Source organism: Phasianus colchicus, chromosome 4, assembly GCF_987193195.1.
Source record: "Phasianus colchicus chromosome 4, bPhaCol1.hap1.1, whole genome shotgun sequence".
Classification (NCBI taxonomy): Eukaryota; Metazoa; Chordata; class Aves; order Galliformes; family Phasianidae; genus Phasianus; species Phasianus colchicus.
The window spans coordinates 45,691,069-46,837,432 of record NC_143439.1 but is presented as its reverse complement, the minus strand read 5'-3'; the positions used below and the strand labels follow the sequence as shown (position 1 = coordinate 46,837,432).

Here is a 1,146,364-nt window from a genome sequence, read left to right as displayed (position 1 = left end):
TGTTGAATACCGCCGTCTGCTTGAAGCCACGTTTTCTGGCAGGTGCAGAGCCTCCCATGCTGAAGCTGTTACACTCTGCATGCAGATATTAAATATTTATGACAGCTGATGGTCCCCTGTGTCCCAGCTCCCACCTGGGAGCCCTGATTGCTGCAATGCTCTCCCTAGAGCAATCTGTGTTTGAAAGCAACACAGAGTGAAGCTGGATCAAGAGGAAAGCCTGCAGAAGCCTTCCTGTACCACATATTTTACAAGGCTGTGGCCAATTTTCTGGGGAAGGGATGCAGGCATAAATCTATTTGCATAGGGTAAAGCAGGCCAGAACTGGCATTTCCTTTGGTCTTAAGACGTGCCAAGCCCACAGCACTATGAGGTTCTCCTTTGGGCATAGAGATTTCTCCATCCCTGAGCTACGTAAAGGGTGGTGAAAAGAAGCCTTACCTGCAGTGGAGATGTTAAAACCTCTGTAGCACGTTTCTAACATGGCAAATTTGGGGGGTTTCAGAAGATCAAAAGAGCTGGAAACAAATAAAGGAAATGATTTTGTAGAGGGGGTGCAACAACCAATAGAAAGGGATGATTAGAAATAGATGCCTTTGTGGCTTTTATCTGCTCAGGTGAGAAGTGCTAAAGAATTCTGAGGTCTAGAGATAGCCACAATCAACAAAGCAACTGCAGAATCGGGTCCTTCCTTTAAAAGTTCACAGGCACAGTGGTAAATATAGTTCAGACACAAATATGTTTTTAGATTAAGAGTTTTCTTTTAAATCCTTTTCCCCCCCTCTCCTTATGAGAGTGCCAAGTAGTGCCAGTTTGGAAGTAATTTCTGAAATGTGGACATCTGTCTTCTGGGATTTGTACTGAAAACACCATATTTTTTCATATGGCTCACCAAACAAGCCATTCATTAGTAACTAGTTTCAATCTATAATGACTTTGAGTGTGATTCATCCTTGTAACTCTCGAGTGTTGTACCGTCAGTGGGGCTTGCGTGAGCATACATCTGAGGTGCAGAAGTGAATGTGGCCCTGTTTCTGGTCAGACTAATGATTCTCATGTGATGTTTCGCATCTCTTTGTCAATCCTCTGAGCCATTCCAATGTCTGAGAAAAAGCTGCAGAAACACATCTACACCATAACACTGCTCTAAAAATAACAGTTAATCTCCTGTTCGAGATGTTAATTTATAGAAGGAAAGGCTGTGGAAAAAGCCCCAAATCTTGCAATTATGTGAGTGGCTTTTTTTTCTTGAGATATATAACCAATTCTTCTGTTCTTAGCTTAGAAACCATGTGCTATATGCTATCCCCAGATCTTTTTAGCACTAGCTACAAGGTATTTTGCACTAGTCTACAAGTAAGAAAAAGCTTTTCATCAGTCTGAGGTATGGTATAAACAACCTCAGGAAGTTTGGGATATGTTGTTAAAACTGTTCTGCAGTATCCTTTTTGCAGGGAGTTTTGGCACTGCAGACTTGCACAAGCTTATTATGAAATTCACTCATTGGCTAGCCTCTGATCTGTCCCGTAATCTCCCACCAGAAGATCACTACTTTTATAAGCAGGGTATGAAAAGAGAGAGTATGCATTGCTGTTCATCTAAAGATTCATCCCTCTTGCTTTCCTCTTATTCTAAACCTCTCCTTTTTCCCTAATTCAAGCTGCTGCGCCTTGGTACACCTGCACCCAAATTCATCCAGGCTGGCTTTGGGCACCTCCCTGAGCACCACGTCAGAACTGTGCTGGCTTTTGGGTCGCGTTGTCTTTAATGGGAAGGCTGAAGCACCCACTGCAGGGGGTGGGTGGGTGGGTGGATGTGATGAGCACAAAAACTGGCAGAAAAATACAGGTACTCTATCATTAAGTTTGGAAAAGACTACTATGATCATCACTGACCTATTCTCACCATGCCCGATAATGACATCCCTTAGTGCCACATCCTCACAGTTTTGAACATCTCCAGGGACAGTGACTCCACCATCTCCCACAGCATCCTGTTCCAAGGCCTCACAACACTTTCTGAAAAAAAACTTTTCATAACAGTATGAAAGAGGAGCTCCTTGGCTCCCCATTAAAGGGGAGCTGCAATTCCTGAGGACATGGCCCTCTTCCAGCCCTGTGGGTGGCCATCTTCATGTCTCAAAAAGAGAGGACTAAACTCCTACAGAAACTAGGAAGTGTTTAAGTGCCAAAAAGGGAAAATCAGGCACTCAGATGTTTCTAGCTTCTACTACTTGATTTCTCTTACTTTACATTTGACACGCTAAAATGAAGCAAGCCACAGGCAGCCCAGTGCCTGGAGGAGTTTGAAGGTCAACCAAGATGTCAGTCTTGGAAAATAGTCCTAGGCCTCATAGCTGTGGATGTAACAAGAACAGTATTTATTATTGCCAAGGAGGTATAAATATATGCGGTTACAGGAACACATGAAACTATGGAAACATGAATATGAACATTCATAGTGTTACATGAGGAAAAGCGTCAGGTACTCATTTTCTCTCACAGCAAAACTCTAATTGACTAGGTCAGTATGTTCCAAGTACGGCATCTGTCCCACTACTGCCCTCAGAGTGGTCTTCAGATTCTTCAGGCTTTTGTCAGAGGGCTCCGGCTGTAGTCACCCATCTCTTTAAAAGCCCCTTCCCCTTGCCCTTTTATCAGACATGCTCATCAGGTTGAATGGAGCAAAGGTCATGAATCACCCCACAGACACAGTAACAGGGATGAATGCAGCCAGACCATGCGCAGAAGTGCATTGCCAGCACCACAACTAAATTTGGCTCAGGTATCCAGTGACATTATCTGATGTGGCCAGGAGTCCCATTGCCATACAAACTGGCCTTCATCACACCTTCCTGAACTGCCTATCAGTCTGTCAGGCAGCAGTGGAGTAACAGAAGAAGAAGAGGGGAAAGACACACATTTTAAAAAAATGCAGGTCTGGATTTACTTATTTTTACTTATTTTCTTATCTGAATAGCTTTTTTTTTTTTTTTTTTTTTTTTGCTTCTATTGCTATAAATTTCCCAGGAAACCACCCTGCAAAGCCTTCGTAGGAATTCGAACCTTTTTGGCTGATGGCACCATAAATAACAAATTTCTTCAAGGTCAGATACATCGCTTTTAAAATAGCTTGCTTAGTGCTAAATCAAAAGTATTTTCTAGTCTTGGGTTGCATGAAAGGCTTGAGCTATAAGCCTTATTCCTATTTATTTTAATCAGACACTCCTTCAGTTTGGCTCCCATCACTTCCTGGTTTTGCTTGCTTTGGTGGAAATCAACTTGCACAATGTCCTAAGGTGCACCTACAGTACAACACTAACCTTCCTTGAACAAATAATCCTTACTCACCCATTGCAGGCAGCAGATATTACAGCAGATGTGGTAGCAACAGGAAGGGAGGACTCTGACAAGCTCAGGTGCAATCAGGTAAAGACATCTAAGGGACTTCCTCTTCTCCTGGGACAGCAGGGTGGCTCACAAGTGGCCATAATACTGCGTAGCAATATGTCTTTTCCAAGGAAAACATTTTGCCCCAGTCTGAGTGCATTTCATTAATACCTTATTATCCACATGCTTGGTAACAAGGTGTTTCAGGGTTTAATTACTGCCATGTGGTGCAAATGGTTTTCCACAAGTAATTATCACCATAATGTGTATCTCCTGCATGCAAAGAGCAAGCAGCCCTTTGCAGAACCCCCAACTTGGATCTTGTAATATCTTAGTTCAAAATGTCATTTTGGAGAGTAGAAGGGTGAGGGCAAGCAGGTGAGGTGGCAAATGACAGAGGTGTGCTAGTGTAGCACAGGTTCTCCCAGAAGATCCCACAGCCCCCTGAGCTGGAGAGCTCACTGGAAGAGGAAAGGGTCTGGCTTGACTCTCAGGTTGGTGTTTACAGGGCAGGCAGAGGAAAAGTGGATGTTTCACTTGAAATGTTATGAAAAAGGTTGAGAAATAATGCCTGCAGAAGTTAGTTCTCAGAGTCTCTTTCTGTTCGTCTGTGATGAAAAGACAGGCAACAGAATCAAAAATTCTGCAAATCCATTTCCTTTTACTATATCGTCACTTGGTTCATGAACTGAAAAAAGGAATTTGAGAAATGCAACTCAGTTTCTAAGTGCAATTATTAGGTTTAACTATTTTTTTTCTACTCAAACAAATAGGGTATTTAAAATTTTTTTTTTATTTTTATTTTTTTTATTTTTTTAGTATAAGCTGAGTTTTTCCCTCTTTAAAACAATCATCAAACTCATTTGCTTGGCTAAGAGATTCATAGGAGCAGAATCTAAAAATACAAAAGATAGAAACCAGATTTTGTTATCTAAAATATACATCCTCTCCTGTCGTGCTGGTAACTTAAGTTCACACAGTGTAAACACAGAACTAACAAGCTCTGGTATTGTCATTTGGGTTACAGCTTTTAAATATAAACTAGCTCCAAGCAGCTCACAAGGCTCTTCAAGAGATCAGGTACATAGATTTCAACACATCTTCAAGTCCACGAGTGTTTGATTGATATAGTACAGTACTCCTGTTCATGTAAATATTTGAAGTTGGAGAAACCTTCTGTTTTAAATTCTGTTAAAAAAAGCCAGTTTAAGCTAACTTCCCACAGCAGAGCAGTTCTTACACACACACAGATACATGTGCTGCTCTGTTTCTCATACGCAAATCCATCTGCGAACATGGATTTTGCTTTTAACCACCCTTTGCTGTCAGGAAGGCAGCAGGGCCTGATCCCCAGGATGCTGAGGAGCTCCAACTGACTTAGGAGATCACTGGATAGATGTAGCTGCAGTGCTCACAAGGGACCCATCGCTTTCTGAGTTTTGTGTAATCATTTCCAGGGAACTCAGCCATTGTAAGGTGATTGCCATTCCAACAGAGACCTCACTGGGCCTGCACACTTGCATGTTCAACTCACGTGGCAGCATTCTTGTTATTCTCACTGCTTTCTAAAAACATAGGGCCATTTTTTTATCTCATTTTTATAAAGCAGGGACGATGCTGTTTCTGACTAGAGATGGCCTTCATAAATGAACGTCTGAAAGACAGGAAATGAGGACCCTGCTCAGATTCTTGTCATCCCGGGGCATGGGCAGAAACTTCAAGTAAGAAAATCCAGAAGAGAATTGCCAGCAAAATAAGAATTGCAGCTGATGTTAACAAAGGATTTCTGAGATGCCTGGTTTGACAAATTCAGAACTGAGAACCATGTGTAAGGAGCTGCAAACAAAGAAAAGATCGTCTAAATGTCACAAAAATCAAGAGGCTGATCTGTAATCACTGACGGCAAAAGACACAGCAGAGTAGAAGGTATGAGACAAAACTGAGCACAAATGCTCTGGAATACTCTTGTCCTCAGGTTTGTACTTTTTCTTGTAGCTCCATGTTTTCTGCATTAGTATGCTCCTATAGCCACCCCTTAGAAGTGAGAATGCCTTCTGGCCACCTGCAGATCCTACCACAGCACTCAGCTGTCTCAGATGGTTGCAAAGGTGCTCCAAACCCACTCTTCTAAGGACCTCATACTTGAGGTGAAGAAATCCAAGCAATGGCAGAAGCGAGAGGTGGTTTTTCAGACTCAGAACAGTGTGATGCTGGTGTAGTGATGCTGCGTTCAACACAGCAAGGAGATGCTCAGGAACATCACCACCACCTGTTGCATGTCTTCTACTCCTGTGCAGTCATAGTCCCCTGCCAGAGTGATTTGCAGGTCTCCTTAGCCCTGTACCCTCGTACCAGCCACCACTTTTTCTAGGAGAAATTACGTTAGGGACAGAAAATCTCAGGAAGGAGTAAGAGGGTCAGAAGAATTGAGCTCTAAAGCTTATGCAGAGGTTGTGTGCCTCCTGATGTTTGGAATCAAAAATAAATGCAAAGTTTGTGAAGGGAAGCTGTCTGCTCCTGCTTCGTGATTTTTTTGTTTGTTTGTTGTTTTGTTTTGGTTTAAATCTCATTTATATAGGTGGAGACAGTCCATGAATTGACTTATTCCTTTCTGCCTGTGGCTTAGTGGTTTAGGTAGTTGAGGCGTATATTTTAAGATCGTTTTCCTTCACAGGAAATGGGAAGCTGTGGAAAGCAAAATATCATTTTAGTAAAAATAATACTGCCTAACAAAACTCAAATGATTTAGCGTGTGTGTAAAATAGCAGAGATACCAGAGAGACTCTCTTGGAAATGGTATTTGGTGAATAAACTTTTTTTCCACACTGCATTATTTAATGTTAGGTGGATCCATCCAGAGAGGCTGACATCCAGAGTAGGCGGTTTGTTGCTCATCACTTATTTCTCAGCCGTTGCTCCAAGCATACAAAAAACACAAACAAATCCTGCACCAATGTCCCCAGCATCCCTTCCACATCCAGCAGAGCCAACTGTGAGCTATCTCTGCAGGGTTTTACTCTATATAATATTGAATTGGCGTGGGCAGCATGAAGCCTAAGGAAAGCAGGCTGCTCCTTATCCTCAGGGACAAGTCACAGGTGGCCAAAAAGCAAATCCGAATGTATTAGGTATTCATTATTCACTGCTGAGAATTTTTTCCTTTTCATATGATAGGAAACTGTTTCTTTTAGCAGTGTATTCAGGCAGGCAGTAGAGAAGGCAATCTGTAGATTTTCTAATTACCCAGAAAGCAGGCTGCTTCAGTGAGGGTGGTTGGCCATGTGTAGGTGTCCCATCAGCTTGCTTCTGTGTCCTGCTCTGTTGTTTCCCCACACCTGTGCAGAGCCCAACAAAAACAGGGAAGCAGTCTGCAAGCTGATCATCCATTTATGTTGGAATTAACACAGCAAACTCTCTTGTATGGTTAATTCCCACCCGAGCAGTGAGTTTGCATTCGGACTGCAGGAATGCACCCAGACTTCATAGCACTGAATTTTGGACACACAGATCAATTAGAAAAAGTGCATTAAGTGACGTACACTTTAGTTTGTGTTGCAGAACCTTCCCTTGACAGATAGGATTACTTTCATGTGCTGTAGTAGGGTGACATTGCTCTGGTGCACACTGCACACTGTAGCACTGTCAGAGTGACTTTAAGGCACAGACAGGGACAGGAGAGCAGCCGGTGCTGTGCAGGGCTGTGACTATCCCTGGGAGCCCCGAGGCTCTGCCTTGCTTGCCAGGGAAATGAGAGGGGAAGCACTGAATTGCATGGTGCCACGGCAGAAAAGGAATAATAAAGAAGCTGTGAATCCGCTGACAAGCCAGGTAACTACACTGAGCATATCTCTGCGATGCAGCTGTCCTAATTTGGGGAAAATATTTACATTCAATCCACATGAAATATATAAAGCACACTGTTGTTTCTTTAGTAGAAAGAGGATGATAATTTTAATAGTGTAGGTGTGAGAGATAACTTCTTTTTTTATTAACAATTTTTCTACACAAAATCTTATAATAATACACTGGTGGAAAAACAGAGCATTACTACTGCAGGTTGTCCCTCATTCTGGCCAAAGCCTCAGACAAATACAGCTGCCTAAGGGAGCACTTGGCATACGATTTTGTTTCTCCTGGACATCAACTTAATGTTTTGAAAGAGGAAAAAAACATTTGCCTGCTGTTGTCTCATGGATGCCTCATGCCTATTCATTTCATTTTGTTGTTTGTCGTATTCCAAAGTAAATGCATTCTTCCTGACAGCACTTGATTCTTTTCACGCACTGGAAAAAAAGATGACTGACGGCTGGTGCCTTCTCTTTCCTTGAAAAGGAGCCCAAACCTGCAAAGCTTTATGCCTGTGAGTAATAGTCAAAAACAAATGCGACATAGCACAGGAATTATGGCATGAGTAATGATTGCACAGTCATTATGCCCTTATGAGAATACTCCAGGATCTGAGCAGGAAATGGCAAAAACAAAAGTTGAAAGGAGAAAACACAAAGAAAGAGAAACCCTGAATGCCAGACCTTCAAGTCTGAAAGTCTACCTACTGCATAAAATTTGAAGGTAAATGGATTGCAGGCATAAATGTTACGCCTGCAATCAAATGCTGAAGAGTTAATTCCATTTAGCCACTTTAGTGTTTGTTTCGTGGGTATCACCAGATGATTGATGGTTGCATTCTTTCAGTTGTATCTGGGAATAAGCACTGTGAAAATTGTATTTGGTGTTTAAAACACTGAAAGCAAAGGAGATGTAGACATAAGGATGGTGAGTAGCCATGCCATGGTTATTTCAGAGTTACAAATGAAAAATGCCGCATCAGTGCCAGTTTGTTGCTTGCAGCAGACGTGGATCATTATCATAATCACTGAGAGGAGGACACTGTAAAGAGAAGCACCCAAACATGGACCGAAGCTTCAAAGTGACTCATCAAGGGGTTGGAACTAGGTGATCTTTAAGAACCTTTCCAACTCAAGCCATTCTATGATTCTACAATACCTACTGTCAGAAGCTTCGCGTAAAACCTGCTGCTTCCAGTGAGATACAATAAAATCTCACACCATGATCGCTAATAGAAGGACGGGATCCAAAACCTGCAGTCAAGACTACTAAAAGCCATGTGAATGTTGTAGGAGTGATCTCTGGAGTCCGGTGCTGTACACGCAGAGCGTGCTGCTTGGTGTCAGTGGGCATGCAGCCCTGCTCTGGACAGGGCTAGCTCTACTCTTGTTAAATGAGTGCCAGGTAAACTTCTACTCATCTGCTGAGCTCCCTGTATTTTCATGAGGGTATCAGTGGGGTATCAGTTTGAATAATTAAACTTCTCATTTTACTCATGAGCAAAATAAAAGTTTTTTAAAAACAGAATCCACAAGGGTAGATGTCAGCTTTCCAGTAGCCTTTATTTAGCATTACCGAGCTGTTCAGATTCCACTTTCCATCTATTTGCAATGTCTTTTTAGTTATTCAATGCCAGGTCTTTGTTTAAAGCAAAGTGAGAAAACAAAATAATTAGATTTACCCTTTACTAATCCTTCTGAATGGAAGTGATAGAGGATCCCACACGCTTTTTAAATTTTCATTAAAAATATGAATACAGAAATGTCAATAGCCTTTTATCTTGGCTTCTCTGCTTTGGCTGAGAGATGTGTGCAGAGAACCTGGAAGATGTGGGAGGGTTGGACCAGATTGGAGCTTTCCTTCCTCTCCTTCCCAGGACCTCTTCTCCCACTTCAACCTGTTGGTTCTGAGCTATCAGGCTCAGGTACCACATAGGTGAAAATGGGCTCTTTCCAGAATAAGACTTGTTGCCCTCAGGTCCTCTGCTACCACAGTGAGATATGATAATAGGCTTCTTGCCTTGGGATTCAGCAGCAAAAAACTGGAACAGGAGTTTGGGTTTCTGGAACAGAGAATTGGGAATGCTTTTTTTTAGCTAGAAAAGGTTTTAATGGAAATTTTATTCCGTGTAAAGCAATCTCCCAGAAGAAAAACAGCTTTGACACTCTAACCGCCTGTGTCTTTATTCCACCACAAAATGTATTATTTTGATATGCACACCAATTTCCATTCCTGTAATTGGTATTTCTTATTCTTACTATTCAAGGGATCTATTTGTTGCTTTATTTGTGCAATTCAGTCGGAATGGTGTAAAACTAAGCTTACGGTGCAAGGGTGCAGGGTTTTTCCTAGCTTGTGTTCAGTTCTGCTTCCTGGTATGGAAGTCCCTGTACCTGATATGTATGTATGAAAAGTGCCGCTATGGAACATTCAATTTGTTGAAAAGCATAGCCATTGATTTGTGACTCTTTTTTTCTGCCGTAGTCTCATCCATTGTATTAATGCAAATCAAATCACTTTCTTAGTGAAACAATAGCTTTTGTACACGTGTACGGCACTGTTATTACAGCTGCATTTCACAGAAAGTATGGATTTACTTTAGAAATTCATCTTCCACGCTTTTTTTTCTTCAGTAATGAAGAGTTTAGCCCCAAACAAATATCTTTTAAAACTAATTCTTGTTAACCCTGAATAGTCCTGATTGCTTAAGTATTAGATAATGAGAAATTTTTGTTCACAGGAGTGCTTCTGCCTGTGCTGGGGGGACATTTGGTATGTGTCATTGGGAAACTTGGAGGGAAGTTGTTGGTGATATCAGTATGTGAATAGATGTACTAGGGAATTAATTAAAATAGACTTGTTCCTATAGTTTGGTGTAAATTCCAAATTTATAAAGCTTCACTTTCAAAAAATATCCTTCTCGCTGTTTAATGACTGCCAGCCCCTGAATCCCTCTCCTTTAGGCTGGCTCCAAAGTTTCCATGACACCCGATTACAGTACCTGAAGAAGAATGTCTTGCAGATTCAATTAAAGCGTGAGGGAAGAAAGGTGAATAAGATGGAACTTGCAGCCGCCGAGAGAAAAGCTTCCGTGTTTAAAGAGAATCCAGAATAATATACTTAGCAAAGGAGGATTTTTACCGTAAATACAAAATAAATAAATAAAAATAAAATCTGAAATGGAATAGCAGTTGACTGAGAACGAAGTCATTGCGTATTCTCTTCTGTGTGTCATTCCTATAGAGTGTATCTTTTTCAGAAGCCAGTTAGAGCTGAGATGATAATTTGCATGTCAAGCAAACTGTCTTAATTTCCTCATTCTTGCTTTACTTCTAAGATGTCTCTGGTGGGTATGTGTTCTAACAAACATGTTTGTCAATGAAGAAATCACAGCAAATGCTCGAGTTAATGACAGTGTTCGCTGTTAGTTTGGCACTCTTCTCTGACTCCATTGGCAGATTTGTCTATAATGATAGCCAGGAACAGGCAAACTAAGGAGCTTGCTTAACAGAGGGACATAACAAGCAGGCTCAGAGGATGCATGGAACACTGCGAAGTTCAATATTCCTACCCACTGTCAAATAAATTCTGAATTTGAAACAATTTAATATTAGCAGTTCTGATATGTGCTCTGTACCTGCAAGCACTGCTGGTCAGAAATGCATACAAAACCCAGTCATATGGCTCTAACTTAAATCAACTTGTAGCATTAGCCATTATTCTGTGAAACCTAAATGCATTGCATTTATAATAAATCCATTGAGCTTTTCTAGCCCATTAAAAATAAAAATGAGAAAAAAGAAGTTCCTCCCTTCTCTCCCTTCCCCAGAGGGTGAAGGTTTTTTGAACTGGGGGACAAATTTACATTGCAGGAGCTTCAGGTAGTAATGTTAATGACTTTATTGCTTCTGCTCAATAGCATCCTGTCATTGCAAATGTAAAAAAAGTGAAAACAGACTGATATACAATCAGTAACACCACAGTGGTAAGTAAATACATTTGCCAAGAACAATTTTAATTACAGGTACACTGGAATTGTTTAAATGAAGAAAATCTGAAGTAATGAATCATGGAATCATAGAATCAACGTTGGAAAAGAAAAAAAAAGCAAGTTCAAAAAGAGAAGGAAAGATTTATAAGGGAAAGAAGGGCAGCAGTTTCAGAAAGCGATTGTAAACCAGGTAATACCTTCTCATTTCAGGGTTCAGTGGAGTTAATAATCTCATACGTTCTGCTCATTTCTGGATCTTCATGGTCAAGTAGCAAATATCTAAACAAGGCTCTTTGATGTGAAACAACATTAAAATGCATTCTATGCACCAGTATTAATACTACATCTCACCTATGGCTCCAAAGTCTCGGTCACATTTTTGTGCATGTGTCTATAATGTCCTGGCTGATTTGCCATGCTTTTTAGGCACAAAGTTCTTATCTGTATCAGAAAATGCCTCTTACGGATGGACTTTTGTTTTAATTAAAACAGGTGAATGAGATCTTCGTGAATTTTGAGAATTTATCTTGACAATATCAATCTTCTGCATTTGCATTGCTCAGATTTGAGAAAATGGCTAGGGTGAGAGGTCAAGCATAGCTCTGTCTATGTGTACTTCCAGGCTAAAACTTTGCATGTTTATGGAAACATAGTTTTTATGTAGCATGATGCTTGTATCAACAAAGGCAGAACTTTGCAAATGATACAGGTGAGTTGTACATCTCTGTTTCCTGCCCAGTAAGACTCTGCCAAAGATCACCAAAGTAAGCCAGGCCCACTTCAGCCAAGTGTGATCCAAATGCGTATCTGGCTCCCTATGTGCAAAATGATTTTCCTTGAGCCTATGGAAGTGTGAAAGTCTTGAGAAGCCATTCTAAAACTCACTTAGTGTGTGCAACTCTGCATTTGCTGTACAAAACTCAGTGGTATTTTGAGTCCTACTTGGATATATATCTAGATCATCACAAAAAGCACCCCTCAGATACCGACTTGACTCTGAGTTTGAGGTAGGTCCAGTCAAAGACAAGCACTGTGAGTTCACTTCCACTCAGTTCAAAAGTTAAAAGTGCATCAAAACATGCTTATTTCAACCAACAAGTTTGAGTTTTTTTCAGAAAACAGACACATGATGTAAGTCAAATGCTCCTGCTCCCATGTCTGGGCAGTTTCTCCATTTTTCATCCAGTTGCATCAGCTTTTTCTGCTTAGAGCTTGGTTCAGCATTCCCAGGGAGGGAAAATCATTGCAAGAGTTGCTTCAGCAGCTCAGTTTCATCTCCCTTCAAAGCTTCACCAGAAGGCACCTCTTTCGTGGCTTACTTCATAGGGCATACTTTACCATCATGATGCTTACAATAATGGTGTGTTACAAAGAAATCCCCTTCCAGTGAAGAGAAGACAATGGGTTTCAATTGTTATGTCGTTTCACGTGGCAAAAAGGCCTGATGTAAAGCATTACACAGGTTCTTAGCCTTGGTATGCATTTACTAGAATGCACCAAATGCTTGATGAATAGCTATTACTGTTGAAAAGACTGATGTACTTTGAGTGGCTTTGAGATAGAGTTCCAAAAGATTTACTGGGGGAAAAAAAAAAAAGCAAAAGGCTGTCCTCTAAATGTAGGTAGGCAATGCATATAGCTTCAAATAATTCCTGTAGTGGTTAGTCTAACTCCTGCTTCCATGAAAACTCCAGCAAAACTAAGCATCCCATCCTTCTCCACATGATTCTACTAAAAACTGAAAGGCACTGGAAGAATTAATTATAGATGAAAAGGATATATCTATGAAAGTATTGGGTGCTGAGCAAACATGCCACATATTTTATTTATTTAAAATAGCAAGATCCCATGTCCCTGAGGGCGATAATAAATATTTCACCACACAGACTTTAGGTGAAATTGAAATGCTCTAATTGAAAGTCACAGAGGACATATCTATTGAAAATTCACCTTCCTAGAGAGTAGCAATGGGTTTCCATAGTGTGGAAACTCAATTTTGAAATTTTCTATTCCCAAAAGATCCTTATAAAGAAAAACCTGTCCCGCAGTCTATCACCACTTTTTCTCCCTTCAAAATCTTAATTTTGTACACATCTGTAATGGTGCGGATGTACATTAGCAATTACAGTCACTAGCAGCTGTGTGCTTTATAGTGCGTTGTAAAGATTTTTTTTCCTAAAGGCCCTTTGCTCTGCAGCTTGCTTCAGTCAAACTGAATGAATCTCTCAGTGTCGTACTGGGCTCAGCCATTGAGAGTGAAGGCTCTTCCTCTGCCTTTACCGATGCTTGTGCATGGAGCATTGTTGCTTCATTTCCATCTTCCACAGATGGATTGCTAGGAAATGTGTGAAACTGCCTTGGGCACCAAGAAAACAGGGGCATCAAGCCAGGACATTACGAGAGTATTTCCAACAGATGCAGCTGCAACATGCTTTGCTCCACACTGACTCTCCTGCCCTGGCCGGGTCAGCTCTCCTTCATCAAAGAAACAGGACACATTTCAAATACAAGCAAATTGGGAAATAACAGTAAAAAATGCAAAATGTAATCTCCTTTAAAGCATATTCAGATTCTTTGCTCGGTGTTGAGGACCTGTGTTTTCCCACTTTTGAGATGAGCACTTCCATCAGATCCTTCCAAGTTAATGCAGAAGAGGTGAGAAAGCCAAGTACAAATACCAAAACCGAACAGAGACTGGAAATGGATTTTTTAAAATCCACACTAATTCTTCCTATTTTTCACTTTTTATTTCTCATCATTTGACTAGAGTGATGTTTGTTGATACACTCTGAGAGGAGAAATTGAGAACAGAACAGATGAGCTAGTGTAGCATCATGCTGCAAGGAACAGAAAGGAATTACCTATGCAATCTCAGTGCTCAGCAGACCTGAGGCACCTTGCAAACAGAAGAAACTATCCAAATTTGGCTCTAAATTAGAAGTGTGGGAGGCTGCAATCCCTACTAATAGCAGGCTCTTAGAGTTGTACCTGTCCCTGGAGGAAACAGAGCTGTCTGGGGAATAAAAGAAATCTCACAAAACTGGAGATAACTGACAAAATTACAAACACTCTTAGGGTTTTAAAGGAATTCTTAAAAAAAAAAAAAAAAAAAAAAAGACAAAAAAAGAAATATCTACTATCCAATGCCAAGAGAATTACATAAATGCAATCTACTGCAGTGTAAATCATACCGTAACAAGTTCAGGACATCATTTGTCTTTTTTACAATATCATCATCACTGTATTCTCTGCATATTACAATTCATGTCACCATTCTGCATCTGGAATGAAAAAAAAGCCAAGGATAACAATATGGAAACAGATGGTATTTCCTCCACCTAGACGAATATTTACATTTCTAGCAACTTTATCTTGAAGAAATACAGGAGAAATGGAAGGAGTATAGGGAACTGACAAAATGAGAGGAGAACAGGGAAAAGTGCCCTGATAAGCAAGCTGGGCAAGGGGAAGAAAAAAATAAGGAAAATAAACTGGTAAGTCCTGTTTTGTATTACAAGGAAAAGAGAGGGAGCCAATGGAACTGAAAATCAGTAATCACAAACCTAATTAAATCACCATGCTTTGTCTTTACACAATGCATAATTAATCTATGTCACAGATGTTCTAGAGTCAAGAGAGATTAGATGATTATATACATAACATGAACATCTGCAGCTATGTGATATAGGATGGAAGCCCTCACACCATATGGCACCAACCAGGTACTTACTGCTGGAGTTTGAATCAAACTTCTGTTATTAACAGGTTATTTTATATCTCCTCTGCAATGAGCCTGCAGTATCTTCTAAATAGATGGCAGACAGCCTCCACACCAAGTTCCTGAAGTGCTAAACTATTTGGCCTTTGCTGACTTACACTGCTTATTACACTCTGATTTAATGAGAAACATCAACTTCACATAATAAAGTATTTTCCTGAAAGAATATTAAATATAACTTACTTCTTCATGTGGTTCATTGCAAAGATTGCATTTAAAATGCTTTGATTAAAAATATACGTTAATTCTGCATATATTATACAGATCTAATCATATGGATGCACATCTCTTCCCGCGGAAGGCTGCCTGCCTTTAAGCAGCTTCTGCCTTTGAAAGCTTCTAACTCTGGATGTGACAAATTCATTAGTTAGTATTTTAAAAGAATTACAATGAACACTAAAGAGAGACCCCCACTTCCTACATACAAACTTTCTAGTGATAAAGAGCCTTTTCAGACTGTATAATCCTATTTACTGTTCTTAACTGGAGAACTGTGTTTGTCAAAAAGTACAGAAGTCTTCAGTGGTTTGAAAGTGAGACTGGCTCATCAGCTCCCAAGGGAAGAAAAGGACTATTTATTTTAACCGTTGAGCCTAAATGCAAACTGCACAATAAATCTGTCTATCCAAATAGTGACCTATTTCATGCAATGTCGGGGTGAGGTTGGCCTTGCTGTATGAGGCTATTGTTCCCGATAAAAAAAGCAAGTCCTGTTTGGGCAGCCGCTTGCAACTCCCAAGATGGGGATGTACGCTCAGCCACCCACCCTCCGCCTGAAAAAGTCTGGAAAGGAACCTCAGTTACCCAGCTCCATCTAGTGTCTGGGAAGGAAATCGCTCTTCGCAATCTGCCCTCAGCCTTGAGATGAGATGCCGCTGGTTTTCTGTCCTGTTCTGCCTGGCAGCCATGGGAAAACCCATCCTTGCATCATTTCTCTCTTGGAGAAGCTCACCTTGAGCAGTGGTGTTCTTCTCTGGTCCGTGGACCCTTAGGTATCACTAAAGTATTTCCAAGTTGACCACGTTGCTCATATGAGGTGGTTATGGACCTGAGCATGCTCTGTTTGTTGAGACATCTGTGCTTCCAATGAAAAATATCACCGACAGAAGGGCACTGTGCCACGTCCAAAGGTGTTGTAAGTAGGAGATGGTTTGGGAACTCCTCAGAAATGCACCAAGGTATGATCTCTAAGAGGAAAGTGCCTGTTGGGCTTCTAGAAAAAAATGTCCAAGGTCATTTTCTCTATCTTCCCAAAATGAGACTGACCTACAGATAGCAGAACCCAGAGAAAATGCATGAGAAAATTATTCTCCAGGCCCCAAGGTATCCTTTCTGAAGTGCAGGTAGTTCCCCTCTGTAGTTTCCCTGGCTCACAGGTGATGTCTCTGTGACAGCCACTAACAGAATTCCTGAGAAATATGCAAGAGCTCGGCTGCCAGTCACATTTCTGCAGTTTGACATGTTTCAACTGTATATCTTCACGTAGAAACAATTTAGGAAAAAGAAATCCATGCCACAACCCTGTCTGAGCATTTTGAATAGAGTTGAGATAGAGCTGCTTAAATAAACAACACAGCACTTTTCAAGAGTGAACCAACAATAAAAAGATTCCAGGTAATACTTGTAAAATTTCATTAAAAATTTCTGCTTGGAGCCAGCTAGTTTTCTTTCTGTCCAGCTCAGAATTTTCATCCTATTTTTCTCCTTAATACCTCTAAGTGTCTTGATTCTCAATGCACTCCTGCCAAATTTCCTGGGAGACTGGGGACCTGGTTCAGCAGAACCATTGCTGTCCCTGCTCTAACACTGCAGATGGGCATTGATATCTCCACATCGAGCTGACTTTCTTCTGCATCTTCACCTTCAGCTGCCATCAGCTAACCTTGCCTTCTGACAGCTCTTTCCTCGACTCCTAACAGCAGTTGTAACCCCAAAGCAGCAGTTGTGGAGGAGACCTTTGCTTCAGGGTATTCAATTTGCATCATAGCTGGAGAGATGGTTATTGTGGGAAAAACGGGCTGTATGCAAATCCCTGAAATGCAAGAAGCCAACGGCCCTGAGAACCAATTACAGACAAGTGAGTTGAGCAACTGCTGCATATGTAATATTTTAGGGGTACGTTGCCAGCGAACTATTTTAGGGTGGTACCGCTCCAGGTCACCAAGTCTCCATCCACCTTCAAGGGCCTCGTTCCTCACACTGTTTGGGGACACCCAAGGAAGCCCACATGAAGGAACCTCTCCACTCCAATTCCCAGTGACTGAAAGGTCCCAAATGCCCCATCCTCAACTCCATGCCATACTGCAGGCCGTCTGTCAAAGCAATGATATGCAACACCTTCTCCTTCAGTCCACATACTCTCCCATTGCCTCCCTCTCTAAAAGTCTCCTTTAATTAGCCCACAGCTAATCCTGCCTATGTCTACATAAAACTAAGGTGGGATAAGCTGCTTAGATTCACTTAGTGTCCCATACCTTGTCCTCCCAGTTTCCTCCAAAACTATCTCAGCTGAAAGCTAATTCTCCTGAAGATGATCCATAAAACAAAATTTTTATGTAGCCCATCTTTGCACATTTCCAGAGCTAACAGTATGCCTCTTAAATGTGAAAATCAAAAGGGAACATTCTTTAAAACCATAATTTTGCACTCCTTTTCTTTTCCTCTCTGAGATTAAGCTAGCAGACAATATTTAGTCTGCTGAGACAGTAGCATGGGACATTTCAACAAGGAAATTTTTGGCAGAGAATATGGAAGGAATTTGCAGATTTTGGCAGCTTTTGCATTTAGCTATGGACTGACCTATCATGAGCTTATCAATGCACAGCTGAGGGCAGTCAGCATTACTAAGCTTTTCTAACTATTGTCTCTGAAGAGATGAACATCAGTATATTCCTTTATCTAGCAAGCTACTGTGGGTATCATGAGACTTATTGACTCATGATCATTAGTAAAGTCACAAACCCACAGTCACAGTTATCTCTAGTAAAACATTTTGCCATCTATGCTATCAAAATATTGCAGAAGTCAAAAGAAATCTGCACATTTTTATCAGAATCTAAAATGTTTAGTAGTAATTACAGCTAAGTGAAAACCAGATTGGAAAAAGGCTTACAGTTCTTAAGATGTTTGAAGTCAACTTACTTACAGCAAAGATTGTTTTAACGAAGAGTATTATCATTTTTTTTATTCTGAGTTTTCTTGAGGATAAGGTTCTTCAAATTTGTAAATGATTATGAAAAACAAAACTATTGGTTGGAGTAATGAGGGAATTGGTTTGAGCCTTTGACCAAAGCACGCTCAGAACAATTTTGTCTTTATTGGTCCGATATTACAATTTTTTCATTTCTAACCTTCCTGGTTTTGAGTAGCAATGAAAGGGGCATTCTGAAAGGGAAGAGAAGTGGCTTTTATGGTCTTCCGTTCAGAACAAATGAGGAAGTGTCAGAAATCTAGATAAAATTAAAGTCAGAATGTAGATTTCCAGACAGATTTCTCAGGTATGAATTTTCGGATCAGTGTGGCTACCCTTAAGATGGATATTTCAGTTTGTTTAAATTCTCTAACCTGTGCCATTAAAACTGAATGGATCTTTTGGACCTAGTTTGGATTGGGCTCTAGATCAGAGAATAGCTGCTGGAAAAACAACTTAGCTTTTCTAATCACCATGAAGGGCACACTTATTGCTATTTTAATAGCATTTCCCTGCTTTTGCATAAAAGAATGTTGAGATAATGCATTATTTGAAATGATTAAACAGAACATAATATTTGTGTGCTAATGAGAAAAGTGAAATATTGCTGTGGCTGTCCATGTGCCAGCAATCTATGTGCTTCTAGAAACCCCTAGGGACTCAGTCATATTACTAGTATCCTTCACATAAATCCATCAAAATCAGGAATATGGCACCATTTCCCAGGTAGCTTCTTAAAGCAGACAGGAGGAGAATCCTCAGCTCTTATTCACTCCTTGTCAAGAAAACTCACATCTGGAGATCAGAAAGAGCATTCCAATAACATCTGGAGGTTAAAGAGAAGAGCAGTTGAATGAATGAGAGAAGTAGTGGCAAACATTGGATGATGTTTTACTTCTGACAGCCAAAAGCTTGAGCTGTAGGTCTGATGCCTGACATTCCCTGGGTGAGTACCAAAAGCAGATGATGGGAAGAAGATTTCTGCTGTGTCTGGGAGAAGGATTCACATCCAATGCCAGAAGGCAGGAAGAGACCTCACCAAATTTCAGAGGGCTCAACCTCTGACTCTATAGCATTGCATCTCTTTTCCCCAGATACGTTCTGAATGTGGTTGAGAAGCCATGGGAGAGTGCTGTGCTCTCATCGTGCAGCAGAAAATGGATGGAGTGTTAGGTACTGCTGCTCCTAAACTGTGTCAGAATGAAGCACTGCAGAGAAAACTGTAGGTAGAGTCTTTTACAGTGCCAATAAATCTGGGAGTCCGTGGGTAAGAAAAAGATATTACTCAGCACAGTCCAGACTTTCTAATGAAAGGCTGAATACAGTATGAAAGGCTAAACTGCACAGGCCTTGACAGGAGGTCTATCTGTTAAAAAAAAATATTTGGTCAACGGCTCACAACAGAGTTCCCTTTCCCTTATTCTCCCATTTTCTCCATCGGGATGTTTCAGAACTTCACCAGAATTTCACAGTCCTTCAGCCCTGCTGCAAGTGGCGAAGGGTGAAAACAAGCACTCCGGCATATGTTTGTGCACCTGAGGATAAGCAGGTGTTGCACATTGCAGTATCGTAGCACATTCATTTTGTCCTGCTTCAGTATTCCTGCAGTGAGATGCTGACCCCGCTAAATGCTCAAGGTTCAGGATGTGACTTCGGGATGCTACAAGGAAATTGGAGGTGTCTCCTCAGTGACTAATGTGTTGATTATAATATCTGCCTTCTGAATTTTGCATAATACATGTGAGAGAACTACAGAAGAGGAAGTCAATAGATTTGGATCAATTTGTATGCAAAAAGCCAGGTGATGCATGGCTGCTGCAATTACAAAGATTTGTACAAGACAAGGGAATCATGGTGCAAAACTGGGCTTGTTCTCCTACATATATTTTCAGACCAGCGCTGGGGAACTGGAGCTAGACGAATGAAATTAATGTTACATTTGGTTTTAAATATGGAAGAAGAAAAAAAAGAAAAAAAGTGAGGAACTAATTATATGTTGCTGGCTGGATCTGTGCTTTACAAATTTGCGTTTATGAATTTTTTTCTCGCGATTAGCAATTTCTATTTGAAAGGGTGAGGAAGTGCTTGGAAGAGTGAGTTACTGTTCACCACTGCTGCCAAGTTTCATGTTTTAATTTCAAGTTTCATGATTTTTGATGCATTTCTTAGAACTTACACTCTTGGAATAAAGACTCTGTAACACTTCCAGCTTTTTTAAAATGTAAAACATGAAGCAATTTCACCTAGAAGTTCTAAAAGGCAAATAAAAAGATTTCAAAATGTGTTACTTGAAGCATACTTCATGATTTTAGGACAGTTTGATGAGACCTGGAAGGCATGATTCCTGAGGTTTTAAGGAAATTCTGTGCTTTATTCATGTGAAAAATGGTATGTCATTTATACAGGTACTTTTTCAAAGCCAGCTGCAATAGCTGGCCAAAGAGAAACATTTGCAATGACGGGTACAAAAGAGCTGCTGTTTGTTTTACATTTTCATACAGTCCATTTCAGTAAGCTCTCAGTTTTCCTTCTCTTCAGTATGATAAGCTGTATGGAGGAAGGGATCTGGGATGGTGAGAGAACTACAGCTCAACAAGTACGGCTCTTTGCTCTGTCTGTGGACAGGTGATTTTGGACAGATAAATGTTGCAGACAAATTATTAAGAAATCTTTGGAATTCTGGAAGTTTTCATTCTGTCTGCATTACTCAGCCAGTTCCCCATTGTCTGCCTCAAGCTCTGCATTCTTATGAATGTGTCATGGTCAGAGGAACACTTTTGATCAGAGCTCATACAGTTGATGCATAGACAAGAATTATGGTTTCATTTTCCTTGGATTTGAGATTTCCTTTCTTCTTCTGCTACAGCTTCAATTTGCCTATGCCAGCCAAGTCTCTTGGCCAGTGATTACTATAATGTATCAGCCATTACAGTGTAACAGAAAAAATTAATGCAGATTAAGAAGTTTATTGATGCAGAAATATTCCATTCAGTTCTGCAAAGGCTAAATTAATGTAATAGAAAAGGCATTTTCAGGTCATTCTCTATTTCTTGCCATTCCCTTTCCCATTTCATTAAAGGTGGAAGTGCATTTAGAGTGCAACATGCAAGCATGCCAAAGGAGACATCTGCAAAAAGTAAGATGAAAGGAAAGAATTAAAGGGAAGAAAGAAGAACGGTAGAATGTTCTTTTATCTGGGTTGTCTGTGTGCTGTGTTTTAAGTCAAATGACTGTTAGGGTTGCAAATATCTCCACTGCATGTCAGGCTGAGGTCAGTCCTTGGTTTCTCACTGTTGTTTTTCTTTAGGTCGCTGTTGATTCATCATGCAAACAAGCTCAGATTTTCTTTTCTTTTATTCTTAAAGGTCAGATGTAGATATGGTATGCTTTGCTTCCCCACGTTCTCAGTATAAAATGAGGCTATTCTACTCCCTCCCCTCTCACATCTATTTCAGCAAGCTCTTCCTCTAACTTTCTGACATTTTTTTCCATAGCAATAGTGGTGTGCTAGCCCTCAAGCTGGATGCTGTGCAAGTATTTGATATAACGTGATCCCAAGAGCTTGCAATGTTCATGAAGCAAGATTATGATACAAGAAAGGCAGTTGGCAAGTACTTACAAGAAAGCAAAATCCAAGTTCTTCTTCATTGAGGGGTGACTGAAGCAAAAAATATCTTATGTGGATAGATGTGGGCCATGCCACAAACCTCTCTTCTTGCTGCTTCTCTTCTGAAGACTCAGAAGAGAGGTCACTTACTGTTGAAAGGGTTTTATTTTGCCACACTTTCAGGCATGTCCAGAAGGGTACTGACTCTGAGGGCTTTTTGAAAATATAGCCGTAATCTTTGAAATTTGGGACTTGAAAGAAAGACTATACTGATGTGATAAGAAAATGTGGTAAAACTGTATAAATTCTGAGGTCAGGACACGTAAAGTTCATGATCACACGAAGAGAAAGATTGCTCCCCTTGCACTAGGCACAGGGGTTTCTGCAGCGTCTGCAGTATCACCAAACCTGGGCTCTTATTTGGAACAGAACTGAACTCAAAGCTAATTAAAGACCTTTGTCAAGAAGGCTAGAAATATTAAAGTAAAATAGTCAAGTGTGTTGTCTTCTCACCTCTGTTAAATTACAAGGCTTTATGTTTTCAGTTCTTTATGATATCTTTTCAGTTCCCCTCTTTGTTGTGTGGATGACCCACGCAGAGCAACAGGGGAAAACATGCCAGATAGCAGATATACAAATGACACTATCTGATGTGCAGATCTGAAAAATAATATTTTTATACCATTTCTCAGAACAACCTAAGCTCCATGCAGCCGAGTGGGGTTTCTGAGAAGTCACAGGAGCCCTGTGAGGGCAGCCAAAGCAGAGCTGTCCTGCTGTCCTCTCACCAGGAATGAGGGTAATGCAGATTCCCTGGTTTCTGAGCTTCTGCAACAGCCCTGCAAAGACAGGTGATGGAAAGAGACTGAATACAATATGATACTGCCAATGGAGAGTTTATAAAGATACTTCAAAAACAGATCACAGAATAGAGAAATTAAAAAGAATTAAATCTTTACAATGACATCCTCAGACTCCATGTTCTGTGACTTTGGGCTGCCGCCTTTTTCATCTGCAGCAAAGTTATCCGTGTTACACCTTACCTTGTTCAGTGTGTAAATACCATGGCAACCACAAGTAGGGATTTGTAACAGAACTGGTTAGGAACTGAACATTTTTCTCTTTTCAGCCTTGTTTTGTGTATGTGCTGGAGTACGCCCTATACTTTTTTGATAGGGAGGGGGAGATCACATGCAAGAGATTTCCTTTCTTGTTTACACTGATATTCTTGCCCACAGTTTACTTTATGTTGGGCTGCAATATCTACAGCTGAAGTTAAAGGTCACTGCACAAAAAATAAAACAAAAGACCAGCCCAACTCTGAGGATCACACAGTCTAAACACACAAGACAACCACAGCATGGGAGGATGAATGTGCCGTCATTACTCAAATCATATAAGCACGCTTCCGGAGAACACGTTTCCAAACCACTGAATTTCAGAACATGGTATTTCTTGCTTCAGAATTTCATAGAATCATAGAATCAGCAAATTGTTTGAGCTGAGAGGCACCCTTAACAGCCATCTAGCCAAACTGTCCTGTAATGTGCAGGGACACCTTCAGCTAGACCAAGTTTCTCAGAGCCCCATCCAGTCTGACCTTGGATATCTCCAAGGACAGGACTTCCACTATCTCTTTGGGCAGAGTTCCAGTGAGTAATCATCTTTATTGTAAAAAAAATATTTTCCTCATATATGGATTTACTTGACCCTTTTTTTTTTTTTTTCAAATAGCTGGAAATGTTGGGCATCTCTCCACTGGAGTACTCACATAGAGATATCATAAGAAAACCTGGTAGCTGTGGTTAGAGTGGTGTGAATATTCCTCCAGGTAAGCACCTGGAATTGCTTGGCCTGTCTCGACAGCTTTTCTGATATCTCCAGCACTGGATATACTTCTCTCATACCAGTTGCTACTGACGGTATTAACACTTCACTGAGCTGAGCAAGATTCACCTCTCACTTTGGCCTCTACTGTGCGTACAAAGTGTTGCCAGCATGCCGTCAAATAGTAATGTGAAAGAAATCATCAGATTGTAACATGGTTTGGAGACCAAATGCACAAAGCTGTCCAGCTAAGTCCATTGAAATTAGATGAGAACGTCATTGTTTTCCAGATAAGGCCTTAGCATTGTTTCTGTCTGCACATTCCCACGTGTTAGCTAAGTAAGGCATGCCAAAGCATATTTCTGAAAGACTTCAAAATAATATTAAAATCAAGATTGTAGAATACTAAGGAATTTCATTGGGAGTCCTTAAATCTTCTAACTGTGCTGTGAGCTTTTGAGCTTTCAGTATTCTTGCAGTATCTGCCTAGTCTTCTTTGGACAGTAAATCTCATCCTCAGAGATTACATCACAGAGCATATTCACCAGATGGGAATGGAATTGCAGGTGCCTGTGCAACTTCGGCATTGTCATTTTGTCTCTTTTATGTGTTTTCACTCCTGCTCTAGGCTTCTAGAAATATTTCCTCTTCTCCATCACTGCAAGAAGTGCCTATTCAAGGGTGAATTTCTACCCCAAATAAACAAAAAATCCCCAACCCAGCACAAAGCAGGAGGCAGAAATCGCCTATTTATGATTTCAAAGCCCTGCTATATGAAGATGACTGGGCTGCCAGAAAATGCCACGTCTGCTGCTTTCTGCATGCAGGCAAGCATTTCCTCAGATCACACACTTCTGATTTGTCAGCCATTTCCCCAAAATTGGACTGAGACCCCAAGAGGCAATAAACTTGAAACTAAGCAGGAATGACTGAAACAGAGAAATGAGAGTGGCATCACTGTGGCAAGGGATCCCTGGCTGTAGTTACACAGCGGTTTATTGGATGACTCTGTTTTCAGTGCTCAAATATAATTTGAATGGGGAAATACAGGTACCTAAATATAATGCCTCTGTAGATGACTGCAGTTGCTGGAGCCATCTAACTGTGTTGGCAGCTCTGACACAGGATTTATAGGAGGATCTATGCCCTGCTGGAGCAGCAGCTGCAAGCCAGATGGGCTCCTCAGAGCATCTCCAATGACATTAGACAGCTCTTACGCTTAGGCACCTGAATCTCTCTAAATGTTCCTTTCTTGGAAATAAATGTTTTAGAATCCATTCAGAGCTGCTTCTAAGTTACAGGAATGGTAAAATTGTATAATCAAATACAGACTGGAAAATGACTGAGAAGAGTCACCTCAGGCAGTCTGACACAGCTTCTTGCAGCACGGATTGGGACACAGTCCTTATGAGAGCATATCATTTTTCCTGCAAAACCCATCTCTCATTTGGTCTTTGGAAGCTGGAAACTTACACAAACTTTTCCCTTTTTTAATTACTGTGTACCTTTCAGCCTTTGCAGTGAATATAAAATTATTAATTTCCTCACAGAAAATTATTAATGAATACTAATGAATACAACCTTACAGCATCTCTCCATACAAAAAAAAAGATCTCGGTTCCCAATTACTGTAGTAGCTGTGATGTCAAAATCCTTGAACTGAAAACAGGAACCAGGTAGCATGAGCAGAACACGTGTGGATGTGCTGCACAGGACCTCTAGCATGCTGAGAAGTTCACAGAGTCACCAAGGCTACAAAAGACCTTCAAGATCAACACTGATTAACAAGTTTGACCTACTAATTTTCTTCACAGCCACATGCTGTATGCTATGGTAAATTAATGAAGGTTTCAAAGGGTGTGTTATGTCACCTTATCCTAGAAAGGAATACTAATAGAAGGGGTTATGAAGTCCAAGTCATTACATTTGCACTGTAAGCAAATTAGGAGCAGGAAGACAAAATAATGTGATATGGGAGCTAGGATGTAGATAAATGATTCAGCTGAGAAGAGGTGGGCAAGGAAAGGGGACAACAGGAGATGGATGGCTCACAGCCAGGACAGTGAGCAGTGTCAGTGAGACACGCTGAAATGTCACAGAGCCTTCTGAAGTGCAGAACACACTGTGTTTAACATTTTATTTGATCCTGGAATCTCTGTTTTTGATATTAACGTGATTAGTCCTAAAAGCCAAGTCCAAAGTGTGCCTTATACTTAAAAGGCCGGGTGAGCCTCTGGGAAGCTGGAGATGATGGGGTGCAGTGTCTCATCAGCAGTGAATCAGCAGGAAGGAGGGAGCTGAAGTGCCCACTCTGCAGCCCAGCAGAAGGGACTGGGAGAGAGGTCTGAATGGTGATGACATGCAGCAAAGCTGGTAGAGATCTGTGCTGGCAGAACAGGAGATTCTGCCAGGGAAGGATGTCCCACACTGCCTCCAAGGCTATGGAGATATTCTGCAAGGCCCTGAGTAAACCGAGTTGTTACAAGCATCAGGTCTGGAGCAAATGGGTGATGTTAGTCATTAGAGATGTCCACACATCCTCCATGGTTTTTCTGAGCCTTTACTCTTTTGCTGAAATTTGCTGTGGCCACAGTGCAGATCCTGCCACCCTCAGCAACTGAGCTGAGAGCCTGGCAGGAGGCTGCAGCTCAACCAGACATCACAGTGCTGCACAGAACAAGCTCACATCCTTTGTAGAACAAGTCCCAGTCCGCTTGGGCAACATTCTACTGATACACGTCTGCCCCTTTTTCCTGCAAACTGCTGTCTCCTCCAGAGTACCTCCTTCCAGGATCTTCAATAATGAAATGGATTCCATGGGGTAAAAAGAAGGTGTTGTAGAGACCAAGATATGAAAATATGAAGTACATGTATAAAGAGAGTCAAATGAAGACTGTCCAGGATCTCTTAATTTTGACATTTCCTAATTTCTTCATTTAACTTTCTTGTAAAGCAGTATTTAGAAAAAAAACAATTTCCTATTTTCCTTCAAAAAAAGGTAAAACAAAAAACAAAAAATTATCCAGATAAACCACAGAAAAAATTAATTCCATGATGTGACTCTATCTTGACTCATAGTAGTAGGGTTGGGACTTTTTGTCTACCATATGCATTTTTGTTTTTATGTTAAGGTGAAGAAAGTCATGCTGCTTCTGCCCTCTGCACACCTCCAAGCCAGGAAGGCCATGTGGTCTAATGGACATAGGATCTCTGTATCTCATCATCCTCTGTCTCCTCTACTATTCCTGCATTCTGCTTTCCCCCATTCCTTGTTAGCTCTTTTTATAGCCTTTTCCAATGACTTCCTGGTTCTATTTTTTTTGCCTGTCCCATTCATATCACTTTCTTTTTTGCCTTCCATTCCACGAAGCTGCAAAGTCCCAGCTATGCAAGAGCGGCTTCACTTTGAATATGCAAGTGGAGTTCAGTCTCCATAAATGCAAAATTTTCTGTATAAAAAGGAAATCTTCACTTTGCAAAGATGAAGCAATGAGCATTGTGGCAGCATGTGTGGGTAATGTAATGGAAGCAGATAAATAAGAGAGAGGATGAAAAGTGTTTGGGTTAATGTTGTTCCTGCTTAAATTGCTATCATAAATTTTGTTGCATGTGTGAGGTAAGGTTTTATGCCATGTGTTGAGAAAAGACTGTTAGATTTCTGTTTTCTTTACAGTGTTGTGCTGTTGGCTTGGCAAGAAGACCACTGTGTTTGTTCCAGAAGCACATTTCCTGTGGCAAATTTAATATTGAATGAACAAGGAGCTAAATCCACAGAGAATGAAGCTCCACAATTTTCAATGACTAGTCAAATCCTAGGCCCTCTCTGAGACCCAGAACAAGAGTCTAAACTGTTATTGCAGCCTCTTGGACCAAGCAATTTGATAATGCCTTTCAGTGGGTGCTACATCCAAGAGGGCCAGGAGCTGCTAAACCTCCTCCCAGAACTCATCTCAGTGCTGCAGTATGCGTAAAGTGTGAGTTGCAGCTGCAAATCTTGGCATGCACAAACCTGAGCAGTTGCAGGAAACATGCTTTATTGCATCCTTAAGTCTAGGACCTGAGCCAGGTTCCTTGCTGTGGGTTGCATCTTTATCACAGGCTGCACATGCTTGTGTCAAAATTATAGTTGTTTTGCTGGATAAGCCAAGCCTGCTTCAGCAACCCTTTACTTCTGGTTTGTGTGGGAGAGGTGGGTTCATGTCTCTTTCTCGTCCCAGGTAAGGTGGGGATTTGAAGCTATTGCCTCATTTCCACAGTGGTTTGTCCACTAGTACCTTACAAGTAAAGTTGTTCCTTGCTATCTTCTATTTAAGGGTTACTCATGCCCTCACTTTAAAGGCAAGGTAGGAGAGACTGTGCAGGAACTCTTGTTGGACTTTGCCTTGAACTAGTGTTGATTCTGAGCATCTTATGGAAAACTGTACATGGTCACTGGGAAACAGGGCTCTTGCAAAAGCTCACTGTGGCTTTCAGCAGGCTTCAAACTAATAGATACATATGTAGTAAGATCCAGATGCAGTAAATCTATGATCAGCTCGGTGAGCTTTGAAATATGCAGACTTTTAAAGATGAAAGTGGTTAACTACCCTGTCAGATCTAGTGGATCCAATCTTAAGAATTATTATTATTTTTGACAAAAAGTACCAGTTTTGTGAAACTGTTGCTCTAGTTCAAGCAAGAACTGACTTGAAAACATTTGGCAGTTGGTCTGGTAGGTTATACAAGACACCAGACCAGCTGATCACAACTGACCTTTGCTACTCTACTATTAATGGAGAGAATACCTAGCTATCATCTGGATACTTACATTTACCATTGGTTAGACAGGTTCTCCTTTGCACTCTGCGTGCTGTTATATGAACCTGAGGCATGTAAATATGTGATGTCATGCTTCTATTTTCCTGAAAATCCTTCAGTGTTTCCTTTTGAATATCCTTCCCTGAAGGTAGATGTCTTTCACCTGCCACCAATTACAATCTGATTCAGTTCTTACTGGTCGAAGTTGTTTGCACTTAATTACAACAGAGGAAGATTTTCTCTCTTGCCTCAACATGTCTAGCTTACTCCGTTTCCTCAAATTCAATTCCAGTTTACTCAAATCCTGTTACATAACATATTTCTTCCTTCAATATGAAGTCACAAAATACATTATTGAAGAGCTCGTGGCAGTCTTTAATTGAATAAAAACTGCAGGCAGATTTTTAAATGTAATATGCTGCCCACTTTTCTATTTCTTCCCTCAGCTGTATACTGAAATGTCTATGTGAGTACAGGTAACTGTGTTGTAGCTGAATTTGCTACAAACTAACTGATCAGGAGTCCATGCGTCATCGTAGGAGTCTGCAAGGAATTTCCTGAATATGAAAGATATCATATCAGCCCACATTTATCATTTTAGTGAAATCTGACTGTGATATTTTTAGATGCTCTTTTTTTTTTTTTTTTTTTTTTGGTCATATAATCCCGAAGTTCGTTGCATGAAACGTCATTTTTTTCCTCTTCAATTCCCCAAATGACACACTTCCTCACATTATTAACCATCCTGCCCATTTCCACATTACTCATTCAAGTTTTTTTCTCCACATGCTGTGGTACAGTTCCAGGTGATGTGATAGTTTCTGCAGATACCTATTTAAAGCCCTATCTCCATCAGAATGCTATTTGCTTGATCCAAATTGTTAATTACGACATGTTAAAGCAGAGTTTAGGAACTAGATCAAATCCACAGTTCAAAGTCAGAAATCCTGGCTGGTGTATAGAAAAAACAATGAAAATCTCCAGCAGATAATAATGAAGTAACCAATGTATCTTATTAGTTCTCACTATTTGGTGTTGGTATGACTTGCAGTGCAGGACACAGAGTAGGAAGGGATGCTTGAATCATTTAATTAGCTTTCTGACAATGACACAATCACATTCAGAAAAGAACAGAGTTTCATCTTGAAATCATTTTCTTCTTTCTCAGCAGCTCAGCAGCTTCTTCATCTCTTTTAGCATTTTCACTAGGCATGTCCACCCCAGGTCTAGAGAAATTGCAGAGTTTGATATGAAGTCTCTGATTGTTCTCATTTACTTTATGTTACTTGGTGTCCTACTGGGGTTTTGATGCCTGAAGAGCCATTTCTTCCATGTACATGACCTGTAGGCTGGAGCTGCCTTGAGATGCCATGATCACTGTCTCTCTCCAAATGTCTTCTATCTGCATAGTAGATATGAGTGCACCCTGAGTGCACAGGGTTTGGTCCAGGAAATGTTGAGGAGCCAATCTTGATCTTTGCTTTCCTGTCACAACTTTCTTTCTTACCTGTTCCTCTTTCTCCCAGGCAGCTAGAAAATATTTCCCTGTTTCTTTTAATATCCTCTGCAGGTCTGACTCAGCTTGACTTTTGGCAATACTCCTTTTATTGAACACAGATTTCATTGCTGATCAAATCTTTTTGCAATACTTCTGACCTCTCTGCTGGTCTTAATATGACTTCTGAGATGCTGACTCAGTTTGCTTAGTCTGGAGTCCTTCCTAAAAGATTTTCTTTTACTTAGGATAAAAGTTCCAGATAGTACAGCAACTTTGGCTAAAATACATTTCTTTCCATTCATGTCATCTACTTCTTCAGATGGTTGAATTCATTTCATTACATGAGTGCCCTTTCATAATCGAAAAACTTTTAAGTCTTTCACTGAATTTAAGCTGAGTCAGGTTGCAATCGTGAACCACTTTATAACTAGAAATAGAGCATACACTACATTTTTTGATAACTTCTCTATTATCTAAGCACCATTACTGAGCAAAACTCTATGATATTCCTAGAGCCCCATTTCTCCCTTCCTTGCCCCATTATCAGAGGCCAAGACTCCCTGCATTGCACTTCTCAAAGGCGTCCTGCAATTCCTCTCTGCTTTTTCCAGAAAACCCTGCCGCATGCCTGACCACAAAATCTGGTGAAGAATCTGCTGTACCTACCTCTAGCCATAAACTGGTAGCATTTGGTCTCTAATCTACATGTAGGAAATCAGGTAGCACATTTCCCAGATGCATAGGCCATCCACACCTGCTTGCTGTGACTCATACATACTGACCTGAGTGTGCTAGGCTTGTAATGTGAAGCTACTGGAACAACCTTTTTCTCCCAGTAAACATCCCCACAAATCCCCAAACATCCCCTTATCCAGGTTTTTCCTGCTTATTTCCCACAGCCCAGTCACTTGGTTGTACATACACTCAGGCACAGCCTTTCCCATCTAAGCATGGTTGAAGCCCAGGCTGGGAATGAGTGCTCTAGCTGCTAGACAATGCAGAAGGGCACAGTGTTTTTATCTTATTTCCTGATGCATCTAGTAAGTCCCTACGGAAGATTGTGATTCCGAAGATGATGTCTCATCATTAGCAAATTAGATGCTATAATCTGCTTCTAAATGAATCTTCTTAGGAGGGCATTACTCAGGGTCAGATTAAAATTAAGCGAGGGAAAGACTGATTAAAATGTAAGGTGAGCTTCCGTTATGTGCCTTTGGTGGGTGCAACACAAAACCCTTGAAAGGGTAAAGGCGATTTTAATCTACTTTATTTATTTATTTATTTATTTATTTTTAAATGTGACAGTTTGGTTTGCTCTGCAACTGCCTCTAAATTACAAAGCCTTGCAGATCCTACGGTGAGTGCATCTCCTTCTCTCCTCCAGGCCCCAACTCTTGGGCCTGTGGGAGACAAGGGATTTCTTCTGCTGTTTGAGACTGTGCCTAGAGCAGAAACAGATCTTAATAACTGCAGGGGGGTTGATGGCTGTTGCAAGCACTTGTCCTGGGGCTACAATAAGCATAATGAGCCCTTCTTATGCTCTTCCAGCCACACTACCACTATCATGCAGGGTTATGGGAATCTGGGCTAGCCAAAGGTTTTGGCTGCATTGGTGATGTTTCTTTTGAAATACAACATCCCAAGTTAGATGACACATTCTTGAACAAGGTCTTATTAGCCTATTTGTTGAGTCTTGGCCTGGCTTCTGAGAGGGAAACAAGCCAAGCTAGATCAAAGAGTCTTCCAGAGGCTGGTTGAACTTCACCAAAGACCCAGCCTCTTATCCAGGGGCATCACATGACCACTTCTGTGCTCCTTGACCCTGATCAACCTCTATTTATTTTTTATAATCTTGGATTAACTCTGTCTGGATGCAGATGACCAAGATGCCATGCTGATGCTGTTAGGGTAATATGGAACACTATAAATGGGCCAGTAAAATAGTATTTGCTTTTCATTTTGACTGAAATAAATGACTTAGTGAGCCATTGCATTTCAAAGCCTTGCTACAGCAGATCAAAACCATCCTGTTAATTAACTGCCATGTTAATTAATTAGACGTGTTTGGCTGCAGAGTATTTATTTTTCTCATGCTTTACAAATGGCATTAGCATTTCTAGTTCCTTGTCTCATATCTGCTATGAATGAGCATGAAGGGAGTTTGCAATAAATAGCACTTTAAACCATTCTTTCACACACTCCTTTCTGCTCCTGCCCCATCCACTAGCTTGTAAGCTTCTCCTCCATGACCTCCATCCACAGAACCCCAAGGCCACTGAGACAGCCTCACATATATGGCCAAACAGCCCTTCCCCACATCTTGAAAACATTCTCCTTTATATGGGATCGTTTGCGAAACCGCTCTCATATTGGTCACTATGCAGTGAATACTGCAAAGCAGAGGGACCAGCCTTCTTTTTTCAAGTGGGTAAACTGAGGCATGGAGTAGTTGCCTGTAATTATACAGCAGGAACATTTGCCACCATAAAGAGCTGTTACTTTCTCCCTCAACACAACAACCTGTGAGGCATCTTCTCGAAAGGCCTCCTAATCTAATTAGATGTCTCTCATGAACCTACCAACAACAAAGGCCACATGGACTTGCACAAAACAAAGACCATTTGGTTATTTTCCTGTTCAGGGTTTCTGATTTCAGAGCTCCAGATTCATTGGGTGATACATGACATTTTCATGCCAGCGAAGCATGATCCAATTCTTCTACAGTCCATAAAAAGGCCCCTGCTGACATTTGGCTTTGACTCAAGGCCTACAGCTTTATCAGAAAGCCCTGCTGTCTGCCCAGTTTTGGAGTCTAATTCACATACTCAGGAAAGCACAGGGACAGCTACAAGACACTAATGAAATCAGACAGGTATATCAATAATCCAGATTAGGTCTTTTTAGACAAATCTTTGGCACAATGGGCTGTACCACAATAGATTCTTTCCCTTTCTCTGAACACTCTAGAAAACAGGTTTAAATTATGGCTGATTTTGTAGACCTTATAACAGCATTTAGAGTTTATTTTCAGGCTTTCCAGGTTAATTTGGTCTCCAGGCTGGTCTGGTAGTGAAATGAGGTGTTGGTAAGCAAAAGCAAGGTCTCACCAGGAAATGCTGACTGTTACTCATGGTGCAGTATTTTCTTCTCAGAGTCTGCTGGAAGTATTTTACCTGCGCTGGGAGGTCACAATATCTTCTGCTGTTTCTCCTGTCTTGCTTTTAAGTGTAGATTTGAATTAGATAGAAATTTATTGTGTTCGTAAAAGTCACTATGTATGGTAAGATACATAAGTAGTAGATGTAATGTGCATGCGTGTATCAGAAACCTCTCTATAGAACTATTTGAAGCATAAAATTAAAAAAACCACAGGGATATTAACTAGCATGATAGATGAAGACAGGTTCAGTTGAGCCTCATGAAAGCAACAAACAAATGGAGAGGGACAAAGCAGGCTGAACACAATCAGAACCTTGAGACAGTAGGAACTACAGACTTCTGAAGGACATGCTTTAGGCAGACTGTAAACCAACTCCAGGAATACACAGCTATATTCTGTCAGCTAAGTGAAAAATGGCTGGTGTGTCAAAAGCCTTTTTTTTGGATACATTTTCATGATATATTTTTGTGAATATATGGAAGAAGTCAATTGCAGAAAACAGGAAGACATCTTTCATGATCAGTTAATAAAAGGTCCAGGATGAACAAGCTTTCTTTGGTAAACAATGGGTAGAAGTTATGGGCTACTCTACTTTGATCTCCAATGGTATAAAGTGCAAATAACTCCATTAATGTCAGTGGGCTAAATTAGCATGAATGTAAGAATTAGTGCTTTGAGAATGATTCTCTTTTCAAGTCCTACTATACTTCAGTAGTGCTTCAGGATCTAGTGAGATGAAATGAGCAGCACGGATGTAGATGTGTCTTGGTATTAAGTACCTGATAACTTTATTCAGGAAGATAACCCTTGCTTCTCCTAGTCCAACTGTGATTTGCATAATCTCAGCTAAGTGAATAAGAAGTGTCTTTTAAGAAAAAGACTATACCATAAGGAACTGAGAACAGGAAAGGGCATTAAATTATTCTGAATTGCCAGGTGCTTTTGTTTATATTTCCTCTTTCCAGGGACATCTCACTACAGCTTGGTGAAAGAAATAGAGGGAGGGGGGAAGATGAAGAAACAAGAAGCAAGTAGTATGTCTGAAGGAGAAATAGCATAAACGAAGACTGAAGAACTACAAGGAAAAAAAAGAAAAAAAAAAAAAAGAAATAGCCCTAAGAGCAAGCATTGCTTACAGAAAAGTGACATTTATGGCATCATAGTTGGATAGAGAACTTTTTTTCTAGGAAAAACAAAATTATTTAAGCCCCACTGTAAAGCCATATTTTTGTTAAGATGTGTTTCCTGGTTTGCAGAGCATTAGTGCCCTTCTATCATCCTACTATGCTCTGTCTCTTTCTCTAAGATGTGGTCACTAGCAGCAAGCAAAACTACACAGGTACTAGAAACTGTCAGGAAAAAAGAAACTTGAAATCAAGGACTGTACTCACCCTGCCTTGACTTCACGGAAGTCAGAATCATCCAGGAAATAAAACTACTGAACAGAGCACAACCCTTCACATACCTTTGCTCATACATCAGCAAGGTTGTTTTCTCTAGAATTTACATATGGCAGAATATCTACAAGAAGCAGGGAGAAGAAAATTAGCTAGTTTCAAAGTATTTGAGGTTGAGGTGAAAAGGAGTGCCCCTATCTCAAGGCTGCAAATAAGTGCAGCTGTTCCTTCAGCAGCAGGTGATTTTCACCATCACTGGCAAACAATTTTTTGTTAACAAAATGTTGCTATTTCTCTTTTGCCTGCATTCTCTTCAAAGGTAAATGCAGGGTATATTAGGAAGTTGTACTCTCATTTAGTCATAACAAGCCCATCTTTAAAAAACCTAGATATCTTGCTTCCTTATTCCAGTGTGTTCTACAGCATCTGAGAATAAGAACTCACTAATCCTAATTCTCACTCAAAGTTCATTGTCACTATACTCCCATTTGCCTTTGTGCCAGTGTTTCCATCTTCTTAAATATTTCTTTATTTTTTTAATCAATACCTGGTGATTAGCCATTTAACAGATTTACACAGAGCAATCATACCCCCATTTTCTAGCCTAAGTCACCCATATTCTTTTGTTCTTGTGAGATGAGTACTCCATTTACTTTTTTTTTTTTTTTTTTTTAATAACCATTCTTTGTACTTCTTCTTAGAATTCACATTTTTTTAGAATGGAGAAGAGCAGATCAGATTGTTGCAGTCAGCTGTACAACAGTATAAGCAAGTCTCCACCTCCTATAAACAGTGAGATGACGCACTCCACAGTTGCTTCTGTATTTTCTGGCTATATCTGATAGATCCCATTGATACCATGACTGCCTAAATACCCAGAATGTCCTTTTGCTCCTCTCTTTAGCCTGGCAGTTTTGCTTTTGTGTATCCAGTCATTTCATCAAGGATGAAGTGTAAGCATACTGTGTGCAGATATTGAATTAGCTCCTTTCATCCCACTCATCTGCCAGGCTCATCAGTCCAGCCTGAGGAGAAGTTGACCATGGAATTAGGCATTTCCTTTGTGGCTGTACCTCTCACAAAGGTCACAGACAGTTCCCATTTCCCAGAGCCATACACAGAGGGATCACATATGAGAAGGCAATTTTTTGTAGTGCTATCCACATGAAGCAATGCCAAACATGAGTTTTAGGGAAGATAATGAGCATGTTGGGAAGGTCATTTTGAAAGGAACTTGTGGATGGAAAAGGCCATTTTTGACATCTAAAGTACCTGCCAGATCAGAAATGAGTCCATTGGTGTGGACTCAGATCAAATGTAGATGTTCACAGAGATAATATCTGTATCTGAGCTGGTTGTTTAGTATATTCATTGGAAGAAAAGAAGTAGGGTGTATGATTCATTTGATCCAAAAGCAGATGCCTACAATACAGATGAATTATCCTCTAAAAATGCTGTTTCTCTCTATTGACTCTTAGGCATTCTTAAACTGGTAGTCAGGAGGTACACATCTGTATTGTAGATACAAAGACGTATGAGATGATCTTATCCAGGTGCTTGTAGCTCAGTAACAGTTTGGGAAACCTGGAATAGTTACGGCTGTTTAACAAATAATCCTTTGTACTGTCTATCTTGTGAACAATAAGACTATGGGACTTGTGCAGGATCTTTCCTGTTCCATCTTTTCCCATAAAGGGATAGATGTATCACTGAGGCATAATGGGAAAGATAATCCACCACAAGAGAAATCCAAGCTGAAAAAATACAAGCTGTAGGTGAACAAGTGTCCAAATGGTACATACATGTACATGCTTTTATCACAGGCATGGAAAAGGAAGCCACTACTGTGAACAAATTGGAGTTCAAGGAGACAAACTAACTCCAGCATCCTCAACCCTACAAAGGATCCATGCTCACAAGTCCAGAGGTAGAATCTAGGTCCTGGTATTTTCAGGGGCACTTTCTTTCATAGTTGCAGCAGACCCTGAAGGTGTGACCACCCTTGGTTTCCATGCGCTACCTATTGAGGAGGGAACTCCAAAACTGGGGGCTCACAAATAATCTGCTGAAAACAGACAAACTAACACTGATCTACTAGCAGCTATGAAAACATAGGGTTCCTGTTATTTACTGTCCTCTTTTTTCTGCTCTTTGAGGCTTGTAGTATATGTGTGGCACATATTTAAGCTTTTATCTACAGCCATTAGGACTGGAACTTTTTAAAATGAATGCTGAGATTTTCACATAATGACAAGAGCTGGGGAAAACATCAAATATCATGAGACATGTGAAAAACATCTTAAGTTGGCAGCACTGCACATAAAAAGAGAGTGCTCTTGCCTTGAAGAGCTACAGTCCAAACACATGAGACAGAGTGGTAGAAAGTAGCATTACCACAATTTTACAGACACAGCAAGATTAAAGAAGAACTTGTCAAAGGTGAAACTGAGCACAAATCTGTCTATCTAAGGGCTAGAGCCATTGCTATAGGGATACGTTTCTTCTTTGTTATAGTTTTAGTTGTCATAGAGAAAATAAAATATTTTGAATGCTGCCAGAGGACTGTTTTCCTTGCTAAAGCAGGCAAATTATGTTATTGTTGTAACAAATCATACTAACATATTGCTTCAGTGGGCCATAAGCTTCCTAGAAATTCTTGCAGTATGGGGTATTCATATTTTTCAGTGAAACCAATGAAAGCAATGTTATAGCACCCAGTGAAAGTAATTTCAAAATAGATCCAGTGCATAATTCTCAGATTATTTGTGCGGGTGTATAAAAAACAAACAAACAAAATCATATGCCCTGCAATGCTTCAAAGCATCAGGAAGGTGACAAGCCGTGAACCTTCTTCTTGCACTGCTCTGCAGAATATGGTCTAAACACTGAGCAGAGCAATGCACGCAACAAGCCATTTTTACCCACTGAAGTGACAGCATCATTTTCCCTGAGGGGTTAATTCCTTTCAGTTTCCTGGATTATTTTAATCAGAAACTTAGCCAGTTCTCAGCTGTAGCTTATTTTGACAGTCAGTGACAACACAGTGTTCCTTCAAGTTGTGGGAACATTGATTATGGTGACTATAGAGATGAGATAAAGCTATATGTACTTGTTCTGTACATGTAATACTGTATTATTTAATGAGTCATTGAAATTAATAACTGTCGTGTTCTTATCTTGCATTGCAGTTGAGAAGCACATTGGTTACAGCCAACAGTAAGTTGAAAAGCTGGTTGTTTTGTTAATAGATCTGTTGCACTGTTGAGCTTTACAGTCATCACTCAGTCCCTGGAATTTTACTGTCTTTGTATTCTTAAACAATCTTGTAATATCCAGAGGCTATTTTTTAATTACTTGATTATACCCTACTTCAAGCTAATAGAAGTGAATATTTCTGTGTTAGTATTAACATAATTCAATTAATCATATTTTAATTTATTTGGTGGTAGTTGCACGGAATAGTAATTGATTAGCATGGCAGCATATGTCATTTTTGTCAATGACTGACTTGAAAAATAAAACCAATACTGAAGTGAGACTTTATGCTTTAATTCTTATAAAATCTCACAACATTTTATTGATTAATGGTATTAAAATAAAGCTACTGAATTAAACACAACTTAACTCTAATTATACTGTAGCACCTCCTGGCACTTACTGCTTTGGCTTTTGTATTCCCTGACCCTATTCCATTTAAGTTTTTATTTTAAGTACGAAATGATGAGTGTGTGAACTAGTTGATAATTGAGTGTGAAAACTACTTGATAATTTCATTATTCTGCTTTTTCTTTGTTCCTCCTGTAAAATTGTCTCCAAAATCTCAGGGTGACCGTGGAAGAGTCAGTGCTGGTAGGACAGCATGAGTTCTAGAGGGCCTGGAGTCCACCAAATACTTTATCTTGGTGACACTTAGTTTGCTTCACTGGCCTTATTCAAGGAAAGCAGATCTTTTGAAACATGCCATTGCCATATCTGTCCCTTACTCATGAATCACAGAATCACAGAAACACCAAGGTTAGAAAAGACCTACCATTAGCAGGACCCATGACTCTACACTACATTCCCTGATAAAAGCACATGCAGAAAGACTTTAAAAATAATAGAGCACTTTCAAGTTCTTTTTGAGGTTGGTGGGTTTTTTTTGACACTTAATGGCTAAATGCCTTTGCAAATCACTTGTTCAGTTGCCATAGATAAATATCATAAAAATGTTCACAGGTATATGGATGTTTCACACCAGTTTTCACTTCCCTCCTAATTTTCTCAGCTCAGAACTATTTCCATCTCTCTGTCCCCCAAGCAACACTCTGGTCAGTCAGGAAATCTCATTGTTACAAAGTAGGCCAAAGAATTCACTTCCCTCAAGAAGTCAATCTGATTGATTTTTCTTTCTGTGTTTATTGATTACAAACTTCAAAGAACATTGCTATTGTCATAGTTGCCTCAATAAGAGAAAACAGAAGGGAGATATAATAACTGTCTTCAGGTATGTAAGAAGGACAAACTTTTCTTCTCATTCCTGGCAGATGAGGCAAAAATGTTTAAGAGGCTAAACTTCAACAATAGCAATTTATGTTCACAGAATCGTAGAATGGCCTGGGTTGAAAAGGACCACAATGCTCATCTAGTTTCAACCCCCCTGCTACGTGCAGGGTCGCCAACCACCAGACCAGGCTGCCAGAGACACATCCAGCCTGGCCTTCAATGCCTTTGGGGATGAGGCATCCACAGCCTCCCTGGGGAACCTGTCCACTGTGTTACCACCCTCCATGTGAAAAACTTTCTTCTAATAATACTCGTCCTAATAAAACTTCTTCCTAATGTTGGGCAACAGGAAAACTGTTCTCGGTGATGAAACGCTTGAAGACATTGCTAATGGAAATAAAGGTTCCTTAGGTCTGGTGATCTTCAAAATGCATCTGCACAAATGTCTCTGGCAGTTTAGAGGCTGCTGACATTGCTGGGCACAGGCAGGGCGGTTAAGTTACCTTCCTGTACTGGTGAGTGCTATATGTGAAAAAAACAACACCTTTAGATGATTCAGTGTATTGCAAATAAATATCATGAGTTAATGAAATGATAAAACTAATTACGTTAATTAAGCAGTACCAGTCAGTGCAACTTTTCCCAAAGGAGACTTTTGCCCACAGCACGAAACAGAGCATTTTCAAATGCAGCATCTTCCTATCAAGTTGCATGGTTACAGGACAAGGAATCTAGTGAAAGTCCCCTTTTGTGGTCTGCCAGATAAGAGCAATGCCACTTCCCATGTCCATCCCAATCCTGCATGACCTCAGAGCCCTTTCTGTCTTCTTCATATTGCAGTGGGAAGACCTTGTACCTACGTGTTTTGTGGCATCCATGCAGCTTCATGGGCAGCCTTAGCCTGGTCCTTCTCCAAGCCAAGCACAGAGCTTTCCCACAACTCCAGCATCCAGACTGATATCTTTCTGTGTTACACCACAGGTTGAACGTCTTCATATTCAAGGTGTCCCAGTGCTGACAGTAAAAGCAGCTGAGACTCAGGCGGTTTGGTGGCTGTTGTCAGACGTCTCAGCACTGCGTGCTGAAATGACATCTCGTCATCACATGCAGACAGGAAGCAGCAAGCAGGCAAAAGAGAAAATATAACAAAAAGGATTTATGTGCCTGCCAAGGGAACAGTCCATGTGCAAAATCCTGGCTGCTGAAAAGGTAGGCAGCAGAATCAGAAATGACAGCTTGGGATTTTCAGTACTCTCTTTTAATCTAAATTTTCATGATGTATCTATTAACTAATAAAACGTAGGTGAATGCAGACGTCACATGAATATCCTTACAGGTTTCCACCAATTAGCTTTTTCTATCTGGCAATTTGCACATCTACTTCTGCATTCATGCATCTAGATTTCAGCAAGCTCTATCACACTGCAAGCACATCACATTTTCTCTCTGTTTTTCAATGGATTTTTTTTTTTTTTCAACAAGAAAGTTAAAATGTGCAAATTAAAATTAACTCCCTTTTTAGCTTACAAGTGGAATAAAAATTATCAACATTGTTCTCCATTCGTTTCACCTCTAAATTCACACTCTTTTGCTCTTAAAAGAAAAATTCCATACATTTATTTTGTGACAGTTGTAGTAAACTGTAGCACTTAAAGAAGACCTTCTGTGTTCTCTTTTAACATAGATCCTGTTCTCAGTAAGAGTTATGTGTAAGCAAAATGGAAGTCACGATAGATTTTGTGGTTAAAAATTCCTTCAGATTTTAAGCACTAAATTGATCATAGGCTGAAAACGACAAAAATGAAAATCTCACAAGTGTTATCAAACTTAGAGCTTTCAAAAAAATGTTGCTTTCTTTTAAAGCAGCCAATCTTTGAAAAAAAAAAATCAATGTAAAATTCCATTTTCCTGACGAGAAGGATTTGGAATTTTACATTTGTCACCCGCCTAATCAGTTCCTTAGGCACATTAGGAAATAATTGCTTTTAGTCACAGATGCTGGGAAGTTTGTAGAGGAATAAGCCATCCTGCAGAAAGCACTCTATGCACTGTGACTCAAGACTTCTCTCTGAGGAATGCTTTGTGGTGTTTCATTGCTTTCTCCTGTATCTCTTATTTTACTCCGGGATGCTTTTCATCCACAGTAATTAATCTATGTGAACATGCAGGTCCTTCAGTAACAGCTGGAAGACAGAAACTCTAATACTGTTTTACACAGAGAACTTCAGAGAAAATGAGCACATCAAACTAGTGTGGGACCATGGGCATGCCTACAGCAGCAACAATGTACTGCGCTATAGGTGAAGGGCAATGCGATGGTGCAGAGGAGCTGACATTCATAATACAGTTATGGAGGTTTTACTTCAGACTAATTCTGATCTGGCCCATTCCCTCTTCTGTAGCTGGGTTCCAAGTGGTGTGTTTCTGTCCCAAAGGAAACAAGTCTGTGCTTTCCAACACTGCTACAGAAAGCATGTTAAGCTGAGAAGTTCAGCTCTAAAGGGCACTCCTGATATGAATGGAAACAGTTGCTTGGCAGCACCCTGAACCTGACTTGGTAACCTCAGAGAAGAAGTCATTACACCATAATAGAATCATAAAATCATTCAGGTTTGAAAGACCATTAAGATCATCTAGTCCATCCATCAACCCATCACTGCCATACTGCTCAACCATGTCACTCAGTGCCACATCTAGCTTTTTCTTGAAAGGCTCCAGCTCTGGGGACTCCACCACTTCCAAAGAGTCCTGTGGCAATAAATGCCATCTTGGCTAAAGTCCTCCTTTTTCCAGTCTAAGCTGAGTGTTGCTGGAGTTGACTAGTGCATTTATCCTGGCTGTTACAGTACAGGTAAACTAAGTGATCTCTCCCTGGCATAATTAAGGGCTTATCTACAGCTGTTTGGCTTCATCTCCAGTCTCCAGTGACTCTCATGCAAGTCAGTACGAAGCAGGTGTCAAAGTATCTTCATGGACCTCAGATGTGAACCTCCTCAGTGGGACAGGTGGCAGCAGGCAGTGGTTAGAGTACTGGAGATATGACTGCCCTAAACCTGGGCTTTTCAGGCCTGTAGAAAGTGGAATCAACTTCACATTTCCAACATTCATTGTGGCAACTCTCAGCCAAGGAGCAACAACTCTTTACAGTGTGATTATCTGATTATTCCTGTTCTTCGGACTGTGGTTATTTCTCATGGGATCACCCACACTAGGAAAAATAGGCATTCAGCTGAGGTGGAGAGATGGCTGCTCCATTTGCCAGTGAATGAAATTAGCAAGCAGTAAGACCGATTTTCTTTCACATGGAAATGTCTGTACAGGATTCTAACAGGGATTCCTTCACCTTTTCTTAATTTGCAGGTCTGATGACCCTACATCTCCATGAATGCACATGCAGGCTTATTCCCATCCCCTTCAGTACCAGTGTGACTGCACTAATCTCCTCTGCTTTCTCTGACAGTGGGGAAATGCAGCCCTTCTGCCTCAAATTAAATGCATCCTTCATAGATAAAGCAGCTACTGCAGCTTCCTGCATGGAGACCAAAATTTTCATCCTATTTAATAATCAGATACTGTAAAATGGCATTTTAAATGTATTCACAGCTTTCAAACATCTGGTGCACATTACTGATGTGCAGTAGACGACTAAGTTCTATTTGTTTTGGAGCATAATGCCACAGCCTGGCTATTTAAGAGAGAATATATCACAAAGAACATCCCAAACAAAGGCTTATTGGTGAACTTACCTGCCACTGCCCTTTATTCATCTGTTGAAACAGTATGTGTACGTTTGCATTACTTCAGCTACTCAGCAGCAATCAAAACCATCAGATTCCTGCTATCACTGGTTTTTGCCTCATTTATTAAAAAAAAAAAAAAAAAAAAAAATTACATGGGTGTGCAGTACAAAACTTTCTTGTGTTTCAAAACTGCTGGCAAAGGAGAGGTTTTGTCAGAAGCATTTAGTCATTTTTGAACCTAATAACTATTTACAAATATTTTGGCTAAGCAATTTAAATACTTACTTTTTTCAGTTTCAGTCTGAACATAAAATATTTAATGCTTAACAGTTTATGGAAAAATAATGGTACCGTGTCTTCTCCCTTTATTTTAATTGATTTTGTAATTGATTATTTCAATTTGTATATGTTTTAAAGATGTATTTTAATCTGAGTGAGCATTTCAGTGAGCAGGTACTAAGTCTATGGATGTCTGCATTTGGGGGTTGAGATGAAAGAGTTTGCTTATATCAGGAACCCAGCATTCATGCCATACAGAAAGGTGAACACATAGAGCCTTGAAAACAATAATAATCTGTAAGTCATCATTCATACCTTCACTACTAGAAGAATCCCAAAAAGGAAAAAAAACGGAAACAACTTCAATAAAAGATAAAAAACCGCTTGTGTGGTATCAGATCCTAAGAATGGCCATACAGTTTGAGCGTGCAACAATGCTCAGTAGTCTCGTTTCACAAAGTCATTATTTAAATTTGACAGATTTGTTTTCCATAAACTTATTTGGATTGAAATCAGTTTTATTTCTATCCTTAAAAATCAAGTCCTATGCTCCTGATCCAACAATGTTTTGCTGATTTGTGCACATTTGTAATATCTAAGCTTCCTGCTACAAGTTTTTAAAATACTGACACACCATTTACTTTCTTCCAGTCTTCTGGAAATGACTGGAAGTTTTCCAGCACACTTAAAAACACTATTTCTGCTCCCCATTTCTCTTCAGTCAGCTGTCTTAAAAATCACAGGTGCAGTTACCCAGACCTGCTGATTTTAGATGTTTAATCTTTGTAGCTGCTGTTTAACTACTTCTGGCTCCATGCTTGGAGTGACAGTCCACACACAGAGCTGCAGTATCACTACATTTAAAATAGTACAAATTTGTACACACACACTGGACCAAAGCTTTATCAGTTGTAGCCCAGTAGAAGGATTAGCATTATATCTGAGAGCTTAGACTGGGCTAATACACTGATCTTCAGCATATACATACATCTTAAAAAGTGAGCTTGTCTTTCATTTTTATGAAAAATAAGCTTTTTGCTGTGAAAGCTGAAAGAAAATCCTATGGATGCAAAATGGATGTGTGCCTGAAGGGAGCCATGGCCAGCTGCTTGGAGAAGCTGGGGGTGCTTCAGTCCGTCAGTCAGATGTGAGCTCTGATGGTGAGGGATCCTAATCCTTATCTCACATTGGGTAATGACCTTGCCCTGGAAGAGGAGACCACTTTACTTTTGTCATCGTGTTACAACAACTATTCCCCTGATGTATTCCATGAAAATAAGCCACAGGAGAGTCGTGGCCCTACCATACCCTGACCCCAAGCCCTGTGGCCCAAAGACTGATCCCTCTGTGATGTCTCCACACCTATCACTGACACCTTGACTCTGAGCAGACAGAGCTGAACAATTTCAAATGCCACTTAAATGCAAATTAAAATGGAAAAAGACTGATTTGATCTGCAGGGGACACCTCACAGTCCTCTAACCTAATTAATGGTGTTGTTTACCCTCTCTTCCCATTTGCCTTTATAGGTATGTTTTACTCCTTAGTGATGACATGAGTAACCTTGCACAATGTTGTCTTTGCCTCTCTAGTCACACTGGCCATGTCTCTATTTGCAATACCAATTAGGAGCCAGAAAATATCCAGAGCAAGGGACGTATTCAGATTTCTAGACAGAGCCAAATAGCTTCTGCCCTGTCACTGCTCAAATACACCTGCAAGCTGGCATTTCAACAGCTAACACCCCTCCCAAGCACTGCTTTATCTGCAAGCAAGCAAGAAGAGCATTATTACAGACAGCCAACACTTTGTTGATACCACAGTTTAGGATGAGAAAAAAAAGTAAGACTAAAAAAAGTCTGGGTCACAGTTCAGGTAATGATGAAAGTTGCATACTGTCAGTAGTATTTTAGTTTAATGTGGTTTACTTCAAATACTTAGTGCTGGACACTACGTGTTGCATACAAAACCAAAAAATAGCTCCTTTTAATATTCAAGACAAGACGTCTGACTTAAAAATTTCCCAACATACAGGTCATGCCATAGCATTTGCCTTTGAAGTGGAACATAACTACATCTGATAGGGAATCCTTTGGTGGAGCAGTTTCACATGAGAAAATGCAGACTCATAAGCATGGATATTTTTCATGGAAATGTATAGGGTAAGAAAATAGTTTCTGACCAGGAGAGAAATTCTGGGACAGATGCAGACCCTCAAATGTGAGTGAAGGGCTGGGGTGGTAGGGGTGAGTGTCTCTCTGGTGGTATCAGTGATGTATCTCAGGCAATGAAGAAAAGTCAAGTGCTCATTTGGCGACTGAAAATGACAGTTGCATTGTTAGACACAGGTAAAGTTTTTCAGTACAGAACTGGCTGTAGGCGTTACCGATCAGGAGTGGGTAAATTTCTGGGTCTGACAAATGAATTCTGATGACAGTGAGTATAATCAAGCTTCCACAGTGGATAAGTTGCTGGTCTTTTCCTGGCTAAGAAAATTTACCATGCTGAATTAAGTTTGTCACCTGTAATAAAGGAGTAATGTTTTTCTTGACCACATTTGCAAGTTACTCAACCACATGCCACTCCAGCAGAAAGAGGCTGTTCATTACAGAGCTTGAGTGTCTTAGACCAGAAGCACTGGAGTTGTGACTGAAGGTGTTTGTGGAGAGACCTAAAATTTAACATCACCAAAGGGGCTGTGGGAAAGCGGCAAGAACAAATATGCTATGATATTGTCACGTCTCATGAGAGAGTTTCTCCTCCAGCCAAGCTGCCCTCACACACACTGGTTCAGCCATGCAGGTGGCTGAGCACTGGCAGCATAGCCTGGGTTGCATCTGAGTGAATGAGACTATGAACAGCCTAGCAGACATGCTGAATGATCTCTGAGAGATGGGGGTTATATCCTGCCAGCTCTGGGTGCTGGCACAGCTAAAGTGACAGCGCCCTCACCAAGCTGGCAAGCCCACAAATCATCATTAAATGGCACCTTTAATAATAAGTAATAAGTCCCTTCCGATAAGTGCTAGATCCATGGAAAAATCTGTCTGCAGACAGATTTGCTTTTCTTCAATCAAAGGTATTTGAAAAAGAACGTAAGTTTGCAACTATACTGAATCTTGATCCTGACAACTCTCATTCATGATAAAATCAGAGGTAAAACATTGGTAATTTCTCTCATGGACAGTTCTAATTTCATCGCTTAACAAATTTCAGACAGAGGTACTGATAAATGTTTATCTACATTCAAAAATCACCCAGTCACAGAAAACTCTCCCTAATCCCTGATACATTCCTGAGCATTATCCCTAATTGGAGCAGTGCATGTTGGCTTGCAGTGAAGTCACCAGGTAGGCTGAGGGGCACATGATGCTCCATGTCCTTCTACGTCAGATTTGTCATGTATCTGAATGATGAGCCCTCAGATGTGCTAAAAACTCTGAATTGCTTCTGGAGGTCAAAGGGTCAGTCCCAAGTTTCAGAAACAGTTGACCCCTTTGGCCTTTGTGCTTTACAATACAAGGGCAAAGGTATCCTTCCCTTAGCTTTCTTTCTCCTCTTTTTTTCTGGGAGGACACTTGTATAAAAGCACAATGTTTGTTTTCTTATCTCTACAGACAAAGTGATGAACCTTTTCCTCTAGATAAACCTCCTTAATTGCAGGTAGCTAGCATCAATCATTGCACCTCTATTAGAAGCAACTTGCCCTTTACCTGGCACTGGGAAGACTTGCACTGTTGTACCCAAAAGTACCATCCCAGACTGTCAACCATTTTTATAACCTCTTGCCTTGTTTATTTACACTAGAGAAGGAATGGATTAATTCTTCAAACATTTAAATGGTGAGGAATCTCTCTTTTATTCACATAATGATTGCTGCACTGCAATATGTTGCTGTCCAAAACAACTACACCTGAAAATACATGTCTAATTTGACATATGTTCACAATGAAGTGCACATAACTACAAATCCATATATGTCTGAAGGCATAGCTGTTACTGGAGGAATATCCAAGCCTTATCGCCACAGACTCCAGGGATCTAGAAAATGCTCAGCTGTACAGTGACATAATAGTGATTAATAATATCTGCATTTCTAAAGTATCTTTAACACACTTCAAAGGGGGCAGCAAGAAAGGTCCTTTCTTTGAAAATTAGATTTCCTTTTCAGACATGTAGACAAAAACAGAGAAGTGCATGTCTAAAAACTTGTCACTTTGTGCATATTATTTATTTATTTGCTTGTACCATAAGTGATATCAACAAGAGTTCACACAGAATCAAGTAGACTGATCTGATGTGGGGGATCTTGAGACGGCAAGAAAAACAAATGAAAATAAGGCATGTGTCAATCAGAGACCTGAAGATGTTCCAAATAATAGAATCCCAGCAAGTCTAGATCTCCCAAAAGGTCAGGCAGTATCAACATGGTTGAATAGCAAACCATATTGCAATTGCTTGTATTGAACACTTACGGACTCTGTAAGCTTTAGAAAAGCCTTGAGCTCTTGTGTCAGGACTCCAGCTCTACAAACAAGGAATGATCATTTCAGAAAGTTTTCTCCATGAAGGAGAAACACTAAAAATGTCCAGTTTGGTTATGCTTTAGCCTTTCAGTTTTCAATTTGCATAGCAATTTTTATGTCCAAGTCAATTTGGATTCATTTTGAGAGTAAGACTTTGTAAGGTGCTCTATCAAATGTTGTTGTTATTTTAATTCAAATCACAAACTACCATGTTTTCCTCAGCGGCTTGTTTATCAAAACAATTAAGAACCACAGAAGAAAAGCTACTGAGTTCCCCAAGTGAGTTTTGATTTGTATGAGAAAACGCTTGCAAAACTGTGTTGTTATTAAGCGCTGCTGAATATGAAAAGGTAATGAAAAATTAGGTGTCGTCTTCCTGATTTCAAATGTGTAACTCAGTGACTAAGGGCACTTTGAGGACACATCATGCAGACATTGGAGCTGTGAGCATGACATTAATCGTATTTTTTTCTGTCATGCTTCACGCCTGCTATATTGCTACATTATTTGCATTATGCAGTAAGCCACAGTCATAAACAAATGTATCTGAAAATCTGTATAGAGAAGGCTTCAGGAGCTCCTTGAAGACATAATTCATACTGCAACACTTAGAGGCATTGGAAAACTGCTGGTAACTGTTGGAAACACTTTTAACATTGCAGAAATTTCACTCTTCTCTCACCTTTTCCTTCACAACCACTTTCCTTTAACTGAAAGTCTTATTATTTTAGAATTGCCTGTAAAAAGCATTCTGCAAAACCACATTAGAAACGTTTCCTCCAAAACTTTGTCTGCCAGAGACACACAACATACGCAGAGGGAAAGTTAATAAAATATTGCATATCTGAATCCAAAGGTTCATGTTTCTTTATGTATATATATATTTTTTTTTCTGCAGGAAATACGCTTTGCAGAATCCACCAGCCCCAGATGCATGACAGCTTAATAAGCAGGAAAATGTAGGAACCTGGAAGCTAACCAGACTCCCCTCAGGCCCTCATTTTTGTTGGAATGACTGCTGGGCTGAGGGCTGGCTGCCTTTCTTTCAGAGCTTGGAGGGCCATGGCCAGCCCTGTGCAGCACCACACAGAGTGACCTGCACTGAGCTCTGAGAGGGGCTGCTGGAAAGGGTCTCACCTCTCTAGTTTCTAAGCAGGAATTATGGAAATTCTCTCAAAATGTGGCCTTTGTGGTGCAGGAATTAAGAGAAAAGTGAGGAAAGAGCCTGTGCAGTTTACACACACGAGGTCATTACTGCTGCCCTTTCACATATGGATCTATGCTCCTGTCACTGCCCGCAGTCCTGTTCTTTAAAATGACCCCATAAAGCTCCAATCCACTTGAATAAATGGGATTCAAGCAATACACCTGCCCACAGGCTCCTCTATTTCACCTGGAGGAATACATGCAGTTACTTGCTTCCTTTCTTCTAAAGCAGCAGTGCAAGAGGTGAGGACAGATAACAGTGGCTCATTTATAGCTGCTTTCCAGGCTTGAGTGAGCTCATAGCAGCTCTTTGCAGGGTCACCACGCCTGGCAGAAACTCAGCTGTTTTTGCTAATATTTGAGGTTGCAGTGGGATTCTCATGGGGGAGCTCCTGCTGCTCCATCCCATGATATTAAGAATGAAACAATACTGCCAAAGTACACCAGCCAGAAGAGGATCTGCTAGAATCATTTCTATAATCTGACATCAGTTTTAGTAAACTTTGTCTGTCTAATGTGCCCAGTGGGATTCTGCAGAGGTTAAATCCTTCTCACATACAACTGTGGCCTTGGCTTTTGTTTGCAATTTATAAAAATGTGACTAATACCACAGCTTCTTACTTAACAATCTCCTAAAAACGTGAACAGGAATACCACCACTTTTCATATATATTATATTGATGTAATTGTAATTTATGTCATACTACTAAATTATCCCTTCTTCTTTTCATCTGATCTGTGTGTCATCACTTCAAAATGTGCGCCGACTATTAGCATGCAACTTAATCTTTAGCACATTATCCGTGAGATTTAAACACCATGCATGCTCTTTTAATTTTGGTTATAGCTTCTGCGACATTTATACTTACTTTCCCTTTTTCCTATGCTGATAAGTTAACAATGCCCCCAAGCACTCTGCAGTTTATGTCTATGTATTTGTTTCCATGGAATTACACATCACATGTTACAAGGAAATATATTTATCTGGAGACTTAATAGCTGCTTTGTTTTGTTTTTTGGTTTTGTTGTTTATTTTTATCTTGCAGATATCAGTAAAACCAAATCTCTCCATATCCCCTTTACATTAAAAAAAAAATGCAATTCTCTTTCTGCTAATGATCATTTTTAGTGGTGTTTTCCATCCCTCAATTTAATAGTCACCTCCTGTGTTTACAACTCCTTCCTCACAGAACAAAGCATCTCATCTAGGCTGAGTCTATGACAGATTGTCCCTTTGCTAATGGGGGCTCTAGATATATGGCTGAAACATTTGCTTCAGAAATGGATTGCCTGAACCTAAATTCTTCCCACTTCAAAGCCTGGGGGTGACCAGATCAATTCACAAATATATCTTCCTTTTTTTCATTTCCTTACTGTGTCATCATCACATGAAACTTTTAAAGGGTTAGATCAGAAATAATTAGGAAAATCGTGTTTATAATGGAGTAGAGAAGCAAAAAAAAAAAAAAAGAAAAGAAAAGAAAATCCTGAAAAAACCCCAACAACCAAGAGATGAAAGAAACCAAAAGCAAATGGGTGAAGTTTCCTCTGCTTAAAGGATAAGGGACAGGTCAAACAAAGCAGGCAATTCATGTGTGCCTGGGAAAGTTTTCCTAGGGTTTGCAGAGATGCAGATTTGCTAGGAACATTGCAAACAGGACAAGTTACTTTCTCCAGGTTGGATGTACACCACAAGTCACTCTGGGGAGCAGTTCCTCCCATTCAGTTCTCAGGAGCATCCCATCCTGAATGTCCACAGACCTGTTCTTTTTTCTCAGTAGATGTAATAACCTGGGTAAAGCCATCATTGCTTTCAGTTTTGACAGTTATTAATGAAGACACTGATTTTGATGCCGATGGCTGATGACTACAGCATGATGACTTTTAGGGGCAAAAACAAGGTATCTTTGTGACCAGACTGCTTATACCTATGCTTGTCTAAATTAAACCAGGCCTTGGTCCCAGGCATGGGCCAGCCCTTAGTGTGTCCAGCAACCCAAGACAGACCTGGGAAGAGATATATTTTGGCAGTAGAAGCTGCAGAGACCCCAAGTTCTGCAAGACCTGCAATAATGTAAGAAGGAGTTGAATGATCCTGTGAGCCTTCCCATGAGTCACGGCTCATATTAAAGGTAAAGATCTAAGGCTTAATTTTAGACTCTAAACATCTAACTCCTTCTGTAGCTAACCAAGCACAACCATGTGCCTCTCATTTAGCTCACATGTAGTCTTTAATCAGTGCTGACTACTGCCAGAGACATCAAAGTCTCAGATACTGTAGCCTTCCTCTGGGTCATAGGTAATGCTCCACTTCTTTAATACCATGTGGGGGAGGAATTCAACATTGAATTTGGTATGTGGACCTTAACATCTTAGCATCATTCTGAAGACAGTACTTCCACAGGGGATGAATTTTTGGCTGAGGAATCTTTCACAAAAAATGTTGGGAGGGTTTTTAGGTAAATGCTATATGGCTAACTGGTTTCTAGCATTCTATGCTAGTGGAGTGGGAAAATTGTAGTGCTGTTTACAGCAAGAGACACTGGTCATATGTTGTTTCTTTGTCTAGGAAACCCAAGAAGTTGCTTTTCAAAACTTCAATTTTGCCATAGGCTGTTTTCTCAGAGAACAACGATGTATTTGAAGGAAAGTTATATACATGCAATGTGTAGGCCAGTAAAGGCATACTGTAACGGAGTTTAAGCCCAGCACATAGTTTTGCAAAAGCAACTGGAACATCAGTCTGTCTACAAACTTAATATTTTAAAAGGAAAAAAATTATTGTTGCTCATTTTCTGCATACTTTTTCCATGTGTAAAAATGAAATGTGACTTATAATTCTGTTGGTTTAAGCTCCTAATCACATTGTTTATCCGGGTCCAAAATTTTCACAGTAATAATAATGTCAAGGAGAGGTGAATAACACACAGGTCTCAGCAGCACAGTCATGCTAGCAAAGGCTGCTTGGCTAGCCTTTGTTCTTGGTATTGCAGCACTGTTCAACAAAGTGGAATCAGCTCTATTGGGAAATCATTTATTTTGGTGCAAGAGTTGGGATTTTTTTTTGGCACATCTCTGCCGAAAAAAAAAGGCACTTCTGGAGTAGACGAAGACTTTGCAGTGAATTCATTTCTTGCAGAGATGTCTTACAATTCTGCATTGTACTTGCATGTCTTGATTCTAATGACATTCTAGTTAAAAGAAAAAACATTCCCTGCTGCCTGGTTTGATTTAGCACAGAAATTAGATACAGTTTGTTTAAAAAAGAATTTTTAATTGTAGCTCAAAATAAAGTGAAATGGCATAAAAACTGATGTCATGGTCCAAAAATATGATTCTATTTTGAACATCTAAACGGTATCTTTTCTTATAAATGTTTAGATTATCATAAAAGTAAAAGAGAATCAGAAGAAGAGTGAAACTGCTCTTTTATAGATTGGGAGAAATCTATAATAATTTGCTTAACAAAAAGATGCCCTCTAAAGATACACTTGCTTGTTAAAATTGAAATACCTCTTGTATCTGTTGCATTTTTGTCTAAAAAGGAGTTAGCAAACATTTTCCTTTTTATCCAGCTGCATTCAATCAAATAGTTCAAGAAGGCTATAAATGAATATAAATTAAAGTTGTCTGTGGAAAACTTAGGCTGTGAATATGAATTAAAGTTATCTGGAGAAAACGTAATATATAGGTCGAGGATTTTCAAAAATACTATACCTGAAAATATACTAATGTCTGCCAGCTCAGATGATGCATTTCCAAGACAGTTTTACTTATGACGCCACTTAATGTAGCACCACATAAGCAGATCATAGAGCTGAGGGGACAGCTTTCTGGTAATATCCCCTACAAGGGTGGCCACGCAGACAAGGCACAAGCAGCATTGAGCCAGCTGTTACAGGTTCTTTGGCATATGTTGGAGCACAGTCAACAGCCAGCGCCAGCAAGAAATTGTTTTTGAAACATTTAATGCTGCCTGCCTGTTGTGCAGAGCTTTCTGAAGCCAGACCCTAGCTGCAGCTGTAGGAAAGGTAACCCAGTAGTGTTTCTAACTGCTAGGGGAGCCGTCTCCATATCCTCCTGTTCTCCTGCCCCAAAGGGCAAACAGCTGGGGAACTCTATGCACCATTGGCCATAGGTTATTCAGTGCAGATGAGATGGGAAGAACGTTCCCTGTGTCTGCCTTCTCTGATAAAATTCCTGTGAAAAAGAAGCTGAAATTTATCTCAGACATCTTCAGTAGAAGGAAATTAAAAAGTCTGTGTGGGACCACAGTCTTACTGAAGGAACTGAAAACTTTATCAGAGGCAGTGGCCAGATGCTGTCATATAGGGCATTTATGGAAATGGCATGAGAGGACCTCTGCTACCCACAGACTTTGTTCTATGTTCTCCAGTTGGGAGTACCGGGTGCTCCTAAATCCCAGTGCCATATGGTAACTGCAAGGCCCTTTTCATGTCCCACTGAGCAAGGGAACCCACAAAGCTGCATAAGGCTGTGCCATCTACAGCTGAAACATGTGAAGTGTTATGGAGGCCATGCAGCAGTACTGGTGCAAGACTTGGATAAATCTGTGCTTGCGATGAATCCACATCTAAATATTTTGTTAGCACCACTTCATATTTATACACAGATGAAGCTCCTTGTTGATCTACATTGACCACCTTACTCTTCCACTTAAAGGACTGTTAACTCCTGAGACCAAACAACGTTTGTAACTTCCATCTCATTTCAGCCCCCTACAAGTGAGGTATTATCAAAACCAGCTGTTTAATTCCCTCTGTGAAGAAAGACATCTCTGGACGATGGTTTGTTCCCTGCTGCAAGTTGGGTAACTATCATCCCAGAAGTACCTGCATTTCTGCATTGGACACAGAAAGCCCCTAGCAGACACCCAAGCAAACCTCAGTCCCAGCTGGCTCTTTGCAAAGGGAATCCAGTGTAGCTGACCACACAGCAGTACGACATGAATACAGAATAAATGGGCTTTTGACACACTGATCCAGGTCCCTGTTATCACTCTGGACGTAGGCTGCAGCTTTCTATTTTACCAAAGCAGATAGTATCAGCCAACTATTAAAGCAAGGACTGAGGGGTGTTGCTAGCTCTGGATATCTCCAGTATTTGTTTGTGGAAGGATTTCTGAAGTGTTTGGAAAGGAACTTGAGATGCTAGTGTTCTTCCAGGCTTTCAGGGGTCAAAATGGCACATGCTTCATCATATGATCATGTAAGAGAAACTGAGAGACCATCTGTGAAAGAAGATGAAAGAGGAATTCTAAATATTGTTTACCACATTTTCTGTGCATTTCTGGTTATCAGCTGTACAGTGGTTGCACAGTGAGAATTATTAACACGGCATCAAAGTTCTATATATGAAATGTCCCAAGATTTAACCCCAGGTTGATACCCTGACTCATATTTAGCAAACAGCACCTGTTAAATTTGTCTTTGAAAAGAGCTATCCTACCATGTTATTTGACTTACCACCATCATAAATCCTGTGCACGTTGTCATAGACTAATGAGTGGACATTTACCTCCACCACATCCTAATTGCTATACTAATTTCATCCCCGAGACTCCAAACAAATAATCCTCTTTCTGACACATGAACTTAGGCAGAAGCTGGGGGGAAGATCTTGGCTCTCTGAGGTGTAGCTGGAAATGCAGGCTGCTCCTGAGCTGACATCTGTGTTAACAAAGGACCATATGTGGCCTGCACAGAGAGGTGGATGACAGCAGAGACCACACACTTCACAGATTGCACCTACATCTCACGTAACAGTGAATATAGGGATAAATGCAGGCAGCAGAGGCCTGGAGCAATTGACCAACTGATATGCTGCAGGGGAGACAGCTCCATGAAAAACAAGAGGTACAGCCGGAGGAGGAGGGATTGCCCCTGCTAAGTGCTCTGGCTGCTCGGGTGTCCACCTGAAATGGGGAAGTCTCCTGTAAATACCTTCATGCCTGACTTCAGACAGGGACATTGTGGCATCTCCTTTGGTATTAGCAGACTCAGTCCTGTGGAATAAAAAGGATTTACCCATGTGTGGGGCCTGATCTGGCAGCAAGCCAGCCCATGTTACTCCTCACTGCTTGTTCTCATTACTTGTACTCCCTCACTGTGGCAGCAGAAGTGTTTGCAAAAGCCACACAGCAAAACAGATCATGGGCTAGATTAAAGGCAAAAAGTAACCTTTTCTGTGGTTCCTCAGAATAGCTGTAGCAGCAAAACAAAGAACAAACAAATTGAAGTGCCATAGTTGGGACAGAAAGAGGGACAGAAGGGTCAGAACCTACTTATGCCCACTTTTGCAGCCAGTGTCTCACAAACCAGATTGACAAACACAGGCCTGAATGACACAGGTGTGGTTCAGAAAAGAGGCAAAGGCAGATACTGTGCTATGAACTGTGCATGTTGGCTTCCAGAGGAGGCACATCCCCTCAGCAAGAAAGAGTAAAAGGCTCCTGAGGTGAAACAAAACCTGACTTTTACATGTGTCATTTACACCCAGGAGCAGATGTCAAAGGATGCCCTATATTTGTGTGTGAAATCCAAGGAATCCCAAACCTCAGCTTTACCAAGATACTTTCCTGTTTCATACCAGTCCTGTGTGCTGCCAGGTGACATGTGCTTCCTTTTGAGTGGCAGAGCACTCTACATCCACTTTATAAGGAGTTTTGGCACCTAGAGTAGGGGAGGGAGGCTAGTTGGTAAAAATTCCTGCAAGTTTTAAGAGAGGTAGAAGGGAAGGCAGGGCTTTTATGCTGCAAGAACTAAGACCTGGTGAACTCTGAGGATGCACCTTGGTCTAAGCTCTGAGAATCATGTCCTGGTACAGTATCCTTCGAGCACACGAAACTGCACACAGACAGGGATCTGGTCTCATACAGCCACTAACCGTAATGAGGAGTTTGCCAGCAGTGTTCTTGAATCTGGGAGCAGAAACAACATCAAGAGAGAACAAGATGAACATATCAGGAAAAATAGATGTGGTCTTTAGAAGATAACTTTTATACTAATCTGATTGTTTATGTCAGATACATACAGAAAAAAATGTGCAGAAACATCTGGATAAACATTGTACACTTGGTTACCCATCATTTCAATATCGACTTTCAAAAAGAACTGAGATAAAATAGGAGATGTATCCTAAAACTCTTTTGGCTGAATTTGAGTATACTAAACTGTTAAGGCCCCTCTAAATCTTAAATTCAGAACAGGAGGAGAAAAATGTAGAAGCGGCCATCCAATTTGACAGAATAGTGCTTCCTAAGGTTCAAATTCACAAACTTTCTAAAACTAGATGATTTCATTAATATCAGCAGGCTTCACAACACCTGTCTCACAGTGACAAATAACATTTTGATTTCTGGCCATCTTCATTAACAGAGCTTTTATTTCTGGTTATCCAGCCTGAACAAACTAAGCCATCACAATGCAAATTCATCAAGTGACAATTCCAGGCATCCTTCCCAGGATACCAGAATAGCCAACAGCCATTGAGGAGGTGGTCAAAGTTTCCTGCAAAAACTCACTTGCATTGAATAACAGGCTGCACGTGGAAATTTGTGAAGATGATGGAATCATTTCAATTTGAAAACTCTTATATATATAAAAAAGACTGAAAAACAGTTCTCCAGTTGGAAGAATTTAAATTGAGGATTGGATGACAAATGTGGAGCGCATGACCTTCCAAATGGGGATGTACCCTCAGCTGCCCCTTAATCCACCTATGGCATGTATGTTTTTCTTGACATATATCAGCACTGGGAGCTTGGATCATAATATATACTGCATTAGCAAAAATACATAGCTGACAAAAAGCTCCAAAGGCCTCTGGCAGTACAAGATAGCTGTATGAAAATGAAATAAGACTGATAGGAAAATAATCTCTTAGAGACTTTTGGTTACCAAGAACTGTGAAGCTAGATTGCAACGAAAACATAAATATGTGGAAACATGTTGCACAGTGCTCTAGGACACCGAGGCACTGCCTTGCTATGAGTTGAGCACAGAAGAGTGACAGTGTCTATGGGATATCCCTAAAGTATTTTAATTTCATAGGAGTTACTCAGAAAAGTTGTGGAGGTGGAACAGAGAGAGGTAATGGAGAAGCTGCTTGCTCTGCGGATCCTTCATGCCACCACCTCAAAGACCAATATGGTAACTGAAAAGTACAGTGGTTTCTAATAAGCTTAGTTGTCCATGACTGTCTTGGGAACTTAAAAAAACAGCAGAAATTGTTCAGCTCTGTAGAGAAAGCAGATAGGAAAAAGGCTTCTTGGTCTGTCTGTGAGAAATATTGAGCCAGTCACATGAACCAGCACTCTACTATTTTGAGATCTTCCTTCTGCAAAAGGCTTTGATGCTAATAAATACCCGTTGTTTTTAGGGACAGACACTGATATCGTTGTTCCAGACAAGTGGTAGAGCGGTGACAAATCTGCCTTGGTGTGCCCATTGTGCCTGGCAGGGCCAGCGCTGGGGTAGGATGGAGGCTTCCATGAGCCTCCCCTTGCTAGAGTTGAGGCCTGAAGGCCAGGCACGGGAGAGAAGCACAGGCTGAGGGAACTGAGCCCTGGGGTACAGCCTAGGTTTTGAACTCGTAAAGGTGAGCAAAGGGCAGCCGACACATTTCCCTAAACTGCAAGGGGATGTAAACAAAGTGAGACCTTTTGAACTTTGAAGATGCCTGACAAGGCTCAAAAGGATCCAAACAAGGTCTGACACAGCTCAATAGTGATAAATTAAAATATGGTAAATAAAGATACTTTGAGAAGTGATGCAACAAGCAAGCGATAAAACAAGCAAGCTTCTCAGTCCATCTACACAGGGAATGCAGAAATGACACCCTCCCTGTTCCCCAAAGCACACATTTTGACACATGTAATTGGAACCAATTGAGTCTTATTCTTCTTTCTAGGTCTGCATGCAGGTGGATGTGGCTTCTTACTCAACTCCCAAATTCATACAAAACACTGCAGTTTAGTGAAAATGTCAAGGGAGTCAACTGGATCTCATGTGGCTTTAATCACCTCAGAAATGCCTGACAGAGCTTCTCTACAGCCATTTATTTAGATTTCAGATACAGCTGAGAACTTTGAGAGAACATAGAAGGATTCTTTATGAACTGCAAAGCAAAGTTAGTTCTTGTCACAAGATACAGAGCCTGGATACATTTCCAGCAACCGAGAAATTAATATCCTGTTTGAAACAGGCAGAGGGGGCAAGGAAAAGGCTCCTTGGGTTTGCGGATCCTGCTGCCACTAATGGAAGGATGAGCAAGGACAGAGAGCAGCTAGATGGGAAAGAAGGCGGCATTCAGGGAAAACAAACCACAGAATCATGGAATCATGGAATCGCAGAATGGCTTGAGTTGGAAGGGATATTAAAGTTCATCCAGTTTCAACTCCCTGTCATGGGTGGGGTTGCCATCCACCAGCTCAGGCTTCCCAGGGCCCCATCCAACCTGACCCTTCTCTGGGCAGCTGGTGCCTCACTGCACCCTGAGTAAAAAATTTCCACTGAAGTTCTAACCTAAATCTCCCCTCTTCTCATTTAAAACCATCCCTCTGTTTTCTATGAGACATTTCTCTACAATTGTTTTGATACGTTAAGCTCACTCAAAAAAACATACCAGAAGCAAAATGAAATAAGACAAGAAAATACTTGAGAAGACAGAGACTCAGAATTGGAGAGATTGAAAGAGATCTCTGGAGATCATCCAGCTCAACCCTTTGCTAAAGCAGGTTCCCTACAGCAGGTTGCACAGCAAAGCTTCTAGGCGGCATTTGAGTATCTTCATAGAGGGAAATTCCATAACCTCTCTGGACAGTCTGTTTCAGTGCGCTGTCACTCTCAAAGTAAAGAATTTTTTCCTCGTGTACATATGGAACTTCCTACATTCCATTTTGTTTCCATTGCCCTTTTACCATTGCTGGATACCACTAAAAAGAGCCTGGTTCCATACACTTCACAGCCACCATTTTAGATATCTATAAGCATGGGTGGGATCCCCTTTCAGACCTTTCAAACTAAATTATTGCATGGAGTAACAGTACTTTTACAAACAAATAATGTAGTTGTAGCTCTCAGCAGTGGCCTAGGCAAGTAAAGCAGTAAGTGATAAAGGAAATAACCATGCTTTGCAGTTCACAAAGACAAATCTCTTTTCTTAGTAAGACTGTGGGCTATAAAGTAACAAAAAATGTTATCAAGAAGATTAGAGCTTTTATTTTCCACTTAAGCTTATACTGATAAGACAGCCTTTACAATAGTTTGTTATGCATGTGATAATACAAGTTGTCTTTTAAAACAGAATATATTTCAAGCTTCAATGATGATTATATCTTGGCTCTTGACATTTGATGCTGGAAAACTCCTTAATTAATCGGGATACCAGTGCTGATTTAAGATCATGGGCACAATGGGATTTAGTGAGCATTTTACAGAATTGGATTAAAAGAGAATAAGAGATACTTCCCACTTCAAGTAAGACCCAATGCACTCAGTCTGAAGGCTCATATTCCTGAGGGGTATGAGATAAGGTGTCCACTTCATCTGCATTAATTTTAGAGTAATTCCTGCTAATAATAACAGAAATTTATTCAGTTAAACTGCATGGAAGACATTAAAATCCTACTACACAGAGATAGTCGAAGTCTAAAGGTACATGCCTGTCAACTCATCCCAGTTCTCTGCACATGCCCAACCTTGTGTTCCAGTGTGAAGATGCAGAAGGCTGGAGTTTAATAAAACTGAAGGCAACAGGACATCCAGATACCTCTAGCCTTCTAGAAAATCATTCCAGCTGGAACACACCTTGCTGTGCCAACAAGATAGACAGCAGCCTTCACACTATATTTTTAATTAATAAAAAAAGTCTTGGAAAATTCAGTTACATTTTTGTAGGTTAACATTAAGATACAGCAGAGTAATGAGTGCAGATGGCTGCACCATGGTCATATGACATCCCTGACAGCCAGGTTTCAGAACTGCTGTTCTGAGCACAAGAAGCAGAAATTGAACGGCTTTTCACTTTAAACAAGTTTAACAAACTTTTACGCCAATGATTAGACAGCTTTTACAACAGCATTGGTAAATCGATAGACATTTCTCATAATTTCTCAAAGCCTGCAGGAATCACCGATGAGTTAATTCTGCAACTGCCTGCTTTGCTGGACCTTCCACTTTATACAGAATAGCAGTGCTCCAGACTAAGATCTATTAATCTGCAATTTAGAGACAGAAAAGTATAGCCTTTATAGAATAACTCATTATCACTGAGTTTATCAGGTGGGATTCAAGCTGGCATCGATTGACTGTATCAGAAGGGCTTTTTCCTCTCTTCTCATCGGATATGTCATGTTGTAGATAAAATAAATCCCACAGATTATTTATGCTATCAGGGTTTAGAATAAAAAGATTTTCATAGCCCTGCAAATAAACTGCTCGAAGCCACTGCACTACTTAATTTCCAAATGGATTTTCATTCAGATACAAAGATAATGCAAGTCCTTCATTAGGTCACCAGTTGTTCAATGACACTAGCTTAGTCTCACCGATAGAATCGATCTATGCGATGTTTATCTCAGTGAGCAGCAACAGGGATATGTAAAAGCAATCTTGGGAATTGACTAGTTGGAGGATCTGGTCCCCAGACGTTCTAATACTTCAAGGATTTTAAACTGAAGTGAGCTTTCCAAAAAAGGGTTTCATATATTTCTCCAAGTTTACAATTTTTATCCACATCTGTGTCCATTCTCTGCACCGTTTGCAAATCTCTGTTCTTTCTCTTTCTAGCATGTCCACCTACTGCAAGCCGGTTCCAAGCAGGTAATGAGATGAGATGGTGCTCCCCCTCCTGACACACAGCCACAGCATGTCTGAGTGACTGAAGAGAGGAAGATGTGAGGCCGGCTGCAAATGCAGGCCAGACCCATGTTGCCTTCAACCCACATACTTTGGATAGGAGAAGAAAAAAGACATAAGAAAGCCCTCCACTGTTTAAAAAACTTCCTTTTTCTTCTATGATGCAAGCAGAATATGGACAAGAGAACTTATATCTTTCAGTGCAATACACTGGGGTGATGGAAAGGTTGACTACGTTATCGTTATGCTTATTAAAAAGAAATGAAGTGGCAAGCTTAAAGCCGATCCACCTATGTCTCCCTCTTATTATAGATATTTGTAGCCAGGCAAAATAGGTGGAGAATACTGCTGCCATTCTGATCTTTAGACATCTAACTTTCAGCTGATGCTCGTGAAAATGAGGCACATGATGCCGGGCCACGCAAGCGGGGCTTCATGTGATCGGCGATGTGCAGGACAGCAAGGCAGGCCACTAACTGAAACAGCACTAATCAAGCAGAGCAGGGAGAAACCTGTCAGGAAAACAACATCACGTGCTCCTTGATAATGCTTCAGTGGAAACCTCTTGTAGCATATTCTGCACTGCTTTTGCACCCACAAGAAATTAAACTATAAATGCCCTGTGAATTTATTAAAAGAAAAAAAAAAAAAATCCCATTTTTTTCCCCTCTTACAAAAAGAAACGTGGAAAATCCGGAAAGCACTCAGATTTTAAGTATTTTGCCCATTCCGTTTTCACTGTTCATTATTAATTGGATGAAGCAAGTACCCAGTGAGAAAGATGAGTTTAAAATGATGCTTGATTTTGAAATTGTCAGAGTGCTAACAAAAATGCACTCCGTTTTGCAGTGAGGGAAGGATTCACCCATCAAAAGAGACTGCTGTCAGAGATGAAAGAGAGCAAAGAAATGGAGAGAGCCATTTTAAACGTATAAGACAAGACTTTCATCTAATGGGGGACCATATGGGACTATGCTATTAACCTTGAAAAAAATCTGACAATAGTGAAAAAGGAAAGAAGTTGAAGAGAAACAACACAAAAAAGGAATCATTTACCTTCAATAACTTTTCTGATCTGTATTGCCACGTTTCACAACATCTATGTTTTTCCATGGGTAAAGGCTGTGTCATGTGTCCACTCCATCCTCCTGTACACTGGAGGTGTGACAGCCTGCGTGATCCATCCCCACTTGTGCTTGCACATCTGAGCAGTGCACACCTGGGCAGCACACACCAAATGTGTGGCACTGACATGCACAGCAGTGCCAAGGCACACGTTGCTGCAATTTGTAGGGTTTCTGCCTGCAGAGCTCTGCCTCTCTAGCTGCATATGCAGGCGCTCCTGGATCCTTCCTGACAGTTGTCTCACCCATACTTAAAAAACTCCCTCTGCGGGATTCCACCACCTCCTCTGCTCAATGCATTTGTAGACTAAATTCTCCTTACTCTTTGCAAGTGCTTTCCTAACATTTAAGCTATTTCTTTTTCTTTTTGCTGGGAACTAAATGGATTACTTTTATCTTGCCCTTGAGGGACGTGAAAAACAATTGCTCACAATCCTCTCTGAAAGAACCTTTTCCACGTTTAAGCTCCCTGTCAGCTTTCCCTTTTCCATACCAGTTCTTTCCATCTTTCCTTTTGTGTCACAGGACATGCCCTGCATCTCACTTCTGTACTCTGTCCGATCCATAGCGCCGGGTCAGCACCAGGCGGGTCAAGTTCGCGACCCCGGCCGGGCAGAAGCACCGTTTTGTACTCACACGTACACCGAGGCTCTGAGTGCGACATAAACCGCTCTGCACCCACCCTTTGGGGGATATTTCCTTCTCCCCGAGCCCTGCGCCCACCCCCACGAAGCCTCCTCCCTTCTTTAAATATTTTTTTATTTGGGTGCGTGGGTGTGAGCGCGGGTGGTTGGCGGGGGGGAGGTAGGATTAGGTTCTTTCTTTTCACCTCCCCCCCGCCCCGCTCACCACCCCTCCGGGGGGCAGCTCCTCACCTGCGCCCATCCCGGCGCGGCGGGGCGGGGGCCGCTCGGCGCGGCGCGGCGCGGGGCGGGCGGCGGAGGCGGGGCCGCTGGTGGCGGCGGGGCCGGCTGTACTCCGCAGCCTCCCGCGGAGCTCGGGCATCTCTGCGCGCCGGGTGGTGCGAGCGGCAGCCGCGGCGCGGCGGGTTCGGGGGGGCGGCATGGAGGGCGCGCACCTCGCCTGGGAGCTGGCGCACGCCGTGCTGCTGCTGAGCCTCATCCCCGCAGGTGGGAACCGCGGCCGGGCGCGGGGCAGCGGGGCAGGGGGAGGCTGCGGGGAGCGGCGGCGGGCCGGGGGGCGGCAGCCGGTTTCGCTGGACGCCCCGCAAGAAAAAAAAAAAAAAAAAAAAAAGGAAAGAAAAAAAAAGAAAAAAGAAAGTCCTTTGTTTGTATGGCGCGGGGCTAGAGGGGGGTCGGGAAGGTGCACACCCCCAGCTCTCCGAGCCGGGCTGTTTTGACAATAAACTATCTCTTAATCTGTACAAAATGTCCCCGTGGTGAAGTGCTGCTGGAACAATAGGCGGAGGGCGGCCGCCGCCGTCAGGTGTCCGCGCTGCCCGGCGGGGCCAAAGCGTGCCCGGGGCGCCGCGGGAGGACGCGGGCTCAGCCCCGGCTCGAAGCGGAGCCGCGTCGCTTCAGCACCGCCGCTTCCAGGAGAAGGGCCCCCCGTCCCTTCCGGGGCACTGCGGGCAAAAAGTTTGGTGTGTCGGGTGATGGACCCGGGGGTTCCCTTCCCTGCAGCCGGAGTTTCTCGCTCCTGAGTTCATTAAATGCAGCACGGGGCTGCGGCGCTGGACGGGTTCGCACATGGGTTTTGGAGCAGCCGTGCCGCCGATGGCACAGTGGCACCCGAGGAGCGCACGCAACTCGTCAGAGCGGAGGACGCGCAAGGTGTATTTCTGTGCTGTTAGCTCAGCGAGAGCTGAGGAGGTGCGGAGGGATGCCGGGCGACGGGACCGCTCTGGCCACGTTGCAGAGCTCAGCGCCGGGAGCCGACAGCGGCCGGCTTTGGTGTGTGCGCTTTGCTGGGATGTGAGGCAGTCGTGGAGTTATCGGCGTTTCTGTGAATATTTTGTTTGGGTAATGTTTCTGTTTTGCTTCCCTTTGTTTGTTGATGCTCGCAGCTACAGCGTGATTGCTGACGGTTTGGGCTTTCCTGTTCAGAGTACCCACATGCAACTGCAACATGCTGTTTGGCCACAGCAAAGGAAATACCCATCAGTGGGTTATTCCTTGACATTTCTCTCTGGAATGTACTGCTTTTGCTTATTAATACTCACCAACTTTCCTTACTTCAGGTACTTCCAGCTTTTGCATGAAGGTTTCCCTTCCTCTCACGGTTGCCAGTGGGAAGGAAAACTTGGGCAACTGTCTGTGTCCTGGAAGTCATGGGAGTATGCAGGGGCCAGGAGGGACCTTCCTCTCCGTCCTTCCTCTGGTTCTGGGTCAGATGTGTACCTGTGGGAGATGTGCCACCTTGCAGCCTCGTCAGACAAAGTGGTGTAGACAAAAATACATGGTGCTGCAGGTGGAGGGACTTGCAGAAGACAAGTGTCTCTGGTAGATGCATGTAACATCTGTTTATCACACAGGTGTAGGATACTAGGGCTAGCTTTGAGCTGCAGGAAGCATCACAGTGGATGCTTGTGTCCTGTTGGAGGACACCAGAAGTGACAGGCAGGGCAGAGCTGTGGGACTGCTCCTGTGTGTCCTTGCAGACACTTGGACTGGGTGAGCTCTCTCTGTCCTGTTGTTTACACATATGCAAACTTATATTAAGTATCTTTTTTTGGCTTTTAGTCAAGAGCTTCTTCCTTTGGTTGCAGATAGGAAAGGAGGATGTAGAAAACAAAGCTTTAAGTAACTTCTCAGCGAGTAAACCATTCATCTCCTCTGTCCACAGCTTCTTCCTATTTTTTGTTTTCCTTGCATGTGCTCCCATCTTTCCTTCCATTTAGGGATGCAGTTTTCTGAAATGATCTCTTCTGCGTTCCTCTCCTGTCCCCTCAGGGCTCTCCCTGTCCCCAGTGCTCCACCAGAGGCTGTGCGGTGTTTCCACCCGATGGCCATGGAAGGCTGAGCACGGTTGCTTTCAGCATCCATCAATCTCGCCTTTTTGCAGTCAGCTGCAGAGTAGCAGGAGGCTCTCTCTGTGCCCAGAGGGAAGAATGTCTGTTTCCATAATGTTTCCCATACCTGGCAGCTGGGAGGGAGGAAGACTGATGGAGGGAGATGGAACCTGGTGCGGGTTCTGATTGCTGTCGCTCAGTCGCTATCCCAACCCCCTCAGACTATCAAAAATCCTGCCTTCCCTGCTCCCCCATTTCTATCTACCTTCCTCTCTCTCCTGCACATAAATGTGGCCTAAGGCCACTGGCAAGAGTAGAATGGCGATTTCAAGGATTGCTCAATACTTGACTTTTTTCCTTCCGTTACAACCAGGAACCTTCTCCAAGCAAGTGCCTAAGTGATTTTCTCTTAAGGCTTCATAACAAAGAGTGTGTTAAATTTGGCAAGGATTGAGGCACACATTTGTATTCAAAGTACCATTTGCAGGGACTGAAGGCATTCCCTGTGCTCTGTTTGAAGGTAGAGCCTCTTGCTGCCAGATGTGCGCAGCTGCACGTTGCTTGGGTAGTGCTGGCTCACCGCGGGCTTTCCACCAGAAACTGATTGATTGTTGCCTTTTGGAACAACAGTGCCGCTTTGCAGGTGTGGATCGAATGAAGGATCCTTACTCACCTCCAAGCAGGGACATATTGCACCAGGACACAGGTGGAAGCATAAAGGATATGTCTTAAGCACATGTAAACAGCAGCCAGCGGCAGAGGATGGGACAGATCTCAGAAGAACCTCTGAGTCACAGTCAGGAGTTTCTCATAGTTACAACTTGCCCTTTCTCTGTGTATTGTGAGAGGCTCTGGTGATACCTCTGCGTTCTCTGCATTTCAGCCTGCTGTTTTCTTAAATGCTTTGTTAGTGCAAGCTATTAGAAAGATTTCTAAGGCATAGCTGTGGTTGTTGAGCTACATACCAAATATTGTGCGCTTGTAGTTTGAAGGAAAGCTTCTTTCCAGCCTGAACTTTCAGTGAACACTCTGGTGTAATCTGAAGGCAAGGAATAACAGATTCTGGATGAAACAAGTACTGCACAGTACCAAATTGTTTCAACAACATATATGTTTATCTACAATACATGACAACTGATCTAATCTGATAGCAATCTTGTAGAAGAGAGGCAGTAATTGCTCAAGGTTAAGGCACTTTTCAGCTGTTTTCTCTCTGTGCTCATGAAGATGAATGCCTCAGCAGAGATCAAGCGCTGCACATTGTCTTGCTCCACGTATGTGACACGCATTACTTTACAGATGTTGTTTTCTTTTTGGTGTAGTACAAACATCTTCCAGGATTTTGACTCATTTCCTTAAGTCTCTTTCAGCTGTTCAAAGAATGGCTGGAGGAAATGAGGTCTAATGCCCTAATGCACTGCATTTACTGTAAGAACCTCTCTGTTTAAGTATAAAACGTTGTCTTTTTGTAATTTCTTAATGCCCTTCTGAATATTCCCCTGCACAGGAAAAAAACTATACTTGTTCCTGACCTTCAGAAACTCAGTGCCTGCTGTTGAGTCTCTGACCTTAGAGCCTAATGTGTTTGCTGTGTGTTATGTGAAAGAGGAGATCTGATGCTAAAGAGCGAGGTTATTAGAAAGTGGTGATCCATATTCAGTATGTTACATCTTTGGGACATTTATTAAAGCAAGTCTGAAGAGAATACGCATGCACAAGAAGAACTTGAACACCAAATTTTCTTCTTCTATGTTACCTTACTGCAGAAGTGTTGTGCTTTGTTTTTTCAGTGAATTTTAGAAAACAAGAAGAGGTTCTCCAAAAGGTGCCTGACCCTCCGTAACAGTGCAACCTGCAAACAGGCACAAACGAGCCCAGTTTTAGACATATGAGCAGTCCTGCTGGCTTGTTGCCAGGCACAATGGCAACTGAAGTGCATTGTTTGTCCACTGGCCAAGATTGCTGCAGTTAGTGATAAAGGCACAAGAGGAGTGTAGACATCTGTGTTTGAAGGGAGTAAGTGACTCCTGTTTTCTAGGCTATTTCAATTAGAAAGCACAGTAACTGTTAATCTCTCACTGGATTTACTCATGAAGATTGCATTGATTTATTCTGTAAACATAGGTTTTCAGATATAACTTTAAATGGATTTTTAATGTTCATTTTAATGTCACAACAGAATTGTTTTGTAGAGCACGTAGGGCCCTTAGTTATGTTATCTTTTACAGAAAAGAGGCACACAGATAACAGATGAGTTTTTAACATTGCTAACATGAAACTCCAAGGCTTCTCTGTACAGATCCTTCCTGGAAACCGTAACTAAAATAAAGCATCATTTAGTAGTATTATCAGCGACAGAGAGTTTTGTCACTGGGGGGATGACAACATTAAAAGTCTATGATTTGATATGTCATCTGACAGCTGAGTCCTTAATCATGTAATACAATCATTAAATATCTGATCGGAGAGGAACTCGTAAGTCAGCTAGTCACTGACAGCTGTAAATCTGAGTGATAAAGAGGACACATGGGCTGATTTAAAGTAAGAAGATGTGAAAACTCAAGGGAAATCAGATAGACAGACGTAACACATCTCTTGTAGGTTCCTTGGAACCCTGACAAATGCCAGGTTAGTCCTATATTTCCTTTCCTTTTCCATCTGTCATTAACTTACGCCAAGAGTGCGCCTCCACTCTCACTGGGTGACTGCGCTTCATGTCACGGAGTGGACTTGCAGGAAGAGCTTTGTACAAAGCCACTCTGGAAGAAGAAATTAAACTAGCTGAGTAGGAAGGACACTTTGCAAGTATCTCTGTCATGCAAAGCCTGCATGTTTGTGAGGGGGAGAAGCAATCTGGGTCAGTTGTGTGATAAGTCAGCACTGTTTCAAGCGTTCACATACCTAGGCCATTCAGAACCAAGGCTCATGCTGAACAGCCTCTTGAGACTGAGAACTAGCACTTGGCTCTCTTAATCTGTTTCTTTGTTCAGGATTTAATGGGTGCACCGATTTCACGGATGGAAGCCTTTGTCTTCAGCCCTCAGGACTGGAAACTTCATTCTTTGCTAGATAAATTCTGCGCATTACATCACATTAACTTAACTCCAGCAGTTGGGTTTCTAAGAAACAGAGCAGGTACTAGAAATCCCTGCAGAGCTGTAAGAGTGAGGCTGGAGGGGCTGCAGAGATCATCTGGTCGTCCCTGCTTTTTGCTGGGCTCAGATATGGTACATCTTGCCAGGCAGGCTCCAGGCAGGCTCACCTGCCTGGTATGGTAAAGATTTTCCCACCTGTTTTTGCTGCTGCTTAACTGATTGTTGAAATTCAGAGCTTTTCTGCTGTCTAACCTCTCCCTCCTTGCTATTGCCTAATTCTCTTCTCTTCTCTTCTCTTCTCTTCTCTTCTCTTCTCTTCTCTTCTCTTCTCTTCTCTTCTCTTCTCTTCTCTTCTCTTCTCTTCTCTTCTCTTCTCTTCTCTCCTCTCCTCTTCTCTTCTCTCCTCTCCTCTCCTCTCCTCTCCTCTCCTCTCCTCTCCTCTCCTCTCCTCTCCTCTCCTCTCCTCTCCTCTCCTCTCCTCTCCTCTCCTCTCCTCTCCTCTCCTCTCCTCTCCTCTCCTCTCCTCTCCTCTCCTCTCCTCTCCTCTCCTCTCCTCTCCTCTCCTCTCCTCTCCTCTCCTCTCCTCTCCTCTCCTCTCCTCTCCTCTCCTCTCCTCTCCTCTCCTCTCCTCTCCTCTCCTCTCCTCTCCTCCCCTCTCCTCCCCTCTCCTCTCCTCTCCTCTCCTCTCCTCTCCTCTCCTCTCCTCTCCTCTCCTCTCCTCTCCTCTCCTCTCCTCTCCTCTCCTCTCCTCTCCTCTCCTCTCCTCTCCTCTCCTCTCCTCTCCTCTCCTCTTTTTTTTTTCCTTTTTCTGGTAGACACAATGAACTGCTCATCACGTTCCTCTGGATCACACCGTTTCACATTTTGACAACTGATATCACTTCTTTGATTTTTCTACAGTAATCATGTACAGCTTTTTTAGCCTCTTTTTTTTTAATCTTCTTTTCTTTTAGTACAGCTTCTGTAGCCCATCCTCCTCTTGTTGTCTTCAGCCTTCTTTAACTTGCTTGCATGTCCCCCATAGAGGATTTGTAAAGTCAGCGTCTGATGCCAGATGAGCCATGAGTGCTTCCAGGTTTAACAAGGTGGTTACCTCCCCTGTAGCATGCTGCCATTTGATTCAAAGCATTGCAAAGCAGATTTTAATCATGATTTAAATCATCCAACAGTAAGCCTCGTTTTAACTGTTTTGCATTTGTACTTAATCATTTTGTAAAGAAAGGTTTAACCTCCTTTATTACCACTGAGAGAGTTTTAATTAAATATTGCCTTTGCACTTAATGTTATACTCAGTTTGATTAATCACTGTGCATGTATTTAAGCAATTATGTAGCTTGTTGTATATACACGCATTCTGATTCTTCACGTGTATGTTTTAGTATGAAGACAGAAAGTGTTGACATTTCTTATGTATTAGATAATTGATTTTTTACTTACGATTTGCATTGATTACAATGGAGGAGAACAGAATTCTGAAATGTTCTTCTGTTGAGATAAATAGCAGCACTTAGAAGCCAGCCAATTCCAAAGAAAAAACTCATTGAGAAATGTTTTGAAATAAAGAATTAATGTCTGAAAGCCCTATCTGTAGTCAAAACTGGCGGTCCCTAATCACTACGCTGCAAAAATTTCAAAACTAGTCGATCTCAGCCTTTTTATACTTAGAATGGAAATGGGAAGAAGCATTCATGTTTATTTTTCAGCAGCTCATCCATGAATGGGCGAGTTGCTTAATTGAGTTGTACTGCATGAACTGAAGTAAGGAAAATAGTTTCTCTGCACCTGCTAGGAAACTCTGGATGCCAAAGGCTGCTTGGTTTGTCACTGCAGCACAACCTGCCTGGAGGTGCTCAGCTGCTGGCTCCCGTCAGTTCAGTTATCTGATTATCTTTAAGATGTTGGTGGCAGATGTAAAGCTTGAGTAATATTTTGCCTTTATTTTTTTTTTAATAGAACGTGTAAGTTGTAGTTTGTAGATTCAAAATTTGTTTAGAATATTTTTGATTTTAAAAGGAAAATATGCACTATAAAATGCTGCACTGTCATTTTTAATGGAGTATTAATACTTATGCATTGTAATGTGCTGATTCTAATGGAAATGAGTCTGTTTGCCTTAGAACTGTAGATGCTCCTCTGCACTAGCAGCTGGTGCTAATGCCTTCTGTTTCTGCTTAGTGACTGCCCAGTTCTTTCCACTACTTTTGCTGCTCAACTCTCTGCCATTTTATACAGCACAAAAGTGCTTTCTGGGCCTGGATGAGCATAACTTTTTAACATCGAAAAGAAATCACATTATCTTCAACAAAATAAAAGCTTCCTTCCAGCAGTGTTCATAGTAACACAACCTGTTGAAGTTTCCTATTCCATAACACATCTGACTTCCAGGTATTATGTATAAAATTACTGATTAAGCAATAATGCTAATGCCATCACACCTAGGAGTTGGGGTGTGCAGCACAATAAAAGAGGTCAGATTGAAGGAGCAGAAGTAAACTCTGTTTTTCTCTTCTCCTCCCATAAACTAAATACCATCAAAAAAGATGTCAAAATGGGATTCCCTGCTTAAGCAGGTGCTCAGAGCGTACTCACAGCAGGGTGCTATTTCGTCCATCAATCTCTTCAAGAGTAGGAAGGAGACAACTTCTTCAGTAAGTACCTATCCATGTGTGTGCCATGTGTGCAGTTTGTAGTAGGGCTGTGTTAATAACTAGGAAAGAAGGGCCAAATAGCAGGCAAGATATATGTAAGACTTCTGCTAACGTTGGAGATAAAGTTAAATGGCTGAGTTATGTATCTCCTTGCCAGAAGACGACTTGAGAAATGAAACTGGATTGTCAGAAATATATCCTAATCTCTGTACTCAAGGCACTTCCAAGACATTGTCAGTGACAGATCTCACTGCATGTCAGCGTGATTACCCAGGGCTGGATTAGTTCACCCTGGAGATTCTGAAGAACCTGGCAAGGAATCATAGGATCATTTGAAATGGAAGGGACCCCTAAAGGTCATCTATTCCAACGCCGATCCTCCAGAAATCTTCCGAACTGCAGTATGTGTACATGAAAAATATCTCTGCCTTTTCTGTAAATTTGGTAGACACGTTTATTAGTCTGAAATTCTTATTTATTGCTGTAATTTCTAGGAAAAAGTTCTGAACTAAATATTTCGAGAAAGTAAAAAGCAGTGCTTCTCTTTGTGGTATTTAATGTGGTCCATCATAAGAACAATGATAACAGAATTATGCAATTATTGGTAAGTTTTCCTCCCTAGAGGCCTTATGTAGATGATTACCAGTGCACCTTTTAATGAAATTGCTACTATTTGATAAAATTACTGCCAAGATTTGAAATAATTATAATTCTTATTGCCAAAAGTCTTACATCTCCTTCTTCAATTGAGCCTTTTCCAAATAGGCATTAGTTCAGATCGCAAAATGATTCGCTTTTCTTCAGTTTCTCATTTGTCTCCATTAAAACCACCTTTTCGATGGATTTCAGAAAACACACTTTCAAACCCATGTTGTTCATTACAAGGAACATTCATTCAAAATGGAAGTTGAAAGATACTGCACCTTTTAATGTAAATGTCAGCAAAAAGAAGTGAGAAGGAAAAGCTACTAAAGAAATAGGCTGGATGAGTGACAGCTGCATTTGAATACCCTGTGCATTAGTGCACTTCTTTTAATTGTTCTCTATACGTATCTTATAATTTGTTTATTTATCTAACAGCTGCAAAACTGTAGGAACAGCTGTTTAATAAGTTATTCTGGAAATTAAAGGGGTAAAAGGAAATACTTCTGTAGAAGTAAGAATCAGTCTAAATGTTGTTTAAATCTCTGAGCTGACAAGTGTTGAGGCAAGCAATTACTCTTTTTTTTTTTCCCCCTGTAAATTCTACTTAAATGTGTGTACATACACTTTTATTTATCTTTCCTCTATAATTTTACTTTGAACAAAACTTAGCAGGTAGTTGTTCTAAGCTCAGCCCATTCTTTTTGTTTAGAAAACCGAACTCTGGTTTTGTTCATGAGCACATTGCCTGTAGCTTCCTCCTGTGGTAGGAGGTTTGGCTGCAGGAGGCCACAGAGTGTCAGAATAAGTCGTTGCCAATAGCATGGCAAGATGAGTGACCAGAGTGCTGTGGCGCATACGGTGCTCTTGCAGACAGAAAAAAGCCCAAACCCATGACTTCTCAGAAAAACTATTAAGGCGTTGTCGTTTGCACCTACGGGAGGAGCTTGGTGTTTGGTGCTGCTGTGGTTTTTCTGTATGCGTGCTGAACTAGAGTTGTGTTTAGCTTCGTGTCTGCCTTTGCAAAAATGCCTTTTTTGACTGCATTAGCAGAGTAAGTCATGTCAGTCAGAAAGGGCATGCTGCTTGGTGTCCTTTTTGCATGGCTTGAGTTTCCTCGCTCCAGCAAGGAGAAACAAAGCTGGGAAAGAGGAAGGTTCATCTCCTGTCTCTGGAAGGTGCAGGTACTTCCTCCAGCCTTCTGCCTCAAGCAAGCTATGCATTAGCTTCTAAATCAACTCTTGCACGTTCATGCTGTGGGTCATGTGCAGCACTTTGTCTGCTCAGCCTGCTTCTGAAATGAGAAAACCAAGTGCAGTTAGGTGCATTTGCTAATTGCTGACCCTACAGCAGGACCTGCTGCCTTCTACCCACTTGCACTTATCCTACCTGAAGCTCCAGTGAATGTTTCTCTCAGAGACTGGGATCTGCAGGGCTTAGGGGGTGAACTGGCCTGGTGTTATTCCCTGCCATGTGTTGCCACCTTGCCTCATGCTTGCTGTTTCTGCTTAACCATGTGTCATTCTGTTTGACCGTAGCTGTCTGAGCTGTTCTCAGCGTTTTTATTTAACCTATGGAGCACCTTCACAGGGCATGAGATATTTGGGGATGCAGATCTGTGTAAGAGCAATACCAAGACACAGAGCAGACACCTTCCTGTGGAATGTCACTGCAAAGGGAGGTGGCATGTCTGAGTGTTCCCTAGCCTAGATCCCTGTGCTCCTATGGTTCCTCACTCTCCAGCCTCCATGGATGATAAAGACAACCTTTGTTCCAGGCTCCGTCTGTTTCCTCCTGGAGTTTGCCTTAGGTGAAATTGGCTGGCTCTGCACTTGCTCTCTGTGTTGAGAGATACCCGTTTCTCTGTCATGCTGCCTGTAGAAGTCTTTTTTGGTGGCTGCTTTGAGCACTAGAGAGGCAAGCTCCAAACTCCAGTTGTCTCCAGTTTTCCACTGCTGCTCCCTTCTCCTTGGGACGAAGGGCCTGGGGCAGTGGGAATGCTATGTGAGGAGGCAGTGATTGCCCTCATGCAGCTGGGTAAACATCAAAGTCCCTACTCATACTCTCCTCTGCTTTTCTGCTTCTTAACTTGGAGCCTCAGATGATCCAAAGCTTCAGTGAGTATTTCCACACTGGAAATGTGGAGTATTCAAGAGAGTTCGGTGGTCTGCAGATGGCACTAACTCTTTCAGATGGGTTATAAGTAAAACACTTGGGTCTGCAGGGCAGTTTAATCAGTCTAGACCCTAAAATACATGCTTGGTGACTGTTAAGTTAGCTTTCAGTCTCCAAGATGAAGATGGGGCAGGTCAGCATTTCTGTCAGCTAGGAGTTGTATTCACATATGCTGAGATTCATATATATATATGCAGGGAACAATCGTGTCTTTGGTCTTTTTTGATCTATGTCTTTGAGGACACTAGCCTGGGTGTTGGCATGGATGGTTTCTTCTGCAAAGAGGCCATACTGCTGGCCTTGTTTTTCCCTGCAGCATAGCTGCAGTGGTGTGTGGCGTAGCTTTCAGATCAAATCATTGAAAATTGACATTTGCCGTTGCTAAACTTTACATCTAGCATAAGGGAGATTGTCTGTTTAGTGAAGTGGAACAAAACAAGTAAGCATATGATAGCATCTCTCCTTTGAAAAATCTGGGAGATTTATATACACCAGAGTAAATTAAATTTGCTTCAGTGTGATTAACATGTAAGTTTTACACTTTGGTTTCTTTGGAGCATAAAATGAAAGGACAAAACAAATCTAATTGAAAAGGTCTTAAATTCAGCTTCACAATAGCACGTGTCAAGAGTGGAGCAGCTTTCACAAACAAGAAACAGAGTTGGGACAGCAGTACTCTTCAGTTCGACAAACTGGTACTGCATAGAAAACATGGACAGCCTTGTCTGTGACTTCAGCATGTGAGTTTGAATTGCTTTTGCTTCAGCTTGTCTTTCAGACCTGCAGGAGACTTGTGTATCTGAAAACATGCTCATTGTTGCAGCAGCACTGGGCATGCTGAAAGAGGATATTACCTCTCTGCAAGCCATGCCTTGCTGATATCCCTAGACCACTGCATCTTTGACAGTGCTACTACTTTAACTGATAAAGCCTATCTCTTGTTTCTGCTCTCTTGTGCTGTTGCAGATGAGAAACTGAAAAATGCGGTGAGTAAGGTCTGTGTGATATCCCTTGAAACAAAGTCAGTGCCCAGAAAGATCAGGCATGAAAAAAGTAGTGCAATTGCATCCAGGCTCTGCAATCTTACACAAAAGTCACTTTGTCCTTGAAGTTTAGATCCTCAGTGTGTTTGTCATGCAAAAACGTTAACTGGCACAGAAGTGAGGGCACTGTGTTCACTGGGCGATATTTGTACAACTTATGGGGGACGACCAGTGACTGTAGAGGTTGTGGAGGGCCATGTGGGGAAGAGGCAGAAGGCTAAGCACCCCTGTGCCTTTGCAGTGCCTCCAGCCCTGGGAAAAGCTGGGAGAAGGAATCTGCTCATGTGGGGTAGCAGTGAACACGCTTGCAGGTCACTGCCTGTGTTCTGGGCTTGGCAGATCGGATGAGATGGGACATGGATGGCATGGGGGACCTGCCATCTCTGGTTTTCTTTGTGTCCAGGAAGCTCTGAGGGATAGATATGGAGAATTGGGAGCAGAGGACCCCAAGCTTGGCATACATCGTGGTGGTGATTGGGGCAGCTTGGTCCATACAGGGCCACCATGAGCCCATGGAGACTGGCTGAGTCCCGAGGTCAGTGTGGTGGCTCCTTAGCCAACAACCATCATGAAAACAGAAACATAAAGGGAGATCCTTATAGCTAGGTGTTGATATATGGTGGCTGTACTGTGAAGCTGTGTTGTTGGGCTGTGGAGCCCAAGTCCTGGAAGATGTTGGAGATAAATTTGAAGTGGAACGGAGTGGGGCAAGGCACGTTTGGTGGTTGGTTTTTTTGGTTGTTGTTTGTTTTTTTGCTTATTTGTTTTGATTTTTTTTTGCTCTGAATGCAACTTGTTGTGTTATAGAGATACCACAAACTTCTTGTTTTTCTTAATGTTTAGATAAGAGTTGAAAAAGGAAGCAGGGACTAAGCTACTGGCCTAAGGTTATGGTAGAACTGGGAATAAAATCCACACTACTTGACTTTTCATCTTATCCCATGACAGTCCCATGTCCTTTGTTTGCTCAGCAGCTGGAGACGATCTCCAGTCATTTATGAACATGATGGAGTTGTGCACCTGATGTGCCTTTCCCTGCTATAGCAGTGTTGAGGCTGAGGCCAAGAAAACTCCCAAATAAACCACTTTTTTCCAGGATGGTACACTCCTTAGCCAAAGCTTTTTTGTTTGCACATCCCTTAATTGTTACAGGAGCATTCTGCTGTCCTTAATCATATCCCTGCAATTTGACCTGAATTTCCTATCAGTGTTATCTAGAGCTTTTTCATTTCTAACTCCTCCAGCCTGTTCTCCAGATGTTCTTTCTGTATGCCAAAGTCACTAGTGCTACACTCCCCCTCATTTCTCATTCTCCCTCCATTTTCAGGACTTAGGAAGCCTCTTGTAATATATTTATATATTCTGCTTCTTTTTTTCAGTTACACAGCCTGGTTCACAAGTGATCCCAGCATTGTAGTTTTCAACTCAAATTTGTTAGTTTGTAAAGAGAAGCTGGCCATCAAAAGAAGACTTTTTCTAGTTGTAGGACACAGATTTAGAACTTCCAAAATGAGTCTTGGGCTGTCCAACTCTGAGTTCTGTGATTTATTTTATGGGTAATTACTTTTACTTTGTAAATTATTAAGGATTTGCTAGCATATTGTAATTACCTGCTGATTGCTCCTAAGGACAACTCCAGAGGACCATCCGGAGCCTCTCTGTGGTATTTTGGCTATGCAGCACATGGGGAGGGTTGTATGTTTCATGGTGGGACCATGGCCAACAGCACAGTCATTTGCTCCCCCTAGCCCACAGAAGCCATAGGGGTTGGGGGGCAGAATGCTTAGCTTCTTCTTGTCCTGCAGGGTCCCTGTGGTAAGGTGGGCTTCTCTGAGGCTGGGGCACTCAGCTGAATAGTGGGATTGTAGTTCATGTCCTGTTTCGATACATAAGAAAGTAATGAGAGAGCAGAGGCATGCCAGGATACATCCTCACTCTGTATCTGCCCCACACCTGGAAATCTTCAATTAAAACATAGCTGTGAGCTCCTTTATCCTGTTGCTCTGACAGCTGGCATTCCCACTGGTGACAGGCAAAGTCATGTTTCTTCCTTGGGTGAACATGGAGCCCCAGGAGGACAGCAGACTCCATTTCTCATCTCCAGCATTTAGCCTGTAACAGACCTGTAGTGCAAGTTATTAGTGTTACCATCATGATTATACGTTTATGATTGGTGTTACTGGACTGCAGAAGAGCAACAGTGAGCCTAAAAAGCACCCTCATGCTTCAGGTGCGGTGCAAGTGGAGCAGTCTTATACTGAGGGATTAGCAATCTGAGAAAGATCAAGAAATGGCAGATGGACATCTGTTCTGGGGGATTAATACGTTGGATTACAAGTTGTTGGTTAAACTCCCTACTGCTACAGATTTCTGCTACTTAATTATTCCTCCAAACGGAAGATACAAAGTCATTCCCATCTTCCCAAGCACCTCTTTAATTCTCTTTTAAACATGGTCAATATTTAGGAACACAACAATAAATGCATCTGATGGTCCTTCCTTTTGCCACCTTTTGTTCTTAACGCTGCTGTATTTGCTTTTTTTGAAGATACCTTTTTTTGGAAGGTGACTTTGGACTGTGGAAATATTTTTGCAGAAAGCATTAGTTAAATTTGTAAATTGTTTTGCAGAGAAAATGCAGGCTGCATAAAAAGGCCCATAAAAGTTTTTCTTGAAATGTGTGTGGTGGCTTCGACTGAAATACCATGGTTTTTATTTTTGGAATGCCACGGTGTGCTTAATCTGTTTCTTAACTTTCTTTCACCAGTTCCAGTGTGTAGTGTATTTCTTGTGTCTCCAGACAGTGTTATGCTTTGCTTTGTTGTTTACAACCTGTAAAAACTACCCACCAACTTGCCTAGATGGTCCTGGTAATAAAAGTTGGAAAATTTGAACTCTTAACCTGAATGGTGATCAATGCTGAGGAAAAGAGTAGATTAAAGTCACAAATGTTACATGAAAGTATGAAATAATGTGGTTTTTTTTAAATCTTTCTGGCAAATATTATTTCTAGAATGTTTGTTTATATATTCAGTTGTGAGTTTGTGTAGAGGATTAGTGGACCTCATGTGGAAAATTTCTGGTGATGCTGGAAAAACAGGCACTGATGGACTGCCTGCCTGTAAGGTTGTAAGTAAATAAATACATCAGAGGGAGATGGGGAGAGAACAAGGACTCCCCCCAAAGCTCAGACCACAAAGGAATTAGACTGTAGTGGTCTGACCTTCCTTTGTTTCCTCGGATTTGTCAGGAAAAGGGGCAGCTACCTGAGCTGATCTCATCCAGTATGCACCTTTAGAACAACTAAAGCTGTGAGATAAGTGAATTAAGTCTGAACTACATAATCTTGTCCCAAGTAATTATCCGATTGTTCTGCTTGTGAGTCTGTTGTGGGCAGAAATTCAGCCTCTGAAATGAGCCCTAGAGAGTGTTTAAAGACTCAAGTGGTGATGTTTTTTGAGAAATGTTTCTTTCAGACATGGATATCATGCATCAAGTCCAACTGTGCAATATTCTGCTACATATTAGAAGGACATGAGGTCATGGTTACTGGTAGGATTAATGAGCTGGTCTTTGGAAGGGGCAGGTTTGTTGCTGTGGCACACCTTGGGATTTGTGCCCATCACAGTGAGCATGTGGTTTAGGCAGATCCACACTGCTTTGTAGGTTGGTTAAGACTTCATTCTGTGCAACACCTGCCTGTGGTCTGTCCTTTACCTCTGTGTACCTGTGGATTAAGTCTTACATTTCACCTCCATGCACCCTTGTGCCCTAGGGCAGTGGGTTTGGGAAGGAGGAAAGCCCCATTTCTGGCTGCACAGCACATTGCATTACAGGCAGGTTGTGTGTGGACTGTTTGGAGCCTGCAATCACTGCATGTTCTTAATCTGCTGTATAAATACTCTTGGGAGAAGCGGAAGCAGAGAGAGCAGTTCAGCAAGCCAAGCTGGCTCAGTGTTTCCTCAGGGGCAAGTAAATGAGTTTATTTTCCATATAGTTCTCGAGTTCCTTAAATAAAGTTATCACTTACTCCACTGAGTGTGCTTCTCCACTGACACATGGGAGATGCAGAGGCTGCAGTGAGGCCTAGTGAGGGAGCATCAGGAGCATCACTTGTGTGCACAGACATTTGGCTGCAGTGTTTCTGCTGCTGCAAGTGCATCTCTGTTCACATGGTTATGCTGTCATGTTGAGATAGTAGTTGTTGACTGGGGAGTGTTGGGTGGAGATCCTGGTGGCCATCCCTGTGTTTTCTGAGAGGCTTCCAGTGGGTTTCTCCCAGCTCATTTGATGAGTGGTGCTAGGAGCGGGTGATAGGCAGCCGCCATATCAACCCTGGTGCTTGTGAAGGAGGGCTGCCTTTCTGTGGTGTGAGTGGGTGAAGCATTAGTGTTTGCGTCACAGCTGCAGCAAGAGGATGTTGTGCCAGAGAGGCCATACAGCACTGCACTTTGGCTGCTTTGCACAGCTTGTGTCATCTGTCACTGGAGTACCCAACGCCCTGTGGGATACATCAGGGAAGTCTTCCAAGGGAATTCCCATGAAGCACGTTTGCAGTGTTTCATGAGACCTCCTAAGAGGTCTTTGCCCTCTGCCTTTTCAGGTGCTGTGTGTTGCTCTCAGTTCCCCTCTCATCTGAGGGGTTTGCAAACCAGAGGTCTTCATGCCTCTGTCTGCATCAGGCTGCTCTGCCCAGGGCAGTGGGTTCTTCCTGCTTTCCTGCCTGCAAAGTCACTGCTGGCTCAGGACTGTTGCTCTGGAGGTACTGGACTTTCATATTCCTTGGTCTGGCTGCTGCATAACAGCTCACAGCTGCATTTTGAGGTGGCAGAAATTTGAAATTAAAAGTGGTGGATTATTTTTACCCTTCTTTCTGACAATTATTATTTTTAAGATGCTTGTTTGTACATTCAGTTGCAGAAATGTACGTGCAGGATTAGTGGACTTCACGTGGAAAAGTTGTGGTGGTGCTGGAAAAATAACTGTCTGTTGGGTTGAGCACTAATAAACAAATTCTAATCAGAAGAAGGTGAAGAGAGAATGAGGGAACCTTCCAAAACCAGACCGTGAAGGAATTAGATTGTGTTGGTCTGATCATCCTTTGCTTCCCACTCTGCTCTGGCTACTGGGATTACCAGGAAGGGGGGCAGTTACCTGAGTTGGTCTCAGTGCAGTATGCACTCTAAGAGCAACTAAAGCTGTGAGATAATTGAATTAAGTCTGGACTACGTAATCTCATCCCAACTTATTATCTGATTGTTTTGCTTGAATATCTGTTGTCAACTGTGTAGGCAGGAAAATTCAGCCTCTGAAATGAGCCCTAGATAATGCTTTTGAATTCAGCTAGTGTTTTCAGTGACTTAACTCTATTGCTAGATAGAGAGGTTGTACAGTTTTGCACAGTTGTACTTCACATGAGAGGGACATTAGCTGTACTTATTGTAAACTAAGGGTCATTTGTAGGACTAAAGAGCTGCTCTTGAATGGGAAAGGCTTGTTCATTAACACTACCTCAATATTTGTTTACATCATTGTGACGTTTATGCAGGTCCATGCCAGTAAGAATTTATCTGATTTTTCAGCTGTGAACTCTGTTTTGTAGCTTTCCTATCAGGGTATGCTAACACAGCAAACCCTTTTGATGGATCTAAATAATGGAGCCAGAGAAGCCTGGAAATGCTTCTTTTTTCAGGTACACATTGTAATCTGGGAGGTGACTGGTAGCTGTGAGTTGAGGCTGCTAATTTTACACAGATTTATTTCCAGAGAACTTTTATAAAGTTGTGTTACTGTATATTCAGAGAAAGACATGGCAAGAGTTCACAGCTTTGATGGCTAGAAGATTGGTGCCTCAGTGACAGTAATTCAGTAGCGTTGGTATGGAACACTAATGAAGGAAATTTTGCATGGTTTGTTTGTTTGTTTGTTTGTCTGTTTAATAAATGACAAATTACTATCTCCACAAAAGAAATAAGCAAGTGTGGAAAGTATGTGGCAGTGCCTTCATTAAAGTGGACATTTCTAATTGAGTGGAGCTTCTGAGTGCATGAGAGAGCATCTAGAAATGATAACTGTTGAGCATGGAAAGTTTAGTTCTTGGCAACATACTGAGTAAATGACAAAGAATGATTAAAAGTGCTGCCATGTAGAATCAGGCTCATATGTTCTTGAATTTAATTTTTAAATAGCTTGGGTCTGTTCCCATTCAGAAGCCAAACCATTGCAGAAACCGATACATAGTTTTTTAAAGACCACTTTCCATCTGCAGTGGTTATTTAATGTGTGTGCAGAAGGTCGTACAATGCAAAAGGGATCTGTAGAATTGTACAGAAAATCCCTGCAGCTTATTATTTTTAAAAATGAACTCCAAATATATTAACTATGTGTATACAAATAGCAATTTCATTGCAGAAAAAAAAAAAACAGAGAAAGCATTGTGTTGATAGACATTGTATTTTCTGTTTTTGTTTTTTTTTTAGGTGGTTCAGTGCCTCATGAAGAATCCTCACTGGTTGTGAATAAGGGAGAGGAATTAAGGCTGAAGTGCAATGAGGAAGGACCCGTGACTTGGAATTTCCAGAACTCGGATCCATCGGCAAAAACAAGGATTTCCAATGAGAAAGAGTGGCACACCAAAAACGCAACGATCAGAGACATAGGCAGATATGAGTGCAAAAGCAAAGGGAGTATTGTGAACTCTTTTTACGTTTTTGTTAAAGGTAAACATTAATGGATTATTTTTGCTTCTCCCAGCCTTTCTCATTCCCAAAGTAACAGGACAATAAATGCTGGAACGGGAAATGAATTTGAGGCACAGGGAGAGAACACGGTCTGATAGGAGAAAACTTCTTCCCTGTCCAGCAGACAAAAAAGTCATTGCTTGCAATGGCTTTTTCATTTGTTCAAAGTTCTGGAGGAGTTTTGTTTTACATTACTGTTGTTTTGTGGTGAGATATAATACCAGAGCTCTTGATCTAGAAGCCAGTCAAGAGACCTAAGTCAGTTGTGTGTGTCAGTTATACTGTGAGGAAACAAGCAGTACGTATGGAAATGTCTTTTTTAATTCCATGCCATCCATCAATATGGAGTCATGTGAGGTTTGGCCCCAGGCTTTTGATTTATTGAGGCAGCTAAGAGATTCGGCTTTTTGAGGCTGCACTCTCAGGGTTAAGCAAGCAGGTAACAAATAATACCTCTCCCTCTAGCTCCTGATCTACCTTCTGTCTGCTCACAAATGTTTTGGGGAAAAATGTCTCTGCTCTGACGTGCTTTTCCAATCCTTTATTACCCTTCCTTTTTGTCCACCATTTTAGTCAGGTTTCTTCTGCACTTTTGTTGGTTCTTGATCTGTGGCTTCATCAGCTGTCCTCAAGCTGTCAATTTCCTGACAGCTCAGCATTCCTGGCTTCCCTTTTTCTTTCTAAGGAAGACAGTTGTTTTGCATCTGTTTGACCTAGCTCTGGAAATGTTGAGGGAAAGAAGTTCTACAGGTTCTACCTGCTCAGAGATAGCATTCCTCATCAAACAGCATTTACCACAGAGAGCTTCCCTTGAACCTGCCAGTCCTTTAGGAATTCCTGCAAAGCTATTCTTCAAGGCAGGGAGGTACAAACACAGCATGCTGAAGAGTGTCTTCTCAAGGAGAGATATCTGACATACAACTGCATAGCCCCTGAGTTGTCCAAATAACCATGCAGCTACCATGGATGATTTTTCTTGACCTTTTGTGTTTCTCTTAGACTATGACCAAAGGAAATCTGGCATATATTTTACCCATACATGACATATGTTGTTGACTTTATCTTCCATGACTGTTTTATGAAGGTCATGGTAATTATACCAGACAGCTGTGATCATAGATACATTTGTGTCTTCCATTATGCCAGTGACTCCTTCACCTTAGCATAGCAGGCAGCCCTCCCACTGAGCATGATTTACCAAAGCATCAGAGAAGCTGTGTAGTCCTTATGCAACTCGTTGTTAACTTCTTTGTCTTAATGGTATGAAAAATGTTCAAGCTTCACTTTGTCGGGTTCTTGACAGTAAATAGGATGTCCGTTGTAGTGGTGGTTCAGTGACATCACAGTGCCATGACATCACACCTTGAAGGTGGTGCCATGAGCTCAGATACTTGTGAGGCTCTATAAGCACCCCATATGCTTTGTGTTTGTAAAGCTGAAAATGAAGAGAAAACAGGACCAAGAGTAAAGCTCTAGAAGGAGATCTCCTTCTAAAGATCTAGAAGGAGAGCCTCAGTCCTGCACAGTCCCAAGTGACAAGAAGATGGTGGCAGGTCTTTATCTCATATGCTGATCTAGATCTATTTGATCACAAGGATGATACAGTGTTGACAGACTGTAGGCACATACCTCTTTCACCTCTCTGCTTCGGCAGAAAGTGGCTGTATTGCATCTACATTAGCAGTTTGTGTCCCTGTCCAAGTAAGTTCAGTGAAGATCCAGTTAGTTAAACACTTTCATAAGAGATCAGGTCATCTATTCTTGATTTCAAGTCTTTTCAGACATGGGCAATGTCTTACATGATAAATGTGTAAGCACTTCCACATCTTGTGCTGGAAATCTAAGGTAAGCAAAGAAGGCACACACATCCCAAAGTATGCTTTGGGTGGTAAGCTGTGAAGAAAGAACATGAATACAAGCAGCCTTATTTGTACCAAGATTCCCTATGGAGAATCCTTTCGTGTCTTCTGAATGTGAGATTTCCCTTCCGGGAGGGGATAGAAGATGGAAAGAGAACTTCTCAGTGAATCTGCGTAACCACACGAAGCCTTTTCTGAAGTTCCAGCTGTCTTTGTTGGGGTGTTCTGTGTTCAGGAACACCTGTTTTTTTCCCCTAGGGAGCCGTGCTTTCCATAGAGCAAAGATATCTTGGCTCTGTTTGTACTGGGAAGGAAGTGGACTCCGAAGAAAGCAATTAGTTATGTCTCTGTGAGGAGAGACATCTAGAAGAACCTTCTAGTCCATGGTGCACAAGCTTAGGAATTTACAGCTATTTACAGCTTGTCGCTGTGTAACCCCGAGTGCAGAGTGTGACACTTCAGATCTGCTCAGACAGGCTTTACGTTTCCATTGCTGTTTGTGGTCTGAATTCTCTAGCTCTAGACTAATGCTTCAAAGATTTTAGTGTGTTCTTCCAATATCAAAAGAGGCTAAATCTACATCCTCGTTCTCCTAGAAAACAGCTTTTGTAGTTAACAAACGTTACCTAAACACTGTGTTTTGTATTCAACCTGACGCTTCTTGTCTCAAACCAGATTAATATTGTTTGTCATCTGAACTCGCTTCTCTAAGTCTCCTCAGTTAAATCATGGCTGGTTTGATCTGTAGCCACTCAAGATGTACAAGGCCAGTTTTGTAAAAACAAAAACTTTTTGCTCTGTTTCTACAGTTCTAATTTGTGCTACCATGTAGGGAGGGCAGATGAGAGCTGAAATACGCTTTTACAGAGCATTTTTTGTTGTGTTAGCTACTAATGGTCAGGTTCTTAGCATCTCAAGGTCATCAGCTGTGTGGTTGGCCAAGATGAAATGCTTTAGAGAAGTTATCTTGGGAAGAATTACCTGATGATTTTTCAGTCAGATATGCTGTTTGTATGTCTGGGTTCTTCTGCAGAGGCTAAAAATAGCCCTGGTTTAAGGAGGAGAGAGAGAGAAATTGTTTGGTGCTTCCTCTGGTAGCAATGTGTGTTGATTTAGATTATGTATTTTACAGAAGTGAAAACCATAATTTTGGTGTTTTTCAACTTCCATTTGCTCATAAATTTCTTTGGAATCCTCTTGTGGGTATGAAACTTTATAGCTCTGCCACAAGCTAAAAGCAAATTACTTTTAATAGTCTGTGAAAATCTGTTTACTGTTGGTGAGGGTGGACGGTGGGGGTTTGGAGCTAAACAAGGGGGAAAAAAAAATTTCCATCTCCAAACAAAGAAGCAACGGGATTATTTTTAGTGTACATTATTCTTTAGTGTGTCTGGTACTGAATGCTACTGCACATCTCCTGTTGTGCTGCTCTTTTAAGACAAAAGTTAATGTCTCTTGGAAAACTTGAATTAGGTAATACTGAGTTTTATTGGCTGAATGTAAAACTTTCTTTGAAGAAAGCGCCCAGTTGCAGTGTTAGGATGATCAGAAATACCCTTTACAATGTCAGCTTTTCTAACAGGTCTTTGTGTTTCCTCACAGATCCAAATGTGCTCTTCCTTGTTGATTCTCTGATCTATGGGAAAGAAGACAGTGACATCCTGCTGGTGTGCCCACTAACAGATCCAGATGTTTTAAATTTCACCCTGAGAAAATGTGATGGCAAACCTCTCCCCAAAAACATGACGTTCATTCCCAATCCACAGAAGGGTATCATTATAAAGAATGTACAGAGGTCATTCAAGGGCTGCTACCAGTGCTTGGCAAAGCATAATGGAGTTGAGAAAATATCAGAGCACATTTTCCTGAATGTGAGACCAGGTAACACTGGAGTTTTTTCTTCTTGTAGAGTGCCTGATTTTTACCTTCCCTTCTTAGGAGCTGAAGAGAGGTGCTCTGATGAGAAACTTCCCCGTGTGTACTGACTTTCCCATGGGTGGCAATTCTTCTGGAGACTTATGGAGTCTTCTACTCAAAGCCTAATGAGCTTCTGCACCAAGCGATGGCTTTGTGGCATGTCTGACTGCTGCAGGCAGCAGTTGTGTGATGGCACATGCTGTCTTGTGAGACTTGGGTTGTAGCTGCTCTGAGCATGTTTGGCTAGAGTCACTCCTACCTTAGTTTAAGGTGATTTCCAGATGTTCTTTTCACCATTTAAGAAATGTGGGTTGTGTTGTTTAACTTGGAGGACAAACCGGTGCCCTGAGGTTTGAACAGGCTTGTGCAGGCAAAGTGGAGATTTTTATGCCTGACTCATATGTCTGTTGCCCACAAGTGACAGCATGAAGAACCTGATGGCACTGAAGAAGGGAGATTCAGCAGAGGAAGAGCTTGAGGGAACACAGGGACGTTGTTTATCTCCATCTCATAGTCATGACAGCAACTGTGCTCCCAGATCATGAGTGGATTGTGTTGGCTGCTAGATGTACCACTGACCTCTGCAGACCTGGAGATTAAGCCTTACATTTCACCTTTGCACACCCCGGGACACGGGGTTTGGGAAGGAGGAAATCCCTGTACTTCGCTGCACAGTGTGTTGCAGATAGGCTTTATGTGGAGAGTTTGGAGCTTGTGATCACGCTGTGTGTTTTTAATCTACTGTGTAAATACTCCCAGGGGAAGCAGAGGGAGTGGTTCAGTAAGCCAGGCTAGATCACCTACATGAATTTACTCTCCATGTAGTTCTTGAGCTCCTTAAATAAAGTTATCACATGCTCCAGCTGAGCATGCATGTTCGTTGACATGTGTGAGATGCAGAGGCTGCAGTGAGGTCTAGTGAGGGAGCATTGCTTGTGTGCACAGACATTTGTTGCGCTGCTTTTGCTGCTGCAAGTGCATTTCTGTTCACGTGGTCATGGTGTCACATTGAGATAGTAGTTGTTGAATGGGGAATGTTAAGTGGAGATCCTGGTGGCCATCCCTGTGTTTTCTGTGAGGCTTCCAGTGGGTTTCTGCTAGCTCTTTTGATGAGTGGTGCTAGAAGTGGGCAGCTGCTGTGAGCACCCTGGTGCTTGGGAATGAGGGCTGTCATTCCAGCAGTGAGAGGAGGGGACGTGGAGTTGTTTGCTTCATGGCAGTGGTGGTTTGACCTGCTTGGACCCGTGTTCCTCAGCTGTGGAATGGGCAATGGGGGCTGTCTGAAGCCTGCACTTCAATATGTCAAATTGAAGAAGCCTTTTTCCTGGTTATTTGGAAATGAATACTGAGAATTTGAATGGATTTTAATGACTAATAAAAGATTTTAATTGAAGAGAACAAAAGTTTAATCTGTGCAGGCATCTCTGGCATTCTCCTTTGACTTAAAAAAGTCAGGTCCATTCTTGCTATCTCTGGTGTTTGTTCTGTAACAAATTTTTTTTCTGTTTTTTCAGGGATGGCCAAAGAAAGAAACAGTTGATTGACACAACTGACATGTCTCTGACATGGTACAGTGCAAGTTGTCCTATTGGTATATTTCACTTTTATGGGCTAGAAGACTGCACTTGCTGGATCTAGTGGTGACTTCAGACAGCAGTGTGCTGCCTTGGCATCCGTTGCTGGCAGCCATCTAATGGTGCACAGCAGTAGGTGGCCTGCAGGACCCAGGCACTGTGTTCTCCTTCTGGGAAGAAGTGTTTAGAGAATGGAAGCATCTGCTGAAGGCCACCAGTAGCAAAACGGTGCCATGGTGTTGTCATCCTCACTGTTGTCATTATTGTGCTGTAATGCCAAATCCATAACAGTGAGAAGTCCCACTTTATTCTTATGTAAAGTTTTCACTTTTAGTAAGCAGTGCTTTTGTAGTCATAACCATGACGTTTACAGCCCCCAGCCTGAGTTTCTGGTGCTGAACAACAGGAGAGGGGCCAATGGAGCAGGGAACTGTGCTGCGTACTCAGACACTACCCTGTTACTCTGACACAGGGAGTGCTTACGTCTAGCTCTTTTCTAAACAATGAGGGGCTTTATGGCTTTTTTTTTCGGTCCTTAGATGTTGCTGGCGGGTGAGAACACAGCATGCATTCTGCACTGGCTTCCTCATGTCCCTTGGATACTGCTGGGGGCTGATTTTTTATGTGGGCATTTATATCTCAAGAGAGCAAATGTGGTTCTTTGTTCCCTCCCAGTACTGCTTGCAGCAATATGAGGAAAACATTATTGTTAAAACATGAATGGACGCAAAACATGGCATTTTTCTAAGTTTTATATAATTTACTTAATACAACTACAAAGTCTGTGTCGGAGGCAGGAAGAGAGTCTGGAATGCCTTATCTGATACACTGCAGTCACAATTTAAAAGTGAGTCTTCCTGCCTAAAAGCCACAGTGAGAAGTTCACTTCTACCAGCACAAGCCTGGAGTCTCACAAGTGAGAAAAAGTATTAAAAAAAGTAAATGGTAGAAGATCCAAAGAGGTAAAGAGCTTTGCTGGGATAAGAGATACGTAGTTCTCAAGTATACTTGAGTTATGATTGGGGTATAGCTAGCCCACAGGGCTGCAGATCTGTGACATTTTCCCAAACAGACCCAAGTTGCATAAGCACCTACCTTTCAGGTGGCTGAGGTGTCAGTGACCATGGCTCTACCTACCCCTGCTTCTGTGAATGCTCATTGTGAGCAGAGGTCATGGTGCTGTCAGAGGCAGGTGTGCTGAAAGCCTCGAGCTGCATGTGCCCTGCCTGGGGACGGAAGCTTCCAAGCAGGTCTACCAGGTGCTTGCTACGGACCTGGCAGACAGTGCTTTGTGTTGTCAGCTGCTCTGTTTTAAATTTCAAAGCTGCAGTTAGTATAAGGCTGTGGTTTTTTGGTGACTGATCTTCACCGCGTTTTTAGAGTACAACATTTTAATTGCTGTCAAGGAATGAGTTGTCTCACTGATGGTTCAACATTTTCAAGTTTATCACGCAAGCTACTAAGCTCTAACAAGTATTACCTAACTTTAAATTTAATTTGAAGGGAGATTGAAGCAGAAATGTGCTTGTTGTGAAGAAACAAGTGTGTAATATGTTAAAGAAATTTGAATGCCTCTTGGAGGCCTGAAATTTTATTGGAAAGTTAATGACTGTTGATTTTTATCCCCCCTTGGAAACTCTGAAGCTAATGAAAAGTAATGCACTTCTAAATTGTTTTCCAGTTCACAAAGCTCTTCCAGTCATTACTTTATCCAAAAGCTATGAGCTTCTCAAAGAAGGGGAAGAATTTGAAGTTACATGCATAATTATGGATGTGGATAGCAGCGTACAAGCTAGTTGGATTTCTTGCAAAAATGGGGTGAGTGCCTTTAGCCACATCTTGTATGCTTCAGTGCATTACGCAAACTGTGAATGTTCATATGCTTGCCTTGCATCACTGGCATGCAGTGGATTTGGATTTGCTGCCTTCCCGAAGGGACACATCCTACAGAGTGGTGAGGGTTCAATGACTGTCCCATGCCCATGTGGGCCTTCATGATTGCTGAGCATGGTTACAGGGCTATCATCAGCACTGGCTTCTCTTCATAAACAGAAGCTAAAGTTTTGCTCTTCAATGTGAAGTTTAGGTGACCTCTGTTGGGCTGCCTAAATACGGAAGCACGGAGTGCCTACACATCACACTGCAATCAATGGGAGCTGCAAATATTAACACATGGACTGCAAATTACATATTCTAGTCGTTATCATTAACAGTAAAATACCTGCTAATTAGCATGGGATTGTATGTGACAGGAATAGTAGTAAGCAGTCACAGGAATGATTAATTCATTTAAATTATATGGTGTGCCTCACTAATTAGGAAAGTCCTGAAAAATGAACTAGTGAACTGCCTGTAGTGATCACTGAAGTTGCTGCTGACATGATGGAATTAAATTATTGACAATTTAAATATGCCAGAGAGTTGGCTGCTGTCAGGACAGCTCTGCTGAAGACCATCAACAGTGATGTCCCCTCCCCTGGTCATCTTGATGCTTGAAACATGGGACTGGGTTTCGAAAAACTATCTGTAAGAGAGGGCCCAGGAATCAGCAGGCGCTGGTTTGTGCTTAAGGACACCTTCTACTCTTCTGGGTATACCCCAAAATTCAAATGAATTAAAAGCTCTTGTGGAGACCTGTTGGTAACTCCTGCCATATATGTTCCCATGCTAATTGGCTGGACCTTTACTGTTAATACCAGTGACTAGAATACATCATTTTTATTCTACATGTGCATGAAAAAAAAAAAAGGCTTCTGTGATTGTGTGATGTTTGGATAAATAACACGACCTCAGGCAGATTATGAGGCTCACTCCCTGGGGCCACGTATCTGGCACAGCTTCTCTCGCTAAGTGCTTGTGGCTCTAGAAATCCCATCACCCAGCTCCAGGAGCTAGGGGGGGCACTAAGTGAACCAAAGGTAGCATGGGACCTGCAGATGGGGCTTCTGGTTCTGTGCCAAGGTCAACCGCAAGTCTTTCATTTAAGGACTGTGCTTCTTTTCTTGCTCCTCCCTCCACCTTTTTGTGTTAGAATGTGATGAAACTGGAGTCTTACTTTAAATTTTCATGCTTTTTTATTTTATGAGTAAAAGCTACAAAGAAAATATTTTTGGCTAAAAAAGTTTGACCTTTCTGTTCCTTCTGGTAAATAACAGAGGATACTATTGTTTAAATACTGACTATCATCACATTAAATTTGGTACAGAAACAGAATACAGAATAAAATTCACATATGAAGAATTTTTCCTGAATAGATTAAAGGAAAGAAATAGAAAGGAGTTATCACCACTTTTGAAAACTGGGGACTTGCTGTAAGCGAACACTTCCACACAGAAAGATTTCCATTGGTGGTTCGTATAGCTTGGAAGGAATCAAAACTGTATAGAGAAAATAAAACTCAAACCATACTGTGTGATTCTGTGATTTGTTTGTACAAACAAAACCTTCTGTCAGTTCCTTACCTTCATCATCATTAAAAGTCCAGCCAGAGTGAGCTGGATCTGGCTTGGGAATGACAACCTTTTCTCCACAGGACTGAAATATTTAAAGAAATCAGGCTTTCAGCTCTGTGTTTTGGGCTGCTCTCTCTCAGGTGGGTTCTCTGGGTCTTTCTGGGACTGGAAGCACTCTGTCTTGAAACATCAGATGGAAAAGCACTGAAGTGCAGCATAAGTGTGCCCTAGAGTGGGGTTTGGGGATGGGAAGAACGAGGGGAAGGGGTAGAACTTGGGAAAGGACATTGTCTCTCAAAGGCAGCTTGTTTTGCATGGAGAGATTCTAGTGACAGGATTGTCGTGATGGCTTATTATTCTGGTTTAAAGTTATGAATATTAATATAGTGAAGTCATAATTACTTCTATTTTTAATTTATTGAGGAAAGATGCTGCATACACAGTGTTTTAGATGTTAATTGTTTTTTTACCGACAGATTGTTACAACCAAAAGCAGAAATGTGGGTGATTACGGATACGAAAGGAAATTAACATTGAACATCCGTTCAGTGGGAGTTAATGATTCTGGAGAATTCACTTGCCAAGCAGAGAACCCTTTTGGAAAAACCAATGCCACGGTAACCTTGAAAGCACTAGGTAAATAGTTCCCATAGAAATCTTAACATTTCTATCTGTGGAAGGTGGAAAGTGAAGATACCCAGTATCTTTTCCTTCCTTTTTTCCCCAAACCTGAATGTGTAAGTTACTCCATTAAAAGGTTAATGCAGACTTGGTGCCGTATGGGGGTGGTTCAGGAAGGTCTATGGAGTGTGCAGCTACTTTAATTTCTGCAGTCCTGTGCATGTTATTGGATTGCATATTAGAACAACCACCCAACAGTGTACCCATCTCTGTTTTTTTCTTTCCTGGTTTAATTTAAAATTTAATCCAGTCTTAATGAAGCAAGTAATTTACCTTTGCCTACTACTTTTCCTACGCTTTAGTAATTTGGCAGCACAAGTACAAAGCATATCTTCAGTACCTTCCTTCCAAGCATGGGGAATTTCACTGACATTGGCATGTCAATGTGTTTTTTTATTCAGGAGGAGCTATATACGTATTTGTATTTAAAATAATGCTGTGGGGAACATTGAAGTGTGTATAGGCAGCATGAAATGTCTCTGGAGCTCACCACCATGGTAAATCCAGCATCCATCACTTCCCTAGGTTTGGGGATCATATCCCTTAATAGTGAGCAAACTCCCCTCCTCCCATTGTTTAACAGACTCAGTTAGACCTCTGCTGCTCTGTATTAGCTCATATGATGTACAGTGCCATTCAAATTTTAAAGCTGCCAAAAAATACTAACTTGATCAACTAATTAAGGACATATGCTTGACAATTCTGACCAAGTCTTGTAGTTGGTTAAAATAGTTTCAGTTCCTTTAAGGTCAAGGCAACAAAGGGCAACTGAGACTGTAGCTGTGTGCCAGGCTTTGTATTCTCTTCCGTAGTAAATCTATTTTTCTGGAGACAAATACCCCCATAACATTGCTTGATTTGCTTTCCCAAGTAGCCTAAAGAAAACAGAAGCACTTGACTTCTGTGGATAGATCTCCAGCCTAGTTGCAGAAGTCTGACTGCAGTTAACCTTGCTATACCATTTGAGGGGGTAGGGCTCATGACACATTTTCCTCTTTTTTTTTTTTTAATATAAGAGACTAGATTCATATGTAAAAGAGTGAAACTGTATTAAGTATAAAAGAAAATCTTTTCCCCGAGGAGAATAATGTGAAAGCTTTTGTTATAAGAGAAGAGAAGTTCTTACTTAGGACTACTATGCATGCAAATATGGTTTTAAAAAGGATTGACTTTAGGAAGTCTGATGACTAAAATAAAGCACAGCATTGTAGAAAGTAGAAAATAAACCAACAAGTTTGTATTTAGTAAAATATAAGGTTTGTGCTTAATAAAAAATAACAGAGAAAAGCTGGAATATTTCATTTTTGAGGTACTTTTCTCCCCCAGATCTCTCAAATTTGTCCTAAAATAAAATAAACTCTGTCTCCTGGTTTCCTTTCACCATTCATTGTCAATTTAGCTGTATCTTTCTAAACCGTGCCAGCTCCTGGCATCATGGGAAGGGATCTGTAGAACAAACTGGAGGGACCCTGGGATTGTGTCAGAATCTAAATCACTGTGGCTTTAGTGTTAGCCAAAAGGTTTCAGGTAAATAAGGTTATGTTGGTACATTTCCTGGTTACTTTTTTAAATGATCGGTTAATCTAACCATAAACAGTTTCTAGAACAGTGTTTTGGACATTGACAGAATGATAATAAATTTTTTTTGCAGGCTCTTGGATACAATTTTGAATATGTGATTGTACAGAAAATAGAAAATAGGTCTCAAAGGGAATAAAAATCTTCAATTTCCAGATTTAAAACCACCTCTCTCTCCCCCTTTTTCTCTCTCCCTTTTATTTTATTTTTTTTTTTAATAATAGAGACTTTTATATCATACCTGCTTGCTGTGAGTATACATCTTCCTTTCTTAGAAACATCTGTCAAGTGCTCTGTCAGCTCCATATGGTTTCACCAAGACCTGTTGCCTTTGGTTTTCATGAGCTCAGGTGCCCAGCTGGCCACAGCAGTTTGATGACCAGAAAATGGGAAGAGGCTGAGATTTGAGATTGACTTGAGGCTAAATTCAAGCTTTCCCAGCTTTTTCAGGCTTTTTTCCTTGTTATTGCAGTCTGTCTGTCAGACTGATAATTCCCATATGACTTTGTGTAATAGGACTGAAAAAAATTGTCTTTCAAAGTGAGTAATCCTGAAGCTGATGAGTTCGTTAATGAAATTATAACCACAGCAGTAAGGATGCTGCTCCATGTGATATTTTGGAATGGAACTACATGGTGATAAATGGTATCCGCCAAAGAAAAGATTAAGACCCAGCAGTAGATGAACAGAAATGCCTTAGCTTAAGACAATTGCTATCCAGGCCTCTGGACTTAGTGCATTTTTCTCTAATTACAGTCTTTAATAGCTTCATTTGTAATGTCATTCTTAATTATACTTGAGAAAGAATCACTGAGTATTCTACTATGTTGTCATAAGTGATCAATTTATCTTGCTCTTTTTTAGTGTTTCTTTTGTGCCATACTGTTAGTGACTCTGAGTTTTTGAAAAATGTAAACACTGGAGTAGGATCAAGCACATGTTTGCATTCTTCCAGAAGCATTTAAAGGCCATTTATCACCAAGAGATGGAATCCTTTATGTTAAAGCATGTGAGGTTGCTTTGTTCTGTGCCTCATTGTTACATATATAGCTAGTGGTCTTGGTTTCAGCAGGTGAGGGCTCAAGTTCTGCTTAGAAGATCAGGTTTCCTGTTTCACAGTTGAATGTGTGATCACTGATCTTGAAGAAGCGTAAGTGTGGTTAGAGCGCCAGCAATCTCCTAAATGGCCCTGAAATTGTTTTTCTTTTCCTATTATGGCTATCAGCTAAAGGATTTGTCCGTTTGTTTGCAACAATGAATACCACAATTGACATAAATGCAGGACAAAATGGAAATTTAACAGTTGAATATGAGGCGTATCCAAAACCGAAGGAAGAAGTCTGGATGTACATGAACGAAACATTACAGAATTCGTCGGACCATTATGTCAAGTTCAAGACTGTGGGCAATAACAGGTAATAAGAATGGCTTTAAGTGCTATTGATTTCTCTTTGAAACAGCAAAATAGAGTCCGCTCCAATAAGATGAAAGTGGAGATGGGAAGAAAATTGTTTCTGAAAGGTCTTGCCAAAATGAGGCTTACTGCAATACCTGGTGTGAAGTCTGCCAGCCGAGGTGTGGAGTAGTGCTGAGCTGAGTGCACCATCTGAGGGACCAGCGTGCCTCTCAGCTCACCTACATGATGCCATTGCTGCCTGTAAGCTAAAGTAAGAATTCAGTTTGAATGCGGAGGCCCTGCACCACCACGCAGTGTGTGCAGAAGATGGTGCACTACTAATTTCTATCTTGGCTTTTTGTGCAGCAATTGATGGCAAGTTCTGAGCATCGCTAATGCTTTTTTTTTCTCTACAGTTATACAAGCGAACTTCACCTTACCCGATTAAAAGGAACAGAGGGAGGCATTTACACATTTTTTGTGTCCAACTCAGATGCCAGCTCCTCTGTAACATTTAATGTCTATGTGAAAAGTAAGTGAACAGTCTGAAATATTTCATTATCACAGTAATTGTATTTTATACAACATAATGTATGCACAAGATGTCACAGTGTGGTTCAGCATATGAGAGGCTTTCTGAAGTGAAGCACATGCTGCAAAACTATTTAAATGTCAAGATATAAAAGTGCAGAGTACTTACACAAATCCACCTACTATCCAGTGTGACCTTACGTTCTGGCAAACATCCTCCAGAGGTTACTGGAGAGCAAACAGGTAATTTATACAGGAACAAAAAATAGTAGCACCTGGAAAGATGGTCTCAAAAATGAGACCATAAACCCTTGATAATTTAAGGTGGAGCAGGAGGTAGAAGGATTGCATACATATAATTTGCATTTTTGGCTGCCAAGTTAAGCTACTAATTTTCTTCAAGTTGTTTGAGTTGGATGTACAATTTGAAAATTGTAAGCAGAACTATTCATTTGTGCCTTTTGGCATCTAAATACTTCTGCATCATAATATAGGTTTCCATTGTTTTAGAGAAATCTGCATAGCTTTACCAATGTACATGCTGTTATCTTTATGTACTTGTAAAAAAAAGGGATCAACCTCAGTTCCAAGTAGTATTCTTCAAGACAAAGGGTAAATTTGAAAATGAGTTAAGTGAAACCTTCAGGAAACTGTCCTTTATGGCAGAGCCATCCTGTTAGAGAATTTCTTACTCTCAGATATTGGCAGCTGCTAAAGGCAAAGATTAAGGACGGTAGGCAAACGGGAGAAACTAATGCAAGGTAGATAGTGATGCCTTCATGCCTGGGACAACAAAAAATATAGGAAGTGCATTATATGCTGCAAATCTGTTGTTGCAGTGCTTTAGCAGTAATAGGTCTTTCTCTAGGCATGGGCTCATGTGGAGGACCATTGAGACTTCCACATATGCACAAAATCATAGATTAATTTCTGAATTCTTCCCATTTGACAGTGAATATCAGCATCTGAAGCATCAGTGATGTATTTACAGTGCTGTGGCTTGGGTCTAGAAATGTCATTTGTACTCCTTTTGGAACATGACATTTCTTCAGTTCTCCATAAAGGCAGTCATTTGTTTTGTGCATTTCACTTCCCTAGCTGTGATTTTTGAGGTGAGGGCACTGGCAACCTCAGCTATCCTTTGCCATGTTGAATGAGTGTGGATCACAGTCAGAAGGGGGAATTTGACTGTTGTAGATATTAATGGAGCTAAGTGCTTTGTTAGATGTTTACTTTCTGGGTAGGAATGGAAGAAATCACAGGCTGTTTGGGGAGCCATCAGTTCCCATGAGGCTGGGTGATATTTCCCAACCTGCAGCATCATATATGTGCTGAAAGCAGGACACTGTGGACTCTTTGGCTGCTCAGGAGCAATCTGGGCAAAATAACTTTAAAAAACGGCAGCAGTTTTGTCATCATCAGATGTCAGTTCTTAGTGTAGTTGATAAAGGCTGAAACCCCTGCAAGTCATGGTTAGGGAATGGCATGGTGAAGCATTATGGCTGTGGCAGGAGAGAGTGTGCATGACTTAGTTTTGAAAGGCTTGCCTGTGCAACCAGCAGCATTCAACTATCATTCATTCTTGCTTCAACATGGAAGTTACCGACTTGGAAGTCTTGGAAGTAAGATCAATCTTGGGATAAAATGAAGAGATTGAAGCCACCTCAGCAGAGCTTTGGTTACCATGTGCGGCTCTGGGTGGGCTACCAACATTGCTGAAACGGATGGATTTGATGCACTTGGCTCAGAAGGAGTTTGTTTTGGTGTTTTGACTCAACTACTGCAAATATTTTTTCCTTTCGAAAAGGGAAGTTGAAGCAGATTGATTCCTCTAAGGGTATGTTTTTAAGAAAAATAACCTCCTCTTTTTAGTAGCATGTAAGATCCTCATCATTTAGGTATGAAACACAAACTGCACAACAACATAACATTATTTCAAATAGCAGAGTAACTGCAAAAGGTTAGTCAAGTGTGAGTGGGACAGATGCTGATCTAATCATGTGTCCTGATTTGGCCTTGTCACTGGGAACTTTGCATAAAAAGCTGGGATCTAGCTTCTGCTGTTTACAAGTCTGGCTCAGGCATGTAATCAGCAGAAAGCAATCAAACAGGTAAAACAGGATTCATAATCAGGGGGATATCTTCATGTAAACACAAATCGATGCTGAAGCATTTGCTGAAGGATGTGAAAAGCCCTGTGCAGAAAGACTTCAGATTTAAACACATGTAGCAATTGCATATGCTAATCTGAAACAACACTAAATTGCTAAAATAAAATGTAGTCAGTCATAGAGAGTGCTACACAAAGTAGGGAAGGAAGGAAGGAGCTCTGAAATTAGGAGCCAAAGGGAAAATTACAACTTGACAAGCAGTATGCTGAACTGAGCTACAATTAAAAAATTGTGCAAATCTCCAGAGTGGCAAGTTACCATGCATCTAGCAATTAGTGGAGGAATCTTCAAGCTGGTATCTGCGTTTAATGCAAAATAATATCTGGATATAATTATAGTCAGCAAAATACTATCTGTGCAGTTGGAGATCATGCTGCAGAGAAAAAACTGGTCACGGCATTAGAGGTCACGTGAAGCTTGGCATTTTTCCTGTCGTTGCTATACTCACTGAACAAATGAGGAGTCACTGTGGGGTTGTAGAAAGATTCGGTCCAGAAGATGTGGCTGCAGAAGAAAGTCTCTCTCTGTGCTGATAGAAAATACCTATTAAATGTTAGCTTTTTAAACATCTGCTTTCCTGTGCTAATTATGAAGAAATTGGTAGTAAAAAGCAACTGAACCCACAATGCTGTTATTCAGAGCGCTGAGCTGAAAGAGAATTGACTTCTTTCAAATCTTTGCTATGTTCAGAATCAACACTGATAAGAGCTGAAAATCAGTTCAGAAATGGTGAAATGAGAAGTTTGGGGCATCTTTAAGAGCGGACTGCAGGTGCTGGGACATAGCACAAAGTTTTGTGGTGTTGTGACACCTGGCACACATCTTATACGTAAGCACACAGTTACAATTTCACAATTTAGTCTTGTTGATAGGGGATAGGAAAGCTGAATTTCATATAATCCATGAATACTAAGACTGTGTGAGATACTCCCTGCTATCAAAAAAGTTCTGCTCCAAATGAGTAATGTTGAAAACCCGTCTCAACATTTTGCAACAGTGTTTGGTTCTGGGTGGTTTGCATAAGACACAGCATGCGGATTTAGAAATGAAAGAACATTTGGTTCTTGTAACATGACTCATGAGGAAATGCTACATTATTGAGAGTATATGTGTGTTTTATTGCCTCCAATTTAATCAGCAAGTAGAATATTCATTAAAAACGGTGTGCAGTCTTGTCACATGGATTTTATCTGAAATAAATTGCTTTTTTCCACAGTTGTCCATACAATCTCACAAGTTCCTACATTATTAGAAACTCATCTTAGATTTCTGTAAAGTTATATTAATAGACTATTAATTTGTGCCAAGTGAGCAACGTCTTTGGCATATAGTCTGGCTTTGCCATTATTGTCTTTTTTTTTTTTTTTAATTTGCAAGGAAGCTAATATAGCTGTGGCTTCTAATTCTAGTTCTCCAAGAAATAAATCTTTCTAATATTTGCCAGATTCATGCAGGTGTTGTCCTTGCCTGAAGGCCTGTGACATTGGGCTAACGACTGCAAAGTCCACCTAATTGCTTTGTTCTCCCATCATAGTTAACACAGCAGCTCTGAGCTGCATGCAGCACCAGCTCCAGTGCAGAGACAGGGAGTGCATCGTCATAGCATAGGGCACCAGCTGGCTGTCTTGCTTTGTAAACTACCAGAGCAATCAGAAGTTACAGCTTGGGCAGCTAATATAGCCAGCCAAATATTAGCTTCCTCTGCGGCATTTCAGATGGTGAGCCTGTTAGGCCAGTGTTTTACTGGGATGCGTGCCCTTTGTGGGACAGGGATAGGCATTGGTTGCATTGTGCTGCAGTTTCTTTTCTGACTGTGGTAGTAATGTTTAATGGAGAGCAGATGCAGGAGAGGTGGAGTTTGACAGACGTAGCACACACGGCTGTGGATAAACTGTCCTTGTTAGAAGCTGGTAAAGTTCCTCTGCAGGAACTGGAACTGCCTTCTTGTTTAAAACACATACTTTGTTCTGTACAGCTCGTGACTTTGCTTGTGTAGGATCTGTCATCTGATCAAAAACATAGAAGAGGTAAAGTGCTCTGAAATCCAATGGAGGCATTCAGTGTAAGCACAGAGATTTTCACAGCTGGTCAGTGCTGCAGGACCATGGGAAGCTCAGTTCCCGTGACTCTATGGGTAGTAACACACACAAGTTACTGGGGTGACGAGCATGTGGCAATGCAAATTCTGTGTTCCTTTAACGTGAGACTCTCATTTGTGTGTGTTGCAGCAAAACCAGAGATCCTTACCTTGGATATACTCAGCAATGGCATTCTTCAGTGTGTGGCAGCTGGATTCCCAGCCCCTACCATTTACTGGTATTTTTGCCCAGGAACTGAACAGAAGTGAGTTAAATAACCAGAATCTCCAAAACCTATTCTAGATACAACACACACTAATAAACAATTAAAAATTAAGACTGAAAAATGACTTGGTAGCAGTTACATTGCATCACTGTTTTCATCACTTTAGGTATTGCATTATTTGCAGTGGTTTGAGGGGAAGGGAGCAGTACATTTCAATACTCCTCTTTGCATCCCCCCTTTGCATCCCATCCTTGAAGGGGGGATAATCAACATTTTCTGCTGTGGAAAAGTTAAAGCCAAACTTTCTCTCTGCTGCAGGCTAACTAACTGTTTATATCAGTTTGGCCCCAAATGGCGCACATTCTCTATCCAATTTCACAGAATGACAGTCACAGAATCACTTGTGAATACAGCTGTTATCTTCTGTCTTATTGTGTAATGATATAATTTTTCAAGACATAAAGTAATTAGATTTCTATTCACATGAAGCGTCTGACAAGTAAACAAGTCTGACGTTATTATGTGTAAAACCTGATGCCTCATTACCACGTCTCCAAAATGCCTGCAGAGTTCCACTGTGAAATGAGCATCTGTGAAGCACATTTTCAGATTTTTATTGGCTTGCACTGTGGTTGCAAATCTTACACTAGCAAGTCATGGATCTCCCACCTGCATCATTTCACTGGAACAGGTTGCCCAATGAAGTTGTGGTAGCCCCCTTGCTGAAAGCATTCAAGGCCAGACTACACACGGCTTTGAGCAATCTGATTTAGTGTGAAGTGTCCCTGCCTATAGCAGGGGGTTTGGAATGAGGGATCTTAAAGGTCCCTTCCAACCCAAAGCATTCTATGATTCTGTGATTCTACACAGGTTTAATGGTTACAAAACTCACGGTGGACTTAAGAGTATGTACCCCTAGCCAGCAGCAAGTGCAGACCTCGGGGTGTCTGTACAGCTTGTTCTGTCAATTTCACCCACTGCATGGAAGATAAGAAGGCACTGTGGGTGGGATAAGCTTTTAGGATAAGATCTTCATCTGAGTCTCATTGTGAAGCTGTGTTGTTTGAGTTGCTGGTGATCTGCCTTTGACTACCTTCCTTCCCAGCAGCACCTGTCATTCACTGCTAGGAAGCAGTCTTCAGTAAGGTAACTGACAGCATTGTTCTTCCCAGGTGTTTTGACTCACCAACGATATCCCCCATGGATGTGAAAGTCAGTTACACAAATTCATCAGTGCCATCCTTTGAGCGGATCCTGGTCGAGAGCACTGTTAATGCCAGCATGTTCAGGAGCACTGGTACCATCTGCTGTGAGGCATCCAGCAATGGTGACAAGAGCTCTGCTTTCTTCAACTTTGCTATAAAAGGTAATGTTTGGAGTGAATGCCGGTGCTGTCCACCTCTTGCTGTCATGCAAGAATTCATCTTTGAAGTGTGTTGCCTTTGCCACAATAAATTTTATGGTTGCGTGGCTGAATGTATGATATTACAATATGAGTTCTGCCTGTAAAATCATCACCTTCTCCTTTCAGTTAATATTTGTGGTAACATCTTCAGAATCGCAGAGCAGTAGTTAGCTGGTTTTATTCTGCCTGTGCAGTGTGATCTAGACCAGGGACACACCACCTGCAGCATGGCACTGGTCTGCCTTCTCTCTATCATTTTTTCTTCTCCTGTCTTTGTTTTGACTGTCTAGGTCCTAAACTCTAGGCCATGATCTCTTTCAAGATAAGACTGCATTTTCGTCTGGCTTTTATCACGTTTCAGGAAAATCTGGTCTCAGCATTGATGGGAGTGTAAGGGCTCTGCTTTTGTAAAAGGAGTAACATACTGCAAAAGTGGTTACAAGTTTTGTAGCAGTACTGGTGGGTTTGTAGAGAAAAAAAAGCGCTAGAGCACAGATGACTCAAAATGTGTTTGTAAATCTCTGCTTGCTTTGGAAAACTTGCATGTTCTGCTGATGCTTTTTTTCTCTACTACTCAGATATAACATACAAATAAGCTACAGTCAGGGTAGAGCCATATTCCTTCACAATCCTATACAACCTCTGCTTTCAAAGACTGGGTTGTAGAGATTGTTCTCGGGGAAGGAAAAGAGAAATTAGGATTTAGGAAAAGTCTCCTAACTAAGCTTCCTTCTTTGACTGTAAGCACATACTAGCTGATCTCAGTGTCATGCCTAGAGCTAAGGCTCTAGGGAAGCAAAGGATGTGGATTCTGTGCCAGGGCCTTCCTACTATATCCTAAAGATGGACTCTGATGGACTCAGAGCACTTCTGGGAAAGTGGAAACCTCAAACGATATTACACAAGGAAGACTCAAGGAAAGCTTTTTCACTTGATTGTTTTTAGAGTATTTTTTCCTTTTCAGTATTTAGGCAGGATTTTCTCTGTTTTTTTTTCTAGAACAAATCCGCACGCACACCCTTTTCACACCTTTACTGATTGCATTCGGGGTCGCCGCTGGACTGATGTGCATCATAGTCATGATCCTGGTGTACATATATTTGCAGGTAAAATTCAGCAGCTTCTCAAGTCGAGGTAGGAAAGAGTGGGAGCTGCCTGGGGGAGGGAGCATCAATACTGACAGCTGTTCTCTTTCCTTCCCAGAAACCCAAATACGAAGTCCAGTGGAAAGTTGTTGAAGAAATAAATGGAAATAACTATGTTTACATAGACCCAACACAACTTCCTTATGATCACAAATGGGAGTTTCCTAGAAACCGGTTGAGTTTTGGTTAGTTTATATTAATTTAACTTCATCTGTGGGGTGAAACCTGCAGGTTTCACATGAGACCTTGGTCAAACATAGCAGGGTTTTGTCAAAACGGTGTTGTGCAGGAATGCAAATAATGATAATTGCTCATATTTACCTTGGGACACAAAGCAAGCAGATGTATCTACACTACCTTCCTTAATACCATGAAACAGAAGTCTAATCCCTTCCCAAAAAAGTGTTTCAATTTGCTACATGGTGTATTTTTTTGCTTTATTAGGTAAAACCCTCGGTGCTGGAGCTTTTGGAAAGGTTGTTGAAGCCACTGCTTATGGCCTATTTAAATCTGATGCCGCTATGACAGTAGCAGTGAAAATGTTGAAACGTAAGTGGCTGTCATCTGCTGCCCAGTTTTTTCTATCTTCCTTCTGGTAGGTGCTATTTACTGAGCATTGCATTTTGCCTTGCAGCAAGCGCCCATTTAACTGAAAGAGAAGCCTTGATGTCAGAGCTAAAAGTTCTCAGTTACCTTGGTAACCACATTAATATTGTGAATCTACTTGGAGCTTGCACTATTGGAGGTACAGTATCAGCAGATTATTGATTATTTCTGCTTTTTTTTTATTGTTGGAAGGAATAACCTTGCAAAGGAGAACCATTGTTGCTAAGAATAAAATTCTCAAATACACGTATTGCCTAGGCAGGTTGCAGATCATCACGACTGTCATCTGTGAATTACTAAGTCTAGGTTTAAGGCTCATCCTAAGAACAATGATGAGACTGCTGTAGCTGCAGCTGAAAATGAAGGCTGTTGTTATTCTCCTTGTGAGCCATTGTGTGGTTTTTTTGGAGAGACTACAAAACATAAGGTATTTTTCCTGCACCACTCTGTTTCTCATGAATGAGAAGAGATATTTGAACTTGCTGATATCCAGGGTGTGCAATCAGCAGCCCTGCTGCATGCAGTGTTCCAGTCTATGTTGGTTGCAAGTGTATCTGTTAAGGTACCACCAGAGTCACAAAAAGTCTGAAAGGTAGAAAGCTGAGAAAAAGGATTTCCCAAATAAACCCAAGTGTTTTGTATTTAATATTAACTTCAAAAATAAATATAAAAATAAGAAACTTTAAAAAGTTTATTTTCATATATAATAAAAGATATCAAGCAGCTGCAGTGTCTGATACAGAGTGACGCTGTCCCGTATTTTTAACTTAGGTGCTTTCAAGTATGAAAGTTGGTGGTGTTTCTTGCACAGATATTTGCTCTAAGTTTTTTTCTTCATTTTTCAAAGAAAATGAGCTTGCAAGAATTTGTAGCTTTAGGTAGGTGCGAAATGTTTCTTACCTTCACTTATAATGATTTAAAAATAGGCTGAAGCGGTTTCAAGTAGTCGACAAAGCAGAGCTGCTGGCCCGAGTGCACATCTCTGACAGCTGAAGGAATGTGGTCTGGGAGCAAATCCTGCCACAAAAGCTGTATTCTCTATTATAAAAGCTGTAATTATTAACTGCAGAAAAATGGAAATAAACTGTTGAGGTTAAGGAATGGTGGTGCAGAATAACCTTACAGATGAAATAACGCACAGCATGATTACACATTCAAGGGCCATAGCTGCAGTCATTCACTCAGAAAACATATATTTGATCTATAAACATCCGTGCTGGAGATGACTTGATTCTCCTTTCCGATTTCATTTTAATATTCTAAGACCTTGTGCAGTGTAGTTTTCTGTCTCAGCAGGCTGTTCTATTTGAATGATTTTTCTTATTATACTAAGGAATATAACACTCTACATCATTTCCAAAACATTACTGAAGGAGTGTGAAGCTCTACTGTAAACAGAAGTGAATCAAAAGGATTAATGTTTGAAGCCTGAATTACTCGAACGTTTGGAACAAATAACTTCCTTCAGGAAGTGAGCAAAATCAAACAGATGTGTCTGGCCAGAAACATTATCACAAGAAGAAAGAGAAAAAGACTTATTTGTTTAATTTTTTTGTACAATGCAATACTACTGGGGAGGGTGGAAATTAATTGGGAGTGACACAGCTTTCGCTGGACAATAGCTACTTGCCTGTGAAAGAGAAGAAGCTGGGTCGCTTGTCTTAACTTTTCATGTCTAGTCAGTGTAAGGCGTTGTGATTGTTAATGGACAAGTCTGTGTGCTTTGCTGAATGGTATCTTTATGTAAGGTTTTCTGCTTTGGAAATAATGCCCACCTGCTTTCTCGACCTCGTGTACTTCTACAGGGCCCACACTGGTCATTACAGAATATTGCTGCTATGGTGATCTCTTAAATTTTCTGAGGCGGAAGCGAGATTCATTCATTTGTCCAAAGCATGAAGAGCACACAGAAGCAGCTGTTTATGAGAACCTTTTGCACCAGACAGAGCCCACAGCGTAAGTGTGACCTGCTGAAGTATGTGTGTGTTCAGGAGATTGAGAAGGAGGGGATGCTGAGGTTCATTAGGGATGAGGAATTGGGAGGACCCTTTCATGCATCAGGCTTTGAAGGTTCTTTGCTGCATAAGGAAACAATTTAGTTAAAGAGATGATTTGTATAGTGGGTGGCTTATTCTAACAGAGCTCAATTCATTGTATACACTCTGTGTTTTACTTCTTTGTCAAATTTCCTGTAGTTATTTCATGCAGCTCCTTGGCTCTGATCTTCATATCTGTTTGTGTTTATCATTACTGTTAAACATTGGCAGTGCTCATTTAGCATCTTGAATAACAATCCCCCCAGTGTTGTGGTGTTAGTATTCTGGGTTCTTGCAAGTTCCTGCCTTCAGAAATGACTTTCTACAGCCCAGACAGTGTCCTCCTGTGTTTTAAGCGAGCTGCCTCTGGTAGCCCATTAGATTGTGTGGTGCCCTAGCCTGTGTCACCATTCGCTCTTGTGCTTTTATTTTTCAGTTACTTCATCTGTATATTTTTAGCTCTTCTGTTTTAGATACAAGCCTAAGTTCTTTCTGAGCACATTTCCAAGCAAAGTTCCTGCTAACTCCTTCCTTTTGCAAAGTGAGGGATACATAATTTACCAACCTGGGGGCTGTGACAATACCTATCCATTTTTATTTTCAGTCCGTTGTTCCCTGCCCCACTGGGCCCATCACTCTTGATTAGCAGGCACAAAAGAACCAGGAAGCCTCTCAGGAGGTGTTAAAGTCCTTTCTTACAGCTAGGGCTAATGCTGGTGAAGCTGACAATAATACATGGATAACTGGTGATGCCAGGGGCATTGGTGCCAAAGTAACCATGAACAGACAAATTTGAGTTGCTACAGGATGTGTGTCCTCTTCTCAGTGTAGGAATCCCGCTGCTTGAGCATGTTGTAAACTGAGGTATTAACTAGAAGGTATTGTCCAAATTCTTTTGTCAGTATTTACTGCAACGTTGCAGCTGCTGAATGCTTCAGATTTGTTTGTGGCTTAGTGGAGACTAAAGCTGTTAGTGATCTCATCGCTACTTTCCATGTTAGCTATGTGGCTGCATTTATTGTTCATAAACTTGAGGATCAAGGACCATGTGTGTGAGTTCTAATGGCAATGAAGTGAACTATGCTGACATGCATCCATCATTTCCAAAGGGCCATACCTCTGTATGTATAAAGTATATAGCATGAAAACATATACATTTGAATTATATATAACAATAAGAAGACCTAAAAAATGGAGCAGATAACTGTCTCAGGCCTCATGTGATTCTTTGTAATACTTGAATCTCCCCTGGGACTCCGGAAGATCCAAACTAAGTATTTTTTACCATTCATCTTCTGCATTTCAATTACCACCTCATTTGCAGAAACATGCTGATAGAAGCCAGCCTAAGCAGAAGAAGGAAGCATTAACAGGTCCTGTGAAACATCTGGTCGTTCATTTATAGACTGAAGGCTATATGAACAGTATAGATACAAAAGATTTTGTTTGCTTTCCTGAGCCAAACTCCTAACATTGAGGTGTTAACTGTGCTGATAAGCCTCTTTCTCTGTACTAGCCTTTTCTCATCTTTGTTACATGCCCATGGATTCTCCAACCATTTATAAAGCATTATATTCAGAAGGTTGGTGCAGCATCAGCTTTTTCTTCAGATGGCTTTTGAGATTCTTTTCCCCTAAATCATGTTTCATTTCATCTGTAGGGATGCTGTCAATGAGTACATGGACATGAAGCCAGGAGTGTCATATGCAGTTCCCCCAAAAGCTGATAAAAAAAGGCCAGTGAAATCTGGTGAGTACAATGATGAGAAATTGTTTTCTTCTGGGAGCGTAGATAGGAAGGTTTTTTCAGATGAAACTTTGCTATGGTGGATGGGGACAATTAAAACTCATGAAATAGTATGAGAAGGCTTAAAAAAGAACAGTATGGTAAATTACAGTGTAATCTATTTTTCCACACTTAATTGGAGCGTAAGGATTATATTTTGCTTTTTGGCAGTGGGCTATTTATGTAGCTCTAGTCTAGTACTTTCTCAAATGGCTGACGTGTTTAATGTAAGATAAATCTGTTTCTAAAAGATTATACCTGGTCTACTCAAAAGCTGTTGGTGTTTATATTGCATAGGATCCTATACCGATCAGGATGTTACCCTTTCCATGTTGGAAGATGACGAACTTGCTCTAGATGTTGAAGATCTATTAAGCTTCTCTTACCAGGTGGCAAAGGGCATGAGCTTCCTTGCCTCTAAAAACGTAAGTTTGTTTTTTATATTAGCAGGTAGCGTACTAACCCTTCTGATCATGGGTGGTGCCTCCTAGGGCTTGATCTTCAGCCCTTCACTTTCTGGAGCACACAGGTAGTTTCATAAGAACTCTTGATGGCTTTGGAGACACTGAAGCCCATGGGAACTTTAAGGAGCTATTTTTTCAGGCTTCTCTGCTGTATGGCAATTGGATGTAATGCATGGCAGAACCAGAAAAGCCTAAGATGTGGACATCTTCAGAAACAATTAAATCTTAAGACTTTAAGATTTGTTCTCTGAACTGCTGGAGAGTTTACAAACTAAAGAACAGTGAAAAGACAGCTGAAAAGCTATCTGTTTGCTTAAAAGTGCCTCGAGTATCTGTACAGTTTTAAACAAAGCTGCACTTGTTACTTCTCACAGTGCCTTAAACAGGAGAGTTATCACACCATGTGCTGGTTGTTTTTAGCATTGTGGCTTAATGTACATGGTATGTCTTATTTTTAATTTTCTGAGAAGAGAATCAGCCTACAGACCCACAGATGATCTTCTTTGGCTACAGGGAGCATAGCAGACGCTTTCTGGGTTCTTAGGAGAGGTACTGCCTAACAGAAAGGGTCTGATAAAGAACACAAGTCTTAAATGATTAATGAATATGATCTTCCTACAGTATTTCCTACATTTTACTTTCAAAATAACCATGTGAACATTGTGACAGGATTGTACAGGTGCACCTTTGATAACGTGTAAAAAACCCAACACTTGAGCAATTTAAGCATTGCTATTGATATTGGGAATTCTCATCCACAGCAAGTCTATGTTGAAAATTGCACTTCATTTTTTTTCCCTCCCCATTGTTTTTTCCTTCAAACCCTTTACAGTTGTTGTTGTTGCTGCTATTGTTGTTTCCAGTCTATTGCCAACTTCAGAACAGTCCCAGTAGGCAGATTTTAATGGTCTTTACCAGACTGCTGCATCCTGCACTTTTCAGGGCATCCAGTGCGTAGCGCACATATTCCTTCTTTCATTTTCCTACAGAATAGCCCTAGGAGTCACTATGCCTCATTCCCAGTGATGGTTTTTGTTATACTTTTTCCACTGATACAAATAGGCAGTGAGTAGCAGAGGCAGTAATGAATATAACACCACAGCCCTAAGATCTTGGGAAGTAACACACATTATTTGTTTGGCAATGCAGAATTACTGGCTTTGTTACAGCATCAAGTTACAGTGTGCTAACAGGTTACTGCACTTGGTCTTCTTTGGTCACTGTTAGCTAGGCTGGAAGGGGCCATGGGCAGCCTGATGTGGTGCGTGGCAGTGCTGCTCACAGAAGGGGTTTGGAACTGAATGGACCTTAAGGCCCTTTTGAACCCAAACCATTCTATGATTGTGTGCATACAGGCTCTTAGCTTCAGCTAGGGAGTGCAGAGTGGCTTGGACTGATGGATAAAATGCTTCACATTGCCTCGTGCCCTCAGGGATGGTGGTACTCAAAGCCCAGCATCATGGAGTGTACCCAGCTTTCTTCTGCAACTCGATTGTATATCCAAGCTCAGATGCATAAAAGTGCCTCTGTGAGGGAGTGGGGATTGGAGTCTGTCCTGGGGTTATAAGTGTTTTATTGAGCACACGATGCCTTGATCACAAGACAGTTCCTCCTCCAATGGACAAAGCCTTTATTCAATGCCAGTTGCACTGCTTTGGGAGGAGTCAGGCAGAGAAACTGGACATTTGGCCATTTCTGCACTTCACTGCTTCAGTGCAGTTGCTCTCTCAGCTTTACATATGCAAAGCGAAGATACTGGAGGGCAGTGTGGATGAGAATCCCTTAGGACAGTAATCGTCCTTAAAATTAGTTTCTTGTGTAAGCATACCAGGGGGACAGAGATTCAGTTGCTTATGTAACCTGCAGCTATTGTTTTGTGAGTATGATTTTCTTAACTCTCCAGATATTTTTATAATATATATATTTGGTAGGGAATTCCACAAGTTTTGTATTTCAAGGGGAAAAAAAAATGCAGAGAAAAATGGAACCATCTTCAGCTATTTTTTAGACAGCTGTGCCTGCAGATTGTGTACCGTCAGCACAGCAGGAGCTTAGCACTGTCCTTTCTAGATGGAAAAAGATTATTTCATTAGAGAAACACCTCAGTTCTCTGGCAAATACAGATGGGCTCTGGCTACTTACTAAGAAAACATGACTGCTGGAAAACTCAGCCACCCCTCTGGAGCTGCAGCTACAAACACACAAATGAGTGCTGGAACATAACCTAGCAAGGTCATTGAATATGTGGCTGTTTCTAGAAAGATTCTGACATGAAGATTGCCACTGTTTTCAAATATTTATAGGCCTGCCTATAAAATTCTCCTAGATACTTAATACCTTATGCTTTCCAAAGTATGTTTGAAGTGGGATTCAGTTTTCTAACTTGTCTACCTTGAAATTGTTACATAATTTTCTCAATTTTCAGCTTTTCAGCGCTTTCCCCTCCGTCACAATGCCTTCTCTATAAAAGATTACTTCAGAGACAAACCCCATTCTCTCCTTACTCGTCTTGTGTTGGCCAATGACTTCTTGATAAAAAGCTGGAGAAAAAAAAAGTCTGTCCCTGGCATAGTACAAGTGTGTTAAAATTTAGCTGCATGAATTGTATGTGGCTTCATTATGACTTTCAGCTTGCCACAAAATGCTCAGTGTAGTAAGTTTATGCTAAGAAAGCACGTAACTGAGCAACAGGCTGTCATGAATATTAAGAAATAACTTTGTTTGTCATTTTGTTATTTAGTGCATTCATAGGGATCTGGCAGCAAGAAATATTCTTCTCACTCATGGTCGAATAACAAAAATCTGTGACTTTGGCCTGGCAAGAGATATAAGGAATGACTCAAATTACGTGGTTAAAGGCAATGTAAGTATGTGGTACTTTATCCTCTGGGTTTACATTGGGAGCATTCCTATTGACTTGACTTGCAAAGGGTCTCTCTTATACAGAGATCTAGATTTCCCAGTTCTGTTGTAGATTTATTCTGGTCAGTAGCGTAAAAAGGGGCAATAGCTAATGGAGATTTGTGTACTAATACATACATGTCGTTACCCTGGATAAAAGAACCAAAAGTACGTGTCATAAGGGAGGAGACATTTTTGCTGCATCAGTGAAGATGTACCATCTTCTTGTTTGATACAAACTTTTAAGCTAAAGCTCTCTTAGAAACTGCAGGCCTTACTGTTGTGATAGTCTGGTAGGCCAGTCTTAAAAATAATTATTTTACAATTTTTGCTATACTTGTACATTACTGAAATATCTAAGCAATCAGGGTTTGCATCTTGATTTTTGCTAAAAAACATAACTCAGAAATTGGATTATAAAGTCTGAATTTACTGATTGGAGCACAGTGGGAGGCAAAATTTCATACACAGAACTTAACCTCATGTAGGTAAAAAATACAGCTTTAATTTGCTGCTATAGGTCAAGCCCTTTAACAGAGCCAGAACAAGACAACACAAGAAAAATGCTTAAAACCTATACAGATGAGCACCCGTTCCATTGTACCTCTGCAGAGGTACAAAGAAACACTGAAGTGATGCAGATTGCATTGGCAGAATTTGAGGTCCGCTTTTAAGTTCTAGAGTAGTAAATGAGCCTTGCTACAAAAGAAAATCTAGTCTATCTGAGACTGAAACTGGAGCAGCGTGCTATGTAGTACAGGCCTTCTGCATCTCAAACTGATTTTTGCTGCCTGGATGAATGTTTTAAATCTGCGTCAGATACATGCAGCCATCCACTGCCTTCAAGGTACACATATTTTTCACTTGCACCATTTTTCAAATAAAAAAAGGTCCTCCCTGCCCCAGCTGTCTCCATCAGCTGCTAGGGACATGAAGCATGGCCAGCCAGGCTTTCAGCACACTGCTGAAGAGATTAAATTCCACCCCTCAGTATTTTTTGCATCAATTAGCCTCTCAGTTTCTGGCACCTCAGGTGTCTCGAGTATCTCTCCTGTTCTGCTCTCAGCCTGCAGTCCTCTGAAGTCCTGGGTACCTACAGTTGTAGGCTGCAGGAGAGAGGGCTGTGTTTGTTGCATTCAAAAAGAATGTTCATACCAGCTGCTGGGTGCCTGAAGGTTGAGGTTAGGGAACAACAGGAGCCCAAAGAATTCAGGAGTGGCTGTCCTGGCAAAATGTGGAGTGGCATTTAGTGAAAGAAAGCTGCTTTTGGGTTCAGGGTCAGACCAAGAGCTGCTTGATCAGCCAAGGCTGCTCACAGTGGGAGGTACAGACCAGCAGCTTAGGAGGGAAGTGAGCAGTAAGTAATTAAGTTTTATGCGTCTGGGCTACACTTTAAGTTTTCTGAGTCATCTGACAGCAGGATTTTACTTAGCCTGAAAGGGTCAAAGGAGGATAGGCTACATCTGCCCGGCAGAGGAAGCAGTGGCTGCGGGAGGTGTCTGGGTGCAGCTGGCTCGATCTTAACGCAGAGGAAGACAAATAGGGCAGGGCAAATCTTAAGGGCAGGAGCCTGGCTGGCTCCCACAGGCAAAGCAGAGAGTGGAAAGGCAATTGGTGTGTGTTCCCACACAAACATGTGAAAAATGTCAGTATATATTTCACGCAAATTTTTGCTGAGAAGCTAAAGCAGATGTCTTAACTGCTGACTAAAGCTTTGAAGCATCTTGGGGATGGTAGCCAGTCCACAGAAGACTTGTGTGTTTGCCTAAGGAACTGTGCCATGTACATGTAGATTATTTTACTCTCACTTCCTGCCATCCCTTGTAAACTAGAGGGATTCACACAGCATACAAAAAATCAGAATACAAGGAACTGCACAAGTTTGATAGACGTGCAGAGAGGTGAATCCATAACAGTGCAGCACGTGGAGACTCTGAAATGCAGGGATTTCCGTCTTTAGTCGAATCCTTCTTTTGATTTAGCATGTATTGAAAGTACATAATAGGTTTAAAAGGTTGATTCTGTGTTGCCCATTGTCTTAATTTAATCCCTTTTCCCTGGACAGGCCCGTCTCCCTGTGAAGTGGATGGCACCTGAAAGCATTTTCAACTGCGTTTACACCTTCGAGAGTGATGTCTGGTCTTATGGAATATTGCTTTGGGAACTCTTCTCTTTAGGTAAGTGCCATCAAAATCTGTACTTTGGGGGGGGGTTTGTTTCACCTTGGCTTTACTCCATCTGCATCTCGCCTGCTCTCTCAACAGGAAGCAGCCCTTACCCAGGGATGCCCGTGGACTCCAAGTTCTATAAAATGATCAAGGAAGGATATCGGATGTTCAGCCCCGAGTGCTCACCCCCCGAAATGTAAGTGAGCAACCCCTACTCACCAGACATAAGCAAAGATGCAAAGAAAGGGAAGCTTCTACATTCACGTGAAGACTTTCTGTATTCACCCACTGTCGTTTAAAATTTCTCTGAGTCTTAAATAACAAATCTAACTGGTGTAGTAGATGCCGTTGTAGTTAAAAGCAGTGTAACACACTCGTGCCTCGTAGAATCTGATCACTTTATCATGGTATGTGCTCCGTGTAAGTAAATTATTGACAGACCGCAGCACATACTACACATATTTAATTCTGATAAAGCACTCATTGGCTGTACGTTTGTGCTGTGCTTCCCCACGGCAAGGGGACTGGCTCCTTATCTTCGTCATGATCTGTCTCCAGTTCTCTATGCTGGAAATGGCTCGGCACTTAGCAAGCTGTCAAAGAAAACTGTGTCCAGATACTCTCATTAGCACCGAGGCCTTTGTTGTCACAAGCACGGCTGTTAGCAGCACTATTCTTTTCTTAAAACTCATTTAAGGAAGCTAAACTGTGCAAGTGGGTCACGTTTTTCTGTCAAATAATAATGCAGGTGGGATAAAAGCTCTCAGGCTGTCCTTCTCGGCAGTACCTAATTGCAGTATCTTCGCAGGTACGACATAATGAAGAGTTGCTGGGATGCCGATCCCTTGCAAAGACCCACATTCAAACAAATCGTGCAGCTGATAGAACAGCAGCTTTCAGATAATGCCCCCCGGGTAAGTTTGGCCTCTATATGGGTCAGCAGTTCTTTGGAGTCAAAGCTGTTTCACCTAAAACATTAGACCAGAGGTGGAAGAAGCAAAGATCTTCCATTAATTTTCCAATATCCATTATCACTTATGCATCTTTGGATGGTAAATTTAGGTGATAGGAGGGACCAGCTAGACAAGGCTCTTTGCACAGTTGGTGTTTCTCACTTAAAATATACTTGACAAGAATTCTGATGTTACAGAACACAGTGGTGCTACCTAGATTCATCTAAACTATGAAAAAGAAATCTATTAGTCTGAGAAGAATCTCAGGCATTAAGTATGCTTAGCTTTGGTTAGAAAAGCTTTCTGGAGGACGATTTTGAGCTTTTGATGTCCTCCTCCCTCTTACCACTTACTTCATCTAGCTGTATTTATTTAACTTGTGAGGTATATTGTGATCAAGTGTATATTCATGGTTCTTTCCACCATTCTCTATAAAAGCCTGTCCAGAGGGTAACCGGACAAAAGAGTTCAAAGAGAAAGTGGATCCATCAGACTTGGATTTTTTCTCACAGTAACACTGTGTGCAGCTGAGTTTTATAAAAGCAAATTTAATATCTGGTTTAAAAATAAGGCTTCCTTTCACCTTCTAGATGTCATGTTTGGGTAGAGTTTAAGGCTTCCTGACAATTTGAGAAAGAGGAAACTGAAAGCTGCTGGTGTTCGATTGCATCCTGTAGCATATTTTTAGCAGGTGCAGGCATCATTAAAACAAAAACAAAGACTGTGAAGTAAACAGTAAAGAAGTTTTTGGGGGCATTTTAGGAATAATTGGAGCAGTATTTTTCAAGCTTGGTTTAAATTTAGCATGCAATTGTAAGATGAAGTGTTTTTAGTAAGTGAGAATAACATTCTTGACTGTTAAAAGAGCTGTTGAGCCCACAACATGTTGAAGCAACATGTTTAGGTTTCTCAAGAATTCCCTGAGTTGGGTGCCATTCATGTCAGGTAGCACAGAGAGGGAGATGGCTCACTGAGGTACAAAGGGATGGGGAGTCTGCAGGGTATTGACAGCAGTGTTTGGCTTCTGCAGGTGTATGCAAACTTTTCCACTCCGCCTTCCAGTCAAGGCAATGCTACAGATCATTCGGTGAGGATTAACTCAGTGGGTAGCAGCGCTTCATCTACTCAGCCCCTCCTGGTACGTGAAGATGTTTGAGTGGCATCTGGAAGAAGAGGAGCCCAGCTACACTTGCTGTTTGTATTGTATAGGGGGTGAGAGAGGGAGAACTTCTATTTCTTTTACTTTTACTCACTACTACCACTGTGTAGCTGAAATGTTGTTGTAATACTGTCCTTTACCACACACTGTTACACATAAACTTAATGTGCTGAGCACGGTTACAGGCATCATTGCAGTGTTAACTGAAGCTGTATATATTTTGCTATATTGTGTGTATTTGCAGTAGAGAGCCAGATCTGAAGAAGAAAAACAAGAGAAAACACAAAAGAAACCCTGGGCCAGGGTGATGAATGAGATGACTACAGATCAAACCAAATCTGCAGCGGTCCTCTTCTGGATCCATGCTTGGAAAGCGTGTAGTCATTTTCTAATTAATCTTGTTTTGTTGAATTTAAGAAATAAACAGATATAAAGCAAAGTACTTCGCAAACCCCTTTCCATATCCAGCCACACCTGAGAGGCTTTCCCTGGCAGAAACTGCAGGTTGAAGGCCAGAAGGGACAGCACATCCCTGGGCAAGAAGTGAGCAGCCAAGGGATGGACATGGGCAGCACAAGAGAGAATTTCCAGAGGCTCTGGGGTATGAAGCAGATCTGGAAGGGAAAGACCTCAGTCTTTATTTCCTACCTGGGCTGTCAGCAGTGCAGAGCAGTCAGTAGGTTTCTGTGGGTACCTGTACCACGTCCTGCTGACATTCCACCACGTAACATCCCCTGCAGTCAGAATCGCAGGGATGAGATGCTTGGTTTGCTTAGAGCCATGTCAAAAAGCATGGTGGGCTCTGCTGAGCTGGTCAAATGATAGGAGAAGGGTTGCTTATAGTAAATGGAGCGTCAGAGGAGCAGAGGCCGTTTAACGAGACATCTTATCTTGGCAGGAGCAGAAGCAAAAAATTCTGTCCTGAGGGCCCTTTTCTTATCTTGTCATATGCAGGTGAATATTTCCCACAGGCTGGCTTGGATAATGCTCTCAGGAAAGGGCTATTCTTCCCACAAGTCATTTTATCTTTCTATCTCTGTGGTGGTGCTGAGATCTCGAAGAACTTAACTGGGAAGCACCGAATTTTTAAATGGAATAAACAATGTATACGTTCAGTCTTGTTTGGTGGCACATATGAAGCTCTGTGGGGTCACTTTCTGTTGGGCCTGGGATTGTGCTTAAGTATAACTCCTTTTCTTTCTGTTGGAAACACTGTTGGTTTTTTTTTTTTTTTTTTTTAACCTTTGTTCTGTCACCTTTAAATTAGTAAATGCGACGAGAAGCATTTTTCAGACAGAGAGTACTAGTGAAGTACCTATTTATTTACATTGCACTTAAGCACTCTGTAACTTATATTTTACCAGGATTTTGGTTGAGTTTACATGCATTTTAAATATGTAACTAACTGCCCAAAATGCAAGACAATTGTAAATACACACACTGGTAGTACATTTTAGGTAGTGTTGAATACCACATTCTTTATATGCCTGTGCATTTGGTTTATTGTTACAGGATCTCATCTTTCAGAATTAGTCAAGAAGTAGCCATTTGCACTGATCTTACTTAGGCTGTTGCACCTTTCCAAAGTTAGCCAGTTGTTTGGAGGCACTCTTATGCATACTTGTTGTTGAGCATTTTCAGTTTAATGCTATAAAAGCTCTTTCGTAGTGTGTTGGCTTTCAGAGCAACTGTAGACAAACTAGTTTTATAATCATAGATGTCTTGGTACTTTATGGACATTTAGCTGAGAAAAGGTTTGGGTTTTTTCTTTCTTAAAATTTATATTTTTATAATTTGGGGGGGTTTGAAACTTATTTTGCAATGGCTTAGTGTTTGAATGGTTTTATGCATTGTTTTTGTAAATATGGAAATGTAGCAATAATGTCCTTTTGACTATTCTCAGTCCTTGAGTCTCAAAAATATTTTTTTATATATATATATATGCAAAAACTATATGTATAAATATGTAAGTGTTCAAAAGTTTATGAAACACTTATGGATATGTTGCTTGGTTGTAGAATTGCAGTTCCGAAGACTTCGAATAAATCTGTAAATATGTATTCAGATGTGTACTATGTTAAGATGGAATATTTTCATGTAAGTCTTAATAAATTCTTGGGTTGAAGCAAAATATTGATGTCAGGCCACACAGAGGTTAGGTTGGGTATTCTAAAATATTTTTCAGATGTGTGCCAGAAAACCTTAATGGTTTCTCACTAGGAAAGTTCTTTACTTGTATAATATGGGTATATGGTATATGGGACTGTTGCATGGATACTTGGATGCAGCTTTACGCTGGAAAAATCTGCAACTAGAAGATTGATCCCGTAGACTGTTGGTACAGTCTATATGTCATGAATAATATTATTTAAAATTGAACAAAAACATCTCAAAAAATCTCCCTTATTCAAAGTATGGTTGTAAGTTGGAGCCCCTTTGTATACACTTCCTGCACACTTGGGCTGGACTGGCCATACTCAGTGTCTCAGGGAGAACACACTGTTTGGTTAATTATCTTCTTTAATGAGTCAGTTCCATTGTACCATGTTGTTTTCCCAGTAGTACTGGATGTAATTAATGACCTGCATTTTGTGATGTCTATCTTAGTGAAATCAGAACTGGACAAATGTCCATTAAACTGAAAAAATGAATGGCAACTGCATTATATACCTAGAACTGTCTGGATTTGGAAGCCATAAAAAGAGAACGTAATCCTTCCCTTGCTGGGCCAAATACCACATTCCTAAGGGGAAACCCTCTGCTTTAGTTACTGCAGTACTGAAATCTTTGAGTCCAGACCTGGCCCTGTGCTGGTGTACGTTTTGCATCAGCATGGTTTGTACGTGATTTAATTGCAAAGCAGTGTTTAGAGCTATCCTACCAAGAGCCCTGATAATTCCTGTGAGAGATAGACCTCAACCATTTTGGTCCCTGAACATTTCTGTTCCGTCTGCAGACCTCCTTGAAGAGCACCACTTCTTGAGTTTCCCTTTTAAATTTTCTTTTTATTTTTTCCAACCAGGCCGTAGCTCTGTTTGTTAAAACTCATTACAGAAATCAAAAAATAATGTTCTCAGGAGCCAGGATTGCCAGCTTCACTGCTACCAGCTTTGACATAATGTTTTAATAATGCTTCAGAAGTTACCAAGATTATGACTGAATTTGAACCATTGCTTTCCTGTCTAACCTGCTCCCATGTTCAAGCAGAGTAGAATTCACACCAAGACATCCCCATTGCTGAATAGGTAGAAAGAATTCATGAATTCTCTTTCAGCATCTTCCAAGGAGCTATTTCATGTGTTTATTGGGTAAGCATGTTATCACTTTCATTTTCCTGAAATGTTTTTCTGAAGCAACCTAAAACACAGCAGCTCTGCTTTTTGAAAAAAAAAAATGTTATATTTTCTTTTACTACAAGGCTTGCAATGATTACTGCCTCAGTTCTTGTTCATGGTCACACAGACTATTTTCTGCTATATTATTTTCCTGTGCCAATTTTAAGCAATTGCTTACACAGAAAGGCGCATTAGGAAGGTATATAATGGGTATTATATTTGTCCTTCAAAGTATTATTGTACCCAGATAGAAAGATCCATGTTACCGGCATGGATCATCAAATGCTGGAAGGGAACTCGTAAAGGGAGTGTAGCCAGGCTCTTCTCACTAGTGCCTGGTGTCAGGATAAATGGCACAAAGTGAAATGCAGGAGGTTCCCTCTGAGCATCAGGAAACATGTTTTAATTTTGAAGGTACACTGGCACAGGCTGCCCAGAGGCTGTGGATTCTCTTCCCTGAAGATCTTCCAAAGCTACCTGAGCATGGTCCTGGGCACCTGCTCTGGGTGTCCCTGTTTGAACAAGGATGGGACCAGATGGGCCTGGATGTTCCTGTCAACCTCAGCTATTCTGTGGTTCTGCAATCAGCAAGGGCACTGGGAAATCTTGGCTGTAACATTCACTGCACTAGAAGTCAAAAGCAAAATCCCACTCATGCTGAACACTGGAGACCAACTCCTCCATTCACGTTACTAGCTTAAGAAGAAAATAGTTATAGGATGATCCATGAGAGAGATGAATAAACATCATGGAGACATTACAATATATATGGAGGTTTACACCAGTGTCATATGCATCTCCACCATCAGTCCTGCAATCGCCAAACTAGACACAGATGCAGCTGAGTGATAGTAACTGAGTGCTGACTATATATAATGCATATAGTCCTTGTTTAGCAAAAGCAGTTGAGATAATGAAAAATACGTGATCAGTTATGGTTGGAATCTATTTCATACTTCAGAGCTCTGAAAATGAAATAATCAGTTAATCTATGCATCTTGAGTCTACAAGTCAGAAATAACTATCAAATTATTCTTGCCCATAACTGAATATATAAGGCTAATAGAAGGCTGTCTGCTTGTGGGCTCTGACAGCAAAACGTAGAAGTTGTGCTGGGGAAGGAAGCCAACAAGTGGTGCTGGATTTATGAACAAACTGACAAAGCCATGCCAAAAGAGAAAAAGAACAAAGATAGATGAATGATAGCTAAGGGTTAGCTTAGGGAACGGGGCTAAGAGTCAGGCCACAAGCTATGATCATTGTGAAAGTCAAGATTTTTTTTTTTCTGGTTCTCCTTCACATCATTAACCCTTATAGGTCTTTGGGAGAATTGTCTGTAAATGGAGATATGATGCTGCTAGCGAAGTCACTGGAGAATGACCTGTCACACTCTGGAAACATTCACAGCAGTCACTGGAAAGGTTGGACAGCAGAATCCTTAATTCTACTGTGTCATAGGCTGAAATGGAAAAAGTGGAACGTTTCCCTCTTCCTGCACATGGATTAGGAAACTTCCTACTTGTCCTGTGGAGAGGTCTGTGTCCCAGCAGAAGATGAGGATCAGTTGCATAGATTTTTTAGTCCCTGGTTTAGGACTGAGAATGTAGTATAATAGAAATATGAAAAACTACTCTGCAGTTCTATTGCGATTTCCACCTTCAATTGCCATGCTTCCCAAGCACTAATTTCTTAAGAGATTACTCCATAACTAAGAAGCTTTTGTCTAAAAATTGCTGTGAGGATATTTTTTTCTGAAATATTGTCTGTATTTCTTCAGTTGATTATCAGTCACTCTTTCTGATGGTAACTATTATCTGTCAGCTGCCAGCCAGGCAGCAGAGATTATTTACTAGCAGCAATTTCTTCAATGCCATGATTTTTCTATCTGCGTCCTGCAAATAATTTCAGTAAACTTGTGATGGGGAGCAGAAATCAGCTGACCCAAAGGCCCTGTGTATGGTGGGTTTTGTGCTGCCTAACCACAAGGGAATAGTTTCTGCAATAGATCAGTGTAAATGAGTGTAAATCAGAGCTGCAAGTTATTCCAGTATTTTCTTTAGTTGCTGAAAGTGCAAAATAATCTTTGGCTTCTCCTAAATATATATTCTGAGAAACGCAAGCATCTTTGTTTGTTATACTGCTCTGGGCTGGTCTACATGTCCTTACCAAGCTGAGGGGCTTCCTGTAGATGCGGCTGTGGTTTGTTTTGGGGTTGTCAAAAAAGAAGTTGGCTTGGTGGGACAGTTAGGCTGTCTGGGTGGCAGAGGAAACATGTGACATCTGGCTTGCAAACCCAGGGTAAGGAGTGCTGAGCATGGCAGCCAGCACGCTCATCCTGACTGGTGGACTGAGGGTGAAGGGAGTGAAAAACTTCCCTTATGCCTCTGGGGCAATAATAACCCTTTGAATGCTGAGTTTTTCATTTCTCTTCAGAGTTAGGAGAGCAAAACAATTCAAACTCATTTATGAGATGAAAACGTTTTCGTGTTTTCCACCTTCAGTCATTGTTCAGTCAAAATCTGTTTGCGATGTTCTTCTTCTGCAGGAAGGCAGTAACCAAACATTGCCTTGTCACGTTGCTCTAGAACTAGGTTTTTCTTGGACATGTCCAGAGCTCCTATCCAACTTGTTTTAGTTTTCAGCTCACTCTGGCAGACAGAACTTCACCAAAGCAAAACTCTGCATTGCGTGCCTGGGTGGGGAACAACAGAAAGACAGCAGTTGTTCCACCAAAATCAGTAACAAGTCACAGAGCCATGTGCCTGCCTAAGGACATTTGTTAGATGCTGCATGGTGACGAGCAGCAGAGGAGCTGCTGGAGGCACGGCTTGCACTTCTACTGCTGGGAACCATTTCCTTCGCCCCTTCCCTGCTCACACCCATAGAGGTGTCCTTGCTTATCCCTTCTTTGCACGTGGCTTCAGTTTGAGGGACAGGAGGATTAGTCATGCATTCGCCATGACTACCCTTCCTCTCCTCTTGTCCCCCCATCTTTCAGAGATGATAGATTTCATCAATAATTTGCTTATTTGTGTTTGTGTTTCCTAGCCAAGTAACAGTTCTTCTTGTAATGAGCAGCTACTTTCCTGTGTGCAAATCCACTGGCCGGTGTTAAGCTACCAAGTGCATAAAGTTTGCAGACCTTAGATTTTTAGGTCACTTACTGTGGCGAGAAAAGTCTTGGGCAGCAGACTTGGGAGATGACTCTTTAACCATTTATAATGCCCAGAAGCAAAAGAAAAGTTTCAGCATTTTAGTTCTTAATCCAATAAAAAATAATAGCCAGCTTCCTTCCCACCATTTGTCCTGAAAGCTTTGAAATCACTACAAGAGCAAAACTGGTGAATAAATATTCAAGCTGAGAGAAATAAGATAGTAAAAGGGGGAAGTAAGTAGGTTTTAAAATACTTCCTGTTTAAAAAAAATATAAATTAACAAATAATAGAATAGAAATAAATGTTTACACAGTGTTTGTTAGTATCCTTTGAACTATCTTGATGAATCTAAGTAGGGTAAAATCAAATTTCTTCATCTCAATTGGTTATCTCACTCATTTTGGAAGTTTCATTCTCTTCTTTTTGAGCTTCTAACCTTTATGGGAATGGAGATTTATACAAATATGAGCAGTATTGATACAGATCCCCTTAGGAAATTACTAGGATCCTGGGGTTATAATTGCTTTCCAGAAGCCCCTTGGGATATCAGAGGGCCGGGAGCACTGCCTGGGGATGCTGAACTGTTGTGCAGCACATTTGGGTTGCAGGGAGGCAGCTCCCATGGCAGCCAGGGGACATGGCTGATTGCTGCAGAGCAGTGCCTTCCTGCAGCCCATGCCATTCACCATCAGCTCTCTGGAGGCTCCTCAGGCTTCTCAGGTTCCTTTGATTGATTAGCAGCTGCTGTTTGGGCTTCACTTCTAAAGCTGCAACAGAAAGATCCAAGCTGATTTTGGCTGCATAAGCAAAAGCAAAACAAAACAAACCCCTGATATTTGTTTTCATAAAAATACCACTGCAAGGTCCTTCTGGTGACTGGTGGTCTTGTTACACTACCTGGACTCTGCAGGACAGCAGGAGTGCTGGGGCCCTGGCATGGTGAAGGCCATCTCTGGAGCACTGACCCCAAGCTTCCTTGTCAGTTTGGCTCTGGGGCTGCCTGCCCCAGAGGTTCAGGTGCCCACATGGCATTTCACCAGCCATTATCAGGGAAGCCACCAGCACATGATGGGAGACATTTGTTTCTCCAGGACTGGTAGGAGTTAACCCAGTGGATTTACTCTGCTCCTCTGCCAGTTAATCCCGACAGGAAGCGCATTACCTGCTTCCTTACAGGTTCTGTCCCAAATAACTGGGAAAAGAAAAAAATAACTGTCTGTAATTCTTCTTTCCTTTTGCTTTCTTTCTTTTTTTTATTTCTTTCTTTCTTTCTTTTTTTTTTTTTTAATTACTATTTAACCAAGTTACCTCATAAGCCTCAGATCTCACTGTGTTTAATATTTTTTATTTTTCTATTAAGGCCCAGCTATGCAACCCCGGGGAAGATACTGTTTTTAGGCAAACTCTTCAGTGCCTCTCTAACAGCCAGAAGGCTCCACCTCCCTCCTCGTGCTAGGTTATTTTGCTTCTTAATGTACCGCAGCTGCAGAAAGCACCATCCCACAGGCAACTGCTGAAGGAACAAATCCTCCTTTAATCGTCTTTCTCAACTGTTGTGATTGCGTAGGGTTCCTGGACCGTGTGATCATCATGTTTGCTGCTCACCACCCGGGCACTTTTATAATCACAAGTGATAGATGGATCCACCCCTTGGGATGAAAGCAGCTTTGCCCTGAGCAAGGCATTTATGGATGGCCATATGACAGTGGTTTGGACCTGCTCTAATCTTTCACTCAAAGTAAAGAGCACTTAAAACATCAGTTCCTGAAGAAAAGAAGGGAGGCGGAAGGCAGCGGGAGAACAGTGTTTTGTCCCACTTGTCACTGCAGAAAATAATTCAGAACTAAACACAATTCACCTGTTTTTTCACACACTGCTCTTAGTTCAGAGATGGAGAGAAAAATGGGGGGTCCTGAAGTTTGAAGTGTTTTGCTTTGCACAGTGCAGAGCCATTATCAATGAGATCACAAACAGTGAGGGAAATAACTGCTACCCAGCTAAGAAGAAAGAATTTCATAAACCATCCTTACTGTCTAGGGTCTGGACAGCCAACAGAGCCACTTATGTTATGTAACAATCACGTTAACAAACAGCACAGCAGTGTAGCTGAGGCCATTTTCTGACCTGCTGCAGGGCAGCACACAGATGGGGTCTCTTCCAGATTTCCTTTTATGATACAGCCTCTTTAGAGAAGAGCCCACTTTTCATAAGATCCATGGATATGCACAATTAGAGTTGTGGACAGGGATCAGCACACATAGAATCATAGAATCACTAAGGTTGGTAAAGACCTCTAAGATCATTTAGTACAACTATCCATCTACCACCAATATTGCGCACTAAATTCTACTTGCAATGCACAGGAAGTGCACAAAAGCTGCACAAGCTTTACACTTTTGCTTGACCAGTGCAAAAGCCAAAAAGGTGTCACAGTTAAATGTGGACACCACTTGTGCCGTGCAGAGTGATCATTACAGTAATAAGACAAGCTCTCTAGGTTGTTTGACACCCAAATTGTGATCTGTGGTTACGTACAGCCTAACCACAGTGCTACCTACAAATATGGTTCAAGCTGATCTACAACATAGCTGGAGAAGGAAACGTCTCTCCTTCTTTGCACGAGGAACTTGAACAAAAACTGTTTTGTTTCTCCCTCTGTGACAGAATATAGCCTCTGGGGTTCAGTGGAAGTTTTTGAAAACAGTCTAAAAACAGCTTTCCTGTACTGAAGCATTATTATACTCTAGGATGGACACTTCTCCAGCTGCAACTACTAAATAGCCCAACCATCAGATAGCTGGTTATTTTGTATTAAAAAGAATAATTTTTTTCTAGTGGCAGATGAAGCTTGAATTACACACTGACACATTTGTCCATTGAAATTCATGTGAAAATATGAAATCATAAAAGATGTGAAGAAGAGGGAAGAAGAGGAGGAAAGTCAAGCTTTTCAACACATGGGATGGATCGCTGGGTTGGGTTGACCTAAGAGTGAGCAGTGGGGCTCTTTCTTGGGGACTGGCAGCTGGCAGGCCAGATAAACATTCAGTGCCAGTGCGGTTGTGTGTCCTGTAAAACCAGCATTGGTGAAGGTCATTTCTACCACTGTGGGGAAAGGAGGGCAACTTCTTGTGAACATATGTGGAAGGGGAAGCCACACAGCAGCGCCTTGCAGGAGGGAAGGAGCCCCACACAAAGGTCCTTGTATTATGACAGAGTTGTGAGGGTGGTACTGAGAGCAAAGTCTGTTGAGCTGAACACCCAAAAAAAGCCAAATGCCTGGGGAGAATGAGCCTCAACACTTATCATCTGTGTTGACAGGTTACATCAGTCATAGGGGGCTATAAAGCAAGCTCACATGGAAGCAAAAAGTCTTTCCCAGCATCCGGAAGAAAATCAGGGCTCTTATGCTCTGGACTCTGCTGTATCTGTCCTCCAGGGTGGTCACGGGGCTGAATTTGACATTTATACAGCCAGACACAGCTGTAGAAAGTTACTAGGAATTAAAGACTCAAAGGCACTCTGAGGGCAAGGGCTCCTTCCTGGCTGTATCCTACTGCTCGTAGCAATGGGCTTGGCACCACAATCTGGTGCTTTTTGCTTGTCCTTGTCCCTGGTAACTCTTGACAGTGACAGAAACTTGCGGGGATTGCTCATTTGGCTGCTGTCTCCAGCACTCTACAATGCAAAATGTGTAAGAGATGGGCACTGTCTTGAATGCTGGTTCTTGGGATAATTACCCCTGTCTGCATCCCTTGAGAGCCCTCCTGGCTGGCAAGGCAGGATGGTTGCATCATTTAACACCGTGAAACTTTATAGCAGCATCTGAAACTCCAGACATTCTCTTGGAAGAATGAATGATGTCTTTCAGTGCTGCAGATTTGGGCAGCAGCCGCATGAGCTGCTCCAGGGGAGGCTGGGAACAAGTCACCCATCACACGCACCCTGGGAAGAGCTGCCTCGTGGAGGGCTCCTTGACCCAGGCATCAAGTGATGGTTAGCACCCTGCAGCATGAAGCTAGATCGTTTGAGCTTTCCATCCTGCCCCGTGGTTCTGTGGTTCTTTGTGATGGATATGTTCTGTGAACTTTCTCTTTGAAGAGACCAAAAGTAAGCAAGGCCTCTTTCAAAACAAAACTAGTCCAATATTCTCCCACTTCCCTGAGCAGTTTTGTGCAGATTGTATGCAGTTGGTAATGAGGTTCCAGGTCATTTCTTATTTTGGGTACCATCTGCTGCAGTGAGAAATAACCAAATGTATTTTATAAACACCAGACGGATATGGTTCATTTTGCCTAATAACGTCAAAATCCTCTCTCACGGAAAAGTATATTTGAACTTGAAAAGACCATTCCTGAACGTCAGTACAGTTCCAGAAAGTCTATCACTTCCACGCAGACACATTCAATATAATTCTTTTGCAATATATTTTAACATTTTACCCAGAGTGTAGAAAGTGGGCTGTACAGGGCTGCTATGACAGCCGTCTATGAGACTATGAATTATAACTTATGCATATCATGCATATTATGACATGACTATGCATGGCAGCCTTACTGTGGAGACTACAAAAAAAGGAATGCTTCAGAATTCCCATCGTTTTCCTACTTAGCGTTTGTGCAACATTTTTCACCGTGGTGTCCAGAGGCTTTTGTCATGAAAAAAGATGTGATTATTTTTGAGCAGCGTTTTGAGAGAATCATGTACCCAAATGCCCACAGATGTGGCAGAGAGCCTTGCTAGACAATCCATTTGCCTCTGAGGATGCTCTCAGGTACCAGAATAGTTCCTGCTGACACATTCTCTTCATTACATCCTCACCAGGCTTCCCAGCACCCACTTCCCATCCTTGTACATCTGCTCCCTTCCCCATGCCTTGCTGCTCACCAGTGGGCAGGTGGAAAGGGTGCAAACGGTGGGCTGCAAGGGAAGACTCTGTGTGACTGATGGTGTTTGGAGGTGTGCAGTGAGACTGCTACAATTCTCAGAGCAATTTTGGGTAATTGCAATGGCAGTTTTGGCTGGAAGGAAAAATGTCTTCCTGGCAAAGAAGAAGTTGGCTTTAACTACTGGCAGCAGCATATTAACGTACCTTCCAGTTTAGTTTTTCTTTTTTTTTTTTCCTGCAACTGTAATTAATTGACTCCTTTGTAAAATTCTAGATCATGAATAATGAAATATATTAAATAAAGCCGTGTCTAACACTGATGCCTATGCCATTTCATTATTCATCATTCATTCACCTTACTGAGACAGATAGCTGCTACTACATTTTGTTTAGAGAAGCTTTCAGTTTATGAGGCAATGCTTGTATGCAGCATGGTCTAACACACGCCCTGTGCAGAGGCAGGATGAGAAGGAGGCAGGAGGTTATGCCCAAAAGTAGGAGCAGCCTGGCTTGGGAGCAACACCTCTTCTCCTCCACCCAAAATGTCATTTTTGAGCACCAGCGTTTTCCACCAGCCGTGAACCAATTCTCTTTTTGATGCTCTTATCTTCACTCTGCATGCCCTGACTGACCACACCTTTTGGGGTATTTGCTTCTCCTTTTCCAGCCCAAGTTCCTGTTTAGAAAGAGATCTTAAGTAGCCTCTTGCTAATCTTCTCGCGACCACTTCTTTCTTGCAGTCTCCCCCCTTCCAACACAACACTGCATTTTTTTCCATTTCTGTGAGATATACAAAAAAGAAAGTAAAAAAAAATCCCAGAACAAGATCATTCTCCCTCTCTTAGTCTCAGACATTACTTCATCTAATTGCAACGCCCTGAATGAAGATCTAGGCATAATCCTCAACATAAGTGGAGTGGAGGGGAAGGGAACACATTTAAGCTGCCTGCTACATCTGCTTACCACACTGTTTCCGAAGTGCCTCCACCTTCAGATTTATCCATGGTGAAGATACACTGGGATAGGTAAGCAGTCAAGGGAAATAGCTTAATCACAGCTATGCAAAAGCTGAAGCAGTTTACTGCTTGTGTGAAAAAGTCAAAATCGGACAGGAATTGTCACAATTTAATAAAGAAATCAATGGATTGTGGTGTAGTCTGGTTTCTAAATTACCTTCTTAAATGCTCTCCTGAAGGAGTGATGTCCCAGCACTGGAGAGCTGCATGGCACCAGGTCAGGAGGGAAGAGCTTCAGTTTTGAATTCAGGCAGCGAAAATACAGGGGAGCGCTGAAAATGAAAGCTGGTCTAGACAAGGCTTTCTTTACGGAGAGTTGTTTTTTTGATACCAAAGCACATGGAAACAGCAAGGTGGTGACTTTGGAAACCTTAGGCAGAGAATCCCTATAACAGCCCCAAAAGTGCAGCAGATAAGCTAACCAGCTGTAGCTTTGTTCTGCTGCCTGCTGCTGAATTTTTCCCTGATCTTTAGGAGAAAAATGAAGAAAGACAAATTTCTCTTTTTTTCTTCTTTATTAAGCACTTGTTTATCCCCAGATACAGATATAGATTGTTCCCATATTGGAGGCCAGCCTTTGTGTAGTCCGTTAGTTTTCAAATCATTGCCTAAAAATGTTTTCAGATGTTAGTGTAGTCAGGATCATAATTTGTGTTTATTTACCTAAGCGAAATAGGCACATTCTTAAAAAATATGCATACAACACCATCATGCTGGAGCATAGAATCAGAATCAACATTTTAAAAGATTTGAAAGGCAGTATGTGTGCTCATGTATGCATACAAATGTGTGCTCTCTGGGAGCATGATTTGTCCTTTTTGGCATGGTGTGATGCTAATTGCAGTGTGCTGAGTTCTCTGAGTGTGGACTTTGTGTGGGGATTTTCCCCTCCTGAGTATAAGACCATTTAGACTGCGTGAGTTTCTAAAGTAAAATTAGATACCTGCGGAAGGTTTACAGTAATTCACTTTCAATTTAGAGCTGGCTTTTGAACCAGAGCAAACAGATGAGCATCTGCTGCCATGAAAATTATACAAAATGTAGACACCATGCAAAAATCAAACATCTCTGAAAATGATTATTTTGGCTACATAATCAAGCAAGCAATTATTGCATTATCTACAAAGTATGATCATACATTATTAATACATTTTCAGAGAAAAAGGTTTTAGTAAATGCAGTTTTTCTGGCTTTTATGATACTTGAGGCCCAAACGTAATTCTAACTGATTGAAAAGACTTCACAGCTTGTCATTTCCCAGTTTAAGATTCAATTTGGTTAGGCATGACAGTAAAGAAGGAGCAGGAAGAGCAGAAGGATATGGGCATTTGTGCAAATGATTACAGACATCCTTCCTATGTGTCATGCATATCCCAGGCTGAAGAGCCAATTTTCCAGTGAAAGAGGATTTAATGAATGCAAACAGTATAGTATGCTGTGCTATATACAGTGCTATATACAGTGCATTGTACTCACAAGTTCAGATATAGAACCGGGCATGCATTTTTCACCAACTACTAGTTTCATGTGATGCAAGCAGAATAGGGGGAACATTTTCAAAACTGGGAAAAGAGCTTAAATTAGGTGCTTGTTGACCTTTGAAGTTCTGGGCTGCAGCAACTTTAGAAGATAATTCCCATCTTCAAAAGCATCTTAAAGTGGGATTAATTGCAGTTCATTTCAGCTGTCTGAAAGTTAGGCATCCCATCCATGTCTCCCCAGATTAGTTCTGCAGCTAACAGAGAGAAGCTACTTTACCTGTCTTGGCTGCTTACCCTGTGACTGGATGAATCACTCAAGCCTAGAAATGTAGCATTTATGCCATCAAAGTTATGGGACAGGGATTCTTTAGTCATTAACAGTTTCAACGAGTTTGCAAATGACTTCTGGAAATGGAAACTTGTTCTCTAATTAATTTGGGAAAGTGGATGTTACCTCAAACTTAACCTGAGCTAGCCAAGTTAGCCACACATGCTGCTCACTGAGCTGCATAAGCTAATGCCAAATGGGAAGAACCATTTGCAGCCCAGGTTTGGGGCAGGATCTTTCTGGGTCCCACTGTACTTTCTTTTCTAAAATGTGCTTGGAAACATATCCTAAAATGCCAGCAGGAAATACTTGCGCCTTACAGACACATGGCCCAGACTGCTTGGGGACTCATTAGTCAAGATAGTTTTAAAGATAAACTTTTTTAAAAGAAAACATGAGCAAAAACAAGCTGTGAAAGAGTTGACCCAAACTTCTACCAGTGCCAGGAAGTCTACTAGAAAAATGTAAATGTTGTGTGTGCATGTGTGGAAACATTGGCAGGCAGGCATCACAAGAATTAGTTATACAAATTGCCACTAATGGGTGACAGTACCGAATGCCATGGGATAAATTCATCCTTGGCATGAGGAGGGGTAATTAAGTCTAAATGTACCCTTGTGATATAGGTAAGCATTATTACTCTGGTTTGACAGGCGGAGAGAGGTGATGTTTTGCCCTAGGCAATTCAGCTTTACAGAAGACTGACAAACATAATTTATGGTGAAGGATGATGCTATGCTCTTCAGATGGGATTTCTGGTAACATCATCACATTATCCCATAAAGAGATGGCGTGAGGTAGTTAGTGATTTTGGAAAGCTTATCCTCAGAAAGAAAACTCAGAAAGCATGTTCATGATGTATGTGGTGTTATCTGAAAAACCTTTACAACACTGTTGTGTATGTTCTGACGCTAATGCTACTGTAAGGAAAACTTGCTCTTTGGGGAACGCAGTGACAGTCAGCTCACAGTGCTCCCATTAGAGTGCTGCTAGGCACGTACCTCTTGATGGATCTCCCAAAGGAGGGAACATTTTAAATCCATGGCTCCAAAGTGCATTGCCCATAGAATGAAGAGACTTAAGCCGCATTCGGAATATTTTGCATATAAAAGTTTCAACATGCAGGAACTTCCAGCTGGAAAGGCAGATTGTATGGGGAAGGGATTTCCAACACAGTGAGCCCCCAAGCTATTTGTCTGAATTTTCTGTAAGTTTTCATCTAGTGAAAATAATTCTAAATGATAATAATAGGCTTCTAGGACATACAAATCTTCCTTGACTGAGAATGAAGCTTGGAAGCAAAAAGATCAAACATTAATTTGACAGGAATGTAAGCAGTACTTTTGGTATATGTTTCCAATGTTAGGAAATGTTGTGGAAAGAATAGATGTTATTACAAGAAAAAAAAAAAACAAAACAAAAAACCAACCACAAAGAGCCTGAATTATGGCTGCATAATCTTTTCTCAATTACAGAGGAAAAAATAGTCTTTTTAATTTTTTTTCCTACTCATAGTTCAACTTTTAACTCTTTCAGTTCGATAGTACCGTCTTGTCAATCTTGTCTCAGTTGTCTGCAGGGCTCTTTGCAGCCTCAATATCAAAGGCTCTAAAAATGCTGGGGTTTCATCCATACTCAGAGCAAACAGGGATGTGAGCCACCTGAATGGTTGCAGCATCTAGGGAAAGCAAAGTACTGGACAGGCATTATCCCTTCCTGAGGGCCTCTGAGTAAAGCTGGAGCACAGTTTTGCACTGAAGAAAAAATAAACACCTACAAATTCTAAATTGCACTAGATTTCAAACAAGGAATCCTGTGAAGGATGATGTAGGAACGAGACTAAATTTTCTCAGGATTAGTTACTGTTGCAAAGCAAAACACTGCTATGTGTTGGTATTCCTACAAGCACACATATGAGAGGGAGGAAAACTCCCCAACCCGGGCAGTTTCAGTTTAGCCCTCCACAACCATTGCAAAATGAAGGTGGTTGGTTATATTTTTGGCTCTGCAGAAAGGAAGCCAGAAGGCCTTTGCCAGGCAGGCTGTGGGGCCCGCCAATCTCGTGAGCTACAGATGCTCAGGAAGCTGAGTGCCCATGCAGCTTGTGCATAGGAAGCGGTGCCCGCCAGCTGCCTCCCGTGGGGCCCTGTTAGTCCTGGCCTCGTCCCCGTCTCCAGCTCGTGTCACCACGCTAACCCCCACTGCTTATCTAAGGTAGGGCCAGCTTCCTCACTCTTGCCTGGCATGTGGCAACCTGCCACTGTGTCATTGCACAACCCCACAGTTACATAAGAGGGTCTTAAGAAAGGGTGGGATGAAGAGAAGTGAGTAACTGCCACGGCGTGTTCTGACAATCTGAACCTGGACAGTAGTTATGGGGGGAAAACAGCAATGAGAGGATCTGTTTCCTGAGATGGTGCACGGGTGATTTAAGTCCCGTGTCATTTCTCCCAGCCGAAGTCCATACCTGTGTTAGGGCAGTCCAAAACAGCTGGCATTTAATCATTTGGCTGCTTCAGGAATCATTCTCTGATCTTCAGAGATGGGCATTTATCTAATGATGGGTTATCATTCCTCAGCCCAAGCTGTGTGAAATTAGGCAGGTGAGTCTGCAGGCAGTCACATGGCAGTTACAAACCCCAGGACAGAGTGATGCTGGAGATCAAACATACCTTGAATTTGGGCATTCATAAAGACTAATCCAGTACTATGTTTCAGTACTTTCCATTTTCAAAGAACAAAATATTTCCCACTGCAGAAAGTAGCCTAGCTCCTAGCATGGAGTAAGAAGTTGCATGGTTACTGATATCTGTGTGGCTATTGATAATCCCAGCTGACTTGTACACAAAGAAGAAATGTTCATTTCTGCTGACAAAGTGTGAGACTTTGGAGAGGAATGCTCAATGGAGTAGACTGATAGGAACCCAAAAGAGTTCAACTTGGGAAGTCAAAAGCAGATTTCAGTCAAGAGCCTTCTGACACTACATTGCCGGGTTTGTGTTTTGCATGAAGCAGGTGCATCCCATGGCAGGAGAGAAAAGCCAGCCTCAGCTGCTTACCACTTTGGAGAGTTACCCCTTTCCTTCCCACAGGGTTTCCAGCATCAGCCCACAGCATTTGTCACCTGGCATAGGACCAGGGGACATTTGGGACCCTTCTTCAGTCTTCAGGGAACGATGGAGAGAATTCCATAGAAAACTGATTCAGGATACTGCCCTAATCTCAGCACGAGGGGCAAGTGGTCAGTTTCCATGGGCAGGATGAGTAATCTATCCTGGTTTCATAAGGTAGCATTCAGGCATATAAAGAAAACCTCTGTTATTCATCATCTGTAATAAAATGGCATTAAACCAGAGCCTGTTATTAACTCTTTAGTGGCTGAACACAGATTTTTCCAGCATGAGCTACCCACTAATGCAAAGTGCATTATGCTTTTATGGTAAAATCCCAACAGCACCAAGAGGTTAATTAAACTAGAGAAAGGAAAATAAAGAGGCTTTTAAAATGAATTATTCAGAAGATCAAAAAAAATCAGGCACACATGAGAAGCATGATGCTTAGAAATCCTAAATGTAAACATGCATTCATGGATTAATGTAAGATTAAGAAAATAAATACTAGTTATCTTGCATTACTGCTATATATTGTTAAACAGCGCAGTCTGTCTGCACACTTTGAAGAAATGCTATTAACTGTGATCAACATTATTGATGAGGAGGACTAAGGAGGGTTAAATAGATGCTGCAAGGGAAGCAGTATCAAAACAGAATGCACCCTGGTATGGCTGATAGCTAGGTCATTCCTCCTTGTGGACATCTTCCTCCTTGCTCCAGGTAACACACACTGGACCCTAACTAACTCTGAGGAGGTGATGCCATGCATGGTGGCCCTGCCCACCTTTGCCCATGGTGCACTTCCCTTGTGATCTGTTGGTTGTGCAGTCTCAGATGCTTGTGCAGCTCCATGGCACTCAGGTGGGGATCCATCTACCTGCTCCTTGAGTGAGAAAAATAAATCATGTGAAAGCTCTCTCTTTCTTGCAGGAGGCAAAAGAATACAGTCACCATCTCCCACAGAAATATCCCCAGCCTGGAAGGGGGCTCGTTTGGCAGGGCCATAACAAGGGAATTCTCTTGCCTCTCATCTGGCTACTACTGGAGCTGGTTTTGCCAAAATGTGCAGTTTGACTCCACACCAGTGCCCCCGTGGGGGAGTCACTCCCCAGCCACCAGATGCATGAAAGGTCTCAGATACGGATCCTTTTTCTCTGTGAAGGCTTTTTTGGACAGATGCTGGGGAGATCAGCAGACCCACCAAGATGGGTTTGTATGGTATTTTCTGAACACCGGGTGCTTTATTTGTCTCATCTTATGAAGCCACAGTGCTATCATTGGGATTTTCAGCTGCTTGACTGCCATTTTACACTCTGAAGAAAAAACAAATGCCTGAATTAATATGAACTTTCTGGGCCTAATTCTCACACTTAGCAAGCCTCCACTAGGCACAATAAAACATGAGGTACAATATTATTGTATTCAGATTGAAATGCAATTAGAGAACAGGGCTTAGGGATCCCAAGGTTATTATGAACTCTTGTTCTTACATGGCAGGTCAAAATGACAAATACTTTGCAAGTTCAGGCACCTACATCAAGTTTCTGCCATCTCCAGGGAGGCATTCTTGTCAGGTTAGCAGCTGTCATGAGATGTTTGCTGTGATCCTCCCTCCTAAACAGATTAGTGTAGTCACTTCCTCAGCCTGGATTCAGCCTGGGTAAGAAGCCAGGGGGATGAGCTTCTAGGAGAAGCCTGAGTCCATGTCTCCAATGCAAGGTTTTAGGGGCTAGTCTTCTCTGATATATGGTTGTGCTTTTTGATGTTTCACAGAATCTGTACTCTCCAGAAGAATAACTATGATCTACTAGGGACAGTTCTGCGTCTCAGTCAAGCTAGGGACACAAACTTTTAGTTTGGAAAAGTCATCTTTTTTGATCACCTTTTCTGATTTAACCTGTGATTTGCAAAGCAAACCTTGTTTCTGGAGTCAGAATCTTTTGAGTTGGAGGAGACCCTCAAAGGTAATCCAGTCCAGCTCCCCTGCAGTGAACAGGGACATCTACAGTTAAATCAGAATGCTCAGTGCGCCATCCAGCCTGACCTTGAACATCTCCCAGGACACGGACTTCCACTGCCTCTCTAGGCATCCTTCTCTACTGCCTCACCTCCCTTATCATAAAACATATTCTTCTTGCAGCCAATCTAAATATCTTTCTAGTTTGAAACTGTTTCTCCTTGTTATATCACCACAGACCCTGATTATTCCCTTCTTTCTTACAGACCCCCTTTAGATACTGAAGGACTGCTGTCAGGTCACCTTGGAGCCTTCTCTTCTCCAGGATGAACAGTTTCAGCTCCCCCAGCCTATCCTCATAGGAGAGGTATTCTGTCTCCTGGATCTCTTGGTGGCCCTCCTCTTGATATGCTCCAATGGGTCCATGTCTCTCCTGCACAGAGGGCTCCACGTCTGGATGCAGTACTCCAGGTGAGATCTCACCAGCGCAGAGAGGCAGGATCACCTCCCTCAATGTGTTGGCCACACTTTGAATGCAGCCCAGGATATGGTTCACTTTCTGGGCACGTTGCTGGCTCATGTCCAGCTTCCCATCCACCAGTAAGATCTTTTTCAGCAGGGCCAAGCTCTGTCTTCTCAGGCCCCAGCTTGTATTGGTAGTGTGGGTTGCCACAACCCAGATGCAAAATCTTGCGCTTGGCTTTGTTGAATCTCATGAGCTTCTCCACTTGATTTGCTTGACCAGTCAGGTGGCACACAGTCCCTGCCATACTGACCAGTGCAATGACCTAGAGATGTGATCTGCAAGGCAAACCATGACATGCCAAAGGATTTCTTTAGAAATCATGCTCTGATCTCTGATCTAGAAAGGGCAGGGCACAAAACACTCAGTAAAAATACATCCTCAATTTTAATTTTTTAAGTGCACAGTCTTTCTACGTTCCCTGTCATTGTGGCTTTAAACGCAGCTGTCTCACCAATGTGCAGAATCTTTCTGCTCTTCAGTTGAAGAAAATAAGGCAAGTGACACGACATGTGCTGTGTGCCAGGGTTTGTTCTAGGGGAAATGATGGGGACATGTGCCAGGACAAGGTGTCATCATTTAAATAACTTTCCTGAATATTCAAGTGAAGCTGGTGGCACAGCAGCTCTCTGTTCACTCTTGGCATGGAGCTGGTCTGCTCAGTAGCTCCCTATCTTTTGCTTGTTTGCTGTCGAGTTGTCTAAGCTCATTCATCCCATCAAGGTGGCATGAGACATGCTCACGCTGATTTTTCTGTTGAGACCAGAAATGTTCAAATGAGATCTTACAAAAGTGAAAAAAAAAAAAAAAACCACCACAAAACCAACAGCATTTTTGCTATTTATTTTCAATAGTGCCAATTGTTAGCACAGTTAGCTCCGAAATTTCAAGAGCCTCACACATTTGTGCTGCAGCGTTTCACCGTATGGTAGAAAGTATGGAATAAAGTTTAACTTCAGTTTGTTTCACTGACATTTCTTGTCCTAATCATAAGGCATTTGGAGAGTACTTTTATTATGGTAAATTTTCCAATTATCTTTTTGGCATTTGTTTGCTACTTAACTAAGCTAACTAAGAAGTCTTCTTTGAAGAAGTACAGCTATAACCAGTGTGCCCATATGATAATGTTGCCAGTACAATCTGGGGGAGCTGGGCTTGCTGCATTTCAGTTGGGAAAGACTGAATGATTTTCCTGCTGTTCCCACATTAACTTGTCTGGTTTGAGTTTGCTATTCAGACTGGTGATCAATCTGAAATAGCCTTTGGAAAAAAAAAAAACCAAAACCAACAAAACAACACGTAACCACTCAACCCCTTCTGTGCTAGACAAGAGCATGGTGCTTGCCTTGGATCCTGGTCCTGAGAGGTTGCTCTCTCTGTTTGCTTTTTGGTGATGTTCTTTGTATAGCAGTTAAGTTGACACAACATCTTTTAAGGAAATTAGCAACTCAGGCAAGCAGTAGTCAGCCAAAAGATGAATTATGAGTAGAGGCCAACGTGTACGGTAATCTTCAGCCAGCTGCCAGACTGGTGATATGTCAGGAGGGCAGGGGAAGGGGAAGAAGGTCTTGCCAGAGGTTACAGTGCCTGCTGATTGCTAAAGAAGATAGTTGATAGCAGTTGAATACAAGGAGCCTTGAGGATGCAGAAATGCCTCAAAGAATCTGGCAGCTGAGGCTCATCTCTCCCTAGGCTATCACCAATGTGAATCCAGAATAGCTTTGAAAGAAATTGTGCTGACCTTGGTAGAAACCAAGCTCTTAAAATAGTGAACGACCTTCTTGATGTAGATACCTGTAATTTCAAAATAAATTGTTCCTCCATGGCATTGCGTGGGCTTGTGCAAGGAACACAAAGGCCTAATATTATATTTGTAATGATGACATAAAGGGATGTCCAGAACACTACAGAACAAGATGGAGAAGGCTCACCTCCTCTTTTCCACAATTTGTTACTGTATCAAAAAATATTTAAGTAATGAGAAAAAGGCTTGCTAAGCAAGACGTGGCACCTGCAGAGAAAGAGAACACAAACCTGACTATATGGTCACATCTCAGTATGCTGAGGACTCCTGCCAAGATATTTTGTGATAGTTCTAGTATTTCTAGTCTTTTGGGAGTATAAGTCTGAAATCTGAATAATGACTTTTAAGCATGGGCAGTGGTGGGTGGTTTCAAAGCACAAAGGTAGTAAGTTTTCTTGAGGGACAGTTCTTTTTTTTTTCCTTTTTTTTTTCCTTTTTTTTTTTTTTTTTTTTTGCCTCCCAGGACTGAAAAGGTAATTTGTATACTGGGAGATTCATGATATATATATTTTTAATAATACTTATGATGGTGGATGTCTGTACAGTAGAACACCAGAATAGATTGATTTTTAATAACTAGCTACTGATTACCTCCCATGCCTTACATATCTATGTGATAGGAGCATTAAAACAGTAATATCCTGTTACATTTCGACCTTACACTCTTCTGAAGAACAGTTTGCAGTCATAGCTTTTCCAAAGTGCTGCACAAAATTAAGCCTCTGGGCTATGTGTTGTACACAAACCCCCAAAGTAGCTGATATAATTGTTCCTCGTCAGTTTGAGAGAGGGAGCCAAGAGAGAAATGCTCTACCTTAATAAATATTTCAATGCATGCTTTAATTAGTATACAATTTTGCAAATAGCACATGAAATATTTTTGAATATCTTTGAAGTAGAAACCTTGAAGTAGTAAGCACCACTGTTTCTTCATGTCAGCCTCTCCTTCTCTTCTTCTCTTCTTTGTTAAGATCAGAGATACAGAATACAAGATCTTAACACAATATTTACATTCCTATTCTTAAACATAGAAATGGAGACTTTTCCAGAAACCAAGCTTCATAGTTTCCTGAGTTTCAGACAAGGATCCTGCTCATGCACCTCACTTACTGAGTCCATCCTTATGAGAGCTGCACAGCCGGATCCCCCAGAGGAAGTGTTGTCTGAGACTCAAGAGGGTTAAACACGTTGCAGAATACAGGTGCCTGTATTAGGATTTTGTTAGGAGAAGTTGACTTTTTGGAGTCTTTCTGAATTCTTGAAAAGAGCAAATACAATGGAGAGCCTTCCCTGTGAAAAACTCCATTCGCGTTTTATGTGTTCTACAAGACGCAATGCAGTCTGTGCATAGAAGCATGAGGTAGACACAGAAAAGAAATTTGGTTCTCCTTCTCAGGAGAATCACTAAACAGCACAGAATCCCTTTTGTAAGTAAGGAGGGGAGCAGCAAATACAGCTAGGGGAACTTTCAACCCTTTTGCTGCTCATGAATCAGAAATCTGAAACAGAGCAATGCAGAAGTGCTAAGTCCCAAACTGCATATATTTTTACAGATTCTTATTGATGGGCTGTAGCTATTAACTAAAAGAGCAGAAGATATACTCACATTAACAGGATGTTAGGAAGGCTCTGCTTTATTTGAGTCTAGGCCAATAAGAGTGATGGTGAATAAGCTGTGTGCTGCAGGAAAGCTACAGAGCATCTTCAATTCCTTTTTGTTCTCTTTAGAGCATATCTTACATTTGACTGTATTTATAAATCTCTGCTTTAAAAATAGCTGGTTTCCTTCCTGACTGGGACATATTAGCCACATATATTGGCTATCCTGCATGTTCTACATTTTTCTCCAGTCACGTTCACAGCATGTAAACATGTACATATAAGGTGGCAGGGTGATCACTTCCAGAGGGAACATGCATGTGTGTCTGGGGGAATACATTTATTCAGATGTCAGTGCACTCACTTGTGTGTGAACAATACATATTTGTATATATAAAAAGCTCTTCTCAGATATCTGTACACAGAAATATTTTCATGAAAGCCAGTGAAAAGGAAGGAAGCATGGCATATTGAATCATGAGTCCTTGGATAATGAGTTTTCCATCAACCACCTAACACAATCTACTAAATTCTTTGAGAAGTTTGTCTCAATGCACTGGGTACTGCTACACAACACGTCCACCTATCACGTAGTCACACATCACCACCCTCTAACTACCATTCTTTGGCACCATTTCAGCGGTGTTCCTGCACCACACAAAGAGCAGGGAGTAACCCATCAGTACAGTCCAACAGGAGATGGCAGCTTCAACTGACTTATCTGCAGAATACTTTGGTCTTCGTTATTTCCTGCTCACAGAGAGATGCAATCAGTGTAAACCTCTATCAAGCTGCTTAGGATCACCAAAGCATCCTGATGCCCCTGTGGAAAGACTCCTGCAATAGACTCTCTGGGAGCTCCTGACTGTCTCCAGTGGGAACAGCTCTGTGGCTAACCATAACTGGGAGAGTTGCTCAGCCCAAAAATGTACAAAAGCATTATTTTAATTTCCCTTACACCGATCTCAGTCAGAAGCAAATATTTTAATTACTGATCTTGATTCTTCAACATTGTGGATACTGCACACTCTTTTACTCCCCAAGCAAAATGTGCATAGCATGTTTCTAATCTTACCCTATTGTTCACTGTTTTATTACTTCTAGGACAGGAAGACAGTTAAGGAGGATGAGTAGAATGACAGCATATAAGTTTGCAGAGAAATGTCACTTCAGCTTTGATTAACTAAAATTCAGTCCAGGCACAAACTGTGCCTAAAATTTGAAAGGAGTGCAAACAGACTTATAGTAGTTCCTTATCATTGCAGAAAAAAGCATTCCACTAACTCAAGATCAGGGAACAGGTTTGGCTGTGCCCTTGATAGAGTGGTACTGATATCTACTATTCTAACCTCAGATTTCTCATTAGAAAATCTGACACATATCAGGAAACATAAGCAACTGCAATGAATAGTGTTTCATTGTCTGTGGCATTATAGGAGCAAAAGAGAATTGCTATGGATTCAGTACAATTTGAATTAAAAAGCAAGATGAAGCCTCACAGGCCTTTCAAACTGATAGCTAATCTCTGCGAAAAAGGGCTATGAAATTAAATGATAGTTTCAGGGCTAGTTCTGTTTGCTTACTTAACCCAAATGCCTTGTTAATGCCTATTAAAAAGAAATCCAGGGAACAACAGGCTCTCATGTATGGGCTGTCAAATTCATTTCCATATAGCTGTGCTGTCTTCCTTCTTGTTGTTGGCCAAGGGTTAATTCACTGCAGGAAAAAGTGCAACAAAATACATCACTTTAATCCCTTTCTTCTGTGAAGATGAAGCAATAGAAAAGGAAAAGTAACAACTGGGAAAATGTAAGATCCGGAATTTTTTATATAAACTCATCAGCCATTCTTGACGTCCGCAGAAATAAACACTGTGCAATAAACAGTGAGGGCTTTTCTTAAACCTTTCATACCTAACAACTTTGAGAGAGGAAAAAAAAAAAATGTTCAAAGGCTTTTTTCTGAGTGTATTTGCATTTCCAGGCTTTGTTATGCTATCTACCTAAAATGAAGCAGTTGCTCTTTTGCTGCTTAACCCTTCGCAGCACACTCTCTAGCACTGAAACAAACTTCCATGGCTGAGCTTGTCAGAAGCTGTCAGAAATTAAAATAATCTGACTGCTAAAATCCTGATCTTTTTTTGTTCCCAAACCTTTTCAGATTCCTCGAGCCTGTGTTTCATCCTCCATTTATTTCCTAACCCCTGCAGCCTTTTTCTCCTGAATTCCTGTGCTCTGTGCTGAGCTCAGTAAGCCAGCATTTCCAAGACTCGCCATTACTTATCCCCTCAATAATCACAGAACTGAGCATCCTATGGTCCTCCCCTTTACTAAATCTTGTTGGTCTCCATACGCTTTCAGACCCTGTGTGGTTCTTGTCTTCTGAGAGCACATCCTACTGAGTGAAAGGCAAAAGACCTCTATACCAACATTTGCTTTATTTATTACTGAGAAAGGCTGCTAATGCTCGGGCAGGTTTTTCACCAAATAAACCAAATGAATGAATGAAATGTTCAGAGGCCAGATGTTTTCAGAATAAGATGGGGGTGTTCAGTTCACACAATTGTTCTGCTTTTTTTGTTTTCCTGCACAGTTCTTTCCTGTGGAGTGTAGGATATATTAACTTGCAGCCACAGAGCACTTGAAACGCATCTACTGGCTCAGCCCAGCACATCAGTGAGAGATGGCTAACAGTCTTCCTTTTCCTGTGCAGCTGTTGTTTGCAGAAAGGGATAATTTTTAAGTTGATTTATTTACCTTGGGCATTTTTTTTTTTCTCTTAATCAGTGAACATCAGCATGCTAATTGTTACTAGTGGCTTTGAAACAATGAATAAGCCTCATTGATACAATTATGAACGTAATAGAAAAACATCCTTGACTTGCAGGTGGAAAGCTAACAACTTTTGTCTTCAGGAATGTTGATATCATAGAGTTCCCAGGTAAAATAAATAAATAAATAAAAATAATTAAAATGAGCAAAGGCCCATATATTCATCTGAAAGAAGTCAGTAAGTCTTCAACTTGGGCTCTTAATATAAGGTACAAAATTCATATATGGTTATTGTGTTTTTAGTAAACCCCTACCTGCTGTAAATTGTTGCTTATGCACTCGGTGATAAAATAGAATGTTTTCCACTGGGATGATCCTTTAATTGCAGCAAGTGTGCTCTGGAATGCCCTGAGCCATTCAGTGAGGGCTCAGCAACCCACAGCTCTCCCTGTCAGCTGCCTCAGACACACCATCATTTCACACCTGTCTTCCCAGATTTGAGAAAGTGCACCCTGTTACTGCATGTGGAACACCTGGATGAAATGCTAGCTCCATCCACAGCACAAAGCACAGGTGCAGAGGTGCTTTGGGAACAGATTAGGCAAAGACTCACAGCCCAACCGTATTCACCCTACTCTCCCATTTAGTGGTGCTTCAGTTCCTTTTTCTCATTCACTGCATCTTTTTTCTATCTTACTGGCAGAGGCTGCCTCTCTGTGGCAAGAGCTTGTATGCAAGAAGGTTTTGAAATCCTCCTGCCCAGAGCTTGAGGTGTGTGAGGGAATTAGTGCACTCTGGGGACGTTTTTCATGAACTTGCAACTGAATCTTGGAAACCACCTTAGAAATTCCCCTCCCAGATGCTGTGCTTTGAGGAACTGAGGGCTTGCACATCACACACTCATTAACCATGCAGAACCACTCTGCATTGTGCTTGCCACAAAGACACAGAGAAATACATGTGGATTTTATCATTATAAGAGAAATCAAGACACAAGTGGCATTGAAAGCAAACAGAACAGGGGGAACAGTGTGTCTGAGTTTAGTCTCTCCAGCAACTTTGGGAAAATGTTTCACGTGAAAGCAGGAGAATAGCTTTGATCTGTTTGCAGACTGGGGATAGATGCAGGAACACTGCATAGCCATGGTGAATCCACCCCAGGAATGGAGCCTTGGTGAAGGCAAACATTGCTCTTATGCATAGCCTGCTAACGCATAGGATTGATATAGGTTGGCTTAGCAATAGTGAACAAAATATTAGCTTGAGGGCCAATATATTTGTTTAGCAAAAGGAATCAATATGTGCTAGTTTTAGAGCTTTTCAGTTTAGCTTTGCCTGGTATGTGAACAGACTTGTTTTTTTCAGTGATCTCATAACAGGATGGAAACGCAAGGAGCAGATGCAGACACCTATGCAGCTTTTTGTGAATAGGCAGAGTGAGGTGCAAACCCAGAACAACCATACCCAGGCTGGGGATCAAAATTTCCATAGCAAGCTTCCTCCCCAGTGATTAAAGTCCCTCCAAACTTTGCTTTGAGCATTTCAATCTTCCTTTCATTGTAGCTCAGTCTTCTCTGAGATTATAAAACTGATAAATTTTTTTTTGGCTGCAATGGAACACTGAACACACTGATGCTATGGGGAAGGATAGGGGCCTCCTATCTACCTCAATTACAGTGTATTTTACCAGCTGAAGAGTTCAGAGCAGCCAAATCATCAAAGGGTTTTACCCTTGCAATAAAAACTATCTCTGCCAAATGAAGCTTTTTTGGTGTTTAACCTTCATCTGCCTTATAGAGATGAATATGGCTGTACAAAAAGTTTATCAAGTTTCCACAGAAGTGTCTTGTGTGGGAAAGTGCCAGAATATCAAGATGGAAGACCTTCTCAGGAAATGTGTCCATTCTGCCATCTCACTTTGTCAGAGCTGTACCACATCTTGCTGCTGGTCTCATGGGCTCCCACAGCAGCAGGACAGACAGGCCCTCTCTATCTTTTGTTTCAGATATCTTTAATTATCAATTACAGTGGCTGCTATCAGGGTACCATGAGGAGATGGGAAAGAAGGCCAAGTCAAACAAAATATATTATTGGTCTGCTTTTCAATGCTCTTCATTGATTGTAATTGACATGACACAACCAACATAACTGTTAGGTTCTCCCACAAGGCTGTTTTTATAATTTCAAAAGGAAAAGTGGGAAGAGCAATTGTTAATTCTTGTCTGATCATGAATGGAGGCTGTGAAAGGCAGGGCTGTCTGCAGCACACTGGGATGAGGACTTGGCACAGGAGTCACCAGGGCTCTTTATCTGTTTTCCCCACTCGGAAGAAGGAAAGCTTCTTTTTTTCCCTTTCCTGTTTCTTTGCTTGGAGAAATCTGTTGCTTCCCCTGAGATTTACATCCTGACCTATGTAAATCTTTTAACTGTTCTCTGTAACATTTCACTCCAGGAACCTCCTTGCTGAGAAATGAGGCTTCAAGAGCACGGGACAGCATTATTTATTCATCTGACATTAGTAACCTATCAGGCAGGATTAATCGAAGAATTGCTGAAGTCTGTCAGTCCTATAATCATGCAATATTCCTCACAATATTGGGTAATTTTCTTTAATTAAATCTCTTGATATTGTTTAAAACATATGCTAATTTAGGTCTGGTTTCACTTATTCTTAAAAAAAAATTTGGACAGAACTGAATACAGTTTTAAGTATATTTCTAAATGCATATCCTAAACATAAATGGTAGATAGATGTATATGTGTGCATTCTCTGCGGCCAGTAGTGATTATACTGTCCTTCCTGGTCCATAGAAAGTCACTATGGATGTTTAAATTATTCACTGCTGGAATGCAAAAAAAAAAAAAAAAAATTCAGGAGGGAAAACAGAGGAAGAGTATTTCCAGATTTAGAACATGCACACAAACACACATAGATAATTTGTGATATTATACATATAAAATCTCTGGCCCTTGGTTAATTTAATTCTGTACAGTTAACAAATGTACAGTTAGAAGAGTGGTGTGGTTAGGATAGTAATTTACAGGTTTAGAGTTAGAAAGATTATTGTGGTGGAAAGAAACAACCAAAAATGAAAAGCTCCCCCATATCCTAGGCTCACAGTAGAAAACCCCAAAAGAAGGAATCTCCAGGAAGAGATCCTTCCCTAGTGGTAGTCAGCCCTTAAATGGGTTCTAGAAGAGGTGCAGCCAGACTCCACTCCTTCCGGTCACACAGGTGAATTGCCTCCACTTGTGCTCCCATGGCTGACTCAGTGCTTGCCTCAGGTGATCAATCAGTGGTTCAGGCCGTGACTCAACAGATCCTACACAAGTTCATCTGTAAATAATACAGCCTTTTTTTTTTTTTTAAAGAAGGGCACAAATGAGAAGCACATAAGAAAAGAATTGAGGTTTTTTTTGTTCTTTTTTTTTTGATCTCAAAGAAGATTTGTCCTCTGCTCATGACCACAGAGCATCTCTATTTCAGCTCTCGTATCAGTCCCAACATCAGCAGAGCAGAAAGGAAAGGGATTCCTGAGAAGGGCCAGCAGTGATTCATAGAATCATTAAGGCTGGAAAAGATTTCTGAGATCATTGAATCCAATCATCAACCCATCCCCACTATGCCCACTAACACGTGCCCCTCAGTGCCATCTCTGTACAGTACTTGAACACCTCAAGGACAGTAATTGACCCCACCACCTAAGCAACCTGTTCCAGTAAAAAACTACTCCCCAATGGCTTCTGAGTAGTGCAAGTTTGCAAAATGTACATGACTCAGCCCAGCAAAAAGAGCAACTGTAAAGATTCTTTGAGCCAGCATTTTCTCCATGAGTTTCTCTTGGAGAAAATCCATGGGGCAGGGCCAACATAAGCAATTGGTCTTAACAAGCCTTCACCATGGCCAAAAAAGCTCTGTCAACATGCTTCCTGGTAATTTGAAAGCCAACACCTGAAAGGAAAGTCTAAGCAAAGGAAGGATGAGTTTCAATTGGTAAACAACTGAGAACAGTACAGCCCCAAGGAAAGAAAAGCATAATGTAGCATGGATTGAAATGGAGCATGTCCAGAGAAGGGCAGCAAAGCTGGGAGGAGTCTGGAGCACAAGTCTTACTGGGAGTGGAAAAGAGAAGGCTTAAAGGACACCTTATTGTTCTCTACAATGACCTGAAAGGAGGTTGTGTTGAGGTGGGGGTCAGCCTCTTCTCTGAGGTAATGGTAATAGGACTATTTGGGAATGGGCTCAGCTTGTGCCAGGGGAGATTCAAGTTGAATATTAGGAAGAACTTGTTCTCAGAAAGAGTGGGGATGTATTGGAATGGGCTGCCCAGAGTGTTGGTGGGGTATGGAGAGGCTTAAGAAAAGGGTCGATGTAAAGCTTAGAGACATGGTTTAGTTGCGGTATTGGAGGTGGGTGAATGATTGAACGAGGTGATCTTAGGGGTCTTTTCCAGCCTTACTGATTCTATGAATCTATAGTTGCTCTTTACTGTTAATGAGGATTCTTGTCTTCATGTTGGTGCAGCTGCTCCTGGGATGCAAGCAGAACAGCCACAAGTGTGTTTTGGGCAGTGCCAAGTCAGATCTAGTCCACTTGGGCTAGAATACTTGCTCTCTCTGCCTTATTGACTGTACTGACTGAAGGGTGCTTGGGCACTAAGCTACAACAGATGTGCCTCAGAGACACCTAAAGTTAGGTGTAAGCTATCTTTCTGTTGTGACCCTGTGACAGGTAACTGTCACCTGACTGTTGACACAAATACTTTAAAATCAGAGCTTTTATTTACTCAAGTTTGCTTAAAAGAAAGGGAAATCTGCTTACTTAAATATGTTCAAATGCAGTGTTATACCTACAGGTTTGTAATGTGGGAGAAGCAGCGGCAGTCCCATGCCAGTTCCATGCCAGTTCCCTAGTTTCAGCAGTTCAGTGATGCTCAGTCCCACTTCATTCTGTTATTCTAAAACCTACAAAATGCATTACTGTATGTGGGAAAGATGTCAGAGACTCCTAAGACTTGTGTTTATCTCCCTGCTGCAGAATGGCAGCTCAGAATCTTCAAAGAAAGGCAGTCAAACTTGCTGACAATGAGTCTTTATTAATTCAGAAAGGCCTGAGGCTTTGATTGCACGTGCTTATTCAGAAACAATCACTTAACTTCAGTATACTGGGACAAATGAGCATCCACTGCTCATGCACTAGCTGTTGACATTGTTTGAAAAACAAAAGACATAACTTGCAATGTGCTGAGCTTTTTAATAAAAATGAGCAGTGATCTGCTATCATATCCTTTCTGTTGCTATCTACACCATACCCTGTGGAGGGCAGGAGGAGAGGCTGTAACCCACATAGCCCAGACATTGTTTCTTTTTCATGGGAAACAAGACTCGTCGATCAGCCAAATGGCATTTGGTCATCTCGTATGACCTAACCAGGCTTCCGTGTGTGACGTGGCTGTGATCAGCCCTCAGGTGCAGACAAAAGTGCACAATCCCATATCTCGAGGATGTATGCAGGAGGGTGAATTGCAGCCTTGGCTGCATCACCTCACACCTCTGCAGAAATGCACAACATTGGGTGTGATAATTGTGCCTTGATGAAAAAAGGGAAATGGAGCTGACTCATGGGGCACTATGAAATAAAACAACCATTAAGCTTGCAGCTGATGTGACTATAAGGATCCCACGTGGACCAAATAGATTTTGCTTGCAAACTGAAGTTGATTCCTGGGGACAGGACTCCCAGAGCCTCATAATAATAGATTGGCATGGATTTTTTGTGATGAATTAATTTTTGGGCTCTTCCCTTCTAAGTGCTGTTTCCTGAGAGGAAACTACTTGGAGACACAAAAGTAAACATCAAACAGGGGAAAATGCAGCATAGGCTTACTGAAAGGCAGACAGTACCACCCTAACCTGATATCTTCCTTTGACAAGACAGCTGATTCCCTGCAGATTTGTTCTGTTTTGATTTCAGTGAAGCATGTGACATAGTGCCATTCAATAAATATCTGTTAAGATAGGAGCTGTATCAGAACTGCTGTAAGTGAAAATTAAGTTCATGACCACCTGAAGAACCTGAATAACATAAGCATATGGGTCTAGATGAGGTGCATCCCAGAGTACTGAGGGAATTGGCTGACATAGTCACCAATCCACTGTCAGTGATTGTTGAAAAGTCAGGTAAAGTCCCTGGTGCCTGGAAAGAAGGCAGTATAATGCCCATTTTTAAGAAGGGTAGAAAGAATCACTCAGGGAACTACAGACCTGTTAGCCTCACCTCAGTGCTGGGGGAGATCATGGAGCAGATCCTCCTGGATGCTATGCTAAGGCACAAGAGGGAAGTGATTTGGAATAAGGGTTTTGATGTTTGTATGCTATATACAGAATTATAGAACCCTCTGAGGTGGGAAGCTGCTTTAAAGGTCATCTAGTCTAATTCCCCTGCAGTGAACACTGACAGCTAGATCAGGTTGCTCAGAGTCCTGCCTGGTGTGACCTAGAGTGTCTCCAGGGGCAGGGCTTCCAACACCTCTCTGGGCAACCTGTGCCTCATCACACTTAGTGAAAAAAAATGTTTTCCTTGTATCCAGTCTAAATCTCCCCTCTTTTAGTTTGAAACCATTTCCCCTTGTCCTGTCACAACAGACCCTGCTAAAGAACGTGTCCCCCTCTTTCCTACAGCCCCCTTTAGATACTGAAGGGAAAGGGTACCAAAATAGGATGTGTAGAAATATAAATTTTGTTTACTTACTCTTCCCTCCAGATTTGTCACGGGTTAGAAAAGAATAAGGGGGAAAATAGTGTTTGTTGTTGTTGTTGTTATCTTCTTGCAACAATCCATACACTTCTCTCAGAATTGCAAACAACTCTTCGTGTACATTTTACAGGTAATAACCCTGCAGTTTAACCTTATTTTGTGGTCTTGAAGTTTGCTTTTTGGTCTTTCTTCAGCAGTAGGTTAAAGTTAGGCTCAGGAAAAAGAGGATATAATAATGCGTTCTCTGCCTCAGCCTGACCAGATAGACACAAATCCACAAAAACAGGCAAAAACACCAAACCTGCAAGGCAGGGAGATGAAGTATTGAAAGATAGAGTTCGATAGAGCAATTCTTCTTGTGCTTACTCACACTGAAGACTGTTATTGTAGTGACAGCTTTGATGACATTTGTTTTCTAACAAGAAAAAATAATAGGACTGCACCAATTTTCTGTGTCCTGTTCAGCTCAGCTTTGCCTGTGCCACAGATCAGCCTGTGGCAAAACTGACGTATCTATGGCATACGTTTTGTTGTCACATGCATGCAGTGTGTTATACTGCTGCTCACCATCTCTTCTTTAAAGTGCTACAGAAATGTTTTTCAGTGAAGGAAAAAAAGGAGAAAAGAGGAGAATTAAAGAGAAGTGACCAATTAAAGAGAAGTGACCAACAGAGAAGTATCTGGGAAATGGTAGAGAAAAGATAGAGAAAAAAGCACTTTACACATATAAGGGACCAGCCTCTGCTGTGGTAGGTTCCCAAACACAGCTGTTCTACTCACCTCTACTCAGTGTCGTGGAAATGAAAATCAGCTCCAAAACTCTGTATGAACATGACTCCTAGCCCTCTGTTGCTACAGTGGTACTCCTTTTGCCTTTGGCTTGCTGCTTCTTATGCCAGAAAGCTGGTGATGTGAGTTTCCCCAAATCCAGCACTCCTGCTGATCTTTGACTGCTGCAGCAGTGGTCTCACCACGCATCAAGGGAGTCCTCCAGTGGACATATGTGCAAAACACCATGGTTTTGCCCATTTCTGCGCTCTGCTGAGGCAGTTCTCCATCTTGAAATGATATTTTATTTAAATAAGAAATGTCATTTGGTAGAATAGTGGAGTAAGCAGATTTCTTATTTACATCACTGTATGGGATCTAACATAACATTTGGAGACTCAAATGTTTTCAAAACTTCCTAAATAAATACTGCCAAAGAATGGGCTGTTGGTGTATAAAACGTATTAAACTTTGAGGAAGTATCTGTGAAGCTACAAATCAAGGGCAGTAGTGCAAATCAGAGGCATTATCTTGGAAACCCTTCCTGATGCAAAGCAGCCATGGCTCTGGCCAGCAGTGCTGGGACTGGTGAGAAAGTATGATATTAGTGGTATGTTTTCAGAAGGGATTCAGAAAAGAAGGAAAGAGGGAGAAAGTAAGAGAAGGTGAAATGAATGTTCAGGTAACCCTCCGATAGCATGCTACCACAAACACTGAGCTGACAAAACTTAGCTTCCTGCCAAGTGTATGTCCAGCATCTTCCATTCACCAGAACAGTGACAGTCATTCATACTCCTATGTGCAAATCTTCTGCTTTCCAGTGCCATCATCTCTATGCTGTCACCCTGACCAGCAGCTGGACAAAGATGATCTGATATACCAGTGCTGTGCTGTGCTGTGACTGGGTCTACAGTGGGTACACGCTTGTTTATTTACTGGCTGTCCCACACCTACATACTTCTTGTAAGCCAAACATAACGAGAATAGCCTCCTTCATCAGATTACTTGTCTCTCCACAAGAATATTCACTTAGTTCTCTTTCCACTACCCACTGACTGACTTTCATGAAACATACTATATTTGCAATTTCTGGCCTTCCATCAAAACTGACCAGCTTCAGAAGTGGTTATTAGTGGGAGGCAGACAGTGGGATCACACATACTTTATTTCTTAAGAAATCAGCCCAAAAATAAACCATTTCAGTGGAAATCAGAGTTACCCACCTTCTGCCAGATTGTCTTTCAAAATCCTGTTGAATCTGGTATTTCCAAATACATAACAAAAGAATGAGTGATAAATGTTGCTCTTTATTTAACGTGGATATTCATATGTGTATGTAACTGTGTGCATCCTGTCACTGGGCCCTCTCAGCTCTGTATGTTTGCCCTGTTTTTGCCTACTTCCTTTACTTCCTCATCGCTTCCAAAGTGAATTTCTGAAATCTAATCTATCTGAAATTGATATCAAAGTCATCTCTTTGACACCATGTCTTGCTTAAAATAGAGCTATCTCTCTGTTGCAGATCATACTGAATAACATACAGCACCGTACATACAAACAAAACACATTATCAGTAATGCAGGTTTGAAATAAGGATGCTTTCCAGCTCCACACTTCTCATTATTCTTCAAATGAAATTTTATAGATCCAATAAACAGAAAAAGCAAAGGAGAAGGCATCTCCACTGTTTGATAAAAGTTACTGTAAGACAGCTTTTATCAATTTTTTCTGCAGTTAGCAGGGCAGGGAAAAAAAACAAACAAACAACCAATACATAAATTTACAAGAAACAAGCAGAAGCCAGACTGCAGAGAAAATTGCCCAAGTAAAAATGAATAAGCACAAGAGAAAATGTGTCCAGAGAGAGTATGAAACTCTTACATTTGGAACAGGGCTGCTCTGGGTGTTGTAGGACAGAACAAACAAAAATCTAGTATCGGATGTCCTATCTACAGGCTACTCCTTAGATACTGCAGAATGTTAGAAAAAAGAAGGATCTTAGCTCAGCTCCATCTCTTTATTTTCCTGTTTTCTGTTTCTCCAGCTTTTATGTTCTGAAGAAGAAGCCAATAGAGAAAATATGAAGTTGAATGTACCATAATTTTTTTTACCATGGATGAGGAGGTCAGTATGGTCAGGCAGTTCTTTCACACCCAAAGACTTGTAAAGACTAAAAAAGGAAGGAAGAGAAAAGAAGGTAGCATAGAGAACAGAAGGGACCCTGAGAAACTGTGATAAAATCTTTAACAAACGGAATAAGGAAACAATTGGAGAATCAAGAATAAATGGAAAAGGCACGTATGGAAAAATTTTCAGACACTAGATGGCTCTGCAACTCCGAGAAAAGCTACTGTGCTGGAGCTGCTTCCTTTTCCTTTGTTTTACTAGAGTTGAAGTGCGGGGATGACTTGGAACACATGGCACTGCTTATACAGCATTGGAAGAAGGTAACATTTAAGTAAGAGGCACTAATGTCATTTCAGTTCAGTGAACTAGCAGTGAGCTGATGTGGTACAAGAAAATTAGGGAAGCTGAATATAGTCCGAGTGTAGGGAACATAAGTGTGTTTATATCAGAGAGGCTGAAGGAGATCTACTGAATTTAGAGAGCTTTCTTTTTTTTTTCTGTTGTACAGCATCAGTGCTCAGAAATCTATTAACATGAAGGTAGCAGGTTATCAGAGGAGAAGAGCTAGCAAGGAGCTCAGATTCAGGATTTGGTTTCACTTGGCACGGAGATTGCTCCTCTTATCTCAGCAAGTTTCAGTAAACCGTTAAAAAATAGTCATTTTTTGTGTCACTTTCCAGTTGCCTTTCCATATTTCTGTTGGTTTCCCAGTAGGAACTACGTCTTTATCAATCTATGCTGAAAACTGCTGCTAGAAAAGATCACTTTCCCTTACACTCTTTTTCCTTTGTTACTTCTCAGTGAGAGCTGTCATTGGTTTCTCTTTTTTGGTGCACCATATCTAATCTGTTTTCCCATTTTCAGGGGCTTCATACTGTGTATCAGAGAGTAGAAAAGGCCTAATAAAAGGCCAGGAGAAATGGGAGTGAAGAAGGAGGCTGCACAAAGCTAGGCAGGAGAGCAGTGTGCAATAGCGTCAAGCTGTTGCAATTGCTTCATAGTGTTCTTCAGCATCATAAACATGGATTTCAGGAGAGAGAGTACTTCATTTATTCCCCTCTCTTCTTGTCAGATGATTCTTTTTAAGTAGGTACTTGCTTACATTTGTCACCTCCTATCCACCTACCATCTCCTGTTTTTGCATTACCAGCTGGGAAATCCTTGCTGAGACTACCAGATTCTAGTCTATATAGAGCATGCTCTTGTGGGGGATGTGATAGGAGTGAGTACTCATAGAATGATTCTATGATTCTATGATTAGTACTCTCCACAATGCTGTTGTTCACAGATTCCACTAGTTAATAAATATCCAGTACCTCTTCCTTGGATCTCAGCTGTGATCCTATATACAGCACTAAGAACTTCTTCCTGCACCAGGAAATAGATCTATATATCTAGAAATAGTATATAGCTATACATTTCCTGGAGTACTTCGTTTCTTGTGCTATCCTGTGAAACTGCAGTTTTTTTACTACAGGATGAAGGCCCAGCCCATTCCCCTTGATGCTGTTGAATAAAACTGTGAAGCAAGATGACAGAGAGTTGTTGGTCCCATCTATTAGCCTCAACTTTACTATTTTGCATTTACGTGTCAATGCTTAGAAGCACGGTAAGATCACTTAGCAGAAAGTAAACACTGTACATAATGGCAAGCGAGACACAATCCCTACATCCAAAAGCTGTACACTGGCCTGTTTGCATATCAATATAGAATCACAGAATCATAGGATGGTTTGGGTTGGAAGGGACCTTAAAGCCCACCCAGTTCCAATCCCCTGCCATGTGCTGGGTGCCACCCATCAGATCAGGCTGCCCATGGCTCCTTCCAGCCCGGTCTTGGGCACCTCCAGGCATCCACAGCTCCTCTGGGCAACCTGTTCCAGTGCCTCACCACCTCACCACCCTCTGAGTAAAGAATATCCCTCTAACATCTAATCTAATTTTTCTCTCTTTTAGTTGAAAGCCATTCCTCCTTGTCCTATCGCTATTACACTATACAAAAGGTTGGTTCCCCTCCTGTTTATAGGCTCCCTTCAAGTACTGAAAGGCCACAACAAAGTCTTCCTGGAGCCTTCTCTTCTCCAAGCAAAACAAGCCCAACACCCTCATCCTTTCTTAAAAGGAGATGTGCTCCAGCATTGTGATTGTCTTTGTGGCCCTTTTCTGGACCTGCTCTAGCATGTCCACATCCTTCTTCTGCTGCAGGACCCAGGACTGGACACAGTACTCTACAGGGCATAGCAGAGACATCATCAGATGAAAGTATGTTTGTTACTAGCCTTTTTTTAAATTTCCATGAGCTGAAAGCAACGTAATTGACAAGACCCTGCTTTGCTACCTTGGGCTTAGATTATTCAGTTCCCCAGAATGGATTTCACCTGAGAATATAAGACTTGCAGAAGATCTTTGAAGGCAGCAGGTAAAAGGTGCTTTGGTTATGCTGAATTTACCTTTATAGGGAGAAAAATCTAGGGCCCAGAAGCAGAGCGAGAGCAGAAGCTCTGATACATGATGTTCTTGTACATACATCAAATTACCACAGTGAGGGAATTATCCTCTCTGGCTCTTTAGCAGAGCCAGGTTGGTTGCAATGGAATTATCAGAGATCTGTGGGACACCACAGTCATTGTGTCTTGCCAAGTAGGCAAGGATTTCAATTGGACAGAGAGTTTATGTGATGTTGCTTTGTCGTCTCTATCCAGGCTGAACAGGACACTGTGCTCTTCATTCCATGGGATGGAGGAGCATTCAGTTGAGTGGGATGGGAGATTGTTCTCTATCTGGAGCTAACCACCAAACTTGCATTTTCGTTACTCTTGCTGCTATACTTGTGCCTGAAATGTGGCCAAAATATCTCAGTTTGAATTTTCTTTTGATTAAGTAACAGCTGTTACTTACTGTTTTTTCTCCCCTTCAACTTTTTTTGAATAACAAACTTTCCAGCACCTCCACATTTGAGAGCTAACCCAGCTGCAGACCCAACTGAAGGCCAAGTGGCAATGAACAACATAATTCTGTGCTGCAGTTTGAGGAAGAAGAAACATAGTGAGCTTGGTCTGGTTTATAAAGCTGCATGAACTTTCACATTATATTGTTTGTTTTCAAAATTTGCCACAGATGTTTTACTTCAGGTTTTTTTCCCCCTGTTTGAGACACCTATTATTCAGGCCAGATCTGGGCAACTCAAACAGGAATCACGATGAAGAATTCTCCAAAAAGTCTTTAGTTTTTTTTGATTTTTAGTCATCTTCTGTACATACCTAAAAAGATAAGGAAACAAGCACAGTATCTACTAATGACATTATATAAAATCTGGGAAGCAATGGATTCTATCTGAACCATTTGTGTTCCCCATGACTGAAACTGAGTCACTGAGGATGCTTAAGAACTGAATTTTGCCCACGGCTTGCATCTTGTCTTTAAATTTTGTCTTCTGTTCTTGCTTCAATTTAAGGAAGGGTGGAGGAGACTTAAAAGCTTTAGAGACAACTTTTGATCCTAATAATGTTTCTTCAGCCCTTTTGAGCAAGTGGGATCCCATCAAGCAAATGAAGTCAGAAACATTATGTAAACTGTCAAGATGACAAATTGCAAATGAACAGACACATGATCTGAAAAACATCATGTGCCCCAGCAGGACATGGAGAAACACCTTACATATCCTTTTGGAAAAAAATAGTCAGATATTCTGTGACAAAACAGATCTCTCTCTCTTCAAAGACAACAGGTTACTGCAGCATCCTTTGGACAAGATACCAGTGTACAGAAAAAAAGAATTAATGACAAGAGTTAATGTCACCCTTGTTCAGTAGCCTGCTGAGTCCTTCCTAGAAGAGGGAGCAGATATCTGGCTACAGAGTGCTATTTGAGAGTACTGTCTTTCAGTCCATTCAGATCAAATGTTTCCATCCAAACACATCCACAGATTTTTTACTGCGTGCTTAGTATGTTTGTTTTCAAAGAGCTTTGTAATAATACATCCAGATCCCCAGAATATATGTTGAAGTTTTAACAGAGCGTTGTCCTTGGAAAGTTTTCAAAGTGTTTCTGTATGTTTGCAGTATCTGTAGTCAGCACGCTCAAAGACAGGGTGATTCATTTCCTGCCCAGTGGTCATTTGTTGTTTTGTATATTTTTTTCTTGGCTGCACCTTTACAAATTATAATGGAAAAATCACTATTTGCTGGTAATGAAAGTGAAGGAACTAAAGTTAATACAGCAGAGAATACCAGCCACAAACACTAGTAAATGCCAGTGCAGAGCAGTACTTTCTATTAACCTTCCATGATGAGTGCCTGCATCTTTGCAAGTTTGGGAGTCAGCATTTGGTATTGGCTGGAGAATTGGTTGTATCTACAATATAAGTTCCTGAGCAGTGAAAAGAAGAAACACAGGTTATTGCTTAGTAGCTCATATATTTCTGTATATTTTAGTTTGGAATGGGCCTGCACTGTCCAGTAATGTTTTGTGTACCTAGTGGTTGATGAATTCTTGTTTGAAAGTACAGTATCTCTGGAAGTTGTTAGGTGCTACACACACAGGTGAGCTCTGGAGAATAGAACACTGCCTGTGACATCTGAGTCTTTTTAAGTCCAATGTTTCTCGTGCCCTGGTCCATGATAGTAAGGTACATCTTATTACATGTTGGACAACTTCCCTGACTTTTTTTCCTTGAAGAAAAACCTAAAGATGATATTAAGCTTTTCTAGGCAGTTCAGTTGAAGATGCCATTGCCCAAAACAAGGGGTGACAGAAGCTTTTAACCAAAGCATTCTTTTTTTTTTTTTCCTACGGCTCACCTTGTATGTTTGCTCCTGGGTCCTAGGAAATCATTGCTTGTTTGAACTGACACTGGGAGAAAAGCAGCAGAATGGTAAGAGGTTCTTAAAATGAGAGTATGGGAATAGTAAACACTGTGCTTTCATGTTAGTGCCCTCAGAATTCAAGCTGAGAGGAAGCACGGTTGGACTAGATGATCTTAGTGGTCCTTTCCAACCTTAATGTTTCTATGATACATTTGAGGAAGGACTTCTGGGTAAAAAAACTTCCTTCCAATATTAATTAAGGAAAGGAAAAAACAGGAAAAAGAAATAAAGCATTTGTTAAGATGAGACAACACCATAGCTAATTCCTGACTCCATCCCCTCATTTTGTCTTTCTGGGGAGCCCTGAACCTCAGCAGCTATTAACCAGTTGTGACTGGTTTCTTGTGGAAAGTTAACATGACCTGGTCATCCTCTTGAATTAAGAATGAAAAAGAGGTCCTTAGATACCTTAAAATTAGTCCATGATGTACGAATGTAAAGAATAACCCAAATAATCACTGGATGTTTAGTGAAAGTGTTTCAAACTCTATCTGAAGGCTTCACAAAAATAGCAGAGAAAAGGTATTTTCTTTTACCTCAGATAGGCAATATGTGCAGTGCAGGGCAACAGCAGGGAATGAAGACAAAGGCATGCAGGCTTTGGGTTGGGAGGTTAAACAGATGACTCTACCTGAACTGTTGGAGGATAAGAAATCTACCAAGGATTTCCAGCATAAACTGGTAATGAACCAATTTACAGGCATTCAGCTGGCTTCAATCTGTGGACCAAGGTCAGTGGACGGAAGCCAAACAACTCAGAATGGCTCTGGAATTTGCCATCTTACATTATTTTTCGGTTGTAGTGGTGCACCAGAAAAGGAAGCAGGTGTTAGCAAGGAAGATGGGTGCAGATCACTGAGTTTAGTAACTTCAGTTCTGCATCTTGCTGAGAATCAGCTGTTCTATTATGACTTACTACAAAATATGAAGAACCAAAGAACAATTAAATTCAGTTTGTGAAACTAATGAAATCAATCACAATTGCCTAGATGAGGGCACTCATTCAGTTTCAAAAATGAAGAAATTGTCACAAAAAGAGATACAAACCAGATGAGAATGGAACATTGCAAATACAGCTCATTCTCTGAGTAAGGGAAGGGACATTGAGCAGAAACAGAAGCATCTAAGAATAAGAAAATCATTTTTATGGTTAAGTCTTGATGCATAAGGAACAATTTTAGTAATTTAAATACTAAGCACATAATGTACAGAAATAGCAAACACTATAAGACAAGACATGCGAGGCTGTGTGGAGACTAAGAGATATCAAAAACCAAACCATCTTTTGCATTTAAAATAGATAAGAAATGTATCTTGTTTCAGAAACAGGAGAAAAAAAAAGGGGGGGCAGGGGCTGAAAAACCAGACCTCTCACTGCACAGAGAAGACACACACAACAAATCCATTCGGACAGCACTCCCGCTTCTGAATTTGTAGTAACAGCCAGGAGTAGTATAATGCAATGGCAAGTCCAAAGGCAGTGACTATTTTTACAACACAGTTTGTGTAATGTCTGAGCAATTTTCAGCTAAACTATTTAACATCTTTTCAGAAATGACTGTGATGTCTGCTCCCTGTGACAGGTACTGTGCAGAGCAAAATCAGGGAATGACCAAGCCATGCTCTGGCACCAGCAAGCTGGCTAGTTTCACCTTTTAAAGTTCTTATGGAACTGAAAGAGGGAATGTGATTTTCTTGTAGATATTTAGTGTCCCACAAAAGCAATCAGCTCCATCACTGGGTTTTCCTCCTAGTATATGCTGGACCCATGCATCGACGAGCCACCTGTCCCAGAAAATATTCTACATGCAGCCATGCACGTAACCACTGCTCCCTGCTCCCAGGGCCCCGCACACTGTGCTGCAGCTGCCACGGAGACTGCGTAAAACCTGGGGAAGTCTTTCTGGAGACACCCTGCATGGGGCAGCAGTCTGGACAAGAATCTGAAAAGGATGTTCTTGCTATATTACAAGTATATTTACCAGGTCATGCCTAGACTGTGTTTACACTGCTTTTTGCTGTGTGAAAAAAAAAATTGTTTATCGCTGATCTCGGTTGGAGTCATTTGATGGTTTCTTTCTGAGCTCACTTTGCGTCCAATTCAATAAGAACTAAAAATAATAACATGGATAATCTAAATGAAGATCAGTAGATATCCTGACCGCAGTCTTGGAACATACATCCCACGTACACTGGGTGCACAGCAGTGCGCAGGCCTTCTAGCAGCGGTAGCTTTTCACCTAGAACAAGGGTGACACTGGTGAACCACAAAGCATATCAGCGTTGTCCTGCTCCGTTGATGCAGTGCAGAGACTTTCTTAAAATAAATAACAAATGTTGATCTCTCTCCCTGATTGCATACCGTGTCCAAGGAAAAAATAAATGTTTAAACCCTTGAATTTCACAGGCACTGGAGAAATCTTGGCCAAAAGAAAACAGGAAAGCATTTGTAATATTAAAAATAGATTGCTTCCTGGAAGTAAGAATCCTGATGGTCTTGTTGACTTGTTTTTTCACGCTAAATGCCATATCATGCAGAGAAACAACCAGCCAGCTCCCGATGTGATTTGAAGTTTACCTGAAAAACAAAACTTAAATGATATGATTTATAATGTGTTTTGATTTTTTAAATATTTATTTTTCTTTAATATTTTTCAATGCAAAAGCTTCAGAAAAAAAAAAACACAGCTACAGCCCACGATGTGGATTTGGAGCCCACAGATGAGTACTGTAGGGTGTAAGCAGGAACAAGGCAAATATTCCTGTAGATAATTAATGTCCAGGCAAGGAAGCGTTATTCTGAAGAGCTGGGATTTTACAAGGGACTCCCCATTAGGAATATTACTGGAATGAGCAGAGATTTAAAACAAACACACACACCAAACAACTTTAAATGTACCTACAGGCTACGGTCCTGTCTAAAACATGCATGAGCAATATACATCCATCTACATACAGCAACCTCATTTATGATAGTTTTACTGTCATGATATTTTTTCAGTCACGATCATCTTACGGTGTGACACCCCTGCTGCCAGAAGCTGTTGAGACCACAGCACCATCACATTCCACAGCTGTTCATTAGCATAACTTCTATACAGCAGATGAATACTGTGTGAACCTGCAATAAAATAAGACAATCAGCATTGCATGAGGACTTGCATGCCAGCAGGTGAATGAATACCCAACAAGCAGCAGTCACCTAAACACTCCTGGTTGCACTGATACCTCCTTATCCTTATTTCTGTGTGTCCAGCTTTCAAAACTTATAACCTAAAACAGAGTAGATAGAGGCAAAATCTGGAAGTGGCTTTTGGTCTTGATTCTCATCAGCTTCTGCTGATACTCTGAAAAGATTGAGATAGAAAAGACATTTTTCCAGTTGATATCTCTTCACAAATAAGCTTACATCTTAAATACACTTTTTGTCTAAACATCACAGTAGATATTATTAATGCTGCTATACTTGGCTTCTTACAAAAGACTGAACTGAGGGATGTTTTTCTCTTAAAGAGATACTGTTGCAATGAGAATCTCTTTAGAATTTCCTTCGAGAAATAATTCTAGTTCACTTGAAACATTTCTTCTTTCAGTTTCCACTCAAATCCTTCTCTCAGGTTTTTTAAGACAAGGAAAGCAAGTTTCCTGTTTCCTTCTGGTCACTGAGGGACTGTGGGCTCTTTTTCTCCCAGTGATGTCCCAGTACAAAATGAATGCCATGAGTAAACAGAGATATTTCTCATGAAGCTTTTTCTGAGTGCAGGGTTTTTTCACTGCTGGAGAAGACAATGGTTGGTCCAGTGTGTTCCAGACTAAAAAATCTGACATTCATACAAAAATGGCATGTGGGAGTCTTCTCACTCCATCACTGAGATACATCTAGTTCTGGACATACCAGGAGGCTCAGCTGCCAGAACAGGCACATGCTCGTTCTGTCACTTCAGATTTCCCACCTGTAAAATGAGGAGAGGACAATCTCAAACCCTGCCAGGAACAGCTTCACATGAGCCTGCACAAGTACAGATTATTCCTTTTTTGCTGTTGTGGTTTGGCTTCCGTTTTGTTTTTGTTTTGTTATTACCTCATTTGTTTTCTGGTATTATTGCAAATAGAAAAGCTTCTATCACAGTGGAAGAAATAGCTGTAGAAATAAATACTGAGTAACATTGCATATTCTACTTAAACTTTTGCCAACATTTTTGAGTTCCAATGCTAGTTTGAAGGTTGTTGTGCCTTACTGCCCCTGTTGTTCCCTGAGATATGGACTGACTCCCCAGGAAATTAAGCGTTTATATACACCTAAATTGTGTCCTTATACTTTGGCTTGGATAAACACTAACCAAAGTGGTTTATATGCTGAGGTTGTTTTTCTTCAGAAAGATGATCCCTAAACTAACTTCAATCAAGAGAAGTGCAAAGATGAATGGTGATTTTCTTTTTCCAAGGGTCTTTCAACAGATTGGTTTAAAGTGCCATTCTTAAGTCATGCTCGAGTGTTAGATGAGTGAATCATTTGTTTATTACTACTAATAACAAGCTTTTATTGGTCAAATTTATTTTCCTGTGAAAATATTAAACACCTCAAGATAAGAGCAATTCCAGTCACTTCTATTAACTGGATAAACACAATATGTTTTTTTAAATGCATACAGCTTGATTCTGGGACAGATGAGGTGAATGCAAATGGCATCCAAATGGTGATGGTAAAAATGGTTTGTCTACATGCAGTTCAAACCTTGTCCCTCCAAGCACATCTCACTTCATGCCCTTCAGCCTCTGCAACCCATCCCTGCTGATTAGGAGGAAAGCCCTGGCTAGCTTTTGCTATTTCCATTGCAGTTGTCCTCTGCTAATTCTACGTAAGAAAAGAAAATAAAGACACAGAAAAAAAAAAAGAAAAAAAATGTGAGATTTCCAGATTTCCAGCCATCCAGCTTAATTGCTGGAGGAGAGGAAGACTCTCCTACATTTTTTTTAATCTCTTCTCAAGCCTCTTGAAGAGATTGTCCCAGCCATAGCATTCATCTTGGCCAATGTAACAAGACAGCCCTCTCATTGCTGTTAGTTTGACTTCTTTTCACTGCACTTCTCCTCCCTGGATAGTAGGGTCAGCTGGGCAGAAACATATCTGCTACACATGCTTATCTTTACCTTTCCTCGCTTTATTCAGGAGCTGAAGGACATCATTCTCATGGTCAGATTTCTCTCCATCTCTGAGCTTATGGTTAGTGGCTTTTCAGCCTCACTTAGCAGTGGGAGAGAAGTGAATATTTAAGCATGATTTCAAACTCCTTTACACCCCCGCAAATGTGAACTGGGTTATCGCAAAACCTGTCTCCTTTATGTTCACTCATAAAATCTTGAAAAAAGCAATCAAAATAAATCAAGATTAACACCAAGAGTAAAAACGCAACAGGAGCTTGGCTTAAAAAAAAAAAAAAGGAAGAAAAACCAGCTCATTGGATGGATACAAGTGAGTAAGAGCAGAAAAAGAAGCAATCATCTGTTTTACTGAATGAGGAACACCAAGTGTTGGAGCCAAGATTAACTATTAGAGATCCAGTGCCTTGCACAAAACCTAAGGATGGTCAGATTGACCATGTTATCAATGATAACAATAAATACTTTCTGTCTGGAACAAAAACACAGGTGGCAACATTTTTGGTGAGACACATTTTAGCATTGCTGTGAGTTAGTATAAAATAAGATATCTATCATCCTATCTTTTCAGGAAAAAAAAAAAAAGTAAAAATTTGCAGAAACTATTCCAAAATTTGTGGATTTGGATACACCAGCAAGACCTTATCAAAAGCATTTGAAAATACAGACTCTGTTCATTTTCCTAATAGTTTAATGTTTTAATAGAAAACATACCTTATTATGGTATGAATTTATAAAATATTTATAGTTACACAGATAATGTAGCAACCAAAATAATATATCCCATCTCGATTTGGAGTAGTTCAAAAAGCTTACCTTGCCATTTATTATGATGGGAAGACTCATGCTTACCTGATATACTACCTGATGGAATAGCAAAGAAGTTTTAGAAAGGTAAGCAGTAGTAATAATGATTGTAATGGTAGCAATCAGAAGCCAATAAAACACATCTGATGCTGACCTCAATTAACACTAACACACTCTCTCATTTTAGCAGCAATATCAGGTGACCTCTACAACATAGTTATAGCCCGGAGCTCTGATTTCAAGGGATGCTGGTGACAGTTCTGTTTTGAAAGCAAACAATTAGAGGCCACAAATCAGGATATCAAGTTGAAATGTGGCCTCCTGAGGATCTCGCAATCCTGAGCTTGAGTATTCAGATAAACAGAGGACTGCTACAGAGAGAGTCACGTTGCTTTTCTCATTCCAGATGATAAACAGGTGTAACTTGCAATGTTAAAACCCCACCAGGAATTGAGCAAGTATCTATAGTTGGGCTGACACAGGCCCTCTTCCAGTTTATAAAGACAGATAATATAAGACACTCACTGAGTAGCAGGTTTAACCTTTGAGGTTAAAATGTTCTAACCAATTTGTTGAGAAAACCTAAAGGCTTACGTTAACAAGTCTCAGGGAGGATCTGGGCAGAGAGTGGAGACTAGCAGTGATATAAAGACTCCTACAGAAAAGAGCAGTATTTATGCTGGGCAGCTCTGGCTGCACCTACATTTGTCCTTCTCAGGATGACAGCTCACATAAAAGGAAAATGGTTCTCAGAAATCGTCTGGGACCAAGCCAAACGCTGACATCTCTCTTCTCTTGATCTCAGCTGGACATAGCAGCTTAAGTATTTCCAAGGTTTCAGGCATCTGTTTTGAGATTTCCAAGGATCTAAATATGAAATTCCATTTACTGGTCTCCCAACAACTGAAAAGCAATAGATATATAATATTTTAGTATATGTAAGGGTGTAATAGTGGCCTCTGGCTGGGCTGGCTGCTGCTTTCTGCAATAACTGCAGCAGAAAGCTTGCAAGAGCCAGAGCAAGAACAGTGCAGAGTCCAGTCTTGCAGTGCAACTAATCCAAGAATCATGGTCAGTGCAAGAAAGTAATGAATAATTCAGAACCAATTGTTACAGTCTTCTATGGATGGAAAGGATTTATTTGCACCAAGCTACTATTAAATTATTCAGCAACTAGACTCATTGAACATTTGGGTTATAAGTAGCCATGTTCCTTTATTGGTGTATCTTACTTGCTCCCCAAATATCCCTACTACAGACCAACGCATATTTCCTGTTCCATTGAGCCATGCAGCTCTCCTCCAGGTTTTAGTGTTGACCCAAAGGAGACAACAATTTTAATCCAGTATCTGGAAATATATCTGAAAAATAAAACTTAAGAGCCAAATATCATTTATAATTTGATCCTCTAAACATGCAGAGTCTCACTTTGACATCTGGAGAAATCATGAGGCAATTTCTTTTGGAAATACTTCTGGGCATATAAGGGAATCAAGGTCTTTGGGAGCAGTCAGCATGGATTTACCAAGGGTGAGTCATGCTTGACCAGTCTGATTGTCTTCTCTATAAAACAACTGTGTTTGCAGATGAGAGAAGAGAAGATATCATTTACCTTGATTTTAATGAGGCCTTCAAGACTCTCACAATATTATTTTTTTCTTGTTTAGGAAATTAAGGTCTGACTGTGAATAAATACCATGTGACTAAAAAATTCATTGAATGATCAGGCTTAGAAGGTTAATGGGTCATTCTCAGAGGGTGAATGGGCTGGTAACAAGTGGAATAACACAGAGATCTATCTTGGGACCTCTTGTGTTTATCAGTGACCCAGAGGAGATAGTGGAGTACATTCTCATCTGATTTCAGAGCTGGACGTGCTTCAGTAGAAGACAGAGCTAGAGGTCTACAGTGCCTTCCAACATGAGTTACCCTGTGATCCTGTGAGAATGCATTAAATGAAGCCTATGCTGTTCCTACAAAGGCTATTGGTATTTGAAATGCAATACATATCAGTATTCTTTGTACTACATTACAATGTATGCTGCAAGCTGCATTCCTTCCTCTTTTTCCATGCTATGGGTTTGTTAATCACAGAAAAGAGTGGGTCAGATTACTCCATTGAAGACCTCATGCTGAAGCAGAGTTTTCTCTCTGTTCTTATTCAAGCAATGAACTTCAATATTCAGCTTTTACTTTGTATATTCTAGCTATCAGTATGGGCTCAAAGGAGTTAAAAAGAGGAGAAATATTCCAGAACTTATGAGTCAAGTACTGCAGTCAAAAAAGGACTGTATGTCCTGAAATAGATGGGAGAGGATCAGTGCTGTAACCAAGTTTCCGTGTGAACCTCTGACTTTTCTAAATACCAGAAAATCTTTCCTCTCAATCCCAAGTTTACCTTCCTCATTGGGCTTGTTGCTTCCTTTAACTGCCCTGGGAGGGGACAGTTGCTTTGTAGGGTGAAATCCAGGTTATTGTTGTCCAGTTTGCCTTGTTGTTCTTTTCCACAGACACTGTCCCATGGGCTTCAAAAACTGTGAGACCAGTGAAAAGTGACTTTTGTATGCACAGTTTGTGAGATCTTGCAGAGACAGCAATGAGTAAAATCTTGGCTGGATTAAAATGAAAGGTGAAACAATCAAATTCCTACGAGGACAGAGTTTCACCCAGTTCCTTTTACAAGATGATATTCCTTGCAGTGAGAAGGCCTGACTGAGAACAAGAATGAAGTGAACTTCATAGAAGACACTGAATGTTTCCTTGAACTCTATAAAAATATATTAAGTAGCTGTGGCATATTGTGTATCAAAGTTCTGGCATTCAACCTTTTGCATAACATTGATGATTCAGGCAGATCCCAGCCAGGAGATTGTTCTAAGATTCTCTCTTTGTCCTCCTTTATTTCTCCTAACAGTAAATTTAATTTTATTGGCTATGTAAATACATTAGCTTTGCATTTTCTTTTATTTTATGTATATTTCAGTGTTGGAGAAGGGCTTCAAGCAGAGTTTGACTTAATGGGCACTAAGAAATATGATCTCAAGGGGCCAATCTGTGCTCAGGGGACAGACAAGATGGCACTCTTGATAAGGGATCACCCACACCAGCCATCCTGAGGACCTGTAGCTCAAAATTCATATATGTGAGGAGGAGGAGGAAGAGGAGGACTGAAGGAGAGCAATCTCTCAGAGCTCTGACAATTCCAGTCACAGCCTCTCTGTTCATCTCCATCTTCCCCAGCAATAAAAAAAAGACAAAATTCATACAAACCGTGCTTTAAACACTGGGTGGGTGACTGAGATATTGAGATGTCAGTGAGCATGTGAAACAGGGGGGTAAGAAAGGAGAAAGCTTTTAAAATATATAACATTTAAGGGCAAATCTTAAACTCTGAAAACATAGTCTTTGTAAAGAGAGCTAAAATAAGTTTTTTTCCCTGAAATTTCTGTACAGGAATATTTGCAGAGAAAGCCTGTAAAAACTGTTTATTTCTCTCACACAAGAGAATATTTACAGTGAGACATTGGGTTACCAAATGGACATTACAGAGTGCAGTGTTATAAGAGTTATAAGCCTTATTAGGGTTTCTTCAGCCTCATGGAAGTGGTTTGAAAGGAGTCAGACAAGGTAACTGCTGCACTGGAGTCCTGTGAAGGTCTAGCCAGCATGCATGGCACACAACTGATACAATACCTGCATCCACATCTTCTCACTTGAACCATGTCCTGTGTGTAGAGTAGCAGAGCTGTAGCACCAGCAGAGTGGTGCTCAAAGCTTTAAATATCAGACCTCACATCTGAGGGCCTTTCTGCTCTAACTTGTATTCTAGTTGGTCATTTTTCTGCAGAGGAACTGTGGATGTGGGAATCCCAGCATCTCCAGGGCTGAGAACACTTCATTTAGCTGTGTCTTGTCGCTGGATCTCATGACAGAAGTATCTGAATATCTCATAAAGGTTAACATAGCAGAGGAACATCATGACACAGAAGTAAACACCATTCATATCTGACTGACCTTCAGAAGTTGTTTGCAACCTCCATGCTTTTATCTCCATGAAGATTTTCCTTATAAAATTACTACCTGCATATATTTCCCCAGTGATGTCAATGACTTTTTTTTTCCTTTTCGCATTGCTGAGCAGTCTGATTTAGTGTTTAGTGAACTTTAAACTAGAGGTATGGAGTGTTAAGAAAAATATAATTTAGTTTTTCCTTGATTAATTACATCTTTATATTCATCTTATGTTTTTTTTTTTTTTTTTTTTTCTATCTTAAAAAAAGAGAAAATATGTCAACTTGTTTGCCAAGATTGTGTGGAAATGCAGGATATATATATTTAGCACTAGTCACTCTGTTCAGAATGAGTAGGAAACCCATCAGTTCCTGAGGCTGTAGAAGATTTCCTCTGCACAACCTGTCATCAGCCTGCCAGAGCTGAGGATATTCTGTCTATGTACTTGAAATATCAGGAATGCATTGTTTATTTGCAGCCAAAGGGCTGAAAATCTGGGCTTAGAGTCTCTTTTCCAAAGGTTTCACAACCTGTGCACAAGCTGCACAGTCTGTGCCATTGGTCCTTACTGCACTGAAGCAGCTTTGGGAGCAAACTGCAGGCTGTACTCAATGGAAAAGGCACAGTGTATGAACCAGTGCCTGCTCATTCTCTTTTTGGAGACACACTGATTTTCCAAAGGCTCAGAATCACCTACAGCACTTACAGAATTCCCTTTATTAAGCAAAACCATGCTCAGAGCAGAGCATTTTAGCCAAGTGTCACTGCTTTAGTGTATATTGGAAAGACCCCATTAGAATCTTTCACGTGCAGCTTGAGAGATGTAACTCATGCAGAGAATTACTGTGTAAAGCCAACATTTTGCTTAACTTATCAAACCCACAGGATACCAGAAACCATTCTGGGAAATTTAGCAGTCAACAGTGGAAGTCCAAGGAAGAGTCAAAGAGCCAGATAAGCACACAGAGAAACTTCTCCCAAACATCCTGTCCCAGTTATCCAAGATTTGTAGCTCAGAGATTTCTTGATTTTGAATTTGCGTTTTTACATCTAGTTCAAGGGAATTGAGTGCACCCTCAGTAAATTTGCAAATGACACCAAGTTGAGGGGAAGACTCTACTCAGAAGGATCTGGATATGTTGGATTGATGAGTTGAAGTCAACTGTACAGAATTCAAGAAGCTCAGGTGTCAAATCCCACACTTTGGTCAAATCAATCCCTTGAGGTGCTACAAGGTTGGGGCAGAGTGGCTGGAAAACTACATGGAAGAAAAGAACTTGGGGGTATTAGTCAACAGCCAGCTGAATGTGAGCCAGCAGTGTGTCCAGGTGGCCAAGAAGGCCAATGGCATGCTGATTTGTATCAGAAGCAGTGCAGTCAGCAGGACCAGGGGAGTAATTGTCTTCATCATTGTCTAACTGATGTGTCAGGTTCTTCATCCTGAACAACTCAGCTTGCAGTGACTCTTCCTGTGTTTCCACTGCTCCCATCCTGTCCCCAGTGATTTGTGTCTTGGATTTTACTTTCCCAATGTTGCTGCTCTTGCAATATTCCTTCTTCAGAGTCCCATCTCTGCTTTTGCTCCTTCTAAAACATTGATCCCAACTTGGTTTTCTTGCTTGAAAACTATACCTTTGCCTGATTAAGTCTGTCTAGCTTACTGGGGTGGGAGATTCTTCCAAATTCTCTGCTAAAGTTTCATGGCTACTAATGCAGATGACATTTATGAGTTATTGGTTTATCCAAATTCATCTTGTTTTTTTTTTATCAGGCAAAAAGTTATGATACTTAAGCTCTGATCATTCTCATAAGCCCAGACCTTTAAAAAGCCCTTAAAGAAAGAGGAGAAAACACCATGTAATAAAAAAACACAAGCATTCCATGAAGTCAGATGGTAAATCTTTCACAAGAGCTAGTGTAACCAACAGTTCTGCACCTCAGGTCAGTGAATTTGTTTAATGGATGACAAATGTATTTATGACATATGATATATGAAAGCTTTGCAGTGATTAAGAATATGAATGAATATATCAATTAATCAACAGCAGTCAGAGAGTGGGAAATATGTTTAAACATACAGCAACAATTTTCTGTGATCTATTTGTAAAACTGTCACTTGCATTCAAATATTCAAGATTAAGGTATATTTTCCAATCCTTTCCAAGGCATCTCCTCATCATGCAAAGCTCAATTCTGGCAGAATTATAAAGATTCCTCCTTAAATTTACTTTAAAGCTGATCCCATAACAGACTCAACAAACTGTGTAGTCATTAGGGGACTCTACATTATACAATATTGATTTCTCTAATATCCATATAATTATTTTGAGAAGTAAATTGCTAATAAAACTTAATAATCTTCCTGAAAAATTAGCAACATTAGCCTGAGACCAAGCTTGAAAGCCCTAAAGCTATTGTTTTGATAGCATTCCCAAACCATATGCTAATAATTGTACCTCTTTATCTGCGCTCTCCCTGCTGTTTTAGTACTTAACTAAACTGTAATGTTAAATAGTTATTTTCAACTGAAGAAGTTTATCAGAAAACATAAAGATGTCTTTGCAATTGTAATCTAAATCTGCATGTAAGTGCACCCAGAAAGTTCCACTTGTGAAGTTATCTCCTCAGGGCTCCATTTATGGGTACTGCCCTGAGTTTAAAGAGAGTTTTTATATCCTCAAGTCTTAACTCTCTAAGTCACTGATAAGATAGGCCATACTTTCACTCCGTTCTGTTAGCTCGCATCAGTAAGTGCTGCCCCTGCTTGTGCAGTGTTGGAGCAATACAGCCTCTGCTTCTGCACCTTATCCCTCCCTGGAGCCAGAGAGAAGCTGCACAAACAGCCTGGGAATGGGTCTGGATGTGCAGGACATGAGTCCAGCCCATTTTCTGGAAGTCTTTCATCAGTCCAAAACAGTGAAGTGGAGACAATGCCAGCAAGACAGGTCTTGACGTTGTCTGATGCTGGGAAGGCTGTGCTGTATCCATCATGCAAATCGCTGGAATTGCTCCATTCTTGCTGACCAGCCCACAGCCTTCTTCCTTCTCTAGGGAGCTCTGAATATTTCATGGAGACACACTGGGCATCCTGCCAAGCCTGGCACTCCTCGCCATGAGGCCTTCCTTATAGGTGCTGGAGATACAAAGAGTTTTTACTACTTTTGCAAATATTGAGGCCATTAGGGTGATGATGCAGGGGAATAGCTGTTCATCAAATCCTAATGCCATGGAGAAAATGAGAAGGGAGTAGTTGGCCAGCACACTGGACAACAGCTGACACCAAGTCCAAGTTCAAGAAAATTTGAACATAGAGGACAGAATAATAAGCAATAGGCTGCTTGCAATTTTGCAAGGGAATCACTGTGATAAAGAGGCCCTGTTTCTGCATGAAATACAAATGAAAAAGCAGTCTTCAGATGACAGCAATAAGTGATGCTGGTGTTCCAGTCCAGTGATGCATCCATAGCGAGTAAAATCCCTTTGCTCTTCCTTGGTTCCTGGTGCTAAAGTAAAATTCTCCAGGATAGGGACAGATGTATATTCCAAAAGAATATATGCAATAACCATAACTTCTTTCAGCCTTTTGCTTCTCTCCTGTCTCCTGCCCTGTGCCAGTGCAACACTGCTGAGTATGGGCAGGGTCAGACCCAAGGCCACTGCTGCCCATCAGCCCCATTGGCTGCAGTGTGCAGACAGCAGGGATCAGTGCACTAGGAACAAATGATGGAAAACAAACAGCAGTCTTCAGCCTGAAATAGGTCTGGTGAGAGCTGCTGAGAATGGTATTACAAAACTACAAAAATGACCCATCACATATAGTCTTTGTTGCCATGGTGCATGGCACAGATACAGCCATGTGTTCGTGCAGTACACCCAGAAGTGCAAGAAGCTCCAGTCATCAAATGTTACTTGCACACCTGTGGTTATTAGCAAAAGTGAACACACTGCAACTGAAGGTGGGACTGTGGCACACATAGAGGTGTACAAGGCAGCCAGCTTTCTGCTTATGAGCTTGGCCTGCTAAGCTCCCATTGGAATTGATGCTTAAATTGGCAGGATTTAAACTATCTTAGGTATTTCCATAAAATGTTGAGTCAGAATTCCAATTGCATTGGGAAAGCAGAGCAAGAGAAATAAAACTAATAGTAGCTTCATTTCCACTCACTTTTGTGAAATCATTGCTAGAGCTTGGAAGCCACTTAGCATGATTACACAAGAGAGAGCAGCATGGAGTCCAGAGAAGCAGCCCTGTGGGATGCTGAATATCTCCAGCTCTCCCTGTGAAAGAGAATTAAGCCTCATGAGCTTCAGTTCACATATTCCACCCCTAAAAAATTCCGTTTTTGATGAAGACTCAGGAAATGACATGACACTGACATTTTTACTGGCACCAGAGCCTGTGTCTGGAGCTGGGCCTAGAAATTATATTAATTTGCATTTTTTTCCCCTCTTCTTAAATCTACAAAGCATCCATCATTAACCATAGCATGTCATTCTAACAAGCTGCAAGGCAGAGATAGTTTGCCTTTGAACCAACTGGTAGCAGTCAGTGAATAACATCTAGGTAACCAGAACACTCTTCATCATGAACCTGATACCTTTAACAGCTAATTAAATCTGTGTAGGGATTAGGCTTTACATTGTATAGTTTTATGGTAACAAAACCCCAGCTTCCTAAGATTACTCTGAGCAGCTCCTTATCTCTGATGCTGAGATGTTTATCAGCAACATATGTTTAGAGCTCCTGCTATGTTTCCCAGTGACCTTCGGGGAGTTAATCAGCCCAAGTGTCAGGGGTTCAGGAGCTGAAGACATATATTATGACACAAACTACAGCATTCAGCCAGGCAGAATAAAAATTTAGGGCTAGAGTCCAAAGAAAAGGTCTCTGTTGCTTAACTTCTGTCCCTAATAAATTTGTCAATTAGTAAGAACAAACGTTAACTTTGTTTTCCTTGCCCTCGCTGTTGCTTTGTTAGGTCCCATGCTGCGAGGTAATGCAGGGTGTGTACTCAAGTATCAGTGACGAGGGGAAACCTCAGATGATTCATGATTTGGGAATGTTTCACATAAAAATAGCAAATTCCAGCTTTATATCTGAAGGCTACCCGTGATATCCAAGCATGTTTTCCAGACATAGAACCACCAAAGAGAGATCCAAGTAGGGGGAAATTTCCGTCCCTAGTTCCAGTGGCTCTAGGACTGTAGCCTTTTTTACTTACATGCTGCTTTTAGAATCAATGAGCAGTTGGTCCCAAAAGTCCAGCATGGCATGTGGGGACAATCACATCAGAAGAAGGATCAGCTTAAGATCCTTGCATGTCTTTATGTGTCTTTATGTGTGTGCAGAATACAATTATACAATTGCTACGAGTATGAAAAGTTTAGGCAGGGCCAAGACATGTTCATGAAAAGAATAAGATCCTTTTTACACTGCCTGTTGCATGAAGAAGGACCTACCTATCATGCTTGAGTACATTTGCATTCTCCAGATATGCTGTGTTTCTGCTGATGAGACCTAACACAGAGCCATCTCCAAGCTCCAAAACTTCCTATTTCAGGTGTTACTTTGCTTGATTTCCCACATTCAAGCGCAGCAGCAATTCCAGTTCATTCTAGTAGTTCTTCTGAAAAGGAGGAGTCAACCCCATCAAAGCTTTTTCTCACTCCTACTTAGCTGCTTATACTAATATGTTTATCCCTAATCTCACAAATGTCTCTTTAGCTTGCAGCTTACAGGGCTCAAATCCATGGAATCTCCCATGCACTTCATAGGTAAGGATACTGAACCATGCTGCATAACTGCAGAATGGAGATAAAGCCAAAAATATGTTTGTGAAGCATTTGCAGATTTGCACTGTGTCTGCTGCTTCACTGAAAATAGCCATTTTGGAATGTAAAACATCCACTAGGACAGATGTAGCCTGACTGGAGTTTAGTTGAATGTGCTGTATTCAGAATACAACAAAAAGTCCAGGTGTTCTCAAGGATGTAAAAGCCATGGTCTAAGAAAAGAATTGTGGAACAGGGTGCCAAATACACAAATATATTTATAGAAGCTTTGCTTGCTCTTGAAACTATATATATGATTTTTTTTTTTTTTAATTTAAGCTAATTTCCTCTCCTAAACCAGGTGTGTGCCTGTTCCCAGATTTCCCAGGCACTGTAAATGAAAGCTCATTAAGCGGAATGGCTCTATTGCAACTTCATCAGTCTGCATTATGATGGATACGTTTTACACTGCAAACACACAGGGAAGCACGTGATTATGTACGTGTGGCACATATCATGAGTTGCACCATCCTGGAGAGAAAACCAAACTAAAAAATTTAAACATCTAAGCTGATAATTTCAAACTTTGGGGGAGCTTCAGATCTAGAGCAGATGAACATTGATGACTGCCCATTTGTATTCCTGTGCCAGGAATTTCCATCATGTAGTTATATCAGCATATAATAACCAACAGAAGAAAAAATGTTGAAGAGTACTGGGGGGAGAGAGAGAGGATGTTGAGGAATGCAACATTTCCTATCAAGTGTAGTCTACTGGCCAGAATATTGCCTGGCAATGAAAACAAATGTCAAATACATACACAAAAACCTACATCCTTCCTAGGAGCCCTCACAGCAAAACTGAGAAGCATCTCACTTATTTTGCTGTCCCAGCTCTTGTTTTCTCAGCTGTAAAATGCTTTAGCTTCAAGGAGAGTAATGGAGAAACACCTCAATCTGGATGCCCACAGCTATGTAGTTGGGGCATTCATCTAATACGAAGAAGGTATTTGCCCTGGATTCAGCCCTGGTAGAGTTTACTGGTGATATCTCTCACTTGCTGGGCAAGTGATCTCATTATGCAGTAGTCTACAAAGATTGTATTTCAAACTGCAATGAAGAGATGAAGAGTTCAAGTCTGATGCTGTGGCTTAATTTCTCTTGCACATTTCTTAACATAAACTGTTATGATTCTTGGAGAACTAGTACCTTAACAGTGTCAAACTGAGAATGCAGATGTGCACAGAACAGAAGAGAAAGTCAAAAAGTAGAAAACAGAGTGAAAAGACGGCAGGTTTAAGTATGGATTCAAAATAAAATGATGCATGGTTACATAAGAGTGAGGGCCAACATTTCAGCTGTAAGTGGGATGGAAGAAAGACAAGTGGGAAAAAAACAAATAAGGCTTTAAGGAAAACTGCTACTACTCGGGCAAAAGTCACAATACAATTGGATTAACCACTCCCTAAGTGAGCTCTATAAACTCAGAGAAGATTCAGTCTTCTCCTATGAGCCATTCTTTAAATGCAATTACTTCCAACCATTAAAAATTACTGAAGTTTCTTTACTATAGGTACCCTCAGAAATGCTCATGGATCCGTACAATGGTAGAAACATCTAGATTTGTTAAGTGGCACTTACAATAACTAGCATTTGATAAGTTTCCCTGTCAGGAGACAGGGTATAAGTAAACACAGGCAAGAGAAGATTTACCTATAACCCACTCCCCTCTAAGTTTCCAGTCTCTTTATCTATTAAAAATGTTGTGACCCTCATAAGGCTACAGAACACTGATATAAAATGTGATAGTACAATATCCATTATATAATATATATATTTATATTTTAATATATTACATTTATTTCTACATAAGGAGGCTATAAATACTGTATATGCCTTATATTCATGGTTCCCAGCATCTGATTTTATAGTAAGAACAAACAAACAAAACAACCCAACAGTATAAAAATACAAAAAAGAACTCAGTAGAAATAGCTTTACATTTTAAAACCTTGCAGTCTGCATTGTGTCTATCAGTAGAGCTCTGGGACTACAAGAGCACAGTAAGAACTTGTCCAACAACTATGATCTCACCGTTTGGAGAAGATTGGAGCTGCCATGAAACCATTCACAAATTCCCAAGACTACATAAATCACAATCTCTGCTGGTGCAAACAAACTTTGAGTTTGTCAGTGACAGATGTGACTTACACCTGGGGAAGAGGGATGAGAAGAGAAGGCAGAGTGCCTTTTGGATAACCCATCAAGACCACAGGGCGGTCTATGGTCCCAAAGTAAATTAACTCTCCCTCTCTATCTCTGCCCCAGTGGCAGCTCAGAGGGGAATTTTCTGCAGCACTTCTGACTAGCTCACAGGTGATCAGGTGCCTGGCAAGGGTTGAGGGTGCTGGGCAGGGTGTGGGCAGAGACATCACCATGGTAGACATGCCCCATGCACCCATGACCCATCATCACACTGCTCCTCCTAATTAATCTCACCAAGTACATCTTCCCCAAGGAAATGGAGATCACGAGGTTCAGTACAGCAACATTTTTCTCCACAAAGGACAGAGATCACCTCCCCCACTTATATTTAGCCCAGCCTATGTTTAGCCTTAGGCTATTGGTGAGTGCCAGAGCCTTGAGCTGGAGGTTCCCTTTTTTGTTTGTGGAGGTGCAGGCACGGGATAACTCTGAGAAAAAAGAAGCCAGCACTATGCTGTTTCCTTCCTGGAGTCCAGCCGGGAAAAACAAAAGGGCAGGGCTGTGTCTTTATTTCGTACAACTAGAGACAGTTGAGCTGAACGCCATGACACTGTCCGTGTTGGGCTCAGCCTGTCACCAAGGTCCTAAAGGCCATCACGCTGCTTCTGCCATAGAGTTGGAACTGCACCCACACACCACAGCCACAGCTTCGTGCCCTCAGCCACAAGTGTCTCTGGAGGATAGCACCCCACAGCCTGGCACTGCCTTTGGGCTGCAAGATGCTTCTGTATCCTCTTCCTGAAAAAATAAACGTCTTTCCCTAGGCCCACGAGCCACAGTCTCTGTACACACCAAATGTGAATACCACCAGCCAAGGCAAGGAAGGCACATCCCAGGGGATCTGGAGCCACTGGTTTCGGCCTAGAGTGGTGGGGACGCAAGAGGTGCAGGGCTGTCATATGCCAGGCCATGCGCACGGGGCAGCACAGGGGAGGCCTCCTGGGCACACAAGAGTTCGGTGTCCTCACTGGAACAGACCATGGTGTCCATGTCGTCTGAGTGGTACCCCGACTGGTAGCCACTTGTCTGGTTGGATGCTTCGGACATGACAGACTCATTGCTCTTGCTGGGCGCTAGCGTGCTGCAAAAATACCAGATAGGTCAAGTCAGAGAGACGCAGATTTATCTTCTGGAGGACAAGTGGGTGACTCCTGTGGGCAACTGCTTCACATCACAGCAACAATAAAAGCAAAACAGTTCAATTCAACAAAACTGGCTTTAAGCCCTTTTAAACGTGTGTTTGATTACAAGGAGAGATATTTTTATATATCCTAACTAACCCTAATGAATGAAAAATATTTAATTTTATGATAGTAGGGAGGTGGATTGCAACTGTAGATGAGATAAAATTTTGATATGTTTTGTACAGTATAGCCACAGTGCAGTCATAACTGCTCTACACCTTTGTTTATACGAAATAATTCTTTTGAGAAGCTCTCAGAAAGCATAAGTCAGATGAATGCCAATGTATTTCCTGCGAACTGCACAATCGAATCCCTGTACAATGCTCTGAAAATACACCCAGGTACATCCTGAAAACTTAAGAGCTGGTTTCAGAAGAAAGAAAGAAAGAATAACACAAATAAGAGCTCTTTGTCATCCCAGTTGTGTGTACTGGCTCCGTTCCTTCAAGGGGTGGCTGATGCTTTTGCAGCTGGTAAATACAAGTCCCTTCTGTGTTGTGCTACTGTCCCTCTCTTGGTACCAAATGCAGATGACCAGACATACAATAAACAACTTTTCTTTGTGTGGTTTTAGAAAAACAGTAAGTAAAGTTTTTGTATTTTAATAAAATCTGCAAACCTATCAGTGCTCTGAATTACTGCAAGAAAAATTTCATATTCAATCCTATTTGCAGACTGAATCTTACCTGAAGGGTATTTTGACTTGTTTGTCTTGCTCTTCCAGTGTCTTCAGCTCTTCAGACGCAAGAACCATCCCACTGTCTGTCTGGTTTTCCTGTAAAAGTGGTAAAAATGCATTAAATGGAAAAGGGCTTAAAAAAAAAAGAAAAAAAATAAACACACTTATCAATAAAAGGAAAAGACATACAAAGAGCAGACAGTCTCACCTCCTGAACAACTTTTACAGTGGTTACCAATGGGATATCTTCAAACGTTTTCACACTCACAGGTCGGCTTTTTCTTTTGCTACCTTGTCGGTACTGACTGAAAAGAAAACAAAAACAATCACTTTGTGTCCACTATCCACAACTTGGCTGAAAACAGCACAGTGATATCAGAATCCTTTTATCTCTCTACAGAGAAATTAATCCTTTTGTCAAAACATGTTTTGCAAACCTCACAATATCCATTTATTGAAAAGGACAAACTGCCTAGCAAGTGACAAGTTTCTGACCTTCTGCTCCTGAGAACCTTGATCTCTGAACAAATTCTAAGAAACAGATTTGAGAAAACAGCTCCTTTCCTCAGTTACGCTGGAGGGCTTCACTTCCTGCAAGTTTTGCTCAGAAGTATAATAAACAGAGGAGACTGGAACAAAGACATGTGTCTCTTTCTTCGGGTTGAACTTCTGGGACCCCTGCCTGGACCCAGGACAACAACAGCAGACTCAGCAGACTGACGCCCTTAAACCATGGGGATCGGCACATCTCTCCCGAAGGCTCTTCTCCAAAAGAAGCCCTCTGGTCAGGATGACATCCATAAAAAATATTAGACCAAAAAATAACAAATAGAAAAACTGGAGTTTCATGGAGGTACTAATAAAGCAAACACAACAGCTCTCTCTCTAAGTGAATCTGGAATAAAATGAATGCTGTCTGTCTCAGTTAAATAGCTCCAATTTATGTTCCTGACAACTAATGGAGAAAAACACTCTGGGCACTATGGATTTAGAAGAGAAATCTGCATATACCTGTGCAAAGCTGGAAGCAATACAACTCATCACTCATCCTATTTCCCAGCTTTGACTTTAGTTTTGCCAAGTCTTGCCAGTCTCCTATTGATTTTAATTTGCTTCAAGTATTCTCCAATATTCTTTGTTTTCCCTATGCTTGCCTCTCCTCCAACTTTGATTCAAAGTCTGCTCCTCAAAGCTACCATTTTTGTGGAGAGTGAAAGAGACATTACTGAACAGAGCAATCTTCTCTACTACATGAACAGTAAGAGCCATATCTACAAAATCTTTTTCAGATAACAGAAGAACAAAGACTCAATACAAGTCTTATGTATGTTCCCCATTTTGCTTCTCCTAGCACAGTTTCCACAAGTGCTTTCTCATTACTTGTCACACTGTAGAAAAAGAGGTGCTAAGTCTCTTCAAAAGTTTGATGGAGAGATTTTACATCTGTTCATAACAAGAAGTAGAGATCAGGAACAGCCATGTAGGAAGTGTCAGAAGTGGAAAATAAGTGTGACATTTTCAGTGTTAAATCACAATTCAGGTCTTTTAAAAGTTTATATTTTGGAGTGCAACACTACTAAACATAGGGCTTAGGGTTCAGCTCTAGGACCATCAGTTCAGCTGAAGTATGAAATGCACTGTGACTACCTAGTCTTTCAGGACCACATAAAAATGTGATCTTACAGTACCCCAAATTACTGGGAACTCTGTCTGTCTTTGATGAGTGTAACACAAGCAGTGAGGGAAAGGGGCTCAGACAGCACCTTGAGGAAACCACATGAAGCCTGCCAGCAGTGTCCTTCTCTCCGCTGATGGTTGGATCCATCTCCTGCCCTCCTCCTTCTTCCTACACTACAGCAAGCACCCCAGGGTGCTCAGCATCTAAGCTGCTTCATTTGCTCTTAAGCAGCATTTGATGAGAAAATGACATTCTCCCTTACATACCATGGAATGAAACCTCCACAAAGGCCCCATGCCCAAAGTTCTCACAAGATCCAGCATAAGCCCCCGCTTAAGTGATTACTATAAATTCATTACTGAGGGACTCACCCCTGCTAGGACACCCAACAACTATCTCTACAGGTCTACTGTGGATGCTCCTGCAGCACAACAGATGTAAGCAGTGGACAAATCCCAGTGACAACACTGTTTGCCTCACATCCCCCTTAGCTATTAGTTCATGAGCTATTTACCAACATTCCAATTCAGGAGGAGAAATGCCAGGCAGGACTTCAGCCAAGGTTGGAAAAGATCATCCAGTCCAACAAGTCTTAATGAAAGATCTATTACTGTTTGTATTTGAGGGTGCTGCAATACCAGTGCTGGAGCACACCTGATTTGGGACAGTACAACTTTGTTCTATTTCTTAAAAACTAACAATACTCTTCAATATTCTTGCTTTTTTCTTTTTCTTTCTTTTTTTTCTTTCTTTCTTTTTTTTTTTTTTTTTATGAGAATGAAATCTGAAGGTTATTGTTAGCATTTGGGGGAAGTAAGAAACTAGTTTTTGCCTACTGAAATTCTACAGATTCACTTATATCCCTATGGAGGAGGTTAAATATGGACCAGAGCAGCTGAAGTCTCTTCCTTTCATTTTCCCTGCCCCCAGCATGAACAAAAACTGCCCCGAGGCCCAGTAGGATGTCGATCATATAAAATACCTAATTCCTGCTGTGTTGTCATAATGGAATTTAGGATCACAGACTTCCTCTTCCTCCTTACAGGAAGCAGGTGAAGTTGGGAGAGAGAGGCCCGAATCCTCTTCCATATTCAGTGATACTGACAAAGGAAGGACAACGTAGTCTTTACCATCCTGTAGAATGCAGTGAAAAAAATACAAAAATGAAAAATACCAAAATGCCATAGAGAAACCCAGTTTCACACACATACATGGAGAATGCATCAGACCAGGAGAAACATGTTGGCTGTTTTATTGAATTGTGAGAATTATATTGCCTCTGTAGGAGTAGATACACTAAAAAAAAAAAAAAAAGAAATCTACTGCCAAGTTGTTTCTGATTAAAAAAATGACAAGTTTATATGATGTACTATAAAATACATGTAAATAGAATTTTTTCTTGATGTCTTTGAAATAAAAAAAATAATTTTTAGTAATTTTTGAATCCCAATAACATGAAGTGCATGAATCTGCAAGAAAAACAACCTTAAATTGAAGATGAGATAGAACTACAGCATATAAGGACTAAGTTATGCATAAGAAGTAAACAAGAAAAGAATGGGATTGCAAAAAGAATAAGTTTTCTATATATGTATATATATACTTCAACATCTCAACTGATACAAATAAGTAGGCTAATATTTTTTAAGCTTTCTTCTATTTGCTTAAATTTCTGCTCTTAAATGTGAAGAGAAAACGGGATTATGCATCCTTTGGTACTGTATATCCATTTATAGTCCTATAATAAGTCCTTTAATAGATTACAACTCTTCTCTAATTTTTTTCATCCATTTCTTTTCATCCATTTACATGACACATACACAACAGCAAAGTAGCAATACCAGTGGCAATGTGAGAAACCAGCAAGACCAGGCAATGTGCATTTTGGTCATCTTGACAGACGTCACTGATCTTTTCCTTCTACCCATTCTTCTCTGCCAGTTGTTCCAGTTGCTGGCTAGGAGAAGTGGAAGAATGGGTTCTCCCACAGCTCTAGTACTCATCTGTGGCATTTTGTGGCAGCTAGTGAGACAGATGGGGTTTGGTTGGTAGTTTTAGTAATCAGAAAATTTCACGTACCTGACGGACGTTGGCTTGCAATAAATTCCCCAGGTGCTCTACCAGCTCTGAAAAAGTTGGTCTCTGCTTAGGATCTCCATGCCAGCAATCCAACATAGTTTGGTACCTAAAAGGACAAGCCCAATGAAATACCAGCATAAAGAAAACAGAAAACAGAATCTACTACTTTCTTAAACACCGGCTATTACTGTGGGATAACTCTGGCAGCTGAAATTATGGTTTCTTACATTTCTGGTGTTGTATAGTCTGGTGCTCTCATTCTTGTTCCTTCCTTCAGTCTTCTGCAAAATTCCTCATCAATTTTCACTCCAGGATATGGTGATGCACCTAAAATGAGAGCAATGGTAATTTTAATGCATTAGATTCTTAATTTCTGGAATTAATTTTCTAACATATAATTCATTGTGGCTTGAGTTAATAAGGTAATTCAGTACATTTGGATGTGCAAACAAATTATATTTACAATGGCAGAAGCAAGTGAATGAGTAAATGAGGCACATAATCACATACTGAAATCGCAAGAAGATGCATTTAAGCCCATGTTAACATTTGCATTTTAAAGAAATTTAAGTATTTCACTTTGATGGAGAAAATAAACAGGAAATCTTCAAGAAGTAAAAAATACTGAAGGGAATCCAAGAACATTTTGACTGTTTTCTTCAACAGACTGTTGCTTAGATTTTAAGATAGTCAATGAAATTAAAGTGACTCACCTAATGAAAATATTTCCCACAGCAGAACTCCAAATGACCACACATCACTCTGAATGGTATATACTCTGTCAAAAATGGTTTCTGGTGCCATCCATTTTAGTGGTAGCCTAGCCTGAAAACATTTAATTTAAAAACATATACACATCACAGCTCAGTAAAAGACTGATTTTCTAAACACCCATTTAAGGGTTTGAGTTCTGACTTCACATTAACACTCTCTCAATTACAGAGTCTGACACTTACATCTCCTTTTCTGACGTAATCTGGGTCTTTGTAGATGTCTCGAGCCAAGCCAAAATCACAGATTTTGACCACGTTATTGTCTGACAAGAGGATATTACGAGCAGCCAGGTCCCTGTGGATGCACTGCAAAGAGAAGTAAACAACTTCAAGCACTGCCTGTTGTCACAGCTCTGTCCGTGGGGCTGATCTCTTTCACATATGTGCTCTCCTACCCTCAAAGGGCAGATAGTTCTTAAAACCTCTCGAGAAAAAGAAACCTGCATTAACAGTTACTGATTTAAAGTGGTTTTTTGATGGTCACAACTGATTTGGCTCAGGAATACTTGTGTTTCCAAGTCCAAACATACATCTGTTTATCCACTACGCAAAGAGCTCCTTTGAAGTTATCTAATTATTTATCCCAAGAAGCTGACACAAAGCAGGTTCAGATCTGATTATCTTTAGATTTTCTAAAGTTCACTAAAATCTCTATATTCCATTCTCTCTCTGAAAAACATACTATTCTAAAATGCCAATTTGATTCCAACACAAACTAACACTGCTTGGAGAAAGAAAAGTCTGTGCTTTTACCTATGCAGAATGAGAACTTAACCAAAAACCCAAGGACTTTAAAATTCAAGCCTCGATAGCTAAAAATAAAAAAAAGCTATGTTCTGAAAGTGGCTGCAGATTTGCTTCTAGAATGGACTAGAAAAACAGTTTGAGGAAAGGCATTATTTTACATATACATACCAACCAGGATATATAAAAGTATATAGAAAAACGTTTTTTAGAAAAGGCCCTGATGTCTGCCTTGCACACCTAGAGCAGTGTTATATTCCCTTCTTCTATTTCCTTTCCTCAATTCTAAGTAACTTTGTTTCTATAACACTATAATCAATTCCTTACTCTTACTGGCATTTGCATCCTTTGAAACATGTACTATATATATTTAGGATCAAATCAAAGAGATGGACTTATATAAGGTTAAAGTGCAATCGAGGTGCTATTAGCCCCCAGGGTATTGTTTGCTAAGAGTCTCATCAAAGAGACATCCACAAATTTTCATAGATGAGCATCCTCTCTCCTGGCACCGTCATTCCAATCCTAATGCACAAGTCACAGGCAACTTCCTCAGAGCAAGATCTTTTCTCTAGCTTAGTGCCGTTTTCCAGGGATTTGTCCTTAATTCCTTCAGTCATCCTCATATGCCAGTTTCCTTCCACCAACTACTTAATCATTCTTCTATGAATCAGTGACCCACAAACCTTACACAGGTCACTAACATTTGTGTCAATAAACATATGGGCTGTTTCACTTTGTAATATTTATGATTCGGATATCTCTTAGGGCAAAAAGAAAATGTTGTGGATGACTGCCAGTCCAAAGATGAACACACTGTTTCCTTCTACAGACCTACAGCACTATTTCCTACGGTCAAATAAATAACGTGCCATTCTTCCTGAGAAGTTCCTTACTTTGCGTGAAGCCAAGAACTCCATTCCTCTCGCCACCTGGAAGCTATAACAGATGAGGTCCTCCATGGTCAAAGGGTTCTTGCAAAGGTCTTCAGAACCAGCTGCAAAGAATCAGACAACAGTCAAGCATGCCCTTTGTCACTGAATTTACCCATGACCGCTTCTTAGGTAAATGTTCATCTTAATTTCATGTCACTGTAAACTGGAAGAGCAAAACAAGCCCTTCTTTTTTGTCTGTATAATCAACACTAGTAACCAAACTAGACCTGTGCAAATTTAACTTTTAGATGATGATTTTTACCCCAAACTTCCTTGCTTACTTGCAGAGTTCTCACCAGTAGAAAGATTTGTGAAAAAATCACAAAAGAAAAACAACCAAAACCCCTAACTCATAAACTCCTAGGACAGGAAAGGCCTGCTATGGTTTCAGCAGATGACTTTGGAAACCAATGAGAAGACCTCACCTTGTCTTTATGGGGGAGTAATATGCCACAGGAAGAAAGACTCAAGTTTGGCAAAAAGCACTGCTAATTTCGGGTAGAAGAAACCTAACCTCATTTCTAGTGACCCTGAGAAATAACATACTTAAGTATCTAATGAAGATACCTCAGCACTTAGTTCCTGCTGATAGAAATATTTCAAGTTCCTTGCAGAGCTCTAAATTTTTAGAAGAAACCTGCCACAAACTACAACTTGCTGGCTAAAACCCTCATCTCAAGGCCTTCTTTAGGCCTAGACACTTCTACAACATTTCAGCTCAGTTTAGTGTTCGCCCCAGAGATGTCTGAAAAGGACCAAAATGATGTAGAAATGCATAATGAAGTGCAGACTGATATTTTACTTTGCATTACATGACTTTCAGTATCAGTTGAGACACAAACAGTTGAGCTATGGCTTCCCTCCTGAGCGGAATGATCCCACTACTTGCTGAAGTCAGTGCTCTCTGAAACACTTGGGCAGCACTGAGCACTCTGCTATTGCAGCCAAAGGAGAACATGGTAAATGTGAAGCTGTTGAAGAGAGTATGTATAACCAAGGGAGGCTTTGAATGAGCGGAAAATTTAGGTTTCCTGTTCCTGGTGGACCACCTGCACATAGGGAATGCAAACCAACTTCTCTGTGAATAAGCAGCAAAGCAGATGGTTTTTCATGGTATTTAACTTCTGGGTAAACACTGAAGAAATTCATTTAGCTTTCTGGTGCATCCTTTCTACACTGCCTTTGGAGGTTGTGTCCCTTGATTTTTCCTGAAGACACTGGGATACTAAATAGGCAGATGTCCAGAAGGCAGTGCATTAAAAATGCATCTTTTCTATCCTGGAATGGGAATAGGTTGAGGGGTCTGAGATGTTGAACTACAATGATCCACAGCTCAACAACTTTGGTCATCCAAGAAATATTTTGCACAGAGCATTGAGGGATATTTGGGAAACACCCTGTCCCTGATGCCCCTTATCAGCCTCTACCAATGAGAGCTGTTCCAAAACCAGGAGAAGATATATCCTACCATCCTCCTCTTCCACGTCACTCAGGGACCGCTCTTCCACAAACCCAGAGCTTGTGGAGCTCTGGCTGCTCGTGATGCTGTCCAACCGTTGCTTCAGGTCTGTGGAGATGTCTCCAATGTAGTTCTCCTTACCTTGCCTAAACCTGGCACTTTTAGTCTAGAAAGGACGAGAAAGAGGGAGAAGTCAGAAACAGAAAGTACATCAGAAGTTTCTCCAAGAGAGGCAACAAAGTTCTCTATAGTCCACGTCACGAGTATCCCCTCACAGCACCACAATGGCCTGCTCCCATGGCCTCCCAGCTGCTCCTCACTGTCGCCTCTACACTGTTTAGAAGAAACCTTCTCTGACAGGTTTCAGGAATCTGGCTTTCACAGCCTCCTACCATGACCTTGGTCCCCACAAATCACAAAGCAAATGTGCTGCTGAATCTCCTCACAAACCATTGAGCATCTCTATTGCATTAATTTCTGTTGCTGCAAAGGCACTTTGACTAAGCTTCAACACCCATGCCAAAACCCTAGCTGCCCTCAAAATCTGATTTATTACCTTCTTCCACAGAGCCACCAAATTACCCTGGATAAGATCCAGACCTGCAGTCTTCCTCCACTACAGTTCCGTTTTCTCAGTCTGGTTCCGTCTGGTTACTTTGCTCCCATGGCAGTGCTGCATTTTCCTGTTGCTGATTCCCATCCCCATCACTTTGGTGAGCAAGGGTCATCACTCTTGTGAAACCTTGCCTCTTTCCTCAAGTTCCCTTAGATATTTATCTTTTTTACTTCGCAAAAGGATGCAGCAAGCTGCCTTTGCCAATATGAAATAGTAAACAACGACTCTAAGGATGAAGGAAAATAACCCTCTGGAGAACTGACAAACAGATTAAAGAAGCTCTGATCTAAACACAGCAGCTGCAAGAAGGCTGAGGAACAGGTCTATCAGCACTGCAGAGCACTGAGCGGCCTTTCTCTTGGCTGTGAGTGAAAAAGGGTAGAGTCCCAGGCATGCTCTTCAGCACTGGACACCTACAGCCATGCTGTTCAGCTGGCATCTGACCCTCAGAGTGGATGGATCCTGCGTCCCTTCCCAGAAATCAGACCTCCTTGCAGAGGTGTCCAGAAATGATCCTGCAAATGCCAACCTCCATCCTCCCCCTCCTTTAAAACAGGATGCAAATATGAAGCATTGTGATGAGAACTCTTCTTTCCAAATGACTTGGGAGGTGAAAACCTCAGCAAAAACTCATGGGATACATCGTTTATACAACATGATTAACAGCACAAAATATCGGTAGTCTGGTTCAGCAATGAGGCAAGGGGAAAGCAGGAAGGATTACATGATAAAAGATATCTATGGATATGATGGATATATACACTATGCAGGGAGTGCAGTTATTTAAGGTGGTCTGGAGCCTAACTAAGAAAGGAAAAAATTCAGGCTGATAATCAGAAAAAAACTTCCTGACAGATACAGCCAAGTGTAGAACAATCTGCCAAGGGAAATACTGGAAGCCCAGTTCCTTTGCACATTTTAAGCTAACAATAACAAAATAGCAACATTTCAGGGATCAGGGGAAAAACCAGATGACCTCTGATGTCTTTGTCATTTCTCATTCCCATGAGAAGCACTGAATAGCCAGCACCCAAGAACAACTGCCATAACATTCCCCTCAAGAAACAGAAAAATTGTGTATGGAGAAAAAACACCTTATCAACCATTATACTGCACCTTGTATGGGACAAATTCACCCCTCTTGCTCCGTAGGTATGCTGAGAGATTTCCAAACTTGCAGTATTCCACAATCACCATGAGTGGGCCTGCATAACATACAAAGCAATTACTTAGAATGATCAGTTACAGAATCATAGAATCACAGAATCATAGCATGGTTTGGGTAGGAAGGGGCATTTATGATTATCTAGTTTTTGTCTAGGTAGTTTAAGTTCTAACAGCTTAAAGCAGGAACTCAATTTCAAATATAGATGCTTTAATCTACGATCAAAATGTGGTATTTTGTGCTCACATAAGCATTTATTACAATGACAGATTTTCACCCTAGGTTCCAAATATTGCACATATAAATTTTCTTGTGTGATAAACAAAGAAAGAAATATTTATGTGTTATGTTTCCTTCAACTCCTGCACTTTTTCACAGAACTTCACAAATTAAATTCTGATCACATGGTAAGTCACAGTTCAGCTTTCCTGAAAAATTATTATCGACCTACTCCACACTGAATTTCTTCCAAATTAGCATTCGGTGCTGAATTTGCTAAATGAAACATCTGTCCTAGATTATAAAGTCAAATAGGTTCATCCACCCAGAGCTGGACTTCAAAATGCAATCTCCCCTCCCACTCACACACAGATGTACCCATACCCACCCCTGTCCAAAGTCAAGAAGGGAAGCCATTACTTGCAGTTGCACTGTAGACAGTGGAGAGAATAAGACCAACTTGTGAAATCTCCCACTAGACTCAGACCCAGAGCCTGTTATATGCAAGGCATCCACTGTGAAAGTGGATATGAGGTACTGAAAAGTGAAGTGAGAGAACAGGGGTGTTGAAGGCTTCACAAAAGTGAACAAGGGATGGAGCTGTACATACTACACAAGGCTTTGAGCTCTTATCCCATCTCTGGATCTGCTACATTTACCAGGAATTTTTTTTTTTTTTAAAAAAAGGTAATTTCTTCTAACCTCAATTTTGAAACTCAACATTCTCAGCAGTAGAAATATCAGAAATAGGGGTTCTGTTAGTACCTTCCCACTCACTGAGAAGTTACTCACCTCCTGGCTTTGTGCAGGCTCCAAGTAAATTGACAACATTGAGATGATGACCAATGTGAATGAGGATCTTCAGTTCAGACATAAGTGCTCTGTGCTCACTGTGGGTTGCACCCTCTGCAGAGGTAAAACAAGGCAAGTCAGGAGCAGCACAGACAGGAAGGTTCTCCTCTCCTCTATCTTCTCTACCACTATTTTTGCAGCTCATTTAGTGAGAAGTCTTGTTGGCTGGCCGCCTGGATCAGCTCTGCTGTAGGACACTGATGGAGACTAGCCATATGCATTACAAGGTTGGTTTTGCTTTGCTTTTGAACAAAATTTGCCAAGGGAGCATATGAGACCAGAGACACAAACAATATTCTTAAATACCCTTTTTTCCCCACAGAGCTTTTGAACAACTTGTACTCTGCCATTTGACCCTACCAGCCAGCCCATACAGCTGACTAGTGCTAGAAACTGTGCAACTGCTCACACTGTAATGTCAGAAGCCTGCCAGCTTTCCCATCCACCTCCATCACAGCAGAGGGTGGTTTACAGCCCCTGGATTCCTTGCATCCTATTTTGTTGCCCCAGCTTCTCAAAACTGATCCCCATTTTGGAACATGTCTGAAGCCTGCAGAAAGCCACCCAGTCAAATATGGACATGTGAAAATTGCTTGCTGGTGCAAGTTTATCTTATTGATGTGGGTAAGTCTAAAAAGCAATGGCTAGAAAACCACAGTTGCGTTACTCCGATTATTGATAAAGTAAAGGTATGTTTTTTACACCAATTGTTAAGATAAATTTTTATACATTATTGGTATGAATGCTTTGGTTGTTTTTGGTTCATTTTTATCCCTGCTGGTTACAGGATTGGCAATATCTATACATTCAGCATTCAAGGTGAAGTCTTAGTCATCTTTTTTACCTTTAAGCATTTTGACTGCCACAGTTCTGCAGGTAGCAGTTTTGTCAATCCCAAAGGCATCAGCTTCTATGACTTGGCCAAAAGCTCCACGCCCAAGAGGTTTACCTTGAAGTGAGAAGAACAGGCTGATTCATTTGCCTGGTACAGTGATCAAAAGATACAGAATAAACAGCAAACTGAACTTCTATATGAGAAATTAACAGAGGACTGACAGTGGGGAGAGGCTACATTATATCCTATGGGACTTTGGAGCGCTCCCTGCTCCTGCTGGCTGTGCATCAGGGCAGTCCCACCACCCACCCTGAAGCCACTCCTGGAGCAGGGCTGGCTGCAGGATCACATAATAGCCTGTGCACGGAAAACACACCTAGCTTCAGTCGGTCTCTGGGAAACTCCCACTTGCTGGCATCATATGGAAGCCGCTCGCAGTGCTCATCTATGGGGACTTCATCAGGATCCATGATGATTGACAAGTACCCAGTCTTCATGTCACCTCCATTGGCCTGAAAAATGGCATTAGTTGTAAATGCATAGCTTTTTTGGTGGAGATGTGCAAAGTGCCAGTTTCTCACTCTGAAGTGTTCTGCTGTTTCCCAGAAATGCCTGGCTACCATTCCCCTACATGGTGTCATTGGGAGTTTGATCATCATTAATTATTTGCACTTTTTTTTTTTTTAATAAACAAAAACAGCTGAAGAACTTTTTCTCTCATGAAGGCCTGTTCAATTAAAAACAAATTTCTGTGCCCTCAGTTCCAGGCAAGAATGTTACAGCATGGAGAGAAAAAATGTGTCTGTTGATTTAAGAACAATGGAAAGAAACAACACAAAAGGATTCAAGTCAGCTTTCATTTGTCATGCAAGACCAGTGCTGATAGGACAGTACAAGAATTTTTTCATTACCCGCTTAACGGTCCGAAGGATGATTACAAGAAGCAACCAGAAGAACATGGCAATGACTGCAGTGCCAACAAGGATAATGAGCTCCAGATTTGTTTTCTCTTCAGCGCCTGGGAAGAAATAAATGAATATCTGAGTGATAGCTGGAAGCGTATTGGTTTTGTTCATTCATTAAATCACAGAATGGAGGTTCTTGTTCTAAAGGTTCATTTTAAAAGCACAACATGGAGCAAGGAAACGAAAGCAAAACGAAACAAAAAGCTTGGGTTTAATGTTGGAATATTATGCTTATTTCAGTGTGGTTTTAAATGCCACACAATTTCTTAGCATCAGCTTTGTTCCATGGGCAGAATCTGAATATTTAGCAACCAATATAAAGTGAAATTTCATATTTTAAAAATAAATGGTTGTTTCAGAATACCCCAAATGAAAAATTATTTGTTAAGAAAAAGTAAATAAAGTGCTGAGAATGACCTAGGGAGCACTCTCTCTCTTGTCTCTAGACATGCTTCAGCTGGGTCATAAAAAATGTGGTTCCACAGCAACACATGAAAATGAGGACTTATAACAATACTTGAATATCTAATTATGTACAGCAGTAGCTCTCTTTTCCTCAGCTCCCATTCCACACATGATGGTCTTGTGTGTCACCCCTTGCACCATACTCATTTTCCTACACAGTAGCACACTCCACCTCAAGATCCCAACTGCACTATACATTACTTGCAGAGAAACATGCAATACACAGATTTCCAACTTTTACAGATCTTTAAATCATTCCCCAGCTACATTTACCAACTCGGCTGAAATTATCATCATCTGCAGATAACATCCCACATAAACGTTATTGCCCTTAATACATTTTAATATCCTAATGAGAGCTATGAAGATACAGGATAGTGCTTTAATTACCTTAATGTAATAGGAAGACAATCATCCTAACTTATAAGACAGATTACTGAATTATTCAGTAATTAACTACTTTTCATAAATATACCAGTATCAAAAACTTGATACTTGAAGGTTTCTACTTGCAGAATCCTAACCCTTAATGCAAAGTCCATCATAATTCCAATTACTCAAACTAGACTAACCTCTTGTTAGGTTTTATTATTTCCTATTGCAAGCTACATTTTGGTGGGCTACAGCAGGACTGATACAAATGAGAAATGGGTCTCACAAACACTTTTAGAGCTAGGTGGTGGACAAAGCCTGGAGTTTCCTAACCCAAAACACTACCCGTTCCTATCAACAAAATGGGACAGCAGACACAATAGAGCGCACAAAGACTTCACTCTTTTTCCTATTTTGATGACCATTACAAGTTCATGCACAAACGGAAAATAAACAGATACTGACCTTGCACTGAAAAAAAAGCCTCTGCTCTTTTGCATCCAAGAATATTGCAGGCAAGGCAGGTGTACAGCCCACCATCTTCTTTCCTCACTCTACGTATTGTTAGTGTTTTGTTTCCATCTTTCAAAACAATACCTAGAAAAAAAAAGATCATACTTAATTTGGTTGTTTTTATGTTGGTTTGTGATAACAATGCAAAATGAAGCTTTCTGAGATGAAAATTAAAAGTTAACCCTAGGAATCAAAGCTCTTGAGTGACAGAAAATCCGTAACAAAAGAGAAGTTCCTCACCTGAATCTTCAAAAAGCATTTCACTATTTTTAAACCACGTGATGTTTGGAGGAGGAATGCCATTTACTGTGCATGACACTTCTATGGTTTCACCAATGTTTGTTGTTTGATTTTCCAAATTTCCCACAAGTGTGGGTGCCATGGGCTCTGTTGGTATGGAAACAAGATTAGATCAGTGAAAGTTTAAAAAAGCATCTATTTTTGCAGAAATAAATAGCTGTTGATGCCCTACACATTTGACTCAGTAATGAAGTCTCAATTTTTTCAATAAAATCAATAGCTGCAGAGTTCAAATTAAAATCATAGTTAATCTTCCTCATGATGCAAGATGATCATAATATCTAAGAAAGTTTTAGCAGCTTTAGATCATTTAATTTGTAACTACTTGGGCTGCAACGCAAAGAGGGAGAGGTGAGAAACTGCTTCCCTCCCACTTCTCTGTCTGGCTCATTATGAGAATGCTGACATTGTCTGTCCATCAGGCATTCATTCAAGACAGCCAACAAACATTCATAGGTATTTTCCTGAATCAACGCCACAATTACTTAATGAGACCAGACATCTAGGCCCTCAAACAAAGTCATCATTATTTGTGTGAAAAGCTAATTGATTACTAGCTTTTATTGCTTGCACCTGAATTCCAGTGTTATTTCATGACAGTTTTAAATTATAGACGCTACTTCCAACCCAAGATTCAGTGACAAAATGCAGTAGCACTAATGCCATAAATACACACAGGCACTTACAACTGTAGAGAAAAAAGTGCTGGGAAAAGTAAAACTGAGAAGTTATTAAGCTAAATACATGTCATCATTTGTGCAAAAGCAAAACTTATCACCTTGCAGAGCTCAGTGCTAACATCAGTGTTTCCTCACTTGTACAGATGAAGTGGTCAGTCCTTTCTATCTGGATAAGACCCAGACCTGCAGTCAGCAGATATCAGCATCTCCAACTAACATCCCCTTTGTTTACAACAAATACTCTAAATCTACTTAACAAATTGAATGCACAAGGCAGGCAGACACCAAAACCTTGTGCTCCTGGAGTTGTTTTCTTCTGCAGCCCCTCATCATAGCTCACAGCAAGAGATCCATACCTTGAACAGTGAGGTGCTTCACCAGGCAGTGCTGTGTTTTAGCCTTTTTGTCCTGAGCAATGCAAACATAGTCGCCTCCATCCTGGAGGGAGATGTTACGGAGGATGAGTTCTAAAGTGACATTTTCACCATTGGTATTTGAAATAGTGGCATTCAGCTTCTGAAGAGCATCAAGGTTCTTGCAAACAGGCATGGGCAGCCCTCCAAAGGGTGTCTGTGAGGCGTGAGCACTGAGTTTGTACCACGATAGCTTCTCAAATGTGAATTTATCAGCTGTGCACTGTAAGGACGTGTTATCCTTCTCCGTCAGTTGACCCCGAGGCTGGAGATTAATTTCAAGACCTCCTGCACGTTAAGAAAAATAAAAAGGAAATAAATTCCTATCAGGTTGTATATTTATTTCATTGCCAACACAAACTTGAAAAGCCTTTTTACAAATATAGCATTATCCTCATCTTGTCTATTTTTAAATGAAGGAACAAATCACTGAAAAAATCAATTAATCAGTTAGGTAAAGAGCACTCATTAAAAGCAATATATTTATTTGGATAAAAGAAAGGCTTGTCTAATTAATACAGTTCCTCTTCCTACAGAAACTTCTGGCAAGCAATGATGATTCCTAGCATTATCTTATAGCTCCTTTTTTGATATGGATTTAAATATTATTTCACGTGAATATGGAAACAAATTTTCAAGAAGACAGAAGCTCTTTGCAATCAGTTTTGAAAATTTTAGCCTTAGCTTTTATAGCACATCATTACTCCTTTTGTGAAACTACATAAATTTCTCTCTAGTTCTTCCAAAAGACTGCAAAAAAAGCCAACAGCAATCACTCTCTGGTGCCCACTTCATATTATTTTCATGGGACCGCCACTCCACTGGCGCCAGCAGAACTAATGTCTTGGTTGAAGTTAGTTGGTGACTTTAAGAACTGCTTTAGGAAAACCTTCAGTAAGATTAAAAAAATTTATGAAAGACAGGAATTAGATAATAGAAGCACATCTAAGTAGTGAGAAATACAAAATAACATTAATTTAACATGACTCCTCAGAAAGGTATACTTACTGGTCACGTGAAAGGAGATCACTCTTTCACTTGATCCAGCTCTGTTAGTAGCCATACATCTGTACAAAGCAGATACATTTGCTGCTTGAATCACAAGGGTGCTCACAGTCTACAAGAGAACAAACAAGAAACTTCATACCACATCAGTGTTAAGGTTCCTTGAGTCTGACCACCACAGCAGCTCAGCAAATTGCTATGCAAACTGAAACACCCTCCATAGCATAGTGGCTATACGGTCCCTCACTGATATTCACATGCATGACAATCAGATGAAAAGAAAACAACAAAAAGCAGGCTACAGTGTTCATGTCCATAAATACTGTACCCACTGTTTTTCTGCTCTTCAGTTCTCCTAGCTTTTCCTTATTAACTGACAAAATTAACTCATCTAATTCAGACCTCTAAAAGAAAAGTAATGAAATGTAAGCAAGCTTCACAATGAAGAATCACTTTGGGGAGATGTCTAAAGACTTACGTGCCCATCTCTACCTATTAACTTCAATAGGAGTTTATATGACAAGAGACCAGATCCCCCAGTTTAACACTAGGTTAAGATTCTCATCTCTAGTGATACACTTCTGATATGTGGACTGCTGAACAGGGCTAGTCATTCCCAACCAACAGAAAAAAATATCTGCTCACCTTTGTTTTCCCAGCAATAGTAACAACTCGCTGTTTGATTTCAACCTGATTCCCACCCTTTCTCTCTGAGATCACTTTCCATTTTCTGCATGCATATGGACTGGCTCCCAAGCGAACTTTTCTGAAACAAGAAGAAAAAAGATGTATTAGCACACAGGAAACATTAGGCCTTTCCTAGTGTGTTTTTCTGTCTTCTCTGTAATATGAAGATGCCAGTCAACAAATCACATGGATCACTGGCTACAGCCTACATTTTGGAGGGAAAAAGTACGTTTCTTGAAATATTTCTATTAAATTGAACCCCATAACCTTCTGAAACCTTTGTGCTTTGTAAAATAAGAAGCCCCCAAGCTGAAAGGTGAATTCCCTAATTAATCTGCCTGTGTCAGCTCCATCAGGATGCTTGGAGGGAAGCGGCTATTCTGGGAACAAACCTCCATTCATAAATGCAAGATTCAAGTTAATTTAGTTCAAAGGAAGACAGAGAGACATAGAAATCACTGAACTCCCTACAAGAATTTCTTGAGGACAGTAGCCATTGTGTAGGAAGCAACCAGGCACCAAAGGAAGAAACTTGTGGAAATCACTTTAAAAACAACAACAGGAAAGAAGAATGCTTTTTTTTTTTCTTGACTTTTTTTTTTTTTTTTTTAAAGGAAATCTGGGCTTATGGAAGACCCAGATAAGGGAAGCTGCGTGAATCTCAGTCAGGCACTCTCTCTATCTTTCCCCAACATCAATCAGTGCACTTCCTTTGAGATACACTTTCACACAGATAAAATGCACTGTCACACTCAGCACTTGAGCATAAGGAGAAAAAAACAACAACCACAAAGGTCTGCGATTAGCATAAACAGCAAGTTTCCTGTGTTTGGGACTGAGCCCAATGGGAGAGCCGACAGGGGTGGGGGGCACAAAAATAGCTGTATTTGAAACCCATCGTGGGTCAAGATGCCCTTGAAGAAGGCTTGAAGGTAACAAGCCAGCAATGCCAGCTCCTCACCACAGGTGGCCCTTGTCTCTCAACTCCCTGCCCATGAGTCAGCAGAGCCTGACTACCTGCTGAGTACAACAATCTTCTTTGCTGGCAACTGAAGTCATTTTGAGGCCTACAGTTGCCATCAGCAAAAGCTCTCTCGTGACTTAAGAGGGAGCAAAACCAAATCCTAGAGCAGAACCCTTCAGTGTCCACCACTCTCTGTCCAGTATGTATTTGGGATGCCCCAAACCACCAGCCCAGCTCAGCTGAGCTCACCTCAAAGCCCAGACACAAAGCAACACCACGATGAGCACCCAGCCCCACCACTGCCACTCACTGGGGGCTGAAGGTGCACTCCTCCTCCAGCTGCCAGTACCACAGGACAGCGGCGGGCGGTGGGACGGCATAGATGGTGCAGGTGAGTGCCTGCGTTGAGCCATACTTGTAGGAGTCAACAGGGGCCATCAGCGCGTTCTCACCAATCTGGGGGGGCACTGGAGGAGAGAGCAGAATATTACACCTTCCTCAAGGCTTCCCAATGGCACTGTGTACGCACACCCCATGTCGCTTTGTCCCTATAGAAGCTGGGGACATCTGAGTGAATAGCAGAGCACCTCCAAGGAATAATATGCATTGGAAAGTGTTGAACCTGCCCAATGCCTTGAGGATCAGGATCTCAAGATGCAATGCTTAATATCTCCATTGAGATCTCCCTTCACTACGCTCATGTTTAAAAGGTAGCCCTTGAGGTCTTGCCCATATCCCCAGCTATTAAATGTTTGTTACACCCCAGAATTTAACCTTGCTGCCCTTTCCAAGACCCGCTGTTTTCAAAGCACAGGAGGAAGGCTGTTTCCTGGGAAGCAGAGGGGAGGAAGAGGAGGAGGGCGGCTGTGTAGGGCAGGGCAGAAGATGAGGGACAGCTGGTATAGAGCAGGAAGGATGGGCGAGGCAGACCAGGGTCAGGATGGAGCGGAGTGGGGGAGGCACCGGGGAGCAAGGAGGACAGGAAAAGGACAGGACACAGAGGCAAAGAAATAATATGCAGAAAACAAAAACACACCCACCAAGTAGCACCACAACAACAGGAGCCTGCAGCCTCTCTACCAGAACATCCTAGGGCAGGGCTCGAGAGAGATGGCCCAGCTTTGCATCACCCCAGCTAAGCATAAAGTGCTCTGATATATGCCCCCGCCCCTGTTTAAAGCTTCATAGCTCAGATGTGAAATTAATCCTAAGAACAGTAATACATGATGTCTACACATGGCAAGGTGGAATCCCTGCACATCACTTACCATTCACAAGCAGGGTGAATGTATGTCTCCTCTGCATCTTGTTGGTAGGGTTCGTAAGGACAACAGTGTAATTCCCAGCATCCTTCTCAGTTGCTTCAGTGATTACTAATGTGTAGCCAAGCTTAATTGTATGATTTGCATTCATGACTTTTCCATTTTTGTACCTACAGACAAAACAGAGTGCTCTGAATATTTTAGAGATTTACCTCAACCAACAATAGCTCAGCTTTTCAAACTCATTTTGTCCAGATTCTTACCATTTTGCCTCTGGAGAAGGATATCCTTTAAACTTCACAGGAATGCTGACTGTATCGCCTAACTTCATCTCAATCGCATTCTCCATTTTCTCTAGATGAATAAAAGGACTTTCTGCAAAACAAATAAATAAAGAATACAGTGGTTTTTCTGCAGAGGCAAAAGTTGTAAGTGGTCTCCACTTGGGTTAACATCTAACTCCAGATGACGAGAGGCTGGTGACAGGAAGGCACTGTTAAAGCACAGTAATCTCTAAACTGGCTTCTGAAGAAGCACAAAAACCAAGTCCTTTCCCTTGCACAGAGGAACTGACCAGCTCCCTCCTGGGGAGCTTGGAGAAGCAGAGACCGGAGGGACCTCAGCATGCCAACGTTCAGACCCAGTGGTCTATTGAGCCACTATGATGTTGCAAAAGGAGCAATTCTGGGCAGTGTTCAGCTGCATAGCATCCCCTTTTTAGCCTTCTCAGTATTTCTATATATATAGTGTAAAACTGGCTTGGGGGACTCATTCTAGGAAAAAAGAGTATTTAAAACTACAATGTCATAGTTACACACTCGAGAAGAAGCTGCAATCACAGAATACTATGAAATGCTTTACTACTTTAAATTTGCGTTCAGACTAAAACAGCAACAAGCTTCTTGGCTAAGACTTTATCAATTTTGTATCTACTGTGCTCAGAATAACAAATGATCTGGTTTTGGCTCCTCAAGAGAAATAGAAAAAATCTAAGAGAAAGTTAAGAGTATCTTGAAGCACTATGCCACATAGTAATTTTGAATGTTTATATATTTGAATGGAAAACCAGCCTCCTTTCAAATACAAAGCCCTTTCTTTGATTGAGTGATAAAAAAGGGCCATTCTCCTGCTGGCAATTTTCTTTTTCTAGAAGTAAGCCAGTGGAGTCACTATGGCTGCGCCCAAGAGGGGCTTGAAAAAAAGGCTGTAAGAATGTGGCCAGAACTCAGTTTGATTCAGCTCCTTGTAACTTGGAAGCCAAAAGTTTTCTTTGCCTCACTTCATTTAAGCTGACCTAGAATCTTGTCCTACAGAGCCACCAGAACCTCACTCACATTCACCTGAGAACAAGTAGCTCTTACACAAAGTCATCTGTGCAAAGCCAGCTTTGTAGGAACTTGAGGTCATCATAGAAGAGCACAAGGGGTTTACCTTAGTTAAGTATCCATTTTCCTATAGGATTTTACAGCTTTCAATAACAATTAATTATTCTTTAAAAACATGTTAGATAAGCTTGTGGTATAAAACTACTCAAGAACATGCTAATGGGTGCAAGAGAGCAGCTGCAGCTTCATGTTGGTTCATTTCCATCATACAGTTCATCACCATGATGCCTCCTGTGTTCCAGTTACCCACCCCAAAGCCAGAACAACCAACAGAACTGAAGTGGAAGATGCTGTACCATGGATTATGAAGTAGCTGCTGTTCTTCATGTTCATGCGACCACTGGACGCTGCACACGTGTATCGACCTTTGTCACTTAAGTTCACACTGTCAATGGTAAGAGTGCTTATAAATGTCTTTATTTCTCCTGCAGTGGTTTTTAAATCTCTTATGGTTGCACGCTTTTCCTGCAATAGAAGAGACAAGTGTTTGGGAATTTTAATTTATTCTTCCTCACACCCATAAATACTAGCATTTTCTTTCTGTATTATCAGCTGTCTTGTGAACATTCCTAAATGCAGAGTAACACTGTAACAAAACCAAATTCTGCTGCACCTTTCAGTTAATATGATTTTACCTTGATGGAAGGGTAGTCCCACTTAAAATCAATTCCCACATTCAGCTCTGTCCTTACAGTACAATTAAGAACTAGTTTTTCTCCTACTGCCAGCTCAACTTGGTAGTGTGGGTTCATTGTTAGATCATAAATCCGATAACCTGGAGAAAGAAAAAGGCATACACTGGGTTACAGCACTCAGTACCAACTTTCCCAGCTGAATTCATGAAAACTCCCACCAAACCCACTGCTACGAAGAGGCATCTCAATGCTCCAGCATAGCATGATGACTGGCATGCAAAGGAGCCTGGAGGGAAGGGCTCTGCTAGTCCCAAGCATTTCCTGCATGTGACGTGAGAGCCATGTAAGACAGTGTCACAGCAGCTGTATGTGCTTGTTTAGATCCTCCTGGGTGTTGGGTGCAGGCAGGAGATGGTGATCTACGTGGTCTTTTCCAGGGAGTGACAAGTGAGGTCCATTCACCCCCACCCTAGAAGCCAGGCAGCCCCCAGAAACACAGCACTGAATCTGAGCACATATGTCCTGCATCTCAGCATGGAAAGGAAACAGCTCCAAACGAGGAGAGGAGAAATTCAATGAGCAGCCATCACATTGTAACAGCACAAGGACAAATCCTGCTGCCCAACACAGCACAACATGATTTCTGGGCTTTGCTGAACAACTGACAGCATATACCAAGAGAGCACAAATTCCCTTCAGAGTGAGGATGTCAGTCTGAATTGAGACAAGACAACCCAACTCCTCATATGACCTTTCGATCACCCATTCCCTCAGTACACCTCAGAGCAATTTCTTTCCATCTGCTGCTGATGGGTGCCTGCCTCTAGTTCCCTTCAACAATGACTTGGATCCTAGATAAGCAAATTAAGTACAGAAGGGAGTGATGTGGGGAAGAAAGGCTTGCATTGTTGGGAAGAAAAATGCCTGGCATCTATATTAAACTAAAAATAGAAGCCCTTAACCCAGTGATCAACTAGAAAGAACACAATACATTGTATTTAACAGAAAAGTAATGCTTATCACAACAGCCATTTTGCATTAGCTACACCATCAGTATTGAGTAACCTACGGCCCAATCAAATGTAATTGTGTCAGCATGCCGTTGAAGCAAAATAACATCAGCTAAACAGAAAAAACTTGGGCTTACCTACAACTGCGACTATGTATATCACAGACTGGTAGCTTTCATTGTCTATTTTAGCTTCGCAGAAGACCATGCCTGCATAGTTGATTAGATGACTGGGTATAGTGAAGCCTTTTTTATTATCCCACGAAATTGATTTACCATCAGGAACAAATACTTTTTCTGGATATTTCTGTTTGAAATAGTGACAAAATGCATCGTCAGGTTTCAAAAGCAAACAACTTTGGATTTTCAAGTGCAACATCTCCCATATCAGCCGGAAGCCAGTTTTAGCATCTCAGCTCAGGCACTTCTCCCTTTGTGGGCAATCACCCCACACTTCCAAAGCACAGGACCATGGTGACACACAGTCACAGCACTCATCACAGGCTGCAAAGTTCCCAACAAGGGAAAGATGTTTTCAAGAAACACATTTATACTTCAGGCAAAACATTTACATCACAGTGATTTCAATTAACTCTTAAAATAATAACAAGCTTTTTCCTTACCGCATGTAAAGATACATTGAGATTTGACACAGTTCCAAGGCATGGTACTACCACAGTTTTATTCTTAGTGATGTACACAATGCCAAGCTGATCACCAACTGAAGTCACAAATGGAGATCGGTAATCTAGAAGAATATTTGGTTGGTAAGTGGATATAATTAGTCGTGTGATTACCAAGGAAACTTTTTTTAAAATTATCTTTCCCTATTTATTTCTTCTCAAGTCAGTTTTGTTCTTTTCTATTTGGTTAAACACTTAAGCGATGAGACTAAAAAGGAAGGACATGTTTTGACAGCCCCCAGGTTGACAGTATCATTATTCTCAAAACATTTATCGGCAGCAGTACACACTTTGGAAAACAGCTTCCTGCCACCACAGTCTGCGTGCCGACACAAATCTGATTTACCCCAGTGTGACTTTTCTTGCGTAAGTATTACAGGAAATACCAGTTGAAAGCAGTGACATGCTACTCTGGCTCCCCCAATGGCAGCATCCTTTTGGAATCAGTCAAAAAATGAAAGTTCCCAAGCTTATAAAACAAGCCACGTGAGCACTTACCTTGAACGTAGACATAAATGGTTGTAGCTGCCTGGCTGTCTCCATAAAGGCACCTGTAGTCCCCAGTGTCATTGCCTATGACTCTGAGGAGGGTGAGGGTCTTGCAGAAAGGGCCATCGCTGCAGCCCGTCACAGCAAGGCGCTTCTCAGCACTGCTCTGGTTATTGGGCCAGGACCAGTACACGGCTCTCTGACCACTGGAAGGCAAGCATACAAAAGGGGTAAGTGCTAATCTCTGCAGGTTCCCTAGAGAACTGCTTTTTCCCACCTTATGAAGCATCAGGATGAATTCACATAAATTGACCTGTTGCTCGTATCCCAAAAGAAGCTACTTGAGAACAAAGTTGCACTGAATCTGTCACACAGCACCCAGCTCCCTCCCACGCCATCCTACGCCTGCTTTGCTTTGGCTGCCCTGCTGATTGCTTTTCTTCAGCAGTCTTTCCTTGCAAACTTAGAGACTGTTTCAAAACTTTGCTGGGAAAAAATCAGATGAGGGGTGCAAAGGAAGGGGGGGAAACAGGCGCTACTGGAGAGAGACAGAACCACCTGAAGCTCTGTCCAAAAACTTACTGCATAAATTACCCCTATCAAAATGAATGTACAAATTGGCCCTTACCTGCATGTAATATTCAGAGTATCATTTGTGGTTATGGTGAGGACATTTTTTTGGATGCTAAGGGTTGGCTGATCCATAGAAATAAACAAACCTGCAAAAACTGATATAGAAAAAACCCCTCAGACAAATACAATAATAACGAAAGGAAATGCTACTCGACCAGAACAGCATTGTAGGAAAGCTTACGTGGTGTGCTTTAAGCAGACACCTTCACATCATCTACTTAACAGTAAAAGGTAAATAATGACTTTTCACACATCACAGAAAGGTCAAAAACTTTGTCATAACAGGAAAGCCAGGCAGATGGTCAGGAGCTGGCTGCAGAGCACGACAATTCAGCCGGCCAGGGTGGAGTTCCTGTTTCATTGTGCTGCCAACTTCAAGGTCTAACAAGAGGATGTGGAACATTGAAATAAAGCAAACCTACATCTGATGATCTCACTCCCTGGGGAAAGAGATTACAAGCTTCTCTCATAATAAACCAAATACACTCATACTCTTTGATACTGTTGATCAATGAATTCTGTGAAAAAACTACTTTACACATTTTGGCACAAATCTCAGATCCCAGGAGCTCAGCATCACTTTCCTTTATACTGCTTTCCCCTTTCTTCCCAAGCAGTGTGACACAAACCCGCTGCTACCAGCTCACCCTGGGCCACCTGTCCGAGGGCCATATGCCGGTGCCAGCGCTGCTCTTAGGCAAGTGAAGGGCACTGGCAAAGCCTTCCCATCTGCCCAAGCACTCCGTCGTGCCGCGAACAGCTCCGCATCACGGCGAGCACCCAGCCCGGCCGTCACAGCGCAGTTAGATGGGGCGAGTAACGGGACAGCGAGGCCGGAGTGGAGCTTTCCCCCCTTTATCCCGCTATTTCCCGGGGAACCTCGGGGGATCCCGTGCTGCAGCCGCCGGCATCCTGATGACGGCTTTCCTTCAGCCAAGCTCTGCTCAGCTCTGGGAAGCGGCAGAATCCCAGCGAGCTGGAGGTGATGCCGCACCGAGCCGCTCTGCCCGCCCCGACAGCCCTCAGGAAAGCGGGTACCACCATCCGCTCACCGGGACCGCGCCGGTGCCGCAGACGGACCCGAACATAGCCCTCCCCGACGGCTCCCCGACGGCTTACCGGGAGTCAGACACAGCAGCACCGTCAGCACCCGCAGCGGCCCCAGCTCCATCCCGGAGCGCGAAGCCGAGCCGAGCCGAGCCGCACCGTACCGAACGCAGGGATGCGGGATCCCGAGGGCAGCACCGCCCTCTTGTTCCCGGGGCGGGACCCGCCGCTACGCCCCGCCCAGCCGACCGAAGCCCCGCCCCGCGCCCCTCCCTACTCGCATGGAAAGCTGGATTTGTCCCCAAGCAACTCCGACCCAACCCCCCACTATAATGCACTTTTAGGTAATATTGTCGAGCAGACAAGGGAAGCAAACATAGGCCAAAGTTTTGTGCATGCACATGATGCCCCTGTTGGAAATAAATAGACGTGCATGGACAGAGGTGTGCATGGGCAGGTGGATGATAAGGGGGATGGAGCAACACGCTGTACTCAGAGCTGTGCCTGTGTGTGCATACATGTGCTGCTCTGTGCTGCCTTCCCCCGCACGTGTCCACTGATGACTTCAGTTAATGAAGCAGCAATTTTATTTTCCACATTACGCAATTCTGGCTGTTTTGCTGGGCTAGGGATGAGTGTAAACGACAGTCCTGTTGCTTGCAGAAAGATAAAGGAGTGGAAGAAGCCATGTTTCTCTGCTGATTTTTCCCAGAGATCCGATAAATCCCATGATATCTCACAGAGGACTTGTGTGGTTCAACATTGTGAGTTGGCACCATGCAAACAACACGTACTCTTGTTATTCTTATGAGCTCCATAACCAGAAAATCGGTATTTTCCCACCTCCGCTGTGCTGTATGTTGGCCCAGTGGTGTTTCTAAATGATTTGGCTGTGATTGCTCAGCTGACTCTGACATGGCTGCATGAGAGGTTTGTGTGCCTGCAGTGCTGAGAAGCATCAAACCTACCTGTTGCTAAAGAGCGGCTTTCGATAACTGTATTTATGTTTTATTATTATATTTATTGTTTTCTTGATGTTTTTTTTCTAACTACAAAGAACAAATTCTAATAGGGAAAGGCATGCATGCACGTACTCTCGCCCTCCAGAGCAGTTCACCTGGCCAACAAAGCTGAAAAAGTGCCACTTGAAAGCACCATAGGACCCCAAAAACACAGTGAAGTCACTGGTAGCTCGCTTCAGTGCTTTCTGCACTCCAGCTACAGCTTCCACAATTGCTATCCGCAGATAATATACCACTATATTGGCCCTAACAAATAGCTTTTCCAAAATTCCGTCAGATGATGCACAACAATAGCTTGCTGTAATTTTATTTACACTCTGTGTTTTCATGTAGAGTAATTGCTCTTAAGTTAGGAGGGGGCAGTTGGTTTTGTCACTAAAAATTATTTTGGTTCCTAAGCTTCATAGGAATAAATACCCACAGCTTGACTTAAGCAGATCTGAGCAAAGACATATGAATTCTTCTTCATACAGTGCTACATCTGCTTTTCCAAACCTCATGTTGTTAAGTCACACACCCAAAGGGGCACAAAGGTGAAAAAATGTGCCTTTCCTCCAGGACTCAGAGAGAGAAGGAGCCCTCAGACACAGTCAACATCAGGAGAATGCAGACTGAGTGCAAGGCATCCTCTGGGAAGGACACAGCTCAGAGCCACACAGCACTTTTGCTTCCCCCAGTGATCCTATTGAGATCTTAATCTTTATACTATGCTTCCCAATTGGGACACAATCGTTCAGTCCTTTGCTGCCAGTGTAATCTTGTTAACCAGAATAATGCTGCGGGCAGTGCTGCTTCGCTGCACAAATCTCTGTCCCCATTGCACCAGGGATGGTTGAGGCACCAATGAGAAAATGAGAAGATAGGTTTTTTACACTCCAGATACTCGAATGAGGCCCTGTAAATATCAAAGCACAAGAACAACTTCTATTTGGAGTCATTCCATGTATGTGGGGCTGAATCAAAGTACTTATGGGCATAGTGATCGTGGGATGAGTCTTCTGGTAAGGTCAAGTAAAATCACTGGTAGTGTTGGTATATGTGAAAGCTGGAAAGTTTTTATTGACGCAAAGGATATGATACAGTATGTGCTTTGCTACACTGATTTTTCTGGTTTGAGCCTTGTTGTGGCTGCCTCAAGTGGTTTGTCACCGGAAGGTTCTGTGGGAAACATCTGGGAGGAAAACCAACCTGAGCACAGAAGACAATCACCTGAACTTCAGATGAAAGACTCATCTAAGTGCACTGTGGTGGCTACAGGGCATTGAACCACAGATGTCTGTGAGGCTGAGGAGCAAAGGGATAGAAATTACAAAGCCCAAACCGCAGAGATTTGAGTGGTGGTAGCTTTCTTATCCAATTTTAGGCTACCATCTCTGCACAGCCTTGGTGCCTTTCCTTAGACCTGCAGAGCACCTTGCACAGCACAGCTCTCACTGGGGTTGTTTTCCTCTCTCCCTGCACCTTTCTCTGCCTCAGCCTCTGTGCAGGGAAACAACCGCTGCGGACGGAGTGGGCACTCAGTCCTGCCGTGGCCAAAGTTTTATTTACACATCCGTGTCTCCGACTTGCTAAAGCTCACTGAAAACAAGGCGCAAAGAAAAGCAGCTCCCTTCCCTCTCCATCCCGACTTGTCACGACTCCCCCGAGCCCTCCGGCTCTGTCAGCACCTCCGGGCAGCGGCCGGGAGCCCAGCCAGAACAGCGCGGCCGCCTTTTGTTTGCTCAATTATTCAATTAACAGCCAGGGCAGATAAGGACAGCACTACGTGCTTTCTTGCTCACAGAGCTGAGCGAGCCTGTGAGTGGTCCTTTGCAGCCTCAAGTGTGCAGCTGCTCAGGGAAATGCCTTCATTCAGATTAGAGCACTGAGAGCACCTTTAAGATTATTCCAATCCCCAAATTCTCTCTCTCTATATGTATACATGAATGTACATAACAAATGATGCACAAGGAATTGCTTACTACCCCCCGACCAATGCCCAGCTAGCCCCCTGAGCATCAGAAGAGAGAAAAATGAATTCCCACTCCCTTCAAAACTCCTTCTACTTGATGTCATATGGTATGGAATATCCCTTTGACCAGTGTAACTCAGCTAATTCTGTTCCCTTCCAGCTCTTTAGGCCCTTCACTGGGGATGGCTTTTGTTCTGTACAACACTGCATAGCAGCAATTACAAACATCGGTGTGTTATCAACATTGTTTTTCTCCTAGAACCAAACATAGCACTGTACCAGACACTCTGAAGAAAAGAATTCCATCCCAGCTGAAACTAAGACAGCATGTCACTTGTGTTTGGCCGTGTCCAGGGAAGATGTGAGTGTGGTGTGTGTGTGGAAACTTGATTCGAGGCTGGCTGGATACAGGTTCCAACAAACCTGGAGGATTGGGTTTATTGCTCCAAGTCCCATATGAAGCTAACTCACCTTGACTATGTGTCACCACCCCTTGGCACCTTGTTATGGCAGGAGGCCCGTGGCATTTGAGGACACAACTTTCAAAAATTCCATTTTTTCAGTGCTTGCTTGTTTGCCCCATCATGTCCTAAATATTCATTCTGCATATCAATAGCTGCTTATGCCAGGACTGCAGCCCTTCATTTGCCCAGGTGCCATTCAAGGCACTGAGTATACTGGTCTCCCACAGGGCAATTTATTTAGAGATGGAAGTCCAACAGCTTGAAAAACTGCCTACCAAAAAGATATGTTACTGGCTTGTTAGGAAATAAAGATTATGAACATATCTCACTGGGAGCCAGCCTGCTCATCACAGTCTTATAATAAATGGTTGCATTAGGAATAACAGCAACATGCCTCAGCTTCCAGTGGGCTTGTGCCCCACATATCCCACAAGGAACAATCTCCAGGGTTTTGTTATGGATGGAGCATCTGTAGCTTCTTTCTGCAAAATGGGTTCCTCAGTGTCTAGTAAGGATTTTATTGGGCTGTAGCCTTTCCCTGGTGACAGCTTTATTAGAACATCTCTCCTATATCCAACCACTTTTAAAATTATATGTGCATGGGCTGCTGTCATATTTGCTGGAAGAAGTTAAAAAATTATAAGTCAATAGAAAAAATGAATAGGCAGGCATAAAACGTGGTTAGGCAAGTCCCATTTCTTTAGGAAATCAGCCTAAAAGTTACAGATCGTATCCACAGGAAAAATGAGGCAGCACTTCATAGAGAAGGATTAGAACCTAAAATTATTCTGACAGAGATAAGAATTGTCCCAAACGAGTAAGACAACATTTGCTAAAAACAACTGAAAAACAACAGACTGCTTTTGAGTATCAAATGCATTAAGTAAGTATTTAGCAAGCAAGTAAATGCAAACCAAGAAAGAGCTGATCAGTCACTGCAGAAAGAGTCCATGTGCTGCAGTGGGAAGATGCTAAAGGCATCACTGTGCAATGCCATTAACTGTATATGTAAACTCTGGAGATGATTATTTGACACTGATGAGGATGAAGATGTCTGTGAGCATCATGTTTTTGGAGAGAACAAGACAAACTGGAGGCAACACAAAAGAGAGCAAAGCACTGTCAGAAATAAAAATCCAGCCTGTGAGGAAAAGCTGAAAGAACTGAGCCTGCTCAATCCTGAAGAAGAGATCATGCAGAATGGTTTGGAATCGAGGGGATCCCTGGTGGTCATTTGTTCCAAACAGACAGATGGGTATGATAACAGCCTTCCAGTGTTATTACCTGATCAATTACCTTTATAATCACCAAGGGTAGGAAAGGAAACAATCCATCTAACTTTCTGGACAGGAGATTTATCTCAGGCAGTGTGGAACATTTTCTGACTTTTCTGGCAGTTCAGCATTGAAAAATGTTTGAAGAGCCTGGGACTAGCATCAGTGAGGACTTTAAGTCTGACAGATATCTGTCAGGGTGAAATGCAATTCTGGTTTACAACAGAAGTAGGGATTATGTAGTCTTTTCAGATTTACTCAAGTCCATGAATTCATGACTGATATGAATATAATTTGTGGTTTCCTGGACTTTAATAAAACAACCTGAAAAAGAAGCATTTTGTTGGGTCAAGAAATATTTCATCCAGCATATTTTGTATTTGGCACAATGTGTGTGCCATCATGTTTCATCAGTCTGAGCTGATACCTATTCTGCTTCTTTCTGGGGGGAGGCATCTCAGAACAAGTGCTTTCGTTGTTATTTTGTTTTCATTTTTTGAGTGTGTGTTCAGCAACTAAACTGTTGAAAGACATGGCAATGCCCAAACAATTGTTCACATAGCCCTAGTACCAGGTAGGAGTTTCTGAGATAGGAAAAATGCAGAAGTTGATGAGGACTTCTGGAACATGTCAGTAGCTGCCAAAATACAAGCACTGATGGTTTGAAGTGATATAGAACATCTTTCCCAGATGAGCACAAATGGCTGTGCATAGTACACACATCAAAGGCACACGATGACTTCTTTCTCAGCTAATACTTGCTGGTCCATCTAGGCAGCTCTTGGGGAAATGTCCAAACTCCCTTCTTCTAGGCATTTTCTTTGCAAATATTTTCACAGCCAGTAGAAGTGGAACTGAATAGCCTTTCCCAGACAGAGGAGCTATAGCTCTTATGGGACATAATGTAGGGTTCCTACAATGTAAGAATACACAAAGAAAAGGGCAGAACAAGGGCTCCCTCCTAAAGACAGAGAAGGCATCTCCATCACTCTACCACCCTCCTGAAGACTTGTTAGGGTATGGGCATGCTTGGCTACCACAGTTCCTCCAAAGAGCTATTTTTACCCCAAAACTGAGGAAGCTTTATTTCAAATATGCTACAATCAATATTTGTTTGCACAGCTGATACCTTAAAAGTGACGAATCACTAAAATTGTAAAGCATAAATTAGTTTTTAAAACCATTAGTTTTTAAAACCTAATGTCCCAATAGCCTTTTTCTTACGAAGTACAAAAGTTCGTAAAAAAGAATTGCTTACTTCCTGGTTAATATTTTTTACTTCATAGCCAATTCTATCAGATATTGGTCATCATTTGTCCCAAAGTAGAGAACTCTTCCACTAGTGACATGTTCTGTTTCTCTCCAGACTCCCTTTCAAGGAAGCAAATCAATCAGGTTTGGAGAAGAGCTAGATCCTCATTTCAGGGTGAATATCTCAGTTCAATTGCTGATCAAAATTCTCAGTTTCTCTAGCAAAAAATCAGCTTTCTGCAGTCTGGGGAAGCAGAGTACTTCTGTTCTAACAACCAGACAACAAACCCAGAAAGTCTAACCCCAAAGCTTGTTCTCTACATACTTCTGCCTTTGTGAAAAAGTTGAATGATTGTTAGATTATGGCTTCTTTTTGTAAATATCTGACTTATTTTCTCACACTTCTCACCTAAGCAAGATGTCATAAAAAATACAATATCAAGATTTCACTGCTTTCTGAACTTTTAGCACCTGATGAGTGGCAGTGTGGCTTCGAGAAGGAAAGCACTAACAGGAAAGGAAGTGAGTACTTGTTGTGCATTGAGTTTGACTCATCTATCAAACAAAGAGAAAAATACATATCAGTTTGTTTTCTGGAGGGAGATGCCAGCATGAAATGTGCAAAATTCAGAAAATCAGAAAATTAAAATCAAAAGAAAATATCAGATGTAGTTTGACCCTTAAATATAGGGAGCCTGTTGGCTCCTGCTGTTATACTTATGTACAAATTCTGCTAGAAGAGGAGTACCAGTAGCAAGAGTGTTTGCAAGTAGTGCATCACCACCCCGGCCCTTTCAGCTGGTGGGAATAACCAAGAGGACCCTTCCCTGAAGCACTGTCAGCAAGCAACAAGGAGGGAGAACTGGCACTACTTTCCTTCTGCCCAGAGTCAGAGGCTGCTGGTAAATGTTGACACCGCCAAGGAAGCTCTCAGAAAAGCCCAGACCCTTGGGAGTGGCTGGATGTTTCCTAGAGACCCATCCTGCAGCCAAGGGAGAACGCCCAGCTCTGTTCCTTTCTATCATCAGGATCACATTTTCCGGAGAAGCCCTGGATGCAAAGCACCAGGACAACTGATACATGGGAGGCACGTGATGGAGAGCTGCCAGGCTGCCAGGGGTGTTGCTCTCTCTGCAAAGGCTGTGTTTTGTTCTTTCCACTGGACCCAGGCAGAATAGTGTTGGGTAACGAGGGAGGTGAGATGGGGAACTGGGTGTCCAAGAATTACAGGCAGACAGAGAGAATGCAAACTGAACATGTGCAAAAGCAGGCAGAGATGCCAAATCCACAAGGCTGAGTTGGTAGGAAGAATTTTCTCCTGAAGCCACAGCTATCGCCACTAAGAAATAAGTGTTGCAATCAGCTGATAGAATAAAAATTTTGTACGATTCTCACTACCTCAGATTCTCCATTTTTTGGACTTCTACCCATAAAATGCCACAGAACAAAAGTCAGCAGGAATTCTCTATATAGCTGAAATCAGAGTCTTTATTGCAGAAAACAGTATGCCAGCACTGAAACGTTGGCACCAAACTTCTCCTTATTCTTTGACATCTGCTGACTGTCGTGTGCCAAGAAAAAGGTAACTGAGCAGCTCAAGGAAGGAAGACATTGAGCTCAGGGTCACTGCTACCTGCCAACAAGACTTATTTTATTGCCGATGACTGAGAAATACAGGAAGACTTGTTTTATAAGGAGCATAGTAGTTAAGATTTTCTAAATTCTTAAAAATCACAATCACTTTCTTCCTTTTTACTCCAAAACTGTAGCAACTGGAACCAGTGAAAAAGGAATCTCTCTAACATGCACAGATGTGTGAACATTCACCACATTAACAATGCTCTGTCTGCTCATGGCTTTCCCTCTGACTCATTCATAATGTCATTTACCGTATGCACAGAGTCTAACTGTGGATTTTTCTATCCTCTTGTCACTGTTTCAGTCACTAGGTGTTTTTCTTGTGTGAACCTGTGAAAATATTTTGATTGAAGTGGTGCAAAAATATATCAGGCAACCCCAAGGTATGGATGTCAAAATATACTAGGAGAATAACACACCTACAGGTATATAATAATATTACCCAGTTAATAAAGGAAGCGAGTGGGAAAATGTAGGTATGTGGTTTCCAGCCAATAGGAAAAAAAAGAAAGAAAAGCAGGTCCTGATTAAAAGCTGTTAAAAGACTTTACATTCTGCCTCCCTGCCTCAGCCTATTTGACCTACTGAGCATGGCCCCAGCCAGCACAGCACAGCCATGCTCTGGGGCACACTGATGCATAGGGAGGTTTGCCATACTATCCTGGTGCAGACAGAGAAAGTTGCTTGCCGAAGCCTCCAGCCTTCCTCTTGGACATGCATGTTATCAGGAAAGCTGAGTCTGGGCTCACTACTTTCTCTTCCGCCCCTGGGGTTCCACATGTTTCCTGACCCCTGGCTCCTCTTCCAAGAGGGCTTGCCACCTGCACACCAGCTCTGGGATCACAGTGACATCCTGTACCTTCTCCATGTCCAGTATTCATTATTTTCACCAGCCCACAAGGATGGCTGTGTGATGGGGATGTGTTTGGTTTCAAATCGCTTTTGCAACTGGAAAACAAAGCAGTGTTTTGTCATGATGTGTGCCACATCAGCTGGGTGGTAGAGAAGGGACCAAAAACCACCTTGCATTGTGCTGGCTGCCTTCTTGGGTAGGCTGATAAATGCTTCATGGGAAAGAGGACCTTAGCCTTTGCAAAATGCCTCACAGAGGTGACAGTATGCGTGAAAAAACAGAGCACTGTTCCTCCAAATGCTTCTGTCCTCACCTTCCAACAGATGCACTGTTGTGAGTGCAAGAAAAAAGTAATTTGCACTTTCTCCTATATTCTCATTCCAAGCCTCTCCTTCCAGGATAAGAGTCTCTTCTGAGATGCTTCTAAGAAAACAGAAGAAAATAGCCCCAGCTGAAAGGGCTAAGGAGACAGCTGGACAGAGCCTAAAAAAAGCTTAAAAGCAGAGGTAGGTGGAAAAATATATCTGTACCCAAAAGTTCAATCTTGGAAGAAAAAGTAGCCTGTTCAGTCCCCTCAGAATTCAACATGCTTTTTTTTTTTTATTACCTTGATTGATCTAACTCATGGAACAGAGGCTGTATTGGTGCTAACACAAGTGATGTAGTTCTGTCCTCACCATGCAACGATGGTGACCAAGCAGATGAGTGCTTCAAGGGGAGCACCCACTGCTACATCCCTCAAGAGAAAAGAACAGAGCAACACAACAGCATCTCACTGCATGGTGGCTTTGGAAAGCCACAGGAGCTCAGAACATATTGATGAGTGATTCACCACAAAACACTCCTTTGTTGAGAAATATGTGGTCTACTCTGAAAGTAATGCCTCCTATTTTATTATGTTAGCCCACGACATCAGAGGCGGGTGGTGGTGGTATGGCAGAAGAGGTTGAACCTTCCCACCAATCATTACGTTTTGTTGCTGTGTGACAGATGGTAGCAGAGGGGCAGTCTGTATGTGCCATCAAAAAGGTTTTTGAAGCAAATATATTTCTGCATCTCTTCTGGGCCAGATAGGAACAGGGAACTTTTAGCCAAGTCCCTCTGTTCTGATTGTGAAATCCTACTGCCCACAGCTGGATCTGTCCCCAGTACAGGACTGGTAATGATCTAGTATGTGCTGTCTTGCTGCTTCTTCCATATCCAAATGAAAAAGGGAAACAATTAAAATAGCTCAGCCTCTTGGGAGAAATTTCCACCCTTATGGACTCTGTTGTCCAAAGGAAATAAACTGTGCCATGGCATTGTTTGTCCATGTGTAAGCCCCACTCTCTTTACGAGCTTTTTAATTCAGTGGCCAAATTCTGTTTAAGTTGAAAGAGGGTTAGAAATAGCACAGATAATTATGTTTGTGGAAACTGGCAGCTAAGCAGAGAAGAAAGACTAAGTTCACTCTCCATAGGGGAGCAGGTAATCTCTTTGACAGCGGCCAGATAGATAGTAAAGGGTACACAGACATCATCCTGCCTGCCAGTTTGTTCCTAGCTCAGACTGCCCCCAGCTCAAGTACAGCTTCAGCCAGGGGGCAGGGAGCTGGGTTACATATTCCTGAAAGGACACAATCTATGGGAAATACGCTTTGCTAGTTCTGCTGCTCAAAGCCCAGTGTGTTTATGCATTGATATGTTCAGATATAATTCAGGTGCCAAATGCCAGAGCATTTATCTCATATCATAACCAGATGAAAGGCCAGTGCCTTCCAAACAGAAATAACTATATATCCAAAGGAACTATGGGTATGTGAGTCCAGTTCTGCTATCCTTTGCTCTGATACAGACTGGAAAACTCCATATGAAAATACTGCAATGGTTACTGTTAGCATGTCTTAAAATGTCACTTAAAACGATGTCCTGCTGACAGCGCCAAAGAAAAAATCCTGTACTTTTCTCATAGGCTCATTCTGCTGTATCATTCTTGGGACAGTAACCCAAATTCAGTAACCCTTAATTCCTCTGTTTCAGCATGATGAAAGAAACACCAAGTAATTCTTCATCTGAAACATGACCATCTGGTTGCAATATTTGGAGTCCTCTCTTGGACACTTCCAGCAACTAGTAGAAAGAGTTTCACCCATGAGCTGGTATCAGACATGTTTCCTTAAAAAGCAATCCTGAATATTATGTGAGAAAGAATCTATGTAAAGAAGGGCTCTGACTTTCATCTGTCATGAGATGTTTGCACAGCAGGGAGAAATCTACTGTGTTTATAAAAAGAAGAACCAGAATTTGTAAAGTTGGGTTCTCAGCACAGGGACAATACTTGGAATTCAGAGCGGGTTAGACACTATTCTTCTTGAATGGCTTTCATCAAGTACCCTCCTAAAATCAGTACTTTTATCAACCGAAGCAGAGAAAACTTATGCCTTTGCTGTAAATATGGGAGTACTTTTATGTAGTAAGAGGAGAGGGACCAATTTCTTCCACATGACTCTCAATCTGCAGAGATAGACAGATGAATTTCTGATGCAGGAAAACCCTTGTCTCACATTTTGCATTTCCAGCAAGGGAGCTGGATGTGGCATGGCATAACTGCAAGTCAGGCAGCTCCACACTTTACACATCCAACTGAAGGTTTAGCACATCCTCTACTTCCAGGGGTAGATTAAACCTTTAGCTCCACCACTGCAATCATCATTAGTGCTAGCCATAATAGCACTTGAAAAATGTACCCTTTGGGCCTCAGAGGAATTGTAATGGACTGTATGAGGAAGAGCTTTCCCCTTAACGTCAGGCATCAGGAAGGGCTCTGTAAAGTGAACTGGGATGAATGTTGGAAATCTCTGAGTTTGGTACATTAGTGGTAGAAAAAAACTAGGTGAGGAAAAAATATTATTGTGGGAAAATAACCCCATATTTGAACAGTTAAACTACTTTCTGGACACATCAGTAGGAAAAATATCTCATGAGCTCTCACCGTATTGACAAAAGTCATAGAGGCATGGAAATTTTTCCTTCCATGAAACTCTTCTCAAAATGCTACTTGTCAATCAAGAGGTCACATTCTCTAAATATTTAGGTTTTTCTAAGGTTCAGTTCATTCCTGACAGCTATAATCCAGTGTTAGGAACTGCAGTTTTGAATTGTCATTGATGAGAAACGGCATAAAACCCAAGCCTCCCACTTATTGGATATGTGAATTTACTCCTGTGTACATAAAATATATACTCCTGCATACATAAAACAGGCTGTCATGGGCAGATGTTTCAAAAACAAAGATTCTCTGATGATGTTTATGATTGTTCAATGCAATGAGAATGGGTTAAGGACAGAGGCACCTTGCCTAGCTTCTGAATGGTGCTGAAGGAGGTAATGTGGAACTGCTGAAGCCTTCAACCTGAAGACAATGCTGTGAAGTAGAAGTTTTTTTAGATCTCAGCCTTGGATAGAGAGTCCACATAAATCCCATTGGAGGTGAATAAATCCTTTTTAGGGTCCTGGTCCTTTGATGCACAAGGGATGTAAAGAGCAGCTGTGTATTTATTTTACAACGCATTCGGCGTGTATACTACTGAATGATAAGATGGTTTATCTGTAGTTTGCTTAATCTTTTCCTGTCATTCCTGGAGATTAAGCACCATTTTCACTGTAAACATTCTCTCTGCTCCCCTTAGGATTCCCTAAGGACATACCAGTTCAAATATCTTTTCAAATAACAAACAGGCAAAGACTAATATATATTCCACAAATAAAAGGAATATTGTAGAAAAGGCTCTGATAGACTCCTTCCTTTGAGGGGATATTTCCAATTGATTTTTATTTCTTGAATCCTTTCTGAAAATTCAGAGTGGAATATGAATTTCCAGTGAAAGTGGCAAATATACCACAACCCACAGATGGACTAAAAAAATAGCAAAACATACTGCCAGAGAACTGAGCTCTTATTTTGCACCCACAGTTCCACTACATCCCATTTCCCTTAGTGCACTTTAGAGAAGGAGCTGCTTTATACTCCAGCTCCATGAAGATTACTGTAAACTTGTCCTTTATCATCTACAGCACACTGCGCTTCCAAGTCTGAAGACTATGGGGAAAGTGAAAACATAATTTATAGTGAAGTTTCTTTATTTATCAACACTAGATAAGAGGGTTCATATAGTTTTCTCTCAGCTGAACTTTCATTAAGAGTTGCCAGCAATTTATTAATAAGGCACAATGGAAGTGAAAGCATCTTAGGGCTCTAATGCAGAACCAGACTTATAGAAAATACCAGGCTCTTTACATATAATCCAGCACCGATAATCCGGTACATGATAAATTTTGTCAATCACTTACAGATAGGCTCAATTCTGCTCGTGCTGAAAGAAGATGAAAGCCCGCCTTTGACTTCACTGGTTTTGATACATTCCTAATGCCGAGTCCAGGCAGCTCTGCTATTTTTAAGCTACATTTTGAAGTTACTGCTTCCTTTATTTTGTCTATCACCCAAACATTCGCTGTTTGAGGGGAAAAAGAAAGATAAAGTTCTATATATGTAAACATTTGATTCCTCCTTAACAAATTTCTCTCAATACCTTTGTCTGGAGGATGCTAGACCACAAATGTCCACAAATTTTATGTCTCTTATTTTAAAAGAAATGTGAATTGTTAAGAAAACAGGAAAGCAGTAGTTTTATTTTGATGGAAGGTCTGATTCATGACCTGGAAAGAAATCAGGGTGATTTCTGTCACCTTTTCCTTCAAAGTTGCTGCTTTTGCTGTAGGAAATCTCATCAGCTTCTGAATCACTGCCATTTACAATCCAGCAAAATAAGAGAATTCAAAATGAATGCCTATTTTATGGATACAAATACAAATGGCAGTGGATTCAGTAAGAGTAAAGAGAAGACCCTATGTGGAAGAGAAGACTGTGTACAGACCTGGGCACTTAAATCTCCTGATGCCATGGCTTGATCCTTAATCTTCCTTGTATTTAATACACAAGGTCTTGAATATACATTTTACTAGTATCGTTCATCTTATCTGGGCACAGAATGTATGCTCAAGCTCTAAAGGTGTATCTCGACCAATGGGATGAGCTAGGGTTTCTTCTGAGAAGGATGGCCCCAGCCTCAGCCATGCATCCCTATGGCTTTTTTTGAGTCAACATTAGTGCTGCAGCTCTATGGGAAACACAGTTTTCTCCCACCCCCAAATCTCTAGTGGTTTTAGGGCAGATCTGATCACTGCTGGTCCATCTGATGGTTCATATATAGCCCCTGAAAGTGAAGCTGAGTATGTATCCTGTTCCAGCATGATCTGACTGCACTGAAAGGGGTGAACCCTATACCACGTTCACAGCCATGGGTTGTCATTGATCCTCCTTACAGCCATAACTTGTTACAGTGAGTCATTCCGCAGAGCTGGTCTGGCAGAAAATGAACACACTTCCAGGAAACAGATCAGCCCAATACACCAATTCCCTCATAACTATGTCATTGCTAGAGGGTAGGGAATGTACGACAAAAAGTGCAAAAGAAGAGTACCTCTTGTTGGCAGCAAGCAGCTAGGTCTAGATCATCTAAAGCATGAAATCATACCATAATTCTGCTGTCCCAACCAAGACTGGTGTTTGATGTAGACTGCACCAGCTACCTGTTTTGCAAAAATTCATCTCCAGAACTTGCATCAGCAGCAGTGTCACTTTCCTTAGGGGATTCAGATCCATTTATTTACTGTTCCTTCTCTGCACTCTCCTTTGCCTTCCTGAGGGCACAGTGTCTGGAGGACCATCCTGCATACTCACAAGTATTTGATCAAAATGGGTTCACATGCAACTAAAAAGCAAAGTCCTGACTGAAGGAATTGTTCTTTAAGAGCATTTTGACTACTTGCAAGCACCTCACTCCAGTGACCTGATGAAGAGTGCAGGCAAGCTTTGAAACAAAGAGCTTTCAGCAAGGTGTGTGGGTGGGAAGGGCAGATGGGGAAAGAAACAGCTCTGGGTCTCCTGGCCTGTCCTCTGGAAATGAAGTAACATCAGCAAATTTGTAAGAGCTGACTGAGACCTTTTTCAGAGAAGTACAACAGCTGCAGGGCTGACTTTGAGGCTGTCATCCTGTGCTGTGCAGTGCACTTTGACCACACTCTCACAAACACTAAGTTCTGATTAGTGGCAGGCTGAGGCACTGGATTAGGAGAAAATACCAGGTGAAGTGATACCTACATGAGCACAGCAAAACACCCAGTCAGCATTTAACAGCTAGCAGTGAGCAGACCCGCAGTAAAAGTGCTAATGATGGAATGACTGAAACAACTAACAAAAATAGCACGACAGTGCAGAAGGAATCATAGAATCACTACGGTTGGAAAAAACTACTAGGATCATTTAATCTAACTGCCAGCTCATCACTCCATGCCCACTAACCATGTCCCTCAGTGCCACATCTTCATGTTCCCTGAATAGCTCCCAAGTGATGACTGGACTGCTTCTCTGGTCAACTTCACCACTATTTTAGAGAAGAGATTTTTCTTAATATCCAACTTGAACCTCCTCTGGTGCAACTTGAGGCAGTCTTACAATCTTTGAGCTGTTTTTCTTACCCTGAAGCACTGAGAAAGGTCATAAAATGCAACAGTGTTCATCGACAAAAATCCCTAAAGAAGGGAGCTGAATAACAGGGCCGGTTACTAATGGCTTGGCTCACCTTGGTCCTGCTACTCCCAAGAGAAGTACTCAGTATAAAGCACAACTGCCTCCTGTGCCTTGCACAAATGGAGAAGAGCTTTGGAGCTGAGGTAGATGCTGGCAGGCACTGTGGGACTGGGGCTGGGACACTCAGATGAGGCACATTGTGAGACTGAGCCTCACTTTGTTAAAAGCTGTTGTCCTCTCATTGGGCTCATGGAGTTAACGCCAGGCTGCATGTCATTTGGAGAAGCATATCTCAAGGAGTGATTTATTTTGCTGCATTCTACAGCTTCCATTACAGTGCTTTAGTTCAAGTACTGCTCCTTGCCTCAGGGAATATTTTCCCACTCTCCAGTTGTTTATAATAATGAAAAAGCTGGTCTTGATTTGGAAAGAGCAGTGTGTGCAGATAAGATAAAATTTGTTCTAAGGAACTAAGAGCAGCTCTTTCTTTGCATTACCGCCTGTGCAGGGCCTGCACTCCAGTACCAGCCTCCCTCTATCTCACAGCCCGCAGCAGAGCCTTGCGCTGTCGATGCCGTTCCATCAGCTTCCCAGACATCAGGAAATGAGTACTTTGACAACTTAGCCAAAATAACAAAATAGCTAAAGTGAACAGGATAGCAGCTGTGAGAACATATTTCTCACATGGGGCTTGACCACAACTGTTGTTGCATGCTGAGGTGGACTGGTGGGACCTCAAGCTGTCACTTAATTTTATGTATTTATTAATAGAAATAGCTTTAGCAGAAGGGGGTGAGATGACAATTGTGAAGTTTAGAATCTGAAGCCATCTGATTCCTAAGAGAAAAAAGGGCAGCTTTTCTGTATTGCAGTGCCAGTGTTTCCAGACATCATCCCAGGGACCACTTCCAGAAAGGGAAGACTCAGTTCTGCTGCAAGATTAGCTTAGTTCTAAGGCTCAAGTCTTAAGCTCTAAAGCTTAAGTTCTTTACAGAGAGAGCGGTGAGGTGCTGGAACAGGCTGCCCAAAGAGGTTGTGGATGCCCCGTCCCTAGAGGTATTCAAAGCCAGATTGGATGGGGCTCTGGGCAAACTGGTCTAGTATTAAAGGGGGAGGCTGGTGGCCATGCATGTGACAGAGGGGTTGGAGATTCATGATCCTTGAGGTCCCTTCCAACCCTGGCCATTCTGTGATTCTGTGATTCTGTGATTCAAGGTCCTAGCGAAAGGTTTTTTTAGATACAAATTTCATAAATGCTTTCCTGCAAAATGTACAAAAATTGCTTAAGTTATCCAAAATCTCTCCTGCGAGAGGGAAGAAGGTGGGTGTACCTGCTGTTTGATTAGTTTATTTTGAAAAGGGGACAAATAGGAAATGGGGATGTCTCCTACACAAGCCATGGTCCTGCTGCATTGTTCCAACCCACTGCGGGAGGCAGAAGCCTTCCTGGAACAGGAAGAAGATCCATACATACACAGCACCACCAGGTGTGACCGCTGTTCCTACAGAAAACAAACAGGGGATGAATCAGGGCAGCGGGGAGTTTTGCCCCTGAGCAGAACATTAGGTTGCAAGAGGTCAGCCTACAGCTCTGGTATTACAAGTCACATATAGCAGTCAGGGAGCATTTGGCATCTTGGAGCTGTGTGATGGGTGAAATAAGGTGCAAAATGCTCCAGACCGCCTTCTGATGAGCAGACCCTTAAAGGAAAACATGGACCCTTCAAAATAAGTTGTTGCTTTGATATTTTTCTTCCACCAATTCCAGGAAAATAAGGTTGCGTTTTGTGTTATGAACATCAGCTAGAGAGTGGTGGTCTATTATAGGTCTACTATAAATAGAGTTCTTTTACCACCACTGTGTGCCCTTTTCTTTGCCTTGGTGTGAGAACAAAGTTCTTCCCAAATGTTGCAAAACTCAGTGCCCATTTGGTCTCCTGCTTTCTCCTTTCCTTGGACCACCACACCTCAGAGCTTTACTCTCAAAGTCACAGACTTCTCTCTAAAGGCAGGCTGCTAAAGGATGCTTTGCTAGAAGTAAAATGTAGCCAGCATTTTCAAACATGCATCCAATATGAGGCTTTTTATGAGGACTTGAGAAGCACTGGGCATCTTTCTGAGATCAGTCTCTAGTAATTATCTAATTTAATAAAAAATGGAAGTCTGTTACATTTTCAGGACAAAGAAAGGACACACATTTTTTCATGATCATATAATCCTAAACCAACTTTATTGCTTTTTCTCTTACACGTGCTCCAATTAACTTTGGCCCGACTTCTGGGGAACTAATCTTGTCTTTAAAGTTAAGCACAGGTATGAGTGGCTTTTTGGAAAAGGGACAGTCCACTAAGTCCCTGGCAGGATCAACTGCACACTATAAACTATCTCAGAAAGCAAATATGGATTTTTGCACGCAAGAATTTCCTCAAGAAACCTAATTCTAGTAGTTACATTCATCTAGCCAAGGAATTTCTCATGCACCCTACAGCAAAACACATCAAATCCCCAATATTAAATAAAAACTATTCACAAATGGTCTGCAGCCAAAAATTATCTGCCGAAATCACTCAACTAAGAATTTATGGCAAATAAATCTGCTTACTACTCCTTTCTCCTGGAAATATGAGGCCAAGTTCAACAAGTTTTCCCGATGAATTTGCCTAGCTTTATTTCTGAGCAAAAGCTGTTTGCTGTCATCGTGGGCGTTCATGGTGGGAATGCCTGCAGCAGCCCTCAGAGGAGCACACCTCTGCACAGATGCAGGATGAGCCAGAAGTGTGGTGGGCCCAAAGGAGGATTTTCACTGAAACCATTGGAAATGGAGGAAAGTCATGATGAGAAGGACAGACTTGGAGCAATGAAATAAGTTGGGGTTTTCCTTACTCACTCACTGTGACAAAAGAACAGCATTTTATTGAGCTGACTGTAACCGAACAAACTGCGGTGATTCCAACCAGGCTCTGACCCTAACACATATTCTACCTAAAGACACCCAGCTACACAGAGGCACGGTCTTGCGCACAGGCATCTCATGTCACTTCTTCAAAGCACCATTTGTACAGCAGCCCAGAGGTCCTGCCTTCCTCCCCATGGACTCCTAGCTTCCTCCTCACCACATCTCTGAGTCTTGCTTTCTTCCCGGATCTACTTCCATCTCACGGTGACAGCCAGTCCATATCTGCTCCTGTCTGCAGGAAAAGAGGCCCCCAAGATTCATTGTGGGCCCATTACACACTTAGCAAGATGAGGCATAGTTCTCATAATCTTGCTTTCATTTTACTAAGTGAGAGCAACCGATGCTTCCATGCTCAACCCATAGTGAGGTGACTGGTGCTGGGTTGTTCACACCCAGGGTAAGGGAGCAGCCAGGGGCCGTGCAACAGTCTGATGCACGTTGACACATGCAAGTCCCATGTGAGGCATGAACTGGAACAGCCACGAAGAGCCTGGGTCAAACACAAAACTGCTATCTCCAGCAGGTCGCAAGGCCAGAGCAGAAAGCAGTGGTTGTTTTTTCCAGTCCATAATTTGAAATGCAGCTGTGGCACAGCTGCATGGGAGGCGTGTGGAGTTGTAATCGAATACCAAACAGCCTCACTGCACTTCACCAGTATGTTGTTGGCCTCATAATCATTTATCCCTTCTTGCAACATGACAGGAGATATTAGTAAATCTGTATAATTTCATTGTCTTTCTCAGCAGCTATCCTTAGCTTCAGTGCATGTCCAGTGCAGGTAGCTTTGCTATTGAGTGCTTGTTTAGTCCATCACTTTAATGATAGTGACAGGAAAGTGCTATTGTTCCTGTGCTTCCTCGTTGATAACAAGAGTTCCTGAGTTTATACTTGCCGTAAATTAAAAAAAAAAAAAAAAAAAAAAAAAAAAAAGCACCTCTGAAGAAAACATTTGGTTCTGATTTGCAACTGTCAATGTTTTCTGATTTCATCCTATGTGGATTGGATTGATTTTTGAATTCATAGTCCCTGAAGCAGAAAGAGGAATTTAAGCGCCATCTCTTTGGGCAGAGCTATGGTGCACCTCACAAAAAGAAAAATGCCCCAATAGTAGCAACCAGCACAACCCACACTGCTGCCTGGAGCACCCTTTGGTTCCCAGAGGTGCAGCTTCATAAACACAATAGCTGCCTGCTTCAACATAGTACGGAGCACAAACCATTCAATCACTTGTCAGTACCCCTTCAGGACATTGGTATGGTTTATGATGCTAATATATCTAGCATTATTTAACATCATATATGTATCTATAATGCTACATATAGCATTATGTAGCATTTGCTAGCAAAGAAAGAGGTTGCATCTTCTGGAAATGAGTACAGAGCAACAAACTCTAGATAGAATGCTGGGGAGGCATAACTAAAAACTCTAAAGAAATTATTAGATTTGATGGGAATCTGAAAAGGCTGTTAAAGAACGAGTCATTTTTAATAAAGCAGAGTTTCATGTGATACCATATTTTATTAAGAATTTTTCTGCAGGCTATGTCCTAAATACACAGTAGCTTTCTTTATCTGGTTGACCCTAGATACAAGGAATTTCACTAGTTAAATATGCTCAGATAACAAGAGTTTTGCACATAAGTGCTGCTCCCTAATAGATGTGTCCTTCACTGACATAATGAGAGATTTTGGATAAACGACGGGTGTGCTGTACTGACTTTGAAGACTTAAGCTTCATTAAACAATTCTGCAGACTGAAACTGATCTACTCTCCTAATAATTGCACGTCTCCAGGAGCATTTCAATAGGTAAGTGCAACTGTAACAGCTGAAAGCTGTTTGGCTGTTAAAAATAAGATCTACATGACAGCTGCACGAAACTACTGACTCACAGACGTTCATGTCAAGCAAAACACTACAGTAATGTCATAAACAAGCATCATTACCTTGTGTATTTTCACTGACATAAGTTAGCAATTCCGTTCAGGAGTGAGGATAGTACTATTGTCTGGGTTGGTTGTGTTAAGCCTTTTAGAGCCCCAGATCATGGTTCTAACTGTATTTTCATCCCAGACAGATAAATGAGCATCTGTACAGCACTGCATATACCAATGAACAGCACAGCACAGCACAACAGTTCTGGCTCACGCAGCACAATCCATCCGTACGTGTGCAATGGCCATTCTCTCAGACAACAATCAGCCTGGACTCCCAAGCATCCGGAAGCATGGCAGATCACTGCAAAAATACAGGAAAAGACATATCCCATATGCTTGTCCTACAGCACATGGGATTTGACCATGCAGAACAGGAAATCCTATGCAATATAAGCAGTCCAGCACTGCTGGCACTGCTTAGGGGGCTGGGAAGTGTGCGTGGTGGTTCTGGGCTGCTACCCTGTGTGCTCACATTTGGTGAGGGCCACCTGGGATCTGGTCACAGCAGAGCCCAACATCCTGCTGCCTGAGCCTGCAGCTTACCACACCACTCCCTCTGGCTTGCAAGAAGCTACTCACATGCTTAAAATTAGCCCTGGACCTGGGCCAGACTTCTCAGCACATTATGGGACAGAGCTGTTGACAGATGATCTTAACTCTCTGGCCTGTGAGAATTTGCTGTATGCATTCTGCCGAGCTGTGAGCCCGAGGTCTTGGCCTCCAGTCCTTGCTGCAGAGCCCATGGTCTTTTCATGGGAATTAAGACATCAGTCTCATCAGTCAGCTCAGCTTGGATGCCATCACAATTAAAACCCCATGAATAGGCTTCAGCTTGCATCATACTGTACAGAACTCATCCCACACCCATCCTGCCACTGCCTTCCCTAGTCCCAGCAGCTGGGCTTTGCAACAGCCTGTCAGCCATCTCTCTACATACCAAAAAATAACGGAAAAGAGAGGAGGAGAGGAGAGGAGAGGAGAGGAGAGGAGAGGAGAGGAGAGGAGAGGAGAGGAGAGGAGAGGAGAGGAGAGGAGAGGAGAGGAGAGGAGAGGAGAGGAGAGGAGAGGAGAGGAGAGGAGAGGAGAGGAGAGGAGAGGAGAGGAGAGGAGAGGAGAGGAGAGGAGAGGAGAGGAGAGGAGAGGAGAGGAGAGGAGATACCAGGTTCACAGAATCACTGAGGTTAGAAAAGACCACTAAGTTAATCTAGTTCAACCATCAACCCATCACCCCATGCCCACTAACCATGTTCTCCATTGCCACAACCACATCTTTCACGAACACCTCAGGGATGGTAATTCCACCACCTCCCTGGGCAGCCTGTTTCAAAGCCTCACCACTCTTTTTGAGAATAAATTTTTCCTAATATCCAATCTGAACCTCCCTGGCATGCAAGCAGACAGAAAGTATTAAAAATTTAAGTTTTAAGTGAGAAATACAGCAATGAAAAGAAGCAAAGACAGAAAAGCCTGTAGCAGAAAACAGGAGCCATGAGTCAAGTGTAGGAGGTATTTGTAGCCTCTGGGGACAGGTGGGCTCGTGTCCTTTGAGCAGGAGTCAGAGAATTGAACACCCTGGTTGTATGAGCACAAGACTGTCATCGCCCAATGTGCTACACAGAGTCCATAGTGTTGCACTCTAGTTAAGAAAGAAGAGCAAAGGAAGGAAGACAAAATGCCTGGCCTCCAAAAGGCAGCACCTTGCCACCTTTTCAAATCTACTGCAGATGCATACCTAGGCAGACACACCACTACAAAAAACAAGGCTGCCTCAAGTATGCTTCACTTCCTGGCTAGTGTCTTATCAGTGTCTTCCCTGGGTTTTTGATCTACGGATGAGTGGGCTGGGAAGTGGCTGAAGATCCCCCTTTTGCCTCACGTGTGGAAATGTTCTAATTATAGGCTGCATCAGCAGGCTCCCACTCTTGTTGTGGTGCTCCATGTTGTTTATGTCACTGAAACAAAAGAGAGAACCCACCTCCCCAAACCAGCCAAATAACGAGAAACAAAATGCACTCTTTTATCTTTCTGTCAAGTGAGGAGAGTTCATTATCTGCCCCAGCCTGTGGCTGGGATCAGGTCTCCCCCAGGGCAGCGGTTTACAGGCTGATTAGTGTATAGCTTCCTGCAGTAAATGGCTGGCAGGAACCAGGACACAGGAGGAAGAATGGAAATTCAGGGATAAGATTTAAGCTCGGGGCTTAGTTTTTATTGCTTTTGCTGTATGTCAATACATATTTACCTGATAAGCCATACGCACTATGCATTTGTACACACATACCTACAAACAGTGGTAAACCAGGAAGGACTGAACCAACTGAATGTGTAACAAGGCACCTCTGCAGCATGGTCTGAGTTTTCTGCTTGTCCCATTGGCAAGGCTGGTAGAATCACAGAATCACAGAAATGCCAGACAAGTCTGTAGGACAGCGCTGGAGCTGTGCAGAGCTGCATGTTTCGAGTCTGAAAAACCTCGGAATCAGTGCAGTTGGAAAGAGTTCCTGCTGCACTGAAAACAATTATTTTACCTTCTTGCAAAGTAATTATGCAACTTTGAATTTGTAAAGGATTTCCTTTAATAATCTTGTTATTAAACTGTTAGAAATGTCTGTCAGAAAATGCAAAGGTACAACCATATACAAATGTGTAGCAATAGGAAGAATCTCTTTTACTCTAACAGCTATGAATCTTTGAGGGATCACTTCAAAATGATATTCAATGCCAGTATTGACTGTTTGGAGCCCAATAGCACTGTAGTAGGACAACCTCTATTACAGATGAGCAAAACAGTTGCACTGTTACCTAAAAAACTTTCTGAAGATGTGTGAGCAATGGAGAAAAGTGACTGGAAGAGTAACTTTGAGCAGCTTACATCTTTCTGTATGAGCCAGTGCAAAGCACACTGCAACAAGAACCATTTTGTGGATGAAGATTCTGTGAAGGTTTAGCAGGAAGAGCTTTTCTTCACTGAAGATTCTAGATGTGATTTTATTAGATGCTTTGATTCGGATTTAAAGATACAATTCAGTTGAATTTTGTAGCAGGAATTTAAATTTAGATTTTAATTTAGAGCCCAGAACTCTACTGCCTTTTAGCCACTTATTGTTAGCATCCCTTTGTGTTCTCTTTGCTCAAGTTTAAATCTTTCTTCCAGATAAATGGGATAAAGATGGAGAACCATGGTAATGATACTGTGTGCACTAATGCTGTGCACTGCGTAACTCTGATTTATTTCAGATGTTTCTATACCATCTTTTCTGAGACTGTCACAGAAATAAACTATGTTGGTTTCCCAGCCAAAGGTGAGTTAGTGTTGCTCTCATCATCCAGCTGAAGCCAGTAGGCCACAAAGAGCAAGAAGAAGCACAGATGCAGACCTCGGATCAACTCCCAGGGCTCTCCTCTCCCCACAAGGTGCTGAGAGGTGTTGCCTTTCCAGACAGAGATAAATGAAAAAAAGCAGCCAGACAGCAGGGGAGACAGTTGCATTCCCTCACCATCTCCATGAGCTACAATGTCTAGTGACTCAGCAGTATTTGGGCGTGCAAACCTTTCACACACACAGAAAGGAATTACAGATCAGTCAAACAACTGTTGGTGGAAAGGAAGTTGTCTCAGATGAGCTGTTCCAGCTGTTTTTATAAGGAGGAGCTGCTGTGAATGCTGCAGCTCTGGCAGGTAGTTGGACTGAACACTGCCTTCATGTTCATTATTATAAGTCTTAAATTACTATTCATATTTTTCATACAGGACAAATCCAGGTGTTTTTTTTTTAGTTTATGATACTCCCCACTAGATTTTCCTGAATGTTCCCCAGACATCCTCGCTACTGCTAGTTCCATAGTGTGGGCACATGTACTCCCAGCTATGGTGTGTCACAGAGAAAGCAAGTTTAAAATATGGCCAAGGCAGGATACCAACCAGCTTTACCATGGGAGCATACTCTCACCCTGTAGTAATCCCAAAATGGGGTGTTACTTCTGCTTACTGTAGAGACAAAGCACGAGCATGAAAAACTTTTGCAGGGCAGCTGGTACATTGCTTTCTTGAGATAACTTGCCTGCAGTTGGCCTTCACTCAGTTCTCTACCAGAGACAGCAGACTCAAAGAGAACAATTTTCCCAGCTTCTTTTTAATTTTAATTCTTTTTCTTTCTGGGATTTTAATTCTTTTCTTTCTTTTTCTCCTAGCTCCTCTTTAAACTAGGTGGGATAGCAGCAGAGATAGAAGTGACTACACAAGTCACAAATCCTCTGCACATGTTAGATCTGCCTCAGATGTAAAGACAAGTCACAGAGTGGCACTAGGAGAGGATTTGCAGCAGGCTTTCCTCAGCTGAACTCACTCCTCATGCATCTGGTAAAATGGAGTCCATAGCACATAATTCCATGGTTGCTTTTTGTTTTTGTTTTTGTTTCATTTTGTTTTGCACAAGAAGAAGGTCAGCTTGCATTGTGATAATACATGGTGAATGTTGAGTATTGGTTTTACAGGCTTGGAAATTCAAGGGCTTCACTTACAAATGCATAGAGTGATTCTTTTTCTACCTGGCGATATTGCCAGGGCATATGACTCAAATTTGTTTTTTACCCAGTAGAGATACAGAGATTTATCTTGGAAGCAAGCTTTTCTCAAATGGCTATGTTCTGCCTTCAACCCCAAACAGTGGCTGGTCCCCAAACCCAAGTGCTTCAGCACAACATGGAATGAATTTTGCTCAGGTATTTTTTTCATTTTTTGTAGCTTCCTCATGTTCCCCAACCTTCTTCCACATAGAAAATGTTTTATATTCAACAGGGAGTTTGTCTTTAAAAATACCTAATGACATGTTTTGCCTGGGGGAAATGTTTGTGTGCCTGAAGTCTGGTCAGCTAAACCCTTTAGCTCATGGAATGGTGTCTTTCTTACAGGAACAATTTACTGGCTTAACTGGTTGCTTCAATATGTGCAGTAGATCAGAATTAAAAAAAACAACAACAACAACAACAACAAAAACCATAAAACTTATTTTTTGTTTTGTGGCTGTGAGATGTCAGAGCACAGTGAAGTAGAGATGTTCCATGGGGAGTGCAAAACCAACCACGGCAGCTTAGCCTGAGTCAGAGTCTTCATCTCAGCACGGGGGCTGGAAACACTGAGCTTTAGATAGCACTGCACAGTGAATGACATTGCAATCCATCTCCTTCCTACTCCACATGCTGCAACCATGTCATGAAGCTCCATGGAGAGGGTATCTGCCTAGCAGAATGCATTTTATGGTTTGTTACCTCTGATGGAACACACAGCCCCCAGTGTATAGTTTGAGAACAAATCTGTGTTCAGAAATGCATACTTTTTTCCCAGGTGCTTACATTGGCAGCTATCAAGGCTGCAGTTAAGTGCCATTGGCATCTCTACAATATGGTTTCATCTCTGTGCCATACTCAATTTGGATTAGATACTAGCAGTATTTTCTTAAGAAAATGCTCAAATCTCCTTTGAGATTTCTGTGTTTTATGTAAGCTGCCTGTATGTTTGGATATGATGATGGGAAGCATACAGAATCCTTCTCTTTTCAAAACAAGATTAATTTAAGTTCAGCAGGAAGAGCTTAACTATGGAAGATTCTATATATAGAATATTTTTCTTTTGTGTACAGCTGAACATATTTCCAGATCCTCTTAGTGACTGTCATGCTGCAGATAAACACAAAACATATCCCACCTTGAAAGTCCAATGACCACAAAACTTGAGAAGAAGTCTCTTCCTTCCTCTGCAAATATTCATTGTTTGATAGCACAACTGTTGATATACTCACAGTATTTTGTTGTGACTGTTCAAACCAGCTCACAGATGCTCAAAAGCATTGGATAACTTAATTTGGAAGTGACCTGGAGATGCCTAATCCTGTGCTCAGAACAGGGTCAGCTTTTCAGTTAGATCACATTGCTCAGGGTATTGTCTAGTCCAGGTTTAAATATTTCAAGTACAGAAGTGTACTTAACCTTTCTGGCCAACTTGTTTGAGTGACTGACTAGCCAAAAAGTGAAAAACTGCTTGAACTAGGCATAATAAAGACTGATTTAAATATAAATAAACCATTTGGTGCCAAATGGAAAATAAGTGTTTAACACCTCAAAAATGCAGGATTGTCAAAAACCTCAAATAAGAAATTTAGTGTTGTCAGCAGCGTAGAACTACAGATTTTATAATTTAAAAGATAAAAAGTTCATTCAGCATATTCTCAAGTTTCTCTTCTTGACTGCTTTCCTTTGATCCAGTCAAATAGTTGTAGAAAATTAAATTTACAGTCTCCACTAGCAATATTTTAAAGATTGAAATCATCTTAACATATCTTTAACAGAAAAAAATGGACTTTATAAAGAGATATTCCATAAAAAAACAAAACGGTTCAATTTTTGCTTAACTGAGTGAGTACCCAGGTTCATGCCTTGTGCACACTGCTTGGTGGAGAAATAGTTTATGTTAGCATTATTGTAATTACGTCAAAAAATATGCTTGCTAATTAAATACACGCTTAATGAATGTAGTTAATAAGCCACTGAACAATGTCTGACATTTTGCACAGATAACAACGAGCTCGGGTCGAGTAAGCAATTGAATTTCCATTTCTAATGTGAGAGTGTGCAAAGGGTCTAAGCAGGGATTAAATCCTCTTTCAGCAAGGTATTGTGCAAACTAATAGCAGAAAGAGAATCACTCTCCTAAGTTCACCACCTCAAGCAGTGCATTGCCAACAACAGTAACATCTACAGCCAGAGTTGGCCACATTTTCTGTATTAACGTGCAGGGAAGCTTATTTAACTGTATTCAGTATTAGCTGAATTTCATGAGACTCTGGAAACTGGCACTTAGGAGGGAAGTCCAACCAGAAGGAAGACATGAGGGATCTCTTAATCCTGGTGATGATAGGAATGCTTTTGTCTCGACTCATTGAGATGTGCTGCAAGGGGCACAGTGGAGACATATCACATTGCCTATCCTCCCCTTGGTCTTTGTCTAAGGGCCTTCAGGTCTATGCCCGAAGACTAGCAGTTCAAGACTGCTGGATAAAAAAACAGATTCAATGCCCCATAAAATGAAGGCATCTGAGCCAAATCTTTAACAAAGCTGGCTCATTCCTTCAGTCGTGTGTCAGATTTACCATTTCAATTGCCACTATTTAAACATCTAATATTTTAAGGAAATATTTTATGGAATACAAGCTCCCAAATACGGTCAGACTGCTACCACTTTCAGTTACCATAAAGCCACGGAGGTTTGTTGAGCCGAGGACCCAGCTTGTTCGAAGACACAGATGAGAGATGGTGTGGGAGTGATAACGTCACAGAAACAGCACATGAAAAGCATGAAGTAGGTTCACAAGTAATCCAGAGAGCATTTTTTACACTTATCAGATTAACAACAAACAGAGGTCGGGAGATGACTGGAACAATCCCTCCCTCTCTCTGCGTGTCCCCCAGTGTGCTTTAAGGCACGCGCTGGGACACGCAGCCTCACAAACCCTTCCTTGCTGGGAAGGTGGAATCAATTAGCATGCGGGATATGGGCTTAAGGAGCAAATCCTCACTGCTTACACCCTGCAAGTGAGGCACTGGCAGGGCTGTTTGCTCACATGGAGCCTGTTAGTTACACAAACACAGCCAGGGAAGATAGTGTTACAGGTGAAATCCTGCAGCTCTTCTAATGAAAGTGAATGCGTCCGCCTTCCTGTTTTTCCTGCGTACCCCTGTGAGCCGGCCCTTGTTGCACATCAGCTGGTCAAACGCCAGTCTGCTCCCTTCCATTCGGCTCAGTACATTTCCTATATCTCATGCTGATTTTAACACAAAAAAACTGCAAAAGAAATATTTTGATTTTTCTTGGGAGTAACACCTAAGGCAGCTCTTTGATGCAGATGAGGTCTGCTTGGAGAAACAGCTGGGGAAAAGAAACCCTGCAAAAACAAGTCAAAAATGGCAATTTTGGAAAGAAAAGCATGCTTTTTTAATTTGTTTTTTCTAATGATCTTTGACCTTCCCATTTACATTTATCTTCTTGAGTTTAAGAAGGAAGCAGTGTTACTGACACTGAAAAAGTAAAACTCTTCAAACAGAGCCCTGAAAGCATTAACCTCTTTGGGGAAGAAGAATGCTTTACTGACAAAAAGTATAACCTGCACAGTGAGCACTCATCTTAATGCAAAGCCTAGGAATTAAATGCTCTTCTCCAGCACAGGATCTTGTGATGAATAAATATTAATTCTCTCTGTGATTTGGTGACACCCCTAAGCACTACTCAGTCTGTGCAAGAAGAGGCAGACGAAGTCTGAATTCTGATGGAAGGATGGAGTCTGTGGGCAAGAGAGATCCTCTTGGCCTTGCTGGGAGCAGCAGTTTTCCCCTTCTTCAGACAGCTGTTGTAATTCTTAAGATTCACAAGCCAGCAGTAGTGGTCCTGGGCACACTGCACCATGACTCCCAAGGGCTACTGGTATTGGGTGGAGATGGTCTGTGCCAACACAGGGCAGCTCAAGGAGGAAAAGCTCCTCTGAGAACTTGGTTATAAATCCCAGATCAAATTTGCAGGTCATGGCAATGAGATACTTTTTCACAAAATTTGCTTAAAAATGTGCAGATTTTTTTTTTTTTTTTTTTTTGGACCAATATACATCTCAAATTTTAGTCTTTATCAAGTTATGAGTGACAATTTTCCAAACAAAACTCAGCATTTTCAGATTGGAAGTAAGTATATTGTTTTTGTAGGCTTGAAAACAACTAACCTGTTTCTAGCCCATCATTTTTTAAAAAAGTATCCTAAAGTGGGCAACCATCAGATGATATTGATTCCAAGGGTCGACATCTACAACAGTAAATATTAAGTGACATTGAAAACGAATAGTACCAGGCAAGTAAAATTGTATTGCTCTAACCTGTTAAAGTCTGAGAGCAAGCAGAGTAGACAAATCCTGAAGTATTGCTCTCATCAGCAAAATTCTAAGACCAGCAGCTTGCTTGCTCCTGCGTGTGTAAAGCTATGCAAAGCCTGCCATAACAGGGAGACTCTAACATTGACCTTAATATCACTGCATTTAAGCTTCAGTCTTTCAGGCAGAACAGAGAAAGAGAAGAGTTTCTTGAATAGTAATGAAGAATTGAAACCTTCAGTGTAGAAGATGAATCTGTTGAAGAGTACATTAAACAAAGAGTTTTAACACAATCTCTTTTTATCCCTTCAGCTTCATAACACACAGATAAGCTGAGACATGGGTGAAATCAAACTGAAGGGGGTGTATCCCTCTCCTTTGCAGATAGTAAATGTGTAAAATATTCAGGCTCATGAAGGATGAGAACAGGTTTAAAACAGAGAGCATCCCTTTAAATGTAGGTATACTGCAAGGACTGGGATGGAGCTGCATGATCCTGGAGTTGTGCTGAGAGCTGAAAATGGAGAAGAAAATTGCTGAGTTTTGTTTTGTTTGGGGTGGGAGCAGCTTATATTTAAACAAGCATCTAAAAAAAAGTGATAAAAAGAATGGATTGATCAAAACTAACATAAGTCAGAGCCACAGTAGTGTCTCTGTCTGAAAACTCTTGTTGTTTCACAGGGTGTGGACTCCAAAGTGGGAGTGCAAGTCTCTGCAGTAAATAAAATTTCAACTAATGACCCTACTTCAAATGTATTTGCCTTTACTGACAGATCTTAGGTTGTGAAAATGAAAAAAAAGTCTTCCCCTTCCTCCCAGACCTACACTATCCACTAGATGAAAACATGAAAATAAAAGCTGTGTTCTTCATATGATAATGGAGAAAAAAAAGGAAATGAAAAAATAATATCAAGTCAGCACCATCATTTCAGAACATTTTGTCATGTTTTATTATTTCCTGTTAACCACCCTTCTTCCTTCTTATCTTGTGTATGGGCCTGTCTACAATGATGGTTTAAATGAAAAGCTTTTTACTGAGCCAACTGCACCTTTCTCTAGGGAGTTCCCACTGAAATTCCTGATAACACCAAACAATGGGACTTCTTTTTCAGAGTAACAGAACATAATGAAAATGACATAAATTATCATGTAGAAATGGCATCCCTTTGAATACATTTTTCCTTCATTATTCATAGGCAGTGTTTTTCTAGAACAACAAGCCATGATAGACCTTTCTACACAGCAACTTCATTAAGCCAAAATACTAGCAGTAGAGTAAGGATCCCTCAACTAATATCAACTTATAAAACAAGGAGTTTGGAAGCTGAGCAACTCAGGACCAAATTCTTCACAGCATTCAGAAAGTCACAGTTTGAGTTACTGCAGGCTTGACTCAGCTGTCTATAAATGGAGATACTCTAAAGTATACCAGTAGCCTTCTCCAGACAGTGGTCATTCTTTTGAAGGCAGAGTGTCACAGTTGCCCACCCACAGGAACACTCTTTGTACTACAAAGCATTTCAAGAGGCATCTTGTACGTGAGGATAGGAAACTCAGTCGAGACCTTAGTGTCCACGTTAAGAGCATAATTTTAGGCAGGCAAAGATATAACGAAGGAATATGTTTTAATCTGAAGTCTAGCTGTTAAGATCTGCAAAATGTTAGACTTCATCATTATGAACACAGAAGATTAAAATGATGTAGAAACTGGTGTCAAAGTATGAAGGTGATATTCCTCCTACATGTAAGTGTGGATTTACGTATACTTGGAAATATACTTGTGTCACTTGTGTTCACTTTCTTCATTCAGGCATACGAGAAATGGAGAAGTGTAATTACTCTAGCCCATTTCTGGCCTTCCTTCAAAGCTGTATGAGGGATGCTGCTGGAAAGCCCAAGGAGACAAAGGAGGGATCACTGAAGCCAAAGAACTCATGTGTACTTCGGAAAGCATGTGCACCCGGCAGACAGTGGTTTCAGACCAGGTTTGGTGTCCACTCCTCTACCAGAATGATGGGGATGTCCCCATCTGGATGTGGGCAGAGGGGCTCTGCTTTCCTTCAGGCTGAGGCAGGCACATTCCCCTTGTGTGAGGGGTTCTCCAGCAATTTGATTATTTCATAAGGGGATAGGGCTAAAAGCATGGCTGTGGATTGTTAACATGGTGCTTATGATTTCTGGCTTCAGAAGAGAGATTAGTCCATCCAAGAGAATAGGATCAGTGTGGGATTTAGACAGACCGAACCCTACCCCAGGTCTTACATTATTTCTATTTCTTTAGTCTCCTGCCAGGCCTATACACAGATCTGCAGGAATCCCTTTTCGTCCAGCTTCACACGCTCTCACAGATGCCAAAATTAACAAATCAAGATTGCAGTTAATTCCAGAAGAGCACATCTGAAATGCTCCATCTTATGATAATATTTTGCTTTTTTTTTTTTTTTTTTTTTCAGAAGAAAGACTTGCATTCTTAAACAACTAAGAAAAACACTTCAAAAGGAGTTTCTAGCTCATATCTCTTCTTGTGGGTCCAAGATTAAGTGTGAGTTCCCCCCATCACTCCTCAGTCTATGTCAGGTGGTACAAGGGGGAATTAAGGATCTTGATGTTGAACAGTGTCAGGCAATGGAAGAAATGGACTGTGGGTCTCATATCCTATAGATTCTATAGACACTGCTGTCAGGAACAGAGAAGAAGAGAGGGAAGAAGCAAAGGAAGAGAAAGAAGGGAGAAATTTTTACCTTCTGAGTAAGGCTCCTGGTGTGTTCAGCAGGGCAGCCTGCCTAGAAGAATGCTTTATATATTCAGAGCATACCTTCTGGGTGAGACCAGTGAAGAGAAATCTTTATTTTCTCAGCCTCACAAGTAAGACATGGGCATCATGGCCCTGCCAGGACTGAGTCCCTTTCCAGCACTTGCAGAAGGAGCCCTGTGGGCACTGGTGCGAGTGTGATGGTTGAAACTGGAGGTGCTTCAGAGATGAGCACTATGCTCCTGGGCATCAGGGCTGACAATCGTGTTAAGTCTTGTTAAGCCTTTCATGGGTTTGAGTTCCTGTTTGTGGGTTCCATCAAGACTATAAAATCACTCTTCAACGTTTTATTCAAATGCTTTTCCTATTTCCAGCCTTTCCTCTCCAACCATTACAAAGGAATAGCAAAGTAGGAACTGCGGAGTTTCTTAAAAATACCTCCCTTGTATGAGGGAGTACGAGAAATGCTAGGCAAATCACCAAGTGATGATGACCTAAATCCCTCAGAGCTTATATGTATACATTAAAAATAGTGGTTTGAATGTCAACATAAATAAATATAAAGCTGATTTTATGCTCCAGGATTATACTTGGGAGACCTCCTGTCTTAAACAACGTAACTTCAAAAGCAAACTCCCTGTGAAATGCCACTGGGTTTCTGCAGTAGATCAGACAACTCTGTTGGGCAGGACAAAGCTTTTTTCTGTTTGAGGGAGAAACTTCTTTTGGAAAATTTGGAAGCAGTTTCTGCTCTCAGTTTGCTAAGTGCAAATCAGGACAGTTTGTAACAACATACAGCTATTGAGATGCGTGGAACTATTTACATAAGGTAAGCAGGATTTGGCCCAGCGCCATGAGCTGGGCAGATAGCATTGTCCTGTCAATTTTCACTCCCTACAGCAATGAAGCCAGATAAACCATTTCCTGCCATATGGTATCACCTTTTCACAAGGGACCTTGTGGACCTCACCACTGGCCTCTAGGTGCTTTGGAAGGAAGATACCACTTAGCTTTATAAGGTAAATTTTGATCTTTTTTTTTCCCCCCAAATCTACTATGTAGTGTGAGTTCTGTGCTGAAATATATAAAGATGTCCTAAGAGAGGGTACCAGGAAAAGGAAGAATTGCTTGCTAGCTGTGAGTTTCAGTGTCTCTGCTCTCACCACTTGTCCACACAGAGCTCTATATGTGATCACTTGGGTTCATTATTGCCTCTTTCCAAAGGGCACAGATCTGTGCATTGCAGTTTGAGCTATTTGGGATACCTTCAGTGAGAGCAGGAGCCATCCCAGGTCTTGAACAGCACATATCATTATAGGGCTTAGGCCAACAAATTTAAAAAGTTCGTTGATGACATTTTTTGCCTGTTAGTCAGAGAAGATTTTCTTTGGTATTTCTCAGTCTGTGTTTTATCCTTTCTCTTGTGTTCTAACGCCCTCAAATATAAATTAACTAGCTGTAATCTGTTTCATGGTCATATTGTGTTAAAGTTCAGAGAAAATAAACGAAGTGGTATTATTCCAACTTGACTCAAGAGAAGAGCAAAGCTCTATGGAAAGCACTTTTTTTCCCTTTTATTTATGAAATAAAACTTGAGAGTCTCACCCCTAAGGGAAGGATCGCTTTATATCCTCAAATTTGCCCTGCCAAGAAGCAGCTGATAAACTCAAATCTCTCCTCACAGCACGAGCTTCTTAATGCCTCAGCCTCATTTGTTCATCAGCACTTTATGAGAAAATAAACAAAAACACTGCCTGTTAGCCCACTGCCATCAAGGGCATCCCAACACTTCCTGCTGGGAGAGGTACTTGCACCACCCTTGGAGCAGAGGCGACTGCATCTTTCTTCTGCCTCTACATTTACAATGGCCAATCTACAAAGCTGGAATCCCAAGGAGCTTAATCAAAAGCCAGAGGACACCCCAGGGCATGTGTTATTGTCTAATAACAGTAAGCCATGCACATTGTTAGCACCAACTTCAGGCTAACATCAGCGTTTCTGCATGCTTGGGCATCCCTTGGAGGAATCGGACTGCTCTTCCAGGACAGGAATTGCTACAGATGTAAAAGCATACTATTGCAATACTCTTTTTGCAGTCGTTAATAGTTGTTTGTCATCACTCTCCCTCAAATTTTTGTTCCTTTTTTCTCTTCACTTGGTCCATTCTAGCAAGTTTCTAGTTTTTTCATCATTTTTAGCTTTTTTTCTGGATGCATTTGGATTGTTTGATCCCACTTCCAAAGATGTTCAAATGCGTTCTGCACTCACCCTTTGCATTGATTAATTAATGAAAGGGTAACAGAGGGCACAGCAGAAAGAGACAGGCCTGTAACATGACAATTCAACATCCTGGACAGACCTATAACAATTATGTCAACAGTCATAGCTGAGCACTGAGATGTGCATCCAGTAAATGTGTTATCTCATTTCTCTACCACTTTACTATAGTCACGGCATAGGCAAATATGCATTGACTATTCTCATGCAATGTTTTACGTTGATACTGTCATACTTGTATATATACACACAGTTAGCAGGCTGAGGTGTTCTAGTCACATAGAACAGATGGGAAACTATTGGATGCAAAGAGCCCTCCTTCCAGCAGACAGGTCAGGCCAAATCCTCCTGTAGAGAAGAGTTTCTTATCAATCATATTTTTTTTTTTAAAAAAAAAAAGGATTTTGCAGTGTATATCAATGGGGAGCTGGCACTTCTATGCAGTTTTCGTTTTCCCTTTTTTGAAGTGTCGGTAGTCTGGTGCCAATAGATTTTTGCATTTTGATATTGAAAAAAAATCTTTGAAGTTTAAAATTCCTATTGCTACCACTTAAAAGCAGGCATATTTGTATGAAAATGCAGAGATACACATACACACACAAAGATACAGGTATAAAAAATAGAGTACTAACAAAATTACCAAAAGGCAGACACTGCTCACTGATTCTTGCTAACTTTGTTTCTTGTACTGCCAAAGACCATTTCAAAAGGCAAATCCTCATCAGATATTGGGGAGGGAGGGAAGGGAAGGAAATTCATGACAGATTGGGCTGTGAATTCCTAAGCCTGAAGTTTTGTTTGTGATTTATCATTGCTAAGCCTTATCAACCACTGATTGAGTCTTTCCTCTCTCAGCCCTTGAGGGTGGCAGGCTCTGGTCTCCTGTGGTTCCCTCCCGGCCCACCAGCTTCTCTAAATGCTAATCAGATGATATGGACCCTCCTGTGATCTTTTGAAGGGCTCTATCAGCAGTTTGGTAGAAACACCGTAATGTAAAAATGATACTCCCCTGTCATCCCTGATAGGTGTCTGCCAGGAAGTACAACATCAAATAGCTCGGATATTGTTAGCTCCTGCGGGTCTCCCTCTGTGATGTGTCAAGATGTGGACAAGCGCTTACCTAACACAGCTTTGCAAAGAAAACAAAGTTTTATAACTCATTAATTTTCTTTGCTTTTTTTTTCTCCCAACGTGAATTATTTTCAGTATATGATAATTCATGAGGATGATATCATATGATGATATGATGATTCTGTGATATGTTGCTTCTATGTTGTTCAGGGCCAAGATCCCAGCAACCATAGTTTTCTCATGGAAGATACTGCAAGCATCTACAGGTAAGAGAGAGCAATTTCCTCTCACAAAAGCAGCAGCTACACTCCCAGGCAGCTATTCCTCAGTGCAAATTGCCAAGCTAAGGGCAAATTTTGTCCTTTCAAGGGGCAAAGCACCTTGTGCTGGGAAGCTGGCTGGTTGGAGAGATAATAACATAACCCTTGCATGCCAATTGCTGTGAAGGCAGTCCTTGGAATAAAGCATATCCAAAAGCTCTGTGTCTGCCCAGCATCTCTGCTGTGATGCATTCATGAAGAATTACCTTTACAGTGATAACACACAGAAGATGGATGGACTTGTCCAGGCACAGCTTTGAATGCATGTTCTGCAAGGACTTTTTGTGGTGGGCATTTTTCAGGTGCCAGTCTCCAGCTTCTCCAACAGGCTGAGCCACTGTGTGCAGGTTTCCAAAGTTTTCAAAGATTTGGAATCCTCACCATGGAATCTGAAAAACTCTGCCTCTCTTTCAGACTTACTGAGAAACATGGCATATGCCAAGGCTTCCCATGTCAGCTTTGGAGGCACAACCAATGGGCATTCTCAGAAACCTCTCACCCTTATTTCTGTCCTGTACAGAAACTCCTGCATTGCTACCTGGTGGGGTGGCTACAGAGTATGGCCATGTATGCTTCCATATGGGAAATAACAGGTTCTTGGGGCTGGAAACCTCCAAGCTTGGAGGCCCACAGCTCCCAGCCACAGTTGAGTATTCTGACCATATTGCTTTAGCATCCATAGAACCAATATTCAAAATATCCAAAATATCAATATCTAGGACAATCTAAATGCTGAGTGCTGCCTGCCCTTCCCTTTGAGATGCCAGGGTACCCAGCCTGCCAGAGAAGCCTGATCATCTCCAGCCTGAGGAAGGTTCTGGATTGCCCTCTGGAGATGACTGGCTTCCTGGGGTAGTCCAGGAACAGAGGAAGGCACCTTCTTAGGAAGACTGGATCTTCCTCCAGAAAACTTAAGAGGTGACTGCATCTCTTAGCTTCCTATGAAGGCAATGTAGGCAAAAGCAGGATTGCCTATGTGGTTATTCCCTTATACAAGAAGGAAAACTTCAGCAAGAACTTGTGCTATTCAAAGATTAAGGGATCTTTTCTGAGAGCGCAGTATTGGAAATGAAGCAGCTTCAAAAAGGAGATCCTGCAGAGGTGCAGGTAACCTATAGCTCACGGTGCAGGTAACCTATAACTCATGGTGCAGGGGGTGCTATGGGAGAGGAGGACTCCACAAGAGCAGGGCCTTAGACCTCAATTTTCCTCCAGAAGTGTAATGTACTAAAGGGGTACAAGGAAAATGCCTTACCAGCTGTGTGATGCTAGTCTTCAGTCCAAATATAAAAATGTCAGAGCATGTAATTGATTCCTTTTTGGTTCGCCCATCTAGTTTAAAGGTAAGTTGGCTGGCTTCATTGCATTTGCCAAAAGTTTTAGTCTCGGGTCAGTCAAAAATCATTTATTAATTCCAGTTTGTTCAGTTAGAAGACAGAAGTGCCCCTCTGCACATCAAAAAGTAATGTAAGTAATGTAACAGCCTTTGTTGGAGGAAAAAGTTCATCAACCTGTGTTCAAATATGCCCCCCTCTCTCCCCCCCCCCAGAAAAAAAGCCAGATTTAAGCTGTCCAAGTTTTGTTAGCAGCAAAGCAGTTTCAGACATTAATTACTGCAGGCACTGCAGGGCCAAGTTCAGTTCCCTAAGCTTTGTCCAGAAGAGTAGGAGACTATGGAGATACAACCTGATATGTTTATCTTTGTGAAGCACGCTCTCTGCCTCGGTCGTGTGCCAGATGTTGCCACAGCTGCAGGAAGTTGTTTATCTGCCCTCATGACCTTTCAGAAGTGTTGGGCGATGGTAAAATCATGTTTTTATAGAGCATCTCTTCTCTTTAACTGAAAACTTTCCATCGGCAGTTAAAATACATTTTAAATTCTATAAGGAAGCCAGGGATTGATGCTGTAGATATCCATAATCTGATTATATCCTTTACTGTGTGTTCAATGTATGAGTTTACTTTAGGGAGCTGGCTTGGAAAAACCCGGCCACTTGAACACCTGTGGTAGCTACTGTTACTGCTACCTTTCTAAGCCTGCAAAGTCTGTATGTTTATTACTTTTTACATCTCTAGGCGTTAGATCGGCCTATGGCTGAGTTTTCCAGGACTCTGATGGCAACCCGTTGCTCAGCACTCATGGAGTTCTCCTTGGTCACTTAAAAATGTTGATCTCTACAGTGCTCCCAAGAAAAACAAGCATACTATGTGTTAGATAATTCTGCTGAAATAAATTCACAGCTGCAGATGACACATCAAGAGCATTTCTCAGCGGAGCTAGATACTAATACACATTGATTGATCAACAGTATGGTGTAAGTGATAGTTCTGAGCATGGGAGAAAAAGGATTAAGCAAAATACAAATGGTATGTATCCATCAACCTTATCATTCAGGAGAAAAAATAACAGTGTCATTAGCTAAGTTTCCAAAATAGCCCAGTTTCCTGCTTGAAAGCCAATCCTTCAGAAACAGGTTAAGCCTTCATTTTGTTATGACATGCTGGTAAAGTCACAAGGGTGTCTTTGGTCTTCTTCTGTCAACATTAATGTGCTAAGTGAAAATCATTGTGAAAAATACTTAGTCAGCTTGTAATACATTAAAATTATCTCTGTTCGTTTTTAGTCAGCAGTTGAATCGCAGAAAGATCTTTCTTATCAAACAGATTAAGTAAATGAATTTAGTAATGCTTTATTTTTATTTTCTTTCATTCTACTTTTAATCATTTCGTTTGAGCTGACAGCATAAATTTTAGAAATTGTTTATCTTTTGCATTCTTTAGAATAAGCAATGAAATTAATGGTGATGTATTCACTTGAATATTAAATCTTTCACATAACATTAGAATCAGTGCACATTTATTGAGCCTGTTGCTGCTGTATTCAATTAGTGTCTTAGCTGGTAACCTCCAGACAATTGCAGTAGCAATGTTTAGACACTTTTACTATGTGCACATGACAAAACCACAGAGTCTTAGATGTTTTAGAGCACTGAGCTTATCCCCATAAAGATGCGTCTGCTCCTAGAGTTTTTAGGGTGAGTGGAGGTCAAATTTTAGAATTACATAATTCTTCACAACAATCTCCTTTTTTAGGGCCCATAGTTAATCTGTTTACATTGGGACTAAGACTTGATTCTCTTTTAAGTTAATTTAGTGTACTAGAAAAGGATCAGCTCCACAGAGTCAGGAGCAGATATCTTATTTAGCCACAGAGAAATGACAGCTCAGGTAGGAGCAGCGTAAGTTGCCCGTCTGTTCCTACTGAGGTGCCTATTTCCTGAGGGTCATTTTAATGGGAGTAGGTAGACAGATCTGTCTCTATACTCATGTTGGTCATGGAACACTTGCCTAACTTTTGGGACAGGTGCTTTCTAGGAACAGCTGTGGTGACAGAACTGTGGTGTGGACACCTGCGGCATGAAGTTTAAAGAACTCATTTCACAGAGATACCAAGTAACCATTAAATGGTCACTGACCTCATCAGTGATACTGTGAAGGAGTAAACCTACAATCAAGTTCCTCCTCCAAGACCCTCTAGTTCTTGAGTAAAAAGTTCCTCACAGTGGGAGACCAATATATAGGTAATTCCAGAGAGGGAGAAGCTGAAGCCACATACATTCAGTCTAGATAGTGCAAGCTCTTCACCTGTGAGTATAACCAATCTCTGGAACAACAAGAAGTTTTGAGAAATCTCCATCACTGGCAATTAACAAGTCAAGACTAAATCTCCTTTTATTACCTAAAAGATGTTCTAGTTCAAACTTTCAAGGAACTAGAATTTTTGCTGGAGAAGAAGTTGGGCTAAATGATCACAAGGCTTCAGAGTTCATGACGCTGTCAGAACAGAGGTAACAAGTGAAGTCATTTTGAAATCACTTCGCACAGTCCTGTTTGTAGGCACAAATCAGAGCTTTCACTGTTATTTTTCTCTGCCTCACAGCAAGTAAGATTGATTTTAAAAGTTCTCCTTTCCAAAGTGGAAGATTTTTTTTTTTTAATTCTTCATTAAATTTTGTTTCAAAATGATAAGAACTTTTTGCTTTATTGAAATATAAACCCACCCGATCAGAGCTATTCTAAAATAAATACTATATAAAGGAAAAAAAATCCACAGAAATTATCTGTTTGTTCCAATATCATGGAAGTGTACATATTTTCACTATATATTGCACATTAAATGAATCTAAGCAAGTGTTCCTAAAAATGAATCACTGGGAACTTTTTCTAGCTCTAGTTTCAAAAAAATATTTTGACCACTGTGCTCAGTGTTCCTTTTTCTGTACAAAAATAAGTTTGTATAGTTGAGGGGAATACAAACTGTGATGCTCCCAAAAACTCAGGGCTGGACTCTCTACATGCATTTCGACTCAAGCATAAAACAATAGAAGGGATATTTATATGCAATATTACTGATGTTTAACAGCTTCTCTAAACATGAGCTGTTTTAAAAAATGAGTGTGCTGATCTTTTTTGTTATTTTGTTTCATTAAGAAGCAGTTTAAAAGTTGAACAAACCCTTTTATGTCTCCTCCTGAGATTTATCTGTACACATCCCAGTGGTCTATATTTCTTTTGTTCACACCATAAATCTAGGTTCCAAGCCAGATATTTGTAATAAGTCTATAAAGAAAACAGAAAGAGGTGTGGTAAGTTTATCAGTTTGAACCACACATTTAAGTTTCTGGTGTACATAAAAATTCCAGACTTAAGTCTCTTGACTCTCCCTTACAAAACATTTCCTGCTCATTTAAACAAACAAAAAATAAAAAAAAGAGAGAAGAGAGAGAAAAGGAGAAGGGGTGGGGGGGCGGGGGAAGAAAAAGGGGGAGGGATGTTTTGCACAGAAAAGAAATGAATTGTAGTTCAATTAAAAAAATAATAATAATTAAAAAAAAAAAAAAAAGAGGATTTAGTAGCAGAATTCATCAGATCCCCAGTAAATGTGTGTTTACAGCATCCCCAGTGAAGCCACAGAATGGTAGCAGGATCCACCACCACCATTTTATCTCTGCACTGTTGGTGAGCAGCAGCAGGGCGGCTCTGTGTTGGTCCCAAGCAGGGATCCAACACTGTGGGGTAGAAAAATGAGTGCTACAGAGAAACCCCTTTGTTCTTCCTCTCTGGCATCTCAGAAATCCTGTATCATAACAGCTTAGCACTAGCCACCAAGAGACTTGAGGAAATAACAGAGAACTTCGTGGAGTTATTTTCATTTCCTCCTAAGTAGCCTCTTTTAACTCATCAGATCAGTTTCCAAGGCTCTTTAGATGTAAGTGAGAACAAATCCCACATGCAGATAAAAGGAAGGAAGTGAGTAGAGAAAAGCATCCACCAGCACTGCATCTTTAGGTGTGACAAACACCACAGCAGCCCCTCCAGTTCAGAAGGTAAAATTTCCAAGCAGGAATTTCAGAGGAGGTCCTCAAGCAGATGGAGGGCTGAATTTAACAGAAGGTTAAAAATCCATAATCTGAAGACTTCCACCTGGCTCCCCAAGTGCCAGCAGGCAGAGGAGATGCTGCTAAGCCTGACTGGCAGAGGAAAGAAGGTTGCATTCGCTCCTATTTGGAGCTGTGACATGACATGCTCTGCTCAGCAGTGCCCGTGCACCTTGCCCAGGCACAGAGCTACCAAGTATAGTCATGTCCTCTCCCCTACAGCTCGGACAGGGGAGCAGGAGACAGGACTGCTCCATGTACCTGCCACTGTGGTCTAAAAGGCTGGCAGTGCAGAAGAGCTCTTCATCACTTAGAATTGCAGAATCAGAGAATGTCCCAGGTTGGAAGGAACTCAGCATGTACCACTGAGTCCAAATGTGGCTCCACATGGAATCACTCAAAATTAAAACTGTATCTGAGAGCATTGTCCAAATGCTGCTTGAACTCTGGCAGCTTGAGGCTGTGACCACTTTTGTGACCAGTACCTGCCCCTCCACTCCCCTCTTGAGGAAGCCATGGGCTGCCATGATGCTTCTCCTCAGCCTCCCCTTCTCTGGGCTGAACAAACCAAGGGACTCAGCCTCTTTCCTCATACCTCTTGATCTGTAGGCCCTTCACCACCTTTGTAGCCCTCCACTGAATGCACTGTAACAGTTTTATGACCTTACGTTTTGTCATGCAAACTGTACCAGCACCAAGTAGAACACTTGTTGCCCTGTGCTCTGAACACTGGTTCAGATCAGCCACTGGAGAAAGTTTAGGGATCCTACCTTGGCCATTTTTTCTCACATCCATGATAGGAAAAGCTAAATGGTTTATACACTGGTACAAAGTGCTGCCTTTTCATCTTTCTTTTTTTTAATTCCTTTAACTATTTCAGAACTAAGAGTTATTTCAGTACAAATAGTACTCTGTGTGTATAACAAAATGCTGCTGCTATTTATGCAGTGCAGATAAGCACTATGGCGTAATAAACAGACTGATGTTAGGAGACTAAATGCTGAGGGTGGAGCTCTGCCCCTCATCCACCACATACCGTTGTTTCCGACACCTTTCTACAATGCCTAGGAGCAAGGAGATGCAGATTTATGAGTGGCTCTGAGCTCTCAACATGGAGGGCAAAGGTATGTGCACAAACAGCATGTCTACTGCTACAACAGTCTTCTCGTCACTCTCATTCCAAGGGTTTTGAAGCCCATCCTGAGAAGACTTCATTTTATCAGCAAAGTCAGAAGCGTGGAGAGAACAGCCTGTATCTTCTCCTATGTAATAGAGCCAGCCCCACGTGATCTTAACTTTGTTTTGAATCCAGACAATGTGAATATTTATTAACTGCTGTCTTGAGTGCTCTGGCTGCTGAACGGCACACAATGAATCTGGCAAGCAAGATGTGACATTAGCCAAAGCTGCTTGTAGTATCAGAGCACAAAGGCTGAGATTATTTATTGTTGGAGACCCCGCACGCCTCAATCATATCTGCTCATTCATATTGGTTTATTTTTCTAGCCTCTAGTTTAGAGAGCAACAGAGTAGTTTATGCCAGCGTAAAACTTTACACACAGCACTACAAGTAATTAACTCACACATGACCTTCAATTTGCTTTTACCCCCTCCAGATTTTTTTCTTTTTTAATCATTTTCCCAACAGCGCACTTAGATCTGAATGGAATGGGCACTGGCATCTGTGTCCAGATGTATCACAGGCAAACTTGAGTAGGAGGGCTACATGAGGCAGTGTTCCAGTTTCTTACGATTGCCTCTTAATTCTGTGCCCCAGCTCAGGAGTTAACCCTGAACTATCAACCTCAGCACCCCTAACTACAAACCATCACAGAGAAATTCATCACTGATAAGATGCCTCTGAACATGCTTGCAGTATGCAGACACCATTTCTGCCGTAGCAGGATGTATTTATCACACTTTTATGCAGGTTCGTAGTGGTAAGCCTCTAATAAATACTTATTGAGAAAATGATTGACATAACACTTTTTCTGATAAATATTTGCCACAGATATTTTATCAGGAAGCACACTGGAAAAGAAATTCTTTTAAGGGTTTGTTACAAAAAAAAATCATATTTAAACTATATAATTTTAGGAACACAAATGATTTTCAACATCTGTTTTTACAGCTGTTAATTGTACTTAATAGTTTAAGACCTGCATTTCTTTCTAGTCACAAATCATGGTGTTCATTGAGCCTCTCTATCTTTCCCAAGGCAGGACCACTGGTAAGTATGAGTAGATATATGACTGAAACCTATGTCTTCATGTTATGGCACAATGCAGCAAAACACTGACAGCATATGAATATATGTATATATACATCTGCATTCTGAAATAGGAAATGAGTCCAGCATTTTCAAACCTAGCAGTTTATTGCACTGAGGCAGGTAGTATTTTTTCTGGAATGCAGATACTTTCTTTAGCCTCCTATAGTATGGGATAAGTACCCACTCGGAATTGTGGTCATTAAAGAAACTGCTTCTGCTATTCCATAATAGCGTTCTCATAGCCCACAGTAAATGTGGGTGATGTTATTCAAATGTCTTGGTACGGGATTTCATGTACAGATCAGATACTAAAAATGAAGTTTCACTCCCAGATCTCTGTGTTCACAGCATTACAATACAAAATGGGAACTGTCTCTCTCCAAACGAAGTCATATGGATATCTGAAATGCAACCAGTTCCTTGGCCTCTGTCTAGGTACACCACAGCATCAGGACTCCTTATTTCCTTTTTTCCCCATGGGAGATGATATCTCAAAGCTTGAATGCAGGTCCCTCATAATAAAGAGCCTATATATAATCAAGATCATTCTACAACATGAGAAAAAACAGAAAAACGAAAAAAACCCCAAACCAAAACAGTAGTTTTCTTTCCTTGTTGCTGTGAGTAACTCCCTTTAGCTAGTGAGTGATGGGAGAGCCGCTTCCAGAACTATGCTCTTCAAGACCTCTATGGACCATCTTGTAGGCTCCTTGGGTCAGCCTTTGCAGAGCTTCTCGAAGCTGTGTGAGTAGAATAAGCTGGCAGTCATGTGTAAGCACGTTACAGCTTGGTGCTCCAGAGGGTGGCTGCTTGTAGGCTGAGCTTTCAGGCTCATCTCCTGAATGAAAAGCAGCATCAAAACTGAAAGGGTCTCATTCACACTGAGGAGTGGTCCTCAAGATGTGACGCAGACAAGTTCATTCTCTTCAAATCTTATTGAATAACTTTCATCCTTCTAGAAGAACTTCTAGTATCCCTTTCTGTTTCTCAGCTAATTCTTATCAAATGGGCACTAGTATTAAATCACTTTTGATTCAAAGTCCTGGAGGGAGTAGGAAAGGGCCACTAAGGACAGCTGTTTCCACAGAGTTCATAAAGCAGAATGTAGAAGATCTTTCTTTCCTTGAGGAAATTTTGACCCTCCTCAATTTTAAGTTATTAATGTTGATAGTACCTTTCTCTTTGCCTGCCAGATATACTTGCAGCTTTCCCTTATCAGCTGACAGCCCTGTTAAAGCTAACTGCCCTCCCTTTTATCAACATTTATCTTTCTCCTTTGGTAAACAGTGTCCCTGAACTTTTGTACATGAATCTAAAAATTTCAACAGGAATGTCAAGGAAAAATCTTTAATTTTAAACCTGAGTCTGAATGCAGTCTGTCTGTTCCTCAAAAACCCTTATCATTTTGCAAGTACATACATTCCATCATTATTCTAAAATAATGTAAAGCAATATGCAGAAGGTAGAGGCAGGTGAGTATGTCTTCCATCTATTCTTTGAGAATTTTTGTGCAGTAATACAATCATTTGAACCCTTGCTACTATTCAGGGCCTGAATTCTGCTCCTCCTGTCCCTATCATGGACAGGTGCCCATTGGCAAAGAGTTTTAATGATGTTATGAAATCTCAAATACAGGTTTCTACAGCAAATGACAGCTTTCCCAGACTTAGCCCTCACAGCATAAAACTAGCCTGTGACCAATACCATATCACACATCTTCAGAACAGGAATAAAGCTGATTTTATTCTCCAAGTTGAAACTCCAAACTACCTCTCAGTTTCCAAGCCTACTATGTTGGCAAGAAACTTACTAGCTGTGATCAGTGAAAGCTCAGCAAATAACAGAATAGAGAACAAATCCTGTATTTTAGAACCACAGCTCTGAAAGTTGTAGAAGTCACACCCTGAATTCCATGAATTTGTGCATATTAACTATGTATTGAGAGTCATGTAAACACAACACTACAGCTATTTCCTTGCTCAGGAGTGACTAACTTTGATTTAGAGAAGACTATAGATGATGTGGAAGTGGCAGGTTTTTCCACCTCTTCATGGTGCTTCTTGCACAGCATGCTGCCAATACTGCGTGATGTGGGTATGGCTTCCTGCCCTCCTTTAAGTCCAGCACCAACAAGCAAGGGACCTCTTGTCTTATCAGAGAGCAATTCCTGCTTTCCATCAGCTACTTTCTAATTGGAAAGTCAAGGACATGCAGTCATCCTTGAATTATGGGAAGTGCATTTTAGAGTAAGTTTCCCACATCTCCAAGCACCCTTTTTTTGTGCTCTGTGATTTATGTTTTCTTGGTCCCACTATCTAGGTATTATCTTCCAGTGATTAAAACCAGTAGAGCACAGGCTAGTATTTTTAAGTTTCAAAATGTTGACATCTGTTGGCTTTTCTGGTTTATTTTCCCACAGATCCCAGAAGTGGTGCTAATTAGATGAATCAAAGAACATTCTTACTAATTAAGATCCTCAGACCCTCTGGTACCAGCCAACTTAATTAACAGAGATTATTATGTCCTATAACTAAGTATCTAGATTTTAGGATCTCCACTCACACCGTCTTTAAATATGTTCATAAAAGTCTGAAGGAACGTGGCCTCAACTGGTACTTTCAAGGTTGCTCTTGTCCTAAATTCTAATCAAATTGTCTCCCATACAGACCACTGGGTACCGCCTATAGCCTATATTACCTATCACCTATATTACTCACAAAGCTTTTCAGACTTTGTTAGCAAGTTAAAATCTACCTTGGGAAAAAGACCTGAACAAACCAACCAGCAAAAAACTATCTGAGTAATTTCATAATTTCCCTATTTACTCTTAATACATTATAAAATCAATTCAAATCATCACATAAAATAAATTGGTAGGTCTATCAAGTGAAATATTGCTGTGAAATCTGTTTTGGGCTGGCCAGTCAATGTTACTGATTTTTGTCTCTCAGCAGACAAATTCCTTTGAGTAATACAATGGCCTGAGCTGAAAAGCTCAGAAGCAAATCTCCACCCCACAGGCATTTGACAAAACACTGTCATATGTAGTCTTGCTGTGGTCACATGAGTCCAGCTCAGCGGAACATAAAGGACATCAGATCTCAGGCATCATCAGTACAGTTCAGTCAATGATTGGAACACCTGCCCAACTTTTGCACAGCATCTCTTCAGACTCTGGCAAACAGTTTGCTGTAACTGATGTCTCACTGCAATCTATGGCTCGCCCCAGCAGCCTTCTTTGGCAATATAAATAAATGCAATACAAATAAAGCTGTAACATCTCAAGATAACTTTCCTGCATGCTCCACACCTTGCTGAAAATGTGTTGTGTTCTTCTAATCTCACTGCAAATCTTTTTGCATGAAACTCACTGAAACAACTCTGGTTCCAGGAGCATGAAGAACTGATAGACATTTTTATTTTGAATCCTTCAGGATTCTATTTCCATTGGGAAGATAACCACCAGGGAGGACCATGAGCTCCTGAGGGCAGCAGGACGAGGGCCAGTGGGCAGCTTACTCTGGCACTCGAGGAACCACAGAGTGCTGGTGCCACCTAGAGGGACCATCGTATAAAAAGAGTGGAAGTCACTGCACAGGGGTGCAATAACGTGCCTTAGACGCCAAGTGCTAAGGAAAAATCCTAGAAAGAGCAGTCATTACCACTGTGCAAGAAGTATACATAATTGAAAGAAGCAGCAGAGTTCAAGTTATACTGAAAAGGTATCATATTCCTCAGCATAACTTGCAAATATATAAAACATGTACTTTAAACAGCCAACCATCAGTTCCTCTTTCCTCCAAGCCATTTCCCAGCCTCACAGCTGTATTCCTTCCCTTTCTTCCTCCAGTTACCCAAGCCTTGAGGAAACAGCCAGCAACATGACCACATTTTGAGGTCAGATCCTTGTTCCCTGTGCTGCTGGTGCACTATACACCACGGGAGTGGCTTGGGCATGAAATCCCTGAAACAGATTTATGGTTCAGTTCTACTGAATTTGCAAGAAATTTAGACTCAGTCCTGAAATTTGGCAAAAAAACATATAGACATAAGAATATTTGTTATTTCTTCACAAAGCAATATTATTGATGCCATGAATGCTTCAGCTGAGTGTGCTGCCTTGCAGGATCTACTGTTAAGATGGACTAACACAATTATATGCATCCTCAAAATCATTTAGGCAAGGCTTATGCCTCTGTTTAGGAAAGGTCCTGGGTAGAATTCAAAAATATGTTTGAATCAAGCTTGACCTACAGAAAAAAGAAAAAAAAAACAAACAACAACAGCAACAACAAAACCCACACTTACTATGTGTGTTTAGGATTTGGTTGGAATGCAAATACAGTGCTTGTAATGACATAATTCAATCCAATACAGGAAATAAAGTACTGTTCTACTCTCACCTAAGCACTGGAGGTAAAGCTGTGTTGACAAAAGTTCCTCTGAAAATACCTGTGTGTACTACAGACCTCAGTCTCAAGACAGTTGCCACTCCTTCATGCTCTTAAAATCTCCTGACTTTAGGACAGCTTGAAGTAGCACTAAAAACTAACAAAATCAGGTTGCTCTGTATTTAAAGTAGCCAGCGGGAGCAGGGAGGTGATCATCCCTCTGTATTCAGCTCTGCTGAGGCCTCACCTCATGTATTGTGTTCAGTTTTGGGTCCCTCCCTACAAGAAGGTCACCAAGACCTGGAGTGTGTCCAGAGAAGGGCAAGGAAGCTGTGAGGGGTCTGGAGCACAAGTCTTATGAGGAGCAGCTGAGGGATTGTTCAGTCTGGAGAAGAGGAGGCTCAGGGGAGGTTTAGGATCTCTACGATGACCTGAAAGGAGGCTGTGGAGAGGTGGAGGTCGACCTCTTCTTCCAGGTAACTGTGATGTGATAAGAGGCAATGGCCTTAAGTTGCACTGGAGAGGTTCAGGTTGGATGTTAGGAACATTTCTCCCCATTAAGAGTGATGAGTCATTGGAACAGCTTCCCAGGGAGGTGGTGGAGTCACTGTCCCTCCCTGGAGGTGTTTGAGGAATGTGTAGATGTGTCACTGAGAGACATGGTTAGTGGGCGCGATGTCATCGGCTGACGGCTGGAATCAATCTGAATGGTCTTTTCTATGATTCTATAAAGACTTTGAAATATTGTTCAGCTATTTTCTCCTGACTTTAGATGTAGTTTTACTCTAGACCATAATAAGTGAAGGTCTGAACAGGACTCTTGCATGCGTAGAGGAGGGTAACATTAGGAAAAAAATGAAAAGTAGGTGTCCCAGGCTGCAGCAGCGCAGTGCACGGGTTGTCCCAGACATCGGGGTGCAACCAGCAGGTTCCCCAGCGCTTTTCAGTGTGCTGCAGTGCCCAAGGCAGTGGCAGCTCCAAACGAAAACATGAGAGAAACAGCGAACATGCCCATTTGCACACAGAGGGAGGCACTAGATAACACTCTAAACACACACTTTATTTATCCCTAGCTCTTTTAGGTCCGCAGAAATAAGAAAGCAAAGCAGCGACGGCAGTGAAAACTTCCAGCTCTGCAGACAGCGGCGCCGGCGCAGTCCGAGGCTGGCCGGCCCCCACGCGCCGTGCCGCGCCGTGCCGCGCCGTGCCGGTGGGCGGAGCGGGGCGGGCCGGTGGCGGGCGGTGCTGCGCAGGCGCCGCGCCGGGGCCATGCCGGCGGTGCTGGCCGCCGCCTGGGCTCTGCTGGCCGCCGCCTTCCTGGTGTTGCTGCTGCTACACCGGGCCCAGGCGCGGCGGCCCTGGGGAGGCACCAACATCGCTTCCGCCTTCTTCCAGGACCTCATCCGCTACGGGAAGACTAAGAGAGGCGGGCAGCAGGATGCCTGGCTGCGGCACTTGCAGGTGCCAAAGAGGTGAGGGGGGCCGAGCGGCGGCCGTGGCTGCGAGCTGAGGGCGTTGAAGGCCCTCTCAGGTGTTGTTTTGGTGCCCGTTCGGTGCCTGCGGATGTGCTCGGCTACCAGGAGGGTTGCATTGTTCTGGAATATTAATAATCAGTGTATTACTAGCTTATTTGTGTGCTTTTCAGCCCCGCAGAGAAGCTGTCTGCTCTAGAGTTACAGTATGGCTAAGTACATGGTTCCCGTGAGGTGCTGATTGTGAGGCTCTGATGTTCTTTACTCTTGAATCCCAGTCCCATGCAGTATCTGTGTAACAAACCTTACAGCAAGACTGGATCTGGGACCTGGAAGGATGGACTCCTGAGTGTGAGTGTGCAAATATGCTGTGGGGTTGCTTTCTTAAATCAATTCTCAGTCATAAAACAGAGTACCCTGAGTTTGAAGGGATCTGCGTGGATCATTGATTCTGTCATTGTCTTCTTCCTTCTGAGTCCCTTTATAAAACACGCCGCAGGGTGCTGATAATAGCATGTTAATACAAATATCTAGATACTGTGTGAACAGTCTCTAATGAGGCGAAAGAACTGCCCTGCTACCCAAGCACAACTTTTTCTCTGAAATAGTTACTGCAACAACCAAATTGCTGTGAAGACCTCTTCTTAATGGGTTATGCTCAATAGAATAAAAGAGGAATTAAAACTTTACAGCTTTTTATATGTTATGTGACCTCGTTGTTTTGTTCAGCTGAGATTTTTTGGCTAGAACTGGCCTTTGACTTGAACGCAGGTGTGACATGATCTTACAAGTCTGTCAGGACAGGATTAGGGTGCTATGTAACCCAAAGATTCAGTCATCTCTAATGAGGCAACCTATCACTATCACAGTTGTCAGCAATACAGTTTACGTAAGTTGCTTCCAAAGAAGATGTTTTAATAATAATAATAATTATGACACATATTAAAAGAGATGTTATCATGTATTGCCTTTGTTATCAAGCTTCTGGCTCCAGTTTCCCAAGGATGCACTTAAGCTCTGCGGTAGCCAGAAGGAGGGTTCACAAAAGCATTGGCTTTAGTTGCAATGCATTGCAGAATATTGTATTCTTGTGGCAAGGTTTCATCTGAATCAATCTTTCTCCAACAGGAGTTTCCCACCACTTCTTAGGGAATATGCTAACCAAAGAATACGGCTTTCTCAGTGAATTGATATCAAGCTCTCAGAATGTATGGAACAATTCTGTTACTGCGATGTTGAACCTGTAATCCTGCTAGCTGAGGAGATCCTGAAGCTAGCTGTTGAGACATTTTCTGTCCCTGCTCATCTGCATCTTGTTTCTGAACAAACATTGTATTTTCACCAGCCCACACTGGTTTTTAACTCTGTTCTTCCATCTTGTCAAATGTTATGATTAATTTCGGATTGGTTTGGCAAATACAGAGCATTCATCTTTCCTTGAAGGACATGTGCACTTAATGTAGTGCTGGATTGCTCTGTACATTACATGCATAATTGAGATTGTTGAAATCTCACAGGGCATTTCTTAGCTAAGCTGGCAGGGCTTGTTTATTTTTTTTTTGCTGTGACAAAAACCACTGCTTGTGGGGAAAGTTCTCCAGCAACTGATGGGACATAAGTCTACCAAGTAATAGTTTGGGAGAGAAAGAGCTTGAAGCTTCAAGGCAGAGATATGGTTTTGTCTATATACAAATTCCGTTTGTCTTTTAAGCAGAAAATGAAGGAAGCTTTATTTTTTGCTGTTGTGAATCTGCAGAGCAAACGTCACTGTCTCTGCTTGGCAGGTGATGGAACTGAGGAGTGAACACCGAAAGGGGTTACGAACTGCGAATGGGCAAGCTGTGGTGGAGCGTGCATTTGAGTTTCTTACTTGGCCTCTTTATTGCTGTTCAGATGTACATGAGCTGTTCTTGGAGGGTGTTGTTTTGTTTTGCTTCACTAACTAATGAAGTTTCTTCTCACCCCCAGTTCTCCAAAAGAGAAGGTTTGAGTGTTCTAAGGACACAATGTAATCTTGTTGATAGATGAGCCAAAAAGGCATGTACTCACCATGAGACAAGCATGTCCTGCGGCTATATTTCCAACTAAAGAATGAGGAGAACATGAAGTTTAATGAAGGTGCTTTTTGTTCCCACAGGTGGTTTATTCATTTTTACGTAGTTTCTATACTCTGGAATGGCTTTCTACTGTTGAGGCTTTTTCAAGCTGAGTTCCTTGGAGCATCATTACCTCCGTGGATTCAGATCTTCCATAGTGCTTTTGGCAGAGATTTGCAGAACCAGAATACGGGTAGGTATTCCTGCTATTATGAAGCAGCCACATAAATATTACAAAACTGTGTTACCATCCTTGGCTTAATATGTATTCTTCATATGCTACCTTGTAAGCTGCTCTTAAACTAGGCTCCAAGTGACTTTCCTGGAATACCAGTTCCCTTTGGCATTATTCAAGTGGAAATCATTCTATACTATGCATTTAGTAGCTTTCAGCAGTTCTTTTAGCAGAACAACTATTAGCACCTTGTAGATGTAGCCTTGCTCAGTCTCTGCAGTCAGCAGTGCATCAAATGTACAAATACTTTTGGCAGTGCTAGGTTAGTTTAAAAAGAGGGTAAGGATCTTGCTTTGGGGAGGGCAAAATTAGCTCTTTTGAAGTACTGTTGGGGTTAAATTGGTCCTATCTCTCCCTAAGTTGCTATTTTTTATTTGTAAGCAGACAGTGAACGCTTCTCTGCACTCTTGGTTCTCCTGCTCCTTTGGCTGCATAGCTTTCAAAGACTTGCAGAATGCCTGTATACCAGCGTGTTTTCCAATGGTGTCATCCACATTGTGCAGTATTGCTTTGGACTTGGTTATTATGTTGCTGTTGGCTCAACTGTGCTATGTCAAGTGCCTACTAATGTTAGGAATGGTAAGTACCTGCTTCATTGTTACCAAAGATGCTTTCCCCCCCCCCCCCCCCATTTCTTTCCATCAAGGCAAATGTCTCACTTGATTTCATAGAGGACTTGTGTGAGAAGTGTGTTTATCATTGAAAAGTAATAATAACTTACTGGTATATTCCAAAGTAACATTTCAATATGTTGCTTTATCAAGCAGTATTACAACACTCTCTTGCTTGTTCACTGATTTTTATCTTAAATCACCGCTGTTATTCCCTGAAGTTCACCATTACTTCATCTCACTGTAAATACTCTTACAATTGTTTTGGATCAGTTTCCATTGAGATATATATGCTTTGTGAAGAAAAATAATAGTTGCCAGTTTCAAATATCTCTAGATAACTCCAATTGTCAAATCGGAGATTGTTTTTTTGCTGTAGGCTTTCCTTTCAGGTGAGCCTGCAGGACAGTCTTGGTCAGTTCCTTTGCCTTCCATTGAGAACTCCCCACTTCTCTGCCTTATATCAGTCAGCCTCTTCTTTCTTTTGGTACTGTAGTGTCTCTATTAATAGAGCAGAAATTTGAATTTTATGACCTGTTTCTGCCAGCACATTCCACTGAACTGTTGCTTGCTTCTCTGCAACACTTGAGCTGACTGTAGCATTTCTTCCATGACTGCTTTATGCCAAGTGGTCATTACCAAGTATGTGACTTTAGCAAAGCTTTTAACCACTTTGAACCACATCAGGTCTAGTTTAATCAAGTTATTTTTAAAACAGCCTTCAGACTGTGTATGAGTTGGTAAAGCCTTTTAAATCTGGACCTGTTTTCTACTTACTGAGTGTCTGCTGGATACTCAGAGATGATATATTCACTTGTACATACGGGAGACCATCCTCAATACAGAGTTTTTGCTGGGGTAAGTGGCTTATAGTGTGTATATATACCACTCACTGTGAACAGGACAAACTGTACTTACGTATTGACTTGAGACATAGCAGTGTCTTTCATTAGGATAATAAGAATTATAAACAGAATTCAGGACTGACATCTGGGACTGAATTATATATCAGTTGTATGTAATAGTGTACCTAAAGATACTGGATCAAAAAACAAAAGTAGCATCTTGTTACTCAAATTTTATAAGACAAGTACAAAATATGTATGGACTGTTTTGGGACAATGCTCAGAAAAAGATGAAGCATATTTTAATGAAACGTATTTTATTCAGGAAAAGAACTTTCTGTGCAGATCTTCTGGTATCACATCATAGGCATTGTGATGTACGTTTGGGCCTCTCTTCACCAGCACAGATGTCTTGTGATTCTAGCTAATCTTAGAAAAAGTAAATCAGGTAAGGTGTTTCATTTCTGTGAACAATTTACTGAAGTAAATATTTGTGGTTATTTCAATAGGCTTCTGTAGCTTCTACCACCTTAAAAACACCAGTATTTTTCCATAGTGTGGCACTCTTAAAATTTTCAGTAGGTTAAATGAAACCATTTGGAAAAGAGATCAGACAGCTGAACATTATATACGTATATTTTTTCAGAAGTTACACTGAAGGGTCTAGCTTCTGTCATCCTAAGGACAGACAAATAATAATGCTTAGGACTTGTACCACTCCTCTGAACCATCACTTCTTTCTCCATACAAATGGAGGAAAAAATATGTAAAAATACATTTCCTTCTCTGTGTTTTCACAAACAGCCAGAGAGTGATGTCTTACTTCATTAAGACATGCAAAGCTGCCCGATCAGATGGAGTGAATGATGTGATCATTTTAATGAGTGTGGTGTTCTGTAATTCTGAGTAGTAAAATTCATTTAATGCATTGTTCTCAATTAATTTTTTTCTGTTTGCTTGCAGGAGAAGTCTTAAGTCTGAACCACAGTATACCTTTTGGAGACTGGTTTGAAAGAGTTTCTTGCCCTCATTATTTTGCAGAACTACTTATCTATATATCTATGGCCATCACATTTGGATTTCACAATGTGACGTGGTGGTTTGTAGTGATGTATGTTTTTTTTAACCAGACACTGGCTGCTGTTTTGTGTCATGAGTTCTATCAGGAAAAATTTACCTCCTACCCAAAGCATCGAAAAGCATTTATACCGTTTATTTTTTAGAATATGCCTTCTAAAGTGTATTTAATGCAAACTGGGAAATGTTTTACTAAAGTCAAGGCAAAATTGCACACTTTCTCTATACTAGAGAGGTTAAAAACTCATAATTTTTATCTCATCAGAGTTGCTAATTTATGTGGGGAAACGTAAGGTCTCTGTGTATCATACAAGCAAAGAAAAAGTTTAATGAAGCCCTTAATTAGAACTGATGAGATGCTAACCAGGTCTTTTCCATGTTTATACTCCTGTTTTATGCAGAAAGCATTTACTGTTGTGCAGCAAGCCACAATACATATACATGAGAACTGAAGAGAAATGATAGTGCAGGGAATCATTTGAACTGTTGTATTTCATGCCTTGCCTAATACTTAAGCATATTTATACACATTCTCTTTTCTTTGCAACTAATCAGAGGGAGGCAAACTGTCGCATTGGCTTTCTGTGCTTTCCTGGTGGCAATGAAAACCAGGCAACTGTGCAACTGTGAGCACAGAGGAGTGGTGGAGGAAGCTGTGCTGGAGGGGTGACTCACTCAGCAGCAGCGATAAGCGAAGCACAAAACACTCCTTGTTTATCCTTAATCTGGGAAAATCGAGGAAGGTTCTCTGTCTAGCGAATTTGCAGATTGCATCCTAAATTCAGGTCCTTGACATTCTTGGTGTTTCGTGGGGTGACAGCAGCCTGCCCTGGTCCTTAAGGGGCCTGCTCGGGCAGGTGCGAGGAACTGCATGCAGCAGCCTGAAGCTCGGAGGTGCTGCCGCTCAGCACTGGGAGAGGTGGGTTTTGCATTGCACTTAGCAACTGGGCGGCGTGTCCTCGTCGTGATCCGGGACGAGCAGATGGCCGCTGGTGTTCCAGCGCTTTCTCGCTTCTTTGTGTATACTAACAACATTTTGTATATGACAAGAGTTTTTATGTACTTCGGTATATCTTGTGACAGAAAATATTTAATTAAAAGACGTTTGATACCTCCCGATCCCATTTCGTCCGATTTCTCGAAATCGCGGTAAATGCACCCCAAAACCTCAGCGCCTGCTCCCCTTGGACCCGCAGCCCCGCCCCTTCCCGGCGCCGAACCTCGCCGCCTTCCTTCCGAGGCAGCGCTCAGGCGGTCCCCCGGCGGCGCCGCGAGGCGACCCGCTCCATTCACCGCCCTCCCGGGCGCCGTGGGCGGGCCGTGCCGCTGCCGTCACGGCGGGCGGGCCGGGTGGGCGAGCTGCGGCGCCGCCCCGCGCGCTCGGGCCGTGGCAGGAAGCGGTTGGGACGGGCGGCGCGCGGCGGCAGCTCCCCGGCGAGGGGCGATGACGCGGCGCCTGTGAGAGGCCCTCAGCGCCGCGCGGGCCGCCATGGGCTCCCCGCCGCTCTCCCCTCCGGAGCGCGGCCGCCGCGGCCCGGCCCCGCTGTCCGGGGCCGCCGCGCTGACGCTGCTCGTGCTGCTGGCGGCGGCGCCGGCCGGGCTGCGCGCCGCGCCGGAGGAAGAGCCCGGCAGGAACAAGGTGCCGGCGGCCGCGCCGCAGGGAGCGGGGCAGGGAGCCGAGTCGCGGGCCGAGGTGAGGCGGGGCCGCGCAGCGCCGGCCTGCGGGAGGGAGCGCTTCCCTCGAGGCCCCGGGGCAGAGCGGGGGCCGGAGCGAGGAAGGGAGGGGCGGGGACGGGAACGTCGTCAAGGTGAACCGTACGGACTGACCGCGTGTGCGCGCGAAGGCTGCGACAGAAGGAGGCTTCTCCAGAACGGGGGAGCGCGAGGGCAGGGAAACAGAGGAAGTGCGGAAGTAACGTTCTAGCAGATGGCACTGTAAATTCGCCGAGTGTTGCTTCTGCAGCCTCTGGGCAAGAGGAAGCGAAGCGGCGGTTATAGCGTTGCAGGTAACACGAGAGCTCCGGGCAGCGCGTCGCCCGGCCTGAGCGCAGCGCTGCGACGAGGGCGTGGGAACGGAACGTGGAGGCAGCGGCGGGCTGCGTGTGGCTGCGTGTGGCCGCCCGGCCCTCACCTGGCAGCTCCGAGCAGCCTGCTGGGGCTGCCCGCCTTCCGAGCGCGACTCGAGGAGAGCGTGCATCGCGCTGTCCGGCGTGGAGTTTGAATTGTGGGCGGTGAGGTGCTGGCGCGGCTGCCAGGTGGGAGCTGTGGGTGCCCGATCCCTGGAGATGCTGAAGGCCGGGTAAGATGGGGCCCTGGGCAGCCTAAGCTGATGGGAGGGTAGCCCTGCCCACGAGGGTGAAACTGGGAAGGCTTTAGAGTCCCTCCCAACCCAGACCAGGCTGTGACTCCATCCTCACAGGTCTCTATTCCAGCTCAGGATGTTCTGTATGTGATTCTGTTGCGATGGCTGCTTTTGTTTTAGTCGAGCAAGCATCTCTATTGTCATCTGTGTTCTGGTTGGCCACCAGTGGTTGAGCTTTGGTGATTTTTAAAGGATGAAAAAAAGTTTGCCAAAGTGTTATTTTTCATCGCCCTTTTCTGTTCACCACTTCGTTGAAGAGCACTCCACTGGCTGTAATGAAGTGATTGTAACTAAGTTACTAAGGTTAAAGCTGGCAATGAATTTTGTCCTTTTTTTTTTTTTTTTTTTTTTTTAAATGTCAACAGGCATTATATTGATAAAGCTGGAGCAGAGAGGAGATTTTTCTTAAGTAGTTGAATGTTTTCTGCTTCAGTTATACGTGCCAAACAAAAGTGAGCCTTTTGGTAAGCTGAAGATAGGCTGTGATTATCTGTTTTTTAATACTAAAAGAAAGGAATTTGGGGGTCTGTTACAAAAGAAAAAAAAAGGTTTTGATTCATCATCTGAGAAGGAGTAATTGACAAACTCACTTATTGTAAGAAAAGAGCTTGTTTTAGCAGCTTGTGTGTTTGCTTTCAGTAAACTACATTGGGAAGGTGGTACCTGATGCTGTGCTGGACAGTGGAGCTTGGCCAAATGAGCTGATGTTTTTCAACAGATAAATATTTTTGTACTAAGCCCCCATCACTTACAAGCTGATGGGGGGAAAGTGGTCTTGTGTGTGTAAGCAGAAGAAAGCCTATCTTGTTGCAGCTCAGGACTCTTCAGCTTGTATCAGTATTTAGGATTAGTTTCTTTGTATTCAAACTTCTAAAATTTTATTCTGGTTAGGGGGTTTCATTGCCAAGTGATCACATATAGAAAAAAAAGTTGTCAGCCTACTGCTTGATGCAAGATAGGAAGCATGAAAATTTCAAACATCAAACCTCAGACTTGCCAGCACTATTGAGGGAGTTCTGGCAAGTCTCCTGATGAAACAAGTTGCAATCTGTCTCTGTTCATGGAGGTGTTTTAACTTTCTTGGCCATCTCTGGTCAAGCACGTGAACAGCAGCTTTGTTGTTTTGGGTCTGCTTTTGATTATAGGTGTCTTAATCTCCATGAGAGTAAACAGTGATTGTTGAGGGAAATCTGGAATGTGCTGAGCTAGTTTGAGCACTGGGGAGCCTTAGAGCTGATGTTCAACAGTGTGTACAAAAAAAAAAGAGTTCATGAAAAGTTGCATAAAACTTTAATGGGGCTGAGATGCAAAGATTCTGCAAGGAGATCCTGACAGATTTTTAAAGGATTCCCTTTTTTCCTGAGTGCTCATAATCGCTCAATTTCTCCTTGAAGATTTGAAGAGTTCTTAGTATTTCTATCATAAAATTGTTTGTTTGCTTGAGCATCATAATGTAAGCAGACAACAGCTGTAGCAATAGCAATATAAAGTTGCTTCTCCCCTGTCTGACTGTGGTAGTGGTTCTCATGTTCCAGTAGTAGCATGAATAGTGGAATAGTATGAATAATAATCAGAGCAGCTGCTTCTTGTGAAGTGACCACCTATTAATTTGAGGTAGGTGGCAGCCAGTAACTAGTTAATAATAGCTAATACCACATGGAGGGTGAATAGTTAAAATGCCATGCTAGGCAATGCGATGTGACAGGAGAAACAGAGAGCTTGGTACTTCCAGGAATTACATGTTCAAGCCTAATAAATTGGTGTTTGTTTTGTTTTGTCTCCTCCCCTGCTTACAGAAGGGGCCCTCACCAGTTGCTCCAGTTCATCTTGTCAATGAAGAGTCAGCTGACAAGACTAATTTGGGCTTTATTCATGCATTTGTGGCTGCTATATCAGTCATCATTGTATCAGAACTTGGAGATAAGACCTTCTTCATTGCAGCCATCATGGCAATGCGATACAACCGTTTGACTGTACTGGCTGGTGCTATGCTTGCCTTAGGACTGATGACGTGCTTATCAGGTTAGCCCTCATGTTTTGTTTTGTATGTTTAAATGTGCTGGATAAGTCTGTATTTATTAGTAAACTTTAACTGAAATTAAATTGAAGTTAGTGTGAAGACAGCAGGTGTGTGCAGTCTTCTGTTTTGTTGTAGATTTTGAAGGTTTTTTCTGGGGGCTGTGGCATTAGACTCTACACTCCAATTAGGTGTTTACATTCCCTAGACATCTGTATGCTTTTAAGGAAAAGGAATTGAATTCGGAGAGCCCAAGCACTCCCTTAGCTTTTAGATTTCTTCATTCCTTTTTATTTTTAGCTCCTGTTAAATTGGCGTACCTAAAGAGAGTGTGGGGCTGAGGCCTTTACCTTCCCAAAGTGAAAGATGCTTAATAGGATGTCACATTCCTCTTGACTGACTTGTGTCTTTATATATGTGTCTGGCTGTAAAAGTGGAAGATTACATTCAGTCATGAACCTTTGTGCAGAGCACACAGTACAGAGCAAAGAGCTGGAAGGGGAGTGAGATGTCAGATGGCACGTGGGGAGCTGTAGCTTTGGGTGCTTACACAGCTGTAACCATAGAATGGAGCAGCTTTTAGGTACATCGGATGCAGCGTGTATTTGGTTGTATTTGTGCTCATTTCTTAACATGTCCTCTACAGAAATACTTGAAATAATGTTCAGTGTTTTATATGTGCTGGAAACAGCCTCTTAACTGGTATCGGGTCTCAGTGTTGATCTGAGCGTCTTCAAATGCATAGCTTTTGTGAATGCATTGTTACAATTATTGTTGCAGTCTTACAGCAGTTTCCATTTGTGCTGTTCATTCTGATAGCATTGTAAAAGTTTCTTCCATTACTTGCTTAATAACATTAGTCTGTGAGAATTATTCCACTTTTGCACTGTGTGCTTCCTTTATTTAGTATCATAGGTAGGTGCACTCTGTGGCCTCTTTTCTACATCTGTCTGCCCATTACAGCTCTCCCTTTTTCTATGTAAAGTCAATGTATTCCCTAAGAAAGGAGCTGGGATTTTCCCTTTTTCTGCCCTTGTTTCCTAGAAACTGTGGTTAGAACTTCCTGGAGTTTTTGTTTTTATTGTTTTCCAACCGTGATTTCATGAATTCCTGCTCATTTAAATTCTCTATATCCAAATAATCAGTATGTGGGTGTTGGTTTTTTGGTGTTGTTTATTTTCAAGCTGTGCCCGGAAACATTTTTGCCCTTGTGATATAACAAGCTGCATTGTCACTCTGATTATTTCACTGTGTTTTTGCTTTGTACATGGCAAATAATGCTAAGAACCGTTCTGTATAATGCAGTATTTTCAGTCTTTCAAACAAATTTTATATTCTTCTGTTTTATTTGGTTATGCAATAATATTGTTATTCTGCATGTGTACTGCTTAATTTTATTTTGATCCGATAATCTTACTTTGGTAGTGACAGTGTGGATGCAAGTAAGGAAGAATGTATGCGTATGTTAGCATGTTTCCAGTTGGCTCATTGCACATGCAGTATGACAGTGTGGTCCAAACAGCTGAGAACATTAGGTGTGAGGTTTTAATTTCCTCGTATTTACACAGGCCTTTTATGTCCATAACTGCAGTCTTTGTGGAGTAGTCAATCTTGGGTACATATTTCTTCTATTTGAGAAGTAGTGTTGGCTGATCACCTTCAATACCCGTAAAAGTAGATACACTGTGGAAGTAGTTTTTAGTCTTTGAGTGGAATTAATGCTTTGAAATTGAAGGAGGATTGAACTTGGTGGAGTGTAGGAGAGAGAGAGAGAGAGAGGAATGGTGGCTTTCAGGTATTTGCACTCAGCCGAAGAAGAAAGGCATGAATTCAGGCTATTGGGTATGGGTGTGTCTAGAAAATTTATCTTGTAGAAAATCTCATTTTGCCTTTATCTGATGAAGAAGACATATCTGAAATAAATGTAAAAAATGGTTGGAAGAAGATGTCATCCAACATACAGCCGTGTAAATAAATAGACTGAATTGCTGTTATTTGTCATAACCAATCTAACGTGATTATAGGTGAAATCTCTCAGTGTGCTTGGGGAAGAGCAGGATTTGTGTAGACCTTGGGTGGAAAAATAAATTTGCTTGGACTGATATGGGAAAAATAATTATATTCATTCTTATTTTTGAAATTATGCATTTCTTTTCTTTGCAGTTTTGTTTGGCTATGCCACAACAGTTATTCCTCGTGTGTATACATACTATGTGTCGACTGCACTGTTTGCCATTTTTGGCATTAGAATGCTTCGAGAAGGCTTGAAAATGAGTCCAGATGAGGGCCAGGAAGAGCTGGAGGAAGTTCAGGCAGAAATTAAGAAAAAAGATGAGGAAGTAAGTCATAAACTCTCTCTGTGAATTACAGCTAATGAAACAATTAAGGCTTTGAAGTTGCAGACCAGTGCTATGTTGCATGTTTGGGATGTTCAGCTGTGGCTGCAATTACTAAGTCTAACACAACAAACGTGTGGTCAGTTGGACAGAAGTGGCCATATGGATGCTATTTCAACAGATGATTCCAGACCTGTGGCATATCCTACTTCTCTGGAGAAAGGGGGTTTTTCCATAGAATTTCTTTTTTTTTTTTTTTCTTTTTTTAATGGTGTGTACTAACAGACTTTATAAATGTTCAGGTCCATTTCTAAGGAATAGTAATCTTGATTCTTTGGGTCAATTTTATCCACTCTTGATTTGAGAGCCACCACTTTTGAAGAGAGACTTCTGCTTTAGAATAGGTGGGAAGCAATCTGTCATCTAGAACTAGATATTGTTTCTGTTGTAACTGCTATGTGATTGCAAGATTTGAGACTACCAGCAATTGGAAATCAGAGGTGATACTTGTATATTATATTAAACACGATACATATGTAGTAAGCTTAAAAAAATGCCATCTAATATAAATGACGTGTTAGTATGCACAGTCAATGGCTGATAGTATTCCAGATATTAAATTAACAGCTTTACAGTTTAAGTATTTCATTTGGATTGTTTAGTTGACATTCCTAATCTTATATTTGTTTTAATTCCCTTTGTCTTCTACAGCTTCAGAGAACTAAACTGTTAAATGGGCCTGGGGATGTGGAAACGGGATCAACTGCCACTATACCTCAGAAGAAATGGCTCCATTTTATTTCTCCCATCTTTGTACAAGCATTTACTTTAACATTTTTAGCAGAGTGGGGTGATCGTTCCCAGTTAACAACCATCGTCTTGGCAGCCAGAGAGGTGAGTGCTGCAGAATGCCCCTTCTTGTACTCTCCTTGGGTTGTCTGCGGGTAGGTAAGAGACAAAATATCCTTGCGTAAGGTGTTACATTCACACCTGCTGCTTTATAGTGCCTTACTTAATGTCACGGCTGTGCAGAGAGTGAAAATAAATGCATGGAGGCTCTGCATGTTGTTATAACTATGGTCACATGATTAGAATTGCATTGGCATTTCTGAAAAGAGTTGTTTGACATCGTGTAGCTGAATACAATTATTTGATACGGTGTAGAGATAGGGATGTCACAGAACTACTTTTTCTTTGATCTGTGAGATAATACAGCTTTAACACAGCAGCTTTAAAAGGAAACCTTGATCCTAGCAAATTTGCAACGTTGATAAGATATTGCTTTTTTAAAAAATCTAAATGAATTTGTTAAAGTAAGTAGAACTAAAATTCTGAACTGCTGTGCAGTAAGCAGTACCATAAATTAAGTGATACTCAGCATGATGATCAGAGTGTATATAACTGTTATACATTTACAGGAAAATCAGGCTTATTAAAAGGCTGACTATAAGCCTTCAGTAGTTGCCCTGTTTTTTTTCTGTGCATTGAGATCATTTACATCTTTTTCCTGAAGGACTCATGCTTCCTTCAGTGCACTCTCAGACCTTCCCCAGGGATAAATCAAGGCTGCATAATGAAGAAGGCTATAATCTGTAGGAACCTTTTGCCTTTATTACAGAGTAGGGAAGGCATTGAGAACTAGAGAGGCAGGGAGCAGGTGAGAGAGGAGAATCTCATTGTTCAGTTAGCTACATGCCATCTTGGCAAACTAGAAATTATTACTACTGCCTCCGCAAAGATTTTGTATGGTTCTGAATAAGTTGCTTATGCCCATCCTATCACAGGTTGACTTCTCTTTTGCATTTTTCTGAGTGTCCCATTTGGAAATGTCTGTCAGACTCAGTGGTCCATGAAGTACTGAGGATTGTAAAAGAAGACTGTGGATGTTAAGCTTTTAACATATGGAACGTTTATATAAGTGCTACAAAAGTACTACAAAAAATGGATTTGAGGTGTCTTGATCTTCTCTCATTGTATCTGTGGGATTATTTTATACTACTTACATAAAGTATTCAGGTACCTTACTAATTAAGTATTTCACAAAGACTAATTTACATAGCAAGAATATTACAGAAATACTTAGGAGAGAAATTTTACAGGGATTGTCAGTAGTGTGGTAAGTCAACTGTGAACTTCAGTGAAAAGAAAATACTCTGACTGCTCATGAGGTGAATAGTATCCATCCTGTGACAGTGAATGAAACATGGTTTCTTTGGAGGAAAAAAAAGTAGCAGGCTTTCCATTGCACTGATGTTTCCTTTCCCTTCTGTGTTTTCTCCTCAGGATCCTTATGGTGTGGCAGTAGGAGGAACAGTGGGACATTGTCTATGCACTGGTTTAGCAGTTATTGGAGGGAGAATGATAGCACAAAAAATTTCTGTTAGGACTGGTAAGTGAAAACTCATTCCAACTGAGAAATGCATTAATGCTGGTAATGTGTGTGATGTCAATGGTTGCATGTTTAGGAAGAATGTTTCTCGAGACTTCTTTAAGATCAGTTCAGTGTTTGGGTCTGTGTGTTTTCTGCAGTTTCAGAAAAGGATGTGAAGGGGTAAATTTCGATGGAAAAGGTGAAATGTGTATTCTATCTTGTTTGTTAAGGCCATAGATTATGAGTTGCTAATCTAGCAATGATTTAATGTGCTATCAATAAGCCCAGCATGGATCTCTGGCAATAGGAATAACCTTAGGTTAGGTCAAAGATCCATGTAGCCTGTTAGCTCGTTTAGAGAAGAATGGGCCAAATGCAGTGATACTGCCCCAGCTTCTAGCAGCCTCCGGCCGTTGCAAGCAGTTAATGGTTTTAATACAGGCTCATTCAGTGTAGTTACCTGAACTGTGCTAGAATTGCTAATCTGCAGTGTCACTCCTAGCTTGTTTGATGATAGTGTATCCTAATTTTTTTCCACGTAGCCAACAGTAGGCATCAACCTCAGCTTCACACTAGCTGAAGTAATACGCATGGTCCTTCCTAAGGTCCAGAATATGTCTTTGTAGATGAGATTAAACAATGGGGTGGTGCATGGGCATCCTGACACTGAGCTAGAACTAGTGTCTACTGCTTCGCTGTTTGCAGCATTACGTTTTAAAAAGATTTTTCAGTAATCAGACTTCTTATCAAACAAACAAGTAAATATCTTCCATGATGCATTATAAATTTATTTAACTTTCTCAATGTCTAATTCATTTTTGGTTTGTTTTTCCTTTCCAGTGACAATCATAGGAGGCATTGTCTTCTTAGCTTTTGCATTTTCTGCACTATTTATAAGTCCAGACTCTGGTTTTTAAATATTTTTCATCACTGCGAAAGGACAAGGATTGGAAGCATCTAGCAGCTATCCTTGTGTGGTTTTGTATATAAATGTACAGAATTAGAGTTAAACAAGCACCGAAGATGAGACACTGAACTTTTTATAGCAAATGATTGGTGGGATCGACACGTTTATGGACAGCTTCTGCGGTGGAGATCTGTTTGCTGTCTGGTTTGTATGTTCTGTGGCACCTGCTACTGTGGTAGGATTTGCGTGGTTTTCTTGTTTGCTGAACCTGGCTCAGCTGAGTTTTGAGAATCTACGTCCATAAATGTTGGAGCTTTTTTTTTTTTTCCCCCCCACTGTTACACATGGCCCCCTTTCCTGTTGCTTCAAGAGCTAACTCTTAAGCCTTCTCTGAAGCAGACCAGAGTGTTTTGTTTCATAATGTTGAACAAAATATTAAAGAGATAACAGTTGACTCCCACTTCCAAAGACTTTGGTTCCAGGATGTGCCTGAGGCTGGATAATGTAAGCAACAAAAAGCTGGGGAGCCATTCATATATCATTTAGTTGCTGAGCCACCAACAGAGAATATTATAAATTTCATTTAAAGGGCAAACTTCTTAATCAGGGATTTTTATCAGGAAATTGTGTGCTGATTAACAGCCTACTGTGTTCAATGTGCAATCTGGAGCTAGTAGTATTTGACTTTTTTTTTCCTTTTTTATTTTCTTTTTTGACTTTCTAAACTTTATAAAGTACGTGGAAAGTAATAAAGTGGTCCAACTTAACGGTGTTTTATTCCCAGGACTGAATAATAATGGAATCCTTAGATTTAGATATGTTCATATTTTTCTTTTTAGGAATAGAAATGTAATCTGGAAGAGTATTAATAAAACATAGTGTCTCAATTTGAGTCATTTTCAGTATTGTTTTTTGGCAGTTCCATAATTCCTGCCACAGAGGTTAAAGTGATGATTTATTTAAACTTTACTAAATTTATTTTGGATACTGTTATAAATACCAGTTATAAAAACTTTGAAAATGTTGACAGCTTAAAATATGGGCTACTGAAACACGTGGTTCTCTCTGCTGTTTGGTAACTAGTAGATTCTGAGCTAATAGCTTAAATAAGATGTTAAGAGCTATTCAGTAGCAGTTCTGTAAAGCAGAAGATAGAGTTTCTGATAGCATCCATCTACCTACTACTTGAGCCTGAAACTAAAGTAATATCAAGTGCTACAAATTTGATTGTCCAAATTGTTGCTTGAGAACAGAGGGTAGGAGGTCTCCTCTTGGATTTTGCTGCCAAGAGAAACCACTTAATGCTGAGGTTCTCAAACACCAAAGATTGCAGCTGCTGGATTCCTTTTATGCAGAGTGGTATGAAAACAGATTACAGCTCCAGGCCTAGATGTTCATGTCCTGACCTGCAGGAAGGGCGCTGCTGGCAGTACTGTTGTTAATTGCTGAGTTATGCACTGATTTGTTCAGTTTTGAAGCAAGCATTGTAACCAATTGCTGCAGCCTCTTTCCACACCCTGTAAATGCCCTCTCTGTAGTGTGTTTAATCTTGTACCCTCAGGGGTGCATTACCTGGGTCACATTAAAAAAGAAAGAACAGGGATCCCAAAGCAGGGAAGAGCCTAAACTTTAACTGCTCACTGGGAAACTGGTTTTTGTGCAGTGCTACTGCACAGCGTGTTCTCACACGTGTGCTAGGTAATGCTGAGTAATCACAGTGCTGCAGGCTGCCTGCCCTTCATCCTGATGAAAATTCTTGATCAAAAGCCAAACTGATTGGCTGTGTCCTAAGGTAGAAACTTTCTGAACTTCCTATGCACTGCTTGAAACTGTTCTGGTATTAAAACAATTGTGATCAACAGAAAAAATGAAGGTATGTACTATTTTTTTTTATTTTTATTTTTTTAAGAGGTAAATATGAAGCTGCAGAACAAATCCATGCAACTTTCATATTTACATTCTGCTGTTACAAACTCATATGTGATGCAAACTACTGCATTTGACCACTGCCTGGTTAAAAATAGGCAATGCATAGGCAGATATTCATTGAGTTAGAATAATGCTCCTACTGTTTTTGATTGTTTAAAGCCAATGTTAACTTATGCTTGGAAATCTATTATAAAATGAGATAGGTTCTCAGATTTTAGCAAGAGTTTTAAAAGGCACTATAGCAGATACTACTAACTGTAGAGATTTAATGTTGTGAGTTGCCTGTTGGAATTTTTCACAGTCCCAAGGCTGTTGTAGTCCAGTCATTGTATAACTGAAGCCTGCTGAAGGTGATTGGAGATTCCCAATGTATTTTTAGCAGCACTGTATGCTGCCCTGCCTCTAGCAGAAACAGTGTCCTCCCATACAGCATTTTAGTGCCCAGCCTCTAGCTGTCTGCTTTGTTGGCTCAGACAACTGCACATTGGCTGGTTCAGTGGCTCTGATTTTAGCAGCTTTCCTTACTGCATTCTCATACTACTGATGCATTGCCTTCAGAGAGGTATGGCACTGTTCAGCTTGAAATCCCTGTAGAGCTGGGATACAGGTTACTGCCATAAGATTTGTATATAGATGGACAGATATCGCACCTAAGGTGGCCTACCCTTAGGGCAGTCTGCATCCTAAGCTAATGCTTGCAGTGCTGGGAGAGTGAGCAGTAATTCCTTCTGCTTCCCCATTGTTCTTTCCCCATCCTCCCCTCTGTCTTCAAATTTGGAAGAAGTTACTGATTTCTAATTAGAAAAATAAACTGTCACTGCCTCTCTATTTCTCCCTAAGCCAAGAGATGAAGCGAGAACTGTGTGGTGTGTGCTGTCTGAATGAGTGGTTCATTCATTGCACCTTTGTCCAATTTCCTCCATTGTACTCAGTGAGTTGTAATGTGTTCAGCAGTGGAGTTGAGCATAGGAGAATGGAAAATGATGATGTCTTTTCAACAGCTAACTCGCTGTTGCTCTTTGGAGACACAGATGTAGGAAGTTGTTTGCCAACTTGCAGGAGTGTTCAGGCTGCAAGTTACAGCACTGAGAAGAACAGAGGGGTGGGTAACCAGATGGGACTGACCTGAGATGTAATGTTGAAAGAGATGCACAAGCTGTGAAACTGTGGCTAAGCACTTGAGGAGTGTTGGGGAAAAAGCAGGGTAATGAATCACCTGACAGTACTATGACAGCATCCAAGTTGGCTTTCTCTCAGTTGCATGGAAGCAGTCAGTAACTAATGGTCAGTTCTAAAGTTGTCCAGAATGATTTGCTTTTGCCTTGTAAACAAGAATACTGGTTAGCAGGAAATAAAAGCATGAAGAATAGCCAGAAGAGCCAGGTATGGGTGTGATTTAATGCTTTTGGCCATGTCAGCTTGCTCACAAGGATGAAATACAATGCTTGTCTAGTTCAGTCCTGCAGCAACTCTCAGGTGGGGAGAAGGAGCCATTTTCAGGATTGGGAATTACAAAATCTCATAAACCTTGGCTACAAGATGGCAGAGCGGGCTTGATGCTGTGCTGCTGGGACATGCCTGCCTGGGCTTACACATGCTTATGTCCTGGGGTGTAACTGCTCAGAAGAAAATGGTATTTTGGGGGAAGGAGCTGCTTGTTGCATTAGCTAGTCAAGGTCCTGCTTTCCAGAAAGGACATATATACAATTTAAATAGTACTCTTCCTTTTAAATACTTTGAGTGCCTTGCAGGGTAGAATGAGAAACAGACTAAACTAGCTGGAACTTTTGATGGTTATCTGCTATTTTGTTTCCTTTTGTGGCTGGAGGATGTTAAATGTGATGAGTGGATACTTAGGCAGCGAAGATCAGGCTCTGCACATCACCGTACCAGCAATATGAACATAAGCAATGATCCAGTACAGACTTTCCAACCCTAGTGAAGTGGGATGCATTATCAGTTCCAGCAGACTTCCCTGCTGGTTCCAGGGGAATTTCCACATCAGCTTCTAAAGCAAGAATTTGCATCTCGGGCTGTGAACGCAGTGGAAACTTAAAAGTGCAAGCCACCTACAACTACTCGTTTCCAGGCTTGAATACTGGAAACAGAATTAGATGGTATGGGCAGTTCTACAGGGATGGGAGAAAAACCTCTCGCCAGTCGAAGTTGTTTGAAATGAGGAAACTGGTGCTCGTTATTTTCAAGGTACCTAATAGATTCACAGCCCTCATTACACTGCATGTGGCAAAGTGCACTAAGCAAAGATTAAGGTAAACTTGTAATCTTCACTACAGAGCTTTTCAGAAGAAACCCAGTGAGCCAAAGTACAGGTCTGGCTCAAAAACCAGCCTGTGCTCAGAGCAGTGCAGGAAGGCCTGGGTCCCATGAGCTGCTGCTTGGAGGTGCCACAGGCAGATGCTACTTGTGGAAATCTGCAGGTTAATAAGTAAGTGGCTGTATTCAGAGCTCTCTAAAAGGCCACCTGCTGCTGTACAGCTTTCCTTTGCATCAAACAAACTGGGCTCTTGAATGAAGAGGACTGTGCAGTTTCATCCACGTTTACCCAGTGTTATCCTGAGGTATTTCCATGATACTGGACGCTGACGTGGCATTTTCTTGCAGCTCACCTTGCTGTGTCCCAGAAGCCAGCGCTCATGGCAGGTTGCCACTACAACCTTGGGCTGACATTATTGCTAAGGTGCAAAGCAATGGCTGCGCCCATCTGTGTGATGTGCTACAGAGGTATATCCTCAAGCTGATCTGATTTACACATACGTCCTATGTGAAAACAGAGTTGCCAATGGGGTTTGAAAAAGACTGTGTGCTACTGTGACTGCTTAAGATTGGAGTTCTTGGTTGTTACCCACTGCCCTCTGACTGCTGAGGTCTGGAATTTGTATCGCTGACACTGAGCCCGGGGTGCTGAGGTAGCTAACCTTTGGATTGCTAATCTTCCAGTTACCTAACATTCTCCTGTAAGCAGAGCTCTTGTTTCTCAATTTGCACAACAGTGAAGTGTCATTGAACAGCATTGCTTCAGGCGCTGCTGTAGTTATTTATAGTTATAGCTCTTCTTGATAAGTTTGTGGAAAAATATATTGATATTTCTAAAGTTCAGATCTAAGAAAAGTGCTAATTGTACTGCGTGCTATCAGCCTTACTATTGCTGGGTTTGGGCAGTTTTTAACGGGTGCTTCTGCAGCTTGTTTTGTTTCCTGTGGTATGTGGAGTTGCTCAGGGACTGCAGGTGGGACACAACTTGCACAAGGATGATGCTTTAATTCCCGAAGGCAAAATATTAGTAGCTTAGATTAGAGCGTCTGCTGGGATGATGATACAAAGAGAGAATAGCAGACTGCGAAGAATATTTATGACTTCCTCCAGGTATTCAGCTTCAACTGTGGGATTTCCTTCTCTCTCACCTTCCCTTAAACATTTGGCTAACTTCACATTATTAAATTATTGCCCTTGGCATTCCCGCTTTGCTCAGTGAGAGGATTAGAGCAGCCTGTAAGAGCGGCAGTGCAACCACACAAGCTGAAGGTCTCCGGCCATCAGCATGGGCCAGCAGTTTATGAAGAGATACAGAGAGCAGACAAAAAAGGAGTACAGTATGCATTTTTACTGAAGTCTCACAAGTCATTTCTCTGGGGAGGGAGAGAAGGTAAAATTGACATCAAGCAACTTCTCACACGTCAGTTATTGGGGGGCAGAGAGTGCCTTTGTTACATCTGTGGAAGGGGTATGAGAGCACTTCACTGTGAAACTCTTACCGAAGTGCCATTAAGGAACTCAGAAAAAAAAATAAAATTCTAGAACCTTAGAAGCTACAAAAAGCAAAATTTTAAACGTTACATTTATTCAATTAAAAAAAAAAATAAAATTGACAGTTAGTAATGGTCACACGAACACCAGGGAACTGTATCTACATTTCCTGACATCAATATGAGCGGCATTAGGGGTTGTTGGTGAACAAATACAAAGCTAATGCCAGTTCAAAAAATACAAAACAAAACTGGAACCCGAGACACTGTGAAATCAACACTGCTTAAAAACTCAACATTCAATCTGATGTATTTTAAAATAAATAGTTTTTACCTTCCTTCTTAGAAAACACAACTCACCAACTGCTTTCAAAGCAGTAACACCTTTAAGACCATTCCCGAAAGTGTTTCATAAATAATTTACTCATTGATTGTCTGTTAATGCAGCATCTCTCAGTCATAGCTAGGGTCTCTGTATAGGCCACACAGTATTTTGTTCAGACACAGTGTTTTGTTTTGTGTTTTTTTTTTCCCTCCTTTTTATTTAGGTACAATTTCTTTGAATAGAGCATATCATGCTGGCACAATTCATGCAGATGACACAGCATGAAGTATAACAGAGCTTAAATCACCTGGCTAAAAAAAAAAAAAAAAAAAAGACAAGGAATGTAGTGTTACAAATCATGATATTGAAAAAGCAACCATCCAGTCTCAGGACAACCACAATTTCAAATGTTCGCTCACAGTTGTCTCACCTACTGTAATTGGCTTAAATACTTCTTTTTTAATCCAAATTCATTTAACTCTTCAACTTTTTCCACCAGGGATAAGTAAAAAAATAAAAAGTTAATTATTAAAACTAGTCTCTCTCCTTTTAATCAAAATAACCATTTTTTTCCAGTCCTCTGACTGTACATCTAATTTCAGTAATGATTTCAAATAGAGAAATTCATGACTGTGACGTCCAACATCTCCTGATGCCGTGACATCTACAACACTCATCACAATACCCGGGTTAAATTCTCTGAACATATGCATGGTTTTTGAATTGACTTCAACATCTGCAAAAGGCCACATCTTTAACCCTGCGGTACACTGTCACACACGTTATAATCCTAAGGGACACTTAGAATTACTGAGCAGGCAGGTGGGCCTCCAGATGAGTCTCTCTCATAGGCGACTGTGCAACATAAAAGGTCTCCTCCCTAGGAAGCCATAATCCTTCATCCTTTCCCCACGCCATGTAAAACATGAAGCCAATCAGTTCTATTAGCCTTTTTCATCTTGCACTTTGAGCCTCAAAGGATCACCGTATTAAAGAAACATTTTCCAGAAATGTCTCTGTTTGACAGTTTTACACATTATTCCTTGATGTCCCCTCCCCCCCTTAACAGTTTCACTGACTAAAGAAATAAACTGGTTTTCAAATAGTCTTTTCAGTAAAGTGCTTCTTATTACTCCAAACAATAAAAATAAAATAAAAGATAGAAAGTGCTATTTGAATCTTAAGAGAATTTCTTTTTCCATGAAAAACTGCCTGATATAGTTTTCTTTTAATTAATTTTTTACATAAAGCTGAAATGAAACCTACCTGTTGTAAGGATACTGGGTTACTGATTTTGGTGTTTGGCAGCAGGCAGGATGCCCACACAAGTGGCGACACACTGGAACCATAGTGCAGAAGGTAAACCTTCTAGATGAAATGGAAGGCATATGGAGAGCTCTTACTAGAATCTTTTCATATTTATATACAAATATATATTAAATATAATATAAAAATAGCTATATATTCTTTTTCTCTGTAATTTTCCTAGAAGCTTTTCTTCAAATCCTCACCCATTGCTGGCAAACAATGTCTGTCTTCTAAACTCCATGCGACTCTGTTTCACTCCGTTCCGTACCACCAGACTGTGCCTGCACAAATACAACCCTCTCCTTAACAGATTCCTTCCCTTCTGTCAGAGTCATTCTGTGACATCTGCACCCCAGAACCTGCAGCATCGCAGCATTTCTTATCATGCTATTGATTAGGATGTTGCAAATAATCTATGACTGTAGTAAATGAGGCAGGCAGAAGCAAAAGGCTGATTAAGAAAGAGGCGACAGCCTGGTCCTCTTCCCACTAAAATCAAGAACAGCTCAGCAACTGATTCAGCAAGGGGGAAGCCGCAGACACCTGAAATATACACCTTTGAGTCAGTAGCTGTGAAACAAAGCATTTGCACCCTTGCACAGAACATGGAACAAGTTCTACATATTTCTGTATAAAGTTTGCCTGATTCACGGTAGGTATATTTCAAATGGATGCTGTATTTTTCCAGTTTCTGTGAATTTCCCCACCTTCTATGCTTTGTCTACTGGCTGGTAGCTCTGTAATTGAACGAGTTCTCTGAGGTTACAAAAAGCTTCTTGATCAAAGCATACATTTCTTTATTCTCTTTCAGCAGCCCTGCTATCGCTGTCATCTATTTTCTCTCACCTAGTTCAGCGTTTTACCAACAGACCTATAGCAGCACACGAGAGTTTTGGGGAGGGGGGGAATGGGAAGAGAAGTTTAAATGGAGCTTCATATAAAAAGTTGCATCATTAACTGGCTGGCTGTTATCTCTATTTTTTGTAATTCTCAGTATAATAGCTTAATAAACCTATTTTACCACTATTCCATAGTTCTAACAGCACTATTAAAGCTCTCCCAGGTTTCTTTTTTAGTGCTCTGTTATTACTGTAAATGGTTAACAATTTTTCTCTAACCTACTTCCATTAAGCAGCAGTGCTGCTAGCACAGACCTCTGGTAATGCAGCTTATTTTAGAAACAGGTGGATGGTGCGGCAGCAGAGCAGAGCAAGGCAAACTTTGTTACACGGAGCTCTACAGCAGCGGGCTTCTGACCCTTATCCCAGCTCAGAGAATGGCAGAAATCCTTTTAGAGAAGGGAACTTGTCCTTGCTATGTCTGGCACTGGCACCTGCCTCCTTGCTGCGAGAGGCCTCTTGGAGCAGAGCGCAATCTAACTCTCTTTGGTACTGTATTTCTCATACTCCTTCCTTGTTCACAACTGTGCTTTTTGGTACCAAACTCTTGCTTTGTAAGTGGGGAACAACAAAGATGCAATGGTGGGACACCTGGAGAGGCAAAGGCCAGCCCCAAAATGCCATCAATGGCATGGAGCGCTCGCTGAACTGGTGCCACCCTCCTGCGGGTTTGGCTCGCCCAGTAATACAATCAAACTGTTCCAGAGTACAAAACAGTCCGTCACCATTTGGTTACATTCATTCAACTCCTCCTCAGTATTCAAGATTAATCCAGCTTTCTCTCCCTACTACTAATTTTAACTGCTTTTGCTGTTTTATTTTAATTCTCAGATCTATCTGTGTTTGTTTATTTGCCTCTAAAGTTGTGGTTTTCTCAAACTAGTACCATAAAACCCTACCTAAAATAGCACATCATATCTGTTGGAACTTTTTATTTTCTTTATAAAGTGAAGTTGCCTTCTGAAGTCTTAGTTCAGTGATATCTCCTAAATCGACCATGATCTCCCCCAAGACATACTCTAAACACTACAGAAATGGTTTTAAATGACTCTTATTATTTCAAATCAGGTTACCCTTCCTGCTCCCGCTACAGGAGCACTCTCTGCTTTTACATCTTCAAGAACCATACCTTCAAGGTCTGAGATTGCTGAGACTCCTCAGTTTCTGACTTAGTGTTTGAGGGGGAGCAGCACTCAAAAACGCTCACGTTCTCAACTCAGATTGTTATTGAGATGATCACGATGCAGAAACAGCTATGAAGTAGATACACGAGTTTGGCTGACAACGTACTAAGACTTCAAAATTGAGAATGGTTACAGATTCGAGACACTGTAAGTCAAGATGTTCAACATTATCACCTGAATTAAAATCAAGGCACTATGGGTTTTTCTGTTGTTGTTAAAATGACCCTGAATTAGTTCTGACTAAAGAAAGATCTAATTTTTGAATGAGAATAAAAAGATTCCAACATATTTTAACAAGTTACAATTCTCACCACAGAGAAAGTGGTTAAAAAGTGCCCAAAAGGTTATTAAATGTAAATATATTTTTTGTGCAAATTACTCCTATAACTGAAACATTCTTGAAAATTACCGTCTTTTTTTTTTTTTTTTTTTTTTTTTAACATTTTACATAAATATTTCCAACTATGAACTATATCAAAAGATAGCTTTGGGGAATAAAATTCCAAACCATCCGCAAGGAAGCAGTGCAAATTCCTATTTTTTTTTTTTTTTCAAATAAAATGAATTAGGTATGAAACGATGGATGATACTCATGAATCTGAACACCCTGAACCCTGATGCACGATCACCAGTTCAAACGGCTTCGTCAATAATTTAACCTCGAGAAGTCAACTAACCAACACACCATACCTCACCGAACAGACTGTGACATCACAGACAAAGCACAAACGAGAGACCTGTGCCCACACTGAGGGTGAAAGTAACGATGCAGCATGTTGTAAACAAAGGGGCAGAACAAAGGAAAACATCAGTCTGAGTATGGCGTGAAAATTTAGGGAAACATATTCAAACCTACAAATAACAGATTACATTTCATGCATCATATAAAATATTTTGCTCTTTCTCCTTTTATGCAGACATATACACAATATTTTACAGCATCTGTACAACAGAGAACTGGATTTCACACAACATTTTCAAAATATTTACTGTCCCATAATCATCTGAAAAAATTAGATGTTTGTCGGACTATATTCCTGGCATTTTTTCTGCTAAATCAAACAATTGCTCTGTGTCCATTTTAATACTTTAAAAATGTACAGAACTGATAAAAAATACCAATATTTTCAGCATCCCTCTCATTTCAGTCACATTTTTTGATTTCACCTGGACAAATTAACACATGGCAGCAAACCTTTTAGAGCACAGAAACTGGGACAACGATCAAAGTTGGCCACGTCCCTGCCATCACCTGGTGGTTTTCCTCAACAGATTCCAGAAGTTAGCTGTAGGTCTCAATACCGCAGAGCGTTAGAAAGGCTTTGTACTGCTACCTCTGCAACTTCAGTGCAAGTGGTTATGGAGCAGCCCCCTCCTGGTAGCTGGCTTCCAGGAGAGGCAGAGCCCCCAGCTACTGCGGCTGCGCTTTGGAAGGATCCGTCATCTTGTCAGTTCTGTGCCGTGAGAGCTGCTGCTGCGATTGGTGCTGCTGGTGGTGGGACTGAGTAAAAGTGCTTTGCTGTAGTGGGAAAGCAGCAGAGAGGATAAGCTGAGCTGACTGATTCCCGTGAAGTAACCTGGATGTCTAAAACATGCAAACAAAAGAAAATTATGTTTTCTGCTGCTCTAAGAAGTGCAGGCCTGGCTGCTTTTTAACCTTGTGGAAGAATTCGGTCAAAATAAACTTCTAATTTGGTCATTGAAGCTGAACCAACAATGCAAAGATTAGTTGGCATTAATGGAGATACTTAGAGCATTTGATAAAGCAGCTGGTCTTCGCGATTTCCTGTGACAATGGGTGGAGCACATGGCAATTTGTCCCTATTTCAAAACACAAGAGCATAACGGGGCTTAAGGAATCTATTTTAACCATACATATGTTACTGCAGTCACATAGAAAGCAGTGCCTTGGCATACCAAAGCATGACTTGGCACAGATCAAATTTATCTCTGGATAAAAATCCAAGGAAGAAAACCAAGGAAGCTGCCCCATTTGCAGACCCAAACATCTCCTTTGAAGGGGATTAATCATTACTGCAAATAACTCTTATTTTTAATGTCACTCTTCCTAGAAACAAAAGATGATGGTGTTGAAGAAAAAGCAGTGAAGGATGGGTACAAAAGGAACTGGACATCTCAATCCAGAACAACTACATCGCTCTTGCACCTGCAGAATCAGACTGTGAGAAGGAGATCATAAACATGAGGGAAATCAACTTTTTACATGGGTAGGTAGTGATAAAACACAGGGGACTGGTTTTAAACTAAAGGTTTAGATTAGATATCAGGGAGAAGATTTTTATTGAGAAGGTGGTGAATTGCTGGAAGAGGCTGCCCAGAGAAGCTGTGGATGCTCCATCCCTGGAGGTGTTCAACATCAGGCTGGATCTTGTTTTGTTTTCAAAAGAATGAAGTCAAAACTGCATAAACATTTTAATTTAAAAGCAGGGACAGACACTACCTATCTGCTAAACAGCATGAACGAGTGCTGAAATTCAAATAACTAGCTATTCTTCAGTTCTCTTTTCGACCAGATTTCAGCTTGCAGCTAAAAAGCCTTTGCCTGATGAGTGGCTAAAATTCCATTTTCTTATGGAAAAGCTTTTTTAACAAGCTACTATTTTTTGCCACTGGCCCAGGTAAAGAAAATTTTACTCATCCATAAATGGAATCTTAACTATTCCTTGTCCACATATACTTAGATTGAGTTTCCAGCTACTTACTCAATTGTAGAAATTCCAACTTTATGCTCTTCTATTGTAAAAGGGAGACTGCACATAGTAAGAAAGTTTGTTCAACAGGCTGCTCAGGGAGGTGGTGGAGTCACTATCCCTAGGGGTGTTCAAGAAATATGTAGATGTGGCAATGAGTGGGTATGGGATGATGGGTTGGCACTAGCCTAAATGACCTCAGTGGTCATTCTAGATGGCCGTGCACAGCTGTCACACCATGAAATGAAGACTATCTTGATTAGCTCACCACATGAATCAGCAGATCATGACCAGGGAACTGTGTACAGAGCTGAAGTTCAGCTTCATTGTGTTGGAAATGATGGTGGCAACGCTAGAATATTGCAAGGTTTGCGCCAGATGTGTCCCACAAATGCTCACATAGGAACAGAAAGAGCACCTCATGCAAGCTTGTCAGGACCTACTGAACCAATACGATGCTGCAGTTTACTGGATTGCACCATTGGTGATAACACTTGGTGTCACTGCTATGAGCTAGAGTTAAAATGGCAGTCCACAGAATGGTGACACATGAATTTCCCACTGAAGAAAAAGTTCCAGACACAGACCTCAGCAGGTAAAGTGATGTGCACTATCTTTTAGGATAAGAACAATGCAATCCTGGATTTCCTGGAACTTGGACAAACCATCAAGTCTGACCGATGCAACACAACACTGACTAAGCTGAAGACCCAAACCACCAGAGTAAGGCTAGAGAATAAGACAATCTTTCTCTTGCAACACAGTAATGCATGGTCCCCTATCAGCTCAAAGACCATGGAACACATAGCCAGTCTTAACTGGACTGTTCTACCACATCCACCATATAGTCTGGATTTGCAACCTTCTGACTTCCATCTGTTCGGGCCGATGAAAGATGGACTGCATGGGCAACATTTTTCTAGCAACAATACCTTTATAGCAGCTATGAAACAGTGGTCATCTCTGTCGGTATGGATTTTTACAAGCATAGCATTCAGGCTCTTGCATAGCTAATGGTACAGACTATGTCGAAAAACTGTTTTGTAGCTGAGAGCTTGCTCAATCAAGTAGTGTAACTGTGTTGTTCTCTGTATCAGCTGTAGTTTCCATGGAAATAAATACAAGACATTACTTTCATGGCAGCCTAAGAATATTAAGATAATTCTAAGAAGCATGCTGAAAGTCTCAGGACTGACAAATTTCTAGAGAATGCTACATTACCTGTAGGAACTGTTGCGGGTGCTGGGTCAGCTGTGGCTGAGCTGGTTGTTGAACTGCAGTGAGCTGCTGCTGCTGCTGCTGGTCTTGCTGACTTTGCTGCTGCTGCTGCTGCTGTTGCTGTGTTACTGGCAAAGTCTGTGGCTGCTGCTGTTGGGCAGCAAAAGTGGGATAAGCTGTCACCACCTGTCCCATAAACATAGTACTTGGTACCATTACTGCTCCACACGCTACTGGGGCTGTGACAAGTTTTGTTACAAGCTGCTGACCTTGAGAAAATCTGTCAACAGAAAAAGACATTTAGCATCACTTCAGGAAAAATGCATCAAGCATTAGGTCCTCTTGACAAATGCAGATTTTGTCAAGCTCATACCTTGTTGTAACACTACTGATTATGATAAGCCTATGAACACACCATTTTGAGTACAGTTTAGCTAAACAGCTGTGTGATTATGGTAACAAACAATATGGGTTTTATGCTACTTTTCCATACATGATATTATAAATGCTGTGGTTGCATAGCTACTAGTCATCCCAATATGGTCTTGAAAATTTACCTGATTTGTCTATCTTGTGTAAAAGTAGTTACTGCAGCAGCATTCTGGTTATTGTTCTGTGGTAAGCTAGAAGGAACCTGAACCACATTTCCTGTTGTTGGCTGAGAAATGACCATAGTGTTATACAAAGGTGTTGAGACTGTGTTCTGTGACTGACTGGCAAGAGAAGATTGTTGACCGTGTCCACTAAGTACGTTTTGTTGATTATGCTGTAAAGGAAGAACATGTAATGAATCAGTCACTTGAAAATAGCCAGCTACTACAATCATCTTCCTCATTGTAATTACCCATGCTTTACAACTGCTAATGTTTTTCTATTACAAATGAATTCTTACTTTAAAGTAGACAGGTATTTCCTATCAATTGAGGATTTGGAGGTGGGACTGGCTCTAGGGCATCTGAAAATCTCTTAATCTCTTCTCCTCTTCAGAATATCTTTTTCCTTAATATTTCATCTGCTTGCATACTGTTTGTTCAAGATCCTGTCTTCCACTCCTTTAGCATCTCTGTGCCACATTAAAACACGCACATTACCTCAATCAATTTCATACTTCAAAGTCTGGAACTAACATAACGCTAAAGTGATAAATTGTCCACCATTACTCTGTCTCATCACAAATTTTAAAAAGTAGTATGGGATTTGGAAAAAAGTAAAGAGGAGGATGACCACAGAGATTACAATTATAAGCACCCCCTCTATAAAATTGTCAAGCACATTAGAACTCCTCAGCTTGAGAAAAAGACTTGTATACATATGACAGAAGACTCTGAAATTATGTATGACGAAGAAGATGAAAAGTGAGTAACTGCTCAGTGTATTTCCCAGTGTAAAAGCTAGGTGGCAGGTTTAAAAAACAAACACCAACAAATTTTGCAGGAGCTAAAGCTGTAGAACTCAGTGCAAGATACTGCGGATTTCAGAAGTTTACATGCAATCAAAACAAACTGGATAAACTCATAGAAGAAAAATCCATCAAAGGATTTAAAATGCAAAAGGTATCACCTATGGCATCTGACTGAAATTGCTGAGGAGCAGAAAAGTCAACTTCAGAATCATCAATATATGCTTTTCCTGTTCTTATGTTTTTCTAGGCATTTACTGTAGAGATCAGTGTCTGGATACTGGGTTTCAAGCTCAATTAGTACAAATGTTCTCATGCTGTACATTCTGTCAGTAGAAAATTCATAAAAATTCACGAAAAGGGAGGCTAAATGTTTTCTTTATATTGATTTTTTCCAAAAGGCATTTGGAATTATTTCCATTTGCAAATTGTAATTATTTATATTTGTAGTTATTCACATTTCTAAGTTTTAAAATTAAAGCAAGGTGGGAAATTGGATTAGCAAGAATATAAGTACATTTCAATTGTAAAACTTTGAACATCAATAGATAAACTTGATTTGAAGGACAGTCACAAAAATTTGGAGGGGGAGAAGTTAAAAAAGCTATTATTACTCTTCTCACTAGTGAGAATTTTACCTGTGACGCAGAGCTCTGCAAAGGCTGTTGCTGGATCATGTGTGGTGTACTTGTATGTCCTGTGTTCATCCCACTTTGGGTCTGATTAGTTTGAACAACCTGACCTTGCATGTTTGCTGGTGCAAGTTGCTGAACACTTGAAGAATTTCCAGATGTAAGCTGCACAGAACTGAAGTTTAGTCCAGAAGTTGACTGCTGCAAGAACATCTTAAAAAAAATCCTAAAATTAGCTCTTATGAAAAATCTGTTAATTGTTCAATATCTTAGACAAAAACGAAAATTAATTTCTTCTGATATTAATACAAGGTAAGGCTTCATTCCAGTTATTAGATGTTCAAACAGCATTGCAATTTCCAAGAGCAAAGGGCTAACTCCCATATATGATCTGTATTCAGAGACTACTATAACAGCTAAGAATGAGAATTGTGAATTTTAAAGCCCTTAACACTGAGGTTTAATATCTGTTTTTAAATTAGAAGTAATATTTGTAGATTGATTTACAATGTAAGCTATAACTATTTAAAGATTAAATTCTTTAGAGATATTGCTTCTACTTGTCGAGCCTCTAGAAGTGAAACTAATTAAAAATCTCAGAATCAGTTGATACAGACATAGCACCAAGAAGGCAATCTTCCTTGGCAATTACAAAACCATACTGGTTATACTGAATTTTCCTTGTTTCAATAAACTGGATTTACCATGAAAGTAGTTTGAGTCTTTACAAAATGTTAGACTAAGAACTACAATGACTCATTGTAATAACGTAGAATGTGCAGCACTTCAATTTTGTATTCTACTTTCCATTGTCCTAAATAAGGTTCCTCTGCAGTGCATGGAATGATAGCTGTGAATCTCTCCTTTCAAGCACCTACAAAGCAATCTACTGCTGGAAGGCTTACATGAGATCACAGTAAAATACAAAAAAGCACATGTCACAAACTCTTATTCCACAACAGAGTGTAAGCAACGTACTCAATACTTCCAGGAAATATAGAATTTTTTACTCTTTATTCACAATGCACACTGAAAATATTTAGATTATTTTCTTATGATGTACTTTAGTTTTTTGTTCGTTTGTTTTGGCTTTTTTTTTATTAAGCAAGAAAAGCCCAATCAATAAGGTCATTCTTTTCTTCCCAAGATAGATGCTGAAAACAGAATGACAAAATTAAAAATCCATAAAATACATATGTTGGTTAAAATACAGAAATCAGGCAGTCAGGTCTTTGTTACTCTCAGCCGCTAGACTGGGTAATGCAGAGAATCATAGAATCACTGAGGCTAGAAAAGACCTACAAGATCATCCAGTCCAACTGCCCACTGATCACCCACAGCTTTCACTAAACCACGTCCCTCAAGACAACATCTAAACATTCTTTGAACACCTCTGGGGTTGGTGACTCCACCACCTCCCCGGACAGCCCATTCCGGTGCCTGACCACTCTTTCAGAAAAGTAGTATTGTGTAACCTCCAGCCTGAATCTTCCTTGGCACAACTTGAGGCTATTCCCTCTAGTCCTCTAGACTTCCTGTCTTTGTGGCTGAATAACTACTTCAGAATGCCACACAATGTATAACCACCTCACTAGAACAGTCTGTAAGAGGATGTAAGCCTGATAGTTGGGACAATCTTTTAAGAGGTATGCATTCAACCAAGAGGCATGATTTTTACACCCCTGAGCTAAAAGGGGAAATAAATATACATCTTGCACATTTAGAATGAATATTCTAATGGCTGCAAAGCTATTCAAGAAGTAATAACCACTACAACACATTCTTTTACATTTAAGTAGCACAAGCCACTCAACATTGAAAGAATACATTGGGGCACAACTAGATACATTCAGAAGCAAAATTATAAGTACCGCAGGAACAGTGACATTAGTTCTACGAATTTTGGGCACACAAGGTCCAGAAGACAGCTGATAAGGAGTACAGAGAATCCCATTTTGGAATGAAGTGCCCAAATCTCATTTTAGATCTCTAAATTCTCTACAGATGAAATGTGTATGAGTTACACCTACTCACCTGAAGTCCTTGACCGTGGACAATCTGAAGCTGTTCTTGAATTTTCCGCAACTCTTCTTGCTGCCGATGAATATTTGCCTCTATCATGCGTGTTCTCTGCTCCAGCTGGTCCTTTAGGTGCTGCATAGCTCCTAATTGAGCTGAAAACTGAAAGACAGGCTGTAGTGCCATGTATAAATTATAAGCTGAGCAAAAATAATCACGTTTAATTCACAAGTAGTAAATACACTCCTCCAGACTAGCAAAGAAATCAAGCACTGGTTTTTAAACTGCTAGTAGTCATCAACCAAAGACAAAATCTTCAGTACAAAAGTGTCACAGACTTCATGTCTACATGTTTAACTGATGCATGAGAATTAGTCTGCTTAGAACAAAACAAAACGAATAGCAGCAAAAGAAACTGATTGGCACTCAAATCACTAAGACCCTATAAAACTTTAGTAATTCACATGGTACTGTTCTGTCAAACAGAAATTGGCTCATTTTGAGAAAAACGCTGAAGGCACCTTTGACAACTAAGAACTCAGTTTTTGAAAGAGAAATTAACTTTATAGTTAGATCAAGACTGTTAAAGAAATAATAAAACAACTTAGCAAACCAACTTAATCCATACCTGGGACATGCTGGACTGGAGCTGTAAAGTAGCAGGCTGAGACATCGTTGGCTGTGTTACTGGTTGCCCAAGAGACTGGGAGCTTAAAGACTAGGATTTTAAAAAAAATTGTTCCATAACTAGAAAAGAATGGACTTCATACTTGACATGAAATATTTCCTTACATAAATTCAATTCCAAAATGGCATCACGTGAATATATGAAAAAAACAAGTGTATTTCTTGAAATGCCTAAGCCTAAATATTAAAGAATTAAGAACACACACACACACACAAGAATTATAATATACATAATCTCTATATAGTTGTTTCCCTGCTAAAAATATGTAAGAAGCAGCAGGTATAAAACAGGAAAAACATGGCTGCTTTAAAATTCTTTTTCACAATAATGGCAAAAACTTTCTAACAAGTTTGGAAGTTGACACTTCTGTTCTTAAACTAATACATAGCATATCAGCAGAATACATAATTTAATACACATTGTATTTTTGAAGTAAATGTGTTAGTTCATATCTATAGTGCAATATGAGCACTAAGCACACGAAGCATTGTATTTTCTCACGTTACTAAGATTACAGAAACCGTATTAAAGTATTTGCTGATATTCTTAAAGGTATAAGTCTACCTAACCTATAGGGACACACAGCATTATGTTGGCAATTATGAATATAGTTTTATATACACACACACAAAGATACATATAAAATGCAGAATCATACAAAGAAGTTATGTGCGAGAGAAAGCACAGACTCAGATACATTCCTACGAATTCTGAAGCCCAAAACATAAATACCTACATGCTTAATTATTGCATTCCCTCAAAATGTAGTATACTGAAGGTGCATAGAAATGATAGCCAAATATCCCAAGTAAAAGTCTTATAGTTTAAACGTTGTGTTTTCAGAGGAAATAGAATGAAGTTTACATGAATTTCATAATACATTTTAAAGGAAAAATGCACTGATTTAAGGACAAAAATTTTTCTTCAAAGAGTTACCTGACTACTCAGAGATGATCTTCTTTGTGTAGACTTTTCATGAGCAGATAAACTTTGTCTTGGGGGAGTGCTAGTGTCCACTGTCATTTTAGTTGGTGTCGCTGACAAAGTTGTTACAAGAAAATGAAACATATTAATAGTAATCTCAATTCTGCAATGCAATGTTCAAATCACAGGAAGATCTTCCAGAATAGAAAAAGCTTAAGGCTTGGATTCTATTTTTTTTTTTTTTTTTTTGCCTTGCATATCCAACAACAATGCAATCTGATGGACTGAAACGGGGCAATATAGGGGCTGCTACTGCAGTTTTAGAAGCAGAAACCATTACACAACATCTGAAAATCTTAGTGGGAAATCTTAGAATATCTCTGACCCATCATAAAGGACATTCTCATCTGCACACTCTTAATAAAATGATGATTAACTGCCAGAGATGGATTTAATTAAGTAAAGCAGAGAAAGTCTTCATTAAGAAGGAAATTAGATATTCAGTAGTTGATGCTTACACGAATGATCTGATACTGCAGTATGTGAAGATTTTCTTGAACTCCTGGAGGAAGCGGAAGGTGTGGGGCTGGTATCAAACCTTTCCAGAGCTTCTTTCAGGCTCACTGTGTTTATGTGATTATCAGATCCAGAGTCCTGACTCTGAAGAGACACACAGAAACAATAGCTATTTTATCAGATTCAGCCCACATTGTACATTTCAGTAAGAAAACACCTGAGACCATACAGCTTCTCATCAATCCCTTTCATGGCTGACTGCACAGAAGTAGCGTCCTGCTTTGCATCTGTAACTTCTACTCTTTTATAACAATTTTTATAACAAAACAAAACAATAGAAACCTAGAAACCAAAATGCGTGCAGACATGTCCCAAAATGACTGCTGAGCTGACCTCTTTCTCCAGCAACTCAGTTAAGTCTGAACACCTGTGTTAGGAGTGAACTGCTTATCCTTTTGAAGAAGGAAAAGTTAATTTCACTAGGAGCACTGCCAAATGAAACTTTCTGAACTGCCAAGGGAAAAACACCACGGTTTAGCACAAGCTGGCTCAACTAAGACTTGCTGAGCTTCCAATGATGTTCAATTGAAATGAATCTTCATACATCTAAGAAGTAGAAGAGAGTCACATAAGGAAACAATTCCTACTTTCCAGTGAATTCCTTTACGTCACCTTTGTGTGCTGACCTCGTTCTTCCAAGTTACAGGTCCTTCCAGGAAGGAAGAATATTTATGTATGAACCTAACTGCAGAAATCAGATCATAGTAGGGACTTAGGGAAATTGACATGCTATAAGCAAGTATATAAATGGCTGAGAAGAGGAGGAGTGGAATAACAGTTAAACATCCTCCCTAAACTTCTTTAATGACTTCAAATAGACATACTATTTAATGATTGAAATAATTACTTAAAAAGGACAAATAACTCTTGCTGCTAAGTATTTACTACATGTTATTATCACTATGAAATGAAGATGAAGTGAATCAAAATGTTTGTTACTCACTTTATCTGCTTTTATCTCTGGAAGAGACTCCTCAATACCAAGTTCTCGCCGCCTTTCTGCTCTGACTTCTGCGTAACTAGAAGAACAAAAGAACAAACCAAATATGACTGCTTAATCCCTAGGTGATTTTAAAAATAAGAATCTCAGAAAACAAACTCCTCCAACGTATCTTGCTTACAAAGTACCTCAGGAAGTTTTCCAGTAATTCTTTACCATTTATTACTCTCTATCTCAAAAAAAATACTAACCAGCAATACAGCTCCCATGTAATCTAAATATCTCTAACATGGATTTAGCAAGGAAAACTTACCTTACAACTGTGTGCGTACATACAATAAACTCTGGCCTGGAATTCCACTGGTGATACGTGATATAGTAATGTGTTTGCAGCCAAATCCATTGCTGTCCCTTTGTAAGGAATCTGTAATAACACGACTTCCCTTTCCCATATTGCATTACTGTAAAAATGAGAAATAAATTTTACTGTCTTTCCAGTCTATAAATCCTTAAATTATATAATTAGCATTATTTCTCAACTGCTCATGTTCTGAGCCCATGTTCAATCTGATACTAAGTCTAAGAAGAGAATCAAAATTGTAGTGTTCTACCAGAAAGAATCTGCATTTTTCTGAAAAATGCAAAATTCAACTTACCATTTTTGTAGAGCTTTCATATATAGTGAAATACTCATATGCAAAAAAATTGAAGAAAATCATAGCTAAACAGAAAATTTATTCTATCACATGCTTAGACAGTTTTTGTATTTATTAAACGTCACAGAGACTTTTAAATGCTATTAGAAGAATGGAAGAAAAATTAATCATAGTGCTGTGCACTCCAATTCACCACAACGAAAAATCTAAATTAAAAGTTGAATCTGTTTTCCAGTTCTGTACCAAAAGAAAAATATCAATATCAGTAGTATGACATCATCAAATGAACAGGAGTAGAGAAACTTCACTCATACATACAAGAAAACTTCACTCAAACCACTTAACAAACTTTAAACTGAACATCTAGAAAGCAAATTAACTCAATTTAGCAACTTGGTCATACTCACAATGCTCATGACATTTTGCCAGATTATCTAGATCATCCACATGATAATAATCATAGCCTGATGTTCCCAAAACTTCAAATGGAAGATAGCCTATTATTGGAGGTGCCCTAATTAATAGAAAATTTACAGTCATTTTCTTTTCACAAGAAAATAATTCATTATATACATTTTTTGCTTTTTTTTTTTTTGCATTTGTATTTTTTATTTTTCATTTTTCTCAAAAAAAAAACAATTAAACCCAACGTAAGTTATGATTAATTAATACTGATTAGTGAACTCTACATATTATAGCCATTTAAAAGTGATTCAGCTACTATTGCTGCTATATATAGAAAGAATCGCAGCACCTGTGATCCAAGAATAGGAACTTCCATTCTAAGCTATGTCTAGATGTGAACTCTTCATTGGGTTCTTCAACAGTGCACATTTCCTAAAAAGTGAAAAAAAAAATAATCTCTTTCAAAACTGCTCTACTCTAATTCATAAGTTCTTAAATTCAGGCTTACCTGAAGTTAGTGGATAACTTTACAATAGGTACAGAATTTGTAAATTTCACTGAGATTTTTGGTTAGATGCATAGCACTGTGGTACAATCTAATGTCAGCTATGCTAGGCTGAAATTCAGTTGATTTAAATGCAGCTTGTAAACTCATGCTCAGCATCTACAAGCACAGTAGTAAAAGCCATACGTGCTTATAATGAGTAAGAAGTACCATTAGGAAGATGGCCACCTCGGCTTTACAAACAGGATAGAGAGTACTCTAAATCTTCACTTCAGCTACTGCAGGAGCTTGCAACAGTACCCCATAGTAAGAAACACAGATATTTCCAGTTTCATATGACAGAATTCCTTATGACTTTCATCAATAGTATCTGAAGTGCTATATGCATTTTCTCTAAAGTTTTCCTGTTCAGAGTACGGTTAAAATAATATAAAAGTGATATAAGTGTGCTTACCTTGATAAATTGAGGTGTAGCTAATCTAACTGTGGCTATAAAGCAAACTTTGTCTTCATATGAAGGTCGGTGCGACCGCTGAATAGTTCCTTCAAAACCATTGTGTGCTGAATTGGGAACTGAGGGAAGACAGAGAAGAGGTCAACAAAGGTTACAACACAGGCATGTCACATCACAAGACAAATGGATCAGTATTTATCTAATGTAGTTTCTTCAGAATTTGTCACCAATGTGAAAACTGCTACATAGAATATACACACATACATACAAAGGAATAGTATTAATAGGAACACAACCATAAAGAAATTGTCACCACTAAAATTTCATAATTTGATGACTGGTCAAAGCACTTTGGCCATGCTCAGTTTACCTTCCACAGCAACCACTTTTTCTAAAGGATTATTATTTAACTGTCTATAATCTCTTTTCTACTGTACAGTTGGTTATTCCTGAATGCAGCATTTTGCATTTGTTCTTAACAAATGTGCTTGTTTTTCACCCCAAAACCAATTTATTTTCTATACTTGCAGCATTTTGCATGTTCTTAGCATTCTTGCTTCATTGTATGACTGCAAACTATGTTCCCTTATTCATAATATAAATGAAAATACTAACAAAACCCAGAAAAAAAAAAAAATCAAAACTTCCATTTGACAGTGAATTGTGGTAACTTTTTCAACCTGTTCCTGCTGCTACTCCTAACAATTTCAATTAACATGTGCTCCCTTACATGTTCATGGATATATACTATGATCATGGTCAAAAGCTGTCTCAAAGCATACAGTTTATTTTTCTTATCCACACAGTGTGTTACTCTGGTAGAGAAAACTGAACGATTGTGAATGCTGTTTGTATCTGAAAAGTCCATAATGGCTGCTGCTCCACTCCTTGTTAGCTTCCTGAGGCTCCTAGATAGTTCAGCTATTTGTTTGGGAATATTTGATTCTATGATTCTATGATTACCAATCTTGAATTGCAACTTATAAGCCCACAGTTCTCCAGCTCCTTTTTCTGAGACTAACACTATATTTCATTTTGACAGACCTGTTTTTCTAGCTTTCTTACAGTATCAGATACTTGCTTTTGGCTCTAACACTCCACCTCTCCCCACCCTATGAAAAAAGTCAGTTGATTTGCAAGACACAGTATTTGATAATTTTTTATTTTTATTTATTTATTTATTTATTTTTGAGAAGCCCACAATCCACTTGTCTGACTAACCAAACAGATGTGCCTCTCAAGCAGCTGCTCAGCATAGGCTGCCCAAACAAACTTAAGATACTGTAGTACAAAAGTGGAAATAATGAACAAAAATAACTTTAGTGGATGAGAGAAGTCATTCAGTGCAGAAAAGTGAAATTCTATAATGGTCCATCCACTGATCTGAGTAGCAACTCCTGCAAGTGAAAGTAGAAATGGGGGGGGGGAAGTGCAGAATGTGCATTTTTACTTGTCAGCTCACTGCAAGAATAAAGAGAACGGCGGATACTTAGTATCCTCAAGTTACTCAGTCACCTGCTTAAATATGGATTATACTTAAATTAATTCAGGCTCTTACTTCAAAGTGTCGACTTAAATTTCTCTTACTCTCTATTTAAGAATGTTTTGCAGTTTTCTTTAACTGAAAGACTTCATATTTTGCTTTCAAATACATATATGTGTAATATCTGATGGGCAGTCTTTGTTTTCATTAAAACAACAAAAAATTGATGTAACTCTGTTTCTGGCTCTTCTTTTCAAAGACTGATTTTAGTTTTTCCTTACGTTTTGCATAATTATCCTAAGCCTGTTCAGGTATGAAGATCCCAAAGTATTCCACTTTAATGTGACTGAAATTACTTACCATTATTCAAACACTTGAAATTTCCTATAAATTTTACATATTCATATGTAGGTTGCTCTTTTGGGTCTATTGTTCCTCGCAGCATATGGCAACAGAATTCTAGCTGATTTTTTGCTGAGAAAAGAACAAATTAAAAGATTGTGTGGTTGATGAAACACACAGGCAACTAGAAATGGAAAGCAGGAATAATTAAGTTGTGTACTTTACCGAGATACTGTAAATGTGGTGATTACAAATAGCTACAGCCTTTGTTTTTAACCAGTGTGATATTAGCTAAGCTAAAGAAAAGGAGAACTCATTTGGAATGTGTGTATGAAAGGACTGAATGCCAATGACATAGAGATCCCTTGAAAAAAAAATAGAACTATTTTAAACAAGCATCTGCCCAAAACATAACTTTATGTCCTTCCAACACCCATGGCATGTTTTCATTCTTGTCAGCTGCTAGAATGGTCTAAATAGAAGCCACGTAAACAAAGTCATTGAGTGAAATGCCATGCAATCCAAAATTACTCTTCAGGGAAAAGAGGAACAGCACAGCATGAAAGTGCTTCCATTCAAGTTGCACGTTTTATTCTGCACGCCTCATCCACACATTTCCACTTATACAGCACTGGAAAAAAAGAACTAATCACATACAATATGAAGTGGATTGTTTTTAATGCAACTACTTACATTTTAAGTATTCTGGTGTCAATGAATCACTTTCCAGCAGATGAGAAGACAGAATTTTATAAATTTCTGAATGTTCCCCCTCTGGGATAAAATTAAATACGCTCTGATCCACAAGATCAGACTGAAAGAAAAATATTTAATACATTTTAAAATAATGCAAGACGTACAGAATCACAAACATTACTATTAGAGTGCAAAACAATTCCACAGATCAGAAAAATATCACTAAAATATTAGCAACTCATTAACATCACTTGCTGGATTACATGCGAACACTTTGCAAGTAAAAAAATCCACCATTTTCACTTGTTCTGATACTGTGAATTGTTTAATGAAAAAGCCATGAATGCATCAGATATGCACACACCTTTAAGCACAGTGGAACTTCTATTAATCTCTTTGGGAGGTAAATAAAGCAGCATTTAGATGAGAAATTATGTAACGGTGGTCTAGTGCACTGTAATCCATCAGTGGCAATCAGCACATCCAAACAAAAAGCAGCACCTCCTTACATCACATAGTTGGCAATATTTGCAATAATTATATCCAATTGGGAATGATTTACGAATGTGTTTTATCATCAGTTTCACAACTATACACACAGCACTAGGGGTATACAGATGAATTCAATTAAAATTAATGCATGTTTATATGCATAAATCTATTTGATAAAGTATTCAGAAAAGATCACAGGAATATATATTAAGAATATATAAATCACATCTAACAGAAACGGATAGCTATGCCCCTGAGAAGTAGGTAAACTATAAATTTTAAAAACCACAATTGTACAACCTTCAAAATTTTTAAGCTGATATCATGCGTACCTTATAGGAATTTGTTTGGCAGAACCATTTTTAAAATATGTCACTCCACGTTCTGCAAAGTTCTCTTACCACTACAAGGCAACTAGCCTGTACCAGTAATTTGTCCCCCTCTTCCAGAAAAAGCTCTGTTCCACTCATCAACTGTACATTTTTGAGTACTAATGTTTCTCATTTCTTAGTAACGTTATTCAAAGGTAACTTCTAAAAACTAGAACGTTTAATTTAGCAGTGAGCAATGTCACCAAAATTAAAGATGAGTGAATGTAATAAAATTCAAAGTATTCACCTAGCCTAAAAAGCAGAATCAGCAATAATGTATTTCTTTTGAGAGTTCCTTGGCAAATAAGCAGAAAAAAATTAGTTTAAAAAAACCCAAGGTCCTGCTCTTCAGCAATACTCTTCTGATTCATGTAGAGACCATGATAGGTGTGAAATCTAGAGGATCTCCTACAGTGACATCTGTTGTCATAGTCATGTTGAAGAGAAAATGATGCTAGTCTAGTATTTCTTAATCTTGCATAAGAGACCACTGACTGCATTCTGCATATCCAAAGGAAATGTTTAACATAAGACACAAACCAGGAGCAAGGATTTGTGCAAAAGCATTAGAATACTGTACACATCTGCACTAGTGTCCAAAAGAACAAAAATTATTAGTACTGACAGTAAAATATTATCCACAGACAAACAGGCACATTACTGAAAGCGATTCATACTTACTGGCAAATGTTCAAGTAAAGGAGTTACACTTTCAGATACATATATTATATTTCCATCTGTCATAATTGCTAAAAAAAAACCATCAAGAGCCTGAAATTAAACATAATAGGCAGTTAAATAAAAAGACACTGCATATTAAAAATGTTAAGCTATATGCAACATTGAAAAGAATTTAGACCAATTTTAACTGAATTTACAATGAGAATTCTGTATTAAAACTTCTCAGTCTTGCTTTTACACTGTGAGCATTACAATTTCCATATTGCCCTGTTCTCAAATAATCTATGATTTAACAGGCAAGATTTTGGTCCCGACGCATCTAGCTGTTGTTAAGTTGGCTCTGTGGCAGGCCATCTTGTCTGCTTGTTATTTTTAATTACACCATCATTTTAAACACCAGAAAGCTCAGGAAAACGAGCCAGCAGCAAAAGAATGAAAAGGAGGAGAAAGGATAAAAAGAACAAATGAAAGAGGTGGTAAATCAAAGCATTTCAATATTTAAAGTCTCAATATCTCCAATTTCAATAAGAGAAACTTGTAGCAAGATCTTACTTAAGCTTAAATACTGTGAAACACACTTCTGATTGCTTTATCTTCTACTTAACTCAAACATAATCCTGCTGAAAAAACTTGACTGACTTTTGGTAGAAAACTACCAAACGGAATTGCATTTCTAGATAGGAAATTTTAAAGGTCACATCTTCAAAAATCTTACACCATTTTCTTCTAACTGTAAGTCACTAGTTGTGGACACATACTTTGTAAGAAGACTTGAGAAATACTAGAAACAGCTAGCAAAACAGAAGCAACTATTGCACTACCATATACATTTAACATACATAGAAAATTCAGTTGTTTACCTTCAAGAAAACATAGATGGAATTAAAATATGCAAATGAAAGATAAGCCACCAAATAAAAAAATGTCACCAAGGACTCACAGCTCCCTAGGAGGTAGTATTCTACTTCCAGAAAAATAGAAATAACATACCTCTAACATTAACTGTGTGAACTCTTCATTACTAAGGAATGTTGGTTTCCAGTCCTGTCGTATCTCACTGGCATCTGATTGTGCAGTAATTTCTACAATAAAATAAAAAATACAATATAAGGATTCACACTCCTAGAAGCCACTGTTTTTTCCACTAAGCCACATATTAGCAGCAGGAAATAGCAAAAGTATCTCCAGTCTCCTCTATGTGTGGATGTTGCTCATTTATCAATTCTTCATTATTCTAGTGTTTTCAATTTTTTTTTTTTGCTTACAAATTCAAGGTATTCAAAGCAGCATTACAAAGTGAGTAATTTCAGTGTGCTCAGCCTGCTGGTTTTCGTTTGTTTGTTTGTTTACAATAAGAAGCAGAATTCACTCTTGCCAATAAACAAATCAGATAGTTCATCTGGACCTGTTCCCAGTGTACCAAGATTAGTCAAAGTGGAAGTGGTCCAGAAAGAACCAGAAGCAACATACTTAATCTAAATCTGGTGGCTGAACACAGTAGGATTTTCAACAGAAAAGCAGGCAATCTTTGCTGAACAACTTATTCACTGCTAGAGTAATATAATGAACAGATCCAAGGACCTCAGGAGGCAAAGCAAGCGTCTGACCTTAGCCAACATTTTGTGCAAAATATTGTAATGTAAACCTGTGCAGAACAATGCTGGTAAGCACTGGCTGCCAGAGCTTTAGGTACCTTAATATGATAACTGCAGTCACAGAAATATTCTGTCCCATTAGGTCAAGGACAAATGCCCAAGGCCTTAAAACATATCCACTCCTACAGCTTTCTTTTATCCTCAAAACCAAAAACAACCAAAAACACACACTCAAATAACAACAAAAAACAACAATAGAATGAAAACAGCAACAGAAAAAAAAATAAGTTTAAGTTTATTCAATGGCACTATGCAGAACACATCTGCTGATGCTTGAACTGTGTTAATAATACTAAGGGAATATTTACCATATCTTAACATACCTTGAACTTACACACTGTGGGATAAACAAATACTTATTCACACACTTAACAGCCTACTTATTTTATTTTATAGCTAACTAATAGCTGCTTCCTTTGTTGCTACAGCTTTCTAATTAGCATACAAGCTAAGAAATTACTCAAGGAAATGGCTTAACTAGGGAAAGAGCTTGTTTTCTTGAATTTTAATCTTGTTTAGTTTTTTCGGTAATTCATCTTGCTTTATATGGAAGCAGGAGAGACAAACCAACTGTTCAAGGCACAATCTAAGTATCAAAATAAGTGCTTCCAACAAATACATTCACTAAAATGGATCAGCAGAGCTCTCTTGACAAGCAAAACTTTGACAGCTTGCACCTTATGAAGCAACTGTATAATAGAGGTCTCCATCAGCCCAGCTCAAACAACTTCAAGGTTATTTAGAAAATAAATGCTTCTCCTAATGAAACAGACTTGCTCAACAGCTACGGGATTAAAAATATAAATATACTGATTTTGAAAAATACTGTAAAAAATATAGTAATACATCTGGTACCTAAATTATGATCATATGAATATCTTTCTTCGGAGGCTTTTCAGATTTTTGACAATCCCCTTCAAGGAGCTGCACAAATGTTAATGTTTTATGTACTTCGTGCATATCATAAATACTATCATAATTTACAAATGTATTTTTTCTTGTTACAATTACCTTTGTGCTTCCGTAAAAAGTCAATGCTCTTCTGTAGTACAGTGGATTTATCCATCTTCCGAGCATTACCTGGAAGCATGGAACCCAGCTCTTTGATAAGAACATTAAATTGATCTCGACGTTTCTTTTCAGACTTGTTTCTAGACACTCTGACAAATAAAACAGAAAATGCTTTATAGCAATGATGAGAACTTATAATAAGATACATACTACAAACCCTCGTTGTAAGAACTGTCACACTTACTCTAAACCACAACATTTTGAAAGAATGGTATCCTTCTCAAGGAAGGGTACACTTTGCAACAGACCCAGTTGGACAAAAATACAAATAAATACACCACAAATCTAGAGAATAACAGCAAGAGAAATGCTTGAATAATGTTTAAAATGCGGTTACTTACAAAAGACTCATGTGTTTTTATTCCACTGAGAAATCTTGGTCCAAAGGTACAAGCATAGGATATTCTTAGAATTAGGTGAACTGAAAAATTACCTTTTCGCTTTATCTTTGTCATCTTCTTCCACCAGACCATCAAAAATGCTTCCATCATTTCTGAAAGAACCAAAAATAATGAGGGGAAAAAAAAAAAACAACAAAAGAGAGAGCTCATTATACATCATTTCCATAAAATCAAGAAACTGAAGCACTGTTTTATTACTGCAACGTCTCACAAGGGCCACCATCAATAACCCAAAGACAAGTCTGTTCTTTTTGTAGGCTGGTTATTTAGCAGACAGCATAGGGACTTACATTTCTGCCACAGCCCAAACTAGTTTTAGGATATTTCTAATGCAAACTCAAGACTCTACACAAACATTTAATTAAGAATTATTTAATTCTATTTTTCCATCTTCTTAATTAAATAATTAATTTACCTTATCCTTTTGAAAACATTACAGGAGAAATTTGTTGCTTCGACATTTTCACATCTATTACAATATTGGAAATAATTACAGTAAGAAAGTACTTGCTTTGCCTTAAATACATCAGTAATGGAAGAGAGCTCAGGAACATGCTATACTTCATCCATGCAAGTAATTTTTTGCATATATAATTAACTCTAAACAGTAACACTAATTATTCATTATATTTTGTTCCTGAACAAGTATCACAATTTTTACTCAACTTGAAAATTGTGCATGTATTGCTGAAGAGGTTTTAAGATATCAGAATGAGAACATTTTACTTTTAAGAAGCCTCAGTATACTTTATACAATACTTTATTTGATTTCCTTTTAAAAGTGAAGTTGAAATTGCTCTTCTGTTTTCCAGAACTGCTGTATAATTGACTCATAATTTATTTCTCTCATTTCTTCTGTCTGCATTCAGTTTATTTAGTGTTATCTACCCACTGGCTACTGTGCGTCCAACCTTAATTTTTTAACCTCCTGTTTCCTTCCCTAGAGGCAAGTAACTGTCCATTCAAAAAGCTTACTTCATTCCTCTGATTTACAGCGATAAATCATCAAGTAATCACATATGATGACAAACAGAGATGTTAGGAAGTAATTATCTTCTGTCACTACATTAACATGAAACTTTCAGAAAGAATTCGCATATTCAAAATGCTGAAGTTTCAGTGAGATTCAGTAAAACTTCACTAAAAAAATAAAATGTCATAGAAGTATTTTAAAACATTTATCTTTTATATTCATTGGGTTTTATTCAGAATGGGCTTAACTTTCTGTAAATTTTATGCAAGTCTCATTTCCTGAAATCTCAGAAATGGTAATAAGCAGTATATTTGGGACAGATGTTCACCCAAGCTTGCTAAGGAAGTCTAGGGCAAGGAATCAAGTAGAAACCATGCCCCAGCTATTACTTTTCCCTTGAAATAGGTTACCAGGTCACTTTACTCTCAAATGTAGCACCACTAATCATTTAAGTGTATTTGTTTTCCTTAATCAAACACTGAAGTACTTTTTTAAAAAAAATAATCAAGTAAGCAATAAAAATCAACTCAACTTGCACAGATGCTGGTCCATGTTTGAAAAAAAGTCATACATTTTAAGATTCATCTCAAGCAATAAAATAAACTATTTTCATTTATTACAACACAATACATTTAAAGACAACCAAAATAGTGGCCAAAAGTAGCCAAAACCTCACCACTTTTTTTTTTTTTTGCATAAATTATTGTTGTCTGTATATTAACTGTAAGAATAAAATCAGTAAAGAAAATATTTAATAGTAATTCCCTCAAAACTCACAGTTTCTATAAACATACCTGTCTGCAATGGAGCTCATTTTATGGGTGCTTATGGTAAAAAACATAACATAGCACACTTTAGTCTTGTGGTAGACATTTGTACGTTTGCCTGTAGGAAAAGAAAAAAAATCAAAATGTAACTCCAGAGGAATAACCACATACTTCACTAGAGCATACTTGTTTTTATTTGTTCTTTAAACTGATTTTAATCTCCTCTCAGTCTCCTGCTCTGTATTGCCATCTTCTCTAATCTAGTCTCCATTACCATTATAACCTGAACTTTAATATTTTATTTTACATGACAGAGTTTAAAAGAACACTGCTTCTTTAAATGTCATAACCAATAAATTTGGACAAAGCCAATATAGGCCTTTTCCTGGCTCCAAATTTGGGGATTTAAAATTAAAGTATTTATTTCAAGAAATATCTACTTGCTGGTACCCAAACATTACAGAACTACACAGGTGTACAGAAAGATTGAATGCCAAAGATAAAACAATGCAGTAAAATCTCTCTCTTTGACACAAAAAAGTCAGTAGTCAAAACTGCTTATGGAGCAGCAGGACTGGAACCTAAGAGATTAAGGAACAACTGTGTGAAACAAAAAGTTTTCTATAAGAGCTACAGTTGCAGATTTTCAGGTGTTTTTAAAATGCTATAAAATTAATATTAAACAGGAATTACATCCATTTCAAAGGAGCTCATTTTAGTCACTTCAGTAACTCACAATTTCTGAGAAGGAAGGATTTATTTGTTTCTGAAAGTGCCAAATCCAGCAGAACAGTGGTAATACCACAAGAAATATGGCAGCTGCTACTTCATGATCCAATCAGTCAATAAAATGTTCCAGGAAGAGCTAACCCCAGTTTTTTAACAGAAAAGGAAATCGAGGAAGAAAGCTTATGTTCAAACCAAACTTCAGAACTGAGCACAATGGGAAAAATAAATGAGAAAGCTGGGCTGCAGCACAGTCTCCTTCAAGGTACATAGCAGAGTGTGCATGCAATTTTGCCTAAGAGCCCTCTTAACCACTTCTTCAAGTAATAAGGCCCAACTTTGTGTTGCATTTATTCTCCAAAGTCCAGTGCCCTGGAGAGACACTTGAAGTAAACCATTCTACCACTCAAATACTTCAAAATAGCAATTGTACTGGCCATTCCTACAAACTAAATTCCCTACATTTGTTGGCCAAGGTTTATAAAGTAACAAAGCTGTATTATTTGAAAACAAGGCAGAAATAGCAAGAGAAAAATAAATTTTGAAAGTTTTTGTTCAAATTTTTGTGAAAAGTAAGCAACAGCACAGAGGTTACATTGCTCAGCTGTAAAAGCAATCTACCATCACTAGCACAGAATTAAAGATGACTGGAATTCATTTAGATCATACAATACTAATAGAGGTATGCATTAGTTACAATTTTAACCCTGCATCAATTTTTAAACAATTTGGGAACTCATACGGATCAAGAGTAACATGTAATTCCATTGGCTAAATGATACACTGTTCCATTAATATGCAAAAGAAAAATATATAGCTAAGTGTATTTCACTAAATACAACTTGTGACATAACTGACATCTTCCTTATGCAGAATCAGAATTCAAGAGCCAATATTTTTCACTTCAACAAAGCACTCAGTTTCTAGTTTCCCTTTTTACAGTATACAGATCTTCTGTCAGAACTGGCAATTCGATTTGGCATCCAAGACAATTAAAGGAACTTAAAAACTATCTATCTAAAATGTATACATAGTGCATTTTTTCTCACTTTTCAAGGTCTGAGCCTTTGCATCCAAAGTAGCAAGAAATTGTAACTGCCAGTGATCCCTGTCAGTGGATAAGACTGCAGAGATACATCCAATGAAATCAGGCAACTTTAAAGAGAACAGCACAGAGATCAAGGACTATGTCTATTTCTAAAAATCAAATTCAGTCACGTTCTACAGTAATAAAAGACACTACTTTGCCACTGCCTTTTGTGTTGATGACAGAAAGCCAGAGGAATTTTATTAATAAAAAGAATACCTTTTATTTTACCTTTTATACTTTGGGACTTGTTAAAGTGTATGGTTTAGAGATGAAACGCTGGTTCTTCTCAAGAATAATGTGGAGTATCCTCTTTTACAGAAAAGCATTAAATTTTCAACTGTAAAAAATCACAAAGGAGAGTTTTTAAGTCAATGAATTACAGAATTATTATTTTCTAAATAAAAAAGTATTCATGTGATTTATTAATGCCATATTCTGCCTACTTTCACTGTCAGAATTCACCCTGCTTTAAAGCTCTCTTCCTTGTTAAACAGTATATCCTAAAACTGCTCTGCTTCAAGCTGCTGTCACTTTATGTCTATCTTTAACCTTGACATCATTTTTACTTTTAAATGTGGTATCAAACACACCACCTACATCTTCGCTTTCATTTGCTACCTGCAAAGCAACTCTGCACACCGTGATTTAAGCGTCTCTTCTGCTAAAACTTACTTGGCCCTCTGCTGTCTTTCTCACTGATGCCTTCTCTTCTTCAAACCCTCAGAATTGCTACTCTCAGGACTGCAGAATGTATAGAATGCTGCTGGTGACTAGCAAAGTTGTCCAGCTGCATTATTGATGCTGCCTCAGACAGACATTAAATTCTTCTTTCAAAACCCAGTTCAAAAACCATTCCAAAAACATATTCCAAACTAACCCCACAAGTGCAGTATTTGCATTAAGAAAATCAGTCTAAATGATCCTCAATTTCTGATACCTCTAAACTATTTCTTTTCATTGGAATGTATTTTTATAGTCTTTCCCTCACACCATGCTACTTCCTACGTTTCTAAGTTACTTAAAATTGTTTTTTCTTCCTGCCTTTATCTCATTTCTCTCTGCCTCGCTTTCTGTTCTTAAAATAAAATGAATTCACTGAACAACGCATTCATAAAACTTTCTACAAATCTTATTACAAAAAGCATTAAATTCAAAAACATGATCTAAAAACAAAGCTTATGCTACTCTCAAACTCATTAATGCTACTGAAAACATCAGAATTATTTCTGCACTTTTTAAAGTATTCGATTAGAAAAATTAAATTTCTCCTTCCAATGCACCTAGCAGAGACTCTTAAGTGGTTAAAAACAAGACATAAATATTAACATAGGAAGTTAAAACACAGTAGAACAATCTGCCAAAAAGAGGAAAAACAATTACGGCATGATTCAATGAAGCCACTCACTCTTTTCTGGCCAAATAACCTGCTGCCCCATTGACCTACTTTTTTAGGTGCTTACAGCCTCCTCTCCTCTCCTGTTTTGTTCCGTTTGACAAGTGCAAACATTAACAGTGACAAGGAGTCCCATGTAGGCTAGGTTACAGAGACTGCAACATGAAACCCATGTTTTTAAACTGCATGGAGTTGAAGAACTCTGCCAACTCTCACCCAGCTCCTAACAGAGGAAAATTTTAGACTTCACCTCTGCAGCGTGCAGAACTTCAGGATTTTTTTGTTGCTTTTTTTTTTTTTTTTTTTTTTGCGTTTGATTACCATTAACACCACAGACCTTAAGCACAGAACCATATACATTAATGTCTAAAACAAAGCCAAAAAAATACAAAGTTTTTAAGGATATTTCAAAATGGGATTTCAAGATGAAGAGGACGAGAACATGTTTATGTTATAAAAGAACATAGGCAAGCTTAAACCAGACCAAAAGGAAAGCTAATCACAGTGGAAAAGCTTTTGTAACCAAAACCACATAGATCTCTAACTCAGTAGAAATGGCATGCATGTGAAAGCAAGCAGAAAGGTCTGGACGCCTACACACCAGCTCTTTCAGCCACAAGTGTTCAAAGGTCAGGAGTCTGTCTCTATAAATCATGAGGGCTGGGTTTTTTGTTTTTTTTTTTTTTTTGCTGTTGTTTTTGAAAATTATTTTTACTATGATCAATTTTTTTTGTTGTTGTTTCTAGTTATTCTATCTTTCACACACATCCAGTGCATGCTTTCAAATCTTTCTGTCCCATCATGAAGAATAGCAACTTACTATTTTTAGGAAAACCTAAGTTCCTCAATCAAAAGCCTCAGCTGCTGCCATGGATATACAAATTATTAATACCCAACATTGCTCAATCTGTAGCAAAAGCAGGAAAGCTAGCAATACCGCAGCCTCTGTGCTGTGCTGACTTATCATTCTGAGAGTGACACACAGTTACTGGATAGCAAATCAGTGCACGGCCAAAGAAACACAGTTCTGAGTAAGTCCTAGGGTAAAAAGCCACAATCCAACCTCAGGTAACAACAAAAAAATTTGCACCATCTGACAAAATGTTCCATGTTATAGGCTGAAGGAATTTCAGTAACCTCAGACCAATTTTGTCATTGACTGGTCTGCATACTGACAGTATTAAATCTTAGAAACAAGTTCAAAAACTGGGAAAACTGTGAAATTACACCACAGTCTTGCTCATGACAAGTATTTTGTCAGGACTGGAACCGAAAAACAGACGAGGCAACAGCCAATTCTGTATATAGTCAGTGACTAAAGCTTTTATGTCTCCTCCGACACTTCAACAGTAACACTACTAAATATTTTTGAGAAAGAATCAATATTGTCTTTGTACTGTAAGAAAGAGGTATCTACGTACACCTTAATTTTATAAGTAACTTTACAGATTACTATTTACTTTACAGATTACGGTTCTCAGATGGAATTACTGGAAGATGACAAGCACTATTAAGACAAATAATTTCAACCAGGAAAGATTTTACAAAAAAATATAGGAAACAATTCAGTTGTCCAACAATACAGTGTCTGCAAACCGAATCAGATTAGCATCCTTAATACAACCTGATCTCTGTGCCATAATCCTATTTTGCCCGGGGAACAAACTAGTGATTATAATCACTGAGGATTAGCTTTAGAGATCTTGTTTAAAGAATCAAAATCACAGGACAAGAGTCTGTACTTCCACAGCAGCTGATGCCACAGAACAGCAGGATACTCCTGAGTTACAGAGCACAGTAAGCAAGCCAAGGAGCAGAAAAGTCACACTGTGAGTGAACAGTCAAACCAATACCTGACTCTCAACACAAGCATAGCAACAAGAACTTATTTATTAAACAGACTCTGAAGATAATTATAAACCATCTTGATACTACTTTCCAAGAACAAAGGAACACTTATGTCTGCCAGTTTGCACTACAAACTTCTCAGATTTTACTCCAGTGAGACATCCCAACATAACCGGCCAACAGAGATCCATCTGTTTTCTTATGTCCAGAATACTGTTTCACTATCACTCACTATCTCACTTCATTCCTTCCTTCCTGTTTCCCTCCTCAGTCCAATCATTTTTCTCTTCATCCTTTTTGGAGGAAGGAGTACAGAGAAGAAGAGAAAGAATTTGCTTTGTTTAGTTTTAAGTAAGTATGGATTTCTGGAGAGAGCAAGAGAGCTTAAGATAGGTGAGCCACGACCTGTTCTCTAATCAGATTCCCATCTCTCCGTGGTGATAGGAAGCACCTCTGTTCATCATTTCCCTGTTCCATACCAGTTGGACCGATCTCTTCTCAACCAGCTGATCTGCTGCCATCCTTTCACTTTTCTCTGGAGTCTGCTTCCCCTTTGCTACCTTCAGCATGAAGACTGGCACACAGCTTCCTGTCCTCTGGAGTTCCGCATCAAAGAGGTGGCCTGGAGCACAATGCTGATTTCTCATCTGGGTTCAGGCTCCAACTTACCAGTTGGACTTCCCAGCTTGTTCTTAGACTTGACTTCATATCACAGAGTAGCCTGATGATCTGACTCTTGCCTGAGCCTGATTACACCCTCTGATGAGCAGCCTGTCCTTTCGGCTCCCTGCAGTTGCTAGAAAGAACTCAGCTAGTAGCTCAAAGCTTCACACGCAACTGGTCTTCAACAGTGAAGTCCTGAACACCTTCTTTAGCTTTCAAGTGCTTATCAGTCTTCTTTTCCTCCCTTCCATCTCTTCCCAGGCTACTTGCATTATCTTTAATTTCTCAGATATGAATTAACCACAATTAGAAATAATCTGATGTGTCACTTATGCACTCTTTCATATCATTAGCAAAGATATTGGAATAAGCTGACTATAATACAGATACTCAGAGTTTGTCAAAGGATCACAGAATAGCTGAGGTTGGAAGGGGTCTCCGGGTGCCTCTGCTCCAGCAGTGACATCCAGAGCAAGGCACCCAAGCCCATGTGGCTCTGGAAGATCTCCAAAAAGGAAACTCCAGAGCCTCCAGGCAGTGCTGGGTCACCCTCACAGTGAAGGGTTTCCTGATGTTTGTTTGCACCTACTGACCTGTCCCTGGGCACCACTGGCTCCCTTCTCTTTTTGCACTCTCCCTTCAACACTTAACAGAAAATCCCCGACCCTTCTCTTCTCCAGACAGAACAGTCCCAGCTGTTTCTTTTCATAAGAAAGGAGTTGCTCTATGCCTTCCCATTGTCTTCACAGCCTTTAACCGGATTCTCTAACAGTTCCAGGTCTCTTTTGCACTGGGGAGCCCAGAACTAGACCCAGCAATCCAGGTATGGACTCAGCAATGCAGAGCTGAAGGACATCCCTCAACCTGCTGGCAATGATCAAGGAAGAGTACAAACCTAAGCAGATTTATACAATAAATTCAAAGGGCCATCAGGTCAATATTCTTCCATATTGTCATGTAAAATATCTTCTCATTCCTTTGCATTCACAGTTCCTTATGGGAGATCCTCTTCCCTCAATAACAAAGCCATGCAAGCACGACACAAATGCCGCCTGTAAATCCTGTGAAACTAGTTTGCACAAGAGGAGGCTGCAGCTACAGGTTTCAATTCCTCTTGCACCAGTTTTTGTTTTATAAGGTTCCTCCCTGCCTCTCGCCACTCTTATTGGACTTTCACTGGAGGTTTGCATCCTTTTGACTCTGGCCACACAAAAGCAGATTTGCGAAGTAACGTGTTTAAAAAGAACTCACATATCACACTCACAGTTTTAAATACAACCTTTATTATTTTGTTCTTATTAAAAGCTGTGACTCTTTGTACCTTTGAAAATTTGCACAGCTGAGAAGGAGGAAACCATTAAGTAAATCTGTGACTGCTGGGTTTTTAAACAGGAAACCAAGGGTTAAGTCTTCAGAGTATGTGTTGTTTTCTCATATCTGAGATCCAACTTTGCTCATAATAAAGCCTACCTGAAACACAAAACTAGTACCTCCTTATAGAGTATTTAAAAACAGTACTTCACTGTATGAATTTTAATCAAAACAAGCTAACTTGTTAATGCTACAATTCAAAACTAGAAAACTTCATGTCCCTGAAAATCTCTACTTTAATGAGATTTGGGGCAGAAATAGCTTACACAGTCAGCTCAGTAACAGATTCTAAACTGATGTTAGCTGAGCAGAGAAGAAAGTGCTCTAAACTGTACCAAATCTTGACATTCGGCTGTTCTCACAAGAGGGATCTAAGCTTGGTCTATATTACAGAGAACAAAATTCCACCTTCATTCCTTTATTCTCTTAAAGACAACTGAGAATGCATGTAATTGACAGGTCAGGTGTTTTTTTCAAAAGCTCGAAGAGGTAATAATACCATGTATGTACTCAAAAACTGAAATTCCTACTGAAAATCATTAATTACTCCAGAAAATTACCTGTTTAGTACAAGATAATTATTTTCTATGGAATAAAGTTACCAGACAAACAAAAAAGTTCTTTTCACTTTATTACGATTAATAAAAATGCAATGAAAAAAACTAATTAAAACACTGTTACTACACTGAGAAATGAGACAAATCAACAAGTTAAGCATTCTTCTTTCTCTGTCCCAAAAAACAACAGGGAAGAATTTTCAGCAAGTAAAATACTTTTTGAAAACTGTTCTGGAAATCATCCACTATCAAAATCAACAGATTGTAATTACTACACATACAAAACAAGGTAGAGTAGATTAGGTTCTTCTTCCATTCCATAAAACAATTCTGCTCTGTTTTGATAGAAACCCATGTTTAAATGTAAAAAAATGAGACCTTACAATTATTATTACTGCAACAAAAAACATTTGTCAGTGCACTACAATTAATCATGTCAGGTGAGCACATTACCTGCCAGACTTTTAGTAGTAGTGCATGTGTGCACTGTGAAGTGTGAAAGGTAGTTTAAAGCAGTTATTGAAATGCATACAAATGAACCTTCTCAAAATTGTACCCAAGACCAAAAAATTTAGTCCAAAGAATATTTAATGCTTTAAATAATCCAAAAGAATGCTCATAGTTTGTATATGAAGAATCAGACCAACTAATAAAAAAAACACCCCAAATAAAAACCTTTGGTCAAAATTTCTTGCTGTTACCACTACTGCATTCTAAAACACTTTAGAGACCACTGAAGTCAATAAGATAGCCAAGAAGGCCTCTAAGAACTTAAGCTGTGAAAGTTTAAGAATTTTTTTGTTGTTACTGGCTTGTTTGTTTGTTTTTTTTATAGGAGACAAAGACTTATTCCTGCATAGGGCACTCATCTAGAATAAGGAGAGACAGATTCAGTACTCCTCCAGATCAGTGTATACATGAAAATTACCATGCATAAGATAGCAGGAACAGGGTATGCATAGCCTCTGAAGATAAGGGCATGGCTACAGACACAAGTGACTTCATAGAGAAAGTATCTATTTCTAATCACCTTTATCAAATTCCTTTGTAAAGCTGAAAATTTTCAAGATAATGTTTGTACAAATTATTATTTTTGCCACTCATTTCTACAACTGTATTAAATTCCCTCTCTACTGCTGATCACACAGTCAACACAGCCTAAAGCCAGACCAGCCTAAAGGCAACCCAATCATTGTTTCATTCAGCTAAATCATCCACATTCGCTTCACCACACGGCTGCTCAGTGTGCCTGATGTTGGCAGGGGGGAAGGGGAAGCAGTCAATCACCAGGTTAGACATATTCTGGCAACAATGCCAGCTCATGATGTTCTACACCATGTGTTAAATTACAACCAGAGAAAAAAATTAGAAGGAATGTGATTTCAGTTTCTGCTCAGAAAAGACAGTGTTGAATTTCCTATTTGAGAAGTCTGCTCCATATTTAAACATTTGCACTCTCTCATGAATTGCTGTATCTCGTGTGACAACATGGAAGAAATTAAATTTCAAAATGAGGCTTGCACACATGCAGTATTTCAGAATAATGCAGAGCTTAGTTTCTTGATATAGAAAGAATTCCAGAACTCAGCTTTTTCAATAGGAAACTCATGAAATGCAAAGCACATACATATCTACACCTTACATTACACTTACGTACTCTATGAGATTATTCACCTGTAGCTACAGAAATTTAATGAAAGAATGACTTATACTAAGACCACAACTCTTAAAGTTGTGCAAGAGTACCAAATGGACAAATATAAAAAACAAACACGGACAGTTGAAAACAGCAACTCAAAAATAAATGACAGGTCCTGTAGAAAGCTAATATTTAATCTGAATCTTAATTATTCATCTCATTCAGAAACACAAGCTTAATACAACACTTCAAAAATATTTAGTGATGGGCCTTTTTTTTTTCCTAATTTGATTGCACAATCCTCAATCTGTACAGCTGTGCAACTGCTTCTGACGCTTAGATTTCCCAGCACGCATGACTCATGCACAACTAAATTATCCTGTAAAACATTTGGGAAGAGCAGACTGACTGCCTGTGGAGTGAAGTGGCAGAACACTTCATTGGAAACTGTCTTGGAAAAGAAAGAGGAACTAAAACTTCATGTTCGTGTTACCATAAAATAAAAGAGAAGGAACACTTTTTGTTCAAATACTCAAGCAAAGTCCAAGTCAAAAATACCAAACAAGTAGCTTCTCCTCCCTGCAGCTCCCTCTCTTCCCCCATATCTGTATTAGCACACAGTTCCTGCTATATTCATAAGATTAACAAGACTTAGCAAGGACTTCTCCATAATTCTGGTGTCTGCCAGTAAGTCCTTCAGTGTTTCCTCTCCACAGTACAGTTACCTGTTATAGAAAGAGTAAGTTTATACATCAAAGTCTTAACACTATAGTTACAGAATTCTGAACACCCGTACTGTTGTGCTCTCCTTCATCACATCACACAAAACATTAGAGTTTGTCTTTTGACAGAACTTTCAGCACAACAATCCAGGCTCATCTGGAATCACAGTGATTGCAAAACCTGAGACATAGAACACATGCTTCATTACAATAGCAAGAAGTACCTTAACTGGATAGGGGAAAATAAAAAGGCAAAATAAATTAAAAAGCTTTACAACTCCTGCTCAGACAAAATGTCTTAGATGGAAAAAATAGACAAATCCAAGACGAAAGATGTTTCCTAGAAACCCCTGCAGAACAGTCTGTAGCTACACTGGGGACAGAGTTTAAGGTATCCTTCAGCCACCTCAAATGCTATAAACAAGGACCAAAATGGAACATCACAACATTCAGCAAGTAGCATGACTTGCTCAGGCAGGAAAAATGGTATATAAAAGAAAGAACAGTACTGCACAAAGCATGCAGAAACACAATACAGCAGCAGTGTATAAATTCTAAATGCAACGTAATTTTACTGTAATCATTCCTTACATACATGGTAATAAATCTCTGCTTAAATGTTCAAATATTAGAGTACTGAGCACAACTGAATTTCTGAATGTTCAATTAATGCTATTAAAAGGAATACCACTGCAATTTGAAGCAGCACTGCAACTTCTAAACAACTGTCTTTAGCCATTTATCTTTCTGATATCCTATCAGTTTATGCAGATGTCATGTTTGTTCAAGCTCTTTCTTCATGCTTCTGAGCAGCAGCAGCATGCACTCCTTTATGGCTCATGACTGACACAAGCAGAAACCTTCAGAACTTGTGCTTAGTATGTGGAATTCAGAAATTCCACTCTCTCACCTTCTGGGGGTCACCAGAGAAGCACCAAAGCACCAACAAATTCCTTGTTCCCATTAACTACAATTACAACCAAAGCTTTGAGTCTGGTCTCCTTAATTGAAAATTAGTTTGATAGATTATGACGACAATTCCTCTTCAAACATCAGGTATTTTTTTAATGAACATTTTCTGGAGCTTGCAGAGTAATTCAGCACTTGCAGCAGAACTAGTCTCAGCCATTTTCCATTCTGCAGGCACTTTCAAAAATATTTTAAAAATCGTAATACTTACTGAAAGTCATAGAATATAACACAACAGTAGAATTTTTAACCCCAGTGTTTTGAAACTCTGCTGCTCAAATAAGAGTTTTCAAAACGGTATGTGGAAAAAAAGTAATTTTTCAAATTAAACTCCTTTTTTATTTTCAGAAATTCAGATTCTATCCTGATACTTCTCTATACACTTTTAAGAGCTTCGTATGAGTGCTCCAAGTTATTTACATCAGAACCATTACTCTTTTGCACTGTCTGTATTATTCAACATGAAATGATATCAGCTGTTTGGTACCACACACACTACATCAGCATGATTCTTTAAGCACTTTTTAGGCTTCCATCAGCTTTATTTCTTTTGCAACTTCTCCAGCTTTTATTTTACAGAACAATAAGAGATGCTACTTCTATTTACCTAAACCCAATTCAGCGTGCTTACTTCTTGCCCCCTCAGAGCCTTCTCTGCTCTCTCAAGTTCTCAACAACTCCCAAATTAGCATCACCGTGATTTACTCACAAACACTTACAACCTTCCCTTCCAGGTCATTCCTAAGGATACTAAAATTAGCAATGCTTAAAAGACTGCCATCTCAAATAGCAAGAAGGATCTAGTTAAAAATCAAGTTGCGCTACATGTGTCCTACAGTTAATAGCTGAAATCATAGCAAATGAGGTAGAGCATTTCATTTAGGATCTTTTCTCACTTTATTAACAGAATCTAATTCAGACTGAGTATTTAAGTCCTGAGAAGTAACATGAAGAAAGTATTTATAAAAGCATTAGAGATTCCTCGTATCTTGCTAGGTTCCTATTTAACTCTGGAGTAGGATACCAGTAGTTATCAGCATTCATAAAAAACACTGGAACTAATATAAATCAGATGTTGAGGCCACATGCTAAAAGGCTAATGAATACAGCCATATTTTACTTAGGCATACGTTAAGGCTTGAAACAGTTTAGTTATGCCTAATGCATGAACTAATTTACAAACAGAGTGAGAATGAAATACAGAAGAGAGCAATATTCCAAAGACAAGGTTACTTAAAATAATGAGGGCTCATCATAACTTGCTGGTTTACAATTTTCAAGTTTTGACTCTCAACATTTGCCTTCATTTTAAAGGCTTGTTCTTGCCTCAATAAGGCCTCCTCTCGAGTCTGCTGGATGAAGCACCAGAGTATTAAATTCTGATTTTGACTTAATGTCTTGGGGTTTTTTTTGCTAGCTGAAGTCTCTGAAACATGTATGTAAAGATTTCTTTTAGAAAGGGTTATAGAGTTTGAACAGAGAGATGCTTTAGGCCTGGGAGAACAAAATATGACATCTAACATTTTCATGCTAGTTATAATATGCAATAATGTTGTGAATATAACCAATTTTAATTACTCTGCAAATAACTTGGTTTGAAAAAAAAAAAAAACAACAAAAACCCACACCACATTTTATACAAAAAAAAAAAACACACCCCAAAAATAACAACCTGAAGTTTTCCAAAATGGTGCTGATATCTGTAGTGCTACAACTTTAGATTTGTTTAACGATCACATTAAAGAACTGATGGCTCTCAATGGCAATCTGGCAATAATTCTGGGGAAAAAATTGCATCAAGAGCTGAAACATGGAAAAATCTGATAAACAGGAAATATAACTGAGTTTATTCCTAATCACTGGTTTAGGCAGGCAGGATATCACCCTAGCATCAAGTGTTCACAAGTTCCTGGGACTTGGGAGAATTAAAGCTATATAGGCACAGATGGGGAGAACTCTGACAACTGTTAGTTCAAGATGAAGTGATTTAACACTGCAACCAAATATTACTTAAATTTTCAAAGCATTAACAACTGCCATCTTTAACCTCAAACTGAGAAATGCACAAAAAAAAAATCAGTATTGATTCTTGACATCAATGCATAGAAAAACAACAGAAACTGCAAACATTTGTGAAGACCACCTTTTTTTTTTTTTGTCTTGCTCAGACTCAATGGCTGCAACAGAACTCTGGGCCTTTTTGTTTTATTTTTAAATCAACACCAATTAAAAATTCAAGGAAAAATCTGGAGTAGGAAGTACACTAATTTCAGTATTGTACATAAAATTATTTAAAAAATCATATGACTCCTATTTTTCACAATTTAAGAACGTAAATAGGGAAGACAGATTAAAGAACAATCAATTACAAAAGACAGCTGTGATATGTCATTTGATTTACTGTCATTTGCAGTTTTTCTTCCCTATTTCCTTGACAGTTTGTATAAAAAGAAGCTGCAAAGAAAACCTCAGCTTCTCACTAATAATCAAAGCTAACAACTTTGTCCATGTCACCACCAGCAAGTAAACTGGAGCAGTAGAATAGGATCAGTAGACCAAAGCAGCTCGCACAGACACTGCTCAAGCAGGTTTATTTTGGGTTAGATTTCATTTAGTCTCCAGAAGCAAACATTACCATCACACAGGCCACTCAAAGTTCCCCACGGATTTAATAATTTATTCAGGCCTGTATGTTCCCCATAGAAGAGCACCTCACACCTGCAGCAGGACTTAAAAGTTTGTTTTCTCAGAAAGAAATGTAATTCAATCACAGTGAACCAGTAGGTACTAAGAGGAATTAGTTGAGATATTCTGTCCAAAACCATATTAGTGACACAAATCAAAATGGTAGTGCATATACTTCAATTGTATTCTTCCTATCCAGAAAATAGGTATCATCTCACAAAACAGAACAGGCTTTTGCTCTTAAGTGCTCACAGTGTTAAAAGCAAAACTAAACAGAAAACAGTATGTGCCAACCTATTGGCTATTTCTTTCAGATTTTGTATCTCAGTAATTTATTTCCTCTTATTACCTGTGCTACTAAATACAGCAAGTGAAAACTGAAGGTGTTGGCATCTCTGAACTTTCAGACGAAGCTTGCAGTATTTTTCTCACTTTGCAATTCACACAGCTGAGACTAAACAGGTCTATAAGCGCTACTACCAAAATTCAACTTGCTCCTAACAAACTAAATTTAAAAGAGCTGAAGATGAACTTGTGCTTCTGTCATTCAAACTCATCTCAACATCGAGCAGTAAATGACTATGGGAATTTAGAAAGAAAACAGATTAATGATATAGCAATATTTGTTTATGCCTGACCTCAATCATCCCAGAGAGCAGCCACAGGAACGCTGTGGCAGATATGCCAATGGAAACGAATCAAGAAACTTATGTTACAAAAGAACTGCATTACAAATATATTTGTACACAAGCAAAGGGAAAATCCAGGAATACACTGCATAACATTTACCTTTCTTTTTCTGAGCTATTTCATTTGCTTATCTAATAATTTAATCTTCTAGATTTTAAATTAAATGCCAGATTGTATCTTAGCACTGTAAGTTATAAACAGGATTTGGTCTCGCATGATTAACTCACCCAGTTGCTTAGAATGATTAAAACATTCACAGAGACTCACCTAATTTCACCAACATTCAATATATAGCATCCAAATAACTTTCCAGAGGTTTCTGCAAATGAAGGAATGGGCTTCACACTGCATTTGCTGAAATTGAGATGAAAAGAAAACGATTTTCAAACAATGCCTAAAAAAAATTATCTGTAAGGAAAAAAAAACTAAATACATACAAACTTTCTCGTAAGTTGAAATTTTAAGAGATGAGATATTATGTGTATTTTAGATTTATTCTGTGTGGGCCTGGGCTTCAAAGCAAAAAAAAAATGACAGACTAATAAGGTAATAATCATTTTCATTAACTATAATAAAAATTCTGTTGAATGATTGTAAGCATCATTAGGCATCTGTGAAATACGAATGCTACATTCTTAATCTATAAAAATGGAAGCAGTAAGAAGTCATCTCATTTATTCCTATATGGAACACAAATTCCATCTTCCTGTAATTCATCAACACCAGAAACCTTTGAGTCTGGTTCAACACAAAAAGTCCAAAATGTTGGAAAACAGTTCAGTACCAACCTGTGATAAGCAAAAGGTGGGAGGGGAAGCATTAAGACAGTCCTCAATGCTACACAGTCTGTTTTCAGCAAAACAAAGTGGAACTACAGCCTCCTGCCTGTCTTGCAAATCTGTATTACTCTGTTTCACAATTAGAATAATCTGACAAAGCACGGCTCCTCTCCCTCCTTACTGCCTGCCCAGGGCATAGCTTTGCTTTGGTCAGCAACTTCACTTCTTTATTTAATTTCAGTCAACTCCTCTGATCCAAAGGTAAAACCTGGGATAAACTCTGAGCTTGCTCAGAAGCAATCTCTTTCTCTTTAAATCTTCTGGGTATCAAGAAACAATTTGCAGATCATTACCTCTCTAGAACCTACTAAATAAATTGAGATTTTTCTTCACTGTGATAGATAGAGCAGCCCAAAAATTATGAAAAAGAGAAACTACCTGCCCTGCAATGTTACATTTCCCATCTCCTATGGATGGGCTCCGATTGCACCACCATTCCTTCTTATGCTATGGAAGTACAGCAAGTAAGAACAAACCTAAATGACAGTGGTTTGACTTTTCTCCTGAGTAAAGGGGTTTTTCCACAAGTGGTGACACAGGCACATTTCCAGAAAAGCAGAGGCTGAACTGCACGCATTTACATATGCACACACGTCAAGGAGAATTAACAACTTTCAAATCTCTGTTCTCTTCCTATTTCTGCAAATCAGCATTGAAAATATTTTCATCTCTACTTAGCCATTTGCTCATATGGAAAACATTAGGACAACATTTATGAATATTCTGGTTTTTATTTCGTAAAGTAAATATATAAAAATGCATTTGTAACTAACATTTATAGAGTAAATACAAAATGTTCTGTTGCTTAAGGACAGTTTTGAACTGAAGATTTTCAGCACTTTTTAAAAAAAAAGAAAGCCTATGAGAAAGTAACATTTTCATTCGGCCTTTCGTTTCTGTAAATGCAAAGGAAAACAGCCCATGGAGAGAAAAGTGGTAAATAAAGCTGAAGCATGCCTGGAAAATACAAGTTCTTGATAAAACAAAACAAATCTTCATGGTCTGAAAAGGTTATTTTGAAAAAGCAATATCTATGATATTTACACCATGTATAAGAAATCAGGATGCTCAAAAAATCCTCTGCTGTAAATTTATAACCTTATGCAGCACACATTATTGCAAACAGTCCATTTTATTATGAATCTTTCTGAACACAAGAGCAGCAATAAATAATCATAACAAAGAAAATTTGAACCAAAAAAGCTAAATAATTATGTAAATATCCTACTGAAGGCGCATTGCACAAATAAGAATGAACATAATATTGGGGGTGTGCTAAGGAAAAGCACTGAGAGCACAGAGGAAAGTCTCCTTACTCAGTGCTTGTGCCTGACATTACAAAGGAGCAGAGCAGCTGAGGTCTGTTTACCTATTCACAACCCAGCTAGAGAATGCTCACTTGCTCTGTCTGGTTATAAATAAAAGGACTTACCCTCACCTGATTTGGACAGATGAAAAACAGATGTAGGCAAATCAATGAGCTGGTAGAAACGGTATTTTTCAGAAATCTATCATGCTGCCTCATGTAAGAGCGTGGGATGGCACAAAGCAAATAGCCCAATACTGCAATATAACTGTTCTAGTTTTCTCCTAAAATTTTACTTGTCTCCTAAGCACTTGAGTGCTTGCTCTAACATACGCAGGTCTTATATCTTCCCATTTCTAAGATGCAGCTCGAATCATGAAAACAGTACTGCCCTCCCCTTCCATCTCCTCAGAAACAAGCTGATTTTTGGTAAGGCTTGAACTGAAGCAACTTTTGGCGAAGTTTGAATAATAGAAAGAATTTCTGCTCATTAAATCCTGTAAAATTACAAAAAAAAAGAGGTCTTCGAATAGAAAGCCTAGAGCATCATTAACTATAAGCACACCAACCATCTCCAATGCATGATAAAATATCAGGAATACATAAAGGGTTTCTGTCAGCTGCTCACAAAAGGCTCCTCAAACTACCTGCCCAGTCTCATGTACTCCTCTTTGCGTGACCATGGATATACAATCAATACATGCAGTAAACAGACTGCATGACAAGACATGAACGAATCCTGCAAAGATGGAAATCTGCTCCTCCTGGCCCGTCTTCAGCTGGATAGCACAGAGTATCAAATCAAGGCAGTGGGGAGATGCAACCATTTCAGGAAGATGATGACAAGTGAACAGAGGGACTGCTAATTGGAACCTATTAAGATGCATTTGTTTGCTTTGTATGTAGTTGTACGTTAATGGAGTATCACTACCACTTTTAACAAGAGCATCTGTGAAAGAAGACCCCAACAAGCTGTGAGCATAGCAATGCATACGCTCATTCGCTGCAACACATCCCTGGGAGAGACACTAATTCAGGCTCCTAAAACAGCAAGGCCACATTAGCATATGTCATTGCTAAGGACGGTGCCATCATGGGTTGCTTCTTTTCCTTCTGGTTTCTCAGGCACAACTGTTTTATTCTATGCTCCTGTCTACAGGATGGAAGCTTATTAAAAGCATATTTGAAGTCTGTTCCGGCACCCACACAACATTAATTTCAATCTCAAATTGAAGGGGAATGTCTACCTTGCCTGAGGTTGAAAAAAAGATGCTTCTGTTTAAAGCAGTACTGTTTTAGCAGCAATAAAATCTACATACTTACTTAAATTACCTAGAAATCCATTATGCCTTGAAGAGTGGGTGGATAGCTTTAGTAGTCCAAATGTGATGTCATCTGAGCAGAAGTCTTTTTTGGCACAGTGTTCTGAAAAAACAAAACAAAACAAAAAACAGCTCTATGAAAATGAATCTAGTTGAAACAACTTGTGGATAAGCACTTGATTGCTGCCCCATTTCCTCTGCTACTATTACGGTCACTTTAGTTCTAGCCATAAAGTGTTCACAACTTCACACTCCAACTCTTTACTCCACAAAACTGGAATACACGTGAGGAAGTAGAACTTCAGATGTACACCCCTCCCTTTACTCAGCTCTGAAGTCTGAACTTCCTCCAGCCTGAAATCCCAGCCTGCAGCCTAACACAAAGGCCTAAGGGTAGCACAACAGTTACAGTTCTAACAGTGCCTACTAAATGTTACAATTGCTTTGCAGCAAGTTACGCCGTTCTTCCATAGCATCAGTAACTCACCAGCCACCTTTCTAGGAAAGAAGTACACCGATACAATCTTAACTTTGTATTATGGTTCAGACAGTAGGTGTTATCCACATCAGAACTCCTAGGGAACACAGCATACCACAGCACAAGAAAGAACAAAAGCCATCTTCCCCTCACTAAGGACAAACAAACTTCAGTGAGTTCTGCTGAGTAGAAGCTAACCATATCCCAAATATTTACGTAAGCAAACACTACTTACTTCACAAAAACAACTCCGTTTCCTACAAGTATCAGTGCAGTACTCCTACAAATAGGGAAGAATTTTATATATATGGAACTGCTGACAATTCTGCAGGGAAAACCACTGCTAGTTATCACTGCTGATACCTTGCAGTGATACCTTGCATATGAGGCAAAGTATATCTGTTAAGGCATCCACACATCTACTTCCACCATACGCAAGGAAAACAAATTTCTTTTGACGGAAGATACCTAAAAAAAGAACTTCAAAATCCCTATTCCTCCCCATCTTGTCCCCAGATACATACAACACAGCTGGAAGATGTCACAATAGAGACAAAGAATGCCAGAAAGTGAAGAAGGCTATTTCAAAAATATATTTCATTAGATAAGTCTAATGCGAGAAGAAAGGCAGATTATCATATTTATCTACTTTTCCTTACAGGAGAACATTCTAATATTAGAAATCAATCTATATATTTTTTTTTAAATAGGCTTGGAAAAGCGTCTAGGTGACATTTTAAAAACATTCTATACAAATGTATGAGATTACTTCACATTCCTGTATCAGCAAAGCAAACAAGATTCAAACAACGTAAACCAACCATACGTTTAATTTTCCATTTAAAGGTTGTACCAGTTTAAGATCACTTGGAAAAGCAATTTCAGATAACGTAGCAAAAAACATTTCAGATCCTTTTTGACTTATATTAAGCAATAGTGCCCAAATCACCTCTGATGCCAGGTGCTTCTACAATCCCACCTCAGTGGTGCTGAAACTTATAAAGAACTCCACCAGCTCATACAAAACCTGAGTAGAATGGGAGACAGCGGCAGGAGAACACGCATGCCTGAGTTTTCAGGCCCACTGCTGTTCCACCACTCCTTTTAAAAGCAACTGAAATCGACAGCTAAATGTCAGGGTGGGGCAGGGGGTAAGGGAAAGTCTTAGCACTAGGATGTGTGTCCCAGCTTTCCTGCCAAACCGATCAAACCAGCACATTCCCCAACCCTTTTCCTGTCTCCTTCCTTTTTTTTTCTTTTCATAAAAGCCATAATTTAGAAGTTTCTTCTATGTTTTTCCTGTCTCCGTTTCCTACCACATCCCCATTCCTCTTCATCTTGATTCTGCCTACTCTTCTGATGTTATGTTTTCCAAATCCTGCTCAGTAATATATTTTCCCTCTATTCCTTCAAATCTTTATACTATTTGGATTTGCTTTATGCTGTCTTCTGCCTCTATATTCTCACCCTCTTCTGTGCTGGTTCCTTACGCTGTTCTTAGAAATTACAACTTGTTTAAGTTCCTTGCTATGACTTGCATTCATTTGAATCCTCGTCCCCTTTTCTGAGCTCATTCTCCTCATTTTCTATATCACTGACATTTAGATCACAAGCTCTTTGAGGCTGGAACTGGGTCTTTATCTGGGAAACATCATGCAAACCTTTAGCGCAGCACAAAATGTTTAACACTGCTAGGCTGGCAAAAACAATATACAATCTGAAAAAAAAACTCAAAACAACAAAAACATTTTCACCTGAAAATTTGCATTTAGTACAGCTAGATAAGGAAATGTATTTTAAGCAAGGTTACTGAGATGATAACAAGCTACCATTGAAAGTAGCACGCAAGTTCCAAACTCTACTTTCACCCTCAGCCACACACTTGCTAACAGCAGCTTGATTACATATAATGAATGTTGCTGCTGTGGATGGCAAGAAAAGCTTTATTAAATCATACTACCTCATTAAAATTGACAGTGAGGAAAGTGTGTGAATAGGGGGAGAACGTGCATTCCTACTCTGACAGTTCTTGGAAGCCATGATTCATGCTGCTACTTGCTTTTCTACGCACAGACAGAGGAAAAGCTGGTTTCCTTCAGAATACTTGTTACTATGAAAACTCCTTTAAAATAAGCACAAGTCAAAGCCACATAACTATTTTACATCTATTACTCTGTAACTAACATATTGTAACAATTGAAGCTTCTGCATCCTACAAAATTTGTAAACATTACATCTGTCACAGAGCTTTGAAAAGAATATCTGGCATTACTGATCAGAGAATTGTCCAGGAATTAAAAATAAGCAAACTAATTCCGATCAGAACAGTAATTCCTCAGTTAATGATCAAAATACCCATTAACAGACAATAGGGCACAGTTCCTATAGTTCTACCTTTCGTCAGCACTCCCCTGCCCTGCAGTAACAGGCATCCTACACCCAATCACCTCCTGCACAGCAGAGACCTGCACGTGCTAAAAAGCAAATCGGTGCCAGACTTGCAGCGCGGTCTCTCTCTCAAGAAAGGGCACTGACAGGTTTCCCTCCACCCAGTTTGTTTATCTTCCCCAAAACTGTAGGAATGTGAGAGTCTGAGATCTCCGTCCTTCCTGCAAACATGGCTGCAACTGGTCTGTGACTTCAAAAGCTATTGGCAAATATGTAAGGAAAGAATGGGATAAACAGCATCAATCACTTTCCGTAGGAAATTGGGCTTAAAAGAAAAACAAAAAGCCACCTCCCTTGTTGCTTGTTTCCTGAGCCAAGCAGATTTTGGTGAAACGTTTCCTGATTTCTCACATCTTCAGATCTATGTTTCAAATATTAAAACAAACCCCTCGTGGACAAGGGGCTGGAAAAGTCCCTCCACACACCACCATTTTTCCCCCTAACACAGCCTGAAGCTTTTGGATGACCAAGGAAAACTAAGCCTAAGCCTCTGGCATTTCTCTGACAAGTTCCATGGGAAGAACTCCCAGTCTCCCACCTGCTCACATCAGCATGAGCTTACCCCCTCAGAATTCACAACCACCTTCCTGCGAGCAGCCACCAAGCTGCTGGAACATTATTATTCCAGAACAGCTTTGCCAGAGTGCGTGTGAGTAACATCCACTACTCGAAAGACCAACACCAGTCTCTGACACTGCATTAAACATGCAGTGAAACAGCCACCAAAAACATCACATACTCTTAAATGCCAGCAACTAATATTTACTACACCAATAAAAGCTTTTATCATCCTGGATGTACTTCACAAAGTGTAAAAATGGTAACTTATGTTTTATTTACTACCGCAGCAGCAGCAGCGGAATTCTTGGAATTGGAAATATGAAGTTAGTTATATTAATGCAATTCATTTTAAAGCGTTCTTTCTTCCTTATTATCTCATCTCATCTTACTATCTCATACTCAAATATTCTCCAAAATAATCACTTAATATGTAAAATTGTGTGCTGCTTCTCAGATTTTTGTTAATGCATATTAAGAAATGCACACATTACCATTCCTCTTTCTTCCAAGGGCCACTTGTTACAGGGCTGTTCCTAATATGTTCACAAACTCTTCCTGATGGTACTCATAAGGCAGTGCTGGAACTTGGGAATAACTGTCAGGTCAGCAGTTAATGGGATGCTTATGGGATCAGCCACCTGAGATATTCTCACATACTTAGGGAGCTGCATGCTAAGAACTTTTAGGTTTTACCTACAATGTTAGTATTACATTGTAGACAATACTGTACCCCACTATTAAGCATCTAAAAGTTAGATGCTGTGTTGAATGATAAGCCCACTCTCGGGCATTCCTCTTCTAGGTATCCCATAGCTCCACCACTACCACAAGATGTTAGTAATTCAGTTCTAACATCCAACCTGAACTCCCCCCCGGCACAAATTAAAGCTGTTACCTCTCATTCTGTCACTGTTACCTGACAGAAGAGGCTGACCCCCACCTCACTACAACCTCCTTTCAAGTAGTTGTAGAAAAAATAAGAACCAAAGCCAAGCTGCATTGCTCAGCAATACTTCTAAAAAAGTTGGTAGATACAAAGACATTAAAAGGTAACTAGTAAACATAAAACTAAGCCTTCAACATCTCCTGTTTCTGAAGGACTAGAACACTGGTAAGGTTAGTATTCACAATCCTGATGTATATAGCTAAGCTTTTCTCATCAAGACACACCAGAGAGAGGGAAAATAAGCGTTCTCATTTTTGTCCAGCAGCACAGTTACAACACAGTGAGCCAGAACAGAGAAATCACAGCCACTCTCCAGAGGGGTCCAGACCACAGCCTCTCTGCAGGTTCCATGCTGTGCTGGAAGCTGAATCAACTCCTGACCTCTCCTTCCAGCATCAGTCCTCAGAGCAAGTAAGAAAAACTGAGAAGTAAAAGGCTTGCTGAACAGCATGCAGACTCTCTGGGTCCCAACATGACAGAGAAGAGTTCTGGTTTCCATTCCCGAATGACATTTGAAGTTTTATATGGAAGAAAAGACTGAAGAGCTCTTGGAAGAGGCCACAACACAGTTGCCTATCTCCTTCATCTCCAGCTCCAAGAAAACAAGCACCATAGTGTTTTTCTTTTGCCCAGTTAAACTTTAATCACCTTGTAAGCAGTGAAAAGTGGATTTTTAGTGTTTGGGTTTTTCGTTGTTGCTGGGAGCATCTGAGGTTTGGTTTTTTTTGGAAAGAGACATCAAAAAAACCAACCCTCCACCTCATCCCTCCTTTGTGCTTCTGAACCAAAGGGAGAGTCACCAGGTTGGCCCGAGTCCAATCCCATAGGTGTGACTCAGGTGCAGTTTGAACATGCCTTCGGACAAGTGAATGCCTAATTTACAGATTGCCTAATTTATGAATACTAAACAGGCAGAGGTGCCAAGATGCTCCGTTTTGACAAGAGCACGGAGGATCTGAGTGAGAACAAAGCTTCAAGGTGCCTGGAAACCTTTTACAGAGACCTGTAAAAACACAGCCAACATATGGCTAAAAGTTCATGCTGGACTAGATATTCAGAACCCATCTAAATCAGTTTTGACTCCTCTCTATTCCTTTTGGGTCTGGCCAGATACCAAAAAAACATGCATCAAAACCTCCTCAGAAACACCTGCAAATATCTTTTTACATCTACAGAACCTCACAATGTTTACATTTCAGTATTTATTTTTAAATTCTCTTAAGATGGATCTTTCTCCAAGAACTGTTTCATTCTGCTTTAACATAAGGATATTACTCCAACGCCATTTGTCCTGTGGTAGCAGGCTGTCATAACCAGTCAAATGGTTTTAGCTCTAGAACTGAAGCTTTCTCACATACTTAGAGATTATTAAACACTGTTACAAGGACAAAGCATTTGTCACCACTCTTAAGCCTCGCTTGGATACATCTTTATTGGGAAGACGGGGAATGCCCACAGTATCTCCTAAGCTTCATAAGATTCTACTGAAATAGCAGTCCTGAATCTTACACAGTGTACCTACTTCTAATGGATCTATACTGAATAAAATATTAATATTGCTACAGCTGATTTTATGATATAGTCAGCACTGTTCCTCAGAACACCACTGCAGAGTAAGAAACCTAATTCAGTGATTTTAACGACAAAATCTAACAGCTGGAAAGAGTCCAAAGCAGGCAAACAGTAAGGTGACAAAAGACTCCATGAACAAAATCATGTTGCTTCCACTGAGTATTAAACGCATGGGAACTGCAAAGCACAGTAAAGAAACTTTAAATATATGATTACATACTCTGAAAGCAGCTATATTTAAGAATTTATATTATACATTAAGACTACGGTAAGAGAACATTAAGGCCATAAAATTAAACACTCAGGCATGAGGTATGCCAAAATTAAAGTGGCCTTTGCATTACAAAGGCATTTTGTGGCAGCTGTAGGGTTGAGAATTCAATCCTTCAGGGCAGCAGGCAGCTGCATTAACCATGAGTGTTCTTCCTCTCTTCCTTGCGTTTCAATCTTTAACTCCTGCAACAAATGAACTGGGGAATACCTAACAGTTTCAAACTACCACTGAAGCCCATTATCTGAACTAATAGAGCATCCAGCTGCAATTTTGAGCTGCTTTCCCCAGGTGAACCACACAGAAGAGAATGAGAGAGCCTCCCAGTGAGAATGGCTGTGCTCCCTTGTGCCAGCATTACACCAAGGCACTGGAATCTTTCACTTCAGGCTCTGCCACACGACCAAAGGTGCACTTCTTACACCTCCTTCTATTCTGAAGCACAACTGAATTCAGAATAACAACGCTGCTAGCAATTTCTCAGCACTAACAGAAAATAAGAGGCAGCCAAATATTCGTACCTGTATTCATCAACTGCTAAGCGAGGCCGAAGCTGTGCAGCTCTGGACACAGTGCCCCTCTCTGAAGGAGGGGTGCAGAGCTAAAAAGGGGCTCCAAACAATGAAATTACCCACTGATTTAGATTCACAACTATTTTCAACACAAGTCTACTGCCTGTAGTAATAAATCAAGAACTCTACCCTGATACAACCACTTTGTATAAGGAACCCAGAGGGTGATGTTTCTATTGCTAATTTATTAATATTCCAGCCAGAGTCTGACCAGGGCCAAAAAACAGCAAAAGCTCAAAGCTTTTGAAAGCAGTGATTCCCTCAACCAGGCCAATCTAAGAAGATTTATGACTTCAGTGAAATTCTATGCTAACAAGATAATTAACCAACACTACAAATTAAAGTAATTACCGCTCCATTTTTATATTGTTGAGCATAAAAACAGTAAAATTAGTTACAGGAAGGAGTTTATGAGCTCTTTTAAGCATTTAAAAAAATACTCATTGCTTTACTCATATCCTTTATTTTACCTATGTAAGTTAAACTCTTTGAGGTAAGAATATGATGCAGAAGAATTAAAAAACAAGGTATGCCTGAATAACATCTTAAAGTATCAAGCATCAAACCTGGGAGGCTTTCAGGTTTGTTTTTTAACCATGTGGACTGTTTCTTAAAGAGATAACTCTTCACAAAACTCTCACCTCTTCACAGCACCAGCACTCACATTCAACCAAAAACTCCAACCCAAACATTCAGTATTTTATCTATCTGAAAGCAACGTCTTCAGCGCTTTCAACCTTGAGGACCTTGAATGGATACATACATGAAAATCAGTAGCAAGATCTGCAAAGCATGCACTCTATCGAGTAGAATTTCCCTGCTAAAACAATCAAATGCTGCCCGATTTCAAACCCACAGATATCCATAGATAAAACCAGTTTTACTCCTGTGTGATATGATGGAAGTGCGACCCAGCTGCTCACACAGCCCTGCCAGGACTGCCCCGGTCATGGTGTATTTCTCAAGCACTTCCCTCACTAGCACATTTGCCCTAACAATCCTCTTGCCTTCTGGCACACCTGTCACCCAGAGCAATGAGCGAGGTTAAATATAACCACATCAAAAAAAAAAAAAAGTAGTTAATTTTAACCGGGATCGCTGCCGGCCTTCTGCAGGATGCAGCTCCACGCGGCGCGGTGCTGGTGGGGCTGAGGGCAGTGGGACACGAGGGCCGGCAATTCCGGTCTGCAGCGCTGCTTGTCAAACCGCGCCACGGGAACACACCTGCTGTCAGCATTTAGGAGGTCGGTATCTGTGCTCGGCCACTACGCTACTTAGCACCTCTGTGCGTCCCAGCACGGCTGAGCCTCGCTTTCCTTCTGTCTCTCCGCAGGTCAACGTCCAGCGCTCACAGGAGAGCCCAGCCCTTACGAAGATGTCAGTGTAAATACCCCCGGGGAGTTTACAAGCCTCGCTCCTCATGCAAACGCATTCCGAGTTTATGCCCCGGGCCCAAGGTACGAGCCATTTGAAACCGAAACCAACCGGAACCCCGCGGCGGCCGTAAGCGGGCTCGCGTGGAAAGCAGGGCGGCCGGGCTGCGCGCCGACCCGCGGCACTTTCACTGCGCCCAGAGCCAGGGGAGCGCGGAACGGCGCTCAGCCTCGGCGCGCGCGGCAGCGCTCGGGTGCGCACTTGCGGCCACCGCCGTCGAGTTTCTCCGGGGAACGTCCGAAAGCACCGAAGGCTCGAGAGCCGCCTTCCCGCGAGGACCGCGGCCGCCCCACCTGCCGCAGGGCCGCCGCCCGCCGCCCCGCAGCGCCCCGGGCCCGGACGCGGCCTGCAACCGCCCGCCGCGCTGCCGGGAGCGGCCGGGCCGGGCGGCGGGCCAGGCGGGCAGCGCTCCAAACGTGCCCGGGAGTTGTGACAGGAGCAAAGTGGGTCACCGGGCCTAGCGGGCGCCCCGCGAGCGCCCCCCGGCCCCGCCGCCGCCCGCGCCCCGCTCAAGGGCGGCCGCCGCCCTCCCCGCGCCCCGCCGCCGCCCCGGCGTCGGGGGACCCGGCGGCGCCGTCAAACTTCGGCGGCCGCCCCGCGCCGTCCCCCGGCTCGCCCCCTCCTCGGGAGCCGAGCCCGTCGGAGCCGCCCGCCCCGCAGTCGCGCCTCCCTCCGCGCCCCGCTCCCGGCGCGGCCGCCGCCGCCCGCCCGCCCGACCTCTCCCGGCGAGCGCCGCTCTCCGCGCGCAGCCCCTCGCCCGCCGCCGGCACGCAGCCTTCTCCGGCGGCAGCAGCGCCGGCAGCCGGGCCCGCCAATCCCCGCCACCGCGCCTGCGCCGCCGAGCCCACCGCCGGCAGCCGCGGCGCCTCGCGCCACCGCGCGTGCGTCACGGCGCACTGCAAGCCGCGGCACGGCGGCCCTTCGCTCCGGAGCGCCACGTCCGCGCGTGCGCGGAGGGGCGGCGGGCGAAGAGGCGAACTCTCGAGCTAGCAGGTCGCCCTTCCGCGCGTGCGCAAGATCGAGGAGCAGAGCGCGGGGTGCGGTGGAGGGGGGCCGCGCAGGCGCCGTGGGTGCCGCGCCTTCGTGACCTGGGTTCACCTCGCCTCGCCTCACCCCGCTCCGCCCGAGGAGGAAATGGCGGCGGGCGCTGTCTCGGCGGGGAGCGGGGATCCCGGCCCCGCAGCGCCACCCCTGCGGCTCGGAGCGCCAGGCCGGCGGCAGCCCGTGCGGGGGTGAGAGAGCCGGGGGGCGGCGTCCCGCCCGCGGAAAGGGCGCGCTGAGCGCTGCTGCCGCCGCGCGTCGGGGGGACCCGCGCCGTCCCGCTCCGCGGTTCTGCCGTCGGTGTGGGTGAGCGGGCGGAGCTCGCGGGTCGGCCTTCGGCGTCTCCACGTCCCGTTTAGCGCCGGTTTGCGAGGCGGTGTCATCCGTCAGGCGTCGGAAGCGGCCCTGGCAGCATTGGAAACCCCGACGCCTATGGAAATCCTCCGTCTTGCGTCTTCAGAAAATATGTTTTATCAGCGCAGGAACGTGCGGCTGCGATTGGAGCAGCAGGACTGTCTGATAATAAAAGTCAGCTTTCTCTTGTGTGCCTGCGTGTGCTAAGTCTGAAGTCATGGACTTTGCAGAACGTGCTGCGGAATACAGTTCAGCGAATAGCCACAAACACGGCCATCGTTAATCAGGTGCCTGCAGTGAGGGAAGGGACTTGATTTGGCTCCCAAATCCCAGAGATACTCATTTCTGGACTACTTTTCAGGTAGATTGGTCTCCCTGGTTGAGCTGCCTTGTGGCTGTACGCAGGCAGTGTGGGGGCAGGAAGCCTTCTAGCAGTAATGCTGCCCAAAAGCTATCCACGAGCTTGTGGGGTTTTTCTGTTTGTGAAATTGTGAACAGCACGAGTAAGAATACTTGGAATATTTACAGATTCAAAATACTCCTAGCTTTTGGTTGTGGAAAATCGATATGAATAAAGTGATCATATCGTTACTTAGGTAAAGTGCTGTGAGGACATGCAGTAAAGGCGATAGGATGCAGCAGGAATGGAAGCTCCAGGAGAAGGCACAGAAATGTTTTCAACAAAAAGGTGTTATTGCCAGAACTAGGACGTGGCCAAGAAACCCGCAGGCTAAAGTTAGCATCTACTGCACGTATAGAATTTGACACAAGTAGTGCCAGTAGTAATCCTTCAGGAAAACATGCTGGAGATACGTGCAGTATCTCTTCCCTCAAAATACACCTTGCAGAGAGCAACATCAGCCTGCTGCAGTACCAAATCTCTCTTTGAAGTTTGCATGTCTTATGGTTGCAGATTTGTCAGGCCATGCAGATCACACGCCGCTGCACCTTCAGCCTGTCGTAGCCTAACTGAGGCAATGTTTTTTAACGTGTTACCTTGGAAAATATTTTAAGGACTTCTGAAGGAACAAGTAGTAGTTCTGTGAGGTTATTTCCACCTAGAAATGCTGTGTTCCTAACCCTTATTGTCAATGTGAGTTTGCTGTGATGGTTCGAGTAGGGGTAACACAGTTGGTAGATGTCAGATGATGAGGGTGGGTGCTGTGTTTGTCCTCCTCTAACGCTGCAACCACTTAATGCGTAATGGAGGTTTGCTGGTTTGCTGTGAGGAGGAAGTGGGTGGCAGCACCCTTTTCATGGCAGTCACCTAAGGTGAATACCAGCGTTGCCTAGGGAATCATATCAGACATCGCTGATGACCTGTTTGCATTTAAAAACTAGAAAGGAACTAGTATAAGAGGCAGAGAAGCTATTAACTCTAAAATGCATCTATCCATTCTATTTGAATCTGCAAACTATAAGCTTCCAGCAGAGATACCCGACAGCAGATACCTACTTATATCTACTTTACCCTCCTGGCTAAAAAGAAAACACCGATGTTCCTTTTCTTGTTTTTCTGAGGTACCTTCATGCCAAGTGTTAAATGAACCATTTGTTTTGTTTCTGCATACTGATGCAATAAACCATGTCAAGTCTGTATAAACTTTAGCACACAGGGGTTGTTTTGTTTTGTTTTTTAATTGAGTCATTGGAAAAATTAACTATGAAATCCAATTTGGTTCACCGCTTGCAATAAATAAAAATGCCAAATCAGGAGCGTGGTCACTTTATTCACTGACATAGTTTTGTTTTGCTTATATACACATGGACCATAAACTATTTTGTGAAGCATGTCCTTATTTTTACTGGGAAGGAACAACTGATCCAACTATGTGCATTAGAAGAGTGCAGAGAGAATCCTCAACACTAGAGAAAATTCTTGCATACCTGTCAACCAACCAAAACTATTGGTCATTACATTCAGGACTAAATCCTGTTTTTATATCACTGTACACATCGTTTTCTTCAGATCAGCTTTTCAATGGGGGGAACTAAGAAAGTGTTTAGAGTAGAATCCCACTGCAGTCATTTCACCGTGAATTAAAGGAGTCAAGCATGCACCTCTGATAGGTAAAAAGAGGAATAAATATGGGTTACAGCTTAAGTGCTAACAGCCTCCTCCCCCTCCTCTTCTATTTGAGCAATTTGTTTGAAAAGAAGAATGCAGGCTCTCAGTGTCCACAGGAGCAATCTCTGGGCAGGGCTTTAATTTACTATGTTAGTTCAAACAGAATCAAAACAAAATAAAAAACAAAAAACAAGTGAAACAAAAGCCCTTTTTATTGTTTCAGACTTTCAAAAGCAATAGAAAGCTACATTTGTGCTAGTTTGATCTGAACAGGCTACCCATGTGGAAAACTCATCCTCAAATAATATGTGGTTTGAGTACATCACTGCTTTTTGTATTGATGTTTTCACAAACAGAAATGTTTTGCATTGATAATGTCATCATATTTATAATGTCCTTTTTGGGGTTTTCTTCCAAGTCACTTTCAATTGCTCCAACTTCTGCTAGCTTCCATTCAAGCTCTGTAACAACAAATGACGATTTATGCTGTTGATTGCAATACATTTTCACTTAAGGGCTTTTATAAACAACCCAGCTCTATCTCAACAGCAAGAAAAAGCTGTTAAATGTTAACTGTGTTAGTGTAAAATATCTATGCTTGCCAAAAAGTCTTAGCGCTACAGGATTACATAAATTATTCTTTGCTTTTTGTCATATTTCCTACAAAAATATTTTGATTTTTTTTTCTTTTAGGCAGCAATCTTTAGATCTAACAATTACAAACAACATAATTCTTCTCTATAAAGTGAATTATTCAGACGAATTTCTCTTACCTTCTTCTTTAAGATACATCCCGCCACATTCAGCTACCCCGATGAACCTGGCTTTTATTTCACCAGTTCTGTATACAAGTATTGTGGGTAAACACCTGTCATGGTAACTCTGGATGCAGCTGTTCACAGAGGCTTTGACGAACTTGGCTTCCGAAAACTTTCTGGCTAACTGGCTGAGATGTTCATTGACTAGCAGGCACATTGGGATGCTAGGAAAGGATAAGAGGGTACAGTCATATTTGCAGTGTAAATGATGCATAAAATAATTAACATTACTAAAATTAGACCTTTGACAAATAAAAGTGCACTTTGGCTTACTCTGTTTCTCCTTCGTGTTGCAGTTAGGTTTGCACCACAGATTCTATTTAGCTGCTTCTAGGATCACTTTGATTTGCCCAAGTAAAGACCTTCAATGCATGCAATCGGCACAGTTCCCAGAACACATCAGTAGAGCTACCAGGTGCTTCAAGCAAGCATCGTACCTCAAGTTGGTTACGTGCAAAGATTTGAAAGCTCATCTTGTCCATTTATTGCAGGTTTAGATGAAATTTTAAGTCTATAATACGTTTTGCTTGAATTCAGTTTAACATTTTTTCAGTGAAAGCTAAACATCACGGAAATCTTTGTATGGCCATATGACCACGACAGGACTGCTCATTACTTTCACAGTATTTGCGGTGCAATCGCCATGTCAGCCTCCGCGACAACAAAAAAAGTGCGGTGGTTTTGTTTCCCACCTGCCCGGTTACCGCTTACACGTCGGGAGCTTGGCTGACACGGAGCGAAGCGCCAGTGGGTACAGCTTACAGGCGCCCCCTGGCGGCCAAAAGCACACGCGGTTACAGTTCGGGGGTGGGGTTGGTTTATTCGCTACGCCTCAGAGATCTCATATTCAGTCCTAAGGGACTGAGTATGTTTCTCACAGTCTCGTCTGTATAACGAACAAGTCAAGAAGTGATTCTGCAGTGAGCAAAAACAGCGACAAAGAAGAAAAGACGCTTTTTTGATTCTTCAGGTTTGTACATTTAAATTACTGTAATTTGAACAATTTCATTTGATAGCCCTGTTTGTTACTCCTGGAAATAATGCTCAATTCTTGGCAACTGAAAGGAATCAAATAAACTTCCTCCCAACGTGCTTAAAAAGAAGGAAAAGAGAAAGCTGGTCTGAATCTAAACAAATGATGAACATCCCATTCTAATTCACAGTGCTTCTGCAAAACACCTGATGGAGGTGCTGACACATGTTGAACTAATCATGGAAGCCCTTTGAAATTTCTGCTTCATTCTGTCACAACTTCTGTTACTATAACAGAACATATTGGGCAACGGTTGAACTAAGAAATTCCCTCAGCACTTCTGGATTTTCAGAATTGAGACTTTTCCAGTACTGCACTTTCCATTTCCTATAGGAGAAACAGGAAAGTCCTGTGAGAGGCCTTCTGCTGAGCAGTGGGGCTTCAAAGGAAGTTCCCTTAGAACAGAAAGTAGATGACACCTTTTCAGTGAAATCTGGAAATCTCTGAAATTTAGTACACGTTGATATGCATATACAGCAAAAGGAATCTTTCAAACAAATTGATCAAAGCAAACTAATCTTAAAAGTGAATTAAAAAATCAAGGAGCTCCCATGCTCAATGGAATCACTTCCATTGCCTTGAATGAACTGCTATTTTGACAGTCTGCTGTGTTTCATTTTTCTTGGTATTCCTGTGTAATCCCCAGCTGAATTCCCTGTTTTGATGCACTCAGTACCTTGAACTAGAAAGTAATTACCTTGACCGATAAAGATGAATTATGACCCAAACATCCTCAGGAGCATTTGTAACTTCCTTAACGTACTGCTCCCCACTGATTTCTCTCAGCTCCCCATACTTTTGTCTCCTCTGAAGACATTTCCATTCTTGCAAGCGTTGCTGCCTAATTAGAAGGCAATAAGAATAAGTATATTTGAAATATTTAAAATGCTTTTTTAATAATATCTAGTACATTTTGCTCAATACCTTTTCAAAAGCCCATTTTGAGCAATTCTCTGGCTCAAGGCCTTCTAGTATCATTTCAGAGCCAGAAAGGTTTCTATGCTAATCTTATTCAATAAAGTTAATAAATAGTATATGAACATAAAACTAAGAAAGTTTCTATATCAGCATCACCTTTGAGAAACTTAAGAAACACACTGCAAAGCACCTTAATCATCTGAGCAAAAGCACAAAAATTGTACAGGTACAAATCATTTTCATCATTCTGAACATCAGTAATTTGAGCACGAACTACCAGTATTTAATGTGCGAATGCGATACGACACATTACAGTATTTCATGAAAATTGGAATGTGAAACCAGTAGATGGCAGCTTTCATCCATAAAAATAACTGCAGAGTAGAAAATGAAAATGCCTTCCTGGGATGTGTTGAACTACAAGAAGCTATTAATTTTACTGACTGAAAGCCACTGTTGGTCTGGCAAGACTAAATGTACGCACAACATTATTATACTTTAGCAACAATACATCATAATTTACGTTCATAATTTTCCCTAAATGATGTGAATGATCAGCTTCCTACGTGAATACACTACTAAATGCACAGATTTTAGTTATTTTAACAGCGCCAAAGCAATAACCATAGGTAGATTCTTAGATGAAATGTTTTGATCACATTCCCACTTTTATTCTGCTTGAACTGCTTATGTCTGATTTTTCTTAGGTACAGTGTTAAGCTCTGCAGAATATCACAGAGCACTCTGTAAAATACACATGTGAATGTCCGAGACAACTGAAATAATTATTAAGTCTCCAAACAAGCCACCCAAGTTCTCTGAACTCAAAGTCAGAAAACACACCAACTCCTCATGGTATGATAAGCAGATTGGTATACTATTCAATAGCTGCATAAGAACTTGGTTTGTACCACAGTTATGCCTAGGAACAGTATATGTATGTCATGGAAAGGACATCTTCCTGTATCTTACTACACCTGTACATCTCAATAGCCTTCCTATCAGCCTCATCAAAGTCATCTTCAGCTTCTTTTAATTCTTCAAGACTCATCCTTTCATATGGTTTCACTAGAAACAAAACAAAACAAAAAAAACAAAACACTAGTTTTGTTCTCTAAAGTGCTTGCACGTTTTAAATGTATGAAAATTATTACACAGACGTGGAATTGACAAAAGTAAAAGATATGCTGATTTCAGAAGGTGTTCAAGGCCAGGCTAGACGGGGTTTGGACAAACCTGATCTAGTCCATGCCCGTGGCAGGCAGGGTGGAATTAGATAATCTTTATGGTCCCTGCCAACCCAAATCATTCAACAACAGTAACTAAAATGATGCAGTATGCAGTGGTATGTCATGCTACCATATTTTTTATTATTTAAGTGTATTTTAACTGTATTTTTATACAAACAATACCCTCATCAATGCTGCCTGCTAGAATTTGGCAGAAACTACTACTGAAGACACAACTTTCTCTGCTCTGAAATAGTGAACAGAACTCAGTAGAATCTGGAAACTGAATAAGCTGTAACTTGCCTTTCAGCTCAACAGTAAAACTTGTCAGAAAGTGAGAATTACTACAGTAGAGCCTTTGTTGCTCTATGCAAAAATGTTTACCTGCAGGAAAGTAGTGGAAACCAAGAGGCACAGTCTGTAGTGCCACTTGCATTTCCTACACCTCAATGCCTTCTATCCTTCAAATGGAAATTATAGAAAGTCAAGGCTGGAAAAAATTGGCCAGGTTGGATGGGATCCTGGGCAACCTCATCTAATGGGTGGCAACCCTGCTCACAGCAGGGGGTTTTGAACTGGATGGTCTTGGATTGGTCCAACCCAAACCATTCTATGATTCTATGAAAGCTGCAGTAATAATTTTGTAGTACTTTCAGGTATCTGCAAAGTAATCAAAAATACATTTTTTTCATGGCCTCTGTGAAAAATCAGTTTTTAATATTCCGATTAAATGAACATTTGCTCAGAACTGGATATTTATAATTGATTCTGCTTTGAGGGAAAACAAGCTGGATTATATTCCTTCCATTCCTGTTTCCTTTTGATCTGTGGTCTATGAAGGTCTCTTAATTTTGCCTGGAAGAGATAGCAAAGGATGGCCCTTGCAGCAGCAAAGATTCCCACCATGGAGATGAACCTCACACTACACACATCTGCGTTTCAAATGTTGCTATTCTAATAAGCATGTATTTTTAATTCGACTCGCCTTCTGCTTCTTTCTGCAAGCATAAAACCATTTCTTCAATTTCATCTTTTGGCTCTTCTTTTGGAGGAAGAATTCCAAATTTTCTTAATACGTCATTCCATTCCGTATCTTCATTTGGGTCCTGTTTTGGTATTATGGAAGAAAACTAAATTGACAAATCAGTATTTTGATTGATTTCGACCAAGCACAGCCGTTTTTCACTTTGGCACATATAAAGGATGCAACAACTGAAAATCATTAATTAGAAACTGCAATTCTTTAATGGACCATTCTCTACCGTGATTTTCCATTTGTCATTTTTCAGTTCTAAACAGAAATCAGCAAGAAAATGGGAGAGAAAAAAACCCTAAAAATGTAGGCAAAGACAAAGAAATCACATCCAAAATGTCTGCTGAAGTTCTCTAGGAGAGACGTGGAAACCTGCTTCAGAAACTCAGAACCATCAATGGCTCACTTAAACAAATACTGCTAGATTTTTGTATTGGTATTCTTATGTTACTACTGAGAATAAACTACTGACATACAAAAACACGCCTAGAATGAGGGGGAAAAAAAGGACTTTTAAATTTTAAATGAATGATTATTGTTAATACGTCAACATAACCTTATTTATAGCATATGACTTTTGTAGGCATTAAGCCTACCTTTGTAGTAATTTAATTAAGCCATTAAGAAAAAGGAACCACATCTATTTATAAGACTGTATTTATTCTCAAATTATCACATGAAATTTAACTGAGCTGCAACACATAAGGACGTCTTTCATGAGGACTGGAAATGCTAGGCAGATTTTAAAACGGGTTGTTAACCACTGTGGTATTTTTTGCCTTGAAATACAGTCTGAAAACCTCCATGAAGAGATGCCTGACTAGATTTTTATATATCAGAAATATTTAATGGCATTAATAATAACGCAGCATTAAATGAACAAACATTACATTACAAAAAGGTTACCTGAGGAAACATCCAGGATTTGCATTATATCATTACCATGCCTGCAAGTGATACGTTTGCCTTTCCAGCCAGCAGCTGCCTTGTTATCATTCAACAAATGACGGAATTTAGCATGAACATAACAACACAATTCTAATGATACCGCAAAGCAAATGCTAAGATATAAATGCTCCCAGGAATTTTGTAATGATAAAACAAGTTCTTTAGCATCTTGGCTGTAAAGAAATAGGAAACCCACTAAGACAGTAAAGAGCATCATGCTATTGCTCCCTGGGAAGCACAGTGGGTCTGAAACAAGGCCTTTACCTCTGCCAGTTTCTTCTGGCATGGGTGAGGAAGTGATGCTCTGCAGGGCTGGAGTGGGAAGGAGGTGGCAGCAGCTCATGGCAGCTCCTGCACCAGTCCTGCATGGGCTCAGCAGGCACTGCTCCCAGTGATTGTTGCTGCTGCAACACTCTGGCCTCACAAACATCTAGTGCTTATTGCTGAGAGAAAGGGATTTTGTACTGGAACGTTTTAACTGATTCCTTCTGCAACGCTCAGACATCCATGCTCTGAACTAGGAACGCCAACTCCATTAAATAGTAAGCAGTCACATTATTTGGAGAAGTATTTTCTGCAGCATTGTACCGCTGAGAAGCTGGTTTTATTGCTAAGTCTTAAAAATGCACTAGTAAACTTAATTCTTTGCTTGCATTTTCATATGTGAATAAAGTTAAAACAAGCAGTGTTTGCTCATTCTTTGACTGAAAGAATGAAAAAGAAAAGAGAAGCTCTATGTATAAAGTAATGAATCAGATGGTCTAGAAAACCCCAAAGGAAGGTTTTGCTACAGCGTAATTCCCCAACAGTATAAAACATCCTTACATTCAATCTCACTGCAAGCTTTCAATCCTTCATCAGATACGAATTTTGACTCCCGCACAGTGAGGGTCGGAAAGACCCCATGTTGGGCAATAAGAGCCCCCACCCCTCCACGGGAACGCAGCGCCGGCCGCCCGGCTCACAGCGCGCCCCGCGGTGCGGCACAACCCGTCCCGGCGGCCTCTGTCCCGCCCTGCCCGCCCGGCGGCTCCCCGTTTCCCCCGGCTGCCCTCAGGCCCCCGGCCTCACGCCCACCTGCATGGCTCCTCACGGCGGCGGTTGGGGCAGGACCCGGTTCTAACGGCCCCGCCTCCATGTGTCTCTATGGGAGGCAGCTGGTGCAGAGCGAGGTTCGCGGCGCGCCGGTAACGGTGCGAAGGGCGTGTGAAAGCCGGAGCTCTGCCCTTCGGCTGCTCACCCAAGCGGCCGAGCAGGAGGGATGCTGAGGTCTGCTCACCTGTGACCAGCCGGTGTCAACAGTAACCCTTGTCTGCGCTGTTACTAGATCATACAAACGTTTGAGTCGGAAGGGACCCATGAAGGCCATTTAGTCCCCTTCTGCAACGAGCAGGGACACCTACAGCTCCATCAGCCCCGTCCAGCCTGACTTTGGATGTCTCCAAGGACAGAGCATCCACCGCATCTCTGGGCAACCCGTTGCAGTGCCTCACCACCCTCACTGTAAAAGAACTGCTTCCTTATATCCAATCTACATCTCCCCTCTTTTAGTTTGAAACCATTTCCCTTTGCCCTGTCATGACAGCCATTAATAAGAAGTCTGTCCCCTTCTTTCTTACAGCTCCCCGTGGGTTACTTCAAATATAATTACATCCTCAAATATTTCTGCCCACCCCTGCTGTGAAAAGCTTAGAGGACTGAGAGGGTAACTTACTCTTTTGGGTAGAATTTTTTTTAAACTACACCAAAACCAGCTACGTTTTCAAATAGATCCTAATTCTGGAAGAACATAAGTAATGCAGTGAAGTCTTCTGAATCACAGCCGTACTGTTATCACTGCTCTTCAAAGGTAAAAACAAAACAAAAAAACATCACACAAACTTTCGTAATGCTTTGGCTGAATTAAAATCAAGAATTTTCTCCAAGACATACAATTTATTCAGTTTCCTTTTGCTAAGAAAATGGAGCTGCTTTTTTTTTTTTTTTTCTTTTTTTCTGCCTGTGAAACACTATTGAGATACACTGAACAAAATAGAGTATCACAAGAACTGGATTTAGTGCCAAACAGGCATTTGAAAGCTTACCTTCTTTATGTCTTTTCTGTGGGGTCGAGCTTACTCATACCAAGATAATGAAAGAATGTGCATTTTCAGTAAATATGAGAGCAAAATAATAATGTGCAAATGTAACACCTTGGCTACATAACTTTGCATTGTTATAAAAAAAAAAGCCCCCTCAAATACAAAATAAATTAAGCTGCCATTCTAAAGACTACATGAGAAATTTGAAGAATATTCAGAAAAAAAACAATAGTCTACATTGCAAACATTCTCATTAAAACAACTCTCAGTGCCTTTATTTGTACAGGCAAATAAATGTACATAGCAGTGTTAGTGGGGACAATATCTCTTGCATGCATACACTGGGGCTTTTTTATGGTTCCATTAGACACAGTTATAAACATCATAACAGTAGGAAACAAATAATTTTAATATGCTTTTAATATAATCAAGGAAGTAAAGAAACATTTGAATTCTTCAGTGAATCTTACGTAAGAGCATTTACATTCCAGTGATTTTTAATTGCACATTAGTAAGGAATTATCTCTGTGAGGAGAACCCTATATCAGCATTCCTGCAGCGTAAGTTCTACTTCAGGAATCTAAAATCCTGAAAAATAAGAAAAAGTTTTAGTTATAGATACGGTATAGAGGAAAATACTTAAAATTTGTCAGAAGTGTAAGATACATGAGAAAACAGAGCATCATAATATTAGCACAGAATTATTTTTTTTTTCTGTCCAAAGAATTGAATGATTTTAAACTAAAACCTGAAGTCCAAACTTAATTCCAATGTAAAGGTAGATCTTAGTTCAGAGTAAGAGCAGCAGGATTATGCCCAGGCTGTGGCAGGTTGTTGAGTTGGTACTTCTTGACACACACCTTTCATTTATCACTGATAACTTTTCAAACTGTCCATAGATCTGGGATCTTTTCCATTTCTTGCTTCCAGAAATACCTTGCTCTCTCTTCTAGGAACTGAGTATCTATAGCTTCTACTCACTTTAAACAAAGATATGTGGATTTAGCATATCTCAGAGAAGACTGCAGAACTCTAATCGTAAATACTGTGGCATATCTGTATAAAAATAAAGTAATTTCAATGCAGGTGATGATGAAAGCATTAAATAAATACCTCCTTAGTGAAAATCCACTGATCTCTTCCCATTACGTGGCTGAAAGACAAATATCCGATAAACACTGTAGAAAACTGATTGGTTTCAGTAACAAAGTCCCACACAACCTGATACCACTAACCTTGTTTCAAGCCCTATGTAGCCAGAGACATCTGTAAGTCTCCATCAGTCTAGCACAATGGTTATAAACTTCTAAAAAAATTATCTAAAGACTTTGAAATTCTTATTTTGACATAAGATATCTTAGAATACTAGTTCAATACACTAAGAAGATCCTTTTATGGATCTAATTGAGGCAGTGTTTGTTTTTCAAGATTCTTAGTATTTACCATAGTGAAAAACATATCAGTAGTTGCCTGCATTTGAAAGATTCTAATCACATACAATCTCTTTTGATGTTTTTTTTTTTTTTAATTCCTTTTTGATACTTCAGTATCACCAAGAAGTTTCAATCTGGTTCAGTAATCCTGATTACTTTACAAGCACATAGTCTGTGCTATACAAAATGTAACTGAAGTCACTGGAAGTTGCATTTCTCATCTACTGCAAAGACAAACATTTCTAGTGGAATCACTTGTGGCAGAAGACTTAACAGAAAAGTTTTCTCTGACACAATAGTTTTCATTTTATTCCACTAATTTCTACCTTTTGTTTGGTAACAGCCTAGAGAGAATAGAGGAAAAAATAGTAGAACAAACCATACCCTGAAGAAAAAGTATCCTCTACTTTGAATCCCTCCAGCTCCTTGAAGATCCTCCTTGAAAAAAAATAGTATTTTAGATGATACCTACTCTTGTGAATGAATCCCCTCAAAGAGATTGTTTACGTACTTATAATAGGCATTTCTTCAGTACTACTATACAGTCTTGCTGCTTAAAACATACTGTGTACATATTTCTCTATGCAGCTCATACTCTCATGTAGGAATTGTAGAAAACACATGAATGAAGGCCAAAATCCACTCTGAGTTTTGACTCAGATTGTTTTAGAATTAGACTGGTCTTTGTTATTGACAGGTTTCATCACAAAAACACAACTGGTCCTATAGTCTTGGAGTCTCTATGCACGAAACAGTTTGTACTTCACAGAAGGACAACAATGGGGAAAAAACATGGAATTGCTCAGGTCAGAAAAGACCTTCAAGATCATCAAGTCCTCAAAGCTTAAAAAAAAATATTTGGGCTCAGCCAGGGACTGAGGTCCCAGACTGATCCCAGAGGTACATCCTGACAACCCCTCTCAGAATAATTCCCAAAGAAAAGACTAATACTTATGATACTCTATCCTATTCATGTTGTACACGTTGAGAAACAACTGCCTACTAATCTGTACAGCAAGGAGCGAAGAAAAGATCAGTGAAGAAAACAGTAAGTACAGAGAATGAAGTATCCAGCTGCTTTAATGAGACCTTCATTAGAAAACGTACTAAGCTTAATCACAGTATTTTCATTGTCTGTGTCTGTCCTGTAGAGGGAGGGACAGACCAACTCAGAAACGAAATATTTCAGATCTTGAGCTTAGCAGCACATAGAATTTAGATGGAATGTATTTACTGTATGCTCCCTTAGTGATGATAGTATTTCTCAATTAAAAACTGAGCTTGTGTAATCTCCTGGGTTATGATCATAACCAGAGTAATTATAGAGAGAAATTGCTGCTTGCTCTATCCTAATGCTCTAAGAATTAACCCTTAAATATTATCAAGTTTTTTTGTTTTTTGTTTTTTGTTTTTTTTTTAATCTTTTCAGGTACTTAGAGTGCCTTACATTTTACGTATTTAATTATTTTTCTACCTATGTTATTTTTTCTTGGAAAATAATTACTTCCAACACTTTCTCTTTGTCCCCATGTTAGATTATGGGAAAAGAAAATATATATTTTTGATTAATGAAGTTTCTGTGACACTAGATCAGCAGTCTCCACAAGTCACAAGCTAGGAAATGGAAAGACCCAGAAGATCTGAGCATTAGACAGAACTATTTCTTCCTTTACAGGTCAAGGTGGACCAGAAACATTTAATAGGTGTAATAAAGAATTTCCAAAACAACTCACTGTTTCTTAATGAAAGATGGCTCTGTACCTCTTCTTACACAATGACAATAAAATGTACACTGTGGTGTGGTACTGTGTCTTTGCAAAGCTTTCCTCATTGCAAAAACTAAGGAGTTTGCTGAACCCAGCTGGCATTGTTCCTTAATTATCTCACTAATTTGTTATGTGAGATTCAAAAAGATGATACTCTAAGCGATTCAATATACAACATTGAATAGTTGAAAGAGATGTGCTCTTAAGCTTCTGTCTTGACAAATCATGCAAGCAATTGTTTAGAAAAAAAAAACCAAAACAAAACATCACAGGCTGCATGATTTTCTGAATGGTTCTTAAACAAAAGAAAACCTCCTCTAATTTCATTGTAGCTCATCAACACCTCCTCACTGTTGAACTTTTCAAGCCTTATCAAGTACCAAGATGAGAGACAGCATTTTACTAAGCAAAAAAAGAATTTCCAATAAATTTTAATCACAAAGATGTTTTCTTCCTGTGTACTGCACATGTATCTGAAAAAACATAAAATCTCTACAGAGGAACACACCCTCCACAATGCACCATACAGACTCCACTATGGACAATCAAATCTTGATAGGACCACTTCTGTATTCCACTTTTGTATTATGTCAGGAGAAGACAATAAGCATGAATAGTGGTCAAAATAACCAATACTCTGCAGTGAAACTAAGGGAAAAACAACCTGAAGTTGATGTAAAACAGAATGTGGATCTTATGTTTTGCTACACTTTATGTGAACTTTTGGAATTCTTCTAAAGATTCTTATTCTGCACTTTTCTATTCTTTTCATAGCTGTATTATAGAGATGAGCATTAATACCCATCTGTTTTTCATTTTTGAAATTTGAAAGTGCATTTGCAGCAAAAATACTGAAATTTGATGATATTTTGGAAACAACAGAAATATTACACTGAATGTGAAAATCTTGCTCCCAAATAAGCTGTTTTTCTATGGAACATTGGTTTTACAGTGCCTCCAGATTTCAGTAATATGTAAGCATGAAAGGGTTAAACTTTACTGAGCTGCTTAGCTGACTTCATGGGAGCATGAAGTTATTTTGCACCTTTTAAAATAGGGACCTGATTTTGTACTCGCTGGTAATAGAAAAATACCTTAAATTCAAAGCAAACTTTTGCTTTTCCATCTGCAAAACAGCCAGTGACTGCTCAGTCTTTATTTTCAAACTGCAAACTCCAAAATAAGAAATGTTCCAAATTTTGTGTCCCTCTGATTACCACCTACTTAATCAAAAGTTTATTTCAGTATATTCTACTTGAAGGGAGAAGATGTATTCCTTTTCTTAAGTTTTGCTTCTGCTGATGCTAGATCACGTCATAAAGTAATTCAACAGTACTTTAACATCCATTAAAGGATATGGGAAAGAAAAATAAAGGCACCATAGAAAGAGAAGTCATTTTCTTCTCAAAAGACCCATTTCTGTTGCTTATTGTTCAGGAAAGTGAGACACTGGGCAGAAACTGTAACAAAGAAAGGACTTTCTTGTCTGCACCTTAACTTGAACAGTAATATTGTTTATACTTTTTTTGGAAGTCCTGAGCTCTGTATGTCATACAGAACATATGTTTACAGAGTAAATATGGTTTGAATTCCAAATGGGGAGGAAAAAAAAGAGCCCTTTGTATTGTATTGAACTTCAATATAACATATGGATAATCTGAAAGTATTTTTCTTTTTATAAAGCAACTACCCAGTCCAGTTTGAATATAGGCTCAGTGTTGTACCAATATTCTATGCTAAGCATTTATTACTTTATGTTTAAAATGTTAAGTATGACCAGGATCATTTTTTCACTAATTAAAGAATAGAAAAAAAAATGCACATTTCTAATGAAAACACATCAGCGTGACACTAAACACTGAAAATAAAAATGCTTTGAGTAGGAGGGTCTACAAGGACATTTTAGGTGTGCTAATGACTCGCCTAATGTGAGAATGCAAGCATGCATAGTTTAAGATTACATACGTCCACTTTGTATCTCTTCAGTCTTCTCTCATTAAGCTGGGGAACGAGTTGCAGCAAAGGATGCAGGACAGACGACTGAGAGGACATGAACATAGACACATGAGCAACAATGAAATTCTGATTTTATGGTGCAAAAATAATCTCTCTTCCTGCAGTAGTGGCTTATGGACCAGTGGGTACCAAGGACACAAGGACAGAAGATGTTATTTGAGAAACTTGATTTTGAACACTCTGAGTTAACAACAAACAGGAACATACATTTATATTTGCATGGAATGTGGCTTGCACGGAGATGGAGGGACAAGCTATGCATCCTCACCTTTATTCCCTGGCAGATCAGAGCTGTTCACAGACCTCCCCAAGTAACTGCAGTTATTCAGGCCTTGATCAGCCTCTTTATGTGACACAGAGAACATTCACGTACACCATCCTTAATTTCTTATGGTTAGCTGCTACAGAGGTTAACATCTTCAATCTCTGTTGTACTGAAAATTCATTTTACTTTCACTTATATCACAGAAAGAAAACGATTTTTTTACTAGAAAACAGTTTGCAGGGGGGATCCATTCTGAAGTAAAATTTGTGACTGTGACACTGGTCATTCTCCATAATAGACAAGCTCCAATCCTGAAATCCCTGGTCCTTGATGAGATTTTGTATGCTCACTCAGAGCCTGGGAAGCACACTGGCAATGCGTGCAGCCTAAGTCCCCAGGCAGTGACTGGTAGCACAGAATCATGTGGGCTTGTGGAGAGAGCTTCAGGGTGCAGAGGAAGGGGAATGCAGTAACCTTTTAAGCAGGAGTAGGAATAGAAATAGCTAATTTCCCAATGCCCTGATTACCATTAAAAGCTCCAGAGAAGCTCTACTGTGTAAATATTGACCGCAACATCAGCAGTACTCTCAGGAGTCCTAGAAAACTGTATCACTTTCCAAGGAATATATAGCCTATTTCTGAAGGAATTTAATGAACAAGGCAACGATGGACATCAACATATAAAAATGATCGTTAAGAAATGAGCAAACACACATATGTTTAACTTCCTCAAAATCCTACAGTGTACATAAAAAATAAACAAATGTGCTGAAACAACAGATGATGACTGAAATTTAAAAGCAAGAGTGGATCACATGATTTATTTGTTGGCTGCTGAGAATATTTTTATAGCAGAAATACTAGACTGTTTTTAAATCATGATGTTTCTCGCAGTGTACTCCAAAATGTGAACAATACTCTTTTGCCTGATAGATATTTGTGATATGCACTAATAGATACATACCATTTAATTAATAATTAATAAGCCATTTAATTAATTAATAAAACCATTTAATTAATAATTAATAAAAATGCTTCTTAAAATTTATGGTCATGTTCTTAACTTCAGTGAATCAGGACTGTTTCATTGTATATTATGTTCCATTACCAGAAGTGTTTTATCTTATTCTTAAATGTTGACTCTACAAGACTGAGATATTTGTTGTTTTCCATTTGCACAGCTGTACATCACCAGTGATTGTCTCCCATGTTATTAAAATACACTCTGTATATACAATTTGAAATCCTCCTGTCTGAGCTGCAGTAACTACTGAGGAAAGGAACATCACCTTGGTGCTACTTAAAGGCACACGTGTACTCACATGGAGGTGCTAGGCCACTTACCCTGACATCTGAGTTTCCTGAGTCATGAGTCTTAGAATAATGAAATAAGAACTGTTCAAAAAAATTAAAAGTGAGGTTTTACTACAGAATAGGACAAAAGAGTTAGGATTTTCTTATTAATTTTAGAGTGATCATAAGACATACATAGAAATCTTACCCTTTTCATGTTGTCTTTTTCATCTAAGCCCTGTGGGGATAATAATTAGTAGAGAGATTTTTATTTGTTAAAAAAGAAGTTGTTGATGATTTTATTTCATAGAATCACAGGATACTGCAAGTTGGAAGGAACCTGCAAGCATCACCGAGTCCAAACCATGGCTCCATGCAGAACAACACAAAATTCAGAGTCTATGTCTGAGAACACTGTCCAAATGTACCCAGAACTCCAGCAGCTCAGGGCTGTTATCACTGCCCTGAGGAGCCTGTGCCATGCCCACCACCCTCTGATGAAGAATCTTTTCCTAACACCCAGCTTGACCATACCCTGACTCAGCTTCATCCCATTCCCAACCTGTTCCTTTGAGTCCTGTTATTGTCACTGGGGAGCAGAGATCAGCATTGACCCTCAGCTCCCCCTGTGAGGAGGAGCTGTGGACTGCAATGAGACCACCCCTCAGGCTACTCTAAGATGAAATGATGTTTCAAATTCTTCAGTACGGGATTGAAATATCATCATTCTTCCTCGACAGATTTACTGTATGACTTTGCTTATTAATGTAATTACTCTTCTGAAACCCTGCAGAGAGCACTGATAACTCTCAATTAGAAGAATTGATGGGTTTAGTGGGTGCTTCTTGTTATCTTCCTGACAGTGACAGCAGCAGACTCATCAGTAAATTTCTTACCCCATTCAGAGCTCATAAATTTTCCATTCTAGAGCAATAAAACCAGCTGAAACCTTGTATCCAAGCTGGACATCATTTTACAAATGGTGGAGTCTCCCAGTTGTCCTTAATAGGCACTGTATTAGGACACATAACATTTCAGAGTAAGAACTGGCATCCTACTTTCAGCACTGAGTGGCACATGATTTACTAGGTCCTCAGAATCCACTGTAGGCACTGGCACACTGAGAGATCTTGCTTCAGAAATGCCAAGTAGTCTTTCAGTGTGTTACCTGTGGCTTCTGGAGAAATCCCATGACCAAAAAACAAAGTTCTTCCAGTGTACTGGACACCTAATAAAAGAAAACATGAACTCAGGTATCACACTTTCATTCTTATTGTATAATAAATATCATAATTAGTAAAGCAACCTTTATTTGTCTCACCTGAGGCTGAGAGTCTGCGGACATGTAGGTGGAACAGGCATCGTCTATCTGTAAAAGTTCACACAGTCCTTTTTCATTAAGTCAGATTAATATAAACAAGTTGAATAACTATATTCTTAAAAGTATTTTGGTTCAGCCAAAGGCATAGCAAATTTGTCCTGCATCAAATTCCAGAAGGAATTCTTATGGGTACGTTCATGAAATATTTTGAATTCAAGGGAAAAAAAGCAAACCACCAAATAAACAAATATGTATGTGCTTGATCTCAGCTATCACGTCTTCTATTCTCTTACACCACTTGTGTCCCTACTAAATCTAACTGTCTCCAGCTAAGACGTGGTGTGATTATCTGGGGCATGGACTATAAACTTCAATAACTTCTGTGATATCTTTGAATTATACAAAATGGCAAAGAAAATGACAAGGCTACTGCAAGTGATTCAATGCTCAGTCCTCAAACACTCCTCTGCAAATTGCATTCCGGTATCCCTTCAGGTGTATGACCCACACATCTCTTGAGTGATGATGATATGTGCCAGCACTTCTTACGCATGCTACTCAATCTGTGTGAGTCACCAAGCACTTTATGTCTGAGGTTCGCAACGATTTCTTTGGCACATGAGGAGCCTTACAAGATTTTGTTTAAAACCATACCAAAACCCTCCTGGCTGTTTAGCTCTTTGTCTTATCCCCTCAAAAGGCCAAACCTCAGCACCTGAGGAAGAGCCTAAGAAGAGACCTGTGGATTAGTAAATGCCATACTCTCCACCCAACAGCAAAATGTACTGCAAGTACTTAGAGTTGGATGTAGGGATATGTAATTAAGCTCAGAGGGTTTCTGTTCTGTGAATTTGACCAATCTCTCTCTGAACCACTGTAAACTTTTAGCATCTACAACACCCTACGGTAAGGCTTTCCTAAACACTCCACAAAATACCATTTCTGTTTGTCTTGGTCAGTCCTCCCAAAGCTCACTTCATTCAGTGCTATCATGATCTTTTCTTGGAAGAAGTAACAAAGAAGTGATTCCCACTCATCCCCTACCTGCATTTCATATATTCTTTCTATATTCTTTTTTCCAAGATGAAAGCATCCCACTGTACCAAATCATTTTCAGTGCAGCTTTTAATCAGGGAAGGAGAATAAGTGGAATAAAGGATACTTGAAATCGTGGAAGAAATTTTACCCCAGCTGAGAGCTCAAAGTATTCTGTAAGGAAGAGAAAATGTCTCCAGAACTCAAATAGAATCTGCACAGCTTAAAAATAATAGGGGGAAGGGGGGGAGGGAGGAAAGCTTAACTTTTCATGATATAAGTTTTAAATTGTATTTTTTGAGACCCATTTTATACGCACCAGTCTTTTGCCTTTGAGTATTCATTATTGTTAGTAGAGGTGCCATCATTGTCTTGTTCACAGACTGCATCAAAATGTTTTGTTATTTAATAAAGCAGGCAATGCAATGGGTCTTGTGATTTTTATTGTATGTAAAAGCCCTAAACAGCACTCTTTAGTGAAGAAAACACTCAATGAAAAAAGCAATAAACAAATAATGCATATCAGTACTTCAAGACAAGAGATGATGCATTTCTCTAGAGACAGGCTGTGAAAAAGCATTTCAGATAGAGTGGAAAGCTAATAGCTCACAGGATTCCCCCCTCAAGTAGTTTTTGTTTGTAACACAACCTCCCTTGTCTCTTTTTCCTTCATCTTGCATTTGTTTGTCTCTGGTATATTAGTTCATCTTTATTACTTTCAGACTAAAAAAATTGTAAAGGGAGAAATCTGCGGTGAAGAACATAAACCAAACTGAATTCATTTTGGAAGCCTAAGATAAAAAGGTGCTTTTTCTTCTCAGTGAGGGATTCTTTGTTGTTATTTATTTGTTGGTTTATCTACTTGATTTTCAGTTGGAGGGAACTATTAGCGATCACCATAATTCAACAGCAGGATAAGCCAGAGATTTCTTTGTATTCAATTAATACAAGGCAGTATATCTCTCAGCTAAAACCTGCATGGGAAAAGCAAGAGCTGAAGAAAAGCCACAGTTCGTGCTGATTTATTTTTAAAAATGCATATATAAATTTAATAATTCCTATTGCCTTTGATGCATCTTTTCAGTAATTTTCTCTCCTTCCTCGGAAATGTGGCCTAAGGTTGGGAGCGTGTGTGTTATTTGGTGCTGGTTAAATAACAAAGAAATTAAAGGATGTTAGAAAGTTTCACTGTTTATGAACTCAGAATCATTCCTGGAAAATAGTAGTTTAATTTTGAGGCAGTGCTTCTGCTGAATGATGAACTACTCAAATAACAAGCAGGGAAGAGGGAAGAATACTCCAAGGAACTCCAGTATGGATTTGTTGCCAGGCTGAGCAGAAGTATGTACATATGCATCTAACTCTCTTTATTTAGACCTTAAGGCTCTCCTAGTCCTGTATTATTCTTGTTAAGCAGTATTTTACATCACTCGTGTTACATAATTTTACACAGAATTTAGTGTCCATACGCATATATTTTGTTACCGAAATTGACAGTAACTTTGCCTTTTCCTTCAGTAATCACTGACCTTAATCCAATGCTATAAATAACAAATCCCAATAATAAATGCAAAACAGCATATTTTCAGTCTGGAATTTACATAACTCATTTTCACAAACTCTTTGTAACCGTTAGGATGTTACTTCCCAAGAGATCACTTTTCTCCCAGAAGCAAGGTATCACCAGGGCTTGTTCAAGTGCCATGCTAGGAACATGACAATGGTTGAGTCAATACTTCCGAAATGTGCTGACAGCAAGGAAGAAATTTACACTGTGCAGCTGTACCCAGGGTGAGTCACTTGCTTTCTAATGTTATCAGAAGCTACAAAATCAAATATCAACAGAATACTTGAAAAATTACAGCAATGGCAGGACACACAGCTTGCAAGCTGAACCCTCTCTCTGTATTATGCTCTGCTTCTCCATCTGCTCCAAAAGGGCACAAAAGAGTTCATGCCAACAAGTAATATCCTGGAGTAAATTTCAGAGATGAGAATTAAAGTTATAGCTGCAACTGGTAAAAAAATGTTAGAAAGGCAAACTGCAATAGGATGTCACCCTCTACCTAGTGAATTAAAATGCTAAGATGTGATTGAATACTGTGTCCCAGCCCTGTCTGCAGAATGGAAGAAGCCAGAGACTGATTGAATGAGTTGAAATAGTTAGTGTCTATCATACACAAACTATAAATGTATCGACTGGGACACTGTACTGCTTCCAGGAACAGCAACCTCCTGGTCAATGACAGCTAGAGGATAACTGTCACCAAACATAGCTCTCCACTGAGCCAAAGCAGTCTGTTCCCTGAATGAAATCTCAACATCCAGTCTCTGGATACTGTTCAGAAATCTGGAAAATTACGTATTTCACATCTTCACCAGTGTCAGAACAGGTATGTGGGAGAAGTAGGACTGGAAGAGGAAGCACCTGAACACCATACTAGAGAAAGCATAAGAGGGAAAGTGTGACCACAGAAAAGACTGGAATAAGAAATAGTGTTAAACTTGTATCCCTGTCCTACCAGGGATAAGCTGGCAAGGACGCTTCCAGCCCTCACGCTAGAGCCACGGGTTTTCCACAGTTGGTAGAGACAGCCTGCCCGCACAGCTCACCTCCTTCCACAGCTGCAGTTCCTGCTCTGCCTCCAACACTTGGGATGGCATCGGAACACCTGGAAGCACAAACACTGCTTAGCAATGCTGCACAGCAGGGGTCATTCTTGTGAGCATCCTATGGCAGTGATGGAAATAAAAACACTCTGAACATGCTGTAATGCCCACTAATTGCAAAGCCTAAAAGCAGTGCGTCCCAAGCAAATTTGCTGCTTTGGGCATGGTAAGGTTTCCCAGGAGTCATCCAGTTTATCCCTGTGCCCAAGGTTGCTGCCTGTGACTGTGCCCAGCAAGTTCATGCTCTGTTTTTACTGATCTCTTGTGAGCAGAGATTTTACAGCCTCCCAGAAAGTCCATAGTTACCTGTGGTCAATTTTTTCTTTCCCCAAAGAATTGTACCAAATTAAGCAAATAAAAGGTGAAGGTAGTCTTAATGAGAATGGCCAGGTGAGCAGGTTGTGAGCCCAACATCTCCAAGTACCACAGATAGCAACAGGAATAACTTCCAGGCATAAAAGTTGCAAAATCTGTTTTTGGTATTGGCTTAAGATGTGTAATCAGCATGGATAGTGATAGAGGGGGGGTTAACTTCATACTGTGTAGAAACTGTTTATTTCAGAAAACTCTGCAAGGTTTATATGGCAGTAAAACTGCCTTTCAATGAAAACTGTGCTTTTTTGATGTGTGCTTTAGTTCAAGGAACAACTCCAAATAAATTAAAGGTGCTACAATTCTTGTTGTCGTTGTTTTCTGTTCTTAATTCGGAGTGTTCGTGTTGGAGTGTTCCCTGGGACTGGTGCCTTGGTAGCCATGAGTGCACCATGACGACCCTCAGTACTGTACCTTTGCCTGTCTGTCACTGCCCACAGCCTCTGGTTCCCCAGGCTTTCCAGGGGGAATCCAACAGCCTGTGGAGCAGCAGGCAGAGAAGCCTGAATATTACACAGTGTTTTTTGTTTGTTTGTTTGTTTGTTTGTTTTTTGTGAAACAAAGCTTTTGAACAGAGAAGATGCAATTATTTCACCACCTCATAGATTTCCTTCCCAGCTCACTCACAGAACTCTGAGGACGGGTGCAGTCCCTCTTTGTGAGCTCCCAGCAGTGCTAAGCAGCATCCTTCCCTCACCCCATCCAGAACACTGTTGAACCTACACAGGGGTTTCAGTAATTCACACAATGGCATGCACAAGGAAATTATGTTTTCTGGTAAGATATGCAATGTACCCATGGTGTGAGAAGAGTGTTCTTCAGGAAAGCAATCCTAATCAGAAAGAACATAGAAGAGGAACTCCTACAAGATTGATGCTGACCATTTATTCAATTCTGCTAAAAAACCTCAACTTCTTGCAGGGCAGCAAGGTGCCAGGTGCACAATTTCAGTCATTTCTATCAGAACAATGTGGCATGCTGCTGCCATCCCTCACCCTCCTCATCCCTCCCTCCTCTCTCTCATCTCCAGAATTCATTTCTAACACAGTATGCAGTGTGTTAAAAATACCCAAAACAAAAAAAGTAACTGAAAGGGACAGCTCATCCACAGTACAGGCAAACAGGACTGTTCAGTGCACAGTGGCAGATGATGTAAAGTGCTTCACAAGGTGTAAGCATTCCGTGCATGCAGAGTGGGACAGCAGCACGGGCGAAGCGGTAGGCAAGGCAGTGTGTTCTGTTACAGTGCCCATCAGCTGCTCTCGCTTCACAGAGCGCTCCCTCGTATAAAAATAGCGGCTTCCAGGTGGAACACAGCACTTCCAATGAGGTCAAAGATAACCGGATTCCCTGTTTAGCTGATCAGCTTCATCCTTCCCCACTTAACTCTACGATGACATCAGTTTAACCAACAGCCTTTTCCCCCTTTACCGGAGCGCAGTTTGGTCGGGACGGAGTTATCCCCAGGGCAGGCGGAGGAGCCCCCATCCACACCCACCCCCTGTCCTGGGACGATCCCCCTCCTGGCCTGGCCTCGGCACCTCCGCATCCCCCGCGCGGATCCCACCCCGCTCCGCAGACGGAGCGCTGCGAGGCTTTGGGTTTCGCGGGGACCTCTGTCTCCCTTCGCGGGGATGCCGGGGTCACCCCTCCGCCCCCCAAATTTGCGGGGATGGGGCTGCGGGGAGATGCTCCTCACCTTTGCAGACACGCGCGGAGGATGCGAGGAGGAAGAGAAGCAAGAGAAGCGGGGACCCCGGCAGCCCCCCGCCGCTGCCCGGGCCGCGCGGGGGGATGGCCGCAGGAAGCTGCTGCTGGCAGAGCTGCGCCATGCCCGCGGTGCCCTGTTGTTCCTGCCCGCCGTGTCCGTGCCCCGCTCCCTGCCCAAACTTTTTAAATCGCTCTGACACGTGGACGAGCATCACCCTGACTCACGGAGCACACGTCAGCCGCTCCGCCCGCCCCACCGGCCTCCCCCCGCCCGGGGCAGACCCCCTCTGCACCGCCGGTGACTCAGCCCCGTTCCCGGCCCTGCGTGGCCCCACTCGACCTCGGGACAGCGGCCGAACGGCCCTTGCTTCTTCACCTCTCTCCTCGGAAAAAAAAAAATATCTGCGCTTTAAAAGACGCGTGTTAACATCCACAGCGGCCTCACAATGAGCGCAAAGTGGCCGGCTGCCCCTTGCCGCGCATGGAGGAGGAGGGCGATGAGTTGGGGTGGTAGAGGTGAGCTTAGGGCTCTGCCTGATGCTACAACTGGAACCCCACCTGGCAGCTGGAGAAGTGCGGGCAGCTCTGATCGAGAGGAGGATGAAGCCAGGTGGTAAAGAAGCCACCAGATGTGCCTATGTCTGACTCTGCTTCCCCATCTACGTGTGTTCCAGGGCAGAATTGTGATTCTTTCTAATAGGAAAAGAGAATTTTCTGCGAAGAGCAGAATTATTCCCCAGCGTGAGGGTAGGGGAAGCTCTGCACAACCCAAACTGTAATGGAAACCAGCTTCCTATCTTGACACTGGGTGAGCCCTAGGACAGCAGAGAAGGCACACACACGCATGAAACACCACACCAGGTAGCAGAACTCAGCAATATGGTGGTACAGCCCATCTGAGGATTCAAAACTCAATGCAGTGCCACCAGCCCACAAGCAGTGCAGCAGGGTGTTGGGGTGGTGCCAGCTGCTCTGTGTCTTTGTCACAGGAGGATCTTCTGTATCACATTCAACAGCAAAGCTTTCCTTGATATGAGTGGGGACAGAATTAATCCCTCTGTTGATGAGAAAACCATTTATTGGATCAGAAAAGAAATCAAAAAAGCCTGTATTTTGTATTTATTATTGTACTTACATCTACCCGGTTAAAAGAGTTGTTTTAATCCAAAACAAGGAACTGCCTCTGGTTCAGATTTCTGTTAATAAAAACAGAAGATATTTATTTAGAAGACATCATCATAAACTGGAGTCATTAGAGCTGAAATATATCTCCCTAATTTATCTCGATCCAAATACATAAATCAGCACCCTGAGCCTTGGCCTATGGAGGGATTTAATCTGTTGTGCATTTTGCTAATTAATACCTTCTAATTAAAATGTTCAAAAAATGCTGGATGGGGCTGTGAGCAACCTGGTCTAGAGGGAGGTGTCCCTGCCTATAGCAGGGATTGGAACTACGTGATCCTAAAGTTCCCTTCAAACTCAAATCATTGTAAGATTGCTCAGAAAAATAAATTCCAATATTTTCTAAATTTGAAAGTTTAATACTATTCAACATTCTTATCCTGCCTAGTGGTGCAAATAACATTTTATGTATAGCACAAAAATGACACCACTTGAATTAAACTTATTCTCAGATGAGTTCAGATTAGCACAGAGGTTGTATTTGTAGGGGTTGAATTTATGTGATATCTGTTTTAAAATTGCAGACTGAACTATTATGCTGAATCCATTTGCATGAAAACATTAAAACTGTCTTTTGTGATAGGACAAGGGGAAATGGCTTCAAATGAAAAAGAGGGGAGATTTAGATTGGATATAAGGAAAAAGCTTTTTTGATAAGGGTGGTGAGGCACTGTAACTCTCTGTTCAGAGAGGTGGTGGATGCTCTGTCCTTGGAGAATGTCAAAGTCAGGCTGGATGGGACTCTGAGCACGTGGTCTAGATGTAGGTGTCCCTATTCATTGCAGAGGAGTGGGATTAAATGGCCTAAAGGGTCCCTTCCAATTCAAACAATTCTATGATTCTGTGAAATGCAAATGAGCATTCTTGCAAATGGGAAAAAAAATGCATCTTTGTGTATCATGTCTGCTTTTGTTTTGTTTAATTGCTTGATGAAATTAATGTTACACTATTGCAGGAACAAAGCACATCCTAAAAAATAGCCTAGAGGATGTTTTGGATGCTGTAATTAGCTGCTTTGAAATATTTATTTTCTTCCTAATGTTGCTCGAATAGATGTTAATTACAGACAGTGCAGAGGAAGTCAAACAGCTGAGTATGTGGAACCATCGGCTTCTCTGTCTTTGCAGAAGCCAAGGTCAGGAGGCACAACACTGAATGCACTCCCTTGCTGTGCACATGCACACACTGCAAAGTGAAAGTGCATGATGGTTTTTCTAAGACTTTAGATCTAATAAAAATTATGAAGAATCATTCCACCTACTACCTACCACCATCTACCTGAAAGAAAAAAAAAAGATTTTGAGCATGATGTCAGTTATTGGCACATAATTAATAAAGTAGTGAAAACTCGGTATCATTTTCAGAATTAGCATGTTTCATAAATAAGATTACACTAAGCGTGAAAAAAAAGCAGTAAAGGTGACACTGCTGACCCTGAGAAAATGTCATCCTGCTTCAACACAGATGTGAGATGAGTTGGTCTTACACTGGGACCTTTTCTCTTAAGGAAAGACAAACCAATGCTGTGGCCTAGCAATAATTTAGTTTATTTCACTGACAACAGAAATCCAGCTAGGAGGGAAGCACCTTGGAAATGTTCCATAGAAGTTGCATGTAAGTATTGGCTTGGTAGTCTGAAGGGAAAGATTATGAGGAAATAAGCTGTTACCATGAGGAAGTTCAAGCACTGGACCAGGCTAATGGGAGAAATGACATCTCTGTCCTCAACATCCAACTGGACAAAGCCTCGAGCAAACTTAATTCAGTGTTGAGTGTCATCACGGAACCTGAGTTGTTCTGTGGTTCTCAGTCTGAAGTGCTGGGCAGAGGAATCCCAACACTCTGCTGTCTTGGTGTCAATTTCTTCACTCTCCTCCCGAGAACAGAACGCTCAGTGGATGTCAATATTACTTAGAAATCAAATTTGTTAGTCCATCAGGCAAGAGATGAATAATGAATAGATTATGTTAAGTCAAAATAATGGTAAACAAAAATCAATTCTAGCAATCCTTTCATTCTTTTATCTCCCAGCTCTGGAAAGTTGCTCTTGCTATAAGTTCATCTGTGATGCAGCTTACCTGACGGGATGTAACGGATGCGACACAGGATATTATATTCTAAACACAGGATGTTATTTCTAACATTTTTTTAATTAAACCAAACACAAAATGCAGAAGAATGCCAAAAATAATCCACAGAGTCTTTAGAACTGCTCTCCAAATATCAAAACTCAGTAAATTCCCCTTTTCTTGGTTTGGGAGCCTGCAAGATTGCTCATTGTATTTCTGCAGTTTAAGAGGTAACGTATTTCTCTGTGCAGAGTTGGACACTGGAAGCCAACTCTTCAATTCTCTTGAGATGAACAGCACTGCAGTCATTAATTTCATGGTGATGTCTTGAAAATTAACTATAATAAGAAGAGTTTTGGAATGCATCTTACCTATCTGATCACAGACAGCATCATCTGCTACATGATCTTTTCACTGACTTTAAAATGAAAACCTGAAACTTAGAAAAGAATAAAACCCTTGTATGCATCATCTCTTTGGTTATCTTAAAGCTGAGTAGCATTCTGTAGAGATTGCTCACCTCATGCTGTCACTAACTTCAGATCAACTTCAATCTTGCAAAATGTTCCACATTGATCATCATCCCGAGCTCCTTGGCACAACGAATCTGCAGTCATATTTCTGGTTCTACTGTAAATGTTGAATTAGTAAAGCTGCAGGACTAACTCCTAATGGAAGTTCTTACCTCTTGGAAGGCAAAAGTAACATTTGCTTAGCTGCATGACTATATAACTATATAGCATATAGTACTTATATAAGTATATACACATATACACTTATATTACACTTATATAAGTGTATGCACTTATACTACTTACAGTGTTTGAGTTGTAAAAATGACACCTCAGAGAACTCAAAGCACCACTAAGCCAAATGGAAACTCTGTGCAACTTTTCTGCTATGAAAAAATGGGGGCAGAAAACAACCAACTTTCTGAATCAGGCCCAAAGCTACATTCTGTAGTACATTCATGCAGTTATTGGCATGGCAAAGTGCTTGCCTTGAGATGAAAGTCCTCAGTGATGTTTTTCTGAGCAACAACCATCCATGAAAAAGCAACAAAACTTCTGTCAGGAAAGATCAAGCTAACACATGTGATCTGAATTCTACCACTCGTTGCTCAGGTGCTGGGATGGGCTGCCCATGAGGTGATGGAGCCACCATCCTTGGAGGTGTTCAAGAAATGTGTACATGTTGTCCTAAGGGACATGATTCAGTGGGGCAATATTGGTGATAGGTGAATGATCTTGGAGGTCTTTTCCAACCTTGGCAAATCTATGATTCTGTGATTCACTCGTAAAGGAACTGAAGATCTCTTTATAGCCATTTTTGATGCAGTCTTGTTTAAGGTTAAAACAACACTAAGTATGTCTGAGTTTGAATCACTATGTAAATTAACAAGCTCCATGAAAACAGAGGTTAAGATAACAGCACTCACCAACACACAATCGTGTTTCTTTCATCCTTTCCAGACAATGCTGTAATAAGACCAAGAACATCAACACCATCAGAGAGACCACAAGTAGCTTCTGAGCTCTGCTTTTGCATTTGCTGTGGCAGATTTTTACTGTCAGATCAGCTGAATCTCATTACTTTGAGGAGTCATGCTTCAGGAAGTGAACACCTTGAAATGTCATGACCTTTCCTTGACAAGAAAACATGTCACTAAGGAAAAAGGAATAGAAGTAAGAGACTGAGAATCACAATTAATGAAAATATATTTATTTCAATATAGATAGTAATGGACTTTATAATGAAAATACAATTGTCACTCCAATAGTTAAATTACTGAAATAGATAGAAAATATATGTACCGGTTTCAGTTGGTCAGGCCCTGGTAAAAAAACAAAATAAAACAAAAGGAGTTTCTCTCTGATACTCTGGTTTGACACAGGTGAAGCAATTAAATTGATTTAATAGTTGACGAAGCCCAATCAGTTGTCAATTTATTTAGTGTCTGGTTTGGAAATTTTTATTTTAAAGCTACCACTTCAGTATACTTTGGGCTTGGAGAGTTAACACTTCATTAGCCACGCATGACCTGACAGATCCTGGCATTGATTCCTTGCAATGAAAGCACTGAATTTAGTGACAGCTTCTGACTTTTACAAATGTTTAAATGAGAAAAACTGTTCAGATGCCATGTTGGTCAGCAGTTATGCTGAAGAAAGGTCTCTGTGGAATTACCTGAATGTTCACCAGCAGAAGTTTTGCTTTGGACAATCTCACTGCCTAGTTGCTCAGGGCTGAAAATTTGTGCATAGAATATTGTATGTGCAATATAAATTGCATATCTATATAGCATATCATACATATATGCATATACACTGCATATTGTATATGCGATATTCTATGCAACAGGAATTGGGACCAAACTACAAAGATCAGCCAAGCATGGGAAACAGGCTTTGGGCAATGATGATGTGTACTTGAGGGAAGACCAGGAGCAGCCCTGTATAGATGCACAATAGTTACACATCTGCCAGCTTTACAAACCTTATCAACAACTTATTACCTAAATAGAAGCTTGGTTTCAATCCAAATACACTCAGGGAAAGAATAAGAACACACTGCCTTGCTTCTTTTTCTAGACTGTATTCTTCTGACATTGCGTGTTTTCCAGTCCCATGGACAAACATATTTGGTAAAGGATAGTACTCTTACAGAAACAAATATTTTAAAAAGTTCATTATTTCTAACATCTCCCAAGATGAGCAGGGTATATATTACCTATTTTTCACAAATATCAAGACCCATAGAATATTACATGTGTAGAAAATATTTCTTAGATGTCTGAAAGGACTGACGTCCTTGTTTGAATTCCCTCATTCTTATTTCAGCACATGGAGGCATCTTCCCTTTCTCTGGTCACTGTGAAAAGAAGATGCTCACACTTTCACTGGCCATGGCTGAACTCCCTGTACCTACCACAGGACAGAAAGGCAAATACTGGGGCACAGCTATAGCTGACAGACAGGGAGAAATGAGAAAAGGGATGCTTAACTTCTTCCCTCCATCATTACCAGCCTCTATGCACATTCATGGGGCTCCTGACTTCCAACCTGATTTGAAGGGGAGGCACTTTTGGTAATATCAAGTGACAATTGCGCCCCAGCTGCTTATGCAGAATGACTGATCACAGTTATTTGCAATTTTCTCCTTTCAGATACCATTATTTCACAACTGTCAGTCTTAATTTTTTGGTCTGTTTAGGGACTGAAGTGTTGCTTTTTATATATATTTTTGAAGCTTGATTCACAAGAGGCAGTTTGGATATTATCTTCCATGAAAATTGATGCACTCCAATCATTTTGAACTGATTTATATCACATTGTACATTTCCAGATTAGAGTTCTGAAAAATTGTAAGTGCTTCTGTACCTTATGCAGACTTAAAACATTCCCCAGCTGAAGAACACTTGCAAATTATTAATGCTCAAATGGGCTTAATTCCATATACTGTGGATGACTCAAACTTGTATTATTCTTTTCCTTTTTCTTTTTTTAAGCCTATGTATTGATGACTGTCATAAAGCAACTGCAATGCCTGTGCAAAGAGTTGAGCACCTATGGCAAGGAGTACTGTGTTCTGATGTATTTATTCTTTGAGGAAGAAAATGTTCTTTACTGAGACGTTTTTTCCATTCCCAGCTTTCTCCCTGTCTTGGCAGCATCCATTTCTGTAATACCAAGTCTTCTCTTTGAGATTTCTTATGGAACACCCACAGCTATGTAAAACAAATCGTGCCTGCTTGGTGATTTTTCCATTGACATTAATGCAACCTGGATTGCAGCTGAAGGTCCTTTTTTTTTTTTGCAAACTCACATCACAGTACACAAATTGCTGTGCTGCTCCATATGAGAAACAGTTTTAGGTTGCTGAGGAAAAGACCTGTCTGTTTTAATGGCAAATCTAAGTTCAGTCTTCTTAGAATTCACTATTAATGTATTCATTTTATTAAAATGTTCATGTTGAGAATATAGAAAGTCACAAAAGTTTCCTGAGCACTTCTAGTTTTGCGCCTTTCTCTGTAAGCAGATATATTTGTACTGTCCTGGTGCCTTGAAAAATGATCCTGACATGCAGTTAATTCACTAGCATGAAGTCAATCTTCTGTAGTTGCAAATTTTTTCCCACATACTGTAGATGGCAGCTGTGAGAGATTCGTGCAACCTCTGTATGTGTTTTGGTTTACTGCTCCTGATTCATCCCTAATCATAATACGTCTTTTTTTTTTTTTTTCTTTTTTTTTTTTTTCTTTCTTCCTAAAGAACAGTCTTAGAAATAAGCAACTGAAACAAAATGTTGTGTTTAAACCATGGGACCGTGGGCCTGTGAGTGCAGGAGGGCTCTGAGTTGATGTTTTCAACTCCAGTTGTATTCTTGGATAGGTAAGTAAAATCATAGAATCCTTAGAGCTGGAAGAAGGGACCTTTAAAGGCCATCTAGTCCAACTCCCCTGCAATGAATAGGGATATTCACATCTAGATCAGGTTGCTCAGAGCCTGGTCGAGCCTTGAAAGTCTCCAGGGATGGAGCATCCACCATGTCTCTAGGCAAGTAATACTTGTGGGGAAAAAAGCTGGAACTCAGTGTTAGGATGGCACATGCATTTATACATTGTCAGATAAGTGTGATCTCCTTATTTCAGTCTAAAGAATTGCCCCTTCCCCCTTCACTCCTATTAAAAACAAGAATCTGCTTTCTTTCATATTCCCAGTATAGTCCTAAGTGACTTTTTAAAAATAATGTACCTGATGATATTTTTATTGCAAAATAAAATGTTTGTTTGGACTAAAAAAAGGAATTTTAAGAAATATGATTCGCCTTTGTGGAAAAAGAAAAGAAGGAAAAACATGGCTTTTTTTTTTTGCAAAAGTTTGTGAACTTAGAATAATTCTACAAACTTCTCTGGAATTGCCTCCTAAATCAGGATGACTTAAAAACCTCAGCCCTTTGTCTATCTTTACTGACTTCCATATATCGAAGTAACTGATATGCATTTTAAGACATTACGAAAACTGTGGCTTTGAGTCAAACTGTTTTTTGGGTAACAATACTTTCAGCAGCAAAGTCTGAAAGTCTCCATCTTCAAAGAGGATTCACTGTTATTGGTAAGAAAAATCCTGAAGTGATAGTCTAAATTAATGAATGATATAAGTATGGATACCACAGTATTTGCTCATACATCTTTAACCAGATTCAGATGCAGAGCAGAGTCAATGCAAAGGCTGCTTAATTCATACCATCCTGCAATCTTCCACTTTCAACCCAGATCATTTCCAAAGGCACCAGCTGCTCTGGACTGCAGAAGATCAAACAAAACAAACTGGAACTGCATAACATAGGTACACACAATCTTGATTTTATGCTGTTAGCAGGAATTAGGCATAGGAAGAAATGCAGCATCTCTGCAACTAGATGAGTAAATTTGTTATTAAAAAGAAAACAATGAAGGCAGAAGAAGCTGCAAGGCGAAGCACTCTCTCTCTGCTTAGAAACGAAATGTTTGTGCTGATCACCAGTAGAAGAGTAACATGGGTCAGCTTTGGTGATGCAGCAGAGAGGAGGCTGCCACACTTTTTCTGTCATCTCACTCAGTACTGCAGTGGTTACTTCATGTTAACCACCATAGAAATGGTGGATGCTGAAGAGCATCAGCACACAACAGCATGTTGTGCTGACAAACAGTATTTCAAGAGGTGAATAACTCCATCTTGCTGAAAGAGCCATCCTTGTTCCCTAGCAAAGCTTGTTGTCCATCTCTTTTCTAACAGAACGTCACAAAATTATATGCTGCAAACCGCAACTCTATTACAAGACTTCATGCTGGTTTTTGGTTGACTTCCAAGTTCCAACTTCCATTTGCTTTACCTTACTTAGCTAGGAGATCTTATTAGGTGCAGTAGCACAGACTTTGAAGTGTCTGTCAATATGGCTAATTTGTAGTTTTTATTAGTTCTACTAGATCTAAATTGAAGTAATAATCACTTTTAGCCTGCTTTTAATTCCTTTCCTTCCTAATATCAACAGCACAATCACATTTTAACAATAAACAATTTACATTTTGAACCAGATAAGTTGTTAGGAGTTGGAACTGTAGGATACTTAAGAATATCTCAGGACTATCATTATGGGTCTACAGACTAATATTGTCCCCTTTTATCACACTGAACCAACCTGCTACATATTTAATGTTATCATGAGTAGGAGTATAGAATGGGTCAATTTAGTTTCTCTCCATTTGGCTAAGATGGTCTTTTTTTGTTACACAGTTGGTGGTAGCAGTTGTGTATCATTAACAAGGACAGCAGCTAAAAATTACATCTGCATATTAATTCCAGTAGCATATTTCCATATGTCTCTAAAGGCCAAGTTTCCTTCATACTGATTTCCCACATCAGTGACAATCAACATCAGGCAGACATCAGTATTGTTTCTTTCTAATATTTCTCTGGCTTTTCTTTTTTCTTTTTTTCTTTTTTTTCCCCCCATCTACTTAAGTACTATTTGGCTTCAGAGATAACCAGATCATTACAAACCATCTTTCTGATATTCATCCCACAAGCACCATAAACCCAGGCTTTCAGTGTTTCCCTCCTAAGCTGGCTGTCTCTGCAACATACCAGGTTTAAGATGCCTACCTGCTCAATGTCCTGGCCCTGAATAAAACTCCCTTTGTCAAACAGAACTAGCTTCTCACAGTGAATGCACAGCCATGGAGCTGATAAATTTACTTCGATGTGTTTTTTAATACTTGTTTTATTTAAAACAAACTTCTATCTAGTAACTTCTCTAAGGTCAAATCCTAGAGCTTCTACCTAGCACTGCTCAAGTACAAAGGTACAGCTAGTGGATGGGAGGCTTTCCAGAGCTAGACCTTGGCACCTGGACATCTTCTTTTATAAGGCTGACTTTATCTTGCTGCACACCATAGCCCTGGTCCTGGCTGTGGGACTGGAGCTCATTCTGTCCTCCCAGGCTACAGCCATGGCCCTTGAGGAACAGAAAGAAAAGGTGTAGGGCAAGGCAGGTTTCCCTCCAGCACAGCTGTGTGTGAACAACCTTGTTTTTCTCAACGATTCTGCTTCACAGGAGCACTGGGAGTCACAATAGACTACTTTTATCTTTGCATAAAATGTGCAAGGACTTCTTCCTTGGATTTCACCTATATTGTTTTGGAAGTTGCTCACTATGGCCTAAATAGCAATGGAAATTTGTCAAATTGGGGAAAAACAGCTAGAGGTCAGCCAAAAGTGTCTGTCATGAAGCTGATGATGGAAAAATGGGGATAAAGTAAGTGGTTGTATGATCACCCTACATGCTACTGTGCATACCTAGAGGAAAATTAGCATACATTAATGAGTTCTTGGAAAAGATCGAAGCAATGTATTGTGTATGTATGTCTTAATTGTTTAAATGCAGAACTTGTAGTCTGAGAGATTGTGCTTGATTTGTCAGGTCACCCGGTACGTATTGTGAGGAATAAAGGAATGCTGTTTGGTGTTAAGAGAGTTTTCTTCACAAATTTCAGGTGACACTGAAATTTCACCTGGGAAGAATACAGGGATGCCGTCCGGACTTGCAGATGTGGGATCAGGAAAGCCAAGGCACAGGCGGAACTGAACTTGGCGAGGGACGTGAAAAACAACAGGAAGACTTTCTACATTGGCCAGAAGAGACAGGCCAAAGTGAGTGTACCTCCTTTGGTAAATGCAAAAGGAGAACTGGCTTCAACGGACAGAAAGAAAGCTGAGGTACTAAATTAGTTCTTTGTCTAAATCTTCACTGGCAGCCAGAATTCCAGTACTTCTCCCGTCCCTGAGCCCTGCATCCCTACACCTCTGGGTGGGGAACAGGGTGGTAAATCCCCCCCCACTGTGAGGACAGAGCTGGTCTGAGACTGCTTCATGAGACTGAATGTGCACAAGTCTATGGGGCCGGATGGCGTGCATCCCAGGGTTCTGAAGGAGCTGGCTGAGGTGGTTACCGAGCCGCTCTCCAACATATTTGAGAAGTTGTGGCTGTCAGGTGTGGTCCTGGATGACTGGAGGAAGGGTCACATCACTCCCATTTACAAGAAAGGGAGCAAGGAGGACCCTGGGAACTACAGGCCGGTGAGTCTCACCTCTGTGCCTGGGAAGGTCATGGAACAGGTCATCCTGGATGACATGCTTGATCACATGCGGAAAGGGCGTGTGATCCATGACAGCCAGCACGGCTTCACCAGAGGAAGGTCATGCTTGACCAATCTGGTGGCCTTTTATGATGGAGTGACGGCATCGGTGGACAAGGGAAAGGCGACCGATGTCATTTACCTGGACTTGAGCAAGGCCTTTGACATGGTCCCCCACCATATCCTTATCTCCAAACTGGAGGGATGTGGATTTGAGGGGTGGACCACTCGATGGATAAGAAACTGGTTAAAAGGCCGCAGACAGAGGGTGGTCATCAATGGCTCTATGTCCAGGTGGAGGCTGGTAACGAGCGGCATCCCCCAGGGATCTGTCTTGGGACTGATGCTCTTTAACATCTTTATCAGTGACATCGATGACGGAATCGAGTGCACCCTCAGCAAGTTTGCTGATGACACCAAGCTGAGTGGTGCGGTTGACACAGTTGAAGGATGGGATACCATTCAAAGGGACCTCAAGAGGCTAGAAAGGTGGGCCCGGGTGAACCTGATGAGGTTCAACACGGCAAAATGCAGAGCTTTGCACTTCAGCCGGAGGAATCCCAGGCATCCATACAGGCTGGTAGGAGCTGCCCTTGCAAGCAGCTCTGTGGAGGACCTGGGAGTCTTGATAGATGAAAAACTTAACATGAGCCAGCAGTGTGCCCTTGAAGCTCGGAAGGCAAATGGTATCCTGGGCTCCATCAAAAGAGGGGTGGCCAGCAGGGACAGGGAGGTGATTGTCCCCCTCTACTCTGCTCTTGTGAGGCCCCATCTGGAATACTGCGTCCAAGTGTGGAGCCCCCAGTACAAAAAAGACAGGGAGCTGTTGGAGAGGGTCCAGAGGAGGGCCATGAAGATGATCAGGGGACTGGAGCACCTCCCCTATGAAGACAGGCTGAGGGAGCTGGGCTTGTTCAGCCTGGAGAAAAGAAGGCTGCGGGGTGACCTCATTACCTAAAGAGAGCCTATGGAGGGGAGGGGAATCAACTCTTTGAAAGGGTTGATAACTGCAGGACGAGGGGAAATGGTTTTAAGTTGAGGGAGGGAAGATTTAAGTCGGACGTCAGGGGGAAATTCTTTACAGAGAGAGTGGTGAGGTACTGGAACAGGCTGCCCAGAGAGGTTGTAGATGCTCCATTCCTGGAAGTGTTCAAGGCCAGATTGGATGGGGCCCTGGGCAGCCTAGTCTAGCATTAAATGAGGAGGCTGGTGGCCCTGCATGTGGCAGGGGGGTTGGAGTTTCACGATCCTTAAGGTACCTTCCAACCCTGGCCATTCTGTGATTCTGTGACATTTTTTGTCCAAAATCCTCATATTCTCCAGCATTTAAATGGATATTTAAATGGATATCACCCAATGGATATTCACCCAAATTCCAAAAATTATAGGAATAGAGAAAAATTGTCTTCCCAATATACACATTGCAATTTTGGAGAGGAAACCACAGAGCTGAAAACCTATTACTGGTTTAAGTTTACCCCAGACCCCCTCTCCTGAGGCACCCAAGCTCAGGAAGACAAGTAATTTGTACCTTAACTTCTTGGATCTTTGGTATTGTATCCTAAAAGATATAAAAAAATATTTTGCAGCAAATTAGACAGGTTTTCCAAAACTCTTTTAGAAGACAAACATTACTGTGAGAGCTGGACTTGCTATAACAAAACATGCTGTGGCAGTGAAGGATTCAGTCTTGCTCTGTGTCTGGTATAAGGCATGAGTTCACACCCATTGTGACAGAGTAGAAACTTCTCCCATCCCAAGCTGGAAGAGGCACTGTCCCAGAAACAACCTTAATCTTCAGACTGCAGCAAAACTACAAGTATATGCAATACAAGAAGCCCCCAGATGATGAAATGACACACCTGCACCCTGACACAGGAGCAATCCATTGGGCTTTGTTCATACAAGACCCAACAACACCACACTGCATTCTGTATCCAAGGAGGAGCTCTGGGCTCTGCTGGCTGTCTGGACAGCAAGCCAGAGGTTCAGTGCCATCAGAAGCCCATTGTTCAGTGTCTTGTTCTGTCATTCCTCGGGCCAATTATACCATCCAGCTCTAGGATACATGACTCTTACATGACATGTGGGAACTTTTGGTGCCATGTCTTGTCTCAGCTCACCTCTAACCTCACTCAGAGCTGTGTGTCAGCTTTCTGACAGTACTAAGTCCTGTGCAGGAGCCCAGGAAAAACAGCCTGCAAGAACCAACCTCACAGGCTGTGCTTTCCTCAATTCTTTGCTGACACAGGAGACAAGACAATAATCCCTACAATTACAGGATTGCTATCACTTCAAGGAATGATTCCTATCCTTGTCCCAAAGATTTTGAAAATATTTTTGAATCTGTGAAATCATTTTTCCTCATCTCTGATCCTCCCTGTTAATACAAACCCGAGCAGGAGTGAGTTGGCTGTAGGCTCAGTACATGAAAGAAAAGGCAGAAGATCCACATCCCTGTAGAGATCTCAAGCATCCCTACAGCTTGAGGGGCCTCTCCAGCTGAATGAGGTCTGGGAACAAGCGGACGTCTGTCACTGCCTAGAGATGAGCAGTCTCGTGAGCTGATCTGGCAGCTCATCCAGCTCACGCTGCACCCAAACATGGTTGGCCAGTTCCTGTACCAGGCATTGGAAGAGGCTGAGTGGTTTGAACACTCAAAATCTTGGCGCAAGATGATCTCTGCAGAGACTGCCTCATTTCCTATGAGGAATTGCTCCAGGCATTTCTCCTCCAGACAGCAGTGCAGGTACCGCAAGATGTCATCCATCCTCTGCAGAAAGTGCCTTGCACGCCACCGTTCCGAAGGGACAACCATCAGGAGTTGCATGACAGCCATCTCCACTTCATAGGCAGAGAAGTTGTGTCCCACCAGGAGACACACCTTATACATCTGAAGTGGATACTCTCCTCCAAGGCATCACCAATTTCATCAGTGGTGGTTGGATGCCTTCCTGTCTTGTTCTTTTTTAGCAGATGTCTGAGTTGGTCAAAATACTCTGCTGGATGAGTGCTTGTGATTGCAACTCTTCCTGTAGGTGGACGTAGAAGGCCTCATCAGCTGGATCTACTTGAGTAGCTGATCTGTAGCAGGAGCCTATTGGAAGGCTCCCATTGCTGCCTCTGTCTCTAACTGCCACCCATTGGCATTCAGCTTGCTCATGAGCTGTTTTTATGAGACAGCTCTTCACATTCTATTCATTTCCTGATGTAGATAGATAGCAATTCTCCCTCCCCTCCTTCCTTGCTTGTCCTTTCTGTACATCTTGTAGCTGTCGATAGCCACACTCCAGTCATGGCAATCATCCCATCAGGTTTTGGTGATGGCAACTACATAGTGGTTTTCCAATTGCACATAGCATAGTAACTCCCAGCTCCTCCTGTTTGTTTCCCAAGCTGCATGCATTGGCACATTACTTTTAATCTTCCAGTAATTTTTATGTTAATAACCTTTGATCCACTTTGTAATTCAAACCTTGAATGTTCCTACAGTTCTAGCCTAGTACTACAACATTGCTCATTAGCTGTCTGTCCTCACATTCAAGCACAGCTCTGTGGGATTCTATGGAGAGAGCACAGTATGATTGCCATCAGAATAAAGTCTGATTGGGTGCTAGTCTGGTCTCTAAAGCCGTTCTTTCGATCTCTTGATTCTGGGAGCAGCTACTTTTTTGCACATAACTTCTAGGTTTATCTGGTGAGGCACGTCAAAAAGGCTCAAGTCATTTTAATTTGCCAGAAATTCCCATGCCCCAGGTGTACGGCATGGACAATGCGGGTTCTTCAGATCCCACTCATTATTACCTTGTATGTATCTTAGGAGGATATCCTCCCTGTTTTACTAAAACAACGACAAAAGTTTTGTTTTTTCAATTTATAATTCCTGTACCGATTTGTTATTTTTACCTTGATTTTATCGTGAACAACATACACTATTCTTGTTCCTTATGCATTTGCATTATAAATACATGGCTTTGCTGCAGAACTGGATGCAGGAGATCTTCTTTGACAAATTTTTGTGTTTATAAAGTTTAAATCCTTGTAAAAATAATCCCATGTAGACAAGTGATCAGAGTAGAATCTCCACCTAAACTGCCAATAAAACAGCCTAAAAGAGACTGTACAGTTTGACTGGTAAAAGGCAAATTTTATAATGCAATCAGAGAGCTTACAGATGGGCACAGGAAAGGAACCTCGTTATAGCAAAAAAGAAGTGACTGTTGGCTGCTCTGCATGGGAGAGTGACACGATGCTGCCATTGTTTGTTAAATCAATTGAGGAAGATGTTCAAGAAATAAAGTGCTTAAAATATTCATTAGTTTTAGAAGGACATACATCTTCTTCATTAGTTCTGCCATTGGATTGAGTAAACAAGATTTTAATGGCAGTTAACAAGTGATGCATTAATTAATTTAGGAAATGATTCATGCTCTCTGACTTTTTAAATTTGCTTCTAATATGATAAATTCTGGCATGAGGTTTCCAATTATGCATAATGTCCTTGTATCACTCTGTGCAATACTGCATCTTGAACATCAGGATAGGATGAGTACATTCATGCAAAAAAATAGGGCAAGTAATTCTAAATGATCGCATTGACTCCTGAAGTCAAGGTTTTCTTTTCCAAGAATTTGCATTTGTTCAGTTTTGGCTAAAGATGCATCATTAACTTCAGTTCTTCCACACCAACCTAAAATATGCAGGTACCAACTGATTAATGTTGTTCCTTAGACATCTGGCCACATGCACAACATCAGCTATTAAATGGATAAATAAACAAGCAAATAAAAACCAATCATCATAATAAAGAGCAATTTTTTTCAGCAGTACCAGACTAGACCATCTTCCTGACCAAATCAATCAAATTGCTCGCATTAGCACCAGGTTAGAGCTGAATAAAATGTTTGTTATAATTAGGTGCTTTATCAGCACTTATGTAGCAATATGCAAGAACGTCATGCTAACTCTCTTTGAGTAATTTATAAAATACAAAACTGTATGATTTATGGTTGAGATCCCAGTCTTTTTTGCATTTATGTTCCACACATCCTCATTCAAAAGTGACCACCATAGTCTCAGGAGCACCTCTGTCTGCCCTGAGACAAGATAGAGGAGGAGAAAAACAACAAATTGAAATTACGTGCCTCGCTATGGCTTTACATCAATGCCTTCTAAGAACTTTTAAGAGAAAGTCAACCCTAAATAAAGAACTGGGCACCTTTGAGTAGTCCCTTTAGAACTGTCATTCTGTGAGCAGCTGAATAAAAAGCCTTTAGAAGTTACCAGGCCAGAAAGCCTGACTGTAAGGCAGAAGTCATGATTGTAATACTGAAGCTGATATGATCCATTCTCTTAAATGGACCCCAGAATGAGATTAAAAGAACACCATAATGAAATTCGGGAGGTTAGTTTTCTTTCATTTTATTAAGCTAAATCCCAAACTTGACAAGGAATTGTTCTGTTGGAACAACTGTGGGAATTCTCCTAATACCTGAAGGCATCCACACGGTTCTGCTTTAAGGAGTATGGATATATATACATATTTTTTTCAATGAATTAACTTGAGAAGAAAATAAAGATAACAAGAGCTACAGCATTAGCATATAAACACGAGAAATATATTGTGAAGTTGCTCTGATTACTCTGAATTTTCATGTTTGTAGAAAACAGCCTTTCCCATCCTCTGGGATCTTTAATCAGCCTTTAATCAAAATGTAAAATCTCAGCCATAAGTCTTGGCTCCAGAAATATGCAGTGCTTCTCAGATGGCTCTTGAGGCACCATCAGTCATCTTTCCAGCCTTGAAAGTCTTCTTAGTTAACAAACCTCCAATGACTGATTATTGAGATGTTAAGACTACTTTCAGTTTTCAGTGAGTGCTTCAAGCCTAAGTGGTGAGGGGCAGCCATGTGCTGACACTTCTCCTGTGCACCTGTGGCTTTATGTGTGGACAGCTGAGCAAAAACCTGCATCCTGACTGCACAGAGCTACACAGAGGCCATGTTGAATGCAAGCTCTAATATGCAAAAAGAGTGAGACCTTTTCAGTATAGGAAACATTTAACCTGTATCTCCTGCTGTCTTGGAGAGCATCCAAATCCCAGTTTGTGGAGTAGTCTATACTACACGACTGGTGGCTCACCTAGATTTCAATCAACGATGCAATAATTAGTTGTGCAGTTGAGGAGGGAGGGACAAAGGGGAAGGGCATCCCACTCACCTGCATACACTCACTTGGACCAGTTGAGAGTTCAAGTAGCTGTAGGATTTTAGACCTACTGTAAAGCAAAGCCACAGCTTTAAAACTCTGCATAGAGCAGAGTCCATGTATGCTTGGAAACAGAACAGAGATGCACGGGCTTTGCCAACTCTAGTTCATCACAAGAAATTGATCTGATGCCTGAAATGAGTAGCAAATTCACCACAATTCTCAGCATTCCCTATCACCTTGTTCTCAGCCTGGAGCTTTGTGGTCGTTTTTAGGTAGCTACTTTGCAGAATAGTTTGTGGAGAGATTTAGGACCATACTATGGGGCTGAAGGCACCAAAAATGAAGTAAATTTGTAATTTGGCACCAAGACAAGAGGCTCCTTTGAAATTTCCCCCTTGTGCATATTCAGAACATAAATTTCATGTAAAGAGAGCTAACTCACAGCTGAGACAGTCTGCAAAACATTTCTCATTTCCTGAATAAAATCTTTCCTGAGCTATTAGAACTGGCTACATTTGCATTAATTAACAAATTCTCTCTAGTTTTGCTGCATAGAAAGTATTCTTTTTAAATCTTTAGTTATGTTGCATTTTACTAGCAACAGTCTGTGATATGCCAGCAGGGAGCAGTGAGTGAGGGACTCTCTTTTGTTCAGATGACTCTGAAAAGGACACAGTGAGTCTCTTGTTGAAAACCAAAACATGGCATTATGCTTGTTAATAAACCTCCTACCCTGATATGAAGCATTTAGGTGAAATTACATTTCTACTGAAATAGAAATGAATTTAAAACATTTGACTGGGGCCTTTAGGTCTTTCAACAATACATAAAGCAGCTAACAAGGAAGATGGCCTCGGCAGGACGAGAGCAAGGTATGTAGTGTGCTAACAAATACACAGAAATGAGGCCAAGCAGTTCCTGAAGTAGAAAAAAAGAAACCACCATTACTCTGCTTCTCTCCATGCAGCACTCAGGATGCTGATGGCTCCATGCAGCCACTCTTGTCATTGAAACATGTAAGGACAAATGACAGGAAGTTGAGGAGAGCATCAGAGAAAGGGGAGACAGACAAAAGTTTGTGCGCATAATATGCTGCATTCCACTGGTGTGCATTTGATAAAACTATCTATTTTACCATAATTAAATCCCATAATTGCGTCACAGTAACATTCTGTATCTTAATAATTATATCAGTTTTCCATGTGACCTGCCCTTTTCCAAGCAAGCAGCAGTAACTGGAAATTAGAGTATAATCTGACAAATTTAAGGAGATCTGCAGAGGAAGGACCAATGTGCTCATGAGGTGCCTGATTCAATTTTTTTTAATGTCCAGAAGCCCTAAAAAATTAAATTTTTTTTAGGGTTTCTGTCCTGCAAAATCCAGACTATTTTTGTTTTAAATTGAATTGGACCAGGGAGAGGAAGAAAATCTCCCTGTAAAGATTAGACAGATATGGAATAACATTAGGAATGACCCAATAAATGCTTTATGAATCCTATTTTATGATACATCTGTCGCTTAATGAAGCAAAATTGGATTGCTTTGCAAAAAGATGACAACTCAATCTGTTAATTTTCCTGGTGTCATTCCTCCCAAACAACTTTTTCTAGATACAGGCCTGTGGAACAGAAAGGAATCATCAAAACCTGATGGCATGGCAATCTCCCTGCCATAGAAAGGATAGAAAGGGAGCCTCCAAGGAAAGGAATGAGCCTGTTTGGTTTTTCTTTAAGATCTTTTTAAGAAATATCAGGTGAGAGAAGCTTTCTCTCCCTTCCAGTCAACTATTTTTCTCTCAATAACAAGTTAAAATTGAGAGAGTAGGAAAGGACAAGTTGGCAGTTTTTTGCTTTGGAATGAAGAACTGCAAATGACTTTCAAATCATGCAGAAAGAGGTTGATTCTAGGCACCTTGCATTTGGTGGGATAACAGACCCAGCCCAGGGGGAGACCATTGTGTCTGCCAGACTTCCAAAATGGAATAATTTTATGTTTGATTTTCATGGCCACTTCAGTAGTAAGGGGAGCAGGTGATAGCAAGTTCCTGATGTGAAAGAGTAGCTCAAGGCATACATTTATAACAAAATTCATTTTCTTTATACTACACACATATGCACACATGCATTTACCCTCTGTTTTTTCTGTAACACAGAAATGAAATTGCACCCCATCTTATTCAGTTAGGCAAGTAACCACATCTATATGGAGGTTTGCACATAACTGATAAGCTTATGTGAGCTTACCCTGAAAGATCTTCCCAACTTCCAGCAAAGCAGCAGAATGCACAGTTGTGCTTGATCACAGCAGGGAGCCTATAACACATCAGTGCCATCACAAACACAAAGGCTTTCTTCTCACTGTATTTGAACTCACTGACTTCAGCTAAGCAAATTCTGTTGGACAAAAGATGGGGAAATCTTCCATCATCCAGATCAGTCTCCTGTATCAGGAAGCAACATATGTAATTTCAGTCATCAGCTTAACAAGTTCCATATGAATCAGAGCAAAGTCAGAAGGTTAGGGGGAGCTTGGCTGCTATCATAAGGCTATTCCAGTACCTTCCTGTTCAGTACCTCAGGGCAATTCTATCCAGATGGGTGCAATGGTGCTTGCTTTGCCTGTGCTTCAAGCCAGTCATGTGCAGACACCAGTCCAGAAGCTGCGTAACTGTTAGCTCTGACTGTGCCTGCAAGGGATACGTGCCCTCAAGCCCGGGGCTGTGCTGACACAGGCTGAACTGTCCTACAGAGGCAGAGCATGTCAGAGCAACGCAGAGGCTGTGCTGGATAGGAAGAGCAAGTTCATATGTTAATTTCTGCAAACAAGCTCATTATTTTCTATTACTAGATGTTCTACAGTTTATAACATTTTCATAGATACGAGTAGGAGGAACAGTTCAAAGTAATTCACAGAGCAATCAAGCATTGAGCTTCTTTCAAAATGATACGTACTCAATAGGCCGTATATCCATCAGGGAGTGATGCTTGCCCTTGGTCAGCTTTTATGTGTAAGTAAACTTCTGCCTATGCACATAGTCGAGGATTTTATATCATCCTGTACAAATCACTAAAAATGCACTGATGTGACAGAGTATAACAATCATATGAGAGACTGGTTTATTTAGTTTTGACACTGTTAAATAAGCTACTGTGTGAAATCTTACACTGTAATATACATTAAATTACAGTGGGATGGGTATAAAAATATTACCGTAAATATACTCCTCAAAAAGTAGCAATAAAGAAAAGAACAGCAGAATAAATTTAATGATAAATAGTAATCATGCTTGAGAATATAACCGGGTACTTTTTGTACCTATTAGTTACACCTAGTAAAAGAATAATTGTACTCATTTTTAAAATCAAAGCCTTTTTCATTTAGAAATTAATTCCTACTCAAATATTTAAAATGTTCAGAAATTCACCTAAGTTTATTTTATTTTTTAAAATGAACATAAACTGCAATATGCCCAGAGAAACTATGGTGAAAAACAGATAATCTGCAAAGCCAGGAGAGGACATTTTGAAGCGCAACACAGAGCACTCATTGCCCTGAATTAACTCCTTGTATGGGCCATACATACATCAAGCAGACGCCATGTACTAATTCACCTTGAATTTCCTTGAAAACTTTGGTCTCACAGCACTGAAGATCATTTGTTAAAGAGAAGCATACTAAAGCCTTAGACTCCACGAGTGAATCATTGCCTTGCTGAGGCTGAAGTAAAACAGCTGAATTTGTTAGCTGGGAAATACTGTACAAATAACAAGAGTAATGCTGACTCCTAGTGGCAGAGAATGAAATAGTCACAGGATGATGAAAGTCATTGATGCATTGCATAGAAGGAAAGTGAAGTGAGTGTGAGAGCGTTGAAAGCAAAAAGATACTGCTGAGTGTGAATAAATATGTTTCTGTGGTGACTGGCTAAGAAGAACAACATCTGAGAGAAACAAACTCCAATTAAAATGAATCTTTGATTTCAACTTAGATAAATATCAACAGATTTACTTTCAAACTGAATTCAATTTTGTGAGATTTCCTCCTTATTTATTTGTTTGTTTGTTTGTTTACTTTAGAAATAAACAACCTCACAAAAAATCAGAGTGAGAGTGATATGTCTTAGGATATAAATGAAACTAATTCTTCATTTATTACAATATTTTCTCACATTTATTTATATATAAGTTTTGGACAAGCAATTATTAATCCTTAGGAGGCAGCAACACTCAAGTAGATATGCCAGATGAAGAATGAAAACCACAGCCTTTCTGTTTGGTAGGCTCCTAATAAAATATTAGTACATTACTGCAGTTGTTAGATGTGAGATATAATACTGAGTATACATTGCTTTGTGCTAATACAATGTTTAAATATCTTTAAAATGCGTTATTGGATATAGTTGCCATTTTTACTTACATTTTCAGCAGATTTATGACTATAGGTAAAAACAAGAGAAAACTGACGAAAGTTATTTGTTTATAAAGTGTCATATTCTTTCTAATAGTTCACTTTAGCTATTACTTCAGGTACTGCTCCAATTTCTTGATATTTTCTTTAAACAGCAATCCCTTTGGAAGGACCTCACCGAGTCAAATCAGACAGTTTTGCTCTTTCCTGCTGGGGCATGGGTCCATTAGGTATCACAGAGCACCATCTCATGAACGCTTTCCTATAGATTATTACGTTACTATGTTGTTCATTGGGATTATCCATTATGTTGATTCCCCTTCTTTTGTTGTAGTGTTTCTCTTTTGTATCTTAAATATCAACAGACATAGAGCTCATGAACATCCTGGTCACACGCTGGGCCCCTAACAGAGCCCAAAACTCCTAAATGTGTATAAATGCTTGCTAGTTTGACAGGAGATGTATTTTTGAAGGACTCTGTGCCGGATGTTACCCAGACATTCTACTAGCATGTATCAGTGGTATAACCAAGCTCAGCCAAACAGTGCCCACCTCAGCAGCTATGAACAACAGCTGCTGGGTATCTGCCCCCAGGGGATGAAATGCCTCATCCAAGCATGCTAATCCTGTAATCTATTCTAGAGAAACTCAATCATCACCAAATACCAAATGACTGCTCACTAAATTCTTGCCAAGTTCATAGTTCTACATCTTGGGAGAAAGCAAAATGTTGTATTTCTCAATCTCTTCACCCTTATGTTTGAGAAAAACTCTTTCTAATCTTTCTTGTCACTTAGGAAATTTCATTAACTGGCTCTCCACAGTGCTAGGTTAAAGTTATATGCCAAAAGAGTCAAAATTATAGATGGTTTGGAAGAATCTTCCAGAGATTAGAAGTGTATGACCACAGTTATTGCACTAATATGACCATAAATCAAGCTTTGGGAGAGTGGAAAAGCTTTTGCTGCCACCTCATCTGAGGAAGAATCATGCCAGTAAGGTGAAAACAGCAAACTTCTTAAAACAGTGGTGACACTGAAAAAAAGGGAATGAAGAAAAAACATTCTCTCTCTCATTCCTTGCATTGTGGAGATGGGAAAACCAATTCACTACACATGGATAATAACACTGGCAACACACCTGTAAACAGAAGAAATTTGGACAGGATTACATGCATCAATAACAATAGCAGTTCCATGTGGCATCTCTCTCCGAGTCTCTTTCAACGCTTATACCCAGAATGGTATATCCCAAGAATGAACTTATAAAGGTTCTTCTTCAAAAAATCTTGCATGTAATACAGAATGTGCATTTTTATGACATTATGTGCATGAAACAAAAGTATTATTATTTGACCTAGTCTTTTGTCTTTAAAAAGTAATACTACATAAACAAGTTCAGTCATAACCTACTGTGAAAAGTACCTGACTCATGTTAATCTTATTAAAGAAAAAGTTAAACTTTTGAGAAAAATAATATAATAGAAAAAATCTAAAAATAGGTTTCATCACCTCACATTTTCATAAACAGTGTCCAGAACATATTCTTTTCTCTCAGTCAAGGCTGACAGAGTTGCCTTAAAAAGTAAGTCCACATCACAGTGGGGTTCCAACTACATGTATACATTAATAATGTGCGTAAACCTAAAACTAAAAATAAACAGCAAATGTGGTAATGGTACATTAAGCATTATGGATGTACATGGTTTACCCTCCTCACCTGCCACATTTCCCTCTGAGGTTTCCAAAATCCCTAAAACATATTTTGAACTTTAACAAGGCTGAAAGAAAGTCAGTAAAATCAAATCAAAAAGAGAAGGCAGAATCAGAAAAAAGAAAATAATCAAGAAACAGTTACTGACTCACAGAATCCATCTACAACCTTTATAATTTCTTCAGAAAAAATAGTACTTCTTGGATTTTTTTCCATATTATACATATCTACACATTTCTGTAATGTCTTATTTTACAAGATGATTTAGACGTCAGATCAGTATTTGTCTCTTATGCAACAGTCAGTGCTCAAATAGTAGTAAATACTTAGTACAAGTAGTAAGTAATATAGCATGAGAAATCACTACATATCTCCTTTAAGCTAATTTTCTATCATCTATTGTTTAGCATATTAAAAAACAGAACAAAACTAAACTAAACTAAAAAAGACTCAAATGCTTTCCAAGACATAAGAAACATACCACTGTTACTTAAAATGACGGAAACTGTGAGAAGCCAATATCTCTGCTGGAATGAGAATGATGAGAAAGGCTAAGAAACTTCTATGCAGCAATCCACGCCATAAACCCAAACCCTTCTGCTCAAACAACCCTGGATGAACCAGCAGGGACAAAGTTGATGTACTTTTTGGTGTTCAGGACTACATGATACCACAGAGACCAAACACTGGGTAGCCACCATCCACAAACTAGATGTAGGTAGGAAAGGCTTGTAAGAAATCAGTTTTCCCAAGGAAAAGACACCAATTACTTCCTTTTACAGAAGGTGGAACAGACATACAGGGCTAAAAGGCTTGCTGAGGATGACTGTATAATGGCAGGATTCAAGTTGAAGTTCCTGGACATCCAGTCCCCTTTCAGACTGTTTTGCTGATTTTCTGCCTTATTTCATTCGTAATCATAGTTCTTTATATGCTTTTACCTTTGGCACAAAATTGTACTGAGCACTGACTGATACAATAAAATGTAACTACATTTCTGCTTACAGCTTTTATAAAAAAGCACCCAAGTAAGAGAAAGGGCTTACACACATGTTTTAGAGTTTGTGTGCAAGGATGCTGCAACCAGAACATGTGATTGCATCTTGCTGGTGAAAGTCTGTGTGTGGTCACTCTCTCTGGAGTTGGAAGATACCTTTTCCAGACAGGAGGGGCACTGATCCTTGCTAGCAGACCACTGTACAAATGTTAGTAATCCACATAGTGTTAATGTGAGCTGGTAGCTGAACTGCTGCACCCAGGCTGTGCTGTGAGGCACATATCCTTGGGCTGCAGGAAAACCCCAGCCAGCACCTGGCCTTCACACAGCTCCCTCACCGTACCAGCAATTGCTTCAACCGCATGGCTTTGCTTTCCTCTAAAAGTCCAGAAAGAAGTTTTCATGTGATCATCCTCTTTAGAGAGTGCTGTTATCTTGTAAGACAATCTCATAACAGTTTGAATGACCAGGAAGAAAGAACCTCACACCACAGAGGGAACTGTGCAGCAAGCTGTAGGAAAATCCATCTGGTGTCCATCTAATGTTGCACAAATGTGAGAAGACCAACATCTGAAAGTGACTTATTCATGTTCTATAGTCTCCTTTTTGTTATATGTCTATCTCATTAAGCCTTTTGTTGTGAGGTCAGTTTTTTACCGAGATCCAGAAAGAAAGCTGCACCATTTCTCTCCTACCTTTTCACCTGCACAGGTGCAGAATTGAGGAGTTATAAATGAGTTTGCACCGATTAGAGTGAAATTATAAATTAATGTGTATTTTTGGTCTCAACTTGTGTCAACAATTCCTTAACTCAGTTTTTACCTCTGAATCTGATATCTAACTCATTTCACCTTCCACTACCCCTTTGTTCTATCTAATGAGAGGAATATCCAGCTACCTCCCAAAATGGTATAGTGAAGAAAATTCCCAAGACTGCAAATGTGAGGCACTATGAAGCCTTGAAAATACCTAGGACACACATGTTCATCTGGAAATTGTTGATCAACAACCTAATGAAGCAAAAAGTGAAGGATCATGCTGCCTCCAGAAGTGCTAGAGCCAACTCTAAGGCTTTGAAAGACCCATCAAACCTCTCGCACTTAGCTTGCTTTCCCAGTTATAAACATATTCAAATAAAACACAGCCTACAAGTAAAAGCACTGGGCAGACTAATTAAAGAACAAGAACTGGGAAACAAAGAAAAAGCAAGTGGAAACTCCTCTACCTCTGCCTTGACAGCCTGCATGCCTGGCAGCAAGGCATGCCTTTAGTAAGACAGAACCTTTACTTTAAATATGTGCCATCAGGTCTATTAGAGAAAGCATCAATAATTAAAGTTAATGCCTGGAAACTGGCATCAGCTACGGGCATGATGACTCAACCTCTTGGAGATCCATTCATTACATTCAACTACAAAAGCAAGAAGTTATAAAAAATGCATGAATAAATCCTTTAAGTATTAACACGCTGCTTCTTTAAATGTTTGTCCTGACCCAGGTGGCACTGCTCTGACTTTTTTCACTTAAATGACCTTAGATTATTGCAACTGTCTCCTGGGATTAAACAAATTACTCTCTAAAAATGTGTTATTGAAGGTTCGTACTTTGTAAGAGAGACAATGCTCTCTGGCATCCTGTTTTCAAACTCATCACAAAATGTTAGATTTCAGAGCAAAGAATGTAATCTTAGATTTAAGTATTTTGAACTAGATATCTAAGTTGCTAACTTCACATCTAGGCTGGGTAGAACAAAGTAAGAGCAGCCCAAGAACTACAGAAGAGTCTCTGTTTGATGTCCATAAATTCCACCAAGCTGAAGCTGGTAGACCCGGTTCCGCAGCAGATTTTTCACCCCGGGGAGCTAGTGCTCAAATATCTTAAACACTAAATCAACAGCAGTAATAAATAAAAACAATTTTATGGGTTAAAAAAAAAAAAAAAAAAGTAATTGAAATAGTCACAGCTCTCTTCTGTTACTCAATCCAAGCTAAAAGTTGAAATCTGGATATTAAAGGAAATATATATTTTGGATTAGGAGGTACATAACACAACTCTCACTTCTAAAACTTGTCACCATCCTTAAACACTGCTACCAAGTTTTGTGTCCAGTTCACACACTGTTGCTGTTGTCCTAGATGTTAAAGGCCACCCACATATTACACATCTCAAGCACAAGAATTCCCAATGGCCATTATCCTAGCAGCTATGTGTTGTAGGATATTTTTGTTTTCCGTTATTCCATTCATTATTACAGTTTATACAGGTGGTTTTTTTTTGAAACGTGTATATAATGCTTTGGATTTTTAAATGCCATTTAAAGCTGAATCCTGTGATACTTGGAGATAGGCGTGCCAGCTCTGTAAGCACTGAATTCTCAGCTCCCACTGAAACAAATGATGGCTGAAACGTACTGACCACATTTTTCTCTCTTGGAGTCAGGCCCCAAAAGAAGGGGGAATTCCTTTACCACAAGCAGGCAGCAGAGCATATAACCAAAGGGGTCCTATGGTGATTTAATAATCCACTTCTTCTGGTAACAGCAAGAATTGCATCAGAGTTAATTTTAACTAAGGCGAGTGTAGCAATATGCACTTGATGAAAGTGCATTACTGCAGCACTTCCAGCAAATAGACAACTGCTTAAAGTGCAGCTATTGCCAGAAGAGTGGCTATGCAAGAAAGACACTTTTGTACCCCTAACATTTGTTTTTATGTACTAACTCAGGCATTTCCAACCTACTGCTCACAGCCCTCACACTGCCTGGCCCCACCTGCCCTGCAGCCACCCGTTGCCCCACGCCATCATGGCAGCAGCTTTTCCTGCCAACCAGTCCAGCCTGGCCCTGTGTGTGCACCCATTGCTCAGCAGCAGCCATTGCACTATCAACACTGCTTGGGCTGAAACTAGGGCACAAGGTAGACGCAGTGTGGTGCTAACTTGAGTGATGCATGTGCATTTTGATACATTTTCTAAACACAGTCCTGTGAACAGCAAATAATGGGATTTGAGAACAGGTTTCAAGAGTGCCAAAAAAATCAATTTTTTTTATTTGCGACTATATTTTCAGTTTACATAAATACATTACCTCCACATTTTCAAAAGGAATATATAGACTTGCAATCAAAAATCTGACCATGTCTCCTTACCAGATTCCTAAAAGCCCTCTTTTACCAGGGAGAATATCCCTTGCTTCACAGTCATGCCTCATTCACGTCATTGCTCTTTGGCAATGCATACATTTATGAACAACTGTTCTCAAGGATGAAGCACAGAAAGAATAAAATTACATCAGAAATCTCTGATGAGAGCCTTGAGAGGTCACTGAGGATTGTTACCACTGCCAATCCAACCTGCTTGATGGCTAGTTTCACCTAAACAAGATCACATATCGCCGTCGGTTTTATGGTTTTGTTGCCTTCTTTTTTGTTTTGTTTTAATTTTTTAAAAAAAAGAAGTTTTGTTACTTATGTACATTAATTATATTGCATATTTTATAAAGGCTGCTCCAAAAGTAATGCCTTCTATTTTATTATATTGGCCAACAATATTAGAGGCAGATGGTGGTGGTGTGGCAGTAGAAGTGGAACCTTCCCACCAGTATCCCATTCCATTTTGTTGCCATGTGACAGATGGCAGCAGGAGTCTGACATAATGATGTCTGACGTGGAAGTGAATATGAGGCAAAGCTGTGTCACTGAATTCCTCCACATGGAAAGAATGGCACCCACTGACATTCACTGATGCTTGTTGAGTGTTAATGGAGACCTAACAGTGGATGTGAGCACAGTGAGGTGGTGGGTGATACATTTCCACAGTGGTGACAATGACAGTGAGTTACTTCTGCTGGTGCAGATTTTTATAAGCGTGACATGGTAACTGTGCTCTTTGTATCAGTTGTAGTTTCCATATAAATAATTATGAGGCATTACTTTCGGAGCAACTTTCATAGATGCAGCCCAAGACAATTCCTTCTCAATCATGCCACTAATAAATTTGTGAAGAAAATTTAAGATGAGGCAGAAAAAAGACCACAGACATGAAGAAACCAGTCCTCCAACAGTTTCTCAGCATTTATTTACAAACCATTTGAAGCTATATAGCATCATTTTATCTAGCATAATGGTGCACATACTGTTTTCTCAAATGGAGATTTTTAGTCAGCCTTGCTAGTGAAAAGTGTAACATAACTATACACAGATTAATCTATTATATTATGTGAAAAAGAGCAACTATATAATGATGGTGGGATATCAAACTTCGTATAATTTTGTTTCACAAAGTCGTAGTATAAAAGAATCCAAATTAGACCCAAATTAGGCTGATGATTATGTAGCAAAATACTTCAAAATGGAGAATTTACAGTAAATGACATTGCTTTGGGATCTTGGAATCCTTCTTTTGATCCTAACTCCCATCGCTAATATATTGCCTGTAGCGTTCATTTCTGGTGTTTATTCATGCAAGAGGTGAGAAAAGAAAGCACTTACCAGATTCTCCAAATCCCAAGAGCTAAAAAGGTTTTTAGACATTTCTTCTGTATTCCATTACTTATTTTACCGTAAATAAACAAATTCTCACAGAGTTTAAATGCCTCTCTCTTTCTTTATGAAATAAACCACAAGTACTGCGGACTCTATAATGTTAATAATACATAAAAAGCTAGATGGACATCTACCATGCGAGAGGAAGATATCACTCTCTGCTTTGGAGGGCATTTCCACAGTCAAAATATGCATAATGAAACTCGTAAGGAGCAAAGAAAATGAGGAACATCCCTTTAAATTTGCTGAGCTACTGCTGTCTAGCTCTGGACATATAAAACATCTTGAAAATATAACAGAAAGTGGTATTGTGAAAGTGTGGGGTTTTTTTCATATATTTGTCAACACTGTGGAAGATACAAAGAAGAGTGAAGATGGGCTTCAAGGTTCTGGAGAATTTTCACTGTCCCAGAGCGAGTCTCCTAGTACACAGATGTCTTTTAAACACAGAATGAAATAACGGTGTGGTTAGGAAGGGATAGAGATATTGAGGAGATGGGTTAGCTTCTTGTTATAGTTAGACTGAAGACGTATCTTTTAGTTAGCTATTGAGACACATGTTCCAAACATAAAAATGTACTTTGTCCTTTCAGGAAACCGATTTCCATGTGGAACAATATCTTGGCTTTTGAGCTACTGTGTGGCTCTCAAACTCAAGGTAGCTTCCTCCTGGGAGCTATAATATTGTAAGATAGGTGAAAGATTGTAGATGCAACGAGCCTTTAGCTATTTCAGTGTTAATAGTGGTGCACTGTATGAGAGCAGATGCCTATCCTTTCATCTGTAAAGGAAAGCTGGGTGAATACTCGTCTTCCAGATTATTATCTTGTTCACACTACCCAGGTTTCCAAGGTATTTGATGTTTCTTTCCATGGATGATCACATAAAGATTTTGACACTCCGATCATACAACCAGAAATACTACTCACCTTTTAAATAGCTAATACTAGGGGAGTTGATCCATAACAGTATGATTCTTTATCTCAGAAGACAGGATGCTCTCTCCTAGTCATTCTTATTACATGATTAAATGGGATGATACTTCATCCTCTGTTCCTTTGAGATGTTCTGTCTCAAACAGCCCTTTAAAATCAGAAATTAATCCAACAACTTTGAATCTTAGAGTAAAACAGTGAAGAGGTTCAGTAACTATGATATTATCTGAAATTCAAATTTATTTTTTTAAAAAGGGGGAAGAGAAGGAAAAAGACAGTTTATGTGCTTTGCGCCTCAAGGTCTTTGCAGACTTTCCATGATCTCTACTGGGTTTTCCTCAAGTTTTTTCTCTGCCTGGATGGAGCTTATTCTTTTGTTTCTGCATTTATTTGTTTCTTTCCTTCCCATACATATACATACACACAAGAACTAACAGCACTGAAAAATGTGAACACTAATGAATAAGATGAAGATGAAAAGTGAAAACAGAAGGAACGTGCACTGAGTGGCTATACAAACCATTACTTCCTAGGGATACTGTAGTCTCACAGTATATAAAACATGCAGTCCGTATATGCAGTACTAACTCTTTGCACCTATAAATACCCATTGATATCCAGAGCAAATCTTTCGAATAATAAAACTGTCTAGGAAATGGCAGACATAACTCACATCAGCACCATTCCATTCATTGTCTTCACTAGCAGTAGAATATCCTCCATAGTGAAGAAAAGTCAGTGGATCTGTTTTGTTTCCTCTTCTCCATTCCTGCCTAAAATATTTATCTATGGAACAACACTTATTATTTTTGTCTGTGGAGTACTCTGCAGCACAGGAGATTATCATAGAACATACAGTACTTTCACAGTTTTTTGCAACAAGAAGAAACTAGATTTCTGTGTTCTGAAAATAATGAACACATTGCTAAAACATGCAGAATATTTCATTTGACATTTACAAATTGAGATGCATTATTGTAATGTAGCTTGGCCATTACTTGGAGCTTGATTTATCTTCGCATATATTAAATATTGACTTTTATTTGCTTAGTATTGACAAAAGAGTCCAATTCAAAATACTTAACCTTTTATACCCATCTAGAACCACTATTTGATTCCATTAAATAATTCTGTGAAGTCTCTCCTTGCCTTCCTGTGCATGTCATTAAACACACCAATAACCAAATGTACTTCTGGGCTATCACTGAATACCACAAAGTGTCCTACAGATACTCTGCAATGTTCTAATAGGGTCAGTAAGTTCCCCCATTTCTCCATTGTCAATAGAGATGAATCAGATTTCTTACTTCAAAGTTCCCTACAGAGAACATAATCGATTATCTCTGGTACCTGGCACGTCATGATATAAAAACTACAGCTTTCATTAGAACAAGAATACGGCTGGTAAACAGCATCAGAAATTTACTTAGAGGGACTTCTGTCCTCAGGGACTCATCCTTTGGTTGAAGACTAAGTGATTTAGAAATAGAGAAAGAATCATAGAATGGACAGTATGACTTGTTCCTTATTTGTAATATATATATATAGGAATATATATAAAATCTTTTTCCTTACCTCTAAAAAGACTTCCGTGTCAAATTGTAGCGCAGTTGCCACACAAACTAGATCTTAGATTGTCTGCTATAACACAGTCATTTATATATTTACATACTGTTTTATAATAAACAGAGTAGAAGGTCTTGTGGGAGAGGGCAGAATACACGAAGCTACCTCAAGGTCCATTGTGAAGACGGTGAATTTAAGCCCTGCCTGCAGGCACTCACTGGCAAAAAAAGAATCCAAACAAACTTTTTTTTTTTTTTTTTTTGGCACCATTTGACTTCCAGTGCAGTGTAAGAGTCAGTTGGTGTTCATTCAGCACCATTTTTTTTTCCCCATTATTAGATCAGCCACTGCACAAGGAAGTAAATTTGCTTAAAAATCTCATTTGCCACATTTTCCTTCACTTCCCTTTTCCTTCACTTTTCTCCCACTACCCCCTATGTGTCCTATCACTCTAAACCCACCATTGAGTTTGTTCATTTTTGACTATCTCTGATTCAGGTCCCCACTGAGGGTTTCTCTCACATCAGAAGCAAAAGGAGTGGGGGACTGGGCTGTATCATCTGCTGCTACGCCCACTTCATTGTCTTCTGGCCTGCAATTTGCTACACCTCATTTAGACCATTTCATTGATAGTAAAGTGGTAAGAAGAGTGTCTGTGTCTCCAAAATCTAAATGGTCCCTAAGAGCAACCTACCACTAACTGAGTTAGCTGAACTGGAAATTACCACATCAGTGTGAGCTCATAATGGACAATGAACGCATTTGTAAGCTTAAGAAAGGCTTGGTAGAACAGTCAATTGCATGTACTGAAGGAAAAATGGCTTGGAAAATTCTTTACTTGGTGCATAATGGAAGTGATATTTAGTTTGTCGTTCATTCTTCTGATGAGTGAGACGGTGCTACAATCTCTTAAAGGAAGCATCAGTACTTATTGAATAATATACAGCAAAACAGAAAAGTTTTATCCTGTTTGTGGGTTATCCTGTTTATCCTGTTTTAGGATCTAAAATGCCTGCTTGCTTTGTATCCACTAAAAAAATAGAATCTAGATTTCTTTGCTCGTCATTCTATTAGAAGATCAGGAGTTGGATTCAATGATTGTTATGGGACCCTTTCAATTCAAGAAGTCCCACGATTCTATGATTCTAAGTTTGCTCCTTTTAAATTAAGATATTAAAACACTAAATAATGCAGAAAAATATCTTGTCTTGGCATGTTCTTCTTGCCCTGCCTAAATGGGAGAAAATACTCAGCAACCCTCTGGAGACTGTCTTTGAATTAATTTGAAACTCTAAAAACCCCTCATGTATTCTAAAATAAATCTTCCATCTTGAATGTTCATTGCCCTGAAATCAAGCAACTGTTTTCATACATGCTTAATTACATCATTTCATCTTTGCTTTTCCTGTTCCCCCTCTGCAGAATGTTTTTCCCATTAAAATAGGAGCAAACACTCAACCTGCTTTGCTACTTCAATATAAGTAGTCACAGTTATCTCAGTGTACCAACATATTTTAGTTCTGCAGTATTTATGCTTGATAATATATACTGAAGTGCCAAGTTTCCCCTGTGTACCCATATTGCCAGTGATCAATTCTGTCATCTGCTCTTCTTTCATACCACAACAAAGACTGCCAAGTGCAGGTCCCTCAAGATCAGGAAACTGGTCTCAGCCAGATTAGTACTCCTACACTCAAGCAGGAGTGACAGCTTCAAGTGAAATAGTCTGAAATGTCAGAGCAATTATTAATGTTGTACACTACAAGCAAAAGCTCTTTCTTCTTCTAAACGATATTTGCATAAATGCCATGGTTATGAATATCACTATTATCAGATAAATTATTTATCAGCAGAAATCTATTTTACTTACCTGCTTGCAGTCTTGCTGGCTTCTTTGCTCAAAGCAACTATTCAGTAAATAATAAAGCTTTTCAAAATCTTTGTTCAGAAACAAACAGAATATGCAAATATTGCCCACACATTTATGTGGACTGTATCTCACCTCTCCCCATGAGCACTTAAAGATTCTACAGCAGTTGTGGGGAAATATATTAAATATGAACTTCGCTTCAGAAAAAGTACTGAAATACATCTTAATTTATAGAACAGATTCTTTATAAAATACTGTGATGTACAGGTGACACATAAAAGAATTTTATCAAATGTCTTCTTCAACAAATAATAATAGCCAGCACCTACAACCTTCCACTATAAGCATCTGCTTTGTACAGGAGCTGATTTGCTCTCTGCTTGGTCTACTGCAGAGTTCAGGTCTTGTTCAGTGAACAAGGAGAAACAGCCAGTTGAGACAGTCTCTTTTTTTTCCCCCCGTTATAGTAGAGGTAGTTAAACTCCTGTCTTAGACTAATAGAGGCATTGTATTTTCAATATCCCTAACTGAAAATTAGTTTCCACAAACTGTGTTACTGATTCACCATCACTGAATTGTACAATAATAAATCATTTTAAATAGGATGAAGATAGTCATTTTACAGTGCTATAAATTCTCACTGGGAATTTATAGAAAATAACTTGGAGTTATTTTATTATACATATGTTCTTATGAAATATTCTGCAGGACTTTTTTATTTCAAGGATATAGAACAAGGTAAGAAGAATGTGATATAATCTATCCAGGCAGGGAGCAAGAGGTAGAAGTAAATGGTCAGTTTTTGTAGTGAAAAATGCTAGGTCAGGTCTATCAGGGGTCAGCATTGTGACATGAGCTCTCCAAAATAAGGACAAATGTACTGGAAAAAAGGGAGTCAATAATGAGGTAGCAAAATGCATTGATGAAACAAACAGTTGGTCAAACCTAGAGCTGATGGTGAGTGACAAACAAATGGAATTTTGCTGTACTGCTATACTCATTAGAGAAGCAGAAAAAAAAAATAAAGCTGAAAGAAATGTGGCAATGTGGCAAGACTGATCACTGACATAATAAGAGAAGGTTAAACAGATTAGGGTCTTCCAGTTTGCAGATTAAATGATTAAGAGGCAGAATAAAAACCTAGAAAATCCCAAACAGACTGGAATCAGAAAATAACTATTTTTTATTTCTTATAATATAAAAACTAGGGGTTATCCAAAGATACTATGACAGAAGGTTTAAAATGATCATGAGGGAATACTCTTTTTATCTGACTTATTAACTGAATTACAGAACTCACTGCCACAGGATGGAATGGAGGACAAAAGTATAAATCATTTTAAAATGAAATTAGATAATTTCATTGAAGACAAGTGTAGTGATGGCTACTGAACGTAATGGATTGAATACAGTCTCGGTCTTAGAAAGTCCCTAAGACACTGACTGCCAGGAGCTACTGCTTAGAAAAGACCATTCTACACAGGAGTGTAGTGTAGAAAACAATATAATCTTTCAGATTATTTTTTGGTGATAATACTATATGCCACAAAGAAAGCAGGATTCTATAAATCAGGGGAAATCTCAGTTTTGGTCTAATCTGGCTGTTCTATCTTTTTGGTATCAGAGCTAATGATACCATGTACTATGCATTCTTACTATGCAGAATACCTAGACATTACAAATATCAACCAGGTTACCTGTAAAATAGTCACTGGTATTGAAAATAGATCTCTTCAAGAATGAAACAATCTAAGTTGAACATTGCCCAGCTCACTTCTGGACTCCAACCAGTGTATACCGATAAGAAAAGGTGTACAAGAATACTTGAATGGAAAAAAAGAAGCTTCAAAAAGGCTTGAACATTTGTATGTGTGCTACATTTTAAATATGAGAACAGTTAATCCAATGAGATTGTTTGTATTCTTCGAGGATAGGCAGCTGGAGGGGACTGAAGCAAAGCAATGAAAAACGCCAAGGAAGCAGGAGCACACGTGTTGCAGTGCGTACATTATTTAAAGCATACATTTATTATTTAAAACATCATAATAATCTGAAACATTATAGCCTCAGAAACATGACATCTATGCTTGCACATAATGCAAGGATGGAAGTGCACACAATCACTATTCTCACATAGCTAATTTTTTCATCTCTTGGTTAACATTGCTGAAAACCGTTGCAAAGCAGCTGCCCCCAGTGGGCACTGAGCAACTCAAAATTCATGAAAACAGGCTGCTAAAGACATAAGTGGTCCCCTGGAGGAAATATGCAGGCAAATATTCTAGGCACTTGAAAATCGACACAAGAGAGAATGCACCCACACAAGTAAGAGCAATAGTTTGAGCTTTATCAGAGCGCTGCTCCGGAAGAAATAAAACCGAGGTGTGGATTCTCTGGTGTCCAATAAGGCATTAATTACAATCACAACCTTTCCTGTGGTGAGGACATTCACAGTAGCTTTCACAGGCTTGGTCTGATGTCTGAGCAGGGAATAGCTCCCACACGTCCGGAGTGCAACTCTGCTACAAAATGAACCAGACACCAGACAGAAGCTCTCTGGAAACTAAGTTTAATTAGTTCCAGAATTAATTAATTATTTAATTAGTTCAATGGAACAACTTGATTCTGAAATGTTTTTAGATCTGGCAGACACAGTGACACTTCATTATCCCGTTGCAATATACTTCAATCATGTAAGGGGAGAATGTATTTGTTACTTTTATTGAGTGTTGTTTCCAGACAATTAAGAAAATGTTCCAAAAAAAAAAAAAAGAAAAGAAAAGAAAAAAAAAGACAGTCTCTAGCTTGGATTGACTAAACAGTGAATTTGAATTAATCTTCTAATCAAAATGACAAATTTGGGAAATGTTGCACCTTCTGACCAATGTAAATAATGCTTTTTTTTTTCCTCATGAAGACTACTTCTGTCTTTTCCAAATTTTGAAAAAAGTGTGCTGGAATGAAAGATATTGTTTGGCTGAAAATATTTTTAACTTTCTTTTAATATTTTAACATTCTTTGCTGAAAATATTTTTAAATGTGACAAATTTGAAGCGCTGTGTGTCCCAAGAAGTGAAATAACAGAAAAACTGTATTTATATCTTGATTGTATTATGGATACAAGTTTTGCTACCTATTTTTCTGTACCAATTACTCATATGGTCACAACACTTGGACTTTGCAATTCAATCTTTGTTTTTTAAACAATAAAACATTAGTCATTTGTTTACAATTTTCATACATGTGTCATTTTGCACATGTATTTTCAATTTGAAAGACCTATAGCTATTGTTAATAACTTACTGAAAAATTTCATGTAAACTAGTATTTCCATAAATCCAGGTACAGCATATACTCCGTGTGATAGAAGTAGAGGTGTCATTGCCACTTAACAGTACAGCACCTGGATTTCCCACTGCCAGCGTAATCAACATAAGCCTATGCTTGTTTTTTGATGCTGCGTGTAGAGGAGCAAGTGTAAAAGTGCAGAATCTTTTCAAGCTCTAATTTTCCAATACTAGAAAGGGAAACAGTTGATTTCAGTAATCATTAAGTCTGCAATATAAAATAATTTTACCCGTGTTATTCTGCATGACTGGCTTTATACAACAAACCAGAGTACATTAGCCATGATATTAATAAATATGAATCTGAATCAGTTAACATATGACCTCAATGAGGCATGTACACAGCAAGGAGAAAAGCTAGAAAGCCAGATAGTTTTTCAGACTAATGTGACTAAGAACACTGCACTCATCCTTAACAATGATATTCATTTGATCATACTTGAAATAAACACTGTGGAACTGAAGTAACTATTTAACTACAGAATTAGAAGTTCAGGCTTCTTACAAAAAAGAGGGCCTTGTTTGTTTCTGATTTTAACTATTACAGATATATGTATTCTAATGGAAGCAAAATAATTACAGCATAATTAACAACTTCCCTGCAGATGCTACATGAAAGCATCAGTGTATTTTTAAGACCTCTCTTAAACAAATGACAAAGCATTCAAATATCTTTGCTGAAGAATTTTGAGCTTAGATGTAGCTACCTAACGGTATGGTTCCTGAAGGTCAGATCTTGAAAACTTTCTATCTCCACTACTACAGCAACTTTTCTACTAGCAGCTTAAAATATGTTCGGTGAAGACAATTTTATCCTTAAAGAGTGACTCTACAGATTCATCTAGTTTTGCACAGCAAATGCTGCAGATGCAATAGACTTCCAATGGACAGAACTTGTGATTTTCTCCTCACAAATCACCAGGTCAGCAGTAGTCAACTGATTTGGTTCTATGCCTTCTGCAGTGTTCACTCATTGGCAGAGATCAACACAACAAACCATGTGCAGGGCCCTGCTCTTCGTGTCTATGGAGCAAGGATATTCCTGTCTTCATCTAGATCTTTACCAAGATGCTAACGGGAATAAAAATAATTATTGACGTTGTGATATCTGTTCTACAGAAGGAGAGAAAAGGGAACTATGAAACGTAATTATAGAAAAATGCTCACTATAAATATAAAGTAACATTTGCTCACTGAAAAGCATTACTCAGAGTCAAGACTCTTCCCTGCCATGAGAAGGGAAGTGGGGACAGGAGAAGTGATCTGGATTATGAACTGAGGTATGGAAAGGACTTAAGGAGGTTGGACTATACTTTTCCAATCTTTTTGCCATCATTTCTAGTTCTATATCAAAATTCTGACAAGAAAGAAAAATACACTGTAGTTTTATTTTATTGAATTTAGCATTAGCATGCAACTTTTTAAATTTAGGGGTGAAATGTAAGAATTAAATGAAGACTAAGGTAAATGTTACTGCGTTCCCAAGTCAAAAATCTCAGAACTTTGCCCTGGATGCCTATTCTTTTCTCAGTGCAGCTAGAGAACTCTAAAGAGGTCAGGTTTGCAAAGAGGCAAACAGCAGTGACAAAGAGTTCTTCTAGTGCTGCAATTTGCAGTGGGAGATATAAGACCTTATGAGACCATTGAAGAAGTTGTAGCTGCAATTAAGAGCAGACCAAGGCCTAGATAGGATTGATCCTGCCTTAAAAAAGACAAATGACCTACTGTCCCTGTGAGATTTCTTTCAGATCCATATTGTTTCTTCCATGCTCAGGACTCCCATGAAACTGAACAATTCAGAACTGCCTCTTGCCTTAATTATCACAAAACGTTTTGGCTCCACAAAGTTTAAGATCAGATTGTGCAGTCTGTACTTGCTGAATCATTACATTTCTGTTAATCATCCTTAGACTGAAGGCCTATTGTTTATAACTGATTAGAGTTACTCTTTTACAATGCCGGCCACCTCTGAAAGCATTTGGAGTTGTGTCCATCATTCCCTTACCAAGGTTTTGTGTGATGAATTGAATTCACTCTCAACAATGTTGCATTATATTTCTCCTCTAAGTGTATTTGACATCAACCTTTTTGAGTAACTGACACTATAAGAATTTATAAATATCTGTGTAGAATAAAATGTGTTTTATGCCACACAGCTGTCAAATATGTGCTCATCCCCTAAATACAATATCCATACAAATTATGTAGCTGTACAGATTCCCAGCTCTTTATGAATTTTTAAAAAATGGATTAGATATCCAGCAGAAGTTTATAGTGTTTTAAGAGTGCTTTGCATCACATTGGTGCATTGATTTTAAATATAAATCCACATTAATCTGAAGTAATTGACTATCTACATTAATAATAATGTTCAATTTTCATGAGGGAAGAGAATGGCTCTTGTGCCAAGACAAATGAAATTTATTACTAGCGACAACAGAAGTTGGGATGAAAATCATTATTAAAAAGTATGAAAAGGCTTTTGAAAGAATACCTGCTGAAGTTGCTCTGGGTAACTCTTCAAGAAAAACTGTGTTAGTTAAAAAAACACAAATAAATAAGAACATAAAAGAGCAGTCGGGTTGGCTGCACAGCCTAATTTGTTTCAAACATATTTATCAAGATACTTATTGATTCTTGGTCAGTACAACCCTCTGCTGGGCTTTTTTCCTCTATATTTTTATAAAACATGCCACGAAGAGTTGCTGTTTTTGACACAGATGTCAAAATCCTGAACTAAGCTCTCAAAAGCTTCCAGCTGTGTAAAAACTAACAATTATTTGTATGCCTAGAGTGGCCTAAGATTATTTTTAATTTCCTTAACTACCCTTTTTTTCCATTGCTAGCTTGAGGATTTTACACTCACAAAGAAAACTGTATGATGTTGAAAGTGGGTAACAAAATGCTGAATCCATCACACCAGGATTTTATGCTGTTAATTAAATATGCCTCCATCACTGCATTGTTATGTACTTTCCTGAACACAAACCTAAACTCTTACTGTATGTGTTAACTTGCTGAAGGTCCTAATTTTTTTTAGCTCATAAATATGTACTATTGAACATGTGTACATTTTTCACAGAATTACTGCTTATGTGTATTTTAGGTTTCAACCCATGTTTTTAAATTTCATCCGTAAAATAGCATCTATTTACTATTCTATGAAAAACTGGTTTAAAGGAAAGCTTTTGGTGGAATTTTGGCATATTGTATTGTTTTCCAAATAACAGTCTTAACTGCATTTTCAGAATGATGAATTACAGTGCTCTGTATAAATTTGACAAATTAGAGCTTTAGTTAAATAAAATCTCAAACTCTTTCTCCTTCCTTTCAATAAAAGAGAATAATACTACCTTTTTGTTTTTTGTTTAATTGAATAGTTACATCACTAAGGAAAACAATTATATTTGAGTTTTAATGCTATTTATCAGAATTGATGAAATCTTAAGTCATCCTCTGCTTGAGCATCCACATATCCTGAAGCTAGTACAGCACTCTTTTAATGGGATCACAAAAGGAATTCAGGAGAAAAGCAGTACAATTTAACCAACTGATATCTTCCCGTGTGTGTCTATGCTTCTACTTTAAAACTGAATGGGTAACTCTAGCTGTACATCACTGAATAACATTCCTGCATGAAACAGTGTTACCTCTTTTGCTTCTTCCAGTTTTCTGTACAACTTAACTACTTTTATGCTTCACTGCACAGAGATCCAAGTTTTCTGGCTGTTAAAACATATGAATAAGTAGACATGACTTGGAGTCAAATCTTCTATGTAAACATCAATGGGAAAACAAGCCTGAGAAAAGCAAATCATTGAAAAAAGGGGAAAAAAGTAATGATCATTCAGAATTTATATATATATATGTATATTTAGTATGCCTCAGAAATCTCTCTACACAAACATATTCATGAATATCTTTCATATTTCCATTTCATACTCTAAAACTTCATTTAAGATGTTAAATACACAGTCTGGAGCCCTGAAGATGTGAAGAATGCTTTTAGACGACAAACTGAGTACTGGCTTAGAAACCACACCTGGCTGAAACCTCAAACACAAATAGCTAGAGCAACATAAATCCTAATCTAAATAAAATGATAAATAAGGTTTTTCAGCCTATATTTGTTTTCCTTTTTTCCTTTTGTTTGGTAACACTGTCAAGTAAGAAGCAATGCTCCAGTGAACACTGCTTTATAAGGGTGTGGTACTTGCTGGGAATTTAAGCTGTGAGAACAAATGTACACCCTTCAGAGTGCTTCATCATGCAGAACACAGCAAATTCCCACCTGTTTTGAGCAGAGCAATTGATATCTTTTTCGTGCCTTATTACAGTCAGCAGGACGTGGTCAATGTGCTTATTTTTAATAAGGAAATGTCACTCTCAGTTCCTGAGTTGCCTTTCCTGGGGAAGACAGCCCCTCTGCTACTGATGATGTAAAGATTCTTTTCCTTAGTAAAAGGTAGCAAATTGGTCTTTTCTTGTCTTATTTGCAGTCATTATTTGCTTCTTAAGATTATTTTCGTAAGTGCTAGAAGTTTACTCATTAAAAACAATTGCAAACATCATTGGTAATCCTTTCATTTTTGCAAACAGAAAACATGGTGACTGTTGTGCTGCTCAACTAATGGCTACTCTGAAACCCACCAAAATTAAAGGAAATCTTATTACTGACCTAATGGGTTTTGGATCAAGCCCCAGGGTAATCATTTAGATGTATACACTAATGCACATCAGTAGATACAAAGGAATATAAAGACTCATCATAAAAACTGCTTCTGAAGCTGTTGAATTGCTTTTTCCCAGAACAGTGCATCTGAGAAATAACAAAGATTAAAAATGGTGAGATTTATCCTATTAGGATCTGCTACTACAGCTATTAAAATTAATGTCCTGGATACAGTAAGGAAAAAATGTAAGTTTGCATGGAAATGGCAGGGCACAGAAAGGAACAGGAATAATTAATATTTGGCAGAAAGGTCTAATACAATTCCCTGGTGAATATTTCATTTTGTAGAGAGGCCCTTTATAGATCACAGTTAGACTGTGGTATGGGGTATGCAGCTTCCACAAACATCTGTGGTGTTGATAGTTAAAAAAAAAAAAAAACACATTAAATTGGATTTAAGTTTGTTTATGGCATTGGTAACAAAAAGTTTTATTTGTTCTATCTGTGAATATATGGGAAGAGATCAGGTAGGGAGGGCTGATAGGGGTGCTTGATGCCAGGAGCGGAGCCTGGTCCTGGACCACCATTCATGTGCCCTTGCTGGCTAGGTAAGTTACTGCCTAACTGTTGGCTATGAATTGTTATGAAGTGTCAAGATTTTGACTTACAGTATTATGGCTAAGGTGGAACCGAAACCTCATAGATCAAAATATCTGCTTATCTTCTATAAGATTGTGGCAGTGTGGCTTTTTCTACTCAGTAAATAATGACACCAGCAAGAAGGCATACGAAGGTGAAAGCTCTTACTGACAGTTTCTGAGTGGTGTTAAATTTAAGTCAAAAGAGAAAGTTTCAATTTGCACAGAACAGAACAGAAGGATTTCCTACAGTAGTATGATTTGTGTATACTTCTTCATACATGCTTATTGCTGTACTCACCTGCTTTCAGCTAAACCCCAGTTTGTGTGTGAACTAAGAGGGATTGCATGAGTCATAAAAAGATCCTCTAAGCCCTTAAGAATTGTATTTCTGAATATGAGTGGGAAAAAGAAAGAGAAGAGAAATAACACCAGAAGAAAAGCAACAGGAAGAAACAGAACAAGGAAACAAACAACAGAAGAATGTGTAAGCAGGGAAGAAGTACTGTGCAGACATTGCAGATGCTCTTTACCTTCTGTAAGAATCATCCTACAAGATCTGTAATATGCTGGTAACCAGACATGGAAACATAAGAGCTGCCTTTGTGCATGCTGTGTAGGGAGAATTCCTAAGCCCACTAAGCCTTATTTCCCTTCCATCCAAGTCAGTAAAATAGCAGAGAAATTGGAAGAAAAAAGTTATTTTGTGAGTCACCTCCAAAATAGGGCAGATGTTTCTCCACAATGTAATGTCATTGAGAATAAAATCATAGAGAAAAAAAAATATAAAGCATACAAAAGATATGAAAAAAATGTTGATTGTCATTGTCCAAATGACTACAGGCCATCCCACTGTCAGCTCACCAGAGCTGTCCTGCTGTGTTCTCATCAAGAACAACACTGAATTACAGATTTTCCTGTTTCTTATTAAAATATTCAACATTAAAATCATCACTGTAACATCTCTTTACATACTCAGTGTGGTCACTTACTGTCCTGGTGTAGCATTTGAGAATGTATTAAAGCATACTGCAGAAATAATTTAATCTCTTTAATATTTTTTTGAAATGTAATTTGATTTAAGAGGAAATACAAAGAAAACAGTTACATCACAGCATAAGGTCTTCCAAGCACTTCTGCCTATACAAGAATGAGGGAGATAAAACAGCAGCTGTGCACCCATCAGTACTGATCAGATAGCAGCTGAACAGCCCTGCCCCACCAACAGCCAGACAGCTTTCAGTACAGAGCAGCTAAGGTACATCTGATACCAGACATACACTGTTGACCAGAGCAGCTTAACATCAGTATTGCAGAATATCCCCAAAGACAAAAATAATGCTTATGCATCAAATCAAAAAACACTCCTGTGAAAACTGAGGCAAAATGACTTAGAATTTGATCGGATTAAAAAAATAAAGCCCAATTCAAAATGTCTCCCTGATAATCCAAGGAATGTCCAAGAGGGGAAGAGCAGAGCTCCACATAACCATTACCTCAGCTCTTCAGTCACTGCCAGAATGGCAGTGCCATGTCACTCACCAGCCAGGCAGTTTTGCTGCCATCAGCTGAATCTCTCACAGGGGAAAACTGATAGATAATTCTACCAGAACTGAAGATAGTTTTCTGAAGGTACTTTAGCATCTCTACATCTGTTGCTTCAAACCTGCACAAGAACAACCAAGTACCAGAGATGCAATGTGAGCTACAGACTGAGGGAAAACCACGTTCCTAATGAGGTCTCTGGCACTTAGTATCAACACTGACCCTTCTGATTGTGATGCTGGTAACACTGGTGGTGAGGAACCAAAGTCTGTAGGCTTATGTTTTGTGATAACATATATCCCAAACTTAAAGCTTAGAGCAATATTACTTTCCCAAAGCAGGGATGAAAATTCATCAATAGATTCAAGAACCATAACTATCTTTCCAAATACACGGGACCAAAAAGCCTATGCAATACACTTAGTGTTGACAAGACAGGGTTATTGTCCCCAGTTTCGCACCTACACAATGGAGGTGCAGTTAGCTGCTTTCATGTCACTTCATATCAGCACAGTACCATGGAAGTCTCTGGCACTAATCTATTCTAATAATATTGGAAAAACCTCATTATTGTTCTTTTCTTTTTTTCATTCATTCAATTTTACATGCAGCCAGGAGTTAAAACACTAAAACAGGCTATTGCGTATCCATAAATTAGAGGAATAAAAGTACACCAGATGCTACCCACCCACATACAGCGTGGCAGAACTGCTACCATTTCCAAAAATGCTCCCATTGATGTATCCAGCCTCTCACACACGGAACACACCTGCATCCCCTGACTGCACCCGCCCTCTGAACACTCCTGTCGCACGGGTCTTTATGCCTGCTCATTTGCCATTCGTAAAGAGCAGCACACGGTCATTTCCCCCCTAGCTGCAAACAGCTGCACCGCCGCTCGTCCAGGGGCCGTCCCGCGGCGGGGGAGGAGAGCGGGCAGAGGCGGGGCGATGTGATGTGCCACCCGGCCGCTCCCGTGCCACAGCCTCGCGGCTCTCCCAGGGCTGCGGGCCGGCAGCGGGGCCCCTCGGGGCTGCGCCCGGCGATGTCCCCCCGGTGGCAGCCTGGGCGGCCCGCGGCACGTCGCTCGCTGCCGGGCGGGTGCGATGTCCTCGCTGCTGAAGGAGGACCTGGCCAAGAGGCTCTTCGGGCCGCGGCGGCTGCGGCTGCAAGAGTTCATCGAGGTGGAAGGCTCGGGCGCGGAGCGCTGCTACCTGTGCGCCGCAGGTACCGGGCTGCCCGCGGTGGGTGCGGGGCGCGAGGTGCGGGGTGCCGGCCGGCTCCGCGCTACCCGGCGGCGGCTGTGCCTGCTGGCGCTGTCCGGGCTGCTGTTTCCTACGCCTTCCTGAGAGTATGAGCGCTCCAACCAGCGGGGAGACTCGAGGATCTCCGCACAGCTGTTGGCAGATGTGCGGGACGTGGCAGCGCTCGGAGTGATTGTTGGAAAGAGCAATGCTCTCTCCTCTACTAGGAGTTTGTTGGTTTGGTTTTTTGTAAAACAAAGCGTAACAATACATCCGTTTTGCAGGAAGCGTTTGTTTCAGAGCTTTCGTGCTATATCTTGTCATACTTTAAAGTCCTGCATACTGCCCGGTTACTTAAGTAACAATTAGCTGGGCTTCTGGCTTAAACAAATACATGTTTGAATTAGTAATTAGCAAGAACAGTGATTAAAGCAAGATTGTGTGACAAAATTAATTATCTGGCTTTTTACTGAATTTGATTTCAAGTGCATGTGTTTCTTAGTGACTTTAGAACATGGTTCCAGGGCTGCTTGCATTATGTTTTTAATTATTATTTTCATAATAGCGGAAGCTGATGGAAAAGAGGAAAAATTTTCATGCATCTTGTGTTCAGGGAACATTCAGATGTTGTACCAAGGGACATGATTTAGTGGGAAATATTGGTGATAGGTAGGTGGGTGGACTAGATGATCTTGAAGGTCTTTTCCATCCATGGCGATTCTATGATATAAGGAGTTGGGTTGAAGGGAATGCTTTTTGCAGTCTGTTTCCTCTTGATGATCAAAACACGCAGGGCAGACAGAAATCATTTCTGTACTTCAGAATTTTTTTGGCCAGTAAGGGATGATGACAACCATATTCTGTGATGCTTTTGTTTGTAAACATCTGGTGAGTAATTGTATTTTACAGATTAATGGACACACTGAGCAAGATCTGTTCCTAGCAGCCACATGATTTTAGTAGAAGAGATTTTGTACTTTAGAACTGCAAAAATAGTCTTCTTTTAAGACATGTATTCCTGAGTATTATAGAGCTTCTAAATGTACAAAAATACCAACCTGATTCATGGTTTATAAAACAATTTGGTAGAAGCGTGATTAGATTTGTGCAGTAGAACTAAACAGTTTGGTGTTAGGAAACTTCCAAAGAGGAGAAAAAACATTTGCTATTTATACAATTTTAACTAAAAATTTCTACCTAAGGTAGAGGAAAACAAGCCATTATAGAAAGCCTCTAATCAGCTTGACTGATTGATTGTCACTGAAGACATAAAGGAAAATGTATGTAGAGTATCCAATATTAAAGTCTCTTAATATATTCAGGCATAGTCAAGTGAGTAGTAAATAGAGTAGCACTCTAATTCTGAACAGTGGGTTGCATTCATCTGCCAGCAGTTACTGTAATCTGCTGTGATTCTGTACTCTCTCAAATCTTATCCCCACAATACATCTTTAGTGTATTCCTTTTATTTCAAATTAACAGAAAACAAACAAACAAACAAAAAACCCCAAACCCTAGTCAAACTACATGTAGGCAAATGTTTAGAAGTTTATATCTTTTCAAATCTATATTAAAATAAATTCTTGGCATGGATAACTGAACAATCTTATTTTTGTGCCATATGCCCAACCTTCATTCCCTTCCTTTTTTCAAAAAAGCAAACCTAGGTTTTTGTGTGAAGGCAAGAGTATCCTTTCGTTAAATGCTTTCTTTGTAAGCCCTGGAAGAATGCAAAGCCGAAATGCAGCCACGTTCAGGAACTTTCACAAGCCTGCATCGGTCTGCCTGAGAACAATGGCAGGGCTAACATCAGACTATCCAAGGGAATAGAGAAAATCCAGAAAAGTCTTCAATCCATGGAATCATTAAGGAATAATTTGTGCTCTTGAGGGCACTGTCATAACCATTCCTGCCACAAGAAAATCTTTGAGAGTGAAATGGTAGATCTGAGCTCATTTTATTTATCAAAAATAAAGTTGTCTTTAAGTATGTCAACTGAATTCAGGACCCAGCGATGTATCTAAAATGCAGGAAAATGAAGATTTTATAGATTAAAACTGTCCACCCAGGTTTCACCACTGAGCAGAACATGCTCCTGGCTTCGTTATTCTTCTTACTAGAGCAGCTTCTTAAACACATCTGCCTCTATCCTTATTTTGAATAATTTCTGTTCATACATGAGCGATAGAGAAAGGTAGTCTATGGTCTCAGAGGTGCCTAGGACATCTATTTCTGAAAAAGACTGTGGGCTTTTGGATTTAGATTTGTTTTCTTTTAACTCTGGGGGAGACAACATACTCCTTCACAGGGCAGCAAACAAAATGGGAGAAAATCAAAGCGAGAAAAGAACTTTCCATGAGAAGCCTATTAGATGCATAAATGAAAATATTGTTCCCAGAAAGTAATACACCAGTGATCTTTTGATTAAAAATCATTGCGCAACTGTGACTGTTAGAAGCACGGGAAAAGAAAGCTAGTGATGTATTTCACAGCAGGCTGTTTGAGAAGCCATGGGCTGAGGGAATTACAATTAATTTAAACATTTTCCTCTTTTTTAATTTGCAGTGGAAATAAGCTAGATAATCCTTTGTTTGTATTTATTTTGTAACCATCTTATAAAAAAAAAGTCAGAAGCAAAGCATGTTTTAACATAAATAAGATAACTTTAGTTGAGTTTCAGAATGGATTTTCAAAACTCCAGGCAAAATTTAGGTAAGAAAGAATCTTGGTCCTTCATCTGTAGCATCACATTATGATGTCAAAGGTGATGGCTGGAGTGATTAGCTACGTTAATCTACAAGGTGGCTTGGGGAAGTGCTCTGCCCAGCAGTTGCTGTGCTGGATGCACAGGAGTTGTTTCAGGCTCCAGTGCTTTTCACGCTAATTGTTTCATGTTAAAGAAGTCTGATCTTCTACACAGCACTCAATGTAATCAATTAATAATGGTAGTTATTACAAGGAATGTCTTCACGCTCTTTTTTATTCTCATTTCCTGTTTAAGTCAGAAAATAGTAATTTCTACAAAGGTAGCACTGAGCAATGTGGGGCTTTAAGAAGTATTTTCAGTGTTACTTCGGTTAAGTGACATAATTACATATTTGATAGGGAAGTAAGAGTTTTGTTTACAAAAGTAATAGCGCCGTAAGAGAACTTCATCCTCAGAACAGAAAGCAGTCATACTCACAAGAGCCTTGGTAGTGATTTGGCAATTTTCTGACTTTAGTACCCCCAAGGATTCACTGTCAAAGTAACCAGAATATGTGGATTATCCACACAGCTCCAGTGCTGGAGTTGGGCCTTTACTGCACTGTTGGTGAGTTCAAAGCGGAGGCTTTTGCAATGATAAGATTGCCTTTTCAGGATAGGGATAGGTAAGCTAAACACTTAATCTCTTTAAGAAAGATAGATTTCGTAGGCTGAGAACACTGGCCTATTTCTACTAACATTGTCATTTAAATTATTATTTTAAATGAAGTTTATGAAGTTTATAAAATTTTATTATTAGAACTTTTGGGAAGTATTTGCTTGCGTATCATAACTATTTTTGTCTTGCAGTGTCTAAAAGTGAAGAAGTAGAAATATGTATGGTAAAACACTTTCGAGATCGAGAAGAGAAATATGAAGTAGTTGAAGAGTGGTTTTTAAAAGATCTGGAGATGATTGATGGAAAAGAAGCAGATACTGTAAGTGTTATGTATTATTAAATACACAGAATATAATTCTATTGTGTTGCAAGTTGGAACACAAGTATTGAAATGCAATTGAAGGACATTATCTGATTTTTTATTTTAACAAAACAAAAAACCTCCATGTTTTTTTTGAGCTTACTGCATGTGAGAGGGTCTAGATTGCATTTATATTGCTTGGGGAGGGGTGGGGAGGAAAAGAGATATTCTTGTTTATTTTAATTTTCATCTCTCCTGTTGAGACCTGAGGGACAATCTGGATGTTTTCTCATTTGTTCATTGTAACTGGGTACAAAAATTCACAACACGCAATTCCTGGTGTAAATTTGAATTAAGATCAGTGTATTTGAAAATACATTTTTGGAGACTCTACTCCTTTCATTTGAATTTAGGATCCTGTTCTTTGTACAACTAAGAGAATTTGTATCAATATGTAAAACATCATCTTTCACGTAATTTAAATTTCATTCACATTACTTGCATCAGTTGAATAACTGAATAAAAGAGCTTTGGCTAGCTATGACTGATATTACTGCTAAAAAAGTCATAATCTCTGAGATTCAATTACAGAAGGGTAAATGAGGCTGCAATACAATATACAATTTTATACAAAACACCAAAAGTAGAATTAAATTCTATTTTACGGAAGCTATAAGAGTGCTTTGAAGATAATGTCTTACTGTAGGAAAAGTGTTATAACAGGCATCCATGCATATAGAATGTAGTTTTGGAGAAAATTACTTTTTTACCTTTCATGTTTCAAGCGAACATGAAATAGAATTCAGATTATATTATCCTGATGACATAGAAATCAAGAGCCGACAAAAGGGGTTTCAGAGCCTTGATTCAAGGAAAATGACAGACTCCACTTGTACTCACTCCATCCTGACAACTGTTCCCTTTTCAAAAAGTCTTCCACAGCTCCTGCATGGGCAGTCAGCCAGGATCTCTGCAGCTGTCTGCAGTCCCTTGTGCGTTGCTCTCAGCTCTAAAACTAGGAACCTAAGAGACTGTGGAGGTGAGATCAGATTCAGAGTATCCACGAATCACGTGAAATCTTTGCAGTTTAAGCCAGAGGGGAAAATAGCCAAAGCTAATAATATTTTATGTACTCTCCAAGTTATCTTGGAGCTGGAAATGTTCCTATCCCTTTACCACATAAGGCAGCCAGAAGATTACCTTATTGTTTGCCTACATGGACTCATTAACTTTCAACTTTTTTTTTTTTAAGTTTTTTGTTGTTGTTTGTTTGTTTGTTTGTTTTAAACTAAAATACACTTCAGAAATTATTCAGCCTTCCACAACTTGGATGTTCAAAATCTTATTTTTGGTTACAGAAAAGCGTAAATGAGCATCAAACTCCTCATTACACAGTGATTAGCACTGATATAAATATTCATCATATTGCTATTCATATCCATAGAATTTAGTAGAACTTAGCTGTTGCTAGTATTAATTGTGCCAAGGAGCTTGAAAGCACACAAAATTACAGTTTGGGTAGGAAGAGCAATCAATATTCTTCTTCTGACAGGCACATATAGTCCAAGGCAAGTGTGTTTTAGGCAACATGACAAATTGGTTCACTTCAAAACAGCATTGTATAATCACAATAAAGTGCAGTGTCTTCCTTGGACAAACTCCGAAAGTTTTACTTAGGCAAAACTCCTAATGGCAAAGAAGGGCAGCTACTTATAAACTGTTAATTAGTAAAATTTTACAAGACTCTTTAATAGGAATAGCAGAAATATACAAAGTCCATAGCTAATACTTTTCAGAATCCATAAAACTGAGAAAAACAAAGCTTAAAAGTAGGTAAACAGAAAACAAGAAATTGCCATTCTGATGTCTATAATGCATGTAATAATTTTGTTCTCATTTTTTTCTAGGATAATCCATATTTTGATATGCACTTCCACAAAGTCTACAGTATGGAGGCATACAGTTGTGCATCTAAATATACCTTTGCTCGAACGCTAAGCAATCTGAATGAAACGTATCTTAAAAAGGACTTGAAGATTGTGAACTTTGATAGCACCTACCTAAACGATGATTCGATCTGGTCATCCAACAATAGGGATTGCTTAGTACTTATGAGAATATGCTTCTATGCTTCCAACCTTTTATGTCTCTCCTTGTGTCCTTTGTCCTGAAGATGTATTTTATAACATTAAGGGGACTGGTTGATTTTTCTAACCAGCATTTTATAAATTATCTGATGAAAATGACAATAAGTGATATGCGATACCTGCTTTTTAATTTTACCTTAAGTCCAAAGAGGGAACCTCTTTCTTTGATATCCAACTGACCATTAATTTATATGTATTAGAAGGGCTTCACTCTGGCAAATAGAAATATATGAGGCTTTCAAAAAAAAGGACAGTGATCCTTAAGATCAGTGGTGGTTATTAGTGTAAGATAAGTTCAGCATTTGCTGTATGTTTATAGAGGTATAAATCATTTTTCATGAATAGCTAGAAATACTTTAAAATACTTTAAGAGCATTAGCAGTTCATTTACATCCTAGGAGTGGAAAAATAAAGCAAAAAAAAAGAATTTTGCACAAGAATGATGCATGTTTTCATTTTTCAAATGTGATGAAATACAGAACTCTGTTAAAGAGATCACACCTACATAAATAATACATGAATCAAATGCTCATCCTGATGAACTGGAGTTTTGCATTTATGTACTGTGGGACCAGTTTTTACCTATGCACTTATAGTGATTTTTCCTCCTGAATATCAGGTGCTCCCTTTGACCTTTCCATTACTTATGATATTGTCTTAGAAACATAAAATGGATATTTTCAAGCAGAATTATTTTATTTGACAGACCTTTGAAAACTTTTTTTTTTTTTTTTTAATATCACTAATGTCTCTTTCTTGCAACTTGTTTGTGTGCATGAACAGGCCTGGCTAGGGAACGGAAACTGTGTATGTCTCTTCTCTGCCTCAGGACCAAGAGTTAACAACATACTACTGGAAATCCTATGTAAACAGTAGCTTTTGACAGTTAGTTACAATTACTTTGTAGGTGACTGATGGACTTCTCAAAAATCATAGAATTAGAATTATGAGAGTAACTTTCACCAGAGTCTAGCTATGTTAGCATATTCAGTGCACTACTTAAATGTGTATTAATACTTACATTTGCATTGAATGTGGAGTGGATTCTACTGAGTGATTGGGAAGATCTCACCCATAACAGAAAAATAACAGCTGGACTTGTGACAGTATAATATTACAGTAGAAATACAGGATGAATTAAAGCTGTATTGACCAAGAGCTGAAGAGGAAAAATTTCAACAAGAGGCACAGTGATATTTCTTGCTGGCTACTCCCCCCACAGTCAACAGAGAAAGCAGTGCCATCCCAAAAGGTGATTCAGGGAAGCTTTTGGTCAGAACTTCCTGCAGGAGAAAATTCATTTTCTCTATTGGCAGCCTAAAGAGTACAGAGAGAGTAGCTCTAGACTAAGCCAGCTAAGTACCAAAGTTGATAAATGTAAATAGTTCCCAGAATATCAAAAGCTGGTAAATGTCCTCTCTGAGTAACTGCCATCATGGCTTTTTGTGGAAGGACATCATGACTTGGTCTTCACTGTTGCCTTTCACATGGACTCCCACCTTTGAAAACATTTGTGCAAATGTACTTTGGATTCAAAGCTGAAATAAAATCGAATAAATGAGGGTATATTTGAAAAAAACTGTATAAAATGTACAGCTTTCTACTTTTCTTTTAAAATGTTAACCTACTGCTTGTATATAAAAAGGCCATATATTTGATTATCTTAATAAGTTAAATATTTATTCCAGACTTATCTTGTAAATTACACACATTCTAACACAAAACTTAATAATTGTGTATACCTTGACAGTTGTGAAGGCACTTTATATGGATTAACACTAATTTTCAGCAATTTTTGAAAATTTACAGTTTACATTTGTCACCTAAATATTGTTAGAGAGAAGGACTGTATTTATAATTATGGTTTATGAAATGCAGTTGTTCTTATCAGAATGTCTTTGAGATAACTCAGTCCAGCATTTGATCCATCACTACAAAAAATATTTGCCCAACATCCAGGCTGTACAAAGACATTTTACAATAGCATGTATAAAGCAGAATATAGTTATATATTGTGCCACGTTGTCTTGCTTGAATATATTATTGTAAAGTTAACAATGTTTTCTGTGAAGTCAACAAATTCTTTGCTTACTAGGCACAAGGAATTATTTTATGGATGAAAGAATCGTTCATATGGTAATAAAAAAAGTAGAATGTCTAATAATTGATAGAGCATTCTTTTGAAATACAGTTGCAGTTGGTGACTCCTGATCTATTGGTGCTATATTTGTCTTTTTTCTCCATACTTGAAAAATAAGATTCCTGCAGATCCATGCTACAAACAAACAAAAAAAACCTCAACAACCAACCAAACAAAAAAGCATTTTTAATATCATTCACATAATATATTTCCATATCAAAAAATGGTGTGTCAAAAAATACACCATTTAGGTGCCATTTAGGAGTTCATGAACTTCAGATAATTTTCACCAAGACCGTCACCCAAGCAGAGGCAAAGATCCACCCCCCTCAGCCTGCTTGTGTTTATCCTCAGTTCAGTGTGCTTATCATCCTCCCCTGGCTGGGCCCAAAGACAGGGCTGTCTGTCTGCCCATGCAACCATATGATACCAGATGTCAATTTCCTTCTCTGACTGCTGCATGCATCTCAGCCTGGCATCCTCTTCTCTCAGCTCAACTGCTGGTCAACTGCTCAAGAAGATCAACCAGTTGGGCACATCTGCATCCATGATACCCCTCATCTACCTCGGTCCCATGGGTGGCCCCCATATTTCAGAGCTCCCTACAGTCAAAGGTTTGGACAGCCCTCTTGCTCCTTGGGAAGCTCATCTGGGTGCAGAAGACACTCCAAAGACGTTGTGGGCTCTTGGTCTGCGTGTCTGCTTCTGGCTGTCTGCTACTCTGGGTGCTCCAACTGCCCATGCAAAATGCTGCACCACACTCTCCTAACATAGCACACCTTCCTAACATTCCACATGCTCCTAAAGGCCCACACCTTCTTAACGTCCCACATCCTCCTAACATACCACATCCTGTTCGCTCCACACCATACTGGCCATTTCAATACATGCAGGATGTGATCCTGCTGCTGCTCCTGGCCCAGGCCTCTTTACTTTCCAGGTCTAAAGCTTGCCACAGAATACAGTGCTTCTGCTCAGATTTCTGTGCTGTGGTATCTGCAATGCCATGGCAGGCCTGCAGTGTGACTTGGGCAAGAATTGGGTCCAAAAACAACTGAGATCCAGCTTGATGAATACTTCACAGTAATAGCATGGGCAGTTCTTTTTGGAGGCTTATTGACCCAATTTGATTTTGAAGGCAGCCCCTTCTCAAAGACGTTCTATTGAGTGACATGGACAGCTATAGCTTTGGCAGATGGATGATGACTGTTCCCTCCTACACCTGCAGTTGTGCTATTGACAGGTGTGATCATTTTGATCTCCTTCTAGGGGCTGGGAGGAGATCTGCAGCTGAGAAGGAAGCCCCAGGAGTGCTACAGAACATGAGCTGGCACTAATCACAGAATCACATAATCATAGAGGTTGGAAGGGACCTCTGGAGATCATCCAGTCCAACTAAAACAGGTTCCCTACAGTAGGTTTGTACAGGGAAGCATTCAGGTGTGTTTTGAATATCTTCAGAGGAAGAGAGTCCACAAGCTCCATGGGTAACACTTTCCTGTACTGTCACCCTCAAAGGAAAGAAGGTTTTCCTTATTTTAGTATGGAACTTTCTCATATGATGCAAACATTAACAAAAGAGCTATAACATGATACGAGGGCTCACCCCCTCTCACTTTGGCTGGAGATTTACAAATTGAAACAAGCAGCTCAGGCTTGTCAAAGAAATTCACTGGCTTCTCTTTAGGGAGACTGTCACTGTTTGGAGGTGAATGTAACAAGCAGAGTGTAAATGAAACACTCGCAATATCTCACTGAATCTGTGATCTAACTTCCCTTTTCTCTTCCTGATCCTAAGGCAATAGAAGCTCAGAGGAGCCTTTTCTTCCACTTCCAAAAGTGTTTTCAATTACATTATGCCTGTCCTATGCTGTCTGGGCTTAATGCCATTTTATAGGCAAAGATTTCAATCCAATTCCTGCCCATACTTCCATTTGGTGCTCTTACACTGACTGTTAGGCATTTGACAAGTACTGTAGTTTTATTCTAACAGTTTAAAACTGTGTAAAGAAAGACATTTCAGTTTTGGAAGGGATACAAAGTCATTTACACAAAGAGCAAATTCCCCTACCTTGGGCCAGCTCACTCCAGCATCACGCATGGGGGAACTACTCGAGGCTGTCCCACTAGCAGCAGAAGCTGCTGTTTGAAGATCAGCTCTGCAGACCATGGCACTTTGTGGAGCGGGGACCATGTGTTCATTTGCATGCTGTATGTCTTCATGCACATCTAGAAGTAAATGGTTCCCCATGATTGCACACCAGAGCATCATCAGCCTTTCGCTCCTTGAAAACAAAAGCATCTATTCAACAACTAAATAGCTGCCATCCAATGCTTCCAAAAATAAAACTGAAGTGAAAAAGAGCCTTGTGCATCTCTCCAGCTGTTCTCTAGTTTGGTCTTCAGTGTGCTCTGAAGTTCCATACTACGTACTCTTCACTAATCACGTTCTCTCTTGGGTGGCTGTTTACCATCACCTGGATGTGATAATGGTTTTTCTAGGAATTATTTGTTAGTAATAGAAGTGCACTCATCTGCCCCAATAATCTGTAGAAGAATTAAAAGGAATAAAAACAAAACAAAACAAAACGGTGGTAGCTTCTAAGCAATACAAAAATAAGGGGAGATCTCATCGCTGTTCACAACGACCTGAAAGGAGGTTGTGGCGAGGAGGGGATCGACCTCTTCTCGCAGGATGAGAGGTAACGCTTAAGTTGCACCGGGGGAGGTTCAGGTTGGATGTCAGCAAACAGTTCTGCTCAGAAAGAGCGGTGATGCATTGGAACGGGCTGCCCAGGGAGGCGGTGGAGTCACCGTCCCTCCCTGGAGGTGTTCAAGGATCGTGCAGATGTTGCATTTATTAGGGACGCGGCACTGCGGGGACGGGTCATGGGTTGAAGCAGCTCTCCGAGGTCTTTCCCAACCGCAATGATTGATCTGCGATTCTACGACTCACACCGCGCGGCCACCCCGCCCCGCCCCGCCCCTGCCCGCGCCGCTCTGGGCTCGCTCCCCTCTCCCTCTCTTGCGCCCCCTTTGCGGCCATTACGCCTCCGCGCCGGAAGGGGGCGCGCGACTCAGCCGGGCAGCCGTGCTGCGTGGTCACGTGGGCGGAAGTGAAGGCGGGGCCGGGGCTGCTGCGGGCGGCGGGGAGCTGTGCCGTCTCGTCGCCACGACCGTCCCGGTCAGCTACGGCGCTGCGGTGAGAGCGAGGCGGTACCGGCGTTCCCCGTCGTTTCCCCTCCCCAGCCGTTCCCGCGCTGCGTGCTTGGGGCGCTATCCGCGGGTCTGGCCTCTCGGGGCGGCTCGGCTGTGCCTGCGGCCCGCGGGGAGCGGTGGCGGAGCCGGGAGGGTCGGGGCCTGGCGCGATGCCGTGTCTGATGAGTGTCACGTATAAGTGGCCTTGTTTGTACCGCCACTAAAGAGAGAAAGATACAGCGGTGTCTAAGGGCGTTTCTTAGAAACTGGCTTGGTTACTGTTATCCTAGAGCGTTGGTTTGAGGAAGCACTTTCATCTCCGGCTTATTCCGTGTTCCTCTGGGACAGCGCTACTCGGGTATAAAGAATGGTCGTGCTTCATCCCGGCTCCGTGTGAAGGCTCTGGTGGCAGTGGCTCGGCGTTAAGCTTGCAGCAGAGGTTGGGCTGTATGTCAGAGCACGTCGTGGGTGTCAGTGCTGAAACGGCAGGGTCTGCTACAGCAACCTGTGGTTTAGAACAGGAGGTAAAATCCTAAATCAGGAAGGAGAAGTGGTGTTTCTGAAATGTGTAAGGTCGTCAGTACTTTGCGTGTTCGTGTTTGGGCTCCTGCTGATGAATAAGAAAAGCACAACTTGATGCAGTTTGGAAACAGAAGCTTGGCTTGGCACTTGATGAAGGGGAAGGAATGTAGGAATGCTGTTGGCTAGCAGCTGACAAGAGTGTTGCAGTGGCATAGGGGTGTCATGAACAGCATTGGTTCAAATGTTGTGAATTCTGTATTCTTGGCAGTACTGGTTCCAACTTGGCATGTTGGCCTCTGTTTTTACAAAGCCTTTGGTTAGTGATCTTAAAAATTGCCAAATTCCCTAAGCTGAGAGATGTGGTGGGACATAAAAGACTGTAGGCAGTAAAGTCAGTGTCTTTTCCATTTCAGCTGCCATGGAAGCCCTTTTTTGTTTGCTACATGTTTGTTAGAGAGTGCAACCCATGTATCTCCAAGAGAAAAACAACCTAAAATGTAACTGCAGCCTTATGATGAAACAGTACATGGAGTACATACAGCATGCAGTATGTGGTGTTATGTTCTTAGCACACTGGAATTTTAGGGTGTGAGCTATATTGGAACTCTTTTTAGCTAAAACCATTGAAACATCTTTGTGTTGCCCTTCTTACTCCACCTGGAGCAATCTGTAATGTGAGGACCTGTTCTGAATCAGATGAATGGTATTAATTCCTTAATAATAAATAAGTCCAAAAAAGTGTATTTTCCTTCTCCCTCAGATTCTCTAGACTCTTGTGGGAATTACAGCATGCTTTGCTGGAGAACCACCTGTTTATGCCATAAATTTTATGACTTTCTCAGGATTTTATTCTTGTTTAGAGCATATATAGTTAAGTGTCATAAATGAATTTGCTAGAAGAGCAAATGTTTCTTCTGATCATTTTGCATGTGTACTTCAAGTCACTGCCAAAGAAAATCAGAGCTACTAGTGAATATTGTGTTTTTAAAGTGGAGAAGGAAAAAAAAAAAAAAAAGCAAACAAACAAAAGCTGTTGATGTGTCCCACATATCCGAACAGCTTGTTTTTTCAGCTTCTCCTTCTTCGAACCGTTTTCCTTTTTCCCACTGCTGTTTTTGCAAGAGTGATTCATTTGTGTGTTGGGGCAAGGAATGGGGATGAACCCTTTGAGCAGCCTATAGTGTCACCTTCTTCCCCTCCCCATCTCCCTGCATTTCTATGTGCCCCACATCAGCCCAGAAGCCTGTTCTTACAAAGTGAACTTTGTAGTGTTGTTAGGACTGTGAGTGGCAGTGCGCTTTGTGGGCAGCACGATGGTCTGACTTTGTATGTGACTACATACTACAATGTTAAGCTATATCTGCTGCTGCACAGAAAGGTGTAAATGGCACTCCTTCATCTCCAGCAGTACACTCTCCTGCAGCAGTACACTCTCCTGCGTTCATTGCCGCAGGCTGTGAGAATGAGTAAATGATGGCTGTTTGGTACCTGTCAGCAGAAGTCATTTTTTTTTAGAATTTGGTTGGAGTATAAGGTTCAAGGTAGCCATCTGATTCCTGGAAGAAATCTCTTGTTTTTTTTTTTTCTTTTCCCATGTATACGTGCTTGTTTTCTTCTTCTCTTTGTGAAATATCCTTTTGCTCCCTTTGAGGCACACCATAGATAAAAACCAAAATGTTTTCTGTTTCTGAGCTTTGTCCATATACCAAAGGAAAGGTAGCAAACTAGTCAAAGATCATAGGCTTGTTTTTTTTGTTGTTTTTTGACCTATGTCTTCAAATGGAACTTTCTGCCAATGATGCACTTTATTCTGCATTGCTGTAAGAACTGATAGGCCCTTATGTGAGGATAGAGGGGAATGAGAACTGCCTGCTCCATTTAGTAGCATGTTCTGGCAGGAGCACTGAAACAGGTCTTTGCAAAACTTTAAAAACAGAACAAAGAAACCCAAAGCCCCATTTCTAGAGTTTAAGAGGTGTTTTGCATTAGGTGTGTTGAATGTGTCTGAATATGGTATGTCTTCATGAAATCTTTCAGTTGAGAGAAAATGACTGCAATCAAGCATGCTTTACAGAGGGATATTTTCACTCCCAATGATGAACGCTTACTGAGCATTGTGAACGTATGCAAAGCAGGCAAAAAGAAGAGAAATTGCTTTTTGTGTGCCACAGGTATGAAGCAATGCCGCACTGTATTGCGTATCTTTGCCTTTTTTATTCAGTTACATTTCTCTTAGTTTTATTTACAACACATTACAGCATTAATTCTTGCCCTGTATAAATAGTGCCCCATTTTTATGGAGAAAATCAATTGTAGTTTACACTTGTATTATTGCTTCTATTAAGAAAGAAGGAGAGCTCTGTACTTTTACTCCTAGATCTCCATGTAATTTGGAATTAAAGATTAAAAACTATTTATGTGAGACTGGTGAGCTTCTGAAGCAGGCTTTATTTAGTGCTCAGAAGGGACATCTGGTAGACTTCTAGGCTGATCAACGTAAATAAAGTACAGCAAGGAGTGCTGATTAGAATTCAAGGCAGAGGGCTCTGAAAAAGCATAGGAACTGAACTCCCCTACAAGTAATTCTATTTGGAATTTGAAATACAGCAGAAATTGTTGTTACTTTCTGCATTTTGAATTTACTCTTGTACTTCACTTAACAGTGACAACAGAACGACCGGTGCAAGTAAATGTGGTAAAAGTGAAAAAATCTGACAAGGGAGATTTCTACAAACGGCAGACTGCATGGGCACTTCGAGACCTTGCTGTTGTTGATGCCAAAGATGCTGTTAAAGTATGCGTAACTATTTTTTGGCTTAGTGCTTGGTTCAGAACATCCTTTTGGTTCCAAGGCAGTGCTAGCTTTCCTGAAACCAATTGCTCTAAAACTTAGTTTAATAGCATGTTTTTTGGGGGATTAAGCTCATACATTCCTGTGGTGATTATACCTGCATTTTCTTCCAGGCTTCTCAAGAATATAATCCTGGTAAACTGAGTAAGTCTAGATATGCCCCAACAGCAATACTCTGATCATCTGCTTGGTTTATTATAGTGGTCTCTCAGTGATTGTACAGTGTTTTTGTTAAGAACCAGTATGCTTTTCTTTGTTCTGCCTCATGCCTTACATAAAATACTATTCCATTCTTAGTTGTCCCTTAAATTATGACCACCTTACTATTGATACTGGGCTACAAGAATGCAGAAACGTTTTTAGTGAGCAGTATATAGGTTTGCAGGTGAGCTCTTAAAGCTTCTAAATAGTGAAATTGGAAGCTTGTTGAAAGTGTATAGTCCTGATGTGTTAATAAGCTTCTCCTTGCCTACTCCCTGAGTCTCCTTGAGTTATGTTTTGTGTTGTCAATAAGTCCAGCTACCCTTTTTGGCATCAGAAGGCAGTTAGTCATTTTGAGGACTGTGTTTCTGGGCAGGCAATGCTGTCAAATGTTTCTTTAAACTCTCACTGTTTTGTATTATTGTTACCTCATCTTCCTTGAGAATATACTGTATTCATTACTTGTATTTTGTTTGTTTGTTTGTTTTTTCATTAAGGCACATCAAGGTGCCAATATTGGTACATCAGCTCAAGGTTGGCATATGTGTAGTTTCATTTTATCCTATCATCTCAGTAATTAAATGAAGAAACAATCTCTGCAGCTCAGAGAATTGTTTGATTGTTGAGCCTGTAACATATCTTGTCTTTTGCAGGAGAATCCTGAATTTGATTTGCATTTTGACAAAGTATACAAATGGGTTGCAAGCAGCACAGTGGAAAAGAACACTTTCATTTCATGTATCTGGAAACTCAATCAGAGATACCTTAGGAAAAAAATTGACTTTATTAATGTTAGTTCACAACTTTTGGAAGGTAAATTTCTATAATATCTGCATGTTAAGTGCAAATTTTAATAACTACTAATATGAAGTGGATGTACTTGAAAAAAAAAAAAAGAAAGAAAATTCTAATCCTTACTTCTTTCCTATTCAATTTTATTCCTTTGTGGTTTTGAAGTTTAACATAAGCACAAGAAGACTAGATAACAGATTTTCCAACAGAAAACTAGATACTGTAAATCTGTTAACTGGGTCAAAATAGTTGATTAATGAAATCCTAATATTGATGAGTTTATTGTATTTTTAAGACATCATTTTTCTGAACAGAATAAAATCAACCTGTGAGGCTTGGTAGCTGTAAGTGTGTAAAAAAATCTTCTTTTCTTCCAGTTCTGACTTGTTGTGAATTATGAAAATGCTTTTAAAAGTGGTGCTTAGGTAGCATGCTAAAATTCAGATGAGGTTTTTCATCTGGTTTCTAAATACACATTGCGACTCATGTTAAATTCTGCTGGATCCTATCACATCTGAGTGACTGAATGCCAAAAAGGCTTTTCATTATTTGCTTGTGTTGTATTTGGTGTTTTTATATTCACTATCTCTTAATAGTTAAATTTCTGCTAAAAACTAGCGAGTAGATGTGTTTTGCATCACTTCTGTCACAACTGGCTAAGCTGAAGATTGATATTAAATACTAGACTAATTTGAGTAGAGGAATGTGAATTAGAAATGTAAAACAGGATAGCATTTCTATATTTTGGTGTTGTCAGAAACTTTTATCGCTGACCTCTACCTCTTCAAGTTCTTGTGTTATTAAACCATTTAAACTTACTTCCACTTAGAAATACACACACTGTTCATGCTTTGCCTAGCTAACATTCTCTGCTTCCTTTCCCTCTGCTTTTCCATACCTTTTAATACTCCAGAACTGCCTAAAGTCACAGAAGGTGCGTAACACCTTTTTCCTTTATTCTGCTGTGTAAGCATTTTTTTCATGAATAACGTGCTTTTTTTCTCTTGCTCTCTTTGAAAACAGGGCTTTAAATAACTAATGAACGTAGTAGAGATAAGGGATGCTTCACATTGCCTACATAGTTTCTGTCTGGACTACGTTAACATTGTATACAACATTTTTCAGTCATTAGGTGACTATTTAAATCCTACAATGAGAGTTCTTTTTCTTCAAAGGCACCATTATGTAACTTTCACTTCAGTACTGCTTTTCCTGCTGCACAACTTATCTTTGGATAAAAATTGTCTTGATGCTAAAGATGTATTTAACTTTAGTATATTTCCTTATGTTCAGTCTACCAAAAGAGTCAAATTTCTACCAGTCTTCTGCTTGCAATTGTAGAATAATACTATTATGTATGATGTTGATTACCAGCATGGGAAGTGAAGGAACAGAGGCACTATGCCCTTTTCTTTACATGTGGTAAAGGAAGCTGACTATTTGTATTTTACTTATTTTGCGTGATTTGAGAACCAGTTCTGGAAATCTTAATGAAACCCATGGAAGACTTGAAAAAAGTGTGCTTGTTATGAAAGTGATTTGATAGATTCATTTATTTAAATATAGTTGAATGTACGTCAGTACACTTAAAATACTTTTGACTTTTGACTTTCTGCTTTTGGTAATGTAATTTACTTTCCTTCTCTACACAAGAATCAGTTCCAAGCGGAGAGAATCAAAGTGTAGCAGGAGGTGATGAAGAGGCGGTGGATGAATACCAGGAATTAAATGCAAGAGAAGAACAGGATATTGAAATAATGATGGAAGGGTGTGAATGCGCTATCTCTAATGCTGAAGCCTTTGCAGAGAAGTTGTCTAGAGAGCTGCAAGTTCTAGATGGGGTAAACATTTCCTCTGATGTACAATGTGTCAGCATGACAAACTGTTTTCGTTGATACTGACTATGTAGTGTTTTCTGAAAAGGTAGCTAATGTTTTGCTACGTATTTAAAAATACATCTTCTCTTAAGCAGAACTATAACCTGTATGTTGTTATTCACATTCCAGATCTTCTGAAATAAATTGCAAGGTTTCACATAAACAGGGGAGAAGATAAAAAGGATATACTCTATATATAGCTTTCATGAAGGTGGAAATGCAGGGAGAATAGGCATTCATATTTATGTTCGTAGGTTTAGATAGAAGAGTATATCAAAATGCTTTTGTGGTGCAAAACTGTCTCAATCTTATGATATAATTTTCTGTACAGGCAAATATCCAATCAATTATGGCCTCCGAGAAACAGGTGAATATCTTGATGAAGTTGCTGGACGAAGCTCTAAAGGAAGTTGACCAAATTGAGATAAAATTAAGCAGTTATGAAGAAATGCTTCAGAGTGTAAAAGAGCAAATGGATCAAATTTCAGAAAGTAATCACCTAATCCATCTCAGCTACACAAACAATGTGAAGCTACTGTCAGAGATAGAGTACTTAGTGGTAAGCAATTTTATGGTGTTTACTGTGTCTGTTCAGATTTGGTATAAATTTCTTCTAAGTTCTTCTAAGAGCTACCCTCTTTGATATCTGTATGTTCTTTAAATTAACATTTGTTTGTTTCTGCTTTATTGTTGCACTCACTTCAGTAAGGTTTTATAATAGAGGAATTGTATTTATTGTTCTTGGTTAACAGGATAGCAAGTTATAACCTGTTTTTGCTGAAGGAAATCTATTACTTTGTAGAATCACATGGATTTGGCTAAAGGTCATATAAAGGCCCTTCAGGAAGGGGATCTGACATCTTCTCGAGGCATTGAGGCCTGCACTAATGCAGCAGATGCCCTTCTGCAGTGTATGAATGTAGCTCTTCGTCCAGGTAATGTTAGACTACAAGCTAACATGAAATTTATCATGGTAGTGCTTTTATTCTGTGTGCTTTTCCAGCCAGTCTCAGATGTTGTTTCCAAACACAGAAGGAACCTGCTGGTTCCCACATACAGTATATTACTATATATGTTTGTACTCTGTGAATTCTTTTTGTTTTTAGGACATGATATGCTTCATGCAGTCAAACAGCAACAGCAGCGATTTAGTGACTTGCGTGAGCAGTTTGCACGGAGACTTACCAACCATTTGAACAGCGTATTTGTTCAGCAGGTATCATTTCTTATTATTTTATATGAAACTGTCAATCCTGAACTTCTCCTGAAAAGGAATACAACCTAAAATTGGGTGTATTTTGTGATCATAACCAGCAACTGAATGGACTTCTGAGGTACGTTGGACAGTGGTATTACTAAATCAAACTATAGTGACTACAGCAGTCTCTTACAAAAACAATTCTCTGTAGTGGATTCAGTGTCTGAGTTAAGCAAATGTATATAAGGATTTATTTTAACTTTAAGGTTTGACTAATTGAAAAAAAGCATTAGCTTTCATGGGTCATGGAGGATGCAAAGATCAGAGTTCTTGCTCTCTGAACTTCAAGGGCTAAAAAAGAAGAAAGGAAATGTTTAAACCCAGGTTTTTGAGCCTTTACTTAAAATATTCAGAGATCACTGTCCTGAGTTTTGTTTCCTAAGGGCTGGATGTCTTTTCTATCTTTTTTCAATCTTTTTATTGCTTTATTGTTTCTTTTATCTCCAATTAGTTTACTCAGACCCTCCTTCAACTCTATAACAAGTCTTCCAATCTTTCAGTTCCAGTGAGTACATCAGCTTTCATACAAGCTTCTCCAACTAATTTTTTTGAGCTTGACTTACCCAACTAGTGGCTGCATCTTTGTATTTACAACAAGAAATCCTTACTGATCGCAGAATATCAGACTTGCATCCTCTCTCAGTTCCAGTGCTTTTACCACCAGTGTTTATTTTCTTGATAAATAAACATTCCTCTGATCTCCAAAGTTTGCAGAGACACATTTACTTTCAGAAAATTTTTGTGTGTGTGTAACTGTACAGTGATTTGAAACAGCAATATCTGTAAACAAAAAGTTAACTCAGTTTTTCTACATATTAATCCAATTGAACTTTTGGTTTTTGTTTATTAGTCTGCAGGAGATAGAATAGAGTTATGCTGGAAAATTGCATAGAAAATGGCATTTGAGAGTACAAGTCTGTTTTTCTTTTAGTGGTAGAAAAGTGTTTCCTACATTTTCTTCTGCAGGGAAATCAAAGTTCTAAAGCATGTTAAAAATTTTATCTTTAGCTCTGTTCTTAAGAAAGTACATTTCTCCAATGACTTGTTGTATTTTGAAAAACTGAGTGCAGGCCTTCTGTCCTGGCCTTTAAATGATGATCAAGTAGAAATTATCCAATGCAAAGGCAATCACAAATGAAATCTGAATCTTAGATTTGCAAATGAAAGTGGTTTTTGAACAGAATATCTTTTCTGATGATCTGCGCCAAGGATTTTATTATTAAAAATGGTAAGAGATTACTATTTCAGTGTAATACTATGTGTATTAGATGAACTACTATCAAAGAGATTACCCGTGCTATTAAGAATGAATAACATTGCAAATTTACAGTTGTAAAAAATGTACATTTTAAATTCTGGTACTAACTGACCTCATATTGTCTTCTGTATAAACTTACCCTTTGTGACTTTGTTGCTAATCAAGTATTAATTAGCGTTTTTTAAAAAAAAAAAACAACACTGCAAGATTAGGCTGGAATAGTTAAATGTGATAGATGAGCCTCTGCATTAAACTTTTTGAAGAGGAAAAAAAAAACTGTGTACCTTGTTCAGAGGCATGGATTCAAGTGTTGCAGATGTAACAATTTTTTTTTTTAATTTTCATTAAAACAATATTGTTCTGTTAATCTGATGAACAGACTGTAGCTATTTCTCAGTCCTGTGGTTTTGAAACATCTAAGCAGAATTCAGTGGCACTGCTTTGCTTCATTTGTACTTCCATGTCAGATGCCATTTTGTCAGACTGCCCCTTCTGCTGCCATCTGTCGCATAACATACAATAGAATATTGGCAGGAAGGTTCAACTTCTACTGTCATACACCTGATGCTGCCTCTGATGTTATGGACCAACAGAATAAAATAGGAGGCGTTACTTTCAGAGCAGCCCTAATATTTTGGTCTTCTTCTGTTTCTCTGAATGGGATGCTCTCTTTTTTTGAGTTTTTGAACCTCTGTAGTACATCTGTATTGTGCTTCTAAAATTACTTTAATACTTTCTCTTATTCAAGGGTCACGATCAGAGTTCTACTCTTGCCCAGCACTCTGTTGAACTGACACTACCCAATCACCATCCATTTCATAGAGATTTGCTTCGCTATGCGAAACTCATGGAGTGGCTCAAGAACACAGATTATGGAAAATATGAAGGGTTAACAAAGGTATGTGAAGTGCTCATTAATGCTACAGAATTTACACAGTAGGCTGTTCTGAAATTTAAATGAATTATCTGTGATTATGTGTGTACTCTTAATATTCCTTCATGCTACATTCACTATTCTCTTGTTTCTCTTTGGAATAAGAAATGTCATGTTTGATATTTGTTGTATCCTGTATTTTTTTTTTCCAAGATGCTATGTCTGTTTTGAAGTATCATTTGACACTAACCTTTGTGTAAAGCAAGTTTACCATTTTACAATCTAGTAAGATAAATAACTAAGCGCTTTTCATGTTGATGTGCTTGTTCACCTTTATGACGTTTTATCTTAACAGACTTTATTCTCTTCATTTCATTTGACTATCAAAAACATCAGAGGTTTCTTGTAAAGTAGATCAAATAGAAACATTTTGGCTTTGTGTATGTGTAATTGTTGACTGTCTTGCATAAAACTGAGATGAAGTGGAAAACATGTTTAGATAGAGGTCAGTGGAAAGTTGTTCCTTAGCAGAACGAGTGTTCTTTTATTGAAGTACTGTCATTCTGGAAATTTCAATGCTAGAAGATTTAAGTCTAGACTCCTAGAATCTTTTAAGTAACTGTTTTTTTTTTTAGTTTCACTTTAAGGAAATGTTAAATAGGTGACTGACATCTTTATGGACTACTTAAAAAATAAAGAAGTTAGGATGTTTTTATGTATTATACATGCTAAGAAAATTCTGAAGTAAATAGGAGAAAAACATATTGGGTCATATTTGTCCATGAATAAGAAATTATAACCTTTGTACCTCTAAGATCTAAACAACAGAAAACTTTCAAACTTATTTCAGTTGTTGTGCCAATTGTTGTCTTAAAATTCAAGCTTTTTTTTTTTTTTGGCAGTGTTACAAACATAAATTTTGAGTCTTACAGTAAGGACACACAGATTGCACATCCTGAATTTTTTGGGTCTTTTGTTTTTGTGCTGAAGGTGTAATTAAGGAGGACAAAGGAAGCTGTTTAGGAGTGGCATCCTACTCCTAGACTGTGAACAATGAAGCCGAATTCCCCCCCATTCTACTTTTCAATTAAATTCCATAATGCTCTTCCATGTGTAATCCTATTTGTATGTGTCATATTAGAAATGGTTTCTTGCAGAGGAGCAATAGTGGTTTCTGGGGCCATGTTAGATACATCTGTAAGGTCCAAAACAGTTAATAGTTCCTCAGTAGAACTTAGTCACACTGTTTTGTTTTATTTTAAAATCTATTTAACTGTAATCAAAACAAGTAAATATATATTCCTGTTAACTAACTTTACATTTTTCATTTAAGAATTACATGGATTATTTATCACGTCTATATGAAAGGGAAATAAAAGATTTCTTTGAAGTTGCCAAGATCAAGATGACAGGCACAACCAAAGAAGGAAAAAAGTTTGGTAAGCTTTTAGGAGGCGTATATCTTTCTTTGATTTTTATTATTTACTTAAAAAATACTCATTGTAACATCTTGGGGCAATTTTATAGTGGTCTAAAATTGTTCACATTTTGCAAGGTGAAAGTTGGGTAAGAAATGATTGATATTTTTCTAGCTTCCCCGAGGCCAAAGAATTACAACTGAATTATTGTGAAATGGAGCAAGTTGGAAGGATAAGAAATGATATTTCTCAAATTTTAAATTCACACTTAAGTTTTTAATAAATTATCACTCAATTTTATTACTGTAACTATCCTATTTCATTACTGTAACAAATTTGGAAAATCAGCTCTTGGAGTTAAAGAAAGACTGAGTAGCACATGTGTTTATATATGTTTCTTCTACTATTCTGCTTTTATTAAGACTTCAGGTAGATTTTGAAGAAGCTATTTTTAATGTTGATTCTACATGAGCAAACTTGTGTGAGATTTGCTATGTAGTCATAAACTAGATACCATAATTAGTAACTTGTAGGTCTTCCTATTTGAAGGAGTACTTGTTCCTCATAAAGTAACTTGTCTAGTATGAGTATAGAAGTGAAGCTTTAAAACAAAACTGAATAAGTAGGAACAACAGTATAGAAATATATATAAATTGACCATATATTTTCAAATGAACAGGTTCAAAATGTTTCAAGATATTTATATATGTCATAGTTTGCCTGTTTCCAAACTCTGAATTCAAAAGTGAGGTGCAGCTTGAACTAATAAGTTATTTCAAGCCTATTCTGTGTTCTGTTGATGTTGGAGAACAGAGAAAAGTAATGAGAGTAAGGAAATGGGATAGTGGTGAGGCTTTGAGTAAGGGGGAGAGGGCAGCTGGAAGGATTAGTCTTGGTGAACTGTTGGACATGGAGGACAAGTGGTACCATAATGTGTCATTGTCACAACAGTTTAATTTCTAAAGCCTGGAAAGCTATCTTACTGGTAGAACTGAACACTTTTATAAACATAACCTAATATAAATTGACTTTTAAAACATTATATCCTAGCACTTCATTTGTGATCTGTGTTTGTGATGAAATGGTTTTTGTAGCAGTTATATTCCTGATGTCTGTAAATGTTGTGATCTGGCATTTCAGAGAAAGTAGTCCTTCAATTCGCCAGTGCAAGAGCTGTACTTGGGAAGGCTTCTGTTGTGTGTTTGTGCAAATTTCAAGAACATTTGAACTTTGCACAGAATAGTCTAGGAAGAGAGTAGCAAACGATATTTTAACCAGTTTTCTTGGTTTGATTTCTTTTGTAATGTTAAACATTCAGTCATACAAAGCTGTCTGCTTGTTTGAGTTTTGCTGGAGACTGACTCACATAGAAAACTTGGCCCAAGTGTGCAGTCCTGTGAAAACTGGTTGGCACCAATCACAAAGCCAAAACTAAAAGTGAGGACTCTCCCAGAATTCTAATGCTATGAATGGCAATTATGCTATTAAAATGGCTAGCAGTGGCCACGTACTTGAGGGCAACAAGCTAATTTGATAATGTATTAGACCAATAAAACGTCACTCCTCAGAACAAATCGTGCTTTTATTGGTATCACTTGCAAAGATGGAAAAGCAAATTATCTATGTTTAAAAAGCTGTTATATGAGTACGATTTCATTTCATTTAATTATCAAGTTATGTATTTAGTTTGTAACAGCTTAATGATGTGTAATTTCAAAGCATTCCATGTTGAACATAATGATTGCAATGCTACTTTGTTGTGAGTTAATTCAAAATATATCACTTATTAGCAAATTTTTAAGAAATAGTGTAGGTGTATAAGGCTCAGTTGTACTCATACACTGAGGATGACCTGTTTCTAAGCTGTGTTGGTGTGTGTTCCTGCTTTTTTTTTTTCCTTGTGCTTTGGGAATAGCACTACTCTTTGAATCCCTCAAATGCAGTGGGGATGCTGGGAGAATTCTGGCATTCTGTGCTAATGCAAGGTTCTTTGTCTGCATTTTTATGGCAAAAAAAAAAAAAAATCAGTCATGAGCATTCACACTTGTCTTAAGTAGTCTTTTTTTTTTTTTTCTGATGAAGCCAAGACTTTGATACCTAAATACTACTAAATCAAGCGTGGGAAAATGTGCTACTATTTTTATATGTTTACATTGTGTGGCTTCTCAAAAGCTACTATTATACCTCTGAGTGTCCTGGGCCTGATCTTTGCCTATAGGTTCTTCATGTTCTGTCATATGGTCCCATGCATTTAGAAACTGGGGACAATGAAGAAAAGGGACAAATGCATGGCATATGCATAAGCTAAATATATGTAACCTACACTTCTTTATTCAAAAACTGCCCCAAACTCAAGATTTAAAAACTAGACTGGAATTAACTTTGATTTTGACATTAAAATTGTCAATGGTGTTGGCTACTTGAGAACATCTGTTATTTAAGACGTGCTTGTTGCTCATTCTATCACAGTAGGTTCTGTTGGCTGCTCCATTTTGGGGATCCATCCTCATCAAAATCTTCCTAATACCACATACTGCTTTTAGTGTATGTATGCAAACGCCTTTTACTGGTTAGGGATTGTCTATGTACTCTACAGGTGTAAGGAAATTTTTGCCTTGCCCATTTACTGTTAATTTCTTCTTGAATTTCACTTGAAGGAAGTGTTTTATTTGGCATAAACCAGGAAAAAAACAAAAACTTGCTATTTTTAGTATAATTACACTGTTTTCATCCTCTTCAAATTTGAAGTCATCAGTTTTTGATGCGGCGTGAATACAGAGATGTATTCTCAATGTAAGCACCCTGATCTGCTAACAACAGAAATAGTTAACCAGTCCTACTACAGGTACAAATGGTTTTTGCAGTACTGTGTTTCTGTTATTTTATTTTTTTAAATTGAAGAGGTGGAAAATTATTTCTGACTCAGTACAAAACCACATAAATGCATTTAAATTTATTTGTCTGGTATCAGTATGATGATTGATCTTGAAAACTGAGTCTTATGCAATATTTACTCTTACAAATAAATCCCTAATTCAATGGACTTCTCAATTTGGGAGAACTTAAAGAATATTTTTAGCAATATGTATGTAAATACACTGTATAGGAAAAAGTTTAATACTTAAAGTGTACTGTTTTCCATGTAGCTTAGATTCTCAATTTCTAGGATAGTATCTCTCCAACTAAATGTGTTTGCCATGTAGTTACTTGCTGCTTATAGTTCTTTGCATGTTTCTTTCCAGTTAGAGCTTAACTTGCATCTTGTGCATGGTTTGTGCAAACTGCATTTTAACTTGTCTTTGTCTTTGATGCTTGCAACCTAATCCATCCCAGCTACACTGCCTCGAAAAGAAAGTGCTGTCAAACAGGAAACTGAGAGTGAGTATGACTAGTTGCATTAGTTGGTATTGTCAGTGCATGTGTGTCAATGTAAAGATGTAGTGCTGCATCATGGGAAACCCAACCAAATGCCTAAAGCATTCTGTTCTGAATGAAATAAACATTAGCAGAGTCATTGTTTTTGCAAGGCAAAAATTAAGGGCAGCCAGAATTGCCCAATATAGAAATAGAGAAGTATTGCATGTAAAGACTGTCTCTCTTACTTTTCCCATGCTAGTAGTTGATTTAAAAGACGTGTTTGTGCCCAAGAGGTTGTCTTAGTTTCAAACTCTCTCAGCTTTTATTGAATACATAGACTTGCATATGCCCCCTAGACCAGAAAAGTCATGTCAAGATGCTAATATAGCAATTAATGAAATGTGCACGATTGCTTTCAAGCTTCTCTATGGTTGAAGTATGAGAAGTTTACATTTGGGTCAAATATTGATGACTTCTTGTGGTTTTGTGTTTGTTGTTATTTGTTTGTTTTGCATTGTTTTTGTTACTGGCTTTCTTCATCCTGTTTCAGCATTTCAGAAAACTTCAAACATCAACAGAAAAAATGCACCTCACCCAAAGGAAAGCTCTAGAATATCAGGGAGAAACGTCTGAACACTAATTTTGCTCACAGGGGTGGGAGTAACAGCAAAGTTCATCTGGGATTGTAGGTCAGACAAAATAGCTATGTAGCGGGGGAAAAAAAAAAAGAAAAAAAAATCAAGTTAAAAAGTGGAAAGTGCCTGTAAAATTTTTGATTTTTATTTTTTCCCCTCTTTTGAATAAAATATTATTCTTATGGCAGTTTTGCCCGAAGTATGCATTCACAAGGATCATAACTGATCTTTGCTTCCCAGCTTTCAAGGATAATACCCTAGTATTCCTGTATTTGACTTTTATATCTGTTAGAAAAATCCTTTTATACCTGTTTCATAATTTACAACGTGGGATTAGATATCTGAATTGTAGTAAACTTTGAAACTTGCTGAAGTGTTTCACTTACTTTGTAATGAGAAAATAACTGATTTATAGGTAGAGCATTATCAGCCTAGAATAAAGTGAGTTGTTTGATTTTCAACATAGAAGATCAGAAGTTGCTAGTAGTCCTACCTTTGGTAATGAACCTGTTCTTTGAGGATTTTGTTCTACCTTTGCATCCCTCTTTCATCGTTTTTTTTTTATTTAACAGGTCTTCATGGAAGCTCTGGAAAATTGACTGGATCCACTTCTAGCCTAAATAAGCTCTCTGTTCAGAGTTCAGGAAATCGTAGGTCTCAGTCATCCTCACTGTTAGATATGGGAAACATGTCTGCTTCTGATCTTGATGTAGCTGATAGAACAAAATTTGATAAGGTAAAGCAAAAATGTTGCATAGGAATTCTGCTTACCTGTGTATTAGAACTGTGTTCCATATCAATTTTGGTTATTTAAAAAAAAGTATATATTTTTTGAACTGGGTCAGTGTGCATTTTTAAGCAAATAGGAACTCAACTGATTCTTTGACTTTTTCTCAGTACAAGTGTTCAGGAGTTCGGTTCCATTTTGGCAGTAACCACAAGTGAAAGATAAGAAGGTGTAATCCTCTTTTAGCCAGGACTTGAGCATGGTCCCGAAGTCTTATTTATACTGGTTTCGCAGGAAGGTCATTGTCAGTTTTCAGCTTTAACCAATTAACCAATTACACTAAATTGTTCCTGGAGTGTCTTCAGCATCTATTGTGTCCACAGCATCTATTTTTTCATCATTATTTTTATTATTTTTTTAATTTTCCTGACCCTTTTGAAGACACAAAATTCACTTAGCGGAATTAACACTTCAGCATGAGGGGGAAAGGGAAGGAAGAGTACCCATTCTGAGAGATTCTTAATTTTATTTTTAATGAAAATTCTTTTTTTTTTTTTTTCTCACTCTCTTCAAATCCTTGCTCTTTTTTCCACCTGGAAGGAAATATTGTGTTTAATGTTTTTAAATATAAATGAGGACAACAGTAGCAGCATTTTTTTCTAGAATTAAAGCAATAGTTTTTTTTAAACAATCTTGTACAAGTGTTATGACTTTTTCTCACCTTTTGGGAAAATGTGAACGTGGCTAATATATACAGCGTTGCAAGCTATTGAGTAAACATAGTGATTTTTTCAGTTACCTTTTTTAGCTGAATTTTCAGAAGAGATTTACCATTGGTTTTACTTGCGTAAATTATTCTATGTCTTGATCCTTAAATATTTATGGAGAAATATTTATGTTAGGTAAACACTATAGACTATTCATGTCTAACACCTGAGAATTTCTGTAGCTCATACTAATTAAGATTAATTATTTCCAAAGCTAATCACAGTGAATACTCTTATTTCAGTGCAAGACCTGCTATTTGTTTCTGTAGCAGTTAGCTACAAACTTTTTCTACAGAACAGTTACCTTCTACTTGTTTTCTTCAGTGAGAGATTTTTACTTTTTGTCTTCTTAGCAAACGGGGACAAAAAATGGTGGCAGAACCTATTGCTTGTTGTTAAAATTCTAAGGTGTTCACTACGGCACAAATGTCTGTCCTTAGGCTAAGAAACTTTCAGTTGTGGGAAAGTACTGATTATTCTGTCATCCATTTAAAATAGGAAGGGGAATAATGTTAAGATGCAGGTAACACTCCTAGAAATAAAAGCTCTAAGCTGTTTGCATTTTTATTAAGTGAAAATTGGTCTTCTAACACTTAATGAAGATAGACAGTAAAAAAAAATAGTGGTTATATAAATAATATTTAATAATAATTAAACATAGTATTTGTAATGGTTTAAATTAGTCAATGTGTTAATTAAAATATTTGATTTCTTTAGATTTTTGAGCAAGTATTAAGTGAACTAGAGCCCCTATGTCTGGCAGAACAGGACTTCATAAGTAAATTTTTCAAACTACAGCAACATCAGAGTGTCTCAGGAACGTCAACGGTATGACTCTTTCTTCAGTGGCAGAACTTAAAAGTACTGAGCAAGTCTCATAAGAGACCCATTTAAAAGTTAACTTTGGAATTTATCTGGCAACTAAGTGATCTGGGTGATGAGTAGTTTTTTCTCTACTAGCTAGCACAACCTTTGGATTTTGGCTGTCTGTACAAAAGTTATTTAAGAAAGAACTGGTGTGTTTCTTTTGCCATGGCCTAATTTCCCTATAAGTTCACACTAAACATGCTGTTTCGTGATATTGTGCAGGAAGGCAATGAAGAGTAATTGCATATAGTGCTGGGGAATGTGACTGGAGATCTTATACCAGAACCATGCCAACCACTGTATTTACTTTGCGGAGAAAATTAAAAAAGCTGATAATTTTATTGCTTTCATCAGACTTGTCAGTTGAATATAGAATTTGAGATAAACTTTCAACTTCCTATACATATACTCCTTGTTCTTACAGAATGAAACAGAGGAAATGGATGGAGGAAATTTATCTCGTTCATACATGTCTGGTGTTCCACAGACAGTATCATCTGAGTATGTGCTGATGCTGTTCATTCTTTAAGTCTACATGTGAATTTCTTTAGATTGTAAAATTCTATAACAAATTGTTCCTTTTTAGTGAAAACGAATAGTGAACTCTAAATTTGTAAGTAGTCACTTTAATACAACAGCAAATACTAAAAAAAAAAATCTTGCACACAATGATTGTTTCTGTCTACAGTAGAATAAATACATAACTGCAAAGTGAAACTAGACTCCATAATATATAAAACTCGCTTAGCAAAATTCTGAATTTAAGTGTGTGGCAGCTTTCACACAGAATATGTTTTGTTGGAATATTTCATACCTGTGACTGTTGATTTTCAGAAAGCTGTCTCACTGTAAAAATCATGAGACATGCTGGTTGCAAATGAGACTAGGCAATAAATAGGCAATAAATTTATCCTAAAAACATGTATCAAAGAACACTTCAATTAATCCAGTAAACTATCAGACTAATATTTTTTTTTATGTATTTTTCCTAGGAAGGACATGATCCGACAAATGATGACAAAAATATTTCGTTGTATTGAACCTGAGCTGAACAATCTTATAGCACTAGGGGACAAAATTGATAGCTTTAATTCCCTTTATATGTTAGTTAAGATGAGCCATCACGTATGGACTGCACAAAATGTGGACCCAGCTTCCTTTCTCAGCACAACTCTTGGAAATGTTTTGGTGACTGTCAAAAGGAACTTTGATAAATGCATTGTAAGTTCTTTAGTTTTTCTGTTTATTCTTTAACTATACTATTATAGGAAGCCCGCTCCTTTTCAGTTTGTTTTTAGGATTTTATAGTTAAGACTTTTTGCTTAAATTTGAAGTGAAAATGAGTGCCTTTGTTGCTATTGTATTGGCCAAACTTTTTTTAATTGAAAAAAAAGTAATTAGCAGTTGTTTCACTCTTCCCTCTCCATTCCAGTTTTCTTGAATAATGAGCTATTTTTAAGAAATACATCCTCTTGTTCTCAAAATTTCAATTCTGTGAGCTAGCTGACTCTTGTAGTAGATTTAAACTTTTACGGAAGTTGATCAAGTAAAAAATAATAGTACTCTGGCTTTTTTACATTTCAAAAAAACCAAACCAAACAAACAAACAAAAACCTCACAGACTTAAGGGAAAATCAAAATTTTTATAATATGCTGAATAGACACCTAATCCATGTGTTCAGGTATTTTTTATCATTAAACAAAACACAGAGTTTTGTTAAACAGAGATTTCTCTCCTACCGGTGAAAGATTTGCCAGCTTCTGCCACCAAGGAAGTTTGCTATTGTTAATAAGGCAACCTCAGTACAAATACTTGTTTGCGTTACTGTTGCTTTTGTTTTTATTGTTGTAAGTGTAATTTGACTCCAGGCCAGTGTGGTAACACTGATCATTCATTGTCAGAGCAATGCTTGAGGTACTTTGAAGTTAGTGTGGGGTTTTTTTTTGTTTGTTTTGTTTTGGTTTTGTTTGTTTGTTTTAGCTTATACTTATTAAAAAAATTCAACAGAAGATTAAAAGAGGCTTTCTATGGCTGAATGAATTGTTTGCTGGGTTGATGCTGAAAAGTGGAATGGAAGTCTTAAATATCACTTCTTAATTGCTTCTGGGGGATAAGTTGTGGATTAGTTTCTGTTTTTTTTTTTTTCTTAATGCTAAATAAGTAAGCAAAGGAAGATAAAAGCTGGAAGATCTTTTCTTTCTTCACAGTTTTTACTTTTAACAAATTTGTGAAGATTAAAAAGGGAAGAAAAAACAGTAGATACTATAATTAAAAGATAAAATTATCTCCCTGATTAAATATGTTACTTTCTATATGTTTATTTTTTTCTCTTACTAGTTATTATATGGTCTGGAGTTGTATTGTAGAGACTAACTTGTGTGTTTCTTTCCTTTTAATTTAAGAGCAATCAAATGAAACAGATGGATGAAGTAAAAATCTCAAAGAAAAGTAAAGTTGGGATCCTTCCATTTGTTGCTGAATTTGAAGAGTTTGCAGCCCTTGCTGAGTCAATTTTCAAAAATGCAGAACGACGAGGAGATCTGGATAAAGCATACATAAAACTTATTCGAGCTGTTTTTATCAGCGGTAGGTCTTCTCATTTGGTAATACTTACTAAATTCATTCCTCCTATGTAGGTACATTTTGCTCCATTTAATTGATAATATTTTGTTTTCTTTTTAATACTCTGTATTGTAAAGCACATGACCAGCATTGTACTGATTTAAAAAAACAAAAACAAAAAACCCTAATTTACAGAAGCAAGTTGAAACATGTTGATAAAATGTAATCTTTAAAAGCAAACCATAGATATTTCCCTTAACACATATATGTAAAGTAACTTTTGGTTATGACAGGGGAAGTGATTCAGGACTCGGGAAGGAGAGAGGAAATAACTGCAATACTATAGGCTCAGTCTGAAGTGATTTTCTGGCTTTTCTTTACCAGTGTAGCTTAAATGAGGAGATGAGACAAGGTGGAATCCCTGTCATTTGTATCTAATGCTGTTCAGCTTCTCAGTGCTGTGTTGTATTATTGTTCGGTCCTTATGTAGCCTTGTGTTCTGGCTAGCAATTTGACCATTTCATAGCAGATGAGGTCCTGTGTGTCTTAGCCTGACACAGTAGAATGTCTCTCCTAACCCTCCCTGTTTTCCCAACTCTGATCTGGAAAACCAGAATAGTCTTGTTCTGTTATATTCATTTATTTTGTTATTAACAAAAAAAAAAAAAAAAAAAAGAAAAAGCTGGAGGTGAAGTAACAGAAATGAAACTCCAGAAAAGTTGTCCTTACCTTTTAAACAACAGGGAGACCTTTCCACGCTGATTTGTGTACATACCTTGAGACAACTCTGCCTACAGTGCTTTCTAACCACTGAGACTTACCTCTTTTTCAGAAGGAGGCTGAGGAAGAAGAAAGTTCTAGCAATAAAGTTTGAGGAAATCGTAGCACAGGAGTTCTGAACATATTAGGAGGCTGTGAAGATGTGTCATTTCACAATATAGTGGACTACAGTTCATAAAGAGTCAGTAGAAATTGATAGGACAGTGAATTTTAAAAACATTGATTGTAGCTAACTATTCAGTACTTTAGAATTTACTGTTCAAGTGATGAAACTAGGCAGACACTAGTAGTCAAACCATATACAAAACGTACACATAGAATACTACTGTAGGAAGAATTTAGGAAAGTATATTTTAAAAGAGATTTAAAAGAATTTCAGTTGAACTTAGAAAAAAAATTCACTGCATGAACTTAAACAAGTATTTATGGTGGGGGGAGTATAAGGGATAGAAATAAATAATGGAGATAAAACAATATCAAAATGACTCGCAAAGTTAATGCAAGCAGTATGTTTAATGCAGCATAATAGTTAATTCACAAGTAATTTTGAAACAAGTCAGAAAAATGTAGTACTTCACAGAGAATTAAAAATTGCAAGAAGAAAACAAACCAAAACCACACTGTGGTTGTTATCACTATGATAAAATCCCATATTTTTTCTCTGTTCATCAGTTATGTTTTTCTGAATTTGGTTGTCCTTTGGGAGTTCTAAACACTTTGTTTCCCATATCTTTCAGTTGAAAAAGTAGCTAATGAAAGCCAGAAAACACCCAGGGATGTGGTAATGATGGAGAATTTCCATCATATTTTTGCAACACTTTCTCGGTTGAAAATTTCTTGTCTTGAAGCTGAGAAAAAAGAAGCCAAACTGAAATACACTGAACATCTTCAGTCTTATGTAGTCTACTCACTTGGACAGCCTCTTGAGAAATTAAATGTAAGTATACTTCAGTCTAGCTATATACTACCCTACACAATTTAAAAGTATATATATAACTTTCTTTTATATTGTTAATTTGCAATGTCTGATCTATTTATCATAATCCCTGTCTTACTGTTTTAGACTCAAGCATGGCTGCCTAAAGTGCTCTACTTTTCCCCTCACTTTTTTCCTTCCTCAAAACTGTTTATTTAATGAACAATTAATTGTGTAGTCAGCACTGTACGTTGCCATGAAAAATCTAATTGTTTTCATCCACAGCTGTTACCTTGAGCAGCAGTTGGGAGCTTTGGACCAATCTCCTCCACCTCAGCTGCAGAGACTATTACTGTCCTTTCTGATTCATATAACTGTAAGAAAAATTCTAGGAAATGTCTGTATGTCTTAAGATGAGCTAAGCATTCAACTTTAAGAAAAGAAAAAAAAAATCAGTTCTGCTCTCTGTTTCCCGTTTTTCAATTGCTTTTTTTCAATAAGCAGGACTCCAGGCTTTTGCAGTTTACAGCCATTTATTTTCGGAATAGTCTAAGATGTATTCTTTTTTTTTGAGAATTAAGATGCTTATGACCACTTCTAACTTTCTGTGGGTTGACCTGTCTCTGAACAACAGCCACCCTTGAGGACAAACATCTGCTCCACTTCCTCTGGCTGCACTTTTTATTGCTGAGCGTTATGTTATATGCTAGAGAATACACTTAGGCCAGCTTCTCAGCTGCCCCAGCTGTGTCCCCTCCCAGCTTCTTGCCCATTGCCAGTCTTCTGTGGAAGGAGACAGGGAGGACAGGATGTGTGTGGAAAGTCTCGATGCAGTGCAAGCACTCTTAAGCTATAGCAAAATGCTGTGGTGTTATCAACGCTGTTTCAGCCACAAGTCCAAAGCACAGCACCGTTTAGGCTGCTGTGAAGAAAATTAATTCCATCCTGTCCAGAGCCAGTGCAATGCTTCAAATGATGTTACAGTTATACATGCACACTCATAAGCATATTTCTTTCCATTTTTATTATGTTGATCAATATGGTGAGGAATCTTGAGAAAAGAGGGCAATAATGAGCCAATATTGCTCTTGTATAATTATGATTTAAGTAGAAAATTTCCAATTCAAATGCTTTGTCAGCTTATCTGAAAGATCCAATGCTTTCCCAAGCTGTGGTTTCAACTAACTGAGGAGTTTGAGACTGGTTCAGTATTAGTTATGAGGTGGTAACTGAAAGCTTGACTGCTTCCATAGATGATTAATTTCAGTTTTACCTTCTTTCTTACTTAGTATTGCATCGGTTTGCCGTTCCTTAATGTTTATGGCCGAGCACAACTTCTGTTAAAATGAACAGCTGTTGTGTGTTCCCCACGTTTTTGTTGAAGATGCAGTTTCACCAGAATTTTTGCAGTTAATTAGTTTGTATTTATGACAATCAGTAATGGTATTATTGTTTGTTAGCATTTTTTTGAAGGTGTTGAAGCTCGTGTGGCCCAAGGTATACGAGAAGAAGAAGTAAGCTATCAGCTGGCTTTTAATAAACAAGAGCTTCGTAAGGTTATAAAGGAGTATCCTGGCAAAGAAGTCAAGAAGGGGTTGGATAATCTTTACAAGAAGGTAGATAAACATCTCTGTGAAGAAGAAAACTTACTTCAGGTAAATTAATTAATGGCTTAAAAATCTCTTGCAGAAAGGTCTTTATTTTTTCTTTCGTATGCGTATTCTGGGAGATGTGCCTATCTTCAGCAACATCTGAAAATCCCTGAATTTTGAAATGTTTTGTGGTGGTTTGTTTGTTTTTAATAATCCTTCTCTGATTTTATTTATCATAACAGATTGGTTTCAAGTACAGTAATAGATTTCTGAAAGAAATTTCTGAAAGAAAATCTCTTTATGATTCCTTAGCTGTCCATTAGTGAGTGATCTCTATTCTGCAAAATAAGATGGAAATAGAAGGAACTAGACTGAAATGAACCATTAACTTAACATGAAATTTGGCTTGTATGCTGCAGTAGAATATAGTTCTTTTTCTGACAGTGTATTATTTAGATCTTGTATTTATGTAAACTTTCTTGCTGTTGTAAATGATGAGTTAAGTGTGCCTTAAGCTTTTAAGAGTGTGAATATGAATGCAGGTCTGGTTTGGGTCGCTTTCTTTGAAGCAACCTCTTCAAGAGTGACCTCATTATTATTTTTTTTCTATTTTGTAATACAATTGGTAGGAGTGATGTAAACATTAATGATCTTTAAAAAAATTTGATAGGTAAAAAACTTTGAGAATTTTTAATGCAGTAGCTCACTTTACTGAACTCTGCTTTTGACAAGCTTTAGTTTTATGTCACCTTAACTGAGAATGAATTAATGAGCTGATGTGTCCTGTAGTTCACATTTAGTATATTGTACCAGTTGTCATTTCCTAAAATGTGCTTTTTTTTGGCAGGTTGTGTGGCATTCAATGCAAGATGAGTTCATACGACAGTACAAGCACTTTGAAGGGCTGATAGCTCGCTGCTATCCTGGATCAGGAATTACTATGGAATTCACTATACAGGATATTTTAGACTACTGCTCCAGTATTGCACAATCTCATTAAGGCTCTAAAGAGGGACAGAGAAGCTAGCAAAGTCTGTGCCTGTATGATAAGGGAATCAAACACTATAGATGCTGTTCCTTTTTAAAAAGTGTATTTCAGTGTATATGTATAGCTAACTGTTGTGTATGTATATGCTTCACCTGTTTTTCGGGCAAAGTGAAACCTTTGGTCATCTGTTGCTCTTCTACTGCAATGAAATACTGTTTGAAAGCATTAATTCTGTGAAACACTTGTATACGTTTTTCCCCTTCCCTAATGTTCAGATACTTTTATTTATAACCCCTTTTTTGCTAAAAGCAGCAAGCACTACATGTGTAGTACACAAAAGGGTACTACCATCCCTACTAGTACTTTGCATTATAGACTGCCACATCTCTTCCCATCCTCGTTCCAGAAATATGGGTGTGGAACGTAGGCCGTGGGAATATGAATTCGTGTTCTGAGTGGCTGTCATTCTTGATTAAAATCTGTCCATCGCATTCTTTATGTCTCTGAGGTGTGTTATTTCAGAACGGCGGCAATGCAGAGCTGCTCCTGGGGTGACGTCTCTGGGTACTGACGGAGCGCTGCTCTATTTCTCAATTGCTTTTTTCCTTCCTCTTAGTAGGCGTGATGTAGCATCACTATAGGCTCCGGAAAGCCTCGTTAAGCAGCAGGGAGGGCGGGGTTATGCGCAGCAGACGTTCCCCTCGCTCAGCCCGGGCAGCCTTGACGAAGCCCGTAGGCACAGCCAGGCCCCTCAAGGCGGAGCCGGCTCCGCCCCCGCCTCCCGCCCCGCTCCCCAGCGCGAGGGCTGCCGGTCGCGCGGCAAGGGGCGGGGCGAGGCGGCAGGCGCGGGCAGCGGTTGGCTGGGCCGGCGGCGCGTGCCGCGTTGCTGTGGTGACGGGGCGGAAGTGGTTGCTGCGCCGCGCGCCATTTTCAAACCGGCGGCGGGGCCGGGGCCGGGCCTCCCGCGGGCTGTTGGGGCTCCTGCCGCAGAACCGGCCGCTGCCGCCCGATGCGCTCTGACCAGCAGAATCGCGGATTAGCCCGGCAGCCGCTGGGCTCCAGTTCCCTCCGTGCTCTGCCGATGCCTAGGTGACGCGTCTCGGCGTCTGCTCCGTGGTTTGCCCTGGAAGAATTTACCTTCAGCAGCGTGTCGGTAAGGCAGGAGCCGGAGGGAGGGCGGCCGGGAGAGGAGTAAGGGCGGGCAGGTGTGCGCACAGCCGCGCCGTGTTCGTGTGCCGCCGTGCGCTTACACGGCCTGGCGCCTCGTTACACGGCGGGCTGATCCTGCAGCTCTCGCTTTTTGTATTCGTAAACGCGATCGCTGTCAGAGGCACGGGATGCTGAGTTGGGTTGAGCTCAGGCTGTACTGAAGCCGTACTGCCGTTCTTACACGCGTTTTGTATCTCCAGAAAACCCTGTTTTCCTGATGGAGAGGTCATTGAAGGCTTTGTGATGTGATAAGCCCTAGCAACAGGCCTTGAGTTTAGGATGTGAGATTTGTGCTGTGATTATCTGTAAGAGCTGGGTCTGGAATTACTGGCACATAATGTCTTTCCGATTCCACTCTCCTGTGCGAAAGACTGTACAAAGATTAGTGTCCTTAAAGAATCCTGTGTCTGGTGAGCACTCTGAAGCAACAACCCCCAGCTCTTCTGGTTATTTTAATTCCTTTACATCTTTTGGACCTACACCACAAGTTACCTTACCCATTTCTTGGACTAATTTTGTTATCAGATGTGGCTCTAGGGAATGTAAGATAATACTTTCTCCTGTTTAATTAAGGTAGTAAGAATGAATTGATACAAATTTCTCAATCTTAAGAAAGGAGAAAGGCATGACAGTGATTCATCCTAAGAGTTCTTGGTATCTCTTAATCCTAGACTACATTTAGGAATGACACCTCACTTAAATGTTGGTTTCAGTGGTTTAACAAAATCCTGTATCCACTTCTTGGTCATACTGGAGCACAAACAAACATTGTTACTGTACAAAAACCTTTATTCCCTTACTTGCTATAAAGCAGTTTTGCTCTTGCTGTTACTGTGAAACTCTCTCAAGGTGATTAGTGGAAAAATCCTTTTTCTTTCCAAAACATATGCTCTTAAATCAAGCCTGATGAGCAGCTGTAATTAATCTTTTTAACTCATCTAATTCTTATGGAGAAGACGGGCTCAAGAGTTATCACCTTACTTCTGCAGTAAGATGGATCTGTGAGACGTGCAGTCCCTAATTCAAGAATGCTCAACATTGCTATAGAAATATAAGTACTGCCTTGTAAATTCTAAAAACAAGATTTAGATGTGAAAGATAAAAAGTATACAGTTTTTTTGGGAACAGTCTGGATTATGAAAGATGCTACTCTGATGGCTGATTCAAGAAATCAGAATCTACTTCTTTGTCATCTTTATAGAAAGATCTTTTTACAGTGCAGTTCTGGAAAGAAAACTCATGTGTTTGTACTCTTAAAATCATAGACTCGTGGAATGGCTTATGTTAGAAGGGGCCTGAAGGTTCATACAGTTCAACCCCCCTATGCGCAGGGTTGCCAGCCAATTGATGACACTCCTCATTCAACCTGGCCTTGAATGCTTTCTGATGTTAGGAAATGCTCAGAGATAAACAATTAATTGGCAAGGCAAATATTTTAAAAAATGTATGTAAATATGTTGGAAACTTTTTGGTTGCCTTATGATTCTGTTTTACTTTACCTAAATTTTCAGAATACGCTTATGTATTATACAATAAATTATTTTTCCATTACTAGTTTCTGTGTTACTCCTGCTTTAAGGGACAAGTGCTGTAACAGACTATATTTTGCAGCTGTCATTTTTTTCCTCAGTGTTACAAAAGCCACTTTGGAACTGTGTTTACAATGACGACAGCAGCGGAGCGGAAGTTTGTTAACCTCAGGAAACGTCTGGATCAGCTGGGCTATCGGCAGCCCTTGGGAGTGGAGAGTTTACCTTTGGTGGAAAAGCTTTTTAGGTATTCCAAAGGAGATTCTTTATTGATTAAAAAAAAAAAAAAGCACATTGTATTCGTATAGTAGGCATTGTTTGATTTTTGTTTTATTTTTTTATGTGAGGGAAATAGTTAGCCTAAAGATTATTTTCAAACAATCTTATTTCAAGGCTAACATTTGGTTTCAGCATATGATGAGTCAAGTGGGTTTGCTTAAGTTATAAGAACATCGTAAGATTTATTTTAAATCAGTTATATTGTTAAGATAGTCTCTAAGGATCTACAATTAAGGGAAAATTCAATTTTCTAACCTTACCACTTAGCCAAAACAGTTGTTGCTGTTATGCTGATAATTAGAAGACACGCTTATAGATGGTTGTATAATAATCCCCATTGTCTCTATTGTATCTGAGCATAAAGCATTCACAACTCCATTGTTTGTTATTCCATTTGGAGAAGTTTAAGTTTGCTGTCTTTGCTGTTGCGCAGGATAATAATAGAAGAACAAACTTTCTTGTCAGCTTCTTAACTTCTCTGATGTTTCATGGCTTTGATGCAATAGGAACATAATAATTTCCATAGTAATCTAGTTATATCTGACTAAACATGCAAAAAAAAATTGGTTCTAGTAATAGTTAACATCTAATGCATATAGAAGCAAGTGAGCTTATTGAATTATCAGTTGTAAATTTTTCCATATCTTTGTTTTGTGTATTTGTCCCACCCTTTCCTATATACTTTTTTTAAGTGAATGATTTTTGTCTTTGCATTTTTCTTACATTAATGTTCTTTGTTTTTCTTGCAACTTATGTGTTCTACGTTTAACATGGTCTGGTTTTGTTTCTAAGGTTTTAATAAATATTTGAAGCAATGGTTTAAAGGCTGATAACGTTCTGATCTTGTCTGCTGGTCCTTGATTCTAGTGACCTTGTTCATACAACTGAGAGCCTGCGCAGTGCAAAGTTATCTGCTGGAAAAATTGAAAAAGAATGCAGCAATTATGATGCTATTATAGAACCGTATAAAACTGAGAATGCAAAACTTACCAGGAAAAATAATGAGCTGCATTTGGAAATGTTAAAACTGAAAGAGCAATCTGATCATCATATTAAAGGTAATATAAAAATTATGAGACTTCTTAAGAGTTCTTCAGTGTCAAAAGTGTGGACAAATCTGCAGATTCATTTATTTGTAGTTCTACTTGTAAGTGGTTGTTAATTTTGGTGCCTTTAATTAAGACTCATGTGAAGGTATTCCTTTTGTTATTAAAAAAACAATATATTAGAGCTTATGTGTACATCTGTAGGTATATGTAAACTTACCAATGGGTATTTGGAAACTTTCCATTATGAAAAAAGAATATAAGCATTGTTTTAATACCTATTTTAGTGAATAAAAAAGATAAAATTGCTCTTTCTCTCCCTTGAAGACTTGAAAGCCAGCTTAAGGAGTGTTGAAAATGAAGCAGCTGACTTGAAATTCCTGAATAACCAGTATGTGCATAAAATTAAACTGCTGGAAAAAGAGAGCAAAGCCAAGACTGAAAAAATTCAGCAGCTTCAGGAGAAGAATCTGCAAGCAGTTGTGCAAACTCCTGGTGAGTGAAAATAATCCCAGGTAATGTTTCTCTTGGCTTTTTTTTTCTATCTTTTTTTGGCTTTTCAGAATATACATATATTTTTTCCATATAGAAAGTTTCCATATAGAAAAATTACTGAAGTAAAATGACAGCGTCTAATAGAATGACATTAGCTTTCAAAACTTTGGGCTCTGAATTCAGTCTTCCTCTCTGTATGGAAGAAATCTGATCAGTTGTGCTGTGGACAAATTTGTATACAAATTTGAATTCATTAGAATTAAAGCATTTATTAATTTAAAGCATGGCTGAAAGGCGCTGTTGCTCAGTGGCTTTTATTTCCATTTTTTAATGCTACTCCTAATCTAGTCTTTTTTCTTAATGTATACTTGAGTGTTTTGATAGCTAACTGATGCTATGTAAATGAATAATTAGGATTTTTATTAACCAAGATCAAAAAGTACCAAGATGCAAAATATGTCTGCAGACAAGTGGTCCAACCCTCTGAAAGCTTACAGCTTTAAAAGATTTTTTTTTTTTTTTACTAACTTAAGATGCTAAGGATATTACTGTTGGATTAATTACTTCTTCCATTGTTTCAATTTTTCTTCATTTTGTTTCAAATTAAGGGCAATAACAGAAAATGTACTGTAAAATTAATTATTTCCTTCAAAGTCATTTGATTTTACCCATCTTTTTGGCATCTGAGGGAAATAATAATGTAGTGGGGTGAAATAAAAATCATACTTTTTCATACCTTTCTATATTCTATGTTCTTTGCTTCAAAGATGCTGTTACACTTCTGTCTGTCTTCGTCATTCTTAACTACTTGTTCACAACTCTTACAAGATTTTTCCATACTATAGCATCAAAAACTAAACATACTTATTTGTTTGATGGAGAGTAATTTTTCCCTCTGTAAAATATATTTTGCTTTTTTAAAATATAATGCTGTCATGCAAGCAAATAACCTACTTTGCTTGATATGTTTATGATACAAATGATAGTAGGATAGAAGGAGAAGGAATACTTGTAAACGTTGCAGAAGTTAAGCTAGTCATGAAATGGCTTTTAAATTTGAAAACAGAATGTTTTTTGTGATCTTTTACCTTAGGTTTTTTTTAGTTGTTTTCATTAACTGCTAGGGGAACTGATTAACAGTGCCAAATGACCACTGCTTCTGTATCCCTTCTTTTGTTAGTAAATCTGTTCCTGTCCTTTGCTCCTTAATTTGCCTGTTTTCTGTCTTCTTGCTTTCTCTCTCTGTTGCTGAATGCACATTTGTTTTCTTCAAAGAGCCAAAGGCTTTATTTGTGCCATTATTATTAAAGACTCTTAATGCATATAGATAGTGTTTAAGCTGGAAGGAAGGTAAATCGGTTACAGATTCAGCAGGTTCAAGCTGTAAACTATTTTGAGATTTAAGCACTAGAGCAATTGACTTGTACTAGACTTCGCCTATTTCCTTATTTTAAAACTGAACTTCAGCAAAACCAATGCTATCTACAGGAATGATGTCTGGATTGTACAAATTTTATTAACTTATTTCACTCAGATTAAAATGATGCTTTATGTCAGTTCAGAAGCAGTGAATAAATATAGAATCGCACTTTGTATAAAAGGTGAAGACTCTCTTGCTTTAACATCATGTAATAGCTATTCGACTTTGGCTTTTTCAGGTGGCAAAAAAAGAAACATCCCATTCAGGCGTCAACGCATGCAGATAGACCAGCCTGTCCCTCCATCAGCTGTTAGTGCCTATCCAGTGCCTCAGCCAGAGGACCCGTACATTGCAGACCTTCTTCAGGTGGCTGATAATCGGTAATCTAAAGAATTTTTAAATGTTAAAGTTAGGCGTTAAATATCCGCTGCTGTGACTTCAACACCTCCTTCTGCCTTTCAAGTTTGCCCAAGGAAAAAGGTTTTGTGATGTTTTGAGAACTTTATAGTTCTTAAATGGGATTTTACTTAGTGATTGACCTTGCTGCTTCTGTTGAAATTGCAATGATATTTAATATGCTACTTATATGCTTAAAGGATTTCTGTTAAGATTTCTATACAGGATTTACTCTTGCACTGAATGTTAAGCAAGGGATTCTGGAAAAAAACTAGGCATAACATTTTGTGCAGGAAGAAACTGATCTTTTGTGTTTATAGTGGAAGGCTAGCATATTCTCATTTATGCAATACTATTTTTGGCTTGGAAACCTACATTACAAAAGGTTCAATACAATTTTTCTAATTCTGAGTATGCCTGTAAGTGGATTTACTTGATAAGGTTTTGTTAGTGAGGAAGCTGCAGGAGTGGCCTTTGTGAGAGGAGATCAAGGACTGTCCTGTGCCAGACACAGCTGACTTCTTCAGCTGGCTCCAGAATGAGCCCACCAATAGCCAGAGCTGAGCCCATCAGCCAAACTAATGGTGCTTCTGTGAACTACTTGAGAACAAGTTTGAAAAAAAAAAAAAAAAGAAAAGCAGCTATTAGAGGGAGGAGTGAGAAAACACCTGAACAAGTGGATATGCTCTGAAGGAGGCTGCAGTCTGTGGAAAGAAAAGCCACATTGGAACAGGCTCCTGGCAGGACCTGTGGCCCATGGAGAGCCCATACTAGGGCAGATTTTATGGCAGGAACTGTGAGAGATGGGGCACATATACTACAGCTGTCTGTTTTAGGTGGACTGTAACCCTTGGAAAGGATGCATGCTGAAACAGTTTTTAAAGAATGATGGCCTGTTTTTTGCTGTGATGGAATGAATTTTCTTCCTAGTCACTAGAATGGTGCTGTCTTCTGGATTTAGGATGAGAACAGTGTTGGTAACACCATTGCTTTAGTTGTTGCTAAGCAGTGCTTACACAGAGCCAAGGACGTATCAGCTTCCCGTGCTGCACTGCCAGCAAGGAGCTGGGAGGAGACAGCACTAGGACAGCTGATCCATACTGGCCAAAGGGTTGTCCCATATCCTGTGGTGACATACTGAACAATAAAGTTTGGGGAGTTGGCTGTGGGGGGCAACTTCTTGAGAACAGGGGGTAGAATAGTGGGGGATGAAGGTTGAGCCTAGGAAATGGAGGTGAGTGGAAGATGGTCTTGATTTGTCGTTGTTTCTTATTATCCTACTCAATTGCTAACAAATTTATCTTCCTCAAGTCTTTATCCCACTTTCCTTTTCAGGAGATGGAGTGAGAGGATGAGTGAGGGTCTGACAGCCAGGCAAGATTGGCCTGCCACAGTATCTCAAACAATAGTTTCTATATTAATATTTTGTATCAGCAAAACAGTTTTCTTTTTGGTGAAATATTTCCATTCAGGAGCAAAGAGAAAATAACAGTATTGAACTATTGTGCATGGAGGGCTCATTCATGAATCTACATAAACAGAATATTGCTATGTTTCAGAATACAAGAACTTCAGTCAGAAGTGACACAGTTACAGGAAAAACTAGAGATATCAGAAAACGGAAAGAAGAATTACAGCAAGCAGGTATGTTTACATTTATTTCACTATTTTGTTTTTTTTGTTTGTTTTAATTAATTGTAATAGCCTTGATTTTAATTTTATTTTTATTTTAACCTTGTAGGTGTTATAAAATACAATTATTTTATTTTTACTTTAACCATTGTAGGTGTTATAAAATATAATTCTTTCTTTCCTCTCTGCTGTTTTGAATTTGTAGCTGTGAAGACAGCAGCAACATTAAAATGCTATCCCACCTCTTAAAAGTTACGTTAAATAAATTGTAGTTGATGATTATAAGCTTAATTTTTTGTACATCTAGGGTTTTTTAGTGTAGAAATATCCACCTGTTAAAATTAATTTGATCTACAGGTACATTAGGATAATTTTTTTATTGTTTGGACTGGTTATATTTCGTTTTTTTCAGAGGTTAATTCATGGACAGCAGATCTTACAGCTCTTTAATTAGGTTGGATCAAAAAGACAATACAATACGTACAAATGAAGGAATTGCATCAGGTGTTTGTATCTTGATGTATCTTTCAATATCTGAGGGGTAGTGGACCCAATCCCAACATCATTTTTTCAGTCATATATTGGTGAATTAAATTCTTTGGTTGCTCTCCAAGAAAATAATCTGCTAGGACTTGTTCCATGTTGTTGGTGGTTCTTTTCTCTCCCATAAATTTTATTAGTTTAGTTTTATTTCAGAGAAATCGCTTTGTTCAGAAAAATGTGGAATTCAAGAAAATTGAATACTAAATTTAAAACTGTAATTGTTAGAGACATCTCTTCTTCCTGAGCGTTACATAGGAGTGTATCAGAACAAAGGTACTGTTAAATGCTATAGAAGATGATGAAGGTTTTCTTTCTTCAAAGGTTGAGCTTAGAGACAAAGAAATAGAACGCCTAATGCTAGCATTGGATGGTGGTCGTTCTCATGAAGTTGTATCTCTGGAGTCAAGAAGTAAAAGTAATGAGAAACTTATTGCTCAATTAAATATGCAGGTAATGAATGAATTGCTGTTGATTAATCAAAATGAGAAATACTAGCAATTTAAAAAAACAATCCACAAACAACTTTTAGATCTTCTTTCAAAAAGAAAATTCAGTATCAGATAAAAATCAACAAATTTAACTTACTTTGCTTTTTAGGTGGTATAGTTTCTTGTCTAAAGAAATTTCTTGTTTTAAGAGCCTGTTTTTTGTAAAGAATTTAATGTATGCACATCTGTGTATACTAAACAGAGTATTCAGGAAATTTCTGTATGATACAGTGTTTTGACTTAGTTTGAAATCACTTATTTTATTTTATAAATGTATACGTGTACATTTTATTTATGCCTTTGGAACTAACTCTGGTATATATACTTACCAAGAGGTCTGCAGGTAATCTCATCACATAGTGGGAAATCCTCTTAATTCCAATGGTCCTCACCTTTACTGCAACACAGACTTGCAAGAAAATAATAAGCTTAGGAATAAGGATGTTGTGTTTACTGTGCATGTTAGCATGCATACATTATTGATCTTAGATTTCTGAATCTAATATAAGGCAGACTGGAGTACAGATGAAGTATAGTCTATCTCTGAATTTATACTATGTATTTACCGTCTGGATACTGTTTGTGTATCATATACAGGGTCACAGAGAGCCAGGCTGCAGAGCTCATTAGCTTAGCTTCAGTGATGCAAAAATATGGTATGAGCTATGACTTGGAAGCAATACTGCTGTTTTCAGTGATCCTGAATTAGTAAGTCGTGTTGAAGATAAATTGATTATACAGAGTGAACCCAGGCTTCTATACTATATTTTCAGATCTGCATAAAGTAGATTTGAGGCCATCAAGGCTATTTATTCAGGCTTAGTGCCAATCTACCACTTTTAATCTCTGACAGTAAATGGATCGATTCTATATAGTAGCATTTACAACCATGAAAAGACCCACATTGTGTTCTGTGCCTAGAACTGAACTTCTTTCTGGAGTACTCAGGAAAGTTATGTGGAGATGGAAGTGCAGCACCTCTGATAGGTTGAGATATTTATTTATTTTTCTTCCTACACTGCCTCTCTTAACTATACTTGCATGGAATAGCATAATGGTAAAAACAGTGTCTCTAGAACAGGATTTCTGGAATGTTGTGTTTAAGATGCTGATGTGCTGAAGGCAAGATAGGTCTTGGGAATGTGATCTGTAAAGCTTCCTTTTCTGTGAAAGAGTTAACAGTGAATCCAAGTCTAGCAAATACACTGGATAGATAGATGGAAGGAACTGTCTTCAAATCTTGTGAAATCTGGGGAAACACTGAGTGCACTGGGTTTACTGGACTGGTGCCCAAGACAGGTTTTTGTACAGATATCTGCTTTTCAGTGCTTTGTTTTCAGGATAAACCTTGGATTTTTGAGCCTACGTAAAGATCAGCGTAGTAATTAATTCTTTCACCGTGCACATTTGTAAAAATAATATTTTTGTATGTTGATATTTATTGTTTTCTAATAATGGGAAGTCTAGACATTATTAACAGGATATCACTTTTAATATATAGATATAGAGATAGCAGACACTCCTCCTTATCTTCTAAAATACTACCTAGTTAAATAATATATATTAAAGTTGTAATGAAAAATATCTTTTAGGTTGAATATCTTCAGCAGTCAAACAAAGAACTTGAAAATCGCATTCAAGACCTCTTGGATACAAAAAAAAATGTGACTAGTGAGGTAGTGCACTTAAGCAATAAAAATGAAGAACTCTGTCAAGAACTGAATGAAATAGACCATTTGGCACAGCAGTTGGAGAGACATAAGGAAATTGTGCTTGAAACTGCAGATAAAGAAATAGGAGAAGCAAAGGTAATCACTAGTGTTTTACGGGTAGGATCTTCTAAGCTCTTAGGTTAAATTTCTCTAATTTGCCTCAATTTTGGCGTTTTTAGCTGCAACAGGATACCTAAAGGAACATTGAAAATTTTTTTTCTGATTTACTTAGTCATATACGGAATTTCTCACTAAAAGATTAATTACAGCAGTTATGTCTCATTACTGTGTTAGGTGAAATTAATTCAGTTAGGCAGTCTGTCTTCCTCCTTCTGTTAGCTCAGTATAAAACAAAATTCAGAGCTATTTAAGCTATTGATACGTAATAGATGTTTGCAACAGTGAGGAGTGTATGAGTAGTTTTTTTTTATGAGGAGTCACGGTGTGATTCATTTAGTTGTTTTGTTCAACGTGAGTGTTTATGGTTAAAGTGTTATGCACATGCAATTAATAGGAGCTTTAATGAATGTGTGAACCTAAAATTTTGCAGTTTACAAGAAACTAATTATACTTTGTTTCTTAAAAAAATCCAATTTCCTTAATTTTTATAACAAAGGTATTGGTGTTTTGAATATGTAACTTGAAAAATGAAGGTTTTTTTGTTTGACAGAAGGAAATTGAAAGAAAGGACAGTGAAATACAGGATCTTGAAGACAAAATAACGAGGCTTAAATCAGTAAGTAAAAATTCTTCCAGCTTAAATCTTCTTTGTAATACTTTTATCATACTGTTGTTCACATTTCTTTCATAAAGATTAGCAGCGCTTCATTATTTTTTAAATGAAACTTCTGTAGTATCTCAAAATTCTATCAAACTAATGTAATACATGTAAGAGCTGAAGAAGCTACATCACATTGTGAAAATAAGCAGAAAGAAATCTCTTTAGGCAGCATGCTTTACTATCCTTACTATACATTTTGTTATTATTCTTGCAATTGGAAGTTTAATTGCCATAACACGATCATTTTTACTAAAATTTAATAATGATATCCAAGGTGCTTTTAATATAGGATCTACTTTGTCTCTTAATAAGTGAATATTTACACATTATTTTCCTAGTCAGAAACAAAACTTAATAGCCCAGATGAAAGATGTCAGTATGACCCATTCCTGAAACATCTATTTTCAGTTGTGTACTGGTCACATGCAGTGTTTTGTTTTAGTGTTTCTAGTGAACTTGAAAATATGAAAATATTTTCAGAGCACCAAATTATAGGAAATACTAAACGCCAACTGCATTAAATAGCTGCAGGATTGAATTGATTGAGATACAGCATTGTGATCTAGCTTAACACCAACAATATTACTAAGTTCCATTTAAAAATATTTCTTGATTTAGTTATTACTTTTTCCCATGTTTACATCTTACTGTACTTCTGGTTTGGTTTCTTGGAGTAGCAGCTGGATTAAACAAATGTGAGTCTTGCTTGTTTCACTGCTGATTGCAAACTGTGTCAGGAGTAATGCCTAGAGCCAACAATATTCACTTAAAACAAATGTTACATAAAACATCAGGATTACATGAAATCAAACAGTGTTGAATATTAGTAGCTTAACAAAATGTTAGGTAATTAACTTTTCTTCCGATGTCTCTGTTGGCACTTCTAAATTTTTGTAATATTTGTTACTTCAGGAGTTGTGCTCATGTCGTCGACAGAATGAGAGATTGAGTGAAGAACTCTTTGGAAAAGCAGATGATAAAGAGAATCTCGAACTATTGCTAAACCAGCTTGAACAAGAGAAACAGAGGCTGACAGAAAAAACAGAGAACTTTGAAATAAAAGGTAAACGATAAAATGTAGATTCCTGTAAATTATCTTCCTTTAATTTTTGAAATAGAATATCTTAAATGTTTAAGATGCAATTAATAACACCGAAGGACTAAAAACACTAATAGATAAATGAAAAAAATAGTCTGTAGGTCTTCAATCAATATTTAAGTGAAATATTTTATCTCAAAAGCATATTTGAAAATTCAGCTTTCACAGTTGAATTGTAGTTCCACAGGGCATCCTAATGGTAATAAGGCGTTTCTTACAAAGTAATTTCTTTTATCCCATACTGTTTTTATTCAGTCTTTCTGAGGGAGTGACTTCAGACTGTTTCTTAAGACTTTTGTCCAGACCGTAAAAACCTCCATGGGCAGAGATTCCTCAGTCTTGTTAGGCGTCTATTTCCAAAATTTGTTTATGCTCAGAAAAGTTTTCTTTCTATTGCTTGTAAAAATAGCTTGATAGATTGTTTTCCTGTAGCAGTTTACTACTCTTGTTTCCTGTTTACTCACATTTGTGAAGAAACTGGTTCCGTCTTGCCTGTAAACTCCTCTTGGTATTGTCTGCAGCTCTTAAGGCCCTCATGAGCTGTTTTATAGGCTGAACAAACCCTGTTCCCTCAGCCATTCCTCACAGGGCAGGTATTCTGCTACTAGACTAGTTTGGAGACCCTTCCTGCACTCACCCAAGTTTATCTAGATCCTTCCTGTACTACAAGGAACAAAACTGGGTACAATATTGTAAAGGTGACTTCATAAGCCCTAAGTAAAAGGAAATAATCACATCCCTTGATCTCCATCTCCACTGAGGCAGTCCACTCTACTGCTAGGCCTCAGCTGGTTCCAAAACACACTGCTGATTCACGTGTAGGCAATGGTCATCCAGGACCTCTGCGTTGTTTTCAGCAGATCTGGTGCCCAGGCAGTTACTGGATGTTAATCCATTCCTAATGCAAATGTCTCTGATGAAATTAAGCTTTCTTTGCAGTTGTTTTTATTTCTCTTTCTGCAGAACGGGAACTTGTCCTAGAAATAGAAAGAATGAGATTAGAATACGGTATAGCTCTAGGAGACAAATCTCCATCTCGTCTAGATGCATTTGTCAAAACTTTAGAAGATGACAGAGATTATTATAAAAGAGAATTAGAGTATCTTCAAAAAATGATAAAACGAAGACCTAGCCCAAGTCGTAGGACTCCAGAGAAGGTAACGTTCTTATTGTCAATACAGGCTGGAAAAATTATGGAGTTACTGTAGATTGATTTAAGAAGCTATCAAATATATTTTCAATAGCAATAGATGTTTTCTATTTTTTTAGATTGCATTCTTAGCATAAAAATTAACTGAGAATAACTTCAGTGAGCTTGCTTTTTGTTTCTCTACTCACATTTTATAGTAGTGTTGATTTATATATTGATCAATTTGTGTAAAATAAATAGAATTAGATATTAAAGAAACAAAGTTTGAAGTATTATTGTTAGCTGTTGCTTTTTCTTGTTAACAGTTTGTTCTCATGGTTAAATTATACTATACTATACTATACTAGTAATGCCACGTTTCTTGGAATTAAAATGTATTAGGTATGTTTTTCGTATATTCCTAATCATATGAGTTCTTTCTTTCTTGTAACACTTAAGTGTCCAATTATCTAATTAGTATATTTTAACCTCAATTTTATTAATCACTTTTGCAGAGTGAAGATCTGAGATTGATCACTAGAGAAAGAGATGAGCTACAGTCCATGTTAGACAGATTTGAAAAGCATATGATAGAAATTCAATCCAGCGTCAAGCTATTGACTGCAGAAAGAGACAGATTAAATATTCTTTATGAGCAGGTACAAAGAGCTTTATAATTGGCATTGAAATATCCAATTCAAACTTACTTTACTATTGCTTGTTCAAAAAGAAGGAGCTCCACATTATAATAGAAATTGAGTATAGACCTACTAGAAAATATGAAGAATAATAAAATACATACTTACATATACTTTTTTTTTTTCTTTTTAACTTGCTAATAAAATTGTGTGCTTTGACATTCATGTATTAACTTCAGAGTCATTCTAACGTTCTACTGGCATTTGGAAATGAGAAAGATCAGGAGAAAATAAAAAGAAAGCATAAGAAAGTTGGGTAGAGATACAGGCTAGGTAGAAGTTGTAACTAAATTATGAGAAAACGAAGTGAAGTTAGTCTATGCTTGGAACAGCAGAAGGATTCCAAGTATGTTGGCAGTATAAGTTGTTGTGCTCCTGTGTGATTTTAAATGTGTTTTAGTTATCTAGGGAAATAAACTATAATAGCACTTTTGTTGTGATAATGACATTGGAACTTTCTTTTTGTCAGTGTATACATTGTATTAGTTGCAATCCACAAATACTAACAAGTAAAAACTTTTTAAAGTCTCAAAGTGAATTAAACAGGCTGAGAAGAGAAGCAAAGCATCATTTAGTTTCTCAAAGTCACCTGGGAGAAGATGGAGATGTTGCACTGGCAGACTTTAGAAGACTGATGACAGAAAAGGAAAGTCTAAGAGAAAAGTTAAAGGTGAGACTTTTTTAGCTGCATTGCTTTACAGTGAGAAAAAGCTTTTAAATGCTGCCATATTTGTGTATGACTGTCAGTCAGTTCCACTTTTGAATAACTTCTATACCTGTCTGATTTCAAATTCACTTAGTAGAATTGATGAATTGTCTGAATTATCCTGATAATCTCGGTTCCTAGGTAGGGTGACAGTAGAGGAAAGGGCTTGAAGTGTCAGAAGGCAAGTACACACTTCGTGTGTAGAGTGCAGATATCACAGAATATTTTTATATGCACTTCTTTGTGATAGAAAAACCATCTTCAAAACTCCACATGCTACATTCTTGTGACCTTTCTATTGCCTTTTATCTCTGTAATGTTTCTGCGACAACTCACAAATATTAATTAAATTAGGGCCAAATATAAATTTGCATTGTAATTAACCAAACTTTAAATTTATTATTTTTAAAATCTTGTGTGTGTATATATAACTGCAGTGGTGTATTTTCAGCTATTACTTAAATTATGCGTAGTGAAAATCCGTATCTTATTTATTACATGTAAAACCAATGCTTTTACCTTAGATTCAGCAAGAAGCAGCTAACCTTGAAAAATCAAAGATGCAGCATGACATTTCAGAACTGGAAAATAATATTCACCAAGTAAGTCCATTTTTAACAAACAAGTTTTTATTCTAGATTAGGATAGATTTTTTTCCAGCAATTTGTTTTTTCATCTCTTTTCAACTTTGATTTACTTAAAAGCCAAGTTGTGTTAGTTTTGTTCAACAATAATGTCTTTTTATTTTTTTAATTGCAGTTTGAGTTGGAAAGGTGTGAACTAAAGAGTACAGTCTCTATCTTGAAAGAAAGAATAAAGTCTTTGGAAAATGAATTAAAACTGAAATCCAATAAACTTATGCAGACATCTGATGATTCTTCTCAATTTAAAGCTGAACTTTGCTCACTTCAGTAAGTCTGATACAAAATACTATCATCTTTCAGTGACAGTAACATAATTTTACTCTATAAACATAGCAGAGATAAGGTCTTTGGAAGGACCTTGGGACAGTTGAAAAAAAATCACTTGATACATTATTTATCTTAAGGAAATGTAAATATGAATAAGGAAAAAATACTGGTTTAGCTTTTCATACCAAACTCTTCCTGGATGTATTTAATAACCAGAATGCTTGTTATGGCAAACTGTGAATGAAAAGATTCTCCTTCTAGAACAGTTTCCTCCAACAACCATGTTTTCTGTTTATGAATGCACCAGCACAGAAAGTTCTAAAAGGACTTAGAAATGCAGTTTGCTAAAATGAAGACAGATGTGTTTGCAAACTGTAGGAGTAGGACCAAATTGTGCTAGTTTTACACAGGTGTAAATAATACTGAAGTTTTTGTTAAGCATCATTGATACTTGGCAGGTGAGTAGTTCTTGGAGAGCTGTTCTGTAATGGCATCTTGTTTGAGCTGTTTTTCTTGTGTCTCTTTTATATGCTAGTACTATCCAAAGCATACTACATTTTTTGCATGTTGGCATCTTATGATCCTTAGGTGCAGTCAGAAGGGTTTTTATTTACTCAGAAGTGAAGGATTAATTATACCTATATGTTTTAGAGGCCTACTTAAACTTGAAGGATCGCTGCTGGTCTTTCAAATCGTTTCAGAGCTTCCATCAGATACTTCATTCAGAGACAAGAAAAGGCCTTACAGAATGTGGAAATAGAAATTTGAATAAATCTGGGCAGACATTTGAAAATCTTGCATTTGATTTAGGTAAAAATGAGAGCCTTGGATGCAAGGTTATGCTGTTAGATTAGATGTTTTGGATGTTTTACAAATGAAACGAGTGTCTGTTTCCACACTACAACATACCCTTCCACCCCCCTTCAAAAAAAACCCCAAAATATATAAGACAAAACAGTACTATTCTGTACTATATAACTGTAAAGAGCTGAAGCTCAGAAGCAATCCTCAGAGTTTATATAATACTTGAAATTACTCAAAAGCTGTTTGTTGGTAAAACCATTAGTGTATTTGTTTCTAAAATTGTGACATAATTCATAGAGCTGAAATATCTTGTGAGACTCCTTACAATTTTAGTAGAAAGCATCATTACCTATAAAAAGCAGGAGATAAGGAAAAGGGCTGTAGTAATTTTAGCGCTTGGTTCCATTTTGTTATTGCTCTATTTAGAGCACCTTTTTGTCCTCTGAAGTTTCATCCTAAATAGAGTAACTTTTACCTGCAGCTACGTTGTATTCTGTACTGAAAAAATAGAAAGCTTTTCTAGTAAGAAAAATCAGAGGACGTGAATGTTTCAGTTTATCACGGTAGTTTCACAGAGGTTCCATGGCTCCATTTTGAAATGGTGTTAAGGTGGATTTGCTGCAGGGGTCCAAAGCAAGGAAGTGATATTGGTCTCAGCAATCTTTAATTGCTATGATACAGTCCTGCCATGAGGTTACGCTGGAACTGTTACAGAATTTTAAGCAGTTCAAGAGACACAAGTTGAAGAACCCAAACTAAGAGTTCCCAAATTTCTTTCAATTGTGTACTGATTTTCCAGCCTCTTAAATGAACAACTCCAGAGGACTGTGGAAGATTTACAGCACCGATTGTCCCTCAAAAAGGATGAACTTCAGTCAGCTCAAGAAGAAATTGTAAAGCTAGAGGAGAAAATAGGTGATCACTAGTTATTTTTACCTTTGTTTCCTATTTTAAAGACAAGAATACTTATTGTGATATTTATAGATAGGTTAAACCAGAAGAGCACTTCACAGGATGAGGCGGTCAATGTGCTTAGAAGTACTATTACTGTTTTGGACAAAGAAAAGGATAATCTTCAAGAAACTGTAGATGAAAAAACAGAAAGAATTGCGTGCTTAGATGACAACTTAGCTAATAAGGTATGTGCAGTGAAAATACTACTCTATGCTCTTATCTTGGGATTTTCAAAGCTGTTAAGTTTCAGGGAGGCATTTTGCCTTGAAGGCAAGATAGCCGGTAGAGCTCTGGGCACCACATGAGCTCCGTGTTTAGACCTAGGCAATACAAAGTCTTTGCCAACTTAATAAAGTTTTAATTATTACTGTTAATGTGTTCCCTGAACACTTCAAGAAAGTAAAAATATTTTTCCCTCTTTGCAGTTCAAGGTATATCTTGAGATCCCATCTTTTTTTTGATGACATGACAAGCCTTTCTCAATAAAGAAAAAAAACCTGAAAATTTGAATGTGCAAAGATGCAGTTACTTATTGATGAGAGTTAAAATAAAGGTTTAAATATAAAGCTTTTTAGCTTGAGCTATCCTAGAATGTTGCAGTAATACTAGGACAATTTTTGCTTTTATTTTCATAGGAAAAGACAATTACTCACTTACGGCTAACGCTCTCTGAGCTGGAGTCATCAACAGAGTAAGTAAAAACTTTCTTCAGACAGTTTCTTCGGTGGTTTGACTTTCTCCAATAAGTGTCAGAGGCCTTAAAGTGAAAGTAGATGATAATTTTAATTACTTCAGTGAAAAGAATTTAATTCTATTTAAGACAAGTAAATGAGCATATGCAATAGAGTAAAATGTATGTAGCCTTTAAAGAGACTCTTCCTGCAATTAAATGTTAGGGTGCTGGTTTACTGTTAAGACAGCAATTACAAATTAGCAATTGTTTGTCTATTCTTACTTTTTCCAAATCGGTAACATTTCTTTCTTCTCAATTAAGAACTGGCTTTTTAGTATTCCAAATACTCCATTAGGTATTATTAGGTTATTAGATTTACTCAGTAAAAACTCAGGAGCTGATCTCTAATTTTGGTATGTTAATTCTTCAGGCTGCAAGTATAGTCTGTAATAAAATATATTTACTTAGTTTTTAGCTGTTTTATCTGATCTTTCCACCTTGTCTATTTTTAAGCGTCATTTTTATTATTTGTATATCTTAATGCCACACCCTGAAGTTACTTTTATGCTTAGCTTATGCTTGTTTGTCATTTGTCATTTGCATCTTCGCAGAGCGAGAATTGTACCATTTACAAAGAAAAGAAGGAAACCATTACAAAAATCTTTCTGTGTATATAAAATCCATGTTTGATAATTTTCAGCAGTACGCACTATTGTGTGAGTAGAGGCATCGTAAATAAGATTTTCAAAAATCTCTCACTCAATAGCCAGCTGAAGGACCTCTTGAGCAGCAGAGACCGTGAGATATCTAGCTTGCGTCGCCAACTTGATGCATCCCACACGGAGATTGCAGAAACAGGAAGAGTAAAGGAAATAGCTCTGAAAGAAAATAGACGACTACAAGATGATCTAGCTACAATGACCAGAGAAAACCAGGTATGAAGATAGTACGTACTGCTGAAGTATTGAATTATTTATTGCTTGCTTATTGTACATGACTACTGCTGCATCTTGAGTTTGATTTATTATAATTAATTGTTGGCATTTCTTGAATGCTGGTGGACTAACAGTTACTGGGCAGAAAATACAAAAGCAATTAAGCCAGGAATTTGTAAATGCATAGTCAGTACAATAAGAGATACATACACAAACCTTCCGTTTAGTCAATCTTCCCCAAATTAAAAAAGAAGTCTAAATAAAATAAATTGAGGACATAATTGCTTTTCTTATAATGAAATTTTCCTACTTGATTATATTGCTTCATAGTTGCCAGTTATTGCTTAAAAAAAAAAAGAATAATAGGTAGTTATTAAAAGATTATATATAGGGAGGAAAAAAGAAGGTGGTTGTTAGTTCGTCAGAATACATTCTAGTGCATAGTGATTATTTAGGTTATCCATCACCTTCATGAAGCATTGGATGTATTTGGTGAATTATGCCACATTTTGAAATCAGGGTGTTTTGAATGTAGATATTAATGTTTATTTTCTAAGAAACTTGATAATAGTGGCTGTAAAGAAGCATTGGCTGATGCTTAATGTCCAGTTCTGCCAAGGTCAGTTTCCTTTTTTTTGTGTGTGTGTGTTTCTCTACAAGAGGTCTGCTCTACTGATTGATTGGGAAAGATTAATTCTGGGGAGAAAATAGAATAGAGTTTAAAGGTTATGAGTTAGATTAAAGAAAACTTATTTTATGATATGACAGTCTTGAATAGTCTGAATTTGTTTCCTGATTTCAGGAATGGATAAGGATGCACAGTTGATAAGAAATAGTAGAGGTTCCCTTTCCATTGTGTCAAAGTAGTGTGAGGTTTTTAGATGGTGAATTCAGAGGTGCCTGGAGAAAACATTCTTATTGGATTGTCTTTGCTTTGGTAAGGTAGGTGTCTTGGTGAGGTAGTATCTTAGAATTTAGCTGTATATTGCAGCTTTTTTGGGAATGTATTTCTTATGTCAGTGTGTATGTTGGATTTCTTTTTTTAATTTATTTTGGTGGAGATTCCATTCAGGTACTTTATTTGACTGTTTGCAGAACTTTATCTTTTGTTATGTACTTTTATATTATTTAATTTTTCCTTAATAATTTAATCTTTCCTCTAGTAGTTCAGAGTCCTAGCTGCTTGGTAGCAGCTAGCCAGTCAGTAGTTTTAGGCTAAAAAGTAGGTGGGAAGTGGTTTATGATTGCCTGGAGGACTCAGAGTGTTAGTTCCTGTGTATTTGTGATCAATCTTCCAGCAGAGAGACGTACAATTTCTTTCGGTTGCTGATGACTGAACACTTCCCTTGTAAGGTGCATGCTACTAGTACATAGATTAAATTTCTATCAGTTATAAAATTAAAGATGAAATGAAATCTTTAATGTCTTGAGGGATTACCTGTTTTCTTAGAGTATCCTAATTTATTTTGTTGAAAGATGAACTACTTCAAGTTGATGGTTTAGGTTAAATAAAAACTCTGAAATAGAGGAGGTTGAGAGGTTCAGTGTTTGATTGTCATCATCACTGTGGGTTCTGCATCTTGAGATGTCCCCCAGGATTCAGAAGTTAAAGCAACCACTGTTGTGTAAGGCTCATTCTTCCAAAGAACACAAACAGCATATGTAGTTTATGTCCACATGCACGCTTCCTAGTCATCGTTGCTCCATTTGTTCTTAGTTGGGATTCTCGGAGTCTGGGATTCACAGCTGGGAAAGGTTGAAATATGCACTGTCTTGTTAATCCCTCATTTAAAGTGCTGAGGAATAATGAGTTTTGTGCACTAATTGATTACTGCTCACTGAAAGTCTCCCAGTTCCAAATGCATGAGGTGGATGTCACCATGCAAGAGAATGTGCATATGAACCATTTCTAAAAAAAATACCCAGTTTAAGAATAACAACTAGGGCATACGTACTTACTTTGATTGTCTGATACAGTAATATAAAGTGATAAATTACCTGTAATGAACTATTTTGCCTTTATGTAATCATTTTAGGCTGTCAGTTCTGAGCTTCAAGATGCAATACGTGAAAAGGAAGAAATGAAAACAAGAGTTCATAATTATATAACTGAAGTTTCCAGATTTGAGAGTCTGATAGCTTCAAAGGTAAAGATACAATCTGTAGGCACACATTGCTGTTTTTGGTAACGTCGTTAGGTTTAGAATATAACTTTGTTAGGATATTATAAACTAATTAAGAAATGTGGAATTTTGTGTCCTCTTCTCTCCTTACTTACTACCCCTCCTTTTTCTTCTTTTTCTTTTTTTTTTTCCCTGCTTTATCTGCAATACTTTTTTAGTAGTGAATTCGTATAAAACTTTGATTGAATTGTGGTGTGGAATTTCACTGATGTTTCAGTTCTCCATGACACTGGTGAATGACAAACAAATATTTGAATGTTGTTTTAATTTTTGAGTTTTGAAAGTTTTAACAAGTCAACAAGTAAAATATCTTTTACTGTATTATGATTATAGACAACAAGCAAGCATGAATTATAGTTTTTAATATTTGAAAAAAACAGTTAAAAGAGAAATTGTAGGTGTAATTCTTCTGTAAGACATTGTAAAAATAGCATATTGGAATGTTTTCTCCACGGTTGATAAGATTTCAATCTTTTTGCTGTCCTGACAAAACAGTGCTCTTGCTAAATGTATTTTATTCTCATACTTTGATTCAAAAGTGTGAAGTGTGTGAACTCAATCTTATAAGTATTTAAAATAAGAGGGCTAATTTTCCTGATTCTATATGAATCAATACTGAATAAGTAGTCAAGACAACGTGAACTGGCAAATAAATGTGAAATTGGCTATAAAACAATGAGTTTTGATCTGACTTCAATTTGCATAGGCTAGATGAATGTAAATTCAAACACAATTTACAAGTATAAACTGAAGCATAGAGGAAAACTAAAGGTCAGTAGCTTTGAACCTTCAATTTAAAATTCTTGTAGCTTAGATAAGAGTGTTTATAACTATATGTCATTATGTCCATTCACCACTACAAATGTGGTGAATGGGAATCCAGTCATTCAAGTCACGTACCAAGAAACAGTAGAACTTAATTTGCCAGTTATGAAAGCTTAGTTTCAGGGATTTGTCACAACATGTGAATGTTGTCTGCGGAAACAAGAATTTACTTTTCTGCATAGTTTTCAGGTGCTTGATTGTGAGTTTCTGAATCCAAATGCCCCTGTTTTTGTCTGTACCTTCCAAGTTGTGCTGGAAATACAGAAGAATTTCACAAACAATGGTTTTCCTCACTAGATAAATCTGATTCCTACTAGCAGTATGCTCATCCTGCTGTGCACTGAATGAACAGGAGAAAAAAGGAATGGGGCTAAATAAAGAAGAAAAGTTAAGCATCGTCTTATAATGTACATTTGTAGTTGGGCAAAATTAAAGTTTGCAATTTTGTAATTTCATTATAGGCTGCTTATGCCCAGACAGGTTACCAGTCTTTCAAGTGTTACTGTAATATGCACATTAATAAGAGTATGATAGGGAAAAGGGCCAAAAATGGTCTTCTGATGGAATTTCATGGATAAACTAATGTGATGAGTACATATCTGTAATGTGACCCTTGACAACACAAAGAGGTTCAAAAGAACCCCTAACTGGAGAGCCTTAAAACTTATTAGTAACAGCTAAATGTCAATACTTCTATTTAATAAAACAGTGCCATCAGCATTTATTTGTCATTTGGTCTTGTAAAAGGAATGATGCCCTTTAGTAATTGAAAGATAAGAGGAGTAAGATGATGGAGAATGTTTCTACTTTCTACGGTGAGTAGAAAGTAGAACTGTGAAAAAAGGCCAAGCTCTCTGAAGGTATGTTGATGATTGCAGAGTGTTTTGCTGCTTTGCCTAGGAAAAAGAAAACCAAGAATTGTTAGAGAAGTTCCGAATGCTCCATACACAAGCTGAGGACTGGGAAATCAAGGCTCATCAAGCTGAAGGGGAAAGCAGCTCAATACGGCTTGAACTCCTTTCTGTAGATACGGATCGGAGACATCTTCGAGAGAGAGTAGAACTTCTGGAAAAAGAGATTCAAGAGGTAATAACCTACATAGTGCAATTCTGTCAAGAAAGTGAGGTGTCAACATACTTTTTCTATTCTTGAACATAAATTAATTCTTATATATAACTGCTTCAGTTATGGATGGTGAGCTTTTGAAACAGCAACTGATTCTCATCAGATACTTTTTCCTTCTCTAACCTCCCTCCCCTAGCTTCCCAAAATTAGACTCTCATTATGTATTTTAAGATCTCTTCTGTAGGGTGGTCATTGTTATTGTCTCTGTAATAAACTTTTATTTAGTTGCTTCAAAATATCTCGATCTGTCTTCGTGAGTATTGTATGAGTTGAGTTCTTGATTTTATCTAAAACTTTGAATGAAGTATTTGCAGTACTGGTGGCTAGGTTAAATGCGCAAATCTGATAGTGTTTAATAAGTAGTAGTCTAAATTCCAGAATCAGGATTACAAAGTGTGGTAACCTAAAGCAATGGTTTTAAAATAATGAGGTTTATATTCCAGAAACAGTAACTTCATGGAGATCAAGGAAGTTTTGGATTATATAAGTAGTTCTGGACTGACCATATTTTGTTTCATGCTTTTAATTAGCCAAAAGCAGAATAAGAGACTTAATAATGTAAGGTGACTAAAGAAATTAATTGTATTTTGAAGTTTGAAACTTTTAATTCTGTTATGAATTCCAGCTTCCTTCCACTTCTGTTCAGTACATGTATAATTCTTTGAGATGGTGGTTTAAAAATGCAGAGACTATTTATCAGTTTTTCTTAGCTGTGATTTAGAAAAAGAAAAGAAAAATAATGTAATCTAAAGTTAATTTTTTAGGGAAGTTAATTTTTGAAGGCTAGAGGAAGTATTAAATAAAAATCTGTTAATTGGGAGATAACTCTTAATATTCCTGAAAAGGTATCCGTATTTGTTTTTGTTTAGCATATGATTGCACATCAAGCTTATGAATCTCAGATCTCCTCCATTACAAAAAATATGTCTAAATTGGAAGAGGACATTAAACGTGAACATCAGGATAAGTCCTCTGTATTGGCTGACCTGACTTCTGTGAGAGAACTTTGTGTTAAACTTGAAGCTAGCAAAGACCTTTTATCTCGACAGCTTGCGTCTAAAAGCATGGATTATGAAAGGGTAAGCAGCAAAAGCAAGTTTAATTTTTATAATGAAATATCTTTTGCTTTTAATTTTTTTTGTTTTTAATGGTTTTTTAAGAAAAAGCTTCAGAGAGCAAAATCTGTTAATTTACATCAGTTGCTTTTCTGGTTATTGCACAAATCAGTGTTTTTACTTAGTGATTATATTAGGCTTTCTCCTACTGGATTATTCAAGACCTTGAGAACTCTAGGTCTCATCCCCACAAAATTTCTTTATATTAATAAAATTAATGACAAAAACAAACAATTCTACAATTTCAGCAAAAATTAGGAAACTAAAATAAATAAAATAAATAAAATCAAGTATAATATCTACTGTTTTTGTACCTGTGCAAATGCCTACACTACCCACTTAATAATCCAGTTCCCAGTAAAACTTTTTAACAGATATTTGAAAATTTCTTAATTAAGTATAATTTAAAATATTTCTCTGCCTTACTGTGTTTTTTGAGCTCAGTTTCCTTTTCACTTTTATGAAATTTCCAATGATTTTTTTTTTACAGCTCTTCAGGAAAGAGTGCTGTGTGTGTGTGTGTGTGTGTGTGTGTGTGTGTGTGTGTGTGTGTGTTTGTAAACCAGTGTATTAATTATGAATAAAATTTGTGCCCTAGGTTCTAGGTGAATTAGAAGATGTTAAATCAGAAGCAGAGTTGCTGAAAAAGCAGTTATCCAGTGAGAGACTTACAATTCAGAATCTTGAAACATTGCTGGCTACCAGTAGAGATAAAGAATTTCAGAACCATTTAACTTCTCATGAAAAAGACTCAGAAATTCAGTTACTGAAAGACAAGCTAACACTTGCTGAGGGGAAACTGTAAGTCTTAATTTATATGTGTTATGTGGGTTACAAAGAGACTTCTTCTTTATTCTGGCAGTCATAGTCAAATTCTTGATGTTCAGTGTGGCTGAGTGGATTTTTGCAGATAGACCTTTTGGCCAATTGTGGCATTGTTTAGTGAAAAATTTCTCTTTGGATCTTTCATATCGCTTTAATTAATAAATCTGGTGGAATTCAGCTTAGCACTAGCAGTGAATTCAAATAAGAGTTTTAAAATAAACCTTCTCTAAAAGGAAGGTACATCTTGCTAAGTTTGTTTTCACAGTCTTGAGAATAAGCAGAAATTTCTCTCGCCATTCACAGTGTTTACTTCAAAATGTTTGCTTTACTTTCTCTGCTGGTCATCATTCTTTCTCACATCAGACTCTTTTTTTCATGTCAAAATCAGGTAGGTTATACATTTCCTTAAATTTATTTGTCTGATATAACTCTCCCATCTTTTCAGTGCAATCACTAAAATCCTTTCCTCCGAGATCAAGGGAAGTGGTCCTTCCCCTCTACTCAGCACTGGTGAGGCCCCACCTGGAGCTCTGTGTCCAGTTCTGGCTTCCCCAGTACAAGAGTGACATGGACTTAATGGATTGAGTCCAATGAAGGGCCATGAAGATGATTAAGGGACTGGAGCATCTCTCCTATGAGGAAAAGGCTGAGAGAGCTCAGGCTGCTTATCTTGGAGAACAGAAGGCTCTGGAGAGGATCTTATCAGTGTATGTAAATAACTGAACAGGAGGCAAGACAGAGCCAGTGTCTGTTCTGTGGTGCCCAGTGACAGGGACAATGGGCAATGAACACCAGTGGGAACACAAGATTCCTTCTAAATGAGCACTTTTTGACTCTGCCGGTGTTGTGGTTTTATGATTTTTGTTGTCAGTATTCCATAACATCATGTAGAGTACTGGGAGTTAAAGAGTTAATGCTGCAGTTCCATGGATTGAATACTGATACTGATTGCACAGAGAGCCTGGGGAGTCTCCCTCTTTGGAGACAGTCAAAAGCCAAAAGAACTGAAACCAATACCTACACTGAATGTGGACAGTGCTTTCATTATCACTCTTGATGTAAAATTTCAGTAAATTAAGTTTTGAAGTTTTCATTTTAGGTCTCATCATGACGTGGTAACACCATTTATTCTTGTGGGGATAGATTAGCCAGGGATTGTAGTGGTAATTTTGCACTGAATAGCAAGGTGGTGAAATAACGGCTGAGTGTAGATGAAGATGAAGCCAGAAGTCAAACTAAATTTCAGAAGAGAATAAAAGAACTAATAGACCCAGTTAATAAACATTCAGTAGGTTGAGAAGGAAAACATGCAGAAAGTAAAAGGACAGATAATGCTTCTCTGTTATAAGTAGTAGAATATAACATACCTGAATTGTCAAAAGCTATCTGTGATGACACAAATGTGCAAGAAAATCACTTTGGATTGATGTGTGTAAAGGCTTACTACTGACAATTGATGCCATACTTCAAATAACGGTGATCTCAGTGAAGGTATGGAGGAAGATTGTATTGATCACTTCTGTGCATCTCATTGCTTCACGTTTTAGATTTGCTGAATTTTGTTTACTTGAGAAAAAAAGAATTTTAATCACTTACAAAGAATATAAACTAATGGAATGTCCTCACTGTGAAATAAAACATGGAAATTACAAAACAAGGAAAGAATGAGGTTTTCATTTAACATAAATTTAGCTTCTTGCATGCAAAACATACAAAGCTTTATTTCAATCGCTTCACAGTATTTCTTACAAAAGATTTCTTCTGAATGCATTTTAAGGTTCCTTTCTTCTTTATTGCAAATGTCAATACTCTGTTTATACTGGAGGTTCTTCATCTTGCCAGGTTAGTATTCAGGTATAAGAACTAGTTGCATATGCTTCCATTTTCTGCTATTCAGTTTGTAGTATTTGGAGTCTAGAGGACAGAAGCTTTAAATGCTCACAACTGTGATTGAACTATGTGAGAGTTGCAGTTGTGTTTTGTGAAAAATGCAGTGAACTTGTCAGCTAGAACTGAAACGTTGCAGAAGTCGTGCATCAATATTTTTGAACATTATTTACATTTTTGATGCTATTGTGCCAGTGCTTCCACTCTGTTTATAAAATAGTACTGATACAGCCTCTGACTTCAGAAGGATTCTCAAAAGTAAGTATAGCTTTGAAGCTCTTCACTGCCATAATATTGAACTCTGTGAAGAGTGAATTTGAGTATTACTCAAAATGCTTTTTTTAAAATGGGGTAAATGAGTTACTGAGACTGCAGTCATCATGTACTAAATAAACAGCATATTCAGTAGCTAAATTACTTGATGCTAGCTGGAGATATTCACTGTGGAAAGGCCAGATGCGACATGACAAATATTGAATCACCATGTAATTTTATTATAGGATGATTGCTGTGCATAGGGGTTCCAAAATTCTGTTGTTCTTAATCTTCCTTAATTTTTGAGTGACTTAACTCATCATCTCTAATTTTGTTTCAATGTTATTTACATGTACTAACCTCAGAATTCGCAAAACTGCTTTCTTTCTTTATCTTACAATAATGATTTTGGGCTCTGAGTTCTTACCTTCATCCTGGAAATATATGCCAATTTCTGAAGTACTTTGAATAATATACCATCAGAAGCCTTCTGCAACTATTTGCAATATGCTAGATCAGAATTACTATAGGAATTTTATTGATGAATATGGAAGACAAGGAAAAATGTTCTGCGTTTCTGGGGGCTCCCATCTCTTGATTATTTTGCATCTCCCTGGAGTCAGAGACCAATGGGTGCCCAGACATGAAGTCTTGATAATAAGCTAGGGAAGGAACTTGTTTTCTCAGGATTGCAGTTCAGTGCTTACACAATGAGCTACTACATCTTTCCCTTTCCACAACTGACTTCTCAACACTCAGCTTCATAATGGCTTTGAAAACATTATGGAATAATATAGCTGTTTAGATGACTCCTTTTACACTCAAGGAGCGACTTTTTTTTTCTGTTCTGTAATGCAATTTGGAGTATTTTGCAACCAACCATTGAATTGTCCAGATCAGTGATTTGCTGAGAAACATTTTTAATTACGTCACTTAAGATTTTCAGGGCTGCTTTTCTTTTTGATCCTCGTAGTTGAAACAATTGACCCCAAACTCAGAAGTGTACTTGGCAGACATGCAGATTTTGCTGGTCTGAGCTTGTATTAATACCAGTTTTATTTAGATGTTATTCAGTTATGTTCCCTTCTAGACTGATACACTTTTACTGCAGCCATATCAGTTACGTTTGTACTTTTTGTGAATGGCTACTATTTTTTTCTTTTTCACTGTACACATAAAAACGATTTAATATTGCAACAGAAGACAGTAAATCAGTAGAATAGTAATGTAAATATTTTGTCTGCTTTTGTAGAACATCACTGCTTACCTTTGCCTGAAAAAGAATATAGTGTGTTGTAGTAAAGATGTAATGAGAGACTTACCAGCTTCTCACATCTTTCTCACCTTAGGTTCTTCCACAAACATGCCACTGAATTGGCTTGGCTTTCCCTACTTCTAATCTGTCTCTGTGATTTGGTCTGTGTGAAATAGCATGTTGAATTTCTGTTTTTGTTTTGTTGACTTGCACTAATTCCTCCGAGCTCCTATCTATCGGTGTTCAAAGAAAACGTTGCTTCTGATGGTTTTTTTTAGAAGCAGTCATAATAGAGAGGTTTCCATACTTCGAAGTAAAGTTGCGCAGCTGCAGACTGACTATGATGTTTTAAAAAGACAGCTAACAACTGAAAGATTTGAAAGGTAAGAGGCTGTTTTCTTCATGTTGAGGTACTTCTCTTTTCATTTTTAAAACTGTTGCTTTTGTTAACATGAAAACACAGTTTATATGGAAAATTGTGTTCCTGTTGTTACGAAAAATCTAATTTTCTCATAATCTGATGTTAAACTAATAACTTGAAAATTGTTTAATTAAAAAAGAAAAAGATGTGATTTCTGATTTCCTTCCTACATTTTGTGAATTTACTATTGCATTAAAAAAAAATCCATTATCATAAATGTGAGAAGAAAATTACAAGAAAAGAAGACTCTTTGCAAACTATTGCGATAATCGCCAAAGTAAAATATAAAACATTTTTTTGCTCTGACATCCTGCAGTAGTGAAGTCTTTTATAACTGAAATTGCTGTCTGTTGGTAGAGAGCGTGCAATTCAGGAAATGCGTCGACATGGTCTCTCTACGTCGTCATTACGTGCTTCACCTCCTCTCAGTTCTACGTTAAGATCTCCCTCACGTTCTCCAGATCATGCAGTTGTAAGGACAGCTGATCAAGCAGCAGCTGAAAAGTAAGTGATTTGATTTTGTCACTTTGTTTCCATCTAAGTTAAAAGGTTTCTAAATAATACTTTTTTAATTATATGAAGTTCTTCAACACTTTAGGTGGTGCTTAGTTCTTCTTTTGTTGTCTCCTATTATAAAATATTGATTGGAAACAGTAGATGCAAAGTGCTCTCCAAAGACCACGTAATGGATTCCCATTCCTGTTTTTGTTAATGGTCTGGCATCAGCTGACAGCTCCCAAATATATATTGCCTGCTTACTACTGTTATTAATTATATCCAAATATATATTGCCAATTTATTACTGTTAATATTTATCTCCAAATGACAAATGGTTCATATTATGAGAAATAAAATTCAAGAGACACTATGTAGGAAAAAGTCCAACAAGAACAAATTTGATCCCAACATGTTAGATAAAATAGTATCTAAAAGTGCATAAAAATTATTACTGTATTTTGCATTGTTAGTGCTTAAAGGCTATGAATATCTAAGAACATGATCATCAGAGTCCAAAAAAAAAAAGGAGGTCTTGATCAGTTTCTTCATTTTCACTGTCATTTTTATAGAGTATTGTTTTAGATGATGTCTGTTACATGTTACAGGTCTCACCAACTTCATGTCCTGTCTTTCCCATATTATGTAATACATTGCACTGAAGAATGGAAAGACAGGGAGAGAAAAGCAGTGATTATTTTGGTAAACAGCCTATTAAGCAATAAGCTTATGAATGTAACTATCTGTCTGCTAGCTCCGAGAAGCAGAATTCCAAACTGACAAGAGCTTAAACTATTTATGTTGGTAAATACATATGTCCTCTCCTTAGGCTTGCTTTTGTTAATAAAACATAGGTTTCCTGAGAACTGAGGTCAGTGTGGCCTGATCCACATTGCCAGCAATTTTTCTTCTACAAGTTTTTGACAGTGAAACTGAGAAACAAAAATAAAATATTAATGAGGAGGACAACACAGCAGTTGTCTTTTTTTAAATTTTGCTTCACTGGTGAGTCATTAGGCAAACCTTGTTACATATTAAATCAACATTTTGCCTAGTAGTCTGTGGATCATTTTTGTATTGTTCTTAAGTAATATATTTCTTAGAATGAACCTAATTAGTAGAGTATTGTCCTTATTCTTTCTTGCTTTATAGTAGAATGCAATGTAGGCTGGTGATATACTTGAAGAATACCATGTAGTGAAATATTTTATCCTACTTTTCTTACTTAGTTCTTATGAGAACTCATTATCAGATCCTATCAGCAAATATCCCAATTTCACAAAGTATGAGTTTTGAAAGAAAGTATTTTTTAATTCATATGCAAGCTAATTTACTGTCGTACCTTATAAATGTATTTGTGGATAAGTACATTAGAATAATCTGCACATCTATCATCATCTTTCAGTCTATCTACTTATTCCTTCCTAGGAACTTAATACAGTAAAGTGTATGCTGTAATTACATTTTTCTGTAACTGTATTTCTGTGATCTGATTTAATCCTCTCAAGAATTTGTCTTCCTCCTCAGCTCAAATTTACTTTGTTAAGTACTTGAGCAATAAGTCAATGAAGTGAATAGAGAGTTTTAGATAGTATCCTAATATTTAGGAATAACAGAAGAGACCACAAGGAGGCTAATCAGTACTACTACTTTATCTTAATTTTCATTAATTTTCATTAAAATGTACTAGCATTATTTTGAAATTTCTTTTCTCTCCCCTAGAAACGTGAGCTTCAAGGAGTAACCAGTACTTGAGCATTCAAACATAACATTTCTGTGTTATAAGGACTTATTATTGAAAATTATGAAGGATGACTTTGTATTCTACCTCTGTTTTCTTCGAATCAGTGATTACTTTTGTGAAATCTCTGAAAACGTGTGAAGTAACCAACTCTGCAAAATTCTGCCCTCCCAACTGTCTGGGATTTTTTTGTGGGTTGTTTTGATGGGGTTGGAATCAAGTCTGGCTAGGTTTTGTGACTTCTGCAATCATAATATAATTATATGAAAGAAACGAGTATATGATACTATTATCTCTTGTTTTCTATTATTAATTAATTTCTAGTTGCTTCTCTTACGTGGTTACAGAAGTTTGTCTATTTTATTGTGAGCTAACAGGAGAATAACATACATGATTGCCTTAAAAGTGCTGAGCCAGTGTATGTTTTATACTGATGATGATAACCTATGTGTTTGGATTGTTAACAAGTGTTTTCTCAATACTTCAAACATTGTGAAGAATGTCTATATATTTTATGAATGTATTTTGCTTACTGAACATTTTTCTTAATAAAGAATATCAGTTGTTCTTTATCGTTTTTGTCATGTAACTACTCATCTCCTTTGGTTAGTGTTTATGTACAATTTAAATATTATCCCAATATTAAATAAAAAGTAAAAACTGGTATTTTAAAAGGTATTGAGGTAAATATTATAAAACTAATAAAAAAGTATATTCTGATTTCCAAATCGTATTGGGAGATTAAAAAAGTATTTTTCAAAGAGCAAAACATCAGGAATCCTTCACACAGCTCAAGCTGTTAGAGAGGTGACATGGTTCTTTATATTATGACTCATTAGATAAAAGTAGAGAGAGCTAATCTTTAAAATATTTAGTGTATTTAGCAGAAGAGCGACAAATTTAGACTATGAGGTGTGCTATCAGAATCTTATGGTATTCTCTTAATGTCCATCTATGCAAGATATTGTATATCAGATCACTGTTCTACTCCAGAATGCATGGGAATGGAGGTTGATATGGTGTGTATTCCAGGTGTCATGCGGAGGACTGGAAGTGGGGGGAGTTGACTGTTGCACATCTTTCCATTAACCAACAGGTGGGGCTATGACTGCTTAATGTTTTGAATAATAATTAAAAAAAAATGTGATTACCAGCTAATATTGAAAGCATTCCTAAAGTATAAGTAAACAACCTATTAAATAACAAGAAAAACTTTTTTTTTGCTTTTAGAATTTGTCTATTTTGCATTATGATTGTTACAGTTGTAAATTATACAGATTATTGAGTTAACTAGAAATATTGTCTCATATCATTGTAGATAAATGCTAATTGCAAGCTAAATTGATATATTTTAATTTTACATATTGCATTTTGTCTTGTGTGTGTATTATATTTTACTAATTAAAAACAACTTGGAACACATTCAGGAATATCTGAAAATGCTCGTATCAGATTAGGCTTCTGAGCCACTGGAAGGAATTGTTTATTTTAAAATGTATGCATCCATACTTTTTACTTTTGACATCTCTCATTTGCCAGTTACAGAAATAGGGGAGGTTGTTGTCTCTTATGGTTTATCACCATTTGTAAATAAGTCAATAGTTTTTTTTGATGCTAATTCATTTTCTGCTCTCAGTTCTTTCAGCAGTGTCTTCTAAACACCTTATTTTGCATATAAAGCCTTCAAATTGGAATCTAAATTAAAAAGACAAATGTTCCATCTTATTGATAAATGTTTATTCCCACATGAAATTTATACTTTGTCTTTATTATTAGCCATAACACATTAATAACCCTTCTTACATGACTGTCAACTGTAAAAATTAGCGGATCATGGAGCACAACATGTATAATAAAGTTAGTGTCATTGCAGTGACTAAAGCCTGTGCAGCTTTCTGAAACAAAAACAATGCTGATATTCAGACATTATTTTACCTTCTGCTGCTATTATTTTGAATACATTTTTGTAAGCAACTACAATAAAAGAAAAGAATTAAACAACTTTGCATTAAAATAAAATATTTTATATTTGAAAGTACAAAACAAGCCAAAATTTGTAGAAGATTTAAATCGGTGGACTGTCATATATGAAAGAAATCAAATGTAAATCAGGGATATGATAATCTCTGCTGGGCTTCATTCAAAGAATCTTCTGTGCTGTTCTCAACTGCTGAAAGACCAAAAAATCATGGCATCCTCATGACAAGTTTTAATCATCATCTCGGGTTAGTAGAAAGCAGAGTAGGGCAGACATTAAATCTTACTTAATCTGTTTTCTGTTGTTTTCTACAGTTGGGAATGGAGGAAAAAGAAGAATAATAAAGGTGAGGCTGTAATTATTGGGGCCGCTTTTTCTACAAGGCAAGTGTATTATCAAAAGTGGAGAGAATAAAAGGATAGTTTTAATGAACTTATTAAAACTTGAAGTGCTTGATTAAACTTTCTGTGTTGTTTTTTTTTTTTTTTTTTTGAGTGCTGCTTAATTTTTTGTGTCCTGCTGTACTGTAGCTGAAATGCTAAGTCATGACTTGAAACAGTGATTGAGCAGCTGGTGGGAAGGCAGAGCCAACCCAGGGGAGCTCAGGTGCAAGCAGTGCATCTGAGTAACCAGAAGGAGTGGAGCCAGGATCCACCCCTTCCCAGACCTCATTTAAGGGTTGGCAGTGGAAGTAAGGGTATCTTGCTGGAGATCCCTGACGTCTTCTAAAGGTAAGCAGAGATTTTTTTCCTTTTTTTCTGTGTCCACAGTTGCTGCTTGTCCTCATTTGCTGCAGCCAAAGGCTTTGCCACCTTGCTATTGTTGCTGTACTTTCTATCACATTATGGTGTTACAAATGTTGTCCCTAAACTTTAATTTAGATTAACAATGTTAAAGAGCAATTATAGAGTTCATTTGAAAATGCAGTTCTTCTATTTTTTTCTTACCCCAAATCTGAAAACAGTGATATTTCTATGTGATGCTAATTAAAGAGGGCTAAGTTTAGGGTTTCCATCTTTTCATGTAAAATGCTTCGTGCAAAAATGGTGCGTGTGTGGGAAGGCTGACCTATTTAAATGCCATTTCTTAAATGAATCTGTATGACCCTAGCTGGAGTGCTGGGATCAAGCCTGGGGCACTAAGGTGCAACAGTCTTGACTTACCCCAGGTCACTACCTCCTGCAGTGAGAGGCTCTGCAAGGCTCTCAGTACCTCAGAGGGCTTGGTGTCACCAGCAAAGAACCACCAAAATGATGAAATAGCTGGAATATCTCTCACATAAGGAGAGGCTGACTGAGCTGGGGGTGTTCAGCCTGGGGAAGAAAATGCTTTGGAGGAAATGTGTATATAAATGCCAAATGGGGTTGAGACAGTCTTAGTGATAAGGAAAGGGCAGAAGTCAGTGGGCACAAATGAAAATATAGGGAACTCCATTTAAATCTAACAATGCAGTTGTTTTTGTTTTGTCTTCTGTGAGAGTGGTCAAATGGTGTATCAGGCTGCTGGGTGAGGTTGTGGAGTTTCCCTGTCCATGGAGATATTCAAAACCTGCCAGGCTGCAGTCCTGGACAGCTTGCTGTAGCTGGACCTCCTTTGTCTAGTCCAACCCTCTCCTCAGTTGTTCCTGCAGGCTCACAGCTGCAGCTGATTTGGTGACTGATATTTTCCTGACAGCAGTGTGATTAGTTTAGTTTGTCCATCTGTGTTTTGGAGGAGTGGCTGACGCATCAGAGGGCTGTGCTACCATCCATTAGGACCAGGAAGGCTAGAAAGATGGGTGGAGAACCTTATGAGGTTTAACAAGAGCGAGTGTAAAGTCCTACACCTGGGGAAGAATAACTGCATGCATCAGTACAGGTTAGGGGAGGAGCTCTGCAGGGAAGGACCTGGGTGTTCTGGTGAATAACAGGTTGGCCATGTGTATCTGTGTGGCCAAGAAGGCCAACGTATTTTGAAGTGGATTAAAAAGAGCATGGCCAGAAGGTCAAGAGAGGTGATCTTCCACCTCTATTCTGCCCTGGTGAAGATACATCTGCAGTCCTGTGTCTCGGCTCCCTAGTTCAAAGATGAGCAGGGGCTTGGAGCATCTCTGATCTGAGGCTGTTCAGCTTGGGGGAGGCTGAGAGGGGATCTTATCAATGCTTTCAAATATCTAAAGGGTGGGTGTAAGGTGGATTGTGCCAGGTTCTTTCCAGCCTGTGCCCACTGACCTTTGCCCTTTCCCTGGATGTCATCTAGCTGTGTGCCTAGTGACAGGACAAGGGGCAATGGAAACAAACTGGAACAAAGTTCCATATGAATGTGAGAAAGAAAGCCTTTTTTACTTTGAGGGTGATAGAGTACAGGGGCATGTTACCTACAGAGATTGCAAAGTCTCCTCTGAAGATATTCAAAACCTGCCTGGAAGCTTTCCTGTGCAACCTGCTGTAGGGAGCCTGCTTTAGCAGGTGGTTGGACTTGGATGATCTCCAGCAGTCCCTTCCAGACTATTGTCCTGTGCTTGTGATATATGGTGAAATCATGCTTTATTTTCCATGTTATTTTTGACTTTTAAAAATTATGAGTATAAAAATAATTTCTATTGCTTTTTTTTTCCCTCAGTATTAGATTAATCTACATTTGAACTGAGGTAGATGGTGACTTTTAGTATAGATCACGTTGTATTTCCCTCTCCTGTGCAGAGGGAGCATAGTCTGAGCAGAGCTGCTCCACCACAGGCTTGCCAGTGGTGCCTCCATCGTGTCAAGGTGATGGGGCAGGAATTAGACTATTTGTTTATATCAACAACAGCAGCATGATGATAAAGGGGGAGGGTGGGAAATCAGTGTGGATGCCAGTGGCTCTTTCTACTTAGCTTCAATACAGTTGTGTATTTCTTTTTTTTCAATACAAACAGAAACGAGTGGCAGTGTGGTTATTGCCACTTGTAAACAAAGCTCTGAAGGAAGTTTTGCACTGAGATTTTACTTATGTTGACATCAGATTGTTTTATCTGACATGTGGGTTACTGGACTAAAGCTGCATGTGCAGTCAGTCTACCTGTACTCATTTTCTTTGCATCAATATTTAACTCGAAGAGTCGTAGACTCCGCTATCACAGCTGCCCTTTGCTTTTCTGTGGTGTGTTTGTGCCATCTAGTGGACGTCTGTCTTTTCTCATGATCATAGCACACCGCAGATCCGGTTATTCCATGGAAACTTGATACATCCACTAAACTCGCAGTGAAACAATTATTTAGAAAGCCATGTGATTCTGCAAACATCGCTTTGCCAGAGAGGTTTACAGCTGCAATCGCTTTGCAGAAAGAGCTTGTTCTTAAGAAAGAAATAAGGAAATCTCAATTCAGCTTATAGCTTCTCTTCCATGAAAGCACAAACGCTGACCTTATCAGCAAAAATCTCATATAACTGAGCAAATTGATAGATCTGAAGGCTGAATTTACCTCTGTTCTAGTAACTACCACTGAATTTCTGGACTCTACTGTCTAAAATGTTTAAGTTCTGCAAGGGCAGCAAAGCAGGACAGTAAAACTCCTGAATCCCTCAAAGGAGTGCTACAAAATTCAGCTCTGATAATTGAGGTGGTTTGTGTAGCCACGTGTTTTGGATACAAACATATATGTGTAATTGCTAATGTAATGATAGCAGATCCTGTTCTCTTCAACAAGAGCAGAAGGGGCACTTTTGCCTGGGCCAGAAAGTTAAGGAACAGACCGGCTCTAAAGCAGTACGTGCACCCCCTGTTTCTGTATGCGACCACACAAACGCTATGTCTGAGAGCAGGGTCTAAACATACCCTGAACTCCAGCCTGGGGCCATGCCCACCACCCTCTGGTAGGTGCAGAACCTTTCCCTGACGCAGCTCCATGCTGTTCCCTCGGGCCGTGTTGCTGTAACCAGAAAGTAGAGACCACTCCCTTGTGGAACTGTGGGCTGCCACGAAGCCTCCCCTCAGCATCCACAGCAGCAGTTTTGCCGCGTGCTCCTTGGGATGCCAGCAGTAGTAAAACCTTGCTGACTCGCAGCCTTGATGGCTGAACTGCAGGAGTTGGACCCCGACAGAAGGATGGGTGTAAGGATGCAGAAGAGAGGGAAGGCTGTTTTCCCGCATTGTTGTGTTGGGGCTGACAGCTGCGTTTTTTGCGTTATTTTTTTGTAGTTCCCTCACACTTCGTGGTAAAAGAGATTAGACAATGGTTTGCATGTCACGCCAGGCAAGCTCTGCGCTCAGACTTGGGTCTAGCTATGGGACGTGAACAAATCAGCATCCTGAGCCCGGGCGCAGCTCAGGCAGCTCCGGTCTCACCCGTTTTCCCTTTCCGCCGCACAAGGCGCCGAACAGCCCGTCTTCCCCGCCCGCGGCCGCGCTGCCCTGGGGCGGCTCCCGGGGCTGGGCGGTGCGGTGCAGCCTGGCGGCGCTCCTCCCGCCGCCGCCCCTCGCAGGGCGGGCCGGGCCGGGCAGGTATCGGCGCTGCCTCCGGGCCTTGACGCCGGCTCGCGCCCTGCGGCCGGGCTGCCCGCTGCTGTGGGCGGGCGCGTGAGCGCGTGCGGCGTCGCATCGCGCTGGGAGGCGGCACGTGGCGCCGCGCCCCGTAAGGCGGAGGGACGGCGGCGGTGTCTGCGGCGGGGGCACGGCGGGGCGAGCCGGCGCAGCCGGCGAGTCGGTAAGTGGCTGCCTGCCGCCGTGACCGCCTTTGTGCGACGGACGGAGGCGAGCAGGGGTTTCGGGAGGCGCTGCCGGCCGTTCCGTGGCTCTCGCATCCCTCCCGGCCGCCCTTTGTTAGCGTTTCCCGGCGCGTCCGCGTGCTTTGGGCTCCGCTGAAAAGCAGAACCCGTCAGGAGGATGGCTCGGTCTTACCCGGCGCCTGTCAGAGCGGCACCGCTTTGTCTGAGCGCCGTGAGCCGTTTGTCACGGCGCTGCCATCGCGTTCCGGTGGGCGACCGAACCCGGCGCTCGTCGGGTGTGAGCGGCGTGCGGGCTGCGGGCTGCCCCCGCCCCTCCCCGGGAGCCCCTTCCCCAGGTGAGCCGGGGTGGGGCTGTTCTGCATGGGAAACTGTCCTCTTCCCCTTGGGAAACGTGCGTTCTAGAGAGAGCAGGGCGAGCTGCGCGTCTTTCCTTCTGTATGTCATTAACGTACGTCGCTTTCTCGGCGGCTGGGGTGTTAACATCGGTAAATGACAAATCCGCATCTCTCCCGTTGCGGTCCGGTCGTAGTTCTGCTGCTCTGTCGTTTCGGGGTAACCCGCCCCGCTAGGAGCGTACGGTACCGGCTGTGGGCAGCGACCTGGAAACCACAGCCGTGCGCCTGAAAAATTAATGCTCCGACAATGGTGGCACGGAAAGCGATCCGCTGCTCCGGGGGGGTTTGGGGGGGCACGGACAGCCGCCGTATTGCCGGGCGGTACTGAAAGCCGCTGCACACCCGAACGTTGTGTGCCATCCCCAAATAGCGTGCAGCCGTTGTGCAGGGAGAAAGAGCTCTTTCCCTAGAAACAGAGCCCTTTATGCTGCCCAATGGCAGCCGTGTGTGGCAGGTGCTCTGTTTTGGCAGATTGAAGACAATACATTGGGGTCAGAACTGATTTTTTAATTTGACGTGGAGTAACGCAGGCTGAAAAGATTCTAATTGCCGAAATAATGCATCGATGGTTGGGTCTGGATCAGAGCATGAATCAGTAGGCACATCATGGTGAGACTCTGTAACAAAGCCATCAGTATATCGTAACACAGCAGTAATTGCTAGTTCTGCTTGTAATGTGCTCTGTGCCGTTTGAATCCAAGTCAGGAACTCATTGTATTCATAAAACCAGCTCTTCCCTGGCTGGTATTGGTCCGTAGGTCTGGAGGTTGTGTTTGGGTTGGGATATTTCATTCCAACAATGATCCTGAATGGAATGCTCTGAGTTTATTGAAACTTTACACAAAATTGATTGGTATATTTATTTATGTCCAAGTTTTATGATAATTATGAGAATTATTCAGAAATCTTTATTAATAAATGTGGCACGTAGCAAAGAGATTGCTCCCAATTGCCACTGGGTCTTTCTCTTCCAATAGGAAAACATATCTCAGGGCATCCCCTCCTCAAATTAAGGGGTCTTTTCAAATACCCACTTGGACAATCCTGCATTTTAGAGTTGATTCACACTGGTTGAGCAACAACAATTTTTTTTTTTATTTCATGAGCTATATAATGTCATTTGTAAGAGCACAGTGATGACAGACCCACTCGGTCCAAACCAGGAAATGTCCTGCAATGTTCTGTGATAAGGCATCACCTTTGCTCATTTTTGATTTGTTTCTTACAGGTGATTTTGGTTTGTGGTCTTGTGAGGGTTACGCAGGTGGTAGTGGGGCTGACATTTTTTTTTATTATTTTTTAATTTTTTTTAGCATCTACATCCTGCAAACTGAAATAGAACAGGTTTAATTTCAAAAGTGATTGTTACCATGGCAGTAACATGTCATTTTAATTGCAGATGGTAAAAAGCTGCATTTCTAGTTTCCCAGTTCTGATAACAGCAATGAGAATGCTGAACTTCTGAGGTTTTCTCCTGCTTACCCACACAGTCATTCTGAATATTGCTTTGCCAGTTATTTCAGTCACTGAAAATTGATATATCCTTGTGAGCAACAGTGCTCAACCTTATTTCAGTATGTACTGACTGTAGATGTCAGGAAAGGTCTTTTAAAATATGAAATTGCTGACATAATAAGCATTGGGTGAAATGTGATGATCAGTTCATGAGCATGAATATATTTTGTTGTTGTTTTACATGGAATTTTTATGTAGACAGCATCTGCTTAAATGTCTTCAACATGACTTTTTTCTCATGAGCCAGGACAAGAATTTTCTTCAGATTCTGAATGATTTATATTTGAAAATAGCTGACACAGATTGCTAGGAGGAATTTTTTTTCCTCACACAAAATCAGCGCGCAGCCTTTGTTCTGTAAAGGCTCAAATAAGAGAATTATAGCAAATACAGACAAGCCTACCACTGGCATTTAGAAAAGTACGGTCAATTCCTTTGGCATCAGCAGCCTGAGGGCAGCGTGGTTGTGTGGAGCTGCCTTTAGTGTGGTGTAGACATGGAACTGCTCTGAACATAGATGCCTTCATTGATGTACGTGTTTGAGCAGGATTTAATAAAGTGGTCTGAAATGCATGTTAGAATAGAATTCGTTGGTTTCACATAATGTGATAGAATGCCACATAACGTTGCAGCATGAACTGTAATCACATTAGTGCTACCACTGGACAGGCCAAATTCTGTTTTTTATCTGTTCAGTCAGAGTTGGATAAGAAGTGTGTTTGTTTCTGCAGAGATCCTGTGAGTTCTGTCTTTAAGAAACAATGATTGCTGTGTCAACCTTGTGCTTATTGTTTCACACCACTTCCTGGAGGCACTCCTCTTGCTTCTCTGCCTTGCATATTACACAATTTCTTTGTTTAAAAACAAAAATACGTTTTGTCAGAAGCGTAAGATGTTTGCACTTAGTTTACTTTCAGCATTTATATTTATGATTTCCTACAGAGGAATAAAACTGGCTTGCTACGTATCAATTTTAATTAATAATATTCAAGAGCCAGTGTGTTACATGGGTTGAATCATGGTGATTTGTTTAATTAAGTCTGAGGGGAAGAAAAATGTAAGGATCTTGCTGTGTATTATTCTGGGTATATGGCTTATACTGCGGTTGTACCATACATGTTAAATGAATATAATTCAAATGCTAGATGATAAACGTGTGATCTACGTTCATGCACTTTTAAAGCCATTTTAAATTCTCCTTTGTGTGGATGCCACTTGCCAAATTACAGAAATACCAGTTCCATACCTCGAAGAAGCCCATTTAAGAACATACTCTCAGCTGATTTCAGCTCACGGGACCAGGTGTTGTAGCTAAGCTATTGTAATTATCACCTCTCTGCTGACCACTTTCAGCTGTGGTAACTAACTCTTACAGAGTGAAATCATTAAAGTCAAGCTCTTTGCATCTCTGAAATTGTCAACTCTATCGTGTTAGTTATAACAACTACCTAGCTTAATTTTCTTCAACTGTATTGCCTTCAGAAAACCTATTTATTCAGGTCATTTTCATGTAAAAGCTTTCCTGGTGCTTTAGTGCTCAGATGGACAAAATGCAGCACATGCATTATTGACCTGCTTGCATGTGTTTTTTCATTGCTCAGCTTTTTCTGAAAGCCAGCAGTCAGAGCTGGGCGGCTTGATGAACCTGGTGATGGGTGGCAAGGCTGCTGTGGCAAATGAATTGAGCTGTACAGGCTACTTTCGTGTGGCTCTTCATAGCAAGCTGATTTTGTTCAAAGTAACATGCAGTCTTTCCCTATGATCTTTAATAAATTCACATGTGAAACTAGAAAAATGAAGATGCAAAGTGAGCTGTGGAGCAGTTTGACATAATGTAGAAGAGAGAGAAAAATACTGATTGAAACCCTTGTAAATCTGTGAGTGTATTTTGATGTACAGGTGATATAGCTTGGTTGTGGGACCATCTGCTAACAAAAATAAACTATCTCCCCTCTAATAAAGCTTGTTTACTGTGAAACTTTCACAGATCTTAACTGTGTGAGCTGTAGGTAGTGACCTCTTCTCAAAGGTCTGCATTTTTACCATCTTCAGAAATCCTGCACAAATTTTTGGTGTTATGTCCTCTGAATATTGTAGTTTTCACACTCACCTGTGAAAACTTTAGCAAATAAAGTGAGACATTCCATGTTTCTCATTAACACTCACTACAGCATTTGTATTGGTGACTTTGGTGGTGCTTACTGCGTATGCAGTTGGCATGTAGTTGGAGGGGGACTGTGAATATTCTAGATACAGAATTGAAGCTAACTGATTTGATAGGACAGAGACACTGTGGTTGTAATCAACAGGGATTAGGTGGTAGTTCTTCAGAAGATCTGTGGTTTGTGATGAGCTGTGGAGCTAAATAAACAAAGTCACGCTACTGCGGTAAAGACAAGCCTGGAATTGTGATGTGCAAATAGTAGACCTGCATGAAGGATGTGAGAAGTGATGCTTCCAGCCTTGCAATAATCCTTTTCACCTATATCATTGTATCCAATTGGAGTGAACATTTCAAGAAAGATCAGACACATTGGAGAGAATCCGGAGGAGAGGAATTAAAACAATAGGTGGCTTAGAAAACGTGGGCTTTGAAGGTTGAAAGAAATTGGCATTGTTTCAGCTCCAAGCAAAGAAGAGTGGCAGGGTGAGCACAACATGATAACCTTCAAATGTCACAGAGCTGCTGTGAAGTAGTATTTTTCACACCTGTGCTGGCTCAGGTGATATGTAACAGGTTCAGCATTCGTGAAATTGAGCAAAGGGATTGGTCACTGGATTGGGGTTCTGAGGATTTTAGAATTGTGAACTGTTGGAATGTTGGTTAGGAACAGTGTAAATGTATTTGATTCTTTCAGGAGAAGAGTAGTGGGATAGATTACGCTTTAGGGTTTCACAGGCCTAGAGGTGACCTCAACACTTTTCTTCCTGGTGTTGACCACAATGTGACTTGTCCCCTCACAAATGCTGTTACTGAACAGATTGGCTGTATGCAATGTTCTCCAAAGAGAGCTGGTGTGTGAGCAGAGATGACCAAACTTATAATCTCTCTTTTAGAGCCAAATCTCACATCCACTCCTTTTTGCCCAGGCACCAGTTGAGGTGCCTTCTATGAAAGAAGAAAGTGTGAAGGACTGAATGCTTTGGGAGGAACCTAACCTGAGATCTGGGTAGCAAAGGGAAAGTGACAGGAATTGGAGAGCATTGGTACAAATTTCACAAGACAAAGGACTGTGTGATGAGTAGGATAATACACAAACACAAGACATGAAGAAAGGGAAGGGGAACTTGGGCTTTGGGGCAGATGACAAGAACTTGGCATGGAATAAAAGAAAGTGCAAGTTTCCTCATAAAGATTTTGACTCTTTTTATGTATCAAAATAGATACTTTACTGATGTTACTGATTTTTGTTTTACCCACCTAAATCAAGTTCTAATGGGTGCACAGGGTGGATCTGCCCAGAAACAAGATAGGAGGCAGGGGCAATAAACTGGAACGCAATAGGTTCCATCAGAATATGAGGGAAAACAACTTTACTGTGTGAGTCATGGAGCACTGGCACAGGCTGCCCAGAGGCTGTGGAGTCTCTTCCTTTGAGATCTTCAGAAACCGCCTGCGTGTGGCTCTGAGCACCTGTTCTGGGTGTCCCTGCTGGAGCGAGGGTGGGACCAGATGGACTCAGTGGGCTCTGCCAACCTCAGCCATCCTGTGTGTCTGTGTGCATGTTCTCAATGGGAACTGGAGCTGTGTGCAGACAGAAGCTGTGGTCTCTGGCATTTGCGTCGTTTACTGCAGAAGCAGGAAGACATCTGAAGAAACTGAGTTAGAAGGTGGCTTAATTAAAGCATTTTCATTCACTTGAATGATAAGCTTAGCTAAAGGCACTAAAACTAATTAAGATTTGCTATTGTGATTCTGACTCTTTCAAACATTTGTGTGTAAGGGTTTTTTTTTTTTTTGCTTCTTTTTCTTTTTTAAACTTTGCGAGTAACAGGGATAGTGATGTAGATAAAGACCAGACTCTAATTCTCACCTAGCTTAATGTGAAGCATTAGTTATTAATTTGCCCTGCAAATGACATGAAACGGAGCAGCCCCTTATGACAAGAAGATCAAAAAAAAAAAAAAGCCTTCAAAAAAGTTTCCTATTTCTGCTTCTAGTGGCAAATAAGGCACATTTTCATACCTTTCTTCAGAAGAAATCATTTTATCAGCTTTCACAAAGCTGTCAGCGCATCAGAAGTTGCTAAGAAAGAAAAAATGTGATGATTTTTTTCCTTTTCTTTCAAAAATCCTGTTCCAAGCCTGCAGATACTCAGCAGTAGCCTATGTTGGCCTGTCTGGGGACTGTGATGATGCACTCAGAAGCTTTGGCACTCATTGCTGCTTGTGTTTGGAGGAGTGAATGGCATGCTCATCTTGTACATGGGGATTTGGTATTATTTCTAACCACCCTGTTCCATCTCTCCCTGCTGCCAGTGTAAGGGTGGATTGTACTAAGCAACTCTGCTGTATTTTTGTTCTGGCAATTAGTCTTTCAAGTGCCCACACAGCCTGCTGTACACTATCACAAATTACTAGGTTCTGTATCCTGATACCAGCACCTGATATTTAATAAACTTTGTGCTTCAGGTGATTGTGTTTCCTGAGATGGGATGGAGGGCCTACTGGTTCCCTGGTTTAGGTTACAGAGTGCCGTGGATGCAGGAGGAGCAGCACTGGTGTACCGCCAATGGTCAAAAGGTGATAGTGAGATGAGGTTTGTGGAGATAAGGTAGTAGATTTTGTCATATCTACCAGTACAGCTGAAAAACAAAAAGTAGGTAACCTTTGGAGCACCTCAGTGCTGTGATATGTTAAAGGCATTCCTCTGCAGCCCTTCCAACTAGAGGCTACAGACCAGAGAAGTTATTTAAATGTATTTTTTTCACCACCTAAATGTTTTTTGTGGAGCTATTTTATGTTGTCAAAAGGAGCAAAAGAGGTGGTGAAGGTTCATTAGTAATTCCAAGGGAAGTTGAATGTTTTGGTTTGTCAGACTGAATGGTGACTGTGGCTGGGTCCTGTTCTGCACAGTTATCTGCAGACTACTTATTTTCAAGTTGTAGTTTCTCTGTTTTGAGATATTGCCTTCAATTTGGTGTAGACTGAAAATGAGGACAGGCCATTTCAACTCTAGGTGGTTCTGAGATTTTCTTGTAGGGTATTTGGAGGAGTAGCTGTCCATTTTTGGGAGAACAGCATGGCTCTTTAGACTTACAGCAGTGACTGCTCAGTGAAGGACAATTCTCCTGAGGTGGAACAGATCTTTCTGCAGCACACTCTGCAAAGCTTTGATCCCTTGGATGTCATGCTGAATGTAATGAAGGCTCATCTAACCATGTGTTGCGAGACAGAATGTGCAAGTATTGTCCTAGATTTGTGAATTGGCAGATGATCCAGAGATGTTTCTACAGAGGACTGGAGGTCCTAGTTGGCTTACACTTGACATTTTGCTAGCTCTGGAGCAGACAGGAATCTATACTGAAGTGAACGACTGCATATGTAGGTAAACCTTATAATGCATACACAGACTCTGTACTGTTGCATTTGGCTTTGTACTGCTTTAAACCTTAAAGACCTTTGTGACCCTTGATCGCAATTCTGTGGTCACATTTGAACTTTGGTTATGGGAATCCCTATGCAGCATTTCAGTGGAAACGCTTTTCTATCTGACCCACATCCAGGCAGTAGTTGTGCTCCCTTGGTCAAAAGGAGAGCTTGTTGTGTTGCTGTAGGATCACTGTGGGAGTACCTTCTGCACAATATGCCTGGGTTGCACCATTCTGTTTCCTAACAAGTATGCATGTTCAATTTCTGGCAGACATTGGCACTGCATTGTGTGCGTATGTGAAAAACATGAGATGACATCTCTTTTTTTTTGCCGATAAATGCTGCTGTGATGGTGTCATTGCTAGGAAGGTGTTGCTCATGCAGTCTTTCTTTCATTTCTTTCACTTCCATGCCAGATACCATTTTGTCAGAGTTGCCCTCTGCTGCCATCTGTTGCAGGGCAACAAAATGTAATGGAACACTGGCGGGAATGGTTAACCTCTACTGCCACACCACCACCATCTGCCTCCGACGTCATGGGCCAGCATAATGAAATAGGAGGCGTTACTTTCTGAGCAGCTCTTGTCCAGCAGTACGTCTGTTAACTGTGCTGTACCATCACAAACAGAAGGACAAATGTAGAAGGACAAATGTGCTTTGGGGCTGGAGCTGGGAAAGTCTCTAGTAGTGTCTTTTTTCAAATTGCTATCTGGTGACCTTCATGCATGCCGCTCTGTATGTGTTTGCTTTTGGTCTTCGTGCTCCATGGATGAAGCTTGTGTTGAATTCTGCATCTGCAGGGACAGCAGCACCAGCTTTGCTTTTCTCAGCAATTAATTGCAATTTCCCACAGTCTCTTATCACTTAAGTTTCAGCTCTTTCTTGTGATTTCAACCTGTCAGTCTGCAAAGAGCCTACTTTAAGTTCTGTTTTACGCCCTTTCCTGACTGTGAGTGTAACTTTCCAAGCCTAGAGCATCTCCAACATAGAGCTGTTTGGCCTGGAGAAGAGGAGACTGAGAGGAGGGGATCTTACCAATACTTATAAGAATATAAGAGATGGGTGTAAAGTGGATGGGGCCAGGCTCTTTTAAGTGGTTCCCAGTTACAGGAGAAGGGGCAATAGGCACAAACTGGAACACAGAAAGTTCCACATAAACATGAACGTTGCCCACTTTGAGGGTGACTAAGTACAGGAACAGGCTGTGAGAAGGGTAAGCAGGTAACTAATGTGGCTGTTTTCCTGGGCAAATAACAAGCTGAAGACATTTATTTAATTAATGAAAGATGTATTCAGGATATTTTATCTAATAACCTCTTGGTATGTGGAGATTGGATGGTTTTGTCTCCAAAAAAACACATGGACTGAAAGACCAATGGCTGTTTTCAGGCCTTTCATTGGGTGACAGAATGAGTAAACTGTTTGCTGGCACTTTATAATTGTCTGGAGTTTGTAAATGAATTAAGTGAGCTCTTCATTTAATGCTCAAAGGTTACCCTCCAAAAACACACTGGCAGTGTTTGCCTTTTAAATTTCTGTAAAATACCACATGAGAGTCTCTGCAATGTAGGACACAGATACAGCTGGCTGCAAACAGAGTAGTACCTTCAGTACCTGGTATCAGGCCCTAAATTCCCTATAAGCACATATTTGCTACAGACACGCAAAATGCACGTAGTTCACAATAAAGAAAGTGACAGCTGTCTTTCTTTCTTAAATGGCAAAAAAATCTGGTGTACATATAATGAACGAGTTATGGTCTTGTCCTTGCGGGCACTCCTGGTCCAGCTGCACGCAGTTGTGAACCCAGTTCCCTGATACGCTTCCTGAGAGCAAGTGAAGCACAGCTGAGCTTGAGAGAACGTTGCTGCTGGAGCAGCTCCACTGGTCACTGGGTTTTATCTTTGCTGTAAAACGCTTTGTTAAGTTCATGAAAGATTGAGGAGAAGCAGCGCTTTGCCACGCATATATTTGGTTTCTTGTCAGCAACCTATGCTCAACTCCCCTTGCCCTCATGCTTCTGGCCTTCCTCCAAGTCGATGCCATTTTTGCAACTTGTGTCTAATTTTTTTCCTTTTCTGATAATGGAATGCCTAAGATTTTGCTGAGGTGCGATAAGCGTGGCATGATTCTTTCTGTTTTCATACATCATTATCTTATTTGGCATAGAATTTTCTTGAAAAATAATTAATATTCATGTTCTTATTTTATCAATTGCAAACCGCACTCGTGTTTTTCATATTTTTCCTGGGACTCCAGTGTCATGGTGTTCAACCTCATTTAGTATATATATATATATATATTTTATTTACCAACAAATAAAAGAAATGTGCCTCATTTGCCTTGCAAAAGATTCCTTTTTTTCTTTCTTTTTTTTAATACTTAAGGAACTAACTTTCATCACCATTCCCCAATTCTTCCATAGGATCCTGTCCAACAGCACGCTGTATTGCCGATGTGTCCATCTGCTCGGTGCCTAGGGACAGGGACTGATGTGTAAAACCCAATCATTCCTCAGCAGAGAGAACTTTGGTGCTGGCTGTGTGGGACCAAGGCTTACTGCCTGCTCTATGTTGTAGTGCAGCTGCCCCATCCCAGGCTGCACGGCATGCTTGGGGCCATCCCAAGCACTTGACTGTGGATATTTCGTCTTTCTTTTTAGTTTTTCTGTAAACCACACCTGAAGGGGGAATGCGGAGCTGGTTCACAGTGGGAGATGTTTGCACTGCATAGATTATCTGTTCTTCTTCACACAAGAACACAGTAAAAGATAGTGTAATCAAGTATAATGAATGCCTAAGCAATTTGAGCTCTAATTTGTTACCTGTCTGGTACCTGGATTTCTGCTCTGCTATTACTTAGTGCATTAATAATGCTTAGTATTAATTATATTACATATATTATAATAAAATTATATTATATTTTATTATTATTATACATTGTTATTGCTAATTATATATTATATACTTAATATACTGGTGCCACAACTGCTGCTTATTTTAACAAGAAACGGTTTGCAGGTTAATGCACGCTACAGTAGTTTGACATTTCTAACTCCAGCATTTTACATCAAATAACACTGTAGTAGAGAAGAGTATTTTCCTTTAGGAAAAGTTTCTTTTTCTATAAATTCTGATGTCTGCCAGGGGGCAACTAACTTTATATCTCTGTTTTAATATTTCATGTGCTGTGACAGCTCTCCTGTTCATAAAGCTAATTGCAGCCAATCCTTGGCACACTGTTTTTATACATGAAAGGCATTCTCTGGTCAACACGGGCTATTTAAGACACAGGCTGGGCTTCTGCAGCCTCATATAGTTGTCAGAATAACATATAACAGACTTGCTCTCCAAAGTCACTGTTCAGTATTGCTTTATGTGAGTAGTTTCCTCATCAGCCACGCTATTACTGTCTTGTAAAATAAGCAAACATATATAGCATTTTATGTATTTAGGTGTGTCTGTTTTTCAAATCTGTTTCCCACTTATGACAATGTTTTTTTCTGCCAAGGTTCATAAATTTTATTCAAAAATCAAGTAAATTCTAGATATTCAGATTTCCGCCCCCCCCTCTTCTTTTTTTTCTAAAAGAAACAGATGGTTTGTTTGCTTTTTGCTTCTCTTCCTACATTTATGTCTGTTTTTAACTATGAACACTTTAACATAGCATTAGTGTCATGCCAGTCACTGTCATCATGCAAAATAAGAAACAGCATATGAATGTTACCCCAGGAAATCTAAACTAGAGTGTCACTGCTTGCAGTGGCAAGGGGATAATTTAACCTTTGAGATTTTCTGCATTTTCAGTGTGAACTTCAGCTACTCTCCAAGTTAGCAGGGCAGGTGAAAAAGCCACAGTCCAAAAAACTGTGTCACTACTTTGAAACATTCCTCAGGTCCTGTGCTTGCTTTACTGCTGCATGTGCTGTGCTAAAGGAAAACTCGATTTCCTCGGTGCTGGCTGGCTACCCCTGAGTATGGGTGACCATGAACAGCCCTTTGCTTTGAGGAATATAAGCTTGCACATCCTTTTTGCAACTAACCTGCTCTGGGCTGTGAGCAGGTGAGCGTTTCCTCAGCATGGGGGATCTTTTCTGTAACTGCTAATGGCTGAAGCACTGTAAAGAGTAATGCTCCCCTGAAGTCTATCTCCTTCTTTACAAAAAGGCTTATAGGAAGTTTGTGACAGCTGGATCTGAGAAGATATTTTAAACTTGACTTAATTGAAAGCCGTCATGAATATTTTTCATTTCTGTTTTAGCTCAGCCTATTTAAGTTGTTTGGTAAATGATCTAGGTCAAATCAAAATTGAAGTCTATGTGCTATTTATTGCATTTTTCCCTTTCATGCAGACAAAGCTTATCTATGTGTAGAAAAGTAGTGCAGAGTGATTTAGTGCCCAGTGTGGGATGTAAAATGACTCGGGCATTAAGTTGGCAGAGGAGGAATACTGGGTTGGCTGTGGCCACAGGCTGCCCAAAGGCAGAACTGCGGGTCAAATGCCTTTGTGGCATTGGCTTTCACACCTGCTGTAACTTCAGGCTGAGGAATTAACCACTGTCTTCCTCAGCTTGATTGTCTGTGCAATATATGCAGCATTGCTTCATCTGCTAATTTGACAGTATGGTTACTATGTTGTTTGGTGCTTTTGTGCTTCTGAACAAGGGGACATGTTTGTGGTACATAACTGGAGTTCACAGGGAATACGTTTGTCTTGAGCACACAAATAAAAACAGAGAAGATTTTGAAGATGTTCTCACATCTTTCATGATATGTGTGCATATGCCAGTCTGTGCTTGTGCTTAATATATGTGGCACATGTACTGTGCTTGTGTTCCAAGGCAGCAGGGCCAGTGGCAGCAGTGAGGCTGCAACTGTGTTATGCCAGGCCAGCAAACAGCAAGTTCTGCCACTTTACATGGAAGATAAGGAGCTTTGACGGCAATAGTTCTGGTTTTGCAGATGAAGAGAGATCAGATCCTTGCTAGCACCTGCAAGAATTTATGGCTTAGTTATGACAGCTCCAAAGAGATGTCAAATTTGCTGCCTAAAATAAATCAGAGATCACAGTGATATGCCTGTGAATGAGGTCGGTTTAAGTTGTGTGGACTCCAGGTTGACTTTGCACAAAAAGGAAACAGAAGAAGAGCCAGGGCTCTACAGGATTTCTTCTCTCACCATTCTGAAGAATTCATGAGTTGGGCAAACAGATCTGGATTAAGGAAAAAACCATGGAGCACCACTTTTGGGCTGTCAGTTCAGAAGAGCATCAGGATTTGCAAAAACAAGTCCCTAGCTGACTTATTCATTAATTTACATGTGGAAGTTGGCATCTCCTCTTCGTATCTTCATAAGAGCAGATACGTTTTCTTGCCTTGTACAAGATTCTCTCATACTTTAAGGATCAGCAAGCCTTGCCTTGGACTCTTAAAGCAAACAACAGCAATTAAAAAAAAAAAAAAAAAAAATTTGCTCAAGAATTTTCAGTTGCTCAAAGATTAATGCAAACATTGTGCTTTAGCTTGATCTCCAGAGGCTTCACTCTGCTCTGAGATGGGCTGCGATGCTCCCCATAGCTTCAGCAGAGCAGCACTGCTGTCAGGTTAGGGGGATGATTTTCACAGGTGCTGGGCACCCAGTGGTGCAGGACCAGGGAAATTCTGATTTGTGTTTTCTAATACATGAGGCAATCCTCTCATTATGTCATGAATAAGGCGAAAGTGTAAGAAGAAAAATAGTGCAAGACAGCAAATGAGCAGAGTTGCATAATATTGGCTGAGTGTGGCAGATGAAGAGCTTTCAAAACAGCAGGGAGAATCAGTAGACCATGTACCTTGCATCGTAAGCTGCTGTTGATTTTATTGGTTTTACATGGCATTTCTTATATTTCAGCAGTTTGCTGCGTGCTATAGATTAGATGTGATGAACTCCAAAGTTGGCAGTGAATCTGTGACCCAGCTGTCCAAGGTAGATTTGCCATCAGGCAGCTCCAGTTGTGCCTGCTTTCCATCATATCAAGTTGGTTATTTGAAAATGGAATTGACAATATATATTGTGAGAAAACGTTTTCTGTGCTGAAAGCAGCTATTGTGCTACACCTGATGACAGAGTAAGTTGCTCTGGGTCACAAGATTCTGCACCGCATGACAAGCTGGGATCCAACTCAGGGTATTCAGTCACCCCAAGGAAACAGTCACTGTGCCATTTATCTTGGCTGCTCTCAGGAGTGGGGTATCAGTGCAAGCATCAAACATGTCTGATGTGGAAGCACTCATTCTGCTCCTGGTGGACAGGTGTTTGCCTAACAGCTCTTTAAAGGGTGTTTAGCCTGTTTTTTTTTTAGCCAGTGTCTTCAGTTTTCTATCCAGATAAGTGAGAGGCAATTTTCATCCATTGTTTTTTAACTATTACATTCGCATATAGACAAATAGGCTGAAATGGCTGCTCTTCCAAAGAAGGAAGCATGCTGGCTATTTTGCTGTGGATCTGACATCTTACAGTCCTGCTGGAAATGCACTCCTCTGTCATGAAAAGGAAATGTAGAGTTAATGCCTACATACAGTGCCTGGCACCTGGGGAGGGAGTCAGAGAGTCCCCCCATCAAGTCTTCTGTAGCGTGTTTATATGAAAAAAAAAAGTAAGCTGGGTGCCTTGGGCTGTGTGTCACATGGAGATGCATAATGAAAATCTGGTAGTTGAAATGAAACCTTTCTTGCCTTTTTGCTTGAGTATGCTCACACCTAGACAGCACAGGCATGAGAGTGAGGAATGCCTTCAGTAGCCACAGTGCAGCCGATGGAGCTTTGTAAGATTGTGCTCCTGCTTTGCACAGAGTGCAGGAGAACCCCTCAAATGAGAAGGTCCTGGGAAATTATTTGTTTTCTTTGTAGTTTGGGCAGATCTGATGCTTTTATAATTACTGTCTAGTCCAGCTGGATGTAGTGGTTGGTGACCCTGCACATAGCAGGGAGGTTGAAACTAGATGATCATTCTGGTCCTTTTCAACCCAGGCCGTTCTATGATTCTATGACATCAAGGCTAAAAAAGCTGTGCTGAGTTTCCAGAGGTCTGTTTAGAACAGTGATACAAGTGATGTTCCTATTGCTGGCCATGAGGGACAGCAGTTGCAGATGCTTTCAGGGAGAAAATTAGATCGTAAAGTGATATACATACCAAATTTCTCAGAATTTTATCTTCTAAACCTTAGCATTTTTGGAATTCTTAAATGAGTCTGTGAATACATTTCTCCAATTGTGAATTGTGTGGTGTGTGTTTGTTTTAAGCACCAGATTTATAAACAAGAAGCGTTCAGAGCAGCGAAGCTGATAATACAACACAAAGCAATTGTAGAACAAGTAAAGCTGGGTAAAGGGGAAAAAAAAATGTAGGGGGGAGGGCTCATTTTTGCTGCAAATATATACCATATTGCATAATAGAGCTCTCTTCAGATGAAGCACTATTCACGTTATGAATAGCCTTTTCAAGCGAACGTGGCTCACTGGCATGAGCACTGAGAGCTGCTATGGCTGTCAGCATCTGTTCTTTTATCCCTGAAACAATTTTTACATCAACCATCAGAGGCCAAAAGGATTTTTAACCATAGCGTAGCACTACACTGTAATTTTCCTAATACAGTCTGTCAATGAAAGATTTTCATTAAGACAGTAAAACAAGTGCGGTTGTTTGTATGAATCCAGCTTGACAGAGCTCTTCCTCCACACCACTGTTAGCACAGAAAGCATTCATTTTGTGGAATGACAGACAGTTTTTATGTAAATAGTGGGCAGTTTCTTCAGATGTTTGAATCTTAATGAAACTACTTTCTCACCCTAAAAACTGATGATCCGAATAACTGCCTTACTGTGATCACCATTTAAAATACAGCATTCTATTAACTCTGTTTTAAAGGAAAACCCTTCTTTTGTATGTAATTTTCAACAAGCACGCCCATCCCTTGTGCTTTGTTCTGGCGTCTGTGTGAGGTTCCTCGTGGAAGTGTCACAGTTGTGCCTGGGAAGAGGCTCTGCACACATGGCTCAGCCCTGAGGATGCATGGTTCTGCTTCACAGCTCTGCTCTGGCTGATGGCCCCCAGCAAGGAGAGGATGCAGCCTTCCCAGACATTGGCATCCCTCCCTAAGGATGGGAAGCTGTGTGCTCGAAGCATTCAGAGCAATTGGGCATTTGTGCTGTGGTTCTCCATGTCAGCTGCGGGTTATGGATATGCAGGCATGGAGCGGGTGGTGGTATGGTGAGAAGAAAGCATGCAGGAACCATCACCCAGAGCAAGAAAAGTCACTTCATAGCATTTTATTAGCCATGCCCCTTTCCATCGGCAGAGCATTTAGCAGTGTCAAGTAGCAGTGGAAGAAAGCAGCGCCAGTGTTTCACCGATTTTATTCTTGTTTTTACTACTATTTGTATTGATTTATTTGTTTTAGCAGAGCAAGTGGGCTTTAAATCTTCCACAGTAGTTGCCTCCTGCACTTTCCTTTAGTCCCAGCCTACTCAATGCTGACTGTGTTAAAGTGATTTCTAATGGCGCTTTAGCCGGAAGAAAAATGGATTGCTCAGCATCCTGCCTGTAGCCCTGTTCTATTGCATCTGCTTTCTATTTTGAAGAATGTTAATCCTTTATTACAAGGATTAATAATCCTCTTAAAAACAAAACAACAACCAAAAAAACCAACAGCAGCAGCAACAACAAAATGGTGTTACGTAAGTGATAAATGGTGAACCCTTAGTATGCTATCATGGGTGGGAATGTTTCATCACGAATGCTTTGTCCACATATTCACTAGCAAGAGGGACTCAAATCACTTTGCTGAATATTGCAGCATGTTCCCTCCTTGCTGATAAGCAGTGATTTGTTTCTACTGGCATTAATGTGTCTGCAGGGGGTAAATTTTCAAAGAAAGGCTTGGTAAGTTCAGTATCTGTCTAGTTTCAAAACTGAAATGCTAATGCTCCTGAAAAAACTTTTTTTTTCCTTATGCTTGAGGCATGGTAGGGTTTACTAGCTCCAGGTAACACTGGTGCAGACTTCTTAAATGCATGGTAAAACAATGATCCTTACAGACATACCTTGTTTCTTCATCATCTTAATTGTGGCATCAGAGTGATGCTCCTCCAACACAATAAGCTACTGAAAATTTGTAAAAGCTTTAAATCTCCTTAAGGTATGCAAATATGCAACATAATTATGGAGTTTGCATCTTGCTTTGTACTGATTGTGTGTCCCAACCCATCCTAGTGTTTGGTCAGTTGTAATACAGCCTCATGTGCACATAAACAATTTCAAGAAGGAAAACCTTTATTTCAGTAAGTACTGTGTGGGTATTTTGGTCTTCTGGATTAGAAAAAGCGGATTATCTTTGATTCTGTAGGGAGATGTATCTTTTGAGGATTTATGAATTTGTTATCATCTTGTCCAAAGTCATATCTGACTTTGTCTCCAAATGTGAAGTTTAATTATTAGAGTGATGGGTCCTCGCCACAATAATAACTACACACAGGACATCATGCTACCTGGTAGCATCACACTGTTAGTTTCAATTACGTGCAACAGTAATCATGATTTATGTTTGCACTGTGTAGGACACAGAGCAAACCTGGAGGCTCACAGGTTTAGAGATTTAGTGATGCTGGCCTATGTGCAGGGGAATCCATCTGTTTGTAATTTGAAATGTTTAAATTTGCAGCATTGTTCCCTGTTCTGAAAGTGGAGGCTTACAGTAGTAATGATTATAGGAAGGTCAGTAAATTATCCAGAAGTTCCTTTTTCCCAAACACGACTATATTCCAAAGTCCTGATTTGAAGATTACGAACATTTGCTCATGAACATTTAACACCTCATTGCTTTTCCCCAACTGTCTCTTAAATGAAAGAGTGATGACTCAGGAGGGAGATGCAGTTTCTGCTGGGCTTGCTAAGCTGGTGGTTTTCATAATCTAATTATAGTTAAGTTGTTAGGAGATTTATTGGAGGCCTTAGCAAAGCTCACCTGCCGAGCTTGCTTGGTAGCAGGCTTTGGTCTTCTTTCCTGCTCATGGGATCCTGCTCAACTTTCCTGTAAATTGGAGCCAAGCATGCCATTCTCCCCAGTTTCTTTTGCCTTCTCACCCTAGAGCAGTAGGAAACCCCAGCAACCCCTGATTCTGATTTCAGATAGAGAGGATCCCATCCAGTCTCCTCCCATGGTGCTGGAAGACCTGGCTAACACAGCAACTGTAACCCACTAGATCCAAACCCCACCCCCTTGCCACTAGCTACGGACTATCCTTTATATTTAGATATAATACTTAATTCATTGTAGCTTGAGAAGCAGTGCTCCCAGAAGTTACCTTCCTGTTGGAAGTGGCGCGAGGTCTTTGTACATTCTGACATTACCCAGCTGTCCCTGGGGGGGGGGGTTCTGTCACTGGGGGAGGTGGCAATATCCCACACGTTGGGATCGTCATGTCAGGCTAAGTGGGACTGCCTATTAACGGTGGCTCTGTGTCATGTTTAATATGTGAAGGCCTCCTCTTTTCTGACAGCTGTTAAGCTTCAGAAATGGAGGCTGAAGTGATGGATCCATCCTATGTCTGCCCTTGGGTCTGGGTGAAGGGAGCTGCCAAGCGCTCATCATGGCTGACTGAGAAGTGCAGCTGGGCTCTGCCAATGTCCAGCCCACAGTCCTCCAAATTGAAGCAGATTTTCCACCTAAGTGTGTCTCTTCTACGTTTATGTGCCATCTAAACCCACCATGGCACAGTGCTTGTGTGATCTGTGCGATATCAATCAAAAAGAGCAAGCAGAAAAGCAGTTTTTTCCCTGCCACTGAACTTTTGCATTAAGAGCCTTACCTCACCCTGAGTTAACATGTTTTGTATGCTCCTCTAGGGCTAAATGGCATGTTACCGGGGATGGAGAAATGGATGCCAAATTCCATTTACAGTGGTTCAGATGTGCTGCAACTGCTGAAACTGAGTTGTTTGTTCTTACTTATCCTGGATAGTTTTTTTTTTTTTCCCCGAATTCCTGTGTAGCTTATGAAGGCTGATATAACTATTAGTCAGACAAGTGTCAGTACTTCTGTTCTCTCTGCACCCTTCTGCACCTCCTTGGCAGTCAGAGCTGTCGAGCTAGCCATTCGTTTGGTCTGCTGTGCTTTCCCTGAACACAGGACTTCCTTCTTCTCCATTGCTTCTTAATGGACAAAATTTCAACTTTTTCTAGTCTCTGTGTCAACTTCCAGCACTCATAGGTATGCTGGAAAATGGGCACAATGCCTTGCAAGAGCAGCAAATTACCATGTTTCACAATTTATTTGCTGCACTAGGGTTTGTTGTTGTTGTTATTGGTTTTTTTTTTTCTTCTTTTTTTTTTTTTACAGGTTTCCCAAAGCTTTGGAGAAAAGGATGCCATGGGCACTCCATAGAACTGTTATCTGTGTGAAAAGTTCTGTACTTAACAAATATTTTGGTTGTAACTTTCCTGCTTAATTATTCAGTGGGAACACAAGACTTGCATTTCTTCTTCCCAATGCAAAGAGAATTGAAATGAAACATATATTTAAACAAAACTAGGAATGTGTTTTTCAGGGAATAAAGTAAGTTAGCTCAACCACAAGTTAATGAGCCACTTATTTCTCTCACAGCAGTACAAGTAAAATTAGTGTTAGACAAATAGGAAAATTAAAATAAAACCCATCAACATTAATATTTAAAGAAAGGAAATAGTCTTAGCCATGTGTCTGTCAGTTGGATTATTGACAGGGATTTGATATTTCTGTGATCACAACTCAGTTGTTCAAAGCATTCAGCTGGCCTCTAACGTGCCTATTCTCTGTGGAAATTTCTGGACCCAGAGATTTCTGAACTTAGCCCAGTCAACCAGTTATTAATCTTGTTACTGGGATCTAACTAGCTGTCGTTTTTTTGTCAATTCTGCAAAATGTCTTTTTTGATGCATTGCGCGTATGTAACTCATCAATATTAACAGTCTGTATATAATCTTGCTTACTACTTATAAAGAAATGAATGTGTTTCTTACTAAAGTCTTTTGCATTAGAGAAGATCAGTGCAAAATCACCTACTCAAAATCTACAGCTCCTACGGTGTATAAAAATTTGCATTACTGGAAAATTGTATCATTTGAGTTTCTCATCCACCTAAGAAAGACTATACAATCACATAATTGCCAGAGCTATAGAAGAGGAGAAAAATACAGGGTTATCCTCCATAGCACATCTGTTTCTTTGAGACGAGCAATGTGAGTGGAAATGTGCTGCATTTTATATAATTGTAATCATCACATTTCTATGTGTATTCAGGTAGGTGACTGAGACAAAGAGCAACTCAGTACTTTCTTGCATACTGCATTGTGCTCAGGGCCTGTGCTACACTGTGCACTGTATCAGAATACATTACTCTCTAAAGAGTATATATATTTGATCTAAATGCTATTTAATGGTTGATAGAGTTATTTATTTCATCCAAGCATAAGAGTTTTATGCCTGTTCTAGAAGGAGCCATTTGAAGTAAAGAGGCGTTAGTAATGATTGAACTAACCTTGTCTAAATCTTCATTGCAAGAAAGATAGCTCTGGAGCCAAAAGCTCATAAAAAATGTTAACTTCTGCAAAATATGGTTCCTAGTCCACCCCTTCCTAGGCCACCCATTTCTCATGCTTTTAAGATGTTTTAAAATTCTGCTATCTTGAGTGAGAATGGTATGTAGCCTGCATTATTTTCCTCTGCAACTGCAAAGGCGTCAGTATGCATGCCCACGATTTGTTTTTCAGTACCCATCTGCTGAGCGAATATGAAAAATGCAACACTGACTGTGGTTGTAGAACCACTGTGTGATGCGGGCAGACTTGGGCCTCAGTTGTGGTCTCTGTGGGTCTTCCCCAGATATATGCTGGGAAGGTCATTGCTGGGGCTGGATGGTCACAGAGCAGAGGAAATGCTGGGCTGGGATTAGTCTTGTCTTAAGGGGAGCTACTGACTGCTTTGAGATAATATAGGATAGTAAATGTTTGGTCTGTCCTGGTGCTAAGCGTTGTTGGTTATAATTAAATTGCCTTAATTGAGCTGAGCAGTCACTTCAATCCCAAAGCTGTCGAATTTAACATTCCAACTGTTTATCTAAACTAAACTTAAGTAAGCTTAATATTCTTTAACATAGCTTTTTGATCATGGAACTTACATAACTGAAAGCCTGGATTTGAGAGTCTGAATTCTTGGTGTTTGTTTTTTTGTTTTTTGTTTTTTTTGTACAAGATTACTTCTGTTGGAAGATTGCATCGAAGAGCTGCCATCCCTTTGAGCATCAGAGCAGGTAGTGTCTTTCTCCATCTGCCGTGTTATCATCCTACAACCTTAGGGTCTTGCTCTACAAAATTCCAGAATTCATCAGTTTTCACAGCATTCCTAAGCTTGAGTCTTCAGTAAAAGGTGGTGTGTGTATGTTTTGAGGAACACACTTGTTAAATCAAGAGTGTTCCAGAAAGATTTAATTGGGCACAGAACTGATGTGCATGAAGCATATGAATGGCTGGAGGCAGTGGTCTCCAGCTTCACTATGCCACATGGAATGATTGGTGAGATTTTGAACTAGCAACAACAACTAGTTTTGTCTTTTGGGCATAAACAGCTGTGGAGGTTTGCAGGTTTTTGGTAAGATAAAGTCAAAATGGGGTGAAATGTTTTCTGTTTGCTGAGAATGCATCCATGAAGGTGATAGGTCTTGCATTGGATATGCCTGGGAGGTGAAAATCAGAGACTGGAGTTAAATACATTTTAAGTTTATATCTCTATTACTTACAATTGAAGAGAATTGAAAAGTTTTTAGTCCTGGATTTTCAGCAGGACTGAATGAAATTTATGACAGCTTGAAACATGCAAATGTTACCAACTTAAGTAGCTATATTAGATTGTTTTGACTGAAATTTGTAATGAGTATGAGAATACACCTGGCTCCTAGCCAATAATTCTGAAATATTTCCTGCATTAAAGATAGAAGACTTATGTATTTTTATGCTGCAGATTCCCTCTCCAATTATATCTGCTTAACATAATTTAGTAGATAACAAGATTGTAGGAAGCATTTATTTTATATTTTTCCCCTCCAGTAAAGGCTCTTCTAAACTTTTAGGATATCCCTACCCCACCAGTTTCTCAGCATCTTTTTAAAACTTTCACTAACTACTAGAAATGTGTGATGTGTCCTTATAACAAGTTCTGGTTTGCTGGTTTGCTTGGGAGGCTCACAGAAGGACAGTGGTATGGTAGGAAAGACAGCATCCCATAGGGTTTTTAAGGATTTTTTTTTTCTTTTTTCTTTTTTTTTCCCTGGAGAAAGAGCAATTTTCCAAAAGCCTGAGGGAATCTGGTTAGAGCCAACCCAACTGGAGTGGAGCAGCCCAGGAGCTGCTGCCTCTTGTAGCTCCTCTTGGAGCTACAGAAGCAGGTGATGGAGGAGCCCGTCCTCAGGAAATCAGCAGTGCCTTGCTAGGTGATTGGGCCACTGTCAGCAGAGCTCAAAGCCAGTGGGAGCTGTAGTGACGGAGCACAGCTGCTTGCATGAGTTGATGGATGGTGGGAAGCCAGCCCTGGGATCAGCAGGATGTGCAATATTTACATGGTATAGTAACTCAGGTTGCATTTCATTGGAAATATTTAGCATTGAAATGCTAAATAAATAGATGATAATTATCCAGAATGGAAATTGCATGTGTCCTCCTATCATTAAAGTTACCGTTGCATGCAGATACTACTGCTGCTGGATATAGGTCTGGCTTGCAGGGCATCAAACTCCCTGACAGACACTTATTGTAAGTAAGCAGAAATGTAGTTCTGGTTTTCAGGTGCCCTCCAGTCCTAGAAGCCAGGGTGTAATGAATGTAGAAAAGCTGTAGCCAGCTGTGAAAACCTGTTAGGGTTACAAGATCTCTATCTATGGAGTGTGTGAGTGAGCATGCTTCTTTCTTTAAATATCTTCCCTAGGAAGTCAACAGATGTGTATGAAGGCTTTTGTTACATTTTGTCTCCAAGAAATATTAGGATTTGGTAACTTATAGACTTAGAGTGATAATGCTGTAGTGAGTTGTTAAGGTTGTTTGGCTCCTCCTCATCAGTAAAACAATGTTCATCCATTTTCTCCTCCATAAACAGAATTATAATGCTACTTTGATATCAAATCTTGTTTCAAAGTCAATCAACCCCCACAGTTTCAAATACTGTGTCACTACTTCTAGCTTGCATTGTGGCATTTTAAAAGAAGTAAAAGTATTTCTGTCTTTCTGCTTTTTTAGCTGTGATTAAATATTTAATTTAATAGTCATATATTCATGCTTATTCTTGTTTATTATCTAACATTCTTGAATCTTACAATCGCTCAGGTTGGAAAAGACCTTAAAGATCATTGAGTCCCACCAAGACCTAACCATACTATCCTGACTAACAACCCTCTGCTAAATCACGTCCCTGAGCACCACATCCAAATGGTTTTTAAACGCATTCAGGGATGGTGACTCAACCACCTCCTTAGGGAACCTATTCCTGTGCCTAATATAATCTTATATAATCATTTCAGCTTTCTTTAAATTACTATATGAAGGGCCATACACTGATATAAATACTGAATTATTAAAGAAAATCTCCCAACTAGAAACATGAATAATACAAATGATTCTGTTACATTGGTCACTCATTTAAAGAGTTACAAACGATTGGACCTTGTTAACATAGTTCTTCAAACAGTCTGCTGACTGCGTGGAAAAAAAACCAAATGAGACTCTACGTGGCTTGACTGTATGGATCAGCTCAACTTTTGTTTGGGGCTCTAAATGACTGTGAAATACTTAGCTTTATCTTGGTACAGAACTAGTTGGAACCCAGCTGGCTTCAGTTGTGTTTTACCATTTTACCATTTTAAGTTGTGAATAAAATTAAGAGTAAAAGAAAGTTTGAAGTTGGCAGTACTTCAAAATCACTTAAGTCGCTCTCTTTAGGGTCTCATTTTTTTTGGGTGGGAGGATGATGGGCTGTTAACTTCCAGTAAACTGTAAATGATTTAATGCTAATTATTCTTACATGCCTAATGCCTGCATCCCAAATCATTTCCTTTAAAGTACTAGCGATCTTTAGAAACAAAAAGCTGTAGTAATTGGTGGAAACAACTCTGGAAATTGAGATTTAAGTGAATACCATGAAATACATAAGAGTGTTGAGCAAGTCTATATGAAAGTAAGTGTATAATAAGTTCATCTTGAAACTTCATCATCAAACTTGATTCTTGTATTCATAGGCTAAATAAATTTTGGTTTTCCTCTTCTTCTGTCACTTCAGGGTTGAGTTATCAGTATCTTGGTCTTAATGCAGCTGGACCGTAAGTAAAGGTCTATCCTGTTTCAGAAGTGTTTGGGGAATAAATGCCCGAGTAGCTCCTCCTTCCCTCTCCCCTTCAAATTGCTTATATGTGGTTGAAATAGAAGTCTTTTTCCACAAGATATTTCCTTTTTAATTTCAAAGAGCGGAAGAGGTGTTCTTTTTATTTTCCTCTGACAGGGAATATCTAGATATCAAAGAGAACAGAGCATTTGAGCCTTTGTAAATTATTCAGAACTGCCATATATTTTACATGAGAAGATATTCTTGTGTAGCTTGATTAAGCATAGGAAACTGGTCTAATATAGTATGCATTAATTTGCAGAATGTCAGATCTTAAAAAGGCTTGTGGAGCGTATATGACTATATATACATTCATAGAGGATATAAATAAATACGAAGTTTATTTAGATGAAGGGATTATTACTGTAGAGGGAGCAAAATACTGGATACTTTTTACTTCCATGATTGCAAATGAATTTTCTGATACTATAAGCATCACCTAAACTATGTGAAGACAACTGCTTGCAGGGAAACGTGATGCTGAAATATAAAACTAGAAGGAAAATTATCAAGCAGCAATTTTAATTAAACATGCTCATGGAAATATCTCTGTTTAACTCAGTTTCAACTTTGTCTCTCAAGGAAAACATTTTGAGCTGGACTTTAGCTGTCCTGTTGAGGGAAAATTCATTTGTTTTTGAGCTTTGGCAGGGAAGTAAAAAAATAAATAAAAATCAGTAAATGTGTACACTTAGTGCAGAAAATCCCTAAATGAAAATATTTAATACATGACTACTGAAAATTAATGTAATTAACATCCGTACGTGTTTGACATACATATGTTCCAGCTCCTCATGCTTAATAGGCAATGGGAGGCAGATTCAACAAGAGATTCCCCATTGATGCCTATGGATCCTTGTCATTATGTTAAAAGCATTTTTGGATTTTTTTGACTTAAAACAGGAATTGCAGATCTTTATTTGAAAGATAATTACTGCAAAGAAAAGTCATATTGCTCATAAAATCTTAGTATATATATTTATTTTTTTGTCTTTGAGGGAAATTATTGATGGGTAGTCGTTTGATGTACATTTGATAGTTATTTTTCTCTTCTCTAAAAAAAAATCACTGAATTGTTTTTTTTAGAAAGTGGCAATGTCGTAAAGGGATGCACGTCACATTTTTTTCACACTGTACTTTTGCAATAGGTGTGCATTGTTGTGGCCACAAGTTCTAACCTCTCTCCTTCCCTGAAAGCACAGTTGAAGTGTGATCATCTGATAGGTCTACTGAAATCTGACTGCTGTTACCACTCTGCGTGGTGATGCTCTCATGTCTCTAGTCAGAATAAAACAGGAGAAAATATGTGGCCACCCACTGCTGTGAGAAAGGGTTTCATTATGAATAATTTGAGAATCACCAGGTTAAACTTGATGTCTTTGGATTTCACCAATGGCAGAAATCTAATCCTGCAGGTAGAGTGGAAAATGGAATAGATTTGCATCTAGAACTATCCAGAACAGCCTTATTTCAAAGCAATCATGCTGGTGTGAATACACTTCTAAATTTGTGTGTGCATGCACACATACGTTTAAGTGGCTCCTACTTAATTTCTAGTATAAACAGCAAAACAAATTAAGTGATCTCTATGTTTGGCCATAAACCATAATGGACTGCAGAGGGCACAGGTTTCTGTCTTTATCTGTTTACTGTGGTATAAAAAAGACAATTTTGTGCCAGCTTGGCTGTGCCTGACTGTCACCTCACAGGATTGGCTCTCTGGAAATGGTGACACTGCATGAGAAGCCTGCACTGGCATCTCCTTTGTGATGCTTCTGAGCATTTTCTGCGTAAATAAAATCAGTTTAAATGACCTGAAAAAACTGCAAGCATTATTAATTAGCAAAGTGTTTATTGTGAAAACTTTGCTGGTTTACTGTAGCATATATAACTTGATTTTTTTAGACTGTGGTCCTTTGATGATATGTGGGTGTCTGTGTGTGCATTTAAAAATAAATATATAACCAGTAGCACAGTACACCAGTTGTCCAATTTAGCAAGTTTTCACAGAAAGTCATGCATTGCTGACAGTTAATAAGATATTATATTACACCAGGAAAGGACTTTTCTTTGTATTATGGCCATACTTTGGACTTAACTAAAATAAGTTGTCTCTTCCTTTCACCATACATATGGTAGAATAATTCTCCATCCTGGGGTATGCAGAAGACACAGCACAGTAAAGAAATGTACTGTTTGTTTTCTTTCTGTCCAGCTGGAATATTTCTATAATGGTTCATAATGCTAATTTTATTGTTTCTGTAGAAAGAAAAAAAAAAGATCTCTTGCTCAACCAACATAGCTATAGCCAATGCACAACCTGCGCATGGACCAGGAATGTGAAATGTTCTCACTGGGGTATGTTGGATGAAATCCTGCCTTCGTTTAAACTGGTGGGAGTTTTGCCACCTTCTTCGGTTGGACCAGGATTTTTCTCAGCATGTGCCATTTAAAGAATACTGAAAAATTTGGAGCAGTTTTGGTGGACCAGATGGTTACGTGTAAACCTCTGATGGTACAAAAGTAATTCGTTTAACTTGTTGGCGCAAGGCCCGTGTCTTCTCAAACTGGAAATAATTTATAGAGTTAAAGCCTTAACTATTATAGTAAAATGGGGAAAGTGGACTAATATAGAAACATAATGATGTTAAATTGGAAATTATTATCTACTTCAAAAAGCAGTGACAATTCACAGTGACAGTCAGGTTTTCATCCCCAGTGCTGTGCTGTTTGCCACTGACAGACAAATCAAGTTGGAAGATCATTTTACGGGGCAACCAATTTAGCATTTCCAAAGTATGTTGGGTTTTGTTTGTCTGTTTTGTTTTTTATTTTTAATAAAAACATGGATTGCAAGGTGATGTCAATTGCTTGACTGTAATGGGTTCAGAAAGTAATGTTCTGTACTGAAACAATACCCAAGGGTATAAGGTCAATACTGTGTAATGCTCAGGACAAACTTAAACATTCTTAAGACGTACAACAACTTTTAATGAATTTCTCCTTTTTGCATTTATTTTAATTTTACTATCCTAGAGGAGCTACTTTCTAATGCAATAAAATGCACGAGGACTGCTGATTCTTAAGTGTAATCATCTTGTAAAAATAAGGCACGTATCCAGGATTTGTTTCAAATCCTTTACCAAGTGGCAGAAGATGAACCTCAAGCAGTGACTGTGAAGGCTGTCATTGAATCTCTTTGTCCCCACAGGCTCCGTGGTTAATTTTAAAAAATATATATGTACACATGTATGTATGTATGTATATGTAGTAGTGGAGTACAGAGTGACTTACAGAGTTAGTCTGCAGAAGCCTGGGAGTGCAGAGCCTCATCCCGCCAGCACAGGGATGTGCTGCTGTGAGCACTGGGATGTGAGACATCAGAGTTTCTCACGAGAAGTACTTCAGCAAAATGTGTAAAAGGAAGTTTGGGTAGCTTCTTTCGTCTCCACGAAGAACTACAGCAGCGGTCATCCCATCTCAGATTATCTATAGTTGATGTTGTTTTTATGTTAACTGCAATAAAATGTATTTTGTTTGTGTCAGGACCAACTAGCTTAAAATCAATGTAAATTGCTCATGATACTCTGCTCAGTATACAAAAATCACATAGAAGCCAAGCCAGTAGTGATGTACCTCACTTAATTGGGGCATGCTTAATAAGAAAATCTGTTTAATTGGGCTGCCTTCCAGAGAAGCTGCTCAGGCTGAGCCTGAGCGGAAACAACTGCTGCTTTAATGGAACATTATGAACAAAAAAATAATTTAAATAGGAGTGTGATTGGCTCTAGGGACTGTGTAACAATAATTAACTGGGTGATTAATTAGGTATGAAGCTTAGGACTCTTGTTCTTAAATAAAGATCCTGATAAATACAGGCTCCACCCTCTTGAGGCTCTGCCCTGAAAACTCCTGGGCTTGTATAAGTCTTGAAGTCTTCATTTCCCTGCGGCATTGCTGGCCAGCACTCTTTTGCTCACAAGGCTATACTGTGATGTCTCCAGCCAAGTCACATTCATTGTGCCTCTGTCTATGGGGCTTTGATCCTGCTTATTGTGTCTTAGGCTGCCTCAGAGCTTTTACACAGCTCTGTTCTGGCAGATGTCCTGCAGTTTATTTCAATGGTAATGAAAACAAGCAGGTGACGAACAAGTAACCTTTTTAACTTGCAATGGCTTTCTGTTTAAATCCAGCACTTCTTATCTATGTATATCTGTCTACAGAGGTGCATTTTATAAATGCATGTATCTCAGTGGCAGGTTCCTTTCCTGCTTCTCAAGGAAGTTATTCCAGAATGTGCTGCATTTCCTGTGCTGAACACTGGGTCTCTTTAGTAGATTATAATTGTCCCCAAAACACTGATCTCTCTGAACTGCAAAATGAATCTGTGTATCTTACTTGAGAACGTAATTTTGTTGGCCTCAACCCCATATTAAGACACGGGATTTTGCCTGTCTTGAGATACTGCCTTCTTTTTCTTAATGTCCTACTTCTTTTCCGTCCAGTGTGCTGTGGACTTCCAGGAATCAGAGAAGGGGATCTCTATATGTAAGCTGGCACATGAGGTTTTCTTTAGGCAGGCAAACAAAGGGAGATCTGTGCTGAAGCAGATGGGAAATGTAGCGCAGAGGTTCAATAGTGGGGAAGCTGAGCAGCGAACAGTGATGGGTGTGTAGGCATTGCCCAGGGTGTTGTCCAGCTCTGCTCTGCTGGAGGGTGCTGTCTGGATTCATCACGGCCTTTGAGATGAGATTCAAGACTAAATGGCTGCTCTTCTTTTCCAAGAAGGGAAGAATTTCTTGATTCATAGAAAGAATTTTGAGGAAGTAGTGTTACAAAAATTCTTCACGTAGATCTTTCAGTGTCCTTTAGATGCCTGCAGTGGTGGCCTGGAACAATCTGCAGTTGTTTGCTACTGACCCTATAGAAAAGAAAGAATATGTCACTGGATCTGTTCATAGGTGTACTCTCTTAAAATTCACGTAGCAAACCAATTTTTACCACCCTTCCAAAAAAAATAAATAAATAAATACAAATTAAGAGGATACTGCATGGTGTTTTATCCTTGTAATAACAACTGATGTTATTTGATTATGTCTTAACTGATGTTTGCATTATTTCCAAGCCTTCTTTTTAACCACAGAGTATGTTGAAGAAGCATGAGGTCCATCAGGTCCAGGCTGAGGCACCATTCCAAGACGTTAGATTGTAATAAACACATCAAATGCTTGAGGAGTTTGTCCTGCCCCAAGCTTGGGTTCCCCAGTGACAGTGCTTAAGGGAAACCTGCACTGCTGTGAGTCTGAAAGCCAATGTTTTATTCTGCTCCTGAGCAGTTTCAAATTACGTGAAGACAGAAGGTCCCAGAAAAAGAAAAGAGGACATATTGTTCTTGACTGGAGGGCAGGGATTTTGATGACGCTAAAAGGTGAATACAAAAGTTGAGATCTATGAAACTGAGAAACAGAAACTGGTTTGTGCTGATCAATAGACTTATTTTATAAAGAAAACTTTTAGGTAAAGATTGTTATCTCTAGTATTGAAGTCAGTTACGTAACATTAACATTTGGTTTCTTTTGCATGATCTGGAATCTCTATAAATAGCTGTTGGGTTTTTACTTTTTAGTAAAGCATCACTGTCAGAGAGTTGTGTTTTCCTTCTTGAAATGAATGTGGGTGTATGTGAATATGTAATGCAATTGATTACCCACAGTGGATGACATTTCTTTTCTTTACAGTGCTGAAATAGAAGTCAATTATCAATCTAAAATAGCTTGATGTTCTAGCCTTCAAGCAAATGTAGAACAATGTAGATTTTGTGTGTGATGACTGTACTCTGTGAAATTCTCCTGTATGCACTTCCTCTCTTTCATGTTATTGCAGCAAGTAACAGAATACTATTGGGAATAATACGCTGGCTTGATACATAGCCGCAGGAGATGGAAGTAGTCTAGTTTCCCTGAACAGGTTCTGGAGGAGGAGCAAAGAATTGTATTTCTTAGCTTATTAGGTAGCAGAAGAAGAGAAAAACTGGCTGAATGAGTTACTTTTTTGGTTCAGTGTTTCAGAACGAGATTAACCCTAAACATTCTATATTGCAGTGAGTGTGCATGCACAGAACATGAATTGTTTTAGTATGATGCAGGCAATGGTGAAAGTCTGCAGCCAGAGTGGTCAGCTATAGAAGGGCTTTCCTTGCTGTTTAGGGAGGTGTTTGGCTGCAGAAGAGTTTTGGCCTTGTGTGCTGCACACAAGGCATAACTGGCATCACGATCCACCATTGTTTCAGTCTTGGAGTGCTTGCCAACTAAAGTGTTTATCCAATAGATTGTGGTGATTCTGTTAGGAGGCTGTTCAAATTCCAGCCTTTACTAGAAGGTGATTATACTTGTGTTATTGTTTTTTTTTTTTTTTCTTCCAGTTTTCAATACGTGGTTTATGTGCTACTATGTACTAATAATTTAGGTTTCAATATGTGTGGCATTTTGCCTTCCTTAGCTTTTGAATTTTTGACCTCATTTGTGGTGGTCAGTTGTGCTGTGTATCATTTTCATAAACTTATTGAATATTTGAAAATGGTCATAGACATTTTGCTTCGTGTTATTGAGTATTTCTGGCTTTTTTTGTGTGTATGTGCATTTTTGTTGTTCCTCCCCCAACTCAAATTGCTACTCTTTTACAGGCTGGAGGATGTGGTAAGGGAAAGTTTTGGCTTCACTTTCCCTTCAACCATTGGATCCTACCAACCACTGGGTAACTAAGGATTCTCATTCAACATGTGCCTGTTCTCTTATCTTCTTATTTACATCTCTGATGTATTTCTAGAGAAAGCTCCTTCCTATTTTAGTTTAATTACTTTGCAGTATCTGGAATTTTTGTGCTGTTGTCCCACAGTGTGCAGAACAGGCACGTACACAGTAATTTTGGCTGGCATTGGGTTTTCCTGCTCCAAAACCTAAAGCAGCAGCTCTGTACCTCAGCTGACAAGCCTTGCTGAAAGCATATGGTCGTTGCTAATGCAACTGCACTGCTTTTAGGATGTGAGATGGTGTCTGTGTGGTGGAGACAAAGTAGTAGCGTAAGGATGAATTTGCAATGAAAATGATTAGGCCACTAATACAAAGATGTTTGCTTCTTTTCTTGCTACATTGTCTTTTAAATGCCAAGGTACATTGTAGTAATCTTTCCCTGCAGTTTAAGGAGTAGGGGTATGGCCAAACTGGTGTTTCATAGCTGAATCTGGACTCCCAATAACTGAAGTAGTTCACTAAGGAATGCCTAAAGCTGTGAGCATACAGCAGTTAAAGTTGCCCCACAGATCACATCCAATGCATTCTTGCTCCTCATGACAACATATATAAGCAGAACATCTTTAACTGCCACAAGATCACTCTGTTCTTTTCCAAAGCAGAGGCTTGTGTTGCTTGTGTACTGCCACCCACTCAGTTAGGAATCTGTTCCTCCGTTGTTTTCTCCTTCTTTCTCTTTTAAAATATAGTGTCTGCCACTTCTGAGAATGCCCAGTCGAGGGCTGTTTCAACACAGCTTAACAGTTGAAACTGTCAGCTAGGGGTGCCTGCTTAAGGGACAGATAAAGTTTGATCCAAGGTTTTGATTTGTTCCCAATTTCTGGATCATAGTCTTTGATTCCTGTTATGAGCAAAGCCCAGACCCTCAGGCCTCCCACAACTTGGGGCATTCAGCTTCTGTAATAGATGCAGCTGACAGCTGAAAATTTCCTGGAGTTTATTCATTTGGACAGTAAAAATGCTTAGGATAGTCTTACTTCACACTGTTCAGAATTCCAGGAATCAAAGAAAGTACATTATTCTTCTAAAGAGTTGTTCATTGCATGAGACGTGGGTTTGGCTTCGTTTGCTCACAGACTTGACGCAGATCAGAGGGAATGTGCAGAATCTATTTAAAATGTGCTCAAGAGAGTAAAGGAGAACAAAATCAAATGCATGAAAAACAAAGATGCGTAACGATCTTTCTGCTTGAGAGGTTACTTAGATTCTTTACTGGATTTTAATGTGAATTTTAGTGTTCTTTAGCCAACTGCAATATTGTGAGACCTCAGGCTCTTGATAAGTCTTGGAAAAGTCAGGAAAGGATGGCTTCAATATCTCAGCGTGCTAGATTGATTTATGTGGAAAAACACAGATCTGCCATGTCAGATTTATATGCTATTATAGTAAGAAATACTGATAAAATATTTTTCTAAGGGATTTTAGAAAGTCACATAGTCGCTACAGAGTATTCTAAGCTATTGTTATTGAATGCTAAATAAAATGTCCTCGTGTACAGTGGGCTGCAGTGAGGCATGGAATCAACATAATTCCCAGGGCATTTTATTTTCACATTGTTTGTGAAGGGGAAAATAGGTGATGTTATCAGGCGTTTCATTGAAAAGCTGGAAGTGCTGACATAGACTTAAAAAAGGACTGTAACTCACTGGCTTGCGAGCAAAGAAACTCAGTATTGCTAAACATTCTCTATATTCCTTGTCAACATTTATTTACTGGCAACAACTTTATTTGGCCACAGGTATCATTAGAAGGCTGTTGCTCAGGGACCGCTACTTGGAAACATTATTGTATCTTGAAAAAATGTTAATACATGACTCTAGACGAAAATATATATGGGAGTGCAGACATTTGCTAGGTGTTAGTATAGAAACAGTATTATGTATTAAATTTGTAATGACACTGAAAATCTGTTGTTGTTCTAACTATTGGCAAAAGATGGTATGCTAGTTTTAAGATTTAATGAGTCAATCACATTATGGTTTACCAAAAAGTAGCAATTCTGAGCATCATCTTAAGATGTGGAGACCTGGGTGTAATGCTTCTTTTGATGTCCTCTAGGCGAGTCATTATAAACATGTTCAGTGTTCTGCAAAAGCCTTACCATTTTGAAATGTTATTTTCCTGATCTTCACATGGCCTATTTCTGGCTGCTAGCCACTGAGACAGTTAAGAATCCTCTCTGAGCATACCAGATCTGTTGCATTTATTTTGCTGTTATCAAACTATGTGTAGGTGATTGGAAACTTGTGGGGAATATGTTTTTGCCTTGCCACCCCTCCCCCTCAATTTAGCAGCAGTACTACAGCAAGACAAAGCTTTAGCTGTACAGTCTGGAGAAGTGGATTTTTTTTTTTCCTTAGAAATGTCAGATTTCATAATGCAAATATAACCTAAAATGCAGAATCTAGTTGAAGAATATTTTTTCTCTTATGCACTGTGATAGAACTATTAATGGTAGCTGTTCTACTTTAATTTGTGTGATGCTCTGGTAGAATTGTGGTTTGCTGACTCATACAGAAGATTTACTTTCACCCTAAAGAAAGTGCTAAATCTTTGATGGTTATTAAAAAATCAGAAGAATATGGTTTACTGCTGAAATGCCTAGGCATTCTTGTACAAAATAATTATTAACCTATATATCGTACTGATGGCATCTAAGGTGACTCACTACATTCTAGTACTCTTAATATTTAACGCTAAAGGGTAAAAGGTTTGTCATTCTAGTTCTGTTTGGGTAACAGACAGTTCGGACAGTGGAGGTTCTATGGAGTATTAAGAGGAGAAATAGCAGGCTGAAGTCTACGCTCATCAGAGGTTCAGCAACTTCAATGCAATGTAGCTTCCCAAGTGTTTTTTTACCTTACAGAAGCTTTTGAAAAGTACTGAAGTTCTCATATTTTTTATCTCCATGCTTCACTTTTTGCACTACTGAGACTGCTTCCTACCTCCATCATGATGCACGTCATCGTCCTCTTTGGTCCTTGACGTTGTGCTGTTATCATTCAGTGTCTCACACAAGCTGTGTCACTCCAGAGTAATGAACCAGTGATCCATCAGAGCAGCCCAGAGGCATGTGTAAGATTAGTTTCCATGCTCACAAGCAACTTTTCAGTTGATCTTCTCACCTTTGAAATAGCCTCATGCAGCAGTTGCTAATGTCACATCTTGGAATTTGGGGACAGTTCTTGACCATGACCCTCTTAGGAAGAATGTACAAGTGCCCTGGGAAGGTGCAAAGCGTTGTTATTTCTCAAGCAGGCTCCACCAAAGTTGAAAGGCATTTTGTTCTGTTTTCCACAGTGTTACACTGGAGGTGATTAAGTTAATGCCCTGTTCTTGTCTGAGCTAGGCAAGATCACATTAGTAATGAAAATAGGAGAGTGATTTATTTCAGTTGCAGAAAGAACCAACTTTCTTATCATAACCAAGATTTACAGTAACCTAGAAATCATATCCTAGCCATTTGCCTGCTATCTTTTTCATGTTGGTAATTTCAATTACAGCACAGAGTCATTTGATGGGTTTTTGACACGCCATTTAAAGCTAAGTTTCCTCAGAGGTTAAATCCAAACCCTTGTGAGAGCAGCACAGCCCACACTGCATCATGATGAGAAGGACAGACTAGAAACGCTTGTGAGAGCAGATGGCTCAGTGGGCCGTATTCGGTTTGTAGGCATGCAGCTCATGTGAGCATGAAGTATTTATTTCACTCAGGAGCTATTCTTGTTTAAATACTCTTACATAGGTATCATTTTTAAGTGCTGCAGTTCCTATCACATTTCCAGTAATAACCATGAATCTGATTGTGCAAAAACCCTTAAACTCATTAGTACAATTGGGGATTTCTGCTCAGAGAGCTGTTTTCAGGCACGGCTATTATGATAGCTAAAATTAATTCAGATAAAGTGACAGTAGTGCTTTGCTAGTGGCCCAGATTAGGAACATTGATATCTCCTCCTGCCAAGGTGAGCTTGTAACCATTAGATTTGAAGTCACTAAAACTCTAGGGAAATGCTTTGTATGAAAAATTTAATTACTCTTAGAACTGGAAATAAGTCAAACTTAAAGCACTTAGGGAAGGAAAACTGTAGAATAGTAAATATTTTAGCAACAGTAAATGTTTTGGAAAAGATTTAGCTCAGAAGGCAGAAAAAGGTTCATCTAATGTCAGTGGATACAGTTTCACCTCTAGTGTAAAGGGAACTTTACCGTGACCTTCCCTCCCCACCAATCTCCAAGCATTAGTTAAAATGGAATACAGATCTAGGTTTGAGTTTTTCCAAAAAAGTGTAGAAAATAAAATCCTATTCTAACTTTGTCTCTTCATTTCAAAATTCAGAGAGATTATGACAGAACTTTGATATAGTTTGGCTATGTTAACTAAGTATCAGTTGCAAGTCCTAAGCCCGTTTCTTGTCTTCCTGGAAGTTTGGAATATTCTGTTTTTCCCTAATGGGTATGCAGTTAATTTAGCACAAACTGTCACAACAGAAAGTTTCACACAGCTTTGTTGCTCACAAGGGTTGACATTTTCCACCCAACCTGATCAATCTGAGCATTATTTTGGAATGTTTCAGAAGCGATTCAGTTTTGAATTTTAGTGAATTAAATGGGGGAAAGGGGAGGAATAAGCTTTTCCATTTATTATTATTAAGTCATGCATTGACAAACCACTGGAACTGAGAGATCTTAGCAGAGCTTACTCCCCAAACTTCCCTGTGGTCTTCAGATGTGCTTCTGACATCCTACCGACTGTTTTTTCCTACCGTTTTTCAGACTGTAGTCCATATACAAAGGATTTTTAATAGCGTTTTATTACCAAGTTTACAAAGTTATTCTGATGTTAGCAATTAAATGATTGATTGACTGATTCTTATGAGGAGCACTACAGGCAAATTTACAATGAATGAATCTGGAAAAATGATTAATTTTCTCTACAGTGGTTTCTATGAGTGATATACAACCACTATACCAAATAATAGAAAAAAAAAAAAAAAAAAACTTTAAAACAAGCACCCTTCATGTTAAAATCAATGATCTGCATTGATCAGATCTTAACGGTGTGATATAGCTTTGGACAATGGTGCTCCTCTGAAAAGACTGTGACTGCTTGAGGCTCCTTTATGTCCTCATCAAACATCAAACCTCCTTCCTCATCTACAGATGACACGTTCCCTAAACTGTATCCATGGAACTGCTCATCTCTTTGTCTTATTCATCTGCTAAGAAACAACGTAAGTCTCCAATTAAATGAGAGTTGTTCAGTTTGCCTTGTAAGCACTGTGGTATCCAGTTTGAAGGGAAGGCAGAAGAAGGTGTTGAAAAATTGAATGTTCTCATCTGTGTGCTCCTTCCTGCCCAGCAGCTTGTTGCTATGCTGTGCTGGAGGTTTTCTACCTGCTTGGTCAAACAGCTGGTGGGAGGCATCGAGTCTACCAGGACAAGAGTGAGCACCTGTAGGGGGAGAAGAGAATGGACCTATTAAAGGAAAGAAAAGAGTAGACAATTATAATTTACCAAAATTAGGTAATAACTGAACTACTTCCTAACAACCAGGGTTAGGTACTTGCAACTATTTGTACTCATATAACTTGCCTTGTTCAGGGTTATTTCATTGCACTCTGTAAAGCATCCATAATTTGTAATTAGTAAGATAAAACAATAAAAAAGTCTAATATAACTAGCCTTAGCAAAGGTCTTTTCCTTTTAGCTTACTGATGTTTGAGGCTTGTTCAAGTCTCACAGATTGGCAGTTCCAAATCTTGCTTTGCTTATAGGATCCAAATTGCTAAATCTAGCTGTGTCAGAATTAAAATTCTGTATGAAGCTGAAGTAATTTGGCAAGAAGGGATCTATCACAGCCTGTTATTGTTGAGTAGAGGTGATAACACCTCCCTTGCAGTTTCACACGTTCTCTTTGTTTTAGTGGTGAACTTTCCAAAATGAGATTGCTAATTCTGACAAGGGGAAAAGCTTTTCTGGCACAGGAAACTTAAACTGAAATACTCTGGCTGCAGCTAAATTATTTGGAAAGATTATGGTTATTTTTGGAGAAACACTTGATTCCCTTCTTAATGCATTTGATCGCTGTAATCCCATAGAAGTATCCAGGGGTGAGGAAGCTTTCTAAGGCACTTCTTCAAAGTCCGTTCTTTTAATATTCATGTGCCAAGATAAGATTCCATACAACCAGGAGGTTGCAAATTTTTAAATTAAAGATACCTAAGGGAAATTTTTAACTTTTTATTCGATTAAAATATACAGCTGTGTGCCTGGCATTTGTGAACATTTTGAATGCTTTCTCTTTTATGTCAATAGCAGAAAGTGCATGAGAGATGTTTTTGGTAGAGTTTTTAACCAACATAAGACTAGAACTGAGCACTTACATATTAATATAACTAGCTAGGTTTATAGTATATATGTAGCTAGGTATAAATTGTTGGCATATCATTACTTTGCAATATGGAGTCATCCTTGCAAGATAGTTATTAAGGTTAAAGAAGACTTTTGAAATGAATTGCATATATAAGATGAGAAGACCCAGATGTCTTGTGTGCACGAAGGATTCTGCTGCTGCTATCTGTGTCATGTTCATTTTTTGAAATAACTTTCAACCATCAAGATTCAGATTCATTTTTTTTTTCATTTTTCATATTCATTAATCACAATATTGACATAATTGAACAGGAAACCCCTAATAACATGAGCAGGAATGGTAAGAAATGAAGATGAATACTGTTATCCTACATAGAAGGAGGTGTGATTACTCAGTTTTCTCCATGCATGTAAAATGTGCCTGTCCTGCCTGTGATTAGCTCATGGCAAATGCATTGGTTCAATTTAAACTAAATTACTGAAGTGTAATTGCAATTTTACACATTATAACATAATTTAATGCAATGTAATTTGGCTCCAAAGAAAATTAAGGCAGTAAATTTGGCCAGAGGGTTACAATTCTATCATCTTCCAGTATGTTACAAGTTGTAACATTTGTCAATAATAATAAAGCATATAGGGTTTCTCATATAAACTAATGTATTTTTTTTCATACTATGTAAAACAATGCTATCTATTTTAATATATAATAAGGCATGGACAAATTTTAAGGCTTTTCAGTTCTTAAGTAGAAAACAGCCAAGCTGACAGTTGGGGAAAGCTGTATTTTTCATTTATCAGCATAATCTCCTCTTTATATGTGCTGTTGTTAGAAATAATCAGATGAAGAACCCATGGAAACTTAGCAGTTTTTAGATGGTTTTTTGTTTCAAATAAATCAACTTTCCTCCCTCTCAAGCTGTCTTTTGAAAATGTATTGAGTGCCTTCCAGTGTTTGCTCTTTTTAGCATAGGGAATCATTTCTTCTAGTATCAAGGGAAGATGGACTTGTCAAAGAGATGAAGGTGCATTTGTCATAGACATGCATACTAGACTGGTTGTTTAGGCTCACTGAACCTTAAACATAGACAGAACAAGCTAGAAACATTTGCAGTATGCTTCCACGTGAATTTTTTTTGGAATTTTATTCTGAGATTCTGGCAGCAATGCTGTGGGACAAACGTTTCTGGTAGTATTTTGGTATTCTTGGAAATTGAAATAGAGATTACAGAAATCTTATGAAAGCTTCTTAGATGTTTTATTTAAAAAGAAAAGAACATTCCCAATTTTAGCCAAATGATTCATCTGCTTGAAGTGGGGTATCAGCACCAGTACTCTGTTTGCTCACCTGCTTATGCTTTCATAGCTGAGCCTCATGTTTTCTGGTGCTGACATGCATACAGCTTCTATAGCTGGCATGTAGCTCTCCTTAGTTTTGCCTTCTTTGTATTTCCTTTTTTTTTTTTTTTTAAACAATTTTTCTAACTTTTTATTTTCTATGGAATTCTCTAAAACGTAACTGCTTCCATCAACTAAATTTCTTAATTCCTGGTGGCATCGTGAGCACTCGGTCATTCCAGCACCACTGAAAAGTGTTTCTATTTACTGTTGAGCAATATACTGAAATACTGAAGTGAAATAATGCTGGAAGTTATGGCAACAATTTTTATTTTTTGATCTGTGGGAGTACTGATATCACAGATACCAAGCTGAGGAACTGTTTCTAATAATGATTCCTATTTTATTATGTCGACCCCAGATGTTAGATGCGGATTTTGGTGGTATGGCAGTAGAGGTTGACCCTTCCTGCCCATATCCCATTCCATGTTGTTGCTGTGTGATAGGTGGCAGCAGAGGGGCAGTCTGACACAACGGCATCTGACATGGAAGAATGCGTGGAGCAAAGGTGTAAAAATGGCATTCATCATTGCTTGTGTTTGTGGAGACCAAGCCGTGGATGTGAAGCGGTGGGTGGTGCATTTCAGCAACAAAGCTGTCACAGCAGCTGTGAAACAGCAGGCCACCTCTGCTGGTGCAATTTTTATGCATGTAGCATGCAGGCTCTTGTTCGTTGCTGGCAAAAATGCATAGCTAATGGTGATGACTATGTTGGAAAGCAGTCTTTTGTAGCTGAGAATTTGCTCTATCAAACAGTGTTTTTGCACTTTTTGTAACTGTTGCAGTCTCCATGAAAATGAACAGGAGGCGTTACTTTCAGAGCTACCTACACACTTTTCCCAGAGGTTCTGCTAGCATTGCTGTTGGGCTCAGCTGCACCTGGTGGTGCTGCCCTCAGAACCAGCCGTGTCCAACACCAGGCGGCCCCAGCCTCTCCTCACAGGCAGCACTGGACTAACACTTGGGCCCCATTGGGAGAACCTGCTCCTCCACAGAAGATGTTTGCTTTTTTTCTTTGTGCTGCTTTTTTTTGTGTGTGTGTGTTTCTGGAAATGACACTTAGAGCGCAAATGCCCACAGAAATACCACAGCAGTCTTTGTTCCCATCTCCCTGTTGTGTGTTATTTTCATCTTCCCCATGGGGCATGCTGCAGGAACCCGCTTTCTTTCACGTTTCTGGCTGTTTTCTTGCTCTAGGCATCTTCTTGCTGAGAGAAAGTGGGTGCATTTAAGTGTTTCTGTGACTGACAGTTGACATATTTATTTTCTGCTACCTTGCTGCTGAAGATGCCCTTTTAAGGTTGTTGCAGAAAATAATAAAAAAATAGCACCGCTCTATAGGATTGTCAGTAGTTGTTATTTGGCAGCATGGCCAAACGCGCTGGATGCATCTCCAGCTTACAGAATGACTCAGTGCTTGTACAGGAGAACGCAGGAGAACAGGAGAAATCATCTGACTGGTGCAATTATATACTGGAAATTAAATAAAAAATAGCACTGGAGGAATTTATCATCTGTCCTTCTTTTGATGTGGAGATAGAAAACAGAAAGGTTTCCAGGTGAGTGAAAATATCTGCTGGCGTGAAAACTTACACAGTATTGCAAAATACAAAAGCAAAGAGGCATGTACTGCTATTGCTGTACATATGCCATTATTCCTCTCTCCATATGTTTTCTGTTTATTGTGGTGGTGGTGATGGATGGCACAACCAGGTCTACCTGAATAGGGATATCTAAACTGCTTAAAAAGTCACTTTAGGCAATGTGCAGTGTTTGCCACAACTTTCATACAGAGGAATGTTTCTAAAAGTTTATCATTAAAAAAAAAAAAAAAAATCCAATAAGAATTCATGAAATATTACAATAAAGAGTTTATTAATAAATTTGTATCAAACAAAAGTTCATTTTAGAATCTTTTTTTTTTTTTTTTTTTTTTAAAGGCTTCAACATCTAATATGTATTCCTTTTGGCCAGGAACAGCTTCTGCAAAATATGCATTTTCTGATTTGTAAAGTAAACACAGTAAAGATATTCCTTTGCTGCTTCAATTTATTGGAAGACAGAGCTGTTAAAGTGAACAGAAAGTATGATGCTGAAAAGCAAGAAGCACGCATTAATCTTTCCCAGGAGAGGGAGTTGCAGCCAATCACAGTTATCAAAGGATGACTTTTTGAATAACTACATAAAATTCAGTGTGTTTCCTGGAGGTGAAAAACAGCTTAGCAAGGAAGCCTTACAGTTCAAACAAAACAAAACAGTAAAGGTTTTAAAATTATATTTTGTTTATTTGGCAAATCTGCATATGCCAAATTGGTATTTTTTCAATGTTCTGAGATGTCTCCCCTACTTAGATGGAGGGGATAAAAGATGGAATTTCTAAAAGAGCTGTCATTTCTTTTTAAGTCCCCACAGATATTATTTAGTTTTAACCTGTATAAAGGATATTTTGCTCTATTAGCTATCCATTTAATTCTCCTGGTTAGTGCTGAGATTAATTTGTATTTATTTTCAGCTTAGATCAAGTTGGGATAGACAAGTAAAATTTTTTAAATTTTGAAGCTTTCATTAATGCATTATAAAAACCTGAAGACTGACTGTGTGTGTGGGTGTGCCTGAGTGGGTGTATACCTATCTATTTATAAGCATGTATCTGTTTTACCTTTGGTGTTACTTAACAGTGCTGCTAGGAGGCTTGGGAACTTGGCTGCTGCTAAGAGGTAGTTCTGCCCATCAGATGGACAGATATTAATGTGCTTGTTGGAAAAGTTATAGATTTTGTTCCTGGAAAAGTTGTGAAATTGAAAGAAAAATTATTCTGTAGTGCATTGTGCGAGTTGTTTCAAGAGGAGGGTAAACTAAAGAGTCGTGATACACGCCAATAAGAAGAATACAATTACTGCTCTCAAGTCCTTGTCAGTGACTTTTTTACTTTGTTTGATGCTTTTGCTTTTATTATATGAGGTTTGCTCCAAAACTAATGCTTCCTATTTTGTTATCTTGGCCCACAAAGCCAGAAGTGGATGTTGCTGATAAGGTGGTAGAGGTTGAACCTTCCCACCAGTATTCCATTACGTTTTGTTGCTGCGTGACAGATAAAGCAGAGAAACAGTCTGACAAAATGACATCTGACATAGAAGTGCATGAAGCAAAGGTATGTCATTAAATTCTTCTACATGGAAAAAAAAATGGCACCCATTGACATTCATCAACAATTGTTGGATGTTTATGGAGAGCAGACAGTGCATGTGAGCACAGTGAGGTGGTGGGCAGTGCATTTCAACAGTGGCGGCAGTGGCAGTAGGTCATCTCTGCTAGTGCAGATTTTTACAGGCATGGCACACAGGTTCTTGTTCATCGCTAGTGAAAATGTGTAGTCATGGTTTGGCTACGTTGAAAAGCAGTGTTTTATAGTTGAGAATTTGCTTTATCAATTAGTGTTGTTGTTCTCTTTTTATCTATTGTTTTTTCCATGGAAATACAAACGAGGTGTTACTTTCAGAGGTCTGTGCAGGATAATTTGAAGAAATTGAGGAAACTATTGTATCTTCCAATTTTCTACCTTCTGTCTTATGTAAAGTGAGAAGATTTTGAAGGTTAAATGCTTCAGGGATAGAACTATTGATTATCACTAAGTAGTATTAATCTTGTCTGGATAACAACTTTTTGCATACAGATTTCTTGCAGGGGGAGAGAGTGCTAAGTCTCTGCAACCTTATTTCTTAATTTCAAGATAACAGTTTTATAAGAGGGGAAAAGTACAAACCCTTCTGCACCATTTGCTACCATCTAAGCAATGATATATCAAATGAGAGAGTAGATGTGAATCTAGGTGACAAGCAAGCAAAAGCATCCATTAGGATGAAGGTAATGGGCTGCCTGTAACCCACAGCCACAATTTGAGGGTTGAATTATCTTATTAGAACAGACTGAAAAACAGTCTGAGGCCAGTTGGAACAATACTATGTTTAATTTGCTTGTATAGCTAGTTAGAGTACAAATTCTTAAATGCAAAGCAAAAGAGGCAGCTTAGTCTGGTTGTTAGCTAAAATGATTTCCAAGAGCTGGCGTGGTACTCAGCTGTGAGTTTCCTCGCTGTGTACAGCTGTTAGGAGGATGGGACTGCCAGTGTAGTGCTCCTCTGTCACTTCTCTACAGAGAGAAGAAAACTCAGCCTAGCATGGCATTCACAGAGCCTCTGACCCCTCAGAATTGTCCAGAGAAGCACTGGCTTATTACAGTCACTTTACCAGAGGTGTTTCTTCTGCTTTGCCAGGTTTAGAAACACTTTATTTATTTGTTGCATTTGTTTCCCTCTGTTGTAGAGCTTGTGCATTGAGCAACCTCACTGGTCTTGCAGAATCACCATCCTGTTCTCACCATTCTGTCCTCATTTAAACTCCACTTAAAGAACTGCTGTCTTCGTGATGCCATTAAGTAACTTGTAATTATCAGGACAATTTAGAGGAACTGAATTTTTCTATCAGTGACTGAAAATATCTCTGTCAAGCACAACAACCTTGAATTCATCTGGGTACTTCCAATCTACATTCACACCTGATGAAAGTAGTTCTCATGGCTTGGCAGGGCTGAAGGAGTTGGATAGTTGCTTGAGAAGTGTTTGATGGAACATTTGGTCCCCCTCTTCCCTAGGATCGTAGTGAAAGCCACAAGTTGCAGTCTGCATTAACAGGTTTGCGTCATTTAGCATCTTGCACATAATCACTACTTTTGTGCTGTTGACTGTAGCAAAATGTATTTTCACTCCTGTCAAGTGCTCCATTTCTGGCAAGCCTTTGAAATGTAGAGATGAGGCAGGGATCTCCTCTTAATTATTGAATCATTCACTGGTTTGTCCTCAGAAGTCTTTGCTTTTTGCCACTGATGTGGTGGTTGAGATAAAAACACAAAGCCTGTCAAAAGGAATCTGCTTCAGCATCATGAGGATGGATGCTCTTGTGTTTGCTGCCTGCTGGTGCGTGGCACTGCCAGCTAGACGACTTTCTACTTCTGGAGTGTTGTATTTGTGCCTCTCTAGTTACCCAAGGGTGAGGTCACTCAATTCATTAATGATTTATATTTATATAGTGCATTCTTCAGAGGGCTTCCAAGGCTGCTGGCAAATTTATTTCTGCACCAGAAACTAACTGAAACAGATTGTTAGTGATTTCTCTATAAATTCAGGAGGTCATTGCAAGAAACTTCTCTCTTCCTGCTCTGTGCTTGGGTACATGTTAGAGTTAGGCATAATTAATGCATGAGGTTTGTGCTCCCTGTGCACTTTGCACATCTGAGATTCCTCAGAAAGGAGTTTCTCAGTCTTTCCCGTGCCCATTTTTTTCTTCCACTTTTAAGTTCTGTTGACTATTTTGCAAATAAGTAGCAAGTATTTTATGCCTGTGGAGCAGAATCCTACTCCACAGGCAATTTTATAGCTTTATCTAAGTCAGCCTGTATCACAGAATTCAATTTAGATTAAATGAAGTTGATCGAATCTGGTCACATAGTATTGGAAGTAACAATTTTTCTAATTGTTTGGAAATATTGTGTGTATATACTCAGGAACTATTTTTTAAGCCATCAGTGTTTTTATTTGCATTTTAAATGGGTAGAAAAGAATAGAAGAAATATTACCTTCAAAATCTATGGGAAAAAAAAAATCCTGCAGCAACTGATGACCTGCCTTATCATTTTAAAGTAGTGCAAGAGAAGCTGTAATGTACTTTCTTTTGGACATTAGAATTCTAATTTGAACAGTGTAGAGAATTAAAGAAAACAGTCGTGGCAATGAAATAAAGGAACATGAGATGTTTTACTTTTCACTTCCAGAGTGTGTTAAAAACATATCTAGTTGAAGAAGTTTGTGGTCCTTGGGAAAGAGCGTGTTATGCTGTTTTAAAAGAAAAAAAACACCTGTGCATAGAAGCTGTGCAGAATAGAGGCTTCAGCCTCTCAGGGATAGGTTGAATTCTCCTTAATTTCTTTAATTTATTTCTTAAATTCTGCCAGCATAAGTATAGCTGAGCACGTCAATGAGGCGTACTTTGATTCACACTTAAGCAACCTCCCCTGGCTGAGGTTAGCTAAGTGTGAAGAGCTCTGCTGGAGGGTTAGTCTCCTAGAGGAGTTCTCTCTAACATTTGTAACACACTATATCACAGGTAAAACCATGGTTTTATTTTGATTTAGCTGCTGTTAAACATCAGTTAAGGTAGAACTGCAGCATGCTCTGCTTATACTACGTCATTGTTGTACATTAATGCTTTGCAAAAAGGTACCCATTCGTTAATGTACTTGTTTCTCACTGCAATGCCATCAAGCTCCACTACACCCAGCTACGTTTTCCCTTCTTCTTGCCTCATCAGCAGTCAGGTTGTGTAGACCAAACAGTCTCATTTACCCATCTGCATGTCCTTATGTCTTTAGATGCTGTGGTGCTGCTTTCTTGTGCAAATGGAATTAACCTTCACTGCCCCTCACTGTGCTGCAGTGAATTGAGTGAGCGCAGAGGTGAGCAGGGCACACAGCTGCCAAGTGTGCATGAGCAGGGGGTTGTTAGCTCTGCAAAATCTATGTTTTTCATATTAAGGCCTAACAAGGTTTTCTGAGAAGGCTGTTCCTGCTCCTGTTTGGGAGATCAAACTGCCTTCTTACTCTGCCTGTTGCAAGCATTTGAATTTTACGTATATGACCTTTACTGGGGAGATAACTTATTAATGGTGTCTGACTCAATATTATGTCAATGGCAATGGTTCTGCAGGTCCAACAAGGTTAATTCAGTTTTTTCGTATTTACTCATGTCATTTATTGGCTTGTTATAAAATAGGGCTATACTTGAGAAAAAACAGGACGTTTTTCCTGGTTTTATTTCCTAAGCATGTATGTTACCTTCTGGATTTGTTCTCTTCCATTTTCACAAAATCACCGTGTGGCTAAGGTTGACAGGGACCTCTGGGTCCATCTGGTCACCTCTCTGTTCAAGCAGGGACACTCAGAGCAGGTGCCCAGGCCCGTGTCCACCTGTCTTTTGGAGATCTCCAAGGAGGAGACTCCACAGCATGTGGGTAGCCTGTGCTAATGCTTGGTCACCTTCACAGTTAAAAATCATTTCCTGATATTCGTAGGGAGCCTCCTGTGTTCCAGTTTGTGCCCACTGCCTCTTGTCCTCTCATTGAGCACCACAGAAAAGAGCCTGGCTCCATCTTAATACTCTTTTTTCTAGATTATTATGTGTCCTTGTAGGTATTATTGAGCCATACTGGCTTGTGGAATATGACTGAAAGTGAGCTCAGATCTTCTTTGTGTTTTGTTTGTTTTGTTTTTTTTTTCCTTCTTAGTTTTCTTATGTGGGTTTGCACCTCAGAAGAGGGTTTCTTGCAAGGCAAAGCAAGGAGATCTGGGATCCCCCCCTTTGACCAGTACTGGTATTGAAAACTGACAATTGACCATTTTTGCTGCTTATATTTTTTCCCAATCTCCTAGCAGTTACATGAATTAAATTATATTTTATGAGGTCTTATAATTTCAGGACATGATACATACCGATGATAACAGATGTGCTAAGTTGCCTAAGCAGCTTATCCCGGGATTCATGCACTCTTCTTTGGGAGATGATTTATTAACCATGACTTTTACATTTTGTGCTATTCGTAGTGCGTTTAAATACTAGTTCTGAACCTTTGGGTTCTTGCTTGTCTTTCAAGAAAGTGCATAAAAATGTAATTTTGGCTGAGAAGGGAGAGCACAAGTTGTCCAACCTGTTTAGTTGTTATTTCCTGCATGTGTAGCAAGGGCATGATTTGCCATCTATGTTTGGATGGAAAGGAGAGGTACACCCATTAGTATGATGGTAGCTCCTTTTGAAGTAGAATTCGCTTTGATGATTTTCAAAAGCACTTTGTTAAAAACCTAGGTATCTTGCAGAAAACTAGGAAAGGGCAGGTCAGATCATATCTGTTGGCTATTATTTTCTTTAAATGCACCGTGGTATTTGGAGTAAGGAGATTGGGGTTTGAACTATTTGAGTGTAAGCAGACTCAGGGAAGAAAACAAAGTTAGATGAACTGAACCTGGTATTTCATCCCTTATAGGGAAAATGTATGCTGCTAGCTTGAGCAAGTATTTCCGCACCTCTATCTGTGTATTTGCACATGCATACATGAATGTCTGGGGCTTGTGTTCTCTCAGTAGTTGGCCTGAGAGAGACTGGAGAGTCAAACTCAAGTTTGGGTCAGTGATAAAAATGGAAATAGGATCTCAAGAGGCTGTTTATTCTCTTAGCATTTGCAAATGCTAAGAGATGCATTGTCAGAGACAGGAATACAAAGCAATGAAATAGTGTGATGTGCAACACAAAGACATCTCAGTTTCAAAAGTGGAGAAATAAATGTACTGACCACCAAGGAAATGTGTGACGTTCTTCGGTTTTGTTTTTAGTTTACAAACTAAATTTAGTATCAAAATTTATTACAAGTTATTAATAAAGCTTGTATCATATTACTAACTTGTTTCCTAAATCTGACTATGCCAGAAGTGCTTTTCTGAACTCTGCTGCTTTTCATAGCTAACAACTCATGGCAAGATTTCATGAATTAAGTAGTCTAAAGAAATAGGTTGATTTTTCTATATTTTTATAGGTGTGTAAAATAATTTGTGTGATAGTTATTTTATTAAAATTGATTTGAGAAACCACAGTTTTTAAATGGGCCGACACTGTTTCTAGCGTAGAATGATCTTCCAGGTTCTACAGAAAACATGCACTTCTTAGAGAGATCATCTTCCTTGTGATAAGAAACAGACTCACAATTTTCACTATTTAAACTGAAAGATATCTGTGTTCTACTGCTTTTTTTTTTTTTTTTTTTTTTTTTTTTTTTTTTTTTAGGGAGTTGTTAATATTGGCATTCTCTGTTTGATGATAAATATATATATTTTTTATTCTCCTTTAAATTAGAAGCTTCTTTTGCATTGGAAAGAAAGTAGTGTGAGAAAGGACAGTTATATTTACCTAGTGATGCTATTATTTTCCTCTTGGAATAAATAGCTTTACTCAGCTATGCTGAGAAGTAGGCATATGCTCTTAGTAAAACAGAATTTGTTGATATGAATGGGTATTTATAGACAGGGGTGGAAGGTAGAGGAGAGCCCTTTGCTAATATGAATATTTGATGGCTTGACATGCTGACTTGCCTACTAGTCTTGTGCTGCATGGCAAAATAACAGCTCTCTGGACTATGAGCAACTATTGTCTGAGAAGCTGTAAATAAACCAGTCAATCAGTTTACCATTTGTAAATCTAGTACTATGGTAGCTATTTTCAGGGAACTGCTTTTATAATGGCCTTGTTCTGTTCTGTAGTTTTGTACTATTATTATTTCTTGAGGTAAAGTGTGGATTGTAAAATGAGAATATAATGCTCTCTGACCTCCAACAACAGCTTGAGAAACTGAAGCAACTTTTTCTTTCCTGATTTCCATTCTGGTTAGAGTTTTCATGGATGCTGATGCCTGACCTCATTGCTGCTGGGTGCTACTTATTACTGTGGGATGCAGTGATTTTTTTCTTAACTTTATGCAGAGTATGCATCTACTTAACTTTCTACACTAGAAATATATATTTTTAACATTGCACAGAATTTTACTACTGCTTTAGAAAGATGTTGAGTAGAATAGTTTCCTGAAGTAATCTTTCAAGGACCAAGTCTTCCCTTCTAGACTGCCTGCTGGAATTTCCTTTTCATCAAAATGTTTCTGTATATACCTGTATCCACTTCTTCCCCTGAGAGGATAAAAGAATGCTATTAAACATAAGGAAGAATTTTTTTTTTTTTTTAATCTGCTGGAATGCTTCATGAGCTTGCTAGCAAACATCATTTTTTTTCTTTTCCTTTAACCTGGAGCAGTAGAAGTCTATATTAACCCTAGGAGCACAGAGTACTCCAGATTCTGATTTTCAAGAACAATAAACTAGTTCAGAGACTGGTCCGTTGCTCACATCCCTCAAAACCTTAACCAACTGAATGAAAACTGACTCCATGTTATGCCAGCCATTTATAGATTTACTGCTTCCCTTGAGATGCATACAAAGTAGTGAACCCACAACCTCTTGCTTACTGCAGGTGCATTCGCCTCCTGGGGCCTGCTGTGCCACAGCCATCAGCATAAATAAGTCAGTTGCAGGAAGGTCAGGGAAACATGAAATTAGCAGCCAGCTCCACTGAAAGCCTATCTACTGCAGCAGCTACGTTATGTCTGCAGGATAGGGATGTTGGAGAGTCTGTTCTGGAAATGGATTTTGGTTGCATGCAGGATTTACAGATAAAAACTAGCAGAAGTCTTTGGGTTGACAATTAATTATTGGCGAGAAGGAGGTATTTTCTGATGAAAAATGAGTAGATTTCTGCCTGTTTTGCTAGAACAATGTTGGCCTGATATGCTCTTGTAGGTCACAAACTTTCCATGCTCAAACTGTTGCGTGTTGTCTTCTCATGTCAATGGTTTATGGGCTGGTTGGCCCAGTTCCGAGACTAGGGGGGGGGTGGAGGGATTTTGCAAAATCCACGCCTCTGGAAAAAGGGAACAGGGAACCCAAAAATAATTAAAAACAGTGGCAACGATCTGAGGAGAAACAAACTAATTGACTAAATATAGTATCCAAATGCAAGATAACACACTATAATACAATACAATTAGAATTGAAGCTAATAAATCAAATATAGTGAGAGAGAGAATGTCCAAAAGGTGGATAGGTCTCACCATAACACTGAGGTGAGATGCACAGTCCAGTTGCAGTTGAGCAGCAGGGAGACAGGAGGAGAGCTGATGAAGAAGCTGACGAAGAAGAGCGCATCAGGTGACCTTGCCAGGAGTTATATCTCCTCTCTCTGACTGCAAAGTCCCCTGGGGAATGTAGTTGTTCTTCTCTTTTGGGCAGGTGCCCAGAACTTGAGCATTAACAGTTAAACTCCCAGTGCCCCAAATGATGTTATGATGTGGAATACTGAAAACCAAAAATCACAAAACCATGACATCTCATTACTGCATTTTGTGTCTGTAAACAAGGGAGCAGTTCTGATTCACTGTGTGGAACTTAGATCTGAAGCTGATGTGCATATATGAGATTTTTAACATCTGGAGTTCCTGGTTATTCACAACTATCAGCAGATTGAGACTTTCACAGTTTGTCACAGCATATGAGTACTTTTTTATTTTAATTTGGACTGATGAGCTCAGGATGTTTTCATGATGTTTTTTCATGTTCTATTCACACCTTGAATACATCTTGAATGTTACGAGTAGTGTGGAGTCAGTCAACAGAGCAGTAATGTGTCATTTCTCAGCTTGAGCTGACCTTGCCTCCACCTTCACATACGTTTTCTATAGGATCAGCACTGATTTCCAGTATTCATGTCCTGGCATCCTGAGAGCATCCACTTGCACACTCAGCCTTGTGAACTTCAGCAGCAGCTGAATACTGAGGCTAAGAATTCCACAGTTTGATGCTCACAAGCTGTTGGCAAGCTCTTCTGTTTGAATTGCTGCAGCCCTGTCTCATGGATCGGAGCATCATTCTTGTGACTAAGAAGGCCAGTGGTATTCTGGGGTGCATTAAAAAGAGTGTGGCCAGGTTGAGGGAGGCAATTCTCCCCATCTACTCTGCCCTGCTGAGGCCATTTAGACTACTGTGTTCTGTTCCGAGCTCCCCAGTTCAAAAAAGACAGGGATCTCCTAGAAGGTGTCCAGTGGAGGGCCACAAGGATGATAAAGGGCCTGGAGCATCTCCTGTACGAGGAAAGACTGAGTAACCTGGGTCTGTTCAGCTTAGGGAAAAGAAAATTGAGAGAGGATCTGATAAATGTTTATAAATATCTAAAGAGAGGTGGGAGGCAAATGGATGAGGCTGCTCTTGGTGATGTGTAGCAATATGACAAACAGTAATGGCCTAAAACTTGAATGTAGGAAGTTCCATACTAACATGTGACAGAACTGCTTTATTGTAAGGGTGATGGAGAACTGGAACAGGTGGCCCAGAGAGGCTGTGGGATCTCTTTCTGTGAAGATATTCAAGATCCATCTGGATGCCTACTTGAGGACCTATTGTAGAGTATCTGGTTTAGCAAGGGAGCTGAACTCGAGGATCTCTTGAGGTCACTTCCAACCCCTGCAGTTCTATGATTCTGTGATTTTTTTATCATGTTGTTCCTACAAAATACTCTTATTTGTAGCTGCCTGAGGATACAAGTAATTGTGTGAATGAATATAAGAAATACTATTTAATGCAGTATAAGTATAGGGTAGATGCTATAAAACGTCTGTCTGATACTCAGTTATTTTTAGTTGTATGCAAATGGAAGCTAACAATCACAGAATGGCTTGGGTTGGAAGGGACCTCAAGGATTATCAAGTTCCAACCCCCTTGCCACAGGCAGGATTGCCAGCTGCTAGATTAAGTACAATATCAGATTGCCCAGGGCCCCATCCAACCTGGCCTTAAACACATCCAGGGACTGGGCATCCATAACCTCTCTGGGCAGCCTGTTCTAGCACCACACTAAGTAAAAAAAGAATTCCCTGTGTCATCTAATCCAAATCTTCTTTTCTTTAGTTTAAAACAATTCCCCTTTATCCTATCCCTGTAAAACGTTGATTTCCCTCATGTTCATAAACTCCCTTTAAGTATTGGAAGGCTGCAATGAAGTCTTCCCACAGCCTTCTCTTTTCTAGGCTGAACAAACCTGGTTCCTTCAGCCTGTCCTCACGGGGGAAGTGCTGCAGCTCTTGGATCATCTTCATGGCCCTCCTCTGGACCCTCTCTAAAAGCTCCACAACTTTCCTGTGCTGGGGGCCCCAGACTTGAACACAGTATTCCAACTGGGGCCTCATGAGAGCAGAACGGAGGGGGACAATCACCTCCCTGTCCCTGCTGGCCACTCCTCTTTTGATGTAATTTAGGATACTACTGACCTTCCTAGCTGCAGGCATGCACTGCTGGCTCATGCTTAGTTTTTCTTCGACCAGGACACCTAAGTCCTCTTCAGCAGAGCTACTCTCAAGGAGTTGTTCTCCCAGTTTGCATACATAACTGGGATTACTTTGATCCAAGTACAAAACCTTTCACTTTGCTTTGTTGAACCTCAGTAGGTTCAGAAGGGCCCACTTTTTGAGTTTATCGAGGTGCCTCTGGATGGTATTCCTTCCTTCTGCACCACTCAGCTTGGTGTCATCAGCAAATTTGATGAGGGTGCACTCAATGCATTCAATCCCATCATCTATGTCATTGATAAAGATGTTAAAGAGTACTGGTCCCAAGATGGACCCCTGAGGGACACCACTCGTAATCAGCCTCCACCTGCACATAGAGCCATTGACCACAACACTCCTACTGTGACCTTTCAACGAATTCTTTATTGACCAAATAGTCCACCCTTCAAATCCATCTCTTTCAAATTTAGAGATAAGGATATGGTGGGGGACCACATAAAAGGCCTTGTAGAAGTCCAAGTACGTGACATTAGTTACCTTCTGTTTGTCTACCAGTGCTGTCACTTCATCATAGAAGGCCACCAGATTGTTTAGGCACAGCCTTCCCTTGATGAAGCCATATTGGCTGTCTCAGATCATCCACTTGTCCCTCACGTGCCTTAACATGTTTTCCAAAAGGATCTGTTCCATGATCTTCCCAGGCACAGAGGTGAGGCCCACCAGCCTGTAGTTCCCTGGGTCGTCCTCCCTCCTCTTCTTGTAGATGGGAGTGATGTTTCCCTTTTTATAGTCCCTGGGAACTTCATCTGACAGCAACAATGCCCTAATAAAAGCCAAAATACTTCTAAGAAAACTTCAAGAGCATGGTTTTACTTAAATTTAAAAAGTTAGTTTCAAACTTTTTCAGTGCAAAACTAAAAGCCTAGTGAAAACAAAATAAAAATTTGTTAAAATAATAGTTCAGCTTTGTGCAATTTTACAATTTCTGTTAGTCTGTTTAAATGTTTCTTCTTTCACAGATTACTGTATTGAATAGATTACTATAGTTTGATTATTTTATAGTAAGAAATTTTTTTGTTAAAAAAGTATTCCATACTTTTTACTGGAAGAATATTTAAAACTCATTTGACATACTGTAGTTGGATGAAAATCAAAGTTACAGTAAGTTCTCATTTTAATTTTTGGAAGTTGTTAGTTCCTCAAAAGGAATAACTGGAGTCAGATACCACATTTTTATTTCAACCAAAACTACAGTAAAACCATTGTCATATTTTTCATGAAAAATAATTGAGTTAGAATCGCAGTTTATGACTGTTTGGGAGGAAACATAAGAAAGTTGCTATTTCAGTAGTTAGAAAGGTTAAAGAGAACATTTTGTATGAAACTCTCAGAGGGAAATCTGAAACTAATGAAAATTTCTCTTATTGCAATATCTTTCTGTCTTTCTCTGGTTTGGTTGTTTTTGTTTTGTTTTTGACTGCAACATCTCAGACTGTTTACAAAAGACATGGCAGGCAGGAAATGCTGAGCTTATAAGAACCCCTAAATGAAAGAAAGCAAAAAAAAAAGTCTGATCTCAAAAACGTGAATTAACATTCTTTCTTTCCCCCTTTTACCTAGACAGTGTGGGAGAAGAATGTTAACCACATGTCCTTAGCAGCATATTCTACTTTCTGATCGCTTTCATTAAAGAAAAATCCCTATTTGAGAGAAGAAGGAAGTGTGTGAAAATATAGAACGTCACACCCCATCTTAAAAAAGGTAAGGGAACATTTTTCTGCTGATCCTTTAGTGTTGGGTTTTTTTTTTTCCCAGCAAATTTTGTGCTGATCACTGTAAGTGATGTCTTCAGTTAACATCAAGTTGAAGTGAAAATGCAGATAATAATTGAATACTGAAGTTTGTATTTTAACCTGTGTGCTCTAACTTATATAACAGAAAAAGAACATTATCATATTAAAGGAAGAATGTAATGTATGTGTTACTGTACTCCAAACTATTCTCTGCTTTTTGTGCATTTTTTTAGGGGAAAACAAACAAACACCCACTACACACAACAGCAAATATTTAATTTCAATCACTGAAGTCATGCAAAGATATACATAGTCTCCAGCCTACTAAGCAGCTCTCATGTTGCCAAGAGAGATGTTTTGGGAAATACAGCGTGTTTGCAGAATGCTACCACTGGGAATTAGTGCATTTAGGCTTTTACCAGATCAGATCTGTAATATTTTAATTTCTGCAAGATTTCTGATTGATTGGTTATTTGTGAACTATTTACAATTCGGCTTCCTTAGATGCTTCAGTTCTAAAGAGTACAGGAAGATGCCGAAAACATAATGAATTGTGCATGTTTCCTCTGAAAGTGGAATGACAGCAGCAAAGGGTTTGTCCATTCAGATCATGTTATTGTCATTATTATCGTAATCATTTTATTTTTATTTGTTTTATTATTTTATTTTGTTTTATTTTTTTGCTTCAGAAGAATTCTGGAATTGTGAATGATAGGTAATGACTTCTTCCGAGAGCATTCACTTTGGAATGTGGGGCAAACATATTCATCAGTAACTTCATCCGTTGAGTCAGTGTGAAGATAAGGCAGTACAAAAGCTATCGTGATCTTACTCTAGCTGTAGAGGCAGCTCTGGTCAAAATTTTGTTGTAAAATTCTGTCCAGCATTTAGCATGTACTGTTCAAGCACTCTGCATTTCTGTAAAACTGGGTTCAGTGTTTATCTGATGTAGAGATGCTATTTTTTTTTTTTTTTTTTTTTACAAAAAATGTTGACTCTGTTGTTCGCAGTTACTCACGTTACTTGGAAAATCTGTCCTGTCTAACCAATATTATTATATAAATTGAAAAAGATTCTTGTCCTGACTTACTTGTGAATGTTATGTGAAAATGTATGTTTGACTGGTGTGGTATGTGGAAAGAGAATGAATGATAGGAAGATTTCATTGGCAGCTTTCCTTAAATGGTCAGCTGTTTTCTGTTAATGTAACATAGGTAGGGTATTTTCTTACTTTTTCAAAACAGGAAGATGCAAAGTGTGCTACTCTGTCAATGCAGGATGCTTCCTGCCTGCTCTCTCTAACCTCATGTTTGCATGATGGTTGTGTCTAAGGAGGATAGGTTCTGAGCTACCTTCTGTTTCCTTCTGATAGACTTAATTTATGCATGCAATACAGCAGTTCTCAAAAAGCACATTTTTCACTTTGCTAAGCCTTGGTACAATACACATTGCTTAACAAATGAGTATTTGAAGAGCAGTATGAGAGTGGTCAGTTATAGTACCATCTTAAGATTGTCTAATGTGAATTTTGTAAATTAAGTATGCAAGTCATACATTTCTGTATAGTATTTGCACATATTTTTTATTCCAAGAGAAGTAAAGCTAGCTTTTTTTTTTTTCTCCACAGTCTATCAGTGTTCTTTTATAACCTACACCCATATGTCCTGTGTTAGAATATTCTTTTCTGCCACAGAAAACAGAATCAAAACTTTAATAGGAAATGATTTGTACTATGAGTAGTGGTTTTTGCTTATTCATATAGCTTATTTTGTTGTAAATGATTTGTAAATGTGTTAGTCAATTTTTTAACAAGTTTATTGAACTAAAATACTTCATTAAACACATAGGTTGCTCCAAAAGTAATGCTCTGTGGAAACTACAACAGATACAAAGAGAACAACAACACTGTTTGATACAGCAAATTCTCAGCTGCAAAACACTCTTTTTTGACATAGTCACCACCATTAGTTGTGTGTTTTTGCTCCAGTGAACAACAGTGCTACGCTCATAAAGATCTGCAGCAGCAGAAGTGATACACTATTGCAAATTGTGAAATGTAGCATCCAGCGCATCACCATGCTAACATCATCAACTCATAGAATGGCTTGGGTTGTGAGGGACTTTAAAGATCTTCTAGTTCCAATTAGATGTCAAGTTACTTTTGTTTTAGAACAACTGCTCATTTCCTTTGTCCACGTTGTTGCATTCCTTCATATGGGATTTAACATCTACTAATTGGCCTCCATAAAAACATTCAGAAAGCATTGAATGTCAGTGGGTGCATTTTTTTTTCCACGTGGAAGGAATTCAGTGACACACCTTTGTTTCATCTGCACTTCCATGTCAGATGCCATTTTGTTAGACTTCTCCTCTGCTGCCGTCTGTCACACAGCAACAGAATGTAATGGGATATTGGTTGGAAGGTTCAACCTCTGCTGCCATATCACCTGCACCCATCTCTAACATTGTGGGCCCACATAGCGAAACAGGAGGCATTACTTTTGAAGCAGCCCTTGTACATACTATTTCACTAGCTCCTTCTGTCATTTCACATTTTCCAGGTTAAAATGTTAATCTTCAGACTAATACTTATTGGTTATTCTCTTCTGGCTCTCCAAAGGCTTCAGTTTTTCTTCAAGATGTGGCTTTTTTTGTTTTCATCTTTGAAATAACTAGGAGAATAGGAAAACCTGGTTTTTTTTGCTCTATTAAATTTTCTGATTTCATTTGTATCATTCAAAGCTGTTTTTTTTTCCTTTATTCTGTTAATTTGTTTTCTGTATTTTGCATTCCTCATTCTTCTTGTTTACCCAATAAAGATTTCTTTCTTACAGTAACTGATGACTGTGGTTTCAGTCAACTGTGAACTTTAAGTCACTTCAGTGAAAGCACAAACTACAAGGATTTAATTAAATGAATCACTATGAGTTAATCAGCTGTGCAAATAATTTATTTCCTCATTTTAGTAAATAGGTCCTACCAAGAAGACAGACACCTTGTTGTGGTCAGCATAATGTCGTAGCATTTCTTCATGATTCATTTTCTGTATTTCTGGACTTACAATTGCAATGAATTTGAGTGGTAATTGGAATAAGCTTCAATTTGAAAATCTGTGAAATGTGGATGAATTGGTTGTCTTCTCAAATTTAATATCACAAGATAGATTCCCACACAAGCTCCCTGTGGCTATCCAGCTTCCATCTAAGTGAATTTCTCAGTTGAAAGGAAAAAAGACTTGCATGACTTCTGTGGAGTTGTCCATGCATCCTTTGCTATTTTTACTTTGTTTCACTGCACACCGTGTTCTTCCTACAGATTTGCACTGCCCTGAACTGGCAGTAGGCAGAGGTGTCTTTGAGGCAAGTTCATTCTTCAGCTCCACTGTCTTTAAGCATTTAAGCAGTAAGGGCAGCTGAACTCTCCTAGTATGGCTGGTTAATGTTTTTCATTGAAGGGTCCTGCTCAGATCACTGATTTTTGATGATGTAGTTGAGGGTAAATCTATAACATAGCGCTAGTTTGAATCATAATCTTTTTTTGTTTTTCTCATGGAGCATTGTTATTGTGTAAAGAAAGATTTATTCCTCAAAAAGGAATGATTCTGAAGATGATGTGAAAGTAAAAAGTGTTCAGTCCTCAGGCAAGTTTCGCTAGAAAAGCTTCTCAGGATGTTTTTAAGCTGTTATTTTGGTTTGACTATATTTTTTTCAGAAGGACAATGCTGTAATTTTAAATGATTTTTTTTTTGTTAGATCTGGAAAGTATAATCTACTATTATAATGTTCCTATATAACATAGACAGTAAAAGTGTCTCTGAGCATGTTAATGTAGTTGTTTACTACTTGATGAAACTTAAAGTATAGAAAACACCCAACTAGAGGATGTAATTTGAAGAAAATAATTTTCTTTAAAAAGGTTTCCTTCCAGTTCTACAGGATTTAGGTAGTTAATGCAGAGTTTTATGCTATAATACTCTTCAACACTATTACACTTTAATTTAGTATTTGTGTACAGCGCTGTTTTTATTTGTTGTGCTAAATAGAAATTCTGGATATACTGTTTAAAATATTTCTTATGATAGAAGTAATGTTACATATTGTATAAATATATAACACTGTTAGCTGTTCCAATTAGTGGTCAAAGGAAGAAATGCAGACAGGTGGAAAATGTATTCTGCACAATGTGACTCTCTTATTGCAGAACTATGATTCACTGGAGGTGCAACTCATTAGTCCTGCTACAACTGTAATCTTCATTTATTAAAGATTTAATCATGTAACAACTCCTGTACCCTCACAATTTTACTAATGCTGCCCAATTCCAAAGAAGCCTAAAATACAAGGCATTTTATTGCAAGAACATTGATTTAAAAATAAGAAAAGCTTAAACTCTTGCTTGATTTCATGAACTCAGTGGTTATGCAAATGAATCACAGAATCATAGAATGGCCAGGGTTGGAAGGGACCTCAAGGATCATGAATCTCCAACCCCCCTGCCACATGCAGGGCCACCAACCTCCACATTTAATACTAGACCAAGCTGCCCAGGGCTCCATCCAGTCTGGCCTTAAATGAGTTGTGCTATACTTATTCTTTCAGTAATATTTGGAAAAAGACAAACAAAACCAAAAAACATATAAAAGCATGGCTACAGCTGAAAGGGATACTGACCAAATGTTCACCCTGAGATAATGGGTATTGATGATTCAAGTACTGTAAAAATTATTTGGTGTTTTGGTTGACAATTAATACATTGTCATTTTATTTACAGAGGAAACAGGTTTCTTCCTCATAAATTATCACAAATAATCTGTTTCTGCCTGTGTCTGAAAGTCATAGAGCTGACCAGGCTGGTCCTGCAAATTCTCCTTAATCCAGATGACTCTCCCAATGTCTTTCTTAGACTATGTGGAGTATATTTGATTGCTTGACCTGTCAAGTTCCAAGTACATTTAAAGGAAATCTGAATTACAAGTTTTTTATTAGCAGGATTTGAGTTAGTAATGTGTCCCTTGCTTTCCTTTCTTGAAAAGATTGTCACAGCAGCATAAAGAGCTACAGTTTATTAACTTCTAATTCATATTAAGTACATATGGGAAATTACATAGGCTTTGTGATATCTTTACAAAGTTGTAAATGGAAGAAAATACAGTTTATTTGGTTGAGAGTATGAATTTGAATGAATGAAGGAATACTGAACATTCTTGGGGAAATTTTAATTTGAAAAAATAAAATTAAAAATACCTGAAAGGATTGAAATGCCATTCAATCTGCAAAGAAATCTGATCCGTGTTGAGCATTAATTACAAAAGCAGAAATAAGTGCTTTCTTTGGCTTTAAAGTGTTTGTAATCTATGTCATCTAATTAACAGTTCAGTAGTTTGGTAAAGACCATTTCTACCAATGATGTTTATCCTATTAGTACAAAAGGACAGACTCAAGCTATTGACCTTTTTTAGGAGTGTCTGGCTCTTTTGGCTGAGTGTATAAATAGTAAACGATTTTGAAAAAAAAAAAATCTTCTTATTGTATTAAAAGAGATGGTTGATAATTCTGAAATGGAAGCAGGGAATTTTTAGATACCTGCAATAAATGACAGTTACAGTTTCAAGAAGCCTGAAAGAATATGTAATGGTAAATGTTAAGAGTAGAAATACTGCTGAAAGTTGCTCCTTTAAATGTCATCATATGGGCTCATGAACTTCCTGCCTTCTGCTAATTTCATGACCTTGACTTTCACAAGTCCCCAGTTCCACAAGGTAGTGATATTAATCTTTATTTAGGATTCATGTCTAACTAATCTTGTTTGAATCCCCCCTGCCTCCTTATTTTTCTCCTCCACCAGCTTTTCGTTCTTTGTCAGTTTGCTGTAAAATCCCAGAGTGGATGAGTCAGTGATTCCAATCTGTTCCTACTTAGAAACCAATTCCCTTTTAGGGATAGCAGTGTCATGCTTCAACAGTAGGCGGTCGTGCTTTCTGAGAGATTTTGACACTTAGAACTTTCTTTTATTAGATATTGACTGCTTCACTTTTTATTTCAGAAAAGCATGGTCTCTGGTCTTTTTACGTTCCCTTTTCCCCCCAAATCCCACTCCTCTTATTTTTTTTTGCACATCTATTACCAATCCCACAGAGGTCCAACCAGGTTTAATCTTATGCAGATCCCTCAGTTTTCTTTCCTCTTCCTTTCTTGTCTCCTTGTCAGTTGTTCACACTCAGACATGTGAATATCTACCTTCTTCCTTCCTGCATCCCACCGCCATTCTCCTCTATACTCCTATGAATTCCTGACACTGGCACTGCTGGACCTTATGGCACTGCATTGCTACTTTTAGGTAGCTTGACAGGCTTCTAAGAAGCTAATACCATATCTCTTCCTTGCTAAATAAAGAAGAGACTGTAGGTAGATGGAGTAAGAAAAGGTAATGCCTGAAGAGAAGGGGACCTTTTGTGCTGTCTCTACAGCAATGACTGACTGGCTCTGTGAGCAGGTGAAGAGAGGCATGATGAGGTTTCTGAAGTACCACAAATGTGGTTGTTCCATGATCTGGAGCTGCAACCACACATTTGGATGAAGGGTCTTTACCTTGGAGGAATGAAGAGGGAAAGAACATTTATCTCCCTCTTAAATTCTATTTTAATCTATGAAACCAAAAGAGAACCAGAAGAGTAACGCATGATAGTATTGGTTTCTGTTCTTTTTTTCCTAATTGGTCAAAATATTGAAGTTGCTTCTGTCTCTTTAAAATGGTATGGTAGTTTATGCTGAGGCTACTACTGAACTTGAAGTTATTTGAATGAATAGAATAAATTCATATATGTTGAGGTATGAGGTGACCTCATTATTCCTAAATCAGTTCCTGTTTTGAAGCACTATTTATTCAGTTCTACTGCTCTAGTGTCTTTATTTCTCCTCTAGTTGTGTACCAGAATCTTTTGAAAAGTCAAAATCATGGCAGCATGACTTAGTTGAGATTTAGCTGCTCATCAATAAGATAATACTGCTGAAACATTAAACAAAGTTTGTGGCTTACTAAGGTAAGAAGCAACACTTACAACCTTTACTTACGTATAAGGATGTTGATTATTATGAGAGATACTTCTTTTCCATTGAGGGTTGTGATATTCTATTTCAAATATTATCAAATTTCTTACATTGACTGGAGTTTTTCCATTTGGACTTCCAGCAATTAAGGGACAAATAAAAGACAAGATTGCAACTATGTTCTCCAGAACTCTCTTTGTTACCTGACAGTAGTTCCCATGGGGTATGTATTGTCTAAATAATTGTCTAAATAATACACCCCCCATTTTATGTCATTCACCACCATTCAGAAACTTTCCTGGCATCCAGTGAAGTGATTTTTGCCTGGTTCATTGTCTGTGACTTTCTTTTGCTAGATTTCACTTTCTTGCTCCACTGTTCTCCACTGACTGCATGTAGCTTGAAGCATTGGACTGAGTTGGTAGAATAGGTTTCTGTATAACCATCAGGTAAGCTTTCTGTTTCATAAGTTAAAGGTCTAGTGCCTGTGTCAAATCTAAGGTTGCATTAATACTCTACAGATCTAAGGTAGTATATAACAGAAGACAGCAAGGTGCACAATTTTTGCAATAAAGCAAGAAATAAAAAATCAGTATCTGCAGTTACTTATGGCAGAGTTTTAGCAAAACAACTGCCTTAATTTCGTGTTGCATCCAAAATAAGATGCAATATGAAGACAGATAAGCCCATGAGAGGGAGCCAAAATTTTAGTTTGCCATCAATGAATGTCATTACTGCTAATTCAGTGATGTGCATTATTTAATTATTCTCCACAAAAAAAATGTAAAAACAAATAGGGCCTAAAATCTTCTTGCATTTGACATGAATTGAATTGTCTGGGGAATAACTGAGACCTTTTAAATGTCTACTGCAATACATTCTTCAACTATTAAAACCTGCTTTCATGTAAGTTAATGGAAAAAAGCTTTAAACAGGAAAATGAACTTTGTGCAGAGTTTAGTTTTGTCACTTCATCTTTCAATCCTCTTGCATTTAATGTTTTGATATATAAGAAAAGCTTGTGTTTCAGTTTTTCTAGCTGCTTAAACACCTAGAGGGGAAAGGCTGTGACATTGGTGGCAGGTAGTTTGGATGTGGCTGAGGTAATTCTGATGTTAGGGTGAGTAGTTCCTATTTTTGTAGGATTGTCCTCTGCTTGCCTTCATGGTGGTTGTCTGAGTGATGCTGTTCCAGAAGGTCTTCTGGTAAACTTGTGGGATGATTAAATACTGTGCTAATTATCCTTGGCCAGGAGATTGTTTCGTGGTTATTCATGCATCTCCAAATTTGATGCCAGATTCAAAAGTCATTCTGAGAGCCACCTCTTGATGCCTAGACTTTTCACTATGTTCATCTGTTGGTCTTCAAGCTGGATCTCAGTCATGGTGTATGAAATAATAAAATTGCAAAGGATTTGCATAGCTGCAGAACACATTCAAGGGTGTTGACTTCAGTTGTGACCTGTGAAGTGATTGCTCAGGCAGTCATGTGGCCTTTCTGATGATCCATAACCTTATTGTAAGCTCGGTGAATTAATTCTGGCTTGCTGGCTACTAAGCAGGATGCTTGATAGGATGTAGTGCCAGGGGAGAAAGGCTTGAGTGGGCTAGGTGAAGCGATGTGTTTGCTTCAGGGAATCTTGTGACACGCTGGAGTGCAGGAAGCGACCCTTTTCAGATGGGTCAAAAAGTCATGCATTTTGTTAGACCAAAGCTGTTTTCTTTTCTCTCCCTTTTTTTCAGCTCTTATTAATTAAAAATGAAATTGGTTGAAAGTCATTCTCCTGGTTCCTGAAAATGTTTCGTTAATGAAATAAAATGTGTCCCTAAAAAGAAAAAACAAACAACTCAAAAATAACCCCACTAAAGCCATTGTTACACGTAAGTCTTTATATATCTCCTGACAAGATGCCTCAGAAGAGAGGCACAAGGAAGATATTGCTACAGCCTTTTTATCTTCTCTCAGTTTTAGTTCAGTTTCATTTGTATACCTGTGCTTTGGGAAAATGATTATCTGTGTGTCTGTATTTTCACTGCTTACCAAAATGTGGATGCTAAGCAGCTTGGGATTCTTAAATGTTTCTTCAAATAAATGAATGATTTGTGTTTAATTGAATTTACAGAGAGAGATTTAATTAATCAGATTTTGTTGAATGCAACGTGTTCAATAATTTAAATTCTCCTCTGCTGAGGACTTTGTTACTGATCTCAAAAGCCTTTGCTATTGATATGAAAGTGCTAAGAACCACTGTTTAAAACAGAAAATGACCATAAACTTTGGTTTTACAGTGAGAAAGTACAATCTTTCTCTAGATGGTGAATTTTAGGTGAAGCACTTTTTGGTCTAAACTCCTCTGGGATGTGAACTGCTTACCATCGCTGATCTTTGGGTAAAGATTTTAAGCCATGATTTTAAACAAACCTCATGTAAGAACTTAAAAGACTATACTAAACAGGAATTTTATGCAGATAGTTTTACTGCATTTGAAGTTACTTGGGTGCTAGGAGATTTGAAAATTAGACCACCTATGTTTATGACAAATTATGTATCTGAGAACCTGGCCTTATGATGCTGATTTTTGCTTAAATCCTAGTTGTAAAGATCTGTAAGACTGGCACCTCTGCAAATGGAGCCATACAAAGTTTTATCCAGAATATGGAGAAGTACTGTAGTCTTGACTTAGACTGTATTGATTGAGAACTATGTAATGAAGTCTTTTTAGGTCTTATATTCAAGATTTTATTGCTTTCCAGGAGGGATCTGCATCGTTGTTGCAATATTATACAATATTATAGACAATATTATAGACTGCTTAACACTTGTCTCTGTTTCATGGTATGTACAGGATGCTTGAGAAAATACTAGTGTCTAGCACAGTTTTGGTTTTTTTTTTGAAAAACGCAGCCTCCAGGTTTCATGGTAGATTTTGACATTTAATTGTTCTTGAAAAGCTGAAAACATAGGGTAATTTCTGACTTATTAAAAACTGCTGGTGTTACAGCACCCGTAAAGAGTTGCATAGTGTTCTGGATATCTACCTTTCTGCCCTTGTAGAAAAGGTAAGCTATTTTTGGCTTTGTAGCTGGGGAGGTTTGAGCAAAAACCAGTTGTATAAAGTAATGTAGCAAGTGCATTTTGTGTGAAAGATCGGTCAGGAGGTCCTAGCCAAAAATCTAAAATCACTTTGGCTCTTGCTAGTTTAAACCTCCATGAAAAAACATTTTCCACTATTTGAGAAGGACTTTAAAGTAGGGAAAATATATAGTAAAAATAATGCTGAAATATGTGCTCTACTTAATTTGCAGGGCTGTTTTACACGCTTTCCTTCATGTTCAATTTGTCCTTCAATTCTCTTAAAAATAAACAAAAAATGCCAAACCCTTCCCTCTGGTGATTTCACGGCTTTTGTTTCTTCCTCAGAGAAGATCAAGTCTGGAGTTTCTCTGACTTCATCTGAAATTGTAGGGATGATCAATTTATTTAAGAGACCTTGTAAGTACTTTGCTGGTTCTGTAGATTATGGAGCACATGGTGTCCTGTCATTCAAAAGCTCACTGTTAGTTTTTTGGTTTTTTTTTTTTTTTTTTTTGGCTTAGTCTGAAGTACTTTCATTGGGGAGCTGGCTGAGGGGATGATGTGTTGTGCTTATTGTTTTTAAGCAGGAGCTGCTGCTAATGTACGTGCTGCTTTTGTCCATTTTTTGGCAGGCATAACAAATAGCATGTGTATGCAGTGGAGTCAAATCCAAACCTCAGAGGTTATCCTGTTCTTGTAGTTTTGCAGGTAATTCCCTGTAGCATCACTGGGAACTATCTGCACTACAGTGACAAACTTGACTCCCCCATTTTCTGTTATGTCAGATGCTGTGCTTTACTTTATCTTTTAAGATGGTCCTAATTTATGAAAGTTATAAATCTATGGATTTAAATTTTGAACTTAATAGAAAAATGTGTTCATTGAGGATCATCCTATTCCTTTGCAAAGTTGTCAAAAAGGTTGCTGTTTTTAAAGCTTGCTACTATAGCTGTAATTTCAATAGTTTTTATCTGTATTAGTTGTCATATTATCATCTTCCAGTTGTACTGATATTGACTTATGCTATTTCATTTTTATTTCTTGCATTGGATTTGCAATGATTATTTGACATATTCAGAATTTGAGTTAAATGATGTAAATGGACTGAAGCAGTATTAAATCTGTATGTATGTGTAAATACCAAGCATGCTCTGAAGCAGTTGATGGTGCTGGATCAATGTGGTGTCCTTCTGTTCACCTCTTTGTTGGCTGTGTTTTGGGGGTTTTTGGTGATGGGGAGAGGGGTTGTCCAAATATTTATAATGAACAGCATTTGTTTTTGACTTGAGCCAATGGTTAACATCTTAACATGACAAAAGCTTTAGTCTGTTTTCAGGTTTTGTGTTTGTATCTGTTTCTATTCAGAAGTAAATAATATCTGTTTCCATTGGACTGCGTGATGCTCTGCATGAGCTTGCACTACTGGAAAGGTATTAAATGGGGAAAAGGAAAAATGTTTTCTACCAGGAAAAGAAAAGAGAGAGGAAGGAATGTACAATAATTTTTACTCCTTGAAAAGCTATTTGATCAGCTCTAATTATAGATTTAAACTATGAAAGAAGTAAAACATATTTTGCAATCACAATTAGGGAATTCACGTAGGATGAATAGATAAAAGTGTTTGAAATACCTGGCTAGCTCTCTGATGACATCTGTTAATAATTCACACGGCCATTTCATTTATATTTTGTTGAGAAAAACAGAGTGGGCTTGAAATATAAAGAAGCTCTTAACTTCCTTTGTGAATGAGTGGGAGTACAGTGTCGATTCAGTGCAAAGAAAAGAATTTATTTGTGTGAAGCTTTCAAACTTCTTTAGTTTTCCTTCTGATTAACATAGTCGTTTAGACCAAAGGCATTCATATACGTGTTTGTTAAAATTTCTTCCTAGTGCTTGTTCAGACAGGTTGGAATGCATGGTCTGACTACCTGTGCCCATGAGTCACGACTGAATTTCAAATTTCTTCTCTGTAGTTTGAGCAGATTCACTGCGGTCAGGAATATGACGCTCTCCTAGGTGCAGTTCTTGTCTGAGTCAATCTTGCCAAGCCTGTAGTAATTTTTACTAATTAAAAGCAACTTACACTTAATGACATGCCATTAATGAGCACCTTTTTCTTTGGTACATGAATAAATTTCTATTTCAGTAATATGCTTTATGAACTAATTAAAGATCTCTGCCCAGTGTTGTTTGGAAACTTCTTGACTTGTTCTTTATACAACAGTGAGATAAAAATCTCATTTCCATACTCCAAATATGCAGTCTCTTTATGTTTTTGATCCCACAGCAAACTGCATTTAATTCTTACTCTGGAATGCTGTTTCTCTAAATGACATGTTCTCTCTAGCCTAAAGGGTAGAGTGTATGTCCCTTTTTTAATATAGCCTAAAGCAGGAATGACCCAGCTAGTTTAGGCACTGGAGAATAACCAGAATGACTCCACAGAGGATGCTTGGGATAACCTGGAGAACAGGTACAGACAAACATTACTGGTCTGATGGCATGATCCAGGAAGGCAGGGCAGAGAAACACAGCTATTTACAGAAAGGTCATGTCCTCAGAACACATTAGCACAAAGCCCGTATCAGTCTTTGGAGGCTCTGCCCTTGTCCTTCAGCACCTTGAGGAGCTTACAACCACCTTACTTTTAACCACAGCAGACAGTTAAAAGCTAAGATGTTTTTAGTTTATTAAACAAACAAAGAAACAAAAAAAACCACAAAAAGACTCCAACCAAATAACAACAAAAATAAGTCTGCACTCTCCCTTCTTCAATTTTGAGTTCATTCTGTTAGAGTACAAGTGATGCTGCTGAATCTTCTGCATTAGTTACTCATGACTGGTGTCTTTGGAGCTTCTATTTGGGATTCCTGTCCTGCTGTGAGGTATGCATTGTGTTTTCACCCAGGCTACAAAGGGTGATGCTGTCTTTAGGAGAGTTTGCCTCATCTGAGGTTTCTGCTTCTAGTCTTTCCATTTCACTCTAAATGATTTATTTAAATAAAATTGGAACAAACACTTTGCCTTGAGGTTTAGTCAAAGTCTATGAAGAAAAATATTGAAGAAAAAGTTGTCCTGCATTGACTGGCATTAAAGTGTGTTCCTGCCTCACAGCTGGCAAGAATAATTTTTCTTTCTTCCGTATAACATGAAAAATTGAGGGGCAAAGAGTTTGGAGAAACATAAGATTGACTTGCACATTGCAAAAAGTTACCTTGTATTACTGACAGTGCTGTCATTTTGTATCTATAAATTAAATGCTTTTTTTCTCCTGGCTGTGCTTGGTGAGTGTTACTGCTCATATGGCCTTGGGACTTTCACTTTGCAGTTTAAGCAAGCGTCAAGCTTAGCATAGGCATGTATAGCATCAGTATTTTTCTGAAAATGCATTGGAAATAGGGCATTGAGGATCTGACAGCAGGCCAGCACAGAGCACTGGCATAATTATGCTCTTGGGTTAGGACTTCTTGCTGTAAATGTTAGTTTTCTCATTCTATATTTAGTGATGCAAAGCAACAACTGCTATTGTTGCCATGCTCGCATCTGACAAATCATTCAGAAACTATGGTCCTGTGCTGAAGATTTCAGGAAGTTCAGCCTGGATTTGCTTTGAGATGACTTAGAGTATCTCAGCTTCAAAATGGATAAGGCAGAGGTGCTAGTTGGGTACATTACAGAAACTCATTATTTTTATAAACTTTTTTTTTCCTCTTATTTTTGTTCTGTTAATCAACTGAGTTAATCAGTGCCTGTACCCAGAGCACTTCTGTTTCAAGCTCTTGTTCCCACATTCAAATGGCTGGAGAATACCTGGTCTGCCAGAAGGCGCCCTGTGTAAGTGATATTTTCTGGGATGATGCTGTAGCACATTGCTGCAGGTGACTGGTACACTGGGCTTTGATGACTGCTGTACCTTTTCAGAGTAGGACAGGCACTACCAGCACTGCTAGTGTGCTTCTGAAGCTTATAAATCACCCATCTGAATATTTGTCAATCTATATTCCATACTGATGTCATATCCTTTATAGACAATGCAAATTAATTTCCCTTGGCAGTAATGCCTTTAATTGCCCTCCCCAGAAAAGGAGGACCATTTGAGTACCTTCTATTTTATTTGATTCTGGGACATTTTAAATGATAAGTAAATTCCAGTCTGGGCAAGTGGCTTTGAAGAAAAGGTATTGTCTCTTTTGTCAGTGAAATTAAATTATGTTCAACTTCTGTGGCTACATTTGCTGTATCTCAGCAGTTCAGTAGTGCTAATGGTTTGTGATCTCACCACTGTGAGACAGCATGTGATAAGCATTGTTAGTCACAGTGGCAAATCCTGGCCTGGAATCAAACCAGCATGAAAATAGGAAATAGTTGGTTGGTTTTTTTTCTTTATTCTCTCTGCCTAAAGGAAGGAAAACCCAAAGGGATATTTTGTCTGGTTGCTGTAGTTTAGGGAGGAGTTGCTCATTCACTCAAATACCTTTCTATAAATAAATTATTTAAGATATTTATTAAAAATGCTTAGCTTTATAAATGCTTGAGTGTCTCTCTCTATGGCTGCTCCTCTTCTCTTCAGTTTTTTTCTTCACAAGCAATTAATTTTCTGTCATAAAATGGAATGGGTAAAGGAAGGGGAGATTTCACTGAACATCACAGTAGTAGCTGGACTGTTCTTTTTTTTTTCCATTTTGATGGTACAGATCTTATGAAGAATACATTATTGATATTTCATTTTGTAGTGTACATACAGAGACCTTATTTGGCTAACGTTTAAAATTACTACTACTTACTAGTATTTTATATTAATATAGTGACAGCAATGACCAAATAAATTTGGTTACAAAGTGCATCTATCTGAGTATTTTATGAAATCAGTGATGTTAGTTTTACAAAGAAGAAAAATATTCAGAAAGTTTTCTGTTTCTTAGATATTTGTAAAGAAGTCTGAGCTGTAAAATCGTATCAGATGTTTCTGAGGTTACTAGTCAATAAGTGTTTCAAGTGATATCCTATTTTTCTACTTTGATTTTGAAAACCAAAGGCAAACCATGACCACCTTAATCTTTCAGCTGCCTCCAAACTGCAAGAACTCTACCAAAGACATGCCAGTCAGGTACTGCTTTTGGTCTGTGCTCCAAGCTTTCCTTTCTTCCTTAATAAATAACAGGGGTATTTATGTATTTATGTTTTTTGTATATTTTATTATGACAAGATGAGGAGTTGAGTCCATTTTAAGCTCCTTCTGGCCCAACATTTGGAATTTCATGCATTCAGGACACTGCTTAGTAATAGCTGTCAGGAGCATGCTGTTGGCATTTGTGATTTTTGTGCTGACAAAATTTGGTCTACAACTTTCATGCTTTCTTCATGAAAGTTAACTTATTGTAAAGCAGTGAGGAAGAAATGCTTCTTTCTTAGTTGTGGAAAAAATGGAAGAAGAGTTTTTACTGATTCAATACAGGATTTGTACTTGGGGATGGTGAGGCAGAGAAAAAAATTTTGTATAACGTAATGCCCTGATGAAATGATCTTAATGGATACTCAGGTATAAATGACTGCTGGAGGCTGGGCAGGGGCAGCAAGGATCTGGCCACATCAGATGAGTTCTGTGCACTTTGGGCTGCACTGCAGCCTGGCTTTAGGCAGCTCACATCGCCTTTGGGTGGCTCTTGCTCTTTGCAGCTGGCCAGTAGTTCAGATTTGAATAGTTTCAAGCAGGAGTTGTCTCATTTAAAAAATGAATCTGCTGAGGAAATCCCATGTTCATTAGAATTTTTTACTAATAAGGAAACAATAAGCCAACATGTCTACTATGTCGACATCAAGTGTTTAATGCATATCAGGAAACCTTGGATAAAACCTAGAATACTGACAGGATCTTCCATGAACAGCTTTGGTTTATAAGCCTTGCCCCAGTACAATTAGATTTTCTCCCTACTGTTACGTAATGAATGAATGCTTTGTTGGTGAAGCCACTGTGGTATCTGCCTAAGTGTCTGCCTTGATCAGGAAGGAGCTGCATCTTCCTGGCCCTAAAGATGCTGCACAAAGCTGACTGATGGGGCAAGGTGGCAGAATGTCAGTGTCAGAACAGAAGGAAGAATGTGAGGCTTTCTGACCTCCAGTAGTGCTCATTGGGATTCTTAATAAAACTATGAGCACAAAAATGATACAAATGGCTGGAAAGTCTTTATAAGTAGGGAAAGGAGGAACATGGGAGTTCACAAATGGAGAGAGGTGAGACTTCTGCCAGAGTAAAGGGGCAAAGTGGAAAGGAGCAGCATCTACTTGGTTCATCTTCGTAACGTCATGTAAATACAAGCACTGCTCTTCACTGTCCTCCTTTAATATCTCTTCCTTGCTGATAATGATATGGCAATTCTTATGCAGCAGAAACTAAGTTCTTTTACCTTGAATTATATAATGTAAGAACTATACACTATACAGGTTTTACTTTTCCCGTTACTTCATTGTGTAGAGAGTAGTGTTGAAGTTGCTCTTTTCTTGGTCTGGAAGATAAAGTATATTTTATGATCTTTGTTTGAACTTTAATGGAATCCGTTATGCTGATTCATGTTTCCTTACATCTGTTTCAGCTATATATGATTTCTCTGGAAGGTACAGTCTTCGGGAGAAGGGAAATCACATTATGATCTGTTGTTTATGGAAATGTTCTTGCTTCTGCAGGTGGCAAGGGAAAGGAGATGTTTCTAGAAAGCAAGATTTGTTCTTGCTCTGTTAAGGATACTTTAGGAAGTACTACTTGTTTATATCATGTAATCCAAGAATGCCTCATCTTCTCTGTGGAATAAAGTTTGCAAGAAATAATATCTCTTGTAAGATCAGTTGATACTCTTGGAAAAACAGACAAGTATTGACAGGCTGTTTTTCCTTAGTTGTACCTATGTGTTTTAGGAAACCATTGTGGCTGCACTAGTTTGTTGCCTTATCCTTTCCAATCTTGTTTTCATTTACTGTTTCTCAAGAATCAATTTCATATTGGGTTACATTATCATATCTTAGCATGGCACTGTTGCTTACTGTCTGCTTTATGAGTGTTATGCTGTGATGCTAGATGTCTCACACAGGTGGACTTGAATTCTTTGCTGGGAAGTTATATCACTGAATCTGAATCCTAGCCCTTATCTTCAGTTCATCTTTATTTCCCTGTTAGCTTACACATTTCCTCAAGCTCTGTGGTGTTAGTGTTTGTGCATTTGGGATGTGTCCATCTATCACCCTCAGTTGTTGAGTTTTTTTATTGTTTGTTTTTCTTGTGTGTGAGTGTGCAGTGGACCAAGGGAAGATCATGGGAGTAGAAAGCATCCAGAAACCAGCTTTCTGTGTGAAATTTGATGAATGCCAACAGTTAGTGGAGCTCATATTTTAAAACATGGGACCATAGTTAAGCTGGACAGAGTCTGCCCTTGTCCTTGTTTCCAAAGAATTAGTTTCCTGTTGTTGGAGGAGTGGAGATACCTCTCCAGGGAGTGCTTCTTTTGGGTCTGCAGACAAGTACATTGCTTGCTCTCTCTCTTATCATTTAAATCTCTTTCCCCTGTAAAAGCTGCAGTTACGCTGTGTTCCACCAGCCCTTGTGTTGTGGATTCTTCCCAGTTTTTGAAAAGCATAGGAATCACCATGCATTTGGATGACACTGAAGTATAGATACAAGCTATGTGATTGGTATTGGAACCAGTACACTTTGCCAGCTGAAGTATAAAGGCTGTGCCTGATTTGCAGGCAATAAAGCCATTTCATTTGCTTTGTATTTATTGGATTTGCTTGGAGGTGATGCAGGAGGAGTGAACATTCCTCTTGGTTTGCCATCTGTCATGAGGAGCAGAGGGGCACTGGCTGCCCTTGTTACAATGCAACTGGACACTGCATGGCTTTATGCAGCTGACAAGTTATATGACAAGTTAAAGATTATTCCAGTCTGCTCAGCTACTCTTCTGGAATAAGCTGAGAAGGCAGCATCTACCGTATGTGTCATATTATTCTAGTTAGTATCCACCATTGTTTATCTGTCACCTTCACACCCTGTGAGTTTTTTTTTTTTTTTTTTGTGTGATTCAGAACTGATTTACTGGTAACTGTTTACAGTAATTTGAACAAGAGAGTCAGGCAGAGAAAAAGGTTTAATTACTGATTTCCAGTATTCTGCTGGGGCTGGATTTGCAGGATTGCTGTTTGCATGATTAAGGAGAGAAAGAAATAGGCCACATAAGCTTTCCTGGCTATTTCAGTTATTTCAGATACAAGTTAACAGCATTGGGTACTCCAACCGCCTGCCTTATCTATCCCATTTTTTCCTTTTGCAGTGTAGGTGGACAAGAAGGCTGAGCCATATTTCAGCTGTAGCATCAGACTGGAATGGCTTTTGCACAGGTTGTTATCTGCTGCACTGCAAATATTTTCATTCCTATTTTTGTAATTGTTCTACTGTTACAGGAAGGATTTTACGCTGTAGGTGATACCAACCCGTGTTTTCCTCTGTAAAGTCTGACGACAGGTTGACATACTAGACTTTGCCTTAGCATTTAGAGTTGAGTACTCCTTATGCCTGCACCACCAGGATAAGGAAGGTTGTGTGCAGCCTGTGCAGGGAAGTGTGCTTGCTGGTTTTGCAGTGACTCACAAAGCCTGAATTCAAAGTAATGTGGCTGTTGTGATGATGCTGGGTGGAGCAGGAATCAGCTAAGGGATATGTTAAATCACATGGGGACAAACAGACGTTGGCTGAATGTATAATCACATTGGCTTTCATTCATTTTGAAATGAAAGCTGTGTTGATCTGTCTTACCTGTTCAAAACTTGGAATGAATGCAGCTTGAAGCTGATGAGGCAGTGCAGTTTTATCCATGGACCTCTAGACAAGGAGGAGACAAGGATGATGTGGATATGTAACACGGTGAGAACATTTCAAAAATGCTGCAGTCAAATTGATTTATGCAGCAAATTACATTAATTACCAGCAGAACTGGGCGCTTTCAAAGAAGGCTGAGGAGGCAGGCAATGTGGGAACCATGTTAAAGCAGCTCTTTCACCCAGTCTCATGTCTGGTGCTGATGCTTCTCTCCTGCTTAATCTGCCATTTATTTTATGAGTTTTTACAGACAGTCTCTGCAGTGGGTGAAGGGCTTGGGACACCTGTGGGCTAAGGCAAAAAATCTTTCTCTTTGCCTGATTGCTTGGTACAGGCTCAGTGTAACAGCACATTTCTCTGAAGTTAGAATGGAGCAGCAGGTGGTTGATCTGGCTGGAGATGTCAGTTGGTTGGCACACAGAAAGCAGATCTCAGGAATATGGAGAAGCGAATGTATGTCACCTGGTAGTCCAGCAGTTCATCTTTCTGTCTTTCCACAGCTACTGGGACGCAGTGTTGTCGTAACAAGTTGCACAAATGCCATGAATCTTAACTCTTGAATGGATGATACCTGTGTAAAAATCTTAAAGATTTCTAAAGGAAATTTGCTGTTATGATGTATTGCATCATGATTTATTATTTAAATCTAGGTTTCCTGATTCATCCATGTTCGGGGATAGATGTGCTCAGATACACAAGGATTCTGTTACAGCTTTCCTGCTCTTTGTGTGAGTTTGTTCCCTCCCCTGGGTTCAGCTCAGGCCCTGGCACCCTGCTCTACGGAAACTACTGGTTGTTGGAGGTAGCCAGATCCCAGTGTGCTCATGCATGTTTTCTCTCACTACATACTCCATCATCATGCCTCCTGCAGCTGCAGTGAGTGTTATTTAGGTGTGGCTTTGTCATACACAGGTATAACAAAGTGGAACATAAAACCCATTGTGGTACTGAAGAATGCTGTTGCACTACAGAGATGTTTTCGTACTTCCTGGTCAAATGTTTTTACAGAAGTCTTGTATTTTAAAACCAAACTGCTGCTTCCTGCTGAGCAAAAGCTCTTAGGGAAGAGCAGAGTGTGCACATAGGCAGTGACTCTGCACACAGTCTGAGAGAAAAGCACATAGAGGGATTTAAATAGCTTACACAGCTATTTGTCACCAGTACGACACGATGCTTCTCAAACTGGATTAGGACAAGAGATTAAAAGTTGTCACAGTCCACTCACCTGAGGCTCAAAGTTGTCTTAAAACAACCTGCTGGCTTGTTTTAAGTAGATTCAGTGCAAAATTGCATACAGGTAGAGAAGAATTCAAACTTTGACAGTACAGTGCTCTAGCAGTTCCTCAGTGCAATCTAGCCCAGATAAGTTAATGTCTTGTTGGCAGTGTTTAACAAGAAACTCCTGGTGATTTTTATTTAATAAACATTGAGGGAAGAAGTCATTTGAAGCTATATTTATTTTATTCTTTTTGGGAAAAATAAAAAAATCACTTCTGGTTAACTTTTAAAATATTTTGTTCTTGTCTTCATGTCTGCTTTGTCTTTTTGCTGTGTTCTTTTAAGTTTTTAAAAAGTATCTCAAGGAAGAGATGCTTGGTTAAATTCTGTACTCTGTTACTTTGGGGGGGGGGAAAGAAATGGTCAGAAAAATATGTATTAAGTAGTTCATTAGCAAAGTAACAGAACTTTGTTCTCTTTGCTCATTTGCAAATTGGCATGCCTGTCTAGTTATGAGGCTGCAAAAGGAAAGTCCAGCACGTGATTTTCAATTTCTTTCAGTTCAAGACAGAAGATCCTGCACCTATGGTACTGGGGTAATCAAAAAGGTGCTTGTCTTTTGGTGAAAAGAACAAAATATAAGCATGGTACAAAGCCTAAAAATGAGCCCCAAAATTATGTTCTGGCCTTGCAAAATTATCCTTTTTCCCTTATTCCAATAATCAGCTGATACCTACGAGTGGATCCCTAAATCCAAGAACAGATGTTTTAATGCTCTTAGTTTTGCTTTGTCAATACTGTACGTCAGCAGGGAATTGCAGCCCAGCATTTACATTGCAAGTGCCAGGCTGCTCCGGGCTGCTGCTTTGCTCTTTGACCGTGTTCCTCCTTTGAAGACACTAACCCTGCTTGCTGGTGAGTTGTGCTGGGTGCTGCTGCCCTCAGCCCTGCCTGTGTTTGTCTTGTCATCTGCAGACAAGAAAAAAGCAGGCAAGTTCCAGCCTTTCAAGAAGTTATTTGGGAAACGGAAGAAAAGGGAGCCTGTGTCAGATTGCGAGGAAACCAAACTGAAGCCGAGCCACTCCTTTGGAAACGTCTGCAATGGTACCTTTTCCTCTGATGAAGAGCCAAACACTGGGCTGAGGTAAGTGTGTATGGGTCGGTGGAGCAGCCTATGCAAAAACAAAGCTTCTTGCCTCTGCTTTTGGGCAGTGCTTAATGGCAGACGGTTGTGTGCTGGTTGTTAGGAAGCAGGTGCACCTCTTTGAACTTGACACGTGCTGCTGCAGAAACTGAGATCTCACTTCTTGCACGCACAGTCACCTGCACAGTAACTTGCTGTGCAGGTATACAAACAAGAAATCCCAGGATTAAGAAGAAGTGAATTTGAATCCAGCTTCATGATTTAGAGTGTCTGAGTAGTAATATTATTGGCACCCCTTGCTTTTAAAATTGGGGGAAGGGAACTTTGAGCTGGTGGCCATAGAAATTTTATTGCATTCTTTTTCCTGCAAGGTGGTATTTCTGGTTCAAATTAGAAATCCATTCCTCTATGGTTTTTGCATTGTAATTAAACATATTGCTTTTATTCTGCTCCTATATGAATACAGAGTAGAAGAAGGAAGTGTGGGGAGAGAGATACCTGGTAATCAGATCCGATTCTGGTGGCAAGATGGAATAGAAAGAGAGCTTGATAATTTGCAGCAGAAATAGTGGGAGGGAGAGCATTCATAAAGTTCTCCACAGAAACTGCATGGAATTAATAAATCATCAGTCTCTAACTAGGTAGAAAAATGGCATAAAGAACAACAACAACAACAAAACTACAGGCAGACATAAAAACAAACCAATAACAACAGCAACAAAACAAAAGCAGTAGCAACAACAAAACAAGATGCACAAACTAAGTGGGTTCATGTTTCACTTTCTAACTGAGATGTTCAGTTGTTCCTGGTCAAAACCTGTTTCTTTGGAAAAAGAGAAACTGCAGTGGGCAGTGTGAGCATCTGAAAGTAGCAAAAGATCTGAGAGCATCAAGAAGCTGCACTAAATTGCCCTTCTCAAGAAATAAATGTGTATCAGAAAGATGGCCTGCACATTATTTTCAGTGGTGCAGAATCACAGTTGTGAAAATGTGATACTTAGGTATATATCCCATTTATCTAACTATCTGTAAGGAGAAATATTTTGTTTTATTCTGTAAATTCTTGGTTTCCCTGTTGGTTTCTGCAGTGCAATCTTCTATGCTTCTTTGGCCTGTCTGAACTTTTCAGTAAATCAAGTCTGAAGGTAGCTGCATTGTAGATGGGAGATTTGGCTGATTGTTGTGGCATTGCATTACTGTACGCAGGATGCCAAGTGACTGTAAGAAGTTACAGTACCCTTTTACCTCAAGAGCGAGCTAGTAATCATAGAGTCATAGAATTGTTTGAATTGGAAGGAACCCTTAAAGGTCATCTTGTCCAATTCCCCTGTAATAAACAAGGACATTTACAGCTAGATCAGGTTGCTCAGAGCCCTGTCCAACCTGACCTTGAATGTCTCCAGGGATGAAACATCTACCACCTCTCTGGGCAAACTGTTCCAGTGCTTCACTATCCTCATTATAAAATACTTTTTTTCTTATATCCAGTCTATATCTCCACCTTTTTAGTTTGAAACCATTTCCCTTTGTCCTATCACACTACAACCCTGCTTAAAGAGTCTGTCCCCTTCTTCCTTATAGTTCCTGTTAGATACTGAAAGATGCATATCAGGTCTCTCCAGAGAATTCTCTTTCCCGGGCTGAACAGCCCCAGTTCTCTCAGTCTGCCTTTGTAGGCAAGTGTTTCATCCCTTTGATTGTTTTTGTGCCCCTCTTATGGATGCGTTCCAACAGGTCTGCATCTCTCCTGTACTGAGGACTCCACATCTGGATGCAGATCTCCAGGTGAGATCTCATCAGTGCAGAGGGGCAGGATCACCTCCCTTGACCTGCTGGCCACACTTCTTTTGATGCAGCCAATATGACTGGCTTTCTGAGCTGTGAGGGCACACTGCTGACTCTTGTCCAGCTTGCTGTCCACCAGTACTCCTGGTGGTATACCAAAACTCCTTTTTGGCAGGATTGTGCTCTATCTTAACATTTCCCAGCTTGTATTGGTAGCGGTAGCTTGCTCATGTGCAAGCCTCGCACTTCGCTTTGTTAAATCTCATAAGATTCTCCTGGGTCCAGTGCTTGAGCCTGTCTCGGTCTCTATGTTTGGCATCCCATTTGTCAGACATGTCTACTACACTGCACAGCTTGTGTCATCGGCAAACTTGCTGAGGGTGCATTTGATACCACTGTCAATGTCATTGATGAAGATACTAAAGAAGATTAGTCCCAGTACTGACCCTGAGGGACACTTGTCACTGTCATATGTCACTGATCTCTATCCAGACATTGAGCCATTGACCTCTACTCTCTGGATACGATCTTGCAACCAGTTCTAATAATCAGTATAATTTCAGATGTTTGAATTAAATGCAGAAATGAGCCACTTAAGTAATCTAACAGCTATTTATAAGCCTATGCCACTAAGCACATTTTCGTACTTTTCATTATTCATATAGAAATCAACCAAATCAAATACAAGTAACTAGTAGTATAGTTATATAGCTAAGTTCTGGAGTAGTTTCTAAATTCATTTGCTTCAAGCTCTAAGAATGTGAAAAGATGGCATATTTTAAAAAGCTTAGTACAAATTCCAATTTTGCAAAAAAAGTAAAAGTTCCTTTACTTGGACTCTCTGAATGCAATATTTCAAAGGACATGACATTAAACCTGACAAGTCTTTAAGACACAAGTGTGACAACATTGGTTTTTCAGGGAAAAGTCTCTCAGGAAACATCAGTCTATTGAGTGTGCTGTCCATGAAATGGGGTCTTTTTATTTGTAAATCCCCATCCAGTTCTCCATAATCCTCATAAAACCTCAGATCACCTTCATAAAATCATCTTCATTATGAGGAAATTACCTAAAGATTGTAATTTTTTCTCTATGCTATGGAATGCTGCCTATGAAGATGTGAGAGATTTATGATCTTGTAAACAACTTTGCTTAGTATTTGCTGTAAGTTTGTCAGCATGAGCTGCTGTTAAGACTGGCCCTGAAACACCCAGCTCTTTGCCCTCATTGAGCTGTGCCAGACTGTGCAGCAGGTACTTCTCACTTAAGGAATTCAGCTTCTTTTCTGCTTATGCAGACTGCATGCGTAAGCGGTGTGATTCCTTAGAACACATTACTTCTAAGCTATTTGCTTTTCAAGCTGTATCCCTGTTGCACTTGGTCAGATAATTTGTGAGATTGTATAAATGCATTGTTTAATTTTGATTATTGCAGAAGCCAGAAGCACTCCCTTGCAATTACAACAGTCATACCACTAAAACTTCAACGTTATCTTCCTTTGAGCACCGACATCTTGCCAGGAGACCTCAATTCTAGACATGTAAACTGGATACTTGCAGAATTGAAGCAAAATCTTTGTAATATTTACCCAGTGTCTGCACTTGAAGACATACTTCATGTGGATTTAAGGCATAGGATGAATATTTTGCACATTCTCATAATTAGACTGTATAGATTAGCAAAATAAGGAGTAAACAGTTTATGGACCAGAGCTGAGGCAGGGTGCACAGCACGTTCTCAAGCTGTGTCAGTTTTATTGCTTGTGACTGGAAGTTCCCAGGAGAGCCACCCTGGGGTGGTGAACGCAGACACAGCAGCAAACAAATCAGACCACACATGCACAAAGCTGCAAGCTGCGTGAGCAGCAGGCTCCTGAAAGAAAAAGAAGTCTCCTACTTCGCCACTGCTGGCCTTTTTCAAAATAGTTTTTGGAGAGAAAATAGTATGATAAAGATTATAATTTACTTAAGAGTTATTTGACCTTTAAATTTTAATATTGCATTACTTTTGAATTTCATGTCTGAATGAGCAAAAAGTGTACAAGCACAAATTTTCAAGCAGAGAAAGGGCAGGAAGCATAAATAACAACATAGTTAAAACACTATTTCTCTAATATTTGAGAAAGAAGTCTACAGAAAGTGGAAACAAATGGTGAATTGCAGGGATGTAAAGGATAAGGAAGAGTCCTTTTCAGTTACTTACAGGTGGAAGGACTAAGCAAAGAGTTCCTTCCACTGTAAGTGAGGAGGAAATGATAGCAACAAGCGATTGTAATGAAAGCCACAATTTCAGTCCCTTTTTAACTTTCATCTTCAGTACAAAAAAAAAAAAAAGGGAAAAAACCCACATGCCCTAGCTGTATTTTTCAGTATTGTGTCTATCTTTAGTCTATGTGAACTTTGTTCCTATGAGTGCAGCTTATATTGAGTTTATGCATACGTGGGTAGGAGTGTCACAGTTTTGAAGGAACATGTTTTCCAAAGAAAACACTGTTATTTCTGGCAGGTACAGAAGGAGACCTGTATTCTTGTACTTGTTTTCACAGAAGCTAGAGGTAGCAGAGGTTTGTTGTGTGCTCATCCACCCTTTCTGTGATTGTTGCCAGATGAGCATGTACTTCAGAAAACAATGACTCTGTAAACCGTGCATTCAGCTTGGAAATTTCTGCAGGTAATTGTGGTCTTTTCTTCCTCCAGTAACAGCATATTATGTTAGGTCTAGGAAGTGACACCATTTACTCATTATACTCATCTCTTTTATCTTCATTTCAGCTTTTGAATATTTCATTTTCATTTTGCATTTCATATGAATGAGGACCAGCTCATCTGTGTCAAATATGGCCTTTGTTAACTAACTGCTGATCAATGGCATTAAGCCCCACTGTCATAGAGACTGACCTGAAAAATGAATGCGGTTATATTTTTGTCATTTCTCGGGTGACTCTTTTTATTGCTATGGTAATTTCTTGATGTGTATCTTAAAAGAATGTGTGGTGATTGGTTAAACAAGGCAAAAGATAACAATAGGAGAAACTGTTCAGTCTCTTTCTGGACTTCACATTGCTTTCTGGGCAAACCCAGTCCCTACTGTGATGGCTTGTTCTCCTTGCTGCTCACATTTCCTTGCCAGTTGCATGGGTGATACAGTTCATGTGAACAGCCTGTCTCATGTTACTTTGAGAGGGATAGTGAAAAGAGTAGGACAAGTGTTAAGGTCGTCTTTCCTTAGTGTTGACCTGAATTACCTGTACATACCAGATTTGGTGCAGATGACAGTGAGCAGGATGTGAGGATTTATATTTCTGCTCCATGCCACCCCACAGATTTCATTTTAGGTTTGATCCCAAGATACAGGAAGTCTGTTTTCAGTATCTCATTTAGATAGACTGTTAAAAAGCAGACATATCAAAATACCTGTTGGCATGCAGTCTTTCCTAAAATTTCTAGAAGTAGCCCATTTTATTTTCAAGTCTTTTTAAAATGAAGTTTTGTTTCTACTTTCAGCTCAAACTTGGAAGCCTAATACATAAACTTTTAATGTTTGTATTTATATATATATTTCTTTTCTGCATGACTATTAGAGCATTTGATCTCATGAAAGTGATTCACCAACAGCTCAGCTGTTGAGTTTCTAAATTTGAGAGTGGGGAGGAGGAAAGTCAACTACCTATAAGTTACAATTTTTGGAAAACTGCTTTGTCAAAATAGGAAGAATAAGAAAACTTTTATTTAATGTATTTTTTCCCCTTGTGAATGCCTGCCTTCATTGGGAATGCCTTAGATCAGTAGTGCTTGGTGTGCATCTGTTCCTGGAGCCTTCATATTAGCAGCATGCTGGTTGAATTAACCTTCAGTCTTAAGCAAAGTGTTGCATAGCCCTTTTAAGGCTTTTAGAAACAAAGCATGCTTGAATTTTCCTCACTTGTGTTAGCAAAAACAGATCTGTGTTGAACAAGTTTCTTATTTCTGGGTTATGAGGCATATTGTGGGAATGAAGGGATGTTCCAGGACAGAGAAAATTGTGGCAAAGAGCTTTGCTCTCACCAGTCCACTTGCATGTATTCTTCATTACGTGTGGTGGTGAAACTAGGGTTGTTCCTCCTTTTCTCTAATTTATGTTGCAGCTGAGCAGCACAAGAATAGGATCCACAACTGCTTTACGAGTGGCTATTTCTAATTTGTACTGAGTGGTAGGAAGATTGCAGGAAGCCTCCTGAAACAGTTTCAGGTGTCTTTACTGAACATAAGACATAAGTCTAACATCATGCTTAGCATTTTTCTTGGCACCTCAGCTCTTATTTTTCTCCTCCTCTGTTATTAACTACGTTAAGCCTTTCTTTGTACTTTGGAAGCTTCGTTCTCAAGTATGACTTTCTACCTCCTGTTGCAATTTTATCACTTATTAGTAATTTGCATGCCATATCTTTATTGTTTTTTTAGCCATCAGATATAAAGCTGGTTAATTATGTACACCATCATTTGTATATGATTTTGAGATCTCTTCATTACACTTCCTCATTTACTCAGTGCTCACCAACACACGTAGTGGATTCCCAGGTGAAGTGTAATATCCAGACCATTTGGAGTTCTGCTCTTTTCTCTACTTCGTGATATTTCTGTGATAGCTAGTGAGTTGTCTGCAATCCTCAAGTTACGTTACTTGCTGAATCAGTGGAAACCAGAGTGCTGCCTTTCTTTGCACTGTGAACTGACACTTGGAGGATTTGGTAAATAGTTATATAAAACTCATATGTCAAGAATTATCTTGTACTATGTCATTATCTTCCCACCAGGGAGCAGCAACAGTTGAGCTGCTTCCTGAAGAAAGACAGATTTGACACTGAGGCAATCTCACAACAGTGTAGGGGCCTTGCTGCTCAGAGTCCAGTCTCACAGTACAAGGATAGGGTAGAAAAACAAGGATTTCAGAAGGGACAGATCCAAGTCCAATCACGTGCACAGATAAGACAATATCTGGATGATAAAGCAGTCCTAGGCTGAGCAAGATCAGTCTGTAGGTCAGGGTTAGGATCAGGTCCACAGTGAGAATACCGGGCAAGCTAAGAAGCCAATCTGCTGACTGGGGTCTGGATTTAGAACTAAAACTCACATTCCAGCACTGTGTAAGAAAATAGATACAAATGCATCTCAGAATTGCAGTCCACTCTAATCTATTAAAGTATTAATGTAACTTTGGAATGAATAGATAGCATAATTTTTGTTTTTCATCTCTAGCTGCCCTGAGGACATTCACGGGAGATGAAGAGAGTTGGAATCAGATTTCTTTTTTTAAACAAATTAACTAAAGGCAAGCTATCTCTGTACCTGTCGTTTCCCTGCAGCACTGTTCTGGCAGGTGACTCTCAGATGTTTTTGAAGGGATTATAGAAAGGGTCAGTGCATGGCTAAAACACGTCTGTTCTTGCATTGCATACTTAATGAATTTTTCAGTGTTAAAAATGGCTGAATCTTAAAAAGTTGTCTGTTCCTGATTGGTTTTATAGAATTGGTTTCTATTATAAATTTAGAGGAGTGGAAGTCATGAGACTGTTTTTCATGTGGTTGTTTTTTTGAGTCTGAACATGAAAGAACAGAACAACGCCTTCTTTTCCTTTATTTTCCATTTTCTATTTCTAACTCTTTAATATCAGAGTGGGAGGAACAGTTATGAGACTCTGAAGAGGCAATTGGTGGTGTGAGATTTCTGTACGACAGTAATTCATCAGTGCAGGATTATGCAAGAGCTGAGAGCTGAGTGTTAACCTGCTGGCAAAACTTTCTCTTTTTGAGGACATCATGTTTGTCTTTGAGAGGAAAAGTAGCTCAGGAGGAAATCAGGTAAACTTAGCCTTGTATTCTGTGTAGTGTCATCCCTGTACCTACCGTGGTTTACTTACAGGTGCAGTCCCACAGTAGTATAACTGGATCAAAGTCCAGACTGCAGTTGTCAGACTCTTTCCTGCAGCTCTCTGGATGTGTGTTCACTCTCCTGCAGCTGGCACGGGTGCTCATGCCAGTCTCCTCTCAGCCAGACCAGGAAGATGTGGGTTTTATTTTTTCCAAGTTAGTTATTTACCTGAATAAGTTCCCTCAGTTGTTTCACGTGAACCATTAAGCAGGTATAAAAGAAGTGACAGGAACATGTGGGAAGGAGGATAAGGCAAGAAAGGGTAATACCTCACCCACTCATAATATGGAGTAGCTGGAGCTGATAAAAGACCCCATGCTATACAGATGCAGTGCATAGTCATGGATGACTGATGGGGATCCAAAGAACAATATTCCTGTTTGCTCTTGTTCTTATTTTTTTTTTCTGAAAAAAAAAAAAAATTATTCTTGTATTTGGGGATCTATACTGAGATGAAAGTAGAGCAAAGAAAGCTCAAAGAATTCATGGAATTTAAATTTACCTTTGCTCCAACTGTAAAAAAAAAAAAATAATAATAATTTTGAAAATTTGTGTACTGAAAGTGAAACTGGAACAGAATACTTGGGTAACAACACATCTTCAGAGATAACATCTTTAAGGGTTTGCTCTAAGTGCTGTGCATTTTGGAGTAGCACATCCATAATTCATTTAATTCAGTCAGGTTTCTAGAAGTGAGTCACATTATGATTCAGTTATTTTCAGCACAGCCTCTGAAGTGTCATTGTCAGTATTACCTGCAGAAATACTTAGCAGTTGATGCTGATGTTTTCCTAGACCTGAGCCACAACTTCAACCGTGGCTACATCTGTAACCCATTTCTCTGACACACCCTGAATCTAATCAAAGCTGTTCCTGGTGCCCATGTGCCCTTTAATTGAGGAGAGGGTTTTCTGAAACAGTCTGTAGATGTGAACCGGGAGGATTCTACTGTGTAAAGGTTTCTGAGAAAATCTTCAGCTGTAAAAATGGCAGTGGAAATAAAGGAGAATCAATTATTCCTACTGTATTATGACTTGAAAGAAATTCAGTCTTTCTAAAAGTAGAACTCAAGGAGAGTGAAAAAAGGGGTGGAAAAAGAACCTTTGTGATATAATCTGTCAGACTCAGCTGGAGAGACTTGAAAGAAACCAAATGAGTAAAATAAGTAATAGTCTGGAGATCGCCTTATATGATTTTTAAACTCACCTGTAAAAGAAACAAAGTTACTACAAAGTCTGAATATGCTCTTTCTGGTGTACTTTGGCCTAGAAAAATGTTTAAGAAGAAAAGTTAAACCATTTTTAGTGGGTATTGGACATGGGACTTTCAGAATTTCTCAGTCATGCAGTGCTGAAATGTCCAGTGTATCTGAAGCATGTTTTGAGAGGATACAGAAGAGAAAGGTCCCAGGTTAATTCACTGCAGGGTTTCATGCAAATGTTTCATGTTCTGGCCATTTTTATTTTGTTTGTTTTGGTAGGAAGTTAAAAAAACAGAAGTTTTCAAAATGCAGGTTTGTCCTCAGATCTATAAAACAAAAACAAGCAATGTTGTTTTCGTTCTTCTTCATCTTGTAGTAAGGTGGAGCCTAAAATTAAAACAGTGGGTGTATGGGAGAATATCAGAGAGATGCTGTAGATGCTCAGCATGGTACTAACCAGCCAGTGTGGCCACTTGTCAGAGATAAGGTACTGAGACTTTTCGTCTTAATGTTCCTGTCATTTCAGGTCACAAAGTTCCCAAGCTCTTTCACGTGATCTGATGTCCCAAAGGAGGCTTTCAGTGATGTTTTACTAAGTCTGATCACGCTAGTCATAAACACACTAAGATTTGGCTATATGCAAATCTGTATTGTGTATCACCAACAGGAGATTTTTTTAGATGAGCTCACAGGCAGGAGGTGAGATCTGACCACCAAGGGTTTCCTCAACAGAACAAGGAAGTGCTGTGCCCACAGTTGTGAGCCACACAGTCCACTGGCACTGACCTCAACAGTCTTTCTTCTTTTCCACTTTGGGGGTTCACATTACTGGGAACTTCCTGTAGTTGGCAGTTCCTGCTCCGGGACAGCTGAAGCTTTGGAATTTGGGCTGCTAGTGAACCCTCTTCGGTTCAGAAGTTGCAGGCTGGCTTTTCCCCACTTAGATATTAACAGATGCATTAGTAAGGTCAAGCACCTTTGGCAAACAAATGACTGGACTCTTTTGGTGCCTGAATTGCAGTCATTGCCTACTAATTAATTGTGGTGAGCAAAAGGATAGGGATAAACATGAGACATTAAATGTTACTTATACAGCAACAAAAATTCTGTGTAAAGGGAGCATCAGTGCCATGGGCACAATGAATAGCTGTGAGACAAAGCTGTGTCTGAACCATGGTATTGATAGAAGAATCTGTGAGAGATGATCCTCTTTGGAGCATAGTGTAATTGTACATCTTCAGTAGATGTCTCGGCTTAGAGGTAAAATTTGAACTGTAAATTCAGAAGTCACTGTCCTTGCCTTCTGCACTTGCTGCCATTTCACATATTCAACCAATCAATATTCAAATGAAGGAGTGGTTAGCATGGGCTGATTCGTCAAATTTTGCATATTCCCCTCGATTTTGGTCGCAGGCAAAGGTCTGTGAGTACATAGACTTTTGTATTACCTTTGTTGAATGTAATGCTGGAGCTTTTAGTTCAAACTCACCTGAATGTTTAAATTTTAAAAAAACAGCTTTCACTGAGCTTCATGTCACAACCCTCATTTTGCAAGCCAGACCTGCTGTAATTTTTGTTTCCATTTAGGGGACATTTCTGAAACTATAGTTCATAGTCTGGTGCTTGGATGGCTAAGGAAGGTAGCTTTCTGTCAAAGCCACACCGTTCTACCACAGCTCTGTGTACAGGCTGAGTCATGATGATTCAGTACAGAACCCCTTTTGGAAGAGAGTTTAAAAATATTCTTTTATGGTTTCTCTAATAGAAGGTTTCTAAAAGAAGGCATATTACCCTTGGCAGCCAAAGGCAATCAAGTTGAGGCTTCTATTTTAAAAAAATCTAGAATAGTATATAGCATCAGTTAAATGCTCCCCCTCTTTGATGGCTAAAAATGCTATGGAATATCAAACAACTCTTTGCTTGATTGCATGCTAATTTGTTTCAAATGAAGCATGTTGTTCAAATAGTAATCTTGGTTTAAAAAAAATAGTTTTCCAGTTTTTCTGTGCTTAAACGCAAAGTGGGCTGATACAGTGAGCTCTGTGCATGTGCATCCCAAAAGCTTGGATGATATATTTAATGAACACACATATATTCTATATATAAAAAAGAGAGAAGTTGTGGGAGGCTATTTTCCCATTATTTTCAGGCAACCTGTACAAAATCTTGTAATAAACGTCACAAATACCTTATGCAAAGGCTACTCTGCAAGTAATGCCTCCTATTTTATTATCTTGGTCTGTGAGGTGGATGTTGGTGATATGACAGTAGAGGTTGATCCTTCCCGCCAATATTCAGTTACATTCTGTTGCTGTGTGACAGATGGCAGCAGAGGGGCAGTCTGACAAAATGGCGTCTGACCTGCATGTGAAGGAAAGGTATGTCACTGAATTCCTCCACATGGAAAACAGTGGCACCCAGTAACATTCACTGGTACTTGCCAAACATTTATGGAGAGCAGGCAGTGGATGTGAGCACAGTGAGGAGGTGGGTGGTGCGTTTCAGTGGTGGTGGTGGTGACAGTGGGTCACCTTTGCTGGCGCTGATTTTTACAAGTGAGGTGAGCAGGATCTTGTTTGTGGCTGGTGAAAATAGATAGCCTTGGTGATGACTGTGTTGTAAAATGGTATTTTGTAGCTGAGAATTTGCTCTATCAAGGAGTTTTATTGTTTTCTTTGTATCAATTGTATTTTCTATGGAAATAAATAGGAGGCATTACTTTCAGAGCATCTTACATAATCAGTCTTAATTTAACCTTTTATAGCATCTCTACTTGTGAGAAAATATTATGATTATTATTTAAAAAAATGATGACCATATCCTAGGGGACAGAACGCAAATTAACAAGTTGAATACATCCCATAATACATGAATAGGACTATGTTGTGTGCTATTAAACCAGCACATTTTTAGAGGGAGAAAAAGAGAGTATATGGTTTTTCTTAAGTATATGAGGGTTTAATTTTTTTTGTTTGTCTTTTTACTTATCTCTCTCTCTAGAAGGATCTGCCTTCCTTGCTTTTGCTATTTGTTTATATTGTTCTCTACTACATCTAGAAGGTTATGTTGGTTAGATTGGTGTAAAAAAGTTGTTAGGTGGTTTTGTTTTTTTTCCCAAAGTTTGTAAGTTTGCTGAAGCTGTAAATGGATTCAGTAGAGTTGAAAACAGGTTATTAAACTGAAAGGTTTAGGAACTCTCACAAACGCTTGGTTTTAATTCTCAGTTCTCCTGAAGAACCTTTTGGTTTAATCTCTTTCCCGTTGGTTTACAGCAGGCATGTAAGGTTGTCCCTGATGCACTCCCTACCTTTGCAACTGTGTCAAGTTTAACAATAACATATGGGCGTCTCTCTCTGTTTGTTGCTAATAAAACACACGTGGCATGGTCTGACATCCTTCATATCAGTTTAATAACATTTTATTGTCAGTGTGATTATACTCAAGGTGATAGAAATGGTTAAGTAATGAGTGTGACAAGGTTGTTCTTTAAAAGTAGACTAGTATGGTGTATTACCTCTGTCTGTGTTAGTCCTACCTTTACTTTGGACCTCCTGTCTTTCTTTTTGAACAACTTCTGGCTAAGCATGAAAGCAGGCTTTTTAAGTATGCAGTCTGGTGATGTATGCATCATCATCATCTATTCTGTATCCCAAAAGTAGCGTTTAGATCTGAGGCTTCTAAGGAAAATTGATTTAACCTTTCAGCATTTCTATTAAAAACCTTCCTACTTTATATCCTCCAAAGGAGGGAAACTGTATGAGAAGGAATCATCAGCCTTTTGGTAACAGAGATTTGGATACCTCTCTTCTGAGAATGGTCAAAGCTTTCATATAGAGGACAGATGGGAGCAAAAATCTATGCAGCAACAGAGTTATGATATGAAGAGATGCTCTCATAAATTAATTGCTGTACTTTTTAACTGTTTTCCAGGTCTTCCCATTATTCTATGGGCAGTCGAGCTTTTTCCCATGACAGTATTTTTATACCTGATGGGAGAACAGAAAGTGAACAGGCCATCCAAGCAATGTCACAGGAGAACGTTTTAGGAAAAGTCAAAACTCTTCAGGTAAGAAATTGCAAGTGGGAAAAATATTTAAAATGTGGTGGAAAATGGTTTCTGCAGCTCCAGAATATATTAAGCATGAATAAAGGTGATTTGCTTTCTGGGCCTGGGGGCTGTTTCTCAGCTGTGTGAATTATCTGGCCGAAAGCTGTGTTAACAGTTTGGATAGTTTGCAGGAGGTCTGGGTTTTGGTCTTGAAAGGTGCAGCGGTGATGTTGCAAGCATGAAACTGCATGGGTGTCTGCATCTTGTGGAATTCATATGAATTGAACTCGTGGGATTGACATCTCCTGATCCTTATGCTTTTGTTGCAGATGTGGTGGGGAAAAAAAAATGGGGCTCAGGGTTGACAGCAAATGGCCTACAGAGTGAAAATTCTTTACAAAGCTCATTTCAGTATCATTTTGTACTTATTACATTTCTTTTGCAATCTTTTTCTCTCTGTTCTTTGGGCAGTGCTTACAAAAGGCAGATATGTGTAACTCTCCACAATAAGAAGTACATCAGTAATTACATAGCCAATTCAGTTGGATATTTGCTTTGAAAGAGCTTTACATGAACCTGCTCTCCCTTCCTTTCCAGAATTGTATCCCATTCCTGCTCTACCTAAGTTTTTGCTTTACTTTTTGTGTATCTGTAGAATTCAAAGCTTATGCTTATCTCTGTGCTTATCTGGACCTTGAAAGAGCTGTTCTTCAGAAGCATATATCAGTTTATTGCTGAGAATTGCTGGCATGTTCTGTCCAATGCTGGTAAATTTTTAATGCTGTGTAGGTGCCACTACCCTGTAGATGACTAGTAAAATACCAGTGATTTCTTTTACCTCCAAACTGCTAACTGGAGTTCAGCTTTTCCGGTGAGTGAAATAACAAGCAAAATTTCAGGATGTAATTGTTCCTTTTTTTCCTGTACAGTGCTGTCAGCAAACATAGCACCTGAATGGCATTGACTGTGCTGACTACAGATAAACTTTGAAGTAGAAGCCATGCTAGGACAGCTCCAATTTCTCTGTGCTGTTTTTTCAGCTTAAATTTCCCTGTGTCATTTAGTTTTAATGCATTCTACTTGCTAGGCTAGAAGTCATGTTTAAAATGATTACTGGCTCTGGGCAAAGATGTGGGGTAGTTGGACCTCACTTGCAGAATGCTTTAGTGTCCTTTGTATGCAAAGCCCACTGATTTCAGCAGGGAGCTGTGCTCTCCTTGCCTGTTGTACCTTGTCCTGGCTTCAGTATGTTAGCTTGTCTCTTAATACCTTTTCTTTTTGAACTTTTGCCCCTTCTATATCTGAACACCCTACAGTTTCCCATGAAAATGATTGCCTTCAATATTGTGAATGCCCTTCCCTGGAAGTATTCAAGGCCTGGTTGGAAGACAGAACCTAATCTAGTAGATGGCAACCTTTGTCAAAGCAGAGGTGTTGGAACTAGACTTTGAGATCTTTAAGGCCCTTTCCAGCACAAGCCATTCTGTGTCTCTATGATTAAACGTAGAGAGACGCTCAAAATTAAGAGTTACTGTATTTACTAACAGCCATCTTCATTAAGCAAACTCAAGAAACTTAAAATAAAAATAGTCATTCTTGAAAGGTACAGCAAGAATATCTAGTGATATACAGATTTGTTCATTTGAATTTTCCATAAGCTTTTGTTTTTGGTGGTTACTGACATGTATTTTAGGGAGAGTGTTGTTTTGGCTGCCTCATTACAAAAGTGTGCTTGTTTTATTTAAAGACAAAAGACAGGTGGTTCGTTCTTAGCATTTTAACATAGCTGCAGCCCAGCCTGTAACAGCATCCCTGATTCAGCTTTTCCTGTTCTACTGGTGATGGTGACATCCAGAGCAACCCATTCAAACAGAAAGAAAATGGATAAAAAATTGTAAATGACATTTTAAACTATTTGCATCTTTTTGCAGATATTACACATCCGTACAAATGTCTATGGATTTTTTTCATAACCCAAAATGAAGGTTCCTTATAATGAACTTGGGGCTACCTCTCACCTCTGCAAAACTTGCTGTCCAGGACATGACTGTCCCCATTACCATAGCCATGATTTCCACAGCTGTTTCCTGAGTTTTAGGACAAGATCATGCCAAAAATCTCATTGCACATTTTTAGGTGGACCTTAGAATTGGATCCAAGGTCTGACCAGTTATTCAGACTACCATTCCTTTCTGAAGGTTTTATGCAGTTATCACTTTGCAGTCCTTCCTTTTTTCTGATGTAGTATTCAAAAAGGTTAATTTTCTTTGCTGCGTGATTTTTCAGTCACAGAAAACACTGATACCCTTTCTCCAATATCAGAACTTCTTATTTGTGTTGAAATCCCTTTCTGCAAGCTCAGTCCCACTGGGAATGTCTGTACTATTTTGAGCTGTAGAATCATCTAGGTTGGAAAATACCTTCAAGATCATCAAATTCAGCCATCAAACTGACCTTCCAAGTCCCATCACTAAGCTGTATTCCTTAATGCCAAGTCCACATATCTCTTAAATACCTCCTGGAATGGGAACTCCACCAATTCTCTGAGCAGCCCATTACAACACTTGACAAGAGCAAGATCAAGGTAGAGCAAGAAGTCAGTCATCTCTTCTAAAACACCTCCAGTTTCTGCTTGCATGGCAAGGTGCTTCTTAGCATGGGAGTAATGCTAGAATTCAGAGCTCTGTGCTGACTCTGAACTTACTGTGCTCCAAGTGGAGACGGAAACCTCTGCAGATTTTAACAATCCTCAGGAAATTGTGGGTGATGACACAGTAAACATTCATGCAGAACTTAAATCTTTGTTGAAAAAGACATTGTGCTGACAAGCCCAACTGATAATATTATAGGAAGGGATTTGAAATCAGGGTAGTGACACAAGCAATTTAATACTGATGATGCTGGATCTCATTCCACTGACCACCAAAGTGTTTCCCATTCTCACCTGGCATTTCATCTGCCTTTGGAATGTTGATGAACTCACAAAAAGAGCTGTGTAATGATGCAGGACTGATGCAACTGGTTTAGTTTCTTATTGTAGAAATTCTTTCTTTTGGTTGTATGTTCAAGGTAAACTAGTTCTTTCTGGCACAGCTCTCATTTATTTTTATTGATTTTCAGATTAGCAGAATTTATCTTATCAGGCTTTCCATAAATGGATTTGGTCATGTTCTAAGGTTTTAGTGTGTGCTAGAATTTGAACTGAGAAAAGCATGACTTCTTGTTAACCTCAGGTAGGCTTTGTTGTATCCTGAAGCTGTTATTTTTGTGCTAGTTCAAGCCATCTACTATTGTAAAAACAGTCATTTCTTTGTCCTTTGGATCTGCCAAGATTTATCATTACCTGGTTTTTAAGATGAAGTGTGAAAGTCTATCCTGAATCTGCTTCCACCAGTAACTCTTGTTACTCTTAATGCTGAACTCATTTAATTAATCAGGGTCTGGTGCTTTACTTATGCAAGACTCTGAATGAGAACTAAGGAGTGTTTAAAGCCTAAATCCAGCAGTGTATCAGAGCAAGCCAGAAAGAGATTCTAGAAGTATATCTTTATAGACTTGCCTTTCAAAGATAGGTTTTCTTTTGTCCTTTCTTGAAAGTATCCTAGATCAATGTCCTCCTATTTTGCAGCTGTGATTGTAGATCTTATTGATGATATTTGCCAGCAAAGGTTAACAAAAGAGCAAAAGATGGTTTCTTTCAGACCCAGAGAAACTTTAGTAAGTAAAATGAAAACCTGTTTTCAGTGCTAGTATCTTGGTGCTCCTGTACCACTGTCTCCCCTTTGCTGTGAGAATACCATGGTGTGGCACTGCTCTACCCCCGCAAGCAGGAGGACAGCTTGTTCACTGCCTCTTGCCTTCACTGAATGTATCTCTGGAATCCCTCAGGCAGTGGCAGTAAGCTGCAAGAAATATTAATGGTTGAGTATGTCTTTGAGCTTACTGCATCTAGGAACTTCTGGGTAAATGTTTTCAGTTTATGTGGACGTATGGTTTAAAACATCATTTATTACAGTGATTCATTATGATAAAAACATATTCTGGAGATCTGGGCTTCTTGATCAAATTCTAAGGAACCAAATTTTAAATTCAAATGTTACTGGCTTTGTACTGATGAATGTACTAGTAATATTTTTGTTCTTGTTGTCAGACTAATCAGTTTTGGTATCCATTTCTTTTAGTCATTAACTCTATAGCTAATGATCAAGCCAGGGCTTCCCCTGTTCTGCCCTGCACGTGTGTATTCATCCAACCTGTTCCCCATTGCTCTTTGTATTTGCTATTGTCCAGACCTCAGCAAGGCTGTAAAGGCTGTTCGTTAAACCTCAGAGCTATTATCTTTTAACTTGATGCTCTTCTTTTTATAGAACTGGGGAGTGAGTTTTCACTAAATGATTGCCCAGCTTTATATTTTCTTAAATCACTTCTTTACTGCCAATATTTCTAGTGCCAGTGAAACCTAATTTTTTTCTTTACATTTGACAATTTCTACTTTATAAACTGGATTTATTGCTTTTTCCAAATCATTCTAGCACTTCTGGGACTTATCCCCTTATTCTCTCTTCCTCCTTTCTATGTATAAAAGCTCAAAAAGCAATTAAACATTCATAAAAGGTTCCAAATTGCTGTTGACTCCAGAAGTGCTCAGACGCCACAAATCCTAGGAGCGTTTATGATGGTATTCATAGTGTGGTCTCACCCTTTTCTTATACATTCTTGGGTCGTTTGATTTTTTGATCGCTGTGAGAAACTGCAGGGCCAAGTGGTATTTCAGTGGTAAGGCTGTTTTTAGGGCATGTATTATTGATGAATTAGTGATTTTACAATAACATAAAACTAGAAAGCGTAATTTATTTATATAGGTGGGCAAACAGGCATGAAAAATAGGTATTTGAGTTGAAGGCAAAATATTACCAGCAATTCTTCTGAGAACTGAGGATCAGCCAGAATAATGCTCTCTGTTTTAATGATTTAGAACTGAACAGAGAAAGTAGCTCTGTGGATCCGGGTTGGATTCACTCCAGACACAGAGCCATAAGAGTGATGTGGTTTCCAAGGTCTGCATCCAGCATGCATGCAGGCAGGCATGTACTCAGAAGAATAGCCAAATTTGAGTGAAAGAGATGTGCAACCTGTGCAGGAGATGTTCATCTGGGCTCACTGCTGGTTAATATGGAAGGTTTGTTCTGATGGCATTTCCTATATGAACACAAAGAATGCTTTCAAAGTTAAAGCTTTTTAATTCACCACGGGTGCCAAATAATGCAGAGCAATTTCACTTTGGAGTTTTATTTTTGAAGCTATTAATGTCAAGCTGGTATAAAGATGTTGGTTCAGTAGTATCGTGTTCTAACAGATTATTTTTTGGTCTGGGTCATGGTTATTGCTGTGGAAGATTTTCAAAAATGGAATGAGTGCAAAAGTATAAACTTTTTTCTAAGTTCTCAATATTTCTTTGGCTTTATTAACTAAATGAAGGATTAACAACCACAGTACAGAATGTCTTAAATAAAGCAGTGGAATTATGACCCCAAGGTTGTGTTTTGGTAAGTGCAGTACTGTACACAACCATCTTGGAGGTGGACCTCCTGCACCTTACAGCATGCAAGGGCAGAGTGAAGTTACAGGGCCAAGACCACAGCTCCTTCCAGTGAAGCCAGCTGTTGGGCACAGGGGAGCAAGAAGAGATGAGGGTGCAGATCCCCTACGTAGAGAGCAGCCCAGTGTGGTTGGTTCCTGTTCCTCTAGAGGTGAGGTGGAGGCAGCTGTGACTTCCCATCACAGCTTTGCCCCATGCTGAATGGCACCTTGCTCACAGCCACCTGCTTCGGGTGTGAACAGACACGTTTATGCACCACTTGAATCACAGAAAATGTGGCCATGAGGTAAGCTGTGGCTGCAGCCCATGCTCCAGCTTAGTGGTCCAATTCAGAAGCTCCCATATGTGGGCCCACTGGCCGTTGTTTCATGGTCAAGTGTGGTAGCAGTTTGTTGCTGCTGATGTTTTATAATGTCTGTGCAAAATACCTGTCTGCAAACTGACGGATGAAGAAACTGCACTGGAGTTGGTAAGACTGGAAGTGGAAGGTACAGGCTGGAGATGTTCAGCTGTTTCTAGCTGAGAATGAGACTTTGTTGCAAGGTGGTAATTTCTGACTGCTAAATTAAAAGCCTTTTTGCACAAACCAAAAGAAACCAGGTGCATTTAACTGAGATCAGTATTCATCTGTGGATATTTCTGCAGGGTATTTAAGCATCCTGTGCGTGACTGCACAATCGTGGAACAGCAAAATGTCACGCCTGCAATTTCTAATGACTGGAATTGCAAATAATCCTCCTTAGGCAACTGTCGCCCACGTGCTGTCAGCACAGGGTTTATAGATGTGTCCTGGAATATTTGTCTAAGACAAACATTTAAGAAATTCAAAGCAGATGCTTCTTTTCAGGGAATATGGTCTCTTTTCAGTGCACTTGAAGCTTAAATAGATGTATCTCTCCTTCTTTGGGTTGCACTACCTGAATGTGTTCCTCCAAATCAAACCTGTGGATTTTATCCTTTCATTCAGGGATGGTGCACCCTTGGGGTTCTTATGACTGACCAGGTACAGAATGTATTTGTATGAATTTATAAGAAAATAGTTGCAATTTGGTTGGAGTATACGCACATTTTCAGAAAAGAGTAAGGAACAGATTTTATGTTGTTTTGTGAAAGCAATAAGAATAAATTTGCTTCGTGGTAACAATAAGCTATTTGAGATTTAGAAGTAGAGAAACACATTGAATAGAATTGAATAGAAGCTGTGTTCTACTGGTGTCAGAGGAGGTGGGAGCAGAGCACAAGTACAGCCTTCACAGTGTTTGATCTCTCTGGCTGCCTTTTGCACAGTGGACACCTGTAACGTTTCAAGTCAGAGAGCTATATTTGTAACGCAGAAATCTGGAAGGATTTTGTGAAGCCCTTGCTGTTAGACATTGGATACACTAACAGTAATCTAAGTGGAAATAAACCTCTGCCATTCAAAACTGCCCACTATTTCAACATGCTGTACTAGATGAATTGCTTTATTTTCTGTCAAAATTCACATGCATGAATATTTACCAGATTTCTGTATCAAACTGTTTGATAGTGTTCTGCAGTTGGTATAAGTAAATTTAGGCAAGAATGTTGTCCACTGAGCAACGATGAAAGGAAGGCTGATCTGACTTGAATCCTTTTAGAGGTCTACCCTGTGCTATTAAAGGATTCCTTCCCTTGCCAGCTGTTCACCTGAGCCATGTTCATGATTTTGTGGTATAGGAGAAAGATACACTCTTGTTCTATGTGATACCTACTCTAAGCTTCTGTATTTCTAAGTGAAACTCATATTGGGGTCCATATAGGAACCAGATACTGAGCAGTTTGAATTTAGGTCGTGATCTTACCATTTCTTTGTGATGGTAAGTCTTGGTAATTAATTAGCTTTATAAACAGTCTTAATCTAGGACATAGATTATGAAACTAGATGGAAAGTTGCAAAATTCACAATAAATTTTCAACACTGATGAAAACTGAAGCTAATCACCCCAAACCAGAACTTAGGCAGTGAATTCCTGTTCTTGGTCACTTTGAGGGGGAGGGAATAGAGAGGGAAGGGCCACCATACTGCAGCAACACGAGCCTCAGGATGGTATTTTTGTCTGGAGCCAGAAATTGTCCTGAGTGTTTCTGTGCCACTTCCATGTGGAGAAGGGGAACATTTGGGAGATTTGGATTGTTTTGCTCATAATCTGAATACCTTTTTTTTTTTTTTTCCTCCCTCTTTTTGTTTTTCAGCAACAGTTGGCCAAGAATATAAAATTTGGGCAGCCTCCACAAATGACAATTTCTGGGAGGACAATGGGGGAGGCAGCTGCTAGTCTAGAAGAGGATGTGTTTCTCGGTAGCCTCATGGAGATTGACTCTCAGCAGGACACGGTGCTCTCAGAGAGCGGTAATAAAGTAAGCACTTTAAATTGATGTTTTCATGGCTTTATAGTGATAATAAACTACTAAAGTTCATCAGGGCATAACAGATGTCTCCAGCGAGGCTGAGCCAGGCTCAGCGGCTGCTGAATGTGGGTGGGATTGCACAGCTCATGCATCTTGGACTGGTGAGAAGTGTGTGCTCTTGGCTTCCTGAGTTAGGTCCCATAGTCTTGCCAATCTGATCATCTGCTCTGAACCTCCAGCAAAGCATGTGTTACTCACAGGGTAGCCAGCAGACCGGATTTTTAACTGCAACTGAATGTCTTGAAACATGGTTATCCTAGCACAGAAAGCTGTGCGCAGCATCTGTGGCAAAACTGAAAATGCTTGCAAAATGAGAGAGGTATGGAGACTAAATCCCCAAGATCCGTGATCTTGGGGTAAATACCCATATTCCTCTTGGACAGGAATTGAAGACATATAAGGTGGTGAAACATTTGGAGAATGGTTTATAAACCCAAATGTGCAGTGTAATTCAAATAATGATTCGGATTCTCTACAGAGACTTTGATACCAGGAACTGTGGAGGCGGGTATCTAGAAGGGGCTTGTTCTCATGCTGAAGAAACACAGCAAGGGATGGAATCTCTGGAAATTCTCTGCTGTGATGCTTGTTCTGGAAGTTGCTGTAAAGGCTGAAGGGAATGTGGCAGACAAATGGGCAGTCTTCCCCGCCTGAAGAAGGCTGACATTGTGCCAGGGTACCCCTACAGAAGGCACACAGCAACTCCCCATGCATGTGCAACCCATAAAATCCTGGAGGGGAACTAGGCTCATGAGTGCTAAAGCCAGCACTGTGAAAGGCAATGAATGTCCTCTGCAGGCCATGCCTATGTTAAGATAAATGTACAGAAGAGAGATTAATGGCTGAGGTGGCCCAGTCTTCATCCGCCTCAAGAGGCAGCATAACTTTCTATTACTGCTTGCTTCATAGCAGTAGTTGGAGCTGTCAGGGAGCTGGGCACTTGGGTAGGAACTGCACACTCACACTTGTCCCTCAGCAGTCCAGAAATGCAGTTAGAAGTAAGGTGTATTTCTTCTGCTTCACAAATAATCTCTTGTGAAGGAATTAGTTTAGAGCATCCTTTGTGCCTCAAAACACAGTGGGGCTGTGGCAGGTTTTGGCTACATAGCCTGGAACTGGGAGAAGGCTTCAACACCACCTCTGCAGATGGTCTTCGTGCTTTGGGAGACCAGAACGTCACCACCTGGTAATCTCCAGCTGGAAAGAAGAAAGAATCACAAAAAAATCACGGGAGTACCCTTATGTAATAGAGAGAGAGAGGTTCGGGCCTCTCTTTCAAATACTATGCTCTGAAAACAGAATTAATGCTGTCTTGCATAGTTCTTTCTCATAAAACAGAAGGAGTGAACCTTGGTATTCCCAGGAGATCACGGTTCCAAGTACATAAGTAGATACCAATAAGTCAGTGCTGAGTTGCCAGAGTGCTCAGCACTTTGCTTTATGCTGCTGAGCACTGCTCGCTGCCTGCTTTATCAGAGACTTTTGCTGCATGGCACCTTGCTTGGTTTCAGTTCCAGTCTCTTCTGCTGGTCTTGCAGCAGCTCCATGTGCTTATCTGCGTGGGTCTGGGGGAGCTGGTGGCTGGGACCATGTAGCACTGTGGCGCTTCAAGGTTCCCATGCTGACTTGTGACTTCTGATTTTCCTAAATTGGATCGATGGCAAGACTTATATTTAAGCTATATTTTTAAGCTTTGTTCAGAAGGAAAAACTGTACTTTTTCATGTGCACTTGGTGTAATGGGATCCAAACATTCATTAAGTGATGAAGTGATGTGATATAACAATTAAAATGCAACTAATGCTGCTTCTACCCCTGTGCTATAGAATCCCCCTGTGTGAGCTGGCTTCAAGCAGGACAATAGCTATGGAGCTCTGGTAGGCTCAGGTCACTCTGTGAAGTGTTACTGAGAATCTTGAGCTGCAGCTCTGTGCAGCAGAACTGATGCCTGACTGGACACAGACCAGGTTCTTAGTTTTCACTGGGCCTAGATCAGGAGAAAATAATATTATTAAGAGCTGCCTGAAATCCTGAAAAGTTGTGCTCTTTCATTTGAATATAGTTATTTCATTAAGGAAGTGTGTTTCGCTTTCTGTAGTGTCCAGTAGCAGCAATTGCTTCTTTTTGACAGTGGTGACTGAAGGAGCAATGAGAAAATGATAGTATTTAGAAACAAGAATTATTTATCCAGCAGTCCTGCAGTGACAGGAAATAAGACTTGAGAAAACTGAATCTACTGTAACTGAATGATTTCACAAGTTCCTTGAACCATATTTATTAGATTCTGTAGTCATAATATCCAGCTGTGCTGATCTTCTTTTTTTAGTCAGCAGACACTCCAGATCTGTTGAGACCAATGAATTTTCCTGCAACTGGACAAATGGAAGAAAAGGTAACGAAACTTTTGAATTAGTTTCCAGTTTTAGCTATTAGAAGCCTAACAGTTGATTTTTGCTTTAATACACATTTCTTTGTTTCATGATGGTCATCCAAGATCTTGTGAATATTGCATGGTTTTGGAGATAGTAAATCAGCAATCACTAAGATTGTGAAATCTGTTTCTGTAGTGAGATTTGATTGCAGGAAACAGCAGAGCTCTGTCTCTGCTGGCCCTACAACATTTCTACTTTTGATTTATTAGTCACAGAGCCATGATTTTCCTAAGTACTTCTACTACTTTGTTATGTCTACATGTAATTCAATAAGTGTATGTAAAATGTTCCATCAGCTTTAAGTAATTGGTTCCCTAATTAGCATATGCTTAACCTCAGAAAATTGTAGGGCTGTCTTGAAAACAAGTCATGCGACTTTGTTTCCTTACAGAAAATGTTTTCTCCCTTTTTTTCTGTCGTCTTTTTCCACTGGGGTTGTGCCAAACACAGGTCTTGGGATGATAGCTCAGTGTTTTACAGGAGAAGCTGTGGTTCCAGGCTCACTCTTACACGTGTAGGTGTCCAGTTCCACTGTACTCATGCCCCTTGTCTCACTAAATCACTTTGCTTGTATTTGCAGTTTCTGAACCAAAACATTTGAAGGAAAAGCACCAAAGTCAGTATTCTCATACTGCATTTTTTTGTTGTTGCTTGGTGCTTGTGGTTGCTTTGACATCTCCACATGGCTGTGGAGAGAGGCTTGTCTGGAGGCTCTGAGACCCCATAGCTTAGTCATCTACCACACAGGCAGTACCTCTCTGTACTGCTCTATCATAATGCTTAGATAAGTCATTCTCATTTACTCTTCCTGAAGCATCCCATCTAAATTATTTAAAGATGCACATGTTTTTCAATAAGCAAACTTTAAAATGTCCTAAGGGACGCTGCTGAAAACTCTGCCTTTGCCTTTGTTGTTCTCAACAGCTTATGAGCAGAGCTGACATATTTTTGTGAAAAAAAAGTCAGAATATTCTGAGTAATATTTAAGTGAAAGGTATGAAACTGTGTGTGGTTCTGGAAACAGAAAAATGTTACAACTGTACAAAGTTCACAACTTCTGTAATGGAAAAACAGGGCTTGAGATAACAAATTGCTAGTTATAAGCCAATAGTTCCTTTGAATTCAAAACTGCCAAGTTTTGTTGTATGTGTGTGTATTTGTTACAATGTTTTTAAATCGAGTGAGCAACTTAACAGAGACTTCTTTTGTTTGTGATACAAACAGGTAACTCCAGTCAAGTCATCCCGGCCAAAAAGACAATTTTCCTGTTCTGGCACAATTGAAACAATCAATCTGGATGCAGTTCCTCAGGCTGTTGCTCGTCTAGACAACAGTGCAGCTAAACACAAGCTGTCTGTAAAGCCAAAAAAGCAGAGAATGTCCAGAAAGCACAAGAGATTAACAAAGGTATTGAACCTTCAGTGAAATAACAAGAGGAGATTGCTTTTGAAGCTGTGTACAAAATAGCCATAACTGAGTGCACCAGGAGTAGCAGAAGACTGTCTTAAAATGTAATTAATATTAATTGGAGACAACTAGTGAAAGCTTGGACAAATCTTGTGTTTTCAGGCCAAAACAAGATAGATGACTGTTTTGTTTTGAAATCAAAACCTAAAGATGAAACCCTACCTGGAGATAAGATGCAACAAAGTTTTAACATTGCTAGCTGAAACAAATGCTATTTAAATCTGAGGTACATCCACTAGCATTCTAGACTCAAAAGAACTTTCTGATTCTAGCTAATCTAGTTAAAAAAGTAATAATAAAAATTAGGACATAATGGTCTGAAGCTTCTGCAAGAATGGTGCAGATTCTGACACTGCTGACATCACTGTCTTACAGGAAAGAGAAAGACATGAGTAATGGAGCTCTTTCTACAGCTTTAAGAGCAAGATAACAAATTCTAACTCTAATATGCTTACTGCATGTTACTTTGGTTTTATCTTGACATCAGTATTTATAAATGGGACTGTTCAACTAATATAACATATAGGAGAAGGCACTGATCCTTCTTATCCACTCTTGCAATGAAGATATTAAATCTAAGCAGTTAGTTTCTTTCTGTTTAACTGGAGCCAAATAACAACTGTACAGATGAGAGCTGAGCAGGGCATTAACCGAACTGTTCCTCATGGAAAGTGCTGGGCAGCACTGACCAAGTGCAGCTCATCTTTGTTATAGAGATAAGAAGTAAGCTGTGAAAAAGCCTCCTGTTTATTGCAGGCACTGCACCTACTTGGCAGTGCTGTGGGGCAAACACACAGAACCGGGCAGTAGTTAACATGTGCCTTGGAACAGTATAGCATTGCTGGGCAGCCCTTAGGAACAGAGACTCAGTTCGCTGTGGCTAGGCTTTGAGAAAAGCAACCAAATTCTGTTTCCCTGAGCACTGTTCTTTCCTGATTAGCATTGCAGTGCTTCTTTATGTTAACATTAGATTTGTCATGAAAGAGCTGGCAAAACAAATACCCTGAGACAGATGCTAATTATTTCAAGCTTTATGAACAGAGTTCTAAGTAATAGAAACTTCGTATTTCTCAGCCTTCTGAAATGGCAAATCTCAGCCTGGATTAACTTGTACTTCTCATAGCAACTATTAATTTAACACTGTAGTTATCACTGTCTTGCTGATGATACGAAGTTGGGAGGATTGGCTGACACACCCGAAGGCTGTGCTGCCATTCAGCAAGACCTGCACAGGCTGGAGAGCTGGGCAGTAAGAAACCAGATGAGGTTTAACAAAAGCAAGTGTAGAGTCTTGCACCTAGGGAGGAATAATCGCATGCACCAGTACAGGTTGGGGGATGACCTGCTGGAGAGGAGCTCTGCAGAGAGGGACCTGGGTGTCCTGGTGGATGACAGGTTGGCCATGAGCCAGCAGTGTGCACTTGTGGCCAAAAAGGCCAATGGCATTCTGGGGTGCATTAAAAAGAGCATGGCCAGCAGGTCGAGGGAGGTGATCCTCCCCCTCTACTCTGCCCTGGTAAGGCCTCATCTGGAGTACTGTGTCCAGTTCTGGGCTCCTCAGTACAAAAAAGACAGGGATCTCTTGGAAAGAGTCCAGCAGAGAGCCACAAAGATGGTGAAGGGCCTGGAGCATCTCCCCTATGAAGAAAGGCTAAGTGAACTGGGTCTGTTTAGCCTTGAGAAGAGAAGACTGAGAGGAGACCTGATCCAGGTCTATAAATATCTAAAGTGTGGGGGGCAAAGTGGCGAGGCCAGACTCTTCAGCAGTGTGCGGAGACAGGACAAGGGGAAATGGCCAGAAGCTGGAGCATAGGAAGTTCCGCACCAATGTGCACAAGAACTTCTTTACGGTGAGGGTGACGGAGCACTGGAACAGGCTGCCCAGGGAGGTTGTGGAGTCTCCTTCTCTGGAGATATTCAAGACCCGCCTGGATGCCTACCTGTGCGACCTGGTGTAGGGAGCCTGCTTTGGCAGGGGGGTTGGACTCAATGATCTCTGGAGGTCCCTTCCAACCCCTACGATTCTGTGATCATCTGTACAGGTGAGAGGCATGGTATTTGTGAAGAAATTAACTATAAATTGAAATGTGTTGGCTCCAGATCTGAGTCATTATCTTTAAAGAAAAGACATTATTTTGCATTTGCAAGCTATAGTTTTTTCACTATAAAAAATATCAAGCCAGTAGGCAATGTTAAGTAACTCCATACTTGTCTCCCTATTTCAGGGATCACAAAGCTTAACAATAACAGAATTTGAGCCAGAAGATCTAGAGACTGAGCTGTTTGTAGACAGATACCCAGGTTATAATGGACACATCACTGCAAACAAACTAATCCAGAACAGAGATGAGCCAAAGCAGCTTCAGCTGGCAGAGGAGAAAAGAATTGAAGATCACTGGGGGATCCTTGAAGCTGAAAAGATAAGGCAGATTGTAGAAATGGAAGAACAGAGAGAACTGGAAGAACAAAGGTGCCAAGAGCTAGAGGAGCAGATGCAAAAAGAGCAAGAGAGAAAGGACAATGAAAAAGAGAGTAGTCAGTATCTCCTCGAAGGAGAGAGATCTTTGAAAACTGAAGTGCAAACCTGCCAGGAAGAGGAGAGAAGACTGCTGGAGGCCGAGAAAAGGCGAGAGCTGGAGGACCAGACATGCCAGGAACTGGAAGAGCAGAGACGGAAGGAGTTGGAGGAGCAACAGAGAGAAGAGCTGGAGCAGCAGAAGTGCGAGGACTGGAACAAGCAACAGAGACAGGAACTGGAAGAACATAAGAACCAGGAATGGGAAAAACAACAGAGACAGGAGCTGGAGGAACAGAAGCACAGGGCATGGGACGAACAGCAGAGTCAGGAGATGGAGGAACAGAAGTGTCAGGAACACAAACAAGAGCTGGAGAAGCACTGGGAACAGGAGGAGCAACAAAGACAAGAGCTGGAGGAGCAGAAATACCAGGAACAGAAACAACAGAGACAGAAGCTGGAGGAACAGAGGCGCTGGGAACTGGAGGAGCGGAAGAAGCAAGAGCCAGAGGAGCAGAAACACCAGGAATGGGAAGAGCGGAGGCACAAGGAGCTGGAGGAGCAACAGAGAAACGAGCTGGAGGAGCAGGAGAGGCAAGAGTTGGAAGAACTGAGGCAACATGAGACTGAGAAATGGTGTCAGGAGGAAGAGGAAAGAAATCAGATGGAGGAACTAAAAGAACTAATGGAACAAAATAAGGAAGAAAAACAGAGACGAGAACTAGAAGAGAAAGAGCTTCCAGAAGCTGAAATAAAACTGAAGCAAGAGAAAGAGTTTGAGGGTCCCAGCCAACAGAAGAAAGAGGAGGAAGAAAGACAGCATTTGAAGGAGAGGGAAAAGACAGAGGAAGAGCAATCCCAGCAGCTACTGGAGAAGAAACAGAGGCGGGAAGAGCCGAGAAAACATAAACTCACCAAACAAATGCACTTGGAAAGTACAGACATTGTGCAACAAGATGAACTGAAGCAGCAAAAGGAACAAGAGTGGAACAAGCTGGAAGAGCAGAAAATAGACACAGAAGGGCAAAATCATCATCAAAAGCAACAGGAAAAATCCTTGGAGCTGCAAAATGACAAGAATGAGCTGTGTTCTGGGGGGTCTGATAGGAATCCAGCAGATGACAAGCTCCAGGAAAAACCAAGACCCCAAAAAATCAAACAGCCAGAAAAAGGGAGTAAAACAGCAGAAGAAATCCTGGCCCAGAAACTGAAGAGAGAAGTTGATGCTCAAGAACAAAAGCGAATAGGGGAAGAACTTAGGTGGCAGGAGGTAGATGAAAGACAAACTGCATCCAGACCCTTCACATTTCAAGTGTCTTCTGGAGATAAACAGATCATATTTCAGAAAGTAAATCTGAGTCCAGTCATGCCTGCCAAAGGAGCAGGACTATCTTCTCCATCCGTCAAAGACAGCATGATGCACACCTCCAGCAAGGGCTCTCATACGCTCCCATCATCTGTGTGTGTACCCCATACAGCTATTCTAGTTACTGGAGCACAGCTGTGTGGCACAGCAGTTAACCTGAACCAGATAAAGGACACGGCTTGTAAATCATTGCTCGGCTTAACAGAAGAGAAGAAAAATGTGGATATTCCTTCACTAGAAAAGGCCCAGAAAAAATCTTCAGGTCCCAAACCCAGCAACAGTAAAATGAAATACACACAAGAGGCACTGGACCAAGCCACGTTAGCTGAGTGGGCCTCTATCCGTTCTAGAATCTTAAAAAATAAAGAAAATGGCAAATACAATGAGAAAGACAGAGTAAGTGCCTGCAGACACAGTGATGACTGGACGTCCCGAGGACGAGGTTCTCCACATGGTAACTTGAGGAAAACCCTATCTGCAAATGCAAAATTCTCAATAACACCAGCGTGGCAGAAATTTTCAGAAGCTTCCAAAACCAATTCGGGCACTGAGAATGTCAGTGCAGCAAAAGGCAATGAAAAAGTGGCTGTGGGAAGAAACATTGGCTCGTCCACTGATGCAAATGAGGATGTAGTATCCACTTTAAAGGATAACTTCTCTGAAATGGCTAAAGAGAAAATAGAAACACACAGTGAAATTACAGACAACACAGAAGGTTGTAAATTTGCAAAAGATCTTCCATCTTTCCTTGTTCCCAGTTTTCCTCGTTCTCCAGGCAAGGAGTTACCCCAGTCTGAACTTCCAGGTGCTCTGGAAAATCAGCAGAATAATAGCACCAAAAAAACAGATAAACCAGCACCGAATGGAGAAGAAAACGTTTCTCCCTTTGGGATAAAGTTACGGAGGACGAACTATTCTTTACGTTTCCATTATGATCAACAGGCAGAGCAGAGGAAAAAGAAAAGATACAGTGCAGGAGACAGTTTTGATGGTGTGCCTGACCCGCTACTCACAGCTGAAGGTGAACAGGAATCTGCTGTTTTTGCTCCACAGGAGAGTACATCCCCTGGTACAGGGAAAGCAAATGTCCACGGGAATTTAAAAGACTCAAAAGATTCTTCAGTTACTGCGTTGGAGATTTCACAACAAGTGGGCACACTGCCAGCCACCAGCCAGAACGCTTTACCTCCTCATGAGAAACCAGCATGCAAGTCGCTGTTCCCACAGAAACCTGCTCTAGCTCCGAAGCCTGCCAGCCAAACACCTCCATCATCTCCTCTCTCCAAAATGAACCGATCACACCTGGCTGATACACTGGGGCAGAGGTTTGTTAAGGCTGAATCGGACGGGGGCTGGAGAAAAGATGACAGAGCAGTGCCTCCTGTGGCACTGAACGAGAGCAAAAATGAAGAGGAAGAAATCAGAGAAAAAAAGTCATTTTTTCCATCTCTAAGTATTCCCTGGAGAGAAAAAAATGACAAAAAGCCTGAGCCGCTGAAGAAAGGTATGTACTTAAAAGTCATTTAGCAATTGTCTACAATTCCAAAATGAGATACTGAAGTCCAGAGAAAGAAATCTGGTCTTAAGCTATAATTTTTACCTGACATTTTATGTGTGAAGTGCCACCACTTCGCATAGGGCTGTCTGAATGAATGAGACTTCCTAACACCACAGGTTAATTCAGATACGCATAAACTCAATGCAGCCAGTATGTCCTGCTTTGGAAGGTGAATTTCAAGGTGACAGAAGTGAGTTTTTCTTGATAGAGATGTTACCTAGTTAGGCAAATATGGACTTGCGTTTTATGTGTAATGGTGCCATCAAAGTGGAGGGAGTCAGTTTTATAATTTGCATCATATTGTGTCTATTCTGGGGCAAATAGTATTTAGTTTAAAAAGATCTTAAGAAAGGAAATAAGATCTAGCTGCCTTTGTAGTACTTGACCTGGGCATATTCTCTATCAATCCATAGCAGAGCATGAGTCTGCATTTCAGCAGCATCTTCAGTAGCACAAGTACTTACACTGGCCCTAGTGGCTCTTCAGAGGAAGGTTCAAAGTCCCTGGGTCCTGAAAGAGTGCTCAGTATGATTGGAAAAAGTACCTTGTCGGCATGAGGGCACTCAGAGGAGTGAGGCCAAGAATTCAGCAGTTATTTGGGAAATCCCTTTTTTCCCCCATTCTTGACTTCTGTAAACATCAAGACTTCCAAAATTGCATCTCAGCGAACTACTTACAGTTTCTGTGAACACAGATAAGACTTTGTCCTTTCATTTTTAAATGAGGATTTTGGAAACTAGTTAGAGGCACAGCTGTGCTCTAGGAGAGCAGGGCCTTGTGCCCTTTGAGGGTTTCTGTGTTCTGCAGGAGAACCTTTGCATCCACAGTGCTGCTCACAGTCACCCTCAGTGCCGTACACAGCTCTGTGCTGACTACAAGACCCAGTTTTGTACAAGATGCTTGCTGTCGAGATGTTTTTAGCCTCAAATACTTTTTTGCAAACATGAGCGTAGATATTTAAAGTTAGTTATGTGGTATCAGACGTACAGGTGCTTTGGCTACTAGTTTCAATGAAGCTTTTCAAGTAATTGCTTAAATAAAGCCTGATTTGTTTCTGGGAATAGCCAAAGGCAACAAGAGCAAGAAGGGAGTAATTCAGGCAGCAATTTGCTGTCTCTGAACCAGTTCAGTGGAGATATAAGATAGCTTTGGAAAATTCAGAAAGCTCTTGTGCTGCAGAAGAAAAGGTTACATCCACCTTTCATTGCTCTTGAATCACCACACTGAATGAGAAATCAACTAATGCTCAAATAGCAATTTAAGAGTGCATTTATCAGAGTACAGAACTTTCAACTTGGCTGAAGTACTAGAGTGTTGAATTAGGTCTTATTCTTGAGGCATTAAAAATTCATTCAGAATCTGACAGTTCCTGAAGGTCTGTGAATGGCATAGAAGTCCATGAGCTTAGCTGCAGAGTTTCACAAGGTTACTTGAGACAATGGATATCCCTTATCCAACCATTTTCATGTTTTCTTTCAGAAAAACCAGTCCTGCAGAGCAGACACTCTTTGGATGGCTCTAAATTGATGGAAAAGGTTGAAACTTCACAACCACTGTGGATCACATTAGCGCTGCAAAAACAGAAGGGATTTCGTGAGCAGCAAGCTACTAGGGAAGAGAGGAGACAAGCCAGAGAGGCAAAGCAAGCAGAGAAGCTGGCTAAAGAAAATGTAAATATCTTTAGAAACAGCGATAATACCATTAGAAGTATTCGCCAGTTGTTATTATGTGAAGTATTTTCATGTGCAGTTGGTTTGTTAAGACTTTATAAAAACTAAGATGACAGTGGGTAAAACGCAGCCTTTTGCTCCATTAGAAAGTAATGTGCAACATTGTGACAGTTGTAGTATAAACTCTGATGCCTTAATATCCGGGGGAGTTGGTGGTAATCATAAGCCTGCCCACTGGGCAGCTGCTACAGCAGAAAAATGGTATGCAGTATGTTTCTTTCAAAGCTTGAGAACTGCTGTATTCATTTATAGGTGAACATTAATGTTTGAATTCACTTCTGTCATAATACTTGGATACAATACGGATGAATGAAAGAAATGAACTGTCATACAAAACTTTCAAATGCTTAAAACAGGCTATACAAGCAGTGATGCTGTATCTAGATACTATGGATGGTAAAAAGGGAAGCTGTGTGGGTAACTGTATATTTTAATGTCGGTGATGAGACCTACATTTCTCAGACAGATCTATAGTCAGAAACATATATAACTGGTGGAAGAAAACAGCAGTGGGTGTGAAGTCACCCCATTCTTCTGTCCTCTGTGTAACAGGTAAGGTGGTTCATACTGTTCAATGTTTTGACTGAAGTGACAAATCAGAAAAATTAATCCTGCTGCTTTCTTTTACAAGCTTTAATAATTATTACTTTTAGAAGTATCAGAGCGTTTGGATTCTTTGCCTGAAAGGAAAGCAGAGGAAAGGACAAGCAATGAATGAAAGCATCAAGTGCGACACCTCTTACTTGTGGTTGCCTTGTGACACATTTTTTCTCATTTACCATTTTTCCTCTGTTCTAGGCTGCTGTAAGCAATCAATCAGATAATAAAAGCAGCAGCAGCAAAACGAGCACACTGCAGAAATCTACACCTCAAGAAGGGGAGAAGAAAATTGAGACGGCTGTGTCAAGACTAGAACGAAGGGAGCAGCTGAAGAAGTCTAACACCCTTCCAACTTCTGTGACAGGTACAGTGGGAGATTTACCTTTACTCAAGCAGTAATGTAGTTTCAGAAGTGGTATTGCATGTTTCTGAGAACGTGACTGATTTTTTTCTCTCTCATATTACCCCTACAATTATAAATGCATTTGCATTCAGCACAACTTGCTGCAGTCTCATGAGCTGCCAGTATATCATTTTAACTTGGTACTCCAAGTTATTCAAGTTTTTCAGGATTGCCCCAGATTAACTTAACAATAATTAAAAAAACCAACCACCAAGACATCAGGCTCTCTCCCCACACCATATGCAACAAATACTTCTGGAACAAGACTGGTGAACTTAGGGGAACTTGATTTGCTGTAAATTGCAACTGCAGTATTGTTCTGCCTTTAGTCTGAGGGTTAGCTCCCAGTGCAAATGGTGCTGAACCTCTACTAAATGCATCTGTGTGGCAAATAAGACACATCATGTTCCCATACATCCCCAGCTGAAGAGGAGAAAAACTCCCCCTGTATATTCTAATGTCTGTGATGAGAAATTTTCAAATTTCTCTACTCATTTCATTCAAAAATACGAATACCAATTAAACAAAATTGAGGGTATCCTATCATTTTGGAATTTAGGATTTTTCTCTCTCCCAGCCAAGTACCTGCTCTGGACAGCTGGAACCAGGACTGACTTACTCCTTTACTTGTCGCTTAGATAAATTGAAATAATTGTACATGCAAAAGGCAGGAACAGTAAAACAGATATATGAAATACCATGACCTTTGGGAAGTAACTGTTGTAGCGATAGTTCTAGGCAAAAGGTTTTGGAGAGGAGTACAGATAGGTAAAGATTAAAACTTTTTATAAGCTGCACTGTAAATAAGTGGGCTCCTCTGAAAATAAATACAGGTATCAGCTGAATTTCAGGAGGAAATTCAGTAGGAATCACAGATTTTGAATTTCCTTAAAGGGAAAGCATAGAACTGTGTTGGTTGCAAAGGAAACAGTGACTGGATATCCATGTGATCACTGTCTACAGTTGGAGTCAGGCAACCATTATCAACAGCACAAATATAATACAAGCCAGTATTTCTACACTATGGATGATGACACACTGATTTGGGTTTCCCACAGTTAGTAGAGCAGTATAAGCAGAAAACCAGGCTAGCAAATGTTTAAAATAGGTTTGCTGAATTCTCCTCTAATAGCTTAAAATATATATAAAAATGTGATCTATTTCAGACTAGCACTTGAATCTTCTGCAACAGGAACTGCTAAGAGTATACAGCCTTTAAAATAGCATAAATTACTGCAACCTTTCAAATTACTGAATTTTCAAAGTGTCTGCCTACAGCAGTAGCTCCTGCTACTGTTCATTTACTACTTACAGTTAATAAAGCATCATTAAAATTGCTCTAAAAGAGCAATTTCTGCCATCTAGGCAATTTTAAAACTTTTTAAAATAGTCAAAACGTGAAAATGCATCTAAAAGTAATTTGGACTGAGAATGTTTAACAAAGCTTCTGAAAAAGGAAATTCTGCTCCTTCTTTATCTGATTATTTTGCAAATAAGTAAGATTTAACTAACAGAGTTGTAAATAAGTATTGTGTTAAATCAAAACACCTTTACAGAGATTAAATCTCTGAAATTCTCCAACAAAGTATGGGGTTCAACTAAAACTTGTTTTGTTTCCTCCTCCTCACAGTGGAAATTTCAGATTCTGTTCCACCAACACCACTGGCAAAAGAGGTGGCCAAGAGATTCTCCACACCTGATGCGAACCCTGTGTCAACAGAACCAGCTTGGCTTGCACTGGCCAAGAGGAAAGCAAAAGCCTGGAGTGACTGTCCACAGATCATAAAGTAAACTGCAAAATTATCTCTCTGTTGCTGCCTATTAACTGCTTTCTTTTTATTTATTCAGCTTTTAAACACATGACAAAACTGAAAATGCATGTATTGGAGGACTGGAAACTGAATCAATTACCATTTTGCTCCAGCTCACTGTAAAGCCTATTCAAGTCATATATTCCATTGCTTTGACAAATAGCTAAGTGAGGTCACAAATTTCAGAGCCAGTCTCTCTCCAAAATTCAACAATGCTCAGATACTGGATGTAAATTTTAGCCAGTATTGTAACAAGGGGCAAAACTTCAGCAGCCCCTTAAATTCTCTTGAATTTGGTTCTGGAGTTTTAGATCTCTTCCGGTAAATGGAGATCTCAAAAGTTTTTCAACAGTCCATTGTTGAAAATTAATGCAAGATGCATGTTCCCTTCTCTTACTTCTAAATTTTCTCAAGTGTTAAACTGTATGATCTGTCAGTAGTTCTACCTGCTATTTAAAAGTGTCTTACCTAATGAAGAACGTTGGTAGACTTCTGTCCACCTGCAAATAATAGGAAGGTGGTTCAAATGCTGAGGTAATTTTTTTTATCGTAGAGTTATTGTGTTAATATTCCCTTAGTCCTAAGAAGAAAACAATTCATCCAACTTTACAAAAAAAATTACTAGTTAAGCCGAAGTCAGGTCAGCAAGTTTTTAGAAAGAAGCCTCTGCTCTGCAGCTACTTGAAAGGAGGTGGCAGCAAGGAATGTCACTCTCTTTCCTCGGGTAACAAGCGGTAGGACGTGACATAGCAGTCTCAAGGTGCACTGGGGAGGCTTAGCTTGGATTTTAGGAAGAATATTGTCACAGAATGGGCTGTCCTGGGAAGTGGTGGATTTCCTGCTGCCAGAGCCATCTAAGGGATGTGTGCACATGGCAGTAAGTGACGTGGCTTGGTGATGGGCCTTTGTAGGTCAGGCTGATTGTTGGACTTGATGGTCTTGAATGTTGTTTCCAACCTAGGTGATTCTATAAGACAGGGAGTCAGTATTTACTGTAGTCATTTAAGTGCATCACTGTATGCTTGGCCATGTTTAACATGCAGAGAAACAGCAATTGCAGATTAAAACTTTAAATTGTGTGATTGGAACTAGAGTAAGTAAAACTATTCCTGTGCTCCTATACTTACAGAGTTGGTCTCAGGAAGTTCCCACAGGAGCAAGACCACATAACTGAAGTTAAAGTTAACTGAGACCTGAAAGCTAGGTCAATGAGCATCTCTAGAGCTTCAGCTCTGCATTTCTCCTGGTTTTACTTCACATGCAACTTAGGGTATTTCAGGTAAATTCCTGTACTTTGACCAATACAGACAGCACACTTTGAAAGGGTTTACTTACCCTCTTTAAGTGAGCATTGACTTACTGCCCACAATTCACTTACCCACTGTGGCAGATACTTTATTACTTCTCTAATACCTAAAATAGTGGTGTTCACTCCCTTCCTCTTGCAAAAAAAAAGCATAAAGTCCATAATATAATAAAAATTTTATTATCCTTAATATCCCACAGAAATAGCTATGTCTATATTTTTAAAAGTCACCCTAGTTAACAAACCTGTAACATGCCCAACAAGGTTTTACAAGGTCATATTTAATAAATTTGATGATCTCTTAGTAATGGTAAGGCTCAAAGGCACTTTAGACCTAAAGCACTATAAAGGGTGATAATTTTGATGGAAAGAAGTTATATCGTTATAGAATGAATACCACGTGCATTTCATGGAAATACTTTAGCCAAACTGCTGTATGCAGCATGAGCAGTAGCACTTTAAATTATGCAGAAAACAGAATGAAATCTGCCATGAATTCCCATCCCAAGAATCAATAAGGGCTCGACAGTAAAATCATTACTGAATACCCAGTTTCCCATCAAACAGAAAGCAAAGGTTTGCTATTGTGGTTACAACAGTACAAACACGCAGGACATGGTAGATGGAAATGAGAATAGCAGCAAGATGGGTTTTTTTGAGCCTCCTAAGCCATCACTTTTGCTCATTTTCATATTTAAAACCCAAACCTGTGAAGTAACATTTTTTCCATTAATGTAAGTATTTAGAATGTTTTATACAGAGACGAGGCAATGCTGTTCTCAAATATTTGGAAAAAAATACTTACTGCTACATAGTAAAATTTTTGCAAAGAATTTTCTGAGGAAAGAATTTGGCCCATAATTATTTCTGCTCTGCTAGCATCATGAATTAGTACTTCTTAAATCTATTGTTTTTGTGAATTTTGTAAGCCTGCAATATGTATTTGTAGTTACAAGAACTAAACTGCCTGAAATCTGTCTTTAGGCTTATTCCTTGGCATAGGGATACAAGTTTAATACAGAGAAGGTGAAGTAAGTCAGGATTAAAGTATTCCAGAAAGCATAGCATAATGAGGTGCTGTTGTGCATGACATAACGATGCAATTTTCCAATACAATACACTTATAGCACATAGAACAGAGCTTTTGTTAAGGATGGTCTTAAGCTAAAGCTTCAAATCAGATTGTTTTTTCAACCATAAAGGTATCTAGTGTAATAATGGAATCTGTATTATGTACAGAACTTGATGGAAACATTTCTAAAAAGTACACGTTCAACAGTGACATTTCATGATAAACTAACAAAAATTTGCACTAAATACCAATGAAGTGAAGTGTTACTTTGCTTTAGCTTTGTTGCAGCTGTTTCTGATAAAGTGTTGGAAATCTGTTTAAAAAACAACAACAACGAATAAAACCCAACCAACACAAACCATTACTTCTGACTTTAAAACACAAAAATGTTTTAAAAACCAAACAAACCACTATGTAGTATATTGTCTCAATTTTTGTAACTTATACACATTAATAGCATTTCTTCTGACCAGGTTATATATGATTAACCTCTATGTTCATATAGTAATGTATAAAAAACTATAAGATGTATAATTGTGGGGTATTTGTTGTGTACTTTTTTAATTTTTCAAATGTTTTAAAGTGCAATTGTTTATTATACTAATGTCATTTTAATTCTAATTAAACTATAACCCAGTCAAAATTATCTTATCAGGGATGTATCAATTCTGTGTCTCTTTTTGCTGTCTGTGTACTTCAGGTTTGCTTTATAATGGAACTTCTGCTGCCACAAGTGTCTTGCCTGTGCATGTCTCATAACAGTAAAATGGATGAACAAGACATGTAATTAGCCTCTGCAACTTCTATTTACTTTTTTTAACTAACTCAGAATGTTAGAATTCGAAGTAAGTGGTTCACAAGGAGAGAGATGACTGATAGCTTCTACAATAGTTCTTTAAGAAGGTTTGTAATCAGGCAGATACTCTTGAGTTAAGAGTACTTCTGTCTGCAAATCCTTGCTTTGCATTACTGACAGTAATTCTTTTTAAGGTGTTTATGACAACACCAAAAACCTATACAATCCCTTATGAATAGTACTCTGCAAACACTATAGCATTAATTGAAATTTCTTCAAAAATAATTTGGCAAGCTTTGATTTGAACACTACCCATCTCATCTAGGAACTCATCTAGGAATTGTCATTGACATTTAATAGACACTTTAGAATACAGTAAGTGACTGGTACTGACTTCCACAGAGAAAAATACAGACTTAGCTGAAGTGAAGCCAGGAAGGGCCCCAACGTGCTATAGATTATTAATATTAATTATGTACACAGAATGCAGGCTATATCCTCAGAAATCAATTAAAGTTAAACTGAACAAAGAATGTTGGCTACCTTAGCATCTAATGGAATTCCAATCAAACTAGATAAACAGTAGTCCAACACCTGCAAGAGGCAGGCATAGGCTAGGCTGGATTCACAGAAAGGAATACATTCCTCCCTTGGGGAGACGAGAATGTTAATTCCAGTTGCACAGTGTGGCATCTTACCAGAGTTTCTTCCAGCCATACAAGTACTTGAAGCCAAACTACTGACTTTCATTTTCCTGCTACACAGGTAAAAGCACAACACTCAGATCCAAATGATTTGAAACACACTTTCTTTCATCAGTCTGAGCAGGGAAATGAGGGAGGGACAGTGAAACTTGTGACTAGTGCTGAGCAGTCATCCTTCAGTCAGTACAGCAAGTCAACAAACATCACTTACCTGCATTTGCAGTGGTGCAAAATGCTGAGGAACTGCACAAAGCAGTTCTTGCCTAAAGCAAAATAGGCAGAGAGGTAGACATTGCCTTCAAGTTCTTCATTTACAAATGTAAACAATTAAGCAGCAGCAGTCTAACATCCTCCTTGTTTCTTTTTTCCTGTTGTGTACAAATCTAGGCAATAAACATAATCATTTCTACAGCCAACAACGAGCTTTGTTCCCCATACTACAGGTGATGAGAAAACCTCTCCTGGAAGCGTATCTATTCCTTCTGCTATTCCACTCCTGGCATTCAGGATCCACACTTTGCCATCTGTAGATACTGCTGCCAAAAGAACTTTGTTCTTTGAGTCATTACTTTGGAAAACAAATGGTGTTCCATATACAGTCGAGGTGGCTTTGAATTTCCATAGTAAATCACCCTCTGTATTACAACAGTAAATAAAGTGATCATGGGATCCAAAAAATACTTCTTGCTTAGTTAAGCTTGAGATGCACGGAGATGAAAACACTGGTCCATTAGTGGAAAACTGCCAAACCTACAGAAATAACATAATCACCCATTATCACAGGCTGATCCCATTTTCAGTATGATAGCAACTGTAAATTTTTAATACTTAGTAGTTGATGGAAGCACATATAATTTCAAAATCATACAAGATTTCAGTGTAGGCTGGTAAATACTTTCCAAATTATAAGTTAAGTTTTACAAAGCACAGTACGTGAGAAAATAGATATGCTGGAAGAGTTAGTGCCTTCTGAGAGGCCCATGCAGAGATAGCCAACTTGGGAAAAGAATGTTTTGGGGTCATCACAACACAACTAGTAGTGAACTTTAAGGATTTTGTTCTGATGCCATTCTTTTCCACAAAGATGAAGTCTCATTAGTGCTACAGTTTTTCTCTCCTCAAGCTAATGATGGACAGAAAGAACCCTCTTCAAGTGCGTATGAGCTCTAACCACTGCTGCAAGGAGTCTGTGCCCTGCCCTCTGTCTAAGACACTGAATAATGAGACATGGCAATTCCAAAGCTTTTTATGTTGCACCTGAGGCAAACAGAAATAGTATCATTTATTTTAATAAACCGTATTCATCATGGCATAGAACAAAACTATATTTAAATCTATGCTGAGTTATTTTGCCAGAACTATCAACTGCAACATCTTTGCCACGATGACAATAATTAATAAATGACTAAACACTAAGAAACCTTTACTTCTCAACAGCCACCTTCTATGAAGAGATGGCTTTAAACATTCTCGAAAAAACTTGAAACCCAAAAGTAATTATTTGTTGGCACAACTCTGGCACTACCATTTGCTCTGAGTATAAGCTCTACTACAATTTCTGTTACTACATCAAGCAACTTGGGACTCAGTGGCTTATTTCTGGTTTGGCACGGACTGAATGTACTACAGTTCCTCTTTTGCCTCTGTATAATACATGCTTCTATCTGGTTCACAAAAAGGTGTATGTTAATCATTAAGCCTCAGAAAACAGTATTAATAAAGCATGTTATGCAGTGTTTGGGAATGAACAACAACAACAAAAAAACCCACCCCCACCATCATAACAGTTTTTACCTTTTCTCCACAATGAGTGTAACAATATAAGTTTCCGTCCACACATCCAATACAAACACACTTCTCATTGCAGTGAGGAGAAGAGAAAAGTGGTTTTCCCAGGAAACTCTTCCAAATCTTATTCCCTGTCACCTGTCAATGGAGGTTGCACAAAAAGGTTCTTCCTTTACAACTTGACCCAGCCACGCATACCAGAAGCAAACCTAACTCTTCAAATGTTATTCCAACAAAATAGCATACACTGACATACTCATTGCCTCTATTCTACCTTTCTCTTCCTTCCCCTAGGCAAAATAATTAATAATAAGCAGTAGTAGAACTTTCAAGAAGGACATTAATTCTTAATTCTGTTCTCAGCTCCTCAGAATGTGAACAGGGTCAGTAAGTAGAGAATCTTTTGAAAATTAGTATTATGTCTTTATAATAAATACCATACTAAATGCTTCAACCCACAATCTATGATTGCCACAGTAAGCTCCTTTGTTATAAATAATCACATGGAGCTATGGCTGGAGTTTTCAACTGCCTGTTACTCAGAATTATGAAAACAAACAAACAAAAAAACCCACACAACAAAACTTTTTTCTTATCCACAGCTCATAGAGCTGCAAAACCATATACTTAACCTTATCATACTAGATACAGACAGAAGTAGTATTTGGGTACTACTGAGGAAATCTGTAGTGGGTGGAACAATAAGGAAAGTGAGGACTAATGTTGGGTCGTGAGTGGTGTGCAACACGAGTATCTGCTCCAAGTAACTGTTTCTTCCATCAGGCAGGACCAGCTGCAAGCCAAAACTGCCTCAGAAAAATTAGAAAACTGCACCACATTTATCATGAATGCCACTCTCTTGGTGCTGAGAACAGAGCAATAGTCCAAGATGACGATGGGCAGCTCTTAAGTAACTACGAGAAGGGGGACACTAAGAGAAATAAAGGAGCTTCTTTCCTTATTCTGTTCTAATTTCAGTACATTCTGTATATATATATATTTTTTCCAAATATTACTGTCAAAAGGACGGAGGAAAGAAAACAAAATCTACAGGCATACTCTCACATACCAATTTAACTGATAAAATAAGTATGTTGAAATTGAAAGATGCTGATTCCTACTTTGGCCTACAGTTATACCATGTAAATTCAAGCAAGTCACTTAAATTCTATCACCAGAAATTATTATAGTGACCTTGTGTACAACAATGAGGCTCTTAAGTGAAAAAGATTTCATAGTAACACATGATCGCATAATTTCTTCCATTGATAAAGTGCTCTTAATTTCAGAAATGCATTTTGGTTTAATCTAAATCTGACACTGAGATCAAAGACAAGTTGGCAATGGTACATACCGGGTTGACAGCCAGTAACAGTCCTCCTAGCGTAGCAACATAAACATGATGTGGAAAAGAGCTCAGACAAGGAGACGAAAACACAGCTCCACCTTCACAATGCAATTTCCATACGCACATCTTTTCCTGTAAGAACAACAATTTACAATTCCAGTTCAAGCTCAGAATTTTAAAAAGATCTTTTAATGTCAAAGCTATCAAACAGTGCATTTAATTAATAAACGTTTGTTAGTTAAATTAAGATATAATTCACATAGTGTTATAGAAACTCATGTCAGTAGCACTTTCCAGTAAACGTACAAAATTCTGCTAAACAACCAGCAGCATCTGGCCCCCTAGTTTGCAATCTTCCCTCATCTATTCTTTTGAAATGTAAGACTCTCTTCCCACCACTAAGCCATTATGTCACTTCCGGATGGGCACCCTATTCTGAAATACCCACAGGGTATTCAGTAACTGAGAAGCTTACGATCTTTCTTCACCCACGAGTAGGAGCATGAGAACACCAATAGAACTATTTATTAGAGCATAATCCTAACCCATTCAAGGAAGCACAACTATCTCAAAAGTTTTATGGCAGACTTCTGAGAATACCAACACTAACCAACAGTAACCAACATAGCTTCATCTGGTGTACTACAGATAGGGTCTAATTTGGATATTGGTTCTTGTATACATAAAAGTTAGCCAGTGCTCTTACATAAATATCCAAAGCATACACATGTTGGTCGTGTGATCCTATGTAGACTAGTCCACTGGAAGGATCTACCACTGCAGAGCTTTTCACAGTGTCCTCTGTGGCAAATGTCCAGTATGTTTCTCCATCAGTGCTTTGCAGCACATACACTAAGCCATCATAACAACCTGTAGGAAACAAAACACAACAGTGGAAATAAAAAAAGAAATATCTATATTTATGGTGTGTTTTATGCTGTTATCTGTGTCACAGCTGGAAAGAATTTAATTGACTAAGGAGGTACAGCTTCAAAACCTTTTCCAAAGCTGCTCCTCCTCTTTTAGCACCAAGTCTTTGCAGTTAGTTTATACATTCTAAGTTGTTCATTCTGTGTGTGTTCTTTATTAACTTGTCCTAGCCGACAGAGTGTATATAAAGTCAATGCTATATATCAACATCCAGCAGTCTTTAAAATTCCTGTACTATGATGGATTAAAAACTTCCTTTCCAAAACTTATGTTTTAAGACAAAAAACAATCCAAACGTTAGTATATAGTTTATAAATATGTAGTCAAAGGAAACTACACTATTTTTCACAGAGTTTGATTATCTGAGGTACCACATCCTAACTGCTGTCTCTATCAATTTTTAATGACATTTTAACACTCCATAATCACCCTTCCATACTTCTTTAAAAAAAACTTTAAGGGTCACACCTCAATCAACCACTGAAAATTACCTATACCTATGGTTTACTCCTTAATAAGACCTTAATGAACTGGCATAAGATCAATCACAACTGCATAATATATCAATCTCTATCATAATGTATCATGACATTTAAATTACTTATTCCTTCTGATTCTGTTTTACAATAAATTCATTTTGAAGCAGATATGGAAGTTTATGGATAAGTGTAGATGGGAACATTCAGAGGTAAGAAATACGAAAAAAATAATCTGAGATGAAAGCTAAAACAAAAGACATACCGACAACAATGAAATTTCCACACTTTGATACACAGGCAGAAGATTCAATACGATCTCCAAGGTTCTTCTGCCATTTCACTTTTCCTGTATCTAGATCAATAGCCTGCATTGTGTGAGAATGTGAGCCAACAAACACAGACGCAGATTCTTCATCTTTAGATGATATTACAATCAACGGTGATGCATCAACGCATTTTCTTGTATTTGACTTCCATCTTGTGCATAATGTCAACTCTGCTGTTGTTACATGATAGCATTCTGCACAGATTTGCTGCACAGAGCAGCAGTCAGTTTTATTTTCTTTGTTGGTAATTGTTAAAGTTCTGTTCTCCTTTTCATGCCCTTGCATGTGGCTTTTTGTTATACTCGGAGTCACGGCACACAGAAAGGATGGTTGTTGTAGTGATTCCCCTCCCACCTGTATTGTACTACTGGGTTGCATAAAAGAGTTGGTGAAATCCATAGAAAAAAAATGATTTCCTCTTCTCAGTGCTATAAAAGAAATTAATCCTGGAGGAACCTTAAGATATCCTTCAGATTTCAGTTTAGCATATTTTCTGTGAATTTCCTCTCCACTGTTTTTACTTAGTTTTCTTTTCAAAACATTGTCATCATTTATTAGATGGTCTTCATCTGGAAACAGAGTTTTAAGAATATGCTTATAAACCTCCTCAATTGAGCAGCTGAGAATAACTTCAAGGAGCCCAGGCACACCTCTGCCTACTAGCATCTCAATTTCATTGTAAAACTGTAGTGCTTTTAAAGAGTCTCCACCACTGTACAAAAATACTGCATCTTTAGAAATTCCACTTGAATCATCTAAGAGATCCAGAACAGACTAGAAAAAAGAAGAAAAGAGAGAACAGTCCGTAAGTGTCACACCGTATCACACTCACACAAAAATTTGAGTAAAATCCTAACCAATATCCAGAATTCCACTAAAAATTAACAGGAATTGAGGAAACTTGCTCTGAAACTGTGCCAATAAGAAGAGCTGAGGAGGAACACAAAGACACTACAATATTTTTTGCTAATTTATTTCCAATTTTTTCCAATTAACGAAGGCAAATTCTGACGTGTTTTTTGGCCTTTTTCAATCTCAGTACTGTTCATTAATGATATCTACACTATCTGTCAGTTAAGAAATTGATGCCTGTCCTGGTTTTTGCCAGAATAGTTAATTCTCTTCCTAGTAGCCAGTATGGTGCTGTGTTTTGGATTTAGTATGAGAACAGTGTTGACAGCACACTGATGTTTTAGTTGTTGCTGAGCAGCACTTACACAGATAAAAGGATGTTTCAAATTCTCATGCTGCGGTGGACAGAGGGTGCACCAGGAGCTGGGAGGGGACAGCACCAGACAGCTGATGGCTGCCCCATACAATGTGGCATCACACTGAACAAGAAAACCGGAGGGGCTTGCTGTGGGGGAACTGCTGCTGCTTACTGCCTGGCTGGGCTTAACTTGGTAAGCAGTGAGCAACTACACTGTGTTTACTCATTTTGTATATTCTTTTATTATTTTCCCTTCATTTTCTGTCCTATAAAACTGCCTTGATTTCAACTCACATTTTTGTCTGATTCACTATGCCATCCCACTGGGTGGGAGTGAGCAAATGACTGTGTGGTGGTTGGCTGCCTGCTGGGTTAAACTACAAATTGTTTTGATAAAATTGTTTGAAATGCTTCATTTTATTAATAAAATTTATACAAAGCAGTATCTTCTGCTTTTGAATGATTTAAACAACTTACTTCTCTATCTACTTTTGAAGCTACAAGCCCTTTCAATTTGTGAAGGATTCTGGATTGAGCACTGTTATTACAATAAGGAACAATTAATACAATCTCCTGTCATTGCATTCTCTATTCTTTAAGTCTGGTTACAGAGTCCCAAATCCTCTGGTTTTGGAAGTTGCTTTCTACAGTTCAAACTCAGTCTAGGGCACATCCCATCCAATTGGTTATAATTTCTATAGCCACCAACACAGCTCAGTATCAGTACAAGAAAAGCCAATTACTTCACCAACTTCTTTCTACCTTTATTTGTTCAAGTCCTAGCTGGAGCAAATCCCACTTTCAGGTGAAAATTAAGAGTCTACCTTTGAAAAAATATTATTATAGTTTGGTATTATATTTAGGTAGTTTGAAAAACAAGACTTCAGCGCAGAAATTTAGAAACAATACAACCAAACAGCTCAAGAGACAATTACACAACTGTGCCACCTATTTAAAAAAAATAAAAAAGACTCTCCAATTCACAGTTATTTTTAGCAATTAGAAACTCTACTGACACAGTAGCTATTTTGTACAAAATTTCCACGTCCCAGTTCCCTGTCTCCCTTAGGGATACCTTACTTGGTAAGTGAAGCAGCATACAAAAAGCTACTGAGAGATTACAGCTTTCCTCTGCTAATTTCTTATACCTTCATACTCTGCAGTTTTATATGATACAGAAACAAAAATTACTCCCTGCTGACCATTACTGAGCACTATATTTAAGTATTAACTGAACAGAAGGAGCTGTAATACTTGAATGTATAGGCAGCTAGAATGTTCTGGTTGCATTAGTCATACTTCTTAAACTGTTTAATTCCTGACACATGTATAATGATGCACTTGCAAAGATAAAAAGGCAGCTCAAAATACTACCTTCCATAAATACTGCAATCTTTCCCACAGTTCCTCTGCGCCACTCAGCTTACTGTCACGCCTTCTGGAGTTTAGATGGTAGTGGTAAATCTTGTTCAGTTCAGATATATCAACTTTGCCTTTGTGGAAAATAAAGTGTGATTTTTTTATTGCTCTTCTGCATTTACATTTCCAAAATTCTCTTACCCAAATAGTCATCTTAGTTTTACTGGCTTCCTTATTAATACTCAACTGCACTTTTTTTCTAATCCAGTCAATCAAATATACTCAACAGAATCCAATAAGGTTTTTGAACATTCACCCTAGCCTCCCACATAATCCCACTTTCAGTTCCTCAACTGTCTCCAAGTGAAGTCAGGGTTCTGTTGCAAACTGTGACAGTAGCAATAGAGGAAAAAAAATGTGCAATTTTAATACTAAATTTATTTCGCTGCTTCTTTTTGAATCTTGAATGAAACATTATCAAACACACATAACATATGGCCATGATTTCCTAAGAGAAGTTAGTTATCTGATTTACGTGTTCAAAAACCATGACTGGATTTTGGTCAATTAAAAAAAAAAAACAAGAACACAAAAAAAACAAGAACAGAATGGAATGACAATCATTAAAGTAAGTAGCAAGGGTATTTAAAGTGTCATTTACCGTGTGATGTTAAGGGCAAAGTTTTAATCTGTACAAGCTCATCAGGAATTCCGTGAGTTGGCAGACGTTTTTGGAGTTCACGAAGAATTTCTCTCTCTTCCAAATCACCCCTGGGAACCACAAATAGGATAAGTTTTTCCTGCTGATACCAGGTCACTGCACAAGCTTCTACCTGACCAAGATCTTCAGCAGCCTGTAATTAAAAATATACATATATTTTGAAATGTAGTTCATCTGAGCACAAGGAGTAAAAAACACAAATTACTTTAAAAAATTACCCATTTAAAATTTGTATTTCTCTCCACTTGTGTTAACTTAGACAGAAATGATTGTTGTCAGACACTATAAAGAATGAATGAAGAAAAACCAGCAGAGCTACTTTACAGTGTACTTCTCAGTTATCTGAACAACTTTCCTGAGTAAGAGCCTGAAAGAAATACTTTCTTCCTGGTCAATAAAGATAGAGAACATGTTTTTGAAGTGTAGATACTTTAATAAATACTAAACCATCAATTTTTAACAAAAATACTATTAGATGATAACAGCTACATAGGGGTTACATTTTTGCCTGTGTCTCACGTGAGTCAAAATCCCATCTAGTTACACATTACTTTAAAAAAGAATGGCTTTAATACGATTAAAAAAAAAAAAAGATAAAAATGAAATTGTAAGCAATCAGTGAAAATAAAAAAAAAAATATTTTAAAGTTTATTCCTATTTAGAAACTAATCCTCAAAACAAATGATTTGGATGCAGAAACTGAATGCATGCTGAGTATACTAAAAGTGGGAGGAGCTGCTGACTCCTTCATGGAGCTCTGCAGTGAGATACGACATTCAGTCCTGTGGAACAATGACTATATGAGCATGGAAACACAGCATGCAGTATTTTTCAGATCTATATAGAGATCTCAATTCTATTGGAATAAAGCCCATGATAAGACAGATTTATAAGAACTCAGAGTCCAAATTTTCGACTTTAAGTACCTACATTAAGCGATCACAGTTTTGATAATACAATCTATAAACTTCCTTAAGACTCCAAAAGCTCTTCTGAAAATGAAAACGTACTGATTTTTGATTATAACTATTTGTACATTATCCCTGCTCTTTCATACTGGCATACTCTGTTCATAAGATGCTATGTTACCTGCTGCAAACATTCAATATTAAAACGTTTGCCATGACGTTTAATCTGATTGTCTTTCCGACCCAAAAAGAATATCTTTGCATTCTGCACTTTTACAAAATCCCCTGTTTCTCTCATTGTGCCCTGTGGTACAATTATCTCATCGTCAAGAAAGCAGATTCGTTCTTCACCACCTACAAAGAAAAGATTGTGGTCATTATTAGATGTCTATCTGTAAATGAAGTAATTAATGAAATACTAAGTATTTTATCAGAAGTTTATTATCAATGTCTATACTTCTACAATGTACAAATTAGGCAATAGAGTCAATTCAATTAATACATATAAACTACTTCAGCTGACTCAAAATGCAAGCAGGAAAAAAAGAAAATCAGTACAATGAAACCTGTCTGCAGCTAAAATGGTGATCATTTCCTGTTCATCATTCCAACAACCTAAAATACCATCAGAAGATTCCCAGCCCAATGGGAATTTACAGTGTTACTCTAATCTGTTTAGTAGAGGCAGGCACCAAGAAAAAACAAACAATCAAGAAAAACCAACACATTATTAAAACTCAACTAGGAAAAATATCTTAGAAGAATAAAAAAATATAAAGTAACCTATAAATATTTGTCCCTCGCCTTCTAGAACTGCAGAACCATTGGCATCTCTGATCTCAACCGTTGTTCCAAGGAGCGGTGATCCCAAAGGGATGGGGAAATCAGTTCTAAAGTATAATAGAGAGAAACAGTACAAATCTTTCCTTTCTGAACACAAATGATTGAACAAAAGAATGATTTCATATATAATCTTCTAAAAGGAAAGCATTAGAGTGAAAGTAGCCAGCTGAGTCTTCTTTCTACAAATACTCTCAAAAACTCTCTATTTGTTCAAAATGAACTTGTCAACACACATTGGTTTTATGTTCACATACAAAAAAACCCCACACCAAACAAAAACCCCACAAAAGCCATTCCAAAGAATGATAGAAAATAAGGCTTGAATGGATCCAAAAATCCCATGAGTACCCAGTTTTTAAGCCTCTGAGGTTAAATCTCCATCAAGCAAAACTATTTTAAACACACGTGATAACTTTTTAATTCATTCTTTCCCCATTATAGTTTGAGCTTTAATTCTTTGTGATTACTGATATTGTATCAGTGAGTACAGCTGAATAGACAGCATAACAGATTTTTTTCAGTAAAGCAAAATTTAAGAAAAACTAATTTCAAACAACTTTGCAAATACATGAAGTTAGGCATGGGTTCTAGATCAACTTTGATCATAAAGTCTCTTACATCAACCTAACAGCTCTAGCTCAAACCCTGTTATTTAGGCAGTTGAAACCTCTCCTTCTCTGCTGTCAGTGAATTCTTTATCCCACGTTGAGCTAAATACAGCCAAATTTTTTATTTTTGCCAAGTGAGAAGCTTGAGAAAGAATCCCTGATATTCAGTATGTTTACCCCACACCACAGGAAAGTCCTGCCAGAAATGCAATACTAGATGAGAATTTTTTTTTTTTTTAAATCTACAACAAATAAGAACAAGATTTCTAAATTTTTATAAAAGAGGAAAAACAGAAGACAAACAGCACCTCACTTGAACATTATTATTAAGAGTCTTGGGATTAGAGATTTAATTTTGCTAAATATATAGAAAAAAGGGCAGTGGTGCAGAGCAGGGCAGACTAATAATGTGCTAACTTTTCTGCTTATCTTTTGATTTTCTAGTGTTCTTTAGAAATTGCACCAGTTTTCATCATACAGATAGCAAAAATAACAATGCACCATGCTCCAATTGTCCTACTGTTACTAAGAAGTAAAGAAGACTTAAAACCATGTGTCCTCGTTTTGGTTTTTGACTGCTTACTTGCCTATACCTTAGAGGGAGCAGGCTGTGATGTGAAAAGTGGGAGATAAAAATCACAGACTACAGGAGTTTTCAAATGTTCCAATTCTACCTTAGTTTGAACAGAAAAACAAGACATTATCTCTGCAGTGCAGACAAGTAAAAAAAAAAAAAAAAAAAAACAGCTTCAGAGAGGAGAAAGTAACATTTGAACTCAAAGAAATCAGAACATAATACTAGAATCAGAAACTATCAGTGCTGCAGAAGACCTCACATTTTCTGTATAGCATATATTTAATAACAGCACATGTTACATTTCTTCCACAGAAAACTCCTTGCTTATTTATAAGGAGTTCTGAAAATTTGAGAACAGTTTCTGGCTATCTACCATTTTCAGTCTTCAACAGTTAAAGTACCTGGTTAAAATATCACATCACTCGTCCTATAAAATGGGATGTTTCAGACATGCCTACCTCAAATCACGTGTATAGCTGTCATGCCAAGGAATAATTACACATTTCAGGAAGCAAATGAAACACTGAGCTAACTGGCCTCAACACTCATTCAACTCTCTTTACGAAATACAATGAACAAAGTCTTTAGTAGAGTGAAGACGGCAGAGTGCTAAATGATGAAAAGAAATTACTTCTCAAAGTCCACGTAAAATGACCGTGAGATCTTATGTCTCACTTTGTACAATTTCAGTACTTGGTACTTGCCAAGTAACATCAGCGGGATCATTTGCTGCAGTACATTATCCAATGTCAGAAAAAATAAAAATCAGTAACTACTCTCTATCTCTTCATTTGTGGAGTTTTAAAAAAACATAGGTAAAAGCCCTGTATCCCTGAGAAACACACTTAGAATCACAGAATTGTAGGGTTTGGAAAGAACCTTTGGAGATGACATCAAGTCCAACCCTCTGCTTTAGCAATTCCTTACAGTAATCACACAGGAGAGTGTCTACACAGGTCTTGAATGTCTCCAGAGGAGTCTCCACAACATCTCTGGGCAGCCTGTTCCAGTGCTCTGTCATATTCAAAGTAAAGTTTTTCCTTCTGTTTGTATGGAACTTCCTGTGTTCCCGTTTGTGCCTGTTGACCCTTTTCCTTTCATTGGGCTCCACTGAAGAGAGCCTGATTTCAAAGTCCTCCTTTGCTTATTTTTGCTTCAAATAAGTAAATCTCAGAAGTAACATTTTGAACTTGACAGACCTAAGCTACAAGCATAACTTCATTCCAAGCCTATGATTAACTCTAAGAGCTTCATTTTTTTTATTTTTATTTTTTAAAACTCCCACTAATAGTTCTGCTAAGCTTCCTCTATTTGAACATGCAAGATCTCACTGGAAAAGCTTCCTGACGAGCAAGAGTAGTACTACCTGAAGTTATGGCTAGCCAATACCAGAAGGAGCACACCCCAACCTAAGCTTGTTCACGCTCAGCACATGGGAACACAGGCTGGAAAGAGGAAGAGCTCTACATACAGATGACTGGAACAGAGATCACCATGAAATATTGTGCAAAAAAAACAGTGTTACAAGTATGAAGGTTCTCAGACTGAAGTTTTATGGTTCAAGAATCACCCAACAACAACTTCTTCCTGAAGGGGCTGTGTTAGAGCAAGAAATCAGTGGATTGATTGAAATACAAGTACTTAAATGTAACTTTCACCAACATAAACACCTGTGAGGACTCTGTAGCCCTGGACAGGTTCTATTCTGTTGATTTTCATCATTTACACACCAAGCCATGAAAACTGAAATTTCCTACCTAAAATCAGTCCTAAAAACCTCTTCAGGAATCCTGTAGCAAGTGGCCCAGCTTGAAACCTCAGTTATACCATACAGATTAAAAATACTTGTTTTGTTCTCCCTGTGCTTCCAACTCTTCCAGAGATTCAGTATGGGAAATGCCTCACCACCAAGGGCTAAGACTCGGAGTGAAGTGTTTGCAGACAATACTGTTGATTTAATAATGTGAGTTCCAAATCTTCTGAGAAGTGTTGGTGTTGCCTAGATGACACATATTCAAAAACAAAAAAGAGAAAACACTGTACATTATTTCAGTATGTGTGTACTCTTTCTCTAGCTTTATCATATCTACTATCTTACCTATGCTGCAGATCTACCTAACCACAGACAGCATCAACCATCAGATGCCAGTTTAGATCATGCTGGTGTTTTGTGAGATTGCGTGAAGTTTTTAATGAATGCCATCAGCCCCTATGTTCTTCTGTAGAGGGAAATGGACACCATCAAGATTTATAGCAATTTAATAAATCAAAACAAAAGCAGGGAATAAGGTCACAGCATATTCACCTTTTTATTTCTGCTGTGGCATCCTTGGCAAATTATTCATTAACTGTGTATTTAAAGCCTACAATCTCAACTATCACCATTCTTTAAAAAGGAAACCTGTCTACAAGTATTTCAGAATTACGTTAATGACAAAGCAAGACTTTGGGGGTTGATTTATCAGAATTAATAGATTAATTAAACTACACTAATTTTGTCCAAAGCCAGTTACAAGCGAGATCTGTTTTAGCCACTCTTCCCCCTAAACCCTGATTTAATCTTCTGTTATCAATTAATATTTTTATGAAATACCTTTTTACACTGGGCTTATTTGGCCAAGTTGAATACTCATACACTCAGGTAAATTTTCCAAAAATTAACTTTAAAGTTTTTACAACTGTGATCACATAGGACAAGACCTATTCCAAGAGAGAAGGGGCAAATAACACCTCATATAAGCAGGTGGCTTGAAAACAAGAAGTGTTGCTGGGGAATCAGTGATTCTTCTTCTCTCAGTATTTTAAAAACAACGAATGTTTTAACAACCAATAGATAGCATTGTTTTAATTGTTGTATTTTTAGTATAGATACTGCTATTAAAACGTGAGGCTCAAAGAGGAAACCCATTATAAGATGCTAAATAAATGTAGATGTTTTTCACAGGCTACTCCGTAATTTAATTATTCTTAAGAACTAATGGATTCTTAAGATGAATGCTGGTTTTATCTTCAGTTCATTGCTTTATGTTGCAAGATGTTTGAGGCTTTGATCAGAAGGTAATTTTCTGAACAGTTAACATTTTACTGCAAATAGGATAGCACAGTCTGCTTCTTTAGGAATTATTGGTAAGACTGATTATTGTTAAGACTCATTATTGTTAAGACTGATGAAACAAGTAATGCATATTAGCAAAAGTGAGAAGTGAGACACAGCAGTCACTCAGGTGTTACTTACCTGCAACACTGTCACATGGTGATGGCTAAACAGGACAGTAGACAGCTCCACAGGCATCATTTTAACAGCATTTGGTACTATAAGAATAGAGGCTCCACTTGTCAGAGCAACAAACAATTCGACCACAGATGGGTCAAACGTTAGAGGAGAAGCCAAGAACAGCACATCATCCTGGGTGATCTCAAAAATTGATCTAAAAACAGAAAGTCAGGAATTACAAATATGATGCACCCTGATGAAAAAAAAATCAACTCCAAACTAGAAGAGCAGAGTGAAATGAAATAGATGCCTCACTTTAGCAATACTAAGGGATTACAAACTACAGTAAATATTTAAGCATATTCTGCCTTAATATGCAGACCAGACAATTTAAGCAAAAGGTCCTGTATCAAGACATGAACTACTGATTAAACTAACAAAGCCTCTTTACAAATATATACAAATAGCCTACAATTGAATTAGGCTTTAAAAGCCATAAAACACATTAAATTTAACTTAACTTGTGAATAATTAATACTGTTATCTACTACTTTTAAGCAGCAGATCAGCAGTAAAATACTTAAAACAACAGTATAATATGATTTGAATTACACCCTTCAAAAATTCAGGTAAAGCACCATTTAAATATTAAACAAAGCATTATAAGAAACAAGGTCTTATGATACTATTTTGATGCAACAGAAACAAACACAAAGAAATCAGAAAAGTGAGGAAAGAAGGAAATGAAGCAGTGTCAGGAAAAAATGCACACCTCTCTTTAGTGTTTAAAAGAGACCCCGAATATCAAATTTGTAGAAACATTTAAAGGAAAACATAGAAACCACACTTACTTAAGATGCTGAATATTTGGCACTATACATGTATGAGGCACTCTGACTATTTTGGGGGTCCCCGTAGTTCCTGATGTATGCAAGATGTACGCTAAAGAGCATTTCTGGCCAACATCCTTGTGTCCTCCTCCTGATGTTTCTATTTTGAGATGCTCTGGGCAGACAGTATTTCCTAGCTGTGAGTTACCCATAACTTTGAAAGCTTCAGATTTACTTTTCACATTGTCTGCTTGCAAATTAACATCAGTACTGCTCCAACGCATTTGGAAGAGAGTTAAACCAATATGTTCTATTGTGGAAGAACTGTGGGACAACCAACCGACATGGGACGTCTGGAATTGCTGTAAAAGAAAATGAACAGTTTAAACAGCAGAACTCAGACTGCACTGTTGCTCTACTGTTGTAATAAAATATGAAACATTTTTCACAAATCTGTCTCTCTACTTTTGGAGAACATACACCAAGCAGTTTTAAGCTCATATATACTTACATATTAAATGAACACAGAATTCATAAATGAGAAATCAATTATCTGAGCAAATAATGAAAAGTGAAAACATACAAAAGAATTTCAGAGAAGATAAAGCACCCCACATTACAACTGTATGGTCCAGTCCTGTCTATTCCCTTAGCAATACATCAGGGTACTGGATTTGAGAAAAGATGAAGAAAAGGAAACTAAACCATTACATGCAGCAATTGTTTTCAACTGTTGTGAAGATTTCTAACTCCTAATCTTGACATATGGAGAAACAAGAGTGGAGAAGTCTTTGAAAGTCACTGCCTAACAAGTTTACCTGGACAGTACAGTAAAAACAAACAGGTAATTTTTTTTGAATGAAGGAAGGAAGAATACTTTCTGCTTCTAATCTTGAAGATGTTCTGACTTAAGGACTTTTGTCATAAAGGAATTAAACAAGCTCAACAAAGCTTATATGAACATAGTACAATCTGAATAGCTACACATTTCTAAACTGTGCTCCAATGCTTTCACTGGAAGTCTGAACACTCACTTTTATTTTGTCATTTTCAACAAGAATATATTGAAGATTGCTTTTCCTCATGAAGTAAGTAGACAATAGTGGTGGGGCATCCGGATCAATAGGACAGTAAGCAGCTGGAACCTGAAGGATTCTAACAAGACAAAATGTAAAAGGTTGTAAATAAATCAAAAAATAATAATAAAACTAAGAAAAATCCACTTACATTTCACTCAGATTTTTTTTTCCCCTGCAAATAGTTTCCAGAGTCAGAAAATGTAGTTATAACATGACTTTCAAATATTTTTTAGAAATACAATATTACAATATGAAGTAAATCAGTATTGCCTTTTCGCATTTTACAGTGAGGAAAAAGATTAGAGCTAGACAAAAAACATTCAAAATTCTTTTTGCCAAGCAGGTCGGTGGTGACAGAGGTAGCAATGACATCAACAGCACCACAATTTCAAAGCTTTTGCTATTGACTGTGAACAGAAATACAAACATTCATTTATGTGTGTACAACAGCACACTGAGTACAATTTCTATTCTCACTAAACAGTCTGGCGTGAGAAAATTCTGAGTGTTTACCAGAACTTTTGTCCTAATGAACAGAGGAACACTGAGCACCATTCTGCTATTATTCACTTGTCCCTTTTTTCCCCAACAGTTGTATACTGCAATCACTCCCTCTAGTGGCTCACTTTGATAAAGACAAGCATTTGAATTTATTACTCTACAAAACAAAACGGTAACTAAAACAGGAACACCTACCATAAATTGTAGCATTTCCTCTAAGGCTGGTTCCCATGTCCAATTAGGTATATTTTCTCGTGCAAATGAATCATCATTGTAATGATGACAAGATACTGAACGAAGGCTTGGAAACTGCAGCCTTCTGCATACTTGAATAGTGTCTGGAATCAATAAGCACTTAGGCCTGCCCTGCACTATATACAGCAGTTAATTACTCAGCAATTAGAGCTCTAAATAAATGAATCGATAAAGCAAAGTGCCTCGTCAGTTTCCAGTCACATTACAAAAGATATCTGTGCGGCTGCTCAGAGCACTGGGACAGAGGGTAAGGAAGGAAGGACGGGACCTGAGGCAACCTCAAGCTGGGCCAGCTGTGAGAGCAGGCCATGCTGTGCAGGACTTGCTCCAGTCAGACCCTGAAAGTCTCAGTGGATGGAGCCTGTACAACTTCTCTGGGAAGTTCTGCTGCCGCACTGGGAAAGAAGGGTTTCCCTTAGTAGTGAAGCAGTTCGTCAGCACACCTGGAAGGTTTATTATTACAGCACTCCTTTCACTGAGATCTCAGTAGTCAGCTGTGATGCATGCTCTTTCTTTTTGCACATTTCAGGTGCAGTGTGACAGCAGGAAAATACAGACACAGAACTAAGAGAAGCATGGATGCTGCTTCATCCGCTGAAGAAAATGTGCTCGTGGTGATGAGGTACTGTACTACATTGTAAGTGTAACAGGTACAAGGATACAACTATTATTATTCATTAGCAACACTCAGATTTAAAAATTGCTGAATTGAGATCACAAACATTTCCATTTCCTTCCCATTAAATAATCAATGTTTCTTTAGTGCTGCATTGCTAATTACTTTCTCCTACAACCTTCCTGTAATGGAACTGCATCCGTAAACTCATTTAGCTTGAAGCATGAGATTTCTTTTCATATATTTTGCTAGCAAGACAAGAGGAATACCTTACAAAACCGCATATTTGTTTTGCACTGGATATTTATTCTGTTAAATCAACTCCATTTTAAAACAAGAATAAAGATACTGGTCATTAATAATTGTTCATATGTCTATAAACATACTTAACCACACATTAAAAAAAAAGTTACATTTTAGATCAATGAACTTAAGATTAAAAAACCTCTGGCACTGACTTTTCAAAGACTGACTTGTAATACCACAATCTTTTCATAAGAATCTGAGACTCCGGTGCCTCTAGACTGTTAAGGAATGCAATAAAGGCAAAAAAACCCACAAACAACAACTGTAGCATTTCAGCAGTACCAAAGACAACTAGCAGTTAATGCCAGTGGTATTACAATAGTATTACAGCATTTTGTTGATATAAAAAAACATTGAAGTTTGCTTTAATGGAGATGACCACTAAAAATACAACACAGAACGCAGGTATTCAAACCATTACCCTAAGATCCAAGATGGTAAGTTTATTCCAGGACAGCAGTAAAGGCCTATTTCACACCTTCCTTGAGGATCACAGTACTTCTGAAGGAAAGCTGTTAATTCCATGGCATGTTTAATCACTGTTGCATACGTGTAGAAAGTTGGAGGTCCATCATTGCATTCATCAAACCAAACAGCTTTTCTACCTGAGTGCAGGCTCGCTGCCTGAGCCACCATATCATGGAGAGTCATCTCTGCTGCACTTCTTCAGTTCCCCTTGAAAGATTAACATAGAGTGCATTGTCATCTCCCGATTTATAATATTTTAATAAAATCACTTAAGTACACAAAACACTGCCAAGCAGGAAAAAAAAATAATTCAAAAAACAACCCCTGAACAGAAAGCACAATCCTTTATCACAATGCCTCACACCACTGGAATGCAAAACCTCATACTTTTATCATTTACAACAGCTCCCATGCTAAGGGCTAGGAGTAACTTGCTAATTTATGGGTGTCCAACCTTTTGGCTTGCCTGAGCTGCACTGAGTGAAGTGGGATTGTCCTGGGCCACTATACATAGGTTGCCTGGAAAGTAATGCCTCCTATTTATTTCCAAACTACAACCGATACAAAGAGCATGATAACGTTTATTAACAGAGCAAATTTTCAACTACAAAACATCGTTTTTTTACAACAATCACCCTGTCTGCAGCAGGAGGGTTGGAACTAGACAATCTTTGAGATTCTTTCCAACCAAAGCCATTCTATGATTCTATCTAGAGTCACCATGAGCTATGCATCTTTCCAGCAATGAATAAGAGTCTGCATGCCACACTCATCAAAATCTGTGCCAGCAGAGGTGATGACCACTGTCACTATCGCCACTGCTGAAACACACCACCCACTGCCCCACTGTACTCATATTGACTGTCTGGTCTCCATCAACATTCACCAAGTGTCAATGGGTGTTGTTTTTTCTGTATGGAGAAATTTAATTCTAACCCTTTTCTTCCTCTGCACTTCCATGTCAGATGTCATTTTGTCAGACTGCCCCTCTGCCACCAACTGCCACAAGGCAACAAAATGGAACAGGATAGCAGAGGGAAGGTTCAGCCTCTACTGCCATACCACCAATGTCTGACTGTGACATTGTGAGACATCATCATAAAATAGGAGGCGTTACTTTCTGAGCAGCCTTCATATAACATAGTTAAAAATATGTAAGTAACAAAACTCATCTTAATCTTTATTATTTTTTATTAAAACAAACAAAAGAAGAAGGCAACTAAACCATAAGAACAGCGGGATAATGGGATCTTGTTTTTGTGAAGGTAGTGCATCAGGCAGGTTCAATGGCAGTGCTAACAATTCTCAGTGAGCTCTCAAGGTGCTCATCAGAGATTTTTGATGAAATTTTACCCTTCCTGTGCTTCACCTTTGAGAACAGTTGTTCACAAACATACATAGTGCCAAAGAACAACGACACAGATAAGGTACAACTTGAAGCAAGGGATGCTTTTTCCCTGGTAAGAGAGGGCTTACAGAAGTCTGGTAAAAAGACATGGTCAGATTTTTTTCTACAAGTCTACATGTTTTATTTGAAAACGCACTTATATAAACTGAAAATGAAGCCACAAAAACAAACAAACAAATAAATAAATAAAAATTTCGGCACTCTTGAAACCCATTCTCAAATTCCTTTATCAGAATGGAAAGCGTAGCGGCACGTTTTTCGCTATTCACAGGTCTGCGTTTAGCCAACGTGTATCAAACTGCACACGCTCACAGGCAGCAGCTTCAGCTACCCCGTAAGGAGGTTTCAGCCCACACTGCGTTAACAGCGCAATGGCTGCCACGGCGGCGCGGCGCGGGGGGCGGCAGCGGGCTGGAAATGCCCGTAGTGAGCCGTAGTGACTGACTAGAGAGAGTGCTCATCGCTACGCTTCTGTTTTTGAAGCTGGACGCAACCAAATTAAGAATTTCGGTAACACGGATCAACTGATGGCTTTCTCTTTAGTAGTACTGCGAGATAACCTTAATTTCTTTGCAAGTGGAAAATCCACCGCGCCGATGACGGGGAGGTTTTGTCAGTACCGCTCCCCGCGCCGCGAGGCCCTCCTGACCGCCCGCACCGCTCCAGCACCCGAGACGCGAGGCAGAAAAGCTCCGCGCTCACCCCCGCCACGCTCCAAGCCCTCCCCGTCTCCAGACGCCGCAGGCACAGCCCCGCACGGCCCGTCCCGGGGCACTCGGCCGCGCCGCGACCACGGGCACCGTCAGCGCGGCTCGGATACCACGAGACCCACCTCTGCCGGGGCCCTCCAGCAACACCCAGCGCCATCCGTTCACCATCTCCCAGCAACCAAAGAACAGCGCTCCCGATTGGTGGAATCTCTTTTACCCCTGGCCCGCTCTCTAGTAACGCGTACGTTCATTGGTCAACACCTGTCGCGCTATTGATGCATCAACAAGCGGCGCCCGGATCTCAATGGCGGGTGTGGGTGATGCGATTTTAGCCGCGGGGAGAAGACGAGAGGGAGTGCTATAGCCATGCCAGCCAGAGGGGAGAAAACAAACGCAAGGTCCCCGGAGCGAAGGGCAAGGTCCTGCCTCGCCGCGCACGGGCCACTCACTCCCTTCACCCAGGAAGACGGTACGGAGTGCCGTAGGGGTCCTGCGGCCTTGGGCAGCGCTCGGCTCTTGGGCTGAAACGCTGCCGCGAGGAAGGGATTTAACGTAGGACCCGAATGGATTTATCCCACGCCCGAGGGCTGTTTCAGGGTGGTTTTATTAAAGATATCTCCGAGGCATGCTGCCAGCAAAAACAGTGTAGAGACATTCCAAGAAAACAGTTGACCATTTTTAATGTTGCACGTGGTAGCGGTGCCTAGAAGCAGAGGAATTCTTCCCTTCGAAGTGTTGACAGCACGTGTGCATCCTGCTGTGTGTGATACACGAGAAGCCCAGTAGCCTCCTCACTGCTCCGTGAATAAAGTGGCGCTCAAAAAGCATTCTTTACGTTTAAAACATACATCTTTAAAATGAGGCATGCAGCATAACTAAAAGTTATGGGGCATACGATGGCAGCCCTTCTGTAATGTGCGTTTCATTGAAAAAAATGGGATTATGACTCTCACTGAAATCAGATTTATGCCACCTGATGCTCAAATCACATTTAAACAGTTCTTCCCACACGTACAAATAACACTTTTGTTAAAAATTATTTGCATAAGTTTCAATCTGTTCTACGAGATAACTTCAAAAGGATTGAATTCTGCTTGCAATTTTATTAAACTGTGCAACTGGTTTCATCTCCTCACATGCATCTAATACAAGAGCTTGATTTATCCTTTCAAAAATGTTTGCTTTTTTGAAGGCAGGAAAGAAGAAGGGGGAAAAAAAAAAAAAAAAAAAAAAGTTTCTCAGTTTTCTCACACTTCTCCCTTCTAGTATGGAAGAGCGGAGGTCAGAGAGATTGCATCCAGTTCCTTTTTTGCTCATTTTGCTGTCCACGTGATGGGACTGTTAAAAAACAAAAACACTTGCTAAATAGAAGAGTTCCATCTACCTCTCCCAATAAGCAGATCTGGACTTCCACAGAGTGCAATTTCTCAAGATAAAGTAGATTTTCCCATTAGCTTGACTGCAAGTAGGTTCTGACTCCACAGAGACCCTCCACAAGGCTCAGTCTTGTGAAAGTATTTACATCCTTTCTTGAATTCAGACTTTTGTGATCATGTATCAGGCACAATTGCTACAAATTCCACCTAAGTAAGCTCAATTGTTAATATAATGACCAGTGCTGTAATTCTCAACTATGTGCAAGATGGGGAAGAAAAAAGCTCTTAAATTTTTATTTTTCTCTGTTTTTGTAGTGGTGTCACATGCAATTGTAAGGCCAAAATACACAATATTAAATAGATAATCTAAAATTAAGTTGCTGGTACTTTGTGAAAAAACACAGGTATACAAAATATTTTTTACAACTGTGCATTCATTTGCAGTAGTTTCAAAAGGTGCTTTTCTGTTTCAGCTAGTGGTTCATTTTGAGGTGATCTTTATGTATACAAGTAACTAACTGTGACCAATTAAAAAATATAATGCTAATACAATTAAAAAGTTCAATACTAATGGTTCTTCAAAACTCTTTCTTTTAAAACATTACATTTATTTTAACAGCAGTAATGTGTAAAAATAAAGAGTCTGGCCAAGACAACACAATCTTCAGCTGTTATACCACGCTTACTGTTAAGAAACTATTTTTGAGTGAAGTTTGGACACTTAACATAGAAAGAGCACACTGAGTAATAGCTCACACTGCAGAAATTGTCAGGACTTGTCCTGGAGAAAACAAGATGTGAAACAAAAAATAAAAAATGGCAGTGCCAACTGTTTTTCTCCTTCCACATCCTTGGAAGGGCCATTGGAAAACACCTGAAGATTTGCGTTGGACTTCAGAAAAGAATTTTGAAGTTACAAACACAGAAAGCTTTTGGCTTAGCATCTCCCTGAGTGTTCATTCTTAAAATCATGTACCAGACATCATGTTCATGGAATCTGGATACTTAGAAAGGGCTTGATTTATAATGGCTATTTAGCTTATATGCTATTTAGCTATAGATATAAATGGCTATTTAGTAAGATATATTTTTTTTAAATCTAAGCAAAAACTGTCGAGGAAGCAATTTGACTCTTCAGATTTTTTCCAAAATAGAGAAGCAAACTTCACATTCCTTGTAATGATTTTGATAATTTGAAATTACACCGTATGATTTATAATTTGTACTTCAACTTTGTAATAAATCTGACACAGATATCTCACATTCAGGGCAAGACTGAAACAAAAAGCTTTAGGACTGGTAAATAATTACAAACACTTTGGTTTTTACAATATTTTATGAGAAAATAGAAAGCACAACTGTGCTTCAAAACTATATGATTTTATATTTTAATTTGCTTAGATAGTTTTTGTCAGCACAGACTTTATCTAAGCCATTACCATAAAGATGTAGTTAGTAACAGTAATCAGTTAGCTCTGGTAAGCTTTACATATTACCTAAATGTAAGAAGGCTACTAGCAAGAAGGCATCTTTGAAACAGGTACATTCATCAATGGATGAACCAATGTCCATCCACTAAAAATTCACCACTCTAGCTCTACAGGATACTCTCCAGTGAGACATGCTGTGCAGTGACCAATCTTTCCAACACGTGATTTCTGGGTTTTAAGACTGTTCTCATTCTCTTTTCTTGCTTTGATGCTTTCTTGCACAGACGATACAAGCCCTTCCACAGAAAGATAAACAACACTGTCGGCCCCTAGAGGAAATAAAGAATTCATCAGTTAAAAGCTGCAATTTTGTTCCAAATGCAATGCTCTTACACAGTGTGAGTGCACTATTGTATTGATTACAATACAAGGTGGATCACCTCACATGAAGTCAATAGTCATGAAAAATTATCAGACCATAACAAATTATTTGTACAGGGAGCAGAATCACTGAAATCTAGACAGGAGGTTCTGAGTTGAGATCTGCAAAAATTGAAATGGAATCCAGGGTATGTAGTAAGACTGTTTAAACTCTGAACAGTTTCACAGAGTTATTCTGCATTTCAGCTCCGGAAGTAGGTGTAACATGTGACTCAATTCCCAAACTAAACATCTTACCAATAATACCCTTTCTGGAACTTGAAGGAGCAGAAGAACATCGTGTTGAAAAAAAATCAGTATTCAGTTCATGAAAATGTTGTAGCAGTAGAAGAGTTTGACAGCCTTTTCACATAATCACTTTTTCATTTACACTCACTATTTTATGAAAGAATGCATCTTAAATATGAGATCCTACAAACTTCAAATATTTCAACATGCCTTCATGATGATGATTTTGGAGAAAGGAATTAATTTTAAGATTAGACAGTATTTATACAAGAAATCTGAGTTTAAAGTTTTCTAACCACAGCTATATTCTTAAATCATTTTTAAAATACTTCACAGCACAATAAGCCATATACTAGATTTTCTCACTCACAGATCTTCACACAATTTCTATTACTGCTATCTCTATGATGAGCACATTATTTACTACATCACAAGCAACATTAAGTTACTGGTTCTTTGTTCTGCTGTAAACATGACTTGTTCTAGAGATCTTAAAATACATTTAATTAAAATTCTTGGATTAGTTTCAAATGTCATTTCTTTCAAAGTGACGCAAATTACAAGAACTTAAATTTGTAGAAAAATCAGTGGGTGTTTATAAATTCAGGATATATTTTTATGAATGTCAAGAAAGTGAAACTACATTAGTTTTTCACTACACAACAGATTTTCACCACTTATTTTCTTTCTGATATTTGCCCACAGCAACACCATGTGGTGAAGTGTTTCCCAGAAGGAGTTCTAAGTACTGGAAACGTGTTATTAGCCTTTATTTGTAACTTATAAATTATTCTAATGCTTTACATTCGTCATATATATAATATAAGAAATATAATTCATTAACTGAATCATAAAATATGCAACTAAATTGGTTTGAACCACAGGGAACACCCAGTATTTAGTGTGTCAGCTTTTATGATTTTTTGTCAGTTTTGCCATTCTTGCCTTTATTTTGATGCAGGCAGTAAATACCTTACAGGTGAAAACCATCTTTCAAAGAAACCCCACATTTACCTATATAGTTCGCAAGATCATGAAATTCAGGTCTGTTGGCAATCAGTTCTTCTTTTGTTGGAATGTTTATTCCCATGTAACATGGAAATCTTATGGGAGGTGAAGCCACACGAATGTGCACCTGAATAAAAACACAATTTCAAAACAGTGCTATGAGGTGAAGCTCAGCAGATCATAATAAAATATCAAAGTCCAAATTCTGCAAACTAATAATGAAGGAACACAGCATTTGATCAAAACTATGGAATGGTTAAAAGTAAGATAACTTTCAGATTTGAAGACGACAAGAAAGATAATTTTAGAATTTATCATGACAATATTTCATAATGTTCCATAAGGTTCAGTCTTTATTTTACTTCTATAGCATTCAATCCTTGATGCAGGTGTTTCAGTTTACAAAGTCAAACATCATATGAAACACTTCTGCTTCGCTGAAAAACTTGCTTACTGTTTCAGTTAAAAAATTTGAATCAATTAAAAAAATGTGTTGTGATGACTTAAAGCACATGCCTCTCTACTGCAGTATGTGAATGTATTTAATGCATGTGGCAGTTAACATCACACCAATACTTTTTTTCCTCATCTTACCTAATCTGTTTTCTATTCTAGTTGTCAGTTAGCACTTTATAAATGGAGACACGTTCCTCTCCTCTTAATCTCCCAAAAATCAAAGCCAAAGAAACAAAATAAACTTTTCAACCCACCATGACAAAAACACGCAACACCCTCCTTTTTTTTTTTTTTTTTTTTTTTTTTTGGCACACTTGCACTTTTAAATAATGGAAAAATGCATAGTACAAATAAAGTCAAAACCCAGTGCTTTACCCTCCCATCAATATTGTACTTAAATGTGTACTGTTCAGACTAAAAATGAACTTACCTCTTTAGCTCCTGATTCCCTTAGTAGTTTTATTATGGGAGAAATAGTATTGCCCCTCACAATTGAATCATCAATGATAACAACTCGCTTGCCTTTAAAATTGTCAGATAGAACACCAAACTTCTTTGCAACACCAAGTTGCCGTAACCTCATATTTGGCTGGATAAAAGTTCTTCCTACATAGCGATTTTTACAGAGTACTTCAACATATGGCAGTCCACACTATAAACAGGAGACATTAAACAGAGTTAGCATCTATAAAACTGGTTATTCTCAGTTACTGTGCTTTAAAGAAACCTTAGGATTCAGTATGATTTCACAATAACCAAATATCTTTGAAATACCTTAATAGAGTGGAATAATGACAAAAACACAAGTGATGCAGATGACTCAGAAGGTGAGGCCACTCTAGTAGCCTGTGCTGAAATGCACCACTACCAAAAAATGGTATGTGTAGATATACTTCAGAAAAGAAAGCAAATTAACACAAACCTTTTGAGCATAACCCAGAGCTGCTGGGGTTGCAGACTCTGGAACAGTGCTGACCAGGTCTGCCTCCACAGGTGCTTCAATAGCAAGTTGCTGGCCACATCTCCTCCTGACTGAATACACCATTTGACCTAAGAACAGCAATAAGTGTTTTTCCTGGTATGCATAATTCAGATTTCCTCTCAGATTGCTGTACAAATGTCTGTGGTAAGTTGCAGGCATAGAAGTCAGTGAGAAAAATTTTGGAGTTAATAAGCAGTCATTCACATGAGCTCATATTTTATTTCCACCCATAATGTCATATTCTAACATTCACAACTCTATCACTACACAGAGAATTAAGACCCAGTCTGCCCTAATCAGGTAACTAAACTTCCTGTGGATGTTACAAAATCTACTTACAGGAGCAAAGAAGAAATTATGCCTGCATATTCACAATATGCATATTCTATTTTTAGTCTGTTTTCCTAAGCAGACAGAGTTTGTGCAATCATCCTGTCTGCCTCTATCCACTTACTAATTTTGAATCAGTTGGCTATATTTACCCCCCATTCATTAAGGCAAGAAGAGGCCTCGAGAGCTTTGAAGGTCCTAAAAGTTTGGAACTAGGAGAGGAAACTGGAAGTACTGTGGTAGGATAGGCAAGGTAAAGGTACAGAGGAGAGTACTAGGGAACACGAGAGAAGTGGGGACAGTGCTAGGTATGAATGTCCTGGCTAATATAGCATCTCTAAGACAATTTTCAGAAGCTTCTACTGAAATAAAGACATTAGACTGACAGTCCCAAATACTTAGATAATTCACAGATTTTGAAGTTGTATTAAAAGTGTTTTCCTGAAGTAACAATTTCTTCCAACAAAAACACTAAGATAAAGTTGTTTTGCAGATTCTCTTTCATAAGTCTAATTTTTTAAAAGGTTTTCTAAGAACTAATACAGTTCTTAAGGCTCTTGCTTTGAAAGGATATTTTCACTACTTTAATCATGTTTGTGGGTTTTTTTGTCCTTTTCATGAGGCTATGCAGGCAGGCTGACAGAGGCAATACACACAGACAAGAACAGGAAAGTGATGCAACATGCTTCTCCTGAGTCTTATATCCTCAAGAACTGTGCCAGCCCATTCTATGCCAGCCCTGTTGTGAAAGCTCACACTCACTGCCACCCTGCAATGATCCCAGATCCTCTCTAGAGTCAGTTGTCCTCCAGAATATAACCTCCCATTATTTCAGGAGGCAGAGGATTTGTGCATTACATCTTCTCACCTTCAAAGATACTGTCTGGTCTTGCAAAATAAACATATTCAAAGATGCAGAATGCTGACGGATCTCCTTCTGGTCTTGGTACAACATCCAATGTTTGGACATCGTACCTGGATATTTTCACAATCTCTCCAGGAAGTACCTCACGATAGTACCTTGAAAGAGAAATATGCAGCATTTAGAATGATAGTTTTAAAACATAAACCCTATTGATGGGAAAATCAATTTAGAACATGATATTTTTCTTGTCTTAGGACTTGACCTGATTTACAACCAACATGGTAAGAGAAGTGACCTTAACTAAAATGGTCTGAATTAGCACCTAACAGCAATAAATTAATACTGTGATACCACAGAATTTTACTTAGTAGTGTGTTACCCAAATGCATATTTTTGTAATCTCTGATTAAAAAATTAAATTTAACTGCTCTTTTTTTTTTTTTTTGATGTCTCCCAATGAGCCTTCAATCTCTTTTTGTTTCAAGAAGGTGTCCCACTTTTCTTTTTACAGTGTCTTAGGTACGGAGGGAATGTGAATCTCACATATTGGCTTTAATGGGTATAACGTGTTTGCACCTATGGAAATAGTTTCAAGTGCCTGTCACTTTTTTGAAACAAGGAGGCTGGCTGATAAGCAGCATATGCTATTGCTCAAGTTAGCTACCATAAGCTACCACTTAAGCTACCCGTAAGCTACCACTGCAACCTCTCCCGTAGCATTACTTTATAATACGAATAATATGAATTTCACTTCTAATAAGCCTAAAATTAAAATTGATAAGGATATCCAGATTTAAAGCAACAAGAGGCATTCCTGAGGTTGTCTTGACTCTTATTTTATGAACACATAATTATTTAACTTCCTATACATTAACTCAATCAAAAAAATAAACTCTCAAAAGTCAGAATTGGCAAAAAAACAACAACAACAACAACAAAACCCCCCTCCAAACAGTCAACAAACTAATCCTTCATGTCTTTACATTGTTAGAGATTACAGTATTTGGCAATTTGAGGCTTAGTGTTTAATTGTTGCTTGAGGAGAGCTTTCAGATCAAGTGAGAACCAGAACACTTACTCAGCACCAATAGATAAAAAGCTACAGGATTCAGAGGAGACTACCCATCCTTCTGTTTCACTGTTATCTTTTCCTGAAATAAAAGATTTCTGTTATAGTTAGATTCCACAATTTTTGATACCACAATGCATATCTAATACAGTACTTGTCTTGCTATGTTCTAGTTTGCCAAATGTTCAAATTTAAATGTGCAATGGTTAGCATTCCAAAATTTCTATAATATCATTTAAAAAAATGTAAGCACCATAAAGTAGTTCTAGGCACAACTGGTACTAACAGCATCATATTCCTGGTTCAGAAATGTTGTCTCCACACTATTTCAGATTTTTCCATTTATATTTGAATTGTTCTAGATATACATAATTACTTTTGTTTAGACAAGAAATTCCTTATTTTTTTCCTATGTTAATTGTGTCAAGAGCCTTTTGACTACAGTGAATACTGGACTGAACTCCAATAAAGATAGTACAGGCACAGAACAGATCAAACCGAATGTCTGTATGCTTTAAAAATCTTGAGTTTTTTCTTGTGCTCAAAGGACTTTATTCCCATCAGTTGATGTGAGCACTTGGAAAGCAGAAATACACTGTCTGTAATCCAACACCTTTTGACTGTCTTATCACAAAAGAAAGGGAGAAAACTGACATTTTTTCTGGACTGGATATAGTCCTGGATAAATGGCTCCAAGTGGATCTGCTTGAGTGAGCAGGATGGAGCAGATGACCTCCAGAAGTCCCTTCCAACCTCAGCTGTGATTCTGTTCGTCCTTGCTTTCCTATTTTGGTGATAGAACTTAGTTTCATTTTCAGAAATACTCTATTACAGTTGGGCTGCCTAATTCTGACACTGTCATCAGGCAGGATTCACTTTTGCTGAAAACAGAAACAATGTTTGCAGACTTCTTACAAATTACCTTTTTCTTACACCACTACTGTTAGGAATTTACAAAACTGACTTTTGCATTATATGTTCCCATCTCTACTTCAGTAAATGCAGCTGTAATTACTTAAATTGATGGCTTCATGTGCTAACATGAATGTGCATATTCATATATATATATATATATATATATATATATATATATATATATATAGGCATATGAATATTAGTATATACTTATGATTTACCTTTTCCATTCATGTCCCCTACTGGAATAAGACGACCAATGCAGAGTGGGCGATTCCCATATGGATCACGTACTGCATAGATTATGTCTTTATGCATAATTAGCAATGAATATGAAGTTGGAGTTTCATTCATTAAATTTTTAATTCTGCAATGAGACAGAGGTGAACATAATCATGTATTGCACACCATGCTGAGAATATATTGCTGTTCTTGATTCTGAAACCTGTAATCCTCACCTTGCTACCCAGTCAGCAGTGTCGTCATTTTCTAGAGGAGGTGTGAAAGCCAGCAGCTGGGTGATCAATTCACTGTCAGAACTGGTTGACAATCCTACACCATGCCGCATAAGCTTTTAAGACACACACAAAAAAGGGTTACCAGTAGTAAAGTACTTATCTTGTCATACCTTTGCCTTGCTTCAATGTAAGAGTAGATCCTGTGGATTTTGGATGGAATTTAATAGCACAGATTTCACAATGAAACATCTGCTAAATTTTAAGCAGGTTCTTTAAAACTCTTCCAGCCAAATAGATTATAAAATCTGCCATTTGATGATCTCCTTATGTTTACGTCCTGACAGTGCTCATGATGAATTTTGCAAGCCAGAAATACAAGTAAAGATAATATTCCAAACAAGAACACTTCATATTATGATTACCTCACCTAATTATTATGTCTCTCTTAACTCTAAACATATGATCATTAGGAATTAGTTTTTGCACCTGACATACAGACGTGTGACAAATAATCCAGAGGACTAGTGAGTTATGCCCTATAGCAATTACAAATGTCTACTCCTTTTTTCCTCCTCCCCAAGGCTATTTTGATTATGATGCTCTTTCACAACATACAGTAGTTTGTCATTAAGTACTCATCATAGCAAACTTTTTGCTCATTTCTGTTGCATACTCAGAAATGAATGATACTAGATTATCCCAGGAGATACTGACCTTCCTCCTCAGTCGTACAGCATTTGTTAGTTCCCCATTGTGTGCCACAGCAATCTTTCCATGAAGAGTTTCTACAACAAAAGGCTGGCAGTTCTGCAGCTCAGAGATCCCCGAGGTAGAGTACCTGGTGTGCCCGATACCAAGGTTTGAAACATATAGCTTCTTCAGGCTGTCTGCATTGAACACGTGATTTATAAGACCCATTCCCTTCAGGAGAAAAGGAAAAAAATTGTTGTTCTGTTGTTTTGTTTTATTGGCAGTGTGCTCATTTCTCCTTGTGCTTTTCCTGGTAATAAATATTTTGCTTGTTCCTGGTAATTAATACTTTGCTAGAAAGGGAAATAACCTGAAATCCACAGGAAAGAAAGAAGCTGATTAGGTGTCACAATGATATGTCAGATCCCATTTCTCCTAGTTTTAGACAAAACATTATACATTTTTGTTCTGAGGATTTCCACTGAACAATCCATTTCCTGACTAAAAATGCATCCTTCAAAAAACACAACCAAAGTGCTAAGGCATTTAAAAATGTAAGAAAAAAGAACGTCCAAAGGGAAGGAAAAAAGGAAAAAAGTTGCAAGATTCTCTACTTAGGATATACTATTGGCAAGTTAGTGATATTTATGATTTACTTTTATACTGGTCCGTGACAACATTTATCAGATTGCAATCATTTCCATTTATCAGGCTGCACTCAATGTCAGAAGCAAAGCTTTTTTTCTAGAGAATTTTCCTGTTTACTTAAAACAAACATTTCATACATCCAGGTTGCCTTCTATTTAAAGCAGAAATGCGTCAAAGCATTTTAGTCAGCTGTCAGGAGCTTCTTACGGCAACAAGCGCTATGTGGAGACAAATTAACAGCAAGAATAGCCTGAAAAAAAACCCTGCACACAGTAGAAATTAAGACTGGATTCCAAACCTTCCTACCACTCCAGCTTCTTATGCTGCCTGTGGAAAATGTTTACATACTTCTAAGCCCCTGTTTCCCTATCATGTATGGTAACTGTGATGTACATGAAATCACACATGATATAACACTCTTCTAGGATCTGTAAAGTTGCATGAGAGAGACTGAAAAGTCTTGATTGCTTTATGGCCTGTGCTGTGGATACATTAACAACACAATGGGGTAACATAGGGAGGAAGGAAATATGGTGAATCGTTTGCAGAACTCAACCAAAGCACATTAAAGAAAGTCAAGGTTTAGAGTATTCTGTTCTTTGTCTGGATAGAGTCAAAATACAAAAAGACTGGTTGCACATATGGTTTTAGGATACTTGCTGTCATGTTAAAAAGTTTCTGCCGCAAGCATTCAAAGTACTGCTTTTGCTTTAATGGTTCAGCAAACTATATGCCCAATCAAATGTCTCCTATTGTTTTACAGATTATATGAAGTCTGTACCATGTGCAGAAATGCAATTGTGCTCTTGTTTTACTTAGGCCTACTTATCCCAACAGGAGATCTGGCCAGTGTTAATGGATGTGGCTATCTGAAGCATTGCAATAGCTTAAACAAGCAATGCTATGTCAAAACACATTTGGTGACACAACTACATAATCTCTAATATGCATAGTGAAATATTTTGCTGATTGAGATTGTATCAGTGGGACAATGAATGTGAATTACACCAGTATAAAAAAATTCCTAGTGAATGCAATTTTATTTCTGTATGTCCCAGGTCTAGCATATACCAGAAAAATGATAATATATCTACTTTAATATATATTTTTCTGTATATTTAAGCATGCAACAGTAAGACAAAGCTCTCCTGCTACTGGTGTCACTACATCTATGTAAGAGATGTAAGTTTTTCCACATCCTGCGCTAGTACAGCTATGACACTATATTTTTCTTGCACAAAGTTGGCTGAAAGGCTCTAACAGACAAATCTGGATGAGTCTTCTGGGAGAGTTTAAAACAAAGGATTAAAAACCTTTGTCAGGGGCTATTAATCCACCTTCAAAAGTTGGTAACAATCAGAAAGGAACACATATCCATGCCTTAGGTGGTCCAGTTTGTACTCTAATCTATTGGCTTAATCTGTTGACAAAGGTGAGCTTGCACTAATGCACAGTGTTGTAAATCGATGCAGTGAGCAGCAGGCAGCTTTTCCCTTCTGCTTTTTTTCTGCTATGAAGAATGCCAGCTGGTGTCTGGAGGACAAATGGACACAGCAGCATCTTCACTGCTGAGATTTTGTCACGGTGTAGCTTAAAGTCAGAATCCTAAATGTATTTTCACCAGGGTAACAGACCCAAATGTTCCTTATATTAGCATGATTTCCAGGATTATACAAGTCAAATCTGTTGTACTCCACAGGCTGTTTATTACACTTTAGTTACTATGTATTTTAAAAGTGTTGAATCCAAGAAAGGTATTTCAAGGATAAGAGTAAACATTATATGCTCTGCAACTCTTAAAATATCAAAGCTGATACAATGAGAAAGTCAATTAAACTCTTAGCACGACAGTTAAGTGTGTCAGCTCAGTAAAATGGAAAATCTACAGATTATTCTATTGTCTGCTAGAATTTCACTCTGATAAATAATTTTTACTGTAGGATTTATTTATTTATTTTTAAATCTCACTTTAAACGGAAGTTGCAATTCCAGTAAACCTTAAGGTAAGTTGAAACCCAAGCAGAAGCAGGAAGGAAGAACAGATAACACATTGTGGAATCTGAGAAAATAGGCATTTAGAAGTGTGTAGGGGGCAGGATGAAGTTGTAAGTAACAGATAGGAAGGGGGGAAATTCCAGAAAAGGTGACAAACACAATGCTCAAGAGATGAGACTGTGCACGAGGCATGGAGCAGTCATGCAGGTATGCATGCTGCTCCAGCAAAACAGTTCTTACTCTTAAACTGATTTGAACAGCTTAATTAATCTTCCTCAGAGATGCCTAAAAATAAAGATGAACTGCCTTCTGATGGTGGTCAGAGAGCACATTCATATCAAGTGTGCTCCACAGTTTTGTTTGCTGAAATAGTTTCATTTCCAGTCCTCTGCTCTTCCAGGATTTAATAGGATAATGATTATCTTTTTCTGGATGAGCAAAACCAATCCCTGAGCATGCAGAGATTCTCCTGGCATATTACTTGAGGTTGTGGTCATTTAATGGCTTTTGACTTCCCTTGGGATTTTCTCAGCGTGAGAAAGACTGGGTGACCTTCTCAGATCTCCACTCAATCATTTATTAAGTTTATGTTTACCTGTAGGTGAAGTAGCTGCCACTTCCTTGATTCTCACTAAGCTAAGAATTAGTTGGCCATGTGGACAGGCTGAGGGAGCTGGGCTTGTTCGGCCTGGAGAAAAGAAGGCTGCAGGGTGACCTCATTGCAGCCTTTCAGTACCTAAAGGGAGCCTACAAACAGGAGAGGAATCAACTCTCTGAAAGAGTTGATAACTGCAAGATAAGGGGAAATGGTTTCAAGTTGAGGGAGGGGAGATTTAGGTTGGATGTCGGGGGAAATTCTTTACAGAGAGAGTGGTTAGGTACTGGAACAGGCTGCCCAGAGAGGTTGTGGATACCCATCCCTGGAGGTGTTCAAGGCCAGACTGGATGGGGCCCTGGGCAGCCTGGTCTAGTATTAAATGTGGAGGTTGGTGGCCCTGCATGTAGTAGGGGGGTTAGAGATTCATGATCCTTGAGGTCCCTTCCAATCCTGGCCATTCTGTGATTCTGTGCTTCTGCAGAACTTATACCTATTTTTCTTTTCTCAAGTTGCACTGGTGTACTCTTCCACATCTCTGGAGTTAAAACTTTAGGGGCAGGTGGAGTTTGGAAAGCACTTTTTAAGGTAACAATAGCCTGATTTGGATACTTCTTTGTGTCTACTACTGTGTATGTGGCTACACCCAGAAGGGATAACATTGGCAGATTTGCTTTAAACATGAGTTTAAACAGACAGAAATCATCCAAATAACACAATTAGATACTATCACTCTGACAGTGCCAAAACAGCAAATGAAACCATGCTGCTTCCCCTCTTTCTAATTATTATTGCTGAAAAATGCATCTCACTTGGGCATCAGCAAAACATTTACATCCTACCTTGTGCACTTTGAATGCTTGGGATGACTCTCCATCACTTGTCACAATTCCAGCACTTTCTTGGCCCCTATGGACAAAATACAAATAAATATAAAGGACGGAAATACTTAGAATGAAAAACCATCCTATGCTATGGATTAGTGGTTTTTCATCTGTTCTTTATAACATGAAATTTTAATGTAAATTTATTTGTTGTTTCATTTTACACACTTGTATTCAAAACAGCAGTTTCTTGCCCATGTTGTGCTCTTTTTTTCAAAACAGTCACATAAGGTTTGTGCCTAAGCTCACTGAATTCAGTGGAAATCTTTCCATTAATAAGTACTGGCTCAGCCTCTTACTGCAGTCCAATTTCAGTGTAGGCATAAAATAACAGCAGATATTCAATCCGAAAAGCCACTTTGCAGTGCTAGTACTCTAGCTAGCACTGCATCTATTTCTGTTGGGGTTTGTCTTAAGAAACTGCTGGTTTTGCCTAAAGGAATGCATTTTTTCTCCCACTGATCACCTACACAAATTTTTTGCACTCTTGCACTTAAGCAATCAAACTAGCATATACACCACTAACTGTTGTGCGAACCCTCTGGCAAAGTGCTTGAGAACATAATCCAAAGCTTCTGAACCATAGCAAAACAATTCCGGTGTACAGTGTCACTGAAAATGGAAATGGTTCCACAATGGCAGACCAGTCTCACGCTGGCAGCTGTGTTTTGCTAAGCAGAAGAGCACTACCAGCTAAATGACAGCCTTGTCCCTAGCCTGCTGCTTTTCCTCCCAGCTGTCTTCCCTGACTCTGTGCAGGGCCCATCTGGCCTGCTCAGATCCCACTGCATTCTAGTACATAATAGGGAGTAAAAGGGAAAGATGTTTTTCTTGGAAAATGAACCACTTAGAATATTTTTAGAGTACTAGAAGCTGCTATTCATCCATTGGACTGGTTTAACTCAACTGAGAAATTATCTAGTATAAGCGGTAATAAAAGTAGCTGCAAACCTACGTAACAGATTCTAATCTACAACTGAAGTTTTTCTTTAAGCCCTAAAACCCTTATATTTGTCGCTAGACCCACTTACGTGTACAGCAACATTTAAAGAACATTTACTCAATGAAAGCAGAACAAAACAAACTTCACACATATCTGAATGAATTTACTCTACAACTGACTTGAAAGATCCCTGAGGGAAAAAAAAAAAAGAGAGAGATAAGAAAACCCTTAAGTACATTTATTTTAACTCAGGAAGATGTCCTATCTGTCAACATAATGACTGGCAATAAGATTAAGGGTCATACACCACATTCAGCAACTTTTAATTCAAATTTCAATATTTTAGATGATTTCCAGTTCAATATTGATTCCTTAAAACATCAACAAAATCAAATAGAGGGAGAGAAGCAAACATCCTGAAAAAAAGGCCTTTGCAAGTAGTGGGCTTACATCTTTTATGTAGTGCTAATAGCAGAAGAGTAAGCACAAGCAAAAAGGAAGCAAGGACCTTATGCCGTTTTACCGATTTAGTGATTTTTAAGTAAGCAAGCATTTAATTAACTCATCACCGATAGTAAACGGACAGTAAAAATGCATTCAGAAATGCATACAAGTGCCCACCAATTTTACAGCAAATGCCACTTGGCCACGCAATGGTGAGACTGTGCATCATGCCCACGTTGCTGCCACACCGCCCACACCGCCTCACAGCCCACACAGCGGCCGGCAGCAGCTTCACGTTGCTGCCGGAGAGGAGCTGCCGCGGCGCTCACACACAGCACCCACGCACCGCATCCACACAGCCTGTCCCCAGCATGGGGTGGGTGCAAGCACAGCTTGCTTTCTGCACCCGTGTTTTTCTTGCTCAAGGCAGCAAGCCAGCCCAACCGGCTTTGTTGCCCTGATGGCAGCGCGGTGGTGACACCAGCACCATTTTCCACACGGGGGGCTGAGAGGCCACTCCGGGGGCCGGACGGAGAGCCGGCTGATGGCAATGCGGCTGCCGAGGGCCCGCTGGGGCTCTGGGTGCCGGTGCGGAGCTCAGGGCGGCCTGCAGCCCGCGGTGCTCGGGGCGGTGCACGGAGCTGCTGAGAAGCAGGCGCCTGGTTGCCTAGGGAACCAGATCTTGGCTAGAAATAGTGAATCATTTCCAGGTCACTCTCAACATGGAGAGTGGAGCGGGGAAGCACTGGACTGAGGAGGAGGTTAAAGCTTTGCTAAGCATCTGGTCGGAGAAGAGCATCAGGAAGCAGCTCCACGGCACCCTGAGGAATAAAGGAATATTCATCTACATTGCCAAAAGGCTGCAGGAGTTAGGAGTTTGTAGAGATTGGAAACAGTGCCGGGCAAAGTACAAAAACCTGAAGTATGAATACAGAACGGTTAAATACGCCCGCAACTCCGGGGATGCCACTAAAACCATGAAGTTTTTTCATGACCTGGATGCCATACTGCGATGTGAACCTGTCGCACACTTGGCTGCCGAGGGGAACGCCAGGTGCTCCACCACCGACGCACGGCTCAACGCCAGTCCCACCGCAGACAGCAGCCAAGGTAAAACTCTTTCTGCTTCTATATCTTCCCTTTGTTTAAAAACTACTAAATGAAAAGCCGCCAGCCCCAGGCAAACAAGCCCACAGCCTAAGTTTGCCGGCTCTGCACTGAGGCTGCCCAGCCTGGCAGCCCCAGACGGGATGCGCTCCGGCACAGGGCAGGACATGTTAGCACCCACCAGTGTTGAAGCCTGTAAATACAGTGTAATTCTCACCAAATCACAATAACTGCTTGCAGTAAAGCCTCTATAAGTATTCTGGTGTCAAGGCTCCTGCACAGAGCTCAGGTGTTAAATTAAGGAAAGATGGTTGTGTGGTGTTGCTTTTTTTTTCCCTTTAATTTCATTTGGAACCATGGCTATTAGAGCTCCAGTTCTAAACTTAAAGAAAACTGAATGTAGATGTGAAAAATGTCATGATGATTTCAAAAACTGTTACTTGTGACACAACTGAAATTTCTAGTTTTTATTTTTATTTCTCTGTAATTGAAATTTCAGCTATAATGGCCAAAGGTAAATTAAATTATTCTATTAGAGATTAACTTCATTTTTTTGAGAAACAGAGGGATGTTTAATAACTTCCTATTAAAAATTGTAATGTGCCAAGGAAAAGTAAAAATCATCATGTTTGTCTGAATATTCTGAGGCAAAACATGTAACTACAGCTACTCTTATTCTGAAGGGTTTTTTTTTTTGTTTTTTTTTTTACCAAATTAGTTGCATTCCTTGTTTGATTCAGCCCTCTTTACATATACATTTAAGCTGTGCTTAACATTTCATTGGGGTCAATCTGCTATTTGACAGCACTCAAACCTCCTCATCACATTTTGAATGTCACTGAAGCACAAGCTCCAGTAATAGTTATAAGTATCAAAATAATATGGCTACAAAGAGAAATTCAAAGATAAGCTCCATTTGTTTCATCCGTATATACCAATTTACATTAATTAAGACTGTGGGTCTTTTTAAAGAAAACAATAAACCCACTAAAATAGTATTAGAGGAGACTGTCAATGGCACAGAGATGCTGGACACATAGTTTACCACTGTACTCTTCTACAATGCTGTCTGAGAAAAAGGAATTAACATTTCTCTTGCCACTGTTTACCTTAGCTGAAAGCTCAACCTTAATTTCTCATCATTAGCAGAAAGCCTCTAATCTGTCACAAGTCACTTAAAAATAAAATGCCAATTTAATGCTATTTTAACACATGCTGTCTGCACAATGTATTGCTACTACAATCCATTTTTATTTTTAAATATGCACAACTGAGAGCCAAATCTGTGGCTGATACAAGCTGTTAAATCCTGAGGAGTGCACAAAGCTAAATCAGAGTCCCTCCTCTCAGGATCTGAACTTAGGTTATCCTCTGTGTTTTGATGCAGTTTGCACTGATTGTTAATCCCAATTCTCATCTGCTTTTGACCTCTTGCAAGTTTAAATCAGGAAGGGTTATTGCAGTTATGAATCCCAAATTGGAAAAAAACACAAAAAATAAAATAAAAAATTTTTGTCCCTGAGGTGAGACGCTTCTTTTTGAAGTATTGGCACAATCTGGTTTTAAAGGTGGTATAGTGAAATATACCTCTGAAATGCACAAGCATTTCTACTACTTCCTTTACAAGGAAAAATAAAAACCAAAACTATTTTATGAATACAAAGTAAATGAAACTGTAATAGTAACTGTAAAACTGTAAAAATAACTGTAATTGTAATAATGTAACACAAGTGGTTACAATTTAAATGCAAAGATTCCCACAACCATAATTCAGCCACAATGGAAGCTCGTTAAGGAATGAATGTGTCCTGCAGCTATGCAGCACACACACATCTGCACCATGGACAGGGCGAATAGCCGTGACAGCATCAACTTCCTTCATTTAAGGACAAAAGCCATGTAAACAGTGCTGCTGCAGGGACAGTCCTTTCCCATTGCCATCGGAGTTGTGGTGGCTATGAAAGGAGGAGTTGCCAAGCTCAGTGTTTCAAAATTCAGTTGTAAGGCTGAAGTGGCATTTGTGGCTATGCTGCTGCTGGTCAGAAGTGTCTCGTGGGTGCAGATGTGAATGTGGCACACTCACAGATGGCAGCGTGAGTTTGCACAGCCCTCTGTGCCTATCCACCATGAACCTCACAGCTCCTCTGCTGCCTTCGGGAAGAAAGGGACTGTTTCATACAAGTATCTCCTGTTAAGACCTGTGTACATCTGTGTCCTTGCAGGTGTCCTCCTGAACTTCTGTTTAGCCACTGAAAGTTACAGGAGCGGAGTGAGGCATGGTCCTACCCCCCTCTTTTTCAAAAGGGGCTGAGAAGCTTTATTTTAACAGTTGGAGGAACCCAAGGCTTCTGCCTTGCATAGGAGGTGCAACAACAACAAAAGGCTATCAGAAAACTAAAACCTGTGCCAAATAATAATATTCACTATGCAGATCTTATCTGGAGAACTTAGGTGTCGTAAAGTGTTACTTAAAATGCACGACACGGACAGTGCGCACTCCCCAAAAAACTCTTTTACCATTCTCCTTAGTCTCAGTTTAAATATTCATACTCTTCCTGCAAGCTACAAAGTTTTGTTTGATTATTTCAACTACTAGGGTACTGCTGAGGAGGGGAAGGAAGGAAAAGAAGGGAAAAAAAGAAGTCTAATTCTTTGGGACTGAATGATGTTTCTGCAGTATTTTTCTGATTTTATTTTTCATATCTTATAAAGTCAGTTTCCTTTAGAAAGTAATTTAGATAAGCTAATAGTTAAAATCACAATCAAATCTAAGAGAGAGGTGTCTGAGGACAAACTCACTTTCCTTGCCCTTTGCTTTACAACAGCAAATGTAGAAAAAAATCTAATTTCAGTTCAATCAGAACAGAAATGTATCAGCAAGGAAATTGTTATCACATGCACTCAACTTAGACAGCTACTAGAAATACAAAAAGATCCTATGGAAATGCAACCTGCAAATGCCATGCATATGTTGTTTTCCATGTCTGGACTTTAACATTAAACTTAGCATTCACAAATATTCTATATACATGGCTTTATTAATAAGAGAATGCAATACATGCATGTAAACTTTTTTTACTCATCAAATACTTTTTTTCCATCAAATATCCTTTCTTTCAAATACAACATATTTTGTGTTTGCTGGTCTTATTTGCTTACGATATTAAGCAGTTTATTTTTAAAGTGTACCTACTAATAAAGCTTGTTTATCCCACTGCCCACATGTGGCCCATTCAGTGGGGCTCCAACAAAGAGCTTGTTTCCCTCTCCACAGTTTGCTTTGCAGCTCTCAGGCAGATAAAGCACAAGGTCTGGCACTAGGGGTGAAGGTGGGAGCACACCTTTCTTCCTGTCAAACCAGTTGCAGGGGATTACAGCTTCTGCCAGAGAAACAAGGTGGACAGCTGGCAGCAGTTAGAGATGAGGCTACAATATCTATGAGTCATTCTGGGTCTTGCTGAAAGTCAGGAAGGATTTAGGATAATGTTTTCAAACAAATCTAGATGCAGTTTTCAATTTCACCTACGTCAGGGATGCCACATTCCATCAGGACTGCACCTCGTCACTGCTCGCTGTTATTACTGCAATAGTGCTGTGCAGGTAGCTTTGATCGATGTGACCTACCTGGTTGGCAATGACAGCAGCTCACTCAGCATAACTGCAAAATCATCATTTCAAACTTCCTGTCAATGCAGTGTGTTGAATACAGCACAATTTAAAAGTCTGCCCTCTGTGAAAATTAAGCTGACTCATAATTTGAGCTACATGTGCTGCTTTCCAACTGCATGTAGCAATTGCTATAATGCTGCTTGTTAAAGAAATGTAGGAATGCAATACTTTAAAAGCTAGATTGAATCCAGTCAGCTACAAGTATGTCTGTGCTCTACTCAAAGTATTTTCCCACGTTCCCTGTGCCATTAATCCCTAGATTTCCACAACTCTTTGCTGAACATCATTATCTTCTTCCTATTCTTCTCTAAATGTTCTTTTTGGAAATTTTTGTTTGATTATATAAATTGATTCATGTTTATCTAAATCCACATGCTAAGCCTACTTTTTTGTACATCTTTACATTCTCTGTTTCCAAACTATAGTTTTAACGTGCAACCTCAAATACCTAGGATCAGAAAAGTATATGGGTCACTAGAATCAAGTCAGTTTCTACAAGAATTTTAGAATAAAATATATTTCTAACAGGCATTGTATGTAGATGTAAAGTAATTTAATTTAACTCCTGTAACTCCCGTCCTTTTAGGGGGACAGGCCAAATGAGTTTAAATTTAATTTAAATACAAATTAAGTGTGGAGATTACAAAGTTATTGATTTCACTGTGTATGGACATTTTCACTTAAAGTAATTTCTAATTTTGTCCATACCTATTTTTCATCTGAAAACTCTTTCCTTCCCAGGTGAATTATCAGTTTCTTTAGAAGACGATGAGGATGCACCAGGAGATCCACTACTTTTTATGTCACATGTCAGACCAGTTCAACTAGGTATAGTATGATGGAGCAGTGACCCAAAATTAAATGCATAGCTTTCCGAGCTCTCAGAGCATTTTCAATAGCTTGAATATGCCATCATTGTCTGATCAACAAAGCTTTAAAATAATCACTGCATGTGATATGCCTCCTGCTCGACCACCACTCCCACTCAAAAGACATCCCATGTTATAGCTTAATCATATTAACCATATTAGTTTTGTTAAATGCTAGTGGAAAGCATGCCAAATGGTAGTGTGTGATCCACATGTCAACTTGTGGATTTTCTTCAACTCATGTAATGTTTGCTTGAAGTAGTATTAGTGAATGGTGTGAGCCAGGAGAGCAGTGCAGAAGTCTGTCCTCTCCTACTAAGCAATCCAGGTTCACAACAGTCTTCACAGCAACTGTGTCCTCTCTTCAAGCAAAAACTGGTGAACAATGTTTTGGTCCAACAATACAACTTGAAACTGGCCAGTAAGACTCCTATAAGAGTTTTGCTAAGGAAAGTCATTACAGAGCACAAGTACAAACCAGGCAAGCTTTAAGAAAGGTGAATATCCTAGATGTGACCCCCTTCAAGGGGCTGCTGAAGACAACAGAGAGACCTAAACACATTTTGGGGAGAATCAGAGAGAATTGATGAGCTCATTCCTTCCCTGGATGAACAGCAGCACTGTCCTGAATCTCCCCAAATGCTCTTTTCATTTCTGACAAGCCCTTTATGCCCCAGTGTACATCCCAGTCCAGGCTAAACTTTCATTACATAATCTCTAAGGTGCAATATTCTGAGAGAAAATAGGGCCCCTGCTAAGCCTACGGCTTTTAATAGCTACACTACACTCCTTCTGCCGGGAATAACAAGAAATCAAGGATGAGACAAGAATACCACATGCAACTGTATACCTATATACACGTAAAACCAAAACTTTTATTGCCATATCCAAAACAAAGTTTACAGGAATAGGTCTGTGTTACTCATCAGTGCTCTTACAGCATACTGCCAAGCAGATTTGTTTGGCTTGCTGTATGGGAACTGTTGAGTCACAGCCTGAACCACTGATTGATCACCCAAGGCAAGCACTGAGTCAGCCATGGGAGCACAGGTGAAGGCAATTCACCTGTGTGACCACAAGGGATGGAGCCTGGCTCTACTTCTCTGAGACTTCATTTAAAGGCTGACTGCCACTAGGGAATGATCTCTTTCTGGAGATTCCTCCTTTTGGAGTTTTCTATTGTGAATCTAAGAGCATTTCATTTTTGATTGTCTCTTTCCACCACATTAATCTTTCTAACTATAAACCTGTAAAATACTATCCTAACTATGCTATTCTTCTAACTGTACATTTGTTAATTGTACAGCTGCTAAATAACTTAAGTTCTGGAAAAATTGCTTTCTATGAAGACATCCCAGTAACTTAAATTGCATAGGCTCTAAAGTATATGATACTAAAATGTCTTCTCTAGTGCCACCCTTAATCTTTAGATTTCAGACAGTGGTTCAGACACCGCTGAAAAAAAAATATCGAGCCCTTCATACCCATGTTACTTAATATTTTGGTTCATTTCAGCAGATCCTTCACTTTTTTTCATGTTGAAGAAGCTGAGAAAAATACCAAATATGGCACATACACCTTTCTGATTAAAAAACATTTGGATATCCTGTGTTAATAATTTCAAAATCATTTTTAAACAAATTTGAGCTGAAATGAAGTTAAGACATTAAAGAAAAATAGTGACTATAACCGCTTTGTCTGATTAAGGGTAAAATACTGTTGTTTTTTTTTTTTTAAGGTAATGAGGAACCAAACAAGCAACTTTCTATTCTGCTCTACTTGCTCTGCATATAGTAGAACAGATGAGCAATCCACTGAGTCACTAAAACTCATTCAAACTAATGTTTATAACTGAAAGTGAGCTCAGTTGCAAATGAACTTCATAATGAGAAATACTGGACTATACAAGAACTAAAGAAACCTTTTTCCTCTCAAACTACCATATACTGTATGGGTTTGACTGAGAAATGCAGAGCCAACAGAGGGCTGTTTTTCCCCTGGGGCTTTTTACTCTGGTGTTTCACAGTGCTCTCTGACAGTGAAGAATGAACTACTTTGGAAACACAGATAGGTGAAATACTCCCAGTAATACTAAGTAGAGACTACATCAAGCTTATCTGCTGCTGACAGTCGACAACCATGGCAATTCCTATGGTTGCATTCACATGTAAGCTAGCATTTTCCTTCAGGAAGAAATGAAGAAGGCATATATCACCTGAAAACTACACTTCCCATTAAAACATCAGTCAGTTGGCTGCTGCAGAGGTCCAGTTATCACAGAGTTAACAGGAAAAATATTGGTATTTCTTAGTACAGCTTTCTCACAACTAGAATGAATTACAGAGCAAATAATGCCTGTATCTAGGACAAGCTTGTCCCCAGACAGGTTATTATACTCAACTACGTTCCACTTCTGCTGTCTGTGCAAGCAAAGGTCAGATATTTTTGCCATCACACAAAGCCCACTGACTATAACGCTTGCCCTGTTAGAATAAGCCACTTGCAAAAGCATTTATGACTTCAGAATGACTGCAAAAAAAAAACAAAAACAAAAACAAAAACAAAACAAAACAAAACAAAACAAAAAAAACAGTTACTGTTGTGGACTTTCAGTTTTGCTCCCTTTGATAAAACACTTTTTGTTTTTTAAGTTATTTTTTGAAAAGATTTGTAAAATGCATGAGATACAACTTCCCAAACTAATTCAATAAACAATCATAAATGAAGTCTTTAAGCAAATTCATAATTACAAATAAGGATTTCTTTTTCAATGCAAGAGATCATATTTCAGTGTTTACAGTGATTGTATGGTATCTCCTTTATTTCCAAATGCTAAAAAAAAAAAAAAAAAGCTGGAGACTGGAGAGAGTCATAATACATAATACTAATACAGTTCTACAAAATAAGACACTCAAATTGTCATTTTTCATTTAAAAATATGTATTTTTTTGATCACTGAAATCTTGGTATTTATGCTGACCTGCACTGAAAAAGAGAGCAGTTTTGTACCAGGAGATCCAGGCTCATTATCACAAAATGGCAAAATTCTCCACTTGTCCACTTCCCTCAAAAGAGGTGCTTTTTTTGGAGTTAAAAATTGGATTCTTCAGATCCTTGCCCAATTTGAACTTCGGCATGTACGTAAAACCAGAAGCATGAGATGAACGCAGGAAGTTCAGTCTTTATGCTAGAAAAATCATTAGGAACTAGCATACTTCATCCTCATTCTCTCTGTCCTTTCCCTATCCCGCCTACCTAATGCAGGTAACCTGTGTCTGTGTCTCTCCCCTACCCCACATGATGCAGGTAATCCACCGCCAGCCGTAGAGACTTCCAAAACACCGGCTTTCATTCCAACAGTAGCAAATGAAGGAGGAAAACACTGGACTGTTAATGAAGTCAGAGCTCTGATACACATATGGTCAGACAAAAATATCCAGCAACAACTGGAGGGGACAGTGAGAAATAAAAGAATATTTGAACAGGTTGCTGCTAGACTTCAAAAGTTCGGAATTGACAGGGACTGGAAGCAGTGCAGGACAAAATATAAAAATCTGAAACATGAATACAAGAGCATAAAAAATGGCCAAGACTCAGGGAGTACAAGTAGAAGCATGAAATTTTTTAATGAACTGGATGCCATTCTGGGGCATGGTACCATGGAACAAGCAAGTAAATCAGATAATGAGGAAAGTGAGAGGCCTCCAGAGTGGACAGAAGCAAAATCAGGAAAGGACTCCATAGGTAAGTAATACAGCTACCCACATATTATTTAAAATTTTTAGTTTTAAATTTTTTGCAACAGCAATCTTAAAAATGAATCACAAAAAACCAAGCAGGTAGGTGAACCAATTTGCTGGGTGGGGTGGTGAAGGAACCCAGAGTAGAAATCCACTGTTTTGTCCAGTAGTTCACTTAATATTATTCATTCATTTCCTCCAAGTGTTTTCTATAGAACTAGGAAACAAAAAGAGGAAAACAAGATGAAAAGAAAGAGACAGAGAGAGACAATTGTAATCAAAATCAAGTCTGAATAGACTGTTTGCAGCTTAGCTAAGAAAAGATCAGACTGCCACTGGACCAATGAACCTACAGTGCATAAGAGTTAATTTTTTTTGTTATGTGTGTACATGCAGGAAGAGGCATGTTATTTAAAAACAAAATTAAAATTAAAGTCATTTATTAAACAGTAAGAATCCTACATGATGGATGACTTTATGGCCAAAAATATAAGCCTAGCAAGTTAATGGAAGAATTCAATGAAGAAAAATGTAATGCAAAGATAAGTGGATAGTCTGATCAAAAACTATGAGAGCATTTTGGGAGAAGTTTCACTCTTCAGTTGCTTTTTCTAAATTCTTTCTTTATGCATCTACTAATGACTGCTGGCATAAAGCGGATCAATAGTTTGGATGGCTCATTTGACTTGACACAGCACAGCTGTTCTTCTGTGGAACACAAATGCAATGCCCTAATTAACATAGCATTATTTACACAGAAATACCTGGAGACACAGGTGAAGAGGACTCTGTTAGTAATTTGTCTGAAGACCTACAGGTTGCAGATGTAAAGAAAGTTTCTGATTCAGGTAAACTGAAAAGTCTGCTTTTTTTATATAAATTCCTAAATTTAGTAACCTTGGATGGATTTCTAAAAGAAGCGTGCATTGCAACAACAGTCAGAAAATGTAGAGGTCTTCAAAACAAAAGATATCACAGTAATAACCATACTTCTAATAATTACAGGCACACGTGCGCATTTACAGAGCCCTGCTGAATTTGACAAAAACAGTCTATATAACCCTTTTGAAGATTCAGGACCCACAAAATAAAGAAGCTATTGATTTAAGGAAGTTGAGCATAATGTATTACTACATTTACTCAAGCAGTTATATCTTCAAGGCACATAATTATTCATCTCCTGTGCTTAGTCTAATACACAGTTCTCAATTTCACAATATGATTTGGTCAGTATTTAACAGAATTCTGTCAACACTCATGCCAGGGGTGAGAATTTCATTTTCAGATATCACTTTCTAGCTCGTGGTGGCCACTGAAAATGAAAGTCATACACTCTTTACAAAGAAACATTACAGCTTACTTCTGAAAGCATAACTTCCGGGGGAAGTGGGAGTTCAGCACTGAGCTAAGGGCATGTATGAAAGTCAGGAAGGCTGAAGGATGCGTCTTCCCTTGGGAGGGAGGACCTAATGGTCTCCTTCAGTAGCACAAGAGAGAATGTGCTCATAAATAAGGTGTTAAGGAGTACTTTAATAGAATTTAAAATGGTCTAAAGTGAACTTGAACGGTTTTAATGTCAAATTAAAAATCTTCTGTCAGATAATGTTACTGTAAATACTCCTCCAGAGAATCTGGCAGCTTTTCATATAAGGAAAGAAACAGCTATGACAAATAAGTAAAGAGACAGTTGATGATGAAATGTAATTTGAAGTATTCTGGGCATTAGCATTGTTGCTTCACCACTCAAGTGTAATTAGATTTATTAATTTAAGTTTACTCACAAAGAAATAGGCAACTAGCCTTTTACCAGATTACCACAGACACCTGAGGCATTCATTAGAAAAAAATAGGTTGTCACAGAAAGTACATTTTCTAAAGAGACAAAATCTATAAGAAATCAGAACCATTATTCAGTGAGATCTACTCAAGACAATTTGTAAAATGCATCAAACTCCATTTTCCCCCATCAACAGGTAAAATCACTACATTGTAATAATACGTAGACTCAGCAGTGCTACTAAACTGTCATAAGGCTTAGTTTTCAAATGCTTGCTGTGTTAATATTGTAACCTTTTTGGATTGCAAGCTTCTGAACCAGTTAAGAGAAATTTAACTGTATATTTCTGGGACAGTTCTGAGCACTCATTTTTAACTTTTTAACATTCCTTTAGGATACGTGTAGTAGTTATGCAGCTATAGTTTACCATGGTTACCATTTCCCTTTTCAAATATATGTATTTTAATGGCATTTTTTCTTTGTTTCTGGGTAATTGCAATTGCAGTCTCATTTTGTAGGCAAAAAATAAAATTGCAAGTCTTTCACTACGTTTCTCTAGCTTAGCCTATTCACTCTGAAGACTACTGTTCCAACTTCTGTGGGGAAAAACAGGCAAAAAACAGCACCCACTCTGATGCCGTTTCAGTTTCTAAATCTCCATTTCTCCTTTCCCAAATGAACAGGATCAAATTATTTTATCACAGATGGTAAAAACTACTTCACGTTTAATGTTATTTATGGTACAATCATTAGGTACTATATAAAGCAGAGAACAGAAGTTTGCTTCTTACATCACAATATTGTGTGCACTCTATTCTCTAGGTTTGGTACTAGCCTTTCCTTGATAGTTCAGGTGAATTTAGAGTGAGAAACGGTTAAATAAAGAGTATGTGGCTTTGTATTCATAAACTCATATAATGATAAATAGTGAAAAAGGCCAGCAACAGCAGGGATGCCATGTTACAGGAGTTCTTCAGTATTAACAGAATTCTGGTGATCCATAGCTTTTAGGATGCGATCTCTATTACCTATTCAGTAGAACTTCCACAGAAAACCTCAACAAGTATATGATTATAATCTATATATACTCATTTATTTTTGTTTTAAAGAATTGTAAAATAAATAAATAAATGGGCATAAATATGAATCCAGAAATTCAGTTAACCTTGCTCTGCATTTTCATGCTGGGGCATCTTCCAAATTTGTACATTGAGACAGCAGGCGGAATTAAGTGCACATTTGTTTCTATGAACTAGAGACATCTGCTTTCTGGCAACTGCAGTAGCATAAAAGTGCAGAGGTGTATAACATTCCTCTGCAGTGCGTGTGCTTCTCATAATCTTATGTGTACATCTGAGTTAAAAACCATAGTGAAATTATCACCCACTGCCAATCATTATAAACAGTCCAGTCAGGTATGCCAGGCTCCAGCAAGGAAAAAGATTAAGACAGTATTAGTCAAAAGACAAACCCACCAGTCTGGGGCAAGTGCTCAGTTATTTGATGTTTCATTATTTTTTCACCACTGCACAAACATATTTGTCACTTAAAGAGTAGCAAATGTCCACCTGGGAAGGAATAGATAGAGGTAAATAAATCCTTACACATTCTTTGACAGACTGCAACTGTACTGCAGTCTCTCAATGCACTGTGCTCGAAGAGCTTTCAGTAACTGGCCAGCAGAGAGCACCAGAGCCTTGTATCAGTCACAAAACCATTCTCCAGTCAAAAACAGGTGAAGAAAGCCCAGGGTCACTATAAACTTTTTCCTGTCCTGATAACAGTTATCCATATTAAGTCAATCTGGAAATAAAACCATATGTAGTCACTTTTACTACTGTTTCATAAAACATGAGATTGCTTTCAAGAGCAGGTAATTCCAGAAATCTATTTAGAAGAGCCAATTCAAAGTCTGTATATGTAAGCACACGTTCCAAACACGTTACTTTGCATCATGACCACAGACTGCGTACAGGTATTTGATTAAATCTAAAGTAACATAGGAAACAACAGTGAAGATAAAGACAAGACTCTAAGGAATGCCAGCAGACTGATGCAAAAACATCTACGTGTTTTGTTTCCAACAAATTACTTCTCTTGACATAATTTTTGTTTTTCTATGATGTGCTGCTTACTTTACTATATGTCTCTCTAAGGACAAATTTGTGATAAGTTGTGACACTACCATTGTTAAGAAAACACTTATTTGAAATGGTTGTTTAAAGTTAAGGTCTTAAGTCAGAACATACTCAAGGCATTTATGTTGGCTTCTCTTGAATATTGTCTGTTGTGTGAATAGAATTTTTAAATGTAGTCAAAAGAGAATGTTTTAATGCATATGTCTTAGGCTGGTATGAAGTGGGTGTACTTTTGTATTATACATGACACAGATGAGGGTAAGGATTAGGATACATTATTAATCTTGCCTCATGAGCAGAACACAGGATAAACAGCAATAGTGAGCACAGTACTGAAAGAGAACATAGCTTGTTATCAGTCTGAGGAAGTAAATGGGAAGACTGCTACAATATTGCTCTGGTGGCTTTGTAAGCAATACTCCAAATACAAAGTAGAGATTAAGCACGTTTGCTGGCAATTGTCTATAGCTTGACAAAACAATGTGGATGGAGCCAGTGTCTTTATACATGCCAGAAACCAATGATGGTTTGTTCTGTTTGGTTCAGTCCTGCTCTCCTCATGCCCTCCCCTCGAAACTCAGACAAGTGGCTTAGAAAAAAAGGCAGGCTATCTACCCACACATTCTTGGCTCACAAGAAAAAAGAAGGAAGGAAAAGCACATGATGCTGGTCACATCATAAAGAATGTCTGATGCAAACAAGTCTGTATTGATTCAGGGGGTAATTTTTAATAAAATGACTATAGATCGTGTGCTATTGCTCAATGTTTGTGGGCAATATTCTTGAATGGGCTGAGGCTGGGAGTCAGCAGCTGCTGTCATTGATCTGCAGTGTGGCCTTCAGCATGTAATCTCTGTATACCGGTTTCCTCACCTAGAAATGATGATTTGGAGAGACCACTTGCATCATCTGCCAACTTGTCTGAGGGCACAGGGGTGGAGTTCCCCATTAAACAAGGGAGAACCAATGACAGAGGTGCAGAGCTCTCCTCCCCATGGAGGAGAGCCCGTGGACCCACTGTCAGTGTGCCTAGAGCCTGGGCCCCAACAGTGTGAGGTAAGCGCTGCCACAACTGCAGCAAGGGGGGATGCTCTGAGGACAGGAATGTAATACTTTGTCTCTATCAAGCAAGCAATCAGTCCTGCAGATCAATTATCTGGGCAGAGCACACTCATGTCAATGAAAGGACTCTTGCTCAGGCTGAGGCTAATTCAGTGACTCTTGGCATCAGTCACCTGGGAGTCTTTCAATATTTCAGTGGGTACTGAAACACCCCTACAAAAGTCAGTATGTTACTTACAATCATGATCAGAGAACAATTCTAAGCATTCTGATCCAGATTTTACTAACTTAAGAGTTTGTACATTTCATCCATAAATTCACCTGACAAGTTGTCACATGATGATCTGGAGTTATTTTGTAATTGCTTACATTAGGCTTTTAAGCCTAGCATTGTCAAGAAGTGACAGTCTTAAATTAAGAGATGAAATCTCTAGCAATAATTATCATTACAGACACTCTCAAGTTGGTGGTCCTAGAGACATAACTTAAGGACTGTTTAGTTAATAAGCACTCTAAATCTTTGTTGCAGAAATCCTTGAAGATGAGGAGGACTTCAGCAATTCCACCCTGGCAGCTCTGGAAGCTACACAAATAAAGAAGGAGACAATTGATATAGGTAAGTGAAGACTGTGTCCTGATATTTATAAGAGTTCTACTTTAATGGGAACTGCAGATCCCTAAGATTCATGTTACTCCTAAATATACTCATTTTACTTCTAGGTTATGATAAAACCTGTTCTTGTTTGATTTCATAGTGGAAAAAAAAATGCATAAACAGTTACCTCTCCTTCCCTCCATTAAAAAAAGATTGTATTTCACCTGACAACATACTTCTTATGCTACATGTGATAAATATGTGCTTGTTTCTGACACAAATACAGGGTGTTTTTTTTTTGTACACAGCTACTAGAGGGTGACCTGGAAGACTAAATAGCTGTCTCATAAACACTAAATGTTTTACGCCTTGTGTGTCTTTTCCAACTATTTCAAGACAGTCCATTAAATTTCAGACTGTTCACTATCCAACAGTTTGCATAAATATTCTGTGTTATCTTACCTGTAAAACTGAAATCAGAGTTGAATACATTCAACAACAAGTATTCAGGAAACATATTAAAATTACTTAAAATTGACATTAGAGTCGGATATTAACCTTCTGGAATAACTGAACATAGAAGCTATGGATGGCCATGGAAGAAAGGCATTAGAGAAAAATAGCAATGACATTGGAATCTACTATCCTGACATCCTGAATGAAATCCTACTTTTACAGTATTACTGTTTATACCCAAAATTTAAATGAAAGAATAAAAAAACTCAATGCAGTGATTTTGGAATGAAAATTCTTTGCCCTCTTAGACTGAAAGAATATTTCCATTGTATGCATCACTATTTCTGCAGTCCAGGCAAGGAGCCGTCCTTGGCAATTATGTTATCTGAAATTGGTTGTTCAGACCTCCTGTCCAGCACAGCTTTTACAACTGTTTACATAACTGTAAGGAATATGACACTGAGGACAACACCAGAGCAATGCCATCACAGCAACGACACTGAAAACGCAAATTACATTAAGAATAAAGTAAGACCATGTCCCTGAAAGTTCAGGGGCATAGCAAGGCCACCCGAATGCAAAGAGAAGAGTTCATGCACAGTGAAACAGAATACAAATGATTGCTTTAGTCATACCAATTCCCTTTTCTTGTACGTAATATCCATTGAAGATAGCAATCACTTAGGTCAGAAGTACACAAATGCCACTGACAAAAGCACAATGAGTTTAGAGTGCACGGTTGAAAGAATGAACATGAAAGGAAAGCCATCTTTCCTGGGTCACAGTTTAAAAAAGAAAATAATAATAATAATAATAATAATAATAATAATAATAATAATAATAATAATAATAATCACTCAAGAGCCCAGGAATAGAATCATAGAATGCTTTGGGTTGGAAGGGACGTTTAAGATCATCTAGTTCTAACCCCCCTGCTATAGGCAGGGATAGACCATGTGTGCTAGTACTCCCTTCGGGTTCAAGGTTGTATTTCCAACAGCTGAAAATGAAAGTATTTTCTGAAGAATTATGGGGTACCTAGTCATGAAATAGATGTTTATGAAACAATTTTTCTTGCTGTCATCCCAAGTTAACCACACACACTTTTTTTTTTTTAAAAAAAAAAGAATGTAATTTCTGATTCTAATTTTCAAGAAGTTCAATCCCTACTAGGTATGAGTGAATCTGCAAGAGCATGCCTGTACAAATGACACCCAAAAATGGGTGGAAGTGCCAGTGAATGAGCAGAAACATGTTATGCAAATCGACCTATGTGAGAGATACAAACATCAATGTACACCTACACATTTAATTAAGTATTTAAACTTGTGTGCAGCATCCACAGCTACCTTTTGGGGAACACGGCAACAGAAACAAAGATAAGGCTTATGAGATATGCTAACAGATAGTTTGATTTGGGGAGGCATGTAGCAAAAGACTTATTAAAGCCCTCTATGACTACTTGGTTACGACATTTTTAATTAAGACAGGTGTTACCTGCAGAAAATGAGAATAATCTCTGTGATTAATTTGCCTATGTCCACTTTCTTTAAACCTGTGTGTTCCTGTAGATGATGATTCTATAAGCTCTACCTCAGAAGACAGATCATGTACACCGCTAGCAAAACAGACAGTTGGGACAGGTGAGTATTAATTTCCATGCATTTACTCTGAAACAAAATTGCATTGTAATTTCAGGACCAAAGCTGGATCAATCAAATCTCTACCATAAACGCTACTTTAATTTATTTGTTTTTGTCTCCTGTCTAGTCTTAGCGCTACACCCAAAGTTTAGTTTCTTATCTTTATTCCCTGTCATTAGCAAAACTTGCATTAATATTTTAGTTTTGTATTTATTGTATAAACACCATCTGCTTTCTTCTAAATATCCACGTAGTAAGATTTTTTTTCTTGTATTCAATCCCTGGAAGCACTGTCATTTGAATAATATTTCTTCTTGCCATTCTAATCTGACAAAGCACTGGAAAACCAATTTCTTACAACCGCTGATAAATTGTTGCTTTTAAAGCTTTAAGCCTATTGCTGTCCTGCACATAGCATTCAGACACATCTGTCTTTAGTTTGACAACAGCAACAAAATCACAGAGAAAAAATGTTGAATTTTGATGGTTACCAAGGACAGGAGATTATATATATCTTGCACACTTAGAAAGACGTAATCATATATGGATATTAATATTGCAAAACTAAAAGATTTTTGCAACCAGAGAATTATTATAAATGTTAATTAATCCTTCAGCTTGTTACTTAACCATTAATTACAATTACACTTCAATGTGTGTATAACTCAGCAGTATTTGGTTGCTTCATTATATTTTCAGATAATCATATCCCTTTGGAAGAAGCACAAAATCACTTTAAAGTTATCACAGTTAATGATACTGGAGCAGGAAAACACTGGAGTGACAATGAAGTCAGAGCTCTGATAAATATATGGTCAGATGAAAAGATACAGCAAATGCTTGAAGGGGCAACAAGAAATAAAGAAATATTTGAGGAAATTGCCAGAAGGTTAATGAAATGTGGAATAGACAGAGACTGGAAACAATGTCGCACGAAGTACAAGAACCTAAAATATGAATATCGTGCACTGCAGAAAGAAAATGAACATCTTGGTAATCCCAGGAGAAAAATGAGATTTTACGATGAAGTTGACTGTATCTTAAGAAGACAGCCTCTAGGTCCATCAGGCTGGGGATGTGAAAGTTCAAGCCTCCTGTCAGGTACTAAAAACTTCCATAATGAGATAAAGCAATTACACAGAATGTTACAGTTGCCTGTTTGACCCATGTTCTAGGAGTGAAGTACATGGTCATAATGAGGAGGGAAAATAACTAAAGAACATGTATCTGGACTTGATTATCTTTGTGGGTGTCCTCAGCTCAGGATATTCTATGACACTATGATTATTTGATTCTGTGCACAGTCAAATAGGCAATACTCAAAGAATAGCACTGGTTTTTGGAGGAGTTTAGAATTAAGAAAATCACCAAAAAGTACAAACACGTGAAGTATTCAATGTTACTGGAGAGTCTTTGTGCTTAGGGAATCTTAAGTGACATACAGTGAAATGGTGCTAGAAAAATATGGCAGGTTTCAATGGTGATCCAAGAGGCATGTAAAGCACTTATGGATAGAGAGCTGCAAGCTGATACCAAGTGCAAGGGCTCCAAACATACAAACTTCATTAATTCAATTCACACAAGCCAGGAGAGGAAAAAATCCAGGGCTGTGATATATATTTCAATACTTGTAATTATTACCTGCCTGGAGCAGAGGCAGGTGCCCCTGAGAGTCAAAGCAGTGAGGTAGATCAGATCATGTAGAAGCAAGTTTGCCAAAGCATCTTAGAGCTCAGTGAATTATGGTAAACTAGAACTATGATATTTGTCAATGTATTAGATAATAATTTGCAATGTTGCAAATATTATTTGAGGACTTGAACCAGTTTGGTAGCAGATGTCACAAGGACAGCTTGAGTAGAAATGGCTGAAGCCATCCTTACTGACATCCTTAAGTAAGCTGTGCTCACTCATGAATCGGAGCCCTACTGAGGTGTCCAGTGGCACCATCTTGTAGTGCCATCAGTTGTGGCTGGAATTAAGTCTACACAGTTATGAGACAACACTGTTTCCCAGCTCCCTTGTTCTTACTCTAAATGGTATTCTTAAAACTTTCATTTTCTTCCAAATCTAGAAACTGCAGAAAGTATCGCTCATTTCTAGTCTTTTTAAATAGAATTTTTCAGCACCAAAAATATTTGAGCCAAATTGGTTGCTTCATATTTTAATATGCTAGAAAAGGGCTGTGTAACCTGTGCTGTGAATACTGCTGCAGAATAAAGGAAAACAACAGCCATTCATAAAAGATGCTCTAATTGTTAGCTTTGCTAAGGCATCTGCCAAGCAAACATACATGTGTCCATCTTCATTTTGTGTGCCAGTCCAGTACCTAACTTTTCTAGGAGACTCCTACTGCTCCAAGTCACTTGTCACAGTGCATTTGCTTTTACAGTATTAAGGCATTTTGGTTTATGACTATGTTTTTAGAATCTCTGCAAAATACTTAACTTACTTCTCTCTTAAGTTTCAGTGGGAGATGTTACAGCAAACACAGGATCCTTGGGTATCAAGAGAAAAACATGGCATGATGGTAAGAGCCTCTGACTTTTTAAAGCACCTATACATTACTGTTAATTGTAAGTCATATAATAGTTTACACTTAAGAAAAAAAAACAATCCTAGAACTTAATACCAACCCCCAAACTAACATTCTTCTTGTATCATCAACAATCTGTAAAAAGAAAACTCCAGATTAAAATGTGAACCAGAGGGAAAAAGTGCAATTCCTTTGAGTCCTCATCTGTGATAAAAATGAGGAAAACATCAGGAAGTAATTCTTTGATTTAAAAAAATCAAACATAAGGAAAAAAAATTAAAAAGAGGAAGCTGTTTTAATAACCTGTGCTGCTCAGAGGAAAATAATGACGATATCACAGTCATGGTTGTGGTTTCTTCATATTATATTGTGTGGTCAGTAAATGAGAAATTTTGTGCCTAAAACTGCACAAGAGAAAAGCAAGTTAAGACAGCTATTCTCAAAGAAATATGTTATAGAATCACTGTGAGAGAAAAATGAAGGGATGGACAAAAATATATGATATGCAATCTGATATAGGACAGTTGAGGAGCTATTTTCATTCCTCCAACAATGAGGAATAAGAAAGCTAGTTTTTGGGGGGTTCCCCCTTAATGTCTGTCTCCAGGCAAATGAACACAAACAGGTCCAAACATTACAAAATTTTTGAATTCAAGCTGCTCAGTGCACTGTTACAAACTGCCCCAAAAGACTAATTTTATGTGATTAAATACAGTTTCATTTCAAAATGATGAGTTTCACAAAGTCTACTTCTTTCCTACTAGTCATTATACAGCGTCCCCTTATGCAACACTGGTTAATGCTTGCCAAAAGAGGGTATTCAAAGGCCAGTATTAGGAAAATCTAAACTTCAGAGTCAGCAGTTCATTGACTTGTGCACTCTAACTAAATACTTTGCTTTTGTCCACAGAGATGTCACCGATTCCACTTAAGAAAAGTGCTTCTGAAAACACCATATTCCAGTTTCAAAAACTATTAACAGAGAGAGTGAACACAGTAACAGAAGGCAAAAAGTTACTATTAGAAAGGCTTTGTAAGCGGGAAGAAATGCAAGACCTCAACAGAACACAGCTGTATGCACATCCCTCAGCCATGCAACAGGTTGGTTTAATGAACTTTCTACCAAATTAGCATGCAAAAAATTCTCTCGGATGGTAAGAAGTTAAACAGACTTTTTTGTGAGAGAAGGTCACCCACATGAGTACATGGTTGCTCCCTTTTGATTTTTTCATCTTCAGTTATTTAAACTGAAAAAGTTATGAGTTTCTACTACAATCTTTAACAGTGAGATTTTAGAAGTGGCATCAGTCTAATAAAAGATATAACTTCTCCCTGTATGCCTTAGCTCAACAGGCTTAACTGAAAGCAAATACCACTCTGATCAAATAAAACATCTACACTTAACATTTCAACCCATCAAATATGACTATGTTAGCAAGTCAGAAATTTTTATGATAATTATACCATTCCGTGAGTGCAAGGCTAATGCTGCATAAAGAAACTGAAGCTGATTTGAGAACTCACTGCAACAAGATCCACTCTTTATTCTCACTGGATCCCGTATAAATCAGTTCAGTTTGCTAATATGACATGAGAACTAGCCCAGCTGAAAAAAAAAAGGAAAAAAAGAAAAAGCAAACTATATTCTGTGTAGGTAGTGAACAGAAGCAGCCCAGCAAGTTCTCAACTGTGCTAGCCCTAACTTGGAGCAGCTCAAATGTTAGATTTGTCATACTGTGTCTGCCCTCACAGAAGAAAGGGCAACTTTAGGAAGGCTGTATGACAAAGAAGACAAACTTCACTTAAAATTCTGGGTAATGCACTCTGAGGACTGCAGTCCTTCCAAAACTTTGCTATCATTCAGTACAGCAACCCCAACTGCACCCTAAATCCTTTCTCCTCTCCCAGAAAATAAAAAATACATTTATTTTATTCTTTAAAATACGCAGATCTTTCAAGAAACAAGTATTTAAATGGTATTGTTCAGCTAAGAACTGCACAAAAGCATGGAGGCAAATGACTGTCCGAATTCTCAGAAGCTCAGAGCAGGTAATCGGAGAATGCATTTGCAATCTATATATGGAAACTGTTCATATCAGCACTAGAGGGTAGGCACAAAGCAAGAACTGACAGGAAAAAAAAAAAAAAAAAAAAGAGCACGTGGCTTTCTAACAAAAAGGTGTTGTTTTTTTCCCCTCAGAAAGCATGTCTGCACGTGTCATAGAGCAGGATTTACCTAACAAACAAATGCGCAAAGAAGGTGGATCTGCTTTTGTGTATTCTGCTTTGTGAATACAAAGCATAGCTTGTTTTTTAAAATTGTTTTAACATTCTTTAACATTCTTTTTTGCCGTTCACATTTATTCTCAGTCAGTACTGCTATGAGATCAAGTGTATAGGGGCATTTGGCATCATCTAATATTTATTTGCTACTCCCACTTATTCGTTACAATTAATTTGAATATATAGGAAGATTAGACAGATAAATCCAAGTGGCATAAGGATAAAGTCCTTCTTCATTGCAGCTGTGGTTATGATTCAACATCACTTTTTGGTTAGAGACAAAATAACATGAATGTTGCATTTAGAATTCTAGTTGTCAAGAGCTATGGTCTGTCTCCTTTAGACAGTATCACAAGGGTAGTGACAGTGGGCCAAATCAAGTATCACCAAAATGAAGGATTTCTCAAAAAAAGTCCCTTGAAATTAGCAATTACTTAGGCCAATGTTCTCATCCTTTGAGAGTATTTTTACATCCACTTGAGCTTGTGCTGTGGCTCTGCTCTGCTTTAAACTTGTAATAGTCACACAATATGTAGTCTAGGCACACTTACAAACAAGTTGAATGGAACCCGGGGTACTGACACATGCTAAATGTTAGGTGTGAGAGCACTGCAGGAAAGTGGCCTGGGAAGTACAGCTGCTTAGAATCATGTTCTTAGGAACCACAGTATGGCTCCTGTTAAGCAGCATGGCCAGACAAAGTTGTTCACATATAACTGCTCCTGATAATCTAATATAAGCTACTTCATAGAAATGATCCAGCTGAAAAATCAAAACCAACATCAAGGAATGATGGGAGTAACAGCAATCCTATAAAAAAAAACAGAGATCTTTGCTCTTCTCCCTTCTCAAATATCCATGCTTTTGCCAGAGGACCATTCAGACTAGCGTAAGGACAAATCTTTTTCCTCCCCAGTTTGCAATTACAGAATCACAGAATGGTCAGAGTTGGAATGGACCTCAAGGATCATGAATCTCCAGCCCCCCTGCTACATGCAGGGCCACCAACCTCCACGTTTAATACTAGACCAGGCTTCCCAGGGCCCCATTCAATCTGGCCTTGAACACCTCCAGGAATGGGGCATCCACAACCTCTCTGGGCAGCCTGTTCCAGTACCTAACCACTCTCTCTGTAAAGAATTTCCCCCTGACATCCAACCTATATCTCCCCTCCCTCAACTTGAAACAATTTCCCCTTATTCAACCCTTTCAAAGAGTTGATTCTCCTCCTGCTTGTAGGCTCCCTTTAGGTACTGAAAGGCTGCACAGAAGCCCCACAGCTTTCTTCAAATGAGGATATTGATTTTTTTGAGGTATAGCAGATAAACATCACAATCACCACTCTGATCTATATTAAACGTTTATTCACCTCTAAAACACACTTTTTCTCTGATATGAATGGCTCACTTTGTGCCTTTAATAGGGCTATTACTCTGCAAGGTTCTCTGAATGCCCCATTTAGATTTCCTGTACACCAAACTACATTTGGGACAAATGCATGGAGAATAGTCTTCACTGAGCAGAAGTACCCACATTCTTGGTGGATCCACAATCACCACTGTTGCTTAAAAGGCACTCTCCTCCAGACTCCGACCTCTCTTCTGCAGCAAAGTAACCTTTGTGTTGGCAGAAGCACTCACGCTCAAGTGAGTTGTCCAGCCATAAGTTCTAACCTGATAAAAAGCCCTTCCAAACAACTCGGTGTTGTTGGTTTTGTTGTTGTTGCTGCTGCTTTTTTTTTTTCCCTTAAGATCAAGATCAGGAATGCAAGACGTGGCAGAAAGAGCAGCCAAGATAGTCTGTTTGACCCAAACCTCCTATGTCATGTACAAGCCTCCCTCTATCCATCAGGCTCTATTGTGAAGTATGGGAAGTCAAGCCAACTAAGAGCAATCCTGTGAAAAGAACTGGAGAGCTGTATCACACCTGCATGGATGACTTAACTAAAGTCAACGAGAAGAAAAATTAACAGTTTCACTCTCACTCCATGGCTAGGTTAACGTGATGGAATTAAACTCCATTGGTCACGATGAACATTACAGCTGTTCTGAAAGATCTTCCTTTAATAAACACTTCAGCACCACTTCCCTCCTGTTTTTCCCACTGCTTATGTTATCTCATTCCAATTGCTTACTCCAGAAATAAGGCCTAAGCTGAGCTGCATTTTCTGAAATAAGCACTAGATTTCAGTGATTTTAACTTACAACATAAACCTGCTTTCATTTTCCGGAAATCACCATGCAGGAAGTTATATAAAAGCAGAGCAGAGCAACAGTTCACCACACCCAGAGGCCTCCATCCTCCTCTTCCTGCAGTAGTGAGGGTTGGAACATAAAACTGAACAGGGCTGTCCACATCTAGCAGCACAGAATGGCCTATAAACTTACACCAATCTTAACTGAAGATAAAGTGTTAGCACATCTACATGCAGTATGCGTCTCTGAAAGTACTCAGGAATGTTTAACCAGCACATGCAGCATAAATTTGCTGTAAAATATCACAAAGGCTCAAATAATTACTAGACAAATATCTTTCTCAGTATATTCCACAGGTAATGTATATAGAAATATGATTAATTAAAAAAACCCTGGCATTTAGACGTTTAAAACATTAACAATACTACTCTCACCTCTGAGGATGGAGGATCTGCTTAAGTTAGATATACTGAAAGTTAAACATACTACATAGCAAATTATAAGGATCACTACCTGTAACATATCCATGCTCCTCAGAAAATTCCCATTCAAATACTGCTGAGTCCAATTTGCTCCAGTAAGACTCACAGTATAAGACGGGATACCAGCAGCTTGCTAAAAAGCCTTTAAAAATCTATCTTGCAGTGAACAGGATGCATAGAAATGGTAGATAATGGTATTTGATATGCTATATTGATTACAGATATTAGAAAGAGTGGCTAATTGGAAGCAACAAGTAATTCCACTGGAGAGAAAATGAAGTAAAAATTCTAAACATATAATGGTGATTGTTTTGGCAATACTGCGTGAGTTTTAATAGTGGACAGTAAGAGAGAAGGTATTGGAAAAGCATGTCTTCTCCATTTACTTTCATTCTCCTAACAAATTCCATACACAGACCCAGCTGAACTGGGACAGGCAGGATTCCCTTACATAACCAGGCTTCTACCTGCACAGAAGAGGACTTTCAAAGACCTTGTTAAAAAATCAGTTTCAGTACATGGCATTACTGCCAAAAATATTTTCCAGAGAATTTTGCAAAAAGTTAACAGAAATCACACTTGTTCCAAGATTAATGTTGCAAATTTGTCCCGGTCAAGGACTTCAATGACGTTTAATAGATTTGCAACTCAAAGTGCTCCTCCTCCCCCTCTCAATGCTCCCAAGAAAATTTTCTCCTTACCAATATCCTTTAACTTGACTTTGGCCCGCTGTTGGTGGATTTTTACAGTGACTTTGTTCTCTAGCTTACTTTTCATAAAGATGACTTAGAATACCTGTTTTTAAGTTTTCTTAGTGTTAAATCCAAAATAACAGCTTTAACTTTAACAGCCTTAAAGTTTCATGCATAATGAGAATTCACTGCTAACACAGCTATAGAATGTGCCAAGATCAGATGAAAATTGAAAAATGGTCTTAAATTTAATTGGGACTGTGTTCTTAGTGCAGGGAAGGCCTTGATTAGTGTGCAAGTAGGAATACACTCAGTTTTTGTTTCAGTTCACAGTACATGACTATAAAGTAAAAGCCAACAAAAAGCCATATTTTGCCTTCTGCTATAAAGAAGTGCAAATTTAAGCTCCAAATTCAGGCAGCTGTTTTTTCAGTACAGAGGGGGAAAAAAAAAAAAAAGCTTTGAAGTTGTTGTTGCTCATGTCAATGCAGTGAGATCCCAAATCCGTCTTTCATGGTGTGCCTGCTTGTGGGCCCACTGCAGAACCCAGCTGACACATACACCTGACTTCATGCAGATGAGTTTCAGTGGCAGAAAGAGCACCATTCAAATACATGCATTTTAACTCATACTAAAATATTTTCCTGGAGCAATCCAGTGTATTGAGTTTCAAGTTTTCAGTTGCAAATATCCTCACTGAAGTAAATCTCTCTCTGACTATCTTTCTAACACTCTAAAAATCTCACCTTATTTTAGGCCACTTAGCACAAAAAGCAAAGCCCTTCACATTGCTGAAAACAACTGTATCAGGACATAAAGCACAAAGAATTCATGCCATGTGTTCTTGTGTCATGTAACAAAAACTCTATGTTTATGCGTACAGATATGATTTCAAAGACCAGAAATTATAACAACTTCCCAATAGCTTTCTCTTCTTTTGTGAGTCATCTCAAGAATGCCTGAATATCCTAATTTTTAAAATACAAGATCAATTAAAGGATATTTTTCTGATGTGTACAGCACAGGAATAATCAGCAATGCAAAAGAATTGTGACTGCACCCATCTCAAGCCAGTAGTCATTACCTAAACATCCCTACTAATTTCAGTGTGAGGCCTAAAGACTATATCTTCCATTGGACAACGAAATCTCTGTTAGTTGCTCAGGGCATGGTTGGGACTATCCATTAATATTTATCACATCTCTCTTTCGTATTTAACCCCCTCAAAAGGAATATGGCTAAGAGACACTTCTTAGCTTTTCAGTTTGAAAGAACAGACTTAACAAAATTTACGAATGCAGTTAATTATATATATATGTGCTATATATATCTTATTCTTGGTTTTCAAGAGATGTTCCAAAGAGAAGTAAGAACAAATTTGGTACCCTATTACTTCTGGAAAGGGGGTGGCATCTTTCGCTACACCTCACAGCAGAATGCTAAGGAGAAATACAGAGGGGATGGACAGAAATGGTATAGAAGGGGAAAGTTAACATCTCAGCTATAAAACACTTTTATTGGCTGCTTGTAAATGTATATCAAGTTGCATAGACTTTCACTTTACAGTGAAAGTAAACAAGTTTCCTTTTACACATGCATCAAAGTTATGTCTCCAAGAAAGCATCCTTTAAAATCTTTGACTTATATTGAGCTAAGAGATCAGAATCAGAGGCAGAGGCTGTATGCCTTTAGAAGCTTATTCTATAGTTTTGTATAACTTGCAAAAAAGCTTCAGCCACAACATTAGTATTACTATCATAAAAGATGCCACAGGAGATATTTGATATTAAAGAGCTCGTGGAAATCAAATAGAGCTGTCAAGTGTCCATTAGAAAACGAGAGGAAAAAAACTATTTCTTGGAAATCATGAAACAAGGTTGCAGTAAAAATTGAGAGAGTAAGTTGCAAAATGATGAAAATACATCTTTTCATTTCCAACTAAGAAACTTCATCCAAGTCCAGCACTGTGACTATAAGCATAAATGAACTCTTCATAGAAAAATTAGTTAACCAAAAATGAGGCCACTGATCACATGGCTTCATTCCTTGCATTCTGTAGCTTTATTGTTCCCAATAAAAATGATTTTGATGGACACTGACAAACATGTATAGTTCACAAATGATACACCTGCAACCCAAAAAAACTGTTAGGATGCAAGCGTGACATAGGGGTGCAGCATTTCACCTGTAATGTATATGAGACTCAGCTCTAACAGAAAAACTGATTGTATTTTCTACCGTTGATCCAAAACAAATCCGGAGCAACCCTCACATGTTTGTGACCTCAAAAATGTAGAGAACAAATCTGTGCATGTGTACTTAGAGCAGCACGCCGTCCCGAGTTGCAATGCATGTGAATGTTGCCTAGAGTCCAGCAGGAGGAAGTTAAGCAATATTGCGCAGGTGTTCGTAGGCCAGCGGCCAGATGCAGCATGTGTGAGTGAGCCACGAGGAGGTCGCACTTTCCACAATGAATCGCTGTAAATGAAGTTTCCTTTACACAGCCATATGTATCTCAGGCAGACGGCGAGTTTTATTTTATTATTATGATACATCTGAACGGTTACACCTAAGAGGAGCTTAAAACTCCTCGAGAACCGTTCTGTTTCTGTAGATTCAGGTCGGCGGGACTGCATTTAGGCACGAGCATCTCGCACAACGCCGGGCAGGACATGGCATGGCAGGGCATGGCAGGGCAGCTGGTCGCTGAGGCAGCCGCGGGGCTGCCGGGCCGGGCGCATCCCTGCCTCCCTCCCGCGCGGCCCGGGGTCGGGAGGAGCGCGCAGCCGGGCCGGGGCGATGCCGCTTCGCTGGCTGCAGGCGAAGTCCGAAGCGCGCCCCGGAGCTGCTCCTGAGGGCCCGGGGAGGCTGCCCGGCGGGCGCGGGACGGGACGGGCCGAGCAGGGCAGGCCCCCGGCCGCACCGCTCCCTCCTCCGCCGTCGGCAGGACGGCCCGGCCCGGTGCCCGGCCCCGCGCTAAGTTCCCCCCTCAGGGTCGGCGCCGTCCGAGCGGCCGCGTCCCCCTTACCTGTGCTGCAGCCCCACCAGCCCCAGCGTGATCACATGGGGCACGTCCAGCTCGGTGGGCCACACGCCGGAGGCGATGCAGCCGAACACGCCGCATTCTTCGCGGATGCCCAGCTCCTCCAGCTCCATGGCGGCACGTGGCGGCGGGACCCGGCCCGGCCCGCTCCGGCGGATCCCTCCCGCGCGCTCTTACGGGCGCCGCGCGCAGCCAACAGCGCCGCGCCGCGCGGAGCCGCGGGTACCCTGCCGGGCGGCCTCCTCATTTACATGCCGGGGGGGCCCCTCTCCGCCCTCCGCCCTCCACCCCCCGCCCCGCCGCCGGACGGGGCAGCGCTCGCTCGGGGGGTGGGGATGGAGGGGCGCGGGTCGGCCCCGCCGCGTTGGGCGGCGATTGGCGCGCGGGCTCCGCCGCCCCGCCTGCCCGCCCCTTCCGCCGGGCCCTTCTTACTCCCGCGGCGGGCCGGCCGCGTGCGCTCAGCTCTTCTCCTGTGCCCTAGGTGCCCGCCGCCGCCGCCGCCGCAGTCGCCGCCATGGCCCCCGCCGCCTCAGGTAACGACCGCCGGGTGCCGATCGCGGGGAGGAGGGCGTGGGAGCGGGAGTCGGAGCCGCGCTGCCGCGTGGCCGCGCTCCGCGTTGGGCCGTCTGCGGAAAAGTTTCTCTTTGCGACGCCGTCTTCCAACCGTTTCTGGTTCCCTCGCCCCGCGGGCGGAGATGCTGCTGTCCGCGTCCCGGAGGCGGAGCGTGGGCGGTGAGCCCCGCGGCTCCCGGAGCCGAAAAGCTCCGCGCCTCGTTGCCGTCGCGGTCGGAGCGCCGCGGGGCGTGCCGCTCAGCTGCGTTTCTGGGCTTCGGCGTCTGGAAAGCAGCGAGAAAGTTGTGAAAAGGGCTCCCGCCGTGCCGAGTCCTCCAAGCAGCGCCCGCAGCCCCGGGCTGCGTGAGGAGATGGCGCTGGGGCTGGTCGGCGCGGAGCCCCTCGCGCGTGCTGACGTACGCGACCAGAACGCTTCGCATCTGAAACGCTCTTAATTTTTTTCTCTAGAACTGAAACTTGGTAAGAAAGTTAATGAAGGTAAAACGAAAGAAGTGTATGAGTTGCCGGATATACCGGGATGCGTCCTGATGCAGTCCAAGGACCAAATAACGGCGGGGAATGCCGCCAGGAAGGACCGGATGGAGGGGAAGGCTGCCATCTCCAACACCACCACCAGCTGCGTGTTCCAGCTGCTGCAGGAAGCAGGTTGGTATTGCAGAGGTAGAATTAATGCCTGCATGCTGCGCATGTTGTTACCCAACACCGCCGATTCCGTGCTCCTCCTTAGCCTCCCTGAAGGCTCTGATATGTTTTGTTCAGACTTAATTTTTTAGTTCACCTTTTCCTCTGATACCGCAGAGCTGGGTGGGTGTCCCAGTCATTTGGAACACTAGAGTATCTGACATAATCTTCTGACCACATATATCACTGGTACAGGTTCTCCCCTAGTCTGGGAGACCTCCCTTCTGCTGCTCAGTCCCAGCTGATCTAAAAACTGTATGATCTATTATAAAAAGTAATAGATTATACTCAGTTGGCAGAGTCATTGCTACTATGTTCCGTGTGTGAGAAAGAGAAAGAAGGCCCCTGTAGAATTACATCTATTTCTGTACAAGTAGTTCTTAAAGCATTAACAGATCGAGGCCTTCTGCAAAGAGATTGGTGAAGAAGAGTGTGTGAATGGGTTATTTGGTATAACCTCTAGCTGCTGGCTTCCCTGGGAAGCCTGTTCTTGATGCGTGAATTAAGTATCTTGCTTAAGTCTATGTGGCCAGTAATTAACCTAATAATTTAAACATCCAGTAGCCTATGGGTATAGTATGAATTCTAAATGCTAAGAAGGTGCCTCAAAGATTTTTAAGTGGCTTTTACTTGGTAGTTTCTGGCACAATAAATTCCAGTTGCGTTTTGAAGCAACAAAAGAATTTCCAGGATTCTTTCTATTCTGGTTTGATTATTTGAGGGCATAAATTGCAGATAACATGAATGCCTTATTGTAGAAGTTTGTTTGCTTTTCGCAACTCTTCTTAACTTCTTCAAAGGTGGTAGTTCAACAAATTCTGTTAAAGTTTTTCTTTCCTTTACAGTGGAACCAATGTGAGCCTTTGATAAGCACACATACGGGGGGGGGGGGGAAAGCCCTTTTCTTAGGCTTAAAATACCCTAAAAAGATTCACTGCCTCCTTTAAGTACAGAGAAGTGCAAGATTTAGTTGTGCTTAAACTTAAAGTTCCTTGTGACTCTTGATTCAACTGTGGAGTTTGCCTACTAATGAAACTAAGCTGCCATCCTTCTGTTTAGGAATCAAAACAGCTTTTGTCAGGAAACAGAGTGACACAGCTTTCATAGCAGCTCACTGTGAAATGATCCCAATTGAATGGGTCTGCAGAAGAATTGCTACTGGCTCTTTCCTCAAAAGAAACCCTGGTGTCAAAGAAGGCTATAAGTTTTACCCACCTAAAATTGAGATGTTTTACAAGGTAAGTTGCTCTCCTGTGGTGAGAATCAAACTAGAGATAGAAAGAATAACAAGCCAAAGTGTATAAAGTAGATAACTCAAAAAAAAAAAAAAAGTGCTTTTAAAAATGCTGAATGGTAAAGAGCATATTTAATTTAAAAACAACAATGTTATTTTCTAATGGCTAATTTTCCCTTATAGCAACTGAACTTGCATGCTTTATCTGTTTGGTTCCGTAACAGGATGATGCTAATAATGATCCACAGTGGTCTGAGGAGCAGCTAATTGAAGCAAAATTCTCTTTTGCTGGACTTACTATTGGTAAGACTGAAGTGGATATTATGGCTCGCTCTACTCAAGCTATTTTTGAGATCCTGGAAAAATCATGGCAGCCCCAAAACTGCACTCTGGTGGACCTGAAGGTATGAAAATCTGATTTCCCATTATCCTAATTTTGACAGGAAATATCTCTCTATAGTTCTTACAGAAGCTTCTTATTGTTTTTATAGATTGAATTTGGTGTTAATATTTTGACCAAAGAAATCGTTCTTGCTGATGTTATTGATAATGATTCATGGAGACTGTGGCCATCAGGAGACAGAAGCCAACAGAAGGACAAACAGGTAACATTTTAGTCTTTAAATTTTAAGTCAGTGGGAAAGGAGAAGGATTAAGAAAAATGATGTTTCTCCCTATAGTTAAGCATCTGTTTTTTAGAGTGACTTTATTATAGATACTTATGTTGTTATAGAGTAGCTAATAAGATATTTAGCATCTGATTCTGTTTTCTTTTAAATTGTGGGGGAGAGTAGGGAAGCAGGGGTGTTACTTTGTGATCATCGGACTTAAAGCAGTTCTGCTCTCTGATTTATTGTATTGTTGAATGAATCATGTAGTGGCATCCTCAAGTGAATTGCTCTGAATGTACTTTTGTTCATCTTCCTAAAATAAGGTACATGATAACATCATGCAGAACCTTGGTTGGCTAGTGCAGTGCTGCTGCAGGCAATCAAATCACTGCAAATCCAACTTCAAATTAGTTGTTTCCCTAAGCTTACTCACTGGGAAGCTATTGAAACCTTGATAGCCCTGTACCAATGTCAGCTTATCTTCTTTCCTTGAAATGGCATAAATACCTCAGTGGGGGTATTTGTACCAATGGTGGTAGCAAAATGAATTGCTTTGTGCACCTGAAGCAAAAGATCAGCTTTAACACTTGCTTTTTTTTTTTTTTTTTTTTTCCTTTTCAGTCCTATCGAGACCTGAAGGAAGTGACTCCTGAAGCACTGCAGATGGTTAAGAGAAACTTTGAATGGGTTGCAGAAAGAGTAGAGGTATTTTTCTGGTGGCTTTTTTCTTCTAATGAACAATGTATGTGGTCTTTGATAACTGTCTTCAGTCCTGTTGACTGTTTTTTTTCTCTTTTTTTTTTTCCTCCTGTCTTCTCCCTTGATTCTTCCTTATAGTTGCTTCTGAAAACGAAGAGCCAAGGTAGAGTTGTGGTATTGATGGGATCTACTTCTGACCTTGGCCACTGTGAGAAAATAAAGAAGGCATGTGCAACCTTTGGAATTCCTTGTGAGTTAAGAGTAACCTCTGCTCACAAAGGGCCAGATGAAACTCTGAGGATCAAAGCAGAATATGAAGGTAGGTGTCAAAGAACTAATGAATGAGAATGAGCAGTATCATGTACAAAAATGACTTGTCAACCTAAGGATCTCTGTAGGCTTTCTTTTCCAGAATTTTTTGCTTGTTAAACACAGCAATAAACTGTTACAATGCAGTTCTACTCTTGTTAATTGCATAATGATAGATGGTAGACTGCACTAAGCAATACGAAATAGCATATTGTCTCAGAACTTCCATTACTCAAAAGCTTGAACTCTGATTATATCTCAGTACTGAACTTCTTTGCCCAAGCCATGATTGTGCTAATACCTGCATCAGTAGGAAGGTACTACAGTAAATGTATTTCTGAAACAGGGAATAATGGTGGTTTCTCCAGCTGACTATAAATGTCCTTTGGTTACCTACAACACAGATGATGCTGCCATCATCCTACCCATTTGTTGAAAATGTTCAATCATTTTCTTATGTGATGAGAGAAACATTTGATTTTAATTCAGATTTTTACCAAGAAAGCTTGACTTTTCTTTGAAACAGTTTATAGGCTAGCAGAGAAGAGATAATACTCCTACAAGTTAATTTTTCCTTACACAGAGGAAAAAAATTAGCATTTAGGGACAGGAGGAAGCAGTTATACAGGCTCAAAAGTACAAATGTGGTCATCACAGCTGAGATATTCACTTGGTTTGAGATGAATTAAGACTTTAGAAAAAAGAACTATAGTTTAACACTTCAGCTAGAACTTAGCTGACTAAATCTCTCATTTTTAAATGTTGCTCTTTCTGAAAGTTAAGCAGCACCCATTCCTCTGATACTTTCTCTGAAGCAGAGGCAGAATTAAGACATGCTAACTTGTTCACTTATGATAAATAGTATCCGGGTTTTAAGGCTGTAAGATCCTTTGTTTCTACAAAGGGGAAAATTCAACATAAATTTTAGGGCTGTGTAACAGAATGAAAGAAATTAGTTGCAAACTGAAGAACTGCATACTCAGAACTCCAGAAAAGAAAGTGGGAGGAAACAAGATGGACTGCCTATCATTTTCTTTTTTTTTTTTCCCTGCAAGGAGATGGAATCCCAACTGTGTTTGTTGCAGTAGCTGGCAGAAGCAATGGTTTAGGACCAGTAATGTCTGGTAACACTGCTTACCCTGTTGTCAACTGTCCTCCCCTCTCATCTGACTGGGGTGCTCAGGATGTGTGGTCTTCTCTGAGACTGCCCAGTGGTAAGATGACCTTCAGCATGTGCAATTGTACATAAAATAGCTATAGTTATTTTATCATAAACATATATATGCACTGTTTGGAACAGTGGTTTGAGCAGTACTGAACAGTCTCTAGAAATCTTCTGCATGCAGTCTTTGGGCTTTTTGCAGCTGAGAAGTCAAAGAGATTATGTACAAATACACTTTAGAAAGACATGATCCTTTGCTTATCCTTGCTACATATTTGAGTTTGAAAAAGGAGTTAGTATTAATGGAAAGCTGTTGCTTCTGCTTATAGTACTCCATTTTACTTTGGTGAATTTACTGTGATGAAAGATCAAATATCTTTCTCTACAATTAGCTTGATTCTTCTACAGCAGTGTATTGCTACTATATGAATTCTGATCAGTTAGTGACTAGAACAGCTATTTGGCAACTTACAGGCCCAGAAGCCTGTTACCTCTTCCTTCATAAACTTATTGTTATGCTGGCTTTGGATTTCAAATGTCATGGTGAGAGAAATATTGAGATGTTTGACACTTCAGTAGCTTTAAAACTAAATCATGTGGCTCTTGAGGGCTGAAATAAGCAGTCTTTTAAACAGTCATTTAGAGGCAATGTTTTGCTTGTGCTTATGAAATGTTTTTTGAAAGTATCATTCTGCTTTCTTTGCAGGTCTTGGCTGTCCTACTACTTTGTCGCCTGAAGGAGCTGCTCAGTTTGCTGCCCAGATATTTGGGTTAAATAACCACTTGGTATGGGCCAAATTGCGATCAAACATGTTAAATACATGGATCTCCTTGAAACAGGCTGACAAAAAATTGCGGGAGTGCACCTTGTAAGTCCAACAAGTAAATCCTACTAGCTACACAAAGATAATGGCATGCATATGCATTTGCATCAGGATTTGCAGTTGTACGATGTGAGAAATCTTTTCATACAGAAGGAAGCATCTTCAGAGCAGCAGATAAGTCTGCTATGTCCTCATCCCTCTCTTGTGTATGTTTTTTTTTTGTATAACCACTTAGTAAAAGATGAGAATCTAATATTTTAGATATCTTTCTGTTCCAAAATAGTGCTGTTCTGCTCTTCAGTGTATACTACTAACTACTGATGATGGTTATGTCAGCATAATGATTTGGTGTGATTTAAATAAAATCCATTTTTTTCTGTAAAAGTAACATTCTTCCATAGTAATAATGTAACGTCCTTAAGCTTATTAACTCAATGGGACTGCTAACTAAAACTAGTGCTGATACTGTTCTGCTTGTAATAATGGTATGCTTTCTTTTAGCAATAAAATGGCAACATGCTGTATTAATAAGAAAATAAGCTAAGAATGAGTAAGACCCTGAAAGAAATAATTGCCTTATTTAAAAAAAACATATATTTTTTCATGTGTACATGTGTGTATGTATATACACCCCATCAATAACTTTATTACATAATTTGAGAAGTTAACACTTCTCTCATTTGTGACAAACTCTAATTTTGAATGGAACCATAACTAGGCTTGTTGCCTACTTGCTGTGTAACTCTTGACTAGTCCAGTCTTTGCCCTTCAAATATTAGGCAGATCTACTGTGGATGTATGTGATGCTGTCAAATTATCCTCATACACATCAACATATCTATATTTCCTCACTCTGTTTATATGGGAGATATACTGAACTGAAGGTGGGAACAAATAGTAAAGCAACAGAATACCGGGGCAAGCCTAAGCATGACTGTTTTGTCTTTGCACACATTCTTCAAAGTAGGTACTGATTCCAAGAAATATGCAATTACTCAATGTATGTACAATTTATGCTTTTATAATTAAATAAACTATTTAATTCAAAGTTGTTTCATGGAGACTTAATATTCATACACTAAGTCATCAGCTCTTAAGATACAGTAAGCACTTGTAAAAGAACCTTATGTATTAAAGCAGCATAAAGTAGTAGATAATGTTGCTTACTGTTAGAGAAAGCCCTGTTGCTTTTTCGTAAAATATAGTTTTATTGTGTAGCTCATATTTGCTTAATTTGGGTAAACTGGATTGATTTCTGCTGCTGTTGGCCTTTACATGAAGGGCCACATCTTCTGTGTAGCTACAGCAGAGCTCCAAGTAGTACTGTCTTTCAGAGTTGAGTGCAACCTTCTTAAATTGATCAAAGCCTACAGTGAAGCAAAACTCCACCTCTTTGTGTAGTTTTGAGGGGAATTTGCTTTTTTTCTAAACAAAAGCATAAAAAAATTAGCAATACTTAGTGACAAAAACATTGAAATTTCATGGTAAAATGTCATATTGCAATAAAAACTAGTAGTAGGGCCATGTTCTGTGCAGTGGCTCATTTCTTATATCAAATCACTTTCATCCTGATTATACTAACTTCATTTGTAAACACTGCCAATCTATGTTAGGCATGAGCATGTTAAGTGCTCTAGTTGCCATGGAGAAGGTCATTCTTCAGTTTTTGAGTGTTTTTCCTTTCTTTCTTGCAGTCTGTACTAAATCCTCAGAAGTGAGGCCCCGTTTGTAAAGTTGCCTTGCAAAAAGTATTCACTGCAGCTAGCACTGATGGTATATTGCTGAAATCAGCAGAAAAAAACCTGCGCTGTTTGTCAGTTGCTGGGATATTAAGATTGCCCTAGAATGCAGCAAATCAGCTGTTTAATACAAAATTCTTCCTCAAGTTCTTGCTATGAAGGGCAAGCACTTCCCCTTGGTTAAAAACAAACAAAAACCCACTACCTTGTTAAGTGCTTGTATCTTTGTAAAACCAAAAGAAAACCTAAAATAGAGAGGTTACTCAAGTTTATTTGCATATTTTTGAGTTGGAATACCCATAGTAAAAATCTGCAAAACTTCAGACTCTCCATGAGATCATGTCATCTTCAGCAGAGTTACCTCTTCTACTGCAGTAGTTCTTAAAAGGTATCAGCAAGCAGAGGAAAGTACTGACAGCAGGACTTGTATTACATCCTTGGCTGCTTCAGGTACAGGTAGGTGGCACCTGGTCCTTAGTCTTTAACAAGTTCACTTCCAATAATAACCCCAAGCCCCACTCTGTAAAAACATTCAAAGGGAAAAAAGGCAATGATGAGTAGCATCTGAATATAGATAGAATTGTAAGGAGTAAGTTGATGTGCTTAGAGCAATGACCTCGCTTTTATGGGCATGGCATAAAGGCATGCTGGTTTTTATACTTTTTTTTTCCTCCTGAAAGCTACTTGATCAGTTCATCCCCAAAGAAAAACTACATCTGTTCCCTCACCAGAGGGAGCATATAGATGATTGATTTACAGAAACAAACCCTACATATAAAGCTCCTGCATAGTTCAAGCGCCCCTAGAGCTGAGTTGCAGTCTCAGCTCATTTTAAGTCTCTACAGGGCAGAACAGCTAAGCTTGCTCATTTAAAGCACATCAGGATACACAAAATCACTACTACAGACAAGTTATCAAAACATACCTATCCATTCAAAATATGAGACATCCTACATGTCAGAACAGTCATGTAATGTTGTATCTACTGGGAAGAAAAAAGTTCAGCTTTGTTCCATCTTAGAAGGGTACTTTATGACAAGCATTTGGGAGACCTACACTAAATAAAGATCATTTCCTCTTCTAGCACTGTTTCTATTTGTTTCTTTAAAAACTGCAATAGAGGTTGAACATCACAGTGCTGTGGCTACCTGTAGAGCTTTGCATTTCTTCTTCAGCCTTAGCCTTCTCTTTTATTATCTTACTTCTGTATCTGTTTCTGTATGGAAAAGATTAGGACTTAGAAATACCTGGAGTTTTCTGAAAGACTTAATTCCAAAAACACCACATTTCTCTCCCTCCCTCTCTTCTGATGACAGATATCAGCAACAGCAGGGGAATACCTCAGAGAAAAATAATACAGCAAAACTGCTGCCAAAAGCTCAACAAATGCTTGAGAATATCAAGCACCAGGTTTGTGTCTTTTCAAGGATCAAGTCTTCAACAGAAAGGAAAAGGTTGGCATTTATGGGAACTCAGAGCTTCTGAAATCCCAGAATTTCAACCAACAGAGGGCAGTAGGTTGGAATATTTGCTAAGTATACAACAGAGAATGGACAATGGTAGCCCCAACAAGTACTCCTAACAAAATGCTGTCTGATGAACAGAAGATGAAGAAAAAAGAACGGGGAAAAAAAGGGAAACCAGAACTTACAACACTGTCAAGGGAAGATCCACTTTGCTAAGCCCACTGTATGGCTCTGTGTTAAGAAAAATGTTTTCCTAGCTGACAGATTAGAAAGCTTTGAATACAAGGAACCAACTCTCACACAACAAAGTTTTTCAAGATGTCAAATTCTAAAGTTCTATTTGGGTTTAACAGTGACTGTATTTGTCTTAATATAGCACAGATCCCTGTCCTGAATTTTCCCTTGAAATTGATCATTTCATTTTTAATGCATATAAACATCTAGCAAATGGCTACCTTCCTAGCTACTACAAGTTCATTTTCAGCCTTGATATATTATTAACACAAAACATTCTTTCATCTTAACAAAACACAAGTTGTCAACTGGAAGTATGAAGTCATCTTCATCTACTATTTCCTGTCTGTCCTACCTAGACATGCCTACTGTGTTATGGCAAGCTCTCTGACTGCACTCGAACTACATCACTTGTGATTATCACTGATGTAATTGTATTTTCAAATTCACGGTGCTATCATTTTCTTGGCCTTTATTTGTGAAAGCAGTTACTGTCAGCAGCATCTGGGAAAGTACATCTTCAACAAAAATCAAGGCTCAGATCTCACTGGGCACTTTGCTTTGGTAAAGGCTTTAGAACAAGTTACATCCTAGCACTGAACATTTTGCATCTTTTTTTATTTTTATTTTCCCTCCCAGTTGTAGAAAAACACTTTAAATAAGAGAGTTATGGAGAGATTTCAGCATGGATCCAACGATCCTTAAAAACATACCTTTTATCTACTCGCTGGAACAGCCTTTTCTCATGTTCTCAAGATGGAGCAAAAAATATCAAAAAAAATAAGGACAAACTTCCCAAATTCAAAACACTACACACAAAGTGCAACATAGTACATATCGTTAAGATACACACTGAAATGTCTATGCCAATCTTCAGTCCATCTTGCTGGTCTGCTCCATTCTAACTGCAAAGTGACAAAGTCTGATTCACAAACACCTGAGTCCTCAAAAATCTTTTTTCTCTCTGTTCTCAATTTCTTATCATTTCCAACGGCAACCATGGTGATGATGTTTGTGGAATAGCAATTAGACAGTAATACTTAAAGTCTTAATGCAGTACATATTGATCTCAGTAACTTCATTTTTTTTGTTGCTATTTCTTCAAATTTTCTCTTATCTTTTTCCCAATTCCAGAGGTAGAACTTACACAAGCACAGGACAGTGCCAGCCAACTGACACTTTCTTATCTGCTCTTAGCAGAATTTTTATTTCATTAAAAACTCATGGGAATTAATAAGAACATCTGGAAACCACATCTTCTGACAGGTTTGGGAACACACTGTTTGAAAACTATGGTTCTTTGCATGAAAAAAAAAAAAAAAATCACAAAAAACCCCATAAATCTACCACTAGATTTTCCTAAATAAACAAAAAAAAATATCACCTGCATTCCTAAGGAGATCATGGTAATACAAAGATTAAGCTTCTAAGGTTGTTAAGATACCAAGCCATAGGAATCAAAGATCCTCCTTCTTCTTCCATTAATGCAAATAAACCTTTCCCAAATATTAAACCAAACTTAACCTGGATTGAAACCCATGTTACACCTAAATTCAGCAGACTCTCAGTTGCCTGTGGTATCTCAAAACACCAGAAGAGAACAAAGCCAAAACACCTGGTTAGCAAACTTGTGAAGTGTTGTTCTGCAAGAACAGTTTGCCATGACTTTCAAATTCTGTGAAATGAAAACTTTACACTTCAAGTTACCTTGAGTAAATAAACAGTACAACTGAAAGACCCCAGCAACAAACTTGACTACCAGTGATCAGTAAGAGAGGTACTGTAAGCAGAAATACATACTACTAAACATCATTAAGTGCCCACAACCCTGAGTTGAACAGCTGCTCCTGGCAGCTGTACCTGGCAAAAGCTTCTCAACAGAAGGATATGGAAAATGAAAGTTAGCTTTAGTTTCTGATAAAGTTAAAATATTACAAACTTTTAGCTTTTATTGAAAATTAAATATATTAGCAAAAGCAAGATTTAAGAAATATTTTACAAATCATTTACATACAAGAAAGCCAGTATCAGACATATTCACAAATATGCAAACCTTTAATTACAAAAAGTACTTAATGGCAGCATGATGCTTACCTTGCCACTGCAGTGTGCTCTACGATTGATATAAGGCATAGAACTCACATTTGCACCAACTTAAAGAGTTCAAATAAAACTTTAAGCTTTTAAATCCTGGATGCACAATCCCAAATACACACACACGCACACTCTAAGACTTCTCCTTAAAAGCTCTATAAACTAAGTGTGTGCTCTGGAAGAACAGCCAGCCTGAAAAGCCCAGTAGAAATATAACTGGTACTAGTGTTTAGTTTTCAGTTTCCTCTTTAACATGTACAGGCCTAGGTATGTAAACCATATTCACAGTTTAATTATTTTTAGACAGAAGTACCTTTTTTTTTTTTTTTTTTTTGCATTTGATCCTTAAAATTGGCTCTCAGTTCAGCATACAGTTCGTAATGTCACCTGTTTTGTGATGCATACATTTACAAGATAACTTAAAAATCTGTGCCATATTCATGGTCAAGATAATTCAACAAGAATAGTAATATCCAACAGTGATATTCAACACTATATTTCAAATGTTTGTGCAAACAGCAAAAGAACAGTTGTATGAGGCAAACTTATTTGCAAAACCTTTAATACCTGTTCTATGTTGTAAACTCAGACTGTCAGCCTTAAGTCCTGCACTTCCCACAGCTTTAAAAAGTCAGTGGCTAAAATTATCAAGTCTCAAGAACGTTCTCTTCTACATAGTGCAAATTGTAAAACAGATCATGTGAAAAACATATCTAGCTGGATTGACTCTGTGCAATCATCAGTGGTCTTCTCTCATAGTTGAAGAAAGTGTGCATTCAAAGAACCATATGGTTCAAGAAGCTGGGCAGGCAGGAAGGAGAGAGAAAAAGCAGTTCCATTACACTTCTCAAACCAGTGCTAGATGTGCAAAGGCAGCAAAAATTCCAGCTGCTACTACAACCAGAACAGATTTACTTTTTAGGAAGACCCAGGCAGTTAGTCACTTGGACTGGTCCCTAGAAAAATATGTAAGTATATGTTGGATTTTTATCAGACGGTCTTTTAAAGACATCATAGAGAGAACTGACAGCTGATATCTGGGGTCTACTGGGAGAACAGCTAGAAGCCACCAACACCAAGCAGGACCATTGGGCATTGCCTAAAAATAAGAGAAATGTCAGTTACTTATGAACAATGCTGACTAATACAATGAAGACATCAAAAGACAAATGAGTCAAAAATGAGCACTAGTTTGAATTTTGGTATCAACTAGAGAATTACAGATCTGTAAGATCAAGAGGGTTCTGAATTGATCTATTCTGATCCCTCTTCACCACAGAAGTCTATAAATAAAGTGCACTTATGTTTGATAAAGCAATCAATTGTTTTCAAGACAACACAGGCATCTCAGTTTCCTTAGGAAAGGACAGCTAAGTATAGGACAGTCACCTAATAAATGTCCTTGATGCTAACTTCATATCTGTCACATTACTCTTCAGGTTTGAATATTCCTGATGCCTAACATAGATTACATTTACCTGTTGCTGTATGTGAAGGACTCCTCTATTACTACTACTCCATTCCACTCACATCTCATTATCTTCTAGACAGAGCAGGACTGTTTAGCTTGTTTCTTGTAATTTTATAAAACATACTTTCTAATTTTTCCCTACACTTTATTCAATTCCCTACACAGAGCCTGAGACATCATGCCCAGGACACAATACTTCTCAGTGGATGATGCATCACTGCAGGGCAGACTTACCTCAGTTACTTCACATACTTGCAAAAAGAGTCTTGGCAGTGGTACACTCCTGTATGAAATTTCCTCTCTTTCATCTCTAACACACAGTTGACACTTAGTGTTCTAAGTCTCAGGCACATACGTTCAGTCTTGCTGCCCAGGCTAGTTACTCTGTTTGAGTGCACTTACTCCTCTTTGCTAATATATGTTGTTTTAAACCAGTCTTTAATTAAAATGTTCTAAAATCATTTCTTAAATGATACACTCGCCTCCAAAGTATTTACAGTCTTCCAAGATCAGTAGATATGGTCTCATAAAAATATGTAGCAGATAGAAGATTACTTTTTCCAGCCTCCCACTCTTTGAAGATCTCTCTCTGATCTTCATCAATTGTTTATAATCACCACTGAAATAGATGGCTGAAGCTTGTTCCTTAAAGTTAACACAAATATTTGCCAAATCCTAACATCTGCAGCAATTTACAGCATTAGCTCAGAAAGGAGGAAAGTGTTATTTGTGATTACCTCTGTCCCAGATTACTGCCTTTAGACATCACAGGAAAGAAAATACTAAAACATTCCCTATTTTACTCCATTTGTATTCTAACAGCTTTACACAAACCAATAGTTCAAAACATTTCTATAACTGAAAGTGTAATCAGTACTCTATATATAAAATAACATCATCCTTTATTGCAGAAAAAAATTGCCAATTGTCTTTTGCTGCTCTCCATAAGAGAAGTAAGATGAAGTCCTGCTTCCTTTTAAGTTGAGGAAAAAAGTATTTTCCTTTTAATGTTTAGCAGCTTTTTAACAATTGGATTTTGGTTTTCCTCACCTACCTTCCTCCAGTAAAAAACAGGCACCCAACATTTGATACTAAATGTCGTCTCACCTGTATATTTTCCTCCCTGCCAGGCATTGGCCCGAAGTGCTGAAGAATTTGAGTGCGGAATTTGTTTCTTAAGTTTTGGAACCAACTGCAAGCCTGACTGTAAACAAAGTTGTGAAGCTCTCTCAGTTTCTTCAACTCTTCTTCATCAGCAACCTAGCAGAAGAACATTATGAAAATACCATTACAGATGAAGAAAATTGCCATAGTTTTTAAGCTAACATAAAAAAGACATTTAATTTCAACTCTATTTAGCTAAGTCTTTGCACTCTCCTAAGCCATGGTTGCTAGTGGCAAAGAAATCCTCTGATACTTAAGAAGAATTGGAGCTTCACAAACTACTGTTCAAATAAAAAGCAAAATATTTCCTTCTTATTTAATAATAATAAAAAAAGCTATCTTCTATGTCTTCCTTATACTGACATTGAATCCTCCACGGTTCTGTGGACCTAAAAATTTGATAGAGCCCTCAAAACAAATCATGGAGAAGTCTTAAGATATCAGCTAAAAGTAGAAGGACTTGGAGAGCATTCTGGATACCTTAACATCTTCCAAATACTCAATGTCTGCAGTGCAATAACCATCTTTCATTCCTCTCTGTAAAACTCGAAATCTCTTTCCACCAACTGTATCAACAACTGACCGTCCATCAGGCAGAAAATGAACGTTCCTAATTTGCAGCATGCAACCATAATCTGCAAAACTAGAAAAGAGACTTTATCAGTAATGTAATTACACAGTTCTAGGATGACAGTTGGCTTAATTTAAAAAAGACAGAAGAAAAAAGAAGCTTACTATTAAGAATGTAAAACCTACCCATTTTGAGAATCACTTATACACATCCCAAACTGTTTAGTCCCAGTTTCCATACTTCTGCGAATCATTAGTCGGTATCTTGGCTCAAACACGTGTAGAGGGCAAGGCACAGTAGGATATGCCATAGTGCAAACAAACATTGGAACATTCTTGGTCAAGCTTCAAAAGAACAACAAAAGAAACACACAGCTTAAAATGTAATTACTGAGCAATGCCAAGACTTTTTTTTTTTTTACAGTATGTGTTTGAGGTCATAGAACACCTGTTACAAACTTCAATAATAACCACGTTACAATAACTTCCATGATCAGTCATTGAACACTTATGTACTGATTTGAATACGTAATAGCAGTGAGCTGAAATGTCTAGTCAGTGACTATAGGACTTGTCATGAGAGCAAGAGTGTTTCTTGTTTTCTCCCTCTTTGGTTTAGTTGATGCCACAATAACTGCATAGTAACCAGCTCACCATTTAGATTAAGTTCAACGATGCAACCCAAGCTATGGTTTTTACACTTGCAATGTCTCAGCAAGGCCTAGTAATTGAAAAAACTAAGCAGAAGCTAGGAGTAATCATTAACGGGAACATTTATCTAGAAATTCTTCCACTGGAAGCACGTACCCCCAGGAGCTTTTCAGCACAGCTGTGCTCTAGCCTTTCAGCCCCACCTTGTACTGATAGCAGGAGATGCCACAACCCAGTTGCAAGACCCTGCGCTTGGATCTATTGAACCTCATGAAGTTCAGCTGGGCCCACTGCTCAAGCCTGTCTAGGTCAAATACCATTCCAATACTAATTTCTCAGGTTTTCTAAGTAAAAGGTGTGAAACTTACTTTGAGTGTTCAGCAGTTTCTTCAGCATGAATTCTTTTTCTCTCATACAGCTCATCAGACAAATATTTCATTATTAATTCCTCTAGTAGCTCTGTGATGCTGTATTTTCTGCTTGCAAGGTACTGTAAGCAATTTAAAACAAAAGTTTCTTTATTGATATATTAATAGAAGAAATGAGTAGCATCAGTTTTTTAAAAGCATGATACATGAAATATGTGACAAATTAGATTTATGTCCATGAAAACTTGAAGATATGAAGAGCTCCAAAATTCCTATTTCTTAACCCCCACCATTAATATCTGAAAATTCTGTTTTGGTTCTTACAGTCCAACAACTCTGGTGTCTAATTCAGTATGTATTTCTATACTTACTAGAATTTATTTTCCACATTACAAAGCCACACAAATACGGAAAGCGTATAGAAACCACAGAAAAGTCTTATTGAACAGTTACCAGTTTACTAATAATCAGGATTTAATTATAAAGTAGGTGATCACAGAAACATAAAACCTCTAAGACTCCAAGGCAAACCCAGTCAATTTGTATTGATATTTACCTCAAGTTTTTTCTTTCTAGGAGCAATCTATAATCATAATTCTTTGCATTTTAAGAAGCCGTTATAACGATAAAATGTTTGTCTATCTGAGTTCTACTGATCAACAGTACCTCTTTTAAACTCTCCTTACAGAGTGGACACTGAGGAGCATGGTCTAAACACCGTTCCAAGCAACCTTTGCAAAAAGTGTGTCCACAAGGTGTTGTCACTGGCTCAAAGAACAGCCTGAAACAAAGTTATTAAAAATTAAGATACCATGGCACATTTGTGGCTTGCTTAATAAAGAAAACAAAAAACTCAGCGATCAACCTTTTTAATTTTTCCCCCCACTAATTATTATCTACAGCAGAGAACATTAATCCCATGTCTCCTTATGCTACATTTTCCTCTATGAAGTTTGTTGGCATTCATCACTGCACTAGTTTTGTGCACTTTATGATTAATCCAAACACATCTCTATGCTCTAAATATTTAAACCTTCACTCCAATACAAAAAGATTTTGATCCTACTACATAGATATTCAAAATCCACAAAATGAAGTAATTAAAGAGGCATGTTGCTTTCAAAGCAGTTTTGCACACTACTAACATAACACAGACAATCTAGCATATAGACTACGTTTTAAGATTTCTATTCTAGAAAAGACGACGACTCAATAAGAACTTATATCCACCAACTGTATCTAGTAGATTGTCATTCTCAAGTCATTTCCTTGATCTGAAATGCACAGGTAATCCTTCTAGGCATTAGACCTCCCAAATGTACAAAATAACTAGTTTTACTGGCTGAAAAACAACACTAGTAGTGTACCACAGAAGATCCTCTCCTTTTTGAGCTACCAGCTGACACCACCAAATTTGACAGGCAACTTGATTACAATTATGATGTAGCACATTTAAATAAGCATTAAAATACTGGGATATAGGAAAGGCTGAAAACGTCAGTTTCTTAACTGACATTAGAGCTCATCACAACCTATAAACATCTCAATTAACATGTGACAGATATGTAGTCAAACACCTATAATGAAAATATTGAACCATTGAGAAAAATCTTACCTCATACATAAAGAGCACTCAAAATCTGATACATCAATCAAATTCCCTGGAACTGTTCCATAAGCCAGTTTCATGTCCCTGTTTGCATTTTCTAAAGAAAGACAAAACAAAGCAAACCTTTCAAAGAAAGGCACAAGACAATAAATACTTCAGATTTTCAAATTAAGTGATCACTTACCTCCTTGCTTTTTGTGTTTGTTTCTTCCATCTTCACACACAACTGTATCCTGCTCTGAAAATGAAAGCTTTCTTTTCAACAAAGCACCTTTTTCTTGGCCAGAGAGAAGAGGTTCAGAAGATACTCTCTTCAAGCCATCTTCCTTGGCAAGGGCTTTTGTTGAGTTAAGAGCACGGGCAGATTGTGCACGATTTAGGCTTCCAATCACAGGCTCCAGTACCTCTGATCTTCCTAAACTCTACATAAGACAAAAGAACTGTACATAAGGGATAACACAAATATAAGAATATAAAATGTAAACATGCAAAAATGCTTAATCCAAACTGATAACCAGTTAGCTCATCAGTTAACTGGAAGAATTAGCTAAGTCAAGACAATACTCAGATTTATTTATTATTAACAATTAAAAAAAATATATTTATCTTAAAGAGAAGAAAAACTAAACTTTTTACTTTGAAGCTATACTAAAAAACAAATATAAATATATTATTAATAATAATATCAAAAAGTACTTTTTGCTTTGGAACTAATATAACATCTCGGTAGTTTCTAGTAAGTAGCTCACTTGAATGAGATATATAATAATCCAAATGAGAAGACACCACTCCCAAATCATAATTCTTCTAATTTAACCAATTGCTGAGAGCCAGCATTTGCATTAGAGAATAAGCATGACAAATAAGGATATCAGGATGTCTGATACTTGCATATTAGCAAGTTTTAAGTATTAGAACAAATTATTATTACCTGCTCAGGACAAAGTTGTAAATTGCAGTAAGGCTCAGTCATCTCAGAACCAAGCACAAAAGATTTATTTCGAGTATGTGGTGAACTCCAAGCAGATTCCTTCAAATTCTCTCCTAGCTTCTCTGGTGACAGTACATCACGCAATGTCTGGAAAACAAACAGCTAACTGTTCCTAACAATAAAAGGAGGATCTGGGTATAGCTTCATTATAAACCTACACACCAAAACCAACAATTCAACTTACATGAAGTTACTCCCCAAATAAAGCCTTACTTAAGTACAGTTAGGAATAAGCAGAAATCTATATTCCTGTATAACTAAGCATGGAATCATTTCCACTAGAATTGGATGATCTCTACAAACACTTAGACATTATCAATTAAATATTATACAGTTTTTGCAATACAGTTTGTATTAATAAGGAAAGCACATCTAGAAATTCTTCTGCTAGAAGTAAGCAACCTCTTCAGAGTCAGACATTACCAATACCACACATTTTTCTGCGCAGGTTTTCATTACTGAAGAAAAGCTGCTGTCATCTACGCATTAAATAATTTGATTTACCATATTCAAGTTACCATTCCCTTTGCAGTCACCTACAAGCAAATCCAGAAGCATAAGTACTTTGAGGCATGTGCCCTCAAAACCTGTACGTTAGGACTCTCCAACACAGCATGGTACATCTTGAAAGGAATTAAACCATCAGCTCAACCCTCTCTGTATGCATGACAGATATTTTGATGGTCCACTGTCTACCACAACAGGAACTTTACAAAGGAATCAAAACAGAGGTAGTAATCCAGTTTGATATATCAAATTACCTTTTCTACTTCTAGCTTGGCTGGAAGAAAATCCTCATCAAGGGCTAAGCACTGTAGAAACAGTTGTAAGGCATCGCCTACAAAGCCAGAGTCGTGCAGCACTTTTCCTTTCCGGAAGTAGACCTGAGAAACAGAAAACATGTTTACACTTCTGATGAATGTATAGAGCTGTAGTAGTCACCTTACAGGCCTTACAACAGAGTTAGAACAAGAACCCTCAATGACAAAGAAATGCACCTCTTCAGCAACCTTCAGCCATGCACAGCATGTCTGACACATGTCTTGCCCAACATAAGTCCCCTACACTGAAAATAACTATGACATAGGCTGGTGTTCATCTCCTTCCAGTTAATTTGCTCTGGCTTAGGTAAAAGCCAGACTTTAAAACAGACTTAAAATCCTGACTAGTGCTGAATTCACACAAGGTCTTAATTTCACTATTCTGTGAGGTTTTGGAAATGGAGAAGAGGGAAATAACAATTAAAATTATTACATGTCCTTGTGAAACAGCTTTCACTGGACACCTTTTTTGCTGTTCTGTCGGAAGTCTTATAGCTTTAACCTGTATAAAAAGACAATCCACACAACCATGCATTCCTTACATCTATCTTAATATAGATTCCTAATACAAAACAATGAACTTTTGGAACTGCTTCCTCCAACTACATTTTGAACACTAAATAAAAAAATGCTTACTATTTTATATAGGGTAGAAGGGAAAGAAAGAGATGAGACTACTGAATGTTGATGAACTTACGAAAATACAATGTTGGACACAACTCACATGAATTAAAAAAATTGCATTTGCAATAATGTAAACAGAAGCTCAATAAAAAAAAATCTAAACTAGATTTTGGATAATGGGCAAGAAAACTGAACCAGAAAAAGAAAAGCAAACAAGCAAAACACTGAATGCAATTTCTATAGACTGCCAATATGAAACAGTAATCTTAATGCTGTCAGATGAGGGCATGCATCTTCTCTGATGGATTTGGGCAGTTTCATTAAGAAGGAAAGCACGCTAATCCTCCTCTTACAGGTACTTCATCTCCTTATACAGATAATAATTTTAATCTATCAAACCAAGCTCAGTTAAATGAAGTCTGAGAAACAATAAAAGGCACAATGCTCTCTGAATTTGCAGCAGCCGTGAAATTGCACAACACAGGAGAAAACAAGAGCGAAGCAGTTATCTGTCTGTGTGCAGCAAGATCTTGCTGCTCCTGCTGTGCTGAGTTCAGATGCTGCTGCAATAAGCAATATTTAAGTAGTAACAGTTCCGAAGGCCAATGACTCTCCAGATGCCTGCACTGTTTGCAGAATTCAGCTTCCAACAAGTTTCTCCGTGCTTTTCAAAGAAAAACTTTCCCAGCTCAAACAGCAAGTTTTCTTCACCAGACAAACAAAAAAAGGCAACTGTAAGAAGTTACATCACCACAAACTATCCCAACTCCAAGTACTGAAGCCAGTAACAAAGGCCCCAAACAAGCATATTTTACTACTGCAAATAATATTGCAAGAGAATTTAATGCTCTCTCCACATGTTTGTTTGTTTTAACTGGTAGCAATTGTAAAAGAAAACTGTGTTGTCCTATTAGTATTCTTTTTTTTTCGTAATCAGTAAGACTCAAAAAAAACTGAGAAATGTTGACTCAACATAGAGCCAAAAATCCTAATCTGCACTGGCAACAATGCTCACTCATCTCACATGATATTCAGAGAACAAATAGTGCTTAAATGCTCTCAAATTTGGGAAATACAGTCAAAGTAAAAACACTTCAGGGAAATGTAGAGCTTTAAAAGGACCAACTTTTATATAGTGTAAGAAATTTCAAATCTCAGTTACATCAATGAGCCAAACACCTATGGCTCAGAAATTCTGCTTTGAAGCAGTTAAAGCTGGCTGCATGATTTCAGCCAGCCACCCACTCAAATAACATTCAGCTGAATTTAAGTTTGTAAATATTTTAAAACTTTTCTTAAGAGAATTGATAAAAGCATTGTTCTTAAAAAAAAAAAAAAGAAGCACTAACAAGCAACTGTAAACAGCACAAAAGTTCTTCATAGTACTTCTCAACAAATCAGTTCTGCTCCACATCGCCCTTCATCCAGCATTGCTATCGCATGTTGCGATGGGAAATAAAAGCACCTGAAGTTGTTGATGAAAGCTGAATCAACAGTTCCAACTTACAGCACTGACCAGTTGCCTGTCTCACATAAGTAACTATTTTAAGAAACTTTTGAGCACTTTGCACATACTTACAAAGAAAAACAAGAAAACCAAGTGTTTAAGGCAGCTGACCTTGCTTCATTCGATGAAAAGATTATGCAAAATGTGTTACGTTTACAGATAAACATAGATTTTGAAAAATTAGGAGTTCAAATCAACTTACTTCTGGCCAATTTGGCATTTTAGAAATAACGAAGTTTAGATCTTCTATGGCTGTTTTATACTCTTGGAGGCCAGCGTATGACTCAGCTCTGTAGATTCTTAGCATCAAGTTACTGGAATCTGAAGACAAAATTAAATAACATCTTTAATAATTTGGAATGTTGTAATTTTTTAATTAGATGTTTTATAGTGGTATGTCAAAGCCTTACTGTACAAAACCATTTAATACGCTCTTCTGTACTGTACCTTATAACAACTGAGGTACCTCCTTCCTGCCTTTTCACCAGTATTTGGATTTTAAAAAAAAAAGTGGCAATACTTCCAAGCTTATGTCTTCCAAGATTAACTTTTGAACCCTTTTATATTTTAAAAGATTTAGCACCAAAGCTGACAAAATAAAGTATTGCTCAATATTGCTGTGACAACAGAAGTAGAGAACAGAGCTGATTTTAGTTTTATGGTACACTCATGCAAAACCACACAAATCTGTCATTTTTCAAGCACAGTGAATCTCAAGTATTAAAATATCTAAGTATTAGAAAGCTTCCTTTCAAACGTTTGACTTTTTATTTAGACTGGTCTTTGTTCTGTTAATGCCCAGCCCCTGCCAGCTACAGACAGTGTTAGCACCTGATGATTTATCAGAGATAGTCTATACCCCTACATGGACTGAAAAGATAGCCAACACCAGAAAGCCACTGATGCCAGCTGGCAGCCTCCCTCTAAATAGTTGTGTTAGAATCACCTCCACAGAGAAAAAACATTCATGCGTGTTCTTTAAAGACAAATTCTCATGTCCCAAATGCAGCATTCTGGACTTTCAGCAGAGGAATCTCAATCTCCATGTCATTTAAACTATGACTTTCATAACACAGCTAACTGCACACCTGTGCTTTTCACCAAAATAAATAAGTTAAACATTAATGTAACGTAAACAATACTCAAATTAAGTTCTGTAAGCTTGTTGGAACAAGATTCCCTTGGAAGGGTGCAGAGAAATCATTTCAATTCTATATTCTGTCTTTAGTCTACCCTAAATGCCTAGTTTAAGTTCTCGTAATCTCCAACATTAGCTTGTTTTACACATAAGTCTGCTTTAGCAGCAAGCCAGATCAGTCAATGAACCCAAATATTTTAACATACTGTTTTATATTTAGCTATCACAGGTAAAGACTTTAACAAAAAAGAAATGGTAAGTAAACAAAAACTGTCAACAGATTTCATGGATGAAAATGAAGTGTGTGATTCAGCTATAGTTCAGTTTCCCTTAAAATACATATACTCCTAGATCTGTTTCTCTGTTTTAGACAGTTAACAGAAATTGGTGAAATTGTCTAACTTAACACGTAACCCTGCAGGTGTAAGAACGCTGATGCCTGCTTTCTTGTGGCTTTGTGACTACTGTAGCCTCCTAAGGCAGGAGCTCAGTTCTTTTCTGTTGTGTTTGACTTTTTGGTGTCCAGCAGAGTCAATATTGACCTAAATTCCTTTCTTCAGAGGCAACAGTGAGTGGGGGTCTTTGTTCTGTAATAAACTAGCAGCCTGTTTGCACTTGATCAGAAGGATTTCATATTTTCCAAACTTTCAAGTGTAGAAGATGATCTCAGGAGCCCCAAGCTTTCCTCAGGAAGGTGGGGTTAGGGGTAGTCTGAAGATAAAAATATATGTTAAGTCTAGAGCTGGTGGATAGTTTGTTCTTTATCAAAGAGAAACTGAACTGCTACAAAATTAAGCTCTAAATCAAGGAGTTTAACTAGATCCCAGCTCTGCTGCTACACAAAAACTGCCAATCAATCACAGAATATCCCAAGTTGGAAGGGACCCATGTGGATCATCAAGTTCAACACCTGGCTCCACAGAGGACAACCCAAAAATTAAACCCTATGTCTGAGAGTGTTTTAAAATGAAAATTTAATTCCTAGGCTTTGTAATGTGGGGGAAAAAAAAAAAAAGTTTTACAATGTTGCAGAATGCATTTTGATGCTTGCCACTTAACAAGACAATGTAAAACTATATGGACTGCTTCAAAAGTAATGCCTATTGATTTCCATGGAAGCTACAACACTCACAACAAGTACAGTAACAGTAAATTTTCAGCTGCAGAACACTATTTTTTTTTTTGACAGTCACCACCATTAGCTATGCATTTTCACCAGCACCAAACAAGAGCCTGTACGCTGCACTCCTAAAAATCTCCATAGCCATCCAGAATGGGGTTTGTCTTTCATATTGCTGATGTCATTTGCTGAAATGCACCAGCTACTGCCTCACTGTGCTGACATCCAATGTTTGGTCTCTATAAACATTCAGCATGCTCTGTCATCTATTGCATGGCAACAAAATGCAATCGAGTATTGGTGGGATGGTTCAACCTCTACTGCCATATCATCATCTGCTTCTGACATCATGGGCCAACAAAGTGAAACAGGAGGCAGTACTTTTGGAGCAGCCCTCATATTTCAATTCCTTATATCAGATATTAAACAAATCAGAAATACTTTGAACAGTCAATTTTTAACAGCCCAATATATTATATAGAGACCACTCCCTCCTAGCATACCAATAGAAATTACTGCAATTAAAAACAAAAGGGTACTGAATATCTTCAGTGCAGAAATGTGTGCACCAGATATTACTGCACACAAATAGAAAACTGTACAAAAGTTTACATACAAAAAACACCAGGTAAGCATTCACTTCTTTATGCTACTCTCAAAGCATCTGCTTCTGCCTACTGTCAGCATGAGAATATCATAAATGGATTGCTTCTGATCTGATCCTACATGATTTTCACCTGGTTGCCTGGTTTCACCTGGTAAAAGATGCACTCTGCACCAGTGTTCAAAAGAACTGCAGGATCCAGTATTTATGAATGCAGTACGACAGGCTCATTCCAATGGTGAAGGGTGCATACGCCTGAGAAGAGGCTGAGCTCACTGGTCTTGTTTAGTGAGGAAACATTGGAGGCAGCAAAAGAATCCAAGAGCCTCCTGAAATCCCAGAAGAGGCTGCCTAGATCACAGACGCTGACGTGCACGGCAGGAAAAGCAAGTGACAGTGGTTATAAACCAGAACAACAGTAGTTTTGCCTTTACATAAACAGAAAATGTTTCACTATGATGGTAATTAACCGTTCAACAGGTTGTCCTGAGCAGCAGCGGAATCTTCGCCCTTGTGGCATTTTCATGGTCCAACAGGACAAAGCCTCCAGCAGACTGCTCTAACTCAGTGTCTGCCCTGCTTTGAACACAGAGTTGGTCAACAGACCTCCTAAGGCTGCTCCAGCAGGAACGGGTTTGTGACTGCACCAATCTCGGGACAGAAAGCTGGGTGTGTTGGGATTAAAGCCTTCCTTTACATAAGGTAATTCCTTCCAACGCCTGCATAGCACACATATAGTGTTACCATTCCTCTCGTGCTTCTCAAAAGTAACTTCTTTCACGTGTTTCAAGAAATTTCCCTATGACCCACGTAAGTCAATGCTGTACTTCAGAACACGCCACAACAACAACAACTCAACCTCTTCCAACAGTTCCAACATTTACAATAGGAAATGGGACCCGCGGGGCTGCCGAAGCGCTAAAAACCCACAGCTGCGCAAAACCAACACAGCGGGTCGCTGTGCCAGCACCACCCAGGTGTATCGGCCCCCGGGCCGAGCCCCGCAGGGCGCACAAAGCCACGGCCGTACCGCGGTCCGCCCGGCGGCCCCGCCCGCCCCCCGCAGCCTCGCCCGGCACCAGACGGGGCGCGGCTCCGCCCGCCATGATGTCACCGCCGTTACACAACCTGTCCCCGCCGTGCCTCGCGCTTATGCAACCGGGCCCGGCCCTCCGGAGCGGTGCGGTGACACTGGAAACAGGTCTCTGTCAGGAAACGGGGTTACACGCGGCAACGCGGGCGAGGCCGCCACGGGACGCACCGAGCCCGGTCAGCGCGGCGGGAAGGAGGCACCGGAGCGCACCTCGGCCCACGGGGAGGCTCCCTGGGCCCTAGCGACAAACTTGGAAAACTTCGGAGCGCTGCGACGCGGCGCGCCGGGCGCATCCTTCCTTCCCCGTCCCTCCCGCAGGAGACGGGACGCCGCCTCCCCCCCTCCGCCCCGGCTCACCTGCCCGCAGCGCCTGCCCGGCGGCGCCCAGCGCCTCTCGGAAGCGGCCCTGCGCCAGCAGCTCCTCCAGGCGCCCGCCGGCCCGCGCCCGCTCGCACTCTCTCGGGAACCACTTCTCGGCCAGTTGGCTGAGCACCACGCTGGTGCGCAGCGGGGCGGCGGCCGCGCCGGTGCCCCCCGCCGGCAGCAGCCGGTCCCGGCAGCGGCGGCAGCGGGCCCGCAGCTCCCTCCGCAGGCAGCGGCGGCAGTAGGTGTGCCCGCACGGGACGGTCACCGGCTCGCTCAGGAAGCGCCCGCAGCCGCAGCACCGCAGCGGGCCCTCGGCCGCGCCTTCGGCGCCGCGCTCCCGGCCGCGGCCCGGCCCCTGCCGCAGGCGGTAGTTGAGCACCAGGCACTCCACCAGGGTCCCGAAGCGCCGCGGGCCGGCGAGCGGTCCGAGGCACAGCGACGCCAGCGAGGAGCCCGCCGCTTCCTTCAGGCGGCCCCTCCGCTCCCCGTCCGCCTCCTCGCCGAGCCGCCCGCCGCCTCCCGGCTCCGGCGACGCGTCCGAGCCCACGGCCACGGGAGAGAACGCCATCGGCTGCCGGCTCGGCCGAGGGGGGTGTGGCGCTGCCGCTCCGGCCGCCGGGCCCGGCGCTGCGCAAGGCGCTGAGGCACTGGCGGCGCGGGGCGGGGGAGGAAGCGAGGCACCCTCCGCGCGGGGCGGGGGGGGCGTGTCACGTGCGCGCCTCCGCGCGCGCGACCCGGGGCAGAAGGGGGCGCGGGTACGTGTGCGATCCCCCTGCCCCACCCCGCTCCCGCCCCTTTCAAACGTCTCCGCGCGCCCTCGCCCCGCCGCTTACATAAAGGACCGCGTCAGCTGATGGCCGGGCCGGCTCGCCATTGGTGGGCGCTCCAGGGGCGGGAGCGAGGCCGTTACAAAACGCCGCGCCGCGCGCGCGTTCCGTAACAGGGTGGGAGGGGCGGGGCTGGCGCCGGGTGGACTGGGCGTGAGTCAGGCGGGGGGCGGGCTCGCGTGGGTGGGCGCGTGCGGCCGTTAGGGAGCGAGCGTTGGGTATCGCCCACAGCTCTGTTCCCTCGCGGAGGGGAGCGGGATGGGGGGGGCGGGCGGCTGCTGGAGAAGGGGTCGGTCCCGTGGTCTCGGGTTGCGGCTCCTATAGGCGCTGCCGCTCCTCGGAGCGTCTCCAGCTCCGGTGAGGGTCGGGCGCTAGCAGTGCTGCTGGGGGCGGTGCGACGGGGAGCAGCCGATTTTCTCGAACGCTTTTTGTTGGCTGTGTATCGTGCCTGTAGGGGGGGGGGCGATGCGGTCGCTGGTCAGGTAATGCCGGAACTGCCGGTCGGTGCAGAGCATCTCCAGTTTTTCGGGAGCGTAAAATAGCGAGCCCGGTGCTTTTGGGCAGTCCCTGATCTCTGCCTAAAGCGTAACCGCAGCCCGTTTTGATGGAGGAATGTTTTGGGTTTCTACGTGTTTGTTAGCCTCTAAAGAAAGCGTGGAGTCCTTGTCGCGGCGTCCGGCTGTGTTGTCGGAACTGATTCCCTCTCAAGCCCATCCTTTGCGTTTACAGTGCCCTTCTGCTTCCTGAACTCAAATACAAAAGATGCTTTGGGAGTTGAAATATCAAGGGAGAACGGCTTCTAAATGTGGAGAGATAGCAGGCTTAACGTGATTGTTCATTAAAATGGTCGAAGTGAGTTAGGAAGTAACAGCCTAAGGGAAGATCAAAGTAAAAGGTGCTTGGAATGTGGACTTGAATGGTGGTGGAATAAGGTGGAATGGCTTGGATCATCATGGGTAGTTTCAGTGGTTTGGGGTCCTTTTTTAAGCTTGTGAGGAAATGTGAGGGCAAAGTTACAGGGAGACTAGCAGAGATTTCAAACAAAACTCTTTAGGAAATAGGGTGAATTGTCATCAAAGAGAGCAGCACTTTGTGTTTCATTTCAGATTAGATTGCCCATGGAAACAGAAAAACAGAGCAACATTCAGGGGGTTGTGGAAATTCATTGAAAAGCTGGAGTTAGGATGATAATAAAGTAGAAATACAACCCCCCTCTCACCATTTCCAATGAATTTTTTTGAAAGTTCACATGTTAACATTCACACTGGTCATTTGAACAGTATTGTCAGCTTCAAATCAGCTTTTTTTTTTTTTTTTTTTTGTTCCCAGATTACAAGAATAAAATAGACCTTTGCTAACTGGGGTGTCTTAGAGCAGAAGAGCAGAGGTTTATCCCATTGTCCTCCACTTCAAATCAATTAAAAACAGTGAGAGACGAGAGTTTGGATTGGATGGATGAATGGGTTGATAGGGAGCCTGACACTCTCCTGCTCCCACCAGTTTTAGAAATCTATCTTTAGTATCTTCCTTCACAGCTTATTCTTTATGTGAGTAGTACTTACTGTCACTGTAAGCCTTTACTGTCTGCTCATGTTTGTGACACATTCTGTTCTACATTCGTAGTTGTCCTCATTTCTCTTGGAAATTCAGGACTTCATGCATCCAAAAAACACTGTCTAGATTTAGATAGAAAAAGTTTTTTTCTTGTCCTGTGTGATTGCAGAAAGGCACTGAAGCATTTCACTAAGACTTCAAATATGTTGTTAAATACATCAGCAGTGTGTTGCAGGTAGGGAAAGTCAGAAAATTTTGGAGCATGGCGCATTAGGGTTGGGCTCAAGATGTGTTGAAAGAAGTTCATAGTAAAGAATCTCTTACATAAAATTAATCACTTCCTTGTCAGGAAATTCCCAGGACACGGATCTCTGGAATGTGGCACATTACAGATTTGACTGTATGTTCACCTTGTCCTAATTTTTAGATGCACATTTTTGATCACTCTTGGAAGCGGGATACTAGGCCTTGTTAAACCATGCTATTATCCAGTGTGGTTATACTTGCATATTTAAGTTACGTTTGTTCCTTCAAGCCTAGTTTTGGGTGCAGTATTCTATCACTGGCATGCCTAACTGAACAAGAAAAAACTCAGTTTTCTCATATTTCACTGCATTACTATCAGAATGTGATGGTTATGTAAGAGGGGAATAAAAGATCTGCAGCTTTTTACTAGATTAGATAACACACATAGTTCCACCAGCACTTGATTAAAAATAACACATGCGAGGTTTTTTTTTTTCCCCACTGTAGGATGAGATAAATAATACTTTCAGACAACAACACATATCCCTGCAGTTGCACAGTTTGTGTGGGCTGTTCTAAGAAGGACTCCAGGGATTGTCCTTCCCCTGCCTTCTGTAGAGCAGAATTCTACAACTGCTTGTGTAAGTCTTGGTTGTCCTCATTCAGGAGGGCACCTGCAAAATGTCATGCCTTCAAAACAGTGAGGTAAAATCATTGCTTGTGATTTCAAGCTATTGATTTGATGTTTCTGTAAGCAATTCCTTGTACACATAGCGTGTGCAGTCTGATTAAATATAAGATGACCATAAGATAGTGTTTTAATTTGTCTTTAATTATGCCTCTTGTAAATTATATAAAATCTTGATTCAAGGTTTTCAGAAATAAACAGCACTGTAAACAAAATGAAGCAAAACCAACGCAGGCTGAGGGAACAGGCAGTAGCAGGCAGTGGGCCTGAAGCTTAATGCCTGGAAATCCGGAGCTGTGTCTGACAGTCTCTCTTGATGTTTATCCCAAGAAAAAAGTAGTTAATCCAAGGAAAGTTGCTCTGTCTCATCAGAAATGTGGTAATTGCTTTCCAGCTATTTTCCCTCTATTTCTTTAAAGCTGTTGTAAATTTTGCTAGGGTATGTACAGAAAATAAAACTAGTTGGAGATTCAATTAGGTAAAATAATGTTCATACTTTTTAAATTTTTAAATGTTACTGTTCCTAAGAGTGAATTGTTCTGCTAAGAAACTATTAATGCCCTTTCTTAGGGAAAAAAAAAAAAAAAAAGGCAAATATAAGAAAGAATATATCAAACTGTACTTAGAAAAATCTTGAACTTCTGAAGACCTTAGTGATCTTTGAACTGCTTCAGATGTGGCTAAGAAATAATGAATCCTTAGATGCAACTCAGTTTTGTTTCAGTTTGTTCTTTGTTGCTTGGCAGACTTTTTGGAGCTTTAATAACGTAGCTCCGGCAGGCAGAATTCTAAGTGCAAAAAAGCTCAGCATTTCTGCAGTAAAGCAAGTAGTGACCTTTGTGCAGTACAGCCTTTAGTAGAAGTATGTTTTAAACTCTTTTTTTAGGCATGAGCTGCAACAAAGTTGCTTTTGCAGCTGGGCCTTTAATGTTAAGGTCAGCTTATCAGATCCAGACAGCTACAGCTATCTCTGGCATTTTTGTGCAGTACTGCAGTGTGGGTTTTTCAAGAAATTCTAACTCTCTTCTAACTAACTTCTGAAATAGGGCACTCATGAAGTTATTTAATTACACTTACTAATTATGATAGCACTATCGAATAGAAAAAAAGCCACTACAGATGGAATAAATGGTTAACTACATGTTAGGTAAGGATTCCATGAAAAAATAAAAGGAAGGCAAAGCATAACAGAGCTGAAAATATCAGCAAAAGACATATGCAGATCCAATAAAGGACTTGCATACCTAAAGCAAGCTTTAAGAGGAATGTAAGTACCGAGGTCCTAAAAAGAGCTCTAAGAAATCTCACACAGCTGCTGCCTAACTGAGAAGATGCCTGAAGTCGGAAGACCTTTTAATTTATATCCCTAGATTGTCTAGGGATTTACTTCTGCAGCAGCTAGAACAGTTCAGCACTTACTCTTCAATCAGTACTGTCTTCAACTGAGTTGTCAAAGTGACTCTACTTTGTCAGTGTTTTCAGGCCCCACCAAACCTGCTATTGTATTCAGAGGTTCTTAAAGTTAGGTGTATCTGCTTGCTTTTCACATTTATGTGAAGGATGATGAGATGGAGTAACTTTTTATTTAACAACCTATCTTCAATTACGTGTCTGAGCTGGAAGATTCAGTGTGGTTCTATCTGAGAGTTTTCAAACTTGTCTCATCTCTCCAAGTAATTTATCCTGAAGTGTGACAGCGTGAATTTAAATTGTCTTGGGAGTATTAATTAGAGATGAGAATGTCACTTCCTTCTGAATGCCCTATTCTTTGGGATAAATCTCACATGTTATTTCTGTCTCTATAGACTTTGGATCCTTTTCTTCTCAGTGGCACAACTTTAACAGGAACAGAGCAGAGTCATCTTTGTTTTTAATATCCTATCTCTTGTTGGATAGAATCACTTTTCTGACATATATTGATTTAAATCTTTTTGGTTTAATGGGATCATGCAATAGCAATGGGTTGCTGTATGAAAGGTGTTTTTCTTCCTTCTGTTTCCTTGGCCACGATTTAACAGAATGATAGTTGGATCCTACAGTTAGAGAGGATTGTGGAGAGGACACATAAGTGTCTTGTCCTGAGTTAAGTTTCCAAGGGCTTGCAGTAGCACTGCTGCCCTTTCTGCAGGCTGGCGTTAGGTGGCTGTGATGCCTTGGGGTGCTACCACCTCCTCATATGTACTAAGTGGCATAGCTGGGTATTTCATGTGGATTTCTAAACTTTTATTGGGAAAGGAAAATGGAAAAAAAAAAAAATTGGAATTGCATAATTCTTGTGTCCAGATAACTCATTCCTTTAGTGGTGCTGGGATTAAATGTATTCCCATCAAAAATGATAGTCACACTTAACTATTGATATGGGTGTGTATGTGTATGGTTTTATATATATTAGCATCAATTGCTGTTGATGAGCAAGATTCAGTAGTCTGATCTAATGATTATATTTTGGAGTTGTGAAAATACAATGACCATCTTGAAGACACGAATTTGAATTGCTTGTTTCCCTGTTCTCGTGTTCACTTTTTCCCCCATGTGTGATATCCAGTATAGAGCTATAAAGGTATGCATTTCAAAAGATAGCAGAATTTTTCTACACTTGCAGGACATTACAATTCTAAATGTGATCAAGAAGTTTTTATTCTAGGCTTCTCTGGTTTGAAAACCTTGTTTAGCTCCAGGTATGATACAATTAATGTTTGTCTTCTCTTTAGGAAGAGAATCTTGGACTGATTGGACTTCTTCCTTCTGCTATTGTTGCCTGGTAGGAGATTCACTTAATCAATAGATTAATAAAATAGCTAAATTTGAAGTGGAAAAGCTTGTTTTTGCTCCTATCAATATAGACTGGCATATATTGTAATAATTCAAATTGTCATGACTTGACAGCTTTAAATACTGAATTTAAAGAGATACAGAGCACTGTCTAGTCGTATTTATTCTTGATGTTCAAGTGCTTTTAATACAGAACTACAAACTGAATAATGAACAAAAAGCAGAGTAGTTAAAGTAGAACTAAAAAGGCTTTCATTAAGGAAGGAATTGCTTTTACAAAAATGTTTCACTAAGAAAGTATGCAAAACAAGTAACTCAGCCAGCATTTATTTTCAGTTTATCAGCATGTTTTCTGCTAGCTGAAAGTTACTGACTTATGATTTTATTGAATATGCTAAAGGTTTTTGTTTGTTTGTTTGTTTGTTTAGTATTAATGATTCACAGCAAAGAAAAAGGATAAGCTGGTTATTTATAAATGAATATAGAGCAAAAGCTCAAGATAATGATTGGGATTTGTGTTCTGCTACAATTTGGTATTTGAACAACAATTGATTCTGATATCTTTTTAAATATTATCTAATATGTTTCTTGTTATATATACTTATATATGTTCTCTAATACATCCTTGTGGTCAAGTTGGGTACTTTGCATCTACTTATGATCATCCTCTGAGATACTTAGTTTTGAATATATATTGTCAAATAAAGTTCTTTTGATTTCTAACAATTATTGATATTCATTCTTATACCCTTAAAGAAAAAAAATTGCTGTCATTATATTGTATTTGTATTAAAAATACACCAGTGCTATACAGGATTTTTTTCTTTCCATGTTAAGGGTGATACTCGTTATACTTGATATCTCAAAAGGAAGAAAAAATTTATCTTTTTTGGGTAGTCAATAATAGTTGTGGAAGTAATTTCAATCTATCTGTGTACTGATTTTAAGAAATGCACATAGAAATTACTTTGCAGCCTACTCACAATGCTAAGTGGCAAAAACCCCACATATCTTATTACCACTGGAATGTACCTCAGCCTGGGATATGGTATAAAATGAGACTGTCGAGTACCTCTACCTCCAGTGTAAGCTGGTTGTGCTAATTCTAGATAAATCATTGGATTTCGAGATAGTTAATGATAAAGTAACCTGTCTTTGAAAATTAAAAAGTAGTTAATACAGGTACAACTTGGATTTACTTATTCTCTTTAGATTAACTGTTTAGGCTCAAAGGAGTATGCTCCTTGTCTTAAATATTTATTAACTGTTTTTTTTAATAGAGTTTATATGATCTTTTTATTATCTAATGAGTGCTCCTTCTTCAGAAATTCTGTAATACTAGGCAACTGTTTCTGGTCAATAAGAATAGAATATTTTTCAAAGACTATGAATAGTACTCTTTACTGAATCTAGTGTTGTATGAAGAAAATGAGCCGGATGAAAATTGGTTAATTTAAACTTAAGGTGCAAAAAAACATTTATTCAAATAGATGTCCTGTTTGGCAATAGTTTGGTGAATTTTCTTGTTTATTTCAATTCTTTGGTATCCTGTTTCTGCTTTGACTTATATCTCTTTTCTATGTCCTCCATACTTCTTGAACATTAGTAGCATCACACAGCGCATTGTACACTGTAAGCTGGGTTATTACATACATTTTGTCAGTCTTTTGTACAATGTGGTGCAGCAAATGTTCTCCTCTATATCACTTCTGACAAAGGTGGTTGTTTGCAGGCTTGAATTCAGAGTCTATCTGTTTGTTTGGTTTTTCCAACAGAGCACTACATCATACAGCAGAAAAGCGAGTAAGCTAAAATGAGTAAATGAAACATGAGCTGAGTAAAGAACATTTACTTCTGGGCTCAGGCTGTTGCCCACAAATGATTGATGTAGAGACAAAAGAGTACTTCATTTCCTAACTAGATTCTAGTCAGTAACAAAATCAAAGAACGTGGGTATCTTTTTTTTTTTTTTTTTTTTTTTTCCAGTATGCATTTGTGCAAATCTGTCTATGCAATGGTACAAAGTTTCAGTGATATGAATTGAGGCTGGTCACATTTTCTCAAAGGTATCTCTGTAGTGAAAGTAGCCCATCCAAAATTATCTTCACTGTATCTTCAGTCCTTGTCACACATTACAGAAGCATTAAATTTTATGGATCACGCGTAAGGATCTGTGTCCTTCAACTCCTGATTGTCCAAAAGTTATATGGAAACAGCTGAAAGATCATGATATGCCCATGAGTGTGAGTGTATCTTTTAAAGCACATTGCTTGATATTTTACTGGTCTTTGTACTTCTCTCTCTAATTTTAAAAGAAAGAAAATCCTACCAAAAAATCCCACAATCCTTTAAGTGAGCAGCTTATCTTTTTGTTTTTCAGGAGTTTGTTGGCACTCTGTGTCCATTTCCTGTTTGCTTTTCTCTGAACTCCAGTTATGTTAGGTCATTACAGAAGAAATATTTAAAATCAAACATAATTTAGTGTAACTTTACCAATATGTCATATTCACTTACAGTGTTTATGTAAATATTGTTTGATGTTACTATCACATTTCAATTTATTACCTTCCATGGAGTAATATCTGATGACTGAACTATGTACTTCACTGCTTCAGTATTTTCTTCCTGTAATATTAGCCAGTTTGGGTAGGAATGCAGTGTAGCTTTATTATAGTGTTTCCATTTAGTGAACTGTTCTGAGAACAAGCCTGGGCAAAATACCAACCTAACAGGGCCACAGTGCTTCTGTTACTTGCACTAACGTGTTACTTGAGTTACCTGTTCATTTATGTGAATGGTGTACTTTTATAATCATCTCTTTTATTCTCAGCTCAGAAATAATAATTTAAAGTTTGTTTGTCTGCAGCAGTAAAAAGAAGAGATATATTGAAGATTTTGCAAAACCTAAAACCAAACAGGATCAAGCTTTTTCCTTGCTAATCCTCTGCAGAAGTATAATTTTTGTGGTTTTTTTATTGTATACCTTTGTAATGTTTCTTCTAGACAGTTGATTTTATATGCTGTATATGAAAGAAGACAAAGGAAAGGAAACAAGGACTTTTTTTTTGAAGCAGAAATAAAGAAGTTATATTCTTATACCTCCCTTTTTTTTTTTTTTTCCTGAAATTTTGAGAATCCAGTCAAGAGAACTTGGGTCATTTAAGTATCTGACCAAGTGATGTATAAGTATCTCACTGTGATGCTTTATGCAAGCCAGCCTCCATAAGCATTAATCTTAATACAACAGTTTTCTCTGTATTCCTACGGAAGACTAGGATACACTGAATAAAATTTTTTCCATCTCTTTTAAAGCATAATATGTCTGATGCCTAGACAACAAGAAATTCATAATACCTAAATATGATACTATAGTGATAAATGTAGGCACTAGATTGAGGTTTCAGTCCTCCTGTAAAAACTGTTTTCAACTAAGAAGCAAATACAGCTAAGTTGTCACATTCAATCATCATATCTGTTCTCTTTTACAAATTAGATACTATATTAGAGTATCTGAAAGCATCTTATAGTAGTTTTCTGAGCACTTATGTTAGATAAGTTAACATTAGTGTGTTTTTTGAATGGGTGAACTGAAGTTTGTTGAAACTGGTTGGTTTTGTTCTTTTTGTTGCTTATTTTTGTTTTTTGTTTTTTTTTCTTGCTGTACAGTAAATTTAGCAATAGCTTATTATTTGAACTGCTGACATACTAGAAGGTAGACTCTCATGTCTGGCAGTGGAACTCTGTTGACACAGAAGCTACAGCATGTTCTGATTTCAGATTTGTAAGACACCTAGGGCTAGTATTATAAAGCCCTACCTCTCACTCACTGCATTCATGCTCTTCACTAGAGAGCTAAAAAAGCTGACAAGCTGTTGTCATCGTTTTCCTTTGTGATGCATTGCAGTATCTTGTTATGAAGTACTTGGTTGTGTCTTGGGGCTCTCAACCGTGAAGATTTGATGTAGGATTCAATGTGCCAACATTCATCACTCCTGTAATATTTCTTCCTCCCACTTGTACTGCTTTAACACCTTAATTCCTTAGCCACAAATCTAAGCCAAAACAACATAGACTAGATGTAAATATTAATTCTTAATTGTAGAAATAAAAGTTGCAATATGATTTTATTTAAACATTTATTTAAAAATATTTTGGGATGTTTTTTGATACCTGGATTACCTTGATAAAATTCTAAGCAGAATAATCCGATGTTTGCAGTACCAATGCCTAAAGACTAAAGGGACTAAAAGACTTTCAGAATGCATGTGGTTTGCAACATCATTAACAAGATTAATAGTCAGGCCAGTAATTGATTTCTACTCATACTACTGGGACTGAGCTGTTCCTATTCTCACTGAAATCACCTTTCTCCAGGCAATATGAGTAGTAATGTGCTATAGTAAAGCTGAAACAAATCTCTAGTCTTGATAATGTTTCATTTTAAGACAATGACTATCTTTCTTAGGTCTCAGTAGAAAGTCATAATGCTTTTATCTGTTCTTACTGTAAATAATCTGGAATAACTGATTTTAAGCGATCTTGCTTAATGTAACTAATTATCATTGCTTTTAAATAAGCATTTTCATTTATACAATATAATGGTCTTAAAAATTCTAGTTAGTTGATCTATTTAAAAATTGTGTACTTCAGTACGCCGGGTTTTACTGTAGGTGCTATTGTTTTCACTACATACTTCATTTATACAATTCTTGCATCATAACTACTAACATTAAAATATACATACCTGCAATCAAAACATTTACAGCTCTTCACTGATGATCAGGTTCCCCATGCCTGCCAGGATGCTGAACCTCTAGGTGTGGGTGAGAGGAGTGGGTTCTGTCCCACTGTAACAGTGGAACATGTCCAAGATGTCTCCTCGTGAAACTGAATGTGTATAAGTCCATGGAGCCAGGTGACATGCATTCAAGGGTTCTGAGAGAGATGGCTGATGTGGTTGCTGAGCACCTCTCCTGTGAGGAAGAGTTGAGGGAAGCGGGTTTGTTTAGCTCAGAGAAGACACCAGGGAGACTTAATTGTGGCCTTCCAATATTTGAAGGGAGCATATAGGCAGGAGGGGAGCATGGGTTGATAGTGGTAGGGCAATGGGGAATGGTTTTAAACTAAGATGGGAGACTTAGGTTAGATTTTAGGAGGAAGTTTTTCATTCAGAGGGTGGTAATGCACTGGAACAAGTTGACTAAGGAGGTTGTGGATGCCCCAACCCTGGAGGCATTCAAGGCCAGGCTGGATATGACTTTGGGCAGCCTGGTCTGGTGGTTGGTGACCCTGCACATAGCAGGGGGATTGAACTAGATGATCATTGTGGTCCTTTTCAACCCAGGCCATTCTATGATAAGTGGGGGCTGCCTGTTGCAGTGAGCTGGCTGAGTTTATCCTGCAGCCAAGAGGTGCATGCAACACAGGCTTAAAGGCCAAACTGCATGTGGCATGGGATAACTGCACGTATCCCTTTTTTATTTTTTTTATAGACAATTATACTTCCACGCAGATTCAACTCTCAGCATTTTCCATTTTGCATCATTATCTAACATTACATAAGAATTTTAGAGGGCTTGAAATGCCTGTTCTGCTATAGAAGCTTCATTCTCTGGCCAGAAATACTTCCCATGATGCTGAAGAAAATACACATTTCTCCAGCCAGATGTTTTTCTGCAGACTTGGCCCTTAGAAGGAGTAGAACTTTGAATTTTGGCTAAAATTAGTAAATCCGCTGACATGAAGATGCATTCAGTGCTTGGTAAACAAGTTTGAAACAATGTTTTAGATAAGATGAAGAAAGCAATGTAGTTTGAAATTGTTTTGCTTTCCCATTAGAAAATTGACATTTAACAAACTGCTTTATACGTCAAAATACCCTTCAAGTAGGGAACTGAAGTCAATTCTGTTTGCATTAAATGGATAGTCCAGGATTTTAAGTAATTTTCTAATTACTTTGTATCACACAATGCATACCAGAAGGAATATAATGTGTATGTAAGATAACTGCGCTTCCAGAAAAATAAAGACAAATATGGAAACTGCTGCCAATCTTTAAAATTATTTAGTCTTGTAAGTTCAGCAGTTAAGTCTTAAAAACTGTTTGTTTGGTTTTTTTTTAATTGACAGAGTTCCCTTTTCAGTGGAATGGTATAGATATTAAAATTAAGAAAAAATTAGTAATGGAAAAAGGTTATTTTTAAAATGTTTTCTTTCAATTATATGTAACTATTTTCATTAGGAATTTTTTTAAAAAATGACTAGAGCTAAATATTTCATTCAATTTGATTTGTTGTCAGTTTGAATTTTGTGCGTACCACAGCATTGTTCCCATGCTTAAACTGCATAATCTCTATGGAAGCCAGCTGAGTTCTCAGTCACCAAAGCTTCATTCATGTTAGAGAACGTGAGCATGTCAAGCAAGAGTACAGAATCATTTGTGCTCACACAGAGAAGTGTTCCTGTAGTTGTACTTACTTACTGGTGACTGACTTTTCTCCTTACATATCCTCTCCTTTGGAGACCTCCAGTAATATTGTGTCAGAATCAAAGGGGTTGAGAGAGCAACTGGAGTCCTTGTGCTTTTTGTTCTTTTTGCTTGCCTCTTGCCTTATCTGGTATATCTGCTTAGGTGCTAGAACAGTGAAAATGCTGGGCATAGCCACTGGCTTCCAGTAAGTTTTTTTTACTAGAGAAGTTTCCATTAAAAGCTGTTTTGGGGCATAAGCAAAGTAAGCAGATGCCAAAGGTATGAGTCTGCTAGGAGAGTGTGTGTTACTTGGGTCATAACCTGTGCAGCAGAGTTGGCTTAGGGCAGAGTGGTTGGAAAGCTGTCTGGCAGAAAAGGACCTATGGGTTCTGATTGGCAGCTGTCTGAACAAGAGCCAGCAGTGTGCCTGGGAAGCAAACAAGGCCAACAGCAGCCTGACCTGCATTAGAAATAGTGTGACCTAGGGGAGTGTGGAAGTGGCTGTACCCTTGAATGCAGCACTGATGAGACCACCTTGAATATTGTGTTTAGTTTTTAGAGGCCTCTCACTACAAGGATATTGGATTGCCTGACTGTGTGCAGAGAACAGAATGAAGTGCATGAATGGAGTAGAAGACAAGAGTTATGAGGAGTTATGTGGATTCTTTAGTCTGGAGAAGCAGAGTCTGAAGGAGATCTCATCATTCTCTGGATGTACCTGAAAGGAGTTTACAGTGAGGAGGGTGTCAGTCTCTTTTCTCAGGTAACAAGTGGTTAGAAAACAGCCTCATGTTGCATTTCAGGAGTTTTAGATTTGAAGTCGTGATGAATTTCTTCACAGAGGGTGGCAGTCAAGCATTGATGTGAGCTTCAAAGGAGAGTGATGGAGTAGGTAACATAGCTTAGTGATGGGACTCAGTAAAGTCAAATTGATGGTTGGACTTGATCTTGAAGGTCTTTTCCAACCGAGATGATTCTGTGATCTATGCTGGAGTCGGAGGAGTGTGTGCAGCATGCAGCCTCCTCTTTTTGCTGCTTTGTTTATATTGAGGCAGGAGTGTTAGCGAGCACAAAATGATAGTTGCTAGCAGACTTGTCAGTCAGTGGTTCTTCCCTGACACTAATTTTAAGCTGTTCTAAGAAGACCACGCAATAATACATTTTAAAGTGCACAGGAAGTAGTAATTCCATGGTATATTGTTTTGGCTTCTTGCAATTTGTCATTCAGAGCTTTCTTAATTTATTCTGTTGTCACATCAGCAACCATTAATTATTACAAAGGATATAAGTGTAAATTACACACACACACACACAAAAAAAAAAAAAAACCAAAAAAAAAAACCAGACACCAGCGTCATCACTAATGAATAGCTCCAGTTGTGCAGTCAGCAAGAAAAAGATTCTGATTACTAATGAGACAGATTTTGGTACCTTTGAAGCCTGTAGTTAAAAATTCCATTGCCTTCATGAGACTAGAGATTTGATCCATTTAATATTATATCTGACATACATATAAGCTAAAGCAAATAGAATAGGCTAGTTGTATATCTGAGCTTTCTATAACAATAAAACTTGTAGTAATGGGAAGCTCATGTTACTGTTGTGCCCAAACATCAGGCAGCTATCTCTGGTCTGCTCTGTGCAGAGTGTAACAGTTACTGTGTGCTTACTGTGTGCTAACTACGTGAGTTACTTGCTGGCGTGATGATCCATCTGTTTGGCAGGAAAAAAGAGCTGTGAAGCTTTACTATTTTTCAGTAGAAAGACTTTTAAATGTGTGGAAGCAGCCTGCAAGTGCTCAGCTGAGTGATGGGCCCTTTTATGACAAGCTACACTTGTACAAGTACAAATAGATTTCTTTTAATTTCTGATGTTTGAGAGAGGAAATTATTCTCCTGTTTGATAAATCAAACTTTGTTTCCAAAATAAGCATTTAAATAATTGACTAAACACATTTGCTCACTGAAGGGATAGTTTCATGAGAAGAGGATTAAAATTCTTGGAAAATCAACAGGGCAGCTACAAGTGTCAGGTGATTATATGGTCTTATGTAAGTGCAGTGTTTGGTGTCTAGCCAAGTATTTCTAAAACTTATAGGGCAACTTCTGTTCACATTCAGACCAGCATAAATCTGAAAGCATGTCAAAAAATCAGAGAGCGTGTTTGCACTTATGTTACAGCTTCTTTTGGAAAAGAATATCACATCTTTGTTGCAAGAAATGTCTTTACTACAGGAATTTTCTACATGGGACTTACAAGAAACTAGTTTTATTTCCACCTTTCCTGTTGATCTCTTTTACTGTATGGATCAAGCCATCCTTATGGCTCGATTCCTTTCTTAATCATAGCAAATATATTGTGGTTGTCTGATATTCAGTCAGTACAGTGTTGGTGGGGTGGTTAGTTGGTACATTAAATATTTGTTTTACAGCCTGGAGATGTAGCATCATAAAATAATTTTGTTAGGTTTTTTTTTTTTTTTTTCCTTGGAGAAAACTTGTTGAAACTAACTGAGAGAAAGTCTTTGTAAATTTTTTTAAGGTAGGATTTTCTTTCAGTGACACTTTTGAAGTGAATCATCTTAAATAGAAAATTTATTTCTATGGTTGGGTAGGTTTTTAAATGTGTAATGATCTTTCTAACACTTTTTTTTTCCAAGATAGTATCTGAAATAAAGTATTTTCTTGCACATCCACTCTTTTTATCTCTTGCTTAGTTTTTCTGCAGTTTATATCAGACTGCTTCTACATTTCAGGTTTGAAACATCTTTAAACTTGGTGAGAGACATAATATTGTTGAATAATTCTCTTTGACTCATGGAAATCTTTACATATTCAGAATTGGAAAAGCAAGGTCTTACTCCAAGCAATGTTCTATTAATGTGCTGTAGATGCCTGGATAAATCTGGTGAATACTAATTAGGTAGAATTTGTGAGTCTGTCAATCAATCAGTCTTAGAGAAATTTTCCTATCACATACTGAACATATCCAAAGCAAGATAGTAGATATAGTGAGTTCAACAATTGTTTTCAGGATTATTTTTCTTTTAAAAGAGGTTTGTGATCTGATGTACAAACAGAAGCATAAAATGTTTCCAGATGACAATTAAAATGGAAGATGTCACAGATCTCAGGAAAGGAAGTCAGAATTTCACAGAATCACAGAATTGCCAGGGTTGGAAGGGACCTCAAGGATCATGAATCTCCAACCCCCCTGCCACATGCAGGGCCACCAATCTCCCCATTTAATACTAGACCAGGCTGCCCAGGGCCCCATCCAATCTGGCCTTGAACACCTCCAGGGATGGGGGATCCACAACCTCTCTGGGCAGCCTGTTCCAGTACCTCACCACTCTCTCTGTAAAGAATTTCCCACTGAATTTGCAAGAATGCATTAAGATATGTGTTAGCCTTTACTCAAAGCAGGAATTCGGACATCAGAAAAGTACTGGAATACCAGCTGGGCATTCCAGTTCATTGTCCCCACTAGGCTTTTAGCACTCTAGTTGCCTACCACAGTACCATGAAAATCATGAAAAACAAACAGACAATTCTACTTGAGGGAAAAATATAGTATATGAACCCTTGCTGAGACAATCCAAATGCCATCTGTATGTTTTTTCTGATGAACGGCTTTATCATATGTTTTTGTGCTAAATGAGTAAACCATTTTCACAAGTCTACCTCTGTCTATTCCAGCACATTATTTTGCAAACAACTAAGCACAAATTTCAGGATGATCTTTGCAGTGTGAATTCATTGTAATTGTTGGATGAGGCATATAGGAGAATGTTATGCAAGAGCATTTCAGAGAAGAATTGAGAGATAATAAAGGGAAGAATTAAGATGTGGTATACCTAGTGTTTTATGGGAACCTTTGCATCTAACCTAATTTTAGGAAGAAAAATAGCCTTATTTGTTTACAGTGTTTGAGTATATTCTGTTCTTCTAGTAAGAACTTCTTAGTCTATGTATAATCTCTGTGAAACATAAGTATACTTTATCATAATAAAGCAGTAATCATAACTAAGCTATTTTTCAAGGATTTTCACATTGCTAAGGCCTAGAGATACATATTCTCAAAAAGCATTCACTACTTCAGGTGTAGTAACTCACATTTTTCCTCACTGAGGGATGCTTCTTTCTGCTTAAAAAAAAAAGAAAGAAAGAAAAAAAGCCTATTCACGATTTTCCCTGCAGGCTGTAAAAAACTATAACCCAGTCTTTGGATGCCTAAAGCTTTGCTGCAAATCCAGTTTCTGTACTTTGTGCTTATGCCCTGAGAGAAGCTCTGTGGGAAGCAAATAATCACAGGAAAACTTCAGCTTTTCATGTACACTAAATGAAAGTTGTTTATAGCAACAGAAAACAAATACAGCCAGAGTTCACATTATGAGCACATGATGGAAACTAAATGATGAATTTGGTAACAATCCTTCCTGATCTTCATGATGTTAGGTGTTTCTTGCTTCTCCTGCACAGCCCTTTTTAGTACTATTGCTTTCAAAAATAGAAGATATCAACTGGTATTAGTACATTCTCTCTTCATAACACTGTTAAGCAGAGTACTGAAAAATTCTGCCTCTACAAAGCAATAAAATACTATGCAGAATACTTATGTTTCAAAATATATTTGTTACATCACATAATACAATGGTCCTGATGCAAAGACAAAAATTATTTCTATTGACTTTCATATGTAAGTCTCTCAAAATATCCAAGCCACAGTTTTTCAATCTCTCATGCATTATTTACTGTAAAGAAGTCATTATACACCTTTCAGCAATAGTGCAAAAGGACTATCTGAAATTGCATTGGTACAACCTGGTTAAATTTTCGAAGATGCAGCCAGTACTTTCATAGAATCCCAGAATTATAGAATGGTTTGGGTTAGAAGAGGCCTTTGAGATCATCTACTTCCACCCCCTGCCTCTAGCTATAGGCAGGGATTCCTCCTGATAGGGAGTTGATTATGCTTTGGTTATGCTTGTATCAGTACACACAGGAAACTGTTGACTAAAAGTTACACTTCTTTTTATTATTCCTTTCAGATCTTGCAATTTTTTCCTGTATCTTTCATCTCAAAAATATATTTATAAATAATTTATGAAGCACTGGATGTACTTTGCCCTGCTTTTGTGTGGGCAAAGCTGGTCTGTGGCTGCAGTATGTCTTGTTAGGGCAGGAAGAACAATGTCTAATTGATATTCCATTGCAAATCTTTGAGAGGGAAAAACAAAATCTTTGCATGCTATTCACCTCTTGACATTGGAATTCATTAAAACTTACACGATTTGTCAGAATGAGCATCTCTCTCTCATGCTGCTTTCTGAAATATTATTTTAGTGGTAATATCCTAATTGTGATCAGAGTTTACATGTTGAATTACTTATGTGACTTTCTGCCGCACATGCTAGCTTCTTTAGTTAGATACATGATGAACTATTTAACTGCGAAAAATAAGTAAGCAATGAACAAGATTACAAGTTGCAAATGTAAAATGTATAGACATTTGAACAACTTGAAGTGTAATCAGATTTATAACAAGTAAAACTGACAATATTTTAGCATTTCAGACTCATAATGCAGTGATTTATGTCTTGGGAAGAGGGAACTTTCTAAAAACATTTCCTGATAGTATCTACCAAATTGTTAAGTGATTTACTGAGTGTTTTCAAGGCTTGGTAATTGTACAGTTCTTCAATAATAATATATCACCTTTTTTAAATCTGGAATGAAATCACTGTGGAAATTATTTCTCTTGTTATTTTCTTGAAATCAGTAATATTTATTTTTTTCTAATAACATCTGAATTCCATGAAGATTATTTAAGTGTTTTTAATTTTTTTTGACAATCTGAAATCATTTCCGCTTCATTTCTTTGTCTTTCACAAAGGCCTTTATATTAGCAGTAGCAGTACTTTTTCTGTGTCATTCCTTGCCCTATTAGTGACATCATTTGCTCTGCCTTGCTAAGAGTAACCACTTTTCCTTTCACATTGCCTAATTTTTAGGCAACTGGGATCAGTTTGTTCAAACTTGCCCTTATCCTGAAACTTATGTTTCTATTTCAAATTTCTATTGAAAAAATAATTGTGTACCTTTTTTTTTTTTTCCCCAACTACGTCAGGTGGTCTTCTAGAAGACGATACTTTCCAACAAACCTTACCTTATTTACCTCTCAAGTAATTTGCATTCACCAATCCTTGCGTGAAACATAAATGTGTCTGAAAAAGCAATGTGACTAAAAGAACTAGTTAAGAGTTTATTTGAATTCTCTGTTCAACTTAGAAGATGAGCGGCAGTTTATATCCAGTAGCTCTCTTCTATACAGTTATGGGAGACAAGTTTTGGTGAAAAAAAAAAAAGTTCAAGACAATGTAAAAGGCATCAGTAAGAATTCGTAGTTTCAGTTTGCTGTTAATTCTCCAAAATGTCTACCACGTTGTTGACAGAGAGTAGCTTTCAGAGAAGAACTGGATCTCAGTCATCATACTTACAGAGGAATTTATATTTTTAAATAAGTGTTTTGTTGATTTTTCAGTCCTCTGATGGCCTCAGTTGTTCTCATAACCTTTGTAACATTTGATTAAGAAGTGCACCACATAAGAAAGCCTACGTGTTAATGAAACTTAGTTTATTTGTAATAGAAATTTAAAATGTGGCTGATGCTTCCCAAATTGTGTTACTGGATAATGTTACAGCACTGAGAAAGTTGACACACAGCAGTAAAACAAAGCAGAACAAATATGTAAATAAGTATTCCCAAAACTCAGATTACAATTTATGATACATCAGCTTTTTTAATTTGTCAGAAAAGGATGTTATTCCTTTTTCACATCATGAGCACATGAGCCTGTTTATCACATGCCTCTGTAAATAAGTGTATTTGCAGATGTTTTCTCTTTGTTGAAAATACTTTTGCTCCCCTCAGGCCATGCAACACTATTAAATGAAACTATGAATTTCCTTGCTTACTACAGAAAATGCTTAGAACACTGTGGCAGGCATTCCACATAGCAGGCATAACTTTTTAATATCAGCTTTAAGAACTATCTAAGGATTATTTCAGTATTTTATCTGATATAGCTTTTTATTATCAATTTTAAGAATTTCTTATAGTTTATTTCAGTGCTATATCTTGTTAATCAAAAAGATTGGATAATTTCATTAGTAGTGATGTATCAGATGGTACCTTAAGTACTGTTAATTCCATTGCCTGGTAAATGGTCTGCATCCCTTAGGATAATTTCATTACTATCCTAATAACTACTTAATTCTTTGCCCAGCCTGTCTATACATCCTGTCTCTGCAACTCCCATTTCTTTGATTTTGCAGTTCAGATTTACAATTCTTGCTAATTTGAAGTATTATGTTGACAACATTATCTCAGTCCATCTATTAAAGACTATTCTTCAACAGGCAGAATAAGTACAATCACAAAACTATTTTTCAAGAGGATTTGTGAAGCTCAAAAGAGGAAAAGATGAATGAATGAATGAATGAAAAGTCAGGAGTTACTGTGCAGTATAGGAAAAAAAAAGCCTTAAATAACAGTAAACTGATATATTCCCTCTTATTTTATATTTTAACCTGCGAGAATTCATTATTCCTATCTTTTATGGTGAAATATTGAGATCACTTGGAAACTTAACAATTATTAAAGAATAATAATGGCTTTCATTTGGATGACCTGTTTAAATGTTGTACCTGTTGAATTCTGAGTAATATAATTTAGCTATATTTTATTAAGTAAAATGTTACAATTTAGCTCTGCTGATTAAATTTGTATCTGCAGTGTACCTACAATTCTAAAATATCTTTGCTTTCCAGCCAAGGTTAGCCTGTACTGATGCTAGTTAAAGTTAAGCAGTTTTCATTTAACTACAGCTATCTGGCCTTAGCATGCACTATAAATTACTTTGGACTCTTTCTGAAGAAACGTTCTTTGGCATAGTTTCCATATTAGAACAGTGTAGGGAAATTAGGCACAAAACCACAAGAGGTGATAGAGGGCTCTAAAGAATAGCTTTATGTTTTGTTAATGTCTGTGAAACCTTTTCTTACATGATAGAATGGAAAAGATATAAGAACACATTGTAAGGTTGCAAAGGCTGTGTAGTACCATAACAAGCTCTTTCCAGCCACTCCTTTGTGCAGTGGCAAAGAATATAGATGCCTTTTGCAAAGAAATAACCGAAGGTGTTATGTCATCATACAGCATTCAACTCTGGTCTGTAGTCTTAGTTTGAACCAGCATGGGGAAAGGAAGGAATGTTAGGCATGTATTTAATTGTGATAAGTTATTAGTGCTCATGCAACACTGACATCCTTCAGACACTCTGTAGGGCTGGAATGCAGTAGTTCTGCTGTGAGAAAGTTTATTTTGGATGATCCTGTGCTAATGAGTGTGATTTTCACCATTTTAATGATGCCACTACAGTATCTCCAGTTGTGAGCTGCATTACAACTTTACTGCCACATGCTGTGACTCGAACACTTTTCACATGTGAGTTTGCTTTCTGTATCTATAGTAACTAACAGCTGACATTTTCACTAAGCGCTGTGCATAAGTTGAAGATACATGAATGTTATTATTGTCTACTTTACAACTTATGCCAGAAAGCAATGTAGTGTATAGTACCTAAATTAGCTTGAAATAAAACAGTGCATGATCTGAAGTGCTCCAGCTGTGGGAACAGATATGCTCAAAAGGCTTAATTCACCCTGTCAGAAGTAAACTTCAGAGTATCTAGAGGTATCTTTGTGCATTGGTAGTTTAACCTTTTTGATCTGTGTGCAGATAAACTAGAGTGGCTAAGTGGCTGTTGTGTCCCTACCTCCTACCACTTCCCTGTGTGCTAGATATGCCTTTTAGTTGGTGATACAGCAGTGGCTGGGAGAATTCTCTTCAAAACTTGGCTTCTAATTAAAATACTCAACTTATAACAGATGTCCTCCTCTGCTGAACTGCTTCTGTTCAACTCATAAACATTATTTTGCACATTATATAGCACTAAATGTAATGACAATTACATGTAGGTCACTCTGAAAGTAATGCCTCCTACTTATTTCCTTAGAAACTACAGTAGATACAAAGAGCACAATAACACTATTTGGTAGAGCAAATTCTCAACTACAGAAAAGTATTGTTCAGTGTAGTCACCACTGTTAGCTATGCATTTTCACCAGCAACAAACAAGAGCCTGCGTACTGTGGTCATAAAAATCTGCATAGCTGTCCAGAACATGTCCTTCATGTTGCTGTCACCACTGCTGAAATGCACCACCCACTGCCTCTCTGTGCTGACATCCACTGCTCAGTCCCCATAAATGTTCAGCAAGTGTTGATGAATGTCAGTGGGTGCCATTTTTTTCTGCACAAAAGTATTCTGTGATACACCTTTGCTTTGCTTCATACACACACTTTCATGTCAGTCACCACTTTGTCAGACTGCCCCTCTGCTGCCATCTGCCACATGACAACAGCATGAAATGGAATATTGGTAGGAAGGTTCATTCTCTACTCCCTTATCACCAACATCTGCCTCTGACATTGTAGGTCAGTATAATAAAATAAGAGGGATTAGTTTTGGAGCAGCTGACACATATAGTGAAGAACTACTATAACACAGAAGAATTAATCTATTACGACAGCATCTTGCCTATATTTGGAAGGCCAGAGGTTTTATGACTGCTAAATTCCCTGTAGAACAGAGTTTCTTAATGATAAATCTAAAGAAATTGGTTTGAAAGGAAAAGCTGCAAAGAAAGTATCAGAAAGCAAAGTGATGACATTTTATTTCCAAGTAGCCTACTTCAAAACTTGTTGACCTGTCAATTCTGGCTTGTGCTACTATACCAGTTCCCTTCCACCCAGCTGTGATGGCTTAGGGGCTGTTGCAGCTGTTCATTTCCTCTTGATTTTTGTCCAACGCCTCCTTTGGTTTGGGGCTAAAACATGAATGGGCTTGGGAGTAAAAACTGTGGGGGAATTACTGTTACTTTTATCAGTATTACTCTGATGATATCTTTATATCAGCCTTATCATGTGATAGTAATTATGAAGAAAATCTGTTTCTCATGTTTCTTGTCACCTTCTCTTAGGGCACAAGTTAGGTTCCATACAGTTTCTTCAGGCATGTGTTGAGAACTGTCATAATGTAAAATATTTTGTTGCCTTGTAAATGGACAGTTTTAGAAGAACTCTCATTCTGTTATTCTGAAGTCAAACTTAAATTAATTTTATATTGCTTTTAAAATGTAGTAGTTTTAAAACTGTGGTTGACAGCTTGACTTGGCATTAGCACTCCAGAATGAGTTCTGAGTTTCAGAACAGGGCAGTATGTTCTGTGTCACACTGAAAGTTAAAAGCACAGCTGCAGACACTGGGAAGTTCCTGCCAGACTACACAGTATGTATTAAATCATTCAACCTTTATCTTGATACTTTGCTGCAGTGCTGCTTTGCTGTGTTCTGCCATGTGTTGAGATAGTTAACAAAGATTTGTCCTTGCAAGAGAAAGTAATTAGGCTGAGCAGAGTCACTGAAGCACTGTAAAATAGGCAAACAAAGCAATGGGAGGGAAATCCACAGTTTTTCTAATCCATTTATGTGATCTTCAGCTTTCCATCTCTATTTTTAAGAAGAGAGCACCTCATCACCCATACACACAATGTGCATATGTGCAAGTTTTTCTATGTTTATCACTTTAGAACTTTTGAAGTGTCAAGATTCATTCGCACCTCTAAATATATTAATTGTGAAATTCCTTTTGATTATTTAAAATTGGTCTCCATCAAAACATCCACAAGTAATGACGGTTAATTTTTGTTGTCGTTGTAAAATGGCAGATGAAAAATGATCAGACAAGTACTGCAATATTTTTGCTGTAATTATTTCTTTTATCTGATAAATGATAAAGTAGGATTTGGGTTTTTAGTACATTAGCTGCTTGGCTGCAAAACCTGCTTGTACTGATAAGCCTTGGTTAGTTTGTTCCTCCTTACCACTCACAAAATTCCTTAGATGCTATTAACTATAGGGTAAGAGTTACATAAGGTTTAACAGCTGGCTTTTTAGAAATTCATACTTTAAATTTTGTACAGGTAATGCTTTGGAGTTAAGATATCAAGCATTTGTCTGTTTTTCAAACTTGCCAAAACTCAGAGCATACAACTCACAATTCTCAAAGGCTTGATGACAAGGCATAAATGTAAAGCGAAGAGGCAAGAAAACACAAATCTGCAAATTAACAACTTCTAGCTCCTCCCAAAGTTTAACTGCTTTCCTAGTAGACCTGTGAAGCAAGCTGAAAGAATTTCCTTCCTCTAGGCACTAGGCAGCAGTTTCCAAGTCAGATTGATCCACAATACCTGCAGAAACTTGGTGAGAACAGCAGATTGTATCTTGCCCGGGGATTGTAGCCTGCTGCCTGAAAGGATGGTGGTGACAGTCTGTTCCCTATTAAAAATGTAGTAGTGCAGCATACAACTTACATAATCATCCACTATGTGGACTGTAATAGAGCTCTACAAAACACATCTCTACTTTTCATATCAGCAGGGACAATACCCCTAGGGTTTATCTAAAAAGCATCTGAAGAACAAATATTGCTCTTTGGCTCACCACTATTGCTTTTTCATTCACCTTTCTATGTCAAGTATACAAGTTGAAAAGCATATATTCTGACAACTTATCCCCCTTGCACTTGTGATTGCACTGACTTCTGCTTGAAAAAAATATATATATTTCTAGTCTTCATAGAGTAGATGTTCTTTGCTATGTACGTGCATTGCTGGCTGATGGTCAGCTTCTTATCCACTCCAAGGGCCTTCTCTGCAGAACTGCTTTCCAGCTGGTCAGCCCTCAGTGCATTCCAGTACCTGGAGTTGTTTCTCTCCAGGTTTAGGGCTTCACATTCCCCATATTTAAAGTCCACTGGAATGACAACACAGTTGTGTAGTGCACCAGCCACTCCTTCTGGTATATATGATCTTGCTCAGGAGTACTCCATCACATTGCCTAGTTCATTAATAAAGTTGTTAATCAATATTAGCCCAAGTGTCAACCTCTGTGTTACACCACTAACCTCTAGCTGGATTTTGATTCAACCTTTCTTGCTGTGTAATTATATCAGCTTGTCTGTGAGGGTGTTGTGGGTCAGCTATACTAAAGTCGGGGTAAACATCATCAGCTGCTTTCCCTTCGTCCAGTAAGTTAGTCAGTTCTCTGTTACATATATCAGATTGGCTTGGCATGATTTCCCCTTTGTAAATGCATGCTGTCTACTCCTTATCATCTTCTTATCCTTCATGTTTTTGGATCAATACTGGGACTGGTATTCCTTAGCGTATTCATTAGTGACATCAACAGCGAGGTTGAGTGCTCTCCCAGCTAGTTTGTGAATGACACCAAGTTGTGTGGTACAGTCAACACACCCAAGGGATGGGCTGCCATCCAAAGAGACCTAGACAGATATGAGAAGTGGGCCCAGGTGAGCATCATGAGGTTTAACAAATTCAAGTGCAAGGCCTTACACCTGGGTAGTGGGAACTATCAAGACAAGCTGCTAGAAAGCTCTTGGGTATACAGATGGATGGCAAGCTAGATATGAGCCAGCAGTGTGCCCTTACAGCACAGAAAGCCAACTGTATCTTGGACTGCATCAAAAGAAGAGTGGTCAGTGGGTTGAGGTAGGTGATCCTGCCCCTCTGTTCTGTACTGGTGAGGCCTTACCTGGATTACTGCATCCTCTTGTAGAGTCCTTGGTATAGGAGAGATGTAGGCTTCTTGGAGCATGTCCAGAGGGGGGCCACAAAAATGATCAAAGGCATGGAACACAGGCTGACAGAGCTGGGGCTGTTCAGCCTGGAGAAGAGAAGGCTCTGGGGAAACCTAATAGCTGCCTTTCAGTATCTAAAGGAGGACTGTAAGGAAGAAGACAGATTCTAGTAGGGTCTGTTGTGATAAGAGAAGGGTATAATGAGGAAGCTTTTTACTGTAATTGTGCTGAGGTACTGGAACAGGTTGCCTGAGGATGTGGTGGATGTTCTGTCCTTGGAGGCATTCAAGTTCAGGGTGGATGGGGCTTTGAGCAACCTGGTCTAGCTGTAGATGTCTCTGTTCATTGCAGGGGAATTGGACTAGAAGACCTTTAAGAGTCCCTTCCAAATCAAGTGATTATACAATCTATGAAATGGTTTCCTGAGAGATTTTCTTGATTGCATTCCTAGGGCTGTGAATTGTTACTATGTAGCTCATCTGCAGTTGCAAAGCTCAATTATTAGGTTTGATAGGTAAGTGATCCCATACATTTTATTTTAGAATCAGCTAAAGTCTGAAATTTTACACAATATCTCTGAGTAAATTTCATGGAGGTTAAATTGAAATGTATCTTGCAGCGAGGGAATGGGAGGATGGAGAGAAGATAAAATAAATAAAAATACTGTAGACTATTGCAAGCAATGAGGCTTGGAGGGACTGAGGAAAGAATTTGTTTGGGAATCATACAAAGACATTATGCTTGGAATGAATGTAAGACTGTTTTTCCAGTTTGCATAGAATTTCCTCCTGTAAGAGCAATGCCACGCTGCTGTCAGAAGGATGTTAAACATTCCTGGTTAATGCTTAATTGATTTTATTTATATATTTATCTTTGATGAGTAACAAAACACTGACGGGTGACACAAAACCAATGGCTGTACAAAAGTATGGGTAGACTGCATAAGACTTTGTTCTTTGAAGTTATTTACTTCTACTTTGGTTTATTGAGAGTACGGATAGACCACAGGAATGTGGGTGGCTATTTCTTTTCAGTGGAATAACTCCTTATCAGGAACTGATCTGGAGGGCATGCTGTTGGTTCTGTGTGGGCAGCTGACTGCCAGAGAAAGAAATTGAAAATCTCTCTGAGGATGCCTCAAAGCAATGCTTGCTCTGATAAATAATTCTCATTTGCTTGCTGATCAAGGAGGACAAAGTAATTAATGCAACATAGATACTTGTGAGCTGTTTTTTTCCTTCAAATCTTTCTTCTCTTTTTAGATATAGGGAAATCAGACAAGAATCTAGGTAGGCAAAATGGAAATAATGTATAGGAAATGCTATTCTATTGTTTTTATCTACTGAATATCCTCAGAAGTTGTGATTCTATGTAGCATCTGTAAAATCCGATGTCGTGTGTCACCTGAGACTGCTAGTTTGTTGTCGGTCTCTGTATGAAACTCCGTGCTTGACAGAAAATGCCTGAAGCACAGTCTGATTTAACTACTTTTATTTGTGCTCACTGATGCTATTATGAGAGTGTTTTTTAGGGAGTTTGTATTAGACACTAGCTAGATGATGTACAAAGTCTGTAGTGTGAGGAATCAGCAGAAGTTGTGTGTTATATTGCATTTTTGTTGTTGTTAATATGTTTGAAACAGGCATACCATGTAGACATTGCTTAATTTTGTCTTTTAGGAAGCCTAGCTATCTTCATTCAATGCAGTCCTACTATTGTCACAATTACCATGCCTGCACACCTCTAATTTAATGCATCTCTTAAGGAAATCTATCATATTTGTTTCACATGGTTAATTGTTGCTTTTATTCTAGCAACAGAAGAAAGAATCATTGCTTCGTGATGACAGGACAAGAGGTTGCTTTAATTCTTTCTCCAGTGTCCATAAACCTAAGAGTAATTTTGAAAATCTCATTCCAGTTTAAGAGCCATCTCTGCTGATTCTCATCTTGTAATAATGCTTAATATTTTGATTGCTCAATATCTTGGTAAAGAACCCACAGTATGTATGAATGTATTAGAATATAATGTGCTCTTCTAACTGTTGAACATCCAGATTTCTGATTTCAGTTTTGATGGGTAGTTTAATTATCTGCTTTGTCTTGGTAGCATTGGTACTTCTGTTCTTCTGTGGAAAGATTTTTGTCTCACAGTTTTATAATCAGTTGTGTTTTGGCATCCAATTTGTATTTTTCCAAGAGACGTGGTTTGTACTGATCACACATCATGAGTGAAGGAAAACTCAAAGTACATTTTGAGCTTCTGTGGGATGCTTATACAAGCAGACTGGTTTTTTTTTGTTTTTTTTTTTGTTTTTTTCTTGAAGGCATTTTTGGTACAACATATCACTTACTGGACAAAACCTTTAGCTGTCACTACTTGTAATATTAGTAGCAGTATTATCTTGTTTTTTTTTTCTTTTTTTCTTTTTTTTCATTAAATGTTACTGCCTCCTTTCTGGATCCCTATGTATTTCTTTTTGGGAGGTGCTGTTTCTAGGTGTTCTGGAATATTTTTCTCTTGTATCTGAGCATCCTCAGAGGATGGTGTTTCTTCATAGTGACTCCAGAGAATCATGCTAACATCTATCTCTAATGTACTAGATCACTGGGGAATTTTTGTAATAATTGCTTATCCCTTAGCCCAGTGTGCTATCTTGTTTATGTTAATACTTCTTTTCATCATCTCTTAATCACAGTTTAGGATTTGACTGTACAAGGCTGCTCGGAAACTATTTGCTAATTTACCTTTGTTTTGCTGTGTGAGTGAAATTTTGTGCTCTCAAAAATCATACCGTGGTGTGATGCTAACTTTTTATTGAAAAGTTATGTAAGCAGCTGTAAGGCTTCTGGAATGGATTATGCCCTCTCATGCACATCCCATTAGATACACCAGCGTATTCCTTTGTCTTTTATTGTTGATCTAAAGCAGATGTAATCACTAGGATTTGCTCATCCAGCATGATCATCACTAAATAGAGGTTAGCTAACATGGCTATTTCAGTTGTTGCTGCAAAGTGTTTGGCAAAAGTGATGTTAATCTTGAAGAAATCAGGCTGATGCCTACTGCTGAGTCTGGCCCTGACAACATACCCATGCTCCCTGCTTGTTGCATCCTTGATTTACTTGTTTGTTTCTATTTTGTCCTGCTCCTTTTTGATAGAATGTTTGTTCTTGTAATATCAAATTTGTAATATCAAATGAGATTAGAGGCTCAAGTCACTATTAATGCTCCCTAGTGTTCGCTCTGAGCAGTTCACTATTCACAATTAAGGTTTTTAATTCTTCCTTTGGAAACCTAATTCATAAATGACTTGGATTTAACCCACATATAACAAAATGAAAGGAAGAAGTAAGCTTAACTACCACTGCTTCTCCCATTTTGTAGTTTTGGTTTCCCTCAAAGCATGGCTACCCAATTCATTCAGTGGCAGTGGAACTCCTTGTAAAGCCAAATGCAGATGGGAGAAAATGTTATCAATGGAAAAGATACACACTGAAGTTAGAACTTGGCTTTCTCTTCTTTCTTTGAATCTGACTGTTTGCCATGCTTTCTGCTATTGTTTTGGGGGTTTTCTATTAGTGCTTATCTATTTTTTTTTTCCTGTCAAAAGAAAGCCTTGTGTTTGACACAGATAGAGTCAGGATTTTATTGCATGTTTCAGAAAATCATACCCAGCAAGTGCATGTGGCCTTACTATTTGATTATTTCCTTTCTATTTTGGTGAAAAAAAGGATATATAATTTGTCCAGCTGATTAGCCTTGCCATCAAGATCATGCTCTAGGGATAAGCAGGGCTTAGGAAAGGCTACAGGGGAGTGTTTGTGCAAGAGCTACTTTTTAATATGTAGATGATGTGTCACAGAAGGATTCATTTTGGGCAGGAGCTAACTGAGAGCTTGATATACTGGCTAATCTTTGATGATAAGCTCTAATCTAAACTAAATCTCTCAATGTTTTGAGGTTCACTAATTTCTGGAATAGTATTTATTGCTTTTTAGAATGTTTGAATGAATACACTAATAAAGATTTAATAGAGGAAATGATGGTTTTTTTAAACTTCATGCACAGCATAGTTGAACTATGATGTTAGCCTTTTAGTACCTTGACAACTTCATAATTATGCTTTCTTTGGCATTTAAATCTTACATCTTATATCTTGCATATTAACTGCTAACAAGGATGTGACAGTGAAATCCAGAGCATATCTGAATTAAATTTGGCATTGCTGCAACAGGAAGGAACCAGTTAATGTCCTTGCATAATGCTTGTGTAATAGATTAGATTCTCTGCCTGACTATTCTAGTTGTCTCTGCTGGTATATAAAAAGCTTGCCACCTTGCTAGTACTCAATTAGCTCATTCACCACTAGTAAACTAGTTTTCCAGCTTACAGTAGGAAAGCACTTCCAATCTTCTAATTGGTTTATGCATATAATCTTTTCCACACACTAACAGTGCAAAAGTTGACTAACAGAATCAGAGAATTAAACTGGATGGGGGAGAGGGGTGCGTGGAAAAAACATGAATAAATATTAAATTCAAGCTATCTGGAAAACTTGTATGGTAATAGTACCCTGTATTACTCCTTTGGTTCTTTTCAGTTATTTAAGAAAACAGGTAAACTTCAGTACAAACGATAAGCGATTCTAATCAAGTAATGGATAACTTTTTTTTTTTGAGGTGTACATTTGCTTTCAAACTATCAAAGCAACTGTGTCACGTGTATGACATTAATATTTTACCTTATGTTATTTGCAATGTTTTTAAAGGATTCAAATAGGCATTAGTTATTACTTGTTATCTGTTTTTAATAGGAAGTTATATAATTTATAAAATTCATAACTTCTGTTAAGGAGGAAATACTAATCTATCTTCAGAAAGCACACTTAATAACATCACAACAATGCTCAGTTCAGGATTAGTGAGAAAATATTTTGTGTATCCTCGTTTATGTCACTGATGATGATAACCCCTTAGGATTTTTTTCTGGAAGAAAAACATAAACAGCACAGTCCTTTTTATGGACCTACTACACAGGAATTCTAGAAAGAGACTTTCTTCAGGCCTTTAGTGGTCACTGTCAAGGCAGAGCCAAGACTACTGGGTCTGTTTTTATTGCATGGACTCTCTCAGCGCAGAAGCTGCGAATGTTAGTGGCAGAAGCAGTGTGTCTGACAAGGAATATCCTGAGACAGGATGTATACCTTCCAAGCCTCAGCTGTTTCTCCAGCCTTTCTTACTAGTCTTTATGACAACAAAAAATTCAGCAATACCTCTTCAGGTATTAACCAGAACTACATTATTCTCAATTTTGAATTCTGTTTTATAGCCACTTGCCTGGCTTCCTGCCCGTTAAGTGTTAAACCATGAATAAAAGTGGGCAACTTATGTAACTCTGTGACTTCTTGGTTTGTCATACTCTCCCAATTAATGAGGCTGTCAGAGAACATCATTGGCTGGCTGCTCTATAGTGGGAGGTAAGCCAGAAGCTGAACATGGTAGCAATGTCAGACAGGCCCGCAGTGATGAAGTAAGGCTGTGTGTTAGAGTCTTAACATGGCTGCTGGCCAGGTGCAGGCATAATTACAATGTGATGGGATCCATAGCTCATCTGGGAGACAAATGGTAGTGGTTCAGCTTAAAAGCAGCTTTGGGAAGGGAAGGCAGCCTGGTGGCAGTCTCCCCACAGCTGTGTCTGGAGGGCACCCTTGACCACACTACCTGAATTGGCCCCTACCTGAGGCAACCTCTGAGAAACGAGTATGTCCTTGGGACCCTTTCAGAGAGATGTAAATGTGCATGTAATAGAACATTTCCAATGATTAATATGCTTTTTTTTGTGCAAAACTGTTCAGCAGTTTTCAGCATGAATTCCACGTTCAGTTCATGTTTGCAAAACACTGAGGTACATTTCTGGATGTGATGGGGTATGCCCATCACCATCAGTAGGAAGATTAGGAGAACAATGAACTCCTGAGTGACTAGCAGTTCAGTTCTGCTGATAAATATGGAAGAAGGTATTTGATAGATCATTTTCCTCAAACTGTTAGCTGAAGCTGACAGCAGAATCTGAAGCTTTATGTATTAGCAACCAAAAAGCTTTCTAGAAATAAGCCACTATTATGCAGTCATTCATATCAGATATTAGGAAAGATTAAATGTCCTCCAGTGCAAAAGTGAGTCATGAAATCTTTTTTTTTAAGGTCACACCTTGCTCCATCTGATACTACTGTACAAAATATTGCCAGTATAATAGATCTTGAAATGCATATGTCTTTCATGATACTTGTCATAAGGAAGAGGTCAGATGGGATTTTATGAGTCTGTATTCTGCCAAGCGTGAAGATCTCTTCAAACTGACAGGAAAACTTTTGGTCTGCCAAATCTTTTTGGAAGATTCCAAATCCTCTTGTACTGTCATAGTTATTCTTGATTTATCATAGTTTAGCAGACTTTCTTCTTTCAAGAATGCATACTTATGTTTCTAACATGAAAATTTGTTAAAATTGTACATTAAATTTTATGCAAAGATTAATTGAAATTAGTGCTAGAAAAACAATAAGTTTGCAAATTCATGATGCAGAAAAATCTGCAATTCTTTCATATTGTACAGAATGACAATCTTTCTGGATTTTTATTTTGCATTATCATGCTGTTGTCATTTTCAGACATTTGCTTGGATGCAACTCAAAATAGAAACACATGGATATCTGTCATTTAATGTCTGAAAAAAACCCTGAAGAAAGGGATTGGCACACGTGATGTTTTTCAGAGTCTCTTGAGAAGGAGTGACTTAGAGTGTCTTTTATGGAGGGAAATAGTAACTGTGGGCATAAAAGTGGCTGCTGTTTGTGACAGGCAGAGATTTGCTTGAGATTCTTTATGGAATCCTAATGAAGAATTTCAAGAAAAGTTCAACATATCACAAATAGAAATCAAAAGAAAACTAAGGCTTACTGGATCTTATAAGAAGGTGGATTTTTCTCTGAAAAAGTACATACTTCAAAACATATGATTTCTTACTATTAACCAGATAAGCAGGTTTTATTTGAATGAAGATTTCTATAACAAGCTGCCATCAAACCTGGCAAAGAAATTACATCTTTGCTTGATACTCAGTCCTTTAAATTGCCCCATGAGAGTCTAACCAATTAATTATTTGCCTCTTCTCTTGTGCTTCTTTCATCTCCTCTTCTCCCTCTTCTATCATATGCATTTAGCAAATGTGGCTAAAAACCACTGTACGTGTATGTGAAACAATCTGTCAACCAGTCTCAAGTTCCTTTATGACTAGCCATTATTAGATTTCTTGAGAGTGAGAAAAGAAATGTTTTGATTAAACTGACTTTGGATGTCAGTGACTTATTTTGCACAGATTGTCACATTTCTCAGACCTTTGTGGAAGAATAGTAAAAAATGGTCACCAATGCTTCTGGCTTGCTCAGTGGTCACTTTTGGACCAGCAGTGTCTGTTCCATTGCACATAAACTTTCATTTCTTTGTGTATCTAAAACTTTTAACTTCCATCCAAATCCTCTTAACCTCATGTATACTTCAGAGGAACTTATTACAGTCTATAAAGAATTTTTACTCTTTTCCTCTTCCTCTGTCAGTTTTAATGTTTGGGTGGCTAACTGTATTCTTAACAAGATGTTTGTAGGTCTGCAAGGCCCTGTGCAGACTTAGTGTACTGCAGTTAGAGCATCAAATCAAATGGATTATTTTCCCAATGTATATAGTTAAATCAGTTTTCAGCTTAACACATATTTATGACTTACCTTAAGTAACAGTAAATCTGTAGAGTTGTCAGCAGATAACGTTTCTACAACTATGATAAAAAGAATGAAGAAGATGGAAACTTTTCTTTTCTTTTTTTTCAAGGTATAATAGTTTATTTTCCCCACTCCTGGTACCCTCTGCAGAAATGAGAACCATTAGCAATATGTGATATCTGGAATATTTGGCAGTTTCATTATGTTTGTGATGTTGAAGGCTTTTTTATTATGCTGATCTTGTCAATAGACTTTCTAGCTGTGAGTTTGGTGTATGTTCAGATAAGTAACAATCTAATTAATAAGTAACCAATTAAACTATTTTTATATAATTACTTAATTTTTAGTGTTTCACAATGAGCTTGAGTTGCATATGTAAGAAAGTAGTTTTAATCACACTTGAAAATAAATTAGTTTTAGATTCAATGCTTCAGATATTTTTAGAAGGGCCAGGGCAAGTTTACGGTGCAAAGGAAGTATTTCTCTTAAGACGGTTTAGCTTGATAGTGATTAAAGGATTACAAATGCTTAGAAATACGTACAAATGACATTCTGTCGACAGAATGTCTGTTTCAAATTTTATTCTAAATTAAAAGTGTGTGTGTGTGTATGTGTGTATATATGCATTTAAGTGTTTCCTGGAATTTGAACAGTGAAATACTTCATTTTGTACTTTTTGCTTATACTGAAACAATTTACACTATGTATTTAACCAAAACCATTAAGTTAAAAATAACGGCTACTGAATCTGCTGACCCTACTAGAAATTTGTATGTTGCTCTAACTTCTCAGGCGCAACATAGTAGATCTCTCTTGGGAAGTAATATTGACTTGTCTATTTTGTTTGCAAGGTGAATAGCAACAGGTTCAACACAATGTAAATACCTTTTGCTGAGGTATGTCTTTTCTCCTTCTCCCCCCAGCTCAGGAGATGTTGCCCGGTAACTGAAAACATGACTTTAGCAATGGTACTCAAAGTATTTTGTGCTGATTCCAGATTGTTACAGGGTTAGTTTTCTTAGTCAAGAAAAAAAAAAAGTAAGCTTTTGGTTAATCTACGTGCACAGATGTGCATCTTATGCATTTCCTGCTGGAACTTCAGAAAGAGGATATAATCAAGGAGAAGGAGAGAACCTTATAACGAACTTAATGTGCCTTGATTGTGGCAATTATGCCAGAAGCAGGAATCCCGCTCGCTGCCATAAACAGAGCTCTCCGTGTTTCCAGTTTCTGTGCTGGTGCTGCCATCCTCTGGCGTTTGGAGGTCAGAGGCGATTGTCTTAGAAATGTGTACAAACAACATATTCTGTGTCTGTTTCAAATTTTATTCCAAATTAAGTGTGTGTATATACGCATTTAAGTGTTTCCTGCTAGAGCTCCACCTCTAGTCTGTGCTTTACTACCTTTTTTGACAGTGTTTTATATTTGTGCTTATGATATTTCATTTGCAAAATGCTTATTATTCAAATTCGTTCATTTCAGTTAAATAGTATTTTATATTTACACATCTGTGTGAAAAGCCTATTAGTTGCTGTATATTTACACAGTATCAAGAAATCCACCCTGGAGCATAGCACAATACCAGGCAGACCTGAGGTTTCTCCAGCTGCTAGGGATATTGTTCTGCCTTCCTCACCAAGCTGCCTTAATCTTTCTAAACTCCAGAGCAAACATGAGTTTGAAAGCAAGTAATGGAGGTAACGTGTTTCCAAACTGAGTGAAAGTATTGGAAAATCAGGATACGTTGGTACAGATTGTCCTGCCAGTGTGTTCCACTGTTTGGAGGCTGAATGAGATCCGGCTGGGCACTGGCCTCAATCAGCACAGGGACACTTAAAAACACTTTAGGCTTTAACTGTGCCCAAGGGTTTTGGTTAGGGTGCAAATGATTTAGTACTGTGATGTGCTTCTTTTTTAATTTCAGCATGTAGAAGTTTTTACAGTTTATCTACCACATATCACCTTTTTAAAAATTATCTAGGCTAAGGTACAAGCTATACTGAAGCATGAAGTACTAAATGTCATAATAATTAACAGCCAGGATTTAATTAGAAATCTCCTACTTTATTGCGTTCAGTGTTTCAGCTGTTGTGCCTTTATCAAATTTCAGAGTCATAACCTCTGTCTCAGACGCAGGCTTATGTTACAAGACTGTAGAACTTTCTTGTTATATGAATTGTTACAGGAAGAGGCAGTCATAAAGACATACAGTAGATTTTTTCTGGAAACTAAGAGGGAATATTTCTATACAAGTAAAGAATAAGAAATCTAATTCTCTGCAGAATGACTATTTTCTCTGAAGCTTTGATCTAATAGGGAATAGAATGACAATGGGATATAATTCAGTGTAGCTATCTGTGTGAATGAGTCCTTTTTTTCTTGAAGGAGCTTGCTGCAGAAATGAGGTTACTGTCCTTTATCTTCATTTCTGGAAGCTAACTAAAGTAGAGGTGAAGGCTAGTGGATAAATTATTGAATTTTTCATTTGATGGAAATTACAGTTTCAGTTTCTACTGAAATGAGCTTTTTGGCCTCATTTCAGTGTATCATAGCAAGAGTTCTGAATTTTCCCAGAGTAAGGAGAGTATGTGATGAGTGGGTTCCAACTTGCTGCTCTCCAAAAGAAAAGCTTCAGGTTCTGGGTTTTGTAATGTGTTACATCTCAGTAGGAAAGACTGGAACTTTTATAATCACACAAAGTACTGCTGATAGAACAAAGACTTCTCACGTAGTTTTATGGTGTGTACTGCTGTAGCTGGTGCAGAGATGTGATGGAGATGGGGACGGGAGGGCTTGGCAGTCCCCAGGCCAACTGCAGATGTATCAGCAGGAAAGGGCAGCCAAGAAGCCACATGCATATCAGAGGGTATTTTGGGGTGCTGGGTCACACCATACCCCTAACGCAAGCTGTGGTTGGAAGACAGACAGATTCAGTATGTCTTGAACAGATGTAGGCTTGTTGTTATTTAAGAAAGGAAGAAGCCACTCACAGGGAAATAAGAGACAAAAAAAAGTAAAAAATTAACAGCTGCGAGCTCTTCAATTTGCTGATAGGAAAACTGCAGTTTGGCGTTTCTTCCACGGTGTGGTGCTGCGAAAGCCACTGACTGTAATGATGTGGGATCCCTCCGATGACACAGGCTGAAAGGGCAGAGACCCATCTCGAGTGGCACAGCTGGTGGTGGTCATTGCTCTGCTGCATTGCGACTTACCCTTCTCCGAGGTCTGATAATATAGCCATGAATAGGCTACAAAAGAAAATGATTCATTTTTTTCGACTATTCTTTTTGCTTGAGCATTGTCTTCTTCTGCAAAAGATTATTCAGTTATGTTACGTGTCCCTGGGAAAAGGCTGGTTGGTGGTCACAATGCTAATGTGTTGGTTTTTTCTCTCTCTCCTTTTTTCTCTCTCCTTTTTTTCATTTAAACAGTAAATCAATAAATCTAAACTAGGAAGAGTTTAAAAGTTGCAGGATATTGGCTTAAGTGTTTCTGGCAGCTTTACCACTTTATGATCTTTTTTTCCCTCTTTTTTTCTTTTTCTCCTTTCAGTAACAGTGACACTTTCTGGCTGCTGCCATTTGGTTTGCTCTCCATCAGCTGGAGGCTGTGGCTTTACACATGCCTTTACCTGTTGCTGATCTAGATACCAGTCCTGATGCCCTCTCAGCCTGGCATTACCACCTCCTTGCTGACAGTGACCACCCTAATTGTTTATTTTGCTATGATAGCAATTTACTTGATGGCTCTGTATGCTAAAATTTTGTAATTAAGATGATCTATTTAATAATAGGTTTTACTGTACATTCTTTGTGCCACTCTTCTGCTTTCAAATTTGGGATAATTTATAGAATCATGAAACATCTGAAATTGGAAGGAATACACAAGGATTATCCAAGTCCAACTTCTGGCTTTGTGCAGGACCACCCAAAATTCAAACTGAGAAAACTAAGAAAATTCTGACAATGGTGTTCAGATGATACTTGGCAGATCTGTTTTAGAGAGTGGCAAAACAAGCAGCCATACTGAGCAGAACTGAGATAATCGTAACTTCAGCAGCAGGCTGAAGGGCTGATTACATAGTAATTGACAATATGAGACCCTATATTGTATATTTCTTATGCATTTACTACATATGACTTCTTTTTTTTCCCATACCAATATTCTGTTCTAGCTAAGGCTAACTTTTGACAAAGGAACATTACAGCTCTTTACAGGAATTTGTTCACTATTGGAGTGTCAGAGTTGACATTTGTTCAGTGCCAGAACTTGCCATCCATGCAGGACATTTTGTGGTGTTCCCAGCTCTGCAGCCTTGTGGGCTGGGTATTTGAATAATTTCTGACTGCAGAAAACAGAGGCTCCCTAAGCACATCATAGTTCTGATACACTGGTATTGTCTTTGAGGAACAAAACCAGACTACTATTTACAGCTTTGTAATGTTTGATATCTTTTCATCTCATGCATGCAACAAATAGAATTTGAATATGAACTGCTGATATTTCACATCCAGGTAGAGAGTTGTGATTAGGAAAAAATGCACCAAGAACAGTTATGTAAGGTAGCATAATATTCTTTCCCTGCTCTGCCCTATGCTTATCTCTCATATTCTTTATCCAACCTCATAAATTTTCTCAGAGTAGTAGAAATACTAGTACACATGATAACTTTTAACTCATTTGTAGACATTCCTGCCTCCTTTCCAGACTAAGGAATAACCAGAATGTTTGCCTCAGTTTGTGTAGAATTCCCAGGACATTACACGAGTGCTCTGAACAAACTCTAGAAACTTTTGTACATTTCCAGGATTTGTTTTTTTTTATTCTTATTCTTTTGAGAACATGCTTGTTGTAGGCTCAGAATATCAGATCTGGGAATCCAAAAGAATATTACTGAGAGAATGAGGATTCATTTGCAGATCAGCATGTTTACTGGATTCTGTAAAACAGAAGTGCCTTTCTGATAAAACTTGAGTTGATATAAGATGTATCTCATTGATTAAGTTTCAACCAGTAGTACCATTTTATTGTAGCATTACAGTGTAATCTAACTGCAGATATACTGCATTTGTAACTTACAAGATAGTTTTGTCTTAAATAATTTAGCAGAATCTAAGTCACAAATATGACTAGGTTACCTATTTTTCCAAGCATTTTTAAAATTATTTATCTGTCATGTTTTCAGATTGATTTACACCTGTTGTTTAGCTATAAGAACATGTATGTCTTTCAAGTTAGCTAAATAAAGCATGAAAATACTGACTCATCTTCATCCTATCACTGGCAAATGCATTACTGCCCAAAATAGCATATGCTCATAACGGCGTTTGTTCATTAGTATGAAATTCAGAAGAACACATCTATCAGAATACCTGATAACAAATGTTGACAATTTGTATTGCTTTCTAACATTTTTCTTTTGAACGTTTGATTTGCAGTCTGTTCCAGAGCTCAGTAACAATGCTGGAACTGGAACAGGTTAGCTGCTGATCTGATTGCCACTACAATATTCTAAAGTTGATTGAGCACTAAAACAATTTCATACTTTTCAGGCTTCTTTGACTGTCACAGAGAGCAATATTTTTTCTTCATGCTTTGCCATTCTTCCACTTTTTCGTAATAGACTCAAAATGGATTGAAGGTCATATGGGCTTTTGTCTCTTTTTCTTTGTTTGCTTTTTGTTGGTGTTTTTTCCCTTTTTTTTTTTTTATTTAAATATATATACATATTTAAGGTAAATTATTTTTTTAGTCAATTAGCTTTTCAGCCTGGTAGGTCAAATATTGCATCAGATATATACTTTCAGTTGTTTTAATATCAGGAGAGGAAAAATTGCTGTTGATTAGGAAGTATGAATTCTGTAAATGCTTTCAGAGTTTAATAATGATCTGAAAGTATTTCCAGTTGGTCTTTTGGCACTTGAGTTGCTTTGGAATCCTGCCAGTGTTTCAGAGCTTCAATGATTCTGAGCAATTCAATGTTACGGGCCAGTTTTAACATTTAAAAGTTACTGTGAGTGGCTTGTTCATCTTTACGTGCATATTCAAGTGATATACCATGTCCTGAATGTTTTCCTTCAGTATAATAAAAACTAGAAACCTCTACAGTAGCTTTTAAACACTGATTAGAATTCATGTTAGTAGCCATAGCAGGGCTATGTTAAGTTTTGTCTGCTAGACTAGAACTACTACCAAATCATTCCTGGGCCATTCTGTCTTTCTGCAGATATACTTCCTTTTAAGGATAATGCTTCAACAGTAATTGCCTTAATTTATTTACCCACTACTTGTGCTATCCCCAAGCTAATTCAGCATTAGATAGCTCTTCATCTTGAACACTATTTGGAAGGAAGTACAGGTTGGATCAGGGTATGGTGGGTTTAAGCCAATCAAGTAAACTGATCAAATACATCCAGTGGAAAACAGCATGTGATAAAGCAAACATATTTGTTTGCTGCAGATTATATTATTCTTCCACTAAAATTTTAAAAAAAATCTTGTCACAGGAAAAATATTGATGTTGTTGGTACATTATTATTTTCTGCTTCAATTAAAAACAATTTCTCACAGTGACAGGAGCAAGTTCTTTTAGGTGAACACTTTTCCTGATCATAGAATCATAGAATGGCTTGGGTTGGAAGGGACCCCAAGTATCATCAAGTCCAACCCCCACCACCCTGGACAACTCATTCCAGCACCTGGCCACTCTTTCAGAGAGGAGGATTTTCCTAACTTCCAACCTGAATCTCCCCTGGTGCAACTCGAGGCCATTCCTTCTATTCCTATTACTAGTTCATCTTGAGCAAAGGGGGGTAGTCTGCTCCTATACCTTTAAGACCTCCTTCTTGAGGAGCAGACAGCCTTCCTAGACCCCTTTACTCTTCAGGACTGAATCCCAAGGGACTCTTCCTAACAGTGTCCTGAACAGTTAAGTCCAACCTCCCAAAGTCCAAGTTATGGTTTTGCTGATCCCCCTCCTGACTGCACCAAGAATAGAGAACTCTACTATTTAGTGGTTACTCTGTCCAAATCAGCTCCCAGCATCCACATCTCCCACCATTCTTTTCTGTTTGTGAACAGCAGGTCTAGCAGGGCACGTCCCCTGGTTGGCTCTCTTACCAGCTGCATCATGAAGTTATCCTCCATGCACTCTAGAAATTTCCTAGACTGCTTCTTTTGTGCTGTATGTATTTTCAGCATATATATCAGGGAAATTGAAATGTCCCCTGAGAACAAAGGCTGGCAATCATGCAGCTTCTGCCAGCTTTTTGTAGAATGCTTCTTTTGTCTTTTCATCCTATTTAGGCCATCTATAACAAGATGTCTGTCTGGTTGGTCCTCCCCCTGATCTTTACCCATACAGGTCTGAACCTTATCATTCCCAGCTCTGAGCTCAACAATGTCAAAACAGTCTTTAACACAAAGAGCCATGCCACCACCCCTCCTTTCTTGCCTATCTCTTCTGAAGAGCTTATAACCATCTACAGCAGCACTCCAGTCATGGGACCAATCCCACCATGTTTGCATAACGGCAGCTAAGTCATAACAGCGGCTTCCAGCTTTTCCTGCTTGTTGCCCATGCTGTGTGCATTGGTGTAAATGCACTTTGGCTGAGCCCCTTGCCTCACCTCCAGTCCTGTCATTGCTCTCTTGGGTTTAACTCTAGTGGGCCTGGTTTTATTCCCTTCCTCCTGTTTTTTTTTTTTTTTTTTTTAAAGGAGATCCCAATACTCCTGAGAATTAAAAACAGTAATAATTTTGCCAGCAAAACTGTCATTCATAGTGGCATTAGAAACATGAAAGTGAATATTATCAGGAACAAAATCTTGAGCATTCTGGAAATAGGGGCTATTGTTAATAATAAGTTATCATGATTTTGAAAATACTTAGATGTAAACTGTATTACAATAGCTACGTTATTCTGTACAAGATGACAAATACATACGTTGACTGTTTGCAGTTAAGCTGGCTTTGGGCCTTTCTGTGTGGAAAGCTGTGATTTATTTCTGTTGATTTTTAATGCTGCTGACTGGTTTTGTTCATCATGCTAACAGAAAATATAATTTAAACTGAGAAACTGATTGCTTTACTAAGCTGATATAAGGATCAGTATCTTATACCAAAGCCTATTAAAAGGCATTAAATTTATGGGCAGCATCTACAAATTCCATGTAAAACCAATAACGAGAAGAGTGATGTTGAGTGAACTGACACAGGAATGGTGCTAAGACTTTCTAGCATGTTCTTCATGCCAAAGGTTGCTGTGTTGCACTTAGAAATGAGTTATACTATTTTTCCAGTTCTAGAGTTGCAATTATAGCTTCAGTTTAGTTTTCTGTGCTCTGTTTCTATTTTTGAAATATTTTCATATATGCTCCTGAAATGGTTGAGTTATGTGTGATATAGACATACGCAGAAAAGGAGAGCTGCTTCTCTTATTCTCTTTGAAGTTATCTGTAAAATAAGTTTGGTGGGTTTTTTTTGTGCTTCTTCAGTCATAGAATAATAGAATTGCTTGGGTTGAAGAGAACCACAAGGATCATCTAGTTTCAACCCCCCTGCTATGTGCAGGGTTTCCAACCACCAGACCAGGCTACCCAGAGCCACATCCAGCCTGGCCTTGAATGCCTCCAGGGATGGGGCATCCACAACCTCCTTGGGCAACCTGTTCCAGTGTGTCACCACCCTTTGTGTGGAAAAACTTCCTTCTAATATCTAACCTAAACCTTCCCTGTCTTAGTTTAAAACCATTCCACCTTGTCCTATCATTATCCACCATCATTATCGGCTATCTTCCCTCTTGTTTAAATGCTGCTTTCAAATATTGGAAGACCACAATGAGGTCTCCTCCGAGTCTTTTCTTCTCCAAACTAGACAAGCCCAGTTTCCTCAACATTTCTTCACAGGAAAGATGCTCTAGCCCTCTGATCATCTTAATTGTTCTCCTCTGGATCTGTTCCAAGAGCTCTGCATCTTTCTTGTGCTGGAGGCCCAGGCCTGGACACAGTACTCCAGATGGGGCCTCACAAGAGCTGAGTAGAGGGGGACAATCACCTCCCTCTCCCTGCTGGCCATCCCTTTTTTAATGCAGCCCAGAACACAGTTGGCCTTCCGGGCTGCAAGCACACACTGCTGGCTCATGTCCAGCTTCTCATCCACCGGGACCCCCAAATCCTTCTCCGCAGGGCTGCTCTCAAGGGTTTCTTCTTCCAGTCTGTATAAACACCTGGGATTGTCCTGACCCAAGTGCAGCACCCTGCACTTGGCCTTGTGAACCTCATTAGCTTCTCATGGGCCCACTTCTCCAGCTTGTCCAGGTCCCTCTGGATGGCTTCCCTTCCCTCCAATGTATCAACTGCACTGCTCAGCAGATTGTTTTGCACTGTTTTATTTTGCAGAATATACTGAAAATTGCAATCAACAAAGCTATACATTGTAGATAGTACAGAACTACTTTTTTTATGGAATGTTTAGGATCATCCCTTACAGGTAAAGTTCATTTAGGCATAGACTGTAATTCATAAAACATACCATGCTCTGTGGAAAATAAGGTTCCTCTATGTATTGGATACTGTGCAAAAAGCAGGCAAATAAGAAGTTGATGCATCAAACGTTATCAGCTTTTACCTTATTTTGAAGCAAAATTCAGGCCATACATATCTGTCACTATTTCTCTGTCAAGAAAAATGCAATCATGTTTGTTAAGAATAATCTCCCCATCTATTGACAGTAGAGGGGAAAACAAATCTGTTTTCTTCTACATAAGAAGAAAAACTCATTTTTGAAACTAATAATTTCAGTCAATACACTGAAAAAATGTCGTTTGTTATGATAATCCAGTAAAAGCAGTTTCAGAGGAATTGGCATCTGGGGGCAGCAGAAACAAGGCAGGAATGGAATTGCAATTTGCATGCTTTTATGAATGCATTTTGATGTTACCTATCCTTAAAATTCTGGAGCAGTATTCTTCTTTCCTATCTTCCTCTCACTGAAGTAATATCTGGAAGGGACTCCTTAATTTAATGAATTTTACCATAACATACCTGTGTGCTTTTATCAAAGACCGATTCCTCTCTGCTAGGATTACCATTGCCTTTCACAGAAAAGGGCCTGTTTTCCAGTAGGGACTACAGTCTTCCAGTACCTACTGTTCAGACTCATTAATCTGCCAAAAGAGGGCATCTCTCATTTCCAGCTGTACCTTGCAAAATTAAGTGTATTCATACTAGAGGAGGAAAAAATAGATTTAAATATGTTACGTGATAATATCTCTGGAAGAAAATAAAAAATAGTGAATATGGCGTTAATGATAGTACGTAGTTTTCAATGACAAGACGGTTCATATCCACATAGAAAAACATTAATTCTGAATCTGACTGTCTACAGGTGGTGTACTTCTGGGCTTTTTGTGCTTTTTCTACTAAAAGTGTGTGCCATTATGTATATGTCATAGCTGCTAGAGTGACATGTTTGTAAGATGATGCCTGAGTTATGTACTATATGCATGGAACACAATATGTAAGGACAGTAGAAATGAATTTAAGGTCTACTGAGGATGAGTCTATTGAAATAGTGTTAGAGGACTGTATGGAAGAAACAGTCCTTGTGTACTGTAAGCAGATGCATGCAGTATGAGTAATCAAAGGATGAGCTAAGACCCTATATTGTTTGATCAGTTTAATCGATCAATTGATCGATGATATTAAGGAACTCCATGTACTCTTCCAATTTTCCATTATGCATACATTTGAACTGTGAGAAGTATCTCTAGTATCTTCTTTATATGTGGGTGCAAGGGTGATTAATAACAAATACCTGACAGAATAACACATATTTTCATGAAGAGTAGGATATTTAAAAAAAAAAAAAAAGATAAACACCAACAATCACATATATACATATATGCATAGGGAATATTTGGAAAGATCAAAAGCTTGTTTTCTTCATAATGCTGTTGGGTGCTGAAATTGAAGCGATATATTTTGTGTCAAAATATCACACTGGCTCATTGCAGCATGAGTGGAAAAAAAAATCTGATTTACAGCAGAGTTGCTGGCCTGCAAACTGTCTAATCTGAAGGAGTTATCCTTCCAACCTGATGGATAGATTTGTCTCAGACCTCTATAACTTTGATCACTTCAGTTATGCTGGCCGCTTATTGCTGCAAGTTACTGCTGAGACTATCAATTTCCAGTAAATTATAAACTTGATTTTAGGAGTCCCAAAACTCATAGCAAGCCACAGTTCTTAAAATATGATACAGTCTTGATTTAGAAAATAAACAATGTAGCAGCAGCTTTTGCTTTTATGTGGAAATAATATAAAACAGAATAGTCAACTCTTTAGTACATCAAGTTGCCATATTATATCATGATATAATATAAATTTTTGTGACCCTGCCTGTGGCAGGGGGTTTGAAAGTAGGTTATCTTTGATTCCATGATCATATTCTATGATTCTGTGATAAATCATATTAGGCTATGATAACTTCCACTAACTTGTATGTATTTGTAGTAGAGTATTATAAAAAATAAACAAAAAGAACTAAGTATAAGCATAAAATAATCAGTTTTTACATAACATTTTAATTCTATTTAATAGGAAGTATTGAGAATACTCAGATTTACTCTGAATTAGAATGTGGTCAGATTTTTTATATATTATTTCATTTCCTGTGAAGTGGAAATGTGAAGTGCTGATCAGCTCTATTTTTAGGAGAACTTTGTAACCAATTAGATCTCAGACAAATTAGTAGATCCTGTCTTCAAAAAAAAAAAAAAAATCAGAAAAGGAAGCTGTGACTGTATTTCGGAAACTAGTTTCTGTATGTGTTTGTACATATTTGTAGCCAATTTTCTCTTGTCAATCATATTTATGCATATGCAAATTTGTTTTTCTTGATTACTTCCTCCCCCCCTCTTTTCCTCACAGATAGTAAGTATAAAAAATTTTATTTTCTTACCATGATTTGTACAGGAGTAACCATGCTGAAACTGAAGTCAGAATCCTGAGCTATTGGGTTGAAATTACTTTGAATTTCTATGTAATGCACAAGTGTACATGTGACTATCTGAACATTATTCTGCTAAAACCTTCTGTTCTGAATGATTACCTGATTAGCCTGCAAATGATTTACAAGGTTTGACCTTTCTGCTTCAGCTTAGACAATTATATTGAAAAAGATGTGACTGTGCAGTTTCCTTCTTATTATAGGCAATGTCAGAATGAGTTAGGAGATTCCTGCTTACCTGCTTTCAAATTCTTATTAGAGGGAATGTAAGTCTCATAAAACTTCCAACTAATATTTCAAATTATAATTCAACTTTGTCTCTAATATAAAATGATAACAGCACCTTAGTCCTATAAAGTAAAGGCATGTCTGATGAGTGTTTTTACATAAGTTCAGTAAACATGCACCTATGAACTAATGCAAAAACACCCATAGGCTCACCTCTTGCTATTGCTATTACACTGGAAGAGTAATATGAGCTCCAAAAGGAGCACTGCATGAAATATAGCCAATGGAAATGGAACTTGGCTATACTTGCAGTGTTCTATATAGATTTTAAAAAAATGCCAGTGCGCTGAGGATTTATTAACTATCATTTGTTGCCAACAGAGAAGTCATACTTTTTCATCTCCCTCAAGCCAAATAGGACAACCCTTTGTCTTCATCTGACAAACCATGGTATTCTCGTATAATCTATGGTAGTGTGTTTTACTCAGTGTAATTTCTGCTGGTGTTTTTTTTCTTCTCCAGATCTGTGCTGTACGTTTGTTCTTTAAAACCTCTCGTAGAGACATAAAGAACATGTCAGTTGATTAACAACTTGGAAGTGTATCAAGAACATCCATTTTTCATACACGGGGTAAACTCTTGCCAGGAAAACTTAATAAAGTAATTTGAATCTGCTGAAGCAAAAGAATGCTGATAATGTTGGATACAATCAGCATTTCTAGCCAATGTATAACACTGGCAGCTTGTTCTTTTTTCTAGATAAAACAGAAGATTTGGACTTAAGCGTTTAAATGTTTTGTATGTGCCTACATTTATGGAAAAAGAAAAAAGAGGAAAAACACTGAAAAAAAATCTCTCACGACCAGCCTGTTAACTTTCTTATTTTTTGTTTTGTTTCTCTGCTTATTAGTTTTAAGACATCACATGATGATTAAAAAGAAATTGATCCCTATGGTATCTTGCAATGCATCTTAGAAGGTTTTGTTCACATCCTGTTATTCTCTATTTTCCTCTGCAGTAACAGAACTACATTACAGAAATTTCCTGTCATATAGAATTCTCTGGCAAATGCTTTATCACCAGATAATACTAACTCATAAAATCAAAAGCTTTTTCTGAAAGAGGATTGTACTACTGCATTGTTTTCTAGACTTGTTAGGTTTTCAATTCCGTTACAATATTACTGCTATGAAAAGTGATTTTATATTATAATCAGAAATGGTCAAGCCTCAGAAGATTATTTTAAGATTAAAGCCATTTTCAGGATTAGCTTGAGGTTTCCAAATGGTCTGACAGATTTAGCTATGTACCTTGCTGGTCACGAAACTGTCAATGAAATTATTGTCATAGTGATATTTCTGTTTTAGCCATTCTTGCACCTCTGCAGTAATGATTTGGTTGAGGAATGGTGTATATAAATGTTTTCAGTGAAGCTTTGTTGTAAAGGTCCAGTAGAATCATGGCAGTTAAGATGTTTGACAACCATGAACAATGAAGAAGAATAAGCTTAGACCTGCTAAATTTTCACAACTGATGTGAGAGTCAGTGGCCAGCAGGGACAGGGAGGTGATTGTCCCTCTCTACTCTGCCCTCATAAGGCCCTGTCTGGAGTACTGTGTCCAGCTCGGGCCCCCAGTACAAGTAAGACAGCTGCTGGAGAGGGTCCAGAGGAGGGCCACAAAGATTAACAGAGGGCTGGAGCACCTCCCCTACGAAGACAGGCTGAGGGAGCTGAGCTTGTTCAGCCTGGAGAGAAAAAGGCTGCGGGGTGACCTCATTGCAGCCTTTCAGTACCTAAAGGGAGCTTACAAACAGGAGGGGAGTCAACTCTTTGAAAGGGTAGATAACAGCAGGACAAGGGGAAGTGGTTTTAAATTGAAGAAGGGAAGATTTAGGTTGGATGTCAGGGGGAAGCTCTTTACTATGAGAGTGGTAAGGTGCTGGAACAGGCTGCCCAGAGAGGTTGTGGTTGCCCCATCCCTGGAGGTGTTCAAGGCCAGGTTGGATGGGGCACTGGGCAGCCTGATCTAAGTATTAAATGGGGAGGCTGGTGGCCCTGCATGTGGTGGGGGGTTTGGAGAGTCAGGATTCTTGAGGTCCATTCCGACCTGGGCGATTCTGTGAGTCAGTCAGATATTCAGATGATATTAATGAGCAGCTATGTTGATTTACTTGGCATGTACTGGCATTACATAAGTATCTCAAAGGACAACAATATCTTAAAATTCCATTCACTGCTATGAGTAGTAACTAATAAAAAGCTTTTTCTGGCCTAAGGTGAGTACGTTTGAGCAGCTGCTGCCAATAATATATTAATCTGAATGCTGTGCTAACTGCTGGAAGTTCTGTAGTGATATTATGATGGTGTGTGTTTTTCTTTGGACATGAGCAAGCTGTAAAGCCTCACAACTCAGATCTATTTGGTCTTGTGTACAGATTTTGTCTGGTAAGGCTAAATTAAGTGCAGGAACTGTTCAGAAAGCAAAATGAGGTATGATGTTTTCATCACATCCTTTCCAATGAAAAATATGTTCAGAAATGTAGGAACTGGCCATACAGGAGAAATTTACAGTTGTCTGTTCATGCTCCTTAATGTATGCTTTCCTTGTGTAAACAAGCAGCTGAAATGTATGGAGTTTTGCTTTGGGATGGGTGATGGGCCAGTTGAGAGTTTATAGGTGAAGATTAGAAGACAGAGCAATGTGGGACACTCTGCTAGAGACCACCTCGTCAGGAAGAAGGAGTAAATAAGATTTTCTTCAGATAACTGGAAAAAGCTTCATGTTTTCAGGCCCACTGAGATCATCTAGAAGAAGGTTGCGTAGCAGTGTACAAGCAATACTGGGGGTTTCTGGAATAAATTGACAACTTCCTAGCAGAACTGATTGAGGTGAACATGGGGGAAGGTGCTTTGCTAAGGATCATACTTACCAAAAAAGAAAGACTAGACAGAGATGTGAAACTTGGGAGCAGCCTTGGGAAAAGTGAACACAAAATAATGAAGCTCAAAATCATGAGGAAAGGAAGCAAGGGAAGTAACAAGAACACATACCTGGACCTCAGAAAAACTGATTTTGACTGATTTTCAGGGACTTGCTTGGAAAAATTCCTTGGGTTTTGGAGAGAAGACTGGTCCAGTACAGAAGGATTGGTTTAGGGAGTATTTAAACTGCTTGGGTGTACAGTATATGGAAACTCATAGGATGCGTTTTAAAGTGCTGAGGGATCTGGCCAGTGTCACTGTTTGGAATCTTAGGGTGATCTGAGGATATTCCTGAGGAGAGAGAGAAAGGAAACACCACTATTCTCTTCAAGAAGAGCAAGAGAATTGACTTCAGCTCAGTTCCTGGGAAGATTATGGAACTCCTAACCCTGGAGACCATTTCTGAGTAAAAATAAGGACAAGAAGGTGACTGGGAGTAGCTAGCATGGCTTTACAAAGTAGGAAGCATACCTGACAAAACTCATAGCATTCTATAACAGAATGACTAGCTCAGAGGACAAAGAGAGAGCAGTGACTCTTGTTTATCTTTACTTTATCAAGACTTTGGGACTGTCTCCCATAATATCCTTTTAATGAAGCTTATGAAATATGGACTCAGTAAGTGGAAAGTTATGTGGACTGAAAACTGGCTGAACTGTCAAGGTCATCCGTGAAACAAAACCTGACTAGAGGCCAATTGTTCATTATATAATCCAGGAGTTGATTCTGAGGCTAATACTGTTTTAATATCTTCATTTCTGGAGGATATGACAGAACACACCTAAGCAAGTTTACACGCAAACAAGCCTGGGATGAATGTCTGAAATACCATATGGTTGTGCTGCTGTTCAGATGGACCACACTAGCTTGGAGAAATGGACCTAGAGGAATCATCTGAAGTTCATTAAAGGGAAATGTAAAACCTTAGACCTGAAGTGGAATAACTCCAAGTGCCAGTATGCACCAGGGGACTGACCAGCTAGGAAGGCCCTTGTGGTCCCAGTGGAGAAGAAGCTGACCATGAACCACTAATCTCAGGCTTTATTACAAAAAGGATTGTCCACAAGTCAAGGGAGGCTATTCTTCCCTTCTGCTGAACACTAGTGAGGCCACACCTGGAGTAGTGTGTCCAGTTTTGGGCTCACCAGTATAGGAGAGACATGGAACTACTGGAGAGAGTACAACAAAAGACTATGACTATGATGAAGGGGCTGATGCATCTCTTTTCCAAGCACAGGCTGAGAGAGCTGGAAATGTTTAGCACTTGAACAGATTGCCCAGAGATGGTGTGCGTTCTTATCTGATGAGACATTTGAAATGGAACTGGACTCAATCCTGAGTAAGCTGCTCTAGCTGACCCTACTTTGGCAGGGACGTTGGACTAGACGGTCTCTTGAGGTCCCTTCCAACTGCAAGAATTTTGTTATTCTGTGATAGTTCTGCTACTGGAAATGGGTAACAGAGCACTGTACAGTCACATGAAATGTGAATGCATTATTAGATATTTTAAATCTGGATATTGGCTGCTTCACTGTTCTAGATCTTTAACACATTTCCAGCCTCCTATCTTTAACCCAGAACTCTCCTTTGGGAGACAAATTGTAACCAACTTAGTGTGCAAAGTCTTCCAGCAGTGTTTGAATTCTTACCAGCCTCTGGAACCCTGGTCTCATTGATGATCTTTCAGAGTTGCTCTTTATTTCTTAGAATGTCAGTGTAGTAGTATGTAAAAGAACTTCTCATTTGCAACCACTTTCCTCTCTAAGAGCTGGAAAAGCCCAGAGGAGAAAAAAAGTCCAGTCTGATAATACTCCTTTTTGGTCTCTCTGCAAAGTTTTCATAGGCTGGATTATTTCCTAATGACAAAACTCTTCTTAGAGAGGCAGTAATAGTTTATATGGGATCAAACAGTCCTGGTACAGTGTTATGCTTAGATACCTTATACTGCATCTCATCTAGCTACGTGTATCTGCTCTGTTGTGCTACACAAAAACATCCAGGAATTGATCTAGAAAGAGAACACCTGTGAAATTGTTTCCAAATCGTGATACATTAAGAGTAATAAAAATGAATGCTGAGTTGATTTTTTGCTTGCATGGTCCTTTTACTTCGTAGGCTTGGTAGAGCCAAGAAAATGACCCAACTACTTGTTTTTGATAAAACTTATTTTGTAGTTATGTCAGTAGAATCCAACTGAAAAGAAAGAGATGCAGATGTTCTAACAGCTAATCTCTACCTCCCAACGGTCTTAAAATCCAGTTAAGATGAAATTACGTGCCCTAACCTGTGGGTCCAGATTTTGCCACTGAATGAAACTCTTCTTTCTGTATCTACTTTCTTCATTTATTTTCCATTTTGGGGTAATTAAAGCTAGGTGGTTTGTAGATAAAGTTTTCAGGCATCTCTGGGAAAGGTAATGTTATAGAGACTTGACTGCAGCTGGCAGTGAGTTTCTGCAGTGACTCAGCATAAGAGGTCAGCATCATTACCATGTTTTGAAAGTATTAATTACTGAGACATTAGAACAACCATTGATGATAAAAACCTAGATATCATATTCTAGGAATTAATGTCTTTCCTTCACAACTTCAAGTTAACACAGCGTTCAGAAACAGTGCTATATGAATATTTAATTAAAGAAAATAGAATGAGAAATACAAACTTTTTTTTCTCTCTTGGGCAACATCATATTTCAGTTTCGATTTAAATATTTTTCTTCAGATGCATGTTATATGGATCTAAACTAGTCACCATTTCTATGTTCGTTACACCTCCAGTTAAGCCAACTTAGCTGTTTCATTTGCAGAAACTGCTACATTCATAATTTATGAGAGAAGGCTGTTTTCCTACAGCGTAGCCAGTGAGAGGAAGTTTTACACTGTGAAATGCTTGTGTGGTGATGTCAAAACATGAAATAACCTCATAACTACTGGCATAGATTAAATTTAAATATAACTCAGCATGACTGAAAAATCTTCTCAGTGTCCTAGATTTGCACTTTAGGTTTCAATTTATGCTAGGCGTGAGTAAGAGTTGTTAGCTGCATGAATAATACATCATTTTCTTCAGCTCAGATCATTCTCTTCACATGTTTATTCATTTATGCTGCTTAAATGAACAGAAATGCTTATATCAGTATTCAGTGGTATTCTGACAAGCTACAGGATAGATCAGTTTCCTCAGGCTTAAAAAATAAAAGCCCAGAACTACTTACTCAGATACAATCTTTTAAAATGATGTTCTATATTTTGTTGTCATCTGCATTTGATTACAGAAACCACCTTTCACACTTCTGTATTGTTATTTTGAATAAAATGCTTGCATACATTTCTATACATAGGAGTATACAAGTGTATATTTATATATAGGTGTGTGTATTTGTATTTAAAAATATATTTATTGTACCAAAAATACTCTTTCTGATGATTTTACAATAGAATCCAAATACATTCAGAGTTTGAGACCCAAGGGTACATTTTCCTCTTAGGTACACAATAAATCCACACCTTTTCAGAGCTCATTGAGGCCACATGTAAGCAAGTTACTAGATCAACTGGAAGGGGACAAAGACCTGAATTTCTGAAGCTCAAATGTTAAATGAGCTGCACAGTTCAGTTTGTGTCAATTTACGAAAATGAATTTGTGCCAAAAAGCAGTTTTATATAAAAGTAGCAAGAGGTTAGTTTTACTACTCCACTGGACATCTGTTTTATCATTCTGCAGTTTGTGTCACAAGTCTTGTTATGTTTATGTCAGTCATTTAAACTTGTGTGGGATACATAAGTTATTACTTCTAAGAGCACTGCTTTGGAAGTAACATCTCTTTTATCATGTTGGCCTACAGCATCAAAGGTGGATGTTGGTGGGATGGCAGTAGAGGTTGAACCTTCCCACTGCTATTGCATTACATTTTGTTCCCATGTGACAGAAGGCAGCAGAGGGGCAGTCTGACAAAATGGTGTCTGACATGGAAGTGTGTATGAAGTCAAGTTTTGTCACTGAATTTCTCCATGCAGAAAAAAGATGCACTCATTGACATTTATTGACACTTCCTGAGTGTTAGTGGAGACCAAACAGTGAAAGTGAGCACAGTGGTGTGATAGGAGATGCACATCAGCAATGGAACCAGTATCAGTGGGTCATCTCTGCAGCATGCTAGCTCTTGTTCATTGCTGGCAAGAATTCATAGCTAATAATGGTGACTGTCATGAAAAATACTGTTTTGGTAGCTGAGAATTTACTCTATCTAACAGTGCTGTTGTGCTCTTCATATCTGTTGTAATTCGCATGGAAAGAAATATGCAGCATTACTTTTGGGGTGACCTGCGTGTATAATAAGGCTTAGTACTGTGTGTTAAAGTAGTGCATTTCTATTATGCTGAAAGCATACATTCAACCAAGAAGTGACCTTTTTAAAGATATTAATAATAAATATGCCACACAGCCATCAACTTTTGTATAGATATTTCCTCTTTCTCAGATTCATTGATGTATTTCCCTCATCCTGTTGCTTATGTCATTTGTTACATATTAGGTACTTAGGAATAAAGTTGCACACAATCACACAAGAAAATCTACTATAGGAAGGGGATTGAATTCTTACTACTTGAATCCAAATTGTTGCCTGGATACTACAGTACTACTTATTAATTTTATCAACACTTCTATCTTTGAAAACAATCTCTAAGTTATAACTTGCTAGGTAATGGAGTTATCCAAATGAAAAAGGTAAGAAGAATCTACTTCTATTTAAATTTCATCCTCGATTCCTGCTTTCATTAAGTTTCTGTATCCCACAGATTCCTCTCTATACAAGAATGAAGTGCTTACTTATCTTTTAAAGCGTGACATGATAAGAAATCAGCCATTCCATATTTATGAAATAGTAACTCAACATGAAATAGTAAGGCATTGAGGACACCAAGTGTTTTGGAACTGTTAGTGGCTGTCAGTTGAAGAAGACTTTCTCAGAAATAGATTTTCTATCAGTACAAAATACAGATTTTTACATCAACACAGTACAAATAGAAGTACTGGGAATTTTCACAGAAAAAGAAAACATTTAATATGCAAAATGAAATAGTAAAAAGGCCTTTAAAATTTGTGTACAATTCAGTGAAATGACACTAAGTAATAGTAGATTCTGGAGCTAGAATCCCACAAATTTTCCCATTTTTTGTGGCTTAGCTCTCTTGTCATCTTTGGCTTAGGAACACATTTTCCCAACTGTTTTACTTCAAGAGGAGTAAAAAGGGGACGGTTAGTCCATTGTGATAGTATCTTGCATGATCTGGATCCCTGTACTTTGGAAATAACTCATCTGAAGTCAATACCTGGCCACATCTGGATTGCAGCAGAGCCTCTGAGTGACAGTAGCTTTTAGTTACTGTTAGCCGATGTTGGATCCAAAACAAACGTTCTTGGAAAAGTGTGCTTCACTAATCTGCCTACGTAAACTGCTCTATTTTCTAGTCTCATTAGCATTCTCAGATGTCAGAAGTATTGCGTTTCTCCTTCCTCCACACACGTGCTGCTTTTTTAAAAGCGCTGCACACGTTGCATAGAGTGTGTGGTGAAAAACAGCTGTTTGAGATAACTGGCTGCATAGTAGTTGGAAATGAACTGATATTAAAATAAGAATGTTGGACAAAGAAATCCATGAAGACAAAGGAAGGCTGACCTTCATGAAATAGTATCTGTATGAAAATAGAAAAGTGGTTCTCATGACTGCTTTGACATAAACTTACTGGAATGGAATTTCTTCTAAATGAGCATGCAGCATATACCCATCTTCTGTAGCCTTATCACTCTTTTTAAGGCTGAATTCCTCAGCTTTTCAAATGCATTATTCACAAGCTCATCTTTAGGTTTTCTGTGAGAGCACCCACCTTCAAGTATCTCTACTCCTTAATGTGTCTTCCAGGGGTACGTGTGCTCATGATCTGTATTCCTAAAATGCTTTCATTTAGAATGTCCAGTCTTATAGCACCTGCCTCAGCCATCCACACGTGCACCAGTGCCCATATTCTTTCACACAATTATGCTTCTTTGTCAGGGGGAAGAACAGGAAAGTGCTGCAGCAATGCCCAGAATGGAAAGAGTCAATGACTGTGTCCCATATATATGATTTTTAACAGCTTATGTATTCTGTAATATTAAAGTGCTGTAATTTGAGCATGGCAATAGCAGATGCCATTGTGTCTTAGCAGTATTTAACTGTGTAATGAATTCTTAAGAAAAAATGAGATAACTGTGAGAAAGCAATAATAATGATATTGAATAAGTATAACAATTTATGAAATGAGTGTGATGATGGCAGTAGATACAGCTATAAGAAACATTATCAGCATTAGTAACTGAGCCATTAACAGCGTAGTGTTATGGTTATGGCAGCAAATTCCTGAGCTGGTCCATGAAAGTCCTCAGTACTCCTCTCTTGGCCCTAGAAACCCACACTTCTGTCATGAGGTTCCCAGTTATGCCTAGCCTGCTATGCTGAGAAGGTCTAGATGTCTGTTCATTTCTGCAAGAGTAGATTCTTAGGTGCTGGGATCTTCAACACTGATCTTTTTTTCATCCCACCTTCGTAGTCTTTAAGTTGTCTTTTTGTCTCCTCAAGATGCTATCATATACTATAGTTTGCATCCTCAGAGAGCTTGTTCATTATTTCTGTTAATTCAATTTACAGGCAACTGGTCACTGTGTTGTTTGGTCAGCATATCTTCATCTTGCAGCTGTTTCCTTCCCTACAGTGCTAACTCCATCCCTTTGTCCTCATTCCACAGCTGCTTTAACGGCACCACTATTGCAATATTTTCCTGTAATTTATTAATGGCATAATATCAGTAATTATATTAATTGATTTATTTTAGTTCATCAATTTCTCTTTGGTTTTGTAGTAATACTAAGGTCTCATAGTTGTGACCAGCCATTTGATTAGTCCTTGTATTGTCACAAGTGATGCCAAAAATGTTTGTGTAGGGCCAGAAAGTTGTGCTGAGGTCCATCTTGACATATCAGCTAACTACACTTTACTATGTGATGGGCTGGCCATGGCCTGCAGCCAGGCATCCACGTAGACCCTCACTCACTGTGCTCCCCCACCTTTAGCAGGATAAAGTGAGAAAGCACAGCAGGAAGAAGAAAGGTTGTGGGTCAAAATAAATTCAGGGAAATCACTTGCCAAGTGATTTAAACATTCACCAATGATTTATTTTTCCATGTATCTAACCAGTATTTTTCTTTCTGTTACTTGTTGCTACTGCCTTCTGTTGTTTCACTGTGCATCTCTGAGAAAAGGCTGTCTCTCCCATTGTTTAGTTGAGGACAGCAATGAGACCTCCCTTAGCCTTCTTGAAGCTGAGCTAACATTGCTCTCTGTCTTTCCCTGTCTGTCAGGTATTCCAGCACCCTAACTACTTTTGCTGCACCAATTGCTGGGGTTGCCAATGTCTTTTCTCCATCAGGAATATCTTTTTGGGTGTATTATTATATGTGCAATCAATGGCAGATTGCAGGGAATAATTACTTCCCTTACACTCTGTCCACATTATTAAGGCATAATTATTTTAGTAACATTTGTTGTTGCAAGGCTATACTGCTCTTTTAATTCAATTTCTTGTCAACCAGGATCTCCAGTTCTTACAGTGCAAAGCTACTTTTTACCTGGCTGGCCCCTAGGTTGTACTTATCCAGGAGATATTCCTCTTCAGGTGAGGAATTTTTTCTCTTGAACTCCATGAGGTGTTCATTCCTCAGGACAATGAGTATGGCCTCTTGCATTTAGATATGGCTCAATAGAGGCTATTCCTCATCTGTAGGATGATAGTGGTCCCACCAGTGAGTGCTGGTGATTCAGCATCAGAACCACTATACTATACCTTTGGGATGGAGTGGCGTGCACAAGGCTGCAGCTACAATGTGCTAAAACAGTTGTGACAGTCCAGCACAAGAGCATCCTCCACAGCCCTGCAGAGGCAGATGCTCATCATCACAATATCACCACCAGCCCATACAAAGGAGTCTTGTTTTTTCACTGAAAATTAATAATGTATAATTACCCCATGTTATTATGTTATTTTGTAATTAATTAATGTAAATTTGTATAGAATAATGTTATTGCATACTATATGTACTATTGTTATATAATCACGGCCAACATAAAAAAAACAGCATAATGTTACAAAATCTTGAAAGTCATTATTAAATCATCGGAGGCATACTAATCAAGGATAAATATAAGGTTCTGTCCTACTCCAGTGAGAGCTGTCTTGGAAAGTAATTTATAAATAACACTCCTAATAGAACTTGCTTATTCATCAACCATTAATAAAACGCTCATTTTCACCTTTTAAGTGCATAAAAAATTGAAAGTGATTTTTGCATAATGTAGAAACTGTGGAAGTAAATTCATTATTTTGCAGCCGCAGTGGTTACTAAGGAAGTGTTTAGATACTGTATTTGATATATTGTTTATCCCATATATTCATAGATCCATTGATCCTAACATTTCTTTTACACACAAGAAGAGACTTGAGTGAAAAATAACTCTACAAATAATAATAAAAACACCTTCAAACGAGGTTTATTTCATTGATCTGATTTGTCATGTCAGCTCACAAACAGCTGTTCTTGTATAGTGATTTGGGCAAAGTGGGGGCAGCTTAGGTATGCACTGATAGAAAAAGGTACATGGAATTAGTTGGCACTTCTGGGTTAATTTGCTAAGTCATAATTGTGTAATGCTAAGGCTCCAATTCACCAAAACTCTTAAATGTATAATTTCACTACTGTCACATAGCAGTCACTTAGGGTTTATTTCACTCTTATGTATATGACTGTCTTCACAGCCTGCTCTTCATGTTTTAATGAAAATATCTTTAATTAAATGATTTTTTTTGCTGCCATGCTTTAAGCAGAATAGCATTGTGCCAAAGCAAAAATTATGATTGAGCAGCTAAGGTTTTTTGATCAAATTGAAGTGGAACAAATGAACCAATGTTGCATAGGACAACAAAAAAAAATGAAATTCATTTTTCAAATGCTTATGCGTTAATGAATGGTGGCAGCTAGAGGAGCAGATGTTAATGTTTTGCATTCATTTAATGTACCAGTAATAATTTGTAAACATTAGGTTGTATCTTTCTGTCATCAACACTCATCAGGCATCTCTCGTTTTTCAGCTTTTACATTCTTCAGAGAAGGATGTGTTTGCTTCATGCCTGGCACAAAAGGGCTCTCGAACTTAATTGGGCCCCTTGGCTTCTATGATAGTCTTATCTAATAGGGAAGAGCAACCTTACATGTCTGATAGGAGCATCAGCATGGACATTTAAAAATGTCACTGATGTCAGTTAATGTTCATGTATCATCTGTTACTATTATTAGTATGAAGCTAAAAACAAAAGTAGCAAGATATTATTAAGCTTGTAAATATCCTTTGCTTTTGTGGGCTAGGATTTTAATATCAGCAAGTTACAGTCTGGATTCTCTTGACAAAATATTTGATAGTAACTTAGTAGATGTGTGTGTGTCTAATGTCACTTCTTTTTATGCTTTTCATCACCAGTGACCTGCAAACTCTAAATGTATAATCCTCTAGGGGATTCACATTTCAGAATGAAATAATTCTTGATGTGTGGAGTCACTGTGAAGCTTATTGAGATTTTTCAGCATTCTTTTGCTGTTGCAGTGATAAAATTTCTGCTGAGGTTGAAAATGATGATAGTCTTCCTGGTTGTTATTATAAAAAGCAGAAAGTCAGCAAACTTTGGTAAGAGTTATTTTTTCTTACTACCTCCTTTCTGGCTTAGAGATTTAATGTGTCTCTATAAAAGTCAGTTTCACTATAAAGGAAAATTATGTAATCATCGTGCTTCTAGGAAGAATCATAAGCTCAGAATGGCCAGAGTGATACCTGTAGCAGGTAAATGAAACAGCGATATTGCTTATGGCTTTTTAGCTTCTTCTGCATCACTTTTTTTTTTTCCCCAGGAAGTCTGGTAGCAGGTTGTCAGATTTGTTGTTATCTAATCTGCTCTTTATATCTAGAGACTATTATTAAGACAAAGGCAAAATGTTATTCTTACAGTGAGTGAGCAGCCAAATGCAGTGCTGTTAGGATCAAATTCTGTGTGCTTTATTTTTCATTCTTGAGCTACAGGAAAATCTCTAAGATCATCAGCACTGTAGCTGATAATTCAATGTGATATGGGCAGCACAACGCTCATACAGATCAGAAAAAGAAAGGAAATGTATATTAAAAGCTAATGATAGCAAGTAAACAATAATGGTATAAAGATTGTTTTCAAATAACGGTTCGTTGGTTTTTATAGGCATATGCCATTCTGTGTCCTTACTTATTTTATGCCTGCATACCTTTGCTAAGGTCTTGCCTACACAAAACACTCTCAATACTATTTAATTTATTCCAATGGAACTATACAAAGCAGGCTAAAAGATGCTCACTTTACCTAAAAATATGCAAACTCTCCAACAACCTGCTCATCATTTTTCCAAATTGATAAGTTCTCATATCACTGATTTAACTCACCAGGTAAGGTTCCTGAGCACAACAGTGTGAAAGAACATGGGATGTTCCCATAGGAAATAAATTGTGAGGATACAATCATATATGCAAGACCTTAAAACAAGAAATCTGTTAACTGACTAGACGTATCCTGGGACTCAGGGGTATGCTGGGAGCTTCTTTCATTCAATTTTTCAGTGATCTTGATTCCGTATCTCCTGGTGTGCTGTCTTTTATACTTAGAAGAGTTTTCCTCCAACTTCCTTTCTAAGTTTTACTCACATCTCTTCTCCCTCAAATCCATCTTGAAACACACTTGTCTGAGGATCATTTCTTCTTGGGAGAATTCTTGTTGAGTGCATTTTCAGTAACAAATATTGTGCTTCATCTTGAAATAACTACATTTTTTTCTTCCATTCTTTGATTATTCTCTTTTGTAAGGAGGAATTGTTATCGTAATTAGTTAAAAAATATGATGTAAAGACGTGGTACTATATGAAAGAAAGATCAGCCAGTTGGCTACACCTGTGACATCACATCATTGTGCAGCCCTCATTTCCTACCCTCTGAGCCCCATTTTACTTCTAATGATATATGATCATGCCCCATGCCAGCATAAATGCAATTCTGTGATAGCTATAACTTATGAATTAGTGTACCTTTCTCAATAGGAACAAATGTCCAGACTTAGACCTCTTCAGTGACTGCAAGACCTGAATTTGTTTCCTAGATTTAGAGCAGCACTGGCTTGTGCAATGTAGCTCATTTCAGTGCTTGATTTATTTAAGCTAGCTTAATGAGGAATGCCCTGTGAAGATTAATACCGTACTTCTTGTTCTTATTTTGTTTAATGCATCACCCAGAGGCATATTCAGAAGTCACGTAAATTTGATGATGAGGAATTGGATTATTTTTTTCTCCTTGATACTCCAGATAAAACAGCTAGGAACATAGAGATGTTATTTCTAATTTAGGAAATGAAGAAAAATTTTGATCTTTATAGTAAAATAACATAAAAGAAATGAAATGTTGTTTAACTAGAGGTTTAATCAGAGCTCACAACTGCGGTATTTAATTTGTGTTTAACATTGAAGGCTGCCTTGAAAATAGAAGATCCTCTTGTAATGGTTTACAATATAGTAAAGGAGTTGTTTCTTACTAAAAACAGACGATAGCACCAACAGTAAAACGCTAGCACACAACTCAGCTCAACAGACCAGCTTGGATTTTGCTCACATATTCACGGGTTATGTTCCTGTTAGAATGGTATTAACTCTGAGAGTAAATAAGTGAAAGTGTTAACTTTGAGGATAGATCTCTGAAAGTGCCATTGCATGTGGTATTTTATTTAGTGTACTCAAAGGTATGTGAAAGAGTCTCAACAGAATGATGAACTAGACTATGAAGGTTATCTTTTCAAGCAGATTGAAATTTAGGGCATCTGTAGGACAACTAAAACATTGCCATCTTTTTTACTGCCTTGTGAAATTCATTCAGAGAGTTTTCTGATCTAATCAGCTTCCCCAAAAATGTTCTTTGTCATCAAATTTAAAGGAAGGTAAAAGAGGTTATAATTAATAATCTTATTGCAGGAAGTAGCTCTAACCATTAGAAGTACTGGTGCCATATCCTTAAAAGCAATTAATAATAATCTGGCATGATTTTCAGACAAGTTGTCAGTATGTCACCAAGATTTACTCACCATTGTTTACAATATATCCTGAGAGATAAGCATAATCCTTTCAAGTTGTTTGAGGCATAGCATTAATATGATAAATGATAAAAGAGATTAATTAAGTTAATGTATATTAAGAACATTGTAATTGTTGCTATCTCTTACATAAATTTATATACATGATGGTTTTACAGCCTGTGTTGCAGAAAATAGAAATGAACTCTGTCCAAACAATTATAGCACATATGAGCAATTAATTAAAAAAATTATGTATTCTTTCAGGTTAAGTTATCATTCTTAAGGAAAACAGGAGAAACTTTCAGAGCAATTCTTTGTATCTAAAGTATGCTGGTAACAGACCAGTTCTGCTAAAATTATTTAGGGGAATTACATGAGATTACATTTGGAAGAATTCAGTGGAAATCTGTCATTAGTTGTAGACCTTTTGACCTGAAGCAGGGAGTTAGTAGCTTACAGGTAAATGCAGTATTTCAGCTTAGATGGAATGGTCCAAGGGTGGAATGATACTAAATGCCAGAATCTTCTGAACATGTACTTTTCTTAGCTGGGTGTTGAAAGGAACAATGAATGCATGATACTTGCCTAAAAGAGGAAAAATTGCTTTATGTGCCAAGTTATATGTTTCCTATGATTGAAAAATCCTTGTTAAATACATTCATTTAGCAACTCTTATTTTGGCTTACAGAGGTTAATGTCTTTCTCCTGCCTGCATATGTAGAAAAAAAATGATGCAACTCAGTTACTGCAAGACTGACACTGGATGATAGTGTGTACAAATCCAGTCTAGAGAGTTCTTTTGAGACTATGTAACAAGAAGCAAAGTTACAGGAAAACTGGATTACATCGTTGTTTAGTGCTGACAATTTTTATGGAGCAAAATGGCAGTTCTACTTGAATAAAGTATTCTTGCAGGAGAAAAACAAAATAAAGAGAAGAATTGTGTATTTTCAGATGCCTGTAACAAATGCAATGAAGTCCCCAGAGACTACACTTTTAGTCAGCAGAGTTCACACCAACTGCCAATATGTTTGATGAATGATTTTCTATTACGCACACCAAACACTGTATCCAGAGGTGTCCTTTTAATATTTATACAGATATGACTTCATTGTTTCCAAGGCAATTTCCTCTAGATCTTTGTTCAGTCTTCAGGGCCATGCCCTGAAGGATGCTTGGAAAATCCTAGCAGCAAGTCTAATTTCTTAGTGCCAGAATTCATGTCTTGGGAAAACATGTCCTGCTTTAAGAAAAGATATAACACCCTCTCTTAGGTGTACTAAGATAGAAAAAAAGGGACATGTTTTAAGGATTTACAAAATTCATTAAAACTTCTCAAGATACAGAGAAGCAATGTATTTTCCCAGAATTAATTTTGAGATATTTTTACTTATTTATATACTTATCACTCAATTATCTATGACAGGTGATGTAGAATAGGAAAGGTGCCTGAAAAGTGGAGGGACACCATTGTCATTCCAGTCCTCAAAAACTGGAAACTTGGAAACTGAAGGCCAGTTGGCCTCACCTCTGTCCCTGGGAAGACGATGGAACAACTTATTCTGGATGTCATCTCCAAGCAAGTGTAAGAAAAATAGGTTATCAAGAGCAACAGCATAGGGTCATCAAGAGGAAATTATACTTGACCAATCTGGTAGCCTTCTACGATGTCATGTCTGGCTGAGTAGATAAGGAGAGAAAAGTGGATGTTGTCTACTTTGACTTCAGAAAGGCTTTTCACACTGTCTCTCATAATATCCTTTTAGGTAAGCTTAAGAAATGCGAGACAGGTGAGTGGCCAGGTTGAGAACTGGCTGACTGGCAGAGCGCAGAGGGTTGTGATCAGCAGTGCAGTCTAGTTGGAGGTCTGTAGCTAGCAGTGCTCCCCAAGGGTTGGTACTGAATCTGGTCTTGTTTAACATCTTCATCAATAACTTGGATTAAGGGATAGAGCGTACCTCCAGCAATTTTGCTGATGATACAAAGCTGGCAGAAGTGGCTGACACACCAGAAGGCTATGCTGCCATTCAGTGTGATCTTCTCAGGCATGAGAGTTCGGTGGAGAGGAACCTGCTGAAGTTCAACAAATGCAAGTGTAGAGTCCTACAGCTGGGGAGGAATAACCACATGCATTTGTGCAGGTTGACATGCTGGAAATGAGCTCTGCAGAGAAGGACTAAGATGTCTTGGTGAACAAGTTGACCATGTGCCAACAGTGTGTCCCTGTGGCTAAGAAGGCCAATGGTATCCTGAGGTGCATTTAAAAAGAGCACGGTCATCAGGTTGACGGAGGTTCTCCTCCCCCTCTACTCTGCCCTTGTGAAGACACTTCTGCAGTACTGTGTCCTGTCTAACTTCAAAAACAGACAGGGAACTTCTAGAGAGTCCATCAGAGTGCTACAAATATTGGTAGAGGTTGAAGCATCTCTCTTATGAGGAAAGGTGGAGAGGCCTGTGGCAATTTAGCTTAGAGAAGAGGAGACAGAGAGGGGATCATATCAATGCTTATAATTATTGAAAGGGCAGGTGCCACGTGGATGGGGCCAAGGTCTTGTTGGTGATGCCCTGTGATAGCACAAGAGGCAATAGGTGCAAACTGGAACACAGGATTTTTCATCTGTAACACGACAAACAACTTTTCTTTGTGAGCGACTGAGTTGGAACAAGAAGTCTAGAGAGGTTGTGGAGTCCCCTTTTCTGGAGATATTCAATAGGGAACCTGCTTTAGGAGAAGGCTGGACTGGACTATCTCCATAACTCCCTTCCAACCCCCATGACTCTGTGAAGGGAAATGAACCATTCTAGATGAAGAAACTGAGAGGTGAATTGGCAATTATTTTATGTCTAGTGGAGAATAAATAAATAAATAATGTATAAATATGCAATTAAAAACTCCCTCCTGATTTGGAGCCAATACTGTACTGCTCTTGAAAAGCTAATAGAGTAACCATTGTGGGAAGAACACCAAGAAAGAAGGGATTGGCAAGTAGCCAGCTAACACATGTAACATTTGTAGTGTTTGTGATGAAACACTAGAACTATCTTGTATTAATCCTAAAGCAGCTGTTACCTTGACAACGGCAGGTAATGGATGGTTGTGGTGTTCATTTCTACAGATTCACTTTTAAAAATTTAGGACACCTTGTCTTTTAAATGGCTTAGTATGGCTTCCCAATGATTAGCTGTTCGAGCTATTAATCTGTTTTTTTGAGTGACAATTTTGCAGATAAATATGAATTTGGGCAACCTGACACATAGCAAATGTAACCTGCTATGTATAATATCATCTAACTTTGTGGTGCAGTGGGAAAATCTTTATATTAGAGAAAAGAAGCATATTCCATTTCTATACTGTATTTTAAATGCAAGTTTTCACTCTGTGCCTGAGCCTAGTCTCCTCTTACACACTTGCCAGTCTCACTTCAGTGCCTGGAAAAATTATGGAGAACATTTTTGAGGGGAGATATTAAAAAACACCTGAAAGACAATGCAGTCACAGATCACAGCCAACACTGATTCATGAGGGGAAAGTCCTGTTTAACAAACAGAATTCCTTTTCATGACAAGATTACTCACCTAGTTGACCAAGGAAAATCATTTGATATAATCTTTTTGGATTTCTGCAAAGCTTTCAATATTGTTAAACAAATATTCCTGTGGGCCATTTAGTATATTTTCCTTTATGGAAAAGAGTTGTTAGGTACAGTAGTTATTTCTATCACACAATAATATATATTTTTATTTTTATCTTCTGTAGCACAGAGACACTTTATTTTCAGCAGATGTACACCCAATTATTTTGCAGTAGAATTCCATTTTTTTTCTATATTAATAGCATTGTTGGAAAGTGAGAACAGAGAAGTTTAATATTGATACTGAGAAGTTTATTCTGATCAGTAGCACCTTACCTCTGGCTGCTGTGATATCTGGTGTAGCCTCAGGATATGAACTCTACAGAGCTGTTCTCAGAAAATTATGTAACCACTTGCTCACTTCTGGTAACTCTGGCTTTTGTCCAGAATATATCAAATTCTTCAGGTTTTGTGTACTTTGCATGTGTATATTTCTTTTTTTTTTTTTTAATAGGAAAACTTTTGCAATTTCCCCCTTTTTACCAATACAAAAAAAAAAAGTATTCAAGATTCAGGCCTGTGAGATTACTTAAAAGCTTACTTTAGGAAATGAAATGAAATTATGTAAGTAAACACTGCTGGCATATTCATCAGTTTGTTTTGTTCCTCTAAGACTTTGTACAGCACCAGAAAGGCTTCAATATCTTTTGTATATTTAGTACTGTACTGTAGCTGTTACTAGTTAGGAAAACTTGACATGGAGGGTTATCCAAAATGACCAACCAAAAATTCAATAGTGTTTCAAAATGGCCAACAAGATAATTGGCAGAGAAGCTGCTTCTCTCCTTCTGTCTGCCACTCAGCAACTTTTATCTGACCTTCCAGGACTACTAGCTTTCTTACTAGTACTTCAGAGATTTGATTAGATGGGTGATATCAGCATCTGTGGGGATGGAACTGAGAAAATCTGGACATATGCTGAATGTCAGTTTGAAGGCAAGTGGGATCAAAACCAGCAAGTCTTATTCTGTGTCATAGCAAGTGTTGACAAGCTTAATACAGTTAGAACTATATACAGTTAGAGATATGACATCACATCTTTAAATACAGAGCAACAAAAGGAAGAAATCTGCCTCTGCATTACAATACAGTAGAATCTGTGTAAAGTTTTTAACAATTTATTTTTCAGGTAGAAAAACAGGGAAAGTACTTACAGTATTTCCACTGGCCTTAGTTCAAGATGGAAATAAAGAGAATTAGCATTACCTACTCTGTCAGGTCACTGCAGAAGGCTCTTTGGCACTCTAGCGAGAGCAGTTTGGTTGCCAGGAAACGATAAGTTAATTTTGGAAGGTAATGCCCTCTGAGCAAGTAATGCCATCGTTCTAGATCAGAGTAAAATCTAATGCTCCATAGCCACATGCTTATCTTTTAAAAGGATTTGCCCCTCTACCTTACTGGAATAAACAAAGCATGCTGCTGAATTGTCTATTACTGACAAAATCCAAAAGAGTAAAGTTTTAGGGCATTGTTAAAAACAGCACAGAAATAATGTTCCAGCAGGCTCTTTCAGGTTAGGCCATCTGCTAGTTACACTGGTACATATGTCAAAAGGCAGATCGCCAAAAATCCCTGACCTTAAAATAAGAGTGATACCAGTGAAATGTTATAAGGACATATTCAACTGTGCAGCATTTATTTCACAATTAGTTTCACAATTGAGGCACAGAATAGTTCTCATAAGTTGATAAGTTACCTAGCTCCCTTTGCAGAGTATGAAGCCAGTGTTTCTACTGATATTTTCTTTAGATAGTACATGTGTAAAAAACAAGATGTGGAAGGATTTCTGAAATTAAAATATTCCCAGCCCTAAGAAAACTTCAGAGTCCAACACGCGGGCAATGAACCTGGAACATTTTGCAGTGAAGCAGCAGAGAATCACACAGCTTCCATTCGCTATTTCAGATAAGCCTGGAAAGGCTTTTGCTGTGTTAAACCCTAACTCTAAGCAAGCAGAGACAATCACAAGAGTGCAAATTCTTCAGAAAATTAGCTTTGAACAGGCTATGGGGAAAGGCAGTAGGAGGGGGATGTTATCAGATACTTGGTTGATGGGTATTGGTGATTTTTTTTGGTATTTTTCCAGTTGTCTTGCCATGTAATGTGTAAATCAAGCCTTGCCATCATCATGAGATGTAAAGAAGGGGAAGGATGAGGTTCAGTCCCTGCTTGCTTTGCTATATGGAGTGTACAACATAGGAGAAGGAGATGGAAGAATCAAAGAGTGTGAGGATAATGGGAGAAGAAGAGAGCTTCAGAAAATAAAAAGGAAACAGAAACATGAAAAGTGTTTAAAAGGTAGGGAGGAAGAGATAATGAATGTGGAGGGTAGTGGAACAGGGAAAAATGATCTTTTGAAATGGAATTTTAAGCATTACTTTCCTCAATTACCTATGAGCATTGCAGGAGAACAAGACTAACTTCCTCCTCCTGCTTATCTGCACTCCATGTTTTCCATTTTGCATACTGATGCTCTTAGCAACTTTAACCTTATTTTCTGCTTACCTCATTTTATTAAAGTTTACTAAAAGCCTAGGGGAACAAAATGTATATCACAGTCTGCCCTTCATGCGTTTTCTGCTTTTGTACAATGTGACAAAGCTGCATATTTTAAAAATACCTCTCAGAATACATCTTCAAAGCTACTTTACCCAACCTTATTAGCCTATCTTGATGCAATTTTTGTTCAAAATAGAAGAGTTTTGGGTTTCATTGTCAGCATATGATTTCATATAATTTCATACTTCTTTTCAGCCTGATATGTTGGACCAAAATGGATCCACTGTGACTTGTAAATCAAGACATTCTCAGCTGTGACAATTCATAAATTGGTAGAAAAGACTGAAATACATTCCATAGGACTGAGAAGCATCTTATTTATTTATGTAAGTTCCAGTTATTGCTGTGTTTTTCTGATGGGACCAGTTTGACAGGAAATCTGTAACCTGGGAGGACTAAATTGGGGTAAACTGGAAAAAGAAATTTCATGACATATAGCCCAAAATGCAATAGTAATTGTGGTAATGATCATCTATAAATAAGAGTTTTCAGGTTATCTGTTCAATAGGAAATCCTGGGGAGGATAACAGAAGCAATGGCAGGTGGAGGATCCCTGCTGAGCTGGATGGTGGCAATGGAACAACCTGCATCAGCTACTACCTAAAGACTGTTGAAGGAGATGGTTTTTTAGGAAGAAATTCTCTTCCTCAAAAGCAACATAATGTGAACAGAGCAATTGCCTAAAAGTGACTTGCTGTGGGAAGGAGGGAGAGAGAATTTTTAGACTACTTATGTTTTAAAATGATTGTAGGATTATGTGGAACTTCCTAAGGGTTGTTTAGGGCAAAGATTGAATGAACAGTGATCAAGTGAGGCTGGAGAGGAACTGTTGGCCAAGTGAGGCTGTGGGGCTGGTCTAGGAGAAATCACCCGAATCATGAATCTCACTGGATTCAGCTACCTCTAGCAGCAGTCATGAGTAGTTTTGTTCCTGTTATGTTGTGACTGCTCAATATTATCATAAATGTTGTGCAAATTAATTCTGATGAAGCTAGCGGATATCACAATAATTAATATACACCCATCTGAATTATTTTCTCAAGAAGGCTATTCAAGAGAAATAAATGTTTTAAATCACAAAATGCAAGATCATATGTATGGGTAAAAACAGTACAGGCATTTTCTAGACCATGGCAGTGTGAGAAATAGCAACTCCTAAAAAGATGTAGTAGAAAAGCAATACAATGTATGCCTTAATTCTGATACTGTACAAAAGGACTACTGGTAGTTTTGGAGTGTTAAACTAGTGAGTAGGAATAGTGAGTTGATCTGGCTTCTGTATGTGGCATTTATTACTTTCCACAAAGGAAAGAGGGATTTGAATTCTGTGTAAGCACTCTTGGTCATGACTGCTTCTTCCTGAAGAGTATTCATAATGAAGAACTTATGTCCAGCCTAACTTCCACCAACTTAATGTTACTCAGTTATGTTATCTTAATATCCCTTTGGATTTGAGCAGTTGCACATATATTGTTTTGTTTATTTGCAACAAATTTTTATTATTTCAGAGTAGTTCATAACAGTTGCTCAGTCAGAGATTCATGCAGTAGCTGAGAAAATTCATGTAGAAAAAGTCAATAAGTCTGCCTGTCAGGCAAAACAATTATAAACTGATAACGGAATTACTGTGTTTCCGTGGAAAAAAATAGTGAAGCCCCACGGAAAATCTACAAAAGTTATTTGAAAATTAGAGAAAATGCCTTATGATGGAGTAATTAAAGAACTTAAGATAATGGAAAGGTGACTTGATTATGGCATATTACTGCCAGGAAAACATCATCAGTTAGTTATGCTCTTTCAGCCTAACAAAACAGCATCCAAAAAACATTTGGGAATGAAAAGTAAGCAAAACTGCAATCAGATGTAAAAGCACATTTTTATTTTTTACAGTGTGGTTAATTAACTGTTGGAACAAGAGCTGAATGCTTTATGAAGTGTGAGTTTTGTGAAACACAAGAAAATGAGCTTCTTAGAAAGATAGAATTATTTAGCCTGTGATGGATACAAGAGTAAGATCAGATTATTTCTAGTGATGTTTAAACACTGTCACAAAAGATTTCTGAAGATTTTCATGCTTCAGATGAAAAACTGTAAGGATCCATTCACTCAGGGAGGATGAAAGCTGTCTGACAGGATGCTGAAGAGAGGCAAGTCCAGGGTGAGTTAATATCTTTTATTAAAAATAGGAAAGTATGGTTGTGTTTATTTATCATAATTGTACTGTATAGTGTAAAATATTTGTTTTACCTTCAAAATCTCAAAGCCTGAGTAACTAAATTTTCCCACTTAAAAATTGATAACAATTTTCATTAAAATTGCCATATCTTGGCAGGTTATGAAATTTGGCATTAAGCCTTATACAGTTACTCAAAATTCTTCTGAGGTGGATCTATAGTTTCAAAAACATTAAAATAAGTAAGAAAACATCAGATTTATATTTTTCATTGTTTCATGGTTTTTCTGCTTGTGATTTTTAAGCCAACGTAATGATGATGATTATTCCTAAATGAAAAAGGATAAGTTTGTGATTCTGGGTATTAAAACGTTCTCCTCTAGTTGAGATTTTTTGCCTAGAAATATCCCATTCAAGATGAAGCTTGTTTCAGCAGCTAAATTGCGAACTTCAGAAGAATAGATAGATATGGGTAAATTAGATATGCAATGAAACTACTATAATGATGTCATTTGGTTGGTTGGATAAAATAGAACTTAGGACTAAATTATTTCCTTTTTGAATACAGGATGCTTCCATATCCTGAAAGGTGGAAAAAAAATGAAAGATGGACTGGAGCCCACAGTGTTATGTGATTACTATACAGCATTCCTTTACAGTGAAAAGAATCTGAGAGCATTACCACTAGTGGACCTGGACAGATGTGTTATTTTACCTCAACCACCCAAGCAGAGTGTCACCATATTAGTCCCAGGGCATAACAACAAGCATTGCATAACAACAAGCATGTACTCTGTCGAATGTACATTTTGTGTGGTCTCTTACACAAGAGCTGCAAACCCAGAAGATTTTTTGAAGACATAAGGAGTTTTACATCTGTTACTCTCTAAATCAAATTAAAAACCATCAATTTCAGAGTCTTCCCATAATAAAGCTTAAAGAAAAATCATTGCTGAATATACAAGCATCTGTTTGTCCTTGTTCTTCCAGAATGGAGAGAAATTATTTAGGAGAGGTGATAGGAGAACTAAGATTACATGAAAGTCCAGCAAGAGTTCATGATGGACTTAAAGGTGGTTTGCAGTGGATTTTGTTTTAAAATTGAGCTTGTCTCTTTCTTGCTGGGGTGCTTTTAAGTTGAGAAGAGACAATCATATGATAAATGGTGTTACACACTGTACTTTGTGTGAAACAATCTAATCCTAGTTGCTGGTACATTCTCAGCTAATGCAGATATCATCAGTTCTCACACTTGAACACACTCTCACACTTGACTTGTGATACTACAACAAAATGCCCATGATGTTCTGATGTCAAAAGGATATTAGCTAAATCTCTCCGTCTCTCCAGTTTTTCAGCTCCTTACTTTCAACATTTGTATCTTAATTATTTCTTCAACTGTTATGGTTCTTAAATGCTTAACATGTCTTGCAATTTCAATGCCAAAGTCAAGTCCCCTATGTTTTTAATCACCTTTTCATAATGTTAGATAGACACAATCAGGCATAATTTCATCTTTGTTTTGAATTCACTCTAAGGTATGTAAATGTGATATTTATTTGGTCTTCTCTTTTTTGATTGTCATGCCTGCAGTAATTTGAGGTATCTCTTTCTCACTTCTTACAAGCTGCTGCAGAACAGAAAAAAATAGTTGAATGTTCAGAATATGTTATTTGTGATCTTTGAATATTTTAAATGATAAATTGATATATAAAAGCATATAAGTCAAAGGCCAAACTGATTTTGAGTGTAAGCATTCTCTAAGGTGTATAATTATATTAGAGAGGAATTACTATGATTTTACTTGCCATGCCCTGCATGTTGGGCTAAAGTCAGTGTCCTTTAAAATCAAATCACAGTTTACTCCAATGCAGGCAGGAACTCATCCATTATTTACAGAAAATTTAATACTGAATGTAAGATTTTCCACAGGCATCTAGGGCACCTCAAAAATCTGCAATGGACAGGAATTGACAGAATGATTTCAAAATATAAAATGAGCTGCTGGTACAAGCATTTGGAAGCCCAAATTATCTCCTCAACTCAGGTATGACATGATCTAAACTAAAAAGGAGAAATTAAACTCTTCTTGGCAGCATGTGCATTTCTCATGAAAAGCTATGTTAAATAATTAGAAGATATGTAGAATCTTGAATATATAAAGCAGCTTTCTGTTTGGTAGTCATCCCACATGATTTGTGACATGAAAGTAGTTTCATGATGGAAAAGGATAGTTTCGGGAATTTTTTGACCAGCAGAATTTTCCAGTAGAACAGTAAAGTTAGAAGGGTTTTTTTCATTACGATTTGCTTGATCTTATTTTTTAATAAGATCAAGAAAATTTTTAATTTATTCTTTAATTCGCCTGTATTTAAGTTTATTTAAGTGAATGTAAAGTGAAGCCTATCAGAAGAAAATAAATATAATTAGGCACAGTCACTAAGAGCCTCACTGTTTAAGGAGGAAGGAGCCTTCCTCAGCCAGAATGAAAGAATGCTGGATTATCACTCCTGTTAGCTCATTCTTATAAGCTGTTTGCAAAAACTGTATGTTATTCTGAGTTCTACTTGATGATTACCTTTCACTATGAGAAAGACATTGAGGCTCTGGAGCATGTCCAGAGGAGGGCAACAAAGCTGGTGAGGGAGTGGCTGAGGGAACTGGATTGTTCATTCCGGGGAAGAGGAGGCTCAGGGGAGACCTTACTGCTGTCTATGACTACCTGGAAGGACATTGTGACAAGGTGGATGGCAGCCTCTTCTCCTGCAAACCTAGTAGTAGGCCTAGAGGGAATGGCCTCAATTTGCACCGGAGAGATTCAGGTTGGATAGTAGGATAAATTTATTCTCTGAAAAAGTGGTAAGGCACTGGAATGTGTTGCCCAGGGAGGTGGTTGAGTCACTAACCGTGGAGGTGTTCAAGAATCATTTAAATGTTGTACTGAGGGACATCAGCTAGTGGGGAAATATTGGTGGTAGGTGAACGGTTGGACTGGATGATCTTGGGGTCTTTTCCAACCTTGGTGATTCTGTAATTACTGTATTTACAGATATATCAATATTATCACATATAAAAAATAAAAACAGAGACACCTTGAGGATTTCAAGTATTTGTAACAATTATCAAAAATTCTTAGGTACATCAATAAAAATAACCGAATAATTCACTAGTAGAAGAACTGAAAAGTTTGCTTTCTGTCAGCTTCAGTATAGAAATTGCTGTACACTGGGTGCCTTTTGACATTTTCTTCTTTTGGATTTCATGGCATTTTAAGTTGATAGTAGCTCATAAATAGCAGCATTTATTCATCTACCATTCAAAAAATATATTTGTGCAAATTTTATCAGGTAATTTGACAAAGGCAAAATACCTGGGGAGCAGCAGATATAGATTTTTTTTTATTTTATTTTTTTCTTTTTTTCCCCAGAATTAAATCCTTACTTAACCTTACAGTTGTGGAAATTCTTATTCTTATTCTTATTCTAGCCCCACTGGTCTCAGTGCAGTTCCCTCTGGTTTACAGTGAGATAGGTAGAGATTCAGGTGCTATACACACAACAGCAATTTACAGGAATATGAGGATATGAGGTATTAGTCTTTACTTCTGAGTATTTGGAGACCTAAGGTAACGGTGAGGATATAATGAGATCAAAGCCCCCAGATAATTTTGAGGTGCTTGAATACTTCCATTTCAAAATGTTTATCTGTTTTTATTAAAGTAGATGCAATATACAGTTTTGTTGATAATAACAGCACTGAGCCCTGAAATTAGGCATCATGGCTAAGACAAAACATTTTTCAGGCCTGTAAGTAGACATTGGAAACTCCCTCTTACCTTGAAATCTCTTAAGTATTGCCATCTAAATTGAAATTTTATATAACTGAGTAGAATACTGGGTATTTTCAAAACTTGTGTGGGAGAATTGCTAGTAACTTTGAGATACTTATAGTTATTGTGCAAGACTCACCTTTTCCCCTGTGCAAGCAGCAGTAATCATCATGCAGCCCTTAGAAATATATTAAAATGTTTCTTAGCAAATATCACCTGCAGCTCTTGGTCTCATTACTCATTTTTATAATACTTCTACTATCTTCTTGTAATATCATTTATGTTTTCCAGAACACTGAAGATAAAGTCATGGAGGAATAGTCTGCTAATCATGTGAATAACCATTCACACAGCTGCTTAACAAAGATTTTAACTCCTTTAAAGGAGATACTTCTTCAATATGCTGTCTCAGTAAACTGGAAGTCTGCAAAATGTACAGACATGAAAATCTTTATGCACATCATTTGCTTCACTGGAACAGTGATTATTATTCAGCAGTTAGAAAGCTTTATTTCTTTAAAGTTGGTAGTTATTTCTTCAGCGTTGGTAGTTATGAATTCACGGGTTTTTGAAGAGGAACAGAGAGTAAATCTAGACTTTCAAAGTTTAATTTTATTTCTTAAATACTTTCAAATACAAAAGCAGCGAAGCATCTGTTGATGTATTTTGACTTTGGAATGTACCGTTTTCCCCTTATCTCTAAATGTGGCTTTCAATCCAGAGTTTAGGACTGCACAGATTAATGTGTCAGAGAAGTAATGGGAAGGAAGTTGATGCCTTCTGTCCACTTCTGAATGAAGGCATTCTGAAGCCTGAAATAGTATTTCATTTCAGTTTGCGAATTTCCTCTTTTTGACTGAGCCTCTTGTGCTCAGCAGCTCCGATTACAAGGACCCCTGTAGGGTCAGGGCTCAGCAGCCTCTGGCAAAGCAACAGCCGAGCTCAGCACGCTGCTCCCTGTCAAGTCAGGTGGCGGTCACACAGGTTGCTGGGTGCTTGCTGGTGGGTGTTGTGGGTGCACGGGGATTTGTGGCAGCGAGGAGGGGACTAACTGCAATTTGGGGAGGGGGTGGCAAGGGCAACGGAACTCAACTACAACTAGGGTTAAGGCTACAGCCCTTCACCTACTGTAGCTAAAGTGTTTCCTCTTCTTCAAGGTGTAGCCATTCACTTTTAACTCAGAAGCATAGAAATAGCCATAAACACACCTTGCTTCTGGTCTGTGAGCCACTTATATTTTAAACTATAAGGAACGTCTTTTCTTGGATCAGTGGGAGGAAGCAGTACTCTGTGATATGCACATTTCTGAGAGAGGTCATAAGAGTCTACTGTATGTATATGAGTAAGTCTAGATACAATCCCTGAAATCCCTGAATCCTATAAGGTAGCTTGAGGCCAATTTTTTTTTTTTTTTTTTTTTAGTAAAGAACATATACGTCAGAAACTAGACAGTAGGTAGTCAAGGTGGCACGATGCATTACAGTTGAATCTGTTATTCACTGGCAGATTGGCTTTCTGTATATCTGTGCAAGTGCTTTAGCTAAGATGCCTGTCACAGGAGTCTGCTGTTCTTCAAAGCACAGCTCATCTGCAGGAGAGCAGACGCTTTCCACTTGGAACAGTGGCTGAGCAGTGAGGTGTGGTTCTATGCTTTTCAAAAACCTATTCAAAGACAGATAAACTGGGAGATGCAGCATAGAGACACAAAGATGCTTTTGAACAAAAGCAGCCTGGCTTCAGCTTAGCTTATTGCTAGAGCTGGTCTTCATAAGCATGCCTACATGGTTTTGGACAGTGACAGACTGGAAGATGAGAGAGGGACAGGGCCAAAATTGTGGTTCTCCAGAGAGAAAGGAAATGGCAATCTATTTTTTTCTGTTCTTTGTGTTTTAGTTTAAAATGTGACACACAGAGCAGGCTTGAAGTAGCACTGTGGCCCAGTCAGGGAGCATGCTGGGAAATACAATGGAAGATTGCACAGTGACTGACAGCTCTGACTTTGTATGTCACTCATGCACATCTTTCCCATATCCTGAATTCCTGAAAGCACTCAGGCACTTCCCTACATAGGTAAGGAATAAAAGGTGATTAAAGAGGCAATAATACTAAAGCAACTAGGAAAAATTGTTTGCTGGTTATGTTGTTTGTGGAACAGGATAAAACATAAATTTTGTTCTTTTTAAGCACAGCATATTAAGTTTGAGAAAGTAAAACTGTCTTCTGTGTAATGATTGTGTGGGAGACCTTTTCTTCTCATGGATCTAGCTACCAAAATCAATGGCATTAGAAGGTATGGTAACAACATTGTTCTTGAGTTTCCTTACATTTTCAGAGTCTGGAAAAGTACAAATGATCGCTGAAGATCTAACACATAGCTGTTACGTGTTCTTCTTGCTACTTAGCTTGAGCACTGCCAAAGTTTCCTTCAGGACTTTCACTAAACCTCTAGGGCATGTTGTAAAAAAAAAAAAAAAAAAAAAAATTATATATATATAAGAACCCATTAGTAATTTTCAGCCAACTTCCAAAGGGAGCCATAGGATTTCTTAACATCGAAGTATTGCACAGAGAAGAGGATGAAATATTGTAAAATGTCTTTGAAATACCACCAAGAACATTAAGATTCAAAAAAATCTTAGATCTGAGCCAAACTGACCTCCTTCTTTCTTGGTGTGACATATTTTCATATAAGAATTGACCTGTAGTCTTCACTGTTGCAAGATTCCACAGATCATCAGTTGCCAAGAAACAGGAATCTCATACCTGAGATATGGCATAGATACTGAGTCCTCCTCTTTTCCTGCTAAATTTATAGCCTTCTTTACCTCCTTGCTCTCTAACTCATATTCAAAGGACATCAGGGACATAGCCTTTGAGTCTCTGCCCCTCCGTTTCAGAAGCAGCTGCTGCATTTATTTAGTAAACGTCATACTTGTTATCAAGAAGTTTTTGAATGTCTCTAAAAGAGGCTGTTCTCATTGCTGGTATACAAAAACATAGTGTATTCCTATTAAAATTTTCCTCACTGCTTCTCTTGTATGAAGAATGTTGTGTATGCAGTAGGTAAGTTATAAAGAAAAATTAGTCAGATTAGGAATTCTATCTGCTTTGGTTGAGACTAAGCAAAGAAAATTCTGGCTTGAGTGACAGATAATGAATAAGATATGATTTTTTCTTTTGTTTAAGGAAAATAAATCACAGAGTTCCATTAGCCCACCCATTCCAGGATAGTCTCATAAAAAATCTAAAGGTTTTCAATTCTTCTGCAATGAATTACATATTTAAGTTAAAATCTGTTGGAAATTAAGAAAAACAAACCAAAAAAGCAAGAGGATTTATTAAGAATGTTGGATTCTGTTCAAAACAACTTCATCACAGTGGTAACAATTAGATTACTCTCTTGCATGCCAAATCAATCAGACAAGCCTGAAAAACAATCAAACACATTTTTAAAAAGATTATTCTTTGCTGAATTTAGAAAGATTCTTTAAATAGAAAACTCTACATAAGAGTTTTTCTAGACTTCTTTTCATGCAGCCCAGTTACATTAAATAGGCGACATACAATAGCTATTTATTTTTGTAAAGTACTACCAGAGCACTCAAAGTCAGACAATATAATTAGCATTTCTTATTCCCTGGACACTTAGTAAGGTTGTTTCTAACTTTGATAACATAATGGAGAATGAGTCAGGTACACTGTTAGATAATTTTCCATTGTAATTATATGCCTAATTTCTAGCATAAAATAAGTCAGATAATTAATGCTTTCTATTTTATTGAAAATATTTTAATCTTATTATCCCTTTCAAATACTTTTACAGAAACGACTAAATGAGTCTGGAATGTAGAATTGATTTCTGGATATAAATTATAGAAAGATGTATCTTTATCTAAGAAGCTGAAGTAAGCTTTAAGTCAGAGGAAGCTTATATAACTGGGAAAGACAGGAAATTTAGACTAATCCTCTTGCAAAGACTGGTATGAAATCAAGACAGAAGGCAATGTCCCTTAACAAATTGACTTTGGCTAAGAATACAGATGGATCGCTTCCTCGAGGCAGATGTAGGTGTTGCAGTACTCGTCACTGAAAGTCCCGCTCCTTCAGACATTCATCTGTCTGTTGGCATTAACAGCGTGGCCTCTGCCAAAGCTCATCCATATGGTAAGATTTAAGCACATAAGGACGGTATTTGTAGCACATATATCTTGTCTTCAGCTAACTATTATGGATACTTGAGTTATATTTCAGAGAAACATTTACCTTTCTAAAGGAGTTACTTCACAAAGTCTGAACTATTTGGCTCTTTATCCATGTACAATTCCTGGAATTGTACCTTAGTCCCTTTGTTTCAAAACTTCAGCCTCATATTCAGCGAAGCTAATTTTCAGTGCTCTCCTTGGCCACTGAGAGCTGGAAAGAAACCATTGTGGCTATGTCTATAAAGCCATCTGAAGATTAGTGCAAAATTATCTAGACTAGGATTTATCTGAACTAACTCAAGTGTTGACCGTGGTATATCTGTGAATGTGAATCTTTGGAAGATAAATTAAGACCCTTGTGCTGAAATTCTGCTGAAGATGATTAACAAAGATATCAGAGCCATTAGGGAACTGCAAATGCATTTACAGGCAGGGAAGACAAAAATAAATATATCTCAACAGCAGTAAGCGATCCTGAAAATGCAACTTCGTGCATTTGTGATGGTAGGAGGCAGGGGTTGAAGAAAGCAGCCTGAGACCATAGAACGAGGTTGTCCCTGAGAAACCAGGAGTGAGAGGGGAAGCTAGAACAGAGCTGTCCGAGTCTAAACCGACTGTGTTTTTACCTACAACTGAAATTGCTCCTGTTTCTAGAAACACCACTGAAAACTCCTAGAAAACTCCTAGGGAATTGTGGGAAATTGATAAAAGATGAAAACTCACACAGTTTTCTTGTTGTCTATCACTGTTGGTTTTGTACTTAATGAACATAACTGTCTAGATTGAAATTGCTCTTGCATTTTTATGTAGCTTTACAGGTGACATCTTTCTCACTAAGCTGCTTTGAACAACAATGACCAAAGAAAGTGAAACTTCTGCATATACCTTTTCTTTATAAACAGAAAAATCTGTTGGTCACATTCTTTCCTTTCCAGCAAAGGAATGGGGTAAACTATGAACAGCAAGGACAGCAAAGACTGATATTTGAGTCAGGCAGCAGCATTATTCTTACTGTGTATAAAAGAACTTCTGTCTAGCTGATATGGTTGGTAGATTTTCAGTTTTAAAATTATCCTTCCTAAGAAGTGTATATGTAAAACCATAAGTTTTTTTTGAAAGAGCAGAGCCAGCTCTTCCAGATCTTTAAAGAGACTTAGTTTACAAAAGCACACAGTTTATCTTATCTCAAAGTTCTGAAAATTTCTTATTGATCTTAAGTACAAATCGGTCAGAGATGACAGAACTCCTGTCATGTGTTATTGTAAATGGTTAACGAACCCCAGGTTTTAATGGCACATTAAAAATTCATTTGAACATTACATTAAAATTACATAAAATTAAAACTAGCTGAAACACTTGTTAAGGCTTTTAAACAGGCATCTGTATAGCTCTGTATACAGCAAGGAAGACTGGGGACTTGTGTGCAGATAATCAGATGTAATACATCACCAACTCAGAGTCTAAATTTGGTCCTTGGATAAGTACTTTGATCTCTCCCCTTAATCATCCAAAGACAAAGAATGCCAGTAATTTATGTTCACTCTCAAACAGCTTGATTTTGCTTAACTTACTTACACTGAATTTCTTCAAGTAGGTTTGAACTGGTAGCCAATAACTAGTTAGGAAACAGAAAGCACCGCTGAATAGTAGTGGTAGTGAAATCTGGCTGCATTTGCTCTTTGCTGTTCTTCAGGTTTAGGAAGAAGTATAATATAACACAGTAGTCTAGCTCTTAATCATTTCTTTTAGTTGACTCACATTGCTTTATTGGGGCTGTATTCCTCTTAGATGATCAAAGCTGCCAAGCATTATATATGTACTCCAATTTAGTCTGATAAATTAGTCTATTAGCAGATAGTAGTAGGCAATTATGAAATGCAAATCATTCCAGCTTTTTTAGAACAGGACAAATTTCCCTGTGGAGTTAGCTGTCTATCTCTCTGTCTCTTTTCTATATGCACTGTGAAACTGGGGTGCTAAGTACGAAACACCACCCAGTCTGACAAATAGCTTTAGGTACCAAGCGAATGCAGTCAGAGCCATCAGAGACACTAGCTTTTTCACTGAGAAATAAAATAGGAATGAATAGAATCCTACTTTGTTATAATAACAATATATTTTGACAAATAAATAGCTAAGAAAATAATTAGCTGGTATTCAGTTAAAATCATAGTTAAAGTTGTTGACAGAATAAACAGAAGATGCTATTAATCAATTAAAACTTATCAAGATGGCAAATCAAATATCTTTTGATGTGTTATTGTTGGATTTAATTTGCTGAAATCACTTCTCTGAGTTTCCTGGAATGAGAAGGCTAAGAAACATTATGTTTTTGTGTTGCTGAAAGGAATGGTCTTTTAATATTAGACTTGAAAATTGGTGTGGTGTGGATAGAGAAAAACATGAAGGGTTAGATTTTCTTCATTATATTTAAATTTGGAATTCTAAGGAGCGAGTCTTCAAATGTAGAGGTGTTATAGTTTTGAAAAACTGAGAAAGGAAAACAAAATTATTTGCAAACAAGGCTTTCTTACAAATGAGAGAGAAAGCAGTGTGTAATGTATGTGTAATGTATATGTGCATATATATATATTTTGCCAGACTTCGTACAAAATGTGAAATATTCAGAGATTTTTTAATTAATTGTTTAGCTGATTTCAGGTGGTAAGGAGTTGCTCCTTGTTGTAGAAATGAACATAATCATCACAAGTGTGTGCATTATAAGAAGAAAGGAATGAACTCAGTTCTGTAGTACAATTTTATATTTCACTTGTCCTTGATTGCATGCTGATTTAAGGCATCCCATGCTAAAAAGTGGCTGCTTCTGTAAGATGAAGATGCATACAGATGCAGGTGTCAGATATTGCACCTTGGAGAAGATGCTGTGGGTATTATGGGAACAGTAGTTATCCTCCTAGCTGATGATCTTGTGCTTTTCCTCTGTCATCTTCCTCTCTGTGGAGTCCAGTTATCTCTGACAGGAGGCTTAGCACTTTCACCTAGATTTCCTTTGCGGAAGCAAAGGTAATCAGTAAGGGCAAGCAGCACAGCAGTGGTATATTGCTAGCTAAAGAGTGACTAGATGGATAAAACTTCCCAATGGCTAGAATCAAAATTTGTTAGCTGCAGTGTCCTTTATGAGGACATTATAAAGGCTACAATGTTGATTAGAAGGGCTGTTCTGTGATTCAGATGGTTAATCAGTGAGGTTGAAAATCTGCTTAGAATAGAAAAACAAAGTGAAATGAACAAGGAAGCCACATAAAAACCAAAAATATTTACTTGCAACAAAACCAAACAGAAACTAGGCAAAATACCATAATGTGGGGAGAAAAGCACTGAAAATTTCTGATGCGTGTTCCAATTATAAATTAACAAATGGTATAAAGCAAACTGTGCAGTAACACAACCAAACTAATAATGCTGTAGTAGAGATGGCTACAATTGTACTTATACCCAACAAATTACATGCTTCCACAAGTATTTAAATTTAGTCTATATGTAGCACAGTGAAGAAAACAAGTCAAATTTCTAGCTGGGATACTTGTGTTTATTACAGCTGTGTAAAAATCTCAGTGACTACCTCACATTAGTAACATGTGCAAACTTGGCGACTGTGTCTAGTCTTGAGATTCTTACCATACCTATATTTTTCATTTGATCTGCACTCTGAACTTCAGCTGAACAGGTCTGAATAGATCTCTTATTGATTAAGAAGATCTTAAGATACTCACTCAAATGAAGACACAAGGGCTCAGCCAAAAGGTCTAAATTTAGTGTCATAACGTTATTGCCATGTGTGGCGATCATGGGGATCCTGCTGGGCCTCCACAGGCTGCTACAGACGGACAAAAATCATGTATAGTTCCTGCACTGTATTTTTCAGTGTTCTGGGGATACTTCAGGTGCAGAGGCTTTTGAGGATTACATTCTAACCACTTTTTTTTACCTCTAATTTCAGGTGCTTTTCATGCTAGTGGTTGCTCTGTCATGGCCTAAAAGCTCCATGCGTGACCCAAAGAGAATAATGTTGATTTCTCCTGTGTGATGATACTGAGCAGAACAACATTTTGCTTCAAAAGAGATGTCTGAAAGTCTTCAGAAAGTGAGTTGCATGGGTAAGTTTCAAACGGCTGACAACTTCAAAGTCTCTCAAAATTTTGTTATGCATTTTGGGAGATCATGCTGGTATTCAGACATGTAAGGGAAGTGAAAGTGTAGCTTCAGTAAAATAATTAGTTAGCATTAGTAAACTAATGAATGTTAATTTTCAAGATCCCTATCTGGAACAGAGACTATCACAGTGCTTACACCCAGAATATACACACAAGACTCATTTCCTACCTGTCATGCAGTTGGGATAGGAGGGTCTAACTGGAGTGTGTTGCATATATTTTCTGTTCCTTGATGGCAGGAGGAATTCAGCGAGACTAACCCCACTCTGATCACTAAAATATGCTGATGGGTGGAAATCAGCACTCATGTGTTGGATTGGGATGAGCGTTTTTGTTTGTTTGTTCCTGATAACTGCAATATTTGGTACGTATGGAAAGAAGTCCCAGGGAGTAAGAAGAAAAGAAGGAAGACAACGCTCCTAGGAAAATGGTCTCACTGGGAGCTCAGGGCACCAGAAGTAGCAAAGGAGTCTGTCATATTTACAATACTTCTGGTAGATAGTTCAGCCCAGCATGTATATTCTGAACTTCCTCTCCCACAGAATTTTTCAGTCTATATAAAAAGTCCTTCAAAATTTAGAAGAAGTCTCATATTCATATATGGAAATCCACTCTCAAAGTTTATGTACTCTATAGGAAAAGACACCTAAGTTTTAAGAACAAAAATAGCATAAATTATTGCTCTTTTCTTACTTTGTACCTTGTTTCCATTGAATTAACATTAAGAATGTTTACAGCTTCTATCTATAAGAAAAATTTAAATAGTTGGTAGTGAAAAGTTATTTGACTCCTATCAAGAATTTCTTATATTTTCCTGTTGGAGTGGTCCTGTGAAGATAGAAGAATTATACCCCTAGCACTAAGAAGGAAACTTTTTTTGGATGTAGAGCAGCAAGAGATGTAATGATCCATCATACCTAATTTTATTCTGATAATCACCACAGTTTTCTAAATGAAGCAAGACTAGTAATGCAGCTACAGTAAGTGTGATTTCATAAACATTATAGAAAACCTACTTTAGTTTAATCTTAGCAATTTATTTACCTTTTCTGGTCAATTGTTTACCTTTTCTGGGCAAAGATTTGTTTATAATTTTCATTCAGAAACTCCAATGTTTGCTAACAAATAGTTTTAAAAACAAGCATTCATTGTTTATTTCTGGCTTAGTGGATGGTACAATGAGAACATAAATTAATAAGCGGACAAAACACCATATTTATTCCTGTAGCATATTTGAACAGTAAAATTCCTCATAAATGTCAGCTTACCAGAAATGACTTCATTTCTGTCGTGTATACTAGATACTGGTTTTAAGCAGCATTCAAAATCACTTGTTTATGGTTCTGTTTTTGCAGTGTTTCAGTATTGCTCAGTATACTAAAATCACGTGAAAACTGAGCCACATACAACTACTTCCAAACTGTAAGTGTCAGTGCTGTGTATTAAATTGATAGCAGTCATTCTATATCTTTCAAATCCAGTAGCTCAGGCATCAAAAAGACCCATCTGTATTTTGTTCAAATTCTAACTAGATTTGTAATGCACCTGGTAAATTCCTGCCCATTCAGAAACACAATAATTTCACTGCTGCCAAAATGAGCATTAAGAATACTAATATAGGTCAAGCAGTTTGCTATTAGTATGAGCAACAGCATAAATAACCCATAATTTGCATCCAAAATGAATGAATAGCTGCCATTGTATGATTTAAAACTCTATAAATAAAAGAGAAGGCAATAAGGAAATCCAAGAAAAAGGTTCTTGAGAGACAAAAGAAAGTAATATTACAGCTGAGTTGCTTTTCTTGCCTCAGCTGTGACAATGAGGCTGAAGAATAACTGCGGAAGTGAGTAGAGGACTGTAAAGAACTGGAAAGAAGGACATAGAGGACTGGAAAACTGAGTCTGAATCAGAACAAAGAACCCCTAAAACTCTTGGGACTCTTGAGTTTTAGGAGCTGAGTCTGAATAAGGTTTATAATCTCTGTTTTCCCTCATCACCTGGGATATCTGGACAAAGGACTGATAAGATCCTGATAACAAAGCATGTAGAGTGAAATTTGCCATCCTACATAGCCAGTTTTTTCTATAAACAATGTACACCTACTGTACATTGTACAGTACTTTGTACATTGTACTGTACAATGTAAATCTACTCTAAGCTATTACTAGATGGAATGTCTATAGGGGATTGGGACTGGTGTCTAGAAAGTTAAGATGAGCTCTGTCTTTTTCATGGACTTTTTGTGTGTTTGGGGACAAATAATTTAACTCCTGTGATACAAAGGCTGTAAATTTCTAAATACAGGTAGCAAAGTTTGTTTTTCAAAGAGAAGTAGATGCATTAGAGGCCTGCAACTTTCTCCACCCAGGAAAGGGCAAGAATCACAGAAACACCAATGCTGGAAAAGACCTACAAGATCATCCAGTCCAACCATCCACCTATCACCAATAGTTCTCACTAAACCATATCCCTAAACATATGCATCTGCTTTAGTACTGCATTTTTCACTCTCTTTTTGCACCTTCTTACCTTTACTTCTCTCTGATACTGAATTTCAGTTAATACTTGAACATTCACTGAAATGAATTTTTATTATATACTTCAATTCAGATCAAAATGTCAAAATGCTGCAGGAAAGTAATCTTTATTCTTAGCCACAGAGAGGAAATGTAAATGCTTGAAAATCATGTCCTTGTGGAATGCCTGCATCATTTTTTGCAGAGGCAAGAAATTTAAGTACTGAGGGCTTTGTCCTGCATGGAGACTGCCAATGAATAGTAATTAGTCCTTGTAAGATAAATAAATCCAAATCTCCTTCCTTGCATGCCAAATAGGGTTTTATTGCTTCAGGATATTGGGATGCTGCTCAGTCTCTGACAATATGCCACCCTAACATCTATAGTGCATTGATGCCAGCAGTCCTGAAACAATTGTGTTCATCTGCGTTCAAGGTAGTTAGGCACCAAATTATTTCATGTTGTTTATGCTTGACGTTATCTTATTAAGAAACACTCTGTCCCTTTGATACTGCAAAAACAAGAGGAAACTCAACAAACCAAATGAAAAGAACCCTCCACAACAAGCAGACAACCAATAACCTCAAAATCCATCCAAGTATATTTCTTTAACTTCTGCTTCTGAAAATTGACACTGTAAAACGAGGAAAGATGACACTGAAACAAAATTTAACAAAAAAACTGTCAAAGAAGGTGTTCTCAATCTGATTGATAGCCAAGTTTTTCTGTGTTTTAAAAACTTTTACTTAACTAGTTTTTACTTGATTTAAGTCAAACCTAAAATATGCATGAAGTACAACTTACCAGTGCATTGATTTTGCACATTCTTGGAAACATTTCAGTGATTATCACTGAATGTCACTGAATATCTGAATATCACAACACTGATATCAGTGTTGTGTTCGATCCATCTATGCATTTGGGGTCTGAATTGTTTTCTGGAAAACATCAGGTTTACTTGGTTAAGACGTTATACAGAATAAGTAAGGAACTGGCACTTTAAGGAGTACTATATTTTTACATGGATTTATATACTATTGCTTTTCACATTTATTTTTCAGTTAGTCTCTCCTTTACAGTTGTGTTTCACATCCATTTCCGACAGTGAATTAAGAAAGAAATTTCTCTCTCTTGTGATCGGTTCTGCTTGCCTTACCTCTTGCAACATCCATACTGACCTCACAAAAACTTGTGCTAGTAAGGTGAAGGCCTGTAAGGCTTGATTATAATATTTAAGTATTAAATAATATTGCTTAGCATTTACACAACTTGAAGCTTTATAATTTTCAAAGCACTTTACAAATCTTAACTAGTTAATCCCCACAGCAAATCTGTGAGGTAGGTTATGAAGGCCACACACTGAATATCTCCCACAAGATGAGCTTGCTTGTGTACTAAGCATATGTGAAAAAATATCTGTGCAGTTATGTCACTGGAGTCATGAGTGTTTAATTTTACTGGACCATAGCACTGTCACTTGTTGTGTTTATACTAAATTAGCTTTGATTTCTTATACTCTGTATTGTGACCCAACATGGAATATTAGCATAATTTTACGGATATTTATTATTACTAAAACACCAGGAAACAAATAAGAAGCAGAGAATGTTATCTTTCATTCAAGAAATCAAGTTTCTAGTGCCAATGATTGCAAAGAAAACAAAGGAAGCTCTCAATACTGAAGCTCTCAGGAGAGTAAGTACCAATTTTGAGAATGCGAGTTTTATGTTATTGAGATTGACTATCAAGCCAAAGCATGATTATACTTAAGGGAACTTAAGGCTTCAGAGACTGCATTTCATTTAGGAAATTGTATACTTTCCTAGCTCATATTTTCTTTGAATTTTCATATCCCAGGAAAAAGAATATTGAATAGTTACTGCTTTAGTTGCTTTCAGGCTAAAAATTTCCTATGAAGTGAAAATACAACTTTAACTTCACAGTAATAATGTTAACTTTGTACATCTGTTAACGTCACAAATGCCATTGGTTCCTTTTTTTGTTAGCTCTACTGGAAAACTTTTAAAAACCATTATCATTTGAATGTAACTACAATCACGTGAATCATGTGTAATTACAATCACGTGAAGACCAAATTCACCAAGCAAAGGTGTAAGTTAGTAACTCATGACTGCTCCATTAAAGAGAATCTTCCAAAAAGTGAAAAGTCTTTCTAATACCTGGCTCAGAAAAGAAAGTGATTTTGATTGGCAAGGCATAAATACAAGAGAACCAGACAGCAACTACAGTTTTCGTCACAAATTAGAACAAAAGTTCCTCAATTTTCCAGAGTGTCTATAGAGTCAATGCAGAATTATTTATATTCCCTTCAAGACATAAGGGAAATGAATGCCTTCCTTTTGCTTTCATCTCCAACTGTCTTCTCTGTAAAGCTGGCAATTTGAGAGCTGGTCCTTTGTAAGAAAGAAGCTCTATGACTTGTGAAGACTGACCTCAATTTCTTATTTCCTTTCTGCTACAATGTGGAAACTTTTATTTCCCTACTTTTTACTGTTTTATCCTGTCTTTGTTTTCCTTCCTTTTGTCTTCTTCTTTTTTCCTTTTTTTTTTTTTTTTTTTTTTCATCTTTGGGGGAAAATGACAACCTTGGAAGAAATAATTAGAATTCTCTGTGACCCTAAGGTAAAAATTGTTGTCTGATTCACTATTAAATTGCTTATCTAAGGTTATCTGAGTTTCAGGCAGATCTGGCAAAGAGGAGTTTCCACATGAGAGATGACAAGGGATAAGCAGAAAAGAGACCCTAGAAAGCAAAGGAATAAATGGATGAAACGCAGAAGGAGACCTAATTAGCCAGTCTCACATGCTTGCCACTACATAATTTCAAATTCTCCAAGTGGAGCCTGGTATTCTGCAGACAAGCTCATAATTAAGTACAGAGTTGCAAAGCGCACGCACAAGAGGGCTGAATTAAGGTTTCATGGGTAGCCTTCTGGCTTTCCCAACCTTTGGTCACTTAATTTAGTGACCTAAATCTTTTTTTAATACAGAAAAATTGTTTTCGATGAGGTCTTTTAATTGTTTAGAGAGGAGGAGTTGTTAAGGAGTGCAATTTATTATACAATTACAGATGCCTAGCACTTCAAAGGAAAAAGTATTCTATTTTTATTCTGCATAAATTTGTAAATCATGCTGAGTCCATAATACCTGTGTGGATGTTTTTTTCTTCTTTTTTTCTTTTTTTTTCTTTTCTTTTTTTTTTTTTTTGCCCTAAAGTCCATTAGGCTACATGATTATCATCTACTTCAAATGCATCCGAAGGAGGAAGTTGCCAGAGTTTATAGGACTGTCTATCTTGGCTGTAGAGTGCCCAAAAAAGATTAGATTCTAAGGGAAAGGCTGAATGAATTCACTACAGAGTTTTAGGAGAGTCTACATCAGAATCTTTTTCTAAGAGGCAGTTTTTTCAAGCTGAAGAGATTTTAAAACAAACCAATAATGGTGTCAATACATAAATTGGACCAGATGGTATTCACACTTTAGTGATTTTTTAGGAAACTTACGTATGAAGTTACTGGGGGTGCTGAACTATGCAGCCTTTTCCTGGAATCAGCTTTGGTACCTGAGGACAGAAATGCAGTAGATTTAATGGCACCTTGGGAAAGAAGAAAAAAAAAAAAGTTTCTGAGAGCACTGGGAAGTATCAGACCCTAGTTTGTACCAGACAATTACCTGACATTGACTTACAGAACAAAATTAGCAGATGCATGTGGAAGAATGGAATAACAGGATACATGTCAACACAATCTTTGTAAAGCTCAGTTGTGTCTTATAAATCAGTCAAAGCTCTTTGAAGAAGTTAAGAAGGTTAATTGTGAGTTAGCCAATAGCTCTGACTGTTGGATGTCTTCATAATAAAGATCAAGGGCTTCAGCATTTCTCCAGGGCTTTGATATACTTAACAGGATATTAGCTTCATATGTCTCCAGTGTAGTTTTTCTCAGCCTGTTCTTCTCTTCCAGTATTACTGTTGTTTTTTGCTTTAGGTGGGCTTGTCAGACTAAAAGCAATGCATGTTCTTGAGTCACTTCAGCAGTTTTGAAAACCCTATTGATACACAGTCTTGTTCCCACTATTCCCTTTTAATCCTGTCTCCAGGTACCTTTAAAATTGATTTGAGGCCACACAGAACGTTTAATAGTTCAGCACCTCCAGAGCCATCAGTGCAATGCTGTGCTGAGTTCTGTGCCTGTAACATGAGCTTGTGTTGCTTTTTCATGCTTCTCTCTGTATTTATCTGTATCCTCATATGTAAACCATAAGCTCCTGGAACAAGACAAATGATGTGCTATGTTTATGCAGCCCTAAAACTCTTGGGGTCCCTGCTCACTATTCTGAGCGTGAAATGGCTAAACGTGTGAAAGTATAGAAACAACCTGCCATTTTCCAGCTCCCATCACAAGCACTGGGAGGACGCTCGTGCTGCAAAACCTGGCAGGCACCCACAAAGGTCAGTGCGAGCTTAACCTTTACACGAGGGTTAATCCCCCCTCCTCCATGGAAGCTTCCCCCTCTTCCCATCAGCAGCTCCAGCAGCATTCATCCTTCCCTTTTTCAGTTGCAGGATGCGACGGGGGTAAGGAAAAGAGTTAACATTTGGCATTCCGGGGGGCGGGGAAGGGGGACCGGGGCCGTGCCAAGGGGGGGGGGGGGGGGGGGGGGTGCCCTCAGCAGAGGGCCAAACCCTCCTCTCTCCCCTCCGCCGAGGGCCCCCCCTTGGCACGGCCCGGCACGGCACGGCACGGCACGGCCAAGCGCCGCCTCCGCGCCGGGATGCAGCCGCCGCCGCCCCGCTGGTGCAGGTAAGGAGCGGGGCGGGCTGCCGGGTGGGATGCTCGGAGCACAGAAATTCCCGCTGCCATCCCCCCCGCAGCCCTTCGCCCTGAGAGCTGGCTTTTGGGGGAAGGGAAGGGAGGATGGAGGAAAAAAAAAATAATAATACAAAAGCCGAAAAATTAGAAATGAAAAATAGCAAAATAGCGTCCTGATTGCTGGCAGCTCGATGTCAGAGAACGGAGGTGACCCTCCGCTGCCGAGCTGCTGACCCTCCCCGGGACGAAAGGATTTCGAGATTTCGAGATTTAACTTCTCCCCCCACCCTCCATGCTCCCCGTGTAAGGGAGCGGGGCCGCGGTGCATCTAGCATCTAGCAGCGTTGTTGGCGCTGGGCTTGGCAGCAGCACTTGGGAAGGGTAGTTTTTAGGAGACGTGCAGGGAATTTACAACAGAAATAACAAGTTTCTCTGCGATTGCATGGCTAATTAAAAATGAAGCATGCACTGTGAATTGGCAAACGGTCCTAAGCGATGATCTCGAGAAATTCTGAGTCTTAATAGTTTAACATATTTTACTCTCCCAGAATATTCAAAATACCTAAACATTGCTTTTGTAAATGCATGCAGAGACCTCGCTGTTACTAAGTGTTCTGTGTTTACTGAATGTTTGTAAAGGGATTTCATTCCCACTGAGTGCTGGTGGGAGCAGCGGGTGTTCAGAGAGTCGGGGTCATCCACTCCTGCTCTCCGGCAAAGACATAAGGAGTAGAATTCTTACAGCAATACAGCTGTGTGGTTGTGATACACAGGATGACAATCCCTGCTGATGGAACTGCTTGGGTGATGTGTGCTTCTGGAGTTTGTGATTTGGAGCATGAAACTTGAGAAAGAGATAAGGAAAATATGCATCAATCTCTGCATGACCAACCAAGAGGGTCCTCTCAGGACTTTTTAATGCCCTGTAATAGAGCCAGTGGGGGGATCAGGTTTCATTTTGGTAGTTTATTTTCAATCTGGTGTATATTGCTATATTTATGTCTGTCTATATGCTATTTATAAAGTCCTTGCCTGTCTGAAGGAGTGCATTTTTATTTACTGTGTTCTCTCTCACATTGTGTTCTTGTAATGGACTGTACACTGAGATGTTTCTGTGGTGCTGCTATTGTGTAGCTTACAGAGATGTGTGTTTTGGGAAAAATATGCAGGTAGCTGTGGCTCTCTGCATTTTAATATTGCCTTTGGAGATGTTCAAAGGGGTAAAACATTGTCAAACGTACATATAATGCTAAACTGAATTTGGTGTGAAGAAAAGTCACTCTTCAGCATTTTCTGAGATAAAAAAAAACATAAATCCATACCTGAAGCTATAAAGTCTGTCCAAAGATTGAAATCAGCCCTGAGCCAAGAGGCAGATGACAAACACCTCCCATACAAACATTCTGGTTTGCGGCTATTCTGCCATCCATTCTGGATGGATGACCCAGAAGAATAATATGGGGTGGCACAAACAGCATGAGGCTCAGTTCTGCAGAAAGTTATTTGCACATTCTTACCTTCAGCCATTGTTAATAACATACCTGAGGTCAGCGAGATGACTGTGGTGCACAAAGTTAAGCAGTTATCTGTGTCTTTGTAGTACCAGGATCTGTGTTGGCGTGTTTATAGCTAATAATAGTTACAGAATAATCCCATGTGGCAGAAAACCATGGCTGGAGGTCTGCATGGCTCTCTAATTTGTAGAGATTTAAGACATTGAAAAAATACTTCTGACTTTTATGTGCTTACCAAGTTCATTTTAATCATTTTTAAAATGAAAAATGAACTTCTTTTGTTTAAAAATAGTTAGGAGTGGAGACAGTAGCTCTTCATAAAACTTACGTATCTCCTCATAAGAGGAGACAAAAGTATTAAGTGAATTACCAGGAGAGAAGAGGTCTGATTATTGAAAAACTGAGTAAATATTCATATCATAGCTGGGCCTTATGTAACTGACTGAAATTCATGGACAGTCCTGCATGTTTTTTTTTTCCCCTGGAAAACTTCAGACGTAATTTATTTGGGCTAGGCATTGTACATTTTGGTCTGTGCTTTGTTACTGAAAAGTATTTATTTTTGAATATTTGTATATTAATATACACATGTAGTCATTTCAGAAAAATAATTTATTTGAAAACTGAAGTTCTTATAAGAAAATATTTCTAATGGAGTTACACTGTTTTTTTTTTTTGTAGATATTAACTCTTGTTCTTCATCATAGAATAGTTTCCTAAAAAAAAAAAAATTATTAAAAAAAAAATAATTTGCATCTATAAGGACAATGGTATTCCACTGTTTTCCTAATGGAAAACTTTACAGTGTGTATAGGGAATTGCAGCTCCCTCGGGGATCACCACAGCATTTCCTTTCCTTACTGAATAGGAAAAAATTCTTAGTGTAAAGGCCTTTCCTTGCATTCAAATAGAAGGCTTAGAAACACCAAGCTGGGTAAAACAGTACCATTATAACATAAAGCCTTTAAAATGGAAAAATACTCCAGAAGAAACTCTGGGGAGTTATGAAAAGAAGGCTCTTTTCTAGGGAATTTGGTGGTGGGACGCTAAGCTTCACACTGCCCAGCCCGCATTGGCTATTAGTGGAAGAGCCCGTGTCTGCAACAGTGCCCAGGCACCTTGTGGGAGGGTGCACAAAGCAATCATCAGTTCGATTTTTGAGCATTATGGTAAAAAAAGAAGTGTGGTGCTGTCTTTGCTCTCATTCTGATGGTCACGAACTAGGAATAACTTAATAACTAAAACCCTTTCTGCCACAAGACCTGTTCTTTTGAAACTTTAATTAGACAGCATAGTGAACACTGAATCCATTTATGTAGTGAATATGAACATTTAAAAATATGAAATCATATTTTCAGCTGTAATAAACTAGCAATTATCAGGAGTGGTTTATAAAAAAATATTGAAATAATCCACATAGCAATTCTGTAATTACTGTAATTGATTATGCAATATTTTATATTTAATTTTAGGATCAAAGGTAACCATTAATGGCTTTAGTTGGGGATCCAGTTTGGCAGTGTGCTGCTTATCTTTCTGTCACTAAGATATTAAGATTCAGCGAAAGATGTATCTCCAAGTAACTGAATGTCTTACTTAAATTGGTTTGTAAAATTGTTTTAATTTGAGAGGCTTTATATATGTGGCACCAAGAACAATTTAAATACCACCAGTGATGAGCGTTATGAATGGGAGAAAAAGGAGAATTATACTGAATAAATTAAAACTAATCTATCAGGAAATAGTATTCTAAATACCAACCCAGATACTGTGGAAGCATGAGGAATTTAAAAGGCTATAATTCTAGAACTATAGGATGACACTGGGGAATCAAATGTTCTAAATGTAGCTTGGCATGAAGAATAGGGACATATGGATAGGAGACAGAAGATGACAACAGTACTCATAAAAGACCACCGAGATTGATTCATCACAAAGGGTGAAAAGTATTAAATATTTATCGCTTGGTTAATTGCTGGTAAATAAGGGATAGAAGACAAGATAACTTTAAAAATACATGAGGTGTTACACTGACCAAGGAGAAAATTTAACTACACTTAAAAGCTTGTGAGTAATGTAGTACAAGGACCTTGAGATATTGACGCAGAGCTCTTAAGAAACAAACAAACCAACTGTAACTGTAGCTGTTTCCAAGGGGAAATTAGTTCATTATCTTTAGTAATTTAGCTTCAAAATCAACCTCCATGTCAAAGAGTAGTAAATACATATGAAACACACTTTCAGCTTTTAATTATTGCTGGTTTTTTTTTGTTTGTTCTATATCAGTTAACTGAAATCTTGCTTATAAATTGAAAAAATTCAAGTTTTATTCTTACATTCATAGACAAACGGACTCACAAAGCTTAATGTTGGGGCATATATGTGTCTCCTGCAAAGCTGCATCAACCATATCAATGTGTTTCCTGGCAGATGCCTGGGTAACTTATATTTTTCAGAATTTATTGATGGAGCTCCATGACCTACTCACTCCAGAATTATTTTCAGTGCTTTTCTATCCTTCTCATTGCTTTCTAAATGTCTCATTTGTATCTTCCTTGCTGTAGTTTAAGGCCACTATTTTTTGTCTGCTCTTTGCTGTGGAAAGCAGCTTTTTTTACTGCTTTCCTAGTCCATTCTTATTGATGAATCAGTATGAAAAGGCTAAGGAGCAATAGAAGATTTGCCTAGAAAAGCCCATTGGCACCTAGCTTTTGCAACCTATGTGTGTTGCAGTTCATTAATGTAAACAGCTATCAACAGACTTAACAAGTGTGCACTATGCAGATTATTATATTAGTTATTTGTAAAAATGTTCTTCGGTCCATAGTATTTGTTACTACAGGAGAGATAGCTGATGTACTTTTGTTTCATAGCTAATCATGGACAGATACATCCATAAGCAAAGAAAGTTTGCAAAGCGTTTGGCACTCAACCTCACAATAAAATAGTACAGGCTTGGTACATCATACACTCTTCTGCACAATTACAGTGAACTGAAAACGATTCCAAGATTCACTTTCCAAGCTACAATTCTATCAGCTGTTTTCCCTCCAGTTTAACCCTTTTCTTCATACTATTCTCATTACTTTGGTCTGTGGCTGTTGAAAAGCTGGATTGTCATAGGCAAGAGTGACTGTTCTCTCCAGAAGGGGAGCATGTTGTGTACTGATGTGCCCTGGAAGGTCTGAAGATTACACTAGTGCAAGTCTAGCATCAGGGATTTTTGACTTTTTGAGAACCTTGTAGGAAGGTACCTTCTTTGCCTGGAGATGGGATGTGTATTTTTGTGTAGTAGGAGAGATGAACTGGCATTTAGTAGGACTTCTACATGATTATGCACCTTCTTTCAGTGTTATAAATAGCAAAGGATTTGTGTTTGTGCATTGTTGCTTTGCTGAATGTTACTTATCTATAGAATGGAGTTTGTATCTAATGAAATAAGTGCTTACAATGCAACCTTTCAGCTATGTACATTATGACCCTAGATGCAAAAGTGCAAGGGAAATATTAAATGATTGACTGAACAAAGAATGGATGTGTGAATAGTACTAGGTGTTGACTGGAGAATAAAACTAACAGAAAATAAATGTGATGGTAAATGGTTGCCACTTGGAATAACGGGAATTTGAGTCATAAACTTTTTCTTTAGTTCAGGACCTTGAAAGAACAGTCTCTCTGCTTTTAGTCTTTCATAAGAGCAATATTCTATTTATCCATAAGAAAAAAAGTATGATTATAGTGATTTTATTTCAAATAAGTTATTTTAAAATTCTAGCTTCACAAAGAGCATTTTGAGTAACAGTGATTCTAAGCTTGTCTCAAATCTTTGTTTTTCACTTCAGTTTGCCAAATTTTACTGGAACAATGCTACTGAATCAGGAGTTCAGTTCAGTAAGGTTTTAAACACACTGCATGGCCTTCCTGTTGCTCTGATTTCACACTGTGCATTTTCATGGGATTGTTGCTGTTCATGCGTGGGTGAACTTAATTACCAGAGTTGTTAGCCTTAAGAAAACTGTCTTCTACTGTAACCTTTTGCTTAACTTGGATTGCATCTCGTTTAACAATTCACAGCAGGATTCCTTTTATTCTGTTTCATTATCCTTTATTTACTTGTAAGCCTGTTTTATGTAATGATTCATATCTAAAATCACACTCCTATTTGTTGCCTTTATTAATGAAATAAAACACTGTAAATCAGAATGGGCATTATTACTGTGATTTACAAAATCAGTCTTAAGCATGGGCAAAGCTCTGACAAAGAAAACTGGTCAGGTTTTGAGAAGGAGCGTTATGATGTTTTGCAGTTGTTTCTTACCATTGGCTGTGCATGTAGCTTTTCCATTGCTACATATATTTGGATGAAAAGGCTGGTAAGTTGTAAGCAAGCTGGCGGTTAACTGGAAGTACTGCTCACCACTGTAGACAGTTCTCCCCGTCCTGTATGTGGGGGGACAGAAAGCAGTAGGACTTTCTCACTCTTTATCCAGTTAGTATTGGCTATAGCTGCTCTTGTTGTTGCTGGAGAGCAGAGTAGTGTGGGAAATAGATCTGCCCTTGTGGTTATACTGTTCTATATTTAAAGTTATTATTTAAATTATTACATCCATAGCTGCAGTTGCATGCGTAACCAAGATTTGAGTTGCTGTAGCAACATGAAGAGACAACTGTGCTGAATTTCACAGATCTTTGAAGTAGGAGGTCTCATAATCCAAAATGGGATTGAGAATTCCCATCAGTGTGTGAAGAGCTTAGCTAAGAGGAGCCCTCATTAAGGGACCAAAATATTTCATATCTGACACTCAGGCTGAATTGAATAAGTTCCTGCTGTTCATCAAAGGGATAGAAAAAACAGGCGGCTGCAAGAGAGAGAAGTAAAGGAATCAAATTATTCAAGAGCAATTGATTTGAAGAGAAATAGAAGGGATGCAGGATTTGATGCCTAGCATGAAAATCACATGATGCTTCCGAGAGGCCACTGACAAGAAGTTTGTAGCATCTGGATATTGTGACTGGCCTGGCCATAGAGGCAGTCACAGGGAGAACTGAGCGTGAGCCAATTGAGGACTTCAAGTGTTATGCATCAATTTTAAATAGTGGTGGTGAAATAACATGTGGTAAGGTAGACAGAGGATGATGTGAAAATCTTTGGCTTAAATGGAACTTGAAGTGAATGGCAGAGTTTTTGGACTGAACACTACTACCTGCATTTCAATGTTAGGGCACCCCTTGTATTTGAGGGGCAACGACTGTTTTGACCACTTGAGGCAAAGATATTTAATATAATTAGCCAAATCACTTCCAACCCTCCACTCCCACCCCCCCCAGAAAAAAAAAGAAAAAAGAAAAAGAAAAAAAGACTAGGAAAAGAAAATAAAAAAGAAAAGAAAATTTGCCTTTTAAAATGTTGTGAGTTGGGATTATTAATTTTCTATGTTTTCATTTCAAGGTCACGTAGTTAAATGCTTCAGCAGTGATAGAATAAGTCCAAGCAACATGACTTTCCTTGAAGGCATACCCTTGAAAAGTCAATTGTTTAAACAGTTTCAAAATGTTAATGGGAAAGGAAGAAAGTAGATTCCCTTGGACTCAGAAAACTTTTAGAGATATGTGTAGCTATAAAAATATATGGTGTGTTAGTACAATTATTTCTAAACCCTGTGAAGTTGTCATTTTTAGTTTTATTTATTTATTTATTTTGCTTTTACTTGTTCTAATAAAGAAAAAGAAACCACTCTATAGGACAGTCAAAGAACCTGCTTAATTTCTGTCATTTTTGTTCATATGCCACAGTTCCATGTGATGGACTGGTGATCCACTTCCCCACAAGATCAACAAGAACTACACTGCAGCTTCCATCTATTATTTTCATTTCATAGATCATATACAACAAGGGCCTGTTGTAGTCTTGTGAGCGAACATAGATGAACCAGGAGGCACTGGCAGAGGAGAAAATCCTACTCTTCATCTGTTATCCAAACAGTTTGTTGGAGTCCCATGTTTCTAGAGCTGCCTCCCTATTTTGGGGACTTCCTGCAGTCACTAAGCAACTGGCTGCCAGTTCATAGTACCCTTCATGCTCTTGCACCTAGTCTCTGCAAGAGCTCTTTGGCAGCTGTATGAGCTACCACACAAGAAAATAAAGAATTGAGGAAAGCGTACACATTAATCACCTTCTTCTGCTCTTCTTTTCTCCGGCTAATTGGATAGCTTCCAGGTAACCTGAGCAGAGCAGATGCTGAAGCAGTGGGATTTCTGGAAATTTTACATTTTCATTACCTCCTTTGCAAAATAGACGTTCCCATCATCCTGGAAGTCACAAGATAGGATTTGGATGATCTGAACATTTTCTACGGTTTATCTGCAGCAGAGACTTTGTCTGATATTTTTAAGGCAAAAGGGTTTCAATGATTGGTTTTGATTACAAGGAAAAATTGAGGTACTGTCTCTGGCTTGCATAATTAGGTAGTTCTAAGCTTTACGTCTTCAGTGACATCAGGCTTGTACTGATACAGCTGTAGGCCAAGTCTGTCTCTGCAGGTTTCTTGCCTTCTGTAAACAGTGAAATGAAGAGGTTTGTTGCTAGGGCGTTTCCCTGCCGTGCTGCAAAATGAAGCCTGACAGAGTTAAGGGCTTTGACTGGAAAGCCAAACTGGCAAGTCTGATTTCATCATGTGACTTAATTGTCTGCAAAATATATGTAATCAACAGGAATGGAATAAAATGGTACATGAAATTATTTGCATTTTGGTAGAATACTGTTATTCTAAGATTATAGCCAAGTCATTATCTTGATAGTGTTTATGAAATGTATCCAAAAATAATAACCTCTAATACAGTGCTGTGGTACTCTCCCACACGCCCAGTATAGAAGAGTCAGTAGCAGTCTCAGTGAATGAGAAAGTTAAGGCAAAAATGTAATGGGCTTGTGATTATGTAGAAAACAAAGCTGAATTTCAGCCTATATTGAGATTAAATAAAGACATTTCATAAAAAATGTAGTAGAATATTGCAATAGAATAGTAGAATATTGTAATAGAATATCAATAGGGAACTTCTTAACATCTTCTATGTCATGTCCAATTTGGCTTTTGTGTTTAACATATCCAAATTAAGCTTCGGTTCAGGCAGCTATTTCTGTAGTTGTCATAAACTGAAATATCTGTAGCATTTGGAAATTACTATGAATTGTTGAAAACATCCTCTGTTGCTTTCTTTTTTTTTTAAAGAACTGCAAAGATTGAGCAAACAGCTTCAAGTAGAAAGATAGAAAGATAAAAACACTTGTAAACACTGAACCACATAGTAACCAAACATGAAATATAAACTAGAGCAAGAAGCATACAAAATGACAAAAGAAGATAAATAATTGTTAGTCTTTGGAATTTCTACATATAAATAGAGGATTTCTGGGCAACTGAATAACAAAATAGAGTACATTTCAAGATAGAGAAGAAAGATAACTGCAAACATGAAACATGATCTGTTTTATTTAAGAGTCAAATAAGAAAAAAAAAAAAAAGGATGGGCTTTAGACTCTAAGCAGTAATTGTTTGAAATTGCTGCAACTAACCCATCCTACTTGACAACATAGCTTGAAATAGAACTCTGAGAAAAATTCTGAGTTACTTCTGTCACGTGATATCATTTGAAGTCTGTATTTCCAATAGTATCTGCTTTTCTTGTTCAGTCTGTTATATTTTTATGCTCCTCAGGGTAACATTGAAGTTTTGGCTACTGGGAATTTGCTAAACTGCTACTGATTTTTTCTCACATGTATTTATATATACATACATAAAAACAGACACATACATATATATATTTAGCTAGTAAATTTTATGATGCTAATGCATCATAAAAGAAAACTGTGGATCAGGCCAGAAAAATGAAAATAGGTGTTGTAAAGACACTGAGCATGAATGTTTTGAAGAGAGCTATTAAATAGGTATAATATATAGGTACGGTCTGAATAGACCACTGGGACAATTTGGTCTGACATAGCAGAGCACATAAAACCAGCAAGATGGATAAATACAATCCTTATCAGTGTTCACGTACACTTAATGTAAAGCACATAAATACTTTCTTTGTGGTCACTGGAATTAATTCCCGTTTTATAAATTAAGAAGATAGTGTTTGTAGGATAGGCGTTTTGAATGAAATGAAGATGGTTAAGCAAGGGTAGAGAAATCCTGATTTTTTTTTTTCCTGTGTAAATCTCAGCCATCTCATCACTGAAGCCAAAGTCTGTGGACCCTCTTTCAGGGTCCAGGCTATATTTGAAAAACACCATGATAAGAGTTTGCCTATCTACTCGCTGGAGAGTCTATTCTTAACTTCCTGGTTCTCTGCTCCTGCTGAATACATGCTCTGTTTTGGCAGCAGATAAGCCTTTATGCACTGGTCAAATTACTGAGGAATATGCATATTGTTGAACAGTATATGCAGTTATATAATGCTTCTGAAGGAAGATGATAAATTCAAAATTTTTCTTAAAGTTTATGAAAAAAAACTCAGATCCTTTGATAAAAAAACATATTATAAATATGATGGCTATTAGATATTAGTAATGATTTTATAAAAATAAGCTTACAAGTTCAGGAATTATATGTGTCTATAAAATATAGTCTACAACAGTTCATGTTTCATTGTATATAATCTTCATTATGTTTTCAGGATGGAACATGAGGCTACCCAGCTAGAAAAGCAGCATGTGCATAGTGTGTATGAAAATACAGCTGCCTACTTTAATGATCTGCAGAGCAAAGCATGGCCTCGTGTGAGAAACTTTCTGTTGGAGCAAAAGCCTGGCAGTCTCGTTGCTGACATAGGTAAGCCATTCCCTGGGACAGCATGAAATATTGTTCATAAACTTTAGTAGTTTATACATTAATCACATATATTTGCTAGAGAAAAAACTTTTAAATTTATTTAGAGATTGCTTTAAATTTTTTTAAAAACCGTATTAGATGCCATATACCATTTATTTTATTTTTTTGATGGTGTATCCTGCAGCAAGTAAGTACAATTTTTACCTTGTTTTGATGGACCTAAGCTTTAATCTACCAGTTTCCTCTCAGACTTAGTGGTCAATCACTTCCCTGTACCTTTTTTTCTTTTTTTTAATTGTATCAATATAACTCAATTATTTCGTGTTTCAGTTTTTTTTCAGACTCTTTGTTTAAACACTGCTGGTCTGCAATTTGTTACTTTTCATTTGTTCCAAAACTCCTCCTATCATGGCTTCATATTTATATTTTGATGTGTCCATTTTTAAAAACAACAACCACAGAAAGTTATGAGAATCCCCCTATGCTCCTAAATATGGATACTGAAATCTCAATTTTCTACTGTGGCCTTGTCTTTCCTCCATGTTTAGTTTATATCTTCATTTTCTGTTGCACCTACAGATATTGTAAGGTTTACCAGTCCTCAGGTTTGCTTAGTGTTTGTGTTACAAATTCAGTCCTATACACCACATAATTGCAAACTAGTTGCTCCTTTGCATCATTGGATTTTCCTCATTTCTGGTAAAATGCATTTACACTGCATGGTGCAATAACTGTACAAAATAAATTCTATATCTGCCTGATCCTGTCAGAGAAAAATATCTTTGAAGATTTTGTCTACCATAATCACAAGATCAGTTCTGCTGATGTCAAGCAGTCCTCAAAAAAATAAATAAATAAATAAATAAAAAGCTAGGCTTGTATTATTTTGGATATGTATCTTTTATACATCTGCACCATTTTCACTAATAATCTCAGGAAATATCCTATGGCATCCACTCATTTGACAGTTGGCTTAACATGGTATTTCTCAGCCAAAATTTTTTGTCATGTTAATAAAAGTCATTGAAACCTTTGCTGAAGTTCTTTGAGCCTTTATCAGCAAGGGTCACGACTGTAGCTGAAACCTTAAGATCGCCCTATTACGGTCTCAGCTGAAATAATTTAAATGCAGGTGAAGCATCTGGTCAGAAGGCAAATGCTTACATTGCCAATAGAAGTATTCCCATCAAGGCACACAAGATTCCCTCTTAGGGGATTTAATAAGACCTACAGGACTCTGACAGCAGTGTTCATTTTTAGCATGCATTTTGAGAGGAGGGCTACACAGTAGCACCAACATTTTCAAAATAAGCTATTCAACTGCTAATTTTTTTTTCTGTTTAATACCACCTTTTATTAAAATATTTTTGTTTGCCACGAAGAATGATAACAGTAGCAGAATGAAATATTATTTTGTATAACTGCCTTATTATTGTTCATTCATCAGAAAAAATGGCAATAGCGTGGCTGTTGTTAACAGCTTCATGAAGGAATCCACCCTCTTGATGACTCATTTAAAAGTGAATCTCCTGCAAATGTAGATTTTTAGAGTACTGGCAGTGTTACCACTCTATGGCTTCATTCCAGAGCAGACCATGTACTTCAGAAAACACTGTGATTAAAAAGCACTCCACCAAAAAACATGTATGTAGCAACTGAATCTTCGAAATGAATACAAATTTGACTTAATGTGTTCCTTCTACAAAAACGCTTGATTTTGCTCTTTTTTTCAGGATGGAAGCATTGTGCTCTTCTCCAGCAGTTTCTGTGCTGTCTCTCCAGATAATGGTGCACATTAACATCAATGACAGCAGCAGTGCTGCAAGAAGCAGTGACGTTTCTAAAGATAACTCCAGGCCTTTAAATTGAATTACCAGTACAGAGATAGGTCTCTTTGCCAAGCTGCTACCCTGTTGCTTGGCTGTCAACTTCCAGAAATTATTTTTCACTCCTGACCTGTAACTGCAGTGAATGTTTTCTAATATAATTTTGAAAAATGTCTGTTATGCATATGGTAGTGGAGAACACTCTGAAAAATTTCAACTTAGTATAGCACAGTCTTTTAGTAGACATGCTTGTATGTGGAAAATATTCTAGGACTGTTCATTACATTTACATATTACAATGCAACAAAACAAAGACAGAAAGAGAACATGCCCTCAGTGTGTCAAGAATTGTTAAGAATCAAGTATTGTCAAGACTGTATCTCAAGTTGCAATACTCCTCCTTGCCTTGTGCCAGTTACAGATATGGTTTTGGATTTCTTGCAGATAAATTCTTTCTTCTGCCATTCAGTCAGAGACCTTTCTGGCCATCGAGTTCCTCTTTCTTCCTGGCTCCCTCTGAGTGAGATGTGCTGGAGAGGTACTGGGTGGGATTTAGCAGAGACTACGGAAGTATTCGGCAGAGATTTATTGTAGGTCACTAAAAAGACATTGCTCTGAGATACGCAGTGGTGGCTGCAGAGGACTGCTCATTCCTCCTCTCACCTGCATGTAGCTTTCCTCCCCAGTAAACTGCATGTAGCGTAGTATAGCACAGGGCTATGTAATGAGTATTTTTATTTGTGAGAGTTGTACTGTTAAATTCCTAATGGTGTGAACAAATAATTTCAAACAGTCCAAATGAGTCTTGCAGGAGTTAGGCTAGTAGAAGCAAACACACATTTTCAGGAAACCTTAGAACCAGAGAAGAAAACTCACTCCCAGCATCACTCCCCATTATTTTCACTGTTTTGGGAGGAACAGATAGCGTCCATAACATACAGCTTCTGATCTACTAAAGACTATTCTTTTCTTTAGGTTGTGGAACTGGAAAATATCTCAGTGTCAACAGTCAGGTGTACAATCTCGGCTGTGATTACTGTGGACCATTGGTAGAAATCGCAAGGAAGAGAGGTGAAGAAGTCCTGGTTTGTGACAACCTTAACCTTCCTTTTAGGGACCAGTGCTTCAATGCAGTCATTTCCATTGGAGGTAAGACAGCATACACTCATTCTGTTTCACTGCAAATACACGTTGCTTTTGATCATTTTCTTTCCGAGTGTCTTTGCTTCAGTTAAATGTCTTTTCAAAAAGTTCCTTAAGAATCACAGCATGTATCACTGAAATTAATGTAGTAAAAGTTAAAAAAAAATTGGTGCATTGCAAAGATGTGCTGTTGACCAGGGAAATATGTAGATCATTTTTTTTTTTAAATATGTGGTCTTGATCACTCTGTGAAGAAAAGATTTCCTTCCAACATGCACTTTAAACAAGTAAAAATTAATATAGAATCATAGAATGAATCATAGAATGGCTTGGATTGGAAGAACCTTTATGATCATCTAGTTCCAAAGCCTCTGCTATAGGCAAGGACACCTCACTCTAGACCAGGTTGCTCAAAGCCCCAGATTTCCTTCAGGTCCCCTTCAGGTACTGGAAGGAAACATATAGACATGGCCATTTGTAGTTTACATGGTCAAGATACACTTGTTTCTTCCTTAAGATCTGTTTTGACTGGCAAATACATTGAAATGGAAAAAAACTTGTAAGAAAGCAAGAACTTGAAACTTATATTGACTATTATGTATTAGGAATACAAATTTCTCTTTGAATAGACACAAAATCAAAATTCAGAATTATTCAAACGCCTGTTGTCTGAGTGAAGAATCTTAACATCTTATCTCCTCTGACTTCTATTTTTGAAAATATTGCTCATAATTTGAGAAAGAAAACCTGGAAAAGGGTGGATGAAGAGCAATAGTCAGAGTACCCAGTTACAGTCTAGGTTTTTTAGTTCAGTGCTAGCTTGAACTTCCTTCAGGCTGTTTCGCAGCATAAGCAAAAATATAAAATGGGAAAATTATTATTGGTAGTAATCAACAGTACTTGGTCTATTACTGAAAAGTATTTTTAAATATATAGTATATGTAAGCGCGACATTTTAAAGGGAAGAAATGTTGACCAATATGTGACTGATATGTATATTTATTTGCTTTTGTATTAACTATTCACTATAGTTGTCAGGTCTATCCAAATATCAGGTTTTGTGGCATGATTTCGATGCTACCAGATCAGCTGACTTTGTAGGAGAACCTACCTATTTAATATTTATACCAGTTAAAGACCTGACAATATTAAAAGTTCATGTGGTATTTTTGTACTTTCAGCAGTAATGGATTTTAATCCCTCCTGAACAGAGATATGATGTGTCTGTGTCCATCTAATTATAAATAAAGTGGTTTTTATCCCATTTCAGTTAATGGCAAGTATTTGTGTGCAGAATCAAATACTCTACTTCGTTTTGCTGGAATTCATCTCTTTATAGGATTTCTATTTCTGTAGAAGTACCAGAATGATTATGTAATTCGAACCACAAAGAATATTTAATCTGTTGAATGAATTGCCTAGATAGAGCTTTCTGATTAGCCCTTTATTCTGGTGAACTAAGCTCACATTCTTATGCTGTCAGTTTGATACCATTTTACAGGAGGTTCAGTGGTGACATATAATTTACCTCCATTATGAGAGAAAATATCAGTTTCTTTCTCTCCATCTTATTTAATAGTGTTCATTTTTTTTCCAGTTAGGAGGAGCTGGAAAAAAACATTGACCACATGGAAAACTCTTCTCAGAGTTTTCTGTCAGATGCTTCTGAGGGCCTAGTTAATATCAACTGCCAAGAAAGTTTTCTTTGGCCTATGGTAAAAAAAGTTCATTTTTCCCCTTGGTAAGTAATCATTGTTTAGAATTAAATCAGGGCTATCTGGACATCCTTTTCATAACTGCAACATTGAAAGAATCTTTCTACAAGAATTGGCTACTGTCAAGCAGCACACATAATCTAATTTTTCTGAAGGTATGAAGATGACTTAAGGTGAGAACATATATATTTTGATGGGTAGATTGAATGGTTGTGTGAAGTAGCTGCTTACAGGTCCATCTGAACTGAACTGTGGAATCAGTCCATATGTCATTGATTTGAATTACTTATCGCAATCTGATGATATAAAAAACAACCTCACCAACATGACTGATCTCAGCCCAAGTTAATGCTGTTGAGCATTTAGAGAGCAAACAGCTGACTTAGCTATTCTCTGGCTGTTAAAATGGTTCCTTCAGGTGAGCTGGAATCTATAAACAATGTGGAAATCTTGAAACATGGTTCATTTCATATTATAGTGAAATTTGAAAATTATCCTTGAAAGAAAATTCAACCATAGTGATCAATAGTTTTATTTTGACTTTGATTTTTTTTTTTTTCAGTACCTTTCTCAGGAATGAAAACAGAGACTGAGACACTTTTCATCTTTCTTCCTCCAAAATAAACATTCAATAAAGGAAATACTTTTCTACAGAATTAATGCACTGGAAAAAAATTCTGTTTAATTTTTCTGACTAGCTCACTGACATGAAAAGCACACTGACATGAAAAACTTTTTCTTTTCACCAATATTACTTTTTGCTGTATTTGTTACATGATAAAAAGAAGTTTCCTGTTTCCTGTTTCCTGTGTTTCCTGTTAAGATAAATCTCAAGTGTGTTCCAAACCCTAAAGTCGAACTTAATATTACCTAACTCAACCAAAGGCCAGGCATTTTAGTGAAAGCTAGTCATACTGTTTTCTTGTATGGGTGATGCAGAGAAACAGAAACTCTGTCTTATGTGCCTGACTTATCTCAAAACTCTATTTTGTGTTCGGTTGAATGTCCTCCTTTGGGATTTGCCTGTTTTTATCCACTGAATGTGAACACAAAAGAGGTAAACTTGTTCTGCAGTATCAATAAATTCTGCAGCATTGCTGACTTGCATGGGTGATGATTGTGATATGGCAACAAAAATGATTTAACACATAGAACAAGTTGAAAAAAAAAATGCTCTGCCCTTACTCATATTCAATACATAATGTCTTTCCTTTTTCATAGTGATCCATCATTTCTCAACTAAACAAAGAAGAATCAGAGCAATAAAGGAAATGGCGAGAGTACTGATGCCTGGAGGCCAGATGATGGTTTATGTTTGGGCTATGGAACAAAAGAATCGTCACTTTGAGAAACAAGATGTATTTGTTCCCTGGAACAAGGCTTTGTGCTCACGGCATTTTTCAGAATCGAATCAATCTGGAGATAAGGGAGAGTTTGTGCATGCAGTAAAAAGCCAAGATATGTACCCTGCAGAGGTACTGAGCTCTGATTACAGCTACCAAACCAATCTACAACCAGAAACTGATTCAAAACAACCCCACAGTACAGACCATTGCTTATCCAGAGCCTGCTGCATGAAAATTTCTGAAGAAGAAAATAGATTTTACAGTGCTCTCGGAAGATCTTTCCGCTCATGGTTTTTCTCCAGATCCCTTGATGAATCAGCCCTCAGAAAGCAAACTGAAAAGTTGAGGCCTCTGAAGAATGAAGGAGAATGGACAAACAGTACCATGCCTATTCAGCAGTCACGACACTGCAGTTTGGATTTAGGTCATCACAGGGCACTGCTAAAAGAACAGTGTTTAGATGATGATGATGTGTTTGTAGAAAGCTCACCTATCAAAAAACTGCCATGGTCACAAGCCATACATGCACTGAAGGATGTGAGTTTAAATGGAGGACACCAAAGTGCAGCTCGGAGCAAGGATGAAGAAGCTGCATTTATAAATGGCCCACTGGAAGACGAGGACCACAGCTGCAGTTGTAATAAAGATGATGCTGTTAAGTCTAATGCCAGCAAGTTTTTCAAAAGAACTTCAACAACTGACTCCACTGACTCTGCTTTGGATTCAGCAGTGTCTGTTGGGGACCAAAGCAATGACACACTGGATACAAAAGCCTTCATGCGCTATTATCATGTTTTTCGGGAAGGGGAGCTTTGCTCTCTGATAGAAGAGAATGTGCCTGAGCTTCTGATACTTTCTTCCTGCTATGACCATGGAAACTGGTGCATTATTGCAGAGAAGAGAGGACAATAGCTGTAAACAGGACGAAACAATGTAGTGACTGAGGATTTTAAGCTGCTCCTTGTGTTCCTGTGACTGTACAGTGTGACATGGAATTTGAATCCCTTGTAGTCATGTGCCATTCATTCCTGAGTTTATTACGTATGAAAATATCTAATGCAAAGCCTGTATATAGGAATGTAAGTGGCAAACGATACTTATGTTTTGTCAAACTTTTATGAAGTTAAAAATGAAGAGTTTTATATTGCTTTTAGCAAACAATTGTGTTTTTAAATATACTTTTCTATTGAAAAATAAAACTTTTTTATAAGACAAGGAAAGGATCAGGACATCTTTTATGAGAAATATCATCTCAGTAGAACATTCAGGTTTTGTTCTTGAAATGCTGAAAATAGATGACATTATTCCCTGTTCTTGAAGTCATATGAATAGAGACATAGACACATTTTGAAAAACACTTGAGTGTATGCTGCTTGAGTGCATGCTGCAGAACTGGGAGCAAGCATGGTCCCAGTGCTACTTAGTTTGGAGTAGAGTTGTTAGTAGGCAATACTATGTACAGAGCAAGCTCGGCAGCTTCTGTCATTTGTGACTGATATTTCAGAATAAATGGCAGAATAAATTTTGAACAGCACTTTGGATCTTTGTTTTGAAAATAATTTAATTTGTGCCTCAGTCGTAAGTTTGGTTCTGCATGTTGGCTCTCACTAATTTCCTGTGCTGCAGGTTTTCACTGGTTATATGTATATACAAGTCAGAGGGATTAGTGAGAGTATCAGTACTAGGTAAAGGTTACCAAATCTCAAATATTTGAGATGCATATCTCTTTTTTATAAGCTTGACTAGCTAAGATAAATAACACTTGGTATAATTAATAAGATCCCGGTGCACATCCAGTCAGCTCTCATATTAACTCTCGTCATTCACTGATGTGAGAATATATACTAAATGGCGTCTTAATCAATGTAAATAGGAAGAGGATACAAGTCAAATTTTGTATCTAAAATACAACTTTTCCAGTCCATGTTGAGTAAGTAGATGAGTTTTGGATTGGATTTTGACTTGGATGGATTTTTAACTGGGCGGATTTTGAGTTGATCGGTAGAAATCCCTGGTGGTACTGGCTATTTTTAGATGTAGCTGCCCAGGAGTAATTACTGCATGGTAATGTATTATATATCTATTTACTGACGTAATGCCTGTAGAAGAATCATCTTTGTCTTCCTCTTAGTTTAGGATCCTTGTACTTTATATTTCCCAGGTCTGTACCAAGTGCCAGAGGCAAATCCTTACATTCCTTACTGCCTTTTGAAAATAAAAACTATCCATCTGAAACTTCTGAAATATTATTCTGCTGTGTCTGAGCCTTACCTCGGAGCATAGGCAATATTCCCTATGTGACTGGGTCCAGCTGCTCTCTGCTCAGGGGCTGCTCCAACTGCATCCTCCATCTCTAGTTTCTGAAGCACAGTGCATAGAAGCCTGTGGTGGTAAATTGCAAAGTCGATGGGGGTCATGATCACCTCCACACCTCATCTGCAATGTTGTCATGTCTGACCAGAAAGGCTTACCTCATTTCCTGAGAATTTCTTGAGAAGCCTGAGGAGTTAGAACCAAACTCAGTTTCTTCCAGACAAATATGTTAGGGTATATTCAGCACCCCTAGAATTTGGGCCCTGTGTATGAAGGAGATTATTTATCATCCTATATCCAATCTTGAAAGTTTGTTCGTAAAGTCCAGCATGCAGAAACTCCATTGCACATACATTAAAATATTCATTAAAAGTATGAATCTCTTGAAAACTTTATAACAAATAATGAATAAATAAATAAAATCCAGTTTCCCCTGCATTCTCAGTCATGCCCAGTCTACAAGATCTGGTTGCTGTAAGGTTAAAGGCAAATATGTTGTATTTCTTGTCTGACTTACAGGCAAAATTGTCACCCTGGTTTTGCCAATATCAAATTTGATACTGACCTCAGTACATCTGCTCATAAGTGGCACATGGAGATGTCTCGATTGCGCAAGAAAACAAGCCCCATTTTTTACAATTTAATTTACTGGAATCATTGTTGGTCTGAACTGGCTGAACAAATGCTGCTACTGTGTTAACTCTTACTAACCGTAATCAGAAGGCACAACTGTGATAAAATGGATGCAATTCAACAGATCTATTTCTGAAGGACTAAAACAACTGTAACCTTTGATAAATGGCATTTTGTCTTCTTATTTTTTTAACACAAAGAATATTTATATTAGAAATGCAGAAAAATCTTTTTTTTTCTGCTAATGGTGACTAATTTACCTTCTTCCAAGCTCGTGCAGGAACTTTAAAAACACAGGTGAGGTATGAAAGCTGTAAGTAAGCCAACAAATCTTTTTCTGGCACATATTTATATATGAGTTACTTATGCCTGCACTATAAAATCATGTTGAATGGAGAGCAGTATGTTCCACACCAGCAGAACTTTTTAAGCAAACTACCTTGCTGGATTATGAAGAGGTGGCTCTAAGCCTGTAACATTCCTGCCATATCAAGCTGCATTCATGCCTCTGTGGGGCTCTGTTGGTGTTGACATTGTGTTGAACCCATTGGTCTACCCATTTTCTTGCTCAGCTCTTTGACAGGAGTTGTGGCTATTTTAGCGCTCCATGAAAATGAAGTGTGTCAGTGTTAAATACATACAGTTTTGTATTTATCCTGTCCATTCAGCATTTCCTATTCTTATAATATATTAGTTCTGACAGGTATCCATGATTTTATCTTCCACTCTGCTGATCACAGCCATGCTTAGGTACTGCTCTGTAATCAGTTCTTTGTCTGTACGTAGAACCTATTATCTAATATTTGACAGAAAATAAATCTTACTTGGATAAAATATGATTTCATACAGAACTTCTGTGCTTTAGGATTAGTTAATAAATACATTAGCTACTAGGAACTGTGTATGGGTAAGTTCTTGATGAGTGTTTTTGAGAAGACTGTTAGTGCTATTTGCTCAGTGAGACCACATAGCACAATGCAGAGCAGGTGAGCAGCCTGATTTTCTATAAAGCCAGAAAGTCTGTCTTTACTTTAGACTCGCTATAAATGTGTTCATTTGAACTAGGTAAATAAAGGCGATGACAAGTGATTTTTAACCACATCAGTACTATGTGTCATGCTGATGATAGAAAAGGGTATAGCTGATGGTCCAGCAGGATTATCTGCTACTGAGCTTCATTTCTGAGCCCCTTCTGAATTATTTACTGTGCTCCAGGACTAAGCACTGTGGCATAAGATAACATTGAAATATTTCTTTGGCACTGTTCACAGTCTTTTTGCACCAATTTAAGTCAGAATAAAAAAAAAACATTGTAATTAATATTATTCAATTTCCAGGTGAGATTACAGCTATACTCAATTAGAAGTGTTTTTACAGTTAAAGCGATCATCAATTGTGCTTTTACAATTACACTGATCACTTCTTATTATGCTGATAATTTTATCACAGTAGTGACTAAGGACCTAGAAATAATTAAGCACCATCCAAGTGAGTATATCTGGTAGAAAAGATCATGTAGCTCTTTGGATTTTAGTATAAAGCATGTAGCATTTAGATAATGGGAAAGTAGTATGAATACAGATTGGGTATTGGTAACGAATGTAATTGTAGGTGGATATGGATTGGTCCTTGTGAAGAGAGAATGAATGAAATTTGATGCAGAGTTGAGAGGGGCTAAGGAAAAAGAGCAAAGATAGGAAGTATACAGGGAAATGAAGGGGAATGGCAAAGGTGAGAGCAATCACAGCAGAGAAATCACAGTTGGCTTTGCTGGATATTTATAATTTCCAGAGGGTCTAAGTTGTGTTGCCCTGCTCTCTTCATTGCACATGCAGAGGGAAGAATGCATCTTTTTAAAGTTTGTACTTTCCTGTGCACTTCCAAGCCTAGGCATATACAGATGAAGATTGATAGGATTAACAATTTTTCCTTCCTTTTTACTACACTGTAGCTTGTTGTGTTTTGATTCCTTTTATTCTTGTTGAGTGCTTCAGTTTATCCTGGTCAACATGACCTTGCACAGAGGAGCTTCCTCTTCTACCAGTATAGTGAAACTATACTGGTACAAGGTTTGCTTGTAGAAAGGGTTGTAGAAACAGATTAAAAGAATATTAAGGCACTAAAAGGTGCATATTTTCAGCTGTTAAGAGATACCATTTCTTGCTCTTACTTTCTGTATAGTTACAGAATGTTATCCAGAGTGAAGAAAACACTGCTCTGAGACTCTCCCTTAGTGCAATATGTATGAGTGTGATGTAGAAAACCATACCAAACATGTGTGAGCATCTTGGATGCTTAGTTTTTGAAATGTGCTATGAGTGAATGTGGGGCTGTTCAGCTGGAGAAGAGAGGGCACCAGGAAGACCTGATAGCGGTCTTTCAATATCTTAAGGGGGACTGTAAGAAAGAAGGGGACAGACTCCTCAGCAGGGTCTGTTGTGATAGGACAAGGGGAAACGGTTTCAAACTGAAAGAGGGGAAATTTAGAATGGATGTAAGGAAGTTTTTTTCAATCAGGGTGGTGAAGCACTGAAACAGGCTGCCTATAGAGGTGGTGAATGTCCCATCCCTGAAAACATCTAAGGTCAGGCTGGACTGGGCTCTGAGCAACCTGTACCAGCTGCAGGTGTCCCTGTTCGTTGCAGGACAGTTGAACTGGATGACCTTTAAGGGTCCTTTCCAACTCAAAAGATTCTATGATGATTCTACAGTGAATTTCTAGATGCTTGGTTTGCTACTACAGCTGTAAATATATTTAGCATTTTGCATTCAGATGCAAGGGATTGTGCAGCTCCCTTTGACAGACTAATTACCAAAAGCTCCATTACTCCTAATAATTTCATTTCTATTTCTTTCTAACCTCGTTTGTTTTCTTCTTTCTGAGCATTTCCTTCCATGTATTTCTCATTTTTTACCCTTTATGATGACACTTTCAGGGTATTCCATACTTTCACCTCTGACAGTTGAAGATGAAATTGAGACAACTTCTTAAATCCTCAAAGCACTATAGCAAATCTTACAACAATGACTAATTTACAGAATTAAGAACACTTTATATCTACAGTAGTGCAACAAATAATGGTATCATCTATACATCAGTCTCTCTCTTTGTTTTTTATGTCAGCTGTTTTTTATTCATCATTGTCTATTTTGGGGTGCCTTTTGAGCCCATTAGGTTATTCTCATGTCTTCCTTCAGGCATACCTGAAGACAGCATGTGCCTGCAATGCTGCTGTGTCAATTTAGGCAAACCAGCAACACCTGAAGCCACCCTGACTGTCTTCTTTAAACTCATCAGTTCTCCTACAGAGAAAGGTTATCTTAAATTGAAGTCAAATCATCTGATGAAACAACGCAAATCTAGTAGGAAGGACCTCAGCAGTTATGATCAAACTGAGCTAGAAGTATTGAAGAAAAAACAGGTAAGGGACACTCCTGACCTTAGAAATATTTTTAGATATAATTTGCCCTATTCATCTTTGTTGATGAGATGCAATGCTCGGTTTTGCAAAGTTGGTGGATGGAATAGGAACATGAGAACAGTGAGATGGTGTTAGGTTGCCCTCTTCTGTCACGATGAAGTATGTTGATTTCTGTACAACACTGGCTGCTTTTTACTGTTTATTTAACATCTAAAATGCAATTTTCTAAATGAAGAAAAGAGTGCTCCATGATTCTCAGTTACTTCAAATTTTTCATGAGTAAAAGAAAGAAGTAAGAACGGATAGAAGTAATCAGATACTTACTATCTAGCTGAAAACATCACCTTGATATCAATACACCAACAAAAGTGCCTATGTACAGTCAGGTTAAAAACTAATGTCTTCTTCCATAAGATAAACAAGTCTCCCTTTCATGGGAATCTTTACAGTAAAAGCAGCAGCAAGCCTTTTCTTTGTCTCTTTCCATATCTTTACAGAAGAGACTATACTATGTCAGAACTACAGGGAACACAATGAGCCATTACTGGTCTGTTTCCTTACCATAAGGCTGACAGGAACAGACAGATTTAATTATGAACATCTGGGGAGGGCAAATCAATGTCTCCTCTGAAAGGAGGAGTTAGCCTCCTGAACAGAACAAATGCTTTAGTGCAGAGAAAGTACAGTCTTTCAGACTGCATTAAACTTTTCTATTTAGAAGGAGGCAAAGCAGAGTTTCTGAATCACTGGTCAAAACCACTTTCCAACATACATAAGAGAATGCTAGAAGTGAGGTGGTGATAACATTAATAGAGGTCAGATCTCACAGCATCCCTAGGCTGTTTAAAATTGATGTTCAATGACATGGCCTTGAGAAGGCACTGCCTGTAGTGAGCAGTAGCAGCTCTTATCAATATTAATAATGGTCAGAGTGCTCACAGCCTCCTGGGACTTGCCCTATCCATTTTAAGAAGATCAGCTGTTTCACCAGTGACTTTTGGACTTCTTAAAAAGTCACTCTAACTCCTGATGACACACCTAATTCTTCCATGCATTTTTTTTTTTTTGGGGGGGGGGAAGGGGTGGAGGGAGAAGAGGGGTTAATGCGAATGGAGATGGAGAAATGTTTTGCCTACACTACAGTGAAACTAGTGCTTAGTGCAGTTTCTGAGAGGTAAACAAACCATTTGAAAACAAGGAAGAAAGGACTATACACTATGGGCACAGATGAGTGCCCAGCCATGGGCACTCATGTTTGGATAGAAGTAGAAGGAAAGGAGGAGGCCCTAGGAGAGCCACATGAATAAAAAAGAAAATTGCTTGAGCCCGGAGAGTCTGATCTGGGAGTAATTGTACCAAAATCTGACTCAAATGCTTCTGGTGGCTTCCCTGATCTGGAACAACCTTGGCTGTTCTCAGAAATAACTATTTACCCTGGAATTTTTCTTTCACTGATTTGGAGGAGAAAAAAGATCCCTGGGAGGTTTAATTAATGCTTAAATGTCTGGTCAGCCTAAGACAAGAGCAAACATTTGAATGAGGTTGTGCAGCTGTCATTGGCTCTGGCTGGCAGATCCAGGTGGTGTGTCCAAAGGGGTTCAAGGTTGTGGAGCTTGCACCCACCTCCTGAGTACCTTTGGGAAGGGAGCCACTGGCACTCCCAGCTCTTTCTCCTTCCAGCCTTTGTATGGCTGAGACCAACCAGAGTGGGGCTGTGACATATTCTGATCTTTCATTTACCTGTTTGAAAGACAAGCACCTTGCATTCATAGCTTAGTTAACATGAAAAATCTCAAAAGCTCAGCCAGAGATGCCAAACCAAAGAGTAAAAGGAAATGTGTTAAGTTTAACAATAAAAAAAAAGTGATTTTTTTTTTTTTTTTTTTTTTTTTTTTTTTTTTTTTTTTTTTTTGGGCCTGAATTTGCTTTAAGTTACATCCATTGGCTTTGCTGATATTGGGTAAAGTCCTAAATGGGGCATTCTGAGACAGAGAGTATGTGGCTGCTGTTGAGGTTCAGAGATTTTTCTGGACAGTACAGGGTAAGGTCTGTATGCAGTTCTGTGTGACCCAGATTCATCTTTGCTTTTCAGTTCACATGGAGACTTCACTGGAAACATGAAGTGATTTAGTGCTTTGTGAAGAAATCTTTCAAATATGAACTGAATATATAATTCATGTCTTCATGAAATATTAAACAAAGCATTAGTCTGTCTGGGCAGTTCACCCACATGAGCACACAAATCTGTGTTGGCTCATGTCTCTGTGATAACTTACTAGGCTTTTGCTTATTGAGAGAAAAGAAGTTTAAATGAGAGCTCACTGAAGACAGGCTATGAAAAAAAAACATCTAAGCGAACAAATTCCCAGGAAGATATTTAATAATGAGGTTACATAAACAGTTCTAACACTCCTACAATGAAGAAATAAAGTCATGTGCAGCAATACCCACCTGATATAATAAATATTGAGATGTCAAAGGGGATTGCAGAATACTGGCAGGTAGAATAGTTGTAAGAGGAGGTTGTGCCTCTGTGCTTGGGTCAGAAGAATTGTTCCCCATTTGGAACAGGCTATAGGAGATCATGAGATGGAAGGAGGGTCAAGCATGGGGAGAAAACATGTACCTTCCCAAATACTAGCAATTGCAAGGGACGCTGTTCAGGAGCTGTGTGACAGCCTCAAAGACCAACAGATGTTCTCTCTGAAACAAGAAAGTAGTTCATGAAAAAACTTCATGAAAAAGATATGGAGATGTCAATGGTTTTTACTGTATATTTTCTCTGTAATTATTGTTTTAAATAACCAGTAGTACGCTCCGAAAAAATGTCTTTGAGTCATGGTTAATCTTGTCATTGTCCTTAGCAGGAAATCAACTTGTGGATTTTGGTTTCAGTGCAGCATTGTGGGATGTTAGCAGAGAATTGTAGCATGGCGGCAGCCTGGACTCCTGGGCAGGTTGTGTGGGCCTTCACTGTGAGATGCTCGGCCTCTGGCTCTCAGACTATGGCACTGCGTGAAGTGAGCTCTGCTGCTGGGCACTTTGGGAAATTGCTCTTTCTAGGATCCCCAGTGTGCCTGAGCTGGGCTGGCCACCAGTCAGCCCTGCCTATGCCATGACACTTAAGACTAATTTCCAACATAAGTGGACCGAAAAACCCCAAGTAAACAATGGTCTCTCCCAAGCATGACTCACTAGATGTACCTAGAGAGATGTCACTCTTGGTGGATGGCACAGATCTGAGGCACTCACAGTCCCCTTCTTGTTTCCAGAGGAATAAAGTAGTTAATGATGATGTCTGTGCTCAGTCATTGGCATGGTCCAAAGCTGAGTTGCATCCTTGCAAGCAATATTTGGTAGTCTGGGCTTTTTCAGAGTGTTAGCTTGCTGAAGGACCACGTTGGCTAGCTTCGGTTCACAGTAAAAGCCATTCCTGTGGCCTCTAGTATCTACAGAGCTGTGTGGTTGGTGGTTGTTTTTCTTTTCCTAAATACAAGCAGATTATAAAGGTAACATTCAGTGAAATATCAGCACACAGTCTGGGATAAGTTTCAGCTGGTTTGATCCCTTCAGTTTGCATGGACCAAAGCTGTCTTTCCCTGTGCTGGTTGGATGTGCAGGGAACAGCATGATACTACATTTTCCTGCTGATGCCGAGGTCATTGTGAGCAACTTCATAGCAGTCTCCTCCATTTGTGTACCAACTTCCTGGAGAGCAAATGCAAAGGTTTGAACGAGTATATCAGAAGAATTCAGAAACTGAAAACTGAGTGAGAAGAGATGACAAAATAACAAATAGCAATATTTCTAACAGTTCTGGAAAACCTCACAACTGAGGGGGAAAAGAATAAAATTGAACTATTTTTTAAAAAGGAATTAAGGGAGAGGAATAAAAAGTATGAATATGGAATATAAGACAGTGTTTTTCCAGTATAAACTGGCCAAAAGGCTGTACAAGGGACCACAGGAAGTTTGCCAAGATTTTTTTTTTTTTTTAATTGAGAACTAAAAGCTCAACAAATAGATGTAGTTTCACTGAAGCCTGGACTAAAGAGACTACACTGCCTAAGGGGATTAAGAGGATAATCAAAAACACTTTGTGTCTCTGCTGTTCCCAGAGAACAAAACTAGGGACAGAGGAAAATCAGTTTATAAATGAGCCAAACTGAAAAAATCCCATAACCCTGTACTTTGCTTGTACTATGACTTTCCCATATCCAGCTAGAAGCCAACTTAAAAGTAGCTAAGTATTATGAAAGACAGCACACAAACACAGGTTCTACAGCTATGTTCTAAAGTCCTTGGTTTCATTTGTAGGAGCAGAGATATTTGGAAGTGCTTAATGCTTATTAAAAATGTAATTGTTACTTAATACATTCAAAGAGATGTAGAGTTATATTTATCTCACATTGGAATGAGAATGTAAAATTGATTCTGTAATGTGATTAATTATTTTAACAGGCAAAATTAGAAGATCTAGGTCACTGTGGTTTTAGAGCAGAAGGTTTTGGGGGTCAGTAGGACTTTTTTGGGGGAGTTAGGTAGGAAATCAGCTTTTTGGGTAGTAGTGCCATAAAGAGGATTGGCTTGTAAATCAGATCTCAGAACTTAACTATATATTAAGTTAATACATTAATATCTGATTATTCAAATCAGTTTGTATAATTTTTTGTGTTGGTTCCCTCAAGATCACTGTAGCAAACCTAATATTCACACCTCTGGGATTTGAGTGGCACTGCTGGTAGTTATCAAGCTGTATTCTCAGCTACTTACAATAAGGTCTGGGCTTCTTCAACAATTGCATGGAAGATTATGTCTAAACACACTCATCCCCCTTGGCTGAGACAGAGGGATCAAGTCATAGGAATGTGGATTTTCTATGCCAGGAGCTGACAGTTTAGATAAGTTTGAATCGTGTGGACAGAGGTGCTAGAAGAATGAAAGTGCTGTTCTAAGGAAGTGAATACAAAAGTCTCTCAGTACCATGGAATTATATTTAGAGATCTTGTCTGCAAAAGAATCCCCACTATTTAATTCTAGTCCAGCTGGACCTTGTAAAGCAATTGCTCAGCAGGGCTTGTAGAGCACAGCACTGCACCAATCAAATCTATTAGTCACGAGAACATAGGGGTGATGCTACCTACATCAGTCTGTGGGAACTCTGCAGTCAGCTCAGCTGCATTTGGCATTTGTCTTGTATTGCAAAATCCCTTCACAGATGTTGAACATTAAGCAACTACTGAGATGGAATTCTGAAGCATGTATAAACCTAAGGACAAGGCAAAATCATCTTTGCATTTTTATCATTAGTTGGAATAAATGACACCATATGGTGAACTTAAAAAAAAAAAAAAAAAAAAAAAAAACTTCCAAAATTTTGGAAGAAAACGCCTCTCAGTTCTTAAGTATTTGAGACATTAACTGGGGAATCAATAATTTACTAGGAGCAACAACTCCTGAAGATCAACTGTTTTGAGGATAAATTTGTTTGTAAGCACTTCAGGGGCTCCCAGATCTCCCATTTCTATAATAATAGTAATATGGATGCAGTCTGTGTAAACACTGCCTTAAAAAGTGCTGCTCAACAGAATCTGGGGAAGGAAAGCCTCAATTTTCCACTAGGTGTCAGTTAATCTCTGTCTTTGGTGAAGTAAGATCTTTCTGCAAACAAAAACTGAGAGCAAAATGCAGAAGCGATCCAAACAGTTATTTCTGTGTGCGCCAACAAGAAGTATTTTGAAAGACAGACTGAATAAACAGTTTTGTATTCAACTTTGACCTCTGTTTTCTTATTTGCTTTACATTTCCATTTACCAGACGTTGAGAGGAAACCCCACACGCTCCAAGCCTGGTACAGTCCATCCATGAGCAAGAAGTTCTGGAGAAAGCTGGGAGCAAGGGCAGGCAGGGCTGGTCTGCTGAGCCACCATTTTGTAATTTAATGTCAGTCCTGGGCCAGTGTTTGATCCCACTAAGGGGAGGGTGCCTCAGCTACTGCTTGCTGCAATGGAAAGATGAATCCAGCATCTTTCAGAGAAGCTTAAAGTGTTGAGCCTTTGAATTGCCATCTTATTTAAAATAAAGTGATGTCCTTTTTTAGTCAGTGAAAGGTGGGGAGAGATCCTTGGGGAAAAATGAGAGTGCAGCAGCATAAACTAGGAAATTATCGACAAAGGGAGGAGAGAAGAAAAGATGGATGCAGAGAGAGGAGTGTATCAACATGGATTTGAAAAGGCACAGCTTTTCCTGATGGTGTCCTTGGCCCTGCATCGCTGCCTGTAATGGTTGTTGAATGTGACCGATCTGCTTCTCTGTGCACCAGATCTCCCAGTTCAATGGCCTGAGAAAATCTGATGAAGGGACACGATGCAAAAAACAGAGGTATCTTTTAAGATTAATGGTAGAGAAGCTATTTAGATGTATTTTAATATAAACCCTCTGAAACCCTGAATAATTAACTTATTATATTTGTTACTACATTACATATTGTTTTGTCATCAAGCGTTGTTATCTGGCCTGCCTATGTACAACAGAGAAATAACAGTATTTTTTTGGTGGGTCTGTTGGTACAGCTTTGCAAGATGCACAGAATAGACAAACTCAAGAACAGCTGATCTCCCCAAAACACCTGCAGATTTCTTGCTTTGATCTTTCTTCTCAAATACCTTCAGTTGTATTTCCCTCACACAGCGTGTGTGATACTGTCTTCACTCATCTTCATTCTTCTCAGTTTTCCAACCTGTAAAATGAGAATAAAACTAGCTCCTATCTTTGCAATGGGCTTTCAAGCCCTGACACTGGGAGCCTTGCAAAGTAACTTCAAGGAACTGATGATGGTATAGCTGATGCTTTGGAGGCCACTGGGAACTGGCTTCTGCCAGTTGAGTCTCAGATACCGATGTGAATAGCTCAGCTGTAAGCTGCTCTCTGGAACCTGAGTGGTGTGTGTCTCCTAGGGAAGACTCTTCTGTATGTGCTGTAGACTTTAGTTCAGCACTACCTTTCCATACATCCCCCAGTAATTTAGTTATGTGGAGCTTAACTACTCAGTTAAATACCTCTCATTCAAGTCTTAGAATTCTTTTCCTGCTTTTCCTATAGTCTGATGTGTTTAAAATCACACCCAGACAGGTTTTTCACCGGAAAGTTCCTAGAGCTGATTTATATAGGGACATTGCTTTGTGGTGCTATAGGGCTGGAGGATGTGGCTGATGTTCTCAGTTTGAGCCAGGAGAGCGCACAGGGGCATCATGACTACCTTCTCACATGCAGCTTTAATCTATGACAAACCAATGTGAACCAAAACTCAACAAAACCAAGTGGTGGTGCTAAAACTTGAATTCTAATCAAGACTGATGTCTTTGGTGCTCGATTTTGTGCTGTTCTTAGCTTTTGCTCTCCTCCTGCTGTTCACAAACATCCATGGTTTCTAGTTAAGCTATTTTCTTCCTAGCTGACAGAAACCTTGATTGTTTTATATGAGAATAAAACTTAGGATCTACTGAAGTCAGTTTTGATTTGCTGTTCAAATTCCCACCCCTTGGTAATCATTTCAGAAGAATGCTCGTCTATATGTTATTATATTTGTTTGGTATTTCTATAACACGTACTTCAGAGATTTAAAAACCCTCCTTTGTTTTCTTGCATGTATCCAGCTTGTTAACAAGAAATGGAGTATACTCCTCTGAAATGGAGGCATGAGGGAAGTGCTGGTTCCTGCTGCATGCCCTTGTTTTAAGCAGATGGAATCAGTGGCTTTCCATTAGCATCTGCGGAGCTGTGTAAGTAAAACTATTTCCTATCGAGATCTTCAGGGCAAGCACTTTCCCCTGTTGAGATGCTGAAATGGAATTGCGTGCTGGCTGTTCTCCTTTGACAGCTTTCTAGTAGCTGATTTCCAGTGGGCATCTGAAATGCCAAGTGGCTGAAAACCAACCTCATGTCTCATCCTGTAGGGAGTATTGGCCACAGAACTGAATTCCCAATCCTTAATTACTGTGTCTGTATAGATGATGAGCTGCCTGGAGCCATAAACAGGTAGAAAAAGGCTCTAAAACAAATCCATAGAGCAAGTTCTATATTTATGTATAGCCTTGATGATAGTTCAGACATATTAGTACAAGTTGTTAATAATAATACCACAATACTTTTATCATATGAATATGACTGTATTAGTGATTATTGGGGCTTCTGGACATGGCCCTAGAGCTTCAGAAACAAGAAGTTATTTCAGCTGGCTGGTTGCATTTAACAGTGAATTTCAGACTTGCAGTTCTCTGATGAAAAGAACTCAGTGTACTTAAGGAGAAAGAAGTGTTTTTTGTTTTTTGTTTTCTTTTTTCTTTTTTAACTGCACTGATTTAGAATCTGTAATCCCCTGAGGAATCACGTGTCAGCTATAAATACCCTCTGAGGCAGCACAGTATGTTATCTGCACTGGGATTATCTTATAGGTGTTGCATTTGACTCTCTTGGGGATATTTTTATTATTCTCTGTGGAATAACAATGAGGAAAAATGACCATAGGGGAGAGTTTGAGATATCTTTAATGAGAAACTTCCTCCATGGCTAATTCTGCTCTCCAGGGTGAGCCTGCAGCTGTCCTGGAGCTGGCAGCCCAAGGACAGCTGGCCTCATTGGGGCAAAGTCACCTGGGAGCTGCAGGGAGAGCAGGAGTGGAAGCAACAGCTAAGCTTATCTCATAGAATCTTCTTTTGAGTTGAAAAGGACTGTTAGAGATCTAGTCCAAATCCCCTGCAATGATCAGGGACGCATACAGCTAGATCAGGTTGCTCGAAGCCCAGTCCAGCCTGAATGCTTCCAAGGATGTGGGGTATCCACCACCTCTCTGGGCAAGCTGTGCCAGGACCTCACCACTCTGATTGTATTAAAAAAAAAAAAAAGATATAATTTATTATTATTATTTTTTTTTAATTTCCTCTCTTTTAGTTTGAAGCCATTTCCCTTTGTCCACTGCAATAGACAGCTCAGGGACATGATTTAGAGGAGGGTCGTTAGAGTTAGGGTAGAATGGTTTGGTTGCAGTTGGACTTGATCTTTAAGTTCTTTTTCAACCTGAGCAATTCTATGATTCTATGAAAGGCTGCTACCAGGTCTCCCTAGAGCTTTCTCTTCTCCAGCCTGAACAGCTCCAGCTCTCTCAGCTTCTCCTCACAGGGGAGGTGTTCCATCCCTTGAATCACTTTTATAACCCTCTCTGGATGTGCTCTAACAGGTTCACATCTCTTTTGTACCAAGGACTCCACACCTTGATGCAGTACTTAAGGTGAGGCTTCACCAGTGCAGGGGAAGGATCACCTCCTTTACCTGCTAGTCATGCTTCTTTTGATGCAGCCCAGGATAAAGTTGGCTCTCTGTACTGTGAGGGCACACTGCTGGCTCATGTCCAGTTTGTCATCCACCAGTACCTCCAAGTCCTTTCCAGCTAGGCCATGCTCTGCCCTTGTACCCCCCCAGCTTGTATTAGTGGGGGTTGCCTCAATTCAGGTGTAGGACTTTGCACTTGAATCTACTGAACCTCATGGTGTTCATATGAGCCCACTGCTTGAGCCTGTCTAGGTCTTTCTGGATGGCATTCTGTCTCTTGGGCATATCTACCACATTACACAGTCTGGTGTCATCTGCAAACTTCCTGAGGAATGACAGTGCTTTGCCTGAGTGGGTCTCAATTAACTAGGAGCAGCTGAGACTTGGCGTAGGGCACATCACCTAAAAGTTTTATTTGCTTTTGGACAAAAATAGTCAAATATTTTAAAACACCTTTTGATGATCCTGAGCTTGTGGGTGCCTTGTTTGGTGATTTAAATCTCTGTGTTTGAAAACAACTAGCAAGGCTAAATTACTTCTGATCTTGTCACAGAAAGGAAAACGCCTGGACAATCCTCCCCTCACAGAAACCCATGCATTTTTGGGATGGTTATTCAGAATTCAGCTTTCCAAGAGGCTGATGACAAGCCCCTTACCTCTAAGTACTGCTAAAGATGATGTAATCTATAAGCAAATGAGGCCACCTAGCCTAAGCTGCTTGTGAAAGTTTTTTCATCACATCAAGGCAGAAGAAGGAAGTGAGGTATCAAGGCTGAGCCTGGAGTAGCTGCAGTGCTGGCCCTGCGAGGATGGATGACCACTGCCATCAGGTAGAGAACAAAAGCAGTGGGAAAGTGCCCTACAAGACAGCCTGCTGGCTCTAATGGGGGGGTTTGCAGAACGAAAAGTACCAGTGTAAGAGACAGCAGGGCTACAGCAGGAAATGATTCCTGTAACTGCTGCTGCTCAGCCTCCTGTCTGCTCCTGCAGTGTTTCAGAGAGTAACCAGAGAACCTTATTTGCACTTGAAAAGCATTTATGGATTTTTGGTGCTTTAGTGAAGCATTCATGTCTAAATCACACTAAGTATGCTTGATCAACAATTGACTAAAGAAAGAGAATAGTATTTATAGGATACTGAGCCGTAAAGAATGGCAGCCTAAGAAATATTTCCTTACAAAGGGTATCTTGTAGCCATGAAACAAACAGACTTGAAGACTTTTAGCTGTATGTATCTTCATTTTATGCCAGTTGATGAACTCCTGGAGCATAATGATAGGTATAAAATAAAACCAAAAAAATCTGATTTGCTTAAAAACATTTTTTTCTTTGTTTTTCCCCCAGTAATACTGATTGGGGCACAACTGATAACAAATTACTGTGTGTTATCTCCTCCGGGAGCTGGCTGGATGTGGTGCTATCCATCAGCTGTGGTTGATGGATGCTGCTCAGGCAGAAGCACAAATAGTGCTGTCGGTCGTGACACCCACCAGGCTCCATCCTGCATTCTGTCTGCTGTGCTGTGCTATCAGAGCGATGAGCAGAACAGGGTAAGGCTCTCAACAAATCCTTGCAAATGCTTGGGCAGCTTTTCTGTGTTCCTCCAAGAAACTTTAAGTTATGAAGTCTGTGAGACTGCAGGCAGGACAGTGCCCTTGCAGCAAGGTGTTTACAGTGAGGTTTCCCTTTCTTTGGCCAGGCTGGGGCCAATGGCTGTTCATGAGCATCCCTGAGAGTCAGTGTGCTGCTGGCGAGCAGGGGGAACCCAAAGGTGCTGGACACCCTGGCTCTGCTTCTGCTGTGGCCTCAGGGTTGTAACTACTCTGAGGTTACTGTCCAACTGGGGTTTCAGCAAGCTGAGACTACAATCAGTGGAATTTACCAGAGAAATGTGGAAATATTTCAAAAATAATCCTTGTAATCTTTTAAATTACTGTTATTTTTATGTGTCTTTGTGTTTGTTTTCTTCTTTGCCCCAGTTAAAGCATTATTTAAGCAAAGCTTGTCAGTTCTGATGTGTTAAAACTCGTTCCCATGATCACCATGCAGTATTGAGTCTGGTTTTCAAACACTGTAGTAGCATCTCTGGTTCCAAAATCTTTATCTTTGTGCTCTCTTTCGTAAAGTGGGGTTAGTAACGCATCTCTTTCATCTCTTGTCTATCAAAAGTAATTTGATTTGAAATTCCTTTGGAGCTGCGGGTTAAAAAGAGGCAGCTCAAACAGGAACTTGTTTTCAGCTTGGCCTCTAGGTGTTTGTCTCAGGGGTTTTTTGTATATATATGTATAACCTATATATATATGTATAACCTATATATATATTACCTTTATATATCTATAGGAGAAACCTGGGGAATAGGCTTAGCCAGGCTATTGGGCATGGTTTCTGAAGGAACTGGGCAGCAGAGAAGGATAGAGGAGAGTGAGCCTGTTTGTTTAGCCACACAGTGTTGGCCTTTATTTCCCTGCATCTTTTCTAAGGGCCATGACAACACTTCCTTCCTAGTGCATTCGTGTCACTGCCTGAAAGGGATGTGCCTAAATAGAGGTCAGAGCGGCTGCGGGCGGGTTTCTTGTTTGTTAAACAATATGGGAAGAAAACAGGGGCCATGAAGGATACTTCCCGCCCCTCTGTGCCCCAGGGAACATTCTTTATAAAATTTGGCAGCAGCTCTTTCATCAGAAGTCAGTAAATGGCTGCACAGAGCTGCTGGGTCTGGAAAATGTTTTGACCATTTACCAGTGGAGGAAGAGGAGGCACAGGAAAGGAACTAAAGGAGATAGTGCAAAGTCTCAAATAAAAACTCCAAATGGGTAAGATACGGTGGTTAACTCTAAAAAAAAAAAAAAAAAACACCAACAAAACAAAACACCACACACAACTAATATATATATATATATAAATATTTATGTATAAATATAAATAAATGTAATCTCTTGCTAACAACATATATATAATATTATAAGGAGAAGCGCATTACACTCCAAACAGGAGCACCACTGCAGAGCTCTTTGGAGCACAGCTCAGGGAACATCCTGTGGCCTCTTTTGAAAAATATATTCACAGGTAAGCCCAGCAAATCAGTGGCTTGTGTAGAAATCAAAGCACGCAAAAATAGTAGTTCTGTAAGCATGCTTCTCTCCAAGCTCTTAAAGAAAAAAGACATAAGAAAAACACTTCTGAAGACTTAAATAATGAATTACAAGTGTTAATGATATACTGAAAAGTTACTACTTTTATAGAGCTGATGGCTGACCTTTCCAGAAGTCAGGGTATGCTGTCTTTGTTCCTGAGGCATCTTAGTGCAGCTCTCTGTGCTTCTCTGCTCCAAGCACTAACCCAGATACAGTTCTATCCAAGCCTGGAACTTCAGACACTTCTAGCTCCCTAAGGCCTGCCTGTGGCTGGAGTTTCTAGCAAAGAAACACCTAACAGCCTGGTAGCCATGGCTGGCCTGCTGAGATCTCTGTAACCCTAAACTGTGGGGCCTCTAAACCCAATTGTCATCAATGGGTCATTCATTCCTTCTTTGTCTGCCTTGCCTTACCAAGGGAGATGTTTGGGGCACAGCACTTCCTCTGTCCCCAGTCCAATAGCTGAACTGACTTTAGTTTGATAACTCTTCTGCCTGGTCTGGTTTGTAACTAATGCTGTGAGGTCTGTGTTTTGCATCGATGTTTGGATGCTATTACTATATAGAAATATTAGTTCTTGTTGTAGGTTGGAAGGGGGAAGAGATCAAACTCAATTTTATTTATTTAGTCTATGATTCAGTCATTCAGCTAGAAGCTAGAAAATCTCTACTTTCTTTGCTTGCTCAATGTCATTCTTAAAGAACTGTACATAGAGGCCTTTTTGTTTGCTGAGGCCTCCAAACCCAAATCAGGGAGACAGAAGAGCAAGCAGAGTGTAATATCAATGCTGCTGAGCCCTCTGTGGCAGTCCTGGAATCCATGCATAAGTGGTTATGTCCCCTTCTAAATGTGGTTTATTTCCACTTTATACTATGCCAAAGTTAATAGGACTATGTTTCTATGCTGCATGTGGCATTTGATCTGATGAGGAGCATGGAACACAGAAGGAATGTCCTTGAGGATGATAATTGCTGTTCTCACTGTGTATGACTGAGCATTCTCTGATTTGGTTTGCTTCTCTCCTTTCTGGAAGGTGGATGCCTCACCACTGCTGTAGCCACAGAACTAGAATTCTGCATTTTCAGCACCTGGTATCTGTTCTTCCCGGGCTTCAGGTACTAGAACATAGTGCCTATGTAGAGGAACAGCAGGTGCTGTCTTCCAGACAGGGTAACCTAATGGAGCTCCTTTTGTTTTTAAAAAGACTAGCAAAGAAGGCCTTCAAAACTGTTTTTCTGTATATCCTTTTTGACAATAAGGACAAAAACTGCAGAACTGCTGAAAAATTTTCTGTTTTGACCAAAAAACCCCACAAACATTCCTATAGACCAGTGAAATCCTCATGGGTGCTCTGTAGAGATTCAGCTGTACTGCTGTGGTGCTGGCAAATACTTGGAAAATGAAATGAGAAAAGTAAATACTGCTGGAGATGACTGACACAAAATGAGGATTTTGATGTCTCTGTGTTCCTTTTCAAATGTATGAAGGGACTACTTAAAATATGCTCCATTGTACAGATATCTCAAGTAGGGAACAAGATGGCCTACAAGGGACTTTGCTAGCTGTGCAGTGAGGGTTAGTTAAACTATGTTTTAGGTGAAGATTATGTTTAATCAGTTGACAACTGTATCCTGACCTAAATGTATTTTCTTTGAACTGTTTACTTGACACAATAGAGAATTCTGATGAAGTGACCTTTTGGTTTGTTGTGAATAAATATTCCAGAATGCTATGCCACTTACTGGGATGCTGGAAGTGTCAGAAATGTTTGGCCAGCTGGCTCCTCATCTTTCCAGCAGAATCCCTCTGCTGATGCTGTCACCCAAGATGGCACTCCATCTTATTCTGAGCTGTGCTGTGAACACAATCACTTTCTGCTTCTAGCTGGTGTACTTAAAAGATAGCAGTTGTCTAAAGCGACATTCAAACGATTTAACTGGAACCACGCTTTTTTGAAATTACCTTTTCATTTACTGGAAGTCTTCCAGCAGCTCTAATGATGAGGCACAAGCACCCCCAAACCTTATCCCTCTCTTCCATGTTGTCCTGAATTTATACTTAAAATGGGCTTATCTATCTCAACAAATTGTGGGGGCTGGCAGTCATACTGTGGAAAATGTTATTTAATTTAGCTCCCTGGAATGTGTGTAATGTAATTCAATTGCGCTAGCACTTTTAGCACTCTACTTTTTGAATATTTTAAATGTGTATTTTTTGAGTAGTAATACTCTTTCACCACAGGCATTGCACGAACAAAGCATGCTAACAGACCTTCCTAATTGGGATAGGCTTTTAGTAAATGTTAGAAAACCAAAAGATTGTCAGGTAATGTGCCTATAGAATAATCTAGGATGAAAAAGACCTTGAAAAGATCATCAAGTCCAACCATCAACCTGACCGAGTCCTATGCTGATCTTTTTGTTCCTGGCATGTAGAACGGAGGCACTGTATCTTCATTCTTAAACAAAAATTCACTTCTGCAAAAGATAAGCTGCAAGAAAGATGTGTTCATTAGCAACTTCCAGAGTAAATGTTACATCAAAGTGACTTTATTATTGACGCCGTTATTTCTTACTCAGGGGAATAGCATTACTCAATACTTACAGATGAAAACTGGTGGTCTGCAAATCCTGCAATCATGTCAAATAATGGTCAGATGATCTCTCTTAGGCCTTCATAATGCTTTATGGAAGTCAGTGAAGGAATGATTCCAGAGTTTTAGACTGCACAGTTTTAGATGACTTATGCTCTTGCTTCTCAGGGAAAGATTGTCCCACAGCCTCAAAGACCTCTTGCTGTGTGGAAAATGTCTTTTCCTTTTCTCTTGCTTCAGATTTTCCATTAACAATTTTTTTTTTATCCCAATTTATACACCCACTCAGGCAGTCTGAACTCTTCTTCTGTGTTTTTATGACCTTCCAATGCTAGTAGACATTTACTACCTCTTGTCTAGTGGCCAGATTATGTATATTGAATCTTTCTGCATAAACGTATCCCTTCAGTGTCCTAATTTCTTTTCATGGTATCTTCTGCTTTGAATTCTTTCCCATCCTACAATGCACTTTACAGTTCCTGGCCTCAGCTTGGAAATTCATTTCTTACAAGAACTCAGGAAGCCTCTGGCAATCAGGGTAGTGGGGAGGGGGATGTGAGCAAGCCTTCAGTCTTACACAGTGCTCTTCTGCAAAAGAAGAATAGTTGCAAGTTTTCTATTATCGTCAATAATAAGAACAGCACTTCACTTTCAGTGCTATACTAGTTAGCATTTTAGATGCTTGTTAACACTTTTATCCTAGAGAAATGACATAATTCTGCACTGACAGATGAGAAACATCTGAAAGCAATTTTTCAGAAATATTAGTATCTCACTGTAGAGGTATTGTAGAAAGGATATAGCCAATAACTATATTGACAAAATATGTTTTATAACATGGTAAAAGCGATTAGCATTTTGTCTTTGCAAATTAAATGCATCGGTAAATTAAACCATTATCTTTATTTCATTCTCAATAATTGGGAACCTGTGCTTCTGGCACTGAGGAGGAACATCTATGTATAGCATTTTTCAGATATATTAAGCAGAAAGTATCTTAGCCTGAGTTATGAATACTACATGCAGGCTAACAATCCCCTCAGATAAACTGGTGTGAAGGTATAGCAGGTCCTGCTCTCCCCAGGGATTTGTTGGTACCTATCTGAATCATTTACCAGTCTTGTTTTGGTGCCCTGACTATGTGTCAGTGATGTGGCTTTCTGGATGTAAGATGAAGGCCAGTGATTATTTATATACTTGAAGAATGACAGTTTAAAAAAAAAAAAAAGACTTTTACTCTCCTACTTAAATGTTTTAGAAGGCAGTACTGAATTTCGACATTATGAAGCACATTTCAAACTGGCTCTATTCAGCATGGGGTTACCATTAATAAGGGATGGAGATGGCTGTTGTGTACCTCAAATTGATTTGATGTTGGATGAATATAGCCAATAATTTGAATTGTATGATGTCAATTACTACACAGTACTGCATGTCATCATCACTATGGTTATTAGATGCCTTGGTCACAGCATTACAGTAAGAACCACTCAGCTTAAAAAAAAAAAAAAAAAAAAAGTTCCGATAGAACTAGAATTAGCTTCAGCATGCAGTAAACCAACACGGAATCATCTGTTGCGTACTGAAGGACGGTTGGGATGGAGGGAGTCCAAACAACACCATGACCAATTTACATGGATGTTCCATAGACTGTGGTAATTGTGCATGTGTCTGTAGACAAGAAAGACAGGTGATGGTGATTAGTTGGGACTTTCAAAGCTGGGGAACTGGAAGGAGGAAAGGAGAACTTTCAGCTGATCCCATGCCCCAGAAAGCAGGAGTTCAAATGGCTGGAGAAATCAGTGAGGGTGTTGATTCAGCTTGCAGAAATAGGCTCTAGGCAGGAGGAGAAAAAAGGATGTGGAAAAAAATAAAAGTGTTATAGTTATCTTTTTTAAACATTTAATAGTGCACTTATTGGATATATTCTGTACAGACATCTATAGCAAGTTAAACATTTTCCTTTCTCTCACTTAGATCATAGTTGTGTAAAGCACATTTACAATAGAAAACATACTTGAGGTACAAAAACCCAAAAAGAATATCTGAGGTATAAATACAGGTATATTTTAAATAATCTTTACCATGCTTTATCTATGTTTGACAGTACACTGTGGGCAAGTATACATGTTTACAATAGAATGGTATGTACAACATACAATTTTACAAATTCAGAAGTGTTTGTTGTAGAAGAATATACAAGGTTTTCCTACTCATGAGGAACACTATTACTGGAAATACTACATTATTTGCCATAATTAATTAAAAAAATCTTCATCAGAAAGCTTAAAATAATACTGACAATGGTAACAAAGTCTCAGTCAAAATTCCATCTTTTCACTCATTCATACTCTTGCCACAAAATACATTTATCACTTAATACTGCACCTCACCTTTACAGTAACACCTACTGAGTAACATCTTTCTGGAGGACCTCAACACTTCCTACAGTTCATATACTTTGATTGTTAGGGGTGTGTGTGGGGGATATTCCAAAGGAATTAAAAGCAAATAAAACCCAAGACAAAATCCCACCCTTCTCTCTGCCCCCAACTGTACCCCCCTAAATTGCTCACATTCAGGTTCTGTTCATGTTAGCGTGCAGCTTTTAAGAAAACAGGCAAAGGAGAGAGAGAGAGAAAGGGAGCAAACTCTTACAAAAGTCTTCTACCCAACTCACTCCATCTGCTGCTGCAAGAGTCCTGTGACTCCAGTATTTAATTTTTCCTCTTGAGCTATTAGAAGATGGTAAAATATTTAATGGGTCATTAAAACACATACATATAATTAATGAGGATAAAACCTACAAATATTTTTTGGCAATATAACAATTGACACTACCAGCTCTCTTGCTTGTTAAGTAGGCATTTCATTTCTAAGCTGCTATGTTGTTTCAAAGTATATTTATTTACTTAAAGTTGCTATAGAATTGCCTTCACTCTCAAAAGATCATTTGGATAAGGAGTGAACAGAAGCTAGAGCAAGCCTACTGTAACATCTGCATAAGGGTTTTAACAGCTTTTGAGCTCAGCAGAATGGACAAATGGGAAGGATGGCTACTCCTGGTCCACAGGAGAGGCAACTATATCCAGTATACTAAAATCCATCCTGGCTGCCTATCAGTGTACCAGACACATTTCAAGTTCAACTTCTACTAGCCTTTCAACCATCAATACACTCATTCACTCTTTAATCTCTGTGCAGACCTTTCTCTGCTTATCTCAGTGAGAACACATTGAAGAGTACCAACTATTCCAGTGGATACATAAGTCCCTCAACACACTACAAATAAAATGACATGGGTATGTACATAAAGCCAAGCATTTCACATGGGAATGACGAGCCTTCACCATATTTTGCATCTAAATAATTTTGCTTCTCAGAAGCAATTCCACCTAATAGTACAATACTTTTCTTTTTTTCTTTTTTTTTTTTTTTTGTACAGTCCTCCTATGTATTCCAGTCAAGGCCTACACTATAGACCTTAAACAGACAGGAAGCAGCTTTAAAGTGTATGGTACGGCCACAGTCAATGCTCACGGTCAAGTTCTCATGCTGTCATCCCTTCATGACATGATTTGCAGATGGTCTGCAGCAGATGAGCCTCTGTTTTGGGTAACATCTATGTTGCTGAGGTCTGGAGTGCGCAGCTGTTCCTCTTCTTCAGTAGTCACCTGGATTTTATTTCCCTGTTCTCAAGACTCTGGTGAGTGAAAGAGTCTCGTATCTTAACTACTTCAGATGCACACAAGTGTCCAAAACACTTGGTGTACCAGTCTGGCATGTGACCCCTAATGGATGGGGAAAAAAACAATGAAGAAAGTATCAGCAACATTGCACACATTTTTCTTAGTCAGAATCAAATACAGATATAGCTGGTTTAACACCTGACTGTGAAATCTCCACATTACCACTTACTTGCTCAGCTCAACCTTGCTAACACATAGATTTGCTCTAAAATGAATTTGCTGCAGTGAGCAAAAAGTTATTTGAAGTTTTGTGAGAGTTTGGTCTGCTTCATTAATTTACTTAACATTACCATGTCCTTGCATTCAAATAAATACACCTGGCAGACAAAGTGGTGGGATTACATACCAGCAGCTATGTTGAAACACAAATTGGGGGTTTGTAATGTAACAAACCCTCCTTGCTGTTAGACATGTACAAAGGACAATATTCTGTGACCTCTCAGAGTCCTACGTGCATGCTCTACAGACTAAGCTGCAGCCTGCTGCACTGCCTAAATTTTGCACTATAAAATACATGTTAGCAGCACAAAAGAACAAAAGTAGAAATCCATACCTTAAATCAATTCTGCACATGTAGGTAAGTTTAGATTTTCCCGACCCGCAGGGCTCAATCAGATACCTAGACAGGAGCACATTGACTCTGACACCCGCCAACGGAGCACGGTCATGATCCACTGAAGTTGCTAAAAGCACACAAGCTCCTTTGGGAAAGTTTGTCCTCCACGTTCTATGAAAAAGGAAGAAGAAATATCTTGTCTTTGACAAACATCTAACAAACATACTTCAAACTGTACATAAACAGGTTTTTTTAATTATATAACATGCTTTCTACAGAAATTCTGTTGACAAGGTTTTTGTGTGTGGAATATTATGGCTACAGCATAAAAATCTCTTACCTTAAGATGACAAAGTCCCTGGCTGGGTGAGGAGCCATGCTGTTCTGGACATACTGGTATATATCTGTCTGACTATCCAAAGGTTCAATTACTTTTGAGTCTATAAGATCTTCATCCCAAAGATGCTGCTCTTTTAGTAAACGATTTAAAACTTCCTCTGGTGTAGCAGCAATTTCAATGGTAGTTTTCCATAATCGGAGTGGGGGACCTTCACATGCCTGGGGAAAATGAGCATAGTCCTCAGTTTTACATTTTCTTTTTATTTTATACTATTGGATAAATACAGCAAATTAAATATACACACACAAATGCACACACACATACTGTACTAAGGTTACTAGAAGTTCAGACTGAGGTTGTTTTCCTACGAGCAAAAGGCATTTGCACGCTGACTTCCAAATGATTTTTAAGTTATAGTTATGTCCTCTCTTATGAACTACTGTTAAATTGTGGTGCTACAAAAAAATACCCTAACTTTCCCAATTCATTTTTCTTAAAATATCCTAGCTCAAATCTGATTGAAACATATCTCCATCTGCTAGCTCTGAGCTGTGCAAGATCAGAGCAGAGAAACTTTGTTCCCTCTGCCTGCATAACAAAAGTCGGCCTGTCAAGGCTTTGCGCAAGTGAGTGAGGGTGTGTAAATGCAATGCAGTGAACATTCCTGAGCTATATAAACACAAGAACTCCATTCAATGCATGTTCACTGACTACTGCTGAAAGACAAGTTGTTTATAGATGGTGTGCAATTGTGTCAAAAGATTATTATTTTTTCTCAAATCTATCCACAAAATAAAGGTGTGCACTGAACCGTCTGTTATATCTATACCGAAAGCTAGCTTGTATTAGAGATGATGCACTAAAAAGCAGACTGGTGGAGTGAGTGAGTGTGCATACCTTCTTGTAAGCCAGATCTGCTTGCTCTGAGGTGGAACAGCTGACCCAGCCCTTAAACTTCTCCTTCATTTCCTTCAGCAAGTCGTCCATGCAGTCCTGGAGGTAGCAGTGGTAGTCAGAGGGCTCCATGGTGCTGCTGGTGCCCCGGAGCTCTTCCAGGCTGAGGGGACGGAGGTCCTGCTCTGTGTACGAGTTCCGGCCCTGGCTCATTTCTTCAGGTATCTGAAGGGTGAGAAGGACAAATCATCTTCTTGCAGCTCTCTCCCTAAATCCCAGAGTTAGTGTTGCAGCTTCACAGTCACCAAAGGATGGGTGCGCATCATCTTCTGTTGATAAGATGCTCACTATTCCCTTCACTCTAAAGTTGGCAGTAGTCACACACTGTGGTTGAAAGTGAGATGCCTAGAGAGGTTTTTGTGTAAGTATGTGTATGTAATTATATCTGCAAATTACCTGAGCTAGCACACCAACTGTATTCTAAAAGATATATTTGTCAGGTCTAGAACTCAATGTGAAGAAATACCAAACTTAAGTTTGTGTCTCTGTGACCTTGATTTGATTCAAATTAGTCTCTCAATTACAGGGTGCCTCTTTTTTTTTCCCCCTGTGGAGTATCCCTTCTTTGCAACACAACTCAGACTCAACCCCACAGCAAAGTTTACCCTGCAGACCAGCTGAAGGAGGGGCAATAGTCAGCTATAAGAGGAGAGACAGGCATGCCTTCAGCTGTGGGCTTTGAAAAGGTTTGATGACAGTGAGGAAAACCAGAACGCAGACTTGTCTAGTTCTCCATTCTGGGCCCCAGAGGGAGCATGCCTTACTTGTTACAGACCTTCCAACCGGTGGTCTGAGAGTGTTACAGTTTAGAATGCTTTTGTGGCCTAGACTTGCTCTCTCTTGGGAATTTAAATATAAAGCAAACACTGGAACTCTTGGAAATAGCTTTGTGCTTTGTAATTAGAGCCGAAGCTCACAGGCCCTCATGGCCACACAATAAAAACTGGAAGACCTGGTTCAAATGAAGCCTTCATGTAACAAAAATGTCCTGGATCCCAAAACTGTCTTGTGTTTATTAAACACCCATGTCAGCAAAACAACTTTCCTGGCACTCCTTCAAATTCACACGTGCACTCAGATCAGAATGCAAAGTTTTTTAGAAGGTTATTTATCACATACTAATCCTCATTAAAATAAAGAGACATTTGTAACTTTCCATTATACAGCAGACCTAAGCCATATCGGCCATTGCACCTATAGGTTTTGCAGATGTGTTTTACCTGGAAAAGCTTCTTGCATTCAGCAATCATATGTGCTAGCCCTTGGGTTGCAGCCAAATTTTCATTTAGGTCTTTTTGGTCAGGTTTTCCCAGACTTGGTTTTCTTTGCATCACCCTTCACAGGAAGAAGAACACACACACACAAGTCCAGTTATTTAATGGAGAGCAAGAGAGATATTTAATAAGAAAATAGCCACATTCCAGAATTTCCTTATGGTTTAGAGCAGTGCTGCTTGGGACCAGATTTTGGCATGCTGTTACTGACTTCTCTTGCTATTTCCACTAAACTTTGCTTTTGGTATCCCCCAGTTACTACCTTTTTGTGAAATTGCTAGTATTTTACCACACCTGTAAAAAAGTAGGGTCACAGGACTGTTCTACATCTGATGCCTTCTGAGGCATTTAAGGTGATCAAAAGGGTCAACAGGACTGGAAGCAACAAGCTGTGTTCTCCAGAGACGTACCTTGGGGAGGAATTCTCTCTTTTGAGAGTGTTTAAATGGAAGAGGGAAGGTGCTAAGCACACTGCCAGGTTTGTTGGTGTCATCTGGTTCTCCTTCACAGCAGCTGTGACATCACTCAGGAAATAGAGAAGAATCTGTAGGACCTCCCTGTTCTCATCAGGTAAAAGCATAATGGCAGCCTTGATAGCCTGGAGACGCTGATCCTTTGGCACATCTGTAGAATATTAGTATTTCTCTCATCAGCCCATTGATTTTCCACACACACAGCATGAATATATCCCAAAGCAAACTCCAGCTTCAAATATTTAACTCAAGTTTGAAGCGATTTCCTTCACGATGCATACCATTCATAGGAAACATGAAGGAATTTTTTTTAACCCACTAGTTTAACTACCCTCAGTAATTTCCTGCCTCACAAGAAATGCAAGCAAGAAGTTGTGCCTAGGCCAGAGTTAATTTTAGATTTAATTTCCACAGCTACTTGCTCCCACAGATGCACTAAAATGACAGAATCCTGGACTCGGGCAGTGAACAAGCAAACAGTCCAGCCGATTTAGAAATTCTTTGGCTTTTAAAGAAATTAAAAACACTAACGCATTTTAGAAAAAGTGAATTAATTGAATAAATTGGCTAGTAAACCTTTCTAACAATGATGTCATGAAATAGCCAGAAAGTGCTTTACCAAACACACTGGGTTACTTTATCAAGCAAATCATTCAAAGTCATGCAGTGGAAAAAGAAAGTCAATGCTGTGGAGCCCCATACCATTAAACAGCTCCTTGGTTACTAACAACAAACATCCATTGGAAAAATTTGATGTGTGTTTTTATATAAGGCCTTCTCCTCCAAACTTGAAGGGAACAAATAATGAAATAACCCAGACCAGATCTGCTTCTTATAAAGGGATTTGCAACAAGTCATCCATTCCCGAAGACAACATGAGAGTCTGAGTCCTGGAGCGCTTGTATCATCATTAGCACCACACTGCCCTGACTGCACACCCATAATACATGCATTGCTAACCAGATATTTAATTGATATTTGCTTCAGGCTTCAGCAATTTCATAAGGCTGGCAATTGAGTTTAGAAAGCAATTTTAAGCAAAAATTGACTGTTCTACATTCTGTCTCCTAAATCAGCTCAAAACACATTTAAGCCATGTATGGGCAATTCCAGAGTGCAGCCTGGTGCATAACTCTAAAGGAAAGAGAAAAGGGAAGCAAAATTTACAGTTGCTTTAAGGCATTTTGCTTTGCACAGAGAGAATACTTCCCGACCACCTCTAGGGACTGCTCAGACCTACTGTGAAAGGAAAGGAACAGATACTTCTGCGATTCTGTGTCAAGCTTTTTCTGGCACTAACCAGAAAGAGTTGCTGCTTAATATGCACGGAAGTGGAGAGTCTGATTCGATTTTTCCATAAACTTTCCTGGGAATTGAAACAACACCAACACAAAAGCGTGCACTGAACTAACAATATGTATGTGTATGTTTTTATTTTAAACTGTCACCTCCACCTCCGGAGGTCTGAGGGAAGTTCCTGGATGATATAAACCATTTGCACCATCATCACAGGGGAAGGCACAAAATACTGTAGTGGCTCAAGGAAAGTGTTTTTGCAGTGAGCTGTGTTGTAACTAGGCTACCATAAGAAGAATATGTGAGGAGAGAGCTGGATTGGCCTTAGAAAAAGAAACGGGATCAGCAAAGATGCATTGCATCAGTTTGGTCTCCATGAATATTTCAGGAAGCTCTGGGGTCTTTGTCACCAAACATTAATTCATCTTTGGCCATCTTATAAAATGCTTTTTAAAAAGCATTTAAAAGTATTCTTATAATGTAACAACTTTGAAATAGCATTTGAAGGGCAGTGTGTTGTTTGGAAAGCTTGAAATAGTCATCTATACAGAACCTGATTTATTTCACTCATAATAGAGAATGTCTCTCTTGCTGGAACTGGATCTGTCATCCCAGAAAGATGAATAATTTCTTTTCAGGTGTGCTGATACATACATGTTTTGATGCCATTTATTCTAAGAACATTCTGTTTATAGTACCCATCGGTAAAGTAGCTAAAAATTAGTAACAGAAAAGCTTTCAATTTAAAAGATTGTTTTAAAAAATGATGGTGAAGAACAAATACAAATTAAAAGAAAACAGACTATTATGGCAATCTTGCTCTGAGAAAAATAACAAAAAAGCAACTCAAAAGCTCCAGATTGTTAATTACTCTTTGCACATCTCCTCTACTTAGCCACATCAGATACAGTTTGAAAATATACTGTAATCTCAAGGAAACTCAAAAAAGAAAGTCTACAGCAAGCAATGGAGAATTTATTTGTTCACCAGAGAAGGGTGAAATGAAAAGAACTTCTCCAGTAAATCATTACACAAACAGAATATAAAATTAGTTCCTTATGTGGTAGCCTGTAATTCAATAGCTACTACAAAAAGACAAAGATCAACATACACAACATGTGTAGTGCCCAGAAATTTCCACCCTTGCTACACAAATGACAATTTGTCATCTAGCTTTAGAAATCTCAGTACTTACACTGGTATATCTGTAAGAAGGTCTCAGAGAGCTTGTTGGTCATGAGAGGCTCGGGCAGGTCACGGAAGAATTGCTTTAACATGTCTGCTACATCGTAGGCAGACTGGCCTTCATAGTTGACACTGTCTGTTGAACTCTCATTCATTTGACGCAAAGCCTGAATTCTTGATTTTACTCCAGACTTCCTAAATAGTCCAACCTAAACATATTTGTATATGGAAAAATAAATACATTTACATTGAATCTGGCAAATTTAAGTATGTTCTTTAACCTCTTATGTATGTGTTGTCATTTCATGGAAAGCTTTTTCTTGAATTGCTCATTTTATTCTGAGTCTACTTTTTTAGTCTAACCAAAGAACTAGAAAAAACTAACAGAACATTAGGAATGGGTGCTGAATGTGTCTAGGAGATAGCAGAGCAAAACCCACCTGATCCAGGCAGTGGTTACGGAGGTACCGCATGGCTTGCTGAATGCTCTGTGGAAGGGGCTGCCCAGTGCGCTGGACGTTGACTTGCAGCGGTACTCCAAATACATTTCGGTCTCTATAGTCTGGCACCTTTATCCTTTTCATAAATTTTGGTACTGCCCTATTAAGTAAAAGAAATTACAAAATTGAATTAAACCTCTGTCAACCATTTATCTCATGGATTTCCAGTAATTTAGAAAGTAAGTGAAATAAGTGAAACATTTTAGTATGCTGAATAATATGAAAAGTATTGAGAATATAAACAAGCTAATTCATTCAGGTACTGGAATAGGGAAAGAACAGAAAACAGAGTTTCTCTAAGAGAAAGGCTTGAAATTCAGGGCAATATTCTGCCCGTGAGTATTAATGTGGTGCTACTCTACCAATATTAGTAGGACAAAAGCTACAGGGTAAAACTGCAGGGGCCAGACTGAACTGCAAAGGAGTCAAAATAAATCCTGTGGTCAGTGACCCCTTATAACACTGCTTCTTTAGGTTTCAAGAAAGATGGACATTTATACAATGAGCTTTTGTATGTCAACTACTTGTTCTGCAAAGTCCTCATACTGGGTCCATCACCCCCAGAGTGCATAACAGCAGAAACTGATGTAATACATTTGAGTTCATTAGCTAAAAACTTCAGCTCTATAAACAACCCCTTTGAGGGACTTCTCTCCTTGTCAGAGACTAGTAACTGTTGTTACTCCTACTTCCTACTCCAGTTTCAATGACAGGCCTTTCCATTCGCTTTTGACTCCAAGGAAAAAGTTACAAAGTACAAAAGAATAATTTATCTCTAGGTTCCCAAGTGTTGCTTTCGTGAAGGAAAAAATCCAAAAACTATTAAAACGTGAGAATATTGAGTTCATTTTCCTAAACAAACAGAAAGCTTAATGTATGGTACAACAGCTAATAGGGCATGGTAGCCATGGTGAACAGGGAGACCTATTTAATATTTCAAAACACAGTACAGCTATACAAACACTGCATTATATTTACAGCTGACTAATCTGTTACATAGGAAAACAGAACCAATTTGTATTGCCATACAGTTAAGTTTAGGGCATTATTGATATATGTATGAATAATACTTGCTTTGTCAAAAAACATGCCAAAGGAATGTGAAAAAACACATTGCGATCTCCACTGAGAATCTGAAGCATGCAGGGATAACTGGTCAATACTTATTTCTGTCTTTCAGAACAAACAACTTCTGTATTTAGAAAGGCTGACATAATAACAGCCTTTGAACAGGAGGTACTTTGATGCTGAAGCTAAATACTCTCTATGACTCCTGGGGAAGGGAGGAGGCTGGCCTGTGGTAGGGAGAAGAAAAATTTTATTGCGTCTTTTGCAGCCTGAAGGTTACACAGGCTATACTACAGATAGAATAATAAAGGAGCTTTCTATTTCATTCTTTCAACACACAAAAACCAAAAACCCACACTCAACTTGGTTACAAACTCCTGGACACAGCAAAAAGGGCTTGCTACCAAAAAAAAATCTTAATGATTCTCCCAAACTATATTTTTTTCTCCCTCATCTTTTTTTGGACGTTAACAGGATTATTAGAACCCAATTTATTGTGCTTTGAAGAGAACAGATAGTTGCTGGATAATAAGATAACAAGGCACTTACTAAGTGTCTCAATATACCATCAGGCCTTCTTTTGCTACGGAAAGCAGACATCTTCCTGCACAGAAAGCTGGCCTCTGCCTCACTGCTATTATTCTTTCATATGCTCCTATGAGCATGCTTCTCAATCCTAATGAGATTAGCCCTATCTAAAGGGTTTATGATATTAGTACTGTCTAAGGAAACCACAAATCACTGTCAACATAGGCTGGAAGAAGACAGGCAAATATAGAAAAAGTGGGACAGAGGGACGTGTTGTATGTTTCCAGAAGTTGCCTAGGACTAGTGAAACTGTTGTGCTCAGACAGATGGCCTGTCTACACATGGCACTGTGCTCTTACCAGCTGAAGCCGTGCTTGTTGGAAGGCGTGTACTTCTCCAGAAGAGCAGTTAACTTCAGCAGTGAGTACTTCTGCAGCAGGTTCATCTGTGCCACAGACTGGCAATTGATCTGCAGTGAGGCTGAACTGAGGCTGGGCCGATGAGAGCTCTGGAAACTGTGCCACCTTAGCCTGTGCCTGTGGAGATGATGGAGAACAGAGTAAGGACTAGTCATCAGGATGTCTGCCTCACCCACTGCAATGTGTGTGGATGGGAACGCATGCGTTGAGCTATACTACATAAACTGGCCCTATCGGATATCCTCAAAGGGCTCAAATAATGTTGATTTTTTCCCCCCCAGAAGACCTTTCAGCATTAAGAGAGTCAAAATCAAACAACTCCTTGAAGAATAAAAGGCCCCAGACTTCAAGACACGTCAAATGGAAAACTAAAAGCTTTTCTAAAAGTCTCATTAAATTTATACATGCAACTGTAGGTGACTAAATGACAGCAGAAACCATGCCCTAAATTATTTTCACAAACAAACAAAGCTAGAAAGAGTTCAGCGCCTTGCTCTATTCACAATACAGCCTTCCATCCCATGGTGAAGATCCCAACAGGAGCCTGGGGGCCTCTGGAGCTTCCTCAAACTCCCACAGTGCTGCAGCAATCAAAAGAGACTAAACACTCTCCATCTTCCTCACAGATTTAATGCCCAGGCATGTTATTAGGAAACAGCCTGCTACTGAAAAGTGCAATTTTTTTAGTCAGTCTAAAGGTTCTTACTACATGCTGACGAGAAACAGATCATACTTCCACTGTCTCTCCTACCCCATTTAAAAAGTGAATAATCCTACTTGAGATCCCTCACCTTCCCACACACCATTTCAGCTTGAAGAATTACCATCCCCCCCAAACTGCCTTAACACTGACTTGCTGAGCAAGCTGTTTTTCAAGGACGACTCAAGCTGAACATATAAACATATAGCTATGAAGTGTGGGAATCACTTTTCTAGAAGTCTTGTACAAATACTTTCCATGGTTCTAATAGTTTTTGGAGGCAATGGGAACAGCATGTATATGCTTTAGTGGCCTGGTATTGCATGAAGGCCTTAAATAAGCACAGCGCAGCTATTACAAAGGCATCTGGTCCAACAGGGACCTCAATGGGGCCACCCTAAGTCCCACAAGCTCACCTGCTGGACCGTGTCAGTGATGCGCCCACTCCAGAGTCCCTTCTGTCCTGCATCCCCGAGGGTTCTTCTGTTTCATTCAGTGAATTCCCTGTGCTGTCAAGGTCACTTGGTGTTGTTCGATCATTATCTACATCAAGATGGATCTGCTTTGGGGAGGAAGGACATGGGGAGATGGAGTCGAGCGCTGAGTCAGAGTCTCCTTCATCCGAGAACTTCTCTGACCACTGATTTACTATTCTTTGCATCCCTTTTACATGGTACAAGATGTCATCTAGTTCTGGGAATATGTCTTCATTTTCCAGATCAGCCAGGTCACTCGTACTGGAATACAGGATTGAGCCTGGCACATTGTCGTAAATGCTCAGGCGGCTGCTCAATGAGCTAGCGGAGTTGCGCCTTTTCCCCATGCTCAGCTCTTTGGAGCTATCTCCACTGTTTTCCCTCTGAAGAGTGAGATGGCCATGTCCATGGAAACTCCCTGTCCTCCAGTTCACAGAAGCATTGCTTTCAGTCGGGGAGAAATTGCCATTGGAGAGTGCTTTGGGAAAAGTGCCAGGCTTATGATCTTCTGGAATAAAAAAAACAGTGTCTTCTGCAAAGCTTCCCCTGTTCTTGAAATTCTGCTCCATCACATCACTGAATGTTGACTGGTTGAAGGGGTCAAAGCCTTCCAGGTACATGCCCACCCTTTTATTGTATGCACTGAGGCTGCGTGTGCGCGTGACAGGGCTGGGTGTGCTGACAGCGCTGCTCGTCTCCGACTGACTGCTGCTGCTACTTGTCTGGGTAGAATTGGAGACGCTCCTTTTTCGTACCATGGGAAGGCTGATGTGATTGCCATTGAGGGCAGAAATCTCCACGCAGTTAAGTTGTTTCAGTTTATCTTCATCCATGCCCTCCTGCAGGATGGGCCCACTAATAATAAGGCCAAGCTTTGAAGGAGCTTTGTTCTTGCCATGGTGAGAGCTCTTGATTTTCAGACTCTCCATCCTCTTGAGCAGGCTCTTAGTTTTAGATTTAGTGTTCTTCTCATTTGCCTTTGTGTTGAAGCTGAAGCTATTCAACTCCCTGGGCAAAGGCAGGCTGCTGAACGAATCATCGTTTGCTATGAAATTGCTGGATGAACAAATGCTGACAACTGAGTTTGTCCTGGTGCTAGAGGCCTCGCTCTGCAGGGTTGGCTGGTGGCTGCTGGTGCTGCTGGTGCTGAGAAGAGAGGCCACCTCCTGCCGCTCGCTGAGATCGGTGAGCACGCTCTCGCAGCTGGCCGCACTTGGGAGCAGAGGAGCCTCTGGGGAGGAGGTGTTAACATCCGGCTTTGGAGGGAACACATCGAACTCTTCAAGCCTTGACCACCTCTTGCTGTCCCTCTGAAAAGTCCATTTGCCGCTTATTGCACATGGTTCGTCTTCATCTGAATCTTCACTCTGCAAAGAAGAACAGCCCTGAAAGTGCTGCTTGCAAACTTACAAACAGCGAATTGCATTTAAATACAGTGCCCACTAAACTGATTTAAGCACGACCTTGTTCTCACCAAATTTAAAGCAAAAACAGTCTCTTGCTTCAGGGAGAAGAAGATTAAACCATAAAGCCCATTACAGGAAAAGATTACACGAGACAGACAATTTATCTTAACAGTTTTTAAAATACAAAGGATTTATGCTTTGTAAAAAGAAACAAACAAGGCAATCTGCTTTAACTTGCTCTTTTCTGAAAACTTTAGTATCCACAGGCTTTTAATTAATTGGTCACAGTGGATAGCCTTCAGATCAATGGAAATTCCTGGCATGCATAAAATTTTAAACTGGAGTCAGTCCGGGGTTGGGGTCCCCCTGGACTCTCTCCAGTTACACTCTGTTGATAGCGGCTCTATGTTTATACTCCTTTTTGCAATTAAGAGATGTTTCTCATATGTTGTGAATTGTAGCAGCTTAATTCTTTACCTATTCGGGAAGTTTAAAGTCTCCACACTGTAACTAATGAGACAGCAAAAGAAACTCTTGCTCTGCTACAGTTTGATGCCTCCAGGCTCCTACCTGGTCCACTCTTCCTCCCACAGGCTAGCAGCTAACATTTTAAGAATGTCTTGCAAAGTTTCTTTCTACTTCAGTCTTGCTCCAGGCAGACTTTAACACTCACAGATAGCAAGCAGCAAAAGCTTGCTTGCTGCATAGCACGTAAGTAAATTGTAAATAGCATCTCCACTGATTATGTTTGATGTATGAGTACACACTTACACGCACATCACTTATGCCTCAATCTTTTCATCTAAATCCTGAAAGGGAGTGATCCTGAGACTGACATATTTGGTCTTCCAAGTATCTGGAAAATTTTAAGTTGCATGCAGTTGGGAGAATAAAACCAATGTGAGATATTTTAATGTGACACCATGAAACCACAAAATAACCTTTGGTGTAAAGAGTAGGCACAACTAATTGCCACACAGTTCCATGACTGCTGAAGCTTCACATGATTTGTTTAGACTGTTTTAATTTAAAAACAAATATTCAAGCATGGCCCAAACAGTAACTATTTGTGTGTCCGGAATGTAAACATTTATAGTCTGACAAACAAGTAAATTATTCATATTTCTAGTATTTTACTTCTGAATACTTCAGCTCCTCATTCTCTCCTACTGTTGTTTTTTTTCCTTTCATTGCACATTTCATCAGCTCAGGAAAGTAAGTGAAACACCATATTTATTTTTTTATAACCAAAAACATAAGTGAAACAGAGAAGTGTCATTCTCTTTGCTTCCTAACTACAACCAGTGTTTCTATCCATGACTCAAGACAAAAACCTAAGAAGACTGGATTGCTTGTTTAAAGTTTTTGAGAGGAAAAATGTCACCTAAAACTGTCAATGGATAATTATGATGGTTTGATGGTTAATGTGGTTTGGCTGGAATAAAGGAGCAGTAAAGCAATCATAATTTGCAAAGAGGTCAATCATATATTTCTGTCGGCACAATTTTTTCCTTAGCATTAAAAAGTTTTAATGAAAGCAACAACAAAAGGGAACAGAATCTAAGACCATCTGCCAAAACACAAGAGGTGAATGAAAATCAGGAGCACCCAGACTCCGGAAGATCTGGGGTCTGGACCTGAAGTCAGGTCTGGTCTGACCTCTAACAGCAATACTGATCATTCCATAGTTAACGACATTCAGAAAGAAGGAGGAGAATTCTTCTGGTGGTTATGAAGAGCAAGCCAGTGGTTTACCCCTTTTTTTGAGGAGTTCCTATATATGCTGCCTCAGAGTGTTATCTTCTGGAGCTAGGGTGCTGTTTCCAGCATACCACAGATAGGGAAAGAGGGGATTAATTCCTGGTAAACAATCCCAGAGCATTTGTATGCATTCTTGTTAAGGGCAGGGCAGCATTGTATAGCCTTAGTTTAGCCATCTTTATCTGCAGTCTGAATATCCCAGGGGATGGTATCAACTACTGATTCCTCCTAGGAACACACAGTTTTAAGACAGCTCTCAAGTGGTACCTTACTAACAAAATCTGGCAACTCAGCTTTCTGTCAGCACTGCCTTGCTGAAGTTACAGGAGGTGCTCCCTTCTTTCTTACTGCTCCAAAAGGATCATGAAGATGCAAGAAACCCTTTAAACTCCTGCTAAACTCCCTGGAGATGTGCAAACTTCTAAAATAGGTATTCAATGCATTTTGTAAAAATTTTGCTTTAATTCTGAGCTATAATTCTGTGCAGCCCAAGCACAGTCAAATTGATTCTGCCTATACTATAAGAAAAGAATACAATTCCAGTGTGATGGCAAAGAACCAGAACTGTGAAGATTACACCAAAGACGATGTTCTAACAGCCAGCTCATTGTGGCTGATCAGGATCCTATCCATCATGTCTACTCCACAATTCTGCCTGGTAATAAGCTACAACACCACCTTGCTGGCAGGCAGAGAAGCCCAGTGCTTTTCAGACCGAGAACAGCATCTCATGGAAGAGCTAGCTAGACAAATAACCTTTATCTGTGGCCAAGCCCTTCAGTTCTCAATAAGTGACAACACAAAATGAAATGTAAGCAGAGTTTTGAACAGTGTGTCATTGGCAGGTTCTACTCAGTTGTCATTCTACACTACAGTTAAACAATCCTCTAGTTTTTGTTGGTTTTTTTTTTTTTAAGAATTTTAAGTTTTATTAATATACAATACCGTAACAGAAAATGTCAAAGGTACTTACCCTTTTCCTGTGGGGACTGATTTCTAGCTTCATCACTGCACATTTGTTTAAAGTATTTAAGCGCCTGCAAAGCAAAGGAAACCATATTAAGAGAAAACTCCAGAGTTTTGGCACAAGCTATTGCAGTTCAAAAGCTTTTGTGAAGGCTATCCCTAAACTGCTTTGCATACAAATAGCCAACAGCAGGGTTTCACTTAGAGCCCTAATTATACTTAACCATTAACCCATTACTTTTGGCTGTATTCTAACTTCAGAGGGAGGGAGGAACTGATGACTATTTGTCACTATTACCTCAATCAAAGTCAAAAGAAGTAAACAGAAACTTAGAGTACTTGAGAAGTGCATTGTGACCGATGAATTGTAATAATTACATTTATATAAATATGAAAGATTCAGACACTGAAACAATAAATCTCAACAGACTGCAAGTACAGGAAAAGGCTTCTTACTGACCCTGCACATACATGTCTATGTGAAACAGTGTGTCATTTTAAAATTGCACTTTACAGTCTGAAAGCTCACACAGGAAAACTTAATTTTCCACTTACTAGGGGCCCATTTTGATTGTGAGAAGTATGTAATTATTTTCAATATAGTCCTGGGACCACAGCTTTTAAAAAGCCCTGTACCTGATTTTTCTTTCCTAAACCGAAAATCTATTTTATACATAAGAATATTTTACTCTAAGACTAAAATTAAAAGAACAAAAATAAACTGCTGCAGCAACAAGAGTTAACCACCCTCCCTGTGAGCAGTCTGAATGCACATCTTAAAGTGCTGCATGAATGTACATAAGCATCCCTTTATTCTCTGATGAGCTAACAATCCAACATCCCCCAAACAAAATAAGCTCTCTTTCTTATCCAGTTCCCCAGAACACCAGTGGCTTGGCAGTCGTGAGAGGCATCACGTCCTCCTTGCCCTCCTCCTGCTTCCCTCATGGTAAGCCTCTGCTTGCAAAGCTGCACCATGAGCTAGGAGAGCTGCAAACTCATCTTTCACTCCTCAGTGGGTTGAATTTCACCCATAATAGCATGTGAAGGAGGCAGGCAGAGGAGCAGAACTGCCTCATTCATGCAACTTCAACAGGGGTAAGGCTGAGCTTTAAAAAGCCTGCTTCATTCTAAAGGAAGTGGTAGAATTTATACCTAATTCCTTCCAGCAAAATGTAAAGAAGAACCTTTATTGGAAGCTTTTCAAAACTTGAAAAAAAAAAATTAAAAATGCTGACTTGTCACGTTGCTTCAGATGAGTCTTTTCAGATTCCTGAAACTTGTAACTTGAATCTAGAAAATGTGTGCACAGGAAGGATTACTAGTTTCCTCTTTCCTCTGCCCTTTTATGCGCAGGATTGGTTGCAGATGGTATTTACACAGGGCTTGATCCTGAGGCCATCAAAGAAAATGGAAAAGCTCCTACTGGTGCTTTTGCTGCAGTCACGAGGTAAAAAAGGACAGTTTGATCTATAATTAGACCCAGCCACAACACAGCAGAAAAGAAGAGAAACAGGAAGAATTGCCATGGGTCAGATGCTAGGCCAGTGGCAGGTTAGGAAAGTTGTCCAGATCTCTCAATTTCCATCTTTGCTCTGACCTAACACAGCAGGCACAGATCTTCCCACTGTGGAGTGGGTATGTGACCTGACAGCAGTTGTGTTTATGGCATGGATGCCTGTCCCACCTACACGTGCACAAGGATTTTGTTTCTCTTCTCTTGCTTTATAGCTTTTCTTTTTCCAAACTCCAGGAACTCAATGCCAGGGAGTACTGAGTTGGTTTCAGTCCTATACTGTGTAATAATTTACAAATTTCACAGTGTGACAACCTTTGCCTTACGTGGGAAGAGACTACCACTGAATCCACACATCAGGCTTTATCTAGCTCTGGCCTGTCTAATAGCTGATAAAGACTATCTTTGATTTCCCAAAGACTACATCCAGAGACTTCTCTCCTACTCAAATTAAAATCCTGAAATAGGTAAAAAAAAAAAAAAAAAAAAAAAAAAAAGAGGATGGATCTCTGTTTCCAGAGAAGTATTAAAAAAATAAAATAAAATACCCCAGTGCACACCTCACAAAAATGACTATGGGGGCAAGATAAGGTAACTCCCAGTGAGCAGTGTTAAACACAAAAGCAGCTAGGCAAACAAAGGTTCTGTTACACACCTGACATGATTTCATCACAAAAACAGTTTCCCTTTTAAAACCTAAATGATCTGTAGTGATTACCTCAGGTCTGTGAGTTTCGTTATATACATCCCACAAACTGCTTTAGCTTTTACTTGAGTTCAACAGCACCCAGTTCTTTGAGCTACAATATACCAAAATCACAGTATGGCATTCAGAGCCAGAATCACAGAACCATAGAATCAGAATCACAGAATTGGAAGGGACCTCAAAAATCATCTAGTTCCAGCAAGTCTGCTACTGGTAACAAGCCACTGAGTCTGCAAGTCACTGAGCAGGTAAGGTCCAGGCTTTGGATGAGAGTTATCTATATAACTTCTATTAACATTCACTGTGCATACTGAAATACTTCTTAAGCCCATAAGAGCACACATTCGTTTTCTGCAGATCTCATCAAATTGATGCTGGGTAATGAACCTCAATTTTTTTCTCTTCTGACTCTGGACACTCTCTCTCACTAAGTCCACTCCTGGGTATAAATCTTATCACTTCTCCACTGACAGGCAACAAGTAATGTCTCATTCTTTAGATCCCTCTTATTTTGCCCTAATCTATCTCAGTGGCATCTTCATATGGACTCTGTGGAGACAGCGGGACAGAGCAGGACTGACGTAGACAGTGGCTGCAGCCAGTTACACCATCTTGCTATCTCAACCTCAATCACTACAAGGCCTCCTACCCCCAGCTTCTGTCTCTCTGGATGACATTCTTTAGCTAATTGCCTTTGGGTCAGCCTTCTCTATGCAGGATTTCATTTCCATAGAGACTTCACTACAGGAGAGCTCCGTATCTACCTGGTCCCTTCTCCTCATCCAACAGAATGCAGAAGAACCCTTACCCGGGCTTGCAGCCTCCTTCATCTTTGCTTTGCAAAGCCCTTCTTCCTAACCAAGACCATTGTGACAGCGTCTGCCTTTCAGTCCCAGTCCTTGTACTGGCTGGCCCCAATAAACAAGGTACTGGAGCTTCTCTAGGAAATGATGCACACAATCTGCTCTTCCCAGTCATCCTATCAAAAATAGCCAAGCTAGCTTAGCTTGAACTTCTTTTAAGAAAGACATCCCAAATAAGGCACACACCAACAAAAATGTCAACTTGCATGACTAACTTCAGCTAACTTATACATTAAAATACGGCCTCATAATACAAAGTCTTTGTTAATCTAAATACCAGTCAGTCCTACATCAGCTCTAATCACTGCCACTTCATTCTGCCCTCCTCAAAAGGAGAACATTCTCATCCCATAAAGTCAAGAAAAGTGAAAGCAACACAGTGTAGGAGATACAAGCATTTTAAACTAGAATTTTCCAGCCGTAAGCTTCAGTTTAAAATATTTTCTTAACGGATTTAAATACTTTGTTCCTCATTGCAGGGCAAATTCCAGCTCCATTATACCTGCAGCTAACTGATGACACAGGCGCTTTACTGTCTCGCCTCATTGGACAGTCCATACCTTGTTCCCAGAGCTCATCTGCATGTTATAACCTGCAATAGATGCCAGCTCTCCACCAATCAGACTGCACAAGCAGCAAATGCTGCTCACTTTAATCCATTGCAATCAATTTCTTGGATGAGAAATCCGGATGGTAAAAGATTTACAAAACCTCTTGCGCAGATAGCGTGGCAGTTTTCTGGTTATGTGTAAGGAGATTAAATAGGATTTTCATCACAGCTTGCTATGTAATTGGTGCTTAGCAACCACAGCCTTTAGGACAAGCGTGTTTCAGTACTTAGTTTCATGAGCGCATTATGTGGGCAGTTACCCTCTGAAGATAAATTCCTGATCATTAATCTACATAGAGTCTTACAAAACCACAGCCAACAGCACAATCACTACATAAAGCAACCTAGCAAATTAAAGCAGAATCATGACTCCGAGGTTTTTAACCCTACATTTCATGATAAATTCACAAAATGACATTTACTGATCATTTATGTTCTACTGTTACCAAGTACCATATGCTATCTCAGTAATTCAAATCTCAACTCACTTTTCACTTAGAGATTTTCAAGAAAATCATTAATGGAGTGGCTATTGAAGCCTTTCCCATTTATAAAGGAATTTTATAAAATATTAGGAAACTGTTATTAAAGTTATGTTATTTTTCATGCTTCAATTAATAAGGTTATTAAACAACAATTGACAGTACAGTTCAGATGTAAACTATAATTTAAAATGCTTCAAGCTTAAAAAGTATACAGCATTTATTTATCTCTGTGCTGAAAATGCAAATAATTTCAGAACTACTCTGATTTTCAGTAAAGAAACAATGATAGACTTATGGCTATGAAACAAGTCTAAGTTCTTTAATGAGTAAGATCCTTTACTAGTTACACACCAACCATGAGTGTGTATGAGTAGGCATGAGCCAAAATAAAACTGGGTTTGAGGAAGAAACAGCATTCCAAATGACGTACCCTCACCACACTTTATAAAATTAAGCAGGGAGATGTCAAAAAAAAAAAAAAAAAAGAAAAGAAAAAAAAAGAACAACACACACACACACACACACACACACACACACACAAAAAAAAAAAAAAAAAAAAAAAAAAACCCAAACAGACCCAAAGGTAGAAATGCTGTGATAATGTACTGCTTTTGTCTAACACACATTACAAAGGGTCAAATTGAGTTGTCCAAGGTGGTTAACTGAATTACTTCTGTTTTATTTTAAATTGGGATTTGAAAGCTTCTGTGGAAATGTTAGCTTCAGTTTAAAAGCTATGTTGTAAGAGATACCTGTGATATATAAATCAGAGGCTTCAGAATGATGTAGCTCAGCCTTTAAAATCAGTCTCAAGCTGCACAAACACCTGTAGCCTCTTATGCCCGTTAAACAGAAAACAATTTGAAAATGGAAGCAAACAGACTATTTTACAATTAGCAGATTTGTGAAGGACTGCCTAGTTTCACAAGACATATGTTTACTCACATCATTCTGACTCAAAAAATAAGATCTCATTCTTAAGACAGAGAACTTCTGCTGGTCTCTAAGTTCGGAAAAAGTGGTAACTGCTTTTATTGTTTACATTTGCAGCAAGTCTCAAAGAGATAAAGAAGACACATTCTTTTAACAGTGAGAAACAACCTGCTGCCTTTTGCCTTCCATCTAAATAAATAAGCCCAGGTTTAAAAGTATTCTTGCAGGAGAACAGTAGATCCAAAATATGCTGGCTTGACTATATTTTGTTTTCCTGGCGAGGGAAGACCATTCTTCTGGGAAACAGCATTTATTCACATTGCTGTACTTTCTGTTCAATCATTTCACAAGTTCCAGAGCACACAAATAAGCAGACTGACGTATCACATTTTAATTTTGATGGATTTGGTGCCTTCCCCTGCATCCACAATGTGAATTTAACATTAGTGAAATTTTTCCCTTCCGAATGACTGGACAAATCTGTTTTCTTAGTTGGAAAATCCTGCAGATATTTCTGAGCAGCTTCAAAATTCCAGTTTCTCTCTTTCCCTTCCAAGTATGGCACTGATGGCAAAAGAACACTATAAATGTAAACCCTTTCTTAAAAGGGTTTTGTAATTCATTAGAGTTACTGACATTTAGAGCTGTGGCCATCGTGCATACATAATCAAAAAGTATTCATTCTGAAGACAATTTGGAAAGCTGCCAGAAGCGATGCAATAGCTGCACTCACAGATGGCTGTTGCCTGCACAGTTCTGCTTCCCCCTGGCTTGCTAACTTGAGAATAATAAGAACAAGTAAAGAATAACAGTAAAGACATACCTATGAAATAGGTACAAAGACTCTTGTCACTAATACTCCTGCCATTTTCCTTTCAACTTGGTTTTAAATAAGATCCCCAAGCATTTCTTTGCCTAATATGCTATTTCAATTAAAAATGCATAGAGATAGTTGATAATAAAAAAGTCTTACAATGATGGCTATGCCAATAATAAATATTTGACTTGTGGCTATGCATTATACCAGATTATACCTTCCTCTTATACAGGAAGAGTTTAGTTTCAAGATGCAGTGTGATTTCTTTCCACCTACCTGCATAGGGCCTCAATGGCATCTCTGTCCAGGAAGTCATGCTCTCGCTTGACAAGAGCAATGTCAATTGGAAAGAGGAGATCTGTAGGAATAGAGACAGAGGAACCACATAATAGAGGAACCACAAAATCTCTTTTTTACTGATGGTACTTCAAGCCCACCAGCTGCCTTCAGATGAGCTAATCAAGATGAGACTGATTCCCACATAAAGAAAAATCAGCTCAAATGCCAGAGACATTCACTGTCCATGTACTAACTTTTACGTGCAGCTTTGATAACTGAAAGCTGATACATACAGAGGGAAAAAATGAGCAAAGCAAAGATGAAACAACAGGAAAGGAAAGGAGGCAAAGATGAGCTCCCTATCCGATACCAGAAGCTAGTTCAGAACTAGTTCAGACTAGATTCATTTAAAATAAATATACAAGTGATGCTCCAAAAGTAATGCCTCCTATTTTGTTATCTTGGCCCACAGTGTCAGAGGTGGATGGTATGTAGAGGTTGTATGGCAGTAGAGGTTGACCGTTCTGGCTAATATTCCATTACATTTTGTTGCCATATGACAGGTAGCAGCAGAAGGATAGTGACAAAATTGTATCTACAAGTGCATGGAAGTGCATATGAAGCAAAGATGTACCACTGAATTGCTCCATGGAGAAAAAATTTGCACCAACGTTCATCAACACTTGTTGAAAACTTATGGAGATGAACCAGGGGATGCAAGCAGAGTGAGGTGGTGGGTGGTGATTTCAGCTGTGGCAACAGCAACATGAAGGATAAGCCATGTTCTGGATGGTCATGCATATACAGAGTAAATAGCATCTTCAGTGCACTGGGAACGATGGTAGCAACATTGAAATATTGCAAAGTTTGTGTCAGATGTATTCCACAGGGTCACACAGGAGCCAGGTCCAGGTGGATCAAATAGGAACAGAAAGAACACATATGTTAGGACCTGTAGAACCAAAATGAGGCTGAAGGTGACAGTTTCCTGGATTGTATTATTATGGGTGATGAGATGTGGCAGAGTCAAAATAGCAGTCTATAGAGTGGTATTGTGAATTCCCTATCAAAGAAAATATTTAAGATGCAGCCCTCAGCAGGCAAAGCAATATGTACTGTCTTTTCGGATAGGAAAGGGATGATTCTTCTGAATTTCCTGGGACCTGGAGGAACTATCAGCTCTGACGACTACACTGTGAAGCTGACTAAGCTGAAGACTCCAACTTCCAAAGTCATGCTGGAGAAGAAAGAAAACAGTCTCTCTCTTGCAACACAATAACACCATGCCCAATAACAGTCTGAAGATTGTGGAGCACATTTCTAATATTGGCTGGACTGTCCTACCACATCCACCACATAGTCCAGATTTGGCATCTTCTGACTTCCATTTGTTCAGGTTGACGAAAGATGGACTGTAAGGGCAATGTTTTCCAGAAGTGATGCTGTCACAGCAGCTGTGAAACAGTGGGTCGCTTCCACTGGTGCAGATTTTGAGAAGTGTGATATGCAGGCTCTCATTCATCACTGGTAAAAATGCAGTTAATGGCGGTGACAATGTTGAGAAATACAGTTTTCTAACTGAGAATATGCTCTGTGAAACAGTGTTACTGTGCTCTCTGTATGCATTGTAGTTTCCATGGAAATAAGGAAGAGGCATTGCTTTTGGAGCAACCTCCATCTAAGTACTAGTGTCTCACAATATAGGAAAAAGGTCAGTAAAAACCAAATCGCAGGAATGAAAAACAGAATCTCATAAGCTGTACATCAAGCAGTTTAAGTGTTTGTTACAACATTAATGAGATAGAGGCTGAAAAGAAAGAATGCCAAGCTGCATAGAGCCCATACTATATCCTTTCCTTAAAAGATTATTTAGATAAACAACTGGGAGAGTGAGGAGGAGGAGACAATGCTGTCAGAAAGCCATAAATTTACTACAGCTCTGAAGCAGCAACAAGATATATATTATTTACTGTCCTCCACGGATTCCTGACTGTCATTTAGGTCCTGATTCAGCATTCCTTGCACAGCCATACCTTCCACCAAAGCCACTTGGTGTTAAATACATACAATAATACAAGGACTAAGGTACTGCTGCAGTTGCATACAACTTTGTGTGCGCACAAAAAAATATATGACAGAACATAAAGATAGAGGGGTGACTAGAAGTTAATGGTCTTCATAAGTCCTTTTTTTATTACACCTAACTTATGCTGATGCTGTTTTTGTTGGTGTTACTGCTAACAAAGGGGCCTGCAAAGGACAATGGCAGATTGTTTTCACATGTCCTTTCAATGGGTATTGTTGGCCTTGCTTTCACATCTTGATCTCACTCTCTGCAGTCCCTTTGATGTTGGACAAGAAACTGATCCTAAATTGGAAACTGTATATAAGGTTGGGGTCTCTAAATTTGACAACTGTAGCCATGGGTAGGTCATGTTTTCCAAATGCAAGTTATTTTTTAGATTTACAGCTCATTACAGCATGAAACCCACAAGACCATATATTCAGCTTGGAGTCCTGTCCCCACTTTTAACAAAGATTGGAATTAAAATCTCAGGTCTGCATCCCAAGAAAATCCTGGCATCACCAACAATAAATAAATAAATAAATAAATGGAAGAGTAGTAACAAAAGGAAATTTAACTTCTGAATAGGCAAAGGAAATTTTTGCCACGTGCTGCTTTTGAAAGTACTATTATCATCTCATATTGCTAATACAGCTGCAAATCAAAGTTCAGCTAGATTACAGCTCAGCATTTGCTGTAATTTCCAAGTTATCTGCTATAAATAATGGACTTTCTATGCTCATTCTTACAAGCTGGAATTTACTTTATAAAATGGAGATGGATAAGAAAGTGCAGAATAGCAACAATGCAAGCAATTTCATGGGATGGGGTGGGGAAGGGAAACAACTCTGAACAATAATACATGTTAAGAAGGATATTTAGGATGTCCCTCTTTAAATCAGATTTCTGTAGGTCATTCTGCATCAGAGCAGGAAAGGTAAAACAGTTGGGTAAATCTGCAAGTTTCTACCATGTCAGCATGTCAGAGAGAATAAAGACATGAGAGCTCTACTTGAAAAAAACCTTTGCAGAAACGGTAAAAAAAAATAAAAATAAAATAAAAGCAGAAATATGAAGCAAATTTAAAACTCCGAGAGTGTTTCAGAGTCACACCATTTTTGGTATGCTTGTGTGTGTGGAGTGCAGCAGAAAGCAACCTGGTCTTTAAAATGTCTATGGGCTGGCATTTCAATCATACCCCTGACCCTTCTGTAATGGTGGACATTACAGTACAGTTGTCCCAAAACAAAGCTACATGCTTGCTCTGTATCGGTGCCACGAAGAGTTACCCCGCAAGCCCAGGTGCCTACCTTCATAGAGCTGTGCATACTGCGGGAAGCCAGCAGCTCGCAGCCAGTCACAAGCTTCCTTGGCCTCAATTTCTGGAAGAGGACAGAAACAGAGCACACTCGCATTAGTTACAGAATCACAGAGTCATTAAAGTTGGAAAAGACAACTAAGATAATCTAGTCCAACCATCACCACATCCACTAAACCATGTCATCTGCAAAGCAAAATCCTCCTCCCTAGCATTTTTGTTTTTCATGTCACAAAGTAAGCGTAAAGATGCAATCACCATTCAGTAACTTTGAGCTGAAACTTGTCTGCTTTTATATGAACTTCCTTCTCTTCACATTACCAAATATATCCTAGAATTCCCCTGCGATTTATCAAAAGGTCATCATTCTAGCAGTTAGAGAAACAGGAACAGATGAAAACTACAGGAATTAGATTATTCTGCACAGGTTTTGTAAACACTAGAGAAAGCAGCGTTACAGTCAACATGTGCTTTTATTCCACAAATCTTATGATCCTCTTGGTGTAATTATTCTGTCTTGATAGAAATTCCTCATAGAGCCTTGTGCTTTAACATCTTATAGATAGTACTGTCAGTCCAGAAACAACTGACTCACTGTCTTACAGCAGGTATTTACTGCCCAGCAAGAACTTAGTTTCACTGGAGGGCTTCAAGGCATTTGTGAGTGCCTTGGTCTATTATAGGAAATTCAGCAAAACTTTCCCTCTCACTGCCCAAAACAGCATGCTGCAAAATGAAATTATTCACATACATAACACCAAAAGAAACATTCTGAATATAGGCTATATAAGGCTATGAATAAATTGTACATGAATTTGCTACCTAATAGACTCATAAATAAAGAAAATATTATCTCATTAGCTTACAAAACAGGAGAACATACAGGGCATTTAGGGTATTTGCCAGATGTTGAGGAAAGTGATTGGGTTAATTCTGTTCTAAAAATTCAAGAAAGTGCTCCTGGGAATTTAGTTCCCTGTTTAGATCTAGCAGACAGCAAACAATCAGAAACTCTATGTTCATCTGCCTTTGATTATATTCACTCTTCCTGATGAGCCAAGAAAGAAAAGCTTCATTATGTCCAACTGAGTAGACAATTTTGCCACCTACTTGGAGAGGTTATCATTGCTACCTGCTGCAGAAACTTTGCACAGAGTTCAGTACAATTACTCAGAATACATGCTACTGCATATAGGTAAAGAGCCAAACACAACATAAGCAAAACAACTTGACTTCTTGGAATGCTATGAAATATTCCCTGTGAGATACAGGTATACAAAATTAAAATCAGATGAAAGAGCAAACACATTTTAGGGTCCTCAAAAAAGACTGCAGTGCCCCCCTGATTTTTCAAACAGCTACACCAGGATTAAAATATTTGTGCTTTGCCAGACTGCTTTGCTAAGACACATATCCAAATCAAGGGGTTAAATTGAGCCAAAGCATTACATTCTATATAAACAGTTAAAAACCTACTCTCGCTGGAGTCAGGACAAGCAGATATTTGTTTAACTTGTGTTTGCTTCACCTTTGGGTTATAGAACCACATGAGAACAAGCACGTATAGACATATTGACTTAGCTGCTCATTAAGAAAAAGCATTCTTCAACTCCAATTGCAAGGAATTGTAATGCTTTGCTTAAAGCTGTATTTTAATTTTAGCATCTTTGGGAAGTACATGGGAAAGATAGCTAAGGTAAAAAAAAAAAACAAACTAAAATTTATTTAAAACATGTACAGCAAGTACAGGTAACAATATTGCTGTATCAGATGAAATGAAAACATTAAAGTAAAAAAAAAGATTAATTTTTAAGACTGTCTGGAATAAAACATAGTCTTTTACAGGTCACATTTTGCAGAAGTAACTAGATTGAAAGAGAATTTCTCTTGATTAAAAATGCAGCTATATGTTTATAGCACAAATGAAACAAGTGTCAGATTCCTTACTACTACAGCAGCTCTTTCATGTGTTTAAATATTTGTTCATAGGTCATTTAACAAGCATCTCACAAATATGATTTGGAAAGTATATCTAAAGCTAAAAAGGTAAGAATATGCATTTATCAGACTTTTTTTTTTTTTTTTAACTTACTTATCTTTGTAGAAACTTTTCTCCAAATACAAATGCAAGTTAGGTGGAAGTCATATTTAATGCTTGCCCAGGTATCAGGTGCCTTTGGAATTTTCAAGGCATATTTGCTTCCAAATGCCTTTGAGAATCCCCCAGGAAGTCTATCTAGGCAATGAAATACACAGGCTCCCCCTACCTGGCCACAAGAGTTGCAGAGTAGTAAAGCACCAGTGCATCTGTCCATTGCTAGGCTAGGTAAACATAATTTCCCATGACAAGCATATTTCTTGAGCACCTATCACTGATAGTGATAGGACAAAGGGGAATGTTTTTAAACTAAAAGATGGCAGAATTTGTTTAGATGTTAGGAGAAAAATCTTTACTCAGAAGCTGGTGAGGCGCTGGCACAGGCTGCCCAGAGAAGGTGTGAACATCCCATTCCTGGAGCTGTTCAAGGCCAGGTTGGAAGGGGCCCTAGGAAGCCCAGTCTAAGTGGACAGCAACCCTAACCATGCCAGGGGAGCTGGAATTAGATTGTCTTGAAGTTCCCCTTCCAACCTAGGCCATGCTATGATTCAGATGAAGACTGAAAGTTTTCATCTGAAGATGTAAGCTGACATAGCTTGCTATGGGCAAGGGCCTGGTCTCACTCCTCCCTCTCCAGCCCAGCAGGGCCACTTCCCATCTACTGCTGGCCATGACAACAAAATCAAACACCCACGTCATTTAAAAGCTTTACAATAACCAACAATTCAGTATACATTCCACACAAGAAATGTCCACGCAGCTTTTCAGACGTATGTCCTGTCCTGCCTCCTGCCTCCAACAACAGGAGGTTCTTGTACAAAGAAATGCTGTCAAGAAAGAAACTGCACTATTTCTAAATGTTCTGATACACAAGAAATTCTCTTAGAAAGTAAAACAAAACAACAAAAAAAGGAATACAATGAAGTCTTTATTCTCAGTGTTGTGTAAGCAAACAGCAGCCAAATGTGTTAAAGAGGAAACAGGAAATTTTTATTGGAAACAGCTTTATTTGCTAGCCCACTTCACAAAGCTGACCTCCATGTTCAAATCAAGGGTCGGAGTTCCTTTTGTGTGTGCTTGGGAACCATCAGTCCTTATTTACCCACTTCCTGGGTGATTAGGATGATTCCATTCTTCCCCAAAGAGTGAAAATGGGAACTTCAAACTTCTTTTGGTTAATTTTGTTTTCCAACACTGCAAATGTGCAGACTCATAGTTTTATAGCAAAAGTAACTTAATTCACACTTGGTTTTACACAGCAACTGTAGAAGAGAAAAATCTAAGGTGTGTATCATCTTATTGGATGATATCTCCCTTGTCACTGAAAACAAAAAAAAAAGTATAGTTTGATGGTATCATGTCCTTTCAGGAGAAAAAAGAAAAAAAAAAATCACAGCAGTATAGCTTGGACTAGGAAGATCGAGACCCAAGTTAGAAGAGTGTTTTATTTTCCTGTTCTTACTTGCTTTTTGCTTCCATGAAACAACACACAACTTAAGCAACAGCTCTTTCAGTGTCTTGAAGAAAAGGTGCAAAACCAGATGCATCTTTGTACAGTCATGAATGGGCTTCATTTTCACCTAAGTGCTAAACGTCATATGAACAGTTCTTTCAAGCAGATGGTTTCCTCTTGCCTCAACTCAGACACCTTTATGGCTATACCGACACCTCCACAAATCAGTTCTATTCATCTCACCTTTTGGCTCTTTTAAGAGAGTGGATTGTAAAAGTCTCTAGTTAGATTGGTCAAATCAATACTGGTAAAATAAAATCTAAGCTAAAATGGACTTCCACTGCTGAAGGTCCCTCTTCAATGCCATACCTAAGAACCAGTTTGTCTGGCATTCTTCTTGGTCTTAAATTTCGACCAGGCCATTCTAACCGAAATTCACTTTTTAATACTTTCTTTCAGAATGAAATAAAAAAAAAAAGCAAAATTTGAATACAAAAACATTTTCTTGTACTAGCTTGCATGAGTGATTCTCTCCTATGCAGTGCAGACAATTTGATTTCTTACCACAAAAGATAGAGATGAAACCACTTGCTCCTTGCTGCAATGCAAAAATCTCCAACTGCATGCTTGTTTCCCAATGCTCCCATTTAATGGCTGCAAAAGGGCTTATAGTCTTTTTTCTGTTCAATCAGAAACTGTCCCGACATACTGTGTCCCTCTGAAATTGATGGTCAATTCTAAAACACTATCTTGAGTGAGCTATCAAGAAGCCCAAGACCACCCAGTATCATATTTAAGGCCAGCTGTAGCTCAGATATGAGAAATTTTCTTATTTGTGTAGAATTCCATTGCTCAAATACAAGCAATCATTTTTCCAAGTGCTTGAATTGCATCCCTGACATGCAAACTAAATTTCCAGCACCAGACTTGATCAAACTATTCCAGCCACTCAGTTAATGTGACTGAGTGATACATGAACTTGGACGCAAAATCTGGGACAAACCTGGAACAAACACTGTGGCAACTATGCGCAAACAAAAGTGGTTTAATTTGTCATATGCCTGCACCTCTTTAAATGAGGACAGTATGACTTCTAAAGACTTAGCCTGTTATGAATCCATGACCCCAGATGACTTTCATTTTGTAGATGCACTACTGTAGCTTGATAATAATTAAATGCCTCTTCACAAGAGTTTCTTCTCAGACCTATACAGTTAAATATTCCTTAGGCAGTATTAAGTTACTGCTCCACACCTTTCAAGAAACCAGCACTTCACTGAAGAAAGCAAATATTTAATTAAAGAAAGACAGCATCTTATAAGCATAATGCCCTCAAACACTGTAATTTGGTAAGTTAGTAAATAAATATTCCACATCTGAAATCTAGAGAATTCTGAGAATCGCATTAAAAGTTTTTGCCAAGCTTCTAACACATTTGGAATCTCCTTATTCTACATGATTACTTACATTACTATTCTAAAATATTATTCAGACACATTCAATCCATGAAGAATTAATCTCTTGAAGAACCAGCAAGTCATAGAAAATATATGAGGCATGGATTTTGTAGTGATGATGACCTTGTAGGTTTTGAATCACAAGCTAACCACCTTCCTAAGAGGGTGTCTTTCTTCTTTTCACCTTTAAAGCTCAAAAGGCCCCTTTGCAGTAGTGACCAACTGTTGTGCTATGCTCCTGTACATCTTCATGCTTCACTTCATCTTCTATAGCCGAATGACATGCGCTGTAATCTCCGCTTTACCTCAATAATCAATTCAAGTGAATATGGATGCATACAATTTAAAAAAAATAAGAAATAAGAAGTTTCTGGGAGGAAAAAAACAACTTCTTGAAAGAAACCATATATGGCAACAAATGTATGCACTGCTTTCTAGTCATAGAAGTCCTGGACAGAAGTGGTGGTGGCGAATGTTACTCAAATATCTCTCAGCTATGTGATGATCATCGAAGAAACACTCTCCTTGTGCTACTGCTGGCTTTGGGTTAAACATAAGAATGACTTTTTCAAGTTAGAAAGCCTTGCAGCAAAACAGTAACTATGCTGCTGATGTTATGTATAAACCACAGGACACTGGGAGAAGAAACAGAATATGTTTGGAATTTGTGTGGGAACAGATGAAGAAGGAGTAAGGAAACAGATGTTTAAGATCATATATTGATATTTGCTTTGAAAAAAAATCAGGAAGCTTGAACAATTTTTTTCAGCTGAGCCTTCTGAAAGAGCAAATGTCTTAACTCTACTTATGGAGTTCAAAGTTTGTTTATTCACTTAAACTGACTTAAAAAATATATATATATTTTGTATATCTATGTGACTGCTTTCCAAAATATCTACATAGGTGTCTGCTGGCTGCATTTAATTTTCCTTCCTACCAACTGCAGCAGTTTACATAACATAGTAGCTTTTATTGCACATCAATCTTCTCAGCAAGCCCAGGAAACACAATGCTGCTTTTGTGAGTCAAAACCTAATTAACTTGAATCTCCTTTTCATAGTCTTCAGCATATTGAAATAAGGTTCACAGTCCTTTTAATTATTTTCAACAATAACTAAATATCTAAAATGAGACTTCTTTCTCAAAGTCCCATCAGTTACCCCCCCAGACCAAGGAGGTCTTTATTGCAACCAGAGGAATTGCAGTGCATCATGGCACTTACCATCAAGTACACCGTAAACCAGAACTGTGCACTGTAAACCAGCATCACCATTTATTTTAAATGATTTTTACATATAAAGAAAGATTAAAAATTAACTTTGTTTAAACAAAAGTTTTCCTGCCAAAGAACAATTCTTTTTATAGATTAAAGATGGTCTTTCCTCATTCATCTTTAAAAGGTTCAGAAATGAAGAAGAATAAGATGTTAAGTGACTTAAAAAAAAAACTCCTAAGAAATAATTGGGCACGTGGGTTATTTATCTGGCCTGATTAACACAGGGTGGTCTTGGAGGAGGATTATTTGGGGCAGAGAAAGCATTTAGCCAAATCCTCCAAAGGAGGTCATGTTGACAGATTCCAGAGTGAGAAAAGAATCCTCCTCCAAAGATTGGGAAACAGTAGATGACTTTAACCTCCCATTCCCTCAGAGATGACTTGATGAGAATGGCCTTTGAACAGGGATAGAAGGGTAGACATTAACCACTGTGACTCCCAGGCACAGCACCAGCACCCTGCTGGAGTCTGGGCCACCTTTCCAGATCTAGGAAAAAATAGTGGGTATGAGGGCAGATACTAGCTGTTCACAGTAGGCTTTCTTCAGTTACTTTCAGACTAATAAAACTCAATCTCAAAATCATCAGCATGCATAAGAAGGACAATCTGGGAAAAGGACCTCTTTTGCACCATAAGCATTCAGTGCTCATTCCAGTGATGACCCCATATGAGCCCTGTGTGGATGGCACAGTACTGGATATAAAGGTCAGAAGCTCCAGTGGCAGTGACACAGACAAGCTTAAAGCACGTATGGACTCAGCTGAACACTCATTTCCCTTAATCAACACAGAAGGTGCAAAACTGGATTTTCCCAGAACAATTCTAACTGTTACAGTTACAATTATAATCTGACACTTACAAGCACCTAGACCTGCTGGTTCACAGGGTCACAGAAAGAACTTCCTCAAAACACAGGAATGCGGAGGATATATTTTTCTTGATTTCAAGTCTTCCACAAGGAACAAGAATGGGTTTGGGAAGGTCAAACCGTGCCCATCTCTGGCTTAAGAGAATGTCCTTCATGCATCTCCTCAGGAAGTTCTTTGCACAGACTGAGAAGTGCACATGAATTGAGAGGTTTTTATATATATATATATAATATATAATATATAACATAAATATATTTAAAACCAAGCCTAAGGAATTCTGTACCATTTTGGACTTAAAAAAAAAAAAAATTAACCACCAGGAATAAGTGGGCCATCACATTGTGTCACTATTAAGAGACAGGCTGGATAACATTGTGCCTGATCCTGTCCAATCTAGCACAGCACTTCTAAGGGAAACAAATGCCAGTATTTGAAACAACTTCCCCCTCAGCATGCTCTCTCAAAGAAGAGCTGCTTCAGAAAAGTGTGTAGTATTATCAGTAACTGCCAGATAATGAAAACCAGAGAATTACAACTAACTGGTCAACTCAAGAATGACTTTACTGCAGCCAGTTATGTCAAGTGGCATCATACTGTGCTAACAAACCTATGGATTTCAAAGGTTTGCTGTGCAGGTAAGGGTACTACTTGGTATCAGCAAGCATGGCCAAGTAAGAGTCCCATGAAAAGAACCAGAAAGTTCCAACCATGCCCCTTTAATGGACTTACTCATGGTGGTTACTTTTTCCTTTAAACCAGGAGAAAGGGGAGGAGGGAAACAAAAGAAAAAGTAAAAAGGAAAGGAAAAATTTAGAAATACACCTGGAAATGCTGAAATGACCAGAATTACTGAAGATTGGCACTCACTGAACAGCAAGAGATGATACAGTATTCTACAATTCATGAAACACTGAGAACTGCAAAATATGCCAAACAGTATGATACCCAGTAAAGGTGTATGAATTATGTGGGAGTATCATCTCCTAACTTAGCGGAGATCAAACCAGCAAGTTTTCTGTGAACTGCAGATCATTTGATTGCTGTATTTCTGTAATATGCACAGGAAGGAAAGGGAAACATCTGAAGTTATTTTTATTTCCCCAAGTCTTCTGGTTATACTGTATGAATGCGAGGGTGGGTCTGGCATTGTCTGAAACATGTCAGGGTCCTTTTGCATAGCCTCATTTCCTTCTTCCTGTTGCTAGGAAGGATAGTTAAGCATGAAGTGCTTGTTTACAGTACAGGACCATCCTGTTAAGCACATGGGCTCTCCTCCTCCATCTCCTTTTCACCAGACAAGGGTGCAGTTGTGTTTATACTGAAACCAATAGCAAAATTCCAATCTAAGGGGACTTATAAGAGTAATTTGAATCTCTGAAGAAACCGAAATATAACACACTGGGGTATTCTGACTAGAAAAGGAAAAAAAAACAAAAAACAACAAACCACCAAAACAACAAAAAAGGTTATCATGCAAACTGCATCTCTAAATATTTGCAGAACTCAAATTCTCATGCCTGAAACAAATCATTGCCTAGAATGTAATGGATTAGAAAAAAACAGAACAGTAAAACCAAATCACCTCTCATCCCCTAAGAACCCCAACATAAACAGACAAGATTAGTCCATAAGGACAACCTCAGTTCTTTCTTCCCAGCCTCACAAAGCACACAAGGTCCCTGGGGTGGCTCTGTGCCCAGCATTTGCCCTTCCTTGGGCCCAGCAGCATGGGCTGGAGAGATCCTAGCTTGAAAATTAACAAATCCTAGACTGGTTCTACGCAACAGATTCAGAAAAACAAAAAAGATGGCAAGATATTCTTGCTTTTAACTACTATTTAGAAATGGAATTTAACAAAAACTCCATTCAGTTTAAAAAAAAAAAAAAAAAAAAAAGTAGCTGCATTTCCCTTTCATAATAACTTGATTAACAAACCAAGTAACTTTAAAGGAAGATAAAGAGATCAGAGGTCCCAGAGGTTACAAAGGTAGTGCCAAATGCTTTGATTCCTTGACCTTGTAGATGAAAGGATTTCTCCCAAACAGCATCTACATCTTCCTTTGACTCTGCTCTGCTCCACAATCAAAGAGCTTCAGCCCTAATCAGGATTTTGCAGGCAAACTGGAGCAGTAACACGAACCCATAAGTTACAGCAGGACACAGCCCTGCTTTCCAGCCACTTGGATCCCTTTGGGCACAGCAGGATATTGCCAAGGGCACATGGAGGGGAGGCAGTGTGGCAGAACCACCATGTGCCCAATGGGTGCTTCATCATCTGACACAGACCTGATTCACGCTCAAGGGCTCATGGGGACTGTGCCCGGACACCGCCTGCCTTTCTACACATCACTAGGAAAACCATTACAAATATAACCTGACCAGAGTAGTGACACTGGTCTGATCCCAAGAACTTCTTCAAACATATCACACTTAATCCTGGAAAAATGAAAACCATCTTTGACTGATGAGTAAGATAGAAATACATTCCTTGTTTTTTTTAATTCACATTTCCTATGACACATCAGACAGACACTTCGGACCCAGCCACAGATATTGCTCTCATGCAATTATTTCTTCAGTACTTTTATTTTCCCAAGGAGAACAGAGGGGTGGGGGAATGGCAGGGAGGAGAGGGGGGAATTAACTGTAGTACCACGTACACATCTATAGGTAAGTGTTCTTGACTGGAAAAAGCACTCAGTGGCCTAATGGCAACCCATCACTCAACAGCTTCACAGCGGCAGTGGAAATCAAATCACTGCCAGCTGAAATGGGGGTGAGGCTGTAGCCGCCCCCGGCTCGGGCCTTCTGCTGCCCGGGTGGCCTGGGGTGATGCTCCCCGTGGATCGAAGACCCAGCTGACCGTGGGACGGGCTGCGGGCGGCCACCGGGCTCCTGGCGGCCAGGGGACTCGTGTGACGCACGGCTTCAAAGGCAGCACAGCACTTCCCGGCTCGTAAGCACGTCCGGAAAGAAAAGTTTCTTTAAAAAGTGTAAAGGAAAAAAAAAAAAAAAGAGAGAGAGAAAGAAAGAAAAAGAAAATAAAAGGAAAGGAAAAGAAAAGAAAAAGCATCAAAGGGGAGAGAGAAGCATGGAAAGCGAGACTCAGTACCGCTGTGCTGCCTTGAGAGGGGACACCCCTCACCTCCAAACCCCACCGCATTGCCCCAGCCCAGCCCAGCCCCGTCCCGATAGCACCCCATCACCCCTCCGAGCTTACGAGTGAGGATCATGGTGTCCCGCCCGCCGCGGAACCTCCACGGGCACCAAGCTCCCTCGCTGCTGTCTCCGCGGCGGCTGGCAGCTGGCACCGCCGCCCGGCTCCGCACCGCCCCCGCCCCCGCCCCGCTCCGCCCCGTCCCGCTCCTCGGGGGCTGCCCCACCGCTTCTGTCGTGATCGATGCTTGCGGCAGAAAGCAAACGCAAATCTGCACGGCGACTTCTGAGCGCTTGCGAAACTATCAGCGTGGAGAAGAGTGCCGTGAGATTTTGGGGAATAGCTGAGTCCCGTCGAAGATTGCGATTGGTTCATTTTCCTCCAAGACAACTGCATATTTTACACTCTCTGCTGTTATTCCAAGTTTCAGTTATTGTTTCTGTGCTATGATCTTTCAGATACAGAGTATGTATGGTGTGGTGCCTTAGCAGACAATTTTCCTGAGAATAACCATCTCCCCCTCCTATGGGCCATAGCAGTGTTGTTTCTGGAAACCCCTACACGGCTCCAGGTCATTAATTTACTTTAATAACCCTGAAGAAGATGGAGCTATGCTATATCTTCAAGCCTGATTTTACATACTTTACCCACTCAATCCATCACCTCTTCATATCTGAGCTTCAGCTCCTTTTGGCACCGCCAGGCTTACCTGAGTGCCTGTTGTAGACAACAGTTATGTGCTGACAAGGTTGGTGGGGTCCGTGCAATGGGAATTCTTGGCTAACAGGGAGGGCGGGCACATGCTGAGCTCCAGCTGTCTAACAGACAGGGTAATCCCACCTAATTGGCTTTGAGGCTGCACTCATTGTCTCCACTCTTAGGCACTCGGTAGACTGGGAAGTGACAGAATAGTAATGCAAGGGATGGAGAAGGCTGGTTGTGGATTGTGTGTGGAGTCTGAACTTCAGGAAAGAGAAATTCACGTGTTCCTCCTATAATCATCCTCAAAAGGAAGAAAAACCAGAACACCACCAAACTGCCCAAAACATGGGAAAGCAATGCAGGTGCAGAGGTGCTTCCATCGCAGTGATGGTGCTAGATGCAGAAGCCCACAGCGCATCGACTTAATACTCATGGTAAAAAGCAGAGCTGTTGCTGTAAACACTGCTTCCTGGCCCAAGTCTGCATCCCTGCATGGGAAGCTGCTACACAGAACCCACAGGAAGCTTCTGCAGGAGAGAATGGACATTTACTCTGCAGCAAAAATAAATGGGAAGGGTTTAGAGGACTTGGTAGTGTGCAAGGGAACTGAAAACTGAAAGCAGGAGAGTGTGAGGATGAGCACACAGATGGTGAGTACAGTCAAATGTTGTGCAGGCACTGGGAGAAGGGAAGTTGTCAGGAGTTCAGCCCAGGGTTATCAGCCTCGACTCCACCATTTTGTAAAGTTGCAAATGAATGGTGATGATGCCAGAACACCATGTGCTCTCCTGTTCTGCATGTAGAGCTAAGCAGCTCCTCCAGCCAAAAGGGAACTTCCATCCTTGCGTGGAGTCTGAGGATGTTCTCAGCACTGCTGGAGCTGGGGAGACCTCTGATGGAGTGGTGTCTGTGGGATATGGCTCGATAGACGCCGGAGGATTATCACTGACCTGGATTAGATTCTTGCTGCTAATCTGAAAGAGAAATGCTTTGATTCTAGTTCGTTATCAACCCCTGAAGACATGCAGTCTCTCTGGCTTGCATTTTAACTCGGGATTCTATGGGGCTGCTTAAGCAGGCATGTTCTCAACTGAAAAGCAAGGCACCGCTCTGGCATTCACTGTAAAATGTACTCAGAGGAGCATTCCACCTGAGGCATGGGTGTCAGCGGGTGGCAGCCACCGTAATCACTCACTGGGCTGCAGGGAGCGTTGTGAAATCAACACAGCTTTGGTCTGTAATTTCTTTAGTTCTCAAACTCTTCGGTCAGCAGGCAGCTTCCTGACAGAGAAGGGACCCCATAGGCAGCCTGCCTAGGAAGATTGTTTCTGTGCAGCATTGTTATCCTTAATACAGTCAATAAGCTTGTGCTGGATGCTAAAGCAATTGTAAAAGCTTGCCCAACAGGCGCAATTATTCATATATTATTCTGTAAAAGGTGAATTCTCCTTCTGTTGTAACTGCGTAAGGGAATGATTGGTAGGACAGCATCTCATAAGAAGGGCCTGATTGTCTGGTTTTTCCCTTCAAGGCCCGGATGCCTCAATAGCTGACTGTGCCCTCCTCCCAGCAGCTGGCACACAGCGGGCAGCCCTGGTACAACTGCGGGATTGTCAGACAAGCGGTGGCCATTCCGAGCTGCTGTGAATGTCCTCTGAGCAGCAGCATGATGGATTACAGCACGTTCTGGTTTCCAGGCCTCTGGCTCTGGACTGGGACTCACTGGGGTGTTTGTGTGCAGCATTTCCACAGCCCCGAGGATGTCCCTGTTTCAGCTATTGCCTAGGAAATAATTAAGTTTGCATTTTGTAGCACTTGACTTTACTGAAAAGTAATTATTTAAAGGAGTCTTTAATTGTTCAGACCTCTTGACAAAGAGTGTTTGCGCTATCACTTCTTAGAGATAAGCAGTGTTACTGCTCCTTGCTCTTCATGGAGGAAAGCCATTGTTTCACATTAGAATTATTCCCAACTCATCATGTATGGGGAGCTGTTACTTGTACTGATCCCAGAAAATACTTCTTTTTTTCTTTATTTTACCAGTAAATAATAAATAAATAAACCTTTTCCTACCCTTTATAATACATGTAACTGACTAAAGAAAGTGATCAGTGAGCCCTGTATTTTTATCTCTTCTGAATACTCTAGAATAACACAAGTTCAACAGTTCAGGCTGAAAATGAAATTAGCAGGTTCACACTTTACTGAAGGAAGGCTCTATTATATGCATGCACAAAAGGATAAGAAATAAAAATTACACCAATTATGTAGTTCAATAAAGAGATATAATTTGGTAAAGTATAAATACAGAGAAACTGAAAACTGAGGAAGAGCGAAAATAAATACTTTGTTTCATTTAAGATATGGAGGGTAAGCTCCTTAGCTTACATGGAATACTGCTGGTTTACGGGAATTAGTAGAGATAAAGGATGTCTTTTCCATATTGTTGTTAAGACATTTTTTGAAGTCTAAAGGATTTCTACTGCTGATGAGTCTGCCTTCAATTAAAGATTAGTTTAAAAGACTGTTAAGTTAGTGATAAAGGTAGCATTTGTAATTGATCACTGCTGAACCTGAAATAATCAGGACTTAAACCTAAGGAATAAAATCTTGATTTCCAGCCACCTCTACATGCATGTGGTGGAAGTAGTCATACCAGTGGGCATGCAGGTCACAGGGGACCTGCCCTAACAGATGGCTGTAACACAACTTTTTCTCTGCTGAGGCATCATCCCTAAGTGACATTTACCTTGGTGGCCTCGTGGCAGCAGAGCTCCATAGCACCAGGAGCTCTCAGTGACATTTCAATGGTAAGAACCACTTATTCTACTTCATTCTGTGCTCATGCGTGACATCCAATCTGATCAAGAAAAAAGGTAAACTTTTACAGAAATAACAGCACCCTCCATGAAAACAAGATGTATGATGCAAGTTTCCCACTAAAATAGATGAAAACAGAAAGACCGTTGCCTTAAATATGTCAAATTTTTAAAAATTTGTTTGTGAAGCAGCTGTGCTGTTACAATATAAATGAGATGTATTGATGAGATTGACTTTTCAGCAGGACCCCCTGAACAGGTGATGTCAGCCACTCAGTGTTCAACGGGGGCTGCAAGGAGCAGAAGGAATGAAATTTTTCTTTTCTTTTTTTCTTCTTTTGTTTTTTCTTTTTTTCTTCCCTCTCTCCCTCCCTTTCTTCTTTCTTTCCTTCCTTCCTTCCTTCCACACAGTAACTAAAAACATTATCCAAGGCTTTTTAGCTAAATGAACTTAATATTAATTAAACTTATTTCCTCTGGAGGAAATAGTCACATGCATCCACCTGGACCAGTTGACCCATTATGTGAAAGACTGCTGCTGTTTTAGCCTGGGGGAATCTCCAGGACTCAGGAAATCATTTTAAACCCATGACTCAATAAAGCATGATAACTATGGCAACTGGAACACATACACTGTGATGCCTAATTGCTCCTCAGTATTCATCAGGGGAGGTACTGGGTTGATACTATAGCCTAGAGAGTGGCTATTGTTAATGTAATGTGAAGCTACTGAGACAGGAAAGAGAGAAAACACATGTTACAAAGACCAGTGAACAACCTTGGGCCTGGTGTAAGTCAGGACAGATTGTAATCCTTCTCAGTCGTGCTCGTGAGAGCATGCTGGACTGAGACTCAAAGCATCTGCAGTCTTGTCCTGTTTCAACTTCTGGGGCAAACTTGGTCTCTCCATTTGCTTTCTCATACTTAATTTTTCCCGTAGACAAATTGGGAGAATAATACGTACTTCTTATGCACAGTCCTTAAGTTGTACTGTGGAAAGTGCTGCATGAGGTTATTATGCTGATACTGTGCTTAATAAAAATTGTCTTGCAGATTGCCAATTTGATGGCTTCTTTTATTGTATGCACTCAAGTTCTTGCTTATTGTAACTGAAAAACAGCTTACAGCAGCAATTACCTTGAGTTTTACAGGGAGTGAGGTGGATGCACACATGCAGACAGTTATTTAAGGGCACCTTAAGTAACTCACTGGAGTGTCAACACCCATAATGATATGAGAGGAAAGACGAGAGAAGTGGAGGGGGAAGCTAGCTGTCTTGCCAGTAAGAACAAACTGAGTTGGACAAGATTTATTAGGTGTATATTACCCAGATGAATGTGATTCTGTCTTGACTAAGAGCCAGCAATAGCAAGGGGAGAGGGTCAGACAAAAAGAAGTGGCTGTTTGGCCTTCATCAACAGATTGGAGACCTGGCAGGGATTAGGAGGAGGAGTAGAATTGGGTGCTCATTCTTCACTCAAAAATTTAGCATTATGAACTCTAAATGGATGGCCAGCTGAAAAATGCTTCTTCCTCCCTCTCCATGCTATATTTCTCTTTCTATGCCAATGTGTTACAGAGACTGAGAGTATGATATTATTTGTGCACATGATATGATGCATAGAAGTGACTCACAGGCTAATGGGAGCTTGCGCATTTTAAAAAATAAAGACACATTCTGTTACATGAACACAAGAAAAAGAAACATAGAAGGCAGTCAGTTTGCTTTAAAATTTCAGCAATATCAAGGTATGAAGGGCTACGTTTTTTAGCTTGCTTATTTTTGAGGTTTTAGTTTTGCCTTCATATCATTTTATAAAGAGACATGGTAAAATGAGTTTGTTCATGAGAGAGCAATCTCTTTATATCTAACCCTACCATGAACAAATTTTAAATATTTAATGTCCAAAAAAGTCATAAAAATAGAAAGATTTTTACCGGGAAGATACTAAAGAACTTAATTTTTACTAAAACAAAACAAAACAAAAGTTAGTTCTCTAGTACTCTGAAATGCCATTTTTTTTCATCAGACTTCAAATTGCAAAAACAGGTAGTAGTGACTGGAGGATGCTTTCACTCTTGGCCCGGTGCATCTGACAATTTGAGTTCACCTATTTTTTTTTTATTTTTTATTTTTTAACTTTTAACTTTTTTAACAGTTATGTCACTAAAGCAACAACAAACTTCCTATTATTTTAAACTCAAAATGCAATGAAGAAGATTCTCTGCTGCTGTAGATGGACATTTTTAAAACTTGTGTTTGCACAGCAAAATGCAAGAGCCAAGAATCTGATTTGTAACTCTTTAAAACACAATTTATTCCAGACTGCAAGCTTACTCATACTGTGGCAAGCTATTCAGCTTCATATAGAACCTTCAATACATTAACAAATGCTCTCTAAAGAATCCAATTCTCTTTCCATCACTAAGTGTCCAGCTGCTCTGTGAATGAGAAGTGATCCCCTGGGATCTGACATATGGCACACAGGGAAGAGATACAGCTCTGATGTTTTCCAAACAAATATGCAATTGAATTATTTGAATCTTTTGTTTCTGACTGAAGTTTTGACTGTAGTTTGACTGAAGTTTTATTAACATATACAATGCGTAGTACAAAACATGGAGTGTGCCTTATGGTCAGCTTTAAATTGATATAGAACTTCATTATTTCTTCATGAATCCCACCTAAAATGTATGAACAGCTTCATTTATAGGATGTGGTGCCAACAACGGTATGGATCCTTTCTGGTCACGTGCTTCTAACATGACAAAGTTCTCAAATTAACACAGGAAAAAAAAAAAGTCTGATTCAGCTAACCTGCTTTTTGTTTGATCACAGCTTCAGAGAGTTCAAGGCAGCTGGGGCATACCTGCACTACAATCAATGAGGCAAGTGATTAACAGTGAAAGGACACTGCACCTTTCATGCTCAAACAAGGACTTTCTCTCCTTTGAAACAAGAACCTTTACATCTCTCAGAAGAATTACAGTTCGTATCAGCAGCACTAGAGTATAGAAATATTTTTGAATTTCTTTGTGATAAATCTTTATTTTTTCCAGATACAGCAGTTGTATTAAATCTCAAGATTAACAGTATTGTTTGCAACTGATTTTTAGTAAGGAAGTGTAAACACTGACTTGAAAGGTGTATGTGCAGAATTTTCCATCTGATTTACCAGTAGCTTGTTAGAATCTGTCATGCATGTCATATTGACCTTATAAACTTAATTACCTAGGCTCTAAGAATCCATATGCTTGCCTCTCAGCTCCTTAATGTAAATCAGTAACAGCACTAAGAAGAAACCCTGCAAGATAACACAAAACACCCAGAAAATTTTGATTCCAACAGGTCAGAATGTGGAACTTCTTAGCTGATAAAGCGTCTAGGATTATTTGCAAACAGTTTAGAAATAAAAGCCTTATTCCAATTGGCCCAGGGTGCAAATAACATCTGCATATTGCGAATCTCACACTGAAAACTATAAGCCAAAAGAATATAACTCCAAAAGAATATAGGCTATACCTTGAAAACAGTAAGTTTTGAGTGTTTTGTATTCATTAGTTTTGAATCAAATGCATGAATTTTATGTGATTGCCAACATGAAAAAACTGAGTAAAACCCAAGAACTGCCCAAGAACTCTTAGACAGGTGTCTGAGGAGTTCAGTTGCTCTTAATGCTATTTCCACTTCTTTTCAGGAAGTTACCTGACTTTATTATGAAATTTGGGCCACATGGGAAACTTCCCGCCTACCGTACAGAATGAGAGCAAGAATAATCCAGCTGCAGCCTTGCTCTGGAGGCAGGAAGATATTGCCCACTAATGCCCATTGCATGCTTTTAGCTAACCAGGGTTCTACAGTGCTCCCTCTGTTCCTTCTGATAACGCCTATTTTTCCCATAAGCCGTGTAAAGAGCCATGAACATGTAATAATAGGAGTTTCTAATCTTTATAGCACCTGTGTTGGGTATTTATTTCAGTTTCTTCCATTCATTTTTCCTTCTTTCTTTTCCACGTAACTGGGTGCTACCATTAGCAATTACAAGGGGTAGAAGTGCCCTCCTTAGTTTCTTTTTCTTGTCTTCTCTTCCTTTGCCCAGTGTATGTAAAGAACGGGTGGAACATTAGATCAAGGGCTGTTGAACAATGTTCTCCAAAGAAAGAAGGAAAAGCACACAGACCAAAAGAAAAAAGGTAGTTCTTAGGAAGAACTGAGAGATGTGAGGTCACTGGTAGACTAAGTGAACTGGGACTCAGTCATTCGTGTCTGCATTTGTACAGCTAATATGAACCTAACAATTAATTTAATTGTTCCAGGGAACTTGTTGATACCCAGTACTCAGAATCTTTGGATATGAGCAGACATTGAAACAGAAAAGAGAATGGGCTCCTAGCATCCCGCTGAATCTCTCCAAGAACTGCTTTATAAAACAATTAGTTATTCTAGTGGAAATTGTCACAGAGCACACAGAGCATAATATAAAGAAATTTGAGAGCCATTTTGTAGCTACTACGAAACATAATGCAGAGAATAATGGAAAGCTCAGACAATTAAGATGCTTACTTGTCTTAAAATAGTATTTCTCATCTTGCATGATCTTGTTTCTAGATTAGAAAGGGTTTTGTTTACTTCAGGATAAAATGGAATTTAACCCTTGTTCCTATAAATTAATGTATGTGATTCTTTTGGGGTTGAAGGGTACACAGAAATTTGAGTATATAAATGCTTTCAAGAACAAGGTCTTATTTTCTCGATGATGGAATTTCAGGCTCTTTCACAGATCATTTTTATGATCTCAACCACACTCCATTAGAAACTCTTATACCTATTCCATTAAGAATAGCTTCCCAAGGATGAAAAACCGGTGCTTTATCCTCTGCCCACTTGTACCTACTATTTCTGATGCAGCTGACAATGCCAGAAATCAAAGTACAGATTCTCAGAACAGCAAGGCTTTTCATTATGGTCTCTCTGCATGAAAAGTTCATGTGTCAGCTAAGAAAATGAATTTCTAATAATACTTGGCACTGAATGACTGGCTTGTCTCAAAGGAGTACACCAAGCACTGTTTATTTGATCGTTGTAAGACTGAAATAGGTTTAACCTATTTGAATTATCTTTGTCTTAGCCATCTTCATATCAAGAAGCTTATACTGGATACGATAATCTGAAAAATCAATGCAGTGATTCTTCTTTTTAATTAAAGAAATAAAAACACTAGTGAAATTGGAATTGCTGTTCTAAATAGTTTCTCTTTGTTATACAGTGAACAAAATCTTCTGGAGAATTTTCAAATTTATTTATTTTCAAAATGTTCAAAATTAAGAATTGCTTTCTTAAGACAGGTAAATGTTACTGAACTTTCTCTTTGCACAAAGTTAGTGTATGTATGTAAAGATATTATCTAAAAGCATGATGTCCATTCCATTCTAAATTTAATTACCTGGTATCATTTTCTGAACATGCTACTATGCAAACTTTATGTTTGATCTTACAAATTCAGTGTGAATGTCGCTTTGCAATTTGCAGTATTAACAAATAAAAGGTCTCAGATTTTCTTGTAGTAGTAGTAGTAAGACAGAGTGTAAAGAAACAGATATATACAATAAGATCAATTTAGAAATGAGCATCTGTATTTTGCTTTAGATTTGAAATTGTAATCTTATAAAATAAATGCATGCATTGAAAGGCTAATTCATTTTTCTTGGTTCATATGGCAGCAGTTTTAAAAAGTCAAGCATTCCTTCACAGGCTGAAGATGAATCAAAGTTCTCTGATTCCTGTAAAAATGTGTGCCTCTATGCTCATAGTTTGTTCTGGATCAATTCCAGTGCATTGTGACTGTGGGAGCTAGAAAGGAAAACTCAAGGGAGTATTTTTAATCACTTTTACCTCTATTAACAATGTGATGCTATTTCCATTGTTCCTGTTATAAAAATAAGTAGCTGACATGTTCCCCAGAATTGATTACTGTGCTTCAGTCAACAGATCAGCCGGCAAGAAATTGCAGTCTATCAGGAAAGGGAGTGGAAAGGAGCAGACAGAGAAACCTCAAAGGAAAGGACAAGACACTGTGTCTTTTGTCCTTTGTTCCAAGATGGAAATAAACTGTCTCCACTTTTGATAAGCTCGTCTTTTGATCTTTGCTTGCAATAATTAGGGTTAGACACTAAGTTATTTTATGAACTCTTTAAGGTTTAGGCATCTCTAAGTTAACATGAATATAGAATCATAGTTATGAGTTATTTGACCTCTGCGAAGAATTTAAGGGGATTACAACTAATATGCAAATGAACTAAATATGGATGGACTTGGAGATGAGAGGTAATTTCTTCCTGTAGAATTTATTTTGCTTCATTTTATAATTATGCAAATACATAAAAATAAATACATACAAAAATATATAGGTCGATATATCTGTGACCATGTCAGAAACAGATCACGTCTCTCTGTGCAACAGCTACCCTTTTCTTAAAAGGTCTACCCCCACCTCGCTAAAACCCCTATCCAGATCACTCTGGAGGCCCTTCATATCCTCAGGTAGATCAACACTTCCTCCCAACGTGGTGTCATCTGCAAACTTACTGAGGATGCGCTCAATCCCCTCATTCAAGTCACAAACAAAGATATTGAATAGGACAGGCCTTAATACCAACCCTTGGAGAATATCACCCATGACCAGTTGCTAGCTGGATTTAACTCCATTCACCACCAATCCCTGGGACCAGCCATCCAACCAGTTCTTTACCCAGCAAAGAGTACCTGTCCAAGACACAGGCTGCTAGCTTCTCCAGGAAAATTCTGTGGGAGACAGTGCCAAAGGCTTTGCTGAAGTGTAGGTAGACTACATCAACAGCCTTTCCCTTATCTATCAGTAAGGTCACTAGATCATAGAAGGAGATCAGATTGGTCAAGCAGGACCTGCCTTTAATGAACCCATGCTGGTTGGGCGTGATGCCCTGGATGGCCGGTGTACACCATATGATCTCATTCAAGATGATCTGCTCCATAACCTTTCCTGGCACTGAGGTCAGGCTGACTGGCCTGTAGTTCCCTGGATCCTCCTTAAAACTATTCCTTTAGATGGGAATCACTGAATCATACATTCAGAGAATTACTGAATGGCTTAGGTCGGAAAGGACCTTAAAGACCATCTAGACCCAGCTAGATCAACTGTTCCAACTAGTTCAAGCTGTGACCCAGCTTGAAAGAGCAGGAGCTGATAGCAGTCCTCCAGTTTTATCACCACTTTTACCCGATAGCCACTTCCTGATGTACTGAATGCAGGCCCCAACCAGGCAGCAGTGCTCTTATGAGAGATTATCTGGTCAGCAAAAGTGTGCCTCAGTGCCCCTTTTGATATTTTCATGCCATTGTCTGCCAACTCAGTATCCTTAAGATCATGATGAAGCTGGCAATGTAATAAGAATTACAAGATTAAGAGCTTCAACATACATCCTACTGCCAAGGACAAGATATTACCTTTGATTTGTTGAGATGCATCTTTGTAGTGGCATATTTTTTTTTGCCTGTAGAATTGAAAAATGTAATTCTTAGTAACTTCCTGAAGAATGCAAAGGTATAATCATTTATTTGAAAATACAGAATTCTCCTCTTAAGTGATCTAATTGCAGAATTCTTGTATCTCCAATGGAATATATTCTGCTCTTATCAGCTGAATAAGTGATGCAGTCTAAACAGAGGGTAATAATGCTCAACTGGAATTCCAGGAAAGGAAGCTTAATGAGAACTTCCTGATTTAATCTTACAAAAATAGAAAGGTTGATAGGATAAATGAATCACTTGGAAGAACAGATTTTGCTTCAGTTAACTGAAACAGAACATAAAAATGTCAACCCTTTGTTATATTTAACAGCAAAACTCACAGAACTACGTAGAGCATCATTTTCATGCATAAGATTGAGAAGGATCCAAGAAACAACTCAATTTTCTGAAAACTTATATGAAGTTTCTTCTCATTTTCTGGCCTGGAAAACACGGTGATATCTACACAGACATTTCTCATGCAATTTCCTGTAGCTTCTGCTTTTGGTGGACCAGGAAAAGAGTATTTTCAGAAGTAAATTTGGAACTTCTGCTCCTGGAAGATATCAGCAAGTCAGAGATGCATGGAAATTAAAGAAAAACAAAACAAATGAACTATTCTGAGTCCTAAGAAAACATTTGGTTCAATTTGAGTTCACTTTGACTTCCTGACAGGGATAGTCACTTAAGTGTGAATAAACCCACAGAGAAAGCGGAACTTACTTCTTGGGTAAGGTACCTGGTAAGTTAGTTATAAGTGAGCAGGAGAAATGGTCCTGTGCCACTAGGAGAATGGAAACGAAAACATCAGAAGTCTTTCCTATATCTAGTTTCCACAAATTTGTCACACATAAACACTTTTGCATTTAGGGTACTTTTCATATTGGCTATATTCAAGTCAGGCAAGTGATACATTGCGACTGCCTCCTTCTTGCCTCCTAACAAGACAGAAGGAAAATAAGTTAAAAATGTGCATGTGCTACCATCACCCTCATAGCAGCAGCAAGCAGAATATCCAAAGCGCTGCCAAAGGCCAACCATACCGGAGGAACAACTGCTGTGCATTTCCCAAGGGCCTGGCCTATGCTCCATCCGTCAGCTACTCTTACCTTGGGTACAATATGTTTATTTTACATTTGAACATAAACATTTCATCTTCAACTTTTTTGCACCGGTCTGATAATTTGCATCTTCTGAGTACTTCCAGAATAGAGCTCTATTCCACAGTAAAGTGGTGGATGGGAGCCTTTTTCCTCTCATGCTAAGCTTTGGCATAATTATTGGCATTTTTTTCCTGATTTTTTTGATCCCAGGTTTTTGGTTTTAGCTTTTAGTTTTTTTAGTTTTTTACCAGTTTTTACTATCTTCTGGCTTGTTAATTTCTTTTATTTTGTTTGTGCAGCTATTGGTTTTTCAGCTTTTCTTTATGAGGATATGAAGTTGCTAACAATGGGAGAGAAGATAGACACTTCAGGGAATAGGACTGCTGTGTGCTTTTATGATTGATCCGAGTGATGCCAGAGGAAAATAAGAGGCAGAGCTGGTGAAGTATCGCATCTGTACATGTAAAAGCTTCAGTTATGAAACTGTCTAGGAGTGGTTACAAATAATTGATAGCATCTGCAGCTAGAAGACAATCAGCTCCAGATAATATTTAACTAGCTAACATTCACCTCTATTTTATTTATTGCTGATTCTACAGACAATTTCAAGACAGAATTAACTAGCTTATTGTAAACATTTGATTTTTCACAACACCAAGAATTAATGCATAATGTGGTAAAGATAAAAGAAATGAAAAGCAGCATTCCGAACCATGCGGATGATCTTCCCTTGTTTGGGTACTGATTCTGAGATAGTAAATGTGAGAGAATACCTCTCACATTTAAAAGGCAATAATCCTGAATAACACTAGAAATCGGGTCAGTACAAGTGAATATAGGAAAAAGACATCAACAGAAGCAAACTTATATTGATCAGCAAAGAATGTGATCTTATCACTCCCCACTGTGCCTGAAATATCTGGGTGTTTCATACAGCTGTGAGAGATGAAGCACTAGTCTGTGATGAGCTAAGGATGAGAGGAGAACCTTACAGTTGAAATGGAATTGCCTACTTTGGACTAAAATGTTCTTTATGGGAGGGTGTGCTTTGATTGCCAACTATCTGTTTTGTTTTGGTACTTGAAATTGTTCTTAGATAACTCCCTTTGGAGGTTTAGCTACAACTACAGATATGTTTCAGAAGATTCTTCCATTTCATAGAAAAAAATAAAAGGAACGTGTTCATTATCTACAGCATTGCAAGATATATTTTTCATACATAGTAGTTTGGGTAACTATTTTCTTAATGAGGAGACTTGTTGAAACACATTATGGTGTTTTCACATCACCTCTGTTTTTCCCAGAAGTTTTTGATTACTGATTAGAAGTGAATGTTTTCCTATATCTTATAGTTATTTCAAGTAATTTCTCAAAGGTCATTAACTGTCAAACTACTATAATCTACCTAAGTATTTTACAGCTTTCCTAGGAAAAAGAAAAATTCAAACCAAAAACCTATTTTGGTTTATAGCTATTATTTGAGATAGAAAAATGGAGTAGCTCTGTATGTGACAGTAAATTATGAATTCAAAGCTAAACAATGAAAAAGGCTACATCTATCTGTGCAATTACTAGATTACAGAGCCTACAAATCTGCTATGAAGAAACACATTTAGTTGCATTACTGTGATACCTTTCAGTGGTTTGCAGAGCATGCCACAATGTATTTGATCTCCAAGTAATGTTAACGTGTAGGCTTTCACTTCACAGTAAGAGAAACTGAAGCAAATGGAGAGGATAGGCATTTCCACCACTACATTCTGAACTGGCTGAGAAAACTGTGAACAAAACCTGGAAACCATTTTCCCTTTCTTGGAATTTACCTTTAGGCACCACTCACAGGGACCTGTAACTCTCCAAGACACACCTGGTTCATACCTTTTTTCATTCAATTGTCACAGAAGGAGAAAGAACAAAAAGTCCCAGCACATATTGCATTTGATTTTGTATTTGGTGTATGGTATGTACTCTGGTATGCATCCCATGTAGTTTACTTTTGCCTTATCAGTTATCACGTTATTCATAGTCTTATTGTCTGAGAATAACTTTTGCAGTTACGTTATTTGAAGTTCTTGGTGTGGGATGTAATCTTGCCGGTGTAGGTATACCGTTCTGTACCACCTTACCAAAGTAATTAAGTATTCAAGGATATTTATTTATTTGTCATTTTAATACTATAGTTATCTGCACTTGCATGCACTGCTAACAGATGTTTTGTTCTTCGCGTCCAACATTATGCAATAAGACAGTGAGTCCCCAGAACTCCATGTGTCAGGAACACAAAGTACTCTAAGATAGTTCACTTTCATATTTTCTGGCATTTAGTGATGAGTAAACCTCCAAATGGTTTATAGGTCCATTTAGCTTAGTCTAACTATCCAAAAATCTGATTCCTAGAATCCAGTTTGCTCAAATTACAAAACCAGGCTAGTTACATAATTAGAGTAGTGGTACCATTGACCAAGTGAGAGAGACAAAACTTCTTCATATTTTCCAGAACCATCCTGGTTCAGTTTGAAATCAACAGAAAATGTGCTTTATTTTTCCTTTTCCTTTCTCTAACTACTATTTCACCCCTTGTATTTGCTACTGTTTTCATATTTGGGATGAAGTTTTATCTCAGCTAACTCCACATAACAATTCTGACTACAGCTGAAAGATGAATCTTTTATTTATATATATATACCTGAATGAGTACTTTGATGTAAAAGCTTTTCTGGAAATAAAATAAGGATTGTCTGAGACATACAGATTTCAAATTTATCCCGATCATAACATTTCTTGAGATGGCAATTGAATAGGAGGGACTTCATTTGGTGTCTGCTTAAAGAAGCATTTGAAGTCACAAAAAAACTTCCAGGGATGTAATGTTTACTGATATCAATTGGGAGAAACACATGCTGCAAAAGCAGAATTTTTTGTCACAACTTCAGCAGTATCATATATTAGGAAAATTCAGTTTCGCAAGAGTGGGACAGCAAAACAATTTAATCTGTTTTTAGTGACTTGATCTCCTTTGCACATTATACCTTTTTGAAGGACTAAGCATAGATAAGTTGGTACTTCAGCACAGGTGTATGAATGTACAATTAACATTTTGATGCTCAGAAAAAAATCCTTATTGAGGCAATTATATTTGAAATGCTGCATAGCAGATTTTTTTTTCTCCTAATGGGATATAATTGAACACTATTAAATCACTATTTGTTCATAATTTTGCAATGGTAATATTTTGCAGCCAGTGTCATTTGCTTTTTGCAGCTGTTATTTTGTTCAAGGAGTCCATGTATGACTCGATTTTCCGTGAGGTTTCCAGAGAGAACCACTTTTATTTCCTTCAGTGCTCTCCAAGATTTGGCAGAGCCAGTCTCATGAGAGCAAATCAGTGAAGAAATTGCATAAATTTCAGTGAAGTCACAAATAATTAATTTTTCTTGGACCTGAACTCATACAAAAAAAAAAAAGCATCAAGAAGCACAGAGAAACAAATGAAAGTAGCCGCTTAACATGGTGATGAAACATAAATACATGAATCAGAGCAAGAACTGCAGAAACTTTGCAGGCTAAAGACATGATGGAAACAACAGATGGCATTTTAGATGGGGGTTCATAGGATGTTAGGAAACTCACATAGCACCTCCTGTAGCACGAGCAGAGGCTTCCTACCTCACTTGCACTGCCTGTGGAGATTGCTTGTGAGGGGCATCCATGAGATCAGTCACACACATCGACTGCACAGTACATTCTTGGGGCAGATGCCTGCACCAAAAACATTCATGCAGCTTGTAAAAGAAAAAGCCACTGGGGAGGTTACAAGCAGTGTCTGTGTTCACCTGTTGTTGTTAGGTATACTACAGGCACATGTGGTGTAAGCTCAGATAGAGAGGAGTTTCTTTGCTAATCCTTTCACTCCACCTTCAAATTCTGGAGGGAGTAAGTAGCTCTGCCCCCATTACCTCCATCATCCACTGAGATCTAGCTTTTAATTGCTCCAAACTCAAACTTCCCTGCCTCTAGGCTGTGCTTGCCACCTGCTTAGAAAGTCTTCTTTCTTTCTTTCTGGACTTCTCCTTTTTCAGAGAAAGAGTGACTGACTCACACTTTCCCAAGCAGGTTTATTGACAACCTACAGTTCCCACAGAGGGGCCTGTAGCATTGCTGTGGGTCCTGCAAGCCATGCAGCTGGCTGAGTGCTCAGGTAACAACACTGTGGCCAACAGGCTGCAGATTGAGGGAGAGATGCTGCACAGCTGACTCATTTACTGAGCCTGGCATTAACAGTCTTGGAGCCATACCTTCTAACTTTCTGTTACAGTTGGCGTTACAGCTGGAAAGATTGTCATGGTGAAAGCAGGAAAAGAAACAAATAGGGAAGGAATGCTCACCTGTATCTGAAGATCTAGGTTTGCAGGAAAGACTCCACAGAGGAGGGATCTCCAGAAAGAGACTCTTCCCCATAGGCAATCAGCCCTTAAATGGGGTGAATTGCCTTCACCTGTGCTCCCATGGCTGACTCAGTCCTTTCCTCAAGTGATCAATCAGTGGTTCAGGCCCTGACTCAACAGTTCTCATACACCTTCACTCTCCATCCTCCCAAAACTTGGTTTGTAGAAGGAATACTTTTCTTCTTTCCTGTGTATGTGCTCAAGGTTATATTTGAGGCCATGCAGTTTCCATGAAGTCATTTTGTGGAATGTAGCTAAATGCTTTTTTAAAATGCTGCCTTCTGCTTAAGGAAAGAACAAAATTAAGAACTCTCTCCCGAGACTGGTGCACAGCTGGGCTTGTGTGGAAGCTGATCCATGAAAATCAATACATCTGCGTCTGTTCTCCAATTGGATTTAGCAGGACAGGGCATATGCATAACAGTCAGAAAAGGCACAGTGAATATAATACATGCTGCTATTATTCAGCTGTTCAGTGCAGCGCTCCTTGTTCTGCCTCTGAATGGTTCTACTCCACTCACTCCTAAGTACAATTGAAATTAGAGGGGAGCGGGGAAGGGCTACTGAACTCTTGTCACAGGCAGGGAGATGGCCAAAAGCTGGGAACTAAATGGCAATGGATCAGGGAAAGAGAAAAAGTCCCCTGCAACCAGTTTTGTTGCTGAATCATGCTGCTGTGGGCGTCTGGTGGCTAAAGCAAAATGCATGTGGGCTTGTTAATAGCTGTAATTTATCTTAATAAATCCAGAAGTAAGAGATTTAGATTTATTTCCCTTTATTTTTCATTGATTTGAAAGAAGATCTAGCTCATGCTGTTTTTACTTGCCTCAGGAAGAAAAATTCATGCAATTGCTAATGGAAAAGGTTGACCTTAATATTATGCTGTAGCCTATGCTCAATTTTACTATTTTTACAAGACCAAACAGAAATATTTAGCAGGAACAGACAAACAAACATGAATTTATTTTTCTGGAATAAGGATTCCAGAGAGAAAACAAGGAACTGTTTTAATGAAGAACTGAGATGGGAAGTGCTTCAGCACATGTCCCTTTTCCACAGCACTGCTTTCTTATCTTATGAAACAGACAGACGCTGGAAAAAGTGAAATGAAAATGACTTGCTGAAGTGATGTGCCAGCCTATTCCTTGCTGATGTATTGGTAAGCGCTTCAGAGGAAGCAGAGCCCAGTTCTCCTGTTTTTACAGCCAAATTATTACAGAAAAGCCAATGACTCTCTCCTTTTATTTACTGGGAAAAATAAGTAGGCCATGAGTATTTTCCAGACAAGCTTTAGCCATGAACACATATAATTTAGAGAAACTGAAGAGAGTATGCTTGCAAATGAATATGCAAGTTGTCAATATACCCTCTGGAAAATCTGCTGCAGCTGGCTGATATTCTTACAAATAAGTGTGGGGTTATTATTTCACCGTGTTTAAGTCACTTTTGGACACAACATACTGAAGAGGCAAACATTAGCCATATTATATTAAGCAATGAACTTTCCATATGTTGGAAATAGTGTCATGAAAAGAAAGAGGGAGTGCTTAGATCATCACCAGTGATCCTGCCCAGCAGAGATTCTCAGACTCAGCCTGTTACCATGCTGCCTGATCTCAAAAAGGAGAGGGATGTTATTTCTCTCAAAGAAATAAAAAATAAAAATAGACCATCCATCAACTAAAACCAAGACAAGTATTTCTTTCTCACTGTTGAAATGGGATATTATTATTCTCATGGGGATTAATCAGCGTAGATGGAGGAGACTGGCCCTTCGGGAGGTCAGTTGAGGAATGCTTATGATTAATATTTTGGTCCATGGTCTATCTCTATGCCAAGTTAATAAAGCTGTGTCATCTTTTACTCTCTTTTATTAACATAACATTAAAATTCTACTAACATTGATGTTGCAGATTGCCCTTGGCTCTGAGAAGTAAAATAATACTTTATGGAAAAGATTTTACTGTACAAATAAGCAGATTTAACATCCCAGTTCGTTCCCAGCTCTCAGATGTCAGCATTGCCTTTAATTAGCTGTGAGCTGGAATGTGTTGCCATGCAGTAACCACACCAAGCATCTTCCTTCACATCTTGATTTCCTATTTCAAATATCCCTGTCAAGTTTAGAAAATGAGTTGTTGAAGCAAAAGAAAGCAAAAGAGAGGAGAGTCTGGACCAGCGCTTAAGGTTAGCCCAGCATAGAATCAGCCTATTAAATAAATACTTAAAAAATAATAATAAAAAGAAAAGTAGCTTTACAAAAAATAGAAAACTTTGTAGGAAAACATTTCTTAAACAAATAGATGCCTTGAAAAAAAATAACCACAGGTATTCAGCAGTTAAAATTATGTTTCAAAGTACAGTTTCCATTATGAAATTCAAAGCTCTCAAAATGAATGACTAGAGATTACAGTGGCACATTTGCAGATGCTTTGATTTTTTATAATCAAGATTAGAGGTCTGTGAAAAACAAATGCCTACAAAGTCCACACAGAGCCGTTTCCTCCCAACAGGTATGGGGAGGGTATGTTAACCTCCCCAGAAAACCCAGTCCTAACCAGTCATTATCATGGGCTGCCAGAAATAGATTCTGCTATTTGAAGCAAATGTAGGCTGCCATCACTCTACTGACTTCCACTGAGTTGCTCCATATTGGCTTTTGAGCAGAGCCAGCTTCCCTTCAACATTTTGATGCTAGCAACAAAAATGCCAGCTACTGAGGTCTGTAAACATGAGAGATCTGCTGTTTTAAGTCCCAGTTTTATTCTGTCACGGTTTTATTTGCTGCACAAATAAATGCATTTGCTGCACAAATAAATGCATTTGCTGCCTATAGGGAACTGTGAACAATACTGTGCTGTGTCTTTCATTAGTTTCTGATTTTGTTTTCCAAGTGGCAGAAACGTATTCCACAAATTTCAACTAGCCTGGAGAGCAGCTCTGTGGTTTCCACATGATTTCTGTGTGCAACTGGAAGTGTACATTTAACCTCTGCGGTTTTAATTGCTGTGACACAGGATATCCCAAACACTAGCACTTCTGTTAGATGGAACTGTTACTTTTTACAGAAATTAAGAGAGACGGTAATAACCATTGCATTTAGTCATATGGGAGCTGTAGGGAAAGAGTTTTCCATAAAGGTGTCTTCCTTTCCTGGCTGTCAAGAGCTTGGACACTTTTTGAAATATTTCTGCAAAACCCATAGGTTCTTCCAAACTTTGATGGGAGATTTAAAGAAAAGGTGAAGGGGAGGTTAGAAAAAAGTGCACATATATTTTCTCCAAACTCTCTGTTCAGTTGGACCAATACATCCTCAGATTGCTAAAAAGTATGTATTTTCTTAAATAGAAATACATCATAAAGTAAAAACATTTATGTTGCATCCTAATATACTCCTATAAATGTCCAATAATGCAAATCATTTGGGAGAAAAAAAAAAAATGGTAACCAAGAAGCAACTAGTAAGATTACAAACGCCATGATGTTAAATACTAAAGCAAGCAACTCTGGGATAAAAGTTGCAAAAGTGTTCAAAATGTACTGGGAAAGACACGTCTTTTCCATAATGAGTTAGGGGTTGCAAGCCAGGCATCCAGTGACTTTCTCAGGAAAAATCACTGTTTTTGCAATCCTAAAAAACCTTCCCCCCACAAAAGCTGCATTAGACATGAGTGACTAAACGTGGGATACAAATACATGGTTATGAATGCTTTCGGACAGCTCTCCCTTGATTGTGATGTGAAAGCAACACTTTGCATTCCCATGCAGATCACTCTGCCTGACAGCAGTGCTCAGTCCCAGGATAGCCATGGAGCTGTTTCACCCTGTGTTACAGGGCTGGAGTGAGGCCAACATTTCTCCTCATGCTTCTCAGAGACTGAGTCAACACACCTGCTTCTGAGAATCTGGTGCAGCCAGCAGCCAGCGATGTCATCTTTGGCTCGGGTGCTAGAACTTGATCTGAATTATTTTCTTTAATTCAGTTTTAACACTTCTAATGCAAGATACTAAAGGAATTTTCATGACATACAACTTTTTCTTTTCCCAAAAGATGTGTAGAAAGAAAGTAAAACCCTTCTTGATTTAACTAAACCTTTAATCTTTCTTGTGAAAAATATAATGAATGTTACTTTTAAAATACAAATAAACTCTTATACTTTGAGAGGCAAGAAACATACTTTTAATTATTATTTTTTTTTAATTAGCAGTATTTTCTCAACAACAGTGTAGCCATATTCTGTGAATGAGTTCACATGACTAATTCAATAAAGGTAAGGAAGGAACTCATGTGAATAATGGCTTGAAGGGCTAAGCTCATGGGATTTTTTTGAATGATTTCTTGATAGACACAAAGCAAAAAGAGAGTTTTAATTGAGGAACTTACTTTTACTCCACAACAAGGAATCAAAATGACCACAACATTGTGTAGGATTTCTGACTTCAAAATAAAATTGCTGCCAATCTCTACAGAAGTAGGATGGTACAGACTATGGTGCAGTAACACTAGCAAAGTTAGCATACAGGTAGTATAAACTCATCTGAAATCTTTGTTGCAGTATCTAGGAATGGGCAGCATCATACATGTGCAAATCATCACAACCCACTGCAGAGCTATGATCTAGTTATTACCAGCAGATATTTCTGTTGCAGGCAGGTTTGGAATTGGTGAGCTCCATGTGCTTCCACAGCCAACCAAAATAAACTTTAGTTTATTGGCATACTTTTTCCAAGATTTTCCAATTTTCTCCTCATTCAAAGAGAGAGACTGCCAAATAAGCTTTGCCCAGGGCCTGAAGGAAACTGCTCAAGGAATCTCCATATCTTCCTGCTGTGTGTCCTCCCACTTATTAGGTCACAATGGAAACTAGACCAATATGCTGATGGAATTCTCCATATTGCAAAGCCAATAGGGAATTTGGAGTTTTTCATAGAATCTAGAATGGTTTGGGTTGTAAGGGACCTTTAAGATTATCTAGTTCTAACGCCCCTGCTATAGCCAAGGACACCTCCTTCTAGACTAGGCTGCTGAAAGCTCCATCCAGCCTGGACTTGAATGCATCCAGAAAGAGGGCAACTACAACCTCTCTGGGCAACCCGTTCCAGTGTCTCACCATCCTCACAGTAAAGAATTTCTTCCTAAAAAGAAATTCTATCTAAATCTACCCTCTTCCTGTTCAAAGACATTTCCCCTCCTCCTGTCACGACATGACCTCATAAGAAATCCCTCCCCAGCTTTCCTGGGGTGCCCTTCAGGTACTGGAAGGCCGCTCTAACGTCCTCCCGGAGTCTTCTCTTCTCTAGGCTGAAAAGCCCCAACTTTCTCAGCTTGTCCTCACTGGATTGGTGGTCTAGCCCTCTGATCCTCTCTGTGGCCCTCCTCTGGACCAACTCCAACAGCTCAATGCCCTTCCTGTGCAGGGAGACCCAGAACTAGACATAGTACTCCAGATGGAGTACTCATGACAGCAGAGTAGAGAAGCAGAATCACTTCCCTTGACATGTTAGTCACACTTCTCTTGATGCAATCCAGGATATGGTTGGCCTTCTGGGCTGCAAGTGCACATTGCTGGCTCATGTTGAGATTTTCATCAACCACCAATCCCAAATTCTTCTCCTCGGGGCTGCTTTCAAACTGTATTTATATTTGGGATTGCCCTGACCCAGGTGCAGGACCTTGCACTTGGTGTTCTTGAACTTCATGAGATTGGCATGGGCCCACCTCTCAAGCCTGTCCAGGTCCCTCTGGATAGCATGCCTTCCCTCCAGCATGTCAGCTGCACCACTCACGTTGGTGTCATCTGCAAACTTGCTGAGGGTGCACTCAATCCCACTCTCCATGTCGCCTACAAAGAGGTTAAATAACATTGGTCCTAGCACCAATCCCTGAGGAACACCACTCATCACTGGTCTCTACTTGGACATTGAGCTATTGATCACAGCCCTCTCTTCATGCAACTCTCTTCATGAATGCCATCTACTATTTAATGCTGCAAAACATAAATAATTTAAAAATAGAGCAAACTGATATCACAGATACGGAAAAGGATCACTTACTTATCCAAAATAATACAATGCTGCTCCTTAAAAATAGAAGTCTAACTTTGCTTTAGATTTCTAGAGAAACTTCCCACAGCTTCTATGGGGTTTACTCAAAGGCAGTATTGGCCATGCTATTTCCTATGAAACATTTTAAACAAGCTGATAAAGATTTCTAATTCTCTAAGACTACTACATATCTGATATGTTATCATACAAAAAAAACCAGAAAAATGCACTGTGAAAGTCCTCTAGCATACTATCAGTTAGGCTTGAATTCAATATATCATTGAGAAATATGGATTCTCTGGTACTATAGGGATGGTTTTATCTAGAACAATATTTAAATATATTACACGCCAGCATAGATATGTTTAAATTGAAGTCACTATAGTAACTGTGATTCATGTGGGCATTCTTAAGTAAGCTTTAAAGTAGTGAGCTCAGGCATTTCAAACTATGTAGTCATGCAGTACCAAAGGAAGAATTGAAAATTCCCAGAAGAGAAGTTGGGTTCAGAGGGAGGCCAAAGATATTTTCCTTCATTACTCTTTTTGGACACAACAAAAGATTGAGAGAAAATGAGGAAGGGAGAAAAACTGAGATAGGAGGATGAAGGAAGGTTGAAAGAGAGAGAGACTAAATGACAGCAGTGTCCACAGCACTGTGAGGTTTGGCTTCTCTTTCTATCTCACCCCAGGAATAATGTGTAACTTTGAGAGAGTCATGGCATTGCATCATTTCTCTTTTTCATTGTCTTGCCCAGCTAAGCTCTTTGGAACAGGAAACATTTCTTAATGTTTGTAAATAACCTGCCAAAATAGACTATAATGTTCAATGGATACCACAACAAAAAATAGAAGGCTAATATATAGAGAGAAGGCACGTCTGAAAATAAGTCAAACACTGTCTTTTTAAATATAGAAAACAATGGACATACAAAATGAATGTAACCTGTGAGCTTAATATCCTACAAGTTAAAGTATAGTTGCATGCCTCTTAACCACTGTGTCAAGATTTTCTTCGTATCTTGCTTAAAACTCCCCTAAGATCTTGTCCTGTCTTTGGTTTGCTATGCACTAAACCCACATACTCCTTGCAGAATAGTTCATGTATGCTCTGGAAGCCTTTCATCCAAGTGCTGGCCCTAAACCTGACCAGATCCCTGAATGAACGTGCATGGTGAATGCAAACAGACAATTCAGAGATATCACGTGAACCTGACAGTGGAAAAAATCTTTGGCAATGCTGCTCCCAGACTGGCCATGGAAGAGGTCCAGAATTTCTAACACAGCCTAGAGTACTTACTTAGCCAAATTCCTCTTTTAGCCCTTCTAATCCTGTAGGGAGACATCAGTAAAGAAATTGTATGCATGTATACAATAGAGAGACAAAAGGAAAGGATGGGATATAAAGCAGTGCCAGTTTCTGCAATCTCATCTTTGAAAGCATTTTGTTCTTTTGTTTAACCAATCCTCACCTGGTTAAGCTTGATACCAACACTAATGTACCTGCATATGAAGACCTGTCCTTGATATACAAATGCAACTAGACCAAATTAATTGCTAGTTGTAGCAATACGCATCTTTAGAGAACGATGTATTTCATGTCAACTAACACAAACCCACTGAACATCTGCTTCCTTTCTACTTCCATTTAGCTCAGTTTGCTCCTAACCACCCAGGGAACACACAGCACCCATTTTGGCCAGCCATCAAGCAAAGGCTGCTGCTCAACTCATGATATAGATTTTTCATTTGTGGATACATGTTTGAGACTACTCTATAGAACTGTTTTCTTCTTTTTTTCTTTTTTTCTTTTTTTTTTTTCCCATAAGGCTTAAAGAATCTCCTCCAGTATTTCAGAAATGTCTGCCCTATAATCCAGTTCTGTTAAAGATGGGAGGAAAGGGCACAGATGAATGAATTAAGGGACAATATTAAGTCATTAGCTTCATTCCTTTAGAGAATTGGATTAACAAATTATATGCCTAGTATTTCCATTTGCAATCACAACCTTCTGTCCAAGTAACAGGTTGACTAAATCTTAGTGGTGTTTTTGCTGCCGTAACATACCACGAAATTCCTACTCATTTTTGCAGCCAGATTAACTGGTTTCATTTAGTATATTTTGTATAAGTAGCATGTAAAATAAGCTTGAGAACATTTCATAATTGCTATTATTGTTTGAAAGGAATATATCTAGTATTAAAATCCATGTAATTGAGACAAAACCTTTCAAAATTTCATCCCGGACTTTCAAGCCACATCATATGCTAACAAATAAATAAATTGAACACAAATCTCAACCACTCATCTTTTCTTTATTTAATGCTGATTAGCAGCTGGTTTGGGCGTTTGTCAAGACTGTGGGAATGAGTTAACAAGCTTAAAACAAGCGTTTCCACTGCTGATTTGCAGTGTAAGTTGTCCTCTGTAATTTAACAGCCACATTAACAAAATGAACACTAGCAAAATAGCATCAGAAAATACATTCTTTCTCAGACTGCTGAATCAGGGAATCTTCAGGTTAAGGGTCCTAGGAGAAATCCAGGCCAAATTAATAGTGCTTCCAAGTGAATCATAAGCATGTTCTTCACTGAACAGAGAATCAAGCTTTTTCAGAGGAAAAGTAAGCCTCACACAGTTTTCTTTGTTTCACAAATAACTGTATCATTATGTATCAGTAGGAATTAAAACAGAAAATAATGTTAAATAAAATAAGTGTGGTGAGGCTGTTTAGAAATTTCAAATTTTCCTCCACAGCTTCAAAGGTCTCCTCAGGTATCAAACCCTCCTTTGCCTTCACCATTTCTCAGTCAGCTGCTTCCTGTTTTGGCCAGAGGCAACACGACTTTTGCATGTCTGAGAAGCACAGAGATGTCGTCATACATTATGCGCTGTCATCAGCAGCTAATGCTAACTGAGGGATTGCTATAATGAGTGAGGTCTATAGGATGTTATAGATGATTAGAAACAGGACATTGTACTCTTAAACTAGGCCTAACGTGTGCAGAAAAGTTTATGCTGCAGCCGAGAGGCTTATGGAAATGATAGTAGGGCTCTGAAAAAGAAATGAAAACTCCAAAAATATTCAACGTGTCATTAATTTGTGATGAGTTTATTGTATACTAAGATGAACCAGGACTAATGAGAAATTTTTATTTTATTCTGCCTCTGATCGATTTTGCTTCCTTTAAAGAAAAAATGTTTTCCTCCCTCACTCTCTTTTTTTCCTTATTAATTCTAGGACTTTTAAATTTTGCAAATAGTTAAGTGTATTATATGGGTGCTGACTTTTTGTTAGAAAAGTACTCACCACAAAGAATCACTACATTCTATGTATTTCTCAAGTAAAGAATCAGTCTTACTGATTTGTGATCACTAATTTGTACCCCAACTCTGAAACCCTTGCCCTTAATCTTTTATCCAGATGCATAATGCCTGGATACTAACTCATTCTTTATCAAGATAACCACAATTTTGGAGGATTTCATTCTTCTAGTCATTACTGGTCTTCAATAGCAAATCTACAATGACTGTAATAAGCAGCAAGACTGGGACCAAAGAGAGATCTGTATAGTTGAGACTGCTAGATTGCGTGTTCTGTACTTTTCCCCATAGCTCAATTCAAAATAAAGAGCTCACAAATCTAGTCAATAAATCAGCAAGAGAAGCAGATGGACAACATATCTGACATTTAGACTTTAAGCAGCAGATGACTCCAGGATGTTTGCTCATTGTGTACATTTCCCCTCTTTTTTTTTTTTTTTTAAATGCGTAATTATCATGAAAAAACTCCCACAGAAACCAACATGATGCAAAGCTCATTGCTGAATGAGTGGTCTATTAATTAGATATCGTTAGAAAAAAAGGCTGCTCTATGATCATCAGATTAAGCTGAGCCCTTGAGATATTTGAAGTTTGTTCTGTCACTATCAGATAAATAAAACTGAACATGCTGACCTGCAGAGGTTCATGACTAAACTGTTTGCAAGGTTAAAAAGAAAGGGAGAGGAAAAGCCTTGTTAATCTTCTTCATTCCTAATTTTAATAAAAAGTAAATATTTTTGTAAAAACATTTCAAAGGTTTCCACTTTCAGCTATGTGGCAGGTCGAGATTAGGGAAAACCCAAGCAGCTCCTAAGGTTAAATACACTATTTGTCTCTGTCTTTCAAATTACATCTGAGTATATTTTGCAGATAAGTTTAGATAGGGTAGAGCTCAAACTCCTTTCCTTTGACTTTTTACCCAGTAAGTTCAGAGAAATATTTTCCGCTCATTGCAGATACTCAGCTCAGTTCTTAGAAGCAATAAAATATTTTATTACAAAAAAGGTGTAACGATTTGAAGGTCCTATTCTATTATTGATACAAAATTTTACAACTAAAATAACTGTTCTAGTAAATGGCATTTCAGAAAATTGAGAAGACTTCAAAGCACTATTTTAGGTATGCTTTGTGGATTCTATATTGTTTACCACATGAAATCATTCAGATATTAACTCATTTATCAGCCTCAGTGAAAAGTGGGACATTTTACTTGACATCTGGTAGATAATTTGCTTAGTGTACTTTTATTCTGAGATAGGTAAACTACTATGACGATTTGCATTATGTTATGGAAATTCAGCTTTTTAACTATGATTGGGAACACAACATTGTAATGAAGGCACAGGTCATCTATTCAAAGACTGAAGATAACTTTTCACTTTTCAGTCTTGTGCTTGAATGGTTCCTCTAAGGTAGATATGGTGACAGTGGAATAAAATTTCATTTTCTTAATAGCACTGTATTTATTTATCAGGCAGGAAGAATCTATAATGTCACACAAGAAAAATAGTATTTACAACTTCTTTAGATAAATCCCTTCTAGACAACAGAGGACTAACTCCCTGCAACAACATCTCTCTCCCACCTGATTTTTAACATATTCAGAATTAATAATTTTGTATTTTAAAATCTCAGCCTGGGAAAAGACTGTGTAAACATCTGAATCTGCCTTGAGTAGTAGGCTCACATCTCAGCTCTGTGAGCTGACAGAACTCCAACATCATTAAATATATATATATATATATATTTATAAAGATTGACTTTCTGAGCCAGAAAATCTTTGATTTCCTTCACCAGCAAAAGAAACAATATAGAAAGATGTGATGGGGAGAGAAGATCTCAACAAAGGCTTCTTCCATGAAAAGTTGCAAGGCTGATGGCCAGCTGTCCCCTCTTCCTGGGGGCTCCCAAGAACCACCCAGCCAGAGACTCTCCCAGTATGGTCATTGCCACCGCATCAAAGTGGATTTTAGACGACAAAATAGAAAACAACACCAACTACCGAAGACAGTGTTTCCCTGTGATGTGAAGGGAATAAATATCTCCTGCTGCCTTCCAGCTCCAAGACGACCAGCAGCATTTGCAGTCCCTTCTTTCTGCAAGGAAAGGCAGCACAGATGGCTGGTGGACCTCAGGAAATGATCTGGCCATACAACCCAGGAATGTGGTTAGCAGATGTCAGAGAGTCGAGTGCCCCACAGATGGCTCACACATGTTTTCCACTTCCATGCCCTAGTGCTGTGCTGTAGTTGGCTTGCCTCTGAATTGTCTGAGCAAATTGAACAAGCAGGGGTTTAAAAGGAAGAAAAAAGAAGGAAATATTGCACTCTATAGGTGCAAACTCTACAGCAAGGGTAAGATTTGAGAACACTACCAGAGAAATTGTGTCAGTTCATTTGGGCAGGGTATATGCTGCCACAAAGACTGCTCTCTGCAAGGATTGTTGTCTGGTCCTGCAGTCAATACATAGCTTGAAAAAGTGATTCCATCCCTTTATCCAGATAAATGTTTCCACTGACATTATTTAAGCCTGGACTTTAGAAGAAAGTGTTTGCTACTAGCCCCTGGCAAGAAGACTTACAACTTATTTCCAGTCTTTGCAGAAATCTTTTTTTCTTTCCTATTGTACCACCATCCTTCTGGGAAGTAGGAAGTGGGAAATGCAGTTAATCCTAACTGTAGGAGAAAGCAGATTCCACGGCTTGGTTTTTTTTTTTTTTTTTTTTTTTTTTTTTTTTTAGGTAAGCTTAATTTAGGAATAGTTCTATCCTGAAGAATTTGGCAAAATGTTACATTCAGTAGGTAACTGATAGTGTATGTGGTTCTCAACTCGTAGGATGTAGTTATATCCTGCCACAGTGTGGTCAGGAAAGATGTCTATTCCTTTTATCCAAAAGCTTAAAATTAAAAGCTATTTGTCACCAACATGACAGCTGTGTCTCTTTCTGAATGGAAAATAAAAGTTGAGTCTGCATTTTTTAAAACTTCATATAAATCTATATGAACTCCTGGCAGGGAAAATAATCCTGTATGTATGTCAGCATTCCACAGCAGGGTTTTAACAAAGATCACATGTTGCACATTGGAAAGCCAAAACACAGAAATGCTGCAGTTAAAAACAAAAAGCCCTGCACATCTGAAGAATGCAGCCTAACAATTATTGATCTAAACAGCTGTCCTGTGCATGATAGGCAGTAAGGGACTAGCTCGCTCAAATAAAGCATAAAATACAAGAATATGCTACAAGAATATGTTTAACTAAACAGGTCTTCGTTTTTTGCACAATGTACATTGTTCCTGACCATAGCATATAGATTATTCCATAATATCAACTTTTTAAAATTGCTGAAGTGGTTAATACTGTGCACCCCCAACACTCAACTGCAAAATTAGTATTATCACCAATGACAAAATTACCAATGAAACTTGACTATGGAGAATTTTAGTCTAGTCATTATTTGATTATATTGTACCAGATTTACAGAATACACTTGCCAGAGCATATCACTATGTTCCCATTATCACACGTGTAAGAAATGCTATTATTGATTCACCGAATGACAGTATTTTAATTCATAATGATAAGGAACTTTTTGAAAGATCAGATGATGTGCGAGGATGATGCATGAGGAGAACAATAATTAAAACCATGTTGTCTTTTTTTTTTTTTTTTTTAATTTTTTTACTGATTGTGAAATTTCTAGAGAGCTTTGGTATCTAAATTTCTGTATGTGTTGACAGGAGGGGAAAAGCAGAGACAATAGCTATGCATGTTTGTTCAAAATGCCCTGCAAATACCATCTTTTTGATGAGTTTGGCAGTAATTCAGTTTGCTGATTCATACCTTTTCAGCCAATTAGTGCCTGTTCTGGCGGTAGGTAGATGTTGCAATGTGCGTGCCAAACTGTTAGAATGGAATCTGACAACATAGATATTAATTCACAGCCATGATCAAAATCTAATTCATTCTGTATTTCAGTTTTTCATTATAACACATTTGCTCATAAAACACAAAAAGCTGAAAGCAGTCAAAATACTTGATCTCCTCCCTCCTCAGGATAAAAGATACAAGTCCACTAATAGACTGGATGATCTGGCAAAGCAAGTGACCCAGATACTGGAATCTGGCACATTTATGCCTTGTGGCTGCGAACTTCAAGTTTGTGAAAAGATCTTGGCTTTAATTTCACTGCTTTTAGGAGATTGTTTATATTTTGTGTCTTTTCTTGTGTAATTCTATATAGAAGTACAAGAATTTGTAAAGTTTGATTTTTAGAAAAATGCAGTTATGTAAATAAATAGTTAAATTCTGAAGGCTTTACTCATTACTTAACCTCAATTAATTAAGAGAGAGTTCTGACTGAATAAAATCTGCATAAGGATTTGGGGATTTAGGTTCTTAGTATTTTCCCTCAAATTTCTCTGAATATCTTTTGTTCATGTTTGGATATTTAGTGAACATCTGTGTTTGGAGGTTTGTATTGGTGAAGAGTTTTTTTTTTTTTAACATAGTTAAACGTAAGTAGCATAGAGATAAATAACATTCCTGCTCAGTTAAAATACTCTTCTATTGCTTCTGTACGTGACTTGGCCCAGGACTGATAATTATTCCCTCTGCATCACAGAAGTGTGTAGCAGATACTTTATGGCTGCTTAGAACTGGCAAGAAAAACGAAAAGGGTGGGGAAGGAAGGACAACAACATCTTTTTGTGATTTGGCCCTTGAGGGTTTACCCTGACTTGGATGCCCTTTGAGAGTATCCACACAACACATTCATATGAAGAATCCCTGTGCTAGTTAGTCATTTAGTGGAGTTAGAGCCACACTTAAGCCAACAATGAAAGTAATGCCACTCAAAGGAACAGAGGCTTTATAAGGAGCTAAGTATGGGAGCAACAGATTGGGAACTGGGGAATAAGCTAGTAAGTAGACAAGTAGCCGACCAAGCTCTAGGTAGAGCTTTAGTTTAGATTTGTCTGTTCATGAGACACAGAACAAACCTAGAGATTGCTACTTGCCCAACATCCATTTTGAAAGAAAAATAATCAGCCTTAACATAAAATAGTGAAGTTACAGAACAGCAGTTACAGCTGCTATGCAGACTCCCTGCAAACAAAAGTCATAGACCCCCTGAAGCTACTGAGTTGAGAAAAAAAAAAAAAAAAGAGCTGTGTTTTAGTCCTCCACATTTCAGGAGAGACATTTAATCCATATTTTGCACTGTGATGCATTAAGAAACTGCAGCTTAGCAATATTCATCTGCAACCATCTGCACTTACAATAGATGTGGCCTGACCATGTAACAGCTCACTTATTCATACCTTTCTCTATGCCACCTGAATGGGTTTGAACCTGTGCCTTTCAGGACTAACACTGATTGAGCGTGAGTTTTCCCACTGGAGATTTTCCATACGAAGATGAAACTTGCATTAAACATATAAAAGCTTGTTAGCTGTGAAGTGCTATCACCCAACTGTGTGCTACCCAATAGGTTGCGAGTCCACTGAAGTGCAATTGGAAGGGAGGTGGCACAGAGGTGTGAGCAGTGCTGTCCTGAGCTGCTTTACGTATGTGGTACAGTGCAAGAAACAGTATGCTTGTCTGAATTATCTTGGATTAATACCATAACTGCTTGGGTACTCTGGAGTAACACCACTGCTGTCTCCTGTTCCGCTTTCTCCTTAGGACGGATGACTAAAAAGAAGGCTTACTAGCATGGTTAAAAAAGTCTACAACAGAAGAAAAAATATTTCCTAATTCAAAGTGAATAAAGATTTTCTGTTTTAGAGTAAAATATATATTTCTCCCCAGACTCTTACTTTGCTTCATTCAAAATACATTCCCTTGCTACTTTGCTTTGATGGTTAAAAATTATAGTCTTCAAAGTCTTCAAGGTTGTGGGAAACTCTGAAAAAATTGTTGTGGGATGATTTTAGGCCAGGCATGAGAAGAACAGTGTAGGACAAAGACTTCACAATAGCATATGCTATTTTTTAGCAGTTATTTGGGGGTAAAAGAAAATACTGCATTGGATACAGGACGAGTTCCACCACGGTGTCACTCCCATACTTAGACGAAATGAATTTGAGAAATTTTGATCATCATATCTTTTCTACCCCTCTGAGTCAGAGCTTCATTCCTAGCCAGAGCACACAGCTGACATTCCCATGTGAAATCAATTTAAACCCCTAAATGTTTTCTAGCATCCAGTGAATGAAACCAAATGTTGACATTTTATTTTGGCTAATCTTTTCATGTATTTCAGAACTCAGTGTAGCAGCACAGATGAAAAAAGGCAAATTGTTTAGGTAATCAATAAAAATTTCCTATTAGAATCAAAAATAAAAGCTGAAACATTTCCTATTCACTTCTCTTGGAAACGTGTGCAAATAGATGAGAAATAAATGGAGACTTTGCTAATAAAAATCATGGTTTAGTTTTTATCGAACTAAATAAGCCTTAAAGAATAAAGGGACAAACTCTGCAAGCTAAATGAAGCTAACTCTCATTTTCCTGAAGTCTGCAGTGCAACTCTATGGCTTGGTTGTTTCTTTTAGCCAAAAATATCTTAATAGAATGTCTTTCCATAGTGCAACAGGCCAATACATATTCGAGATGCACAAGAAAGCAGAGATAGCCATTAACTAGTATTTTATACTACAGCTTCTGGAATAAATCCTGTTTCTGATATTCATTGCTTTATTCACTGAGCTTTAAAGTGGGATATATTCCCTTTGAATGAGATCCTCAGTCATCATCTTTATGGTCATTTTCTTATTTCATGCTTGACTCTTCCTAGCCACAAAGCCGAAGTCATTTTTTCACAGAAAACAGAAGATGTGGGACAAAATTCTTTCCTAACTTCAAAGTAGTCAGCTATGGTTTTGAGGGCTACAAACCTGGACAGAATTCTGGTCAGACCTCTTCAGAGCAGGGAAACAAAGCAGCCATTCATGCCCCAGAAAGCCTTTTGTCCCACTACCAGGAAGAGACAGAGCATACAGACAAATGATGGAGGCATGATTTGGGATTGCATGACAGCAGTAAAACTGTGAAAGTTAGTCAGGAAACCAGAAGCCTCCAGAAGGGAAATGGTTTGCACTGGTGTTACAGTAATTAGTGGAAACCCTGCACTGATCAGACTATCAGTGCAGATGATCTCTTCTGGCTCCTCTACAACAGCCAGAGAGGCAGTGCCTATAGGGAAGCTGTATTTGGCCACCAAAACTCAAACCAATGCTGCAAGGAGAGGAACACCAACTCAGGAGTTTGTTTCTGGGCCCTTTTCTCACTAGTGTGGAAGACAGCTCACACAGGACTTGCTGTTGCGCTGGCACACTGACCCTCTGTTAGCTGAGCCTGTCCCTCAGAACATGCCTGTAGCATGCTGAGCTGCAGGAGCAGAGAAGAATAAATCATTTCAGAAGGAGTCTCTGTGGCCTGATGGAGAGGCTGATAAACAAATCCTGTTCCGTTCAGCAGTTTAGTGTGCAGACATACTTTTTGTATGCCTCAGGCTATGGGATGCATTGTTAATAATAACTTCAAAGACCTTTATGGACGTTTCAAATCGTTGTCTGTTTGCATCCATTTCTTTGGTCTTTTGGACACTTTTGAAGTGCTGGCTAGTGGCATGCCAGCAGTGCCAGCAATACAATCTATGCTATTGTTGCATGGCACTGCCACCATGTCCCAAATACTCCTGCCTCCTGTCTTGGCATATCAAGTGCATTTGTTTGTGTGTGTTTACTGAATCAAAAGTTCCCTCTGCTGCTTGGTGTGCCTTGGAAGAACATCTTTGGCAACAGTTTCTCTAATATAAGCACAGAATGCTTGTGTACCAGACAACTGATTAATGGCCACTTTTGGGAGGTGGGGATTGTAATTATGAGTACTTTGTTTTGTATCTAATTACATCATCCTTTTTGCCTGGCAAATTATCTTAAAAATGGCTTATGAGGAGTCTCAAAGGGAAAGGAGTTATTTGTTTTGCTTATTTGAGAAAGAACATTTTGAAGCATAGGTCATATAAAAAAAATCCTAGGTTCATCTGACTGGGTTTATAGCTGCCTGATAGTAGGTCTCAGATATTATAGTACATTACAAAATCTATTGTGAAGAGCTTTGCAATAGAACTACCAACATATACTTCAGATATTTTAACTGCGAGGTAGAGTAATTGTAGATCAGCTTGCAGCGTAAACTTTACTTTGTATAATAGAGGTGCTAAGCAATGTATTTACACAGACAACAATAAGAATTAAGAAAATGACATGGAGAACAGGAGCATATGCTCCTTCATTATAACAAATACTGCTGCTGACCCACTAGCAGCAGTAAGCTAGGGAAGGGAAGAGATATTTCCTTTGTACTTCTGACCAGATGCTTTCACATCTCAGTGGTGCTCATGTCCTGAGCATTTTTTTTCCTACCTGTGTAGAGGTGGATGTGGTTTCTTGGCCATTTAAAGCTGATATAAATGAGATCTGGGATCAAAATGTTGCCTCCTTCCTCTGCTTTCCATCCCCACCTATGTACTCCCATTCCTGCCTTTGTTCTTCCTCAGAAGTTCACAAGACCACACAATGACTTGGATCAGGAATCACCAGGGCTGAAAACTAATCTGCTAACAAACAAATAAACAAAAAACCAAATCAACTCTGTCTCCAAAAACCTGCACCATTTTTCAGTGAACTCATTTTCCTGCTCCAGCTCAGCACTTGGCAGCACGAACACTGCAGCAGCACAAAGGCAGGGATGGGAAGGATGCAGACTTGATTTACCACTCTTACTAATCTTCCAAGTCAATGGACTCTGAAGAAGCACAGCACGTCGACTTTGGGTGAGTTATAGGCCATTTCTCCACCTTCCTGCTCCTCCAGCTAATATTAGCTAAGAAAGCATGTGAATTTGCAACAGTAAAACTGCCCTGGATTATATTTATCAGCTAAGATCTTCTTTAACAACTCCTGCATATCTGTTCACTGGTAAAGTGATCTACTTAACCCCCCCACACTTAGACTTTACACTATTTTAGAAACACATCTTTCCTCTTTCTGTCATGAAAAGCTTCTTGATGAACATAAAGATGTAAGATTTTCCTTTCTCTTCTCTCCTTATCTAAGCTAGCATCTCCACTTTTGTTACAAAAGCTATCTCCAAATGACAATGGTCATTAGAAAATATTAGGATGTAATTCAAGAGACTGTCATTGTTCTCACCTTTTGCTTAAACATGCTTGATTAATATTTTTAATTAATCTGCATATCTATTCCTGACTTTCTAGTTCATTTTATGTCCTAATACAAAAGTAGTCATTAAATTGTGCCATTCCCTCAAAAACCTGTAATTTTGTATTTTAATAGGTTTCTCAAAAGAGCCATACTCAAATAAAGCACAGAATACTGTATCTTATAGGAATGTCCACCATCATTACAGTATTTATTGTAGGTCTAACAAAATAAGTATCTGTTGATAATGTGAAAGCCTCTGTCTCAAAATACACAAACATACGCCTCTTTGTTTCAGTCAACATCTTTCAAGATTAAGCAGCCTGATTTCACACCAGCTGCTTCTATTAGTATCTTCTCTCACCCACAGAAGGAACCAGGAAGTGTCTTGGCTGCAGGTCAGGCAGATAGTGACTTACCTGTGCAACAACATATGTGCACTGGTGTGCCATTTTCAGCTGACAGATCTGGCCTTATCATCAAAGTTCATTCAGCAGGAATAACAATTTCTAATCTGTGCTGAAGGGAGGAGTATACAAATATCCAGGCAGGCTTTTAGGAAGGAAAGTCTGAGGAAACATTAGGCAAGACTGGTCATTCTGACTAGTGGGCTCAAGTAGTTGGCACTTATTAAAGGAAATACTTTAAAGGAAAAGTCAAAATTTGGTTATGCGAAACAAAACAAGAGTAGCAGGAATAATAAACGGGAAAATGCACAGCTGCATTTTCTGGATTACTTTTGAGCACATATTTGACAACCTGATAGAATTTTTAGTAAACTTTGGTGTGAAGTGTTCTAATTCTTCCTGGAATTATGAGGTACAACTCAACAGAAAATTAATAGTAGCATGATAGTTAAGATAAAAATATATATTAAGAGTTCTTGAGACCAGAAATTGCACATCACTGAGGACAATAGATCAATAAGACAGCCATAGTTGCAATAGGAAGAGTGGGTGAGTTTGGGAACAGGCATTTGGTAACTCAGAGATGCTGGATGCAAATGAAGAGAGACATCTCCACATTCTAGGGGGCAAACCTCACAAAGGGGAAACAGATGAGCCTTTGAAGGAGTGTCTCTGCCTCTCCACTAGGTAAGGGGCACTGAGAGTACCAGCTTTGTAAGTTAACTGATTGAACAGCCTAAAGATGTGTGAGATGTGTAATACTGCTCTGAAACTTATAACCTTTTATTTCTTCTATTTGTACTAAAATCATCAAATATAGTAAATGTTCAGATTTGCAGCTGTGCACTGGCCATTTCTAGGCACCTCCAAAATCAGAAACATCTCTCAGTACCATTGTACAGAATTTTTGAAGTTTCAATATTCTTCACTTCTTTCTCCCCATAGTGATGATACAGGAAAGGCATCGTGTATTCTTTAAATAGGCTATTTAATTTATGAGCAATTCAGTATGAACGCTACATGCAGGTATGAGTTTTCTGATCAACTTCCAATTGATTATATTACTAAACGTCTTTCAAAAATACAGAAAGGCTAAAGTAATAATAAAAAAAAAGGACAGACAGTGGTGTCTGCTAGTACTTCTCAAGCTGATCAGTGAGGCTGGGTGTGTGAGAGAATGCAGCTGCTAACTGACATTCAAGTGACTGCAAGGAAGGTGTGCCGGAGAGTGTCAGCAAGACCAAAAGGAAGTTGAGTGATGAAATGCAGAAACATGTGGGAAGGTGATGGCTGATTACAGTGTAAGCTTAATAGAGAGCTCTGTATCAGGGCAGAAATGTCACAGAAGAAACTGCAGTGAGTGTCTTTTGTTTTTTCAGTCCCACACATGAAGAATACAAACAGAAGATGTTTCAAAATAGCTTAAGTGTTCAGCAACCTGACATAAAGAAATTCCCCTAAAGCACTTTGTAAAACCATTAATTCTTCTTATAGAGCATTATGAAAAATAAAATTATATTTTGTATATCCTATGATAGTGTAGGTAGGATGAGATCTGGTCAAAATAGAAGTGTGGTGGGAAGAGGATCTCCTCTTCATGAGGAGTGGCTGAGAGAGCTGGGATTGTTTAGTCAGGAGAAGGGGAAGATCAGTGGTGACATTATTGTTCTTTACAACTACCTAAAGAGAGGTTGTGGTGAGGTGGGGTTGACCTCTTCTCCCATGTAGCTAGCAATAGGACTAGAGGAAATGACTTCAAGTTGCACCAGGGGACATTAAGTTTAGATATGAGGAAGTACTTCTCAGAGAGAGTGGTCAGGTGCTGGAATGGGCTGTCCAGGGAGGTAATGGAGTCATCAGCTCTGGGGGTGTTCAGAAACATTCAGAGGTGCTGAGGGAGATGGTTTAGTGGAAAATAGTGGTGATATGTGGACAGTTGGACTAGATGATCTTGAAGGTCTTTTCCAAGTTGGTGTTTCTATGATTCTATTTTATGATTCATACAGTTACAGCTGAGGAGTGTGCTGGCATTTCTTTCACATTAAGCAAATCTCAGCCTACACTACAGAAAACAATAGAGTGACAGCTAAACTCATGACCAGTATATGTTATGATTAGGCTCAGCCTGTTTTCAGAGAAATACATTAAAAATTCTGGAAAACATTAGATTTTCCAAGCACTAGTTTCTAGAAAATCACTCACGAATCACCTGTTCTATCTATAGAAGGAGAATGCAGCTTTCTATGAAAAAGAAAAAAAAAAAAAAAAGAAATCAAGAATCAGGAATTATAAATGGACTTAGTAATCTCTGTAGTCAGAGCTTTTATAAACTGTAGACCAAAACTTTATCCAATGATTTCTGTATCAGGCCTACATTCCAGTAACTTGTTTAGATAGTAATTATGCACTCTCCTTTAGCAGACGGTGTGCTGCTGTGGAAAGCTTACTCATGTTCATCCCTGGGTATTCTGCTGACCCAAGGTAAAAATCTCTACCACATTGAGAAGGAGTTTATCAGACTAGCTTTTTCCTGACTGTTTAGTATCTGGGACATCTATGATATGGATTTAAACCTGGTTCTCACTTTTCCAATCAAAACTGGAGGAAGTTGTATGTTTGACTCTTAGCTGAAATACTAAGGGCACAATGGCATAGGCTGTTTTTGTGTCAGTTCACCTATATGAACTGACACCTTGAGCATCCATTCTGTCCTTTTAAAACCTTTTAAAAGCGTTTGGTAAATCACTTTGAAAAAGCCTTTTTTTAGCTGTTATTTTCATAAGAATCCAAAATATTGAAAATGATGTTAGGCACGTGTAGTTTCTGTAACAAATAAAGATACTGAATATTTACTGTAGTTTAAAGGTTGATACTCATGCAAAATCTGTAATTTTTTAATCTTTTCTGACCATTTCAGAATATTTCAGACTATGTTTGTTCTTTCTGTAGTCATAGCCTGTTCTTTATTATATAATACAATGGACAAAAAATGGAAAGATCTCCCATAAAATGTTGAGACTGTCTGAAGAAATCAACCCTTCTAAGAAGATGCTCTTCATGCAGTATGATCAAGAAGACATTTTCTTTTATTTTCGCTACTTTATCTTGAATTTCCATTATCTGATTAGGCTGCAGGTTGTGAAGGCTATGAATTCTTTGATACATGAAAACTCCCTTATGTTACAAACATATTGGGAAGGGTGAAGTCTGGCCATTCACAAAGACCGAGAAAAATGTTACTTTCAGAAATTGTTTAAATCTACTAAAACACATTTTTTATAAAAATATCATGTTTTTATACAGGAAAGATTTAAAATACAGAAGTGTTTTTGTCTTAGAAGATAGGAAGCTAAATAAATCAGCATGCTTCCCATGCTTTGGTGTTTGTGCCTAGATCTCTGCCTTGTGTTTAGAAAAAACTGTCCATGAAACAGTCATTTACAATCCCAGAGGTATGGAATATTTTTTTCTTGTTGAGGAATGTGACATTCTTTGCAAAGTAGAAACAAATGGTACACATTCATCTGCTTAATAAGAACTGGGAATCTGAAGGGAGTCTGAGAATGTTGCAAATGCCAGTGCATTTTATAAATATATTTTTAGAGCAAGCTGAGGGATGCTTGATGTGTTTTGTTGTGTGATATTGGTAGTGGGATGGTATCATGATGTGGTCTAGGTTAATTCTAAACTTGGAATTCTTTTGGTTTGTTTTCCGCATTCATTTTCTTCCTTCCTCAGCGAAGCTATTTCCTTCCAAATGGTGTTTAAATTGGTATAGACTAGCCAGAGCACAGTCTGGGCTGGTTATCAGCAGGCCTCACAACTGGAACGAGTGTCTCTAGATTTCCTTATCCACCTCCCCAGCAGTTACTGTCATCAAAGCAACTGATCCTAGGACACAGATGAATAGTTGCTCTTAGAATAGAAATCTGCAGCAAGGTCAATGGTGTTCAAAACAATCTGACCAACAGCAGGAAATTCCCTCCAAGATTGCTAAATCTTGTTTACAAGAGATGTCTTTCTGCAGGATATACCCGACCCAACACTCTGCTAAGAATGTCATGTGACATAGCACATTTTCATGGGTAGTCTCAGAAAGCAGATAGGATGAAGTCCTGGCAAAATTCCCACTTCCTTCAATGCAACAGGGTTTCACACAAAGTGTTTCATTAGAGAAAGGGAAAAAAAATCAATATTGAAAATCAGTACTGTCAGGTGTTGTCAAGGCTGGCAGATGTGCAGAAGCAGAAGGTGGCTTACAGAGCTTTCTTTCATGAAAACAGGTTGTAGTTAAACCAGACTGGGCAGACAGATATAAAATAAATTCCGAACTAAACTATCTTGGAATAATATTCCCTGGAGAAGGCTGAGTGAGGGCTAGAGCACTGGAACAGCCACATGCTTTTGTAGGAAGGCCAGCACAATAGTTAATCACTTGTTTCTTGTTGGAAAGAAATTACTTATTCACAAGTTACGAGACCAAGAAACCTGGAGGTATTTACCTTCCAGAAACAATTATGTTTCAGAAAGTCATTATTTGGTCATGACTATTTTGCAAATAAAAACAAAGGCAAAAATCAACAGATGATTTATCATTTACACATATCCACTCTATCCTATATAGTGGCAATAATTTTCCTCTACTAAAAAAAATTAATTATGTTTCAAGAAATAGTGAATAAAACCTTTTATTTTTTATGCATTCAATATGTAAAATCGTATTTTATCTCTCCAAAATCCATTCGATAATTCTGAATTCCCACAGTTCAGTTAAGACACCTACACTTTTCATATTCTCAAGAATCATTGAAATTCCTAGCAGAAAGCACTGATAAGCATGCTCTGTTTATAACCACCAACATACACTTTAGCAAGTCATAAATGCTTGACACAATTTTCTCATTGCCTGAACTTTTAAAGGTCTTGCTGTTCACATCCATTTAATGTAGGTGTTATAGCTCTGGATGTTAGTGTGACAGCATGGGTAAGAAGTTACTTAATGTCTGAAAGTCTACTAAATGAAACATAATCAAATTCTTCTCTTCCATAACCACTGCATATTCTCAAAGTTTGGTTGATGTCCTCAGCAAAAATCTGTAAAAGAATTGTCCTTTATCTTAAGAGATAAACACATTGAGGTTCAATGAATCAAATGGAAAGAGGACCACAGGTGATGGACTGCTAAACTGGTACTTTTTCTCAACTCTCTCAAAACATACACACAATCACCAAATTTATAAGTACATGGCTTAGGATCCTCCTTAGATTTGATTATTGTTTTGCAACATCAGTATCATAAGAAGAAAGGAAATCTCCAAAACAAGAATTCCCAAGCTGTGCCATAAGTACAAATACTGGAATGCAAACTCTTTAGAGTAATATTCAAGTTCTAACCCAGACATCTTGCACATGCACACATCTTTTTGCATAAGTTGCTCTGCAGTATGGTTTTAGGAAAAATCAACTCGGTGGCATTTGCAAAGTCCTACTCTATTATGAACATGTAGCTTTCTTTTTATTTGGAATAACAAGAGACATAAGATAGTATTTATATATTACAGACTGCATCTAACAGAGGAGTTGTGAGTTGCCAAAGGTCAGTCTGATTCACCTTTTGTTTCTAATTTATGATTACATTGCTCTCCAGCACACACTGTTAATGTGTCATGGAGATTAGTAGACTAAATTGCATAAAAAACAATGATATCAAAAGCCTCATGACAAGAATGTCTTCCTATTTTTTAGTCTAAGGACAAAATGTCCATTAGTGCCATTTTATAAGTTTAAATAAAAATGATCATTTTTGAAAAAAAGTGTAGATTACAGAAGTGTTATGGATTTAATGAAGTACTCATTATATATCTGAAAAGAAACAACTTGGGTGAAATAGATTGTTAAGTATATACTTTCAACATATACATGACCAACTGACTTCATCTCATGCCTTCAGTTTCCAGCCTGATTCTGCCAACAAATTTAATTTCACTGTTTGTGATCAGCACTTACATCTAGGGCATGTTCAAATTTATTTGTAGGACAAGTTTTGTGCTTGTAAGGAATTACCCTAGATTCTGTATTCAGATTCACATAGCCCAGCCCCTTCTGTACTCATTAAATGACAGACATAAAATGAGATACAGTTAGAGTCACTGCTTGCAAAATGTAAGCTTTCATACTTGTAGCTTCAATTCTTGAATCGTATTGTGAAGAATAAATCCTGTAAGAGTTACAGTTTTCCTTTAGGAAGGTCTTTGGCTGTTATTTCTATCTTTGGAAGGAAAATTCAACTTGATGTATACACAATCATTCTGCTAACCAAAGTCAGCACTAATTGAATGATTATAATTTGCTTGAATGTGTGAAACACTGCATATATGAACAAAAAAGAGCAAAATAAAGAAATGAGCATTCTTCATGCAGCTATTTCCCTTGAACATTTTAATAAGTGTTTATGCTATTTCTAGACTGTTCACAGGTCGTACTTATGGCATACAATATGTAACATTTGCTATTGGTCTAAAGCCCTTAGCTTGTCTTGTGTACTTTGTAACTGAATTGGATGACCTGACCTTCATAAATAAGAACGAATAAGGATATCTTTCAAACAAGGATAGGGTGGAGAACACTTTAGGGAATGATATGGACAAGAGGAAACAAGGAGACCTATTTAAAGTCACTGCTTGTCCTCTTTAGCTGAAGAAATATATCAGGTTACAAATAGAAACACTAGAATTAAAATTATCTGTTTTCCTTCCTGAGTAGAAAGAAAGGTTTCTTGACGTGTTTTACATAGAGATTTATTTTTCTCAAGATATGAAGATTTCTTCTGTATTCTCAGAAATGTCTTTTTTTTTTTTTTTTTTTTTTTTTTTTTGTGAGTGCTGCAATTATTAAGAAATAAATGCACTGCAAAACCTGACCATGAGATTCTGGAGCGGCGCAGACTCAGAAATGGGCAGCATTTTGCCTGTACATATTGCTGAATCTACCAGTTGGACTGCAGCGGGCACTGGGTGATACCAACATCAGGCACTGAGCACCATCATTAATCACATAGCAGTGCTATGTAAAAATATGTAGCACTTTTCACTGCATTTCATTTACTGCCTCAGTTCTGCATACCAGATGGGAGGTGAGGAAAGAGTTCAAAGGACTCCTGTTATTGTCCTCTCAGGCAGAGTTATGCTTGATGCATTGCAAGCTGGGCTACTCTCTCATTTCCCATCACTGCTCATTACAAAACAGAAGTGGTCTTACAGTTCTGATGGCTTCTCAGTCACAGGCGTGCAGCCACTTTCAGTACTAAAAGATTTGCCCACAAAATATCTTCTGGTATCTTGCTTAGTAATCAGCCTACTACCTTGTGGCAGTCTGTGTTAATGGCATATGGGCAGTAAGTGCTGAGGCAAAGATTCCTCCTGTGCTTCAAACATCTGCCCACTCTTGTTTTTTCCTACTGATTTCTTAGCTTTTCGAAACTTCTTTCTCCGTGCATCTGGGTGCACATGCACAGAAGCCATCTTAATGCAATTAATGTATTAACATAGGAGTTGTCCTAAGTAAATACCAAAATACCATATTTAAAGGGAAAAAATATATATTGCAAAATATAATGTGGAAAAATATACATACAAGAGTAGGAATGGTGCTAGATAGGCACCATTGGAGTTTTAATTCAGTACCATATTGTTTTTCCTATCTGAAAAAGCACTTTTTTAAAAGTTTTTTTTTTTTTTTAAAGAACATTATTTTTTGGAAAAAAAAAAAAAAATCAGTATTTAAATTGGATGTCTTAGTTGCAGACAGCAGAAATCAATGATTTGGTCCCAGCTAATGATGATCTCGCAAAATGATGATTTTGTTTATTTAATTTTTAACTGCACAAAAATTATGACCTTCTTTACAATTTAGTTTTCTTTTTTAAAAGTGAGAGAAAACCTACTGTTGTAATAGCAGATCCACTCCTGGGCTTGTTTGCAGTTGGGCAAAGTTGTGAAACACACCAGCTTTTGGTGTTATTTTGAAGGAAAGTTAACCCTAGCTCAGTGCTATCTGATCTTTTTATTTACATCTAGTATAGACAGATAAGGAGCATTCCATCTCTCAACATCCTGGTTAAACTTAGACACAGTTTATATCAATCAAACTGGTAACTGCATGTTAAAAACCTTTAAATGTTTTTAGACAAAGGTTGAAAACTGAAGTCAGTGTGTATTAGGAAAATAATAATAGCAAAAAGCTTTGTTGTTGTTAACCAGAAAGCTTAATCGCACATTCGATATAAAGAAAACAGATGTGCAGACACTGCTCAAGGAAACAGGGCACCTTTGATCTGCTGCCTTCTGCTGCTCACTCACAAAGGACAGTTGCTTCCATTAATGAGGCTTTTCTAGTTTATTAGGTTCACTGATTTCATGTGCCCAGAGCAGGAGGGAAATAGCACTACTCTGTAAGAAACCACTTTGATATCTTGTAAATAGAGCCATAAAGCACTCATGACACTTAATGCTATAAGTAGAATACATTTGTAAATAGCTGGTATGAATGCTTGGTGGTATTTAAAGCCTGTGAATGGTGAGAAGGAACAAAGGTAATGAGTTGTTAGATGAGCTGATATTTGTTTATCTGTAAGGAATGAACTCAGGTGAAAGAAGAAAGAAAGAATTCTTCTGAATGAGTCCAGGTTCATCAGAACCACTCTGCAGAAAACTAAGCATAATTCCACCTAAGTGAGTATGATTTCTGGTATACATTTAAATAATCATAAAAAATCAGAAAAGGTGGTTAAATAATGATATCTTATTTGAAGAAGTCAGGAGGTTCCTATATATTCCTACTACACTTACGAGATCAGCATAGCATGTATTTAGCTCACCTGGTTATACAATTCAAGAACTATACTGTTTGCACACAGTATCTCATATTTTGACAGTCCATAAAAAATGTTTTTTGGAGAAAAAAAGCCTAAATCCTGATAATTTTAAAATCCAGATTTCAGAAAGATGCTTGTAGAGCTTTAAAGGCCAGTTTCTCATCTGTGTTATTTACTGTAGCACTGGTAAGAATCTATGAACAGGTGTGCCAAAAACAAGTAGAATAAAATTAATTTGCATTGCTGTTTGCCTAATTTGTTAGCTACAGCTGAAATACTGTATTTAGGTTTCAGTTTTATTGTTAATTCACAAGGCTTTACAGAAATTAAGAATTTAAAAAGTGAGCTCTTTTCACTGTCCTCCAATAAATGCCACACTTTACACTTTGTTAAAGTGCCTTGCATACCTGTGCATGCAATTTTCAGTTTCTCCCTTTAATTTCCCTCTATATTCCCATGTAGCTGTCAGCTAAATACATATACAGTTTGTACATTTCTTTGTTTACCTGCAATGACATTTCAGTTTGCTATAATTTCTCTAACACAGCAGAAATGTCTAAAGCATGCCTTCAGTCCAAATTAATCCACAAATGGCAAAGAGGATATATAACTCAAAAAACTGATCTTGAATCTCTAGGAAGTTTATTATGTTGTTATATAACAGAATTCAGACCTGATCTTCAATGCTGCTCTACCTTTTTATGTAAGGTTGTTTCCCATCCTTAATTTCTCATCTTTACTCACACCCATTAGAACGTGAGAGTACACATTTGGGTCTAAGAAATTCAGTGCTCTGCTCATGCTGAGTTTGTGGGGTAACCTGGAAACCTCCACCTTCAAAAAGCTGTAGGCCAAAAAATCAGAGCTAAGTTTGTTGCGGTGCTTGCTGCTAGCTTGGCTAGGGTAGGCTTCGCAGTTGCTCTCTCTTCTTGAAAACAGATACCCTGTCCAAAGTGTGGTGGTTAGCAGCATGTCCCTGCCCACTGCTACCACTGCAGAACTTGATACCACCTTGGGCAAGGTGGTTTCTAGAGCAGTGTGGGGTTTTACTGCTGTTTATACCATTCCATTGAAGTTAAAGGGACTTCAAATGAGCTGAATCTTAACAAGGCACAGTTAAAAGACTCAACTGCAAGTAAGAATAATGTCAGAAACCTTTTATTATCATAAACTCACACATATAAATATAGATATAAAATGAAAAATTTCTCAGAATCAGCTTGTGAACTGCCACTGACTAAGGACTAAATTAGAGAGAGACGTTAAGAAAATTTCCTCTACCCCTATTCTAGACCATGCTCAGATACTGTGTGCCTTCACCAGGAGCTGAGAGAACTTTCCTGGGACAACATTACTGCACGTGCATGTTGCTGAAAAGCAGGAAGAAGGAAGATCCTGCTCTCCTACATGAGCAGCATGGTGATTGCAAGTAAGGCTTTTCTGGAAAGGTCTGCTTGATGTTAGCTTTAGGAGGTCAAAACTGCTGGCTGCACAGATTTTTTTTTCTTTGCCTTTCCATGGACAGTTGCATATCAAAGTTGAGATTGTTTTTTCTGTGCACATATGCAGAGTACTGGAACAGCAGCAGAAAAACACATGGAGCTTCAAACATGAAAGAACTTTCTATTTTTGATTCTGCAACACAGATGAGGAGAACTTCTCATGTATTTCCTAATGTTATCATTCATCTCTACTAATGAATATTTGGTGCAACTCTACTAAAATGAATGATGCTCTCTTTGCTGAAAATTTCAGTTCATTCAGTACAGCTTATAGCATGTGCCAGACTGTGTGTGAGAGAAAATGAAAAATATTTTGGAGTAAGACATCTCTGCAACACCCAATATAATATATTAGGATGCTTGGTGTTCTCACCCTCAGTTCAATTGTGAATTATACTAATATCTCCTTATTTTTGAAGAAAAATTCTAATATGATTGAAATTTTTGTCTTGTTTATGAAAAGGCTGTTTTAATCATATTTTCTGCCTAGTAATTCTCCAGTTTCAGGCAGTCATTGTCCTATATCCATAAAATCACTGCCTTGATATAATTTATCAGGCCTTTGGATAGACAAAAATGCATCCTGTAAACAAAATTAACACTGAAAAGAGAAGAAAAAAAAAAGTGGGAATACTTTCTGGGTAAAAATTAGTTCCAGTACACTGCTTTAGTTTACTCAGAAGTAAGGTTTACAGGAACACTTATATTGCTCTAAGACCATAGTTTTTTGAGAGGTTGCAAATGCTTCATGAGAATTGTTTTGAAAAGTTTTGGTTAAACGCAAGAGTTTATCTTACTCAGGCAGATGAGAAGCAGTTTCAGTTGTAGGTATTTTATTTCCTTTATCTTCTGAGAGAGTCCTTAGCCTTATGTTGTTCGTCTGGCTTCCTTCACAAAGCTGTGCTAGGGCACCTTCCAACTAAAGCATCAAGTTTTTGCCACAGCCCAGCAGTTTTTCATGCTGTCAGAGGACTTTTAATGCACAGTAAGAGACAGCTGATGGCAATTAACAACCTGAAATTTGCAAATACAGTTTTATGGGTTTTCCTGTAAGAGTGATCACAAGCCTTCTTGCTTTCTGCTTTAAGAGCAAGTGCTCCAAAATGCATTTTCATTCTGTTTTTAAATTAATTATATGCCAGTTCACACAAATGCATAGAGAATGACAACAAATCCACATGGACACATTATTTCTGTTGCCTAATGCAACAAAATGGGGGAAGCCAAAAACAAGCTCCGTTGGTGATTTACAAATACTCACTTATTGGGTGTAAAATGTAGGCTGTTCTTCAAGAACTGAAGTAAATTTGTTCTTGTTTTATGAAATAATTCCTGGTTGTTTTTTGTTTGTTTGCTTACTTTTCTATTTTCCTCCTATTTTTTTTTTTTTCCTGAATAATATATTATTATAGTGCTCCAAGCTTCCTACTAAGCATTTAAGATGAAACCAGCAGATACACGTTCTAACATTCTATCCTAATCTGCTTTGATAATACAGGAAAATATCAGTGGAAACTCTGGTATACTCCCATAGGCAGTTAGACAGACATCCCTGCTTCCCTTTGTTTCCATCCAAGCCCTTTTAATGCAATGAACTGTGACCAGTAAAAAAAGCAAGAGAAAAATAAATAATAGAGAGGTATAAGATGTACAGTATACCCATGGAAATAGAACGCATTAAATACCAATTTTGCTAGCATTTTAAAAAGATATTTTGCTTTAAAATACTCTTTTTCAAGATAAATTTTCCTGCTGATAATTCTTATATCTTGCTTATAACACATTGTACAGTGTAAAATATTTCTCCTATTCAGGAAAAAAGTTATCTTTGCTCATTGCTATTAATCCTATTTCCTCAAATAAGTCCTCATCCACAGCACTGCCACTAAATACAGAGCCTCATTAGAGGGGTGCTCAGCACCTGTTCCATGCACTGCACGAATGCATGACTGTTGCCAGTCCTTGTCTTAAATAAATTTGTGCCTAATACTGTGAATAGGCTGCTGGCAGAAAACAAAAATGATAGGAATGAAATGGTGTGAAGCACTGAGGACAAAAGGAGCAACGGTGTGAATGATCTTAAATGCAAGGGGCAGAGAAGAGTTAAATCCCTGTGGAGATTTCCCCAGGTGGTGGATACTGAAACCTCATGTTTGAAATTACATCTTGCTGTGGTAGCTCCAAAAAAATGGAACCAGATGTGATCATCATTACCCATCAGGCCACCATGGCAAGCTAATTTTGCCAAATAGCCCAAATATACACAAAGCTGTAATGACCTTTAATTCCTAACAGCTTCAGTAGATCTTATTAAAAGCAGTGGTGGGCTCAGGGATCAGAAACTACCAGTTTCAACTTTCAAATGGGCTGTCTAAGGATGCTAACCTTGGTGACATTAAAATATAAGATGTCTCATGAGCAAAATAAGTATTATAAATAGTACTAATTAAAATATGGAAGAAGACTATAAACTTATGAAAAGAGAATTAAAGCTTCTTGTTAATCATTTTTGCTTTTTATAGTCCGAGGAACAAATGATAAAAGGAGATTGTTGTTATTTCTGTTTTTAAACAGACAGATCTGATGGAATGATAGTGAGAACAATATAGGAATTCAGATGATGGGATATCAGGTAAAGAATTCGATTTTATGGTCACCCATAAACTTCACAGTGACAGTTCAGTGCAAGGATACAAGTTACAAGCTTCTTATGTAGGCTTGCTGAATTATTTCTACTCATGGTAGTTGCACAGACTGAGAAATGTTAACTATCTTTTTATCGACCTCTGAAATCTCATGAAAATGTCTGTCTTGTTCATATTCTGCTGGACAACATTCTTTCCTTATTGAAGTTATTACTGCATTCACATCAGCAAACTTCTTTGTTTCTAGTAGGAATGAGCTATTTAAATTTGCTGCAATTAGAAAGTATTTCCATTTGAGATCATCTAACTTTATTACTTCATGTCCAGTAGGATGTTACAAAATAATTAGAACATTTTCTATGCTAATTTCAAGTTAACAATATCTATTATTAAAGAAAAAAAGTCAAGATGGTTAATTTCTAATCTCTCTTTTTTTCTCAGTTTCACTGGCTGTCCACCATTTCAACTGTTTTGCCTATCTGTTTGTCAAAGAAAAAAAAAATCTTCAGATGATTATATTATCTATGGTTAGCTTTGATAAGGTAAAAACATCACAAAACAGAACCATGCATATACTTTGTGACACTTCTAAATTTCTTATAAGTACTGAAGAAATTTTCTTTTGTAATGAGAAAGAGAAGATATTTAATGTTTTACAATGTCAGACCATGTGTTTAAAGCACATAGATGACAAAATATGGCAATAAGAAATGGAACAAATTTTACCAAGTACTTTCAATGAAATCAAATTGGAAAGTGGCTTCAAGTTCTCTTTAAACTGCCATGACTGGGAAATAAGCCAAGGAGTCTGTGTTTCTATAATACTTGTGCTGATGCCAGTGATAAATATTTGTGCAGTCCTGCTTGAAATATCTAAGTGCTTGCTTGAGGGTCCCAGCCGACCACAGAAAAAATTATCTTCAAAATAAAAAAAATCATACTATTGAAGCTATTACTGGTGTATGAAGATTCAGAACACAAACATCTAAACTCTTTAAATAAAAATCAAATATACAGATTTCTCAAAAAATGTGCAAGTCATTGTGTGAGTTTTTAGGACATTTAAAATGCAAAAGGCTAAAGTTGATTATAATAATCTTTCTGGCATTAGAAAAGGAACCATGGTTGTTCCATTAAATCTCAGACACAAAAAGACAGACTTGCAGTCCACCAATTGAGAGCTCTCAGTGGACTCTGGTCTGACCTCCAAACTAAATCTAAAGGTAAAGGAAGAAGTATCAGTAGAGAACCTTAAAAATTCCAACAACAGAATGACGTTTGCTTAATAGTGCTTCTTATCGCATTCACTTCAACTCATTTTTGAAACCAAAAGTCTGATCAACAGAGCATACATATACTTGCGTAAGTTTATTGTATATACTTACATATATTATATATGGCAACATATTTTACACTGAGAAAAAAAAACACACAGAAAAATCATTTTCCATTTCTTAACTGATACAACTTTAAGAAAAATCTCTGATGCTAGCTACAAGACTGAATGTCAGGATATTATCAATAGTGTAAATCTCATTAGGTTCTTAGGTTTCTAAAATATGTGGTGTATAGCTGTATGTCACCAGCACTTTCATATTAAAGAACTAGAATGTGTGATTCTGCGTGAATGTCAATACGTGCATTCAGCAAATTTTTAAAGCACAAAAAACAAACAAGTTCATCAATGTAAATGCCTGATTGCAATCTGGTTCCCTCTGGTTCTGCAGAAAAAGAGATTTTTAGGAACAAGTTTAGAGTTTTTCCTCTTCAGATCTGTTACATGAATCTCAATTACTGCTTTACTGATCAAAAGCAGCAGGAGACAAAATAGTATTCTGCCTGATATCTGCAACTGCCTCAAAATCTCTGTCAGAGGCTTCTTTACTGTTTCCAAAAGCAGAAAACTTTCAGTTGAGTCTGTCCTCTATTCCTTTCCACAGGACAACTTAAAATTCTTTGTTGTTTTTTTTTTCAAATTACTGATTACTCTTCAACAACTTAGTTGAGGACAAAATAAACCACTCCTTGTCACCATGCTCAGGAAAAAGATGTTTTTATTTGTGCTGAAAAATATCATACTACCTAATCACTTTAGTACATGGTTATGTATGCCAGGACTCACTGGGGTCCAACTCTGGTGCTCAGCAGAAACCAGAAATATTTACTGAACTACTGATCAGCAGCAACACTGTGGCAGATGAATCTCACATGTTTGAAGCTTTAATTTATCATCTTTTAATGAAAAAAATCAGGATGAACAGAAGGAGGCATGGCTTGAGCTGTCATATCACGGCAAACACAATGTATCAGGAAGCTGTGTGCATGTCTGAGGGCAAAATGTTTGACAAATTATAGATATTCAGAGTAAACAAAGACTGAGGCCAGGCTGCATTTGCAAATACTTCACATTCACATCTCTGTCCCCTCTGAACAATGACTGCAAAGATGTGCAAATAGCACTGCATCACACAGGTGTGCATAAGAAAACATGTCAAGTAAAAATGATGACTGGAGCAAAACTCCTTGAACTAGCATTTCAAAGCGAAACTCTCTTTTACAAATATCAAGGATTCAGTTGCCCTGAAGAACATCAGATTAATAAAGCAAGCAAAAGCCAACAGGAGTATACCCTATGTATTTAATATTTAACATATTTACTATGTTAACATTTAACATATTTAATGTTATACAAAGTATACACTGGATTACAGAAATTTCCACTTTCCTCAGTTCTACAGACCAGAGTTGATTCAATGCCTGCAGATTTTCTGCTGTGATTGGCAGCAACATGCAATGGTATGCGCCAAACCCTTCTTGTCTGTGGCTTACCAAGGCAGGCTGGTTGTTACTACATCTTGGGTGGCAGGTACTTTGCCTTCTTAGGGTGGCTGCCAATGTTCAGCTTCAGAGCATCAAGTAGCAAGAATAATATGTCACAAACTCTGAAAGGATGCTGTGACGTTTTGACATGAGCTTCTCAGACACAGACTTTTTGAGTATCCTCAGTGAAAGAGATAAGCTAAGCTAAACATATGGAGTATGGTGTCGGTTCTCTTACCTCCTCTGCCAAATGAAGCTGCATTGGTACCTGATAGAGACTTTAAAAAGTGAAAGCACAAGAGAAACACGGAATATAGACTTTCCTTAGTCTCTGTACGTTTTCATTGGGTAAGTTCCCTCAAAGGAACATGCAAAACTCTCATCTCTTCCTGTCAGAAACTACGAAATATAAAATGCTCTAGTTTATATTACATTGCTATTCGAAAGCTTCAACAGTGGACGGGCTCTATTCCATTATCATGCAGGAGAACATGAGATGCAACTAAAGTCAAAATTAAGGAGTGAAGAAGTAGGATGAACTCAGAAAAGTCATATGTTGCAGCCTCTATGCAGATTTGGTGACAACTTTGTAACACATTACATTGCAAATTCCTTCTTAGATCTTACTACCAAATAGTGCTACACTAGTATTTTTTTTCTAACTAACTGACTGGCTAGCTGCTTTCCATTACTTACTTTGTTCATTCCTTTTTGGATGTTTGATTTAACATTTGGAAGCAGAATCTGCCTGAACATTCCTCTCCCATTATTTTTACTAGAAGCCTTTGTGTAAGTCTGACACAGGTATGTGCACACTGAGCAATCTCAAACACAGCCGTAATTCAAAAATAAGTTATACTTGCTAAATTAACTTCTCACACTCTGTAGATACTGACACCAACAAGCAGCCCCTAGGAGATGTTTGCTGTGTAAGGAGAATTTGGCCCATTTTGTCCCTCCTCTATTCCTACCAGAGCCCCGATCAAAATGATAACTTGGGCACTGCTGGAGAAACTTGAGGTCTGGCAAGTTCTCTGCCTGTGCTGATCTGAGTAACTATGGCATGCTTCATGCAAATAATAAATACTTTTGTATAGATTCTGAATTTATCTCCTCCCACTGAGCCCTAGCACTGATTGTTTCACAGATTATAATCCCTTCAAAACAGGACTTTCTTGATCTCATTTTCTCACACACTGCTGAACATGCTGCAAAGTTTATTGCATAATAATGTCAATCAATATACTTAGATATGTCTCTCCCTTTCACCCCTTCCACCAGACTTGAACTGTGCAGCTACATAAAATGCAAAATGCATGTTGAGACACAGGCTTTAAAAATCTGACTCAGCCTCTTAATGAGATGTGAACTATCAGGGAAGCTGTTCTGCCAGCAAGAATTCTGTTTTCAGTGGGAAAAAGCTGATGGAACTAACCTTTGAAAATTGTTGAAATTCTTAAAGATGGAATTCTATCATATAAAATTAGCAAACATATAAAACATTTATTGCCATAGAGATGCTATACAGATGGTTGGATGTGTATTTTTTTTTTGTACTCTGTTTATTGCCAACATTTCCTTAAAAGAAGTATTCAGCTATTTCCTAGTATGCAACCTACACTGTAACTGGGCTCCCCCCTGTGTCTACTGCAATAGTGGCATTCCTTCAGAGTAATAAATATTCTCTACATGGCAATTAGGTCTAGGCATAATTGTAAATGTAAAGTTCAGAAGCTTGTTGTTAATATTATCTTATGTTCTTATTTCCTGTTGTCTTTAGCTTAACATGTTTACTGCTAAATTGGAACATAATTAGCAAATCATATAGCTCATTTTTTACTGAAAATAGCAACTCAGCAAAATGTTTCCTAACGTCTGGGGCTGACCTTCCCACAGGCTGCATATCCTGGAACAGCACATGGTAATAAGAGAAATCAGTTACTTTGGGTCTCTGCCAAGCACTAATTTCATTTCTCTGGCTGCTCCCCTCCTTTCTAGCTCTTCTCCCTCTCTCCCCCCAGTAACACTCACATATGTGAGATGGAGTCAAGAAGTTGCAGTTGGTAAACAAAACAAAGACAAAGCTGCTAAGAAGTTAATGAAAACATCAGTAAGTCATGGCATCTGGATCTCATCATCCCCCTCTGACGTCAGAAAGATGTCCAGATGCTAACAGAACTGGAGCAGTTGAAATATTTTTTGAGCAAGGCTCTTCCAAACAGTCGGATGCAAAGCAGTTCAGCACTTTCAGCAGGTTTTAAGGAACGTTTCAAAAGTATAATGATCTTTCAGATGTGTGAAACGTCTGCTTTGTGCTGAAATAAGATAGAGTTTGGGAGCTGTGTCTGGGACTCAGAAGCCTCCACTTTTGGGAGTTGGAGACAGGCGGCTGCTTGGTCGTCTGTCACCAGAAGATACTTCTAGGAGGGACACAGTGCTCGTCACACAGCACATAACGCTTAACAGAAGAGCTTAAACTATCCACATTGATGAATTATGGAACTGGGCCCTGAGAGAGCAGATCATAATTTTCATCTTTCTCACTCATTTTTAATCCCTGTCTGACAATCTATACCTCATGCAAGCCTTGCACGCTGAAAGGTATAAATGATGAGGCTGGTCTCCTAACAGGTGGTTGCCAGGTGTATTGCTTTTTGCTTTCCCCTCATGTTCAAGCAGACTGTTGACATTTTCCACATTTGGATACTCTTCTGCTTACAGAGAAATACTGCTGCTCACTTCCTCTCAGACATGTTTTGTGGGCTGCTAAGGTGTGTTCCCTGCTCCTTGGTCAGTGCTTATAAAGAATCCACTTGGAGTTCCTGAGAAAGTAATAAGGTTATTTCTAAAAGTTCCTAATTGCTGAAGTGTCCTGGGACTGAATTCTTCCCTTACACATCCCTAACATCTCAGGCACAGAACAGGATACAGAGTTGCTGGCTATTCACAGCAGTCCTAGAAATGGCTAAGATGACTGTGGAAAAACAGAATGTAGAGAAAGGGTATATTTCCACAATCCCCTCCAGCTGTTGCAACTTGAATGCATGAGGATTTTGTAGCAACCACTTTCACAATAAGCTTAGGGAACTGTATACTTCTTATTGTAAACTTGTACAAAATAGTGCCATTGTTGCATTCTGATTCCAGAAATGACAGTGGAACTCCATGAAATAAATTTTTTAAGTTTCACTAATGGAAGTGAAATGTGGAAGTAAAAAAAAATCTTTCTGGTTGCCCAGTCCACCACAACAGTAACTGAATGCTGCCATAAGGAAATGTCCATTAAAAATACAAAACAATAGACAAATGTATACTATATATGAAGGTTATTATTTCAGATTATATTTCCATGTCTTCATTTGAAAAATGTAAAGAATCTTAAATCACATCAATGAAATTGATATTTTCTCTGAAACTTGCTTATACTATAAGCTTGTTAAATAATTCCACAGATAACAACAAAGCTTTTGAGTACAGTCAAAATGAGGAAATTTTACTGTGATAAAAATTATTTAACCATTTAATCAGAATAAAGGATTGCTGTGTTTTGCACTGTATATGCTATGCCTGCTTTATTATACAAATGACTTCTTCTGTTATAACTCCTGTATGTTCACTTTCTGTAAATTACAGTCTATTTACAAGAAATCACATCAGTACTCAATCATAGCCTATTTCATGGCAAGTGGCTGTTTTGAATATTTATATAATAGCCTGAAAGAAACATCAGACCTATATCTCCAGATTAGGCATCAGTCTTTTCCTAAAAATGTTTGTATAGCCAAAATATCTTATCTAAGGCTATATATCAAGTGGTCTCAGGTTTTGCAATGTATAAATCTTCTACAAAATTATTTCACCTACACACACTGTAAATCTGTTTCTCCATTCTTAGAAAAAAACAAACACTTAAGGCAGTAATTTATCTTCTCCATGAGTACCAATTTTATGGATATATGAAATGTAGTGCAGAAAATTTTTCTTCAGTCTGGGGCTTTAATAGCTTCCCTCAGATGAACTCTCCTTTATTTATTTCCTTTATATCCTATATACATCTGTACATCTATATATCTATTTCTATATAACTGTGAACATATATATATATATATGTATATAAGCCTGGAAGTATAAGCAATAGCTGGGAGTTGTTTAAGAATGAGGAATTTCTATTCTCATAGATTTTGTAACCCAGAAAAGGGTATATTTTAAGGTATCATAGTTAACATGAAAGTATAAATGAAAGCAGTAAGTACTGAACAAATGTAAGTACAGAAATACTTTTAATGAAGAACAAATTATGCAATCGAGAGAAACAGAAAATAGTGTATTAGGTGATCCCAATGAACGTAAACAAGATATGCAAAGAATGCCATGGCCAGTAACAGGAAAAACTATATGATGATATAATGCTAAGCAATTATCATAAATTAAAAAATAAAAGGTCTGCTCAAAGGAGTCTGCCAACAAGATCTTCATAAGTAGATTCAAAAGTAAGCCAGTCTTTATTAGACACATGAAGCTTAGATGAAAGCTGTCTGATTGCCTTCTGAGAGGAATCTAAATGGAACATCATTTAATGGAATTACTTTTCTGCAGTCCCAGAGTTCTCTTTATTTCTATATCTTAAGCAAGAACTTGAAAGGACAAAAATAATCTTTCTAGATGATTAAAACTCTGTTAAAGTAGGGCATAATGAGAAGCAGTCTGTAACAGACCTTTGCAAATGATTGATTTTTCATTCTTCTGGCATTTAACACAACACAAAACAACGAAGAATGATAAAACCTCACTTCATATTTACTTTAGTCTAAAATGAAAATATTCTAGAGAACGAATAGTTGAAAAATTAATTCTGAGGTTAATGACATATTGTGAGCTTTCATTGAACTTTAAGAATGACATAAAAAGCATAAATGGTAAGTAGCTAAATAAATAATTTCAAATAGAAAAGTTGCAGGCTTACTTTTTAAAATGTCAAATAAGTGATTTTTTTTTTTTTGGGGGGGGGACTTTGATTGACTAAGCTAATACAGCAAAACTGGCCAATAATTCACAAAACGCTAGACTATCAATATATTATTTTTGTCTTTAACATTAGATATTTCAGAGCTTTCTCATCAAGAAAAGTATAGAAATAATCAGTTGTACTCAGCAGCTGATTGTGATTGCTAAAAAATGCTGGTGAAAATGCAAAAAACCCCAGGATCATGTCATGTGATAGACATAATAGGTCTTAGTAAAATACAGAGAAATGCTATACAAGGTGACCTACAATCTATCATGCAGATAATTCAGCCAACAGTGGAGGCACCGGGAGAAGTCTGGCTACAATATTTTGAAGTATCATTCTGAGATGAGAGCTCTGGGGAAGCTCACCCAATGCTGCTTTCCTTGTACATCCAGCCCTGTCTGTACTGGAAGGTCTGTCTACTAAATGAACCAGTGTGCTTCTCTTCCTTGCTGAGAATGTGGTCTGACATAGTAAGGGGAATAAGCTGCATTTGGAATTCCAAGGACATGTTTCTATTTCTCACACATATAGTCACAGGAAACACTGTGATTTTTGTATCATTCATTTAGAGAGCCTAGCAACTTGAGTCTCATTAATTCATTGTTGCTCATTCCTTTGCCCCAAATTATACCCCATCTCTACTGGGCATTTTTGATGTCCCTGCAATTGAAATGCTTCCATTGTGTTTAGTGATTTATTTTATTCATTTTCCACATTTTAAGATCACCAGACATGACTGTAAACATGTGTCTAGATTCTTGTCTGCGCAAACTAAGAGAGAGAATAAAGACACTGAGTGGGAAACCATGAGTTGCAACTAAAAGCCTGACCATGATATGACCACATTGAACTGCAACTCACTGCTGATCAGAAGGGGCATTTTGCATGCTACTCCACTACAACGCCTTACATTTATACAAGTGTTCTTGGTTGGTCATGTGTTGCTGAGCCGTGGGCCATTTTGCCACATGAAGAGAGGAACATGCAGCTTCTCAGCCTTTATATTAGGGTTCAGAACCAATGTGAGGGTTTTGACTGTATTACTCCATCATGGCCATGGTGGGACAGCATGCAGAGAGGACCTGAGAAGACAGTCCCTGTTCATTTGCATTCCTTTACCACATCAGCTCAAAACCAAGAGGTCTTCAGCTACAGTCTTCTGGTTTCATGCAACATTAATAGCCTTTTGAATATTTTTTGTCCAAGAATAGTGTTCTTTCATTTTGTTGTTCAGACTACATGATCTAATGCAAAAGACATATTAGAAAAATTTTGATTATGTTTTCCCAGAGTACTCATAGGGGCTAGATGCCTCTATATAGATCATCAAACTGCCCGTTTGATGATTATATCAAATTATATTGCATGATTTGCTATCCTTCTGAGCAGACTACCAGATTGTTTTCAAAGGCAAAACACTTTTTGAATTAGTTTTACTTGAATATTCTACAAAGAATGCATACTTCACATTTTCTCATTTCTTCAGCTCATATCGAGTTCTTTATTTAAAGGTGTGTCCTGATAACACAAATTGCTGATCTAAGTGGATTTCTTAATTCAGAGTCATGACACTTTGCCATTTTCAGTTGTCAGCAGTTTAAACTGCTGATATTCTGGAGAGTAAACAGAATAGCAACATGGTTTATTGCTGTTTTGTTTCTCTTCCTGAATCTCTGTTGTTTATGAAGTACTTTCAGGAATACATCCTGATATCTGCACTCTAATTGCCTACTGCGCTGCTTATTGGGTGTTCAGCATGATTTTCTGACTTTCTGACTAACAGCAGCCAAATATACTAAGGGCCTGACAACCCTACATCACTGGCAGAGTCTGGAAAATGGAACTGTCACTACTCTAAGAGTCCTCTAACATCTAAGCCTTGTTTGATAAAAACTGTGATGGCTTATAACCATCTGCCAAGCAGAATAAAAACATGCCAACCCTTATCAGCACAGTTAAAGAGGCTAAAGGGTTCATGTTCACTCCTCATTTCTAGGAATGTGACAGTCTCAAGAAATATAATTAGCCATTGTCTATCCCCCAAATACTGAAGGTTAAATATATATGTTTATCAAGGACTTTTTATATCGTGATAAAACCTATGTATTTCCATATATGGGTCATGTATAGTGGGTATAAATTACATATCACTGTATGCTTATGTATGTGAGCCAGCGAGAGGAAAACAACTTTGCAAAGACAGTTGGTGGTAGTAGCTGTCTTCTGTGGACATAGGCCAGAGGCACGGGGAATCCGTTGATGTCAATGCCATCCTGAGCTTAACCATAAATTTAAAAAGTTTATTTCAAAGCACCCGTATAAACATCTCAAGCAGTTGGAATGGAAGCACATAGCAGGGCAAACAAGTGTCCAGCTGACCAGGCAACACACAGATTGAACAAGGGCCCCACCAGCTTCCCTTTTATAGATTTCTGCAACATCCTATCCTTCTTACAAAGACTTTCTTCTCACTGCTCCTTCCATTGAAGGTTCAGCAGCATCCCAAATATCAGGGCCTGTGCTATGACTGCTGCTCCATGTCATGCAGTCTTTGAACTACCAAAGAGCCCCATTTTAAGATCCCCATTTTTTAACTTTAACACACCTCTGAGATACAAAACATCTGCCCAGTCCAGTTTGTCATGGAAGAGGTTAACGCCTGCCACTTTCAAAGCACTGGCACCTTGGTGATGAACTGCTGAGCACTGGAGTAAATATGTTGTCCTCATCTCTGACACGTGTCCACGAGGTCTTATTGTAAGAGCACGAGGCCTTACTGTCAGAGCAGCAAAGCTGAGGTCCTCAGTCCAGAAAAGTCATTATCCCTTATTGAGAACAAAAAGCATCTTGCCACTAGCACACTGCAGAGCAAATTCCACTGTTTCAAAGCATGTTTCTGACACTGTTTCTATTTATTGTTTATGGTCACTAACTCTAACCTCCTGTAACCGGTTCTGTAATCAGCGCACTATCACCAGCACCTGTGACATACCTAGCTGCTCTCATTCCTCCAAAACGCAAAGTGCAAGAGCATGACATAAAAGTTGAGTTTACATTTGTGAGCCACAAAATCTGCTCTCGGTCATCTCATCCTGATCTTATCATTGCTCACATTTCTCCTTCCTCCTCCCCCGCTGTAAGTACACAAACAAACCACAGCAGTCCCTCTGGCAGGTCACACCCATTGTGCAGCTCTACTGCCCTGCTCTGAATCCTCCCAAAGCCATGACAGTAAAAGTAACAGCTCCAGCAGGGTGAATGAGAAGCACTCGATCTAATAGACAGGCAACAACAGCAAAGGAAAATGAAATGAGTTAAATTATCATCTCCTCCAGCCCTCTGCTGTAGTTTGCTTCGGGCTTTTGGGTCAAAATAAAAATGTGAACTGTGACCATGTAGTTGGTGCTTAATTTCTGTCTCAGCAGCCTGTCTCTGGTATATCTGAGGCTCACTTGGAGCTTGCAGCGCTAGCAGCCCTGCCAGAGGAAATACCAGCCATGGCTCAGTGCGTGGCCCCGCTACTCTGACTGACACACTGCTTGGCTCTGGAATGGAACGCGCTGAGGTACAGCACAGCCTCGGAGCGCTGGCTCTGACTTAGCAGCAAAATAAAATGCTTCGGCATTCTTCAGGTCTGGGGACCCATATTCTTTTCTTTTAGCTGCTCTTTATCTTGCCTAGTTAGAGCAGTGCAAACAGCTCCTGCTGTAGGCGTAACACAGAAGCAACATGACACAGAAGCAAAACACTGGAGAAATACTTAGAAACGACACCAATTCATTATGCAAATGATACGGCTAATTACCATTATTGATTACAGTCCCTTGTGAATCTTAAAGCATGCTTATTTCAATGCCCTTCTCACCTGCCAGACGTCTGTCTCTTGTGTTTTTCCAGATAACATCCAAGGCTCTAGCAGTGGAGTCCCTGATATGATCACTGAACGATCTTCTCAGAGGGGCTTTTGCGGGGTGATTCATAATGCAGATCGATCACTCATCTGCAGGTGAACAGCTGCAGCTTGGCCCCAGGAGAAAGGGCATCCTTTGCTCTGGGCTCTGTCTGAATTTCTCTCCAGCAGGCAGGCAGGTTACTTCATGGAATTTTTTGTCAGCCCTACGGAGCTTTCCCTTGAAGAGTCAGGCATTGCAGTTCTCACTGCGGATGCAGGAAAGCTTAGACTGCAGCCAGCCTACTGGAAAGCTGCCAAAATCTTACATCTGGAACAGTTTACAAATGAGCTAACGATACAGTCATTTAGATTTGGAGCTTTATTTGTGGATATCTATAGGATTCTAGCTTCCTGTTTAATCAAATAACTTACTGGACACATACTTGCATGCTCATTTATTAGGATAATATTTCTCTGCTTAACTGATATTTCAGGTAATCTTTCATGTTTTGACATGCAAAAGGTAAATTATAGGAAAGAGCTATAGTTATGTTAAGTATCTGTGGTTCTGGCATTTTATATTTTAATCACATTTTTCCAGCATATCACCCTATTTGTGGCACAAAATTGGGCCTGATTCTCATTATGTAGTACTTTATGTAGTAATGAAGGGATAGAAATGCAAAATCTGGAGGAAAAGTGGGAAGGCAAAAAGGAAGAGGGAACTAGGCATCTGCATCTCTGTCAAAGATAAGATTCTGTTTGTAAATTTATGCATGTAACTCAGATAGTCACAGTAAAAAGCTATTTGTCCTTGCTTATTTTGACCTTTTTAATTGATTACTGTCCTGTGACTTCCCTGAGGGAAGAAGAATGGAATAAGAGGGTAGATGAGATTCTTTTTTCCTTCCTAATATGTATGAGATGCCTGTCGTAACATGTGAAGAGGTGAGAGATCCCACCCTGAAAACCTAATTCCATTTGACATCAATGAGAGAAAGGACTGTAGAATAAAGTTGTCCTCCTGTTAATTCAAGGTGAAGTCCTTTATTTTTACAGCAGCAACTGCAGTTTAAAGTTGGATACCATTATTTTATTGTGAAGGCTTATGTTTTCATTAAACTGATTGATTAACTTCTCACAAGTTTGGCAAACACTGATTAAAGTTCAGAATAGCGAGTTCCAGCCTGTGGATTTACATTCCCTCTCAACTCATTCTTAACAACAAAAATGTTTTTTCTTTTAATTCTGTAATGGGTCATATATTTCACATTTTCTTACTTATTGCAACTTTTCCTGTGCCTTCTCAATTACCTGTGTTTTTGCTAGTCCTCATTTCCTCTAAGACAAATCATGATCTCCTTTTGCAAGTGTAAAGAATGTACATGATCTGAAACTGTAGAAGAACCCTCTTATCATCTGCTCAATGCAGATCATAGTTTCTTCCCATCTAGACCTTTGTCTTTTATCTTTGCAGAGTATCTGCAACTACTAATATCATAAGCATCTTTGAACAAAACTAATAGCATCAAGGGATCTCCAGATTACTTTCTCCATTATACCCCTCCTACTTTTTGAGGCCTGATGGGGAAAGAAGCAGCCAACTTTCTGGAAAAATTACACACTCTTGAAATACATTTTAATTTTATTTTTTCTATTCTGGCAAAATTTCCTTGTACAGTAAGTGATAATGCTTGCATAAGCAAATAAAGACATTATGGCCGCAATGTAATCTATCTACTTGGAAACTTAGAAAACAAAGACACCATGCTCAGGTGACACCTGTTATTGTTTCTGTTAGTGACTAGCTTGGAAGAGTACTTAGTTCATTTTTAAATGAGGATGCAATAAGCTGGAAGAAAAGAATGATCTAAATCTGGAACTCAATAGGTATAACTAACTGTATTTCAGTTGAATACCACTGTCAGAGGACAACAGAAGGCAATTAGGAGCAACTAAAAACCTGCTGAGAAGCCCTTCTTCATCTACATAGCTAGCAGTGCATCCCACAATGCGTGAATTTATACAGTAAAAAAAACGGTACCCAGTTTCTGACATATCTCAGGAGGGGGGTTACTTTGAACAAAGTCTCCCTGTGTCTCATGGAATGAGTGAATCCTCATTAAGAGCTCACTGGTGAATTAGCAGGTTACATCTTCTAACTCAGCTTCAACTGAAAGCAGCTAAGCTCCCCATGCTCTGAGACTGCTTGGAGATATGAACCAAAGGGAAGTGTTTTAAGACTCTTGTCAAAGGCATACTCCTGATCCAGATTAAAATGCCAATAGGTGTTTTACCTTCAAGTGTATTCATTTTAGCAGCTAGGCCCACTGAACTGTGTATGGAGTTTAACATTGGGTCAGTGCACTGGAAATGATGGTGTCAATGTTGGAATATCACTCAGTTTGTGCCAAGCGGGTCCCATGAATGTTCTCACCGGAGCTGAAAGAACCAATGCGAGTCTGAAGGTGACAGTTTCCTGGATTACATCATTATTGGTGATGAGATGTATTGTCACTGCTATGAGCTGGAATCAAACTGGCAGTCCATGAATTGGTGACATGCAAATTCCCCATCAAAGAAAAAGTTCAAGACACAGCAGGGAAAGTGACATGCACTGTCTTTTGGGATAGGAGTGGGGTTATCCTTCTAAACTGGGTCAAACAATCACCTCTGCAATGCTGACTAAGCTGAAAACTCAAACTGCCAGAGTGAGGCCAGAGAAGAAGACAACTTTTATCTTGCAACATGATAATGCCTGGCCCCATATCAGTTTGAAGATCTTGTAATACATTGTGAATCTCATCTGGACTGTTGTACTACACCCAATGTATAGTCCAGATTTGGCGCCTTCTGACTTCAATCTGTTCAGGCCGACTAAAAATAGACTGTGTGAGCAACATTTTCCTAGCAATGATGCCATCATAGCAGCTGCGAAACAGTGGGTCAGCTCCACTGATGCAGATTTTAATGAGCATGTCATGCAGGCTCTTTTCCATTGCTGCTGAAAATGTGTAGCTAATGGTAGTGACTGCTGAAAAATAGTTTTGTAGTTGAGAATTTACTCCATCAAACAATGCTACTGTGCTCTTTGTATCTGTTGTAGTTTCCATGGAAATAAATAGGAGGCATTACTTTTGAGCAATCTACGTATATTGCAGATTAGGGTTTAATTCTTTGAGCACTTTTGTGGGTTCTGTTACATACGTCAGCATGTTGTAGCTCAAAATATTTAAAATCGTCTGTACAACCAGTCCAATGAAATCACAGAATTATAGAATCATAGAATCGCTCGGGTTGGAAAAGACCTGAAAGATCATTGAATCCAATGACGACCTAACCAAACTACCCTAACAATCCTCCACTAAATCATGTCCCTGAGCACCACATCCAGTTTTTAAGCACATCCAGGGATGGTGACTAAGCTACCTCCCAGAAGAGCCTATGCCATTGTTTAACAGCCCTTTCTGTAAAGAAGTTTTTCCTGATATCCAACCTAAACTTACCCTGGCACAACTTAAGGCCATTTCTCCTCGTCCTGTCACCTATCACCAGTGAGAAGAGACCAATCCTGCTCTCGTTGTAAGCACCTTTCAGAAATTGGAAGAGAGCAATAAGGTCTCCCTTCAGCCTCCTTTTCCCCAGACTACACAGACCCAGTTCCTTTAGTCTCTCCTCATAGGGAATATTCTCCAAGACTTCACAAGCCTTGTTGCCCTTCTTTGGACCTGCTCCAGCACCTCAATGTCCTTTCTGTACTGAGATGCCCAAAACTGAACACAGTACTCGACATGAGGCCTCACCAATGCTGAGTACAGGGGCAGGATGACTTCCCTAGTCCTGCTCACCACACCATTCCTGATCCAAGTCAGGATGCCATTGGCCTTCTTGGCCACCTGGGCACACTGCTGGCTCATATTCAGCCGACTGCCCATCAGTACACCGAGATCCCTTTCCATCAGGCAGCTTTCCAGCCACTCTTCCCCAAGCCTGTAGGGTTGCCTGGGGTTGTTGTGACTAAAACAAAAGACCTGACACTTGGCCCTATCGAAACTCATACGTTAACCTTGGATAACAGTCCTAAATGGACTGGAAAATGTCAGAATAACCCAACAAAGGACAAAAGAGGAGTGAATACAAACTGTAACAAATCAGAGGAAGGTGGCTAAGGGAATCTGAGAAGTTTGTTGCTATTTCACATGCAAATGGATAACCTAGGAATTTAATTATTTGTCAGAAAATTCTTAATGAACCATATACCTGAAAACAATTAAATATAAATAGGCTAAAAGTATAGGCAGAAAATAAAAGGGCATTCATTTTAGAAAAGACTGATAGATATAGCAGGGAAGATAGCTAAAATGATATTTGTACAATCAAAGAAGGAAATTTGAGATGCATGACATTCACTATGGTCATAAAATAGGCTGAGAGATTGCTGTACAATATGAAAGCCTAAAATGGCTTTTAAATCCTGTTAGAAGGATGCATCAAAGCAGAGCTGCATCTCAGTCTGTATCGTTGCATTATTTAAGGAACACCCCTCGTGGAACAATGCACTCAGTTTTGGTCTGGACCTCTTGATATCAAAAGATGCTGAAATGAAATCCACAAAACTATATACTCTTGGGTACCAGAAATTGGTGGCAGAATGGCCATGATGGCAGGGAGACTTGTCCCTGCCATCCACAAAATCCACAAAACTATATACTTTTGGGTTCCAGCAGTTGGTGGCAGAATGGCCATCATGGCAGGGAGACTTAGTTCTGCACTGGGAAACACGTGCATGTAGAGGAAAGCTGACAAGCTGCCCCTGCTGCTGTGCTGTTATCCAACAAGACCCTCCACACTGCATTCCCAAATGTCACTCTGTCTTTGGAGAAAAGGTACTGAAACTGCTCAATGCCAGATTCTGTTCAAATAATAATTGCCTATGTAGATATTTTTCCCTTCAGCTCAGAAATATTCCCTTTCTCCTCACAAATACAGCTGTTTGTAGGGAGACATCTGCCCAAATCACATGCCTGTAATAAACTTAGGCCTGTTTGGGTGGAAAAGCTTACCCCATTACTCTTGTGGTCTTATGCTAACAGCCTGAACTGAGAGAGGATGTTACTGGTGCCAAGTGTACATGTACAGAACTTGGCTAGTGAATCTCTGATGGAGGTCAACATGAACGTATTAGATTAATTTATGATGAAAACTGTTAATCCAAGCAGTTAAGCTGAAGCACTGGGAATGACATAAAAGAAGAAAGGTTTTAATGGTGAAATTGACAGAGTGGCAAAGAAAAAGTATTCAGAGGAAATGGCTAGAAGTCTGGCTGTTATATTCAAGAAAGTACAGGGGAATATCTGGAAAACAAATATCCTCCTTTAGCTGAGAAATGGCTTATGCACCCTGCTGCATGTGACATCCAAAATTCAATTATCTATACACAAGTACAACAACAAAATGCATGCAAAAATAAGGATCTAATCTCACAACCAGCATCTGTGTAAAATGTATGATACAGCTCTACCTTTTTGTCTGGAAATTCAAGACCAACAGCAGTCATAGATTTTTTAATTGAGTAGTGTTTATGGTGATCATAATACAGTTAGTACTCCAACTATCCTATGGAATTACTTTTTACTTGATGAAATAAAATGTAAAATATGAAGAAATATTTAACAGTCAAAAGGTAAACTGGATGGGCCAGAAAAGATATGTGCTGAATTGAAAATAATATGAAGGGAATCTGAAGGAGAGTTGTCTGTTGCTGACAAGAGAGGAATGTGTTAGCCAGTGTTTGGGGGAGGAAGGCCTGGTGGAGGGAGATGGCAGAACACATGAGCAGAGAAGCATGCATGCCTGAGAACAGCTTCTGTAGAATTTCAGAGGCAAATATTTATACAGACAGAATCCTACCTGCTTTCTGGCTCTCCAGCCAGTAAGGCTGCACCACTGCTTACAGTACAGAATCCTCTTCTCACCCAGCCCAGTCTGCCTCTAGACTGCAGACACCAGGCTGCTTCCACTTTTCAGGAAACTCTTTGGAAATGGTTTTCATAATAAAGACAAAGTTGTGCCTCTCTAATTTTGTTCTTGAGGCTGGATCTAAGTTGTAAAATGCTGCTCATTGTTCTTAAACACATCATCCACAAACCAACTGAGGCCACAAGGCAGAAGTTAATATCTTACAACTTAACAGTTCAATCTGGAGGATCTTAGCTTGCCAAACATACTTCTTTTTCTTTACTCCTTTAGGGGTTCTGATCTTACTTTAGTCTGCAAAAATAATATTAAAAATCCTTTCTACTTCTTAGGGCAAAGAACAGATGAAGATGCATCAGGTACTGGGGGTGGACTGGGATGATGACCTCATTTTTGAGTTTGGCAACATCCAGTTTCTAGGAAGTATGCAGTTGTGGAAGCCTTACTCTCCTCAGATTTGTTCAGAGTGTATCAACTTCCCCTTCTATGTGTTTATGAATGGGCAGATTCTTACATTTATCTCTGGTTCATCTATGAAATTCTGGCCTCTTGAAGGATGTATGCTTCCAAAATATGCATGGCCAGAGACATGCCATTTTTTGAGCATGTTACCAGTTTGAGCTTTTCTGTAACTTCAGTACTGCCTGCAACAAATGATATGGCAAATTCAGACTATCTTCCTTGGATAGTCTGTGCAGCTTCCCTGAACTGAAGCACAAAACCAGCTTTTTCCATGTTATGGAATCAAAAATATAAAGCCACAACTCTCTAAAAGTATCACAAAACAAAAGAATGATCAAGAATCCAAATTTTGGGTCTAATTAAAATGCCTGCTGGGCACGTGTCATTGTTTTATTTCTCAGCAGATGTCTCCAAATGCTATGGAGGAGATCAAACTGGGAAAGAAGCCCTCTGAATCTGGGCTTTTACACATATTGCTTTTCAAAAGAAAATCTAGTACTGCAACATATACAATATCTAGGAGATCTGATACATATTAGATCTTTGGACAAGCAGCAGTTACCCATCATAGCAGACTATAAAGATTTAGAAAAATTTCTACAGAAAGATATGCAAATAAAAAATATTTTCTTGAAACAGACAAGTTTCTTTCAAGAGAAATTTGATAAATCTCAATAAAATGCTCCATATGATGAAGACACACCTTTTCTCAGTTTCCTTTATTTTTTTCTTTAGATTTTTTTCTTCCATCAGAGAAGGCAAAAATATTTAGAAGTTTCATTTAGCATATAAACATCTTTTTGTAAGGATGGAAACTGCTGGGCAACTTATCCGTCTCATGGGCAGCTTGTCTGTGCTCAGCTTTTCCCATGCCTTCTTAGGAAGCAGACAAGGCAACAGACCACATGTGGAAGCCTGTCATCCTAATTTCCTCCCCCCATCACTGGTAGGAGGAGGGAGGTATGCAATACTATGGTATTTCCAAACAGAAATTTTAATGAAATGATCCATTAGAATGTCAGAAGGATTTTCATCATTTCTTACGCTAGGAGTAAAAAACAGCATATTATGGAAGCCCAGGCCTCCGGACACGTAAGAAAGGGCAGAAGGGGAGAAGAAAGAAAGAGAGCAAGGAAATGAATTTAGGGATTATAGTGAGGAACATTCTTCTGTCCTCCCATGCGTCAGCTTCCTACTTCTGTGGTGCTGATGGAGAACACTAGGATTCTTACATCAAGAGACACTGCATGTTATAAATAAAAGAAGGTTAAAATGAAGTTTAGTTGTTGAAGGAAAAAAGAATTGGACAGACCATGTGCCTTTCTACTCAACACACTTGATTTTTCTGCTGATTTGAGCATAATTTCTTTTCCTCCTTTCCAAGTACCCATACAAGATACTCCTCACTGCTGTTTTTCTCTTTTGCCTTCTAAATCCTGCTCTGCCATGATTTGTACAGTGTGCTCCCCATCCCTGTCCTGGCAATGTTCCTCTCCATCATTTGGTCCATCATGACCTCTGTTTCCTATTAATGGCTGCTCTGCTCTGTGTTGCTCCCTCCACTCCTTGGTGGGATGGGTGAGTGTTTCCTACCAGTGGGAGCATTTCTGCACTGGACATGACAGGTGGGAGTTGCTCAGTGCCCTGAGCTCACTTAGAGCTGCACCTGAGATAACAGCAAATGTTTGGGTGGTGCTTACTGCAAAGGTGCTGACAATGGGAGAACACAGCTCACCCTCATATTATCGCATGTCCAACAGAGATATTTGGCTCTCAGAACAGTGCTCTGTGCCATATGTCAACACCCTGTAGTTAACCTTTGAGCAGCCTAGGAGCTAAATGGATGTTGTCTGGAGATGAGATAATAAACCACACAATTGTTAGTTTCCTGAGCTGCATCCTTGGACAGGACCGCACACTACTTGCTTCTCCAAGGCAGCAGAGTCATGGGGAAGCCCTCAGGCAACTTGCTCTTCTCCCAGTGGCAGTCATCTGTATGCATTGCTTTTGTAAGCCGTACAGGTTTAGTACCCTCAAACCATGATCCAGATCTGTATTTTTGAACAACAGATATGTTTGAGTAGTTGGGAAGGAAATGCCCCAAATCCACCTACACTAGCAACAGTCCATGATGCTGACCACAACTATCATCAGTCTTGCCATCATGGATTTTTCAGTGTCTAAACAATTAGACTTATTTTGTTGAAACATTGAGACCTTGTCAAACTATCTACCATCATTATCTTTTGTTGTCCTACAAGTACATGCTGGTAGTTCTATGAAAACTTGGTAGAGTAGTTTAAGTCTTCCATTATATTTCTATGAATTTAAAACTGAACATGATCCCAAATAAACACTATTTAAGAGGGCTGCTCTATTAAACAGTGTTATTGTGATTTCTGTTGTAGTTTCCGTGGAAACAAATATAAAGAATTACTTCTGGAGTGAAACTATATAGTGAACTTAACAGTGTGATTAGGGCCCTGCTTTACAAACAATCCCATGAGCTTAACTGAACTCTTCTGCACTTCAAAGTGTAAGCTTATCTGGCCATTTCTGGACTGTGATTTCACTATCACTTTATGCTCCAGAAATAGTAATTATTCCAATGAAGGAAAACAGAAGACATTTCTAATCACAGCATTAAATACAAAATAATATGAAATTACTGAATAACATGAAAGAAGATACACATATACATTGTACATAGTTCCATATTAATATCATTTTTTAAATGTAACTAGTTATAACCTACCCTTATGTTATCAGAAAAATCCAGCCCTGTCTCTAGTGCCAACTGTTTTTTTAAATACTGTATATTATTGAGAAAAAATGGTACATTTAATGACTACTGTGCCATAGTTTAAGATTCAGATCAGAAAGGAAGTATGAAAGCCTCATTGTGTTTAGCCATATGTGAGGCATCTGTCTTAGGAAGTTCATGGAAGTATTACATAGGTGCCCAAACACCCCCAGTTACCTGACTGTAGGTGCCAATACAGAATAGTAGAAGTCAATAGGCTGTGTGTCCTTGTTAGGACAATTTTTCAGCATTAACCATCTGTCATGCTTTACCAAATCAAAATGGTATCAAATAGCATTGTTTCTTCCTCCATAACAGAGATCTGAGATGCAAATGGGCCATACCACGGTATCTTTTTGCCAGCTGAGTAACACACTACAGCTTGACAGGATGATAAAGTCTCACAGAAGAAGATACATGACCTAAGGTACTTCTTTCTTTCCCTTGGAAATGAAAATGTATCAGTATGCATAATACTGATAATACTTATAATGCAATAATAGCAAATCATGAATCCCACAAAAGTAAAGGAAAAAAAAAAAAAAAGATAAGAGCCCAGACAGCTCAATGCTTCCCAAACAAATCCTTATTGTTATTCTCTATTATAATTGGTGTCTGTAGTCTTCTTTCACAATTAGCTGCTTTTATTCCTGGTCTTATGTTTTTGTTTCTCTTTCTTGTTCACATCTACTGCGTCATGTGAAGTTGGTGAGCTCCCTGGATTAAATGATTTCCTGTTTAGAGATCCCTTGCACAAAATGATACAGTATAAAAAAGACGTAAAAGCAATAAAATCAATGAGCTGGTCTGCAGTTACCAACACAAACACTGATTGTGAATAAAGCCAATTTTCTTGTAAAACACAGTTCAATAAGTTTAAAATGCTGTAGCAGCAGCAGCTGGCTGTTGTCTGGGTGCATAGCACGGGGAGTGTTACCCTAGCCAGATTAATCTCAGCCAGGGGGTAAGCAGGGAGGTGATTCAGGCTGCGGATGGAGATCATCCCAAGCAGAGTGATCAGAGATGCAAGAAACTTTTTAACCAAATAAAAAGTCCCAGTGCTTGCAGGGTAAGATGGAAAAGTCTCATTCTTGAGAAGATTTAATCAGGTTTAGGGGACTCATGTAAGCCTTCTTCCTTAGTACTCCCTGTGTAACGTGTTTTGTTATGCGATGGAAAGAGGCTGAGCTGTTCTCCTTGCTTCTCATTCCTGCTGCTGCCACTGCGGCACTGTGAAACATGATCTGTGCAGAAGCTGTTTGCCACGTGAAGATAGGCAGTGTAACCCTGCTTGAACATTTATGGCTTCTAGGATGAAGAAAAGGGGAGAAAGATCAGAGATCTTCATAGGAAGTGAGGAAGTAGGATCCCAACTGAATCTAAGCTTTCTGATATGCGCTACGCAGACTCTCAGTAGATTTTGAGATTTCACTAATTAAAGCACTGAGTCTGCACAGTTTGTGAATGGTAATTTTGCTCAAATTTTTATAAAAGATAGGTGATTTATTTTTGACACAGTCTCAGTTCCTCAGACTCCTTAGTTCAGCTACTTCTATGCCATGCTTTGTGACATAACTTCTTTGACATACTTTGTGTGTTTATTTTAAATCCAGTTCTTAGAGGAAAATGAAAGAAAAAATATGCTAGTTTCCCAATAAGTATCATATTATGATTTGGTACAGGAATTTGCTCTTTTGCAGAGGTAGACCTTTTTCCTTCTATCTGAAAGTCTATTTGGCATAACAATTGACAAGCCACTGAGAAACTATTTCACAGCAGCTCAGCAGCATTGGATGCTGGCTGCCAACAAAGCAGAAGATATTTTTCTCACCTGGGATATGTACAGCCTGGGAACTCTGCAAGCACAGTCCTGGGCTGCTGCCAGCCCTCTGCAGGGTTACAAGCAAGAGAACTCATCTCATCTGGGCTTTTACCAACCCCAGTACTTCATTTCACTGCAGGGTGGAAAACGATTTAATACAGCCTGAGAAAGTTGTGCTGGGGTTGGTATGCACAGATTTGTGAAACAGAAACAGGATAGAGAGAGAGGCAATGGAAGGAGAGGGCGAATGTATATGTTAGCTACTGTAGTTCTACTTGCATGACTCCATTTGACAATTAAAATTCTGCTAATACATAGCTGATGAGAGCTTTTCTTATGTACTGCTCTGGTGGATTTGAACAGGCTACTTTAAGCGGTTGCCCTCTTTGCTCTGAACAGATCACACATTCTTGGGGTCTTTTTTACTGTTGATTTTCTTTTCAGGGCACTGGCTGCAATTCTATTATTACTTAAAAAATGACTAGATATCTCTATGTCTATACCAAAAAGAAGTGTTGCATGTTACTTTGTTGGATATTTTTCTTCTGGGGTTTGTTATTTCAACTGATGCCTTGCAGTAACTGCTGATTGCAAGTTCTAATGCCTAATCTTTCAGAGATAAAGAATCTAGTGTTTCACTTCACCTTTTGTAAGCTCAATATATCACAGACACAAGTTAAAGCTTTGTGGGTAGTGTCAAACATAATTATCCTGAAGATTAAAGCAGTCATCATATCTACAGAAAGATACATTTTGTTATCCATAATAAAGCTTTTGTGAATAATGAATGTACACAGTATACCTCAAACACTTACGGAGGAAATCTAAAACTGCAGCTAATATTCTTATTGGATATGAATGTTTCCTACTTAGTCCATGAGGTTAACACCACTATTAAATGAGGTTTTAATGACATGGTCTGGTTTGCTATTCTAGGAATTGGATTTCTTCATAACTTTCCTTAATTTACTTTACAGCTAATCAGATAAATTTGCTTTTGCACACACTTTGTTGTTCCTGCTGGCATCTGGTTTCAGACAAGGCATATCTACACTTTGCAGCATCACAAATGCTCCATGGAAAACCCTCACTTAGGTTTAAGTTACTGCAATGGCATTGTGGGCTGTCTAAGGAAGAATAGCAAGCCATGTAAGGTATTTCTTCTTTACTATTCTTGATATTTTAATCATAATACTAATTTTTTTTTTGTTCATTTATTAATAGAAAGAACAACAATTTACATTCTCAATATGTTCATAAGGAACAAGCAGATATATTTGGTGCAAATGAATCCCTTCACAAATGCAGTGTGTAGTTTTAGCCTTTCCAGTACTACAGAGATGTCAGCAAGCTTTGAAGGAATTCAGATAACAGCAACATAAATGATTAAGGGGCTGGAGAATTTGATTTATGAAGAAAGATTAAAACATGTTCTGCTTAGCCAAATGACAACTTGTAACGCAAAGGGAGAGTAATGATAACAGCCTACAAGTATTTGAAGTGTGGGCACACCAAGAAAAAGGTGAAGTGTTAAAGTTTCAAAATATTGAACTCACACTGAAGACTGCTGTGTTTTCTTATACAAAGCTCCACAAAATAAAATACATGACTACAAAATCAAGGGGAAAAAGAGGGGCAAAAGGGAAACAGAGGGATGCACTTATCAGCTATGGCACAAATCTTCAACACAGAAAGTATTTAAACATTCAAGTTATCAAAATTAAAATTGAAAGCGGAAGATAGAATATGCTAAACAAGCAGAAAATAGTACTATAGAAAGCATGTATCAGTATAACAGTTCGTTCTACCTTTAGAAAGAACTGACCCTGAAAGTAAACTTGCTTTGTTCAGTAAGTTTCACAACTTCTTGATGATCTTCTACCCTTTTACATAATATTCCAGCCTGTGGAAAATGACCTTTTATTCAGATGACAAATTTGTCATATTGAAACTTCAGATGAACACCTGAAATAGGTTTAGATAGGGTACCCTCTAACCCTAAATATCAGTACTCACATAGCAGTGTGTGTTTATGGGCCAGTGTGTTTATGGTTAAATGCAGTTATTCCTTGTGCAAAATAAACCACAGAAAAAGACAGCAGATACCCACTGCATGCTTTTTCATGGATTGAATGAGCTCAGTTCTATCGGCACATGTTGGTAGGTTTCTGAAGGCACTACTATGGAATGAATGTGTCTTCAGGTGACATCTGCAGGGAAAGCCAGGAGATTTTTCCTTAGTCAGAGATGCTCTTCAACAATTTTTTGTGTAAGGAATGAAATAAAAGGGAAATATTAAAGTTCTTTTAAAACAATGGTGTTTTTACAAGGGTAATGACAAATTTTTCAAGCCAAGTATATTTTCAGTCAAATGCTAGAAAAGATTACATGCACAAGCCAAAATAAAATACTTCTTTAAGTTCAGTGAAAAATTCCACCATAGTTTATATGAGAAAATGTACTCTCATGCAAGTATACTCCTGTACTATTGTACAAGCTGGTACAAACTACAAACTGCTTGTTTGATGATAATGAATCAGATAATGAATCAGAGCTTGGCTAACTGGTCATAAAATTCATAAATGAAATGGAAATATATTTTTAAAGGTTAAAACTTAAATTTACATTTTTTTTAAGAAAGCACATATGGAAAACCAGGCTTTAATGTAAGTTCTTTGACATTAAAAATGATTTGAAAGGCTCTGTTCCCACAAAGTCATGACAGCTCTGAGTTTCAATTAATGGGATTAGAGTCAGCTACATAATTAACCTCATTTCAGCTGGAATAACCTAATTCTTCAATGTTGAAAACTTAAAAAATATATAGCAAAACTATTCTTCTCTCTGGAAAATTTCAATATCTGGACAATAACATGAATAAATACCAAATTTGGGCAGATAGAATTAATAGTGATGTTGAATTTTAATTGAGCTTTCAAAGAAAATATCAGTTATGGTCTTGTCAGATACTGAAGACTAATTTAGAAACACGTGAGTTAGATCAAGGGTTTTCATTAGTTCATTAGTTTCATTAGTCTCCACCTAGGGAATACCCCTCCTCTACTCTGCTCTTGTGAGGCCCCATCTGGAGTACTGCATCCAGGTTTGGAGCACCCAGTACAAGAAGGACAGAGAGCTGTTGGAGGGGGCCCAAAGGAGGGCCATGAAGATGATCAGGGGACCTTCCCTATGAGGACAGGCTGAGGGAGCTGGGCTTGTTCAGCCTGGAGAAAAGAAGGCTGCGGGGTGACCTCATTGCAGCCTTTCAGTACCTAAAGGGAGCCTACAAGCAGGAGGAGAATCAACTCTTTGAAAGGGTTGATAACTGCAGGATAAGGGGAAATGGTTTTAAGTTGAGGGAGGGGAGATTTAGGTTGGATGTCAGGGGGAAATTCTTTACAGAGAGAATGGTGAGGTTCTGGAACAGGCTGCCCAGAGAAGTTATAGATGCCCTGTCCCTGGAAGTGTTCAAGGCCAGATTGGGTGGGGCCCTGGGCAGCCTGATCTAGTATTGAATGTGGAGATTGGTGGCCCTGCATGTAGCAGGGAGGTTGGAGCTTCATGATTCTTGAGGTCCCTTCCAACCCTGGCCATTCTGTGATTCAGTGATTCTGTGAATACAAACCCCTTTTTAAAGCTTACCAAGTGTTGGAAGTAAGAAGACTACAGAAAAAGTCTTTATACTTTCAATCTGAGATCTTTATGGGCATCTGTGCACATGTTCTTGCTACACTTTCTTCAGTAAAGTACTACAAATGACCAACCAAAACACAGAATATATATTGTTCTCATATATATCTCACAAAAATTCTCTCTATATTTTGGTCCTGAGCAGCCATGTCCTTTTTTTTTCTAGGAGGCAATGCAAAGTAAACTTAAATATATCTCATACTATATTTTTATTATTTTAACAAGAAATTCTGGGTTATCTCCTGTTTTCTGACTATCATAATTTCTTAAAATCCTTCCATACAATGGCCTGTTCACTTGTCACGTCTATACTCATGTTTGTTGCAGTGTTTTATATTCCACAGAAGATTAGATGATTTTGTGTCATTTTATGGAAAAGGGACTTTTTCTAACTTTCACACCGTTGCCCATGTGTAAAGGTAAGAATGAACGTGTGCAATACAGTGAGAATCGTGGACACATTTGAAGTTGCGCTATTCTGTTTATCAATGAAAATCATTCCATAAAAGAGCTCTCAGAAAAAATAGTGGGAATAGTACGTGCAGGAAGAAGCTGAAATTGTGTATGCCCACAAAACCCAGCAAGCTTGTGATAACCTTAGGTTCATTCTGCTTGCCGTTGCCTAAAAACCAACATGCTGGATTCCTCTTTGACAAAGAAAAAAGATAACTGAAAATGGTGTTCTGCATTACTGTATATATGTGCTACTCTTACAGTTACAAGCAGGGCTCCTTCTTCACTGAGGTAACAGTGGGGACTTCTGTTAGGAACAGAGGGCCTTAGCAAGAAGAGGAAGGACTAGATCGTGGTAATGTGCCAACAATCTATGTAAATATATGATTTGCATAGAGCTTATGTGACATATTTTTGAAAATGCTAAATGATCTACAGAAAATTTAGTCTAGCCAGGAAAGTTCAGGGTACTCATGCAATGGACACTGCACAGCTGAGAGAGTCCCAAATAGAAGCAGAAATGAGGTGAGTCATGTGCTTTGTATCAGGGAAATACAGATAGGGATGGCTATGTGGAGGCTACCTCATGAGTGTGCAACCATAGCAAACACAAAGGTGGAAAAGGAGCCGCCTAGTCTGTAAATGGACAGTCTATAACAGTCTCAATCTCTAGAGGGAGTCCATAGTTGCTCTTAAATATCAAAAACCGTTGTAGCAGCTTTTGAATAGCTATGTGGCTACCTTACAACTTAATTCTAGGTCAGTTAGAATTACACCTTCTTAGCATTTAAGTGCATTTTCTATGCCAAATTCTCTGTGCCTATCTGCATGTTGTGCAGTCTTCAGAAGAGATTTATTTCTTAAGACACTAGGAGCAGAAAGCTGCTGCAAGTTGTGTCTTGCTTCTTTCTTTGTAGTATTTTTTGGCTGTGTCCCTTATTACACTTCACTCTCTCGCTTTGAAATGAGGCAATTATTTGCACAGTTCACTGAAAGCCAGTATGCTAAAACAGCATAGGTCAAAAAATAGATGGACTTGGTGTGAATAATTTCAGTGATCCAGCAGCAAACCCTTAGATTTCTGAACTTGGAAGGCAGTGAACAACAACTTGGAAGGCTTGATGCAGCAATACAAAGGCTCACTTCCAACACAAGGTAATTCCAGCTTTCAATCTAATTGTGCAACTGTGGATCACAAGCTGGCCAACAGAATACATAAAGAAAGAGATAATTTTTGCAAGCATAGCAGATTTGTGTATAATGAAAAACAGGAATTATTACCTGTAAGCTGGGCTATAAATCACCTTTAAAAACTGACATAATTTATTTGAACATAAATCCACCCGAGGTCTCTGGCTAAACAATCTCTAAAACTTCTAGGGATTCACACCGCTCTCTCAATATTTCAGGCAGGTAGATCACATACAGGTGGCTGAGCATATGACAGCTGACTGCTGTAATGCTAGGAAATAAAAAATGAAGTATAGACACAATAAGAATGTGGTGAAACTACTCAATTCCCACTGAAGGCTTGCTTTGTTCTGCAATTGGATAGCTTTTCTTTACAAAGTATGAGACAATTGATCATGTTCTCCTGGTTAAATGTGAACAAACTCTTTAAAAGAATAAGGAAAAAATGCCCTAAAAGCATGCAAATGAGAAAGATGGGGGATGCAAGTATATAGCACAGTATAATTTACTAGCTAATATATAACATACATGCACATGGAATATGCACATGGTTTGTTGGTGCTGTAGGTGCTACTGAATATGGCAGTTTGATGACAGATTGTAATTGCTTTTTGGTCAGCACCTGTGTGTGGATAGTTTGAGAAATAGCTTTGCAAGAACAATATTTCCTTCCTATTTATAAGGAAAAGGCTTAAGAAATGAAATATATCTAAAAGGAACAATGAAGGAAATTAATTATTGAATAAGATTCAAGGAAGTTTTAGGAGGAGATGGTAGCAATAGACTTGCTTTGACATCTTGTGGATTGAGTCATCACATTTTGCTGATCATGCTAGTGAATAGGAAAATGCTGGACAGACTCCCCCATTCAAGTAACATAAAATGGTTCACAATAAGAACTTATGGCATTCAAGACCAAAATGACAAAACTTGAGGCAGAACTACATACCAGAACAGTGAGGAAACCAATGCATGAAGAAGAGTGCTGTATTAGTTATTTTTGTGTTTGTCATGTAATTAAGCAAAAAGAAACATTATTTAAAAAAATCCACGAACTATGTAAAACTGCTCAGCTTTAAAAAAAAATTAAATAAAGTGCCTTAGAAGAATTAAACTGTATCTTGGAACGAAGGCAAGATTTGATGACCAGTTTCTTTAGCATGAAGATCAAAATACACCTTTCTACACACTGTAATTCTTTAAAATACTGAAATGTTTTAAAAATTGTAAAGGAAGGTGTACACAGGAAAGAGGACATCTCATATTTCTATGATAAAAGTGTACTCTGAAATTTGTACTATTTACACCATAAAACAGTTGCTCAGTAACACACTTTCCTCATTTCTTCAAGTGCTCTTTTTTTACTAATCAGCAAGTGTCTAATGGCTGCAGGCTCAGGAAACTATTAGGCCTTTGAGTTCACTTGACTGAATCAATGAAATCTGTTGCTCCTTATCAGCCCAATATGCTGTTCAAAGACTATTGGGAATAAAAGCAAATCCTGTCTCCTGATGTGTGAGTACATCAGTAGGGCAATATTTGCTCACCTTGGATATGTTTGGGATGTTAATTCAAGAGAAAACCAGTCCTGCTTAATGTGGAACCTAGCTCCTGAGGTTCTTTATTCTGCCACATAGGTGTGAGGTTTTCACCAGTTCCATTAGTTTGTATCTAGGTTGCCTATAAAGTGAGCATGAGTATAGATAACTTGGTGTTCATGCTACAGTGACTTCCATTTACCCTTACTAACCACTTGGCAGACCATACAAAGTATATTTGTTCTTGATACATTAGCAGCAGAGTATTAGTAGTGGCTTGGCATTGTTCTGCTCACATCAAAGGTTGGACCAAGAGAAGAAAGAACTCCGAGGAAACAACATCTGGTACAAAAAGCTGCTATGCCAAGCATAAGGAGTTCCTCCTCAGGGAGAACAGTCTGGGCCCAGCCCCTCTTGTCTAACAGAACATGTTCTGCCACACCTCTGCTCTACAGCTATGCCCAGAGATTGCCTAGCTGTGGAATTTAAGGAAGCATCAAAGCATCCAAAAGTTATCAATATCTCATGCCTCAGCTATATGCATAATAGAGCAGCTGGACAACTAATTTTTGTCTCTTTTTCCTTTTTTCTCCTGCATTAATTACTGTTGGATGATGATAAATAACTAAATGGAAAAAGTGCAGAGTCGCCGGGCCTGTTTGCAACCAAAATAATTATCAGAATCTCCTTATTAGTAAATCTTGAAATAAACTGGAAGATTTATTTGTCACAGAGAAGGAAAGTGAAGGAAAAAATTAAGTGAAAGCAGTACAAATAGTTGTGCTGGAATGCTTAGTGGGCAAATTAACCATTTACAACAGGGTATATTGCTTTTCTCCAACCTTATCCAGAAGAAACTAGGCTAAAGTTGTTACTACTGAGAAAGTTATTTGCTTCATAATTTCATATTTGAGTCCTTCAAGCAAGGATAAACGCTGAAGAAACCAGTGATAGACAAAGGATTTCAAAATGAATTAATGTGATTGATCCTTTTGATCAAGATTATGCAACAATAGCAACTCATTACAACTCCTTCCACTGCTGGTTTCAAATGGTCCCTGGTGCACGCTATCTCCAAGAGCGTTCAGAGGGTTTGTCTAAAGAAGTGCTGGATGACCTGGGATAAAACTGCAACAGCATGTCTTAAGCCCATGTCCTGCCTTGTTCAGATGCTGCTATGACATGAGGGCATCTTCAATCAGATGCCCTTTTGTCTTTGTGACTGACTGCTGGATATATGCACTCTAAGTTAGATAACAACTTATATGTTACTCAGGCAATCCAAATGAAATGGATCTATGTGACTCAAACTAGAACTTTTTTGTTTAAGAATGGAAATTCCCAGTTTTAGGAAGTACTTTGTCTATCCATCTCCTGGATTTCCAAACGGAGAAGGAAAGAGCATTAATAAGCAATTGTATAGCACTATATAGCAAGCTAATATAAAAGAATATTTAAGGCCAGCCTCACCTGGTTGACTTCACCGCTCTGTGAGTACTCGCTATATTAGTTTGGCCAATATGGTTCACATTTCAAGAAATGCTGCTCCTGCATGACAGAGAGGGAGATTTGGTGCTGGAATTTCTCCCTCACCCAGCAGTATTGTACTTGTTGCTGCTTGTTGAGCACTGCTGGAATTCTACAATAACAATATATTTGCTCGTCTGTTGTCTTTTACAATTACAATTCTCCATCTCACTTTGACCTATTGAAACCTTTGTCCATGTGGCAGAATACTATGTGAGAACTTATTTTTGTCTTATTTTATGTTGCTTTATTTTTTAAGATGCTTTATTGAAGGAACACAGGTAAGGGAGCTTAAATAAGCTTTTTTTTTTTTTTTTTTTTTTTTTTTTTTCCCAGGAAAAGATCACTATGTCTTTAGTTGAACTGGAATGCACTTAAACAACACAGTTTTCTGTTAAGAAAATAAGACAGAGGCTTAACTTAGAGTGATGGGAACTGGTGAATAAAGCACCAAAAAGCATGAAACCCCAACACAGATGTAGCAAAGGCTTTCCAGATGTGAAACTCTTTCTATGGATCAGTAGTTAGCTTAATTTGCATAAACTATAAGGATTATTCCAGGAAAAAAAAAGAACTAAGTTTCATTTTTTTTATCCATCAGTCTTTTAATATAACTAAATAGAATTTACTCTGAAGATTTTAATCTAGATTTGCTTTATGAAAAAGTAACTGTTTCTTATTCCTCTTAGTTTATCTATGGTGGCATACATTCTCTGGAAATGCCTTTGAAATGGACTGCAAAAGTTATGTAGCAGCTCCTGAGAGTGGAACGTTTTCTTAGCTAGTTTTTCTAACTACTTCCACATCAAAAACAAAATGATACCAAAGTTTTGCTTGCAACTGTAATACATACATCTTTACAGTTGTTAGTATGGCTTCTGGTGATATTTGTGTTTTACATTCTTATGAGAAATTCCCTTTTATATTTTGTGTTTTTCTGTTTATTCTGCTGGGGAATTTCCTCCATTTTCTGCATTCTGGTCTTTGATTGATGTCTGCAACTACTGCTAGTTGCTGTGTAAGTTATACAGTATCCTAAATTTGATGATGAATGACTGGTATTGTTTCCTGGAGGAAAATATATGCCTTTTACAAAATAGAAGAAACACTCACATAACAAAATTACATTCAGTGTAATTATTTGGGCTTAATATTCAGTACATTTTTACTACCAAAAACAGTTCTGATACATTAAAAATAATCCAAATTTGAATAGTGACTTACCCATTGAAGGTGTTGCAACACTAATTTGACACGTTGCCCAAGGTTTGAATTGGTATGTTAGAGTGTTCACTGATCTGTGAAAATCACTGGTAGGACTATCACTAATTTCAGTGAGGGAAGGATTTTACTGATTAATTTCTTTGTCAGTAGTTTGCCTAGATGACTTCTGAACCCCTGTAAACCTTTAACATCCACAATATCCTCAGGCAAGGAACCCTGTAGTATAGTTCTAGAAATGCCTCACACTTCATTTGAGTTCCTCTCTATGAAGAGACAAGTAATTGTATCTAAACAACAAGTGGTTATCAACATAGAGTAATCAAGCATGGAAAACTACTGTCCAGGAAGATGATATAATAATTAAAAAAACTGCAAAAACTTATACTAATCTAACCTGTGTGCCAAAAACCACTGTTCTTCTTGATCCATTGCTATATCCTAATCCTGTAATAGCTCTCTTAATGGCTGATAAAAGGCATTTTTCCTACCAGTTAGTCTGTTCTATGCTTCAAAACATGGCATCAGTTTTATAGTGAAGTTGTAAGGCTGATCTATATAAAAACACAAGTCAGATCTTGCTCTAAATGGGTGAATTTTAGGAAAAAGTTTTAGAAAAGTAGTTTTTTTCCCCATGAGTTTCTTTGAACTATCTAATCATTTTCCAGACACACATGCCTTGATAATGACAAAAATATACTTGATAAAATTAAGCATGATAAAAACTTCCATGTTTTGTCAGATCAGGTATTAGATACGAGATAGAATCAGGCTAAACATACACTTGTGCAGAAATAAAAATAGTTTTTTTGGATGAGAAGTCTTACTCCACTCAAAGAGCTAGCAAAATCCATGCTGCCAAAATAAACCTGTGGCATTCTAAACTCTGAGACCCCCCCCCCTCGTAACTACAAGAGCAAAATCTTTTTAATGTAGAGATTATCTTTGTTCAATAGAGTGCTCTGCTTAAATAAATTCACAGATAGATAAAGTCTTGACAAAAATCTTAGTCTTTTTCTCTTTTTGCAACATTAAAAGATACTTATTTCAGGATGACACTGTTAATTAGGCAATTTAACTTGAGGAAACGGTGGTCTGTTTATTTCTTCCCTTCCTTTTAACAGATGATTTGACTACAAGTGATCATACATCAGTTCTGTGGTATCTACCATATGCCAAGGAATCACCATTTGATTTATTACCACTTCTTGATATTTGCAAAAAAAAAAATTAAGAATATATATACATTTACATGAGTATTTGCAAAAGTGATGAGAATACCTAAATTTGATGACTAGATGCCATAAAGTATTTCAAAATCTACAAGAAAATGGAAATACTTTTAATGAGATGTATGGTGTCTCTGAGTTTATAGACAATAAATGATCTAATTTCTTAGGCTGGCCATACTACTACATCTGCATAGAGTAATTCCCATAGGCATCACTTGCTATGCTAGAAGCCACGCAGAGCACAAATCAATAACTCTTAACAAAACAAAAAAAAGCATCAGCAGCCTGTGAGTCTGCAGTTGCATACAGCCATATACCATTGCACTTCTCAGGACAGTTTCACATCAGAAAAACACTTCATCCCCAGGCATGACTAATCCAAGGTGTGCTTTTCGGTGTTTCTCACCTGAGTTTTCAGCATGTCAGAGGAATGTAATTAAGCATGACTTCTCATCCAGCATCAAAGAGCCCTTTCTTTTCCCTAAGGACTTGTGAAATCGAGCTTTTATTCTAATAAGACAAGAGTTTCAAGTCTGCATGTAAATCCCAAAAATATAAACAGCATAACTCGGTACTGGCTTTGTGGAGTAAATAAAACTCATGAACTCAGAATCTCAAGTTTTATTTTCAAATGGGAGCACAATATGATCTGAGGGATGTTTTGAATGTTGTCTAGGAACTCAGAGATCTAAATAAAAGCTTATCAATTTTTCAGACATTACTAGCTATCTTCCATAACTGTGCATTGTACAGATTTTATTACCCACAGATAACCTCTACAGCAGATCATTGTCCAATAACAGGTGTCATAACAGAAAGCTTGTTTTTCATCTTCATGTGCCTAAATAACTATGAAAATGTAGCCAATGGTTAATCTTAAAATTTGCTTCTGGGCATCTCAGCTGTTCAGAACAGTGTTTTTGGACACTAAAAAAATCAAGATGATCATTTGATTCCCAAATCACTGATCACATCCCTGTTTTGGAAACAATGACCTAATGATTACTTGTCAGTATCAGTTAGATTGCAGTGAACTAGCTTATGTTTCATATGAATAAACACAACCCAGTCAGAACAAAATTAAGGCCAGAAATAACTTGATTAATTAGCTATCACCTTTCTCTGTTATTCTTACTGTAGTCAAAAAAAAAAAAAAAAAAAAAAAAAGGAAGAAAGAGCAAATTTTTCCTGTTTTATTTGATTTAAAAGCTATTTTTAGCCAAGGACTCTCGCAGCATTCAATACAATAAGAAACCACAATTTGAGCTGGATAACATAATATTGAACTACTGTGTAGTGGATAACTAACTCTATACAGAAGCAACTTAATTAGGATCAAACACACTACACTAACCAAAATACAGTATATATCAGTTTGCAGTCTGCATGATGGTTCCGTATTTAAGTAATAGGTGATGAAGTGTTATGACATTCTTAAGGCTATCAATTTAATGAAACTTGTATTTATGAATAAATATGCATAAGTCTCCAACATCAATATTTGTTATTTTTTTTTTCTAATTACATAGTTTCTTGGAAAAAATAACTCACGACGACAAGGAATGTATGCTTTCAATGTATACACTAAATTGGACAGCAGAAGGACAGCTAAAAGATTTAGCACAATGGCTGACTGCAGTGATCACTCAGCTAGTGATCACTCACTATTTTTCTTTATTCTTAGTGGGGAAATATCTTGATTAGAATAAGATAGTTATATGATAGAGCTTTTAAAAAAAACACATCCAAAAAACCTGGGAAAATGATAAAGAAATCAACAGGAATATAAAGCCACTGCTGCTTCCCCCTTAGAGTACCATCATGACACCTGAGCCTACACAGCACCCTTTACGATTCAAGAAAATAATATGTAACAGACAACCCTGAGGAGTTTTAGGGCCCACACTGTTTCCCTTAACTTTAGAATGGTTTTAAATGATTTTTATAGGAAAGACCTGTTCCCAGATCTACCATTACCACCAAAACATGATAGAAATTGTCATGACATCTTAAGATTAATGAGTTTTTGGTTTTGTGGACACTGGTACAAGCATTTTAAAGTCTATGTGCTTATATCCACACGCACACCCTGAGCAGGATATGCATAATTTAAAAGTAAAGTAATTGATTCAGCATAACAACTACAGTAGCAGGCAACTAATAAACCACTAAGAATCAGCTTCAAAAGATCGTGACACTTGCTATTTTGCTATAAATAGAAAAATAAAGAAAATCCAACAACTAAACTTGATCAGGAATCTGAGAAGGAAATGCCAACTTTCTGTATACATTAGTATCATTAACCTTTTTTTAGTAATGAAATAAGGGACAGTGGAATAGAAATAGATATATCTATCGGCATTTGTTAGAGTTTGGCAAACGTCCATGCATATTCTGGCAGCATTTCTGTAGCTGTTTTTCAGTATGACAGATTGAAGCATGAAAGCTCACCTGACATTTTTATTTAGAAACCAAACATTCAGCTAGAACAATTCATACATCTGTTTCGACATCAACAGTAAAAGAACAATCATAGTTCATAGAATGGAATTATAATATAGAATCATAGAATCACTTAGCTGAGAACTCCATATTAAGGTACTCCATATTAAGGTCTCAGGAAAACAGTAATTAATAAAAAATTGTTCTATGAAAACCAGATACAATACTTACAAAAAGGAAAAACATTCTTTTGCACATTTTATTCTAAGAATATTGGCTGGAGATATTGTAAATTAGCCAGAAGACTAATAACTGTGACAGCTGACTTGTGTTTCTCTCCCCTTTGTATGGAAACTGGTATCCCATGGCCAATAAGTTTGATCTGGGTTTGAAGTAAGTTATGTAAAGATGAACTTTAATGAATTTATGAAAACAGAGCATCCAGTGGGTGCTGCTGATAAGAGAATTTTGTGCACCTTAGGAAAAAAACAACAATACTGTTAAAAACTTCATCTGTGTATAGAAAGAGACAAAAATATAAAATAAAATTGTACTCTCAATCACAGCCAGCTGCAAGGGAGTAAAAGCAGTCTCTGAATATAGAGCATGCTTATAAAATCTAGTAGAGATTTTAGCTTTTTCCTTTTTCATTAGAACTATAGTTAAATTAAATATCTCTACTGGTGTGCCAAACAGTTGGTCCTTTACACGCTTTGTTTACTGACAGTGAATGTGTCGCTACTGAATTCCCTGGTCTTCCTGCTGCAAGTTCTCACAGACAGGCCTGAGCCATCTTGTCATCACTCCATCATGCTATGCTCTGCAGCTCTGCTCACTATGTGGTCAACACCAAGTGTCCTCTGCTGCCTGACACTGACAGTTAGAGTCTGCCAGAGGAAACAGCCCGCAGTTAAAGGCCCTTTTATCATCTGTGTATTTTTCTTCCTTGCAAAGCAAAGGGAAATGAACAGCAAAAAACACCGGATCTATACTTTATTAAATAGGATCATTACCAGAAATCTAAAGGGGATGCAGAAAAATAAGTGAACCTTGTTCACTTCTAGGCCCATATTAAAACACTAATGCCAACAAACTTTCAAACTCTTCACATCAGACAGAGATTTCATGTCGCTGCCATCTTTAGTGATGGTTAATACTTTGTCCTCTTGCTTGCTTATTGACCATGGAATGGGCTGTCAAATCTGTTCTAACTAACCTCAAAGACTGACACTTTTATTTTTGTCAAGGTAGACCTCCCTATGCTAGAAGTGCTGAGGTGAAGGAACCACATGGTGATATTCACCTGAACAACCTGTGCACTTTTTCCAGAATACATCTTAAAAGAAAGAGGGAGTATATTGGTAGGATCAGTTAAACTCCTAGTAGTGTCTTGCTGTTCTGCTATGAATTTTTTACTGCTAGAAATGAGTAGTGTTAATTTTGTACACTTTTATGAAATTTACATATTCTGCATTCTTACACTGATCCAATTTTATATTTAAGAGCTAAAATTCAATGACTTCAAAGACCTTATTTTGTTTTAATATGCTAAAAATCTGTTCCACCAGAACACCGCAGGGCACTTGTTTTATGCGCAGGAAAAATGTGTTATAATACTGAATATCATGGACCTGTGGTGTTAATGTTTATTTAGGGCTAGACTAAACCTGCTGCCTTGTTTATGTGATAGCACATAGTTTTACCACCTCAAGAGAAATAAGCTGTGTTCAGTCTCTAACCAGATGTGTATATTCACCCTGTTCCTCCTGCTGGCTCTGTTAGAACAGTAATGTTTGTAAGTCACAACAGAGTTCATTATTCTCTTCAAATATTTGAGGATAAATTGGGCAATCATGAAGTAGGTCCACAAAGAGACACAGACAAGGCAACATGTATAGTCAATTCACCTTTGGGAACATGGTTCCAGAAAATGAAGTTAGCCCTGAATAGGGCCTCAGAGTGGTAATTCATTGTAAATGAATATAGGTATCTGTTGCAGGACCCATCCTGACTATCCAGCTAGTGTAGAATCAGCAGACACCATTTATGTAGTTTAAAGTGTGAGTCACATCAATGATGCAAATGCTGATATTCAGCCAGGTGAACCAAGGGTTTCTATGATTATTATTTTTATAGGCTATAAATCAAGCCAAGACCACTAGCACTGACACAGACACTCTAATTATAGACAGGTGCAATGAAACCTCCCTCTCTCAAATTTCATCATAGCTTGCGGACAGAATTTGAGAATAAAAATTACAACAGTAATTTGTAAACAAGGTAAGCAAAGGTACGGGAATACAAAAAATTATCCAAATGCATCAGAAAGAAACAGTGTTTTGAACTTCGTTGCTGGCACACAACTTTGATTTAGGTGCTAATAGTCCTAGCCCTGAGTCATCTTTTGGCTTGAACCATCATTTTCCCTGACTGTGCTTGTTGCTTGATCTTCTACTTTAAAAGAGTTGTTTTGAAGGATTGATTTTTTTCCACTATTGCCAGAGGTGTTACAATGTTGATGCTTTTTTAAGAAGTCTTTCTGAAAAATATCTGATGTACATCATTTGCAATGCCCCAACTCACACAACTTGAGCAATAACGTCAGGCATGACTGATGTTCTGCTCAATACTCTAGTCATTTATAGATTTTTGCCAAGGGGATTCTGCAATTGCAGATTTTACTGCACTTTCCATGGGGGGAAAAATGCCAGTTAAGTCATGCAACTCTTGAATTACTAACTGACAAAAGTAGCAAAGTTGTTGGTTTTTGAGGTTTTGGTGGTTTTTTTTCCCCCCTGAAAATTTGCATTTGATGTAGCCTAAATTTAGTGTAGGGTGGAAAATGCGTAGTATTGAGAAAATACTTAATTTCAATGATTAAAAATTATTATAAAATAGTCAATAATGTGTGAAGTAAGTTGCTTAAGCAGACTGGTCCACTTAAGGGTCTAAAGGTTGGCTGCCTATTGGAAAAGCATTGAAAGCCATCTGGAATTTATAGAATAGGAAGCCTTGTGAAAACAGGTATTCATTTGTATATCTAGAATTTCGGAACCAGAAACACTGAGATAGTAGACTTGCTACTTTTTTGAATTTCTCATTCCTGTCCTAGATGAAACCATATTAGATAGGAAAGAGGAAACAAGTAATTGCTAACTACATTAAATCCTCAAAATCAGAGATGATGTTCAACTTGACATTTTGGATGCACTTTAAAACCAATAAAACACAATCCAATTTCGTTACCTTTGAGGTCTTTGCACTGTCAATAGTGAAATAAACCAGCCTTTTCTTTTCGTTCTGCAATTTTCTTTTATTAGTTTGTAATAATATAAACTAAAAAGAGTTCAATTGCTCATGTTTTCAAATATCAAAAAAAGTACTTGTTTTGTTCTCTTACAGGAGAATATGTCACTATTTTGTGAACATCTTCACACCTTACTTATGGCTTGGTCTTTCGTGAGTTCTGGGTAATGTCATTGTCATGGTTTTGTTTTTTTGATTTTCAATATTCCACATCAAAACATCATGTACTGGAATTAAAGTGTTAATGCTCTAATTCTACGTACCTATCCCTATACATTACGGAAGTCACGGGATCTGACCCTTCCGGGTGGGGCGGTCTCTTACTGCCTGGCAGTGGGTGCTGGAGGGTGCTTTCCTAGCCGTTCCAAGGTTTTTTTTTTCAGGTTTGACTCGGTCTCGGGAACTCTCTCTCATATCTTATTTGATTTATTAGTCTCAATTTCAATTAGATTGTATTATATTGTATTATTTTCATAGTTAGTAAAATAAGTTTACCTCCATAGATTGTTGCTGCTGTTTTTTTCTTTTCCCCCTTCCTTCCCATTTTGTGGGGCCAGGCGGGGGGTGGGGAGGGCAGGGGCCTACTGCCCCCTGTCACGGGCATAAACTGATCTAGTTAACTCCGTGACAGTCATTTATCTGGTAAACCACAAGCAGCAGTGATCAAAGGCTATTTAGATCACAAAACATGAGAAATGAGCATTTGTGTCTTGATCTGATTGCATTTGACAAAAATAGTATAAGAGCTACCACCAGACATGTGATTCCAGTCGATAAATCTGATGTAAATAATTACTTCCCTAATGCATGTTCAATATTTCCAAAAAACATCATAATCTCATAACTCCTGAGCTGCAAGGGGTCAGCGCGGGGGGGGGGGGGGGGAGGGAATCCAAAACTGATTTTAAAAAAAAACAATCACATTTCCATTTAAAGTCCAGTTTGTGCTCAAGAACAGCGAAATGTCAGCAAGCTGATTCCATATGACATTATGTTCTATTTGTTTGCAATATTCAGTATAACAAAAACATTTTATCAGTGAGGTAAAAAATAATACTATCTGTGAAATTTACATAGGAAATGATTCCTAAACATTGATCACAGTTTCAGAACTGTTTATGAAATTCAACAGCTAAATTAGCAGCTTCCCAATCAGACAGCTCCATAGCTTTTACAGTAAAATTGTCTCCAAAACTTTTTTTTTTTTTTAACTTATACCTTCCATTTTATAAGCCAAATAAAATAAAATATACGAACTAGGATAACACAAGAAAACATAATCAACAAAAATAATAGAAAACCCCAGAATGTTGGGTGGTATTTGAATATTTTGAGGTAATGCAGAGACTCCAATTGCAAATTGTCAATTAAAACGCATGGTGAAGAAACCAACAGAGGCTACAGAGGTCCACAGAAGCTGGAGCATTCTTGAGTGTCCATCACAACACCACATCCATTCAACAATGCCAGCTTCTATTTTTCACTAAGCTCACTAATATATTTCACATATCAACACCAAAGTACAGTGTTCGCAGAATACATATAACATACAAGAATAGAAAATTGGCCTTTTAATACTGTGAAAAAATTTGCCAAAATAAAAATTCTTATCTCCAGTGAAGTACTTCAGAAAAACAGAATTTCATGCCATACTTACAGACAGATAGCAAAGTTCAAACTAAATCATCCAATCCCACTAACTTGAACCAACACATTGGAATCTGTGTTTGCTAATCAAGACACCAAATAAGTCAGAATAACATCTATAATATGAATGACATGTAAGGTATAGCTACAATTCAATAATGTACTTTGCAAGATAACAACAAACACAGATGATACCTCTGTGATATCTCACAGAAATCTGAACGCTTTTCAGAAAGAGAAATGCCCCACTCAGGAAACAATAAATAATGCTTACACATTTAACAGATCTCTAAACCTGTACATTAAAAATCCCATAGATAAAGACATTATTTTCCCAGTTAGTTAAAAAATGCTATATTTCAGAAAGCAAATACAAGGATATTAAGAAATAGCAAACATTTACTCACCAGCCTTCTCCTTTTCTGAGATAACTGGCATAGCCTGGAGGGAGAAAAGAAAAAAAAAAGGAAAAAATGCCACCATTAAAAAAATAAGGAATTTAGGAAAAACATTTACATTTTAATATTAATGTACAACTTATGAGTGTCCAGAAGGTCTGAAAACAACAGAAGTCTCAACGTAAAAAAATATTTAGAAACATATATTTGCCATCTGAATGACTTTCCATTATGAAACTAATAACTGCTTATGAAATAAATAAATAAATGGATGAGGACAGAAGGGAAGAGATGGAGTTAACATGATATTCCAGTGATTTCATTGTGAAATATGCATCCTAGGAAAGCCCACAAAATTCCAGAATACTGAATAGATCTGAAAGAGTGAAGATAGAAAACTGTAGCTGAAGATGAGATCTTTCTACTTAAGAAGTCTAGAATAATTCTACCATTGAATTCATGAAATCAGAGCTTGGACTCAAACATGCTTCCAAAGCATGCTGAATTCTTTTATTTATCTTTTATTTCTTTTTCTTTTATTAATTTATCTTTTGTTTAACATATCTTATCAAAGGAAAGTAATAGAAATATTTTCACATTGCTGTAATTGTTATTGGCATTATACTTTTTTCACATTAAAAGAAAAGCATGCTATATTTTTCTTAAATTAAATAGTTTATAGGCTGAATTAATAGCACAATGGAATTTATATGGTACACATAGAATTAAAGAATGCACAACTGTGATTGAAGTAAGAAAGATCAGATGAAATATGGGATTGGGTGTGCAATGTATACAGAACTGCCATGGGAATCAAAGTACTGTGAACGCTGCTCTGAAAGCAATGCCTTCTAATTTGCTATGTTGGCCCACGATGTCAGAAATGGGTGCTAGTGGTACAGCAGTAGAGGCTGAATCTTCCTCCAATATTCTGTTATATTTTGTTGCTGTGTGACAGATGGCAGCTGAGGGGAGGCCTGCAAAATGGAGTCTGACAGGGAAGTGCATATGGAGTAAAGATGCATCATCAAATTCCTACATATGGAAAAAATGGGACCCACTGTTTATTGATGCTTACTGAATGGTTATGTAGCCCAAACAGTGGACATCAGCATAGTGAGGTTGAGGGCTTCAGCATAGATGATAGTGATGTGAAAGACAAGCCACATTCCAGATAGTCCTACAGATTTTTGAGTGTGACACACAGACTCTTTCATTGCTGGTGAAAATGCGTAGCTAGTGGTGGTATCTATGTTAAAAAGCAAATTCTTTGTAGCTGCAAATTTGGTCTATCAAATAATGTTAAACTGTGTTCTTCGTTGAATTTTCTATGGAAGTGAATACAAGGCATTACTTTCAAAGAGGCCTTTGCATTTTTACAACCCTTTTGCTTGTGGCATTTTATTCAGTAAAATTTTCCTACTCCCGACACCAGAGGAAAAGAAAGAGAGGAGTGATGGACAGAAATCACAAGAGTTTTAGACTTCTTGAAATAATTTTTGAAAAAATTTGTCTTAAGATCTGTTTTGTCCTGCTCTATAGAATGGTTTATAACATTTAGAAAAGTAAAATCATAAACAATATACAGTAATAAATACTTCACAGAGAGACTTGATGTGGCAGTAAGAAGTGTCAGCTCTGAAATCATAAGCTGTGTCATGGAAAGAGGCAACAGATTGATTGGGGAGGCCCTTTGAAAGTCAAAAGTTCAAGGTCAGGATGAAAGGCTTTAATTCAGTGGACTTAGGTGAAGCAGGTGTAGGACTCCATGAGGATATTAAAGAGTGATGAGCAAGAAAGGTAATTTGTATGGTAGCTTTATGACAAACTTCTTGGATTGTAATAATGTTGCCTGTAGCTGTAATGCAAGTTACTGGCAAGGTCTCTGATCTGAATGAGACCTTCTAAACTGCTATAGCCACAAAAAGAGAAAGTAGATAAAGTAATAATCTGCATCATTATTTTAATTTATTAAACTTTAATTTATCATGTAGTAAACTTCAATTTTAAAACACTGTTAACCTGATCAGTTGTTGCTTTTCCCCCATATATTGTTGGTTTTTTTTTTCTTAATTGATGAATCCCAAAACATATTGATTTACAGCCAAAAATATATTATTGTAAATTTGTTAGATGCTAGGCCTAAGAGTTGATATAAATTTTAAGTGGGTGTAGCCTAGGTAAGTCATAGCAGGAAATACACAGAACTATCATGCCTCAGAACAATTGTGTCTGTCACAAAATTAGTGTTTCTCTTACTCAGAATGAAGAAATACTTTAAGTTGCAGTTAATGTAAAAACTGATTGAGGTTTGCACATGAAAGTAATTCCTATGTTAACTACAGTAAACTTGTAGCAAGACTGATGGTACAGAGACCAATATGGAATACACAACCTAACAAAAGCAAGAATTTCAAAATGGAGTCATATGGATGGATAGAAAAAAAACAAACTAAAACACTTATATAAGGAAATATATTCAAAATGGTAGCATTGTAAAGTATGTTTACATAAAATAATTATGAGAAGGACCTCATACAGTGGTCCAGTACAGTATACAGCACAGTATAGTACAGTACTTATGACTTCCATTTTTCACTACTCCAGGTCCACAACAATGCATTACATACATAAAAATGTATTATTGCCTCATTTTTCTTCTTGATATCAGATTTGGTCCCCTTCCCCCCCTCCCCACACCCGCCCCCCTGCTAAACATGGTTCCAATTCCTTTATGTGCTTTTAAAGTCAGAACTCATAGAATGGTTTGGGTTGGAAGGTTAGGTGATCTTGAGGATCATCAAGTTCCAACCTCCATGCCACAGGCAGCGTTGCCAAGCACTAGATACATAATAGATCAGATTGCCCAGGGCCCCACCCAACCTGGCACTGAACTCTTCCAGGGATGGGGCAACCACAGCCTCTCCAGACAGCCTGTTTCAGCACCACACCATACTTTCAGTGAAAAACTTCCCCCTAACATCTAATCCAAGTCTTTCCAGCTTTAGTTCAAAACCATTCCCCCTTTTATCACTGTCTACAATTGAAAAAGTTGATTTCCTTTCTGTTTACCATCTCCCTTTAAATATTGGAAGGTCAGCAAAACTTGTTTTCTCTGATTTGGTCTGACCGACTAAAGAAGTGAGTTACTCACTTGTATACACAGAACATAATGCAATATTTTCCAGGATCCAAATATATTCTCAAATTCTTGTGAATACAAATAAAAAACCAACCAACCAAGAAAACCACCACCACTAACAAAAAGCCTCTAAAAAATTTACTGCAGCAGCAAAAGTAATGAAAATAAAATATTTTCCTTAAAACAGAATAGAAAGCAATTTTTTGAAAGGAATATCAACATCCTTTCAATCATAAAGACTGCAAGTAACAGGATTGTTTGGCTTAGAACATGGTATGGTGGTAAACTTATAAACTCTGAATCCATTAAAACAGTTATGAAAGATGAAAAATTTTCTCCTGAAGTCAAGACTATACATAAGCAAGTCTTTCTCATTAATTCTTTAGAATTTAACTCGTGTCATTGTTTTAGTCAAGGATTTAGATTTAAGGATTTTTTTAGTCAAAGATTTAGATTTGCTTAGCTTAGAGAAAAATTGTAAATCTTCCTATTTTATTAAAAAATACAGTAAAATAAAGGCCCAGATTTTTAAAAATCTTTATCCACAAAGTACTTTCAGTTATGTATATTTTCTAAACAGTGTAAATCTACTGAATCAAGATGCTTTGCTTTTTTATTCTTGGCAAAGAAAGAAAATGAGCTAAAAATTGTCAGAATGTTCTTTTGTTACTTAAAAGCTGAGAACAAAACCCTAAATGAATATAGCATTTCTTGAAACTTTTAAATAATGTAAACAGTAAGGAGGGCTTGCTCAACATCACAGACAGTACTATTATTGGTTTAATTTTTTTGTTAGTACAGCTACGTATACAGCTTACATGCTGTCCAGTGGGAAAACATGGTTGTTACTTATGAGAAGTACTCTCATCTCCAGTACACTTTTGAATTCATTTGGGACCTTCTTCGAACGAGTTCCATATGGTCCAAATGAATTGCATTCCCGGGAAGTGATTTAACATTTCTGGCAATGGAACAACTAAGCCAGATTTTCTTGCTTGGCCAGATGGGTTCACTATAACTTCACATTACTTCTCACAACTTGTAGAACATGACTAACAATTTCTACAATATTGGGTCATTTAAAAACAAACAAACAACAACAAAAAAAGAAAGAAAGAAAGAAAGAAACAAACAAACCATTAAAGTCCTTTCCCACCCAAAACCAAAAGCCCTGGCATGTAATCTTCCTACATCCCCTCACAGATACCAATACTCCCTAATGTCAGACTTTTTAACAGTATGTGCCCTTAGCAGCTTTGGGAGGAAATCCCCGTGGAAAGGTAACCAGCAATGACTTGCCTATCAGCTCATTGCTGAAACATATCATAGACTTTTATATTTTTATATAAGAGTATAATATAAATAAATAAATATATATATATATATATATATATTTTTTTTTACACTAAAAAGCAGGAATTTGTCCTAGGAAGAGATTACCTCAAATGTCATATCTATATTTCTGTATGCACTCTTGCTGTTTTGCAACTGATCCCATTTAAATACACTCTGCAAATACAAATGTAAAGTACACATAAACAACTATATTGATGGGATATTTTTATTTTAAGCTGCAGTTGCTCTGCAGAAATATAAGTAATTACATGCAATACTGGATTAGATAACAATTTCCTTTGATTTTTATTAGAAGTTAGGTGGAGGCCTGTCTTCTGATTAGAAACAAAATAGCATTAAGTTTTGATTTACCAAAGATTTAAGTTTATGATAAAATGAAAAGTTTTATTTGATTGAAGCCAGAATATCTAAATTTTTGAAGCTTTTAAGAGTATTTTAACAGGAAAGATATGTAAATATATAAAAAGGCCCAGAATTTCAAGTGAAAACCATGAGAGATTCATTATGGGCATATTGACACAAAAAAAGCATTTTCATATGCTTTCAAAGTGTGGGAGGGAAGACCTGGGATACTGGATTCTTGAGCAAATAGTTCTGTGTAGTAACACAGAATGTATCTAACATTCATTTACTGAAAAAGGAAAGAAAAATCCCTGCCACATTAGCTTCCTTCTATAACATAGTCAAAATTCAGATATTTTGTCTTTGAGTAGGGCAAAATAATTAGCACCGTAGCTCTTCTGAACAGGAGCAGTACAGCTAGACACTAAATGAATACAATGCCTTGGTTATTAATGATGAACACATTATCAAAGAGTGAGCATATTTAGGAGCAATTTGTCTCTTCCTGTAGTACAAAAATATATTTTTTCATACTGATCCCAAACCTGCAGATTAAACCATTATGAATTAAGATAGCTAACTTTTTGTTAGCTCACAAAACATAAAAAGCTCTGTCACAACTGACTCTTTTGCAAAGGGCTGTAATAGACAGGAAACTTCTGTATAACCCGGTAGAGGACCACACAACATATAATTTCTGAAAAAAGTATCTACTGATACCTTTCTGGTTTTGGTACTATCTGATAAACCAATTGGAGTGAGTCTATATGTCAGTTTTCCAAACACAAGATAGCTCATCTTTATTTTCAAGACAATAAATGTTCACTTTTCCCCTCATCCACGTATTTTTCCCCAGAATAATATTTGAGGCTTTTTTAATTTTTGTTTTTATTTTTTATTGCAGAAGATAAAGTACATCTGGAACCACATGAATCATATTTTCAGTTTTGCCAAACATTCACGATGAATATTTGACAAGGCCTTTCGGAACATTGTCAGCTCTCCAGCCGTTCAGGTATGCATTTGAATAGGCATGCTGAGAAGATCTGATAAATCTTGATCTAAAACTATTCTCTATTTTTTTTAATGTTGAATTAATTATTTTTCAGTTTTTGGTGTTTTTTTTTTGTTTTTTTTTTTGTTTTTTTTTTTGCTTATTTTGTTGATGAATGCAAACTGCTGCTGTGCTCACACATTTTCCATTATTTTCTGATACTCTTACAGTATCAGGGTAACTGTTAGTATACTAGGATGGGAAAACTCAACTTCATATAATTGTGGGCCAGTGTCTTTTCCTGAGCTCAGGCTTTTGATAAGATAAGCCCTCATCTTATCTTTTGGAAGCAATTCTACATCAATCACTTTTTACTGCTGCAATTAAAAATCACGGTCTAAATTTTCACTTTACTGGATGTTTTAGTTGCAAAAAAGCTCTTTATGCAAAAGTTTTAAACAGAAATGTATTTTTCACTGAAATGATTTACTTCAAAATCAAATCACCATTTCGATTTCTAGAAAATCTGTAATTGTATATTAAGGAGCAGAAAGTCCAGTCTTCAAAATTTGTAAGCAAAAATGACTTCTATTTAGCGTTTAAATAGGATTGTTGATTCTGAGACCAGAAACCAGTATGTATATTTAATTATATCTATTGCCTTCCTTCTGCGTAACCAACCACTCAAAAGAATGAAAACCTCTAAAGAAGAATGATCTACTTAGTTTCTGACAAGAAAGAATACATATACAATTTCCAAGGAAGTACTAATGCACCAAGTGACAAAACTCTGTATTCTGTTAAACAATGGCCACAGTAAAAACTGATGTCATCATTACTCAGACAGATTTGAGGAATTTTAAGATTTCTCAAACTGTACATTCTATATCCTCAGGAGTACTTAAATAAGCATTTTCTGTTACTTAGAAGCTATGCACTAGTTTCCTTAATTTGCATAAGTTAATATTAATTAATTAATAAGTTAATATTAATTGGGTTATTTTATGGAATAAAAATCAATGATCACTCAGATGGCTTGAAATTAGGGAAATACTGCAGTTCATAATCTGGGATTTCCTCAGTGATAACCTCATTACATGGCACTCACTTAATATCTCCATTGGAAAAGTTTGAAGCTAAATTCTTTGTTACTAATGAATCAGATCTAGAAAGTAAATATCTAAAAAAAGCCTTTTTAAAAACTAATCACTTAAGCAGCCCTCTTTTGGTACTGAACTGAATCAGTATTTGGTATTGAACTGAAATGACAGCAGTAATGTAAGAGAAAAGCCAAGGAAGATTGATATCATTATTTTGAATTATTTACAAAAAATATTTTATTAAACTCAAATTTTTAAAGTTGTACGCTTGCCATAGTTTCTCAAGTTTAGATTTTTTTTCTTATAGGTTAAGAAATAAGGAAAAACAAATTTCTTGATAGGTGAACTTTAGAAGTGGAATTCAGCTACGTCTTTTTTGTAATCATTCATTTTACTGAAGATTGCAATTACTAATAGTAGAACAGAAGGAAGGCAATAGATATAATTGAATATACATATTGGTTTCTGGTCTCAGAATCAATAATCCTATTTAAACACTAAATAGAAGTCTTTTTTGCTTACAAAATCCACCCAACAATAAAGTTTCATCAATTAATTAACTGCATTTAAAAATTAACCAACATCACATTCAGAAGCCTCTAATTAGACTTTGACTAGATTACAAATTCCTGTTCTGGTGAAAGTACAAAGCTGTATGCTTGCCTGCATATGTTCTTCTTCAAGCTGTATGTCTCTCCCCAACCACTTTGTTTGCTGGCCAGATATTTCTGTTTGTTCAAGTCTCTTCACGCCACTGAAGTCATGCACAGAGACCCCATCTAGCCATTGTAAAATAGTTGGCAGTCCTCTCCCCTTGAGTCTCTTGCCAAGAGCATGCACTAGGACTGCTCTGGTAACTTCCTACACCTTCATCATTCAGCTGTCACATTGCTACCCTTATGAAAGTACAAAAACAAAGATTTGGGATCATCCTCTTGTACCACATTGGTGTTACTATAGACTTGCTGTAGATCAGGATAAGCTTCCAGTGCTCTGAATTCTGTCAGCATCACATCGACTTATATGGTAATGGGAACGGTTTATTTGCAGCTTCTTCTCCATTAAGGAAAATTTAGCTACAGTATAGAATTAAGTTCTTATTCTTTAAGGGTATTTCTAGAGACTTTAGTCTTCAAAACAGCAGCTGTGAGCAGCTCAAAAACCTGAGAGTTACCATCACACTTTTTGGGAAATGTATTTAGTAATGACTATGATTCTTTTTGACCAGCAGCTGTCAGACCTTACATTATTTGTATATCAGGACTTGGAATAAAAACAAACATGTAAAATAACTTTAGTTCTGATACTTCGAGTAGTTCCCCAGATAAATAATTCTGCTTCCACTTGACCTACTCTTTAATTGCTAGACAGGATTTACAGCTTCAAAAGAGGAGTCAGATAAATTTTAATGTTAAGGAACATTTATACAGCTTATGACAGTAACATGACATGTGCTTCATCCAGTTCCGCTAGTCTCTTCCCTAAAGGAAGATTTAGCAGAGGGTTGTTAGAGTTGGGGTAATATGGTTAGGTTGCGGTTGGACTAGATCTTTAAGGTCTTTTCCAACCTGAGCAATTCTATGATTCTATGATAACTTGAATGTTAGCACCAAACCAGAGATATGACACTACCTAGAATTGGAACAGTTCCAAGAGTGCTCATGCTTTTCATCAACTAGCAGAGGTTCTATTAGGGTTCATTTACACATACAGAGCTTTTTCCCAAGCTTAGAAGTCATTTATTTAGCTAACGTTTATCTTATAAAACCTTTTATAATAACAAATGCATCAATAAACCCCAAGACATAGGCAAATGTGAACTATTTAGGAACGAAAGGGCACCCAGCTCTAGGGCAATAGTAAAAGATAATTGGAATCTCATGTTTCTTATTTGTTCCCACATCACGTAATGTGTACAAATGTGATTTTGTTTTAAAGGTCCTAAATCTGGGGACAGCTTCTGTATGGCTGACAGAAATCCCAGGTGATCTCAGTCTTCTCATCTCTTTATATGAGAAACTTGCAACCTTAGAATCACTCCACATTTCACGTAAATAAAAAATTCTTGCAATCATGTGATGATAGAAAATCAAATATTACATGACAACTATAAGTTACCTAATACCTTTGAGCATCTTCTCCCAGTGTAAAAGGGGAAATTATAAACAACACTATCATTTCTGGCCCCCTCCAAGAAAACAAAGAAGCAATTCCTACTCTTTATCCCAAGAAAAGCAAGTCATTCTTACTAATTTTGAAGGCTGTAGATATGAAAATCAGGAAGCTTGTCTCATTCCTGCATGTGCCAGCCTACTGGAATGCAGAAGTTGAGAAAGATTAGCAATATAAATCATCATATATGTAAATGAGCCATCTGATTCTAATGCTCTTTCCATGACGTCAGCCCAAATCTACTAATTGATTGCTATCTACAGTTTTAAGTTTTGCTAGTATTCGTCTCCTGGATCTCTCTGGGGTCGGAAGAAATAAAATCATATTCAAATTTCTTGATTATTAGATATACAAGATTGGTATTTATACTACTTGAGGAAGATGTTACTGTGTCCAGCTTTATATCATGAAAAAACAAATTGGATGTAGAGCATTGCAATAACTGACTGATACCAAGAGAGAAGTGACACCTATTCACGCTCCTGTGTGAATCCTGATCTTGAACTTTATCAAGGTATAGAAGAACAGATTACTATAAATGCTGCACCTCTTCTATAACAGCTAAACCCCTGCTTTCTAGAGAAGATTGCAGTTCATCACTCTAGAAGATGAAGAGTCACATAATAATTATGCTAATAACAGAATGATGGAAAAAAGAGGGGAATAGCATGCCAGACACAATCAGTGGTAAGTCTTTAAGAGTCACTTTAATGTCAAGTAAAGAGTATCTTATTTTTACAGAAGATTGTAAGTGTAAAATTAATACATTCCAGTTAGTTATCACTGAGTCAGCTTGATGTTATAGTTATCATATGTCTTTCTGGTTTATTAAAGCAAAACAGATCAATATAAATGACCCTATTTGCTTCGACAATGAGAAAACAAATGACCAGAAGCATAAGCACACAGGACAGTAGCTTAGGAAAGAGGAGGAAGTTGAAGGAAGAGAGCAAATACTGAAATATGCTAATATGCTGTCTGGATCTTGTTTGCCTATTTGACCATATCTGTTTGTTTGTGCTTCAACTCATAGCGAATATGAATTTAAAAATCACCAAACAACACTATTGTGACTTTGTAGTATTTCTCTAGTTTATACGAGAGAACAGATGAAAATGGATGTTTTCTTGGGCACTGCATAGGCAGCATGCAAACTTTTAAGCACTTGTAAAGGTTGTAGGTCACAGAGAGTAATTAAAAAAAGAAAAGGTGAAAAAGAAAAAGCTATTTTTAATCTATCGAAGAACTTATTTCTTTCAAAAGAATTTATTGGTTTTTTTTTTTTTTTTTTTTTTTTTTTAAATAGGAAACATTATTTATATGAAAAAACTCCACCCCTCTTTCCATTAAGGAAGGGGCAAAAAAAAAAAAAAAAAAAAAGACTTAGAAATACACAACAAGGAAAGATGAGATGTTCCTATCACTAAGAAAAGAAACGGGAGCTTTGCCTCCTAAAAGGGCCTAAGGAGACGATGTGCAGAAGTAATTTTAATCCAAATATAACAATCTATGTTCTAAGAAGTACCCAAAGCCCTTGAAAAACCTCTTTGGAAAACAAAATATTAATCTGCACAGCTGCTTATAAACATTTTACCATAAAACAATTTGTCATTTTTTTTTTGTTTCAGAAAAAGAATAAAAATTTCTACTTTAATACCTAAATTCTGGTCAGAGTGTTAAACTTCTTTTGCTCATGTAGCCAAAAGCTTGGTTCCTTCAACTAATAAACCAGATAAATACATATTTCATCTGCCATATAGTTTCTTCATCTGGAATTACTGCCAGTATGAACACTACTCCAGGCCTGGTGTACATTTCTTCTCCTATTACACTTCTTTATGATCTTTCATCTCCTTGCTTAACTTGGTATTGCCTAGGATAAATTTTATTAGTATATACCACATGTTACATGATTCCCATCTCTGTGCAGTAATGCCATCTTATTCCCAGGTACTATATGTCAAGCTAGCATCTTTGATGTCATAAAAATCCAGAAACAATCAGAAATACTCATATCTGTCAAGTTTCTCATGCTGCTGACATATTTTACACTTAGGAGATGTTTTGCAGTTGACTTCAGTGAACTCAAGGTTCCACTCACCATCTTAAGCTTCAATCATAAAGGTGACACTGTATTTTTTTCCAAATTACCAGATACAATCTTTTTATATTCAGACAATCGTTAACAACAGCTTGTGAAGGATATATCCTCTGTATAAATCTTTTATCTTATAAACTTTTATAGGACACTTAAAAGTTGAGGTATTCAATATTGGAATTCACTTATCTAATATAAGTTCTGAACATTATCATTTTCTATAGAATTCCCATTTTGATGATATATTTCTAATTGATGGGGGAAAAAAAACGGTATTGTTATAGAGCAGAATTCTGCTGAAATCAGTTGAATGTTTGCCAAGGACTCCAGTAAGGAAAGGCTCAATTTGACACTGCCTGACTCAGAACCTTCCCCTTTATGCTGTGCCCATTTCCCTCTAAGAGACACAGTTCTGTATGTGTGTATTCTATGTGCTACCGTTAAAATCCAGAACTTTCAAATCTTTTACTAATTGCTACTTTTACTACTAATACAGACCATTCCTTTTCCAGAAATCTCAAAATTAGTCCTCTTTCAAGATCATTTTTAAGTTTTGTTTTGAATTTTATTTTTGTTTTCTGCAGGCATTCAGCAAAGAAATATCTCTTCAACATTTGTGTTCCCATGCTATTTCCATAAAAATCTCATCTAGGCTTGCGAACAGATGCACTGCAGATCCTGAGAGCAGTAAGTAGGTTCAATTCTGTGAAGTGCTGGGCATTTGTTGTATTTCCCCACGATCATGCCCTAACAGAACAGTTTCTTTCTAAATTGTTTCATCCTTCCCAAAGTTTGTGTGGCATATTACAGAAAAAATACAGTTCATGGTTTCTAAACTTTCAAAAGTTTCCTGCGGGAAACAGCAAGAGTCCAAGTACACTCTTGGCTTTCATACCAATACCAGTCCCCTGGGGAAGAGTTTGACTTATTCCATATTTTAGTTAAGAGAGACTCATTACAAGTATGAAACATTTTCTGCAATAACACTTTTGACTGAATCTCATGTTCACACTCTACTCTCCTAGAACCAATATTTCACAAGCATTTAAAAATTTTCCTCTCCATGAAGAACTGTGCAAAGTAATCTAAAAAGCCACAAATCCTACAAAAGTAGGCTTTTTCTTTTCTTTTCTTTTTTTTTTTTTTTTGAAAGCAGGTAGTCTGCAGACTGGCAAAGCAGATTTCTGACAAAATAGCTGCAGTTTGAATGGAAAAAAAAAAAAAAAAAAAAGGATTTGGGGATATAAGTACATGAATATGATAAAGTTTAAATTCATGGACATTACTCCCTAGTTTTATATAGTTTGAATTACAAAGTTGCCACAGGAAGGGTAGATTTATTTATTTAATGAATTAGTTTCTTGTGTCTTGGAAGCTAAGCAAACAGAAATGGGACTTAGTGAAAATCAACAAACAAAATAAAAACACTGTAGCAATCCTTCTACCATGAAACTGGTGCCTGTTTTTCATTGGAAAGAATACAACTTTTTTTTTTCCATTGGAAACGACACAACAACCCTTGACCACCCATGCATTTCAGTCATCCTAAGTGCAATGTCTGTATGCTGAACTTGATGAGGAAAAAATATATTGTTAGCACAAAGTTACAAAGAAGTCTCTTGTGACAGAAGTTTAGAATTAAAATTATGTTTTACATTTGCCTGAGTTTTGATTGGAGAATAAAAGTGATGATAGGAGTAAAAGATAGTCATTACCTTGTGACCACTGAAAGAGAAAACATTTATTAGCTGGTGCCAAGGAGAGCAAAGGAAAGAAATAAGTTGAACTACAAATAGATTAGATCAAGACTTTTCAGTCTGCCTTTTTATGTTCTTTATTAGTTTGCACTTCTAGTCTGGTCAAAAATTGAGATCGTCTGATTCACTTTTGATAGGCAAATCCTACTCCTCACCATCTGAGTTTAGCATAATTTAGAAAGAGAGGGAACAGAGAAGCAGGGACTCAACAGCCTAGAGACTATTAACAGAAGTTGGATGTCTTTCAACCTGTGAGACTAAATGAAATCTGCCCATCCACACTGTATGAGATGATTCATGTGACAGCAAAGCTACCAACATCCGTGAAAAATCAGGACACTGAGGGCTGGCAAAGGACATGCCCCATGTCCAAAAGAGGCAAAAACCTTAAAAATCTTTTCATCTTACCTCTGCCCAAAAAGATCATGGAGCACACCTTAGAATCAGTTTCCAAACACAAGTAACAGGAAGGCAATACTTCCTGTTTTTTAGCTTCTTATATGAACCTATATAAAATCTGTTGAAACAATTTCAAGCTGCTGTTGAAAATCTCTATGTTATAATCACTAATTACACAATATTGAAAATTATTTCTTGCTCTTGCAAGTTGCCTAACATACTTAAATACTCTACATTAAAATATACACTAATATAGTTATCTTTTATATTGTCATTTTCTTTTTATTTTTTTTTTAATGAAAATGTTGAAAATCATGATTCCCACCTGAGTATTTTTCATCTTTTATGTGAATGAACATAAATACTACAGAATAAACATAATATTACAGAAATTTCATACGACAAAGTAAAACTGAGCAGCTGGTCTGATTTCTGTGTTTTTTAGGCAACTAAAAAATAATATTCAAATAAGTAATCTTCAGGAGACTAAACTATTCAGGAGAGAGTCAAGCTACATGTCATAGGTGTTCTGGAAGTAATTTAAGTTAATTTATTAACTGAAATAACCCAGGTAGGAAAAAAAAAAAAAAAAAAGTATATTTTGTTGGGAACCTTGTGAGGAAGGGAAAAAATATCAGTATCTTGTTCTAGAGATTTTTCCTGAAAATTGGTTTAGCATAGGAATATATGTAAACAGGACAAAGGTGCCACACTACCATTGGTCATCCCTACTCTGCATGTTATGTCCATTTGAGATTAATGCTTCAGAACAATGTACAGCAGGTCCTTGGTTCTCAGACTATCCATTGCCAGTCAGGGAACATCACTCGGTTCTGATGCTAGGGGTAATCAAATTAAATGTTAGGTTATATTTTACTATATTTTATTTCTTGTTTTGTTGAAGAACTAAACCAGAAATGTTTCAGGCAACCAGTTTGAGGGCAAATTCTCTTCCCATAACCCAGTAAAGAAGTGATTGTGCATGGAGACTACTGAAGTGAGAGACCTCTGCAACCATGTCACTCCTTTCCCAGGACAAGCAGGAGGAATGGATTCAACCTTGTTAACTAGGCATTAAGTTGTTTTAAAGACTTAATTCAAATCAATGTCATCTAGTAAAACACATCAACAACTATCAACTGTTCTTTTACCATGAAAGTTAAAGTTGTTAACGTTAACTCCAGTTGTATTCTGTTGCAAAGTTGCAAATGAATCCTCTTCTGCCTTTGCTGGCAAGACTTAAAAGCCATCCACTCTTTGATATCTTTTCCACATTCCTATTTAGAGCTATCAAACCACTAATTACCCTTTGGGCTGATTCCTAAGTGCTTACCAGGAACTGAAGATATGATATGCTATCAAAGCACTCACTTCTAGCCAAGTCTGACACTTCAGGAGAAGTAACAAAATTAACCCCAATTCCACATGTTTGCATATTTAATTTGAGTTACATGCAGATAAATGATGTTTTGCTGGAGTAAGCACCAAGCATGATCTCTGAACACTGTTACAGCTCTGCTACAAGAAATTTGGTACAAATAAACACCAATTAAACACGCGAGAAATCAATGGAAAGCCCTCCTTGACACTGGCAAGCACTGAATTGCATCCTACATCAACCAAGACTATACTTTCACCTGACCCGACTTCAAACACTAAGACACTTGATATTGCTTGGTCAATTCAATCTCATTTTTGTGAGATACTTTAGTTGCCCTTCTCAGCTTTGCAATCTACAGATGAGAGAATGCTTGAGAGAGTTGCTACCTAGGACCTAACTGAGCACACTACCTTAAAGGTTATCCCATTGTAGCTATGCCATATGGTATTGCCCATAGGAGGAAGGGGAGCTGTTGAGTTACCTCATGCTCAGCAGGTCTTCTGTCACCAAGTTCATAAATCAATATGATAACACAAAGCCCATGCATTGCTGGACTCAGAAAACAGTTACCCTCCACTACTCTCCAGGTAGTAAATGTAAAATATTAGGGGTCAAGACTTCTGATTTATCCTGTAGTGTTTAGTTAGAGAGGCCATATAAAAGGGGATATCGAAATTTTGTGTAAAATGTCTTCTGACACAATTCAGCCTGTGATAACTAAATTATTTATTATTCATCTCAGTACCATGATTCTTGAAAATAATTTTCTCAAAGTTACTTAAGATATTGTTACAGGGAATTACTTTATCACTTATCCAGATTTCAAGATTAACAGCTTAATTATTACTCACTTTAAAGACAATAAAAATCTTTTAAAATTTCTTAGGCTGTAGAGCAAGGTTGCTACAAAGAAATACTCTGTTAGTCTATCTCATTTGGATGAGTTCATCACATAGGTGAAGAGCAGCTCTTTAATGCAGTTGGAACAGCTTTAATAGAAAGCAGATCATGCAAAGACTTAGAGGAGTCACAGACGGAACTAACACAATTTTCCTTATGAAATGTCTTTTAGTGGAAGGACAGCTGCAAGCCACATTTGAGTTGAAGTCAGTTCCAGAACACCCAGAATCTGATGGTCAGAACAGATCTACTTGACGCAGTGGTAGAAATACAAATGCTATATAAACACCAGAGCTCCCAGTGATGAATGCGATGGTTGAACTGCACTGATGCTTGCAACAGTGGAAACTTCATACATGCACGGACAAAGCCCATAAGACACAAACATATAAACAGCATAATTGCTAGTTTGAGGAGCTGAGCTACTAGAACTTCAGTGAAAACAAGGAGAGATCTAACGGATAGAATTGCTTCTGTGGGAACTTCAGATAACCACATGGAATTCAGTGGGAAACAGGAAAGAATTTCCCATGCATTTTATGGAACAAGTTATATATTCCACACGGGTTCAGACAGTATGGTGACTGACTGCTTGGAAAAACTGAGTTCCTTTCTTATTTTGAAGGGTGATACTGATGGTGACTTTTTGGGGGTAGAATTGGCTAATAATACTGTCAGATTACAAGACAGCAAGAAATATAAAAACAGCCAATATTTTGCAGTAAATCTTAAAGATTATCTGCTAGTACATGACAATGATGTGAAACAGAAGTAGAACATAAGAATAACAAACAAAAAAATACAACAATAAAAATCTAGTATCTAGAAGAGAGAAAAATCCTTACAAAGAAAGATCAAATTGGACAAAAACAAATATATGCAGACTTTTTTTCTTATTATTCCCTCAGTCTGTTTTGTATCAATAATAATGGCTTTTATTTGAATTCCCTACTTGATTCCTCATTGAAGCTTCCTTTCTACAGTGTCCCCTATATTTTCCTGGCCTAGAGTAAAACTTTTGCAAAACATTTTCCTTATTTCAAAAAAAACGTACTCATTGCATTTGCTGTCTGAAACTCTTTATCTTTATCTGTGAAGACAGTTAAGACTCATGAATTTTAGACCGTTTATTATCATCAGATTCTACATAGTGTTGTCCGAAGCAGTATTTTCATTTCTATTCTTTCATTCCTTGCTTCTGATCTATACTCTGACTGTGATTTTGATCCTATCAATTTGTTACTTTCCAATACATTTTTTTTCCTGGATGACTGTAATGTGATGGCAAGCATAGGAATGACAGGGTAGCAGACAAATCCTAAGCTGCAGCAGGTGATAGGAAACTCAAACAAGGCAACTGTGGACACAGAAATAAAGGAACAATCTGCTTACCACTGGAAGGCCTCAGGCACACAGGAATGTCCAGAAAAATACCATTGCCTCCACTGCCAACTCTTACATGAGGTCCAGGAAGGGGGGAGCCAGGATCCACCCCTTTTGGTCATTCCAGTTTATTGCATGCACCTGAGCTCCCCTGGGTTGGCCCTGCCTTCCCACCAGGTGCTCAATCACTATTTCAGGCTGTGACTTAGCATTTCCACTGCAATGACAAAAATGCTGACAGTACTTTGTCCATGAGCTTTTTCATGTTTTCCTCAATTGATATAGAATCAAGTAGAATCCTGGTTTGTTAATTATTCAGTTTTCTCTGAATTGCTCTGTTTCCCCCAACACTTATAAGTTTCTCTTAAAATCCTGTTCCTAGTTTGCTATTGTTTGAAGTAAGACAATAAGAAAATATTTTACTTGTTAATCATTCTTTAAAATAATAATGGTGATAGTGGTAACTTGCTAGTATCTTTGCTTTAATTCTCATAAGGTTAGCCAGCTTACACTTTACAAACCTATTTTTAAGTGGTGACAACAGTATTTGCATTACTAAAGCATTCAAAACCCACAGACATGGACCACAACCTCATTGTGCAAGATCCCGTACAATCAGGGCAAAAGAATTACCCATACACCTAAAAGAATGCAACTAGTCTAAAGCAAGAATCCTTATGCAGACTGATGTGGAAGTATGAGTGTTTTGAGTAGTCTGAGAACACTCTGATCTTGACTGATTTCAAACTTTTTCAGAAACCCTAGCTAAAGAGTACACTAAAGAAAGCACTGGACTAGTCAAGATAGCTTTTTTGATGTATGTGGGAAGAGTCCTTAGGAGGAAAAAATTTGAAGGTATCCAGTCTCCTGTAGTCCAAGTTTACCTGAAATTGTGAATTTTATCCTATAAGTATTTTTCTGAAGCACTTAAAATCACAGAATCACAGAATGGCCAGGGTTGGAAGGGACCTCAAAGATCAAGAATCTCCAACCCCCCTGCCACATGCAGGGCCACCAATCTCCCCATTTAATACTAGACTGGGATGCCCAGAGCCCCATCCAATCTGGCCTTGAACACCTCTAGAGATGGGGTTTCCATAGCCTCTCTGGGCAGCCTGTTCCAGCACCTCACCGCTCTCATAATCCTAAATATCTATGGAATTTAGAATATTCTTAATCTAGAATATTTTTAGAGAAAAAATATTACCATAGTTTTCCAAAGAAAGATTTTATAAAAAAAATCTAAAAATGTGACATTATTTTCTTTGTGAACAATTTTCCCATTTGCCATGAAGCATGAGCTGTCTTGATCCTTTCCATTTCTTCTACTTCCAGTTACCTGTCCAAGAAGACCATCCAGTTCTGAAGGTTCCTAAATGCTCAGCCCCTGTGGCACACAGCTGCTCCAGACACCAATATGCTCTTATGACTCCTGTCCCCTTTGCCTCCCTCATAACTAAGAGGATTATGAGAAACACTGATAATTCTGGAACTTCTGAAGACCGTTCCAGAATTCACAAAACACATTAATGTATTTCACATGCTGCAAGGGCTATACTCAAATGCCTCTATAGTGTGTAAGGATAAGATAACTGCTAAATCTCTGTCATTGCCATAAACTGACATATCAGAATTTGTGAGCTGCCCAGATCCATGACACAGCCCATAAATTATGCATTAAAGATTTTATTACACCATGAATAGCATCACCTCTAAATTAATGTTCCTTAATAGCTATTACTCTTTATGAGTCATGGATCACGTGACTGAAGCATGTTTATGTCAGTGCATGCTTACATTTTGAAGTTGTTGCCAGATTAGGGTCTGAAATGCTATTTATTTCTCCACACCAACCTTTCTCACTACAACTTTACAGCAGTCTAGCATACTCATAGCAAGTAGGTCATTAAAGATAATACTAATGGTCAAGGGAGACTTCACAAGAAAAAGGAATTTCTTGAAAACTTTATCATGGTGAAAACAGCAACAACAAAAATTATTTAAAACTTAAACCACAAAAATAATTGCTTACACTTATATCAAATAATGACATAACACAGCACTGTAAGTGTAAAAGGGGTGCCAAGTTGAAGGAGTCTTCTTCATACGCTGTGATAAACTCCACCTTCTTCATTTACAAGGCATTAAGGAAGTCTGGAATTAGCAAACACAAGCATTACACAAGTATGGCAGCCAAAAGAGCATGCTGATGGGCAGGCACCCCTGAAACACTGCTCTGGAATCCTTGCTTCCCTGCTCACACTGCTGTTGGCAGCCTGAGAGCAGCAGGGGAGATCTGATCACACTCACGTTCTTCAGGGCCCTGTAGCAGAACCACTGATGACCCCAAGTGATTAGAGGTCAGCAAACTTCAGCCTGAAGCAACTATGCTCTGAACTTTGGCACATTCTGAGTTGACTCCTGCTGGTTTGTTGCCTTTGGCTCTTATCTTGTAGTTTAGCAAGGATTGTGAAATTCTGAATAAAGTTACAAGACAGATTGGTTCTGTCTCTATGACTCAAGGTCTCCCTCTTCAAATGTCCTCAGTCTTCAAAATTCCTTTGGCAAATCATCTCATCTATCAGCTAACATTTTCCAATAGGTGTGTCAAGGGTCCAACAACAAAAAAATTCTATAAATGTTAAATGCTGTACAGAAACATTATCAGAGATTCTTTAAGGTAGCACTTGGACAAAACTACCTGCATTCTAACAGTCTGTGCAAGTATACACTTTAACCTGTAAATGAGAAAACTCTGCTTTGAATTTAGTACTATGTGATGCTTTCAGGTGAGAAGAAGGGAAGAAATATTTCAGAAAAGTGCATCTTTGGAATAGAGGAATAAATGTAAGAGAGAAACTTTTTACAAATTTAGTAAGACTTATAAGTCTAACTTCACTGACTCCAAATACCCAAGTTGCCTATGAAATAGAGCTTTATGTTACTTAGATTTCTGAAAACTTTCTGTGAATTTCACTTTTGGGGACAAACTTAGAACTTTGACAGGAATCATAATTTCTTTGCCCTTGAAAGTACAATTGAAAAGTATATTAACTCATTGGACTCCATTTTCCTTGTCAGTTTTTTCTGTCACTGAGGTGATCTCAGAGTGCTGTAAAGGAATACTTAATGAAATAAAAAGATCTTCAGTGATGAAGTGGCAGATAGACATGGGAAGATATATAAATAATAATTAAAGTATTTTAACATCCATTCTCTCCTCCCTGTCTTCCTACCCCTTTTCTGAGCTCTCAGAATCAAGTAAGAAAATGATTACAGAAATTTCATTCTTTTGTCTTCTTGCTTCCTTAGTTGAAGCAGTTACTGGAGAACTTATTCTAGAAAGGAGCTTTGTATTGCTCTCAGGCTAAGGTTTTCAGCATCTACAGTCTGATATGGATACGTACACAAGACATAATCAAGGCATTTTCAAATGTAATTCAGGAACAGAAAACCATAGTTCAGCTACAGAGGTAGCAGAAGCAGAGACAGCAAAAGTTTCCCTTCCTGAAAATCAGCATAGTCCCTGGGGTCACATAAGATGCAATTTACAGTATTCAATGGCACGTAGGTCTCTCATTTTTGTTCAGCTCAGCAAATGTCTATTTGTACCTTTAGCCATCTAAATGCTTTTTAAAATATCTACACTTCAGATAGTTTTCAGAAATTGTAAAATAATGGTTCAATTAAGAAAAAAATTCTGAATAATTCAGGACCTCCTGAATGTCTTCTTCAGCATGAAGGAAGAAGGATGGCTTCTTGGTAACCAGAATTTCTGACTTTTACAAATATTTCTTCTCTTCTCTTTTTTTTTTTTTTTTTCTTTAAACATGCAGTCTAACAGATCACATGCTCTGATTTTTCTTTCTTACAATTTCTGTAATTCCAAAAGACTATTTGCAGGATATTCTAAACAATATGAGATATTGTTTTTTCTCCTAAGAATAGAGAGGTCTCAAAACACTCTGAAATCCCTATGCATGTTGAAACATCACTCAGTGTTGGCAACTGCAAACTGGATCTTTCTTGAACAAGTACAGTGTTGGCAAAGTAGCAAAAAAAGAATTAGAAAGAAAAATTGCATGTGACTGTGTAGCAAAGCTTCACAGACAGCCAGCATAGTTCAGTTTTAACAACTTGTAAGCTGGAAATAAAATTGGCTGTATTACTCTTTGTCACATTTTTTGGTATCTGTTTTATTCCTATCACACCATTAATTTGCCCTGGAAATAATGAATTCCTGATTTTTTGTTCATTCAACATATTAACCATGTAAGTCTGTGAAAATAAATTCCTTGCTCCTGTCCAGATGAAAGCCTTATATTTAATTTTATTTTTCTAGATAAACCCATGTCATTTCCAAAAAATACTGAATTTTAAATATTGATAGCTTCAGGTTTTCAAGATGTACCTTTGCCAATCATTTGAGGCTCTTTGAAACTCAGACATTTTAAAGAAGCAGACTATAAACCTCACATTTATCTAATTTTGTATCCACTATATCAATATTCATAAGGTGTCTTGAACACTCCTAAGAACATCCAATTACAATACAGAATATTGTTTGAGAGCTAAAGCTTTATAAAGACAGTGCTAGCATTCTGCACTCTGAGTTTCTGGGAGATTGTTATCTACTCCTCCCCTCCTCTCCCTTCTCTTAAATGGAATCCTACTTCAGTCTCATTGGCTTGAAAATCCTCACTGGCTGCTTCTTACGTGCAGTTTTTGTTCACCTAACAAATACTAGAGAGCAACAAACTTAGTCCAGTGCTAAATATTGTCTACTCAGAGCAAGATCTTCAGAATGACTCTGGGAGACTGGAGAATCTCTTCTCTTTCACTTCTGAGCAGCATCTGACGTTCTGTACTGCAATACAATATATTCTATGCATTAATCTGTATGTAATGCGTGCAATTTTATTTAATTTAATCTTATTATTTCAGTATTTAATGCAAGGTAGCATACAGGAGATTCCTATGCAGATGTACTGATATTGGTTGTGTTTTATTTTTCTTTTAAAATGATAATAGCAAAACCACATATAGACGTCTTAGTAAATGAAGGTAAATAGAACAAAAGTTCAGAGAATACTCTATATTTCAGGTGAAAAATAAATTCCAAAACTTCGTTAATCTCAAAATTAGAACACGGAAAGGTTTAAAACATGGCAGTGAATCTACAAAAAAGAAAAAAAAAAAAAAGTGGCAACAGACTGGAATGTATGGTTTCTATATACAGAAAGCACAACAAAATCGAAGGCCATGCTATTCAATTAACAATTTACAACACCTTCCTTGTATAGTGCACTGCAGAAAATGGCAGGCTGTTTCATTTCTGTATTTCCAGACGCGTGTCATTTCCAACCCCATATTTAATAGTGTGTAACTGCCTGAAGGGGAGAGATCAGAATGTGTGGCATGTCTCACTGAGAGGAATTTTGTGCATTAAAAAACCCCAAACCAAACTCTTTCAACTATTAAACAGAGACGCTAACCAACTCCCTTCCAGCTTCCACTCTGGCTTTGAAGAAAAAAAAAAAAAAAAGAGGGAGAGAGAGAGAGAAAGAAGAAAGAAAAAGAGACAGAAAGCACAAAGCAAGACATGGAAGAGAGAGAGGCAGAAAGAGAAAGAGACAAAGAAAGCACAGGAGTAAGTGAATTCCTTATGAGAAAGGCGATTATAAAGGGCAAAAAGAAATGGTTTTCCATGATGTCACTCACAGCATTTCTGTGTCTGGAAAAGTGCTTGAAAAGGCAGACATGGATTTCTTCCATTCCAGTAATGCAAACTATTCCTGCCACGTTTTCAAACCATGTTCCAGGAGTAAAGAATACTGTGTGTGCAGCATGAAAGAAGATAACCTAGATATCTATTCACTACCACCAACCAGATAAGCTGACAGCTTATGTCCTACCATTTCCTCTTTACCTTTTAAAACCTATTTTTTCAAATTTCCTCCCACTTCGTAATTTTCTCCTCCCCTTACTTTTTTCTCCTACATTTCTCACCCCCTTCAAGAAGTTAATGAAAAGATCTTTTCCTACTTCTTCACTGGTATGCTTCCACTTTCCTATGCTTTCCTTCTACTCCTGAGAGATCAAGCTGTTGTCGCTACTGTTTCAGCTCAAATTCTGTGTCTTTGTCCCCTCATTCTGTGCTCCTTTGCTTGTCTTGGATCCAAGCCTGAAATTCTTTCTTAGATAAAACTCACAGGAAATTCTCACCAAAAGGCTTATTTACATATGACATTGTTTCTTTCCCCTTTCGTACTGTTTTTCTTTCTTGGGATTTTGCATATTCTCTCTTTGGCTCAATGCATATTATTTCAGAAATCACAAATCCAAAAAAAAAAAACCCAAAAAAACACCAAATCCAAAACAACACTAAACTGATAGTGCACTTAAATAGCCACAGCTGCAAGCAGAGAAACAGATTCATGGGGGCTGAATTCAGTCTTAACAAGTCTTTATCACTGATTTACTTTGCCATACAAGCCACAGGTCTTTGGTACATGGCCTGAAAAACATCAAATATCTCTATTTGCTATAAATGCAGACAATTTTTCCACCTTCTCCGCCATAGGCAACCATGTTATTCAGAGGAAGAGAAAAAAATTGAAAGCTTAGAGAGAGAGGCAAAACTGTGTCTGCACAACCATGCCAGTTATGTTGCTGGGACTGCTGGAAGAGCTACAAACCATGGGGAAAGCATAATGTACTGGAGGGCAGTGTGCATGATTTGGTGTTAATAATTCTACAGACTTTAACACAGAACACAGCTCCACAATAAAAGAAGGGTGGGCAAGTCAAAGAAAAAAGAAAGAGAAGAAAAAAGAAAAGGATATTTAAAAAAAAAAAAAAAGAGAGAGAGAGAGAGACAAAAAGTAAGAAAAGATTGAACAAAAAAGAAACCAAAGATGAAAAAAAATAGAAAAAAAGTAACAAAAAAAGAGAAAGGAAAAGAAAAAGCCCGAAAGAAAGACCACTTCAAAGATTCATAGCTAAGCATCATTTTAAAAGTCATGCTGTTCTTTCCTGTTTTTATATACACAGTTCTACCAAAGGCATTCAATTCTCATAACATCCCAACGTGGGTCATATCTCATCAACCACTGAACTTTTGCATGTATACAAAGGAGATTAGTTGAAAACAGTTTTACATTAAGTAACACCACTGTATAATAAATAGAGCACTCCCAATTGTCCTGTGTGACTTACTGTAGAGAAACTGCTTCAGTGGCAGGGTGATTCCTAGAGGCCCCTTCCAACTCCTACAGTTCTATGATTCCGCAAAATGTTAAGGGTCTTGCAGCTCTCAGTCCACAGGATGATTTTCAGCTTGTTCTATTTAGTTTGACTTTTGCAGATCCATGACACTTACTCCTTGCAAGATATAATAAGCACACACAGTTGATCCTAGCTAGAGGTCTTGTGCTGCACTGTTGGAATGAATAAAATTGCAGCCTTTACCACCTACTGGTCTTCTACTAGCAAAAATTACAAGTTCTTTCACAGCTTTGAAGCTCTTTAGTCTCCCAGGAAATCTGAAACCCAACTTTCTGCATCAAGTCTTTAAGTAGCTCTCTCCCTTTCCACTGCATCATACTGTCTAGGAATTAGGACCTACTCACAACTTCTGGAACCCTCTCTTCTTTTCTGGACATTTTGAAATAAATACATTGTTACTACTGGACAGGATGGAAACAGTCATCAGTCCAAGAATATTTCTATTTTAATGCTGTTTATTATGCTTTTATGGAGAACATATTCTACTCAATTCAAATTGATTAACATTATTAAAAATCCTTATGCTCCTACTCCAAATGCTCCTCCAACATGGTCTCCAGTTATTTCCTTTCAACGACAGCATTCTAAAAATGGTGAGATATATAAATGCAGTAACTCATGCAACACATCTTTTGTTTTAACAGGAGATTTCAGATTCCATCTTTTTAGCAGTTTCCCAGTAAAGTTTAATATTTATTACTTGTTCTGAAATCATGAATAAAGCAGAGATGGCATGTTTCACTAGTACAAGTTATACTGAGATAAAGAGCTAGACAAGAGAAATAGCTTCCACATAAGAGAAACAATGTAACACCTTTCACCCATAGTATGCTTATAGTTGTACTAGATCAGTCTAGATTAGATTTTTCAACTTGACACTTGCAGTAGATTACAGAACATGTATAAGCATAGCATTCCCAATGGCAGCTGAAGGGAATGTATGTTGTACAAATGCTAGGCCATGAGTGTCCAACCAGTTGGCTTGTGGGGGTCACACTGAGCAAACAGGAGCTGTCTGGAGCTGCACATAAAATATTTAATATTTTTTTTTTATACTTACATTATGTTTTATTGAAACATAAACAGAACAACTTAACACATAAAACTAGTGGGATGTTACACTTTGTTTTTGTGAAACTAATGCATCAGACAGATGGAAGTGGCTTCAATTCTCAATGAGCACTCAAGGTGTTCATCAGAATTTTGATGAAGCATTACTCTTCCTGTGCTTCATCCTGGACAGTAAGTGTTCACAAATGTACATATTGCCAAAAAGCAATGACATGAATAAGGAGTGACTGTGAAATGAGGGACACTTTTCTCATGAGGTATGAGGAGCCTTATAAAAGGTTAGTAAAAAGAAACTTGACCAAAATTCTCTTTGTGTTGAATGTCTGACTGCAACCCTATATATTACATTTGAAAATTCAAAGGTAATGTATTTGTCTGTTGAAAATGGAGTTGCAAATATACCAGAAAACTGATGATTTTTTAAAATTATTTTTATTTTTTTAGAAATCTTGAAATCTATTCCCAAATCCCTTTATCAAAGTGGAAAGCATGGCTGCACATTTTTCACTGTTCACAGGACTGTGTTCAGTCATTGTATCAAAATGCATGCAATAGCTTGCCTTAATCTAGCTGCCATAATTTAAGTTTCATTTTAAATGCTGTTATTGTCTGAAACATAGCACAGATAAGTTGATTTTCACATTGAAGATGCATGTTTAATTCAAGTGAGCAGTTGAATCCCCTAAAAATCTATGAGGCGTTTTTAATCTTCACGTTCTGGCACAAATTTTCTTTTGGATTCCATAAAGAACTTGATTTCACTTTACATAGTCTATTTAGCATTTTATCCCAACTTAGCAACCTTCCTTCAGAAAAGTAAATGACAACTTCTTAATCAGCACCCATACTTTCAAGGTACTCCTAGAACTGCATATGATTCCATCCCCTAAATTTTGTGAAATTCACAGCTCTGATGATGATTTGCATGAAATCATCCATTTTTAAACTTTCACACATGGATCTTCTTGATGTCCAATGCAGTGATATTTAATCAAATGTGAGTTGCAGGTGATTTTTTTTTTTTTTGGTTTCTCTATTTTGTCTTTACAGAACATTCCTTGATATGCATTAAATTTGGCAGCAAGTTTTTGCACATAATGTCTTCTCAAATTGTAATCTTTGAAAACTGACATGATTCCCTTGCAAATTAAGCATAGAGCCATATTATTTGTCAGCACTGCACTGTGTCCTTCCAGTGTCTTGAGGCTAGGCTGTTATGCTTGGCATGGCTGAGTGTGCCTGTGCTAGGCCGTGCAGAAGGGGCCAGTAACCTGTGGCCCCTGAGTCAAATGTACCTCCCATGATTTCATTCTATGAATGACAGTTATAAGCTTCTGCCTGTTTCCTTCACAGTCTATCTGTTGCTGAACATATTTTGATGGGTTATAAATACTTCCATAAAGATATCCAAGCACTTTTTGAGATCAGTTTACTTTTACCTTTGAAAATATCAGCAAGTTCCATAAAAACAACCTTTAAAGAAGATTAGCCCATTGTTTTATGAAGTGCTAAGTAATTGCATCGTACTTTAACTCACCTGTAGCAAAACTCATGCAACACCATTGAAATGTATAAACAATAGCAATTGAAACAAATTAAACTGTGTTTAATTCCTTGAATTGAAGTGCATTTTTGTTTTTGTGTGTGAAGGGAGTCATAGAATGGCTTGGGTTGGAAGGGACCCCAAAGATCATCTAGTTCCAATGCCTCTGCCACCTACAAAGTTGCAAACCACTAACTCAAGCACTAGATGAGGTTGGCCAGAGCCCCATACAATCTGGAACTTTTTCTTGTCACCAGTCAAAGTTACCATTACTAGTTTTTACATGGTACAAATAATTTTACTGTTTTTTCCACCACAAACTTCTGACAGTGATTTTGAATAATTACCCATATTTTCTCATGTATGCAACAGTGATTTTGAGCTGAATTACGAGACATATTCTTTAATGCAGAGATGCACTACATGAATGACATGCTGACAGATAATTTATGCTTGCTTTCATTTAAATGCTACTAAATGTCATAAAAGATTTTCTTAGCTAATTCTGAAGAGTTAAAATTTCATACTGACATATAACTAAACATACTCAAGCAACTTCAAGAATTAAAACTTGGCAACAATTCAACTCAGATCTCAGTGGAAGAGCACAGAACAGAGAGTCACGCTAAAACTTCTCAAAGTACAAAACTGAAGAACAAATGATAACATTTCACAGTGTCTGAGATTCACAACACAATGTCATGAAAAGCCCAGCAAGTTCTCAAAAGTTCAAACTCAACCAGTTCTACAGTGAAATTATATAAGTTAAAAAAAGACATTAATATCCTGACATTCTATTAAACATAACATTTCTGAATGGTTAGAGAACGTGGGACTACTCCTACTGATTTCAGGTAAAAGATGTACTTGTGAAGAATTACATTTTAACATTTTAGATAAACTTAACAAGACTTTTTTTCTTTCAATTGTAAACCTATGAAGTTTACACAAAATGTACTTTTACTTGCTTCCTTCACAGATTTATGTCTAATAAAGCAGACTGAATATTTGCTAGTCTGGAAAATCAGCTCATAACAGATAAAACAATATTCAACATAGTGTCAGTGCCAGCCTAAAATCTATCCTTTACTGCATTGTGAAATTCCCTGTGGGAAAAGTGGCATACGACAGTACATGGCATCTAAAAGGAGTATTTTTTGTCCTTGTGTTAGTTTCTTCTAATCATTAAACATTTTAGCTCTGTCACAGGCCTCGATTCTGCAAAAATGTATTCATACATACATTTATATGTCATTTCTGACATACATGGTTTTGTTGATTTAAACAAGCTTAATCTTCTGAGAAAACACGCAATTGATTGTAGAGTGAGATTTAAAGACACAAACTGAGTCTGAAATTTTAAATTGTATGACTCTGTGTGATTCACATGACTGATGTTCAAATTATTTGCTCTTAGCAAACCTGGAAAGCTTTTCTCTTCACCTGCTTATGGATCACCTAAGAACATACATGAATTCCTGCTTTAAATCTTGAGTATTGAAATTTTAAGCTACATAGATATTGGTCCTGAGAGCAACACAGTAACATTCATTCTGTTATAGATTTCAGTTTCCATTTGTCAAACTTAGGCACAGCAGAACTAATTGCTGATGTGCAGAAACATATTTGGTTCCAAGCATCAGTAAGCCAGGCTTGCATTGAAGAAGTAGGAGTGCAAAACATGAGTTACCCTTCATTTCTGAAGGGTCTTGGAATTCTCTTTCCCAGACCCAAATGCAAATAGTATGTCAGAGAGCCCAGACTGCAGTTTCTGCACATTCCCTACCACAGCAACATTTCCATATGTGACCAGAAATAATAATTCTCTCATTTTTCTTTGCTCATGTAAAAAAGATGCATGTTGTGATCACAGATCTGAGAAGCTCTTGTATTTAGCCTTTTTGCCCATTACATTACAGACTGACATAACCATGATACATTGACTGTAAAACATTTAGGCATGATATCTTCCTGTGAAAATATACTCTTGCTCATGCTCTTATTCTGAGCTACTTCAATATTGAAAGCTTCAGGGATGATCAGTTTTTACCTGAGTGTAATTTTTTCTTAGAGAAAAATAAGTTTCCTTTTTTCAAACACATGAGGTTTGAATAAAGTGAGAAAAATGAAAAACATTCAGGATTTTGCAAAACAAGTAGAGACTGTTTTCTGGGAAGGCTGTGCAATGTTCAGTATTTTTTCCTCACAGTTGGGTGTGCTCTAAGCAATAAGCAACATGCCAAAGAACCATAGCACTCTAGCATAATGCTCTCAAACCCACATGCCTCCTATAGTGAGACACACGCAGATATGATATTACATTGTGTCAGTTATTATTCAGCAGGCTTAAAACAGGACATGATTTTTATGAATACCAGCACTTAATGTGTAAATATAAATGACTGCATGTGTAAATATAACATGAAGAACTCCTTATGTGAAACTTAAAATTCATCTAAAAATCTCCCCCAACATCTTATGCCTACAGCTTTTAAGAGCTGTAGTTTTTAGAAAACTCCATAGAAAAAAAAAAAAAGCACCTCTGCCATTCACAATTTACTTCTTTCTTTAGAAAAAGTAAAATATGTTTGCAGTCAACACTGGAAGTTCTACATCTTATGCCTATTAAAATATGATTTTTTCCTCTTTAATTGTAAATTCAATTCTAATTAGAACAGAGAGAAATTTAAAATACATATATATATTTCTAAAAGTATCTCTACACACTATAACATCCATTGAAATTTCCCTCCCACGGAAAAGCACCCTCCTTTAGTTTATTATGTCTCATAAGTAGTTAAATTACTTCAGTACACGATGGAAAGCTTATGAAACACGACACAGTCGACATGCTCACTCACTATTCTATTCAGTCTGATTGCCTGTAACAGGGTTAGTGTCTGATGTCCCCATTGTAGTGCATTTACAGGATGTAGGCAGCAGATGGCAGCACACAGTGAAAAAAAAATCAAGAGGTATAAGAAAAGTACAATTAACGAAGTTACTGATTTAGCCATAAACTTTTCCTTCTGTTCATAGGAAAAAACAAAAACAAAAACAAACAAACAAAAAAACCCCACCAAGCCCAAACAGTTATTGTACGTAACTAGATAGATACACTGTTGAAAACAATGTCAGAAAGGAGGAAGACACGAAGGAAAAAAGCCTATGTATAAAATTAGTTTCTACTATTGCAAGGTTGCAAGGAAAGACAAATGCAGACACTCATCCTGATATCATGGGAGAAACTCAGAAGTAATAAAGCTTAGCAACTCACAAGATGGGTATTGAGTTAAGATTCTCAATGTTGTGTTGGGACTGAACTCGGAAACAAAAACCCAATATATATCTGGGTCATATTGTAACTACATAAAAAAAAAAAAACAAAAAAAACCTCCAAATGTTTCACTGCAGTAACAAATTCTCATACACTTTGGTCACTCAGGAATCACAGCTGAGGAACGGTGAGAGAAACTGTCCCTGACCAGTGCAACTATAGAGGATATCATAACTGGAATCAGTATTTTTGGTTTAAATTCTGGAAGCATCTAACTTTCATTGCAAAAAGTGTTAATGCAGCTTTTAAGAGCTGTAGTTTTTAGAAAACTTCATAGAAAAAAAAAGCACCTCTGCCATTCACAATTTACTTCTTTCTCTAGAAAAAGTAAAATATGTTTGAAGTCAACATAGGAAGTTCTACAGATATGACAGACAATGGGGATCAACCTGGAGTCAAAGAAAAATGTTTTGAGAGAAATGAAAGCTGACAAGCAATACTAACCTTACGGGATCAGATCCTGAAACATTTTCTTAATCTGTTAATGAAAAGTCACAATTTTTAAAGGAATAATATTTTAACTAATGTTTCAGAGTATAAGTCTCTCTCCCAAACATCTACAAGGGTGAATTCTAGTTTTGTCTTAAGGACTAAAAGAAGAACACAAGAAGCACCGTAGTTAAAAGTTCAGTATACAAAAAACAAATGTATCATTCAGTGAGATCAAAATCTATCATCTTTCTTGCAGCATGACCCACTGTGAAAAGAGTCCATGCATGCGTTTGCTGAAATATTCTAGACATTGTTACTTAACTATAGTTCACTGAATGTAGTAAAAAAGAATAAATAACGCATAGAAGATGCAGACATTTCAAGCAGTGGCTTCCCTAATAATTCTTCTTTAAGAATATGTAATTCTGAAGTCAAGGTTTCCTAGTACTTCTAAATTTTAGCTTAATTTCATAAGTTGTAAAGCCATGCAGTAAAATAGCAAGGAACTTCAACTCTATTTTTTAAATTTATAGAGCTATAAAATATTATTCACAGAATGAGATGTCTTTCCCTAAATATCTGAGGTTTTAAAATATAATAAAAATCAAAAGCATATGTGAAAGGCAAAATTATTTAAATGCATATAAATGATTCAGTTTGCAATACTACCACCTAAATAACAGAAGCTTCCTTCTCAGTCCAGTAATAACGCTTGTGAGAGTGGATTTACAAGCTCATCCAAGCCTCCAAGGAAATCAGTAGCTGCAACTGAATCCCATTCTAGTGCTTAAACCAGACCAGGTCATTTTGTACTTGTGAGTACAACTGGTGCCTAAAATAATTTTGAGAAATGAACGCATTTTAAGTGAGCCATTACAGCTAATCTGAAAAACCACCTCCTACCAGTTATTCTGGGAATAATAGATTTCTGATTACCACTGCATGGTGTGATTAAGGCTAGGTTGAAAAATACTGAAGTAAGAGAGATAGGACAGCTAAGAAAAGCAGCAGGAAATAATCACAGCTGTTTGTTGTTTTTTTGTTGTTGCTCTCCCCCCGCCTGAACAGAAAAACAAACAGACTTTGAAGAGCAGATGTTCAAGGACAAAAAATTGACTACAACTTCTAGGCTTTTCTTGCTATTGACCTTTGTTTTATATTTAGGAAACAAAAAAAGACAGTTATGATTGACTCAAGCTTTCCCTAACTAGTTAACTTTTAAATGCACACTGGAAAAGGCTACTGTAATTAATCTTGTTATTAAAATATTTAAGTTTCCTAGCTGCATATTTTTTTTTCATAATAATCAAGATAGATTTAAAATTCAGTTATTTCTGGTCTTAATTGCTGCACAGTGTTATTAAGTACCCAGATGTGTGGCGTTAGTTACAGAAAGCAATAACATATTTGCATTCCCTGCTCTCCAAATCCAGACCGGACACTCAGTGTTTTTCAGCATTTCTCATGACCACTGGGGCAAAAGCATGTTGATATCCTATATATACTTTTTTTTTTTTTTTTTTTTTTTTATTTAAAGGTGATTTACAACTACCATGTGACACATGCTCGCTGAATCTAAAGTTAATGTTCAAAACTCATTGTTTATTTTGGAGTCTGATAAAAAAACCTAGAACATAGTGATGTGCTAATTACAGAAACATTAACATTCCTTCCTGTGTAAATATAAGTAACATAAAGATGGCACTAATGTTTCTTAATGACCTAAATTATGTGGCTATGTACTTATACTCCATCACATGGATCCATGTTTCACAAGGCTGCCCACTCACACACCCAGACACAGTTTTTACATTGTCATAGAGAGTGGTCAACTGTATCAAACCTTTATAATAAAATATAATAGTTCCAGATTCTTAAACTTAGGGGGAATGATATTCAAACATACTTCTCATATATATAGTAATTGCGCTCATGCTACATCCTGCAGAATCCTTTCCATATAAATAACATTTCTAAAATGCTGTGGAGAGAATTCTGTTCTTCCTTATCACGCCTCTGTATAAGGAGTAAGGAGAACTGTGCCCACATATGTATGCTTATATGTTTGTGCTATGTACACACATACTCCAGTGACAAGCATGGATATGACTAGTTGTCAGTGCATTTTTATGAAGTGCCAAATAACTTGTGTATGTCTATACATACACAGACATGTTTCTTTAAAAATAATATTTATTAATCTACTAATGAATTTGCAAAGAAATTTTTAATTCATACTGAATTTTAAGTACTGGAAAGGTTGCTGAATATTTCATAAAATCTGACAATAAAAATTTAAAGTGTCCTGGTTTTCCATTAATCAGTGAGTCATTTCCACCAAGATTATCACATCAAAGTCCAGAATAGCATGGCATTATTAGATTTCTTTTATTTTTAAATATATATGGATCTTAATCCTGAATGTATAGTCTTTAAACAATTTTCCTATCTATTAAAGTCCTGTGAGGTTATTATCTTCTGAGTTCTTCAGGAACTAGACTTGAATCCCTACCTGTCTTATAACGCCCATCCTCACCACCCTCAGCCTGGACAAGATAGCTTGCTTTAATTGTGCATTGTTCCTGATGCAGTCATGAGTTCAATACAGTTTGTTTAAAAATACTGCATATCATTACATAATATAACTAATTGCAGTTGTACTCTTGTTTACATATTAATACACACAACAAAATAAGTTGTCATTGGAGACCGAGCATCTCGAATGCTTGAAAATCTGCAGTTGCACACAGCAAAAAGGAAGTGAAAATAATCAAAACAGTCCCTCAGGATTATAAAGTAGATTGCTGCACAAGCTACTCCAATAAAAAAGGAAAATTATGACAAGAGTCTCCCTTACAGAGTGAACACCACATCTGAGGATTTTCTTGGGTGATCTCTACATGGAAATCAACAGATATCAGAGGTAACCCTAACATCTTTTCTGGGCAGTGTTCCCCAGTGATGCTATTTACCCTTTTTAAAATACCATCCTGAGTAGAATCCAATGCTAAACAAGACAAGAAGAATATGAGAGCCCCTTTTCTACCAGCGTGAGATGACAGTCTAGCACCAAACAGGAGGCTGTCTAGCTGCATGGACCATATGAGCAACAGCAATAGTAATGCCTAAGGTTAAGGACTGAGAATTGTTTTTACCTAGTGCATTCAAAAGAAACATATGCTTTCAAACATAGCTCACAGGTAGGGAGGCAGCTAATGTTTTGCAGACTTTGATCTACAACACATGCTAGCACTCAGTTTGTGGATCTGTAGGGTACAGACACAAAAAGATCCAAAAGGAATAGAAGATATCTGAACCCAGTCTTCACCCAGTTTTCAAGTTTTTACTCAAGTAAAAACGATATAAATTTTTACACTCAATTTTGTTGCGATAAAAATGAGAATATGGTCTTTTTCTGAACAAACTTGGTAAATAAATTCCATCCCTGAATCCCACTATAGAGTATAGTAAGCTGCAGCAAGCAAAACTTTAGGAAAGGAAGTTGCTTGGAGAAAGTTTAGATTCACTTATCATAAATGTTAACAAAACCGGACTCTGAATTGTAGCTCTACAACCCACACAATATTTAGAGTTACTTCACAAAGTAAAAAATAAACATTTATTTACAATCACATACATTAAAATATATATCATAAAATAATAGCCCTGTATACATTCAGCATAATATATTCAGCACAGTGAAAAATAAATCAATAGTTATTTAAAGAGAATTAACACATACTGTCCAACTTCAAGGAAAATAATCCACACCTCTGCAAAGCCAGGAGTAAGACTTTCCCAAATATCCACAGACGCCCAAATATAAAAAGGGATGTTGAATACCTCAGAGAGTGTCTTCTCTCTTCTCAGGATCTGGAAAATGGGATATCACCTTCCAGCATGACATATGTACTTATTTGAGAATCTGTGCTGCATTGTATGCAGTGACGGAGTGCAGAGCACTGTATTTGCTATAGTTATGCACTGATGATGAATTACAAGTGAATTTATTTTTGTACAAGTGAACAATCCTAAATGTAAATGTTTATTAGAACTTTTGTTACTGCCTCAGTCAAAGGCATTCATTAACTTACTATTATTGCAATGTAATAAGTGACAGTTTGCCTTTATTTTACTTTCTATAAATATATATATTTATGCTAATCACGCTTCATATTTTAATGTTTTATCCTAGAGTTTCTGCTGGTCCGGTTACCAGCAGTGGTACTACTGATGAACAGATGGAGCATTCATTATGTGAAGACTTCTCAGCTGAAGTTCTCTCTGTTTTGTAAGATAGTGGAAAGAGTAAGCACAAGTGGGAGCAGAAATATACCAGGAGTTTCTGCAATATTCAAGTTTTTCTACACAAGTGAGTGCTATGAAGAAGGATTTTTCAGTAGATGGACGCAGAAGATAGAAGCATTCTTCTGAGAGCTATGAATGGATACAGAAAGCTGAGAACTTCATTACCTACAATCTGAGTAAACTATACAGCAGAGTGCCTGAAAAATCAGCAAATCCTTCATTATGTGAGTGGTGTAAAATACAGGAAAGCACGTTAAATATATAGAGAAAGAGTGCATACAAGCAACCCCTCTAGCTGCTTAAAAGAATTTCTCTTACAAGGTGGAAATAGTGCCTGGATACCTGCCTGTATACTATACAACAGGAATACCTCATTTTGAATGTGTTGCTCAAGGCTGGCACAAGTCCCTACAAAAGGGTGCTCTAGCATTTTTGAAACTGCTTGACAGAAGTTCTTTGCCATCTAAACTCCTGAATTTGTAGCTCAGGAAGTGTAATTCCAGCTTGAGCACACTGACACCTGCAGGAAAGCTTCTCCCTGCTCAGAGGCTTCCCTCCAATCCCAAGTGTATGCAACCGCTCACCAAATTTGTCCTTGGAATGACATTTTCCCTTCAGCAGGGTAATACCTCTTCTTGCAGTACACAACAATTTAGCCTTTCAAGAAGACAATGAGGACAGAGTTAGAGAATCATAAATCAAGCTATGAGATTCAATTGTCTTTTTTTCCCCCCTTCTATCTCCATACTTCAAGAGATTTAGGAACTGTTCCAAGTGACTCCACTACAGGAAACATTATCTTCCAAAAGTAAAATAGAATAGCTCTATTAAGCTAGTTTCTCAAAGAAATATTCAGCGTATTATAATCAACACCCAATAATAGCATGTTCTTAAATGTCAAACTTCCAATTTGCCTAAGGATTCTCTGCCACTCAGAAAGTACCTTGAAACAGCTGGCATTAGTAGTCCTTTGTCTTCAGTGTCACATGCATAACTCTGTATGACCAGTGTAGAGTAATTTCATACTATTCCCTATTTCATTTCCAGCTTAAAGCTGTGTGTAATGTCAAAAACAATCTTTGTACTCACCCCAGCCTTTGGTTTAGCTCCAGAAGTGGCTGCTGAACAGAATGATGTTTGATCAGGAGTATGGATGTTAGGAGACAAACTTGTTTGAGAATGTCTTACATCTGCTCCAATTTCAGAACCAGATTCACCATCCTAGTAAAAGTTACAAGTCTCTTTAGTAATATGAATATGAAATAAAAGTTTGTCTTTTAAATAATGTGTATATTTACATAGAATCACTCAAATTTATATGCTTAGTTCCCTGTATAACTGTAATTCCACCTATTCTTTTCTATCACTTAGACATTCTCTTGCTTTCCTATTCAACGTGGTAGTTTGCATTAACTGCTGTTAGGAAATTATAAATCACCACTAACATCAAAGCTAGAACTCCCCTAAACAGTAGAACGCAGGGTAAGAAAATCAGACTTCTGCAGCCCTGAACTGACATTTTTCTCTAATGTTCAGCATTTCCTGTGTGCTCCCACCTTCTGTCTCCCACTACGCTGCAAGCTCAGTAAACATCTGTAAGCCATTACACAGCTGAAATGACATCATTGTACCACAGTTCATACTATTCAGAGGTACAGCTCCCTAGTCTTTTGCGCTCAGTAAGCACTTATCAGCTACCTGTAAGAGCATTTTAACTAGAAATAACTTTTAATGACACTGGTTTCTTTTTTTTCTTTCTTTTTTTTTTTTTTTTCTTTTGAGAATAAAAAGAAGAAATAATGTTTTATTTTTGAGGAAATAAAAAGAAGAGAATGTTTGATTTAGTGTACAGAATAAAGACAGGCGCTTGTATTGCTTGTGGATACATTGCAACACTTAACCAGCACTGAGCAGGCCATGTCAAAGAATTGCCCTATACTGGCCAGATTATTAGCTGAAATGCAGCCTATGAATATAGTGCTTGCAAAAGAGCCTGAACTATTAACCCCAGCCAACACTGCGCAGATAAAGGCACAGTTTCCTAATATCATGTTCCTCGAGTAGCTGAAATAAGGAGCAAAAATATCTCAGGAGCTCCTGAACTGGAAATAAGTGGCAGTCCTTTGATTCATTAATTCCAGTTAAGCGCCTGTCAAAAAGAAGATGCTGATTAGACAGATGCCTCTGTACCTTTTTCTGGTGGGCTTCTTTGCAGCTTGGAAACAGGCACCACCTCTGATTGTCTCGCAGGCTTACTTACATGGATTGTCCCAACTCCCTATTTTGTTGTATGAAGTTACCCAAAATGCTGACATTTATTAGCAAGATGCGTCATATTTGAATTTTCCTCTTCCATCAGTGCCCAAGGAGATGATGTGAATACATTGAAATGCAAAGGGAAAATTTTAACTATTAAAAGTATATTTATGTAATAGTCTATAAAAATGATTATTTTTATCTTCCAAAACCACTGAAACCAAAATACAGCTTTCCTCGTCTATAGACCACTCACTAGACTACATTACAATAATGAAGTCTGGCTTTAATGGGAAAAGCCTCTCATATTTTAGAAGAAAATATCACCAGTAAAAACAAACAATCTGAATATTAGCCTAGACATTTTGGGGCAGTATTTCTCAGGTTTCTTAAATTGAAAAACAGCTGCTACACATGTGGATAAAATTAACAGGAAGCCTGCATGAGAACACCTTGGGTCAGTCATTTCAGGTTCTTCACAGCTACATGTGTAAACATTTTTCAGGAAAAAAGAACACATCCATCATGCTTGTGTCCCACACAGTCTCTTCTGTCTACTCTCAGCAAAGAATTTTATTTATTTAAAATATCATTTAAACAAAGAAAATAATTTAAAAAATTTAGATAACTTGTATGATTTTGACCAGAATTTTATTTTAAGTGATGAAGGATTTCATAAGTACTTTTCTGCCAAAAATTTCCAGGACCATTCAATGAACAGAAAAGATAGACCTGTAGCTCATAATTACTTTCAAGTCAAACTATTTAATGTCAAGTGACACATAAACATGTGCTCTGAGACTAGCGGTGATCCTGACTCTGTGTTGCATTTATAATAAGTTATAAAAGAAAGAGCCAGGCATTTTCTGAATCTGTGGTCCTTATTTTTCATCTGGGGAACTTTCACAATGTTCCTTAATGAAAACATGCTAAAAGAAAATTCCAGATGCTACTTCTGCTTCCTTCAAAACACACAAAAAAACAACTAAACAAGACAAATTATTTACAAACACATCTTTAGTTATGAAACCAATAAGCTGATAAATGTGAGGAGTATAATTTTTTTATTTTTTTTTTTAAAAAGATAAAGTTAGAAAAGATTTTACTTAGAAAAATAATAAAGATATCAGCTTACAGGTATATGCCTCCGTTTGTACGTTGGAGTGCTGGATGGGGAAGAACCTGCACTGAGAGCATTTTCAATATCCTGATCCAGCTGGTCCAGTTTCATAATTAACAGCACCATTGAATCTAGCCGTGATCGATCCCGATCTCCTGTTATTTCCTAAGGAACAGAACATAAAATTGCTAAATTTGAAAGAGTTTTTTAATAAAAATTAATATTAAAGAATTATAATAGTTTTTAAAAATATATTTAATGTATTTTCAAATCAAATTAAGAAATAACTTTGTTTGTTTTAAGTAATGAATGTTCATTCTTTGCAGTTAATACTATTTTATTTATTTATTGGGGAGGAGGGGGTTGGGACTCCATTGTATTATAAATTCACTGAGAATTGATTTACTGCTGGGAAAACAATTTATATTATTTTTAAATATATATTCAGCAAATAAATTTAACAGATGTGCACACTTAATATGAATCCATTGTTGCTATTTCTGTAGTGCACCTCCTCTTTAAAGAGCTACTGATTCCAAACACTACTTCAAAAATCCACCCAAGTTAATTAATTTGATTGTACAAATTCAAATGTTAAAAGTTAGTGTATGATTGAAATGGAGGAGAAGGAAGTTAAAAGAAGCCGTTCTATAGTTGAGGATAACTGCAAGTATTCCTTGTGAAGATCACCAGCATAACAGTGTTTCAGTTCTTGCTGTTTTCTGTCTTGGTTGGAAATGTTTGATACAGATGAGATACATTAACAGTATGATAAACATAGCATAGTAGATGCTCTGTTTGGAAAGAGAGAAAGTTGAAGGATGTTAAATTCCACTAATTTACTTGAAATAATATTTTTACAATTTTTTTTTCTCCTCAAGAAATGGAAAAAAAAAAAAAAAAAAAAAGAAGTGTTACAATTGCTTCACTGTGGCTAAGCAATAGGAAATGTAAATGCCCAGATTAGCCAGTTCTGATAGTCACCCAACTGTTTTTCAGCCAAACATATTTCTTCATTTAGTTAGGATTCTGTTAGTTTTATTATAGACTGCTTCAAAGATTTTGTTAAACATGAATTAAATGACCTCCATTCAAACTCCATTCAAATTAGAGGAACTGTAGGAATAAGATGTTCATGTAAGATACAGCCTACACAGTATGTATGTGAAGACAGAGCTGTCCTTACTTTAAAAAAAAATCTTAGAAAAGCAGATACACAAATATATCAAGTCCACAGTAGAGTTTTGTACAGTATTTGTAGCAAAATACCCCAATGAAGGCAGCTGTACTTCATTTCATATTAGAGCATGATATTTTGGACTGGCTTGTTGAGAAAGCTTATGAATTTGCAGGACCTCCTGATGAACCTAAACTAAGGTTAGAATGATCCTACGATAATATTACCTCGAAACAATGTAGCAATCAGTGACTTAGCTTAAGTTTCATCTTCAGAAGGAAAATAAGTGTCCTAAGAAATTCAAAATTATTTATTGAAATTTCATGCACCATCATTCTAACTCATTCAGCCCACTGCCTACAGGCCGCACACTGTCCAGTCCTGTCCACCCTGCAGCTGCCCCCTGCCCCATGCCATCATGGCATCAGCTCTTCCTACAAAGTGGCCTGGCCCCAGGTACAAAGCCATAGCTCAGCAACAGCCAAACACTGTGGTGCTATTAACACTGATCAGTTTTTTGGTATATTTGAGACTCCATTTTCAGTTGGCATAAATACATTACCTGCACATTTTCGAATGGAATATATAGAGTTACGATCAGATAGTCAATCAAATATCCAACTGTCTCTTTACTACACTTCTACATACCCTCCCTTATTAAAGAAGGATATCCCTCTCTTCACAGTCATGCCTTATTCATATCACTCCTTCTTGGCTGTATGTACAATTATTGTCAAGGATGAAACACAAAGAGAGTAAAATTTCATCAAAAAAATATCTGATAACATTATGAGAGGTCATTGAGAACTGCAACCACTTGTTTCAGGCCTTGTTTCACAAAAACAATGTCAAATATTCCACTAGAATTATGTTTTTGTTGCTCTTTCTTTTTTAAAATTATTAAAACAGAAGAAGTTGTAATATTGCTAATATACATAAATAACATTTTCCATATATGGTCCAAGACAATTTATCCTCACTAAATGGGGCCCAAGCAAGGCAAAAGTTTGGGCACCCATTCTCTAACTGATTTTAAATTGTTGTTCAAAGTCTGTAAAAATAAGTTCAGTTATTTCATCTGACCTGCATGATTGCAGAAAGCACAGCAGAGGAAGAGCCTGTCAGTAAAACAGACATGGCCTTCTTTATGTTGTGAGGTTATATTCACCATTCTGGTGATGTACTTGCCAGTTTACTCATGTTGTAAAGAATGCACAGCAAAATCTTCATCTAGAGGGAACTAGTGCTTCTGTTAACACGAGCCTTAAACATAGCTCCCCAACACAACTTAGATATTTATTTCTATTAAGTTTACTGCAAAATATCTCATGGCAAAGGCTAATCAGCATAAAATTCATAACTGAATGATAGAAAAAAAAACTAAAGTGACTTGCTCTAGCACAACAAAATGAGTACTAGTGAATGGGCGGGATTATTTCTTGTTTGTTTCGTTCTCCTAACTTGGAAAAACAATAGACATTTTACATGAAGAAAATAACAAACAAACATTAATAAAATAATAGAAAAAACTGGAATTTTCTTTAAGTAAATGTTAGACTTTTCCTGGCAGACAAATTAGAAGCTTGTTCTCATGTTAAAAAATGAAAATGCAGGAAAAGAATCTGTTGAAATGAAATGATGGCAAACAGGCTGCTTTTGCTAGTAAGCTCCTCTTTAAGACAATAACATTATCAGTATGGTATTTAGCTATTTTGTTCAGTAGTTCTAGCAATGGTTTGTGGTCCTGATTGCTGTTGATGTAAATCTTTTCACTGTAAGTTTTAACATTTCAACTATATTTTCTGGGTTCGCAGTGTATTGAATATCACAAAAAACTCCTTCTGTTTGGTCATGTTACTACTAAGTTGTATGTAAGCCTAAAAATTATCCCAAAAATAACATATACAAATAAAAAAAGGCTGATCTTGAGTTTGGACAATTGGGGACATTTAATACAACACTAAATAAATATGAGATTAGTTTATATTCATATAGATTTAACCTTCATATTCTTAAATAAATCTCCAACAGCTTTATAGTACGTCTATTTTGCATCTCTCCAGTGTGTATATTCTGAGATTTTATTATTGAAGTATGGTCTGATCTAAAGCCAACTAGATATTAGAAATTCAATTGTTCTCATTTGAAAACACAGTATTTCCTTTATGGTTAGTCTCTCACATCTTCCTACACTGATAGCTAGTTATCTTCCAAATAAGCATGCAAACATACAAATTACATTTATTGAATTACACGGAAATCCTATCATTAGCTTTATGAAATCAGAACATAAGCATTATTAGGTTCCTGGTTGAAGATGGCCCTAACAATCTTAATTCCTGTTTTTAGATATCAGGCAGTCCAAGAATTTATGATGAACTTACAGGATTGGTCAAACTTGAGATGTTATTGGTTTAGCAATTTTATTCTCACAGAATGGCCCAGACTGGAAGGGACCTCAAGGATCATGAATCTCCAACCCCCCTGCCACAGGCAGGGTCACCAACCTCCCCATTTGATACTAGACCAGGATGCCCAGGGCCCTATCCAATCTGGCCTTGAACACCTCCAGGGAAGGGGAATCCACAACCACTCTGGGCATCCTGTTCCAGCACCTCCCTACTCTCATAGTAAAGAAACTTCAACTCCACGCAGTGAGAAGATATTTAGATCATAAACTGGAAAAAGCAGTCATAATTTTGATTTGTATGCTCTTCACTGTGAGAAAGGAGTTGACCAAATTTGAACATATTCAACTGTTTATAACAGAATGCATTGTATTCATTCCCAGAATTAAGAAGTTACTCCTAAATTAGTTATTGAAAGTTAAGATCATATTAAAAGAAATCCTGACAATTTTACAAGGAAAGCAGTTCACAGACTCTGTTACTAGCATCAGTGCACAACACTAATTCAATGAAAATATCTTGTAAAGCATGGTATTGATATTCAGCCATGCTTTTAGACATTTTTTGTTGTTGTTGTTGCTATTTTAGAGCTTATATTCCCATTGAAAAGAATGAGATTTTCTCCTCCTATATACTCCTGCATCTTCAAGACCTTGTTTGTCTTTTCACCACTAAGTTTGCTTCAGTTTGCATTTGCAAACTGACATTGTTTAATAGTTGTCCCTACAGCACTGCCACTCTGCACAGAGACCACCTGCCAAATTCTGAATATAAAGTTCTTTGCGCATAAGGTTCTATTCTTGATTTTGAATGTTTCATGAACAAAAAGCTAACATTGGACAAAGGCAGTATTAATATTTTATTTCTAAAAATATAAAGTATCTGCTTTTTTATTACTTAGATTGCAACTTTTATACCCTTGTTACCAATACCTTATGATTTGAACCTACTCAGAAAGAAAAGAAACTAGCCAAGTAGTACAACACTGATTAGTTTTTGAGCTGTCTTGTAAGGGCAAGGTAAGCAGCAACTGTATAATATCTCACATAACCATCTTCCTATTGTAGGCCTCTTTTCACACATACCTTTTTTGATAAAATAGACCTGAAGTTTAGATTTGAAAAGAAGTGTGTTCACTTGAATGTAAAATCTATATTAGACTCACAATTTTTTTTTTTTTTTTAAATGTACAGAACCAGTACATAAAACATTCTACTTTCTCTCAGTACACCCACATTCCCTTGTAAAGACTCCTTTTTGAAGAACTTGCTTTTTTCCTGCATAGGGCAGGCACCCCATTAGTGCCCACAGTCACCTGTGGCTAAGAAAGGTAAAGATGACCTGCACCAAGTAGTCCTAAGCCAGGATCACCAAGGCACCTCCTGTCCTCGCCCATTTCTTGGGACTTGTGTGCAGAAGTGCTCATAACTTCTTTGAAGAGGAGACCTTGGTTTTCAGAGGTAATTCTACTGCAGCACTAGAAAGATCATCTATGCATTTTAGACAGCATTAAATTACTTGTTCTTGTTTTTCTTTGCTAAAAATACCTTTTATGAAAAATAGAACATTAATAAATTGCCAGTTTTATGCTGTAAAGGTGTTTAACTGAATTGAAAACAAGTACTAAAATTAATGTTATTTTGAAATACTGTTGATTTTTACTATCAGATGTATAAGTCAGATGCACAATTTTAATCCTTCTTCATTGCACTTTACAGTCAAAAACCTGGGAAACTGCCTAAAGAAAGAATCTTCATCTAAATTTTTAGCGTCACACTGCAATTCCATAGTGGAGTTCTATTTTCCATCATATTAAAGAATTGCTACAAGGGGAAAATATTAAAATAAAAGGAAAAAACTTAAGCACTCCATTCCACTTTGGCATAAGATACAAGGCCAAAGACCAGCAAAGATCACAATAAGGTTACTATTATAAATGACATTCTGAACTAATGTTTAGAATAGACTGAATACAGAACAAATAAAATAAACATACACTGGTGTGCACATGCACAGAAATGCAGATATGCTCATGCATTCAAATGTCCACATACATTCACACATGCATCGGGGAAAGAAAATTTTTTTCTGATTGTTAAGGAAATTTAAGCTAAATCTTACCAAGTAAATTGTACTCTATAGCACTAGATTACAGTTTCCTCAGTAACGCAATGGAAAGCACAGCAATAACAGCACAGCAACAAGGTCCTAGACTACAGCAAGTATGAAATAAATCACTGAAAATCATACATAAACAGTGATTTTATTTTAATTATCAGAAATTAAACTGGAGTCACTGATATTATGAATTCTTGCTAGAATATATATTGTATTCAAAAAAATTGTATGTGTATTAAAAAGAAAACAAAAAAACCAACCACCATCAACAGCAAAACATCAGGAAATTTAATTAAATTAATCACAAATCGTGAATCTCTATTAGTTTATCTATTTTTTTTTAATTATTATATACATTTAAATTGGTATATCAGAATTTTTATTATCTGTATAAATGTTTAAAAAGTGAAGATTTTCCTAAGACTTCAATTTCCATAGTATTATAAATTAATTTCTTCAGTCTCCTTTTCTCACAAACTATGAATTAACATTAATTAACTGTTACAAGTATTTCAAGGAAAAATTATAAGTTTACAGCATAAACTGCCAACTCAATCTTTAAAGATAAGATATTTATTTGTTCATTAATATGAGTGTGATTTCAGTGAATGAAAAAAGCTGATTAAAAGAAATGAACATACACAACACAATGCTAACAATAGGCAGAACAAGTAAGGTATTATTTGTGTGTGTGGAGGGGAAGTTTCTATTCAGTGTACACAGTCCTAGCAACAGAACAGGTTGCAGAATATTTTCCATATTTGCTTTTATTTCTTGAGCACAATGCACTAGAAGGCACTATGGAAGAAATGTGCTGTTATATTAAAAACAATAACAAATTATCATATAAGAGGAGCAGTTTTAACTAGTTACTTAATCTTGTAAAGTTTGCCATAAGGGCTTGCTTGAAGAAATCCAAGTTATCATTCATATTTTTGGGGCAGAGGGGAGCAATATAAATATTAACTGCTTCCGACTTTTATTTTAGTTTCTTGTTATTCATCCAAGTCCCTTGTGTCTATGTATCTTTGTATACAGTCACATAAACACACACACATGCACCCATGCATACTCTCTGATTTGCACAGCAAAGAAACTTCATGTACTGATGATAGGTTTAAATTTGGAATTCACTTCTAAATATAGAAGCAAATAGTATAATTATTTACCTGGAGAGGCTATTAAAAACTGTAGATTACATTAGCTTATTATATCAAATTTGCCACAGAATTTTTATAACTTGAATGGTAAAATGTAGGAACATTTTGTAATAACCTGCAGCTCATTGAAACAAACCCAGTACTGATGGCATCTGAGAATCCAGTCATCTATTTAGAAATCTAAATAGAGACAAAAGAGTCCACATTTATCATTCTCTTTTCTGTAATCTTCCTCATGTTAGCAATTTACAAGGGAAATTCATTAGTCCTGTCCACCAAACACAGATTGCAATCCTTTCTGTTTCTGTAGAAGGCCACTAGGAAAGAAACAATTGAGTAAAACTAAGATAAGGTGTGTCCAGCAAGAAATACTTTCTTCCCTTGTATCCAGGAGCATGACTAGATTGTGGAGATCTCTGAAGAGCTTGGAAAGACTGAGGTGAGGGAATCATTGTGGAGAGAACAGCTCAGCCTCTTGCACAGAAAGTTATATGATGTAGACAGGTATGGATCAGCCACAGTGACTCTCAGGGAGTTCAGGAAATCCTGAATCTGAAAGGACACCCAGGACTAAGGCACAGCAAGTGTGAAACTAAATGCTTGAGATCGACTTTAAATGGATCACTAGATGTTCTGCTGTGATGCAGAATGGACTTTATTTATGCAACAGTATCACAGCATCACAGAGCAATCAAATCCTGTAAGCCATATTCTACTATCTTTTTTCAGGTGAAAAATAAAAATGTCTTAAATAATTAAAATGCTAATGTATCAAAACAAGAATTTTAAGGATGCCAATTGAACCGGGTGATGTAACTTGGGATACTCTGCCTTGAGGAGACCAGCTTACAGTCCTATTGCCAAGATGGACAAAACCAAAGACATTAAATGTTTCTCCATCTGATTGCTATTTGGCAGTAGTAAAGATCAGATACACCTGCAGAAAAAAAAAAAAAAAAAAAAAGAGGGAACAAATTAGTGCCATTAGAGTGAGAAAAGTATTAAAAATGTAAGGCATTAGTAAAAGACCAGGAAATATTAATGCTTTTTCAAAAAGGATACTTGTGGTACAGAAAACAAAAAAAAAGTTAAGGTAGAGTTATTTTCTGCAAATGTAGAAGAGCAAATGTCATAGAAGTTTTGTCATATACAAAACTTTTTCTGTGCTGTTAATATTTCATCTTTATTAATATCTCTTCTATGCAAATTTGTTTGGATATCTCTTTGAAATATTTTGTTGTTGCTTCTGGTTCATCTCATCAGAAAAAAAAATGTATTTACTGAAGATTTTGAAAGTCATGCAAGTGACCTGAAAGAATTATATAAAGATGTTCTTAGGCTTACTTTTATGGCAGATGTAGCAGTAGAACAAAGTTCCAGAAGTTGTAACAGTCATGTTTTTCCAGTACAGGAAATTCATGACGAGTAGTGGAGGAAAGCTGAGAATTTAAACTCTTATCCAGTAAGACAGAATTTATGTAGAAATACTGAACTTCAAAATATCACTGTTTCTTTTAGAGGTAATATGTTTTCCGCTACAAAAACAATGGAACAGATTCTCAGAATGCTACTTATGGTTGCATGCAACATGCGTGACAGAATTGATTTAGTTATTGGTATATAGAGAAAAACATTTTTTGAAACTGAAGGAGCTTTTAACTACAGGGCTTAAGCAATGTGAAATCCCATAAAATCATTATAACAATGAGAGTATTTATTATGAGACATGTATCTGCCAGAATTGTTTCTTCCTACAATTAAGAACTATATTAAAAAAAAATTAAAGATTTGTGGTCAAAAACTATTTGAAAGCCCCAAAAGTCAAAGATCTGCTAGCCTTTCTCTTTTTTTTGCCTTTCCACAGTGCTGCAAGACTGATGCTTTACTGTAAATCCATTTGTTCCACTTAGCTTCTCTGTATTTTCCATCTGAAAACTGATCATCCTGTGTTGAAGTATGTACATGCACTTGATCTTGACTCTAGCAATGAGATGGCTGAACCTTTTCGTGGGTCACAGAGACTGTTCATCTCTTTTTTTTTTTTTAATTTTGAATTAATCTTTAGAATCATAGAATCATAGAATCACTAAGGTTGGAAAAGACCCACAGGATCATTCAGTCCAACCATTCACCCATCACCAATGGTTCTTGCTAAACCATGTCCCTCAGCACAATATCCACACTTTCCTTGAACACCTCCAGGGTCGGTGACTCCACGACCTCTCTGGGCAGCCCATTCCAGTGCCCGACCACCCTTTCAGAGAAGTAGTATTTCCTAACATCGAGCCTGAACCTTCCCTGGTGCAGCTTGAAGCCATTCCCTCTAGTCCTATCACTAGTCACACCAGAGAAGAGGCCGACCCCCAGCTCACTACAACCTCCCTTCAGGTAGTTACAGAGAGCAATAAGGTCTCCTCTGAGCCTCCTCTTCTCCAGGCTGAAAAATCCCAGCTCCCTCAGCCGCTCCTCGTAAGACCTGTGCTCCAGACCCCTCACCAGCTTAGTTGCCCTTCTCTGAACACTCTCCAGGGCCTCGATGTCTTTCTTACAGTGAGGGGCCCAAAACTGGACACAGTACTCGAGGTCCAGCCTCACCAGTGCTGAGTACAGGGGGACAATTATTTCCCTGTTCCTGCTGGTCACACTATTTCTGATACAAGCCAGGATGCCACTGGCCTTCTTGGTTGGCTCATGTTCAGTCTAGCATCGATCAACACCCCCAGGTCCATTTCCTCTACGCAGTCTTCCAGCTATTCTGCCCCAAGCCTGTAGCGTTGCCTGGGGTTATTGTGGCCAAAGAACAGACCTGGCATTTGGTCTTGTTGAATCTCATTCCATTGGCTTCAGCCCAGGTATCCAGCCTATCCAGATCCCTCTGTAGGGCCTCGCTACCCTCAGGTAGATCGACACTTCCAGCCAGCTTGGTGTCATCTGCAAACTTACTGAGGGTGCACTCAATGCCCTCATCCAGATCATCAATAAAGATATTAAACAGGACTATTTAAGGACTACTTTGAGTACCAAGACAAACTCTAATGTATTTTTACCATTAAATCCACTGCTAAATCTTGCAATAATATCAGTGATATAAAATATATTTTTGTTCTATATGATATTTTACCATACATGATATTAATAACAGGTCAGTATTTCAAGACTCGGATATATCAGTGTGTTAAGAACTAACTTAAGTACTTCTGTTCTGTTTGTAGCTCTGCCTGAAGCTTAGTTTTATAAAACCAATATCTAAATTACAATCTGACAGTATGTTATGGTTGTTTTATTTTTTTCTGAAATTCATGATTTTACTACAAGTTACAGTTTCCCCATTTGTTCTCCCTGGCCACCCCTCACTTCATGCCAGCACAAGTCTCCAGTAGTGAGCCAGCAGAGATTCAGCTGAACACAGACCATAGAAAAGGGACATTGCTGAGCAGAATCCACTCATTAGAGTGGATCCCTGTATCATCATGCAAATTCAATATCAGTGCTGGCCAGGGAAGCAGGAGAAAAAGCCATATAGATCTTTCTTTTTTTTTGCACATCTAGATTTATGTTGGTGCAAAGCGACCATATTACTGTAACTTTATTTTTACAGATAGGGTTATGCTAATTTCAAGGGCATTGTAGAATCTGTTTTTCTTCAGGACACCACTACAAAGAACTTATGGGAATCTAAATATTTCTAGGAGAGCTGAGAGAGGGTCTGAAATAATGGAGCACTGTCAAAAAAGAGCAGTCAGCTGATGTCCCCTATCCCTCAATGCACACATGCATCCTTCTTTAGTTTTGCCAATCTACACATATAATGAAAAGCTAGAGATACTTTTTTTAATGTGCACGTCTGTAAGAGAATATGATAGCATGAGAAAATCCATTGCTAATTTTTTTTATACTCACTGAAAGTTTTAAGTGTTTTGTTTCCTTGGAAAAGATCTCATTCTTTCCCACGTGAAAACTGGACTGATTTGATAACAATTACTTTCTTATTAAATTACTTCTGCATAATAAAATTTGAGTTAGGGGTAGTTCTGTGTCACAACCAGCTGCACATTTTTAAGAACTATGGTTAGTGACTGAAGAGCTGTAGATAAAAATTTTGATCTTTAAGACAGGTAAATTTTGTGAATAAAACAGAACAAAGAATTCAGGTTTGACACTTCTGAATATTCAGAACTTCAGCAAAACCATTTCAATGAAAAGAATACAAAATCAGGTGTTGATACTGAATTTCATGTCTTAATCATATGAAACTCCAGTCATACGTAAATCAAGACCCCTAAACCGTCACTGGGACCAAATATTTGGGGAGAGGAAACTTCATCAAAGGAACAGTTATTCCTTGTCATCCACATCAAGAAAAATTCTAGATGGCTCTAAAAGTCTTTATCTAGCATACTTTCTCTTAAAATTTGAATTCTTAGAAAACAGTAATAAATGGCAATCAGAGGTTTTGAAAAATTACAGAATTAAGGGAAGCTGGGCCAACCATGTCTTACAACTAAGATATCTCCTGCATTATATAGCCAAGTTGCTGCAGTCAAGTTTCTCTGAAATTCTACAGCAATTACGAGATTCCTTCTGCAGGGCTCCTGATTGAGTTAAAGCAACCTAAAAAAAAATCTTTGTTTATCTCAGACATCACTGAATAGCATCTGCCTTCTACATACTGTCGTCTGAAATTCATCAAAGCTAAATGTCTGATCGTGTGGTAAGTGGTTGACTGGAATTTTGTAGAAGTCTGTGGTTCAGACAAGTTATTCAGCTTTTCTTTATAACATATTCAGCTATTTCATGTATGCCTTTGAAATATGTTTATGCACACTAGAATTATTCTAGCTGTTAAATATTTCTTAATGGGATTGATGTGTGGACAGTGCAAGGCATTGAAAACTTGCTTAGACACGCACACTGGCCTGTAAAACAGCCCCTAGGGTGGGATGCCCATTCACATCAAAGGACATAAGCCATGTAACACAACCAGAAGACAAAGTTACTCTGAACAGTCTTATTCTTCTTTATTCTTTTTTATTCACCCCTTAGAAGTTTCTTAGATTTTTCTCTGCTATCCACTTTAAGTACTTGTTTTCTCTCAGAACTTCTATCCAAAATCCTAAAATGCACATCCGAAGATGAAGTTCATAACAGCTGCTAAAGCAATTTTCCATAAGCATTTAAACGAACAAGTTCTGCATACTTAGATTTAAACTGCTTTTTTGACACTAAGTTCAGCATCCCAATTCTTGTGATTATTTTTATCTGGAGCCATCAACAAAATAGATTCCAAATGCATTAAATATTACACAATATTAAACATTACACATTCATATACGCTATTAATGAGTTAACAATAGCAAGTCACAAATTCATAATAAAAAAACCAAAAACCTGGAAAACATCTTGAAATGTCATGTCATCTGTCTGCCTCTCAATGACAGCACTGTCATATCTGACAGATGGTTATCCAGCTCTTCTTACAAATCACCACAACTGCCCCCAAGCAAAAAAGGTTTTATTAGTGTTACCTTTCTCAGCACTAAAAAAAAAAAAAAAAAAAAAAAAAAAAAAAAAAAAAAGTTCTAATGTAGAATCACAATCTTTTTTAGCTTGAACTCGTTAATTCTTATTTTTGCCAATTTTCACACTTCATGACAGTTGTTTTTTTTTTTTTTTCTTTTTCTTGGAGATGGTATGACATTCTCCCTCGTCTCTTGTTTATGCTGATTACTCACCTGCCACTCAGCAATGACAGAAGCTGCTTCTCCCATTTCTTACCACTCTGACATCTCCTCTCAGCCTCTCTGGGACCCTCCTCCTGATGAGTAACTTGCAAAACTATCAGCCTTCTAGATACATTTCACCTGAAGTGAAAATTCATCACTAGGAATGGAAAAGACCAATATGCTCAAGGGCACAGTATTCAGAGCACTGCTCTGTAGTTGCAAATAAACGTCATTTGAAGCCATTTCAACTACCCAGCACTTGTGAGGTGAAAACATATTGGCAGCAGACTGAGATCTCCAGGCAACAAGAAGCGGGTGAGATGAATGCTTGTCAAGAACAGCTGAAATACAGCTAATCTCCCAGGCCGTGAGCCTCACAGGAAACTATCAATCCCCAGAGTGCTGTTAGTCCTCAGACTACCCTCACAGCAGTCACTGAAATGAAAAGGGCAGAGACAATGCCTTTGTAAAGGTGCATGAGAGCAGGACAAGGAGCAAGGGACTGAAGTTCAAGGAAGAGAAGATCAGGATGCACAAAAGGGAAAACTGTTTTCTCTGGGACAAGCTGGCAGTAGAGCAGACCACCCAGAGATGCTGCATGTCCTCAGGTTTCAAGACCCTGATTCTGAGTGACCTGGTCTGAACTCAGATCTGGCCCTACTTGGGCAGGAGATTGGACTAGAGACCACCTAAGGTCCCTTCCAACCAATTATTAAGGCTGCCCCTATTTTTTCCATTACTGAATGGGAACTAATTAAAATATTATCTACAAAAATCACTGGTAATGCAAGACTAGGTAGAAAGATTTGTTATTATTGAAGGATATAGCTAAGCATCGTGTTCAATCATTTACCTCTTTACTGTATTTCACTTATTCTTCATACTGCTATTTGATATGTATTCCCACTGTTCTGTATAGCCTCATGTAAAATGCTTGCTAGTAATATCCCGGAATCATGTCCACCCCCAAACTAATTACTATCTATCATATGATAACTATTCTTTTTTAGAAAGTAAGACAAATAGCTTTGAAACTAAATAGCCCTCTTTTTAGAAACACCCATAATTTACTGCAATTGAAGTGAAAATTCAGCTCCAATAGTATTCTACTGGGTATTGTATGACCTATACCATGTCTGGCTCAGGACTCTTGCTTTCACTTTATTCCTAAATTACATGCAAAGGTATTAGATGGAAAACCAGATCTAGATTTTATTCTTCTGTGGTGCTTATTTATCTACTTCAGATGTGCTTTTACAGTGAGACACTGAAGAAGTAATCTGCTCAAAACATCTAAGTGTTTCTTACTATGAAATGTGAAAACATAATATTAGAAGAAAGGAAACTCCTTAGAAACGCTGATGTGACTGTATACAACACCAGTATCATATCTGAATTCTCAATACATTTACCTAAAAAATACAGGCTGTGTTTATACTGAAAATCAAGACAGTAGTAAGCAGTAAACAAGCTAAAACCTGAGCCTCTTAACACCCAGTGAAGAGATAACAAGCAATGCATTAGCAGGACTTGAGCCCAGTCAGGCCAGACTTAATGGAAGTAGCTGCTTCTTTTGTTTCTCAGAGTTTCAGTTAGGCTGCAGCAGGTAACAATGTCAGTATAGAGATCTGACAGTCAGGATCAAGAGGAAGGAAAAGCATGATGCTCTGTAATGGTCCCAGCAGAAAGACAAGCTCTTATCTCTCAGCTCAGCCTGCAGTGTAATTACATGTCTGCACATCTCCGTTTTGGGAAGCTGATGACTGACAGCTTTCCTTTGCAGCTGCTGTCTCCCAGGAATTGAAGGAGAGAAGAGCTTATCTCTCAGAAACAACTGATATGCTCAAATCAAGTTCAGTTGGTCAGTCAGTGTCAGCATATACATCCACAAAATGTCCAGGTAGACAACAGTCAGGAACCTGGCAGTCTGAATCCAGGTGAACTCAGTTTTAACTGAGTCTCAATATATCTACATTGTAAATATGATCATAGTGATGCATGCTATTCAGACGGACCCAGACAGGCTTGAGAGGTGGGCACATGCCAGCTTCATGAATTTCGACAAGGCCAACTACAAGGTCCTACTCCTGGGTCAGAGCAATCCCAAGCACACATACAGGTTGGGTGGAGAATGGCTTGAAAGCAGCCCTGAGGAGAAGGATTTGGGAGTGTCAGCGGATAAAAGAGCCAGCAATGTGTGCTTGCAGCCCCGAAGGCCAACCAAATCCTGAATTGAATCCAGGGAGGTCGAGGGACCTCTGCCCCTCTGCTCTGCTCTCATGAGACCTCCACATGGAGTATTGCATCCAGTTTCAGAGCCTCTGACACAAGAAGGACATGGAATTATTAGAGAAAGTCCAGAAGAGGACCATGAAGATGATCAGAGAGCTAGAGCACCTCCTGTACAGGGACAGGCTGAGGTAGCTGGGACTCTTCAGCATGGAGAAGGGAAGGCTCTGAGGAGACATTATAGCAGTCTTCCAGTACCTGAAAGGGACCTACAGGAAAGCTGGGGAAGAACTTTTTAGAAGAGCCTGAAGTGATAGGACAAGGAGAAATGGTTTTAAACTGGAAGAGGGTAGATTTAGACTAGGTATTAGAAAGAAATTATTTACTGTGAGAGTGGTGTAACACTGGAACAGGTTGCCCAGTGAGGCTGTGAATACCCTCTCCCTGGAATAATCAAGGTCAGGCTGTATGGGGTTCTGAGCAACTTGGTCTAGATGGAGGTATCTCTGTCTATAGCAGACAGGTTGGAACTAGATGACCTTAAGGGTCCCTTCCAACCCAAACCATTATATGATTCTATGATATGTATGACATATATGTGTACATACATATATACACACAGGGAAAATAATGGATTCAAATTTAATATTAGTCCCATATGTGGCTCTACCAAATCACAGGTTTAAGTTAGAGTTCTCTCAAAGAGGAGGCAGAATAAAATATACAAAAATTACTGGTCTAGGGAAAAAAAAAATAAATGCTTTAACTAAAGTTCAACAAACTTGGATTACACTCATTGGGGTAAATACAATGTTACTCTTAAAAAATTCTGAAAATACTTTAAATGATTTAATTGTAAAGTTTTAATTTCTTTTCATTTTTCCCCTCACCTAAATACATACTTTTTGCCAGTAGACAAGATTTCATTACCTGGAGAATTACAATAATTACAGCTAGAAATATTACCAAATCTCAGAAAACACTAGAAAATTTTGAAACTAAATGTAACATTTGTTACTATGCTATATTTGCAGTAAAAGCTTATGTTGAAAAGACTATTTTTGAATGAAAATGTGAAAACAAACCCTGGCAAACCATTACTTTGTATGAAATGTGAAAAAGAACACATGAAAGAAACCTCATTATCATTACGAATGAGAAAAAGATCTGAAAGGAAAGAAAAAAATTCACAGTTTCTCACATCAGAAAAAAGGAACAGTGTTGTCAAGGAGCACCTTCCTATGATCTTGGTACCATGTTCCTGGTAGATTTTAACTGGACAGAAACACAACTACAAACACTCAAGGAGGATGTTACTAACACTGCACTGTTAAAAAAAAAAAAAAAAAAAAAAAAAAAAAAAAAAAAAAAAGAGATGGAATAAAGCTGGTGCAGGCCAAGAAAATAGGATGCAAATGGCATCGAAGAAAGTAGTGTTTTGGAAGGAATAACAGAAAACTACAACAATAACAAAACCAAGAAACAACCCCAAAGAGACCACAAAATTGAGATTCTTGGGTTTTCTGTTCTTCACAAGTTGCCTGAAGTTTCATGTGGTTAATGGAGTGTAAGAAGTTTGGGTATGAATAGCACATATAAGGAATATTTAAAAAGTGTTGATCATTACCATTTTGAGAAGGTATTTGAAAAGGCTGTTAGCTTGTATATGTGACATAGAAACTTATTCGTCCAGATTTAATTGGATCTTTTCACGAAAATCAGCTATTCATTCATGGTATGAGAGCCACATCAACAGTCCAGCTTCAAAAGAATCACACAAATTAAATTACCTAATTTTTAAAGTATTTTTTAAAAACTTAGCTTGCACAATGCTTAATTCACCCTGCCAGGTCACCAGAAAAATCAGAACCAATGTTTGTGGCTATGAAATGGGCTTACTTGACATAAGCCACTTCAGTTAATTCTCTTGACTTTGGGACACAAAATGAGTCATTAATAATCCACACAATTTTGCAGTAATATAAATTCTAAGATCTAGGGTTGAGGCAGTGATCACAAATCATAGTTCTCTAATTCAACCTACCTACACTTAATTGAATTTTTAAGAAAGAGATAAGGACTGAGAATGGCATAATAAAGTTTCCTTTAACGTTTCAGCTTGAAATATTAATGTTATTTCCTGAAAAATGTGTATCTAAGCATATTTTTATCTCTTCAAATTTGGAGACAACAGTTTTCAGGAGTGTTGGATTTTTTTCTACATTCTTTTTTTTTTTTTTTGTCTGTCTCTGAGCCACAAGTACCTAATTTTTCTGCTGCGTTATGTGATGTGTTAGTATGCATTTTGTCAATGAAAATACAATTTTGACATTTGTGGTTTATTAATGCTTGAGTTAAAAAGAACAAATCAGTATTGTAAGCACATTTGCAATGAACAATAAGTAGATACTGAGGAAGCAGGGAAATAGAAGAGCACCTTTCAACATGTTGAGTATGGCTCTGCATATTTGATTAAATATATATATATATATATAAGCATAAGGAAATCAAGAACATAAGCTATTAAAACTGTAAAAATATTAATAATCAAGCAGTATAGAGCACCTGGTTATAACCACTATGCCACAGTAAGACCAGAGAACAAAGTCAGTCTTCTCCATGACACACCTGTGGCTGCAGATGATACATAGTTTGTGAAATAACTGTAAGTGAAATAGCTGCCTAAACTAAATAAATAAATGTGTCTTTTCAATGATGGCACCTCATATTGATGTAGAATTTCTGTCAAAAAAAAAAAAAAAAGAAAAGAAATAGCTCAAATTTCTCAAGATTTGCCAGTGCCATTTGGGAGCCATTTGGGTAGCATAAGAGGAATTTAATCTCTGCAACTCCCTTGAATTGCCCCCAACCAGTCTTCAGAGGCTAGCCCATCAGGTCCTGCAAGTAGGATGACATATAATCCATGCTCAGGACTTCTCATTGGATGAGGGATAGTAGGAGAGTCTGGAGGAGGGATCTATCTGATTAACATCTCATGCTAATGAAGTGTCTCTTCTCATTCAATTGCAAATTAATGCAAGGATGCTGGGGCAAACAAAGGGAGGTTCAAAAAAAAAAAAGAAATTGTAATGAAATGGTAGAAAACAGTGAGATTAGAAAAGCTCATTCAGGTAATAATTTTAGCACAAAAGTTATCTAATAACACTGAGCCTAAGGATCAATAGTGGCCTGACAGTCTTGAGAACCAAAGAGCAAGAAGAGCTTGGAATAATCAAAGAGGAGCTACCAGTGTGTGAAGACAACTGCAAAACTGAGAGAAGCATGGGGACAATTAGCAGGACAGACTGTTTAACATTATCCACAGATGGGATGACTGGACTTTACCAGGAAATAAATGTGGTCATTGGAGGCACTGAATGAAAATTATTGCCAAGTCCTATCAGCCTTATTTAGACCTGTTGCTTCATATTCACTTCCATGTCAGATGCCATTTTGTCAGACTGTCCCTCTGCTGCCATCAGTCACACGGCAATAAATGTAATGGAATATTGGTGAGAAAGTTCAACCTGGAAAAACAGGAACCAGGCAAAGATCTGGTAGTGGTTTTCTGCCTGGTGATCTTGTTTACCTGTCTAGGTGCATAACCTGCAGCAGTTGTGTTTCTGGGAGAGCCAATAAACCTGACTGAGCCCCTCCTGATCATGGCTTAAACTGATATCAATAGTCCAATTCAGCAACTTCTGCCTGAATGTAGCACTACTCTGTTGTTGTGTTATTTTGTATCAAAGTTGTGTTGCACCAAGACAAAAACAGGGAGCAGATCCACAGATGTGGTTCTGTGGCTCTAAGCTTAAGCAACTGAAGTATAACCAACTTCTGTAGGACTCTGGGGAGGCCTTCCTTGATCTTCTGTGAAGCAGGCTGCACATAGGTTCTCAGACTAACTGTATAGCAGAAGCAGCAAGCACTGTAGCAATTAAGTAACAGTATCAGGCTGAGACCAGATGCTAGCAGTATAAATGCAATGCAGAGACCTCCATTGAGTGAGATCCCCTCTCAGCTGGACTGAGACCCCCCCACACCACGTGCACTGACACCCAGACCAACATCTTACACCAGGTTGTATTATACTCCCTAACAATACCTAGAGATCTCCCTTCTTGCCTGGAGATTTGGTTATAGCCCTCTCAAGGAATTTGGTCTAATACCATGCCTCGGGGGAATCAGCAGGCTCCATTACCCGGCAATTCATGGAGTGTGGTATGTACTTTTGGAGTTCCCATGAGTTATCTAATGCTTTTGTGGGGAGCCAGAGGTGTGCATCAAATTCTGCATGCTCCTTTCCCCTTTAGTAAGTTATTTGTTGTATGCTTTGCCAAGACCATTTGTTTATTAGTGTCTGTTTGGAATTGTTATCTGTTGAGCATTTGCTAACTGAGATTGTAATTTCTTAAGGTCACTGTATTAAATAAATGTCTAGTTAACCACCTGACTTATGGTCAGTGAAGTGTGTTAACTGAACACTGTGCAACACCACTGACTTTAACACAGGGAATGGTGAGCAACAGGAAATCTGTGCAACTGCTGACCACGGTGCGTGACAGGCCGATGTTGTGGTATCATACAATAACAATGATGGTGCTGTAGAAATTCAATGCATGTAGAGAATAGTGCTAATAGAAATTGGTAAAACTCGTGATTCTCATTTATCAGTAAGATTAAGGATTGTGCCTTCTGGACTCTTGATTATTTATATCAAGAGTCTGATACCCTAATTTAATTTATGAGATTGGAGTATAAAGAGAAAGCCCAGAAATCAGATTTATTTGATTTTCACAAATCCTCACTTTTGTTCACGGTGCATTTTCAGTAGTTCAAGCTTTCAAGTTAATAGAGTAAAATAATTAACTTTCCCTTTCTACTAAATTGGTGTTATTGAATCTCTGAATACTGTGTGGTAAATTAAGATTGGTGTAATCAATCAGGTAAGAAGCAAGATGGTAGGTACCAAGACGTTCTGCATAAATACAGAGTCACGGAATGGTTTGGGCTGGTAGGGACTGCAAAGACTTCCTAGTTCCATCCCATCCTGTCGTGGACAGGACAGCTTTCACTAGATCAGGTTGCCCAAAGCTCTATCCAAGCTGGCCTTGAACAATTCCAGGGATCAGGCATCCACAACTTCTCTGGGCAACCTGTTCCAGGGCCTCACATACTTCAAAAGAAAGAGTTTCTTTATAATGTCTAATCTAAATCTACCTTTTAGTTTAAAGCCATAATCACTCCTTGTCCTATTGCTACATTTCCTGATAGAGTCCCTCCTCATCTTTCCTGTATGCACTCTCATACAGACACCACTTATTTATAGGGCTGGGAAAAAAAAAGAAAGAGAAGAAAAAAAGCAAAAATGTCAAGATTCAATGAGTGCTGGTAAACTGGATAACCAATGAATAATTAATAATTAAAAAGAAATAGAAAACAGACTGTATGCATTAATGTTTCCCATGCAGATGTCTGCATTTCAGTTTATCTGGATTCCAGTAAAGCACAATTTAAATGCTAAATCTTTTAAACAAAATGTTACTCATATAAATAAATGAGTCCCAAATTCTAGTTGTTCTTTTGTATGAAAATTTCTAATAAGCTTAAGTTTTTCAGTCTGTTAAGATGCGTAAGTACATGCCATTATAATTATCAACCTTTTTTTTTCTTATAATAGTAATGATTCTAATGATAACAACAAGAATAATAATAATAATTTTTTCACACTTTTATTTCATCTGGACTGCCTCCATAGTTTCCAGCTGGGCAGGCTTCTTTTCCAGGTGACTCATTCCCCTTTGCGACTATGCAATACATATCCTAATGGTATGTTACCAAAAAGAATTGTTTGCTTACATATACAGAAAAGAAGCCCAATTAATCATGAAACAATGATGTAACAATTGATGAAACAATGATAGTAACAACAGCATGCCCCCAAGCAAAAGGTATAAAACCACCAAAGAATCAAGTAAAAATGTTTCTTTCAAAATCTGCCCTAAATGGAAGCATTAGTATACTTTTTACCCTTAAATTCCTCTTTCATAAATTAAGGTGCTTTTTGTTTGTTTGTTTGTTTTGCTAGCAACAAAATGAATTACAAATTTTCATTTTAGATCTTTTGCTTTTCAGGATTAAAATCTGACTATTTTTACTATGATTCATATTTCAGAAGTTATTCATCTTGGAAGACACACCCAGTGCAACACAGTGACTTTTGGTAATAGGATATTTTTTGAAAATATCTTTTTTTTTTTTTTTCCAGACATAACTGTATGTATACATACTTAAAAATATTGCCTTGCTGTCACACAACACAGTGTGAGCAATATGAATTATTAGCTGGAAATCCAAACACAAAGCTTCTAAAATTCAGGTTATTTACTCATGCAAAAGCACATTAAACAAACAAAAATAGTACTGTATTATATAAATCTTTGGGAAATATATAATATAATCTTTGGGAAAATAATGTCTGTTGAATTTATCAACAATTGTGTAAGGAAATAGGGCAACATGGTTCTATGCTTGTTATTTCTAGATGCCTTCTAAGAAAAAACATAGTCATCCTCTCCATTTAATAGGCAAATATGGCAAGGAGTTAAATGAATGAACACATTATTGACTGAAGCTTTACTGTGTTCTTTAAAAATAATAGTTTATCTTCTCTATGATGAGACAGTAATAACAGTAGACCTTTCTCTTTATGTTCTAGAACGACCATACAACTATATAATTATTCAAATACATAAGGATGTGAATAAGATGTTTTGCTACACTTTTAAAAAACTTTTAGATGTTGGTTTTCCTAATATCAAAATAAATAAACACTGTCACCACATCTTGTGACAAAAGCCTAAACCATCTTTAAAGGTCGGCATAGCTTTTGCATGAAATACGTCTGCAGAGGAAAAAAAAATGCTTGAGGGGGGAGAATGAGACTTTTGGAATAGTTAACTACAGAGCAGCTGGCACAGATTAGCCTATGTCCTCATTCAATCAAAATGTTTCTATTAGAGAACTTGAGATAACTAGCTTGAGAGCATTTAAGTGTACTCCAGTATATTTTTTCAATTTAATCAAGCATTATCTCTTGAGATATGACTGCATTATCCCCATAGAATTTAAGAATTACCAAGCCTACACAATTACATACATGTTGGTTGTTGGGCTTGATTTTTAATCAGAGGTGTATGACAATTTCTATCAGTTTAATAGAAGACACAACCATGATGGAATCAGGAAAGAAAGTAAAATCATATGAAAGCTTTAGCTACTGCTTAATGGGTGAGGCCAAAAGCATGAAACTACAGCCTCAAGCAAAGAATGTGGGGAAAAAACCCAACCCAATCTCTAGCCACTGCCAAGGAAAGCTGCAGTGAATTTATTGTCAACATCAACTGTCCTCCCCAAGGAAGAACAGCACCAAGAACACTTCAGTACTGAAGAGCATTTGGGCATATTGTAGCAAGCAGTGCTGGGTTTGAAGAATAGGACATTTGGAATCTCAGTCCTTCTTACAGAGGAGAAATTTATTGTTAAAATGAACATTACTGATATCAAACATCTCTTTCTATGCGTGGAAGAAAGAGAAATGCATAGCTATTCTAAAAATTTTCTGTAAAATATTTATAAGTTCTAGTCCCGTTGTTACCCATTGTTATTTGATTTGAATCCTGCTTCCTCTGAGTCATCAGTGGGACACAGAAATACCAATATGTCTGTTTTGCTAAGTGTGTTTATTAATGAGTAAAATACTATTTGGCTCTTTTTCATTTAAAAAAAAAGTTTAATATAGTTTATCATCAGGCCCAGATTACTAGATGACTGGAGATGAAATCTGAGGCCTTTTTAAGTAGCTGGGAATTTTCTAGCCATAAAACTTGGATTTCAGCAAACTGATTGCATTCTATCTGCTATGCATATCATCTATGGCAAGCATACCCAGGAGAGGCTTTTTCATTCTCAGAATTTCTGTTTTTCCAGGGCTCATTTTCCCATTCTAAAGGAATGTTTCTGACTCCATTGCCACTGGAGATGTTTATGCCTAGGAAGATAAATGCTTCTAAATAAGAGGTTCTGTTCAATCATCATATAGGTACTTACATACCCTCAGAAACTGCTGGACTTTTAGGCAATTCCTGAAAAGAGACTGATAGAGATAAGAGAAATATTTACTTATGGAAAAGAATGACAGGAAAAGGCACTGGGAAAAGTGTCATGAATTTTTGTCAAACTGCTGTTTGGAGACCTCAGGAAACATGCAGTAATGAGCAAGAGCACACCTAAAGATTGCTTTGCAAGGAGCTGTGCAAGCATCAGAAATTCATCTAAATAGAATCTGATGCACAGCAGCTGGAAAACAACAACAACAACAACCAAACAGAGATAGGCAGGATGCTTCTCCCAAGGCTAAAGAAGGACTTGAAGCCAAGCAACAGTGCTGGTCACCAGACTAAGCTCCCTCTGTTTTTAACTCCACTTCTCTGATGCATCCCTGGAGTGCTAACATTTGGAAGTGCATTGAATGCTCTGGTTAGTGGAGTAATGACCATGTTTGCTATGATTGTGTCTGCTGGGGTATGTTTCATTGCTGGTTCTCATGTTTCAGGCTGAGTTCTGACAGCATAATCAAACTGGAAAAAATGTAAATCAGAGTGTTCGTGATATTTGTTGAATGCATACACTGTCTTTCTGCATTTAACAAGAGGATTTATTTATTTATTTTAAATGTTCCACCCCCACCTCCCTTCATCTCCAGAGATTTTCAAAGTAGCTCTGTGTAGTTTTATGTTTATCATAATTTCTTCTTCTTTGCCTCTCTGAGACAGGAAGCTGAGGGTTTTGACCTCATCTGGATCTTTCCCAGTGTCAGGAGGTGGTCTGTTCAAAAAGATTCCACAACACTGATCTCTTCCTGATTTATCAGATAGTTAGGTCAATTAATAAGATCTCTACTGTTTTTTCCACAGCTGTAAAACAACCAGTGGACTCCTCTGAGGGCTAATTATTAAATCTTTTGAATTTTTCTTTCAAGGAACAAGCAGTATCTTTCCGGTTAGTAAATTCCACAGCAGCATTAACTAAGCAAAGATTGTCTAATCGTAGGAGCCCTGGCTCACATAAAGCAGTTCATGTAAGTTAATGTCAGAGACCTGTTTCTTGCTTATCATCTTCTCTGTCCTGCTACCAGTATATTTTCTCATAGTCACTTTGTTTATAAGAGGATGATATGTCAGTTGTTACACACAAACAGTCCAGCATGTTACAAAGAATAGGGTTCTTCTGTATAACTTCTGTGGGCATGGATAGAGAGGATATAGTAGCAAGTGACAGATAAATGGGCAATATTCCTGATTTGTCATTTTCTCTGTCTGTATCATCCCTGTCAGTATATCCAACCTTTGCGCTACCATTGCTTCCCCATTGGACTGGCCATATCTTGTCCCAGGTAAGGCTGTTCATTTCACAGTAAATACAACTCAGCAAAAATGTCTCATTGCTAGTGAGAAAGCATCTTTTCTGACATTCAGTGAAATAAAAGAAATGTGGGTGGCTCTCGTGACTACCAAGATAATTCCCTTAAAGCATTTATCAAAAGTAAAAGTAGTCAGAGCATTCATAAAAGATTGTATGTCCCAATCTGAACGGAGTACTTCTGTTTTATTCCAGAAGAAACATTTAATTTTTTAAAAAGTAATTAGATGGTTATTTCTTAACAGATTTCACTGAAATTTCAGAATTTCTGGCTACCAGAGGCCAGTCAATAGGCTGAAGCTTGCAAAAAATCCCCAGATACTTTTTCTACTGTCTTTCTTAATGTCTTAGATTCAGTACATTATGTTATTAAAACTAGGATATTTCTTTTATAAGTTTTTTATTTAATAGGATTTAATTAGTTACTGAAAACATGCATAATGAAATGCTTGTTTTGCCTTATGGTACACCCTCACAATTTAATGATGTATTGGGATTCAAGGAACTCCCCAGCTGTAATACCAGCTCTGCCCTTGACTCAGAATAAATGACTTCTCTGTTTTGATTTATTCACACTTGCTCTGACGTTGCTATCATTAACTCTTCTCACAGTGTGCCAACTTTGTGCTACCCTCTAAACAATAACTCAACAAGGCAAGATTTTTACTGTAAATTATGCAATAAATATTATATACTGTTTTTAAAAGAAAGTTCAATAACGAGTATTTCTAGAAATTCTCATACTTCCTTTTAAAGCACAAGAAATACACAGATGGAGATCATTTCTAGAGGACAAACTGAACTAGAACAAATGAATGCTTATCTTATTTCCCTATAGAGTGCAAAGTGATATAATCACAAAGCAACTGTTCCACACTCTGCCAAAAATTATCAAAACTACTGCCATGTAATACATCTGCACACAGCACGAAGACTCCCAGAAAAAGGTAGAAGACTTTATGCTTTGGTCATGGTAGAGAAGAAAAATCTCACTATTTCTCACTGAGTAATGGGAACCATTCACGCATACAATGACCAACAATGTAACGAAGTAGATGCCACACATCCCTCCCGACATGGAGCTTCCTTGTGCATTACAGTCAACCTTTTCTGTGCTTGCTGGTATAATGATCCAGGTGTAAGTCTATGACAGTGTTAAATAAAAGAGAGCACCGAAGCTACATATATAACCCAAATTCAAAATATTCATTATAAATTATACGTACTATTACACAATTCTATGCACAGAGGACTTTTCCCCCTACCTGAATAGAATTATATTTCAAACTGAATCCAACCATTGTATACCACTGAGTCAAATGTTGGAGTTCACAATGAACAGTTTAAAATAAACAGTAGACAAACACTTTCTTTGCATTTTTTATATCAAGTGTAAAATGAAAGCCTAGGGATGACCACAAGACAGTAATAATCTCTAGTGGCTGAATTTCTTGTTTGTCTTGAAAATCCTGGGATAACACCAGAGGAAAAGCCATCTCTATTTTCATCTCCCTTAATACTTGGTGTTTAATCAGCCTTTTTCTTTTTTTTTTCTTCTTTTTTTTTTTTTTTCTCCTCTGTTTCCCTTGTACAACAAAGCCTCACCTTTGTAGCACACAATTCTTTCCTTACCAAGGACTGGAGCTAGTCTTAATGGCAGTGGTGGGGGACATTAACTACTTTACTACAGGGTCCTACCACCTAAGGCCAACAGAATAGTAATAGACAAGTAAATAGTTTCTTTCTGCTACAGACAGTAATTAACAAAGTCAAGTAATTAAGAAAGTAAAAGAAAGCTAATTATGTCAGAGACAAAAAATCCTAGTATAAAAGACATAGCCTCACTTTAATTTCATTTCAGACAGACATTAAGAGTAGTAGTCTTTATACCATGTAGTATTTGCTACTTCTCTCATCACTTTTTCACTGAAGACTGAAGTTTGATTATGCTTGCATTGTGTCTCCTGTCTAGATCTCCACCATATATAGTTTAATTTTCAAAAAAGTTTTAAGTTGAAGTGGAATAGGACACTGACTTGTAATGCTCTGGGAAACACACATCAGAAGGATGCATTCATGGAGAGCTGAACAGCTGGCCAACAGAATGAACAAATTACCACAAAACTATTGGGAATTAGTGAGAAAACTAGAAAGCACAAGTATGGGAGGAAAATGTTCTTCTCTAGTTTTACATTTTGATGTACATACAGTCTGATATATCTCAGGCAGCTGAAACAAAAAAGCAGTCTAAAAATTTCAAGAGTCAAGTTTGCTTAGGAGTTAAATTTTGATCTTAAGACAGGAACCCATATTTTCCTACCAGGGAATATTTATCAAACACACCTAACAGGAAACTGCAGCATTCTGACTTTTTTTTTAAAACCTGTCTTGAGAAGATTTGTTGGTAGAAACTTTGTCCAGTCACAACAGTTACATGTCTTGCAGTCAGTTTTTCGGGGTTAGGGAAAGTTTGGAAAGCCTTTCTGCATCCTCACATTGCAAATGATTGAGTTGCACAATGCTATGACCTATGCTGAAAATGGAGCAGAGCTTTCAGATTTCCTTCTTTTAATCCACACCTTTTGAAGTGTGCAGACATGAATCTGCTTCTTTTTGAAGCACTTCATTACAATCTATTAAATCAGCCATGAAGCTAAAGAAAGATGCAGTGTGGACTACCAAAAAGAATCCAGTTTGCACGCTTTGTCTCTGCTCCATAGTGTCACTTTTCACCCTTAATGTTACATTAATCAGAAAACTCATCTAAAATAACCCAACACACTCCTTGCCTAATGTAAAATACTACAATAGAATTGTGTCTTAACCCACCAGCACAAACCTTGCAGAAAACAATGGAAAAAAATTCTGATTCTCTGGGAACTGCAAATCATGCTTGAAGATTGTAGTTCCTGAAGAATATGTGCTGTTGCATGATGGAAATATAGATTTATATTTCCTCATTTTGGTATGGTAGATTACTCATCAGCAACAAGAAAGAACACAGAATGGCTTACAATTCACATATGTTCATTTTCACAACTGTATGATGAATTTTCTCATATATAACATACCTTGCTATGTACAGACAAATAGGAATGTAATACAAACATCCAAAAATAGAATGCAGTATAAAATACAGATAAAAACTGATAGATCATAGGGTTCCACAATACATGCCATGAAAGCAACGTCACATCTCATACACTTTTACTAGTTCAAAGACTCAGAATAATGAGAGCAAAAGCATCTGTCATGGACCAGTATAGGATAAGCCTCTCCAGCCAGAAAAAATGAGCACTGGGGAAAGTAAAAATAGATAAGGGAGAAAGAAGTGTGCTAATAATAAGAATGGCAGATAGCTTATTCTTTAGCAAATCAGCATGCTGGACTTCACAGAGAAAGGTTTGACACCTGCCTTTCACACCAAGCTTGCTCCTCACATGTGTATTATTTCAGCAGATGGGACCAAAAAACACATCTGAGCCAGCAATAAATCAGACACTGGTTCTTGTGGATCCTCTGTGTGCATAAAAGCAGAAGTAAAGTGTACCCACAAGAATACACAAAAGGGAAAAAAAAAGAAAAAAAAAGCCCTGACCTCAAAACAAACAAAGAAACAAACAAAAAAACCCCAAAAAACCCAGGAACTACAAACAAAAGCAGCACTTATGTACTCTGACATTCTGAATAACTTCCTCTTTTCTCTCTCAGAGGAATTGCTTGTGTTGTTTTCTGGCTTGTGTATTAATGTGATTACTTAGAAGTGATATGCTGAGTTAAAAATAGGCAGGCAGATTTCTCCCCATTTTAAGGGATGGGTTACTTCTGGGTTCATTATTTTTGTTTTAATCTTTTCTTTTTCCTCCTATAGTTGCAGAGCTACGAAATTAAGGAAGTGCATATGTACTCACGTGAAAACATTTCACAAATGACTTTTTTAGGAGTCAGTATTGTAACTGATTAAAATTGCTGTAACAGTAATTAAAACAAGAACATACTTTCAGCTACTAGCTCTGTGAAATCCTCCTTTCCCACCTCCAAGTGCTATGCTTCAGCAACAGTGAGGTGACATCATGAGATATCACAAGCAGAAGCTCAGAGTTTAACAGATTGGTTATAATTGTGTTATCCCACTTTGGTCAAAACAAAATTTTCATAAGTTTTTAAAACAGTACTCTTATAGCAGAGGCTGGTAGAAAGCATAGGGATGGAAAATCTGTTTCTATTTCAGTTGTGTATCTGGTAGGACGGAAAATTTTTCAAGTCTACACAGATGGTAAATAAATTTCTGCTACATGAGGCAGTTCCTGGAATAAAAAAATTTCTCAAATAATAAGTGCCAATTTTTTTTTTTTTTTTTTTTTTTTTTTTTAAGTTAAGGCTTATTTTTAACTTTCCCAGGGACATGTTGAGAGAACTGCAGAAGTGTCCTTTCACCTCCAGAATTCTGGTCTAAATCCAGAAATAGCCTCTAACACTGCTCTCAGCATAGCTGAGTTTTCTTTACACTTTAAAAGATGTTTCAAAGCAAAGATCAAAGCTTCACAATTACACTTTGCTGCTGGTAAACATTCCTGCTGAATGCCACAGTTAGAAAATAAAAAACATCTTTTTGAATCCTGAGACAATCATCAATGACTAACTCTGCTGACATTTAAGCTGTCATTATTATGCTCCATGAGGCAGTGCTTTTGCTTCACAGAGGATAGGCTTTCTTTGTCATTTTCTCAGGGTTCAAGCTGTTAAAAAGTGAAATGGAAGGGACTAGGAAAGGAAGCACAGAACCAGGGAACAAGCCACTGTATGCTATATCAGCTGACCAAGTTATGAGAAGTTATTTTATATATACACATATAGACACATACACACGTATTTTGTCAGACAGACTTTTAAAAGGATTTGAGCAGAGGTTTTACCCAACTACAGAAATGAGGCTGGGTAATGGGACTATGAATGTGTTGGTGTTTAGAACAGAACTCTTTTGTCACAAAAAAAGTTTAGAACAAATCATGGAAACCTCTCATCGTTTTTCCAACAACTTCATATTCCCTTCCTAACCTGTTCATTGAGTGTATCGCTCTGTGTGGCTCCTGCATTAAGCCCAAAATGAAATCCTATGAAGTGATGATATTCACAAGCAAAGAAATGCACAACACACTTAAATCACTGAGTGATCTTTCCCTTACACAAAATTGAGAAGAAATAAGTGTAAGAAGTTTAATACTGCCACACTGAGCATAATGCATGAAATAAGGAAAAAATAATCACATAATTTCTGGAAAGGCAGGAATGAAGGGGAAGAATTAGTAATTTTTAACAAGCTCACAAAAAGAATACGTATAAGATGATTTTTTTTTGTCTGAGGGTGTGGCTGACACTAAAGAAAAGAAAAAGAAAAAAAAAAATACATTCTAATTTGAAGTTTCTGTTCCCAGGAGAGTAGAATTCAGAAACATAACCTTTTCTTCTGAATCGGATAAAAGCTGCTTCAACACCAGTTGTAACTATTCATAGGCTTTAGTATGCAAATGTGCAATTGATTCACATAAAACACACATTGCAAAAGAACCTGCAGTAAGCAATGCAATATGATTTTCTCAAAAGCTTAATAGGATGTTTGGGGAATTTGCTAAATTACAAGTCCTGCACAATATCATCCACAAGAATGTTAACCAAGGGACAGCTATGGAGAAATGTCTCCCAAAATTGTCCTTGAATTTTACCATCAGTAGTGAGGAATGCTTGGAAACATTTCATTTAGGAGTTTTTTCTGTGAGCTGAGAAAGATAACAATAATAACACCCAAGATATGAAAACCTATAGTACAAGAACAGAATCAGCTTCTTAAGAGTTTTTTTTGTTGTCGTTGTTGCTGTTATTAGTGGATATATTGAGAAATATATTTTATGTTAAAGAAAAACTATCCAAGTGAGTGAGATAACAACCTTTGTTTAACCGAATCTGTTTTGTGCAAAATGTTTGGGAAGGAGGCATCCCACAGGAAAGGATAAACAAGTTTCCATTTAACATAAATATTTCACATATTACACTTGCTATTTTAAGTCTTATGTAAAGTGAGACTGCAAAACAATATGAAACTCAAGATATGAAGGTTATTACTGTAATAGGGCACATTATCAAAGGACATCCTTGGGTTACAGAGAGCCAACTTTTCATTAACAGAGCATGCATAAGCCAAATTCCTTGTATTCTACCATTGTAGAAGTGCAAGACATCAGCTATAACAGACTTACGAAGGAGACTAAGGATCTGGTTTACATTTGTCATTGACCCCAGCATACACACACACATACATACATACAGAGAGTTGCACTGTTGCTCAGATTTTTTTCCTTGGGGAAAGAATATCCTTCTAAATTTGAATTCATAACCATTTTAGGCTATATCCTCTGGAGCTTGGAATGCTTTTTGGCAGCAGAAGCAGTATTATTTCATTTTGCAAAGCAATGTTCAATACACCCTATCTGTGACATAGACCATCTCGTCACCACAAACCTCTTACATTGCCATTGCAAGAGAGCTGCACAAGGACATGAGCGTGACCAACACATTTTTAGGTAGCTTTCAACAAGTACTGCCATGTTTGGAAGTAAGCATAAGAAAAGCCGTGAAAAACATTTTGCAGATTGCTCCCACCCTGATACAGTTAAGCCCTTTGGGGCCTCAATTACTTTCTATACTTTTCATTATTGGAATTGGTCAGATACCTGTGGACTTACCCACCAATGTAGTACTATGGCCAAACACTCCTTAACAGCCATGGTAAAGTTGTTACTACTGCAAAGTCTTAGCCACAAAAATGCAGTGCATTTTCTATTCTTATGCCATTTTAGGAAGTCAGTCATTGGTCCACTTACCATGACCTAGAAATAACAATTTATAGATTACAAACAGCAAAAAATTGTCCTTTTCCAATCAGAACTTCCTAAAGATTTGTTTTAAAAGCAACCAAAAATGTTTCACAAGTTTCATTTCTATCAATTATTTCAAACTCAGGCAAAATCAGAAATTTCTCAGTATTAACTGTGTGAAATGTATTGATTGTGGAAGTGTCTAATATCACTTTGGTGGAACGATCATGTGTGGCTATGAATCATGTATAAATACAAATACTTTCATGACCATTTTAGGTAGCTGAAATCCAACTAATGCACAACTTGATGTGCAACAGTCTCTCGGTTTGTAGTCTAGACAACTCTGGCAGCCTCTAAAATTTATTGCGGAGCACTGTCACAAAAATGTGCCAAAGTAAAATTTGCATAAAGGTTATACTGTAATGGCCTGGCAATCATCCCATCCTGTTCTGAGCTTGTTTTAAATACTTTTCAGATTGTTTGAAATACATCATACTTCAGTCCAAACATAAAGGAAGTCTGTGGGAAAGCATTCTTTAGCTTCCCAGATGGAGACAATATTTATAATACATATTTTTGTGAGAGTGATAGAGAAAATTCATAGTCATCTAATCACATTAATAGGAATGTTTTATGATCAGTACTTCCACTAATTACCATAGCTAATATGCACAATTAAAAAAAATTAAAACCAGTTGTTTTAAATAATTTATATTTTTTGTATTACATCTTCATTGTTAAATGGCAAATTTAGGAAGTAAGTTTTCAGTGCAGAAAAGAGAAATATTTGTGACAGCCTAGATGGTTTAAGCTTTTCTTTTGTTTTCGTCTGTTTGTTTTTGTTGTTAAAGAAATCATACTACTCATTTTGCTTTACTTACAGCGATCGCCAGATTCCTCCTGGTGCCTTTAAAATTATGACCATTTAGTAGCAATGTGCAAATGCAGCAAATTCTTTGTGGTGAAGCAACTGTTGATCTCTGTAGCCCACTGTACTAATACTACAGACTAGTTCTAAGACATGAGTTTCAACTAACCTTCCAAAAGCTGCTGTGGCTTCAGGTCTCTCATCAATTTTAGATAGTGTTCATATTAACATTATGAGTTTGGAAAAGCAGATCTATATTATTTCCTAAAATGTTTAGAAACTGAGTCTGAAAATGAAAAGAGATTCAGATGCAGAACAAAAGCATGAGAAAACATTCAAACTGTTTGGATGGTCATCTTTAAAAAGAGATTATCAAATTTCTAATATTTGCATTCACTGTTGTCCTTCACAAAATCATTCCCTAGATGCCAAGATGGTATTATTCATTCTTGTGTATGCAAACAAAGCAATTCTGGCATAAGATCTGGCCTGAATTATGCAGGAAATAGAGTAAAAGAACCATATGATTCAAATGCAATTTTGCTGTGATGTGTGCTTCTACAGTTATTAGCTTCTGTTCCAAGGTTGTAACACCCAAGTTCAGCAAGGCACTTAAACATACTCAAAAAAACCCACAGTCATTCCACTGAATGCATTAATTCTTTCCTGATGTCTGTATTTAAGACATGAAGCCTTGGTCTCTCCTATGACCACTGTTGTTCATATTTTTGGAATTTCTGATAGCCTTCATAATCTGAGAATGTAGGAGATCACATTCTGCTTGTTGAATTGCACTAGAATATTTGCAAGATAATGTTTTTTTTAGAAAATACATAATGGGAAAACAAACTACAAAATGCATATATTATTACTTTTTTTTTTTGGTGGGGAAGGGGACAAATTAAATAAAATCACTAACTTTTACAGCTATAGAATCATAGAATCCTTATAGTTGGAAGTGCCTCTGAAGGTCATCTAGTCCAACTCCCCGGCAATGAACAGGGACAGCACAGCCAGACCAGGTTGTCCAATGTTTTATCCATCCTCACGTTGAAAGTCTCCATGGACACGGCACCAACCAAATCCCTAGGTTACCTAGGGTTACATTACAGTGCCTCACCACCCCTACTGTAAAAGATTGTTTCCTTATATCTAACCTAAATCTATGCTCCTGAATGAAGCTTGAAACCATTTCCCTTTTTTCTATCACCTCAGACTCCACTTAAGAGTCTGTCCCCTTCTTTCCTGTAGTTCCATTTTAAATCATAGTGCTCTAGCTGACCCACATTTGCAGGCTAAAGCTTAGGATAAAGTAAATTCAATTTTCTATAGCCAAATCAGGATATAGCAAAATTAACGTTCCAATTTTTAATTGTTTCTGCATTTTCTTGTTATTTATTTCTGTACTTTCATCTTCTGTGCTGTCATGTTTTCAAGCCAGGACATGTGCTTAAGTTGACCTGAGTTTGTTAGAATGCAACTCCAGCTAGTTTGCAAGTCCGCATCAGCCATTATTACTTAAGTAGCAATAATTTAACCTAGAACATCAATAAAAAAATTTCCATACAGAAGTATATTCTAATAGCTATGCTAAATTATAACTTAAAAACTGAATTGAAAATGGAAGTACCATTAAATTATCCCAGTTCAACAAAGACAGGATTGTGGCAAATGGAGATTAAGAATTCAGAAAGACAAACTTTGTGACAATTCTGGAAACTCGTGTCTGGTATTTTTACAACAATAAAATAAGAAATAGATCTAAAATGTTGGATACTATTGTTCTCAACAGGTCCACGCTACTTTTAAAAGAAAAACCTAATGCTTTCTAACTCACCATAAGAAGCAACATGTTAGTCTTACGAAACAGAATTTACTACAGATTATAACAGAAGAGAGTCAGTCTTCACACCTCACAAACTCAGGTAGCAAATATGGACAGAAAGGTCTGAATTCAATTAACAAAACTTTTCTTTTCAAATATTAATATAATAGTAATTGATGAAATAATGAAACAAACTGTATTGCGTCAGTACAGAAAATGCAAAACCACATTTCAGAGCTCACAGTTTTAACATGAGGAAAAGGCACTGCTTTATAGAACTTGGTCATCTGCTTCTACCCAGGCTTCTTTCTTCAATTACTGCCATTCTTTTGATTATCTTTTTCTTAAATTAATTTGCATCTTATTGATAATGGCTTATCTTGGTCATATCCTTAAGTATCCTTTGCAAATCACAGAGCATATAGTCTAGAAATCTGGATTAAAACAGCATCAGTAATAACAAGCACTAGGAAATAGCCCTGATTGTTATACTCTTTAGTCTTGTAAAAATGTCTTAGAAATAACATTGACTACTTGAAACTGGAAAGCTTTTCAGTAGGCCACCACAAAGAATGAGAAGTAGTAAATATAAAATGGAATTTTGATAAAAGAACAATGAGGAAATCATACTCCGAAATCGTTGCTAAATTTCAGAATCACATAAGCAAAATCTTTTAATGAAACTTAAATGCAGTCTAGGATTACACACGAAGAGAAACTGATAAAAATACACCAAATATACTTCAATTAGTTTGACATTTCAATTAGTTCTTCCTAAAGTAATATCCTGGATACATATTCTTGGAAGGAATAGAACTGACATAAACTCCAAATCACCAGGCACAATATATCAACTACCTTTCCTGAAACCAACCATATATTGATTTCTTATTTCTTTTCACTTCCTTTGCAATAAATATACCTGCACTCTTTCACTGCTCATCTTACAAAATTTATTAATTTTTTAATCTAATTGTTTATCGAATATCTGCATAGCAAAACAATATACAAACAGTACCTCTATTTTATAGGCCACAGAGAACATGCACTCCATACAGTCAAGAAGCACACATTCAAAATAGATAAGCTGCATAACAGATTTCACTGGCAAATCCTGAGAGAAAAATCTGCTAACAAAGAGAATAGGCAGGAGCGGCAACAAAAACAGGTACAGTCAGAGCTCTGCTGTACATATCCAGACTCAGGGAACCTTACACCTCCCAGTAAAATCCTCCTCCACCTCGTGCCACCAGGCTCACCACAGAGAGCGCAGAGGTGAAAACCAAGACTTCCTCCAGGACAGGCAGGATGCACAGGTGAGCAGCTGGCCTCTCTGAAAGATTCCCTAAATGGGCGGAGATGGGTGTGCCAATGTGTGCCAATGCCTGGTCTGGATATGAAGAGCACCTGGGAGAATACTACAGCTTGCAACACCAAAACTGTCAGCGATTTTGATAGGAAGTGAGAATTTATTGTGAAACCTTACTACTTTGTGTTGAAAAATGGTTTCAACTAGTATGTTACAGTTCTGATGCACTTGTGCACCAACTCAGTAGTCCTCAGTGGGGATTTTGCTGGTTATCTCTAAAACTGATGAAATGTGCAACTGTGCAACTTGGAGGGCATAAGAAAATATTCACAAGATTCTTTATAGAGTAATGGCCACTGTCCTCCACTTTTTTTTTTTTTTTTTTTTTGTAGTAGTATTTACTTGAGAATAAATAATGGTTTCTGGTTTTACATAGTATTTTTCTCTAATACTTCTACTGCACTATGCGTGAACATACTGCAAGCCATTGGGATTTCTGAGAATTAAAAACATTACAGAGCAGTCATTAGTTTCAAAGATTATTCCAGTTTTTTGGAAACTGAGAACTTACGATTATAACTTTTCTAAATCTAAAATATATTTAAGCAAGGACAGCACACAGTAGATACTAACTGCTGTAACCACATTCAACAAATTCATTTATGCTTTGCTATTCTGCACTATTAGTTACCATTGGTTTTATGTAGTGGATAAACAGAATTGGTTTTCAGTCAAGAGAGAAGGTGGAAAGCTTGATTATTGCAGTCTCTTTCATTTAGACCTAACATCATTATCTTCTCACAATTATATTCATGCCCTTCCTACTTCGGAAACCTAGGAAGTCTTTTTCAGAAAGCAAAGGAGAAGAGGGTACTATGCATCAACCATATGAATGTTAGCAACTTGAAAGAATGCTGTAACAGCTGGACCTGTTTGCAAAAAGCATCTGCAGTGTCAGCACATCCATCAAGACTAAAGCAATCTTCAGCAGTAGAGCTAACGTTGGTCAAAGGTACTAAACTTTAAGACCTTAAGCCCTCAAAATAACATTCATCTGCAAAGCAAGCTCCACAGATCCATGCTATCTCAACTCAGCTTTAGTCTGAAAGCAGCAGATCTAAAGATAAGAGGAGAGGTCATGCTCTGTTTCCACAATTAAAAGCAGTTTAAAATATGTTAACGAGGAACAGGTTTTCAGAAGAATTTGTTACCAGGAAGAGCAGAATGATCTCTACTCAGAGGTCCTAAGATCTTAGTTGTCACTGAGGTACCTGATGTTCAGCACTTTTCTGTGATCCCACAAGGCACCATTTCAAGGTGCAAGTGCCAAATATCTCTAGCAATTTATCTCCATATTCTTCTTCCAATATTCTGACCCTTATGAATATATATTTAGGTGCAACAATAATTGATGCTGACCATTAATCAGACAGTGGTACATTTTAGTTTGAACTGCTGACCTTGAGAGAAAAGGTTTTATATATCATTCCCAATTCCTTAAGTCTTCCTGTCACTGCAAAGCAAATACTTGACTTTTATGGATGGATTCAGTTTCAAGTCAGTTGTTTTTCTGATGTCTTGTTAAAGTTACAAAAGTGGCTTTCAGGGAGCGTTTGTAAACATAGGCACATTTTTCATTACAGATCATTACCAGCACAGACAGGCCTTTTTGTAACATAACATATGATTAGCTATAAGTCATAAAATCCCACAAACAGGAACATAGTTTGTAGAAGTGTCCTGCAGACTTAGAGATAAATAACATCAGAAGCAACAGCATATCACAGCTTTCCTCTTTTTGGTAGAGTTCTTTAACCACAGTGTTACAAGACAGATCCTTAGATCTCTAGACTCTGTCCCCTTGACCATGAGTGCAGCTTTGCAGTTGCTGCAGCCATGCAACTCACATCCCTCCCCAAAGAAACAACTTATTTTGCTTCTTTCTATGGTTAATTTACTTTCTTAGCTATTCTCATTGGAACCTTTACATTCTATATAAATACTTAAAGGCACAAACACAAAGCACAAATATGTTCTCAATTTTAAGATCCACAGTAACTACCATTTTCAAAGCTATTAAAAATACATTACAATGGAAGTTATTGTGGACAGAGTTGTGATGTATCTGTACATAATAAATAGAAGTTAAACCCATATTTTTATATTTTCAGAGTTTGAAACTACACTATAAAAATGAAACCTGCTAACAGTAGGAAAAGTATGCCTGAATATGAACAAATACGCTTAGTAAAAAAGAAAAATAAATGCAGAAAGCACAGTTGAGAATATATTTATATAGTTATATAGTTATATAGTTATATAGTTATCAAATATGGTATAAATTGGAACTGTTATCTACCCATTAGTTAAGTTCAGCTTTTCTGGTCCTTCTACGTGGTTCATCCTGTTTTATAATTGTAACAGTCATAGCTGCTGCGGTCAGTTGAAGAGCTACTGCATTAACAGATTGCATGAACTACTAAAGGAAAACTGGCATTCTGAGCTTCTGAAATCTTTTGCAACTGTTCAGCTTTCAATCATGTAACTTGAGTGTTAATTTTACCACAGGGGAGCAGTGGCCAGCAACTCAGGATACTATGTTGGAGTACAGTACTTTAGATATGTGAGTTTGTGCTCTGAGAGTTGCAGTTCTACTGAGATGCTATAGCTGATGGAAAAAAAAACACCAGAATTAATAGAAACCTGATTGACAAAAAACAAAAACAAAAAACAAAAAAACAGTCAAAAAAGGCTGAATGATATCAAATTTAAAAAAAAAGAGAGAGAGAGGAGGAAGGAGTAAACAATTAGACACTGGTTCTTAGCAAGAATTAGCAGCATAGCTGGGAAAGCCAGATTTCAGGATGAATCCTGTAGTGTCACAGCCAGCAAAACTCCTTCCACAAAAGCCAATGGAAGTTTTATTACTGGAGAATCTGTCCATTAAAAGCTTTAGAATTATGCTCCTTTTTACTTTGTGTGGAAAGGGAAACTCTCTGGCTACTTTAAAATTACAAAATATTGTTTCGAACTTCTTTTTGTAAGAACATTTTCTCACAGGGCTTAGCTGAAAACCAAAGAATTTCAATTTTTTTTTCCTTTTTCTTCCCCCTCCCCCCACCCATTTCTTTTCTTCCTTTTAAAGTTTAGTTCCACTTTTTCACTGTTCCTCCACCCTCTTTTAAAACAAGACTTCCATGCCACTAGACACACTTTCTTTTGTAAGTTAACTAATTACACCTGATAGCAGCAGAAAAAAAAACAACCAAAAAACAAATTCATTGAAGGTGCTTATTCATTTAGCTGTGAAGAACACATAAAAAACATATAAAACCACATATATATAAAAGAGTGGATACAAAGTGCTTTTCAAATTCACAGTTCAGCCATTTTTAAACCTTAAAAAGAGTTCTCAAAACTAAGTTGTTGTATAGTCACATTTTTTTTCACTATTTGAAGAAAAAGCTGAGAACATAATGAAAAAGGCTGGAAAAAAAATATCTCCAAACAATATGACACAGAATCACCTTTGTAAGAAATTGAGAGAAAACATTAGAAAGAATCTCTGTACTTTATGAGCATCCTACCTTTTTTTTGCGCAGTTTCACTTGACTGTCTGAATATTCTTGTGTGGTCAAATCAATCCTTAAATGTAAACACTGAGTGTCTTCTGCTGAACTGACATTTGAAAGGCATTTGTTTTCAGGGGCCACTTGAGGTTCAGTGAAACCACTTTCATCCAGACCATTTTCCACTGCCGGAACATGAGAGCAAGGAGAAGATTGCATAAGGCACTCACTGGGTTCCACCACTGAGCATGGCTGTCTATCACTGCTGGGGCATGAATCAGAAGAAATCCCACTCTGTACCACATTACATTCAGACTTTCCAAGGCTGTCTTTAAAAGCATCAGATTTCCTGCGCTGTTGTGCAATTACAGCAGTATGAAGCAGCTGTTTCCCAGGCATAATAATTTCTTTCACATTTGGAGAATTAAAAAGATTTTCTTTCTCTACTTGTACTACCTCATTTAAGGCTTCATAACTACAAAGCTCCAGGCTTTGGCCAATACTGCCACAAATATCTCCTTCCATCTTATCTTTAGGAACTGTGTCACCATCTCCAATTATACCAGCTGTCTCAGCTTCCTCATTACACTCTGTTTTTTGTACAACCTCTCTTAAGGAGCCTGCTCCATTTAAACTCTCTTCTTCGTCTTTTAGTTCCCTTCCAACAGCAGTGATGTGGTGATTAACACCGTTCAGGTTGAGTGCAGGATAGTCATCGTCATCATCATCATCATCATCAGACACATGGACTAGAGTTTCTGTGCTGGCCTCCAGAAAATGCTCTTCTTCATGGTTTTCATTTTCATCCAATTCCTTTGACACATTTCCAAGCTGCTTCGCAGGAAAGCCAGTTGGCTCTCCACCATGACAACACTCTGGAAATGAAGCACATTTTTCTTTCCGGTCCACACTCAAAATTTCATCTTTTTCCATACTTATCTGCAAGTTATCAGCTACGAGTCCATGACGACATGCTGTATTATACTCCACAGATTCCAAAGCCAATCCCATCCACTGGGTCACATGCTCTTCCCAGCTTTTCTTTCTGATTGCTAGAGACATGTCATAACAATTCAGCAGCGGGCTGCAGCATACCTTCCACAGTGGAGCAGAGGTGTCATGGCTGCTGTGCGCTGCTCCAGAGGGAGAGAGTGCTTCATCATTTTAACATCTGCAAAAATGAAGAAACAAAAACAAACAAACAAACAACAAAAAAAAAAAAACAAGGTTATTGAGTCAACTCCAAACATTAAAAAAAAAAAAAAAAAAGAGAAAAGAAGAAACAGTTTAAACAAAAGTGTAAAAGCAAGATAAGGACGTGGGACCAGAAGGACAGGATTTCAGAAGACTGTTTTGTTTAAAGTTTTAATAGTTTTCATACAAAACTTGACAGTTCTCATAATTCAGTAGAAGTTTTTTTCTAATTACTCTCCATTATCATGTAAACAAAAATGTTATAAACAAGCACATGGATAGACAAGTAGCTCAAGAGCCAAAAATTGACAATAAGTCTCTCTTCACTGTTTCTGTCATAAGATATTTATTTCAATGGATATAATTTCCATTATGTCTTATGACTTCTTTGCACACACAGTTATTTTGTATTTCTTCTTCATCCAGAGATACCCCTGTGCACAGCACTTTGGCAATTTCTCAATGAAGTAAAGCAGAACTTGAGGGTTATTCTGAATCTTGCCAAAGTTATAAACCATTTCTCTTACAAGTAGATTTGGTCTAGTGTTGCCGCTCTCTCTGCATCATTCATTTTCCACCCCATAAGATGCTGCTTTGCCAGCGAAACCGACCCCTAACCAGGTCGGGGCCAAATGCTCACACAGACCCCAAGTATAGGTGAAGCAAAATGGCGTTTATTAAAATGTAGCAGGCACTTAAATATTCTCGTCCCGCTTTGTCTACACCCCTTGCATACACGCTGTCCTATCGTGGGACAGCACCTGGCAAGCCCTGAGCATAGGGAACCTGACCCCGTCACACACCGTCTCCTCGCCACGCCTACTACAGTCTAGACTTTTTGCCATTCAGTGGCTCTTATTTCTCTGATTGCTTTCTTCTCATTAGGACTATTAGTTATAGTTATAAGCATCATATGAAAATGCAGGGAGAATCAGTTGTGTGGTATAAAAAAATACAGTAGTACAAAAATTAATTTAAGTTTTTGGTATATTTCTTAAAAAAATATCATAAAGCTTGAAACCCAAAACCAAAGCAAGCAAACAAGCAGGCAAACAAACAAAAAAAATCACACCCGAGACTTTGGTGAATTTCCTCAAGATCTAGTAACATAAAGAAGGGACAAAGCCTTTGCTTAGGATTCTACAGAAGGTTAACTTGTCAGCAATAACTGCACGTGTCATCTGAATTTCCAGGATCTGCCCCATCCTACTGTCACCCCCTACCTATCCATACAGGTATCTTTCACTGGTGGTTGTTATTTGGCCTTCTGCATAACAGCATTTGAGATACATTAATCTCACTACATTGCTTGTATGGAATCAGCATAAAGAAAATATCTCATAAAGATTTACTCATTATAAAACAAAATCAACAGGTTCTTCATCAAATACCAAAACAGAACTTCTGGCCCAAAAAACATCAGAGGTTGAAGGAGCAGGTGCTACAATTTACGCTCCATACATAAGAACTGTCAGTGCTTAGGATGTATCTACTTATAGATTTCAGCAATAATGAAGATTAAGCACTAAGTTTCTTCTGGGTCACTTCAGTCCAAAAAGACAAATTCACCAGGGCACAGAACTGCCTTGGCAAATCACATGCCCAAAGGTAAAAAGGTAAAAAAAAAAAAAAAAAAAAAAAAAAAAAAGTATTCATCTTCAAGGAAATACAGAACTATGCCATGCAACCAAACCTCAGTAAATTATGTCTTGACAAAGTGACTATTAGGATAGAGTTGTACATGCTCCTAGATCTTTAACTTTCTTAGTTGATGGCAAGCTTCATTTCATGTTCACATTTTCCACCTCCATGGAGACTGTGCTTCAAAAGAAAATATGTTCATAGGGTAAAAGAATTCCATGCACAAGTCATTAGCGTGTGGGAGGCAGAGGAAAATGGAAAATAAGACATGCAGCCAGGCCAAAAAAAATGATCTGCTTTCAGAGGCAAAATTTGGTAGTAAGAAGTTAATTCAGCTTTAAGTTTCTCTTTTCTTTCCTGGTTGAATATGAGAGCAAGCTTAATTGTTAAAGTGTAAAGTCAAATTACTGCATAAATTTCCAGTGTATTTGCACTATTTTGCTGGCTTCATTTCAGATCCATGGATTCCTACCATTTCTAAGTGTGCACACCTCAAAATTACAATGAGATGGAAATCAATAAAGACAATGCTATTACTGTCTCTTGCATCTTGTAGATCCTAAAGTACTTTGTAAAAAAATGAATTACATTATAACACCACAACATTTTGTTTTGACTTCTGAATAGGGGATGCTTTACTAAGAGGGGGTCTTTTATTTCCTGCTGTCCTGAATTACTGCTAGAAGTTGCAGCAATACATTACCCTCTGTCTTCTTTCTGTCCCCCTCTTAGAAAACTCTGTTTAAGCTTTATCTCTTTTACAAAAAGTTAAAAATGGATGCTGCAGCCATACATGAGAATTCAAAAAAACAGAAGAAAAAAAAAGAAGAAAAAAAAAAAGAAAAAAGATCCAAGTGAAGAGCTAAAAAAATGTAGCTTCTAAATGGAATTCATGCATCCCCCTATCTCAGCTTTAGGCAGCTGGTGGTGTGCAGCATGCAAGCATTCAAGGAGTTAATGGGTGCGTGTTAATCTTGCTGCTGTTAAATGGAGTTACACGTGTGCCGAAAGGGGAGAACAGACCCCTTACTGTTTTTCATTTTTTGGATGTGGAGAGTTATATTTCATGGGGGATGAAAAACAAATAAATTTTACTTGAGGAACCCTTCTGTTTTACTGGCACTATCACTAGTTTTGGCTGCTTAGTAGACTGCAGGAAAAAAAAAAAAAAAGATTAAACAGGTGAATACCAAATATTTTGCTTGAAATACAAGACAAAAAAATACATGACAAGGGAGTTTTCATTGTTTTCTAAAATACAAGCTTGCATTAGCACTGTGTATAAAATATTTACCTTACAGATGCTTGCTATCTGGGCAGCCTCAGTTCCCTGAAGTCCCCTCTGGCATGTGATGTCTTCCATCAACCAGTCTGATGGAAGCTCACTTTCCTTCCTCTTCCTCTCCCCAAAGACTGCATTATCTGCTACAATTCAGCTCAGAAATTCTTTCTCTGCTATAACTATGTGATAGTCATAGGCCAACAAGCACCTTTCCTCTCTTTTCCACCTCCACGTGCAGGGTGACCTCTTTACTTTGTACTCACATCTGCTGTGCTTGGGAAAAGCCCTTGCTCCAAACCTCTGACTAGGATCCATAACCATGTTACTTTCTCCTCCAGAGATAAAAGTGTGCTGCTATTTTTTTCTGCTATTGCTGCCTTCCTTTTTCTTGATGTACAGCATCTTCTGCCATCTGAGAAATACTGCTCTCAAGTCCATTTGTATTCCACCAAGGGAAGACACAACCCCTTTCTCCCGTTCATTACCATGCCACTAGATAACTTTAAATCTTTTTTTTTTCTTTTTCTTTTTTTTTTTTTTTTAAGTCAAGCAGAAGAAGATTAGCAGTCTAATTCACTTAATTTCTTTAAACAGGTTTAACTAATTTTCAGTCACTGACCAGCTCTACAGCCTTTCAGATCCAGAGAGTGATAAGTGGCAATGAATTTAGATTTTCTTTTGCTAGCAAGAGTCAGCATTACTAAGTTTTCAAACAGACCAAAAGAATAAAAGAAACATCAGTAGGAAAACAATTCTGAAAAGACTGATTTTGTTCATTTTAATTTTATAGATCATTAAGTATACACTCAATGCCTGTTTGTCATGAAGGATTTTGAAAAACCTGAAAATTTTCAATACAACTGTTGTTCTGACCGCTAAAAGATACCAGTTTTTCATTGTAATTCCAGTTTTCAAATTTTAATAAAAAGTACTCATTTTCTAATAAGTATTTATGTACACTTTTATAAATGTTTACTTGAGTATTTATAAAACTTAAAGTCTTTCTTGAAATGTTTTATTGAGTGAAAATACCTTTTCTTCTGGTCAAAGCATACCATTGGGATACAGCTGCTGCAATAATTCATGCTCATGTTTGGCTTTTATTTTTCTGTTCCACTAAGTTTTATACTACTTAGTAGTATTAATTTCCTGAAGAATAAAGTTTGAAATAAAATATAAAAGATAAAGATTTCTCCTGGAGAAAGTTTCTTGTTCTGTGGTATGATTTAAAGAAGATTCATAATATTGATGCAGTAGGCAATGCTTGACCAAAGAAAACGGCAGGGGGTGGTGACACTGAAGCAGAATCCCCTTTGAGCACCCTTTGAGATGGTTTGCAGTGCTTAGAAAACAAGATGCTAGTTTTGACAGATTTTCTAATAAATTACTGCTGATCTCTGTTCAATGTGAGCTACAATGGAAATGAAAAATAGGATGAGCCTTTATGCTTGTTTATGTTTGGAAGTTTTGCATAAACTCTTGTGGAATAAATAGTTACTTTGCAGCAGAAAACCTGTATGAGATGAACTGGCTGGCTATCCTATAATTAGATTGTCTAACACTTTCCTTGAAGAAGGATTCCTGTGATTTTTCCTCAGTAGCTCAAATTAAAGAGTTTCAGAGAGGCTTTCAAAATTCAGACAGAGAAGTATCCTCTCTTTATCCCATGAAATACCAATTACATTCAGGTGTGTTGATCGTTTTTTAAAATGCCTTTTCCTTTCCCTTCTCAAGGAAGCCTAGAGAAGCATTTTTAAAGAAACGGACACAGAACCTAGACTTGATAGCCTGCTGCACCAGCAAGACCTTGAAGTTGGAGCTGGAGTGAAAATGGGAAGGGAAGGAAGTAAACTTTCTCCAAAACTCTGTATCTCAGCGCACCAAGACCTGTCAGAGACCCAGCTCCCCTTCTTGGGACCACAATGGGAAACTGAAACTTCCTGGTTTCAAGAGTGGGGCGCAAAACAAGGGCTCTCTGGTCCACACAGGAGTGGAGCACACCTGTTTTTTCCATGGTGGATAAAGAGATGAGAGGAGAAGTGTAGAATCCAGCAGCTGCGGCCACCCCACAAGATGGGGCAGTGCAACCAACAGAGCCACAGGACATAGGGAGTGATACAGCGAGAGCAGGCACAGTGAGCATGGCCATGCACAGAGCACCCCAGCAGCATCCCCAGCAGTACAACCCTTACCATCCCAAGTGAAATTCAGTTTTTGCTAATACTTTGCATGGGATGCAAATCTTATTTGGAAAAGAATAAGGTGAAAGCATTCACTTATGAAGTTACACTGAGATGAAAGAATGTTTCATTACATTTTTTATGTAGTGGGCATACGTAAGCAACTGAGATCAAGCAGAAATATTTGTTATCATTATTTTATCTTTGTAGGTCTCTGACTCTAGTCAGCAAGCTTTGTTTAAGGAAGTCTGAGCGAATGGGATCTGTTTCCTATAAACTCATCTCACATCTTCCTGTTCTGGCTTACATTCAGCTCTTTCAGTAATTCCATATCAAGCTCTGAGACAGAATGTTGTTTACAAATAATTTGAGATAAAACATAAGCCTCTAGATCTTTGCATAGCTAGTTACTTTAAATTGCCTGTTTTACAATTTGCAGTCCTTCCTTTTCTTATTTCCTGGACACAAACCACTCTTTGGATTTAACTGAAGTAGGGGGCTCACCTTGTCTGCAGTTTTTATATAAACAGGTTTTTACAGTACATTTGTATGGATCATTCTACAACCTGATGTTTAGGAACAGAAACATAAGGAATTTTTGCTGCAGGACTGAGTACACAATGTGCTTTCCCTAATTTCTTTTAAATGTAAAAGATAATCATATACTGGCATTTTCATCCATGAATTAGTGGATAGTAATAGAAGTAGCTTTTGTGTACCAGTGAAAGGTGCTAAGGAAGTAATACTCCATAGACTACATCCTGTCGGCTAAAACAAAAAAATCTGGGCTTTTGAGAAGGTGTGTGATGCATACTCTTTTTTTTTTTTTTCTCCTAAAAAGCTGAAGATATCTTGCCTAGACTACAATAAATAAGGATATCAATACTAACAGGTACACTACCTATACATCTCCTCTTTAAAAATTAATTTTAGAAAACTCAAATCAGTGCAATGTATGTGAGTCTAGAGAAAGGATAGGTTATTAGACACTGTCCACCTAATTGCTTTTCCTTTCTGCATCATTCTGCAGATTTTTTAAAAATAAAAGCTATTAAAAGTGAAAATGCCAAAAAATAAAAAATTTAATTTCCCTCTTTCCTTTTTTTTTTTTTTTAATATATATTTTTTAAATAAATTATTACTAAGAGCAATGTTGCAGACATAACATTTAGAACTACCGCGTGTCTCAGAAAGCTTAAAGAGGTTGCTGCAAGATAATAGATATGAATTCTGCTAAGAATAAGCTGTTTGTCTTGACAAGAATAATCTGAATGGAAAATTTTCAGTGACTCTGATGCATATAAAGCCAGACAGATTGGGAAAGATTCTGATGTATTTATAATACAGTGGTTGGCGCATATGTACTGACTGATTGCATTCTTTAGGATTAGTGAAAGCCATAGGCTTTTAATCAAATAACAAAAAATAACATATTTTAATCTCATAACAAATGCCAATCCTAAAATATTTCTAAAATAGTGAGAATTTTTATTCCCCAGTTTCTGACAAAATGCTTAAGAGAACCATGAGCAATATTAATAACAAAACAAAACAAAAAAACCCAATCTCAAACACTAATATTGGAACTATATTGCATTGTGCTTCTAATATGCAGTGAAAAGACACTTGGTCAGTGTGGTTTTAGTATCGATATTCGTTACAGACAAATGATCCAAGTGCTAGACATGATTATTCCTACCAGCTCATACTTTATAATATAGTATTTTAGAAGTAGGCTGTTTGAATGCACTACCAACTTCTGGCCACCTTAAGATCATAAAAAAAAACAGTGAGAACAGATCACAACCTTAAAATCAAAAGATAACAAGACTCAGGTTGAAACATCAGTGAGAACATTTTTCAGAACAAGAAATCAAAGTATCAGGAATGAAATGGTTGGATTGAGTAACAGCTCAAATGAGAAATTGTGGAATTTGTAACTTTGATAGTTGCTCACTAGATACATGGGAATTGTAAGGGGACAGAAATGATGCCTGAAAATCTCAAGGGGTTAAAATGAGAAACAGATCCTTCCAAGCTAAAGGCCAATGAGTTTGGAGCCAGATATGTCTTTTATGGGAGAAAGGAGATGCACAGAGTCAGAAGGGATCCTGACTGGGGCTCAGGTATGAGAAGTACAGCCTTTCTGTGGCACCCTTGTTCCACTCTTTTTCTTGACCTTGGAGAAGAAGGGGAAGCAGAAGCAGGTTGGGCCTAGAAATCTCCATCTTCTCACTAAAACTCCTGGGGTTATCCCCTCAAAATAAGAAAATGTATAAGATAAAGATAAGATTTTATAAGATCTTATAAGATTTATAAGATAAGATAAAATAATAAAATAAGAAAATAAGAAAATAAGAAAACAGGAGGAATTTCAACCTTGGGCTGCTGGGAACAATGGTAGGTATGCCTAAACCTCCTTTCAAAATCCAATCAAATCCATTTGTTCCTTTGCTATATATTTACAAGTCTTTCTATTCTTTGTATATAGTAAATTGGCTGAAAATCTAATGAAGAATGAAAAAGGAAAAAAGAAAAAAACAAAAAACCCACAGAAATCCATAGTGAGAATAAATATATGAGCTTTGTTTGTTTTGTTTTAAATAAGGAGGGAAATTTGCAAAGATTGCTATTCGAGTATTTGCTATTTATTTTATTCAGAAGGAGAAAAGATATGACAGTTTGTTAATTTAATGTTTATTTGGAAATCTAACTGAAGAATTAGAGAGAGACCCGATTGCAGCAACCATCTAGGAGATAAAATTGTGTGTAAACTTCCCTGTCAATAAATACAACTGAATGCAGATAGGAAAAAATAACTCCAACTATAAATGTATAATAATAGTCTCCATGTTATCTGTTAGTAGTCAGAATAAAAGAAGTAAATATGGCTGTGGTTGGTAATCTAGAACCAAATTTCAAGCTCAGTCAAAATTAGAAAGTACACAGCACAGTAGGAGGTTACATTTAAGGCTATTTAAATCCTTGATGTAAATGATATTTAGCATATTACCGAAACTGTTGTACTGTCCAGCAGTATAATAAGAACTCAATACATTAGATGCCTCAAACTGTAACATAAGATTGACAAGTTGCTCATTCAGACACTTCCAAAGTCTTGCTTGTTTAGTGCAAATATTATTAATTCATAAGATCTGAACCCAAGATTTGCCAACGTGCCTTAATTTGTTGTTAGAAAATGTAAAACAACATTAGCTATTTTTCCTTTCTATTGCTCCTCTAAAAAGTGCTCATCATCATTACAAAGAAGGGCTTTTACTTGTAGCCAGCATGTGATTACACTGAGATTTAACCTGGTTACATTTATATTTTATTTCCAACTTTTAGCCTCAGATCAGCTGATCTTCTTCCTCAAGGATGAGAAAGGGGAAATGACAGGATCCAAACTGATCCACAATTATACAGCTTACTTAAGATCTATATTATTTACACCCCATTTAATTATCAAATCAAAACCAATTTAAATAACAATAAACATATCCAACTTCATATTTTTGTACTATTTGACACTGATGAATAGTTAAGGAAACAGAAATAATATTTTTAAAAGTGTCATGATGTAATTGTTCTTCTTTAATGTAATCCTTAATGATATTTTATTATATTAATGATGCACATTGAATTCTTACTAGCCAATATGATAATGCAATGTTCTCTACCACCTTCACCACAGCATCATTTCAGAATGACAACAGCCATCAAGTATATAATCATCCGCTAGAGAAATAGGAAGCCTTAATACAGAAATTCCTTTTTCAAGAATAAGACCTCTTAAAAGGAAACTTTATTTTTGTGCTTTTGTGTCTGTCTCACCAATCCTGCCTCCAAACTCTTTCTGCTCTCTACTTCTGCACAACAGAAAAAATAATTTCATTGGCCAATTCCGTACACTTTCCTTCCTCTTCCCCTTGACTGGGAGCAACTTTACACAAAAGTAAAAAGGCTGTCCCATAGGACATGTCAAACCAGAAGACTGTGACTATTACTTTTAGTCCTAAATTAGAATAACTTTTTCCCAAATCTCTCTCTCTCTCTCTTTTTTTTTTTTTCTTCTAAATTTCTCATGGTGGAAGAAATGCCATTTTCTAGCCAACTCTAGTAAAATACTAATATTCTAGCTACAGGAAGTTCTTTGGAAAACAATATAAACTAACCAGATTGTTTTCCTGCTGCCTTTTATATTTAAGGTTCTAATAGAGTGTTTCCATTTAAAGATGAGTTGTTGGAGCTTGTTATAGACATGAACTGTGAAGCCCAAGGCACTATGGGCAATGACTGTTGGTAACCATTGCCCTCACTGAGTAAACCACAAGCATGTATTCATTGCTGGTGAGCACAGGACTAAAAAGTAATTTTGATACTATTATGTGTATACTTCACACATAAGACACTGAAATTCATTTTACAGAATGGCCTGAATTCCAGACTCATCAGCTGATCTCTCAGTTTTGTGGTGCTTTTCTTCTATTCAGTATCTGTAGCCTGCTTGGGAATACTCATTCAATTCTGCAAACTACTGTTTCTGTACACAAAAAATAAAACACATTACCCTTCCTCAGTCTGAAAACTACTTGGATCAAATTTCTTTACCACCTACCAGTTTGTACGATATGAAAAAGCTTTTAAAAATCTTTACTTATATTTCCAATGGAGTTGACGCTGATTCTGGGTTTGGAAGTTGCCATGAAAGCACTGACATCTCCTACAGACAGGTGTTTAATCCAACACTACAACTTTCAGTGTGTTGAACCTCTCGGGCCTCTCAGGGCTGATCAGAAATGGAGAGTTCACTGCTGTGGACTGAACCAATGAATCCAAAGTAATTCCTCACATGCCTGTTACACATTTTTGTCTTGCAAGAGAAAATGCAAGAAAGTAGCTTTAAATGTTCCTATTAAAGGTTGTAATACAAACTTGAGGTTGTTAGATGTTTATTACGCTGCAGTTATGCAGCTTTACTAAAAATATGAAAGTAGTTAGAATAGGTGAGTATATTGCTGGTTTTTCTCGCCTCTTCCATTTTTATTTAGTTCTCTAAGCAGAATAATATTTTTAAATAATCTTCTCTTCTACTCTAGGATCTCTCTCATCTCCTAGTATAATTACACTGTAATTTTGAATCTCCTTTACACAAAATAAAACTTTGGATCACAGTGGAAACTTTCCATAAGTATAGTTACATTCAACTTGGAAGATTTATGCATTAAGGAACATTTCTCACAGATGAGGTAAAGTGAATCAGACTACAGAATTCTTAGTAATATGGCATAGTAACTACCCTGGAAAGCCTAGAACTGATAGAAAGCTAGAGGAAAGGAGAAGAACTTAGGATTCAGAGGTAACAGAATTTTCCTGAAAATGCCTTTTCAAAGGCATTTTAATCTAAGCCTACTGGAATTTGAGACAAGATATAAAAAAATACCAAACAGAAAATATCACTAATCAGAATGAAAAAAGGAGAGCCCAGAGGAAAGTGAAGACTAGAAGACTATATGTGAGTTAAATAAGTCTTCATCAGATATATAGAGCACAGGGCAAACCTCTGTGTTCAGTGGATAATGTACAATACGTCCGAGATAAAAGTCCAGGCATTTGTAATAATTCTAACGTAAGAGATTTTCCTCATTCAACAGAAACAAGTAATTATGGTAACAATGGATTTGAAATTCTTTACCAAAAGACTACATTTAAAATCTAGAAACATCAACAAATACCAGTGGGGAATGAAGAAAAAGAAAAACATCTTGAAATGCAGCCAGAAGCCCAATGAAGTATTTAAATTCAATAGAGTTAATTATTTTAAAACATCATGGTCACAGTCTTATTTATATAGGATTTGCATGCAAAAATGCTTTATGCATTTGGTTTGGGGAATACTTTTATACATACAGGTATATATACAGGTGTACATTTTTACCTGTACACACATACCTGTACATTGAAAAACAAACAAACAAACAAACAAACAAACAAAAAAAAGTGTATACCTGTGTAGATAGCTAAGTTTAACATCCTTACTAAGTAGTGAAACTGATAAACATGTCTGAAGATATTCAAAACTCAAGTAGACAAAGCTCAGAGCAGCCTGTTCTAGCTGACCCTGACTTGAGTGAGGAGTAGAATCAGAGACCTCCAGAATCTACATCCAATCTCCTGATTTTAGGAAGGAGATCAGAGTTTAGTTCTTCTGGCTATGCTATTTCAATTGCACTTTTTTAAAATTCTTTTTTTCCTCCCTTTTCCTTTTGTAAAAGGAATAGGACACCAAGATTAAAAAAAAAAAAATCTTTTAAGATTTTTTTTTAATCCAAACAACAGAAAATGGAACCAGATGGCTACAAGAAAAAAGAATGTCCAGAAGTATATATATTCCTTTTATAAAAAAAAATAAAATTGATAAAATTGTTCATAAGTTCTCTTCCTGCTTCTGCTACAGTCCTCCTCGGGGAAGCTTTGCACCAAAGTTGGTAATTTTCAGTAACAAAATTCATTTTAAGAACAACAGAAAAATATATTAGAAAATTCAGCATACAATTTTAGACAATTAAGAAAATAAAAAAGAATAAAATTTTGAGATTTATAAAAAAAGACAAAATGGACAGCCTTCTATTTTTCCACCACATTAAAGCAAAATGTAAAAGTATATTATAACTTCAGCGGTTCATAAGAATTACCATAAGACTTGCCTACTCAAAAATTACGTACCCAAACAGTTATTTTTGTTTTTCGCTTTCTTTTCCAAGGAATTAAATTTTGCTTTGTGTCACAAAGATCTTCATGAATTAGGCCCAAATATTCCAATTTAGTTTGTTTAGGTGTTCTGATTACATAATTTAACATTGACGTCAACAGATACAAGATACAAAAGAGTTTGCAAGGATATAAATTCAAGCCAAAGGAGAGCTCTTTGAATCTTTTCTCTTGTAAGAACTTGATCTCTTGCATTAGTTTTGCTCAAGGCTGCAGATATTAATTAATTTGCTTTATTGTTCAAATTAATCATCTTGTGTATTGGCTTTATGTGTGTTTCAAGTTAAAAGATATTAGCATTTTGGAGTGAACAGAACAGGTCAAAGATGCTATAGATGCTCAGTGTTAGATTGTATCCTATCTTTTCACTACTCCTTTTGCAGGCATTTGTTTGTTTGTTTAATAACAATATCTAAGAAAACAGTATAGTATAACACAAAACTTAGATTAAGCAGGACCAGTACCTGAATAGCAACAGGGATTTGTCTCCAGAACTATTCAATAAACATTCTATATGAGAGTGTAGGGCACTTGTGTGTGTTATATTTTCTTATGGCCTGTGAGAAACTTCAGAGTTAAATGAGAAAGTATTTTCTGGAGTTTATCCCATTGTCTATCCTGTAGCTCAACTGTTTCAGGTACTTTTATTTGCAAGTGAGGTCAAGTGAGGTCATTCATTATATCCTTTAAAAGACAGAAGAAGATGCTACAGAAGATGCCCCTTGATGTGGAATAGTTGTTTTAATCATTTTGTATTTTCTCCTCTGTTTAAGCACAGTCCTGACTGAGTATCCACATGCACAATTGCAGGGGCAAGTATGGTAACAGAGTGAACTGAAAGGCACTAATATTAAGTCCCTTGGCAAATCAAAGTTCCAGCATGAATTTCATAGGAGTGACACATAGACTCAGCTGGTTAGATTCTTTTCTGAACTTTATCTCACCATGGACCTACCACAGCTCTCCCAGCTCAGGACTAAGAACTATGGAAGTTGTGACTACTACTCTGACGTTCACCCTAGGGCATATCCTGGAGTAACTTGCTGCCTACCAGATGTTTCCTTCCCCCTTCAGACCCACGCTCTTTATGGCCCAGAGTTACAAACAGCATGGAGGACATTCTTCTACAAAATGGGTATGGCAGTAAAGCACAGTTCTCAGTCTATTATAACAGAGAAGATACTGGACACCATTCCAGGGTTCTTAATGCTCCTTCCCTTCCCTTCAAGTCACAAAATCATTTCATTAGTCACCAATTATTTCAAAACAGTATTTAGTAAAAATACAAATAAAAAACTTCATAAAATTCTCTTAAATGTATGTGAAGAGATGACTCCTGTTACCGAACAAGCCAATAAATATATGAAGTCTTAATGATGCAAGAAAGAATCTCTTACATTACTTAAAATAACAGCTATCCTTTTAGATATTCAGAATGACAAAGGATACTATATAAAAAAATATACAGATGTGAAAAATGCTTAAATCACCACTTTAATAGCTGCAGCTCTGTTCTCAGAGTCAAAAATGATATCCTGAGTTCCCCCCTAAACACTTAAGCAGTGGATTGTTTTTACTTTTAATAGTTAAACCTTAACTAGGTTGAAAAAAAGAATTCATACATCTTCACCAAAGTTATCTAGTCAGCTGACATTCACTGAATCCTGCTTTCCTTCTAAAAGTTAGCACAGCACATCCCAAACTGCATATCTAATTAAAGGTTACTAAAAATAACCTGCTTTAGCTAACAAGGAGAAGGATACCTTGAAATTGCATATTTAGAGTGTACACATTTAGGACTGTATTGTCAGTTATACTGCAAACTTCATTTATGACTAAGTAAAAGCTAGACAACAAAACCATCAGAAGTATAATTGATATATCTACCTAAATCTCTTCTCATCATCATTACTGCTGGAGGGGAAAGGAAGAGAAGGGAGGAGAAGGTGGGAAAGAGAAAAAAACATAGCCCTAAATGCCCTCCCTGTTGGCAAATGAGGTGAAAAAGGATATCATTCACACTTCTAGCTTTCTTATTTCATGCCTATTAAAAACATGCAGGCAAGACCATGCAGTTCTATTTATATATGAATGCTAATAAACAAAGTTCAGCATATCAAGCATATTTTTAAAAGATTAAGCAAAATGAACAAGAAGATTTTGTTATAGCTCTGGCACATTTTGATTAACAGGATTAGCAGCATACAACTAAATTTACATTTTCAATGATACTTATTTATTTACCTCCAGTTTTAGTGCTGGAATCCTGAACGCTGAAAGTCCCAGTAGTGCTGGATGCTGCTTGTTGCTTTCCTGTTTTTTCTTTACTTTCACTTAAAAAAAAAAAGAAAAGAAAAAAGAAAAAGAAAAGAAAAAATATTTTGTCTTATTTTAAAGTATCGGAAGATTCTGAGACAGCTTTACGTAAATGAAGAGAATGTCAGTCAAACTTGGACATGACCTTCTTAAAATCTTTGGTTAAAAAAAAAAAAAAGAAAAGAAAAGAAAGAAAAAAAAAAGATAGGAAAAAAAAGTCCTTAAAAAAAAAAGGGATAAAAAAACCCAACAAACAAAAGAACCCAGTCCCAGTTAGCTCCTGCTAGCATAAAAGTTCAGATTTCACTTCTGAGATCGTTACTCTATTCTAAGCAGTTTTCCTCAATGTGTGATTCTAACAAAAACACCCTCTGCAGCTGGAGGGAGCCTTAGCTAAGCACGAGCCTGTCAAGCCTTTCCCAGTGACTTCTGTCTACTAAATTCAGACTGATGTTTTGTGAAAGGGGCCTCAACAACCAGGCCCAGATTGCCTGAAAAGTATTTCCTGCCTTTGAGAGAGGGAGAGAGAGACAGAGAGGGAGAGCGTGTGTGTGCGTGCGCGAGGCAGAGAGAAAGGGAGCGAGCGCACAGAGAGGGGAAAGGGAAAAAGACGCCCAGACTGAAAATTTTCAAGACATTCAGCTTAACACACTGCTGAGGTATTTCTGTCAAACTGGAAGGTCTCTGCTACAGTTACATCATGCAAACATGTTTTAAACCCCTCCCCGATGTTTTCTTTCCTTTTAAAATATACCTACATTTTGCACATCTCCAGGGTTCATGCAAAGATGACAGTCAACCCGAACAAAGGGGCAATGTCTCCAAAATGTCTCATCTTTGTACCAGATAATAGGAAAAAGGAAGAGAACAACAGAATTTAAATTTAGCTTACATAGGCTCTTGTACTATTCTGATCAGCACGTACACACAGTTCGAAAGATACCATGCACATGCATATGCCAATAAAATTGCATTCCTACTCGAGAGAATTATCTGGATCTGAGAAAATGAATGCTGTGGTTTAAATGCAGTCATATAGCAGGCAATGGTATATGTTGCTTTACCTCTTCTAAGAATCCTCCAGAGTCACACAAATCCAGCTCTGCGAAAGCAAAAGGACAGACTCCATCTTGATCATATTAGTATTTTGCTGACATAAAACACTTGTAACTACTTCGTTCCAATTTGACAGAGTGCCTGAATCACGTCTTCAGAGTAACCCACAGCATCTACATCCTCTGCTCTGCACAAATTTAGTGAATATCATCTGTTTATCTTTTCTGCTTTCTTCTGCCTCCTCTGAATGACTTCCTCTTAGCCGTTCCAGACTGAGAACTTGGATTACCATTTGGTTTTGATTAAAACCAGACGGACAGCTCTGGAGAAGTTTGAGTAAGCTAATGGAAATGACTAGTATGGCTTTAATTAGGGTCTCAATTAATAAAAAATGCTAGCTGTTCATGTAATAACAAAAGCTAATAATAAAAACACAAAAAATACCTATTTGGTCACTGGTCTCCTATTTAGGTGAAATAATTTAACAAAACTATATTTAATTTAATTCAGTGTGAATCATAATGGTAGTGACCATGCATAATTTCCAAACTGCTGGGTGAGGTCAACAATTTTTTGCCTCTTCTTTAATGAAAGAAGTGGTGTTGGTAACTTTGTCTTTCAGGGTGGGTCAGTTTTGCATCTACCTTCTGGCAACTCCTTCTGCTGTTGCAAAATCACTTTAATAATTATCAATCTGATTAATTTGATTTACTGTTTCTGTTCAGATTATTGATTGGCAGGTTTAGTCTTTGTCTAACCTTAAAACAGAGCTGGAGATATAGGGAAAGACATCACACATACTCTCCACAAAATAGTACCTGAACATAGTGACAGGAAGGTCTCCGTTCAGCAGATCTATCACAACTAGACCAGGATATTTATTCTGAAATGAGATAGGAAACCTTCATAATTACTAACTGCTGATATTTGAGCTTATTACCAGCCTCCAGCAACTGCCTTTTAACTGTTTATATAATACCTTCATTAGCTGGAATGAATCTTGAGGGCATTTCTTCAGTTAAAAAGCCAGCTCTGTAAGGCTGTCTCCAGCTCTCTCTAATATGGTCATATCTGGAGTTAATTTGTTAAGATTCAGTTCCTCAGCATGTGGAACTTTGTGCTAAACTCTACTAAATTTGTCGAATGTGGTCTTCATTGTCGTCCATGTAATTTTATATATGCATTTTTCAGACTTAAAATTACACTATTAAATTTGAAAGTTAGTTGCAAACTTATGCATGCCCAAATGGAAGTGGGTTTGATTTTTTTCCTAGTAGCTTTTATGTGTATGGGTAGTGGAGGTAGACAGCCCTAAGAGGAATGGCTTACCAGTCTAACCTCTGCAATTTCAAACAGAGAGGTCTTTGAAGCCTATGCAAGGAAAGGGCATATGTGGTGGTTCTCAGTCATAAGTATAGCTAGAGGTAAATAACTGCAGAATGATTTTTAGCTATATTAGCCAGAGATCCAAATACAAATCTTTTACTCCACTCCAAATTGTGATTCATATTATTTTCATGAAGGATTTCCAGATTGGAATTCAATTCCAGTTGGAATTACAGGCTATGAAGAGACACATTTTGTTTGTAATTATGCAGTTGCACAAATTGCACAATTTTGAAATTTGTCGTCATGGGAATCAAAATGAAAACAAAAAACTGTTGGTTTTTAACTGTTGGTTAAAATTTACTCAGAATGTTGTTTCAGATAATAGCAAAATAGGGATTAAAAACTGTAATGCAATATTCCAAAACAATAAACAGATACTTCAGGGCAAACTATTAATCAAAATGTTTATTTTCTAATTACTTTTCTTAAGCCAAATATCACTTGACATTCCATCAGAAAGTTCTGTTTTCAAAAATTTGCTTCTACATTTACAGAAGAGGAAGAATAATTGTAGTATGAATATTTTGCTTAATAAATATAAGAAAAAAAAAAGTTTGCCTAAATTCAACCAGATACTGCCAAATGTATAAGACAGATGCATTATTAAACATTTATTAAAGATGCATTATTTATAAACATTTATTATTAAACATTTTCAAAATTTCAAAATTTGTTTTTCCTTCACAGTAGAACCACCAGATTTCATAAAGTATTTCATACTTCTACATCTCATACTGAATGTATCGGTATTAGTTCATGAATATGCTCTTTTCCTTGTGTTGGAGCATTAAGAAAAATTCATGACAAAAAATTTAAGTGTACCTAAGTGTACAAATACTGCTGTGTCCTTGGAAATAAAAGTTGTCAGGATCTACAGCTTCTAGATTAGCAACAGTAAAAGTTCACCAAGGCACTGCAAAGCTAATAGCTTGATACAGTTACATGATTATGCAAACTGAAGGTAAGCCACAGTTTCAAGAACTAATCAAAGAATAAGTGGTTACAGTCTCACTGAAATATCTTATCCAGATTTTGGCCTTGCTTCTACCTTTTATTAATCCATCATTGTACATGTCATAACTTGGAAAGAAACTCAGAATGTTGGTATTGTTGTTTCCTGTTGTAAGAATTCTGCCTTTTATTTTGGGGATGTCTTTCAAACACTTACGAATTTCCAAATCAAGCCACAGTTCTTGTTTCATAGACTTTAAATTTCAAGTAAAAGTAAATCATAAAGATCTGTTTTCAGGAACTGTAGAAAGTTACTATGCTTACAAAGAAAATTAAAATGATTGAATGGATGTGGGTGGCATATTTTATTTCTGTAGAACTTAGACACTGATATGGCAAGGTACAAGCTTACATATGGTAGATGTTAAATGTAATACCATTAAATATTGCATATGAGTAGACAATATACAGTCAAGTTCTCCAACAGTCTTCAACTGTGGGTGAAGACAATTCTTTCTTTAAATCTCTTTTATTAAATGAATGTTCTTGAAAGGACACTGAAGAACATTTACTAGAAAAGTCACATTTTGCTGCTGTCATGTTCTTGCAATATGATCTAAATAGCTGCAATAAACTTAGGGGAGATACTTCGATTTGCAACCATTGAGAATGTGGTCCATTTTTTGTTCCAGACTTTTGCAACTTACTTGTATTCAGCCTTCCTAATTGCTTTCAGACCTGTGGAATGATGCAGCCTCACAATGGCCGAGTCTGTTCAGCATAACCTATACAAGATCTACTTAAAACAATCTTTTCCTTCTTGTTTTGTCTGGTCTGCGTTTTTAAATTTAATAATTTTTTTATTTATTGTTCACTTATTTGAAGTGGAATCTAAGAACATAAAATCTGTTGATTCACTTTCTAAACCCTCTGTCTGAGGCTGGATCCACAAGGGCATTCAATAACAAGCTGGCAGCTTATCTTCTTTTCTTAGTGTAGTAACGTGTAACTACGTACTGGATGGAGAAACTGCCCTAAACTTCTAGTAGCCCTTGCAGTGAGAAACTGTCAGTGGACTTCCTCCAATTCATGTAAAAAATCAACCTGTAGACTTTTTGCAAATGAATTTCTAAATCAGGCAGAAATACAACTATTTCCAGAAATAGAAAAATAAGGACCAACAGTTTTATATGTGACTGCAGCTCTTGACTTGATCCTTGTCATACTGAAAATACAAGACACTCTTTTAGCTGTTGCCAGTGTAACATATGACTTAATGAAATATAAAACATCAAGAAATTGGGTCATAATTGTAGTTTCTAGATTATTCAGTTATTGCATGCCTACCTGTGTATTTCCTAAAAATATCATGTCACATACAATACACACAAGTCTAGCTTTGACCAAATGTGTGTGGTGGGCATGATATATGGAGTTAGCACTCCTCCACATCTTTCTGCTGTTGCCTGTGCAGTTCATGTTTGAACTATGTGCAGTCAACTCATGGAAAATATCACTAAAAATCACATAAAAATGCTGAAACCTTATGATCTTGTGGGGCCACATTACTAACTGTTCATGTGGTTTGCAGGCTGGACACAAGCTATATAGCATAAAATGACAAGGCCCTGTTTGTTTTGCATTTGGTTATGTAAACAGTGTTCAACATTCCTACAGAATCTGTAAAAGTTTGTGCAAACTCTGCCTTTATTTTTTCTCTAAAAGATACCCTAAAAATTTACTCTTTAGTATCATATTTCATACTATTACTAATCAATTTTGTCCTCAGAATAAACAAGAAAATACTTATAGTAGTACTGTGTTTGTTCTTAAAACAAATCGATCGAGGCTGTTTGTCTGTTTCCTGAGAAAATACTTGGGAGACATAAATATAATATCACCGTTTTCTTGTAATGATTACTCAAACTAAATGCAACCTTCCAAAATGATAGGGAATTATTGGATTATCTCAGATAGATTCCTTCCTTGTGTCATTTTATTTAGTGTCATTATCCTTAGTTGTGCAGTACTGACTTAAAGCAGTTTGTGTAATAATCATAAGAAATACAACATTTGATTAGTGGTCATTTGAATGCCACTATATATCATCATATATGATGACAGAACAATCAATCTGTACAAATCACAGCATTCATTCAGCTCAAAATTGAGTACAGCAAGAATTGTATGGGTACATTCAGCAAGAGACATAGTACCAGATAAACTTACATTCCGGAAATACATTCAATTCGGACTAAATACATTTATAGCTATAATATATTAATAGCTTTTAATGATATCCTTACAAAATCTTTCAAAAGATAAGAAGTAGCTCTCAACGTATCAGAAAACAGACTTGCAAAGATATTAGCATCCAAAATAAATTTTGTGAAATACATTCACATAACACCAATATTATGGTCTAGAAAGATTCACAGAAATTTTCTGCCTAGTTTTAAAGTAGCTTAGAGCAAAGAGATAGAATGTTTCTGGGAGGGTTCACACATACTGATGATATACATATGATATGAAATTCAGCCACTGTTATATTTGACAGACTCTTTAAAGCACCTTCACTACTATAAATTTCCTTCACAATTTTAGAAAGCAGAAGAAGAGTAAAGAATAATTTGATCATCTAGACTGTGATTCTGTCTTGTCCTGTTCTTTTCCCCTCAGCATAAGGCTCCCCAGAGAGGTCAGAAAGAAACAGATTTCCATCCTTCAGAGACTTGATATGATTGTGGAAAATTTGGTCTAGATCAGAATATAAAAGAAACTAGCCAGTGAGCTCAGAAAACAAAAATAACTTAGGCATTTCAGACATCAATTTGGATAGCATTTTAGACTCTGTAATCTATGCTTTCTAATCTTTAAGTTATGCTCAATTATGGCTCTGATGAGGGATGGTCACTTCTTTGGTAACATTGATTTTTTACATTTTATTTTATGTGGGGGTTTTTACTTACATAAAAGAGGCAGAAAAAGAATTTTGCTTTAGAATTTGCTTTAACATGAAACTTTGGGAAGCATACAAATATGGAAATTCCAAATATATGGAATATATGGACATATATGATAGTCTCAGAAATGACATTTAATTCTCTATTGAAAATTTTATTATTTATTTTTATGAGTATTTTTATAGTATTCTGTAACTTACTACTTATGTTTTCCAATAAAGAAAATCCAAATCAACAACCATGTAAATCAGCATAGGTTTGTTTCCAAGAATTGCTATTCTCTATAGATTGGAGTTTCCCAGCTGGATATATAATTGCTCTCAGCACCATACAAAATGTTGAGATCATACCAATTACAAAACATAGAGAAAGACTGACATTCTACAAGACATGAGATAGATTCCTGACAGGAAATAGCATCTGGTGTATTCAGAAAATTACTGAAAAAATAAGCATGATGTAGGTGCATGCTTAGGTGCATGCTTTTCATTTCTACTAAGAATTCCATGGGTGCAGATAAAACAAAACAAAACAAAACAAAACAAAAACAAAAACAAACAAAACAAAAACAAACAAAAACCCCCATAGGAAATAGTAGCTACAAAGATGTATATATATTTTTGATAGAACCACATTAATATAATACATTATTGATATTATTGACAAAAAAATTTCCAGGACGTAAGCAAGATATAATGAAGACACTTAAGGAAATTGGAGAGCTAAAGCACATTACCAGAGGAATCCTTCTTGTGGAATGGTTCTATTCTTAGGTTCTTTTCTGACTTGCCACTTACTGCTCATATCCAATGAGACAGGGTATTGAGACAAATGTGCTTGATCATTTGACCTTGTTTTGTTATTCTTACATCATTTTTTCTTATCACTGCCTCCTCCCTATACACAATCTCTGTATATATGCATAGTTGAAGAAAAATCAACATTTTGACAGCACTTTCCACAGTGTTTTGTTGTTGTTGTTGTTTCTTGATTGGTTGGTTTTTGTACTCATTGGAGAGAGAGGAGAAAAGCAATTTTTATTATAATTTCAGTTGAGCATCAATTTCTTAAAACTATGTAATTAGATCTTCCTGAAAACATATGTACAGGAACTCAAAAAATAGACTGATTTACAGGTAAATGTGCACACTGCTATGAGCTGCGGAAAAGGCTTTGGGGGCAGGAATGTGATTGGGCACTCCAGTGGCTCAGCTGTTATTAAAGGAGTCTGTCCGTTACTGCAACCCAAACAGGATAGCCTGACCCATCATGGATGTAAGGAAGGTAATTCCTCCTGCCTCTTTCACTATGGGATTCACTATGGGAATTCAGATTGTTTTTACCTCCAAAGGACCCATGACACTTTCTGGGGAAGGATTTCCCTAGACTTGCCTTGAGGTATCCTGATCTGTTCAAGACCCCGTGGATAAGCTGGATGATGCTGAAATAAAAATATCTGGCTTTTTTCTTTTTCTTCTCTTAACTTTAGCAGGTATTAAACTGCAGCTGACTAAAGAAACACCTCACATTCATGGCAACTTACTGTTAATACTGAAACCTGAGAGTGATGAGCATCCAAACCTGTTTGCTTCACATATACCACCATCTCCCTACAGCACTGTGTGAGATAAAATGTGATAAAGACAGCTAAGAGCAATTTCAAAATCCAAGTTTGCACATATTACACCACAAGTAGAGCATGCAATGACTCAAATGTGAAAATATTTTTATGATAATCCTTCTAGTTGCCCAGATGGTAATTTGAAGGATGCTGTGATGAAACAAAGGCCATCAATAACTGCTGCAGTTTTGTGGTTTTTTGTCAATGTATCTTCCATCCAGGAATTGGATAGGAGTCTATGGGGACAGAACAATCACTTAATGAAGACTTTGTTAGAGGACTGGGGTGTATGCTCACTATTACAAATATGAACAACGACATATCAGCAACATGAATGTTAATTGGGTTGGGAGATTACAACCATACATTGCATACAAGTAGAATCCCATTGCATGCATCTCAGCATATGCTGAGTTACGTATTTCTTAGATAAGCATTTTAAAAACAAGCGAACAAAAAAATTAAAATTGGATAAATTGGTGGTTTCCACGTTAACCTGCCCCTAGAACTCAGAATGAAAATAAAATGCAGATAATGCCTTAATAAGCCAAAATGAAATATCTAAGATGCAACTGCTGAAGAAAGGGGGCTGATAATTTAGAATTAAATATTTCATTTTTGCATAGCTTTTAGCAAGTTCACCAATTCTCATAAATGGCAAATTGTTCTATGAAGAACAGGGATAATTAAGCCTGGTTTCCTGCTCTCACACCCTCCCCACCCCCCACACCCCCTTTTTTCTTATAGTTAGACTTTCAATGTGAAGGATTTGAGCTGCCATAGAGTCCTCTCTCTCAGTAGCATTTACTCTTCTTCAATTTACTTTGAGCCTAGTATTTCTAAACTGATAGCTTTCAAAAGTTACAGAGTTATTCAAGAGTTTTATACATCTTGTTTACTTAAGAAACAGAGCTTAAAAAGAAAAGAGCTTGAAGAAAGATATTTCTGAAAAACAATAAAGATTAAACAACAGAAATGCACTGATAATTTTAATAAAACTGGAAAAAACAGCTGAAAGAATGTTTTCTAAATGCTTTTCTAAACTCAATGTTTTAAGTTTCTTTACTCCAAATGGCTTATTTTTAAAGCATCTTTCCTTATTACTTAGCTGTGTTTTCTTAACTACAAAGCATTATGTGCAGACAAGTCCTCAACCCTGTTTTTTAAACAAAAAATTTTAAATAAAAATCCTGCCACTGAGCTAAGACCATCAGCTATTCACTGAGCTTTTCATGCAGCACTTGCTGTACCACTGTCTACTTGATCCTGTGGTCTATTTAGTCTGATCTTGGACCGCAGTACTTACAAATACATTGGTAAGTAGTGCCGACCAATAAAAGTAAACCTGTGAAGGAAAATAGCTGAGGAAGTGAGGTTTACATTACATGCATTTCAGAGGTTTGCTTCTAAGAACTAATGCTGTTCAGGTGCCCTCGCCTGAATGAATTAGTATGCTCCATGCAATGTCATTTTTTTCATTATTTTCAACATCATTATTGTCACCCCCAAGATAGAGAAGCTCCTTGAGACTGCTCTGTAATGCAACCCAAAATTTAGTAAATAGGGATGACTGGAAGATTTGCATCAAATTACATTCCTGTTTGCACTTACTTGCTAGTGCAGAAGCTCTACGGGCATTTGATGCCTGGGAAGAAAGTTCAAGAACCTCAGTAAAGAAGTTTCTGAAACAAACTGTCTCAAGTGAAGTTTTTTGCTTGTCAGGGAAGAGATTAGCTGTTGCTGATCTTGATTAGGCATTACGATGATTTGCTGATCTGACTTTCAAGATGCAATTTATTGAATCAAATATAATTAACATTATCACAGTTGTTCCCCTAAAAGTGCAATGCTGGTTTTGTGTAGAAAATGAGATCACACACTGCTTTCATCTTGAAGGGTTTCCGTTTTTCTTTTTGCAGAATAAATATTCTATTCATCCTTTGCTGATGCTTTCTTCCTCTTTCCATTCTTGATATTTTCATTGGCAATATTTGATTCTTGCATGGCATTTTAAAATAGAGTACATTTCTCCAGATTTAGTTTAGTAAGACATTTATTTCCTCTCTCTCCGATTTCCTACTTTTCTTACTGTGACTACCATGATTGTTCAGAGCTTCCCAGCTGCTAGTCCTAGAAATGGCAAAACTGTCAATGATAAAGACTGTTTTTACAGCTTTCATTTTTAAGACCGTATGTTTAGCTTAAGCAAAACAAGGATAAGCACAAGGGCAGCCTTTGAGTTTCAGTAATATTGGAGAAAAAAATGATTGTTTCTCAGACAGGATTGATCTCAAAGTACAAGGGACAGAATAAATAAAACATATCACAGTAAATAATAGCATTATCTCCAATTTGTTTCTCATTATGAGAATCATAAAGTTACAGAATGACTTGGGTTGGACGAGAACCTAAGTATCATCAACTTTCAACCCTCTTGCCACAGGCAAGGCCACCAACATCCAGGTACTAGATCAGGTTGCCCACGGCCCCATCCAACCCCACTTTCAGGGACAGAGCATGCACAACCGCTCTGGGCAGCCTGTTCCAGCACATCAACACTCTGTAAAGAAATTCCCCCTGACATCCAATCTAAACCTTCCCTCCTTGAGCTTAAAACCATTCCCCCCTCCATTCAGTCTCATAAGTCAGTCTCGAGCTTGCTCTGGCCTTACTGCAGGGGGGAATTTACTCCCCCAGTTCCCACCTAGAGGGCCAGGGATGTAAGCTTCAGGGACATGAGAGATACGAGAATCCTGGCTGCCAGAGAAGACCAAGGCAAAAAACTCATGTAGTACCTCAACCTTCTCCATAGCTGTTGTAGAATGTTCTCCTTTTTCATGTACCAAAGGAGGTACGCTCTTCTTTGGCCTGCCTCTTCTAGTCAGTGTATGGATAGAATCCCTTCTCATTGTTTTTAACGTCCCTCATCAAGTTCAGTTTCATCTGTGCTTTGCGTTTCCTAATCTCCTCGCTGCAAGTCTGCACAGCATCCTGGTATTCTCCCCAGGTGACATACCCGTGTTTCCACAGCTGGTACAATCTCTTCTTTTCCTTCAGTTTGACTAGCAGGTCCTTGCCAAGCCATGCTGGTTTTCTGCCTCCCCTCCCCCTTTTCTTATTTTGAAAGCAATAGAAACCAGATAAATGGGAACAAAAAACTGTTTTATTCGTATTTCATCATTTATGGGTAAGTCCAATTTGTTTTTCTGTAATAAACATGAATGTTTAACTTGCAAGAAACTTCCCACCTGACCTAAACAAGTAATTGCAGAATATGGTCTTTCAGACAACAGTTTATGCTTATAAAACAGTCCAGATTCAGAACATTGGCACAAAATGCAACTCAGCATTGCTTGTAAAACCCTATTTTATATAGCCTATAATTAGTAACTATCGCAATTAGATTTCTCTTACAGACAGAGTAGCAAGGCAACTATAGAAAAGGAAAAGGCATCATGCAACCAAAGCGGGTAAATAACAACAAAAGAATATTGTATCCTGTGGCTTGGGAGGTGCCTGAGAAATGATAAAGAACTGCTGATAACTTGAAGGAAGATCAAAGACTAGAAACACATTGCAAAAAAGGTATACATTATATGTCTTTAAAAAGAAGCAAGACACTGTTTAGATGGAAAGGAAGGGAAAAAGTATATTCTGTACTAAGATCTGATGTTTTCAGCAGGAGCTGTGCCCACCTAAAGCTTGTCTGAAGCCAACCTGAAGATTTAACTGATAACCTATTCAAGATAAAGCAAAGAAGCTGTTTTCTGCCTCCCACTGAGGGGTAAAAGAAACAGTAGCAATGTAATGCACTTTCCCAAGAGTTAAACCAAAAGTAGAATTTTAGATAACAGTTTTTGTCAACTAAGTAGTTAAAGAATAATGCAATTGATAGGAGCCCTACTTTCACACCCTTCACGCTGTACTGAATTTTAAAATTAGCTGAAATCTAATAGTATATTTCCTTACTGAAATGAAAAATTAGCTAAAATGCATCTAAAAATAAAAGTAAAGCACTCAGCATGGATAAGTTTGTATACAATTAATATAATTTTGATGTGATTTATAAGGTAATTTAAGTCTTGCAAATGACATAAATATTTTATCAACATAAAAGCGTAATAGTAATGAACTGCTCACTTCAGTTAACTCTAAGCTGTCTTGGACATCCTTTTTATATTCCCATGCTTCCTAACTGAACTTCAAGAAAGAAAGGAAGAAGATTATAATTCTAAAGAACTAAAAGGAAGATGTGCAAACAATCATAGCGAAGTCTGACACAGAACTCTCTCGCTACCAAAACATTGTTCCTGCTGGAGAACAACCAAGAAAAAAAAAAAAGATCCTTTCTAACTTAACAACTTAAATATTGCAGCTTCTTGCTAAACACAATCTACATTTAATGCTTTACATTTTGCTTTGTATTCAACTCCAGTGTTTATCATAAAACACTAAAATTTTAATTGTTAAAATGTTTTCTAAAATATAAAATTGTGTAATTCAAAGAAAATTGACAAATCAAATGCTTCTATTTTTTTGAGAGGTAAGCATTCTAAATAACACGTTTCTCAATCTTAGGACTTTACGCAATATTTCTCAGTAAGGGAGAAATAGAAAACGTTCATACAAGTCATGTGATTTACATCACAGTTAGAAATTAATGCAGTGATTTATAAGGGCTACTAAAAATGCTTAAAAAACCAAATGTTTTCCCTGTGAAGTAGACCTATTCAGTTAACAACACACATAAATGATTTCACCTTCTGCACCTATGTACAGTTCAGAAATTTAAACTCAAACAGAAAGAAACAGTTGTATATCACATTGGAGGTGAGACAGCTTGAATATTGAGCTAGTCTGAAGGATGAAAAATTTTGGAACTGATTTCTTACAAGCTCCGTGTCTGAGTCCAAACAATTTCCCAGTTCATGAGCACTGCAGTAGAATTTTCTGATTCCAGCAGAATTCAAAACTGAAATCAGCACGTATAAAGGCGATCTATCATGGGAAATTTCTGGAACAACTGGAGATTCGTCCTGACAGATATATAAAAGTTTAAATGAACTTCTAATATTTTACCTTTACAAATGGCAATTCTGGGGTTCCCACATTGATCTGTCTTTCTTCATAGATTTCCAGGTACCACTATTCACATTTTGGAATAATAATAATAATGGATTAAGTCTCTGCTTCTGCTAAAAATTGAAGTTGATTCATGAAGTACTTTGCAGCTTGCTTCCTTTAACCAGCTCAAATAAGCCCCTCTTCTCTTCTGCTGGTCATAAGTCAAAGCTGCTAGTTAAAAGCCCCTGGTGGTACCCCATTCTTGCTGTCCAACCTGTACATGCAGGCTGAGACCAGAATAGATGGAGGTCTTTCTCCATCAGTGAAGGACTTCTACAGACTGACAAAGCAAGACATTGGGTCAACATAATGGTCAAGCAGAACAAGGGAGCAGTAGTGAAGCCCTCAAATCCTCAGACTTAATTAGCAAGAAAGGGGCAGAGATTGAAGCTTTGCTCTTTACAGACACTCCAATGATTAATGACACACTGTAGAGGATAGGTCATGGGGGCAATCACCTATCAGATGAGATTGCAGATTATAATTTCCTGTAGTCATTTATAGTATTTTATACAGCAGATATAGATGGAGAAGGAGCGAAGACCATAATTATCAGCAACATATATCAGGCCAATTTCCCCTCACTATGGCCTTTTACCCATCTAACACAGTCATGCTTTGAAATTATCGATTTAATCTAAGATCCAAACTGCATAAGGGTACAATGTGCCACCTTCCCCTACCCTAAATCTTGGGTGCTGTAATTTCCTAGCAGGTCTCACAGATATTCAGAAATTATGTAGAGTTACAGTGGATTACTCCCAATAATAAATACAATGGAATTTTTTAAATTAAATAAGATAAAAACCCTGAGCCTAAGCTTTCAGCTGTGATTCAGGGCCTAGTTTGGTGCAGTACAGCTGGCTCAGTTTTACTGAAGAAATTGCTATGAGAGTGCAAGTAAGCAGGAGATGTATGAGAAAGTGCATAAATTGGAGACATGCAAGATAAGAAAAATATAAACTCAGAAGCATAACTGTCATGCTACTTATCAGCTTGAGGACTGAAGAGGAGCAATGCTGACCTAAAAATGAATAAAACCCTACAGGAAATAAAGATTCAGAAGGTGATCATCTCAGGAACATAGAATCAATCTGTTAAATAAGCAGAAACCAACACTTCCCCATTGTTGCCTAATAACTGCCTTGTTTGAAGAGAATCATCAGTTTCTTATCTGGGACGTGACCACCAGACTAACAAAATTACTTACCATGTACTGCCTACCTCACATGTCAATGGAAAAAAACACTCCATTACACTCTTAATTTGCAAGTATTCTTCTTGCAAGGTCTCTAGTGGTTAGCAAAGGATGTTTTAGAGTGATTGAGTGACACTAGCACTGAGGCTTATGAATTGTTATAGAAGCCATTTGCCAAATTGGGGTATGCATGCAGCAGCAGATGTGGTGACGTAACATTTAAGGTGAATGAAACTACAGAAAACACTGAGGTACAATAATTGAATATTATATTATGCACTTTAACCCATCACTGCATGGTTCACACTAGCATCACATCTTAAAATATATTTTCACAATATTTTTACAAAGCTTTCAATTATGAACATAGATTAGAGAGTAAGACATTATTTCCATTCTGAGAGTGAAACAAAATCTACAGAGAGATTGCACAGTCTTCAATGTCTTGTTCAGCTTCATAGTTTATTCTATTACTGGAACTTTTAGATAAGTAAGAACAATAAGCACGTAGATTCTGATGCTATTAGTAATGATTCAGGCCTAAAAAGGTAATTTTAATGGAAATGTTTTCCTATCATAAAGTTTAATTATGCTGAAGATAAATAGCAGAATTTTCATGCACCTTCCATACTGAATTAAAATTTTCTGGGGAAAAGATACTTTCCTGTGCTGCTTAGTATTATAAAGTATTAGTGGAAGCAAAAGGACATTCATAGTCAAATTAACTAAAAATTTGTATCTTATTAAGCGATCTCCATGACCTGTGCTTTTTATTAAACAAAAACAGTACAAAAATGGGCACATTGTTTGGAATAAGTTTCTGTATGTCTGACTCATGAGCTAGGGCTTAGTATTTGATGAGTTTCTTGGAAAAGACAGGAAGGTTTGGTGACCGAGATCTGTGACTGTAGGATTCAGTGATTCCTAAGTGAAGCTCAGATAGTGTTAATTGATATTTCTGCATATTAAGGAGGCATGAGAGTTTGGTGAGAAAATGATTTGGTAAGAGTGCCAGAAGAAAACAGCAGAAACAGTACAGGCAGTCACAAGAATGAAAAAAGCAAAACTGAGCAAGCACATGCGAGGCAAAAGTAGGAGGTTTTCAGGACAGATCACTGGCTAATTTGAAGTCTCTCTTACTAGATTGAAGGTGGTCTTCTCTCTTGGATTCCCATATCTATCAAAGAAACTTGACTCAAGAAGCAGGAGTCAAAGACACAGGTTGCAAAGAAACAACAGTGTAATAAATGCTTGGTTATATCCTTATTACCTAATGAATTCTCTCTGTCAATTCCAAACACATATTACTAGCATCCGCACCAACTAGTACCAAGAGTACTAATACTAGAAATACAGGCTACTCATACTGAACCCTGCTATGCTTTTCATGTTATTGAGGATGAATTGCTATGAACAATGTTCACATCCAATACAAAGGTAAATAACCCTAGAATGGAGTATATCACATTGCTTACACTTAACTAGCATTGTGTAAGTGATTTTTGATGCATCACCACCAATCATTGAAATGACTACAAAAGGATTATTAATATGAAATTTACTAATTTTGTCAGCTTTAATTGAACAACTGAGTGGTGGTGCAAGGCTAGTGATGAGATTTTAGCGTTACAATTAAAAGTAGTTTCTATCAGGAATGCACGGCTGATAAGAAAAAAAAAACCTACATATGCAACAATACAGACACAAAAATCCACTCCCCACCTCAACTAGCACATTTATTCCAAGAAAAGCTTAATATTAAATACCCACCCTTTAACTATGCCACTGTGGTTTTGTGGTTTAATATACTACAGTATGTGAAAGGTAAAATAGAGCTATGGCAAATATTTGCCCGTATGCTCACAAAAAAGTTAAACATACCTAAATATAACTACTTCAGTAAATCTTTCCAAAGCCTATCACTGAAAAATACTGAATGATGAGCTCACTCACAAAGTAACTTTATATATATTCCTCTCCCCCTACTAAAAAAATTTGGACTATAAAAATACAAAAAGGTCTTGCACAAGCAAAATGTGGGCACAGCCACCACGAAGCAGCTCATACATCTGAGAGTAACATCCAGGTCACTCTGTTGAATGCAAGACAATAAAAATGGTAGATGAAGTTTAAAGAATTTTCTTGAGGATTTGTGTGTGGCCAGTCAGTATGATTAAGATATATGCAGTTCCTAGCTCATTCAAAGAGATTCTAACTGGTCAGAGTCCCAGGTGGGCAGCACAGAGAAGTGGGGGAAAAAAAAGATTTTAAGCATGTTCCTGAATAGTTTATTTTCAGTAACTCTTCTCAAAAGTCTTACAACCAAAGCAATGGAGAATAGAATTCTGAGGACTGCTCTGAAAGTAGTGCTTCCTATTTTATGTGTCAACCCACAGTGTCAGAGGTGGATGTCAGTGGTATAGTGATGGAGGTTGAACCTTCCTGCCAATTCTCAGTTGCCATGTGACAGAGGGCAGCGGAGAGACAGGCTGGAAAATGGTGTCTCACATAAAAGTGTGTATGAAGCAAAGCTGCATCACTGAATTGCTCCAAGCAGAAAAAATGGCTCCTATTGACATTCACTGATGCTTTCTGAAGGCTTATAGAGACCAAATGGAGGATGTCAGCACACTGGGGCATTGTTTGATGCATTTCAGCAATGGCCACAGTGATGTGAGAGACAAGACGTGCTCTAGATGGCTATGAATAGCTGTCACACCAAGAAATGAAGGGTGTTCTCAATCAGCTCATCCACGTGAATCATAGAATCTTACAATGGCTTGGGTTGGAAATCATCAAGTTCCAACCCCCCTGACACAGGCAGGGCCACCAACATCCAGACCTGGCACTAGATCTGGCCTCATTTAACCTGGTCTTGAACGCTTCCAGGGAAAGAGTGTCCACAACCTTTCTGGGCAGCTTGTTCCAACACCTCACCACTTTCTCTGTAAAGAACTTCAAGAATCATCAGATTTAAACCAAGGAACTGTGTATGGGGCTGAGTATCATCTTCAGTGAAATACAAGGAATGGTGGCAATGTTAGAATATTGCAAAGTTCAGTCCAGGTAGGCCCCACAAACTCTCACACAGAAAGAGAAAGAACACTGTATGCAAATTTGTCAGGACTAGTCTGAAGGCTAGCTTCCAGAGTCAGGCCAGAGGAGATAAATTTCCTCTTGCAACACAATAACACCAGGCCCCATACCTGGATAGGACCGTCCTATCACACCCACAGTGCAGTCCAGATTTGGCACATTCTGTCTTCCATCTGTTTGAGCTGATGAAAGATGAATTGCATGGGCAATATTTTTGCTAGCACTGATGATTTCATAGCAACTGTGAAACAGTGGGTGATCTCCACCAATGCAGATTTTTATTTACTTATTTTATTTATTTATTTATTTTATGAGCACAGCACACAGGTTCTTGTTCATCACTGGTAGAAGTGCATATATAATGACGCGACTATGCTGAGAAGTAGTGTTTTGTAGCTGAGAATTTGCTCTAATCAAATACCATTGTTCCACTTTTGTATCTGCTATAGTTTCCGTGTAAATAAATATGAGGCATTACTTTCAGAGCAACCTACATATTTTAGCGTGTGTCTAAAAATTGTTAATGAATTAAAGGGAGTCCAGAGAAAAAAGGGGACTGGACATATAAAGAGAAAATAAGAGCTAAACATGCATCTTTGCTACATGAGAACAGTATCAATAACATCAATGTCTATAAACACTAGCTACAAAAAGCTGAGATAGCATATCGTAAAGGACTACTGCACAGTCATTTAGTTTCTGACAATCAATTTATTATTAAGGATGAGAAACTCATGAAATATGAAAGCCAGGAATAGAAAGGCAGACACCTATCATAAATAGATAAAACAGAAAATTCAAAGCTGCATCTTGAACCTAGATAGTCCATCATGACATGTCATAGTTAATACCACTGTAAGGAAGCAATTTAGATTTGAAGGTGGGTTAACTTGAGCTCAGCAAAAAGCTCAAACTGATTCTTTACTTGTATCGTACATTTCAGCTGCTCTGCAAGTACATACCACTACTACAACACAAAATCACATGTAAAAAGTATTCTAATGTTTTAAACTAACAAGAAGACTTAAATAGCTTTGTGCCACCCAGGTTATACTCATTTCAGACATCACGCAGTTTTAATATCTATTAGTAAGTCTATTCAGCAGAGAAATTTCAATTTTACTGCATGTGAAATCAGTGGGCACTTATGTTTGTACCTACTGCAACTGTCTTCCAATAATTCTTTCCATTCCTTTGAAGTGGATTAATCTGTGTACCAACATAGTCTTTGCTGTTTGGGAAACAGTATTTGGATGTCACATGTTTTTTTACATGTTTATCTACAGTCAAGACAAAAACAAACAAAAACAATAAGTGTACCTCTAAAAGAGAGCATTATGCTTCAGATTACTCTGCAACTGTACTTTGTATACTTAACTGCAAATAAATTCCCACACAGTCTAAGAACAGTCAGATTCACTAAGCTCCTGAAAGGAAGCAGAACAACCAGAATGGATTGAAAGAACTGTGAAAAGGATGGGGTCACAACTAGGTTATAATTTTATTGTCAAATCAAAAGCAATGAGTTAAAGAAGGATGAGATTCTAGCCTTAAAAATGTTCACACAATCCACCCACATTAAGATTTTGATGCGAGACAGACTGCAGGTTGAGGTTTAAGCAGATATAACCAATTTAGGCAAAGGAAGAAAAGACAAAGACAACCGCTGCTGACTCTGAAGAGGAAAAAATTGACTACATGCCAATACTTCTTCTCTGTGCATAAGATGTACCATATAGCCCAAAGTGGACATGACTACCCAGTTTCCTGAATGTGTCAGCTAGTAGCTATTTATCTTTTGATTTAATAAATTTTACTGTAAGTAGGTGGCAGCCTCTCCTAGGGGAATGCCTCTTATTTACTTTTCCGGTTTATACTTTGGAAACAGCCACATCAGATTCCACAATGTAAAAATAGTAACTAGATTCTAGAATTTATATGGAAATGTGCTCTTCCTGTGTACACCAAGTTCTCTACCTGAAACAAAACAGTCAGCTTTATAAAGCTCTCTAATCTTGTCACTTCTACAGCAACTCACTACTCCTTTCCCACTTTCTCAAAATTTCATATCCTACCCATCCATTTCTCCTTATCATCAAGCACATAGGTTTTGCCTTGTCTTTGTTGCATATACTCAAACTGAGGAACACAAGACATACTTTGTTCAGAGCACAAACCAATTTTATGAAGTGGGTTTGTAGACTAATGTTTGACAGTATACTATAAGCATAACATAATATATTTAAACGATATTTTCTCTGCATGCTATAATTTCAGCATTTCAGCTCTAAGATAATATTCTCCCCATAGAGTATAGCAATTGCATCACATTGTACCTTTAATAAAACACTGCTTAAAAAAACTGTTTACAACAGATCTGATTGTACAAAATTCCAACTGTCTGAACTAAGATGGTTCAAATATTGCTCAAATGTCACCAATGTAACTTTGATTGTTATGATGCATATAAACTTATGCACGTAAACATAAAAAGCACAAAGAGCATGTTACAGAATACGTATTTTTTTGTTTCAAAAATAGACTGTGATTCTGTCCAAAACACATAAAACCATAAAACCATTAGTAGAACCCAATGTCTACTTCAAAACTGCTGAAGACTTCTGTTCAACTTGAACTACTTGGCGAAATAGCTCTGTTTCTCTCAACCTGATTTTGCCAAAAAAAGTACAAAATCCATTCCCTATTTTCATTTCCCAGAACAAAATTCTTGCCAATGAAAAATTAGGCAATGCAGGCAAACTATCTAGCTGACAAAGATAGTCAGACTATGCACAGAATTTACTGCATCAGAGATCGAAAGCATATGGAAAGCAACATATTGCTTGGAGTCTCTCTCAAGGTAGGAAATTGCTGCGTGACATCTTCAGGCTGAGGAGAAAATTGTTAAACCGAGAATAATTCATGGTGATTATTTTATCACCTTGCATTGGATCAGCACCAAAGTAGCTTTCTGCCTTAGCTTTCATCTCTATTTGGCAGTGTAGAGCATCTTTACATAAAGCAGATGTTAGATAATTACTTTATCAAGGAAGAGCCATCCATCATATCTACTATTGCCCTTCACACATAAAGTAGCATAGAACTCCCAGTTCATTCCACATTAGGAAACTCTGCAGCTTCTGTCAGCCCTCCTCCCAGGAAATGTTACCAGCTACATATATTTTTCAAGTGTAACTTAAGGGAAAAACAAGAAAAAAGAAAAAAAAAGGAAAAAAAAAAGGAAGCAATAAAACCCAAAAAACTTCCTGTTGTGAGTCTGGCTGAGAGTTGTTTTTCTTCATAGCCATCTTTATATTGGTGCATTCTGGTTTTGTGACTAAAATTGAGTTAGCACAGTATTTTTGTTGTTATTGTTGCTGAGCAGTGCTTGCACAGCACTGAGGTTCTCTCTTTTTCCCACTCTGCCTTGAAACTGAATAAGCTGAAGGTGTGCAAACATTTGGGAGGGAATACAGCTGGGACATCTGCCCTGGCCATGCTATATGATGTGCTCAGGAATAAAGACTTAGGGAAAGGAGAAGGAAGGGTGGACTTCTGTGGTTATGGCGTTTTTCTTCCCAAATAAACTGTATGAGTGCCAAGGCTCTGCTTTCCAGGAAGTGGCTGAACATCTGCCTACTGATGGGAATTAATAAATGAATTCCTTGTTTTGCTTTGCTTGTGCACTCAGCCTTGCTTATTGTTTTTATCTCAGCTCACAAGTTTTCTCATTTTTGTCCTTCCAGTTCTCTCCCCATGCTGCTAAGGAGCAGAATAGCCCACTTGGTTTTGCTTGAATTCTTAGCTTGGCCATACAAATAAAGTGCTAATGGAGTAAGAAATGTCTTCTTTATTTTGTTGTCCAACAAATACTAATGCTGAAGTGACTTCAGTCAACCACATCTCCTCACCCAGAATTTGTGCAGGTACAGCCAGAACTGCAGCATGGCAGATGTTCCATAGAATGACGCTGTCCATGTACAGAAAGTACAGCAAAAATACATGCAAAATATTGTTTAAAGTGCTTTGTTTTCTCCTGTGTTATTTCCTATTGGTTATTATACCAATCACCTGGAGCATAAATCTGTCATCTTCCCCATCTGTTTCTTCTTCTAAAGCAACTCCCCACTGCCCTTGACTGTTTTTCTTGTATACAATTCTTTATCAAACCTAATTGGAAACAGCATTGAAACCAATACCCATCATCTTTCCAGGCATGCTGCTTAACCCTTCTGCATCCAGAACAGTGCTGAACACTGCATCCAATGGTGCAAAAGTTGAGCCAAACACCTGCTCAGCATTGAGACTACAGTTATTTTTAAACTTACCATGACGAAAATAAACTTAAAATTTCAAATTTTCCAGGCTGCCAGCTATGAACAGGGACAGAAACATGCTATCATGTGAGGTCTTGCAGAGATGAGAAGAGCAGAATTTGGTCTCTTATACCACAGTATAATGTTTACCATTATGACAGATGTAGATGCCGAGAGAATTGTAGAAATACCTTGGAAATATTAAAAAAAAAAAAAAATGTTCAGCAAGTAGGGCTTCTAACTACAGAGGCTGATTCCAGTCCAGGCACAGCATCTCTCCTCCCATTTTATTTCTAGCACTGTTGTTAAGAATGGCAACGTCACAAGGAAAAAACAAAGCATGCTTTAGAACAAATAAAAAGGACATAGTAAGAGGATATATTTTACACAAAACCTGGAGTTTAATGCTTGGAAATAATGACTGATTCGCTGGATGCACTGCAGAGCACAAAGGAAGCATGAAGTCTTTCATTTCCAGGCATTACCAGTTTGTTTTTATTTGTGCTCAGTGATGATATATCTAAATCTTTTAAAACTTTGGATTTTGAACAGCTGAAGCACTAAACACTGTATTTAAAGAAGTTTCACAGACCTTTCAAGCAGATGTTTTACTGTAGGAGTACAATAAGGTGAGTCTCTGCACAGAACATACAACCTTTGTAAATGAAAAAACAAAAACCTTTAATTTCTTGATTAGTTTAAAGGTCTGACAGTATATTATCATAATGCTTTACTTCATTTGTTAGTACAAAGAAATCCTATTTTTATAATTTCAAAAACAGATGTTTTAAGGCTACATATTACATTATCAATCCATAAAATAGTAAATAAGAACTGCTAAAGAAAGCAGACTGTTCTCTTACAGAGAAATCAGTCAGTAAAATATAAATTCACTTTCATACAAATATGAAGTGCCCTAAAAATGACTCATAAAAACCAACCAGCTTTTTAAAGTCAACATTAAATGTATTCTTAAACCACAACTGTGGATAAGTCTATGACAATATCCTCCAGCAATTTATAATTTCCTTCAACTCATGCATTACATCAGCTTTAAGATATTCCTATAGGAGTTTAAAGTTTAACTAATGACCAGAAAAAGTTATTCACTTTCTTCAAATCATGTATTTCTGCTTAAATCCCAAATGCCAGATATTCTGAATGGCAAAAATATTTTTAACTCAAAGCAAATATATGAGACAGAACAGAACACAAATACACAACTTCTTAGTTTACTGTTCTAATTGTTAGACTATTCCTAGGAGTGGTAAGATTATGACTTCACCAGTTATACCTTAAACCCAACTGTGATAGCTCCTCCTGAACAAATTTCTTAAATATTTAAATATCTATTTTTCAAGGAGTTTAACACCAGATCTTGAGTTCTACCCACAAATCTATAAGGTTACATCTTTTGGTCTCTGCTTACATCACGGAGTAGAATGGTTTGGGTTGAAAGAGACCCTTAAGATAATCTTGTTGCAATCCACCTGCTATAGGCAGGGACACCTCCCTTTGCACCAGGTTTCCCAAAGCCCCATCTAGCCTGGCCATGAATGCTTCCAGGGAGGGGGCATTCACACACACATTCTTCCCTCACTGGGAAACACGTTCCAGTATCTCACCACCCTCACAATAAAGAATTTCTTCCTAACATCTAGTCTAAATCTACTCTTTTCCAGTTTAAAACCATTTCCCCTTGTCCTGTTGCTACATGCGCTTCTATAAATTCCCTCCCCAGCTTTCCTGCAGGCCCCCTTCAGGTACCGGAAGGTTGCTATAATGTCTCCTCAGAGCCTTCTCTTCTTGACATTGAAGAGTGCCAGTTCTTTCAGCCTGTCTTCACAGGGGAGATAGTCTAGCTCTCTGGTCATCTTCACTGCCCTATTCTGGACCTGCCCCAACAACTCCATGTCCTTCTTGTGTTGGGGGCTCCAAAACTGGATGGAGTACTCCACGTGGGGTCTCATGAGAGCAGAGTAAAGGGGCAGAATCACTTTCCCTCAAACTGCTGGTCACACTTGTCATGATGAAGCCCACGACACAGTTGGCCTACTGGTCTGCAAGCTCACATTGCCAGCTCATGTTGAGACTTTCATCAAACAACAATCCCAACTCCTCCTTCTCAGGGTTGCTCTCCAGTCATTCTCCACCCAACCTGTATCTGTGCTTGAGATTGCTCTGACCCAGGTTCAGGACCTTGCACTTGGCCTTTCTGAACTTCATGAGATTGACTTGGGTCCACCTCTTAAGAATGCCCAGGTCCCTCTGGATAGCATCCCTTCTCTCTAGCATGTCATCTGTAGACTTCCTGAGGGTGCACTCAATCCCACTGTCCATGTTACCTACAAAGATGTTACATAACACCAGTCAAAATATTGATCCCTTTGGAATGCTACTTGTCACTGGCCTCCACTTGGACACTGAACTGTTGACAGCAACTCTCTGAGTGCAAGCATTCAGACAATTCCTTATCCAGAGTGTGCTCCACCCATCAAATTCATTTTTGGCAACCAGGATGTTATGCCTGACAGTATCAAATGCTCTACACAAGTCCAATAGATGACATCAGTTGTTCTTCCTTTATCCACCAATGCTGTAACTCCATTATAAAAGGCCACCAAGTTAGTCAGGCTTGACTTGCCCTTGATGAAGCCATACTGGTTGCTACCAATCACCTTGAAGTAAATTTTTCATGTTCCAATGCCAATATGTACATGTGAATACATACATATTCATATGTACAGCCATATTACTCCTTGTGATATCAACAAAAATTAATAAAATAATTATTCTAAATTGCCTTCCCAAATTCATGCATCTAGCTTGCTCTTAACATAAAATAGATACTTGATACAATAAACCCACCTGTAGTCCATTTAGTTGGATTAGACACATTTGGTTGAATAATCAAATATTTCACCTTTAAATTACACTCACAGAGGAAACAATTTTTTTTTCACTTTGTGCCTAGTCTTCTACCCATTTTCAAGAGGGGGCTAACACAGAGGTTAAATGAAGTACTTAGTGGTGCAGTCCTATATTTGTTTCCTTGTGTTTTTGTAACTGCTAAGTTCTGAATTTCAACCTCCAAAACACGTCAACTTGGACAGCTTTCTCTCCCAGCTTGGACATGTTCTCTCCCACTAGTAACTATTCTTGAACAGTATGCTTGCAAAAGCTTGTATTTCCCAAGAGAACTTTGCATGCTTCTGTTCCTTTACCAAGTCAAAATACTCTTCAAAAAAACATAAGTTATTATTTTTTGTTACAAATTTCAGATATATTGTCAAAACTATGAACACAATTTTGTGACTAAAAGCAAGGACCAACTAATTGATTTACATCAGTGATTTACATTCATTAGTTACAGAATCCAATTGCATTCTGCCCACCAACCTATAGAAGTATCTACAAGGACCCCTTTAGCTGCTACTTGTTTGATTACATAGGGAAGAGTCTCTTTGGTATGCTTGCAAATTTATTTCTACAATTTCAATTACAATTTAAGGAAACAGATAAAAAGTATGCAAGCAATATGACATTAGTATCTATATAACCAGTTGTCTTATTTTTTAATAGTATTTTTCATGTTTCTTCTTCAGTGTGCAGGTTGTTTAGGTTAAAAGCACTTTTGGACAATATTTTTGTCTGTTTCCTAGTTAGAATCTTTTATATCACTTTCTAAACTTGATAAATAATGCATAGCAAAGCAAGCTTATGGTGAGTGAATATTAATGGCAGGGATGAGAGCACAGAAACTAATCTACAGTCAAAGAACACTAAAGCACAGAGTACTAAGTGACATAAGTAGGCTAATTGGATGCTTTTTACAGGAACTGCTTTTCTGCAAACTTGAGATTTACCTGACAGAGATTTACTTGATGACTCTTGGCATGAGAAAGAAAAGAAAAAATATCCTTCTCTTTTTTGTCAGATCTGTGTTTGACATCAAGGGGGATACATAAAGATCCACCCAGTACCTTAATGGCAATTTTTTTTTTTCCCCTTATTTATTTCAATAATACTGTTTTACTCATCTCAAAATCCTTTTCCTACTCTTGAAGTACACAACTCAGTTAAATGTTATCTTCTTATTCCATCATACAAGAAAATAACTACAGAAGTTCCTCCCTGCTCTTTTTCAGTGGTTGCAAAATGCTAGGTGCTCTAGAGTCTTAGGACAATTTAGATATCAAAAATTCCAAACTCAAAGGCTGGAATCTGCTTCTGCCTTGAGGAATTATTAACATATAAATATTTCTTAATGAAATTGATAGTCATATATTTTTCAGCCAGAGGTACAATAGAAGTAGAGATCAGTACTAGTTACTAGCTTACTCCACAAATGGCAGTCTTAGGATTCATAGGAGAGACAGGCATTCAACGAGGCAGAGCACTTGAAGTTCGTGCTTAGGTGAGAAAAGGAAAACGAAAGTAGCAAGAGCAGACAGTCTACCAAAAATATTTCTTAAGTAATGGTCATAAATGCCTATGTAACACTGGAAATTTAGCTGCCTGCTCAAACTATCACTCAGCCTGATCAAAGTCCGGAACCAAACTGAGCCAGCAGAAAAACTTTGAAGGAAGATCTGAGTACTAAAATGTCAATGTAAGAAAGTGCCAGCAGTAATCCGGTATTATGCTATAGATCTCTCAAACTAAAATCCAGTAACTGTGGTTACTGGATAAAACTCATAAATAATATCACTGTCAAATGCCAAATATCTAAATTATATGTAAAATTATAACAGAATATTTTTAAACCACAAACTCCTAATCTTATACATAGCTACATCCTCTGTAGAAGTCAAGATTGTTGTTCTACAGTATGTTCAACAAGTATTACAGAGAGAGTGGAAATTGTAAGCTATGTTTACATTGATACTTTTGGAGGCTTTTCTTTTAAAAATCCTACATAAAATAGGAAACTGTGGTTGAGGCACAGTGCCACCTGAATTTTTGAATAAAGCTGGCTGATGTGTTAATTTACTGAAAACCTCTCGCAGTTCATTTGCTTACACCTAGGTATCTACTGCTCTTCTCAAGGCGAAACACACAGCAAATACATAAAATACATCATTATATACATAATGAGTAGCTACTTAATGCTCCTGCATGCATCAATACAGACTGTGATACATTATTTAACTACTCTTTCAAAAGAACAGACTTCTAAAGTGTCACTTAAGTAGAATGGCATTTCAGAGATATCTTCACCTTTCAAAAGACTACAGAATAATTCTTACCTTATGTAAACACATATACCAATATTATCATAAAGGTATGTAGTTCTGGAAGTATTGTCTCCTATGTATTTCCATGAAAACTACAGATACAAAGAGCACAATAACACCATCTGATAGATCAAATTCTTAGCTACAAAACACTTTTCCAGTAGAGTAACCATCATGAGCTATGCATTTTTGCCTGCTGTGAACAAAAGCCTGCCTGCTGCACTTGTACAAATCTGCACCAGCGGAGGTGATCCACCGTTGCTGTCACCACTGCTAAAACACACCACCCACTGCCTTACTATGTTGACATCCACTGGCTGGTCTCCATAACCATTCAGCAAGCATCGATGAATATCAATGGTTGCCATTTATTCCACATGGAAGAATTCAAATCCACACCTATTTTTCTTCTGCACTTCCATGCAAGATACCATTTTGTCAGACTGTCCCTCTGCTGCACATGGCAGTAAAAATAAAAGGAATACTATCAGGAGGCTCTACTGCCATACCGCCAACATCCACCTTTGACAGCAGGTGCCAACATAATAAAATACAAGACATCACCTGATAGTTAATAAATTTTCCATGGAAGTATGTATTGATATCCAAATCATCGAATGGCTAGAGTTGGAAAAGACCATCAGGTTTCTACCCTCCTGTCATGGGCAGAGTTGCTACCAAATAGATCAGACTGCCCAGGGTCCCATCCAACCGGGTCTCGAATGCCTTCAAGGAGATATCTGAAGTTCATAGCTTTATACTTTGCTAAGCTAAAATTTACATTGTGAAAACAAACTAGGAATCTCCATACATTTGTGTATGTTTTTAATAACATACAACTAATTCTAAGCCTGCAAAGGCATGTCAATTTATACATCTGTATTACCTACAAGGATTAATAAAACTTGGGATGTAAGTACCTTATTAGCTTGCAGATGATTATTAAGAAAATCAAATTTTAAATCTTGTTGCAAATCACATTTTTCTGGTCAATTAATTTTCAGTGAAAATAAATCCATATATAATGAGAGAATTAGCCATGCCATCTGAGTGTAAGAAAAGATTTTCTTTGGTTGTAATTGTTAGACCCTAAGCAATATGTTGAGCCTCAATCTGTGCACACATTTGTACCATATTAATGGTTTTATGACAGAAGAGAGTTTGCTTAAGGGGAAATATTTCAGTTCTGCTACTTCAGACTAACTAGTATGAAGTTAGCTTTTGTTAGACAAGGATAAGTACAAGGAGGTGCCTGCTATAAGAGGAAATTTGGTGAAATCCCTTTTGGTTTTTTTTTTTTTTTTTTTTTTCCCCACTACTACTTTCTGCTCATTTATGGTTCTACATGCAATAGTAAATTACATAAACATATTTTATTGCAAATTTTCACTTTCAAAAAAGATTTCCCCAAATTATGCTTTAACTACATGTTATGCTACTATTCCATGCTCTTCTATGTTACAACTCATATTATGGCATTATGAGACATTTCTTATTTGAGAAACTCCATTGCATTTCAAAGGTAGAATCTGTTTCAAACTTAAAAGACAATCAGGCATGGGAAAACAAACAAACAAACAAAAATGACAAAACACTCTGCACTGAAGTGACAGTAATAGAGTAAATGCAGCTTGTGCAGATTTACTTGACGTTAGCTACTAGCTGGCTAGAGACTTCCAGACCAAATTAATGCATTTACAAGTAATATCATTTCTAATATATGCAATTGTATTATATTCTATCTAAAGATGAATCAAGTGAAGGATGACAATAGGGTTTTCAAACAGTAAATTGGAGCAGGATGATGTTCCAAAAGGAATTGTTTTATATATTTTTTAATGAGAAAATAATACCAGGATAATCCTAATTTAATTTCCTTACAACAGTTGAGTCCTGGGAAATGCTTGTACGGTAATTTCAGAAATATAAATGGCAATTCAGAATATTCTGGAAAACAAATGGATTTTTTAGTCTGGAATAAACTTATTTGCCAGGCTAAATATCAGTATGAGAGTCCTCTCATTCACTGAGCTGCCTTTATCAGTGTCAGGAAGTTAAAGGCGTTGTGAGCCATCAGCTAATCAGTTTGGTAACAGTAAGTAGAAATGTGTTAAGAAGATACTATCAATATAATTCATGAAGACTGCCTGCCCTCAGGACTCCACACATCAGTTACATCAGAGTATCAATAAAATCTGTATTCCTGTAATTTCCCTATCAGCTCTGCTTTTCATCAAACAAGACTAGCAACAGGTTATTTCTTGCCAAGCATGGAAATGATTTTTCTCCCCCCATACACAGCATCTACATTCTGCATTCCTCTCATGAAGCTACAGAACTCATCTTTTCGCTACACAGTGAGACTGCTTTTTGGATGGAGCGAAGATAGGGGAGGATGTGGAAGAACACATATAGGAAATAAAGTTTTGACTACAAAAAAAAAGTATTAATATGTGGGATAACTTCATTTGTGAATAAAAAAGAAAGACTCTTACTATGCTTTTGTTTTTTCTCCCCTTCTGTTCCCCACTCTGGAAACCCCCTTCTAGTTCAAACCATACAAGGCACTGCACTTGTATGTAGTCTGTTTTGTTCCACAGGGAAGAGTGGAAAAAATAAGAGAACAAAGCAAACAATGTGAAAACTTTTCACAACTTTTGGATATGGGTGACATTCAAGTATGGAAAGTAAACAATGGGTTATTGTTCATTGTCATCTTTCCAGGGAAGAAATTTTCATTCCACTACATTGTCACGAGATAAATATTCCCAACACCTTTTCTCCCAAGATACAGGAATGGAGAAAAACTGTTCAATTCACAGCTGTGTTAAGCAGTGGAGCACAGGAGAATGAGCTACAGTGCACCCAGGGAGGAGAAGCTCTTGGAAAAATAAAACAATATTTCCAATGGACAAAGCACATGGGATAAAGTCTGCTAAAGCTATCAGACAACCATATCAGTGTTGAATATGTCAAAAACTGTATAACTAAGAAATCAAAAGAACCACTTGTTTAATATACTAAGAGAGAGCCTAGTTACTGTCTAATAGAGGAGAATGAGGTACATATTACTGTGTGATTCAGTACCTCTCTGAAACTAAGTAGCTCAAACACAACAGGACCCTGATTGTGAACATATGAGATGAGAGCCAGATTTGGCAATTGTAATATTGAGTTGTATATTTTTTATTACTATTTTTAAAAACCTTAAATTCATACACCCCCAAAACCAGTCAAATTTCCAGTGCTACTAGCCATGTTCTGAACTGAACTTGGTTACTGGATGTTGCAAGAGAAACAGTTATTAAGTCCTCATCAACATTTTCCTTCCTATTGAATGTTTAAACTGATAAAGCAAATGGTTTATCATAGAGCCATACCATACAACACTTTTAGTGGACACGGATGAACTTTTTCTGTTTTTAGCATAAATGAACCCTAAAACCCACAAGCAGCAAAGCCTATCAGCCCATTAGGCTCTGGCACATGCTTTGCTACACTGCACATTGTGAACCACAACACGTTCAGGTTGATATGGAAAAGGTGTAGAGCTTCAAGAGTAAAGCTCAGGCTGTCAAGATCGTACTGATTGCTGCAAAGTGTGGTTGCCACCAAGACAATCTCCATCATGATTTCAAGAGACACTGAGGAAAAATGCTGAAAGCATTGTAATTAACTTGTACCCAAGACTGTGTCTTCAGGAAAGAGCCCATGGTATCACAACAGTATCGTCAACTTTTAACTCCTGTAAATGCATCCAAATTTAACACCACCTCTATGCAACTCTGGAGCTTTACTGCTTTCTGATGCAAGTGACTGCTTCATTCTAGGCAGTTCAAATCTATTTCTTAGTCTTATTCAGATATATCTATATCTCTGTATCTCTGACATTCACATATCTTGCTATTCATGGCATCTTCTGCTTCTTCATTATCAACCACCTGAGACAGAAGTTAATTCATGCCAAATGCCTATTCAGCTTTGCATAACAAATTGGGCTGGACCACCAGCAGCATGCAGTCTCTTTCTATCTCTCATTTGTATAATTTCGCATTTCTCCAGACACTTGCATTACCACAGGAATCAGTGACTCCATCTATAGACCAGTCTTTGCTGAATATTTGTTTCCTTCCTTTCTCCACTCTGAGAAAAAGTTAAATTTAGACTTTCAGAATGGTTGCTGCTAGAGCAGCAATGAAGAAACAGGACATGGGCCAAAATTGTGAGACATACATGGGCTCCCACTAATTCGTGAGCAAACAGGGTTAGCAGCTGAAAATGAAGATGCTCCTAATCACTGCCCTCAGAAACGGAGCAGTTGGAGAAGTACAAGAAAGGCAGTTCTTCCAAACTTTTTGGAGACATGGATCACATGAACATTAATAACTGCTATGACAATTTGCGTGTCTGAGTCATAATAATAAAATTGACTTATACATGCCTAGATTTCATTACATAGACTTCCATATGTATCTGTCAATGAAGTAATTTATGCTGTAGCTGATTATATACATAAAGAAACCAGTCTGACAAAATTAAATTGCTATATTACCTTACACAGCAAGCACTACCCAAAGCATGGAATACATTTCATAGACTGAGATTTCCCAGCACTCTCTAACTCAGCTTTCAGAATTTTTCAGTAGGGGAACATTTTGAGTGCAGGTTAAAATGATTTTTTATTCGCTTACAGTTACAAGTAGGTGCTCTATACATCAGATCGACAACGTAAACCTCTAAAGTATAAAAGTCAAAGACCTTTGCCCTGTCTAAAAGCAACATGCTAGATAAAACCAGGGAATTTCAATTAAGGATGAACATGCAATTACTTTAGGGAAGAATAATACCAAGCTATCCATTCAGAATATATGAGTAGCTGTTTAAAAAAAAAAAAATGCTGTGCGATCATTCAATTAGCTCACAACCTTGAAGGCCACAGATCATTTCATTTGTCACTACATCGATTAGGCAGCTCTATGTTTTGAGGGCTGTTTGCCATTAGGTTATTAGATCCAGATAATTTCTTTTTTTAGTTTTACATGAATACATCCTACATTAGTTAATTAAGAAAGTTAGAAAATTTGTATCAACCCTTATTATTATTACTATTCGCAAAACACAGACAGATATTATATATATTTCTTCAAGGTAAATTATGAGTAAGGACTTAAAACTGAAAATTGTCATCTCCATTCTGTTAACTATGAAACTATAAGATAGAAATAAATACTGAGGATGCAATACTAAACAGGAAAATCTGAAGTACTCTCTCAAAAAATCATAAAAATCAACATGTGAAGAACAAAAGCCATTTCTAGTATTTTTACATGTCTTTGAACCCTCCTCTTTCCAGCAGTAAAACAACCTTCACATCTATCAGTAGTTTGAATTGGAAAAATACTAATTCTAGCAAGATTTTTTTTTTTTTTTTTTTTTTTAAGTAAAGGTAGTTATACAGTTTTTAAAACACCTTTTTTTTTTTTTTCATAGAAGCAGAACTGTCACTGTAATATCTGAAGTAATTTTATTTAAAGGAAAATGAATTAGAAATGCTTTCTTGTTTTGTTACAAGGTATATAAAAGATCATTCTCCTACCTTAGTAAAAGATGCCTGCTTCTGACTGGAGCAATTTTATTTGCATGCTTGTAAACTCTTGAGCAGTAATCCTGTTACGTGTCTACAGCAGTTTCACAGGGGTGGGACTTCTGTCTGATAATGAATTCACCAGGGAATCTTCCTGTTCAAAGAACACTGCTGCAGAAAAGGCACTCTACATTTGCTGTCACAAGGTTTTAGATGATTAGATTAAGACACAGGGAGTAAGTACACTTACATATATTCAGTGATACAGAATCAAATATTTTCTACATGGTAACACTTGGACAAAAAGACTGAAAATTGCATTATGCTTTACAGGAGAATTGTAGATGTGTGTGTATACACACATTATAGAAAATAAATATGAGAAAATCACTTATCTAGTCTGTATGGGTGTAGCATACTTGCATAACTGGTATGATGAGTAATTTTAAGCATCTAATCTGAGAAGTAGAAAATCGAAATCATATTTTAAAATGGAGATTCATACTTTAAACTCAAAATTGTACTTTGGAGTACAAGATTCACCCTTTAAAACTTATATTTTATTGTATCCTTCATAAATGATGAGCTGCCCATAAAGCAGATGCACATCCGCCCACTGGCAACCATTAATTTCCCCTGAGCAGTAGCAGCACAGATCTAATGAAGGAACCCTGTAATATGTTAACTAATTCAATAACATCAAAACTAGCTTCCTACAACCTCTGTGATTGAGAATGGTGATGCTTACGGTGATTATTAAGATCTACGAGCAAAAAAAAACTGGAAAGTACACGCAGTCACATAAAACAGACAAACATATAATAGCAGATTTACATGGCTACCGAAAGAGACATTTCTGACAAGGTTACAGCACTGAATGTGATAAAGGCTGAATAAGTGTTCCACTGTTCAACCAACCATTTTAGTGAAGCTAAATCTTCCAGCATTTTTCTCATCCTGTTTGTAGATTATAAAAAGCAAAACAAAGCACAGCTTATGTCTAGATCTAAAAATCAACAAAACCAAGTTAAAAATAGAACTTGATGGATTTTAAGAAACCCAAATTGAAAACAATTGACACCCTCAATTTTTGCTAATGTCTAAATCAGGAAAACCTCTAAAGGAATCAATGTAGTATAAAGAAAACTATATGCTTCTAGAATTGCTTCTTTACTTGTTCACAGATGTTCAATTGAGGACAAGGTTGAGAATGTTCCTAGCTAGCTCTTTCAAAATGTGAAATTGGGTCAAGAAAAGAGATGGTTCCTTCCCTAAAATATTGAAGTGACTTTCAACTTTTCTTATTTGCTACCTCACTACAGGTACTGAGAGTCACACCTTTCTCTATGAATTCCTCTGGTTCAGCATTGATTCAGGGAATGGAAGACAAATCAGCTCCCCTGCCTTTGATTTCATTTCCCAACTGTATGCAAGTGCCCTAATCAACAAGTCACAAAGTAGTCTACATGCTTACTACATCTTCTTTTCTAACTGTTTCAATGAGGATACAATACAAGAATATGAGGTACTTAAAAGACAAACCAAAAGAATAAACAGCATACTAGAAAGATCAAACATGAACATAACCTGAATAGCAATCAGGTAACGACCTTTATTTATTTTCTACCTAGAGTAGAATTTTAGAATTTTATTTCAAGAGAAGTAGAAAGAATGTACAGTTACTTAAAGGACAGAAGTAATAGCAGAGAGGGATGAGCTAGTCAAAAGCCAGAACAGAAAAAAAAGGAAAACAATAATAAATAATGGTTTTACATTGGCTGAATGAAGTAGTCTGCTGGTGTGTACAAAGCTTTCATTACAAGTTCAATATATAGAGCATGCAAAAATGAAGAATAGTTCTATCAGAAATAATTTTATTTGGAGTACTTCTCTAACTGAAAAGGAAAGGTTCAGAAGTACTGATTATATTCCAAGAAGTTTAACTTCCTGATAAAAATGTGAAAAGAAATATGACACATTTATAATTTTACTCTTACTTTAAAACAGCCAAAAAATGCAAGCTCTTTACCTAAATTAATCTTGTTCTTTTCTCAATTATACATAGAAACTTTAAGACTACTTCCTATAGCTCTGAGAATAAAATCTTCCCATCAGTACTTTGATTCTGCTCTTCATACACAGTAATCGCACCCCAGTAGATCTGAGAACTTAATTATTCTGACTTAACAGACTGATTTTACTTAAGACCTGCTTTTATTGATTTACTATGCAGTTGAAATACTATTTCACCTTCTGGCTTGTGCATTACTTGTATTAAATTACTAACCATTTTTCATCCACTTTATAGATTACTCTGTAGAAAAGTAACCTCAGAAAGCACAGCTATTGTTTCTTAAGGAAAAAATTGCATGCAGCTCCCTTGTTACTGTTGGATAGCCAAACTTCCAGTTACACTTTTGATCTTTAATAGCTAGTGAGTAACCGATACAAGTCTACTTGTATAGATGTTCTTTAATCACACTAAGTTGTAGCACTTTGTAAATGGAATGTATTCTTTGATAGAGGAAATTAAATTTTGTAGAATATTTTTCTGTGAACGTTGGTTTCATTTACAGGTATTGTGTTGCAGAAACATAACCAGTGTTTAACAATATCTGCAACAGCATGAAAACAGTGAATACTTCAGTTAATGACAAAAAAAATACTGAACTTATTGGAAAGTGCAATCTGCAAGATGTAAAAAGAGACTAACTTTGTAAAACAAATTTGAGCAGAATCATTATCCAGTGGCATTTAACTATTCTCTTCCCTTTTAGAGAGAAGAGGAGCTGCATATGCATCTATATAAAAACATGCAAAATGTTTGACAGTTTTCTTTATTTTCCAAGCTGAAATACATCAGACAGTGTGGAAGACTTGAATCCTAGGAACTGCCACAGACTTTATTTCAATAGAATGTTGATGGCATGTTGGCTGTCATTGTCTGTCACTCTGTTTTAGTGATGTATATATAGGTTTTGTAGGGTCAGTTCTTCTGCCTCTCTGGAGAAAGTACTGGTATTTCTGAGGAGCCCACTTCAGATTTTCTTGTATGAAGGGCTTTCAAATAAGAAACATGGAGTGTCTGTCCAACCACCTTGTGTTTCTAATTAAAGAGTTTGCAGAATCATGCATAAGAGCCTTTTTGAGAAAGTCTATTCAAGATATACTATTCTGTTCCATAGTATATTTAAAAACTATATTTTAATCGTAGAAAGGTATTTTAATTTCAGCAAGTTATAGATCTATAGGGAAGAAAATGAAAAAAGTGCAGGACAAGGATGCTCACTACAACTACACTTGAATACATCGAAGACTGGATAACAATATTATACAGGGAAACAGTTAACAGTATCACTGTGCATACTTATTCCATGAAGGGCTGAATCTTTGTAATGTCTTCCAAATTCAAAGTAAACTCTAAAGCTATATTATGACAGCATTTGAATTTAAGAAATAAAAGACTGCAGTGAGAAAAGCTGTTGCAGAGAAGGTTGGCAAAGTCTTCAGTACTTTACAGATGACTTACACAAAAGACTGCACATAATTATTAGTTAGTCTAATATTCTAGTCAGCCTAGGACACTTCAAGTTTAAGATTTGCTTTCTACAGTTTTCTTCTAGAGATGCATCACTACACCAGTATACTACTTCCAACAATCTACTTCCCTCACTTCTACTCTACACATAGTTTTAAGCCTCAGACTTTGCAGTTTATGCCAATACAATTCTTAACGCATTCCTGTTGCTATGATCATTTTGTTTACAACTTGCAGATGCAGTCGCTCATTCATATTTTTGAGAATATTCTGGGATTTTTCACTGACTAAATAGTAACTTTTAACCTTCTTGCCCTACATGCGTGGGCAGTACTTCCTCTCTGTGCATCATGTGTTGTACTTGAATGGCAGCATTAGCTTTTGCCAGCATCAAAAGCATTGTACTGGCATTCTATCTGTACTACAAGTAAAATTAATAATTGCATCCATTCTCTTCTGAAGGCTAGGCACTGATAAAAAAGGCACTCAATACACTTTACTGAAATTTCTTCGTATAAGGGAGTAAAATCTTATGCATTAGAGGAAATTCAGAACATCATTCCCTATGTTGAATCGTATTACACCTGTTAATTAAATAGTCATGAAAATGAAGAGGACAGCTTTTCTTCAAATGCAAATTTCCACAGAAATAATCTTTTCTTCCCAACCCAAAGGAAAGCATCTTACTTTTCTACTAGTATGAAATCTAAGAGAAAACACCACTATTTCTTAAGTATCATAGTGCAAAAATCTAATTGATAAAGTGTTGAAAATAATGCAGTAGATAAAAATACTGGAAATATTTGCTGGTTCAGTTGCTTGCATTATTTTTGCATTGTTTTCTTGTAGGAACACACATACAAAAAAAAACAAAAGCTCCTGTTTTTTCCCACCCACCTGTCCCAAAAATCCAACATCTGGTGATCAGAATAATTTTCTCATGGATGAAACTTAACCCATAAGTGGCTACTGTGGTAGAAGTGAGTGCAGACTACAGTTTTGCTCTCTTACTTCTAAGACACTGGAAAGTGTTCCTCACACTTGATAGTGCATATTTATTGCATTTCTCATGGATAACTGGATTATAAATACTTTCAATTTGATATTCATAGACAGATATCAAAATACTGTAACATTTCCTCAGTTTCCTGTTTCCCACGACTTCCATTTGCAGTCTTTTTAGTGACCTTTAAGACAGACTTTTTCTTTTTTTTTCTTTTTTTTTTTTGTTTGTTTCTCTCATGGTTTCTGTGAAAATGAATGTAGCCTAAAGCAGACGTAAGACTAACATTTAGAAACTATTTTGTTCTTCTTTCATTTCTCACCCCCACTTTTTTCCCTTACTTATGAAAAAGATAACAAAAATAATTCACAAATATTTGGATGCACTCTTTGTCTTGTTTAGAAGTCAAGGTTTTACAAATATTTGGAGAGATTCATACAAAAAGAGTAATTACGATGGCCTAGATAACTTGTCTTTAGCTGTCTCCTCTCCATCTATTAAATTGAAATATATGAGACTTGGCTGGAAAGTTGAGTGCATTCCTCATGAGGAAAAAGAAAAAGGATATTTCACATGGTTATTCTAAGAGCTGGGAGATCCACTTGAATTTAGCCATACAAGGTTAACACAGAACATCAAAATCACTGAACATTAGTTAAATGATGCATGTAAACTAATTGATAAAATAATACTTCTCTGGTGTTTTTTGTTTTCTTCCAAGTAACATATCATCAAAAAAAATATATATTCACATTGAAAAAAATCATACTTCAAGACACTGCAGACTGACAAAGCAGTGACAGATGATGCCTGTTTTTCATCATGCCGTGGACTTGATCTCAGAGAAAACACAAAAATTGGGCTAAAAATAATAGGGAAATGCAGCATAAACTTAAGTGTTTAATGATGCAGTATCTAAATGGGAAAGCTAAAGGACTAAAAGAAGCCTGATCTATTCGCCTAGAGCAAGAGAAGGCCAGGATAACTTTTTCATAGTCAAGTATTTTCAAAAGTACTCTGCAAGTATTCTGAATGTATTGCAGATTAACTTTTTATAAAAGAAATAAAATATCAGCCACTCTGGTTGGGGGGACTTCTGTGTCCCATAGCCTCAAGCATTGAAAGTTAATAAGTCAATATCTTTAACCTCAAAAAAAGAGGGTCATCCTGTGCTCCACCTGAGGACTTCATTTGCCACATAGGAGGGCTCTTCTACCTGCAAATTCCTTCTTTTTGCCTTGAGGAGATTGCAACATGCCAGAAGCCAGGACGAGCAGTAAATGCAAGAGTACCACAGAAGTATTTCAACTTTTCTTTTCTTCCCCTTGTAAACATCTTAAAAAAAAAGATGGGCTCAAAACAAATACAGAAGTAAAATCCCCAGACACCTTTTAAAATAAGATTTTATATTTGTTTTCAAAACCTGCTGCATAGAAATTTTTTAATTTTTTTTCCGTACAACTTCCCTTGACTTAGAGCTTCCCTTTACAACTGGCTCTTTTAAAGCAGGAACTTCCTGGATTTCTTAAACAAGATGGTTATTTACATAGAACAAATCTCCCAGGATAAAGGCAGTGTCTCTGAGATACGTACTGTGTCAAATAAACAGATAAACACATATAAGAACATGTTTACTTCAAAAAGGCTTTTTATGCTATATGGTTCTCTCAAAGAGAAAGAATGTTCAGGTTTTCAGAAACAGCAACCATTGTAAAGTTTAACAACTGACAATAGTTTCTACACAACATTCCTTATCTTGGCACCCTACGAAGAAATAATCTTACTGGTTACTGATGTCAGACTAGAAAAAATTCAACCCCATTTCTATATACCATGAACAGAGAATTCTCTTTAACACGTAGGATTCACTTTTACTTTGAAGAGGATGTGGGAAAACAAAGATTCCATTAGATACTTAAAGGTGACATGTAGTAAACAATATGGTTTTAGCTGATGTTGGCAGTCACTTCCAATGGCTTCATCAATAAAAATGGAATAATGCTTCCCTTCCTTATCACAGAGGGAGGACTGAAGAATGACGAAGTTTGTTCAGCAACTGACAACATTAATAACTTAAATAAGTATTTTTAATCAAAACTGCAACACTAAGTTTTTCCTTGTAAGTAACTGACATTAAAGTAACATAGAAGATCAAGGATAGCATTGGATAACTACTTTGAAACAAGAAGAAATCAAAAGCCTAGGACCCAAGTTACTCTCTACATAGATAATAAAACTAGAGATAAAGTAGTAAGAGATCTTCATGCTACACACATTCACCAGTCAAGACAGAAGTGTAAATGGGTTTGCACCACATTGTCTTTTATAGTTAAAAGAAACAAATATTCCAGAAGGAAATTAACTCAATAAGTAGAGAGAAAATATATTGCTATGGCAGAGACATGTAGCAAGCTATCACTTCTGTCTTTAACTTTTGGGGAGAGATAAGATGGAGGAAGGAATAGGTCAGAAATTTCATACATATTTGTCCAATCACACAAATATCTTATTAAAAAAAAACAAAAAACCCTAAAATATCAAATTGTTTTTTCTGAGAAATGGAAGGGGAGAAGAGGAGGCAGGGAAGTTATACCCACAAAAAGGCAAGTTTTCATGATGAAACTTCTATCTCAAACAACAAGAACTACATTAAAAACAATGTATGAACGACCAATTTATTTTCCTCTATTCTCCCCTCCACAGCCACTTGCTTGCAGGCATGGAAACTTCATGAATTTTAGTTCTGCCTTTGAACTCCATTACAAAAACAAACAAACAAGCAAACAAACAAAAAAAAAACCATTTTTTCCTGAAACTAAGAAGAAACAACAACAACAAAAAGATATATCTCATGAGGCTGATATTCAAGATCACATCTTTCATTATTTCTTATCATACTGAGAGGCTGAACAGAGGCTTTGTGCCTCCACATGTAGAAATATGAAAGATCCTGACATATCCACTCCTATTCCAAAGCTGCAAAGGGCACATAAGACAGAATGCACATAAGCACCACACAGAAATGAAATTTTGCAGTTTCTTCCTTCCTTATTCACAGTTCATTTTACAAATGGGAAGAGACAGTCAGAGCAATAGCATACATTAGTTACAGCTAACCACAAATAGATAGCTCATAAGTATAGGACTCCCATATCACGTTTGCCATTCTTTCTGTTATTTAAATAGGTAAATATTTTATTACAAACTCATAATGAAATTTAGATTTCTCTTATATGCTTGGAATGAGAAATGAGAGGTTTGGTGTTTCCTTGTTTATCTTTTTACTCCTTCTTGTCCTCAGTATTCAATCATTTCACAGCAATACACAGAAGAATTATCCTTTTTTTTTTTTTTTTAAGATACAATTTCAAGTGCTCAAAGGTGAGCTATACGATAAAGCAACATCATAACTTTAGATCTTGTGAGACTAAGACAATAGATGAAGCAGGATAAATAGCATAAGTGGTGCATAGAAAGAAAAGGAAACATTTCTATTTAGCAACAAGAATTGTAATAAGCTCAACTCAGCATTTATTTGGCCTACATATTCTAATTATAATTTACTAAGAGATTTGTGTTGCAAATGCACATCTGGACTTTGTCCATTCAACCACATTGTTACTTGTCCTGCTATTTATTCCAAATCTATTTTCACATAGCTCTACACAGAGCTTCCTTTTCCCAGAGGATTTGCTTCTACCAGATGGTATTCACATGTACATATCATTTCTAGATTTCAGTAGTTTTTCAACAACTCTGTTTTTAAGTAATAGAAAATATCACCATACAGTTATGTCTCTGTTAGAGAATTCTGAGGGAATGAAGTTACTGCAGTGTAATGAGGTTTCTAATAGGAGAAATATACGTCAAAGTGGAAAGATTTGTTCTGTTTCAAGTGTTCCTTGTGATAATACTTCTAGGTATTTTCAGTTTTCATCCCAGGTTTTATACCCTACCTTTTTTTTCTTAGAAAATATCTTTCTGTGTAACAGCATTATATGTCCCAAGATCAGAACTAAAGATCAGAAATGTATGGTCTTTCACACGGGCTGAAAAATGTTGTATTTAAAAAAAAAAACAAAAAAACAACTATGAAAGTCAGAATAGATTAGAAGACTACTAATTAATGTTGTTAATTTAGCTTCCTTAAAATTTAACTACTGTAAACATGTTACCCTGAAGGAAAGAGGTTTGTTTTAAGAACAAATACAGAAAGCATTTTTAGCAGCAATTTTAAGATAATTCAGCTGTTGGAATATTTATTTATTTAATGTTATATACATCCTGTCTAGTACCTAAGATTTATCTTGCATAATTTTCATGTATCAGTACAAGGATATTAATTTATAGTTACACTGAATATTAGTGAAAATCATCCATACTGGAATGCAGTTTAATAGGACCCAAATCTTCAGCTCTCTTGGTAACACAATATTCCAACATGACATTTTAATCTTAATGCAGCAAGTATTTCCTTTACCCTATCAGTATCCTTCTTAGATAGAAGTCATTCATTATACAAGAAATAACATTTTTCTTGCTCAAAGCTGTAAAACTTCACTAGGTAATAGTGCTGTCCAACTGATATTTTAAGATGCATCTACAGCACATTATGAGAAGGCAGTAAAAACATTAACCATGTGTATTAAACACATTGAAAAGCCACTCAAGGAAAACGGATAGAAGAGCCATCTATACAGATAATAACAAGCATTACAACAGTGAGACAGGCTCCAGCGACCTATAAAAGACTTAAAAATTATGCAGAGACATTAAAATATTCTTTTACAATACTAAAATAAGAAAAAACAAGACACAAAGATATTTTCCTTATGCCCAGCTCTGCTGTAGCACCTTGTCTGCATTCCCACACAACAGCCTAAATCCTCCAGACCTGTGAATAGTGAGAAGAAAACCAATACCAGGTGTTTAGTGAACACTTTAACCACTGTTCTTTGTTTCACAACACAAAGAACATTTTCAACACACCCATCAGCACCTGACAGTTGTAAGAACTGATATACAAGTAATAGACAGTATCTAACATTCCAGGTCCCAGAAACAGGTCTCCAGCCCTTCTATGAGTAGCCTTGCTTCCAATCAGACTGGTCATTTTCACAGTTTCCCTTCTTAAAGCATTTGTTTACAGCTATTGAAAAATCACTAAAAACAAAAAATACCAACCACGGCAGCTAATCATCTTTCTTACATTAGCATTTACAATATTGGACACACTCATGTTCTGTTAATCTTTTGATACTGGGCAGACAGCTTTGTTACTTGAAAACCAGCTTAACCATCCTTTGCCAGCCACCAGTTGTGTCAAACTAAAACCAGCCATTATGCAAGTAATAATTACCAGAAAAATCAAGCAATTACAATTTAAAATTGTCAACATTCTGGTAAATATTTAGAGATATACATATTTGATAAATTATAAGGGAACATTCGAGCTAAGCTCACCTCAGCATCCACCCCTGAAAGATTGCTTGTGATCAAAACTCTAAAATGCCTAGGAGAAGGCAAGAGCAGAGATGAGACTCTTCCTCTGCAGCATGAGACTGAAGTAACATAAGTAGACAAGACAGTCCTCTTTTTACCATCATTTTAGTGTTTTACTCCATCAGTAGTGCTATCAGAGAAATAAAGAGGCTGCTGACCATAAAAACATAGTGTGACCCACCTCCCTTCCATTAAGAGCTGTTATATCTGCAGTTATACACAGGGATGAAGTTAAAATGGGAATAGTTAAAAGCAAAGTTAAAACATAAGTTTGTACTTTCCATCCTCATCAGAAATAAGAGAAACTACTCTTGGAAGAACAATTCCATCTTATCTCTCTAAAGATGAAGTCATGAGTGTCTTCTAAAAAGATGTTTTTTTCTCCCAACAATGCAATGCTTGTTTCTTGCATTTCAATTGGCACCACTTCATACCGTTATGTTCTGAAGAACAATAGAGCCAGTTGTAGAAATGAAATGAGTCACAAACAACACATGACTTGGGGCATGTAAGGTAGAACTGACTATATCATTTTGTTTCAGCTGCCAAACTGTGTAACAAAATCATATTTGTTTCTTAGTTTAATCCAGAGTTTTGTTGTTGATCTAAGTACAATTTTTAAAAATAGTATTACATAACATTCAGAATTGCTCATAAACATCACTACTAAATTAGAGTTCTTATAGCCCTGATGCATGCGTGATTCAAGACAATAGTCTTATATTTTTTACCATCCCACAATACAAAAGTGAGAAATATCCCTGGCAAGAGCAGCAGGTGCAAATTAGCTCCTGCATGCAAAATCAAGTTGGCTATTATAAGAAGATAGTTTTGTGATTCTTACATCCAGATCAAAACTGCATTTCTCCCCCTCTCCTAGAAGAAGGCCCTTAGATAGATAAGCAGATGACTTTCTTGTTGATCTTTTAATTCTTTCTCAGAAAGTTATTGAGGAAATAATTAACTGTTCTCATACTGTTCTCATCTGCTGGAGTCAAAAGATTATTATCTTCTAACTATTTCTATGCTCACAGCTCTTAAGTAAGAGAACAGATTCCTACTGCACAGTGGTGTTCTGAGGCATTCCTATTGTTTGGGTACAGGATTAGGAAAAAACATATATATATATATTCTTTAACTATTACACTGGAATCTGATTGCTCAGGAGAAAGGAAATAAGTTGTATGAACAGAACTTAAAAGGTAAAGTAGCAAGATATGCCCACAACTTTCTCACAGAGTTGAGGCTTCTATCCCAAATGGAACAGCACTTACAACTGTTTTTTCCAGTACTACCCATTTAAAGATGTGGTTTTTTTTTTTTGTTTTTTTGTTTTTTGTTTTTTTTTTTAAATTCAGTCCCAGAAGGATTTTAAGAAAAGTCAGAACTGCAGGTCTTTATACTCAAAGCATTCTAGCACAAAACTTTCTCAGCTTTGGCAGTCAAAGGATTAAACAAAATTAAAATGATGCTTTCATAGGCCTTTATCAAGCTCTAGTTAAAATAAAGGTATTTGTGCAGAAAAGGTATTCTGTACCAGAAGACATCTGGAAATCAACTACCATTGTTGTTATTTCATACTGGCAATATCAGAAACGAACTACAAATTTCATAATCTTTCCTTGGCTAAAAGAAACAGGTTTTTGAAGTTATCAAAAGTCCAAAAGCTCAGATTTCATTGTGAAGTACAGAAAAAAATTCTCCATGATGCAGACATGAATTCACAGCAGGATGCCTTTCAGTTCAACCGCTCAGATTGTTGCATTGGGAATGTAACTTCAAATCTCCTGCTTTGAAATACAAAAGCAGGACACTAAGCTAATGAGTCACATTTTGAAGGCTGGGTAGTCTACAAACATCTAGAGTGATGGATGTTTAGTAGGTAGATGCTTACTTACTAAGATGCATTAATGTAGATCTGTAACATATGACCAAACTGAAGCTGACAGTAATAATATATTTAATTCTCTATAACAGTGATTCTTCACGTTTTACATATTTTTCATATTATCCACCATGAATATAGTCCTATACAAATAAGTATTTGTATTTATAATTACTACAAAATGTTACCTCAGGAAATTTTACAAGCGGTCAATTTGATCACACGCCTAGGACAAAGTAGTTGATAAATTAGCTGCATGGATGTATAGTCCAAGAGATTAAAAAGGATTTTTTTCTACTTAAGTTTGTTTTAGCATCAGATACAGGTGCTAACCTATGACTTGTCCTTATTCTGAAAAAACAACTACTTTCAAAATGCTCCTGCATGTGGAACTTGTAGCGGGGATTCACTGCTGAATGGCTTTAAAACCTTCTTTCCTCACAAGACAGTATTCTGCTAAAAAGCCTCATAAGTAAAGTAACTCCATTTAGGTTGAAAAAAATCAAATCAAACAATATAACATACATTCAGTTCTACCAAGATTCAGTATTTCTCGACTGACAAGAGTATAGCAGTTAACATGATATAGAGGTTCTCAGAGTAAAGAAATCATAGCAGCTATAAGTATAATACTAACATATATAGTTATGAAGCTCTAGATTTTGATTATTTAATTAAGGCTCAAGGCTTTTATTGTATTAATAACACTAAAGTATTAAAGCTTAAAAAAAAAAAAACAGATGGGAGCTATTAGGTTCCCCCATACAAGCAGTTTCTCTACACACTTCCTTTCTCTAGCTAAGAGATAACTAGACAGACACAAACTTAGGAACATATTTGTTTTTAAAACGCTTATTTAAAGGAATAGCTGCTTAAACTTCTGAAGAAGTAAAAATGTTTTAATTATTAATGATCACAAATCATTTAAGCTATATTTGTCATCTAAGAAACAGCAGAACATGTTTGCCATTTTTACCTTCTTGGCCAATAGCACAGACTTACAGGTAACCCAGGATGAACCTGTTTCCAAATGCCAGTTATCTTTACATCAGAGTAATTGCATACTGATTTCCATGTAAATAAGATGACTATGTGCCATCTACTCATTGTAGACTATTAAGAAACAGACAAAAGATACTGGATTTAGAAGGAAGATCTGTATTGTTGCTCTGCATAGGAGCATAGGCAATTGTGCTCTTGACACTTCAGATGGACAGGAAAATGAGAGAAAAAAAATGCTCCTTCCCTCCCTACACATTTATCTGCATCTGCCATCCTTATTGTTGCACACCACTTGAGAATAACTCATACTGTAAGTGGCAGGGATGTATTTCAAGAGACAAATCAACACTTAATGTTAACAGTATTACCATAAGAAAAGTAGAACAGTGACATCAAGCGACAGGATTCCTACAATACACTTCTGAGTGTACAAGAAACATCTGCAACAAACCCTGTTAGAAACTCCAGTTTTAAATATTAATAATTATGGATATTTAAAGCAGTATAACTAAAGTGTAAACACTACTCTTGGTCTCACTTGTGCTTGAATATTCAGCTTTTCATTTAAAGTATTCTTAAGTGAGGTTAAAAGAATTTAAAATAGACTGTGGTTAAGATCAGTAACTTCAGGTTTAAGCAGCAACTTTAAAAAGACAAAGCCAGAAAATGCAGCCAGTATTTGAAGCACTTATAAGGCCTTCTCATATGAAAAGATAACATCTTTGAAGTCATGGAAAAAGCTATTTTTGTTTATACATATATATAATTATTAATATATATTATATATATATATATAATATTATATTATATTATTTCATTATATTATATATTATATATAGGCAACACGTATGTTCCATCAAATCCTGCTTCCACTCTTAGGGCAGTACCAGTGAGTTGAAGTTCTACAGATTTTAAGTGTGGTTAAGTGTCTCTCCCTTTCAGCCCTGAAGAAAAAAGTCTTCTTCAAATGAAACCATTATTAATAAAGCTCAAAAAGCACTGCTCTAACTCAGTCATAAAACACACATGCAGAACTATCTTACGAAGACTGCCCTATTCTTTAGACAGTTATCTGTGAAATGAGATAGAGGTTTATTATTTTTATTCTGGTTTCTTTCAAGAAAATACTCCAGAGTTAACAGCTTCTGGTCTATTGTCAGATACTGTGATCACATGACAAATGCCATATTGATAGCTTGAAACCTCCTAGAATATCATAATACCCAAGTGTGTTGTTACTGACTTCCTAGACAGATGAAATATATCTCATACTCCCTACAATTGCAGCATCATTCAGTATCTAGTGAATGGTAACACATGGGGGTTTGTTATTTCACAGCACAGGAGAAGGAAAGATGCTTATTCATTAAGTCCACAGGTCTTAGACAATATATGCAGCTGGATTCTGACAATGTTGAAAAAAAAAAAAAAGAACATTTGCTAGTGAAGGACCAGCTCTTCTCTCCACAGTATTACCAGTTTTTACTGGATATAAGCTAGGAAGTTTAATCTGAGCTTTCTAAAGGGCACATACACAAGGCATCTAAAATGAATGCTTCACTCATGCCCCTCTGAGCACCAAATGGGTCAAGGGAAACAAATGAAAGTTAAAGAAAGTTGAAATATATTAATGAGAATGTGATATTACCAGACAGAGTCTTCAATTTCACTCTAGAAAGCTATGTCATTTTGCATGATGGAATGCTATGCTTTCAGTATTTATCCATTTAATACCCTTAGAGAATTCATATACAGCATGAAACAAATAAAATACTCCTAGGTTCCAACCAGCTATACTGTCCATAGAATCATTTGTTCTCTACAGTGATATTTTCTCCTACAGATTAGGTGATCACATGTTACACAGATACCTAAATGTCTTGCATTCTTAGTTTTTGCAAATTCTAGTTAGTGCTTCCTTCCTGCAGTTCACTACTGTGTAATAAGGGCTCCTAGGACAGACAAGACTGTCAATGCCAAGCTTCATTTAATTTCCTAATTATGGTGTCAAAGTAATCAGAAGTGACACAAAGAAAATAAACTTTTATTTCACTCTACTTCTGTCAGGTTTCTGTAGCTCAAGAAACATAGAAGAAAAACTCAGTTGATCCAAACTGGGTTAGCTTTGGTTTTGTGCGGTTTTTCCCCCTCTCTGATGCTTAATTCTCATTGTCATATAACAGTGCCATGCCAGGGAGCTGCCAAGCCAGATACCACAGGCAGAATGGACAACACTGTTGTTCGGGAATAGTGATACTCTCTGAGAATGAAGCATATACTAACAACTTGTTAAAGGGAATTCAGGAAAAAGAATATTGGATGCCTCTAAATTCTAGAATTATTTGTCTTTTATGCAATTAATATACATTGTAAGTAAGAGCTTTGGCATTCAAATTAGCATCCTGAATAAAAAACATCAGATGGTTGTATTAGCAATGGTATGTTCAAAACAGAGATTAAACAGATACTGGTATGCACAGTGATTCTCAAAACATTATAAGGATTCTAGCAATTCTAGTAAATTGATCAAGACATACTCAAACTCTTGCATATATTAGGCAAACTGTCTCTTCACACAAGATATGAAAGAACATTGAAGACTTCCTTCATCTTTTTCACAGAAATTTTTTGAAGTGACAAGCTTAAAGCCTCCAGGGTAAAAAGTCTTCACAAAACTGAATTGTTTTATACATTTTTATATTTCTGCTGAGAGAGTTTCAGTATCTGAAGGTACAAATTCATCTATATCTGAAATCTGTACCATAAGAAATTCACATATTTTGTTATTGAGATATCACATCTTTATATCTGGGCAGGATAAGACGCTCATTTTGCACTGACCTTCTCATTCATTATTTTTTGCAAAGCGGATACTAAGTGTTAATCATACCATATGGACCAGCTGTTTCACATCTATCTGTTTTCTTATCTGTATTCTGATCTAAGCATTGCATATGCTTGGAAAGATTTGTACATACTACATATATAGTATTCAGTTTTGTCCCAAATTTCATCCTTCTTGGAACATTTCTCACAGCAGAGTACACAGTGGGAAGCCAGCTGAAAACAACCAGACTTAAGTTTGACCTCTCAGCCCTTTACAGATTTCCCATGACTTTTCTGTTGTACTAAAGTTTTCTTCCTTTACACAAACTAACTTCAATTTTGGACAACTGTCAACACAAAACACCAGTCCATAGATCACAGACAACCAATCAACAGTTAATAGAAATATTCTCAACATCACACCTTCAGGAAGAAATAACCTTTTAAATTCAACTATCTTTAAAAGCACCACTGGCAACTAAAACATTAAGAGAAATACCAATACCTACCTTTTCTCACATCCCACCCTCAAGAGCAACCAACATAATTCCAGAAATATTACAGAAGACATGAATTGCAGAACTGCAGCAGTTTTAATAGCAAGCATATCTAGATCCGCTCAAGGAAAACTCACCTTATGTCTCACGAGAGCTGAGCATCACAAAACAGAGTATTTCCCATAACAGCCACTCATCAACAGCTGTTTTCTTCTCCTAACAACTGTGGAGCAAAGTTGACTTTTCACAGTGAAGTTTTTCCTCAGACAGGAATTCTGATGCTTCATACCAGCTCTTCAACAGCAGTTAAAGAGTTCAGCAACTTCATTTCTCTCTCCTCAATCCTCACAGGAAAATCTTTATTTTTTCCTAGTATCTAAACCACAAATTCAGGCTTAGATTCAGATCAAAGATGCCTTTGCAAACAAAATGCATCCTCCCACAGGTTTTTACAGTTTCTCTGAGGTACATCCAAGATATTTTCCTGCTCAGTAATGCTCTAATATGACCTTATCACTAGCACAAACATTACTACCATTCCTACAACTTTCTACAGCACTATTAACAATGAAAAAACATCCAGCAAGCCACTCTCCCCTCTTTTCTTGCCATTCAGGCCTTCTATGGGGACTCAAGACTTTGCTTTCACCCAAAGCCCAAAACCACTCACAGCTGAGGCCTAACTGTAATTGCGGCTCATTAATTACTTACTTGCTTTAGGTGTCTGGTTAACTTTTCCAAGTATAGGAATGTTTGCATCCTTCTCTCTAAAGCTATACAGTAAAACATCTTGTGTTGCTTTTGGCATGGATTGAGAAAAGGATTTGTGTAGAGAATGTAGTTGCAAAAAATTCACAGTATAATTACAAAAATGTGAAATAGAAAATACTAAGTATAAAATATTTTGAAGAACATAAGGGGTAAAAAAAAAGCTTCTAATGTTGTAATGGTAGCTGCTGAAAAAAAGGAAGACTTGTTGTAACCTATATCAATGTACTCCAGAAATCCAAGCATAGTTTAAAATCCAGAGCAAGAAAACAATATATGTATATATTTATGAAACTACGTAAATAATTTCTCTGTAAAATAATCCAGATGATATAAATTATTCCGCAGAATAAGGCCCCATTTTAATGATACCATTAATTTGCTAATTATGTGTTATTTTCATAAAATAGGTTACTGTATTACCACTGGTCTTCATTTGCTTTGGCTAATGGATAACAACTGCCTTATCACTTGTTTTATATTGCTTAATTTTGAAGATTTCATTAGAGATATTACTGCTTTGCCCTGTTATAAATGTGATCTAAATCATACTATTTTGTTCTCTATGGTTTACATGCTGCTCTCTTTTTCTGCCATTTGATCCAAAATCTATTCTCTCAAAAAGAAAAGAAAACATCTGTTCAGTGTTTGATTTTCTCACTGGCAAAAGAGCTGCATTTGCATCTTTCCTGATATAAAAATTAGGATGGCTGATCTTTTCTACTACGTTCTTTTGTATATCTCCTCTATTCAGCGCTCAACTCTGTTATTAGTGTAATAGTTAAGAGATGGTATAAGGCCAAGTTAAGTTATGTACTGGTATTTAAATTATTTCATTACTTTTTTTTATGCTTTGGCTAACAATCTCATTCATGGTTAATTGCCTCAGAATCCCCTTCAATATTATGGTTTACTTACAGCCTAGATCCAATAGAACAAATAAAACAAAAGCTCTTATCATGTGCCTGTAGGCCCACTGAAATAACTGAAGACATTTAATTTCTCCTGTATTCATCATCATCCTCCAGTCTGCCTGGAATATAACAAATAAGGTTTGCATTTCCCCCCTGTCCCCTCTAACAAAATCTGATCTGCCGTGTACAAGCCTTAGTTTCAATTCTCTTCAAAGAAATATTCAGAGCTCTGCTTCTCTTTACTTACTTTAATGTGATACATCTACAATGTCACTGCTGTTCTGAGTTTCACCAACTGGGCTAGCTCTGCAGCGTCACATGGTCATGAATTTGCACACCAGGGAGATTTTCCCCTGTTCTTGTTAAGCACGTTTAGTATTTTCTGGCATACTGTTACAGCAAATGTAGCCTGAAATGACAAGGACATTCGGTCTGTATTTAAACATTGATGACACAAAAGAATAAAGACCTCAACAATTTATTATCTTTGATGATACTAGAAAAGTCTATTGAACATTCAGAAATCCTGAATTTATGCTTGTTTCAAAAACTCTGAACTCAACCTGGAATTACATCACATTTGCATTAGGTGATGGGATTCATGTTGGAACTGGCTGTTCTTCAGAAGACTGTGGGAATAAACTCAGGGATTTGTCTGTAGCAGCAGTTTTGCATCTTGCAGAAAAAAAAGAAAAATCCCGTTTCCTTTTTCTCCTCTGGGAGTTCTAAGAACTTCCCTGGAAATTTACCACAGATGTTATACATACTAACAAATATGATATCAAGAGAAAGAAAAAACTAAAAATATACATGAGTATATACAGCACTACAAACTAAAATAATTGAAGTATTTTTTCGCATAGAAAAAAAACAAAAAAACAAAAAAAAAAAACAAACAGAAAATATCCTGAAATTCATTTTCCAAAAGCCTTATAATTGATAAGGCTTTTTTTTTTTTTTTTTTTTTTTTTTTTTAAATCTCAAATAATCCTAGGAGTGCCTTCTAAATTAATTTTTATTCTGCTATGTGTCTGAAAAATGTACAGTAAAGTAATATCACTTCATACAACCTTAAAACATAAAAATGGCCAGGTACGTGATTGACATTTAAGGTATGCTGCATAATAGATTGTCTTTATATGTTCCTGATTATTTGAGAAAATTCTATACAGTTACCTAGCTAATGTCAGAAGCATTACCTCTTACATTTGACTAATAGTGAATATCAAAGAGTTTGTTGAAACTGAGGAGCTAGAAGAACAAAAGTAGTTAATAAAACATTAATTTTCAATTTTTCACTTTGTTTACATCATCTTTTCTGCTGTTTGACTTGAATGTGTATTATCAATGTAGGTTTTTTTTGTTTGTTTGTTTGTTTTTGAATCCACACTGAGTGGATATTTAATACCTATCTGCCATCCACGTTAGGAAGTCTGGGATCGGGAAGCAGAGTAAAATCAATGAAAACTCTCTTAAACAGGCAGTAATTTATTTCTACTCAAGATTGTCCTTTCTGCACAGGCTTTGTTCCCTCTTTCCTGAGACTGTATGATTTAAGTTTGCATCCCCTTCGGTATCTAGTATTTCACCTTTAGGAAAGGTAAAGCATGCAAGCATGGAGAGAGTAAAGTTTCATTTACCCTTCCAAAACAATGGCACAGCCATCACTGTATTGATTCTTTAAAAGCTGCTTATCCATCTTTACTGCCTTTCTCTGGATGTTTGTTTTCCATTAGTTGTCTTCTTTGGCTTGCATCCTGACAGTCATACTGTTTATAGTGAACAGATAAACTGATGGGGAACATGACATTTACAAAAATGGGGTCTCTAAGTACTGCATTCTTCAAGCTCCCATACAAAATCGCTTCAGTAATTACAGCTCAAGGCTTCTCTACTTCTTCATTTCTTTTACATGGCAATGTAAACAATGATCTACTTCATTTTTGTGGCATGATGTGTTGATGTTCCTTCCATTGCCTTTATTTGTCAAATTCTTCATAATTTCGCTCTGCAGTTGAAAATCTTTTTTTTTTTTTTTTTTTTTTCCTGAAAATGCTTGCTGTTTCTGCAGTGCTGTTTGTTATTCTGATTTCACTTGTTCTTTCAGGCTGTTATATTTAAGACTGATGAGGCATTCATGCTCTGGTAATAAGCTTTTTAAAAGTACACTGAGTTGTATAGGTAAATTAATTACCACAATTAAATGCTTGTATATGTTTAGGAATGATTGTTGACTTTCTCCCCTAAGCACATTGTCTTTAATCAAAGACTGCAGAGCTGAATATAATCAATTACTTGCTGCCTCCTTCTACTAAAAATATCCTAATTTCACAGATAGGTTAGCTGACTGACTACAAGATAACTTACTGTGCATACAATAGGTAAGCAGAAAAAAGCCACAAACTCATGCTGGAAGAAGTAGTTTATGGTAATTTCAAATCTTTTCTCAAATGCAAAAAAGAGCTCATAAAGTGAGAATTTTATAGATTTAGAGTTACTAGATTGCCAGCTGCTTTTTAATCTGTAGCACACAATACTATGCACCTGAGTGTGACTATCATCACAACTTACAAAGCATCTCTGCTTCAGAGTTTTAAATAAAATTAGAATATTGGATTATTTAAATAATAGCCTGAAAACTAGACTGTCTTAGGAGCTATTGTGTTGCAGCTGCTAGACTGTCTGAACTCAGTATGGGAATTTCTACTCCAAAATGTATTGAAATGCCTTCAGCATGGAAAATGCTATCAAAGAATTTCATTGAAAAAAGTGTATTTAACAGAACAAAAACAGGCACAGAAAATTAAACAAAGAAACAGAACCAGGAAGCAAAAAATCTGGAAATCTGGGCATCAAAAGAGGATATTTGCTTAATTCTTTTATTACAGTTGTTAACTCATTGATAAGATGACATATCTTTCTCTGGACTAAAGTTGTGTCAGTAGCTTGTAAAAAAAGAGGGAAAAAAACTGTAAAAACTTATAATCAAACTAATAACATTTCTACTACCCGTTACTGTTTTTTTGTTTTGTTTTGTTTTGTTTTTTTTTGTAAGAATTACTCGGCAGCATAACACAACCCTATTATGTAATAGTGCACTAGGGAGATGTAGTTAATGCATATCACCTTTGCTTAGCAGATAAAAACCTACCTAAGGAGATATGACAAAACACTATAAAGGAAAGCTGCTGAAGGGAGCTGATATAGCATTACAGTATCCAAGAAAAAAAAAATCCTACTAGCCTGCTGCAAAGGCCGAAGACAGGTCATGAATATTTACCTTGGTCACAAGACTACTTTTCCTGAAGCAAACATAATGAAAGGAGAGGAGAAAAAAAGAGAAAGAGAAGAGAGCTAGAGCATGCTGTGCCAGCCAATGTCCTTGTCCTCCTCCCTGGCCCAGCCCACCTGTGTCACACAGGTGACGCAGATCAGTTTGGTTTCCGTGGAATGGCCTTGCTACAGAACCCACACATTGACAAGACAGCTGGCCTACTTTCTGCCCACTGTGAGGCTGTGCAGTGCCTGTGAAGCTTTTTGCAAGATGTCTCAGTAATAATCTAATGTACTTCCTCAGTTATATGCAGCAATGCACCATCTGCTCTAGGGCAGGACACAGAGCAACATGCTCATCTGTTCAGAAGATCTGTACTAGCAGCTGGAGGCTTGTTAGATTTGAACCAAACAGGAGGAGGGGCAATTAGTGTGTTCAAATCTAGGTTTTTCTCCAACAGGAGCTTTCCAATTTTCACTGTTCATTTAATTCTGAACTATGATTTCTGTAGTAGCTTAAGGAAACCTGTGAAGTTCTTTGTTTTTGTTTTTTAATCTTGGTAAGATTAACTATGCTACCTTATTTCAGTGGATTCATAACATTTGTTTTGATACTCACTAAAACGTCCTCAGTGATGGACTGTATAAGAGATATGAAGCCAAAATACACAATAACTAGGAAGACTGTGTATTGTTCCATGATTCCTCTAACTGACTTCACTGTTCCTGCTAATATGATGCAACTTGTCACCTAACCAAAATCATGCTTCGTAATATCAGGTTTAACCTCTCTTTTGAACAAAACACATGTAAATAACTCTTGCTCCTAAAGGACTGAAAAATCTCACTTTTCTATAACTCTGGTTAAAGAAGCTAAGTACTGGTCATAGTATCATGACTAATTACTTTAAAACTTATGTGTTTATAAAATCTAGTACAATAGCAGTTCTAAGCTGAAACATTCCTCTAGGTATTCAAACACACCTTCCAGGCCTGTTGTGATTTCTTGGCAGACTAGAGTCTCTAGGAAAAGAGAATCAAATAAGGCTCCAGAATAGAGGTCTGCAAAGGAACCAGGTTGTGCCTGGGATGAATCCCCACAACTGGAAACTGAGCCCAGGTAATCTAGGTAGAGCACTTGGAAACTGCATTTTAACTTCTCTCCTCTGAGAGTGCAAGGCATTTTCAAACTTTATATTCTGGATGTGTCTTGATTAATCAAGAGAAAGGCGGGACACATTACTTCACAAATTCTGCCTTTCTCTTCATTAAGAAGATCATAAACTAGTTTACCAAAGATTTATTTATTTTCTTTAAGGCGGTCTTTAGGGCACACTTTACAGACTAAGAGTATTTGTTCAGGCCGCAGTTTAAGAGACTGATTCTTACCTCTGTGCTTCTCTGATCTGTGAAGGATTTCTTCAAGAAGCTGACTGAAACACTTGGCTGCAAATATTTACCCTGCAAAGTGTGCATTGATGACTGGGAAAAGGGTATGGTGGGATAGATTAGTTGGGTTTCGCATTAAAAGGCAGTAATAATTTGATAGGTTTGGAAGTGATTTAAGATTTAGTTCTGCTGCTTCTGCTGCACAACAGAGCGCAAAAAAAAAAAAAAGTGTGATAAGAGTAGGTCTTAGGTCTCACACTGGTACTGCCAACTTCAGGAATATTGAATAATTGACTTCATAAAATAAAAAAAGAATTTCTTATCCATAACTATGGTCATGATTCTACAAGGTCCTAGGCATTTGATAGTTTCCTTAATGCTTTGGGTACAACTGTCCACAAAGCAAAAGCCCTATAATTTGTAGTGTATGCTGTCTTCATCAACTTCTGGAGATGCTCTTGGGTAAATTTCTTGCAGTCATAATGCAGAGCTTTTGTAGTTGTTAAAGTAAATTATATTGAATAATAGATGATTCTATATATAGCTTCCTCATGCTAGTAAATGGAATGGAACTTTTAGTACAGTGCCTTAGGGAGAATGTTTTCAGTAGATTCAACATTATTTTTTGCTGATTCAGAGAATAATAGCCCCACACAACAAGTAACAGAGAGGAGGATTTTTTTTCCTTTTAAAGATATTATATCTAGCACGTACTTTCTGTTTTCAAGTCATTTAAATTCATAAATTCATATATTTTTACATCCATAGTTTATATTACAATCTTTATGAAATTAAAATACAAACCAAACATAACCTATCCCCTCAATATTTCCTTAAAAGAAAAAGAAGTCCAGACTCCCAGCAGGTGGCAGTGGCAGCCAACTCTAAATTTTAATCTTGAAATTAGCTCTCTGCAGAGTATCAGTGATAAAATCTAGAGCATAAATGATGTAGAAATAAGAAGCGCTTTAAGAAGCAATTTCACATGCTTATTGTCCTATCTGTAGGTTTTGAATCTTATAACATTTGCCATCACTTTTAAAAATAAATTCTAAGTTCTCTTGGGTTTTGGTGACAAAATTTTTCTTCTTTAACCCATGACAGTTTAATACTGTTCTATTATTAAGATCTATTAGCTCTATTCTGAGGAAAATATAATCTGTATTTTGCCTGAAAAATGCTCATGTTATAAGTTTAGAAAAAAAAATTCTCAACTTACTGATCATGTAGAACAAGTGCTAAAATAAATACCACTTACCTTTCCAAAAGGCTCTAAAATAATAATCTAACATTATTTTAAATATACTTAGAAATCATTATAGATTTTTTGGGGTCAAAATTGTTTTAAAGCATAAGGCAAGTACCCTTACCCAGATAAAGAGTGAGCAGAATGAGCAGGTTCAGCCTAAAAAAGGAAGTTACGTGCATCACATCTAATAATACAATGACTGAAGTCTACTTTGCTGCTAATTTATTTGTGCCACTTTACAAAACTTATTTTTCAGTAATACTACCATCACATCACAAAAATAAACTGATTATTCAGGACACAACAAGTATTACATTAGAAAAACCACAGAATCAAATAGTCCAAATAGCCAAAATATATACATTTGATTAATCTATTATTGAAAGTTGCTAGAAACTACTTATTTTTGGCCAAAATGGAAGTTCTATGTATATACAATGTCATCAGAAAGACTGCAGTTCTCCCCCATACACAATGCCAGTCACCCAGTTAAGCCTACCCAGCTAAGAGGCTATTGTCTTGGTCAAGAGAAAAGATTGCAGGTGGCTGAGGAGGAGTATATCTTCCAGTCTATCCTGAAAAGACTGCTCCTGGATCTGGTCAGAAAATGGCTTTCAACCTTCATTACTTAATGTCCTTGCCCATATTTCCAGGGCCAACCCCAGAGCACCTGGGGACAGAGCCAGAGTACGAGCATATCAGAGCCAGTTATGCAAAAGCATATGTTTGATGAGAGGAAAAAAGATACGCCTGTGCAGCTCCTGACTGCAAAATTGTGATTGATTTCTTCAGGAGATTCACTTCTTGCCCTCCATGTAGAGGGATGCTGGTACATCAGGATGTGAATGCCATCTTTTAATTAGCAAGGTGCACTGTATTTAGTGCCTACTGTGACCACAGAGTTTGAAAAGATTCCCTAGTGCATAGTCACACTCAAATATTTGAGCTTTGTACCTGTTCTAGCTTTTCAGCATTGTCATATAAATGAAAATTGAATCAATTCTCATGCTTCCAGGGGAGGAGTTTTAAGACGAAGAACATGCCAGTGTCCAGTTTGACTGTGATCAGAATTAAATCTAAATGCTAGATTTATTCTAATTTGTTTAAATTAATATACAGCGAAATCTGAAACTGTGCAAAGATGAGCTAAAATACTTTCGTGGTTATAGTTCTCCAGTTTGGTTTCTGTGAATGACTACTAGCTTTGGAGCATTACTGCCTACGTTTTATTTAAAGGAGAAGGACAATTTCAAGGCTGTCCCTATGAAGCTAGTGCAGGTGAACAATCAGAATTACCTTTTTGAAAGTCTCCATTTTACACTTTGTATAATCAATGAAAATTATATAAAAGAATATTATATAATGTAATAATATTAAGATGTTATAAAAACAATTATAATACTTGACAACACTGCAGCATAAGACAGTGGTTTCTGAGCTGAATACTGCACAGATAGTTGTGAAAACAAGTGAGCTGCACCTTTAATATAACCATCAAATAAATGTTTTATCATGTTCTGTAAATTATTTGGTATCCTGCCATTTCTCAGCTTTACAGTTCACATTTAAAACTGATAAGTATAAAAATATTTTGGTGTTCCTCAACCAATTGAAATAATTCAAAGTCTCACGAGCTTTATTAATGAGCTTGCCTCTCTGTATTTATGAAGCTTCATGTTGTACAGCTTTTCTGTATTACAGTTGAATCAGGTTTTTTCTCTTTAAATAATAAGCTAGATATTTTTCTACAATTTAGAGCATGAAAATATCCAAGTCAGTTTCCTCCTTTGTAAATTCCTTATGAAATGATACAAGAGTCAGTCTTTGGTTTAAGACTTCAAAATCTGGGAAGTGTTTTGACATACAAAATATCATACTGCAATTAGATGTTGATTTTTCAAGTGTTACCTTGTGATAATTTTTTTTTTCTATGAACAACACATGCAATTGCAGATGCTATGACTTTTTATAACGGTGATCACTGTAAATAAATTAATTTTACAAAGACCCAAGAAGTCGGAACCTCCAGGAAATCACTTGAACTCTCTGTGTTTGGTGAGAAGTAGATTACCAGCAGCTGATATTCTTAGATTTGAATACTAATCCAAAAAGTGATGTCAAATTCAGAATGTGGGACAGAAGAGTGCATGGGATATAAAGGAACCTGCTAGTGGTAGTAGCAAGAACTAATATGTCAGATTTTCTAAGGAATTTAATAAGGAAAGTAGTGCCATATGTCTATAAGATGGCTGAAACTATAAACTGAGAGGTAAATATTATCTGGTTTTTAAAAAATCATTACAGAAGCATAATAGGTTTTCTTGTGTACTAAGAGAAACCCAAAAAATGCAGTGATCTAAGAGAAATGACATCTGACAGATGCATTTCAATGGAGTTTCTTTGCCTGTATCTTTAGATTAATCCAATACTGAACCATCCATGTAACTTTTTCCTAAAGTTAATTACTTATACCACTATGTATAAAGTCTATCAGAGCTTCTGAGGACTCTGAGTAGGCTCTTGCATTGAAGACAATATTTTTTCAAATAGAATAAATATAAAGGATTGCTCTAGATGGGTCTGAATTAGAAGTTACTTTGTCTTATTGTTGCAAAGACATGAGGAGATAAAACTTTGAAATTTTGAATACACTAATTTATCTCTTCCTTAGTTCGCTTATCACAAATCTAAGGCATAGCTATATGTGATACATCTATCTGCATGAGTATATAGACATACTTACACAAACACTGTAATGTTGCATAGACTATAAAAATGTCAACTAGTATATTATCTGCAATTGCTTATATGCATTATATTTAGTCTGATTTATCTTTTTTTGCCCTTATTTTTTTTCCCCACAGAAATCCTGTTTGACTCCCATTTCTCAAATTTAAGTGCCACTAAAAACATCCACCTTTAGGACCTGATCCTGTTTTCCCATCACAGCACTGATATAGTTGCTGCTCAAGTGAAACATAACATAAAATTACAAAATTAAAGAACAAACACACAAATAAGAATTAGGATTTATGTTTCAATTCCTCTTGAGTCTAATAGTTTTATGTATATGTATAATTATCAAATATTTCATTATAATACATTTTTCTGTCTATGGGTAAAATACAATATACATTCTGGAACAAACAGGAACTTTTTTCTAATTCAGTGCTAGGTCACAGTATGCATTCAACTTTTTTAAAAAATGGGTAATTGGCATTCCATAAAATATTGGTTGTGGTGTGTATGTTTCCAAATTAAAAGATTTGGTGTGAGAGACTTAGCTTCTGGAGAGACCAGAATACAACTTAGCCATCGTGGCAGATGTACTTACAGAACATGTCTGAGTTCTGGGCAATTCATCTAGTAATAATCCACAATTACGAACTGAAGTATGAGCTGTCCCTTTTTGCACTGTCTTTCCCTGGAACTCAGGCACCATGGCTGAGATGCCTTTCTGCAAGTTTGTCTTGTGGTTCAGGTGAATTTTACCTTATTTGCATATGTGCCCCTGGGCTTACTTATTAATGTAATTGTTTACCTTGTTTTCTAATTTTTGAATGTGCATGATTATGCATAAACTGTGGTTATCTTTCTGCTAAACTTCAATGACGTGAGAAAAAAAAACAACAAATAAATTTTTTTTGTCCACTCCTTTGCTCCTATTCTGAAAGAGTACATCCCATTTCATATATATATTTATTTTGCAAGCTTTTTTGCACTGGGATGGGAGTGTCTCAAATACACAAGTTCTCAACTACAATATGGATTCCCAGACAAGGACTGCAGGCCAGCAGAGGTAGACAGCAACTGCATTATTTATGAAGCCAGCAGAGTCGCTACTGACATTTCAGCAAAAGGGACAGGTTGTATTTGCAGACTAGCTGATGCTTTGAATGCCTTTTATGCTATAGATTTGAGCATGTTTTCAGCCAGCTGCTGGCACCACAAAACATCCTGCCATCTCCTCCTCATCCTTACTTTCCTCACAGTATCACAGTGCAAATACTTGGCCCCACAGTGAGCCAGGCTAGCGAAAGGACTCCTAAAAAATCCCCAAACACACCTGAATGGAATATTTAATAGCTTCATTTCTGAACTATGTTTACTGTGCACCGAAACATTCACTCTGGTAACATCTGGGAAAGGCTATACAGGCTGGTTGTGGCAGGAAGCCTGGCTGCAATTTTGGGTGGCATTTCAGTCCTAGGAGGGCTTGGAGAGCGTGTTGAATGCAGAGCTTGTGTTTTCAGGGTACAGATGTTATAAAATTCACCAAGAGAAAGCTATACCCCCAAGGAACCTACCTGCAGATTTACAATCCCAGGAGCTAGGCTTTCCTGATCATGATCAGTGCAGCTTCTAAACTCTACAATAACTATCAAAGTTTATAAAAATTATGCATGCAGTTCACAGTTTTTCCAAATCACTAGGAAAACATCCTGAATCAGTTGCATGTATTGAATTTAATCACAAACTATCTCCTACCTGAGAGTAGGCAATCCCAATCTGAATTTCTTTCTCATTTGTAGCAAGGCCACAGACACCTCCTTCAGTACCCGGCTGTGCTGTACTGGCAGTCACTAATTAATTATCCTTTGCAAAGAACACATCTCGATCAGCCAACACAGTCGAATAGAGAGAATTGCAATTCAGTGCTCATGTGCCTCCACAGTCTTGTCTGTGCAATGTACAATGATTCTAACATTAGCTTATATTATAAAATCGTAATTGCTGCATTAGCACCATTGCTAGCCCTCTAAACTTACATGAAAACCTGGAGTAGTGAGGTACTTTCCGATATGCTGTGAGGGACTTGGTTTCATTTTGCAGAATACCCAAAAGTTTAATACTTGGCAAAAATCCACATTAGTCAATGGCAAATAAGGTTTTAATATTATTTATGCTTGCTCATACAATTTTAAAAGTGTATTTTTGAAAATTCATTATTTTCATTAAAATATTTTAAAATGTATTTCCTCAATTTATTAAATAGGAAAGAACTTCAGCCACAGTATTCTTGGTAACAATTACTCATCATTCTAACAATCATGATAGAAGTGTTAATTTCTATTTATTGTTTGTATGCCTAGGCAGTTTTTAGTTATTATGTTTAACTAAAATATTACCTGCTAAGATAGCATACTGATTTAGCTTATGACAAGGCCTTTATTTCCCCAAACAAATTATTCCACTTTCTTCTTGCTTTTATTAATTTTGAATCCTTGTTCAGAAAAGGAATCATCTGATTTCCCAACACGCTTGGGGTTAAATCAGAAAGTAGTTTTCTCTTTCAAAAATCCCCAAAGGAAACAAATTGTTTGAGCTTGTTCTATATTCTTATGAGTAGAGTGACCACAAGAAAATTTTGTTAAACATGTCTGTATCATCTTGTTCTACATTCTGCCTTAGTTCCTCCCATGTCTAACATATCTATTCAGGACAAAAAAATGAGGGAAAGGAGAAAGGAAATAGATCAACTCCTTAATAATGTGCTGAAAAATCTTCCCTGAACTATCTAGATACATGCCCAGATACAAATCTTGCAGACCTAGTTTTTCTGTGAAATTATCTTGTTTCTAATATACACCAGGGAGGACACTGGAGAAGCTGTTTAAGTAAGATGTTAACATTAGAAGGAAGTACTGTTCATTAAAAAAAAAAAACCAAAACACAAAAGTGAAATAGAAGGGAAACCCTACAACTTTCAAAACATTCAAAAAATTTTTAAAAAACATGTTTAAAACTGTTATTTTCTACATTCACAGATTCTGGCATGAGAGGCAACTATGAAAAATTCGCAAGCAAGGATGCTGTCATGGTATTTCTACCTTAACAAGAAAAAGATTTGATAGACATCTTAAGATGCTTTGTTTTCATTCTGGCTCTTTTCAGCAGTACTCCCTTACCTAGCAAAATACTTAAATTATTGTTTTATTCTATCTTATGATAGAACAGGGAGGGATGTCTCAAGAATATCTAGTCCATACATTCCTACATCATCCCCTCTGGGTGTTTATGCGTGGTACACTTTAACAGCACCAGAATGGTTAAAGAAGAGGACTGTTGCAGTTAGAAAGCTTTCCTTAAAAATACAAATGATTAATTAGTATACATTTCCTATATTGTAGAATCATAGAATGGCTTGGGTTGAAAGGGACCTCCAGGATCATCAAGCTCCAACCACCCTACTGTAGGCAGGGCCACCATCCTCCATATCTAATACTAGACCTGGCTGCCTCACCCAACCTGGCCTTGAATACTCCCAGGGATAAGGCATAACCTCTCTGGATAGCCTGTTCCAGCACTTCACCACTCTCTCTGTAAAGAATTTCTCCCTGATATCCAACCTAAATCTTGCCTTCTTCAACTTAAAATAATTTTCCCCCTCGTCCTGCTATTATCTACACTTTCATAGAGTTGGCTCCCCTCCTGTTTATAGGTTCCCTTTAGGCACTGATAGTCTGCAATTAGGTCACCCCCAGCCTTCTCTTCTCCAGGCTGAACAAGCCCAGCTCCCTCAGCCTGTCTTCATAGGGGAAGACATTAAAATACTTTAAAATAAGTCTTTTTTTCCCCCTCCCTTTGTATTTAACACATGATGAACAATAGTTTATATATAGTTATATATTGAATGGTTTGTATCTTCTTTGTAACCACTTTGCAGATTAGAAGCTTTTTGATACATCGTGCACTTTCTTAGGATTCTCTTTTCTATTAAAAAGAGTCAACTGAGTGAATTGCTCTGCTTGGTACTGAATTTGACCATTGACATTTTTACACAATTTGCTCACTTTGTCAAGAACATTTAGATTTCTTATTCTGTCCTCCAAAGAGCTTGCAAATATTCCTAGCTTGCTGTCACCATTAAATTTAATAAGTGTACTCTCAATTCTGTGATCCAGGTTGTTAACACTAATCTTATGAACATGTCATGTGGAACAGTGTCAAAAGCCTTACTGATGTCAAGGTATAACATAACCATGAATTCCCTTTTATCTGCTAGGTCAGCTACCTTGTCAAAGAAAGAAATTGGAATAGTTTTTGACAGGATTCATTCCTGACAGGTCCATGCTCACAGAATTTTGTCTCACTGCTAGATACTCACAAATGGGTTGTTTTATAATCTTGTGTTCTTCCTCACACAAAGCTTGGCTGGGTGGAATAGGCTTTTCCACAACTTCCTCCCCTCAAACTTGCTGTTCTTTACAGAGATATTGCTGTATTATTGTCCCCTTCTGCTACTGCTAATGGCAGCTTAGCGTAGCTAAACAGCTGTAACCAGTTCCTGTTGTATTATCAGATGAATGCATCAGGCTCTTTGAAGTAAAGCATCTCTAATTTTGCTAACTGTTCTCCTACCTCCTGTTTCCATTTTCTGATCCATGCTTCTATTCTATTCTGAAAATGTCATTTTATTGATAAATAACCGTTTTACTAACAGAGGAAAAAACTCTTCTCTGTTAAACAAACTTACACTTCTGTCTGCCAAAGTAAAGAATTGATGCTTCTGTTTCTTCTAACAATACATACATGTGTGTAGAGAAACAAACATAACATTTCTTATTTCCGTTCTGTTATTTTGTAATGGTAAGTGATCTTGCAGCTTTAACTTCTAAAATTTATCAGTGTTTTTGTGCTATTCCCACTCTTAATTTCCCTGTTTGGTCATGAAGGACATTACAGATGTGTCTGTCTACTTCTAATCTACATACTATGCATTTTGGCTGTTCATATGTTCATAAGCTTCTCCTTTAGAAGTTGTCAAATCTTCTATACTCTTACTTTGCCTCTGAATTTTTTTTCAAGAGGCCTATCCATCACATACCCAAAAGCCTGCTATTCTAATAATTCTCTTTCTGTAAAACTTGTTTCTTAATGGTTCACACAGACTGCTTACTAACTTACTTCAAATATTCACCTTTCTTTACAGTATGCATTAAAATCAAATTTGCTTTTAACTTCAAGCATAATATTGTACCAGGAATATTTCTCTACTATGTCAACTATTTCTCTACTATGTCAAACACTCTCAAAGCATTAGACTGAAATATATTCATCTATGTTCTTCTTTGAATGCCACCATTTTTTTTTAAGCAAATAACGATGTCTTCATTTTATTAAAATTTTCAAAAAGCTTATGAAATTTTGAAGAGGAAAAAGAATAGAAAATTCTAACTCAGTCTTCAAATTTAGTTCATAACATAACACGTGCATGTATTTTGTCTGTGCTATCCAGTAAGGATTTTTAAAGTAGTCCAATGGTAGTATATATAATAAAGAATGTTTTTATATTAGGAAACAGCATGATCCTACCGTGATCTAGTTCTACACTGGAGCAGGGGGATTATTTACCTTTTCTGAGTGACCTTTATCTATCTACCAATTTACAGCTGTACGGTTACAATAATCCCCAGAAGAGTTTTCCTGTCTTAAAGTTGTTAGTGATGTTGGAACACAGATATAATAGTAGCTTCAGAGAACAGCTAACAAAATACTTTCCAATGCACCATGTTAGAGCAATGTATGAATTTGACATGCCACATACATCTGTAAGTCAACAAGTCTGTGGAGTTGTAGGCGGACAATCTATATTTCTTTCTCTCTGATTTCTGTATTTGTATTGAAAAATGAAGAAGTATAAAGTATGGTCTCCACGGCTCCTGCTCAGTCCATTCACTTTTTTTTTTTTTTTTTTTTTCCTGGTCTGTCTCCACATCATTCTCACTTTTCATGTGATCCCATTTATATCTGGATTCTGAATAAAGATTAGTTACCCTGCATAATAAATAGAATTGCAGATTTCTGGAAAGGTACCTCCAGAAAAGAAGCTCTGTGCTTCAATACAAAATATAATCTGTCCCCTTTTCATATCAGCCTCCATAGCCTAGGGTTAATTATCACAGATCTTGTTATGCAATATCTGAAGGGTTTCAAGGCATCAGATTAGTCTTACTACAGAGCAAAAAACTGCCTAAAGAAATTCAAAGAAATAATAAAGTGATTTTATCTTACAAGTCTGCATTTGTGAGAACTACAGTCTGTATTTTGTCCTGAGGTTAGTTTCCCAAGCTTAGTTATTGAAATATAAAGAAGCAGTCACTCATCTCTTTCCAGATATTATGTTGGAGACACTAGTCTTTATTTAAAATATATATATATATATTTTTTTTTTTAAATAACCTATTGCTGTAGACTCTACTGGCATTTGAGAATCTGCACCAGATCTAATCATCCTAAAAATACCAGATATTTAAAATCCATGCAAAACAAAGCTCTGAAAATAGATAGCATCAAAACATACTAACACAGAACACTGCTGCCTTATACAAATCAGATTCCCTCCATCACTTCTGTAAATATTAAGTTCTCCTCAGGTCATGGCAAAAGTGATAGAATCATATCAAACTGACACCACAGTTTTAGCTACCTGCAATATGCAATATAGACTTTATATTCTATGTTATTTCCTACCAGAGCTATATACTTAACTGTGTAAAGCTGAGTAAAAAAAATTATTTGGTTGAATGATTAAGCTGGAAGAACAGGTGTGCAAAGGTAAGCTAAGAAAAAGGGAGGGAATGCAAAGATGAAATGTGATCTTAATATTCACAGGAAGTCTCAGACTCTATGTAAAGAGCATTAGACAGCTGTCATTTGCCAGGCTGTCTAAATGTACTGATCTAGTTTTACCAGACATGGAAGTATCTCTGTAAACCACATGATTTATGCTAGGGGAAAATAGTCTTCTCAATCACTATTATACAGTTCCTGCATTTTGTATCATCATAGGACATTCAAAGGACATCGGTTTCTATATAATCTGTAGTTGATAAAGACAACATTCCCTAGGCTTCTGCAGATAACACTAAGCTGGCAAAGCCAACTTGCTATCCCTGTGAATGTGCTAGCAAGAGGTCTTACAAAATTTCTTTTTATTGAGGGTTTTGTTGTGAGGCTTTGAAGAGAGATTTATGGTAACAGAGGAATCAGTAATAGATATACTAAATATAACCATTAGAGGGAGCTGATTTATGACAAATTTAAAGTATGTGACTGTATGAATATTAGTACAATATTTATGAGCAGCATAGGCTACCTTCTTCATTACAGTTCTTTGCAAGATTATTAATTATCTCTGATCACAACTGTTAATATGCTGTTAGAATTAGTATTACAATTAATTTTAAAATTGTTGAGATTTCTTTATCAAAGTTGTTATAAGTGAAAGAATTTGAGAGAGTCCTTAAAGGCACAGAAAATGATTTTTTTCAAATAACAGCATACGCATAGCAAAAGCTGAAAAAGATCAAATCATATTTCATACTCTTTCTGAATCAGCAATCATGCCTGCCCTTGATTTTGAAAAAGTCTTAGTGAAAGAGGACTCTAAGTTTAATACATTTGCATTGTCTAACAAATGAAATTAAAACAATTAAAAGAACAGATTAAGAATGTTTGTTCTCTAAGTGCTTATAAAATAAATTTATAAATAAATAAATGATAATAACAGTTGATTTTGTATAAAGCATGCAATCAAGATACTTCAGAATCTAGAAGTTATTTTTTCTGATGACTATTAAGCACAGGGCCTATAAATAAAAATAGAATATAGATTTATATAGTGTATATTTAGTTATGTACATATATACACTATATATGGGCCTGTCAGAAGAAATGGGAAGGAAATTATACATGTAGGACTGGGTTGGGAAAGTCTTATTTTTAAAATAGAGATTAATAGTTAAAAGAAAAGGAAATGAGACATAGAGCAAGGTTTTAAGAATGGAAAACAGAAAGAAAAATATGAAAATACTCACACAGAAATTAAGATATTTCCAAAAATATAATGCAAAAGAAACAAACTTAGTAAAGAGAAAACTGAAAGAAAATAAATTGTTACATTTTTATGAGCTTAATGAAGCATCAGTTTCTGGTATAGAAATGAATCAAGTTTACCCTTACAGAAAGAATGGGAAAGGCAAACTGCATTTTGAGAAAGTGAAATAAAATAGGCGCTTCCAAAACTACAACCCTGAAAACAAGGTGAAAGGGAAAAAACAGGCAAGGAAAAAGATGGTGAACTGTTGGAGACTGTACCTGTGTCAGGAAGTAAAGCTGTGGTGTTGACTGGTAGAAATAAGGAGTGAAGGCCATGAGCAAGGGCAATAACACTGGGGAAGTAGACTGAATTTTGGTATTTTGCTCAAAGATCAAATTATGTGGAAAATCATTTGATTTAACTTTAATGTCCAACAGCAGGTTAAGAATATAAATTAATATTAAAAATATATACTTTGGATGTAAATATATTTATATAAATTGCATTAATGAAAAATTAACACAAATATATTAATAACATAAATATAAAAATCCATGTTTATGTAAATATGGTGAATTAGAGTTTACTGTAGCTTTAACAACTGATTCCACAAGACTTCTGTATTGTGAATTAAGGAATCTTCTTAAGTTACTATGTTTTTTTTTCCATTTTTTTCTATGTAATGTTTACAGTATGTCTACTATGGGTGTCAAATCATTCATTTAAGGTTCCTGAAAATGTTCCTGGCTGTAGAGTAATTTAACACTTTTAATTGCTTACCACCAGAAATCTGGCTCTGTGCATCTAAGCTGGATAATATTATCTCTGTGGCGAAGGTTCTTGTTCATAACTTCATTTATGGAGCATCAGCACCCTTCACATGTACATACTCTGGAGCACCCAAGCTTTTTAGAATCTCTTATGCCTTCAGATGCTGCAGTGGCAGATTTGTTCATTGTGATGACAGCTGGAAACAGAAATTTTTGTTTGGGGTTCGGCAAAGAAAGATCATATGATCATTTGTTCTGCATGGATTGTACAATTCAGGTTTGAGGAACCTGTGAGCAGCCAGTAGCTATTTCTTTAGATCTGGTGAGAAAATCTCCAGATCCATGAGATTCTGTTCCAAGAGTTCTCCTGCCAGTGGTTGCTTTTTCACCTGTATGTAAAGTAATACTAATTGGTTAAGTAAGGTTCGGTAGTCTCTGAGTCCCAAGGGAAATGTAATTGAAGCATTTGCCAGGGAAACAAACAAACATGTATATTCTGTATTTCATCAGCACCTGGGATTTCACACAGAACGTCTTTCAACTCTACTCTCTCCATGCTGTTTTCTTTTTGATTTAGCGTTGTAATCTTCCCTTCCCACTTTTCTAGTTGGTAAGATGATAGCTCCCTTTTTGATGAGGTCAGGCTATGGTAATCCCTTTCTTCTCCATGATTTGTTACTCATGATGAAAATCTTTGAACCTAAAGGTTTATATTCAGAGAGAGCTCTTTTTTTTCTGCTGGTTCCTGTACTCTCAGACTTCTGTCTCTGTGCAGTGGCAGCTGGTAGCAGCCTTGGGTCTTCCTTGTCACATCTGTATTGGGCAGAGATCCCAGCTTGATTCTTTGCCTAAATTTTATATTGACTGATCCTTTTATCAGAAGGAGTTATTTTCTCTTTTTCTTTTCTTTTTTCTTTTTTTGCTTTTCTATCTGCAATAAATATAAAGAACTGGATAGAAATGAAACTGAAAAACAGCAATATTTTGAGAATGGTTTTACCTCTCCAAATCAAAGTTTCTATGCTAGATAAAGGGAAATACATTGAGTTCAAGGCCTACATATGGCAGTTGTGAAAAGCAGATATCATGTATAATTAAAAAAAAAAAAAGTAACATAATAGGCAGCAAGCTGTAGAATGTAGAAATTATGAAATGCAGACAATTGGCTCTCAAACAAAAAACCATAGATCAAATACAAACATTTAACGAGATGAATGCATATAACTTCTGAAGAGTCCTGAAAGGAGATATATTACAGTGTTCCACTTTAGAAGGGAAAAAAAGAAAAGCACAGCCTAAACAAACAGCCTAAACTAAATACTATTTGGCTTCTGTTTAAGGATAGCTAGAACAAATTGCTGAAATTTGATGCTATAGAAGACACTTTCTATTCAGGGAAAAGTAGGAATGATCTGCTATTAGAACAAGCTTCCAAGAACTTTTATTTCTTCAACTTAGCTGATCTTCTAAAACATCCTTTTGGTCAAGACCAAACCAATTCTTGGGTTCTGACATATGAGATTTAAACAGTCTAAGGTACAAAAATCCTAACTGGTTGATCTAAAAAAGTCTTAATCTTTCTGCACCTGTGACTGTAATATTTTGAAAGTAGAATGTAGCTAGAGAGGTAGAAAATGTAAACCATCTTGCCCTCCCAACTTAGCAAGCTTTTAAGTTTAACAATGGCCAAAATCCTGAGGACCCCCTTTGTGCCCTGGACACGCATAAGAGCACGGTCAGGACATGATCATGATTATGCCATGAAAAAGAAGTGATTTGGCATAGGTGAGATTATAGAAATCTTGCCCACCCTTCTCCTCACAGTTTACACAGCTTCTGATTTGCTTCCCATCTCCTGGCATTAAATTTACAGTCTAGGGGCCAACATTCTGCTTTCTAGCATAATTGCTTAGTTTCACTGCTGAATGTTAGATCTACTTACGCTTTAAGCCAGGTTTCTTTAACAGCCTTGTATGACACTGTCCTTCCTTTGCTAATTCTCGGTTTGAAGAAAAGAATGAAATAAAGAAAGCTTTTCTTCTTCTACTTCCCAGCAGATAGTTTTCTACACTTTTATTTCCTCCTCATTGTGCTTGTGGCATTAAACATCTTCTGGCATGGTCATGTGATACAGAGACTGAGAGAATAAGTGGAAGTTGCAGTCACTCAGGCATTCATCTGCTTGCAGTAGAAACAAATGCTTTACTGTAAGTCCCCCTGGAAGTACATTTGATCCAGCACTACTCTTTCATATAATAAATCTTAGAAATGTGAACCTGAAATTGTCTATCAGCACAGAAGGAACTCTCAGGAACTATTCCATTCACAGAAGAAATACAAAAGCATATTAACCTAGCTATATTTCACAAAATTCAAATACATATTTTAATACAAACTAGGGTAACAGTTTCTCACAGTAAGTGTATTTGAAGCAAAAGAACTTTATAAATAATTATTATTATTTGTAAAAAAATTGCTCCAAATTAGTAAAATATTTTCCAAAATTCATAAATGTAAAAGGATCTCTCCCAGAATATATTTTACTTTTGCATCTCTCTATACCTACTGAATTTTTTGAAGATCCAAGACTTAAATATTATGCGTATTTCTGCTTTTTTTTTTTTTTCCAGATTATTAGGAAAGAATTTAGATAAGATTTAAGATAACGTAGCAGTAAAAATTGTCTACACGATTTACAGCTTATCATAACTATGTACATTGATATTAGCCCTTAATACAATCCAATTATTTGAAATTCTATACTGCTAATAATGGGTACAAAATCTATCTTTGCTGCAGAAAAAAAAAAAAAACCATAAGCTTTATGTGAATATATTATGTCTTTATACCTCTTTAATATTTTTATATGATTACTCATATCACAAGAAATTTAGAATGTTGCTTTCAGCCCCATATCTCTTTTAAGGTTGTAGTCAAAGAACTGTCCAAGGCTTTTATTTCATATGGCTATGAGGGAAGAAAAAGAGTTAGGAAATCCTTTTCTGAAAAAAAAAAAAAAAATGTGTATATATATAATGGCTATATATATATATATGCACATATAGTTCAACATGGCTTAATAATCTCTCTCTCTATATAAGTTTTAATATATATACAGTTTAATCAGGTATTCTGTGACTGAAATTACAGTAATGTGAATATCTCTGATTTATATGCAAATAGCTGAAATTCATGTCTTAACAGTAGTATGCTGTTTATATGTACCCATGAGGTACACCCATATTGTTATACTGACTTAATATCATTTTATTCTTTATTCTGGAAACTAAAACTTAAGCTGACTTCCATTAAAAAAAAAATATTATTGATTCCATTTCATTAATCTTCTACATAAATATTCAGAATAAATTATGAATCAGGAATATTAGTGTTAAAATTTAATTAGAAAAATACGGAATAATTTTGGGTTTTTTTCCATGTTTATGCTTTTTTATTAAATAAAACAGAACTGTTACCTGAAATCTGTTTCTGTGAAGAACACAGATTTTGTTGAAAACAAACAACTTTGATTCCCAAAAAAACAGTCCACTGTAAAACTTTTTTTTTAATATAAAAATATATTAAAAAATAAAATGTCAGTTTCCTTTCATATAAGTTACTATTTACCATGACAATGCTGATTGCCTCTACATTTTCTAGCCTTGCCAGGATATTTGTTCTATTTAATGAAAGTATTTAGCACTAGACAACCAACTTTAGATCACAAAAGTCCTTTTTTAATTTTAAACTCTATTCACATCAGAGATACTAACTTACAACCAAATGTGTATATGGCAGAAGCAAGAATATTGTTTGAAGACAGCAGAAATAATAATAGTAATAGAAAAGCAATACAGTAACTAGTAAAAAGACAATACTTCAAAAACTTAGGCCATTGTTATTTAATTACTGTTTTTTGTTATATTGAAATAGAAAGCCATTGATGCTGAGGAATGCAAAGTGGCCATAATTCTGTAATCTAGACAAGATTTTTCTGATTAATACTGTACACTTCCCAGTTATGATCATGATGTATTAAAAAGGCAATAGGTTTAACGAATTATTCAACAAGAACTGTAGAGGGAATATTTAATTATAATTGATATTCATACAACTCACAATGAAAGTGCTTTAGTGATAAAATGGTTTAGAAATACAGAAGGCTAGAGACACTGGCCCTATCAACAAGCCTCCTTAATCTTTCAATTGCTCCTAGATCTGCACTGAGCTGTAGAATCTGTAGAAAGTGATAAATTACAAACAGTACTGAAACGAACAGTAGAATTACAAACTAAAAAAGTTATTCTTCTGGTAACGAATTTTCCCATTCCTATTGAAAATTTTGATGTGTCATTACTTCTGTAGACTATTCCTGTCCTTTTAAAGGTCCTGGCAACAGAAACATTAAAGATACTCCAGACAGGAAGACTTAACTATATTTCATTCTGTTTATCTAAAAACAATCTTTACTCCTGTCTCCAGAGTTCTCTGAAAGCACCGGATTTCTGATTTTAAAATTACTTTTATCTTTTATGTAGTGAATTTTAGATACTTTTGCTTCCTTCCACGTATAACTCTTGTATTTATGCACAGGTTATTCACCTTTACTGAATTATTATTCCCCATGCAAACCTACACCACTTCACATCAAAAATGAATTAGTTATATTTCTGCAGTTGTTCCATAGCATAATTCTTCACTGTAATGACAGAATAGCCAATGTCTGTCATTATCTGTGAGCGTTCTGCTTGCTGTCATACAGACATACTTGGGAGAAAACTTTTTGAAGAAATACAGTCATATGTGAATTTGTAAAGCTTTTTGGTCTGCAAAGTGATTAAATTAAAGACAGAAAAATGTTAAGAAAAAGAAATCTTTCAGATGAAATGCTCTATACACCTGAAAATACTCAGTATTTGCCCTGGATCTGCAACCATTACACTGAATAGACATTTCGCCTGTTGCAAACCCACATGACACACTATGCCAGATTTGATCTGCTCTCATTTCTGGACAGTTTTATTAAAATACTGTAACTTTTTTCCCAAAAAGAGAAAAAAAATACATTACAGTTGATATTTAATAGATCATTGACACTGCATAGAATATCTTTAGCATGAAAGTTTATGAAATATGATTCTGTGAATGTTCTTAATATGAAGCAGCCTAATCAAGATTAAATGTTAGAATCTTTAATGTTTAAAATCTTTAAAATATTTGTATACACACTTTTTATTTGAACATGGAATGCAAATAAGTACATTAACTAATCTTTATAACTAGCAAGGAGTGGTTTAAGTTACTGTAGCCAAATCAACTGAATGAAAACATTTTTTTTTATTATTCTGTATTGCACAACTGTTGTTTATTTGCTTTAAAAAACTAACTGAGTTTCACAACTTATCTATCCACTGTCATTGACCGTCTACACAAATAATATCTCCTAACATTTATTATTATTAGTGGTAGTAGCATTAATATTAAATAAAATGTAATCTCACTCAAAACAAGCCCTATGTTAACAATATTCATTTATATGAGTACCCTTGACTTATTCCTAAAGGGTTTCCATCTTTCTCCTTTTAAATGCTGGATAACAAAGTATAGCAGCTTAATTTTACTTTGGCGTTCCCCTTGCACAGTCATCAAGCCTACTGCAATGTGAATGTAATAAACAGCTTTTCGTTTTGAAAAATGGACAAGCTAGAGAAAAGCTGCTTCTTTTTTTAGATATTCATAAATATAAATGCCAACTTTCTCAAGCAATACTCATTAAATAACCAAGTCTCTTTGTATAAAATAAATTTGTAAAATATATGTGCTTCTTGAAAATGGCAGACCTAAACTTTGCACTTAAATATTGCTTGAACAAGGGCTGCAGCCTGAGTTCTGGTCTCTGACTCTATTCAGACCTTTATTACATCCTGATAACCAGGAAATTTTTAGCCTACAGGTTTGTCATCGCTGTCTTTGACAGACAGACCTGCCCTTGTTCCACTGTCCCATTCATCTGGCTGGATGCCCACTAGCTCCAACCCAAAAGCACTTTGCTCTCAGCAGGGATTATGGTATTAGCTCATGCATGCTGCCTTCAGATTATCACTGGTGTTTGTTTATTTACCTTTGAGACCAGGAGGAGCAAGAGCAAGTCAGTCTCCAAAAATCGTGTAAAAAATCTGTAAGCTTCTGCAAAGGTTGTACTTCCAGCCTGAAAGAGAAATTTGAAAAATAAATATTCTGGAGGAAACAGTGTTTAGTTGAGACTGAATGCATATTGTCTGGCTTTGCTTATTCAAGGAAGCCTGTACATATTTTGCAATGGAAAATGGATACTGAGTTTTGAAAGCAGCTCATTTTGTCCCTTTGGAATACGAAGCGCTTAAATATTACGCTTGTTTTATCATCGGGCTGTCAGGTATGATGTTCAGAAGTATCTACTGCAATCTATATCGTTGCACTTCACAAGTAAAGATGCAGACCTGAGAGGACCACCAAACTGTACTTAAGAAGTATAATAAAATGTGGTGTTTAGTAGGAGTTCATCAAGAATCTCTTTAAAAGCAGTACTGGGTCATTTGTTAAAAAGCTTTCTGGGAATATATAATACAAGACTATTTTGCTGTTTCATTATACCACTATTACACCCATTCAACTGATTTTATTTTCAGTTATATTACAATTGTATAAAATAAAAAAAATCCCATTCAAGAATGAATTTAGCTCACAGAGGTAGGACAGACCTCAGTCTTTGTTTAGCATATTAAACAGTTTATTCTCTCCTCAGGTACTGCTGAATACTTATAACAAATATTTAATATGTTAAACATAATAAACCCAGGATTTAAAAAAAAAAAAAAAAAAAAAACAAAACATTTTAACTAAAAACATACAGGTAGCTATGTCTCATTCTCTTAAGGAAATATGTGCAATCTTTGTTATACAGTAGTCATTAAGAAAAAAAACCCAACATACTAAAAGAAAAGCAGAAAGACATCCAAATTCTCATTCACCATCAGCTGAAACAGAATCATCAAAGAATGGCTTAGGTTGGAAGGGAAGATCATCTACTTCCAACCCCCTGCCATGGACTGACTACCACCCAACAGCTCAGGCTGCCCAGGGTGCCATCCAACCTGGCCTCGAATGCCTCCAGAGATGGGTCATCCACAGCTTCTCTGGGCAGCCTGTGCCTGCACCTCACTCTCCTCTGAGGGCAGAATTTCTTTCTAATATCTAGTCTAAATTTCCTTACCTTAGTTTAAAACCAGTGTCCCTTGCTTTATCACAATTATACCATGTAAAAAGTAACTTTTCCTTCTCTTTAGAAGCTCCCTTTAAGTACTGGAAGACTGCAACAAGGTTCCTTCAAACCCTTCTCTTCTCCAAGATGAATAAGCCCACCTCCCTCTGCCTTTCATTGTAAGAGAGGTGCTTCATTTCTCTGATCATCTTTGTGGCCCTCCTGTTCCATATCTTTCTTGTGCTGGGGACCCCAGGCCTAGATGCAGTACTCCAGATGGGGCCTTAGAAGGTTGGAGTAGAGGGGGACAGAAGTCATGGAGGCAGATAGTATCAGCTGAACAACAACAACAAATTTAAATGAGAAATATATAGACAACAAACCTATAAACGGATAATAAATGGAACTTGTAGCCAATTGAACAAGGGAGCATGAGGGGAATAACCTTTATTAAGAGGCATGCTCAGGTATTCTCCTTAAATTGCATTTTCCCATTCACTGTTGGAGGCAGAACAGAAAAGGCAATGGACTACTGGACTTGCCAATAGGGTTTTTATGCCATTACGATTTGGCATTGTTTTCAGATTCTGCACAGAACATGCAAGAACAACACAGCTCAGGACAAAGTCTGGGCTGCTCATGGTGGCCAAGTTGTCACTAGTGATGGAAGGAGAGTACACAAAACTGGCTGCTTCCGGAACCAGACCAAGACTGAGCACTAGGATTCACCACAATAAGCATTTTCTGTTGTACAGCTACAGTCTGCAGTCACATTCTCTGTGAAAATGCTGAATGATGTTACAGTAATTTGTTAAAATGTTTTGCTCCTTCTATCAGGTTCAGACACAAAAGGATGTGTGGCTCCTGTGTTTGCTTGTGTGTGAAGTTGGAGCTTAATCATAATTTTATAAATTATAAGCATCTGCAACAGTAATAAGCCAATCTAATGCTGAAACAAAACTAGAGGGAATGCATGCCTTGTCTTTTCCTTTGTCCATCTGAAACTCATTAAATTAAACCATCTAATTTTAAGAGATGCCTGGCAGCATTACCGATAATGTCAGGTGCTCTGCCACTGCGATGTTAGAGCATTGTGTCACATTTATACAAAGAATTGAAAGTAAAAAGAGAAACTTCTCCACAGAATCTACTTTGACAGCTGTTTAGCATAGCAACTGCGTTGTACAGTCTATCACTCCCAAGCTAGCTGTGAACAAGGAAGTCTGCAAATCTAGTAGCAGTACAGATAACTTAGCTCCATGCTTTACCTACTAATTAGCTTTGCTTTGAAAGTTTTCCCAATAGGGCTAATTAGTCTCCATTCTTTTATCTCCCATGTAAACCAGGGAGGGTCTCCCAGAGGCCACAGCAGAGTGGGCATCCAGGGAAGGAGTGCCTGTTGGGTGACCTTGGCTGATTCATCTGCTCTTTTAAGTAGGTTGTCAAAGTCAGCCTTACACTATATGGTCAGCCTCTATTTCTGCTCCATTTCTCCCTCTCTCTCTTTTTTATTTTTTTCTTTTGGAGTAATTTGCAAATAATTTACTGTTACTTTGGACTGCAAAGGTGAAAAATCTTATGTTAGCAAACATCAGTATTACGATACTCATACTCAGTGAAGTTCTGACTTCTTGCATGTCTCTTCTGTGCATTGGAATAAAACAGAAATGAAACCATGTTGAAATATGTTAACTCACAGTTTTCTAGAAAACTCTGTCTGTCAAACCATTATGCAGCTCCGTTAATTGTTGGTGAATTTCCTGTATTTTTTGCATTTATTTATTTATTTATTCTATTGGGGGGGGGGGAGGGGAATGAATATGACTTTTTTTTTTTTTTTTTTTTAAGCTAGGATCATATACTGGTTTGTAAAATATTTTTTTTTTCATTAGAAGTACTTATGTCCATGAAGGTTATACTCAATTTAGCTTTACAATCAAGTTAGCGTTATGTCTTATAATGAAACAGTTTAGCCAGTGAATTAAATCTGAGACTTTTCACAGACTGGCACATAATTTCAGTTTAAACAATCACTAAAATCTTAGCATTTTTAGATTTCACCTGTTTTTGTTGTTGTTGTTGCTTGTTTTTTTTTGTTTTTTGTTTTTAATTTGTATCTTCCTAATGTTTATTAGGTATTTAGAAGTAGTTGAAATTGCAGACAAAAAGGGATTACAGCATAATTTCTGGCTTGTCAATGTCTTCTTCACCACCACTAACAGATTACTGCATTATTTGGTTTTGAATGCATTCTCTGTCACCCCTTGTCTGTTTTTAGATTGTCTGTCATTCTGCCTGACCTTGGATGCAGTCAAGTGGCAAAAAATAAAAATAAAGTAAAAGAACTGATGGAAATAAAGTAAATAGAGAAAGAAGAAAACAAGTAAGAATTCCTTTTCTTATTTTCTTTCCTTTTTTAAAAAAATGCTGCACTGGAATTTGCTGCATCCATAAATGATACTACTATAATTAGTTGCATCTCACCACTGATCATCTGTAACCAACGTCTGTTTTAACAGATAGCAAAAAAATCTGTTAGTCATCTAGTGTTTATTTGTCCCTTAAAAAGAAATACTTGCATGATGGAAAAACAGTTTATACTGCAAACTGTCCTTGTTTTATTTAACAAAGTGCTGTGACTTCAGTTGTACTTGAGAACTTTAGAAACAAAATCAAAACTAGAACATTCAACATACCAATACCTAGTTAGCTTTGGTCTTACTCTGATTATACATCTCCTTTTCTAGTGGCATAATCAAGCTTATTTCTGAGATACAATGGGTAACAAACTCAAGAGAAAGACAGAAACAGTAGGAACAAAACCACTTAGAAAATTAGATGCAAAGTAAGAAGATATCAGCATTTTCCCTTAGGTGAGTAGTTTACACATATGGCATAGATATATGGTCCATTGTGTCTGCCTAGGCCACAGATGATCAAGTTCAATGGGAACTTACTGCAAAAGCACTGAACTTTCCAGGCCCATGAATCCTAGTCCTTTCCAAGAGCTGAGAACCTGCAGGGAGTGGCATGGAGACACGTCCTGTCATGAATATAGGAACATCATCTTTACTCTGGGCTAGAAGGCAGTAGCCACAGTATATTGACAGTGCACCTACTGGGCATCTAGAAAATACCATACAGTGATTAGTTGTTGAGTTACAGTGATTCAGTTATCCAGGGTTTGCATTGTTTTTTTAAAATGCTCATGGAAAATTTTCTTGCATTCAACAATAACATAGAAATTACTAAGATATTATAAATATTTGAAATATATAACATGTATATATTTGTTTTTACAATACAGGAAACAAACACAAGCAGCATTATAGAAACAGTCTCTTTGATGTCTGTGGAAATTTAAATGTCTGTACTTTAAAAATAGATGGAATTCTTTTTTGAACGAGACAGTAAATTACCAAAGCTGAGCTGTTTTCCTATTTCTATGTGCTCTTGTAGATATCACAGTGCCTCAGTAATCTCAAAAATAAACATTATTTATCTACTTCATTGAAAACAAGATCTGGAAAATTCTGACAGATTACCCAGTACATGAGCAATGAAGCAACAGGTATAAAACCAGCTGCTCAAGACAATAAAATTCTCACATACAGTACTTGTTGTTGCATTAGGTACTGTATATGTGTTAAATTAAACATTATCTACTTCAAAATTGAGAACACAGCTCAATTTTAAAACTCTTACTATTTGGCACAGTTTCATATTTTTGAATTTCAGATCTCAAGGCAATCTACATGTAAAGCATTGTATTTGTCACATGCAATTATTACGCTTTAACTAACAAAGTAAGTTGGCTCTGCAAGTGTTGTAAGAATAATATGGTACAACACTCAGAGCTTCCTACTGAAGAAAACAAATAAAAAAATAGAGTGCTATTCCTGCAATTCATTTCTAGACAGAACAAGTGCTATATTTTAAAAACTGCAGTTACTTGAAGCTTTATACAGCATGTTATCAGCTTTAGTAGAATTCATTTTTTGAAGGTAAGTGATAAAATACTACTATTGTTACCTTAAAACAATAACTCTGAGACAATAAACCTCCTGGATGAAAATTTCATATCTTTGGACCTGAATTTTCTTTCCTTAATAAAAATCCCCAAACCTTTCAACTATGGATTTTCCACCACTTGCAGCATGAGGTAGAGAGGTTTTAGTTCAGCAGGGAGTAACAGTGCAAAGTATATTAACAGTTCACTAAAAACTGCTGATGTACTTCAAGGTTTCACAGTAAAAAATGTAACAATACTCATTTGATGCTAGTGTCATTATAGAAGACTTTGAACAATGTATAATTGTACATGAATATGTACATTTATGTGTAATACCTGTCATCTATTTGTGAGAAAGATGTATTCACATTGGAGATAAGGATTAGTTAGACAGAATTGGTTAAGCAGGGCCCTTAGGAGTTATTTAACCTAGTAAAACTCAAAATAAGTCAGAAATTAAAGGTTTAAGTTAGAAAAATATTAATGTTTAGGAAATATTTTGAGAAAAAATGCAAGTGATAATGAGAATGAATAAAAGACATTGCAAAATGCAGAAGTAATTGGATTTCTGATATAGTTTTGCAGTAGAAATAATGAGAAAAACAATCACAGTTTTAAACTTAAATTTTAAGTAAACATTGACTTTTTAATGTGAGGGATGATGTAAGTTGCTTTTCTGTACACCTGTGAGATTTGATTCTGTCACCACATTATCACTTCTGCCTCTGTATATGTTGAATCAAAACTCCAGATGTTTTCAAATGAAACATCTAGTCCTCGATAAATTCCTTGATGAGGATTTACAGAACCAATTATTTTCAAACAAATAAGTTATCCTGTCCACTGTCAGCAATATTAGACTGTTTCTGCAGCAACTGCAGCGATTGCTTACTGGGGGGAGGGGGCTGAAAAAAAAAAAAGTGAGTATTCATGTAATGTGAACACAGTATAGTGATAAACAAGTAGTCTTATCTGCACACGTAAACAAAAGAGGATCTCTGCTGCAGAAGATCTTGATATGTTATATATGTTATTTGGTCACTGTACTGTTTAAAAAATAAATGCAACAGAATTCTGCCAGCAGATACTGCTTACCAGCTGAAACTGGCAGAGGAGAAAGATACGTATATTTTATAGGAGAGTTAGTTTGAGCTCTGACATTTATTTGATCTTTGGCTTTGGTTTTTCTACAAAGCAGTTGTGTGCAAGCAAAGAACAGACAGTTTCAGTGTTGTAACAGTAAAGTACAAACCAACGTTTGCTGCCTACAGAAAGGTTTTGCTTGTTAATGTCATTTCAAAGGGAATAAAACTCCAATAATTTTTGTGTAGTTCTAATTGAAAACTACTTCGTTAGGCTTCTGTACTCTTTCAAAACTCAGGTTGTGATTGGAAGCTTTCAAATTTCCTGAGTTTCTTCATCATTAAACCTATGGTTATGCACTATGCTTAATACCATTATGACTTCATATACTAGGTTTTCCTCTCAGAAGTGCATTTCAGAGAATTTCTCTGTCTATATTTTCTAGTCTTATATTTTGTCTTTTTTTCCCCCCTTCAAATTTACAAATATACAAATGTACAAAATGCATTTTAAGGGTTAGTAGTGTTATTGAAAACATAGGGCTGGATATTCCCAGCATCTTAGCAATTATTATGATTTTAATATGATACACATATTTTTCAAGATACATGTTTAAATTATTTTCTTTCTTTAGTGGTGTTAATCTTATTCAGGCCTGGTTGATCCATTTGTCTACTATAATGATTACAAATGTTTTGTTCAGAAACTATTTCCACCTTCTTAACCGGATTGACACTTCCAAGACCAAAATCATAGAAGGGTCATGATGTAAGCCACAAAATATTTCATGGCATTTTTGTTGAACACAGATGATCAACTTGATAAAATTGAAAATTCAGGCACAGAATAGCCTTAACAATTTTCTATTTATTGCAAATAAGTCACCATTTTTACTTTCACCACACAAAAATATAGAAGATGAGACCGAGACTTAAATTTTTAACTTTTTCTTCTCTTGCTTCACCCTGTCCTATTTGTTAATTATGTAGTGGCTATTGTCTTTGGGCTTGTTTTGTATTGTCTATAAAGTGTTTTCATAACTGTTAGCCAACACTTCTTCCAGAATGTAGAAAAGAATATTAATGCACTAGATCACCATGTCCTATGGCAGTACTTTGGTTTACATGCAAGATGTTCCTGGACACATATATCAAAGTAGAAGTTTCCAAGTACATTATAAAAGTACTTTATGTTTTCATTAACAGGCTTTCAAATAACTTTGTACCTGTTGACAATACAGATCTTAAGCTTTCTGAATGTTTAGACAAGCATGGTTTCATTAAAACACTATATACAAAACATGTAAAAGAAAACTGCTAAGCTTCAGATATCAATGGAAATAATAATTAAAAAAAGGGTTAGAACTATGCTGAGATTTAGCTAAGACAATCAGCCCAGATTAGAATTTTAGTTTGCATTTCAGTAAAGAAACATCCAAACCTCTTCGTTCAAGCAAAATCTCTGATCTGTAGAATATAGAATTTGTTTGTTCCTCTCATCTTTAAAAGAAAAACTTGGTGGTGCTTTTTTTTTTTGGGGGGGGGAGGGAGAGGGGGAAGGTGAGGGTTATATTGGGGAATGGTGGAAGAAGCGATGGGAGATGCGTAGAAACCTTCATATTTTAAATTATAGAATCCTGGCAGTGATTAATCATTTATTCCAAACTCTAGTATAATACACCAGAAATTCTGAAAGAGAAAATAAATTGTTCACCTTGGCACCCATGGAAATCCAAAATGTTTTATGTACATAAAGCTTTGATCTAGGAGGAGAAGAGGATGGATAAAATACAGTTCCTACCTCACATTAATTTTGATTAAATTGTAAAAATTATTGCAGCTTTCTTGGAGACAAAAAATTTCACTGCTGTATAAAAACTGATTATAATGAGCTTCTCCTATATTGTGTAAATCAACTAACTCTGAGTTCTACAATATGCTAAAAATTGGATAACTCTACATTATTTTTCTTGAAGCATATATATACATATATTGCCATATATACACCCATAATTTTTCATGCACAGACATATAATTTGTTATGTTGATTTCAGTTAAAGAGAGATCCATTTCAGAATTTGGCTATTATAGATATAGGCAGTTCTTTGTAATACTTACATATTTTCAAATACAAATAAGTCTGAGCAGTAAATGTCTCGAAGACTATCATAGCTTCAGAAGTAAATCAAGGTGCAAGATGCAAGTCATAAACCAAGTGAAATATTGGGTTGTCTAAGATTTTTACTATTAGGATGTTAATAACCTTTCATATTTAGTGCCTTTCTGCTTAAAGAATTTATCTTCTTGTCTCACTTAGTAATGTTAGCAAACTTAAAAGATTTTTTATATTATTTTATCAGAGTGGAGAAGGACTTGTTTATCTATGGCAAAAACACAGTAAGTGACCTATGAACATAGAAAGATTTCAACTTATGAAGATTGCTGCCACTAGGAAGCTAAATCTACTCAAATGGCTTTTTATCTCTTTACTAGAAGAAAATATACTCAAAAATTTGTAGAATCAGAATTTGCATAATACATGTTGGTTAATGAAAGGATTTGACCCCAAACAGCTGAAGTATTAATGAAATTAGAAATAATTAGCTGCAAAGTTTGAATACTAATTGAAGTCACAGTTTAAAAGTCAAGGAAAATATAAAACAGAATAGTAAGCAGCATGGAAAATCAGTATTGCAGTTAGAACTACTATCCGTAAGAATGATATGATGGATTTTCATTGCATATGAATGATGTACGAAAACAAGACATTCAGAAATAAGAGTTAAATGTAGAGGTCATGCAGTCAGGAAAAACTGTGATTTCTGCTACGAACTGATCTACACCAACTGATAAAGATTGTGTAACATAGTCAATCAGAGAGCATTGCTGAGACATTCATATGATGATGACAAAAGTGGTTAAGGTGAAATAAATGCATAAAGCTTCAGTCATTTCAGGTAGCAATACTCTGTAATACTGACTCAGAAAGAAGTTAAAAAAATCATCTATTGAACAATCTACTTTAATCTACCTTAAAATTGAAGGCTAAAATACACTTATTTTGGTTATTCCAGCAAAACTAAGACCTAAAACAAAGATGACAATCTAAAGATGTGTCATCTTCAAATCTATAGCATTGAGCAATAGAGAAATTATCCTTTAATTTTAGATATAATCTTAATATAGAAATATTTTTATATAATATTAATAGTATATAATATTAACATACTAATATTTACATTCTGGCTGAGTATATATGGAAAAACATATATTAGCTGTCACAAAGCAATGAATAAATTACTAAGATTTGGCTATAATAAACATTGTCAAACACTTGACGCTGTACTGAATCTAATAGTCATTTATTTTCATTGATTACTGTACAATACAGTCTCATAGTCTAAGTGGAAACTAGAACTGACTAAATTTAGTCAGATGAAAATATATCTGAGGCTCCAGGGAGATCACATTGCACCCTTCCACTACTTACGGAGCTTATAAACAGGAGGGAGACTGACTTCTTACACTGACAGATAGTGATAGGACAAGGGGAATTATTTTAAATTGAAAGAAGGGAGACTTAGATTAAATGTTAGGAGGACATTTTTTACTCTAAGGGTGGTGAGGCACTGGCACGGGCTGTACAGATAAATGCCCCCATCCCTGGTGGCATCCCAGACCAGGTTGGATGGGGCACTGGGCAGCCTGATCCTGTGAGCTGAAACCCTGCCCAAAACAGGAGGTTGGAACTAGATGATCCTTAAGGTCCCTTTCATCCAAAACCATTCTATGCTTCGATGACCATTCAAAAGGTCTCTTCTGAGTATCAAGATAAGATACAAGGGACTTAAACCTGTGTAATTACAGAAGCTTCTATATTTAAAAACAAATCAATTTCTTGATTTTCAGAGCAGAAGAGTGCTTACCCAATGCCCATAGGCAATATAATATTATTGGATATTAAAAAAACTACTGTGAAGATATTTCTTTGCAGTTCGCTGCCCATAGAATTATTGGAGTTTCTGAAATAAGTCTAGAAACATTAAAAAAACAATAATAAATATTCATATTAAAAACAAAACAAAGATGTATGCATATGCTTTCCAGAAAGAGAAAAACAAAACAAAACAAATACACACACACACAAAAAACCCCCATACTTTTTCCTGGAGAAGTCTTGGGTGTCGGGGAAACAAGGAGAGAATTAACATTATATACTTTGAAAAAAAAAATTTCTGAAGCATTTACTTCAAGATGTTGCATAAAGCACTTCATTGTCACTATGGAAGCAATCAGAGGGATTTACTGTGCTGCTGGATTGCCATTTTTTTCTGTGTATAGCGTGTTAAATGTACACCTGATGTTTGGGAAGGAGTTATTTGGTCATATATTGAATAAAATACTGCAAACACAGTCATATATTTGCTCTTGCAGGTGTAGCAAAGGGAAACATTCCAGTATAAATGATTAAGTCTATACTTCCATTTCTATGCTTTTATTTAAAGTATGAAAATTTCTTTTTATGAACTGTTGTACTCTACTGTAAGACAGCAATTTTACACTGTACATTTTTGTTTTTTTCATCACAGCACATGGTGCACAGTTGGTGAACCAGAACATAATAAAATCACCTTCAGTGTTATCTGGAATCAGAAGGCATATTTACGTTGTCTTTTTTTTTTTTTCTTTTTTACATAACTTTCAACAGAAGCACAATTATATTTTGAAATGAGAACAGTACTGAAGAAATCATGAATATGGAAGAACAATGCTTTCTAGCCCCATTTATACATCTGTTGGGCAGAAGGAAACATAAAAACACTGTAGATGAGTTTTGTAGATGAATCTGAACTCCAAATTTAATGCTTAGTCAAACAAACCTTTTGCATACTGGAAGTCAGCAACACTACTACAGTAGAAATTTCTGCTTGCCCTTGACAGTTCTAGTTCCTCTTATTCTTCCTTCTTCCCTTTGAAGCTAATACTTGAGTTCTAATTCTTAGAATAGGATTACGATAGAATCTAGTTTCTTAGTATCCAAGATGCTTGAATTGAAATGGCAAAGCACTCAAGTGACAGCTCTGATCAAACTGATGAATAAAGGAGGATTACCTAAGTTCCAGACAGAATAATTTACATATACAATCTCACCTGTTCACTTACATTAACTGCTAGTGAAGGAAACTCATGCTGTAACAAATACAATATTTCAATACTAAAACATGTAAGTTAAAAATTGAATCATCATCTTTCCTGATGTGGGATCAGGAAAGCCAAGGCGCAGGCGGAACTGAACTTGGCGAGGGATGTGAAAAACAACAGGAAGACTTTCTACAGGTACATTGGCTAGAAGAGACAGACCAAAGCAAGTGTACCTCCTTTGGTAAATGTAAAAAGAGAACTGGCTTCAACGGATGAAGAGAAGGCTGAGGTACTGAATGAGTTCTTTGCCTCGGTCTTCACTGGTGGCCAGGATTCCAGTACTTCTCCCGTCCCTGAGCCCTGCACCCCTACACCTTTGGGTGGGGACTGGGGTGGTAAATTCTTCCCCGCTGTGAGGACAGAGCAGGTCCAAGACTGCTTCATGAGACTGAATGTGTACAAGTCTATGGGGCCGGATGGCGTGCATCCCAGGGTTCTGAAGGAGCTGGCTGAGGTGGTTGCCGAGCCGCTCTCCATCATATTTGAGAAGTCGTGACTGTCTGGTGTGGTCCCGGATGACTGGAGGAAGGGTCACGTCACTCCCATTTACAAGGGAAGGCCAGGAGGAGGACCCCGGGAACTATAGGCCAGTGAGTCTCACCTCTGTGCCTGAGAAGATCATGGAACAGATCATCCTGGATGACATGCTTGATCACACGAGGAAAGGGCGTGTGATCCGTGACAGCCAGCATGGCTTCACCAGAGGAAGGTCATGCTTGACCAATCTGGTGGCCTTTTATGATGGAGTGACGGCATCGGTGGACAAGGGAAAGGCAACCGATGTCATTTACCTGGACTTGAGCAAGGCCTTTGACATGGTCCCCCACCACATCCTTATCTCCAAACTGGAGGGATGTGGATTTGATGGGTGGACCACTCGATGGATAAGAAACTGGTCAAAAGGCCGCAGACAGAGGGTGGTCATCAATGGCTCCATGTGCAGGTGGAGGCTGGTAACGAGCGGCATCCCCCAGGGGTCTGTCTTGGGACTGATGCTCTTTAACATCTTTATCAATGACATCGATGACAGAATTGAGTGCACCCTCAGCAAGTTTGCTGACAACACCAAGCTGAGTGGTGCGGTCGACACAGCTGAAGGAAGGGATGCTATTCAGAGGGACCTCAAGAGGCTAGAAAGGTGGGCCCAGGTGAACCTGATGAGGTTCAACACTGCAAAGTGCAGAGTTTTGCACTTCAGCCAGAGGAATCCCAGGCATCCATACAGACTGGAAGGAGCGGTCCTTGAGGGCAGCCCTGTGGAGAAGGACCTGGGGGTCCTGAAGGATGAAAAACTTAATATGAGCCAGCAGCGTGCCCTTGCTCGGAAGGCAAATGCTATCCCGGGCTCCATCAAAAGATGGGTGGCCAGCAGGGACAGGGAGGTGATTATTCCCTTCTGCTCTGCTCTTGTGAGGCCTCATCTGGAGTACTGCGTCCAAGTGTGGAGCTCCCAGTACAAAAAAGACAGGGAGCTGTTGGAAAGGGTCCAGAGGAGGGCCACGAAGATGATCAGGGGACTGGAGCACCTCCCCTATGAGGACAGGCTGAGGGAGCTGGGCTTGTTCAGCCTGGAGAAAAGGAGGCTGCGGGGTGACCTCATTGCAGCCTTTCAATACTTAAAGGGAGCCTACAAGCAGGAGGGGAATCAACTCTTTGAAAGGGTAGATAACTGCAGGGCAAGGGGAAATGGTCTTAAGTTGAGGGAGGGGAGATTTAGGTTGGATGTCAGGGGGAAATTCTTTACAGAGAGAGTGATGAGGTATTGGAACAGACTGCCCAGAGAGGTTGTGGATGCCCTGTCCCTGGAGGTGTTCAAGGCCAGATTGGATGGGGCCCTGGGCATCCTGGTCTAGCATTAAATGAGAAGGTTGGTGACCCTGCATGTGGCAGGGGGGTTAGAGCTTCATGATCCTTGAGGTCCCTTCCAACCCTGGCCATTCTGTGATTCTGTGATCAGTGTGAATAAGAATTATATACAATCATAGGTAAAGGAAGGAGCTAATAATTGCAGGAAGGACAAAGGGGTAAAAGCCTCTCTTTTGTTAATGTCCCCTCCTAAAATTTGCACAATCCATCATTAGATTTGTGAGTTCCTGAACTGAAATTAGATTTAAAAGTGTTTCATACACACATATTACAGATGTAAGCATGGACTTTTTTTGTTATATGTCATGACGCTTCTACAAGCACTCTAGACATTGAGATTTTGAGGGTATTTGATTCAAAAAAATACCGAGATAGAAGTATTTTATGTTTTCATGATTCATTAAAGTTGTCATTTTACAATAGTGATTTATTTAAATAGACATTAAACATCAATAATGTAAAGCAAACCTCTAAGTAACTGCTTTCCTACAATAACAACTTGCAATGAGTAATCTGTGTCACATTAATTTTTTTGGTTTCTCCTAAGCATTCACACTTCCCATTCCATTACACAAGAGGGCTTGAAGACATTAAAAACTATGAATAATCAAGCTCGCAATTAATTTAAACATCTATTCTCTCCTTTTATGAGCTTGATGAAGGACTGATAATCTGAAAACTATATTAATTTAAATTGGATGGAGAGAATGATGAAGCAAACTGTAGTTAATAACATTTTACATGGTTTACTGAGGAAAGAATGTGAAGGTAGGTGACATAAATCGAGGGCAGACCTCCTCAGAGACCCCAGGCTGTCAGCAGCAAAAAAAAAAAAAAAAAAAAAAAAGCTATAGTATTCCATTAAATTAAATTAATCTTCTAATTCATAAATTTCATCTTAGAGTAAACAATATGGTTATTAATGAACCTACTCTGGATGAAGTTATTTTTTTTGAGTAGAATGATCTGATATAGGATCAAGTTAGAGTTGTGGGATCAAGTAAGTAATCACAAATAGCACAGAGAAACATAATGGTGTCTTATAAAAATCTAGCTATAATCTGTATAGTGAAGAAAAATTCTAACAGCATATATGGCTAAGAACACAGTCAAAATGGCTGCGCACATTGCAGATCGAGTTTCTTCCAGAATTTTCTGCAGCTTAGTTAAGCACATTAGAGAATTATAGTACAAACAGGTATTGCTCATAACAAATCTACATATACAGCTGAAAAATTGCTGAAAAAATGCCTCCTATTTATTTCTATGGAAACTACAACAAAGAGCACAATAACACTTCTAGATGGAGCAAATTCTCAGCCACAAAAAATTCTTTTTTCAACATATTTACCACTCCTAATTGCGCATTTTTACCAGCAATGAAGAGCTTGCATGTGGTGCTGGTAAAAATGAGCCACTGTCACCAGAGCTGAAAAGCACCACCCACCACTTCACTGTGCTCACATTCACTGCTTAGCCTACATTAAAATTCAGCAGTGTTGATTAGTGTCAATGGGTGCAATTTCTTGCACATGGACGAATTCAATGGTACACGTTTGCTTCATATGATCTTCCATGTCAGATGCCATTTTGTCAGAATGTTTTTCTGCTGCCATCTGTCACACAGCAACAAAATGTAATGGCAGAAAAGTATAACCTCTGCTGCCATACTGCCAACGTTGCCTCTGACATCATGGGCCAACATAATAAAATAGGAAGCATTACTTTTGAAGCAGCCCTCAAATGTCACTATAAATGGAACCCATAAAGAAATCTGTCCCCTCCCATTCCCTTGCACTTGAATAGTCTGTTAGCTACTTGTTCAGAGAACAGCTGATTTAGAGAAAATTTTATACCATAAGAAATCCTAACTCTTCAGCTTCTCTTTTTTATTATTTTTTCCGCCTTAAGGAAAATCGACACAAAACATTCTTACACAAAGCAGAGACTGAGTTCAGAAGAGCCAACACAATTTTGATCTATTCTGAGATTATTTTTTTTTAATTCCCTGCTCTTTCAGTCCTTTCTCATAGAGGCTAGGAAAAAAAAAAAAAAAAGAACTTTGATTATACTCACTTTCTTCTAGATATTCCCAGCAGGTTCATGTCTTCACTGGAAGTGCAGTGCCCTGCACTGGACAGAATGTACTAGCTGAAGCTCAACAAGGAGTAAGAGAACAAAAAGCATTATTTTATGGAGCTTGCAACTCTGATCTACTTCATGTATTTTATCCCAGAATGTCTGCCAAATAGAGTTTTTTTGTTGCTGGTGGTGCTATTCATGATAAGATCTAGAGGATAAACTAAAAAAAAAGACCATAAAATCCAATCTTTCTCAAACCAAAAAAAAAACCAAACAAAAAATAACCCCCACACTAATATTTTATTGCTACAAGAAGCACATATCAGGAAGTCATTTTCTCTCAGTCTTTTTTGTTTCTGTCTTTTCCTTCTTTCAAAAGAACAATGTTCCAGAGGAACTTAGAGTTGAGTTTTATCCCCCAGCTGCATAAGGATGTAGTCTCTTTCTTCAATTTAATGACAATATAAGAGGATTTTTTTTTTAAAACATGCTTTTTAAGTATACACAGAAAGCCATAAAAATAAGATAAAAATAGATGTTACCAAGTATAACTGATTTTATGGAGAGTTCTGCAAAGTACCGTTTCATTGTAAAACTGGTGTATCACCTAATGTTGTCTTCAGGAATTCTGGTGGTATGGATGACAAGCTAGTTTACAGCATCAGCAAGTGTTACATTTCAAGTATTAAGGCTACCAGTGTGACACACAAGACAGAGGCATACGCCTCTTTTAACAATATGTCTCTCAACCTACATTTTCAATATAAATATAGCTCTGCTTCTTTACAAAGTGTAGCACACAAAAGCTTTTTCATGTTCAGCTTATTGTTTCTGCAGAACGTAAGAGGTAGAAGCAAGCCAACAAAAAGCCTTGTAAGATGCTATGAAAACTAATGATTTGTTAAAGAGACAGCAGGATATTGTATTAATATGGGGGCCTCTGCATTCCTGAGATACTTGCATTGTCATTGGATACAAAAAACTGTAATTGTGCCATCTCAAAATTGTCAAAATGGAGATTTTTTTCCCCCCAAAACCTATCAGATTGTTTTCAGATTTTTGCAGCACTTTAAAATTAAATTCAACTGTAGGCAAAATACATACTGAATATCTGCTTTCAACATGAAGAAAAGCTTTGCTGTTCACTGAAACATTCACTGCCTCAGTGTTGCCATCTGAGATATTAAGATAAACACAGCATATGTGTACTTGCAAAACACTTAGAAATAAGGAAAAGACATTAGGACAAAGCAACACTGCTCTTGAGATATTGTCAACTAAACAGATGTAGGTATATTTTTTTCCTTCCTGAGAGCCACCATTCAGTGCACTGAAATACCTTCAGTAACTAGGTGATGCATACACAGGTTTGGTGTTCATATGTATTTTTAGTTTATAATAATCGCGCTCAACATTTACCTCCTCTTTGCTGGCATCTTGAGGCTATCAAATTACTCAGTTCTTTAAGGTGTTTCTATCTGGGTTCCATCAATTTTCTTTTCATCTAGTTTGAATATCCTCTAAAACAAATACTTCTGAACAGTGATGTGTTGAATTAATGGGTCTTGTTATTATTTAAAGAGATAAATAATAATAACAACAACAAAAAATCCCAACATTTTTATTTGAATCTCAGGGAGCTCTGAATGTATGCTTGGCTTTTTCAGCTTCCAGCGATTATCACTGACTTATCCATTGGTCAGGATAACAAGTGCAAATATCAAAACTTCCTGCAGTTCTTCAGCTGAATTTTGCCCAATTTCCAGAATGCTGGTGTGTATTTGGGGACGTCCCATATGCCATACTTATCATAGCTACAGGGATCCCTAGCATTTCTAGTTCTTTCCATGGTTTTCTCTGATGACTCCAAAGGAAAGAGTTTTTCTAATTCAGAACATTCTCAAGGTGGATAAGGTAAAACAGATAAACAAATAAATAATCCCAAGCTCAATTGACTTGTTTTTAATAAAAATACATGAAGGAGACTATAATGGCTACTTCTGTTCAAGGTAATGGTACTTTGTAGGCCATCATCTCTTCCCTAAGAAAGATTTCACTCATTCTTGAAATCTATCAGTATACAAAGTTTAATGATTAATTCCCAATTTTGTTCCCAATAATGTATTAAAAATGCATATGTGCTGTATATAGAAATTTCATTTGAATGAAAATCATTATAATGAATTCAGCAGGTAATAACCATGTCTTGTCAGTCAGATGACTGACATTGCAATGTTATTTATTTGTTGATGCATCCTATAATTAAGCTTTAATGATAGTTTAACATTTTTTATTATTATTTATTGCTCAAAAATAATTTTGAAAGATTTTCATTACCTGAATCATAACTGACAATGTAATTTAACTTTCTTTTAAGAAAACAATTACTTAACACTACAGTGACCAAATCTAAATAGTTTGTATTAATATTTGCATGACATCAATCTACTTCTATTCCTGTTTTACAGATGTATTTTTGTTGCAATTTCTTTGACAGCAGATAGCAAGGACATAAATAGTTGTAATTCAGGCAATCAACATTTTCCTCCATGTTTCGTGGTGTACTACAATTTCACAAATACCCAAGAACTAGCCTTTAGATATAGAAATTAGAAGTAACAAGTAGAGAGCAAGATATGATGCAATGAATATCTGGGAACTGAGGTTGGTGGAATACGAATCATTAATGGCACTGAAAATCTTAAAACGAATGGCAAATTGTGAAAACAGAGCAGTGAGTATCCTTTGCATACACAGCAGAAATCCATGGCATTGAAGTTAGTGTTGCATGCTAAAGATTGAGTTTGGTATGATATTCATAGCTCTCTATCATGGTATGTGCAGTTCTGCGGTGTCTGTAGATATTTAAGGAAAAGAATAAAATTCAGATAATTAAAAATTTCCCCTGAAGTTTGGAAGAAAATAAAAAGCAAAAAAGTGTAGGAAAAAATATATTAAATTCTTCCATTAAGCAAAATGTTTTCTAAGGAAACTATTACCAGTCAAGCTACTAAAGACTTACTATGCAGATTTACTTCTCGTTATAACCAAATCAAACAAAATGTTCTTACTGACAATGAAAGGAAGGGAAGCTTTTTTTTAAATCAACTAGCAGCATTCAAGGATTTCAGTCAGGTAGCTCTATGTAAGTGTGGGAGTTAATATGACATCACTGTCTGGAACTAGTCATGCCAACTACAAAAAAATGAAGAAATTTATACCTAATTACAAAACCTAAGTAAATCACAGGATCTCAAAAAAGTATATAAATCTCTAGTGCGTGTGTATTATTGTGATGCATTCAAAAGAAAATACTTCGTCCATCTCTAGTAGTATCATATTCTCTACAACACATCTAAATTACTTCACTTCATTTCACAATGATTTAAATACAGAGATAGTGTTTAAACATTTTTTTTTTTTAATTTTCCAGAAGAAAAGCTTTGCAACATTTTCTACAATACTTGAAAGAAACATTGACAGAGAGTTGAAGCAAAATATTTGAAAAAAAAAAAAAAAAGTATTTCTTCTGTTTTCAAGCTATTTTTCAGATCCCTGTGGAATAACATTCCTCAGTCTGAAAGGTCACAACTGCAAATAAATTAAGACTGCCAACAGATAGAGTATCATGCTGCTATAAGGAGTAAAACAATTTGTGAAGTTATACTTCTCACAACAAACCTTTGTCAGGTGGTCATCTGTCTATCTTCAAACACATCTTTGTGGAATATCATTTTACCTTGCTTCTATTGTGAGAATACCTTCTAAGTGCCCGTTATGAAGTTTACAACAGGTATTGAAACAATAAATCATGTTTGGAGCATTTTTGATTGAGATAATCTTTCATGGTGGTTACCCATGTATTTCACTGTCATTTCAACAATGTCAGGTGAAAAAAAAAAAATGTGTTTTTACTTTAGTAACAGATATAATATCTAACAACTATCAATGCCTATAAAATGTTTATAACCGAAAATTTCATAGAGAGGCTGTGAGGAAAAAGAAAAATTAATCTGTGAATGAACAGTGCCAATAAAGCAAAAATTCTTATTATTTTTCTAATTATACATTAGCGTAGCATAGATGTTTTTACTTTCTTAGCTTTTTCCTCTCATTCATCTTTACTTCTAAGCAGAAACTTCAGTTTTTTTCTACAAAAACAGATTTTGTTACTTAAAATTTTCTATTTGCTACTGACATGCCCATTCTATTTTCACAAGTAAAAAGACATTGTAGACTGATGACTAACAAGATTATTTACAGCAACTTCTCTAGTGTGGTTTTCTCCAATATTCATAACAAAAATTATTTTCTTAGTAGTGTTTCCTTTCCTAGAAGCAGAATTTGTTCTATAAAAACATCTTTTTTGTAAGGATTTTGTGATAAAACACACTACAAATTGTGGTAGGTTATAATTATTCAAAGTATTTCACAGTCATAATGAACAGATGGTTTCAGGATCAATGTGATATCTAAAGCTTCTTTTTCTGAATGTTCTATAACACCTTTACAATTCTTAACACTTCTACAGTTCCTCATGGCTAAGTTGAGCAGAAACAAACTCAGATTCCAGTATAACTGATCCACTTCTAATACTCTAGACACAAGCTAAATACTGCAGGCAGACATGTAGATCTCTCCAAGATTAATGCCTGCTACTATATTTCCATGGAAACTATAACAGAAAGAGCACAACAACACTATTTGATAAACAAATTCTCAGCTACAAAACACTACTTTTCAACACAGTCACCAATGATAGCTGTGCATTTTCACCAGTGATGAACAAGAGCCTGTGTGTTGCACCTGTAAAAAAACTGCATCAGTGGATGTGAGCACTGCTACGACACCATTGTTGCAAGGAAAAAAATTGCCCACGTTATCATACACATCAAAATGTAATAGAATACTGTTAGGAAGGTTCAACTTCTATTACCATGCCACCAAAATAAGCCTCTGATGTTGTGGGTCAACATCATGAAAGAGGAGGCATTATTTTTGGATCAGCCCTCATGTAACTCTAATAATCATAGAATCACTCAGGTTGGAAAAGACCTTAAAGAACATTGAGTCCAACCATGATAATATAATGTATTTCTGCTTGCATAACAATAGCTATAACGGTGCTCATTACATTACAATCTAACTCTTTTTATTGGTGTACAATTTTAGTATGTCTCAAGAGTTGACATTAAGTCTTTCAGACAGGATAACTAGAAAAAAAAAACTGGGTTTGCTAGAAACTAGAAAAAAAACTGGGTTTTCTGCAAATGATGATTTATTTTAGCAGGAGTGCAGTCTGCCTTCTGACTACAACCTCAGATACATTCAGACATCTGAAATTCTGATGAAGTGAATGAACCAAACATCCAAAGAAAGACAGGTCAAGATATCTCTTGGATCTGATCTTAGTGAAATGTAGGTAATTACAGAGGGTTTCTCTGCTTGTGCTTTTTTCTTCTTTTTTTTCTTTTTTTTTTTTTTTAAATGAACACCACCTCCTCTGAAGATTTGTTGTTGGGTTTATTCTGCTGTTTAAAAATTGAAGATTTTATATTTGTAATCTGACTTGACGTAAGCATGATTTTACATGGACTTACACGAGCTTTTCCTTACTCAAAATTAAGGCCAACCTGTGAATCTCATTAAATGCCCAAATATTCCAGCAGCCCCCATAGAAGCTATGCTTTCCAGGTTTATGAGCTTCCATCACAAGGAATTGCAGAGGGAAAAATTTTGCTTTGGTGACTCTAAAAAGTCAGGAAAGCAATGGACAGGGTGGTCAGAGGCATACCCGGACTTTGACAGCCTTGAGGGATTTTGTGACACACAAGACTAAAAATAATGCAAATGAGTCAATAAGATTTTGCAATACCTTGTCTACTCAAAGGTCTCTTATACCTCACCAAATATTATTTAATGCAAAACTGCAAGAGCTGTTATGCTTTCTTTGTACAACAGCCAGGAAATATTGCTAGAAATTTAAAGGCAGATTCAGACTGAATGATTCCATTGGCTTTAGACTGGAAGCCATACTACATCAGCCTGTTTTTTTGGCTTTACAAACATTTGTTCCAACTTGTGTTGGATACGATCCTGGGCAACCTGTGCTGGGTGCCCCTGGTTGAGCAAGAGTGGATGACCACATGACTTCCAGGGACCCCTTCTAACCTTAACAATCCTATAATTCTTTGTGAAGATGTATCATAATTATATTATCAACTGCTGAGTAAGCTTCACGTTTCTGCCAGTAAAACAAAAATACTTTTCTATCCTCCTGATTTCTTTGGGGCAGCCCTGGTCAGTCATGCTGAACTGTTGTCTGGTTCATTGCTGTGAAAAAGAGATGTTATTTCTTCCCAGCTCTGCCTTTACGGAAAACAAATCCTAAGAGTGGAGTTAAAACATACTGATTTCTATGCATGTTGAAGTGTGATATAGATATGAATGATCTGTAATAAGATTTTAAACAGATGAAAAGAAATAACATCTCATGATAGTCTTTACAGTGTTTTAAAAATCATTCATCTTTATACTGAAAAGCTTATTTGCTGGACATTTCTTTTGAACCCTCTTTATCGGAAATGTTAGCACTGATGTTAAAAAATTTAGCTTGTAGCTTTTAACATGATTTTGCTGAATATGCTGTAGGCTAGAAGGCTTTATAGGGCTGTATTTCACTTTAGAGTATTCTTTCAGATGCAGTTAATGATTGAACAGGCTATTAAAAACTGAGACAGAATATAATAAAAATAGAAGGTAAAAGTTGAAGCAATAATTTACTAAAGAATTTTGATTATAAGTTACCTTACCATATATTCCACTCATTTTCAAATGATGATAGCTTGAAAACAGTTCTAAGTAAAAATTATGTTAGGACATGGTATGGTTTGTTTTGTCTTTTTGTCTTTACTTTTCCAGTAGAAATCAGTTAAGTATATAGAACTCAATATAAAAAAAGAATTTTGCTTTCTATAAATGTGGTCAGACAGACATTAGTATATTACGCAAGAACTATAAAAAGAAGTTCTCTAAAGTGCGGCCAAGTCCTACAATTTAAGTAGCTTTGCTTTCTCTGAGACTTACTGATACTCACAATGCAGATTTAATGCACGTTTTAAGAACAGCAATTATTTCAGTACTTCCAAAGGTAAATGTCTTATTGCATTTTTTATTTGATGAAACAGCTACCAATGTTTTTAACATCATACTGCAGAGGTTTTGTAGCTTTACTGGCAATTAAAATCATTATGATACTGTACATAAAGATTTAATGCACTAATATTTGCATTTTGTGAGCAAAATAGAACTTCTGTTTTACAAAAATATTTAACGCTAAATGTTTAAGAAATTGAACTACTTTTGCCACTGGATGTACTCAGAACTAAAGAAGACATTAAGAGCTTCTGAAACTCTCAACTTTATAGGGCTTGTGTTACTGTATTTGTATTGTATTCTTTCTTCATCATTCATGCATCCAAATAGGAGAGTTCATTGTTAATAAAGTACTTAGAATCATAGAATTGCTCAGGTTGGAAAAGACCTTAAAGATCAAGTCCACAGCAGCCTAACCATATAACTCCAACAACTCACCACTAAATCATGCTCCTGAGCACCATCAGTTTTTAAACACATCCAGGGATGGTAACTCAAACACCTCCCCGGTGACCCTATTCCAGTGTTTAACCACTCTTTCTATAAAGAAATTTTTCCTGATATCCAACCTAAACTTACCCTGGCGCAACTTAAGTCCATTTCCCCTCATCCTGTCACCTGTGAGAAGAGACCAACCCCACTCTTGCTGCAATCACCTTTCAGATATTTAAAGATAGCAATAAGGACTCACTTCAGCCTTCTCTTCACCAGACTAAACAGCCCCAGTTCCCAGTGTTCTACCATTCCTTTGTTGTATTGTAGTCTACTCAAAATTTTCTGTACTAGGTGTATTTCAAATATGGATTTCACATTCAAAGTTTATTTATACTCTTATACAAATCTTCAAACATTTTGAGGAATCATGCACTTGAACTATAAACATAGTAAAATGGGGGCTCCTACTACAGACTGCAACAAATAAATGTATTTGAGGTACATTTTAAGAAGAAACAGACTTAACAATTAAGAAAAAAGAAATCAAGCAAGAAACACGCAATGATAATATCTGCAATACTTAGAATTACAAACAGAATACTTGTATTCACCATTTTACTATATATAGCCAAATGAGACAATATCGAAGAAAATTAAATCATTTTTTTCATTGGTGGACTTGTGGGTGATGGAACTGAGCAGGACAAAAGTAGTCTAGACTGCTAAGGTTGCATTCTATTGTACTCAGATCAATTAACCTTATTCAGCAGGCCCAGACAATGAATTTGAAAACAACATTTATATCACATTTTCCTATAAAAATATGGCTGCCACAACTCAGACATAAGAGAAACACAGGGACTAATTAAAGCCAAAATGGTACAACAGTCAATTCATACCTTAATAAAAGAAAACAGTAAAAATGTCATATGGAATATTTTAAAATCCCCCAAAAATCAACAGTTTCACCATTTCTTCTCTGTGTCTGAGACAGATATTTAAATTATTTCATCTCAAGTTTTCCTTATTTTAGAGGACTATGAATTACTCTTGCTCCCAAGAGTTTGCTATCTGGCTTCACACTCTTAAGTTTGTCCACAAAAGCTAGCCACCAGAATGGCCTGGCATAGCAAAACTTGATTAAAATACAAAAGCTAATACGTTCTTACTGATTTTAAAGTTTAAAGCATACTTTAAGCATTCCTTACGTGTTCTGGTTAATACATTCATTCACTTGTCTACATCTTAATGGATACACAATCACTTCAGAACTCTGCCAAATGCATGCTAACATTTATTCTATCGCAACTAAATTATTGTTGCCACATTAACTTTACATGTGACTTACAAGTCAAAGAGACCCTAATGGAAATAGTGCCTATGCATTGTAGCTCAATTAGCAAATTAAGTTACTAGAACTTTCCCATAAAATAAGCCTATCAGATTGCTTACTCTCAGTAAGTGATACATGTGTTTAAAGAGCTGTCTAGACCAAGAGAGGTAGCTTTTAGTTTGAATTTAATATACCTGCATTTCATCCACATTTTCTTTTCACCAAACCGTTTGATTTTTCCTCACCACCTTTAGAAGTTTTGTTTGAGTTTATCTTACAAATCAGACCTGATTTCAGCTGAGGGTTTTAAACCACACCATCATATGTATGAAGGTGGTTGCTGTACGACCCTTGTGAAATGCCCTTTTTGTAAGGCATCATTTACAAAAAACAAAACAAAACAAACCAACCCCCCCCCCCCCCAAAAAAAAAAAAAAAAAAAAAACTAAAAAGAAAAAACCCAAACAACTAATACTAATGTTTACATTTCACTCACCTGTTTCAGGACATGATAGGATAGAAATAGGCAGGTCGTATCTTAGAAAATTAGGGATGAATATAGCAAGGAATGGCTAATTCCCTAAAATATGAAAAAAGCCTCTTCTTATTCACCCCCCCCCCCTTCTCTTCTTGCTATCATTTGATGGTAAGGACCCTCACATCTAAGACAGGAAAAGGACAAGCAATTGCTTGCCTTTGGCAGCTTGATTTACAAAAAATGCATCAGCTGTTTCCTGAGAATTGGAAGCTACTAGGCCCCAAGCTAGGGCCAGCTGTAGCTAATTTAAGGAGTCATGAGTGCTAAAAAATAGGAACTGCTGCTGTGAATGGTAGGCACGTGGAATTCAAGTCTCAGACAATGAAGTTAACAGGGCTTCAGGATTTTGCTGTATAAGCAGACTTCACTGACTTCAGGTCTGTTTTTACTTTTTATTAATAATCTTGTCCCAGACTGCCTCAGAGCTTCTGAAATGTGTGAAACCATAAGCTATGATTACTTTTTCTTCTTACATCAATAAATTTCTGTTTATGCCTTCTGTTCCTTGTGTCACTTTGTATGCCTACCTCAGTTGGCTGGTGACATTATAGGCAAGACAATTTCCCAGCAACTTCATTGCATAGCAGATCAGTCTATTTGCATTTACAAATAAATTTTCATTTTATGCCGTACGAACTATTCAAGTTTGATTTGGGATTCGACATCAAACTTAGTAGAGTACAACACACTGACAGATTTTTTCAGTGTTTACATGTCAAATTTACAAAGTTTGTCTTCGAAAATTTCAGAATATCCTTTTTCTTTTTCACCTTGCATTGATCAATCTGATCTCATCTAAAATATTTCAGTGTCTATGTTTTTAAAATAATCCATGTTTTATAAAAAAAAAAAAGGCCTTCTGACATATATTCTTATTCCTCTGTAACATTTGTTCAAACTCATTTAAAATCACATCTAAGCTGTGAGAACTCTTTCTTTACTTGTAACTCTCAGTATAAAATGGAGTATTATTTTTAACCTTGTGAGAAGCTTTCAGTCTGGATGACACCTTATTCACTGATCTGCAGCAAAAAAGCCTTTCCTGTAGTTTTCAGAAGTATGACATTTCATCCTTTCATTGCCTGGTATCCACTGACAGGCTGCTAAATGCTCACAACCACGACCTGGCCAAATAAAACCAGTCTACCTGTAATGGGACAAGAGCAGAAGGTCAAACACTACTCAGTATTTTAGCTGTGAAATGACATTAATGAATTATTAGCTACTCAAAAAAATATGCATCGCTGGGAACCATAAAGGTAACCCTGACTTTAAATGACATTATTAGCACTGCTCTGCTTTTGGAAACTTGCCTAAAAAACATTATCCAATAATAATTCCTCCATGTAATTACTAGAGTGCAGTGATGGGTAAGCATATGTTGATTTACACCTACATCTTTGATTCATACACTTCTGTAGTCATACATCAGGAGAAAAAAAATCAAGTTTTCAATAAAAGATTTTGAACAGTAAAAGAAAACATATTTTTGTTTTCTTATGAGCTTATGCATAGTATTATCCTTATCTGGCATTTCTAACAGACTAGTGTGCAAGCCGTTAAAAAACATGCTGTAGTGCATTTAATTTATAACTTCTTTACATTACAAGGCTGAAATTGTTATACTTATGGTTTCTATATGCCTTGCATTGCATAACACAACCTACAAAGTCTCATGCTGTTGGTAGTCAGAAACTTGAAGAATCTTGACTTCCAGTGGTTTGCTAGTGCATGTGAAGGTGGCTAGATATAGTTTGAAGTATGAAGTGTATGCAAGACACAGAGCAATCACATGCAGGAATACTGCAAGCATACTTCTTAAAGCACTGGTAAGGGGCTATAACCTAACTTCCAGGGAGTACCTGTGCAGTACTACATTGGTGAAGCTATCTTCCATTCAGTGCCGTAGTTATCAAACAACCAGCTGTCTTGTATCTCTCTTTGACACATTATATTGGACAGTGACTGGCATCAGAATCCTATGAAACAATTTTTCCATCTTCATCACTGACTAAATCACAAATTGAATAACAACTAGGTGAGAAGTTGAAATACATTCAAAGATAAAGGTAATGAAATAGAAACAGAAAAACAGCTCATCTTAGTCAGATGCACAGGACTGAGTGACTACTATTTTCCTCAGGTCAGTTAGTGCTTTGTCAGATAGTTCCTGTGTACAATTTAGGAATTAGCAGGTTGATTCTTCTGAATTGTTCAATGTCCAAGTGGAGACAGGTGACGAGTGGTGTTCCTCAGGGATCAGTGTTGGGCATGGTGTTATTTAACATCTTGTAGGTAATATGGACAGTGGAATTGAGTGCACCCTCAGCAAGTTTACAGATGACACGCTAGAGAGAAGGATGCTATCCAGAGGGACAAAGACAGTCTTGAGGGATGGACCCAAGTCAACCTCATGAAGTTCAAAAAGGCCAAGTGCAAGATCCTGAACCTGGGTCAGGGCAATCTCAAGCACAGATACAGGTTGGGTAGAGAATGGCTGGAGAGCAGCCCTGAGGAGAAGGATTTAGGAGAGTCAGTTGATGAAAGATTTAACGTGAGCCAGCAATGTGTGCTTGCAGCTCAGAAAGCCAACAGTACCATGGGTTGCATCAAGACAAGTGTGACCAGCAGTTTGAGGGAAGTGACTCTGCTCTCGTGACACCCCACGTGGAGTACTGCGTCCAGTTCTGGAGCCCCCAACACAAGAAGGACATGGAGTTGTTGGAGCAGGTCCACAGTAGGGTCGTGAAAATGACCAGAGAGCTCGACCACCTCCCCTACAAGAACAGGCTGAGAGAGCTGAGGCTCTTCAACCTCAAGAAGAGAAGGCTCTAAGGAGACGTTACGACAGCTTTCCAGTACCTGAAGTGGGCCTATAGGAAACGTGGAGAGGGAATTTATAGAAGGGCATGTAGCAACAGGACAAGGGGAAATGATTTTAAACTGGAAGAGAGTAGATTTAGACTAGATATTAGGAAGAAATTCTTTCCTGTGAGGGTAGCGAGGCACTAAAACATGTTGCCCAGCAAGGTCGTGAATGCACACCCCTGGAAGCAATCACAGCCAGGCTGGATAGGGCTTTGAGAAACCTGGTGTAGAGGGAGGTGTCCCTACCTATAGCAGGGGGCTTGGAACTAGATTATTTTAAGGGTCCTTTCCAACTCAAACCATCTATGGTTCTATTAATTATCTATTTTGGAGAGCGAGAGATAGAGGTAAGATGAATTTGGCAAGATCATGTCATCTGGTCTCTGGTTTAGTAAGATATTTCTGACATGCACTAGTGCATATTGATGCAGTTGCTGCATCCACCTCTACCACTTTTTTTCTTGTCAACTTTTTGCAATTACATTAGTGGAAAAACATAAGATACCCACAAATGCCAGCACTGTAGTTCAATAAGCTGAGATCCCACACCAGTGGGATCACCAGGGTGTGAGGGACGCTGTAACTCCTTTTTTTGATTTGTTGTTTGTTGATTGTTTGTTACATGCTGAAAGTCCTGTTCTGTTGAAAAAAATATATACAGACATATACACGTATACATATGGATGTTTCTGGGTGGGAGAGGGCAAAGTTTTGTGGTCATAACCTTTACTTTGATAAGGCAGAAGAGGGAGAATTTGTGCCTGAAATTTGTGGGTCCTCTCATTTACAAACCATTCAGGGATTGCATTCTCTTCTGGTAAACCTGTTTTCTTCTCTGTTTCCTGAGCTGCTGTATTTTTGTTTGTCTTCTAGAGAATTGAAGCTTGAAGATCTGGAAATTTTTTTAAGAAGATGATGCAATTTCTGCAAAGCTCTGATAAAAAATGGGAGTTTTCCAGACAGGCAAAAATTAAAATAAATAAATAAATAAAAATAAAATCCACCCCTGTCTAAAACTGAGCTCTTAGTGACCTCTAGAAACCATGTTAATTAAAATTTCCATTTGAACAGCATCAGTAGATACAATCTGTTTTTATTTTTGTGCTGCAAATGACTTTAAGAGATGATATATTTTTCCCATTTGATGAATATCATGAAGATACTAATCTTGTAATCACTTCACAGAGAAAGAGGCGTCTTGAGTTTCCATTCCATTTCTTCAGGTTAGGATGAGATTCGTTCTATTGGACCTTGCAAAAACCAGACAGTTGCTGAAAAACGTTTCAATTGTTTTTATGTGCAACTGATTAATTCTAAAAATGAACAGAAAAAGATTAAGCAATCATGTGAAAATTTCAGGGAACTGTTATTTTGTTTAGAGCACTGCAGTGCTCTTCAGAGCTGTTCTTTTCATAATGGTATGCACCCCCAGCCCTGCTACTAACTCTAGCTTGCTGCATCCTGAGATACTGAAGAAAGTTCACTGTGCTCCCAAATATGGTGCTAAATAAATAACTGTCCATCACAGATGTCATCTCAGCCTGATTAAAGTCTATTAGAGAATCAAAGCCGCTGAAGACTTAAACTCCTTAAACAACTCTTTAAAGTACTTCTGAAACATGGAACTATATTGTCATTTATCTCAGCAATACACTAAAAGAAAGGTTCATAATTTGTTTTACTGAATTTTGTTGAATAGGCTACACACATGACCTTCTGTAATTCGTAAAGCCAGCCCATTCCTTTGATTCACTGGAGAAATATATTTGGAGCAAAGTTCATCAAATGACAAAGAAGAATTAAAAACAAAACAAACCCACCCAAAAAACAAGAGATCTATTTTTTTAGCACAGTTAATCTTACAGGTTGAGGAGAGGAGAATAATTTTCTCATTTAAATAATGGACAGTTAACCAGGCAAAGCGGAGATATTTTTGTTGCCAGCTCCCCCAACCTCCCATGACCTCATGCTTAAAAATGCCTCAATGCAGTCAATATGAGTTGTTCATAAACCTGAGTAATTTTCCCATAGAGTATGTAGACTTGCAATATAGAAGTTCTATAATATATACAGTATCACATCTGAATGGAAAACATTATTCTTACAAGTAGAATTAGTGACTGCCACATCATTTCCGTAGTTCTGTGTGGCCTAAGATTTCCTCTTTACACAGAAACTCAAATACTTTTTTTTTTTTTTTTTTTTTTTGTATGTGTATGATCTTTATGCAGCTGTTATATCTCCTGCAGAATCCTAGAGCTTTTATCCAGCTTTTGCTTTGCCTTCCATTCTAGCCTGACACCTTTAACTGTGAGCTGTCTTCCATGATCCAGCGGGTTCCCACAGGACCATTCAGTGACAAGTAAAAAGCTGAACTGTGAAGTGACCTCTAGGCCACTTCTTCATTTTCCTGCTTGTTAGCAGGTTGTTCGTGCACAGTTTGATGTCAGACAGAACGCATTGCTGTAGATCTATTTTGTGCTTTGCTTTAGTCCCCAAGTGGCACCATTTTTCTATTATTTTCAAAGAAAAAGAAATTGTGCTCTAACAGTACATAGGAAATGAAAAACTTGCCTGGAAATGTGTGTGAATTATATATATCGTGGAAACACAGAAATTATATTGACAGATCATACTGGGGAGAGAGAAGATAGATGATAAGATTTCTTAACAAGTGAAAGAATGCCATTCTTATTTCATTATTGGTTACATATATATTTTTCTATTCTTATATATAACCCTTTTTTTCCTATTCTTTTACACACATGCGTGCGCACGCGTGCTAATCGAGATTGGATATATATATATTTTAACCTAGGTTAGGTCAAAATACAAATGAAGTGAAGATGGATTTTGCCTTTGAGAGAGAAGTAATAGAGCTCCATATTGCAGTTATTTCCAGGTGGCTCATATACACTTAAGTAACAGGTTTTTTTTTCCTCCACTGCTCTTACACTGGAATATTTCAATAATCATCAGTTTAAAATTCCAGCTTAGTATAAGACTATTCTGCATAGAAAACTTTGCTCTCAGGAGCTCTGTGAGACAGAGCTGTAGTTTGAAGTAGCTTTGAATTTTTTGTCTTTCAAAAATTTGAAGATACAACACATCTCTGATTTTTTTTAGCATTTGAATTTGCTGTTCTGCCTCTTTACACTACCAGAAATAAACATTTCTTAATAGGAGCTTGTTTCTGACAAAATACACTGCAAAAACAATTCAGTAATTTATCATCAAGAGATTTTCTTCCAAATTTTCAAGCCAGCAATATTTTGTTTTTTAATGGGGAATGAAGTGAAAACAGACTTGGTTATGAGTCTGTGCTTATTAACTTGTCACTGAAGAAAAAGAAGCTCTGAGTCAGATTTTCACAATCACTTTTTTTGCAGTAGTGAACAGAATTTAAGAGAACCACAATACCTAAAACAATGGAAAGTAGTTCAAGGAAAAAATGAAGAACAAAAAGTAACTTAGTCAGTTTAGTGACAGAGAGGTAAACAGTAATTTATTTCTTGTCTATATATTCCCTAAAAGAGATACAATGTAGATTACTCTGAATTTTTACTTAGAATGCTGACAGGAGTGAACATTGCATGCCGAAGCTGAACTACTCTGAAATAACTACATAAATACTTTTTTTTTTTTTTTTTTTTTTTTTTTTTTCATTAAAATGTTAATCCTTCCAAGAAAGTTACTAAGGCCATAGTCATTTTTTCCCATCAGCAGAACTCTTTAAAGAAAGTTTTAAATAATTTAGAAATTTAAATTATTAAACAAAAGCACGTAGTTACATGAGGTCTCCAATTCTATTCAAATACACAATATTTTACTGCAAAAGTATTCAAAACACCTATTTTGACTGAATCTTTTTTTTTTTTTTTTTTGCTACATTTGTTACTTTTTCACTTTCAGTTTTGATTTAGATGCTAAACCCTGAAAAAAAAGTTTTATATTTAGTCAAATGAAAACTAACCCACAAACTTTCACACAGCTTCAATAGTCTTGAAGCAAGCTTCTTGATTTGTTTCTTTGCACATTTCTTTTCAGCTAGTCTGAAGCACAGTGGTACAAATCTCAGGAGAGATCATTCACCTGCCCTCCTGTCAAATTACATTGCAGAGTCAACAGTAGCCAATGAAGTGTGATATCTCATGCTAGACTTGCAGTTCCTGATAAATCTGGTCTGTATCTCTTGCAACTCAAAACACTTTAAACAATTAGATATTTAAATACTATAAGAAGAAGTTGAGAATATGAACTTAATAGGATCATGGTCAGTTAGATTGTTTATATTATTTCAAGATTCCTTATTATACTTCAAGATTGCATTTTAAGAACAACAACGTAGTGAAAAGAAGTTGAGAATTCACAAGTAAATCTGCTGGACTTCCATCAGAAAAATACAGATACTGTTCTTGACTCTATACCTAGTTCCTCTTGCTAATCCACTATTACTTTAATAAGATAATTTGTGCAAACACAGCAAAACCAATATTCTCTGAAATGAAGTAGCAGAATTAAAATTATGTCTGTCTGCAGTCACACAAAGACCAAGATCTTGGAATTTCCTAGGGAACGTAACAATTCCTTCGAGATGGTATCTACATTCATTTGCCTAAGCAGCAACCTAAAACACTGTGGCAGCAACTTTAACATTGTGTGTATTCAGGTACACTAATAGCTTCACTACTTGCTGTACACAAGTGTACAGCATGTCTAAACATGATGAGAACTAAAATCTGTGGGTATTGTAATTTCATCTAAAATAATACTAGAAGCTCAAGATTCCCATATTCAAAGAATGCCAACATGTTTATAAAATACATTCTCTTTATTTATTAAGTATTACTATTGACAATTTATTTTATAATGTTGCAAATCTCATTTTAGAGATTAGTAAAGTTTGTAGTATTTCCACAGCTGCAATTAGGCTAATTTTCAGATATTTAATAACTATGTAATTTAATTCTGTAGAGAAGCTTTTTTTTTTTTTTTTTTTTTTAGCAATTAGATTATAATTTGTGAACTGACAGCCAAGTACTGAAGAGGCTGAGCAGTCATCTTAGTGGAAGTGTGCAGTAGCAGAAAATTAGAAGAAAACAATTTGATAGGAAGAGTATTTGAGAAACACTAGCCTAAAGCACTGCAGCACAAATAAATTCAAGATTGAATTCGCTTACTCTGTTGACTTAAGCTTGTTTTCAAAAGTAACAGGTTTATCAGGTTCAGCGACTTCTTCTTCTAGGCTTTGTGTGCCTAGAAATTTGAGATTGCAGAGGACGCTTCCCATAGCTCATCTGCTATTCTCCTCATTCCATCTTGAAATTTGAAATGAGGAGTTACCCCGCAATCAATATTTGTTGCATGAGAAGACAAACTATTCACCTAGATAAATTTTTTTATTTCCAAAACACATATTTTCTAATATTTCCTCAACCTCTTCTACAGGGAGTTGTTTCATCTTCTCTCAATGAAAAATTCCTGGTTAGTGGAGAAGGATGTCAGATATAAGCAAGGAAAAAACACATGAACAATTCATTATAATTTAAAAATATATTACAAACTAACCTGAAAAGGTGAAAGACATTCTGGGAGTCCTTCATACAGTTTTGTTGTTGTTTTTTGTCTGTAGCAGTGTGTCAACAGTTTAAGGGCTGGTTTGGCCCAGTTCTGTAACTAATTGGAGTGGAGGGACCCACGGATCCATTCTCTTGGAAAGGAGTAAAGGAAAAAGGGGGAAAAGGTAACAAGATGGCCCTAAAAACAAGACAGCGGCAATGAGCTAAGGGAGAAACTAATTTACTAAATATTATAGTAGAATGAAAGATAATACAATATAATTGGAATTTAAGCTAATAAATTTAAAAAAATGAGAGAGAATGCATCCAAAACTAAAGACCTCACTGTAATGCTGAAGGCAAGATGGCTAGGCAGCACACACCACAGAGATGAGCAGTAAAAGAAGGGAAGTCTTCTGACTTGCAAGAAGTTTTATGTTTCCCTCTAAACAGAAAAGGGAAACAGAACAGTGGAAGTTTTCTGGCATATGTAGTTGTTCTCTTCTGAGAACCAGGTACCTGGAAATATCAACTGCCCACAGAACTGAAGCATCAGCTGTTTAACTCTCAGTGCCCTTCATGGTATTATGATGTGGAATACTGATAACAAAAAGAAAAATAATCATAAAACCATGACACAGTGACAAGGAAAAAGTAGAAAAAAAAGTAGAAGTTAGTTAAGTTTTCCTGTCCCAAACTGGTTATCTGGAAATTCATCTGAGGGAGAAGTCATCTGCCCACAACTGTTAATGAAAGGGCAGCCTCAGCTGAATGAATTTAGACTAGCAGAATGCACACCTTTGAAAAGAGCTTCAGTAAGAGGCACCAGCTTGTTGTAGTCTAACTATATAACTGTTAGAAAATAGCTATTTCTCAGCTGATTTTTCAATCCATTTTTTGCTGTGAGGTATAGCCTTAAACTGCAGCTCCCTCAATTGCGATTTGCAATATACAAAACAGATTAGGAACGGATAATAAAGAATGAGTAAACTGTAATTCATACTCAACTGCACACATATCTGAATGTGTGAAAATTAAGTTTTATTCATTTATTAATGCTGTAAAACACTGTGCAGTTTTCTGTCAAAATACCTGCTAACAGCAAGAGATTCACAGCAGCAACACTGCAGTTATTCTGACTGGATTGAAAAATCTGCAATGGTTGTCAGTGTTGGGAAGCCTGCAGTGTAATAACTAATTCAGTGAGAGAACATGAGTTAAATGTTGTAATTTACAAAGATAAAAAATGAACATTGACAGAAAAAAGTAGGAATAAGATTATATTTCAGAATAGAAAATTTCCACGTATTTGAGAAGTCAGATGCTTATGACTGCAGTCCTACTTAATTGCAGACTTCTATTAACCAGAAGGAAAATGAAAAATAATGCTATTATGAGACGCAAAGTGAGGAAAGAATGCAAAACAACTTTCTAATTATGATAAAGATGTTCCAGAACGGACAGCTGATTTTAAAAGTGAACAGAAATACTTAGCAGCTTAGCTAATGTGAAAAGAAATAATATAAGAATAAATAAGGAAGCTGCGTTTCTAATACACAGAAACGTGAATAGAAGATGACAGAAGACAGGGTTCATGGCAAACATTCTGAGTCAGTCAGAGGGAAAAAAAAAATGTATTTCTAAGCCAACAAGAAGGGATGATTACATATACCCAAAGGTGGTAAAAATATGTAAAAGATTTTTTTCTTGTTGCAATTTATATAGAACATGACCGGAAGGTTACAATCATTTGAAGTTAATTCATAAAGCTGGTATTTCAAAATGATTCTTATCATCAATCTGGTTATATTCAAGCTGTCCTATTTGTCATGGAACATGAAAAATTAACTTCTGCATCCCTGTACTGCTAATGGAGAGAATAAAAAGAAGTTGGGATGCAGGGGTGTTTTATGTGATTTTTTTTCCGTATAATTGAGTAAGGATGGGTGGTTGGATGAAAGAAGTTAGTTTATTTCTATCTCAAGTCAGCCATCCAGTCCTCAGAACAGTAACTACACTCCCTGTAGCTAGACTGCTGCTGAACTAAGTTTGTGCCAATGCAGGTTGCAGCAACTACATACAGGTTGAGAGAAGTGAGAGCAAGTAGGAGGATCTAAAAAAATGAATGGGCAATGCTGGAGGCTCTTAAGAGAATACAGACACATAGTGCCAAGAGAGACTGGGAGAGGAACTTATTTGAATGCACTTGAAATTACTTGTAATTTTTGACCAACCCATTTGACACATTTGACATCAGGTAATTAATACACATGAAAGAAATGCCCTGCTAGTGAAAGAAAAGAAGGCCTAGGTAATTTATATTATGTTCTTCCAAGCAGAAAATCTACACAAATCAGGGATTTTTGAAATTTTTACTATTAATTCTTAGAGGGAAGGGGAAGTTCGGAAAGTAAAAATGTAAACAAAACTGAAAACATTCTTAGATTAAACACATCTGATAACTTTTTATGTAAAGGATATGGCAATATTTTTATTTCATTAGAAGTTTTGTTTATGAAGGCTACAAACCTTGTGTTTTGTAAGAAATATAATTTTGAACACATCTATTTTTGCATAGAAAATGCTGACATGAAAAGTGAAAAACCATTAAGGCAGAACAATATGGCAGAACTTGAACATTTCTGGAAAGCTGCCCATTATGTTAATGTGGTGCTATTTTCATGAGAGAAAATTATCAAATCAATTCCAACAGGTCTAGTGAGAGATGATTCCTTTGATCCTGAAGTATTTAGGGAATTACAGTGGAGCAAAATAAATGGGACAAATTAAATTCCACTGCTGTCTAAGGAAACGTTGGGATTAAGAAACAAGCACAGCTTCCAGAGAGTTTAAGCGTTTGTTCTATGCCAAACTGGTGAAACTGATCACATCCAAAATTAGGAAGGGAATATTTTTAGCATAGGCTACATATAGTGAAGCAACTATCAAAGAGAGCTGTAGTACTAGATTAGGTGCATGTAAAATCCAGCATGTGCATGACAGGTTTATAGCACTTCAGAGGCAAAGCAAAACACAAAGAAAGAAAGGGTAAAAATAATGAGTTATATACCTGGTTTCAGTGTTAAACATATAGTGGAATTTTGAAGGCAAAAGAGCTCTTTTGTTATGTACTTTGGGAGAATAACCTGAATGGGCAAACTCTGGTTGCCATGGGAGCCATTGGTATGCAAGGGACTGCACAGAAAACATTTATTGAAAAAGTCTAATGAATTTGGACTTGATTACAAGGGATGGCACTGGATTACTTCTCGAGGGGAAGAATTAAATCTGAGCTTTGTTATTGGTGCAAAATAATTGGGACTAAGATAAAGGTATCTTCTATGCCTTTTTATTTCACTTTTTGTCAGGCTTTGGTGTGTGCATAGCAGAGACCTTCACAGAATTTTGTACATAAAATGTGTTAGAAAAGATACTTCGCTGGTGAAGGATAACAGAAAACCTTCTAAAAAAAAAAAAAACAAAAAAGAAGAAAAAAGCAAGAGTTGAAGATGGACAGAAAGTTCTTATAGTTACAATAATGTAATGCATGGATTTTAATACCTGCCAAAGAATAATTTCCAGCTGCAGACTGCCATCCTTAGAAGACCATAAAGACAATGTCAACACTCAGGATAGCCCAAGCAGCAGGTTGTATAGCATGTAGATTCCTATTTCTCTTAGGAATAAGATCAGTTAAATCTGTTCCATGTTTCAACACAGAAAATCAGCTGTATGTCAGATTTATGATGGTGAGGACATGTTGCCTCTTTTTTAGGACAGTGAAATGGAGTAAGGTTATCTTACAAGTATTCATAAGCATTAACACATGCTATAGGTCTCACAGCTGACCTGAGGGATCCTAATGCCAGAAATGCCAGCCCGAAAGGAATGGTTGTGCAGTAGTCTACCACTGCATAAAATGCTGTAGGATTTAATTAATAAAACATATTGTTACCACTTTCCCTCACATTCTGAGTGAACTTGAAAAAGCAATATATGTTTTCTTGACTATAAGATGGATTTAACTCTGAAAAAGGAGTCATATAAGGAGTCTTATATGAGCTAGATAGTCATGTATGAGAATGAGGGAAACAGGATTTAATTCACCTGTCAGATCATGCAAACATCAGCATCAGAGATAAAGGAATAAGGGAATAAACAGCTTTTCCTGAGGAGATGCCCTTAGTTCCATTGCCAACTGGAACAGCATAAGGGCAATCCTTTATGCCCATTGTACTAATACTGGGATAAAAATGTTAAAGTTATTACCTATACATACCTCAGCATTAGGTGCTCTGACAAGCAGGGACAATTAGCAACACAGACACCCTCTAACATACATGTCTGTATTATAAAATAGGGGACTGTGTCATCTCATTATCATGCCTAGATTTCTTGCTACTTCCTCTGACACTTAAATTTATCCTGCTTAGATAGCAACTGCAACATGAGGATGCTTAAATGTTTCATGTTGTAAGCATCACAGTTAGATGATCTACTCCAGAAATAGCAATACTGCAGCTAACTGTCAAGTGATTTCAGATAAATAGATGAGTGTTGGAGTAAGGACAGTTGTTCAACTCCCTGACTTCACCAGCAAGGCACAGACCAACGTCATAAAATCTGGGATTTCCATGCCAGCAGAAAGCTGCATGCTCCAGGCAGCTTTCAACTGAAGTGCAGCAAAGATAAGTGCCGTCTTCAGAGAAAACCACCTACACACTACAGTGGGCAGCACTCCCTGCTTGGCCCGCCACCTGCAGCTGCCGCCCTCAGAAAGGTGAGGGGGAATAAGAACGAGTACATATAGGAGTTTCACACAGGATTAGACTGAAGGGAGGCTTGCTCAAGGCAGAAGTTGTACAGTGGGAGGCTGTAACCCACACCAAGCATTCTTCACCCTTAAATCTGAGAAGGGTTAAGTCAACATAACCTTTTTATAAATCTCATGAAGCTGCATCCTCCCAGATCAATCCTCCCTTGTCTATCATTCACTTCATGCCCTACTCAGTCTGGAGTGGTTTCTTTTAAAATAAGCAGCTTTGGTTAAAAAAAAAAAAATCCACAAGTTTTTTTTACTGCTTTCAGCAGCATTGCCACTGACATCAAAACAGGATGGTATGTGTTTCTGCTTATAATTTATGTGACCAGCACCTGCATGCTAAATATTGGGGCAGAAACAGTCAGCTATTTCATGCAAATCAGGTGCACTTCTTATTCACCTCATGAGATGGATGACTCCTTCATTAAATAAGAAGTGCTCAGACTTTCCTCACCATATAATGACGTGCTAAAAGTCAAACACAAATAAAGCTTATCATTAGAAAGAGAAAGCTGAAACAAACAGCAAAGGAAGTTTTGAGAGACAGAGCACAGCTAGAAAGCTCAAGCAAACCTATATTTTAAAGAACAACATCTGCTACAATAATCAAAAGCAAATCCCCAAGGCAGGATTCTGTGAACCTATGCTGTGAGTGCATCACTTTTTTGCCAGAACGGAAAAGGGGTAAAGAAGAAAACGATGAGCAAATAGATATTATCAGAGTGCTACTGCTAACGGCAATAACATGAGCAAGAGAAGAAAAAAAATGTTTCCACTACGTTCCCCAAAGGAAGGGATTTCTTGATTAAAAACATGAAATCTCTCAAAGATCTCTCAACATTTCTCATAACTCCTCTAGCATTAAAAAAAAAAAAAAAAGAAAGAAAAAAACAGACAGGGCACTCCAAATGCTGGTGAGATTTCTGGCTAAATAAGAATTTTTGAATTTTAATAGCATAACTAAAAAATTGTCAGAAGTGGCTCAGAAAAAAAGTAAGAGTTTAGAAAACCATTGTCATAGTTTCTACTTTGTAACTCACAAATAAAGTCTATTCTTTAAAGTATCTTTTTCTATATAAATAGTAGTTTCAGAAAACATTTCATGAATTGTAAGTTATTACATTCCTATGCTCTTTTATATTACAGTTTTAATTAAAAATTTTCTGGTGTTTGATCCTCACTCAAGTAGAAGCAAATCAAAGCACACACTGAGCTTTTCTACATATAACACACCAACTGAAGACAAGAAAGAGCTTCTGAGAGCAAACCATCCATACAGATTCTCAAAAGAGAATCTGCAGAGGGAAGCAAGGCAAGGAATAAAGCTCTGGGATTCTAATCAGCAATATACACTGAAATGAAAGAAAAAATTCTTCACACATTGTCACAGGCCAAAACAGTCATGGAACGTTTTTGCTTAATTCACTGCAAATTTAAAAATAAAATAATTGATTCAGGTATAGACAGAAATAGAACCTAAACAATCCAACACAAGTAAATCTTCTTTCCTTTCCTTCCACAGACTCAAGCCAAACACATTCCTAGCATCACCTCCCCCAGTGTTTAGCTCTCAACAACTCTCTGAGAAGAGCAAGTGCAAAGGGAGGTGCTGCTCATTCCCTTCACCAGGAGAGTGGTTGAACACTGGAACAGATTTCTTAGAGAGGTGGCTGGTTGACCCTATGACTGTCAGTATTCAACAGGTGTGTTGAAGAGAGCGCTCTAAGAGAGGGCCTCTAACTACAAAACGCTCCTCAAGAAAACGCCTTCATCCAGGAGACATTCTCATTTTGGAGGCCAGCCATTAAATGAGGCCAGGAAGGGGCAGACCTCGGCCTTCACCTCTTCCTGTTACATGGGATGCACAGGTGAATTTCTCGCACCTGTGCTTCCTGGGCCAGCCACCCCTTTCACCAGGTGCTCAGTTATCAGTTCAGGCCATGACATGAGTTCTCTTACACCTACCAAAATTGAATTAAAAGATATAGATATATATATAGGGTTTTCCTGAGGATGAAGGTCTAATCTTGATGAGAATGTCCTTCTTTCTCCTCTGAGCTTGAAATGAATTGTTGCTCTTTTTCTGTAGTTTGTGAAATGTAAAACAACGTGATCTCTTAATATGAGATTTTACTATCCTCTTTAAGCAGTGCTTTACAGAATGCAGTTACTGTATGTTCAAATTTTTGAATCTTCACAATAGCTCTTAATTAAAGACATGATACTGTCTGCCTTCAGGAGGCTTTTTCCCAAGTATGTTTGCCAAATTAATTTTGAATCAAGCTGAAACATAAACATTTCTCTTATAAGTCTCAAGGATTTCTGTGGTAAATTTCTTGGTAGGATTTCAAAAACTCCTTACCACAGAAGATTTCTCTGACAGAGGAAGTAGAATAAGCTGTTCCCAACAGTAACAGCATAAAAAAGTATTATTTTAGATAAAATAAATGATAAAAGTATTATCCAATAATGTACACAGAATATTTTGTGATTCATAAAAATGTTTAATCTCATCAGTCATGAAAAGTGAGGATCCAGGATCTATATTTGGGCTCTCAAAATAGATTCATAGAGTTTAAAAACAATACTCATGAAGAGAAAAATTGTTTTTGGTTCATAACCATATAGGTGTCTGGTAGACTGGCTAATTTAGAAACATAGAATCCTTAGAGTCAGAAGGAACCTTTAAAGGTCATTCACAGCTAGATCAGGTTGCTCAGAGCCTGGTCCAGGATGAACTTATCTCTGGGGGTGGGGCTTCCACTCCATCTCTGGGCAACCTGTTTCAGTGACTCAACACCCTCACTGTAAAAGACTTTTTCATTATATCCAACCTATTTCTTATCCTCCAAAAGCTAGTCCAAAATAATAAATGCATTGACTGAGTATGTCATAGCTACAGATCATGGATGGATCAACTTTTAAAGAAAATGCTAAAGTTATCTCCACATAGTTATGAACACGAAGAATTTACTGGATCACTAGGTGCCCCATATATAATAGTATCTAAACAAATAAAGCTATAATTTTCTATGTAGACTGAAAAAAATTGGAGTAATAGTTGTTTGGAAAAACAGCAAAGATTATTCATAAGTAATATGGGTAAGCCTTTTAATTGTTTGTACCTGAACATTAATATTAAAAAGATGCATGTTTTTATGTTTTACACTGGAACTATGATTTCATAAAAGATAAGCAAAACAAAGCTTACATAAAACACAGTAAGATCTATCTCAAAAATTTAGGCAACTTCCACTGTTGTTTTTTCATAAATAATTCATAATCCCTATGAAATTAAAAATCTCCATGGTGTTTTCTGTGATGTCTCCATAATTCTGCTTGAAAAAAAAAGATTTTATACACAGTTCTGAGCATCATGTAGAATCACTTATTCCCTTAGATTGTAAAAACCTTTGCTACATGCCAATAAAATCAGGTATTGAATATGAAGAGAGGGAAGACTTCAAGGAAAAAACAACATCCATTTCCCATGCCAAACCTATTCAAGGTTCCATGATATAGAGGCAATTTATGGTTGAATGCAAAGAGGAAAAGAATTATATTTTAACTAATACTTGAAAGGCGGTGCGTGTGTACTTAGCAGAGAGAAGGGGTAATTACCTGGACACAATTACTTACTGTAGGAAATTTCTTATTGCTCTCCTTATAAAGTTGTAATAGGTAAGGAACAAGGATTGATGGTATGAAGCATCATGTTCTTCAAGAAGGAGCACTGTAGAAATTGTAGATTAGCGCTTCTGTGCATGTTTTGTTCCGGTGATTTTCTAGCTACATTCAAACTATTCATAAACATCACAACAGTGGGTGACTGTACAGCACAACTTGTTCTCTAGCTGCAATACTCAAGCTCTTTTATCATTTGACCTTCTGATGTGACTTACATACTCTTTAAATAGACTAAGGAAAACAAAATTCAGTAGCTTTGCAATTATTTTGAAAGTTCAACATTATGTTGGTAGAGTTGGTAGAAAAGTTGGATGTTGCGAGGTATAAAGTGATATTGTCCTTGTGTACCACTGAAATAGAAATTATGTCCCCCTATAAATAGAAATTTCCCTCTCAGTTGAGAAATAACAGAAAAGAACTAGACAAGTCTTTTTTCAGGTGGTTTTAAGGTACTACACTGTCAAAAGGTAGGCACTTAGGGCACCACACAAAACTGATTTTCAATCTGCTTTACAGTTTGCTTTCTACTTACATAGTAGTAAAAAAACACCCCTTATCTGCATGTTTTGTATCATATGAAGAAGTCAGAGCATTAGTTTCACTTGCATTGCAATGATTCAGCATTAGCAGTGGACATACTAGGGCCAACAACAAGAGGAGGGTCAAGCACTCAGGTTGCAGCCTGTTCCACAGAGCAAACTTTGCCTCATTACCCAATGTTTCTTAAATGAAATCTATCACTTATAAAGAATTGCATACATCTATATTAGCAACATTTCTGGCTGGATTTTTGCTATCATATCCTTCCTGATTTTTTTCCTTTCCACAATGGATGTAAAAGAATATTTATATTCTCTATTTACATTTACATGCAGACTGTTATCTCCTGTCTGCTCATTCTTAGGCAAAGACTTCTAGACTGAACAACTTCATTTATTTTGCTCTTTCTACAGGTTATATTCTCTAGGTATTTAATTGTCATAGTTCTATCTCCAATTGTGCTTACCATTGTTGAATTGTGTCCATTTTTTACAACTCAAAATTGCTTTCAGTTATACCTTCTGTACTTTTAGCCCTCTTCTGCTTCACATCCCCTTTAACTTTTCTTTCTCTTGCTGAACACTGAATACTAGAGAACACCAGACATAATATCCCTCAGAAATCCCCAAAATGTTGACCTGAACTGAACACTGAACTTCTACAAATGGAGACAGACAAAAAGTTCTTCACTGATTTCCTGTGCAGCTTATGCCAGTTTATATGTAAGTATATTGTACCTATGTAGATATCTGCTTTAATGAGGAAATCTTTATTTGGCAGAATAAAACATATATAAAAACTGCATTCAACTTTTTTTTTTAAATATAGAAACTATATGAAATCACATCAGCAATGTGTACAGAACCCTTTATCCACTGAAAATACAGTCCTTCTCTGATCCTTGTCTTACTACAAAATTTGAGGGGTTAAAGAAGCAGAAGAAATGTTATACAGCATGATAGTTTGGGACCATCTGAATCTACACCACATTCAAGAAGAAACTAAAGAACTCTAGAAATCTGTTAAGCAGAGTGTGCTGCCCAGCAGCAGGCAAAGGAGGTAAGGAGGTAAATCTTGTAAGCGTCAATGGAAACTGATAGCTACATTTGCCACATTACATTAATAGTACTCCTGGCTTATAACTTTACCAATGGAACAGAGAGAGAGAGGCGTGACTTGCTTGTTCATTATTGTGGTAATATATCATTAAGCGAGACTTCAAATGAAACCTGTCACATTGGTCTTTGCTGAGCAATGCTTGAAATTCAAGAGGTGGAGCAAAGAAGAAAGAGGAAAATAAAAATGCATTTACAGTGACAAATCTTTTTGTGGCCATATCTTTCACTTTCTAAATCTCCATGGCTTCCTCCTTTGTTGTTATAAATTGTCTTCAAACAGATGGCAATAAAGCTTTGTCTCTGCTCTAATTTCCTACAAAGTATGGTGGTCTGACAGATGTTCTCTCTTTTCTTTTTTTCATTCTTTATTATTACAGAAGCTTTCAATTCGTATCTTATAACTGACTGCTGGAAGACTTTCCAAAAATATATGGTTTTGGAAACTTAAAGTAAAATTTACATTTCTCAATGATTAAGCAGTTACAGTCAACTCCCTAGTATATCGATCTCATCTCAATGCTCACAAACACTTCCAGCATATAAAACTGTGCATTTAGATAAATATATATATATATGTATATATATATATAATCACATATTTATATATATATATGTGTGTATATATATGTGTATATATATATAAAGGACATATGTAGATAATGCCAGTGAATTCAGGCAGAAGCTAGTATAAGGAATGTAAATTTACCAAACACAAACTGAAATCAAATGAGCATTTTCTAAGGACAAGCAGATTAATTTTGAGACAGAATAGCAGGTGTTTACCAACAGAATTGAGAGAAACCAGCAAACAGCAGGTGCATTATGTAGTGTTGTACAGTCATAAATTACCATAGCTTCGGAAAGAAAAAAAATAGCGCTGCCAGCTGCTACTGACTTTTTGAGCAAATAGTTCAAGAGTTCTGAGGAGAACAATTGATGAAAGCTACAATTTCATCTAACAAGATAAATCCCATTGGTATGCATCAAGATTTTAAGCACTGTGTTCATAATTTGTTTGCAAAACACATATATAAGACACATTTAATTCAGTGAGACACACAAGAATTCTGATTTCTGTGATGGTTGTAAATCTAAAATATATCTGCTGGTGTTGTCTACTTCACAATGCAAAGATTGTTTCTTTCGTCTAGCTGCTCCTCTCCAGTCTGGAGAATGACTAAGGTATTTTATTCATCTTTGTCTCTACTGCAATCCCTAGTGATATTACAAAACACAGCCAAAGTTTTCTCATAATAATTTTTGCTGAAGTATGTTAATAAGATATTAAAAATAGAGGTTGGGTTAATGATTAAATTGAGATCAAGAAGTCAGTTTTCTTAGCCTTATTTTCCTTCCTACTTCCAGAGGAATGGAGATGTATAGACTAATTACTCACTGTCCTTTAAAAGACCGCAGTATTCAGTCCTTCTTTTTCAGAAGAAATCAATCAGTACTAAGTAATTGTTTAAAAAAAAAAAAAAAAAAGTGGGTGGGTGGGTGTGTTAAGACAACTCATGATGGGATTAATTCTTCATTTTCAGTGCAGCAGACCAAAACAATTAGATGGACATGGTGCCATAACACAGTTGACTCTATTTATGCTGTATTCAATGGAACAACAGCTATAATTCTGAGTCATTGCAGCTTGGTCATATGGAAATCAGTACTACCACCACCATATCTTCTGGGACAAATAATATGAGATGAATTTTCTGTTTATCAGAAAGTCAAGCTATTGTTGCCTTTTTTAAACAGTTTAGCTATTTAGTTTGTTGGCAGAGGAATGAGTTAGCTAGAAACATCTTTAATTAATTTTGCTGTCATTTGACAAATCTGATTATTATCAAGGGAAATTAGAAATTCAACAGTAATAAAAGAAAGGAGGACTTTCTATTCTAAGCTATGTCAGAGGTCTTCTATACAACAAGAATAAGTGAAAAGACTTATCAGATGGTTTCTAATTGAAGAGGAAAAAAGCAGAACACAGTTTAATAAAAGATGTGCATGCTTTAAGCACACCTTCTGTTATTTTTTCATATCATACCTGAGGCATTAATTTTATTCAATTTGCCTCTAGCAATGGGGCATAGGAATACCATTTCACAGAAATCATCATTTTTTAATCCATTACATTTCTGAAGTGAGTAGAATGCTAGCATGCTGCAACAACGCCTTACATTTAGTTTCAATAGCATTAGCAAGATTGAAAGTTCTTACTCAGGCTTCAGTAAAAAATAAATTCATGAAATTAAAATCACCATAGTTCCATTGTTTCTTAGCAACACCTTCAGACCACCAGAGGAGAAAAAATAGTCTTTGTTTATCAACCCATTTCCTTCTTTTCATATCCAAAAAAGTAATTTGTCAATCAATAATGAAATAACTGCTGGGATACTAAAAAAAATATAAAGCTAATAGGTGAATAAATTAATTGCAAATCTGCCAAAGAACAAAATATTAGACAAGACCAAAACTTTTACACTGTCCAATAACTGGGCCATGCTCATCCACACCAAGATCAGTTTCAAGGCAGAATTAATTTAATACTTTTCTGGTTCTTTGTTTTCCTCTTATCTTTTCTGTTTATTGTGGGAAGCAATGTTTCCATGCACTATTTCTGAGACTAGGGTGAAGTCCAGAAACAAGATACTGCATTTCTGCATTATTTAATATATTTTGTTTAACAAGTCCATTTATTATATATCTCCCTTCATTAGCAGGCATTATTAGGCCAGGATGGAATACCCATGCATTTTCCTCAAGTTCCCACTTATACTTTTTATTGGAAAATAGGTTTAAAAATCTGTACAAAAGTATAGATTTCAGATACAGAGGTGGTGGGTAGCGCTAGCAGATTGCATGTATTAATAATGTGGCTTTAAATAATGTGTTAACACTCTGGGTCAGCTGACAAAATACTGTAATGATAGCTCCAAAATATTGTAATGGTAGCTCCAAAGATTCAGGAACAGACTGTAATATTAACAGCTACGGTTATATAGCAAAGTGATTGGAACAGAGCACCAGAACCAATATTTGGTCATGCCAAATACTGCTTATAGAATTAGACAAAGGTAAATGAATGAGACTAATAAAACAGCAAAGGTGAAGAAGAAAGATTGATTCTTCTACAATTTTTTTCTACAAAATTGAAACATATAAATTTCTCTTAGAAATATTTAAGCTCTCCAACGTGGAATGCATTTGAAAATATTATCATTGTTTTCAGCAGTCACGTTCTTACTTTGCAAGCAACACAATTTATACAAAACAGATCCCACTTTTAATAAATAAATAAAATCACGCTAATGACAAAGCCTGTGTTAGTAACTGAGATAGTTCATACCTTGATATTACCAGAAAGTATCACCATATCTTTTTCGATTCAGTGTAGAAATAAACGTTATAATAATTTAGAGCTTATTCTGTCTTTCTTCTAAAGAAAAATCTGTTCAAAACTGTTGGAAAGAATGACACAGTACTTAGTCCTAAACAAATGTGTTTCTTTTCTCCTGATTGTACATGTTTCACAACCTGCATCTCAAAGTCCCACGATGCATGTGCAATAGAGAATGAATTTGGTTAACGGCAGAGCTTTGTTTCCTTTTGGGAGGTCACAAAAAAACTCAGCAAGATGACCCAGTCTCCTAGTCAGATCTGTTATCTTCCTGACTGTGCTCTTAGCTCCTTGAAAGCTGTAGAACTTGAGTTAGCTTAGTTTAAATACAGTAAGCATAGCTCATAAACCTGATTTTGCTGCTGACTCTATCTACAGATCAATATGATCTTTATCTTCAGTTTTGGTCTGAGGAAGGCTAGATCTCCAAGCACATTTCAAGCCTAAACAATCACAAAAACAAACAAACAACAACAACAAAAAAAACTATGAAACATTAATTTAAAATAAATAGAAATTCCTGTGTTACGCTCTAACTTTCTCTCATCCTCTCTCTAAAAAAGAATAAATAAATAAATAAAACAAAATAAAAACAACCAAACAAGATGACTTACCAAAAAAATAGTGTAATTCACTCATGAAATTGCAAGATACTCTTTGAATCCAAGGTCCTCCATGTTTCATATGTCATTGTTCATATGTCCTTATTGGTTTTCAGGCTACGTTGTTACTAAGCTTATTTGAAAGAGTCACTGGAATTTAGTGCATAACAGAGAAAGTCTCCCAGACACTCACCCAATTGAATATGATTTCAGGGGCAGTATCTATCCTTGGGACAATTATTCCAAGTCAAAGGCAGAAGCTGAAGGAAGGGCTGGCATCTACATTCTGTTTCTCAGTCTTTTGGTATCATGCTGCTTTCTCTTCACCTCCTCCTTCCCCAGTCTTATTTCTCAACAGCTGCCTTTCTGGGAACCAAAGACTCCTAGAGAGGGATTTAGTTTGACATTAGAGTATCCACATTTGGGACTATCTAAGCTCAAGATTAGAATATCCATACTTGAATACACCTAAGTTCCTGAGATAGTCAAGGAAACTGTTGTCAGCACAGGTAATGGCAACATATACAGTGCAATCAGTCAAGCTCAGAATTCAGTGTTGGTCCTTTTTTTCTCTCACCAATAACTAAGCACATGCTTTACGGGAAATTAAATTTCACAAGCTGTCCAAGCTTCATTGACTCTCTATTGCTAATGATAGTAGTAGGAGCCTCCTAGAACTTTATACATAGACACGGCAGTTCAGAAGCTTTAATTAGGAGCTGAATCCCACCCCTGCTGACTTAATTTGGAAGGCAGCTTATTCTGCACTTTGCAAAATAATGGGAGGAAGACAACATGTAGGCAAAGGAAAATTGGCTAGCCATAAGAAGTCACTGAGCAGTAAAATTCCAGATAATACAATGTGAGTGTTACAGGGAACATATTACAATCCTGATTAAAATGGAAATTTGGAGGAAAAAAGCCATTTAATAGTCCCAAATGCTGTATTTTATTAGATAATTTGTACCTGATTTTTCTTTGGAACACTTAATGCTCTCTTTCTATTCTCTTTGAGAGGGTGTTAAGACCTTAAGAGCAATGAAACAGCAATGGAATACAAGAATTTTTAGTTAACAGTCATTTTCTTCTAGAGCATCTGGAGAGTACAATTTTAGCCAAGTTTATTTTCAAATCTGGGACATACATACAGTTTCAGTAATAATAGTGGAGTTTCATGCAAAGAAGTCAGCAATTACCTGCATTATGGCTGCTTATATAAAATAAAACAAATCAAGGAATGTCTTGGATATGTAGCAGCCATCCCTCTCCCTTTCTATCAACACAGTCAGGGATAAGGTACAATATCACCTCTTGACCCAGACTAGAAAAAGAACCTACTAGAAATACAGTAACAATTGTGTGCTGCCTGGGAGACAGGCTGAGTTTATTGGCTTTCCATGACATTATGCTTATATATAAAGATAAATTAATGTTGGCACTGCTCTTGGCTGTCTGCATTCACAGGCAGGAATGTAGAGTTCATTTAACTGGATGAATTTCAAGTGATACTAGAAACTTCTGCCAATGATCAAATTGAATCTTCCCAGAATTAACAAGACAAGGGTCGTTCCTGGAGAGAAGTGTTGAAAGGTTTGACAGCCAATTGTTGACCTTTGGTAGAGTGAATAAATGTTTTAGAGTAAAAGGCAGGAATGCTCAATAGCTCAATTATATTAACTATTTCTGTTTCCCTTTTTAGAATGTCTGATTAAAGAAATTTTGCTTTGATGATTTATATTACCATGACAAGCACCCCAGGAGTATTTATCTCCTCGAAGAATGCTGAATTTATCCATGGCAAGAGTTTTCTCTTAAGAGTTATCTACTTTGTAGATTTTTAGTTTAGGTCAGTCATACTTTGTCAGACTAAGAAGTGATACTCTGCAGTGACAGGTTGCTTATATACCATTTCCTTCTATACTGAATCAAGATTACTTTCTAAAAATGTGTACTAGATTAGAGTATATATATTTTTAATCACCTGCTCAAATTAGTCTCATTAAATCAATCACATTTTTCACATGTACTATAATATCACTAGAAGTCATGATATAATCTTTTATCTTAGTTTCTCAACTGATAGCACATTTTTCCAGTGTTCTTACTGATCATCCTTAACTGTTTCTTTCTCATTTATGTGCCATTTTCTTGTGTCAGACTCTATCCCTACACATTGTTGAATGGCAAGGGAGACAAAATAAGATGAAACTCAAGCAGCAGATATAACTATATTGAAAGCATTACTTCAAATACCTCACCTGGAAAAGTCAGTCTACTCTTATCTAAAACTAGAAAAGTAATGTATTATTTTACAGTAATTTCCACACCATTGTCATTTGTACATAAATAAAACAGAGTAAAACAGTATTAAAAAAACACTATTGAAAGGACATGTTCAGCAGGTGCTTACATCTCCATTGTCTAGAAATTAATCAAAATGTGATCCTTCATGTTTTCTCCCCTGTTCTCCTAGAATAGATCAGAATTCTGTAGATTAGATGAAAGTATGGAATTTTTTTATGGTGTGTATATCTGACACATTAGTAAAGATAGAAGATTGCAGTAATGCTTCAAGGTCATGTCATATAACATTTGTTTACAATAAGTTGTCAACAAAAAATATTTCAGCGACCCTAAAGTATTTTGACAAATACATAGAACAGCACTGAATATAGACTTCTACATTTGAAAAAATATGATGTATTTAGCCATATTTGACACAGCACTAAACCACATGCAATCTCTTTGAAATCAGCAGTGCTGAACAGGGAATAAACCTGCACAGGATTGCATGCTGCGTGTATTTCAAAGGCAGCATCAAATTAAGTTAATTTCAAGCTATCTACTGTACATCTAATGCTAGAAACTTTGTTATTTAACATTTTCACACATTCATTGTGGTTGTTTATTGCCCACTTGATTCAAACTTCCTGCCATTTAGCTCCATAATATAGCCATATTTTACTTTTTACTTCCCATAAATTGAAAGAATGCAAAACCAGATCAGCACGTCGTATTTTTTTTTCCCCATAAATACCAGTATTTACAGTTCTAATACAGTACCTATTTACAGACTTTCTTATTTCAAGAAAATCTGTGCTGTGGCTACAATTCAGCCACGTAATCTGGCGAGTTTAAGTCACTTGGTGATCTTATTTATTAAGACAGATGCATGATTTCTTGTGAAGGTTTGCCTTCAAAAGTTTAGACACTGAAGAAAAGTGGAAATTCAATATCTACACAGGTTGCTGCAAAAGCAATGCCTGCTTATTTCCAAGGAAACTACAACAGCTATAAAGAGCAAAAAGCCACTAGTTTATAAAATAAATTCTCAATTATAAAACACTATTTTTCAACATTGCCACCACCAGTAATTATGCATTTTTGCTAGTGATGAACAAGAGCCTTCACTCTGCACTTGTGAAAATCTGCACCAGCAGAGATGACCCACTGTCACTGTTGCCACTGCTGAAACACCACCCATCTCCTCACTGTGCTCACATCCATTGTTTGGTCTCCATAAACATTCTGTAAGTGCTCATGGATGTCAACAGATAAAATTTTTACTTTTGCTTCACCTGCATTTCCATTTCAGATGCCATTTTGTCAGACCACCCCTTTGCTGCCACATGTCACAGAGCATAAAATGTAATGGAATGTTGGTGGGAATGTTCCACCTCTCCTGCCATACCATCAACATCTGCCTCTCATGTTGTGGACCAACATAATAAAATAGGAGGTGTGAACAGCAGCCCTCATTACAAAAAAAATAGCTTTTGTGCATACTAACTATGTATTATGCATTTGTATGTTAAGGCTGCAAAGCTATGACCAGGCAGTAAGAAGACTCATTAAATGCTGTGCATGCAAAAGATGTCGTCAGACTAGCTCTGAATGTATGAAAGTCCACATTTTCCTCCATACTACCACTCTTTTGTTTCCAAAGGAAAAAAAAAAAAAAAAAAGGAAAAACCCACACAGCTCAGAAAATAATAATAATAATAATAAAATGATAGGTAATAGCTATTTAATGAAAAAGCACTTAAAGAACAGCATAATTTCACTTTCAAATGGTCATTATTAATAAAAAGAAAATATGCAGAGAAAGGAGAAAGGCCAGAAAGCTTGTTCAGTTTTAATCACAGTAATACCTATCAGATACGGCCAGGACTCATAATACCATCTATGTGATAACTTAGCAGCAACCGCCTAACACACCCTACTGACTCCATGCAATAAGTTATTTTTCAGAAGCTTTTAAATTGAGTTCTTTTTGGTATAAGAAAAATATATGTGAAAAATACTAGATGCGTCTTAAACAAATTTTGAATTTCCCTCGCAATCCCAAAATATATTGCAGTGTCAGGTAAGAGCTATATTTTTCCTTCTGTTCAGCGATATTTTCCCTTCAGTATAATTCCACAGAAGAGTGTGAAATGACTAGTGCAATACCTTCTGTTCCTGTCTTCTTCCTTATTATCAACCGAGGAAAGAGGTTTGGCTATCATCTTCCTTATTTTTGTTTGCTTGCTCTTTTTGTTGTTGTTGTTATTAAATCAGAGGAGTGCAGCTGTGCCTGAATAAAACAACTGGAGCCAAGAAACTCATTTCATTATATGCATCTTAGTATGTTATTCTCTTACACATAGATTACAGCCTCCAGAATAAGTCTACTCAATTATTTTCTGGATAAATTTTTGAAGCCAGATAATTTTTACTATAATTTCATAACCAGTATTTGGCTTCAGTTGTGCCACTTGATCTGAACTCTTGGTCTACCAAGAGTTACATTCTCCTTTAATTTCTATGAGCTGTGACAGGCAGATAAAAACATATTCAGGTTAGATATTAGGAAGTTTCTTCTCAGAAAGAGTGCTGAGGCATTGGAATAGGTTGCCCAGGGAGGTGGAATCATCATTCCTGAAGGTTTCCAAGAGAAGGACAGATGGTTTAGTGGACATAGTCAGTAGTGATGGGTTGATGGTTGGACTAAAAGATCTTAGAGGTCTTTTCCGACCTTAATGATTCCGTGGTATAAAATCACAAAAGCAAATATCATGTTTTGTTCAAATTTACCATTTGACAGTTTACTATAAAAGTACTCCTGCTCTAAATGGTGTTGAGGGCCATATAAGAATGCTGCTTATTTACAATTAGATATAAAAAGCTGTCACACACTAAGAACTTTTGTTTATATAGAAACACCTCAAATAGTAGAATGTATGTAACAAATATGTTACTGCCCAAACCGGTAAGACTTAGTCTCGAGCTACAGACTTCTATGGAGCTTACTGGAAAAGGACAGAGGACAGGAGAGTCCAATGGGGATATGAGCTTCTTAGCAGAGTGCATTCACTTGTTTCACTTCCACTTCACTTTCACTCACTTGCTTCTTATCTGCATTAAGCATCAGAGGTTTATCAATGCTATTCACCCTCCATGCTGAGAGATGAACAGCTGAAGAGGAGGAAAAGCTGGAGAAAATCCAGGAGATGTGCAGAGATAGAGTACTGTGGCTACAACAGACTTGAAAAAGATTAATGAGCCCCCGGTGAGAAGTATAGACTACCACTATTAAAGAGACCACCTCACTGTGAAAGTGGAGACAAGGAAATCTCAGTCAGTATATTACAGATATCGCCTGCAAAGTAAAGGGAAAAATTGTAATGCAGCCCCGAGCATTTAAAAAAGGTTGCAATATAATACTCTGTTCGTATTTGGCTAGTATTAAATAGTTGAGAATACAACATTTTTCCTTTACTTCTACTAAGGTAATTTACTATTTGTCATGGTTTTATGATTTTTGGTTATCAGTATTCCACATCATAACATCATGTAGTGCACTGGGAGATAAGGTGTTAATGCTCCAGTTCTAGGTACCCGTCTGGAAGAGAAGAACAACTACATTCCCCAGTGGGCTTTGCGGCCAGAGAGGAGATATAACTCCTGGCAAGGTCACCTGATGCACTCTTCTTCACTGGCTCTTTTTCATCTCCCTGCTGCTCGACCAGACTGCACATCTCACCTCAGTGTAATGGTGAGGCCTTTCCACCTTTCGGACATTCTCTCTCTCATTATATTTGGTTTATTAGCTTCAATTCTAATTATATTGTATTATAGCTTGTTATCTTACATCACGATACTATATTTAGTCAATTAGTTTGTTTCTCCTCAGATCATTGCTGCTGTTTTTAATCATTTTGGGGTCCCCTGTTCCCTTTTTCTGGAGGCACGGATTTTGCAAAATCCCTCTGCCCTGCTAATCTCGGAACTGGGCTGAACCAGCCCGTAAACCGCTGACACACTTTTAGTGACAGAATTTGTGTATTGGAAGATGGATACTAAGATTTTCATTTTACATGTAGAAAGTAGAACAATTTGGGGAAGGTATGTTCCTCCTGAAATATCATATGAAATATATCATGTTTTCAATCATATGTACTATACAGTTGATTTGCTAAATATCACCTACATTGGACGTTCATATGTGACACAGATTTTGTATACAAGTGAATATTTGATCTGAGAAAAGACTCAAATGAGATCTGTAAGTCTACATATACCATTAAGTATTTCCAGAATTAGATTAGGACTCAAACAAAAAGTTATGATGAGAACAATCCTTTGCCCCCAAAATACTGTATTTTATATAAACTGCTTTAAAGGTGTACACATACATGCATGAGAAAAAAAAAAAAAAATTATCACAGTCTGAACACTCAGAAAAATCTGTTCCCAGGGATCCCATTGGAGTACTGTGTTCAGGTGTGGAGCCCTCAGTACAAAAAAGACATGGAGATTTTGGAAAGGGTCCAGAGGAGGGCCACGAAGATGATCAGGGGGCTGGAGCACCTCCCCTATGAGGACAGGCTGAGGGAGTTGGGTTTGTTCAGCCTGGAGAAGAGAAGGTTGCGGGGCGACCTCATTGCAGCCTTTCAATATCTGAAGGGAACTTACTCCCAGGAGGGGAGTAAACTCTTCATAAGGGCTGATAATAGCAGGACACGGGGAAATGGTTTTAAGTTAAAAGAGGGAAGATTTAGGTTGGATGTTAGGGGGAAGTTTTTTACTAGGAGGGTGGTTAGGTCCTGGAACAGGCTGCCCAGGGATGTTGTGGATGCCCCGTCCTTGGAGGTGTTCAAGACCAGGTTGGACGAGGCTCTGGGCAACCTGATCTAGTAAAGGTGTATGTTTGGTGGCCCTGCTAGGCAGGGGGGTTGGAACTACATGATCCTTGAGGTCCCCTCCAACCCAGGTCATTCTGTGATTCTGTGATTCTGTGATTCCTTGTAATAAGTATTGAAGATAAAATGAATTAACTCCAAGATATTTTCAGAATACAGCCTTCAATTTTATGAACAATTTCTGACTATTTTCCTTCCAGATGCTGAAAGAAAAATTCCCACAGAGGGTTGAATCAGACATTGTTAACTGTAATGGAATATAAAACCCAGTAAATAAGAGCAGTGCTATTGTTAAGGAGTCTTTCAACTGCCTATTTGTGTAAGCATGGATAAGGATGTGATATTTCCCTTGACAACGTCAGACATAGAAATATTAAGCTTTGTACAAAAGTTCAAGTTCTTTTAAGTCCCTCTTGACTTTTTACAAGAGTTTATATACTGGCAGCACTTATCAGTTACAGATGCAATGATGAAAGGAAGAAACTGAAGATACTAATACATACACTTTTCATTCTGTTTTCATCTATGAAAACATTCAAAATAACGGGAGAGAAATATTGAGGAATCTCCAAATAAAACTCAGATTTTGTTGCTTCAGTTCATAATCTCTGGAGTACTACTAGGCTAAAGGACCTTTTAGGACATTAGATGACATACAGTTTTCCTTCTCAGGTAACTTACATATTCATTAAAAGGATTATTTGTAAAATTCCATTTAAATACTTTACATTTTCACAAACTATGATTAAATGTTAAACATATGAAATAAATGCCAAAGGTTTTCCACAGTGCTTGTTGTCTAAAATATGATTTGACCTTTTTGAAGAGAAGGTCTGTTTCAGCAACATTTTACCTTTATAAAGAAGTAGAGAGAGTCCGGAAAAAACTGAAGGAAGATGCTCAGAAGTACTTGCCACATACGTGCTATACTCTCAAGATTGTACCTGTAAAGCACTAAAAATAGTTAGAGATGCACATTTAATATGAGTAGCTCATTTTGATGGTATTTATTTTCATTTTATCATTTGAGTAGAGAAATTCAGCAGTAACAATGTTAAAGCACTCCTGCTCATATATTCAGTAATAAGCTGCTCCAGTTACATCTTGAACCACATTTTCTTTCTTTTTCTGTACCTTTCTATAGTTATTTAACAAATGCCCAAAAGACAAGTTACTCAATGCCAAAAATTGTCTAAATAAGATCGAAATGCTTTAGCATCCATTTTAATCCGAGTAAAACACAGATCTAATGAAGATGTGAATACTACTATATTCTTAATGAAAAATGATTTTAAGAGGTAACAGTAAAATTCAAAATAAATTAACTTACTATTCAGTGTAAGAAACTAGTGAAGATGTACCTATTTTGATCATAATCTTTTGGACTCTGGAGAAGAAGTCGAAAAACAAACATCTAAGACCAGTTGAAGCTATTTCTGTACCACTTTCAATTTTTGAGCCAATGAAACTGTCAATTAATTGAAATTGCTAAACCATCCTTAACCTATCTTTTTCAATATTTTAACAACTGTAATATGTGAAATACTAGTGCAAACAAAAAGAAAAGTCTCCTATTCTGGATATTTATTCATTAATCCAAAGGGACTAGAAGTGTTATTGTACACTTATAAAGTTCTAATGTTCCTGAAATGATGAACTGTTTTAAGTTAGTGTGCAGAGTTCACTACACAGTACTAAGCTATCCATATAATCTTAGAAAGCCTAGCAAAGCAGGACTTACACACACAAATCCACTTCCTTAAGGAAAACTTACTTTCCCTGAATACTTTAAATTTTTGTAGCATTATTTTGTATAATTTCCCCCCAAGTTTCTAGGTGCTCAGGTCTCCATATGGAATTCTGTTAATGCCTCTTTGATACTGTTAGCCAAAATAAATAACTGCACATCTAGGATTGGCCCTGAAGATTTTGAAGATTTTACATTCTAGAAAGCCCAAAGAAAAATGGATTGGGACCAGAGCTTGCTTATATATGTATCAACACAAAAATCAAAGGCACTTAGGTGAGCATGACTATAAAGGAAAGGTTGAAGGGATTTGGTAGTGTCACTGATCACAAATTATTCTATAGATTTGTAACAAGGCATATAGGCATGAGTGCATACATTTTCATGGCATGTCCTTTACTTAGGAGTTTCAGAGCCATTATATTTGCACATACTAGGAATGCTCTATGTCCCAGCATCTGAAGAGTCCAGGCAGTGAGATGAAAATAGTTACTTCCCCATCTGAGAAATCGAGCTGTGGCTGAGGACAATGCGACCAACTCGTGTGTGTGTGTGAAAACTACCTTTCATTTTCTTCATCCTTTGCACCTCAAATGTCTGATCTCCTTACTTCTAAAGATTTCTAAATACTACAGAAATGGTAATGTCTATAAATAAAAACAAAGTGCTTTTTCTTCAAATACTTTCCAATTTATCACTTTTATCTACCAAGTGTGCACTTTTTATAATCACCCTTTTCCTTAATCATCATGAACACAGAGCAACACCAAAAATCACTCAAAAAATGAATCACAAAAGACCAAAACAAATACTGTTTTCATTTTTTCCTATTAGTTATGTATATATATATTTAGCTACTTAGTCAGCTCTCAAAGTCCTGCCAGAAACATAATCAAAAGAAAAACTCTCTGACTCCTGTAGAGTGGTGGTTTCCCCCATTTGCAGCCAACACTGAAGGTGTCAGCTGAAATTTAGCTTTCAGTATCACTCAATGTTATTTGTACAACAACTGAAATACATAAAGTACAGAATTTAATGAGCTACCTTAGCAAAACAATTTTTGTTTTGCCAGATCAAAAGAGAACAGAAGTCATTAGAATCATTACTTATTACATGTAAGAGAATAAACGCAGAAGCAAATCCTCAAAACCTGAAGGCAGTAAGCCCAGAGAGCTCTCACACTAACCATACACCAAGTTCATTAAACCCAAGATCACACTAACCCTACACCAAGTTCATTAAACCCAAGATCACACTAACCCTACACCAAGTTCATTAAACCCAAGATCACACTAACCATACACCAAGTTCATTAAACCCAAGATCACACTAACCATACACCAAGTTCATTAAACCCAAGATCTTCAGTCAAACCTTTAGCAACCAGTAGCTTGGGCACAAAGCTTACCAGCTGGGTGGCTACTGGCTGAGCTGCCTAGCTTTCTGGATAGCCCCAGGAAGGTTGCCATTAACTAATCCAGGCAATGTAGTGTATCTCCTGCCCCTCAGCAGACAGGACTAGTAGCCCAGTTCTTCAGATAACTGAGGAAGACAGCCAGCAACAAAGCCAACCACCTGGGGAAACATGCCTTCTCTCCCATCAAGGAGATCTGAGAAGGAAGCAGCTCAGCCAATGGCCTGTCAGGTGGGCTGAATAAGGATCAGGTTATTTCAGTGATCCAAGAACTGTTTATTCAGGCCTCCTATCAGCTGGTAAGCTAGGCAGCCTAGAGAAAGACTGCCAGGCTGATGGAACCACCCAGGTCTGCTTCAGTGGAAGATAGGTAGGAGCACTAGCATTCAGCAGAGGAATACTGCTTTTTTTTTTTTTTTTTTTTTTTTTCCCCCCCAAACCATTTGGCAAAAAAAAAAAAAAAAAAAAAAAAAAAGGAGGTCCATGACCTACAAATATTATTGCAATTCTGAACAGCTAAAAACACCTATAGAGTGTAGATAGACTAAGTAAAGGAATACAAGACTATACGGAAGGAACAAGATTAAAATCTTACATAAACCATAAAGCTCTAGTGTGAAATATCCTGCTATATGAGGTACCATACCACAGCAACAGCTCTACGGTCTGTCTGCGCCACGCATTATGAGGCAGCACTGTCTCTGTAAAAGCTAAG

General features: G+C 38.4%; 17 protein-coding genes and 4 long non-coding RNA genes across 74 annotated transcripts; 11 read left to right on the top strand and 10 right to left on the bottom strand.

The window, feature by feature from the left end:
* Positions 1-467: 467 nt before the first annotated feature.
* Positions 468-3,502, bottom strand: LOC149918234 (uncharacterized). The gene is made up of 3 exons (XR_016466461.1): positions 3,351-3,502; positions 1,896-2,018; positions 468-518 (listed from the first exon to the last, which is right to left on the bottom strand). It is a non-coding gene; the product is annotated as an uncharacterized LOC149918234 (long non-coding RNA).
* Positions 3,503-62,694: 59,192 nt separating this feature from the next.
* On the top strand, positions 62,695-115,238 carry KIT (KIT proto-oncogene, receptor tyrosine kinase). Of its 5 annotated transcripts, none has more exons than XR_016466172.1 (22): positions 62,695-62,849; positions 80,773-81,012; positions 84,495-84,773; positions 88,065-88,201; positions 90,312-90,471; positions 93,320-93,509; positions 93,907-94,022; positions 98,421-98,535; positions 99,669-99,862; positions 100,901-101,007; positions 101,105-101,231; positions 101,491-101,595; positions 101,681-101,791; positions 103,458-103,608; positions 105,349-105,437; positions 105,771-105,898; positions 108,678-108,800; positions 110,904-111,015; positions 111,103-111,202; positions 111,815-111,920; positions 112,990-113,171; positions 113,363-115,238. XR_016466172.1 is itself a non-coding variant. In XM_031588595.2 (22 exons), the coding sequence occupies exons 1-22, from the start codon at positions 62,783-62,785 to the stop codon at positions 113,363-113,365; spliced, it is 2,868 nt and encodes a 955-aa protein (XP_031444455.2). In that variant the 5' UTR covers positions 62,695-62,782; the 3' UTR covers positions 113,366-115,238. The 5 variants fall into 5 exon arrangements, 4 of the variants coding, with proteins under 4 accessions (XP_031444455.2, XP_031444454.2, XP_031444456.2 ...); XM_031588595.2 differs by having other exon boundaries at positions 112,990-113,097; XM_031588594.2 differs by having other exon boundaries at positions 112,990-115,238.
* A 41,048-nt stretch (positions 115,239-156,286) lies between these two features.
* LOC149918233 (uncharacterized) lies at positions 156,287-159,731 on the bottom strand. Its single transcript, XR_016466460.1, has 3 exons — positions 159,618-159,731; positions 157,501-157,558; positions 156,287-156,952 (listed from the first exon to the last, which is right to left on the bottom strand). It is a non-coding gene; the product is annotated as an uncharacterized LOC149918233 (long non-coding RNA).
* An 11,477-nt stretch (positions 159,732-171,208) lies between these two features.
* On the bottom strand, positions 171,209-198,548 carry KDR (kinase insert domain receptor). Its single transcript, XM_031588599.2, has 30 exons — positions 198,417-198,548; positions 197,293-197,392; positions 196,674-196,870; positions 196,116-196,240; positions 195,631-195,799; positions 194,484-194,623; positions 194,145-194,313; positions 192,727-192,838; positions 192,470-192,633; positions 191,512-191,668; positions 190,196-190,316; positions 189,554-189,662; positions 188,489-188,833; positions 187,393-187,539; positions 187,105-187,236; positions 185,749-185,855; positions 185,214-185,349; positions 184,847-184,951; positions 183,943-184,056; positions 182,883-182,971; positions 181,160-181,316; positions 179,653-179,753; positions 178,196-178,318; positions 177,953-178,064; positions 177,467-177,566; positions 177,240-177,345; positions 176,143-176,294; positions 173,691-173,787; positions 173,490-173,578; positions 171,209-172,700 (listed from the first exon to the last, which is right to left on the bottom strand). The coding sequence occupies exons 1-30, from the start codon at positions 198,466-198,468 to the stop codon at positions 172,481-172,483; spliced, it is 4,047 nt and encodes a 1,348-aa protein (XP_031444459.2). The 5' UTR covers positions 198,469-198,548; the 3' UTR covers positions 171,209-172,480.
* Positions 198,549-246,966: 48,418 nt separating this feature from the next.
* Positions 246,967-253,193, top strand: SRD5A3 (steroid 5 alpha-reductase 3). The gene is made up of 5 exons (XM_031588600.2): positions 246,967-247,210; positions 249,348-249,499; positions 249,926-250,120; positions 251,323-251,445; positions 251,961-253,193. Exons 1-5 carry the CDS (start codon positions 247,008-247,010, stop codon positions 252,218-252,220), a joined length of 933 nt encoding a protein of 310 aa, XP_031444460.2. The 5' UTR covers positions 246,967-247,007; the 3' UTR covers positions 252,221-253,193.
* Positions 253,194-253,548: 355 nt separating this feature from the next.
* On the top strand, positions 253,549-262,954 carry TMEM165 (transmembrane protein 165). The gene is made up of 6 exons (XM_031588702.2): positions 253,549-253,767; positions 256,233-256,458; positions 258,617-258,792; positions 259,501-259,683; positions 261,073-261,178; positions 262,001-262,954. The coding sequence occupies exons 1-6, from the start codon at positions 253,564-253,566 to the stop codon at positions 262,075-262,077; spliced, it is 972 nt and encodes a 323-aa protein (XP_031444562.2). The 5' UTR covers positions 253,549-253,563; the 3' UTR covers positions 262,078-262,954.
* A 4,679-nt stretch (positions 262,955-267,633) lies between these two features.
* On the bottom strand, positions 267,634-320,482 carry CLOCK (clock circadian regulator). 8 transcript variants are annotated; one of them, XM_090139424.1, is made up of 25 exons: positions 320,355-320,481; positions 318,845-318,949; positions 311,357-311,458; positions 308,156-308,242; positions 295,580-295,688; positions 293,563-293,653; positions 291,828-291,887; positions 291,335-291,483; positions 289,659-289,750; positions 288,669-288,758; positions 287,122-287,242; positions 286,447-286,560; positions 284,604-284,722; positions 283,994-284,076; positions 283,647-283,753; positions 282,897-283,044; positions 282,587-282,662; positions 281,586-281,727; positions 281,080-281,180; positions 280,084-280,173; positions 279,471-279,629; positions 277,443-277,649; positions 275,963-276,171; positions 275,409-275,685; positions 267,634-273,061 (listed from the first exon to the last, which is right to left on the bottom strand). In XM_090139424.1, the coding sequence occupies exons 6-25, from the start codon at positions 293,607-293,609 to the stop codon at positions 272,888-272,890; spliced, it is 2,565 nt and encodes an 854-aa protein (XP_089995550.1). In that variant the 5' UTR covers positions 293,610-293,653; positions 295,580-295,688; positions 308,156-308,242; positions 311,357-311,458; positions 318,845-318,949; positions 320,355-320,481; the 3' UTR covers positions 267,634-272,887. The 8 variants fall into 8 exon arrangements, with proteins under 8 accessions (XP_089995550.1, XP_089995551.1, XP_031444462.2 ...); XM_090139425.1 differs by lacking the exon at positions 320,355-320,481 and adding an exon at positions 319,428-319,543; XM_031588602.2 differs by lacking the exon at positions 318,845-318,949 and having other exon boundaries at positions 320,355-320,482.
* Positions 320,483-323,282: 2,800 nt separating this feature from the next.
* PDCL2 (phosducin like 2) lies at positions 323,283-330,292 on the bottom strand. 2 transcript variants are annotated; one of them, XM_031588754.2, is made up of 6 exons: positions 330,157-330,292; positions 328,084-328,204; positions 326,847-326,937; positions 325,649-325,792; positions 323,874-324,082; positions 323,283-323,561 (listed from the first exon to the last, which is right to left on the bottom strand). In XM_031588754.2, exons 1-6 carry the CDS (start codon positions 330,160-330,162, stop codon positions 323,398-323,400), a joined length of 735 nt encoding a protein of 244 aa, XP_031444614.2. In that variant the 5' UTR covers positions 330,163-330,292; the 3' UTR covers positions 323,283-323,397. The 2 variants fall into 2 exon arrangements, with proteins under 2 accessions (XP_031444614.2, XP_089995553.1); XM_090139427.1 differs by lacking the exon at positions 330,157-330,292 and adding an exon at positions 329,038-329,064.
* A 1,082-nt stretch (positions 330,293-331,374) lies between these two features.
* Positions 331,375-345,226, bottom strand: NMU (neuromedin U). The gene is made up of 10 exons (XM_031588703.2): positions 345,031-345,226; positions 342,903-342,961; positions 339,255-339,302; positions 339,102-339,161; positions 338,142-338,171; positions 337,985-338,035; positions 336,325-336,399; positions 332,978-333,031; positions 332,274-332,313; positions 331,375-331,748 (listed from the first exon to the last, which is right to left on the bottom strand). Exons 1-9 carry the CDS (start codon positions 345,161-345,163, stop codon positions 332,278-332,280), a joined length of 546 nt encoding a protein of 181 aa, XP_031444563.2. The 5' UTR covers positions 345,164-345,226; the 3' UTR covers positions 331,375-331,748; positions 332,274-332,277.
* A 44,686-nt stretch (positions 345,227-389,912) lies between these two features.
* On the top strand, positions 389,913-396,448 carry EXOC1L (exocyst complex component 1 like). Its single transcript, XM_031588755.2, has 3 exons — positions 389,913-390,139; positions 393,712-393,839; positions 395,729-396,448. Exons 1-3 carry the CDS (start codon positions 390,019-390,021, stop codon positions 395,990-395,992), a joined length of 513 nt encoding a protein of 170 aa, XP_031444615.1. The 5' UTR covers positions 389,913-390,018; the 3' UTR covers positions 395,993-396,448.
* Positions 396,449-401,203: 4,755 nt separating this feature from the next.
* EXOC1 (exocyst complex component 1) lies at positions 401,204-426,040 on the top strand. Of its 5 annotated transcripts, none has more exons than XM_031588606.2 (19): positions 401,204-401,310; positions 403,866-403,999; positions 404,492-404,622; positions 405,534-405,693; positions 407,326-407,513; positions 407,881-408,108; positions 408,352-408,484; positions 408,656-408,765; positions 410,814-410,963; positions 412,273-412,378; positions 415,691-415,735; positions 416,922-417,085; positions 418,561-418,671; positions 419,135-419,211; positions 419,703-419,931; positions 421,114-421,297; positions 422,791-422,990; positions 424,430-424,624; positions 425,409-426,040. In XM_031588606.2, exons 2-19 carry the CDS (start codon positions 403,876-403,878, stop codon positions 425,559-425,561), a joined length of 2,688 nt encoding a protein of 895 aa, XP_031444466.1. In that variant the 5' UTR covers positions 401,204-401,310; positions 403,866-403,875; the 3' UTR covers positions 425,562-426,040. The 5 variants fall into 5 exon arrangements, with proteins under 5 accessions (XP_031444466.1, XP_031444469.1, XP_089995548.1 ...); XM_090139422.1 differs by having other exon boundaries at positions 401,205-401,292; XM_031588608.2 differs by having other exon boundaries at positions 401,209-401,324.
* A 418-nt stretch (positions 426,041-426,458) lies between these two features.
* On the top strand, positions 426,459-459,542 carry CEP135 (centrosomal protein 135). Of its 4 annotated transcripts, XM_031588610.2 has the most exons (27): positions 426,460-426,702; positions 428,389-428,534; positions 429,434-429,624; positions 429,940-430,107; positions 431,766-431,907; positions 433,483-433,567; positions 434,420-434,548; positions 436,179-436,394; positions 436,969-437,034; positions 437,992-438,142; positions 439,142-439,335; positions 439,823-439,966; positions 440,532-440,675; positions 441,236-441,313; positions 441,471-441,622; positions 443,226-443,341; positions 443,411-443,565; positions 444,016-444,071; positions 444,820-444,988; positions 447,025-447,135; positions 448,897-449,082; positions 449,991-450,200; positions 450,835-451,037; positions 454,737-454,841; positions 455,237-455,383; positions 458,148-458,211; positions 459,408-459,542. In XM_031588610.2, the coding sequence occupies exons 2-27, from the start codon at positions 428,422-428,424 to the stop codon at positions 459,432-459,434; spliced, it is 3,522 nt and encodes a 1,173-aa protein (XP_031444470.2). In that variant the 5' UTR covers positions 426,460-426,702; positions 428,389-428,421; the 3' UTR covers positions 459,435-459,542. The 4 variants fall into 4 exon arrangements, with proteins under 4 accessions (XP_089995545.1, XP_031444470.2, XP_031444472.2 ...); XM_090139419.1 differs by lacking the exon at positions 434,420-434,548 and having other exon boundaries at positions 426,459-426,702; XM_031588612.2 differs by lacking the exons at positions 458,148-458,211; positions 459,408-459,542 and adding an exon at positions 457,097-457,682.
* A 3,990-nt stretch (positions 459,543-463,532) lies between these two features.
* On the top strand, positions 463,533-573,722 carry CRACD (capping protein inhibiting regulator of actin dynamics). Of its 5 annotated transcripts, none has more exons than XM_090139405.1 (12): positions 463,533-463,757; positions 516,898-517,038; positions 527,537-527,608; positions 538,248-538,416; positions 551,240-551,375; positions 559,171-559,335; positions 561,712-561,777; positions 563,042-563,224; positions 565,510-568,669; positions 570,203-570,393; positions 571,252-571,417; positions 573,087-573,722. In XM_090139405.1, exons 3-12 carry the CDS (start codon positions 527,584-527,586, stop codon positions 573,245-573,247), a joined length of 4,422 nt encoding a protein of 1,473 aa, XP_089995531.1. In that variant the 5' UTR covers positions 463,533-463,757; positions 516,898-517,038; positions 527,537-527,583; the 3' UTR covers positions 573,248-573,722. The 5 variants fall into 5 exon arrangements, with proteins under 5 accessions (XP_089995531.1, XP_031444473.2, XP_089995533.1 ...); XM_090139407.1 differs by lacking the exon at positions 463,533-463,757 and adding an exon at positions 463,960-464,114 and having other exon boundaries at positions 516,902-517,038; XM_090139406.1 differs by lacking the exon at positions 463,533-463,757 and adding an exon at positions 463,960-464,114.
* On the bottom strand, positions 560,465-598,064 carry AASDH (aminoadipate-semialdehyde dehydrogenase). Of its 8 annotated transcripts, XR_016466161.1 has the most exons (17): positions 597,752-598,064; positions 595,465-595,718; positions 593,321-593,441; positions 592,308-592,648; positions 591,478-591,670; positions 590,000-590,241; positions 586,998-587,104; positions 586,396-586,568; positions 585,247-585,439; positions 584,601-584,719; positions 581,953-582,790; positions 580,988-581,151; positions 580,288-580,413; positions 578,940-579,071; positions 577,357-577,895; positions 573,736-573,767; positions 561,729-561,757 (listed from the first exon to the last, which is right to left on the bottom strand). XR_016466161.1 is itself a non-coding variant. In XM_031588619.2 (16 exons), the coding sequence occupies exons 2-16, from the start codon at positions 595,692-595,694 to the stop codon at positions 577,488-577,490; spliced, it is 3,294 nt and encodes a 1,097-aa protein (XP_031444479.2). In that variant the 5' UTR covers positions 595,695-595,718; positions 597,752-598,064; the 3' UTR covers positions 576,022-577,487. The 8 variants fall into 8 exon arrangements, 5 of the variants coding, with proteins under 5 accessions (XP_031444479.2, XP_031444478.2, XP_031444477.2 ...); XR_016466163.1 differs by lacking the exons at positions 561,729-561,757; positions 573,736-573,767 and adding an exon at positions 560,465-560,583; XR_016466162.1 differs by lacking the exon at positions 573,736-573,767 and having other exon boundaries at positions 561,653-561,757.
* Positions 598,065-600,451: 2,387 nt separating this feature from the next.
* Positions 600,452-641,915, bottom strand: PPAT (phosphoribosyl pyrophosphate amidotransferase). Its single transcript, XM_031588622.2, has 11 exons — positions 641,659-641,915; positions 611,958-612,024; positions 607,902-608,108; positions 607,188-607,300; positions 606,951-607,096; positions 605,824-605,896; positions 604,749-604,900; positions 603,491-603,618; positions 602,999-603,220; positions 602,119-602,239; positions 600,452-600,764 (listed from the first exon to the last, which is right to left on the bottom strand). Exons 1-11 carry the CDS (start codon positions 641,784-641,786, stop codon positions 600,589-600,591), a joined length of 1,533 nt encoding a protein of 510 aa, XP_031444482.1. The 5' UTR covers positions 641,787-641,915; the 3' UTR covers positions 600,452-600,588.
* On the top strand, positions 613,707-648,800 carry PAICS (phosphoribosylaminoimidazole carboxylase and phosphoribosylaminoimidazolesuccinocarboxamide synthase). The gene is made up of 18 exons (XM_031588623.2): positions 613,707-614,496; positions 618,904-618,990; positions 622,338-622,775; positions 623,530-623,619; positions 628,278-628,364; positions 630,371-630,442; positions 631,142-631,543; positions 632,907-632,972; positions 633,889-634,079; positions 642,155-642,206; positions 642,694-642,891; positions 643,987-644,165; positions 644,386-644,565; positions 644,653-644,766; positions 645,394-645,477; positions 645,610-645,790; positions 646,836-646,994; positions 647,649-648,800. The coding sequence occupies exons 1-18, from the start codon at positions 614,109-614,111 to the stop codon at positions 647,813-647,815; spliced, it is 3,135 nt and encodes a 1,044-aa protein (XP_031444483.2). The 5' UTR covers positions 613,707-614,108; the 3' UTR covers positions 647,816-648,800.
* A 948-nt stretch (positions 648,801-649,748) lies between these two features.
* LONRF1 (LON peptidase N-terminal domain and ring finger 1) lies at positions 649,749-668,160 on the bottom strand. Of its 2 annotated transcripts, none has more exons than XM_031588626.2 (12): positions 667,388-668,160; positions 663,278-663,396; positions 660,885-661,007; positions 660,064-660,210; positions 659,317-659,554; positions 659,139-659,229; positions 658,190-658,304; positions 657,524-657,645; positions 656,691-656,849; positions 656,415-656,577; positions 655,878-656,030; positions 649,749-650,025 (listed from the first exon to the last, which is right to left on the bottom strand). In XM_031588626.2, exons 1-12 carry the CDS (start codon positions 667,962-667,964, stop codon positions 649,996-649,998), a joined length of 2,037 nt encoding a protein of 678 aa, XP_031444486.2. In that variant the 5' UTR covers positions 667,965-668,160; the 3' UTR covers positions 649,749-649,995. The 2 variants fall into 2 exon arrangements, with proteins under 2 accessions (XP_031444486.2, XP_031444485.2); XM_031588625.2 differs by lacking the exon at positions 649,749-650,025 and adding an exon at positions 653,139-654,398 and having other exon boundaries at positions 667,388-668,158.
* On the top strand, positions 667,052-773,485 carry TRMT9B (tRNA methyltransferase 9B (putative)). 17 transcript variants are annotated; one of them, XR_016466169.1, is made up of 6 exons: positions 667,052-667,138; positions 673,423-673,472; positions 733,669-733,880; positions 734,337-734,467; positions 736,222-736,299; positions 736,883-737,261. XR_016466169.1 is itself a non-coding variant. In XM_090139413.1 (6 exons), the coding sequence occupies exons 4-6, from the start codon at positions 766,063-766,065 to the stop codon at positions 773,156-773,158; spliced, it is 1,365 nt and encodes a 454-aa protein (XP_089995539.1). In that variant the 5' UTR covers positions 667,052-667,138; positions 673,423-673,472; positions 748,307-748,463; position 766,062; the 3' UTR covers positions 773,159-773,485. The 17 variants fall into 17 exon arrangements, 9 of the variants coding, with proteins under 9 accessions (XP_089995539.1, XP_089995540.1, XP_089995541.1 ...); XM_090139413.1 differs by lacking the exons at positions 733,669-733,880; positions 734,337-734,467; positions 736,222-736,299; positions 736,883-737,261 and adding exons at positions 748,307-748,463; positions 766,062-766,216; positions 769,018-769,191; positions 772,122-773,485; XR_016466167.1 differs by lacking the exon at positions 667,052-667,138 and adding an exon at positions 668,236-668,376.
* Positions 773,486-778,459: 4,974 nt separating this feature from the next.
* LOC149918232 (uncharacterized) lies at positions 778,460-788,545 on the top strand. Of its 2 annotated transcripts, XR_016466458.1 has the most exons (4): positions 778,460-778,614; positions 784,937-784,995; positions 786,270-786,395; positions 788,495-788,545. It is a non-coding gene; the product is annotated as an uncharacterized LOC149918232 (long non-coding RNA). The 2 variants fall into 2 exon arrangements; XR_016466459.1 differs by lacking the exon at positions 784,937-784,995.
* A 7,008-nt stretch (positions 788,546-795,553) lies between these two features.
* On the bottom strand, positions 795,554-1,015,113 carry DLC1 (DLC1 Rho GTPase activating protein). Of its 6 annotated transcripts, XM_090139400.1 has the most exons (20): positions 1,014,859-1,015,113; positions 1,014,553-1,014,629; positions 1,013,723-1,013,811; positions 998,429-999,581; positions 959,685-959,834; positions 957,383-957,514; positions 921,301-921,334; positions 820,904-820,975; positions 817,526-817,607; positions 811,327-811,390; positions 807,127-808,553; positions 805,951-806,127; positions 803,936-804,095; positions 803,506-803,704; positions 800,952-801,165; positions 800,488-800,602; positions 799,211-799,432; positions 798,314-798,531; positions 797,971-798,144; positions 795,554-797,459 (listed from the first exon to the last, which is right to left on the bottom strand). In XM_090139400.1, exons 4-20 carry the CDS (start codon positions 999,470-999,472, stop codon positions 797,339-797,341), a joined length of 4,605 nt encoding a protein of 1,534 aa, XP_089995526.1. In that variant the 5' UTR covers positions 999,473-999,581; positions 1,013,723-1,013,811; positions 1,014,553-1,014,629; positions 1,014,859-1,015,113; the 3' UTR covers positions 795,554-797,338. The 6 variants fall into 6 exon arrangements, with proteins under 6 accessions (XP_089995526.1, XP_089995527.1, XP_089995528.1 ...); XM_090139401.1 differs by lacking the exon at positions 1,014,553-1,014,629; XM_090139402.1 differs by lacking the exons at positions 1,014,553-1,014,629; positions 1,014,859-1,015,113 and having other exon boundaries at positions 1,013,723-1,014,350.
* Positions 833,657-841,745, top strand: LOC149918231 (uncharacterized). Its single transcript, XR_016466160.1, has 3 exons — positions 833,657-834,798; positions 837,581-837,630; positions 840,724-841,745. It is a non-coding gene; the product is annotated as an uncharacterized LOC149918231 (long non-coding RNA).
* Positions 1,015,114-1,146,364: the final 131,251 nt, after the last annotated feature.

What these genes read in the sequence shown, in the direction of transcription:
- CRACD (XM_090139405.1), top strand. Translation starts at nt 527,584, where the DNA reads ATGATCAATTTATTTAAGAGACCTT. An exon ending in GAAAAGTCAAAACTCTTCAG is followed by an intron (nt 551,376 to 559,170) that starts GTAAGAAATTGC and finishes TTTGTTTTTCAG; the next exon opens with CAACAGTTGGCCAAGAATAT. An exon ending in TCTCAGAGAGCGGTAATAAA is followed by an intron (nt 559,336 to 561,711) that starts GTAAGCACTTTA and finishes TTCTTTTTTTAG; the next exon opens with TCAGCAGACACTCCAGATCT.
- PAICS (XM_031588623.2), top strand. Translation starts at nt 614,109, where the DNA reads ATGGAGAGTGGAGCGGGGAAGCACTGGACTGAGGAGGAGGTTAAAGCT. An exon ending in AAAGAAAGTTTCTGATTCAG is followed by an intron (nt 623,620 to 628,277) that starts GTAAACTGAAAA and finishes TCTTTGTTGCAG; the next exon opens with AAATCCTTGAAGATGAGGAG. An exon ending in GCCAACAGAAGGACAAACAG is followed by an intron (nt 644,767 to 645,393) that starts GTAACATTTTAG and finishes TTTCCTTTTCAG; the next exon opens with TCCTATCGAGACCTGAAGGA.
- AASDH (XM_031588618.2), bottom strand. Translation starts at nt 595,694, where the DNA reads ATGACTCTCCATGATATGGTGGCTCAGGCAGCGAGCCTGCACTCAGGT. An exon ending in TTACCATCTTGGATCTTAGG is followed by an intron (nt 593,442 to 595,464) that starts GTAATGGTTTGA and finishes TTGTCTTGTTAG; the next exon opens with AATCCTTCAGGTTCCAGCTG. An exon ending in TGTTACTGGCTGTCAACCCG is followed by an intron (nt 579,072 to 580,287) that starts GTATGTACCATT and finishes CTCCATTGACAG; the next exon opens with GTGACAGGGAATAAGATTTG.
- TMEM165 (XM_031588702.2), top strand. Translation starts at nt 253,564, where the DNA reads ATGGGCTCCCCGCCGCTCTCCCCTCCGGAGCGCGGCCGCCGCGGCCCG. An exon ending in GAGCCGAGTCGCGGGCCGAG is followed by an intron (nt 253,768 to 256,232) that starts GTGAGGCGGGGC and finishes CCCTGCTTACAG; the next exon opens with AAGGGGCCCTCACCAGTTGC. An exon ending in ACTGATGACGTGCTTATCAG is followed by an intron (nt 256,459 to 258,616) that starts GTTAGCCCTCAT and finishes TTTTCTTTGCAG; the next exon opens with TTTTGTTTGGCTATGCCACA.
- PPAT (XM_031588622.2), bottom strand. Translation starts at nt 641,786, where the DNA reads ATGGAGCTGGAGGAGCTGGGCATCCGCGAAGAATGCGGCGTGTTCGGC. An exon ending in ACTGCTGACTGGGTAGCAAG is followed by an intron (nt 607,097 to 607,187) that starts GTGAGGATTACA and finishes GTCTCATTGCAG; the next exon opens with AATTAAAAATTTAATGAATG. An exon ending in CTCTGGGTTATGCTCAAAAG is followed by an intron (nt 603,221 to 603,490) that starts GTTTGTGTTAAT and finishes TCCTGTTTATAG; the next exon opens with TGTGGACTGCCATATGTTGA.
- NMU (XM_031588703.2), bottom strand. Translation starts at nt 345,163, where the DNA reads ATGGCGCAGCTCTGCCAGCAGCAGCTTCCTGCGGCCATCCCCCCGCGC. An exon ending in CTCCGCGCGTGTCTGCAAAG is followed by an intron (nt 342,962 to 345,030) that starts GTGAGGAGCATC and finishes TTGTGCTTCCAG; the next exon opens with GTGTTCCGATGCCATCCCAA. An exon ending in GATTTCTCCAGAAGCCACAG is followed by an intron (nt 338,172 to 339,101) that starts GTAACACACTGA and finishes TTATCCCCACAG; the next exon opens with GGCTTAGATGAAAAAGACAA.
- KDR (XM_031588599.2), bottom strand. Translation starts at nt 198,468, where the DNA reads ATGGAGCTGGGGCCGCTGCGGGTGCTGACGGTGCTGCTGTGTCTGACT. An exon ending in GCTGCTGTGTCTGACTCCCG is followed by an intron (nt 197,393 to 198,416) that starts GTAAGCCGTCGG and finishes TTTCTATATCAG; the next exon opens with TTTTTGCAGGTTTGTTTATT. An exon ending in GGCAGTCAAAATGCTTAAAG is followed by an intron (nt 184,057 to 184,846) that starts GTAAAAAAGATG and finishes TTACCTCTGCAG; the next exon opens with AGGGTGCAACCCACAGTGAG.
- TRMT9B (XM_090139409.1), top strand. Translation starts at nt 768,370, where the DNA reads ATGCCCTCAGTGTGTCAAGAATTGTTAAGAATCAAGTATTGTCAAGAC. An exon ending in GAGTGAGATGTGCTGGAGAG is followed by an intron (nt 768,581 to 769,017) that starts GTACTGGGTGGG and finishes TCTTTTCTTTAG; the next exon opens with GTTGTGGAACTGGAAAATAT. An exon ending in TGCAGTCATTTCCATTGGAG is followed by an intron (nt 769,192 to 772,121) that starts GTAAGACAGCAT and finishes CCTTTTTCATAG; the next exon opens with TGATCCATCATTTCTCAACT.
- SRD5A3 (XM_031588600.2), top strand. Translation starts at nt 247,008, where the DNA reads ATGCCGGCGGTGCTGGCCGCCGCCTGGGCTCTGCTGGCCGCCGCCTTC. An exon ending in TTTGCAGAACCAGAATACGG is followed by an intron (nt 249,500 to 249,925) that starts GTAGGTATTCCT and finishes ATTTGTAAGCAG; the next exon opens with ACAGTGAACGCTTCTCTGCA. An exon ending in GCCTACTAATGTTAGGAATG is followed by an intron (nt 250,121 to 251,322) that starts GTAAGTACCTGC and finishes TATTTTATTCAG; the next exon opens with GAAAAGAACTTTCTGTGCAG.
- PDCL2 (XM_090139427.1), bottom strand. An exon ending in CTTGCAGAAAGAAGCAGAAG is followed by an intron (nt 326,938 to 328,083) that starts GCGAGTCGAATT and finishes TTTTGTTTCTAG; the next exon opens with TGAAACCATATGAAAGGATG. An exon ending in ATTCATCTTTATCGGTCAAG is followed by an intron (nt 324,083 to 325,648) that starts GTAATTACTTTC and finishes ATCCTTTCCTAG; the next exon opens with CATCCCAATGTGCCTGCTAG.
- KIT (XM_031588594.2), top strand. Translation starts at nt 62,783, where the DNA reads ATGGAGGGCGCGCACCTCGCCTGGGAGCTGGCGCACGCCGTGCTGCTG. An exon ending in TGCCCAGGAACTGAACAGAA is followed by an intron (nt 98,536 to 99,668) that starts GTGAGTTAAATA and finishes TGTTCTTCCCAG; the next exon opens with GTGTTTTGACTCACCAACGA. An exon ending in AGCAGTGAAAATGTTGAAAC is followed by an intron (nt 101,596 to 101,680) that starts GTAAGTGGCTGT and finishes TTTGCCTTGCAG; the next exon opens with CAAGCGCCCATTTAACTGAA.
- EXOC1 (XM_031588606.2), top strand. Translation starts at nt 403,876, where the DNA reads ATGACTGCAATCAAGCATGCTTTACAGAGGGATATTTTCACTCCCAAT. An exon ending in CAGAGATAGAGTACTTAGTG is followed by an intron (nt 408,109 to 408,351) that starts GTAAGCAATTTT and finishes ATTACTTTGTAG; the next exon opens with AATCACATGGATTTGGCTAA. An exon ending in AGCCTCTTGAGAAATTAAAT is followed by an intron (nt 422,991 to 424,429) that starts GTAAGTATACTT and finishes ATTGTTTGTTAG; the next exon opens with CATTTTTTTGAAGGTGTTGA.
- LONRF1 (XM_031588625.2), bottom strand. Translation starts at nt 667,964, where the DNA reads ATGGCGTTCTCTCCCGTGGCCGTGGGCTCGGACGCGTCGCCGGAGCCG. An exon ending in CGGGCAGGCGCTGCGGGCAG is followed by an intron (nt 663,397 to 667,387) that starts GTGAGCCGGGGC and finishes TTTTGTCTTCAG; the next exon opens with ATTCCAGTAACTTGATGCTA. An exon ending in TACAACTTTGTCCTGAGCAG is followed by an intron (nt 659,555 to 660,063) that starts GTAATAATAATT and finishes TGTCTTATGTAG; the next exon opens with AGTTTAGGAAGATCAGAGGT.
- DLC1 (XM_090139400.1), bottom strand. Translation starts at nt 999,472, where the DNA reads ATGTCTCTAGCAATCAGAAAGAAAAGCTGGGAAGAGCATGTGACCCAG. An exon ending in GAGCTAAACCAAAGGCTGGG is followed by an intron (nt 921,335 to 957,382) that starts GTGAGTACAAAG and finishes TTCTCCCTCCAG; the next exon opens with GCTATGCCAGTTATCTCAGA. An exon ending in GCCATTGAGGCCCTATGCAG is followed by an intron (nt 811,391 to 817,525) that starts GTAGGTGGAAAG and finishes TTTGCTTTGCAG; the next exon opens with GCGCTTAAATACTTTAAACA.
- CLOCK (XM_031588602.2), bottom strand. Translation starts at nt 293,609, where the DNA reads ATGTTTTTTACCATAAGCACCCATAAAATGAGCTCCATTGCAGACAG. An exon ending in CTTTTTACGGAAGCACAAAG is followed by an intron (nt 289,751 to 291,334) that starts GTAATTGTAACA and finishes ATTTTATTGTAG; the next exon opens with AAATTACTGCACAATCAGAT. An exon ending in CTACACCTCAATTTATCAAG is followed by an intron (nt 284,077 to 284,603) that starts GTAAGCACACTT and finishes TTCACTTTTTAG; the next exon opens with GAAATGTGCACTGTTGAAGA.
- CEP135 (XM_031588610.2), top strand. Translation starts at nt 428,422, where the DNA reads ATGACGACAGCAGCGGAGCGGAAGTTTGTTAACCTCAGGAAACGTCTG. An exon ending in AGAAGAATTACAGCAAGCAG is followed by an intron (nt 433,568 to 434,419) that starts GTATGTTTACAT and finishes CTTTCTTCAAAG; the next exon opens with GTTGAGCTTAGAGACAAAGA. An exon ending in ATCTTTCCATTAACCAACAG is followed by an intron (nt 458,212 to 459,407) that starts GTGGGGCTATGA and finishes TGTTTTCTACAG; the next exon opens with TTGGGAATGGAGGAAAAAGA.
- EXOC1L (XM_031588755.2), top strand. Translation starts at nt 390,019, where the DNA reads ATGTCCTCGCTGCTGAAGGAGGACCTGGCCAAGAGGCTCTTCGGGCCG. An exon ending in CTGCTACCTGTGCGCCGCAG is followed by an intron (nt 390,140 to 393,711) that starts GTACCGGGCTGC and finishes TTTGTCTTGCAG; the next exon opens with TGTCTAAAAGTGAAGAAGTA. An exon ending in ATGGAAAAGAAGCAGATACT is followed by an intron (nt 393,840 to 395,728) that starts GTAAGTGTTATG and finishes ATTTTTTTCTAG; the next exon opens with GATAATCCATATTTTGATAT.